A 1,153,433-nucleotide genomic window follows, 5' to 3' on the forward strand; every position below is an offset into this window, starting at 1 on the left:
TGACACAAATTTCCTACCACCCAGCGTTCCCCCTGGTCTCCCGATAAAAATGGTGCCTCACTCGTGTTGGAGGCCCAAGTATCCGCGACAGGCAGGGGCCCAAAACTTATTGAGGCGACTTCAAAATTGCCTATCACCAAACATCCTGGTTTTGCAAGGGGGTCACCTGGGTTTTTGGCCCCGTGCTTGGCAGCCATCTAGGGAAACCTACCAAACCCACACATTTCTGAAAACTAGACACTCGGGGGATTCCAGGGAGGTATGACTTGTGTGGATCCCCCAACGTTTTTTTACCCAGAATCCCCTGCAAACCTCAGTTTTTGCTGAAAAATCACTTTTTTCACACATTTCTGTGGGGAAAGTTGTGACATCACTGGGCTGACATAAATTTTCTACCACCCAGCATTCCCCAGGGTCTCCCGATAAAAATGGTGCCTCACTCGTGTGGGAGGCCCAAGTGCCCGCGACAGGCAGGGGCCCAAAACATTTTGTAATTGGCAATTTTGATGTTGCCTCAATACGTTTTGGGCCTTTGCCTGTCGCGGGTACTTGTGCCTCTCACGTGAGAGGCACCGTTTTTAAAGTGATTTTTTTCAGCTAAAATTGAGGTTTGCAGGGGATTCTGGGTAAGGAAACGTTGGGGAATCCATCCAAGCCATACCTCCCTGGAATCCTCCAGGTGTCTAGTTTTCAGAAATGTGTGGGTTTGGTAGGGTTCCCTAGATGGCCGCCGAGCACATGGCCAAAAACTCAGGTGACCCCCCTTGCAAAACCAGGTTGTTTGGTGATAGGAAATTTTGATGTCGCCTCAGTACGTTTTGTGCCCTTGCCTGTCGCGGGTACTTGGGCCTCCCACACGAGTGAGGCACCGTTTTTATCAGGAGACCCGGGGGAACGCTGGGTGGTAGAAAATTTGTGCCAGCCCAGTGATGCCACAACTTTCCCACACAAAAATGTGTGAAAAACGTGGATTTTTCAGCTAAAATTGAGGTTTGCAGGGGATCCTGGGTAAGGAAACTTTGGGGGATCCACGCAAGTCATACCTCCCTGGAATCCCCTGGCTGTTTAGTTTTCAGAAATGTGTGGGTTTGGTAGGTTTCCCTAGGTACCGGCAGAGCTGGGTTCAAAAACTACAGCTAGGCACTTTGTCAAAACAGGGTCATTTTTCACTGCGAAATTGAGGTGTGTCCACATTGCATTTTGCGCCGTTTCCTGTTGCGGGCACTAGGCTGATCCACACACGTGAGGTACCATTTTCTCAGAAGAATTTGGGGAACGCAGGGTGGGTGGAAATTTGTGGATCCACGAGGATTACAGAACTTTACACCACAGAAATGTGGGCAAAATGTGGGTTTTTTGACAATTTTTTAGGTTTGCAAGGGATTCTGGGTAACAGAACCTGGTGGGAGGCAGTCAAATCACCTCATCCTGGATTTCCCTGGGTGTCTAGTTTTCAAAAATGTATAGGTTTGCTAGGTTTCCCTAGGTGCCGGCAGAGCTATGGTTCAAAAACTACAGCTAGGCACTTTGCCAAAAAAGGGTCATTTTTGCTTGCGAAATTGAGGTGTGTCCACGTTGCGTTTTGTGCCGTTTCCTGTCACGGGCACTAGGCCGACCCACACAAGTGAGGTACCATTTTGCTCGGGAGACTTTGGGGAATGCGGGGTGGGTGGAAATTTGTGAATCCACGCGGATTCCAGAACTTTCCACCACAGAAATGTGGGCAAAATGTGGGGTTTTTGGACAATTTTTTAGGTTTGCAAGGGATTCTGGGTAACAGAACCTGGTGGGAGGCAGTCAAGTCACCCCATTCTGGATTCCCCTGGGTGTCTAGTTTTCAAAAATGTATAGGTTTGCTAGGTTTCTCTAGGTGCCGGCAGAGCTATGGTTAAAAAACTACGCCTAGGCTCTTTGCCAAAAAAGGGTCATTTTTCACTGCGAAATTGAGGTGTGCCCACGTTGCCTTTTGCGCCGTTTCCTGTCGCGTGCACTAGGCCGACCCACACAAGTGAGGTGCCATTTTTCTTGGAAGACTTTGGGGAACGCGGGGTGGGTGGAAATTTGTGGATCCACGCAGATTCCAGAACTTTCCACCACAGAAATAAGGGGAAAATTTGTTTTTTTTGGACAATTTTTTAGGTTTGCAAGGGACCCCATCCGGGATTCCCCTGGGTGTCTACTTTTCAAAAATGTATAGGTTTGATAGATTTCCCTAGGTGCTGGCAGAGCTATGGTTCAAAAACTACAGCTAGGCACTTTGCCCAAAAAGGGTCATTTTTCACTGCGAAACTGAGGTGTGTCCACGTTGCGTTTTGTGCCGTTTCCTGTCGCGGGCACTAGGCCAACCCACACAAGTGAGGTACCATTTCTCTCAGAAGACTTTGGGGGACGTGGGGTGGGTGAAAATTTGTGGATCCATGCAGATTTCAGAACTTTCCACCACAGAAATGTGGGGAAAATGTCGGTTTTTTATAAGGTTTTAGGTTTGCAAGGGATTCTGGGTAACAGAACCTGGTGGGAGGCAGTCAAGTCACCCCATCCTGGATTCCTCTGGGTGTCTAGTTTTCAAAAATGTATAGGTTTGCTAGGTTTCCCTAGGTGCCGGCAGAGCTATGGTTAAAAAACTACAGCTAGGCACTTTGCCAAAAAAGGTTCATTTTTCACAGCGAAATTGAGGTGTGTCCACGTTGTGTTTTGAGCCGTTTCTTGTTTCAGGCACTAGGCCGACCCACACAAGTGAGGTACCATTTTTCTCAAAAGACTTTAGGGAACGCGGGGTGGGTGGAAATTTGTGGATCCGCACAGATTCTAGAACTTTCCACCACAGAAATGTGGAGAAAATGTGTTTTTTTGACAATTTTTTAGGTTTGCAAGAGATTCTGGGTAACAGAACCTGGTGGGAGGCAGTCAAGTCACCCCATCCTGGATTCCACTGGGTGTCTAGTTTTCACAAATGTATAGGTTTGCTAGGTTTCCCTAGGTGCCGGCAGAGCTAGGATTCAAAAACTACAGTTAGGCACTTTGCAAAAAAAGGGTAATTTTTTATTGTGAAAATGTGGTGTGCTCACGTTGGGTTTTGAGCCATTTCCTGTCGTGGGCACTATGCCTACCCACACAAGTGAGGTACCATTTTTATCGGGAGACTGAGAGTAATTCAGAAATGTAAAGCAACTGTTATTACCTACTGACTTTCGATGCATTTCTGCCTTCCAAATGAAAGACACTGTGTAAAAAAGAAGTCATTTTGAAAAATGACCGATAATTCTCAAGCTAGTATGTGTATTCCCAATTTCGAAAATGTGCAAATATCTACTGTTTCTAAACTCTATAATTTGTTCCCATTTCAGAAATACATAGGTGTCTTTCATACTGATTTTTCCATGTATACGTTTTCGCACAATAATTGCTACATATCCGGTACATAATAAAAAGCCATTGAAAATTGCAGCTCAGTTTTTGACTCTGGGTTCGTCGGGTTGTTGGTGAACCTACAAGTCCTATATATCCCCACAACCAGAAAGGTCCAGTGGATGTAACGGTATATTGCTTTCAAAGAGCTGTCATAATTAGAAGAAGTTACAGTTGAAAACGTTGACACAAAAGGCAGTTTTTTTCAACTAATTTTCAATTTTTCCTATATTTAACTGTTAGTTTCTATAAAGAAACCTTGAAGAATCTACACAAATGACCTCTTGCTGAATTCAGAATTTTGTCTGCTTTTCTAAATGTATAGCTTTCCAGGATCCATTATTGCTTTCATACCCATTTCTACCATTAACTGGAAGGAGTTTGAAAGCACAAAAAATAGCAGAAATAGGCTATGTCCCAGGGAAATGCCAAAACTGTGTAAAAAATGTTGGTTTTCTGCCAAAGGTCTGTCATTCCCTAAAAGCTGGGAAATTTGTGATTTCAGCCCCACAAACCCTTTTTTGATACCATTTGCAGGGAAAAACCCAGACACTTTCATTTGCAGCCCTTTTTTCCCATTTTTCCCCAAAAAAACAAAATTTAGCTGTATTTTGGCTAATTTCTGGGACCCCTCCAGGGGAATGCACAAACCCCGGATATCTTTAGAATCCCCATGCTGTTGGAAGAAAAGGACGCAATTTTGGCGTGCATACCTTATGTGGTCAAAAAGTTACAGGGGCCTAAGCGCGCACTACCCCAAATAGCCAAAAAAAGGCTTAGCACAGGGGGGAAAAGGCCTAGCAGCGAAGGGGGTTAACAGTCCATTTTTTATGTCTCGCCTGTTGATAGCAGCGCATGCGCTGTCTCGCCATGCGAGTGCCTTTTGCGATCGATTCTTCCAAAGTTTTACATGCACGCGTACGGATGGCCAAAGATGGCTGATCTCACCATTCATCCAAACCTAACAACATGCACGTGTACGTACGGAGAGTGTACAGTCCAACGCCATCTTGTGCCAAGCTTCCTATTGTCATGGCAACCAAGCTGCTGCTTTGCGTATGCAGCTTGCCGGAGTTACCTACAAACGCGTGGCGTGGAACTTGTTTTTAATGCCGTTATCCTGTGTTTCACACTGCATTTATTTCACTTTTTACATGCCGAATATGTTGATGGCTTGGCTGGGCTTGGCTCGTGTTCAGGCTCTTAGAGCCAAGCTAGAACACTGGGCCGGGTCTGGCTCGGCTCTCCCTTTTTGTTTACTCTACTCGAAGCACGATTTACAGATCACTTTCCAGCGTGCCCACTGCACTTGCATTACAAGTCTGTCCTTCAATAGGAGGAAGAGAGAGTGCCTTGGGGGCATCAGACCGGGCATTGGGGGGGCGGGGCTGCTGGGGGTGTGTAACCAACCCATGCTGTGCGCACAAGATCGGAAAGTACCTCACATTCACACCGACACGCCCTTGCCGCCACCTGAGCAGAATGGATTGGAGGGAGGCCCAAGCTCTGTGCGTCCAGCTGCGTACCACTCGGCGCTTTAATAGAGTTACACAGCACAGCCAGACACACTTCTGCCACAGTCCACATTGGCATGGACGGCACAGCCTGCGCTTCAGCCCACACCACTTGCCCGATAGAGGGGTAAGAGGTGATGCACAATCCTCGGAGTGTTCAAAGGACGGTCCGCATCTGTGCCTCTGGGACTGGGTTCCTCCATTGTCTGCCTACACCCCCCACACACACATCCGTGTCCCTCGACCATTCCACATGCCCCAGAATCGCATTACTACACAACCCAGGGCATTTCTGTGCAAAAGTGATTAACACAAAATAATGACCCCCCGCGAACAATAACCATAGCGTATGTTGTAATGCCCCCATCATAAGCACAGCGCCCATTTTGTTGCCTGCCAGAAAGGAGCTCTGGCCTCCTACCTCTGTCCCTGTGTTACAGAGGGGCTTAGGTCTCCTCTCCGTGACTTAGGGTCCGGTCCTCCTTCTGGAGGTGTGGGGGGGGTGGAGGGGAAGTGTCTCTCTACGCTGCTTCTAGAATTTGGATTCCCTCAGGGGCTCTGGTCTCTTCCCCCCGCCCCCTGGAGGTCTTCTTTCTGAGTGCGAGCCACTTAGCTCGAGCCAGACTCGAGCCTGAACCCTGGCTGTGATTCAGCTCGAGCACATAACTGTCTTCCTCCCTCCAGATCCGAGCCAGACCATTGGCTCGGCTCTCCCTGTAATTCTGTTGGCTGGGCCAGCTCGGATTCCGAGTGACAGAGGGACTCTGACCTGCCGCCAGTTTATCGACTGTGGGGGGTCAAGAATCGGTGTGAGCCCTGCTCTCGCTTCCTAGCACCCGAGCCACCCCCCACGGCTGAGACAGTGGGGGAGGGCGAAACTGCCCCGACCACTTGGTACTCTGGGGCTTCTGCAGCGATGCGTCGCGCTGCCAGTGAGGGGCGCATTTAGCGGCCTGCACAAGTCAAGTGCTTGAAAGCCCCTCTAGAATAAAACCGCAAGGCACTGGTACGTGCCGAGCAAAAGTCTCTCGGAGCCACACACTCGATTTTCACCACCCTGAACACAAAAACACATTGTCCTGTTGCACAAATGTCAGCGCTGTGCTTACGTCGGTCACAGCACGTGCACTCATTCCAAACAAACACCGTGCATGTGTCCGTCTGTCTCTCTCCCACTGGACTCTTCCTCGCCTCCCTCACTCATTACAAAGCCTAGCAGGCAGTGATAAATTATTTTTTTTTTTTTTATTTTTTTTTTTTTTTTGAAACCGTTTATTGCAGTTTGTAAAAGTTACAGGTATGGGCCTACAACCACCCGGCCGGCCGCTAGAGTGACAAAAGCATATTGCATACATACAGTAAGAGTCTCTTGGCAGTGCAGAGTAGCGAAACAGGAGAAATCAATGTTGCAGGCCGCATAGCTCCATGCCCACAGTACGGTTCCCTTTTCTCAAAACAAAACAACACGAAAAACCACACCCGCAAGGCAACCCGCGATCCAAAGTGACAGCACGTGCTCCATAAGTGGGGGATCCAAACCAGCAGCAGAACTCTGAAGAGGGGAATGGGAGTAGATCAGGGACTGGGAAATGGGAGTAGATCAGGGGGCAGTGATAAATTATTAATCAATAACCACTGCAGTCTCTGACCACCGGGGTCACCAAGAAACACGGATAGCATGAAATGATAATAACTGAACAGAGCAAAATGAGCCGTGACCAAACCAGCGCAGGCCACGTGCAAGGTGCACGGCACCCCAGCAGGTGTTTAAATCACTAGGGCAGAAAGAAGGGCGGGATTCGCTGCCCTGTGCACCATATCATCATCCAGGTGCACCGTGCACTGTTGCTGCACCATGAAGACAAGCAGGGCTTTAAGTGGGATGAAAAAACTGGGGGGGTCACAAGGGGCGTGGCCAATGTAATTAAGGGCGTGGCTTAAAAACACATAAGCGAAAAATCTGTGCTTAGCATAGTGTGCCACCGACTTTTATTTTGCTGGGTCTGTCATTGCATCCAGATGTGATACAAGTGAGGACTATTGGCTTTGTCAATGGTTGTTAGTTGCATAAGATAAATATGCAGCAACTATGGCTTGTATATAATATTGAAAAAGCTTCCACTTAAAGCCCTGGTGACACCAAGACAATGTTGCTGCTCCTGTGTTTCAAAAAGAGAAGGGGAAATCCAGAGAGAAAAAGACTCTCTTTAAAGGATTTCCCTTCCCTACAACGCTCACCTGGCATGATGTCATGCCTTAACTTCTCCACTTGTGAGAGGTGAGCAGTGTGAGTAGCGAACATCTATGTGCCTCTGATGCAGCGCGGAATGCAAAATCCCTCCCTACCGTCACGGACCAAAAGATCTCACACACGCACACTATCCATACATTCACTGGTGGGGCCCATAACACCAACACACACTCACCATCAGTCCGTGCGAGAGGCGATTATACTTCCAAGCGCTGAATAATGAGGGAGGAAAGATACCACTTTACCCTAATGAGCAACAAACCTACAAAACCTTCTTATACTCATTAGGCCCTAGATTTCACATTTGGTATTCCCCTCATAAACGGGACGGATCAGATAGTTGTAGATTTAAGTGAATTTCTAATACTCTAATTAACCTTTTCATTAACACATTTCAATGAATAAACAACCCAACTCATTTCTGTAGATGTTCAAATTCAAATTTATATAAATATTGCAAATTAAATCATTAATTTGATCAAGTTGCCATTCATATTTACCTATTCTGGCTAAAGTCGTCCTCTATGTCAAATCTGGCAGTCTCGCAAATCTATGCCCATCAATTTTAGCAGGTTATGTTCATCAGGATTTTGGGCATTAATTCTGTCCGTCAAAGATTCAGGCTAACAGCTGTCCTGCAGTGTCACCTTCCTCTCCGTCAGCATATCATCAGGAAATCGAAGGAGCGACTCTCGACCTCTCTATTCTATGGGTTTTTATAATAATTTCAATAACAAAATGTAACAAAATTGAGTTTTAAACTGTTCTGATTGGCTGATCAGGGGTCAACCTCTCCGTTCCCATAAGGTTTAGTCCATGGTGTCAGCATACTTGCTGGTTCCGGTTCTTTAATAAAGTCTTTTGTCAGTAGCGTTGGCACCATTCCCAGTGGCCTTGATAAGTACAGCTTGCCTGGGGTCAGAATGGAGCCATTGTTGCTCATCTTAGCGCAGGCGCACTTCACCCAAGCCTGGTTTAGCGTTGACAGTCGGGTTAGGCACCAAAAGCAGCCATCATTCGATAGGCCAGAATAGTCAACTTAAGCAAAGAAACACAAAAACGTAATTAATACATAGAAATGACTAATTACATTTTATTCCCTCGCTAATACCCATATGTGTGTGTATTTATCTAGCCAAAAGCAACACTCAATGCAATTTATACTTACTAAATAAAGCACGAATCACAATTACATCACTAAAGCGACATATATCATGCAATGTTCTATTTATCTATCATTAATATGCATACGATTTTTAGTTCACGTCATTAATTAAGCCATGCAGATGCAAATCCCACGTGTATTTCAGTCATTAATAAGGTTGATTCGTTATTTCCACATCACTCCAAACCATTAGTACGATTATAATTAATTAATTAATCTAATTAATAAAACGACATGCAACATGGGGTGGGCATACAAAATTAAGCATTACCCGCTCCAGCACCTCTATCACTGCAGTCTGGAAAAAGATGAACCGCCTGTGCCAGGGCACAAAAGAGAGCCCGATAGAGACCCGTTTTGAGGCCCCTTTAAAAAAAACGCCGGTGCTCAGACGCTGTGAGACCCACTTAAAGCCCTGAAGACGTGTGTGGAGGGGCATGGGAACATACACGGCCCTTCTTCTGCCCAGTAAAAGTGTCAGCAAAGCAGATGATTTCATCATCAGATAAAGCGCCTCTCTGGCTTCAAGGAGAAGCTGGGCGATTTAAAGAGAACAGATCTATTGTTATGTTAGAGTATTTGTAAAAGCGCATGGCTGCCCCAGCAACGGGGCGTCACCAGCGCTAGTTTCGGAAAAAGAGATCGGCTGAGGGACAGAAGTTAGACGGAGAATAGCCGGGTTTTAAGGAAATGGAAGGTGCACCAGGAAAAAAGTCCAAACGCTAATAAGGAAGTCCTTTAAGTTTCTTTTATTCTTTATCGTAAAACATGCAGTCATACATCAGCCAACGCATTTCGTTCTTTACAAAAGAACTTCTTCAGGGCTGAATTAATTGACACAAGACAGCACATAAATATACACAAATACATATATAAAAAACACTAATACACCAAAAAAACACAAAACATGTATAAATACAAATAACACCAAACACATGACAAACAAGCATTAAAAATGCAATAGGTCTCGCCGTTCATTAAGTTAGAGCAATTTGCTTTGCTATACAATACCATTAGCAAAGCTTTAACTTAATCAAAGGAGAGACCTATTGCATTTTCAATGCTTGTTCTTTCAGACAGCTCAGAAAGTAAGAGGCAAACGTTGCTTACGGTTTCAGTTCTGTACCCACTGAAGAATAAAGAAAACACACGCACTACCTCACAGAAACACTCAAATAAATTATCTTTATTCCTTGCATACATATAAAAAATACAGGCTCGGCTCTACGCTGTACCGGAAGACCCCAAGCATCTTGAAATACCGCGCTAAGGAGAGCAAATACGTCTCGGTTTTCGTTTATACAACATCTAATAGGCGTTTCTCGCAGTCACAACCTCTTAGCACCTCATTTCAAAGTATGATTAAAATATTATTAGGAATGCGGAAAAGTGCGGCGATCATCTTTCGGTTAGTGATATAACGCCCAGTGAGTGTATTGCCTGATTCGAATATGGCCCTCTTAAGACCCATACGCAAGCACGTCATACCGTTTTTTTCCACGGAGACAAGGGGCGGGAAGATGGAGGGAAGGCGTGGCTTTCATTGATCCTCCCTGCTGCGTCCACCTTCTTGTCAGTTGGAAACAAAATGGCCGCGGCAGCCCTGAGAAGAGAACGGACGACAGGAGCCAGCGCAGCAGGAACAGCCACAGCAGCGCCTTGAGAAGGCCAAGAGGTGGCTTGCGCGTTTAAAGCTTTGCAAAAGAGCTGAGAGCAGGCTGGACACCAGCAAATCCAACGGGACTCTGCTCGCACAGGACATGAAAGAAATACATCGAGATAAATTGCCTCGATAGCCCTTCTGCTGCTGACGCCTTCGTTTTCCTGTTGTTTTTTCTCTCGACCTCAAGGATAAAATACAAAACAGATTACAGCTATATACATTTATATGTATGTATTGAGACTGATCTCCACATGTGCGTGTCTTCAATCTTTTCATTGTGGCTTTTTATTCTTTTTGCACTTTATCTGCCGTCTGTGGATAGAAGAAGACTGAAGAGAAAACAAAATAAGGAAAACATAGGCAACTCCTCCAGCTGCCAAGAGACTACACCTCGCCAGTTCATCAGCCTGTATATTGTGTTTGTTTGTCATTCGAAGGATCACACGCTGTGCTGCTCAAATACTCCGGTTTGTGTTTTCAAAACATTTGCAACCTTTTTATTCTCACTTCTGCTGGATCAAGGTCGGTTTGGTTCGCATTCCCAGTTTTTGGGCTCCGAGTATCGGCTTTTGTTTTTCGTTGGAGACAGCCTCGCGTCTTTGGGATATTAATTTTGTTTTTGTTGTGAAAGCCGTCCATATATTGTGACTGCTGCCTCTGGATCCTGGGAGGGAGAGCGTGTTTGCTGGAGGATTACGGGTACAGAAGATAGAGGAGGAGGCAGGCAGGGAAGCTGAGGGAAATCATCAAGCGAAGGCTGAGCCCAACAGACACCATACCCACCTCTGCCCTCACAGCAAGACTGAGTCCAAAGCTGCCAAAGAGCCCCAGGAGGAAAAGAAGGAAAGGTAACAGCGCAGATTTATTTAATAACCTCCAGTGCCTTTGCTTTTGGAAAGTAGAGTCAGCAGTGAATCCCTTATGCCACGAGGAAGCTCCAGTTACATGTCAAAGTCCTGCGTATTTCAGACACGTTAAGCCCGCACCCACGGGGATCGTCGGGCTCAGTCTTTAAACAGCATGCTTCCTCAGCTGCTAGGAGCAGGTTTATGTCCTCTGGCACCAAGCTCCGTTAAACACACATTTTGTTCACTGGTGCCGTTAAGACGCCACACACTTTTAACTCTTGTGTCATTAAGAACCGTAATCCTCCTGTGTCTCACATCGGCACAAGGGGCAGGCTGCGAAGCCTTGTGCATTCCTGAGCTTTGACAGAGTGCCTCTCTGTAACCCTAGTGCCCTTTGCACACACCTTTTTCAGTGGTCTAATCTACACCACTTGGTGCCTTTGCTACTCATTTGAATGTGTGCTATGGATACAATTGACCTCTCCTGCTGCCCTTGCATATACTGGTTTAGTAAAACCATCTAGTGACACCCACTTTGCTGGATTATGCTACACTCTTCAGAAGAACTCTCTCACAAGAACCCTTGTGCCCTGTATACAGTTATAGTTCTATGTGCCAGAATAATAAATGGTACTCCTTTCCATATCTCTGCCGTGTGGATCGGACCACCATGTTTTGCCCCAAATCAATCAAAGGGTGTTTCAGTCAATTCTCTAATTGGCACCCACCGCTTCCCCCTCATTCCACCCTTTATATTGTTTAACGAGTTAATATTTGCGGCTGACGTCTGTAACTCCTGCAGGTTACTGGGTCAAATACTGCCAAGCCCACTCAACCTTTAAAGAGGGTATTGTTGAATTGGGTAACTAATGATTAGCGTGCTATTTAAAGGGTTTAGTTTGTTCTCAGGAAATATTATTTTGACAATGATTGCTGGGGCTTTGGATGTGCATTTTGAACAAGTGGCTGGATCAAGGATGGAGTTGAGCGGATAGAGCATTGGCATCTCCAGAATTTATATGGCATGGTAGTTGGTGTATTGGGTCAGAGTATGTGCGAAAACAAGATTTTTTTAGTCGAGAAAGAATACTATTAATACTCTCTAAACACGCACCCCTTATTTACCTTGAGGAAGTCAAGATTTAAACATCACTAGGATACAAATATAGAATTACTTTGTGCCTGTGTGTACACTCGGTTACATTGCATACAATGTGTTTTCTTATCTTAATTTGAATTACGACACAAGTCAAAGAAAGACTAACACGCTCATTTAGAGCTTTGTGCAAAATCTCGAGATAATACCCTGTTGACTTAATGTTTCTGCTCAGGAGTCCACCTTGGTCAGATAGAGGGTGAATAGCACACAGCACCATGTTCCTGCACGTATCACTCGTTTGTTGGGGCTTTGGTTACGCCAGTTTTTTTGCAGGTGCGAACTGTTTACTATATTTTGTACAATTAAAGCGGTAATACAACTACAGTACAGTTTTGTTTTATAATATTGATAGTGCACAATATCTGCATAACTAAAGGAGACTTAATACTATGTATCTGTCTGTCTTTCTCACCGAAACCCAATGTGTAACTTAATGGTAATAGATCCATGCCTGAGTACCAGGACACCCAACTCAATTTCAAAGAAGCTATTTTACATAATCGTTACCTTCAATTTCAGTTATTGACCCGGCTTTCCTGGCCATCCGTGACGCATAGAATCCTTCCTTACAGGTACCATTTTCTCATTTCCCTATAATACCCACCAAAGGTTACTGATAAGCAGGATATTCTATTGCTTGACCCCTGTCCACTTACCTGCTACCAGACTGGTCTCACATCTAGAACCTTATATATATATCTCGTCAGCCTACCCTCTCAGTCGGTACTCCACGTCATTACACGCATTGATTTGCTTCCCTGACTGGACCCGGTAAACGTCCACTTTCTATAGTTCGCGAATACATGTGTGCATTGTTTACCTTGAGCACGCTTTTCTGCCACTCTTGTAGTTCCATTCGAAGACTGAAATGTTTTGTGTTTGATTCCTTCTACCCCTGGAGTACGATAGTGAACAGACTGTTGTGACTGTATTACTCCACCAAACCATTATCAGTGGTGAAGTGTCCGCATCGCGCATGAATAGTTCTCGTAAGTGCTGGCTCTAGAGTTCTGCAGCATGCGTTTGGTACCGACTACTGTGTGCAACCATGGCTATCAGTAGCCACCCGTAAAATAGTTATTCTCGGACCATAAACGTAGCGAGCCACACAGTCTGAACTCGGGCATGCCCGAAAATCAAAGCATGGTCCTTGTCTCTCGCTCAAGTCTAATGTTTTCCATTGATAACTTCCACGGCCGCCATGCATGCTGTTAATTATATGGAGACATCCCCTAATGAAAGGTTGAGTCGTGGTTTTGTGCATGTGCAGTCAGCATTGCTCACGTTTCATACATTTCCCTATTTGTTTTTACTCAGCACATTGTGATTATTGGGTGCAGACTCCTAGTGGTTATTTATATAAGACTTTTTAAATTCTAAATATTTTATCTTCTTGGATACAGTATGAAACAGCATGTGATACATACACGAAGCTGACTATAACCTGCAAACGCCGCTAAAATATACTTTGCTTTTGCCTGCAACCTTGTACAAATAGGGAATATAGATAAACGGAGTCAAATTTAAACTTTCTATATCTTTAAGACTTAACCGTTTTTAACTATCTGCAGAAGATGCTTGTCTTGCACTCGTAGTCCCGCTGTATGAAGCTGGACATGATTTTCGTGTCAGATCACAGTTGGGATTAAAGCATCTTTTTGATAACGCTGTAGGTGCAGACGGTTTACAAATTGATATGAACTGAGGGAAAAAGTAGAAAATAATTGGATGATGGGTGTGCAGGATGTGGGCCTGGGCCAGAAAGGGCGACGTCAAGGGATGTCCAGTGCTGTAAGTGCCTAGGAAGTTGGGGCCCTCCTCGTACCACCAGGCTGAACAGAACGCTGAGCGTTGATGTTAATTGAAAAGAAGTTACGTCTGCATCATAAAGTTGTAACATTGCTTGGTTTTTACCTACGTTTTTGAGGAGTGTTTTTGATATCTTATGGATCTTGGCATTCGTGCAAGCGTTTGTATGTTGTCAAAGCTCAACTTTCTCGTCTTTGTGTTGAATCATGCGTGCAGATTCTTGTTTATATTGGTGTCCTCTTTGAACCAACCAAGTCAAATCTCTTCGTCCATGATATTTCCGTTATTCGCATGCAGTCAAGGTGACTCTGGTTCAAGTTGTGATATTCAATTTTTTGCATTTATTGGTGACTGGATCTTCTCAAGTACTCTTGTCCAAAATTAAAGTGACCTTCTAGCTATTGGGGAGTTCCATTGAATACATTAAGCTCCAGTCACATGCCAAACAATCTGCAGAGACGTAATTTAAATTTGGGGATTAGTGTTTTTAGGAGGAATGCCTACCCCTGTAGCTAGTACTTGATAATGCATTTCCTCCTCCCTCGTTAGTCTTGACATAGCTCGATTTGCATAGCTATGCAGCAGTATTTTCTTAGCCAGTATCGTTGCAGTAACTAGCTCTGCCATATTCCCCAATCGTATCAGTTCGAAAAGAAGAAATGTGTGTGTAAAAGGCAAAGTTTATCGCTAATGTTGCTCATTAGGGCTGTTGTGAGTTTTGAAGTGTTGGTCCAATTACCACATCAGATTGTTAAATTCAGTACTCTTTATTTAAGTATTATGAATCCAACGTACAAGCCTATCCACAAGCATCCGCCCAGTTCTGTTCCAAGATAACTAAAACTGTCCTCCAAGGCTGGAACACGGGACATGAGTCTGCTTGGAAGATGCACTTTTAATTAACAAGACACATACAGAACATTGAATTGTGGAATGCAGACTGTGGAACATGAATGACCTCATAATGAGGATATTACAGTGAGGTAACATTTCGGCTCTGTTATTGCACTAATAACAGAAGATATTCTGAGGTAGCCGATGTTGGCTGTTTGTTCACCTGTTGGTTCTCAAACCGCAACGTTCCGAACTGTTAGTGATGTCACCTGGCCGTTTTCTAAGCTATGACCAGTGTGTGAATGTTAGTGCTGAAGAAAATGGAGGGGGGGAAGTGAAGTCCTCAAATGTAAATGATCATTCCAACTTGAAACCAGCATTTGCAATGCAATAGGTCTCGCATTAACAAGAGTTTAAGCTATTGACAATGCAATACCTTAAACTCTCGCAAATGCGAGACCTATTGCATTGCAAATATTAGTTTTTTTTTCCTAGCGCCCATGCAGCGCTTTCACATTCAGGAAGGCCGCGTCCCTTTCTTTAGACGCCGCGGCTAAAGAAAGGGGCATGTCCGACATTAGTGAAACCGCGGCATGGGGTCTTTGACAAAAAAAGCATCTGTTTATCAAGTTGACAAACGTGTTTTTTTTTTGTTGGTAAAAGCACCCATGCCGTGCTTTCACCTTAATGTCATACCAAAGGGGATGATGGACGGAGTGTTTGAGTAAATCAAACACTCACTCCCAGTCAACTGATCTGGGTTTAATGCATCATCATTCTTTAGCTCACTCCACCACCCCAGTTCAGACATGGCAATATGCAAATCAGTCTGACCCTGTGCCTCATTGGAACAGTCCAGCCCGAACTGCCAAGCCATGTCTTCCCTGGACCGGAAACAAGCATCCCGGGACTGGTTTCGGGTTTATAACCCTCATCAACCCTCATCAGCCAGGCTATCTTGAATCCAGTAGCAAAGTGAGCAAGGGACCCACGTCTGGGCATAGCCAGGCTGATGAGGGTTATGAACCCGAAACCGGTCCCAGGATGCTTTTTTCCGGTCCAAGGAAGACATGGCTTGGCAGTTCGGGCTGGACTGTTCCCATGAGGCACAGGATCAGACTGATTTGCATATGGCCATGTCTGAACTGGGGTGGTTCAGTGAGCTAAAGAATGATGATGGGTTAAACCCAGATCAGTTGACTGGGGGTGAGTGTTTGATTTGCTCAAACGCTTCGTCCATCATCCCCTCTGGTATCGGTTTGTTCACTTTAATGTCGGCTGCGTACCTTTCTTTAGATGCGGCTTGTGTAAAGAAAGGGACGCGTCCTGTTTGAATTTGAAGGCTCCGCATGGGTTCTAGTAAACAAAATAAATAAGTGCGGCCATTAAATGCGGACCGCACTGCTAAAATAAATAAAAAAAAACGCCTATGCTATAGTTAAAGCGGGTAGCCATTAGAAACAATTTAAATAAAAGCGGGCGGCGTGCTGCAAGGCAGCGGGTGGAATAGGGGAAGAGCATTAAATAAAATAGTGCTCACAGACTTATAAAGCAGACCATTTAACAACACCAGTAAAAGGGCCAGTCATTATGGGAGGTAACAATTGCAGACAAGGAGGGACTAACAAGCCTATTAACGACTCGAAAGCCAGTGTTTACGAAGGACAATGACACAAGCCAATGAAAAATGTGGGCGGGGCTTCAAAGCCATATTCCACTACTGCATGCCTCGCAGCTGCGCATGTGCTGCCCAGGCTCGACCTAAAAACACACAGAAAGTAAGTTGGATATGTGTAAACCACTCCTAAAACCAGTACTGGAAAAAAGCTCCCATTTCCTTCTCAGCGTTAGTATAGGAGGTACATTTGCATCAGTTATTATTCAAATGCCACCAGATCGTGGCTCATTCCAGAATCTCCATGCACTAATGAAAGCCTGTATTTTCGTAATGTAGTTATCCTAACTATATGATATTTTTAAAAAACAAAAGTGCATTTTACTACTGCTAGGTTTCCTGGCTGTTGCTTTATTTCTGCCCGTTTTTAAGATGTGAATTTGATACGTTTTCAATCTGCTCTTGTTTGTGTGCCCATCCAAAGTTTGATTTGATGGTCCTTTTTAGGTCTCGCCTGAGCCAGCGCTTTAGCGCTGCTCTGGCGAGAGCTATAGAAAACGGGGATTTGGAAGTGCAAACAAGTGCGTTTCAGGCCCCCAACTACAGTGCATCTGCGCCGGGCGCGCGCACCATTTGGCAGCCTGCGTGTACATTTCGCGGGCGCTTTGATGTTCTCAGTGAGCCGCGCGACTACTGAGAACATCAAAGAGGCCGCAAAATGATTACATTCACATTAGCGGCCGCAGGGCCGCTTTGATGTTTGATCGCGATCTTTTTCTTGTCCAGGTCTCTTCCAGCTCTTTGAAACTATGGAGTGTTGCTAACACCTGTCCCAGTGGCTTGAAAGATCTTTCATTGTGACAGCCGCCCCCCACCCTAAGGAGTGTAAATTCCCCTTCACACCCGATTACGGCAGACCTTTCACACATCATGCTTTGTTAATACTTCACAATCATCTCACTAGGGAAGCACGGCGTGAACAAAGGGCCAGGCTCCAGTCTCTCGCGCAACAGCAGACTGCTTGAGCTTAGCGCACGAAGGGCGCGGCGGATGCATCCATTCCTTGGCACGGTTCCCTTCCATCACTGGGGCGCGAATTCTTTCTTGAGGTGATAAGCGCCCCCTTCCTGTTACTTCAGATTTAAGCGAGGGCCAGCTGTGGTGCATCTCCCCCTCCTCCCCGACCCCTCCCCCCCCCACCCTTAACGCATCGCTGCTCCAGGAGCCGGGTCACACTGTGACAAGAGAGTAGTAAGACATTTGTTACGGTTTTTACATAACTCTAAAATGAAGTGTGATTGACGTGTGGCGCTTAAGAACTCATCATTTTATAAATAAACCTAGTAATTAAAGCTGGCCTTCAGTGCCTGCTTTGTTACAGAGACCTCCGCTGACATACAGCCTTGTGCTTTTTGTTTGAGTGAAGATATGCAGTGTAAAATCACACTAAAATTTATAATAAGATAAGGTTAGTAGTGACGACATTAGAAAGTGAAAACGAGGCCAGAGGCACAAAATATGTGATCATGGGTTAATTGTCTTGCTTTCAGTTCGCAGAAACGTTCATGGACAATAGGGCGCTGCTGCTTTTTATCAGAATATTTCTGGAATGCATAGCCTGGCTCCCCTGTCCAACTAGCGCCTGTGGCTAGCGATAGCCTGACAGGCTCTGCTTGCCCTTACGAGCCATTCGCTGGGCACGAGCAGCCGCATCCAGTCATTAAAGCAGTGCCTGCTCAAGTTCCTTCCATCCCTCTGGTGACTTGGCCTTGCCCATAAAACAAACTAACAAGCATTTGCAATGCAATAGGTCTCGCATTCACTCGAGTATGAGCTATTGACATTGTAAATGACAATGCCTTTTATTTATGTTTTGGGTTTCAAAACGTAAATAAAAGGCATTGCCATTTCAATACTAATAGCTTAAACTCTCGCAAATGCGAGACCTGTTGCATTGCAAATGCTTGTTGTTTTAGATGACATGGAAAAATTGAAAATTGCTGTCTTAATTATTTTTGGGTCACTAGCGCAGGATATTTATAGATTGGTTCTTGCATGTGCTTACGAACGCCATCATTTCAAAGTGCTGCGTTTCGATATTGAATTTAAAATGGTCTCTCTGAGAAATGTTACCTTCGGGCAACCAGGACAGTGTTGTATTAGAATGGCTGTTGGCAGGTTTCATGACTTTTTATGTTGACTTACCCATAATGATTGGAATATTTGTAACGCACAACATCCTGCAGTTATCTCCATTTTCCTTACCATCGTTGCATTGAATTTCGGAAACTGAAATTTGGTGTCCGTGTTCATATTTTTGTCTCATGTAAGGCAATGTGTGACCAGCTAACATTGCGAGCTGACATTCCTAATTGTGGGTTGAATATCTATCTTCCTGTTTACTTTTTCTTCAGTCTTAACAGTCTATCATCCTAAGGGGCTATGATCCAGCGCCTATACCAATAATTGATCAGAGATCAATACTCAACAACATCACACTACAATGGTCCAAACACATTAACCCAAATCTCTGATGCGCTGAGGTCAATTTGATATTTTCCGATAATTCTTTCTCTTTATAGATTCAAATGAGACATTTTATTTAACCAATCCCTTTTAATATCAACTGTCCTTCTATTCGGTCGATAGACCAATTAGTTGAATAGTTGATGACAATGATAACTACTGACTTTATCAACCATTTAGTCAATAAAATGATCACAGGCTCTTGATAAAGTTAATAATTAATTTTTATCTCAAATATTAAAGGGTTAATGCTCAGTTGCATTTGGTCACAGATTATAAACACTGATTCTCACGAAATAATCAATTCTAAAATTGTTCAAACTCATTAAACAATGACTTAATGCAATGAAGGAGTGGATAGAGTAAGAGACAAAAGTTTCAGCAAAATATTTATGCCAACATAATATACCTAACTGTGGGATAAATGAAAAGACAATAGATTCATCTAAATAATACGTATCAATTAGTTGACGGAGTGGATAGGTGGGGAGACAAAAGTTTCAGAGACAAAATACATCAGTAAGTAAAATTCCGAGAATGAATTAGACTAAGTACAAACCTATTGGTCTGTAGGAAAACCACCCCCTCGGCCTAGGGAATGGTGGGGGTTCCCTAAAACAGAATCAGGGAACAAAGCATATAGGGACGGGATCAGGACAGGTCCGGAACAGCTAGGCCTCTCTGCAAACCGACGGACAGAGACGCATCTCCCCTCTTTCTTCCTGTCAGCCTAAGCTCTAACCCACACCCCTAAAGGCACCCCAGATATACCCTAAAACTGACATCTCCATCCCACTAATGTTGCAAACTAACATCGAACTTGTACAGTGATTGGTGGGCTTGGGGGGGTGGCGTGGTCACGCCACCATGATTTCACCTTCCATTCAACAACTTCATTGTAAAATTAATTCCCATGGTCTGAATCTTAGTTTATTCACACGTTTCCCATACAAGATACAATTTTATAACGTTTTCTTTCATATGTTTAACATTTTCACAGAGTACATCTCCGGTCCCATGCTAGAGTATAGTAGTTGGCAGTCGTCTGACATCCTGGCCTTCACGTCACCTGAGGTGCACAGCACATTTTGCTTGCTTCGTGTCAGGATGGAATCACTCATTGACGCTTCCCCCTCCTCCCACTTTGGACAAGTTAAGGAAGATGGACGCTCCATTCAGCACACTATATTAGATGAAAACGAACACTTCTAAATTATATGATAATGAAACATTCACTATTTACCACCCACCTTGCACTATTCCCCATTTATGTTACCTAGCATAAGCGTAGTGCAAAAAGCGGCCTTAATCCTTACTTTAAAGCAAGATGCGATAAGCAAAATACTGAAGCACATGTGGCCTATTCATGCAACTTCTTTTAAACCACAGTTATTACATTATTATTTATTTACGTGTTAGTTCAGGCTTGCGCAAAACAGTTCCCCCATGTTTATGTTGGGTGTACGTTCGTTTTACTATAACTACTTATTGTTAGTACGTATTATGGGGGTACTGAATTCGAGCAGGTTTCATTTTTGTGAAACCCTGCTCCATCAGCTACTTTCCCAAATCTGATGAAAAATAGAAGTGAATTTCATTAGCTATCGACCATCGTGGAAGATGAAATATGGGGAATAATGGAACAAATGCTATCTCCTTGCTTAGAAATGAAATGGCCGACTTGGCATACCCATTTGTCACTTTTGGAACACTGTTCACTTTTGTTCTCGCTTATGCAGTTGGTTTTCTTTAGAATGTCTCCACATTACCTGAAACTTGCTGAAACTAGTCATTTAGTTAATGTATCGGCACCCTATTAGCGTTTGTTTGTCTTTTTTTTTTTTTTTAGTTGAACATTTTTTATTGAATTTTTGTTTATAAACCACTTATAAAGACAATACATAAAACATTATTATTTAGCAAAAAATACCTAAATAACAAATCATAAATTAACCATAAAGATTACAAAACTACAATAGGTATTTAGATAATACATATTCAAAAGATACTTAAAGGGGGAAGGAAAAGAAAGGGAGGGAACAAATATAACTAATGCATAAGATGTACACAGACCTACTATATTTTATAATAGCCTATTTGAGTTGAAATCAAAATTAAAGTTATAAATACAACATTAAGAGGATACATATATATCAACAGGTGTCCATAAAGACCGATAAGAGATTGAATTGTGAGTCATGCCATTAATGGATAATTGAGCACCTCTTCTAGTAAAGATAACCCATGACCACCACGCATTAATTGATAATATAGAAACAATTTTCCAACAAAAAGTGATGGATTTTAACGCTGCTGAGATTAGAAAATTGAAAAGCTTACTTTCAAAATCAAGTAAATTTTGTTACAATAGCAGATTTACATATTAATTGATAAGAAACATCTATATGAAGTTTGAAAATCTTTGTTATGATATCCCAAACTTCAGACCAAAATTTAAAAACCATAGGACAATCAAAAAGCATATGTTGTAGTGTACCAGGATGTAATTTACAATGCCAACAGTCTGCAGAGGGAAGAAGTCTAGCCTTAAATAAACGTGATGGAGTCCATAAACGATTGTATAGGATATAAGAATTAGTTTGGTAGATTGAAACAGGTAGCTAACCAGATCTACTGCTAAGCCAAATATCCTTCCAAGTGTCAATAGATAAAAAAAAGTGAAAGTTCATTGTTCCAAAAATTGGAGATCATCTCTAAATTGCTACCTTGAATATCTGATAATTTTTTAATATAAAATGGAAACCCCATGAGATGAACTAGTGACGGTTTGTTTGAATGTACATTGATAAATCAGCAGTAACATTAGAAGGAATAGCATTGGGGAAGGAATCTAAGATTGAATTGCACAAATATTGATACTTAATAAGGTCAGATTTACGTAAACCAAATTTTACTTGCAACTTTTCAAAAGAAATAAAGGTATTATTGGAATAAACATCTTTGAGATTAAAAAATACCAGCTTTAATGCATAAAAACCAAAAACTAATATTTTTGTTCAACTTAATAATATTACTATACCATAGAGATAATTCAGCAGTATTATTCATGGGAACGAGAGAAATTAAGTCAAGATCGTTAAATGACATTTTAGTGGATTTAATAATAACTGATTTTTGAAAAAATGTAGCCTTGTTATACATAGACACCAAAGTAGGTAAAGGAAATGGACTTACTATTGATTTCTCAATACATAGCCATGCAGGAGGATTATTTAAAAAGGAATGATTAAACCATTATTTGTTTTAAAATAAAAGCTTTATGGTAAAGAAAAAAGTCTGGGATACCGAATCCAGCATTACGTTTAGGTACTTTTAACTTTTTCTAACTAATACGAGGAGATTTGTTGTTCCATAAAACTTTAATGGAAATTGTATAGGGATCATGGCAAGGGTATAAAAGATTTTGGGAGCAAGTCATTTTAATGGAATCCATTCTGCCCCACCATGAAAGATGTAATAATGCCCATTTAGACGTTTTGTTTTTAATATAATTCAGGATGAAATCGCAATTTAAATTTATTGTTGATTTTATAGATGAGGAAAATAAAATTCCTAGATATTTTAACTTATTCTTTTGCCAAATAATTTCACGCATGGGAAGCATATCGGGAGTGCAATAAACATTTAAGGGGAAAAAAATCTGTTTTGTTGGTATTTAAAGTATATCTCGAAACTGTAGAATATTTGTTATAGTATCCATTAATGATGGGAACGAAGAGATGGGGTCACTAATAAATAAAAGCAAATCATCCGCATAAGCAAGGGTTTTTAACAAAAACATCCTTAATATGGATTCCTTTTAATATTATCACATTTTCTTATAGAGGTAAGAAAAGGTTCAATGCCAATTAAAAATAAGAGACGAGAAAGAGGACAACCTTGTCTCGTACCTCTAAAAAGTGAAAATTGATTTGATATTTGGCCATTAATAAAAAAACGAGCAGTAGGGGCAAAATGTAGAGCTGAAATCATGCGTATAAAAGTATCTCCAAAATTAAATGAAGATAGTGTATAAAATAAAAATTGCCAATGGATTTTATCAAATGCTTTCTCAGCATCTAAGACTAAAATTCCAGATGGTAACGTTAAAGTAGGACTTTGTTCAATGATATGTAGCAAAGTTCTTGTATTATTAGCAGAATATCTATTCTTCATAAAACCAGATTGGTCAGGGTGTATAATAGAATCTAATATGGGGGACAATCTAGTAGCAAGTATTTTGGCACATAATTTACAATCTTGATTAATTAAGGATATAGGACGATAATTAGATACAAGAGTGGGATCTTTATCTGGTTCCGAAGTACTATAATTAAAGCTTCTGTTAAAGAACCAGAGGTGGTTCCTGTAGATCCAAAAAATGTAAATAGTTGGTGTTAAAAAGGTAAAAGGTGTGACTGAAAATCTTTGTAAAATTCCGCTGGAATCCCATCAGGACCTAGAGACTTGTTCTTTTTAAGGGATTTTATAGCTGATAAGATTTAATCTTTAGTAATAGGTGCATCAAGTCCAATTTTATCTGATTGTGAAATCTTGGGCAACTTACTGGAATTTAAAAAGGAATCGATTAAGGAAACATCCTGAAAATCGGGTTTATTATATAATGCAGAATAGAAATGTAAAAATTCATTAACAATTTCATTGTGAGAAAGAGCAAGGTTACCATGAATTGAAGTGATTTGAGTTTTATCTTTTTTATACGTAAATAATTGGCTAATAGTCTTCCGGATCTATTTGCATCAAATCTGAATCTTGCTTTAGCATTAGATATCTGGGTACCTGCTCTTTTACTAAGGATTGAATTAAATTCATACCTCAATTTTTGTAGCTTAAAGTTATATTGAGGATTGTTGGCTGTAATAAAAGACGTTCACATTTCGCAATCTGTGTTTGAAGGATTTTAGCATTGGCATGAAAGGTTTTATTTTCGTGGGCCATAATAGATATAGTTACACCCCGAATATAAGCTTTGAAAGCATCCCATCTATTAATCATAGAAGTAGAACCTTCAGGGTTGAGTAAAAATTATTCTTGAATGGCGGATAAAAGTTTAGGCTTGTTATACTCATTTAAAATTATACCAGTGTTCATTCGCCATCTAGATTGTTTTTAGTAAAATTTTGATTTCAAAATCAAAGAAATCATAGCATGATCTGAAATGTCAATGTTACCAATATTAGGAGTAGCTATTGAACTAATTAGTTGCCTAGAAACCAAGAAATCATAGCATGATCTGAAATGTCAATGTTACCAATATTGGGAGTAGCTATTGAACTAATTAGTTGCCTAGAAACCAAGAAACAATCAATTCTAGAATGGGAATTGTGAGGATTTGAGAAGAACGTAAAACTTTTTTCTGTAGGAAAATGTAATCTCCAAACATCAGCTAACTTAGTGGCTTGAATAAATGATTTGAAGGCAAAATAACCTTTAGAAGGATGAAACTTAGTATGAGATAATCTATCTAATAAAGGGTCAGAGATAACATTAAAATCACCTCAAACAATTAAAGGGGCATTACCGACCTTCAGAACCTCTGTTGTAAGATTAGTCCTAAAAACTGGTTCATCTGTTGTAGGGCCATAAACATTTAATAGAAATAGAAATGAGTCATGAACTTTAATTTTAACGAGTATATATCTACCATCGTTGTCAGAAGTTTTACTCAAAATTTGACAGTGTAATTTGTTTGCAAATAAAATAGCTACACCATTTTTTTTACCATTAGCAGGAGAAGAGACAATAACATCTACCCATTTCTTCTTCATATCTAAAATGTTGTCATCTATATGAGTCTCTTGTATAAAACAAACATCCGCTTTGCAACTACTTTGATAATCTAGAATTTTTGTGCGTTTAACTGGATGATGCAAACCTTTAACATTTAATGAGACTACTTTAATATTATGTGTATTGGCCATAATAGAAGAAAGGAGAAAAGAGATGAGGAAGATAAAAGAAGATCAAGAGAATAAGAAAAAGGTAGCTCAAAGTAAGGAAGAAGGAAAGGAAAAATGAAAAAACGACTAACAGAAGACATAAATGTGCACACGCTTTACAAGCATGACCAGAACCGCTGGAGCCCTTTATAAATACATTTCAATACTGTGTCAGAAAATACATGACTGGTAAAAATCATGTAGCAGAGTCATTGGTATCCATAGAGTGCTGTGACTGATGATCCAAAAAATTTCTCAAATCTTCCGGACGTTGAAAAGATTTCGAGAAGTTGGCCTTCCAAATGCGCATCGTCGATGGATCAAAGAGACCATATTTGTAGCCTAGACTCCGTAATTGAGGAAGAAGAGCAGTGAATTCTTTGCGAATTGAGACAGTTTCTTTGGCGAAGTCTTGATGAAAAAATATTTTATTTCCATTTACCATCAATGAAGGTATTTCTCTGGCTGCTTTTCTGATTAAAACCAAATGGTGATGTCGAAGAATCATTTGTCGCAGTTTTGTGTGCAGAGGGGTTCCTATGTGAGGGAATCCTGTGGGCCTTATCAATTAACATTTTTTCTGAGAATTTAATTTGTAAAGGACCAGGCAATAAATTCTCCAAGTATAATCTACAATTATTTCCCTCAACATCTTCAGATAAATTAAATATGCGTAGATTATATTGTCTGTGACAATTTTCCATGTCCAATAATGTTGAGCACATAGGTGACATTTTTGCTACAAGTGGAGTAAGTGAGTCAAGTTTGACCTTATTATCCTGTATTTTGATTGAATTATCCGATATTTTCATTGACAGGCTGGCCATTTCTTTGCGCAGATTTTTAACTTCAGAAGCAATAGTATCAGTATTGACACAAAGAGCCTGAATTTCCTCCAATATTAAAGATAGTGAGGGTTCAGAAGACTCCACTACTTTAGATTTAGCAGGAGGAGGTGAGACTTGCTGCCTCTTAAATATTTTGATGCCGGGATCCTGGAGCCTAACATTAGAATGACTTGATTTTTGAGCAATACAGTATAGGTTGATCAGTTCAGCTGCAGTGAGATACTGGGACACTACAGATGAAGGGAAATCCGTTCTGCTTCATAAAGCGGATGAAGTCAATTTTACTTTATAATTTACACAACTCTGCTTCTCATGTGAAGATCACTGCTAGTATGACACCAATGGAAAGTGCCGATGAAGGCAGGTCCATTCTAGATCAGAATTTCCACTGCAGTGCTTCTCTTATGGAGATCTGTGCTTGCATGAGATTTGCTCTCCATGGGAGAAAAGATGAAGGCAGGTTCATTCTAGTTTGTAATGTCTGTGGCGTGTGGTGCTACACCTCTTTTGGAGATCCTTGCTGGCAGGAGATCTAAGGCAGTAAAATTTGCCTAGCTCTTAATAACCCCTTAATAGCTGATTTTACGGAGAAGGCACAAGACTCTAGGGCAGTAAAGAAGACTGGTCCATTCTAGTTCGTAATGTCTGCGGCGCTGCTCCTCCTTTGAAGATCACACCGCCAAGTTGAGATGAAGATAGTTTATTTCCATTGAAGAACGTAGTAAACACAGTCTAACTCCCTTGAAAACATGGCTTGCTAAGTACGTTGTGCTTTTGACCTCTTTAGTGGCTGCTTGTATGGTTATTGATAAATCGTCCGATTTAGACAAATACCTGGAAATGGACGCATGCCATATGAATGACATCTATCTGATCTACCTAGAACTGTGACAGGCAGCTGGATTGCCTCTTGTAGAATCAAAAGCTTACGATTCCAAATTCGACGTTGCAATAGAAAGTTGCGAAGTGAATACATAAACCTTTATTGTGATGAGTAACTCCAAGGGTAGACGCGAGTTTTCAAGCGTGCAAAGGCAGATTCTCCACACGGCAGCACGTTCAAAGTATGTTTGTAACAAAACAATAGTTGTCGAACGTACAGGCGTGAGAAATGGTGGCGTGGGAGAGAGAGAGAGAGAGAACGCTTTGACTCTTTTAGCTCGGTCCTAAAGAATGGTAGTGCCTCGTGCTCTAGGCTTTCGAGCATGCAGCCTGCAATTGTTAATTCTTTGCAGGTCAAAACAAACCCCTATTGTACCATATCTTTGTTTTTAAATTTCAAAATAAAAGCAAGTAAATAGTATTTTTGGAAGAATGTGTACACAAATGGTGCATGTTTTATCACCCCAATCAGTGGCCCTGATTGAGAGAAACATGTTTCCCCTCGCAAAGACTTTACTGCTAAAGACAGGGAAAGAACTTGCCCAGAAAAAGAAGTTTAAATCGTCTAAGTGCAGTGAGTCTGCCAAGTGGAAACATTTGCTAGAGACGTTACCCCTGTTATGTTTCCCAGACCAAAGCTGCCTCTTAAGTGAAATAAACAACCACTACTTGGTTTTCTTGATTCCCATTACGATATTTTTCCTGGACCCCCATTGTCTTATTTACAATATTCATCAGAAGGCTGAATACTTGTCAGTTATTCCTAACCTTTATAAGGCATCTGGAACATTTCAAATATGACTGTATCGATCCTTCCTTCAGAAACGTTTCCGGCTTGTAATATTCCTGTTTCAAATTTTGGTGATCAATGTAATATTGTCAGCCTGTTTGGAACTCTTTAAAATGGTCTGCGTATCGAAAACTGATGTAATCACCGTAACAGGAATAAGCAAAAACTACGTAGAAAGATGTGTCTCCTCTACTGTTCTGGGTAGCTCGGGCAAGCACTTGCACTCCTGACCTTATTCGTGCGAGGTGGTGGTGTGGAATTTGAGTTAGAAATAGTATATAACAATCAAACCACTCTCACTCCTCCCGTCTGCTTGTCTCTCTCTTCCCACTCTGTATCCCCCAATCAGTCCCCCCTCTCATTTGCTTTTTTCCCCCCGTCTCCTTTGTCTCTCTCCGTCTGTTTAGTTCTCCCTCGCCATCCCCTTTGTGGTAAGTAAGAACGGGTCGCACACCATTAGGTACTTTCAACGGCATAGTTTATTCACAAATCGCAAGAAACAACGGACACTCCCTAGCTGGCCAGAAGACAACTGACCCTGTTCAGAATGTTCACCTTCAAACAAACACATGGAATCTGGCATACGTCAGATTCTGTCTTACGATGGACTCGTGCAATCGCAAGGCACTGGCCCATTACTACACATCTCCTTTTCTTCTATTAAGTGTAAACAAACCAGAATGGAACTAAAGCCTAACTTAACATATCTACAATACATTACCACTCTCAGTACGAGATTCACATGAATTCCTGGCCCCTCCAACCTCAAGATCCCACATAAAAAATACTCACTGCATCCTTCACTCTTCTCCACAGAACATTCACCTCCCCTCCGGTATAAAGCTAACCGTTTGTGATTCCACCTCTCACCGTTCTCTAAAAGAACATAGTACTGGAAAACCCGCTTTACCCTGAATAGCCATTTAAATTTTGACAAGCCCTTTGATACTCTTCCCACCCTAATCTTCACCCAATCAGCAATTTTAGTGACACCATCCATAATCAGAATATCTCTCACACGTTTGATACCATTACTTCTTCAATTTGACATCCATTCCTTCATCCATGAAGGTAACAATTTGGTTCCCGGATCTTTTCCTCTCATAAGCTCAAAAGGTGATTTCTGGCTCACCCCTTGAACAGAGGTGCGATAAGCCCATGTCATTTCCTAAAGCATTTTACTCACATCTTGTCTGTTCACACACGCCATTTGAGTGATTCCTTTCACAAGCCCGTTGGCCCTTTCGACTAAGCCATTTCCTTGGGTGGGGGGGTTATAAAGCATGGTGAGATGATGTGTAATTCCACACCCTGACACGAATTCCTTCATCTCCTGCAAGACTGAGCACCATTGTCCTTTCCTGAATAGCAGTCTCAAACATTCGGTCTTATCTGAAAACCTCTCCACAAGTTTTGCATAATATTCGATTGGCCCCATAAAGGCCCAGCGTTGTTGTTTGCTTGTGCGAGCAGGTGCCATCTCAATAGCTTTAAGAAGATTCCTCTTTGATTTGACAACCTTGGCTGAAATTGTGTAACCCACCTCTGGAATTCTGTGAAAACCTGCTTCAAGATGACATAGTGTTCTTCAGTAGTTTCCTCAAAAAACCGAATGTCGTCTTGAAAATACCACGCTACTCAAACCCTCAAACTTCAGTTACCATACGTTGAAAAACTCTTGCAGCTGATGACAAGCCGAAGGGCATGCAAGTAAATTGAAAGGTCTCCTTGGTTGTAATAAAAGCTGTCAAAGGTTTGGAATCCTAGTGAAGACTTATTTGGTGGTACACACTCTTCAAGTCTAACTTTGAAAAGTACCTACCACCCTTCAGCTTCAAAACGAACTCACCAATATTGGGTAAGGGAAAAGAGTTTGCTACCACACATTGGTTGAGGGACCTGCGGTCAACACAAAATCTAAGCTTGCTATCCGTTTTTTTATTAATGACAAAAGGTGACACCCAACTTGAAGCCACCACAGGTTCTACGACACCCCTCCCCCCCCCCCCCATTTAACATTTCTTGAATTAATTTTCTGACCTCATCCCAAACAGCAATGGACACCCTCCTTAGTCTGTGCTGTAGAGGTATAGCATTCTTCTTCAATAGAATTTTATGAACCTACCCATTGAGCTATCACAATATTTCTTCAAAAACTTGTTTCCCCCCCCCCCATATCCAAAATTTCAGATAACGATTCATCCTCCACGGCCATAAATGTGTAGGAGCTCTAGGGTTTACTATAGCATGAAGGTTGTATTGGTGCAACCACCCTGAGATTGGGGGTCTCTGCTCAGCTACGTACAGCCTGCTCTGTATGGATCTATTAGCAAATACAGTATGAGCCTTCATGTACCCTAATATGTTAATAGACTCTCCTTGTATCCACCTTGGGAAATATCGTTGGGTTCCAATGTTACACCTTCCTACTTGCGGTCAAACATACTTTTGGTATTCTAATATACATCAAACCTATATCCACCTTGAGCTCGAAGGGACGCCCATTAATTTCAAAAACTGCTTTGGGCCTGTTCCTTCTCTTACCCTCCTCCATCACTCCCCCCCCCCCCCCCCCCCCCCACATCACCCACACTGAGTCCTCTGTCGGTCCCATATTTGATGCTTCAGTGACCGCCGCCACTTTGCTACATGCCTTGGCTTTGCATACCCTTGCATAATGGCCAGTGCAGCTGCACCTTCTGCACTCCTGATTAATAGCAAAACAAAATTTCGACTCTGTCAGGTAACTTTTGCTCCCACACCTTTTACATGTTTTCCCACCAGGCAGGTCTCTTCAATTTATTTCCCAGGTTTTGCAGAGAAGCCATCAAAGCAGCTACTGTTCCTGGCTCTGTTCCATAGGCCTCACCCACTTCAGACTCCTAACACATCGTGAATCTGGTTCTTCTATTCCAACTCCCACATACACAATTCAGATTGCTCAACAAACATAGCCATGTCAATAGCAGCCTTCAGGGTGTTTTTTTTGGCTGTGCACAACCTTTCTTGAAATTTATTTTTTATTTATGCACTGAACAATTAACTGGCAACAAATGAATTAATCAGTCATGCCTCCTAACGGACACCTGGTAGACCTTAACATAGCCACAAACTCATCAATGGATTCCTCGGACTTTGGATGTTGAGTGTAAAATTTATAACGAGACATGACTAAGTTCTCTTCTTTGGCATATTGTATTTCTAATCTGCGTATAGCCTCTTTATAAACATCCTGAATGTGCTGACCATTTGGTTGGAAAGCCTGTGGTAAATATCTAAAGATGCGTTGACCTTCTCTGCTTAGTGTGCTCAACATTAACGCCTTTTTACATGTAGCACTGAACTCCTGCCCATCTAAGGTGTCTAAATAATTCTCAAAAATCACAATTCAATCCTCCCATGGAATTGGCAGAGGACCAGACTGGGCTAAAAACATGGTGGTAACACCACTCAAATTTGAGGTGCCGAAGTGTTTTTTTTTTATATATAAATAAGTGCTGGCACACTATAAATTTGTAGCTGTATATCACTCATAAATGCGCGTATCACCGGTATGCAACTAGAAATTTCACTCATTAGCTAGAATTTAATGCTGGAATGATGCGCATATCATCTGTGAGTGACACGCAAAATTATCTCACCCCCTTGTTTATGTGACAAGTGTTTGCCCAGTTTTCTTTTAAGGTGTGCGCATCACCGTAACCATCACTGTGTGATACGCTGCTGTGTCTGGGAAAGATCATAAATTAAACGATGCAGCATGTGCCAAAATCCAGAAAACGAGTTGGCACTAATTATCCGGCGTGTGCATCACAGTGGCGATGTGCGTTACCAAATACACATTCTCCCAAATAAGATTGCCGCCTTGTGAATTGCCCATCAATCCAAATGAAAATGGCCTCTGATAGCAGTGACAGGCATGCTACACACGTCACCTCTGACAATTCTGTGAAGGCACGCAGCACACTTAACAAGTAAACGCACAGATGAGCTCTCTTCCTCAAGCACACCTCACTTGACTTGCCGCACCGGTAACACGCCCGCTTCCTTGTTGCCGGTATGTCAACCGAGGCTCACTCAGCCTCACATGCACCGGGGTCCCGTCCGCTGTTGCTGTACTGCCCACACTGCTTGCTCTTTGACCCTCTGACCAGCCCATTGCCATGAAATGTGGTAAAGAAGAACTGGTGGCACACCATCAGATAAGTGTCATCGGCATGGTTTATTCTTCAAACAGCAGGAAACAACGGACACTCCCTAGCAGGCCAGAAGACAACTGACCCAACTCGGAATGTTCACCTTCAAACAAACACATGGAGTACTACACCCATCTATATATATTTTTTTTAATCCTCATTTGCCTCTGATCCCAACAAACTGGTGTTCCGCAGGTCGCCACTACTACTCACTTTGGAGGAGTAGGTTTTATGGGGTACTGCCCCATCCCTATATTGCCCACCTACCAGAGTGGTTCCCCGACTTCGTACCAGTTACTGACCTCTTGTTGTTAATGAGAGGGTGATCATGCTCTCCATGGATTTCAAGAGACTGAGGACTGCGGCTCAGTCTGAGAGCTTCCCATGAGGCTTAATCATAGGGAGAGAGAAAGAAAAAAAAGACAAATCAATTTTATCAGACTAGGCTGAAGACCAGTTTAACAAGCAATCCCATATGGCTCTCTTCCTGCTATTTTTCAGTCTGGTCAGATCTATTTTAGATGTTTTATACACTGATGAGAGCCATTCCTAATGTGTACGAGGCAGGGCCGCAGCCCATTTCTTGCAAATTTCTCGTCTGGCCAACAAAATAGCAAAAAAGAGAGAACCTCTACTGTGGCCAGTAATTAAAGTTTGAATACCAAAAATTATTAAACCGAGAGTTATATGTACTGGGTACCCTAGAATAGACTTTATAGTGGAACTCACTTTTTGCCAGAACTCGGAAATGGCGGGGCAAGTCCAAAACATGTGTGTGTCAGGGGCCCTTTCCATGCTACATTTTTTACATCTAGCAGGTGGACCATTGGACATCTTAGAGAGTCTAGCTGGGGACAGGTACGCCCTATGTGTGGTGAAATAATGATTTCTTCTCAGCCAAGCTGGTTTCCCAACTGAGAAAAAAGTGCTATAAGAGACCTGCCATAATTCAGCCCAATCCCCCTCCGGAATTAGTTCTTCCCATAGCTTGCCCGCTAGTCTGAAGTCCCCGTCTATGGTCTCCTCAATTGCCCAATAGAAAAAGGCTACCTCTTTCTTGCCTGCTGGCTTTTTAACAAGGTGTTCTTCAAGATGGATCATTCCCACACCCAATCGTTTTTTTTAATAATTTTGAGCCCAACTATTTAGTTGTATGTATTTAAATCTAGATATGCCACCTTTCAATTTGTCATCTATTGATCTTTCTCCCACCCATCTCCCCATATTTCTTTCTCTTTACCCCACACAAGGTACCATAAACCTACTAACAGTATCCATCAAAAGATGGTGCAGCAGTAGGGCACTGTTCTATGGTTCATTGACTGGACTTGGTTTTAGTCCCTACTGTCATTTGGATTGAACAGCTATTCGAGGAATCGGTGATCGATTTATTGTCGTATGACTTCATAAAAATAGACTGTCTCCCTATAGGGGATCCATGCTCATCAAGATTGTGTAGCTCTAGCCCTCTTGGTGTTAGTCACGCAGGATCACAGGAGTTCGTCTTTAAGATGTAGATTCAACCTCAAACAACAATTTATGGTGAAGCCTGAGTGTGCCCTATTTTAACTTTCGGTCTGAATTATTGAGAAGAAGGCATGATGCATCTCAACTGTCTATTTGGTGAAACAATGCACAACCAGGCAGTAAAGGTGGAGAGTAGTTGCTGTTTCCACACAATACTGGACTGAAGGTGTTGATGCCAAAAAATGAACTAGTTTGCAGGGTCCAACCGGTAACAATAGGTCCCTGGATGATGGAAGAGAGCAAATTAGTGAGACACAGTTTGACATCAATAAGAGTCTGCTCACTTGCACTTTGTAGCAGCTCTCCACTACTCCTGGTGAGTAGGTCCTAAAAGGCTTCTTGATGCCCTGGCAACACATATGGTCTCATTCTTCTGTCTGCGATTCATCTATCTTGTAGAACTTCCAAACTAGAAGGCTAGCAGATAACAGCAGTTTCACGGAAATATATTCTGGCTTTTCCGATTTTTGGGGTGGATGAGAGGACATGCATGTCAAAATCCAGGAGATACCACAGGTCCATGCAGTTTTGGTTAGCAAGCGTCTTCTAGTTGCTCGAATGGCGCTCCAGATTTAATTCACAATTCATGGGCGCTTTCCCACAGCTGATAACCAGGTACATCAGTTGAAGTTTATGAATTAGCTTCAGCCAGGCTGGCAGCAGCTTTATTTGCTTTTTATCATATTTGGAAAATCTGGAAGAGATTGCAAAGCTATAAGTCTAGGTCTTTCAAGTTACAGCATGCATTTGCTATGCAGCGAGAGCTTAGTCTGGTCCAATTCTGAAGGAGCTGAAGTGAGCGCTGATGCTGGGGAGGTTTCTGAAGGGATTGATTTGTATTGGTTTTTCAACATTTATATAGCACTTACTACCCCTGTATGGGGCACTGTCGTGCTTACCTCCATGGGAAGCAAACTACGCCAGGTAGGGTGATGTCTTTGTTTTGTGATCCTATGTGGGAATTGTTTTCATGTTGTGCCTGAGGACCTCCGAGCTGCCTATCATGATATGGGATGCATTGTGTAGTAGTGTGGTGGGTGATGAGGTGCGTGAGACCGGCATGCAGTTTGTGGTTCAGTATGCTGGCAGCCTTGAACAGCTCTGCAGGTCCCTTTATGATATTATGAATAAAGTTAGCTAAACTGGTTACTGAAAGGGGTTGTCCAGTCCAAATGGGTTTAGAGAGAGAGAGAGAGAGGGAGAGAGAAGTAGGGAGATCTACTGGGATAGGCATTGTTACTATGTCATCCCATGTCTGAGAGTCCTTGTGAAATGCAAAGAAGTTGTAAGTCTATAGATATTGGGGACCCTTAGTGGTGGGCAAGATTAAAGTCCTCCGATTGTCTAGCAGTGTGTGACTGATCTCTTCAGTTATCCCAGTTATGCTTGTTCATTTGGTAATGGCTGATTTATTGGCTGTACCTTAGTGGTGATGGATAACCCATATGGCAGGTATGCTTTATGTGAAGGTAAGGGGTGTCAGGTATGCTTTATGTGAAGGTAAGGGGTGTAAGTAATGGTTGGTTGCTGTTTGCCGAGTGCTATGCTATTAATGTGGGCCAGTAAAGTTAAATAGGAAATTAAATAACTATCTAACACTACGGCAAACCAAAGGCTAGCTCTCAACTTCACATTGAAAGTAGTTTGCTAATCAACTTGTTTCCAATCTGTGGGTTGTACGCTGAAGATTGAGCTTGAAGGTGCGACTCTTTCTGGGTCATGTCGCCAGGATCTGGGGTGGTGTAGTTATGTTGGAAATAGCTATGTTTTCAAATGTATTCTGAAGTGCATATGCTCTGGGATGCTTCAAATGCTGGCTGGAAGTGAGTTCAGAGCTTGGTGGCTTGTACTGGGAAAGTTGTCTCTCCTATGGATTGCCTATGTTTAAGTGGTATGTTAAGTGTTACAAGCCTGGAGCGCGTTCTACTATTTTGTTTGTATTGCTTGAATTTAACTTGTAGGTATAATGGTCTTTTTCCTTGGTAGGATCGTGGACAATGCAGAGTGCATTCAACATTACACGTATTGCTATAGCCAGTGGAGTGATTGCTAGAATGGAGTCATGTGTTCTATTGGTTGAAGGCAGAGAAGTCTTGCAGCAGCATTTTGGATAAATTGTATTTTCCGTATGATGAATGCGGCTGCACCAAGATATTGGCTGTTGGCATAGTCAAGTTTGGAGACTAGGAGGGTGGGGACGGCTTGCAGTTTATTATCCAGGGTATGGGGAAGTTGTGACATACTGCTTTCATTTTGTAGAAGGCACTCCTTGTGAAGTTATTAGCAAGGATAGGTAGGAATCTATGGTTGCTTAGGCCATCTAAGTTAGCTGGAAATGTTGCCATTTTCCACAAGTCATGATTATTATTAGTCGGTATTTGTTAAGCGCATGGCTACTCAGAGGCATCCCACCGCTAGCAGCATCAGGCAGGGCTGTATGGTTATGGAGACGCGTTTTGAAACAACCAGGTTTTGAGAAGCTTCCGGAAGGAGAGATGGTGGGTCACTGAGCGAAGAAGTGGAGGAAGGGTGTTCCTCAAAACAGCGGTGTTATATGATTAGGAACGGCCTGCACATCTTGCCGTTTTCGGTTTAGGGACTGAGGCCAGAAATAAGTTAGCCGAACGTAAGCATTTCCTGGGACGATAGGTGTTGAGAGCGATTAATTGGGGACTCTTTCCCCCAGAGGGTCTTGTTGGCTATACACAAAGATTTACATTTTATTCTTTCATTAATTGGCAGCCAGTGTAGTCTTCAAGGCCATCTTGGTAGACTTAGTTTTGGGAATATTCATTATCCACCGAGCTACACAATTCTGCACAGCTTGCAGTTTCCTTATCATTGACTTTGGAAGCCCGAGATAGAGGGAATTTCCGTAATGCAGGCGGGAAAGAATCAGTGCCTGGACCGTGACTCTCCTTGCCGTCATGAGAAGGAGAGGTAGGACTTTCCGAAGCATCCTAAGGATGCCATAGCAGGTTGCTGCGAGTTTCAATGCTTGGTGGTTGAATTGGAAGGACTTAACCAACCAAACGTCTAAGCTTTTAATCTTAGTATTAGGGGCCGGAGGATGACCACGACGGTTTGGCCAAGCCAGTCCGAAATAAAGGATAGAAGGGTTGCCCAGGATCATTAACTCAGTTTTTTTTCTCCATTGAGCTTAAGACTTTCTTTAGACAGGATTCCAGGTCAGATGGGAGGTTCTGTGAGTTGTTAAGGGCAACCACCAGTTGCGTGTTGTCAGCATATGTGACGATGTTGATCCCGTAAGGCAGGACAATCTCAGCGAGAGTTCTCAAATACACCACATTAAACAGTGTGGGGCTCAGTGACTAGCTTGGGGCACTCTGCAGCTGAGGGACAGGCTCTTGGAGGTGTTACAGGCATCCGAAAAATCCACTCGCCCCCTCGCAATTGCAAGTGAAATTTTTGTTGGTTGAGCTACTTTTAGTACTTACTCGACCCTGCTGCCTGCTGGCCAGTAAACTTAAGCTGGAATAAACGGGTGTTCTTTTTATTCAAAAAGTGAATAAGCAATTAAAACACCTTTGAATCTTGTTTTATCTTGACAGGTGCCAACTGCTCAAGGACAGAGGTCAAATGTCAGTTTGTCTTTTTACTAATTGTTGCTCATTTGTTCCTGGAAAATGGTGTTTACTTTTCTTTCTCTTTTTTCAGATAATGCTTTTTATCAAGTGAGATATTTTACAATAATTGTGAAGCAAAATGCAGTAAAATGTCAGGTTTTTTCTCTTAACCAACATATGAACAGTTTGTAAATGAATAGTACAAGTAGATCAGAAATTATAAAGGAACTTTGTTTTGTAATTCAGAAGTGTCATGCAAACAAAGATTTAAATTGGAGGAAAACAAATCAGGACACTTCACTTGGTGATGTGCAAATGACAAATATTTGCAGAATCTTTATTTCCAAACATTGTACACTATATAGTTTTAAAACCACATGCCAGTGACAAATTATGTGTCCATTTCAATTCAAAATCTGCTGATTGCAAATAACTGTGGGCTTCTACTTTATGCTTTTGTTATGTATTTATTAAAAGTGATAGTTTTTAAACATGTGAGAGACATTCCTGGCCAAGCCCTGATGACAATGCATTTAATGAATTAAGAGACAAGTCTGCAGTCAGGTGTATCTTATATGTGGCTAGATTTGCATTCTATATGGAGCTAATGTTTAGTCTATTAAATCAAACAAAAGCATTTTCTGTACAGCAGACATGCTGAACGTGCGTATTTGAAGGTGCTCTCATATGTGATAAAGAAGAAAATGACCTCTCAGTGAATTAAAATACTTGCACAGGATTGCAAAATTTGAAACCAGTTTATGGGGCAAGAGCATTAAAGTTGGGTTGAGTAGATTATTAGTCACTAGACCTGCAGGTCTAGTAAAATGTTTGGGATTTTTCAAGCCCTGTGTTGCCTCCTTCGAAAGCCTGGAACGATCGGTCATCTTAGAAAGACTGAAGCCAGGTGATGACGACACCTGAGACTCCAACATTTCTGAGTCTGTTAAGAAGGATGTCATAATTGACAGTATCGAAAACTGGGCTCAGGTCGAGGAGGATAATAGCAACTGCTCCTTCTTTATTGAGAATTGTCTTGGATTCTTCGACTGCAGCAAGAAGGGCCGTTTCCGTACCATGTTGTGGCTGAAATCCGGTGTGGGAGGAGTGCAATAAGTGATGGGTTTCTTAGAACTCTGAAAGAATCATGTTAACACATATATTTTTCTAAAATCTTACTTATCCCAGGGAGAAGCGAGATGGAGTGATAATTACCCAGAACCTCAGGATGTAAACTTGGCTTTTTAAGCAGTGATCTCACCATGGCATGTTTACAAGATGGTGGGACTTGGCTGGTGGAAATAGACAGATTTATCACTTCCAGTATGACTGGGAATACTAATTCCTCGGCCGTACGTAGAAAGTGAGGTGGTGCCGGTTCGAGAGGACAGCCCGATTTTACCTGAGAGAAAATTTCTGCAAAATTGTCCAAGGTCATGGTTGGAAGTTCCTCTAGTAGGCGTTCGATGTCAGGTGGGGAATTATCTCCTGAAGGCAGGTCGCTAGGGCATGGGGAGTGGAGAAATATATTGTATATATCCTTGGATTTTTTTGTAAAAAATTATGCAAGTTAATTGCAGGAGGCTGGGGTGACATCAGGTGATGTCACAGGAGAGGGAAGCTCCAGAAGATTCTTCCTGGTGCGAAAGATTTCCAGAGGAGCATTAGCTGCGGAATCAATTTTTTCTTCATAATAAAGTGCTTGTGCTTTATTTATTTCAGTTTGGTATAGTTTTAATTATAGACACTCTGTATTTCTGTTTACTTAATTGTAGTTTTCCTCCATCTCTTCTCCAGTCTTTTGCAGGTTTTTTTATATTCCCGAAGCTTAGGTGAATATCATGGTGACACTTTCTCTCTTGCCCTTTTATAGCTATGTTTAATAAGGATGACTGCATCTAAGGAAGACTTTATCCACTGAGTGAATTTTTCTGTGGCCGAGATAGGGTTGGAGTCTAACGTAGGCCTGGTGTTTATAAGGGCTAAGATCCAAGGTTCTAAAGGTATTTGACCCATGGAAGTTCCCAACTATAGATAGGTTAAACAGCGGTGGATTGTGTCGATGTATTCCAAAGAATAGGAATCAGGAAGTGATCCGACCAGGACACAGGTATAAGGTCACCCACTAAAAGCTTGTCGTAATTGGAAAAAACAGGATCTAAGATATGGCCTTTACTATGAGTAGGGCCATTGACTTTTTGTATTGGTTGAATAGCTAGTAGATCTTGGGTAAGGTCAGCGGCCTTAGATTTTGTGGGGTCATCTAAATGCAGATTGAGATCCCCTAGGAGGGTAAAGTTAAGGGAGGAACTCGCTAAAGTGGTGGCAGTGTCAGGGCGAGATTTAAGAATGTATCCACAGGCACCCAAGGGATGATAAATTGGGATTCCTGAAAAGGTATGAGTTGCGGAGAATGAGATTACGAAAGAGAGGTTTTCGCAGTCTAGTATAAGGTCTGACTCAACGTGACATTTAAAGGAATCCTTAACAATGATATTAATGCCTCCACCTTTCCTCGGTTTTTCCTCAGGATTTTGAAACTGGCAGGGGAGAATTTGCACAAGATCGGGTCAAACTCCTTACGAAGCCAACTTTCAGTTAATAATAATGCATCAGGTTATTCCCCTTCTAAAAGTATGTAAACTTCAGAGGAGTGTTTAGATAGAGATCTTCAATTTAATAAAAACATTATGAATGAATGAATGAAACGTTTATAAAGCGCGTGCTCACCCGAAGGCATCCCAGCGCTATTGGCAGCACTTCTCACTTAGAGCCATCTTCAGGGGAAAAGATGAGTTTTTAATTGCTTCCGAAAGGATAAATAGTCATCCTCTAGTCGGAAATGAAGAGGCAGAAGGTTCCAAAGCTTGGCTGTATTGTATGAGAAGAGTCGCCCCCCCCCCCCCCCCCCACTACGAACTCTTATAATTTTCGGGACCGTAAGTAAGCGTTTATTTCCAGACCTCAACATTCTCTTAGGGACGTAGGGCTGGATAAAAGAACGCATCAGAAGAGATCCTTTGCCAGAGATTGCCTTATGGGCAATACATAAAGCCTTAAACTGGACCCGTTCCTTAATGGGGAGCCAATGGAGGGCAGCGAGGGCCGGTTTTGCGGAAAGCCGCCTAGAGGTATTGAACAGCAGACGTGCTGCACAATTTTGGACAATCTGAAGACATCTAATCGAGGAAGACGGAGCCCCCAAATATAAAGCGTTGGAATAGTCCAACCGAGAAAGAATCAGTGCCTGAACCAACAGCCTATTAGCACCAAAAGGTAGAAGAGGCAAGATCTTTCTGAGCAGCCTCAGCAGTCCATAGCAACTGGCAGCAACCTTATGGGCTTGTTCTTGAAGGTCTAGCTTACAGTCCAGCCACACCCCAAGGCTCTTAATATGGTCCTTGGGGATGGGAGCAGGACCCAGACAGCTGGGCCAAAGATGATCAATATTCGATGGAGCCGAATTATCCAATAACATAAGCTCTGTCTTGGTCCCATTAAGCTTTAAGTAGGACGCATCCATCCACTTAGAGACGGCTGCAAGACAAGATGACAAACCAGTCGCAGAGCTGTCTTGCTGGTTGGTGGAAACCACCAGCTGGGTGTCATCGGCATAAGTTATTATTTGAACCCCAAAAGGCAATACTATTTCTGCCAACGGGCCCAAATAAATATTGAACAATGTGGGGCTCAGGGAAGATCCCTGAGGTACCCCACAGTTCAATGGCAGCAGATTTGACAGTGTCATCTTCTCGGACTGCAAAGGATCTGTCTTCAAGAAAAGATTGGAGCCATTTTAAAGCAGTTCCTGACACTCCCACCTGGCAAAGACGTTGAATCAGAAGTTGATGGTTCACCGTATCGAAGGCTGCGCTGAGATCCAAAAGAATAAGGGCAGCGCAGCCTCCATTATCAAGGATACGTTTGGTTTCTTCCATCACACTGATCAACGCAGTTTCCGTACCCTGCTGCTCTCTAAATCCAGTCTGAGTAGGATGGAATCAATTGTTAGTTTCCAAGAAAGCAGAAAGGATAGAATTAACATACCTCTCAGCTATTTTACCAACCACTGGTAACAAGGATATAGGGCGATAGTTTGCCAACTCCTCTAAATCCAAGTTTGGTTTTTTAGGAGGGCTTTAACCATCGCTAATTTCCATGCAGGGGGGACGATTCCCGTCCTCAATGATGCATTAATTAAATCCAGCATCACTGGGGATATGTAGGTATGAAGGGTCTGTGGTTCTAGTCGAGTCCTTTGGACAGAGCATAGACTAAAAGAACAATGAGTGCAAAAGGAGTTGTCATTAGTTAGGCAGATAGAATGAGCGCATTTATCTTCACAGGAGCTCCATAACCTTAGGAGTTGGCTGGAAGAGTATACAGTTTTACTTGCAGAAAAAGGGGCAGCGGTTCTGGCCCCGGATGGACGCGGACGGGTGCAGACGAGTTTGCCTTTAGCGCGCCAGCGGCGCGCATCCGCTGTTTGTCCGCTCTGCCGTGCGGCTTAGGTAATAGACGAGGGAGTGTATCCTCCTGTGACCTCCACTACCTGGAAGTCGCTCCGCCCACTCTCGCTGGCTCCCTCCACGCAAACAGAAAATCTGCGGTGGAACGGGGAGCGAGCGTGAGACGGAGACAGTCGGGAAGCAAAAGAGTGAGTACAATAGCACACTGTGCTGGGTATTAAAATATAAAAACTATGTTTTTAGAATAGATTTGGTGTCTAAAACTTGCCGCAGATTGAAGTGAGCGCAATGCGGAGTTATGAGCAGCGTCTACCTGTAAAGCTCCGTCTTTGCTATATTGATCTTTAGATGGTTATTCATCGTCCATGTGTTTATGGCACAAAGGCAGTCATTAAGTTTTGAATTGTAGGTCATCCATTTTTTAAATGATTTCGGTGTCATTTGCATAGTTGTAACAGGTGAGGTTGAATGATTTAATCAGGTTTGACAAGGGTATTGTGTAGATATTGAATAAAAGAGGGACCTGGTGGAAGCCACTGTGTTGTGTATGAGGAGTGATGTGAAAGGTGGTACGTAAACTACACTTTGTCTCTGAGATAAGCAGCACGTCATTTTAGCTAATATTCATGGACTCCAAGACAGTTATTGTTGTAGCCTATGGTGTTGGACAGTATCGGATGCAGCTGACAAACAGGGCAGCCACATTGTTATTGTCCACTGTGAGTATTTCTATCATCCCAAATAGATATGATGGCTGACTCTATGCATCTACCTGTTCTGCAGATGGTGTCCGATAGAAAGTCATTATGTTCTGTGAAAGTTTGAGAGTTGATTAAAAACTGATAAATACTGTTACTGAGTAGATTGAAAGGTTCTCTTCCCGCACTTTCATGAAGGAACTTTGCTTGATGGAATGTTTGTGGTTTTCTCCTTGGCAAGGCATGGATAAAGATTGAGGATGGGACTGATCACATATTTCTCTGGCTCGAGGTCTTTGGACTTCAAATGGGGGTTTGATAGATACTGCATCTCAGCCATGTTGTACCGGCTCAGGCAATAATTTCACCGGTACTAGCCATTAGCAGGATAGTAACAAGATGGAGTTTGATGCTCCCTTGAGGAGCTTTTTTATGCAAGCACCCCTTTTCCCTGCTGCAGCCAAGGGCTGTGCTCGGGAGCACTGATGTCCGTATCTGGGAGGTTACTTTAATTGAGGACCACCAGGCCACAACCAAAAAACAAGCATTGGCATAGCCAATAGGTCGCGCCTTTGGGACCTTATAAGTGTTTAGTTATCCAGCACAATATCGTTTGTGCAACATCAACTGTTGCATGGCTAAACACTTATAAGGTCCCAAAGGCGAGACCTAATGGCTATGCCAATGCTTGTTAGATTTGGGTTTGTAAATCGGGCACACAGAAAGAGGGCTGGGGGTGGGGAAGGAAAGAGGCACTAAACAGACAAACAATTCACTCACCATTTAGTGGATATTGGCAGAGATATGTAAACGCAGAATTATGATTTGGTCAGCACTATCCAGAGATAACGTGCAGTTAGTTTATCAAGCATTTGTTAGTCTAGAAATATGGATTGCTGCGAGGTCATATTAATGGCAATACAGTATTATGCAAATCTGTGACCACATTTACTGTTAAAGGAAACTGCACGTTGGCACAGATCTGTAGACATATGTTGGAAAAAACACAAAACAATGCGAAGTGTCTAGGTATCTAGTACACTTTCTAAAATAATAAAAGGAAAGGCTTCTGATGATTAAACCCAAGGCGGTGACGTAACTGGCTCTCTGGTTTCATTAGTTGGAAAAAAAACTTGCGTTGTTAGAACCGTAGTGGGACTTGTGTGAGAATTGGGTGTCGACTCTAGTGCGTTACTGTACACAGTTGGGGGTTTGGTAGACTTGAGTAGAGTGGGCGGGGAAGAAGCTGTGATCTCACTAAAAGAAAATGAGAGTTCAGATAAACTTCTAATGTGTTCTGTATTTTAACTTTTTACCCATATACAGAATATAAAGGAAAGGTAAAATCTTCAATATTGTCAAAGGATGTACATTAAAAGCAAGCAAAATATGGTGGCTTAAAAGACTGTAAATGTTTAGAATTTAGTCGCATGGACCGTATCATCTTACTAATTAATGATAGCTTCTGCAGCACTGACAATGTTGCCTTTTATCAGAATCTTTAAAGACCTTTTGTCGCCTATAAATTGAGTGTCTGAATGTGCCACAGCAGCAAAAAAACATACATGAGTATTAAGTGACAAAGCAGGAGTGGTCTTGCAACTCGCTTTTTTAAAGCATCCCCACTGCATTAGCGTGGATGAGAAAACGGCCAAGGGCTCCGAAAGGCTCAACTATAATCCGGGTAGACAGCTTTCCAGCACAACTGCAGTTCAAAAACAACAACAAACCGCCAGTTGTACCTGTGAATTTTCGGCTCGCCGCATGATTTGACGCATCGTGCTGCGAGCTTGGTTCCCGAAGCTCAAAGAGGGTGACAATGCAGGGGGTCTGAGTCAATGACCCTCGTTGCCAGCAGGTGCTCTGCGGATATCAGATCCATTCTATAAAGCTTTACACACGCATTCCTGGGTGGCGGAGCGCTACATAATATGCCTCTGCTTTAAGACACACACAATCAACAATGTAACGGAGATAACCCTAGGATAAGGAGTAACAAAAGAGTGGGGGTCGTGTGGCACTTCCACGACCTTTGTTTGAACTGGCCCTGGGATCCAAAGCATTTGAGAACAGAGACGTGAGATTGCTTTACCTTCCCTGCGCACGGCAGGCGCCTGTGGGTGGGGACGCTGGCTGCCTCTTGGAATACCCATGCAGATCTGCAGGTGCTGCACCTGTGGCGCCTTCCTTGCGCTGGGCCGTTTGTGTGTGGGCAAGGCTGCCAACTTTTCAGTAGTGTCTGGGCTACCCATCTAGGTATATCCACGCTGTTTGCCAACCCCCACACTGACATTGCAAACGAGATTTATATCGCACACCGGGCTCTAGCATTAGGCAATGCTAACAGTCTGCTCAGCCACTCCAAGCTGTTCACACGTGTTGTTTACAAATACAGCAGCACGGTCTCTCCTTACCTGTCCCACGCAGCACGGCACAGACATGGTGCCGGAGTACAGCGCAACCCAGCTCCACTGAAGCGGCTACGGAGCCTCCCCGAAGTGCAGCCCCGGGCTCCACAGGCAGCAGGAGGGCAGGCAGTCCCGGTTGTTATCACAGCAGGGGAGCAGACAGTCTGTCTCTCGGCACCTCCAACGGTTAGCAATAAGGGGCTTCTTGCTCGTCTCACAATAGACCAGGCAATCCGTTGGCTGTTCAATCCCAGGAAATATGGGGTCTCTCGAAGGTCCTACGGCAGGGCAGCTGGCAGCTTGGTTAGTGCAGGGGAGCTCCCCGGTTCTCCGCAGCATACCAGGACAGCGCCTGCCTCTCTGCTCCCTGCCGGCCCTACGCCTGCTGAGGCTCCTCGTCCCTCCCCCGGGATCTCCTCCGCGCTGCCCTCCACCACGAGAAGACAAAAAAACACTGGGGGCGCTGATGCGCGAGACACTCAGCCAGGGTCTGGCCGCATTTTACTTCTGCTGTCGTCAGTTAGTTCTGGGGATTTAACGCTTTCCGGTGGTGTTTCCCAGAGGATCTCCTTCCTGCTCGGTGTCTCAGGCTGATAGGCGAGGTACTCTCCCCCAGTACACTGCCTGTCCCCACCACCTGTGGGACCCTGGGGAGCCCGAAGGGGGTTTCGGTAGATCTAGTTACCATGGACCTGTAGCATCAGGCGCTGCGTTAGGCGTAGAAGCATCTTAAAACGGCACACTGCCGTTTTACAGGAGTCATCAAAACCAACTGCCTTTCTCTCAAAACAAGGGCAGTTTTCCGTAGCGCCAAAATAATAAGCGCTCGTCATGACGTTGTCGTTTGGCTTTTTCTGCCGTCCCACTTGGACGGACTCGCTTGCTAAAAGGTTTCTTATCTTTATGGGGCCATGTGTTTGGCCCCATAAAGATAAACCTTTTACTTCAGAAGGCAAGCAGGCGAGGCCGTCCAAGTGGGACGGCAGAAAAAGCCGAATGAAAACGTCCCAACCAGCTCTTTTCCAATGGCTGGCCACCGTTTAGCATAAAACGTGACGCCAGCAAATGGAAAAGAGGGGCGGGCTTAATGCCCTTTACACAAAATACCCCAAATCATTAAATCTCGCCAGTGAGACTGTGCATGTGCGCAGCCTGCGCCAGCGAGACCTAAAAATAAGAGGTGGGCTTTTGTTCTTACCGAAAACACATTAGTCCAATTGTATTAGCCAAACTTAGTAGAATTTAAGGTCTGCTTTAAAGGAAAATAAAAAAGCAGTTTCTGATGTAATTTGGAATTCAGTTCCACAACTGATTCACCAATTCCAAATGCCAGAGGCCCTGGCCTCTGGGACTGACTGACAGAAACATGTTTTAAACTACACTAACCCCTTGTAGTAAACTTGATCAATTTCGTTTGTGCGCACACATCGAGGCATCTGACATTGCATATGTACTTTTTCAGAGGCAGGACCAAACCTGTTCAAAACCCTTGCTAGTGGGGAGGTAATCTGCCCCTCCTACACATAGACGCCCTTCTTCTAAATTGGTATGTAGGTTTACTAAACATCTGTGCTTCAGACAGGCTAAGGAACTCGCGTATCCTTGAAGTTTTGTTGCATGTAAAAATTAATAGAAATGCCATGTGTGAGAAAGTGCCCTCTTTCTGCATGGTTACCCCCACTTTTTGCTGAATTGCTGATGTGCTTTGACTGAGTGTGCCCTGGGCTCCTGCTAATCAGGTACCCAGGGCCTATGTTCTTTCCCTAAAACTGCATTGAAGCCTAAACCCAATTGGCATCTCTGGCCACAGGTCAGCCCCTGGTAAATGGTACCACAGGTACCCAGGGTACTGTGACCAGAGAAGGCCTCTAAGGGCTGCGGCACTTATTGTGCCACCCTTAGAGGTCCTGTACCCTGACACTCACAAACTGCCTTTGCAGGCTTCGTGTCTTGGTGCAGAACAAACGTGAAGAGTCGACATGGCACACATCCCTGTATGCCATGCCTACAACCCACTGCCCTGGCATAGATCAGTCACCCTTCTAGCTGTGTGCACTATACCAGTGGTGAGGGTACAGGTGCATGAGCCTTGTACCCCTACAGTGTCTTAGTCCATTCTTAGACATTGTAAGTGCAGTGCTGCTATTAAGAGTATATAATGCTGGGAGTTTGTCATTACAAACTCCACAGCACCATAATGGCTGCACTGATAACTGAGAAGTTTGGTATCAAACTTCTCAGCACATTAAACAGACACTGATGCCAATGTGGGATTTAATGAAAAATGCACACAGAGATGCCCCCTTAAAACTAACCTACCACTGGTGTTTAGGCTGAGTGGCTGCTTTCAGCTGCCACCACCAGACCTGTTTCTGTACCCCTGGGTCGAGAACCTGCTGCTGTCTGGGGCCTGAAACAATGCACATTCTGGGATGAGGTGCCAAGCCTCCTCCTTCGGGGGGGGAGGCTAGGAAGCATTTAGGGCTGCGACCCTCGTGGCAGCATCTCCCAACATCTTTATTATTTTTGTTTGTGTTGGTGGTACTCCTGACCTTCCTGGGGCATCATAAGTGACCATCTGAAATTGCCTAGCCTATAAACTTTTGGAAAAGCTTACGGGCTGCTCCTCAGTCCTAAGGCTTTATATTTCGTGAAATGCTTACTGTTCCAAATTCTCCATTTCCCCCCTTTGTATAAAATGGACTCCAGTCCTCAAGTTTTTCCTTTTTAAGGGCGGTTGCCCTTCAAGTGGGGCACTTGAAATGTACTAGTGCCTCTTGTTGCGCAGGGAGCTTAATCTCGCACATCCTGGCTGGCTTTCAGTTGGCACAACTGTTTTGTGGCTCGGAGCTGGCATCTTTTCCTCCCGCTCATGCTACTAAAACAGTGTGGATTTCTTCTCTCCTGCCTGTGGTCATTCTGGGCAGGGATAAACTCTGGGTGCCTCCTGCTGTCCAGAGACATGGGGAGCACGGGTCATCATCCAGCGATGTTTTGGGGGGTTTGGCCCTCTGATCACTGGAGCGCGGCAGTGCTCATCTCTTTGCCCGCAGGCACTGGGTGTCCTCTGGGCCATTGGCAGACGCAGATTATTTTTCTTCTTTTTCCGCTCTGCATCGGTCACCATGCATACCCCTCCTATTCCAGTTCGCTTGTGCGGGTCTCCGGGACCCTGGGCACTCTCCAGGGGTATTTTCACAAACCAGACCGTGAAACTATGCACACTTGCTCAAACTCTATTTCCTCAGGAGATCAAATTTCTCCACTAGTTTCCATGCAGCCTGCTGAGGCAGTTTTGATTATCTTGGTGTAGTTCTTCTCCCCGTGGCCAGCTCCAACCACTAAACTCATGTCCTCAAAACTGTTACTCTCTTCCAGGAGCTTAATTTGCACTATGCTCCCTGCTTGCACCAGACCTGTCTCCTGTCTAGCCAACTGGTACCCATCTTGAGCCCGATGACTTCCTTGGCAGCTCCCTCAAGGGCTGATTTCCCTACAAGCCTTTACCCTCCACGTCCTAAGGGCTCCTGCTTGGCCACTTGTAGAGCACCTGGTGCATCGGAAACTAGGGCCCCTCTTCTTCTGGAAGTCTCACTTCTGCAGGAACAGTCCACTGACAATCTAATGGAGCTGTACAGGGTGGCCCCAAGCAGGTCCATCCATCTACTGTCCCCCAGAGTGTGTAGAGGTGCCAGCCCTGCTGGCCTTGGAGAAACTATTCCCTAGTCCTTGGGTGCCAACTGAAATCTGAAGTCCTGAGTCCATCTGTACAGGACAGGCCCTGTACCTTCTCTCTTCCAACCAGGAACCAGGCATTCCCTTTGGCATTGATTCTCCCAGGTACAGACTGTTCTCGATAGTCTTAGAAAAGTTTTAGAGGGTAGGGTGTTGCACAGCATTTTGGAACATTCCAACATGATGACTTGAAATGGTCCGAAAGACATTTTGTGTGAGCCTGAAACCATGGCCCTAACAGTCACCGCTGCATGGTGCCTTCCCTCCAAAACCTCAAAGGAGAGCCCATACTGTGTTTGGCACCAGTGGTATGTATGACTATCCCCCTTTGTTTCTGTGAGAGTAAGCCTTCGCAGGCCAGGTGCAGTGTGAAAGGTAATTAGCACATTCAGATTCTGTCTCCCCCTCTCCTCTCCTAGGCGAGCCCATGACCAGCCAATGGCCCTATTGTGTGGGGAGGCCTTTGATTCTTCAGCTCACCAGCAAAGTAGCTAACAGCAAGGAGAATAAAGGTCTAACATTTCATTAGAAGCTGTGTCCGAGAAATATGACAAATCTTCAAACTACATAATGAGTCAAGATATGACCAGAGTGAGTTTGAGTGTGCACTCTAGGTTCATTTTTATGATATGATCAGTGCGTCCATCTAGTCTCTAGACCTCACCGTGCTGAAATTGTAGTTTGCATATTTCGCCCACAGGGTATAATAAACTGAAACAAACACCCTTTTCAGTATTCTCTACAGATTACCAATTGACACTACGTCAACTCAGAAGGCCTGTCCGGGCAAGCCTAAATCTCCGAAGGGGCTCTTCTGTTATAGGCTACCTGTGCACAGTTGCGGTGTGTGGAGTTAGACTGGCGTGTGACTGCTTAGTCCACACACGGGTGCACATGCATGTGCACATATTGTCACATGCAAACATCCCCAGAATCTTTTACTTAGCTACACAGCAGCAGATCGTGCCTTAAAAGGGGGACACTGATTGTTATCACTCCAAATCCATAAGAACAGAGTTTACAGTGAGTGAGACTCGCTCACAGCTGAATTTCATAAACGAGGTAGTCTAAAGAGCAAATCAAATTAAAGGGGGATTAAATGGGTGGAACGCATTTCTCTCACTCTTATTGCAATGTGTACTTAAAAATCAAATTAACTGCTTTTTTTCTGCCTGAATTAGCAACTGTGTAGTCTCTGCAGAATGAATGGTGCAAACAAACCCGTTGACTGATGTGCTGCTTAAAGTATGCTGTTCGCTGTCTGCAATATATAGATACAAACAACTGTAGGAACATTTCATCTAGAAAATGAGTAAATTTGAATTTAGTAAAAGTAGTTCATGTATGTCCACTTCTCAACATCGGTTTTGCATATTCTTAATCCTCCTTAATCTATGGCAGAGGATAGAGCTGTGTAACCAGTGTTCGTTTATAGTATAGTGTGGGGATACACCTTTCTGCAAGCTCAACTCTTGGCTGCCATTAAAAAGTAGGAATATTTTGAAAGCTTGCAAACCTCTTAATTGCAGAATTGTTGAGATCATTGTCTTCTCCATACTGCTTTCTACTATGTTGTGTGTGCATTTATATTCCTGGCATTTTCGTGCTGATTTTGGAGGAGCTGTCCTCTTGTGTTATGTGAGAGCATGCCAGAAAAAGATCTGCGCAAGGCATTGTTGTCGAGGAGGCAGAGTTAGAGCTGCAGAAGACAGGAGTATTTGAGCAGGAGCGAGCGCGACTGAAACTCGTACACATTACCTGAAGGTGTTGAGATCCAGACACACTTCATTGCTGTTTCTAACGGGAGATTTAGTCTCTGAAGGGGGATCTAACTACCTGACCTGATTTTTAGATCCTTATCTAATGGATGCCTCGCTCTGGCAAGGCATTCTCCTTGGTCTCTCTGAAAGAGGCGCTGGTGCTCTTTTTAGAGATTATCATAATGTTTTGTAATGTTTTAAGGTATTTGTGAAAAGGTTCTAGTATTATCTGCTTAAGTTAGCACATTGACAGTTCTCTGCTTAAAGCTGTTTGAGGTCCTGGTTCCGTGTTTTGTGTTCCTGCTTCTGGAAACAACATCTTAGGTTGAAATTGAACGTAATTTACAGTAGTAAAAGCTTACAAATGCTAGTTTCTGAAAACGGCACACAGCAAATTGTACACGTTCAGACCACTGACTTTTAAGCCTGCTCTTGTGTACTAGGTGGAGGCAAAATTGGTACGCCAGCTTTTTGAGATATTCTGCTTGTTTCCCTTTGAGTGTTTGTAGCAACCGCTCATATACTGATTGGACATAACACGTTTTAAATAATCATTGTTAGACACGTTTTGGGGGCAGGTGGGCTCTGTTAATGCATGCCTTAAATTCTTCATTGTGTTGTGACGTGAAATAGAAATAGCTGAACCGAAAAGGGACTGATGGATGTGATGAAAGGTAGCCTACTACAATTAAGATCCCACAACCATGGAGCAAGACCAAAGTCTTTGAACAGAAACCATCACCTCTACAATGTGGCATATATTGGGTTCTGTTTTCACACAGACGCTAATATAGACAATACACATATGTGCTGATGCACGCAAGTGATCACAGCAGACTTCACTTTGTGTGAAACACGTGTAATGTGCATAAAAACATGAATCATTACCTGTTGGGGTATTCCTGTCTTCAAAAGGGAGAATAAGGGATGTTGGGTTAAGTTGGGGAAAAAAGGGACCGGCACCAATTAGTTTTATTTTTTATTAAACTTTTTATTGAAGACAATACTCTTTCCAACACAGCCTCTCGCCTACAACCCTGGGGGCCGGCGGCATGTAATTGTACAATAGCTAACACAGCTAGAGAGCCAACAACCCCGGGGGCAGGCAGTGTGCAGATACTTCTGATATCAAGAATACAAGTGTTCATAGCGATCTTGAAGTGCTAAAGAAACTACGAATGAAACATACACAACTTAAAATGGTCTATGAGTGGCATAACCTGTAAAGAATATCCAAATGTCAGTGCCAGGTACTATTAACGATTAAAGGTGGGATTCCCTACTTGTCACGTGGAGCTTTACCGAGGCCTCCCTCCCGCCCCAACCCACCATGCGTTACGGGGATTAGGATCCCCTGGTGGCGAAGTTCCCTGGGGAAGCGATGCGCAGTGTCACCCACAGGTCAGGAGTCAAGTAACAGCTACATGATTATCAGCTTTGTGGGTGGCGTGGGTAGCCCCGCCAGGTTCGGTGTCTCGGGTAAGCAGATATGTGGTGTATAAGCCCCAGAAGATCTTGGGTCGATTCCTAGGGGGTAGCAATTCACTGAAATTCTCGGTTTGTGTACTGCAATAGAGCATATCGTGCGACCAGTGTCAATGTAGGTGTGGGGCCCTTCAACCAGCACATTGCCACCCGCCGCTTCGCCATAAGTAGGCCCATGTCACCCAGCCTGTGGACAGCCTTAGGCAGCTCTTTAGAATACCCCAAAAGGGCTAGTGCCGGGTCCAGAGTTAGTTCCCTGTCAATAATTCCACCCATTTCCCGAAAAATAGATTCCCAAAACTCGCGTATACCTGGGCAGAGCAATGCTAGATGCATAAAATCTGCTGTGTGTGCATGGCATCTGTCACATGCCGGGCTGTCCCGCAGTCCGCACCTATGTAATCTCTCTGGAGTGTAGTACACTCTATTCAAATGCTTGAAATGGATCAACCTGCGTCTACCATGTAGTGAAATGCATCGTGTACTCTTACAACAGTATGTCCACATCGAATCGTCCATAGCAAGTTGTAAATCACGTTGCCAGGCCAGCCTGGCTTTCGTATAATAATTCGCTCTCTGGAACATTGCCAATTTATATATGTTAGAGACCGCCTTGCGTCGCGACTTAGCTTTAATGATATAAGACAATTCCAGTAACTCCTGCGGCGCCTGTAGTTCTTCCCCCAGCACGTCTCGCAGAGCTCTCCTCACTCTGTGAAACTGAAATCTTTGTAGTAGTGTTATCCGCTACCGAGCCCTCCACTTCCTCCCAAGCTCTAGCCACACCGTCCGTAAATAGATCCCCTGTCGTAAGTATGTTCAGCGCTCGTAACGCACGAACAACCCCCTTATCCCTGCAAGGAGTCCATTCCAGAGTCATAACCGGAGAGTACAACCGTCTGTAGTTGTAACAAAGTATGCCGAGTCACGTTTATTGAGTCCAAGAACCCCGTCCTGCGGTTAGTGGGTTCAAATAACGTAGCTGGACGGGGAAGCGGGTCAGCAAAAGATTTTCCATGCGAAGAAACGGAGTGTCAGGTGCGCCATGTATCCAATAATGAGCTTGAGCGCCTTGCGCTGCTCTGTAATACAAATTTAGATCCGGCACTCCCAGCCCCCCCATATGGTAAGGGAGAGTAAGTATCTGCCATCGTACCCTCGCTTGTTTGCCCGCCCAGGCCAATTTTACTAATGGTTTATTGATCCTGTGAAAAAAGGGGACCGGTAAAACGAGATGGGGATACTGGTGAATAGGAACAGAAAACTGGGCAGAATCACCATCCTCATGATGGAAACTCTACCAAGCAGTGATAACGGCAACTTGATCCAGGCCTCGACATCATCTTCCAGCCTGCTGACTGCTGCACCGTAGTTTTCCCTAAACTCAATCTCCGAATCTGTATGGAGAAGAATGCCCATGTAGCGAACCGAATCCATAGACCAGTGTAGGGGAAAATCCGGTTCAAAATGCAAAGCAACGTGACTGGGTAAGGGGGAAGATTATCGACTTAGTCCAGTTGACTCGTAGGCCAGACAGAGCCCCAAAGTGCACCACCTCCCTGAGGACAGTGGAGAGATTGTTTTCCGGGTCCCGGGCGTACACTAAAGTGTCATCCGCGTAAGTAGACACTACGATTCTATAGCTCGGGAAACAGGCACCCCTATGGCTATGATATTCCCTTAATGCGCACGCTAGCAGTTATGCAACTAGAGCATCTAAAACGGGGGACAGCGGGCAGCCCTGTCTCGTCCCTCTGGATGTGGCAATCGGATCCGTCACAAAGTCTCCTATTTTAATTCTCGCCGTGGGTAAATAGGATATAGGATCCCGATCAATTGGAGAAAGACGGAGCCCACTCCCATCCGGGTCAGGACGTGACGCATGAAGGGCCACTTGACAGAGTCGAAGGCCTTCTCCATGTCGAGAAAAACCGCGACAGCCTGCACATGTTGGAGGGTCCCAAACACAGTGCGGAGGTTATAGGTAAGATTCCTGTCTGGAATGAACCCCGACTGTTCAGGAGCTACCAATACTGGCGCTAGGGGGGAAATGCGGTTAGCTAGTATCTTTGCAAAGAGCTTGGTGTCGACATTTAGCAAAGAGAGAGGGCGATAAGACCAACGTTCATCCGACGTCTTACCCGGTTTTGGGATGGCTACAATCACCGTCTCCCTCATAGAGGGTGGCATTGTGCCAGACACGCACATGTCATCAAAGTGTGGAGAGGTGAGGGAGTAATAAGTCAGAAAAGACCTTCTGAAAGCCAACATTCAGGCCATCCGCCTCTGGGGCACTGGATGCCTTCATTCCCAACAAAGCCAGTAACATTTCGTCCCTTTCAATTGGCTTATGAGAAACTCACGGTGAGTGTTTGTGAGAAATGGCAGTGTAAAATGTTCAAGATAGTCGAGGATTTGCTCCTCCGTACCGGAAGCTCGGGAAGTGTATGCCCCCCATAATATTGCCTAAACCTTTTTGCAATGTCCGCTTCTTCAGACAGCAGCTCTCCCTCCGCTGATTTAAGCTCAGTAATCAACGTTCTGCCGCGCCTAGCTTTCAATACCTGCGCCAACACAGAACCAGGTCTGTCTCCCTCCCCATCGGTGCGCGCTGTTGCATATTTGCCTAAGTGTTTCAGTTCACTATCTGCTGCGTCATGATATTCTCCCAACAACTCTTTTACGTCTCGCGATATGGCTTCGTCGGCACTCGCTAATTGGCGCTGTTCCAGCGCGCCCAATCGCTTTTCCAGATCAGAGAATCTCTTACGAATCGATCGGAGAACCCCCGAGTGCTTGGCCATGGCCACGCCCTGGATATAGACTTTGAATGCCTCCCATACTACCTGGAAACTGTCCACTGACCCTACATTAAGGGGGGGAAAAGTTTCTATAGCTTCAGTTAGTTCTTTTTTAAATAGGGGATCTAGCAGTGAGTAAGGAGGAAATCGCCATGTAAATGGCGAGATAATCTTCCTGGGCGTGGCAAGAACCAACAACAGGGAAGAATGGTCCGATAGAGTGCGCGGGAGTATCAAGCATTCCAGAGTGCGGTCAATAAGCGTCGGAGGCCAACCAGTCATCAATTCGAGTGTGCAAATTATAATAAGCGGAGTAGTGCGTGTAGCCTCCTTTGTCCGGGTGTCGCGTACGCCACACATCACAAATATCCATGCACACCATTGCCCCCTAGCCGCCGCCGTAAGCCATCTCATCGGGCCACCAGACTTGTCCAAACTAGGGTTCCTGACCAAGTTAAAGTCCCCACCCCAGAGGAATTGTGCGTCCGGGAATCTAGCCACTACTCCTGTAAGTGTCATAAAGAACTCCGGGCAGTCGTAATTAGGGCCATATACATTCACTATAATCAAGTCCACTCCCCTGACACCTGGAGATCAAGTAACTGCCATTCACGTCCGAGTCTAATTGGGCTAATGTGTAGTTAGATTTAGTGTTAACCCACGTCAGTACCCCCCTGGCATGTGTGGTGAAACTGAAATGTTTATGTTGTCCTGCAGTCCTCTACAGCGCAATAATGTGCTGTTCAGAGGGTGGTGTTTCATGAATCAGGGCAATATCAATGTTCTGCCTCTTCAAATAGTTTAACATCTTAAGTAATTTACGGTGGTCGTTAAGCCCCCGGAAATTCCACGTAAGGGCGTGTAGTGAGTCTAGCGACGTCTACTCTTGTATCTCACTAGGTCCCACCATCGTATGGGGAGGTGTTGTTAGTGTGATTAGACCAGTGTAACCAATGGTTAGAATGCACATTGTGTATAGACCAACATAAAACTTGTAACAACCAAAACAACAAAACTGTCCCCTCCACCCCCCACCCACAGCAGACCACCCCAAACTCGGTCGCAAACCATCCCCCAGAATATCCGAACTACCTCCCGACCCCTAATCAACAAAAAACCCACCCTTGTGTGTTGCACTCGTGTGCGGAGGTTGCGCTTCCTAGCTACGAGAAACAACGGCAGCCACGCTAGCCACACATCGTCCCAAACTAAAAGACAGCTTAGCAGTCCCAATGGTCACAGCCCATAGTATATGCACCGAACACAAAAAAAAACAAGCATTGGCATAGCCAATAGGTCTCTCCTTTGGGACCTTATAAGTGTTTAGCCTTGGAACAGTTGCATAACTAACCATTTTAAGGTCCCAAAAGCAAGACCTATTGGCTGTGCCAAGCGGCCGTGCGGCCGTGAAAGTGATCGCGATCAAACATCATGTGCTGGGTCAGGCGAGGCCTAAAAAAAAGGGGGGGGGGGAATACAATATCCATACTGAGGCCTGGAACAAAAGACCCAAGACTCCGGATCTTCCCACGTCTAGAGTCCCAAGATAGTCTCTATGTGCTCCCCACCTGTGAGCCCCCCCCATACTCCTCCTAATCTGTCAGGACCAACTTAACGGGCAACAACCCCACCAAAATCAGGGAAAAGTCTCGAGCCTGAACCTGAGTAGGTCTGGGTGGGACTAAGGTGAACAGGCCGCCACAGATCATGAGCGGCAACGTCCCCTCCGCCCCCCCCGAACCCAATCCCCAGGGCCATATTTATCATCCAACAGCAGTCCGTCACAGTTAGTCCTGATCATCCAGGGAGCCCCCGCCGCCTCGTCGAGCAGCTGCTGTTCCGGGCTCTGGTGATGTTCTCTGGACCAACTCTTTAGTGCCTTTTGCAACAACTTCGGATTCGTAAAGATGTGGGAACGGCCCTGCCTGTTGACCCGAAGTTTAGCAGGATACAACATGGCATAATCAATGCCCAGATCACGCAGCTGCTTTTTCATAGGGACGAACTGTCGGCGTGCTTCCTGCACCCGGATCGTGAAATCTGGGTATAGCGATCTCGTGGATCCTTCTTTGGTCAGTGTCGACTTGTCTCTCGCCAGTCTCAGGGCAGTGTCTCTGTCGCGATAGTTAGGCAGTTTTGCAATGATCGGTCGCGGTGCTGCCCCTGGGGGCGGACGAGGTCCCAGGGAACGGTGTGCCCTCTCCACCACAAACCTAGCGGAAAATGCCCCTTTCCCCAACAGCGTGACCAATAGCTTCTCTATGAATTGTTCCATGTTGTCAGTCGGGGTGGACTCCGGAAGGCCGGTGATCCTGAGGTTGCAGCAACGCGATTGCGCTTCCAAGTCATCTGTCTTATCTTGAAGGACTTTTAGGACTCTTCCAAGCTGTTTATGATCAGTCTCAAGCGTGGTGTGCGCTTCCTCCACCTCCGTAAGTCTCCTCTCTGACATGTCTAGCCGTTCGGCATGTTCGTCTAATCGCTCAACCATTCTGTCCATCCTGTAGGAGAGTGCATCCATTTTCGTACCCAGGGAGGTGATGCCACTTTGTAGGCTCTTTTCCATGGCCATTAACATACCACGGATGTCAGGGCTAGGGTCATCAGCCGTGGGGTTCTGCATCCTGGCGGCTTCGTCTGTAGAGGCATCATGAGATTTCGAGCGCTTCTGGTCGAAAGAGGGTTTGGGCTGCGCTCTATCCACTCTGCCCATTATACTAACAGGAGAATGTACCAGGTAGAGCTCTGTTGTATCACTGCGTCACAGCCCTGAACACCAACGAGCGAGAGACCTTGAGGGACTCCTGGCTGCCCCAGACCACCAATGCCCATGCTCGCAGTGCTAGGTAGTATCACCGATGAGTCGCAGCAGGTCAGTGCACGGCTTCACGACAAGCAGTCTATCCCAGCGCCGCTCGGCTCTCGGACCTCAGCGCGTCACTGTTGTACGCGACCCTGGGGATCTGAGGCCCACAAGCCGGGCAGCGGGAGAGCTCCGTAACTCCGACTCCCCGGGACACAGAAGAACCCGAGCACAACCGCTGCACTCACAGCACGCTCCGGGAGTCGAGGAGCACCAGAGCACACTAAATAAGGGTGCCAAGCTGCCGGATAATTGCAGGATAGGTGGACGTTGTGCGGAGCGAAAGGCTCAAGCGGCCATCCTGGTCGTGAGCAAGCTCCGCCCCCCCCCCCCCCCCCCCCCCCCCCTCACAAACCAATTCGATTTGTTGGTAGTAACCCAGTTATATAGAGAAATTCTAAGGAACCCAAAATCTGGTTACTTTGAAAAAACTTACATTATCAAGGTAAGATTGGTGCTGCTAAACCTAGCATACTCCTACCCCTACATATTGCTGAAATGCAATGCATGCCAATTAGAACGTTATTCTTGGTGAGGATGTTGATTCTGGACTTCCTGTTTGATTTACATCGCCTCAATACCTTGTGTAGTAACGCATGGCACATGCGTCATAGCGCCAATGCCATCATGGCTTTAGAGCAGGTTGAGTGTTTTGGTGTAAGAAAACTGCAGAATAAAGGGTGTCCTTTTAGTCTGATAGAAATTGCGTATGGGGATTTAATTGTATGAAATTCTTGTCATGATTTGATGTCTGGGGGGAATATTTATGAAATTGTGATTGAAATTGGGCTTGGATTGTTTATGGTTTAAATCTTTTTATTGTTTTGAGACTAAAAGACCATCTACAACCAAACTGCTGGCAAGGATCTTATGCTGGTACTTACGTAATGTACAGTAACTACCCACAAAATAAAAAAGTTCAGACATCCTACCCGTCCCTCCAAATCTCCGGAGTAGACAAACCCTTAACAGTGGTGAATGCAATCATTCAGTAGTAGAGCCCCTAGTCATTGGTATCGGGGATTCACCGTCATGAGGCCTTTACTCGCGAAATGAGCCTACAAGCCTGCAATTCCACGTCGAGTTGTCAAAAAAAATTGAGCTTTATTCCAAAATCACATAGCAGCCATTCCGAATTCACATAGCAACCGACGCGCGTTTCACCCATCAGGGCTTCCTCAAGGCTGCAAAGTTACATGTTATAATCAGTAACTTTCTCAATAAGCATAACTAATATGAGTTAAAAACAATTTTTTTCTAGATCTTATTTGCATATTAATATAGATAGTATAACTCTAGAAACACCCGTGTTGTGAACCATCACCACGAGAAATACAAAAAGAGCACACAAAGTTTAGATTTCTGTCTCAAAATAAGCGAACATATCCCCGAAAAATAGTGATGTAAATAAAATCACCAGAAGTTCCATTGATAAAAGTACAATCACCCTAAGTTGAAATTCAAGAATAACCACATTTAACTACTATATCCCATCTTAAAATCCGTGTGCCAGATATATAGGGTATAATACCGATATTACTTCCAAAGGTGAGAGAATCAATTCTCACCTCAAACATGGGTTGCTCTTTCTTATAATCAATGAATCTCTTATACAGATTGTCAATAACCATTAAAATACTTTCTCCAGGATTCTGTAAAGGAATCCAAATATATATAAATGTTATAGTATGAATACAGTTCCCCAAAGGGAACAAGCAAAGAGAAGCAAGTCTAGAATAGCTAAAAGAACGTATAAGTTAAACTGTAAAGATGACAATTCTTATCAAGTGTATAGTTTAGAAGTGCGTAATAATGATTCCAGACATCAAAGTCAAAGCATATGTTTTCCAAATTGTTTAGGATGCAGTAATCTTCATTTCAGGGACCATATTAAGTCCACACTGTTGGAATAAATGAGTAAAACACTAGTTCATAGTCAATCATATACCCAAATGTTAAACATGTGTTTATGAAAATGAGCCAAAAATCTCATTAATTGTATTTATACCGTATGATTAATTCATGGGAGCTCATTTGTAATTTTATTTCACTATTCATGCGATATGATCTCTACAAAACGTCAAACTCATCTATATGTAGATGGACTCGATCACTGTCCGCCCTTGTATAAACCTAGAGAAGGTATTATTTAAAGGCAATGTGGCCCTTCATAGATTCCAAGGATGTTATCCCTCATATATCGTACTGTTCATTATGTCAACCAAACCTTATCAAATTTCAGGGTTGAATAACCGAAATAACATAACTGTCCATCAAAGCCCTCGACAATGTATCCGAAATTAGGCCACCTATCTCAAAATATCAATGGATAATTTGCAATAATAACATGCGATCCAAAGACTTATTCCTACGCAATGTCGCCCTTACCTGCTGTGTTGAACTCCAATAGCACGTAGTCAAATTTATCGGTCGTTCGTGTCTCCGTGTCGCACCATTGTGCTTTTAAAAGACGTGTGCGGGTTATGAGTCATCGAAATAGGACTCAAATTAATTCACTGCATTTGACTACTAGTATACGGCGGCCATATTGAAAAGATCACGGAAACGATATTGACTATCAAAGCATAGATGTCGTGATAATAAAACACGCCTATTTCATGGCGATTTTATGATGATAGTCATTTAAGTTAAAGGCATATAATTAAGAATGCAAAAATTTAACTTATTTGCCAATGAATCAACCTAAGCAGCAGGGCAGATGAATGGGTTAATCTCTACCCATTATGATAATATTCATGCCGGTTATGAGATCTCGTTTATGTGAATAGCATAATCAGTGTACAAATAAAATACATTTTACAGCTGGGAATAAAAGCTCCCTAAAATTTCTCACGGTGTCCTCTGGATAATCCATAAATGTTTTTCAGCCACTCGTCCGAGTGAACTATGCCTATATTGAAATATATTCATAAGGCAACCGCCTCATATCAATATATCCGTCACTGAATGATTGACCAGGTGTCAATCAGTGTCTAGTATAGAATCCTATGTTTGGATATTAGGTTACAAAAAAAATATCCAGTACCAAAACTATGTTGCTAATAGAGAGCATACAATAGATCGTATCAATGCTCCAAATTCGTTTGAGTATGTGCAGGAAATCAGAAGTGCAGAATATAAATATGTTATTATACAAGACGCAAGTTGTGTTAATTCCCATCACCACAAATTCATGATAAGAGAGATCTATGCAGGAATAGTCAATAGCATTATAGAAATTCAAACCTCTCTTTATCAATATTGATTCCTTGTTCCACAGCCCTTAAATTAATAATCCATTTGCTTTCCATCTGACGTAATTTGGTGGTTCTGTTGCCACCTCTTAGATTCGGGAGAGCTACCTCTAATCCATGAAAACCTACATTAATTATTTCTGTCATCTTTTATGCATCCTGTTAAAATGGGATGCCAGGGGATTCTGAGCATTATTGTTGGTTATCACCCTTATATGCTCCTTGTATCCTCTCCTTGAGAGGTTTTATGGTGCTTCCTATGTAGATTTTCCCACAATTATGCAAAAAATCACAAATTTGGTATTAGTTAATAAACTCATTCACTGTATAGGTTTTCTCTATATTGTATTTAAAGGTCCCGGTTCAATTCATTGCAAAACACACTACAAGTACCACATTTAAAAAAAACCCTTAGGTTTCGCAGATAACCAAGTGCTATTTGTAATCTCTGGAATGAAGCTAGGACAAAGGGTTTGTCTCAAAGTTTTACCTCTTTTGAAGGTGATATTTGGTTTACGTCCAACTACTTCCAGTATACTTGTGTCATCTGTTAACAGCTGACAGTGTTTAATATTTTAAATAAATCTGTACTGATTGCAGAATAGGGTGTAATAAATCTGATTTTCTTATTTGTACGGGTCTCATTTTTCTTTTTACTAGAATGTCCTGCTAGTAAGTTTGTTCTATCCATCTTGTCAATTTTATTTCGTGCTCTTTTGATATCTGCACTATTGTACCCTCTGGCAATGAATCTCTTCTCCACAGTATTCAGTTCTTCATTCAATCTATTGTAATCACTACAGTTTCTTTTAGTTCTTATCTCCCCAATGGAATCGATCTTATTTGTGAGGGAGGATGAGCACTATTGGTGTGAAGTGTCGCATTACATGCCGTCGTTTTTCTAAATGGCACGGACTGTAGTTTATCCTTATCCACCACAATAGTGATGTCCAGAAAATTAATCCAAGTAGTACTTTGTTCCTTTGTAAAAGTTAAGTTGAATGGATTATCATTTATGTAGGAGCAAAATTCTTCCAAAGTCTCCTTTGTTCCAGCCCAAAACATTAGGATATCATCTAGATATCGTCCTAAATACAGTACATTATCCATAAGGGCGCTAGGACCCTTCCTCAACAGATGAGTTGGTTCAAAAAGGCCCATATAGAGGTAAGCAAATGAAGGCGAAAATTTCGCCCCCATTGCTACACCTCTGATTTGGCGATACCACTCTCCATTGTGTACAAAGATATTGTTATTTAGGACTATATCAATAAGTTCCAATAACATCATGGTATGTTCATATAACTGAATAGGTATAGTATCTAAAAAATGCTGTACCGCCTTTAGTCCTAGATCTCCTGATCTGCTCGTATAAAGAGAACAAACATCAAGGGCCACCAAATAGTGACCCTCTACCCACTCTACATCTGAGATTTTATTCAACACCTCTGATGTGTCCTTTCTTGCATTGCGCCTGAAGTTGAAGTCGTTGGGCCACCAATTTGGTTTTGTAGGTCCTGCAAGGTTCCGTATCTTCGTTAAAGGCTCTCCACAGATTTACACAGATCCGCTAAAGCTCAAGCGATTTCTGGAAGGAAGCGAGGATTTGCTTATGGACACTTCGTCGCTGGCATCTACTTCTACCGCTAAATAGGATCAGATCAGATCTCTGCCTGCTATGCAACAGTTCTTTTTTGTATCTCCTGTGGGAACATACTCGTAGATCCGAGTCGATCTTAAGCGCTCATGGGCACTTTCAGTCTTGTCCGAATGCTTATCACTAACTGGTCTCCTAGGTGCACTGGTGCGCTCTAGTTCATCTAGAATTATGAAGGCGCGCCCGTTGTCCTGCTACTGTGAGGATCTTGTTTTACACCGGTCTAAGTGACTTGGGGCGGAGGGGAGGCCTGTTAGGTGATGTTTTCTTGAACTGGGGGATATGTGGTTACTGTGGTTACAGAAGTAGAGATAGTAGAGATAGTAGAGATCCCCATCGGGGACATACCGCTCCATGTATGCATTTTTCAGTGGTTACTTAAAACAGTATTACTATTTCATGGATACACCAGTTATGGGACGTTTTGTTTGTTGGGTTGACTTCCGTATTACTATCAAAATAGATACGGCTTGAGCCATGGGAGGGACACTGTCTTTTCCGTGTCACCATGTCTACTAACATATCTCGGGGAGGGGGGGGGGGGGGGAGGGAGGTTTGGGGATAGAGGGGAGGGTGGGGGGAGGGGGTAAGGGGAGAGGATGGGGTCCATGTGTGTTGTTAGTGTTAATTTTTTTCTGTGTGGTTTATTTTGTCATGATCCAATGCATACCAAGGCCGACACCACTTTACCGCCAATGCCAATTCCAATGCCTATACCAATGCCAGAGGCATTTAAACTACCACGACACCGTTAGAGTACTCTATTGCGTTGAGGGGTCCCATATAAGTACATATAGGTGCAGTTTTATTAATCATCCGTTATGTCTCGTGATTGAATACCTATGTCAATATCCACAATCGATACTCCTATGGGCATGACAAGAGTGAACAATCTGAAGATACTCGCTCTTAACGTCAAAGGTCTCAATCAGCCTGTTAAACGCCGGAAGGTCTTGGACTATCTACGTAGGCAAAAAGGCGACGTTGTCCTGCTGCAAGAATCTAAACTTAGTGCTACACAGTTTCAAACTCTTAGAGATAAGTTTTTTGTGGAGGTTGCAGGGTCAGAGGCATTAGGGAAGAAGAATGGGGTCTTGACATTGATTGCAAAAAAATCTAATGTAGACTTGCTCTCCTCCACTACCGACACTAAAGGGAGATGGGTCACAACTAAGTTGACTAAGGACGATACTGAATTCTACGTTACGAACGTCTATGCTCCTAATACATGTGATCTGACTTTTTGGTCCGAGCTGTCTAAACATCTCGAGACTATCCCTGATTCGGCCGTACACATTCTTGCAGGGGATTTCAACCTGCCATTCGACCCGGTGTTGGATAGAGACTCTAGATGCTCCTTTCGAAGCCATAGATCTCATAAGGCCTTCACTAATCTATGTACACGGTTCCATCTGGTGGACACATGGAGATTGCAGAATCCTGACGGGAGAGACTATACTTTCTATTCTCCTCCGCATGATTCATTCTCCCGGATTGACTATTTATTCATCACAAAGAATGGCATTCCCAGAATAGAAGAAACATCCATAGAGCCGAGGGTTTTGTCCGATCACTCATGTATCTCCCTGTCCATCTCCAACGTCAGATCTTCCTCTCACCAGTCAATCTGGAGGTTTAATGAGGAGGTCCTTGATAAAGAACAACATAGGGGGATGATTGAGTCCGCGATTAGAGACGTCTTAGAACATAATAGTAGGGGGGACACTACTGACTTGATTAGTTGGGAAGCACTTAAAAGCACGATCAGAGGGGTTGTTATTAAAATAAAATCTGCAGTAAACAAGAATCATAATAAAGTACTGGAGGCCTTGGAGGGAGAAATCGCCACTCTAGAGAGGAGACACCTGCTGGGTAGGAGGGAGGAAACACTGAATATACTAGCTAATAAGAAATACGAATATAACAAAATAGTAAGTGAAAGAGCGGGGATCTGGCTAAGCAGGAGGAAGCGATTCAAACTCTGTGAGTCAAATAAGGCAGGTAAGAGTCTCGCTGCATACCTCAAATTCAAAATACAGAAAAATGATAAACTCCATTAGGGATCGGGGGGGGGGCGGCACACTCAGACCCAGTTGAGATAGCGGAGGTATTCAAACTATTCTATGAGCAACTTTATGCGAAAAACACAGAAGTAGTAAACCCCGAGATTGAAGGTTATTTGGATAAGTGCAATCTTCCCGCCCTATCTGATACAGATCGTGATGACCTTAATGGTCCAATCACACTTCAAGAAGTGGTGGGGGTCATTAAATCATTGAAGTGCGGGAAGGCACCCGGCCCGTATGGGTTCACTGCTGGATTCTATAAGGGTTTTTCCTCCCTCTTATCACAACCACTCTTACATCTATTCCCGGAAATCAGCACTGTTGGGGAGGTGAAAGGGACGCTTTCTGAGGCAATCATTGCAGTACTACCGAAAGAAGGGAAAGATCCAACGCTTCCAAAGAATTCTAGGCCTATCTCACTCATTAATCTGGACTGTAAGCTCCTAGCCATGATCCTAGCTAGCCGACTGCAAAAGGTATTGCCCAAACTAATACACGCTTCGCAAGCGGGTTTTTTGAAACAGACTGTCCAGTGATAACACCAGGGTACTAGCACATGTACTCGAAAAGGCGAAACTGTTGTTTACCCCCACTCTCGCAATCACACTTGACGCCGAAAAAGCGTTCGACAGAGTTGATTGGAATTACTTGAATGCAGTCTTAAATGAATTCAACCTTGGCCGTTTCTTCACGAAGATGGTAATGTCCTTGTATTCGTGCCCCTCTGCAAGAGTTAGAGCTGGAGGTTCGCTTTCCTCTGCGTTTCAGTTACACCAGGGAACCAGGCAGGGGTGTCCCCTCTCTCCTTCTCTGTTTTTACTAGCCATAGAGCCATTCCTCTATCGTTTGAGAACTAATGAAGGGATTGCTGGAATTCCATTTGAAGACTGTATAATAAAGCTGACCGCATATGCGGATGATGTCTTGGTGGTGTCTGAAAGGGCGGAGGAGGCTATAACAGCCCTCATCTCTACCATAGATGATTTCTCCAGGGTGTCGGGATACAAACTCAATAAAGATAAGACAGAGGTTAAATTACTGAATAATTTGGGCAATAGGGAAGTTCTGGGGACCTCTGGCCTGACGTGGCAACCAGGCTGCTTTAAGTATCTGGGGCTGGAGTTTGACAAGGATCTAATCACAACATTGGGAGTCAATGAGAGCGCAACTCTGAAGAAAATATCGAAATTACTAGAGGGGTGGTCTCCGAAGTTTCTTTCATGGTGGGGCAGGGCGGAAACTTTAAAGATGATGGTGACCCCATTGGTAAACTACTTGGCGAGCATGCTGCCAATGTCCTTTTCGGAGGCCTTCCTGACAAAGGTAGAGAGGCTCTTTGGTGAGTTCCTGTGGCAGGGGAAGAAACCCAGGATATCTATGAAGAAGCTACAGCTATCCAAAGAAAAGGGAGGCCTGGGTCTTTCTAACCTCAGGAACTATCAAACGGCCTTTCTCTGTAAGCAGGGGGCACAATGGATAACTGAAGATGCGGGATACACTCCGTTGTGGATTGAGATTGAAAGGTCCTTGATCGGTAAAACGCCTCTTATAGCATTGCTCTCGATGGATCTATCCCATCTGCCCCATTCCAAATACATCCTACTAAACACTAGAAGAGCACTTCTGAGGCTTGACCAAACTCACAAATTGGGAATATTTTGGAGAAAGTCCACTATGGTAGCCCTATGGCATAAACCCCTCATTCAAGATGGAAGGGAAACTTCTACAGTGGGAGAGTTGGTTTAGGAGAGGAATTAACCTGGTGAATGATTGATTTATTTGAGGGAGGGCAACCGTTGCCGTTCTCCACGCACCAAGCCAGGCACAATTTGTCTCCAATGGCTTTCTATGATTTCTTGAAGCTTAAAGTTATTCTGTCTACGCGCTCTCTCAATACGAATGACCCATGGCTTAAGATCCATGTCCCACGGCTTTTGATGGCAGGGCACTTTGTTTCCAAAATTTATAAACTACTTCTCCCTGTCCCACGGAAGGCACACAAAAAGAATGAATCCAGGTGGGAATCTGAACCCAATTCAACCGGTTTGATGTTTGATTGGGACTTGAACCATGCTACTGCACTAACGAATAAGATCTCCCCGATTCTAGCCCAAACGAAGTATATGCTCATTAATAGGACATATTGGACGCCGGAGAAACTTCATAAATCACATCTGAGAGATAGCCCCATATGCTGGAACTGTGATTCAGCGGTAGGAGACTTGGCTCATATGCTCTTTGACTGTTCGGCGCTGGGATCATTCTGGGGAAAAGTGTTTGATTGCATAGATCGTGTTTTCAGGATCAATTCTAAGAGAGAGTTCGTCTATGTTCTATTGGGTGTGTTGGATCAGGAGCTTCATAATGACAATGATCGTCGGTTATTAGATACCTTACTCACGTTAGCTTGTAAGGTGGTATTATGCAAATGGAAAAGAGCCTCCGAGTTCTCATTCAGGGTCTGGCAGGAATGGCTCTCGTTCCTAAGACGGGCCGATAATCCAGCTCTGCACTCCTCTCCACGGCGTGCACCACATAAGCGGTTATGGAAAGCCCTAGACAGATCCTCATTCTCATTTGACCCCCCTTGAAGTGTGAGGCTGGATATGCGACTGAGAGCACTCCGGTATAAGTGTGGCAGACTACGGCAGGGGCCTTCGGGAAGATAATACACATGAATAGGGCGTTGGCAGTTATGATGCTTGCTCAAAACAGGCGAGCGGTTCTTGGTATGCTGAGCGTAGGTTTCATGACATACTTTGTTTGGTCCATTTAATTTAAATTTAAATTGAATTTAATTTATATGTAAATTGGACTTGACACACGTTCATCCATGTAACCCGGACGTGATTTCTGACCTACTGTATTGGTCTACTAATTCTTTTATTATATTCTGTGGTATATGACATTTATGTGTCCGGGAGGAGTATGAATCACCTACTGCATTGCTGGTTCTCAGGTAACATTTGATTATTTGCACTGGATCTTATTTGATTTCATTTGTTACTTATTGTTTGTGTTTGTCATTTTTCTGTTGTCATTTTTCCATTTTCCTTTTCAATAAAAACAATTTGAATTCAAAAAAATAAATGATGGCAAATTAACCACCAAAGGTTGTAAAAAGGTGTCAATATATTCGATAATCCTATCCGTGGGAGACCCAATACCCGAGATAATGGGTCTCCCGGGGGAAAACCTCCCCCCTTGTGTATTTTGGGCAGGCAGTATATTCAGGGGATGGTTGGAGTATCATTATACAGATATCTAAATTCCATATCTGAGATAAGACACTTGTCTTTCCAATACAATAACTTCTTGTGTATTGTTTCCTTAGTTGTTTGTAATGGATTGTTGACTAGATGAATGTATGTTGTTGTATCTGCCAGTTGCCTGTCTATCTCAGCAATATAGTCCGATTTGTCCATTTTCACTACATTTCCTCCCTTGTCATCCTCCCGGATGACAAGGGAGTGACCATTTTTAAGACTTGACAGTGCCTTTCTTTCTTCTGTGGAAATGTTTTGTTTACGATAAGCATTTTTAGTACAGTTTTTGTCCTCCAATTTATATAAGTCACAAAAGACATTTTGTTGGAAATTGTCAATCAGATTTGATCCTGTCAATTGAGGACTAAACCTTGATTTTTGTCTTAGGCCACTGTCAATACTTGAAAATATATCAAAATTAAGATCTGCTGCTGTAGATTGTACTGTGGAAGTGTCTTCCTGTTCCTCTAGTGATAGTAACAAATGAACATCCTTTATGTCTCTAATTGAAGGTATGGGTTCCATGCTTTCACTCAATTGAACACACATTTTATTTTTTTGTTGTTTGTCTTGGAAAAAATGTAAACAATTTTATTTTTCTAACAAATTTAAAACCGCTTATATGTAAAGATGTAAAATTTGAATTGCATGTTATTATTGCAAATTATCCATTGATATTTTAAGATAGGTGGCCTAATTTCGGATACATTGTCGAGGACTTTGATTGACGGTTATGCTATTTCGGTTATTCAACCCTGAAATTTGATAAGGTTTGGTTGACATAATGAACGGTACGATATGAGGGATAACATCCTTGGAATCTATGACGGGCCACATTGCCTTTAAATAATACCTTCTTTAGGTTTATACAAGGGCGGACAGTGATCGAGTCCATCTACATATAGATGAGTTTGACGTTTTGTAGAGTTCATAGTGCATAATAGTGAAATAAAATTACAAATGGGCTCCCATAAATTAATCATACGGTATAAATGCAATTAATGAGATTTTTTGGCTCATTTTTATAAACAAATGTTTAACATTTGGGTATATGATTGACTATGAACTAGTGTTTTACTCATTTATTCCAACAGTGAGGACTTAATATGGTCCCTGAAATGTAGATTACCGCATCCTAAACAATTTGGAAAACGTATGCTTTGACTTTGATGTCTGGAATCATTATTACGTACTTCTAAACTAAACACTTGGTAAGAATTGTCATCTTTACAGTTTAACTTCTACGTTTTTAGCTATTCTAGACTTGCTTCTCTTTGCTTGTTCCCTTTGGGGAACTGTATTCATACTATAACATTTATGTATATTTGGATTCCTTTACAGAGTCCCGTAGAAAGTATTTTAATGGTTATTGACAATCTGTATAAGAGATTCATTGATTATCAGAAAGAGCAACCCATGTTTGAGGTGAGAATTGATTCTCTCACCTTTTGGAAGTAATATCGGTATTATACCCTATATATCTGGCACATGGATTTTAAGATGGGATATAGTAGTTTAATGGGATTATTCTTTAATTTCACCTTAGGGTGATTGTACTTTTATCAATGGAACTTCTGGTGATTGTATAATCAATTTACATCACTATTTTTCGGCGATATGTTCACCTATTTTAAAAAGAGACATAACAAATCTAAACTTTGTGCTCTTTTTTGTGTTTCTCGTGGTGATGGTTCACAACACGGTTGTTTCTAGAGTTATACTATCTATATTAATATGCAATTAAGATATAGAATTTTTTTTTTTTAACTCCTATTAGTTATGCTTATTGAGAAAGTTACTGATTATAATATGTAACTTTGCTGCCTTGAGGAAGCCCCGATGGGCGAAACGCGCGTCGGCTGCTATGAGAATTCGGAATGGCTGCTATGTGATTTTTGGAATAAAGTTCAATTTTTTGACAACTCGACGTGGAATTGGACCAATATTTTCAAGCTTTCTGTGATTTTTTTGGAACCGTGAAATGGACACAATTTTGTGATTTCAAATGTTGATCTATTGATTTGAACTAACATACTTTAAGAACTGTGATAGTGACTTTTTTTCTGGTGTGCAACAGTGCTTATTATGGATTCAATTTTGGGATTACTTGTGATTTTAATAATTTCAATGCTTCAGTGGATAAGTGTTCGGCATTGTATTAGCACCCATTATTAAATGTTTAGAAACTGATACGTTAGAATCAATACAATATATGTACATATGGTGAGGTGCAGATCGATACAGCATATCCACCCACTCAATGTCAAACTGTCTTCTAAGATATTCAGGAAAGGTAAGCTGTCTGTAACCCCTTGATAAGATTATGAATGGAGGCCCAGTCTTCCTCATATGACTTAAGTCTGAGTAGCGGAGCTATTTTCTCCATTGCAAATGCATCTCCATGTTGTGAACCAGTCCCTTAGTGATGGTGTTGACACCTTGCCCCTGTAGATTATGAGTCCGTGTAATACAACAATGATAGCAATCGTGATTTGCTTGTGCCTCAGTGAACTAGGAGATCTTCCTACTAGGATTATTGTGGGATCTCTAGGAATCTGGGTCTTAAATACTAATTCAGCTCCCTTTAAAAAACTCGCCCCAGAAACTATGAAGTTTGGGACACCTTCATAATAGGTGTGTGTGTGTGTTCCTTTGTCGATGCAGCCTCTCCAACACATGTTTGGTCTAGTCGTGTCCTATCTAGCAATGTTTGTCACGTGTATGATATTAGTATGATTAGACTTTTTTTTTTTTTTATTGGTTTCACACAGTATGTGAAAATGTTGGCTTTTTCATAAATACTTTCTCAGCTCTTGTTGATGTTTTTGATCATTAATCCTCCCTTCTCTGACCAGGCGTTTTATCAGTCATTACAGGAACTAAAAGAAATGTATATATTGCTGATATCACCTGTTTGTTGTAAGTGCGGCCTTTCAGGCATGCTTTAAAATTCGCGAGGTATCGTAATGCTTCAGTTTTAGTCATGTGATGAGCCAAATATCTAAATTGCATGTATGAAAATTGCTATGTTTATAATGGATTGTATTGGCTCTTCAAGTTCCCTTTAGCTCCTTAGATGTTTTAATCTCGGTTTCTAAAGTGTTGGAATCTACTGTTATCCGTTTCCAGGAGAAAATTCTGAGTTAAAGCATGTGTGTGAAAGGGGAGGGAAAGGAGATTATTCGAAAATGACTGCTATTTTGTCCCAGATTGTCGTCATCACCCTGGTTATCGGGGATGAATAGAGTCCCCAACTTCCTTTGGGCCATTTTAAGCTAAGGCAGCTGCTATTAGGAAATCAGTATAGAACCACTGTCTATCCCTTTCCACGTTCTTTCTTTCTATTATGTACGTAATATGGGTGGCTTGATAGTAAGCTAGCACGTTGGGGACCGTCCGTCCCACCCATGATGTTGGGCAATAAAGTGATGCACACACTTCTGGGAGTTTTCTCTTGCCAAATGAATGTGTTGGTAGTCTGAAGCTGGTTTAGCACTATCCTAGGTGCCTCCAACGAAATTGTTTGGAATAAGTATAGTTCCATAGGGAAGATATTCATTTTGATTATGGCTTTTCATCCGATCCACGATAAACATTTCTTTTGCCAGCTCAGGAGGTCTTGCATAATGCTTTTTATAAGGCAGGCATGGTTAATACTGACTGAGTCTTTGAGAGGTGGTATGGCTCACTTTGGATCCCTAAATGTGTAACTACTTTCTTTTCCCAGCTTAAGGGATAACCTTAATGAATTCAGATGTTAGGGCATGAATTCAAGCAACTGATCCTCTTGTTTGGTGACTTTTAATTAGTGACCTTTAATAAAACCAGTGGTGGAATAATATAGTCATAAATCTTATAGTGGGGAGAAACCTAAGACTGAGAATCCGATGGAGTTGCTATTATTTGATCCACAAATATTGTTAGCTTACCCTCATGCTATCCCTAGTATGTACTTGCTACTTCTGATATCATTGGCTAGCAGTTCATGGTTAAAGCAAAAATGAGGAACGGTCCCGTTTTATACTTTTCACTGCTTAAGGGGAGGAAGTTACTCAAAGTGAGGAAGGCTATAGCTTGCCACTACCCATTTGAGAAAGTGTAGTCTAAAGCCCATCTTATCGTAGCACTTGCGCTATCTAGGGGAAGCTAAATCTGTTGAATGCCTTCTCCGCCTCAAAATATATTAAAAGGGCATTTCTCTTGCTTCTCTGTGTGTACTCTATAATGTTAATACTTTTCTTTGTGTTTTCTCCACTTTGGAGGTGTGGGATAAAGCCCAATAGGTCTGAGTGTAGCCTTGCCGCTAGGATGCTTGTGAACAGTTTCGGGTTCAGGGGGCTATTGGTCTATAAGATGAGCACAAAATTGCATATTAACCTGGTTTGAGGATTACTGTAATGGGGACTTCTCATAGATCTGGTAATTTCACCTGTGGTTCTCAATTCATTAAAAACTCTGGTAAATATTGCGGCTATTTTATAAGAAAGCATTTTATTGATCGTAGTTGAATACCCTTCCGGACACTGAACTTCACCTATCTTCAGTTTACAGCAGCCTTAATGACCCCTTCCTTACTTATGAGTTGAGTGTTTCGGTCCCACGTTTAGAATAGTTGTGAGGGATGTGAGTTAACATCTGCTTTTATCCTGGTAAATTGAACTGGTTCCTCTGTGTATAGGGTTTGTGAAAAGAGGCCGCTATGTGCCTGTCTTCATCTGCATCAACCACTAGTAGTTAGAACCTGCTTAACTCTGTGTTGGTGTGTGCCCTTATTTGGGCTCCTAAGAGCTTGGCAGCTTTATTGCCAACATAGCGCCGACAATGACTAAACACTGATACTGCTATCTCTTAGATAATCTGCATGATATTCAGCACTGATATAGGGCTCAGATGGTGCTGTCCTCAAGAATGGATGAGACAATATGTCCCCAAAAACAAGATTTAAAACAGCATTTTAGAATACATTTCATAAACAAGAATGACTCAAAGTGAGTTTGAGATCAGTAATTTAGAAAACTATAAACGTTTATTAAAGTGCAGTACAGGAAAATAAAAAAATGCTAATGCAGCAGCAATCGCATTGAATGTAAAATTTCCTACCTGTCTGGAAGGAAAGTTTAAATTCTATTAAGAACGCGGAGGCGAGGATTATGCTTTACTCTCTTTATTTTCCGCTCCGCAGCCTTATCAGCATCACATGTACAGAAGACTACAAACCCATGAGTCTTTGTATCAGACAACAATAACAACCATAGAGGCAGTCCCATATAAACAATAGTAAGGAACAGCACTTCCTCTTTCTTTGCTACTCAGCAACCACTTAAGTGCCTTTCCTGGCTATTGCTTATTTTGCCTGTGTTTTTTGTCTATGTGCCTACCTTGTGTGGTAGCTTGAGGATCGATTCCCAGTACATACATGCCCCGCTGCCAGGACACCAGCTTTAAACTGAGCGTTCGGTCCTGATGTAGAATTAGTCAAAGGACAAAGAAATACATTGCCCTGAAGATTCTTGGAGTTTCAGTAAAATACAGCATTTAAGTAAAATCTGAAAATATCCTCTTAAAAATGAAGCATGCCAATAGAGATTCTCATCCCTTGTAGAAATTCAAGTCTCAGGCTTAACCCCAAATTTGAGAGTTTATATAGCTAATTTCACTATAGACAATTATAGAAACTGCATTGCCAGTATGGTGCAAGCAAAAGTATCATTATTTCGGCAAATCCCATTTTAGTATTTTAAACCGTCATATAGCCTTACCAGCCTAACATTAGCCCACTACATAAATGCTGATTTGCCCCTTCTGACTTAATGTCATCTGGTGGTGTAGGAACAAACTAGCTACATTAGCAATAGAATAAAAGTCATGAGTTAATGCAATACCGTGTTCTAGCTGGAAGAGCCTTGCAAAGTAGCAGAGACTTACTCCAGAGAGTTCTTCAAGAACAACATTTCGAGCAAAATAAGCAGTCCATATTTTTCTGTGTGTGATGGCGATTGGAAATAACGCACAATTATTATAAAGTGAGCAGCAATGTTTACAAAGGTGGAATCGTGGCATAGTTGGCACTAGGTCATTTAAAATCAGTTTTATACATCACAACTCCAGGGGTATGGAATTTAATAAAATATGTTCTTGTTTGTGGGACTGGTTGCTTTATAAATTTGCTTGCCCTGTAAATAAAATTGATGTGGCCTTGGGTTTTGTGTATTGCGATGGCAGCAATCTTATTAAATAAGAGTTCTTAAAATAGCCTCCATGGTTATGCCAGGGCTCACACTGTAGTAGGGTTTTAATACCAGAAAATCCTTTATTTTGCCACATTTCTGCAAATCTACATACTGGAGCTGGAAGTAGTGGTAAACGATGGTTCTAGAGTTAGAATTTCCTTTTGAGTCTGTGCAAACCTACTAACTTGCATCTTTAGGTGTTTTCCCAACTCTTCTCTAATCTTTTCCCATTTTGAGAAAAGTTGGAAATTTACTACTGACAAGAACAGAAGTAAAACTTCCACCAGGGTTGGGATAGTGTTTGGAGGGAAAGAGCAGTTGTAAACGCCCCACAGATTTTCACATGAGCAAATCGATACATGCATATTTGGTCATGCTAAAAATACATTTCCCAAATATTTTTTAGGAGTATCATTTCCTGGCCTACTTCTGTAAATGCTTGTGAAAGCCATATATCTTCATGAATGCAGTAACATATGCCAATGATACACTTTTGTGACTTGCTTTAAGAATGAAGTCCCTAGTTAGGTCTGGCATTAATCAAGACCTTTTGTTTTTATTCAATTCCCTCTCTCCCTAGCTATTGGCTGGCTCCACTGTGAATGACCACAATCTTCTCCTCTACAAAATAGTTGTGTTCACTACTGTGGCAATGTGTGCTTTTTGAGACCAAAACACATTTTTACTAATATTTGTCATAATGGAGTTAGTGCCTGGCAGCTTGTACAACAATATTTTTTTTTTTTTTTTTTTTTACAAAAACCATGTCAAAAAGACACGTATTGACAAAACCAATGTCGGGCCTATTGGCTTTTCTAGTGCTGGTTTGCTTTCATGTTTCCCATAATCTTGTTGAAACTGGTTGCACTGATTAGGTCTCGCCTACACAGCGCTCATGCGCTGCATAGGAGGGTACCTTTTATAATCGATCAGCATTTTGGCAAAAAGCATGCACGTTTTGCATTGCTTTCTATTTCAACGCCTGCACGTTTGGCGTTTCCCTTGCGGAAGCGAGCTTTGGCACCATCTAATTGTAATTATCTTGAAAACCGATAGTTCCCCTACTCACTCCCGCAAGGGAAACGCTGTGCGAGTCTCGCTCCTTCTGTGAAGACTGGGAAGGGGTGATTGCGTCCAACCACACTGACACACTCCCCAGAGACCAATATAACTCCTTTGTAAAAGAAAAACAAGCTGCTGACATAATCAGTTTTTCAGAAATTGAGGACAAATCTTGGTTTTACAGGTAAGCACTAAACTAAACGACTACATGTTTTTCCGTATTGCTGTAAAAATGGAACTAAGGACTTTTTCAAAGCCTTTACACGTTGACTTATTTAACAAAAGTAATTCCAAATCCAAATTTAGTTAAAAAAAAAAAAGCATGCAGTCCCCGCTGTTATAAACATTGTGCATTGTGAGCGCGGGACGCCTGGGTCGCGCTTGTTTATTTTTCTTGCGGACTTGCTTGGCTCACGGGTGGGGGGAGGGGGCTTTCAATAATAACGTCCTCAACACGTATATTTTTATTAACTCAGATTTCTGCCACTCGGAATCACTTTGTGTCACAAAGATCCACCGACCCGTCGGAACGAGACTCGCACCGATTAACTCATCACACTGCCAGTTAATCGACAATACTTAGCAGAATATTAAGGATCTCATCTCCTAGCAATATCGATTATTTACAGTGCTTAGAAATTGCAGAAGTGCAGCACAAAGCACCATTTAGAAAACAAGCTATTTTGCTTTTTTAAAGGTAATACTCAGAAGGAGTTTTCTAAACCTTTCCTAAACCCAGAAAACATGTTCTACTGGCATTTGTGAATATACTAGGGGCATCGAGATAAGTGATCTAGGCGCGTCTGCTCCCTTGCCTTCAATATGGGAAACATAACTTGTGTAGGAGGCAATTATCTCATGATAAGGCACCCCTAGATCGTTCAACAAAGGCATGTTTTGCCCGGGGCGGATTATTTTTCAGTTTGTATTTTTCTTGGGGATCTCAAGGTAATAATAGCCACTGAAGACACACCAGGGGCAGGCAATCATTTCGTGATAACATTCGCTAAGGTGTTAGATAATTTCCCTTTCACAAACCAACCCCCTTGACATCTTCGCCCTGCAACCAATCATCAAAGCCATACCTATTGCAGTCCTGCCAGCTGACACTTTTCTCTCTTCACACCGACATACATCTTAGAACCATTCAAATAAAGTTACCCAAATATAGGACACCGCCATGCGCAACATATCACATAAGAGGTATACGTCTGGCTGGCAATGTGGTATACAAAACAGTCAGTACAGGGACAACTGACCACCCCTTGAAAGCAAAAGGGCAACCTTGTCACTCCTATCCGTGCACCTGAATGAATAAATAATTTATTTTCACGATTAATTAAAACCATTGAAATTGGTTATAAAGAAAATGAACCGATACTTTAGTTACATCGAGAAATAAGGAAACAGAGAATAAAAGTGACACACGACACGTTTAAAATAATCAAACTCATGAATCCTGTCAGTTCTCCTGTGAAGTGGACAGCACTGGCCTGTAAAGCGCTGGTCGGGCGCGGGACGACAGCGGGGATGATCCCTGAGGCCCGGGAGCCGTGAGGTGGCCGCTTCCGGACGGGATCAGCGAGACAAGGACGCGTGAGGCTGCCCGCGTGGCGGAGCTGATCGCTAGCGGCGGCCGCCGGCTTGCAGACGAGTCGGGCGAGCATCGGAAGGGGAGCGGAGTGACCCACGAGGCCCCGAGAGCTCGCGGTGGGGGCTGCTGGGGGGCCCCCGGCTGGAGGCTGCGGTGCGGCGAAGGGCCTGCTGTGGTGGAACGCAGAGGAGTGGCGGTGGCGGCCTGGGCCGCGCTGTGGTGGCCTGTCGCGGCCCGTGAGGACGCAGGTGGCGGCGGCAGGCGGAGCTGAGCCCTGGGAGAGCGACGCGGCTGGCCTGAGCAGCCCGCATGCATTGAGGCCTGCAGCCCGGACACGGAGGGCTGAGGGCCTTGGGATGCCGTGGGCCCTGCGGAGGCGACGAGTACAGAGGCGCCGCGACGCACAGTGAGTTGCTGGGGACTGTGGAGCCTGCGGAGCGGCCTGCGCTGCCGTTGCGGGAAGAGCGGTGACCTGCGATCGCGCCTGGGCAGGTGCGCTTCAGGAGCGGAGGAGAGGAGCGGCCGCCTCAGGGACACAGTGGCAGTGTGGTGGAGTGACTTGGCAGCCTGAAGGGCCTGGAGGCTGGGGGACGCTCGCCGCCGGGAGCCTGTGGTCTGGTGTGGGCGGTGGTGGGAGCCATCTTGCGAGGGACGCCATTTTGAGAGAACCGGCGGCGGCCCTCTGGGAGAGGGTGCCCACCGTTGGGAACGATAGTGCAGTCCAGGCGCCCGGGCAGTAGGAGTACCTCTTGGTGGCTGAGTGAGGCGCGCTGGGCGTGGAGGGACCCCCGGACGTCCCCGGTAGCCGGAGTACTGGATCAGTGACACTCCATGTGCCCGGGGGCCCAGCAGGCAGCCGGCGGGCACCGGTCGGGTGCACCCGACGACACTGGGGTGGCGCCAGCCTCAACACAGTAAACGCCGCTGAAGGGAGCCCCGGGAGTCTCCGGCGGGCGCCGGTCGGGCGTACCCGGTGGGGTTGGAGAGTGACGGGTGAGAGTCTGGCTGGTCGTGGCCGGCGCTGGTGAGGGGAGCTGCAGGAGACCCCGCTGACTAGCACGTTCCGGAAAAGAGGGCAGTGGCGAGCTGACCTGGGGAGAGGCGCACGGCACACTGGTCCAGGAGCCCTGCGGACCTTGGGGCCCGCTGCTTGCCCGCACTGGTGGCCGCGCAGAGGGGCGCAACGCATAGAAGCAGAGGGGCAGCCATCGGGCTGCGTCCGCGACACCAGGAGACGGCCTGCGGATGCCGACGGCCCAACAATACGTGATGGGACGGCTCCGTGACAAAACGCAGCAGGGACAGTCACGCACAGGGAGCTTGGACACCACACAGGCCCGCCCAGGGGGGGACGCGGAGCCACAATCAGCGGCCCTGTCGGCCAAGATGGACATCATGCTTGCGGCGGTGGAGAAACTCAGTGCCAGCCTGGAGCAAACGAGAGAGTCCTTAGAAGTCCGGATTGATAAGGTCACCTCCGACTTCACGCTCCTCCATGCGGACCACCGCAAGCTGGCTGAGAGGGTCGCGGTCCAGGGCCAGACGCTTCGGGAGCTTCAGCCAGTTGCACAGAGCCATGGTGCTGCGTTGCAGGATGTGTTGGACAGGGTTAATGCGCTGGAAGACCGGGTCGATGAAGCAGAAGGACGCTCCCGTCGCAATAATGTACGCGTCGTGGGACTTCCAGAGGGAGTGGAAGGAAGGAACCCGGAGCAGTATATAGAGCGCTGGCTGAAGGACCTCTTGCTGCACGGGACCCTATCCCAACACTTTGTGGTGGAAAGAGCGCACAGGGTGCCGGCGCAGCAACCCAAACCAGGGGCCCGGCCCCTCCCGTTCCTCTTCAGGCTCCTGAACTACCGCGATCGGGACGCGGTCCTGAGTGAAACACGCAAATCCGGAGACCCGACGGTTGGCAGTAGTCGCGTCATGTTCTTCCCCGACTACACCGCAGCTGTGCAACGACGCAGGAGCAACTACCTGGCGGTGAAGAGGCAACTTCGGGAACTGGAGCTGCCCTACTCCTTGCTGTTCCTGGCCCGTCTGCGAGTGGTGGCAAAGGAGGGGACCCGCTTTTTCGACTCCCCGGCGGATGTCTGGGACTGGCTGGAGGAGACTGGGCAGTGGACGGGGGAGAGACCCGCGGGCACGGAGCATGACGGCCGCCCGGAGAGAGGACCCAGGAGGCGCAGGAGGCGGGGAGCCCGACAGCAGATGCGGACGGGGCTGGTGGCGCCTAGCCCTGAGCGGATCAGAGTGGAGCGACAGGAGGTCCTTGATGCGGTGGCGACCCTGGGGACGCCACATAGTGGAGACTGCACGGAGGTTGGAGCGTGCAGCGCCCTGGGGACCAGCAGTGCCTCGTCCCCGTCCACGGTGATTTCGGAGGAACTGGCTCTACCGGTGGTGACCCCACAGACTGCTGACCTGATTGTGTGATGGGACACTGCTGCACCGCACTGGGGTGGGAGCCATGCGGGGTAGGTACACCCATGCGCCTGTCCTACGGGTGCGCGCCTGGGGGAGGGGCGGGGACCCGAGAGAGAGAGGGTGTTCTTTCATGAAGGGCATGGCCTTAGTGCGGGGGGCACCCGGCAGTGCAGGGCGGCTTGCTCGCGGCGCGTGCCGCTGGACGTTACAGCGGGGGTCCCTGCTGCCGCGCCCTCTAGCTCGGACAGCGCGACAGTATCATGCTCGATAAGCTGCTGCTTTCCCTTCACCTAGCGGAGACTGGGGAGGGGGGAAATTGTGACAACTTGTTGGCACTCCCGCGTGTACCCCATTAGACACTGTACTGACACACTGCATTGTTAATTAGTTTCTTTGAAGTTTGGACGGATGCCCCGTTGGGAATGCGCCCCTTTTGTTCTATTGTTCACGGCAGTTACACTGTTTCCATGGCAGCGCATTTACATGTTCCCCTGGGTCGTGTGGCCGGCCCCTCATCCTCCTCCCAGGGTGCGGCCGCTCTGCTTCCAGACGGCTGGTTTTTCCACCCTTACGATGGCACACACTAATGTAGTGACCTGGAATATACAGGGCATGCACACACCGTCAAAGCGCTACTCCATCTTCTCCTACCTACAACGCCACTCTGTTGGGATTGCCCTCCTGCAGGAGACGCATATGTCACAGCTAGAACTGGGTAGACTTTCCAGGCGATGGAGAGGGCACACATACGGCACTACTTATTCGGCGCATGCGCGAGGCACACTGATATGGATGCGAGCGGGGGTCCCCTTCCGATGTGAGGAGGTGGTGGTGGACGGTGAGGGTAGGTACACGCTGGTGCGGGGAAAATTGAACGGGCAGGAGATCTTGCTGGGGTCGATATTTGCGCCCAATGTGGATCAGCCGTCCTTCCTGGCACGCCTGACACAAATTCTGCACCCTTATGCGGGGCTCCCCTGGCTACTGGGGGGGGACTTTAACATGGTGCTGGATGTCCAACTGGACAGATCCTACCCTCCCCTGCGTGCTGCGATGGTGGAATCCAACGCTCGGGCGCTGGGGGACTGGCTTGCGCACTGGGCGCTACAGGACCTGTGGCGCACCCTCCATCCGAGGGACAAGGTATATTCTTATTACTCGGCGGTGCACGATCTGCACGTCCGGCTGGACAGGTTGGTGGGCTCGCAGTCACTACTCCCGCTTATAGCGCGTTCTGAATATCTGGGCCGAACGCACTCCGATCATAACCCTTTGTGGTTCCAGCTTAGCTGGGAGGCGGAACGGCCGCCGGTGCCCACCTGGCGGCTCCAACCAAGCGCGCTTGAGGACCCGGAATTCAGATCTTCCCTTGGCACGGCCATTCTAGCATACTTTGAAGCAAACGAAGGGACTGCGAGTGATGCACTGGTGGAGTGGGAGGCCCACAAGGCGACCATCCGCGGCCACTGCCTGGGGGCCACCTGGAACATACGCAAGGGCCTCTCGGACTCTTTGACGAGCCTGGAGAATGAACTCCTGCGGCACGAGAGGGAGGGACACACCCTGGCAGACCTTCGGGAAAGGCACGCGGACCTCCTGGAGCGGCTTTGGTGCCACAATTACGCTGCGCACACGGCCACGACGCACGCTAGGGCAGACAGGGCGGGCCGCCTCCTGGCCTGGCTCATTCGGCAGGAGGACCGACGCGCCCCTATAGGAACGATCCGTAACGAGAATGGCACGCTAGTCCACACACAGCGTGAAATACACCGGGCCTTTGCTGACCACTATAGGCAACTGTACAAAGCGAGGGGGACTGGCCCCCCGCATCTTCTTGGGGACTTCCTGGCCTCTGTCCAGCTCCCCGAGGTAACGGTGGCACACAATGGGGAACTCGCCGGACCTCTCTCCCTGGAGGAAATTGGGGAGGCAATTCAATCAATGGCATCCGGGAAGACGCCGGGACCAGATGGCCTGCCCGCGGAATACTACAAAGCATACCGAGAGTCCCTGGCCCTGCTGCTGAGAGAGCTCTACAATAAAGCACTTGAGGTGGGGTCGCTCCCCCCTTCTATGCGGGAGGCGTTCCTGGTCTCCCTGCCCAAGCCTGATAGAGATCACACGGAGCTGGGCTCCTACTGTCCCTTAGCGATGCTTAACGTGGATTATAAAATCCTCGCCAAAGTGCTGGCGGAGCGGCTGGCGCCGGTGGTCCCTCATCTGGTGCACACCGACCAGAATGGCTTTGTCCCGGCGCGGTCAACGTCCCTGAACATTCGGAGATACTTCAGGGTAGCAACCGAGGCAGTGCACAGGTGGCCCAGAGCGGGGTGCCTTATCTTGGACTTAGAGAAGGCATTTGACAGTCTGGAGTGGGGTTACTTGGCCGAGGTGCTGCTCCGCTATGGATTGGACCGGGAATTCCTGGGGATGGTCGACCTGTTATACAGGCGACCTACAGTCTGTGTCCGTCTGGGCCCTCACGTCTCGGAGGCGATATCGGTGGGCCGCGGCACCCGACAGGGGTGCCCGCTCTCCCCGCTCCTGTTCGCCCTGGCCATTGAGCCTCTGGCTGTGGCCGTGCGGGCAACCCTGGGAGATGGTATACGGTTGGGGGACGCTGTCCACCACGTGTCGCTCTACGCCGATGACCTGTTGGTCTATGTGCAGGATGTGGGGCATGTCCCGGAGGAGCTGCTGAGGACGTTCGCCGCTGTCTCGGGGCTACGTGTGAACGCAGCCAAATCCTGCCTGTATGCCTTTAGCGCCGGTATTGACGATCCGAGGTACTGCCTGGATGGCACGCTGGTCCAATGGAAGGCAGACACCTTTCGCTATTTGGGGATCCAAATTTACCGACGCCCGGCCGACCTCTTTGATGGGAATCTGGGGAGGGCGGTCACGGCGCTCAGGTCGCAGGTGCACTTCTGGAGCGCACTCCCACTGACGATCACGGGCAGGGTGGCGCTGGCCAAAATGGTCATGCTCCCCCGCCTCCTGTATTACTTCGCCAACCTGCCGATGTACATTCCCCCCGCATTCTTTGGTAAACTTAATCAGTTGCTGCGGGACTTTGTCTGGGGTACCGCCAGACACAGGCTGGCGCTCGCGAAGTTGTTCCTACCGACAGACAGAGGTGGTCTAGCCGCCCCCTGCTTTGAGCACTACTACCTGGCCGCTCAATTACAATGGGTGGCCCGCTGGCTAGCAGATAGGGGCAGGGACGACACGGCCTCGGAGTTGGCGCCTTACTCACTGGAGCGAATAACCAGGTCCTTCCATCCTCTCCACAGGGTCGCGCGCCCGCTACCGCTCCTTCTGGAAGTGGCGCATAGGTGTTTCCGGAGGGCCTTGTTCCTCACGCGTACTATTGTCCCGTATGCGCCGGCAATACCGCTGGAGGGCTCCCCTGGCGGAGGAGGGGTGCTCACGGCCTCTGTGCTGGCGGATTGGTGGGGAGCTGATGTGCGCACGTTGGGAGATCTGTACCGGGAGGGCGAGCTCATACCGTACGAGACCCTGGTATCGGAGGACGGACTCCCGCCCGGTGGGTTCCTGACGCATCGCTCGCTGATAGCGAGCATGACCGCCCAGTGGGGGGATATGGCCTCGGAACCCACCCTGCATCTGACCATGCAATACTTACATGTCATGGGAAGGGGAGGGCACTTGATCCGCTGGTTTGCAGCTTCGCTGAGGGAGCTGTCGTCCATTAGCCTGGACCGCCTCCGCGCTAAGTGGGATCTGGACCTGGGAAGACCGCTGGAGGACAGGGAGTGGGAAAGGATACTCAAGGGCCCGGTGCGTATACCCCGAAACTTGCGGTTTCGCCAAATTCAGTTATTTATTGTGCACAGAGCTTACCTCACGCCGGAGTTAATTAACCGGTATTTTCACCGTACCGACGCAGTATGCCCTAGATGTAGTGAGCCGGGGGCGGGTTTTCTGCATATGTTGTGGAGCTGTTCACGGTTGGGTGTCTACTGGAGATCGGTCAGTGGGCCGCAGCATCCCATTCGACTGGCCTGAACATATATTGCACCACTTTAAGCGATCGCGTAAGGATAAGGTGATGTCCCGATTTCTAGACCTGGGGCTAGTGGTAGCGGCACGCCTCATTACAAAGCGGTGGAAAGCACATGAACCGCCGCGCGTGCAGGCTTGGAGTGCCTCATTTCAGGCATGGGCCGAGGCAGAGGGGACCGCCATCCAGAGGGAGGAGACACTGGGCCTGCGGAGGGAACCCATGGCAGATCGCTGGAGACAGCTGTTGGGGAAGCTCAGACGCCTAGGCGCGGAGGGTTGCGCGGGGTCGCAGGAGGTGACTGATGGAGCTAAAGTGGGCGGGAGTGGATCGGGGGATGCCCCTCTGTCGGGATGATAGGACCCTGCCTGTTTTCTCCCTTAGCGCCGCGACACTCACACTTGCATAGCGACGTTCACAGCCGAGGCACACGCATGGGGGATCTCCGTTGGGTGTGACGGGGCGGGGGGGTTACCGACAGCTGGGGGGGTATTGCGCCTGTATGTACAGTCTATGCTGCCATTGTTAAGGTTTTGTTATGTATAATCTTTGGGACCCGAGGGTATTTTGCTTGTTCTTCACTACCCGAATGAGGATGGAGGCACCCGCGCACAGACACGGAGCCTAGCTGAGGTACGGCTACTACCGTCACTTCCGTTGTGACTGCACCGGGACTGTCAAAGAGACTGTAGCTGGCTCCGCTGTGGACAGTGACCGCACATGAGCCCGAATACATGTCATGAAGTAGTGGTTGCTGACCCTGATGCGGGATGACTCCCCCACATATGTTTACAACTCTCTGCTTACCTATTGTGTCAAATGCCAAGGAATGTTCTTGTTTAAAACAATAAAAATAGATTTACAAAAAAAAAATAATAATCAAACTCATCTTACTTTCACACCAACCAGCAGACACTGTTACTAGGTCAGGCGCTTATCAAGTCTCTAGCCAAGAACACACACACAACCAAGCAACATCTGGTCGAGGGAAGTCCCCGATGCCATAAAGAGGGCGCCTAGAATAAAGTGTTAAGGTGCCAAACTATGTGTGGAAGGCGCTATACAAAGGCTGATTGACAGAGCACAGGCTGCTTTGTTCTGCACCCGATATTTTTCTAGGGGCATGTCATGTTTTGAGGTATTAGCAATTGGTCCAGGGAGCTGTAAGATCTCGCAGGTATAGTATGTCTGCGAAAGAGATGGCGCCTAGTGGTGCCCACAAGCCTCAGCCGACAGGCAAGTTGTTCACATATGCTGTGAAAGATCCAGGTGAATAGTGTCTGGGTACAGCTGCACAAAACATCCAGTGCACGCACTTGGGGGAGTGGTGCCTCCCCATAACACTTGTGATTGTGCATAAACATTCCCTTACTCCACAGGCTCCCCGCACTGTTGGGAACCGCAGGAGGCTAAGGCACTAACCCGCATCCTACACAGTTGCACTTGGATGTCCATATGAGAGTCTGTGGGAGACCTTGGAAAATAGACGTTAATCCCAGCTCCGACACTCAATTGTGTGATTCTTGGAACATCTGCCCTCAAACTAGGAATAGAAGTAATGCAAACACATAATAGAATATATCTATGCTGTGCTGCCCAGTACATGCCCCCGCTCCCAGAACCCATCACAACCTGTTCTGTGTAATCTGGTCTCAACTCGACTCCACGCACCATGGCCTTTCAAGCTGAAGCACCTCATGCTACATAAAAATGGTCTCCATAAAGTGCTTCTCACTGGAATCCGATCTGCGCTATTCACGAGGGTTGGCTTTTGATCCACTGAACGGCCTAGTCAGCAGCACCTTGGATCTGTAGTTGATGGCGCCGCTCCAATCACAGGTGCATCTTTCCACCCGGGTGTGTACTTCTCCAACCCTTGACGTGCTCCAGGGTGTGGGTCCGCCCTGAGCTGGCATCTCCCGATGCCCTCTGCCAGCGGGGGCATGTAGGCCTTGAACCAAACCCATTCCCTGTGGTACCTTCGGGTGCCACATGGACTCTTTCTTGCAGTGATGCGAGAGGGGAAAGTTCATCTCTGTGCCACCAGTTTTACCCTCGGGCCGGCTAATCTACTATTCTAACCCCAGTCCTGAAATATTTTGGGGAAGGTGAAACATGACATATATATTCCAGATTAATGTATACATTATGTAAGTTAGCATCTCAGAGCAGTCTGAGGGGCTGCGACCCCAGGTGCAGCTGAAAGCAAACAACCCTGAAGTGCAGGTTTGCCTCCCCTGATCGCTGCAACCAGTAGGAGGCCCACTGAGCTAGCACCCAACCTATATGGAGGTCAGGCGATGATGTATAGCATCGAAAAATGCCATCAGATCAAGTAGTGCCTGGATGCCCTCTGCCGTACGAATAGGATAATATTGATTATTTGTATAGTGCTGCTGTATTTGGTGCCGTAAGCAAAATGACATGTTGCCATGTGCGTGCTACCTTTCAGCTAGCTATGGCACCTTTTCCGAGGCTGTTACAACCAGTGGTTCTCTTGAGGCATGCAGTAGCGGGGCCTTAAGGCAGCGACCCGTAGTGCCCTTCATGTAGCACTGAACACTTTATATCACCTTTAAGCGCTGAGTTGACGTTACTCATCCAATTCTTTTCCATGTGCGCAATTTCTGTCCCCTGCTGATGGAGAAATCCAGCCTGTTTTTAGTCAACCGAGTTATGCGTTGGTGTAAACCCAGCAGCGCTTCATCTGCCTCTAGGCACTAGACGTCACACCCCAAGAAGCTGCCAGGAACCCATGGATATTTCTCGCATCTTCCAATTGCCCATGTATTGGTGAATAACGGCGTGCAGCTGCCCAATGCATGAGTGCATCTACCTTCATTCATTCATCCAATCCACTGTCCATGTTTCAGCTAACCCTCTTTTCACCTACCCACATATCTATCCATGAGATCCCATTAATCATTCATCGATTCATCCATCTGTGTCAGTCCATCCAACCACGCATTCATACACCGACCTAGCCGCCGTCCAAAAACCTACCTATCTATCCATCCACTCACCAGTCTGTCTATGCATCCATCTCCTCCACTTATTATTATTATTTACCCCCCCGCCCCAGACTCACCTGTTGAGTGTGAAGAACAGTTTTTCCTGTCATCTATTTATGCGCTGTCCTTAGGGCCGCCACGGGTGATCCTCCGTGGCAGGAAGCATAGACACATGAGCCGTTGGCCCTCATTGTCACGCAAACATGCACATAATCAGGAAGTAGTCAATTGGTTGAGCCCTGGCCGGGCAGAGTGTCGGAGGAGTCTTACAGCAGCAGCGCAAGCCGGGTTATGGCTGCACACGGCCGGAGAGTCAGGTGTGGGCCTAGCAGTAGTTGTGGGGGGTGTTATGTTTACCCTTAGATTATAGAATGTGATGTTTAGAATTATAGAATGTTATATATGTCATTAGTTGTGTGAGGTAGGGTAGAATGTTACAGATGACCGTTTCAATCGCCTGTCAGCTGAAGTAGTCGTGTTGGCCTCCATTTGAAGAATACTAGTAATAGAGAAGAAACTACTGGAATTAATGGTGAATGGGTCTTCATAATAGGGGAAGGGCCTAGTGATGCTCCACAGGACCAAGCATTGAAAATGCAATAGGTCTCGCCTTTGATTAAGTTAAAGCCATTTGCTTTGCTAATGGTATTGTATAGCAAAGCAGATGGCTTTAACTTGATAAAAGGCGAGACCTATTGCATTTTCAATGCTTGTCTTTCTTCCCCTGCCGTCGGCGCCTTTGATGTTTCCTGTTCTCCGCTTACTCTGTTAACGTTTATTTTTATGGTTGGTGTCTTTAAATGTATTTCTATAAAACACTTTCAATTACTTTTTAGTCCATCTCTGATCACTGATTGAGGGACTGGTATAGCACACAAATGTCTGCGATTTCATAATGATGAAGCATAGCAGCGTCTTTGTTCCTACTTTACTTAGGTTAGGCGATTTTCTCAGGCTCTAAGTGAATTTACTTTTGGACTAATAAACTGTCAAATAGGACATTTTGATTTGGTTAGCTATCCACAATAAAGTTTGATGTATACATTTACCAATAAAGTGACCATGTTCTTGAGTGTGAGTGCCAGTGTAATGCAATACTACTTCAAACTGCATTATTGAATTAAATATGTCTGAGACCTAGTGTAGATAGCACAATCACTGTGCGTCTTGTTTTTGCACTGCTGGGCTGGCTAAAAAGTATTCCATTTCTGTCACTACGTATTGTCTATCAGCTATACTTCTCATGAGAGTGGCAGGAGTGTGCGCGCGATCTTTTCTCTCACAACCAGCAGCGTATTCTGCCTTTGAGAGCCTTTATTTGATACAGTGGAGCTCTGAAACTTCTAACCCTCGATGACTCGGCTTATAGCACCATCATGGAACCTTCAGTGGTCATGAGTGAAATAAGGTATTTACACAGAGATCTCATATCTACCTGTGAATGTAAGTCAGAGTAAAGATATTGGCTACTGTATTCATGAAAGAATTCTTTATAGACCACAACAAAATTACCATGGATATTATTTTTGTAGATATGTTTAAACGTTAGTTTGGCAAAATCAGCAGAGATGTAAGTGGATTCTGCTAATCTTGAAGGATAGAGCATGTCATAAAAACATTTTTTGCTCAGTGTTCGTTGGCCAGTCATTCATGGCCTACAAACATGCATTGCCTTGAAATGCTATATAGCCATTACATAATGATGGCTCTGGTAGTCCGAGGAAGCATTGTAGTTCTTCCGCTGTATGTAGGAATAGTTAACATTCAGATAGTTTTCCATTAATTAGTGCAATCGGTAAGATCGTTTTATGGTTTGTAAACATACTACCTTCTCGATTTGACCAGCTGCACAGCAGGACCGTTGAAGAGCCACACACTATTAATACAGTAATGCTGATATGCTGGTGCCATCGGCGGTAACCCTGAACCACTCATTTGCATAGCCATTCTTCTACGTATCTGCTCAAGATCTTGCAAGTATTGCTTATGTTCTTTCTGCACTTCACCTCTTTACCATCCCAGAATAGCCTGTACTATATTTTCAACAGGGCCATATTGATTGTCTTTAGTTTGGAGTTGACTGTTACCTGGAATCCATATTGGTTACTGCACTACAGTTGGAGGCAAATTTCTTATATTTACGTATTTTTTTTATGAAAAATATTTTGCATGCATTTTTACAATTTTTTTCACTGTGATTGGGGAAAATGTGTTGTCCATAGCAAAATTTGGCAAAGAGAAGTAGTTATCCCTTTTGGGTTATTTGTTACGAAGAAATCAACAGTCGGAACCCCGAAATGCCTCACTTTGAACCTTTTAGTAGTCTAAAGTTGATTAAACTACTGCTACAGCCAGGCTGTTCTCTTTTTTGATATTTTACTCAGTGGTCATATTCATTCCAGGTCGGCTTATTTGTTTTTAATGGATAGATGAATGGAAATAAGAAAGCTTCTTTGGATGCATTGATGGAATGGGATATTTCTTAAGTGCAAAGCTGTGGATTAAACGCCTTTGCCCGTTTCAGGTACATAGTGAACGTCTATGTACCTCTCATGATATCATGATGCTTGTTTAGCTTTATAAACACTACACCTTCCCTCTGAGTCCATAAACGTGCACTGTGTAGCTCATCTGAGGCCCATATGTCCTACATATTATATGTTTGTGTGTTTTTATTGCAAAAAAGTTGTGGTATAAAACCCACGTTTCTCAGGGCTTCTTGAAATATGGCAAGTATATGAATTGAGTATTATCATCATAAGTCTGATCTTAAATAACTGTGCAGAGCTGTACCATTGTTATGACCAATAGTATTAGGTGGTAATGGATGACCACACTTATGTGGTAGTTATTTGAATTATGCAGCAAAAAGGAGGAAATTATGCAACACACTGCAGCACACGCTCTGGGAATAATATTTTGATCCGTTTTAGCTAAAAATAAAAATTTGTTTAAATTATGCCGTAAAGTATGTGTACCATTTCCTAGTTTAAAAAAAAAAGCCTCATTCCAACCAACTAACTCAAACATGTAATATAAAAAGTACCTAAGAGTAACAAAGTATGGTACATTATTAACTGCCTTCTTGCGGTTTTGGTGAGATTTACAAACCGCTCAGCCTTCATCCTTGTGCTTTATAATGATAACATTTAATGGCAATAGTGAACTGTATTACTCCTTACTCCTTACTCTTTATAGTTTATTGTATGAAAAATTCCCAAAGCATCTTGTACTATTTTTGACTGCGGATATGAACCATGAGAGGCAAAGCCTCCAGTGGGTCATGGAGCCACTCGCCTGACTCCGCAATGGCAGCAAATAGGATATTGCTCTCTGGACATTTGAATAAACCGTTTAAGCACGAGGTTCTTGCAAATATGCCAGTTATGAAACTAGTTGTTTAGGTAATCCATAGTGTGAGCGGTGAAGGTCAAAAGTACTGTGGTAAAGACAGACAATTTGACAAAAAATGAAAAAACCCACAGATGGATGTGTGTGTGTGTGTGTGCCCCTATGAGTCATTATGTTATGAATGCTTAGAGGGATTATGTACGAACACACATGTATCATGATATGACCGCCATTTTAATTATTTTTTCATCTACCGTTCCAAGATGGTGTTGCAATAGAAAAGAATATAAAGGTTTGTGAAAGGGCTTTTGAAAAACTGAGTTGTCTGTCAGCTGCTGGCCGCTCCAAATAATGAAAACATATTTTTTTAATGACCACGATAGGAGGGAGGGTTTGGAAGCAGCTATGGAACAGGTGGGGTATCTGGTACCGGTGAAGTGACCATGAGGAGCATAAATAAAAAATAAAACAAAAAATGGGTGTGGTAGCATTGGAGAAGCTTGGCTTGTGCCCAGGATAGAGGAACAAGTGATTTGTGGGTATTAGGAGCTGTATTTGAGGGATAAAGCAGGGCTCAAGGGAGACAGCAAGAAAAGGAAAAAGTACACCCATACAGCCACTAACTCACCCTCCAATACAGCCACTCACACAGCCAATCTCTTACCCATACAGCTACTCACATACCCATAAACACATCTATAAAGCCACTCTCACACCCATACTGCCACTCCGATATCCAATCATACATCGATAGTCACACAGCCACTCAGATGAGATATGTTAGAAATAGTATGACTAATTACTAGAACAGAAATGATACTAATTTAACTTTAAATAGTATGTATTTTTAAGTCTCAAAACATTTCCTAAAATCTTACTCACAAGATGATGTCATCCGTGATGTTACTGACCATGTCATGAGTGATGTATTATGTGAGGTCATAAGTAGTGCATTGTTGGAGCAGAAGTTATAGTAAGCTCCGATAACTATAACTGCTGAATTTCACTGGTTTTGGATGAGTGAAATGTGAACCTAACTATAACGTTTCTGTAGCCTTTTGGGTTTTTTTAAAGTGAATTTCTAAGGATTTTTTTAAATTCCATTTCCTAACTATAACCTTTGTTTTTTTCAGTGAATTTCTAATGTTTTTAAATTTAATTTCCTATGTGTAACCTATAACTTTGAGAGCGAGTGAATGCATGTGTGTCTTACTGGGTCTGTGAGTGGTTGCAAAAGTGTCTTATTGGGTGAGTTTGTGTGTCCAATTTGAACTTTTCTTACTAGTTTTGGCATGTTAGAGTGGTTCCCGAAATCGATTCTTGCAGATCCTGGTCTGTCCGAGGTAAGGGTGACCCTTTCCGGTAGCCACGGCGCTGTTGACCATGACAAGCCAGAGCACACTGCGCCTTCCACTAGGAGTCCTGTAGGGAAAAAGCTCTGATGAGGGTGGAGACCACAGGAACGGGTAGAAAGTAAACCCACAAACAAGGGCAGACACCAGTAAAGAGTGAAGAATTGTAGACCATAATTCCGACCGGAGTAGGAAGCAAACGTTCTCCAAGCAGGAGTGAAAGACACCTGCAGGAGTGAGACCACCGCAGCAGGAGCAAGGAGGGTTGCAACACAAGGAAATGAAGAATTCAGCCCCTTAAATACCCAAAAACAGGAAGTGACGTAAAAGGAAGTAAACAGTTGCCATCTTGGATAGGGAAAAGAACATGTAAGGAATTGGAAAGGTCTCCATCTTGGAATGGTAAAACAAAAACTTCTCAAGGCCCTCTGGGAAAGAGGACTGCGGAATCATGGGAAGAAGGTAACTAGATGTTCTCAAAAGAAGAAACAAAACCCAGAAACCAGCGTGCCAGGCAAAAGGTAAGTCAATACATGTCTCATGCCCCATAGAATAATACTGGAAGCTGCAGTTCCAAAACTGGACCTGCGGGATTCCTACTGTGCCAAATGTGAAATAATGGGCCACCACGTACAGACTCAAGATAAGCGTCGCTGAATATACCTGCGGCGCTGAAACAGTGACAACGGGCTGCTGTGCAGCACCGCTATGTGCCCGAGAATAGGGGGCGCCGCGGGGGTGTCGCGGGTTGCACCCTGGCCCTCAGTGATGAAGTGGGTAGTGTGGTGTGCCGAACCATGGCCCGTGGCTCAACAGTGTTGGTCTGTGAGTGGGTGCGTGAATCTGAGTAGGTCTGCGAGTGGTTGTGTGTCTGTGAGTAGGCCACATTTGAATGGAGGAGGGGAGCCATGGGGCCCCCTTCCCGGGCTGATATCTGCCCCGAGGACCCGATCCCTGAGGCCCGGCCAGATCGCCTGGTGCCCCCAGGGCACCCAGTGTGCAATGGGTCTGTGAGGAAAGCCTCACGGCCCCACGGTCCCATCCGGCTTCCCGCCTCCTGTAGAAGCCAGCCTTGCTGCTGCAAGCAGGAAGCTGCTTTTAAATAGCAGCTTCCTGCTTGCGGAGCAATGTTTTAATCTGTTTCCCTGCACACACTTGTGTACTGGGAAACAGATGAGCTTTCTGCTTTCTAAAAGCCGCAGCTGTTTGACAGCTCCGGCTTGCAGAAAGGAGAGTTATGTTTGCTTTTGCTTGGCAATAGCTGTTGGCTCACACCAAGCAAACCACTATAATTTGAGCCTCCACCATGCACAGTCTTGTCCTTAAAGATGTCATTTCGGATGTTGCAGTGATGTTATCAACGATGTCATAGAATATGTCATGTGGGAGGTAATAGATTTTTACCATACGTAAAGCCAACCCCTTGCCCCGGGGCCATTAATTATGGGGGGGGTTTGGACCCCCTCCCAGAGCCTGGAGCGGTTTTGCCGACCGCATACCCCAGGGTCTTTTACATTTAATTTTAGGTACCCCGGTGCGCACCCGGGTCACCCACAAACCCGAACGATTGGGGCTACGGGGACACACACAAGGTCCCCGTGTCCTTTCCCACCAGGATGGAGCAGCTGCTTCTGCTTGCTCTCGCTGGGTGGGAGCAATCAGTTTTCCAGCAGTAAGAACACAGGCAGGGGAATTGAAGTGTGCTCCAACCCGGCTGGAGCATTTTCAAAGCTCCAGTCCGAGGGCAGCACACTTATTTCTTTGTCCGCACTTCTGTGGGCAAGAAAAACCACTGTGTCCTGGGCGTGTGCTCCCTGGACACAGGTAAAGAGCCCTCGTGGGATGGGGTCTCTGGGGTCTTGCACTTCCTTACCCTCTAGTTATTCTGTGAGCCTAGGGGATTTGGGAGGTCGGGGTCATGCGCCCCTCCCTTTTCTTTTTTTTTTTTGTTAATAAACGGTGCCACAGGTGTCTGCATGCCCCCCCTTCCCCCACAATAACATACAAATGTAACCAGCATTAAAAATGCAATAGGTCTCGACGCCTTTCATTAAGTTAAAGCCATTTGCTTTGCTATACAATACCATTAGCAAAGCAAATGGCTTTAACTTAATGAAAGGCGAGACCTATTGCATTTTCAATGCTTGTTTATATAACCATTGATCCCTATAGGTGTAAAAATGTGAAAGCCAAATATTTTAACTCTTTTTTAACTGAAGTTTTAAATGGACACAAAGTGGTAAATAGAGCTCATGTAGCCACAGTGCTGTTTTAAAGTTGAATACCGGGTTGTGAGCATCATAGGCCACCATGATGATTTCACGCATCATCGTCCTGTAGAGGCAGGGAACAAGTCTAGGGTCACACAGAGTGACAGCAGAGGTCCAAACCTCCTGGGAAGAAGGCATGGGATCACACAAGGCGGAGGTAGCTTGTCCCAAGATCACACAAGGAAGACCATCTAGGATCACACAGTGCGGCAGCAAGAGCAGGTCTAAGATCTCACAGCAGCACTTTCGGGATTAGAGGGTGCCTGAGCAACAGTTTCAAGGTCACACATGAGTCAGGCTCAAGATCGCGCAACGGCAAGCAAGAGACTAAAAAGTTCAGTAACATCTGCAATTTCGGACTCCCAAGAGAAACACGTCCAAGGTCAAACCAGGCAGCAGCATAACATCTTAAGACACGTGGGGAACGCAGCAGGTCCAAGATTACACCGTGCAAGCAGATGGACGCTGTGTTGCCTGTACAGCAAGCTCCAGCATTACACAGTGCTTTTCATCCACACAACAGAATGGTAATAGCTCCTCCAGCAGTGGGAGGAGAATGGACAGGGGGTGGCCCTCGAAACATCAACACCTCCTGGCTTTAATTAGCTCCACTTTCCAACTAGCCCACCACTGGGGTAACGAGTCTGATTGCAAGGCCAAGGGGTTACTCTTTCCAGGGAAATGTCACTAATGTGGGTGCATTAGAATCCAATGTTTATTTCCATCATATTTGGGTGGATGTAAAGCTGAGATTAGATGGCAAGTATTTTAGTTCCATGGCTAAAACGTACCCACTGGACCAAGGCCTGCGGCACCAGACTGTTACTGTGCAGTATGCCTGGTGGATAATATTTACCACTGGCGTTTCAAAGCTTGACTATTTAAATCCATTTGGACACCAGACTTGTTATTCTAAGCTGTCACTCATAAGTTGCATGGAGAGCAGTCCGGGCTTACTCCAGGAGGTGCTAAAGGAATTGGAGCTCACATTCAGCGAGAATGGTAATCACACTTAATAAACTCTGTGCCCGGCCGTTAAATATCTTTCCAGATGGATTGATTTAGTAAAGGGGTGTTTGGATAAACCCCTCAAAATGTCTTCAGATGTCTGTGCCTGTACAAAGTGTCCTGCACATGTGATAATGGAGAGTTGCCCACCCTAATCACCACCCTTGGGGAGGACAGCGTTGGGACTCCCAGGCTCAGAGGGCTGGCTCTGCACAAGTGGTACACAAAGAAGTCCAGATAAAACCGAACCTTGTGTGATACCCCGGTGTGTGCTCCAGAGCGGTGCACGAGTTCCAAGTCCGCTAGGGTAGTGCATCCTTTTACCCCCAAGTGGTTGATAAAATGCGTGCCACTAAGTGCGGTGTGTAAGCACCGATCAGGTACCATGTAGGCACATTCTTCTTCTGTGGGAGTCTCTGCTAATCACTCCGGCTCGGCTTCAAGAACGTCAACAAGTAAAGTGCTGATGGCAGTGTTTGGAACTTTCCTTTGGAATTCAAATTCGACCTTTGAAAGGGGGAGCGCAAGGTCGCAACACCAGAACGCCGTCAGGCTAAACTACATTCTCCAATATTGGAGTGAAAGGGGTGCGCGGTAGCAGCATTACATACACAACACCCTGTATAGGAACAACGTAAAAGAATCAAAGCCTGTCAGAGATGGTGTAATCTGGGTATAGCGCATTGAAGTGCCTTGACCCGAGAACTCCCTGTGAAGACAGCGGTGGTAGAGGATCCGGGGGAGGTGGCAGGCGCTATATCACACACCATAGACGAGAACCCGAGTATTCACCCCACTCCGAGGGTAGCGCGTCACCTCCGAGGCGTCCAGTGTAAAGATCCACCCGGACAAATAAATGCTTTCATTGGGTGGGGATGCCAGGGACCGCCGGGGGCATCTTCACCTGGAGGGCTCGGTGTGCGCCCGGTTGCAGGTAATGAATTCTAAATACGGGAGACGGGCGATCATAAGTAGGCCAGAGGCATTCCTCATGGCTTACTAGGTGCGCTTCAAACTGTCAGTCAAGTGCCTAGACGCAATGCAATACTCGCAGGAAGATCTAAGAGGCAGGGGTGCAGCTCTGCAAGATTTTATACTCGTGAACCATGCATTTACTCACAACCTCGGGAGACCCTGCCACAAATCGTCTGCATTCTCACAGATGTAGGACCCGCTCAGCATTGTAAAACCCCTGCAGAAATTGCCACGCTCTTTGGGTTCCGTTATAAATGAAAGGTTTCAAGACATCGAAAGAAAGGATGAAGTCCCGCCTAGGCCTGTGGCTGACACAGGGATCTGCTGGAGGCGCGTGCACCCACTTTTCTAAGCGCCTCACACAGATCCAAGCGCTACACCTGGCCCTCCACACCCACCTCATCTAAGATCAAGGAAAAAACGCACGCAAAAAAAAAGCACTCGCCAGTCAGCCACTGTTTATGTTTGCATCGCGCTGTCACTTAAAGCGCGATGCAAACATAAACATGCGCCTGCTTTCCTTCTGCCATGAAAGGTTTCTTGTCTTTATGGGGCCATGTGTTTGAAACACATGGCCCCATAAAGATAAGAAAGCTTTTACCACACACGTAAGGCAACCGAGCCAGTCCAACTGGGACGGTTCTAAAAGAGAAAAGTGTACGTCACTAGACGCTCTTTTCCAATGGCTGGCCACCGTTTAGCATAAACGGTGACGCTAGCCAATGGAAAAGAGGGGCGGGGCTTAAACCCCGCTAGTGAAAGCTACTCTAAATCATTAAATCTCGCCAGCGAGACTGCGCATGTCTGCGCAGTCTATGCTAGGTAAGACCTAAAAACTGACTTTTTGGAGGAAAACCTTATTTTGGTCTGGGGGAGGGAAGGCTGTCTGAGTTCCCCCACATGGCCTGTGGGGAGCAGGGTTTCCCTACCATGCCCCTTAAAATATTTTTTTTAACATACTTTAGAACTTGAGACTAAGTCCCAGAGACCTTGAATGGTTTCCTGCAACATTTTCACTCATGTTGCAGGCAGCCAATCAAAACTTTGTTCCTGCAGGAGCATGCTTTTTTTAATTGGGCTCTAGGGACTCTCGCAAGAGTCCCTCGAACCCAACTGTCCAGATACGCATATATTTCTGGGGCTTAATAGCTCCAAAATTACTGAACACATTTACACCAAATCCCCCAAAAAACAGACTTTCAGGACAAAGCATTAGCTTCCGGCCAAATTTTGTGTAATTTCGGTAAGCAGCTTTTGCAGTCGCGCTGTTTATATAAAAAAAAAAAAAAAAATCTATAGAAAATGCATGGGGGTATGGTGTTTTGCCCCCTCCCTTTTTTTTTTTTATCTTGGCCCCTGCGTGATGGATCAGCCTGAAACTTTCTATGTGCAAACTAGACAAAACATTGAATTTTGTTGGAAAGTTTTCTGAAGTTTCGTCAAATGACGCCAAACTTATTGACATAGTAAAAAAGGCATTTCCTATGGAAACGCTGACCTAACTGTAACTGGAAAATATATATGCATGCATGTTTGTATGTGTATATGTGTGTATATACATATATATCTATATGTATGTATCCCCATTCCTGTACGTTTTGCTGAATAATATTGGCTCAGTTTAATGGTACACAACTGTTTTTATTAAAATTTAGTTTGAGTTATTATCCTTTGCATGTGTGTTCTACGAGTTATGGTAGCAGAGCTAACCATAACTGGCCCAGTTAGTAGTTTTTTCAGTTTTAATTATAACCACAACCATACTTTAATTGTCCTTTTCTGTGAATGGACGGAAAATATTTAACTTGTAACAATGTTGCATGGTTCAGTATTCCCATCAAGGGGTTCTTGTGATGTCATATAAACCATGAGGCCAAAGGCTGAGTGGTTTGTAACTATGACAAGCATATGGAAATATTAAATGTATGGAAATATTACTGTATATGTATTTTTTATATTGCATGTTCAGGGCCACTGGATTTGTGTGCTTCTCTAGCTGTAGCCCTTTCTTAATAATTATGGACTTACCACATTTGCAGGTTGATTTGACAAATAATTTGCAGATTTCCCAATAAATGTTTCTACTCAAATGGATAAAAATGACTGTCGGAGAATGTTCTATATAATTACAATTTTTGCTGCTTAATATGGTCTTCCTTGCCTCAATAATCCTAATAGCCTTGACACTTGTAAATCTCTACAGAGAAGTTTGAGAGCTGTCATGATGATGAAATCCATATTTTACTTGGAACTGTGAAATATTTTACAATTGCTTATTCCACTGCGTTTTCTGCAAGAAATGTATGTGTGTGTGTGTACACGTGTGTATTATATATATATCTATATCACCAGTTCTAGTTATCTCAAGTAACAAACTCTAGCCCTAAAATAGCTATAACTCACATTTGTCATAAATGATGTATTTTCAGATGTTGCGGTGATGTTATCAATGATGTCATAGAACGTCATGAGTGATATAAAATGGGAAGTAATTATCAGTGGTTGACAAGGGCGCGAGTTAGTTACTTTAGCGCTCAAATTACAGTTATTTGCAATTAACTACAGCTAGAGAACTTCAGTGGTTTCGTTAATTTTAAACTGTATGTTTTAACTGACAGTTTCACCTAACTATAACGTCCCAGTAAACTTCGTAATTTCGAAGTTTTTTTTATGCAAAGTAAGGTATTAACTTAGTAATTATATTATCGTCCCCTGCTGCTGCCTTATGTTAAAAAAAAAAAAAAAAAAAAAAAAAAAGGAAGGGTGTGCACCTCTCCCCCTACCCCACTCCACCTTCCTACCCAGCCGCATAATGCCCAGGGACCCCATCCTCTAGGGCCAGCTCCAATTATGTGACCCGATGAGCTCGCTACCGGGATACACTTTCCATGCCAGCAGAAGCATGCGCAGCTGCTGGTAGGAGCTGAAAAAAAAGTTTGCTCTGTGTAGCACATCCTCTGTGTCCCTGTTGAAGTAGTTGCATGTTTACTCTCCGCTCGCTGGTAAATGTAGCTTCTTAAGTGATTGGTAACAGCGCCAGGACACCCTAGGGTAACCGTGCGCTTTATAAATTATTTAACATAACATACCCTCACGTACACTGACCCGACTTCATAACCTTTAAAAATCTCACTAATATGAAAGAATATTCACTTGCTTGCCATTACTGTATATTTGTGTGCAAAACATAGAGGCCAACCAGTGTATTTCATCCAAATTGGTGGCACTCACTTCAAAGCGGACAGCGGTCCTTCCATTTAAATGTGCACAATATATACAAAAACAGTGAAAATATTGAAAAGGCTCAAAACTACACATGTCCATTTGGGTTAAATATATGATCAAATAATAAAATCGCAGGAAACTATTCTTAATGTTGTAAAATATAGAATATTTTGACCTTCGCAAAACTCCTATTAGACCGTAGCTATCTATTTTTTGTTGAGAAGACCTGATCGAGACCATTTTATAATTATCTCAAAATGCTGCACACATTGGATTCTTCATTTTACTTGATAAGTAGCATAGAATGGGAAAGTGGAAGTTTCTTTAGCTCACTCGGGCATTATTGATGTGCACATAGCCAACTTAATATTTTTCATTTAAGTATTTTTACTTCTTTGTTTACCAGTAGTGCTTACACTATGGTTGTACATTGTGTAGTGTTGAGCCAATCCTGTTAAAATGCCAGTTCAGACAGGTTACTCAATAATATATAATATATTAACTAGTTTGCTAAAAATAGGATGGATGAGCCAAGTTGCCATCTTAGTGAGTCTATTGATTAATTGATAGACTGATGTTTGTCCTCAAACATTTGTGGATTAGGCCTAACAGTTTCAGGATCTGCAGATGTTGATATTCCACATTCTTTCTTACAGTTGGGATGATAGTTACCCAAGGTTGTGGTTTATCTACTATGGTTGTAGTACACTTTTAAATCCTTTGGAACCGAAATGTGGATTTGAGGTGGAAATGCAGAAAATTAGACAACTCTTGTGGGCTATTAATGAAGGTACTGAGATGTAGGTTCTCTTTTCATGTGGTGAAAGGCTGTATTTTTCTTAGTCATCATTCGAATGTTGCGCACACTTGCTATTGTGTGATTGGGATCTAGGCAAAACTTTGCATGCTAACCAAGGACCTGAATTTGAGTTTGGTAAAAACGAAGAATCCTTAATATTGTGGATGAAGTGGAGAATTCTCTGTTTAAGGATTTTCAGCTGGCGAACTGTCCAGCAGAATTAAATCTGTCATACTATCACAAGGGTGATCTCAATTCTGCGGTAGGAACAAATAACAATATTTTTGTTATCATACATCTTTAAATTATGCCTTATGTCTAAGTAAATTACCACATGTTCTGGAAACATTTCAGATAGTTTCAAGTCTACTACTACATATTTGCTGTTTCATTTTAAGTATTTCCCTTCCCGGATTCCCCATTAAAATTTGACTTGGCTTTAGAAGTTTTCCCTAATAGTAAGTGGATGTAGATCTCGTCAGCATAGCAACAGCAACGCAAGAGGAACCTGTGCTTTCACTGTTCTGTTTACACTGTAAACATTTGCACCCTCATTTTTAGGTTTCACCTGCACATAGCTTGCGATGTGCTTGCAAAGTAGTTCGTATTTAACAAATAAATATAATCCAAATTCTTAAAAGGGGCTAAGAACCTGCCCAGTACTTACCTGAATTTGCCATTCATTCATTCATTCCTTTTTATATATTACTACTTTATTATTTTTTATACCAAAATAATAAACAGAATTCCCCCCCCCCCCCCAGCACCAAACAAACATTTTCCCTTAAGATAGCAAATTTATACAATATATAGTAGAGAGAGAGAAGAAAAAACAAGAAAAAAATAACATATCTTTCACAATAGACCTATGTCAACACGTCTGAGTATACTTGCCATGCCTAGTGATGTTTTGTGATTCCCAGTTACTAAAGGGAAGCCAGGCTCTAGACCTTTCTTCCCGTACCTTCTTGCTCTTTCGGGAGTAAATAGCCCTTTCAAGGTAATAAATTGAGATTAGGCGTGCAAACCATTAATGGAACACTGGGGGAATGGGGGGGATGGGTTGAGCCAGGCAGTAGTCAAACAGATCCGATAAACAGCCATGGCTATAAACATAAATAGTTCAACATTGGAAGGAGCGGACTCATCATGGACCCTTAATAGGATCCACTGAGGAGACCGAATAATGTCTATCCCCAGTTTATTAGCAAGAAAATCATTAATCCCCGATTTGAGACCATCTAGTGTCGGACAGGTTGCCAACAGATGCATAAGATCAGCACCATGCTCCCTACATCTGGGGCAACCAGTCCCAGGGGTGCCCCTCATCTGACTATCTTCCCAGGTGTGATATAAAGATTGAAGCAGGTCTTGGTGTTGGGCCTGTAGATTAGCAGATATTAGAAACATCTGGGCACCTGCCATTGACCTCACCAGATCACTAGGTTGGGCATTGATATTATCCACCCAGCCCTGGAAATGTTTGGCCATATCACCATGCATTGTGATATTTAAAAAAAAAACTATAAAGGACCCCTATCCGGGTTTCATCAGCCAAAATCAATTTGACAGTCTCTACCTTATTAAAACCCATCATCCCACCACCTTTATTTCTTAAAATTCCCATGCAGGACCATGTCCGGGCCCTGTGCCGAAGAAGCTTCACCTCTCTGAAGCTACTAAAAAGGCTTTTTCCTCGGATTCCTATGGAATGTAGAAGAACAATCACACAAGCCCTACTCATTAGCAAACTGGATTATGGGAACACATTGTTCGTGGGCATGGCTGACTATCTCTTCATACGCCTGCAGGTGATACAGACCGCCGCTGCCAAACCGGTGTGCAATAAAAGTAGATCTAGCTCAGCGTCAGAATGCATGCGGCAGCTCCGTTGGCTGCCCGTACATCAAAGAGCTAGATTCAAGCTTCTGAGCCATGCACACAAGGCCCTACACCAACGCGGTACCTGATTTCTTCAAAACAAAGTCCAATTCTTTGCCCCCTCAAGGTGTCTGAGGTCAGGCTATTAGGTGCAAGCCAAGATAAAACGTATCAAGAAAGCAAGGGCACCGGGCTGCAATTCCGTGGAATGAACTACCGCTAGATCTTCAACTCACTATGGACTAAATGCTGAAAACCCATCTGTTCCCTAAGGCCTAATGTTGGATGTATTGGCAGCACCCCTCATCCCACCTCACCCCTACCGTCGGAGCTCGCTCCTCTAGCGCTGTGATATCCTTTTCGGATGTATGTTGCGCTCTATAAATAGATTTGCAAGTATTTGAAAAAGTCTCTATGGTGAAGCTTAAACTCTTGGCGCATCAAATCAAAAGACTTAAAAGAATTAAACGAAAAAAATCTCCAAGTGTACAAAGTCCGTGTGACACCTATTTACCCGTATTAACATCATGAAAGATATCCGGCAGCAGCAGATTGTGCAGTATTGGAGTTAAATCTCCCCAAGCCAAATTTTTAGCTAATTTTACCCCAAATATGAAAAGCTGTGCTTAGAACTTTGAAGCAGACTTTTTTTTATAGTAACCAAAAACGGTTGTTTTATCCCTTATTAGAAGCTCATATTTAGAAGGGGGTCATATCATCTTGTCCGAGAGGAACACCCACTTTCCCTAGGAGGGCTGCCAGTTGCTGCAATCTGACAGCCCAGTAGTACAATTTGAGGTTGGGGACTGCTAACCCTTCATGATACTTTGATAATGTCATAAATTTGAGCGCACGCTGGGGATTCGCATGTGCCCAAAGGAATCTGGTCAGCATCCCATCAAGGAGTTGGAACTAATTACTACCGATCTCCAGCGGGATAGCCCGAAAGAGATAGAGGATCTTGGGGAAAGAAAGTCATTTTGATCAGGTTTCTTCCCTTCAATCACGGACAGCCTCAAATTGTTCCACCTCCCGAAATCCTGTTTGGCCTTCTGGATTGAAGGGGTAAGGTTGGCCTCCACAATTGTGGAGGCCATTCGTTCATTCCAATATTGTTTGAATTTACCTGCTTCTCATTGACCAGTACTTCACCTGTTTTCACTTCCTGCTCTGCTTTTGCCATTGTGTGGAGATTGGACCAAGTACACCTTCCAGTCACTGGCTACTGGCCAGTGTCCTTTCACTGGCTACTCACTCTCCAGTTACTTTTTTTTTTTTTTTTTTTTTAAATCAATTCCGAAAAACCACTCCATAAGAGTGCATATGTTTGTCGTCTTTCTGCACCTTTGTTGGTGCTTTCAATAGTGCAAACATGAACAAAGGCATTGCAGTGATTTACATGAGCACCAATGACATTTCTCTGGGACTCTTAACGGGCCTGTGATTTATGCAACCCTTTCTCTCCTATTTGCGGCATTTTCCTCCGTCGCCGCTGCCTCCCCAGGCCCCCTGTTTCTTCCCCCATTGCTACTCCTACACCCCCGATTCTGTGTGCCTTCACTCAATAGCCTTGGTCGTCTATCTAGCTCAAAACTTCCCCCTTTATGGGTGTAAAACCCCTCCCCTGCTCCGGAGAACGCCGTTGTGGCCACCACCCTCCTCTCTTGTGTTCCTCATATCCTTTGTTCCTTTCTGTTCCGAGAGTGCCCGCTGGCGGCTCAGAGTGCCAAGTATGGGCAGGGAGGGAGCGTATGGGGTGGTCTCCTTTGGGAGTATTAGGCTCCGGCGATGGCACTTGTGAGCAACCGATGCCATGAGTTTAATCGGAGCTGCGCCTCTCCTGCCCGGGTGGAAGAGGGCCATGATTTGGGGTTGCGTATAGCCGGATTGCTGCGTAGCGGTATCTGCTAAATGCACACCACTGATCCAACGAGCCACACACTGTAGCTGCGAGGCCAAATAATAATGCTCCATGTTGGGCACGGCTAATCCGCTGCCGTCAGTGGGCAGGTAGATTTTCGATAGCACTACTCTGCTTCGTGTGCCATGCCATATGAATTGCCTTAGATCCTGCTCTAGTGCACGAAAAAAGGAGGGTTTGACGTATATTGGCAGGTTTGTAAAGTAGTAGAACAACAGCGGAAGTACCACTATAAGAAGCTGATCTGGTCTTGCGGCTAAAACTACTACTCCCGTGCTGAGGGGGATCTGGGTTTGAAATCTGGCCTCGGATCCAACTGTGCACCCTCTGATTAGTGCAAAATATCATCCTAATGTGTGCTCAATATTTAGATAACAGATATATTATGGTTTGCTCATGTTCTTTGCTGTAAAAATATTGGATCCTTTTTAGGTCTCGCCTAGTGACGCAGCGCATGCGCTGTTCGCCATTGCGAGATCTATTGTCGTGTGTTTTGCTTCCTAAGGGGGACAGGAGATGTGCATGCGTATGGACCGGACAGGACATGTGCCAGCGTACGGCGTCTCGCGCCGACACATCTTTTGCAAGTTGGCTCATTCACTACCGCTCTTGCCTGCGACGCGATAATAAAAATAATCTTCCTGCGTGAGGCCCTCCCCTGTGGTGCCGTGACGCTCCCGTTAGGTTTTCGCTTGGCAGACTGGGTTAGTTGCTAGACACCGCCGTGCCTATTTCTGCACTGCTTATGCTTGCTCATTTCGGAGCCATCCCCTCCCTGCTGGGAACAGGCCCTGTGCCTTTCTCTGGGCTTTTCATGTGCTGCGCCGCTCGAGTGCAGAGATGCTGATGTGAGAGATTGGGTGGAATACAAAGCTGCTTGTTGAGAGGGCTCGGCTGGCACGGAGCCTGCCACCACTGAGCCTAGGTGGCTCTGTGGTCTGGCACAGGCATACACAGCCTCTCGGCACTGGGACTGGCCGGGCACATGGCATTGACCAGGCTCACGGAACCTGGCTTTTTATTGCTAAATTGGTTCAAGGGATTGGCAGAGAGATGGTCTGTTACCTATAGTATGATTATCACAGACGTTACCACTACTTGGACAAGAGCTTAATGTTCGACCAGTGGGGATAGGAGGATAACTAAGAGGGTTTTCAGAGTCTCTCAATGTACGTTTCAAACCTACTTACAACGGTATCCTTGTACATTTTATAGATTTACGCTGGGCAGAAGTTCACAATTAAGGGACCGATTCAGAAATATATTCGCACATCTAATTCTAACTTACCCGTTTGTATGCTCGTGTGAAAACATGCACGTATATTTTTGCCTGAGAAAAGGGAATTCACAAATTTAAAAAGATTAGGCTTCGAGCAGAGTGACTGGTGCAGGTTTCTAGGTTTTATAAATTTCACAGTAGCAAGTCACCACCCATCCAAGGCAGTGACCTCCGAATGTAGATTTATGACTGCCTTTGAGAATGAGGTCCGTAATGTTTAGGATCATTGCTATCTTGATTTTCTCAATGTTAAAATTGTGGACATTGAGTGCAGGTATTACTTGAATGACCTACTATGACCTTGACCAGAGGCACACAATGCAGCATGGGCGCTTTTACAAAAAACAATCCGTTTGTCAACTCGACAAACCAGTGTTTTTTTGCCAAAGTGTCCCATGCCGCGGTTTCACTTTGATGTCAGCCACGCCCCTTTCTCGAGGCGCGGCGTGTCTAAAGAAAGGGGTGTGGCCTCTATTGCCATTGCCAATAGCTCAAACTCTCGTAAATGCGAGACCTATTGCATTGCAAATGCTTGTTTGTATAGTCCACACGCTGTAGTCACGTATTGGCACGCGCTCATATCTGTTAATGACTTCATTAACATATATGAGAGTGCCTGGAAATTCTTAAGCTCAGGACAAGTGCTAATTAAATCTTTTTTTTTTTTGTTTTTTTTTTTTTTTGTTTTGTACTGTGCACATCCTGAATATGTCTTGCTAGGCACTCTCATGAGTCAGGGACCTCAATGGCATATATAGAGTGCACCTTGGGAATAATTAAGCTCAGGAGGTACACTGTACAAAGAAATTACTCCTTTTTAGATCTCGTCTGAGGCAGCACTTGTGTGGTCTCTGAGAAATTGTACCTTAAACAAACCTAGAAAGGGTTTAAATGTCAACTACTACTTACCATTTGAGACATCTTCGAGCCGGCACATACCACTTTCATTCCACATGAATCACTCCACACAATGCCAGTCTATGACACTCTATTCCACTTAACCCCACCCATCGCCACTCTGTTCCACCCTACGCCACTTTGTTCCACCCTACGCCACTCTCTTCTATGCCACTATTTTTTGCAATGTTGAACAGCAAACATGCCGGTGTACAACATGGCTAAAACACATTGGAAAAGCCACTTTCTCTCGCAAAGATGAGACCTATTTTCTTTGTCAATGCTTGTGTTTTCTTACTGTGCTTGTTGCAGTTAATCTCTTTTCAGATTCTGGTTCCTTTCTACGTAATAGACGTCCAATTGTTAAGCTCGTTCACGCTCTTGCCCCTAATACTTTGATGGTTGATACCAATTGTATATACTTTACTAAGTGAAGCTGTGAGTCCTGGGAACCAATAATTAACTGAGGGATTGCCGATTTGCCACACAATATACAAGAACTGGCGTTCCGACATTGATAGTAATGCTGCACCCGGTGTCCCTGTATTCCTTCAACCACCTGCAGACGTTATTCAGTCCTATTGCTTCTAACAAACTCTCTACTGTGCTAACTTTACATGTCCTGTACATTTTCTCTTTTATGGGTTCTCTTCTGTTTGCAGGTAAATCTTGTTTCACCAGATCGCCCTCTGTCTGTACATGGTCGCTTTATTAGTGACTTGGCCATGTTCGCTTAGTCTCCTGCAAAGGACGAATAACTTGGGACACCTTTATAAATATCTCCTGGTGATATTAAAGCAGAGATTCAGTCACAAAGAAAGAGCAGTGAATGAGCATCGCAAAACATGTCATTTGAAATACAAAAATAGATTACCCAGAAATTATTCTTTACAGGTGAGGTAGGGCACCGATGTGGTGCTCTAGCGCGACCATGAAGAAATCTTGTAATTCAGTCTTGTGCCTCATCCCTAACTTAGTTGTGCAGTTCTCGTAGTCTCTATGCAAACTTAGAAGTGCAACTATTTTATATAACTACATACAAACTGCTAGGTTTTCTTGTATTTGATAGTCTTGCAATAATTATACAGTAAAAGTAAATAATAAATCGAGGTTTCACTTATTTTTTGACTGTTTTAGTTTTGCAGTATTTGGTTATTGCTTAAAGTAATTTGATATTTAATTGTTTAAAAGTGAGGTTGCAAGACAATAATAATTAGCATTTGTTAATGGAAGATTGTGTTTCTTTTCTTGAGAACGTTACATCTGTAACGGACGACTCCTGTTAGGCATCAAGTTGAAGGATAGATTTACAAGAGCACTTTCATGGAGTAACTGAGCTGTGCCAGGCTGTGCACTTGTAATGAACCACCACAGTGGAGACCAGAGCACACTGTCTGTTGTATCCCCTCATAAGGAGCAAGATATGTACTATGATAGTTAGGACTCTAAGCTTCGAGGGTCACTAAGTTCTCTTCTCGATTTGCCTCAAAATACTTCTCCTTCCCATTTCAGACTCCAAATTTGGGACCCAGCGCCTGCCTAACAGTAACTTGTTAAAAGATACTCAAAGCCTAAAATTCAAAAGTTACTGCATCCAAAAACAGTTGAGAAAGTCTTCACCCCTACACGTAAATGCAGCATTCTTTTTGTAGGTATCAACACTCAACAAGCAAAGAAACTGTCTGCCTCCTAAATAAAGGCACTCTTTCAGTAATACTCTGTTTATTAAATTGTCCAGTGTAACATAAACCTACTTAATTCTTAGCTGTTCACAGCATTTTTTGATTAGCCACATATCAACTCCTATGTAAGGTATCGTCTAATTGTGTGTAATAAATTTCGTTTTATAAAGCAGGTTATGTCACATTTGAGATATTTCTAAGTCCTATAGATAATAGCCTCTACCATTACCCAGTTTGCTGTGGCTCAGGAGGATGGATCGCTGAGATGACCTTGCTGCAGCGTGCTTTTAACTCCCTGGAGTATCTTCCTGACTTTTTCGATGATTTGTGAAAATACCGTTTTGCTGAGGGCGAGAGGCAGACTCGGGTGATTAGATCTGGGAGGATAACTTGTGGTAGGCGAAGGAGAGCGCGAGACTGTGGAAGTAACAGACCGACGATTGAAGTTCAGAATAAAAGTTTATTTCTCAAGGGATGCCCACGATGCGCTTGCACCGGCTGCCCAGGATTCAAGGCTAGAAAGCAACTGATCTGGAATTCTAACCCACCGTCCCAGCGCCGCGTGGGCCATTTGTAAGTACACATGTTCCAGAAAAGAACCATGCGGAAGCTTCCGCATGCATGACCATATATGAATGTAATGAGACAGACATTGTACTGCTACTGCATCTCATAAAATACATGAACGGCTCTACTACATCACCCCCCCCCCCCCTTAAAAAAATAAAAGAAAAAGCATAAGATAACACAGAAAAAAATGATGTTTGCAAAAATCAATAATTACAAATTACTTAAACTTGGTAGGCACTTTGACCTCACCGGCGTTGGCCTGCCGTCTCTTAGCTGATGCAGACATCAACACTGAACCTGAAATGGATGGTAACTCCGACTGCATTTCCTCACCCGTGGCGTTCAAAGTTGGTACCCCCCAGGCTGCCCAGTCGGATTCCACTACCATTACAGGTTTCGTTTTGCTCAAAATTGTTAACTTGCTGAGTTGACAATTTTACTAAATGACGTTTGTTCCACCACCTCCTGTCTGCAAGTAGTACAGAAGCCCTACCTGCTCTCTTAATTTTGACTGGAGCTGAGTAAATAGGCTGTTCTTTAGTAACTTTTATTGGGCTCCTGATGAGCACCCATTCACTTATAACAAATGGCTGCAGGGACACATTGTTTGTTTTATCAAAATACTCCATCTTATTCTATGATGACATAACCTTATAGGCAAGTGTCTGAACGTTCTTCCAACCATGATGGAAAGGTTAGGATTAGCTTCCCTGCCTCTAAGCAAAGAAAATGGCACCTGTGGTGCAATGGAGTGAAGTATTATAGCACCACACTTTCTGCTCGAGAAACATTCTCCCACCCAGATTTCCAGCTAAAGCAGTTTGTACCCTCTCCTTTATGAATCTATTGCCTCTTTCCACTAACCTGTTGGACGAAGGAGATACAACGCTACCTGTAAATGTACAATATTTTAGAGTACCAAGAATTTAGACATGCGATAAGAGGTGAAATGTGATCCGTTATCGGTGACTGTGTTCCTAGGTGGACCTTCAACACAGAAAACTTGCTTCAAATATTACATCGCTGATTCTGAATCCGGTGATCTCACGAAGGAGAAGTACATCCACTTTGAAAGGCAGTCCACCAATATCACAAAAAATCTCATGTGGTCGGGCAATAGAATGAAAGTTCCTGAAAAAGATTAGAAGAGTATGTTCAGAGGACATTGTTGCGTAGCATGGCCCTCACACACCTCTGTGGTGTCAACATGTTTCTTCCCATAAATTAGCCAAAATAAAGATTTCTGGCATTCATCAGGCCTTTTAGGATCCCTATGTTATTCTATATGTGAATATACGTGAAAGGACCTCCCTTTCCTTGTTAAGTCAAAGGTAAGGACCACCTGAGTGTAGGGGGAGATAAAACATAATGTTAAGGTAGACAATCTTGTATTTGTATAGCGACCACATGCGCCTCATGCAGACGATATTTGATTTAAAACATAGTATAGGACTTGAATGCACAATCGTGGCACACATGACACTGCACACAAATGCACATTGCATGCTTGGACGGGTGAAGAATACATAAGTAGAAAAACCATGCTTCAATACAGTGTATTACTCTTCACTCTTCACCTAATCCAGAAAGGCTCCTTGCCTTATAGACTGTGTGGGCTGGGCGACTTCTATTGTCACACACAACAGGAGATACATTTCTTTGCAAGTATGCTACAGTAGATTGTGTAATAGATGGTCATAACTATTATTGTTTTAATATTTTATTGCTACAGATGCCATGTAAAATGTCAATAGAAGAGACTGTGCAGTTTCATACCTTCACACATATGGATGTGTGGGCTGTGATAAGGACTAGAGTAACGTTTCTCAATGGTTTGAGGTTTTAAAATTACTTACTTCACCAAGGAGACTTGCCCTCCGAATTCCTCCCCTCCCCCCGGTACAGCTGTCTGGTAAACTGAATTTAAGGAAGTGCAGTGTTTTTATCTCATACTGCGCTGCCCTTATTTGCCTTTGGTTCATCTCACTTGTGTGAAATAAGATATAAGCTTTCACCTGAAAAGAGTGCTTGTCGGCCCTTGCCATTGGCCCCGAGGTGCCGTGTCTCACGGGGGAGGCGGCGTTCAGTATTAGCAACAGCTGTGATGGAGTGCAGTTTCTCACTAGGGAGGCGGAGGCGTGCAATACTAGCAACAGCTGAGTGCGGGGGGCACGGCTGCATGGAGTGCATCAATCTGTGACGCCCTGTGTAGGTTGCGCGCATGCACGCTCACCCGACGTGCCTTAAGCCACTGAATCCCAGCAAGAACGCTGGAATTCTTAGTTTTATAGTGGACCGATACTGTTTCAGATTGAGCGGCCGGGTGTTGCATATTAAATGGAGGCTATCGGGCACAAAAATAAAAAACACGTGCATAGATAATCCCTGCGCCTATAATAGTGGACCAGATTTTGGGAACAGTCTCTCTCGTGTTTTTGAGGCTGTCTATGCAAATAGAGGTGCGGTAACAGAAGATAAAGAATCCTTGCATATATAATATAGGCAAATATGGGCAAAGATAAGGCAGTTCCCTATTTACTACACGAGTGGGAAATTAACAAAGGAGAGCTTGTTTAGGAGAGCAAGGGGCATTTTGTAGCTTGTCCATTCTTTTATATGACCTCTCTTCACTTTATTCATGTGATTATATATTTTCTGATGTAAGTATTAGAGTCGCCCCTCTCGTGTGAATAAATCATACATTGTCTAGATTTACATCCCTACAAAGTGTATTTGGGTGGATAGATACTCCTGGGTGTTAGGAAATCAAAAAGAGAATGAATGGGCCTAGCAAACATTCACAGGCCGCTTCTAAACACTCCCCCCCCCCCCCTGTGTATCTGGCACATACACTTATGTAGGAATGTAAATCCTAACAACGAAGGATTGGTTCATGCGTGAGTGGACACTCTAACAAGAAAGAACTTGATCAAAGATTTGGTATCGCTGACAAATAGTAATACTTTCTTGCATAATGTAATTTAAAGGCTAGGTTATAGTGCCACTAATGCCTAGCAAACACGTTTCTGAGGGCATCTGTTGATAAATCCCCTCCATTAAGTAGCAAATCTGCAAGACCCAGGTAAAGCAAATGTTTGCTTTCCAGTTTACTTCTGGGTTGTTGATGGACATTGGGAGAGCAGCAAGAATGACCTGCCTGGCCACGAGAAATGGAAGTGTACCGATCCACTGTGGGGATAAAAGTAGCACTTGGGGGAGAATGTAGCCTCACGGCTAGAGCGGTCGACCTCAAAGCTGGGGAACCGGGTTAGAGTCTCAGCAACGACGCTCAACATCCTGTGATTCTGGGCAAATCACTTACTCTCTCCCCGTGCCTAACAAAAATGAATGTGTCCAGCTGTAACGAAACTGGTGCTCATATTAAGCACTCTGATACCTGATATCTTTGGGTCGAGTTCACGCTATATAAAACTCTAATAATAAAAAAAAACCATTATAGCCCTCACCACTTCCCCTTTGGGGGGTGAGGTGGTGGTGGTGAGGGGGAACTATGAAGCAGCATCTCGAGGCGTCCCTGTCCTACCTTAAGGCTAGGATGAGAGGAGGGGATGCAGCACATGTTGTCTCTCCTTGGGCTGGCCCATTGCCATTCTGTATGACAGTGGGCCTGCTGAAAGTCTGTTGGGTTGTGGAAAGGCTGCAGCAGCCTCTCAAGTTTAGAGGAACAGCAGAGTAGACCTGAACATTGTTGGAAAAAAAGGTCCACATCGGGCCTCAGACACTGTCCTCTGGCACAGTCCGAATGCCCGCCTTCCCAATCCAGCCCTGCCCCTGCTACCATGAATGTCACTTTCCTTGAACCCCTACCTCTTGTCATTTTATTTCAATGGCGCTCTTATTGCCAAATATAGTAGTACTTTCTACATCGCTGCCTTGATACTCTTCTGGGTCTGCCGCTGCATCCTGTTACCACCTGAAGTGGACCAATGCCACAGGCACCCAGATCATTATTAGTGACTGCATTATGCCTTTCAGAAGAGTTGTGTTCTTATGCACACTAATGGGGCAACCTATATGCTTTATATCAGTTAATCAATCAGAACTTATTGCGACTAATCACCCGTGAGGGTATCCAGGCGCTGAGGATCTTGCTGCCGAGGCTCAGTCGAACATCTATGTCTTGAGTCCCTTCCTGAATTCTAGCAGAAAGGGTGAAGTCTGGAGGTGAAGAGGGAGGTCTTTTCAGGACTTGGCCACAAGATAGGAGAAGGAACAGCCTCTTCTGTGGGTTCGGCGTATGCAAGGGTTGTGAGCGAGGTGAAGGGAGGTGGAGCACTGGTGTCTGGAGGGTTCTTGGAAGTTCATGCGGTGGTTGATGTGTGCTGGTCCTTGGTTGTGCGGAGCCTTGTGTGTGTGGGTTATCTTGAAGTGGCATCTCTTCTGAATTGGGAGCTAGTGGAGCTTCCTTAGGTGGATCTGTATGGGGAGGTTGAGGAGGAGTCTAGCCGCAATATAGCTTATTTATACTAAACATATAATTTTTTTTTTTAAACTTATTATATTTGCTGTCAAGGCACCAACAAATCAGGTATTGTATCCACATAATTACAAGCATTACATTCGTACTGTTTGATGTTACGGCAATTGGCACAAGAGTCTTACATATGTCCCAACAAATGATAACCTTCCACTTATTATATTTCCTACACCCCCCCCCTCCCCCGTTTTCATTGTCCGATTCTCCCTCCGCCCTTATGTCTGGTGGTTCACAGATGTATCCCCTATACTTATTCCAGGCCCCCCAGACCCTGCTCCATTTCCTTGGGCAGCCTCGATTGATAAATACTGCTTTTTCGGCCACTATGGCAGCATCGAGATCCCCACACCAGGCGGTAAGCGACGGTGACTCTCTCGCACCCCATTTTTGCGCTATGTTGCGCTTCGCCACCATTATCCCCATTGCTGCCCATTCCTGTGCTGGGCGGGAAAGATCGTTCGGCTCCCACACATTTAGTACACATCTCCTAGGCACGGGAGCCAACGATACCTCCACCGTCTACGATATGGTCCTCATCACTTTCACCCAGTATTCCATTATCCTGGGGCATTCCCACATAGTATGAAAGAAAGTACCTTCCTCCCCACATCTCCTCAAGCAGTTCGGGTGTGGTGCTGACCGGTAAACAGTCATAATATCGAAAAAAATATATCGACTGGACAGAATATCGAGTTTTTAATATAGAATGGACAGAATATCGAATTGTCAAAATATAGTGGTGAAGAATATCAAAAATCAGGTAAGAAATATCGATTTACATAATATAGAAGTAATATCGACAGTCATAATATAGTTGTTAAAAATATCGAATTTTTTTATAGTGTTTTAAGTGTTAGTATATGTGTTAAAAGTGTGTATTAATTTTGGAATGTATGAATATTTTTAAAGTAATGAATTTTATGTTTATTTTTTGTGTAATTTAATTCCGTAGTGGGTTGTGGGTTTATAGGGGATTAGGGTGGGAAGTAATTTAATTATTAAGTAATTATTAATTGGTATTGAAAATTTATTGGTTGTTTAATTAATTGTAATTAATTTATATTAATTGGTAATGTATTTGTTTGATAATTATGTTGTATTAATTTATTTGTAGCGGGTTGTGGGTTTATAGGGGAAGATGGTGGGAAGTAATGTAATTGTAAATAATTAATTATTGAAATGTTTGTATATTGATTAATTTATTAATTATTGGTATTTGTATTTATTAATTTTTGGCATTGAGCATTAATTGGTTAATTAATAGGTAAATAATAAAAATAAATATTTGTATTTATAATTAAATATTGTGATTGGTAATTAATTTTAATACTTTTTTTATTGGTATTAATAATTTATTTTTAATAAAATATTAAATTATTATTTTCCCTACTATTGCACTCACTGGAGTGGGAATAGTAATTTTTACCCCTACGCTATCCAACGCTTTCCCTACTATTGCACTCACTGGAGTGGGAATAATAATTTTTTACCCCTACGCTATCCAACGCTTTCCCTACTGTTGCACTCTTTGGAGTGGGAATAGTAATTTTTACCCCCTACGCCATCTGATGTTTTCCCTACTGTTGCACTCACTGGAGTGAGAATAGTACATTTTGCCCTCCCGCTATCCAACGCTTTCCCTACAGTTGCACTCTCTGGAGTGGGAATAGTAATGTTAACCCCTACGCTATCCAACGCTTTCCCTACTGTTGCACTCTCTGGAGTGGGAATAGTAATTTTTACCCCTACGCTATCCATCGCTTTCCCTACTGTTGCACTCACTGGAGTGGGAATAGTAAATTTTACCCTCCCGCTATCCAACGCTTTCCCTACTGTTGCACTCTCTGGAGTGGGAATAGTAATTTTTACCCCTACGCTATCCAATGCTTTCCCTATTGCGCACTCTGGAGTGGGAATAGTAATTTTTACCCTCCCGCTATCCAACGCTTTCCCTACTATTGCACTTACTGGAGTGGTAATAGTAAATTTTACCCGCCCGCTATCCTACACAAAAAATATTACGTTAATGTATATGTATTTTTTTTTTACTTGCATTAATTATTAATTTTAAAGTTATTTAAGTATGTTTAGTTAATTATATGTATTATTTCATTAATTTTTCATTACTTTTAAGACATTTAAAAAATTCGATGTTTTGACCAACTATTTTTTACAACGATATTTTGGATTATATATTTTTGTACTTACCTGTTTGTAGATAGGGATTCAATATTTTGGCATTCTATTTTTTTTCCTCTATTTTGGCAGGTCGATATTCTCCTTCTTGATATTTTGTCGTGATCCGTGCTGACCCTATTGTGTGAAGGGTGTATCTTGTGTAATAGGTTCTATGTAAAATTTTGAGTTGCACTAGTTTAAGTCTAGACGGTATACCCACCTCCTGCGGGGAGGCCAACACTTCCTGCCATTCGGAGTCGTCGAAATCGCCCACATCTCGGGCCATTTTTCCCTCAGGGCCACGTGGGGGTCTGGTAAATTGTTCACTAACTTTCGGTATGTGAGGGAAGTAGCCCACCTATACATGCAGTCTGTCAATAACCTATCCTCCAGAGGAGTAGCCTCAGAAACCTCGGTGCCGGGTGGTAGGGCCACCTGCAACGCAAGCCTTATCTGCAGGTATCGAAAGCTTTCAGAGGGCGCCAGGTCGTATTGCGCCTGAAGGTGTTCAAATGTGGTGACTCACCCCTTATGCCACATATCGCTCACCGTTGATATTCCAATTGCATCCCACTTGTCAAAGCCCTTGCAGTGCTGCAATCCACCGAGCCGCTGCATTACCCACAGAGGGCTAAGTTGGGTTATCGTTCCCTTCCATCCCAATTTAGCATGTGCCTCGTGCCATATGCTAACAGTCTGCCTTGTGGGTCCGAGTATCACTGGTGTGCGCTTCTTGTTAAAAAGTGCGGACATCATGCCTTTAACCCCAAGCCCATGTCTATCTGCCTTGAAAGCTGGATTCGCCTGCGGAGCATGGATCCACTGATTGATTACTTTCAATTGGGCCGCCCAGTAATATAACTGTATGTCCGGCAGCGCGATGCCTCCATCGTACCACCCTTTAGTGAGTTTTCGCTGTGCTATGCATGCAGGTTTGTTCCCCCACAGCAGCCTGGAAACCACAGCCGCAATATTTTTGAAGTAAGTGGGTGGCACCGAGTATGGCGTATTTTCGAGTGCATACAAGAATCGAGGCAGTACCATCATTTTAAAAAGCTCTGCCTTCCCCAACAGAGTTAGGGGGAGTGTCCCCCAATGGGTGGCATCTCATTTTAGACGTTCCAGGGGAGGCATAAGATTTTCTTTTTTTTTTTTAAATTTGTCCGGGTCCGCCGTGATGTAGATACCTAGATACTGGAACGCATCCACCGAGATCCGCAGTGGGCAGCCCTCCGGAAGCTGCGGCGGTGGGCTCTGGAGCAAGAAAAGTATCGACTTGGACCAATTTATAGTGTAACCCGATGCCCGACCAAACTGGTCACATATATTTAGGAGTACCAGAATGGACCGCCTGGGAGAGGTCAAATAAAGCAGAACGTCATCCGCATACAGCGATATACGGTCTTCCCAGTCTGCCATCCAGTGCAGGCCTCTGATCAGGGGCTCCCACCTGATCCATGCCGCCAGTGGTTCCAGCACCAGCGCAAACGATAACAGCGACAGCGGGCAGCCCTGACGCGTGCCTCGGGACAGTGGGAAGTAATTGGATATATGCCCATTAGCCGCTACGTGGGCCAGCGGCTTTGTGTAGAGGAGGCGTATCCATGCACAGAACTTTGAGCCGAAGCCCAAATGTGTCAGTACCGCAAACAAAAAGGGCCATTCCACCATATCGAACGCCATGACAGCATAACTGCTGGCTCTTGAAGATAAGGTATACGGGCCATCACTCCGTGCAGACGCCTCAGATTTAGTGCCGTGCTTCTATTAGGCATAAATCCGGACTGGTCCGGATGAACCAGGGTTGTGAGATGTGGGGTGAGCCTCAGCGCAAGGACCTTTGCTAATATTTTAGCTTCAGCATTGATTAAGGAAATGGGGCGGTAGGAAGCACAGTCTTCCGGGGGCTTCCCGGGTTTCAGGATCGTCACCACTGTGGCCAGGCGTTAATCCTGCGGGAGTTCTCCTATCTTTAGACTGTCACAGTACATATTGATCAGGTGTGGGGCCACTGTCCCCGCCAACCTTTTGTAAAGTTCCACGGGGATACCATTAGGTCCTAGTGCCTTCCCAGATTGCAAGGAGCCAATCGCCGCCTGCAACTCATCGGTCGTCAGATCCGCCTCTAGCGTGAGGGCCATTTCCGGTGTAAGCTTGGGCATTGCAATATCTCAGATATAAGTCAATGCCTCTTCCACTGACATCTCCGACAGCGATGTGTACACCTGCTGGAAGTGCTGTGCTAGCCTGTGTACTCTAAACGTATAATCTGTTCCAAAATGTATACTAAAACTATAATATTTATAATACATTTTTATTTTAAAAAATACAACACCTTTAAAATAGTAGGACAGTCGATTTGTTAAGTAAACAGGATGAAAGGTGTGGGAGCAATATATGCCAGACCTCTGGAAAATAAATATTAATGAACATGTGAAAGGTCAAAGACAGAGCAATCTTGGGGGGGGGGGGGGAATCAAAGGTTTTTCAGCAGCCCCCGGGATCCCTAAGGCACACAAGATTAGTTGAGGACATTTTTGGATGGTTGGCAGATTTGCAGAGCTCTGGTGTCCAGGGAAGGATATTTCAGTGTAGAAACGCAAGGAGAACATCAGTAGTAACAGTAAGGTGAGTGCAGTCAAAGAACACAAGTAGACTATTATGGGAGTAAATTGGCGTTAACCGAAAATTGAGGCACCCCAAAATGTACTTCCTTTGGATCTCCCACAATTTTCTGGATCAGAGGCAATGTTGACCCTCAATTTCAAGAGGCACTGTGTCCCCCACATTAAGGCACCTCCCAAATACACCAAGATAAGTCGGAATACAGTTCATTAAAATGTCAATTTTAAGAATAATTTTGGCCCACTCAGTAATTGAATTCTGGATTAATGAAAAGTTAAACTAGTTTTTATTAAACCATTTAAAACTAAGTGGTATACAGTCAATGGCATAGAGGCTCTCAAAGACAAATTATACTGAGTATGTACAAATCTGAAAATATTTAACAAATCCTAATGGGAATTAGAAAAGAACGAGCAGCATCCCCAGTAGAACAGGAAAGTCTTCTGGCCTTGCATACTAAAACATTTCTGTAGATCCATCGTGGTGTGAGCACATTTGTAATTTCTTCGTTTTTTTTGCTGTTCTGATGTGAAAAGAATCGTCCGATATTCCTGAGAGTAAGCCATAGTTTTTACTCAATACAAACGGTGCATTGTTCACTATGGGGCTATCCGCATAAGCGTGACCATCCGTGAATGGTCCAAAGAGCCGTGGGCAGTGCATTTTTGTATGCCACTGGAAGGCTGTGCACATTCCGTTTGAGTACCTGTAAAACCTTTGCCTACATGAGTTAAAATAGCCACTGTGACTCTTGTAAGCAATATTTCGCTCAGTCACATTTATTGAGCCCCCCTGGAGTTCGGTCCATACTTTTGCCTAGCGTATTTGTAGTTTTTAAATCCTAGTAGTGTTACCTTTGTGAAACTGGTTTGGTGGATCATTCAAAACTGTCAATTACTTCTTTCCTGGTGTGCTCACCACAAATTAAGGGGGATGAATGTACCATTCTTTTCTCCATTTATTCATTCAATCCCATGATCTTTAATGAAGTGTTACTCTCCTGTAATTTTAGTTTTCAATAGTATTTTCATTAATATAATAAATGGGGCTTCCGGGTTTATGGTGGTAATTTTTTTTGGATTTCCCTCTGCATTTTTTCAAATTTATTTTTGATTATTTTATCCTTTTTATGTATATTTTGAGTTGGGTGAAAATTTGAAGCTGTAATTAGTACATTCCACAGATATAGAACAGCGAACTGTAAACTCCGACTTGCGCGCCTGAAGGGTTGTAATGCTTTAGCACTTGGAAATGATAAAATATTACTCCTTGTCCAGTGGTGTATGCATTTGCGGCTATTTAAACTTCATTAGGAAAACTATTGTTTTCTTCTTCTCTACCTGCCAGTTTGCACAGCTATTGGCCTGACTGTCATGACTATCATAAAAAATATCTTTAGTTTTCTCCATATTTAAAAATAAATACAGGCAGAGAAAATAGATGGTGTTCTGTTTAAATCTGTAAAAACATAAAACCTGTTGTCTTCATAAATCAGCCATGCACCCCACTTCCCAGTTATGTTAAGAGATTTGTACTGAGCTGTATTTTGCCATTACTAAGCTAACAAGCATTTACAATGCAATGGTCTCGGCATTGGTAAAGTTAGAGCTATTGGCATTGCTCATGACATTATTTTTGTTTGTTTTTGTTTTTAAAACATTTAACCTCTTCCATGCGGCGCCGATTCCCGCTCAGCGCTGACCATTTCTTGCGCGGGCGTGGTCATGACGGAACGGTTCCGTCATGAGCACAGCTCAACCGACGCTCATGACGGAACCGTTCCGTCATGAGCACCGAACCGGTTAAAGAAACGGCATTGTCATGAGCAATGCCAATAGCTCTAACTTTACCAATGCCGAGACCATTGCATTGTACAATGCAATGGTCTCGGCATTGGAAAAGTTAGAGCTATTGGCATTGCTCATGACATGACATTATTTTTGTTTATGTTTTTGTTTTTAAAACATTTAAAGAAACAGCATTGTTATTTACAATGTCACTAACTTAATCACTCTCAAATGCGAGACCTATTGCATTTGCACCCACACACAGAGCCACCTACACACACACTGATTAAGCTATTGACATTGTAAATAACAATCAAGATACCAAGCGAACTTCGTTAACTAAAAAGCACATAACATGTTTGCAAAGGTTAACATCGTAAAACAACTGCACTTGACATTAGAAAAACACGATAGAAAACGTTCAATGAGTTTATTTTAAAAACGGCAATACAATTGAAGTTGCTTACCTTTTAGCAATAGAGCTAGTTTAGCTCGTACCGGATGACATTGACCCAAGAAATGTTTTAGAATGGCTGCTCTTCGAGTTCAAGTACAGTAAAACCGAAGGAAAGGGGAGTTACTTTAAATGAATAACAATAGAGAAGTAACACTTGTTTACGAACCGCGCGTGTGTGAAATGTTGGTGTCTAGCCGTATGCTAATGTTTGGGTGGGGGGCTTCCTTGGAAGGATGAAAGGAAAGTCTGCCTGAGAGTGTGCTATTGTTAGTGAGGAGGTGTGAATTCCGTGCGAATTGAATGTGAAAGCATGCATGGAACAGATAGCGATGCAGTAAAAGGAAACGCGGCTCCAACCTGTCTGACAGCGTACAAAGGTTTTTTCAAAGGGAATTCAACGCAAATGCGCTGTAAAGCTAAAACCTACTCAAAGAATACTAGACATTATAAATACAGGCAAATAACGAAAATAGGTAAAGAAACTTACCTTTAGATGCCTTACCTAAGACCCGCAAACAGAATTATACCTACAGAGTAAAGCACTTTATGAACGATGCTGCACGGGAACGGCAGGCCCGAGGAAGTCCATGTAAAAAAAAAAAAAAAAATGTCAAAGTGAAATACGATTCAGACAAGATGTCTTAATAAAGACCCACAAACAGCAACATACATACCGGCTAAAGCAATCTTTGCACAACGCTGCCCAGGGCCGGGTCGGACCGGGGAATCCCTGTAAAAAAAACCAGTAAAAATAAAGCGTTAAATAAGGGACAGACAAGAAGCACGTTGCTTCCCGGGAACGGCCCGGAGAGGGGCATACCTGTAAAAAACCAGAAAGAATTAGTTGGGTAACAAAATGAGGCAATGCCTACAAAAGCAAAAAAAAATCGAGTTACCTGTTTGTAACTGCGTTCCGCCTACCGTGCGATCTGGAAAAGACTGTCACACTCCCACAACAGCAGATTCATTAAAAAAACGTGCCCCACCCTCACGTAATCACATATAGAATTGCACAAAATACACGTGACAGTACTTCCGTTACAAAACCTGTATCAAATAAACAGCCTAAGATCCAACAATAAATAAGAAAATACATCGAAAAAAAATTACAGTATCTAACTCACAAACATTATAATCACAGCAAAAGTAATTTCAAATAGAACATAAGACGTATAAAAAATTCCCACTTACCTGTTTGTAGCTGCGTTCCGCCTACCGTGCGATCTGGAAAAGACTGTCACACTCCCACAACAGCAGATTCGTTAACAAAAAACGTGCCCCACCCTCCCGTAATCACAAATTGAATTGCACACAATACACGTGGCAGTACTTTCGTTACAAAACACCCGTATTACTATCAAACAAACAGCCTAAAAATCAACAATAGCTAATAACATACAGCGAAAAAAATAAACGTATCGATAAATTACAAACATTATAATCACAGCAAAAGTAATTTCAAATAGAACATATAACGTATAAAATAATTCCACTTACCTGTCTGTAGCTGCGTCCCGCCTACCGTGCGATCTGGAAAAGACTGTCACACTCCCACAACAGCAGATTCATCAAAAAAACGTGCCCCACCCTCACGTAATCACATATTGAATTGCACACAATACACGTGACAGTACTTTCGTTACAAAACACCTGTATTACTATTAAACAGCCTAAAAATCAACGATAGCTAATAAGAGCTGGTTCGAGGCATGTGGGCTGCTGAATTCATATCTGTGCATAGATCGCCGCCTAGTGTTGGGTCCGGATGTTTGCACGTTGTTGTCCTGGAAGAGTCTTCGAAGTATCACAAGATAGGTGACTCCTCCCCTGGACCACAGTGCGCATGGGCATCCTCTCCATCCTTAGATTGTTTTTTTCCGCCATTGGGTTCGGATGTCCCTATCTTAGCTCAAGTTAGGAAAATTAGGTTTAAGGCCAAAAGGCCTTTAGATTTCGTCGGTACTGTTCCCGTTCGGTATCGACTACTTTCTTTACTATTTTCGAACCTTCTTCCAGCCTTTCGGATCCGTTTGGTCCGAATATCGAACTTACATCGACGATGGAATCGAGGACTCCACTCAAACGGTGTCCTTTATGCCACGCAAAATACCCACACATCGACGTCCACCCGGTATGCAACAAATGACTCTCACCGGATCACGATGAGTCGAAATGTATGGCCTGTGCCCGATTCAGATCGAAGAAGACTCTCTGAAATCGACGGGCGGCGAGATTAGAAGCGCAGCAATCGGCGCCTGCCCCGGCCAACATCTTCAGCACCGAAGACGAGGACGCCGAAAGCGTGGAAGAAGTAAACTCCAGCCCCGCTTCCGAACACGATTCCCGATCGGAAGACGACGATTAGGTGCTTTTTCAAAGGGAAGAAGTCCTCGACGAGGTAGGAGACTACGATGAGGCCTTTGGGGCCGAAGAAGATAGCTCGAGCGAGGAGCCAGGCCCACCCGTCGATACGGAGGCCGACAAAGTGCGTCATCATAAGGCTCAGGTCGAGGGATCGCCTCCGGGCCTTACCCAAGATCAATCTCAAAGTTCTTCGGCCCCGCCTTCAGGCCCGGCCTCGAACATCCCGCACGAGCCATTATTAACGAAAACGACTGGATTCCCTTCAGCGAAACCGAAACCAATCGTCGCACCAGTTCCACCGAAACCAAAAGTGAAACTGGCTGTAATCGGCTCGAAGGCCTCGAAGCCCTCCACTCCTTCGACGCCAGCAAAGGCCGTCGGCCCCGAACGCAGTAAAAGGGATTTCGGCGCCGAGCTCACTGCAGCGGATATCGGTACCGAGCCGAAGAAAAAGGCCCTTGGTACCCACAAAGCGCCTCGGCCTCTGGCACCGAAGCCGTCGGCCCCGACCACCAAAGTCAAAATGGCCGCACCATCTGCGTCGACGTCGAAGACAGCGGCACACGCCAAGTCGTCGACTCCAACAACCCACGATACCTCTCTTCGGATCGATGACCCCATGGGTCCAAAGCAGTCGACGCCTACCTCCAAGGTGCCGACAGGTTCCAAAGAGCCTTCTGCGTTCTCCGTGCAACAAGTCGCGGCATCGTTGCAACGCATCAGGGAACAGGCAGCCCTCCGATCCACGTTGGGCCCCGACACGCACAAGGCTCCGAAAGCACCCTCGGCGCCGACCAACATCACTTTTGGCTTGCCGCAGTCCACGGCGCCGAAGATGTTCGAGATCCGAACACGTGTCCGCCAGACGCAATCCCCGTCTACTGGACACACAGATTCTGAGCCTTCACAGCCACAGTTCGACGCCAACACTGGTAAACTGATACTCCGCAAGCGGAAAATCACGCCCGAGAGGGGATTGGACTCCTATAGAATCCCTCTCAAGCACAAATTGCCAGCGGGGTCGGAACCAGTTCTTCATGAACGCTTACAACCCTCCTATCAGGATACCCAGTCCTTTTCTCCTACGCCTTCAGAGACAGGCGCAGTAGAGGACTATATGGGAGATGATACCATCTACCCTGGGGATGTCGATCCTGATGAGCATCTGCAAAACCCAGATCAGGCATGGGATGACCCTACAGACAAGGGTACTGCGCCAGATACCCATGACCCGCAGCTTTACAGCACATAAACATCTCCCACAGAGGACACTGCTGCCTTCAATGCCCTCATAGAACGGGCTGCTGCCAATCATGGAGTAGAACTCCATTCCGACACTGTCGAAGAAGACTTCTTGGTGGACACTTTCGCCTCTTCCGAAAGAACTGTCAAGACTCTGCCCATGTTGAAAGGAGTTCTCAAACCTGCCAAAGACATTTTTAAGGAAACAACCAGGGCACGGGTGCTAAACCCCAGGGAAAAAAAAAAAGCCTGCACCCGGAGACCCTATGTACATTAGGGGTCAGTTACCTTTGGACTCCATGGTAGTTGCTAACGCTCGCAAACGAGCCCATTCGCAGACAACAGGTGATGCTCCTCCCCCAGACAAGGAGTCCAAAGTGCTGGAGACATCAGGCAAAAGGATTGCAGCGCAAGCAGCAAACATCTGGCGCATTGCCAACACACAGGCGCTCCTGGCCCGTTATGATCATTCCCACTACGACACACTAGAATCACTACTCCAACATTTGCCAGATGAATACAAAGAGGCAGCGGAGCTCCTCATCAGAGAGGGACAACTCCTTACCAATGCTTCCATCAAGTGCGCCCTGGATGCTGCCGACACAGCGGCAAGGGCAATCAACACAAGCGTCATGTTGAGACGACACGCATGGTTGAGAATCTCAGGCTTCAAGCCGGAGATTCAGAACAACATCTTAAATCAACCAGTCAACCCCGACTACTTATTCGGCCCTGAAGTTGACACTACCCTCGAGAAAATTAAAAAAGACACTGACACTGCGAAATCAATGGGGGCTCTGCAGACGCAGCAGTTTCGTAGTGGCTCCTTTCGTCGCCCCGGGAATAGAGGAGCAGCTAGAGGCCAGGGGTCACAGTAGCAATACACTAAAGGGGGCACGCAGAGTACCTACGATAAAACCAACAGAGGTGGATATCGTGGCTCCAGCACCAAGGGCAGAGGACGTGGTTACGGCAACACCAGGTCCTCACCCAAAAACAAACAGTGACTCCCTCTCCCTTCACCCCGACCACATAACACCTGTCGGGGGGAGACTCCAGCGGTTCCTGTCCACGTGGAAAACCATCACCACAGACAGGTGGGTCAGGGACATTATCCAGCACGGTTACTGTCTCGAATTAACCTCCACTCCACCCAACATACCGCCAAAGCACCGTCCTATGTCCGTAGAGCACTTAGCATTATTGCAGCAGGGAGTGCTAAGCATGCTGCAAAAAGGTGCAATAGAGGTCGTGCCCGTCAACCAGCAGGGGACAGGGGTGTACTCTCTGTACTTCTTAATCCCAAAAAAGGACGGGTCGCTCAGACCTATACTAGACCTGAGACCCCTCAACCAATACATTCTCTCAGAGCATTTCCATATGCTCACCCTACAGCAGGTTCTCCCGCTACTCAGTCAGGGAGACTTCCTAGCCACACTGGACCTAAAAGATACATATTTCCACATACCCATACACCCTTCACACAGGAAATATCTCAGGTTCACTATTCAAGGCCATCACTATCAGTTCAAAGTTCTCCCCTTCGGAGTAACAACAGCACCCAGGGTCTTTACCAAGTGCCTAGCAACAGTGGCGGCACATCTACGGAGACAACACATTCACGTCTTCCCTTACCTGGACGACTGGCTTGTTCAGGCAAAGTCAGCCCAGCAATGTGCCAGCCACATGTCCCTCACCATTCACCTTCTTCACGTCTGGGATTCTCACTAAATTACCCAAAATCACATCTCCAACCCGCACACGTACGACAGTACCTAGGCGCAATCATAAACACTCTGGCAGCCATAGCTCAGCCAAATTTAGTGAGGATCAACAGCGTGCAACTGCTGATCTCAAAGTTCAAACCTCAACACTCCCTTCCTGCGCGAGTGTTCATGCAGTTGATAGGCATGACTCCTGCATTTTCATAGTCCGGCACGCAAGACTACATATGCGCCCGCTTCAGGAGTGCTTAGCACGTCAATGGAATCAGGCTCACGGGCAACTAAGAGACCTAGTGTTGGTGAGCGGTCGGGCATACAACTCTCTGCATTGGTGGAATCCACAAAACCTTTGCAAGGGCCGACCGTTCCAAGAGCCTGTTCCACAAATAATACTGACAGCAGACGCCTCTCTCCAGGGTTGGGGAGCTCATGTACTCACTTACACAGTGCAGGGACTATGGACAACGCAACAAAAGAAGATGCACATCAACGTTCTGGAACTGATGGCAATCTTCCTAGCCATGAAGGCATTCAAAGTACACTTGTGCAACAAAGTAGTGTTGATTCGGACGGACAACATGACTGCCATGTACTACATACAGAAGCAGGGAGGAAAAACACTCTCCACAGTTGTCTCATCTGGCTCCGAGCATGTGGAAGTGGGCCATTCAGAGGAACATATTCCTCATGGCGGAACACCTCCCCGGCAAGGACAACCAGATGGCGGATCTGCTCAGCAGACACAGCCACCAGATGAACGAGTGGGAGCTACATCCGTCAGTTCTCCAACCGTACTGCCAACAGTGGGGTCATCCAGAGATAGACCTATTCGCCACAAACGAAAACGCAAAATGCCAAAGCTTTGCCGCCAGGTTCCCACATCCACAGTCACAGGGCAATGCGATATGGATGAACTGGTCCGGCAGATTTGCGTACGCTTTTCCCCCAGCGCCATTAATACCTCTAGTGGCACGCAAACTGCGACAACACTCACTGACACTCATCCTAGTTGCTCCCACATGGGCGCGCCAACCATGGTACACCACCTTTCTAGAACTTTCCGTGGTGCCGCATCAAAGGCTGCGGATCAAACCCGCACTTTTAACACAGAACCATGGCGAGATTCAGCACCCAGATCCGCATCAGCTGAACCTGGCAATCTGGCTCCTGAAGTCTTAGTTTGGCTGCCTAAACCTGCCACCTGACTGTATGGATATCATCAAGGAGGCCAGAAGACCCACTACCAGAGCTTGCTATGCGGCTAAATGGAAGAGGTTTGTCATTTATTGTAACAACAATGACATTAACCCACTGGACGCATCCATTCAAAACATCTGTTACCTCTTACACCTATACCGATCCAATCTGGCATACACCTCAATACGTATCCATTTAACCGCAATAGCAGCCTATCTCCAAAACAGGCAGCACCTCTCTTTATTCAGAGTGCCTGCCATCAAAGCCTTCTTGGAGGGACTCAAATGAGTAATTCCCCCCAAGACACCCACCAGCACCGGTGTGGAACCTCAATTTGGTCCTCACCAGACTAATGGGTCCACCCTTCGAACCTCTCCATTCATGTGAGATTCAATTCCTCACCTGGAAAGTAGCTTTCCTAGTGGCCATCACTTCGTTAAGAAGAGTTAGTGAACTCCAGGCACTAACCATTCAAGAGCCATTCATACAGGTTCACGCAAACAGGGTTGTACTACGTACCAATCCCAAATTCATGCCCAAGGTGATATCGCAGTTCCACATGAATCAAACTATTGAACTTGCCTGTCTTCTTTCAAAATCCTCAATGTCGCAGAGAGAATGCTCCATACACTGGATGTAAAAAGAGCCCTCATGTACTATATAGACAGAACTAAGGTCTTTAGGAAGACAAAACAACTTTTCGTTGCCTTTTCTCCACAACACAAGGGCAACGCCATTTCCAAAGCAGGTATAGCCAGATGGATCGTTAAATGTATTCAAATTTGCTATCAAAAAGCTAAACGCACTTTAATGATTCCCCCACGAGCCCACTCAACACGAAAGTTAGGGGCGTCCATGGCTTTCCTGGGAAACATTCCTTTACAGGAAATATGTAGAGCAGCCACATGGTCCACTGTACATACATTTACCAAACACTACTGTGTAGATGTACACTCAAAACAGCAGGCAGCTGTAGGACAGGCTGTTCTCAAAACTTTTTCAGACTGCTGCAGCTGGCACGGGTAGCCGCCGCTAATAGGAGGTACTGCTATGTATTCTATGCACAGATATGAATTCAGCAGCCCACATGCCTCGAACTGAATATGCTACTTACCAGTATGCATCTGTTCTTGGCATGTAGGGCTGCTGACATTCATATCGCCCACCCTCCTCCCCGGCGCCTGTAGCAGCTGCAGCTCTCAGAATTACTGTATAGCATGGTCTTCACTTACTGTATCTACTCCATCACTGCCACAATGGCGAAAAACAATCTAAGGATGGAGAGGATGCCCATGCGCACTGTGGTCCAGGGGAGGAGTCACCTATCTCGTGATACTTCGAAGACTCTTCCAGGACAACAACGTGCAAACATCCGGACCCAACACTAGGCGGCGATCTATGCACAGATATGAACGTCAGCAGCCCTACATGCCAAGAACAGATGCATACTGGTAAGTAGCATATTCATAACTTACCTTGAGACGAGGCTACTCACAATTGTAAAAAAGATACAAAACACTACGAAAACAGAGACATAACCGACAATTAGAGAAAAAACATAGACATATTATATTTACCTCCCAATTACTCGTCAAAAGAACATTAAACGTATAAAAAAAATTCACTTACCTGTTTGTAGCTCTCTTCCGCCTACCGTAGCATCGGGAAAACAATCAACAGTCGACAACAGCAGATTCACAACAAACCGTGGCCCAACCCCCCAAAAAATACACAACACTTTTGCCCAAAAAAAACCCTATTGCTATACTACCAAAAACATGACAAAGAAAAGTACATAAAGATGCAACGTAAAACACTACCCAAATAAATATTTAAATGAAATAATTAAAAATCGCGTACTCTTACCTAATAGCCGAAGGTACGCCGCTGCACCGGAACGACCCAGACCGCCGAAGCCCTGCAAATAAACAGAAAAAAACCCAGTTACTTACAAAACTTACAATATGCCTTCCCTAACTCCCGCAAACACCACCATACTTACCGAGGAAAGCGCTCCCTGCACGCCGATGCACTGGAACGACCCAGACCGGAGAAACCCTGTAAACAAACAAAAAAACAGAGTTACTTACAAAACATAGAGGATGCCTTAACAGAGTCCCGCAAACAGCAACATACTTACCGGGGAAAGCGCTCCCTGCACGCCGCTGCACCGGAACGACCCAGACCGGAGAAGCCCTGTAAACAAACACAACAAACACCAAAAAACAGACTTACTTACAAAACATAGAGGATGCCTTACCCGAGTCCCGCAAACACCACCATACTTACCGGGGAAAGCGCTCCCTGCACGCCGCTGCATCCTAACAAAACAAACCAGGGAAACAATGGGAAAGCCCTGTAACAAAGAAACAAATACAAAGTTGGATACAAAGCAAGGAAACCATAACAAACATACATAAAAAAAAAACCTCGCTTACCAGACAGCTCCGGGAAGCCTTCGCCTCACAGCAACAGACACGAAATGACCGTTGAAAGACTGAAAACAACAACAAAAAAAACACACCCACCAGCGGAAAAAGGGGCCGGCCGGCGATAATTAGACTTCTTGAAAAAAACACGCCCCCCCGATCCGAAAAGGACGGGGCCTAATCGGAATGACGGACCTCTTCTCCAATGGCTGGCCAGCATTCAAGAGGCCAGCCAATGGAGAAGAGGGGAGAAGAGAGGCGGGTTCAAGCCCCTCTTTTCCAAGTCATTGAATCTCGCAAGCGAGACTGCGCAAGCGCATCCTTCGCTAGCCGAGACCTAATAATGGATAACCTAATAGTGATTAAGATCTTCACTTAACTAAACCCATCAAAATGTACTGACTCCAACTGTACCAGCTCTCTTCAGCGCCTGCTGTATTGAAGTAACAGTGTAAAATTTCACAGTGCGCCTGCTTACTGTTTCACCTTATTTCCTTCACCTCTTTCCTTATCACAGTTGATTAGATAGTCCTAGTAAATTTATGTTTATTAATTTAATGCAACCTATGAGTAGAAAATATTGATTGTTGGTAAATATCTTTTCCTAAATACAGATCAGTATACATTTCCCTTACTTAGGTTTGTCTTTCATGATCTATCTTATGTGCCAAACATGTTGTGTTATCAGTATCTACCAAAGGGACCACCCCCCTCTATCAAATTCTTAATAACCCATATGAATGTATTGGTGTTAGGGGTTTGTTAAGGTCCTAGCTATCTCATTAGCTTTCCTATATTGAGAAGTCAAACATTGCTCAAGGTTACACCATAACCCTGGTAGTAATAATCCCCCTTGTATATGTGCTCTTTTTTTTTTTATATATATATATATAGTTTTATACAGCGCGAACTAGACCAGAGACATCGGATATCAGAGCGCTTTACATGAGCACCAGTTTCGTTACAGAAGGACACATTAATTTTTTGTTAGGCACGGGGAGGTTAAGTGATTTGCCCAGAATCACAGGATGTTGAGCGTCGTTGCCGAGACTCAAACCCGGTTCCCCAGCTTCGAAGTAGACTGCTCTAGCCGCAAGGCTACGAAACCTATAGCTTCTTTTTAAAGCAAGCATTAAGTTAATTGTTCTCACCCAATGTTATTGAACACCATTTAATTTTGCCTTTAAGAGTATGAACAAACACAGGAATAGTCTTTCTGCTCGTTAAAGACGTTCTCATAATTTACCTGAGAGCTGACTCTTTGCTCAAGTGCATGGCTCAGTGACAGGGTTACGAAGCACTGCAGATTTTAAAGTTCCATCAATATCCATCCCATCGCACAGACAGTTGCATTCTCTTGATGTTGTGCCTTTGCCAGCGATCTTTGTCTCTGGAGCTTTGGTTCTTATCTCATAAATTGCTGGCTGTATCAAGTGCTCCTACTTCAATTTTTCCCTAGTGAAAACTTTTTGCAGGTAGTACGTAATAATTTATACAAGAGCTGTCTGGGGTAGACGCAGACAGAGGAAATGTGGAATGGTCTCGGTCTCTTATAGCCCCAAGATCAAGTAACCTCAAACTGCGAGTTTAATCATTTGTATCCCTAGATTTTCATTCGGTCATAGTCTTGGAAAACCAAGTCTTGTGCATAGAAATTAGATCTGTAGCAAATAGAGTTCAAGGCATTGGTGAAGGCGTATGTCTGGTTTAGCTCGATTCTGGCGTGGTTTACAACTTTGGAGGACTCATGAGAGTAAGAAATGCCAGCGGCCTGCGGTTGAAGAAGTCCTGTTTTACGACTGTACACCGGGAATGTCAGACTCTGCTTACAACCCTGTAAATTGTGTTTTTGAATTACGAAGATAGAATGCTTAATGAATAAACCATTATGGCAGTCTTCTTCATCCGCTCTATGAGCATCTCTCTACTTGTGCTGCATAATGAAATATTTCCTAGCTTTCGTAGCAGAAAGTTTCAGTTCTATTAAGGACACGGTGACTAGGATTATGCTATTCTTTCTCCACTTTATTTTAACAGCAGCCTTACTCGAAGAACAAATTACCTTTCCCAGAAATCTTCAGTGAAGCAGAACAAAAATCTCTCAACTAATCGGTGAACAGTCCCCTTATTATAGTCCATCGACACTATTCATTCCCTCTCTTTCTTCGTGCGATAGATGCCGCCCAAGTTGTACAATGCATGTACACTCTGATAAATCTTGCTTGGAGGCCTCATTCCCTGAAAAGAGAAACAATCCTGTAATTCTCATCCATAAACTGGTGACCATATAAATAAATCAAACAGGAACTTGAAATAGGATAAACATAATCCAATACCACAAACTTCATAGGAAAAAGCTTCATCCACCAACATGCCTTAAGCAAACATCAAATTTACTGACCGAGTGATAAATTATCATAATTAGAGAATACTTGTACCTTAATAGGTCCAAAACTTCCAAGAGGCTATCAACCTTTGAATAGGGAGATTACAAGATGCTTGATACAGGTGAGAATAATCCTTGCCTCTGTGTCCTTAATAGAATAGAATATTTCCGTTAGGAAAGCTAGGAAATCTTTCATTCTATGTCAGGACTAGAGGCTCAGATTATGCTAGTTCAAAGCTTTTCCACCACCAATGAAGCCATATAGACTGCTGCATTCAAGATGTCCGCCAGACGGGTTTCCAGTACAAATGCCTTAGTTGTCAGCATTTCCCGCCAAGTGCCTTCCAAAAAAGCAGTATCAATTCCTCCTTGAAGGATGCCCCTCGCGCTTTCGTGGAATTTGAAACTGCTTTACATGGTTTACGCAAGGCAATCTGGAGACGCCGTTCCCCAGCTGGGCGAAGTTCCTCCGTAACAGCCTCCTAATCCTTCAGACTTTGAAAAACACACAACTTAGTCTTTTAGGTAAAGGAAGGGTAAGTGACCACCCTGGAACTACATTTTGTACTCCTGGAAATGTGAAAAATAACACCATCTGCGGTAAAGACCCTCCCCGAAATATCCAGAGCCCTTACACCAGAGACTCTTCTACAAGAAATGAAACATAATAACATAGCCAGCTTACTGGTTAATTGTTTTCTGAACAGGTACTAATTCTGTGGCCAAGAGCGGAAAAGGTGAAGAACCTTGTTGACGTCCCACAAAGCAGAATAACTGGGTGCGGGAGGAACTGATATACTTCCACCTCATCAACTTCTTGACCAAGGGGTGCTCCCCCACTGGAGGACCCTTAATGGGTATGAGGCCTGCCAAAATGGCTGAACGGAAAGTGTTTACTGACCTGCAGACCATCCCTTCTGAAACCAAGTATGAAGAAAATTAAAAACATGAACTATTCTGGATTCCATCGGATTTGTGTCCTTTGCAAATACCAACACAACCACCGTCCCCAAATGGATTTGTATCTTGTATTTGTCCCTTCTGCCCAAGCCTTGGATAAGAGGCCCTGAGCTGTTTCTAAAAGTCTTTGTATTTTCCACCTACACCTGTAACCCTCCACACCATAAGGCATAACTGCCCCTCCAGAACCATAAGATGGGGATTTCCTGCCTCTGGGGTATACGGATTGGAAAATCTCAAGGAAGTTTCATCATTGTAATCCATGCTTGAGACCTGCAATGTGCCAAAATCACTACTAGTGAAGCCTTCTGCCTGCATACTTGCGCCACAAATGTCATTGCATTGCAAATGGGGGAAACGCATACTCTGTCTCCACACTCCAGTCTTGCAGGAAAGCATCCGCCTCTGCTTGCGGGTCCAGCCTCCAGCTAAAGAATGGTGTTGGGTAACAATCAAGGGGAGAGGCAAACATGTCCACCAAAATAGGACCCGTCACCCTCTGAATCATGTGGAACACATCCGGGGGAAGTTGCCATGCACTGAGGTCCTGAAAGTGCTTGAAATTCCAATCGGTCACCTTGTTGGGCCTCCCGGAAGATACTCTGTCACCAAAATCTCTAGATCAAGGCAATACTGCAGATCTGCCAACGATTTGGATCGGGGACCTCCCAAGCAGTTGATGTATCTCACCGCTGAGATATTGTCCATTTTCAACAGGACTGAACACTGGACCTTGTCCTTTGTCCGACACCGGATAGCAAAGGAGCCTAAGAGCTCTAGGCAGTTTATGTGCATAGACCGTTCGTCCAAAGGCACTTTTCTCCTGTGGCTACTCCTCTTCAGCCCCCTCCCCCCCACCCCACCCCCCCCCCTCAGCTAGCTGGCCTGCCCAACTTATCAGACTGATGCCGGACTCGATAACCATATCCAGGCCTCCATGAGATCCAATCACCACCTCATTTCCTCTTTGACCTTATCTGTGAGATGAGCCAGTGCCTTGTTGGACTAACCCTCATACAGGTGGTGAGCCTTCATCCTTTGAAGAGCCCTGTAGTGAAAGGGGCTGAAGAAGATGGCCCGGATGGATAAAGAAAACAGACCCACACGCCCGGCCAGTTGCCCGAGGTACATGTCTGAGTGGGCTACTGTTCTGTGCAACTCAAGAACTCTCGCCATCTTTTTGAAGGGAATACTCAGGGTGGATTCCTGAGAGTCCTTCACAAAACCGAGGAAGGTCATTGTCTGAGCCGGTACTAGTAACGGCTGCTGTTTGTTGATCAAGAACTCCAATCTCTCCAGCAGGTCTACTGCCATCTAAAGGTGACCTACCAGTGCCCAAGGACTCTGGTCCATCAGAAAGATGTTGTCCAAATAGACAAACCAGTAAACTCGCCTGCTGCAGAGGAATTCCATCCTTGGTTTGAGCCCCTTGGTAAAGCTCCAAGAGTTGGAGGCCTTACTAAAGGGAAGAGTCTGAAACTCGAAGACCCTATGACCCCAAAGGTACCCGTGAGATGAGCATCCTTGAGGTCCAACGGAACTAACCCAACTCCTGGCCTCAGAAGGTCTCGAAGGAGTTGGATCCCCTCCATATTCAGGTCGCAGTAAATGAACCACTCTTTGAAGTCCTGAAGATTAATCACCGGACGTTGATCTTCATCTCTCTTCGCTACCAGCTTATGCCCTGATGACAATGCTGTTAATGAACTAAAGGGAAGTCAGTGGTTGTGTATCCTATACCTGGCTAGATTTGTATTATCAACGGAGCAAACGTTTAGTCTAATAAACAGGTGTTTTTTCATGCAACAGACATGCTGAACTCTGGCATTTGAAGATGCTGTAATTTGTGATAAAGAAGAAAATTCCGGCTCAGTGAATTAAAATATTTCCCCAGGATCACAGGATTAGAAATCAGTTCATGGGTCAAGAGCATTAGTAGATTATTTAAGTCACTAGACCTTCAGGTCCAGTAAAATTTTTATGATTTTTCGAGGCCTGAATGGGGTTCCCAAACATCCTCCCATGCGCAGTAGGACCCGCCTCCGAGGCAGCTAGATCTCCCAACTTTGGGTCCACTTTGGTACGGAGGGAACTCCTCCGTTTTGCTGACAGCGTGCAATTGACGTTCCCTAGGAGAATAACTGCCCATTATCAGGAACCAATCTGGGAAGAGAAACGTTGGAACGTGTTCTTCTCTCTGCGGGACACGCAGAGGCAGCTGGACCCCAACAATCCCCAGAAATCATCCAACGAACACTGAACCAGAGACACCAGTGCTCATCCGATAATCTCAAGGGAAGTGGGTATGGGAACAAACAGTAACCTAAAATAATTAGTTAAAACAAAAAGCTAAAATAAAGAAAAACTGGTGCGCGTTTGTGCCGGTCAAGAAGCAAACTCTGGGTCACAGAACGATCTGGGACATCTGTTATAAAGCTAGGAATGAATATGGAGACAAGCTCCTGCAGCAGTAGTAAAAGACATCAATAAGAACCCAAATAATCAATGATCTATATCATGCATAAACTTCTGCATTGGGTCTCGATAAAAGAATGATTAGAATAAATCAGAACTGCACTCACTATATGACGCCAAAGATAAATACACACACAATATTGCACCAAAGATAAATACACACTCACACAGTATTGTGCCAACGAAGATTACACATAAGCACACCATACATTCTTATTTCAATGAGATAAGACATCTGTATCCTTCAGCTGAAGTATGTCGAACGCTTGAGCATTAGCAAGACCTTCCTTCAGCGACAAACACCTGAGATGTAATCAGGATAACAATAAACACTGCAATAATAATAAACACTTCTATCAACAAGGACTATGCAAGAATTACATAAATAATATGAGGAGGACATGACCAAAATCCAGGCAAGTAGCGTAAAGTAAGCTGAGTGGGAACAAGAGGAAACTGTGATATAGGAAACATAGTCAGGAAGTCTCTGACTGCGAAGAGTTTTGTGTACAGTCACCCAATATCACCCCGATAACCAGAAATGAGCCGGGAGTCAAAACAATGGAATTCCACTGAGCACAAGAGTTAAATGTAGCCCAAAAAGGATTTAGCCTTATCTGCGAGTAGCAGCAGCAAGGATGGAATAGGACTCGTCCGACCATCACCTGTAGAGAAGAGCCGTCACGCCGCAGGATCTTCAACAGGAAACTCAATACAAAGCACTGAAGATGAGCCTGGGTGAGTTAAATACCTTTTGCCAGGCTGCTGAGTCACGGAGGCTTGTTGAGCCACGGAGGCTGCTGTGTCGAGCTCTGGCGAGCCCTGGAAACAAAGATAAGGAAAACACCACCACATACCGGAGCAGAGAATTAAAGAAATATACTTCAGCTTTTCTTCCTCAGGGTACACGGGGAGTAAAAGAGGGGCCAAGCCGAGGGCGAGAGGCATGTGTTGAGATCTGCTAGGAGCCCCCACCCGACACGCAGTCTTCCTAGGTAGGATGTTAGTGAGTGAAATGCTCCTAGCACCCTGGGGTTCACCCTGAATAGTTCCCCCACTTCTGCTGTAGTGCGGAAGGTGCTGGGTAGTCCGATGGATCCTGACACCCATTGGGCCCAACCAGAAAGGATCTAAGGTGATATAAGGGACCCTGATTGCTTAGCCTCTTCTGCCATGTCAAGGATTTTTATGAGGAGCTTTGTCACATCCAACAACATACTGTGGCATGGCCGCCAGGAGTGGCCAATGCCCTTCTTTGGGTCCTGAATATACTTCACAAGGAAGGTGTTCATCTTCTCATCTATCGCGGACATGAGGGCCACCTTGATGTCTAGTGAAGACATAGACATTCCGCCCGAAGGCTGGCTCGAACATCCTTGTCCAGGGGCTTTCGCAGACAACTCACAATTAATTTTCTACCTTTTCACTGGGGGACCACATTGAAGACCTGGGGTGGAGCAAGTCATCTGGAGCCAACATATTTGCCACCAAACTGTCCTGCGAAGCCGGAACAGAGCAGGTTCCCACAGCCTCAGCTGTAGAAGGGCGCCATGGCCTAGAGCGACCTGGATCGCCGCCCGAATCACCCGGACAGTCATTTCCCCCCCCCCCTTATTGGGGTAAGAAGACTGAGGGATCAGATCAAAGGTGTTGGGATCAGGTAACTGTGGTTGCGACTGGAGGAAGGCCTTCTTGAGACTCTCAAAACCGTCCTTATCGATGCGCTGGTCCATAGGGCTCTTGACTGCCTGACGAGGGTTCGGGGGGGTCACGAGGTGTTCAGGTGCTATTAGGGGGCCCTGTTTGTGTGCTTGACAGCCTCTATTTTCTCCTCCAGGAGTGCCAGCGCCAAGGAAACTGCATGTTGTATTGAGGCGTACACCTCCTCACAGAATTAGTCATCAAGAGGCATAAAGGAGGCTGATTCTTCCTCAAAATATGCAGCCTCGGAGTCCTGTATATTACGACCTGATGTGGGGGTAGGGAGCCTAGCTGATGAGGAAGAATCAAGGATTCAGACAACTGGGGCCATCACCCTATTCAATTCTTAGGGTACACAGTCTGTGCCAGTCCCTTTGGTGCCTAAAAAGCTTGCGGGCCATGAAGGGAGAAGGACTGTAAGCCAGGTTGGGCTAAGGCCTTCAACACAAAGTAATTGCTTGTTTCAGTGGGCATAAGGTCCCTTGGGGACAGAAGCATAGCCAAGAGGTACTTAGGAAAGTATCCCCACCATAAACTGGCTATGGCATGTAAGGTGAATCGCTGGTAGCCGTGGCGGTCAACACTCCAAACATCTCCCCAGCAGTACAGAGACTAATTAGTACAGACCAGTTTCCACTGGCGTCAAGACTTCCAGGCTGCTGGGACTCTAAAATCTTTGGCCAATGATCCACGACTAGGGTGACCAACCGTCCGTAAATTTCACGGACAGTCCGTAATTTCGGCCGTCTGTCCGTTGTCCGTGAAGGATTCTTTAACGGACGCCATTTGTCCATAATTTTAACCGGGCACCGGTCGCACCACCCTAAAGCCGGCACAGCTTCCACCCACCTCCTTTCTTGACTCCGATGATGTACCAAAGCTCAGATACCCAGCAGCATTGGAGAGGCACAGCGGGATGGCAACCCTCACACCTTCAGCCCTTGATGAGCTGTTAAGAGGTGTTTAAAGGTGACTGAGAGGGAGGGGCTGCAGTTTCAGGAGCAGGGGCATCTATTCAGATGCAAACAGCCCTGAATGCCTCATGTCTCTGCAATTTAGAGGGGCCTCACACATTCCCTTTCTGCCCAGGGCCCCAAACATCCTAGAACCGGCCCTGATTACACCGAGGCAGCACGTGGTTCTCTTCACAGAGCTTAATCACTGTTACTAAATTGTAAGCAAACCTCGGTTCTTCAAACATGCAGTCTATAATGTAATAAAATAAAGAAATGGCACAATCGCACCCACACTGATTAACAAAGTATGGAGGACAATCAGTTAAATCAGTTCTCTTGGAGTATCTCTTTTAAGTACTGTACATCACAGTGGGGAATGACAAAACTAATATTTTAGAAAGAGAGCCTGTCGTCTTGTCCAGGAGGGGGTGAGGAGCCCTACCCCACCCTGGAAGAGACCAAGATGATACGAGAATACTGCATGCCCACCCCTGTGCCCACCCTGGTGGATTCTGTTGCCCCTCCTGTGATGGCTCCAGCCCCCTCCCCCACCTGTGATGGCTCCTGTCCCCCCCATGTGGTGGCTCCTGTCCCGCCCCCCCACCACCTGTGATGGCTCCTGTCCCCCCCGTGGTAGATCCTGTCTCCGCCCTGGGTGGCTTCTGTCCCAGTCCTGGAATGGCTCCTGCAGCGAGGGTGAAGTTCTTGATGGGCCTCTTCTCAACAAGGCTCATCTCAAACTTTATATGAAAAGGTGGGCGAGTGAGTAAGTGAAGGGATGGGTGGATGGCTGGCTGGATGAATTAATGAAAGGGTGAAAGGATGATTGAAAGATTGAATAGATGGATAATGAGGATGGATGGATTGATGAGTGAGTGTAAGGATGGATGAGAGAAAAGGTAAATAGCTGGATGTATGGGTGGAAGGGTAGCTGGATGGGTAAAATGGTGGATGGATGAGTGAAAAGGTGGATGGGTGGATGGATGAGTGAAATGATGGATTGATGAATTGATAAGTGCAAGGGTGAATGGATGGACAGATGAGTGAAAGGGTGGATGTAAGGATGGATGAGAGTGAAAGGGAGGATAGGTGGACAAAAGGATGAATAGATGAGTGAAGGAGTGAAAGGATAAATGGATGAAAGGAAGGATGAGTGATAGGGTCAATGGATGGATTCATGAGTGGATGAATAGATGGGTGGGCGGATGGATGGATGGAAGGAAGGATGGCTAAGTGAAAGGGTCGATGGAGAGAGAAAGGGAGGATGGATGGATGGACGGATGACTGAAAGGGTGGATGGGTGGAAGGATGAGTGACTGGGTGGATGGACGAGTAAGTGAAAGGATGGCTGGATGGGTGAAAGGGTAAATGGCTGGATGGATGAGTGAAAGGGTAAATGGCTGAATGGATGAGTGAATGGATGGATGGATGGGTAGAAGAGTGGATGGATGAGTGTACAGATGGATAGGGTGAAAGGGTGGATGGATAATGGATGGATGAGTGAAAGGATGGATGAAGGGTTGGATGAGTGAAATGATAGATGGAAGGATACATGATGGATAGGTTTGCAAATGGTTGAATATGTTTGGATATGGCTGGGCTTACTTGTATACTATTGCGCGACCTCCTCTGATGTGTCTGTAAAACTTACCTATTGTCCTGAGTTTGTGTCCTGAATTTTGATCCTTTGTCCTGAATTTTTACACTCACCGCCCTGAATTTGCACCAATGCCAGTTGGTCACCCTATCCACGACATGTTGGATAGCTTCCCAGCAAATGGTGAACGAAGCATGTAAAGCCTGCAGACCCGGAGGAGCATGTCCCCGAGGCCCCGTAACTGCAAAATGGCATGTAGGACGCATGACAGGCGCTCCAACGGCAACCTGTAAACAAACTCAATCACGTTAGACAATGCGAGCGCACATTAAGTTTAATCTATAAATGTCAAACGCCTTCAATAAACATTCATTAAGAACAGGAGTGTTGAGACACTTCTGGCTGCTGGAGCAGCGAAGAAGGAAGGGGGATGCACAGTGCCAATGGACTATAATGTGGAGACTGTTCACTGATAGGTTGATGTTTTGCTCTGCTTTCCCTTAACGTTCCCGGGAAAGGTAGTTTGTTCTTTGAGTAAGGCTGCTGTTGAAATAAAGTGGAGAAAGAAGAGCATAATCCGAGCCTCCGGTCATGACATAGTATTGAATACAAACCTTCGCTATTGCCAGTTACCATCTTTTGAAAGCTGTCTCGTTGCACAATTAAAAACATATTTCTGAAGTATTAAATTATGTGGGCCTAACATTATGAACTTTTTGCGTATTGACCGAAAAACTGCACTTTACAATAGCATTTTCTTTGACTATTCGTCCGGATGTAGGCCTAATCTCCCTTCTGGAATATCAACGCAGCTATGATGTGAGTTTCATTTATCCTCTCATAGAGTGTAGCAAAATGTGCACACGTTTTTTTGATCCATACGTTGTTCCCGAAGATCTCCGGGGGAAGTTTTTTTTTTTTGTGCAACAATTGAAGTTTCTTCTTTCAAACGGTGACACTCTAAGGCTATTCGTTATGAGTTTGTCCTTTTGAATGTGGCTAGGTTTGTACTGTCATATATCATGACATTCAATTGAGAGGGGTTGCATTAATATTTATTTAAGGGATGGTATTAGGATGCTGTTGGATGCTGCTTTTTTCCCCGATTATTCTATTGTTTGATCAACTGTCTACAACAACATTGTAATTGAAGTCGAGGTCCGTTGTTAGCCCTTCTTTGCTAGCAGAGCTCTGATTCCTATAGCCAGAATATATTTTAAGAAATTAGGTACTAGGATGGTGTTAGATGATTGTGCTTTTATGTCTATATTCGGATATGTTAACTTGTGTAACAATTTGATCACCTTATTCTGGCACTGCAATTTTCACTGTGAAATTTATTATTAAAAGGCTCCATTCGGAGGTGCGACTAGATAAGATTTGCCCTATCTTTTGAGAGTGGACCCCCTTGTCTGTCTGTCTCTTGCTTTGGACTTAGAATATTTACTCGGAAACTTTACTTCATGTCATATTTGCTGCATTTGATTGACCCTTATCCTAATTCCCAATATTAATTCACCATACATCTCAACTATTATGTTTGTCTTCTGTAGTGCACTTTAATTATTTAGCAATCCTTAATGTTTTCTAACTTTTATGGGTCTTGAGCCTTAATTCAGTTGGCTGTGCTGAATTACTTGCTTTCTATACAATCTTTAGGGACATAATGCCTCAAATGTTCCTGGTTACAACACCATCATTGATCCTGCTTGGGTCCTTTATCGTAGATTATTTGATAAAATAGCCTAACAGCAATCACTTATTTCCAATTGATTTCCTTCTTATCAATGTATTTCCATATTACTATATGTCTAGGTTGCCCATACATTAATATCTCAAATTAATGAATACATGTAACATTTTGAGAGATGATGATGATTCGGCTGGATTCAAAATTTATTCAATGCAAAACTATTAAAGAGAAGGCAGAAAACAAGTTTACCCAAGAAGAAAAACAATGAACTGGGACAAACCTAACTAAACTTTCCTCCACTAACTGAGCAACTTTGCCTTAACAGTTTTACTTTGGGATAAACAACTGCAGAACGTCACTCCTTGTAGCATTACTAAATACACACATTAAAATAAAGGCTGCAATTTGCAGCTTAGGGTTCACACGAAATGACCTTAAGGCATTTGATGCCCTTCACAATCTGTTACCAGGTTAATTTGAATATTGAATGCATATCTCATTCTAGGTCATTACATCCACTTTTAGTCTTCCTTTTTCGAACTTTAGGAAAGTACTGAATATCTTTCTATGGTATGGTAGCCTTCACCATGTTAGTTTTGGTAAATACCGGCCTTAACCATTCAACCAGTACAGATGAGTGTTATCAGCCACGTTTCAGCTGTGAATCAGTAGGAAGCTTACTTGAAAAATGCTCAAGGTGTTGAAGGTCTTTGAAGAAGAAGCATTCTTTCGGCTCGTGAAAAACGGCAGGATTATTTCTTCTATGTGATCTATTTTGAGCAAGGTCAGATACACTTTCTCTTAACACCTCAGGGCAAAGGTATAGGGAGGTCTCCAAGAACTTGGGGTATGTTATGGCTATTTCTTTTGCATTTATTTAAATAGGCTGCTCAGAGTCTATAGCCACAGTAAGGGGGCCTGGCTTTCCTTACGTTTAGCCAGTGCAGCACCGCCACCTCGCACCAGTGCAGCACCACCTCAGCCGAGCCCCACCCCGTCAGCACCAGCTCCACCTCGACACCAGCCGAGCACCACCTCAGCATGACTCAGCATCACCTGAACACTACCACAGCACCATCTCAACATCAGCACAGCATCACCTCCGCACCAGTGCAGCACCGCCACCTCCGCACCAGTGCAGCACCGCCACCTCCGCACCAGTGCAGCACCGCCACCTCCGCACCAGTGCAGCACCGCCACCTCCGCACCAGTGCAGCACCGCCACCTCCGCACCAGTGCAGCTCCACCACCCCCGGCCGGCCGCGCCCTACCTCTGCCCCGGCCGGCCGCGCCCTACCTCTGCCCCGGCCGGCCGCGCCCTACCTCTGCCCCGGCCGGCCGCGCCCTACCTCTGCCCCGGCCGGCCGCGCCCTACCTCTGCCCCGGCCGGCCGCGCCCTACCTCTGCCCCGGCCGGCCGCGCCCTACCTCTGCACTAGGTCACCACCAACAGCGCAGCCCATCCACAGCACCAGCGCAATCCCAACTCAGCCCAGCACAACCTGGGCACCAGTGCAGCACAACAGCCTCAGCCTGTCTCAGCACCACCTCAGCATGACTCATCACCTGAGCACTACCACATCAGCACAGCGCCATCTCCGCATCAGCACCTCACCACCTCAGCATCAGCACAGCACCACCAGTAAAGGACCTACTCAGCATCAGCGCACCAACACCTCCGCACCAACACCTCCGCACCAGCACTGCAACACCTCCGTATCAGCACCGCAACACCTCCAGGTCAGCCAGAAAACTAGAAATCTCGGCTTTCTCATGGTTCTGAAGATGGAGATTAAGATCCACTACGATGGTAAAATTCGCAGTCCTGCTTGCGTATAACGCAACTTTGCTCAGGAAGTCTTCCCTGAAGCTATTAGCTGGGCCAGGTGGCCGGTAGATTAGGAGACCGGACATAGTGAAGTTGTAGTTCAGCATAATTTTGAACAATGCGTTTTCACAGTAAGCAGTATTCTCCTTACTAAGGCTGCAGGTATAGACATCCTTAATCACTGCGATACCGCCCCCTCCTCTATTAATCGCCTTCAACACATAGCCCTGAGGGAGGGCCAACCAGGATTCAGCCCCCGAATCCTCCGTGAGCCAGGTCTCCGTTAAAAATAAAGCATCCAGAGCCTCATCCACTGAAAGAACAAACACCTCAGCATGGTGTTTCACAAGCGACTGACAATTTAGACTGAGGAACTTAAACTCCATAAAATCTGAAGGACGGGGAACCCGGTCCACCCATGGCAGTTGGAATAAGCAGAGCTTACATTTGAAGGAGCTATCCTGAGGTGCCCAACGTACCGAGGGGAATTTAGTTTCCAAAGACAGGAGCTCCTCACGCGAATACCTGGTGAGATCAGTGGGAAGACGGGCAGGGGTTCTGGCGACTGGCGACTGTCGGGCCGCGGACGGGCGCAGACTGGCTTGCTTTAGGCGTGCCAGCGGCGCGCCAGAGGCACAGCAACACCTCCGCATCAGCGCCTCTTAGCCCGAGCACAACCCCGCCTTAGCCCGAGCACAACCCCGCCTTAGCCCGAGCACAACCCCGCCTTAGCCCGAGCACAACCCCGCCTTAGCCCGAGCACAACCCCGCCTTAGCCCGAGCGCAGCCCCGCCTTAGCCTGAGCGCAGCCCCGCCTTAGCCCGAGCGCAGCCCCGCCTTAGCCCGAGCGCAGCCCCGCCTTGGCCCTGGCGCAGCCCCGCCTCTGGCCCTGGCGCAGCCCCGCCCCTGGCCCTGGCGCAGCCCCGCCCCTGGCCCTGGTGCAGCCCCGCCCCTGGCCCTGGTGCAGCCCCGCCCCTGGCCCTGGTGCAGCCCCGCCCCTGGCCCTGGCGCAGCCCCGCCTCTGGCCTGGCGCAGCCCCGCCTTAGCCCTGGCGCAGCCCCGCCTTAGCCCTGGCGCAGCCCCGCCTCGGCATCAGTGCAGCACCAACGCAGCAAAGCGCAGCACCGCCTCGGCATCAGCGCAGCACCACCGCAGCAAAGCGCCACCTCCACATCAGTGCACTAGCGCAGCCCTACCTTAGCAGCAATTTAGCACCAACGCAGCACCACTTCAGCATCAGTGCTGCAGCACCACCTCAGCATAGCACCAGCTCATTATCACTATGGCACCACCTGAGTACCAGTGCAGCACCACCACCTCAGCATCACTCAGAACCACCTTCGTATCACTCCACATCAGCAGAGCATCAACTTCGCACCAGCACACCACCACTTCAGCATCACTTGGCACCACTTTAATCGGCCCACGCAATCTGGCATCTGTTGATTCTCACCTGTCCATCTGTTCCCCATGTTGTAATTCAGGTACTATTTCCTATCCGTCACTCTCCCGTTGTTTGTCACCCCCCTAGCCACTAACCAAAAAAAGCTCTAATAGATGTGCATTAGAACAGGTAGGAAGAAGTTGCTAGCATTGCAAAAAAAAAGAGAAGATATGATTTAATGTTTCTTTAATAGCTAATCGCTTATACGGTCCCAAAGGCAAGACCTAGTGGCTATGTCAATGGTGGTTTATTTGTTTTATTTGCGTTTTTAATTATTTTAGTCTTTTTGCTTCTTGAATTTAACAAGTTAATCACTTGTCGTTGAAGCTGCTTTCAGTCTCAAGTTCAAATAATGTTTGTAAAGTTCTCAATTGCAATATTTATTTCAAATATATTCTTTAAATAAAAGCTGCTTGTCAATGTGGCATGTCGTTGAGTCTTCAACAACTGGAGCTCGGTTCATCTAGGTTTTCTTTTGACCTGCTTGGCACATTTCTCTAATAGTAGGTCCACTCAGGTGCCAAATACCTTCAACAAGGTACCCTTGCTTGTTTGGATCTTCTTGGTGTCTGTTGATCCTTTTCTGTGTCACTTATACCACTAGATTCTGTTTCTTCAATGATTGTTGGTGGTATGCATTATATTGACACACTTGATCTCAATTGTCTTTTACCACTTGGTAATTCAAATCTCCAGATATGTCCTTTTTGTCTCACATTCGTTCCCTCATCTGGGTCATTCAGCTATCTTTGTGAAACTCTCACAGCTTCTTCAGAGGGTACTTCCACACCAATCTGTAATATATCAGAAACTTGCACTGGTGTGAGAGCTCGCTGTTCTTTTTTTTTTTTTTTTTTTTTAATATTTTTTTTATTCATCAGAAGAACAAAATATAAACATTGATTTGCTTTAACGTATATATCTAATACAGCGAAAATCCTTCAATTTAGGTTTAGTCACTTAGAGTAAACAACAAGATGCAAAACATCAATTGTATATAATTTTGAAGATAAAAGAAGGGAAGTGGTCAGAAATCTTAAGAAGGAGACACTAACAAAAAAAAAAAAAAAGGGGGGGACACATATAGATAGTGGTCAGACAATTTCAACATCGTCCACTATAATCCTATCTAAATGAACATATGTCTACCCCCTCTTAAACTAGCCTTCTAATTTAAGTTTCCATTTTTCAACTGGGGCCCATATCCGTTTCCCAAGCTGCCTTGCTTTCATACCTTTTTTTTGATATAATGCTTTCTCTAGATTATAAATGGCTAATAATTTTATGAGCCATTGTTGAAACGAAGGAGGATTAGAGTCCTTCCATACCGTTGCAATACAAAGCCGGCTCAAAGTCATTGTAATAAACAAATTCTTGATGGAGTACGTCCTGCCCCTCTTTTACCACCCCAAGAACCATGATCTCGTTAGTTAAATTAATAGAGATCCCTAATTCGTCTTTAAAGAAGTTTTCCATGGCTTGTTTAAAGGGATCTAAATTAGGGCAGGCGGCAAACATGTGTATCGTGTCTGCCTCCGAACTCTGACATCTTGGACAGGAAGTCCCGCTCCTGCCCCCCAGCGGGCTATTCTATGCGGAGTATAGTATAATTAATGGAAAGTCTTATAATATTGTGCCTGCAAATTTGCGACTTTTAAGACAGTATTTCCAAATCTAAGTGATTTTTCACCCTCATTCCCGACTAGGTGTAGCTTAGTTCTCCATTTATCGAATACCTTTTCTCTATCATCCTCCTTATATTGGCATAATGCACCATAAAGTTGAGATATTGAACATCCCTCCTCATCCCGAACAGATTCCATCAAGTCTATCCTAGTAAACTTACAGTTAACTGCTTGTTTTCTCTGCAACACTGATCTTATCTGTAAATATTTAAAAAAATCTCTCCGATCCAGATTATGTAATTGTTGCACCCTTTCAAATGTTATTAATCCTGACTGGTCCATAATATCTCCAATCGTACCAACCCCGAGATTATCCCACCGCCTCATCACTTCATCGTGGAATACATCTGGGAGGAGTTTGTTCATATATAAAGTGGTATAAAAATTCATTCTCCCTAATTTAATTTTCTTCCCGATAATTGACCAGACTGAGATGACCGCCCCCAACACCTTGAACTTTGTTCTTTTATAGTAATTTAGTTCTTTATATGTAAAAAGTCCCTTGTTGGAATCTAGAACCAGCAAATCATAAATATCCGGAATACCTGTGCTACCCTTCCAGATATCTTTCGTATTCCCACCGAGGAGTCCTTTACAATATTGAAGGACTGAAGCAAAGTAATATGCCTTAAAATCAGGCACTGCAAGTCCCCCCGATCTTTAGGGAGTGCCAACATTTTTATAGATCTTCGAGTTCTCCCTTTAGCCCAAATACAGCGATTACATATCCCCTCTATTTCCTTGAACCAATTATTAATGAATAATAAAGGAATTGTACGAAATAAGTATAACATTTTGGGCAAAAACAGCATCTTTATAACATTACAGCGCCCTATAATTGTTAGGTGTAAATTGTCCATCCTATCTAAGTCTAGTTTTGCCTTTTTGATTAATGGGGTCAAATTTTCCTCCACCGCTTTAGATAAATCGGATGTTATAGTAACCCCTAAGTAAACCGCAGACTATAACTCTATCATCATTGATTACAGCAAATTGATTTACTACTATGTGTTTTCCCTTGGTTCAATTTGTATCCTGATAATAATCCGTATTTTTTAGCCTCCTTCTCAATTTCCCCTATTGCTATAATTGGTAATGGTGATGTGATTGCTAAATCATCTGTGTATCCCAAGATTTTTGTCTCATATCCATTCAACACAATTGGGCTGATGTTTTTATTTTTTTCTATATGTTTAATAAATGAATCGATGTAACAGGCGAAGAGTAGAGGGGAGCACGGGCATCCTTGCCTAGTCCCACGCTCAATTTTTAGTGCCTCGTTCAATTCCCCTCCCACTCTGATTCTTGGGTTTTTATAAAGCGCTTTTAATGCTCCTATACATATTTTCCCATAATTATATTTGGTCAATGTTGTCCACAAAAAACCCCACGAGACCCTATCGAAAGCTTTTTCAGCGTCAAGCAATATTAAAGACATAGGGTCTCGTGAGGCCGTCGTGCCATCAAACAGCGCAAATACCCTTCTAATGTGATCAGCGGTCCCCCTACCCGGTAAGAACCCATGCTGCCAGGGTGAAACTATCTTTCCAATTACCATGCTCAGCCTGTTTGCCAAGATTTTAGAATAGGCCTTAGTATCACTATTCATTAGACTGATTGGTCTGTATGACCCAGGATCCATAGAGTTTTTATTCTTTTTTAAAAACACCACCATTAAAGCTTCTCCCCAAGACCCCGGAGGGGCAGCACCATTTTGTATTAAATCCATAAGTCTATTAATATCTGCTTCTAGGATTAAAAAAAACTTCTTATAAAATTCTAGTGGTATTAAATCAGGTCCCACTGCTTTCCCTGCCGGGAGATCCATAAAAGCTCTTTGTACTTCCTCTGGGGTAAAGTTAATCTCCAGGGAGTTCTTATCCTCCTCTGTAAGCTTATCTAGGGAGGCAGACTCTAAATATCCCTCAATTTCCACTGCTTCTGGTTCTCTATTATCCTTACTATATAGGTTCTTTTAAAAGTTCTGAAATACAGAGCAGATTTCTTTTGGTGTTTTTACTAGCCCTCCTGCCTCGGTAATCATTTCTGTTATCTACCCCTGAGTGGTTACCTGCCGGGTTCTTATCGCCAGGATTCGTCCTACCTGTTCGCTATATTCATGTTGTTCTTCTCTTCTGGCTAGATATTTACCAGTTGCCTTTGCGGCGTATGCTTCGCCCACTGCTACTTTGGCCAGAGCTAATTTTTGCGTTACTTTTGTCACATCCTCTTTCCCTCTTATACTTCTTACCAGATCTTCCTCTAATTTTGCTACTAAATTTATCTTCTTCTCCATAACTTCTTTTTCCTGTTTACTCCGTCTAAGAGAGTAGCTTAAAGTTTCCCCCCCTAATACCTGCCTTCATAGCATCCCATACTATTTGAGGTGGCGCTGTGTCCCTGTTGTTTTCCAGGAATTCTCTTAGCCAAATTTCCATATGTGTAACATAATCTAAATCCTGTAGCAAAGCTCTCTCAAAAGTCCAGTTATTTATACTTTTCTGTGAATACAGTATAGAGATCTCCCAAAAAAGCGGATTATAGTCTGACATCAATCTAGGCATTTTTTTAATTTTCACCATCGGTATTATCGAAGGAGAAATCAGAAAATAGTCTAGGCGAGCTAGGGTTTTGTGGGGGGCAGAATAATATGTACTGCCTCCTCCTCCATTTATATGTTCCCAAATATCAATTAGACCATTATGCTGCATAATCTGTATCAACGCTCTATGGGTTTTCTTCTTTTTGCCATTAAACCTTGCAGTATCGTCTTTCCACAGCCCATTAATGCCGTTTATATTTAAATCACCACAAAGTATAATGGGGAGTGGCCAGTTAGGTAATTGAGAATTTATATAGATAAGGGTTTCCGGGTCATCAACTGTTGGTGCATAGATAGAGCATAGCGTGAAATTAAAAATTTGAATACTGCACTCTGCTAAAGCCCAGCGGCCATGTCTATCTGCCTGTTGTTTTTTTAATATAATTCCGTTCCCCGTCCTAGTTTTGCCACCCCACGTGTTCTAGTACCCTGAGTCGTACAAGTCAAAACTTTATACCCCAGTTGTTCCAGTAGAGATTTCTGCAAAATTTCTATATGCGTCTCCTGAACACAAATTATATCAGCTTGCAGTGTTCTAAAATATTCTTTCACTTCCCTTCTATTTCTTACATCATTTAAACCACACACATTAATTGTAACTATGCGCACCATTTTTCCTTATTCCCCACCCATTTCTGGTTTTCTTTTCTGATGATGTTTTTTCCCCCCCCCCCTTTGCTTCCCCCACGTCTCCCCAACCCCCCCCCCCCCCCCTTACCTCCCTTTGAGGCATCCTGCCGGATCCAGGTAGGTGGGGGCGCCCGAAGAACAGTATGCCTCAGTGCCCCCCCCCCACCCTGCATGAGTGTTATATTTAAAAAAGAAAGATTTTTAAGGACCAGGGTTTTTACTCCTATTGAGTGTGTTTTTGAGTAATTCTTCCTACATGAGTAGCTATTAATGTTGATCTTTCGTTATTTTTCACAAAAGTGATATTCTTATATATAAAAAAAATACTTGTTGTCCAATACATTTTATAAGAAAGAAATTAGTTCTTACTCATTTTCCAGTGCTACTTTAACAGTCTCTGAGATTTCTTGAAGGTAATTTTCTGCTTGTATTTCACTGGTGAAGCTACTGGTTGCCCCCCTAAATATTATTTTTAGTCAAGCAGGGTTTTGTAAATATACTTTAGCTCCAATCTGTTCAAATGGAGTGAATAGCTGCCTCAGTCTCCATCTTCTTTCGACGGTTGCGTGGGCAAAGTCTGGCCTGACAAAATATGTGCTGCCATTGTATTCTCTCTTGCTTGTAGGACGAGCCTAATCATATATAGAGTCCCGAAGTAAGTAGTTTCCAAAGAATACCAACATTGCCCTTGGATATTTTGATTAGCTCTGTGTTTTCTTTGACTGAGTAAGGGGAAAACGATGAGCTCTTTGAACTTCTCTCTCTAATTCCCAAGTTTGTAATTCGGGAACAGATGATTTTAAGAGTCTGCTTACATACCCCCTTGGATCGTTATCTTCAACACCTTCTGGGATCCCCAGGAATCGCAAATTATTTCGCCTTGCTCTATTTTCCTGTTCCTCGACCTTTATCATTAAGTCCCGTATAATACCTTCTTGATTTTTTTCCTGTTTTTGTAGGTAAGTAACATCCTTTTCTAAGTGATCAGTTCGTGTTTCAACTGACACCATCCTTTCAGAGATTGATAGACGGGTACTGCCCACCTTATTAACAGCCCCTTGTAGCTTTTGAATAGCTACTTGATGCTTTTGAGTATCCATTTTGATATCTGTGTGCAGTTTCTTTATTGACATCAATATTTCTTTTAAGGATGGTTTGTCTACTTCTCCTGCCTCTTCATCTTCAGGGATATCCATTGTAGATACCTCCCTAGTTTCTTGAGGCACTGTTGTTTCCTTTGGTTTTTTAGATTTTAAGTTTTCTTGATCAGTGGTTTCATCATAGGTAGATTTATTTAGTCTCTTATTCCTTATTTTCCTTTTCTCCAATTTTTTCCTGGGCGTGCTTCCTTGCCCCGGATCACTCTTTCCTTATACCAGAACAGCCTGATATTTCCTGGATTGATAGATCTTGAGTTTGACCTTTGCTACCACCACTTGACTCGCTAGAAGTGGAGATTCCAGTCTCGTATATGTCTATATCAGATTCATCTCAGTGGGAATCAATTTGTAACAAGGGTGTTTAATCAGGTGGGGGATTTAAAGTTGCATATCCATCAATCACCGAGTTGGATCTTTCATTTGGCCCGCCCAATTGTATTGATTCCTGGACTGTTACCTCATAACTTATCCCTTTATTTGCTTTCATTTTGGACAGTGGGCTAAAGATATTTAATATACTGGGTTGCGATGCAATTGACTTGTCTGTTGCAGTCGCCTTTGCATTTGCTTTCAAGTCTTTAATGGTTTGTAGTAGTTTTGCTTTTTTTAACATTAATTCCGTCTCTGCAGTCTCTTCAGAGTTTTTCTCCTTGCCTTTCTCTTTGGCTTTTTCCTTGTTGTTATCTAGTTCTATACCATCACCTTTAGCTGTCTGTCTATCGCCCTTCTTGTCCTTTTTAGATTTTTCATTGTCCCTCTGTTGCTCTTTGCGAATCATAGTTTTTCCACCGCCTCTCTCCTTCTCCTTCTCCTTTTCCTTTTCTCTTAGTCTGTCTTTCGCTCCATCTTTGTCTTTATCTTGCTCCTTGTTTTTTAAATCCTTGACTTTAGTGCCTCTAGTTTCTCGTTTTTGAGGCATTAGTTTGAGGGTATGACCATTATCCACTTCTTGTATCTCTTGCACTTTCTCGTTAGGCTCAAGTTCTTCATTCCATTGAGCTCCCAGGATGTTTGGTTGAGGCATAAGCTGATCAGTGACCAAATTTTGATCGTCTAATTCAGCTAGCTCCACCTGGACACTCTCCTGGAAATTCTCAATCCTTTTTGTATCCATTTCATTCATCTTCCCTATCTCTGCTTGTCTGATAATCTGTTCGTTGTTCTCTATTTCGTCACGATGCTCGTTTAATTTTATCTTGGCTGGTTGCGGAAGAGCTGATTCCTGCCTTAAATTTCCCAATTTTATTGTGTTTAATACAGTCCAGATATCCAATGTTATATGCCGATCATGTACTTTTACTTGGTGATTAAATTGACCCAAAGGTGGATCTCTAACACATGCCTGAGTTGATGTCACTGTCAATGTTATTGCCACATCTATATTCTTCTTAGTACGTGCTGAGTCAAATTTGATTTCTCTCCCCCAGACTTTCGTACCGCAGTACTTGTATGTCTATAATGGTACTTCTGGATTTTCCACCGAGGTTCCTCTCGCATTATATTATAGTACTGTGCTATAGTATTATATTGCTATTTGCTATAATGGATGTGGCACTTTAAGAGCTAGGCTCCCTTTTTTTTTTTTTTTTTGAGGGCTCAATTAGCTACTGACAGCCTCCAGACAAGTGAATGGTAAATGGTGAGCGAATTCACGGCAGAGGCAGAGATCAGATCCCCTCCTGGCTGGTTTGAAAGAAGAAGTAGTGCTGAATGATACAACGGTATGACCCCCTTTAATATTTGTTTTTTTTAAAGTTGCTTTGGTTTGGGTTTGTTACTAGCAGCTCAATGTCTAATTTAGCTCCTCCCGTATCACAGGTCACAGGTCTCCCACCTCACACCACAGACACTGTCCGCTATGCCTCCAGAAAAAATCCAGCGCTGTGCTCAAGGGCGGGTTTCCCTCCACAGCGCCGACACATCTGCAGCAAGGTTGAGGCTACTGGTGATAAGCCGGTGCAACTATTACTTCTTTTCTCCTCCTTTCCTGTCGCTCTCACTCACAGGAAACACCGTTGCTACCACCCTGGCCCCGCTCCTCGCGTTCTTCCCTCAACCGAGTCTTCAATCAAGCAGATGCTGATGCCGATGCAAATGCCAATGCCGACACCGATGCTGATCATCGCCCAGCTCGGCGGAAGGCTGAGCAACAGGAGACAGCCAAAGACAGCAAGCAAACCAAAACAGCGGAGAGAGCAGAGGCCAGAGGGTGAAAAGCAGCCGTCGGTGATTAACAGCTCAATGAACCGGAGAGTAAGCAAATAGACAGCCACGGCCGCGTAAGCAGCATAAGCAAAAGCAACAGTCTCCGAAGTTAGTCAATTTCAATCGGAGGCTCAACCCGAGCAACAGGGCTGACTCTCGGCAGACTCTCGGTTACTCACTCCCACTTCTCTTGGCCCACTTCTCTCGGCCTCACACGAACCAGCACGGCAGACTCCTCTTTTTAGGTATTGCTCCGACATCATGCGTACCCGATCCGGTGCGTTTATCCGCTACTCCGCGCTAGATACTCAATACACAGTAAGACGGTATAATCTGTCCGGCTCTATCCGCCTCTATCCGCCTCATTCTCCCTTGGTTTCTCCCGGTGTTCATGCAGGGTTTAGCGAGGGCAGGAGGGAGCTCAGTCAGCGTCTGCTCCTACTGACGCATCTTGCCAATCGTCAAGGCTCGCTGTTCTTAACACCTTTCTTGTTCTTCTGGATGTGCTGTCACTGGTGCTCTCTGACCTAGTTCATAGAACACTATTTCTTCATGTGGACACCTTACTCTCGGAGTGTGAGAGACATGCACCCAATTAGTTATCCCAGCACATTTCACAGCAGTGTTTGTGATCATAATGACCTTTCTACCTTGGCTCCAAACAAGACTTCCACACATGCTTCTTCACCAAAACCCATTCTCTGGGACTAAGGTCATGACACTACTTCTGATGTAAAGTTTGGCAGAGGCAGCTCCAACCTGGTGAGAAATAGAACACACCACATCAGCCAATCCTTTGTAATTGAGTATCCTGCCATATGTGATGTTCACATGTGCAGGCACAACAGGCAGTCTCATTGCAAGTCTCCAGAATTTCATGAGGCGATAATCCTGTCCTCCTATCAGGAGTATTTAGACTCCTCATAACCAGTGGTATTGAATCTGGTTATTCAAAGCGGTAGAAGCACAAACTTTAGCCAATCGGGGCTGCCAGTTTCCATTTACGTGCTCTACTATTCCTAAAGCATCAGGACGTCAGCTACTGTATAATCTCTGTTCCACTTGGTGTGTCACACACAGCATTCTAAGGATCTCATTAATAAATTGAGTCCCTCAATCTGACTCTAGAGAAACTGGAAATCCACACATGGGTATCAGTTTACACAACAGCAGTTTAGCTACAGTGAGACTGTAATTTCTCCATGTTGGGCAGGCTTCCACACATTGATAGAAAATGCACACTTTAACCAGGACATAACTCTGGGCTCGCGGGACAGTTAGCTTCATCCTATTGAACAGTCCCCTTGATCTTCCTACAAGACTCATTATTACGGGTGTTCTTCTTACATTCATCTGTTGGCATGTTCTACATCGATGGCACAATTCCTCTGCTAAAACCCCGAAGCGGGGTTTGAACCAATTCTGTCTAAACAACCTAACCATTGCTTCTCTTCCGATGTGTGCAGGACTATGAAAATGTCGTGTCCTAGACAACAACAAACTGTTTGGCAGCATGGGTCATCATCAGAAACCCAAATACCATTCTCCCTCTTCTGGTTCAGCCTTGTTGTTCTGCTTCAGAAACTTTTTTTTTTTTTGCAATAGTTTGATCTCTTTCCAAAGTGTCAGCTACTGACAGCTGCATAGAGAAAGCAGTGTCCTCATTAGATTGATTTGTGTAATCTCCTTTAAATGTCTAACCCACAAGTGCACAATATCAGAAACTTTAACTGCATATCGATTTCAGACTGTAACATCATTGCCAGCTCTGTGAGCAGTATACCTTACCACTCCAATTTCCTGGGGCAACTTTATTGCATCTAAAAATTCTTTCACGCATTCCTTATTTCTGATGAGGGGACCTGAAGATGTCATAAACCCCCTTTGTGACCATAACTGTCCAAAGTCATGCACCACACCAAAGCCATACTGACTATCTCTAAATATAGTTACTCTCATTTGTGCTGACAGGTAACATGCTCTGGTAAGGAAAATCAGTTCTTCCACTTGTGCAGAGGTAACGCATCGCAGCCATGAAGCTTCAACCTTTCTTGACTTGTGCAAACTGCATAGGCTTCTCTCAGATTCCTTCATTGTTTCTTAAACATGAGCCGTAAACAAAAATTATATCATCTGGATCAAGATGTTCATCTTTAAGGTCTGGTCTTGGCACACATGTCATAACATCTAGATAATCATGCTCAACTTCATCCAGATCAATTTTTTTTCAGAGTAGGCAATAGGTTAGCTGGATTCAGTATGCAACATCTCCCGAGTATCACGTTCTCGGCTGCAAGTATCTGTTTCTGCTGTTTGTCTAATACTGTGTTTTAGTTCGGGTGAACAATGTCTCTACCGAATGAGGAGCCATCTCTGTAAAAGGATGCACCATCACTATGCTCTCACATATCTACATACTGCCACAACTACTATAAGGCATCCGGACAATCCTGCGGCAATAGGATCAAGAGTAGTCGACAAATATGCCACAGGTCTACGTTAATCTCCATGCATCTGAGTAAGCACTGAGAGAGCGCATCGCTCCCTCTCACTACAGAATAGTGTGACAATATTTTTGTAATCGTGCATTCCTAGTGCTTTGGCTTGACAGACTTTCACTCCGCTCTAGGAAAGCATTCGTTGTCCTATGGATGGGCACCAGGCATATCTTTGTGCATCAGCTCCTGTAAATGCTTGACCACTTGGAAGAAAGTTTGGTATCCCATGTCTGCAGTATCCAAGCATTCCCAGGAACATTCTGAATTCTCGGAGTTCTTGGTGGATTCATTAGTCAGTTGTTTCTACTCACTTGTGACACCTTTCTCGCTCCCTTCTAAATTGTGTGCCCCAAATACTGGACTTCTTTTTGACAATATTGCAGTTTGTTTGGAGACACTTCAAGTCCATTTTGAGCCAAATGATTCAGTAAAGCAATTGTATACTGTTTGCAAACTTCTTGTGTATTTGATGCCTCCAGTAGGTCATCAGTGCACTGCCCAAGAACTGAGTTGCAAGGCAGAGTTTCAAGATTCATTTTCAAGATCTGATTAAAGATCGATGGACTCTCTGAATACTCTTGTGGAAGTCTGCACCATGCCAAAACTCTATCTCTAAAATGAATGAGAACAAGTACTGGCTGTCCTCATCCAACAGAATATAAAAGAAAACCTTAGAGATCCACAACCGTAAACCATTCTTCAGTGCATTGAATCTGGAAAAGTATTGTTGCTGGATTCAGTACCCTTGGACAAGTATGTTATCACAGTTTCAAACATCCTGTACAATTATGTATTCCCTATTGGGTTTCTGTAAGCCCCTAATAGGCGAATTTCTAGGTCTTCCATCTATTTCTTTTAATATTGGCTGTTTTAGCATACTCTCAATCACTGGTGTTATTCCTGCAACTGTCTGTGGCATTAAATTATAAGGTGGCGTTCTTGGACAAATTGCATTTGGTTTGACTGTAATTCGGACTGGTTCTATACCTTTTTATCTTTTAAATCAGGAGGTAAATACTTAACTGTTTTCACTGGGTAGAATCATACAGTTGTTCATTGTTGAGCCATTTTACATTCACATTTTCATCATGAGTTTGGAATTCAACACCACCTGGTGTGCAATAAATAGTGCAATTTAGCTTACACACAATATCTCCTCTTCATAACAGGTTTACTGGACTAGAATCACATAATACAAACTGATTTTCTTCAGAGGAACCTATTTTTGATGCCACTTTTTCTGAAACAGATTTATTTATTTGTAACTCCTACAACTTGGATGTTCTTTCCCGAGAGCGGTAAGTATGGGACATCATCTATTCTAACAGTAGCTCCGGCACCAAGAAAGGACGCTTGGTGGCCATTTACTTCTCCTTCTGCAAATGGTCCACTTTGGTCAACCTCAAAGACTGTGCCAAGTACTCAATCTTCTTCCCCCTTAGGCACGTTCATTGGGAATTGTCATAGTCTAAATTCTCGTTTACCAACATTGGGAACTATTGGAATGGGTTCTTGTTTTAAAATAAGTTCGGATTTGCTTTTGGTACCCAATTCATATTAAATCTAGGATTTCTCATGTTCTGTGGGGCCATTGAGACTTGCAGAACCTGCACCATAGGGAGTTGCGACTGCACTGGCATTCTTTGTGGTGGCATCTGAACTAGAATATTTTGCATCTGTGCTTGATTGCTCCCTGCATTTGTCCATCACCACTTATTTTGTTAGGATTTGGTATACGCTCCCTCTTACAATGCCCAATTTTGTTGCAAAAATGAGAAGAAATCAACTGCAGCATTGCAATGTCTACCCCAGAATTCGGATCAATTGGAGCACCTCTACCCTGTGAAACACCAACTGCTCCTTGGGTAGCCTGACGTCCAGCTTGAAAAACACCACCTTGCATTCCACTCATTTTTCCTCCGAATGGCTGATTCTGAAATCCTTTCTGTGCCAATTTTGTCTGTGTAAGCATATATTTTTCCTTCAGTCTTTTCTGCTTAATTTCTTGCTCATCAGTATTTTGCATACTGATCTCTGGTCGGAATCCAAAAAAAAAACTGTGAAACAAAACTCCCTATATCACTTTTATCAGAATTTTCTTGTCTGGTGTGTTTAAACACTTGTAACAATCTCTCGTAAAAAGCATGCACTTGTTCTTTTGCCTGTTGAGTAGTTCTATTGATTTTCAGGCAATCTGTGTCTCTCGCTGGAACTTTTCTTTTTGAAAAGGTAATTACTTCCTGGTATTTTGTCATTACTACAGGTGAGAGTGTACATGTACGTGCATCACTCGGAGGTTCAGAACGTGGCCTTTGTACATCGATTTTACACTTGCCCACAAATCACTCTGGACTACAATGTCAACAAAAGTATTCAAATCCGTCCACAAAACTTTAGAAATTTTAATAAATCTGTAAACTTGTGTATACCACTGTGCAGGTTTCACTCAGTTTAGAAAATTGTCTGTAAATTTTGGAAGATCACCTCTTCTCCATGGTACATGCACATAACCACCACTTGGTATTTCCCTTATTAGAAAAGTAAATGCCTCTGCTTCATCTGGAGGTGCTGGTGGTGGCTTACTATTTGCTTCTGCTTCATCTGAGTGTTTCTTTTTCTTTTCCTGCTATTTTGTCCATTTGCTCTCCCATCTGTCAAAATCAGTCTATTTGTGGATGCATTGATCAATCGTGCATTGTGTAACCTCCTCCCTCAAGATCGCATTTTCTCAATAGCTTCATCTAACTGTGTCCAAAGACTTCTCTGCAATGGAACACTCCATGAAAGATCCACTTCATATTTTCCTGCCAATTCAGTTAATCTGTCATGTGTAGCAGCTGCACCCCTTGTGATTTCTTTATTCAAATATTAATTCATTTACCTTATAATGATTCAAGTGTGAATTGTCCAGACAATCTCTAATTCTACCTTTAATTTTGGCGCATCTAAAGGTCTTGCCTTTTCTTGAATAGCAGATAGTCTCTCTGATCTTTCCATTTTCCTGGTCTCTGCAGTCTCTTTATACAACGGGAGGAAACCCCTATCCACAAACTGTCCTGTCTCTCCCTGCCCAATAGGTGTTGTAAAGACAATCCTCCTTCCTTCTCTCACTGACTGAACATTTTGCGGTGGCGTCCAGGCAACAATTTGTGAATTCTGCAATGTCAGGATGAACCGTCTTGCAGCTATCCTACAGCTCCTTGAGCTTCAGGATTTGGGCCAATATTTATTGGGGCTGTCTCACGTGACCATGCCAATGTCTTGCTGTAACAACTCGTGGTACTGGTACAGAAACATTTACAATTGAGGCAGTAACACATGGAGTTATCACATTATAAGCCACTTCAACAGGTGCAGGTGCAATTTGAAGTGCTGGAAATGGCCTCTCATTCTGAATTATTCACGGTTAAACAGAAGCTGTACTCACTATAACACTAGTAGTTGTATCACTATCAGTATTTGTTGTAGTGGCCACATGTGGTGGATGGTAAGCCAATAATGCATCCAGAATATCATCTCCCAAATCACTATAAGTGTCTGTTGTCGTTGTAACTTCTTAATTTCCCTGTTCCCCCATCCTTTTTTTAAATTTTTTGTTTTTTTTACCTTATCTGTGGTTATAACTGGAGACATTCTACCTCCCTCGATTATACGTTTTCTCCATCTTTGCCGTCCTTCATCCTATTGTGTGTCTTTGTGATTTTGCACATCCTTTGTTGCCCTATTCTATTTCTCCTTCTCTGTAGTATGAGCTTCTTTTCCCCACACATTTAATGCTTCATAGTGTGTGGGTTAAGGAGGTGGTTGCATCTTGGGTAATTTTTCCCTCAAATGTTAAATGACCTTTAAATTGAATGCACGGTATTGTGGGAATTCTAATGAACCCTCATTTTCAGTAATCTTGCATCATTGACAAAGCCATAAACATGTATGTAGTCCTACATTTGTCAGCATGTAATGAGCTAGCGTACCCTCTGGTGGCGCCTCTTCACCGTCCCTAATTGGGAATCTTACATCACCCCTCATCAAATCTCTTAAGGGTTTTAAAAAACTTGTTTTTCTAATAATTTAACAGTAAATGTGCAGTAATCGAATTCAATGTTATATGTTTCTGTTTTTAATTCTGTATACATCAATCTTTCTCCAATCCTGTTAAAGCGTAATACTTGAAGACTCGTCACCCAATCTGCACAAGGCACTTTGACAACAACTGATCTATGCAAGAGCAGCACTCTGTCATCAACCAATAGCAGCACGACAGTACACCAGCCAATTTCAGTGCGACACTCTGATGTATTTTCTCACTCCTCACAGCAGTTCACTTGCCTACAATTTTCTCGTGCACAAATTCCCCAACTCTAAATAAGCGTAATAAAATAATAACTTTGTCTGCTCCACTAAAGAAAATCAAAGTACTTCAATCATACAAGAATCAATTGTGAATCAAGTTGTAACACCCTCCGACAACTCTGCACTTAGACACAAACTCTCTCTGTCTCTCTCGATCTCCTCCTCTCGATCTCCCCATCTCTCGATCTCCCCCTCTCGATCTCTCTCCCCCCCCTCGATCTCTCTCCTCCAACTAATGTAACTTTCTCTTTGCACTTAGGTTCAACTAACACCAGTCAATATTAGTAAAATCACAACAGTGTTCTAGTTCCTATCACAGTTGTATAATTCGATGGCACCTCACAAATCTACACCACAAATCTTAGCAGACAATATCAACACAACTTCAATTGTTTATTTATCTGTCCCGGGATCTTAGGCTACTTTGAGTCTCATAATCACTTTAACTGCTCAACATTTAGCGCTTAAACACCCCCTAGTCTCTTGCACAAGAATAAGTCAAAATCTCAACAAAGACAGTAGCAACGCATGGCTCTATTGATGACCACACCTTCACCACTAAAGTCGTGTTCAAGTTTGTGCTTGGGGCTTAAGGACACAGGCATTTTTTTAAACTAAGGATAATTATAATTTCACTTCTTGTATTTTTGACATGAACTGTTCTCTGATGCCACCTGCTGGGGCACGAGGTTCTGCTCGTCACTCATCACCATGAACCCTGCCCTGTGTACAGGTAAATGGATCTTTGTTGTGAGCTGAGACGTAAAAGTTAAATCCCAATATAAATAGTAACCAATTATTACTTTACGTCAGTGAGTATAGAGTTAAGTTGAAGGGTTTTATTTTCAAATCTATTAGCTACTCATTCTTTTGTTATAGTATTCTACAAATGTCATCATTAAAGGTTAACATAAACAATCAATATTAAGCAATGAGGTTGGTCAGTGCAGTAAATCAAAATAAAGCATCAATACAATAAATGTAGCAAGTGCGTTCCATAAAGAAACTTCCGTATTCTAAGCTAGGTCAAGATAAATGTGAGGGTTCAAAGTGTTAGTTCAGATATCTATAAAGAGTTCTGATGAGAGAATTGAGCAGAAGCATAAAGATTTAGCAGAATAAGTGGAAAAGTGTTCTCAATTCAAATAATAGCAGATCAAGAAATAGTTATGACTTCTCATAAAGAGATGTCCAGGAACCTTAGTACAGAGTATTCTCTCGGAGTCAGGAAAAGGGCACTGAGTGAGCTGCTACTCTACGTGTAAGGAAATGGATAGGTTAAACTCAGTCTGCTCTGCATCAAAAAAATGGAAAAATCTACCTAAACTAGTCTAGGAACAGGCACTAGTATCAACACGTTTTTTGAGTTTCAACTTTAATATTCTTTCTTCTTGTCGAATAAGGTTTCAGCATGTTCCTAGGAACAGGCCTACTCCCTATCTTCTCAACAAAGTACAATCATCTTTTAACCATATGTCCTTGAATGTTGCGGCACATCCTTTATTGTTTTCAAAATGTCTTCCCATGTATCATCCTCCCTGCCATCTACATATTTTGTGGTGTGAACCCCACTATCAGTTATCTAATACAACAAATGCCTCTTCATTAACTAATAAACAGTAACTTACTAAATTGCGACGTCTTGTTAAAAGTCAAAAACAAGCGTTTCAATATTAATGGGTCTTCGCGTTTACACATGGCATCGCCAGTCATATACATTTTAGAATTCATACTATATTTCTATTTTTCGGGCCTACAGGGTTTGTTTGTTTTGCCTACTACAAGCTTTGCATTATACACAAACGTAAATTCTGCAAGTTGTAGATTTAATAGGGCATTCTAATGGATACATCTGCCCGTGGATTTCTCACCTTATGAATATCCCCAGCGCCAGCATTCCGCAGAAATTTTTCCTAGCTCTCCACGCCGACGAGGTCGTCACAATGCTATGACTCCGCACGCGACTCCGCATGACTTCACTGGAGCCATAAGAGGGCCACGTCGGCGTGATGACGTCAGATCCCTTTTTTCCGCGCTGTCGACGCTAGCGGTTTTTCTCGGACTCTCCGTACTTTCTACTAGATACTTTGTATTATTTCCTTCTGTGGTTTTGCCATGTCTGCTCCAAGGAAGTCTGGTTTCAAGCCCTGTAAAGAGTGCGGGGGTCATATGTCGATCACTGACCCCCATAAGGACTGTCTGTGGTGTTTATCATCAGATCACGACGTCGAGGGCTGTTCTTGCTGTCGAAAGATGAACCCGAAGGTCTTGAAGGAACGAGAAGCCAAGCTGTACATGGCTAAAGTGAGAAAAGAAAAAAGGGGTCAAACATTCGAAGTCGAGGTCGTCGACTTCACATGACTAGAATAGTACAAGAAGAAGAGGAGGCATGGATCTCGGCACCGTTCGTCGAAGCCCGGCTCCTCGAGGTCGTGTTAAGGACTTTGTCTCTCCTTCACCTTCAGTGTCTCCTCAAGTGACTCCGACCCATTCTCCTTCGTACAAGGGCACTCCGGCGCCGTCACCGGCGCTGAGATTTACTCCGACTCTGGAAGATTTGTTGGATCTGGCTGATGCTGAGGCTCCTGTGGCTCCACCTGTGGCCCCAGCGGTTCCAACTCCGGAGGTGCCTCGATTGGATCTCGAACCGGCTCAGTATCCTCAGTTTCCGGCGCCGGGTTCGGATTCCTCGCATTTTTTAAATGCAATGTATGGTGTGTTTACCAGGGCCTCATACCCTTCTGGTGTGCCTTCGGGTCCCGTGGGTCCTCTGGCATTTAATGTGGGTGTGCCTCACCATTATCTTCAGGCCTCCTTCGTGCCATTCATGCCGACGACGCCGTCCTGGCATTTTCCGGCTCCGAGGATGTCGATGACGTATGTGCAGTCCCCGGCTCCATCCGGTGAACCTTCTTCTAGGATTCTTTTGGCGCCGGTTGCTGTTCGGGATCCTCCTTCGATGCCCCTCCTGGAGCCATCGACGCCACGTGTGGCGCTGCCGACGCCGCAACCGAAGATGCGCTCGGAGAGAAGTGCAGAGGTTGTTAGAGGAGGAATAGTACCAGGCTGAAGAAATGGAGAAAGGTGAAATTTGAGTCTGAGGATATGTTCGAGGGTCTGGGTGAGGCAAGTGGACTTAACACCTCTCCTGAATGGGACTTTGCTTCTCAGAAAACTTCCCCCTCAAAGGAAGTTGCACCTTACCATACTGTGATACGGAAGGCTGCAGAGCTCTTGGATCTTCAGCACCCTATGGCTGAGTATAAGCCTAATCTGCTCACAGAGGTGCTTCATTCTCCGTCCTCTGTGGTTGAGCCACTCTTGCCGTTCAATGATGCCTTGACGGAGCCTATCCTTGAGGTGTAGCGCAATCCTCTTTCTGCTCCTGCAATTTCAAGGTCGGTGACCAGGGGATCCTGTGTTCCCTTTGTCTCATCCTTCGCCTGAGAGTTTGGTGGTGCAGGCTTCATGTTCAAAGCAGTCCACGGGCACCTTTCCGCAGGCTCCTGCTGACAGGGATTCCAAGAAACTTGAACAATCTGCAAAGAAGGTCTTCTCTTCAGCGAGTATGGCTTTGAAGTCCACCACGCTACATGTTTGTTGGGTAGATACATTCATGCCCTTATGGACTCTGCCAAACAGCTTCTTCCAAAATTATCTGAGGAAGATCGGGGAAATTTCAGTGAGGTACTGGCAGACTCACAGGCTGCGGCTCGCCAAGTCATCCAGTCTGGCCTGGACATGGCAGATTTGGTTGCCAGGGTGATGGGCTCATCCATTACTACGAGAAGGCATGCATGGCTAGGGTCTTCTGGGTTCTCTCCTAATGTACAGGCTGCCCTTCTCGATCTTCCTTTTGACGGATCTAGGCTTTTTGTACTAAAAGCTGATTCTGCTCTGCAAAGGTTCAAAGGCAGTAAGGCAAAATCCTTGGGTCTACAGTCTCAGGCAAAGGGTTATGGCTATAGAAGATATTGTGGCTTTGGGAAGTCTTCCTTTCATCGTTCCCGTCAGCCACAGCAACAGCAGCAAAACCCCTTGTACAAGTCCTACAGGGGTAAGGGCAGAGGTCGCCATCGTGGAGCGGGTCGTCAGCCTTCTTCCTCCTCCTCCTCCTCCTCTACCTCCCCAGCCCCTCCTGGTAATGCAGGAAAGCAGCCCTAGATCCGCCATCCTGGATCATGCAGGTCATGTGGGGACGGCTTACCCATTTTCTACAGGATTGGAAATTGGTCACTTTGGACATTTGGGTTTTAGAACTGGTAGAAAATGGGTAAGCCCTTCCCTTCAGGGAATTCCCTCCTCCTTACCCCCTTGCCATGGGTTTTGCACGGATAATCATTTACTTCTTCAGAATTAGGTTCTTGTCCTGTTAAAAAAAGGTGCGATGGGGTGGTGCCGGAGCAGGAAAGTGGTCAGAGATGCTACTCCTGGTATTTCCTGATTACCAAGAAGGATAGCAGGTTACGACCCATCCTGGATCTCAGAAACTTGAATCTGTTTCTCAAGCAGGAGAGGTTGAAGATGCTTAACCTAGCGCCGGTTCTTCAGGCGCTGCAACAAGAGAATTGGATGGTGTCCATCGACTTGCAGGATGTGTGTTTTCACATCCCAATGCTGAAGTCGCACAGGAATTATGGTTCGCAACATTACCAGTTTGCGGTCGTCCGTTTGGTCTTACTACTCTTCACCAAGGTGATGGCGGTGGTGGCTGCCCATCTCAAGAGGTCGGGGATTCCAGTTTTACCCTACCTGGACGACTGGCTTCTGAAGGCAGAGTCGCCATAGATGGTGCGCTGTCATCTGCAGGTATCAACTCAGCTGTTGTTCAGATTGGGTTTTTCGATAAATGTGCCCAAAATCTCACCTGTTGCCCTCTCAGCACAACCTGTTCATAGGGGCTGTACTGGATACCACTGTGTGTCGAGCTTTTCCTCCTCTGCAAAGGATTCTCGACATTCAGGAAATTATCCCTTTGTTTCACAATGGAGCGGTTGTTCCAGTTCTGAAGGTCCTACGCCTGCTCGGTCTGTTCGCCTCCTGCATTCTGTTGGTTAACCATGCACGCTGGCACATGAGGGTGCTCCAGTGGTGTCTCCGCAGGCAGTGATATCAGCACAACGGAGATCTCAGGGAGTCAGTCAGGACCTCCAGAGAAGCTGCAGTGGATCTGTCTTGGTGGAGCGGGGAGGGCAATCTGTCTCAAGGAAAGCCCTTTCATCTTCCTCCATCGGTGGCCACAGTGATAACAGATGCCTCTACCCTAGGGTGGGGTGCTCATCTGGGGGATCTGGAGATCAAGTGTCTTTGGTCTCCAGAGGAAAGATTGCTTAATATCAATCTTCTGGAATTGCGGGCGATACGTTTGGCCCTCAAGGTCTTTATCCCTTCGCTTCACTGCCGCAATGTGGTATGTCAACAAGCAGGGAGGAGTAGGGTGGTACCGTCTCTGCAGGAAGGCGTGGCTTTGGTCCTGGGCTCAGGACCATCGGATGTGCTTGATGGCAAATCATCTGGCCGGGGTGCAAAAAGTGTGTGCGGACAGTCTCAGTCTGCAGTTTTCTGCCGACCACGAGTGGAGGCTTCATCCGGAGGTAGTTCGACACATCTTCGGGATGTGGGGGACTCCTCGGGTGGGCCTGTTTTCCCCACTCGAACGCGCACTGCCAGTCATTCTGCAGTCTCCAGTTTCCAATGGAGGGGGCTTTGGGGGACGCGTTTCAGTTGAGTTGGAGCTCACAACTCCTTTATGCGTTTTCTCCCATACCCTTGATTCCTCGGGTTCTGAGAAAGATTCACCAAGACCGGGCCCAAGTTATTTTGATCGCCCCGGATTTGCCAAGAAGGGTGTGGTACACGGATCTTCACCTCTCGCTGCACCCTGCGCTCTGTCTCCCTCTCAGGGTAGATCTCCTCTCGCAGTCGGAGGGGCAGGTTCTACACCCCTACCTCCAGAGCCTGCACCTTCATGCCTGGAGATTGAACGGGGCAACCTGAACTTTCTCTCTCCCGCCTGACGTGGTGGATGTTATTTATTGGCCAGGCGACACTCCACCAAGTCCATTTACTCCTACAGGTGGTCAAGATTTGTTAAATGGTGTGGAGAGAGGTCTATTGATCACTTGAAAGCTCATCTTTCTGATGTTTTTTGTTTTCCGCTATATTTGGCCCAGCAGGGTTGTGCTGTGGCTACTGTTAAAGGTTATTTGTCGACTTTATCTGCATTTCTTTGTTTGCCTGATCAGCCGTCTTTTTAAATCACCGATTTGTTTTAAGGTTTATTAAGGGCCTTACTAATATGTTCCCGCCTACTCCATTCATTTTGCCCCAGTGGGATTTAAATCTAGTTTTAACTTTCTTAATGTGTTCCCCATTTGAACTTGTGCATAGTTGTCCTTTGAGACTTCTGTCATTCAAAACGGTCTTCCTTGTGGCCATCACCTCAGCCAGGAGGGTGAGTGAGATTCAGACTTTGAGTTCTAAGCCTCTGTTTCTGACTATTCATGCTGAAAGGATGGTTCTCAGGACCCAGCCTCTCCTCCTCCTCCTTGGTAACTCCCTTCCATCTAGAGCAGTCCGTTACCCTCCCTACTTTCTATCCTCCCCCTCACTGGATGTATCCATCTGGCCTTTCATTTCAACCTTGAAAGCAGAGTTCAACAAGATGAGCAGAATAAGGGCTTTATTGTCTCAAAAGGAGGTCGCTCTGACTTCGTCCCGTGAAACCTTTGTACTTCACGTAGCTAACACCCGTACCGAGGTGCAGGCTCTTTTAAATACTGATCTCCCACTTCATTTTGGGGCCCTGATTCAAACTATATTCAACGCCTCGTCAACAACGGGCTTGGTGCATTTTTTCAAAATTCTGGGCTCCGGCCTCGTGACCTCCTTCCTAACTATTTTTGGTGTGATACCGGCCTATTTTCATTCTATTTTTTCCAGCGTCTTTGGAGGGCTTCCATTGATTCTCGCTCTCGTGGCTGGCGTACTGCTGTTGGTCTGTGTACTGCGCAATGTCTGCACACTCTGTCACGCGACAGCCTGGCGCGGCTACTCCATCTTCGTAACCGGATGCTTGAATACTATGGAACTTTACCAGTGGCAACCCTGAGCATTGCCTATGGATTTTCTTTCCGGTTTGCCTACTTTACATGCGTACAACCTGTTTTCCATTGCCTAGATTGTCCTTTCGAATGGGCTCTGGATTTGTGCTCGTCAAACTCTGTGTCTCCTGCCCCGGATTATGATCGACTAATGAGTCCATTAGTGGCTCATGAGTTGGACTGTTCTGGTGTCACGATTATGGCCTGTGGAGCGGCACATGGAGTTCTTGGGAATTGCGACATCGGAATGGCAGCGTATGACTTCTTGGCACGAAGTTATTTAGAAGAACATGCCAGCTGTCCTCTGAATGTGCTAGAGGCTCCAGTGGTCGAAGAACATGTATGTTCGTTTACCTTGCTAAACTGGATGGCGGAATATTTTGCATCTCGTTTCAATGACTTCCTTTTGGAAGCTGTTGCTACGTAACGTGCTTACACGTTTATGGATTAATTAGATTATCGTCCAGCTTCAGTAGCACAAACGCAAAAAGTTTTTTTCCTTCATTTTGTTTTTTTTACGTTTTTTTCAAACTTTCACTGCTCTTTTTGGATATACAATACATGCACTTGGTTCTGCTCTGTCGATTTTGAACTCTGCGTTCCTTATTGTATTCCTATATGCTCGTAGTCCGATCAAGGGGGGGGTGTAGGGAAGGTAGCTACATACATTGCTATGTTAGCATAAGCGCGTTAGCTTTTAGAAAGCCATCTTGCCACTTTTGCTGCTTTTGCACGCGACACTGCAGATACATGTTATTATTTGAGAAACTGCTTGCTTGCCTTGGCTTCACATGAGAACTGTCTGTTGTTCACCTCCCTAGACGTGCACTGCGACCTTGGTCTGAACATTGTGTGCAAAACACTTTGAGCAGCCAGACAATGTATGTTTTCGAATCCAGGTTGATCGGCCCACTCTCTAGTCATAATATGCACACAGCTGCAAATACCTGACTATCGAGAGCTTTTAATCTTACAGTTTGCATGCGTTTGAAACACATTCTGGAGAAGAAGATTTCGTGGCGCAGAGCAAAGCTGATCCTGTAAAGTCATCCTCATAAAGCTGATCTTTACGGTATGGGGTTCCCCATTCAAGCCTAAGAGACCTACTAGTCTTACAATATTAGTTTACTAGCGAAAGGAAGGTGGCTGTATGCCACTGTCATTTATACTATGATTTCTCCTTTCATTTTCTATGGTATTGTAACAATGCTGATGGTTTTAATTATAATCATTTGTCTGCTTATGTTAGCCAAAGTACTGCATCTTAGGACACTTAGTTTATAAAATAAACCTTTTAAACTTTACAGTGTCTCTGATTACTTTGTTGTGGATTGATATATGTATAATAGCGAACAGGTATTTCCGATTCCCACCATTCCTGAGAATACTCTAAGTCGCTTGTTCTGGGTTGTCTATACATTGGGATCTCCGAGATAATACGGATAACGAATGGGAGACTGATGCTGGTCGGATAGGGGTTCTGGGTACTGAGGTGAGTTTTTGGTACACCACAATTCACTGAGGAGGAGAGGCTTCACCACTTGGATCCTAAGAGGGCCGTTAGTTTCTATCTGGATAGATTGGAAGACCTGCGATTGGACAATCAGCTCTTTGTGGGCTACGTTGGACGCATGAAGGGCAAGGCGATGCACAAGCGCACTCTATCCAGGTGGATCATCTTGTGCATCAAGATCTGCTACGCTCTGGCTGGTAAGGAGCCTCCTGAAGGCATTAGAGCTCATTCCACCAGGGCTAAATCATCTATTTCTGCCTTGTCCAGAGGTGTTCCTGTGCTGGACATCTGTAAGGCCGCAACTTGGGCCTCCCTCCACACTTTTGCAAAGCATTACTGCTTAGATTCCGAAGTGAGGAGGGACGACCATTTTGCACGCTCTGTTTTGCAGGACTTTTTGGTATAGAAGGGTGGCCACCCTCTTCCGGGAGTGGGACTGCTGTGGGATTCTATTCATAAGGTGAGGAATCCACAGGCAGATGTATCCATCAGAAGAACAAGTTACTTACCTTCGGTAACGCTTTTTCTGGTGGATATAGTATCTGCCTGTGGATTCCTCACTGACCCACCCGCCTCCCCGTTGTCCACCCTTTTATACCTTAAAAGAGGCACTTGTTAATATGTTGTTTCATAATGTCATTTTGTTTTGCCTCTGCCTTTGTTATTATTATGAAATCTGTTTATTGGCATTTTAGGTTTAAACAAGGTACATGGTACAGCTTGAGGTCTGGATGACTAACATTTGAAATAGACCCAGTGGTACATCTCCAGTCGTGCATACATTTATGAATGGGATCGGGCTCTACGCCCACTCTCTAAAGGAGAATAATATTTCGGGCCTCTCAGCTGAAACCATTAACACAACATACCCTTCGCTAACTTGTCGCTGAGGGACCTCACCTGGGCAAGCCACTAGTATTTCGCCCGCTCATCCCCTCCATGCTCCCATCAACAGTGAACTAAGCATAAGGAAATGGGGCATAACAACAAGTGCCCCGACAAAACAACAGCAGCAGATTCCGGTCTTCGCTTTAGCATCCCCTTATTATGTCCCCTGCTCCGACCCCTCCCGCCATCTCCGTGCTCCAATGTTCAGGCTGTTTGATCGACCTCATCTCTAATCCCCCGTGTCCCGCCCAGGCAGCCAAGCCCTTAGTGTGACACTTCATGCCCCGTCCCCAGTCTGGCTGTCGCCCCTCCCCTCAGCAAGGGCGCCCCCATCGCGCTCCCCGCAGAGCTCCATGGTGACCCCGTCTAGTCGCGTCATGGCCTGTATGAGTGTCTCCCATTGACTCGCTATTGGTGTCTGTCTGAGGCCTAGTGTTTCCTCCCGCAATAGGGCTGTGCTCTCCGCCCTTGCCCACACCAGTAGCGAACCCCGCCATGCTCGCACATGTGGGGGTTCCGCTGCCTTCCAGCGCTTGGTGAGCAATCGCTTCGCCACCACCAGTCCCAGGTCGAGAAACCTAGATGCGACCTTCGTGGAGGGAGTTCTGTGAAAAAGGTGCAGCAAGTAGACCCGCCACTCAAACGGGAATTTACGGCCCGTACATGTACTGAGCGCTCCATGAACCGCCCGCCAGTACGAATCCAGCGCGGGGCAGCTCCACAACATGTGGACCAGTCCAGCATCCAGTTCCCCGCAGCGAGGACAGCCTGCGTCTGCGCGATGGAAATACCGGTTGACGGAGTCGGGCATGAGATATGCCCTATGTAGAATAAAGTATTGTATTTGGCGAAATCGCATGTTCCTGGGGATCCTCGTTGGGCCCTGCAGCGCTCTTTCCCATTCCTTGTCGGCCATGGGGCGGGTCAAGTCCATTTCCCATTTACGGCGCAGCGGGGTCAGATTAATCGCCGCATGTGTGTGCAGAGAAGCTGCGAACCACCGGATCATGTGCCTCCCGCGCCCCATGACATGGAGGTATTGCATCATGAGGTGCTGTTCTGGCTCCTCTCTGAGATCACCCCACCGGCTCGTCCGCGACGCTATCAGTGAGCGGTGACGAAGGAAGTGGCCAGGCGGCAACCCTGTCTCCTCCGCCAACGAGGTGAATGAGAGGAGAGCACCGTCCCGGTAAATGACCCCAATGTGTAGATGTCTGCCGTGTGCCAGTCTACGAGTTCAGTAGAACGCAGCACCCTCCATCCACTAGGGGAGCCCTCATATCGGTATGGCTGGGGCATATGGGATACAATTCCAAGTTAGATAAAGGGCGCGGCGATTACATTTGTAGGCCACCTTGACGAGGAGGGGCCCCGGCTTTAACACCTTTGCGGTCGGATGGAACGACTCGGTGATATCAGCCAAGGAAATGGGGGGCGCTGCGGTCGCCGTGTCGTCTCGTCGTCTCGTTCTCTATCCGCCAACCACCTTGCTACCCACTGTAGCTGTGCCGCTAGATAATAATGTGCAAAGCACGGCATCACAAGTCCCCCCCTGGCCAGAGGGGAGGTATAGTTTGGATAATGCGACTCTGTGGCGTGCATTACCCCACACAAAATCCCGGAGTGATCGCTCTAGGGCTGCAAAAAAGGATGCTGGTATGTAAATGGGCAAATTAGCGAAATAGTATAGAAGCCTGGGTAGAATCACCATTTTGATTAAAGCGATTCGCCCCGTGACCGTGAGAGGGAGGGTACCCCAAAACCGCATCTGAGCTCTGATCGCTGTTACCGCCTTGCCCAGATTGCCCTCCACCAGATCAGCCGGTTGCCGATATATTTGGATACCCAAGTAACGGAAGGTGTCCGGCTGCCACTTGACCGGCACGCCCCCCAGATGATATTGCGGGTCCCGGGTCTCAGCTCGGAACGCGTAGACACATGACTTAGCGGCATTCACCCGTAGACCGGAAAGCGCTGCGAAGTCGGACAGGACTCTCTCCAGTTCCCCCGGGATGCGTGTCACATCTCTGATGAAGACCAGGAGGTCGTCCGCATATAATGATACCTGGTGGGTTGCATCACCCAGGGGAATACCGTCTTTCAGTACTCTACGTAGCGTAGCAGCCAGAGGCTCTATTGCGAGCGCGAAAAGGAGGGGCGAGAGAGGACACCCCTGTCTGGTGCCGCGGTCGACCGGGATGGCGTCGGAGATGTATGGACCGGTTCTTACCCTCACCACAGGTTCTTGTAGAGGAGTGCCGCCATCTGGAGGAACCCGAGGCCCAGCCTATAATGTGACCGTGCCGCCACCCGGTACCCCCACTCAAGACAGTCGAAGGCCTATTCGAGGTCTAAGACCAAACAGCCCGCCCTAGGCCAGTGTTGCGCCCCATCAGTAGCCACCCGAAAGAACCGTCGCAGATTAAGAGAGGTGCTGCGCTTTGGCACAAACCCGTTTTGGTCCCTGTGCACCAACGCCTGTACCGTTGGGGCTAGTCGCTCCGCTAATACCGTGGCCAGGATTTTGTAGTCCGCGTTAAGAAGGGCAAGGGGGCGATAGGACCCCAGGCTGGTAGGGTCGCGCCCCGGTTTGAGCAGGGAGACCAAATAGGCCTCCCGCATGGAGGCAGGCAAAGTGGACTCCTCGAGGGCCGCAAGATATAGAGCATGTAGCTTGGGCACTAGGGACTCCCGATAGGCCTTATAGTACTCCGCTGGGAGTCCATCCGGTCCTGGCGCCTTTCCAGAGGCCAGCGAGGCCACCGCATCTCCTATCTCCTCTACTGTAAGGGGGCACTCCAGTGACTCCTGGTGTTCATCTGGAACTGTGGGCAGGTGGGCAGCCTCCAGAAACTGATCTACCTCCTGCGCCTGTCGGCGCCCTGTTGAGCTGTATAGGGCCGCATAGTGTGTCGTCAGTATTTGGTGGATCTCCCATTGCGTATGTACCAATGCCCCTTCCTGCCCACGAATAGATTATATCGGGGCATGCACAGTCTCCTGCTTAAGCAACCAGGCCAGCAACCGCCCTGTCCTATCGGATGTGGCGTGAACCCGAGCCGAGTGAGCCGCGTTGTTGTGGCACCGTAATCGCTCGAGTAGCTCAGCATGACGCGTCCGGAGCTGCGTCAGCCGAATCGAGTCCCGGCCTCCTTCTGCGCCGTGGCGTTCATACGACAGAAGGCGATACTCCGAGGCAGTGAGCGACAATGCAAGTTGCCTACGAATATTCCACGCCGCTGTCCCCGTATGTTGGATTTGTGTGCGTCCCATTCCGTCAACGCACTACCTGTCGTTCCCTCATTCAGGTCAAAGAACTGCTCAACCACCGTGCCCAGAGAGGCGCGGAATTCAGCATCCTCCAGGGCCGCCGGCTGCTGTCGCCACGTGGGAACGGGAGGTCTTCCGGGGTCCAAACGCAGACTCAGACTAAGAGGGTTATGATCCGAGTGGGTCTGGCCCAAGTATTCTGCCTGGCCTATCATGGGAGTCAAAGAGTGAGAGCCCACCACCCGGTCGAGTCGGACATGAAGGTCGTGCACCGCCGAATAATACGAATAAAATGCGGTCACTGGGATGTAAGTTGTGCCACACATCCCGTAAGGCCCAGCACGACAGCCAGTCAGTGAGGCTCTTCTCAGTCGAAATCGCCTGTGTGCTACGGAGGGGCGGGTAGGACCTGTCTAGATGCATGTCGAGAACTGCGTTAAAATCCCCGCCTAGTAGCCAGGGAAGGCTATTATGGCGTTAGTACCACAGATAAATGGTCCAAGAACGACGATTGGTCTACATTCAGAGCATAGAGGGAGCCCAATAGCATGTGCTGTCCATTAAGCTTCCCACCACGGACCAAGGTGTACCGCCCGGCGGGGTCAACCACTGTGTCTGTGCATGTGAACGGTGTACCCGCCCTTACCCAAATCAGTGTGCCGCGGGCGTGTGCAGAATATGCGGTCCCAAAAAGCTGACCCCTCCAACGAGTACGCAGCTTATTGAGTTCTGGCCGTGTCATATGTGTCTCCTGAAGGAGGGCAATGGCTGCCTTATGTCGCTGCAAGTAGGCGAAAACGGAATAACGACGTGCCGGTGTATGCATACCCCTTATATTCCATGTAATTACCGTAGTGTTAGCCATCGGGGACATGCAAGGACTGTATAGGGCTCAGGGCCAGGGTCGGGTCTGTCGAGGGGAAAGACCTCGGTTGTGGATGTCATGCCGGTCTGCTGTAACAACATAGCAAATAAGAGAACTGCGGTGTGCTGCAGGGCGCACCTAACTAAAATCAAAAACTGCGTAACTGACAGGGCAAACCCCAGAATGGGCATTCGTCCAAACTTACAATCCAAGTGTCTATAAAAAGCTAAGCCAGGTGGTAGTTATCGGGTGCTCAGGGCGAGTGTACCGGTCACAAGTTACTATGACACTGCGCTACCCCCGCCATCACCTTATGTGCCTTCTAAGCTGCTAGCGGTGCCAAGCACGTGCAAGCGGTTAGATTGTGCCTGCCTCCGCCACCCGCTGCCGCCCCCAACCCCACCCACCGAAGGCGCCCCGGCCGGTCCACACATGTCAGCGCGAGGAACCGAACTATATCAAACCGGGGAGTGGAGGGATCTACAGCCCCCCCCCCCCCTCCGCACCCAGCTTCACTCATTCCCTCCCCATCGCCTGTACACATCATTGTCCCAGTGTGCCAATATTCACACAATAATGTCAGCTGTTTGAGGTGTCACCACTGGTAGCATTTGGTAGTCTGAAAGCATGGCAGCCGGAGAGGAAGATCTACTAGTCTCGGGGTCGCTATATTCGCGAACTGCCGCGTCCCCTTGGCTGCTCACAGATCCCAAGGTTGCTACCGCCTCCAGGTCTTCCTGTCGTTCCAGACGCATCTTCTCCGGACTGGGTGCCACGGCAAGGCCGGACCCCCGTCTCTCCACGGGTTTCCCTCCGCCGCCTCCTTTGTGGCCGTCTCTCTTGCTGCCTGCCAGCACCCGAGTCCGTGGGCTTCTGACCACTGTGTAGCCCCGCTTCCTCCAGCCAGTCCCAGACATCGGACGGGGCGTCAAAGAAACGTGTCCCCTCCTTCGTGATCACTCGGAGGCGTGAAGGGAACAGCAGGGAATATGGAATCTGTAGCTCGTGTAGCCGTCGCTCCACCACTAAGTAGTTGCTCCTCCGCTTCTGGACCGTCGCCGTATAATCTGGGAACAGGATCACCGGGCCACCCCCTACTACAATGGTGCCCAGTTTCCTGGTTTCACGGAGCACCACGTCCCTGTCACGGTAGTTGAGGAGTCTGAATAGAAAGGGGCGCGGCCGGGCCCCGGGGATAGGTCTCCGCGCCGAAACTCTGTGTGCCCGTTCCACCACAAATTGTGGAGAGAGCACCCCTAAAGGGAGAATCTCGCAACCATCCCTCAACAAACTGTTCAGGTTGCCGCCCCTCCTCGCCTTCCAGCAGGCCCACCACGAGGACGTTCTGGCGCCGTGAGCGGCCTTCTGCATCCTCAGCACGGTCCTCCAGAGTGTTAACTCGATCGATCAGGTCCTGTAAGGTTGCGGTGTGGCTGCGCACCACCGGTTGCACGTCTTGAAGCGTTTGGCACTGATGAGCAACGGTGTCCGCCAACTTGCGGTGGTCAGCATGGAGGAGGGTGAAATCCACTGTAACTTTGTCAATGCGGGATTCCAGGGAGATTCTAGTCTGTTCCAGGGTGTTACCCAGTCGATCCACTGCCGCCAGCATAGCGTCCATTTTGGCTTCCAGGTTCGACGCCGGCTGTTGCGCACCTCCTCCAGAGCGACCTGGTACCGGGCCAGGGCCCTCCACCCTCGGCCGGCCCTCACTCTGCTTGTTCTGCGACCGCCCCATGGCCAACTGTTGTGCTGACGCCATTCGCGGTCTCCCCAAGCACGTGTCGGGTAGGTTCAGTCCCGGGCACCTCTGTGTCAGGGCATCAGAAAATGAACTTCCCCTCACCACCACCAACGCCAGAGAGGGAGAGGGAAGGGAGCCGCGGGACCCCCCAGCATCCGTCGTCGTCCCCATTGGCCCAGTGTCCTCTGGCCGGCGCCTCCAGATACCCAACGCTGCCAAGACAGCCCTGTATTGGACTCACAATGTAACAGTGTCTCCTCCCAGGCGCCTCTCCTCGTCCCCGGCAAGTGTGCTGTTCATCAGCAAAGTCCGACAATGTGCCACCTCAGCCACCAGCGCACATCGCTCGTGGGCTGCCAGCCAGTGTGGCCCTATCCACCTGACAGCACCTTCGGTATAGGTCCGGCAGCTCGCCGACTGCAGTTATGCTGTGATCCACCGGTCCTTCGCCCTCAGTCGGGACCGCTCCTCTACACAGAGCTCCCGTCAGTCGATCACTGCCGGTCCCCGCCGGTTGACTCACGGGCCTCTCGTCGCTTCCTGTGGGCTTCAAGTGCAAAGGGATCGGGTCCCCACCACAACCAGTCGACACATATTAAGAGTATTAAGGGAAGAGACAGCTTAACTTACAACAAGACGACGGACATACTGCAACAATTTTATACTGACCTCTATAGCGATAACCTAGCTTTCGACCAGCATACAGCTATAGACTATATTCGGGAGAGTGAAATGAACTCATTAGAACCACACATAATGGCATTAATGTATAGGGATGTGGACACAGAGGAGATTGGGGCCACCATTAGGGCCTTACCCTTAGGGAAAGCAGTTGGCGAGGATGCTATTCCCCTCGTGTTCTATAGAACTTTTGGAGAGCTCCTCGATCCGGTTTTCTTGAAGCTGGTCAACGACATACTGGAGGTTGGGGCAGCACCTTCCTCTTGGAAATCGACCAATATAGTTGTTTTCCTTAAAGGAAAACCATCAGAGGAAAGAGGCTCTTATCGCCCGATATCCCTCATTCACCACGACACAAAGATTTTTTCTAAAATTCTTTCTTTAAGGCTAGCACCGTTTATACATTTAATTGTAACGGATCAACAGCACGGCTTCGTTCCTGGGCGGGATACCACGACACATATTAACACCGCAATTGCCGTGTTTGATGTCGCCTGTCAGATGGGGGGTAAAATATCAATGATGTTGCTTGTCGCCGAGAAGGCCTTCGACCGGGTTACCTGGGGGGGTCTCGCTGGTTAATAATGGCAGAAGTAGGGCTTGGTCGGAGGTTTGTCACAGCAGTTCAAAAATCATATATAAACTCCACGGCGGCAACTAGGCTTAATGGTCTAACTTAATCTCCTTTCAGCATTCAGAGGGGTACGAGGCAGGGGTGTCCTCTCTCCCCACTCCGGTTTGCGATTTACATTGAGCCTTTTATCCGTCACTTATTGCACAATCCGAGTATTATTCCTGTGTCTTTTAATAATGTACATCTTAAAGTAACTGCGTATGCGGACGACATTGCGGTCTACACCATTAATCCTATTGTGGCAATGGGGGAGACTATTGTGGAGGCTCGGCGGTTTGGGGCTTTCTCGGGGTACAAGCTTAACTCAAATAAAACTCAAACAATAACTAATTTTAAAATCATTCCTGATACATTATCTTTAGGCGTCACTCGAACAACTACATACCTGGGGGTTAACCTTAGCAGTCAGACGAATAAAATAGTAAAACTAAACCATGAACCCTTACTCAAGAAGGTTGCCACTGACCTGCACAAATGGCATCAACTGCCTCTTACAATTTGGGGGAGATGTAATATTGTTAAGATGAATGTCCTGCCAACATTTTTAGATCTTTTTAGGGCTATCCCATTGAGGGTCCCCTTTTCTTTCTTTAAAAGACTAGACAGTATTATCAGCAGCTTTATTTGGGGTTATAAAAGGGCTAGACGCGCCATTAAGTTTTTAAAACTGCCTTACGAAAGAGGAGGTTTCGGACTGCCAGACTTCAAGCTATACTTATGGGCAGCTTTCGCTAGCCGATTACAGAGTCTGCTTAAAGGATCTGGCATGTCCCAAATTTGGCTATCATACCAGATAGCGTGTGGGCTAGAGTACAGGTTCATAGCGCATAAGATGTCTGATCCGAACTACTTCAAGCGGGTCCGTTTTAAGATAGTGGGACAAGCAGTCCGGATTTGGCACGATATTGTATGTGCGTACAACATCCCGGAACTTCATGAACTTGCGTATCTAGGAAGTAATCCGCGACTAGGAGCCCTATTTGACGACTCAGCTTGGAGAAGCTGGCAGAGTAGCGGAATTATACAATTAGGGCAACTATACGACTTGAACGGTTTTAGATCTTTTTCTTCTCTTAGAGGCGAATTCGGAGTTCCGTATAATTCATTTTTTAAATTCTTGCAAGTATGAGACTTTCTCATCAATGGAGAAGGTTTAGTTGCTCTTAGTGGACTTAGCAAGGCTGCTTGTTCAATATTACAGGTAACTGGCAGGGGCTGTATAGGGAAAATTTATAAGAATCTTTTGCTGGAGTCAAGGGATGATGGCGGTCAGGCCGTAGTAAAATTAAATCGATGCTTTGGGATAGCTTTGAGTGAAGAAGATTTATACAGCTCCCTGACTACTATTAACTCAGCAGTTACCTCTATAAACTTAACTTCAACAACATCGAATGTTGTTTCTTCTTTACTACACACCTGAAGTTATTACAAAATGGGCAACAACCAATTCCTCACCTAAGACATACTGTCCTAAATGTTTACTTTACGCAGCCGATATTAGACATATGTTTATTCCATGTCCGAAATTGAACACATACTGGGTTCAGGTAACTGAGGAATTGTGTAATCTGGCAGGTAGGAATATCGTTATTTCTGAGAAAGAGATACTCATGGGTTTAATAGACGACTCTGGCCTAATATCTAATGCCCTATTTTCCATCATTATGGCCTGTTGTCTTTGTATTGCAAGGGTTTGGATTGAGACGAAATGCCCAACACTCATAGAGATGCGGCTGATATTGAGGGGGGTCTATGAGATGGAACTGGCTCTTGCCAAAGCCAGGGGCTCCTCCTCTTGTGCTAAATTTGAACGCACCTGGTCTAGTCTCCATTGGGACTAATCAAATACTGGTGTATCGTTAACATCTTAATTTGCTAGCTGCTAGCTGGGTATGTCATACTGCCGGTGGTGTGTTACAAATTGTTCTTCTATATTTGGTTTGTTTTGCTTTTTTCTTTTATTTATATCCTCCTCTTAATATCTTTATTATCATTATTATTTTTGTTACTATTATCTTTTACTATTCATGTATTCGCAATACATTTGTGATTGGCGCCTGCTCATCTGCCTTCATGTTTCCCTGTATGGTGATACCTTTTTTTTTTTTTCTTCAATTGGCAAAATAAAAAATAAAAAAATAAAAATAAAAAAAAATCCTCCACATATCATGGGTGGGGTCCCCATCGGAAATAGTCATTTGTTTAGCAAGTTATAGAAGTGGGGTTCATAAAAATTTGGGCCATAGAACCCCACCAACATGACCGCTAGGTCTCCCTTGCTACATCGCGCAACCACATATCTGTCAGCTGGGTCAATAAACACTTCTGTAATTTCACATTTGATCCTCTGCGTGCCCCCACCAAAACCCCCCTCTGGCATGTGAGGTGAGCTCGCCGCTACGCATTGGCCCCGCATTCTATGCTGTGTAAGAACTCGGCGGTTCGGTGCTAGGTGTGTTTCTTGCAATATTACCACGCCCACGCTGTGTCTCTGTAAATAAGCTACAATTTTGCGTATTTTCCTTTGGTCATTTAGACCACTGACATTCCATGTTCTAAAATGCAGCAGTGGAGGTGTTGGAGGGCCCGGCTCTGCTTGGCATGAATCATCCAGGATCAATAGTGCGCTTCAGTCAACCAGCCTGAAACGGGTATCTGTCTTTGTACAGTAACTGTATGTGTACGTTCCTCATAGACATCTGGGTAATATCCCCCCTCCACGCTGTGTGAACCCCCAACAAGCACAGCAACACTATCCCCCCCCCCCCCCCCCCCCCCCGACCTCCCTTAACGGTGTATTAGAACAGAACCATGTGGTGCACACCAGAGAGCAGATGTTGTCAGCCCCAGTACTTTTTACCCGCTTCTTTAGTGCCGCTCTCCACCATAGTTTGAGTATGTGCATTCACATGCATGGCAAGCTGTATGTATCCTTTCCCACCACACCAGCCAGGGCCTAAAAGCCATTCCAGTCAAACATCCGATTCCCCTTTGAGTTTCCTCGGTATAGTTGTGCATCAAACAGTATAGCTATGCATAACTAATCATGTCCCAACCCCAACTGATTGTCCCAGCACAGAAATTCCAGAGGGCAGTAAAATGTCTTCATTACAAGCAACTGCCAAGTGTTTTAGCCCATGTGACCCCCTCCCCGCCCGAGGCATTTCGTGTGGGGGGCGCTGTGGATCTTTCCTTTCATGAAGCATCCACTGTGCCTCGCATGGTCTCCATCTCCCCAATCTCCGAAATGGGGGGGGTGCTTCAGCGCCCCTCCGGTGCCCCTACATTTGAGAAATTGCAGTGCTTGTTTCTGATCAATCAATATGGCTGCCTTACCTTTCAATCAAGATCCTTAGTCTGGCTGGCTACAGCATGTTATAATGAATTTGGAGTTCACGCAATCTTTCTGGCTTGCGTGAAGAGCCCACGGCCCTCCTGCACATGTTGAGTAAAGTTGAGTACAGCGCTGTTTCTGAGCCCTCATATCTGAGCAACTTTAATTCTTGTGCTTTCCTCAGCGCCACATCTCGATCTCTGTAATTTGGAAGTCAGGCTATGAAAGGCCACGGCTGTGCTCCAGGCACAGGCCGCTGGGCCAAAGATCTGTGGGCGCTTTCAACAAGAAGATATTGGAAAAAGTGCCCCTTCCCAACAAGTCTGTAAGAAGCTGCTCTACAATGCTTTCAATGTTAGTAGTGTCAGTTGTCTCTGCCACTCGTACTATTTTTAGATCGTTCCGTCTAGAGCATGCCTCCAGGTCCTCTTCCTTTGATTGCAAAGCTGAACGTAGTTTATCCGCTTTCTTCTGGTCTGCAAACAGCGTAACTTGAGCATCCTCAGTTTCTGATAAATGTTGCTCTACTATGTCCAGCCTCCCTATGTGCTCTGATATTTGATCCATCCTGAACGTCAAGACATCTATTTTGCAATCTATTTACGTGAGACTGCGCTGCATTGTCATCAAGAGTTGCTGCAAGTCAGTGTTGTCTTATGCCTCTATGTCCCCTGAGGCATTTTCTTGTGAGGTGTCTTCCGCCCCATGCTTCTTGGGAGTTTTCCGCATCTCGAATTGCAGTTTGGGCTGTGTTCTGTCAGGTTTGCCTATTGTCTTGGTAGTTAGACAGTGGTTGCAAAATTATAGTTTCTGTCCCCAGTTGGCCGCACCATATTTTAAGGCTACCAGTTGACTGGGCCCCTTCAATCAGCCGACCACTGATCTCTGGGAGTACGGGACACTCCCTGCTAGTCCCCCTCTGCAGGGGCCTTCCCCTGGGTCCAGCCGCTCCTGGCAGTCAGGCCCACTTCACCGTCACACTCAGTCCTAATTGTCAGCTGCAAGCCTAGGATCGCTCGGTATTATCACCTGCGAGGTCCTCAGTGCGTGCCTCATCTGCCTCCCGGAGGTCGAGCGGCAGGGGGGCTCAACACCCATCCCTCCCGGCCACTTTGCTCCATCTCTCCACGGGCCATACAGCAATCACATCCACTAGCGTCCGTGCCGGCCCAGGGGACCTAGTCAAGGGGCCTTCAACACTCGTTGGCACAGGCCTCTGCGTCCCTCGGCCAGACCCAGCCGCAATCCACCCAAAGTCCGCAGGCCTCTAGGCCCCAATATGATGTTCCACAATTAGGGCAACCGGTGTCGCACTGCTGCAGGAGGCAGGCCCCCAAGTCCACATAGTCCGCAGATAGTGTGGCAGTGTGGGAGGACTGCAGATCTACTTACTGCTCGTTGTCTGCATCTCCCAAACTCCTCGCCCCTGTCGGCCTGCCCGGGCTGCACTGCCTCCGATGCCGTTCTCCGGCAGGTCTGCTTTCTCACGCTCTGCGCAGCGATCCCTTTCATAGGTGTGTGTGCTCCTCACAGGCCCGGGAGTACCCAGATCAGGGCTCCTCTGCAGCGGACTAGAAAGGCCCCCACAGCCAGGCCCAGCCAGGACCCATCAGGGCCCACGGTGTGTCCAGTTGGGCTGCAGGGCGCCAGCCACTCACCAGCGTCTACAGGTACACAGCACAGGCGAGATCGCCGTGCCGTTAGCATATTGGGCGGCGGAGGCCAGTCCGAGGGTTTTTGTAGGAGCATCAGGCCAAACAGGGCTGGGAGGTGGTCATCGGCTCCTCTGATTTCCCATTTTCACAGTCCCTTGTGTGTCCTGCATCACTTCAGAACTGGGCTGCATGCACAGTGTACACCTGGATCATGTCAGATGGTTGAGCGACTGTCCGAACTCGCTTACTGTGCGTCCATCTTGAAGCCAGGCAAGCTCCGCCTCCCTTTTCCATTTTTAAACTTCTGCACAAACCAAAATGAAAAAACAGGTTTCATGAAGTTCGTCCTACTACCTGTCTTGCACGTAATTGTATTTGTAATAATATTGCCATATTTATGTCTTATTTTTCATTAAGCACAGATGTTTTCATAGTCCTTATTGCAGTTCTGCAATGGCGTTTTTAATTAAATGTCATGCAGGTTGCTGGTTAGAGGGTTAAACCTGCTGGTACTGTGACTGTTGAGCGTGGTTGTTTATTTGAAACAAATGGGCCGGTGGTCTTTGTCACAATGTAATACCACAGAATGCATGTCATTCAGTGTGGCCTAATTCCAAACTCTGTGCTCTACTTTGAAAGGGGCGAGTGGACAAGGGAGGGAAAGGAGAGATATGGACGGGCCAGGGGATAAAGAGGGGGATAAGATGGGTGAGGGGGTGGGGCAAAGTGGGTGCAGATACTCAGTTGTGTAATCTCTTTGTAGTTGGAGGAAAGGCTGGGCAAGGCAAATAAAATAATTGGTAAGTAAGTGACTTAAGGAAGCGATGGCTTGTTGACAATCCACATCTTTCACTGGTGACCGAGATTAATTATGGTCTGAGGCACTGAGGCTTCCGTATTGTCTGGTGGTAGGGTTATGTGCCCCTAGAGAGTGAGGCTTGTGGTCAGAATATTGATTCATTCTGGTAGAAGTAGATGCTGGTGGGCCCATTGTGGATAATTGGTTTCTGCTGGATATAGCAGGGCTTGCCTCTTTATTTTGAGAATCCATATTTTCTATAAACCTTTCAAGTTCAGATGGGTCAGAACATCGATCCATTAATAGTGGCCACTATACTAGCCGGATCCAGGATTTCAAGACGCTTCAACGAAGAATAGAGAACCAAGAATTTCTTTGTCAAAATATTTATTTCTGTAAAAAAACTCTGCCACTATTTGTCTTTATTCCTATTATATTGATACAGACCATGTTTCTTGGCAATTTGTAGAAGCAGTCAATTGTGCCCATGTCTGAGGATGCATGCAGCTATTGACTTTGGGAAGTCCTTTTGGCTTGCACTATACAACTGAATCCTATCTGCTATGTGGAATTTTAGTGGTATCTCAAGTTGTATTTCGAGTAGGGTTTATAAAAATGTTTTCAGAACGGCAATAATGTGTTGTCTCTTCATTTTCTGGGATTTCAAAATCACAAGCTTTATTCCATCTACTATGGTCTTCCTAATCGGTCATCTTATCTTGAAGATCCCAGAGTTCTCTTTCCAGATCTGGCGCTTCAGAGACTTTTTTTTTTCTCCAGGTCCTCCACCCTCTTATCGGTGGAGCTCGGTCTCAATTTAAACAGTACTGAATCAGTCTGGATTGATTTAAGTTATTTGTCGGTTTCCACAATGGCTTGTTCAGTTGTTGACATGGACATTGTTATGACTTTCCGTTCAGCCAAAATATCATTGAAGGTGGACGAGGACATCATCTTTTTTTTGCTGGATATATGTAGTATCTAATTGGTTCTTAAACTTTTGACTTCTGTGGACACCCACTGAATCATTACTGGAATCTGGAGACCCCCACAGAGACAATATCGGAAGATTGTGATCCCCGGCCTAAGCAATTACTATGATTCGACCTTCAAAACAATTCACACAAAACTAGTATATACCAAACAAATGATCAAATATTGAAACATTTTGTTTAATTCACAATCCACAATCCAATATAGAAAAAGATTTCACATTTTACATTGTGCTTCTTTGTGTATACTTTTTGATTGTGATTCATTAATTTGAATATGATTTAATTCGGTAACTCAGTTATAAACCCCTTGAGTAGGTCCTTGGAACACAGGTTAAGAACCACTGTATTAATTTATTTCAGTAAATCATGTATGAATCCGAGCCGGATATAGTTAGATAGGACACACCCCATGTTTACAAGGCAGTCACTTTGGCTTCTTTCCTTCAGTAACACAATAGGATACTAGCAGGAGTACCAGTAAGGAGATGGGTATTGGTAGTATTGTTTCCTGTGTTAGACAGTAGGTGTCCCATTAAGCTCAAGATTCCTGGAGAAATTCAGTGACATTGTAGCGCTTTGGAAGGCTTGCGACCTCACTAAGTAGCTGGCAGCCTAATGCAAGATGGCCGACATACTGCGGGATGAGCAGTAAATGTTTTTAGCAATTGGATCGCAGCTGCTGGAATGTAAGGCGAGTGTCTCCTATGTGTGAGTATTTACCAGTTGTTGTGACCGACGTATCTTGCCCTTTGAAGAGATGGTATGTTTCAGATGTAGTGTGCTTTCTCTGCCATGAATAAGTCTGCAAGTGATTGGGAAGCCGCTTGTGGAGCACTTAGACAACACAGCAGCACCAGCATTTGAAAGCTTTTCAAGTACCAGTTGAACCTTCCCTTTTGATTACTAAAGGCTCGGTTTTCTTAAGAATGGTCCAAAGTCCTGGGATGTACATTTAGAACTCAGAGTGGTCGTAGTATTGTCCAAATCTGTTTTTCATAGTTCCTTGCTTTATGAGGCAGAATCATCTGCCTTCTTAATCACGAAGACCTAATTACACCAAAGAACAAAAGTTGAATAGGTAGTGAAGGTTACACTGAAGTCTTGAGAGAATGGAACAGTTGCATCTCAGAAAGGGCAAATCTTTGAGCACTTTAGACCTCAACAGAGACATACCTCTTCTAGAATTGCCTGAGGGAGGAGACAGTTAATACTTGTGATGCGGATCTCTATTAAATCCTTTGACGTATTCTGTGCAGAATTTCTAAAAATTGTTACCCCCAAAAAGTACACCTGAGAACTTCAAAAAACATCGAAGATCTTCTGCCCCCTTCTCGTCTCTTCAGATCAGTTACTCTTGTCCGTTGACCTCCAAGGCGGAATGTATTTCCGTCTGCTTCTGGTCTGAATAGCTTCTCTTTGATTTCACAGACATTGTCCTATCTTATGGTTTGATTCCTGCAGCAATTCCTGAGCAATCAATTAGTAGGCAAACGCTAGATTCTAATTGGACTTTTGTGCCTCGTACTTTAATCCATTGCTCCCTAGGGCATAGCCTCATTATGTCCGTTATGTTCTTTTCTTACCAGCAGTAACTATTACGATAGCACTTAAACTTACATCGCTGTTAGTTGACCTCATGAAATCATTCCTCACCTCGGTTTTCTTGATGTTGTAATGGCAGTATTTATTCCTCATGTGCAACTAGCCCACATTTTTGAACCAACGCAGGGCGTCGCAGTCTTTCATCCTTACGATGTTGACAATTGCGGTTGTTTAAATGAGTGATTGCACCATCTGGTATTTATAGTTCCATGAAGCTGCTAAACTGCCTTTGTATGCTCTGTATAAGAATAGATTATTAACCTTATTTTCATTTCGAATTTCTAATATAGGGTGCTGACACCATGACTTGTAGCGATGTGCAAATGGCAGTTTATATTGCCAGTGTAATTAAGGGTCCAATTCCAAAGTTTTTGCGAAAGCATGTATAATTTATATGCAGAAATATACTGAGCTGCTTGAAAATTCGCGGATTGAAAGAATTGGAAACATTGGCTATATCTATTGTTAGATTTCCCATTGTGCTGGGTTGTCATCCGATGATTACATCAGATGATTACGTCTAGGAGTAGTGTACAGAATGTAGACGATCTAGGGGAAAAATTGCAAAAAGCAGCGCTGATATTCGTGAACTTGCTGTAGATAATGTCTCTCTCTGGATATTTGTGTGAAATGCAGGTGTAAGTGCCTTTCCAAGGTGGGAAAGGAAATGGTACAGTCTGTTCAATTGGGGGTATATAGGAAGGAGTTTCTTTACGCGGGAGAAAAAAAAGCTCTGCATCCTGAAAAGTAAAACATCAAAGTTCGACTGTGTGAGGTTGTAGTAAGTTTTCGTTATTTTGTGCAACGTCTTTTAGTTTATAAGTAATACAAATGCATATTCTAGCTGTACTTCTACTATTTATAACTTTACGCACTGAATAATGCGTAGGCTACGTTGATTGTAAAGTAGTTTGAGTCCTCCAGCTTTATTTTGGAAAATGAGGTAGTTTTTAAAAAGTTACTGAAAATTGCCCATTGCACAACACCTCTACATTGCCTGTTAGTGAATGAGAGCACCTGAAAAGCTCATGCATAACCGAACTTGACATCTCAAGGTGTTTATCAACATTTAGGAAAATCTATCAAAATGGGGATTAAATGTGGTAATGTAGGAAAAAAGTAGTATTCAAGGATGCTTTTCCGTTTTTGTGGTCAAACTCCAGGGTCCAGGGCAAACTGTTCAAGACCAATGTGAACTTCAAAGGAAAGCTTATTTTGCTTAGTTTTATTTTTTTATTTTTTTGTTTTTAAAGTGGTATCAAATGAGCAGTCCCTGGCTAGCTGACCCAAATCACCATAATCTTGGTGCAAAGATCCGAAGCATGAAGGTACATTTCCAACTGTGTAACAGATTTTGAACTTGATTCTACCAGTCACATATTGGGGAAATACAGGCCCCAATGAGTTGCAATAGGGTTAAACTGACTCAACCTATCGAGTATCCTAGCCTTTCACAAGTTAAGCTGCATCCTTTATATTTTCATTGATAGACCAACATTTAGCACCCTTCTCATATCATTTAACTGATAGGGTCTGAAGGGCATGCAATAAGTTGAGAAAAAAATCAAAGTTTGCAAAAGGCTGAAAAAGCGAAATTAATTTTTTAGAATGAAAGTTGGCGCCAAAGTCATCTAATAGTTTAAAACAAAATCTGATGGAGAAATCTGTGGTCCAAAGCCATGTGTCGACAGTCCAGGAATATTTTAATGCTTCACCACTTGTATACGCTTGGCAATACACATGAACGCAGAGTCCTTGCTTTGCCAGGAGCAGAACCGTCGCAATTAGGGTGGTTATTTATTACATGGTGTCATGTGGTGTTTTGTGTTTAATGTAGCAGGGGAGAAGACAAATTTTCTAGGATGTACCAAGAGGCGGTCTGAATCCAGGTGTGAAGTCCTTGGTCTTTTTACTGTACTGCCCCTCTAAGTTAACAAGCAAGAACGATGACCATGTGTTTGGCAAAGAGATGGGCATAGAGGGAAACACTCATGCTTTCCTTAGTTTAAGGTGCAAGATGAAGACTCAGAACAGTTGTCACGATGAGCAGCATTTAGGGTTAGCAAATGGATGGAAAGTTACTATTTTATTTAAATGGAAACATCAAGTGGAATCCAGAAGAACCCAAATAATCTAATTTAAATGCAACTTTCAAAGTTAAGAAGCCTTACATACTTTGTATTATTTGTTCAAAATGGTTGTTTTTTTTGTCTAGCAGATCCTATTTGCCTGTTTAGGCTTAAGGCTGTCACTGGATTCTAGGATTCTCACTTTTCACAGTATTACTTCTCCGAATCAAATGGTGTAGGACTCTTTCCTCTTTTCACCCAGCTTAAAGTTACTTGTGAACACGCTGTTCAGAGAAACCAGTCCTAAATTGTATTGCTTTGGCGAATTCCTTCTTTTTTTATCAAGCAGAGTTTGCAATGTAATTTTTCTATTTTCTTTTTTTACAATGAACAAGTCAATGAAAGAAAGACACATACGAAGATTAAAACAGATATAGGCCTGTAAATCTAAATCTATGCTCCTAGCTTATCTCCATTTGATCTGTCTTTTGGCTATTTTATTTTATTTATTCAGTGTTTTATAAAGCGTGAACATAACCATCGAGGTATCAGAGCACTGTACAAACAGTTGAATGAGGGTTGGTGTTCAGTAAGGCATCAATCTCTTAAACGCTGTATTTCGAAGTCGAAAAACGGGTTACAAAAATAGTAGGATGCAGTATAAAATGGTGTACAAAATAGTAGGATACAATATAACATTAATAAAACACTGTTCCAAGGTATCAAAAGACGGGATGCCAAGAATAATAGGGTGCAGTATACAATGTTGTGAATGAACATTTTCAAAATAAATTCTCTTATGTCACATTTTTGTCTAGTAGTAAAGCTCTACATTTTCTTGAATAATCTGCATGAGGTAATGGCCCTCATTGAGGGTGGTAGTGAGTTCCATATTTTCGGAGCAGCTGTGCACCTGTGAGGTTTAAAAAAGAAATCAAAAATAAATCGGTATGGTTCAATTATTAGGGATTTCGTACCTCTATATTCTCTTTGTCTCAAACTTAAAAAAAAATAAAAATCTTTTTATTGCATCTTCGACACAATAGCGGTAGCATAGCTACCATACATAGCATCGCAAAACAAAATACTATCCAACACAAACATGTGGTCGATCAATACACAGATTCATATAGAGCGCAAACCGGGTCTGGTACTGTAAGTTATGCTGCCAGGAAAATTTGAGGTTAAACAGTGTGCCCATCATTCGCGTCTGAGGAGCCCACTAGGACTTGTTGGTGTAGATATTGACGTAGTGGTTCCCAGATATCTTTAGGTTTAGAGGACGTTGGGAGCTCCTCCGCGTATAGTTCCAGTCTTTCCTTACAATATACTAATTCTTTGATCCAATGCATAGTCTTCGGTACACCAGTGCCCTCCCATGTTACAGCCACCCGGCGTTTGGCCATTAACAATGCAATGCGTAAAAATTTACCTAGGGTTCCCTTCACATGCGGAACATAACACAATAAACACACCAACGGCGTACACTGCAAACCCGTCCCTGTCGTGTGTATATGCTGTACGACTTGCTCCCAGAACCTAGCCACCAGTCTGCATTCCCATGCAAGATGTCAAAAATCAGCATCTACTTGGTTACATCGTTTGCATTCGCTGGACTCACGCAAACCGTATTTATATAACCTGAGGGGCGTGTGATATACCTGATGGATATATTTAAAATGAATAATACGCAAATTGCCATCAGGTGTAAGTTTACTAGTAAGATTGCAAATATGTTCCCATTCCGATAGTAGCAGGGGGGGCGTTAATTTTTCGTTCCAACGGGCTAGACTCTTATCCGGTTTGCAGATTTTTTTCATCACGTATTGCCGTGTATAATTTAGTGACTAGTTTTCGCAGTGTAGGAGTGGTTAGTAATAACTGCAAGGATTGTAGCGCAGGCGGCTCATCTGGATACATCTTGTAATGGGATTTAACAGCATTACGTAATCTATGGATAGTAAACTGGAATAGCACGTGGGATTAGTGATGTACTGAAGATCTCTGGATGTAATGAACTTGCCGTCTGGGTATAGATCGTGCATAGTAACTAAGCCTACCTCTCTTAATGCTTGCACGGGGCCAGCTTCTTGAGTCACTGATAGGGCAGCATGGTGTGCCAAAGGCAGCGCCGGGCCATATATGGGAAGTTTAGAGGAGAGTTTGCCTATGGATTGCCACGCTGCAATCGTTGTGTCCAGTATGTTGATTTCGGTTTTTGGGGTATCTCGCCGCGCGTGAGTGATAATACCTGGCAGGGGTGTCGGATGGGCGTCACTGTCTTCCACTACAACGTGCGGAGTATAGGCATGAGGATGAAACCAATAATATGCATATTGTGCCTGGGCTCTTGGGTAATAAGTATATAGGTCTGGTGCGCCAAAACCTCCTTTGGCATAGTAAAGTGTGAGGGTCTCCCAGCTAACGCGAGCTTGCTTGCCTGCTCACACTAGCCGAAGTAATGCCGTACGCAGAGTCGTGAAAAAATGTTGCTGCAGTTTTAGCGGGATATTGGAGAAGAGGTACAAAAATCGCGGCAGTATCCGCATTTTAATAATGGCAATGCGATCGGCCAGGGAAAGTGGCAGTGCACTCCATCGGTCAATCTGCTGATTAAGTGTGACACATGCTCGTCCGTAGTTTTCTCGTATGACAATTTCAGGATCTCTGTGGATCCAGATCCCTAGGCATTTAACAGGATCTGAGGTCCATACCAGAGGGTATTCCAAAGGCGGCGGTGGGGTGATACTTGTCAATGGTATGATCAATGATTTGTCCCAATTAATAGTGAGGCCAGAGAACACCCCAAATCTAATATATTCTCACAGCACCTGTGCCAGGCAGCCCTGCGGCTCTCTGACAGGACCATGTCGTCTGCATACAGGGATATGCCCACCGGGCGGTACAAAAAATTAAGTGCAGTCTCTCTATGCCTCTGCCGGATCACACAACATGCTAATGTGCAACATTGCAAAAATGGTTCTAAGTCTGTGGGAGGTTGACCCCCGGAATGAAGCCAGATTGATCCGGCAAGACCAGAGAGGACATCGGGGGCTGTAGCTTCGTGGCTAGAATTTTTGCCAGTATTTTGGCGTGTAAGTTGATCAGGGATAGGGGCCTCTATGATTCAAATTTATCTGGTGCTTTATCCTTTTTTAGGAAGGTAATGACCAGCACCTGGCGAAGAGACTGCGGCAAAATGCCGGACTCATTCGCTTCCGCGTACATTTCTTTTTTCTTTTCCCACAGTTTTTTATTTTAATGAATTAAATAACATAACAGTACAGATCTGCATTTGTTACGACATCATATAATACTTCTTTACAGTCACTTAGTCAAATCAGTTTTATCGCGATACATCTATATTCTCACACCCCTACACGTCTCCGTTCGAATCACTATCGCATTCTGGGGGTGACCAAATTTCTCCTCTGTGTTCCACTTTCCCCACACCCTAGCCCTTTTGCGAGGGCATCTTCTGTTTATAAAGGTGGCCTTCTCCGCTACCATGACCATATCCATATCTCTATACCACTGTAATATTGTTGGTAGTATTCCCACACCCCATTTCTGCGCTATGTTCCTTTTGGCTATCATAATGCCAGTTGTGGCCCAAAGGCGTTCAGTATGGTTAAGGTCTGTCAGACCTCAGACGTTAAGAAGGCAGCACTGGGGCCCAAGTGGAACCTGCTTCCCGGTGACTTCTATAATCGTGCCTATCACTTCCTCCCAGTAGGGCATAAGTTTCGGGCATTCCCATAATGTGTGATATGTCCCGACATCCCCGCAGAGGCGCACACAATTAGGTTCAGGAGCCCTCCCCATCTTGTGCAGTACCGTCCGCGTGAAGTAGGTCCTATGTAATGTTTTAAACTGCACTAGGCGTAATCTGGAGGAAATTGCCACTTCTTTAGGCGAAGCTAGTGCCTCGCGCCAATCAGGTTCGTCCATATCTCCCACTTCGGACTGCCAAAGTTCCCTAAGCCGGATAAGTGGGTCGGTCGATTATTGATAATTTTTTTATATTTCAAGGAGGTCTCTTTTTTTTTTTTTTGGAGGTAGTCGGTGAGTTACATTTCTAATATATGGAGCGTGACTAAGTCACATAATTCTTTATATTCTGCCATGTCTATATAAGGCGCAGTTATATGTGATTTGTACGTCTCAGCATAGTAGTCACGGAATTGGTACACTAAGTCAAGAGGTGAGTAGTGTTCCGTCCCATGAGAGTCAGTTATTTTATCTGTGTGATGGTGGTTGGATCGAGCTTTGAGTTTTGCTGCTAGATTTCGACTCGGTCTGCCACCCTCTCCATACACCCTGGCTACATGCCTGCATGATAGATAGCGGATCTCAGACTCCGCCAACCTGTCGTACTCAAGTATCAAGTCATGGATGCTGCAGAGCGTCACTTGACTTGGTGTAACTGTAAAATCCCTCTCCAAATCGGATAGGGTAACCTCTATCTTAGCGAGTTGTCCCCTCACATCCCTTAATATCCCGACCCTGGTACTAATGCAAACCCCTCTAATCGTCACCTTAAAGGTGGTGACACTGTCAACCGTGCCAACATTTATCTCAAAATATTGTACGATAGCTTTACAAATAGTGTTGGCATAAATGGGATCGAGCAAGGGCTCTGACCTAAATCGCCATGTGAATGGTCGGTGCACTGTATTTGGAATACTGAGAACCAGATGTACCGAATTAAAACCTGAAAGGGTACGCGGGAGTGTGGTGATATCTGTAACCCACTCGGACGCACCCCCACTCAGAAGCCAGTAATCTAATCTAGACCAGCTGTTATGCGCAGGCATGGCATGTGTACCGTCTCTCGCATCCCCATTGCGGAGACTCCAGACATCGACCAGCCCAAATTCCAACATCGCATTATTAACACACTGAGCAACTTTAGGTGTACGATTACTTTGCGGGTTTGATTTATCTAGATTTGGATCAAGGTATGTATTGAGATCAACTCACACACTCGCACACTCACCACTCACACACACACACTCACACTCACTCGCTCACACACACTCACTCGCACACACTCACTCTCTCTCGCACACACTCACTCTCTCTCGCACACACTCACTCTCTCACACACACTCACTCTCTCACACACACTCACTCTCTCACACACACTCACTCTCTCACACACACTCACTCTCTCACACACACTCACTCTCTCTCTCTCTCTCTCACACACACACACACACACACACACACACACACACACACACACACACACACACACACACACACACACACACACTCTCACACTCACTTTCCGGCCAATCCCTCAGCACCCCATACATTCGCTGAAAGACTTCAGGTTCATCTGCTATTGGCCCGTATATATTTATGAAAGTAAGCAGGGAGCTGTCGAGCTTACCCTGCACCATGGCACAACGTCCCCCATCATCTACATAGGTGTTGAGCGGTGTGAATAGGATACCTTTTTTGATCAAAATGAGCACTCCCCTGGCGTAAGCAGAGTACGATGATGCTAATTTAATCCCCACCCACTTGAGTGCAATGCCATTTTCGGCTTGTTTAGTCAAATGCGACTCCTGTGGAAGGGCCACTTGAATGACGTGGCGATCTAGATATACAAAGACCTGGCGTATTTTTCTGGGAGAATTCAAGCTGTGAATATTCCACGTTAGACATCTGTAACCTTCACTCATTAATCCGTGTGTGTAGTTTCACTAACATATAAATGGTCAACCGATAATCAGTGTTTGTGATATCTGAAGGGTAGTCTCCTCTCCGTGTAGCGATGTAATCACACAACAAATCCCTCAACAATAGCAAAGAAACCTCCCACCCGCTTTAGCAACCCCAAAATGCCAAAGCCATACCCATTCCTTACAAAACAACCCAACAAATAAAAAACTACAAATAGATTAACGTGCGACACACCCATTTGAGGGGACATCGTGGCGCGTCCAACTCCCAGTTGGACTAGGGAGGTGGCTGCCGGTTAGCATCAGTGTACTCCCTGAGCGTGCAGCTGTATAGCCAAGTCATTAAACAGCGCTCATCCCAACACCCCTCTGTGTATATGGAATATTGTACGTATAACAGCAATAACAATACTTTGAAAAGGATATTAGGGCCACAGCCCTTCCTGGTCCATTGTTGCAGGTCAGAAACACATATGGAGAGTGTAGTTTTGCATTGTCTCTGAGTTCAAACTGACAGTATAATACTGCTACCGCAGGTACCAACAGTTCTTTAAATGGAGAGGAACTGTCATGTAGGCTGCTAGGATCTGTCATCCCTCGGCGTCTGACACATCAGGGGACGTCATCTTTGTTCGAAGAGATTTAGCGAAGTCCATGGCCTGCCTGGGATTGGTAAAGATCTTAGCACTGTCATCTGAGCCAATTCGCAAACGAGCTGGATAGAGCATCGCATATGGTATGTTTTCGGCCAGTAATATTTTTTTTGCTGGTTAAAATTCCTTCCGAGCTGCTTGAACTGTTGCTGTCAAGTCCGTGTAGAAGGATAAAGTGTTGCCCTGACAGCTAATATTGCCCTTTTGTCTAGAAATGCGGAGCACCGTGTCCCTGTCCTGATAATTAAGCAGGCGGGCAATGATCGGCCTGGGCGTGGCTCCCGGTGGTGGACGCACAGCGAGCGAACGATGAGCTCTCTCCACAACAAGCATCCCGGAGAGGTTGTCTTCGCCACATAGGTCACGGAGCAAATTCTCTATATAAGTTTCCAGGCGCCCCACGTTTGTGGATTCTAAAAGACCTAAGATGCGTGTGTTATTGCGCCTGGAGTGCGCTTCAAGGTCTTAATTTTTGGCTTGGATGACCGCTAAAAGCTTCTCCATATCAGATGTTTTCGCCATGACCTGCTGTAGGCCATCTTCCGCGTTCGAGACCTGCTGCTCCGCCTCCCCGATTCGGACCCCCTGCTTGTCTAGTTTAGCGGAAAAGCTGTCCATGCGGCCATTGAGGGCCTCCATGTTGTCATGAATTGCTTGAAGACTATTCTGAATCGCGGCAAGGGTTTTCTCTAGGGGCGTTGGAGCCACAGCAGCATTGTCCAGCTCTGAATCAGAGGCCGCTGTCTGTTGAGACTTGCCTGACTTACGTAGCTCAAAGTTAAGACGCGGTTGATTTCTATCCGGCTTGCCCATGGTGCTATATGTGTGCGGTGCTTGGTGTCTGTCCGTATTGGGCGTTAGCGTTCATCGCAAGTTAAAGGATCTTCTGTGTGCCGGAGTGTGGCAGAGGGCGACGGCGACCAACAGTCACGTCCAAGCGTGCAGACTTGTGTGCTCAACGTGCTGTAGATCGGCTCTCTCCCCGCAATCACCCTGTGCAGTACGCCAACCCTCACCGCAACCAGTGCCATCATTGCTGTGCCATGCGGGGCAGTACAGAGCGTCACTGCCAGACTGGGCCCCCCCAAGTTCTTCGTTACTAGCGCCGGGGGGGGGGGTGGGGATCAATGCGCACGTGGAGAAAGGCAGCCTGATACGTTATTAAAGCAATGTTCCTTTTGCGCAGCTGGGCACACTTTTGGTCCGATAGTAGTGCAAGAACTTGTGCAGCTGTATATGGCGCCACCTCCAGCAGCAACCCGCAGTGCATATGCCAGCAACGCAGTAGTCTCACCTCGCAATACTTCACCGCAACAGCTCGTGTAGTTAAGTTCCTGGAATGCCCTATGGTGGTTGATTTCAGCACCTCACTGCATGTTGATGCTTTGAATGATCAGGTGTAGTCTGTGTCTGAGCAATGATGGGGCTCGTGAGTGTCCAGCAGCAGCGCTCGCGCTCTTGGTCGGTCCCGTTCAGCCCAAAGTGGGACGCGTGGCAGGCGTGGCCCACACCTCTGTCCCCGATCAGATCGCCGCACCACACAGCAATCAGAAACATTGCATTAACCTCCTCATAAACATCCAGCCAGACTATAATCCCACAACTGTGTGTCAGACTGGGCACATCCGGCACAGTTCAGTGTGCGGCTATGCTGTTTTAACTCACCACATCGCGATGATAGGCACCATGCAGCTGCTGCCGATCCGCATGTCGCAGATGGCCCGTCTCGTGAGCTGATTCCATGCAGGCAGGGACCTCCACAGCACTGTGTACCCCAGGCACCGCAACCAAGGCAGAGCAGGGCAGGTAATGTCCGGACCCCCGAAGCGGGTCGTGCCCCCCTGCGCTGCTCGCTATGCAAACCCGGATCTCCCAGGCAATCAGATGTTTAACCAGACCGCTACGGGTCCTCCGATAGCGGAGAGCAGGAGCTCCCCGCAGCCAGGTCTGGCACGATATACTGGGAGTGCGAAGCGGGGAGGGACCAAGGCAGCGCACCTGAGTCGCAGTCCCCCGAGTCCTGGCTCTTCACCTCTCCACTTCACGCAGTCGCCATTTTGTCTTGGCCGCTGTCTGTGTGGGATCGCCTCTATCCTCTCTCCAGGTCAACAATTCATCCGTGAACAGCGCCGGGCTGTAGCGCTGTGCTTGTGTGATAGCCACCTCCGTTTCAGCGCCTCTGAGGGATCAGGGAGAGTAGGATTAATGGAGAATTATGTCAGCGGCCGGCATCGGCGGCCCTCTAGGGAAACCTACCAACCCCACACATTTCTGAAATCTACCGGGGAAGTCCAGGTAGGTATGGCTTGCGTGGAGCCCCAAACATTTTCCTACCCAGAATCCTCTGCAAACCTCAAGTTTATCTGAGAAAATCACATTTGTGCCAAATTTCTGTGTGGGGAAAGTTGTGGGATCACCTGGCTGTCGCACATTTCCTACCACCCAGCGTTCCCCCAGGTTTCCCGATAAAAATGGTACCTCACTCTCGTGGGTGGGCCAAGTATCCACGAGAGACAAGGTCCCAAAACGTGTTGAGGTGACATCAAAGTTACCTATCACAAAATTACCTGCTTTTGCAAGGTTGGCACCTGTGTTTGTGGCCCCGGGTTTGGCAGCCATTTAGGGAAACCCACCAAACCAACACATAGCAGCGAAAGAGTTAATGATGTGGAATCTGACCTAATGACAAGATGTGAAGGCAGTGAAAGGGAGAAGTTAATGTTTGTGAATTTCTTAGACCATAGTATTCTTTTCCGAGATTGAAGGGCTAGAATTTCAAAGTTTTTCTTCCTGATCTGCCATCTACAATGACATCTATTTTCTGCAAATTTCCCCCCAAGTAAGCAACCTCACACCGCCCTGTTTTCGCTGTGCCATGTAAACCACCATAATCCTGAAAAGGACACTTTATGCTAACATTGGCAGGTATAGAATCCTGTTCTGGCATATTGCCATCTGATTAGACATGGCTTCTGGCAGAAGCTGCCACTAATCCTCTCAAGAAAAATACTCCTTAAATGGGCATACTGAAGGAAAATGGCAGAAAATAAATTCATTGATTCATTGTCCAGATTGCACTTGAACTCCTGTTTTTCCACTCTAGCAGTATTTGTCTGTAACATTAGGGTCAGTGTTTCAAAAGCTATGCAAGATATAAATATATGTTGAGCTGGGAATCTCACTGTGGACTCAAACATTTATTCAGTGGATTAGGGCCTACAGTCCTCAAACACCCAACACACTTTTTCACTTTCAGAATGGACCAACAACTGTAGTTTGGCTAAACCCCGATCCCTCCTGCCCTTAAGCAAGTAACATGGCTCTCACTGTCTAAATTAATCCAGCAGCTGGAAGCTTATTCTTCCCTGTCTTATACCCCATATCATTCCTGGGACTGTATACCATTGAAAATACCTGAAAAGGACTGATCCTTTGCCTAACTAATCTTTTAACAATTTATTATATCTGCTCTCCGTCCTGATTGAGGTTCAGGTATTTACCTCTAACAATAACCATCTGCTCATCAACCTAAGAGAACCGTACAATGTCTATAGTTGAAGAATTGTCTGACTCCACCACCATTTGATTAGATCAAGCACATGCGCTAAAATGTCTGCAGACTACTTAAACAATTCCTCACAAAGGCTGTCAGATTGTTGCTCCACTTGCGGCTCATGATACCCCTCACATTACAGATTCACTTTAACAATTTTCTGCCAGCCCCCTCATCTTCATGCATTATCAGTGGCCTGGTCATTTCACCGGGTAACACACATTCTCTAGTCAATTTGATTCTTACAACCTCAGAGTAGGAATCCAAAGCAGTGCCTAATAAATGTTAAGACTAGTAAGTGTCAAAAGCAGTGAGTGTTTATGTATCAGCAGTCGGAGCCTTAATCATCTTTTTCCATCACTTCAACTGAGCTTATGCTTGACACTCGGACCCCAAATTAATCTAGTGACAGAACACTCTCCCTTCTCCGCTTGACACACACCTATTTTTTTTGGGCATTCTTGTAGCAGGTAACTACTCAAAAGCAAGGGCCACTTCTACCCAAACTCTTTGACCAACCCACTACATATGGTCTCATTCCTGATTTAGGTTCCACTATTGACCTGTGACCAAAAAAAAAAAGACAGTTGGTCCCCCAGCCAGAGCTGAAATCCACTAGGCGCCACCTGTAATCGCAGAAAAGTCAAACACATACCACTCTATAACGAAGGAGATTAGTGACATGCGCTGAGATGCCTGAGATGGTTTATGCACCCACAGCATCACTTATCCTTGTCACACATTACAAACCCACTCTGGTCACAACAGCTCTTCATCCTTTATCAAAAGAGTGTTTAAATATTAACATTAACTCCCAATTCCTGCAAATTGTAAAGTCGATTTGATACTTAACTTAAACAATCGCGCAGCAGTACTCGAGTACAAAATCTCCAAAACCTGACAAATTAAATCATTCCTGCTTAACAAAGAGGGAATAGCAGTGCGCCTGTGGTTCAGAAGTGCAGAAGGCCAAATTACAGTCCTTTTGACTACACAGTGTATCATCCTTCCCTGTAGCACTCTACCTAATTCAGCTGAACTATTCACCTTTAGAGATTGAATTTTATTTCGGCCACCAGTAGGATCACAAACACTGATAAAACCAAGCTTGCTAACTGAAGCAAGTTAACCTTGGCAAGTGTTCCCATGGAACTCATTCATAGAAAAGTTTTTTTGTTCACACGCCTTTCTGTGTAGAATACATCTTGTGCATAACAATGAGCTATCTGTGCCCATCTACACAAGACCTTGTGTTTTTTTAAGATAGCCCAATGCAGATGCTCCTCACCTCTTAAGGGACTCAGAAGTGGACTGCCGCCCCAACTATTCCTATTCCAGATATTCATCATTCAAGAATAATTATTCTTGCTACTCTTATTGGGTTTCCCCCTTCAAGATCGGGCCACCACTTCCACAGCCAACCCCAGAAAATGTCAGTCCGGATGAGACATTTTTATGCTTCCAAGGGTCGAAACGCAGTCGACATGTACAAAGACAGACGCACAGGGAATAAATCATTTTATCACAGTTCAGAGAAACAGTAACTCTATTGAATAGAAAACTGCTGTCTTTTGATGTGAAGCAACCAATATACAGTGTATGTTCACATTGCACTTCACCTTCTCGTCTTCAAATTCGGTTTTGGTTTGTCTTTTCACCTGGGGTATACTCGCTCTTCCCTTTTCCTTTTGAGAAACACTCACATCTGTTTGACTAATAAATAATCTGTTTAATAAACTCGGTTCGGCTGAACCGTATTGTTCATAAAAACTGGTTGTTTTGTAATGTATTTTTTATTCATTTTATTTTCCCTATTCGAGATTACTATTGATGTAATCACACAGGATGTTTGAAAGATTTATTTCACACAGAAAGATCTGTGAACAAAAATCTTTTCTATGTGATCACTTGCCACGGCTAACTTGATTTCCCGGTTCACTTGGACAAACGGGGTGCTCTTGTTCGTGTATAAATATAGGCTGAATGAAGCAGGCACAAGTAATCAGTTGCATCCTTTTTTGGGATAATTTATAAAATAACCAAACTTAGGCGCCTCAAATACGTCCATTAGTACCAGGAGGAAGTTGGTAACAATACTTCAAAAGAAAGTAAGCATGAATGCACTATTTCCCTCCTCACACTGTTCCCAACATTTTCACGCCTAAGCAGAGTATCACTGTGCACGATTAAAACAACCCCAAAGAAGCTCTTGCTTGATACCAAATTATTTATTTATAGGCCACACTGCAACCACACACGTCTGTGTATGGATGTTTCGGTCTGCGCCAAAACAAACACGTGTGCATACTGTGAAATGGAGCAACCCTATTGACAGCAGCGCAGTATACATACATCATGTAATAGTACATGTTTGTCCAAATCACTTCGCATTCTTTTTATGCTCAAGGCTTTTTTGAATTTTGTTGCTGAATCTTTAAGCAATAGTCAGAGTGGAGGTGATTTCGGGGGGGGGGGGGCTGAATCTTTAAGCAATAGGCAGAGTGGAGCTGCAGGGCTCTTAGAAGGGGTGAAACAACAACAAGGCCTCATTAACACGCAAATGGTCTTTTAAAGACCTGTGAAGTGCTCGGGTGCGGCTGTGTCAGTGCCCGAGAAGCTGTCTTATCCCGGGCTGCCACACACGATTGGGTGGGGGGTGGGGGGGGGGGGGGGGGCCGCTGAAGCCCTTTGAGTCCAATGGGTGTTGCATGCCTGCTCCAGGTACACCTCTAGCATTTGATTCTTTCGATAAATTGTTCCCAAACCTTTCCCCGTGAAAATAGAGGCACACTTGCCACCTAATGAATCCGTTACTGAGGCACTTAGGGGCATATCAGCAACGAGGCGATAGAAAATTATCGCCGCTTTTACGGCCGCTTTCGGCCGAAAAGCGGCGATAATTTTATCGCCTAATTAGCAAGGTCACGCTAACGCGTGAAACCTTGCTTTAGCTCACGAAATCTTAACACCCAACTTTGCATCTCTAATGAGATGCAAAGTGGGCGTTCCTGACCTAACATGAAAGGAGAAATGTCGCTGAGCGACATTTCTCCTATCATCAAGCCCCACGCTATGAAGCATAGCGGCAAGAAAAGTAGCGATAACCCCCGTTATTGCTACTTTCCTTATGCCTGCTTCAGGACTGACTTAGCCATGATATCCTATGGAGGGTGGATATCATGGCTAAGTTTGCGATGCCCTATCAACAAGGCAACGCCACATTTCGTGAGATTATCGCTGGATTTCCAGCGATAATCTCACGTTAGGCAGTTAGCTCTAGAGTTTTTATCGCTTTTGAGATAAGCGTTGCTAATAGCACGCTATCTCAGCGATAAAAATCCATGCTAGCCGGCGATAATTATCCTAGCGCTACGTGCGCTTAGCGATAATTATCGCCGGTTGTTGTTGATAGGCCCCTTAATGAGTTAGCTTCTCTAGAGAAAAATCCAAATATAGTCTCTAGACCATAATTGTTTCACAGAAAATATTTATTTAAAGCATGTTTATACGCAATCCAAGATAATCTGTGTAATTCCCTTTCAATAGAAAGAAACTGGCCTTCACTAAACAGGTCATTGTATCACTCTGCTTGAAATAAAGCTAAATGAAAAATTGTAACATTCCCCGACATAGTTCTAGCAAGTCTAATGGTTAATTGAATTCTTATTAAAAAAAAATAATAAAAAAAAAAGAAAAGGAAAGAAAGAAAAATGCCATCACGATGTGCTTTTTTCCTAATTCTACTAAAATGTCTCTTCTTCTTTACCAAGTAAAAACTAGAAAGGTTATGGACCTGCCGGATTTCCATGTGAACAGTCACCCGCATTTTTAGCTAATACTCCATATATAGTACATACTTGCATGCCAACTTCCACCATTATTTTCTTGGCAGTGGCAGTATATCCCCTCAGCTGAATCATAAGTCTGTGCCTCATTTAAAAGATTTCATAAACATATCATTCAGGATCCAGAAATGCTTTTAAAAAGCAACTCGCGGGCAACCTGCCATTTATCTCCTAAATAATTTAAGTTGCTGGTGCTAGTCAGTTGCTGGTTTTCTTATTAACTCCTGTGCATGCTGGATTTTTTGGCCATGGATGAACTGCATTGGTGTCTTTGAGATAATAGGTTAGCGTGGATCCAGCATGCTGTTGGTCTTAATGGTCCTCTTTGCTGCTAGACATCCTAGGCCTTAACAGAATCTTCTCAAAACCTGCGCAAGGATGACAGAAGGCTGAAAGGCTTTATGGATTTGTGTTTTGCTGAGTGATTCAAACGTAACTGTCTTTTGTTAACTGCTATGCTTGTTAAGTCCCTCTTGCACTTGTTGCCATCCATATGGCATTTAATTTCCCATCCTATTTATTCAAGACATTTGTCCCAACTGTGTGATCCCCTAGGGCCTGCAGTATTTTAGAATGGCCTATTTGATTAAATAATACAAAGCTATTCAAAATGACTAAACAAATGTTTAAATTGGCGTAAACGCTAAAGGGCACTAAAATAGAAGAACCTTTATAGATCTTTTAAGTGATGGTTCTGGAAAGCAGGGCATGTTAGAATCCAGAGAGAAAACCATTTGTGTTTTCGAGTTATTTTGAGAAAGGAAAGACAGTTACAAATACTGATATCTAGGCTGTCTTTTGTCATATATTATGGTAGAGAAAGCAGCAGCATCGACCACAGACCGTATTGTTTTTTAGTGTTTTCATCTGCCTGTGGATTTGGGGGTCTTTTGGGGGACACTTCGTCCACGGGTCCGAGATACAAACTGAGACCAACACTGGAGCGCCGAGAGAGAGGATATTTATTACAATCTCATGAGATGGAGAGAGAGCATCTGCAACAGACACCCGCAGCTTGTCTGAGGAGGCAATCTCCTGAGTGCTTTGCTTCTGCACCTTATATACCCTTCATCCCCACCATGTGCATACTAGGTGAACAAAAACAAACACCAATAATTTACAGACAAGCAATGGTCAGTTATGATACAATCAGCAGGTGGTGGCTGTTTGGCCCCTGCAGGGCATAGGTGAAAAAGGCATGTTTATATGTCAAACAAAGGTTAATCTGATAAGTCCACAGATGGTAGCGGTGAGGCCCCTGCAGGGTGTAGGCGAAAAGCATGTTTATATGCCAAGTAAAGTTCGATCAGATAAGTCCGCAGATGGTAGTTGTTGGACCCCTGCAGGGCACAGGCGAGAGGAATGATTACACAGCAAGCAGAGGTCAATCTGATAGGCCTGCAGATGGTAGCAGTTGGACGCCTGCAGGGCATAGTGTGCAGGGTGAGGACGATAAACATCTGGGAAACTCCCTGTCCGACTGGTTGAGCATGGGCTGGTCAGTTTGTGGCAGGTCAAAGCACGAACAGGGTGTGAGCGTCTGTGCAGGAATATGGGAGGTCAAAAGTGGAGCTCCAGAGTGATCGTGAAAGAGAGAGGTCAGTCATGAAGGGTATAGCACAAAATGGCGGAGTGAATGGCAAGATAACAGACCTACTTTTCCACAGTCCCTCCTTTTGCCATAAGCGAAACCATTTTTTTTTTTAGTCCATTACAATGTTCATCAATAGCTGTGTCTCACATTCAGTCCTTATTTTATCGTTCTTGACCTGTGCATTTACGGGGACTGACTTGATAGCATTTGCGCAGAGGCCACAGAGTAGAGGACCACATTGAAGGCAAAGACAACAAAAGAGAACCAGGGCAAGAGGTATCAGGATGATCATTAGAACCTTCCATCCCCATGTCAGCAGAAGTTGCCATATCCAAGAACCAAGGGACCATGGGTCTGTATCTTGATGGAGGTCCGAAGCTATTCGATGGAGTGCGGAAATAGCCTCGTAGACAGATGATGAATGATCCGGAACATACACGCAACAGCTGGTGCCGATGATGCGACATGCTCCTCCGCGGTCAGCTAGGATAACCTCAAGGACCATGCGATTTTGAAGAGTGACGAGGCGCATCGCTTGGAGCTTCGCAGTGTTGTTGGCCAAAATACCAGCTGTGATGTTGAAGGTGGCTTCCATGACTCTCGTGAGGTAGCGAATGGCTCCACTGTTTGCCATTGGTCCCCAGAAGGGAAGTATGCCCTTCATGGCATCCAGGAATTGTTGAGGTTGTCTGTTTGTTCACCCACATCGTTGCTGCGGCGGGCGCGATGATGAAGAGGAGAAGCAATGTAGACCGGGGGAAGGAGGAAAGCTATGTAACATGTGCCTCCCCAGTTTTCGTGAAGCCAAGTGTAGGCCTTTGTTCCACACACAAAGTAGGTGTTTGGGGAGGCAACAAGGGGCGGTGGAGATGTCGTATTCAGAGTTGTTGTCACGACACAAGAGCTGTCCCCAACGTACTCAATACCTAAGCCTCTGATACACATTAGTCCAGGAATGCGAACAACAGCGGTGGGGTCCGCTTGGCGGGTGTCCTTGCTTTGAAGCTGGAGAAGCGTATTCTACTGGTAGAGTTGAATACCAGCATTTCCTCCTTCTCATCCTCAGACATGCGTGTAGAATTGTTCTTTGGACAAACAGCATTGCCGTTTTGTTCTGCCAGAACTCATCTTGGAATTGATGGAGAGTGATGTCGGCAAGGCCGCTGGACCGATGGGCGCCCATGATGAGCGACATCCAGGCAGCGCAAGAGGCGTGTATAGAGTAAGAGTAAGGGAGGAAGGGAATGTTATTCTCCGTGGAGTGAGGCAGGAGACCACAGACCCAACAGTTCGTTTTATTCAATACCTCATTATTTTGATTCAACATTTGGAAGAAGGTGTTGTTCCAAAACTCTTGTCACCTATTTTGGAGATAAGGGGACAAGGAGACATGGGAATGTTCAGGAGGCGTGGCATCAGTGGGCAATATGGTATCCTTGGCTGGTGCCCCTTCTTCTAGGATCCAGAAGAGGATGCCAAAGATAATAGTGAGGAGGAGAACTGTCGTCAAAGCTATTGACCTGTTATTATGCAGTCTGTTACATAGTGCTATCTTCTTGTTGGAACGTTCCATGGTTTCTTTGTTTGTCATAATCAGTCTTCTTTTGGGCTGTACAGCTCTTCGAGAGAAAAGGTGAGCCATACCCGTCGCCGGTAGCTGGTGGTTGCTTCTCCTGGCTAGGCTTCTCAGTACCCCTCTACCTGGAGTACCAATCCACCCTTCCAGATACTACCGCCCTGCGACTTTTGGCTTACCTCCCCTGTCCGGTCGCTGGAGCTCCAGAGGCCGTGCGTGGACGTAGGTTGTATCTTTCTTTAGTTGGCACGGTGTTATCTTTGAATAATTCCAGTTCTGGTTCTGGGAGACCACACACAGGGGGTTCGCACGTTAGAACTTCCTTGTAAGTGGACAAGGTAGGATCAGTTTGAGTGATGCTGGGGATCTTCCGGCAGTGCACAACATGGATCCAGGATTTCTTGCCTTCCACTCGCAGGGCCGTTCTAGTGGTCAGAAGGACTAGCAGGGGCCCTTTCCACCGGGGTTCCAGCGTCTTCTTTCGAGCAAAGTTTTTTACCATAACTAAGTGGCCCGGTCGGATGGCATGTCCCGGACCGGTGGATCGATCAGGCAATGCTTCCTGGACCTGCTGATGAATGGAAGACAAAGTTCGTGTAAGTACGGACAAATAATTACTCAACAATTCACAAGGTGAATCAGACAATGTAGTAGCAGGGGGTGCGCCCTAGATGTTCATTGGGCGTCCAAAGACCACCTCATACGGAGTCAATGAGGTGCGGGAATGCGGGACAGATCTTATTGATAGAAGGGCCAGTGGTAGCGCATCTGGCCATTTAACCCCGTAGTTTCTACTATTTTGGCTAGTTTGGATTTGATCGTGGCATTTTATCTTTCCACTAGGCCTGCTGATTGGGGGTGGAAGACTGCATGAAATTTTTGTTGAACCCCTAATCCTGATAGTATATGCTTGACTATTTCTCCAATGAAATGACTCTCACTGTCACTCCATAGGACTCGGCAAAGGCCGTAGCGGGGAAAGAAATCCTTCAGCAATATCTTGGCGGTGGTTAGGGCAGTGTTGTCTCTAACCGGGTAAGCCTCCACCCATTTGCTGAACGCGCAAACAACCACCAAAACATATTTAAGGTTGTTGCATCGCTCCATTTGGATATTATCCATTTGCAGCACTTCAAAAGGTGATGTGGGGATGGCATATCCTGCCCGAGGTACCAGAGTCCCTTTACCTACATTGTAGCGGAGACACTTTCCAAAGTTTTGCATCTTTGGATCGCCAACAATTTTCTTCATCAAGCATGCCCTCCTTCTCCCAATTTTGAAGTTCTTCAGAGGTGGCAGTGGACTGGATGTCCCGGATCTGTTGTCTAACATCATGCCACTTCTCTGCTTGGGATTTTACTATGTACATAGGGGTATTTATTCTTTCCTGTGCTGTAGCCCGGGCTGTCATCAGCAAAGGCATTTCCTAATCCTATTCCGTCTGTGACCTTCTTGTGTGCGTTGCATTTAACAATAGCTAATGTTCTGGGTAGTGTCAATGCTTGGAGCAATGCAGTGACTGTCACCATGCTGAATGGGCGTACCATGTGACGTTAAGAACCCTCTCTCCTTCCAAAGGATACCAAAACTGTTTGCCACTCCAAAGGCGTACTGGCTGTCGGTATAGATGGTGTCAGCGAGATCCTGGCTAAGGATACAAGCGCGGGTGAGAGCTATAAGTTCTGCGGCCTGGGCTGATTTCTGAGGTATGCGTGCAGTCTCAACAATGGTATTGGTAGTGGTGACGGCATAGGCAGCAGATGTGGTACCGTTTGATAGTTTAATACAAGATCCGTCCACCCAAAAGTGCAAATCCTGTTCCGTGAGAGTGGTGTCTTGTGGAATGTCTGGGATGTCAGGATCTGGTGTGGGCAGGAGTGTGGCAGGATTCAAGGTCGCACACCTCTTTTAGCGTGATATGGGGTGCTAACAGCGTAAGTTCGTATCCTGTTAGTCGTGCACTAGTGAGGTGTTGTGTCTTTGTCTGATTCAGTAATATGTCGACTGCGTGCGGAACTAATACCGTCAATCTAGTTCCCAACACAATCCCTTCACTTTGTCGGATAGAAACAGCCGCTCCTGCAACCGCTCTAAGGCAAGAGGGCAGACCTCTGGCCACAGGGTCTAGGGTGGCCGAAAAGTAAGCGCATGGGCCTTGTTTGGTGCCGTGAATTTGGGTCAGGACTGAGAGAGCACATCCTGAGCGCTCATGGGTGTAGAGGCAGAAGGGTTTAGAGTAATCAGGTAGGCCCAATACTGGTGCAGAGCAAAGAGCGTGGCGTAAGTCTTGAAAGGCTTAGTCGTGTTCATGTGTCCAAGGAAGAGGTGTGGGTGTGTCTTTTTTGTAAGCAAAGCAAGGAGTGGCTTAACTATGAGGGAAAAATTCGGTATCCATTGGCGACAAAAGGAAGTGAGACCAATTAGTGCACAAACATCTCTTTGGGTGGTGGGAGAGGAAAGGTGTAGTATTGTTTGGATGCGGTCAGGTGTGAGAGTACGTCTCTCCTTAGACAGCAGATGGCGGAGGTAGGTCACCTGCTGTCTACAATACTGTAGCTTATTCTTGGATACCTTATGGCCCTGTGATGCCAAAAAGCGCAATGTAGTAAGAGAGGCAGAGCGAGCCAGGGCCGGAGTGTCTGCAGCCAACAGAATGTCATCGACATATTGGATGAGAACAGCGCCGGGTGGTAACTGTATTTGGTTGAGCTGTTTAAGGGCCTGGCTGTAGATGCTAGGGCTTTTGGTATACCCTTGAGGAGCCCGACAGAATCTGTACGATCTGTTTTTTATGGTGAAACCAAAAAGATAGCGTGACTCAGGATATATTGGTATGGAGAAAAAGGCATTTTTGAGATCTATTACTGTGAAGGTAGTAGCAGTTGAGGGGGATCATTGTCAATATAGTTATGTAAGAGACCACAGGATATTGTGGGACCACTATTTTGTTAATTGCGCGGAGGTCAATGACAAAACGGTATATTTTCTCAGAAGTGGATGTACGTTTCAAAACTGGAAGGATGGGGCTATTGCAAATGTTAGACTGAACTTCCTCAACTACCCCAGCTGCAATCATATCCTGTACTATAGTCATGAGAGCCTTTTTGTTGTCTGCAGAAATGTTATACTGAGGGAGGCGAGGAAGAGGTGCATTCTGTTTTACTGTTATGTGGACAGGATCCATCACGATCTCACCCACGGCGGTGTCCATGATGGCCCACAGGGTGTCCGGTAACTGGGACAAATCCTGCTGTTCGGAATCAGTGAGACAATAAAGGCGGGATTCATAACCAAAGGGGCAATCATTATCAAACAGTATGACTCGGACATTCTGAGGAGAACAGTGAATGGTGGCTCTGAAATGCTTTAAGATATCAATGCCCATCAAATTGTCTGGGCAGTTTGGGGGGAGCAGAAAAGAGGCCAACACTGCGTTCCCCTGTATGTCCAGGGGCACCTCAGTAGAAAGGGGGTTGGTGGAGGGCGTGCCGTCAAATCCTACAGATGTGACCGATAAGCCAGACAGGGGCGCCCTAGGAATCAGCTTATGTGAGAGGGCACTTCTAGAGGCCCCTGTGTCGACCAAGAATTTGCCCCGAGTTCCACCCACGGAAGCTGTGACATAGGGCCCCGATTGATCAATTGGAAGTTCCACTGGTTCCTTTCCCTGTCCCGGGCTCTCTCATGCAAATTCATTGTCGGGGAAGTGGTCACCAGAAAAATCGTGTGCAAAAGCCTGTCTATTGTTATCGAAGACATTGGGGCGTTGTCCGTTGGGGGGTGGGACTCTTCCTCTACTCAGTCCCCTTCCCCAACCCATTGTATTTCGCTGTAAAAGAGGACAATCTGCGCGCCAGTGGCCTGTTTCCTTACAATATGCGCATTGGTCCTGGGAAAGTTGACGTGGGGGTGGGTGTGTTCCAGCAGTTGCGGGCATATAATTATACTGTGGACCTCTACCGTTTCCTCCCCCGCTGATGCTTATTTGGGAAAGCATTACTTTTTCTTTAAGTTCTTTTCTTTTCTTATCTTTTTCCTCCTCTTTCTTATTCTGCAGATGTTCATAATATTGGGCCATAGTCAAGATCTGTGTGGGTGTTGCAGCAGGTCACGTGCTTTCGCTACTCTGTAACTTTGTGGAGATGGGTGGCGACAATCCTTTAACAAAAGTCTGAACTAGTAAGTGTCTACCTGTCTCAGTCATCGAGTCCTTTCCACTATAGTCAATAAACACCTGGCTGAGGCGGGAGAAGTAGTCCGATGTAGTTTCCTCAGATTTTTGTTTACAAGCAGTGATGGCTGTCCAATCTACTTTCCTAGCTGGAATTGTGGCCTTCAATTTATTTTACTATGTTACCTGGCAGCTCTAAAATAGCTTCTGCAGGCCTTTCACCGGGTTTTCTGTCCTATCCATAGTCTTAAAATCCTCCCACTTATGTTTGAACAAGGCCTCATCGTCAACTTTCCTTATGGGTCTCCAAATATCTGGGGGCAGAATTAACCCAAAGAACTGATCTATGTCAGTCAGTGTCATCGTATAAGTGGTAATAACCGTGTCCAGCCCTTCGTAGAATCCCGTAGGATTCTTCCGGGGGTCAGGCAAGTCCTTTTTGAAAGCGAAGATGTCAGCTCGAAGCCACGGAGTGTACACCCAATTATATAACGTCCTACTTTTGGCATCTGGACTATCCAGTCCCTCAGCAGTACCTGCCCCTCGAGCGGGGACAAAGACTGGAGCTGCTTCCCTTATTGGTGCCATACGACCTCCAGTCGCACCCTCCATTACTAGTGGCTTTTCCTCTTCCTCCTGGTCTCTCCTTAGACCCTCCATCATTTGTAGCGTGAGTGCTAACAAACTGTTGCCATCCTCAGCACTTCCTCCCCCCTCAACTTACGATACAATCCTCTAACATGGTCTGCTGGTGTCACTTCGTGGCGTTTCTCATAAAGAGAATACTTCATAAGCAAATTGTTGTAGGAAGTACCCCTTTTGAGGTGGTGCATAGGCCTCATAGATAGCACGGACTTGGCTAGAGGTGAAAAGATCCTCCAGGCAAGTGCGAACTAGACCATCCAAGGCCTGTTTCTGTCCGGATATAATGCGGGGTTGTGGGATCGAGCAGAAGATGTGGTCTCGGGGTCAGATTGAGCGGGAAGGGCAGTGGGATCGGGAGGCAGGGGTTGTGCATTTTCAGAGGGTACATTTCCATTGGCCGGCCGTGGGATAGGATGGGGAGGGACATGGTACGGTGGTGGCAATGGATGGAGGAGAAGCTCCTCTTCATGGGGGTCTGCTTGCGCTAGTGGTGTATGACGCACAGGATATGGACCAGACACATTCAACCTGTGTTCTCTGTCTGTGCACGCAAGATTGGATGCAACTTTTTCCTGCTGTAATTCTATTAATGTCTGTTTATCGCTCTTTCGAGCCTCTTTCTGTAGCTTCACCTGAGCCCTTCTCTCTCTCTCTCTCTCAGCTCCCTCCTTTTTCCATTGGCCCAGGGCGTCAAACATAGCTTGTCACGACCTTCGTCTAAAGAGCTGTATTTCTACAGCCTCAATTTTGTGAGACTCAAAAGAACCATATATGGGCCACTGAGTCTCTTTATCCTTGGACGTGTATTTATGCCATAATGAATTGTACATTATGGGAGAAATACCGTATTTTATGTACATATCCTTACTTGAGGTACGTTCCGGGGGAGACGGCTGACTATCTGCCAACACCCTCGGATCGAGATATACAACAACCAAGCCATCGTGCAAATTTACTAAAGGCGGGCATGTTTTTCTATGTTAAAAAACGTCTCTACAAATTTCTAGTTCGGACAAAAAGACCACATTACCCGCCCAGTATCACTCTTTGCAAAGAGTGACTTCTTACCGAAGAAAACCAGCTAACCAAACAATTAACAAAAAGGTGTCGCAAACCAGCGACCCTACCAGAATCCTTTGTCTCTTTACTGCAAAGATCGTCCAAGTCTATCGGGGGCCCGAGTCAGGACCGGAGCCACTTGCGGGGGTCTTTCTGGATGTAGTGAAGGTCGGGTGGTGGCTACGAGGACGAGGGTCTTTTTCGCGTAGGCATGCCCCACCACCGTCCGTTCAACTTCCTCGTCGGAACCCCTCGACCGGGCAGCCGCGTCGCTGATCGGGCCTCACGTTTGGGTGCCAATTGTGGATTTGGGGGTCTTTTGGGGGACCACCCAAAGGTGCAGGGTCCACCCTTCGTCCACGGGTCCGGGATACAAACTGAGACCAACACTGGAGCGCCGAGAGAAAGGATATTTATTACAATCTCATGAGATGGAGAGAGAGCATCGGCAACAGAAACCCGCAGCTTGTCTGAGGAGGCAATCTCCTGAGTGCTTTGCATCTGCACCTTATATACCCTTCATCCCCACCCTGTGCGTGCTAGGTGAACAATAACAAACACCAATAATTTACAGAAAAGCAATGGTCAGTTATGATACAATCAGCAGGTGGTGGCTGTTTGGCACATGCAGGGCATAGGTGAAAAAGGCATGATTATATGTCAAACAAAGGTTAATCTGATAAGTCCACAGATGGTAGCGGTGAGGCCCCTGCAGGGTGTAGGCGAAAAGCATTTTTATACGACAAGTAAAGTTCGACCAGATAAGTCGGCAGATGGTAGTTGTTGGACCCCTGCAGGGCACAGGCGAGAGGAATGATTACACAGCAAGCAGAGGTAAGTCTGATAGGCCTGCAGATGGTAGCAGTTGGACGCCTGCAGGGCATAGTGTGCAGGGTGAGGACGATAAACATCTGGGAAACTCCCTGTCCGACTGGTTGAGCATGGGCTGGTCAGTTTGTGGCAGGTCAAAGCACGAACAGGGTGTGAGCGTCCGTGCAGGAATGTGGGAGGTCAAAAGTGGAGCTCCAGAGTGATCGTGAAAGAGAGAGAAGGTCAGTCATGAAGGGTATAGCACAAAATGGCGGAGTGAATGGCAAGATAACAGACCTACTTTTCCACATGCCCACTTCCATTGGTCACCCTGATCTATTACAGCAGTTAGGTGTGCTTTTATTTTACCACACACTTTTTGTTGTAGAAAAGCAAAGACTACTATGGACATAATGTTAGTCTTGCGTGTTTTGTAGCTAGTGCAGTCTGTATGATGCCCGTGGCTCCTTGTTCTCCACCATATGAAATGTTTTCGTTTTATCTCAATTTCTTGTGAGATCACAGCTGTGATCATGATTCTTTCGGGCCAGTTATGATTATTTCTGTTTATTGTACTATTCTGTTTACCAATGTACCTTTTGTGTCGAAAGTATACATAAAAATAAGTTGAACAGTCAGACTAACGTAATTTATTATTCAGCCTTTTTTAGCCAAATATTTGGTTTACTTGTGACCCTTTAGCAGGTTTTCGAATTGCCGCCTTAGCGGTGCATCTCGAATGATGTTTTTCTGACGTTGGGCTGCTAGAACTAGATGCTAAAGCACATGAGCATCTCTTGGGAGATGAGTGAGTTAGAGGTCTGAAGGAGGTATTAGTCTTGGGACCCAAGGAAGAAGGTGGGAAAGTCGCAACTCTTTGCACTGGGTCATAGACTAACGATTCCTGTGCTATGGTCCAGAAAGATCCACAGTGCTGCCAGATTAGGGTGAGTGTTCCTCTGCACTGTATGGTGCTTGAGAGAACCAAGAGAGGGCGCCTACAAACTTTGATTCCATGATGACTGTGTATATTGCCACAGTGAAATATTTATGTATTTGTTACGTACTAAAACTAAAATCTCTAAACGTGTGATACAATACCAATTCGTTTAGTGGACATTGGGTGAGCCCATTGCTTTTCTTTGTTTGACTTTTTTGTCTGACTCCTTTGCTTGTTTCTTATTCAGTGGGATTCCTTCTTCGTCTTGTTAGTCTCTCGCCTGAAACATAGCTACTTTAACATCCTTTTTGAATTTGACTTCCATCAATCCGTGGCTTCTCACGAAAAAACTACATTTTCCTTTTTAGTTCTCGGCTCGAAGGCTGCGCTTGCGCAGTCTCGCTCCGAGATTTAATGTTTTGGAGAAGAGGGGCTTGAACCCGCCCCTCTTCTCTCCTCTTCTCCATTAGCTGGCCTCTTAAATGCTGGCCAGCCATTGGAGAAGGTTTGTCTCTCCGAACAGGCCCCGTTCTTTTCGGATTCGGGGTCGTGTTTTTTGCTACTTTTCTCATTTTCTCCTCCAGCCAATGGCAAGAGGAGAGAAAAAGAAAAAGACGCCCCCGAATCCGAAAACGCCACTGCGTTTCTCCGAGGCATTTCTGCTTCACCTCGGAGAAAGGCAGTGGTGTGCTTGTTCAGTTTGTGGGCATGTTATGAATGAAAGGCCTTGAATGCTAGTCAGAATTACTCTCGACACATCTGTGACCGATTTATCTGGTGCAGTAAGCCGAAGCGTTTTGATATTGGTAGAAACGAAAGGGTTTTCTATGTCGGTTTTTAGTTTGCTGCCCCATCTGTCCAGACACTCTGTAAAATCCTGAGGCAGGAAATGTGAGCGGGGGAGTCTCCGTCTGAGGGGAGAGGCCACCGCCTTCTTCTGGGGGCTTTGTTTCGCTCGCATAACTTCTTTGCGTCCTTAAGACTTTGTGAGTGACAGTCTGACTTTCAAGTTCAGCGTGCGTGATGTTAATCTCCTCACTTTTCTTTCTAACTACATATACCAAGTGGATTAATTTCCTGGCTTGTTGTGGGCGCATATCAGACGTGTGTTATATGTCTAAATGCAATAACAGACAGCTTCTAGAGGCACCGAACACCTGTGGGTGGCGCGCTATGGGAAGGACAATTTTACTTTGTATGTATAAACCACACCAGTAATTACACAAGGCGCGTTTCTAGGAAAGGATTCCTAGTTACAAGTCTGAAGGCACGCCCCTTTTAGCCCCCTAGATCACCCCCTCCACACACACACTTTTTAATCCCTTCCAAAGTTCTGCAAGGCATACCTGAAAAGGCAGTAACACTTTTGACACTGAAACACTAACAAATTCATGCGTAGTCGCTCACACACACACACATATAAAAACACACATTCATATATACACGCACGAACACGACGACGCGACGCTTAAAAATTGAAACATAGTCGTGCTAGTGCAAGGGGGGCACCCCAAAGGGCCTTTGTTATGGGAGCACTTGGAAAGGAGTGGGTTTCCTGCTGGGCTGGAGCCTGCTCAGGCCGCGGAGGGGGCAGTGGGGTGGGAGGGGGGGGGGGGCATCGAGGGCGTTGGGCGGGGAGGTGGTGGTTATCACCACTAGGAGCTCTTAAGACATTTCCACGGCATGTCTGTGTGACGAGTTTCACACAATGATTGAAAATCCGCCGAGGAGCACACATAGCGAACTTTGCACTAAATTCTTCCCAACTTGTAAATTGTAGAAATTAGCATAATTTACGTGAAATGTGAAAACACATATAAAAATTCCCTTCAACCTAGGACGCCAGGTCAAAACAAAAGTTGAATCAAAGCGTGGAACAGTCACGGGGGGCTTCTGAGCGCTGTACATAGCAGATACATACATTTATTTTAGACAAAGACGGTATGCACACGTCCCACTGCACACGATCCTTGCTTTCAAACACTTTCATGTGCCCACCTGCTATTTTCCAGCACTTAGAAACGGCAAAATAAGAAAGCAAGATATCCTGCCCATATGCTCCATCACCTCTGTACTTATTCTGTGCAGAAAATAACGACAAGGAAAGGGTCAGGGAGCAGGTCTCAGTCATGGCAGCTAGTTCAGCTGTGAAGCGCCTCGAGCCTGCAGCCCAATGTGCTGTAACAAATAAGCTAAGATGTGCTCAAGTCCCAAAAGCACTCTTTAAGCGATCCCTAGATTGTCAACACAAATTTAATACCTGGTAATACATACTGGATGTATACAAATCTTAATTAAGAAAAAACTTTCCATCTGTCATAATTTTTCGAGGCCTTGGAAGAGAAAGTTACTCTCATGGCTGGCTTTAGAGCATGTGACTGGTGCCACCTCACAGGGCGCCGAACTCCGAGGGTGCTGCATTTAGAAATACCTTAAGGGATTAAAAGCACCACCTGCAGAGTTCCCTGTGTGACCAGCAACATTTTGGTGGTTATAAAATGCAAAGATAACCCTGGTGATTAATGTACCTTCTGGAGAGATCAGAGGTTTGTTTAGTGTGGTTTTGAATGATCATAAAGCAGAGGGTTAATGTCCCTGCTGTAAAGCACCTGCACGTCACAGGACTGTAATTTTTGCAGCTTAGTGGGTTAATGGGTTTTGTCACAGAGAGCCTTTTGTTACTACGGTTCATAAGTTACAATCCTAATACAGCATCCTGCGCTATGAGCTGCACGTAAACAGCAAGGCATAGGTTTAGAAACTTCTGTTTTTTTCCCAGTCTTTCATTGCTAAAAGGCATTAGTCTGGGAAGAAATAAATTGGGTTAACCTTCAAGGTTTGTCCACCACAATCCATACTGAAGTTCACCTCCACTCTTGCTAGCAGGTCTATTAAGCAGCACAGCCAGGAACAACAGTGACTCTATCACTCAGGTCACAGGACCCTTGAAAAGGGCCAGCTCTAGGGCAGTGCAACCAGTGTGACCGGGCGCTGACTTTGGGTGGAGACATTATGTTTACAAGTAAATTAAGGTTTTAAAATCGCTTGCTACCTCCTTCCTGGCCTCCAGCAATTTTCGGCAACAATAAAAATGTCATGATGACTGGGGTTTAATGTTCTTCCTACAGAGAGATCGGAGTTTTGTCTAGTGGAAGTTTTGACTCCAGCAAAGGTAGCACATAGGGTTAATGTGCCTGCAGCAAAAAACATGTACCATGCAGATCACAAACTGCACATAATGTAAATAGGTTAGTGGGCTTCTGCTTGTGTGTGTGTAGGTGGCTCTGTGGGTGGCTCTATTTCTGTGTGGGTTGCTCTATTTGAATGGCTCTGTGGGTGGCTCTGTGTGTGTGGGTGGCTTTGTGTGTGTGGCTCTGTGTGTGCCTGCAAATGCAATAAATCTCACATTTGAGAGTGATTAAGCTATTCACATTATAAATAACAATGCAGTTTCTTTAAATGTTTTAAAAACAAAAACACAAACAAAAAGGTCATGAGCAATGCCAATAGCTCTAACTTTAACAATGCCGAGACCGTTGCATTGTAAATGCTTGTTCTTTCAGCACCCTATTGGAGCAACTGAGTTCTTGGTTAGTTGTCCCCTTGCTCTCCCTCCCCCACTTAAAACTCCCACCCCCAGCTTATCTGTTGCTTCGCTGATTCTCCTCAGTCAGCTTTTATTTTTTGTTGTTGTTTGTTAGCATTTACTTTGTCCTCTACCAGCTACACGATGGCATGTCCTGTGTGTGTGTTTATTTTTTTTAAACATTTTATTTGGGGAATGGTCCAGCAGCTGCAATTTGCTACCAGTCCACTCCCCACTCAGGTCTTATAAAAAACAAAAAAGCGCTGTGCAGCATTGTATATATCATTTTTAAATGTACTGCTCCTAGATAGGCACTCGCATCTTAGTTGGAATGGTAAAATAAAAGAAAAACGAAGGGATCACGATGTCATAATGCATGAGTGAGCATGAATCACCATGCGTGGCCAGTGTCATGGTATGCGCATACGTGATGATGCATGCACACACATATGTCGTCATGTTTTTCTTTCTTTTCGCCGAAGTTGAAGAGCACTGGCAAACAGCTTTACCTTTTTATTTTGCCAATGCCGGTCTATGGCATAGGTGCCATTTGACCCGGTTCAGACTCCCGTGCTTTGAAGCCAAAATTGCTTTCTTTCGCTGTCACCGGCCTAAAATTGCCTCTTTTTTTTATACATCAATGGAAAAAATACATAATCCTAATTTTATCAAAATCTTCCACTTTCCTGCTCTAAAATGTTGGCATGTATGCTGTGGCTCTAATTTTTCAGATGATTGACCATTTCTCAAGGCAATGGTGTAAGGTTTCAATGCAAAATTAGCTAAGGCTTGAAAAATGCTGATCCTTTACCCTAAAGAAAGTAAAAAAAAATACGTTATCCACATCATGAATCGCACAAGTGCCGTCGACGTCTAACGTAAAAGCCCTTCAATTTAAAAGCAATATCTATGGCTTAAGGGCAGAGCAAAGCACAGCCATTGGAAACGGGAGATTGCAGTTCTGCCGTGGCTTCTCGCCTAGAGATATAATAATATTGGTTTCTATTTTTCAAATGTAAAACGTGCTATTGACCAGCAGTTATAGCAGAACGGACTAAATTTGAAGTAAATTAAAACGTGTAAATAGCGAAACATTCACATGATATATAAATCTGTTAAATTGGCGTCTGTCAATTTCTTTGGGCGCCTGTATCCAATATTTAGAATATTCACTTTTTAATTAGCATACATCCAGAACTAAGATTTGTACCACAAGCTAACGTTGTGGTGAGGTGATGCCCTCTATTGTACCATGCTGCCAAATTTAACCTTTTTTGTTAGGATAACGTGATGAAATTACAGACGTGTGTTCAAGTCACTCTTTCTAATTCTTAATTTAGTGTGCTTTCAACAGTTTTGCCTTGATTCAAAAGCTTGTCTCTTCTTGCTTCACAGGGAGAAAGAACAAGAAACACAAGAAGAGGAACGTTTGATGGAAGAAAAGAAAAAGAAAAAGCAGGAAGAAAAGAAAAAGAAAGAAGGTGCTCAAAAAAAGGTGAGAAACTTGTTCATTGACCCGTCCATTTGCAGATCGTTTTAGCGTAGCAGTCGGATTCACTGGGCAGCTTTGACTGTTCTTATCTGCATTACATGTGGTAATTTAAAGCAGATCCTCCTAATCATAACCGGTCGAGACTGATAACTTCTCCACATCATCCATTAATAGCTGCTTGTGTTAGATGGCCTACATCAGATAAAATGCTTGTGTGAGATAATTTAGTTGGTCCTCCTTTTCTTCCCTGCTAATGCTTAACCTCCATCACAGAAGGGTATTAAGAATCAAATCCCTAAAAAAACACACCGCCACTTTCTACACACTGAATTTAAATGCTTAACATAAGGAATTTTTGTCCCAGACCCTCTAATCTTTGCATATAATTTTTAGACTTTAGTGTTCTGTGTTACTCAAAGCAATTAATCTAGTGTTTGAATATTAAATTGCTAATAAGGTATGATCCCGGATAGGGAACAGTTGTACGAGAGCAGAGTACTAAAATATTTGTGTGCATGGGGGCCCAATTCTACCTGAGAATCTGACACTGAACCAAATGCCACGCATGAAACTTATGGACTGCGGCCTAGTATCCACATCGGAAGGCCAGATTGTGGGTATCGTCATGATCCACATCAACACGACTACTCAATGAAGAAGTGAAAGTAGTAATCATTTGCCATTAATACGATTAATGTTGGTTACTCTATACTTGTCCTGGTTAAGCCTATCAATGCGAAGCTCGAACACTGAGGCACGATAGGAGGAAATTGCAAAATAAATTGAATTGATTATTGCACAATAATATTGGGACTAGGCTTGCCTTCAGACAATTGAAACACACAGGAAGACATCTGTTGTGCCACTTGATCAAGAGAAGGCACTACACTAAGCTGTAATTTGTATTTAATTGTGAGTGGAGCACTGTACAGCGTCAAAAACGAGCATAAGGTTAATGAGTAAAAGGAGAGGTAGCAGGGATATGGCTGTTAATATATATTGGGATGTAGTGCTCTTTAAATGGGTGAGTCCTACTCTTTCCTAGCAGCATTGGGGAAGTCCTAAAGGATACAGGGATTGTATTCCAGATCCTGGGTGCGTAGATGATGAAGCACTGCTGCCTTATTTTTTCATTTTTACACTTCTGAGTTTGATAGTGTTTTTGCTGTGGGAGTGCTGAGAACCATCAGATGGTGAGCTATTCTGCAAGGTAAGTAGGGGTGCTGGTCATGGTGGCTGTGTAAGTGATGCTGACGGTTTGGAAGATGGTGCTGGTCAGCAAGGTTTGCTGATGGATTTCCATCAGGATGAGGGGTAAGATGATCATGTCTCTTCAGGCCCTGGATGACGCATGTTGCGGTTTGGAGGATCAGTTAAGAGGTGCCAGTGTGGAGAATGGAAGGCCTTGGAGCACGAGTTACCATCATCTATATTTAGTTAGTCCTATTAAATGTCTGATTAACAACATTGGAAGGCATTTAAAAATGTATGCCAAATATTTGCTTAATATGCGCTTTCTATTTCAGCCCTAAAATTAGTTCTGCTTTACAGTGAAAACGTTTGTTGTAATATTGTTGTATTTTTTTTTTCAGGCTGCCGATCAAAAAACCAAAGGTTAGTGAGACCCATAAGATCTTTCTCTTGTATACTTTCATTCATCGCTAATAGGTCTTTTTGAATGTCCTCGTTGTTTAATTGTCAGATATTTCAAAGATGGTGCCGCCTTCTAAAAATGTGTAATTGCCAAGATTTCTTGTGGCTATCGTATGCAAACGTCAAATATCATTTTTGATGTGTATCAAAGAAACTATAATGTTGATGTTGGTGTAGTCATCTTTTATTTTTGAATAATAGCAACCAATTGTTGTTCATATCTTTTCACTGCATCTTTCCTGACCCCACACCCTTCAACCAAAACTCTGAAGCACATTAACACCAACTCTGATATGGTTACGGATTGCACATAATTAATTTGGATGGACTAGGCATATGCGAGCGGGTTGCATTAAATTTGCTTAGCTTTTGGCCAGACCATAAGCCTTGCTAGTTATTGACATTGTTCATGGGTATGTGACCGCTGTACACACTTTTGGAACCTACTGGTGTTCAATCTGCAGTGTAAAATGTCTTAACAGTTTCCAAAAGGTATTCAGTTATCGATTATTCAAGGTTTCCATGTGAGAACATAGTTTTTCAAAACAACTGACAAACATTACTTTTCAACTTCTAAAATGTAATGTTTTTTTAAACTATATTATTTTGACTAAAACATCTTTTCATACATTTCAACCTTTCCTTGTCTTTTTTACATGTTTTCTTGTTATTAATAAGAACATATTTACATCTATTTCTCTGCACATATATGTATAGATACACACACACACACATATGTATAAAGGTATCTAGATGCATACTTTTATTCTTGTTTTTGCTGGCTAGCCAAATTCCCCCGGGGTTTATATATGTGGGTCTACATGCACATGTTTTTTGTAATATATTTTTGTTATGTATACTTGGGGGGACAACAGTCTCCCATCCCATCTTCATTTATATATAGGACTTTGTTGTATTGTGTGTGTGTGTGTGTATATATATATATATATATATTATATATCACAGTGACTGTCACCACTGTGTAGTTATAGTTAGGACCTAGTTACCATAGGAAATACATTTTTTGTTTAGCTAATAACTTTGCCACCCTTTGATGAAATGCATGAAACTTTCCAAACGAGTTAATCCACCTCTGTTCTTTATGTATGCCTTTATCAGGTATGCATGTGGGTGTGAGTATGCACGTTTGTTTTTAATTAATTTTTCTGGTATTTATACAAAAAGTTAATCTACATCAGCTCTTTCCTGGAAAGTTTTTAGGTGATCTGTTAAGGGGGAGGGGGTCAAGAAAAAAGGGGGGCCCTAAAATGCAATGTCTCCATGCAGTTTCACCTGGGAATTGTGAACTGCGATACAGCCCAAATGTCTGAACAGAATTACATCAAATTTGGCAGAAAGGTAGATCTTTACTCTGAAAGCTTGCTTTTTGTGAATTGATACAATTCTGCTCAGTTGTTTTTGAGAAATTAACGTTCACATTTTATATTTATCTGGGCTGAAATGTAAGCCCTTCTGATTGACTTGGGGGGGTTATTATATTATTTACTGCTCCCGACCAGGAGCACCCCATAATTCCCTTTGTGGGTTAATTTACATATTCCTGCTTTTTGATGCATGTTAGCAAAGTATTGTGTGGGCTTCAGGGAGAACGACAGCCCTCCAGAGATAATTTATTAACTGTGACCCTAAAATCTCCAACAATGGATATTTAATATATATACATGGTGTCCTCAAGCTGAGAATCCCCGGTACATTAAAATATCAATATACTGTGTAAAAATATATAACATAGGGTATATAATGTAAAATTGCGTTCGACCTGAAGTGAAATGGTATGTTTAGTAACACCTCCACCTTATTTATAAGAACCCAAACTTAAGCTGATGAGGTGGAAGCTTAAGCACTCCTATTCCCCCCCCCCCCACAAGGCCACCATATCTCAGATTTCTGAGGTAGAAAGAGCTCTGCTCTAAACTTTTAGTGAACCTGGATATGGCAGAGTTTTGCGCAAAATACATTCCAAATTTCGCGAATAAGTGTTACAATATCCGTCAACTACTTAAGAAGAATGTTCATTTTGAGTGGTCTTCAGAATGTGAAAAGGACTTTAATACTATAAAAACTGCCATTGCAAGCGCAACAAGCTTAAGTAGTTTTGACCCTGATCACTACGGATGCAAGCAACAAGGGTTTGGGGGCTGTGTTGTCCCAGGTGAATGAGAAAGATAAGGAGCTAATTATTACTTATGCCTTCAGGTCCTTGTCTCCTTGTGAAGAGAAATATCCCATCATAGAAAAGGAGGTGTTGGCATGTGCTTGGGGTTGGGACCATTTGAAATCTTTTATATGGGGGAAAGTTTGTACCTTGAGATGCGACCACAAACCGTTGGTCAAAATTTTGTCTGTGGAAAGTTCTACCAATGTTTCCTCTAGACTTTCCAGAATTTCTATGCGTATGCAAAATATTACCTACAAGATAGTGTATACCCCTGGAAAGGACAATGTGGTGGCTGACTTTCTTTCAAGAATGCCTGCAATGTTAGAGGAATGTGAGGATGATAAGTGGAACAACTTTCAGGTGGCACTAATTCATGATCATGGTTGTTCTGCTATTAATAAGAAGGAGTGGGAGTTGGAATTCCAAAAAGACAAGATTCTGGAAAAGGTATTTCCTTATGTAATGAATGGTTGGCCTCGCAAAGATACCTTTATTGATGCTGTTCGACTTTTGTGGGAGGTTAAATCGGAGCTCACTTTTAATGATGGTTTTTTGTTAAGGGGAGAGAAAATCATTCCTCCGCAAAGTTTACGTTCTACTATTGTAGAATTATGCCATGAAGGGCATTCTGGTATCACCAGAACTAAATCTGTTTTGAAACGTTTATTCTGGTGGCCTGGTCTGGACTTCGAGGCTGAAAGAATGGTAAGGGAGTGCAGTGCATGTTGCAACGCTAATAAATCCTTGAGAACCTTTACACCTCCCATGCATGACAGTATTATGTCTAAGGAACCTTAGGATAAGGTGGCTATTGATATCAAGGGACCAGTGCGATATTAGTGTGATTATTATCTGAAATACATAATTGTACTTATGGATTTGTTTTCACGTTGGCCTGTTAAGATAGTGGACAAAGCTGATACTGCTGCTGTTTTAGAATTTTTGGATGAAGTATTCACCTCTGAGGGTATTACTGCATCCATGATAAGTGATACCGGTGTTCAGTTTTTGTCTAATAAAGCTAGAACTTATTTTTAGAGGTTGGGCATTAAGCATAGAACCACGTCCTTGCACAATCCTAGTGGAAATGGAATGGTTTAATCGAGTTTTGAAGGGAATAATTCAGTTGGCTATGAGTGGTTCTGAGGATTGGGTCACACAAGTTGGCAAAATGATTTGGGCGTATCGTGTAACTTGTACTGAGGCCTCTGGGTTACCTCCTTTTGTGATAATGCGTGGTCGTAAACCTAGATCTAAATTTAATCCTGGTTGGATGTGTTTGTCTGGTGTGGAACATTGGTCCAATGAAGATGTATGGAGCAGAATGGAACGCATACTTGACAGAAGCAAGGAATATTTTGATTCCAAACATGGTACGAAACCCACTCCAATTGAAGTAGGAGATTGGGTTCGTGTTAAGAAACCTGGACTTAGGTTAGTAAAGGTTATTTTTTTTATTTTTTTATGCGGAGTAGGTGGTTGTAGTTTTGTAAAATGCTGTCAGACTTAGGAACGGTGAAGTTTGGAATCTTAAGAGTGGCCAAGGGAAGACCTGGTGGTGTGAGAGAAACTAACAATTTCAAGGGTAATTCTGATTGGATGGAGGATGATTTTGCTTTTGAATCAAGTTGCACCCCCGGAGGTAGTTCTACTCCTCTTGGTGCTTCAGCTAACAGTGCCAACGTTGAATCATCTGTTCTTGAGGGGGAGTAAGGGGTGGTTCATCCTCCTATGTCTTCTATGGAGGACGATTCAGGATCTGATCTTCGTGATTCCCTGAGCCTAAAACAATGGTTGTCTAGGGAAAGGAAAGCTCCTGTATGGTTAAAGGACTATGTTGTGAAGAATCTGTAATGTTTATATCTTATTATTGCAGTTGCTTTGTTTTTCTGTTAACTGTATATTTGTTTATTATTTTCTTTTTCTTTTATTTCTTATTGTATTCCACTTGTTTTCTTTTTGTTTTAATAAGGAGGGGGAAGTGTTGCGTTGCTTCGTTACCATGAATGCTTGGTGTAAGCATTCCTGGAATGTTTGTGTTTAACTTGGCATTTGCTTCTGGGGCAGTTAGAAGTTGGACACTTGAGAGCTGGTCTTGTCCTTCTGCGCTCCTCAACTCAATAAAGACTGGACCCAGTGTACTTACTTTTAACAAGTGGGACCACTGGTGCTTCCAAGTTGTTTATCGTACATATAAAATCTGCCATTCACGACCAGTGGAAGTGCACTTACCTATTTACTGTGAGTTTGATGTATTTGCATGCTGACGGGCACCAGCATCTCTTGCCAGCGATTAAATAGAGATTGTCTCATTTATAAAATAAATGTAAAGGTTTTATGTAATTATTGAATTCTTATAGATTCTGCAAGCTAACCAGCTTTCAAAACGAGTGACACGATTCCCTTCGCTCTACAGGACACATAGCCTTGTCAAAATACTGACCTATGAACTAATAAGTTACCTAATGCTATTATTAGTCTTCTTTATTAAAGCGTCTTTTAATGTTCGAGGCATGTGGGCTGCTGAATTCATATCTGTGCATAGATCGCCGCCTAGTGTTGGGTCCGGATGTTTGCACGTTGTTGTCCTGGAAGAGTCTTCGAAGTATCCTGGGATAGGTGACTCCTCCCCTGGACTACAGTGCACATGGGCATCCTCTCCATCCTCAGATTGTTTTTTTCCGCCATTGGGTTCGGATGTGCTTATCTTGACTCAAGTTAGGAAAAACTTTTTACAGGCCAAAAGGCCTTTAGTTCGCGTCGGTACTGTTCCCGATCGGTATCTATAGTTATTTGTTAGTTTGCTAACTTCCAGAAACCAACTTTTTCGCATCATACCCGACCATCGACCCGACATAGACGATGGAATCGAGGACGCCCTTCAAGCGGTGCCCTGTATGCAATGCGAAATATCCCCATGTCGACGTCCACCCGGTGTGCAACAAATGCCTTTCACCGGATCACGACGAGTCCACATGTATGGCCTGTGCCCGATTCCGATCCAAGAAGACTCTCCGGAATCGTCGAGCAGCGAGGCTCGAAGCGCAGCAAGCGGCACCGGCCCCGACTGACATCTTCAACGCCGAGGACGAAGATGTGCAAGATGTGGAGAACCTACCCTCCAGCCCCGCTTCCGAACACGACTCCGGATCGGAAGACGTCGAAGAACAACTCTTTCACAGAGACGAAGCCGACACCGAGGTAGGAGACTACAATGAGGCCTTAGGGGCTGAAGAGAGTAGCTCCGGTGACGAGCAAGGCCTACCCGAACAGACTTTGGATATCCCAGTGCGTCAGTCTGTGGCTCAGGTCGAGGGATCGCCTTCGGGCCTTACCCAAGACCTATCCCGCATCCATTCGGCCCCCCCCTCTGGCCCGGCCTCGGACATTCAGCGGCAGCCTATACTACCCAAAACGGCTGGTTTCCCTTCATCGAAACCGAAACCGAAAGCCGTCTCGGTTCAGCAGAAACCGAAACTGAAAGTCACACTGGTTGGATCGAAGCCCACCACACCTTCGACGCCAGCCAAACCCGTCGGCACCGACCGCACCAAACGGGACTTCGGTGCTGAGCTTGCAGCAGCCGACGTCGGCGCCGACGCACGGAAAAAGACCATCGGTACCGCCAAGCCGCCTCGGCTCCCGGCACCGAAACAATCGGCTCTGACCACAAAGGTCAAAATGGCTGCTGGATCTCACACCACTTCGAAAACAGCACCAAAGGCACAATCATCGACGCCGTCGACAGCTACTACCTCTCCTCGACTCGATGACCCCGTGGCACCGAAGAAGTCCACGCCTGCCTCAACGGAACCGGTCGGCGCCAAAGAACGGTCGGCGTTCCAGGTGCGGCAAGTTTCAGCATCCTTGCAACGCATCAAAGATAAGGCGGCCCTCCAGGACACATCAAGCTCCGAGCCGAAAAAGGCTCAAAAAGCTTCTCCGGCACCGGCCAACATCACTTTTGGCCTGCCACCATCCACGGCGCCAAAACTGTTCGAAATCAGAACACGTGTCACCCACACCAGGATCACACCTGCAGAACACTCTCCTACGGAGACGTCGCCATCACACATCATCGATGCCGCAACAGGCAGAATGATGCTTCACAAGAGGAAGATAACTTCTGAGCCAGCTTTGGACTCCTACCGGATCCCACTAAAGAAAAAGCTGCCAGTGGATTCGGAACCACTTCTTTACGAGCCTCTCCATGGCTCTTACCAAGATCCACAGTCCTTCTCTCCGACACACTCCGACACAGACGTTTTGGAGGACTACATGGGAGACCACGTCCCCTACCCCGGAGAAATGGACCCTGAAGGCCAACAGGACCCTGACCAAGCTTGGGATGACCCTGTGGACCCAAACGCACCTATGGATACGCAGGACACGCAGCTATATGGTGCAAAAACATCTCCCACAGAGTACACTGCCGCATTCAACGCCCTCATTGAACGTGCTGCGGCCAATCATGGTGTTCAACTCCACTCTGACACCATCGAGGACGATTTTCTCATGGACACTTTTGCATCCTCAGAAAAACAACATGTTAAAACTCTACCCATGTTGAAAGGTGTCCTCAAACCAGCAAAGGACATTTTCAAAGAACCCACCAGGGCCAGAGTAATAAACCCCAGAATCGACAAAAAATATAGGTCAGCGCCTGGGGATCCTACCTATATTAGAGGACAGTTGCCTCTGGATTCCATAGTAGTCGCGAATGCTCGTAAACGGGCGCACTCGCAGACGACTGGGGATGCCCCTCCCCCAGGCAAAGAGTCCAAGGTGTTAGAGACCTCCGGCAAACGGGTTGCAGCCCAAGCAGCTAACATATGGCGTATTGCCAATACTCAAGCGCTCCTGGCTCGCTACGACCGAGCGCATTATGACACACTAGAAACATTACTACAACATCTCCCTGACCAATACAAAGAGGGAGCAGAGATCCTCATCAGAGAGGGACAACTCCTCACAAACGCATCCATCAAGTGTGCACTGGATGCCGCAGATACAGCTGCCAGAGCCATAAACACTAGCGTCATGTTACGACGACACGCCTGGTTACGAATCTCCGGATTCAAACCTGAGGTGCAAAATAACATCCTCAACCAGCCGGTCAACCCAGACTAATTATTCGGGCCAGAGGTTGACACCACACTAGAAAAAATAAAAAAGGACACTGACACTACAAAGTCCATGGGGGCTCTCCAAACGCAGACCTTTCGGAGTGGCTCCTTTTGTCGCCCCGGTAATAGAGGAGCAGGTAGAGGACAGGGGTCACAGCAAACCTACAACAAGGGCAACACCCAAAGTACCTATGATAAAAACACCAGGGGTGGATATCGTGGTTCAAGCACAAAGGGCAGAGGACGCGGATACGGCAATACCAGATCCTCTCCCAAGAACAAACAGTGACGCCCTCTCCCTTCCTCCCGACCACACAACACCTGTCGGGGGAAGGTTGCAAAAGTTCCTGGCCACGTGGAACTCCATCACCACGGACAGGTGGGTCAAAGATATTATCAAACACGGTTACTGCCTAGAATTAACCTCTACTCCACCCACAATACCCCCAAAACACCGTCCTATGTCCTCAGAGCACTTAGCGCTATTACAGCAGGAAGTGCTAAGCATGATGCTAAAAGGCGCAATAGAGGTCGTACCCGTCCACGAGCAAGGTACCGGGGTGTACTCCCTGTACTTTTTTAATACCAAAAAAGGACGGGTCACTCAGACCTATACTAGACCTGAGACCCCTCAACCGCTATATTCTTTCGGAGCATTTCCACATGCTCACCCTGCAACAAGTCCTCCCACTGCTCAAACAGGGAGACTTCCTGACCACACTAGACCTCAAAGATGCGTATTTCCACATACCCATTCACCCATCACACAGGAAATATCTCAGGTTCACTATTCAAGGGCAGCACTACCAATTCAAGGTTCTTCCCTTCAGCGTCACAACAGCACCCAGAGTTTTCACAAAGTGCCTAGCTACTGTGGCGGCACATCTACGGAGGCAGCACATACACGTCTACCCTTACCTGGACGACTGGCTTGTTCAAGCAAAGTCAGCCCAGCAATGTGCCAGCCACATGTCCCGCACCATTCACCTCCTTCACAGTCTGGGGTTCTCACTAAATTACCCAAAATCACATCTGCAACCCGCACACGTACAACAGTACCTAGGTGCGACCATAGACACTCTGGCGGCCACAGCTCAGCCAAATTTAGTGAGAATCAACAGCATGCAAATGCTGATTTCCAAGTTCAAACCACAACACTCCCTTCCCGCGCGAGTGTTCATGCAGTTGATAGGCATGATGGATTTTCATAGTCCCACACGCGAGACTACATATGCGCCCGCTTCAGGAGTGCTTAGCACGTCAGTGGAATCAGGCTCAAGGACAGTTGAAAGACCTAGTGTTGGTGAGCGGTCGGGCATACAACTCTCTGCATTGGTGGAATCCACAAAACCTTTGCAAGGGCCGACCGTTCCAAGAGCCTGTTCCACAAATAATACTGACAGCGGACGCGTCTCTCCAGGGATGGGGAGCTCATGTACTCAACTACACAGTGCAGGGACTATGGACAACACAACAAAAGAAGATGCACATCAACCTACTAGAACTGATGGCAATCTTCCTGGCTATGAAAGCATTCAAAGTACACTTGTGCAACAAAGTCTTGTTGATCCGGACGGACAACATGACCGCCATGTACTACATACAGAAGCAGGGAGGAACACACTCTCCACAGTTGTCTCATCTGGCTCAGAGCATGTGGAAGTGGGCCATTCAGAGGAACATGTTCCTCATGGCGGAACACCTCCCCGGCAAGGACAACCAGATGGCGGATCTGCTCAGCAGACACAGCCACCAGATGCACGAGTGGGAGTTACACCCATCAGTACTCCAACTGTACTTCCAGCAATGGGGTCATCCAGAGATAGACCTATTTGCCACAAGCGAAAATGCAAAATGCCAAAGCTTTGCCGCCAGGTTCCCACATCCACAGTCGCAGGGCAATGCGATATGGATGAACTGGTCCGGCAGATTTGCGTACGCTTTTCCCCCAGCACAGTTGATACCGCTGGTGGCTCGCAAACTCAGACAACACTCACTGACACTTGTCCTGGTTGCTCCAACGTGGGCACGCCAGCCATGGTACACCACTTTTCTCGAACTTTCCGTGGTGCCGCATCAAAGGCTGCGGATCAAACCCGCGCATTTGACGCAGAACCATGGAGAGATTCAGCACCCAGATCCGCAATAGCTGAACCTGGCAATCTGGCTCCTGAAGTCCTAGAGTTTGGCTACCTAAACCTGCCACCTGACTGTATGGACATCATTAAGGAAGCTAGAAGACCCACTACCAGAGCTTGCTATGCAGCCAAATGGAAAAGATTCGTCATCTATTGCAATAATGACATTAACCCGCTAGACGCATCCATCCAAAACATAATTTGTTACCTCTTACACCTATACCGATGCAATCTGGCGTACACCTCGATACGTGTCCATTTGACCGCAATATCAGCCTATCTCCAGAACAGGCAGCACCTCTCTTTATTCAGAGTGCCTGCCATCAAAGCATTCTTGGAAGGACTCAAACGAGTAATTCCTCCAAGCCACCCACCGGCTCCGATGTGGAACCTCAACTTGGTCCTCACACGCCTGATGGGTCCACCCTTTGAACCTCTACACTCATGCAAGATTCAATTCCTTACCTGGAAAGTAGCTTTCCTAGTAGCGATCACTTCTTTACGAAGAGTTGGTGAACTCCAGGCACTAACCGTTCAAGAGCCATTTATACAGGTTCACGCCAACAGGGTCGTACTACGTACCAACCCCAAATTCATGCCCAAGGTGATATCGCAGTTCCACATGAATCAAACTATTGAACTGCCTGTTTTCTTTCAAAACCCACAAACTGTCGCAGAAAGAGCACTCCATACACTAGATGTGAAGAGAGCCCTCATGTACTGTATCGACAGGACTAAGATCTTTAGGAAGACTAAACAAATTTTCGTTGCCTTTGCCCCACACCACAAAGGTAACGCTATCTCCAAAGCAGGTATAGCCAGATGGATCGTTAAATGTATTCAAATTTGCTATCAAAAGGCTAAACGCACATTAACGATTCCCCCACGAGCCCACTCAACACGCAAGTTAGGGGCCTCCATGGCTTTCCTGGGAAACATCCCTTTGCATGATATATGTAGAGCAGCCACTTGGTCCACTACACACACATTTACCAAACACTATTGTGTAGATGTGCAATCAAAACAGCAGGCAGCTGTAGGACAGGCTGTTCTCAAAACTCTTTTTCAGACCGCTGGCGCTGGTAGCCGCCGCTAATAGGAGGTACTGCTATGTATTCTATGCACAGATATGAATTCAGCAGCCCACATGCCTCGAACTGAATATGCTACTTACCAGTATGCATCTGTTCTTGGCATGTAGGGCTGCTGACATTCATATCGCCCTCCCTCCTCCCCGGCGCCTGTAGCAGCTGCAGCTCTCACACTTACTGTAAGCATGGTCATCACTTTCTTTATCTACTCCATCACTGCCACAATGGCGAAAAACAATCTGAGGATGGAGAGGATGCCCATGCGCACTGTAGTCCAGGGGAGGAGTCACCTATCCCAGGATACTTCGAAGACTCTTCCAGGACAACAACGTGCAAACATCCGGACCCAACACTAGGCGGCGATCTATGCACAGATATGAATGTCAGCAGCCCTACATGCCAAGAACAGATGCATACTGGTAAGTAGCATATTCATTATGTCCGCATCTCTGTAATGGGTTCCGATTTACTGGGAGTGGCATTTAATGAATGTAATTCATTTGGAGAGCTAACTGTATTACACATTAACACACACTAACACAGAAAATGACCCCCGAAGAGTAATTTTTTATTGGTGACATGCAATAATTTAATTCAGCTTTGAATTGGGTGGGTGCATTGAAAGTTGCATGCTGAATGTTTCCATGGCGACAAGTCTGATGAAGTGAGAGCTGTCCATAGAAACAAGCAGTGGAGGCTCCTCTCAGTGGAGTGTTGAATGCTTCAGAAATAGGGTGTACGCGTAGGCGCTGCTGCAGGTCACGTTTACAGGCAAAATACTATTTCCATCAGACTCCTGGAACAGTGCCGGGGCATCCGTCCGGGTGTCTGAAGAGACATTACTCTTTTTTTGAGAGTGCATGTTTCTTCAGCCTCTGCCGGCCACGTCTGTTGTCAGCCTGTGGCCACGGTCCGTCAGTGACCCAGACGATGTTCACTTTTATGTATGATCTGTGAGCGGTACATAGGCAGGTGCCTTGCTTGTCATTGTGTTAAGGTAACAGTAACGGCTCTCTTTTGATGGTGCTAAATTAAATTTTATCAGTGATAATAAAAGCATGTTTTTATGTTTTATATCACATAGCCTGTGAGCTCTGTGTTCTGTTTGGTGTTACTATTACCCGGTTAAATAGTTCTTAGTTTACCGACTGTGTTGACCTTGTCGGAATTCGAACTCGTGGCCTGCAGATGATACTAGCTGTTGGTGCAAGCGTAAACTCATGGGACAAATGGAGATATGCAGGTGCCTCAATTTGGCAAAAAGGCTTTAGAAGGACACACTCCAGAACCAAGCTAATAACACCCTTACATTACCTCCTAAAATGAATACATCTTTGCCACCAAGAAGCATTAATTGATTCCAGCATGTAAAGCCATATACTGGTCAGCCTTTTGCTGATAAACCAGTTGCACAAACTTACATTTCTTTTAGGTAGAAGACACCCTGACAACAAGGCATGTTTGTTGTTTCACAGTCTGTCGCTACCTTCGGTTCACATAACAGGAGGTACATTTACTCACCTTCTCCCTTCCCCTCCATTCGGAGGCACCTGAAGGTCGGAGTTCTTTCTGGAATGTTTTTTTTATTAGCAAGAATAATTGAAAAATCTAAAAGATTGGGAATGTCAGATGCCACTCTTAGCCACTGAGGTCATCCAAAAGCCATTTACAGGTAGCGGAGTATTTTTTCCCCCAATTGCTACTCTGGCCTTATTCTTTCTGCCTAATCAGTCCTCTGGCAAGGTGCTCCTAAAAACCATGGTCCCCCATTGGGAACTGTGCAGAGTGGAATTCCAGTGTGAAATGTTTTCGGACATTTATGTATCCGACCACTAGCATAACCCCTGCTCAACCCCAAGACAAGGTACGGGGGAGCTTTACATGCTTCATTCTGCCAGGCTTCATTCTCCACTCATTCCTTCACCTTTCACACATGTTCGTTCCACCTTCCCCTTACAACAGACCACTGCACACTTACCTCCTGCTCTGAGCAAGGTGGTAAATGTGTGTGTTAATCCCCATTGAAAAAGGAATGCCATGTGGAGGACAGCCTGGTAAATCTAGGTCTGTACATTAATTCCCCATTACTTAGAGTTTAACGTATAATGGCACCATACCAGTTGGTTGTTTCAGCACAGTACTGGTAATTACTGGTGCACAGTTTGCACCCAGCCAGTACCTTGCAACTTGTAATCACTGCTATGATGGGCTTCTTAACGTGCCTGGGGATAGCTCAACAGGGCTGAAAGTCCCAGTTATCCCATTCCAAAACATAAACAAATACTCGGGGTATTTCACTACACTGTAACTTCAACAAAAGGCAGAGAAAACAATTTTCCATCAGAATGTAATAGAAAGAGGCGGTGATAATTTATTGTTCTGCCATTTGTTTCGCACTTTCCTAACCCTTGAGAGACCCAAAGTGTACATATGTGGCGGAAATATTGCTTTGTATTACTTTCCTAATGCTTTGAATCCTTTTATAACATCAGGAATAAATTAAACCGGAATGGAAAGAAGCAATCAATGTATTTGGTCGTTAGTTTTTGTTTTTTCCAATGATTCTATTTAATGCCCCAGCCCTCGAAAGCCTGTCCGTTTTCCTGATCCATGGTAATTGGTGCCTTAAGCAGAGTGTATTGTTGGTACTGTTGACCCTTTTGTACTGTAAAATTCATTTGGCTTTTTCCCTCAAAGGAGGTTGTTTTGGGGGTAGACTCGTGGGCGTTTGTCCCAAAGCTTGCGCCTCCCAATAGTAGCGCCCATCATCTCTGTGCCCTTACTAAGCACTGTATTCTGTGTTTCTAACTGTAGGTACAAAGACAACTCTATATATGGGAATTATTGGCTGGTGTGGCTGCATCTGTTCTCATACTTCTCTCCTACACCCTTATGTAAGCGCAGCTATAAGTTTGTTTGACACCACTTCAGCAGTTCAGCCAGATCCACACACTGAAATATTTCAAACATAGACCAGAATGCACTCTCAATTCTGTCCAATTAGAAAATTCATGCATAGGGATATTAAGAAAACGTAAGTGCATACCTCTGATCCTTATGCATGATATCACGAACTTATTGGCCACATGACAAACATGCATTGTTCTTTCTATGGCACTCCAACGATCCATTATTTTATATGGTATTTCTATAGCACAAGCTAATCCTAGGGACAGCTATTGAAATATTGCCTGAAAAGGAGATGTAATGCTGGCAGGTGAGGGGTGGGTTGTTTTTTTGGGGGGTGGGGAGTAGACTGGTGTGAGGAGATAGTGAAGAAAATGTGACTCCAAGAAGTCCATGGATGAGGACAAACTGAGAAGATGATGAAGAGAAAGTACAGCACAAAACATCTGAGTGATTACACCTTTAATTCGAAGCTGTAAGCCAGACAGGTGAGGTCTTGTTCTCAATTTCATCTTGACTGACCTCCGACTTGATGAGGCCATTACAATTGGAGTACTGCGTTTGTGTATTCATGCATTGATTTTACTTATCGCCACATTCCCTCCCTTAGTCACATACACTACATATATAACTGCACAAAATCTGCTGGGTGTGCATTCCCGCTGTCCCTGAATAATGTAAGTCGTGCTTGTCATCAATATACGGTAGCTCCATAGACCACAAGCATTGGCAAAGCCAATACGTCTTGCCCACGAGTGGTATTGAAGTTGTATTGCAGGGGGTTGATAGACTGGAGGCCACACGGACAATGTAGTGTGTGAGAAAATGGCTTGGAGCAAGCAGTCACACAACAGAGTTAGCGAGAGGCTTTGATTAAGCAGTCGGACGACAGGTGGTTGTAGGGAGGGACTTGGAGCAAACACACGGTAGGGGCTGGGGCAAGCAGATAAACAAGGAAAGGAGAAGCGAGGTGAATGCAGCATGGGAGGGAGTGGTTGGGGCCAGCAGATGGAGAAATGGAGGGTCAGTAGGATTATGGAGGAGGGAGTACTACACAAGGGAGATAGCTGAAAAACGCACACTTTTGTAGCGTGCTTATTCACAATGTAAAACGTAGCTCCTTAGAAAAATAATCAGTGGAGGGGTTTGAGTAATGCGTCAATGCTCCAGGGAAGGAACAAACGCAAAAAGAGAAAGGAAGCCTACAGCAACTGACCAATAAGAAGCAAGCAAATGATTGACAAAGCCAACCGGTGGTAAGCAGTTGGTGGCCTCGAAGCCCAATGTTAGAAAACAAAAGTTCTTTCAAGCAACAGCGCATGCCCCTAAACAATCATCCAACACACCAGATTTGCAAGGTCAGTCCTTTTGATCTTCCACCAGTGAAAACAGCAGTGTTCCACAGTGTGCTTGTGAGTGCTTCAGACACCCTGTCTGTGGCGTTGCATCTGCTGAGAGCTTGCTCTCATCTTGGTAGTCCAATGGGTGCCAAAAGAGGTAAGCACAGCTCCTGACAGCTAGGCACAGTCTGAGTTCGAATCATCCACCCTGATCTTCGTTGGCTTTCGACAAGGGTGCAATATTGACAGGAGAGCAAAACCGCTATCCCGGTTGACAAGCAGTGTCCTCTATTAAACCACAAGTAGTGGATTTAGAGCCACGCAGTGTGAATGCATCCTCGTCATGAAGATCTGTGCCTCACTGCAATAAACATACTTTTGGGAAGGTACCTGTGAGTTGAACCCCTTCTACAGAGAAAGATCAGTATGTGTATGTTTTACAGGACATAAAGAGCGATACCATGAGAGGGGGGAAGAAACCAACACCCCAGACCACTGATAATTTAACTCCTCCTTTCAGCCTCATAAAACAGATGAGTATTATTGTGCTGACTCTCAAAAGAATCATAAATTCACGAAACATGCAAAAAAAAAAATTGCATATTCATCAAAAGAGGCAGTTCTGTCTACCATAATGTTTTTACAGCCTGCACTCACCTCAAAATTATGCATCGCATATTGCGAGGCATAATTGTGAGGGAAGTGCAGGCTGTAAAATGTAGTACATTTGTGAGATGTTATTGATCAGTGCTTGCTGCCCAAGGTGGGCCATCCTCCTCAGTAAGGTCAGTATCATGGAGTGACTGCCCAGCTGCTTGAATCAGTGTTCTGGCCTGGTGATCTCTGTAGGGTCTCTTTCTCCGCTTGCCTTTGCACAGCTCTTTCAGACCTTGAAATCCGTGATCTGTGACTGGACAGTGGTTTGTGATGATGTGGGGAGTCCAGGAGTGGATGAAGTGTGGCATTGATGGCTACACCTGGGAAGTTCCTAGAAAGGAGTGGATGGCATTTAAATGTTCCTCTAGATTGCCATGGAATGTTTGATGTAGACTTAGAAGTGGACCATCATAAACTAAGCATTGACAAATACAATAGGTCTCGCCTATGCAAGCTATTGTTTTTGTCAATGGTTTTAGCCATGTAGCCCAGCAGCTTTGTTGCAGCGTGGCAGAAAGTTACATTTGTTTTTAATAAAAAAAAAAAAAAAGAAAAGTGTTGATGCGGCTAGCACTGACTACGCCATAGTGCTTTCTTTTACAATTGCTGACAGGAGGGCAAGGAGTATCTGGGAGTAGGGTGGGTATGCAACATGGGGGATATAGATGCCGCTTGGCCCTCCCTACTGCCAGCAATAAAAACAAAACGCTAGATGCGACAAGTGTTGTCCATGTGATAGCATTTTTGTCATAAACATTTGGCCGTACTGCTGTGCAACATGGCAAAAAACATTGACCAAGCAAATTGGTTGTGTAGGCTAGACCTATTGACTGTCAATGTTTTTTTTTTTTCTGGCGTAACGAGTGTTGGCTTGGGAATATGACGACAGGTAGTGGATTGGGGGCGAAACAAAACAAATTCATCTGACCATGTGTAATGTCATCTGTTGCTTATCTAAAGTGTTCCAATGCCCTCAGTTTGAGTTTGTACTATTTAAAGTAAGAAACTGCAACACTGGATGGGGGAAACCGCACGCGAATGCATCCACTCTTACGGAGTACTGTAACTCCCAAAAATTGAACATCGGAAGGACATTGGGTAAGGAAGCATTACTCTGTCCGTGCTCTAGGGCAGGGAGAAACACACCAAGAGGAACTAAAGCCTGCATGCGCTGACCAAAGAATAGCAAGGGAATGAGTGACGCAGCCAACCATTGGTAAGCAATTTTCTTTAATCCTTCTGCACGTAAACAATATGTCTAACAAGCCACAGCGCGTAGGTAGTCTCAGGCAAAACCAAAAAAGTTTGTTCTGCTTTACTTGAATTAACTCGTGAATGTCTTTTGATACGGGCAGTAGAGCGGCGGTGGTGTTTTATGTACCAAGGAGTAGTCTGTGTGCTTAACTTGCAGTTATCTGTGTGGTGGCATGTAGTATTAATTGGAATAGGATAACTATGTGCTGAGACTTCTAGATGTGGGGTCTCCATATAACTGATTGATAGTTGTGATTGATAGTTGGGATTGCGAACTGGTACTTCAAAGAGAGGCACAATCTCCTCACACCCCTCCTTCTTTTTGGTGGTTTTGTAGAGGCTTACATAACACGACTTTAAGACGTTCAGGCTGTCGTTTCCAGATTTATACCGTTGCGTATTTTGTGTATTCTTATTCATCATGTATGTATTTTCAATAACTAATCCTAACCACTTTTTAATTGTATGCTTCTAGATGAATGAGCAAATAGTTTGTAAATCACCTACAGCTACTCTATGGAACGCCCCTGCGGACAGGACAATAAAAAGAGAGTACTATTCCAGTTTAAAAGGCCATGTTTTTTTTTTTCCTCGAAACACCAGGCTGGATGGTGTCATACGTAGATCCAAAGGAAGCAAATCCCATTGTTTGGCAGTCAGGAAACAAAATGTGAGCCCTGCCATTCTGACCCATGGAATCTGGGTATGGTGAGAATCAGAGTGGCAGTAGATTTTAGCATTCTTATTGGGCTGTGCAGCTGTAACTGCCTTTAAGATGCATAGGTCCTCCCTAATCCCTACACTAAGTAGGGGGCAGGGACTTAATTAGCACCCTCTTATGAATCTGGATCCAATGCAGTTCACACAGATGATCTCGAATTGATACATGTCTCATAAGCTTTATTACGAGATCGGCGCAAAAGAAGGAAATAGACAAATTTGGAAAATTAATTGAAAGGTCCTGATTCAAAAGAACCCAACGTTTTTTGCTTTAGGCGTGGGGATAGGTAAGAGATGTCAAATTTACAAGTGCCAAACACAATTTTATGGGACCTTTTTTAATAAAATTGGAGCCACTTAAAGTCTAGACCACTGATTTTGCCTGCAAAACTCTACAACAGGATTACATGTTGCATGGTTTGAATGCTGCAGAGATATCTGAAAGCACAAAGGTGGTTTAACCACTGTTGTCCAGGGTGAAGCGAATGTCCAGTTACTGCCAAAAGCACAGGTTCAGTGCTGCAATGCTGCCTAAAACCCAATTGGGAATAATCGAGCAGTGGATTTTGGCAACTCTAGCTGTAGATTAATCAACACTCCTGTTGGCATAATTGGTAATTCTTGCTTTTTGTAATTTTTTAATACCTGCATTGCACACCATTGACCAATAAATCTAATTCTAGTCACCCTTCACCTTGAATTTGACAAATGGCGGCGTATTCCCTCCACAGGCTGACACTTCCTCCGGCACCTACACTGCCTTGCGCCTTTAGCACCCCGTTATACAAATTCTCCAAAGTGTTACTCTTTCACCACAATCTGCACGTCTATAGTTGCTTCACCCCATTTGCATTCTTTCTCTCTTTCCAAATCTTCCTACATCCTGTTAGGCGACTTAACTGCTGACTTAGACTTCCGGTCGCAATGCTCCATTATTTAGCTTTCAATGAACAATCTAATCCCTTCTTTGAGTTGTAATTTGCTTATATCCATTGAACGAATCAAACTAAACTGTTCGATTATACTCATTTGTAAATAGGAATGCACATGATAGGAGTATTGTGCCCAGTGGTAAGAAAGCTGAGTGAGTTATGCACTCCATACTGCATCTCCATTTACCTATATACATTTATTCATTTATGTATTGTTTTATAAAGTGCAAACTCCACCCAAAACGTATTTCGGACCACTGTACACCCAAGGTAGAGATTTACAAATGCAATTAATTTACACCCATTATGGCAGGATACAGAGAAAGATGGAACAGCAAGCCAGCTGCATGCCGGGCTAGACAATTTACATGAAATAAGATCAGCAAAGGCTTTCAATAGTCATAATAAGTCACACTTTCACACGGCACTATAGGGTTTAGAGGAAAATGTGTGTGTATGTATGTATATATATATATATATATTTGCTACCAAATCCGACTTTCTCCAAAATCAGACACCGACACTCAGGATGCTTTCAGCCGTCCGGCTTGGGTTTTATTTTCTTACGTAACGCGTTTCGGGACGTATCCCTTGCTCACACAATCTAATGTGGACCAAACGTTTCCATTTTAAGCAAAAAATACAGGGTCACATGATTCGCTCCTCAATAGATATGAACAACAGACTATTATTGCCATAACAATTGACTTTTTCAATACAACGTTATCATGACATAGTGCCAGAAATCTTTCTTATATTCAAATTTATCTCATTTAAATAAAATCAAAAATGGATTGGATTTAAAAATTATTTACAAATATTTCATATATTTACATATTTATATTCAAATCAAAGCATCCATAAAAAGTAGGGGAAAGATTTCAAAAAGAATAACATTGTAGACAATAACAATCTATCAATAGTGTATCTCTCGTCTACATCATTACGCAAAATCATTTGTAACATTATTACACACATCATGATTCAGTCATGTAACTCTAGATCCCTTGTCATAGTTGATTTGTCCATCGCTCCTATTTTAGAATCAACGAAGTTTTCAATGAATAATTCATTTGTAATCCATTTTGGTAACCTTTACATCCAGGAACCAAGGCGGAAGAGACAGGGGAAAAGAAAAGACACATAATAATATCATAATAGGACATACACTGGTGACATAATTAAACAGTAGGATTCAACTCGATACCCATAAAGTGCTAGTGCTTTGTGCAATTCAATGCTTAAGAGTAAAGTGCTAGTGCCTATCTTTGTGCAAAAAATCGCAATGTTATCACAGTAAAGTGCTAGTGCAACAGTATAAAAATATCGGGGAATCCCATAATCACTGTAATACAACGGTTGTCCTAAAAACGATTATATTGGGTAGTATGTAAAGAAAGAAGAGAAGAGACGGAGCAATCAATCCATCACAGGATAGTTATATTTAAAATCAAAATTTAAAACCACAACTTTTTAAAATCAACGTGATTGGGAATGATACCTCTATTTTAAATGTATATGTAGATCTTCTTCAATATTCATACCATGAGGACTTTTTGTGTTAAACATGAGTATGTATTTAGACTCTAATTTTCTTAATTTCCTTTCCCTATCACCTCCTCTTTGTTCTTTAGGGACTTGGTCAATGGCAAAGTATATTAGATCATTAGTATTGCCTTTGTGAAATTCATTTATGTGACTAGCAACCACATAATTTTTGTCATTATTAGTAATTGCCCTAAGATGCTGCAGGATACGCACGTGGACCATATGAATAGTGCTTCCTATATACATCTTAGGGCAAGAGCATTTCAAGACATAAACAACAAATTCGCTTTTACAATTCAGTGGCTTTCTTATTTTCCATGGACTATTCAAAAGGGGAGACATTATCTGCTGTGTATTTTTACCGTGTCTACAGGCCTTACATTTAAAACATTTGTGGAAGCCTGGGCTTGCTTTAAGCCAACCCCCACTTTTCTTCGCTTCAAAATCTGTTTTAAATAGGTCATCTCTCATAGATTTAGCACGGTTAAAAGTCAACAAAGGAATTCGTGTAACCTTCCCCTTTAGAATAGGATCCTGCTTAACAAGGTGCCAGTGTCTACTCAGGCTATCTCTCACTCTAGCCTGGTATGTACTGTAACCAGTAATCATGCGGATCTGACTTCCAGTATTCTTCCGCTTTTCTTCAACTTTTTTAGTGTCTGGTTTCAATAATGCACTTCTCTCCATGTTTGCTACTTTCAATTGAGCCTGTCTTAACGTTCCCATTTTGTATCCTCTTTGGAGAAATCTGTGGCTCAATGCTTCCTGAGCCTGCCCCAAAGCAGTAGTCTCACTGCAGTTGCGTTTCATTCTCAGATTCTCTGCATAAGGGATACTCATCTTAAGTTTAGTTGGGTGGAAACTAGCTGCATGCAGGATCGAATTTCCTGCAGTTGGTTTTCTGAAAGTGCACGTTTGGATTGAATTTTGTGCAATATACACCTCTAGATCTAAATAAGTCACTTTCTCTGAGCTTATGTGCTCAGTAAATTTTAAGTTCAATTTGTTTATGTTTATGCTTTCAATGAACTTCTGTGCCGATTCTCTTGATCCGTTCCATATGATGAATAAGTCATCAATGAAACGGATCCATTTAATGACATTTTCTCTCCACTCATTCATGTAGTCAACTTTGAGCACCTGCTCCTCCCACCAGCCCATGTGTAGATTGGCATAGCTGGGGGCGAAGCAGGTGCCCATCGCCGTGCCCTTATTCTGTCTGTAAGTATCACCTCCAAAAAGGAAGTGATTGTTGGTGAGACATAGCCTACACATCTCCAACAGCATATTAGTATGCTGGTAGAGATTAATAGGTCGCGAATTTAAAAAATGCCTCATTGCCCTTAGACCATCTTCATGGGCAATACTTGTGTACAGACTCACGACGTCCAATGTTATGAGGAGATAAGACTCCTCCCATCTTATATTCTCTAATTGATTCAAGAAATCCCTTGAATCTTGAATATAAGCGGGTAATGCCCTCACATACTGTTGTAGAAATGAGTCTAAATATCTGGAGGTTGGTTCAAAGAGACTGCCGATGGCAGAAATGATGGGACGCCCTGGTGGTTTATCCTTGTGTTTGTGAATTTTTGGTATTAAATATAATATAGGTACCACAGGGTTGTCCACCTTCAAAAACAAATATTCTGGTTGATTAATCAACCCAATTCCTCGCCATCGTGCAAGGTCTTTCTGGTATTTAAGTTTGATTTCAATTAGATTGCTATGGGGGACTACAGAATAACATTCTCTGTCTCCCAATTGTAAGGCTGCTTCACAATTGTATGCTTTAAGGGACCACAACACTAGGTTGCCACCTTTATCAGCTTGCCTTACAACTATGTCCTGTCTACTTTGAATTTTAACCATCACAGATTCATATTTTTTATCAAAACCTGAAGCTTTCTTTAAAAATTCCTTGCTAGAGTTTAAGGATATTTCCTTTAAATCTTTTATTACCAGGTCAGAGTATATATCCAGAGTATCTCTAGGGGTATTGGGTGTGAAACTCGATTTAGGTCTAAAATTCGTGTGTGTATATATATATGTGTGTGTATATATATATGTGTGTGTATATATATATATATATATAATTCCTTGAAACGCGTCGGTTTTGATAAACTGAGTCGGAGCGAGATGACATGCTGCATTTGAATACCAAAGAAGAGAACAACACAGTTGAGTGACCTCTTAAATGCTTCAGGGCATCTTTGATATATATATATATATATATATTAGCGGCATCATAAAATATCGCATTATAATCTGTTATCTGAAAGTATTGCAGGGTTATAAGGCACTGAAGCAGTCAGAACCGAGGGCTGGTAGCAAACACATTTATCATTCTCACCGGTTAGTGAAAAATGTAGCAGTCGTCCATGCAAGACACTAGATGGAAAAGGCACAAGTTAGCATTGAAATTTTGAAATTGCAAAGACTATGAGCTAAATCGAGGTGATGAGTGTGTGGCGGGGGTGAAAACTAAAGCAGAAAGTGTGGAAACAGTAGCATGAGTGTTGGAATACATGAATGACTGTATAAAGGACAGTAAAGAGGAACAGTGGTGGACTTGTTCAGTTTGTAGGATATAGAACATTGCAACTTTAAAGACAGAGAAACAACTAGTGAGGAAATAGCTAATGGGGAAAAAAGAGTTACAGGAGATTAGGCCCACCCAGCAATTGGAGAACAAAGAGTTAACACTGACAAGGTGTGCAAACGTCATGTGATTAAGGATGCATTTGCAGAATTTTCCAAAGTATCAGTCAATCAATCAATACTTTATTCGGTTACAGTACACAATCATAAAAGTATACATATATACAGAAAACCACCAATAATAAAATCAAGATTAAAAAACAAACAAAAATGATTAGTATTTGAGAGACACTGAGTGCAGCCCCAAACATGTCAATTTCAGGATGATTTAGACAGTCTAATATAAAATGTAATAATATAACAGAATTAGATTAGGGTTTATCATATACATAAGTGATGAACAAACAAAAATCTCATTGGTCCACCATGTAAGTCCAGCTAATTGAAAAAGCCAATCTCTCCTGTTTGAATTTCCAAAAATAACAAGGGGGTGCTATAAAACAAAATCTTTAAAATTATTGCATTTACGAATGATAACCGCAGCAGTTAAATCTGGCCAACGAATATGAAGTAAGTGGTGTAAACAATATTGTAAGATAAGTTAACACAGGCCTGCATTGCTTTAATTCGCCATTCTTTAATAGAGGGATGAGAAAACGGCTCTGGGGCTGTGTATGAAATGTGCAAAAAGTGCAATAAATACTGAGACGGGGAATTATTGCACTTGCAGAAAATGCTATGTGTCGCGCAATCTCTGCCTAATAGATGTGTTCATCATATCCTTTATTTCGGTTCATAGGAAACCATAAAAAGATAACAATATAAAATGCCAGTGCACATATACATATATAAAAATGCTGTAGGTTAAAAAATGATAAAAATAGGTTGCAGTCCTTTTGACCAGAATTTAGGATATCCATAAAAACCTATCTCCCTAATTAATTTTCGTGATCCTCAAATACCATATGGCTGTCAGAAATTTACAAATGGAAAAGACAACTCGTTCACTCGTGTCTGTAATGCATATTTTAAGTGCTGTGTTGTGGTCATTCAGGCACGACATTCTACATAATGGTACTACCCAACGCTTCTGTTGCTTTTTATATGCCATACAAAAACGAAAAACCTGTTCATTGTACTCTATGGCCTCACATCCCATGGGGCACTTAGTTGGTGTACCTAATCCCTTCTTCCAACGACAAGTGAAGGGAGCCAACGGTAATGTGCGTACCCTAAGCTTGATAAAAAGTTCTCTTGCAAACGGGTTTGTGACCATATCTAAATAAGGTTCTAACTCAAAACCACATTTAAATAAAAGAAAATCATCGGTCAGGATGCCCGAAGTGGTCCTGCTAATTATTTCTCTCAAAGCATGAGCCCAATAGGCCATTTTGAGTTTTCCCATGGCATCACGCCATATATCATTGGGGTTTGACCAAAAGTCCCCTGAGCCCAACTTGTATAACCATGACTTAAAGTAGGCACACCAAGGGATCCTATTCGTGAACGACCCCTCTAGGAAACCTTTTAGCCACTCCCTATAGGGCTCCAGTTCTCATGTCACCCAGACCTTAGCCAATACTGGATTAGTCTCATTGCTGCAATATCCGAAATAGATCTCCGGTGTAGATCCATACGAATAATTAATGTGGGGGTGCTAGGAGGAATTTTAACAGCGATTTCAAAAAGTTATTCTGGGCTATTTCCAACTTCTCCAAGTTGCAGTGACCCCAGATATCTGCTCCTTATAGGCCTACCCACACGCTTGTCTCCTGTAAATTTCCAAAGGACGGGAAATGGGAAAAGATGGTGCACTATATACAAACCTTATAATGGATCCTGCAGATTGGTTTAACAACATGATGCTCTTCCTTAATTGAGCTGGCTACCTGTGTGAATCTTCCAAGCAAACACCCAAGTAATCAAACACGGACACCCGCTCGAGGGCTACCTCATCCACTGATGTGGGTTTTCTCATTTTGCCCTTGCGATCCCCAAACACCATATACTTCTTTTTGTTGTTATTGATTTCTAGCCCATAGTCGCTACAATATAAGGAGAATCCATTGAGCAGTGTAGAAAGGCCCTATGGACTTTTTGACAGTAGCAAAGTATCATCGGCTCAGCGTTGTTTTTTTATCTTTAAACTTAGGCGAATCGTTCTTGCAATTAAAAAGATATGGGAGACACTTATTGATGTGTAGGAGCTAGTACGCACCCTTTTCAGTCTCCTCTCCAAACTGGTATCTTGTCTGTCAAATTGCCTGCGAGTCCCCACCTAATCCTGGCGAAGTTGCCTGTATATAATGCCTGGATTAGGGTCAATAGGCCCATTGGTACCCCTATCCTACTCAAGGTTTCGAATGATTTAGTCCTTAGAACCAGATCAAAAGCGGATCGGAGATGCACCAGGGCCACAAATAACCTCCCCTTTTCCAAATCTACACTCCACTTTATGGCTAAAAAGCATATAATTTGATCTGTAGTGCTAACTTTGCGCCTGAAACCTGCCTGTAGGTGGGAAAGTAAATACGAAAAAGGGGTCTCTACCTATGAATTTCAGAACGTACAATGTATCGTCTTTTTAATGTATCAACACTTGGACTAAGACAAAAAAGGAAAATACAGACAATTAAATTCAGAACATAATCGAGAAACAAATTTATAAGAGTTTTATTTTTAAATTAGATCGATTTCGAACAGATGAATTCAGTACATAGACTAATTTGTTATTGATACAAAAAGACTTTCAAAAATAACAATGAAAATGCTAAACGGGGTCCCAGATGTACTCTAACACTCACTGACTTACACATTCATACCGGAATCATTCCACACCATAAACACTAAAATCACACATTCGCATATAAAAGGTGTAAATAACTTAAAGAATATTCAATTTATGAACAAAACTCAATATGTACACAATCATATGAATATTCAATATCGTGTTAAGTGACACATGTTCAAATTTGAGGAATTAGGGCTTGGGTGGGCCACATGTAGACGCCGACGCGTGTTTCGGTGAATGCACCGAAATGTTGGTGCCACCTTCCTCAGGGCGAACAGAACCAAGAGTCTTAGTATGGGTTTGTGCTGGGACCTGTTTGATCACATACAGGGCATGAGCAGGATAGCTCAGGTTAGAGACAATCAATCGATGCGTTTTCTTGAAATAATTCTGAAGGGAGAATAGACGCTCTCGGAATCAGAAACTAATCCCTTATCAATAGAATTCCGGGTGCGAGAAAAATTTAGCTGCCGATCCTGAATGAACAGGGCTTTAAAGGGCCATGGAGAAATAATATAGATACATCTTCGTGAAAGCCACGGGAAGGCTCGTTGAGGTGGGATTTAAACAGGGCTGATAAAGCGCGAGTTTAAAACGGTGTACTGTCAATCCAGAGGGCTCCGAGCGGGAAGAAAAAGCCTCAGGTGAAACAGATCTGTCCGGAGATTCAATCCCGTAGCCTATTGAGTATCTGAGAACTTAACATTTTCTGGATATTATCAATTAAGCTTATGGTTCTGTAGTTACTCGGGGAAGCCTTCTCCTTTTTTGTGAATCAGTATTATAATTGCTCCTTTCCAAGTGTTGGGTACCAGGCCCCCCACCATCAAGGCATTTGATAGAGAATTTATCTATGGTGCCCAAATCTGCGGGTTCACTTCTATATAGATCTACCATAATTTTATCCTAGCTAGGGTGGTTTCTTCGAGTGTGAATTCCTCACAGTATTCCCCCTATTTTTTAATGGGGTAGTGATGCACCCACAACACTCAACTGCTGGAGTGCTTGACTGATAAAGACCCCCAAAGTAGGTAACCCATTCCTCTGGGGGGAATGTGGCAGTCTGCCCTCGTAGCATCTGATCGCCCCTTTTTGGATACCAACTGCCAAAAACGTTTGCTGTCTTTTGCCCATGCCGCACCCAGTAGAGTTTCCCATGCTTCCTCTTCCCATGCAGCTTTCCTTTTCTTGATAGTGCTAACATACTCCCTCCAAACCATGACAACATGTGATCTATATTACTTCTCAAGGCGTTGGAGAGAGCGCCCCTATCACATCTGCACATATGGTTAAACCATTCATTAGATACTTCAACATTTGGGCCCTTTTTTCTCCCTAGTGCTTTTTTCAAAATGTAGGTCAGGTCTACTAAAAATGGCTAGGTGGCCTACCACTATCTGTCTCGAAGTCAGCTCCTTTTAGGATAATTCCATAAATTCATTCGGTATAAATGTGTGTAACTTGGCTAACAAATCCTCAGACTTGGTCAAGTACTCCCATTTGACTGTTAGTTTGTAGCTAGTGACCTCCCCTCTCTTCTTTTAAGCCATCCCATCTCAGAGTATTAGGATTGGATAATTGTCACTACCCTGGTGTGCACAAACATCGAAGTCAAGACACCTCCTGCCATATTCTTATATCCAATAAGATATAGTCAATATGGCTATTGTAAGTTCCTCTGGTGAAAGTTGGCCTTTCAGCTTAATCTGAGGGTAATCACCTATTTCCTGCTCTTAAACCAAGCATGACCATGGTGTGAATAATCTGGGATCGGGCAGCAGTTATTCTAGTTATTCTGTGTGAGCAATTAAGGGGACTTATGCTCCACAGACTGTCCTCCTCCTTAATGAGCTCTGAATATGGTGCAGAGAGCTTGAACACACACATTGAAGTCACCTGCAATAATTATCCGATAGGAAGGGGCCTGCTCTACCAAAAATGCATTTAAGATTTTTAGAGTGTTAGATTCCTGTGAGATGGGAGTAGTTCTATTATATATGTTTATTACCAAATAAGGAGGTCTATTCTTAAACACAAGCTAATAGATAGTATATCCGGGGAGTCAATGTATAATATTTTTACAGCACAACCCAAAGAAATTCCTAGCCATATAACAAGTCCTCCCATTGCCCTGCTGTAGTGTCAGGGGTATGATTACTATGGGCAGTTAAACCTTTTCTAAAATATCTGAGGTGGCCCATGCCTCCTGCAGTAAAGACATGTCAAACGTATCTATCCCCAATCAGCATCGTTTAATTTGTCCCTCAACCCTGCTATATTCCATGAGATAAGTGTTGGAGTTCAAAGGAGTGCAGCGTTTTAAATGCAGCCAATCTATCTGTTTAGTGGATACAGATTTAGGAACACTTCAGTGGGTGGGGCCTGCGAGGTCCTTCGCTTCCAAAACAGTAGGCCTAGTGGCGACCGTGTTTTAGTTAGACTTGTTTCAAGACTAGTGAGTAACATTAATAGACTCAGAGTTGTTGAACGAAGGTTCGCTCACGTGCGGTACAATATCACTATCCTGCTGTTGATGAGTGCTAATGGATGCGCTCATTTGACAATGGCGACAAATGGGGGCTTCCTTATCGCTGTCCGCCCCCAAGTGTGCCTCCGCTGTGCTAGCAAGCTGAGTATTGGGGCTGCTGCATGTGTACAAGTGATGCCTTAAGCCTATCAATACAATTGAGGGGAGAAGTGGGGCCTGTAATGCTTCTGCAAACATTGTTTATTTAAGGGGCCTGGTGGAGTTGTTCTTGCTTATAACACAACCAGATTATCTGCCAATAGCGGGGAAGTCTGGTTTACTCAACAGTGTCGAGCCCCGTCCTTCAATTTGCTATTCCTACTGCTCCAACAATGTCACGAATTAGTGGCTAACAACCCCGAACGTGACATTCAATTAATGAACTTATTCAATAATGATTCTCCAGTCTCTATGGCCAAAGTTTTGGTAAGTTTTGGTACATTAGTCATTGTGACGTTGCCAGAAGTGGCATTTTCCCTTCTACCCACTTGGCTGACAATTCTCCCATGTCTTCTCTGTGGGACCCTGCGTGGCTGTACATGGCCCATGGCAAAAACTTGCTCCCTTGTGAATGGAGGCTTATCATCTGGGATGTCAGTTGTATGTTTGCGTTCTACATTAGCCCTCATAGCCTTAGCTCTTGTCCCATGGCTATCTGGGGGTCCTAATTTAGTGACCGTAGATGAAATCTGCGCTGTTTTGGGGGTGGGGTGGTTCATCAAAGAACACCACTGCTGCAAAGTTGAGTGTGTAAATGGCACAGAAGATCTACTCTGAGCTAAGAGCTAGTTTAATGTGATGAGCAAAGACTCCACCTAAGATTTCAGCTCACCCACCTCTTCTTTTAAGGATGTTACAAGGGTGGTCAAAGTGGCTTCATTTTCAACTGGGCACCTAAGCAGTGTTAAAGCATCAGTTGCAGGGTCTTTCAGCATCCCTATCCTGCTTTGCCCCATCTGTAGCTCACGTTAGAGGGCAAAACAATTGCTACAAAGAAAGCGCTCCAAGCTTTCCAGATCAACAGGAGGTAGTACAGTTGAGGGGGCAACAGGGGTGAGGTTGGACATGAAATAATCTGTGCCTCAGTTCGAGTCACAGAGCCCTGGTCTCTAGGCTTCCCAAACGTCCCTGGAATTATGTGCTTATTTACTACACTGCAAGGTTTGGGTGCATTTTTTGTGCTAGTAACAGCGTCGGTGGGCTCCTGAACCAGAATTTGCTAGCATTCTTCCAATAAATTATCGATCCTGTCTATTACGCAATTATCCCGTGCCAATTTACTGATTTTTTGGTGTTTTTTTTGCTTTTTGCAATCCCAAGATCACCGTCCCTAGCTTTCCGTTTTGTCATAGTATCTGCCTTAAAACAACCCAGAAAATGAAAATAGACCACACACAAGATACTGGGTGAAAAGCACAGAGTTCCAGTGTCCCAATCTAGATTTTAAAATGTGCCATGGTCCAGTATTAATACATATTATGCATTTTGGTGAATCACTGCCAATACAAAAATAACTTAAAAAATACATGTTCGAGGGGTGGCCCGGCCCAGCCTCTTCCGGTCTCTGACTGATGCAGTGGGACACCTCATTTTGTTATGGTGCTCTGGCACCTTGGATCTGCATTGCGGCCTACGTGCCTTGTATAAAATGTTGGGGGTATGGTATCTTCCCACCAGCAATGCAGAAACAGGCAGGCAAGTGCAGGAGTTCGAGGGTCCCTCATTGTTGGACGCACCTCGGCTTTTTAAGGCGCTTTGGTTCCTTGGATCTGCTTCGTGGCCTCCGGCCATAGCAAAGAATGCTAGGAGGAATTGTCTCTTCATCCCCAGCCATGCAGCAACCGAGTCGGGCAGGCAAGTGCAGCTTATTCAGGCCTCTGGTAGAATCTCCGGTGCCCTTGAGCTCTCAGGTCTCCATGTCTCCCAGGGTCGCGTGTACTACTGTCAAGGTTGTCTGTTACAGCTCATTATTCAGGTGTGTTAGTCCCATTGGCTCTCCAAGTGAACCAAAACTACCCAGTATATCATTCTTTAACTGTTTAAAAATCTGAAAGCAACCATTTTCAATATGGAAGAAGAGGTCATTTTATATTCTGGGAGCATTGCTAGAGACAGCTCTTCAGAGCGCTTTGTTCTCCTTAAATAGGGATGTATAGAGAGAGAGAGCTGCCTCTACTATGTAGGATTTTAAGAACCTATATGCACTAGTCATTTCTGGATACCTGGGGGTTGAAAGTTCAACTATTTAAGTGGGAGACTTGGTGTCCTCATGAAGCAGTGTGCCTGAATAGGGAACCAATTTAGCTAAGCATGAGCAGGGGTGATATGATTCCATGTTGTTTTAGGGTTGACAAAAAACGTGGCACCATGAAAAACAGCTTAGTGGTGTAAGTATGTCTTTGGGGAAATCAGTGAGGATGGCAAAGCCAAAATCAAGTTGGGAAGATTACCCTACCCTCAACTGCTAATCTCAGATTCTGAAGGGAAGAATGTGTTTTATACTTTAACTAGGTGAAGAAATCTGATAGATTTAGCCATTGCTTGGATGTGTCCCTTGAGGTTTAGATTTTCATATAGAAGAAAACTAAGGGACGTTGCAGTGGTAGCATCTTTGGGAAAGATGTCACAATCTTTAGGGATTCAAGCCAGAATAGTTGTGTCCATTAGGAGAAGGAATTCAGTTTTTGAATCATTACATTTTTGATGTTTTTGTTCCATACATTTGTATATGCAATTGATTGACAATTTAATCTAGGATATTGATTCAGTAAAGTCCAGTTTGAGATAGACCTGGCTGTTGTTTGCATTCCGATGAAGCGAAATTGCAATATTTTTGAAAAGTTTCCTCAATGGTTCAGCATCCAGACTGAAAACATTGAATCCTGTAGCACACCATAAGGTACGGATGGTATCTGACAGTGTTCCCGTTTCTTTTCACTTGTTGGGAGTTATTTCATTGATAAGAAAAAAAACATTTTAGGACAGTTTCCTTCAGGCTCCTCCTGTTTGCAAATGTGTCAAGGACGATTTGAATTTTCTGTAGTGTCAAAAGCTGTGGTTAAATTCAGTTAGGTGAAGCCCTCTTCAAAAGTTCAAAAGAATCTTATAAATCGCCATTAGTGTCACAGATCCTGTACTATAGCATCTTTTAAAACCAAATTACAAGCACTCCCAGAGGCTCATTCTCTTAAAAATGGTTAATTGGTTTTGGAGAAACCCTTTTCTCCAGGACCTTTGCAAGAAAAGTGAACCAGATATTGGATGCTTGTGCTTAACATTATTGGGATTGAGGTTCGATTTGGCAAGTGAACGTGGGATCAGGCTGTGAACTTATTATACGTTTTATGTTGAATACAGCAGAGGGAGAACAGTTTGGTCAAACTTGGTGGACGCAGTTCCAGGGAGAGAATGGGATGATGGAACCAGGTAAGGGATGTCAGAGTTTTCCCTTCATAGAGATGTTTTTAGAGACATCTGGTTCCTGTGTAATTTTGGTAATATTAGTAGATAACTTTGTAGAATCTGAGTGTATCAGCACCAGAAAAGGGTGGGGGGTGGGGGGGGGGAGTTAATCTGAGATTTGATAATATAAAACAGTTTCTTCACTCTTGTAGCGTTTTATTTTTAATAGATTTCAGGCATGCTGCTTTCTGTGACTTGTAGCACTTTACTTTTAGTTTTAGCTTGTTGAGTGACAGCAGAATTAGGATGACTCTACACAACCTTTCGGCTCTTTCAATAGTGTATTCTGAGACTAAGACCAACTAAGAAAGCCATTTAGAGGCATTTATTGTTCAGGGTACTCCAGGAGGGACGAGCAGGCCATTGACAATGGCTTTTTTAAAGAAGTTGTAGTCATGAAAGGGAAGATATGGATTGTTTGAGGTTGAATGAAAGATGAAGAGATCAAAGAGCTCAGATGGTCTCTCAACAAGCTGAAAGTTGTGACCAGAAGTATACTCTCTTGATTTGAACCCTAGCACAACTTAGTGTGGAGAGGGAATTTGGAAATAGATCAGAAAATGATCAAGCCCGTTTAAGGTTTGTACGCATTCCTATTTGGAGAGAAAGAGGGAGAGGACAGAACCTTTGCCATAGGAGTGTTAGGAACAGCATTGGAAGATTGAATTGACTGAAATAAAATAAGCCAGTTCAGATGTGGTCAATTCTGAGTATTTAGTCCACTTGACAAGTCTGACAAAAGGTTGTTATCAAAATAGAGAAGATTTGAAGTTGCACGTTTAATTGTTCTCTAAAGATTGAGGCTTGCTGCTTCATAACAATCTGCTTGTGGTGGTAGGGGAGAGTTCTCTCTGGGGGGGGGGGTTCAAAGCAGGAGAAAGATAACAGGAATTGAGGGGGGATAGGGTAGAATAGGTAGCATTGACAGCAGTCCACCCTCTCTTTAACCCAAGTGATCCCAAATTGAATAACTTTAAATTGAGTAACAGTTTTTTTTGTAGTGTTGGTAAGTGATGACGAGCACTTAATTTATTTTACAATGTAGTCTTGAGGCAACCCTGTACATACTGCTTCCTCCGTATCCTCTAGTAGCACTCTGCTTCTCCCTATTGCTAGTGCCATCTACAATTGTTACATTTTTAAAGAATTTTACTGGTAAACCAACACCCAGTGAACACCTCCTTTAGTTATTAACACACTTCTTCCAGGTGGTGGCACTTAAAGAAGAGGTCCACTGCTTGTTAACCTGTGAAAGTAATGAACTTGTTACTCTGTCTGCACCAATTGTTCTATAGGTGGTCGTGTTTTTTAACTGAAAATTGTCCACCTCAAGCTGCAACGTCTCTTGAGCTTGGCTAACTCACTGCTGTTAAAGATGCTTTGGTTCTGAAAATTCTGCATTGTGTTCAGCCCTCTCTTCAAAGCTTTGGAATGCAATTTTTGCAGACCATCCATAGGGTTTCAACACCGGGTAGCAGTCATAAAAACTCCAGAAACATTTCTGTTCTATAAATCGTGCCTGGAATAACTGTTAGGTCTCTAATGTAGCGCCAAGTAGCCTCACAGGTGTAGGTTTCACGTTACAAGTGAGAATAATAACCAATATCCTAAATGCGGCCACCCCTTTACTTCAAATACATGACATCCAGATGGTTGCCTCTACCATCATTAGCAAAAATTCCATCTCTGAAGTCTGTGCAGCAACGTGACTTAAAAGAAGATAATGAAATGCACAAAAGGTGAAATGAACCTAAAATATAATTAGAAGTCAATTCAAAAGTATCAGGGTAGGAGAGGAGCCAGAATGCTGTAATTAAATATGTTAAGAAAAACTAGTGATATGCGGGGTGGATGGCTCTCCTTTATTTTATTCATGCAAATTATGTAATTTAATGTAGAAATGTTGGAAATTGTGCACTTTCTGGGAGGTTACTCCGGATTATTTTGCTTTTTTGTTGAACTCTATCTTTGCTGGTTATAGAACTCTGTGCACTTCATTCACCCCTGCTAGCCAGTGGTGAAGTACTTGAGTGCCATCTTTCAACCGGATGATGTATGCAGCTGATTGGCGTATTTTACTTGCCTATTAGGCCCTAGTGTATGGCACCAATGTGTACCCAGGGCCTATATGTTACCCATTGTGCCATCCATTACAGTGACAATGTAAATACGGCTGCAGTCCTACCACCAGTAGCATGGCTGTGCTGGTTTTACATATAAATTTGATCTGTCAAAATAACTTATGACAGGCCTAAAACTTTCTTTTAAATATTTACACACACACACACACACCCACACCCCCACGCCCCCCCCACACACCCCTCGAAGAATGCCTTCTAGTCCATAAGGAAGGATGCATGGCATTTGGTATGTTAACTAGTCTTCTAACTCGCACAGCTACTCTGAGGAGTGTCCCGGCGCGAGCATAGGGAAACTGAAAGCATAACAAAACTCAGACAAAAAGATAAGTTTAAAATTTTTTTTTAAAACCTACCGGGTCTTCCACTCTGCGAAGCACCAGCGGTAGGGCATTCCAAGCCTGGGCCGCCAGAACGGCAAGGGACGCACCACCTAGTCGGTGCCGGTAGAAACAAGGAACCTTTGCCAACCTGAGTGCCGAGGAACGCAGTAGCCTCCCTGGAACGTAAAAGGAGAACCGTTTCTGCAAATAGTGGCCCCAGGCCGTGAAGAGCACGGTGGGCAATAGTGAGAGATTTAAACATCACCGAGCCTTCATAGGAAGCCTGTGGAGAGAGCGTAGATTACCTCGCACACTATTCCTTAAGGGAATCTCTCCCAAAAGGCGAGCAGCCGCATTCTGCACCACTTGAAGTTTATTAAGGGAATATGCCAGGGTCCCCACATACAGCGCATTGGCATAATCCAAGCGGGAGAGAATGAGCGCACGGACCACTGACTCTTTCGCCACCTGAGGAAGGAGTGGTAGAAATCTTCTCAGGACTCTAAAGAGGCCAAAACAGCATCACGCGAGTCTCTTAACTTGTATTGCGAAAGAGAGATTATCTTCAAACCACACACCAAGGTTCTTTGCCACACAGCTGTTAGACGATGGGAGCGGGAACTCAGATGGCCAGATCATATCTGTAAAGCCAAGGGAGAAATTACCGAACAAAAGTATCTCTGACTTATCTTCATTACATTTTAATTGGGCCTTCACAAGCCACTTGAATACCGAAGACAGGCAGAACTGAACAGGGGCCACGGCTTCCTCATTTTTATTCCAAGTAAATAGTAACTGGGTGTCATCGGCATATGCGATCACCTTAGCCCCCAAATCCTCCGCCACTATGACTAGAGGAGTAAGATGTTAAACAGAAGGGGGCTAAGGGATGATCCCTGTGGTACCCCCGTGGGGACCAGCCGAGGTAAAGATGCAGCTGGAGGAAGCCAGACTTGCTGAACCCGGCCCTCCAAAAAGGACTTAATCCAATCCCAGGATGATCCAGAAACGCCAATCTCCGCAAGTCGGTCAAGCAATAAAGAATAGGGGACCATATCAAATGCAGCCGACAGGTCAAGCAGCACTAAGGCTGCTCTCCCGCCGGCATCGAGGCAGTCTGGAATCGCCTCAGTCACTTCTACCAACGCCCCTTCCGTACTATGAGAGGAGCGAAAACCCGACTGAGCCGGATGCAGGAGCCCCTCCCTCTCCACAAACTCAGACAGTTGTCTGTTCACTATCTTCTCACAAACCTTAGCAAGGCTGGGAAGAAAAAAAAAGGGCCTATAATTCCCAGGAATGAAGGGATTGAGGGCAGGTTTCTTCAATAGGGGAAGAATTTTTGCCTGCTTCCAAACAGTAGGGACACAAGCATCCAGCAAGGAACGATTAATAATACTATTCACCTCGAAGCTCACAACCTCCGCTACTGACTCCAATAGTCTTGCAGAGCAGGGGTCCACAGGTGAACCAGACTTCTGTCCCTTCAAAATCCTCAACGTACAAGACAAGTCAACCGTGGACCAGAGAGTGACTAGGAGAGATAGAATCGGAAATAGATGGAGAGATAGAATCGGCCGTGGATGGCAGGGGATTGGATAGAGGCAGTATGAAACTATCTTGATTCCCTTGAATTTAATCCAAAAAAAAGTTAGATAGCGCATCACACCAGGCATCCGTCGCTGGCCGGGCGCTTATCTGAGCTGTAGGTGACATAAAGCTCTGTACAATAGCAAAGATCTCTTTTGAGTTGTTATGCGCCTGGTCGATACGAACAGCATAGTAATCCTTTTTAGCTTTTGAGATAGCCTTATAATAGATTTTCTGGTTCTGCCTAAGCATACCCTTTGCCACCAAGCAGTATTTACTGAGGCGCCAAAAACGTTCCAATTTTTTACAATCCTGCTTCAAAAGTTTCAGCTCTACTGTGAACCATGGTTTGGAGGGAGACTTCCTAGAGCGCCTCATCGAAGTGGGGATGGCGATAGAGGTCATGGTATCCTGAATCCAATTAGAGAAAGCTAAAAGGCTCCCATCCAAATCCTGAGGGAGAAGCGGCCTACCGGCCGATAAAGCCATAGCAAATTTGGCGGGTTCAATTCTTTTAAAAGGTGGTTTATGGAAGACTGAGGCCCTTGAACTAGGAAAGGCCACCTCCCAAGAGAAGAAGGTCAAAAAATGGTCCGACCAAGAGACTGGAAGGGGGTCATTAGCTTTGATGGAGAAGTTAGCAAAGATGGGATCAAGAATATGGCCCCCTTGATGGGTCGCCTGAGTGACCCATTGGGAAAAATGAGCTAGTTGAAGAATATCAAGGAACTCTGAGTCCCTAGAATCTCTGATCCAGATGTATATTAAAATCGCCCAGTATCAGATAATGAGAAAAACGCAAATCCCGGGCTGTCACTGCCACATCGCAGGCCAGAAGAAAGGGTTTCGCCGGGCCTGGAGGACGATAAATCAGAGAGCCCCCCAACGTGAAATGAGCCGAGAAACGATAAAGATAATAGCCCCCCCCCCCCCCCCCCCCCCCCCCCCAGCGGACTCTCCAATCTACACATTTTATACCCCCAGGAGTAGCCAGTGGGACAATTGGATCAGAGGAGCTATCCAACCAAGTCTCCGTGATAAACAGAAGATCCAGAGAGTTATCAAACAGTAGCTCAAACACATCAGAATTATGTTTCTTCAGTGAGCCAGCATTTATCAGAGCCGCTGAAATAGTAGGCACCCTAGAAGACCTACTAATGGAATATGAGTCAAAACAGAGTTGAAACCCACAAACCAAACGCACAAAATCTTGCTTCCCCAACAAATTAGGATAGGCCTGATGGTTGCAAAGTTGCGTTTGAAAAGCAAATGTGTAAAAGTTTAATGTTAACATGTCCTTACAGTGACTAACACCTCAAAGCTATTTTAGCTATAGAAAGCTGGCAGTTGAATTGGAAAACACCAGAATGCAGTAGTAAATTCTAATACTGTATCCTGGTAACGGGACTAGCTAGAGAAATAATTAAACAACTAGTTTTAATAGTCCAGTACAATGGTGAAGTCAGATCTTTCCCAAATATTATTGAAAAGTAACTTCTAGAAAGTTATCTTTGTCCTGTCTGGAGTCCCTGGAAGCTAAATCTGCATTTTGCATCTTTGGTTTGCTCTCCCACTTCAGCCATCCAGTAATTAGCAATTAAATACACAACAGAGGTGTGACTGTGTTCCCTAGGGCAGAGATGACCCATCTGGTCCCGGCTGATTGTGTAGGATTATGGGAATCCTTTTTGACATTTGTTAAATTTCTGCTTGAACGGCACATCCTGCTTGACAGGTCTGCTGGAGTTGTTCATTTGGGATGTACCTAAAAGAGGCCTACTTTGTCACAGACAAATGTTAGCTGACCCTTGGACTTTTGTCCCGCCAGCCAGTCATGCCCCTATCAAAGTGGACCTCCCATATTCGTGTCATAGCCAGTTTGACATGTCTGCTGGGTTTACATATAACGGGAGCACTTCATAGGGGGAAGGAAGCAAAAACAATTTGTGTACACCCCAGGTCTGGTTGCTAAAAACTCAGCTTGTTTCTGCCAGACTTCTGTCTCTGGAGATGTTGTGGGTACAGGGACTGCCACAAACTGGATTTGTTGTTAAATGTGGGAATATACTAGATTTATTATATTTGAGACTCAACGCCAGCCTCTGAGCCAAAGTTTAGTGTGGCCGAAAACGAAGCCACCTTGAAAATGGCCAAAGTGGTTACCACATTGGCTAAGGTGTTCCCAGTTGTCATTCTCACCCACTACATCATAACAGGCATAAAAATAGCATCCCCAGGCACCCACGTCAGAGCACTCCTGGACCTGTGGAAGACGACTGAACTTGCTCGCTGAGACCTGCAAAGAGCCTAGAAGACTGTAATTACCTGCTCTTCCTCTTGTTCCCATAACAAAGTGGACTCCAACTGTCCTAAAGCTGACCTCTTCTTAAAACTACAGGTAACAAATAAGCTACAAAAGGCCTTTTCTTGCAGCTGACCAGTGGCAACTGGACCTGGACTGGTCCTGTTGGCCTTCACCTACCACCCTGTGAGTTTATAAGTGCCTCCTCTGAGATCTTGTGGGCTTTAGAAGTGCACTCCTGTGGTGGGGTTAGACTTGAATACAAGTCGGAAAGTAAAATCTTTGACCACTACAAACCTGATTAGTGCAACAGACCCGCGCTCCATCGTGGTCGGCATCAAATTACGCGCAGGTCCTGTTCTATCGTGACCATTGACTTTCATAGGCACTTTATACTTTTTGGTGCAATTTCTGTCTAAAACGTTTTTAATTCAGATCTTCGGTTCCTTTTTTGTCATTTTGGTTTCATTTTGTTTTTTAAATGTAACTTTTTTTTAATTCATTCTGAGAGTTTTGTTGTTGTGCATTTTGTCTTAATTACTGTTTTAATGGTGCATAAATACTTTACACGTTGCCTCTTAATTAAGTCTGTCTGCTCTGTGCCATAGCTACCTGGGGAGCTCAGGTGAATTTAGTAACTTTCAGGGTCCGCAAACTAAACATACTGTTTGTTTATAATTAACTAGTTTAATTCTAAAATACTTATAATGTGTAAGCTATGAAATATATAGCTTGCACTAATGTATTGTCATTACATTTTCCCTCAAAGGTGTGGATCGCAAAAACCATTGAGTCAGTGGCATCAATCAAAAACTATTTTTAAAATCAAGGCGCTTGTATATTTTGGTATTAGAATACGAAATTAGTTAGATCAAACACCAACCACAAAGTAACTTTCTACGTTTGCCTCGAACATCCCCCTCCTTATTCTCCTAACCACCAAGTCTGGGTGAAAGTATAGTATTAACTTTATGGCTTGTACAAGTAGTTGCTTCTTATACCTCTGACTCGTCAGTAACGAAAGTGCCAGATCTTTTGATATTGTACAGGACCCTACTGAAAAAGTGTAATCTGACCAGAATAGCAAAGTTATGGCACAAACATTATTGTGATTATATTTGAAAACAAATCTGTAAATATCCCGCGGGATCCGCTGATCTGTCTGCCATGTTATCATTCGATCGCTTGTACGTTTTCTTACTTATCCGAAGTAAGATAGGAGGACACAAGTGATATTGTAGAACTTTATTGCTTAATTAGATTCTGCGTAGGGCAGGGGGCCAATATAGAAGCATTCACACTTTATGTTCAGTTGTGGACTGCAACACTGGCAGAAACACCGCTTGGAAAAAACTCCGGTCCCGATTCATAGTACTAACTTAAGACAAAATCCTAAACTTACTACCATTTTGGTATTCAAAGAAGGCACTTACTCATTTTGGTATTCATAGAAGGCACTTACTCATTTCGGTATTCACAGAAGTTAGGAGTCCTAACTGTAGGACTCCTAAATGCCTTCTGTGAATACTGAAAGTCTTAAAATTAGGATTTTTCTCACTTTAGTAGTAGTAAAGTTAGGAGTCCTAACTTTAGGACTCCTAAACTGAGAAAAATCCTAATTTTAAGACTTTCGGTATTCACAGAAGGCATTTAGGAGTCCTAAAGTTAGGAGTCCTAACTTCCGTGAATACCGAAGTGAGTAAGTGTTTTCTGTGAATACCAAAATGAGTAAGTGCCTTCTGTGAATAAAAAGTGGTAGTAAGTTTAGGATTTTGTCTGAAGTTAGTTCTGTGAATCGGGCCCTCCATGAATAATCTTTTTATGGATAGGCAAAGTATGATATGCCTGATTGGTCACTATTTAAGTGTAAACACATTTCTTTTAGTTCACTAGCCCAAAACGGGAGTGTTAATTTTTTTTTTTACCGTTTTGTTTGTCTACAGTTTTGCCAGCTCTGGTTTTCTCTACATTATGGTTTTGGCTCGCCGTTCTTTCTTCTATAGAGATTACGTTGCACCGCCACCTGTTGGCCAGACCATTAAGATGCATAGACGCATAATTGTAACTCAGATGTACCTAAATTATTCAGCTTTGTCTTGTAAAAGAAAAGTGAATATCAACACTAGTGAATAGTAGAAAACTGAAATCTGTTTACGGTCTTAAGTGTAAGCGTTCCTCTTTGAACATTTTACTTTCTGCTCTGCTGGTGCCTTTCCTCGGAGGTGAAATCTTTAATTACGAGGCTTTCAGGGCACCTAGGATTACGTGGCATGGAGTACCAAAATATATGGCAAGGTTATTTCAATAACACAGCAAAAATGTAAATCATGTGGCACATTGTGGGGTAGTATTTCCCTCCATTACAGCTCAAACAGATTTTGTTTTCGAACTTTGCGATGAATGATTCAATTGTGGTAAATCCACAAGTTTGTGGTAAATGCTGCAGTCACAGAACAACCTTAACATACTAGCTTTGTCCATTGTTTTTTTTCATTTATTTATTCATGAAAGATAAACCAAACTTAGATTGAATCACAGCCCATCTTTAGCTTTCATTTTGAAGAAAACAGCGTATTAAATCTAGCTAGCCCAAAATGAACATTCAGTATAGAAAATACATAACATGTAATGTGTATTTATGGGGTAACTGTGTAATTTGGTCGTATATAGCCACTGAGGAGTTTGTGACGCCCTAAACCTCAAGCCCAAAAGATTTTTTAAATGTCATCAGAGTTCTAAGATGGCAAAAGAGGAACATGTCACACATTACCCGTTATGTATTTATATTACGTGTTTAGTTTGTTGCAAGTACCATGAAAGCAGTGCTTTTTTCAAAATAGAGAACAGTTTATTGGAAACAGTACGTAAAATAATCGACTATTGTATTGAAGAGAAAATTATTTAATAGTACAGAATACAGGTTTCAGATACATCCGGCTTTGAGTTTTTAAAAAACCTACATCTGGCTATTAAAATCTGAGATTGTTGAGGCTACTTACTGCAGCAAGACAGAGCTAACAATAGACTCTATCTGTAATTAGAATGTTCATCTTTCTTGAATAGACTGTTGATTAAACAATAGAAAGTGGCTATGCTACAAATGGTTGAAGCGACTGCCAGCAAGGCAGAAGTAATAATGGGCTCTGACTGTATTTAGAAAGCTCAGGTTTTGCTATCCTTTCAAAACTAGACCCCTAATTAATAAGCAATTTGAAGATTAGCCTGCAGTGTTAATCTATCGATAAGCCCTGATTACAATTTGAATACTGAGTTTACTTGAGCTTTCATGATGCGGTAGCTCCTTAAACAATGGGCAATGCTGAAACTCTGCAGAGTCTGTCGTTTTAATGTAATTTCTACGAATTAAGGAAAATGTCAGAGGTGTCTGAAGTGTTTTTTTCTCTTCATTTTGTACAATGAAAGCATCCAACTATATGGCATACTAGAGCAAGTGAGGATTCATAATTGGGTAACCATGTTATATGGTGCAATATTGTCATTGAAGTGTTATGTAATATCTTAAACTATGAGTCGATAGGCAGAGCGGTTTGACTTAAATTTTGAGAAAGCAAGGTAGGTCCATACTATTCCTGTTGCTTGTTAGGTATGCTCTATTGTATACTTGCAAACGTTATCCTTTCAAACAGGAAATGTTTATTAAAATTAGTTAGTGAAATACCTATCTCTGCTGTTTGGTAATCTACAAAAAAAAAAAATCCTACTTAATTGTGTAGTTAAGAATTTAGCTATTTCTCCAGTATTGTTTCTTTTATAGATTCACATGCTTAAATCTTCCCCGTTGTCATGGTGGGAGTCCCGCAGTAACCGTAATAATAGTAGTGTTAAAGCACTGGCATTGACTCCATTGAATAACAATAGTATTTTGTAACTCGTTTTCATTGTTTTAAAACACCCAAAATTTCTGCCAATCAGAGCTGAGACCCTGCAACACTCATCCCCTGCAGCGCTAACATACGTCAGATGTTTTACTGCATGTTGTGCGTAAAGGCGTCTCCCTGAGCTCTGCTCAGGCACAGTGTTGCTCTTGTCCTTTTGACCACTAGTTTCCAGCTGTCATTTTTGTCACCTATCAACATCTGAGGTAATTTTGGAGTGTGTTTTGGTATATTCACACAGATTGTCACAGTCGAAAAAAGGGCTGTTTAGGCCCTGTAAGACCTGTGGAAAAAGCAGACTTTTTCCGGAGGTCCTAATAAGGAGTGTTTATGTTCTCTAGCCTGACCACAAATCCAAAGAGTGTAAGGACTGTTGTACATTTTCTGCCAAAATCCTCAAGGGCAGAGAGGGTAGACTGCTTCTGTGGCTCCAGAGAGAAAAATGTCTGCCCCATAAGGCCCCAGAAAACTCGAATGCCCACTTGGGAGTTTGCCCTGACAGTTTTAATGGTGTTGTTAACTAGTTTATGTGCATGGTTACACGTCAGTGTTATTTGGTTTTGGTGGTTTTCACTGCAGCGCTTAGGTTGGATATGCGGAGATTTTATGCCCTGCGCCGACGGGGTGTCCCCCGACTCCGCTGCACTTGTCGACTATGATAGATCCCAATGGCCACCACAAACGTAATCACATGGAACGTTCGAGGTATGCATACACCAGCGCGTAGATATTCCACATTTGTGTACTTACAGAGGCACAAGGCATCCATAGCCCTCCTTCAGGAGACACACCTGACACTTGGGGAGCTGGGCCGGCTGCGCTCACGCTGGAGGGGTCAGGTCTTTGGCACCACTTACTCAGCATGTGCAAGGGGCACACTGGTCTAGATAAGGGCGGGCACACCATTCACATGCTTAGGGACTCTGATTGACCCGGATGGGAGGTATACCCTGGTACATGGGCGACTTGATGGCCAGCGGATGGTACTGGGCTCACTATACGCCCCAAATATTGAACAGCCCTCATTTCTCGCTAACTTGTCTGCGGTACTGGCGCCATATGTGGGTCTCCCCTGGTTATTGGGAGGGGACTTCAACTCCTAGATGTGTACCTTTCCCACCCCTACGGGGTACACGTGTGGGCTCCAACGCCCAGGAATTGTCCGACTGGATGTCCCGCTGGGCGTTGGTGGCTGTGTGGTGTAGTCTACACCCGGACACCCGAGTTTATTCGTACTACTCGGCGGTGCATGATCTTCATGTCCGTCTCGATAGGGTTGTGGGCTCCCACTCGCTGCTTTCCCGGCTAGTCCAGGTGGAATATCTAGGTCGGACGCACTCAGACCACAACCCCCTTAAGGTGAGTCTCCAATGGAGGCCGGATCGACCTCCGGTCCCTACGTGGCGCCTCCAGTCAGCGGCCCTGGAAGATGTAGAATTTCGGGCCTCATTATGCACTGCGTTAGAACAGTTTTTCGATCTCAATGAGGGCACCACGAGCAGTGAATTGCTGGAGTGGGACGCCCACAAGGTCTGCATTAGGGGACACTGCTTGGGCGCAACGTGGAACATTCGCAGACAACTTGCGGGGGCCCTTACCGCCTTGGAGTCTCGCTTACTTTCACATGAGCTACACGGGGAGGGCGGCGGTCGCGATTCGGACCAACTGCTGCGACTTCGGGCGCGTCATGCCGAACTGCTGGAACGTCTGCGCTGCCACAATTATGCGGCCCACTCGGCTCGTGTCCATGCCACGTCGGACAGGACGGGGAGGTTACTAGCCTGGTTGCTCCGCCAGGAGGCCGCCCACGCACCGATAGACGCCATATGTGGCCTGGATGGATCGCTAGTATATTCCACCAGGCACTGACGTCACATTATGCATCGTTGTATCGGTCGGCGGGAGAGCGGCCGACATGGGAACTAGATCGGTTCCTGGAGGCTGCTGGTTTGCCCGTGGTTCCGGATGAGCATCAGGAATCACTTGAGGGGCCCCTCAGAGCAGAAGAAATCAGAGATGCGGTCCCCGCCTTGGCCACCGGGAGGGCGCCGGGTCTGGATGGGCTTCCAGCAGAATACGATAAATCCTACAAGGAAACGTTAGTGCCCAAACTCCACACTCTTTATCTGGCTGCCCTGGAGGAGGGTGCTCTGCCCGGGTCCATGCGGGAAGCCCACCTGGTATCCCTTCTCAAGCCTGGGAAAGATCCTACCCAATTGGGGTCCTGTCGCCCCCTTGCCTTACTCAACACAGATTACAAGATATTGGCGAAGGTATTGGCGGAACGCTTGGCGCTGGTGGTACCAGCGATGATACATTCCGACAAACGGTTTTGTACCCAAGCGCAGCACCTCTCTTAATCTGCGGCGGTTTTTCGGAGTGGCGATGGACAGTGTTCGGCCCTGGCCTAGGGCGGGCTGTCTGGTCCTGGACCTTGGCATTCGATTGTTTGGAGTGGGGGTACCTGGTGGCAACATTGTCACACTTTGGACTGGGCCTCGGTTTTCTTCAACTGGCAGCCATTTATACAAACGGCCTACGGTGAGGGTGAGAACTGGGCCGTATATCTGACGCCATTCTGGTGGGTCGCGGCACCAGACAGGGGTGCCCACTGTCGCACCTCTTGTTTGCGCTCGCAATAGAGCCATTGGCGGCCACACTCCGCAAGGGGCTGACCGATGGCATCCCGCTAGGAGATGCGGTGCATCAGGTGTCCCTTTATGCGGACGATCTGTTGATCTTTGTCAGGGACGTGGCCCGAATCCCTGCCGAACTGGAGCGCATTTTGTGTGAATTCGAGAGGCTGTCGGGGCTCTGGGTAAACGCCGCCAAGTCCTGTCTGTGCGCGTTCGGTGCAGATGTCGGTGATTCCAGCTATCACCTTGGTGGAATACGGGTGCAGTGGCGGCCGGATACCTTCCGCTATCTGGGTATCCAGGTGTACCGCCAACCGGCGGATCTCCTGGATGGCGGTACACCTGGGAAGGGCTGTATCTGGAGTTAGGGCCCAGATGAAATTTTGGAGTACCCTTCCCCTCTCGGTGACTGGCCGAATAGCGTTGGTCAAGATGGTGATCTTGCCCAGACTACTGTATTTTTTCACTAACCTCCGCATCTATGTCCCGGTATCCTTTTTTACGGGCTTGACGCGCTCTCTCTGAGACTTCATTTGGGGGGCTGCGCGACACAGGGTCACGCTGCCCATCTCTCTTAAGGCTGTGAACAAAAGTTCCATGGCAATATCAATCCGCTCTGAAGAAGCCCTTTCACCTTCTGAAAGAATGTCTTTTGCCGCCTCCAATTTTTACTCAGGGAGATACTCCAACAGAGATAAGATTTCAGACCGCATCTGTCGGTTGTATCTCCCTGGAGGCACTAATGGAAATGGCTGCCAGGGCAAAAAATTATCAAAGCGGCGCCCTTCCTTATCCGGTGGGCTCTACATGGAAATGATGGGTCCTTAGTCCTTCTCTGTGCGCATTGTATTTAGTCGCAGTGAACCCTAGGGGCGATCCTCGACACAGCATTCAAAGGCCTTTTCCACTGACGAAAGGATTTCACGTCTCCCAAAAATAGTCTACTGTCTTCAAAAAAGTCAGTTTCTGTATGGACATACTAGCCATTATGTCATCCTGCATCCCATTGATCCCCTATCGTCGCATTTGCATGAGGCCCCTTTAGAAGCAGCTCGATGCGCAGTGAACTCTATCTCAGGGATTGTTCAACATAATTTCGATAACCTCAGAAATGACCTTGTATTGTTCTGATATAAGTTCAAGGACAACATGTCTTGGGGCCTCTCCTTCCTCCGGACAACACCACAGATGGTGATGACTTAGAGTGCCTCCATGGAAGGATGGGAAGCCCACCTTCAGGATCTAGAAATTCACGGCAAATGGTCTAAGCAGGAATCTTCGTACCACATAAATCTTTTAGAGTTAAAGGCGATGTTTCTCGGTCTCCAAGCCTTCCTTTCAAGGATGCGGGGATCTTCGGTTCTAGTCTAGACAGAGAACACCACCACCATGTTTTATCTGCTCAAGCAGGGTGGAGCTCATGTTCTCTCAGCCCAGTTGCAGCAGATATAGCATTGGCTGATGGCCAACAGCATCTCATTAATTGAGGAACATGTCCCAGGTAGTACAAAACGAGTGAGCGGACTCCCTTAGCAGGGACATCAAGCAGTGTCACGAGTGGGTGTGCAACGACCAGCAACTGCGAATTTCTATTAATCTTGGGGTTATTCAATATTAGATCTGTTCGCTACATTTCTCAACAAAAAATGCAGTCGCTTTGCCAGCAGAGTTCCTCAGCTGGGATCTTAGGGAGATGCCTTCCACTTCTCATGGGAATGGATGTTTGCTTATGCATTTCCCCGTTCCCTCTCTTCCCCAGGATTCTCCTAAAAATGAAACGGAAGCCATGCTGGCTCATTCTCATCGCACCTGCATGGGCGAGACAATATTGGTACACTGAGCTGCATCGCCTACTAGTGTTATCCCATTCACTTTAGGCCGACAGATTATCACCTCTCCATGAACCAGGGCCAAGTGGCTCAGCCACGGATTCACACTCTTCTTTTATCTGCCTCTAACAATCTTTGGGGAATGTAAGTCAATACTTCACAAAGCTCAAACTCCTTCTGCCCTTAATTGCTACTAGGCAAGCTGGAAGAGGTTCTGTGCATGGTGTGCTTCATAGTCATATCATCCTTTTCTCCTGCACACTGGAGCAGCTGTTATGTTATCTAGCCAAATCAGGCCTTTCCCATTCATCCATAAATGTAAATGTCATGGTACTTATAAAGCGCACTGTCACCAGACGGTCACCTTGCGGTGTCGCCTATCGGTTTCCTGGCGCTGATACTCATACCGCTGTGGGAACCCCTCCTGGCTTTCCCTGTGAAGTGTCCACTCCTGGGCACCCCCAGGGTGAAGCCAGGCATCCTTAGCGCTGTTGGGGCCGGTGTGGAGGCTAAGCAAGCTATTGCCCAGAGTTGCAGCGTGGGGCCCGTGATTAGAATAGACACCGAGGCGAGAATTGACAGGTCCGAGGAAATTAACCCCGAGCCCCGCCGAGGCGGGAATCGAACCCTGGTCCCTGGCCAGAACTCTGCATCGGGGTCTGCCGCTCTAACCATTGAGCCACACTCCTCCACACTTTGCTTCCATTTTCAGGTACAAAAAGCATTCTGGTCACTTGTCCTTGTGGTCCAACAGGCGTATAAAAAAAACATTTAAGCCTCCTCCAGTGCTTTGCCAGTTAAACACTGCGATCTGAAATTCCTTTCTCGGAAGGTGGCTTTTCTCTTACCCATCACATCTGTGAGATGTAGTAGGGACATTCAAGCTTTCAAAATAACTGAGCCTTGCTTCCAATTCCTTGAGGACAGAGTAGTACTCCGCACTAATCAATCATTCATTACCAAGTTGCCTTCAGCAGTTCACCTCAGTGAACCAGTGATTATGCCTTCGTTTCCCAATTCATCAACGGAAAGGGAGCTTTGTACTCTCTGCACATTAAGCGTTTGAAATTCTATTTGCAAAAAACAAATACTTTCCATAAATCAACTCAGTTGCTCATCTCTTTCTCTGCCCCTAGAAAAGGACAGTCCTTAACGCGGGCTAGTATGCTCGCTGGGTTTCCTCAGCTATACTCTTCTGCCATGAAAAAGCAGGACATCAACTACCTGCAAAGGTGAGTATCTCTACCAGACATCTGCAGGGCAGCGACATAGGTGAACGCCCACACCTTTACAAAGCATTGCTGCCTTGATGGCTGGAGTAAAGCTGATCTAGTTGTTGGTCATGCTGCTCTACAGTGACTCTTTCCATAAGGTGTGCCACTGTCTGCTCTAAGCTGTTTTTTTCATCTGTTATACTATTTAACTAATCATTTAATTATGCTGAATGTCTTTTCTGATTTTGTGCAAATTTCTCAGAAATGCAACTAGCTACTCTTATTCAGTGGTATATCATGGTGGGATGGTACTGCTTACGAGTCTGTTTCAAGCATGTGAATCTATAAAATATACAATACTGGAGAAAAAACAAGTTGCTTACCTATACACTGTGGTTCTCCAGTATTGATGTATTTTATAGATTCAAATGCGACCCTCCCTGGTCAGGCTCACCTTTTGCTACCTCTTTTGTAGTAAGTTTACTCTTGTGCTCGAAATCTGAGGTATGGTGGCTCTACAGGGGGTGAGTGCTCCAGGGTCTCAGCTTTGATTGGCTGAATTTTGAATGTTTTGAAACCATGTAAACGATTAAAAACAATGTAAACAAGTTACAAAATACTATTATTTTTCAATGGAGTAAGTGCTAATGCTTTAACTCTATTATTACTTTTACCGTGGGACTACCACCATGACCACAGGGAATATTCAAGCATGTGAATTCATAACCGATATCAACACTAGGGAACCACATTGTACAGGTAAGTAACTTGTTTTTTATGCCATCACGGAGAGCGTTTAGGTGCGTGTCAGATTCTAAATCTGGTTATTCATAGCAACAGGAAGTTACAATTTTGGTACTTCATAGCAATGTGATAAAGTAATTCCAGACTGCTCTGACGGCCTCTCTGAAAGCCTGTCAGTGTAACACTGGCTTTCTGCTATTATAGACTGCACAGCTTTAGGATGGAAGGCTGCAGGATGGTGGGTCCCGTAGCTTGAAGCCAGTTATTATTTTTCATTTGATACTCCTGTGTGTAGGTAGCATATGAAACGGACATATGATATTGGGGGACTTAGATAACATGCAATTATCAAATCAGTGTTTTGGAATGAACTCATTCAGTGTATTTGAATTCAGCTCATTTAAATGAACACACTTCAAACTATTGATTTGAATGTAATTTTGTGATAATAGCAGCAGCACCTGTTGCAGCTGGGTAATGAATTGGAGACGCACCACTTGCAACGGAAGTGCTATTATTGTTGCCACAGCTTCTATTAAAATTTGTGTGGTATAATATAAAATTAAACATAGGTAAAAAGAGAACAGATTGGATGTTTTTCATCTTGGAATTCTGAGTGATATAGACAACTAAAACATTGCTCTCGTCATATTTTTGCTTTCACTCGGAACCGCTTTGTGAAAAAAAAATCCTTGTTATTCACCGTTACCCCTTTGTAATTCTCTGTCACATTGCAGTCCACTATCTTAAAGAGCCTTTTCAAAATCCAGATATTCTATGTAGTTATGTCACAGCAGTGAAAAACGAAGATTATGTTCTATTGTGATGTAACAATTTCCAGCTGACAAGTCTTTAAGCAGATTAAAAACAAAATGAAAGCACCACCAAAGGGCCTTTCTTTGAGTGTAGAATAAAAAAATACACAACTTAGAAACCCTGTGCATATCTGAAATAAACATACTTTTTATTACCTCAAGCATTGCAGCATTTCCTACGCATTTTTTTAACATTTTGTTTGTAAATTTATTTTTCAGTTTACATGTTGCAAATACAAGAAAAGAACAAATTGGCATCGAATCAGCATATGTAGGCATATAATTGACATTATTAATGGCATATTGGACAAAAGGCAGCATCAGGGAGGGAAAGGTACAATGGGGAAAGAAAAAATCATTTGCAATCATATCACAGTGAGGAAGGAAACCGGGCACGTCTGAGTTCCAATGTGGACATTACCAGGGCCGACCCTCTCGCTCCCCGCTGTGATTGGACCCACCGGCTATATCTAACCCACTCTCCTCGCTGTCAGTTGTATCTTGCGAGGAGGGCTCCCCCTCTGCCAACCCAGGGATACACATGTCTCACCAAGCTAGTAGGTCTTCTTGCAGCTTCTCGTCCCTACTGGTGAGTTTCATGTGGGCCTCTTCAGCTAGGGACCATTCACGGACATCTTTGAGCCAGATGGGCACTTCTGGGGCCCTTTGCCCCATCCAAGTTATAGCTACCCTGCGCCTAGCGTGCACTAGCATTAATTGTAGGAGCTTATATGGGAGTTTCTTTTTCTTGGGCTTACGGACTAGTGCAAGCAAACAATACAAGGGTTCAGGCGTCATCTGAAGGCCAGTGGCTGCAACAATCCTTTCCACCACCTCTGCCCAAAACGACCTTACCATTGGACAATCCCATGCCAAGTGTAAAAAAAAAACTTTCTTCGCGGCACATCTAGGGCATCTATCTCCCCTGTCACTAGAGATGGGTTTCTGGGGCATCGGGGTTAGATAAGTTAGGTGTAGGAAGTTAAAGTGCATCAACTTAAACCTGGCGTTGCATGAAACTGTGCATGTGAGGGAGCCTATGCGTGCCCATTGTTTCTCTTCTAGCTGGGTAGCGAGATCCTTCTTCCAGGCCGCCCGAGATGGCGGTACCGGGGGGGATTGAGTCCTGTTTCATTGCCTTGTACAGGAGAGAAATCAATTTGCGACCTGCACCTCATGAGAGTAGGATATCCAAGGTGTGTGTCGGTGGTGGGATGTCCGGGTACTGAGGCCAGGTGATTTTCACCACATCCTGAATTCCCCGGAAGTGTAGGAATTGTCCCTGTCCAAGACCAAATTTCTCCTCCGCCTGCTCGTAAGTGATGAAGGTCTCGTTGGGAAAAAGGTCAGCAAGAACTTCACACCCACCCTCCCTCCAAGGTTGAAAGGGCATGTATTGCCCCATGTCTATGAAGGGGGCCAGTATCCAGATCGGGAGCTCCCTGTGAAAGGGTGCCCTTGTTAAGACCTTCTCAACAAACCGCAGCCATATACCGGCTGTGTGTAGTTAGATTTAAGGAAGAGATGTGTCCGACCCCCTGCCCTGCATCAGTGCTTCCTGCAGCGTCTGGGTGTCTACCCTGTCAGAGAGAAGGCGTTTCTCCCAATTGTCCGTGTCTGTGAGCCAACGTGCCCCATGTTGTAGATGGGCCGCATAATAGTACAAGTCGAAGCGTGGAGCTTCCAGACCGCTCTCTTAATAGCTACGAATGATAGTGTTGAGAGCTATCCTACTGCGCCGGCCTGCCCAAAGCAGAGACGTGAGTAACGTTTTGAGAGTTTTGAAAACTCGTGGCGGCAGCGAACATAGTGAGTTCTGGAGTATGTATAGTGTCCTAGGAAGCATCACCATCTTAGAGATGGCCAACCTGCCCATCAACGAAAGTGGCAGAGTGTTCCAAAATGACACAGACTGCTGTAACAAAGCGATTGTGCGGTCTACATTCCGGGCTAGTGCCTGTGTGTCCGTCGGGGCCACCTGTATCCCAAGGTTGCAGAACCCTGTCCATTCCCAGCGCAGCCTGAGTTCTGGGAGATCCTCCATTTCAACGCATTTTTAAGATAATTCACAACAAACCAGAATAAAATTCCAAAATTCTTAAAGCCCATAACTAATGGTGTACATATATGGAGCCATGTATAGCATACAATTGAAGAGGGGTAACTGTGAATGAAAGGGATGTTTTTTGCTCTGTATTTCTCAGTGATATCGTAGACGTATCATCTATATGTTCCCCATGGGTGATTTTGTTCCTTGTCATATGTCCCAATTCATATAGACAAAAGGTTTATATTGCATGCATAATTCTTCTCTCGAGCCTCGCCTGCCTCCATGGGGTAGGGGCCTAAGCCAGTATTAACTTCATCGTCCTCTCGTAGCAGGGAAGGTCACAAGCAGCAAAGAGCACTTGCATACTTCTGTGTGGGAACAAAACACTATGCCAAACTTAAGGCATTCTTAAAATTTACCTCAATCAAACTTCCCACACTTACTGGATAGGAGACCATGTTAAGCCTTAATTTCATGAGGCAATGTGTCCCTGCATTGAGGGTTCTACCCAAACATCAAATCAGCAGAGTAAAAGACTCATTAAGTAATGGGGTCCACCCAATAACGGAGTTCTAGAACAATGAAAAGTTAAAGGGTTTTATTAAAAAAAAAATCAAAATATGCAATGCAGATTCAATGCCATAAATGCTCTCAGATGCAAAGTTATGCAGAGTAAGTAAAACTAAAAAAATACTAAGTTTCAAATGTGCACCAAAATTAATAGAAAATCAGGCAGCATACCTAGCAACAGAGGAAAAGTCAGAAAAAGCTCAGGCTTGCCCACCCCCGCACCCCCCTGCCAAAACTAAGGATTTATATACACTATTCTTGCGTATTAAATAAAAAATTCTGTGGTTTTAGCATGGTGTGAGCAAATGTATTGTTTCTTTAGCAAATCGGAGCAGGTAGAAAATAAACTCCACATTACCTTAGCAACTAAGCATTATACCATTTTAAAATAATTTAGTACGCTCTATGCTAATGCCATTGGGAAATGTTCGAACAAAAAATGAAACGTTGACAATAAGGCTTTCTTCAAGTGAATAGTTCCAGTGTAGAATTGAACTATTCATCCTCCACTTAAACATCAGCAGCTCTCGGACCTCTGCCCCAGTCTGAAAAGACACATGGATCAACGGCCTCAACACCACCCACCTAATCTCCTCCAGCATCCTAGACCAGAACGTCAAACTCTAACAGTTTGATCACTAACTGCGCTGACGGTGTCGCTCTTTGACAACAACACCTACAGTAGGTCCATCAATCAGGTTAGCCGGTATACCGAAGACCGCAGAACCGCTAAATAACACTGGAAAGGAAACGGTGCGCTAGCAAGGACACAACCGACAAGACCGCCTTCAACCTCTACCACAGACATTTGAGCGAATCGAAGAAAAGCCCTTTGCCTCCGTCATAGAGTCAAGTTCTAGTAATAGCAAACAACTCTTCAACATTGTCAAAGAATTGTCCAACCCCTCAGGTGCTACAAACATTATCCCCTCACAGAAAAACTGCTGCAATCTTGCACTCTTCTTCCACGGCAAGATCGCCAACATCTACAGAAATGTTGGCTGAACGCTCAAGCATCTCCATCGCCTGATACCTGGCAGGATCTTTAAACACTAGGTCGGGTGAACTCTGCCATTGTTGCCTAGTGGATCACAAATGAAAGTTGCACTCTGAGGTTGTGCAGGGCTCCTTGCAGCAATGGGGAGAACCATGGCTGGATCTGTTTGCCACTGCAGAGAACTCTGTATCAAAACGTTTTCATGTTGAAGTTCCCAGGGCAGGTCTCCCTTGGAGACCCTTTCCCTAAGCAGGCAGTCAGGACACCTGTGTGCCTTTCTGCTCTTCCCTCTCCTGACCAGAGTACTACAAAAGATCAAGGAAGGTCGGTCCCAAGTCATCCTGGTGGTCCCATACTGGGCAAGAAAGTGCAGTACCTGAAACTATTGACCACAACAGATGTCATCCAAACCAGCAGCAGGGAGGGGTCCTGCACCCAAGCCTGCAAAAACTACACCTCCATGCTTGGTGATTGAACAGTGGCAATTGATTGCATTCGCTTTCCTTCCCAAAGCAGTTGGTGATATCTTGGCAGCCAGGCGTCCTTCCAGTAAAACTATGTAAGCTGGGTGCTGAAAGAAGTCAAACTGGTGTTCCTCTTGTGACATCCAACCCTTAAACACATAGTTGTCAAGACATTTTACTGTTTTGTCATTTTCTGGACTGTGCCTGCAGTATAAGGTTATCTTTCAGCCTCTTTACTGTTGCCAGACAAACTATCCTTCTTGAAGTCACCTGCAGAGATGTGTTTATTGAAGAGGTTGAGCTCTTTGTTCCCACCGACACCTTTTGTGATGCTATGGTAATTTGGTTCTTACTTCTGAGATTGTCTTACCCGCTAGGTGCCAGAAGCCCTGGATCTGGGGACACTGCATAAACATGTGCACATCATCCGCACTCCCCAGGGCACACTTCGAGCAGGCCTTCACTCCTCCTCCCAGCTTGGTAAGCCTCTTCGAAGTCCAGTAGGAGTGTAAACAGATGGTTTCTCCTCAATGGGGCAGCCTTGACAACCCTCCATAAAGTACGCATAGATACTTGCCCAATATGATGTGACATTGCGGGAAGGCAGGTCTCTTCTCCAGGGCTCCTCCATAGGCATTAACTGGGGATCTCCTTTAACTAAAAGCCAGTAACATTTAGATACTTTTTTACGTTGGTGGAGGGGGGCTAATAACGTATCCTCCAGCTCTTCATTCGTGACTCCATCCTTGCCCTGGTTAACAGCCCAACTAGACAGTTGATAGAATTTAAATCTGTACAGCCTTTGGCTAGTTAGAATGCTAAGAGTATCCCATGGAAGTAATTTATTGTCTTGCAGTAATTGGCCCCATTTCTGTATGCCATTTTCCAATAGTAGGACTGATAAGCTATCCTTAAGGCACTCAGGGGTACCTGGTGAATTCCAGATAGGAGCACTTGAGCAATAATACGAAATTCTGAAAGATTTCCTCAGCTGGAACCATAATTCACAGGCAGACCTTAGAACCTTCAGTTTAACTTTTTTTTAAATACTTAGGATGTCCAAATTTGAATTGAACCCCCCCCCCAGCTCATTTAAATGAACACACTTCAAACTATTGATTTGAATGTATTTTTGTGATGATAGCGGCAGCACCTGTTGCAGCTGGGTAATGAATTGGAGACGCACCACTTGCAACGGAAGTGCTATTTTTGTTGCCACAGCTTCTATTAAAATTTGTGTGGTATAATATAAAATTAAACATAGGTAAAAAGAGAACAGATTGGATGTTTTTCATCTTGGAATACTGAGTGACATAGACAACTAAAACATTGCTCTCGTCATATTTTTGCTTTCACTCAGAACCGCTTTGTGAAAAAAAAATCCTTGTTATTCACTGTTACCCCTTTGTAATTCTCTGTCACATTCCAGTCCACTATCTTGAAGAGCCTTAGAACCTTCAGTTTAACTTTTTTTAAATACTTAGGTTGTCCAAATTTGAATTTAACCCCCCTCCCCCCTGAGAAACACTTTTTGACATAGCTAAGAGAAAGGGAGGATAACCAGAAGAATCAAATAAGAGAGATCTCACATTCTTAAAATGGAAGGCCCAACTATAAAAATGAAGGTCGGAACTGGCTTTACCCGCATCTAGTTTTGCACATCTTAATTTCTTCAATGCAATCCTGACCCCTTTGTTGGACCAATGAAAACGTTTTATGTCACTCTGTATATTTTGACGAGATTGGAACGGCCAAGAATTGACAATGGGAGGTTGCTCCATAATCTTAATAGGGATTTGAAATATTTTCTTTTTACCTCCAAATTAGCCTGTGCCAATTTATCAATGTCCTGAGTAATTTGAATGCCTAATTATTTGCTGCTGAGCTAAAGGGGAACTGGTTTGCAAATTCCATGACACAATTTCTGTTTTTTGTGAGTTAATTAGATAACCAGATACCTTCAGAAGTTGCTCCAACCTTGGCAGAATTGTTGACGATTCCCTCGTGAAAATCATCGGCATATAGGACCAGCTTTTTTTACCCATCCCCTATATTCAAATGGAGCAAAGAGTTCACTGGTCCTCATGTTACATGCAAGTGGTTCTATGTAGTTCAAAGAAAAGAATTAGATTCTGGGGGCTATGGGAGGAGTGGGTCAATAATATGGGCATTTCAACTTCAACTAGAAAAATAAGTCCAATGATTATGAAATAAGTGAGTTTATGGGATGATGGCTCATTCAGTGATCGAGGGTTAGTTCCTTCCTTGCCAATTCCCAAGAGTCCTGTGGTCGGCGACTCCAGGAACCCTTGAGGTGGAAAGAGATTTACAGGGCTGCGTGTCCCCTCTACTTGATCCAGTAGAGTGCCATGGTACTGCTTTAAGACCACTCACTTTCTTTCTTGAATGAGAACTTTTTTTTTTACCTACACATACTTCTTCCCAGACAAACCTCCAGACAAAAACGGCATTCCTGCTGAAATTGGGCAATCCATCATCATGGCGGTGTTTTATGCTCCGCCACACCTCTCCAAAGAAGAGGAGCAGCTCCACCATCTTGACCCTAAGAGGGTCCTTGTTTTCTACATACCTGAGAGCGTTAACAGGATGAGCAACTTTGTATCTGTCTCTCTGGATCAAAAAAGGGCAAAGCAGGCCAAAAGAAAACTATATCCCAATGTTTTATTTCATGTTTTTAATACAAACGCCATATTGAACAACATATGGTGTTTGTATTAAAAGCAGACCGGTTTTCTAAAGGTAGTGCAAGATGGTCTGGATTTGTTTTTTGTTCAAATGAAATGTGTCCAGTGTTTGTTCTGGTTCACATGATATTTTGTTTTGGTGCATTTGGATATGGGGAGAGAGATGAATGCAGATATGGTGATAAGGATCCAACCCAATTTTTAGCTTGCAAGGTGAGAGGACTAGGAATCACAAATGTTTTCCAAGGAGGACAGCAAGGAGTCCTGCAGTGGGATTGGAATTATTGTGAGGGATTTAAGGAGGAAGGTCGCCTCGATGATAAATTAAGGGTGCAAGTGGAAAGGTGGCATGGTTTTGTGGACAGCTAATGGTGTAGATGTGTCTTAAAGGTCAATATGGGTTTGTGTGACAGCAGTCAAGTGAGTCAGTGTGGTCAGTGATAATGATTCTTTTCCTGAAAATAGATTTCACTTTTTGTAGACAGAACAAGATTATGGAGAGTCGTTTTTGTTTTCAAGGGCTTAGTTATTCCATATTAAGTGTTCAGGGATGTAGTACATATGAAGGGATGCTTGTGGCATGATGTGAGGTATATAAACCAGGTTGCATAAAGCCCTTTATAGCGAGTACATTGTGTTAATAGGTACTACATCTCGCTATAAAAATTGGTCATGGACGACAAAGGGATTCTGATCCTGTTATTCAGTAATTGAAAGCATTCTGTGCTTTGAACAAGACTGGTCAGGTCAGATTGTGTATAGATTTTATTTTCCCTACCTTTCAACCACCACTATCAATATTCCCAGATTCTATTTTCTAAAGAAATAAGGGGAATTTTGAACCTCAGACTATTCTGTGCATCTGTTACAACTTTTTCGATTTTTGTTGTGAAATTGCTATATTAATTGTGCAGCCAATACATTTCATGTTAGATTTTGTGATTTGATATATTCTACCTATATTGCACAAAAAACCCCATTAAAATCTAAAGTAATTATTTGCCACTCATTGTGCAAATAGCTGCCACAATGTACATATGCCTAAGCATTTAATTTCTTATTGTTGTTTGTCTGCAATGATAACTGTAGCATTTCAAAATGCAATGCAGGTGTCGAGAAAGGACCATGCCTTGAGGACAATTGCCAGTTATTTTCTCTGGCCTACCTCAAAAACATGTGCTTGTGAACTCTGTTAGGTGGTGTCAGAGATTAGGTTCTTGTTAATGTTAGGATCTCAAAATCGTGTTTCTAAAAAAAAAAAATATTATACGACCATTATGGAGTCTATAACCTAAAAGATCCCATCTTCACCTGCAGGATCCAACTATCCGTCATTTATGTTGGTTTTATTCTGCTTCTTTTGATCAAACTGTTCTCCTTTTCTCCACAGTGCCAGAAACTACTAAGACCAGTTCAAGCCAGCCCCAACCTGCCGGTATCAGTACCAGCACTTCCACCAGCACTATTACCAACAGCAGCAATGGCAAGCGTTTATGTGCTAACAGCCAGCAGCCAGTCGCATCCCGTTACCTGCCCCGTGAGGTACCTCCACGTTTCCGCCAGCAAGAACAGAAACAACTGTTAAAGAGAGGACAGCCACTGCCTACAGGGGCCTTGACTTGTGCAAGCCCAGTACAAACTACTGGCCAAGCTGGGGGAAGCCCCCCTCCTCTGCAAGGGGTAGGCTTGCTGCATCATCCCAGCAAAGCCCAAATAGGTAGGAAAATATTTCTTCTAAATTCGATCAAAGAAATGTCAATTTATCATCTATTGATTCTGGTCTTAGAAGAGAGAGGCCAGTTTTCGAACACTAGCACCTAATCAATTTTAATTCTTTTCGTCATAAGTAAACCTCTCCTATTCTCTTAGTTTGTTGTACTTCTGTGTTTATTTCCCTTCTACTACAATACATTTTAGTGAAGAAGCTTAATAGCAGAATGCAAGTCTGATATACGTGGTTAGTAATTTTTAGCCTATCCTGGAGGTCTCTTGAAATGTGCCGTACACATTGTATGAATAGATAGTTCAGTTGACTACGTAGCTTGTGTATGCGTTCCACACAAGAAGAGGAAATTGGACACCCCACACATCCCTGAGGTGCCTGTGAAGAAAAGAGACTGTGCAACTTCACCCTTAAGACCCTCTTCTCCTGCTCTTCCTACTAAACCTTCCTCTCCTCCCAAATCTCCCATACTTCCCCCCCCCCATATTCACCACCACAGGTTGATGATGATTTAGGGGGTGGGGGAGGCAACAATGATCCTTTTACTGACCCTGACACATGGGATGACTATGATGACCCAGACCTTCCTGATCCTGATGCATATCCAACAAAGCCATCTCCCCCAGATGACAATATTGGCTTTAGTCAGCTCATTGATGGGGCTGCCCAGTACCATGGTGTTCAAATGCATTCGGACCCCACAGAGGAATACTTCCTAATAGACACTTTTGGACAGTCACAAAAGACAGTACAAATTTTACCCATGTTTAAAGGTGTCATTAAAAATGCCCCAGAGATATTTAAAGACCCTGTAAGGGCTACAATTCTCAATCCTCGGATTGATAAAAATATAAACCCACCCCTAATGATCCCACCTACATTAAGGGCCAACTTCCCTTAGACTCCCTGGTAGTGACCAATGCTAGAAAGCGTGCCAACTCTCAGACCTCCGGTGATGCTCCACCTCCAGACAAAGAGTCTAAATTACTGGACGCTTCGGGCAAACGAGTTGCCGCCCAGGCAGCTAATCACTGGAGGATAGCTAATGCGCAGGCATTACTTGCCAGTTACGATGGGGCTCATTACGACGAGCTTGAAACCCTAATGCAGCATTTGCCTGACCAATATAAAGACAACGCTAATGATTTGATCCAGGAGGGCAAATTAATAACAAATGCATCAATTATGTGTGCCCTTGATGCAGCAAACACCGCATCTAGATCCATCCCTTTTTTTATGAAATAAAGTGATAACGGAACACACTCTCTGGATACTGATAATTGTCTGCAAACTATTTGCATAAAATAGCACATATGGAATTGGACTAAATGATTTGGAATCCATTGGTTATAACACATTTGTATTGACTAAGGAACTCTACAGGAAATGTTTTCTGGTGTGCTTGTGATAGTAGATTGTATTTAGCCTACTATTGTAGGTCTAAAAGTGTAATACTCAAGGTGGGTGAGTATTTGGCACCACGTGAACACCCATACGAAATTGAATGCAATTGAAAGATTGTAACATTTACTGCTTATGTACTTATGTTGATGTGCAGATAAAGATAGCATATTCACTGATTTTTCTGATACATCTAGATCTATCAACACTAGTGTGTTACTAAGAAGACATGCCTGGCTGTGCATTTCTGGGTTCAAACAAGAAGTGCAGACTACTATCCTCAATCAGCCGTTCAATCACAAACAACTTTTTGGCCCAGCTGTGGATACAGCTTTAAAAAAAAAAAAATGAAAAATGACACGGAGACTGCTAAATCCATGGGAGCATTACAGTCTCCATCTACACGTGGCTACTTTCGACGCTCCTTTTATACAGGAGCATCCGAAAACATCAGTACAGACCCTGCTTCTTCCTCCTATAAAAGTCCCACTCAAACATCCCCCAACAAGGGATATTTTAGAGGTTGGTACAGGGGAAATAACAAAGGTAGAGGCCGAGGTAACAACACCACCCGCGCCTCTCCCACTAATAAACAGTGACTTCCCTCCACTCCCTCCAGACCATTCCACTCTGGTCGGAGGGAGACTCTCACAGTTCCTACCTGTCTGGAATTCCATCACTACAGACAAGTGGGTAAGACAAATTATCCAGTATGGTTAATGCCTGGAACTTACTGCAACTCTCCCCAACATACTGCCCAAACAATGTCATGTGCACGGAACATTTGACGGTCCTGAAACAGAAAGTTCTCTCACTGCTTCGAAAGCATGCAATAGAACTAGTTCCCTTACAGCATCAGGGAACAGGAGTTTGCTCCCTGTATTTCCTCATCCCCAAAAAAGACGGTACTCTAAGACCAATACTGGACCTCAGACCTCTCAATCTTAACATACAATCAGATCATTTTCACATACTCACTCTTCAACAAGTCCTTCCACTGCTTCAACAAGGCGACTTCCTTGCCACACTAGACCTCAAGGACGCCTACTTCCATATTCCTTTCACCCTGCTCACAGGAAATATCTAAGGTTCACAGTGGACAGCCAACACTATCAGTTCAAAGTTCTGCCATTCGGGGTGACCACAGTACCCAGACTGTTCACAAAGTGCCTTGCGGTAGCAGCGCACTTGCGAAGGCAGCAAATCCATGTATTTCCATACTTCGACGACTGGCTGATAAAAGCCAAGTCATACAACCAATGTGTTCACCACACTTCTCAAACTATTCAGCTGTTACACAGCTTGGGGTTCACAGTGAATTACACCAAGTCACACCTTCAACCCTCCTACCTACATCAGTACCTAGGAGCCACAATAGACACAAAGCTATAGCATACCCCAATCCAGCCAGGATGTCCAGTATGCAAAACCCTCATCACCAAATTTCAGCCCCAACACTCGCTTCCAGCCCGAGTGTTTATGCAACTCCTAGGAATGATGGCCTCTTGCATTTTCATTGTACCTCACGCAAGACCTCAAATGTGCCCTTTGCAGGAAGGCTTAGCACAGCAGTAGAACCAGGCTCAAGGTCAACTTACAGATCTGGTGTTGGTGGACGGCCGCACACATCGCTCTCTGCAGTGGTGGAACACGCACAACCTTTCCAGAGGGTGGCCGTTCCTAGAGTCTGTTCCACTGATAGTGCTAACAGCGGACGCATCACTCACAGGCTGGGGAGCCCATCTCCTAAACCTCACAATTCAGGGCAAGTGGACCACTCAACAGAAACAGCTCCACATCAACCACTTAGAATTACTAGCGATATTACTAGCGCTAAAGTCATTCCAAGTAAATCTCCTCCACAAAACTGTCCTAGTCCGCACCGACAATATGACAGCAATGTATTGCATACAAAAACAAGGAGGAACACACTCGTTGCAGCTGTCTCAACTGGCGCAAAGCATATGTAGATGGGCCATTCCACAAAACATGTGTCTTCTGGCAGAACATCTTCCAAGAGTGAACAATCAAATTCTGATCGGATCTGTTGAGTCGTCAGACTCTGCATATACACGAATGGGAACTTCATCCCCAAGGTCTGCAAGCCTTTTTCCACATGAGGGGCCACCCAGACATAGATCTGTTCGCCACACACGCAAACGCAAAATGCCCAACCTTCGCCGCCAGGTACCCACACCCGTTGTCCAAGGGCAATGCGATCTGGATGAACTGGTCAGGCAGATTTGCGTACGCTTTTCTGCCACTCCCACTCATTCTGCTAGTAGTACGCAAGCTCAAACAGCAGTCTCTCAAGATGATCCTGGTTGGTCCCACATGGGCACAGCAACCATGGTTCACAACACTACTCGAACTCTCAGTAGTTCCACACAAAAAAACTACGTCCCTCCCCAACGCTTCTTGCGCAGAACCATGGAGAGATAAGATACCCAGATCCAGCTCAACTGAATCTAGCATTCTGGCTCCTGAAATCCTAGAGTTCGGTTACCTCAACCTTCCACCCGAATATATGAATATTATTAAAGAAGCCAGACGCCCCACTACAAGAGCTTGCTATGCAGCTAAATGGAAAAGATTCATCAATTACTGCAATAACACAATTGACCCGCTAGATGCTTCAATTCAAAACATCATTTGCTACATGCTGCATCTGCAAAGATGCAATCTGGCATAGTCATCTATAAGACTACATCTGGCCGCCCCTACTGCCTACCTACAAAACAGACAACATTTGTCATTATTTAGAGTACCTGCTGTCAAAGCCTTTATGGAAGGCCTTAAAAGGATAATTCCACCAAGACTGACACTCTCTCCAGTGTTGAACCTAAATATTGTTCTTACCAGACTCATGGGTCCCCCATTTGAGCCATTACAGAAATGCGAATTACAATTCCTTACATGGAAAGTAGCTTTCCTTGTCACAATCACCTCTCTAAGGAGAGTAAGTGAGATCCAGGCTTTAACCATACAAGAGCCATTCTTACAAATACATCGTAACAGGACATATCCAAAATTCCTTCCCAAAGTAATCTCTGCTTTCCATCTTAATCAGTAGAGTTACCAGTATTTTTCCAAAACCCTGATTCGGTAGCGGAAAGAGCTCTTCACACGCTTTACGTCAAGAGCTTTGCTTTACTACATAAACGGGACTAAAGCCTTCAGAAAAACGAAACAACTGTTTGTAGCTTTCTCTCCACCTCATAAGGGCAGCCCCATCTCCAAAGCTGAAATTGCAAGGTGGATAGTTAAATGCATTCAAATATGCTACCAAAAGGCAAAACGTACATTAACAATTCCCCCTAGGGCGCATTCAACTCGCAAACTAGGGGCTTCCTTGGCATTCTTAGGGAACATTCCCCTAGAAGACATTTGTAAGGCAGCAACATGGTCTACTACACACACCTTCACCAAACACTATTGTGTAGATGTGCAAGCGAAGCAACAAGCTTCTGTAGGTCAGGCTGTTCTTAAGACAATGTTTCAAACTACTGTAACCGATACAGGCCACCACCACTAGGGGAGACGCTGCTGTACAGTCTATGCACAAAGTGTGCATTCTGCAGCTCATATGCCTCGAATGGAAAATGCTACTTACCAGTATGCATCTGTTCTTGGCATGTAGAGCTACAGAGATTCACACACCCACCCACCTCCCCGAAACCTGGATCTGTTCCAGTATTATCTTACTTAGATACATTCACATGGACATCTTTTCTGTTTCTTACAAATTCCATCATTTCCCATCATGGCGAAAAACAATCTGAGGATGAAGTCGATGCCCATGCGCACTATCGTCCAAGCGAGGAGTCGCCTATCTCATGACTACAAAAGACTTCTTCCAAGACAACAAGGTGCAAGCATCCGAGCCCAACACCAGATGGCGATCTATGCACAAAGTGTGAATCTCTGCAGCTCTACATGCCAAGAACAGATGCATACTGGTAAGTAGCATTTTCCTTTTGCAATTCACTCTGCGTTTTCTTCCATGCCCCTGGTTCCTTGGCTTCTGACAAAGATTCACCAAGACTGGGTCCACTTAATCTACATCTATCTAGACTGGCTGAGAATGGTGTGGAATGAAGACCTCCTGCACCTCTGTGTCCCCTACTGTCCTTCCTTAAAGGGCTGATGTCCTCTCCCTGTCAGAAGGGAGAGTTCTGCTCCCAGACTCCAGAATGTACACATTCATGCATAGAGATTGCATGGGGACACATGAGGTTATTGCAGCTGCCTGCAGATGTGGTTTACATGATCCTTTCTGCTCATCACCCCTCCATGTAATCTGCTGAATATGCGACGTGGAACAGATTTGTCGCTGGCATGCTGAGCAACATCTGGACCCCTTGAGGGCTAGTCTGTCCGAGATACTTCAGTTTACACTCCTTTTGGCCCAGCAGGGTTGTGTGTTGGGCACCATGAAGTGGTACATTGCAGCCTTGTCTGCTTTTCTATGTCTCCCGGATCAGCCAACTCTTTAAGTCCCCTATTTTGGTTCGATCCCTTAAAGGAACTGACTAATGCTTTCTCCCCAAGATGTGACTCCTTCTATTTGGAATAATCTAAATCCTCTTCCCGTCTTTTCATCTCTCCCCTCATCCAGCCAATGATGAGGAGCGGTTGCACCAACTGGCATCCAGGCCTATTGTTAGTATTATATAGGTGACACCGAATATCCGGTCTGAGAACCAGCTCTTCATTGGGTATGTTGGCGCTCAGAACAGTTTCTAGATTCCTAGCTAAAGGCAAATAAATTTAGCACAGCAGTTTCAATTTGGGAGCGGTGTAGTCCCTGTAGCTTGGACTTTGGTGCTCCCCGATTGGAACTGTCACCTTAGGATCAAATTTGGCCCAAATAACACTTCACTTCCTAGGGATCCTCATCAGTAGTCCTAGGCACTGAATATTCCCGCCTATGTGCAGGGACCCCAGAGTACATATTAAATATCTATCAAAACAATACCCTTTCAGGCTTGGAGTGCCGAATAAATTATGCAAAATAGGAAGCAAAGAACTCTGTGTAGCTCCCAAATTTAGGTGGAGAGCAACTCCTTAATAGAGCACCCTGCAACACCAGCGACACTGAATCTGCTCACCTCAAATGTCTGTTTTTCTATCAGTCTTTAAGTATAGGATTAGCACACTGCCATCCTAGCTTAGCTAGAAAGGGACAAAGCATTTCGCCATTTATACAGTATAATCTTGAAGCGTGCTATCCATGCCGAACTGTAAAATGACAAAAGCCTTTTACTACTCCAGGCACAGTATTGCAGCTTTGAATTGGTAAAATAACATCCAAGCCAACCTGGAATTCATAAAAGCAACCTCTGACACGTATTCCGCTCTCAGAGCTCTTCAGAGAGGTATAGTTTTGTCCAGACACAAAGGAGCACCCAGTACAAGTCAAAACAATAACCTTTCAGGCTTAAAGTGCCGAATAAATGATGCACAATAGGAAGCAGATCGGGACGCTTGTGTTGCAGGGTTCTCAATATGGGAGCAGCTCTACCTAAATTTGGGAACTACCCAAAGTTTTCAACTTTTTGTCAAATATTGCTCTGTAAAAAATAACTTTGTGCTGTATTCAACATCTTTTTGTCAAGTGCCCTGCCTGAGGCAAAACAGAAGGCACAGACTGACTCCCATTCAGTCTGCATCATATGTCTACCTGATGCTCATCTGCCCGAGTCTTGCAAATATTGCCAGAAACTCTATAAAAGAACTTTAAAAGACCGAGAGAAAATAGTCCCCATGGTCTCCAAGAGAGGGGAGAAACAGAATCAACAGGAGGACCTCTTCCTTATCCCTCCAAGAAGGCTCCCTCTCTTCACAAGGCTTCTTCCAGAGGCAGATCTCCTGACCGGTGAGAAGAATGACAAACAAGATCAGTATCCAGAGGTAGGAAAATGCCTATTTGTTCCCAGTCTGCATCAACGTCAAAAGTGCCCTCAACCTCAAGACACACTTTGCCTACAAAACCGCCGTCTACGACTGAACGTCAAAAACCTATTTCGAGAGACTCTTCACCTGAATCTACATTGACGGTGAGGTGGTCTCGTTAGGTGTAAATACATGTCAACGGAAAACCTATTGTCTCATCGTCGCTCGACATCAACACATCTGCCATAAAGAAGCACCCATCGACGACCGGTCTCCACCGGTTGACGTCAAAACAGGTACACCCAACAGAAACTTCGGCAGCCGGCTATTGTCGAGCCATAAGGGGACTCATTTAGCATCGTTCAACGCCCAGACACAGGTCACCGAGAGTCTGTCAGCTGCAACTAGGTGCGGTTTGATTTAGAAGCAGATGTCTTAGTCAGGGGATATAGGCACTGTATGGTGTAGAGGCTGACCTCTCCCTCTCTAGACAAGTCTCACAAGCTTCAGTGCCATCTTCAGCACCTTCCTCACTCCTCTACATGGAGACAGATTGAGACTCCTCAGATACCTGTTCGCCCCTCTCCACAAGGGTTAAAAAGTGTCTGCAAGTGGCCTGTTCCACACAGTCCGTACTCTCAATATTCGCGAACATATTTTCCTTCACAGTCTCCTCTACGGACACAGTCTCCAAAGCCAACTCCACAACCTACAACTCTTCTAATGTGCTTGGCACAGACGACCCTCCCTAGGTCCCTAACAAGACCTAGGTTACCTAGGAAAAGTGCTACTCTGCGCAGAACCAGATCACAGACAAGGAGTAGTACTTGACGCAGGACCAGAACTAAGTCATTTACACCTGCCCAAAGGTCTGGCAGGTCTCAATCATGCCACCGCGCACATGGTCTACATCCACAAAATCATCAGGGGGGGGGCTGGGGGGGGACTGCTGAGTTGAACATTGGTATTTCAGCCTCCACTACAACCTCATCTGTCATTTTCGAGACCTTGCATCATAGGTCCTTCTTAAGACCATTACTTCCTTTGGTCCCAGGCTTTCTCCAACCGGTAGTGGACATTTTTCGGACTCCAACCTCTCTGCGAGTGGATCCAGCGTGAATTTTAAAGAAATGCAAGGCCCTGGTATAAGACCCTTTTTCTCTGAGAACATGTGTATCACCAAACATCTCAACGAGTGGCGCAACATCACCAGCGACAATTTGTTCTTGAGTATTGTAGAGAATGGAAACACACTATGCTTCAAGTCCCCTGCTTCAGTTGTTCCACCTTTAAATTTCTCTTGCCACCAAGGGATGCTGCTAAAAAGCGAAGTCTCCACCCTACTTCCAAAGGAGGCAATATAGGAGGTCCATACGCTCAAAGGGGAGTAGGAGTATACTCTGTATTTTCTTGTATGGAAAAAAGGCCCAAACCGAGATTACATTTAGATTCTAGACTTACCTCTACTAAACAAATACATACGCATGGAGAAATTCAGAATGCTTGCTCTCCACCAGAAATACCCCCAGCTTCATCAGGGGGACTGGATGTGTTCCATCGACCTTCAGGAGGCATCGGACGATTCTGTGGTTCAAAGTGGCATCCAAGGATTACCAGTATAAGGTGCTGCCTTTCAGCCTGAAATCGGCCCCTCTCATGTTCTCGAATTGCTTTGCTGTCGTAGCAGCAGCCTTACGAAGGAAAAGAAATGTTCGTCTTCCCATCTTAAGCGACAGGCTGGTTAAAAAGCTCCTCTCCAGATCAAAGAAACACTGCCACATTTGTATCAAGACCCTTCAATCCTTTCGTCTCCAGGTCAATGTTGAAAAATCCATCCAGATTCCAACTCCGACTACACTACCTAGGTGCGACCATTAACACGCAATTCGCAAAAGTGTGTCCTTCGGAGGAGAGACTGTCCTCAGTTTCTCTGAAGTGTGCCAACCTCCTTCACACGCCATACACAGTGGGCAGACAGAATGTGTCACTCCTGGGATTAATGGCATCATGTATATTCCGGGTTCCCAATACCAGACTGCACTTACGACCATTACAATAGAATCTGGAGGATCAGTGGAATCAATTCACAGAGCATTGGGACAACAAGCTCATCCTATCACAAGCTGCAAAACCCTGGCTACCGTGGTGGTCTCAATGGCGAAATCTGCTGATCAGTGTACCGTTTCACTAGAACACTCCGATGCAAATGCTCATAACAGATGCATCGCCCCAGGGCTGAAGTGCTTACATGGGTGCCTTACAGACTCAAGGCCGGTGGTCAACCGGGGAGCAACTATACCAAGTCAACATGCTGGAGCTGCAAACTGTCCATCTCTCCCTCAAGTCCTTTTATCCATCCATTCAAACCAGTGCGCTCCTGGTCCCAACAGACAACACAACCACGATGCAAAGGGGCACTCTGTCTCGTCTCCTATCCCTGAAAGCGCATACCATATGTAACTGACTCCTAGAGTAACTCCGGCAAAAAGTGAGGGTAACCATGAAAGCAGATCCTACACGCTCTTGTTTTCTAACTAGTCTGACAGGGATACTGCTAATCAGGACCCGGCTCACTGTGCTACAAGAGTTTAATTTTTTTTTCCACTAAAAGAAGCAGAGCCTCATTCCAGAGCATAAAATGGCTGGATGCAATTTGATGTGAGAGAGTAGGTAAATATCAGAAACATTATCAAGCAAGGCATAAGAGAATATTCAACTGTAAAACGTGTGGTTTATGTGGAAGACTGGGTTCAATCCAGGAAGGGATGAATTTGCAAAAAAAGAACGGTTTTGTCTCCTCCATTCATGGTTTGTAAGGAAATAAGGTGGAATTGCAAGGAGTTGTTTGGAATGCACGAAAGTTTACAAAATGTTTTTATGCAGAAGTGCAGGAGTTTTTGCATTGCTGCTATTATCTGTTTCCATTTTGTTGTATAAGGAAAAGGGATATGTTCTGTTTAGAATCTTTTATGGATTGGAGTTTTGGAACTGTGGAATGGAATGTTATGGGAAGGTTCGGGCAGTGGCATTTGTTGCTGATGGCAATAGATGGAGGGCGCTTGTTATAATCTTAATAAACGTACCTATTCCTTATGTGTTAGGGGCAGCCGCGGTCGGTAGTAGGAGTAGCTGCAGGGCGGTGACAGGGGGAGGGGCAGGGTGGGGGGTAGTAAACTATGGATTACGGACGTTTACAGGTAAATTAACATACATTAATAAAACTAATTTCGTTGCGTGCACTGCATCCCCAAATGCGATGCAGTGCACGCAACGAAATTAGTTTTATTAATTTATATGTTAACTTGCCTGTAAACCTCCGTAATCCAGAGTTTACTACCCCTCACCCTGCCCCTCCCCACGTCATCGCCCTGCAGTTACTCCTACTACCGACTGCGGCTGGTTAGGGGTCTCATTATTGAGTGTATGTGAAGCTGGTTTCAGAACGTTTATTTGGTTTCTGGCATCACGCTAATCTAGCATGTGTACAGATGCCTCAGTCTGTCCTCAGTAATGCAAGATCCAGAACATTCATTGACCTGGAAAGGTGCACAAAGTGTACCCGTATAATGTGTTTAGGCATACTATCCATGCTTATTCCCTTAAATCAGTCTTAGCAGTGTACCAAGTTTTTGTGAATCAGTAATATGACTTGACCTTTTCCTCCAGGGCTTAAGAGTGGTGCAGGAAAAGCTTGATTGCGTGAGTTCTTTGTCAATGGACTCTCAGCCTGTGCAAGGGACTTGTTAATATTTGAGAATCAAATGATAGAGATCTGAAGCTTTGTTGCTAAATAAATAAGGTTATTATGTGGTAAAAATATTTATATACTAGACAAGCAAGAGACGAGTCTGCTGACCCATCTCGTTACGTTCCAGTGTTATGTGAACTCCAGAATTGTATTGAATGCATTTATGTGCATTAAATGTTCAGCACATGTATTTTCGTATCTCCCAGGATGTTCAGAAAACTAAAGTTAAGCAAGTCTTTTCCATTTGACTGTATAAAAACTAACTCTTCGGAAATTGTCATGCAAAGTCTCTCTTTAGAAGAGAATAGCTTTCGTTCTTGTCACTCCTCTAGAACAGATTTTTTTCTTAATGCATTTTTAAAGTGCGAACTTTGCTGAAGGCTGATGAGTTTAGTTCATGAAAATGCAAACACATATGAGCAATAACACAATGAGAGGTAATTTACAAAAACTTACAGAATCAAGCTATCGGCATATTATATTTGAAAGTAATCAATCAAGGAAGATATGTTTCAGTCTCATCTAAAAACCAAGAGAAGCTGCTAGTCGGGTGAAAGGTAATACAGAGTTCCAGGGTTTAGGTGCAGTGTAGGAAACCCAGCTTGAGTGAGTGAGATTTCTTTGCCAGTAGACTCGCAACTAGCACAAAGGGGCTTGCTACCATTTGAGAATAAAATGGCAGAGATTCGGAGTTTTTTTGCTAAATAAATAGGTTATCATCTGGTGAAAATCTTTATTTATTAGTCAAGCAAGCATGTAATGAAGTTTAGTCTCAAGTGATAGACGGTGCAAAGATTAAGAAAGGGTAATGTGTTCAGAGGAGTTTATGAAACCAAAGAGTTGCAAAACTAGATGCCTTTGTCCTGCTAGCCCAGGTTTTTGTGTTTGGCTGGAGAATTTACTCTGGCTAAAAGGAAATGCAAAAGGCTAGAGAGGATTAGGATACAAGATTATTCTGAGGCAGGGAAAGAAGCTTATAAACTTAAACATATAATATATGAAGGGCTTTTGAAAGCCTCTTGGTGGAGCTATTATCAAACCAATTTTTGCCGCAAACAACCTAACTAAAGAACTTTTTACGCTCTACAAATCTCTGGTATAAAGTATGCAGCATCTACCCAAAGCGCCCTCAACGCAAATGCTTTATTCAGAACTGGCGTTTTATTCTTCATTATAACATTTCTTTAGTTTTATTATCATTCTCCCCTACTGTGGAACCTGAAGATAAACAGGATCAAGATGCTGCTCATTTTAATTGCTGGTCAGATTTTAAACTTATTACAGTGAAGGAGGTGATATCTAAAATTTCTATTGTGTCAGGCTTTCCTCTTGACCCATGTCCTATTAGGATTTTAAAGAGGTAGCCCCCTTTTTCTCTTCTTTTATAACTATTCGTAATAATAATTCCTTAGAGGAGTGTGCTCCCTGCTATTTTGTAAATTAGAATTAGTTACTCCGCTCTTTAAGAATGGAGACTCTAGACCATAGAATTTGCTCTGATTATCAACCAACTTCTCCTTTTTTTTTTTTGCCCCCCAAAAACATCCAGGAGAGCTGGGTAACTACACAGCTTCTTACAGTGAGAAACGTGGTGTTTTTAATAGGCACAAGTCTGCATTCAGAGCCTGCCTTAGCACTGAAACCGTACTTACAGCAACTACCAGTGATTTCTGTTTGATCTTGGGTGGAGGAAATTCTGCGGCACTCCCCCTTGATTTCTCAGCCGCCTTTGATACAGTTTCTTATGCTATTTTACTGGAAAGCTTATTTGCTGTTGGCCTGAGACAAGCCACTCGGATGGTTTGAATCATTTTTGGAAAACAGTACTCTGGCAGTCAAGGTGGCAACTTTTCTGGTGTTCCTCAGGAATCTGCTCTCATTCTGACTCTTTACAATATATTTGTTTTTTCCCTGGCAGATTTGATTGCCTCTTTTGGCTTTCAATTTTATGGATGTGCAGATGATACCCACATCATCTGCACGGAGGACAGCATTTCCCAACTTCAGGAGAAGTTCAAAGGCTGCTTGATCAAGGTAGTTCGCTGGAAAATGGTTTTGATATCTAGTAATTCCTTGTTCTGGTCCTCTCTCTGGTGCCCTAAATCGTTAGAATGTCCGGAACCAGTATCCACTGCCCGTAATCTGGGCATGCTATTTGATGATAAACTCTTATTTGATTATCAGGTTAATATATCGATATCTATATGCTTACTGCTAATGAAACAACATAAGAAGAACCTTTTATTACGGACCATTCTCAACAGTTGGTGCAAGCCCTAATTTTAAACGGACTACACTTTTGCATTTCTCTCTGTTTTACTTCTAGATTACTTTATGAAGAGGTTACAACTTGTACAGAATGCAGCAGCTAGGTTAATTGTTTGGGGAGGATTAAGTTTAACAGTGTCTTGTCTTTACTCCCTGTTTATATGAGATGCTGGTTCAAGGCCCTTTGTATGTTTCAAAAGGCCCTCTACCCAGTAGCATGGTCCTTGTATGTATGTGAAATGTTTAAAAAATACATTCCTCCCAGACTGATTCACTGGGCCTTTGCCTGTCTGATCATAGATCCTAAATACCGAAGAGCAAGATTGAGAGGATGGGCTTTGGTCACAGCTCAGGCATGGAACAGACTGCTACCCGAGTTATGCCTAGAGACGAATATCCTAAAATTGTGCAGGACTCGAAACAGGGCTTTAAGTGGGCTGGGTCTCACCGGTGCTGAGCACTGGCAGTTTTTGAAAGGAGACCTTGAAAAAGGTCTCTATTGGGCTCTGTTTTGGCAATCCGTTTTTCCCTGAGTACAGTGACAGGAGGAGCATCATGTGCGTGATCTTACACTGCTCACTTCTCACTAGTGGAGAAGTTGCGGCATGACGTCATGCCAAGTGAGCGTTCTAGGGGGAAGGGAAATCCGTTAAAGAGTCCTTTTCTCTCCGGATTTACCCTCTCTTTTTGAAACTCGGGAGCAGCAACAAGGTTGTGGTGTCACCAGGGCTTGAAGTGGAAGCTTTTTCAATAATATATAAACAAAGCGTGTTGTAGGTTTTTTACTTGTCGTATTATATATCTGGATGCAATGACAGAAACGGCAAAATACCAGATGGGGGACACACTATGCTAAGCACAGATTTTAAGCATGCATGTTTTTAAGCCACGCCCTTAATTACATTGGCCACACACCCCTCCCCTCCCGTTTTTTTCATCCCACTTAAAGTCCTGGCTCTAAAGCTCATTTGTTTACATAGGCTTTGCCTGAAGCTATTGACTATGCTTTTTGCTGTATAGCGCGTATTAGTTTGCTAGCACCAGGACACCCTCTGGTAATTGCACCCTCTATAAAATAAATAACCGACGTAAAGGTTTTGGGGACCGTGGGTGGTTCCACTGATCTGAAGCGGTCGGTACCAATGACTTCCCTGTTGAATCTACTTGGAGAGTTTTCCTGGCAAGACATACAATAGATCACAATTTCAGTCAGTATGTTACAAGAGCTTCAAGATCTGTTTCCCAGTTGTATAAAGTTAAAGGTGAGCTTTGAGCCTATCCACAAATATGTATATTGCACAATGTTCTGGGATATTCTAAATTGCCTTTGATAGTTTAAAGGAAGGCTACAGTGCTTCTATTTTTGAGATTTCTAAGTGCACAATGCAGTCTACTCGGACTTTGATGGCTCTAGTTGCTTGGGCAGGAGTCCATAACGGATGAGCCTGTTGGGAAGATCTGTGACTCTAAATAAAGCCCCAATGCAGCAGATTCATTTAGTCGCCACCAACAAGTTGTCCATTTTTAGGATAACTTGGTTTTTCCCTGCCCTTCACCAGGCTCTGAGTGTCAGAGATCCTTCTGACTGCTTAAACAAGTTTATGTGAAAGCCTTGGTCTGTTTTTGACCAGTGGCCTCACCTGTTAAGACATCACCAGGCCATGACTACTTGTATCCAATTTGATCCTCATCGATTTGACATGTTCTTGTCTATTTTGTGCCTTAACTATTTGAAGCAAGCAGACAATCCTTTCCCTGGCTTTTGTGCTCAATGTGACCTCACTCTAGTAACGCTCCTTGCAGTAAGTACTGGAAATAATAGAAATGGCAGAGGCCCTGAGAAAATAGATTGAATGGAACTAGGTTGTAGGCTAATCAGCCTTGATAGAACTTTCAAGGGGAACTTTTGAGAGGAAAATCTGTAAATTATTTTATATATGCTTCCATGTTTTGCAGGAATCTTCAGTGAGAGGTTAATGTTCAAACCTCGAATCCTTGAGCAGAAAAAAAGAGATGACAAGACTGATTTAATTAATTCATCGTAATTATTAAAGTTTCAAGGAACAAGATGGTGAACTGCGCTCGTGTGGACCAGGCGTTCCCTTATCTATGAAAGACATAAAATACCTCAAGCCTTGACTCTGAATTTTCCTTCCTGGAAACCAGCTGCAGCCTGTATCACTTTGTTTGGCAGTTGTTCTAAATGAGGGCTCCATTGAGCTGTATGCTACGAATATTGTGTTGACTGAGTATGAATCTGGCGGAGAATAAAACCTTGGTTATTTCTCCTTTCTGTGCCAGAGTCAGCAACTCTTCTCTTTTTCTAGTGTGTGCACCTTTGTTTGACAAAACTATAGCTTCCCTGAAATTATAGTAATGAAAGGAAAAGTCTTAATATCCTATTGTGCATACTAGGCTTTTCAGGTCCAAGGGGTTTCTACAATCTGAGCCCAGTTGTGAATTTTGTGCAGCTGTCCGGTTGAATCTCTTGTGTCCTAGGCATCAACTATACATATTGAAGCAAAGGGCAGAAAAGTGACAACAGGCTAGTGCTTGCGTCTTCCCTCTCGATTTTTTTTCTTTTTCCTGGAGTCTTAGCTTTCTGAAATGGCTTAGCAAGTTAAGTCTACATCATTCATACTTGGAGATTTCTAGTTCAACAATGCCTCTAAAGAAGTGGCGAGCTTACTGAGCAGAAAAAGAAATGGCAGTGGTTGCCCGTTTTATTTTTCCTCTTGTGGTATACGGTTCAGTGTTTGCCTGTTTTTGTTGATGAATTGCTTTGTGGGAGTGAAATTATCTGTGCCTCAGTCATGTCAAAGGAGAAACATTCGACCTCACGGCCCCTCCGCTCCAAAGGCTAAGCTGGGCTCTAGCCCTCCATCTTGGACTTTCTTCACCCTGGATCCCTGCTGGAGACTTCTCTCTCTGCATCTCTTATTGCGTGTTATTTTCTGTGCTGCAGGCACTCGCCGTTCACAGCTCTGCTCATGGTTTCTGCTATCAGCTCGTTCTGTTTCCCGATGTCTCATGGCAATCACCAATGTCCATTTAAAGGCTCCTGACTTAATTGCGCCCGGGGTAGGTGTTGTGTAAATTGGCCCCTGCTTGGCACGATCAGCACCTCTTCTTATGTGGCACATGGTGGAAAGGTTTCTGGGATGGTCCAGCTGTTTCCACAAAGGCTTGTATTTTCCCTCAAGCCAATCAAAAACCAACAATAAACGGTTAGCATTTGCAAATGCACCTCTTCCATTTAATCATGCATAAATGGTCAAAAAGGTACTTCAAATGTCCGGCTGATCCGTGGATTGGGCTCTTGGAACCATGTCTAGAAACTGAATGCATGCAGAAATTGTAGGCATGTGGTCCCATGGAGCACAATGAGAAAAATAGAGACAGATTTCTGAGGACTGAATCCTGCCTAAGTAAAATACAAGTATTAGAAGGCCAAACTTATAAAGATTCAGAATTGCACTCAAGTCTCTTTTTTAATACTGGGTACTAAAACTCGAATGTCAGATCGGACCATTTGAACAGTGGCTCACCATTTGCTGAATCAGTGGTGAAACTACTGCAGTAAGCATCACCCGAGGAAAGAAATCGTAAGACCTTTATTCTTTGGGTAGTTACAGAATACTGTGTACAGTTTTATTAGATACCAAAGTAATTCTTTAAAAATCCTGCTAGAAATACATGCCTTGTTGTGGGGCTGTTTGCTTTGTTACTTTACAGGCAAATTGAAGGAAAGGACAAAGCCACGAGCTTATGTCATTGCTTTCATTGTGAAAGCTACAGATTTAATGTTGGCTATAGGTGTTATGGAAAAAGTGTGTATAAACACAAAATAATGTTTCTTATGCATACTTCTAATTGTGGATTCCTCATCTTTTGAATTCCCCTGGGTGTTAGACTACATCTGGAATGTTTTCCAGAAATTGCACTGTGGGCCACAAAATAGCGCCTTTGTATTCTAAAACGACCTAAACCTGCCTCCAGAAATAAAATGCGAGGAGTACTGTGCACACTGATATCAGTTCATTTATTCCATGCTCTTTGCGGGCCTGGAGCTCAGCTCCCAAACTTTGTCGGTGCTTACAGACTTCCAAAATGACTTTTTTGTGATAGTGTGCAATGGATGTCGCCCCAAAGCCTGCAGGCTTCAAACTGCACAGCACCTGCAGGAAGCAGATGTCTTTTACATAACGGACCTGCATGACATTCCTCTTTGCTGTTTAGTTTCCAAGCATGATTTGAAGCCGCGTGTCAAATGTTCCTCGATGGAGGTAAAATTACATCTCTAAGCATAAGAAACTGTCCCTATCCAAGTCGCAGGCCCATTCTTGCTCCAGGTCCCAGTCAAAGTCCTCGGGTAAGATCAAGTCCAAGGACAAACCTTTTTGCAAATACAAAGAAATCCAGACAGTACTCCTCCCCTCGTCACTCCAGCTACAATGAGAGATTACTCAATCGACACTCTAAAGGTCGTCATCCGAGCTGTTTCCACAACTGGAGCTTCCTGAATTTCCCAGCTTGTTCTTGACTTCGCATCAGGTAGAAGTCTTCAAGGAGTCAATGCTGCAGTTTTACCGGGTGATTCCGGATTCTCCTTGAGTGCCTTTGGACCCAGTTGATCCACTAAGCTCAACTTGGACTTTTGTTGTGGGTCATGCCCCTGCGCTAGCTAACTGACCATTTCTCTACTCCTTTGCCAGAGCCTTAACAGACTCGGCAGGGACACAGGTTCTGTCTGCACTGAAGCCCAATGCCAATATCAGGCCCAGAGTTGAGTTCGGCTAAATCAAGGCCAGTGTCTCGTTATGAAATTACTAAGACGCAACCATTTGTGTTTGAAAACTTGCCTGAAAAGACTTGTAGAATGCTCCACATTTAGAATTTTCTCCTAGTCAGTTTTGCCTTGCAGGGGGCAGAATAATTTACATGCCCAACTGGCATGCGGTTAACTCTGACCAATGGGTCCTGCAGGTTGTCAGGCATGGTTAAACCATTTCTTTTATATCAGCCCCTTTTTGGAATTCCCCTAGTATTTGCTCAGACTTCTGCTGAATATGTCTCCATCATTGCCAAAGAGGCTCAGTCATTGCTGGATAAAATGGCTATAGAGGGTGTCCCTGAAAAGGAGAGAAGCAGCATGACTACTCCTGTTACATTTTGGTCCCTAGATAGAATGGTGGGGTCATACTGATTGTGGATCTTTGTTTCTTGAGCACTTCTTTTGTAGGGACAAATCAAGATGTTAACTGTGGCTCAGATCCTGTCTGCTATAGATCATGGGGTTTGGATGATGTCCTCAGACCTGCAGGATGTTTACTTGCATGTACCCTTTGTGCAGTTCACAGGCGGTACCATCCGCTTTGTGCTAGGGAAAGAACACTGTCCTGCCCATTGCCTCACATCAGCCATGAGGGTGTTTGCAAAGAGGGTGCAGGTGTTTGTAGTTCATCTTTGCAGGGCAGAAATATATGTAATCTCCATATGACACCTGGCTGTTGAAAAAGAGCTCCTCGTATTCAGTCGCAGACCATCCGAGAATGACTACATTACTCTTCTCTAGGATTTTCTAAATTACACCCTCCGCCTGTGCAGAGGATTCTCTTTAAATGGGCCATCCAGGACACTGTGGCATTCTAAGCCTTTTTGCTCCTGCAACAATTCCAGGACAGTCAGCATATGATCCAGATGTTTAGAACTCTGACCTATGTTCTGGCACAGATACAGCTGAGGCTTTGTAATCTCCTGGCTTGGTTTATTCTGCTGGTACCCCATGCTACTGGCACATGCAACTTCTGCAGTGGAACCTTCCTCTTCAATGGGCTTAACACTGTGTTGGATCCCAAAAAATATTTGTGTTGGACGGGACAGCTCAAAACATCCAATGCTGGATGAGAGATTCCAACTGTAACGGGGAGGGGGGTGGTCAACTGAACGAAGTGGATATTCGAGATCTCTGGTATTTGCTGGAACAGAGGCACTACACATCTTCTGCGGCTGCGATGGCAGTCCCCTGCAAGTCTTTACTGACCACTTGACTGTTAAGTGGTACTACACCAAACCGAGTGGTATTATGGTCATGTGTGTGATACAAAGTTGAGTAGGCACACGAAAATCCTTTTTGTAGTATTTATTCAGGAGAGAAGACATCAGATCACCAGCCTATACAGCAGCTCAAATCCAACTGCCAACAGCGCAGCTGGACAGAACAGACCATTATGCTGTCAAGGATGACGAAGGGAACAATGTGGCACTGCCCGGCAACAGAGACAAGTGCACTACATAGGGAAAAGGTGAACAGCAAAAGCATAGCAGAACATAGCCCATAATACCCCCGCCCTCCCACCGTAATGTTAAAAGAAACAATGGTATAGGAGCGTGAAGAAAACTCAGGAAAAAACAAAAAAACATTAGCACAAGATTTGAAAAAAAATGCCATGAATAAAACAATGGAAAAAAACTGAAAAAACTTTCCGAGACACATCATAATGGTGAAGGAACAACCGAAAACATTTCAAAACATCTCATAATTTCGGTGCCAAGTAGGTCTGAATGTCAACCTCCGAGAGTTCTTATAATCAGACACACCAAAATCATTGGAACCACCATTCCACTTGACCAGTCTGGACATACTCCACACATCACCATAATTTAACACAACATCATTCCTCCTCACTTTCCTGATATCAAAAGGGCCCATAAATCTGGAACGACTTTTATTCAAGAGTCCGGGATTTCTGATTAACACTTCAACCCCTACTCTCCAAACCTTGCCTAGTGCACAATTCCTTTGATCAAACCTGTCCTTATCTCTCTCTTGGTGCAGCTTCCTTTTAGACACAAGATGCTCATCCCTCCTTTCATCAACCGCACCCAATTTTAACCAGGCGGGATTTAACTTATCATGAGGCTTCCTACCTCTCAAGACATCAAAAGGAGAAACCGAGGTCAAATAATTGGGTGTGTTATGGTGAGCCTACCACACCTCTCTGAGCATGCTCTTACGGGAAGAGGGAAGACTTGGTCTGTAGAGCCTTTTGAGTACAACTTTTCACCAACTTATTCATGCTCTCTGTCAAACCATTGGCTTGCGGAGAATACAAAGCTGTCTTGTAATGTGTAATGGACAATTCCTTGAGAAAAGAACTAGTCTCATGTGATGCAAACTGAACTCCATTATCCGTGATGAAATGCTTGGGAATGTCCTCCTTGGAAAAGTTCTCAGAAAGGAACTCAATAACAGTTCTGGTATTGACAGCAGGCACGTATTTGGTCACCACCCACTTGGAGGTGTAATCCACCAACAACAAAACCTAGCATTCATCATGCACAAACAGCTTGAAAGGACCAGGGATAGCCTATCCCAACTTGGACCATGGCTCTATGGGAATCTCTACCGGCAACAGGGGAGCTGTACGCACCTTTGTGCTCTTGTCACTATTGGCACACTCCCAGCAATCCTTCACCACATCCTCAATCTGCCGATCTATAGTCTGCCACCATTCCATTCTCGAACCAAGGCTTTGGTTAGATTCCTTCCAAGATGTCCCTCATGGGCCAAATTAATAAGTGTACACCTCAGATTGCCAATAGGTATCATCCGGTTGCCTCTCAATAACTTTTCTTCAATCATACATAATTCATCCTTGACATTCAAAAAACACTTTAAAGACTCGGGCACTTCCTTTTCCACTGGCCAACCCTTCACAGTATACTCCTTAGTCATTTCTAAATCCTTGTCACCTTGAGAAGCCAAAGATCACTCCTTCACATTGACTGCTGATTCATGTACCCACGCCACAAGAGAATTCTAAACTTCCTTGCCACACTGGTTCAAAGGCATCCTAGACGGGCAATCAAAAACCGCATTCTTCGGGCCAGACACATACTCAACCTTGAAGTTGAACTTGGTTAAGCCTTCCATCCAACGTTGGATCCTTTGGGAAAGATTAGCAACCTCCCTGCAGGTAAAGATCTTACATAGTGGTCGATGATCAGACTTGACAACCACAGGCAGACCCCAAAGGTAGAACTTAAAATGATGAATTGCCCCATAGACTGCCACTGCTTCTGTCTTAATCACAGATTAACGCTCCCCCGCTCCCCTGAGTGAGCGGGAAGCAATGTAACAATCCTGGGATCACCATCCACAATTTGTGAGAGCACAGCTCCCAACCCGAGCATGCTAGCATCAGTAGACAACAGTCTTTTTACAAGCATCAAAATGTCCCAAAGTAAGCATGCGACCAATGACTTCTTTGATAGTGTTTAAGGCGAGAGTACACATCAGATCACGTGAACTTGGCACCCTTCTTGAGTAACAGTCTTAACGGAGAGGACACGCAGGCAAAATTGGGAACAAACTTGGTGCAAAACTCAGCTAATCCCAGGAAGGATCGTACATGGTCCCTGTTCAGAGGCTTAGGTGCCTTTACAATACTTATAGCAAGATCTGATTTCGGACTGATCCCTTACCCAGATATCGTGTGACCCAAATAATTCACAGACGACACCGGAAATTTGCATTATTCTTTCTTTATCACCAAATTAGCATCCTGGAGTCGCTGCAAAACTTCCCATAACTGCTTGTCGTGCTCTTGTTGGTCCTTTCCATAAACTAGGATGTCGTCCTGAAAAATGAGAACTTTGGACTACCCATCCAGCACTTTGTTTATGACTCTCTGAAAGTAGGCAGCAGCAGAGGCTAGCCCAAATGGCATACGAATAAATCTGAAAGAACCTAAAGGAGTCACAAACCATGTCAAATGCCTTGAATCTGGATGGAGCAAAACCTGTTGGTAAGCGGAAGACAAATCCATGACACAAACATTTAGCATCCTTAAGAGCAAGAGTCTCTGAGATGTTCAGGAAGGGCTGTCTATCGACCCAAATGTGCTTGTACAGCTCATGCAAGTCCACACACATACAGATCCCTTTGCCTCCATCCTTGGATGCCAAAACAATCAGGGCCAACCACTCCGAACACTTAATCTCTTCAAGGATACCATCACGTAATAACCTCTTCAACTCCTGACTTAACGGTTCCATCATGTGAGGTACATTCCTCACCTTGCTAACGAAAGTCTGGGCAATCTGGTTCAAAATTATCTTGTGCTCATAATTCTTGAGCAATTCCAGGTCATCATTAAAAACTTTTGGAAACTGGGAAGACCCATCTACAGGTAATTGACCACAGGACAAAAGTAAAACTTTTTCTGGTGAATTGCGTTCTAAAGTGATCCCCATGTCTCTTTGGCGTCTCCATCCTAGTAGGTTATCACCCCTTTCTGCCACATTCACCTTCCCAACAGTTTCCCTATTTCTGAACTATATTCTCTTGACCACATAGCCAAAAACATCAATCCTAACACCACCATAACCTACAGGATTGAAGTCCGGTAGAGACAGCTCAACCATATCATGACCAAACACCACTTCCCAATTTACATCACCAACCATAGTATAAGGCGAACCAGAGTCAGCCAAAACTTTGAACTGTTTCCCGGCAATCAAAACCTCACACTCCGGCATCTCCAACTTGTCTCCATCCACAAAACCATCTTCTCTCTCACTCAACATGCACTTCTTCTCTTCTTCCACACAATGTACAACTTGACCTTTTGCACCTTGACATAGACGGGCATAATGTCCTTTTTGCCACATTTATTGCACGTGACAAACCTTGCAAAACAATTGGGGCTATTAGACAAGTGGCTTTCACTCCTACATCGGAAGCACTTAAAACCAGACTTGCTGTTCCTTGGACTCGCATGTTCCCCATTTGGCATTTTTTTTTATCCACATCACTGTGAACACTTTTTTAAAATTCACTCCCTTTAACACCCTCTTTCTTGACCTCATGAACCTCCTCCTCCAGGGGAATATAATTGCCTTTATCCACCCTCATTTCTTGCACCCACATGTTGGTGTTCTCCTTACCTTTCACAATAGCTAATGTCTCTTTAAGATCAGGATTTTTGGCAAGAAGCTTTTGCTGAACCTTGACATCATTTGTGCATCTGACAGATTGATCCCTCACGAGGGAATCATAACGTTGTTTGAATTCACAAGTACGTGCCAATGTTTTCAAAATCGCAACGTAACTACCAATCTTCTCCTGCTTACCTTGGACTCAGAAGAAAAACTTATGGCGTTCCAAAGCTACATTGATTTTTGATCCAAAATGTTTCTCAGGCATCATAACAGACATATTAAAGACATTGTCAGGTTCTCCTTCTCCACGGCCCAAAACAATTTCATCTAAACTATCATACACGTCACCCCTCAACCCCCAGATTATGTAACACAGCTTGTTTCCTTAATGCAGAAAAGATTTCACCTCCAATGGCCAGTAAAAAAGAATCAAACCATGGTTTCCATCTATTCCAAGGTAAAATTGGGTCACTTTTGTCAGAAAGGAATTTGGGAGGTTGAGACATGCTGGAAGATGTCATGGTGAAGAATAGTCACCTAACAATTGAAAATAATGATAAGTGACAAAGAATGAAGGTTAAAAATATCTTGAAAACAAAACCAAGAGAAAAGAAAATAAGTGAAGAACATCTAGTACTTCAAGGTGTGCGCATCCCCCGCGCTGCAACAATAAATGAAACAGTACCTCCAGGTGCTTGAAGATCAAATCCGTTAGTAAACAAAGTGAAACTAAACGCTCCAAATGCAAGTGAAAAAAATTACTAGAATGGTCTGTGCATCACTGCGCATGCACAGAAACTATTTGAATGGTATGTGCATCACCGCGCATGCCCAGAACAGCAGGAAGGTGAGTGCGTCACTTATACACTCCAAATGCAAATTTCCAAGCTACTAGAATTGTGTGTGCATCACCGCGCATGCTCAGAAATTATTGGGAAGGTGTGCTCATCACCGCACATGCCCAGCGTGAGGGAAACTGACGCTGAAGAAGATGAATAGCGAGTGCACACCGCACACAGCTTCAGTGTACCGTAAACAGAAAATCCAAAACGCCTCTGGAAACGCCAGAAGAAATTGAGCTCAGTGCAGTCCAACAGTTGCTGCAATTTCGTTGTCCAGGAAACAGATTTACAGAGGGGCATCCTTTGTTTTCACGTGTATGTCCCGTAGTCAAGGAACTGAACGTGCGTGGCGGACCAATTCACACGAACATAAGGAAAGCATGACGAAGGGGAATCCACAAGGTAGGAGACGTCACAAGGCTGCTTCTTCCACACCGCGTGCAAGCAAGAACCGGTCTTCACTTTTCAAATGCAACCGTTTAGTTGAAGGACTTTTACAACAACAAAAAACCACGTAAATGTACACAAAGGTAGTACTTTGCCTCAGAAGTGGATCACATACACACAGGTTGAGATAAGCACACAAAGTACCTGGATCTCCACAAATCCTAGGAGATAGTAGGCCGTATAATTGCTGCAGTTCTCATGGGTCTGTGGGGAAGCGGATAGTCTTAGAATACCTGCCCCCTCGCAGGCACAACTCGTCGCCAGTGATACAAAGTTGAGTAGTCACACGAAAATCCCTTTTGTAGTATTTATTCAGGAGAGAAGACATTAGACCACCAGCCCATACAGCAGCTCAAATCCAACAGCCAAAAGCGTAGCTGGACAGATCAGACCATTATGTTGTAATGGATGACAAATAGAAAAATGTGGTGCTGCCCGACAACAGGGACAAGTGGGCACTACATAGGAAAAAGGTGAACAGCAAAAGCTAGCAGAACATAGCCCATAACAGTGTGCTATGCCAGGAGGCGCTGAGGCTGTAGTGCTGGCTGCACCTTAGGGAGATATCCTCATTTTTTAGGCATCTTGCTGGGTCCTCTTGCGCAAGAAAGACAGAGCTCAGTAGGCACCCGCTAGCCAACCACAGGCGGCGTGTGCATGGTTGTTCATTCACTCAGTGAGTCATTGCTTGGGTAGATCTTTTTGCCACATACAAGGACCCTCAATATGCGTTTTGTGCACTAGAATTTCTGCCTTAATGTTCCATGGGTGATTTATTTCACGTACTATGGACTCCAGTCTCTTGTACACTTTGCTACCTCTGCCGCTGGTTCCTCGGTCCCAGGACATTCATCAACCCCTGTACTGGGCTAAGAGGGTCTGGTACTCGGACGTCCTGCGTTTGTGCACCTGTCCTCTGTTTCACCCACCTCCTCGAAGACCTACTGTCCTAACAACCTGTCAGGGTTCTACAAGTGAACCTCCATAACCTACCGTATGGTGAGATGAATCAGTTCAAGCTGAAGTTGCCCAAGAAAGGTGTGGCTGTAGTTATGGCTGATTAATTTCTGTCATCAAAGTCCATCTATTCTGGATGTTAAGCATAGTTCGGGGCCTGGTGTCGGGACCATTTGCGTCGATCCGCTGCAGGCTAAAGTTTCGGATGTTCTCCTGTTTGTCCTGTCTTTGGTTTACAAAGATCCTGCTAAGGGCACTTTTAAAGAATATTTGTCAGCCTTTTTTGCCTTCCTGTGTTCGCCAGATGAACCTTCTTTGTTTAAGTCAGCAGTTGTGATGAATTTTGTGAAAGGGCTCACATACAGGATATGAGCCCCCGTGCTCTTGGTTATGGTATAGTGAATCCTTAATTTGATTTATACCTCTTTGGGGTTCACACTTATTGCACCTATGCATAGTTCTTTGAGATTGCTGACCCTTCAATCTGTGTTTCTTGTTGCGATTAGTTGTGTGCGCCTTATATGTAAAGGCGCAGATAGTGTAACTGCTGCATGCCAACTTAAGTTGATGTTCAAAACTCAGGTATTTGTTCTGAAACTGGCGTTGCCTTTCCATTAGGGAAATCCATCACATTCCCTGCCTTGTTGTTTTCAATGCATTCCTCCAATGAAGAGGATTGCTTCATTTTTTGTATTAATTACACTAAGGATCACTGGGTGGATGATAAACTTTTGGTGGGGTTCCCTTGAGCTAAAAAAGTAAAGGTGGTCCAGGAGCAGACCATATTCAGGTGGATTGTTCTTTGCATAAAAATGTGCTATGCCTTGGCCAAAAAATAGGCTTCTTGGATGCCTAGGAGCTCATTCTACACGGTGAGTGTTCCGGTGCTGGTCATCTGCCAGACAGCTATATGGGCATTAGTGCCTTGATTCTCAGGTGTTCAGAGAGAGTCATTTTTCCTGCTCAGTCCTGCAGGATTCTCTCGTGTGATGCCTGCTCAGCGACCACTCCACTTTTTGGGAGGTATTGCTTTGGTGGGTGAGGAATATACTATTTGAAGTATAAATTAGAAGAGCAAGAGACTTCCCTTTAGTCTCCATCTTTCTGGTGGGTGCTTTATCCTCAGATTTCTCATAGTCTTTCCCTTAACCCAATTCTGTGGAGCAGCCTTTTAGGTATTAAAATTGAAAAGGTACCAACTTAGAATTTGCACACTGTCATGGCTCAATCTGTCAATGAATCTCTGAATCGTAGTGTGAAAAACACTTGATTTTAAACTGACATTAGTTCCTGGGCTTTGTGCCTAGATACTGCTCCTGGCCATAACTTCTGGAGGCTGGCCCACGTTGCAGTATAGTCCGATGTTTCCGCATACGGAAATGCTAGAAAGTCTAGCACCTGAGAAAATTTGAATGTTGAATCTGCAATTAGAGTGCTCTGGAATTGTTACCTAAAGTAAATACCGTTTCCATTTTGTGCTCAGTTGTTGCTGCGAGTATAATACTTATTTCGGGTTATTCTATTTAATCCAGTGAGTAGTAAATACAAATCTGACCGAAATGTAATATTTTTTCAGTAAAAATAAACCACTCAGTTGTACTTGTGAACACATAAAAAAAAAAAAATTATCAGGATTAGTGGTTGCCCTGGTACCAGGTTGGTTTTTTTTAGATCACAAAACGTATTCATAGTTGATTTACTTCTAACCTAGAGGATTCCTCTTGATGATTTATCTTTTCTGCCCAGAACATACCTGATCTTTTGCTCCTCCTCAGCGAAAAACATATTAGTTTTATACCTGCTGGTAATTTTGCCTTTCATATCTCCTCTGCAAGGTTTTCAAATTTCTGGTAATCTTTCACCACATATTTAAAAAGAAACCCAAATAGCTGCTCTGATTTGTGGGTTTCAGTGCTATTTTGACATATTGCCGTTGTTTAGAGTATTTGCAAGTATTCCTCCCATCACTTTTTGTTTGTTTGTTTGTAATGTCTTAAGTGGCCATGGGTATGACCAGACTTGGTTCCCGTGCTCACTGTGCTGCTGTAGCCAAGATGAACATGACTGAAGAGGCTCAACTTAACTGAAACCGTCCTTGGGTTACTTATGTTACGTTTCAGAGAGGACATGACTTGGCAATTCAGGCTGGACAGTTCCTATTGGAGATTGACCAAGTCTGATTTGCATGTGGCTGTTTCTAACCTAAGGTGGCATAGTGGGCAAAAAAACTTTGTGTTGAAGTGCTACCCCAAGTAATTACTACTGGTTAGACTATTTACAAATATTCCTCTATCACTTTTTGTGTTTGATTCCTTTTTTTGCCATGAAAAAGTTCATATCCCATACGCCTTCCACCCCCACACCCAGCTTCAAGCCTAAATCTGCTTTTCTTGGGATGAGGGACATGTTCGTGTACAGTTTTTTTATACTGTATAAAGCCCCTGAGAAGGGCTTCCTTTGGGCCTTAGCAGCTTGTTTATTATATAGTTTCTCAAATGCAGAGTTTGTGACCTCAACTCAAGTGAAATCTGTTGTGGCTATCTGTCTAGTCAATGCTCAGTTTGCGTCTTTGCATAAGCTTCTGCGGGCTGTTTTACGTGATTTCATAGCAAAACTGTTCCATATTAATGAGAAACCATTTCACCTAAACTGTTTAATTAAACTTTTCTAGATGAATGGCATTATTCATTTCATAGAAACCTACTCGGAGAATATTTTTTTTCTCTCGAAATTGGCTTGTGCATGCTTATTCTTTAAGGCGTAAATATTGATGGTCTAACTTTGAGAAACATTCTTTGTCTGAGGTATCTGAAAGAAACGCGTAGTGATAGATTCCTTACCTTAGAATTACCCCCAGGCGTCAGACTGGATCCGGAAATATTTCGTCAGCAGTACCCCTGCTCGTCGGAAGGTGGCGTCGTGCGGCTTCGTGTCAGTCATTGGCGTCGTGGTCGCAGAGATGACCTCGCGGCATCTACTTAGACGCCGGCCTCACGCGCTGACATCAGTTCTTTCTTTTTCCACGCCGGCAAGCGCAGATCCGGATAGAGCTGTACCCCAAGTCACTTTTTGACTGAGTTTTTTTGGGCTTTTTGTCTCTATTTTTCGAGTCGGTCAACTCCTGGTGCCGTATGGATGCCCGGCTTCAAGTCTTGCGGGGACTGTCATCGCATGATGTCGGTGACTGACTCGCACCGTGTGTCTCTACTGCCTGGAGCGTGACTACGACCCCAAGTCGTACCCCGACTGCCGGGCCATGGCGCCGAAGACTTTGCGGGAGCGGTCCCGAAAGTTGCTTGAAGTCCTGCAGTCTGCTCCGCGCCGTTCAAGGTCCCGGTCCCGTGGGAGGTCGAGGGACCGGTCGCGGAGCCACCACCATCGTTCGTCAGGATCGAAGTCTTTGCACTCGTGGTCAGGTAAGACGAAGTATCACAAGTAGTCGAAGAAGCGCCAGCGCTATCCGGCTTCCCCTCGCGCGACCTACGCAGTCGCCGTCAGCCTACCAGCTCTTCCCGGGTCCGTAGGCGACTCTGGCCCAGCTGCAGGAATTTCTGTCAGCCATGGCTCACCTCTTTGGGCCGTCTGGCACCGCCGGCGCGCCTTTGGGCCCTGCGGGTCTGACTGGGAGTCTGCACCCTTTACTGTCGGCGGCTCCGGCATCGCTGTCTGCTTCGGCCCTGGCATCGCTGTCGGCCCCGGCACAGCAGGGCCCCCAAGGATCCATGCCTGGATCCCGGTCGACACCAGTTGACCGTGTGACACCTCCACAGACGTCGACCCCACCGGCACCACCTCCGTCGTCGCCTGTGTCCCCGGCTTCAGCCCCGATGTGGACACTGCGCCAGAACGGTGTTGCTCGACGCCGATGGGGCCTTTCTACCAATATGTCCAGCCTCCTTATTTTCGGCCTGTACATCAGCCTTCAGAGGAAAGGGAGGACTGGGAGGGGTCTGAGTACCCTCTCACAGCTCAGTGTGAGTATGACCCGGACTGGGCAGAGGAGCTGGGAGATGCCAGTGGTCATGATACCATTCCTGACCTTGGCATGCTAACTCCTCCTACCTTGGCCACAGAGGAGGGTGCAAGTTACGCAATGGTGTTGCGTAGGGCGGCCGAGGCCCTCCACCTCGAGCTCCCTACAGTGGCCGTTAGCACTAACCTGACAGAAGTGCTTCAGCCGGCAGCTACCTCTGCGGAGCCACTGCTGCCTTTTAATGATGCACTTCTGGACGTTCTTTTGGGCACCTGGTCCATGCCCAACACAGGGGCGCCTGTGGGATAGGTATGTGGCCAGACATCATTGCCCGCCCCCAGGCGTCCCTTTTTCCTTTCCCAACACCTCTCCCCTGAGAGCTTGGTTGTCCAAGCCTCCACGTCCCAGAGCACATTCCCTACCGCACCCCCGGACAGGGAATCCAAGAGACTGGAACAGTTCGAGAAGAAGATTTTTTTTTTTCTTCCGCCAGGTCAGGGCTGCGGGCTGTGAACACCGCAAGCCTCTTGGGCTGTTATTCCCGCTCTGTGTAGGATACGGTGATGCAAGTGCTGCCTCAGTGTCCGGAGGAGGCCCAGACAGTGCTCTCTCAAGCTATTGCTGAAGGGAGGGATGCAGCCAAGCTCACAATCAGTTGAGGCCTTGACACCGCCGACTCGCTAGGCAGGGCGATTTCCTCGACAGTGGCACTCCGCCGCTACGCCTGGCTGAGGACAACTGGTTTCTCTGGGGATGTCCAGAACACTCTCATGGACATGCCCTTTGATGGCATTCGCCTTTTTGGCAACCAGGCAGATCGTGCGTTGGAGCGATTTAAGGACTCGCGGGCTGAGGCCAAGTCCTTGGGCTTTTGGGCCACTCGCCCTCCTCCGCCTTCTGCTATTCGATCCGTTTGTGACCACTGAAAGGGCCCTCGGCACGTTTGCTTCAGAGCCACAGGCCTGCACAGCAACAGTCCCTGCGCGGGACCCGCTGAGGCGGGTCAGGGGGCCAGCACGTGGGTCAATCCACCTCCACCCCGGCCACCACTGCCTCCAAACCTTCCTAGTCCGTTTTTTCAGGCCCATCAAACGCCAGTGGGCGGCAGGATTCGCCATCACCTTCCCCACTGGCGCACCATCACTACGGACAGGTGGGTTTTACAAATAGTCCGAAGGGGCTACTCCCTCCCCTTCGAGACTACCCCTCCAACCATGCCACACCAGTACCACTGCATGTCGGGGGATCACTTGGCACTTATTCAACAGGAAGTCGTCAACAGGAAGTCGTGGCCCTCTTGGCCAAGGGGGGCATCGGGCGCATTCCTGTGCCAGAAGTAGGACGTGGTTGCTACTCCTACTACTTTCTGTTGCCCAAGAAGGACAAGGGCCTGCGGCCTGTCTTAGACCTCCGGAGCGTCAATCGCTTCCTACGGAAGGAGAAGTTCAAGATGTTAACTCTGGCTCAGGTCTCGTCTGCCCTCAACCCTGGAGACTGGATGGTAGCGTTGGATCTGCGGGATGCATATTTCCATATTCCCGTCCTGCCGGCCCACCGGCGTTACCTATGGTTTACGGTAGGCTACAAGCACTTTCAGTGCAGATCAGGGGTTCCAGTCTTACCCTATCTCGACGACTGGCTGTTGAAGGCGGCCTCGCCTCAGGCAGTCATATCCCACCTTCAGACTATGGCCGACCTCCTGCATTTGCTGGGGTTCTCCATCAATGTGCCGAAGTCGCACCTGATTCCCTCTCAGAAGCTCCTCTTCATCGGAGCGGTTTGGGTCTATCCTCCCGAACGGCGAGTCCAGGATAGTCAGGCTCTGATTCCGATCTTTCGGCCTCTAGCCTGGGTTTCGGTCAGGATGACCCTGAGGCTGCTGGGTCTCATGGCCTCCTGCATGTCGATCATGCCAGATTGCATATGCAGGCTCTTCAGTGGGACCTGAAGTTCCAGTGGGCGCAGCATCAGGGCAACATGTCCGAGTCCATCCAGATCTCAGAGGGCACTGCACAACAATTGCAGTTGTGGCTCACAAACCGGCATTGGGTCAATGGCAGATCCCTCTCCCTTCCCCAACCAGAGCACACAGTGCTGACGGATGCGTCCCTCCTGGGATGAGGTGTCCACATGGGAGAGGCGGAGATCAGAAGCCTCTGGTCTCTGGTGGAGTCCCGGTTCCATATCAACCTTCTGGAGCTCCGGGCGATCCGACTTGTAGTGAAGCCATTCCTTCCCTCTTTCAAGGGGAGGGTAGTGCAGGTGTTCAGACCACACCACCGCCATGTGGTACTGCAACAAACAGGGCAGTGTGGGGTCGTGGACCCTGTGTCAGGAGGCTCTGAGCCTCTGGACATGGCTGGAACATCAGGGCATTTCCCTGGTGGTTCAACACTGGCAGGTTCACTGAACGCCAGGGCGGACAAACTCAGCCGCAGGTGCATGATGGATCACGAACGGCGTCTTCACTCGGACGTGGCGCAACGTTGCTTTCAACAGTGGGGAGAGCCTTGGTTAGATCTATTCGCCACCGAATAGAACATGCAATGTCAGCAGCTATGCGCGTTGGAATTTCCAAGGCGGCGCTCACTAGGCAACGCTTTTCGTCGCGAGTGGAGTTGAAGTCTGTTGTACGTCTTTCCACCTCTACCACTTCTGCCCAGAGTGCTGAAGATGATCCGGCGCAACTGGGCCCAAGTCATTCTTGCGGCCCCAGACTGGGCTCGAAGAGTTTGGCATCCCGAGCTACTCAGTATGACCATCGATCCCCAGATCCGACTGCCTGTTCAGGAGCATCTTGTCGCAGCAGCAGATGAAGGTCCTCCACCCGAACCTGTCCAGTCTCCACCTCCTTGCATGGAGATTGAGCGGCGGTAGTTGATTCCTTTAGACTTGCCGCCTGGAGTTTGTGATGTCATTCTGGCCGCCAGGTGTCCCTCCACTAAGTTGGTATATGCCTGCAGGTGGAACAGATTTGTGGCATGGTGCACAGCAAAGGCTGTGGATCCCCTTTCTGCCCCGCTTTCAGAAGTCCTTTTGTTCCTTCTTTCTTTGGCCCAGCAGGGCTCTTCTCTGGGCACTATCAAGGGCTACCTTTCTGCTATTTCAGCCTTCCTCTGGCTCCCTGATCAGCCCTCTCTTTTCAAGTCCCCTGTTGTAAATAGATTCCTCAAAGGCATTACTCACCTTTTCCCTCCTATTCCTTTTGTGATGCCACAGTGCGACTTGAACCTGGTTCTCACATATTTGATGTGCGCTCCCTTTGAGCCTCTTCACAACTGTCCTCTACGCCTATTAACTTTGAAGACTGCTTTCCTGGTTGCCATCACCTCTGCCTGGAGAGTGAAAGAGCTCCAGGCTCTTTCTTGTAAACCTCCTTTTCTGTCTGTCCATCCGGACAAGGTTGTGCTCAGAACACGTCCATCCTTTTTGCCAAAAGTTGTCACTGCTTTTCACATTAGGCAAACCATTGCTTTGCCGACCTTCTTTCCGCATCCTTCCAGAGAGGAAGAGAGGCTCCACCGTCTGGACCCAAAACGTGCGCTGTCATTTTACCTGAACCTCACACAACAGTTCCGAATGGATGGCCAGCTCTTTGTTGGCTATGTTGGCGCCAAGAAAGGTCGGGCCGTACACAAGCGGGCTATCTTCAGATGGGTCGTCTTGTGTAATAAAGCCTGTTATTCTCTGGCTGAAAAGGAGCCTCCGGTGGGGCTGCGCACCAGGGCGACTGCTGCCACTACGGCATTGGAACGTGGTGTCCCCTTACAAGACATCTGTCAGGCAGCTACGTGGGCTTCGTTGCACACTTTTACTGAGCATTATTGCCTGGACAGTCAAGTCTGGAGAGACAGCTTCTTTGGCCGTTCTGTTCTCCAAGACTTTCTGGTGTGATTTTGGTTCGCAGACCCACCGCCGGGGTTGGTATTGCTGGGGTATCTCTTCTGAGGTAAGGAATCTATCACTACGTGTTTCTTTCAGATGAACAAGTTACTTACCTTCGGTAACGATATATCTGTAAGAAACATTAGTTAGTGATAGATTCCATACCGCCCCACCCATCCTCCCCGTTCTGCGAACTGATTTCTAGGGTTGTCATCCCTTTTAGGGCCCTAGTTTCAATGCACCAGTGGTCAGTATCTTGCATGGCTCTGTGTTCCTGGCGCGGAAAGTCGTGCACAGAACTGACGTCAGCGAGGGCGGCATCTAAGTAGCTGCCGCGACGTCATCTCGGTGATCACGACGCCAACGACGGACGCGGAGCTGCACGATGCCACCATCCGACGCGCAGGGGTACTGCTGACAAACTTTCCGGATCCGGTCTGACGCCTGGGGGTAATTCTAAGGTAAGGAATCTATCATTAACTAATGTTTCTTACAGATATATCGTTACCGAAGGTAAGTAACTTGTTCATTTATCTCTGTGCTTTATTTCAGGGGACAGGACCTAACTTCGGTATTATACCTGGAGTGTCAATTATTTTGGTTGTTTTTAACTAACTGACCCCACAGCTACTCTAAACAACATCTATCCCAGACCCCCGAACAACCCCTAAACATGATCCATTTTTTCATCCTAAAAGTGCCACACTGTGCCTAAATTCCACACACACCCCTAAAACCTTAACACCCAACACCACCCTCTATTCTACCCGTTCTGTACCTGTACCTTGTCAATTATTTTGGATGCTTTTAATTTACTGGTCCTGCACCTACTCTAAACACCATCTGTCCCAGACCCACTAACAATCCCTAAAGATGATTTATATTTTCATCCTGAAAGGTCCCTCACCATGCCTAAATTCCACCCACCCCATAATCCTTAACACCCATAATCCTTAACACCCATAACCACCCTTAATGTTATCCGTTCCCAATCCTAAAACCCTTTCTGCACTTAAACTCTGCCCATCCCGACCCCTAAAACTCTGCCCATCCCGACCTCTAAAATCCCACACCACCCCAAAACTCTGCCCATAACGGAGTCCTGAAAAAGTGTCTCCACTCCTAAACTCTATCCATCACAGAACCTTAAAAACTCTTCCAAAGCCCTAAACTGTGCCCATACCCTCAACACCCCCACTACACTCCATCCTTCCCTGAATTCTAAAAACCCATCACCACCCCATATCTCCACTCATCTGTGAACTATTAAATTCCTTCACCACTCCTAAGCTCCACCCATTCCTGATCGTTTAAAAAAACCTCACCAACCCTAATCTTCACCCATCCCAGAATCCTAAAAGCCCCTTTCTACTCCTGAACTTCACTTATTTATCACCTCTAAAATTCTGCAACACCCCTCCCAGAACCCCTAAATCCAATTTAATGTCATTTTGATTTTTCCTTAAAATTCTTTTTCAAAATGTTTACTGAAGTTTTCGAAAAAAAATTTCCCTTAAAATTGGTTTTACATGATTTGCCTTCCTCCAACGTGGTTTCTCAGTTTTCGTTTGTCCATTAATTCACTTACATCACACTGCGGACACATGGGCCAACTGTATTGATTCACCAGGGGACTGAAGTATTTCTTGAGCATGTTACAGTTGGGGCAGTTGAGCTAATCATAATTAAGACATGTTTTGCATCATGAAGTTAGAGTAAGTAGGCTGTCGCCACATTACTGTTTCTAATGGGCACGTTGTATACAGGAACATTGAAAGCTTCTTGGTTGAAGAAACGATGAACGCTGTTCTGAGGATGATAAAGATTTTCAGTGTTGACCCCATCCTATTTTTCTGCATTTTTCGTACTTGTAAAAAGGTTTTCGGATTTAGTAATTGATAACTTTTTGTTTGAATGAAGCACGGATATTAACTTACCAACGTGGGTGTAACTAAATTATCTACATTCTACAGAACATTTAAAGCCTTACTCTTCCGCTGTGCGACTTGAGCGGTTGTAATGTTCCTGTGTTATCTCAGATATAGAGCGCCACGAGTCCTGTGATAGGTAAGTGTATTCTATGGTGTAGGGCATTATAAGGCAGAGTGCAATATCCGACTCCCCTTTTAACTCAGTTCTGTCTTTCCTGATGAGTGCGATGGCGCTATGCCCTTAAAATACACCGACTAAGCTGTTTGACAGCTAACACTCCCCTGTTTCCTTCTCCCTTACATGCGTAGGTGCAGTGAGGTGCAGTGAGAAGCAGTGCAGTGTGTGATGTAGAGTGGCGTTTCTATACGCCCATAAACAAGGCAGGCTGTAATTTCTCATCCATTTGCTACTCGAATGTTTTATTTCGATGGAGGCAAGAAAGTAATTAAGAAGTTGGCCGCTATCCAATTTTCTTCTGGTCATTGTTAGGTACTAATTATATTTCACTACTCATGCGCTGGAATACCGTTGTTTTGCAAAGCATTTAGGGCCACTGAGCAGGCTAAGCAGATTCCTAGGAATGTATTAGCATGCAGCCAGTAGCTGATATGCGGCAATGATTTTGGCTGACTTTCAAAATCTGAGAGGAAAGCAGCCCTCGTGTTAATTGTAGCCAGGCTTCCAGAAGAATAATGTTTGGTGACAGTTGAAAGAATTTGAAGAGAAGGTGGATGGTCGGTTTAGTGTCAGATGCAATAAGATTATCAAAGCCGGATTAGAAATCCACCGATGTTTACACCTTTAACCCGTAGGAATTTTGTGGGGGTAGAGACTGACGGAACATGGAGGTGTGTGCACACTACAGAACACGTGAAAGAAAGGCATTTTAAATACTGCAAACGTCCTCCCCCTTTTTTAGTTCCCTGACCCCCTTCACGCACTGATTCTTTCCTCCTGCTTATGACGATGGGATTTCTGAAGCTGTTGTTAATAAGGGCAGTGTGAGTTTCCTTATTGTGCATACATGTTTACTTGAAGGATGCTCTTGGCAGCCCTTTTAGGAGGCCTGCGCGTTATTGCGTGCGGCCATCATTTCAAAGTGGAAAGCGCAGACGACATAGATACAGGCATCAAGAGGCAACGCCACAAGCAATGTAGCCTTTCTCCAGGATTGTTGGGCAGCATCATACCTCAGGTATTTTATTGTACCTGCTGCTCAGCCAGTGTGAGTGCGGTGTGGAATGTTGGCGTGGATTGTGCTGCGGAATGTTGGGTGAGTGAGGCTGGCAGTTGGAGAATGGGCTGAGTAGTAGGAAGGCTGCAACTGGTGGGGCTCTCTGTACCTTTTATATGGAACCATCTACTTGAATAAATACTACCTTAAATTTATCTGGAAGTGGATCCTCTTTTCATTACAACATTTTGGCGACTTTACTGGAAAGAACCTGCGTGTGCCACCTGTTTGGACTGTAACTTTCAAGCTTGAAGTAACTGGATATCTTTGAAGTTTGTACTTTAAGAAGCTGGCAGCCCTGAGCCCCACCAATGACCACAAGACTGGTCAGCCCCAACACTGGAGTGCCAGTTCCTGCTGGGCTTTCGCGTTTCCAGTCAGATGTAACCTTGGAAGAGGTGTCTTGTCTTATTTCCTTGGGAGAGTGTCTCTATTATTAGGAGTTCCCCGAGGAGCAACAAGAAGAGCGTTTGGGGTGCTGCCACTTGTGGAGGTGTCCCTGTCAGGAAGAGCAACACGTTCACTGGGTTCTGTGTGGAAGTGTCACTAGCTAGTGTCTCTGGAGCCCGTGTCACTAGCAGCGTTGTGGTGTTCCCTCACTTCGTGTGGGGTAGAACTACAAGTTCCCGGAGCCCGTGTTTGGAAGTGCGGTTGTGAAGAGTCCCGTGTCTGGATGAAGGACGAGTTCCCTTAGTCTGTGTTCTGTGAAGCAACACGTGTTTGGAAGTGTCCCTAGGTAGGGTAGTTTCCCTGTTCCATGTTTGGGAGTGTGTCAAGGAGAGGCAGTCCCCAGAGGTCGCTTTTGGTTGTGTCAGAATAAAGAGATGTCCCCTCACTCCATATGGAGAAGAGTGTCTTGGGAGGTGCAATTAGAAGTGGCGTTCCCCAGTTTGTGTGGGGGAAGACCTTCTTCGGAGATGCATCTAGGAGGAGGAGTTTGGTCCCTGAACCGGCTTGTTGTCCTTAGGTACTGTGTTTGTAACCTCTGCTCCTGACTACACTATTTGTTATTTGCCTCTCGTTTTGAAATCTCAAACTGTCAACTGGCATCTGTCACTAACCTGAAACCGCCTTTTTGCGTTTGTTGGTGTTGGCGCAAGGCCTTGGGTTGGCTCGCGCAGTGTCCCTGCAGCTTCCACTCTGTCATGCATGGGCGTGCCGGGAGCCACCCGATCTACGTCGTTCTGTGTGTCTTCAACGTCCCTTCATTTTCCTCAGAAAGCAGAAATCCCGCAACTACGAGACTTTCTTTCTTGTCAAGGGGGTCAGCATTTGGAAGATTTGGAGGGGAGCCTCCGTACCAGTAGCGTTGTCCAGTTTTACGGTGCACTGATGTTCTGATGCACAGTTTTCCGGTGCATTTTAATTAAGCTTCATGTTTCTGGCTCGGAGTCCATTACCTGTTCACATTCCCTTATCTTGTTGAGAAGCTGGTGAGGCGTTTCCTGTTCTCTTCTTTCGAGACTTTAGACACCCTCGTTCCTGATGACTTTTGTCTATGCTTGGAGGAAATGTTGCAAAAAAATGTTGAGGCTTTGAGCTTATCGCAGCATATGTTCTTATGGCATTGTAGTCTTCTTATTGCTACAGTTTGTCATTTGTTTTGGTTCACTCTGGGTGTAGACTGCTCCAGCTCTCTTTTCTCACATTTTGTTTCCATAGGGAGTATGTGTGTGAGGTCGCTCTGAGAAACCCCTTGTTGTTGTTGGAGCTCTTTCATCTTTCACTGTTGGGGGACAGGGGAGGCTGCGTGAGGGCTCTCTATTGCAGAGTTTCTCTAGCCTACCACTACTGTTGTGGTTGTGGGTTGACATAGTGTTGTCACCTTTGTGGGCTATGTCTTTGAGTTCACCCCTTGTGGTTGTTGTGGGAGTATGTGTATCTCTCACTGTTAGGGGTGTGTGTGTGAAAAGGTTCTTTGATTCAGGGCCTCTCTAGCCTACCACTATTTATGTGGTTGTGGGTTTACACAGTGTTGTCACCTTTGTGGGCTATGTCTTTGAGTTGACCTCTTGTTGTTGTGGGAGTATGTGTATCTCTCACCGTTGGGTGTGTGTGTGTGTGTGTGAGAAGTCTCTCTGTTGCACAGCCTCTCTGGCCTACCACTTTTTTGTGGTAGTGGGTTGACATTGGTTGGTCACTCTTGGTGGGCGTTGTGTACGAGTCGACTTCGTCTTGAGACGCATATTTTCCACCTTTGCTTGGTTGGTTGGAGAATCTCTCTTCATCTTTAGCTTTGGCGTTGCTGCTAAGGTTTTTCTGTTTGCTTGTCTGCTTTTTCGTTCCTCCCTTTAGCTCGGAGGTTTGTCCTAGTATGAGCATGTGTTTGCTGTGGTGTGTTTTCCTCTGCACCGTTGTTTTGTTCCCCTGTGTTCACGTCATTTCGGCCTGGCCAACTGGCATGTTTGTGGCTCAAGGGGTTGGTTGGTTGTGCGTGGTGCAGTCTGCTGGTTTGTTTGTTGTGTATGGAAAGGGAGTGGATGTGAGTAGGGGTTGTCTTTCTGCATAAAGATTGATTTTCCCTGTCCAGTTATTTTACATCATTGTGAGTACGTGGGTGGGCATTGCTGTTTTTACCATTGCTTTGCCCTATGCTGTCGTGTATGCTATGCATCACTTTCTACTATGCATTTCTGCATTTTTGAGGTTATCTTGTTAACCCCTTGTACTGTGTTTTCCTTGCTTTTTATCCTATCTGGTTTTCCCTTAACCATCTTCAGATCGTTGCAATGGATCCTTTCAGTTTTCTGTGCATGTTAATTTTACCAATGTGTGCTTTTTCCTTGGACCATTGCATTGTGTTTTTGTTCACCATGAGGAAGGGAGAAGTGTTGTACCTGCTGCTCAGCCAGTGTGAGTGTGGTGTGGAATGTTCGTGTGGATGATGCTGCGGAATGTTGGGTGAATGAGGCTGGCAGTTGGAGAATGGGCTGAGCAGGAGGAAGGCTGCTCCTGGTGGGGCTCTCGGTACCTTTTATCTAGAACCATCTACTTTTATAAATACTACCTTAAGTTTACCTGGAACTGGATATTCATTTCATTACAACATATTTCAATAACCATCAACACCACTTCCTACTTTAAATGTAATTGGAAAAACTAAAAATAAACATTGGTTCTGTTTAATTGTGCTAATTGCATGACCTTTTAGTGTCCCAGAAGGTGCAGCTTTCTAAGCAGTCGATAACATTTTAGTCTTTGCATAATGGTGCCCTCCTAGAAATAACAGGTTTTCAAATCTATGCCATTCTGGGCTAGGAGATGAGGAATATTCTAATTAATCTCTAACAAACCTGCCCTACTTGCGTTCATGCAACTGAATATTCTGTTTTCCTCCCTCAAGGAAGACTGATTGTTTCCAGTAATTCGGCCAAAACTGCAGTACCCTTTTGAATTTTAAATATGCATATTGATGTTATTTAGCGAACCAGCACTATCAGTGTCACTTTAAAGTTCTACAATAGCACAAGATGAGCTCTGTTATTTCCTCAGAATGGGAATATTCCAAAGGAATTCCTCCAACAGCTCAACAAGTTCTGTGTTCAGCCCAACTAGTTCTGTGTTGTCCTTGTATCTTGCGTGCTCATTGTTGTCATAATAAAAGCTTCCTTCCTAGGCGCCTCCAATTCTGGTGGACTCTCTATACCTTGCTCAATAGAATGACTTTAATTCAAAAGAGTTTCTGTAGGGCATCGCTTTCATTTAAAATAGTCTTCCTTTTTAGCCGCACTTGCCAGATTTCCCCACTCCTCTTCCCTTGTATACCCTTGTGGTCGCTGCATCAATTTACTTCATAAATGGCTTTCTTTTCTACCATGTAGCAGTAGACTTTACATTGTGGGACATACAGTGCACTTCAAGTTAGCTTTGGCTTTTTGAAGAATTTGGCAGTTAGCGGTCTGCAATTAAACCCAAGGTAGCAATCGGATGAAGTACTAACCTATTTAATACATTCAAAGGAGACTCTTTAATATTTGAAACATGATGTAAATCAATTTTTAAAATTCTTTTTTTTTTTTTTTTTTTTTACTTTTTCTTCGTGTGAATTGCTGTTGGCCACTTTAGCTCATGAAAGTAGTTACACAGTTAGGTATTTTAAACTCGTGTCTTCCATTCTCCTTAACTGGATCTTTGTGCAATAGCAGGTGTTTTCCCACCCCTATTAACCCATGGATTCTCAGTGGCATTGGATTCCTCTTGGCAAGGTAGAGATGCAAAGGCTGCCTTTGCCCACTCACCTTCATGCTGTCGGATAAATATCTTGAACTAAACAATGATGGACGAACCCACTGTGTGTGTGTGTGTGTGTGTGTGTGTGTGTGTGGTACAATCACTTGTTGGGTAGTATTTGGACCCACTGGGTTTGTTTAAAAGACCCCTCACACACCAACCTAGTTGGTGTCATGCTTCATCATTAGGGTCCCAACCGGATGGCCGAATGCCCCCCGGTTGTGCTACCACGCATGTGTACAGCAGAGCTGGTGTGGTGCAAGTGTGTGATATGACGTGAGTTAAGTTAAAATCCTTGCCTTTAGACTTTATTAGTGGCGGCTCAGGATATGGTTAAAAAATAGGTTTGGTGCAACTAAAATGGGAAGTTATTATCCTTTAGTTGGCTATGTGACTGGTCTACATGTTTCAGCCCGCAAAGGTGGTTGAAGGGGGCTTTCTTCAGGACCAAGTGGTGAAAGTGGTGAGTGGCAAAATGTGAAGTGCCACGTGAAAAAGGAAGAGTACCTACACACGCGCTAAGGTGTGTGGACTGACTGTCCACGTACTTACGGACACTTCAAAAAGGACCTGTGGGAGAAGAAAAGACAGCACAAAACATATAAATATATACATCTTACTGTTAAGCAACATAAAAATGCAATCTTAAGTGCTATAGTCTAACAGGATGACCGACCTTGTGATTGTACGCTAAACCTTGGCATGGTGGGGCATGATGCATGCGAAAGTGTCCAGCAGCCTGTACTAATAACCCCAGTCTTAGTGATGCTATGAAGCTGCAGAGCTTCAGGTGATTAGAAGGCTAGGTGATAGGCAACCCTGGGTTGTCGCGGTATCATCACGCTGTTAGCTGTAATGAGACAGCTGTGACCACCGTGATCGGCAGTGCTGAGGCACGCTCGTGTGGAGAGTATCCACGGTGGTAAATGTGCCATGTGTGGGCAGGGGCGCACACGTGAAAAAGGGCACAAGCAGTCATGCAGCGCGCGCAAGTTAGATTGAAATAAGCACTTTTAAAAAAACAAAGGAAGTGGAATAAGGTTCCACTGGCAACGCTGTTGAAGTACAATTACATTAGGGTGGTGATTAGGCATCTGATCGGGGCTCGGGCGGGGTTCACTTTGATGTCAGAATCTGGAGAAAAATGTGGAGTGAAAGGTGTGTGAGCACAGAGATTGTGTGCGCTCAGGGCGTCCTGGTATCTGCAGCGCAACCTTACCTTGGTCTCAGTGTGCAACCCGTCTGCAAACCGGTTATGGTCTCCCGTCGGCCCGCCTGGTAATGGTCGCGGTGGAGACATGGTTTATGTACCAGTGAGGCTGCTTGAACACGTGCCGGTATGATCGTCGGGAGGCGGGCGGGGCTGTGCTCTCATGCGCTGTCATTGAGCACTGGGCCGGGAGGCGCGTGGATGCACATGCGCAGATGCTGCCGCTGCACTGTGTGAATAAATCTGCCATTTTGAAGTGTGCAGGTCGTGGAGATCAGGCTAAGTGGCTGTCTCTGTAATAAGGATCTTGGTTTTAAAAGGCTCTGCTGGATGTGTGGTAAACGACAGAGGAGATAGTTCTCAGATAAAGGAACATGGCCATGTGGGTGTCAAACTCACAGAGTAAGCACTATGGTGAGTGCAGATTGGTGTCAGTCCCTGCCTGGGAGGCCAAGTGAGGAGTGCCTAATTAAAGGCCACAGTATAAGGATAGTGCCAGTGTGCACATTTGGCCCAAAAACGTTAGATAAAAGCAGATCTGCAAAATGCAAAGCACCCCTCTAGTACCGCTACGCCTTGACCTGGCAATACGACCAATAGATGAAGAAGCTGGCCTACGTCCTTTAACATACTGGCGAAGACTTTGGCTCACAGATGAGCTAGGGTCCTATTGTCGTGATCTAAGTTCAATAATTGCAGTTAGCACTTCAAAGAAGTTTCCCTGGCTTGTCTATATTAAGGAGATGTGCTATAGGATTGGTTTGCCTGAACTCTGGACTAGCCCTGGGGTATTCTGTTTGACGCTCTCTCGTGCCAAACTGGTACAGGTATATAGGCAGCATAAGCTAAGTACATTACAACAAAACACAACTCTTGGCAGTCTTTCGAGGCAGTTTTTGGTAAATAAAGACCAGTATATCTTTGAATCATTCCTGAATGAAGTGCACCCATTTCTGGCAAGGAAACTATATATCCAATTTAGGATGGGCACCTTACCTCTTAGGGACTTTACTAAGAACTGGGCCAAACAAAGAGAAAACATTTGCCCAGCCTGCGGAAGGTCGCCTGAGACAATAATCCATGTACTGTTTCTTTGCGTTGCATATAGAGCCCCCAGGAAGTATTGGCTCATTCCTCTATGTAGGAACTTAGGATTTACAAGATGTACCGAAGCCTATCGCATCTTAGCCACTGACACAAGTACTGTTGTAGTGTTTGCTGTTTCACGTTTTTTACATGCAATGTGGATTAAGCGTCTTAAGTACTAAAACTATTGTATGCTGCTATGTATATTTTCCATGGTCTATTTTTAAATCAATTTTTTTAATGCCTTTTATTATGCTCAAGTTTGCTTTTTATATGTATTTTATGCAACTTTTATGATCTTTTGATCGAAATAAAGTGTACAAATGGAATGGCAAAATGCAGAGAGATGTCTGCTGGGACACAAGTAGGTGGAGATGTGTGCTGATACACAGGTATAGATGTATACATGAAATGGCTCAGAAGTGCTAAGTTCTTCTGAGACTGTTCCAAGGGATATTATCGTTGAGGCCCGTTATATGGCTGGACAAACGATATATCCATCTTTGCTCCTTCTCAAGGAGGAGGCTCTGAATGTTCGGTTAATTGGGGTCGAATGCTTCTATGATGACCCATCGCATGTCATTGGTCGTGTGTCCTGTCTCAAGGAAGTGGTTGGTCATCCGGGTGGTGTTTTTCTTACACCGTATGGTGCTGCGGTGTTAGTCGATCCTCATTTTGATCTTGCGATTCGCCATGCCAATATAAGTTGGGTTGCAGGGGCAAATAATCCGATAGATGACGTGTTCAGTATTGCAGTTTGTATGTTTTCTTAGTTCCCATGTCTTTCCTGGTTCCAGACTGAGGCTTTTAGTGGTCTCGGTGATATGGTATACACTGCAGTTGCCGCAGGGGAAGTGACCTACGACGCCTGGGAGCCTCCAGGCATTGAGGACAGAGTTGACTGGTCTCTGTTGCGGTGTAGGTCGTGTGGATACTATGGTGTCTTTTATGGATCTGGCTCTCTAGTTGGAGAGACGAGGGGGTTCCCAATTGAGATTGCCTGTCTTCAATATTTTCCAGTTCTTCCAAATAATCTGTGAGACTTTTTGAGAGACGGCGTTGTATGTGGTCACACACGTGAGTGGTGACGGGGTTGGTTCTCACTTCTGTGTCTCAATTAGTCCTTCAGGGTTCTGATTCCTGGCCCTCTTGTTGGCTTTGTTGGTAATCTACTTGGGGTAGCCCCGTTGCTGTAGTTTGTTACTCAGATCTGTGGCTTGGGATTTGTAGTCTCTTATTTCGCTACAGTTTGAGGAGCCTGAGATATTGTCCGTAGGGGAGGTTTTCCCGTAGTGGTCTTGGGTGGAAGCTCGTGAAGTGGAGTAGGGAATTCCGAGCGGTGGTTTTGAAATGGGTTTTGCTCTTGAGTCCTCCTCCTGCAACTTCAATGTCCAGGTCGAGGAATGTAGCTTTGTATTTGTGGAAACTGTGTGTGAAGCGGAGATTAGGGTCACACGAGTTGAGCCATTCACAGAATGTGACCAGGGATTCGCTGGTTCCTTCCCATATCAGTAAGATGTCATCAATGTAACGCTTGTAAAATCTGATTTGGGGAAAACGTGGCTGGTTGTCGTCCAGTATATGTTTTGTCTCAATTTTATACATAAAGCCCGGCCACGCTGGGGGCAAAAACGCTCCCCATGGAGGTACCGTACTTCTGAAGGTAGAGCCGTCCTTCGTACTCAAATTTTCTTTGAGTACGAGTGTTGCACAATCAAGGACAAAAGATGTGGAAGTACGGTGTTGCCAGTTGGAGTTGTTCAGGGCGGATTGCAATACTAGTAGGGTATCGTCTTGCGGGAGACTGGTGTATAGGCTCTCCACGTCAAAACTTACCAAGAGTGAGGTGTTGGGATCGTAGGGTAGGGACATCATGAGGCCTAATAGGTCTTTAGTGTCTTTCAGATAGGTGCTGGTGGATTGTACCAGGGGTTGCAAGAAATGGTCGCAATAGCGCGACCGTGGTTCCAATAGGGATCCTATTTCTGATACTATGGAACGTCCGGGCGGAGGCATTACATTCTTGTGCGTGTAAAGTATGGTATTTTACCTGGCGTAGTAATCAGGAATTTGGCCTCACTTTTGGTGATTAGTCTTGTACTCTCAGCCTCCTCCACAAGAGTGTGGATGCATGTTTATAAGGTTGCACTGTGGTCATGAGCGAGTCTTTCATAGTTCTTGGTGTCATTGAGTAATCGGTCACATTCCCGATGGTAGTCTTCTTTATTGAGTATGACCTTCACTCTACCTTTGTCAGCTGGTTTTATTATAATCTTGGTGTTGGACTTCAGTGACTGCAGAGCTCGGCTTTCGGATTTGCTTGTGTTTTGATATGTATTTGGTTCTTCCAATGCTTCGATCTCTTTAAACACAGTTTGTTCATACACGAGTATCTCTGGTGGTACGGCACTGGGATGAATGTTGACTTGACTCTAAAGGGAGTGTCCCCCTGTGGTTCCATTTTGGATTGGGGTGGGGAGTTTTCAAAGAAAGGTTTGAGCTTCAGCTTACGGAAGAACTCTGCTAATTCCCAGTGCAGCATGAATTTATCAAGTCTTGCTGTAGGTGCGTAGCCAAGTCCTTTCTCTAGGACTGCTTGTTCAGCTGATGTGAGGGCATGAGTGGAGAGATTGGTCACGAGTCTCATCGTGTGCTCGGGCCCGGTTGCTGGTCTCTCGTTTTGCTCCTCGTCAGGGCTCCTTTTTGCGGGTCGTCTTCCCAGTGTACCTGGTTTCCCCTGCGTCTCCTTCCGCGTCCTCTTGGGCCTGTTCCTAAAAAAGGTTGCCTTTGATTTTGGTTCAAATATGGCGGCGTTGGTCCAAAAGGCGTGTTCCAGCCATATCCAAACTGTGGATGCATTTGTGGATACATGGGGGGGGGGGGTGGCGGGGGTAGGTAATGTATGTTCGGTCCTGGTGGTCCTTGGATCCATGATTGTTGCCAGCACATGTTCCCTCCCCTTCCTTATTGTCGTCTATGATAGCTGCCTGTGCTGGAGCCGCTACTGCCCGATGAGTCGTCAACGGAGGATGCGCCGGATGTATCTGGTCTGTTTGGAGGTTTGTAGTTGGCATCTGCATATGGGTAGGTCTTTGTGTAAGAGAATCTCTTCAGGTCTTTTTGAAATGTATTTATCTTGGTTTGTGTGAGGCCCTCCTTATATTAGTTTATTTCCTTGTTAGTCTCATCAAGTCGTTTCTTGGATGAGGTGAGTGTTGCTTTGAAGTGGGTCTCAGTTGCCTGGATCTCGATGAGAAATGCTTCTTAGAGACGCTTGGCTGTCTGGATGATTAGGATCATCCAGTCGTGTGTGCATCGCCATGCTATTTGGGCCTAGTCTTTCCGGAAGGTGGCGTCCTCTAGGAAAATCCGTGGGGCATTGGTGACAATTAGTCCCCTAGGTGCAGTATTGTTACGCAGGTACTCGGTTAGGATGACACCATGAAGTATTATTCTGATGCGATTCCGCTTCTTTTCATTGAGGCTCTCCCAGTCGACAGTTTGTGCAATGGAGGTTGCCATGTTGAAATCTGCCTGTAGGGGAGGGTTGTCCAGAATATTGTATAAGTATCTTGAACACTATTCCATGTGTCACATGAACAGTTTCTACCATGCGCTTACAAAAATGGAATTGGGCTGTTGACTATTTAGAAAAATCTCTTGCGTTCCATATATTAGGAATCTTAGGAATTTAATATTAAGCAAAATATTTGCATATTTAGCAGTTCTTGGTCTGGAGCTTTTTGTCGTAGCATATACAGATAATTAGAAACCGTCCCAGATGCTAGAATATCAGTTTAATATCCATGAATTTCTTGGGTCGTTTAGTCTGTAATCTATTAAGTCTGGATCCGTGCCCTTTGTACCTCCCCTCCCCCCAATATCAAATTCTTGTGCCATAAATAAAATGTTTATTCCATAATGCTTTCTACTTCAGTTTTCAAGGTGAGAAGTTATTAGTCTACTTTTAATAAATCAGACGGCTATGGCTGCCTTTGTAGGCCTGCAATTAGAACTCTTAATCAGATTTAGTATATTTACTCATTCCTCTATACCTTCCGAATGTTTGAAAGTTGTGTCCTAAATATATTTTTCTCTGATCGAGTATTAGCATAAGTTATTATTTGTGACCTTGGTACAGCTGTTGTAGTGATTTTAATTATCAACTAGCATACGGTGAACTGAACTTATTCAACCTTGAATATAAGGTTCCACCTGACAAGGAGAGCAAACATCTTGGCATAGTGGGTTAAAAGTAGTAGGTAATCGCTATTTCCATGAAACTAGCTAGTGGCACAGCTCTTCTCGGTAAATATGACATTAGAACTACCTTTGTGGTGATTACTTATCTCTTATTCCTCTGTCTTCTCCTTAGCAGCATCCATCCAGACATTTCCTCAGTTGCTATATACAACACTTGAAGAATCCATGCTCCAAAAAGCAAGTACTTTCTGGGCTGGAGTGGCTGGTGCTCAAATTTAGTGGGTGGAATCTTCATTCAAGGAAGCCATGATCCCACTATGGCTAACCACTTGCAATATTTAAAGTGACACCATTTGTCTGTAGAAATCTTTTCCTGCCCCGTCTGTGGAGCTGACAAGTACCTACAAGTTTTGGAGAGAAGGGTTGGGTTCCACTTGTTAAGAAGGTAACTTTTTCTCTTTCCACAGTGATCTGGCTGCTTAAATTTTCAGCCTGTGTGGTTCGTCTTTTAAAGAAATGAGACACCAAGTTCTTAATGGAAACAGATCATCAAACGATTGTCTAAGCTGTATTAAGAATGTGAAGGATGAATTATTTTGCTCTTTCTCAGTCTATTTGATATTCCAATGAATGTTAAAAACTAGGAGTGGCATTAAAATGTCCACCATGTCATAACTGAAAGCCAAGTGTATAAACAATGGCCGCTAACCCCTCCCTCCCATTACGGTAATTGAGCTAGGACCCTGGGCTTCAAACCTGGTGTGTCTATAGGACAAAAAGTATTCTTGCACGCGCTCTCAGTAATTCTCTGTCGGTACAGCTCTTTCTCTCTGTCAATCAATCAAAAAGTACTTTTATTGATTGTTTAAAAATCATAAAAGGATGGCAAACCATCATAAAATACTAATACAAAACATTAAATGAGCATATGTATATATATATGTATATATATATTCACTTAAAAAACCATAGGTTTCACACCGGTTATAGTTAGGTGGACATTTCCCTCGTAAAAAACCAATGAAATTCCCCCGTTATAGTTAGTTCATATAACTATAACTCGCACGCCCGCAATCCACTGCTCATGACGTCACATATTACATCACTCATGACATGGTCAGTGGCATCACTCATGACATCACTGATGACATCATCCTTGTGATAGAGTGGCGGTCGCGCAAGTTATAGTTATCTGAGCTAACTATAACGGGGGAATTTCATTGGTTTTTTACGAGGGAAATGTCCACCTAACTATAACCTGTGTGAAACCTATGGTTTTTTTAAGTGAATTTGCAAGGTTTTTTAAATGCTAATTCCTAACTATAACGTGTGTGAAACCTATGGTTTTGTAAGTGAATTTGTGCGGTTTTTTAAATGCTAAGTTATGTATTTATTAATATTTTTTTTTTTAAAGGATTTTCACCGTGCGGGCACCGTGCGCGCACGGTGAAAAACGCGCACCGTGCGCATGCCGTGGGCGCAGTGCGTGCCGTGCGCGCACCCCGCGATTTTTTTCGAAAAAATTAAAATGTTTTTATCACCCTTGGGGGTCCTTCTGTGACCCCCTGACAAAGGCTAGGGGGTCAGGAACTCTCTTCCCTGCCCCCTTTTCACGTTTTCCACCTTTTTAGGTCGAGGGACCGTCCGGTCTGCCGAAGGCAGAGCCGGAAGTCCGGAGATTTAATGTTTCTTAGAGTGGTTATTTAGCCCGCCTCTCTTTTTGCTTCTCCATTGGCTGGCTTCCTAAACGGAGGCCAGCCTTTGGAGGAGAGAGCCGTCCCTCCAAATAGGCTCCGTCTTTTTCAGATTCGGGGGTGTGTTCCGTGCTGTTCTTTCCACTTTTTAGCCACGCCCCCAAATCTGAAACCGCTGCTGCATTTCTCCGAGGCATTTCTGCTTCGCCTCGGAGAAAGGCGGTGGTGTTCAGGGCGATTCCCTCAACGATTCCCTCAAGCACGTAAGACTTGTTTAAATTAACTCTTCATCCATCTGTTTTCACTTTCCTTATTCGTCCTGTGCTGGAAATCACTGATGTAAATGCCGTATCTTCATAGAGTGGCTTCAGAGAATTATGTTCCTGGGTGGAAGGCAGGCTCCCACAGGGCTTATTATGATATCCGTCTATCAAGCTCTGTCTTTCAGTCTCACTAATCGTGTTTTTAATACTATAAACATAATTACTTTACATATATTACCAGTGATATCCTTTGCCTCGCGTTACGTAGCCCTGCTATTATGTGGAATGTGCTTTATACCTGTGTTATGCGGTATATCACAGCTGTATGGCCATGCAGCATAGCAGTATGTGGGGCTCCACCAATCAAGAGGGAGATAACATGCCCCCACCCATTTCAGAGCAACGTACAGCGGATTGGTGGAATTTAAGGTTTTAGCACAATAACACATTTTTAGGCGACATGGTCGTCTACTACGCCCAAATATTTGGTACAACCTTCAACTGTGAATATTTATTTGCATTTTAGCCCGAATATAACAGGGCCACTTGCGAATATATGCTGATGCGATTTGTGAACGTTCACGAGAGCATTCTCTTTGAGCCCCAAAACATACAGCTTAATTTCCCAGCCTAGCTTTCCGGAATGTTTCCCTTCCTATGTCCTTTCGTTTTCACTGCTTAAGGGTTTGGAAATGTGCTCTGTTCCGGAACTCCGAAAGAAGCGTGCAACAAATGACACATCAAATATGTCTACCTCCTGTTGTAATTTCCGTGAACCGCTTTGTAGAAAGATGCTTAATTTCTAAAGTAAACGCAGACGCTGCTGTTACAGAGCCCCCTCATTCTGGTGGTAGCGGCTGCCAGTCTAAAGGACAGTCCTGGCTGGGGGTTGTCAGTGTGTGAGTGTGAGTGTAAGTGCACGTTTAAACGCCCAACAGCCCACCTCCTCATTACACGCCTGTTACCTGTAATCACAGGGATCTACCCTGACGCCAGTCTGTCATCAACAGGCCCCGAAGGGACAGCTGCAGAAGAGTCTGTCTCCAGCTCGGCTGTTCTTTCAGGGCTGGACATATAAGCGTCTCAAGTGAGGCTGGAAGGAGTGCACTGACTGGAGCTCACCTTTAGAACGGCACCGACCTCTGAGCTCCCAGGACGGCGGGCCTGTAGGTACGGTAATCACTTTACCCCGTAGGCTTTGGACTTGTTCCTCCAAACACTAAACGTTTTCTTTCAGAATGGCTTTTATGGTTCAAAAAAAGTCTGAAACCAAGAAAGCCATTTCCTTTTTAATTGAAAAGTGCATACGCTTATCGGGCGTCTTCTTTCCTCTCTTATAAAGTGAAATGTTTTCACCCATTGGAGGATGGCTCCAATAGTAGTCCTTTCTGTCTTTGGCACGAATTCCCTTCATTAGGGCCACCCATGAACTTTCAATAAAAAAAATGTTCTTCACTTTTTGTGGGAGGAGATGCTTAATTTAAAGTTCCCCTTTCATCCATACCATGTTGAAGGATGTGTGGTGGTTTAGGTGAAATGGGGCGTGGCATGGGCACCGAAGTGAGTTTTTTCCAATTCCAGCTCATAATGTTTGATCTCTGTGGATTGACTGACAGGTTAATTGCAGGAGGTTCAACCCCCAGCAAAGGGGCATTTGAAGATCGGGAGTATTTATTTCCTTGCTAATGCCCGCCATTTGCATAGCTCACCTCTTCATCTGCAGACAAAGGTAGACGCCCCCTCTAAGCCACCGTGTCCCCCTCTCCCACCCACTTACCCAGTGCTGTTTGGGACTCTTGTTTAACATGTCAATCCGGCCAAAACGTCCAACTCCTCCGAACAGGCTGACGGGGCTGCCTCCTTCCCCTCCTGGGACGTTTAGTTAGCTATAATTTCTACAGATCCAGATTTTTTTTTTTATTTCTTGCAGTTTTCTATAGCAAGAACTCGACCCAAAGGCATAGGGAGCGCTTAACACGAGCACCAGTTACACTACACAAGGAGACACTCATTTTTGATAAGCAAGGAGAGATTAGTGATTTGCCCACAATCACAGGGTGTGTATGTGCTTTCCAGTATGGAGCAGCTTTGCTCATTCATTTGCTGGTCGCTGAAGTAAAACGCCTGAAGGCGTATTCTCTTGCTCGTGACTTCTTCAGAGCGCTGCCGTGACAGAGTGTTATCTATTTCTGTCTCACTCTGGTGCATGTACCTTTCTCTCTATCTCACTACATCACAACATCACTCTATGCTTATATATCACTACCTCACAACATCCCTCTCCCTCACTACCTCACTCTCTATCTCACTACCTCACTCTCTATCTACCTCACTCTCTCTCACTACCTCACTCTCTCTCACTACCTCACTCTCTATTTCAATACCTCACTCTCTCTCTATCTCACTACCTCACTCTCTCTCTGCTAATGCAATAGGTATCACATATGCAAAAAAAAAAGCTAATGCCAATAGAAATGACCATGCCATTTATTTAGGGATACAAAAATGATAAAAAAATAATGAGCAATACCAATAGCTCTACCTATAATATTGCCGAGACCATTGCATTGTAAATGCTTGTTTCCACCTTTCCTTTTCAGTCCGACAGACAAAATGGCCGACACTTCCAGATTTCGACCGATTCGAATGTTGACTGACATCTAACAACCAATCAGAATTTCGCTCGCGCACGGCACCGTGCGCGCACGGTGCGAGCGTATAGATATTTATATGCTTTTAAATGCTATTTTCTCAGGAAATACTGAACAGATTTACACCAGACCTGCAAAAGGCACTTCCCTTACCTGAGGACTACCTCTGCCAAATTTCAAATATTTCTGTTCAGCCGTTCGGGCTGTACCTTCGACTAAAGGTCCTATGGGAAAATGCATGGGGAAAACGCGTTTTGGGACCCCCTTTTTTCTCGGCCCCCGCTTGACGAATCACCCCAAGACTGTCAGGGTAGGAGCTGAACGGAGCGCCCCATTAGTTTTGAAAATTTCGCAAGGATTCGTCAACCGGCGCCAAAGTTATTCAAAATAGAATTTTGAGATTTCCTATGGAAACACGATCCTAACTATAACTATCTACTGGCGACCGCCAGTAGATAATATATGTATATATGTGTGTGTGTATATATATATATATAATATATTTTTTTTAACATTAATGAGAAAAGAAAGCCTTAAAAATCGTGACCACAGTTAGAAAGTCAGCCAGCGGGTTGTATGTTAGCTACTTGGCTTGAAGCAATTTTTTCCAGTTCTTTTGCTGATGTTTTCCAGAATTTTATGGCGCTACAGGAAAGAGGAATCGAGAGCCCTCCAAGACACCTAATGACCGCAGCTCTACATGTTCTGATCTGTTCATTCCTTAAAATCTCCCGAAGAATGGAGTTGCGTGTTTTCAGTAAAAAAGGGCATATACATAATAGAACGTTGTAGTGACTCCTCCCCTTGATAACAAAGGCGACATTCCTTCGATGCCCATACGAAATTCCAAAGCGGGGTTAAATCCTTTGAGGGGAATGATCCCAGTCGTAGCAACATCAGGTAATGCTTTTTGTGGTAAGAAATATGTTCAATCAAATACCGTTGCGGTTTTAGCCTCTGATAGGCCTGTATCACGGCCCAGGCGTGGTTTGTTTACGAAAGTATTTTTATCAGTTAATAGAGAGATCCGCTTAATTGCGGTATTCACCACGTTTTTTAATCCAGAGTACGTTGCTGGTGTTGACCAGACCTCCTCTAGCTGTAACGCCGACAAGGATTCCTGCAGGATTGTCGTCGTCGAGTTAGCTTGTCGTGCTTGACTTTCAAGCTCAACCCAACAACGGTGGGCTAGTGTTATCTTCTGCCTCCCTCATCCTCCAGTAGTACTTCACTTTAGACACCTTGTCTGGCCATGATCTGGTTTTTTAATCCAAATTCTAAACGGATTTGGTCTTGCGAGATATGTAACGGTATTGAGAACAGTCTTTTGAAAAATATAGATTGTGCTGTATTTAAGGTGGTGGCATCTTTGGTGTTCAGGATTTCTGAGCCATACGAGATGGAGGGTAGAAATTTTGCGGAAATCACTTGTAACAGGTGACTAGTGGAGCAACCTATAAGCTTTTTTTTTTCAGGATTTTGAAGGCGAACAGTTGTTTTGCTTTTATGCATCCTTGGTCCACGTGTTGCTTAAAGTTGAGCTTGCTGTCTAGCAAGAAACCTAGTTCTGTAGTAGGGGATCTCTGTGTATAGTCATAATCTATGAATAATCCCCGCCCATGTGCGGGGACCCCGGAGCAATCAAAAATATCTCTTAAGCTGTCCCGCATTTGCAAACCTGCAAAGACACTTAAGAGACAGACAAAATAATACAGCCTAATCACCACAAGGCTGCACTGGCCAGCACTTCCTCTGAAGTGAACACAAAAGCCAAAATAAAGTTGAAATGTCATTTTTATTCACATTTGACATGTTCCTTTATTATCACACACTCCCTTCACCAAAATCCCTTTAAACAATAGAGAGGAAGGGGTGGACAGACAAGCCCTATAGGCTGTCATTATGTGTCTGCTAAAGGGATACCGTGCCTTTAAGAAACTCTCCAGAGACCCCCGGTATCCCAGGATGCACAGCCAACACAAGTTACTTTCAGTTCTTTTTTCCGGCTCCTGCTAGCAGGACCCTGGAGCTTGAGCTCTACCCTTTTGGGTGGTTTATTTGATTAAAATCGGATTTTTTGGATTAAAAGTGGTTTCATTCGACGTCTAAAGCCTTTGTCTACTACTCCCTGCAATCTGGAGCAGTTTTGGCCCACTCTCAGCATGGCTTTATTCGATAAATGCCCTGAGTGTGGGAGGAAGAAGGCTAAGACGGACCCACATGAGGTGTGTATCCTCTGCTTGTCGCCCTTACATGTCCCAGCTGCCTGTGACATCTGCAGCACCTTTTCGAAAAGGACCCTGAGGGACCGGGAGAAGACTCGCCTTCAGGGACAGGAGAAGCAGAGGACCGGTGAGACTTCAGGGCATGGAGGGTCCCATTCCCCCTCCTCCGCCCATGCTTCAGCCCCTGGAGGGACCTCCGGGCAGAAAAAGGAGCAGAAACGACACCTACCGGCTGGTAGGTCGCGTTCGACGTCGAAGGCGACGACGTCGACGGCGAGAGAGAAGGCACCGGTATGTTCGCCGTCGATCCAGGGCTCTGGGTCGCGGCAGCCTCGGCGTTCGACGTCGAGGGAGGGGCCGGCGAGACCCGGGACCGGGTCGCCGTCGCAGGTGTCACGGTCGACGTCGACAACACATCGACGTCGTACCGAGCCCCATGGACTGCACTCGCCGCCGTCTACCCACGGCTCGACGCTGACGGAGTCGACGCCGAGATCCCGGCGCCCGCCGTCGAGGCGGAGGCGGTCGACGCCGAGACGCAGGTCGACGTCGAGACATCAACGATCGACGTCGAGACATCAACGATCGACGTCGAGACATCAACGATCGACGTCGAGACATCAACGATCGACGTCGAGACATCAACGATCGACGTCGAGACATCAACGGTCGACGTCGAGATACCAACGATCGACGTCAAGATCGCAGCAGTCGACGCCGAGGCACCGGCGGTCGACGTCGAGACGCCAGAAGTCGGCGTCGAGGAGACAGTCGTCGTCGCGGCAGACACCCCGGCGACGGCGATCAAGGCGGGGCTCGACTCCGAGGAGGCATGGGTCGGCGTCGAGGAGACTTGGTTCGACGTCGAGAGGACGATCGACTGCGGGGCGGCACTCGTCGTCTAGGGCGAAGAGACGCCGTTCGAGGTCAAGGTACAGTTCGACGTCCCAGACATCGGGGAATACGTCCTCGGTGATTACGATCTCCAGTCGAGGATCGGGAAGGCGCGGACGTTCACCTTCGGTGGCTTCCCCGCGGGACAGGCCCGCCAAGAAGAGGAGAGTGGCCGCGAGCCCGGACAATGATGATGGGGGCTCTCCGGCTAGAAGTGATGGGGCTTCAGACCATCTGACCCCGCTGCGTACCCAGCGGCCTCCTTTGCCTCCGGTGCCCGACCTTCCACCGGCGCCTCCACCGGTGCCTGCACTGCCTCCTCCTCCTCAGCCTCCTCCTCTTCCTCCGCCTCCTCTTCCTCCTCCTCCGCCTCCTCCGCTGCCTCTGCCCGTGCCTCAGCTGCCTGCCTCACCACCGCAGCCACCGCCGCCTCCCCCGAGGGTCCCTCACCGGCAGAGATCTCGCTCTCGCCCTCGCAGGCGATCGCGGAGTAGGCGCAGATCCTCCACTCGCTCTGGACATGGTCGACGGAGGTATCGGTCCCGTTCCAGAGGGTCGAGGGGCACGTACTCTCCGGGGGCTGGCAAGTATTCGCCCTCGCTGTCAGAGACGCCTCCTTCCCGCGTCTCTCCAGTGGATGACATTGCCACGTTCCAGGAGGTGTTGCTGAGAGGGGCTGCGAAGTTGGGGATATCAGTGACTACCCCTATTCCCACTACGTCTGTGATTTTTGAGACTTTGCATAAAGTACATCTGTCGCGCCCCCTCCTCCCGCTGGTCCCAGGACTGGAGGAACCTGCGATGGAGGTGTTCTTAACGCCGGCTGTGGTGAAGCCGGCGCCCTCGAGACTGTCAAAGAAGTACAGGGCCCCTGACTCGGATCCGGCGTTCCTCAGAGTGGACCCCCCACCGGATTCTGTTATCGTGGCGGCGGCTCGTAAGCAACATTCTACGACGCCTTCCTCCACGGCTCCCCCGGATAAGGAGAGTCGCAAAATGGACTCCTTGGGGAGGAGGATGTGCTCCACGTCGGCTACTACAATGAAGGCCGCTAGCGCCTCCGCTCTGTTGGGGCGCTATGACAGGTCTCTTTGGGACTCCCTGCAACAGTTCGCGGCCTCCCTGCCCAGAGACAAGAGGGAGGATTTTCAAGAGGTGCTGAACGACGGCATGATGGTCTCTAATCAGATCATCAGTGCGGCGGGGGACGTGTCGTTGTTGGCGGCCCATGGGTACTGCCACGGCATACATATGAGGAGGCATTCCTGGCTGCGGCTGACTCCGCTCAAGCCGGAAGCGCAGCAGAAGATCGCCAATCTACCATTCTCTGGCACGACGTTATTCGGGTCGCATGCGGATGACGAGATGGCCCGCATGAAGGCTGAGGCGGAGACTCTGAAGGCGGTGGGGCTGGAGCGGCCTAAGGAGCAGAGGAGGTCCTTCCGTTCCTCGGGCAGGCGCTACACCAAGCAGAGGGGCCAAGGGCGTCAGTCGGGCCCCCAGCAACAGCCCCAGCAACAGCAGCAGTACCAGAGGCAGCCCTTTCAGAAGCGCCAGAGGGGCAGAGGCCAGCATCAGTCCTCGGCGGGGAACAAAGGCCCGTCCGGGTCGAAGCCCTGAAAAGTTACTTCCCCCTCATCCGTTACCCGCTCCGGTGGGGGGAAGTATTCAACACTACCTGGCAGAGTGGAGGACAATAACACAGGACAAGTGGGTGCTGAATATTGTTTGCAATGGCTACTGTCTTCGTTTCACCAGTTCGCCTCCACAGATTCCACCAGTGCGCTCCCTTTACATGGTGCGGGAGCTCCAGCGGGAGGCGGACGTTCTATTAAAAAAGATGTCGATAGAAGCTGTTCCTTTGAGGCAAAAAGGAAAAGGTCTCTACTCACGGTTCTTTCTCGTAAGAAAAAAAGACAAGAACGAGTTCAGGCCTATTCTGGATCTGCGTCAAGCAAACAGGTGGATCCGCCGAGAAAAGTTCCGTATGTTGTCCCTGCATCAGATTTACCCTCAGTTGCATCGAGGAGACTGGCTGTGCGCCATAGATCTGCAGGACGCTTACTTTCATGTGCCGATCGCACCGAAGCATCGCAAATTCCTGAGGTTTCTGGTAGGCAACAACCATTACCAGTATTCCGTACTCCCGTTTGGCCTGAAGTCTGCGCCACGGACGTTCTCCAAGTGCATGGCAGTGGTCGCGGCACACCTGCGGAAGACCAAGGTGTTTGTGTACCCTTACCTGGACGACTGGTTGATCAAAGCGTCCACTTATCAGGAAGCCCAGTGCCATTTCAACAGGACGGCGGCTTTGCTTCACCGTCTGGGGCTGCACATCAACATGACGAAGTCAGTGCCGATCCCTGTGCAGTGTCTCCAGTACTTGGGGGCTTCAGTCAATACCTTGACCGCAAGCGTGTGTCCTTCGGAGGAGAGACGCTTATCGATCCGTGGGAAGGCTCTGCATCTCATCTCAGCCCGCTCTCCTACGGTGAGGACGGTGTCTTCATTACTGGGGTCGATGGCTTCTTGCATCTTCCTCACCCCCAATGCACGTCTGCATATGAGGCCCCTGCAGGAATGTCTGGAGGATCAATGGGACCAGAGGAGGGGGCGTTGGGAGGACAAGATCCAGTTGTCTCAGCACGCTCGGCAGTCTCTGAAATGGTGGTGTTCCCCAGAGAATGTCTGCAAGGGGACCCCTTTTCACAAGGACATTCCGGCCCAGACCATAGTGACCGATGCGTCTCTCCAGGGCTGGGGAGCGCATTCGGGCCCTCTTCAGATTCAGGGGATATGGTCGCAGATGGAGACGACCTACCATATCAACTTTTTGGAACTCAGAGCAGTACACTTGGCCTTGAAGGCGTTCCATCCCTCCTTCAGGACGTCCTCCCTGCTGGTTCAGACGGACAATACTACGACCATGTATTACCTCAACAAGCAGGGGGGCTCCCGATCACGCACCCTGTCTCGGGAGGCACAGGCGATCTGGAACTGGCTGGTGGCCAGGAATCTGACGATCACGGCGACCCACCTGCCGGGAGTGCAGAATGCCCAAGCATACGCGCTCAGCAGTCTCGTTCAAGAGAACCACGAGTGGGTGCTAAACGACGACGTGCTAAGAGACGTCTTCGCAGAATGGGGCACTCCGGATATAGATCTGTTCGCCACGGCAGAAAACAGCAAATGCCGCGACTTCGCGTCCAGGTACTACCAGCCAGGGACGCTGGGGAATGCACTATGGATCAGCTGGTCCAACAGCTTTCTCTACGCCTTTCCACCCATTCCCCTGATTCCGGCGGTGCTGATCAAGCTGTCGCAATCCAGAGCCAGAATGATCCTGATTGCTCCGGAGTGGCCGAGACAATGGTGGTTCACCGACCTTCTTCACTGGTCTGCTCTGCCACACCGGCGCCTGCCGTGCCGGCCGGACCTCCTCACGAAGTTCGGAGGGCAGATGGTTCACCCCAATCTCTCGTCCTTGAGTTTGGCAGCATGGCTCCTGAGCTAGTGCAGTATGGACACTTGAACTTGCCTCAGGACTGTATGGAGATCTTAAAAGAGGCTAAGAGACCGTCTACGAGGACCTCCTACGCCTATAAGTGGAAGAGATTCTGCTTATGGTGCAAGGCGAAGGACTTTGACCCTACATCCTGTAAAGAAGACGTTATTTTGCCTTATCTGCTGCAGTTAGCTCAGTCTGGGATTAATTTCCAATCTATTAAGGTTCATCTCGCAGCTCTGACTGCGTATAGGAAGGGCCCTTCTCAAACCTCATTTTTTCAAATCCCTGTGATTAAGGATTTTTTGGAGGGTTTGCGTAAGGTGTTTCCCCCTGTTAGAAGGCCTTCTCCACCTTGGGAATTGAATGTGGTGTTATCTAGATTGATGAGGGAGCCTTTTGAACCTATCCATAAGGCTTCGCTGCAGCATTTGTCTTGGAAGGCGGCCTTCCTTGTAGCCATTACATCGGCCAGGAGGGTGAGTGAGATTCAGGCTCTGTGTTGCCAAGAGCCGTATACTGTTTTCCATGCTTCTAAAGTAGTGATGCGTACCCATCCTAAATTTTTGCCTAAGGTGATATCAGATTTCCATGTGAATCAGATGATAACTTTGCCTACGTTTTTTCAGCATCCTTCCTCTCCGGCGGAGAGGTCTCTGCATTCACTTGATGTGCGTAGGGTGTTGAAATTCTACCTGGATAAGACAAAAGATATCCGCAGGTCGGATCAACTGTTTGTTAATTATGGTTCGGTAAGAACTGGTTTAGCTACCTCAAAGCAGTCCATTTCCAGATGGATTGTTTCCTGTATTCAGCTTTGTTACCAAAAAGCTAATAAAACATTAGGGGGTAAGCCTACAGCACATTCGACTAGAGGAAAGGCGGCTACCACCGCTTTGCTTAGGAATGTTCCAATTGCTGACATTTGTAAGGCTGCCACCTGGAAGTCAGTCCATACGTTTACAAAGCATTACTGCCTGGACTCTGATGCTAGGGCAGATGCGCAGGTTGGACAGGCTTCGCTAAGGAATTTGTTTGCACAGTGATTTGTTGGTGGTTGGTCTTACTCCACCGCTTCTTGTTGGTTGGGATGGGCTTGCCATTCTATTCATAGATTATGACTATACACAGAGATCCCCTACTACAGAAGGAGTAGTTTCTTGCCTGTAACTCCAGTTCTGTAGTAGGGGTATCTCTGTTATAGTCATAAGCGACCCTCCCTCCTCCCCGGTGGAGTAACCTGACGGTATCAGGCCTGTTGTTATACACCTTCAAAAAGAACTGAAAGTAACTTGTGTTGGCTGTGCATCCTGGGATACCGGGGGTCTCTGGAGAGTTTCTTAAAGGCACGGTATCCCTTTAGCAGACACATAATGACAGCCTATAGGGCTTGTCTGTCCACCCCTTCCTCTCTATTGTTTAAAGGGATTTTGGTGAAGGGAGTGTGTGATAATAAAGGAACATGTCAAATGTGAATAAAAATGACATTTCAACTTTATTTTGGCTTTTGTGTTCACTTCAGAGGAAGTGCTGGCCAGTGCAGCCTTGTGGTGATTAGGCTGTATTATTTTGTCTGTCTCTTAAGTGTCTTTGCAGGTTTGCAAATGCGGGACAGCTTAAGAGATATTTTTGATTGCTCCGGGGTCCCCGCACATGGGCGGGGATTATTCATAGATTGACTATAACAGAGATACCCCTACTACAGAACTGGAGTTACAGGCAAGAAACTACTCCATATTTGTAGGAGGCAACACGGGCCAATGGTTGTTCGCCCAATTTACAGGAAAAGGTGTACCTGTACAATGTTTTATTATGTTTTGAAAAACGCATAACTTTGGTCTTTTGATGGTTAATCGCGAGTTGGTTTAAGGTGGTGTAGGCTCCTAGTCCCGTGATCAGTTTCTGCAGGCCAGCTGGTGTTTGTGCTAGCAACACAATGTCGTCTGCATACTGAAGGCACGGCGTCGGTTTTTTGCTCAATTTTGGGGGGTCAGCTGGAATTGACTGAAGGCTCTTGTCAAGATCTGACGTGTAAATGTTAAACAGACAAGGTGCTAAAACGCAACCTTGTTTTAGCCCATTTGATGTTGGGATCTTACCAGTTACACTGGACCCGTCTCCTTTCTTGATTTGCACCCATGTGTGAGAATACAGATTGATGATGGCCTCCAGGAGTCAGGGCGGGACCCCCCAGGCTTGCATTTTAGCCCATAGAGAAGCTCTTGAAACTTTGTCGAAAGCCGCTTTGAGGTCTACGAAGCAGGCATACAGGGGCCTTGATTTTACGAAGGCTTGATTAGCTAAAAGAGTGACCGCTGAGATGTTAGTTAGGGTGCCCATCCCCGCCCGAAATCCAGTTTGCATGGGATGTATTGGGTTTATTTGGCTAACCCAAGCCTCTAATTCTACTAGGAGATTAGATGCGTAAATTTTCGCCTCTACGTCTATCAGTGCAATCAGTCTATAGTTGGAGGGGTCCAAACGGGAACCCGACTTAGATTGGATTAAGGATGCTTCCTCTCCAGGACTCAGGGATCAAGCTGTCTGCTGTAGCTTTGGAGAAAAGAGGAGTCAGAACTTGGGACCAAAATGCGGGGTCATGCCGAAACGGGGCATTTGGTAGTCCATTCGGACCTGGGCTCCCTCAGATTTAAGTTCTTTATGATTTTTAGCACTTGAATTTCTGAGAAAAACACTAAATCCTCAAGGGATTTGAGGTTCTTGATATCATTAACTTTATCTCGGCCTCCAGCCTCCTTCCCTGTTGGTGGTTCACAGTTTGGAGCCGTTTGGGGTGCTGCTCCATTATATAGGAGTTTGATGTAAGCTCTCCATGTGGCCTCCAGTATATCCGAATGATGATGTCGATTCCGGCCATTGGTTAGTTGGTTGATTTGTTCCCAAAAAAGCCTGGAGTCCCCCAATTTGCAAGCGTAATGAAGTTTGGCCCAGATATGTTCTTGGTACTCTATTTTTAGTGATTTTTGTGTCATTTGTTTTTTACTGTTTTCTAGTTTTTGCAATTAGCGGCAGAAGTTCCTGGTGGCATTCTGGTCCCCGAGATCGTAATTGTCTGAGGTATTGAATTAGTTGTTGTTTTTGTTTCCTCAGATTATTGTTGAACCAGGCAGCCCCTTTTGAATTTCCAGCTTTGCGGGCATGGGCATTTTTTGAAAATTTCTTATTAATTTCGTAAATAAAAGACCCCCAGGCTTTTATGGTCAATGTTTCAGGATTGGATTTTTCCAAAAGACTGGTATAGATACTTGTGATGTCCTCAATGTTGTTCTTATTCCAGCGGAGGCGTTTTAAATTATAACATTGTGGTAAGGATGATAGCGCCTTTGCTTTCTCTGAGGTTATGAAAGATATTAATAATGTAAAAGATTGCGGCTGGTGGTCACTTTCCGCCCTGTCTTTTATTTGAAAATTCGCTATGTACGGGAAAAGGTCGTAATCCGTAAAGGTGTAGTCAATGGTAGAGCGTGTTTTTTGTGTAACCCTAGTGTATGCTGCGGGCCGATCGGCCGGGCCTTGACCATTGAATATGCACATTGAAAGGTCTTTCAAGCGGACTGCACATTTCTTACCGAAAGAATCCTGTCAGTTAAGGGCTAGTGTGGGCTCCATTTTGCCGTTACCCCCTGGCATCTTGTAGATTCATGTTAAAATCGCCCGACAGGATGATTTTAGCATCTAGGTAGGCAAGTTTGAATGTTTTTAATGAAGTAATTAATTGTTCAATTCTTGACTTCTTTAGTTTAGATGCAGGGTGAATATAGATGTTGAGTATGAGCAAGGTGTAGGACTCCGGGACGTCTATTTTGACGCACAACATCCAGGAGCAATCTAAATCTATAATGGAAGCTTGCCATGGAATCTCTGTAGAAATAAAAATAGATAGACCCCCTTTTGCTCTTCCGTATTTGGTGGCTCTCTTGGCTGGGTTCAGAAATTCTTTAACACCGATTATGGGGGATGAGGTTGTCTGCCAGGATTCTTGAAAAAGAAGAATGAGTTATTGTGTAATAAAATCCATGAAATCAGGGTCTTCTAATTTTGAGTGAAGGCCGTGCACGTTCCAGGAGCAGATGTTACATCCTTTGTGTGAATGGGGGGCTAGTGTTGAAGTTGTTCATGCCATTCCCAGGGATGTGCCTTCTCTGTTTAATTCCCAAGGGGTCGAAAAGCTTGCCAGCTTCAGGGTAGTCAAAGGTGATGGTAATTTTCCTGGCCTGGTGCTCTTTGTCCCTCTTTTGACTTAGATGGTCCGGGCCTTTTGCCCCTTTTAGGAGACTCGTGGTGTTAGAAAGTGGTTGTAGTGGGCTGGGATAACGAGGGGGAATTATCTTTTTTAACTCGATTCGCCATTTGGCAAACGTGTCCTTCTGCTGCCAAATAAGGTCGATGAGCATTTTGTTGGTAAATGTGGCTATTGTAGCTTCTTGACCGGTAAGACTCAGGTTTTGAATAAATTCAATACTTTCAATATCGTTGGTGTTTATGTGGTTTAGGGATGGAAGAGCTTGGAATAATTTTAGCAAGACATTTCTATTTTATATGTCGTGCGTTCCCCTTGAAACATAATGTGGATTAAAGACCACTTTGTTATTAACTGGGGGATCGTACTCTGATTCATTATCCAAGGTCTTTTCCGTGTATTTCGCCACCATTGGCTCTCGAAAGGTCTGGGATGATTCTCGTGGTTCTGATTTTGTTTTTTTGTGGGTGGTTTACGCCTCCCCCATTTATTTCCACAGCTCCCCTTACGTCGGTAACGGTTTCTTCAACCGAGATGGACGCACCCTGGTTTGTTTTCCTTGCTGCCGACTTGGGGCATCTCACTGATACTTGTGTAGCCTGAGTTTTTGAATTATGTTTTTCCTTCCCAGCTCCAGATTTGAATAAGCTATATATTTTTCTTGGCGGGGGCGACTCCTTGTAGTTTGGTTTAAGGTGTTGGACATGACAGGCGAATTAGGGGGAAAAGTTGATTGCTCCTTAGGGGTTACTACTTCCGTGCTACTATGGGTTACCATGTCTTCTTGAAGTGTTCTGTTTTTAATTGATGTTGCCAGGGATTGATCTAGTACCTGGCTTGTTTGTTTGCGCTTTCTGGATTTTCTCAGTCGTTTACGCTCCCGCTTTGATAAAATCTTGGGGGCTTTTAGCTGTCTTTCAAACGATTTATTGCATAGATCTTGAGATAGAGAATCCTGGGCGCTTAAATTATCGGGAACGCTTGATGGCATAAGTGTAGGTAATGTTGACTCGGTGAGTTTAATCTGTATGAATATTGATTGTTGCGCTACTTTTTTGTCCCACAAACTAATTGGGACATTCCAAATTGATACCTTTAATGGCTACGTTTTCTTGCTCTAATATTATTGTTTAGTCTTTCTTAGTTGATGTTGTGGGCTTAGTTGCAACTTCCCTTGTTGTATTCAGTAATTTGGTAAGTATGGTTGGAACTGAGGCTAGTTTGTCGATTATTCGGGTACAATGACAGTGGCACATTTGGAAAGCAGTTTCCCGGTCTTGCTCTACCTTCAGGATCATCTCATTAAAGCTTTGCAGTTTTTGTTCGACCCCTTGAACGTGGATTGCAAGGATATTTAGGAGGTCTACTTGAGTATCTAATTTGTCTGTGTGTAAAATCATTGCCTTACCTGTTGTATCCATTGTACTTAGCAGGTGAGGCCAAACGGTAGGTGTTAATGGAGCTGAGTTGGCACTGTGGTCCGAGTGGGGAAGTTGCTCTGAGAATGGTTCGCTCAAACGAACTGAGGGCCTGATGGGTGATGCCTTTTTTTGATTAAGTGATATCGTGGAGGCTGATCCCATGTGGTTTGGATGGCAGTTTGGTGCATCGTTTAGTTTATCCTGCCAAAGGTTTTCTACCATTTCCAACATGTGGGAGGGTGAATCGGCTTGGGTGTCAAAACTTGAGTTGGCTATCCCCTGACTAGTGGGGTAATAGCCCCCCTTAAGTGGATCGAACGTGCCCACGGGACTGAAGGTGATTTTATTATACTGATATGTTGAGTTACTTTTAATATGATGAACTTGATCGCTATGGCCATTATGACCAGGTGAATATTGGTGTTCTTGAGACTGGTATGGAAAATCCGGGTGAGATTGATGGTGATGGATTAGAACCTGGGTTACCTCGGAATTTTTCCTTTGGTGAATCTCCAGGGGGCAGAATATTTTAGGAGATAATTGTTAGAGGCTTGGGGTTTCCTGATTTTCATCACCCGAGATACCTAAACCTGCAATTTTCTTTTCTTTCCATTCTGCCTCAGTATTTATTGTGTTTCTATCCCCTGGTGGGGTCGAATACGACTCTTTTTTATTTTGTGAGGCTTGGTTGTTATTAATTAAATTAGTATAGTTGGTTGCTTTCGTAACATGACGACTCCGAATTTCCTCCGTTGGTTTAGTAGCAACCTTTAAGAAGTCCGTTATCAATGCCCGTTTGCTGCTATTTGGGCAGGAGTTATGCCTATTGAGGGTCGTGCGGTTTGCCATCTTACTATTGATGCACTTAGCTTGTGAGGCTGCCTCTGTGGAAGTTGTTTATGTTGTTTCCAAGACTTTTGCCATAAAGTTTGGTACATCCATTGTTGGTCCACACTCATGCCGTGCTCCTCCCGCTTCAATTACTTCTATGCCCTCTATATGTTGCGCGCCAAAATTTACCGAGGACGTATCAGAAGGGTTACACTTTTGAACTGTGATATCGGTCAAAGTTCCTTCCTTGTCCTCATCTTTTCCATTTTTGGCTGGGGCTGGGAGGTGTTCATTCTTATCCCCTCCTCTTATTTTTCCTGACTGCATATCTATTTTTAACCGATTGTTTGGGCCGACACTCTAACGAACTGTAGAGTCTGACCAGCGACGGTAAATGGTTTAAGCAGTTTGGAAACAGGGCAGAGTGTTGTAGAGTGTTTGCTTTTTTAAAAAGAGAGACCACCAGATGTACTGTTTGTGATCTAGTTCACGTTTAGGAATTGAAAGTGAAGATAATGTTTTTTTTTTCGAAAGACTGATATGCTTGAATACAATCACATACTCAAGGGCGGTCCCACAATATGGTGCAGGTATTGCAGTTATTTTCAGGGTGTACCCCAGCTCTCTCTGCTCACCTCTGCTCTCCTCAATGCACAGCTCTGCTGGAGCCTGTGGCCGTTGGCCTTTGGCTCACACACACTCTCCTGGGCTGCTCTTGTGGCTTTCTCCTCGCTTCCTCTTGCTGCGGGGGAATTGTGGCTCCCACCCTGGCCGCTCCAGCTACTTCAGGTCACACCGCCTCCTGACACTCTCCTGCCTTTGTGGGGAGATACCTGAGGGCTTTTGGGGCTCCTGCACCCTCTTCCAACAGCGTCGCCGCCGACACCAGGCTCCCCCCGCCTGTCAGCTGGGACCAAATCTGAGTCCAAACCGGCAGCTCCTGTGCAGCTCCTACGCGGCGAGCGGCAGGCGGCAAAACCGCGGACACCGCCAGCGGAGGAACCCCCAGCTGCGCCCCCTGCCCGAGCTCAAGCGGTGCCCAGAGTATCTTTAGTGGCAACAGCAGCGGGCGGGCGGGTGGGTAACTGAGCAGAGCAGCCTCTTTACACTCTGATCGCTCGCTCGCTCGCCCGGCGTTTGGCGCTCTGGCGAACCACAAAGCCCGGCAACTGGAAACACATGAACTTTTCTCTCTGTCATTCACGGTCTTCTTTCCTTTCAGACAGTGGGATTCTGCATCAAGAATTATTCTTAATTTGGAGCACAATAGTACTCCTGATACTGCAGGTCAATATTTTTTGGACCTCTCCCAAACAGATGGTTCACTGACCTTCTCCAGAAGGTTTGTCAGGGAACGGATGTCCCACTGAGTTTCCCTTAATGTGTCTTAGCAAATACTTGCCTAGGTAGGAGCCTTAATTTGAAGTACTTTGACATTGGCTCTATTTAAACAGGAGCTCATGCCTTCATTTTGGAAGGTGTTTTTCACTAAATTCAGCGCATGGACTTTCCTATTCAGGTCGGATTCTCGCCTTGTAACAATCACTCTACACTGTTGCTTTACATCTATTAATTTTAATGAAAATCCTGTTTTGGTAGAAATGTGACACACCCTTGAAGTCATGAGTGGAATAACACATATTCCCAGTGTTTGCTCCAATGGAGGACGTGGCACATGCTAAACTATTGAAATGGTAGTAGTGTCCGCAACACAGACTGTAAAACTAACTGCTTTTGTACCTGGGTTATCCTGCAATGTAGAGTACTCGTGGTTTTTCTACTTGGCACCTTCTCATGCGTCAATGCTGTTGTCATAGCCATATGCATATTGCTGCCTGTTGTGCCCAGTCAGTTCTGGTTTGATGGGTGCTGAGGCAAAATGACGTGCATCACAATCAGGTCGTTTACTAACAGATGAGTGCCTCTTAAATACCAGCAGGACCTGGTGTAAGAATAAGCACATAATAGCTTACCTGGCATCTGGGCTCCACCCCACACCTACAGACCTTTCAGATGCACTGGCCTCTAAGATTATCTCCCGATTTCCCCACAGAAAACCAGACGGGCTAAAATTGGTTCCATCACCAAAATGCTTCTTGATCTCATTGACCCCTAATGCACCTCATTGTCCTTTTGTCCTAGTGCCCAGCTGTTCACACAAAACAAATATCACCCTGGTTTATGGAGTATTAGAATACTTTATTTCGTTCTTTCCCTCTCCCTCTATTCCCAAGACAGTATCAAATAGGAGGCGGCACCACTTTGTTTGATTTACACCAGACGGGAGTGGTAATTGGAATTATCTCTACATTCGATGAGCCTGGTTCCAAAGCATTTCTCAATCTCAGTGGGCTTGCTGATACGAAAGGTTGAAGCTGACATAAAAAGGTTGCTAGGTAGAATGGCGTTCACTTACTGATGGATTATCCGTTGCCTTCTATTGTTTGTCTCAGTACCATTTCAGAATCTGATTGATGGGCGCTGTCTCGGAGAGCTGCCGGCTTCATTTTCTTCTTGTGAATTACACTGGTTACACATCATTGCCTTATCGCATCAATATGTAAAAAAAGGAAATAAAGTCAAGGGGAAAAACATGTGCATGTCAGTTCTGGAAGGTCAAAGCCAAGATGTAAGCAGTGTGGAATAAGCATTTCTTATTTTTTCCATTTTCTGTTGATGGTCTGCTAGAGAGTAGGGCAAGATGACTGCAGTCGTCCGTGCAAACACAGTTGGGGACAAACATCCTGTTAAGTATTGCACACATGGTGGCAAGACTTTAAATTCTGGATGTCGTCCTGATGTGTGGACGAAACGTGACCTTTCAAACCGGTCATGGAATCCATTTTAGACACCGTCTATTAGGGCGAAGCCAGTTTAAATTTCGACTGTATTTCTCTAAGGACGGAATTTTCTTGCTATTCGACAGCTTTGAGCAGATCCTTTTATTGTTTTACTATATAGACCAGTATGAAAGTGTTAAAACGTGAATGTCCCCTGCTTGTTACACAGTAGTGTTCCCCATGTGTGAGTGGCCAATAGCAATATTTTTACTTGAATAAAAGCTGGTTGTGCGTTCGATCTCCGAGGTTTTCTCCATTTTTTAAGCTTATCAAAGTAACACTGCCCACTGCAACATGTTGAAAGATAAAGGGACTCGCTCTGCTCAGTAAACTAAAATGGATCAATTTACCTCAGCGCAGGCTAAAACTGTTCCTCCGGTGACAACAGAGGGTCCCTCTGGGGCGCAGACACTAGCTACCAGCGAGAACTGTGGCCACATGTTGGAGAACAAGATGGATGCTATATCTCTGGAGGTTAATCTCCTGAGAATGGACATAGGGCAGGTATGTAAACAAGCGATCCAAAAGGAGAAAAAATTTGCAGCATATGAAACTGGAACTAGCAGAACTTGTAATACTTGTGCGTTCCTAGTCTGCGCTGACCCACCATCTGGATAATAGAGTTGAGGATGTGATGGGAAGGGTGCACGGGTATAACCTGCGCTTAGTAGGTTTTCCAGAGTGGGTGGAGGGATGACACCCAGAAAATTTCTTAGAACTCTGCCTAAAGAGTGCCCTTTGTCCTGTGGAACTCTGCGCTTTATAATTGAGGGCACATAGAATGCTGATCCCAATGCATCCACTGGGCACTCCAGCCATAGCCCTCATCGCCAAGGTTGTAAACTACAAGGAAAGGAGCATCATCCTGAGATGGGCCAAGGAGCACTCTGAAAGCTGCTATGATGGGGCGTTCGTCTGGATCTTCCCTGATTTCATGCAAACAGTGCAACATATGTGATGTACATTTTAGCCTGTTAATCAGACACTCAGGGCAATTGGACTGAATTATATGCTGTGTGTTTTGCATGGTCTGGGACTGGCTGGCTGTTGGTAACCAGGCTGGGACATTAGGGAGCAGCTTCGAGCTTCGTTGGTCTAGCCGATCTACGCTATGATCAAGACAGTCTGGCTCCTGAAGTGGGCAGTGGGTGCGGGGCAGGGTTGGGCACACTGGTGGTGGAGGAAGATGGGATATTGGGAATGAGGGAGAACTCTCCTGACCACTCCTGTGGAAGCCTCTTTGGTGGATTGAGACTGTTCTCTGGAAACTCCAGGAGAATGATGCTGATAATGTTGGCAGGATAGGTATATTTTTGCCTTTACATAAAGTGGTATTACTGGGTTCAGAAATACAGTAATTGATACTGGTGCAGACTAGTGCAACGGTTGGAGTGCATAGTGATAGAGGTTGGTTAGCTAGGTAGGGCAGCTTGAGTGTTTACTTCTCTCAGCTGCGGGGGTGCCTAAGGGTTGTGGTTGGAAGGGATGGTTACATCAATACTCCCTTGTACTTCATAATAGTGTATATCATGCTATAACTATACTGATCTAAGGAGGGGGTGGAGGAATGGGAGCTTTAGTTTCAGGAAGCCCCTTGATCAGTTTGTTCAACGGATCGCATTCATTGTACAGACACTCTTGTAAAATGTTTAGAAGTGTTTAGCCAGGATTTTGGGGGGGGGGGGGAATGAGGGGGTTGCCTAATTCAGATAGATATTGCGCAGAGTGAAGTCACAGTAGGTTCTAATCGGCTCCATTTTAGTTGGCATCTTGTGGCGTCTGCCGTTCCCCTATGGCGCTGACTGAGGCAAAACTGGCACCAGTTTGGGAAATGTCTACATGGCCCGCATTATAGGATACTGACGTGGAATGTCCATGGGCTGAATGCTTACACAACAAGCATTTGCGAGAGTTTAAACTATTGGCATTGTAAATGACAATGCCTTTTATTATCTGTTTCGATAACTAACACATAAATAAAAGGCATTGTCATTTACAATGCCAATAGCTCAAACTCCTGTAAATACGAGAACTATTGCATTTCAAAGAAGCTGCTGCCATTGTCCTGGACTGCTTGGAAAGTGAAATGTTGCAGGAAAGCATATCGTGCCTGCAGTAGGAGAAACTCATTAAAGAAAATAGTGCTTACATTCTGAGTTAGTGGTACCGTGTAACAACCGAAGTAAAAGGGCCAGTCCTCATGGGAGGTTACAAATGAAGACAAGGCTGTACTAAGGAGGGACTAACAAGCCTTTTAACGAATCAGAAGCCAGCATTTACGAAGGACAGTGACACAAGTTAATGGCGAATATGGATGAGGAGTGGACGGGGCTTCAAGTCCATACTCTAATTCAGCAAGCCTTGCGGAGCAGCGCATGCGCTGGCCAGGCTCGACCTAAAAAAGATATGGGTAGTCTCATTTCTTAAACGACACAGGATTGATATTGCTTGTATTAGGAGACCCACCTCATTCAGGCAAAATAAATGTAAGAATAAAATTCGGGTACATTTTGATTCGTCCACTTTCTCAGCTTTTGCTAGGGGTTTTTCAATCTGGGTGGCGGCTGGAGTGCCATTTAAATTAAATTATTCAGAGGATGACTTTGCAGGGCTCGACAAATCTACTCGCCCGCTCGCATTTGCGAGGGAGAATTTTTGAGGACGAGCTATTTTTAGGTCCTACTCTCCCTTTCTGGCGAGTAGGAAGACAAACTAACTTTTGTCCTCTGTATTTAAAAACGGAGCAAAAGTGACAAAATAACAAGATTTAAAGGCATTTGTATTGCTCACAAAGGGAATGAGCAATAAAGATGCCTTTAAATCTTGATATCTTGTCACTTTTGCTCCGTTTTCAGAGACGGAGGTCAAGTAGGTTGCAGTGAGGTAGAGGGGATTTTCCAAGGGACTAGACCTGCAGGACTAGTACCATTTTTCTGATTTTTCGAGCCCTGTTTTGAGGTTCATTTCCTTGTGTATGGTACACTGGATGGGCAAGAAGTATGTATTGTTAATGTTTATGCCCCTAACAGTAGCCAGTATTCTGATGGATACATCTGCCAGTGGATTCCTCACCTTGTGAATATCCCCTGCGCCAGCATTCCACGGAACTTTTCTTTCCCAGCACTCCACGTCGATGTGGGCGATGTCGCAATGCATCTGCTCCGCACGCGACTCCGTACGACGTCACCGGAGCCATAAGAAGCCCACGTCGGCGTGATGACGTCAGTTCCCTTTTTTCCGCGCCGTCGACGCGCAACGGTTTTTTCCAGTGCTCTCTAGCTACTTTGTAGTTTAGCTGTGTTACTGTGTTAAATTCAGTATGTCTTCGACGAGGAAGTCGGGCTTTAAGCCCTGTAGGGAATGTGGAGGCCTGATGTCCATGACGGATCCGCATCAGGACTGCTTATGGTGCCTTACTTCAGACCACGATATGGAAGAATGCGGGTGCTGTAGGAGCATGAATCCTAAAGCGCTGAAGGAGAGGAAGACTAAGCTCTTCATGAAGAAGATCGGTGAGTAGAAGAGAGGGAGAAAAAAAGAGAAGTCGAGGCGGGGGTCATCAACTTCGAGGTCGTCTAAGTCCAAGAAACACCACAAGAAGAGGAAGCATTCTTCTCGGCGTCAGTCCTCGAAGTCCAGGAAGTCGAGGTCGGCTTCGCCCCGTCGACGTCGGAGCAAGGACTTGTCACCTTCTCCTTCTAAGTCTCCGAAGTCTCCCTCGCCGAAGCGGGCTCCAGCTCGTTCCCCGACGCAGTCACCGGCTCCGTCTAAGGCTTCGACTCCGGGTCAAGTGGAGTCTGATGTTCCTTTGGATGAGCAAGTACAGGAAGAGGCTGCTCCGGTGCCGGATGACTCTGCTGCTCCGGTGGATGATACTGCGGAGCCGATGCCGGTGACTCCACAAAGGGATACAGGGTCGGTCCCTTATCCCCAATTCCCGGCTCCAGGTACAGATTCCTCAAGCTTTCTGAATGCCATGTATGGTATTTTTAATAGGGCTGCCTTCCCATCCGGAGCACCAACTGGTCCCGTGGGTCCGATGGCGTATACGCTAGGGGTGCCGCAGCATTATGCTCAGGCCCCCTTTCTGCCCTTTATGCCGATGGCGCCTTCTTGGCAGTTTCCGGCGCCGGCTGGGGATCCGACTCTACCTCGGATGGACCATCAGTCTTCGGAGCCTTCCTCGACGCCGAGGCCGACTCAATCGGTGCCGCATCCGGCGCCGCCGACTCCACCTATGGCGCCTCCGACTCCGGTACCTCTGGCTCCACCGATGCTGCGTACGACGTCGACGACGCCGGCTCCCCGGATCCGGTCAAGACGGGAGGCCCAACGGGTATTGGAGGAAGGGAGATATCGAGCAGAGGTGGAAGAAGGTGAAGTCGACTCTTCTTCGGATGAGTTTGAAGGGATAGAAGAAGCAAGTGGTTTGGATACTACCCCAGAGTGGGAGCATACTTCTGCAAGATCTTCTCCTCCACAGGAATTGGCACCCTACCATGTGGTCATTAAGAAAGCCGCAGAGTTGTTAGATCTGCAGCTACCCTCTGTGGAGTACGAGTCTAACCTGCTTACGGAGGTGTTGCACTCTCCGACGTCCGCTTCGGAGCCTTTGTTGCCTTTCAATGAGGCCATCTTGGAACCGGTGTTGGAGGTGTGGAGGAAACCTCTTTCTTCTCCGGCGGTTTGCAGACAGGTGGCAAGAAGGTACAGAGTTGCACCAGGAGATCCGGATTTTTTGTCAACGCATCCATCTCCGGAGAGCCTAGTTGTGCAGGCTTCATGTTCAAAACATGCTTCGGGTGCTTTCCCTCAGTCTCCGGCTGATAGGGAATCAAAGAAAATTGATCAGGTGGCCAAGAAGTCCTTCTCCTCAGGAAGTATGGCGCTGAAATCATCTAATGCCACATGCTTGCTGGGGCGTTATGTTCATGCCTTGATGGACTCTATTAAATCTTTGGCCCCTAAGTTGCCTGAGGGGGATAAGTCGTCCTTCTTGGAGGTTGTTGCGGACACTCAGGCGGCTGCCAGGCAGGTGATCCAGTCTGGGCTGGATACGGCGGACTCGGTGGCAAGAATTATGGGGTCGTCTATAGCCGCAAGGAGGCAGGCTTGGCTCCGTTCCTCTGGATTCTCCGCGGATGTTCAGGCCACATTGGTTGATCTGCCCTTCGACGGACAGAAACTGTTTGGGGAAAAGGCAGACTCTGCCCTTCAACGATTTAAGGACAGCAGATTGACGGCAAAGTCCTTGGGTCTGCAGGCTCCTACTAGGGGTACAGCTTTTCGTAAGTCTAGGGGATTCGGAAGATCATCCTTTCGCTCCTTCCGACAGCCCCAACAGCAGCAGCAGCAACAGAAGCAGAATTCCCTCTATAGGTCCTATAGAGGGAAGCAAAGGGGTCCGAGAGGTTCTGGACGCAACCCTTCTTCTTCCTCCTCTGCTCCAAATGAGGCTTCAGGGAAGCAGCCCTAGATCCCCTATCCCGGATCATGTAAGACCTGTGGGGGGGTCGGGTGTCCTACTTTCTACGGGGTTGAAAATCTGTTACAACCGACCTTTGGGTTTTGAACCTCGTAGAGACTGGGTACGCCCTTCCCTTTCGGGAGTTTCCTCCCCCTTACCCTCCTTGCCAAGGTTATTGCTCGGAAGACCATCTGCTTCTCCTGCAGAAAGAAGTTCTAGCCTTGCTTCAGAAGGGTGCAATAGAGGTGGTTCCGGAGCAGGAAAGGGGTCAGGGATGCTACTCCCGGTATTTTCTGATTCCCAAAAAGGACGGCAGATTGCGTCCGATTCTGGACCTCAGAATCTTGAATTTTTACCTGAGACAGGAGAAATTCAAGATGCTGACCCTTGCGCAGGTTCTTCAAGCGTTGCAGCAAGGAGACTGGATGGTGTCGCTCGACTTACAGGACGCGTACTTCCATGTCCCAATCCTGAAGTCGCACAGGAAGTATCTCCGTTTTACGGTTGGGTCGCAACACTACCAATTTGCGGTCCTCCCGTATGGTCTTACTACCGCACCTCGAGTCTTCACAAAGGTGATGGCAGTGGTGGCTGCTCATCTCAGGAGGTCGGGGATCCTGGTTTTCTCTTACCTGGACGACTGGCTTCTGAAGGCAGAGTCCCCAGAGATAGTGCAGCGTCATCTGCAGGTGACTTCTCAGCTGTTATTCGACTTGGGTTTTTCGATCAATGTACCCAAATCTCACCTGGTGCCCTCTCAACGCAACCTGTTTATAGGGGCAGTACTGGACACTACTGTGTCGAGCATTCCCTCCTCCTCAAAGGATTCTCGACATTCAGGAGATGGTCCCTTTATTCCACAGTGGAGCGGTTGTTCCAGTTCTGAAGGTCCTTCGCCTGCTCGGTCTGTTCGCCTCCTGCATTCTGTTGGTCAACCACGCACGCTGGCACATGAGGGCGTTCCAGTGGTGTGTCAGCACAACGGGGATCTCAGGGAGTCAATCAAGATCTCCAGAGAAGCTGCAGCGGATCTGTCTTGGTGGAGAGTAAAGGGCAATCTGTCACAAGGAAAGCCCTTCCATCTACCTCCATCGGTGGCCACAGTGATAACGGATGCATTCACTTTAGGGTGGGGTGCACATCTGGGGGATCTGGAGATCAAAGGGCTTTGGTCTCCAGGGGAAAGGTTGCTTCACATCAACCTTCTGGAATTGCGGGCGATTCGTTTGGCGCTCAAGGCCTTCCTCCCTTCCTTTCGCAGTCAGTCGATTCAAGTCCTGACAGACAACACGACCGCGATGTGGTATGTCAACAAGCAGGGAGGAGTGGGGTCTCTTTGTCTATGCAGAGAGGCTCTGCGTCTTTGGTCCTGGGCTCAGGACCATCAGATTTGTCTGTAGGCAAATCATCTGGCCGGGTTGCTGAACGTACGTGCGGACAGTCTCAGTCGGCAGTTCTCCACCGACCACGAGTGGAGGCTCCATCCGGAGGTGGTTCTTCACGTCTTTCGGACGTGGGGGTCTCCTCGGGTGGACCTGTTTGCCACTTTCGAGAACGCGCACTGCCCGTCATTCTGCAGTCTCCAGTATCCGATGCAGGGGGCGTTGGGGGACGCGTTTCAGTTGAGTTGAGGTTTGCAGCTCCTTTACGCGTTTCCTCCCATACCCTTGATTCCTCGGGTTCTGAGGAAGATTCGCCAAGACCGGGCCCAAGTTATATTGATTACCCCGGATTGGCGAAGAAGGGTGTGGTACACAGATCTTCTCCACCTCTCCTCGTGCCCTCCGCTCCATCTCACTCTGAGGGCAGACCTCCTCTCGCTGTCGGAGGGGCAGGTTCTACACCCCCACCTCCAGAGCTTACACCTTCATGCCTGGAGATTGAACGGGGCAACCTGAGTTCGTTCTCTCTCCCACCTGATGTGGTGGATGTTATTTTGTCGGCCAGGCGACACTCCACCAAGTCCATTTACTCCTACAGGTGGTCGAAATTTGTTAAATGGTGTGGAGAGAGATCTATTGACCCTTTAAAAGCCCATCTTTCTGAGGTGCTTCAGTTTGCTCTTTCCCTGGCTCAGAAGGGCTGTGCTGTGGCCACGGTCAAGGGCTATCTATCTGCCTTATCGGCTTTTCTATGCCTTCCAGATCAACCGTCACTTTTTAAATCTCTGGTTGTTCTGAGGTTTATCAAGGGCCTCACAAACATGTTTCCTCCCACTCCATTTGTAATGCCTCAGTGGGACCTTAATCTTGTTTTAACCTTTCTGATGGGGTCCCCATTTGAGCCTCTACATAGCTGTCCTTTGAGGCTGTTGTGGTTTTTCTTGTAGCCATAACCTCGGCAAGGAGGGTGAGTGAGCTTCAAGCTCTTAGTTCTAAACCCCCGTTTTTAACCTTGCATGCTGGAAGGATGGTTCTCAGGACCAGGGCTGCTTTCCTGCCAAAAGTTGTCACTCCGTTTCATTTGGGGCAGTCCATTACTCTCCCTGTTTTCTATCCTCCTCATCCTTCCAAAGAGGAGGAAAGGCTTCATCGCCTGGACCCTAAGAGAGCTGTAAGCTTTTACTTGGACAGAACGAAGGACTTTCGTCTGGACGATCAGCTCTTCGTGGGTTATGTTGGACATTCCAAAGGAAGAGCGGTGCACAAGCGCACGTTGTCAAGATGGATTATCCTTGCCATCAAGATCTGCTACGCACTGGCTGGTAAGACCCCTCCTGAGGGCATTAGAGCTCATTCAACTACAGCTAAGTCATCTACATCTGCTTTGGCCCGGGGTGTTCCTGTGGCAGACATTTGTAAAGCCGCGACTTGAGCCTCCCTCCATACCTTCGCAAAGCATTATTGCTTGGACTCTGAGATGAGGAGGGAGGGCCACTTCGCGCGCTCTGTGTTGCAAGACTTTCTGGTGTAGGAAGGTGGACACCCTCCTCCGGGAGTGGGGACTGCTGTGGGAATCGATTCACAAGGTGAGGAATCCACTGGCAGATGTATCCATCAGAAGAACAAGTTACTTACCTTCGGTAACGCTTTTTCTGGTGGATACAGTATCTGCCTGTGGATTCCTCACTGACCCACCCGCCTCCCCGTTGTCCACCTTTGTATACCATGAAAGAGGTCTTGTGAGAATGTTTTGATATTTTCTTGTGCATTTGTTGGCAATGCTGGTTTGTTTAGCATTTCTTTTATTTGTATGCTGTGTATATATGTTGGTATACTGTATACTGTGTATACTTGGAGTTGTCGTTGGTTCACCTGTTCGCCTCGAAGGCACGGAAAAAATGGGTGGAACTGACGTTATCACGCCGACGTGGCCTTCTTATGGCTCCGGTGACGTCGTACGGAGTCGCGTGCGGAGCCGATGCATTGTGACGTCGCCCACGTCGACGTGGAGTGCTGGGAAAGAAAAGTTCCGTGGAATGCTGGCGCAGGGGATATTCACAAGGTGAGGAATCCACAGGCAGATACTGTATCCACCAGAAAAAACGTTACCGAAGGTAAGTAACTTGTTCTTTACAATAAGATACAGGACCTGCTTGATGCTCTGAATATATGGGCGAAGGATTTTAATTGCATCCTGAATGGATTGCTAGATTACCCCCAAAGCAGGGTACAAAAGCTCACAAATGTTATGGAGTGCATAGATATATGGAGAGTTTCATCCTACAGCCAAAGAGTATTCTTGTGATTCACTGACCCACAATACCTATAGTAGGTTGGATTGCATTTTGTCTCAAAATTGGCTGCTTGTTCTGTGCAGTGGGTCCAATACCTAGGCAGGTTTGCGTCGGATTTCTCTCTGCAAATGCTGGAATATACCCTAGGGCTAGTGGCAGCAACACATTTTACGTGTTGACTTTAGACGGGGCTACTCACTGATACCACATCTTGAAACCCATGGCGCAGTTATTGAGCACCACTTTGAGGGTTGTGGTGTGGGGTAATTTCTTGGTCTGATTTATGGGGTTTGGAGGCATTTACAAAGGTACTTAGTTACAAGAGGAGAAGCTTGTGGAGGTGCAGCGCCTGAATTGTACCAGGTTTTCGCTGCACAATCCTCGCTCACTCGCTAAGGTGTAAAATAATATCTGGCCCATTCTGGCGAGAGGAGTTCTAGCTGGCAAAGACCAGGTGTTCTGTTCATTCAGAAAGTGAATGAGCAATAAAGATTGATTTTAAGCTTGTTTTTATCTTGTCACATTTGTTGTGTTTCAAAGACAGAGGAGAAATGTCAGTTTGTCTTACAGTTTGTTAGTTATCGCATCCTGGAGATTGATGATTGCTTTTCATGCTTTAATTGCAAAGTTAGAGGATTTTGTAAAGTGAATTGTCTGACAATCCTGCTCGGGTACAGGGATTGTGGAATGAAGGGTTGTAGAATGCCAGTTTATTTTCTTTCTGACACACATTTAAATAGCATGTAAAGGAACTGTGCAAATATTTTTTTTCAAAGCCGCAATTTCTAAAGCACTTTTTTGCGATTATGAAATCTGATTGAAACAAAGATTTTAATAATAAAACAAATCAGAGCACTTGGTGATGACACTATAGTTCTATCGGCAAAACTGCATGTCGGTCTGAATGTTTCTTGCCATATCAGTGAAAAATGTGCTGTCTGTAAATGACAGTGCACTACCACATCATACATTAGTAATATAGTTATTACAAGTGAGAGTTTCTTAACATAACCTAGAAACATTCCTGTCCCTTACCTGAAGACAATGCTATAAGTGAACAAATAAGCAATTCAGGGGTTATGTGTATCCTATATGTGTGCTAGATTCTTATTACACAAGGAGCAAAGTTTAGTCTATTAATTCTAAGAAAATTATTTTGCTGAGCAGACATGCTAAACTCACATATTTGAAGGTGCTCTCATATGTGATGAAGAAAAAAGGCGAGACTGTGAAATAAAATATTTTCCAACCTTTTCTGTAGTGAGAGCTGCTTCTGGTCAGTGAATATCAGACATCTCCACGCCCAGCTTCATTAACTTAAAGCCTAATGTCCATAGACACAGATACTATCGTTTGAACTAAATACTTTGAACAGGGGCATTATGACAGGGCTGCCATGTGCGGGTCAGAGCGTGGCCTTTGAGGATGTTTCAACATGTGTGCATATGAATGGGATATATATGTGTGGGTGACTGAAAGACTGTATTGTATGTACTTGTGTCACAGGACATAACTTTCACCATAATTGGCAGTGTTACATGTCTAACACAAACATACAATGTATTTTTTTTAAATAGGAAATAATTAACATGTAGAAAAATGTTCTTCAAAAACATTTTTCTGCACTCGATAAATTTCTCCTACTTAAAATAATGTATATTTTTTTAGCTATAAATATGGTACTGTGTCTAACAGTAACTGGGAGCAAGATGTCTGCTGTCTCTGAAGGCAAAACTTTGAAATGGGAGAAAACTAAACTTAAGAGCAAGGCTCCCAGTTTTCCCTTTTTTACTGATTTTTACAGATAAACACAGACAAAAAACAAAGTGTTTCCTGGTTGCATTTATTTTAAAAAAATGGAATAATACAGAAAATGTGGCTTCTTTTGAGTGACTTTCTATACTATCTTCATCACTTCCAAGCCAACCGCTGAGCAGATAGATGTCATGGGGAGTTAAAAACCAGATGAGATTTCCTTAAATAACATATGTCAGCATGCATTTGTAGTATATTGCTAATATTTAACAGCAGGTGTATTGTTATTTTAGATTTAGCTACCTAATTTGGTAAAACACAACAGGCGTCAAAGTATGAGTGTGCATTTATCAGTTTTAATAAGTGTGGAAATATACAATTTTACAACTTCTTTTATTCATAGAACACAAAATAAATATGGATAAATACAGATGGAAATGTTAAACAAATAAATACCATAAAACCGGTAGCCCTGCTTAAGAGTTAACTTTGTTTATATGGATTCCATAAATCTCATCATTTACATTTTCTCCCTTCCAAAGTGCCACATTTTCAAACCGCAGGCATCTTCCTCCCAGTGGCCTGTAAACATGGTGCCATATTTATAACTGAAAAATACAGCCATTTATTTAAATGTGAGGAATTCAAAGTGAAGATACATGCTTCATAAAACATTGCAACGTAATTGGCCAAACTGAAAGTGGTGAAAAATATTAAGACTTAGGGGCCGATTAGAATGGCGGGCGGACGAAAGTCCGCCCGCCACCCTAGCGGTGCTGGGACCGGCCGCCAGTGGTGCAGCGGTCACGCACCGGCAGTTAGGATTCCATAGCGGCGGTGGCATCCTCTATTCCCACCATTGTGGTGCTCACAGCACTGCCCGCCACAATGCTGGGAATACACATTGTGCATTGTAATGCACAAGGTGACAGGCACCACGCGGTGCCTGCCACCGTGTCCATGACAATGTAGGGGGGTACCCCATGTACACCCGCGAATCCCCCAATACCCTGGGGGTGGGCCCCCGTAAGCAAAATCCGCCTGGCTTTCCATGGGCGGGGTCTCCGCCATGGAAAGCCCTGCACCGCTGCCTATTCTAATATGGATGGCGGACACCGCCACCATATCCAGCCCCTTTTCCACCCAGTTGACTGGTCGACCGGCTGAAAACCGGCAAGCAGTCTTTCCGTCGGCCGGGGTCCCCCGTCATACTAATATGGCGGGGGGAAATGGATGGCGGGCGGAGGGAAATGTCTGGCGGATCGCCACCGCCATGCAGGCGGTGGCGATCCGCCCAACATCGTAATCAGCCCCTTAATTTTTAATAGAAATATTTTTCTTCATTTTAAATTTCTCCCTTTTAAATGAACTGATAATTTTGTGGTTTAAAAAAAAAAAAAGGAAAAAAATATTAAACTAGCCGAATGGGGATGAAGATTTGATTGAACATTTGCAGATCTGGGTGGATCTACTAGATAGTCTTGCAGGATCAGTTGTTTCACGGTGGGTACTTCCACGCATGTGTAAGACTTGGGAAGAACCTATGCAATCTACAAGAATGGTTGTAACCAACCGGTCTACTGGATGCTAATTGCACCTTTCTTGACGGCAAAGATTGTCAAGCTGTGAAATATACTGGTGAATAACCGAGTAATGTACGTTTCGCACTACTCCTGCATTTTAATATGTTTGTATTGTGCGGGGGATGCCCACACTTTATATGTATGTACCATATGATTAAGGATCTGAGACTTGCTGTGATTACTATTTGTGCCATGCACTTGCTGAGCTTTGGTTTTGTAGTAGCAAAAAACGAATAATAAAACAAAAAGATCGTTGTAGGTATACCATTCGGTGTCACAAGGTATCTGGTAAGGAGTTTGAGGGAATATTTAATGAGGGATATCTGAAGAAGACGTCCACTAAGTTTCAGGACTCAGGTTATCTTTTGGTGTCAACCTAGCGCTCATGGGTGGGCCATAGATAATTCAAGTTATGACACTATTGCTGAAGACAGAAGATTAGTAGTGGATCTCGGTCTTGCTCACACAGTATTACTTAACTGAAAGGTGCGTTCATATAATGATATCAGTTGTGGTAATGTAACCAGCGAAACCCAGTAAATAAGGATAAGCAAGTTTACAACATTCCAGTTTTCTGGTGGCAAACAAACTTGTAAATCTATCGCAGTAATTGTGTTTCTGTTTTTGCTTACATCCTTTAAATATTACTTGTGAATATTTTTTTGAAACCATTATTCCGTTATTTGCTCAACTCACTTGCTGAGTGTTTCTAACTTCTAGGACCATATCAGTACATTGAAGTGAACTGCATTCTAGAAGAGACAAAAGGATTTTGTGCTTTGGAATTCCTTCTCTTGAGTTAATCCTGCTTTCTTTTGTTACTTAGGTGAACAATTATCTGACAAAAGAAGCTCGGAAATTACAAGATTTTATAGAGAACATGAGTGTAATAACCTTTTCTTGTTACCATATTTAAATGCATCTAAGACTCATTCCTTCATATAACAAAGACAGGTGCATTTTTCCTTCCCAGTTCAACATTTGGTGTTCCGAGGAAATATTGTCAATGAGACAGAAATTTGTTTGGCCAAAAATGTTAAATAAACAGGACTTATTCATAGTCAGAAAGCATACGTGCAGTGCTCTGTTGTTTCTCCATCTATTTTCTGATAACAATAATGCACTGAGTTTGAGTAATAGTTTCAGCATATAGGCAGTACTGCTGTTTCTGAGAAACTGTTTTATAATTAATATTACATTTGTTTTGAGATAATCTATTTTTACCTTATTTCAGATCTTGGGCACAGTGGACTTGGAGACCACTATGACAGTTCCCAATGGGGTCAGCAGTCCACTTTCCGAGGTGAAGCCAATTGCAGCTGGGATAAAGTGATAATAGACCGCACTGATAAGGAGGCGTGGCCTTCCATTACAGGAACTGAGACTGTACCTGCCTCGGAATGTACTACAGACACTGAAGCTGCCTCTAACTGTGGGTCGGAGAATAGTAGCATGGCTACAGGGAGTGCCCAAGGCAACTTCACTGGACATACAAAGAAAACCAATGGCAATAATGGCATCAATGGAGCACTCGTCCAAAGCACTTCTAACCAGAATGCCCTTGGAGCATGTGGAGCGAATGGCAATGGAAACTCAGCCAGGGGCTGGGGCGTGGCCCCAGGCTCCAACCCTGGACTTTCCCACTGCTCTGCCAGTAATGGAGATGGAAAGATGGACAACATGATTGGGGATGGTAGAAGCCAAAACTGCTGGGGTGCTTCCACCTCCAATGCTGGCATTAATCTTAACCTTAACCCTAATGCCAACCCAGCTGCCTGGCCTGTTCTTGGGCATGATGGAACTGTGGGAGGAGCCAATCCTCCCAGTATTGGCAGTCCAGTCAGTGCCATAGGTCCGACCATGGGGAACCAAAATGGAAACCCAGGTGGCAGTATGAGTGCGTGGGGAAGTTTGCTGCCACAAGAGAGCACAGAACCACAAACGTCCACTTCTCAGAATGTGTCTTTCAGCGTACAACCTCAGAACCTTAACACTGATGGACCAAATAACACTAGCCCCTTGAGCTCTTCACCAAACCCTATTAATGCAATGCAGACAAATGGACTGCCCAACTGGGGGATGGCTGTTGGTATGGGGTCCATCATCCAGCCCCACATAAAAGGCCTTTCTGGTGCTAATGGGTCATCAGTTTCTCAAGTGAGTGGGGGCAGTGATGATGGAATGAGTGGCTCAGTGTGGGGAATGTCCCAAGGTAATTCTGCCACATTAAGCAGCAATTCTGGGTTTAGTCAGGGGAATGGAGACACTGTGAACTCTGCACTAAGTGCTAAACATAATGGATCCAGCAATGCTGTACAGAAAGAAGGAAATGGTGTCAGTGTATGGGATTCTGGGCTATCTGCTGGTCCTGGAGCACTTGCCTGGGGAAGGGGAGGAGGAAATGTTGGATGTATGCATTCTGCAGCATGGAGTAATGCTGGTCGTAACACCACCAGTGGTGTGAATGGTGAATGGGGCAAACCCCCAAACCATCATTCCAACAGTGACATCAATGGGAAAGGATCAACAGGGTGGGATAACCCAAGTATTAGCTGTCAGCATCCTGCCAATGATCAAAGGAACTCTTGGGCCAAAGCTGCAGCTACCGGCACCACAACTAGCGATGGGAGCAATGGTAGTGCTGGAAATCAAAATGAAGGAAACAATGGACCGGGAGGAGCTAGTGATGGGCGAAGGGGGGAGAACGGGATTATCGACCCAGGACAAATCCAGTTGCCACGACAGGACCTTGATCCAAGAGTCTTGTCTAATACTGGATGGGGTCAGACTCCTGTTAAGCAGAACATTGCCTGGGACTTTAATGAAGCAGCACGGGCTGAGCGAAAGAACGATGGTGGGACAGATGCTTGGAGTGGTACAACTCCTCAGCCTTCAAACTCAGGGGGGAAGAGTGAAGGGTCCATCGTGAACAGTACAAATACCTCTTCAGTATCTGGGTGGGTTAGCTCCCCACCTGCTGCTTCAATTCCAGCAAACACAGGCTGGGGAGAAAACAACAAACTGTCGAATGGCCAAGGGGGTTGGGGTGATTCTGCTAGCTCTACTTCTGTTAATGCTGCTGCTGCCAAAAGTGTCCATGCTTGGAGTGGGCCTGCAAATCAGGAGGACAAGTCACCTGCCTGGGGTGAGCCTCAAAAGCCCAAATCTCAAAATTGGGGGGACGGGCAGAAATCAAGCCCAGGCTGGACTTCAGGGGGAGGAGACTGGGTAGAATCTTCAGCCCTCTCAGGGCACATTGGAGATGGAAAGAAGAATAGTCCTGGGTGGGATAATGACCACAGGCCTGGAACTGGTTGGAACGATACTACAGCAAGGTCTGGGAATAGTGGGTGGGGGAACAGCACAAACACCAAGGCAAATCCAGGTACAAGTTGGGGAGAATCATTAAAACCTCTTCCTCAGCAGAACTGGGCCAATAAGCCACAGGACAACAATGTGAGTGGCTGGGGAGGAGCTTCATCTGTTAAACAGACCGGGTCCGGATGGGTGGGTGGACCAGGTCCAGTACCACCTGTGCCTGTCCCAGTGCCAGCACCAGTAACTGTACCTCTCGCCGCCAAACATAAGGAAAGCAACTGTGAGGCCACTGGTTGGGAGGAGCCGTCACCACCCTCCATGCGACGCAAGATGGAAATTGATGATGGTACTTCCGCCTGGGGTGATCCTCATAACTACAATAAGAAAACTGTTAATTTGTGGGATAGAAACAAACCAGCTAGTCAGAACGGCACTACAGCTGCCACCACTACCACCACTACTAACGCAAATATGGTTGAGCCACAGCCAGCTCACCATTCAAGTGCCCAGAGAAACCGGTCCCCACTTCTTGGTCCAGGTAGGAGCATCCTTTTTTCACTAGAAATATTTTGAGAATATTGATTTTGTGTTTAAGATACAGGAGGCAATGAAATAGTCTGGGGTTTAAAAATATAAAATGTATGTATAGATATGTATATAAATGATGCAGTAATGTAATAATTTCTTTATCTGTTCAAGTGCTAAATCCAACAGTAAGAATGCAAGGTGATTTCCTCCCCAGGGGTCACTATTTACTTCATTTCATCTAGCTGTAAGTCCACATGACCTTCATTTTCATCTAGGGTCAGTCAGCCCACATCATTGGTTTTCTTATTCTTAAAAAATGCACTTGTCTTACTGCTTCTCCAGTCCATTCACAGTCATATCCCAGGATCCGAAGAAGTATCTCAAGAATTCCTGGCAGAGTTAAAAATGCTATTGGGTGCCTGTGCTCGAAAAAAGGTTCTAGTATTAAAATGGACAGTCTTCTCAAAACTCCTGGCAGAGTTTGAATTGTTATTATATGCCAGTGCCCTGGAAGAGGTTCCTGCAGAGAAATTAAGGTCAGCCTTCTGCTACCTTTATTTCTTGGACCACCTCCATTCTGGTTTTAGACCTGGATATTGTGTGGGACAACTTGCTTTCATCCTCATTCTGACTGTTTACTATGCTAGATCTCTCGGTGGATTTAGACTTGGGTGATCACTTCCTCATTGGAATATGTGTTAGAGCATTGGGGCAAGAACTCTGTTGGTACAGCTACTTTCTTTAGTATAGGGCCCAATGTATGAACCATGACACCTGTATTTCCACATTCCTTCCTATTAACTGTGGAGTTCCTCGTGGTTTTTTTCTTTTGCCACTTCTTTTTTTTATTTAATATCTGTCTCTTACCTTTGTTCCATCGGATTTGCCAGTAGGGTGTAAAATCTAATTCCAATGCTACTACTGCACCAGTTTAAGGATTCTGATCACTTGTGTGAATCTTGCTTGGAGCTGCCATGTCCTCTTCTCCAGAGAGAATCTGAACTTATTCAACCGGAGCAAAATTAGCCTTGGTGTATTTTCTAGATATGTAGTTTTTAGTACCATCCACATTGCATGTTGTTGGAACTAAAGACTTCAAGCATTTTTTCTGGATTATTTATTCTTTTGTTTTTGTCTTGGACAGGCGATGTGTCGCTGTGTTATTGTTGAGTTTTCCGTGATGTTGCTAAGAATTTCAGGATGTCATTTGTAATGTGACATACAGAATGTTATCTGTGTGAGGTCTGACGGAGATGAGGGGAGGAGATCGTCAGTTGGAGCAGAGGTGCCAAGGGTCTCTTGCTTTGATTTTGTTGGTAACAAGTGGAAGCAATAAAACTGGCTCATATTTTTACATTGTGAGTTTAAATTTGTTGAATTTCCACTGTGCTTTTCGCCTCTATGGCATCAATATGGCTGGTACTTGCTGTGTTTACTCTTCACGTATTTTTTTGTGGAACTTTTGCAAAGGATAATCGTAGGCAAGAGATCAGGATGTGACAGTAAATACCTTTATGGTGACTCTGGCACTTCTCAACCAAGGCCTTTCTCCTTTACCAGTGCCCACCTTTGCATCTGCCCTTTGTTGCCCACTCTGCACTTCCATCTCTTTGGTGCCACATATTTTGTTTGGCTGGTAGAGGTTAAGTAGTAGTAGAGTTTTATACCCAGGTGGGGTATTCGTAAGCAATGCCCACTGTGTACAGTTATGTTTAAATTAGTTTCAGTCCGGTCTGGTAAATGGCAGGGAACCCTCAATTTGAAGATAAAAGAAAATACTGAGTCTCGGAGTCAATAAGGTAGGAGCTGTATTTCTACAAATCAGGCTTACCCGAAAGTAGCCAACACAAAATCAGATCCTCAGTTGAACAGCAACTCTCCATCCTATATCTAAACAAGCATTTGCACTGCAATAGGCCTCACATTTATGCGAGTTTCAGCTATTGGCATTGTAAATGACAATGCCTTTTATTTATGCTTAAAAACCTAAACATAAATAAAATGCATTTTCATTTACAATGCCAATAGCTCAAACTTGCATCAATGCGAGACCCTTTTCATTGCAAAGGCTTATTTTCACTCCCTTAGATTGCCGCTAAGCTCCACCCCCTCATGCGAGGGAGGGTGCCAAAAGAGGAGGCAAGCGTAGACTGAGGGGAGGGAGTGGGCAGCAAATAAGCCTAAGCTGCTCCAGGTTCAGCGCAGTGTCCCTGAAATGGTCGCCTTGCTTATTATGAAAGTAAAAAAAATAAGAGCGCGGCGCCCACTTTAGGGACACCGCACTCAGTATTAAAGTAAAAAAAAAAAAACGAGCGCGGTGTTCTATAAGCAGGCGCTGCGCTCCGTATTAAAGTAAAAAACACCAAAAATACAACCAAGCCCGGTGTCCCTTAGCGGGCGCTGCGCTCTGTATTAAAGTAAAAAAAAAAGAAAATGCAACCGGGCGCGGTGTCGGGCACGCACTCAGCATGCAGATACAAAATAAGCAGCCACCATTGTCCCCAGTGTCGATAAATAAAATAGTGCTCACCCACTTATAAGGCAGACCCTGTAACAAGCCAAATAAAATGTCCAGTTGTTATGGGTGGTAACTAAAGGAGGCAAGACGGTACCAAGGAGGGACTAACAGGCCTTTCTACGAATCAGAAGTCAGCATTTAAGAAGTACAATGACACAAGCCAATGACAAATATAGGCAGAGAGTAGGCGGCGACTTCCACTACATACTCTATTACAGCATGCCTCGCAGAGTGAGCAGTGCATGCGCGCTGCAGCTTGGCTCGACCTAAAAAGGCGAAATCGGAGAAAACACTTTTTCAGTGAAAGCAACAAAACTTTGGAACGGCCTGCCAAAGAATATTCATATGACTTTATTAAAACCTTGTTCTTCTCCAAACTGAATATCACAAAGAATAATTTCTAAACTTTAACCCAACTATGACCTTTTAGGAGCACAACTTACACCCTGTAACTCTCTTCAGAGGTTGAGTTAATAATCATACGATCGATATTAAATAAAATATGTGAAACCATTCCAAACGAAACCCAGAGGTCACTGCCCTCAATACAAAATAGGAAACGTATGACCTTACCAAAGAAAGCTTAGAATGAGACCAATACCAAACAGGCAAAAAACGAGACAAAAACACAAGTCAGGATGAAATTAGACTATAAACCACCCAAACAAAACTTATGAAACTCAAAAAAATATAAAAAAATTATGATTGTTATAACCTATGGTTCAGCATTCCGTCCATCATTTGCTCTTTTTACTTTTGTCGCCCTAAGTGGGAGGGTATGCCCAGACGTGGGTCCCGTGCTCATGTGCCACTGGATTCAAACTAGCTTGGCTGATGAGGGGTGGTGCCCCAATATCTGTCATAGGATGCTTGTTTCTGGTTCAGGGAAGACTTGGCTTGGCAGTTCGGGCTGTGCTGTTCTCATAAGGAACAGGGTCAAAACTGATTTGCATATAGCTGGGTCTGAACTGGGGCGGCGAAGTGTGCTAAAGAGCGATGATGGATTCAACCCAGATCTGTGACTGGAGGCGAGTGTCTGAAAAGTTTCAACGATCCGTCCATCATTCATTCTTTTAGCCTATCGTGGTTTGCAGCACTTAAAAAAAACAAAAAAAAAAAAATAAAACACTATAACCACCTACACCTGTGTCCAGCAAAGAAACTCCAAATGTAGTACTCTTACAGTTCTTCCCCAGTAGTACCTATCTCTCTGTATAGCTAGCGCTAGCCTCAACACAAATAGCCTGCAATCGTGCCCTCTATTTCCTACACTCTAATACATCTTGGAATCAGATACCAGAACGCTGTCACCGTACCCTGCCGACTCAATGAAAAATTCACAAGAAGACAAAAAAGTGGCTAATAAGAGACGAGTTAACACATTATGCACCTTCTCCACCCAGTCAAAAAAGAAGGGATCAAGTATTTGAAAGGCATTACAAAATATGCGTATATATGAGTTTGATTCTGATCCATCAAAAATTAATTCCATACTGCACTGACTTAAAATCTGAAAAACAACTCCCTCTGTATGTGTGTCAGTATTTGAATAGCACAAACCTTTGTGGAAAGTAACATAGCTCTGCGCTAATTTCACCTTTAACCTGAGTTGGGACATGTGTATGTATTTATTATTTCCATAATGCTAGACCATCTTGGCACCTAGACTGAAATGAAAACCATCCCATGTCTTTTAACAGATAAAAACACCATTTAAAAATTCACTCTTGTATTGGAGTCTACAGTCTTAAAGACCACATCCCAGTCCTTGACTAACAATCATTCCTACCCCGTGCATCGACTGGCTATAGTCCAATTGGCCCCAATATATCACCTCTTCAAGGAACCGCTTAGTCCTATTATCTCTGTGCAATCTGGGACTCTAATTCCTGTTGCCTTCTTACTATCTATTCTAAATATCTCGTGCCACATCTTTGAACCCTGTGGAGAAAAATTGCCTCTCTAAAAGCAACAGCCTAAGTGCAAGCCAAAATATAATCCTGGGTTAAGGAGGAAACTAACAAATTAACAGCAAAGACTGGGCTTCCCTTGTAATTCATCCCTCTACAAACCACAGCAGCCAAAAGAGAATAGAGTGCTGCACCGAAGAACAAGTGCGTACTTCTTTCTATTCATGAGAAAAGGGTAGTAGCAAGCCACATTACACTAGTAATATTCAAGGTTTTAGCTCTTGCACACTTCATTAGCATAGTACCCTGTTCCGTTTATAAATATCGGAATGTCAGAAATGTTACAAATATACTGACTGTGCAGTTTGTAAACACTAGACCTCTAGCTAATGCAAGTGCTGACCTGGGAAGAATTGGGAAACCCTTTCAGATGAGTACGTTTCTTGGAACTTCTCTCACAACCCAAAGCAGATTTCTGGTTCAGGCACACTTCAGTGTACTCTGGAAGGTCTTAATTGAGGTGCTCATGTTGGCGAACATTGACAAAGCTTTGCAATCACACTGGTGAAGAGCCCCGAATGAAGAGGAGCTGCAGGGCTGAATGGAGACAGGCAGAGTTTAAAGGGCGAGCCTCGAACATTCATCGTCTGAGTAGCCAATGACTCTGCTGGAGCGACTGCGCAGGCTTGCCAGGTGCAGCTTGAACACTGCTGTGATGAGCTGTGTTGCACCCGAGGAAATCATAAAGCATGGATGATAATGAGGAAATCAACAGGCCTGGGAGTTCCAACAGGAATGAGCTCGTCTGGTGGGCTCCTGAGGTCTGGTGAGGCCCCAGTGGAGGATGCAGGGCACGGATGGTAGTTGTCTTTGGGTGGTGAACGCCTAGGTGATGGAGCCATCATTTTGAAATGCGTCAATAGCCCTTAAAAATACTGCAACACGGTCATACACAGATGATTGACTACATTTAATGTTTTTTTTGGGGTGGGGGAATAAATATAATTCATTTTGGGCAGTGTCCCATAATCCGCATTATGTAGGAGCATCCGTTTAGTACATATCATTTTCCACTCCTCCGTCTGTATAAACATGGACAGATATTTCAAATGCAGTATAGATTCTGATGGTTAATCTCATCAGAATCTGACAATTTGTAAATATTCGAATAAGTAACATGTTTGACACGATCCATCCTGACACGAAAATTTAAGCACGATCTTAGGATGACACCAATAATTACAACCAAGCTACATTGGAGATATATGTCAGACAATTGTCCATAAAACAGTCCAAAAACCAAGAAGCTGAAAACTGGAATTAAACCCCACTCCCATCCTCTCCTCGTGCTATGGCCCTGCCGCTGATACAAATTAAGTTTCTTAACAGTGGTATGGGTGCCCGTGATATAACCATCCAACACCTAGGGTGTTTCTAGTATACATTTCAACACTGTTAGGGTGCATGTAGTACATTAGATGGATCAGGCTCTGGGGGCGACTTGATCCTGTGGCTTCCTCAAATAGGATAACATGGCCGACCATGCTCTCAGGTCGTCATCAAGCTTATCATTCTTACGTACGTGTCGGGAAATCACTCTACGGCCTTGGGCCATATCACCAGGGTGTTGGATCCAGGTGGTAACTCGGTAAAAGTTGACCACACCATGCGGGTTTTGATCGAAATTTTTATTTATTAGAGGAGTTGCCTCATATTTAAAGAGGCTATGGCTTCCTCTTTGGTAATGAATTGCCCACCGGGATAATGGTCCCCTATAGTATCACATCCTCCATCTCTGTACTGACATTGAATCAGTGATTTGCATAAAGGGTTGCACTACCTAGATTGGCATATCCGGGGTATAGGGGGTGCGGTGAAGCATTCTTCGAACCACTCCTTCCCAAATTCTCGCCACCAACGGAATAATGTAGGGCGAAATGGAAGGATCCAGCGAGCTGCTCATTAGTAAGACCGTGTGGGGCTCTTCCTCGTGTGTGCCCTGCAAAAGTTGTTTTCCCCAATTGTCTGAGTATAACCAATGAATTGCAGGTTGGCGGTGTATATTAAAGTTCCAGATGTTGAACCTCTAGACCTCCCTGACCCAGTGTTCTTTGAAGTGTAGTTAACTTGAGTTGTGTACGATTATGACCCCTAAGAAGATACACTATAAGACTGTCCAGTGTGTGAAAATAGTGCCTAGGGAATTGCATGTAGGGTACTTTAGAGTGCGTTGAGGCACTGCGTTGAGATGATCATTATTACAATGGCTAGCCTGCCCATGAGGGAAAGGAATTAATCCTTCCACAAATTGATGGATTCCCGTAGGCCCTCTATTACCCTTCCTATGCTTAGAGCTAGATAAGTTAGTGCCGTGTATGTTAAACAGACACCCAAGTAACTGCATCAGTCGTCCAAGGGAATCTTACTTCAGGAACCCCTCCAGTGGAACCCCGGCTAATCTCCCCAGTAGAAGCATTTAGGACTACTCCAGGTTGACGTAGAGCCCTCCAAATTCACAGATGATTTTAAGTAGGGTTGACACAGAGTCACCTGGACGCTGCATATGTACTAGGGTGTCGTGAGCATAGAGGGAGACAAGATGATTGGTCATCCCCCAGTGTTATCCCCTAGGGGTCCCATGGTACGTCACAGGGTCACCACCAGGGGCACAATGGCAAGAGCAAATAGGAGAGAGGAAAGGGAAAACCCTTGTCTGGTGCCCCTACTCATTTGGAAAGGCTCTGAGACCATGCCACCTGAGCTCACCGGGGCATAGGGATCAGAATAGAGAAGACAAATCCATTGAATAAATATAGGTCCCAAGTCTACTTTACGCAACACTTGCCATAGGTAAGTCTAGTTTGGAGTGTGAAATGCCTGCTTGATATCTTATAGAGCGAGGGCTTAGGCATCATCTTGGAGCTTTCGGGCATGATAGATGTGAGCTAGACGTCGGAGCTTGTGGAGATTAGTCTGTTTTGTAATTAAACCCGATTGGTCCATGTGGACCCACTCGGGCAACTGCAAAAGTAGGCAAGATGCACACTGCTAAGGAGTTTCACATCAATATTTAGACTACATTTAATGGTTGTGGTGTGTATGGCCCTACTTTTCTATTGAAAACCTATAACAACTTAGCACAGAGGATCAATAACTTTGGATAAAGGTATAGAAGACGCATCGAACATGAGTGCGATGTTTTTGCATAGTGTTCTTACCTGAATGCTTCGGAATCCTTAGGTTTCTGTGCCCTAATTTTTCGTTATTATTCTCATTCCAGTGCTTCTACGTTTTTATAAGTAGATCTGGGAGACTGTAGTCCAGCATTAAAAGCTTTTGGTTTTAATACAGCTTTGTAGTGGGGCTTTATGCTAAGTACTTTACTTTGTCTTCTGTAAGTTCTGGGAAATTACCAGTAATTGTTGGTGCATTTCTATGAGAACAACATTGACACCACTCACCATGCCCCTAAACAAATTTACTGACCCTTTATTTAAAATGAATCTCCTCCTTCCCCCATCCTCTCCACTTGCCGTACTTTCTACCCTACTTCTTTGCCTTCTCTTTTGAGTATCTTCTTTGACCCTGGTGTGTTCTCTAAAGCATTGTTACAGTTTCGTTTTTTTAAAATTATTAAACACTACAGTCCAACAAATCTTTGGTGCATCAGACAAACATACCAGTATAAAAACTTAAAATGCTGAAAAAAATGAGAAAAGGGTAAAGTGGAAGGTACTGGAATGAAAACAAAAAATAACTTTTCAACTTTAAGAGAAGACATTTGAATTCTTAGTTAAAATAACAGAAAGGAGAGACAACTGAGGCGTGTATAATGCCTTAATTCTCAGTTATGTGCTATTGTTGGAGTAAAGGCATCCAAGATTAACTTTGGATTTCTTGTGTGGGACTCTGGATTGTCACAGACATTAAGGTTTATTCCAGCCTCCACAGCCAATCAGGATAGACTCTGTATCATTTCCCAATTCGGGTAATTGCTATATCTTTAGTTTTCTTACGTGGAAAGTCTGGATTACACCTAGCCCTACCTTTTCAATTAACCAGCCTAGCATTTTGGTTCTCAAGGCCTCCTATGTTTTAGGTCTGTGAGTGCTTAGGACGTTTGTAATGAGGATATTCCATATGTGTGAAATTTGTCAAATAAACTGCTTGTCCTAGAGACGAAATGCAACTGAAATCTAGTTGACCTAAAAAAAAACAAATACTTGTCCCACCTATTGATTGCATCAATCATAAAGGCCAACAGAAACCGTTGCCCAATACATATCTTTAATACTGTTTCTGTATGGGTTTGGTAAGTTTGCTAATGTTTTCAGTATGGCTTATATGGCTATACTGCATCTATATGATGCAGTATAGCTTGAATGGCTGTACCATTAAACTGGTAAATTATAAGGCTGTGATGTGGCCATGAGTGTGCTAGGAGTAGTCAAATGTGTACTGCAAGATGATGTACTCGCGTAGGTCAATCTGGATGTTCTGCTGAAGAGGAAAACACTGATACTACTGAATGGCCTGGTACCATGCTGTGCATGTGATGTTGCCAGAGTGGTGTCTAATATGTACTGCTGATAGGATAATTGGGGATCTGTTCACAAAGATTGGTGTAGGTAGGGGTGTTGGTTGTAACGAGGCGCAAGTAAAGGAATACAACCTCCATGTCAGATGACCAATTGCTAGTTGTAACGAGGCACAGGTAAAGGAATGCAACCTCCACGGTCAGATGACCAGATCCCACAATTGCTTTCTGATTCGTCCTACAACATCCACACAAGTAAAACAAGCAAATGCAGTGATGCATTAAAGGCAAGGAAGCATGGCATGTGGGACCTTTGTGTTGGTGAGGGGTACCCTATGCCCCGTTCCCTTTAGAACCTAAGATACAAAGCAGCTGTCCATTTGTCCCATCACCTAAGCGTCATCCGTGATTTCCCAAAAAGGATAGGCTGTTACAGAAAGTAGCTGAAACTGCATGAGAGTGCTGTTCATACACTGACTTTAGGGCAACATCAAGGAATGTTAGAGTAAGGAAAGCTGGAGGAGGAACCAGTAAAACTCTCTCATGGCTGTTCATGCCATATAGGAGAGATTACTGTAGAGGGACTGGAAATTTCCCCCACATGCCTCCTTTATGAGACTATTACTCTAAGAGATGGAAGGTTCTCCTTTAAAGCCATCTGGAGAAACAGAGGGATAGGATAATAAGGGAGCATTACTAACCTCAGTCACTTTTTAATGTAAGGGGAGTTGGAAAAAGCTCCCTCCCAACCGAGGAGCTTAAGTTCAAAGGGTAGCTCTCATAGATTTTTGAGTACATACATTAATTACCTCTCCTGGAGATTAAAAAAATCTGTCCCCATTGCTAAGAGAAAAAGCTGTGAATGATGGCTATAACACTCAGAGCTGTGAAAAAAATCACATGGAGGTCTTCTATAAGGGGAAAAAAATAACCCCTCTAGTAGTCACTAAAATTGCTGAAGGAGTTCTCTTACAGAGAAGCTAACAATCTATTAATTTAGAATGTTTCTGTAACCTTTTGCAATAGTAGAATAAATAGGGAAAATAATGTAGGTGAGGACCATTCAGACCAAAACAATGAAAAATAAAATTTTTGGAATGGAACATTAAATTTAATGTTCGCGGCATGTGAGCTGTAGATTACATGCTTTGCATACTCCTGCCATCTAGTGTAGGGTCCTGATGTTTGCAAGTTGTTTTTCTTCGAAGAAGACTTAAAAGTCACAAGGTAGGTGACTCCTCATTTCAGTCGTGTATTGTTGCGCTCCAGTTTGAAGCTGCTCTTCGGGCTCCCCTAAGTGCGCAATCCACTCTACCCACGTCGGTATTGTTTTGAACGTGTATCCCACTTCTCCGCGTATCGGATCTGTCGAGGAAAGCTTCTATCTCGATCAAAGGTCTTGGAAAGGCCGTCGGGCCTAACTGTGTCGGTCCACTTCGCAGTCGGTGGAACGGACTCCATTCAAATTCTGCCCTTGGTGCCACGCCAAGTATACGCAGAATGTGGGTACTAACCCTTTCCCCCCCTCCTCTTTTTTAAAAAAAATAAAATAAAAAATAAAATACTTTTATTGATCAAAAACATAAAACAGCAGTGCATTAAGGTCATTTTTTGCATAGGAACGTTGAGAACTGGTAAACAATCAAGCAATAATATCACATTTCCCCACTTCAAGGTGGACTATCGATATCAGACACATTATCAAGATTCGTTCTTTCACGTCGTAGTTCAGTCGTTGGGAGACAGACGTATATCCCCCTCTATTTATTCAATCTACCCCACTTGCTGCCCCATTTCTTAGGGCAGCCCCTATATTTGAAGACCTCTTTTTCAGCAAGCATGGCTCTATCCATGTCGACTTCGACTGCCCAGTCCCAGACACTGGGAACTACACCCACCCCTGCGCTATGTTGCGTTTTGCGATGGCCCATCCCAGTCTGGCCCATGCTTCCTCTGTCTGTGTGAGGTCGGTGGCGTCCCAGACGTTTAGTAGGCAGAGTTTTGGGGTGGCCTACAGAGTCTTAACCCCTGCCCTTTCCATTTGTGTAGTGATATTGTCCCAATATGATCGCACGACTGGGCAGTCCCAGGTGATTTGGTAAAAGGTTCCCTCCTGGCGGCATTGTCTAAGGCACAGGGGGTCAACCCACCTACCCATTTTGACCAAGACACCCATATCAAGGTAAACTCGATGTAGGACCTTCAGTTGGACCATGCGCAGTCTCATGGGGATGGCCAACTCTCTGGGGGTGGGCCAAAGCGTCCCGCCAATCGTCATCCTCAATAGCACCTAGTGTTGCTCCCAGTGTTGCCGCAGGCGCACCATGAGGTCTGGACGATTGTTTATTAACTTTTTATACGTTAGGGATATGGTTCGGGAGTGGATCACCTCTGGGCAGCACTGCTTTGATTGCGTGGCTGATCTGCAAATACCGGAATGTTTCAGTCTGTGCAAGTTATTTCTGCTGAAGGTCTGCAAAAGTGGGCAATCTCCCCGATGTCCATACGTCCCCCACTGTTGAAATGCCAATCAAATCCCACTTATCAAACCCAGGACAGGCGCTCAGGCGAGCCAAGAATTTAGCTCCCAGAGCGGTGTAGCACGTGTAATTTTGTTATCACAACCTAGTTGCCTATTGACTCTATGCCACGTCTCGATTGTGCGCGCCGTGGGCCCAATAAGGTGCAATGTCCGAGGGTCCGTGTATAGTGCTCTATTATATCCTCCCTGTCCCATGAGCCACCAGTCTGTGCGAAAGTTTGTGTCGTCCTGTCTTCTCCCGTGTGCCCATCTGTTAACTGCGACCAGTTGGGACGCTCGATAATAAAGCCTGATATCAGGTAATGCAATGCCTCCTTCATACGATCCCACCGTTAGGTTTTTTCAGGGCAATCCGCGGTGCCTGGCCATCCCACAGCAGAGCACGCACGGCAGTGTCGATATTAGTAAAACATGAGTCAGGGATTTTATTAGGGGTGTTTTGTAACACGTAAGGGAAGCGCGGTAGTACCACCTCCTTCTCTTTTACCACGTTCCCCTACACCAACCTCTCCACCTTTGCGTCATTTACTGATTACACCAACTAACTCTCCACCTCCATCACCTGATGATGATGATGATGGGGACGGGTGGGGGGGGGGACAATATTTAACCAATAGACCCCTGGAAGGATTATCACACAGATTCACCTACAGGTAACGACTCAGATCTTAGCCTGCAAAGCCTTCCCCCTCCGGATGACAATGTAGGATATCTAGAATGACTTGCTAGAGCTGCAGAATATCATGGGGTACAGTTACTCAAGGAATCTCTACAGGAACACTTCCTATTTGAAACGCTCAGTACCTCACAAAGGTTTAGTCACTTTCTACCTATGCTTAAAGGCTTGATGAGACATGCCAACGGCATCTTTAAAGAACCAGTGCGGGCTCGCATTCTCACCCCCAGGATTGATTAAAAAATACAAATCTGCTCCCTCAGATCTAGTCTTAATTAAAGGGCAGTTACCACTACACTCTTTAGTGGTCTTTAATGCCCCTAATCGGGCCAGTTCACAGACTACAGGTGATGCTGCCCCTCCAGACAAGGAGCCAAAACTATTAGACGCCTCTTATAAACGAGTAGCTGCCCAAGCAGCAAATCATTGGTGCATTGCCAACACCCAGGCCCTTCTAGCCAGATATGATAGGGTACACTGGGATGAAATGGAGCAGTTGCTACAACACTTCCCAGATGAGCACAAAGCAAAAGGCCAGGATTTAGTCCAGGAAGGAAAGCTAATATCCAATTCCTCAATAAGATGCGCTTTAGATGCCGCAGCTAGAGAGATCAACACCAGTGTGCTACTAAGAAGACATGAATGGTTGAGGATTTCTAGTTTCAAACCCAAAGTACAACAGTCTATTTTAAATACTCCTTTTGACAAGGAACATCTCTTCAGGCCTAGTAGATAGGCCATTAGAAAAAATTACAAAAGACAGAGGTAGCCAAGTCTATGGGAGCTCTGCAGTCTCCCTCTAATCGGGGCTCCTTTTGTCACTCCTTCTACCGTGGAGGGTCGAAAACCATGTCCTCAGACAATACTGCCACCTCTTACAAAGGCAACAGTCAACTCTTCCTCTACAAGGGGTTTCTTTAGAGGAGAATATAGAGGTAATAACAAAGGTCGAGGCAAGGGTTTTGCGCCGCGTGATTCCCCCTCCCCCCAACAAGCAGTGACTTGCCTACAGTTCCCCCTATCATTTAACACCGGTCGGGGACATCTTTTACAATTCCTCCCCAGTTGGCAATATATCACCACAGACAAAGCGGTGTTAGGAATTATCTGGGTGGCTCCATGAGACCCATTCTAGATCTCAGTGAACTAAACTTCTGCATTCTGTCAGAGAATTTCCACATGGTAACACTTCAACAAGTGCTCCCATTTCTACAGCAGGGCGATTTTATGTCTACTCTAGACTTAAGACACATATTTCCACATTCCAATTCATCCTGCTCATCGCAAATACCTCAGATTCATCATGACCAATTCATTTTACCAAATGTCTGTCAGTAGTTGCAGCACATCTGAAGAGACATCAAATTTGTGTCTTCCCATACCTGAACGACTGGCTCATCAAAGCCAGTCCTTACCAAATGTGTCTCCAATTCACTCAAACCACTAATCAATTACTTCACCTACTAGGATTTACAGTGAATGTGTTGAAGTCTCATCTACAGCCTTCCAACAACCAAACGTATGAGACCCATGATAGATGCTCACAAAGCTCTATCCTCTCCCAACATAGACAGGATTCACAGTATTCAGTCCCTTCTCACTCAATTTCAGCCCAACCAATCATTGCCAGCAAGAGTCTTCTTGAAACTGCTAGGCATGATGGCGTCTGGCATTATAATTGTTCCCCACGCAAGACTTAACATGCGCGCCCTTCAAGAATGCCTAGCAAGTCAGTGGAACCAGTCGCAGGGTCTGATAACCGATCTAGTGTTGGTGGATGGCCGCACCCATCGCTCTCTGCTGTGGTGGAACCCACACAATTTATCCAGAGGGCGGCCCTTTCTCGACCCTGCTCCACAGACAGTGCTAACAGCAGACGTGTCGCTCACTGGTTGGGGCGCTCACCTACAGACTCGCACAATCCAAGGTTTATGGACTCTAAAGTACAGGAGCCTACATATCAATCACCTAGAGCTACTAGCAGTGTTTCTTGCGCTCAAAGCCTTTCAAACTCTCTTCATAGGCAAACAGTCTTAGTCGGCACAGACAACATGACAGCTATGTAGTTAAAAGAAAAATGAAATGGCCCAGAGATCCTGATTCTGGATATGAATCCCTAGTGTAATAGAGGAAACTTGCTCAAGGCTCTGGACCTTTACAGCCTTGAATAAACAGTTAAGGTATGGGTTGTGAGCATGTGTTCCTCCTTTCCAAAAGTGTATTCTGTTCAATAGGGTAATGCCATGTTTATATACAACACAGTAAGTTGATTTGAGTGAGAATAGTTCTTTTTATTCACCACTTTATTATGTCCATTTCACTCATTGGGTCTCGCCTGGCTATCGCGTAAGCGATAGCTCAGCGAGACTTATGTAGGGGCTTCAGAAAATGCTCCCAAAGGCTTCCCAGGCGGATCGGGTGGCGGTTACGCGCACAACCACGCGCATTCCATTTGACACCAGCTACTTCCTGCGCGTGCGCCGCCTCACGCATTCAGAGAGATTTTGTAAGGGGCACAAGACCTTAGGAATGCGGTTTATGGCTAGTGCATGTGAGGCATTCAAGCGCGAAGCTGCCATCTGGCATTGGACTTGAAAGCAGCAGACTGCTTTCGGCAGCGTGCGCTCGGCCTCACTTCCTGCATCCCCTCCTACAACAAACAACAATTAACTTTCGTTATAACTCACACCCCATATGCTCGTTCCCTCCCACCCTTCCTTTGATGTCCGCTTTTCTTGTTGTTTACAAACCACGCCACACACTTCTGCATGCCGCACACTACCGCACGCCACACACTGCTGCGCACACTGCTGCATTACACACTGCTGCATTACACACTGCTGCATTACACACTGCTGCATTACACACTGCTGCATTACACACTGCTGCATTACACACTGCTGCATTACACACTGCTGCACGCCGCACACTGCCGCACGCCTCACTCTGCAGCACGCCTCACTCTGCAGCACGCCTCACTCTGCAGCACGCCTCACTCTGCAGCACGCCTCACTCTGCAGCACGCCTCACTCTGCAGCACGCCTCACTCTGCTGCACGCCTCACTCTGCTGCACGCCTCACTCTGCTGCACGCCTCACTCTGCTGCACGCCTCACTCTGCTGCACGCCTCACTCTGCTGCACGCCTCACGCTGCTGCACGCTGCTGCATTACTCACTGCTGCACGCAGCACGCCGCACACTGCTGCATTACTCACTGCTGCACGCAGCACGCCGCACACTGCTGCATGAAACACTGCTGCACGCAGCACGCCGCACACTGCTGCATGACTCACTGCTGCACGCAGCACGCCGCACACTGCTGCATGAAACACTGCTGCACGCCGCACACTGCTGCACGCCGCACACTGCTGCACGCCGCACACTGCTGCACGCCGCACACTGCTGCACGCCGCACACTGCTGCACGCCGCACACTGCTGCACGCCGCACACTGCTGCACGCCGCACACTGCTGCACGCCGCACACTGCTGCACGCCGCACACTGCTGCACGCCGCACACTGCTTTTATGCGAGTTTATGCTACTGACATTGTAAATGACAATGCCTTTTATTTGTTTTAAAACCAAAACATAAATAAAAGGCATTGTAATTTTACAATGCCAATAGCTCAAACTCTTATAAATGCGAGACCTATTGCATTGCAAATGCTTGTTTTTAATTGTGATGGGGAGAGAGAAAAAGTGTTGTTAGAAGGGTTGCGAGTTTCATTAATTTGAAAAAGTACCTTTAAGAAAAGACATTTTAAAGGGGTTTCCTTGGGGACAAAAGTCTGCATTTGTACACGAAAGGCGCCCTTTTTTTCAAAACACATACCCCACAATTCTACCTAAATTCAATATGCACCTACAGCTTTTGAAGAGCGGATTAAGCAATTCTCTCTTTGCAACCCACCAGATATACTATGTTTTTAATTAACTATTCTACGAATTGCTGCATTTCATTTGCCTTGATAAACTTGTGTACCCCTTTAACAAAAATTGATCGTTCGCATGTTAAAATACACTTTCTCCGACCATGGTGTAGTGTTACATTATAATGGGAAAATATCGCTATGTACCTGTTGGGGTTGAAACGATAGGAATGAGACTAAATACTGAGAATCTAAGTTGCATTATGTTTTTACTTGACGTTTCGGAACCTGTTGGAAAAACACGTTTGTCCTTGCAGATTTGGATGTTAAAATACAATGTCCCATATCAATCTTGAAAATGTACAGACTAATCGCTGATACCATGATGTTGGAATGTAACGACTAGGTATTGTAAATCTACTAACTAACTTAGTCTCTATTAATGATTAAGCATGACTTGACCCTGCATAAACTCACTCACTACTGCATGTTAAGATCCATATTAATAGCGCATCAAGAGCTTCATCACGTTACTTCCTCTAAATACTCACATTTCATTGTATATACCCTACGGTTAGTTACAATTTCTTGCCAACACTAGTTTTTTCTGTTCTCTCCCTTTCCTTTTTCGCAATTTCTCTCTTCTCTCTGAAGTAAAAGCATGCACATGCAAATCTTTGTCCACGTCTGGTTCACTCCTTTGTCACTTTTGGCCCTAAGGAAACCCCTTTAAAATGTATTTTCTTAAAGGTACTTTTTCAAATTAAACTCGTAGCCCTTCTAACAACATTTTCTCTTTCTCTTTCCCCATCACTTCGTACACTTGGTTGGTGTCCCCCCTTTCCCTGGGGAGCCCTGTGCGCTATCATTTACATTATTTTCTATCCCTTCAAACGCAGCCTTGAGAAAGCCCTGGCTCTACCTGCCACATAGGGCGAAACACGTGTCGGCTGTTCACTTTCCCTAATAATTTAATCTGCGTAAAAATGAGTGAAATAGACATAATAAAGTGGTGAATAAAAAGAACTGTTCTCGCTCAAATCAACCTGGATTACTGTGTTGTATTTAAACAAGGATTTACCCTATTGGCCAGAAAACACTTTTGGAAAGGAGGAACACATGCTTACAACCCCTCCCTTAACATGACAGCTATGTACTACATACAAAAACGTGGGGACACTCTCTCCAGCTGTCATGCCTAGCTAAAGCCATTTGGAAATGGACCATACATCACAAACTTTATCTCCTAGCAGAACACCTCCCAGGAGTAAACCATCAAATTGCAGACCTTCTCAGCAGACAGACAGCAAATCCACGAGCGGGAACTTATTCCCCAAATTCTTCTTCCCTGCTTTCAGGAATGGAGATTTCCTCACATAGACCTGTTCACCACAGTTCAAAACGCAAAATGCTCAAGCTTCGCCTCTCTGTTCCCACACCCGCTCTCCAAAGGCAATGCCTTTAGGGATGAACTGGTCAGGGATATTTGCCTACTCTTTACCACCTCTCCCACTCATTCCGCTGGTGGTTCGGAAGCTCAGGCACACATTCCTCACGCTTATTCTCATAGCTTCCACATGGGCACGTGAACCCTGGTTCACCACCCTGCCGAAACTGTCAGTTCCACACCAAAAGCTGCATCTCAACTCCAGTCTCCTCACTCAGAGCCATGAAGAAATCAGGCAGCCAAGCCCCAAGGAACTCAACCTGGTGATTTGGCTCCTGAAGTCATAGTTTGGTTATTTACAATTACCACAAGACTGTATGACTATACTAAAGGAGGCTAGGAAACCTACTGCTAGGGCATGTTATGCATCAAAGTGGAAACATTTTGTTATATATTGTAACAATAACCATATCAATCCCCTTGATGCTTCATTACAAAACATTATCTGTAACACTTACAGCAATCTGCATTCTGTTATAAATCCATTTGATTGCATTTAGCAGCAGTAGCCGCATATTTAAAAAACAGACAACACTTATTTCTATTTAAAGTACCAGTGATTAAAGCCTTTATGGAAGGGCTAAAAAGAGTAATACCACCAAGAGCTCCACCGTACCAGTATGGAACTTGAACATTGTCCTTACAAGGCTAATGGGACCACCTTTTGAACCAGTGCACAAGTGTCAACTACAATTTCTTTCATGGAAGGTTGCTTTTCTTATTGCAATCACTTCCTTAAGGAGAGTTGGTGAACTCCAGGTACTAACTGTACAAGAGCCTTTCTTTCAACTTCACAAAGATAAGGTGGTTCTTCGAACCAATCCCAAATTTCTTCCAAAAGTGGTTTCTGCTTTTCACATCAATCAATCAGTTGAGTTACCTGTGTTCTTTCCTCAACCTGATTCTGTAGCAGAACAAGCTCCACACACTTGATCATAGAAGAGCTCTACTATATTATGTAGAAAGAACAAAAGATTTTCGTAAAACAAAGCAGCTCTGTTGCTTTTTCTCCACCACACAAAGGCAATCCCATTTCTAAATAAGGTATTGCAAGATGGATTGTTAAATGTATACAAACCTGTTATACAAAAGCAAAAAGAAGATTGCCAATACCCCCTAGAGCGCATTCCACCCGCAAAATAGAGGCTACAATGGCCTGCTTAGGGAATATTCCCTTAGTTGACATCTGTAAGGCAGCAACATGGTCTACACCAAACACTATTGTGTAGATGTGTTAGTGAGGCAACAAGCTAATATAGGCCAGGCAGTACTTGAAACACTTTTTCGAACAACTGCAACAGCTACAGGTTAGCCACCGCTTTGGGAGAATACTGCCATATAGTCCATGCAAAGCATGTTGTCTATAGCTCACATGCCTTGAACAGAAAATGTTACTTACCCAGTAAGCATCTGTTCTTGGCATGTAGAGCTGTAGATTCACATGCGCCCACCCGCCTCCCCGGGTACCTATACCTGTTGCAGTTTTCTTAACTTACATACATATGCATGGACAGCTATTCTACCTTTACTAACTCCATTCTCACCCACTATGGGAAAACAATCTAACAATAGAGTTGATGCCTATGTGCACCATCACCGAAAGGAATCACCTACCTCGTGACTGGAAAGACTTATTTGAAGAAAAACAACTTGCAAACATCCAGACCCAACACTAGATGGCAGGAGTATGCAAAGCATGTGAATCTACAGCTCTACATGCCAAGAACAGATGCTTACTGGGTAAGTCAAATTTTCCTTTCTCTGTTAGCCAGTGATTGAAGAGCCTGAAGATAGGTGAGCCCCTCATGCTTTTTTAAAACTATTGGTCTCCAATTCATGATTTTGTTTTTGCCAATTTGGTCCAGAAAAATATTTGGGTACATTGGAGCCACTTTGCTATTGGGTATAATAAATTGATCCAAAATGTGAACAGCTTCAATATGGATGAAATCCATTCACCAACCCTAAGGAACACTGTAAAGGTATGTCTGCAACAAAGTCAAAGGTAATTAGTAGTACTCCTCCACCCTCCCTCACCCCCTCCCTCCCTCCTCCCTTCCTCCTCCCCCTCCCCTTTACTCCCTCCCTTTACTCCCTCTCTCTTCCCTCCCTCCCTCCCTCCCCTCCTCACCTCCCTTCCTCCTCCCCCAGCAGAGACACATACATACACTTAACCCTGCAATGTCAGACACCCGCCAACCTTGCACAGGTCCACCCTGTACATTCTGCTCAAAACACTTAGCTTACAGATATTCCAACCCATGTAGAGACATGCACAGGCCCTGCAGACAAACTCATACTCTGCAACAAATTCTTTCTGCAGGCCTACCCTCCAGCAAACACACTTGCCAAATGGTAAAGCTTGCATCCTGTCCAGTGCATGGTATCAAGCAGTTACACTAAGTGTCATTAAGAAGGTGGGCTTGCCTTCTGGAATGAACTTCTGGAATAAACGGACAGGTTCAACACATACTCTCTCTGTTCCGGGGGCAACGAAGCAACGTAGTATAAACTAGCTTGCCTATATTGAGAGATTTTGGCCCGCTCTCCAGCTCGTCTACGACTCCTTTGCTGTAGGTAGTGGCGTTCATTCATATTGGCACTTGTAAAGAAAATAAATAACCTTCCACAGGCGGTTGTTGAAAGGCACTTGCAGTGACTCTCTCCATATCACCTTGCAAACAAACCTCGGCCCCTCATGAACACTTAAGTGCATGAACATAAATTAATGATCTGGGGCTCTGAAGGTTTTCTACCTTTCCCTGAACCCCTCTACCCCTTCCTTGAGTCTGAATAATGGTTGGTCACGGGCATCGGAGGCCAAGCAGGAGCAAATATGTGAGAGCATGGGTCTGAGGGGAATGGATAAGCACAAGAGCATTGTGTGACACGAGCTATTAGCTAGGAAGCCTAATGGGGAGGGAAAGAGAGAAACCCCTCCAGCAGGCCTGTGGTGGATATGGGAGGCTGAGTCCGAGAAAAGGCCAACAGAAAGAGCACGAGGGCAGGTATTGGAGGCCCTGAAGGAACTAATAGCTCAGGCAAGAGCACAGACATCAGACCAAGGAGGAGCAACAACTGAAACAGGCAGGAGACTCGGTCATAAACGTTCCAGGGGAGATCAAAAAGTTAGGCGGGAAGAGAACCCCTTTCAGTCCCCAACCTCTTACTGGCTGCTTTTGAAGGTGTGTTCTAAAAAAACTATGTTGTATTCTCACTCTCCCTCCTTCGCCATAGCCCCTCGATCAGCATTTGGCGCCTCGCAGCCAATAGCAACTCAATTCCTGGCCCTAAACACACCCTCACAGTAATAATGCAACTACCTCATGGATGGGTTTACATATTTCTTCAGCCAATTCTAGGCTAGAATCGTGGGTTTCTAGCCTTTTGCAGGCCTTGATACTTGTCCTATGCTAATTGAATTTGGTTATACCGTTGTGATTGGCTGTGGGCCCCAAAGTGCCACAGTTTCATCCTGCTTAGTTAGTTATTATCTAATTGACAGTCGGGCAAAATAGACCTTTAATCTTGTTGCCCTTGACAGAAACCAACAAGTGCCGGGCGATATGAACTCCACACCCCTGGTATTCCCTTTTCTCCTACCTACTCTGCCTTCCTCTTATCTTTTATATTTGCCATTGAGCTTTATGTTCTAGGCTAGGCCATCTAGCTTGCTTGACTTTTCATTTGAGCAAAACTCGGAGGCCTTAGTGTCCAGGTAATGGTAAGTAACTGTGACTGTACTTGGGCTTTGCTCAAAGAGCTAGGTTGATTACAAATCTCAATATTTTAGGGATTTGAATTTGTTGTCATCTGTAAAGTGTTCTGAGACTCCGCTAACCAATTTCTGCCAGTGGAAAGAACAAAGGTCCTCCACCACCTCCTGGTGAAACAACTGCTGGTGGCCTCCCGAACTAGGGCCCCTATCCAATCTGACCGACCACACCTGCAACCATGGCATCATCCTGGACAGTAAGTTTACTTTGAAAAGACAGATCTACGCAATTTCATACCCCTGTTACCTAACTCTTTGCATGCTCCACAAGATTTACAATTGGCTCCCAATTGACACCGGATAGAGCAGTTGTCACCAGCGGACTGGACTACGGCAGTGCACTCTGCATTGGAATCTTCTTGCACCTCCTTAAGAGACTGCAGTAGAATACAGAATTCAGCAACCAGACTCATCCTTGACCCCCCTAAGCGGACCCTCATCACCCTCTTCCTTGAGGAAGCTCCACTAACTGCCTATTCAGAAGAATTGTCAGTTCAAGATGTTGATCCACACCTTCAAAGCCCTACACAACCAAGACCAACATGCATCAACCACCGCCTGAATTTCCATCTTCCTGCCAGACACCTGTGCTCCGTCTCCCCCCCCCTCCTCGCTCACACCTCCGTCATCCAGCGCTGCAACGGTGGATGCCTCTCCTTCTCTTGCTTCACCACAAAGTCCTGCAACAACCTCCCGCTTCACCTCCGGACCTCACCCTCTCTACTGGAATATAGGAAGGAACTCGAGACCTGGCTGTTACACTGAATCTTCCCCTGCAGCAGTGTTCTCAGCACCTGGCTACTCTCACGAGGGATCAGCCGCACTCTATAAATCCTGATTGATTAGTTTCTGGTTTACTCATTCTGCAAAGCTAACTGCATAAGAATAAGCTATGTACCACAAGCGAAGAAGTGCCTTTCCAGTGTTTACAAACACAGTAGAAGCTTGTCATGTTTCAAAAAGAGTGCTCTTATTGGAGGGTATGTGTTTCTTTTTTTGTGCTTTAATAATGTACTGTAACTCCTGGTATGTAGAGTTTAGGCACTCATTAGATGTTTGAATGCATGTGACTATAGGATGCGGTTCTGATGTGCTGGTAATCGAGCTACAACAGGCTTGGATGGGCTTTTAGTCATTGATCCCTTTATTCACTTATTTACTTCACATTTCCATCCATCCTTTTATATGCACATCCATCCTTTCATGCTTCCACCTGTCAATATATTCATGTATCCATCTGCCCATCCTTTCACACTCTCCCCTCTGTCGATTCTTCACCCTTCTGGTAGAGACTTCTAATCACAGATTCCTCACATTGTGAATTTCCCCAGACACTAGACTGGATCTGGAAATGTTCGTAGCAATTCCATTGTGAATGTACAGGTGGCATCGTGTGGTGACACATTGTGTCTGTAGCACCCCGGTCATGACGCTGGGACCATTGTATGTGCTTCACCTTCACTTGCTGATGTCCGTTCCTTTCTTTCTGCACCTGCTCTACACGAATCTGGAGCTTCTCAGATCATGTCAGATTTTCCCTCAAAACTTGCTTAGATGTGCTGACAGTCACCATCCCAAACTACACGTTTTAAAGTGTGTCCTGACTGTAACTGGAAGATGTCGTTAATTGACAACCACAAAGTCTGCATATGGTGCCTAGACTCCAAATAAGACTCAGCGTTGTGTCCATGCTGTGCTAAGATGAATAAAAAGGCCATCCGTGATCACGAGGCCAAACTCTCAGTTACTGATCTCTGTTGTTCCAAAAAGCACTCCTAGTCAAAGTCACGGCGGTCCTAGTTTAAGTCAAGGATGCAGCCATGCTCCTGCAAACAGGACCACGTTCCTTCTCCTGTGAATGAACCACCGTGACTTCCCACTGTCATTGAGGTAATGAGGCTCAGGTAAGTCCAAGAAGTCGCCTAAGAAACATAGAAAAACAAGCATAACTCTCAATCTTGTTTTTGTGTGTTAAGGGTTTCCTGACTTTTCGCCGAAATCTTTCAGCCCATACATCTTGGGTGGTTTTCCTAAAATCGGACCATTGTTATTTCAGATCAAGGTAGGTCTCTTTAACCTGGGTCATTATGGCAATATCCACCAGAATTTCTTTGCACGTTTCTGAAACCTCTATGAATCTTGTCCAGAAAAACTTTTTGTGATTAATGTTACACTCTGTTTTTATTGGGTTGTCTGGCTCTTTCCTACACTCACCTACATAGGCGTGGTTTTTTATTGGATACATGTTTCACGTTTAAACGCTTGTCACTTTGTCAAGTTTTTATTTTTCGTTGGTCACTTTTTCTTTCGTCTCGGCGCATCACTTCTTAGTTTGTATATTTATTTTTTTATTTTATGTGATGGCTATTCTATTTTTACATCATTTGCAGCCTTGAGGAAGTTACAGAAAGTAACAAAACACGTGTCGGCTGCCATCATCTGCCACCACCAAGGAGGCTGTAAGATCTGGACCTCCACATGCCAACTGTACCTCTGTTGTTCATGATAACCTTCAGGACTGTGTTAGCTTAAACTACACTACTGTCCTAGACATGATCTCTTAATTCTAGTGAAACACTGTCTATTTGGTCACTTAACATTAAAACAGATCTTGGTTGAATTTATGCTTCCAGACTAGTGTTTCCTGTGAGTCGTCACATTAAGTATTGGATCTATCTTTTAGGCTGACTGCTACAAGTAGTTGAAATTTAAACTTTGAGAGTTTCGAAGTACAATCTTTTCTGTTTACAAATTAAAAAAACAAGCATTGGCCTCCGTCATCCCGTTGTTCCCGCCACTTGGTGTTCTGCAACACTCCACACTCTTCCAGGCTGCTGAGTCACACTCCCCACTTGGAAATTGCTGTCTCCCTAAAACAACGGCAAAGTCGTGATTCAAGCTAAAGACAACTGTCTCTCTTTTTGATCACCTATTTCCTTCCCTGCTTTTGCCACCTGACTCTCCCACAGACTCCACCCTCACTACACACTACCCTTTCCTACTCCACCGTGGTTTCAGAAGACCAATCCCACAAGTGGAACAGGCTTCCCTTCAGACCCAACTGCTCCCACCTATCCCCCTTGCACCCCCACCCCCCCCAGCCACCCCTCCTCCCAATCTCTCCAACCAGGACTTCATCCTCAATACCATATACCAGCCTTTGGCCAGTACTTTTCCTGGCCCCCTCGCATCATCCTGGGATTGCAAAGAACACCCCCTTCCCCCAACAGATTATTCACCCCCTTAACCAGACCTCTTTTCCAACAGCCAGACCTCCCTGATCGCATAGGGACTTCTCCATCATCTGAACATACTCCTTTTCGTCCACTTCATTTCATACCCTACCCTCCTTCCCTGCTCCTCTCTCCCTGAATCTTCCCCATATCCCTTACATCACTCCTCCCCACACCTTTTTCCTTTACAGCCACTCAATCATTTACTCCCCTATGTTAACTTTCACCCTTTCCCTTCCCTTTTCTCTAGCCCAGAAGTACTTTCCACATTCTCCTTCTAACTTACTGGTCAATACCTCATACCGCCCATTCCACCAAGCCCCTTTCATTCAATCCAGCTTGCGTGCTGCTACCCTACTCTCCTCTCTTAACTCCCTACTACTCAGACCCTCTGCCCCTCTTTTCTTCCCATCCCTCCCCTCTAGCCCACATACTTTCTTCAAAACACAGCTTTCTCCCTTCCTCTCCACAACTTTTACACAATATGCCTGCTTCTTTCAAAGAATGCCCTGAGAATCTTTCTTTACATAGCAGCACCCAATCTCCGTTCCATCCTACCTCGCCTGCCTCTGCACCCTCCACACCACTATCAAAAACCTCCCCACCTTTCCTTACTACCTGCTCCCCTTCAAGATGAATCTTCCACAAATCTGTTGCCTTTGCTAAGCTGCTTAACATTCCGTACACACGTCTGCAATCCCTTGACAATAAACAAGGCCTCCTCAATTCTACTATCTTCCAGCTTGAAGCCACTATTTCTCACTTAAGCTCTAAAATGTCCACTGTATTTGATTCCTTACTCCCCTGTGTGAAAACATAATACCCATACACTTAGCACTGAGAAGTTTGCGTCGCCCTCGCCCAAAGAGAGCTGTGCTTAATCTATCCCCAACTGAAATTCCCAATCTATATGGTAGCTAGAACTCCTCCTACTCCCCCCACCATTTCTTCTCTAGACAACACAAATCAATGCACTGTACCTATCCTCTCCCTGGGCCGAACACACACCAACCGTTTACAACCTAGACACCGACCTATAGAAACCTCATTCCCATCATTACTAAAAGCCCCGACACCCCCATTGCCAAAACAGTCACCTCAGAGATGAGTTGTATGCTTCACAACTGCAGAGCTGCAACAAAACAGAAGCTGGAAATCTTAGACATCATCACGGATTACAAACTTTATCTACTCCTCACCGAGGCATGGTTTAATGACACTTCCCACGCTATCTCCGATCTTCTGCTCCCCCTATTCATTTTCAGGATTGACAGGCTTAGCAATGTCAGGAGAGGTGCCGCAATCCTATTCAGAAAACTCTCTTCAATGCAGAGAACTACCCAGTATCTTTCTCTACATTTGAATGCCTTACTTAGAAACTTCTTGGTCAGCACAGCTCCCCCTTGAGGATGCACGCCATGTACCACTCAACAGGTGACAGCTCTTCCCTCACTGAGGAATTTCTCGACTTTGCAAATGATCAATTCTCATAAAGTGATAGATTGATCTTTCTAGGTGAATTTAATCTCCACTGAGGCCTCTCAGTTGATTCTGCCGCCAACCAGTTCCCTAATTTCTCTCCAGAAATGACCTTGTACATCACAATTCTAAACCAACCCATTCCAAGTGTTCTACTCTTGAGTTTACCTCAAAAGTTAACCAGATCACAGTAGATGGTCCTGTACCAAAAGACTGGTCTGACCATTTCCTCTTTCCTTTCTCATTCCACCTCTCTCATGTTGTTACTCTGGGCCAATCCAAAAGGACCCCCACCTAGTTTTGCAACAAAAAAAACATCAACCGTAACACACTCCGCAATTCAGCTAAGATGGCACTTTCAGACATCAGCCCCAACTCTGATATAAATGACGTGACTGCTCAGTGTCTCACCGATCTTTGTCTTGATAGACAATTCAGCTCCACTTCGAAGCAAAAGGAAAAGACCCATACCCTCTGCCCCATGGTTCAATAAGTCCCTCTGTGATGGAAGAAAAATGGAAGAAAAATTCTAAGGTACCTGGAGAAGAAATGGAGACAGTCACCCTCTACTATTTCTTTCCAATCTCCGATTCGCTAAAACATGCAACCACAAACATTTTCTGCGAAAAATCAATATACTTCAGGACCGTCCTTGATTCTGACAAGAACAGACCAAAGACATTTTTTGACTTAATCAGAACTACCTCTGATACCACCTCGTCTTCTAACATCGAGTTTGTTGACCCTCCCAAGAAAGCAGAATAATTTTATCATTTCTCCAATGCAAAAGTTAATTTGCTCCTTGACCATACTTCACATCCAATCCCACGTGAGGAATTCAAATCCAAAGGCTCCTGGCACAGCTTTGACATCACCTCCGAACAAAATGCTCAAACCACTCTCTGGACCCTATCCCAAACGACCTCTCAATATACCTAAACACCCAGACGCTCCTCTTGAGGTCTTATCCGATTAACCTCTTTATCAGTCAAGGTTCCTTTCCTGATGTCCTTAAAATGGGTAAGGTGACCCTACTACTAAAGAAACCATACGCTGATGTGAACGACCTTAATCACTTTCGCCCTATCACGAACCTCCATTTCCTTGCTAAAATCATGAGATGTTTAGCGGAGCAACTCACCTAACCCATCAAGGACAATTTCCTTGTTAATGAATTTGTCTGACTTCAATCAAGGCTTCAGCACAGAAACAGCGCCTCTACATGTAATCAATGCATTCTGTGTACTTGACTCAGATAGCTCTTGCTTCTTGATCCTGCTTGACCTCTCTGTAGCCTTTGACACTGTAAACAATTACACACTTCTCAACACTCTAAAACATCGAATGGGTTTTTAAGGCGTAGTTATCAAATGGTTTGAATCATACCTCACAGGCAGATCTCAAATGATCAAAATTTAAAACGGTCTCTCAACATCAAAGGCTGTTGATCATGGTGTCCCTCAAGCCGCTAACCTTGCTGCCACCCTATTGAATCTCTAAATGCAACCTCTAGGAGGACTACTGCAAAAGTCTAGGATCCCTTATCACCTCTATGCTGACAACACACATCTCTAGCTCAAGGTGTCCTCTGCACGACATTTCACTCCTCGCCACCACCCTCCACTCTGTCCAAGAATGGATGACATCCTACCACCTAAAACTAAATCCATCAAACTGAGTTCCTTCATATCTCAAACTCTCCTTCTCCTGTAACTGCAAACGTACCATAGTTGAGACTTAACCTCCATTTCCAAAATTACCACCATGGCCAATAATTCATGCTACCAACTTCACCTTCTTAGGAGTATCAGATGTTTCATTCCCGAACAATTCCCGAACAAGACCCTTGACCTTCCTGGTAGGTCGCTCCCCCGCCCGCTGCAGCTCCGCCTGCACCCCTGCTGAGGACTACTGACCGCCACCAAAGTTGAGGCCCTCCACCACCCGCAGGCTTCCACCTGCTCCTCATCCCTGGTGGCCAGTGGTGGCCTTAGGTTTGTATCGGCTCTGCTGTGCCTTATCTCTGTCTGCCCACTCCTCTAATGTGTCCCCCTGCTCGCCGTTTTGCTCTGTGCCCCTCTTTTTTTGATTCTGTGCCCCGTTTTCCTGACTGCTGTCGCCCCCTTTTGATTCTTGTGCCCCGTTTCTGACTGCTGTTGCCCCCATTTTTGATTCTGTGCCCCTTTTGCTTACTTCTGTGCCCTCTGGATCCTTGCCCCTTGCCTGCCTCCTTCCCGCGGTCGCTTCCCTGCCCCCGTCCCCGCCGCTGCTTCCCCTGCGGCCCCGCGCCCATTCGCTGCCCCCTCAACACACCTCCCGCCTCCCAGCTGCTCCTCCCTCCCCACCTCCCCATATATGGCGGCCGCTGTGCGACCGCGCCTAAGGCAAGCCCGTCTGCGCCTGGACCGCGCCCAGCGCCAGAACCCCTGCCCCCCGCACTAGCCATGAAGACCGCCTCCGCTACAACGCCAACACCCTCGTCGATCTCAACCCAGGAAGGACCCACACCTGCTGCAAGGCCACCCCGAAGCGCACCCACGGTCCCTTCACCTGCCTGAACTGCAGCTTCTCCTGCCTCGAAGGCGCTGAGACACCCGCCGCGACGGAACCCAACCAGCTTAGATACATTCTGATCAACACCCGCTCCGCACGCAAACACGCTGTCGAGCTCTGGGACCTACTCGACACCGCATCCCCGGACGTCACCTTCCTTACCGAGACCTGGATGAACGAAGCCTCCTCGCCAGACATCGCCATAGCCATCCCCGACGGGTACAAGATCACATGCAGAGACCGCACCAACGGGGCTGGAGGAGGAATCTCCATTGTCCACAAAAACACCATCAGGATCTCAACTTACACCAACGACACCCTCAGCACCGCTGAACACATGCACTTCCAGATCCACACGGACCCCAAGACCACCCTAAGAGGCACCCTCAACTACAGACCGCCAGGACCCCGGCCTCAATTCTGCGACTCCATCGCCGACCACATCAGCACGCACTTGCTGACCTCCACCGACCACATCCTCCTCGGAGACCTGCACTATCATCTGGAGAACGACGACGACAACTCCTCCTCCACCCTGATCGACAACCTCGCCAACCTCGGACTAAAACAGCTCGTCACGACGCCGACCCACATCGCTGGTCACACACTTGATGCCATCTTCTCCTCAAGCCCTCACGTCCCCTTCAGCCACGCCTCCGAACTCACCTGGACGGACCACCACTGCATCCACTTCTCCTTCCGAAAACCCCTCACACACCACCGCACCCTACAGATCCCCCACTGCTGCTGGGGCAAAGTCACTGAAGAACAACTACAGACAAGCCTCGCACTCAACCCTCTGACCAACCCCACCAACCCAGATGATGGTGCACTCACCCCCGAACGCTGGATAAACGACTGTGCCAACACCATAGCCCCGCTGAAAAAATCCACCAATAGAGACACCAGCAAAAGAGCCAGCTGGTTCACCCCGGAACTCCTCGCCTCAAAGCGCACCTGCCGGAAATTGGAGACCATATGGCACGGCGACAAGACGCCGGACAGCCGCGCTGCCCACAAAGACGCCATCCGCAACCACCACCACCACCACCACCTCATCAGGACCGCCAAAAGGACCTCCTTCATAGACCGCCTTGACAACAACGCACACAACAGCAAGGAGCTCTTCAACATCGTGAAGGAACTTTCAAACCCCAGCTCCAGTGCCAACGACCTCCCGCCATCGCAAGCCCTGTGCGACTCCCTCGCCGCCACCTTTCACTGAAAAATCACCGACATCCATGACAGTTTCAAACCCCGGACAACCCCTCCGGGCCTCGTCGCACCGGTCCCACCGCACCCCACCGTCCATGAATCCCTGACAACCTGGGCCAACGTGAGCATCGAGGACACAATCAAGACCATGGGCACAATCCACTCCGGATCCCCGTCTGACCCTCTCCCACACCACATCTTCAACAAAGCCGGCAATTCCATCGCACCACACCTGTGCAACATCATCAACCTCTCCTTCGAGACCGCTACCTTCCCTGAGAACTGGAAGCACGCAGAGATCAACGCCCTACTGAAGAAACCCAAGGCGGATCCGAGCGACCTCAAGAACTTCCGGCCCATCTCCCTGATTCCGTTCCCAGCAAAGGTCATCGAGAAGATAGTTAATATCCAGCTCACCCGTCACCTCATAGACAACAACATCCTGGACCCCTCCCAATCAGGATTCCGCAGCAACCATAGCACAGAGACCGCCCTCATCGCCGCCACAGACAACATCAGGATCCTTCTAGACAACGGCGAGACGGCGGCCCTCATCCTCCTGGATCTCTCCGCCGCCTTCGAAACCGTCTGCCACCACACTTTACGCAAGTGCCTCCAAAACGCAGGGATCCGGGAGAAGGCCTTGGACTGGACCACCTCCTTCCTCTCCGGCAGAACTCCGAGTCCGCCTCCCCCTTTCCGGTCTGAGGCCTCCAAGATCATCTGCGGCGTCCCACAGGGATCCTCCCTCAACCCAACGCTGTTCAACGTCTACATGGCACCACTAGCACGCATAGCCCGACAGCACGACCTCAACATAATCTCCGACGACACGCAGCTGATCCTCTCCCTCACCTAGGACCCTCTCACCGCCAAATCCAACCTCCACCAGGGAATGAAGGCCGTCGCTGACTAGATGAAGGAAAGCCGACTTAAGCTGAACTCAGACAAGACGGAGATCCTCATCCTCGGGCCCAACCCCTCAGCATGGGACGACTCATGGTGGCCTGCATCACTGGGGACCCCCCCCCGACCGACCATGCACACAACCTGGGAGTCATCCTCGACTCAAAACTCACCATGACCAAACAAGTCAATTCAGTCTCCACCACCTGCTTCAACACCCTCCGCATGCTCCACAGATGGATCCCGACAAACAGGAGGAAAACAGTCACCCAGGCCCTAGTCAGCAGCAGACTCGACTACGGAAACGCCCTCTACGCCGGAGCCTCGTCCAAGCTCATCAACAGACTACAAAGAATCCAGAACGCCTCTGCACGCCTGATCCTCGACGTCCCGCGCCGCGACCACATCACCCCCCACCTGAGAAACCTGCACTGGCTCCCCGTCGACAGAAGAATCTCCTTCAAGCTCCTGATCCACGCACACAAGGCACTGCACAAAACCAGCCCAGCCTACCTCAACAGTCGACTCTCCTTCTACGTACCCAAGTAGAAACTCCGCTCCGCTGGCCACGCCCTGGCCACGGTCCCGCACATCCGCAGAACCACTTCCGAAAGGCAGGTCCTTCTCCCACCGCGCCGCCAAGACCTGGAACACCCTCCCCCTCTACCTACGACAAACCGAAGACCTGCTGACCTTCAGGAGACAACTCAAGACCTGGCTTTTCGACCAGTAGCAGCAGCACCCCCACCCCAGCGCCTTGAAACCCTAACGGGTAAGTAGTGCACTTTACAAATTAACTGATTGATTGGAGACTAGAAAAACAATGCCAAATCTTTGGTACTCTCCAGACTTGACTATTGTAATTCACTTCTTGCAGGCCTCCCCAAGATCCACCTGTCTCCTTTGAAATCCATCCTTCATTCAGTGGCGTGCTGCGCCTTCGAGGCCAAGAGAAACAACAGCATCACTTCTATGCGGATAACTCTTCACTGGCTTCCTATTAAAGCCAGGTCAATATTTAAGAGTGCTTGTATCACCCATAAAGCCATTCATACACCACCCCTGGCTATCTAGCTAGCAAACTAAACATTTCAGGCAGATTAAGACCTTCCAGTAAAGCTGAAATTCTACCGCTCAAACCTTTGACTTTCAAATGGGACTTATGGTGTAATCTTTCTCTGGTAGTTCGACCAGAATTTGGAACTCATTTCCTCTATACCTCCGCACTACCACCTCTTTCGGCATCTTCTAAAAGGACCTTAAAACCCTTCTCTTCCAAAGACACTGTTACCAATAATTCTGACTTTCATGTTTCTCACTGGAGAACTAGTTTGTCCTTCCGCTTCAACGGTGGAGCATGTTCTTTTGAAACCCTAATCGCTTCAACTTTAGTTTGCACTGTGTAACTTTTAGTGAATCTTTATTTTGTAAATCTGTAACCATCACTCTGGGTAACTGTAGTAGTTGTACGTCCTTGCACAAGTTATGACGCCAACGTTAGTTTGTAATGTGTAATTTTTAGTGAATTTATATTTTGTAAATATTTAACCATCACTCTACGTAAGTCTAGTAGTTATACATCTTTTCACCTCTACCATGTTACCTGTAATGTCGGATCTAATGTATTTTGCTCTATTGTAAAGCGCTCTGACACCTCTGGGTGAAGTACGTGCTATATAAAATCGCATAAGTAATAAACAGCTCATAAATATGCATAGGCTGTCGCCGCGGATTTGGCCGCTGGCCTGTTTATTAACGGTGCAGTGTATGTTGCCCGTGGCTAACCCAGAGTGTGGTCTGTGCATTAGTGTAAGTCATTGGTAAATAGCCATTTGGAGCTCCGTCCAGTGATGCCACCTCCAAGGTAACAGAGCAAGGCTGTTTGTTCCTCCCCGACAGGGCTGTTTAGTAATGAGACTCCCATTTACTTCCTAGTTGTTCAGTGGCGTCTCGCGAGTAGAATTTCAGAGGAGGGGGTTGGAGAAAGACATTAGCCAACAAATAAAACTGTTTGGGATATATGCAGGCTATAGCCCATGTTATATTTGCCTTGTGTGAAAATTCTGGTCCATGTTCAAGGTGATCAAGCCAGTCTGTAGGCAGCTAGGTGCACAAATGTATTTACCTGCATTGAAGATATTTAAAATTGATCCCAGACCTTTATTTTTCGCATGCTCCGTTGCCAACTTTCTAGTGATTATGTGGGTTATCAAACAGAAGGTCACTAGAAATTGAAACCTTAGCTCTAATTGTTTTAAACTAAATGTGCATTTTAGCATCGCTTAGATCAATCCACTTGGGACCTTTTTTTGGCACTGTACTTTATGCCTTATGTATCTCGTTGTTTGATTTTTTTCTTAAAATCACACATGTTCTTAGGTAGCAAACATGGTGTTGGCCCAGGCTATCTTTTAAGGTATTTGCCAAGGTCAACATAGCCCGTTTTAGTCAATCGCGAAAGTAGTCTTGTTTGAGCTAGCTCCACAATGTTAGAAACTTAGAAAGACTGCTTCAAAAAAGCTTTGGGTGATTGTGTAGCAAGCAGTATACTATATTCGAGTATGTATTTTTCTGTGTATTGCTTGTGCCCATCATCCTTTTGATCCCGAGTGAACAAGAGGAATGTACTGGTTTATTGTACACACTGGCTCACCTCAACAGGCATATTTGCTGTGGATGGTGCATTGATCCTATTGTAACAGACGTTCTCTTTGTAACCACGACTTGGAATACGAATACCGAATGTGTTCCTCTTTTTATGCTTATATTATCTTATAATTTCACACTTTTATGGCACTGGCTGCCGAATAAAGTATTTCTGAATAAGGCTGTATACCTTAGTTTAAAAAATTTAAATCTAACTTTCTATATGTATAATTGCACATTTATATATAAATATGTATACACATACATACATAGTCCGATTTAATCATTTTAAGCAAACACTGCTTTTCAATGAAAGATTGTTCGACAAATTAATGCGACTGGCAGTGTGCAGTGCCTTTTTTTTTTTTTTTTTAGAAACTGTGTCGCCTCCTAACACATTAAGCTGCTGTGGTAGTGAGGTACGAGGGCAGGACAAATAACTCTATAGAACGGGACCCATCTGGCCTGCCTCTAGATTGAAGCCCCAGTGTAATCGCTGTTTGAGCTGCTTTAAGGCAGATTGAAGGTAGCCTGTCTGGAAGGTCCTCTTTGTGAAGAAGGGATTGTATTTGTTTTGGGGCCCCTCCCTCGACCAGCAGCGAGAATCACTCGATGGTATATGCTCTGAGGATTTATATGAACGTGTTTCCGTATGCTGTGCTGCTAAGTGTGTCATAGGTTGTTGAACGGTGCCCAGCCCAGGTATTTTCATCATTCAACAACTTGGAAATACAAGTGTTCGCTGAGAAATGAAACGGGGTTGCATGTGTAATGAACATTGTTTCTCAGCCATTCAACAAATCTTTCTTCTGTGGGCAGTTAATACACTAACGTCTAATTTTCAAACAACGCCATTTTTTCGCACCTAGCATCTGAGGGATAATCTTTCGACGGTGCTTCCGTGATCACACTTTGCTGTGTGGCCGGATTAAGCATTTCCTTCGACACCTGACAGTTTTAGTGTTTTTCTCATGTGAGCTTTGTGTTGTGCTAGTTTCCTGGGATCTATAATGTCCCACTGCATGGTGTGCTCACAGCATTCAAGTCACCCACGTTCCCCAACATTGATGCTAAGGAGTCATGAGGGTAGAAGCAGATACATACACGAGTGGTCATCATGGCATAGCTTTGTTCAATAACATCCAAGAAGTGAATGCATAACCGAAAACCCAAGCAAATCAGTTGCTAACATTAATTCATAAAGTTGCTGAATCAATTCATAGAGGAATCAGCACAAACGCAATTTGCAAACAATTTTGGATACAAATGTTACTGCATTTATTGCTACATTTGTTACATCGACAATTCACAGATTCTTATATACATACCCTGCATGGCATAGAGTCCTCTCCCTCCCCATGGAGCAACTATAGAGCCCTTTCACCATCTTTGGGGTCCTCTTGGCCAGTTGATGGATGAATGGGTTTCTTCTTCCAAACGAGGTATCCCCTCTTTCCGGTAACAGCTTGAGGGATTGCATTCATTCAACTATCTGGTGCTATGCCTGAGTATGCTGGGTTTGTCACCACCTGTGGTCTATCTGATGACCTTTTGAAGTCTAACGCTGGGTGTATGTTCAGTTGAGCCATGTGAAGCCCTCATACTGGTGAGAGCTGGATTTGTGGTTTCCCTAATCCATGTCATAAATAGCATGGTTGTGTCCTAAACGTAACTTGTATGATTGAGATGCAAAACATTCTCCTAAAAGAACACCTATAGTATCTCCATCCTGGTAAGCGATTCCAGGAAAGCCTCTTTGAGCCTTACTTAGTAAATTAATCAATAAATACGTATGTGGCTGGGTGATGCATTCTGGAAGTTTATTCACAAGCTCCTATTGCTGAAGAGACAAATGTTACTATATACAACCCTCGAAGATGGCGGGGTTAGTGGGCTTGAGAGCACATCTCAAACTATCGGGCCCTTTGGTTCATCCCTTGCAAGCCTGGGTCAGTGAGATTAAGAATATATATGTAATTTGAATGTACAACCCACCCCTTTGTTAGCAAAAAAAGGCTGGTTCTCCTTTTAAGAGATTCCCTCAATCCAGTGTGCTCCCTAAAGCAGGATGGCTTTTCCCTAGAAGGCATGCTGGGCTTGGGAGAGCAAAAGTCTTTTAGGCCTCCACTTTGAATGCCCCCAGAAGCACCTCCTCCTTGTAGCTCTGCAGCTGGAGAACTACCTGACTCGCTGGAAAATTAACAAGTCCTACTGCAGCAGTCTGCATCAGTCCACTCTCAAGCATAACTACTTACAAAATACTTCTATCCGGAAGGAATTAGAACGTTTGGCATTATGGTCATCAGACGTGGCTTTCTCGGAGCTCCGCAAAACCTTGCACCTGGTGCATAAATCAGTAGTCCTACTTACTGTAGGGGAGGTGGCACCACACCTTTCTCTGAAAGGACTGGATTTGTGGCTTGGGAGACTATATAATATGATCTGACAAGTGACTGCAGAATGTGTTACTATTACTGACCACACTGTGGTTAAAACGCACCGTGCTGCGAGGTGGACTAGAGAGTAACCACTATGTAGAGCAGTAGTGCGCTAGTTGAGCAGTATCGCTCACTTTAAAGGAAGGAGAGAATTTGCGGTATCCCTACCGCGAGACGTGGTCGGACATGAAAGGCTGCGGTTGTTTTTTTCTCTGATCGAACGAGGAATAGATGCACTGCAGTGTTTTATTGTCATTTCCCAATTGCAATCGGTATTTGTTAAGCCTTTAAATCAAGGGATCTGCACTGTCAATAGAGTAAATAGCAAATGTGCAATTGAATTATCAGGCGGGCTCTAACTGTACATACCTCTTTATGCTATACACCGTAAACATTTCCACTTAACTGTACAACATGCACATCTTTTCTGTAAGACCTGCAACATTGTACAGAAATGTGCGATTAAAGGTGCTAGTAATCTACTCCTGCAGGCTCACGAGGAACCTGTTCGTGTAGTGTAGCCTGCAAACTATATTTTATCAGTTAAACCGTTGTCTGTAGCAGTGTTACTGTGACGCAGCAAGGAGTTAGAGTTGCTGTTCTCATAGGAGTGCTTTGGTTTTTAATATTGTTTTAAACTATGTTGGAAGAATTTTCAGTCTTATTCTTCCTGACTGGAGAGCAGAATTGTGAAAAATGTTTTGTCAATGCAGCTTATGCGAACAGAGTTGTTCTTGGACCTGTCAGTAAGCAAAACATTGTGGAATGCAAATAAGGGTTGCTGAGTGCCATATTAGCAAGATCAAGCTTCGTAACTATGAAAACTCTTCCACACATCGTCCCCCAGCTAGGATTTGCACACAATGTCCAAGCTACAGTCTCTTGTACTGTCTAAACGTAATTATGCCAACGGCCTCTACCACGGATCAACTTTATTAACTATGAAAAATCGATAACAAATTAATTACTCGGCTGCCACACTACCCCGACATGTGAAGCCACAAGCCTGTACCCTCGACCCCTGTCTTGAGGGTCCCTACATTGATTACCGGTTGCCAGAAAATATAGCTTCAAGCTACTTTGTATCACGCTTATAGCAATACATGAAACAGGACCACTTCGTCAGGTATATTATCACCAAATACATACAACAAAGTACCTCCGCTCAAGATTGGCACCTTGGTTCAAAACCCTGGCATGCAAGAAAAAAACATGGGTGGTACATCTTTTTCTGTTCAAGCAGCCAAACCACAGGATTCGTTACCCCTAAACATTAGAGCCACAGACAGCTTTCTTATCGCCAGAAGACTAGTCAAGATTTAGCTCTTTCCTACATGACCACCACACTCTAACACAAATGTACAGCATATGCCTGTGCATGTAAACATGTATCATTTGATTATGGACATGCATTTAGATATGTGCATTTCTTTGTACGACTATATACACTACTTATGTTGTAAAAGTTAATAGATATTCTTTAGGTCTGCTTAACAAATACATACATTGCTTATGGTTAAATATATAAATATAGATTTGTACATTATTTTATGCTTAACATGTATATAGGTCGCTACATAGTTTTCATATAAGTTATTTGATTAGATGCTTATGGATCCGTTAATTTTTATCTATCACAATATTTAAATATGATCATAACATTTGTATCCCAAGTGCTTCACTAAGGAAATATTGAGGAAAACATCAAATTAAATCTAAAATATACATATATATATTCACAAATAAATTACCTTTGCGTACAGCAACATCTGAAATTCTGAATTTCTAACTATCTATACTTGCACATATGAAACTTTATACAAAAGTTTTTATATCTCTATTTTCCTTATACATGTATGCATACCCTTTCCATGTAGTTATTTATCTGTTTATTACTTTATTTCTACTGTAGAAAGGGAAAAAAGCCTTCAACTCCCTCCAATGCACTACTCTCTAATCCTATACCTCTCTCAATATATCCTCTACCTCCTCTCACTGACTCATCCCAAACCTCATTGTACTACGATGATCTCCCTAAGACCCTTTCTTGACTCTTCCTTCCTCTATCCCACCCATGACTCACCCAAAACCTAATTTTACTACTGTGATCTGCAAAATAACACTTTCTAGACTTTCCTCCCTTATCCCCCGCTTTAGCTCATCCCAAACCTCATCTAACTAATATGATCTGCCAAATAACACTATCTAGACACTTCCCTCTTCTTTCCCTCCTTTATCCTAGTCACTCAAACTAACACTCACATGCCCACCGCTCAAATTAACAAAATACATTTCCTCATACTAATCCACCACTAATGCTTTGGATTCCAGAGAAGCTTGCTACTTGCCGAAAAACGCTTCAGCACCTCGTCAGAGGTAGTGAGCGCTATATAATTACAATGCTGGCCTGTGATCGATTCTGTTGTGGGTGTTTTATGATCTTTTGTCCCTTCATATGCTAAAATCTAGCTATCTCCGAAACCAGTAACTACTTGTGCTCCACTTCACTCTGCAGTATTTGTATGGAATCCTTGCGTGAATGCTATAAATGTTTGTGTCTACACGCCTATTATAAGGTAAGAACCAGCTGCATCTGGAATGCTTTGTCCGCTGCAGCTCTATTTTCTCCATCAGTAATGTTATTGGGCAGTTTGTCACTGGCACTGGTTAGTGCTGTAGCTGATTGATTAAATGTATTTAGGCGGTCTTGGTGTACTCTCCAAACATGAAAAAAGTTGCACAGATACCTTTGATTATGCTGGCATTATGTGAATGACTTTTACACTGTAAGCATGGTATATGACTTTTATTAATTCTTTACCAGCAGTTGACCTTGAAATGTTTGATCCAGAACACAAAAATGCATTTTTCTTTTCTCAGGAGTTTGAAGTATAGGATATCTTCAGTCATGGCATATAGTTCCAGCCAAAGGGGGTGATGTACTACATGAATTGTAAGAAACTGTCGAGATTGAAAGGCCATTTTAGGGAAGAACAAGGTGGACTCTTCTATAGCCTTGGAGCCCTCCGTAACGGTCTGTACCAGCCATTTAAGGCCCACTCCACCATAAAAGGCCAAAGCCTTCAGCGCAGGCCTTTAATAGAGCCCGCTACGGAGGGCTCCAAGACTATTCGAACATCCGCCCCTAGAGGGCAGAATTTTCTAATTTGTGAAAAAAAAAAGGCCTCACAGAGCCCGAGAGGGGTTGAAATCCCCTCAGGCTCCGTGAGGCCTTTGTTTGCAGCAACAGCTGTGAACAAACATTGGAATGTTGATGCTCTGGGCTTCTACAAGCCATTAGAAGCCCATAGCGCTCCATTGTCTATAACAAAGCGCTCAACATTCCAATGTTCTAATAATTAATAAGTTCTTTGTTAAAGTTAATTGTTAAATGTCTGTAAACTCAAAACCTTGTGAAAGGGTATGTCGCAGCTTTTAGTTTTTTTGGGAGCTTTGAAGGATTCAGTCCCCAACAATGCAAGCATCAGCTGATGGACTATTTCTTCAGCAATTACAAAAGTTAAAAAAGGGTGTAGGAAATATTGCTGTAATGCAAGAATCCTCTTGGTAAAACTATAGTGCTTGCCAAATGAGTGGAACACTTCATGCTGCTAGTTACGGAATTCAGTTTAAACGGAAGGAGGGTAGTAAAGTTTGTGTTATGTGAATGAGTACATTTAATAGAAGTAGGGTAAACTGCTTTCATGTGGAGATTTAGGATTGAGATCTAAAGATAAAGTGGGTTGTTACAGTAATGTTTCTGCAGGGTGGTGAAATGTATAGTGTGCTCTAATTCTGTTCTTTCTATGCGTTATTGTATTACCAGTTATGGAAGATGTCTCACTGCACTTCTCAGAATATTGAGATGGAATGTTCTGAGCGTTCTGGACTTATCAGTTGGTCTCTGGTTGCTCAATTAACCAGTTGGTGGTGCGGGGTTCTTATGTGTTGGAGTCAGTTTCCTTCATATCTTTTTGTTTCTTTCTCGGATTGGACACCTATATTTTGCCATGTGTTTGATTCATTCCAGCTTGTGGTAATAACTGTTTTCTTACATTATTGCCTTACTCTTTTCATCAGTGAATTTTGGTTAATGTGACATCGACCTGTTTGTTTTGGGTTTTGAGTGCTTGGAAGGCCTTGGTTTTATTGTATCCCTACCCAACACTGATTTTTTTCCGGTAAAGGAAGCAAAGTGAGGTGTTGTACCAGCAGGCCAGGTTCTCAGATTTGTATCGTACGAAACCCATTATGCAACGCGATGGAAACCCGACTTTCTGTTTTGCCTTGTCCTCTTACAGTCTCCTTCCTGTCTCTGCAGGCTGGGGAGATATGCCTTCAGTCCATGCAAAGGCTGAAACCTCTTGGGGAGAACCCCCCACCCCCTCTGCTGCAGTAGATAACGGCACATCGGCGTGGGGGATGCCGCCCAGCAGTGCTTCAGGGTGGGGAGATGGCTCTGCGGAGTCGGCAGGGACATACGGAAGAGCAAGTGCTCCAGCCGCTGGCCCAGCACTGTGCAAACCAGGTGAACACATTAAACCGGTGTATGGGTTTATTATTTATACTGGGTAAGAAGTAACCAAGCATAAGGGCGGACTAAGAAATATATTAATATACTCAGACATAATCTAGCTTAAACACTTCAATACCTAATTTCAAAGATATTTGCAATTATGTGCGTTTTGCTTGAAGGATCCCATGGAGGACAGTTTGTTGTTTTACTTCCATTCAAATGATCTCTGGAGACTGAGTTTTAGGGAGTGGGTTATTGTCTTTAAACAGCACTAACCCTTTCACTGGTTTAATCTTTAGTAACAAAAATGCAGCCGCATTGAATGTCTGTAGTGCTCAAAATAGCACCTACTAACCAGCTGCGACCAGACTGGATACTGCTTTCCTTCTGAAGCATTTTCTTTACTATGCTGCTTTTGTTTCCCTGTGGGACTCCGAACTAGGGTCAATATACAGTGGAGCACAGCCTTGGTTGGTTTGGCTGTCCCTTCTCTCGTGTTCATACCCAGATTCTATTGTTCGCAGTTACATTTTGCATATTTGGTTGCTATCTCAATGTTGTGGTTGATCTGGTATTCCCTGGGATGGTTTGGGCCAACAGACCTCCGAAGTGTGAAACCAGATCACGAGGCTGTTTTTCAAGTGGGAAACACCCTCCTTGACGAGAGAGAGTGAAATGTTTCACTCAATATATTTGGCATGCACTACTTTTTATTTTCCTTAATTACTTATCCGATCCTTGGGGTTAAGTCTGCATGCACTGTTTAAAATATGGGTACACAGATAATTTGATGGTAGACTATTTTTCTCTTCAAAGGTGCAGTTATGTATAGAATGCAACGCTCGGTGTACTAGATATTGTGAGTTACTGCACAACTCTAATGGAGAGTTCACTTTCTATTCGAAGGTCTCAATAGGTATCGAGACCCACGATAATTCCAATTCCGTTTGTGCAGGTGTCTGGAATGTCATCATTTGTACAGTTCCTTATTTTCTGTAGTAAGGCTCTATTACCATGCTCAAATGACAATCGTCAATCTCACTGTTGTGTTACACCTAATATTAGCAAGCAAGCAAAAAGCCCATAAGGAAGCAAAAAAATACATACTTATAAATCTTAATATGTATGTGATGCCCAGAATTGAATCGATTAACAGCATAGAAATGATATAGAAATATTTTTTTTCTTTGTCACAGCTTCAAAATCTATGCAAGAAGGCTGGGGCAGTGGTGGGGACGACGTGAGCATCAATTCCAGTCAGTGGGAAGAAGAGGAAGGAGAAATGTGGAATAACACTGCTTCCCAGGAGTGCAACCAGCCCTGCAGTTCATGGGGGAATGTCCAGAAGAAAGCACTTCCGAAGGTGAGCAACAGAATAGTAGTGTTAGACACATTACGTCTTTTATAATGTAAGCAATTTAAATCCTGTTTAATTTGTAGAATTCAAATTTCATTCATCACGTTGCTGAAAATTTTAAAAGGGAATTTGTTCTATTGGCCAATTAATGGAAGTCTGATCCTACCAGTTATATTCTGTTCTAGCCACCTATTGACATTAAGAATTCATGATGAATCTCATTTACCTATGTCTGAGCTCTCACTTGCATCTAATAATAGTTTGACTAGAAATCCAAAAGATAGACAGGCACTCTGCAAAGCTGATGGTTTAATATTACTTCGAGCAGAGTTTATAGGGTCTTAAGGGAACAGAAGCTTGACTAAACAAGCGCTTGGACCTTCACAGTCACTGCTTCTGAACTTTGAAACAAACTTCCACCTGCGCTCTGAAGAGTATCTCATGTAATTCAGTTATGAAAGCTATTTGGGGCCAGACTATTCAAGGTCTTCCAGCCAAGCACGAGGATCTTATATAAACTTGACTGATTATAGACACAGTAAACCAGTGTGCTTCCCAAACAAACCTTTGTAGCAATTGATGCCCTTTACTGTTTTTTACCAAACAGCGAAAAGTCCTATTGTTAGCATATTGCTTCTGCCCATTGCTTACCATCACTCATTTGCTTGCTTTTTATTCATTATTCATTTATTCATGCTTGTGAGGGCTTTGCTTCCCTTTGTTGTATTTGTCCCTTGCCTGGATGATGGCCTTAATATGTGTGTCCTCAATACTTGTGTCCTTACTTTTCAGATGCTACTCTTTTCTATTTGGGTATGCCCTCTGTAAGAAATTGGGTTATTAGTTGAGGGGAAATTAGATACCCACCCAAGTTATTAAACAGTCATTGTCAATGTATGTTAACCCTCAGTCATTAAATTAACCTGAGCTTAACCCCCTGGTAGCTATGGCACAGAACAGACCGACTTATTTTAGAGGTAATTGTAAAGTATTATGCGGTATTAAAACAGTAATAAAGTAATTTTGCAAAAGAATGAAAATGCCAACTCGAATTAGAAAAATAGAGTACAATTTAAAAAACCAAATGATACATAAATTACAAAACAACTCCTATAAGGGGAAATGGAGATTTTATTTTTATTTTAAGTAGGAAAAGTGCCAAGAAGCACACAGTGCTAATGATAGTAAATGTTCGTGGTAGGCCATGACCTAGATGCAATTTAATGTTGATCGCATCGGAGCATGGGTCGGATACACTAAAAAGAATTGTCCTGTTAAAAGATATTACCTTCTGACTTTAATCCTTTAAATCTCGGTTCACCATAGAGTACACTTTTGAAGCACCGCCACCTCCTAAAAGGATGTCACGGTAGGTAGAAACTCACAGGGTGTCTGGTAGAGTCCTGTCCAGGTTCAGTTGCCACTGATCAGCTGGGCAGTTGCAGGAAAGGCCTTTGGTAGCTTGTTGTATCCCTGTACTTTGAGGAGGATGTCGGTTTTATGATCATTCGAGTCCACTTTTTTGTCCTCGGTGTAGGGACTTCTGTCTTGGATATGTTGTTGTGAGTACAGGCCCAGTCTTCTAGGGTCTTTGGTCTCAGACCGCATGTTAAATCATCTTCCGATACTCCAGAGGCCAGGAGTGCTCTGAAGTGGGTGCCTGGAGGTGCCAGATTTATGCCTGGTATAATGTAGTGAGTGGGAATAATCCCTGGTTGTGCCCTAAACAATAGGCATTTTCAAGATGGCCGAAGTTTTTGGCCACACTAAACTTAGGCTCTGAGGGCAGGGGGTCTGTGTAGTGTGTGATATCGTAATCCTAGTGCCCTCCCATCTAACATTAAAATCTAGTTTGAGACGGTCCGTGTAGCCACAAAAAACTCAGAAACAGAAGTCTGTTAGAACAAAGCTGAGTTTTCAGCTACTATATTGGAAATTCAAGACTTGTTTTGACACCCTCTCTTTGCTCTTCAGAGTGCACTCCAAGTGTTATATGAAAAACCCCAGCAGACCTGTCAAGCAGGTTGTGGCATTCAAGCAGGGTTTGACACTTTATAATTAAAAAGAGGTCAACTATGATTAGAGCCTGCTTGACTGGCCTGTGTGGGGAAAGGTTCCTGGACAAAGCCCAGAGGGTCAGCCTGCCGGATAATAACCCACATTTGTAAAGCGCAAACAATCACCCGTAAGGGTCTCTAGGCGCTGGGGGCTGTCGGGAAGATTAAGCAAGCTATTGCCCAGTCACATGGTGCTGGGCTAATCTGCCGCCGGGGATCGAACCGTGATCCCCAGATTCCAGAGCCAGTCTCCCTAGCCGCGGCGCCATACCGCTTCCCTAAGACAAAACACACATTTGCATTCAAAGCCCTTTGTACCTGTTCTGGGAGCAGTTCACACCTCATAACAGCAGAGTCATCAGCAACCAGGTGACACTCAGACAAGAAACATGTTTATGGTATACTATTACAGCAAAGCAAACATAAGGTGATGGACGGAGCACTGAAACCTTTCAGACACTCTTCCTGCAGACTCGGTGGAGAGGGTAGGTCGCATTACGGTACTCGAGGAGGAGACATTCCTACAATTCTGAGGAAGTCATACTCGTGTTCAGCCCACCGAGTACTGTTGATACCAGGATAGTGACTGACTAGGGTAGCTCCTGACACCAACAGGTATTGAGTCTGTACGTAAATGCGTAGATTGACATATAACCCCAACCCAAATAAGTTGTTGAATGTAGATAGTTAATTTCCATATAGGTCCTGAAGAATCGCGAGTATAATTACTCCTAGCAAGAAACATGTTGACCGACCATTGTAAACTACATGCCACTCTAACAGGAGACATTACACTCGTATAAGTGCCATGTATACACGTTTTTAAATTAAGGTAGGAGGCCATCTGAATAAAATTTACTCTCACTAGGCACTCCTTACCCTATTTTAATCTCACTGTTCCATATCTACATTAACTTGGCCCCACACCCGCACTTCATCTACACGGCAGTCGGATTGAAGATCTCCGCTAAAGTGCCCCTTTTTAGGGAGCCCGTCGGGCATTGCACCGCCGGCCCGACGAGGAGCAGCCCAAATGATGAAGCATGACACCTGCAAGGGTGTCTGAGGGCATTTAAATCCGACATAAGGATTCTCCACAAGGACTACACGGTGCATTTTACCCACCTTAGCTTTCGCGTTGATATCACTCTATTTTTGAGGAACTATAGGAACATCCTTTGCCATTATTACTCTTCCTCCAGTCACAGATCTGGGTTGAATCCATCATCATTCTTTAGCTCACTTCACTACGCCAGTTCATACCCAGCCATATGCAAATCAGTCTTGACCCTATTCCTCATGGGAACAGTCCAGACTGAGCTGCCAAGCAACCTGGGACTGGTTTCGAGGTAACACTCCTCATCAGCCAGGCTAGCTTGAATCCAGTGGCAAAGTGAGCAAGGGACCCACGTCTGGGCATACCCTGCCAACTTAGGGCGAACAAAGCCAACACAAGGACATGATGGACGGAGTGCTGAAACTTTTCGAATAGTCACCCCCGGTCACAGATCTGGGTTGAATCCATCATCGTTCTTTAGCTCACTTCGCCACCCCAGTTCACACCCAGCAATATGTATGCTATTACCGCACACTATATAGTACCTAGAAATGGAATGCTTTCTCCCGGGGCCAACCATATAAAACGCCCAAAAAAGTGGTAACTTTGGAAAATATAGGAAGGGGCACTCGGGTACATACTAATTCACAAAGATCAGTTCAATCACATTGAGTTCATTACCCAGAACAGGTCAGTATTCGAACTATTAATGCATATCAAATAAACATATCAAAAAACATCATAAGTCATGTGTATTCTCAGTATTCTTTCATTTCTCATTTCCACAAAAAGGACAAACATGGACACAACCAACGTGTTTCGTCCCTTAACATAGGGACTTCTTCAGGGCTGTTCGAAAATACACCTAAGACATAGACTTAGAAACATATAGACTAGTGTCACCTACCTGATATCCCCTGCACTCCAGAGACAGGGACTGACCTGATCCTCCTCGTTCGCCCCGGAAGTCGGGTGGAAGGGAGGAGTCAAGGAGCCCTACGTGAGGCCGTAAAACTGGAAGAGGATGCGCTAACGACGACCACTGGGATGCGCGAAGAAGAAAAGACGGAAGATTAAGAGTCGCAGTGGGAGAGGTGAAGAGGGACGAAGCTGCCGACCCATCCAGTGAGGAGGAAGCGGAGCTACCCAGGAGAGGGACCGGAGCAATGGTGACGTGGGAGACAGCGGCTCGAGATCCTAAAAGAAGAGAGTAGCCTCCTGTACGCTTGGAGCCCATCCGACCCCGCCACGCCTCTGGAGGGACGTGGTTGCACCAGGGTATTATCGGACAGGAACTCGGGAGACCCTGCAAAGAAAGAAGACGATTTAACTCCTGTTGTGGACTTCCTTCTACTGACAACATAGCCTAATCCTAAAAGAAAGTTTATTTCTTTATTTTGTTGGTGAAATAAAGACACAAAGGACTACAATAGCCATTCTAGTGTTTTCTTGGGCGTCTCACCATCTCAACAGCTGTTCACTCCCAGGGACTAACTGTACTTTGTATTTCCATACCCCATCGCCAAAATCTTTGTCTTCCCATGTTTACTACAAGCGTCTTCCTAAGGCAATATTCCTGGAAGGCCTTCAGTTTCCTTTGTAAGCCTACTTCAGTCCAGTCTCTTATCACTGAGTCATCTACATATAAAAGACACGAAACATGCATACCATTAATCATATGGCATAAGGCCTTTGCTTCTTTTAATGTTTTTGGCGGGTCTGCTAAGACTAAGGAAAGTAATAGTAGGGCCTAAACACAACCCTGGCGCAGGCCGTTCTTAATTTGTATCTTCCTTGTTAACGTACCTTCCGTATCTATTGTCATCCAAGCCTAGTTCTGGCTATCTAGCTCCTGTCGAATCGAGAGTAAATCCTTAGGAATTCCAAGACTACTCAGGATTTCCCACAGTAAATTGCGGTTCACCAAGTCAAAGGCGACATGAAAATCAACAAAGCGATAAATCATTTTCCCCTTTAGGTCTATCGATTTCCTTACCATTGCCCACAAATTGAAGCAGTAGTCTAATTTTGAGTGGCCTTTCTTAAACTCTCCCTGTTCTATAGGGATTAGATTGTTTCCTTCCACCTATTCTTAAAACAAAAACACTAGCATTTTTGAAAATAATTTCTCCCCCATGCTCAGTAGGCTTATAAAAACAATCGTTTCTGGGAGCCATAGCATCATCTTTTTTTTTATTTTTTATAAATGTGTCTTATAATTGCTCTCTTCCAACTATCGGGGATACCAAGACTTTTTTATATATTGCATGATAGAAATTTGCCCAGCAGTCTACATTTCTTTTTTACTATAACTGTAGGGAGATTATCTGGGCCAGCCTCCTTTGTAAGATTTGGGGTTTGAATTGTTTATTTCATCCTCTTAACTGAATAATGCGACAAGATCTCTTTACCCACTGCAACCTTTACCTCCAGGGGCACCTGATCTTTTTGATTTCCATATACCTCTTCCAGATAATGAACTCAAACATCATCGGGCACTGTAAATCTAATTTTCCCCGACCCTCTTCCAATTCCTTTGCATACCAACTGCCAGAATTTCCTAATATAATTTGTTTCAATTACCACAATCCTGTTTTGCCAATCTCTACTAATATACACATTTTCCCTCATTCTAAACCTGTCCTTGTATTAATTTTACCATGCGCAGGTTATTACATATCTCCTAATCATACTTATTTTTTTTTTAAGAGACCTCTCCCATGTCCCTAATTTTTTTAATTTACCACATTGCCTGTCACACCAGCCATTTCTCTTCCTATGTTAAATATACCCTCTTTCTTCCTTCCATTCTTTGTTCTGAAATTTCACCCGTAAACAGTTAATAACCAGCACCAGTAAAACATCATGCCATGTTAAAAGAAAAAAATCATCAGTACCTTGTTCCTTTTAAACAACTATTGCTAGTGTATAAAGTCTTTAAGAACCCTAAAATGTTCATCTGAAATTCTGGTGGTAAGACATCTGGCATATTCTACTTGGATCGGAATATCTTTTTCCCTTTAATACTGATTGCCAGATTTATCTCTGAATGCAATGGCCAGTGATAGCTTCCCTCTAACACCCTGAACCCCTCCACAGAAGGAAAATACCTTGCATTGAAGAACATATAGTGTATTAGGCACCCCTAATTCCCATACCGAAAGGTTTGATTTGCTTGACAATTCGTGGTTACTCGGCCATTTACACAAAGCAGCCCTATTAACCCTAAAAACTTCACAAATGCTACATCACGTGCTGAACAAACTGTTTAGACTTGCTAGTTGCATCAGGTATGTGGCTAACATGCCTTTGTAAAATAGATCACCAAATTTTGGGTTTAATTTATAGTTTAAGTCCCTTAGTAGTACTACTAACTGGGTTCCATATTTTGCACTTATCCTTTCTAAATCTTTTTTTAACCGCTTCAGCTGGATTGCATAATCAGCTGCATTTAGTGTCTGAATATATGTGTATCAATAATTATTATATATGCAATTTCCATCTTGTAGCTGTATAAATCTATTTGGCAGGCCAGGATCCATCTACTCTTTACCTTTAGGGCAGAAGCTTTATATGCCACTTTGGTCGATATTAGAGTAGCCAACCCTTCCAACATTACATTGAACTTTTTTTGGTTTAACAATTTTCTTAACTAAAATAAATTCAAAGAAGAGTCGTCTGCTTCTGAGGCAAAGACAACGTAGCCAGTGATGTTAAGCCTAGTGCTGTAAGAGTGATACAGTGAACGTCAATGTGAACTTGCATTACGAACAGTGATTCCAAAGTAAAAATATGTAACATTTGTGTGGCTACTACTCTTCATCCCAGAATACTCATTCACTATATACAGATATATGTAGTGCTTATAGTGATACAGAAGTAATTTTCCTCAATACCGTTTTCTGCCTTTTTTCCTACTTCCAAAAACTGAAGGAAGGCAGACCCAATCTGGAGAATAAAACAGGCTTACTAGTGCTATTGTTGTAATTCTGATAGACTTCTAATTGCAGATTCCTCACCTTGTGAATTTCGCCAGGTGCTAGAATGGATCCAGAAACTTAGATAGCAATTCCCTCAGACGCCTGGTGTAGTCCTGCTGCTCTACATTGGGTCCATCTTGGTCATGATGTCAGGGCCACCATATCTGCTCCATGCGCTGACTTCAGTTTGTCTTATCTCCGTCTGCATCAATGGACAGAGATACATTGTAATCAGAATAAGGCTGTCTGCAGACTTCAAATTATGATCTTGATAACGGACTAAATGAGTCCTTCCCACAGAATGGGCAGGATTGTGAAGTCTGGGCCACTATATATGCGCCTTTTCCAGGTGCTCATGTCAGTTGCTTTCTTTCTATGGCCCCCCGCTTGGATTCTAAGTTACTCGAATTCTGTCACTCCTGAAGGAGAAAGTGTCCAGATAATGTCACTCCCTAAAACTACAAGGTTTAAAAATTGTCGTGACTGTAACCTACAGATGTCTGTGACTGACACCCAGGAGATCTGTTTATGGTGCCTCTGATCCAAGCGCGACTCTGCATTGTGTCAATGCTGTCTAAAGATGAACATGAAGGCTATTCACAACTGTAAGTCCAACGTGGCATTGCTAAAATCCGACGACCAAAAAGACACTCACAAATCAAGTCAAAGGCACTATGGTCCTGTTTGAAGTCAAGGGCGTGGACATGTTCTTAGTCCAGAGGTCGCTCTTGTGACTGGTCATAATAGAATTCATACAGCTCAGGTAATTCAAACAAGTCCAAAAAAGAAGCATAAATAAATCGAAGCATGGGTCTCCTTCATACTGCCACTTCCGGAGCCTTGAAACTTCCCAGGGACTCTTAGGCGGTGGAGTCTTCTCCAACCACCCACCCCCTCCAGCCCCTCAGCTGAACGGATTGTGGCACTTGTCCTTCTGTCCCACCCCGAAAGGAATGTGACACCACAATAGCTCCAGCAGCTGAAGGCTGGCCATGGAGCATATTTTTGGTGCCACACGAGCCCTCTGGGTGCCTTCGGGCCCCATGGATATGAGGTTGCCTTTAGTCTGTCTACCATCAGTCTCTCCTCGATGTTGATTGTGCCCCCTCAACCTTGCCTTAATGCTGACCCAGTCTGACTCTGGCTCCTCGGAATCCGGACCCAACACCTACAGTGGTCCCACATTCGACTTCCTGCAGGACGCTGTATTTGGTGCCACAACCGAAAACGCCGACACGCGTATCGATGCCAATCCCTACATCACCAATGCCAGAAGGGGAGCTGGTTGTATTGTCTCATGCAGAGATCCACAATCCACTGCCCAAACCTAGATGATATATCCAATCTGACCCGGACTATGACCCACATTATGAGTTATCAATTTTGATGATAATCAGTGCATTTATATTTTTGATGATCTCTAGGATACCAGTGGTGTGGACACTTCCCCATGCATTAACCTCTGCTCACCAAGGCCTGCTTTGGCTACTAAAGAGTCCGCCTCCTTCAAGACTGTGATCTGAATTGCAGCTGAGAGCTCAACTTCGTTCTGCCTATACAAGAAGGCAAAACTAATCTCCTGACAGAGCTTTTTATCCATAAGTACAAACAACAGTGATCCTCAAATAGTTGGGATAGTGATTAGATAAATCTAGTTCTGAATCGATATTATATTCTGGAAGTCCAGCCGGACAACCGATTTAATTATTCCAATTTTTAAATTTTCATACATATAACAAAATAGATGTGGGACACAGTCCTGTGTCCAAATAGAACAATGACATTAACAAAACAAACAAGGCATTTCAGGCAAGACAGAATTTGAAGCTTTTTAGATTATCCAGTGTTATAAGCTTTTTACAAAACAGCTAGTGCACTTTTTCAACACAATGGAATAACGTGCATGCTATTTTAGAGGGGGTCGACGACGTTTCGATCCTTTTAGAGGAGTACCAGGATCATCATCAGGACTTTGATGTGTACATGCCTGATTGTGAACGAAATTGCCTGCGGGGAAACAAAAAGGGGTGGATGTAGAAAAGGAAAATAAAGGAAAAATAAAGAGATTTCAGGCGGTCTGCTCGTGGTCTGTTGAACATGGTGAATTCGCAAAAGGGATGCAAGTGTGGTTCCAGGAGTGCATGCGGATGTGTAGGCATGCGTGGGGTACAGGAGTCAAGAACAGACGCGAATAAAGCGTTTATGTGGTAAGTGAACGGATGGCCTGTCGAGGTGGTAATAAGAAGTCAAAGCGGTTGATGTGAGAACATGTATCCGGGGTGCATGCGGATGAAAAGGCATGCATAAGGTATAATAATTAGATCCACTAAGTAACGGGCGCGAGTAAGCTATATGTGGGGGTAGCTAGGAAGGATAACCGGTAGTGGTGGTAAAATGACTAATAAGAGCGGAAAAGGAACATGCGTATAAAGTAACCGTCGGTTGGACGTATGCTAAGTGCGAGATGAGGAACTCATGCGACTAAGCAGGGTGGGGGGGGGCAGGAGTTTAAAATGCGTATAAAGTAAACGTAGGTTGGACGGACGCGAAGTGCGTGATGAGGAACTCGTGCGTCTAAACAGGGTGGGGGGGGCAGGAGTTTAACAATGTGAAATGGCCGCAGGTGAACCGTTTGAGGAAGTGAATCTCACCTGTTCTCGTAAGAGAGCAAAAAGCCGTTCAGTGACGGGGGCAACTGTGGTGAGAGCTCATCGGTGAGAGCTGGAGGGCAATGGCACGGTAGGGCCGGAGCCACGGGAACCAATATTCGCCGGTTTAGGGCAGACAGGATTGCTCAAAAACGGAAAATGGTGCGTTTAAAAGGAGTGGTGATTGTGGCGAACATCCAGGCAGTGGTGGAATAATAGTTACCTGGGTGAGAGAGTTATTCCAAAATTAAGCGAGGTCCAAGCGATGCTATGGATAATGGAGGCGACGTGACTATGCACTACGGAGAAAACCAAGGTATGAGCGCGGTGCTGGTGCCTAACACGAGACAGGGAGAAAAAGGAATTAAGTGCTTACCGGGATCCTGCCAGGTCCTGCGGCTTACAGTGAACCGAGTGACGGGGTGAGGAGCGTGGAGTGTCAATAAATACTGAAGAGGTGTGCTTGGGGGACTAGAACGGGTGAGAGCGGCGCCATCTTGGGGGAGAAAGATAAACAGGGAAGATAGACTGGGGAAGTTCCTTAGGATGCAAAGGAAGTGAAAACAGACCAAGCAAATCAAATGTTATATTTTACAAAAAAACAATTGCGACAGTTCAAAATCATTATTGCAATATGAGGGTATTAAATTGAGAATTTGACCAAGGAATTGCGGAAACCTGAAGTAGGAGAGAGTATGATGTCAATGGAACTGTAATATGTAAAATGCGAAGGATTTACAACTCATTACATTAAGGTCCAAAATGTGCCGTAATCGTGTTAAACCACATAGTTAGCCAAGGGAGGAAGACCTCTAAGAGTTACAAGGGGAGAAAAGAAAGGCAGCCTGATATAAGGATGGAAAACAAACGATATATGACAATTTGCTGCCGAACCAAGGCGGAATTGACCTGAGCATGAGAGTACATGGTGTCAGAAAACAGTGCGGAATTGCAATAAGCAAGAAGGTTCATGGTGTCAGAGGAGGTTAGTCCAATCCTCGCTGCGATTAAGGCCCTGCCTGATGCTGTCAGTGAGGATGATCATTCTGAGTTCTTCTTTATTCAAGATTTTCGCAATGTCTCCTCCTCTTGGCGGCTGTTTGATGCATTTAAGCACTGTCCATTTAATATCAACATCTTTGTGCCCCATTTCAATGAAATGTTCAACAAGGGGGGCATTTGGAGTTTTGCAGCGCACTCTGCTTCTGTGTTGGCCAATCCGCAATTTCACCTTCTGTGTTGTCTGCCCAATGTAGATCTTGTTGCATGGGCAAGAGATGAGATAAATAACATTGCTCGTATTACAGTTCGAGAAGGAATTTAGAGTGATGGGCACATTGTTAAATACAAAGTCTTTACCTTCCATGGTAGTGCTACAAACATTGCAGTTGCCGCATTTGGCATGTCCAATAAGAGGGTCTAACCTCCAAAGTGCATCAAGAGTGACCATCGTACGGGGGGAAGGGTAAGCGGCTCTTACCAGATGGTCCTTTAGGTTCCGGTTCTTACGGAACGCAAAAATAGGTCGCTCTATTGAGAGATTACCTGCATTGACCACAGGCCAGTGTTGCAAAATTGGTTTTCGAATTTGGTTGGACGCTGGGGAAAAGGTGGTGACACAGACTAGGCGGTTGGCATTGGTTTTGACTTTGGGTGACAGTAGGTTTCTCTTGGACAATACCAAGCTCGTTTTTGTGCATTTCTTACCAATCTTTTGGGGTAGCCACGGGCTCTCAGTTTGTTGGTGAGAATGAGAGCTTCAGAAAAATAGTCATCCTTTGAAAAACAGTTACATCTAATGAGGAGAAATTGGGAATATGGTAAAGAGTCTCTGAGTTCTCGGGGGTGGTGGCTTTCGTACCTAAGTAGTGTGTTTCTCTCTGTGGTTTTTCTGTACAGTTTGGTTAATAGTTCACCATCAGAATGATATATGGTTAGGTCAAGAAATGGGATTTGTGATCTGTCATGTGTGTTGGTGAAGTTGAGACCAGAACAATTATTATTGAGCCAGTGATTGAATTGGGAAAGTGTGTCCTCGTTTTGATGCCATATCAGGAAAATGTAATCTATGTAGCGACGCCATATAATGATGCCTGGAAGGAATGGGTTAGTGGCAACAAGGATGGTAGTCATTTCTAGATGATCCATGTAGAGGATCGCTAGGTTTGGCGCAAAAACTGCGCCCATCGACGTACCTTTTACTTGCTGGTAGTAATCATTCTCGAAGGTAAAAAAGTTACGGGTCAGGCATAGTTCAAGCAGCTGGATAATAAAGTGTGGGGATAGGGTGGGGGCGTGGTCTCGAGTCCAAGATCCCTTGGATCACGAGAAGTGCTGGGATTTGCGGAATATTAGTGTAGAGTGATTCTACATCCATGGTACAGAGGATATCAAGGGTGGGATCAAAGGGGTGATGCTCGATGAGATTTATCATCGCCATACTATCTCTGATATAGCACTGAGTATATGGTACGAAGTCTTTGATAAAGTGGTCAATATATTGACCTAAGGGCTCTAGAATGGACCTGCAACCATTCCCTACAATATCTCTCTTCCGGAAAAGAAAGCCATCACTTCCCTGAAAATAAATGATTCCCTAGTCATTAAATCAGCCGACAAGGGCGGAGGCATTGTACTTCAAGAAAGAGTAGCGTACAAAGGAGAAATCCAACGCCAATTATCGAATACAGATCATTATTGTAGACTTCCCACAAACCCAACCAAAGAGCTACAGACACTTATCTTACAGATCACTACAGAAGCAAAATTGGAGGGCTTTCTAAGCCATAAAGAATTCCTATTCCTCAATGTGAAATCCCCACGCACACCAGTCATTTACACCTTACCAAAGGTCCACAAAAATCAGACCAATCCTCCCGGACGACCCATAGTTTCTGGTTGCGGGTCCATTCTAGAGCCCTTAGGTCAATATATTGACCACTTTATCAAAGACTTCGTACCACATACTCAGTGCTATATCAGAGATAGTATGGCGATGATAAATCTCATCGAGCATCACCCCTTTGATCCCACCCTTGATATCCTCTGTACCATGGATGTAGAATCACTCTACACTAATATTCCGCAAATCCCAGCACTTCTCGTGATCCAAGGGATCTTGGACTCGAGACCACGCCCCCACCCTGTCCCCACACTTTTCATTATCCAGCTGCTTGAACTATGCCTGACCCGTAACTTTTTTACCTTCGAGAATGATTACTACCAGCAAGTAAAAGGTACGTCGATGGGCGCAGTTTTTGCGCCAAACCTAGCGATCCTCTACATGGATCATCTAGAAATGACTACCATCCTTGATGCCACTAACCCATTCCTTCCAGGCATCATTATATGGCGTCGCTACATAGATGACATTTTCCTGATATGGCATCAAAACGAGGACACACTTTCCCAATTCAATCATTGGCTCAATAATAATTGTTCTGGTCTCAACTTCACCAACACACATGACAGGTCACAAATCCCATTTCTTGACCTAACCATATATCATTCTGATGGTGAACTATTAACCAAACTGTACAGAAAAACCACAGAGAGAAACACACTACTTAGGTACGAAAGCCACCACCCCCGAGAACTCAGACTCTTTACCATATTCCCAATTTCTCCTCATTAGATGTAACTGTTTTTCAAAGGATGACTATTTTTCTGAAGCTCTCATTCTCACCAACAAACTGAGAGCCCGTGGCTACCCCAAAAGATTGGTAAGAAATGCACAAAAACGAGCTTGGTATTGTCCAAGAGAAATCCTACTGTCACCCAAAGTCAAAACCAATGCCAACCGCCTAGTCTGTGTCACCACCTTTTCCCCAGCGTCCAACCAAATTCGAAAATCCATTTTGCAACACTGGCCTGTGGTCAATGCAGGTAATCTCTCAATAGAGCGACCTATTTTTGCGCTCCGTAAGAACCGGAACCTAAAGGACCATCTGGTAAGAGCCGCTTTACCTTCCCCCCCGTCCGATGGTCTCTCTTGATGCAGTTTGGGGGTTAGACTCTCTTATTGGACATGCCAAATGCGGCAACTGCAATGTTTGTAGCACTACCATGGAAGGTAAAGACTTTGTATTTAACAATGTGCCCATCACTCTAAATTCCTTCTCGAACTGTAATACGAGCAATGTTATTTATCTCATCTCTTGCCCATGCAACAAGATCTACATTGGGCAGACAACACAGAAGGTGAAATTGCGGATTGGCCAACACAGAAGCAGAGTGCGCTGCAAAACTCCAAATGCCCCCCTTGTTGAACATTTCATTGAAATGGGGCACAAAGATGTTGATATTAAATGGTCAGTGCTTAAATGCATCAAACAGCCGCCAAGAGGAGGAGACATTGCGAAAATCTTGAATAAAGAAGAACTCAGAATGATCATCCTCACTGACCGCATCAGGCAGGGCCTGAATCGCAGCGAGGATTGGACTAACCTCCTTTGACACCATGAACCTTCTTGCTTTTTGCAATTCCGCACTGTTTTCTGACACCATGTACTCTCATGCTCAGGTCAATTACGCCTTGGTTCGGCAGCAAATTGTCATATATAGTTTGTTTTCCATCCTTATATCAGGCTGCCTTTCTTTTCTCCCCTTGTAACTCTTAGAGGTCTTCCTCCCTTGGCTAACTATGTGGTTTAACACGATTACGGCACATTTTGGACCTTAATGTAATGAGTTGTAAATCCTTCGCATTTTACATATTACAGTTGCATTGACATCATACTCTCTCCTACTTCAGGTTTCCGCAATTCCTTGGTCAAATTCTCAATTTAATACCCTCATATTGCAATAATAATTTTGAACTGTCGCAATTGTTTTTTTGTAAAATATAACATTTGATTTGCTTGGTCTGTTTTCACTTCCTTTGCATCCTAAGGAACTTCCCCAGTCTATCTTCCCTGTTTAACTTTCTCCCCCAAGATGGCACCGCTCTCACCCGCTCTAGTACCCCAAGCACACCTCTTCAGTATTTATTGACACTCCACGCTCCTCACCCCGTCACTCGGTTCACTGTAAGCCGCAGGTCCTGGCAGGATCCCGGTAAGCACTTGATTCCTTTTTCTCCCTGTCTCGTGTTAGGCACCAGCACCGCGCTCATACCTTGGTTTTCTCCGCAGTGCATCGTCATGTCGCCTCCATAGCATCGCTTGGACCTCGCTTAATTTTGGAATAACTCTCTCACCCAGGTAACTATTATTCGACCACTGCCTGGATGTTCGCCACAATCACCACTCCTTTTAAACGCACCATTTTCCGTTTTTAGCAATCCTGTCTGCCCTAAACCGGCGAATATTGGTTCCCGTGGCTCCGGCCCTACCGCGCCATTGCCCTCTAGCTCTCACCGATGAGCTCTCACCACAGTTGCCCCCGTCACTGAACGGCTTTTTGCTCTCTTACGAGAACAGGTGAGATTCACTTCCTCAAACGGTTCACCTGCGGCCATTTCACATTGTTAAACTCCTGCCCCCCCCACCCTGCTTAGACGCATGAGTTCCTCATCACGCACTTCGCGTCCGTCCAACCTACGTTTACTTTATACGCATTTTAAACTCCTGCCCCCCCACCCTGCTTAGTCGCATGAGTTCCTCATCTCGCACTTAGCATACGTCCAACCGACGGTTACTTTATACGCATGTTCCTTTTCCGCTCTTATTAGTCATTTTACCACCACTACCGGTTATCCTTCCTAGCTACCCCCACATATAGCTTACTCGCGCCCGTTACTTAGTGGATCTAATTATTATACCTTATGCATGCCTTTTCATTCGCATGCACCCCGGATATATGTTCTCACATCAACCGCTTTGACTTCTTCTTATTACCACCTCGACAGGCCATCCGTTCACTTACCACATAAACGCTTTATTCGCGTCCGTTCTTGACTCCTGTACCCCACGCATGCCTACACATCCGCATGCACTCCTGGAACCACACTTGCATCCCTTTTGCGAATTCACCATGTTCAACAGACCACGAGCGGACCGCCTGAAATCTCTTTATTTTTCCTTTATTTTCCTTTTCTACATCCACCCCTTTTTGTTTCCCCGCAGGCAATTTCGTTCACAATCAGGCATGTACACATCAAAGTCCTGATGATGATCCTGGTACTCCTCTAAAAGGATCGAAACGTCGTCGACCCCCTCTAAAATAGCATGCACGTTATTCCATTGTGTTGAAAAAGTGCACTAGCTGTTTTGTAAAAAGCTTATAACACTGGATAATCTAAAAAGCTTCAAATTCTGTCTTGCCTGAAATGCCTTGTTTGTTTTGTTAATGTCATTGTTCTATTTGGACACAGGACTGTGTCCCACATGTATTTTGTTATATGTATGAAAATTTAAAAATTGGAATAATTAAATCGGTTGTCCGGCTGGACTTTCAGAATATAGTATCGATTCAGAACTATATTTATCTAATCACTATCCCAACTATTTGAGGATCACTGTTTGTACTTAACGATTACCCACGGTCCTCAATTACCTTTTTGGGTTCCCTTGTTTCTGATAAATATATAGAGCTTTTTATCCATAAACAATCCACTTAGGAGTATATGCTACCCTTTAACAAGGCTTTAATTGATGATTTGATGGGCACCTGATCAAAACAACAATGTTGCCCTCAGTGATTAGACCGGTTGTGTGACGGCATGATGCTGTTCTCGGAGATCCGGACTTATTATTGCAACATCCCTCCCTGGAGAGTCTTGTGATCCAGGTATCGACCTGCTGCTTGAACCCAGTACATTCCCTACCACCCGCTTGACAGGGAATCAAAAAGAATGGAGACATTGCCTAACAAAAGTTCTCCTCATCTGGCCTCTCTTCAGGTTGGTAAAAACGACATACCTCTTGGGCAGATATTTGCACGCATTGTGGAACAAGGTGGCGGATAGCTTGCCAATGGTCTCAGATAAAGTCTGTCAAACCTTGCAAAGCTGACTTTGGATGACAAGATACTGCAAAATATTTTATTAAATTTGGTTTGAACACTACCAAGTGTCTGGGTAGGACAGTTGGCACCATCCTGGTGCCTGGGCATCATGCCTGGATTCACTCCATGAGCTTTTCAGCCGATCTCCAACAGTCCCCTTATGGACATGACCTTTGATAGCTGTAGGATGTTTGAAGCACAAGCAAAACTCTGCCCTTGAGAGGTATAAAGAGTAAGGCCACTACCTGCTCTCTGGTCTGATCGCCGCCAGTTAGTTTGTTCTCCCAGCAGCAGCGCCCCTTTTGATATTTCAGTATGGGCTACCAGCAAAGCAGAGACAATATGCTCCCCAGCAGCAAAAGGCATCCCACTACATTTGAGCTCGGGGAACAGGCTTACAGCATCCAGGACACCAGGGACAACATACTACCCAAACCACCTCCCCATCCTGCACCTGCCCCAAAATCCCTTTAGTTTGCCCTTGGCGGCACGTGATCGACCAGTTAAAGGCTAAGCCAGCTCTCGCCTCCCTGGATTGAGAGCATCATATCAGATCAGTGGGTGCTCGAGATCCTGGAACACTGATAACTCTCTACTGTTCCTATCACACCCCTGGAAATGCCACCCACACGGCAACACCTCCTGGAAGACTACTTGTCCATACTCTGATGAGAAGTTTAGACTCTTTTGGCCACGGGGTCAGTAGAAAAGGTGCCGGCATAGGAGAGCAGGACTGGTTGTTACCTTTATTTCTTGATGCTGAAGGACGAAGGTCGTCGTCCTATCTTAGTTCATCACCCTCTGAACCTTTTCCTTTGGAAGCAGACACGGTGAAGATGCTTACTCGGGGCCAAGTTCTGTGTACCCTGTATCCAGGAGACTGGATGGTACGCTGGACTTGCAGGACGCATATTTTCAGATCCCCCATCCTAAAGTCCCACCGATGTTACCTGCCGTTACAGGTAGGCCAAAAGAACTTTCAGTGCGCCATGCCACCCTTTGGCCTTACGGCTTACCAGCACTCCTCGGATGTTCACAAAGTTAATAGTGGTGGTTGCAGCCCATCTGCTGAGGTTGGGCATACCAGTGTTCCCATACCTTGACGACTGGCTCCTGAAGGCTGGCTCCCCTCAGACAGTTGCTAGCCAGCTCCAGACGTTCCGAAGTCACACCCGACTCCACAACGGCTCTACTTCATCTGATCCATTCTGCACACAGTGCTTTTGTGAGCCATCCCCCCGGCTATGATCCCATTGTTTCACTTTCAACCCTTGGCCTGGGTCTCAATGAGAGCATCTCTGAGACTTCTGGACCTCTTGGTCTCCTGCATCCTCCGTATACACCATGCCGGATGGCACATGCAGGCTCTGTCGTGGGATCTGAGGTCTCGGTGAGCTCAGAACTAAGGGCACCGTTCAGAGACCATTCAAGTGTCAAATGAGACTGAAAGATCTGCAGTTGTTGCTGCTCGTCCGCTGTTGTTTCACGGCAGACCCCTCTCCTATCTCACCTGGAGCGAACAATCGCAAAGGGATGCATCATTACTGGGCTGGGGAGGTCAAGATCAAAGGACTCCAATCTTCGACACAGGATCGACTTTGCATCAACCTGTTGGAGTTGAGAGCAATTTACTTGGCACTGAAAGCATTCCTCCTGACCATCTAAGGGGGAAGGGTGCAGGTTCTCACGGACAACATGATTGCCATGTGGTATAGCAAACAGTACAGAGTGGGGTCTCCGATCCTGTGCCAGCGGTCCCTACGCCTCTTGAATTGGCTGAACTCTCAGGAAAATTTCCCGATTGCCCTGCACCGGGCAGGATCATAAAATGCTGTGTGGCAGGTTAGCGAAGATGATCTTCTCTCAAAGATCCCTTGTGCCTATATTGGGCATCAGGACTCCTGTATTCCTCCTCTTCCCCTCCCTGCCTATAGTGCTGAAAAAGATGAAGAAATACTGGGCCCATGTTAGACCAGTGACCTCGGCCTGGGCAGTGTGTGGTATCCGTAACTCTTAGTAATAGGCACATGTACTCCGATTTGGTTGATTATTCAGGATGACCTTCGGTCACAGCTGTAGGGTCGAGTCTTCCACCTGAGCCTGAACCAATTACTCCGGCTTGGAGATTTAGCATTAATAGTTGACAGCCTTCGACCTTTCTCCCTAGGTTATTGGTGTCATTTTGGCAGCCAGAAGTCCATACACCAAGTCTGTTTATTCCGGACGCTGGGAGAAGTTTGTTGTCTGGTGTTGCTCTCCACACACCCAACCCCTGAATGCACAGTTTTCAAATGTCGTATTATTGGCCTTGCTGTGGCAACAGTTTGTAACCTTTCGGCCTGCTTACATTTACCCGATCAGCTGTCCTCCTTAGTCACCTTGTATTCTGAAGGGGCTCATCCTCATTGCCAAAACCATTTGTGATGGTACAGTCAGACCTTAATTTGGTACTCGCCTACCTAATGTGCACTCTCTTTGAGCTGATGCACAGCTGTCCTCGTCGCGTGCTTACCATCAAGATGGCATTCCTTATTGCCGCAATATCAACCAGACAAGCAAGTGAAATTCAGGTGTTGCTCCTAGTTCCATCATACACCTCGTTTTTCTCAGACAAAAGTGACACTCCTACTGAAAGTAGTCATGCTTTTCCACATAGGGTGGTCCCCCTGCCTTCTTGTTGTTCTCCGCCTCTTCCCTCCAAGGAGGAAGAATGGCTTTGTGGCCTGGACCCTAAGTGGACACTTTGTTTCAACATGTACTGAATCAGGGAGTACTGACAAGATAACCAACTTTTCGTCGGTTTATGTGGAGCTAAGAAAGGAAAGGCGGTGCAAAAGAGGACCAACTATTTCCGTATGGATCATGTTCAGTAAAAGGATCTGCTGTAGGCTAGCCTAGAAACAATGCTCAGAAGGTTTGTGTTTTCATTCCACCTGAGTGAAGGCTGCTACCACTGCGCTGGTGCGTGATGTGCCAGTTCTGGACATTTTCCAGACTGCCACGTTTGCGTCAAGCAGTACGTTCAAGAAACATTACTGCCTGAATAGCCAGGTCTGGCGGGTCAGACACTTTGCTCGATCAGTTCACTTGGAGTGATTCCACAGACCTACCACCGGGATAGATGTACTGCTTTGGTGTCTATTCAAAAGGTGAGGTATCTCTGGTTAGAAGTCCCTATCAGAAGTACAAGACACTTCTCTAAGGAAAAACATTTTCTTATAGACTCTAACTGTAGATTTCTCACCAAACAGCCCTCCTCTCTGTTCTGTAGAATGGCCTCATCGTCTCTTGGCAAAGTCCCAATTTGAAAGCCTACACAGCCTTATTTTGATTACAGTGGCCCCACGTACATCGACACATAATAAGATCACAAAGAAACTGATGTCAGGATGTGGTGGTGGTGGTGGTGTAGATAAAGTGACCTCGACTTAATGTCTGCGACGGACCTAAAGCAGAGCCACACAACATCACCTGTTGATGTAGAATTACTATGAAAGGTTGTTGATCAAGTCTGGTACCCGAGGGGAAAAAACAAGGTTAGGAATCTGTGGTTAGATACAGTCACTACTAGAAAAGGCATTACAGAAGATAAGTGACTTGTTCTTCATGCAGAGATCAAAACAAAGGCCTACTTATTGGAGCATGTTTAATTAGCAATGCTGACTTGTTACTTCTGTTGAGTATACATTGTTCATGCAATGAATCAGTTTCACCTGAAAACTATGCAGGTTTTCCATTGCCAGGAGTAGCCATTCTTCAACTAACTGAGCTGGAATCCACAGGAACCCAACCTTTCCACATAAACCTCAACATCAGTTTAAGAACACTTTCTTCAAACATTGTTGGCAAAGAGATGTGTGGAAGATTGGAGATTCCTTTCAAAATAAAGTGCACCCAAAAGATGTTATGAACGTGAAATAGTTCAGTGGCTGCAGTTCGTTTTGCTAGTCTTTCGTTCAACATTTTAGAAGACTACTTTAAATGCAGTTTCTCGGTCATTCAATAAAATGTGTTAAATGCATGTCAGTGTTTTAAAAGAATCAGTACTGGAGGTTTAGTTAAAAACCATGGCCAAAATGGAAAAACCCTAACACTTTTAATTTGATAGTTCATTTATTGTAGAAATTCAATGCTTAGTTATTGATGATACACTTGGTAAAGGCCCACCATTTTCGCACAGGATCTTCAGCAAAATTAGATGAAGGCATTTGCCCAAGATTATCCGTAGTCTTATTGAAAAGGACTGGGGTGACTAGTTTTTTTTTTTTTTATAAAACAATCTTTAATCAGCATGTAGTCACAATACACAGCTCATGCCTACAACCACACATGGCCGGCAGCGTGACGGTATAGAAAGGGGTAATGGTGTACACAGCGGTTCGTCCACAACCCGCTAGGGGCCGGCCGCGTTGCAGTGGTAACTAAAAGTAGGATGACAAAGCAAACAAAGAGGTCTCCCGTCCTGGTATTCAATTTTGGAATTGGCAGGTAAAGATCGTGACATATCACATGTATACAGTGCCCATCGGAACACAACAGCTGGCGGAACCTCCCCTCATCTCGTGACCCAGTGGTGTAACATATTCCATCTCATCCCATCATCAACCAATGTAATAGGAGCACAAGGGAAGGATCCGCTCCATCCCCTCCCTCCCTGCCCTCCCCTGAAATGCTGCCCCGAAGCTCGGAGGCCGAATCCCTCAGCCGCCGAAGTGTGAGCTGTCTTTAAATGTATGCAGTGGCGCTTCGGCACCGACCCGATCCCATCTCCATGCGCAACCACCCCAGCAGGGCGGTTCCAGTGGCTTCGGAGCCATAGGATCTATCTAATGTAGCCATAAATGATGTGTTATGATATGGGGTGTGATAGCAGGTATGTCGTGAGGGGGCTCCATATGTCCAGTGGACGAGCTGCTGTGGGCAAGAGCTCCGCGTATTGGAGCAGCGTTTCCTGACACTGCACCATACTACTAATCCAGTCTTTGAATTTCGGGGCTCTGCCCCTTCCCCACCTGCAAGCTATCAGTCTCTTGGCCATAAGAAAAGCGATGGTGGCAAATCTGCGTACAGGCTTTCTAATGGTTTTTGTGTAGCCCAGTAGCGCCTGCACTGGAGATGGTGACAATGGGACATTTATCATCTCCGAGATGCCCAAATATACCTGACCCCAATATTCGGCAACCTCCCGGCAACTCCATGCTACATGCAAGAAATCTGCCGCGGGTGCATGACATCGCCAGCAAAGGTCGTCCTCCCGTAGACCGATCCTATGCATACGAGCTGGTGTACAATAGTCTATGCAGAAACTTATAGTGAATAACCCTGAATCTGCTGCTGGAAGAGATTTGTTCGGTTTGCGCGCAGCAGAATTCCCAGATGTCGTCCGTAATGACTTCACCCAGCTCTTCCCCCCCAGCCATGGCGCGCCCTGCAATGTTCCAGCTCCGGTATGGCATGTATTACGTGGTATAGGTGCGAGACCGCATGTGCAGGAGTAGCAGCTTTAAGCAGCTGATGCAGAGGGTCTAGTGTGGGCGGCTCGGCCGGATACTCCCCCGTCAGCGCTCGAATCCCACTACGAAGTCTGATATATAGAAATGTATCCATGGGAGTGGATGTAAGGTCAGCAAACATGTGCGTCTGCGACCTAAAACGACCATCATGATATAGGTCTCCCCATGTCTTGATGTTGAATTTGTTCATAAAGTTTTTAAATATTTGTTCCTGCAGAAGAGGTATCGTGGGATGGTACGCCAAAGGGAGCAGCGGAGAGTATGGTAGGGTCGTGTTAGTTTTTTCGGAGATACGACGCCACGCCATGACTGTACTAGAGACTGTTGTAGCTTCCGCTATAGGAGTTGCGGGCGCACTAAATAAAGCACCTTCCAGCGCGATCGGGTCCGCCAACCAATGCTCCACCGCTACCTGAGGCAGAAAGGGCGTGGGGCGGATCCAATAGTGTACATAGTGTGCCTGGGCACTGTCATAGTACAGTTCAAACTCCGGCAGATCAAAGCCGCCCCGTGCGAACGGGCGAGTCAAGACACCCCAGCGCAGTCGGGGCTGCTTTCCTCCCCATACCAGTCGGATAAGCTCAGATCGCAACATTTTAGAAAAGGTCTTGCCCGGGTAGTATGGGATATTTAGGAAGAGGTACAGAAGTTTAGGCAGGATCACCATCTTAATGAGGGATGCGCGCCCTGCAAAGGAGAGTGGCAATGTGATCCATCTGGTCACGCAATTTTGGATGTGGTCAAGGGCACGTCCATAATTCAGCCGCATCAGTTCGTCCCGGTCTCTAGTGAGATATATGGCCAGATAGCGGACCTCCTCCGTACACCACCGCAGTGGATAATCGAGGAGGAATGGTTGGGCCGCTCTCGTGAGCGGAAAGATAGTGGATTTTCCCCGGTTAATATGGATACCCGACATGCCGGCAAAGCGAATGAATTCTCGCAGAATGGGATTAAGGTTAGTACTGGGATCACGTATGTATAGCGTTATGTCATCCGCGTAAAGGGACACAAGGACCTCTCGCTGTAGACAACGTAAAGCCCTGTCCCGGTGGTGCTGTCGGAGTCTGGCCGCTAGCGGTTCCAACGCTATGGCGAACAGTAATGGAGATAGGGGGCACCCCTGACGCGTGCCTCTGGATACGGCAAAGGCGTCAGATATCCGACCATTTACACCAACTCGAGCAGCTGGTTGACGGTTAAGTATACCTATCCACTGTGTGAAGCCTATTGGCATCCCCATGTTACGTAGTATGCATAGGAGGTAGTCCCATTCTAACGAATCAAAGGCCTTAGTGGCGTCTAAGAACACCGCCACCATCGGCAAGTCAGGGTCAACATTTTGCAATATGGAGAAAAGCGTGCGGAGGTTGGATGAGGTAGCCCTGCCAGGGATGAAGCCCGCCTGATCCGACAGCACCAGCCCCCCCATCAGTAGCTGCAAGCGATTGGCCAATACCTTGGTCAGTATTTTTGCATCACAGTTGATTAGGGATAGGGGGCGGTAGGAATCACAACACACGGGCGGCTTACCGGGTTTTAGTAGAGAAATGATGAGAGCTTCCTGCATGGACGGGGGAAGCATTCCGGACTCGTGTGCCTCGAGATACACCTCTCGAAGCACCAGCACCAGGACATCTGCGTAGGCCTTATAAAAGTCCATGGGCAGCCCGTCCAGCCCAGGAGCCTTCCCAGGTGCCATCTGGTTGATCGCATCCCTTATTTCGTCTATACTTATGGGTTCTGCCATAAACTCTGTCCGAAAGCCACCCCAAAGTGAGGTCCCTCAGGTAGTCCCCCATATCTAGGTCCCCCGCTCTGGTAGTCGAGTAGAGTGTGGAATAGTGGTATACAAAAGCGTCTAAGATCGATTGGGTGTCACGTAATGGCTCCCCTCCGTCTCCCTCCAACTCCAACACGAAATTCGAGCCACGTCGGGGGCGAATCACTCCCGCCAGGAAGCTCCCGGGACGCTCTCCCTCCCCATAAGCTCTAGCCCTGGAATGTTTACCTCGAAATTTCACCTCCCTGTCAGCGGTGATAGTATACTCAGATAACACCTCCCGATACCGCGCCTGGGCGGCGGAATCCGTGTGATAGTCCGGCTGGGTTTCGAGTGTTCGAAGTGTGTTTTCCAATGTATGTAAGGTATTGCGCAAGACCCGCAACACACCTGAGCCTTTAGATATGCAAATGCCTCGTACCGTGACCTTCAATGCCTCCCACAGTGTGGCTACCCTCTCTACCAATCCCTTGTTATGCGATAAAAATTCTTCAATATCCTGACGGAGTTCAGAGCGGAATAGCTCATCAAGTAGTATGTTGGGTTGGAGGTGCCAGGATGGGGGTCTCCCCAGCACGTCCGGTAAGCGGAACCTGGTCAGCACCGGGGAGTGATCAGAAAACGTGCGACCCACATGTTGTGCCGCAGCCATGGAGGGGGCCAGGCCCCGAGACACCAATATGTAGTCCAGTCTAGCCCAGGTGGCATGAGCCGAGTTCCAATGCGTGCCCTCCATACTAGTAGGGTGTAAGTGCCGCCATGCATCTACCAACTCCTGATTGTCACAAATGTCTCGTAGGTATCTATGGGTGTTGGTGTAATGGTGTGTAGAAGGGTTGGACCTGTCCAAGGCCGGATCAAGGACCGCATTGAAGTCTTCCCCCCCCCCCCCATATGAGATGTGTTGATCCCACCTCCCTGATCTTGTTCCAGAGGGCAATGAAACTACTCGGGTCATCACAATTAGGGTCATAGGAGCATGCGAAGGTGATGGTGTCGGCACCCATCCTTCCCCAGGCGACGCAATACCGTCCCTCTCGGTCCACCGCGTCTCCCAGTGGAGCATAGGGAACAGTCCGTTTTATCAAAATAGAGGTACCTCTCGCATAAGACGAATATGCTGCGAAGACCGAATGTGCCGCCCAGCGAGCGGCAAAGCCGCCTCCGCGTTGGGGATCCATATGGGTTTCCTGCAAGAATGCTATATTTACGTTTAGTCTGTCCAATGCCCCCAATATCTGTCTCCTCTTCCTCGGGTCCCCCAGGCCCCTAACATTCCAGGTAATGACGGATAGAAGACCCCCCCTCCCGCTATCTTGCTGCACTTCCCGGCTCATATCTATAGCTAGATAATCGAAATATCCTGGTGTGTGCAAACCCCCGCCCATTCCAGAGCCATTGTACAGCGGAGGGTTCAAGAGGCGAGTCCGCCCTATGCATTGTGACGAGATCCATGCTGTGTTCAAACAAAATATCAACAATCCCGTGAAAATTCCCCCCCCCCCCCACCCACCCACAACGACATCCCTATCATGCCGAGCATCCGCCCCATCCCACATCAACTCAACATTCCAAACCATAATCCTGTTGGGGAATACCCAATTGGGAGACACTAGGGGTCCAGACCCGCTAACCCAACTCCCCCCGATTTTTCACCCGCCGCCCGCTTGGGTCAGTATCAGCAGGCTGTGCGGGAAGGGGAAGGGTGTGCCAGAGCAAGATCAAGTTAACCAGCAACAATTGTACCCTGGAAACAAACGGGCCTATTACTCCACAGACCATCAACTCGACGGCGGGGCCCCATGCAAAGGAAATGACAAGCAGTGAGGCTCACTGTGCGGTAGGAGCCAAGCATTTCTACGCAGTGACAGTGTAATGATAAACAAGAAAATCATCCCCACCCCTCTAGTCAGTCCAGAGCTGAGTTGGGGGAGCGGGAGCCATCCCTCCCAGGAGATGTTCGTGTAGATTCGTGAGAACGTTTATGGTCTTTGAGGAAGAGCTCCACCTGAGATGGGGTCTGGAATATGTGTGACTTGCCATGAAGGACCACCCGCAGGCGCGCTGGGTAACGCATGGAATAACGGATATCACTTTGAATTAAGCGTTTCTTAACTGCCCCAAATGTTCGTCGTGCCTCTTGTACAGCCTGTGTGAAGTCAGGGAAAAAAGAGAGCGTGGTATTTTCATACTGAACAGGCTGCTTCTCTTGTGCCAGGCGAAGCAAAGTATCACGGTCTCTATAATTCAGGAAGCGGATAATGATTGGTCTCGGAGGTGCTCCAGGAATGGGGCGAGGGCCCAGAGAGCGGTGAGCCCGCTCCACCACTAAGTGTGGGGAAAAGGCCTCCGCGCCAAAGAGGTCAGAAAGCAGTTTTTCTATGAAGAGTTCCATTTTCCCCACTGCGGTGGATTCTGCCAGACCAATAAGGCGCACGTTATTTTGTCGCGATCGCGCCTACAAGTCCTCATTCTTGTCGGCAATCACCTTCAGTAACCGCTCCATCTTCGATACAGTGCTGGCATTGGCCGCCGCCCCATCCTCAAGCCCCGAGATCCGCTGCTCCGTCTCCTTAACTCGCTCCTCTTGTTGGTCAAGACGGTGCACCACAGAGTCCAATCGCCTGGACATATTATCAATCTTTGAGTCAATGGAAGTAAGACTTGTTTGCATGTTTAAAAGGAGCGCCTTCCAATCCACCTCCTCAGCATCTCCCACCTCCGAGTCACCCTCCCCCGACGGTGGGGTGCGGGCTTTTTTCTTTTGGGACTCAAAAGGAAGCTTGGATTGTTTATTATCCGTCTTTCCCATGATTATGGTTGACCTGGCACCTCAGCTCTCCACTCCGGAGCACCAGAGCGGAGCCCTCCCTTTAGTGCAATCAGGGACAGGCGTAAGGTATGTTGTGCGGCAATTCCGCCGGTCCAATGCGCGTCTCGGCGCCACTTCCCCACGTCCCTCGCGGCACTGATGGACCCGGCCACGCCGGGGGACAGCAGGGGGGGGGGGGGAGGGGAGACACCTCCAACAGAGTACTGGTTGCAGTATTGATCCTGAGGGTCAAGAGCGGATTAGCGGTGGCAGTCTTGACTGATTATACACCATCCGGTAAGTAGCAGTCCCGCGGTGAGTAGCCCACGCAGTCCCTCGGGCGGGTCCCCTCCTGTCAGTTTACGCGTTCCGTCCCTCCCAGTGCGATGGATGGAGGGGGAATAGGCAGGGGGAGCGGGCCCACCCCTTCCCCCCCCCCCCTCCCCCCTCCCGGTGACACCCCGCAGCAGGACAGCAGAGCCCCTCTCCCCGGGCCCGTAGCGGTCACAGATAGGCCGGCAAGCGGCCGCGAGACCCTCCTCCAGCAGGTGCCCCTCGGTTGTCAAATCCCACGTGTGGCGGGCACAGAACAGCAGCGGTGGAGGTAGCCCCGCCCCGTTCGTAGGCAGGTCGCAGGTGGCGAGGCGCCTCCGTCCCCCGCGTATTCAGGGGATCGCCGGGGTTGCGCAGCGCGCCAAGGCCTACCTCACTGGTCCTCGGGGACGGGGCTGCTATGCAGGGTTCAGCCGCAAGGTTCAGCACACCCGCAGCTCGCCGCCTCCGCCGTCTCGGCCCCCCGGCAGGACCGCAGGCAGTCCGGTGATGTGAAGCTACTCCACCAGGCCCGCGCCAGCCAGCGCCGCGACTCGCGGCCTAGCGACCACGCTTGAGCACCGGGGGTCACGTGCATGCGCACGCCGTCTTCCGTGCGTCAGCAGCTTACAGCTCCTCCCGCGGGACCTGCCAGGGCGGATATCTTCCTCGTCTCCGCACCAACTCGGACCAAACTCGCCACAGATGTGCGTCCACCTCCGAGGGCCACTCGAGCTCAGTAGCTTCTAGTTTTCAGGGTACAGGATGGGTTGTACGGATATTTGATGTGCCCGGCTGACGAGAGCCTCACCTAAGTGCGGCCATGTCGGTCTGGCGCCCCGGGGTGACTAGTTTCTTTGATAGCAAGTGTCCTTGAGTTTATTTGCAGTAACAGCTGCCAGAGCAATTCACAAGCCTCTCCTTCCGAAATCAAGGCATGAAAGACCGCCATGGCATGATCGGATCCCTGGCATCTCCAGAGCTTTGGCATAAGGAGTGCTAGCAAATTCTCAGCCATACGGTGATCACAATGCTGATTTAAATAGAGCCTCTACAGGGCCCCTGCAGAGAAGTTCCATAAATAGATCCAAATGTCTCCAAAAGGTGTAACTTTTATCTTTTTGTGTCTTTAGGGCATGAAGACATCATGCAAGCCAGATGAGGCATGGATCATGAATCGTCTTATCAAGCAGCTGACAGACATGGGCTTCCCGGTGAGTTGCTTCATTGTGAGCAAGCATTATGTGTCATATGAAATTGGGGGAACTCTTTTCTATTTTGTGGGAGGTGGAGGTTCTAAAGGTAGAGATCAGTGTTAGATTATATTTTGTAAATGCTGGATTTTGAACTGTGATTTATTTATCAATATCTTCCGTTCTTTTTTTGATCATTTAACTACCTTTTTTTAGTGACCTTTTAGTTTTTCCAAAGCTTTACATCAGACAAGGATTCACAAACAGGTTATGGTTAGCTACGTCTGATTGACCTGTTCTTTTGTCTAGGTTTAGGGATGTCAGTAACAACATCCACAAACCTGACCTGACAATGTGGATATGAAATCTAGAAGACCAGGGCCCAGATGCACAACGCTTTTTTACTATCAAAAACACTCTGATTCGGAGTTTGCATCCCAAAAAATGCTTGCTTAAATATAATGATACCAATTTAGGAATCAACAAACTTTTGCCAACTCCTAAAATGGGATTGCTACCCCATACTGAGTCAGTATTTGGAAGGGACGTGTTGTAGGTGTCCTTTCTAAAAACCAAATCGATATGACTGACTCCTGGGTTAGAGTGGTAACTCGTTTGGCCATATGGAAAAGGTCCTACTGGGGCTCCTTGTTAATGAAAGCTTGTTTGGGAGAAGGCAGTGGACCAATGCTAACTCTCACACATACTTAGAAAAGACAGTACTTTATTTTTAAACAAAACCGCTTTCCCTTTAAGGAAAATAAAAAGTGAACTTTATTGAAAGTCAATTACAGACTTTGTGGTCTGCTGCTCTTAGCAGGCCACCATCCCTGTGATAGCCATCAACCAGAATGAGTCACATTTAGAGACCTACCTCATTAATATCCATGATGTAGTTCAGATTAGAACCCACTTTAAACTGGAATTTTATGAACGATTATTATCATCGGTCGGTTCATATAATTCTTTACTGGTAGCAAATTGAGACTAGTTTTTTTGAAACCAGTAAATAGTACAACTAGCCCTAGGCTAGAAGTACTCGATCCATGCCAAAAATGTTTTATTTTTCCACTAATTCTCTGTGTCAGAAAGGGAAAGATTTTTTGAGTGAGAAGTGGCAATGCTAGAGCATTGCTGCATAGTTCATGAAGGAGAGCAGGAGAAGCAGGAAGGTAGAGGGTGGTCGAGAATTGTGAAGATGTATGAGATAACTGGATTGGATGAGGGACTAGAGTGGAAATTGGTAAGTGTCGGGTGTAAAGAGTTTGTATGAGAAAACACGGATCTCAAAATGTGCAGCCTAGATAAAGACTGAGTAAGCAAGACAGTAGGTCTATAGAACACCAAGAACTAGATTTCTGAGCATTCTTCTTCCATAAAGGTTAAGTAATAAGAAAAATGAAACAATAAATGAATCACAACAAAACTCTGGTAAACACTACTACATTTGCATGAGGCAGTGGTTTTACTCTTACATAATCAACACCGGTTTCATCAAGTAGGGTTTGTCAGTTTCAGAATTATTTAGGATGCAATTTGTCAAATACTATGGGGCAAATTTCAATGCACTTACATTAGAAAACTGCTCGCCTTTAGTGTATTGTGAATAGATGTCTGACTTTTTGCTGCTCACAAAAAACCTCAGAAGTAGACATGAACATCTATGCAAATTACTTTGTATAAGATTGGTAGCTATAGAGCACGTAATCACCCCATAGGGTGCTATGTCCTTGCACTGAGAACTACCCTTGTTTAGCTTAAACAAAAGATCTAGGTAGAGAAAATCTAAGTTTACGCGAAGATTTATGGATTTTGATTCAATGCAGCAGGTCGGCTGAAGATTATCACAAGGAGTGGCAAGTTGCTTACATTTGTATTAGATAGATGGGGTTCAGCCATTAACTTGTGCGTGACAAATGCATTAGTGTTTAAAATAGAACAGAGATTAAGCTGCAGTGGGGAAGACCAGGTCTAGTTGGTCAGTCATTTCTTGGAAATGTTGAAGCTTCCCAGAAAAGTAGCTTGGATGCCCAAGATAGTTGCTGTAATGTACTCTAGATAAGATATTATACAGAAGAACAATTTTCTTGCTGTTTATAAATATTGAGGATGATCTTACCAAGTATCTTGACGAAGAAACCCCCGTAGCTCTGATTCAGTTGACTTTAGGAGTTCAAGAAATGGATTGATCAAAAAGAAAAACATTTGTAGACCGTACGTTAGGAGTCATAATAGTGATTTCAAAGTCTTTACATTGCAGGTATTTTTTGCTTCATTTACTTCAGGAGTCACGCCTTCACGGATGCATACTACTAAGTATTTTAAAAAAAAAAAATAACCAAACCTTTACCAGAAACATGAATAGCTACTTTTGGATACTTTCTAAATTAAATAGGAGTATAGGGATTTAAGAACTTGCAATATAAATATACTTGTGAAAATATATTTTTTTAAAGAATTATACAAACAAACATGTATTCAGCATTAAATAAAGAAATGAGTATATACATAATAATTAAAAAGCATGTATAAGCATTTATAAACTTAGTTTACTGAAAAGGAATCCGTTAAAAACAGTTATGTCTCTGGCTTACGTGCAAAACCAATGAAATTCACCTGTTATGGTATACAGTGCACACAACGCAAACGATAACTTGTCTCCCGCCATGTTTTGCTCTTGGCAGTTATCTTTACTGTTCCATACCAAAATGGATGCTGTTTTTGTTTGGTGGGCAGAGTATCAAATCTAACAAGAAGTCTTCGTGCTTAAGCTTCAAACCACAATAGAATAAACATTCTTTTAAAAGTCCAGGAAACCAAATTTAAAAAATGAATTTCCCCAGATAGTTAGACTTTCTTAAGTTAATCAGAACAAAATACGAAATAATCCAGGTGTGGTGAGTGGAAAGACGTACAAGTAATGTTTCATTGGAACTACAACTGAAAATGCCTGGCAGGACTCAGGATATTTTTCCTGATCATATGCAGCAAACATTACACGGTGAAACCAACACAGCTATATGTAGATCAGAGGTAAATATAAATAGGCTCCTTCCCGGCAACCTGCAGGTTTGCATAACCACATTTTAAAGAAGAAAGAATCTTTTGTCAATTGGGTTTTATGGTCCTATCGCAAAACCTATCTGCTTCTGGCTTTCGACCTGCGACTAATCCGTTCTGATTCTTTCCACATAGAGAGATCCAGCAGAGGAGGCCTTGAAAAGCAACAATATGAACTTGGACCAGGCCATGAGTAAGTGTACAGCAGATCACAGCACTCAGTTCATGAGTTTTGCACAGTATTATTAGTAGTAAGTTGCTAAACCTTTTGATAGTGGTAAATTGCTTAGGTTCAATGCTAAATTTCAATGATTGGTTCGGATTAACTTCTTTAATGGGTTACCCCGTTAAATAATTTTCCGAAAAATTGTTTCCAGTTAGTATTTTTGGCAAAACAGACTGGCACTCTCTTTTTCCTAATCACTGTTTTTATTTTTAAAAAGTGTACATTTTCATATTGCTTTGCTTAAGTTGTGTGTGCTCGTATGAATTTGTGTAGGCTTTTCCGATTTTCAAGTCTGATGCGGAGTGCTTCACGTGATACAGTTCTCACTCTTCCACTTCTCGATTGGTGCTTCTCAGATAAGCATACTGCGGTGGGCTTTAGTTGAGCGAGGTACATTACATCGGTCAATAGGTGTCAACCCGTTACCGATTATACATTTTGATATTTAAGCAATCTGTATAACTAAACTACTTTAATTCTGTGTATATTACTATTCTTAAATGTCACTGATCTAATGAACATGTTTCTTTAAAGAATATTCATTCAAATATATCTAAGATCTGTAGCTTATACTGTCTCTTCCCATACTTCTGAAAAATGTTGATACTGATGCCTAGTTTCTTGGATGCAATTAATTTTTAGGATGGATGGTTCTCCAACTTGTAAAATACAGTATCATCTGGCACTTTAACAAAACACCAGAATTACTTTCTAGGGGCACGTGCATGTTAGTTGTGGTTTCAGGTGTCCTGTTAGGGGAATTCGAATGTCCTAGGGCTGTATAATGGAGACCTCTGTATTTTTAGTAAGGCCCAGATGATCCCACATTCTTGTTTTCTCTCTTCGCAGGTGCTCTGCTGGAAAAGAAGGTGGAACTCGACAAGCGTGCAATGGGAATAACGGACTATAATGGGATGGTCAACAAAGCCCTCGCCTGCCGCCCACCACCTATCTCCAAAGAGTCTTCCATGGACCGCCCCAACTTCCTAGACAAGGTAAGTTCACTCCAGATGTGTTTCCATTACCAACTATGATGTGGCAACCCAAAAGCTGCTCCAATTCGGCTTGTACTTGCTAGGATATAGCTTTAAAACCAGTGATTGTTTTTATGTAGTAGCTTCTGTAAGGTGTGTCACTGAGATACAGGTCTCTTTCTCTTATTTGCACACTCCGCATTCTGTTGTTTCTTTGATATGTTTCTATTCATGTTATACATGTTGTTGATGTGAAAACTTAATTTGTCCCCCAAAACGCTGAAAGGGACCTAAGGAGGGGAAAGGATGAGGGGAAACAAAGGTTGAGCCTTTTGATTTACAAAACACTAGCATATTGCCAAACACGGTTTTTAATGTGTTGCGAGTGGTCTGCTTTGGTTGTCTGACCAGTAGAAATGAAATTACCATGATTGTAGTGGAGATTGGGTTGGTTGGAGACCGCAGGAGGGAAACTTGAGGGGAAGGAAGTAGAAGCCATCGGAGTTTGATTGATGGTGAGATGTATCAGAACCTGACATAATTGGTAATCATGTAACCGAGATTCAGTGGTACCAGGGCAGTTCAGAGGAAGCAACTCACCACAATGCCAGAGGCATTCCCAGATAAACAAGAAGCAGGCTTATAATCCTCGCATTACTGTGTCACTGTTGAATCCGGAACAAATGCCTTTTCCTAAAGGTTACGTTTATCTTTAGCCACACATCTGAAGAAAAAGCTGAAACGGAAACCAGAAGAGTAATGGTGCTGTGAAAGTTAACTACATGAAAGTTGTTGCTATCAGGAAATTGTCACCAACCTTTTGGTTGGAATCTTTCACAGCATGCTGAAAGCTTACAACAACACTCTCCAAGCACATTGATATACTTCCTTCAACAATATTTTCGGATTACAACATTTGACTCTCCACTGTAGTCTAATATAGCCTCCGTCTCATGGTGCCACACTGTCACAGATACTATTAATATGTATTTATGCTCCAAGCTGTAACACATTACAAATCCAAGAAAATATAAAGATACTTGCAGATTCCCTTGGCACTGAGCTATTCCTGAAACACCTTAATGTATTGTACATAGTAAAGGCGCTTTGCACATCGTAAAGACACTGATAAAAGTATTCACCAACTGTTCCTGATTAATGGGGAAAAAAACAAGTATACTTTAAGTCCAGCAATTTTGAAAAAAATATTTATAACCATATAAAATTCACAAAATAGCTATACATTTGTAGAAAAGCGTCATACTTTATGGAGTTTTGATTTTACTGGTGAGTTACCTCTGCTATTGCATCATCTATATTTTTCCATATGCTACTGGTGTAATAAATGTTATTTATGTTAATGAATAGAGAGAGAAAAGGCTTAATCATCAGTACACGCTGTGTGAAAAAGACTTCAATTTACACAATGCACTTGCCAGGAAACTCATATTTAATGCTGGTGACAATTCATCCACTCATACATGGTACATCTGCACTCAAGTTCCCACGTAGCCTTTAAGTGAGGAATAGGAGTAGATGTGGGTTATTGGCTAGAGCTGCTGATCTTGGAACCAGGGTACCCTGGTTCGAATCTCGGTCTCAACTCAATATTGTGTGATTCTGGGAAAATCACTTAATCACCTTGTGCCTACAAATGAGACGACATAATGTGTGAAATGTATTTGTGTAATCCCCACTTGATGTACACAATCTTGCATGTTGTCTCAACTTCCCATGTAATGTACAGCCCTCTGTTAAGTCTTCGCTAGGTTTGTGCCTTAGAAATTCCAAAACATACATACATAGAAAAATGTCAACTACTCAGAGCTGTAGGCAATCTAATCAAATTTCTCTAACCTGAAATCATGACAGTCTATCTTGTGTGGGTTAAGTTAGAGACTCTGGGGTTCTGCAGGAAATATTAAATACGAATTTGGGTTTGCAGTGCCAGCTGTACCTCACCAGAGGGTTCTGTCTCTTTCTGGATTGCACAAAAAGTACATTGTACACTGCAATATTCTTTCTATTTATGTATAAAAAGGTTTTTTAACAATGGGCAATATTATATTTGGGAATATGCTTTACAGTTAAAGTGGCCTTTTAATGTAATCAACAGTGTAAAACATTAAATATATTTCCTGTTAAGGTTTTAGGTGATGCACAGGATGCATATACTCTCTCCAAAAGCTGGAGAAGAACTTTTTTACTCTGCCTAGTGGCAGTAATGTAACAGTTTTCAAAGACTACAACTAGATCACAACTGTCAACACCTTTGACCTACTTCAACACCTAACTGCTAAGATCCTCTTATATTTCATGAATTGGCTTTTACCTGTGAATAGCACTCTTGCTTTATTTAGCTTCATTATACCACTCTAGGTGGGGTTTCCACTGGCTATCTTTTATCTTTTCTATGGGAGTATTTAAAGGGGAATTTATGTAAAGATATTTTATTTAAAAGTACTACAAAAGGATTTTTCATTGTTGAAGTCCTGTGAAAACATACCTATGAATAAAGCTGAAGCAGGGTTTCTCCTTTTCCTCTGTCCCCTGAAGTGATGTGAACGCGGTATTTGAGAATAAACCCAAGCTTTCAGATGATAGTGGAAAGTGACCATGATAAATCAGACCGCTACAACATACAATGCCTCAGGGAAAAGGGTGGCAGCACAGTCAGCCAACCATTGGCAATTGCCAAGACGCGGCGGTTGTTGGTGAGGTACGACAGGGCCCATTGGGATGAGAAAGAGGAACTCCTCCTACATCCCACCTAGGGTTACAAAATAAAGAGGCCACCAAATTGTCCAGAAGGGTAAGTTAATTTCAAACTCCATCAGATATGCCCTTGACTCTGGACACAGCTGCCAGGGGCATGAATAAAAGTATACTGGTGCGTAGACATGCTTGGCTACTTACATCTGGCTTTAAGCCAGAGGTACAGCAGATGCTCCTAAATGTCCATTTTGATCAACACCTATTTGGTCCCCAAGAGGACCAAACATTAGAAAAAATGAAGGACATAGTTTGCCAAATCAATGGGGGCGCTTCAGACTCACAGTCCTCGTTTTTCCTCTCGGCGCCCCACATACAAACAGGGTCGTAAAACAACACCATCAGATGCCTTTTCCTATAGGCAATAGCATCACATCTCCTCATCAAGAAGATATTGTAGAGGCACATATTGAGAGAATATATCCAAAGGGTGTTGAAGAGGTGCCTCCACTCGCACCATGCCCCCCACTTCCGAACAGTGACTCTCTTTTCATTCCGCTCAACCATTTTACACCTGTCAGGGGATGACAACAACTTTTGATCCCCGACTAGAAAACCATAACAACATGCCAGTGGGTGTTGGATACTATCCAACATGGTTATTGTCTGGAGTTCATCGAAACACCTCCAAATAACCCACCTCGCAGGTACCAAACCTTTCTCAAACAAGAAGTACAGGCTCTCTTGCAAAAAGGAGCCATAGAGCCTGTTATGTTATAGAATATTTTATAGCGCTCTTATACACAAGGGTGTCTTGGCGCTGCAGTTCATGAGGGGGTCAGTGAGACAGGTTAGATATACTATGTTCTCTGGATTAAAAGAGACACGTTTTCAGTGCTTTTCTAAAAAGTATGAGGGTCTGAGTTTTTTTAGTTTGAAAGGAAGGGAGTTTCATAACTTGGCAGTACAAGTTATAAAGCCTCTACTGTCCCAACAGGCAAGTCTGAATTTTGGCACCTCAATATTTGTATAACCTGACGAACGTAGTGGTCTAGTAAGTATGTACCAGCGAAATGACTGTCTGAGGCAACTGGTCCGATGGTATGTAATGCCTTACAGGTGCTGCACAAGGCCTTGAACGCAATCATATTCCTCGCAGGCAGCTAGTGCAGTTGGTTCAGTGCCATAATAGCTGAATGCGATTTAGAGAGACTTCAAATGAGACAGGCTGCAGCATTTTGGAAGGTCTGAAGTTTAGATACAATTTTTTGTTGTAGACCGATACATAGTCCGTTACAGTTGTCGAGTTTGGATAAAATTAGTGCTGACATGATCTGTTTCTAAAGTTTGGAAGGAATGCAGGGTAACATTTTTCTTAGAATCTTTAAAACAAAGAAGACTGAGGAGGCTGTATGGTTGATTTGGTTCTTAAAGGAGAGATTTTTTGTCAAAAATGACCGTCCGGTTTCAAACCTTTTCCACTGGGGATGGAATAGGGCCCATATCTGGTGGCCACCAATCAGGGGACCAGAAATTAGTTTTGTTTCCGAAGAGTGAAATTTTGGTCTTGCTTCCAATTTATCCCATACAGAGTCGGAGCTGCGAGACTGTATGGGGTAGATTTCCTGTAACAGACACCACAATTTGTGTGTCGTCTGTATAGGAAACAACTGAGACCCAAAAGGTTTTACAAGTTTATCCAAAGTACTGATGTACAAGTTAACTAGAGTAGGGCTTAGAGAGGCTCCTTGGGGGGACACCACAAGGAAGATACTAAGTTGTGGAGGTAAATTTCTCTAGTGTGATGTATTGTTCCCTCTCAGCCAAAAAGAAGGTAAGTAAGGAGAGGGCTTTATTTCTGATTCCTACCTCGTACAGGTGGTTGATTAAAATGACATGATTGACCACGTGAAACGCTGCAGACCGGTCTAAGAGTATCAAGGCTGCATTGTCTCCCTTATCAATAAGGGATCTAATGCTCTCTGCAGCTATTATGAGGTCTGACTCCTTGCTATGCTGTCTCCAAAAGCAGAATTGGGACCCATTTAGCAGATTGTTTTCATTTATGAAAGCAGATAATTGCTGATTTAGTGCTTTAATATTTTAGCTGGCAGGGGTAAACATAATATGGGTCGATAGTTCATGGGATCAGATGCCGAAAGGGTAGCCTTTTTTTTAAGTGGGAGACTTATTGCTTTCTTCCACAGCTTTGGAAAAGTGCCAGTGTGACTACTTTCATTAAACATTTGTGTAAGGTGTGCAGAGATAGCTTTGGTTGCAAGATGTAATACTTTAGGAGGGCATGAATTATCTTGGAACCTGCTTCAATGCTGGATAAGAGACTCTTGACTTGCCCTTGGGATAAGGGGGTGAAATTCGAAAAGCAACATTGTGTTTCAAATTCTAATTGAATATTGTAGTTATTTGATAGTTTGGGGATGTACTTGTGACTGGAATGTTTTTGCTAGATATTACAAAAGTCTTGGCTAGCATTTGGACGACTTAATTTGAGCTATATTAGATAGTATTTTGACCGTTTGAAAAAGTTCTTTGAGCTTTTTGCAGATTCAATTTTTTGGGAGAAAATGACAGTTTTATTTGCACAGATAATTGACTTATAGATTTTTAGCGCTTGCTTACAGGTGGTTTTATCTTCCTTGGTACAGTTCAATCTCCATTTCCGTTCTAATTTGTGGCAGACAGTGATTTCCCTAGGCTATCGGAATCTATTTTGTGCCACAGTTGTGTTTATATTGGGCTTTGGAGGAGAGACATTGGGGTTGGGTAGTGTAGTGGACGGGACGTCAAATAGGTGTGATGGTCAGACCATATTAAACGTAAAGCCTCCTGGAAATGGTGTGAATATTTCCGTCTAAAGTATGTTCGGCATGTTGTGAGACAGTATTTACTGTTTGTTTGAGCCCAAATGTAGACATGTAATCTATTAGACGACCTCTAGGTCATTTAAATTTTCTAGGTGATAATTAAAATCTCCAAGAATAGTAAAATTAGCAGTATCAGATCCTGTTTCTAAATAGGACCCCACTATTTCCAAAAAGTGGGTCTTTGTAGTGGGTGGCCGATGCAAAAAACACTTTTAACAAATTATTCTGTATCTAATTTTATATTAAAAATAAGTGCTTCACATTCTGAATTATGCAGAAGCGTTATGCAGGTGGCTGTAACAGTATTCCTGGAAATAATTGCAATTCCTCCAGCACGTGGACAGTGCGGTTAATCAGTAAAAATGAGCTAGGACTAATTCATGTCCTGAAGATACGTTAGCCCAGGTTTCTGTTGTAGACATATCTAAATTGTGTTGCTCTATAAGACATCCAATTTAATGATAATTCTTTACTAGTGATCTTTCATTGATGAGGAAACATGTAGTGGAGTGGGATAGCTTAACTGTTTGTTAATTGTAGATGGTGGTGATTTACTTTCCTTCATTTTGGGTTTAGGGAGGAAAGAGCAATTTGGACACTGTGTTTCACCACCATTCCTGGATGAAGGATGCTGCTAGTTTCTGGCTTACCAGCTGGTCGCCTTGCTATAAGGTCATCCTTAGAATACAACTTCTACAACAAGGTTCAGGAGTATATTCTGTATACCCCCCTCATTCCCCAAAAAGATAGTTCACTTTGGCTTATATTAAACCTTAGACCGTTACATCAATACATCCTCTCAGAGCTCTTCCACATGGTAACTCTTCAATATTTAATTCCTCTATTACATCAGAGTGACTTTGTCTGTATTAAATTTAAAGGACGCTTACTTTCACTTCCTAATACATCCAGCTCACTGAAAATACCTCAGGTTAGTCATAGCAGGAATATATTATCAGTTCAAAGTGCTTCCATTCAGAGTCACTATCGTACCCCAGGTGTTCACCAAATGTCTAGCAGTAGTTGCAGCACACCTACGCAGACAAGAGTATTCATGTCTTCCCGTATCTGGACGACTGCCTCATCAAAACCAGTACGCTTCATTTGTGCCTACAACACACTCAGACCACTTCTTCATCAATTGGGGTTTATAATCAACATACAAAAATCACATGTTCCATCCTTCGCAGATTCAGCCTTATCTAGGGGTTTTCAAAATAAAGTTGTGGTTAGCCTACCTAAACGTGGTCCGGATTCACAACATCACAGTGCTGCTACATCATTTCACCCCAATCAACACAACGGTGAGAATAGTTCGACTTCTAGGCATGATGGCATCTTGTATTGCAGTAGTGCCATGTGTGGGACTACATATATGTCCGCTGCAGGAATGTCTGAGTCAATGGTCTCGGTCACAGCATCAAGTACAAGATCTAGTGTTGATAGACAGCTGCACACATCACTCTGCAGTCAAAATTGCGGCTGCTCCTCAACCCTGTTCCCCAGATTATTTTCAGATCGGAATCATCTCTTACAGGATGGGGGTGCACACCTATATGATCTCGCAGTACAGGGTCTCTGGGACACCAAACACCAGAGTGTCCCCCCTCTCAACTGTCTAGAGATTCAAGCAGTGCACCTAGATTTGAAAGCATTTCTAGTCCATCTCAAAGGCAAAATTGTCTTGGTCTGAACTGGCAACACATCAGCCATTTTCTACTTACAAAAACGGGGAGAGTGGTGGGAGGACACTCTCTACAGTTTTTACCCCTATCTAAAATGATTTGCCATTGGGCAATACGTCACAACATTTACCTGTTAGCGTAATATCTCCCAGGGATGAACCACAACTTTGCCAACCACCAAAGCAGGTGGGGGTTTCCACGGTCCTCACAACCGCAGCCAAAGCAGAATGCCCAACCTTACCTCCAGGCTACCACACCCACTATCTGAGGGCAAAGTGCTCTCCATGCCACTGGAGTCGAGCTATCCTGGCTGAGGGGTGAAACCCCGAAACCGGTCCTAGGATGTTTTTTCCCAGTCCAGAGAGGACCTGGCCTGGCAGTTCAGGCTAGACTGTTCCCATAAGGCACAGGATCAAGACTGATTTGCATATGGCTGAGTTCAAACTGGAATGGCATGGGGAGAAAAAAAGGATGGATTTAGGCCCAGATCGCTGTACTGGGGTGAATGTATGACATTGTTCTGCATTCTGTCCATTAATTGTTCTTTTTGTATGGATGAACTGGTCATGGATATTTGAGTATGCTTTTCCACCGCTCCCTCTTCTGTTTGTGGTTCGGAAGCTTAGGCAAACGTCTCTCGCCCTCATTCTGTTAACTTCCACTTGGACTTGACAGCTGTGGTTCCTCTCACTACCCGAGTTTTCAGTAGTGCCTCACTAGAAACTTCCCCTCGAACCGGATCTTCTCACTCCGAATCCTGGAGAAGTCATGTAACCAAATCCAAAGGAACTTAACCTCTCGATTTGGCTCCTGAGGTGATAGAATTCGGTTAACTAACTCTCCGACCAGAATGTATGACCATTCTCAAAGAGGCACGTAAACCACAACTAGAGCTTGTTATGCTGCAAAGTGGAAAAGATTTGTTTTCTATTGCCATGGTAAACACATTGACCCGTTTGATGCAATTGTGCAAAACCTTGTCTGCTATCTACTGTATTTGCAGACTTCCGGGCTAGCGTACACTTTAAGACACCTGCTTCAAGCTGCAGTAGCTGCCTACCTGCAAAAAAGACAACATTCATCACTGTTCGAGATTCCAGTTATTAAAGCACTCATAGAAGGCCTTAAAAGAGTAATTCTACCTAGGGTTCCCCATGCACATGCTTGGAATCTCAAAATTGTGCTCACCATACTTATGAATCCACCATTTGAACATTTGCATATTTGCCCTCCAATTCCTATCTTGGAAGGTCACCTTTATAGTAGCCATCACTTCTCTTAGATGTGTCAGTGAGCTCCAGGCACTAACTTTAGAAGAACCTTTCTTTCAATTACACAGAGATAGGGTAGTCATTCAAACTAACCCAAAATTCCTTCCATAGGTAGTTTCTACTTTTCACCTAAATCAGTCAGTTGAATTACATGTCTTCTTTCTGCAACCTAATTCATTTGCAGAAAGAGCCCTTCATACACTAGATGTTAAAAGAGCTTTAATCTTCCGTATAGACATAACCAAAGAGTTTTTGAAAACTAAGCAACTCTTTGTGGCTTTTTGCCCACTTACATAGGAAAGCCGAAATCAAAATTGGGTATTTCTAAATGAATAATTAAATGCATTCAGATGTGTTGCATCAAAGCTAAAGAATTTTGTTCCCGCCTCCTAGAGCACAATCTACTCGCAAAATAGGAACATCTATGGCTTTTCTAGGCAATATTCCAATAGCTGAGATTTGCTACATGGTCAGCCCCACACACTTTCATGCACATTACTGTGTGGATATATGAGCGCGCCAACAAGCAAAGGGAGGACAGGCAGTGCATTGTACCCTTTTTCAAATAACTGCAACAACCATGGGTTAGCCACCAATATCTGGAGGGCACTGCTTTATAGTCTATGAAAAACATTTGTATCTACAGCCACACATGCCATTGATCAAATTGTTACTTACCCTTTAAGCATCTGTTTGTGGCATGCAGTGCTGTAGATTCACATGGGCCCGCCCTCCTCCCTGGACAATTGTGGCTTTTGCAGTATCTACTTACAATATCATATGCATGGCCATCTCTTTACTAACACTCAATCTATTTTCACTTGAATACGAGAAAGCTATCTAATAATGGAGCCGATACCCATGCGCAATATCACTGAAAGGAGGAGTCACTTAAACTTGTGAGTTGAGAGACATCTTCGAAGAAAAACAACTTTCAGACATCCGTACCCAACACTAGATGGCATGAGTATGCAGAGCATGTGAATCTACAGCACTATGTGCCACAAACAGATGCTTACAGGGTAAGTAACATTCCTTTCTTCAGGTTTCATTCTCTTGATAGATTAGCACACTTGATGACAGCTCACTGAGTTCTGATTGTTAGCTTATTCTTTATGCTTGTAGTAAGCTATAGTGAGGTCAGGAGTTCAAAGATGTCGTTTTAGGTCTGGCGTTAGCCAAGATAATTTAATTTTACTAAAATATGTATAGTATACTTACATATAAGGACTTTCAATCACCCCTCTTCTTCCATCAGTGTCTCGTCAATCGTATTTTATTTCCTCCCACACACAATTTAGCATGGGGCACTGGGTCAGCCCACTGAAGCCACTGGTTAACTTCCCTTTGAGTGACTGCATTTTGCTGTCTCACAGTGAGCACATCCGCACACAAGCCTCTTCCCTACAGTGCCAGTGTTTTTGTTTTTGCTTTATAATTTAGTGTTGCCTTTGTGTTTAGAGCCTGATGTGATAGCATGACGCTTCTGATGAACTTTCCATCTTTATCAGATTGCATCTCTTGCCAGTGCAATTTCTTTTGGAGTATTTTGCTTTTCTGACTGCTGCTATTTCACAGCATACAGAGTTGTCAACTTGAAACTGTTCTGTACTAAGTTATCCTTTTTACTTTTTTTTCTTTTTCTTTCCTTCTTGCTTTCTTTTTTCTTTCTTTCTGCCTTTTCTTCTTTCTTACCTTCCTAATTTCCTTTCATTCTTGCCTTCTATCATTATCTATTTCACGCTTTCCTTTTATTTCTTTCCTTCTGTTTCTCTTTCTTTCGCTTACATACTGTTAATCTTTATTTTCGTTCTTGCTTATTTCATTGTCTCTTGCTTTCTTTTCTTCTTTCTTTCCTCCTTTCCTTAACTTACTTCGTCTTTCTTTCCATCTTTCTTCCCTTCTCTCATTTTCCCTTCTCTTTACTTTCTCTCCTTCTCATCCCTTTCTTTCTTCCTCTCTTTTTCCCTTTCCTTCTTTCTTTAGCCATTGTTTGACTGACTTTTTTTATTTCTGTGTTGGCCAAGACCTTTTCATTTTACTAAAATATTGTATACAACAGAGTTACTTATACGTGTTTCAGCAGACTTCATCCATTAGTCGGAAGTTGTTGTCAGTCACATTTTTTATTCCAACTCTCCAGCATGTATTATAGGGCAGTGTATCAGCCTATTTCAGCCATTAGCGGACTTAACTACAAGTTAAAGCATGTCGTCCTTTTACAAGGAACACATCCACGCAAAGTAGTTTCCTTCAGTGCAAAGGAGTACTATGGTAATGTGTTTTTTTTTATTTTGTATTAAGTTTGAGGGCCCGTCATATTACCATACAATAAAACTTTGAAAAACCATGATAAAACAAAATGAGAATTGCCAGAAGGCCTACAGCCAATGCCAGACCTATTGGCTTTGCCAATGCTTGTTTCAGATGCTAACTTTTTATTTTCCCTATTAAAATAGTTTGCTATTTAATCAGCGAGTGAAAGGCGATGTAAGCGATCAACAGGAATGTAAGGAACATGTTGCTGCTTGCAAGTGAGCACTCTAGTAGATATGCAGCCTCCTCCTGAAGGCAATGAAAGGGTGCTTGGAGGTTAGCTCTGTTTCTCTGGGTGCAGTCTCAAGCACCAGTTTAAGATTTTGCTTCAGAATTCCAGACCAACACAGCTGGCTGTCACTGAGTGTACATTTATAAGTGTGATTGGAGAAGACGAAATCCAAAAGAATACACCTCTGGGCGTCTGCCACGTTCATGTTGGAAAGAAGAGACAGACAGTCCACTTTGTGCCATTTAGGACTCCAGTATGTTTACGTCGAGCCTGGGCAGCATTAAGGTAGGGACTTGAAGCTCTGCCCACTCTCCGACCATGATTTTCATTGGCTTGTGCCATTGCCCACTGTAAACTGTGGCTGTTCATTTGTCAATAGGCTTAGTAGGCCCTCCTTAGTACCGCCTTGTCTGATTTTGTAACCTCCCATGGCAACATCCCCGCCTGCTTGCGTTGTTACTCTGTAGGCTTTAATTACAGCGTCTGAGCACTATTCTCTCAAATGCCTTTGTCCTGCCTGCTGCAGGACATGCTCTCCTAAGCTTTTTTTTTATTATAAATTATTGCACAAGCGCCAAGTGCATTTGCAATGCAATAGGTCTTGCATTTGCGAGAGTTTAAGCTATTGGCATTGTAAATGACTCTGCCTTTTATATATCGGTTACAAAAACAACACATAAATAAAAGACATTGTCATTTACAATGCCAATAGCTCAAACTTTCGTAAATGCGAGACCTATTGCATTGCAAATGCTTGTTTTAAGTTTAGCACTGGTCATTGTCTGCTACAGTAGGTCACAACAAACGCGCACTCCTTTGAGTGTTTTGTGGGTGCCAAGGCTCAGTTTAAAAAGCTACTGTTGCAAGATTAATACTCAGTTCAGAGCTCACAGTGGTTTTACATGTTTCCAAGGAAAGCCCAGTGGAACTACAGAACACAAGCATGTTAAATAGGCATCCATGGTATCCAGTAAAGAAAGCTAAACAGATTGGGCTGACTTGATTTAGATTCTTGCATTGAATATTTTGTGACGGGTGACCAGATTAATAACTTGAAAGAGCACTGTTAAAATATGTTGATATTCTCTGACGTTTTCAGTGCTAAGCACATCTACTTCATTATCGCTGTTTTGTGGGGTAATTAACAGGAACAAGAAAGTTAAAAAAGAAAAAAGCCGAAAACGGATAACCAGGTAGAAAACCAAATAAATGGCAGTCAACAGTGGGGAGTGGTTAAGTCGATACATTAGTTTTCCACATCTGACACATTCCACGTTTTGGAGCAGCAAAGTATGTGACTGCTGAAGCCTAGCTCGGGTTGCAGCGAGTGACGCCTCAGCTGTTTTGGAAACTATGCAGAAATAATCTGTTCCTGCTTGATCCAGTTTCAACTAGACGGAAGCCATAAGCTTCTTTTTACGTTGGTTTTGCGTTCAGATAAGTCTGATGCCTGATCCGGCCGTCTACCAGGCCAGAAATAAAGCAATCGATGCTGCCAAGATTAAGAATGCGTTATTAGTAGTGCGCGAACCTGTCAACTGCGTTTTTCTTCTAATGTTTAAGAATCAGAATCTATTAATATGTTTAGTCAGTGACTTATGTTGAGGCCAGGCATACCATCCCATCTGAGTCAAGCTTCCAATTGTTGGGCAGATGTTCGCTTTGTCTTGTTTAGAGCTCAGATTAGCACAGTAGCATAAATTGTTTTTACCTTCTAAAATATTCTAAAAAGGGATTCCTTTATTTTAGCTTTGCTCATGGGTCTTTTTCAGTTTGTCAGTGTTTGAAATTTTTAGATGTCAAAAATCGAAGCAGCCAATATTGCATTGCCTCAAATAAACACTAACATAAGTTATTGGAGGTTTTATATAGTACCTTGGCTGATCCACTGAGAGCACTTTGGCTGATCCATTGATGATACCAGTCAAACAGGTTAGATGGAGATGGCTGTCTCGAGAAAAGAGAAAAAAAAAGTCTACAAATCACTCTAAACAGCAAAGGGAAGGGTTCTTGGTGGACGCGAATGACTGAGGAAAACGCAATTTCATGGGAAAAATCCAGAGATTTAACAATTGAGTTTTCAGAAATATTTTTAAAGTAACTGCTAGCTAAGCAGTTGCCAATACTGCCTCTAATGAACTTAACAGGTGTTCTCTTTTAAGCAGGTGTACCCTGAATTGCATGCTGTTGCCACAGGTCTTGTTTTGAAGTTGTTCATTCTTTGGGCTCAGAACCAGTGTTCCCTATTCGCTGCTGACCAAACATAGACCCCGAGTTGATAGTTTAGTATTGGGAGACTATAGGAAGATCAATGTTTTGTAAATATGTAAAGTGGCTCTTTGGGGTAATGTCTCAATTTCAAGAATCTGTGTTTTACCTCATGGTCATGTGTTCGAATCCAGACAGCTCAACTTGGTCTTTGATCTTTCGTAAATTAGTAACAGAGGTTTTGCAGCGTGAATCTTTCTGGATTCACTATGCTGTGCATTATTCCGCGATCTTGTGGTTGGGTTCGGATTCGTAGTCTTTTCTTTGGTTTTTTTTTTTTTTTTTTTTTGTAGCCCAGGTGGGCGGCGACGACCCACCATTTGGTGCACCTCCCGTGACGTCGTCGTGCTTCCTGCGGAAGTCCCACCTTTGGGGCGCCATCTTCAGATTCTTTTTTCCGCCGTTGGGTCTGGATCGTCATCGGGAAGCTCCAGAATTACACTCGAAGGAAGAAGAAAGAAAAGCGAGTTTCGTCGATAAATACTAGAGGATATCACAGGAAAGGAAGAGATTTCATCAGGAGCGCGAAGAAAGGAGGTTCAGCGCCCTTTTTCTTCGACCTTGGAGAATGCGCACTCAGAGGCCCTGAGCGCAATGGACAAGACGCCATTCAAGTTCTGCCCAAACTGCCACCACAAGTTCGCGCAGAAGGACCAGCATCCGGTCTGCAACCTCTGCCTACCGGTCGAACACCAGAGTAAGGACTGCAACGCCTGCTCAGCCTTCGCGCCTAAGACGCTCAGGGTGAGAGATCGGCAGAGAAGAGCCAACGCCAGCATGGATGGCAAGGGTAAGGCCCCGTCGCTCTACGATCTGGGCCTCTCCACGGATGACGAGGACCACGTCGCCGAGACAGCCGAAAACTTCACGGTCGTAGAGACCGACAAGAAAAAAGAAGATGAGGTAAGAGAATCGTCGAGCGCAAAACAGAAAGTACCTCGAACACGAGGGTGACTCGAGAAAATCAGAGACTAAGTCCACGAAGGGAGCCCCGACGCCGAAAACTTCGACGACCAAAGGGGGAACCATGGACAAGAGGCCGAGCGGATCCTTAGAAAAGGACTCCCTGGTGCCGAAAGACGCCGAAAAGCAAGGGTCGTCGAAGACAACCCAGGAAACGGGCCGATCGACGCTGAAAGAACGGTCGACGTCGACGCAAGTTTCATCGAAAAGACCCGCGGTCGACGCCGAAAGCATCTCCGAGATGGAGAAAAAGAAGAGGCGGCTTGAGGCCGAAATGGAGAACATCCTTCAAAGGAAGAAGGAGTTCGACGCCAAGATGAAGGAATTCAAGATTCCAACGGTTTCATCGGCGGACGTCGTTGAGGTCGAGGACGAATTCGACACCGAAGGCCTAACAAGGGATCTCGAAGAGGAAGACGAGACTTATTATGACGGAGAAGCCGAGGAAGAAGACCAACAGTCGTTCTACGACTCGGCGCCATCTACCAGCCACGACATCGAATGGCAGGATCTCGACACCGAAAACCCGGAGGAGCCCGTGGACACGTACCCTTCGAGGCCTTCGCCACCCGACGACATCGGGGTGTACAATATGGTGGTCAGGAGCGCAGCGACAGCCTTCGGCGTCAAACTCGACGAGGAGAAGCCGAAAGCCGATTTTCTCCTCGAGACCCTGCTCCCCATCCAGACAAGGAGCCAGTTCCTCCCCATGCTACAAAGTGTGATGAATCAGGGGAGAGAAGCCTTCAAGGAACCAGCGACCTGCCGGTCGATCACGCCCAGGACAGAGAAGAAATATAAGCACTCTTCCCTGGACCCCCCTTACATCAAGGGTAGTGTGACCGCCGACTCCATCATAGCTTCCACGGCCAGGAGAAGGGCCAACGTACCAGCAACTTCGGGCCCGCCACCTGATAAGGAGAGCAGGAGGATAGACCTCACAGGAAGAAAGGTCGAGAGGAACGCCGCAATGCACTGGCGCATGGCGAATTCCAATGCACTCCTCAATAGACACCAGTACCAGCACTGGGACGAGATGGGGGAGCTAGTAAAGCACCTCCCCGAAGAATACCGCCAGAGAGCCTCACACCGGATAGACGAAGGCACGAACATCGCCAACTCCTGTATAAAGACGGCGTTGGACGGGGCAGAGACTTCAGCAAGACTCATGGCCATAGGGGTCACCGAGAGAAGGCATACATGGCTAAGAATCTCGGGATTCAAACCGGAGGTGCAGAACAACATCCTTGGCACCCCCTTCAACGGAGAGACACTGTTCGGAGCAACAGTGGACGAGAAGCTCACCCAGCTGAAAAAAGAAAACAAAACGGCGAGGTCCATGGGGGCCCTACAGCTGAGGGGAATGAGGCGAGGCAATCCCTCGAGGAGACCCTACGGTAGGGGAGGAAGCCAGCAGGGGCCGTCGCACCAGACGTTCCAGCAGGGTGAAAGTCACGGACAAGGTCAACAGAAGCAAAACTGGCAGTACCAACCTCGGGGCCAGTCCTTTCGCGGGAGAGGGAACTGACGTGGCCAAAGGAGGAGAGGGGGCGAACATCCCTCATCAAAGTGACTCAGCACGCAAGAGGACGCCTACCCTCGTCATGCCCCCAAGGGTGAGGCGCAAAAAAGTAACATCAGGGGGAAGAGAATATTCAAAAGCCTACGAGCATACAACACCAGTACGCGGAAGACTGAGGTTCTACCTTCAGGAGTGGCGGCGTATAACCACAGACAAGTGGATACGGAACATCATGCAGTACGGATACTGCGTAGATTTGGAGAAAAGACCTCCAAACAGGAAACCAAAGGGAAGACCGAGATCGGCCCAAGAACTGGCACTAGAGAAGAAACACGGAAACTTCTAGAAAAGAGAGCCATAGAGGCGGTGCCGTTCAGAGAACGCAACAAAGGGGTCTACTCAAACTACTTCGTGGTCCCGAAAGTAGACGGAAACCTCAGACCCATCCTGTACCTGCGTTACCTAAACCAGTTAATCAGAACGCAGAAGTTCAAAATGACTTCACTGCAGGAGGTACTGCCCCAAATAAGAGACTGGGACTTCATGGTCACCGTGGACCTCAAGGATGCCTACCTGCACATCCCAATAAACAGAAGACACAAGGGCCTTCTAAGATTCAACATCGAGCAGGAACACTACCAGTTCACAACCCTGGCCTTCGGATTAAAATCGGCACCAAGGGTCTTTACAAAATGCCTGTCGGCGGTCGCGGCCCACCTACGAAGACAGGGAATCCATGTCTACCCCTACTTAGATGACTGGCTGGTCAAGGCAAACTCACGCGAGAAGTGCGAGAGGCACTCAAAACGCGTAACAGACACCCTCACGAATCTGGGGTTCTCGATCCACTGGGGGGAAGTCATCGCTGGAACCGGAACAGGTGAAGATTTTCCTGGGGGCGAAAATCAACTCCCTCAACAGTACAGTAGTGCCCAGCGACAGGAGGACAGATGCACTACTGAAGGAGACGTGGCTCTACCAGAAGAGGCGAGCTCTGACAGTGAGGGCAGTGAGCAAGATGATGGGGATGATGGCGTCGTGTATCCAGCTGGTGCCGAATGTACGCCTGCACATGAGACCATTCCAGGAATGGCTACAACAGCAATGGTCACAAGCAAATGGAAGTTGGGAGGATCTAGTGGTTGTTACGCACGCAGTGCAGGAGGAGAACTTGGTGGAACAGAGACAACATGACAGCAGGGAGAAGCCTGACACCACCAATCCCAACAATGACCATTACCACGGACGCATCGCAAAAGGGATGGGGAGCGCACATGGACAACCTCAGAGTGAGGGGTCTGTGGGCTCCAGCAGATGCGGTTCGCCATATCAACTACCTCGAGTTGTAAACAATCCTGCTAGCCCTGAAGGCATTCCAGAGGCACCTGTACAACCAGAGGGTGTTGGTTCAAACAGACAACACCACGGCAATGTTCTACATCAACAAACAAGGGGGGACACAGTCGTTCCCTCTCTCCTCTCTAGCTCAAGAGATTTGGAGATGGGCCATACCTCTCAGGATAGATCTACTGGCAATTCACCTACCGGGGAAGGACAATGTGGAGGCAGACTGGCTAAGCAGGCAGACCTCGGCATCGCACGAGTGGGAGCTCAATGGCCAGGAAACGGAGAAACTCTTCCGGAGATGGGGAACTCCCACAATAGACCTATTTGCAACACGCCACAATGCAAAATGCCAAAGCTTCGCGTCCAGGCAACCAGATCAGCAATCCCAGGGAAATGCCCTATGGATAAGCTGGTCGAGGACATTTGCCTACGCCTTTCCACCGATACCCCTGTTGCACAGAGTGCTCGACAAGTGCAGAACCAGCAACATGACTCTGATCCTAGTGGCTCCGCAGTGGGCGAGGCAGACCTGGTTCTCACAAATTCAAGAAATGGCACAAGGCAATCCAAACAGGTTCGAAAGGAGGAAGGACCTGCTCTCAATGCAAAACGGAGAGGTCCTGCACCCAGAGACCCTCAACCTGGCGGCATGGCTCCTGAAGACCTAGAGTTCGCACACCTAAGATTGCCTCCGAGCACTATGCGAGTGCTACGGGAGGCAAGGAAACCAACTACACGAAAATGCTACAGCGCAAAATGGAAGAGATTCACTGTGTGGTGCAGGAAAAAGGGCCTGCAAAACAGAATGACAAGAGACTCAACAGTACTGAGGTACCTCACACACCTTCTAAAGAGTAACCTCTGCTCGAGCTCCCTAAGGGTACACCTAGCGGCAATCGTGGCCTACACCAGAGGTGAAAAGGGTGGAAGTTTCTTCACCTCGCAGGTGGTGGAGAGATTCATGGAAGGAGCCAAAAGGATGGCCCCCCCCGAAAAGGTTGCCGCCGCCGGCATGGAATCTGAACGTGGTTCTGACGGAGCTCATGAAGGCACCGTTTGAACCCATTCACAAGGCCACACTGCAGATGTTGACGATGAAAACGGCCTTTCTGGTGGCCATAACCTCACTACGCAGGGTGAGCGAGCTTCAAGCACTAACACTACAGGAACCCTACATTCAGATTCACAAGGACCGAATAGTCCTGAGAACAGACCCACACTTCATGCCCAAGGTGGTGTCGGCGTTCCACATTAACCAGAGTATTCAGATACCAAGTTTCTTCCAAAATCCGACTTCTAACGCAGAAAAGGCCCTGCACACCCTCGACGCAAGAAGAGCGGTGATGCACTACATTGAGAGAACCAAGGAACTCAGGAAGTCGAAGCAGCTGTTTGTGTCCTTTGCTACTAGCTTCATGGGTAGGCCAGTGACTAAGGGCACCATCACTAGGTGGATTGCCCTCACTATTCAATTCTGCCACAAACAGGCTGGACAGGAGCTAGCGGAGGGGCCTCAGGCTCACTCCACAAGGAAAAAGGGGCCACCGTGGCCTTCCTGGCGAACACGCCCATCCAGGACATATGCCTCGCGGCAACTTGGGCATCTGTGCACACGTTCACGAAACACTACTGCGTGGACATTCAGATGAACAAGGAAGCACAGGTTGGACAGAAGGTGCTTCAACACATTTTCAACGACCAACGCTCATCTACCACCCAGCCGCCACAAAATTAGGAAAACCGCTACAAAGTCTATGCACAGCATAGTGAATCCAGAAAGATTCACGCTGCAAAACGAATAGTTTCTTACCTGTCGGTGTAGTTTTGCAGCTTGAAGATCTTTCTGGATTCACTAGCGAACCCACCCACCTCCGCCAGGAAGATGAGGCTGGAGGAAGAGGGGGTAAAATGGAAAAGTTCGAAAGAAATGAAAACGTACAGAAAAATGGACAAGAAGGATTAATCAATCGCCTAGGGTTTAAAAAAAAAAGAAAGGGAAAAAAGAACCCGAAGATGGCGCCCCAAAGGTGGGACTTCCGCAGGAAGCACGACGACGTCACGGGAGGTGCACCAAATGGTTGGTCGTCGCCGCCCACCTGGGCTACAAAAAAAACAACAAAAAAACAAAGAAAAGACTACGAATCCGGACCCAACCACAAGATCGCGGAATAATGCACAGCATAGTGAATCCAGAAAGATCTTCAAGCTACACCGACAGGTAAGAAACTATTCGTGCCATCGGTTTGGCGCACAATAAACATCTGTTATTCATATTCAGCACCAAGATACCACAGAGGGTCATCAACATGCCCTTCCAAATACAAATATTTCTGCCTCATCTGATGCCTTTCCTTTTAATCCTCTTATGGCAATTCATTTTTTATGTATTTCTTTCCTTTCTGTGTTATTTCCTTTTGCTTTCACGCTTTAGAATGTTCAGAAGATTCTCTCTTGATGGTTCACTCTGACAGTTGGTGAGCTTTTGGTGATGCACGACAGAAAAAAGACCACACCTATTTTCTTCATCTCACTTTATTGAATATAACATTTTATTAAAGATCATAGGACACATGTAACATTAGGATATGTGTTGATGCATCAGTTCCTTGTCAAATGAATACCTATATTTGTTTTAATTTTTATTATATACTTCTAAATTCTGATGGATACTTATAACTGGAGAGTCCTCACCTTAGAATACTTCCCAGGAGTCAGACTGGATTCAGAAAGATTTCACTATTAAAAGGAACTCACATCGGAATGCAGGGGTGGCACTTAACGGCGGGTTCCCTCTGTCGCTTCTGAGGCGGTACAGTCTAGCATGGAGTCGCACAGTGCCACCTTGTTTTGCAAATGAGCATTGTTAATAGAAGCTTTCCCCATCAGTCTGGTGCCTGGGGAGTATTCGAAGGTGAGCAGTCTGCAGATAAGTGTTCACCAGAAAGAGCGTTACTAATGCTAGGTAAGGAAAGTAATAAGTCAATACAGGAACAGGGCCTAACAACTTTTCTCTGTCTTTGGTAGAAATGTAGCATTGAATTTACTATTGACTGCTTTCTGATTTTAGCTAAGACCTAACTCCCTTCTTAATTTTGTTGATGTTGACCAAACATTTGCTCTCATTCATTTGACGATTCACTGATGTATTTGCCATTTAATATGGCACCAATTGTCTTCAGGATCTCTTGTGATAAGATACCAGTAATCACCAGAGATTTATCTGGAGCGAGGCAGAGGTTCTTAATAAATCAGTGAGTTAGTTATTTAGTTCTTTGACAAATCTCACTCTGCTACAGGAAGGAGGGAGGTAGTTTGGGCAGAGTGCCTAGCGTTTGTTGATATGAGAGGAGATTGATTTTGTCTCCTATATTGTCTGTAAGTCTATTTTTGCCTGCTTTACAAGGCACTCTGAGTTCAATCAATATCTTCATTAAATAGTCAGGTTTTTAGCAGCCTTCTGACGATGAGGCTGTTTTTTTACTTTCTGGACTTTAATTTGTTGCATAGGTTAAGAACTTGTCCTCAGCTAAGACCCTGCAAGTTCATCCACTATAGGTTTTCTGTTCAGTCATAGAGAGGGACAGTCTCTGAAGGTAACCCGAGCCTGTATTCCAGAAATGACTGTGCATGGTATACAGGACCTTGAGTGGATTATTTTGTAAACTTATTCGTACCCCATGGGAGTAGGTTTGCATGGAACCTGAAGGTCAGATTTGAGTTGAAAGTAATGCTCGCATTACCGACAGGGTGCTAAGGTTTTCCTAAGTCATGGGTCATTCAGAAGGTGTTGCATTACGGTGATTTCTACCCACCGCCAGCATCTCTGTTTTGGCATTATTTAGGGAGCTCTCCGGTGCACCTTGTTAGGCATTATTTAGACTGTTGTTGATGATACTCTAGTTTCCCTGATCCATTTGCAGATTAAAGTGGATTGATGAACCTGAAAGTCAAGCTGCTGATAAGTTTGACTTTTTGGGCTAGTGCATGGATCCTTTTAGTTGAATAATTGGAAGGCACCCACACTAAGCTTCTGTTGATGATTACTAAGGAATAATTTGATCCAAACCAGGACAGTCTGTTTGGACTCTGATCCATTTCTATAACCACTTAATCCATAGAAGTGAACAAACTTGATTTAAGGGAATTTTCATCGGGTAAAAATGGTACAAGTAAGTAATTTTTCCATGTTGATAATCTCACCTCTGACTTTCAGTATTTGTCTCAAAAACAGCAATGTTATCCTTGCTATGCCATGTAGGGTTGCATTAGCGTCTATGGGGGTCATTATTTACCAGATTATACTGAACATTTTCTATCCACAGGATTGTAGCAGCACTAAGGCGATTACTTTTTCACTTTCTTAATTGTTCTATATTAGGGGTCTCCAAACATATCTGTAGAGAGCTACCTCTGATTAAGGAAGCTCCTCTGAGCTCCCAGCAGATGGTATCACTGTAAAATAGTGACCACCTCTGCAAGCATTCCACTAGTGACAGCCCAAAATTTCAGGCAACCAAACTCTCATCAGATGTAGGAATCTGGTTCTGTATATAATGTACCAAAGAGAGGTGTAGTGTGCACAGAGTCCAGTGGGTCTCCAAAGGTATAGCAGAGGTTAAAGTATATAACACCTTACTCTCAATTTAGGGGTAACTGGGCTGAGCAGACATGCTTTTCAGAGGGTAATGTTAAGCATTTATTGTTCACACTCCGGCAAGAAATGTCACACACTCAAAGGCTGAATCCAGACCAATGATTTGTACAAAAAGTTGTTACTTTATTTTATTCTAGAACTAAAAATCACTTAGTGCAGATAAGTTTTGTAAAAGTAGCAATATTGTTCAAGTATGCTGTAGTACTTTGTAAAATGCAGTTGTGTACTTTACAGAATCAAGAATAGTTTCTGTAAATGTCAATCAAGTACAATTGTATGTTTTTGCAGTGATAAGGTTGTCAGTTCACTGAAATAGTTAGATCTACAATGCAATTCTATGGAGGAAAACACTGTTAAGCAGTTTGCAGGTAAGTACCTGACTCACTTCCCCAGGCTTTGGAGGTTTAGGACAACACAGGGCAGGATTCAAGACCAGGCACGTACTGCACCACCAGCAGCACTGGGGCAGCCGGGTGCAGAGATCACTGGGCCCAATGCTATCCATTTAAGCCGGTGGGACCTCAAAGAGGTCCGTTTTTTTAGGTAGATACCCGCGGTCTTAGGGCAAGTGCCTCTGGTGTTGAGGTGAGCACAGGGGGGCCACAAAGCGGCACCAATGCTGCACCACCAGCGGCACAGGAGCGACAGGGTGCAGGGTGCTGATCAGCGTCTGGTGGCCCAATGCTTTCCAATGGAGGTAGTCTGTTTCAGAAAGAAACTGCAGGCTGGGATCAGGAGGCTGGACGAAGGCGACCAATGGCTGGGCAAGTAAGTTGGATATCTGGGGACACCTGGGTACCGCCGGCTTGGCTCCCCAAAGTGGGGGGTGCAGGGGTGGCTTTTCGGTTTGGATTTCCTCAGCTGATTCTGCTCGGGGGGAACCCTTTGAACAGAGGCTACAGGTATCTAGGAGGGGTGCTCGAGAGGTCAGCCACCAATGCAGACGAGGTCAGGATCGCCAGGGAGACTTACCAGGATAGGTAAGTCACTCAATCTCGTGCCGGGTCGCAGATCCGGAGACCTGGGAGTTGAAGTTTATTTGTCGGACAATTTGTGTCCACGGGATAAGAGTATTTGCTGAAGTCAGCTCAGGTCTTTGGAGAGGTGCTGGCTGCAGGACACACTGGTTTCTTTGAGCAGGGTTGCTGTAGGAGGAGGCAGGCTGGTAGGTCTGGGGCCAAGTCAGATGTCGTCTTCTCCACTGCTGCATGGCTCTTCTGTCCTTCTTTGTAGTTCGTCGTAATCTTAAGGAACAAGGTTCAGCGGAACCCATAGAAACTAAATTTAAGGGTGTTACTGAGGTCCGGCGGTAGTAGCCAATGGCTGCTGTCCACTAGAGTGACAACATTATTTGGGTACACCCTCCCTTTGGGGAGAGGTACACATCCCTGTTCCTATTGGACCTAATTCTCCAATTCAAGATTGACAATTTCTAAGAGAATAGTTCCTCTTCTCCTGGCCACCCTAGGGGTGTTCCAGACCAATGTGGATACTCCTACTCTGCTTACTAATTTTCCCACCTGTCCTGCCACCAAAAAGTAGGGTTTGTACATGGGGGGGGGGGGGTGCACATCTCTACTAGTTGGAACTAGCTGTTCCTACAAGGGGGAAGTGGGAAGCAACTCCTCCCAGAGCAGGCTTTGTTTCTGACCTCAGAGCACAAAAGCTCTCACCCCATGAGGTCAGAAACCTGTCTGGTGGCTGGCATGGACCAGTTGGCCAATGAACTAGGAGCTGGTCATTTTTCAGAGGGCATCTCTAAGATGCCCTCTGAGTACATTTTGTAATAGACCCGACACTGGCATCAGTGTGGGTTTATTATGATGAGATGTTTGATAAGAAACACTTCAGTAAAGCCATCATGGAGCTGTGGAGTTCGTGTTGACAAACTCCCCAGATACATGTACTCAAAATGGCTTCACTGCACTTACAATGTCTGTGAATGGCACATACACTGTAGGGGCATATTGCTCGTGTAGCTATTCCCTCACCTGTGTGTTAGTGCACCCTGCCGTAGAGCTGTGAGGCCTGCTAGAGGGGTGACTTACCTATGCCACAGGCAGTGTTGTGTAGGCATGGCACCCAGGAAGGTGTGCCATGTAGACTCTTAGTTTAGTTACACCACAACACATAGCCTGCAATGCCAATGTGTATGTGTTTGGTGTTGGGTTCTTTAGGGTGGCACAAAACATGCTGCAGCCCTAAGGTACCCACTCTGGTCACAAGGCCCTAGGTACCACTGGCACCTTTTACAATGGACTTGTATGTGGGCCAGAGGAATGCTGATTGTGGTAACAATAGTACAGTTTAGGGAAAGAACACAGGTGCCTGGTTAGCAGGATCCCAGCACACACTCTTAAGTGCTTCAGAAATCTGGCAAAAAGTGAGGGGGTTTCTGCAACAGAAAACCACTCTCCTACATCAGACTATCAGTTTCTGAAAATATACCTATTTTTCTATCAAATACCACTTTCCATTTTGGGCAAACATCACATTTTCCAGATGAAAAACGTTTTCTGTAAAAAAAAGATTTTTTTCTTTAAAAAAAAACGGTTTTAATTTTTAGTAAGTACACAGCTTGCATCTTTATCAAGTACTCAAGGGTACAAATGCCTCATATGGACATGCCTCACATGGACAGATTCTGCTTAAAATGTCCAGGTATTACAATCGTAGCCTAGCCAATAGATGCTTGCCATAACACAATGGATGCCTGCGGTATGCGAATAATGCCCACCGTTATACCATGGCCTCCATTGTGACCAACATTGACAACATAATGGCCCCGATGCCTACATTATTATGTGAGATGTGGCCGCCATTTTATCAGCGATGGCTAAAACTAGACCAGTCATGCTCTTAATAAGTCAGTGATGGCTGCTATTAGGCCAAAGCTAGACCAAGCATGCTCAAATTATATAAAGGATGGCTATTATAATGCCATCACTACTATTATTCTATGAATGGATACAATTATGCCAGAGAGAAACCACTTATGATGGGGTATCATATACTTTTGGTGGTTAATACCACCAGGCATACTTTCATGGATCAATGCTGTTTATTGGGGACGGGCAGAATAGCAGAGACACGCACACAGACGCGCATAAAACAATATGCACACACAGATTCATGTACTTGAGGCTTTTAATTGTCTCCGCTTTGGATCCAGACCCTGCTCTCCTCAGGTCCTGGATTGATCTTGCACCCATCTCACATGTTTTCACTCTTGCTCCTTCAGTCCAACACTGGCTACTGCTGACACTTTTCTTGCCCATCATTCATACTCAGTGTGACTGATAAAGCAGGGCCTACAATTTGTGTAATCTCCTTGTGACTTTGCCAGATTGAGAGTAGGGACAGAAGGTATTATGTGACACACTCTGTGGGCTGACAGTGTTTGAATGTTATCATAAGACCCTGTTACCGGTTTGGCTGTCTGTCACTCTAAGGATGTTGAGATGAACAGTACTGCCTTCTTTAATAAGCACATATCCTTTGAATTACAGAAAAATTATTCGCGATCACACCGAATTATGCGAGATGCGTACCCCAGCATTTAGTGCTATTTTCTTAGTGCAAAATGCACCCTCATGTCGAAAATGAACAAGAGGATTGATTTGTTGCTTAAAAAAAATAGCAATAAATGCAACAGAATACGAACAGCAGCAGCTCTCCGTGCTCACTTAGTTTGTTGTTCCTGTGCTCCCATGGTAGGATTTGTGAGCTAAATAACTATTTTTACACGAAGGAGTGTAAGTTTACGTCATTTTGCATCAAGAGTAACACAAAATTTCAAAATGACTCCAGTGTCATTTTCATTTTGCCCGAGCCTTATTCTGCTGAAAGCCATTTAGAAGGTTGTTCACGTTGGCCTGAAATGGACATGGCTTTGGTTCATCTCTGCCTCAGGAACGTTGCACCTGTGGTCAGTGAATGTTCCAATCAGTATTGGACTCCTATTACCTTGTTCAATTGTTTAGCTTGTGGCAACACAAGGTCCATTCTGTGACCTGCCATATATACATCCTGAATCTTCCCAGGATTATAAATCCTAGTCCCTTGAGCTAAATTGTTTTCACAATATCAGAAACTATAAGGTGTGTTATCAGGATGTTTGAGTCACTGCTTCTTATGAGGGTGGTTGGAGGAACAACTTATCTGAGCGAACAAAACATTTTGGTAGGCATGTATGTATCACAAGAGGCGATATACTAATACAAACAAACTTAAGGAAAACAAATGGTGCCTCTTTAGTGCCTCTTTAGATATGATTTATGCTAAACATGCATGTGAATGCAGACAGAAAAAAAGTAATCCTGTTTTTCTTTTCTTTCACTTTTCTGTTGCTCATGGGCCATCTTTTTTTACTGTCTGCCGTCCATTCTCATATATGATTGTTTTAATTCATTCTCATGGGCAACTGTTATGTGCTTTGTCTGCTGTCCGACCTGGCCTACAGCTCACACTCTCATTCTCCAATCAGGACGGCGGCCTAACGGAAGAGCCCACTTCACCATTTTTGCCTTCACCAAGCCTGAAGCTCCCCCATTCAAACAGTGCACTCCCAAATCAGGCCCTGGGCGGGATTGCCACAGGGCTGGGCATGCAAAACTTGAATACTTCTCGACAGGTAAGGCCAGGTTGCAAGAGGTTAGAGTTTGAACACCTCTTTTTCAATCCCTATGATTGGCTGTGGGTGGATGAGAGAAAGTATTGACAGAGTGAAGATGGATGGTTGCAGAATGTTCACTACCTTTAGTTTCTCAGAATATATGCCTCCCTCCAGAGTTCAGTAGGTTGCGATACGACAGCTGTTCTCTCAAAAGCTGCTGATTCTTTTTCCATTAAAATCTGTTGCCAAGTGAATATGATTTTGCTATAGTTTCTACATCAGGCTTTCACACCAAGTGCCCTCCCACGATTACTCAGTTTCACCATATGCTGCAGTCACCCCTGACATTTATATATCGTAGTCTTTAATCAGCCTAATCTATTTCTTACAAACACATGAATTAGATTATCCCCTTACACTGGACTGGGATTTCTCAGTAAAATGTTATTCACAACCTTTATAAAAACAAACACATTTATTAAAATCTTATTTATATCTAGCTCACCGTGTAGTTTGAGTGTCCATTAAAGTCAGTTGTGTCGAGGGTTGGAACTCTTATTTCCCTAAAGACGGCCACACCTCAGTTCTTTTTTTTATTTTAACCTCACGTCATGTGTTGGGGATTATCTAATTGAACTCACCTGTTTTCAGGTTTTCTAATGCATTTGCAAGCGTTTAAAGAAACCAGTGCAAATAGAAACTGCTGGTTTCTGTCACAGATAAAGTCTTTGTCTTTTTTCTAGTGGATTTTCCACGCCCTGCCTTACGCCCGTCATGTCTCTCTTAGGTGTAGTCTTTTGGAAATTTAGCCGAGAGAGTGTGCGGTTTCTTTTGCAATGACTCTGATCAGGCAAAATCACTCTGAGTCTACACTTCACGGCTTGCATCTGCTATACGAATTAAGTAACGATTAAATTGAGTAAACTAACCTCAGTAGTGATATAAAGGTGGAACAGTTGCTTGTTGTGCCTAAATCTGCCACCTTGTTGATGCCGCTTTATCAACTAGCCCTTTTTATCCATTAGGAAGCTATGCCCATCCCCACTGCTTAGTCAATTATCTTGTAAGTCAGTGGAAAGAGTACTCATGCAGTTCTCTCCCAGTTAAGCAAACTTTCTGTTGACAATGCCCTTGTTACTGATATCACCCTCATCATTGTAGGAGGCTGGTTAAGTATATGGTGCACACTTATTTAGGTGAAGCACCTTGCACTAATCCAGGCAAACCTTTTGGTGACTTTAGTGCTCTTATACAACTATAGAAAGCTCTCTAAGTGGTAGTTGTGAAGAGCAACCTTCAGGCTTAGTCTAGAAGAAGTATTAAGCAGCTTGTTTTACCATAACTAATCCTATAGTGTAGGTTAAACTAAAAAGAACCACACAGTGTAGTTACAAAAATAGTTATCATACATGATCACTAACACATTTGTATATCTCCTATCCGGAGAGATCAACACAATACACACAATATTTCAAATTGAAATAGGTAAGTAAGCACAAATACACAGATCTCCGGGGGGATTCCAAACCATGTACTGAAAAAGTGGAATACGAACTGCGACTGAAGTGAAGACTTGGACCAGAAGACTCGGAATAGCTGGGGACCCAAGGAACCATCCAATGTAAGTACCCAGGAACCCCACGGAGGCTGTGTGCAGAGTGGAAACACAGCTGCGTACTCAATGCAAATCAATGGGAAAGTCGCAGTTCCAGTTTTTAAGGAGATTTCTGCTGCCACCGCGACAGCCGCAGGTAAGAGCTGTAGGCTGCCTTTAAAACTCGTGCCGCCCGGGGCGGACAGCCCTGCCCCACTCCACCTACCCTTGCTACACCACTGACAATGGAGGACTTCAGTGGCGAAGAAGGTGAAAAAGTCTGGTGGAATCCAAGGATGGATTCTTGAAGAGAGATACCAGCAAGCAGAGGTGATAGTCTATTGTCGCTTGGAAGCGAGCACTAGGCATAGAAGACCAATGATCACCGATGAATGAAGATGCAGGAGTGATGACGGAGACCTAGTTGCTGCAGCTGTGAGGACCAGGCGATGCTGTGTAAGACCAGGAGCCGTTCACGAACTGTCCCACGTCGCGAAGTCAAGAACCAGTTGGTCGGTGTCCGGCGGGAGCACCTACAAGCCTTGGCAGCAGCAACAGATGTGGAAAATGTAAAAAGTGCAGCGTTTGGACCAGCATGGTCCGAGGGACTCCAAGAGCAGGAGAGTCAGAGCAGTTCTGAGCAAGCAAGGTAGCCCACTGAAGCAAAAGAAGACCGTCAAGAGGACCCACAGGCAGAAGGCACAGGAGTCGCAAAAAGACCTTGAGCAACTCACCAAAGATGCAGGCCCACTTGCAGGGAATGCAGTGAGGACAAATATCTTAGCAGGAAGAGATGCTGGAGGCTGAAGCTTCTTGTAGCCCGAAGATCTCTGGAGGACAGAGTCAATAAGTCTTGGCAAGGCAAGTCGTAGCTGTGTACAGGGGTTCTGTTTCAGCGATTCCAATGAGGGATACTGACCTCAAACTTGCTGAGAGGACAGTGCAGGCCTTGAGGGAGTTGCAGAACCACCACCTGTGTTGCTGAGTCTTTCGGATTCTGCAGGATGTCAGGAGCAGCAAACCAGTCAGCTTTGTTGCAGTGCCTCAGATGAAGGGGAGTGACTTCTTCACTCCAAAGGAGTTTACTTCAGGTGTCTTTGATGCCCACAGGCCTGAAGAAGAACCTGGATGAAGCACAGGCACAGATGACTCAGAAGGCTGGCAGGACGACGAGACCAGGAGCAGCAGGTTCCTTCCTTACTGCAGTCTCTGTCCCTTGCGAAGTCCAAGGTACCCAGACGGTTGAAATGGTTTCGGATTTGAAACCTGTCCCACGACGAGTCTGAAGTGCCCCACCCACAGGTAAGCCCATAAGTACCCTAGGAAAAGGGTTGGGACGATTCAAGGATTCCTCCCAGAGGAGGGGATGTCCTTTTTCCAGTTTTGCGCAAGAGTGGGAGCCACCGGTTCCCTGACCTGGCTCAAACTGGAGTATGCAAGGAGGGCACCAAATATGCCTTCAAAGCAGTCTGGTGGCTCTGGCAAGCACCCCCAGCCCATTACAGTAAGTCCAGTCTGGGAGGTGGTCGGACCGCCCCGTGACTGGAAACCTATTGTTCTGTTTTCCCCTGCTCGAGTGCAACTCAGCAACAGGAGGGCAGAATCATGTCTGTGGTCGGCAGCAGAGCCAGCTTGTTGTCAGACTGTGAAAGACTAGTACCAGGAATACACTTACAATGCCTGGAGAATCAACTAAAGGGTTTGTAGAGGGGTCCAGCTCATTCTGGCGCACCCTCACACTTGTAACCAAGCACACTGCCCCCAGCACTGAAGAGCCTGCCGTAAGGGTGACTTATAGGTTTTAAGTGCAGTGACCTCCGATATAAGGAAGTTTATATCCATTGTAAGTGGTCCTAGCACCAACTTACACAAGCTGCAATATCAGGCTTGTAGTCACAGATTGAGTGGTCTCTCACGGGTGGCATAATGCACGCTGCAGCCCATGGGAGACCCCTGGTGTACCTATGCCCTGGGTACATTTGTACCATGTACTAGGGACTTACCTGGGTACACCAGTAGCCAATTGGGAAGGTACCAAATTACTTACCACTGTCAAACATAGGGAGGCAGCACAGTGACTGGGTTCCTGTTTAGCAGGGTCCTAGTCAGACTAGTCAAAACAGAATAACTCCATCAAAAAGTGGGGGTAACCATGAAAGCAGATCATACTTTCCTACACACAACCCCTTAGCATGAGGCAAAATACTGAAGAAAATAGTCCTTATTTACCACCGTCTCCCTTCATAACTTTTACTGGGTCTGTGAGGATCACATAACTGTCATTTTATGGTCCAAGTGCAGACAGATTTTTTGACATCTCTGACAAAATGATGGACCAATTTTATAAAAGGGTCCAAGGTTATGTTACTCACCCCGTTCCTCCTGCAGGAACAAATGGTATGAAGCCCTTTTTCACCATCTTATTTCACTTGCTAAACCTGCCTCTTTAGGGGGCCTAAAGAGATTTATAAACATGAGTAAACTGCATGATAACTATGCATCCATCAGAAATAGTGTTGACTAAGGAAAGTAACTTACTGATACAAATTTGGATTCGAAGTTTAACACTCAGGTTTGACAGTGCACGCAGTGGTCCTATTCACCTGAGGTTTCAGTAGTGTTACCACCCTCTTATTTATTGGTACTGCTGAGGAGTCCTATGCGGAAGAAGAAAAGTTGTAGCACATGCCTTTCAACAATACTTTTTCCCTTATGCTTCTTAGGTATGCTATGTCATTTAATCCTCCAAATAGGAATTTAGAATGGTGCACATTTTTTGTGACTTCACCACAGAAGTTTTTAACCTGATTCTGAGTACTGGGGCATCTGAGTTCAGCTGTTTATGACCTTCCAAGTTCTACCATTAATTATGTTGGGTGGATTCACATGAAGTTGAATCTGTTAATGATATTGCAACAGATGAGTGGCTTTTTTTAATCCCTCCCTGGAGATGTATTATTTCCAAGAATAACCGCTTGGAGATATTGACCTCCAGTGAAACAATGGCAAAAACCTTTGTAAGTTAGTTTTAAACCTTTGTTGTGTTTTAAGTTCATGGGTTACCTGATGTTACTGGGTGAAGAACTCTATTTTTTTTTTCATTCAGGCACACCAGCACTCTGTGACTCCTGTGGTGCTGATGGTTCAGGTATTCGTGGCTGAGAGCTTTCTGTTGCTACTGGGAAAGCCAAATAGGGGTCCAGGTGCATTTGTTAATTTCTTATTTGTTTATTTTTCACCTTTTTAAAGTTGCACACTGAAAAGGTTTTTTGTTTCACTCTGTTGTCTCCCTGCACCAAGTGTAGTTCGTTAGAAGCATACATCTGTGACCTCTCCCAGTCTTGTTCACTACTCTGCTTTCATGATGATTTTAGGTTTTCACTTTAAGACTGAGTGCTCATCACAACCATGCATCTCAGTTGAGCATTTTCCATTAGATAGGGTCTGCCCCAACTCCATTGAGTCCGTTTTAATCCAGATGATCCTCATAGTCACACTGAAAGTTTGCCATCACAGTGGCGTATCTCTTAATTATTTGCTAGTAAAAGTCTAAAATAATAGTAATAACTACTATTTACCTAGTTCTTAAAATAAATTAACTTAATGGTCTCCCACATATTTAAATAATTGTTTATTTTTAGTCTAAATAATAAATTCAGTTGTCAGATCAATAACATGCTATTGAAGACATCCCATAATAAAGACCTACTGAGATTTTTCAGAGACAACCTCCAATGGCATGACCTTCCAATTAAGCAAATCAAGATGCCTACAGCCCCATGCAATGGGTTAACTTGGAAAAAGCTGGACTCAATTGTGTTTGTGGGTGGGTGGGGGGGGGGGGGGGTATCCGAGTCTAGCGGATACTTAACTAGAGGTGGTAATGGTGGTTATTGGATAATGGGCAAGACTGGTGGCATTACAAGGGTAACCCACATATCATAGGGTGACCAGATTTTAAGAATGAAAAAACAGAGGAAGCCCACATACATAGAAGTGGAGGCAATGTTCACCAGCCGCTCTCAACAGGAGTGGTGCAGATCTGTATTTGTTCGAGGCATGTGGGCTGCTGAATTCATATCTGTGCATAGATCGCCTCCTAGTGTTGGGTCCGGATGTTTGCACGTTGTTGTCCTGGAAGAGTCTTCGAAGTATCCTTGGATATGTGATTCTCCCCTGGACTACAGTGCGCATGGGCATCCTCTCCATCCTCAGATTGTTTTTTTCCGCCATTGGGTTCGGATGTGCTATCTTAGCTCAAGTTAGGAAAATATTTGGTCGAGGCCAAAAGGCCTTTAGTTCGCGTCGGTACTGTTTATCGATCGGGTTTCGATAGAATTTTGTTAGTTTACTAACTTTCAGCACCGACTTCTTTCGCATTTACCTGTCCATCGACTACTTCGACGATGGAATCCAGGACGCCATTCAAAAGGTGTCCGGTATGCAATGCGAAGTACCCACACATCGACGTCCATCCGGTGTGCAACAAATGCCTTTCGCCGGACCACGACGAATCGACATGCATGGCCTGTGCCCGGTTCCGTTCCAAGAAGACTCTAAGGAACCGAAGAGCGGCGAGACTCGAGGCGCAGCACGCGGCACCGGCCCCAACAGACATCTTCGACGAGGCCGACGTCGAGGAATTAGAAGTCATACCCCCCAGTCCCGTTTCCGAACACGACCCCGGATCGGACGAGGGCGACGAGACATTCTTCCACAGAGGTGAAGACGACACCGAGGTAGGAGACGACGAGGAGGCCTTAGGGGCCGAAGAGAGTAGCTCCAATGATGAACAAGGCCTACCTGTTCAAACCGAAGAAACACCAGCGCCACAGCCTTTGGCTCCGGTCGAGGGATCGCCTTCGGGCCTTACCCGAGACCCATCCCGTAGTTCTTCGGCCCCGCCCTCGGGCCCGGCCTCGGACGTTCAGCGGCAGCCATTGCTGCATAAGCCAGCTGGTTTCCCTACCACGAAACCGAAACCGAAAGCTGCTCCGGTTCATACGAAACCGAAACTGAAAGTGGCGCTGGTCGGATCGAGGCCTTCCACGCCTTCGACGCCAGCGCAACGCGTCGGCACCGACCGCACCAAGAGGGACTTCGGTGCCGAACTGGAACCGGGCGACATCGGAGTCGACAAACGGAAAAAGGCCATCGGCACCGAGAAACCTACTCGGCTACCGACTCCAACTACACCGAGGGCAATACCCCCTGCTTCGCCTCGCGTCGCTCCCTCGACGACGCCGAAGCCTCACGTATCGAGGACGTCGACGGTGATCTCCACACCTCGACTCGAGGACCCGCCGGCACCGAAAAAATCCACGCCCGGCTCTACTAACCTGCCCGGGGCCAAAGCCTCAAAGACGCCCCAAGTGCGGCCTGCTGCGACGCAAAGCAACAAAACCACGGCGGCCCTCAAAGACCCGTCGGGTTCCGGCCCGATCGGAGCTCCAGCAACCTCTACGGGGCCAGCCAACATTACCTTCGGCTTGCCTCCGTCAACAATCCCGAAGATGTTCCAACTCAGGACACGGGTTACCCAGACTCCGGTTCCACCGGACGAGACGTCTCCGTCACGTGTCATCGACGCCGACACTGGCAGGATGATTCTCCACGACCGAAGAATAACTTCGGAACCGCCGTTGGACCCTTTCAGGATCCCACTAAAAAGGAAGCTGCCTGTGGAATCAGAACCTCTCCTTTATGAACCGTTCCATTCCTCCTACCAGGATCCACACCGGTTCTCCCCCACACGCTCCGACACGGATGCATTGGAGGACTACATGGATGACCAAGCACCCTACCATGTGGACACAGACCCTGATGACCAGCAGGACCCTGATCAAACTTGGGGCGACCCTGCAGACCCCAGTGCACCTCTCGATACACAGGACCCACAACTCTATGGGGCAAAAACATCTCTCACGGAGGATACTGCGGCGTTCAACGCTCTTATTGAACGTGCTGCAAATAACCATGGGGTACAGCTTCACTCAGATACCATCGAGGATGACTTTCTAATGGACACTTTTGCATCCTCAGAAAGACATGTAAAAACTCTGCCAATGCTGAAGGGGGTCCTCAAGCCAGCTAAGGACATTTTCAAGGAACCCACCAGGGCACGAGTGATAAACCCCAGGATTGATAAAAAATACAGATCAGCACCTGGGGATCCTACTTACATCAAAGGACAATTGCCACTCGACTCCATCGTCGTAGCGAATGCTCGCAAGAGGGCACACTCGCAAACGACAGGTGACGCTCCTCCCCCGGACAAAGAGTCCAAGGTGCTAGAGACCTCCGGCAAGCGGGTTGCCGCCCAGGCTGCCAACATATGGCGCATAGCCAACACTCAAGCGCTCCTCGCTCGCTACGATAGAGCGCACTATGACACCTTGGAGCAACTACTCCAACATCTCCCTGACCAGTTCAAAGAAGGTGCAGAAATTCTTATCAGAGAGGGACAGCTACTCACAAATGCTTCCATCAAATGTGCACTAGATGCTGCAGACACGGCTGCCAGGGCCATAAACACAAGCGTCATGCTGCGACGACATGCCTGGCTACGAATCTCAGGATTCAAGCCTGAGGTACAAAACAACATACTGAACCAGCCCGTCAACCCCGACTATTTATTCGGCCCAGAGGTTGACACCACCCTCGAAAAGATAAAAAAGGACACGGACACTGCAAAGTCCATGGGCGCCCTCCAAACTCAGTCCTTTCGGAGCGGCTCCTTTCGTCGCCCCGGAAACAAGGGGGCAGGTAGAGGACAGGGGTCACAACAGACGTATAACAAAGGCAATACACAGACCACCTACGATAAAAACACCCGAGGTGGATATCGTGGCTCCAGTACAAAGGGCAGAGGACGTGGCTACGGCAACACCAGGTCCTCCCCCAAGAACAAGCAGTGACGCCCTCTCCCTTCCTCCCGACCACACAACACCTGTCGGGGGAAGACTACAAAGGTTCCTGTCCACGTGGAACTCCATCACCACGGACAGGTGGGTCAAAGATATTGTAAAATACGGTTACTGTCTGGAGTTAACCTCCACTCCACCCACAATACCACCAAGAAACCGTCCTATGTCCTCAGAGCACTTAACGCTCTTACAGCAAGAGGTGCAAAGTATGCTTCTAAAAGGCGCCATAGAGGTCGTACCCGTCCACGAGCAGGGTACGGGGGTTTACTCCCTCTACTTTTTAATTCCAAAGAAGGACGGGTCGCTCAGGCCTATATTAGACCTGAGACCCCTGAACCAGTACATTCTTTCAGAGCACTTTCACATGCTCACCCTACAGCAAGTCCTTCCGTTTCTCAAGCAGGGAGACTTCCTAGCCTCACTGGACCTCAAGGATGCGTACTTTCACATACCCATCCACCCCTCACACAAAAAATACCTCAGGTTCACTGTTCAGGGGCAGCACTATCAGTTCAAAGTCCTTCCCTTCGGCGTGACAACAGCGCCCAGGGTTTTCACGAAGTGCCTAGCTACGGTGGCAGCACACTTACGGAGGCAGCATATACACGTCTACCCCTACCTAGACGACTGGCTCGTTCAAGCGAAGTCAGCCCAGCAATGTGCAAGCCACATGTCCCGCACCATTCACCTTCTTCACAGTCTGGGATTCTCACTAAATTACCCAAAGTCCCATCTCCAGCCCGCACACGTACAACAGTACCTAGGTGCGACTATAGACACTCTGGCGGCCACAGCTCAGCCAAATTTAGTGAGGATCAACAGCATACAACTGCTGATCTCCAAGTTCAAACCCAATCACTCGCTTCCAGCGCGAGTGTTTATGCAGTTGATAGGCATGATGGCCTCCTGCATCTTCATAGTCCCGCACGCGAGGTTACATATGCGCCCACTTCAGGAGTGCCTAGCACGTCAGTGGAATCAGGCTCAAGGACAGTTGAAAGACCTAGTGTTGGTGAGCGGTCGGGCATACAACTCTCTGCATTGGTGGAATCCACAAAACCTTTGCAAGGGCTGACCGTTCCAAGAGCCTGTTCCACAAATAGTACTGACAGCGGACGCGTCTCTCCAGGGATGGGGAGCTCATGTACTCCACTACACAGTGCAGGGACTATGGACTACACAACAAAAGAAGATGCACATCAACCTTCTGGAACTGATGGCAATCTTCCTGGCCATGAAGGCATTCAAAGTACACCTGTGCAACAAAGTCGTATTGATCCGGACGGACAACATGACTGCCATGTACTACATACAGAAGCAGGGAGGAACACACTCTCCACAGTTGTCTCATCTGGCTCAGAGCATGTGGAAGTGGGCCATTCAAAGGAACATGTTCCTCATGGCGGAACACCTCCCTGGCAAGGACAACCAGATGGCGGATCTGCTCAGCAGACACAGCCAACAGATGCACGAGTGGGAGTTACACCCATCAGTACTCCAACCGTACTTCCAGCAGTGGGGTCATCCAGAGATAGACCTATTAGCGACAAGCGAAAACGCAAAATGCCAAAGCTTCGCCGCCAGATTCCCACATCCGCAGTCGCAGGGCAATGCGATATGGATGAACTGGTCCGGCAGATTTGCGTACGCTTTTCCCCCAGCGCCGTTGATACCGCTGGTAGCTCGCAAACTACGACAACACTCCCTGACACTCGTCCTAGTTGCTCCCACGTGGGCACGCCAGCCGTGGGGGGGGGCAGAGCATACCAAGATTACAACAACCACCTTCCTCGAACTTTCCGTGGTGCCGCATCAAAGGCTGCGGATCAAACCCGCGCATTTGACGCAGAACCATGGAGAGGTTCAGCACCCAGATCCGCAACAGCTGAACCTGGCGATCTGGCTCCTGAAGTCCTAGAGTTTGGCTATCTCAACCTGCCACCTGACTGTATGGACATCATCAAGGAGGCCAGGAGACCCACTACCAGGGCTTGCTATGCAGCCAAATGGAAAAGGTTCGTCATTTATTGCGGTAATAATGACATCAACCCGCTGGACGCATCCCTCCACAACATCATCTGTTACCTCTTACACCTATACCGATGCAATCTGGCGTACACCTCTATACGTGTCCATTTGACCGCAATATCAGCCTATCTGCAAACCAGGCAGCACCTCTCTCTATTCAGAGTGCCTGCCATCAAAGCATTCTTGGAAGGGCTCAAACGAGTCATTCCACCTAGTCACCCACCGGCCCCAATGTGGAACCTCAACTTGGTCCTCACACGCCTGATGGGTCCACCCTTTGAACCTCTACACTCTTGCGAGATTCAATTCCTTACCTGGAAAGTGGCCTTCCTAGTAGCGATCACTTCCCTCAGAAGAGTTAGTGAACTCCAGGCACTAACCGTTCAAGAGCCATTTATTCAGGTTCACGCCAACAGGGTCGTACTACGTACCAACCCCAAATTCATGCCCAAGGTAATATCGCAGTTCCACATGAATCAGACTATTGAACTGCCCGTTTTCTTCCAAAACCCACAAACTGTTGCAGAAAGGGCACTACATACACTAGATGTACGGAGGGCCCTCATGTACTACATCGACAGGACTAAACCATTCAGGAAGACAAAACAACTGTTCGTTGCCTTTGCCCCACACCACAAAGGTAACGCCATCTCCAAAGCAGGGATAGCCAGATGGATAGTTAAGTGTATTCAAATCTGTTATCAAAAGGCAAAACGCACATTAACTATTCCACCACGAGCCCACTCAACACGTAAGTTGGGGGCTTCCATGGCCTTCCTAGGAAATATTCCCCTGCATGATATATGCAGAGCAGCCACATGGTCCACTACACACACATTTACAAAACACTATTGTGTAGATGTGCAGTCAAAACAGCAGGCAGCTGTAGGTCAGGCTGTTCTCAAGACGCTTTTTCAGACCGCTGCAGCTGGCACGGGTAGCCGCCGCTAATAGAGGGCACTGCTATGTATTCTATGCACAGATATGAATTCAGCAGCCCACATGCCTCGAACTGAATATGCTACTTACCAGTATGCATCTGTTCTTGGCATGTAGGGCTGCTGACATTCATATCGCCCTCCCTCCTCCCCGGCGCCTGTCGCAGCTGCAGCTCTCAGAATTACTGCAAGCATGGTCATCACTTTCTGTATCTACTCCATCACTGCCACAATGGCGAAAAACAATCTGAGGATGGAGAGGATGCCCATGCGCACTGTAGTCCAGGGGAGGAGTCACCTATCCAAGGATACTTCGAAGACTCTTCCAGGACAACAACGTGCAAACATCCGGACCCAACACTAGGCGGTGATCTATGCACAGATATGAATGTCAGCAGCCCTACATGCCAAGAACAGATGCATACTGGTAAGTAGCATATTCATTTCTTTTCTTTCACATTTTGGAGTGGTGTTTTGGATTGTTTTTCCCGACAGGTGTAGGAAAGTGCACAGTTAAAGTTTTGAGATTTCGGGTGGGGGGAGGGGGCAGGGGAGAGGTGTCGAGGATAGTGTTTGACTGATGAACTGGTATATTTAGTGTATTTAGGACTGGGCCACTAATGAAGGTACTTGGGCACAGTGGGTGACAGTACGGCAGGTTAATACACTTTTAAAACTAAGATTAGATCAAAGGGGAATGGAGAATGTGAGATCGTGCTGTGCAGACTTCCACATGACTCCTATTTCCTTGTGCAGCTCATTCATAGGATGAACTGTGCAGTAAAAGGGAATTGTGAGGGCATGCATAATATATAGTTGTAGATCGGTAGCTCTCTATAATGCCAAATCGTCCACCTGAAGTTTCGAAGTCACATCATGGACAGTTTATTTCAATGTCCTCAATCTGATCCTGTAATAGACTGCTACCCCTATATAAACTAATATAAGACCAGAGACAACACAAATATCCGCAAAAATGGGATTGAAAGCCTTAGATGATGAATACTTCAGTATCTTTCAGAACTAGGTTTAAGAAAGAGAAATCTTTCCATATAGAAAAAGAGGAATATGGTCTTTATGGAAGCCCTTCTGTTTGTTCAATTACACTCCCTTCATTCCGTTTATTAGTGGAGGTGACAGATTCTAGAATTCAGGTTACCCTCATGATTCCTGTAACAACGTTTTCATGTCTTTGGCAGAATTCAGCTGTTTTCATGGTGCAGGAGGATGTCAGTGACTTGTTTGGCAAGTGTAATACAAAGCTTGGTTTCTAGAGACTAAATTGCTAACATTTTTTTGCAGAAGCTGTAGATATAGTACCAGGAAGTTAATCTGTAGTCACCTATACAGAATAATGTGTATGATTTGTTTTTAATTTTACACCATAGAAGGGTATGAATGCCCTTACTATTGGGGTTTTCTCTCCCTTAATCATGCAGAACACATTCAGCTAAGGTTCTCTTAGCCGCTTGTGTTTAGATAACCTTACCTAGCTAACCCTTTCTCCTCTTATCACAAATCATTAAGGATTGCCTGACCAACATACAAAATCAGCTTTGATATATGTCCAGTTAACTATGTGACTTGTAACTGAATTAGAGCAGAATCATGACAGGTAGGCTTTGTGGCGATTTAGGACTGGTTTTAAGAACCTGACTTGAAGGATATAGGTAACTATCTTGCTAATTTTTTACTTGGAGGAATGCTCTTATATTTAAAAAACGGGAAACCTACATACCTTCCGGTGAGTTCCTGGTCCGCCGTGGGCTTGCCCGATTGTGCGGAGGAAATCGGAGAAAGCTACTCACTTTTGCTCCCACAAAGTGGTAGAGTGTGACGCCAGGACAAAAATGAATGACTGATCGGGTGCGCAGCAGACACACCAAAGGCAAGCCTGTCTACGCCCGTACAAAACTGTGATCAGCGCCAGCCCCCAACCCGATTCATAGCTGAACACACAGTTAGGAGAACCTACTCTAAAAAGGAGCTGATTTCAATGTTCGACTTGTTAATAGATGAGGCCCCAGATGCCTTATTTTTAACAGAGACTTGGCTCACGCTGGACTCTGTGGCTGTGCCCTGGTTGGCCCTTTCCCAGGGATATGTGTTGAAGACAGTTAATAGAGAGGGGGGGGCGGGGTGGTGGTATTGGAATGATCATTAAAGATGTTTATAACTGTAGTTTTATTAAAGAGAACATTGCGGAATGTGAAAGTGCAGTGTTCAAAGTTATGTTGAACCCTAACTTCACTATGTCTGGCCTTTTAGTTTACCGGCCCCCGGGCCCCGCAATTGGTTTTAGGGAGGATTTTCTGAGTAAAGTCGCGCTATATGCGGGTAGGGCTTCGATTTTTACTATTTTGGGGGATCTTAACCTTCATTTTGAGATGCATGAGAAAGCGGAGATTTCAAACATGCTGGGAGATTTGGAGGCCTTTCAGTTAGTGCAATGCGTCCTTGAGAGTACGCATGAGGCAGGGCACCTATTGGACCCTATATCCTCCTATCTATGCCCTTTACAGGTCTTCCCTCCGGTTCCCCAGGCCTGGACGGATCATTTCCTGGTTTCTTTTGTGCTGCGATTGCAGGGAAAAGATGTCTCCTTACTTTCTGCCCCTGTGCTGAAATGTCCTTGGCACAAATTAGACCTCTGTCAACTATCTGCTTGTTTGGCCAACCACAGGCCTTTGTTGCCCCCAGACATGGATTCAGCAATTTCTTGTTTCCATGACTGGGTGGTATTGGGGTCTGTATTCCTGTATCCCGGCCCGTCTGGGAGCGAGGAGTAGAGGGTCTTCCAACCCGTGGTTTGACACACTACTTATGTCAGCCAAAAAGGGGTGTAAGCAACTTGAACGTGTCTGGAGACGCTCCTACGACGTCATAGCCAAGTTAGAATACCCGGCTGCCATTAAGCAGTATCATTGACGTATCAGGAAGACTCGAGCCGAGTACGTGGCTAAAAAAATCTTGGCAAGTACGAATCCGGCTAAGTTCAGTTTTGAGCCCGCTTTTGTTTAACATCTATGTTCGCCCCCTGGCTGCGGTAGCAAAAAATAGAGGGCTTGCGCTGGTGTGATACTCTGACACCCAATTGCTGATCTTCTTCTCTAAGAATTGTGATGACAATCTGGAGAAATTCAAGGAGGATCTTTTAGCAGTGGCTGACTGGATGGCGGCCAACTATTTGCAGCTTAACGCCAGCAAATCAGAGATTTACTGTTCGGGAAGGACAGTGATCTATGGTCCGTACAGTGCTGGCCTGAGTGTCTTAAACCCGCGCCCTTCCCCAAGAAGGTTGTGAAGAACATAGGGATATGGTTTGATCAGGGTCTGACGTTTGAAGCTCAATCTAAAACAGTGGCAGGGGTGTGTTTTGGGCTCTTACGGGGTTTAAGACCCTTGTTAGGTTTCTTTCCACCTAAAGTGCGACAAACCATAGTCCAGGCCTTAATCCTGTCCAGGCTGGACTATGGAAACGTCCTTTACTTGGGTGCTAATAAGGCTAGTATTAAGTGCCTGCAGAGGGTCCAGAATGCTGCTGCGCGGCTGCTGGTAGCACTCCCAAAGTCCAGCTCAGTGGCCTTTCTGCTCCCTAAGCTGCACTGGTTGCCTGTAGTAAAAAGCATTCAGTTTAAGGCACTATGTGTGGCACACAAAATCCTGTCCTGCCAGGCCCCTGTGGGCTTGTCCAACTTACTCAAGTTGTATGTTCCACAACGCCTATTGAGATCGGCTGGCTGTTCCCAGGTCTGTACCCCCCATGTCTTTAAAGCTAGAGCAGGCGGCAGTTCCTTTCTGAATTTGGCGCCCAAACTCTGGAACTCACTGCCTGTTTCTATCAGAGTAATTCAGAAGCACTTGGCCTTTCGCAAAGCCATAAAAACCTGGCTCTTCTGTGGCTCTGTTAAATCAACATCTGCTTAGCGTATTCCTTGCTTCTGTCTCCGGGACGTTGGTCTTGGTTGGGGTCGCGCTGGGACGCCCCGTTGCTGGGGCAGCCATGCACGTTACAAATCGGACTAATAATAATAATAATGCAACCAGCCTTAAGACGTAAGACTTGCATCTACTTTTATCCAGGAATGAAGGTGATCGATAACTGTGTGTCCAACATGTCTCTTTGCCCCACTGCTGCATTTGAAAGGGCTGCAATTTGCCACTGCTACAAAAAAGGGCAGAGCGGAGATGTCCATTGCGCCCTCATTAACACCAGATCCTTAGTGAAAAACTGTCTTGAAATTAAAGACTTCATAGAGCAGTACAACATAGATCTACTGTTTATAACTGAAACTTGGTCTAATGCCTCCTCAGCGCCAGAACTAATCATAACCACTCCCCCCCCCCCAGTTATGAAATAACTACACATAAGACCGCACTTACAATAGAGGAGGCAGAATCACCATTATCTCTAGTCACAATTAACTATCCACCACTTCCAGGTAACTCTGAATGCAAAGCTCTTGTTTATACCCTCAACGCAAAAAACACTTTCAATGGAATACTTTTGTACTGGCTTCCTGTTAAAAAATCTCACTTCTTGGAAGCACTAGGCCCTTTCTTAGAACTGCATTTTGAAACAACAAATTTTACCATCCGAGCTGACTTTAACTATCACCTGGAAAATTACAGCGACCCGGAGGTTAATAAATTAACAGATAAAATGGCGACTTTCGGGCTTAGTCAAATAGTGAAAGCTGGTACACACAGTGCTTCACACACTCCAGAACGAATTTTTACAGACCACCCACTCCTCCACTTCCAGGGGGCTTTACCGTCGGTATGGTCTGACCACTATGCCATGCTATTTCACTTCTTACACCAAACCAGATCCCCCTACTCCTCACCTCTCAATAACCAGGATTAGCCGTCCCTGACATAAAATGAATCCAGCTAACATAGAGAATGCTCTGTCTTTATCTGCCCCTATACCAATAACAGAACCTAATAAAATGTCAACAAATTACCAGCGACAGACTATTTCAAATGGACAATGTAAAAACCCCTCTGAACCATGGTACTCACACCCCATACCCCCCCCCCCCACCCCCCCAACATTATGGAGCACAAAAATAAGTCTGCCTAAAGCTGGAACAGAAATGGAGATCTCCTTATAATGACGAGGATAAAGTCAAATATAAGCAAGCGCTCAAACATTATAAATCATTGATTTTTGAAAATCTGCCCATCTCTCAGAAAAAATTAAATTATCAAAAATTCAACCAAGGACCTGTTTCGAACGGTTAAAGCATTATCAAACACAACTCAAAACAAGCTGAGCAGCACCAGTCAACTCTTTTGTAATGAGCTGGCAAAGCCCTTTCAAGTAACAGTACTTAAAGTTTTTTCCACTTTCACCACAAACATTCCCACATAGTCTAATGGTCAATGACAAGTAAGGACGCACATTGCTAACTCGAAATCAGGTTCTCTGGAAGACCCGTGTCCACCTAAAGTGCTACACCTAGTTACTGAGATAATTCGGGACAGCTCACATGCATTTTCAATTAAATCATACAAACCGGTTCCTTTCCCAAACTCTGGAAGCAGCAGTACTCCCCCCGCATATAATGGAGGCAAATCTCCCAGCATCAGATCCCACAAACTATCGTCCCATAGCACAACTACCTTTACCAGCCAAAGTACTAGACAAATTCCTTAATCCGCAATTATCTGCCTGCATAAAAGAAAAAGACCTATTAGACAACTCACAATATGGATTCCGGAGCCAACACAGCACCAAATCCGCTCTTGTAATTGTCGCAGAAAGCTTCAGTTCTATAGTCGACAGAGGAGAAAACGCAGCACTGATACTATTGGATCTCTCTGCGGTATTTGATACCGTCAACCGCTACATTATGCTAAAACGTCTGGTTGAGATTGGCCTTAGATAAAAAAAAGTCCTCTCCCTATTAACTCCTTCCTAGCTGATAGACAACAATACATGACCTTAGAAAATTTCTCATCTGCACTTGAATTTCTCCCTGGGGAGTTCCTCAAGGAGCATCTCTGAGCCCTACTCTAGTTGATATCTATATTGCCCCTCTGATAAAACTTTAAGACCTTTAGCTTCTCAGTTGTCTCCTTCGAAGACGACAAGCAAATTGTCATGTCTGTAGCAGGAATCCCCCAGCCTTACAATCCCGCCTCTGTATGGAAAAAAAATCTGAATTTGGATGGCAGAAAACTGCCTTAGATTAAACTCTGGTAAGACTGATATATTACTCTTCGGAAAAAATATTGATTTCTGGTCCCCAGCATGGTGGCCACCAGATATGGGCCCTTGTCCATCTCCAGTGGAAAAGGTCAAGAATCAGGGCGTCCTCTTTGCTAAAAAAAATGTGACTTTTGTAAACCAGTTTAACCTAACAGCATCTTCATTTCTTTTTTTTTTTATTTCTTTTTTATTATGAGAAAAATCCTACCTTATATTCTCCCTCATTTACAAAAATCGGTCATGTCTGCTCTAATTCTAACCAAACTAGACTATTGTAATAGACTATACATTAGCCTATAACAGAAAATGGTATTCAAACTCCAAACTTTCCAAAACGCAGTGGCCCGTGTCGTTTTCAATCTCCCCAAATTTTAATCCAAGCCACATCATTGTTACATTGTTGCAAGTTACATTGGCTGTCTGTAAAGGATCACATTCAAAGCATTATAATCCACGATACTGGACCTAGGACTCTTGGATAGTATTTCCGCTGGAACACACCTGTTAAGACCATAACACTCCTCCGGAGCAATGAATGCTGAAATACCCAAGTTCAAACTAGCCTGATGGAGTTGCAAAAGTTTTACCACCTGTACAATTAAATTATGGAACACTCTTTCGTTAGAATTAAATAAAAAAAAACTTCCAATTCCTCTTACAGTTTAGGAAAGCACTGAAACGAGGCTCTTTTAACACCAGGGGCCACACTTGTAACCAGCCTGCCTTGTCCTGAACCTCCCCACAGCACCTTCGGGTATATGAGCGCTATCGAAAACCACCTAACATAACACAACATAAAAGAGAAAGCAAGCTACCTCTCTGTATGCTGATGAGCCCTATGCAGCTTTTACTGCAAAATATTTTTATGGAGATCACAATTTGAACCAGCAACCCAGATATGAGAAAATATGTAATCCTATTTTTACGCTTATCATAGTTTAGTATTTCCTATTTTATATACCCTGGATGAACCCAGAAAGAGACATTTTTCTAAAAAGCAAATGATCTCCACTTTCTCTAGGTGAGCCCTCCCGCAACCCAGCAGTGCTGCATTTGTCGAACTATGAAGTCTGGGTGGGGAAGAGAGAGTGCTTTGCTGCAGGTCAGATTAGCCGTTGTCTGCCACCACAGAGCCCTTTCAGCAGTCTCCTATGAAATCTGGAGTTGGAGAGGCATTCCCGAAGGTGGCACCACTGAAACCCAAGGTTTCATTGCAGGGCCTACGTTTGCAATCTGGTGTTCCGGATGGGAGTATGCACAATGCTAGGAGTCCAGTGAGCTTTGGACACATTCTCACCAAGACTCAGGATTGAGCTCAAAACATCAGGAATACCCCAGACGTGGAAATTCCTTAAAAGCCATCATGTCTTGGAGAGCCCCAGTGAAAGAAATCCTCAGTAGGGGGTGCAGATGAGACATCGGCTCATTGATGGAAAACCCCAATGATAGGAGTTCAGTCATCGTCCAGAGGGGGTCAAATCTGAGCAGCAGACGTTGAGTTATGGTAATATACAGTACCATTACTTCCCTGTTACATGCAAGGGGCCGAGGTGTGGCCGTACAGGAGCACAGCAGATTAGAAGTGTTTATACCCCACTGTGCACTGGCGATAAAGCCCAGGGGACTGCATAACAGATACTGCACATCCTGCAAGTCTAGGGACACCATCCATTTTCATGCTTCCAGAACAGAAAGGATCTAAGACAGGTTGAGCATTTTCAATTGCTTTTCGCAGAAAGGCATTCCGCGGAAGGAGATCCAGTATAGGCTTGAACCCAGAGTCCTCCTTTGGTACAAGGATTATCCTGCTACCTACTGGCTGAATATAGGCCTTTGAGGCAAAGTTAAGGGGCTAGACCTCTGCTACAGTGGAGGAGGAAGAGTTAGAGAGAGAGAGAGAGCTGTCGCTGCTGCTGCAGTCGACCTCTGATGCTGCAGCTATAGCCTCTGCACCGAAAGGACTGGACATGTTGTTGAAGAGGTTTTTTGGGACGGGGTTCATTGTTGTCTCCAAGGTTGTCCTCTCGGATATCCCCTAAACTTCCTGTACTGTTGGTGAAAGATCTTGGTGGGAGACTAGTCCTAAGGATCGTGCTGTGGCTCGACGGTCCTTAAATCATTCAAGCACCAAATCTCTATACTCGCCAAACAATTTAGAGCCATAAAAGGTCATGTCCAAAAGGGATGTTTAGTCATCCCCATAAAACTTGGTTATCGCATCCAGAAGTGCTTTCTAAGCACTACACAAAGCCACTAGCTCGGTCAACACAGCCAACATGCAAGACATACTTCGCTGCATCCTGGCCATCATGTATTGTTTGAACAAGCGAGGCCCTGAGGTTTTCCAGGACAACTTACCAGATCTCACTGGCCATGTCCCATAAAGCATGGCTGTACCTACCCAAAGGCACACTGTGTGTAAGGATCTTAAGGCTAGACTAACCAAAGAGAACATTCTCTTTTCACAGGCATCTTTACATTTTGACTCTCTAGCTGTAGGATTGAATGGCAAGGCAGAAGTCTCTTTACTTGTCATCACCTGAAGCAACAGGTATAGGATGCCTTGTGAGAAAATCAGGATCACCAGGGCGGCGGAGGGGAGGGGCACTCTGCCACCTGACCGCAGCTTGACTGCCCAAGGGACCTGAACACATCCTGGACCAAATGACCATGAGAATGTCTGTAAGAACCTCATTGAGTGACAGTAGTGATTCTGAAGAAGTTGGATCTGGTTGAAGGATCCATTATTTTATTATTAAATTAGTCCTTCTTTTAAATGGTAGGCAACTGCAAGCCGAGCACTTCTGCTGCACTTCACATCACTACTGCCCAAGTGTTGAGTCTAGCTCAGTCTTTGGGAAAGAGTCCAGCCACTGACGTTCTGTAAATCCTGGTACAGCCCATCATGGAGCAGGTTTTTTCCCATGGCATCGGTATCTTAGGGAACATTTGGCATACACAGAGTTGTATCTATATAAGGCCTTTTACAGTACTGGTGTTGATTTGCAAACTGACTAGTTGCGCTTTTGTAATCATATAGCGTGACATAGGCCTGGAGCAGGCTGATAACTGCCCCAGGTTTGAGACTGGCGTCAGGGCTGGTATCGTTGAAGTTGAAACGGGTCTGATGGAGCCCAAGCATCACAGATACATGATGTGCAAGTTCTTAACCAACACTTGCTTCCTGCAGTCACTGCACATCTTGAAGTCTTTCACTGTGCTTTCTGAGGTAAATTTTAAGTTGTCTGTAGAGACAAAGCTCGGAGTGGAGATCCAGCTCGAAGAGCGTGGAAAAAAGGAACTGACTTCTGATGGAAACTTATAACCACAGATTTATAACCATAGAATTCTTCACAGATGCAGAAGCTTTTCCAGCAATAGGTGCGAGTGCTGCTAGGCGAGTCTGTGTGCCTCTGCGCTGCTCCATAAATGACAGGAAGAAGTCTCATATAAGTGCCACCCCTGCGCTCTGACGTACGTTCCTTGTTTTCTCATAGACCTTTCTAATGGATGATTTCTCACCCTATGAGTTTCCACCAAGTGCTAGATTGGACCTGCAAACTTTTGTACCAGTTTTCTTTCGCATCGACAGGTGACATGATTTGCGGGTAACTATATTTGCGCCACCTCTGTGGGCTGTCTTCAGTTCCTTACTTTCCAGCGTGGAGCCAGAGCTCGATTCCGGTCATATCTGACAGATTATTCTACCCTCTAAATTTCTCTGAATGGCACTCCCTCCTAAGACCTCAGGTTTTAAACCATGCCATGTCCTCAACAGGCAGATGTTGGTAGCAGACACCGATGATGTCTGCTTTCGGTGCCTCGGCTCCAAACGCAACTGTGTCCTGTCCCTGTTGTGTTAAGATGATCGAGAAAGATATCCGCGACCATTAGGCGAAGCTCACCATTGTTGAACTGTGCCTTTTGAAGAAAGCGTTCATAGTCGAAGGGCCAGTTGTTCCCGCTTGAAGTCAAGGGCTCCCGAGACCACTCCTGTAACCGATCGTCACCAGGGTCCTGAGGCTTGGAAGTTTAAAGTCACTCAAAAACCATAAATCAAAACATGGGTCTCCCTGGTCTCACCACTCCCCCCACTTAGAGTAACGCTACGCCCCTGGCACCTTTAGATAAGAGTAGTTTCCCCCATACCCTAAAGTGGAGAGGATTCCACCACCAGCCCCACTTCGACCTTTCTCTGAACCGAGAGGCACCACACTACCTCAAGCAACTTCATGTGAGCATTGATAAAATCTTTGGGGCCACACCGGATCCCTCTGGAGTGCCTTTGGGCCATGGATCCGAGGGGTCTGTAGTTCACGGGTCAGTCCTTGACACCAACTGTGTCCTTCTACTACGCATAAAGATAAACCCCTTCCTCTAGATCGACGTGCCCAGCCTCTGCACTACCCATGATTATGACACTGCGCCATGCTCAGCACTACACTTCACAGCCAGCGCCACCAGCTCTAGAATGGACACAGATAACGAGTCACCAACACCAGGAGAGACACATGCACTACTACCCAGATTTTATCTTTATGCTTATTCTGAACCTGACCTGCATGCTCCACACTATGATTACAAGCAATATGGAGAACATGATAACCGATTTAATGACTGCAACGATGCCTGTGGTCTGGACGGTTCGCTAGATATAGGCTTCTCCTCACCTAAACCTATGGACACTGAGGAGTCTGCTTCTTTTGCTACAGTTACTCAACGGATGGCTGAGGTCCTGAGTCTTACCTTTCCCCTTCAAGACGTTAAAACTAATGAGTTGACAGTGTTCCAAAACCCTACTCAGACCAGCCATGAGCCTCTACTCACCTTCAATGAGGCCTTAACTGATATTCTTGTGGCACCTGGGCCAAGCCAGGATCGTGCCCGCCATTCAACAGACAAGTGGCGAGGCAGCACAGTCCTACTTCTGGAGATCCAGACCACTTATTGCAGCACCCTACTCCAGAGCTTGATCGTGCAGGCATTTACTAGTCACCTGAACCCCAATTCCTGTCCTCCACCCTGCCTGACAGGGAGTCTAAAAGGATGAAGAAGTTTGTGAAATGGATGTTCTCCTCAACAAGCCCCTGCACTTAGGTCAGTGAATACGACCTGCCGCCTCTGCAAGTATTGGCATGCGTTATGGGACAGAGATGCGGACAACATCCCAGCTGTCCCAAAGGATCTCCGTTTAACCTTATAGAGGCTCATTTGGACGCACAGGACACCATGAAATACTGGAGCAGATCTAGACTGGACACTATCAACAGCTTGGATAGGGCAGTAAGTACCAGTATGGTGCTTGAGCACCATGCCTTGTTTCTCTTCACAGGCTTATCTGACGTACAGCAGTCCCTGCAGGCACTTCAACTCTAGGCTGTTCAGAGTGAAGGCAGACTCAGCTCTTGAAGTGTTCAGAGAGATTAAGGCTTTTGCCTTCCGGGTGTCGAAGGAGACAGTGAAATACCTACAGTGGTGGCTGCTCAAACACTATTGGGCCTGCAGCAGACTCCTCTCCCTACCCCACCCTGAACTAACAGTTAAGAAGGGTGCATCATTCCTGGGTTTGTTCGATCATCTGTGAGATCAGAGTCTCCAGTGGAAGGTTGCCTTCTGATCAACTGGTTGGAGTTGAGAGATTTGCTTGTCTCTGAAGGCATTCCTTCCATCCACTAAGGGGGAATGTGTGGGGAATGTGTGTGCAGGTGGCGACAGACCACACAACTGCCATGATACTTCAACAGACAGGTTGGTGTGGGGTTGTAAGCCCCATGCTAGGAGGCTGTATGTTTCTGGAAGGCGCTGAATACTAAGGGCTTATCTGTTCGCACAAGACCTGGCAGGATCTTTGATCGTCATGGCAAATTAACTCACCTGCTGTTACCTAGCAGGTCAGGAATGGCAGTTTAAATCGAAGGTGGCACAGGGTGTGTGTACCACCAATGGGGAGAACCATGGCTCGATCGAATTTGCTACTGCAGAAGATGCGCAGTGTAAAATCTTTTGCATGTTAGAGTTGCCTGAGCAATCTTCTCAAGTAGATGCCTTCCTCCCACATTGGGGCTCAGGACTCCTGTATGCCTTTTCTGCTCATCCCTCTGCTGCCCAGAGTACTGAAAAAGATCTGAAGAGACCAGTTCAAATTCATCTTAGTGGCTTCAGATTGGGTGAGGAGAGTATGGTACCTGGACCTTCTGGCCATGAGTATTTGTCCCCCGATCCAGCTGCTCTTTGGGAGAATCTCCTGTCAGAGCAGCAGGGCTGAGTCCTGCACCAGAGCTTGCACAATCCTCACCTCCACACCTGGAGGTGGAGCCACGTCAGTGGATGGCTTTCAATCTTCCTCATAAAATAGTTGATGTAATCTTGGTAGCCAAGCATTCGTCAACGAAATCAGTTAATGCTGAACACTGGGAGAAGTTTGTTGTCTGGTGCTCTTCCCTAGGCATACAACCCATGAAAGCGCAGTTATTGGATGTTCTCTTGTAGTGTTTTCTATTGGCCCAGCAAGCTCTTGCAGTGGCAACAGTTAAAGGTTATCTCTCTGCTGATTTGGTTTCCCTGAATTTAGCTGACCAGCCACAAGTCACATGTTAGGATTTTTTTGAAAGGGCTGGTCCATATGTTCCTGCCAACTGTAATGGCACTTTGGCACCTTAATTTAGTAATTGATGTGCGCTCCCTTCAAACTTATGCATAGTTCCTCTCCATCATCTTACAGTCAAGACTGCATTACTCATTGCCAAAACATCGGCCAGGTGAGTGAGCGAGCTACAGGCATTGTTCGTGGTTCTCCCATGTACATCTTTCTTCCTGAACAAATTAGTCCTTCTGACAAAGGCAGCATTCCTGCCTAAGGTAGTCTCACCTTTCTCACCTAAACCCTAAACAGGAACTTGGCTTCTTTGTAGACTGAGCAAGAGATTAGTCACTGGACGATCAACTTTTCGTTTGTTTCTCTGGGGCTTAGAAAGGCAAAGCAGTGTAAAGAGGGCCATCTTAAGATGGACTGTACTGTGCATCAAGATCTGCTACGAGCTACATAAGAAGCAGGCCCCAGTAGGCTTGCGCACTCATTCCACCAGAACGAAGGTTGCTATCAATGCGCTGGTGCGGAGTGTGTCAGTCTTGGACATTTGCTAGGTTGATAAAAGGCCACCTCTCCACACGTCCATGAACCTTTGCTGCATGGATAGCCAGGTTTGGGGGATTGACACTCTTTTTCAGAAGTTACTGTCAGAAGAAATTACCCATCTTCGGTAATACCGTTTCTGATACAGACTTGAACTGCAGATTCCTCACTGATCCACTATCCTCCTCAGTCTGTGGAAAGGTCTCCTAGTCCATTAATAAGATTCCAAGCTAAAATCTGACACTGCTATGGACTGATTTCAGTGGTGCCATGTCTGTCGACGCCGACTGAGAAAAGAAAGAAACTGACATCAGCTCCTGAAGTTGACGCATATATAGTGGCTCAGATATCATGTCCGGGGCAAGATGGACCCCACATGGTGCCACACATCACCTTTCTACGTGATGGGTAATTGCTACAAAAGTTTCCAGATCCAGTCTGATGCCTGGGGGAAATTCACAAGGTGAACAATCTGTGGTTAGATAAAGCCTCTACCAGAAAAGGTGTAACCAAAGGTAAGCAATTTGTTGTTTTGCACCTTCTGATGCGGACCCAGAGCTCTGCTACTCATTTTGTCAACATTTCGGTGACTCCTAATTCAAAATGCACTGCATTTGGGAATAATGTACTCTCCTAACACTACAGGTTTCAAGCCATGCCACGATTGTAGGAAACAAATGTTGACCATGGACCCAGACAAAGTGTCTCTGATGTTTGGGCTCGTGGCACGACTGTCATGCAACAAGTGTGCCCTCATGCACCCGCAGGCAATCCAGGACCGAGAAGAGAAGCTGCACGCCACAGAACAGTCATTTTGGGCCTCGTGCGAGTCCTGCTCCAAGTAGAGGGCACAGAATTGCTCACAAAGTCATTCCCAAAAGAGGTTTACTTCGCAGCCGAAGTCCTCCAGGAAGTCGAAGTCTAAGTGAAAACACAATAAAGTGAAGTGAGACTCTACCCTCTATCTAAAGAGAAGGTTCGATGGAGTCAGTGTCAGTTTGTCTCCCTCCACCTTTCTGGTTGCGGAGCAGACCCCTGTTCTTTCTTGTGCCTGAATTTCCTGAGCCATCTGCAACACCGCAGCAGATCGAAGCCTTTACGGAGGGCACACTGCAAATAATTAGCACTCTTAAGGCTTCCTCTGATACATCATTGTGCCCCAAGGTTCAGCAGGGGCCCACAGTCTGGTTACTGCTGACCGCCTTGGACCCATCACAGGTCCAGTGCAGATTTTTGTTCTGGCTCAAAGACCTGCGGCTTTCCTTCCCAGTTTGATGCTGGTACCAATGCTACTAGCACCGGGGATGCATCCAGTGCTGGTTCTGATGTTGTACACTGAACAGATTTCAGCATGCTTCCAATCAGTGTCACATTACGAAACTATTAAAGCGCAACTGATCACCTCTTGCCTGATAATTTTATACTAGAGAGAACGAGCCATCAAAGGCGCTGTTATCGTTTGTGCTTGGATGCTGACCAAAACTTACCACCACCAGAGGAGAAGGGGGAGGGGGGGGAAGGTGGTGGTGGTTCAAACCATCCAGGATGGTCAAGATATTTCCAAATAAGCAAATTCATTGTGTCCTTAATACTAGTGATTGTCTGGGTAGGGTGTTTGGCACTCTCCGCCTGCCACCATGTGTAAATACTCTCCACAGGATTCTTTGGAAACATACAGGCCTCTGCCTTGGATATATCTTTCGATGACAGATGCTTGTTCTGCTAAAATGCAAATTGTACCATGGAATGTTTTAAACTGAGTAGGACCACAGCACGTTCTCCAGGACTTTTGACCCATGCCAAACTGTTTCCTCACCAATTTTGGAAATTCCAAGGGTACTCTAGGGGGATAGTGTTTAAGCAACCTCAGGCTCTACAGCAGACACCCCAGTCCTTTCAAGGTCCGGTACATTGATTGGTCCGGCAACGTGCAGGTCATAGTCCTCCAAGTCCACTGCACCAACAGACAACCAGCTGTTTAGCATGCCATTAGTGGTGCACAGCCACCCTTGGGAGACAGGATCCAACACTTTCTGCTAGGGTGGCTATCCATCACACCCAAAAGATGTTGTTCATATTGTTTAGCATGACTATTCCCTACCCTTTCTTTCCGAATCTTCCCCCCACCTTGTGAATCTCAGTAGAATAGCTGTTGATTCTGTTGCAAGAGGTGCAAGTTTTGCTCTCTAAAGGTACTGGACTTGCAAATGGGAGAGGAATGCTACCCTAGCTATTTTCTCATGCCGAAGGAGGATGGGGGCTTTCATTCCATTTTAGATGTTCCTCCTCAGAATGCCATACTGCTGAAGGACAAATTCAAAATGCTCACGCTGGCCCAGATTCTGTCTGCCCTGGACCCGAACAACTGCATGGTGTCCTTGAACCTGCAGCACATGTATTTTCATATATCTGTTCTGTACTCCATAGACATTACATGCAGTTCAAGGTAGGCTCAGAACATTTTCTGTCGGCTGTTTCCCTTTGGCCTCACCAGTGCCCCTTGGGTGTTCATAAACTTGATAGCAATGGAGGCTGCCCATCTTCGAAAGTCGGGGATGCCAATTTTCCATTACCTTGACTACTGGCTGTTTGATGGTGGGCTCATAAGTCAGTAATGGTCCACCTTGTTGGACTTTAGTCCACTGTGAAAGCCTGACTCCAAATCAATCTGTTGGAGTTGCAGGCTATTCATCTAGTGTTGAAGAGTTTCTTGCCGTTTATAAACAGAAGGCTAGTGTAGATTCTCCTGGACAGCACCACCATGTGGTACTGCAACAAGCAAGGCAGAGTGGTGGTCCAAGGGGCTCTGTGTCTCTGGAGTTGACTGGAGCATCATGAAATTTCCTCATCGTGAACCACTCGGTGGGATCCTTACATGCCGTGGTGGACAAACTGCTGACTGCATCTGGCATACAATGATTAGCGTCTATATCAAGAGGTGGCAGAACCCTAGCTAAATCTATTTGCCACAGTCGAATGGACAGTGCCAGATGTTTTGTGCGTTGGAGTTTATGCGAGGACACTTGATAGGAAATGCATCCAGGTTGGAATGGAACACAGGAGTCCTGTATGCCTTCCTGCCCTTGCCTCTCCTGCCTAGAGTTCTGAAAAAAGGAGGACTGGAAGCAAGTCATCCTAGTGCCTCCAGATTGGGCCAGGAGAGTGTGGTACCTGGAACTTCTGGACATGAACATTTACCCTCCGACAAGGCTACCACTTTTGGGGGATTTTCTGTTGCGACGGCAGGGCTGGGTCCTTCACCTGATAGAGCACAATAGTCATTTCCATGAGTGGAGATTAAACACTGGCAGTAGACCTAAGGTTATGAATGTCCTTAATGCTGCAAGGTGCCCGTCCACAAAGTCAATCTATGGCAAGAGCTTGTGCAAATTTGTTGTATGATGTGGAGTCCTCAAAGCAGACCCTCGTCAAGCCAAATTGTTGATGTTTTAATGTTTGTATTTTCTTTGGCCTAGAAAAGACTTGCCGTGGGCACTATTAAAGGTTACTTGTCAGCCTTTTTTCATGGTTTGTGTGTGCTGGACCAGCCGTCCTTGTTTAAATTACCTGGTATGATGCAGTTTATTAAAAGTGTGACACATGCTATCTCCCAGACAGTTTGTGATGCCATAGTGATACCGTACCTTGGTCTTGACATTTCTCATGTGTATGCCCTTCAAATTGATGCACCTATGTTCATTGTGTCTTCTGACCTTATAGGCTGACTTCCTCATTGCGATTACTTCAGATCTTAGTGTGATATACTTCAGGCTCTATTGATACAACCGTTCTACACCTCCTTTTCTCCAGTGTTTTTCCTGTGTACTCAGGCAGCCTTCTAACTAAACGTTGTGACTCCTTTCCACAGTGGGAAACCCATCATTACTCAGTGTTCTTTATTGATCCTCACCCTTTGAAATAGGAAGAGAGACACCATTGGTCGTCTTGAGAACCATCAAGTGGACGAAGAGCCTTTTTTGGGGTTCTCCAGGGCGTAGAAAGCAATGCCTGTTCAAACAAGCATTGGCATAGCCAATAGGTCTCGCCTTTGGGACCTTATAAGTGTTTAGCCATGCAACAGTTGCATAACTAAATACTTATAAGTTCCCAAAAGCGAGACCTGTTGGCTATGCCAAGCGGCCGTGCGGCCGCCATAGTGATAGTGATCAAACATCAAAGCGGCCGTGGGGCAGCGAAAGTGAAAGTAATCGCGGTAAAAGCGTCGGGCGCGCCCGTGCACATGCACTGTAGCTCTAGGCTGGCCAGGTAGCACTTTTTGGAGCCCTCTCAATAAGTCTTTCCAGACCAGCGCATGCGCTGGGTCAGGCGAGACCTAAAAAGGACCCTGTCAAGGTGAATGGTCCTCTGCATTAAGATCTACTGTGCACTGGTAAAAAAGCAGCCTCCGAAAGGACTGAGACACCAAATAACTAGCTTTAAGGCTGCTACCACCGTGTTGGGTGGCAGAGTGGGCTAAAGAACGGTGAGGAATCAAACCCAGATCTGTTGACTGGGTGTGTGTGTTTGATTGGTTCTGATGCTCCGTCCATCACCACCCCCTTTTGTACCGCTTTGTTCACCATAAGTTGGCAGGGTATGCTCAGACGTGAGTCCCTTGCTCATTTTGCCACTGGATTCAAGCAAGCCTGGCTGAAGACTGCTTAAATGCCAGAAACCGGTCCTAGGAAGCTTGTTTCCGGTGCAGGGAAGGCATGGCTTGGCAGTTCGGGCTGGACTGTTCCCATGAGGTACAGGGTCAGACTGATTTGCATATGGCCATGTCTGAACTGGGGTGGCAGAGTGGGCTAAAGAACGGTGATGGATCAAACCCAAATCTGTTGACTGGGTGTGAGTGTTTGATTGGTTCTGATGCTCTGTCCATCACCACCCCCTTTTGTACCGCTACCACCGTGTTGGCACATGAGTAGTTGACCTTGACATCTGTTATGCTGTGAATTGGGCATTGGTGCGCACGTTCAGGAAGCACTATTGCCTTGACAACCAAGTCTCACGGGAAGGACATTTCCCCCACTCCGTCCTACCAAACTATTGTGTTCTCAGCCCACTCCAATGACCTTCCATTTTTAGAAGGTACTGCTTTGGTATCGATTCTAATAGTGAGTAACCTGCAGTTAGAAGTACCCATCAGAAGAACAAGTTACTTTTCTTTAGTAAAGTTTTATATGGTGGATACTTTATCTAGGTGTTGATTTCTGTTCTGTGAAGTGGCCTCTTTGTAACATCTAAAAAAGGTCCTAAAGTGGGTGGACAGGATGGCGAATGGCTAAGACGCTTCTTACTGTCGCTCCGTCCCCACTTCAACTGGCACCCCCACCTGCCAAACGCATCAACTCTGCAGGAGTTTCTGGCCTGCGAAGGTGGTCAGATGTCCAAAGCAGTGTTGCCAGCCTCTGTTCCTGTCCCTGAAACTACCTGCTTCTCGCCAACCCTCTAAGGCCCGAGCTGCATGAAGGGATGCAAGATGGTGAATGCTGCCCGTGATCGCCAATCGGCATGATTCAACTAAGAGGGCTGATGTCCTGACCAGGTGCTGAGATTGGTACCTTAAGCTTAGCAGGCCCTATGGGACTCCTTCTTACTGCCCCTGGGTCAGGCACGTGGTTCAACGCTGTAGGTCGGTCCGCCCACCCCCACTTCCTGGTCTATGGGTGGTCGAGCTGTGTGACCTTTCTGCCTGGGGGAGCGCAGTTTGGGAAATATTGAACGATTGCCTGCATTTTTACCCCATACTCCTCACACCGCTCTTGGGCCGTTGTTGCGGTTGTCAGATTTGTGTGCTGCCTCCATCCTTGATCGGCCTTGGGAGCCACCTTACCAGTGAATTGCTGTGATTACTGGACCTATCCTGGCTTTCCACACGCAGCGAGGAGAGGGGGGGGGATCTTCCACCCTGGACTCTTCGCCTCCTCCTGGCTTGTGCGACTTTGAGGTCCGGGCCCTGCAACTGTGCACCCAGGGGGCAGAATGCCCTTGAGTGGCCCTGGGCACCTATGTTGCACGGTTTTGTTTGTTTGTACCCCGCACAGCCTCACCTCTTCATCTTGCTGGAAGGTGGACTGACAAAACCTCACCCCCACCACCACCCTCACCACCCCACTCCCCCTGAACAGTAATAGGGCCCCATTCTCCGGCAGGCCTGGCGGCTACGTCCACCCCAGGGACATGTCCCATAAGACTCAACTGCGCCCTTACGCCGGGGGGCGGGTTGGCACTACTTGAATGCCATTGTTGCTTTCCCGCTCAACGGGATGCTCTCCTGGAGTTGAGAAATTGTTAAACGTGAGGTGGACAGTGAGAACCTCGGCCTTTTCAGTGGTCTATAGACTCCCACATCACTGCTCTTATAATGAAGCAAACTGCTCTCCCTCCAAGGCACTGGGGTGCACCCCTGGCTATAACGTTCCTGTAATTAACATTCCTGGATCCTAGGCCTGGCCCCCGCATCCACCGCACAGTGCTTGGCTTCTGGTTTCTTTCTCCTGTATTAGTCAAACTTTCTGCTGGAAATTCACCAATATCCTGGACATACTTGCTCGCCTTTGCTCACCTGCATTAACTAGACCCTTCCTGGAGGGACTACTGACTGTTTCAACTCCATCTCTGCTGTACCCATACTGGTGACCCCTGGAGACTAGCTCGGTCCAGTGAATCTACTCTGGCCTTCTATCCCTGGAGGGCCCGTTCTCTGGTCGCCTGCCTCTTTAAGGAAGGTTTGAAGCGCCCCGGTCTTTGCTCTATTCACACGTGGGCCTGGGACCAGTACTGGAGCCTCCTGGGGCTTGAGTCTAAGGCTCCTGCGCGCAATTAGTCTGGGTTGGCACCCATTAGAAGACTGCTGCAGTTTTGAATCGGAGCAGCAACCCTATAGGGGGTACCCACTAGGAAGGTAAGGATGATATCGAATAGCTACAGCAGGAGGTGCTTCACCTCCAAGAACAAACAATTGATCTACATGCACATACCGAAGACCTAGAAAACCCCTCCTAACAAAACAATATCTGTATGAGAGGGGTCCCAGTGGCTGCTGAGGGAGCTGCCCTGGGAGAATATCTTGGTGCCCTCTTGCGGCACATCTTGAGGATCTCAGAGGAGGTCGTGATGAAGCCGGACTGGCTCCAACGGGTAGGCCTTCCTAGAGCGGCGAGGGCAACTCATGGAGACCTATTGGTATGTGTCCATGATTTACAATTAAAATAGTCCATTCTTGCAGGGCCCAGGACGCACATCTGCTCCAGTTTAGAGGACACACTCCTCTGCTTTTCTAGGACGTAACTGCCATCACCCTCCTGAAGCGGCGTGACTTCAGACCAATCACTGCCCATTTGCAAAATGCTGGCATCTTACTCCTGGGGCCAACCTTTCCGAATTATTTTCAGACATAACTACAAGCTCCACCAGCTTCAATCTCTCATTGAAGCCTTTTGACTATTGGGCATTCAGGTCCCTTCTCCAGAGAAACAACCGACTAGCTCATGGTCTCAGAAGTCACAATGCCTGTGTTGCGCACGACCCACACATCTCTGTTAGTCTACACCCTGACCCACAGACTATCGCAATGGAAAGGAAATGTGTATTAAGACGTTCTCTAGTGATACAGACAAAGTAGTTACACTTTGATTCCAGAGTATTAACTTCTATGTTTTTTTCCCCCTTTTTTTGGCAGGTGGGTCTGACAGTCATGTACTGTTCTGGCCCAGTGCTCTCCATCCCGCTGGGCTCCCCCTCCTCTCTGGAGCTGCTCCCTTTAGTTGGTTACGCCGGCCTTGACCATGTCTTATTCAGCCTTTCCACGAGCACTGGACTGACACAGTTTCTTGTTTACCTTTTTTTTGTGTTCTATGTGGGGACTTGGTTTACAGTTCTTCTATACACATGGTCATTCCTTGATTGTTACACCTCCCAGGTCTTGGAACGATGGGGGGTTTGATGTATCAACGCTATAAGGTTTCCCATACCATTTTGGTTTTCCCCTCAGCATTTACTCCCTTTGCCTATTTCACATGGAGCTTAAAGTCACTAGCCTCAATGTACTGGGCCTTAACAGTCCCACGAAAAGATCAGCTATCCTATCCCTCCTTGAGCACTCTGACCGCAATATCTCTCCTTCAGGAGACTTATGTGATCCCTAAAGATGTCCGTAGAATGCAATCCTGTCTGTTACCACGCCACCTCTGGTCCTCCTGCCATACAAAGAAGTGAGGGGTCACAGTCGTCTTCTCCCTGGGTTGTAAACGAAAAATCCTTTCTACAGTAGCAGAGATAAGGGGCGCCTCCTTGCACTACGTCTCAGGGTAGGTGCGTTCCACTTCACCCTAACAAATGTTTATGCCCCTAATGAGAGACAGGAATGCTTTCTTATGAGATCCTTGTCCTCTGTGCTCCACACTGCTGATGCAGCTGTGAGGATAGGTGGGGACATGAATTTAGTGATGGACTTTGACTTGGATCGCTCTGGCCAGCACTTTGGTCAGACAGGGGCTTTCTCTACACTTGGTCTCAATTGCCCCGCAGACTGTGGCAGCTAATTGTATGGCGTCAACTGCACCCAACTACCAGGGACTACACATTACTCGCCTGCACATAAGACGTATGCACACATTGATCACTTCTTATCTACCCTGTCCCTCCTGGCCTGCGTCTTGGATGCTTCTTTTGCTCCACTATATCTTTTGGACAGTGCTCCCATATCCCTGACTCTACGATTACCTATTTGCCCTTGTCAGCGCTCTCATTAGCGCCTGCTGGATTTTTTACTTCAATCTCAGACTACGGTTTAGTCTATCCATCAGTCATTGTGCCTTATCTTCATACTAATTATATCAGCGAGGCCCCCCTGGCTTCCATTTGGGAGGCAAAGTCTTGAACATGCATTTTCCGACATGGAAGCTATTCATAAACAGACGGTGCCCCTTCTGTTTGGAGAGAGCTGGAGAAGGCCCACCTTCATCTCAAGTGCCTTAATTTGGAAAGGGCGGAATACGCTACGATACCTCAAACACAGGCTCTTCTTGGGTAGCAGTCGCTGTGGGCGTATCCTGGCTCATCGCCTGCGCAGTAAAATAATCTTCGGATCAGTTAAGGAGATTTGCAACAGGTTTTCCACAGTGACCTGCTCTGCAGACGGAATAACATTGGCTTTTAAAGACTTCTTTTGCTCCCTTTATTCTTCAGTCGGCCCCATTGGAGACCACCCCCCCCCCTCCCCATCTTGGAATATCTCCAAAATGTTGCTCACATGTAGCTTTCCGAATCAGAGGCCTTAGCTTTGGAGCAGTCTCTCCTCAGACAAGACTATCTTGGCTATAGCCCCCATGAAGTCCCCTGGGTGTTATGGCTTTATCACACAATTTTTTAAAATATTCTTTAAAGAATTGTCCTCCTTACTCACCCGGCATAAAACCTTTGCTGATTCGGGCTCCATCGCGGCTAGAGGCTGTAATCTCGTTAGTTCCCAACCCTGTTAAAGATCCTGCTCTCTGCAGATTGTATATGCCCATTTCCCTCCTCAGTGTTGATACAAAACTAGTCACTAGCATATTAGTCCACTGCCACGATCCATTAATGGCAGACCTGGTTGATCCAGATCAGGCGGGATTCGTTTCTATGCGTCAGTCTGGCGGCACCACCAAGTGCCTATTGCATCATATGAATAAGGTACACAGGTCGCGCAAAGACGTTTCTTTCTATCGATGCTAAAAAAAGGCCTTCGACCGTGACATTGGTCTTACTTCCTTGATGCGCTGATGAAATTTGGTATTGGAGATACCTTTTGCAATTGGGTCCATTGTATTTATAGTGTGCAATGGTCAGGGTGAACGACGTCCTGCCCAATTTCGTTCCTCGTTCGGCCCAGCATGCGCCAAGGCGGTCTCCTATCCTCGCTTCTTTTTGTCCTATATATGGAGCCCTTTGCGCGTAGGGATAATCCAGACATCTCCAGGTTTCCCGTCTGTGGGGACCAACATTTGATCAGTCTATACACGGATGACGTTATCTAAACCACCAAGGAGCCTTTTACTTTACTCCCATTCTGGATTGTTGAGCTGTAGACCTTTGGGGAGGTCTCCGGATTCAAAACAAGCATGCAAAAATCCCAGAATTTAACCCTTACCGCTATGCCTGCTCCCTAAGCTGCATCACAATCTTAGTACCCTTTCTATTGGCCAGTAGATACCATTTAATATCTGGGCATTTCCTAGAACATTAGCTACTAACTATGAGACGCTCATCTCTCAAACAAGCAAGGAACTTTTTACCTGGAGCCATCTCCGCCTCTCGTGGATGGGATGCATAGCGGCGATCAAGACGACCTTTCTCACCCGCATACTATATCTGTTTCGAGCCTTGCCATTTTTCCCTCCACCGCGTGCACTCCATTCCCTCGAATCAAACATTAACAAATTCTTATGGGATGATGAAAAATCCCGCCCCCACATACATCTTCTATATCGCACAAAACAGGAGGGAGGCCTGGAGATTCCATCCCTGCTTCGTTATTACAAAGCTGCCCAAGTCCGATACTTGGTAGAATGGAATCGCCTGCTCTCGGAAAAGCATTGGTCTTTTATGGACCAGGCCGTCGCAGGCACTAGCATCTGGAGGGAAGTCTGGCTCCTTCGTAAACACTGGCCTGGGGCCTCTACTCTTCCCCAGTAACCAGCACTATATTTAAAGTGATCTCTGTGGCATCCATGGCGGGCTTGACGACCTTTCCTTCCCCAATGACACCATTCTTTGCTAACCCTTATTTTCTCCTTGGGATGCAGCTTGAGTCATTCCATCAATGGCGATATGGTGGATGTAAATGGGTGGGTTGTCTTTTTGATGTTCAAGGACTTATCCCTTTTAATTAGTTACAGCTTGAGTCCTCCCTGACTGATTTGGAACGTGCATCATATCTGCAGCTCCGACATTATGTGACTGGCTCCAAGACACAGGAAGGTGTCTCATTACCCCTTTGAGAAGTGGGTACTCCTTATGGCTGAATACAAACACCGTATATCTGAACTTTATGCTTTAATGGGAGGTAGGCTTCCCCTATCCCCATCCAAATCCAAGAGACCACATAGTTGTGAAGTGGAACTGAGCAGAACTTTGTGAGAAAGAATTGGAAGATATTTTCTATGGAGCCCATCACACAGCTCACAATATGGCTAGTACCAAAACTGCTTACAAAATTATCACCGCACCAAGACTCCAGCAGTGGATTGCAGGGCGTTCAAAGAAATACTGTGGGGTGTGTTGGGACACTGCTACACCTTCTGTGGCATTTCCTGAAGCTCACCCGCTATTGGAATCAAATTCTAGATGATGCACGCTGCTTTTGACACTTCCATCCCCAGGTTCCCAGCCTATACCATATCAGGTTTTCTGAATCCCCTGACTTGCCCTTTATGCGCCAATAGGGGAGGCAAATGTCTCTTTCTTTAGGGGCAGCACACCTGGTCATAATCTCCCAATGTGGCACAGGTAAGGTTCCGGATCAAACCTTTTGGTTATACAGATTGGAGTTTATTCTGGGGATGGAGAAACTGCCCCTCTCAACTTCCTCGGTATGCACCTCCTCCACTGCTCAGTAGGCACCCTTTATTCGTCTCCTATCTTCTGAATTCTGGGAGCTGACATGCCTAATCTATGTACGCCTCTTCCACGTGATTCCAGATGTGGCCCAGACTGCACATTAGATAGTTTTTGCCACCCATACACCTATTGTATCTACACAATGCCCTTACACTATGGCCAACTTATTGACCATTAAACAATATGCAGGAGCTTTGGGGGAGGGGTTTTCTTTGTGTTGTAGTTTGCTGTTCTTTATCTGCCTATAGTAGGCTCCTGACCCTAGGTTTGGGCGGAAGATAGTACATGATTGTTTGAGCACTCTACACTTAGTCACGATTGGCCCCTTGGGGGTGAAGGCATACTGTGTCTTTGCTTTGTGATGGCAGTAATGCTGTTTATAAAAATAATTGTTCTATAAAACGGTCCCAAGTTAAAGATCTACACATTGATATGAACACTTCTTTAAGCTGTGTGTCTGAGACAGCAGAAAAGGTCAAGCAAGAAACTGATCTCTGTTCGCAGGAGTGGTGGTTATATGCTTCTCTGGTCCGTCATTTCCGGGTAGGTACAGACCCAACTCGGAGCCACTTGCCCCAACCTAGCAGAGCACAGGAGTATTCCTGGAAAAGCTTTGGATCCAGTCTGGCATCTCAGGAATATAGTAAAAGTGAGAAATCTGCAGTGAGAGTATCCACCAGGTCTCGAGAAAACCACTTGCTATGGTGAGTCAGGTTTTATCAAGACAATCTATGTTTAGGGATTTCTGGTCCAGTCTGGCGACGAGTTCGAGCTGGCCTGCCAGGTGTGCTGTTCATTCAGAAAAGGAATTAGCAAAATAGATGCCTGTAAATCTTTTTTTTATCTTATCACATTTGCTGTGTGTTTGAAGGCAGATGTGAGATATCAGCTTATGTATTCTTACAATTTGCTGCTTATTTTATCCTGAAGATTGGTGTTTACGTTTCTTTCTCTGATTGCAAAGTTAGAGGAGTTTTTGAGGTGAACTGGAGGACAATCATGGACACACAACATTGAAATAGCTAGTAAATAAACTATACAAATATTTCAAAGTATATTTCAGTAGTTAAGAAAGCACTTTTCTGTTCTTCTGAAGTGAGGTGGAACCCAGGACTTTTAATAGGACTAAAACAAATCAGAATACTTTACTTGGTTATCTGCAAATGATACATATTTGCTGAAACCAGTTTTCCACACTTTATCATTTGTTTAATATATAATTTTGTTTGTAAAACTGCATGCCAGTGGGAAAATTTGTGGCCTCTTAAATGGAAATTCTGTCTGTAAATTACAGTGTACTACCTCATTATGCTTTAGTAACATCTTTCAATACAATTTAAATATAGCTTTTACTCTATTTAAAATATAAATCTTAAAATGTAATATATTTAATGAAAGTGATGTATATATATATTTTTTTTAAACTTTTATATACCATTTTAGTACATTGAAGAGAAATTGCCATGAGTTGTATCTGTCATTGAAATTACAATTGTAACAGATGGCATGGAGCATCAAACGGCAGAGCAGTGGCTAACATGAGTATCGACGAGCGGTGTAAACATACTAACAAAGCATAAAAGAAATACAGTACAGTAATGACTCAGGGTTGATCACCCAATGGTGGATACGCAGAATTTAAAACTAGCAGATATGCTAACACCAAGTGATTGGCCACTGCTGTCCTGGCAAAGTGAGATTTTTAAATATGAACTCAGTAAAATTACTGACAGCTCCCTGATGACATAGCTATCATTGCTATCATTGACCTAAGAGTCAAGTCAGGGGTACTGTGTACCGTACATGTGGAATAGATTTTATTATACATGAACAAAAAGTTTAATCTACCAAACTAAACAAAAGAGTTTTCTTGTACTGCAGACAAGCTGAAATCACATAGCTGAAGGTGCTCTTGTATATGGTGGAGAAAAGGCAACATAGTGAAAAATAAAATATTTGCGTGGGATCACACAATTTGAGATGAGTTTGAGTTATGCGCATTACAGTTAAGTCAAGTATATTATAAAACTTTTTTCAAGGCTTCATTACCAAAGATAAGTGACCAGTTATTCAGTGCAAAGAGGTGGCCTTTGGATGCAGTTCCACCCTGTAGCAATGAGGTTACTCATACTGGCGCACAGCAGCATTGTTTTAAAATTCTCCAGATCTGGTCTGGTTACCAAGGGTATGATCTGAAGGTGAAAAATCCTCGGTTTTAAGTATCCATAAAGGCAGAGGTTTCTACAATGCGGCAAAAATTAGATGCCTTTAATGAAGGCCTCTCATAACCAACCACGTCTTCAATGCTGCATGCTCTGTGGCAGCTCTATTAGACCTTAACTTATGCATTTTGAAATGTCATGGCTGGAATTAAGAGGTCATATCCTCATTCTGAAACTCTTGTATCTGTGGCCTGGTGAGGAAATTGAATATACACGGTCTTTAGAAAGGTGATATTGCAATCTCCACTTTAATCAATACACCTAGCTTAGACTGTTGCAGCACCAACGACCTCAAACAATGGAGGAGACTACAGAGCGGAATAGAAGGGCAGCAACCATCATGGCCTGCAATGAAGCTCCATAGCTTTAGCAAAGTAATAACTTTTCCCATTTTGTCGTCAGTGTTACCAGCTCCCGTAGATGCGAGTTTTGTCAATTATTTGGAAGAATGGATTTACTGCAAGAAATGCATTTTCATCTCCGAACAGACCACCTTCCAGCTAAACCTGTAGTATAGTCCACCATGAATATCAGACATTTCAAAGTCTAGACCTGTATGTAAGTTCTGAGAAGTCACTACAGTCAGACCTTGCAATTTTATCTTATCAAGTGCTAGACTTCATATGAGACCTCTGCATAAGTGTGAAAAAAGACTAGTAGAGTCAGTGCCTGGGAAATTGAGATGTCAAATAACTATTTGTAACAGCTGTTAAGTCTTTCTCATGAAGTCTCCCTCCTGTTGAGTATCCTATTCAAGGTAGGTAATAAAAGTTAAATCACCCAAACAGTGCTGGACTTCAGAGCATTTCACCTTACATTCAGATCCTGTCATCACAAGTCACTTGATATTAAGTGAAGTGGACAAAACGACTACAGTGCAATACATAAAAAAAAAATGCAAGGAAATCAAGGACCCTCTGTAGGAAAGCCAAAAGTACGTTTTCGGAATCTCTCTAACATATATCAATTTTGCAAGGTCGCTAAATGAGCAATTTGAAGTGGAAAGCAACATTATAACAGAAAGCCATCAATGGGATAATTGCGACAAGGGTCTCAATGAGGTTTCTCATCCCTGGCGTCCAGCTCTTTGTAATAATGGCTGAAAGCACACTGTCTGTACTTTGTCCAGGGGTTTATGAGATGCTCAAAGATGTTTGAATTCGCCTTTGGAACAATCCCAATGATTCCAAAATTGGTCATAAAGCTGAATTAGGCCAAGACAAGATAAATCCCAAGTGCTCAAAAAAATGCCTTCTCAATAGTGGTTCATACAAAACATTGTGACACAGAATGAACCACCAGTCCAGAGTTTAATGCAGAATTCTGCATTATTTTTTTATGTGCACTGAGGTGGGTAATCTGGCTTCTAAATTCTTCCTATGTAGCATTTAAAAGAGCCACCAGAATGTATGAACGTTCGGAAAGATGAAAAGCTGTCCACCAGAATATTGTAAGTATTTTAATGGAGTGGAAGTTGTATATGTAGATGATTATAGACCCCTTGATGTTCCAGTAAGAAACTGTATTGCCATTTTACATTTGGGAACATTTTGTTTTCACTTTAATTCAATTATGGTTTTGTAATGGCGTCTCACGCCTCTTTATTTTATATTTCAATAATTAAATCACTTTTGAAAGGTATTAAAGTCTTTTGTGAAGTCAGATTGCATACTCCCTGTTGTGTATTGAAGTGTTTCTTCAGAGCTCATGATCATTCTGTGAGACGAGAATAAATCTTGTTAGCAGGAATTTTCTTCAAATGTGTTTTCTAGTTTTCAAGTGCAAGTTTGTGAGATTCAGGCCCTGTGCTCTACTCCGCCCGACATGGTGTTTCCATCAGAATAAGGGTGTTCTAATAACTCATCTAATTTTCCAATTGAATGTGTTATAAGATTTCCCAGTAAATTAATATACAATTTATCACTTCACCAATCTGCCCACTCTGACAAAGATCCCTTCATGCCTTGGATATGAAAAGGACACTCTGGTGCTCTCTAGACAGAATTAAAGGGATTAGAAACATTGAAAGTGTTTGTCAATTATGTATCCATCATTTGAGAAATGGTTATATCCCTAACCTGTTTATAGCATGCTGCAAGCACAGCAAGGCTAAGCATACACCTGCTCAGCGCCAGGATACCCTCGTTGTTTATAGTGCGTTTTACAAATACACATAACCATATATTTTGCACAGCACCGTGCTCCCAAAAGCCCATTAAATTCCCCCCTCCTCCCCCCCCCAACCCGGCGCTCACTTTGTAGAAAAGAAGCTACCACATGCCTGCTTTAAAACAACCAGGCTCTTAAGATTTGCAGAGGAGCCATCTAAAAATCATTTCACATATGTGAGAGATACTGATTCCTAGGCTTCATTTCCAGATTAGATTGGGCCATGCTTCTGTCCCAGATTTATTTGTTTAGCAGGTCTCTTTATTCTTGCTTCCTTCCTCTTTTACACTCTATTGGTTTTATGTTTCTTCTTTAGAGGTTGGAAGTGAGGTTACTCTTCTAGGCACTATCTGAGTCTTCAAGAGTTACTTGTGATCTTTTTTCTCCATAATGGGACTTACCAGTGAATTCATGACAATCCTCCTCCCGCAGAGAAAGGATCATGAACTTATATTGCCAGTTTTCCTTTAGGATCCAAATTCTGTTTTAAGCTTGAAACTGTACCACTTGTTAACTGAGCACTACCATAGAGGATTGAGGGGGCCCCATGGCTAGATTAATAGGTCCATTGTAAATCTCTGTAAAGCTGTGTTTTGTCTTAGTCGACTTCAAAAAAAAAATAAGTGTTTGAGTCCACATTGTCCTTTTTAATAATTTGATTGCATGCTTTTAAACAAAATGTGCCTTTGGGTCGGTATATGGCTAAAGATATTTTTTTACTGTGTGAAGTGTTCAGTTTTCCAATACTAGGCAGGTTTTTTTGTGTTCCAGAAGTACTTCACATTGGCAAGAAAAGAGAACTAGGGTTTACAAATAACACACTTTTCCTTATCCCTTGCAAAGGCATGTGAATCTTCTTCTGTATGTGTGCCACTGTAGAATTTTCTGTTATTTTTTTCCATATTCTCACATAGATCCAAGGGCCAGACATACACAATTATTTTGCAGTCACAAACAAGCCTATTTGCAGAATTAGCCTGTTTGCAAACGCAAAAAAGCATTTTGCTATGTATGAATCCCAAATTGCGATTCAGTAACATGTTAACAGATCACAATTTGGAATTGCAAATACATACTGATTCGGTATTCGGAAGGGATGTGTTTAGGGTGTCCCTTCCAAATACTGAATTTGAATGTATTTGTTTGGCAACCGAACTCTGGTTGCAAAACATTCATTTTTTTACTGACCCCTCTAAGGAGGTAGAAAACAAACCATTGGGAGCCCTTCCCATTTGCGAATGCTAAAATAAATATTTTTTAAGAGCACTTCAAATGTATACTAAAATGGCCATCACTGCTAATGGTTTGTAAACTGTGACTAGCATTATTAATATTTATGATTTATGTAGATTTGCGAACCACTAGCAATCACTATTTAATAATGCAACGTTTTCTTAGATTAAGAATTGCGGTTTCCCAATGGGTAAAAATCGCAATTCCTACTTTTTGTACATCTGGCCCCAAGTTCTTTTTAGGTTGCTGGTATACAAATGTGTTAGGTAAGCATTTGCAACTGATACTGAAATTAGATCACTTCTGCCCACATCAATCAATGTAACTTCAGAAAATTGCAGTTGTCCAATCTGAACCTACAGGTTTAACCTTCTGGATAGCTGACCTGAATATCCAGCACCCAGTCTTGAGCAGTCAAAAAATTGGTGAACATATGCTGTCTACCAAATTCAAAGAGGCAAAGCTTTCACTTTCAGGACAACCACATACTACGTTTTCTCTTTTCTCTTGCAGATACCAAGTGGCAATCTGGGTATGTTTGGCAATAGCGGAGCAGCACAAGGCAGGACCTTGCAACCACCCCAGCAACCGCCAGCTCAACCTCTGAACCCATCCCAGCCTAATCTTCGTGCTCAAGTGCCTCAGTTTCTATCCCCTCAGGTCAGATAACATGTTCGGTGTTGTGGCGTTATTTTTCCAGTGGCGTAATTGTCACTACATAAAGATTTGTTTTCAATGGATTCACAGCATATAGCGGTTATTACCTTAAAATGCGGTTGACATTTTGTACAGGGGTGTTTTTCGTGTTAACACATTCTTCCCTGGACCGGAAACAAGCATCCAGTCGGGCTGGACTTTTCCCATGAGGAACAGGGACAAGACCGATCTGCATATGGCTGGGTCTGAACTGGGGTGACTAAGTGAGCTAAAGAACGATGATGGATTGGGGAGGAGTGTCTAAAGTTTCAGCACTCTGTCCATCATCTCCTTGGGTTTTCTTTGTTCGTCCTAAGTTGGCAAGGTATGCCCAGACGTGGGTCCCTTGCTCACTTTGCCACTGGATTCATGTGAGCCTGGCTGATGAGGTGTGTAATCTGAAACAGGTCTCAGGATGCTTGCTTACGGTCCAGGGAAGACCTGACTTCGCAGTTTGGTCTGGACTGTTCCCATGAGGAACAGGGTTGAGACTGATTTGCATATGGCTGGGTCTGAACAGGGCTGGCAAAGTGAGCTAAAGAACGATGATGGATTCAACCCGGATCTGTGACTCGGCGTGAGTGTCTGTCAAGTTTCAGCGCTCCATCCATCATCTACTTGTGTTTGCTTGGTTTGTAAAAGATAGACATAATTGGTGTACTTTGAGCCCTTCACACTTCGATGCCCCGCTGCATCAGCATTGCTGATATTCGTGCCCTGGAGTCCCTGTTCAACCAGTACATCATATATTTTGATGTCCACTTTATTTACAGTCTGATGCTTTTAAATATATGGGGGAGTACAGGAAGAATCCTGAAAAACTTGTTTGTGGTTCTCAGTTGGTAAACCCACTCAGCTGCACTCAAGATATCAAGACAGTCATTACCGTAATGGCAACGTGTTCATCTTTTACTCTTAGAAAATCTTTAGTACAACATGTTATGGGCTTCTAGACAGTAGATCAGTTTCAAGGGTCCCATGCAACTCGCAATCTTTGATATCCGCCTTGTATTTTGAGGTAACATAAGTTCGAGGCACGTGAGCTGTAGATCACATGCTTTGCATCCTCCTGCCATCTAGTTTTGGGTCCGGATGTTTGCAAGCTGTTTTCCTTCAAAGAAGTCTTTCCAGTCATGAAGTAAGCTGACTCCTCCTTTCGGTGATAGTGCGCTTGGGCATCGACTTCATTGTTAGATTGTGATTTTCCACCATCGGGTTCGGACCTATATTGCTGCGCTCAGGTTTGAAACCGTCCTTCGGGTTCCCCTCTGTGCACAATCCAATCTACCTGCATCGTTATTGTTTCGTCCACATATCCCGCTTCTCCGCGTATCGTGGCGAAGAAAATTTCAGTTTCGATCGGAAGATTCGTGGAAGGCCACCTTGCAGTTGATGGAACGGCTCCATTTATATTCTGTCCTTGGTGCCACGCAAAATATCCGTGCACCGACTCGCACAAAGTGTGCAACTTGAGCTACTCCCCAGAGCACAGCGAACAAGACTGCGAAGCGTGCAGGTCATTCTTATCCACGAAAACTCTGCGATCGCCGAGCTGGATGTCGTGAAGGATCCGAGCAGGAATAATTTGATGCACAAGGGGCCGAAGAGGAACAGGAAGAGGAGCACTTATTTGTGCTAGAATCGGACTCTGAAATGGAAGAGGACATACTGCAGGGTCAAGGTCCTGTGAGTACCGAATACCTCTTGCCCTGAAATCCATCTCAAGCTAAGCATAAGGCTTCGGTTCCACCTCAGCCTCCTGGCCAAGGTCTGCACCGAGTCAATATTTGACGCTCCACTTCCTGTCTCGGCACCAATACACATTTTTAAGACTTCCTGCTCTGGATCGAGTCAGCCAAAGTCCGCAACAGAGCCAAAACCTTCAAGCTCGTAAGCCGAAGACTGCTTTGGAGCCAAAACCCTCAACGCCATAATTGAAAACTGCTTAGGAGCCGAAACCTTTCGCACCGAAAGATCATTCCATCCTGGCACCGAAGTCATCGGTGCTGTAACCAAAAGAGGCTCCTTCCAAGCCACAGGAACTGATTTTCGACTGCCCGACTCTCAAATCAGATCCTAAACAAAAGTAACTTTACATTAATCCTGATACAGAACATCTTCTTACCAAATTGCCACGCAAACCTGAGTCAGAGGACATATAGTATAAGATTCCTTTAAAGAAGGTCAGTACAAACCACTCTCCTCTTCCTCCACCACGTTCCCCTACACCTTCACCACCTTCTCCCACACCTTCACCACCTTCTCCTACAACTTCACCACCTTCTCTAACATTAGAACCATTACCTATCGCACCACAGAACTCTCCACCCTCAATGCCTGATGATGATCATGTACATGATGGGGATATTCAATTACCTGTAGATCCTTGGAAAGACTACATTATTGATCCACCTACATATAATGACCCAGACCTTTACCCTGCAAAGCCTTCCCCTCCTGACAATGTAGTTTATTTAGAACTGCTTGCTAGAGCTGCACAATATCATGGGGTACAGCTACACAAAGAATCCCTAGAAGATTGTTTCTTGTTCGAAACTTTTAGTACACACAGGTCTAGTCAGACTCTCCCCATGCTCAAAGATATGATGAGACATGCCAATGACATCTTCAGGGACCCTGTTCGTGCTTGTATTCTGACTCCCAGATTAGATTTAAAAGTATGAGCCTGCTCCATCTGATCCAGTCTAAATTAAGGTGCAGTTCCCCCTAGATTCCCTTGTTGTCTCCAATGCCCGTAAATGGGCTAATTCACAACCATCTGAGGATGCTCCCCCTCCAGACAAGGAATCAAAATTAATAGACGCTTCTGGCAAATTAATAGCTGCCCAGGCGGCGAATCATTGGCGCTTTGCCAACACCCAGGCCCTCTTAGCCAGGTATGATAGGGCCCATTGGGACAAAATGGAGCAATTGCTCCAATATCTCCCAGATGAGCACAAAGCTAAAGCACAGGATTCAATACAGGAAGGAAAGCTCATCTCTAATCCCTCTACTAGATGTGCCGTAGATGCTGCTGATACCTCAGCTCGAGAGATTAACACTAGTGTGGTACTTAGGAGACAAGCCTGGTTGAGGATTTCCGGTTTCAAACCTGAAATCCAGCAATGCATCTTAAACACTCCGTTTGATAAAGAGCATCTCTTCGGGCATGAAGTGGATCAGGCATTAGAGAAAATTAAGACACTGAGGTAGCTAAATATATGGGAGCCCTACAGTCTCCTTCAAACTGGGGCTCCTTTCGTCGCTCCTTTTACCGTGGGGGGGGGATCCAAGACCACATCCTCAGACACCAATTTCTCCTCTTATGAAGGCAACAATCTATCTTCCTCCACTAGAGTCTTCTTTAGAAGAGGATACAGAGGAAACTGCAAAGGTAGGGGCAAGGGTTCCACACCCCGTAACCCCCCTTCCCCTAACATGCAGTGACTTACCATTCCTCCCGATCACTTAACCCCTGTCGGGGGACGTCTTCTACAATTCCTCCCCATTTGGGAATCTATAATAGCATACAAATGGGTGCTAGGAATTATCCAACATGGTTATTGCCGGGAGCTTACCACCAATCCTCCAAACATTCCACCACGTTCTCACAAACTGTCACCAGAACATTTGCACCTGCTCAAACTTGGCGGCCAGTCTCTCTTGCTAAAAGGAGCAATAGAGCCGGTACTATTACAATATCAAGGGTCAGGCGTTTACTCCCTGTATTTTCTAATTCCCAAAAAGGTTGGCTCCTATTCTGGACCTCAGAAAACTGAACCACTACATGCTGTCAGAAAATTTCCACATGGTGGCACTTCAACAAGTGCTCCCACTTCTACAAGAGGTCGTCTTTTGTCTTCACAGCCTTATCTGGGAGCCCCCAGAGAGACTCAGAAAGCTCTAGCCTCTCCTAATGAATTCACAGTATTCAGTTTCTTCTCACTCCGGTTCAGCCCAACCACTCATTACCTGCCAGAATCTTCATGCAACTGCTGGGAATGATGGCGTCTTGCATCATATTCGTACCCCATGCAAGATTTCACATGCCTCGCCTTCAAGAATGCTTAGCAAGTCAGTGGAACCAGTCGCAGGGTCAATTAACCGATCTAGTGTTGGTAGACGGCCGCACCCATTGCTCTCTGCAGTGGTGGAACCCACAAAATGTATCCAAAGGGCTCCCTTCATCGACCCTGTTCCATGCACAGTGCTAACAGCAAACGCATCGCTCACTGTTTGGGGTGCTAATTTACAGGATCACACATTCCAAGGATTGTGGAGTATAAAGCACAAATCTCTGTATAAACCATCTAGAGCTACTAGCAGTGTTTCTAGCGCTTAAAGACTTTCAAACTCACCTCGTGGACAAAGCTGTTCTAGTCCGCACGGACAACATGCCTAGCTAAAGCCATTTGGAAATGGGCCATACATCACGCAATGCTTTTCCTAGCAGAACACCTCCAAGGAGTAAACCATCAAATTACAGACCTTTTCAGCAGACAGACAGCAAATCCACGAGTGGGAACTTTATCCCCAAATTCTTCCCTACTTTCAGGAATGGCTATTTCCTCACATAGACCTGTTCGCCACAGTTCAAAATGCAAAATGTCCAAACTTCACCTCCAGGTTCCCACACCCGCTCTCCAAAGGCAATGTTCTATGGATGAACTGGTCAGGTAGATTTGCCTATGCTTTTCTGCCGCTCCCACTCATTCCACTGGTAGTTCAGAAGCTCAGACAAATATACCTCACACTAATTCTCTTAGCTCCCACATGAGCACGTCAACCCTGGTTCAGCACCCTGCTGGAACTGTTAGTTCCACAGCAAAAGCTGCATCTCCCCTGAATTGTCCTCATTCAGAGCCATGGAGAAATCTGGTATCCAAATCCCAAAGAACTCAACCTGGCGATTTGGCTCCTGAAGTCATAGTTTGGTTATTTAAAACCTACCACCAGACTGTATGAATATCCTAAAAGAGGCTACAAAGCATACTACCAGGGCATGTTATGCAGCAGAAAATGTATGCGATTTGTTATCTATTGTAACAATGTCAATCCTCATGATGCTTCTGTACAGAACATCATCTGTTACATTTACAGCATCTGGACTAGCATACACATCTATTCGCTTACATCTGGCAACAGTAACTGCATACTTACAAAATTGAAAACACTTATCTCTATTCTCAGTACCAGTGATTAAAGCATTTATGGAGCGAATAAAGAGAGTGATATCACCAAGAGTCCCACCTGCACCAGTGTGAAACCTAAACATAGTCCTTACTAGGCTAATGGGTCCACCATTTGAACCAATGCATAGGTGACAGTTACAGTTCCTCTCATGGAAAGTTGTTTTCCTCATCGCTATAACTTGACAGAGAAGAGTTGGTGAACTCCAGGCATTAACTATACAAGAACCCTTCTTTCAGCTTCACAGAGAGTGGTTCTTCGCACCAATCCTAAATTTTCCCTAAAGTAGTTTCTGCCTTTCATATCAATCAATTTGAGTTACCTGTGTTCTTTCCTCAACCTGATATTGTAGCAGAACAAGCTCTGCACATCATTGATGTTAGAAGAGCTCTACTATATTATGTTGAAAGAACAAAAGAATTTCACAAAACAAAGCAACTCTTTGTTATCCAGTATTGGGGTATCTTTCATAGATTCACATGCCTGAATCATTCCCCGTCGCCGAGGCGGGAGTCTCGGTAGATAAAAAAGTAGTGCCAAAAAATAATTAGCAGTAGTAGTAGGCCCAAAGAAAAAAGGCCCTAAGGCCTATATCTTAGAAGCCTATCTACTTCGTTATGTAAAATAACCTAAGAATTGGTAGCAACCAATCAGACATCAGCACCCTTCTAGAACCCTCTCAGCAGAGCCAGCTCTCCTCAGATTTTCACCGCACGTCGTGTGGAAGAGAGTCTCCCTGAGTGCCTACTCAGTTTCTTCTTTTCTTCAGTCATGTCTGACAAAAAAGCTTTGTTTAGACCCTGCAGGACCTGTGATAAGAAGAGGGTCCATGTAGATGACCAGCATGAGGAGTGTATTTATTGTCTACATCCTAAGCATGTTGCTAAGGACTGTAGAATTTGCTGGACTTTCCCTCCTAAGACCTTAAGGGACAGAGAGGCAAGAGTATTGTTATGGTTGAAATCTTCCTCGGCTGAGGAGGATGACGGCCTCGACATCTAGTAAGAGAGCTAGATCAATTGATAGTTCTTCCAGTGAAGGGAGAAAACATCATAAGGCCTCTCATGTAACTTCTGACCATTCACAGAAGTCACAAGACTCTGACAGATCCAAGAAGTCTTCAACTACAAAAACCGTGAGTAAATCTCAGGTTAAGACTTTGTCAGTGGGATCATCTTATACAATCTCTGTGACTTCTGCTGCTCCTCTGTCGACGGCTACAGTCTCCACTACTTCGATATCGTCACCTATCATGTCTCCTAGGACGTCTAAGACTCCGTCGACAATTGCGTCGACGTCGAGCATGAAGGAAGTTCTGTCAACATCGTCTATGACCACATCGACGACGAAGACCCCGTCGACGACGAAGACCCCGTCGACGACGAAGACCCCGTCGACGACGAAGACCCCGTCGACGACGAAGACCCCGTCGACGACGAAGACCCCGTCGACGACGAAGACCCCGTCGACGACGAAGACCCCGTCGACGACGAAGACCCCGTCGACGACGAAGACCCCGTCGACGTCGAAGACCCCGTCGACGTCGAAGACCCCGTCGACGTCGAAGACCCCGTCGACGTCGAAGACCCCGTCGACGTCGAAGACCCCGTCGACGTCGAAGACCCCGTCGACGTCGAAGACACTCCCGTCGACGCCTCAAAAGACAGCAAGTCCGTCGATGAGGGGAAGCCCGTCGACGAGAGGTTTCCTTAAAGCGATTCCACCAACTACCCATGTTACGCCTATTGCGTACACGCATATTCAGCTAAAAACTTTTCATAAACAGGATTACAGCAATATTTCTCCTTTGCTGCCTTCGCATATCCTGGACTCCTATACGGAAGGTGATGATTTTGAAGAGGAGGATGATGAGGGTCCTTTCGGGATAGCTAGGCACCCCTCGGAGTTGCATATTAAGTGTCAAGAGGTGGATGAGGAGGATGACTACCATGAGCATGCGTACCAAGAAGGCCTTGCTGCACCAGTTTACAGGCATCCCTCAAGGGATTGGGATCGTAGAGAATCGAGTCACCTCCCGCCTACACTGATTCAGGACCTTCAGGCCATGCTGGCGGATTACCACCAACGCTTTCCTCCACAACAACCTCTTCCTAATTTACAACCGACGGAAGAGTCACACACGGACATTCCAAATTCGCCACTTCACCCTGCTGGTTCGGGGACACAATCGCACCATATTACCATTTCCTCTGATGAAGATATCGAAGAAGGTGAAGTACCGGATAAAGACACCAATCTGGATCCTTGGGATGATTACATTATTCCCATGCCTTCTCCACCTATTCCGCAACCATCGGATTCTCCTCCAGAGGATATAGGTGGCTTTCACAATTTAATGCAACGTGCAGCAGTCAGGTTTCAACTACCAGTCTCTGTGGAGCATACGGATTGTTTCCTCCATGACTTTAAAGAGGAGTAGAGGAAAATTACCAGAGCAATTCCCATCATCGATTTTATTTGGAATGAGGGGTTAAAAATTATGAAGACACCTGCTTCTGTACCTGCGGTCCTCCCTCGTATTGATAAGAAATATCGTGCTCCTCCAGAGACGCCCTCCTGTCTAATCGGTCATCCCCGACCAGATTCAGTTATATCACAGGCTGCTCAACAAAAGTCCAAAAATCCGGCTATGCCGATATCAACGCCGCCGGATAGGGAAGGGCGAAGATTGGATCTGATCGGCAAGAAGTTCTCTACGATGGCGGCAACTTCTATCAAAGCTGCAAACTCCTTGGCCATTCTTGGTCGCTATGACCGCCAGATGTGGTCAGAATTCTCTGAATTTATAGACCTCATTCCTGAAGATCGTGAACAAGAGGCAAGGAAAATACTTCAAGAGGGAGAACGAGCCGCATCAGAGATCATAGACTGTGCTCTGGATATTGCAAATACCAACTTTAGGCAACTTGCAGGGGCTGCAGTTCTTAGGCGTCAAGGATGGCTTAAAGCAACATCTTTTAGGCCAGAGGTTCAAGCCAAAATCATTGATATGGCCTATGATGGAGAATCCTTGTTTGGGAAGCATATAGACGAGGCCCTCCTAGCGATCAAGACTGATACGGATACAGCTAAGTCACTAGCTGCTCTCCAATACAAACGGTGATCTTTCCGTGGTGCAAGAGGTCGAGGCTTTGTATCAAGGGGAAATTATCAAAGTCAGCAAAACAGACAATATCAGTCTCAATATAGACAGCCTTATGGACGATCATCATACAGGCAATCTTCCTCGAATAGTTTCTCTCGTCAGGGAGGTAGAAGGCGATCGAACAATCAGGGTTGCGACGCCAACAAGAAGCAATGAGTTACGCTGGACGCCAGTCATCCCTCCTTCCCTCCCAGTGGGAGCAAAGATAACAGCTTTTGCACACAATTGGGAGGAGATCACCTCGGATCGTTGGGTCATCGACCTAGTCAGAAACGGTCACACCCTGGAGTTCTCAAAACAACCCCCTACTGCCCCGCCCAGGGGTCCCCCTCCCCCTCGTCTTCACTTATTGTTCAAAGAAGCTTTAATAATGCTCTGCAAGAACGCAATAGAGAAAGTTCCTTCGCCCCAGAAGGGAACCGGGTTCTATTCTCGATTTTTCCTCATAAAGAAAGTCAGGGGAGTGGCGCCCGATTCTGGATCTCCGCAAGCTCAACAAATTTCTAAAGAAGCAGAGTTTTCGGATGGTTACACTGGCCGAAGTTTTGAGCTGCCTAAACAAAGGGGATTTTATGGCTTCTCTGGACATGGAGGACGCGTACTTCCACATTCCTATCCTTCCCAAGCATCGCAAGAACCTGCGATTTGTAGTGGCTGGCGTCCACTATCAGTTCAAAGTCCTTCCGTTTGGGCTGAAATCTGCTCCAAGAATTTTTACAAAGTATCTTGCACCAGTAGCAGCGACTCTAAGATCACAGGGAATACAAGTATTCCCGTACCTGGACGACTGGCTGCTCAAAGGCCCCTCGAAGCAGACTACCGTAGAGGCAGTTTCAGCATGCCTAAGTCTATTCTCAAACTTAGGCCTCACTCTCAACAAAAGCAAATCTCAACTGCTCCCTCTTCAAAGGATTCAGTTTCTGGGAGCAATGCTGGACACCAAACTATGCAAGGCATTCTTGTCAGAGGAACGTCCGCTTCGTTTACAAAAGCTAGCACTTTCAATCGCAAGAAGAAAGTCAGTTTCTGTCCGGAGGTTTGCGTCTCTTCTGGGGATGTGTTCATCAACTATAAATCTTGTACCTTTAGCACGGCTCCGAATGAGGCCTCTGCAGGAACAGTTACATCTACAATGGAAACAGGCCGTGGGGTCGTTCAACAGCTTCATCAGGATAACCCCTCACATGATGGTCTCTCTGCATTGGTGGTCACAGATGGAAAACCTGGCTCTGGGCCTTTCTTTTCTAACATCTCCCCCAGAATTCGTGGTAACAACAGACGCCTCCATGGAGGGGTGGGGTGGACATCTCCAAGATCTACAGATTCAGGGACGATGGTCCCAGGAATACCGCCAACAGCATATCAACAGACTAGAGCTTCGCGTCATTTTTCTAACTCTGCAGGCGTTCCTCCCGAGGATTGCAGGGGCCTCAGTGCTGGTCCGGACGGACAACACGACCAGCATGTATTACGTCAACAAACAGGGAGGAACGAGGTCACTGTCCCTTTCGCAGGAAGCTCAGGAACTATGGGAATGGCTTACAACACACAAGATAACCTTACGAGCGGAGCACGTCAGGGGCCTTCACAACACGTTGGCCGACAACCTAAGCAGATCTCTGGCAGGCTGTCACGAATGGGAGATAGAGCAGAAGCAACTAGACGAAATTTTTCAATCATGGGGCAAACCGGCACTGGATTTGTTTGCTACAAAGGAAAACAAGAAATGCCGCTATTACGCAAGCAGATTCCCTCAACAGGGATCAAGAGGAAATGCCCTGTCCATGAGATGGTCAGGGCTTTGTGCGTACGCTTTTCCCCCGATACCACTAATTGCGAAGGTGATCCGCAAAGTGAAGATGGAACATTGCCGCCTCATCCTGATTGCACCCCGTTGGCCAAGGCAATATTGGTTCCAGGAGCTGCTTCTTCTAGCTCACAGCTCCATCCGTCTAATACCAACGATGACGATGTTGACAAGGGAAAGGGGTCAAATACTCCATCCAGATCCACAGTCGCTGCACTTGCACGCATGGCTCCTGATTTCCTAGAATACAAAGATCTAACCACTTCACAGGAATGCCGTGAGATTCTATCTAAATCACGCGCACAAAGTACTTTAAAAACTTATCGTTTGAAGTGGAAACGATTTTGTCATTGGTGCGAGGGGAAGGATGTCCATCCTTTACAAGCTCTAGTAGAGCAAATCCTTCCTTATTTGTTATCCCTAGCCAAATCTGGGCTTGCATTCTCATCAATTAAAGTTCATCTTGCGGCTCTATCAAGATTCAGGAAGAGTACTTCTAAGCCTTCACTCTGTTCCTCTTCATTAATAAAACAATTTATGAAGGGGCTATTCCGTGTTTTTCCACCAATTCGTGCACCTCCTCCAGAGTGGGAGTTGAACACAGTTCTAGCTCAATTGATGAAAAGGCCTTTTGAACCTATCCACAAGCCTGAGCTAAAATTTTTAACATGGAAGGTGGCTATTCTTTTGGCTCTTACATCGGCTCGAAGAATCAGTGAGATTCAAGCGTTCACCATCTCAGAACCCTTTTTGCAGTTCTCTAAAGACTTTGTTACTCTCAGGACAAATCCACGATTCATCCCTAAAGTTCCGACTCAGTTCCACTTAAATGAGCCAGTGAAACTAAAAGTTTTCTTCCCAAATCCAGCCACTCCATCTGAGCGAGCGTTGCATTCTCTGGATATAAAACGCTGTCTGAAATTTTACTTGCAAAGGACTAAGGACATCAGGCGGTCCAATCAATTGCTTGTAGCTTATGGTCAAGCTACGCTTGGGTCTGCTGTGACTAAAGCGACTATAGCCAGATGGTTAGCTTCTACAATTCATTTTTGTCATGATAAAGCCAATAAACCATTACAAAGAAAGGTCAAGGCGCATTCTACTAGAACTATGGCAGCATCTACTGCATTGTTCGCAGGAGTATCCTTGGAGAATATTTGTCGTGCTGCAACGTGGAGGAATGTTCACACATTCACAAAGCACTACTGTCTGCAATCTACTCTGCAGGAAGATACAGCGGTAGGACAAGCCGTCCTTCAGCATCTTTTAAACTAAGGTCAGATATATATGTTTCTTCAATTTACTGTTTATAATTGCTATATTTTAAGCTACATTGTCTTTTCTTTATGTAAGATACATGTTTGGATTTTAACAGAAAACATCTTATGCCTTCTACTTATCAAATTGCGGGCGTAATTGGGAGTGTATCAGCAATAGTCTCCCACCATCCGCAAACAACTGTATGCTTGGCATACTGCTTGCTACTCTGATTCAGGCATGTGAATCTATGAAAGATACCCCAATACTGGATAAGAAAACAAGTTACTTACCTGTAACTACAGTTATCCAGTATTGGTATCTTTCATAGATTCACATGCACCCACCCTCCTCCCCGCAGAGTCAGTTCTCTATGTTTGGGATATAAGCTTCCCACTCGTGCTAGGAAAATCTGAGGAGAGCTGGCTCTGCTGAGAGGGTTCTAGAAGGGTGCTGATGTCTGATTGGTTGCTACCAATTCTTAGGTTATTTTACATAACGAAGTAGATAGGCTTCTAAGATATAGGCCTTAGGGCCTTTTTTCTTTGGGCCTACTACTACTGCTACTACTAATTATTTTTTGGCACTACTTTTTTATCTACCGAGACTCCCGCCTCGGCGACGGGGAATGATTCAGGCATGTGAATCTATGAAAGATACCAATACTGGATAACTGTAGTTACAGGTAAGTAACTTGTTTTCTTGCTTCTGCTCCACCACACAAAGGCAATCCCATATCTAAATAAGGCATTGCAAGATGGAATGTAAAACGTATCCAGACATGTTATGTGAAAGCAAAAAGAACTTTGATTATACCCCCTAGAGTGCATTCCACTCGCAAAATAGAGGATACTATGGCCTTCTTATGTAATATTCCCCTAGATGACATCTGTCAGGCAGCAACATGGTCTACACTGCACACATTCAGCAAACATTATTGTGTAGATGTGTTAGCGAGGCAACAAGCTAATGTAGGCCAGGTATTACTTAAAACACTGTTTGAGGCAACTATAACAACTACAGGGGTGCCATCGCTGTGGCAGCATACTGCTTTATAGACTATGCAAAGCATGCGATCTACAGCTCACATGCCTCGAATGCATAATGTTACTTACCCAGTAAGCATCTGTTCTTAGCATGTAGAGCTGTAGATTCACATGCGCCCACCCGTCTCCCCGGTCTCCTGTTGTTGCAGTTCTCAGTTTACATACATACGCATGGACATCTCTGCGTAACCCTTACTAACTCCATTATCACCCTCTGCGGGTAAACGATCTAACAATGGAGTCGATGCCTATGTGCACTATCACCGAAAGGATAGCACCGAAAGGAGGAGTCACCTTACCAACTGACTGGAAGGACTTCTTCGAAGAAAAACAACTTGCAAACATCCGGACCCAACAGTAGAAGGCAGGAGGATGCAAAGCATGTGAATCTACAGCTCTGCTTGCCAAGAACAGATGCTTACTGAATAAGTAAGATTATCCTTATATGGGAGAGTGCCCTTACAGTATCTCATTTAACATAGAGTAAGGCACCTTCCTCATCGCCTGATCTTGGTTTGTATGAGGGCTGTACACCAATTCTTGTAATCACTGCATGTTCTTTGTCCCTCAGGTTCAAGCACAGCTTTTGCAGTTTGCAGCAAAAAACATTGGTCTCAACCCTGCACTATTAACCTCGCCAATTAATCCTCAGCATATGACGATGTTGAACCAGCTCTATCAACTGCAGCTGGTGAGTATGTGACCTAACCTTGTGATGCCTGAGAAATCTGCTAAATTGTAACTTCTGCCATTAGTTTCACTATTAGATTATTGTACTAGAAACGTGGTGTGCTCTTCTACACTGACTGTCTTTTTGATATATATTGAAAAAGAGCTAATTTTAAACCAGTTTTATTGTTTGGTAAACACATTGTTAATGTACACTGTAGAGTTTAGGGACAATTAAAGTTTGATATATTAATTTGAAGAGCATGCAGAAGAATGGTGCCTGCTGTTGATAGTGTACCATGTAAACCATAAGTCTGTGTGTCAAGAACGCTGCTATTTTGCGATCCAGTGCCCACATTGCAATGAGGCATTAGTTCTGTTGGAGATGAGCTTATCTTTGATATCCAGAGAAAAATGTCATTATGTATAACGCAACATCACATCGGCACTGCCATACCTTGGCTCACCATTTTTACTGCAAATGAAAATCTCAGTCAAGTTCTGACAAAAAGAGCTCAATGTCATAAACATTTCCAAGCTGCAAGAATGCCTTACAGAGATAGTAAGATCATATCAACTAGGAAGGACACTATATCCAGGATTCACCTGTTTACATGTGCCTCAGTAAAACTGTGATTTTGACACCCAGGAGATTATTAATGCTTGAGAAATTCAGAAGTGAATTGCAATAAATTGCTCATAGAAATCAGTAATGGTACATAAGGAAGAGACCAATTAGAGAACATCAAGCTCCGATATGTTTATACTTGTAGTAATTGTAAAGTGCTTACCAGCTGCTGCCAGCAATTCTGTCTATCTGGCTGAATTTCCCTTCAAGTTTATCAATGCATCAGCATTCGGATTTGTGCTGCAGTGTTGCATTATGTGAGTCTCTCACTGATGGTCCTTTTATACTTATCAAAAGAAATTGGAAAATTGTGCCACAAGCTAGGTAGTGGTTATCTGCATTTTATACTTCCGTATGTACACACGTTTCATTTAAGAACATTTAGAGTGTTCTGGGATCCTTCCACGCAGCCAATATTTAATATAAAATTTAAGACAAACTGACGATTGTGCAACACAAGACTTGTGCTAAAAGTATGTACCTTTATTTCCAGGGCACGTTGTCTCACAAAGTCAACAAATAGAAATCAATCACTGAGTTTTCAAAGCAAGCCTTCTGTGTGCTTTTTACCAATTTTTTTAAAATCAAGTTCATCCGTGTCCATCAGGATAATGCCACAACATTGTACTACTGGAACAAACTAGGATGAAGAAGGTAGTGAACCCTGCTAATTGACATCCAAACCATCTGACACCGCCTGATAACTTAAACGTTTGATATTAATTGTCCACTATCTGTGTATTCATAATCTGGAAGTTGAGCTGAGTTTTTAAAGAAAATATAAAGTGGTTTCTAAATAGCGATGCCCTGCACAAATATAAAAATATTTGCATGTAATGAGTACTTATTAAGTGCACTATGAACTCAATCCGGACATCCTGGTGCTTCCACCTGAAAAGGGAATAAAAACCATCCCAATGTAGTGAGAAGAATCCAGGTTTTGAAATGTTTTCGAAAGGTTGTCTCCTTTTCCAAATGTCTTAGAAAGAGAGGGAGATGAATCCAGGCATTCGCTCCCAGAACAGAGAAAGATCTTCCAACTCTAGTACGGAGTCCAAAATTAGATATCTGCAGAAGTTTGGAGTTGGTGGATCTCCGAACTCTTTGGGTTTGTAATGTGTGAAACAGTCACAAAGATATTTAGGTACTGTTTGATGGAAGGCTCTGAAAGTAATCATCAGAGATTTAGACAGAATCAGCTTCTGCAGAGGTAACCAATGAAGTATCCTAAGCCATTTGGTGTAGCAGGAGGCAGACTAGCAGGGCTGTCTGGCCACCAATCATTTACAGAAACAATTGTTTTTTCTAAATTGCACGTTTCCCAATTTGTGCACTTCATATAATTGTTGCTCATCTAGCTTAGAACTTGGACAAAACAAATCTTCAAATGTAATCCAGACCCAAAGGAATTCTTGTCCAAGGATAGGATCAATTGAGGTTCATCTGCGCAAGATGTTATAATGAAAAATGTCCTATCTAACATAGCAGAAAGTCTTCTCGTAGGGGATCTCCATGTATAGCTATAAGCATTGAATAGTCCACCCGGGGCACTTTTCATTTATAAGTGTAGACGCTCACCGTTCTTCATGAAGGCCTGCAAAACACTAGAGGAAAACACATTATGCAGCGTATAACAACAAGCTGCAGTAAACTTATTTTTCAGATTATACTTAAAGGGAAAAATACCCATATGTTGTGTATGTATGTATGTATGTGTATGTATGTATATATATATATATATATATATATATATATATATATATATATATATATATATATATATATATATATATATATATATATAGATGGTTATAGTTAGGACCGTGTTTCCATAGGAAATCTCAAAATTCTATTTTGAATAACTTTGGCGCCGGTTGACGAATCTTCGCGAAATTTTCAAAACTAATGGGGCGCTCCGCTCCTACCCTGAAAGTCTCAGGGTGATTCGTCAAGCGGGGGCTGACAAAAAAGGGGGGTCCCAAAACGCGTTTTCCCCATGCATTTTCCCATAGGACCTTTAGTAGAAGGTACAGCCCGAATGGCTGAACGGAATTAATTGAAATTTGTCAGAGAGGTAGTCCTCAGGTCAGGGATGTGCCTTTTGCATATATGGTGTCAATCTGTTCAGTAGTTCCTGAGAAAATTGCAGTTAAAAGCACGTAAGTATCTATAGCCGCGCACCGTGGTGCCGTGCGCGAGCGTAATTCTGATTGGTGGATTCATGTCAGTCAACATTCGAATCGGTAGAAATCAGGAAGTGTCGGCCGCCATTTTGTGTGTGACAGTAAAAAAGAAAGATGGAGAACGTGAAAAGGGAGCAGGGTACAGAGTTCCTGACCCCCCTAGCTTTTGTTAGGGGGTCCCTGAAGGACCATGAAGGGTGAAAAAAACATGTTTTTTTTTTAAATCGCGGGGTGCGCGCACCGTCGCGAGGTGCGCGCACGGCGGAAAAAACCCATAAAAAAAATAGAATTAAAAATCAAATTTAAGTGTTTAGATGTTAGGTGGCTCCAAAAAGTGTCAGTTGAGGTACAGAGGAACAAAAAAATGACGACAAATATAGGGTGCCGCACGTGTGCTGCTGTATCTTGCTCTCTATTAGGGGAATGCTGGTGTCCCCATAAGAGAGAAGAGCATTGCACGCATTGCACCGTATATGCACCCTCTTAAACAGAGGGTGTATATCCAGAGGGACAGAAGCAGGTGAAGCTGCCGCCGCAGATGATGTGCTCGGCTGAGCTGCCGATGATGTGCTCGGCTGAGCTGCCGATGATGTGCTCGGCTGAGCTGCTGCGGATGTGCTCGGCTGAGCTGCTGGAGGGTTTTCTCTAGCAGCTCGAGCATAAGCCACAGGAGGCACATCTCTAACGTGCCTGATCATAGTGAAGATACTAAAAGAGTATTTCTTTTTAGGATCTCCTCTTGATAAGACACCATTACAAATAGTGCAGGTGACTTTTGGAGCATTCACCTTCTTCTGTTCCTCTGGATAAGTGAAAAATTGCCATATACAAGAGTTTTTCTGTTTCCTCTGTCTCTGTGGCACAAGGGTCTCCTGCTCACTCCCAGAAGATGACTGCTGCTCTGCCATTCTCAAGTACTGGAGTACTGGAAAAGCTGCTCAGCTCCTTCTCCCAGGGAATCAGAAGTAATAATGAGGGGAGTGGGTGTGGTGTTGGAAGTTTCTGGAACTGAAACTACTATAAACCAATTAAAAGTGTTGTTTCTAAATCACATGACTTGCCGTGCGCGCACGCATGCGCGTACAGAGCACGCGCACGGAGCACGCGCGCATGCGCGTACGGAGCACGCGCGCATGCGTGTACGGAGCACGCACGACGTACGCATGCGCACGTGGAGCACGTACGCATGCGCGCACCGAGCGCGCACCGTGCACGCACGGTCAAAAACACTTAAAAAAAAATTACAAGTGTTTATAAGTTTATAGAAGATATTAACTATGCTGTTCAACTCTATCGAAATTAAAAAAAACAAAAAACTGAGCTATTCCATATTACAGGATAAAGTTAAAATATAACTATATATATATATATAGGTAGCTTATTGTAAAATAAGCATTTAAAAAATATAATACATTCATAAATTAGCATTTAAAAAACCTTGCAAATTCACTTAAAAAACCATAGGTTTCACACACGTTATAGTTAGGAATTAGCATTTAAAAAACCTTGCAAATTCACTGAAAAAAACCATAGGTTTCACACATGTTATAGTTAGCTGGACATTTCACTCGTAAAAAACCAATGAAGTTCCGCCGTTCTAGTTAGTTCAGCTAACTATAACTCGCGCGCCCGCAATCCACTGCTGTGACGTCACATATTACATCACTCATGACATGCTCAGTGACATCACTCATGCTCAAAGAGGAAAGGGAGTCTATTCCAGGTACTTATTGGTGCCAAAGAAATACCAACCGCACAAATACAGACCTATCCTGGATCTGCGATCTCTGGACAAGGTCATTCGGAGAGAGAAGTTTCGCATGTTAGCGCTATATCAAATTTATCCGCACCTACAAAAGGTGAATTGGATGTGTTCGATAGACCTCCAAGATGCGTACTTCCACATACCAATTGCTCCACATCACCGAGTTCCTGAGATTCATGGTGGGCTCCACACATTACCAATTTCGAGTCTAACCGTTCGTCCTAAAATCCGCGTCGAGGGTATTCACAAAGTGCATGGCGGTGGTAGCCGCAGCTCTGCATCGTCAAGACCTATTTGTGTACCCGTACTTGGACGATTGGCTGTTGAAGGGTTCGTCTCCACAGATGGTGAAGGAACATTTTCAGATTTGCCTAAATCCACTTCGCTGTCTAGGCCTTCATGTGAACCTGGACAAATCTGTCTAAAAGCCCACTCAACTCTACATTATCTGGGTGCCACCATAGACTCCGGTATAGGAAAAGTGTTTCCTTCAGAGGGACAACTGTTATCGATGAAACAGAAGTGTAACTCTCTGCTTCAAGTACACCAACCATCAGTACGGCAAGTGGCCTCTCTTCTAGGGTCGATGGCCTCTTGCATATTTCTCATCCCCAACTCCAGATTGAGAATGAGACCTCTGCAACAAGATCTGGAAGACAAATAGGTCCAATCCTCAGGGCATTGGAAGGATCGGATTCTCCTCTCCCAAGCAGCGAAGTCCTCCCTGATTTGGTGGACTCATCCGAAAAATCTTCTGGTGTGAGTGCCCTTCCACCAGTCTCTTCCACAGCAATCCCTGATCACCGATGCATCTTTCCAGGGATGGGGGGCGCACTTGGGTTGCTTTCAAACTCAGAGCAAATGGTCGAGCAAGGAGCAGACCTAACATATAAACATATAAACTTGTTAGAGCTGCGGACAGTTCATCTAGCTCTCAGGCATTCCATCCATCAATTCAGTCAGACTCGATTCTGATTCAAACAGACAATACAACCACCATGTATTACTTGAACAAACCAGGTGGAACACACTCCCGCTCGCTGTCATTGGAATCCCAAGCGATCTGGCTTCTGGTGAGGAATCTCTCGATCACAGTGGTACACCTGCCAAGAGAACAAAACGTGCGGGCAGACGCTCTGTCGGCACTTCAAAGAACAAGAAGACTGGGTGCTCAACAACGACGTAGTGGCAGGCATCTTCCGTCAATGGGGTCGACAATCCATCGACCTCTTTGCAGATGATCTAAACAAGAAATGCCACGCCTTCGCGCCCAGATTTTACCGGCCAGGAACTAGAGGGAATGCTCTTATGATCGACTGGCCTGGAACATTTGCCTACGCCTTTCCTCCCCTTCCTCTCATACCGAAGGTGGTGACCAAGCTCATCAGGTCCAGGATGAAGATGATCCTGATAGCACCGGATTGGCCTCCCCACTGGTGGCCTACGGACCTATTGCAACTCTCAATATGTCTACACAGGAGGCTGCAGTGCAGACCGGACCTACTGACCAAAATGGGTGGGAAGATTCTGCACCCTAGCCTTCCGTCGCTGAGCTTGGCAGCCTGGCTCCTGAAGTCCTGCAATACGGACCCTTGAATCTCCCTCAGGACTGCATGAACATTTTAAGGCAGTCGAGGAGACCATCCACTAGAAGTTGTTATTCTTTTAAATGGAAGAGGTTTTTCTTGTGTTGTATGCGTAAAGGTTGTAGTCCAACAAGTGGGCAGGAGGAGGCACTCTTGCCTTATCTTCTGTATTTAACCAAGTCTGGTTTGAAGTACTCTTCTATAAAAGTTCACTTGGCGGCCATTACGGCCTACAGAAAATCACCTGACCAGCCTTCATTTTTTCAACTCCAGGTGGTCAAGGATTTCTTTCAGGGGTTGAAGAAAGTTGTTCCTCCTGTCCGACATCCTTCTCCTCCTTGGGAGTTGAAAATTGTCCTGTCCAAGCTCATGGGCCCTCCTTTTGAGCCCATCCATAAGACCACTTTACACCACCTAACGTGAAAAGTTGCCTTTTTAGTAGCCATCTCGTCAGCGCGCAGAGTGAGCGAAATCCAGGCACTCAGCGCAAAGGAACCATACACGGTTTTCCATCACAATCGGGTGGTTCTCAGGACTCACCCGTCTTTCTTACCAAAAGTGGTGTCTGACTTCCATGTTAACCAGACAATTTCCCTTCCTTCTTTTTTCCCAATCCTGCTACTCCAGCAGAAAGGTCTCTTCATTCACTTGACCTCAAGAGGGTTCTAAAATTCTATTTGGAGGGAACGAAATCTATTAGGAAGTCTGACCAATTATTCTTAAACTATGGTGTCGTCAGGACAGGATTTCCAGCCTCAAAACGATCTATCTCGGTGGATGGTGTCCTGCATTAAGCTGGCTTATCAGTTAGCGAACAAGCCTTTGTTGGTTTCCCCTAGAGCTCACTCCACTAGGGGAAAAGCAGCTACAGTAGCTTTCTTGCATAATGTACCGATGGGCGAGATTTGCAAGGCGTCAACTTGGAAATTGGTACACACGTTTACTAGGCACTACTGCCTTGATTCTGACTCCAGAGCAGATACCCAAGTGGGCCAAGCCTCCTTGAGGAATTTGTTCCAATGCTAATTTCATTGGAGTCATGATCTGTCTCAATCCTGTTGAGTTTATGCTTGTCATTTGCACGCAGGTTGAGGGGATGGGCTTGCTATTCTATTCATATGCTTGACTATTGATGAGGATCCCCTGGAAGAGAAGGATAAATTACTTACCTGTAATCCTAGTTCTCGTCCAGGGGTATCCTCCTCAATAGTCATAAGCAACCCACCCGCCTCCCCGGGCAAATGATTACGATAAATGTCATCTCTTTGTGCCCTGGCCTACGGGTCTCCACAAAGAACTGACTTAACTGTCACCTCTGAGGCATAATGGAAAGCTAAGGGTCATGGCTGCCTTAAAGGCACGGTGCCAGTTTATTCCTTTTTTAAATTTTTTATTTTTTATTCAAATGTTTCAATAAACAGCACAAACTCATATAACATATTAAACAGTAAGGTTACAGAAAGATTTTTTTAACAATCAAAAAATCAGAAAAGAAAGATAAGCATTAATTACCTCCCGCTCAGATTGATAATCAAAAAAGGAAAAACAATGATGAACAGTGAAACGTCCATTCCAAAATATAATCTGAATTATAAATTAGCTAGGGCTCTGCCGTATGTCAATCATGCAGCTGCCTACAAGCTTTGAAACATTTACTAGCTGATGCCACCCCGAAGTTGTAAGTTTTATGACTCCTTCCATCTCGCTAAAGGAGCCCAGATACGTCGACCCAGAAGTCTCGCCTTTTTACCCTTTCTCCCATATATAGCTCTTTCCAAAGTAAACATTGAGAGCAATCGTGACAACCACTGCTGGAAAGTTGGAGGGACCGGATCGATCCAGGTGGAAGCAATACTTACCCGTACTACAGCCATAGCCAAAAAAAGGAATTGATAAACTGGATCTTGCACATCACCATTACTTACTCCAAGAAGAATCAGAGCAGGGGTTAGCGCAACTTTCAGCCCTAGTGACAGATCAAAAAACTTCATAATAGAATCTAGCAGGTTTCCAAGGCGTGAGCAAAATACAAACGTGTATAAGATCCGCCGCAGGTGTGTCGCGCCGTGGACACCTCGTTCCTACCAGCCCGCCCCACTGTGCTATTCTCGCCAGGGTATAATAAAGTGCAAAAGCAGTCTTATAGTGCTGTATCTGAAGCACATAACTGTCTGACTTAATTCTAGAGAGCCAAAGAACCTTTCTGATTAGACACCCACCCGTTCCATCCATTTTACTGCATGTTTATCCAAATCATCTTGCTTCAATGCAACCTGTTCAGCATATATTAACTTAATAACACCCTTCCTACTGTCTCCAATAACATCAATGACTTTGATTCTACTAAACCCATTAGACCCCCCCACCTTCTTACTAAAAAAACTTTGCAGCTGCAGAAAAAAAAAAAAAAATTACTTCTATCCAGCCCATACTCCGACTGAATATCACAAAACTGGCGGAAACCTTCCTTCTGTATTAGATCCCCAACCTTCCGGTCCCCCCTTTCTGACCAATCCGCCATGACCCCATCAGCAAATATTTCAGGAAACATGGGGTTTTTGTAGAGCTGGGTGTAGTAGTTGATCCTCCCTATACCAGTCTTTTTTTTAAGTGCCGCCCAAATTTTAAAGGCGGCCAAAAGTCTTAAATTTCGTCGTCTTATAATAAAGGGGCTTGCTAAATTTCATAAAGCAGTTTCTCTAGCATGATCCCCGAGCAGCAACTTATATACATCAGGGAGCCCTGTTTCCTCATCAGAATTGCCAGGGGGTGCACCAAATAATATACTCGTATAATGGAGAGCCGCAGCCCAATAATAAGTTCTAAAATCAGGAACCGCGAAGCCCCCCCCTCGATCACGTGGGAGTGACATAAACCTGAGAGCCCTCCTGGTTTTCCCATGCGCCCCGATGAAGCGGTTCACTATGTTCTCCAATGTTACGAACCAGTGTTTCTCGAATTCTAATGGTATTGCCCTACACAAGTAGAGGATTTTTGGTAAAAACATCATCTTAACCACATTACAGCGGCCCACTAATGATATGTGTAGATTGTTCATTCTGTCAAAATCGGTTCTCGCCTTCCTAATTACTGGCTCGACATTCCTAGCAACTAGACTCTCCAATTCCGGCATAATAGTAATACCCAAAAATACTGCTGACTCAGTTACTCGAGGATCAGCGACGTCGAAGGTGAGTGCCTTGACGTCGAACGACTATATGTAACCAGCACCGGTGAGTCTTTCGAGAGGGATCTTCTCGACGTTGACCTCTCTCCACGCTTCGACGTCGAATGTCTTGACGTGGAAGCAATCGACCTCGTAGACTTTGTCCTCGACGCAGAGCGTCTGGGAGAAGTTAAAGTGTGAATCGACAGAGAACTCCTTCTCGAAGTTGTGTCCTTCCTTGACGGAGACTGCCGTCTCGACGTCGAACGCCGCCTGGAATACTTGACTTTGGGTCCCGACGACTAATCCTTCTTCGCCGTCGACTAAGATCTGGCCCTTGACGTTGAACGCCGTCTGGTCAGCGACAACGGAGGAGTCTGCTTCGGCGTCGAATGCCTCGCACCTGGGGATGACGATGCCTGTCTCGACGTCGACCGCCGCCTGGTTGATGGCGATGGAGACACTTGTTTCGACGTCGATCTACTGTCGATGAGGCCTGTCGCGACGTTGACTGCCGCCAGGTTGACGGAGACGCCCGCTTCGATGCCGATCGCCGCTCTACTGGCAACGGCAACGCATGTCTCGAATGCCGTAGCGACAGCGACGATGGAGATTCAACTCTCGACGTTGTGCGAGCCCGCACCAACGGAGATCTACTCCTCGACGCCGGGTTGAGGGCGTGACGTACCTGCAGTCTTCGACGACCGGTGTTCTCTCGACGGCGAGCCCGCTGTCGATGGTCTTCTTGTCGCCGTTTTCGCTGCCGGTGAAGGTATTTTCAGCGCAGATCCCGACGCTGAGGGTGAGTAAACTGGAACTTTACTTCTGGGTGACGATCTCGCTCTCTCCCTTCTCTTCTTCTCCGGTGATCTGCCTCTAGAAGGAGCGTTACCCTTCTCAGCCAGCCCATCAAGACGAATCCTCTCTTTCAGAGTACGCCTGGGCAGGGACTGACAATGTTTGCAAGTCTTAGGATCATGATCCTCAGGAAGGCAAAGGATACAGACAGAATGTGACTCTGATCTAGCCTTCTTCTTGCCACAGGAAGAAGTCAAAGAGAGATAGCATTTCTGAGTGGAAAAAAAAAAAGGTAGAAAACTACTTTAAAAGTTAAAAGATGTCGATTGAAGTAGGTTTTGGCTAAAATATTGATATTTTCTGACAGAAATCAGAAAAAGCAAGAGCCTGAAGTAACCAGGGTCCTGGCAGAAGGAGCCGAAAAGAACTGACCTGTCACCCCGGAGGCATGATGGGAAGCTAGGGGGTCATGGCTGCCTTAAAAGCATGGTGCCAGTTTATTCCTATTTGTTTCTATGAGGTTAGCTTTTCAGCTTTTCACAATTAGTGTTTTATGCAATGCAGCCTGTGAGCTGGCAATGCCGTCATTTCTCTTTGCAGGAGTATATTTTTTCTGCTGCACATTAAAGCAGTGCAAATGCTCTGTTTTCTTCAGTGCTTCATGTTGAATGTATATATGTGTGCAAAGGAAATTCCTGTAGCATTGCTCAGCTTCTCTTTTCTATATGGACTGCTGCATTTGTGATAAAATATATATATGGACCTATTTAAGTTTGTGCGAAAATTAAAATTGCGGAAATTCCATCTGACACAAGGTGTGCAAAAACGCAAAGCCAATGAAGCGCCAATGACAGAAATCGGTAGCCCCTTGGCCTTGACAGCAGGCGATGTAGGGCTTTTGAGAGATCTGGAGCAACTTTATGATGAAAACAGAAAGTGAAAAGGTTGCCAGTCAAGATAATCCACTACTGGGGGGGCACTATAAAGACCTCATTTAAAGCTAAATCTATATTTTGCCCGATCATGATGAAAGACAATCTTGATGTATTTAATGACAAAGTGACAAGTGAGTTGAAAAAATTGCATTCATCAACTACCAGTGCTCCGAAAAAGTATAATAAACAAGACAATCTTTATTACCAAATTATGAAGAAGTTACAATCTGACGATAACGTTATAATTCGTCAATCTGACAAGGGGGCAATGTGGTGCTCTGGCCACGGTATCTCTACATGGAGGAAGCCCTCAATCATTTAACAACAGGGATTGTTAAAAAAGAAGCACTAGAATGAGAATGAATCTTTATTGTTCAATTAATTCAAATTGTTACAATATTCTATCAAAAAAAAACTTGTTAAAAATCTCACAGTTAGTTAAGAGTGAAAAGACGTTTAAAAAGATTAAAATAGTAAAAAGGACTATTACTGAAAATATTGTCCCATCTAGCAGTAAGGTGTTGAGCATTGGACTTGAGGAAAGATTTTATCATAGTCTTTCTTGCTTGATGGCCGACTGAATGCTGTTATGACTCAGTTTTCAGTTTCAGTGCGGCTCTGATTGCATCTCTGAATTTCCTTAGTCGGGCCGCAATTTGAGGTGTTTTAGCAGAAAAGCACAGGTCGGAAACTTCCCTGCAACTTTGTAGGCCAAGCAACCTACAGATGAGGAGAACCATGCGCTGCCGCTCACTGACTAACTTTGGGCAACAACACAACAGATGGAGCCAGGATTCACGGTGGTAGTTGCAGAGTCACTATACAAACTGTCAAAAATACGTGGCAGGAATTCCACAGTACGTTGCTTTCATGGAAAACAGCAGGGCTACTGAGTTCTGATGAATTTAAATTTCTAAAGACAGATCACCCAGTGATCCCTGTGGTGTACTTTATACCTAAAATTCATAAGGGACTATCTAAACCACCTGGAAGGCCAATCATTTTGGCCCGAGGGAGCCTCATGGAGAATGCTTCCCGGTATGTGGATTTGTTTCTCCAAGAACACGTGTAACAATTGCCATCATACATACAGGACACGGGAGACTTCCTAAGGAAAATTAATGAAATTGAGTGGGAAGAAGATGTTATACTCATTTCCTTGGACGTTACAAGTCTATATACCAGCATACACCACCAAGATGGGGTTAAAGCTGTTGAGCATTATTTGGGTACCAGACCAATGTACTTGTACATGCACAATAGAATGTTGTGCACAATGATTAAAATGTGTCTTGAAAACAACTATTTTCTATTTCAAAACCAAGTGTTTCATCAAGTGAGAGGGGTTGCCATGGGGGCTTGCTTTTCCCCAAGCTATGCTTGTTTGCATGTGGGGTTTTGGGAGGAGCGGGTCCTCAAGGCAACGTATGGTGAAATGCTTTTCAAGCATGTTATATGTTGGTACAGATTTAGTGATGATCTGTTCGTAATTTGGAAAGGAAATGATGAAAGTGCACGGAATTTTATCGAACAGATCAATGTGAACAATTTGAACTTGGACTTCACAGCTCAAATGAGTAAAAAAATGTATAATTTTTCTGGATGTAGAAGTATATATTGAGAACAATAAACTAAAATGCATAGAAAATCAACAGCAGGCAATTCAGTGTTTCACGCATCAAGCCATCATCCTAAACACCTTATCCATAGCATTCCCTACAGGGAAATGCTGCGGATACGCAGGATTTGTAGTACGAACTCTGAATGTTATAAGGCCCAAAATGAAAGCAGGGTTAAATTCAGAGAAAGAGGGTACTCAGAGGAAGTGCTTAGCAGTGCCATCAAAAAGGCCAATAAATTGGATAGAACCTGTGCTTTGCCCAATAAACACCGAAGTGCGTCTGTGGGACCTAATGACAATAAATCAGACCAATCTACACGTTTGATCTTAACCTACAGCCAGCAACATAGCTCCCTACGAAAGACAATTAACAAACTGGGCTCTAGTACAAAATGATCCGATTATTGGAGGCCAATTGACCAAGTCCCCTAACATCACTTTCAGGAGAGCTCCTTCAATGAGCTATTCACTAGGGAGCAGTAGTCCGGAGGTGACGACTGGCAAAACCTGGCTAAGTGTTAGGAAAGGGTTCTACAAATGTACCACATGTAGGGCTTGCAAATATGGAAGTAATACATTTTCGTATGCAACACCCTTTAAATCCAAACCTGTGCCAATCACTAAAGTTCTCAACTGCAAAACAGAATTTGCGGTCTATGTGCTAGAGTGTTCGTGTGGCCTGCAATATGTGGGTAGTAGCAAGTTGCAGGTCCACCAACTAATACTCCAGCACATAAGGGCCATCATAAACAATGATATAACCTATTCAGTTGCACAGCACTTTAAAGAATTCCATAGCAGAAAATTGGAGGATTTGAAATATTTTGTTGTGGATTCAGTCCTCCCTCTTAGAAGGGGAGGGAACCCGGAGGCCCTACTCAGAAAATTAGAGACGAGACACATATTAGAGTTAGACAGTAAAGCACCTTCAGGTCTTAACTCTAGTGACTACTTTCACACCTGTCTATAATCATCCTTGAATCACATCTGTCTCTTTGAATACTAGTTGTGTAAATTAACTGATTTATCGCTGCTGTTGACATGTATTTTAGCTTTCACGAAACCTTTTGATTATTGCACATATGCACTGACAAAATCACGGCTGTGATTTAGTATGGAAATATTATTTGCACTAGAGGCACTAGCACTTTGACAGTGGTGATTGGGGTCAACTCAGCCCACTCGGGCAGGACATTAAAAAATGAAAAAAACAAATACTAAAAATAAAAACATAAGCATCCAACATTAATATGAAAAACATCAAGTTATGGGCTGCTTTTCAAAGAAATGATAGCAATAGAATAGTGTGAAAGCACCCAATGATAATGTGGTATGGAGAGACTATGGCATGTAGGGGTCAAAGCTCAATATCCCCAATCTAGAATTCTGATAAGTGACACTATGCATTTTTAAAACTATTTAATTTCATGTATTTATATATGATATGCTTATTTATGTATAGAACAGTTTTTTAGATTCTAACCTGTTGATCTGAAATGAGCTGATGGTGCAATTTTATCATTATATGGAGAAACTAATATTTTTACCACTATGTTGATTTTAATGACTTAAACTGCCGTCCACTCTTAACAATTTTTTAACACTAATTATTTATGTATTAACTTGATTATTGTGTTTAAATTGTTTGTGGGTGCATAGGACACCATTGTCCATAAAATAACAATTCTTTGCAATCATATAATGAATTATCGAAAATGAGAAAACAGACTATGAATGTATTAGTATGTTTTCCAGGTTACCCAGGTTACCCATGTGATTTGCACTAGCACTTTAAATTGGTGAGAGCACTCCCATAGCGTGTCATGTGATCAAGGCCTTTGGGAGGCCGAAACGCATAATGGCGGAGGTGCAGGGCGTTCTTCAATAAAGAAAATATTGCAGTAATCCTTGGGTCTGCATTCGGCTATCAAAGAGTGCGGAAGGTAGCGGAGTGGAGTAAGGATATATATATCTATCTATCTATCTATCTATATATCTATATATATATATATATATATATATATATATATATATATATATATATATATATATATATATATATATATACAGTCCTGCTCCCAAAGAAGAAGGCACGTACACGAAAGCTGCTGGAATAAGGCACTTTTATTTTCCTGGGTCTCCCTCGACCCCGGGCTTATATATATATATATCCCGCTCTAGTGCACAAAAAATATGCGAGGAACTCTGGGGACGGGTGCCAGTCTTGCGGTAGTGCTCCGCAAAAATATACACGCGCCAAACCTCCTTTAATATTCATTGAAGGAGAAACGGCACTCGCGGTGCTTCATTGTAGCAATTTTAATCTTCAGACAACAGACGCGTTTCAGAAAAGTTCCTTCGTCAGTGTTGTTTTCGTAATGCACTCGGCGGCAACATTTTAAAGCATCATAGAAGTTATCATGAAAACAAACAAGGGCTGATGACAAGATGCTCTATTACGGGCGCCATGTTAGCCGAGTATATCTTAGTTGTTACAGATAAACACGTAATTACAATGCACCACAAGTCAGGATATATACATTCAATCATGACACCAAAGTTCTGTTAATTGACGCATTACGAACGTGATAAGATAACAATCTTGCCGTGTATCGGCATTGGCAACCTTTACCTGTTGCTGGCATACCCATGTATTTCATATAATTAGAGATATACTCTTCTAACATGGCGCCTGTAATAGAGCGTCTTGTCATCAGCCCTTGTTTGTTTTCATGATCACGTCTATGATGCTTTAAAATGTTGCCGCCGAGTGCGTTACGTAAACAACACTGACAAAGGAACTTTTCTGAAACGCGTCTGTTGTCTGAAGATTAAAATTGCTACAATGAAGCCCCGTGAGTGCCGTTTCTCCTTCTATGAATATTAACGGAGGTTTGGAGCGTATATATATAATACAATTGGTGCTGATGTGTAGCTGGTTTCCGCTGATACCGGCAGGGGGCACGCCCTCTCGTTCTGGAACTCCGTGAAATCAGCAACACGTGTTTGTGGTCAGCACTGTTGCCCTTTCTTCCTTTGCTTGATTGCCTCTCTTGAATCAAGTCATCCGTTGTGATTTCTGTTTTTTTAATAGGGCTCTCATATATGTTAAACCCAGCTCCATTTATTATACTTCAGCAAGACTTTCTTACTTTTTTGATGGGTACACCTTTTGCTCCCTGAGACTTTTGATTCCCAAGACTGTTTTACTGCCTTTACTTCTTCTCATCTTGTCAGTGAGTTGCATCCATCATCTGTCCAGCCACCATATACCACCCTTTTTCCCGACAATCTGTGGTGCAGTACGAGGAGTACAATCGTGGCCCCCCTCCCCAAGCGGAGGTATTTCCAATTGGAGAGTATTTAAGCGAGGGGAGAGAGGAGGCGGTATTGCGCTCTGATAAGGGCACAAGTAAAGGTTTTAGCGGGACCACCATATCCAGGACTTCTGTGGTGGAGTGCAGCCCAGCGCCAAGAAATTGAGAACAATATCGCTGTTCAGAGTTCCACATCACGGTATGAGGAACCTCGTGGGGACTACAATTACCATCATGCAGTAGACCTGGGATTCTTAACGCAATTAACACACCTGCCTGTGGAAGGAGAAGTCGAGAGACTACTTCTATGGGAGTGGTCTCTGAAGTCCATGAGAGACTAACAGCCTGTGGGACCGGCACTGATGACGGCCATTCCGGCCAGAAACGCGTCTGCCATAAGCGTTTCACGGACTGCAGGAGAGCGTTTCAATTATGCTGAATATGCATTATATTTATAATCTTCATATGTTTCTCACATATATGTATGTATTGTTTGCGGGGTCCCCGCGCATGAGCAGGAATATTCATATGCTTATGACTATTGATGAGGATACCCCTGGAAGAGAACTAGGATTACAGGTAAGTAACTTTTCCTTTTGAGGCATCTGGCGCCTTATGTCTTTGGCACATGTAGGTCCTTTATTAGAACATTCACATTTCATGGACACTACACTAGGGTTGACTTTTTGACATCAGCAGCATAATGGACGAAGCAGCCCAGGACCCTTAGTGCGAAGGCAAAAGGCAACTTGACTGGCAGTAGGCCTTTTTCTTTGCCTCATCCAGACCTCGCAGTAGTGATAGACATGTAGTCTCTGGGTTTTGGGGTCACCTGGTCGAAGTGGAGATCAGAGGACTTTGGTCTGTGACACCAGCACCGCCACATCAAACGTCTGGTGCTGTCAACTGCTGTCCCTCATCCTACTGCCTTGCATCAAGGGTAGGTTTACCCAGAACCTGCTAGACAACACAACCTCCATGTGGTACAGCAAAAAGAAGGGCAGTATGGGGGCCTGCACCATCCATGGAGACTATCAGGCTGTAGAAATGACTTTATCCTCTCTGGATTTCTCTCAAAGTCAGAACAGATGAACACATCAGATGTTGCCTTGTCGATCATGAGGGGCGCCTGCTCCTAGAAATGGTACAATTCTTCTTCACCCATTAGGGCGTGCCCCTGATCTGATCGCTACTGCAGAGTTTTTTAGTGCCTGCACTTGTGCACGCTGGGGTTTTCTTTTCAAGACTCTTCATGAGGCTTGTTCCACCTTCGCTAGGAGTCCAGCCTTTCCTGCCTCTGCTACTGATTCAGAGGGTCCAGGAGAAGGTCATGAGGAATGGAGCACTGCTCATCCTGTCGCTCCAGACTGTGCTTGTACTCTGACCTGCCCAGTCTGAGCATATGCCCTCTACTTTGAAGACCTTTTCTGAAGGAACTCCTGTTCCAGGAAAAGAGTTGGCTTTTACATCCAAACCCACACAATCTACACTTTCATGCGTGGAGATTGAGAAAATTCCATTAAGAAGTTTACATTTTCTGTTGTATTTATGGATGTTATTCTCGCTGCTCCCTGCTCACCCAATAAGTCCTGTTCTGGCCATTGGTCTAAATCCTATTACTGGTGCAAGGAGAGGCAGGTTGACCCTCCTTAAGGCTAAGCTGCCTGATGTTCTTTTGTTTGTTTTATCTCTGGCCCGACAAGACTTTGCTGTTGGCACGGTTACGTGTTTGTGGTCAGCACTGTTGCCCTTTCTTCCTTTGCTTGATTGCCTCTCTTGAATCAAGTCATCCGTTGTGATTTCTGTTTTTTTAATAGGGCTCTCATATATGTTAAACCCAGCTCCATTTATTATACTTCAGCAAGACTTTCTTACTTTTTTGATGGGTACACCTTTTGCTCCCTGAGACTTTTGATTCCCAAGACTGTTTTACTGCCTTTACTTCTTCTCATCTTGTCAGTGAGTTGCATCCATCATCTGTCCAGCCACCATATACCACCCTTTTTCCCGACAAGTTTGTACTTTGAACTGTAGCATCTTTTACTCCTAAAATTGCTGCAACATTTCACATGAGCCGCCCATCATAGTCCCTGCATTCTTCTCTCCACCACATCCCTCTAAAGAGTAGGACTGTGTTCTGTGGCTGGCTCCTAATCATACCCTTAGTTTTTGTATTAATAGGACAAATGTGCACCGGGCCGATAATCATTATCATTCCATACTTTTACAAGGGATTACTGTATTGAATCTCAGGTCGGCAGGGAGAGGTATTTTGCCCACTTGGTCCTCCAGGACTGCCTAGTGTAAAGTCTACTCCTCAAACTTAGTAACTCCGAGGGTACTTCTTTAGTATTGATTCAGGCAGTGATGACTCAGCAGTTAGAAGTATCAATCAGAAGAACATGTTAGCTACTCTCAGTGATTCATCATCCTTATGAAATCTTTATTTCGGCATACAGCCATAAAAGAACAGATAAAAAGACCATTCAAATCGATATAATAACGTATAAAATACATATAAATAAAAACAATCTGTAAAAAAGTAATCTAAGATGCATTAAGATATACCACTGACCAGTCAGGGAAGTGCCCTCTTTCTTGCATGGTATGCCCCCACTTTTTGCTGAATTGCTGATGTTCTTTGACTGAGTGTGCCCTGGGCTCCTGCTAATCAGGTACCCAGGGCCTATGTTCCTTCCCTAAAACTGCTTTGAAGCCTAAACCCAATTGGCATCTCTGGCCACAGGTCTGCTCCTGGTAAATGGTACCACAGGTACCCAGGGCACTGTGACCAGAGTAGGCGTCTAAGGGCTACAGCACCTATTGCGCCACCCTTAGAAGTCCTGTACCATGACACTCGCACACTGTCTTTGCAGGCTGCGTGTCTTGGTGCAGAACAAAGTGAAGAGTCGACATGGCACACATCCCTGTGTGCCATGCCCACATACTACTGCCCTGGCATACATCAGTCACACTTCTAGCTGGGTGCCCTATGCCAGTGGTGAGGGTACAGGTGCATAAGCCATGTACCCCTACAGTGCCCAAGTCCATTCCTGGGCACTGTAAGTGCAGTGCTTCCATTAAGAGTATATGGTGCTGGGAGTTTGTCATTACGAACTCCACAACATCATAATGGTTTCACTGACGACTGGGAAGTTTGGTATCCAACTTCTCAGCACATTAAACCCACACTGATGCCAGTGTGGGATTTAATGTAAAATGCACAACAGAGGGCATCTTAGTGATACCCCCTGAAACTTGACCAGCTTCTAGTGCCCTGACTGAGTGGCTGCTTAGGCTGCCACCAACAGACATGTTTCTGGACCCTGGGTCGAGAGCCTGCTGCTCTCGGGGGGCCTGAAACAATGCACATCCTGGGACGAGGTGCCAAGCCTCCTCCCCCAGGATGGGCAGGGTTCACGAAGGGGAAGCTTCAAAGGCATGTCGCCTTTGTGAGCCTTCCCAGACCATTTGCTGCTTTCAGCAACTGGTCCCCACTGGTTCTCCCCCACTTTGGGCAGGAGGACTGGCGGTGTGCCCACCTCTGCCAACTCCACCCCTCAGGTGGGGGAGGCGAGGACAAGCACAACTCCGAGTCCCTGCCATCTTGAGGATGGGGGGACCTAATCAACCAGAGAGGGGCTCCTACCCCACCCCTCCCACTGGAGGGTGGCACGATAGGGGGTGTACCCACCCCAGGGAAGGGACCCATTGGTCCCTGCCCTTACCAACCTGTAACGCCCCTCTATCGAGTATTTAGGGTGCACCCTGAACCTTGCTTCCTCAGATCCAGCCTGACAAGAAGAAAAGGACCGAGCAGCCGTGCAGCCAGTTAACAAGAGGAAGATGCCCACTGACTTATCCCCAGCCCTACCGGCCTTTCTCCCCTCGAACCTGCTCCTGTGATATCCCGGTGTGTCCTGCAGCCAGCAACCTCGAAAATCCCGGAGGACCTGCCTGCCTTCACTTCCAAAGACTGCTGCTCCCGTGAACACCGGGTTTGTTCAACAGCAATCTCTGGCAGCAGCCAGAGACCGCAAATCCGTCCCGAGCTAGAGTGGAAAAACACCACAAGGAGGTCCCCCCGGCGATCCTGACCCGAGATCCGGCGACCCCTGAGCTGCCTCCAGCCGACGCCTGCAGCCTGAATCCAGAAGGCCCCCCTAACCAGGAGCTGGTAAGAAGATCCGACCCCAAAAGGCACCCCTGCACTCGACGCCCCACGGCCTTGTGTGCCCAAACCGACAGTGCCTAACCAACCCTTAACTTCCCCACTTACGTCTCCAAGTGGTGGTCGCACCCAGAAGTCCTTGGTCTCCCTGCCTGCAGTGCTTTTGCAAAACATAGGTTCTCCATAGAAAACCGGGCGCCCGATTTTGAAACAGCACTCTGCACCCGGCCTCCCCAGTGCCGCTGAGGGTGCACCTTTTGTGCTACTTTGTTTCCCCATTTGCCCTAACCTTAACCCTAGGAGCTTTGCTCCCACAACCCAGTGGCCTGCTTGCCAGCAGCCACCATCCGGAGCCCCCCAGCCCCCAATGGATAACATTGGGCCTCAACACTCTGCACCCGGCCGCCCTAGTGCCGCTGAGGGTGCAACAACAGTGCATCACTGACCCTGGGGGACCCCTGAGTCCCCAGAACCTTAACTCTCACTGTCGATTACTTACCTGTGAACCTGTTTTTCCTCCATAGGATAACACTGACAATTCTCTTCCAAAACGTTTCTAAGTGTGGAGTTTTGAAATCTAAAAATATTCTTTAAAAATCGCACAAATAACCAAAACGTATTTACTTACCTGTTTGCAGGAAATGTCCCGGTGCTGAATCATGTACTGTATTTACTAAAGTGTTGCAACCTACTGCATCCCCTGTAAATCAAACAAAGTACAATTTCTATTGCATTTTCAAACTGTTCTATATTCAGCAACTTGTTACTGAAAAGTATTTAATGCTTACCTGGGCCAGGCTTGCTTGGTTCTAAAAATAAAAGCGTATATATTTTTATACAATCACAATTGGCCTAGAGTTCAGTTCTTGAGTGTGTGAATTCATTTGCTGACTGAGTGTGTACATCAAATGCTTAACAATGTCCTCTGATACTGCCTTACTGCTCGACCACTCTACCACAAATCGAGAGTAAGGTTCTATCTAACTTTAACCTCGGCCTACCTCTGGGTGTTAAATGGTAGCGGCAGTTTCAGTCGATAACCTTTCAAGTATTTGCCCGGCGGTAATCGCCTCTCATACCACTCGATAATTTACCAATAAAAGAGGCAGGCGCCGGAGACTGGAAGGCAGGAAACAAAGTTTTATTCCGTCGGAGCAGAACACATCAGATCAGACAGCAAGGTATCGTCACGAGGTGCTCTAACTGCATCTCTGAGACCTGGTCTCTTATACACTGGTTTATTGCTTTATTACACATAGTACATTCTTGAGATTCCCTTGATGTACGGGGGGAATATCCCCTGAAGCCCCGGTTCAGATCCGATCCCACACATAGCTACAGTAGGAGTTCCCACCCCACCCACAGTAGGAGATGGCTATTGCGCAGCAGGGTATTCCGCCAATTCCTGGGGGGGTGTGTGACCGGTCGGGTCTCAGGGAGTAGGGGCTTTGATCTACTGTAATCCCTTTGATGTGGGGTGTTTCCCTTACAGTAGGGGCAATAAACTGCATCCGCAGGGCTAGGTGATGGCCTGGGACCAGTTCAGACAATGGGGCGCAGAGGAAGGGGGTTATCAAAGGAGAGGCATGACCATGTATGGGTTGTCGGTCGGAAGTGGTTCCGTAGCAGGGTCGCGCAGAAAGAGAGGGTTTATGGCCTGTATGAGAGAGCGGGGGTGGCCAGCGCGCGGGGGATGCTCGCAGCGCCAAGGGGACCGCGCTGGCGATTGACAATGAGTGGGGAGAGAGTGGGGTGCCTAAAATGGCGGCCGTGCATTCGCTGTGCGTGGCGCTGGGGAGAGGCAAGATGGCGCAGATAATGTTCAGTTTGCAAGCTAAATTTCCACAGTCCTCCCTTTTAACATATCTCGCCAGCTTGTCCGGCCAATATTCACCTTTGTTAGCCTTTCAGTTACAGTATCGTCAATGTTCGTCATACATTTAAAGATACAGAGTCTTTAGGGTAGGCAGGAGTAATCTGACACACTTGTACATTGTCTCATACAGTTTGATAAAGTAGGCGAGGGGGAAGTACATTCGAAGTTGCAGTATAGTCGTGTACATGGCTGGTGTTGTATGAATGTTACTATACAAAGTTACATTTTCTTAACTTCTCAGTGTACAGTTGGAAGTGATTGATGCAACATCATGAAAACTTGATAAGAAGATAGTTAATATAATAAGGTGGTTGGGAGAGGATTTTCAACTTTGACATGGGTTCTTCTTTCCAGTGTCCTTATTTTATAAAGAGCTATCACTGGTAAGCTCTCATTGTTGTTCTTCTTTCGTTGGCACTGTTGAGCACCGGCGGTGGAGCTAAGGTCCAGCTCAAATCCGATTTCTCACGTGGCAGGGTGTAACCACTCACTGTTCTTTGATCACAGTCCTGTTCCTTAACACAGTTCATCACAGGTACTTTGAGACAGGGTGCCGGCCTTTCGTTCTTCGGTAGTAGGTCAAAGTCATAGTCCAAATGAAAGAGGAAGAGAGAATGGGGTGGCGTGGGATCGGATCAAAAATGCGGACCAAGGAGAGCAGAATCTTTCAGCACTGGGCCCATCAATCGGGCCCGACGAGTTGAGACTTCAGGCACGCTGGTCAGTGAGCAGGGGCCTCGATGCAGCCCTTCGCGCTTATCGTTCTGATAATGGTGTCTCGTCTCACACCCTTTTTGCTTCGTCGCTTCCCCTTTGGTCGATGTCATAGATGCTTTATGATCCGCAGCCAGACTGTGCGTCACGTCCGACCCCTCTCTTCCGATGGCTGCAGGTTATCTTTGAATGGGTTATAAGAAACGAAAGTCTTAGAGATTTTGGGCAGGGAAGACATTTACATACTTCATTCTCTCTCCCAACCACTGAGTAGTTGCGGAAATGCTCTTATCTGTTACTATATGATTGGTGTCTATTAACTCTGATGTTAACGTGCGTGTTACTAATCTATAAATTACAGCTGTGGTGCAGGGTTCTGTGGGTGTCCCTGTCCATCATCTGGCCTTCTAGGTGTCAGTTTCTGTGTCCTATAATACAAGGTTTGGTAATACCCGTAAGTGCGAGGTGCTACGGTCATGCGTTCACGAGTATCCTTTTCATACAGTAGGTGACCCTTTATCAGTTTAAAACAGGGCCATCAGCTGTTTCGTTCGGAATACTCTGAGACGGCTAGTATAGGGCTGGAGTTATCTTTGGGAGAACAGGGTGCTTTAGACATTCTATTTCGGGCTAATTGGTCAGGGGTAATTCTGGGCGGTGGAGATGGTGTCCTATAAGAACAAAAACCACTGACATATAGTCCCCGTGTTGAGGGTCAGATTGGGAGACATCAGTCGTCTTACCTGTCCTTTCCTTCTCAGCCGATTAGGCTTAACGTTCGCAGAAAGGAGAGGTAGTAACGTGGTAAAGTATGGTCGTTTTTGTTTCTGTCAATTTGTTCGAACACCACCGTGTTCAGGCCAATTATACACTTACCAAAGAGGTGTATGTCGTTAATTTATTCAAGAAGAAAGAGGGCAAGAAAGAGCCTTTTGCGAGGGAGGGGGAGAGAGAGAGAGAGAGAGAGAGAGATGGGTAAGATAATAGGCCACTTGGTGCACACGCAACATGGAGTAGCATGGGTCTGTTCCATGTAAGAAAACACAAGCGGGGAAAAGACATAAATTCGGTGGTCACGTACACACAAATGCCGGATAGGGTGTGACAGTACATGCATCAAGACGGAGACTCAGGGCTGTGTTGAGCACGGGGACCTCTCCTTTCCTGTCCTCTATTCCTATGCATGCTGCGTACCTTTAGTATTTTGTAGTTTATCTCATGGGTTGTCTGACCCTTTATTCTCCTCCCTTTGATCGGTGGACGAGCACTTCAATCATACAATGACGCTCTCTTCAAGTGACCCAAACATGAAATGCATACACATTCATATCGTATAATCGTAGTACACACGCACAATCATGTCATACAGTTTTTCATGTTCCCAATGATGGTCTGTAATTTTACGCACTATCTCACAACGTTTGTCTATGTTTTCCCTGATGTTGAACTCGGTGTGGTCCATGTCCACTCCACTCTTCAGTCGGAACTTCGTCGTGACCTATAGAGGGGAAAATAAGAGGGGAGGGGAGGTGCAGTATTCAAAATACCCCAGCGCGCGCAGACACGAAAGGTTCTACCTACCATGTACCAGGCTAGCCGCAGGGGTGGGTAATACCACGGACCTATTTTTCTTTACTTCGAGGCAAAGATGCTCTAGTTCATTCATCTCCTAAATTCGGGTTCCCTGGTCGTGCATGTATTTCTCAATTGGTCGTGTATTATGGTGCAAGATACCATACCTTGCGTGCGACGTATACCTGAAGTTATAGTTCATTATTGATTTGACGATTCTTGGAAAAAGGGCAGGCGTGATGGGTACAAATTCCGTTGAACAAAAAATATTTTAGGCAAATCGAGTCTGTATTATTTGTATGCTTTCGCTTAGGAGTGACAATCTTTTATTTAAAAGAGAAACCTTCAACAACCCAGATGATTAGTCATGACACTGATTCCATAATTCCTTTTTAAGAAGCCCTTTATTTAAAACAATGTCAGTGTAGAAATACGGGCCTACAGCCGCTATAGGCCGGCCACGGTGTAAGAGGCGTCGGGCAACATGAGCAACACTAGATTAACATAAAAATCGGTTCCCCCCCTTTCCCCCACCATCATGTGTGAAAGCATCGCATACATACATATATATATCTCTTTTTAACACAAATGTCACGTGACTGGAACGCTACAAGGAGTTGTAGGCCACTCCTACATCAGCGCCATCTTAGGGCGGGGTCGGGCCAGTGCACAGTCTAAGTCTTTCCATGAATTAGCAGTTGAACCAGAATTCCTTTCGGTAGTTCGAGAACTTTCGTTAGCGTCAACTTTGCGTCAGCATGGCGTCACTGCAACCTTGTAGCGATGTCATGGTTCGTTCTTAGGGCGGGGCGGCAGGCGGTTTCTTCCGCCAACGTTTTACTTTTTCACTGCACCAAGCGGAGGCAAGGTGGCCGTCGCTCGGGGGGGGGGCAAAAGAGCAATGGCGGTGGTTTTGTCCTTACCGGAAGTCCGCAGGAGTCGAATGTCAAATGACTCCAACCAATTCTGCAAGGCTGAGGGGAGCGTTCTGTCAAGGGTGGGGCCCATGCCCTAGCAAACAAGCTTTCGAGTCCAGAATTTTCTCACGGTGGGCCAGGCCTGGAACCGGAGGGGTCAACCGCCGGAGTTCAAGGGCAGCAGTAGCAGCAGCAGCTCTTCGGTACGGCTATCGGAGAGGGGCCAACAGCAGCTACAGCGGCAGTTCAGATGGTATTGCCACCGGAGTGGTTCCAGTAGCAGCGACAACAGCAGTTCGGATGGTATCACCACCGGAGTGGGCCCCTGCTTACTTGGTTGCGGGGGCCCACTCCCCGCGTCGGGTGCTAGCGGCAGTCCTGGTGAACCCTGTGCTTGGGTGGTTGCCTGGCGGCCGCGTGCAGGGGTGCCGGCTCAGCCGAACGGCGAATGAAGTGGCAGGGCGCAACTCAGCTGGCTGACGTGTGAAAGATGCGGTTGGGGTGCCCTCATCTGCTGGCGAGCCTCCACCTGGGGAGGTGGGGGAGGCTCGTCCGCGTCGCCTCCCCCCGCCAGGGCACCCTCCGTTATTGAAGGAAGAAGTGAATGGGAAGATCCGCACAGCGTGTCAGGGTGAAATCCAGCAGGCCGATGAAAAAGATGGCTGGGTGCAGCTTAGCTGGCCGGCGAGTCAAAGACGGTTGGGTGCAGCTTAGCTGGCCGGTGAGTCAAAGACGGTTGGGGTGCCCGGCGAGCCTCCACCTGGGGAGGTGGGGGAGGTCCGTCCGCGTCGCCTCCCCCCGCCAGGGCATCAGCCCTTATTGAAGAAAGAAGAAAGAAGACGGGTAGGCCCGCACAGCATGGCGGGCTCCGCCTTGGTGTTGCCAGAACTTCGGCGCTTCGTATAGCCTCCGGCCTATTCGCACAATCGCCCGCCACTGATGTCAAGGGATTTTTGCATGGCTTTTATAGCCCAAAGTCAACTAAGAGGGACCGCCCAAAACAGGCCAATGTTGCAACTTCGAGGTAGGAGAGGCGAGGACGGTGTCACGTGGACGTAAATGCTTTGGGGTGCAGGTCGCAGCAGACTGTCATGTAAATAGTTGTTTAAAACATGTTCTAACCTGTTCATTTTGCCGGAATGTTATACTTACAAGTTATTAAAAATGTTTGACCATACTATTTTGCTGGAGTGTTGTACGTATCAGCGATCCAGTTAGCGTATTCGGAAAATGGCGTGGTTCGATTGCACGTGATCCTAATCAAGTGTGGTGACGTTGATGGTGGGTATCAACAAACTTCCTGTTGTGCCTATTGGGGTCCCTATTTTTGTTCATTTCCAGAAGGACCGGGCACTGGGACTTCCAGTGTCCGAACCCTCTACAGAACGCACATTGATTCCCATCTAAGTCTCTCCGTCCGTTGTAGGGTGTAGGTGTATGGTCTCTAGGGGGTAGCTTTCTAGGGGCGGTTGGTTGGTAATTCTCTTTTGGGGGTTCCCTTCCTATGGTCACCCCTTGCAACTGTGCTATCATCACCCTCTCCTTTAATTCCCTTTTCTTCTTCTCTGATGCCCTATCGTTCTCGTTCTTCTGGTTTTCGTAGTACTGGGCCATCTGGAGAATTGCTGCGGGTTTGGAGGCTGCCCAACTACTCTCGCTGGTCTGTAGTTTCTGGGAAACTTCTGGCGACAGACCCTTTACATAATTCTGGACAAAGAGGTGATGTCCGGTTGCGGTGGTCATGTCTTGGCCACTGTAATCGGAGAACACAGTCTCGAATCGGGAGAAGTATTCAGACACATCCTCCTGGGGTTTCTGGCGGCAAGCCGTCACTATCGACCAGTCTACCTTTCTTTCTGGGATTAGAGTCTTCAGTTTTAGTACAATCTTGTCTGGGAGCTCTAAGATGGCCTTCGGGGGTTTCTGTCCTGGTTCTCGCTGTTTATCTATGGTATCGAGTTGTACCCAGGTATATCCGAACGGCTCAGCGTGGTCAACTTTCCGGATTTGTTTCCACACATCAGCCGGCAGGCATAGCCCAAAGAACAAGTCGATATCTGCTAACGTCATTATCGTTGAGCCTAAGGCTGTACCCAATTCAGTGTAGAAGGCGGTCGGGTTCTTTCTCAAGTCGGGTAGAGTCTTTCTAAAGGTCAAAATATCTTGCCGGTCCCACGGCTGGTAGACCCAGTTATATACAACCCTTCCCTTCGCATCTTGGTGGTTGATGTCGTCGTGTGTTCCCTGACCCCGTGGGGGGACCCAGTAGGGGGCAGCTTCTTTAATGGGCATCATGGCATCGGACCTTCCTCCCTGAGGCTTAGTTGCTATGGGGGTTTCTGTTTTGGTGGTCTGTCCATGTTCTTTAAGGTGTCGGTAGACCTCGAGTGTACGAGTGAAGAGGTTCGCTACTTCGCCCTCTCTTTCTTCCCCAATGTCTACCTTCCTATATAGGGCCGCTAAGCCTTCGGGACCTTTATCGTGGTACCTATCCTCATATGCATTCAGGGCGTGATAACAGAGCCGTACGACGAAGTGTCGTCTGCGGCTGTCGGCGTACGAGTTATACACGTCTGTTATATACTCCTCACTTTCTTTTCGTTCCACCAGCGTCCCTACTATCTTGTCAATTCCTGCTCGTTCATCCTTAGTTAATCGATTCATTCTGGTGGACTCTTTCTTTCCTATCTCATGGTCGTCTAGCGTTGTAGTCGACGTTGGGTTCGGCACAAGAGGCTCAGCCGGCGTGGAGGCCGTGAGGGCCGAGGCCCCTGTACTGCTTTCGCTCGTGTTCGGGGGTTGTGGGTGTTGCACTATTGATTGGGAGGGTGCATACGGAGGGGGCATGTAAATGATCGGGGGTTTTAACAGTAACTCGTCATTCGTTCGCTGCTTGGAGGACAACTCAGGGTAGAGCAAAGAAGGGGTCCTAACAGCGTACTGGCCTGAGGTTTCGGGCTCCTGTCTTAGTTTAGTTTCCCTTCTCTCCTTTATGTCTTCGTCTAACTTTCTAGCGGCAAGGTGAGCTGCCTTTCGTAATTCCTTTTCTGCTTTTACTTCTTCCCTCTTTTTCCGTTGCGTCGCTTCTTTGCGCCACATGCCGATACTGTCAAGCATAGTAGGCGTCGTCTTGTTGCTACGCAGAGCTATTTCTAGCGCTTCTATCTTATGGTCGTCGAATGGTCGTCGAAGGATCCCATCAGTGGCCACTGACTTTCGGGGTCCTTCTTGGTATACTTATGCCACAGTTTGCTATAAGCTACGGCAACTAGTCCATATTTAGTGAACATGTCCTTATTAGGGGTGCCTTCCAGTGGAGCCGGGTGGTTCACCTCTAATAAGCGGTCCGGGCAGAACCAACTACCAATCAGTGGGGAGAAGATAGGCATGACGGGTTTCAACGGGGACAAAAGTCAGCACTACCTATCTTTTCACTGCTTGCAAAGACTAGACAGAATATCTCTATTCTTCGTTATTTGTAAGCAGAGAATACCTCCAAAGAACCAATATCGAACAACTAGTGTTCGGACAATCAATCACTCAATCAATGGGGAGATAAAGATAGGCACGACGGGTTTCAACGGGGACAAAAGTCTGCGTTACCTACCCTTCACTATTTGCAAAGACTAGACAGAATATTCCTATTCTACGTTATTTGCAAACAGAGAATATCTCAAAAAGCACTATTCTTCAAAACAATCAATGTTCGGACAATCAATCAATGGGGAGATAAAGATAGGCACGACGGGTTTCAACGGGGACAAAAGTCTGCGTTACCTACCCTTCACTATCTGCAAAGGGAGAGAGAGAGAGAGTATTTCTACTCCTCCCCGTTTGTAGACAGCGAATATCTCAAAAAGAACAATCAATGAGCAATACTAGTATTTCCAAAGCATCAAACAATCAATCAATTATTTCTCAATTTGTCGTGTATCACGACCTTACCCGGACCGCGTGGACAGTTTCTCGTCTTCCGCCTCCAGCGCCCGATCGTCCTCTACTCTCGGTATTTGCCGCGGCACTCCTGATGGTTCCCAGTCAGGACCGTAGATCACTCGAGAGAGGTCTGCTCGGAACCAGTGAAGTTCGGATGATCGGCTGCCAGACGAGGGTCTATTGGGCAGGAGCTCTCCCGATCGTTGCAGTCGTTCACTCTGTCGTCGGGACCTCTCCCACTGGATCCACGTGTCGCTGATGGGCCCCACGTTTGGGACGCCAATTGTTAAATGGTAGCGGCAGTTTCAGTCGATAACCTTTCAAGTATTTGCCCGGCGGTAATCGCTTCTCATACCACTCGATAATTTACCAATAAAAGAGGCAGGCGCCGGAGACTGGAAGGCAGGAAACAAAGTTTTATTCCGTCGGAGCAGAACACATCAGATCAGACAGCAAGGTATCGTCACGAGGTGCTCTAACTGCATCTCTGAGACCTGGTCTCTTATACACTGGTTTATTGCTTTATTACACATAGTACATTCTTGAGATTCCCTTGATGTACGGGGGGAATATCCCCTGAAGCCCCGGTTCAGATCCAATCCCACACATAGATACAGTAGGAGTTCCCACCCCACCCACAGTAGGAGATGGCTATTGCGCAGCAGGGTATTCCGCCAATTCCTGGGGGGGGTGTGTGACCGGTTGGGTCTCAGGGAGTAGGGGCTTTGATCTACTGTAATCCCTTTGATGTGGGGTGTTTCCCTTACAGTAGGGGCAATAAACTGCATCCGCAGGGCTAGGTGATGGCCTGGGACCAGTTCAGACAATGGGGCGCAGAGGAAGGGGGTTATCAAAGGAGAGGCATGACCATGTATGGGTTGTCGGTCGGAAGTGGTTCCGTAGCAGGGTCGCGCAGAAAGAGAGGGTTTATGGCCTGTATGAGAGAGCGGGGGTGGCCAGCGCGCGGGGGATGCTCGCAGCGCCAAGGGGACCGCGCTGGCGATTGACAATGAGTGGGGAGAGAGTGGGGTGCCTAAAATGGCGGCCGTGCATTCGCTGTGCGTGGCGCTGGGGAGAGGCAAGATGGCGCAGATAATGTTCAGTTTGCAAGCTAAATTTCCACATGGGGACACTTGGTCTCTATACACACTATACCTCATTTTGGTGTAGTATATATAGAGCCAGTTTCCTACAGGACTTAATACGTCATGTAAAAGACTGTGCAAAAGATGGGGAAAGTGGCAAGCTAACCCCACATTCATAAAGTGCAAATTTAACTGAAAAAGGGAGAGGAGTCAACTCGGCATGTCGCCTCATGAACATTAAAATAAACAGTTAGTAATATGCTGCCTCACCCTCTGTCACCCGGGTTGGTTGTTGGGGAACTGAGTTTATGCCCGATTTGCCCCATAGAATATAGGAACCTAGAAAGAGCAAAAACTATATATCGGATTATATCGGTTTGCAGAATTCTGTAGGCTTCCGAATGCTGCCTGGTTCCTAGATTGAGTCAATCCAAAATTATCTGCTTGGCCCTGACCTCCTTATACGCTGTGCAATCGAAAAGGTCATGTACCCCTGACTCAGGCGAGGTTACGTATACTTGCTTTATTCTTGTTGTGTGGGCCCAGCAGATAGTAAAAGTGTGCAGTGGCAGGGTCCCAAGTCTAAATGGTATGAATAGCTTCCTAGCCAGTGCAGTTGGATCTCGTCTAGATACTGCTCTGCTTTATAATCGTCCTTCCTCAAGAGGAAGGTGTCTGCCAAGGAGACCAAAGTAGTCCTATTTAAAAGAAATCTCAGTTTAAGCTGCATGAAGTTTCTCTTTAGGGCCACCTTTGAAATAAGAGTAGAGGCTGCTCTTGGTTCTTCCACAATCTATCATTTCTTTTAATCCTCAAGGTCTCTCTAATGTACTTTAGCCAAGGAAGATCTCTGAACCCCGGGAAACTAAGTAGTTCCTCCAGCCCTTTTCGATAAGAGTGTTGCTCTGGGGTAGCTCATATCCTTCTTCAGTATAGTATTGATCTAAGACCGGACCCATCTGAGATCAGTCTGAGCCCCTCATCCAACCCGAGGGGGAGCAATGGAGTAGTAATGGAGCTCTAGCAGATGCCGCAGGAATCGGTTCTCTGAGGTCACAAGGGCAATTGCATCCTTGTGGCACTATAACTCAGCCCCATAGAGAGCAGCACCCAGGGCTTGTTTATAAACCTGAATTACCAGTGCGATAGGCCTAGAGTAGGAGTCCCACTAAAATTTTGACAACCCCCTCTATGATGTTTTAATTTAAGTCTTCGCCTTGAGATGTGTGTAGCCCACATGTGCTCAGTGAGGGTGATCCCACAGTGTTCAATTGTTTGCACCTGCTCAGGAGGACGGTGCCCTTCAGTGTGGGTGTTGGATTGAGCGGGCAGGGTGTTGTGGGTGGTGGGGGTGTTAAGCACCATATATTTTGTTTTAGCCACATTGATTTTTAATCCCCTCGGTCTGTAGAAACTACTGAATTTATCTAGGGCGTTATGTAGCCCCATAGGAGATTTGGACAAAAGGAGCGTATCATTTGAAAACATTGGGGCAGGGGCCTTTCTATTAGCTAATCTTGGGGCATCACTCTCAAATAAGTTTAGGTGGGCTATCAAGTCATTGGCTTAGAGTGTGAAAAAGGGTTGGGGCAAGAATACAGCCCTGTCTCAGTAATTCGCTTTCTGGTGTATACGGTATCTAACAGCAGATTCCTTATTGTCTACCCTCCTCCCTGTTCTGATGGGGGAATTTATCAGAGGTAATAATATTCCAGCTTGAATTTGCACACTATCGATGCTTCAAATCTCTGTGCTCCATGTCTAAGGGTGCCATACATTTCTATGAATAAATGGACATAAGTGGATTGATATGGCACCTATGTGCAGCTCTTTTGTTACATCTGGAGTTGTGACAGAAGACAACGGCACCAACTGCTGTCGCTGGGGGGGGCTAGTGCAGAGTTTTCCAGATATAGCCTGGTTTGTGTGACTATTCTATAGATGAAGTGTGCTGCTGGAGTATCCACGAAATAGAACTTTAGGTGCATACCTTATTCAAAGTTTATTTTTGGCAGAGTAGATCAAGCGACCTTTACAGCCTACCGAATGATTCTCGCCTGGTTTGTTTTGAATGTTCCTTTAACAGAGGTCATAGAAAAAGATTTCCTCCAGGTAGCAGACCCTCTCCTCTTCAGAATTGTATCAAAACTGATGAGTAAATGTTTCAATAGTGCACATAAATCCTTACTTTCCCTTCAACATCTACTATGGAAATTATGTTTCCTAGTGGTGTTCCACACAAATGAGGGGGCTTGGTGCTGTATCCTTTTTTCCCCCCTGAAAAGTAGATTCTGACTTAAAACAAATTAGTTCCCTCCCCTTCCAGTTTCTTCCAAACCACCACGAGTATTGCACCCTGGATGTTAAAAAGGGTCTCAAATAATTGCCTACATAAAAGCAAAAGATATTAGAAGGTCAAACAACCCCTTGCAAACGTTTTTGACACCTGAAAGCCAGCTGACTCCTTCCTACGAAACTAAAAGCTGGTTCCACAATACAGGAAAGCTCTTATTCATATTTTGTCAAGAAACGTCTAGCAATATGGAGTTCTGTTCATGCATTTCCTAGATGTTACGGTCTTTATTCGTAAAAAGTGTCAGCCTGTTTTTTTTGGCTTTTTTTTATCCCGTCCATAAATGATCTTTGCCGTATCATTTCTTACTTTCATTGCTTTTCTGGGGGTTATGCTTGTGATTCAGTTCTTCCAATTAAGAAGGAAAACTTACTTATTACCTACTTTCTTCATCGGGGACAGTATTCCTTTAAGCACTACAGTCCTGCTGACCCCCAACTGCTTCAGCTTAAAGTTCTGGGACATTGAAGCTGCTTGTTTACTCAGTGCAACAGTGTTGCTTTTAAGCTTCTTGAAGATGTTGCTCAGGTGACTTCATTCCCTTCGTTTCCTTCCTTCAAGAGTTAGTACTAATTCAGCTTATTGGTAAATCTCAATTATTATTAAGAGTAAAAGTACATTTGTGTATATAATTTCTTGTGCATTGGAGAAACTGTAATCACAAAGCTCAGATTGTTGATATTCACTCCTAATCACTGTTGGAGATTTTGGGTATGTGGCTGTTTAAATTGAAATTACTTTAAACCCTGTGCATGTTTTGCTCCCTCAGGCTTACCAACGTTTACAAATCCAGCAACAGATGTTACAGGCTCAGCGTAATGTTTCCGGACCCATGAGACAGCAGGAGCAGCAAGTAGGTCAAACACGTCATCACTTACTCAGTACGACCCCTGACTTTGGCTAGTCTGCTTGTTTGCGTTGTACCAAAGCCTTTGTCAACTGCTCACATAAGTGCAAGGTTCTTGTTCTAGGTCCATTACTTCATATTGGTGATGTTTTAAGCTGATATAATATTTAACCGTGTACCTGCCCAGTTGAGAATTCTGATCTCATTTTTGGGTTGAGACTACTAATAGCACGCCCGCTGTCTGTTGCAAGACATTTTGGGTTACCACGGTTATTGTGGGGCATGGAGCCTGCCCATTCCTTACCATTGGTTGAATGTCCTTTCACTCATTTGCCTGCTTCTAATTTTTGTACCAGCTTGTCATTCTTGTTTGTCCTGCTCATTGGAGCATTTGCTCTATACCGCCTCTTTGATTGTCTGGCATCTCTGCTTTCATTGCTCGCTTTTCAACTTTTTTTTCTTTTGTATAACCTGCACTCCATGGTGCCCTCTGTCACTAGTGTGCTTCATTCGTCCCCCTTCCTGTTGCGCTTGCCCGTACTCTTCTGGATATTGTTTCCCAGTCACCTCCGTGTTACTTCCTGCCCACCTGTGCCCCCCTAATCTTGTCCCTTTGTTTCCCCACCCACGCCCTCCCATGTTGCTTTCCTCCACCCCATGTGTTGCTCTCCTTCCCTCTCTCATCCTCCTCTGTATTGATTAAGCAGCCCTCCCTCCTGTAACGTAAGCATCCTGGAAGGGATTGACATCACCTACGCTCTTCCCTGTGTTACTTCTGCTCCGTTATCTGTTTAAAAAACTTTTACAAATTTTATTTTTCATTACTGATCCAACTCGTATCAGTAGCTAAAAAGAAAACACCTGCATAATTTTGTCGCAGTGCACACACAGCGTCAAAGGCATTTTTCTTTTTTTCTTTAGCCATGCTGCACAACATTGAGGATGCTGTGTAGCATGTCTGAAAACCATTGGCAAGGTCAGTAGGTTCAAAGTCAAGACATATTGGCTTTGCCAATTCTTTCTTTTCTTATTACTGTGATTTAAAGGCTGTCATATGCTACAGTGAGGCGTTTATGCTTGTGTTTAGCATTAAGTGGGGCATTAAGTATGCTAAATTAAAGGTTCTTCTCTGGAATTCATCCCACCTTTCTCCGAAATTGATGGAGGACCTCCTCCTGCTAAGAGGGTGTGAAGTTGTACAACCAGACGGTTCGCAACTTTGGTTATTTTAAAAGAATATATTCACAGTTGTGGCAAGCACCTGAAGTTTAAAGTCAAAGGATAGAAAATAATGGAAATGTGACTGCCACACTGGCCTATAGGTGCAACTCTGTAGCATTGTAGCTCTTCAGAAATCGTGTAATGTATATTCTCCTTTACCAAAACTCCCATGGTGGGACTTCTAGCAGTGGGAAGATGTGGATGTCTCAATTGTGTTTCCGGATTCGAGTGAGCAGTGGAAAACTATTTATTTCAGCCTGAAGTCCATCTATGTAATGTGGACAGGTGTCCAGGTGGAGGGAAGTCAGGAAACTTCTCCCATCATCGCAGAGGGCAATGTCTTAATTACATGTAGCCTTATTCTGTGTTTGTTGTAAAATTGGGTCATCCCATCAGCATGCATAATAAATGCAATATCTTGTTTTTTTGTGACAAGCTAGTTCAAAGTCTATTTTTTTGTAATGCTGTACATAATCAGGGTTACTATTACCTATTCATTGGTTCTCCATTTATTGACCTCAGAAGGATGAAAGGCGGTGCTTTGATATTGAGGTTTCACACTGATCTTAGCAGCAAGTGCTTACTTCATTGAGCTAGGTTGCATTTGTATTTTATTTTTAGTTCACTGCATGACGCATGATGGACAACTTCATGTGCCTGTAAAGTGCTGGTCCCATTTGAGCTGCAATACTGTTTTTTTTCTTATAGATTTTCAAAGGGCCCTTTTGCTGGTAACAGTTAATTTAGTCAGAACCTTTAACATAAAAAAAGTGTGTTCGAGGCATATGAGCTGCAGATTATACACTGTGCATAGATCGCCATCTGGTGTTGGGCCCGGATGTTTGCAGTTTGTTTTTCTTCTTGGACAGTGTTTGGAAGTCACGAGTTCGGTGACTCTTCCTTCGGTCCGTACTGCGCATGGGCTTCGGCTCCATCCTCAGATTGTTTTTTTCCGCCATCGGGCTCGGATGTAATACTTCGTGCTCCGGCTTCGAACCTTTCCAGTTCGACCTTCGACGAAAAATCCTCGTCCATTGAGATTCGTCAGACAAAATCATCTTCTTTATCTCTCTCTTCGGCACTTCTTCGATTCCAGGCATCGGCGGTGGCCTTCGGGCCTATCTCGACTCCGGTCTCGGCCGATGGAAAGGACTCCCTTTAAGAAGTGCCCTAAATGTGGGTCTGAATTTCCCCACACCGATTTACATCAGGTGTGCAACCTCTGCCTCTCTCCGGAACACAAGGCCCGAGACTGCCCCGCCTGCAAGTCTTTTCGATCGAAAAAGACTATTCGGGATCGAAGAGCTCGACGCACCATGGCGCACTCCTCGACCTCGGCTCCACCTGACCTCTTCAGAGAAGACATCGGAGCTTCGGGACAGCAGCACACCGAACAGGAAGACGACCTTCTCCACCTCCCCCATCTCCGCCCCCTCCCCCATCTCCACCCTTGCCTCATCGATCTCCGACCCCGTCTCCAGACCCTGATGACCAAGGGGATCCATACTATGATCCAACAGATGCCCCACAAGATCCCACCCCTCCGGGAACACCAGACCCATGGGAGGATTATCATAATCCAGATGTACCTCAAGATGATCTTTATCCATCCAGGCCATCTCCACCAGAGGACTCCTTGGGGTTCCACCACTTGTTACAAAGGGCGGCACATTATCATGGGGTGGAGTTACACACTGATCCAGTTGAGGAAGACTTCCTACTTGATACCTTTGACATCGCAGATAAATCTACGGCCATACTGCCCATGCTTAAAGGGGTGACCAAACATGCGGCAGAGGTTTTCAAAGACCCAGTCAGGGCTAGGGTCTTAAACCCCAGAATAGAGAGAGAATATAAGCCGCCCCCACAGATCCTGCCTATATTAAAGGACCTGCACCCTTAGACTCATTAGTGGTATCCACAGCTAGGAAGCGGTCCAATTCTCAGTCATCGGGTGAGGCTCCACCACCCGATAAGGAGTCCAAGCTCCTAGACGCGTCAGGCAAACGCACTGCCTCGCAAGCTGCCAATATGTGGCGTATCGCCAACACGCACGCGCTGTTGGCAAGGTACGACAGAGCGCACTATGATGAGCTGGAGACTATCATGCAATATCTTCCAGAAAAATATAAAAATAGGGCTCATGAACTAATACAAGAGGGAAAGACCATTACCAACACCTCTATTAAATGTGCACTTGACGCAGCAGACACAGCTTCCAGGGCTATAAACACCAGTGTTCTGCTTCACCGCCACGCCTGGCTCAGAATCTCAGGCTTTAAGCCAGAGGTACAAGCATCTATACTAAACCACCCTTTTGACCAGCAACACTTATTTGGGCCAAAAGTAGACGAAGCCCTGGAAAAAATGAAAAAAGATACAGATACGGCGAAGTCTATGGGAGCATTACAGTCCCACCCTCCTAGACGCTCTTTTCGCCGCTCCTCCTTTCGAGGCACTGGCAGGGGCTACTCTACCGATAACGCCTCCACATCCTACAAGTCCCCTCCTCAGACTACCTTCACAAAGGGCTATCAAAGAGGTGGATATGGAGAAAACAATAATAAAGGCAGGGGCAAAACCAACACCGCCCGTTCTGCCACACTGCCCACACAATGACTTTCCCCTGCTGCCCCCAGACCATTCCACTCCAGTCAGGGGCAGACTACAAAACTTCTTTCAAACCTGGGAGACCATAACATCAGACAAAGGGGTGACCCAAATTATTCGGTCAGGGTACTGTCTCGAATTAACATCCACCCCCCCCAAATATTCCACCCAGGCACCGTACAATGTCGCAAGAACATACCACATTGCTCAAACAAGAGGTAATCTCCATCCTGCAAAAACAGGCTATAGAGCAGGTCCCCATCAATCAACAAAATTTAGGGGTCTACTCTCTGTACTTTCTGATACCAAAAAGAGACGAGACTCTACGACCCATTCTAGACCACCGGCCTCTAAATGCATACATACACTCAGACCATTTTCACATGGTAACTCTCCAACAAGTTCTCCCACTCCTCTGCCAGAACGATCTTCTCACCACACTGGACTTGAAAGACGCATACTTTCATATTCCAATACACCCTTCTCACAGAAAGTACCTCAGATTTGTAGTGGACGGCCAACATTACCAGTTCAAGGTTCTCCCCTTCGGGGTCACAACCGCACCAAGAGTGTTCACCAAATGCCTCGCAGTAGTGGCGGCACACCTCAGAAGACAACACATTCACGTCTTCCCTTACTTGGACGACTGGCTAATAAAAGCCACGTCCTACAACCAATGTGTACAACATACAAACACTACCATCCAACTACTACACCAGCTAGGTTTCACGGTGAACCACCAAAAGTCCCAGCTGATACCGTCTCACACAAAGCAATACCTCGGTGCCACTATAGACACCTCAAAAGCTATAGCCTATCCCAATTCAGCCAGGATCGCAAGCATACAAGCCTTGCGTCAAAGATTCATTCCACGGCACTCTCTCCCAGCAAGAGTGTTTATGAAGCTAATAGGGATGATGGCATCTTGCATCTTCATAGTGCCTCATGCAAGACTCAACATGCGTCCACTCCAAGAGTGCCTAGCACGCCAGTGGGACCAGGGGCAACTGACGGATCTGGTGTTGGTGGACGGTTGCACCCATCGCTCTCTGCAGTGGTGGAACACCACAAATCTTTCCAAAGGGCGACCGTTCCTGGACCCGGTTCCTCAGGTAATTCTAACAACGGACGCATCGCTCTCCGGTTGGGGAGCGCATCTATTACACCTCACAGTGCAAGGTATATGGACGCCACAACAAAAGTTACTCCACATAAACCATCTGGAGTTCTTGGCGATCTTTCTAGCCCTGAAATCATTTCAGACACAAGTCTCAGCCAAAGCAGTCCTCATTCGCACAGACAATATGACTGCAATGTACTACATTCAAAAACAGGGGGGGGGACACACTCTCCACAGCTCTCTCGGTTAGCACAGAGCATATGGAGATGGGCAATCCCGCAAAAAGTCTTTCTCCTGGCACAACACGTCCCAGGGACACAAAACACCATGGCAGATCTGCTCAGCAGACAAACGCAGCAAATGCATGAATGGGAACTGCATCCACAAGTTCTTCACCCATTCTTTCACAAGTGGGGGCATCCTCAGATAGACCTCTTCGCCACCCACGAAAACAAAAAATGCCCAAGCTTCGCCGCCAGATACCCACACCCATTGTCCAAAGGCAATGCGATATGGATGAACTGGTCAGGCAAATTTGCATATGCCTTTTCCGCCTCTCCCACTAATTCCATTAGTGGTAAGGAAGCTACAACAGCACTCCCTCACACTCATTCTGGTAGCTCCAACATGGGCCAGGCAGCCGTGGTACACCACACTACTACAGCTCTCAGTGGTACCACACCAAAAATTACACCTGTCCCCATGCCTCCTAACCCAGAACCATGGAGAGATCAGGCACCCGGACCCAGCTCAGCTCAACCTTGCGATCTGGCTCCTGAAATCTTAGAATTTGGATACCTTAACCTTCCCCCTGATTGCATGAACATTATCAGGGAAGCCAGACGTCCTACCACTCGGGCATGCTATGCCGCAAAGTGGAAAAGATTTGTTATTTACTGCCGTAACAATACAATCAACCCTTTAGATGTATCCATACAGCACATCATATGTTACCTGCTCCATCTACAAAGGTGTAACCTGGCATACACATCCATCCGTTTACACCTAGCAGCAATTGCTGCTTACCTGCAAAACAGACAGCATTTATCACTTTTCAGAGTGCCTGCTATTAAAGCTTTCATGGAAGGCCTTAAAAGAGTAATTCCACCCAGAGCACCACCCTCACCTGTGGGAATCTAAAAGTAGTTCTTATAAGGCTGATGGGACCGCCTTTTGAACCAATGCATAAATGTGAGCTACAGTTCCTTACTTGGAAAACAGCTTTTCTCGTAGCTATCACTTCCCTTAGAAGGGTTGGTGAAATACAAGCGTTCACTATACAAGAACCTTTTCTACAGATACATCACAATAAGGTGATACTTCACACAAATCCAAAATTTCTGCCCAAGGTCATTTCCCCCTTCCATCTCAATCAATTGGTGGAATTACCGTTTATTTTCTCGCAACCTCAATCTGTTGGAGAAAGGGCTCTACATACACTTGATGTTAAAAGGGCTTTACTTTATTATATACAAAGAACGCAATCTTTTAGAAAGACTAAACAGCTGTTTGTCTCGTTCTCTCCACCACATAAAGGCAACCCCATCTCAAAATCAGGGATAGCTAGGTGGATTGTAAAATGCATACAAATTTGCTATCACAAAGCAAAAAGAACATTATCTGTTCCACCTAAAGCCCACTCTACAAGAAAGATAGGGGCTTCTATGGCGTTTCTAGGGAACATACCCTTAGATGACATCTGCAAAACAGCCACATGGTCAACACCGCACACCTTCACAAAACATTACTGTGTAGATTTGCACACCAAACAACAAGCTAGTGTGGGCCAGGCTGTATTAAAGACACTGTTTCAAACCACTGCAACGGATACCGGTGGTCGCCGCTAGGGTTGGGTACTGCTATATAATCTATGCACAGTGTATAATCTGCAGCTCATATGCCTCGAACGGAATATGCTACTTACCAGTATGCATCTGTTCTTGGCATGTAGAGCTGCAGATCTATACACGCCCACCCGCCTCCCCGGCTACCTGTATCCGTTCCAGTCTATCTTATTTAGTTACAACACACATGGGTTTCTTTACTATTATCACTACGCTCCATCTTTTCCCTGCTGGCGAAAAACAATCTGAGGATGGAGCCGAAGCCCATGCACAGTACGGACCGAAGGAGGAGTCACCAAACTCGTGACTTCCAAACACTGTCCAAGAAGAAAAACAAACTGCAAACATCTGGGCCCAACACCAGATGGCGATCTATGCACAGTGTATAGATCTGCAGCTCTACATGCCAAGAACAGATGCATACTGGTAAGTAGCATATTCCTTATAAGAAGTCTTGGACACTCGATTGATAACAAAATAATAAAAAATGTATCCAGTTTTGGTGTATCTTTCATAGATTCACATGCTTGAATCCTTTCCTGTAGACAAAGTAGGATCCCCACGTTAATCTAAATAAAGGAGTAGTTAAAAAAAACTTCCATAGGCTATCTTGGTGCAAACCATGCATTTAGTAGCCTAGGTACCTCCTTTTTTTTTTTTTTTTTTTTAAAGGACCAAACTTTAGATACAATCAATCAGTAACTAGCATCCTCTAGAACCTTCCCAAGAGAGGCTGAATCCCTCAGATTTACACCGCAGTCATGGGTGAAGGGAGTCTCCCTGCTCAGTTCTTTCATATATATTCATCATGTCTGACAGGAAGGGACTATATTTGCCCTTTTATGTCCTGTGGTAAGAAGAGGGTTCACATTGATGATTCCAGCAAGAATTTCATTATTGCCTCTATCCTCATCGTGAGCTAAAACAGTGCAGAATCTGCTGCACTTTCTCATCCAAAACTCTGAGATAGAAATGGCATACTTTTCTTGTGGCTGAAAAAGACACAGAGGACATCTGATGAGGAGGGAGACACCTTGTCTAAAACCCATAAGGGACCAAGGTCGCCTGAGAGGAAGTCTGAGGAGGTCGAGAAACAACTTAAAACCTCCCATCAGATAAAGAGCTCCAAAAAATGGGAAAATTCGAAAGTCTCTGCAGAGCTAGTATTGCCATCCCATTCTGGAGCCCCTAAAGTTGAACTGGAGTCAAAAATCCCTCTCAGCGTCTATCACCGTTGACTCTTCCCACATCAACGACAACTGCTCTCTCACCGCCGAGACAGTTGACGGCACCAACATCATCTATGGCGGCCATCAATGCACTGATATCGTTGACGACATAACCGTCTGTTAGAAATGGGGGTCTCTAGTTGGCCATGGCTGGCGCCAATGTCCAAATAGGGACCTTTCTTCCTAAGTCGGGGCAAGTGGGCTACCCGCTTTGATAACCCCCTGCTCAACCCTGTGGTAGCGTAGCACGAGCAGTTAGGCCTATCTCAGAGGCAGTGTGTGAAGCGTTTATGGCCACGTACAATAAGGCAGTAACGACACCACAAAAGGACACAACTCGGGTAGATCTAGTAAAATAATATCTTTATCCAACAGTTTAACTCTCAAAGCGTTTGAACAACTACAATTCACGTCAACCCGTAGGAACTAAAAGAGACAACGTATTCACCCAAATTGGGACCCGTTGCGCACCAGGTACCTGTCGTTGAAAGGGACTACAGCACGCAGCTTCTGGAAGAAGCGGAGACGGTGACAGGCGGACTCCCAGCGACCATAGGTCTTGGAGGCTGAGGTCCACAGTGTGCACTCACAGTGGTTCGGGCACTCAGGGGCAGGCGGGTGCTCAGTGGCAGCAGCGCGCAGTTGCGGCGGCCCGGGCTGGTGGTGGCGATGACTCTCGTTGTGCAGCTCCGTGATGGGCTCACAGCGGCAGCAGCTCTTAGCTGCGGCGGCCCACAGAACAAATCCCAAGGATGCAAAGCTGTCGGTGCAGGCGCTCAGCGGCCACATCTCTCTCTTGGCTGCGGTGGCCCACTGGACAAATCGCAATGATGCACAGTAGCAAAAGGGTGCGGGCACTCAGTGGCAGCAGCTCTCTTGGCTGCGGCGGCCCACGGGACGAATCACGATGGTGCACAGTAGCAAAGGGTGCTGGCACTCAGCGGCAGCAGCTCTCTCTTGGCTGCGGCTGCCCACGTGATGAATCACGATGGTGCACAGTAGCAAAGAGTGCGGGCACTCAGCGGCAGCAGCTCTCGTGGCTGCGGCGGCCCACGGGACGACTCACGATGGTACTCAGTAGCAAAGGGTGGGGGCTCTCAGCGGCAGCAGCTCTTAGCTGTGGCGGACCACGGGACAGATCACGATGGTCCACCGTAGCAAATGGTGTGGGCACTCAGCGGCAGCAGCTCTTTCTTAGCTGCGGCGGCCCACGGGACAATTGAGGGTCTTGACCAGGCGGGCACCAGGGTGGACGCTCAGCGGCCACATCGCTCTTTCGACTGAAGCGGTACACGCGGATTCAGCAGAAGGTCCGAAGGTGCCGATTCAGGCAGGCTCTCAGCGCCGGCAGCTCTCTTAGCTGCAGTGGCCCACACGGATCCAGCGAAAGGTTTGAAGATACAGATTTAGGTGGGCTCTCAGCGGCAGCAGCTCTTAGCTGCAGCGGCCCACACAGGTTTAGCAAGAAGGTTCAAAGGTTCAGAGTCAGGCGGGCACTCAGCGGCGACAGCTCTCTCTCCGCTGCAGCGGCCCGCACAGGTTTAGCAAAAGTTCAGAAGTGCCCAGTCCGCGGTCCTCACCGTAGAACTAGAGGCTCCGGATTACTCGACGGAAGCCTCACCTGCAAGCAGAACTCCTCGCACAGGAATTCCGACGGCGGATGGGATGAAGTCTAATGTCCCTGAGACTTCTGCAGGAGGCGCTCTCAATTTAGCCCCTCGGGTAGTTTCTTCGGCAAGCTTGATGAAAGTTGCAAAGTTCTTTCCTCTGTTCACTCGGACAGTTTCGTCTTGACATCCAGAAGGAACACACTTGGCCAAAGTTCCAGCGCAGCATTTTATACCTAAAAAGACTTTGTTCTCTAAGGTTGCAAATCACTGACTCCGGTCAGAACCAGTTCGGTGGGGTCGGGGAGCACTTGGGTTACGAGGTGACATCCTGCCCTTTCAGAATAAGGGGGTCTGCTATCAGACACCCAGTGGGAGGTGGAGCCATCATTCACCTTGCCAGGCACTGCCCTGCTCGGATCAAAGAGTCACCCCTCCCCATGCTCTAAATACCGATGCCTTTCTCCAGCCAGGTCTGGCCCAGCTGGCCCTAAAACCAGACGGCCAATACACATACGCACAACTAACTACAGTAAAGCTTAGGCAAGAAACTATCACGTTTTCAAAAAAGGTATTTCAACACATGCAATATATAAACGGTCCTTCCTAAAAGGTGCCCCTCAATGTCCTGAGCATATACGTATCAAACTCGAGGGTCCTATCAGGTTCCTAGGGCCCTATAGGATGATAGAAAGCAATCTTTAACTGGCCCATCCTGGCCTATGAGAATGGATCGTTTCGCAGTAGCGACCGTGAAATGGAAGGTAACTCACTATTGAAACCGGCTACAGCGATGTAGGTATTATAGTTATCCTTATTCATACAGTCATTTATATTCAGAGAGCATTTGCGCTGTGGCACTGAGTAGCAGTGGCACGGCGCCCAGAACATCTAAATCCAGCCAATATAAAAGATAGGGATAGTAGAGAGGAAGGGAGACCACACCAATGATGCCAGGTCTAACACCGTCGATGAAGACCTCAGTAATGGCAGTACCAACATCTATGTCCGCACCACTGTCGACATCTGCAGCACTGACGAGGACTATATCACCGTTGAGTACACCACCATCAATGGCATCGACGGTGGCCACATAGTCAACAATGTCGTCGACGACTTTACCGTCGATGAGGAAACCATTTCTGTTAACGCCACTCCCATCGACTAGGTTGACGGCATTAGAGACGGTACCGTCATCACCTCCACAGCAGGTATCCAGATTGACCAAAACATCCCTGCGGCCTGAGTTTGCATCGCCAGGTGAGATTTAAACTTTGCCACCGAGCCACATACTGGAGACAGAAAAAACGGATGATGACTGTCATTTTGGGACGGCTCATATGTTTGTTTTTATGCTTATATAGTGCTCGAATGCCATGGCGTCTTGGCGCTAGGTGTGTGGACAGGAATGGTGCACTATGGTTGATGCAGATGTAAACAGCAAGGTTTTCAAGCTCTTCCTAAAAAGCTGCAGGTTGGGTTGAAGCTTCATAGATAGTGGCAGTTTGTTCCAGAGCTTTGCCGCACATTGTGATATTGCCTTGCCCCTCCCATCTTGCCCGTCTGTTCTTTGCGATCTTAATGAGACCCAGGCAGGCAGATCTAAGAGCGCGTGGAGGGATGTATGGTGGGAACAATTTTTTAATGTCCTCAGCGCCACCACCATATATTGCCTTGTGCACAAGGCTGAGGGACTTGAATTCTACACGCTGTTTGATCGGAAGCCAGTGAAGTGATTTGATTCCAGCAGAGGTTGACTGTCCTCTGGGTATGCCCAGGAGTAGTCTTGCTGCGGCATTTTGTAGAGACTGCAGTTTTCTTAGTTGGAATTTGTCGATGCCATCACCGTTTTTGCAGCTCTTGAGAGCTGTATGGAAAAAAATTCTCAGAGTATTTAATATGAGAAAGCAGGATGATGTGAGACTGTTTACCTGGGCGCCAAAGTTCAGATTATCATCAAAGATTATCCCTAAATTCCTGGTCTTGTTCACCGAGCTGGGGCATTCTCCGGCCTCAATTGGCCACCAGGACCTGTTCCACAGGGGCTGGTCCGGGCCGAATTCCATCACCTCTGTCTTGTCTGTATTTATTTTCAGGAAGCTATGGCTCATCCAGGTCATTATCTCAGTGAGACAGACATGGAACCTAGCTGCTGTGACAGAGATGACAAGTTGTGAGTTATTAGCGTAAGAGACCAGGGCGAAGCCATGCCTCCTGATAAGGTTAGCCAGTGGGGTGATGTAAAGGTTGAACATTGTCTGGGAAAGGGCGGACCCCTGTGGGATGTCGCATGGAAGATGGAAACTGTCCGACTTCAGGCCATCCCAGAGCAGTCCTTCAGAACTCAACGTAAAATGTCAGGAGGAGGATAAAACTACTATGAGGAACAGAACCACAAACACTACTGTCCATTTCCTCCTAAACAATACCAACAATATAGGTATTATGTTGATCCTTCTAGACAAGTTACCGCCTTCTTTGATCCAAGATCTGAAAGCCATGCTCACAGATTACAAGAAAAGTTTTCCACCCCAAGAGGAACAGACTACTGTGCCGCCACCTACGGTTCCACCTGCACAAATGTTGCTGCATCCTCCTACTCCCATCATCCGGATTACTCCTAGGGACGACCCGTCTGGTTCTGAAGAATACACTGAAGAGTGAGAAGTTCCACCGCTTACAGATGAATGGGACAATTACATCATTCCCATCACCACCTCCTTATCCTTTTGACTGTCCTCCAAAGGATATTGGAGGATTTCATAAACTTATGGATAGGGCTGACGCTAGATTATATATAGACCATAGTGAAGCAATCAGATTGCCTCCTTTATGATTTTAAAGACCAAGGAATTTCAGTGACGTCCATACCCATCAACAACCATATTGGGCAGGAGGGCCTTAAGGTCATGAAGTCACCAGCTACAGTGATGCCTGTGTTACCAAGAATCGACAAGAAATACAGGGCACCGGAGGATTCCCCCGCATGCCTTACAGGAAATCCCAAACCGGATTTAGTAATTTCTCAAGCAGCACAGAGGAGATCAAAGAATCCTCCAACCCCCGGCACATCCCCACTGGACAAGGAAGGACGCTGCTTGGACACCATAGGAAAGAAATTCTCATCTATATCAGCAATTGCTGTGGGGGCTGCTAATTCCCTGGACATTCTTGGCCGCTATGATCAGCAAATGTGGTCCGACATTGGGACCATGTTGGATCTCATACCTGCAGCGAAGAAGCTGGAATTACAAAACATCCTAGCAGAGGGGCAACGCACAGCAGCTGAAATAAACTGCGCCATGGACATAACCACTACAGGCTTTAGACAACTAGCCTGTGCAGCTGTATTAAGGTGACAGGGATGGCTTAGAGCAACATCATTTCTCCCAGAAGTACAATAAAAAATCCTGGACATCGCGCACGATGGCGATGTTTTTTTGGGGGGGGAAACACATAGACGAAGCTCTGCTAGCCATCAAGACCGATACAGACACTCCCAAGACACTGGGGACTTGCAGTATTGTAATATGCCCTTTCGGGGAGCACGAGGACGAGGTTTCTCCGAAAATAGAGGTCCTTTCCAACGCACCCAACAGTATCAATCCTTTCAGCCACAATATCGACTAGGCTACCAACAACTAGCCTATCGACAACCAACTACAGCTGGTTTCCCCAGACAGGGCTCTCGCAGAAAATCACCATCACGCTACTCAGGTCGCAAACAGTGACCGCATCAAGGTACCAGCTACTACCTACCCCCATCAGTGGTGGAACATTACAGCAGATAGATGGGTCTTGGACTTGATATCTTATGGCCACACTCTAGAGTTTGTCTAGCGCCCACCAAACACACCACCCAGGGGATCACCCCCTCCTCTCGTCTTCACTAAAACAGGAAGCAAATGTTATGCCACTGAAGGGGGAAAAAGAGAGAGTTCCTGTAGCACAAAAAGGAAAATGTTTTTACTCCCGTTTTCTCCTGATACGCAAGAAATCAGGGGAGTGGAGACCTATTTTAGACCTCTGATGGCTCAACAAATTCCTCATTAATCAAACCTTCAGAATTTCCCAGATCCTTCAGCGCCTCAACAGTGTAGACTATAGGACATCGCTGGATTTGGAGGGTGCCTACTTTTGTGTTCTCATGCACCCCAGACACAAAGTTCTGATTTACAGCGGCCGGTGCCAATTATCAGTTCAGAGTCCTACCCGTCGGCCTAAAATCTGTTCCCCAGATAGTCACTAAATTTCTTGACCCAGTGGCTGCTGCCTTACTGAACGAGGGTCACCAAGTATTTCCATATTTGGATGACTGGCTCTCCAAAGCTTCAACAGTTAGTCTAGCTGTCAGGGCTACAAGAGACTGCACAACACTATTCTCCAAACTGGGCCTTACCATAAACCAACGGAAGTCATCAATTGTTCAAGTCAAACAATGACTTTCCTGGGGGCCGACTTAGACACCACTCAGAACAAGGCTTTCCATTCATGAGAAAGACAGGAGGGGACTATAAAAAAATGGTACACTTCAGTGAGAACATACAAGTACTCAGAATCCACTGCAAACCTCAAATTTAGCTAATAAAATCACATTGTCTTCATATTACTGTGTGTGAAAGTTGTGAGATCACCATACCGCCACAAATTTCTTACCACTCAGCGTTCCCTCAGGTCTCCCAATAAAAATGGTACCTCACTTGTGTGGGTAGGCCTAGTGCCTGCGACAAACACTTCAAAACTTACTGTGTAGACTTCAGAACTATTGATCGCAAAGCTACCGGGTTTTGCGAGGGAGTCATCTGCGTTTTTGGTCCCGGGCTCAGCAGCCATGTAGGGTAACCTACCAAACTCAAACATTTACGAAAGCTAGACACCGAGGGGAGTCAAGGGAGGTGCGGCTTGCGTGGATCTCCCTACATTTTCCTACTTCAAATCCCCCTGCTAACCTCACATTCAACTAAAAGAAAATCGCATTTTCCTCACTTTTTTGTATGGGAAGTTGTGGGATCACCGGACCGCCACAAACTTCCTACCACCCTGCTTTCTCCCAGGTTTCCCGATAAAAATGGTCCCTCACTTGTGTGGGTAGGCCTAGTGCCAGTGACAGGAAACACCCCAAAAGGTACAAATGTACCTATCACAAAACTACCTGGTTTTGCAAGTGGGGTCATCTGGGTTTTTGCCCCCTGGCTCTGTGGCCATCTAAGGAAACCTACCAAACCCAGACATTTTTGAAAACTAGACACCCGAGCAGTGTAGTGAGGTATGGCTTGGGTGGATCCCCCAGCGTTTTCCTACCCAGAATCCCCTGCAAACCTTAAATTTAGCTGAAAAAAATCACATTCTCCTCACATTTTTGTGGTAGAATGTTCAGGAATCTGCGTGCATCCACTAACTTCCACCCACAGCTAGGCATATTGTCTTCCAAATGTAAGACAATGTGTAAAAAAGTTACTTTGAAAAATGTCCTATAATTTACCTGCTAGTATGGGTACCCACAATTTCGGAGATGTGCAAATAGCTACTGCTTCTAAACTCTATTTTGTTCCCATTTCGGAAATACATAGGTGTCCCTGATACCTATTTTGCACTCTTTATATTTTACCAAATGAATTGCTATAAACCTGGTACACAATGAAAAACCATTGCAAGAAGCAGCTCAGTTATTGGCTCAGGGTTCCTTTGGTTCTTGGTGAACCTACGAGTCCTATATATCACCACAACCAGAAGGGTCCAGCGAATGTAACGATATGTTGCTTTAAAAAAGTCTGTTGTACTTAAAAGAAGTTACAGGTGAAAACGTTGGCACAAATGGCTGGGTTTTTTTCTACTCATTTTCAATATTTCTTTTTTTTCAGCTGTTAATTTCTATTAAAAAAAACTGAACAGATCTACACAAATGACCCCTTGCTGAATTCAGGCTTTTGTCAACTTCTCCGAAATGTATAGCTTTCTGGGATCCATTATTGCTTTCACATCCATTTTTGTCACTAACTGGAAGGCGGTTGAAAGCACAAAAAGTAGCAAAAATAGGCTATGTCCCAGCAAAATGCCAAAAATATGTAGAAAATGTTGGTTTTCTGACAAAAGTCTGCCTGTCCCTCAAAGCTGGGAAGATGGTGATTTCAAGCCACAAACCCTTTGATACCATTTGCAGGGAAAAACCAGATGCTTTCTTCTGCTGCCCTTTTTCCCCATTTTAAAAACAAAATGTAACTGTATTTTGGATAATTTCTGGGTCCCCTCCAGGGGATTCCACAAACCCTGGCTACCTTTAAAATCCCTGTGATGTAGGAAGAAAAAAGGACGCAAAGTTAGTGGCCTAAGCGCGAACTACCCCAAATAGCCAAAAAAAAGGCTCAGCCCAGGGAGAGGCAGGCCTAGCAGCTAAAGGGTTAAAGTGACAACTTTACAGCACAATCAGTATCTTCAAAACCACAATTTACTTAGTGGGGGAGAGGAATACATTGTAATTTTCGGCCGTGTGAAGTTAAGTTACTGAATCGAGAACAGTTACTTTGGCTGTTGACCATATTGGTACTACTCAACTCTTTGCCAACCTTGATACTGTTAACCATGCTGTTTTGCTATACACTCTCGTTTCATTGCCTATTCTGAGCCATTTAGGACCAGCAGAATGAATCCAATTCAAGGCTTGTTTTTTTTTTCTACAAAAGCTGCCTTCACCAGGGACCTTTTGTGTCCGACAGGCCACCCCTCCCCAGTTTTTTTTTTATCTTTGCACAGCAATTGAATAGATTTGGATGAAATTGTATGAAGCATGGACCATTCAGTTCAAAACATTCCTAATTTAGGATGCTTCACTCTTCTGTGTAGCCGGTGCTTTAGAGTTCCAAATCTGAAACAGACACATTAGTGATTGATTCCTTACCTTAGAATAATCCCCAGGCGTGAGACTGGATCCGGAAAGTTTTGTTAGCAGTACCCCTGCGCGTCAGTAGGTGGTGTCGTGCGGCTCCGCGTCCGTCTCTGGCGTCGTAAGCGCCAGAAGACGTCACGGAGACTACTTAGGTGCCACCCATGCACGCTGACGTCAGTTCTTTCTCTTTCTGCGCCAGCAAGCACAGATCCGGTTAGAGCGCGTAACTTAGTCACTTTTTGACTACCCTTTTTGAGACTTTTTGTCTCCTTTTCTCCTTGGTGCACATAGGGATGCCTGGATTTAAGTCTTGTGGGGCCTGCCGTCGCAATAAGTCGGTGGCGGACCCCCACGATGTTTAGCTCTACTGCCTGGAGACCAACCACGACTCCTGGGACTGTCGAGCCATGGCCCCGAAGGCCTTGAGGGAGCTGCTGGAGGTCCGGCACTCGTCCCAGCACCGTTCCAGCTCTCGGGGCCGCAGTTGTTGCTCCTCAGGCTCCAAGTCTTCGCCCTCGGATTCGGGTAAGCAACAACATAAAAGAAGTCGAAGAAGTGAGTTCGCTCTCCGACGTCCCCCCGTCGGTCCTCAGATGCAGACGAGGGGGACAGGGGTTCTGCCCCTGCAGCTCCTTTGTAGCCTGGGAGTCCCGCCGCTTACCCGCCTTACCCGGGTCAGTCCACGACTCCCGAACAGGTGCAAGAATTTCTTGCTACCATGGACTGCCTTTTTAGGCCTGGGGCTCCCGTCGGTGCCCCATGCGCCCCGCGGTCCCGTTTCCGGATCCTGTTGGGCCGCCGGCAGATCCAGCTTCGGCGCCACAGGATCCTGCGCAGTTGGCTCCGGCCCCGGCGCCACAAGGTCCAGCGGTGCCAGCTCCAGCCCCAGCGCCACCCTCTGCTCCGCCTCCGGCACCGCAGTGGTTGCAGTTTGTCCCGCCCTTACCCCGGTTCCAGGACCATTTTGTTCCTACCTGTGATCCGCATTGGGACGTGGCGCCGGCTCGGCCGGCGCCGTCCCCGGCACAGTTTCCAACGCCGTATGTTCGCTCTCCGTCTCCAGCTCTGCTGCCGCGGTCTGTTCCCCATGCAACAGAGGTGGAGGACGACTGGGAGGGGTACGAGGACCCTCTTGCCCGTCAGTGTGACTCCGAGCAGGACTGGGTGGACGACTTGGAGGACGCCGGCGACCTCGAGGTCGGAGTGCCTTTCCCACGGCTCTGCCGGATAAGGACTGTAAGAAGCTGGAGCAGTTCGGTAAGCGGTTGTTCTCTTCGGCCAGCTTGGGGCTGCGGTCAGTGAACACCGCCTGCTTATTGGGCCGCTATTCCCACGCGGTGTGGTATACAGTTGCACAGGTGTTGCCTGTGTCCTGAGGAGATCCACACTGAGCTGTCCCAAGCTGTTGCTGACGGTAAAGGTGCTGCGTCGCCACGCCTGGTTGCGATCTACCGGGTTCTCGCCCGATGTCCAGAGCTCGCTCATTGACATGCCCTTTGATGGCACTCGCCTGTTTGGCGATAAAGCTGACAGTGCACTGGAGCGTTTTAAGGACTCGCGAGCCACTGCCAAGTCCTTGTGTCTTTCTGCAAAGAGCCCAGCTACTCCTGGTTTTCGTTCCTTTCTACGCCACGGCAGAGGTGCCCAGACACGTTCCCTCGGGCTGGGTGCCCTATACCAGTGGTGTGGGTACAGGTGCATGAGCCCTGTGCCGCTACAGTACCCAGGTCCATTCCTGGGCACTAAGTGCAGTGCTGCCATTAAGAGTATACGGTGCTGGGAGGTCGTCAACATGAACTCTACAGCACCATGATGGCAACACTGAAGACATAAGTTTGGTATCAATCTTCTCCGCACATTAAACCCACACTGATGCCAGTGTGGGAATTATTGTACAATGCACGACAGAGGGCAACTTAGAGTTGCCCCCTGAACCTCACCTACAATCCACGTCTTGTCTGAGAGGCTGCCTAGGCTGCCACACAGCAGACATGTTGCTGGACCCCTGGGTAGAGAGCCATCCGCTCTCCTGGGCCTGCAATAATGCACATCCTGGGCGAGGTGCTAGGTCTCCTCCCCCAGGATGGGCAGGGGAAGCTTCAAAGGCATGACGCTGTGGTGAGCTTCTCCAGGCCACTTGCTGTACTCAGCAACTGGCCCCCACCGGTTCTGACCCCCACTCTGGTGGGAAGACTGGCGGGAAACCCCAAGGGGGGAAAGGGGGTGTGCCAGCCTCTGCCAACCCCACCCCTCAGGTGGGGGAGGCGAGGTGAAGCACATCTCTGGGCTCTCACCATCTTGAAGACTGGGAGCCCTGCCCAATCAGGATTAGGCTACTGCCCTCCTCTCACAGGAGAGTGGCAGGATAGGGGGTGTACCCACCCCAGGGAAGGGACCCATTTAGTATTTAGGGGCACCCTGAACCGTCCTTCCTCAGATCCGAACCCGAAACAAGCAAGAAGATCAAGAAACAAGAAGACCTGCAGTGCAGCTGCTAACAAGAGGAAGACACCAACTGATTTGGCCCCAGCCCTACAGGCCTGTCGACCCTCGAACCTGCTCCTGCTAAACACCGGCATCTCCAGTGGTCAGCAACCTCAAAAACCCCGGACGACCTGACTGGGACTCCCACGAGCAGTGGTTCTGCTCAAAGCAAGTAACAAGTCCCTGGTGCCTACCAGGAACCACAACTCCTGCACACTCTGCACCCGCCAAACCTGGCCTGTGCTGGAGTGGAGAAAGACCACGATGACGTACTCCCGGCGACTGTGATCACGAATCCACCACCCAAGGACCCACCTCGACGCTCCTGACGACACCTGCGGCCTCAGAACCAGGGACCCATCCAACTGCGACCAGCAGAGGGAAAGATTTCCCGACGCCAAAAGGCACCCCGGCACCCTGCGGCCCCCTGTGCCCAACTCCTGGGTGCCTACCTATCCTACAACTTCCCAACTTACCTCTCGAAGTGGTGGTCGCACCTGAAGAATCTTCGTCCCCGAGCTTGCAGCCTTTGTTCGTCACTGAGCTTCTCCATTGAAATCTATTGAGCGCCCGGCGTCTCAAAAGCACCCTGCACCCAGCCGCCAGAGTGCCCCTGGGAGTGCAACCTCTGTCCTAATCTACTTCCCCATTTGCCCTGAGCAAGTGATCAGGAGCCCAGCTCCCACAGCCGCATGGCCTGCTAGTTAGCAGCCTCCAACCAAAGGCCCCCTGCCCGCCATAGGATAACATTGGGCCTATCTCTCTCTGCACCCGGCTGCCCCTGTGCTGCTAAGGGTGTAACAACTGTACCTACCTGACCCTGGGAGGCCCCTGAGTCTATGCCCAGAACCATAACTTTGCCAGTCGAGTACTTACCCAAAAGCCGATCGCTCACTTTTCTTCCATAGGGTAACATTGACTGGTTTCACTTGGAAATTCTTCCAAGTGTCGAGTTTTGAAACTTTAAAATATTCACCTAAAATCAGCCAAATAACGAAAATGAGATGACTGACCTTTTATCAGGAGAGATCCCAGTGCTGGATCTTGGTGCCCAGCACTGACCCTGAAAAGTAATTACAACGGTACTTACCACTAACTTGATTTTCCTCCATAGGATAACATTGCCTGGTTTTTACCAGAAATTCTTCTAAGTGTCGATTTCTGAAACGTACAAATATTCCTTAAAAATCGCCTATATAACCAAAACGATTTCTTTCAACTGTTTACAGGAGATGCACTAGTGCTGGATCCAGGATCCAACACTGAGTAAGAAAAAGTAACGATAACCCTATTTACCTGCTAAGTAAATTTCCTCCCATAGGATAACATTGGTGATTCTATGTGAAAAACTTTTAAAATACAATTTTGCTTAAAAATCATACCTGTAACAAAAACGTTTTTACTCACCTGTTTCCAGGAACTGTCCCAGGACTAAATGTAGGATCCAGTCCTGTGGTAAGAAAAGTAATCCCAAAAGCAACTAATTTCATTTACTTAGAAATTCCCATTGAGCTCAATGTATAATTGTGTTTGAAATTGTGTTGCCCATTGCAACAACTGTAACTACTATGTTCAAAAGTCTATTGCCTATTGAAAGCATTTATCTAAAGCACCTCATTCTGAGAAAGTACTTTTTGATACCAATTGTTGGTTCTAAAATAAAACAACTATATATTTTTATATACAAACCATTGGCCTAGAGTTCAGTTCTTGAGTGTGTGAGACCATTTGCTGACTGTGTGTGTACAACAAATGCTTTACACTGTCCTCTGATACTGCCTTACTGCTCGACCAAGCTACCACTTTAGAGAGTAAGGTTATATCTAACTTGAGCCTCTGCCAAACCTCTGGGGACTGTGGAATCTGTGCGCACTGTACCTATTTGGGGAACAGTATATACAGAGCCACTTTCTTACAAGTAGTTGTTATTCCCACTACTTTCTGGTCCCCAAGACGGACAAAGGGGACCTGCGCCCCATCTGGGACCTCCGGAACGTCAATCGCTTCCTCCGGAAGGAGAAGTTCAAAATGTCGACTCTGGCACAGGTCCTGGCTGGCCTCGACCATGGATGGTAGCGTTGGACTTGCAGGACTCATATTTTCACATCCCCGTCCTGCCGGCCCACCGGCTTTACCTGCGGTTTATGGTAGGCCAGGAGCATTTTCAGTTTGCTGTGCTCCTCTTCGGCCTTACCAGCGCCCCTCGGGTGTTCACGAAAGTGATGGCGGTGGTAGCAGCTCATCTGCGCGGGTCAGGGGTGTTGGTCTTCCCTTACCTCGACGACTGGTTTTTGAAGGTGGGCTCCCCCCAGGCAGTCGACCACCACCTTCAGACTACGGCCGACCTACTGCATTTGCTGGGGTTCTCCAATCTTCCATGCAGAAGTCGCACCTGAGTCCCTCTCAGAAGCTCCCCTTCATTAGAGGGGTTCTGGATTCGATGCTGTTTCGGGTTTATCCTCCCGAGCAGCGAGTCAGGGATATTCAGGCTATGATTCCGATCTTTCAGCCTCTGTCCTGGGTTTGTCAGGATGACCCTCCGGCTTCTGGGCCTGTTGGCATCCTGCTGGTGACACATGCCAGATGGCATATGCGGGCTCTGCATTGGGACCTGAAGTTCCAGTGGGCACAACATCAGGGCAACCTGTCCGATCATGTCCAGATCTTGGAGGGCACTGCACGGCAATTGCAGTGGTGGCTCACGAATCGCGATTGGGTCAATGGTAGATCCCTCTGCTTCACCCAACTGGAGCACACAGTGGTGACGATGCGTCCCTCCTGGGATGGGGTGGGTACTTGGGAGAGGCGGAGATCAGAGGTCTCGGGTCTCCAGCGGAGTCCCAGCTCCATATCAATCTGTTGGTGCTTCGGGCGACCCGACTTGCACTGAAGGCATTCCTTCCCTTTGTCTGGGGAAGTGTGGTGCAGGTGTTCACGGACAACACCACCGCCATGTGGTATTGCAACAAACAGGGCGGGGTGTGGTCCTGGACCCTATGTCAGGAGGCTCTGCACCTCTGGACATGGCTGGAACATCAAAGCATTTCCCTGGTGGTTAAACACCTGGCAGCTTCTCTGAACGCCAGTGCGGACGAACTCAGCTGCCGGTGCTTGATGGATCACAAATGGCGTCTGAGCTCGGGCGTGGTGCAAGGTCTCTTTCAGCAGTGGGGATAGCCTTGTTCAGATCTATTCGCCACCGAAGAGAATGCGCAATGTCTTCAGTTCTGCGCGTTGGAATTTCCAAGGCGGCACTCGCTATGCGACACTTTGTTTCAAGTGGAGTTGCAGTCTATTGTACGCCTTTCCGCCTATTCCACTTCTGCCCATAGTGCTGAAGAAGATTCGGCGCGACCGGGGATAGGTCATCCTTGTGGCTCTGGATTGGGCACGAAGATACTGGTATCCCGAGTTACTCAGCATGGTGATCGATCCCCCGATCCGACTGCCTCTTCGGGAGGATCTTCTGTCGCAGCAGCAGGGGACGGTCCTCCACCGAACCTGGACTGCCTCCACCTCCATGTGTGGAGATTGAGCGGCGACAGTTGACAGCTTTCGAACTTCTTCCAGAAGTCTGTGATGTCATTCTGGCAGCCAGGCGTCCCTCCACTAAGTCTGTATACGCCTGCAGGTGGAACAAGTTTGTGTCATGGTGCACAGCTAAGGCTGTGGATCCCCTTTCTGCCCCTCTTTCTGAGGTCCTTATGTTACTTCTTTGGTCCAGCAGGGCTCTGCTCTGGGCACTATCAAAGGTTATCTTTCGGCCATCTCCGCCTTTTTACGGCTTCCAGATCAGCCTTCTCTTTTTAAGTCACAGGTTGTTAACCGTTTCCTAAAAGGCATTACGTACACGTTTCCTCCCGTACCGTTCATAATGCCTCAGTGTGACTTAAACCTTGTCTTGACATATCTGATGTGCACTCCCTTCGAGCCCCTTCATACCTGTCCTTTGCGTCTTCTCACTCTCAAGACGGCCTTCCTGGTTGCTATCACCTCTGCCAGAAGATTGAGCGAGCTCCAGGCTCTTTCTTCCAAACCTCCTTTCCTTTCTGTTCATCCGTACAAGGTGGTTTTAAGGACCCGTCCTTTTCTGCCAAAGGTTGTCACGCCCTTCCATAATGGGCAGACTATCACTTTGCCCACATTCTATCTACATCCTTCGAAAGAAGAAGAGAGGCTCCACCGCCTGGACCCAAAACGGGCGCTGTCGTTCTACCTGCAGCGCACACGACCGTTCCGGGTGGATGATCAGCTCTTTTTTGGCTACGTGGGCGCCAAAAGAGGTCGGATTGTGCACAAGCGGGCCATCTCTCGGTGGGTCGTTCTCTACATCAAGGCCTGTTACTCGTTGGCTAAGAAGGAGTTTCCTGTGGGGCTGCGTGCCCATTCTACCAGGGCAACGGCAGCAACTACTGCCCTGGGACGCGGCGTCCCCTTGCAGGACATTTGTCAGGCAGCTATGTGGGCCTCGCTGCACACGTTTACCAAGCATTACTGCCTTGACAGTCCGGTCCGGAGAGACTGCTTCTTTGGCCGTTCTGTTCTCCGTAACTTTCTGGTGTAATCTTGTTCGCAGACCCACCACCGGGGTTGGTATTGCTGGGGTATCTATTCTAAGCTAAGGAATCTATCACTAAAGTGTCTCTTTCAGATGCACAAGTTACTACTTGTGTAACAATATATCTGTAAGAGACATTAGTTAGTGATAGATTCCTTACCGCCCCACCCATCCTCCCCATTCTGTGACCTGATTTGTAGGGTTAAGGTCATCCCTTTCAGGGCCCTAGTTAAGGAATCTATCACTAACTAATGTCTCTTACAAATATATTGTTACACAAGTGTTAACATGTGCTTTAGTACCGTAATGACCCTACATGGTGTAAAGATTTTGCCCAGTTATGCACAAGGCTCAGTTGTGTGACAACTAATACTTATTGTGTGCCCAGAGAAGCACACCCTCCTAAACTGGTGTTTGAAGATTTGAAGCACTAGTACAGCTAGGCACTGCTGTTTCCAGTACCTAGTTACAGATACCCGATTGCCTGCATCCCAGTACAAAAGGAACAATTGATTGACAGAATGCTGGACCATGCAAACATTCCCCCCCAGTCCCAAAGCTCTGGGTTTAATCCATTGTTCTTTGGCTCACCTCACCACCCTAGTTAGGACCCAGCCATATGCAAATCAGTCTTGACCCTGTTCCTCATAGGAACTGTCCACCCAAACTGTCAAGCCAGGACTGGAAACAAGCATCCTAGGACCGGTTTTGGGGTATCACCGCTCATCAGCCAAGCTAGCTTGAATCCAAACTTGGGTGGCGTAGTGAGCAAAAGAACATTATATTAAGCCCAGATCCTTGTGACAGGGTGAATGTTTGCATTGTTCAGCATTCCGTCCATCACTTGTTCCTTTTACTTGCATCCCATTACAGTAATCTGCTTTTGCCAATGGGCACTTCGTGGATGTGGACTAAAGGTTTCTTCTCAGAAAACCTCAGAGCAGTTTTGAGCAAAAAAAGCATAAGAAGACATACTCTTGGTGCTGTTCAGCCAGGCAAACTACTTGTCAAAAGCAACACATTGCTCAAAGCAGATGGCTTAAGGGACACTTCAGTGGAAGACAAAGACTTGTTTCTAAATAGCTGACAGATACACATGCAAATAAACCTCTGATACTTAACAGCAGCTACCTCAACTTTAGAACATCCCCATGTGCTAGACTGAATCCGGAGAATTCTTCCAGAGTGCTCCTGCATGCTGTTACATGGTGCCATATGTCGCAGTGGTGTCTCTAGCATAGTTTGCAAAAGGGACCCCCCCCCATTTTAAATTTCCACACCGGGGGGGGGGGGAGGGGGGGCAGCAAAAGATAATCAACAAAAGGGTCCAAGCAGCCTGAAGTTATGACCATAAGGATTACATCCTACTAGAACAAATCCAGATTGGACTTTAGCATATTTCTTATTGTTTATTTTATGTTCTTTTCAACAATTTATTTCAAACTACTTTTCACGATTTAAATCACATCACTTACATATGTTTATTTATATTTACACATTAACATTGTCCATTTGTCATAAATTTCATTTGTTGAGCTATGTACATTTTTAAAATCGTGTAAAAAATTTTTTTTTCATAAACATGCATCCCCATTTGTCCCTTCTACTTCACTCTCTCCTCTGACATACCGTCAATACCACATGCCACGCCCTCCTCACACAGCAGTTCGGTGGAGAGAACATTCTCCATACTCTTGTGGGGTCTACTACTTTTTTCTCTGCTGATGTAGTGGCCCCAGACTGGACAAACCAGCAGTCACTGCACCTCTCGTTGTGTTCAGCTGTTATTTTACGCTCTTAACAATGAAACATTTTCTGCATTGCGATTGTTAGCACTGCAATAGTTAGCACTGCAATAGTGAACTACAGGCACTCTTGACATAACCTCCTTATTTCCTTCTTGCCTGAAATACGGAACTGAAGATCAGGGCAGCCTTACCGAAGGTTGTGACTCCATTCCATGTTAGCCAGTCGATTACTCTTTCAAAGTTTTGGCTCTCCCAACGTTTTTGCCCTGCTTCACACCTGGAAAGAAGAGGAGAGGCTCTATTAGCTTGACCGCTAGAGGGCTCAGAACATTTACATTGATTGTACAAAAGACCATCATGTGGATGATCAGATCTTTGTGGGGTTCTCTGGCAAAGATAAGGAAAGCTGTGCAAAAGAGGCCCATGTCCAGGTGGGTAGTTCCCTGTATTGAACTTTGATATGCACTGGCCAGGAAATCTCCCCCCTACGGTCTCTCAACTCCTTCCACTAGGGTGAAGGCTGCTACAAGGGCTCTGGTGCAAGGAGTGCCTTTTCTAGACACCTGCCAGGCTGCAACATTGCACGTCGGTACATTCATTCCCAAAACACTACTGGTTTGATTGAAAAAACAGTTCGGCAGTAAGGTCACTTCATTCACTCGTTTATGCAGAACTTTCTGGTCTGAGTCCACTCCCTAGACCCTTCATCCTCGTGAGGTACTGGTGCACAAGTTACTTTTGTAATGATATATCTGTAAGAGACATTAGTTAGTGATAGATTCTTTACCTTCGAATATCTCCAGGCGTTGGACTGGATCCGGAAAGTTTTCGTCAGCAGTACCCTAGCATATCGGTAGGTGGCGTCGTACGGCTCCGTGTACGTCGCTGGCGTCATAGCCGCCGAGATGACGTCGTCAGAGCTACTTAGACGCGCGCTGATGTCCGTTCTGTACACAACTTTTCCGTGCCAGAAGCGCAGAGCTATGCCAGAGACCGACTACTGGTGCAATAGAACTAGAGCCCTGAAAGGGATGACCTGAACCCTAGAGAACAGTTCGCAGAACGGGAAGGATGGGCGGGCGGTAAGGAATCTATCACTAACTAATGTCTCTTACAGATATATCGTTACACAAGTAAGTAACTTGTGCATCTGAAAGAGACACGTTAGTGATAGATTCCTTACCTTAGAATACATACCCATGCAGTACCAACCCCGGTGTTGTGTCTGCGAAGTGAGATTACACCAGAAAGTCACGGAGAACTGAACGGCCAAAGAAGCCGTCTCTCCGGACCTGACTGTCAAGGCAATAGTGCTTAGTGATAATATGCAACAAGGCCCAAGTGGCCGCCTGACAGATGTCTTGCAGGGGGACACCACGTCCCAACGCTGTTGTAGCTGCTGTCGCCCTGGTAGAATGGGCGCTCAGCCCAACCGGATGTTCCTTTTTAGCCAGAGAGTAACGGGAGATAGTTCGCTTGTGCACAGCCCGGCCTTTCTTGGAGCCCACGTAGCCAACAAAGAGCTGGTCATCCACCCGGAACTGTTGTGTGCGGTTGAGATAAAACGAGAGCGCACGTTTTGGGTCCAGACGGTGGAGCCTCTCCTCTCCTCTCCTCTTGAAGGGTGCGGAGGCGGAAAGAAAGTGGGCAGAGTTAGTTTGCCCGAGATGAAAGGCCGAGACTACCTTTGGTAGAAAGGAGGGACGTGGTCGAAGCACAACCTTGTCCGGATGAATCGCCAGGAAAGGAGGTTTGCAGGAAAGAGCCTGGAGCTTACTCACCCGCCGAGCGGAGGTGATGGCCACCAGGAAGACAGTTTTCAGAGTCAATAACCGCAAAGGACAGTTATGAAGAGGCTCAAATGGAGCGCACATCAGATATGTGAGAACCAGGTTCAAGTTCCATTGAGGCATCACAAAAGGAATAGGAGGGAAAAGGTGAGTAAGCAGGAGCAGCCAGGTATTTTTAAGAGTCAGAAGCCAGTCATATACCAAGACTGGTCTAAAATTAATGCCCCGACGCTACTGGAAATACTTCTCAGGACTAAACCTGAACCTGCTTCTGACCGTAATCAGGCAGTTGAGAGGATGTCTTCCTAGATAAAGACAGCGGTAAATATGGTAGTACCTACTAAATGTTTTGTTCCTAAACGGAAAAAGCCATCAGAATCTTGGTTCACAGAAAAACTCAGGGCACAAAAACAAGTATGCAGAAGGGCAGAGAGAAAATGGAGGTCCAGCTACGATCAAAACTTGAAAAGTGATTATGCCTGAACTTGATCAGATTACAAAAAATTGGTTATAGGGGAAAAGAGCAATTACTTTACTAGAAAAATCAAAGAGGCCAAGAACTCCTGTAAGGAGCTCTTCATGACAGTTAAACTAGAAGATCTCCCTGTCAGGAATCAACTGGACAGTAGCTCTGAACTATGTAACAACTTAGGACAGTTTTTTGTAGACAAAGTCTCTAAAGTGTATGAACTATTTAGGACTATCCATAACACCAAGACCTCATCTAACTAGCCTAATCCGGACCCAGGTACACTAAACCCTAAAACTGGTTTCTGTTTTACGGTTCCTTCAGTAGAACAGATTTGTCAGGTAGTAAAAACCATTAGATCCGGAAATCCAACTGACCCTTGCCCACCTAAAATTATGCACCTGTTTCCAGAGATACTTAGCGAACAGCTATATGGCCTGTTCTCAGAGATAATCCAGTCAGGGATCTTCCCAGATGCCTGGAAAATTGCATCAATCATCCCACTTTAAAAAAAAAAAAAAAAAAAAAGTAATCTGGACCCCAATGAACCCAGCAGCTATCGGCCAATTTCTAGAATACCCTTCCCAGCTAAAGTGCTGGAGAAGCTGAACAACAAACAATTGAAGGATCTAATAGCATCTAGAAATTACTTGGATAAATCACAATATGGGTTTTGGGAGCAGCACGGAACTGAGACAGCCTTGGTCATGGCAGCTGAGGGTCTCAGGGACATTCTGGAAGCAGGGGGGGGAGGCCGCCCTGATCCTGTTAGATCTATCGGTGGCTTTCGACACTGTGAACCATGAGATCCTCCTGGCCTGCCTGGATGAACTGGGGGTCCAAGACTCTGTTCGTTTGCCTATGTCTTCCTTTTTAAGGGATAGAACCTTTTCAGTTGTTCTGGGAGAATTTGCTTCTAATCCCTTTAGGGCACCATGTGGCGTGCCTCAGGGCTCGGCCCTGTGCCCCACTCTTTTCAATATTTACGTTGCTCCCCTGGCCTCGATCATCAAAGTGTGGGTTCGTACCGGTCTCGTACGCTGATGACACACAAATAGTGGTGTCCGTATCTGGCAACATAGATGAAACGGCAGACCGCTTCAGGGACTGCATGATGCAAGTAAACCAATGGATGCAGTGTAACTGTTTAAAGCTGAACGGTGAAAAAACAGAGGTCATGCTTCTGGGCACTGATGCAGATTTCTGGTCATCCAAATGGTGGCCTGACATTCTGGGCGACTGCCCAATTCCAGTAGATAAAGTCAAAAATCTTGAATTTATATTCGATGACAAACTGACCTTTAACGCCCAGACCAATAATCTGTCATCCTCCATCTGGTACATACTAAAAATTATCAGAAGAATATGCCCATTTATCCCCCTTCACTCACGGAAAACAGTGGTCGCGGCGCTCGCCATGTCTAGACTGGCTATGGCAATGCTTTATACACAGGGATTCAAACCCGATATTTAACCAAACTGCAACGCCTCCAGAACGCAGCAGCAAGACTAGTGCTAAACATTCCTAGATTCGAATCAGTCTCCCATAGACTGAAGGACCTGCATTGGCTGCCCGTGGACAAAAGGAAAACATTCAAGTCCCTGTGTCTGGCATATAAGGCACTCCATGGTTCAGGACCACAATTTCTGAACACAATTCAAATGGTATGTTCCAGCTAAAAGTCTGAGATCCACTAACGCAAAACTCGTTCAAGTACCCAAGTTCAAACAGACTAGGTGGGGAGGAAGAAGCTTCCTGCTGAGGACAACCAAGCTATGGAACCTTTTACCTATCAGTATAAAAAGTAGCCCGTCGCTTCTGGCTTTCAAAAAGGCAGTTAAAACATGGTTATACCCCTGTTAAGCTAGTATTGCACCCCTGCAGTAACCTGAAGTGTATCTAACAGTAGCGCCAAGACGCCTTTGGGCATTCGTGCGCTTTACAAACTTAAGAATCAAATTAATGCCTTTGAGAAATCTATTGACAACCGGGGACTTGAAAAGAGAGGGCTGATCAGGCAACCTAAGAAAGGCTGAAAGAGCAGAGAGGTAGCCCTTGATAGTGCCCAAAGCAGAGACCTGCTGGCCAAAGAAAGAAGGAACAATAGGTCCTCAGAAGGAGGGGCAGCAAGAGGATCAACAGACTTTGCTGTGCACCATGCCACAAATTTTTTCCACCGACAGGCTTACACCGTTTTAGTGGAGGTACGCCTGGCTGCCAAAATCACATTACAGACTTCGGGAGGCAAGTCAAATGGAATCGGCTGTCGCCGCTCAATATCCATGCAAGGAGGTGGAGGCTGGACATGTTCGGGTGGAGGACCGTCCCATGTTGCTGTGACAGGAGATCCTGCCGAAGAGGCAGTCGGATCGGGGGATCCACGCTCATACTGAGTAGCTCGGGATACCAAACTCTTCGAGCCCAGTCCGGTGCCACAAGAATGACTTGAGCCCGGTCGCGCCTGATCTTCTTCAGCACTCTGGGCAGAAGTGGCATAGGCGGGAAGGCGTACAACAGACCGAAAGTGCACTCGCCACGAAAAGCGTCACCTAGCAAGTGCCACCTTGGAAAACAACACGCAGAACTGCTGACATTGCGCGTTCTCTTCGGTGGCGAATAGACCTAACCAAGGTTCTCCCCACTGCTGAGAGACCTTGCACCACCTCTGAGTGAAGACGCCATTCGTGATCCAACATGCACCGTCGTGCTGAGTTCGTCCGCCCTGGCGTTCAGTGAACCTGCCAGGTGTAGAACCACCAAGGAAATGTCTTGACGTTCCAGCCATGTCCAGAGACATAGCCTCCTGACATATGGTCCAAGACCCCACCCCGACTTGCTTGTTGCAGTTCCACATGGCGGTGGTGTTGTCTGTGAACACTTGCACTACTCTCCCCTTGACAGAGGGACGGAATGCTTTGAGTGCAAGTAGGATTGCCCTGAGCTCCATAAGGTTGATATGGAGCTTGGACTCCGCCGGAGACCAGAGGCCTCTGATCTCCGCCTCTCCCATGTGGCCGCCCCATCCAAGGAGGGACGCGTCCGTCACTACTGTGTGCTCCGGTTGGGGAACGGAGAGGTATCTGCCGCTGACCCAACGCTGGTTCGTGAGCCACCACTGCAAGTCCTGTGCAGTGCCCTCTGAGAACTGGACGTAGTTGGACAGGTTCCCCCGATTCTGCGTCCACTGGAACTTCAGGTCCCACTGCAGAGCCCGCATATGCCATCTGACATGGTCGATTAGCAGGATGCAGGAGGCCGTGAGGCCCAGCATCCTCAGTGTCTTCCTGACCGAAACCCAGGGCCAGGGCTGAAAGATTGGAATCATAGCCCGGAATGTCCCCGACTCACTGTTAGGGAGGATAAACCCGAAACTGCGCCGTATCCAGAACTGCTCCGATGAAGAGGAGCTTCTGAGAGGGAATCAGGTGCGACTTCGGCACGTTGATAGAAAACCCCAGCAAATGCAGGAGGTCGGCCATAGTCTGGAGGTGGGAGACGACTGCCTGGGGCGAGCCTGCTTTTAACAGCCAGTCGTCGACATAGGAGAAGACTGAAACCCCTGTTCTGCGCAGATGAGTTTCTACCACCACCATCACTTTCGTGAACACCCAAGGGGCGCTGGTAAGACCAAAAGGGAGCACGGTGAACTGAAAGTGCTCGTGGCCCACCGTGAACCGTAGGTAACACCGGTGGGCTGGCAGGATGGGAATATGAAAATAAGCATCCTGCAAGTCCAACGCTACCAGCCAGTCTTGCGGGTCAAGAGCAGACAAGACCTGAGCTAGCATGAGCATCTTGAACTTCTCCTTCCGGAGGAAGCAATTGACGTTCCGGAGGTCTAAGATAGGGCGCAGACCTTTGTCCTTCTTTGGAACCAAGGTGTAGTGGGAGTAACAACCATGACCTACTTCTGGCGTCGGAACATGCTCGATGGCCGCCTTGGCCAAGAGGGCCGTAACTTCCTGCTGGAGAAGTGCCAAGTGTTCCCCCGAAATGTGATGGTGCTGAGGAGGCATGGCTGGAGGGGTAGATTCGAAGGGGAGGGAGTAGCCCCTGCATACTATTTGCAGAGCGCACCTGTCCGAGGTTATGGAGTGCCAGTGGGGAAGGTGATGGCGAATCCTGCCACCCACTGGTGTCAGGTGGGCCAGAAACACCGGACTAGGAAGGTTTAGAGGCGGCGGCGGCAGGGTAGGTGGTAGACTGACCCGTCCACTGTCCCCGGGATCCACCACGTCTGGTCCCGCGGCTGCGCTGAGACTGGCTGCGCAGACTTGCGGGTCTGAAAAGAACGCATCTGGGTGCCGCGACCTTGGCCCCGAAAGGACCGAAAAGCGGACCCCGAGGAAGTACGCGTGGTGGCGAGACCCAAAGACTGGGCCGTAGCCCAAGAGTCCTTAAAACGTTCCAGGGTGCTATCCGCCTTATCATCAAAGAGGTGTGTACCGTCAAAGGGCATGTCCAATAGGGTGTTCTGGACATCCCCAGAGAAGCCAGTAGTGCGGAGCCAAGCAGAACGACGGAGCGCCACAGTTGTGGAAAGTGCCCTACCGAGAGAATCGGCCGTGTCAAGCCCACAACAAATACAAAATTTCGCAGCATCTCTCCCATGGGTAATGGCTTGGGAGAGAACTGCCTGTACTTTCACAGAGCACTGAGGTAGCACCTGTGCCACAGTGTCCCACACAGAATGGGAATAGTGGCCTAGCAGGCACGCAGTATTCACCGCCCGCAACCCAGAGCTGGCAGATGCGAAAATCTTTTTCACAAATTGTTCCAGTTTCCTGGATTCCTTGTCCGGAGGAGCAGAAGGGAACACACTCGGTCAGGCAGAAGCCTGGTCAACCAGACTCTCGGGTGTTGTGTGAGAAAGTTGGGGTCGCCCGGTGCCGGGTGATGGCGGCGTGCCACACCCTTGTCCACAGGGACTCCGGTGTTGGGTTTAATCCAGGTACCCAACAGGATATCAGTAAGCGCTTCATTGAAGGGCAGTAACGGCTCCGCAGAGGAGGACTGCGGCTGCCGGACCTCAGTCAGGAGATTGGTCCTGATAGGTACAGGAGGGAGCTCGAGGTTAAGAGCCTAAGCTGCCCGATGTAAAACCACGGAAGAAGGGGACAGAGTGCCAGGGTGTGGAGAGAAATCCAAATCCACTGGACCCTCCACATCGCCTTCCCACTCAGGCTCATCCTCGCATTGAGCTGCAAGAGGGTCCTCAGACCCCTCCCAGTATTCCTTTTCGTCCACCGGTTGCTGGAGGGGCCCTTAAGGACGAGGTGCCCTGGGAAACGGGATAAACTTCCCTCCAAGAAATGCAATGGGAGGGTAAGATACCAGTCCCGGCTCGGCGCCGGATCCAGGGCCGGCGCAGAGGCCGGAGTCGGCACCCGGTCTGAGGCCGGAGTCGGCGGTGCCGCAGGGTATGGTGCCGGCGCCCCAGAGGCGGCGGCACTGGGGCAAACCCTTCCGAGGGAGCCCAAAGGCGCTGGGGAGGGACCCGGCAGGGCAAACAAATGACGCAAGCCCAACAAAGGGCTGCACCTCGTCCGAAGTCGCGTGCGGCCCTGTAAAGGGAAGGTAGGCCACAGGCAACGACGGAGGGTCCAACAGAGCCGCGGGAGAGTTGCCGCCTGCCCCCTCCACCACGTCCCGCGACCGGTGAGGGGTAGAAGAAGGACGACTATGCTTCTTTGACTTTTTATGGCGCCAAGACTTACCTGTCCCCGATTCTGACGAGCGATGCTGATGGCTCCGAGATCGGTTCCTTGACTTCCCACGGGATCGGGACCTTGATCGGCGCGGAACCGATTGCTGGACCTCCAACAACTTTCAGGAACGCTCCTGCAAAGCTTTTGGCGCCATGGCCCGGCAATCTGGGCACGCCTCGACATGTTGCGGTGGCAGGCCCTACAGGACTTAAACCCAGACATCTCTATTGCACCAGGAGTCAAGCACACAACAAAAGTGTCAGAAACCAAGTTAAGCTTTTAATTAGGGCTCGGATCTGCGCTGCTTCGCGGAAAAAGAAAACTGACGTCAGCGCGCGTGGGCGTGTCTAAGTAGCTCTGACGGCGTCATCTCAGCGGCTACGACGCCAGCGATGTATGCGGAGCCATACGATGCCGCCTACAGACGCGCAGTGGTACTGCTGACAAACTTTCCGGATCCAGTCTGACGCCTGGGGATATTCTAAGGTAATGAATCAATCACTAACTTGTCTCTTTCAGATATGGTATTTATTGTAAGGGCGAGTCGGTTAAAAGTATCCATCTGAAGGAAAAGTTACTTCTCTTGTGTAACACTCACTCTGATAGATACTCTAACTGCATTAGTCACTGCCCTCCCATCTCCCTGTACTGTGGAGTTGTGCATTTACCATCAAAAAAAGGTCCCAATTTTGGAATCTGCGCACTCTTAGTTTCTGCTGAATCTTATGGCACAGAAGGAGAAAGAAACTGATATCTGATAGAGGCCTCGACCTTTGAACCTCCAGGTGTCAGGCTGGATCTGGAAGATTTCTCTTGGCAGTACCCCTCCACGCTGGTAGGTGGCTTCAGGCGACGCCTCATGACGTCGTCGTCATAATGTTCGCGTCGTCATGATGTCCGCCACTCCGACGCGCTAACGTCAGTTCTTTCCTTTCCGCGACAGCCAGAGTAGCACTGTGGAAGAGTGCTAACCCCCTGTCATTTTTTTACACTTTCTTGACTTTTTGTCGACTTTTGGTGTTTTAGGGATGTCTAGCAAGAAGACCTTCTGGTTCAAGCCATGCTGCGCCTGTCTTCGCGCCATGTCGGTCACACTCTCCCACTTAATGTGTCTTTGGGGCCTAGAGCGTGACCATGACAGTCTTGCTCAGATTGCCGGTCCATGGTGCCGAAAGCTTTGAAGGAGCGGTCCCTAAAGCTAATTGCGGCCCAGCGACCAGCGCCTTGGAAGTCGTCCCTTTGGTCTCGGTCCAGACGAAGATCTGAGCACCGCTCCAGTGGATCGAAGTCCTCTTCTTTCAAGTTGTCAAGTAAGAGGCCTCACAAGAAGTCAGAGCGTGATTTGACTTCGCCACATCCGTTGCGTGACGAGAGGGAGGATCCTCTGCGTTCGAGGCCCTGCTCCGCTGAGCGGGTGCCTGGGTTGGCTCTGCGTTTCCCTACCTTCCCAGGGCCGGGTGAGCCCTCCGCACAACTAAGGAGTTCTATGACGCCATGTGTACCATAGATAGGTGGCCTAAACCTGCTGGCAAGCCTTCGGGCCACACAGGCTTGGACGAAGGAGGCCTTGTGGGCTCCGTGCCTTCGGCTCCAGTGCCATGGCCTCCTTCTGGACAAGGGTCCACATCGTCGCACCTCCACAGAGTCCTTCCTCGGCGCCTCCCTCGTTCTCGACAACTCTGAGCCAGTTGAGCGTCCACCGAGATCGATAACCTGCCCTATTCTGAAGGGTTAGCAATGGATGGGGATTGAGAGGGGGAGCAGGACCCCTCAGAACTCCTGCAGCCCCAGGGCATGAGGTACGAGGAACTGAGGGATGCCAGTGGCCTGGACACCTCCCCAGATTCAGGCATGCTGCCGTGCCTCACCCCCCCCACCCCCAACCAACCCCAACCTAGCTACAGAGGAGGGGTCATCATTCGCTATGGTGGTCCATAGGGTTGCGGAGGTCTTGGACCTGCAGCTCGAGAATAACATCTTGACAGAGGTCCTGCAGCCTGTCTCCAGCTCAGAATCCTTGCTGCCTTTCAATGAGGCCTTGACTGACGTTTTTCTGGGCACCTAGTCCAAGCCCAGCACAGGGGATCCTGTCAACAGAACGATTGCCCGCCGCCAGTTTTCCTCACCGATCACCCCACTCCACACATCTTGGTGGTTCAAGCTTCCACTTCCAGTGACCCGTTCCCTTCCACACCCCCGTACAGGGAATCCAAGAGACTGGTAAGCTTTAGGGAGAAAGTTCTCTTCTGCCAGTCTAGCATTGCGTTTGGTGAACACCACATGCCTTTTGGGTCGTTATTTCCATTGAGTAAGGTACATGGTTGCACAGGTGCTGCCCAGAGTCTCGGAGGAGGACCGGATTATACACTCCCGAGCCATATCAGATGGGAGAGATGCCGCAAAGTTTGCCATCCGATGAGACTTGGACATAACACTTGCTGGGCAGAGCAGTTTCCACAACGGTGACCTGGCTGAGGATGTCTGGTTTTTCGGGGACTGTCCAGGCTAATCTTATGGACATGCCCTTTGATGGCTCCTGTCTCTTCTGAGACAAAGTAGTTGCCCCACTTGAGCGTTTCAAGGACTCGCCAGCTATGGCCAAGTTCTTGGGCCTAACCCCAACATCCCAGCCTGTGTCTTCTTTTTGCTCCTTTCGCGGCTACCAACCGTGCTAACGCTATTCTGGCCAGAGGGCAGCCTCTGCCAGGCTGTGGACATGGTTCAGCCCCACCCCGAGGGTCGGGAGGGCACAAGTTGAGCCAAGCCATGATCCCCTCCTTCACTTCAAAACCCTCCTAGTCGGATCCCCCAGGATCATTCACAGCAAGTTGGTGGCAGAATGTCATCACCTCCACCACTGGAGAGACATCACCTTGGACAGGTTGGTGGGCAAATAGTCCAAAAGGGCTACTCCCATCTCTTCAAGACTATCCATTCATCCATGCCTCCAGTGTACGATCAGCTGAAGGAAAATCACCTTGCATTGCTTCACGCCGAAGTCAAAACTCTCTTGGAGAAGAGCTATAGAGAGGGTTCTGGGCCTGAAATAGGCTGTGGTTGTTAATCCTGCTATTTATAGACCTTTTTCCTATCCGCAATCTGAGCCCTCAACTGCTTCCTCAAAAAGGAGACGTTCAAGATGCTCATCCTAGCTCAGGTCCTGTGTGCCCTTGACCCGGGAGACTGGATGGTAGTGCTGGACTTGCAGGATGTCTATTTTCATATCCCTGTCCTGCCTGTCCATCGTTGTTACCTGCGGTTTATTGTGGGCCACAAGCACTTTCAGCAGCTTGGCTTCACCAGTGCCCCTCAGGTGTTTACAAAGGTGATGGCGGTGGTAGCAGCCCTTCTGTGAAGATCAGGGGTTCCAGTCTTCCCCTATCTCAAACTGGTTGTTGTAGGCGGGCTCATCCCATGTAGTCCTCTCTCACCTCCAGACTACGGTGAACCTCGTGCATTCGGTGGGGTTCTCGATCAACGTGCCGGAATCACACCTTATTCCCTCTCAGACACTCGCTTTCATTTGAGCGATTCTGGACACGGTGCAGTTTCGGGCCTATCCTCCCGAATGTAGAGTCCAGGATATTTGGGCTATGATACAGATGTTTCAGCCTCTACCTTGGATTGTGGTAAGAATGACTGAGGCTGTTGGGCCTCATGGCCTCCTGCATCCTGCTGGTGCACCATGCAAGGTGGCACATGCGAGCTCTGCATTGGGACCTGAAGTTCCAATCGGCACAGCATTGAGGAAATCTCACTGACCTGGTTCAGATATCAGAGGGTGACAAACTGCGATTGGTTCAGAGGCAGACCCCTCTCCCTTCCCCACCCAGATCTTGCAGTAGTTGCGGATGCTTCTCTTCTGGGATGGGGCAGTCTTCTGGGGGAGTTGGAAATCTGAAAACTCTGGTGTCTGGCAGAAGGCAAGCTCCCTATCAACATATTGAAGCTTCGGGCAATCCTACTGGCACTAAAAGCCTTTTTACCATCCATCAAGGGAAAGCCTGGTTCAGGTGTTAACGGACAACACCACCGCCATGTGGTACTGCAACAAACAGGGCGGAGTGGGGTCGTGGACTCTCTCTCAAAATGCCCTGCGTCTCTGGATTAGGTTGAAACAGGGCATTTCCCTGGAGGTTGAACCTCTGACCGGTTCTCTGAACGCCAGAGCAGACAAACTCAGCCAGAGGTGCCATGCAGATCATGAGTTGTGTTTCCATCCAGATCGCAAGTGGTGTGTCCTTCTGTAGGTGGTAAAAGGTCTCTTTCAGCAGTGAGGAGAGCCTTGGTTAGATCTGTTTGTCATCTCAATGTCAGCAGTTTTGTGCATTGGAGTTTCTAAGGTGGCTCTCGCTCGGCGATGCTTTTCGCGGCGAGTGGAGCTCAGGCCTCCTGTAAGCCTTCCCGCCCATACTACTCCTGCCCACAGGGCTCAAGAAGATCAGGAATGATCGGGCACAAGTTGTTCTTGTGACTCCAGATTGGGCACGGAGAGTTTGGTGTCTGGAGCTTCTCGCTCTGAGCATACTTTCTCCGATCAGCCTGCCGCTTCAGGGGTATCTTCTGTCGCAGCAGCAGGGGAGGGTCCTCCATCCAAACCTGTCCACTCTCATGTGTTAAGCATAGTCTTAATCACCCTCTGGTATTCAGTCTCGAGCTCTATGGGCGTGCTCTGGAACAAGTGGAGTAATCTAGACAGTACCACCATCTTAACTGCATGGATCCTACCCAGCCATGATGGGTACGTTGGGGCCCATCTCTTTAAGTCAGTCTTCACATTGTGTAGGAGTGGTGGATAGTTAGCCTGAAACAGCTGTGAGATCTGGGATGTCAGTTTGATGCCCAGATAAGTAAGATTTCCTTTGCCCACTGGAAGAGCGTTGTTGAAATTAGGGCCTTATCACTCTGTCGGGTAGAGTTAGGCTAAGTAGGAAGGACTTTGCCAGGTTTATGCGTAAGCCTGCCACCTCTTCAAATACTCGAAGTTTGTTTTGTAGGGCATTCAGTGAGTTTTGTGGATCTGTCCGGGGGATCAAGATGTCATCTGTGAATAAGGAAATCTTATGCTACTCTGTCCCATAAGTAATCCCCTTGATTAGATGATTAGCTCTGACCATTGCTGCAAGGGGTTCGATGCTTAAAGCAAAAAGGAGAGGAGACCCTGTCTGGTTCCTCTTTCCAGTCAAAAGGGTTCTGCTCTCACTCCATTTACCAGAACCCTAGAACAAGGCATGGTGTCATTCGCCCGGACCATGGTGAGAAAGGTCTCACAGAAGCCAAATCGCCGCAGGGTAGCGAAGAGAAATGCCCACTCCACACGGTCAAAAGCGTCTAGACCGAGCATGACCGCTGGGATGTATTCTTTTGTTGTTTTCTAAATTAGATGGATGACTTTTACATTGTCATGGATCTACCTCCCCTTAATAAACCTCGATTGGTCCGGGTGAATTAATTCGGGCATAACTTCCTCTATTCAGGAGACTAATGTTTTTTAATAAAGCTTTGCATATAAATTTAGAAGGGCTATGGGGCGGTAGGCGCTACAAAGTGTTGAATCTTTCCCAGCTTTGGGGATGACCCTGGTAATAGCCTCGCTCATAGATGCTGTTACCCGTCCCACTTCGGCTATGTGGTTAAAAAGAGAGGTTAAGTGTGGAACCATAAAAGGGCACTCTCAGTCCATCCGTCCCAGGGGATTTAAAAAGCTTTAGGGAGCTTATGTCTCGCTGAACCTCCTCCTCACTAATGGGGTCTCCTAGTCGTTCATTTTGTGCAGCTGTAAGTTTCGGTAGATCCACCCGGTCAAGGTAATCTAATTGAGCTTGGGAACTTGTGGGTGCAGCAGTATAAAGTGACTTCTAAAATTGTCCAAAAAACCCGCCTTCCTATGTCTCCAGGTCTCCTGTAGGGCTATAAATATTGCCAATGTATTCTTTTTCCCGTCGGACCCGGAGTTGGCGCTCTAAGCGGGCTCCCACCTTATTGGCTAGGGTGTAAGATGTTTGTTTTAGTCTTTAGTGTCGGCTCGGCCCTGTTGGTGTTGATTGCATTTAATTTCCCCTTCGATTGGTGTGGCACCCAGGAGGAGCCTCTCTTCGAAGCCCGGGGATGCCCTGAACTCTTTGGCAAAATCTGGGGCAAATGGTTCAACTTATTGCGGGTCTGCGGATTTTGTGTCCATCCTGTATATGGTTATTTATAAGCTGGTGTTATACTCATCCCATGAATGCTTTGAGTCTGTCATTCCTTATTGATTGCAATGTGCGTGAATGTGTCTGATTTGCTACCAATAAAATTTTTGTTCTCTTTAAAATCTAATAAACTTGATTATCAAAAAAAAAAATTCACTTTGCTGTTATTTTACGCTGAAGGGCTAAAGTGGGGCTTTGTGTGTTTGTTCTAGAGCATGAAGCTCTGTTGCCATCATCAAACGTTCGATAGTTCATTGTTTATTGAGCACTGTTTTTGCCGCAATACAGTGACCCCCTCAAGACTGCCTTTAACTCGTCCCAGGTGTTGGAGAGATGTATCTTGGGGGGTCATTCAGTTGACAGTATTCGTTTATGGTTTTGCACAGTTAGTCTCTTGCTTATCTATTATACAACAATACATGTGGGAAGAACCATTGTGAGAATTTCAGAGCGGGGTCCCGCCACCCAATAAAGACCATTACCGTCCATGATCTGAGATAATTGGGCAGATCTCAGCCTTACAGACCTCTCCCACCAGGGTACGACTCATGAACACATAGTCTAATCTCGAATATGAGCAGTGGATGTGCAAAAAAAATGTGTAGTCTCTCTCTGTTGGGCGGGTGTCTCCCCATGAATTGACCAAGCATAGATCCCGCCTTGCCTGTTTCACAACCTTTGAGAAACTACCTATGTGGGAGTGTGCTATTGGTGCCCAAGTGCCAAGTGAGATTGAAATCGCCCATGAGGAGAATCTCCCCCTCTGCAAAGCCTCCCAGTAGCGTAAGCGTTTTGGTGATAAATGCTGCTTGGTCAGTATTTGGGGCATAAATCACCACTATTATTCTCATTTTCCCTCGTATGCGCCCCTTTACATGACCACCTACCCTTCTTTATCAGTCTTGTAGTCCTCAGGTTGGAATTTTAACGCCGTGTAGAACAGTGCCACCTTATCATCCAACAGTTATTTCTCATCCAGGGGATACTCATCAATAGCTATAAGCTATGAATAATCCCCGCCCACGGGTGGAATCCCGGAGCATATATATATATATATATATATCCATATATATGCGTATGTGAAAACATATACATGCAGCCTAAAATGTTTCCAACATGGCAAAAATGCCGCAATTACATTGGTTTGCAATGTAAGAAAAATACCCTCCTAACCCATAAGGAAAAGAGCACATGCACTGAAAAGTTGTTATACAACAATCCTTTATTGCCATAGAAAAACTTGTAATTGCAGGCAGTTGCCAGTAGGCTTCATAGCAGAGCAGTTATGAGCAAAGAAAACTGACACCTTGCTTTTAAGGCCTCCAAAGGTCATACACCATGCCTTTAAGACCTGCCAGAAGACCCTCTGCTCCCATCATGCACCACATGTGACAGGTCAGTTCTTTTTTCCGGCTCCTTCTGAGAGGATCCTGGAGTTTTGAGCTCTTCAGTTTTTGACAGAATTTGATTATATTGGATATTTCCTTTGAAAATTCGACATTTCTTGATTCATTGAAGTATTTCTGACTAGTTTTTCTGACTTTCCTGAATTTTTTCCAGTCAGAATGCCTGCATTATTTCGGAAATGTCCTTCCTGTGGCAAGAAAATGGCACTGTCAGATCCACACTCGGTGTGTATTGTGTGCCTTCCTTCTTCACACAACCCTGACCAGTGTTATCATTGCCAGACATTTTCAAAAAGGACTCTGCGTGTCAGAAAACGCATCAAGCTTCATGCCCAGTTAGAGAGGGATAGAAGCCATCAGGTTGGTGGTCATGGAGACATCAGAGACTCCTCCTCTTCCAGCAAGCAACATCGAAAACTGTGTTGTTCCACCTCCCCTGATTCCAGGAAGAAGCAGGTGACAGAATGTTCGCCGTCGAGGTCGCCGTCGACGAGGCCGAAGCACTCTTCAGCGTCGAGGGACAAGTCATCGTCTAGACGTCGAGACCCTCCGCCGAATGCTAGTAAATCGGCGTCGAGGCACAGCACTTTGGGCTTGAAGGCTGTGGGTCCTGAGAGACCAGTTAATGCCCCGTCGACGGCGAGGCATTCTCCGCCACCTTCGAGAGGGTTTGTGTCGAGAAACTCGCCGGCAAAGACCCTGCTGCAAGTGGACAGACTGTCGTCGTGGTCAAGGCATTCGACGTCGAGGAGATTGATGTCAGGAAGGCGCCATGGGAGGTCGACGTAGAGGTCCTCTCATCGCCGTGGGCGGTCGACGTCGAGGGCAAGACGGCGTTCTTACAGTTTATCGCCGCACAGATCGACGACGAAGGTGGCTCAAACCTTATCGCCGTCGAGGCGTTCGACGTCGAGGGATAAAACTGCAGCGGCCTCGGAGGAGGCTCGAAGCAAATCGACGTTGAGGTCCAGATCGACGTCGAGAGCCCATTCATCATCCTCAGGGCTGAATATTGTTTAGATTTCTCCAGAGATATCCTAGAGGTGGCAAACGGGAGGTTTTCGGACTGTCGCCACGGTGGATGAAGGACTTCGGAGAGGGAGGCGTCCGCAGGAGTCCGGGCTCGGACTACTGACAGACCTACTCACCCTCTAGGACCACAAAAGACCGTTCCAGAGAGGCCTTCAAAGTCTCATTCCAAATGACCCAGATCGCATTCCCATCGCCGGTCACGGTCAGAAGGTGGTTGCAGCTCGCGCCACGGTCCTGCACATAAGAGAAGGTGCCGGAGATCATCCTCCTGGTTTTCGTCCACTAGGTCTTCTGTCCGGGAATACTCTCCAACCCTTTCTTCTACACCGCCTTTAAGGGTTTCTCCAATAGATGACATTGGGACTTTCACTGACGTACTTGGCAGAGGAGCTCAGAAACGGACTATTAGTTTGTATACTCCTGTGATTCCCACTTCAGTAATTTTTTAGACATTGCACCATCGTACGGCTCCCAGGACTCTGCTACCTCTAGTGACAGGTTTTTTAGAGCCAGCTATTACCACGTTCCTCACTCCTGCCTCAGTGGGGTCAGTTCCATCAAGGATTGCCAAAAAATATAAAGCTCCAGACCAAGATCCCTTGTTCTTAGGTCTGATCCTCCGGCGGATTCAGTCATCGTGGCAGCTGCCAGGAAATCGCACTCCACAGCCTCATCAGCTTCAGTCCCCCCTGAGAAGGACAGTAAGCAAATGGACTCTTTTGGCAGGAAGATGTGTAGTACGTCTGCATCCACTATGAAAGTTGAAACTGCGTCAGCCCTCCTAGGGCATTATGACAGGTCTTTTTGGGACTCCCTGGCTCGATTTACTGACAAGCTTCCCAAAGAAGATCGACAGGACTTTCAAGAGATCCTACAGGAGGGTGGTTTGGTAGCAAACCAGGTCATCAGCGCTGCTGCAGACGCATCAGACCTCGCCGCGCATGGTTATGCGCACGGCATCTGTTCACGACGCTCAGCATGGCTGCGCCTCACAGGCCTTAAACCTGACGCCCAGAGGAGGATTCTCAACCTGCCTTTCAACGGTTCCTCACTATTCGGATCTCACGCTGATGAGGAAATGACAAAGATAAAGACCGAGCTGGATACAGTCAAAGCAGTTGGACTGGAAAAGCAGAAGGAGTTTCGTAAGCGTGCCTTCCAGTAGAGGGTTCAAACCCCTCAATGGTCCTACCAAAACCAGCAGAGGTCACAATTCCAGCAAAAGCGTCCTGGCAGAGGAAGGGGGACAAACAACAGCAGTCTTCCTCCAAGCAGCCTCCAAAGCAGTGAGGCATTGCTTCCTGCGTGCCCGTTCTCCGGTAGGAGGGAGTATCGTTTTTCATCTAGAAGAGTGGGAAACCATAACAAGAGACAGATGGGTGCTGAATATTGTGCAGCATGGCTACTTGCTGAGGTTCAAGTCTCCTCCCCCACAGGTGCCTCCACAATTGAAGTGCCTTCCTCAACAACACAAGTGTCTGTTGCAAGGCGAGGTGTATACCCTTCTCTCCAAAAAAGCCATAGAAGAGGCCCCTCTCCTCCAGCGAAACCAGGAGTAACCAAAGAGTACAGACCTATCCTCGATTTGCACCTGCTGAACAAATTTATAAGGAAAAAGAAATTTCGGATGCTAGCCCTGCACCAGATATTCCCACATCTTCACCAGGGGAACTGGATGTGTGCCATCGACCTACAGGACGCCTACTTTCACATTCCTGTGTCAGTGAAGCATCGAAAATTCCAAGGTTCCAGGTGTCCCAACGGCACTATCTGTACCGAGTACTGCAGTTCGGGCTCAAATCTGCCCCCCGAACGTTCTCCAAGTGCATGGCGTTGGTGGCTGCGTTCCTCCGCAAGTGGGAAATCTTCATCTACCCCTACCTAGACGATTGGCTCCTCAAGAGTTCCAAACCTCACTACTCCAGAGCCATCTCACCTACTGCCTTCAACTTCTTCACTCCCTGGGGTTGCAAGTCAATTACAAGAAATCAGTCCTCAATCCAACACAGAAGATACACTACTTGGGCACTTCCCTGGACACCGCAAGAGTGTGTCCTTCGGAGGAGAGGTTGTCATCAATGTTGATCAAGTGCCGCGCTCTTCTCAGCGAACTACATCCTACAGCCAAGCAGGTGTTGTCGCTGCTGGAATCGATGGCCTCATGCATCTTCATTGTTCCCAATGCCAGACTGCACATGCGGCCTCTGCAGCAGTCCCTCGAAGATCAGTGGACGCAGCGGTCAATCCATTGGGAAGATCGTGTGGTTCTTCCTCAGGCTGCCCAGGACTCAATCAAATGGTGGATGAAGCGATCTCATCTTCTACAAGGGTCCCTTTTCACCAAGCCATTCCGATCAAGACTATTGTTACGGATGCCTGATCGCAGGGTTGGGGAGCTCACATGTGCCAGCTTCAGTTACAAGGTCTCTGGTCCGAGACAGAGCAAAGTTATCACATCAACTTCCTGGAGCTAAGGGCAGTTCATCTGGCTCTCAAGTCTCTGTACCCGTCTCTCCACCCGTCTCTCCAGTCCAGTTCAATTCAGATTCAGACAGACAACACGACTACAATGTACTATCCGAACAAGCAGGGAGGCACCAGGTCAAGGGTCCTGTCTCTAGAGTCCCAGACCATCTGCAAGTGGCTTCTGGCGAGGAATCTCACAATCGTGGCTGTCCACCTTCCAGGAACCTTGAACGTGCAAGCAGATGCTCTCAGCAGAGACTTCGTAGAAGCGCACGATTGGGTACTAAACGACGAAGTCGCTCAGGACATTTTTCGGCATTGGGGGAGTGCCAGACATCGACCTGTGGGCAGACGCGGCAAATGCAAAATGCCCTGTCTTCGCGTCCAGATTCCCACAACAAGGATCACGGGGCAATGCACTTTTGATCAAGTGGTCTCAGACATTGCTGTACTCTTTTCCACCACTCCCTCTGATCCTGGCGGTCATACAGAAATTTTACAGGACCAACACCAGAATGATCTGATAGCCTGGAGTGGCCGTGCCAGTGGTGGTATCCGGATCTTCTACAGCTGTCCGAAGCCCCACACCAGAGGCTGCCCTGCCCTCTGGACCTGCTGGCCAAGAACGAAGGGAGAGTATTTCATCCCAGTCTCTCGTCCCTGCGATTGACAGCATGGCTCTTGAGGTCATCCAGTACAGGCAGTTAGACATCTCAGCGAACTGTATGAGTATTCTCAAAGAAGCAAAGAGGCCCTCCATCAGGAGATCTTATGCTTTCAAGTGGAAGAGATTTTACCTGTGGTGTAAGGACAACGCTTATGATCCGATCAATGGTCAGGAGCAAGTGATCCTTCCTTACTGGTTATACTTGGCTAAGTCCGGTCTGCAATATTCTTCCATCAGGGTTCACCTGGCTGCAATAACGGCATACAGGAAGTCTCCGAACCTGGGGATATTCTTTCAAATGCAAGTGGTCAAGGACTTTCTGGAGGGACTCAGGAAGGTTTATCCCCCCAGTGAGATCTCCTTCTCCACCTTGGGAACTTAACATTGTTCTTACTAAACTGATGGGTGCTCCTTTCAAGCCTATTCATAAGGCATCTTTGCAGCATTTGACCTGGAAGGCTGCTTTTTTGGTAGCAATCACATCAGCCCGCAGGGTGAGCGAGATTCAGGCGCTGTGCTGTAAGGAGCCTTATATTGTGTTTCATGCCAATAGGGTGGTATTACGTACACATCCGAGCTTCCTTCCCAAGGTGGTCTCGGATTTTCACATCAATCAGGTGATTACTCTACCCACCTTCTTTCCTAAACATTCCACTCCCCCAGAGAGATCGTTACACTCTTTAGATCTCCGGAGAGTATTGAAGTTTTACCTTGCCAGGACTCACAAACTTAGGAAATCTGACTGGCTCTTTGTCAACTACGGTTCCACTAACACCAGTCTATCTGCATCTAAAAGATCCATATCTCGATGGATTGTCTCTTGTATAGCTTTATCTTACCAGTTAGCTAACAAGACTTTACAAGGTAAACCTAAAGCACACACTACCAGAGGGAAAGCATCTACCACAGCTCTCCTTCGCAATGTTCCAATGTCTGAGATCTGTAAGGCAGCTACATGGCGATCGGTGCATACCTTCACACGCCATTACTGTCTAGATTCTGATGCACAGGCCGATGCCCAGGTTGGGCAGGCCTCTTTGAGGAACTTGTTTGCATGATTGCAATTTTGAATGTAAGGTTGTTCATATTCTGTATACTCTGTTGCTCGTCCGCGAGGTAGTGGGTATTGGTTTGCCACTCTATTCATAGCTTATGACTATTGATGAGTATCCCCTGGATGAGAAGGATTAGTTACTTACCTGTAATCCTACTTCTCATCCGGTGGTATACTCATCAAAGTCATAAGCGACCCTCCCTCCTCCCGGGACGAGCATTACTGGAGTTGTCCTATGTTAATTGCTTCTTCTACTCAAGTGTCTCTACACAATGCACCGTCAAAAAAACTGACCTAACTGTCACCTGTGGTGCATGATGGGAGCAGAGGGTCTCCTGGCAGGTCTTAAAGGCACGGTGCCATGACCTTTGGAGGCCTTAAAAGCAAGGTGTCAGTTTTCTTTGCTCATTACTGCTCTGCTATGCAGCCTACTGGCAACTGCCTGCAATTACAAGTTTTTCTATGGCAATATAGGATTGTTGTATGACAACTTTTCAGTGCATGTCCTCTTTTCCTTATGGGTTTGGAGGGTATTTTTCTTACATTGCAAACCTATGTAATTGCGGCATTTTTGCCATGTTGAAAACATTTTAGGCTGCATGTATGTTTTCACATATGCATATATATTGATATATATATGTATTTTCTATATGCTCCGGGATCCTGCACGTGGGCGGGGAATATTCTTAGCTTATGACTTTGATGAGTATACCCCTGGATGAGAACTAGGATTACAGGTAAGTAACTAATCCTTGCACACCTTATGGCACTTGGCTGGGGCATTAAGCCCTCTCACATTCCATGTTAAGGTTGTGACCACCATCCCTATGAACGGGGCATCGCCCCCCAGACCCTGCTCAGTTAATATCCGGCCACCCCATTGCCCCTCTCTCCTCCCCCCCTTCCTACACCTCCCCGAAACACAGCATCTGTAATCACTCTACATGACCCCCATTTCCTGTGTCCTTTTGTTCGGTGAGTACCTAGAAGAAAAAGAAGACAAAACAACCAAACCTTTTGGGACAACCGGTCCCAGCGATACCGTGTATAATTCTTTGTTAAGGTCATTTAGTGCAAATCAATCCATTGCTTCCTTGGCTGAGGTATTGCTGTGGTTGTGAGGTTTAGGGCCTTTAACTGCTCACGTTCGATGCCGAGGGCTTCCTCCTGGCTGCCCATTCATCAGCTCGATTTGGGCAGATAAATGTTCACCCCTGCATGTTCGTTTTGTCCAAGGATTATTTGGCTTTGTGGATCATCTATCTAACACATGTCAGCTTACCCACTTCTATTGTCTGTGCTGGTGTCCCGTCTCTCTGCCCCCTGCGCCTGCCCGCCCCGCTCCCCGCCGCCATACTAGCGGCCACGCCCCCTTTTCCTTCTGTGCCCTCCCCGCTGCTCCTCCCTCCCTCCCACTTGGCCATAAATGGCGACCGCGCGGCGCTGGTGAGTGTGACCTGTTCCCAGGACACCCCTGCGCCGCACGTCCACCAGCTGTTGTGTGCTCCTCTCACCCCACTGCTGCCCGCAGCCTCGCTGAGCCTGCCTTGCCGGCCCCGCCCCCCGCCGTATTTTGCATGTACTGTGACTCCTATTTTGTTGTCTTTTTTGTCTCCCTGCACCCTGTTAATATCATTATTGTCTCCCATTTGCTGTTTTAGATTTTGTGCTATTGTCTGTGCTGGTGTCCCGTCTCTCTGCCCCCTGCGCCTGCCCGCCCCGCTCTCCGCCGCCGTACTAGCGGCCACGCCCCCTTTTCCTTCTGTGCCCTCCCCGCTCCTGCCTCCCAGCTGCTCCTCCCTCCGTCCCACTGCGCCATAAATGGCGACCGCGCGGACACGCAGCGGTCATGCGCAGCGGGCGCGCCGATTGTGCGCCGAAGGCGCGCCAAAGGTAAGCCCGTCTGCGCCTGGATCGTGCCCAGCGCCAGGACCCCTGGCCCCCACCTACGCAAGACGACCCGACAGACCTACGATGCCGCCGCCCTCAACGCACTCTATGCCGGCCGAAACCCCGCCTGCTGCCGGGCCGCCCCGAAACGCTTCCACGGACCCTTCACCTGCACAACCTGCAAGTTTACCTGCCTCTGAACATGCACCGCGCCCGCCAAGCCAAACCCCAGCAGCGACCTCAAGTGCATCTTGCTCAACACCCGCTCCGTCCACAGACACGCCGTCGAACTCTGGAACCTGCTCGACACAACATCACCAGACGTCGCATTCCTCCCTGAAACATGGATGAACGCTCCTCAGCCCCCGACGTCGCCATCGCCATCCCAGATGGATACAAGATCATCAGGAGGGACCGCGTCAACCAGACCGGAGGAGGAATCGCCATCGTCCACAAGAACACCATCCGCATCACGACCGACGCCGACGACACCTTCACCGCCGCCGAACACCTCCACTTCCAGATTCACACCGACCCTAAGACGACCCTCAGAGGCACCCTCATCTACAGACCCCCGGGACCACGCACACAATTCAGCGAAGACATCACAGACTTCATCAGCCCACACGCCCTCCCCTCCGCCGACTACATCCACCTAGGGGACCTCAACTTCTACCTGGAGAACAACAAGGACCGCAACACCGTCACCCTGCTGGACAACCTCGCCAACCTCGGACTCAAGCAACTGGTCAACACCCCCACCCACTACGCCGGCCACACGCTTGATCCCGTCTTCTCATCCAGCAAGCACATCGCCTTCAGCCACTCCACCGGACTTCACTGGACCGACCACAGCTGCGTCCACTTCAGCTTCAGAAAAACCACCACCCACCACCAACCGCAACAGGCTCCTCACAGAAGCTGGAGCAAGATCACCGCCGACCAGCTCACCACCTCACTCAGCCAGAACCCACCTGCCAGCACACCGGACCCCAACGAAGCAGCCCGCAACTTCACGCAGTGGCTGACCGCCTGCGCCGACGACCTCGCACCGCTGAAGAACCCTCCCAGCAGACCCAGAAGCAAGAAGGCCCCCTGGTTCACCGACTAACTCAAGGACTCCAAGAAGACCTGCCGCTCCATCGAGAAAGCCTGGCTCCTCGACCGGACCACTGACAACATGACCGCCCTCAAACGCGTGACCCGCAAGCACCACCAGCACCACCAAGAAGAAATCACTGAAGGATCGACTGGACAACAACGCCCACGACAGCAAGGAACTCTTCAGCATCGTCAAGGAGTTCTCCAACCCCAGCACCGGCAACAACGACATCACCCCGTCACAAGATCTCTGCGACTCACTCGCCTTGTTCTTCCACCGCAAGATTGCCGACATCCACAACAGCATCGGCGCACCATCCTCGCACCCAACCGTCGAACCAACGCACCCCACCGCTACCCTCCGCACCTGGACCGCAGTGACCACCGAAGACACAGCCCGCACGATGAACACCATCCACTCCGGATCTCCAACTGACCCCTGCCCCCACCACGTCTTCAACAAGGCCGACTCCACCATCGCACCCCAACTCCGAGACGTCATCAACACCTCCTTCGACACCGCCACCTTCCCGGAGAGCTGGAAGCATGCCGAGCTCAGCGCCCTACTGAAGAAACCTACAGCGGACCCCACCGACCTCAAAAACTTCCGCCCCATCTCGCTCCTCCCTTTTTCTGCCAAAGTCATCGAGAAGATCGCCAACAGACAGCTTGCCGCCTTCCTCGAGACGAACGGATCCCTTGACCCCTCGCAGTCCGTCTTCAGAGCCAACCACAGCACCGAGACCGCCCTCATCGCAGCCACCGACGACATTCGAGCCCTTCTCGACAACGGGGAAACAGCGGCACTCATCCTCCTGGACCTCTCCGCCGCGTTCGACACTGTCTGCCACCGCACCCTAGTCCAACGCCTCCGCAACACCGGCATCCAAGAGAAGGCTTTGAAGTGGATCATCTCGTTCCTCGCTGGAAGAACACAGTCTGCCTCCCACCGTTTCGTTCCGAGGCCACCGAAGTCATCTGCGGCGTCCTGCAAGGATCATCACTCAGCCCCACCCTCTTCAACGTCTACATGAGACCTCTCGCAGCCTTCGCACGCCAACACAACCTCAACATCATCTCCTACGCCGACGACACCCAGCTGATCCTCTCCCTCACCAGAGACCCCGACACCGCCAGAACCAGCCTCCACGAAGGGATGAAAGACGTCGCCGAGTGGATGAAGAACAGCCGCTTGAAACTGAACTCAGACAAAGCGGAAGTCCTCATCCTCGAACCATCACCCTCTGCCTGGGACAACTCCTGGTGGCCCCCAGCCCTGGGCACCGCCCCCAAGCCGACAGACCACGCACGCAACCTGGGCTTCATCCTGGACTCCTCCCTCTCGATGACCAGACAAGTCAACGCCGTCTCCTCTTCAAGCTTTCACACCCTCCGCATGCTCCGCAAGATCTTCCGATGGATCCCGATTGAAACCAGGAAGACGGTCACTCAGGCCCTCGTCACCAGCCGGCTGGACTACGGAAACACCCTCTATGCCGGAACCACAGCCAAGCTACAGAAAAACTACAACGCATCCAGAACGCCTCCGCCTGACTCATCCTGGACATCCCTCGACACAGCCACATCTCCGGCCACCTGAGGAACCTGCACTGGCTCCCCACCAACAAGAGGATCACGTTCAGGCTCCTCACCCACGCACACGTCTCTCCACAACCTGGGACCCAAGTACCTCAACGACTGCCTGACCTTCCACAAGCCAGCTACGGTCCGCTAGCCTCGCCGCCGTACCACGCATCCGAAGAGCCACCGCCGGAGGCAGATCCTTCTCCTACCTGGCGGCCAAGACATGGAACTCCCTCCCCATCCACCTTCGGCTGACCCAGGACCACCTCGCCTTCAGGAGACAACTCAAGACCTGGCTGTTCGAGCAGTAGCGGCCCCCCTCCCCCAAGCGCCTTGAGACCCTTCCGGGTGAGTAGCGCGCTATACAAATGTTATGATTGATTGATTGATTGAATCTAAGCGTCCTTCGGGTCTCTGAGACCAAAGAGAGGATTTGCAGTATCCGGTGTATTCTCGTTTCCTTTGCTGTTTAGGAGGATGCTGGGAGAGCCAGGGAGAGCTTCCTCCACTTCCCCCGGCCTCGCTCTCGACATTTCAGAACTGTAGGCCGACCAGTCCCCCTCTGACCTTTCTTAGCCGAGGATTGCCATGGCTTCCACTAGCTCTGTGATGGTATTCAAATGCTAACCCACAGGGATGTGTCCATCGATATCGGATATTCTCCTGGCGAAGCTTGTCCGTAACTGGTCTAAACTGTTGGTGGCGTGCCAATGTCGCTGATGTGATGTTCTGGAACAGAGCGCTCGAAAAACATTGTCGACTTTTCTTGCGGTTTGAAAGATGGCTTCTTTTACTTTGAAAGAATTTAGCTTAGCCAATATATCACATTGACGTTTGTTATCCCCTGTTCAGAGGTTTCCCCACTCTGTGTACTCGGTCAATTTTGATTTTGACTGCGTTGGAATCCAGTTTTTCACTGAAGAGTCCCACCACAAAGGCCTCTAAGTCTGGGCCCTCTGCACCTTCTTCCAGGTTCCAGATGCAAATGTTTTCCCACCAAGATCCATTTTCCATGTCTTTGTTTTTGAGCAGGGCTGTCTGAATTTGCATTTGGAGCACTTGCGTCATGACCTTTAGCTGATTGGTGCGTTGCTCTAGGGCCGTCATTTTTGTCTCCAGGTCTATCACTCTGCTCCCTGCCGAATTTATATCCTGCTATAGTGTCACCAACTTCTCATTTAGATCAGCCTTGAGAGTCTCCAGAGTCATAAACATGTCTGTTTTGAGTTCTTCGCACAGTTCCTTTTTGAATTCGCGGAGCGAGGTTAAGGGATCCTCCTTTGTGAATGCCATTGTGTCTTCTCCTCTTGTTTTCTGGCGGCTGCCTCCCACGTCTGTAGATCCAAAGTAATTAAACACTCTATTTTGTTGCGGTTTCTTTTATGGCATATGGAAGTCCTCTGCCCCTGCTGCCGTTAGCAAGAAGATAAGGTCTTGGGGGAGGTGCCCTATGCAGCCTCCTTTATTCTGGGTATCAATGGGGGCTGCCCTCAAGGTGTGGTAGATCAATATGCTCTGGTCTCCTCTGTGTGTTTCCCCCTTCGCTGCCTGGTGGTAATCATGTGGTTCTCTTGCTGCTCATATATTCCTGGGTTGGGGCATGTAGGGCATTGAGGCTTCTGATATGAATTTAAGGTCTGCTCGTGACTGCCATGATAAGGTCAGGCAACATGTGTCCACATTTGTGGCCCCCTTCAGCTAGGGCCCCCACAGGATCTGATGTATGTCATGACTACCTGCTCTTCCCGGGTGAGTGCCTGCCACCCAATTCCAGCCCTCTGCACTCACCGCTGTCTGCTGGCGCCTCCGACCTCCATCTTAGGGTCAGGCGGGTCCCCCTGTACCGCCACGTGTATCCAGCTTCGGGAGTCAGATGTCGTGCCCCCGGCCGCTGTCCCCGGGGGGCTAGCCAGCCTGTGCCTGCCGAGATTGGAGTTTCTTCAGCGGCCCGTCTGCAAATAGCTGTGCTTCACCGGCTCGGTGTCTGTCCTCTCCGGGCCCTCACGCTTCCGGAGCTCACAGAGGTACAGCTCACACCAGGGCAACTTCTCTGGCATCGGGAAAAGGTCTCCCGCAGTTTTGGTGAGTCTTCATTGTGCTCTGTGGGGCTTTTAGCTGCTCAGCTTAGCTGCCTCGCGTCAGTTGGCCCCAGCCCCATCCATGCACATCTCGGGGTTCCCGGGGTCCAGAGGTTCTCACCCCCTGGGGTCCAGAGGTTCTCACCCCCTGGGGTCCAGAGGTTCTCACCCCCTGGGGTCCAGAGGTTCTCACCCCCTGGGGTCCAGAGGTTCTCACCCCCTGGGGTCCAGAGGTTCTCACCCCCTGGGGTCCAGAGGTTCTCACCCCCTGGGGTCCAGAGGTTCTCACCCCCTGGGGTCCAGAGGTTCTCACCCCCTGGGGTCCAGAGGTTCTCACCCCCTGGGGTCCAGAGGTTCTCACCCCCTGGGGTCCAGAGGTTCTCACCCCCTGGGGTCCAGAGGTTCTCACCCCCTGGGATCCAGAGGTTCTCACCCCCTGGGGTCCAGAGGTTCTCACCCCCTGGGGTCCAGAGGTTCTCACCCCCTGGGGTCCAGAGGTTCTCACCCCCTGGGGTCCAGAGGTTCTCACCCCCTGGGCTCCAGAGGTTCTCACCCCCTGGGCTCCAGAGGTTCTCACCCCCTGGGCTCCAGAGGTTCTCACCCCCTGGGCTCCAGAGGTTCTCACCCCCTGGGCTCCAGAGGTTCTCACCCCCTGGGGTCCATCCTTGATTTTCCTCTGGGGTGAGGTTGAAATTGTGGCATTTACCCCTCGCATTTCAAATCATTAGCTGCGGAGTCGTTCCAGATTCCTTCCAAACGGTCATCTTGGTTGGCCACGCGCCCGAGATAACATTATTATCAACGTTGCCAAAAGAACATTGAGGTAACAAATGTGGGGACATGCTGCACCCAAACTTGTTTAAGCATATCCTGTGGGGTGATGCACCCAAGAACGTAGGGATTGTGATAGCACAGAGAGTGGGTCTGCCGCTCCCAGAACCTACAATCAAGACCAAGGGATATCATGGCAAAACTAATGACATCCAACCTGATTCTACGTTCTGCATACCAATGGGACATTGTCATTGTAGATTGCACCGTCCAGCTTTTCCAGGATGTGCCCCTCGTGACGCTGTCTAGAAGAAAGGCTATGGAACAGACCTAGATCAAATTCGAATTTACATTTTCTTTTGCATGATGTTTTCAGTGGATGTGAAAACATGCTCAATTAGAACAGTCGAAGCAGGTAGAGAACGCCTAGGAATGCTGATATCGAGCTCATGCCGAACAAGTACAGGGAAGGCGGTCAAGAGATGGGTGAAGAAAACACCCCAGGTTAAGTAAGGAAAAAGTCAAACCAGCCAAGAAAAGTCAATTAGCCGAGCAACAGTACTGTCGACATCCTTCAAAATATTGGGGGGTGGGTCCAATGTAGAGTCACATTGGCAATTAGTTCAATACAGGAAGCTGTGGACTTCTCCACGGTTGTGGAATCTGCATCACAGCAATTCCGTTTTTCTTTTACCCTGAAAGATACAGATGGTTAATTATTTATATGTTGTATTGATGCTAGTCTGGGAAGAAGGAAGGGAAAGGCGAGGAGAAAGAAAGGTGAACACACCCTTTGCCAATGAAGTTTCTACAAACACAGGGTTGTGCCATATATACACAATTTGCAATGCCGCCATTAGTTATTTGCCTACCAAATGGTTAGAATAGTAATTTGGATTGCAGTCACAGAAACAATAATAGATCGAAAAGGGTAATCCATGTTTCTTATTGGTAAACCCAGGGATCTCAAGATGACTGTGGTGGCCTCATATGCACCTATTAGTAATCAGGAGCTTCATATTTTTACAATCATGGACTTGCTAAGGAGGACAGCTAAACAGGAAATCATGTGGCCTGTAGATATTAATGTGGTATGCAACCCTGATCTTGATAGGCCTCTCTTAGACCGGTAGAGGGATGTCCCAAAATTCGGCCAAAATGACTTATGCCGGGAATCCCACCCAGTGGAAAAGGAATTCACCTTCTGTTCCTCACATACACGGATGCCTCTTTAGAATAGATCAGATTTGGGGTACAGGGCCTCCCCCGCTCTAAATCAGAGATCCTACTACTGCAAACGCGTGCTCGACCTCAACAATATTGATACAAAAGACAATTTTTCCATTATTGTATTCTCCTGCCTTACGTCGGGCCAGTAACCTCCTCCCCTTAACAATAGAGGCTAAAATCATGCATATTTTATCAAGTGCTGGGATAACCAAAATCAGGCACTTGTATGCTGGCACAAACGTTTGTTCCCTTAATCAGGTTAAATTGCTCAGTGACCTACAGCTAAAGAGAACCTACCCAGGTTTCCAACAAAGCCACAAGAGGTGACCTCACTGACACAGATAATTAGGTCCCCAGATGCAACCAGGTTGGTCTCAAGACTCTGCGTGATGTTTTCTGAAACCCAGAGATGGCACTTTGCGGTTATGGCAAACCCATAGATATGTGGTTATGGTGCTCTTGCTGGCCAAGCAAAGGATGGCCTTGCATTGGTGCAAACTTCGACCTGAGTAGGGATGAGCAATAATTGATGTAAAGTGTATACATTCCTTCAAACCATTGCGGCTAGACCAAAAGACATATGGGGTCCCTTGAGCGCCTATCTTGCATGAGCTGACCCAGACAGCTTGGATACCCCATCTGAAGCGTTCATAGGGACGGAGATGGGGGTTCTGGAAAAGCTGTACAATACCCTGCACATACGCTACAGGGACTGAAGCATTTTTATGTACACAATTGGAAAGTCTGTGTTAGTTAATTGTACCCTTTCTCTGAAGACTGTTTTGAATGGGGGATGCGTGGTCATTTGCCATGTGATGCTAAATATTCAGATACCTGTGTAACTGCCTGAATGTTAACATATGTCATGCTCTTATAATTCAGTAAAAGATTTTTAAAAATAAAACATTTAAAAAAAAAAAAGAGGATTTGGAGTACAGTTAATCCACTAAACCAGACAATCCGAGCTGAAATATCAATTTCCTACTACACACCCATTGTATGAGATTTGCATGGGGGGGGGAACCACAAAAGAAGGAAATGGTCTTGGGATGCAACCCAATTATATTGAAAGACAAAACCCATTAAAAAGAAAAGAGGAATCCAGTAAAATAGCTGAATATTTTGAGAGCAATGGTGACCCAGGCATACTACCCACCATTATTTGGGAAACCTTCAAGGGTTTTATTAGAGATAAGGCAATAAATATCAAGGTGCACCAGAAATGATAGTCACTCTTAAAGAAAAACTAAACTAAGAAGCCAACTTGACCTCTTTCTGATCGAGAAATCGTAAGGTTCCTTGCTGTTTATCTAACCAAAATTATATGAGAAAGCTAATAAGACCGATAAAATACTGATGGCCTGGGTGAGACGAGTTAAAGATGTCTCATAAATAGCTAGTGTTAAGAAACCGCATAGGGCTCTTACAAGAACAGAGGTGAAGAATCATGCGACATTTCAAGTGTATTATCAGACATTGTATCAAAACAGACGGCCCCAGCCCCTAAAAATCGTGGATTTCACAGATATGCTACAGCTACCAATGTTACCACAAGATTCAAGAGAGGAACTAGAACTAACAGGAAGAAGTGGAGAGAGTCATCAAAAGCCTACCTCCTAATAAGGCCCCAATGGCCTTCCAAATGGGTTTTACAAAAGATTTGGATCAGTGAGCCCTCAGTTGACTAGACTTTTTAATACTTCCTGCGCACGAGTAGCGTGTCACACTCCATGTATGAGGCAGTAATAATTTTAAAACACAAGGCAAGGCCAAGCAGTTAAATGTTGCATATAGACCAATCTCCCGCCTTTACTCAGATTAAAAATGTATATAAAAGTACTTGCAAAGATATCATTGGATTTTAAGCTAGGACTGTGTGCGGGGGGGGCGTGGGTGGGTGTGTGTGTGTGTCTTCATTAAGGAGAGGTGTTCAAAGCAGCAGTGATTTGCAAGGACAACTCTAACTACGTAGCTCCACTATATTGAATAGAGATACCCAGTGCATTGTCTTGTCAAACTATTTAACACTTTATTTTTCTAACAATACATGGCACTCTTTTCTCGTGGGTTATTCAGTTAAGTGACACGTCCTATGGCACAGCATATCATTATTTAGTATAATTATGACAGTTGAACTAAACTTTTTCTGCTGTTTTGTTGAGAGTATAGCAAAAAAAAGCACATATAGTTTACACCTGGGTCAACATTAATCTTGTCAGCTTGGAATCCCAGCTTTCACCGAATGCCAAGTAACTTGGGTTCACATTGGGCTCAATCCTCACCTTCAAGGAAAGTATTGCCAAAAGAACAAAGACAGTCCAGTACGAGTTCTGTGATTTTCAAGCCCAAGTATGCTAAAGTCTTTTAGGAGGATAATGCCCTGCTCGATGGGCTCCCAGACTCCACATTGGCACCCGTTAAGGGTATCCTACATCTCATTCGGGGCCACAAGAAATATGATCACTTTCCCTCCATCCTGATGGACCTCCTTTGACACTCTTTGCCAGCCTGCACCATCTTTAAAACCAGCATTTATAAAGCCATCTTGAACGATAGCTCCACTTAACTTGCAGATAAGCTCACCATCTCTGGTGTTTCTGTACACCCGCACCCAGGCCACCATCAGACTGGATGCTAAGAAGGTTTTTGCTATACGCATATCACATATATACCCACATGTAGCTGTCCTACTGAGAAGCTTCCAGGGGCTTATAATACCCCAATTAAAAGTATAGCAGCCCTGCTGGAAAGTGCCACTGGGCTCCCAGGGAAATTATGGCATAAGCTAATAAGTTTTGGCATTGTTCCATTAAAAGTATTAGGGTATTGCCAACAACTTCACTATTTTCCTTTCAAGTGTATGGGTACACTATTTGCCGAGGGTAGAGGGCATTGTCCTACTTTAAAAATTGCAGCTCTACTGAAAGTTCATGCATTTACTCTGGTATAAGTAGTGCAGGCCTTAAGAATGCTGGTGCTATCGCATCAGAATGTACTAGCAACAGCTGACAATGTGATGGACAGTACTGACCCGCTAGGTTTTTAACTTGTACCAAGCTTATTGACTTACCAAACTATCACACTGAAGTGGAAACATGGGCCAGCACATTAACACATTGAGCTGTTTTTCCATTAAGGTTAGTGGCCCTGTAAAGGCTGGTGGGGTAAATGCTTTGGATGCTGTCATTTGAAATGTATGAGTGGGTAATCTAACAGGATGTGCTCCTCTTTGTCACCCAACTACACTCGCCCTGTAGATGGGAACTTAATGAAGTAGTCCTCAACTTCATCTTGAAAGCCTGGAGTGACCAGCAGCAGATAAGATGTGCCACATGTCTGAATTTCAAATGCAACAACTTAACCGTCCTCTAAGGCAACATCTTCTATCCATGAATAAGGCTGATATCCTCTACCTCATGCTGTGATTTCTAGGTCACTTTAAGCAACTAGTCCCTGAAGATTTAGGTTTTGCTAACTTCACCTTTGATAGCTTAAATGACCTGATGGCTTTCCAGAAATCCACCTCTAGGTTTCACTTTGAAAACAAGAGCAAATGGTTCAGATTTTGCCACTGGACATCATCTAAAAAGTTGCTTTTTGGGTGAGGTCTTTTCCTTCTCTAGGTACCTGCCACTTGGGACAAAAAGTGGATAATTGCCTGACCTACATCGCATCCTAAAGAAATATTCTTAAGGAGTCTTTTTGAGTCACCAGCCAAGCATTTAACACCAATCTTACTCAAATGTTGTATTTGTTCCCTCCAGTAAGAATGCCTACTGACAAGTGAAACCTCATCCTTGATTTGTCGGTTCTTACGCTCAAACCCTTCAAGTCAACTGCCTCTTATACATTTAAGCTTCTTTTGTGAACAACATTACTGACTGCCTCTACATCAGGAAAGTGCACAGTTGAACTGCAGGTCTCAAACAGTTTAGTAGCATAAACCATTATTTCTCAGGACTCGCACATAACAAATATTATGGTATTTTCCTTGCACCACTACTCTTTGTCATTTAAGTTTTGCACAACATAAGTATGTTTGTTGGTGTCTGACAGACCCTGCATACTCCTCCAGGGGGATTATCATTAAATCATTAATAGTCATGCGCATTGTATTATCTGACCCAGATTTTAAAGACAAAGCACATTGTTTGACATTCTGTTGCAGGCTATATTGGCAATTTTCTTTTTTTAAAGAAATATTTTTTTAAATTAAATGCTCAATACATCAGTGACGAGAAAAACTCTTACGAAACTTTTTTGGGGTGGACAAGTGTGAGGAAAGGAGGGCAGTGTAGGGGGATAGGCTGCTTTCTACAGACACTAGATAACTCACACTGTTCCTTTAACCCCTAACTGCTGAGGCTTTTTCATTTCAGTGCTGAGCCCTTTTTTTGTCTATTTGGGGTACTTTGTGCTTAGGCCTCCATAACATTTATTTCCACATCTGGTATCTATGCTAAATTTGCACCCTTTTTTCCCCAACATCATGGAAACTGTAAAGTTCCCAGGGTTACTAGCTTCCCCTGCAGGAGACTGAGGAAATGGTCAAAATGTAGCTAAATGTAGAGTTTTGGGGAGGAAAAATTGGACAAAGGCACTATTCAAAAACAGTCTGTTTTGTTTCCTAAAACTGGCATCAACGAAATGTTTTCTGTCTTTCACCATCTTCTGAGCTTTCAGGAACATGCAGAGCGGAATAAAAAAACATATTTTTTAATGACCGTTTGGGCGTTTTTTCGAAGGGGAAATGCATTTTTCCTAATTTTTGAGCTTTCCCCCTTCTTTCAGTTTGTGGTGCAAACCGGTGTGAACTGCATGGGTAATCCTGGAAAGCTATGGATTTAGACATAGTTCTGAATTCAGCAAATGGTAATTTGTGCAGGTCTCTCGGTTTTCCCAAAGAAACTAACTGTTGGAATAAACACATTTTAAAGATGAGGAGGACACATATGCCTATTTGTGACAACATTTTCATCTGTAACTTCTTTTCATGATGGCTGATTTGCAAAAGCAATATGCCATGACGTCTGCTAGACCTTGCTGGTTGCAGGGATATGAAGGTTTTGTAGGTTGTCGAAAAACCTGAGGTACCAGAGCCAATAACTGAGCTGCACCTTACAATGGTTTTTCATTTTGTAGAGTATAGAGCAATTCATTTGGAAAAATATATATATAGTTATGTTATGTTATGTTAATTTATTTCTTCTATAGCGCTCGGCTACTCCGAGGAGCATCCCGGCGCTTTGATGAAGAGTATCGGCAGGCAAAACAAGACATAACCACTAAAAAAGCAGACAGAAGAGAAGGATCAAGTTTATTTAGTAAAAAGATTATTTAGTGAAAAATGAGTGTCAAGGAAACCTATGTATTTCTTAAATGAACACCGGATATGGAGTGTAGGAGATGTGATTATCTGTACAGATATGAACTTTTGGGTAACTATACTTGCACATGATACAGAGCATTTTCCAAAATGTCATCTTTTTTACACACTGGTTTACATTTGGAACGCAGAATATTGAGAGATTCAGTTGGTGATAACAATTTTTCTATTCTGTGTTCCCATGTGTCTCCTATTCAAAATGCTACCTGAAACATTGACTAAGAACACACATCCTCTCACATTTCTGTGACTAAGTTCTGGAATTTGCTTGGATCCACACGTTGCCTACCACCCGGAGTTCCCACAAGTCTCCCGATTACAAAAGAACCCCACTTGTGAGGGTGGGTCGACAGACTGCCACACAAAAGGCCCTGAACGCCGATTTGAGAGATTTATTATAGGGTTAGCGGCAGTATTTGGGGCTGTGCTCTGCCACCACCCAGAGAAACCTAACAACCATTCAGATGTTAGAAAACTAGACACGTGGGGAAATCCAGTGTGGGGTCACCTGCATGGATCACACAAGGTTTTCTTTCACACAATAATCTAGAAACCTCAAATGTTTCTTTGAATCTCACACTTGTCTTACATTTCTGTGATAGAAACTTCTGTAAAGAATGGATCTAAACATGGATGGAATTACAGCTCATCTAATAACAGAAGACCAGGCACCTGGTCTTATTTTTTTTTTTGTCAACATCCTGGATTGCAGTTTGTCTTGCAAAGCCCTCTAAACATTTTCATCTTGGGTGCTATTCATGGTGGGGAGGGGTCTTCAACCCCCTTTTAAATGATGCAGCATGTCTTGGAGACTGAGGACTGTGTACAGGGAGCTAGTCAAGATGGAATCCCTGTACAATTAATGCTATTACATTTCATAAGACCTTTGATGCGGGGAATTTCTGCATGAAAACACTTCTCTATGGTGTCAAATTGGTTTTGTGAGCACTTGACAGAAGAATACTGCTCTGAGGTGATCTTCTGGCAGGAATTGCTGCACTCTGTGGAGGACAGTCGTTTAATGTCAGGTGGACGACATGAGTCCTGAAGCTAAGCATCCACTTGGAAACTAATGAATTTGGCTATTTTAATGAGTTGTGCTGCAGAGTTGTTTAAATTGTTTAATGAATCCTTTCCTTGATCTGCTCTTGCTTGCTTGCATAATCTATAAGAGCAAATTTAGTTGGGGCCGGTTTGAGATAGGCCATGGTCATCCTTACTTAAGTGGTGACAAGCCAGTTCTACAGATTCATGTGATGGCTAGATGGGACCCTCAGCCATTACATATTGTGTGAGGTTTGCAAGTACTATGATGGTGATATGTCCTGATGAAGAGAGATGGAAATCATACAAGAGGTCTTGTTTGCTTAAATCTTAAATCTGGGAGAGTATGGTTACAGTAGTAATGTTTTTAAAATATTTGAAGGTTCAAGGCATACAATTATTTACACACGAAGGATGTTATTTCAGTGATGTGTACAACTGTATAGTTTTACTCTAATAATCGCCATTATTTGTTAATTTACATTTTTCTTCTGATTTATTTTCCTGTCACCAGGTTGCACGTACAATCAATAACATGCAGCAACAGATTCAGCAGCACCAGCGACAGCTGGCCCAGGCCCTGCTGATGAAGCAGCAGCCGCCCCCTACTCATCCTTCCATGCACCCCTTTGCAGGGAAATCAACCACAGATTTCTCTCCTCACACCCAGACGCACAGCCTCTCTGACCTGCAGACCAAAGAGCAGCAGTCTTCACAAAATAGCTACACTTCCTATCCCATTGGTAAGATTTCTTGTTTACAACTACAGGGCAAGTTGGATTGCATAACCCCTCGAATGCTAAACAATTCTGCAGTGCTATCCACTCCTATTGCTGTCATTTATTTTTCTTCTGTCCCAACATCTTTCAATTCTTGTGATCTATTCCTGGGGTATGTTAAAAGTATTTTCCTCATGGTTTTATTTGTGATTATGGGTGTTCTTTATGTGTATTTGAGCAATGGAAATGCTAAAGTGTGGTGCGATTATGAGACAGTAAAAGCCATTCCTAAGCAGGTGTGCCTTCTAAATGTATTTAAGATGTAATTCCTTTAGCATGAATCTGAGTTCTAGTTGTTGGGTACCCCTTACCATATTTAAGCAAATTAATGCCAAAGTGCATTAGCAGTACCTGGGCAGATCTAAAGATACTGAGGCCTGGTCTAGAAGTATATTTAGAACCTTGCCATAAGTTTGTGGCCTTATTAGAAAACAGTAATATGCTAGCTGAGTCCCAGCCAATTTGTCAGTGTAAAATTAGCCAATGAATCTTGTTTTTCATTCTTTAAAAAAAAAAAATTATACATATTTTATTTGTCAAATGTACATAGAGCGGAGCTCTGTGACCCAGAGGCTTCCGTAGCATCAATATACAGCATCATGACTATGACACTTTAATCACATTATAAAAATAAAGAATGAAAGGACTTACATTTGAAACAAAACAAAAATAAACAGTAAACAAATACCCCACACCTCATTGCACTGTCAACCAAGCAAAGCAGCATGTATGGTCGAAGCAGCAGTCCTCCACTCACTATAACAAAGTTCTGAGAAGAAACTATATCACCCAGTATAAGTATGGTACGGACTCGCACCCCCCAGTGAGGGGGAAGGAGAACACTATGGCCTGTCCGAGCCCCGCGCCTAAACTGGCTCCAATTCCAGTCCCGGTTATCTACCCAGTGCTTTCAGATTTTGTCATGTTTACGGGGGCATAGAGGGATGCCCTGCTCACAGCATGGTTCTGTATTCAATAGCACACAACATCTAAGTCATCTGTAGACTTACCTTTGACTTGCAACATAACCTATGGGCATATCATGCAATCTGAATAATGTACTGAGCAGGAGTGACGCCACTATGTCCCAGGGTTTGTCTCACCATTAGTTGATAATTTAGTTTAGAATTAGTTGTCCCAACCAAACATTCAGCACCACCACAAGGACATGTTAGAAGACCATTTCATTCTATTTTAATTAATGTGTTTATTGCAATGCACATACAATGCCAGAAAGGAATCCAACGTTAAGATGCTGAATCTTGAAAAACAATTGACATTGTAAACTCAGTGCAGGAGAATCTGAGGCAACCAGTAGACCATCACTTGTTGTAGTTAGCTCTGGATAGTCTGATACTAGCTAGGAAATGTAGATCAAAAGCTGAATATAAACTTTGATTGGTTTACTCCCAAAGAGCAGGTACTAAAACATATTTGCGTCTCTTTTACATGCTTTATTTAAATACTCATTGTTGTATATTGGTTACTATTATATTGCTTGTAATTCCTTATTCTCTTCCAGGGGATCCTCATCAATAGTCATAAGCACTAGAATATTCCCGCCCATGCGCGGGACCCCGGAAACATAATCATATATGTGACCTACATATATGCATCTCCACATATATATAAACATATATATAAATATATAAATAATAAAAAATCAAATGCAGCCTTTCACAATCAGAGCTGAATAATGCTGTAAGGACTCCCCTGTATATTATAAATAATATATCTAATATAAACAATAGATCATGAAAACAACAGCAAAGCATGTTTGAAAACTGTTTTAATGCTTAGCTTTTAGCCCAAAACCTCAGATAGGACTGAAAGCATTGACAGCTCACAGGCTGCATTGCAGAAAACTACAGCCTAGAAAGGCTAGAAAGCTAACTCATAGCAACATTGAAAAAACTGGCACCATGCCTTTAAGGCAGCCCTGACCCCTAGCTTCCCATCATGCCTCAGGGGTGACAGGTCAGTTGTTCTTTCCGGCTCCTTCAGTCAGGACCCTGGTTACACAGCTCCACTCTTTTCTGGTTTTATTCAGAAATAATCTACTTTTTTCAGGAAAATTTTATCTTCGACGTTTTACATCTAGTCAAGTAAGGTGTTTACTTTTTCTGACTAATTTTGGCATTTTTTTCCACTTAAAATGCCATCCCTTTTTGATCCCTGCCCTTCTTGTGGAAAAAAGGCCAGGTTAGACTCTCACTCAGTCTGTATTCTTTGCCTGCCTAAAGATCATGTTCCCAAGACTTGTCCTCATTGCCAGTCTCTCTCTAAAAGAACTTTGAAAGACAGGGAGCGTATACGTCTTTATGGGCTGGCAGAAAAGGCTTCCAGAGGCAGGTCTCCGGTAAGCAAAGGCTCTAAGAGGCCCAGATCCTCTTCTAGAAGTAAGAATCCATCAGCGTCGGGCTCGCCGCTGAGAAAACAGCCACCGGAGGGGCATATATCTTAGAAACGACCGTCGACGGCGGGCTCGCCGTCGAGAGAACTCAGGCATGAAGGTACGTCCCTACATTCAACGTCGAGGATTCGGGAGCCTCCGCCGTCATCAACCTGGCGATGATCGGCGTCGAGTAGTTCCAGTCCACCGCCGACGTCAATTAGGCGACGATTGGCGTTGAAGAGCCAAAGTCCTCCGCCATCGTCATTTCAGCGACGATCGGCGTCGAGAATCAGCAGACCTCCGTTGACGTCGGTTAGACGTTCGATGTCGAGAGCTGGCAACCCTCCGTCGCCGTCACTCAGACGACGTTCGATGTCGAGGAAAGAAAGTTCTCCGCCGTCGCAAACCAGACGGCGATTGGCGGCGAGAACGAAAAGCCCTCCGCCGTCGTCATCCCGGCGACGATCGGCGTCTAGGACCAGAAGCCCTCCGCTGTCGTCATCCCACCAACGATCGGCGTCAAGGAGAGGGAGTCCTTCGGCGCCGTCGATCCCACAACGCTTGACGTCGAGACTAAGAAATGCATTGCCGTCGTCGATGCGCCATTCGCCGTCGAGACATTCGACGTCGAAACAAGCTGAGTCAATGTCGAGACTGCTCCCAGAACCTGGTCGAGCTTCGACGGCTAGAAGAAGATCTAGATGGACGTCGAGGAGGGCTCCGTCGGAGCGGGCTATACGTTCGACGTCGAGACCCACATCACATAGATCTGAAGAGGGTTCAGTGGTTTTAGTGACTGAATCAGCCTCGAGACACTCATCCTCTCATTCCTCGAGACATCCGTCGACGCATTCTGCCTCTGCGTCCCCAGAACATCATTCGAGGAGATCACGACAGAGGTCCCCATCACATCAGAGGAGGACCTCTCCTTCTATACATGAATCCCCAAGATGGCTTTTACCAGTCCATCACTGGAGTAAGACTCCGGCGGGAGCATCGAGAAGGGAGGAAGAATACACAAGCCCTATCCACAGATCCCCTCGTCTTGGGGACGAAAGGTTTGTGGTTCTGCAGCGTCTTCGCTTAAAGTCTCCAGTGCAGCAGCCTTATTAGGTCGGTACGACAGATCCTTATGGGACTCTTGGGATAGTTTCAAAGAGAAACTACCAAAGGAGGATCAGAAGGACTTTGAGGAAGTCATTACAGAAGGGTCCCTGGTAGCTAATCAAATTATTAGCACTGCAGCGGATGGTGCCATTCTATCGGCGCATTCGTATGCGCATGGCATTTGCGCAAGGTCTGCCTGGTTAAGGCTTACAGCTCTTAAACCGGATGCTCAGCAGAGGATCCTTAACCTGCCTTTTTCTGATCCTTCATTGTTTGGCTCCCGCACAGATGAAGAGATGGCTCGAATGAAAGCCGAACTAGACACTTTGAAGGCGGTGGGGTTAGAAAAGAAAAAGGAATTCAGACGACGATACAGACCCAACCAGCGCAAGGGATACCAACAGAGGGTTCAAACCCCTCAGTGGTCCCAAAGCAAAAACCAGGGAAGATAGCAGTTTAAAGTCGAACAGAGGTAGAGGAGGTAATCAACAGCAATCCTCCTCCACAAATCGAACAGCAGGAAAGCAATGAACCAGAGCTTCCACTGACGCCGTTGCCCACTCCAGTGGGAGGAAGTGTTTCACGTCATCTGAAAGAGTGGTGCAACATAACAAAAGATCGCTGGGTGCTCAGTATACTGCGCAATGGATACGCACTACGTTTCCGTGTCTCTCCAAAGGACATCCCTCCAAAAAGATCTCGTCCTCACCAGCTAAAGTTACTACAACAAGAAGTGGTGGCTCTTCTGCAAAAAAGGCCATAGAGAAGGTTCCCCACTCTCAGCAAGGAAAGGGAGTGTACTCCAGGTACTTCCTTGTACCAAAAAGAGATCAGGAGCACAAGTTCAGACCTATCCTGGACCTTCGGTCGCTGAACAAAGTCATCTTGAAAGAGAAATTTCGCATGCTGGCACTTCATCAAATATGTCCACATCTGCAGGCAGGAGATTGGATGTGTTCAGTGGATCTCCAGGATTCCTGTAATTCCCCGTCATTGCAAATTTCTGCGATTCGTGGTCGGCAGCAGTCACTACCAGTTCAGGGTGTTGCCCTTCGGACTAAAATCTGCCCCAAGAGTCTTTACCAAGTGCATGGCGGTGGCAGCGGCGGCTCTACACAGAAGAGGACTGTTCGTATATCCGTACTTGGACGATTGGCTCTTGAAAGAGCCATCTCCTCAGCAGGTAAAGAGCGACTTCTAAGTGTATCTATCTCTGCTCCGCAGGCTAGGCCTGCACGTGAATATGGAGAAGTCGGTTCACCAGCCTACACAGGTGATCCATTACCTGGGCTCCGTTCTAGATACAAACCTAGGAAGAGCGTTTCCTTCGGAACAGAGACTTTTATCAATTTGACGGAAGTGCGAAGTTCTTCTCCAGACAAATCGCCCAACGGTCCGACAAGTGGCGTTCCTATTGGGATCAATGGCTTCTTGCATATTCCTCATTCCCAATGCCAGGCTGAGAATGAGGCCTTTACAGCAGGACCTGGAGGACAAGTGGAACCAGGCAACGGGTCTCTGGGAAGACCGGATTGTGCTTTCACAAGCAGCAAAATCGTCTGTTCTATGGTGGACACGTCCACAGAACCTCTTAATGGAAGTCCCCTTCTATCAACCTGTTCCAACCCAGTCCTTGGTAACAGATGCATCTCTGCAGGGATGGGGAGCACACATGGATTGCCTACAGATGCAAGGGCGGTGGTCCGTCAAGGAGCAATCCTACCACATAAACCTGTTGGAGCTGCGAGCAGTCCATCCAGCTCTGAAAGCTTTTCAGCCCTCGATCGTGTCCAACTCAGTCTTCCTCCAAACGGACAACACGACCATCATGTATTACCTCAACAAAGAGGGTGGTACGCGTTCTCGCCCTCTCTCCCTGGAAGCTCAAAAGATATATGGCATTGGCTTCTAGCCCGAGGCCTCTCTGTCGCAGCAGTGCACCTCCCAGGGGAACGAAACGTGTGAGCAGACGCACTCAGCCGGCACTTCGAAGATCAGCCAGACTAGGTGCTAAACGACAAAGTAGTGGCAGAAATTTTCCATCAGTGGGGGCAGCCTTCCATAGATCGGTTTGCAGACTATCTAAACAAAAAATGCCACGCCTTTGCCTCCAGGTTCCACCATTCAGGGACGAAGGGGAATGCTCTTTTGATGGATTGGTCCGGAATATTTGCATACGCCTTTCCTCCCCTGCCTCTGATTCCGAGGGTGGTATCCAAGCTCATTCGGTCCAACATGTCCATGATCCTGATAGCCCCAAACTGGCCTCGGCAGTGGTGGTACCCGGACCTATTACAGCTGTCGGTGCACCCCCACAGGAGGCTTCCTTGCAGATCGGACCTACTGACCAAGATGGACGGGAAGATTCTACATCCCAACCTTCCCTCACTGAACTTGGCAGCATGGCACCTGAGGTCCTGCAATATGGACATTTGAACTTACCACAGGACTGTATGCATATACTAAAGGAGGGAAAGAGACCTTCCACAAGGGATTCGTACTCTTAAGTGGAAACGGTTCTACTTGTGGTGCACTCGTAATCATTTTAATCCAACCACAGGGCAGAAGGAGGTTATTCTTCCTTACCTCCTGTACTTGGCTAAATCAGGGTTGAAGTATTCATCGATCAAAGTACATTTATGGGCCATTACGGCCTACAGAAAGTCTCCAAACCAGCCTTCCTTTTTTCAACTACAGGTGGTCAAGGATTTCCTACAGGGGTTGAAAAAAGTGTATCCCCCTGTTCGGCCTCCTTCTCCTCCTTGGGAGTTTAATCTAGTCCTCTCTAGATTAATGGGTCCTCCTTTTGAGTCCATCCATAAAGCCACGCTGCAGCATTTGACATGGAAGACCGCTTTCTTAGTCGCGATTACATCAGCGCGTAGAGTAAGCGAAATCCAAGCGCTGTCTTCCAAAAAGCCAAATACTATCTTTCACCACAACAGAGTAGTATTAAGGACTCACCATGCTTTTCTACCGAAAGTTGTATCTGATTTTCATGTTAATCAGTCAATTTCCTTGCTGTCTTTTTTTCCCAATCCCGCAACTCCTGCGGAAAGGTCCCTCCATTCCTTAGACCTTAAGAGAGTGCTTAAATTCTATCTAGAGGGAACGAAGGTCATAAGAAAATCGGAGCAATTGTTTTTAAATTATGGTTCCATGAGGACCGGTTTTCCAGCTACCAAAAGGTCCATTTCCAGATGGATAGTGTCCTGTATAAAATTGGCCTACCAGCTGGCAAATAAACCCCTATTGTCACATAAAGCACACTCCACTAGGGGGAAAGCAGCTACAATAGCTTTCTTGCATGACGTTCCGATGGCAGAAATTTGTACGGCAGCAACCTGGAGATCTGTGCTTACTTTCACAAGGCATTATTGTCTTGAATCCGACTCCAGGGCGGATACTCAAGTAGGCCAGGCCTCCTTGAGAAATCTGTTCAGAAAAGAGAAATGTCTGAATTGTCAAGTTTAGTTGTCTGAGCTTGATTGTTAATTATTATTTTCCTTTGCCCGCAGTGGATGAGGTGAGGCTCGCTATTCTATTCTAGTGCTTATGACTATTGATGAGGATCCCCTGGAAGAGAAGGATTAGTTACTTACCTGTAATCCTAGTTCTCGTCCAGGGATATCCTCATCAAAGTCATAAGCAACCCTCCCGCCTCCCCGGCCAAAGGATCCTTATTCTTAAGGAATTGTCAACTCTTAGTGTCATGGCTTTGTGTCACCACAAAGAACAACTGACCTAACTGTCACCCCTGAGGTATGATGGGAAGCTAGGGGTCAGGGCTGCCTTAAAGGCACGGTGCCAGTTTTTTCTATGTTGCTATGAGTTAGCTTTCTAGGCTGTAGTTTTCTGCCATGCAGCCTGTGAGCTGTCAATGCTTTCAGTCCTATCTGAGGTTTTGGGCTAAATGCTAAGCATTAAGAGTTTTCAAACATGCTTTGCTGTTGTTTTCTTCCCTGTCTTTATGATATATTGTTTATATTAGATATATTATTTATTTATAATATACAGGGGAGTCCTTACAGCATTATTCAGCTCTGGTTGTGAACGGCTGCAAGTAAAAATCAATATGATTCTCTCCTTCCTCCTCTTCTGCACTATCTTCTTTCCCTAACGCTTAATTCAAATATTCCTTCTAATTGCTCCACTCTTTTTCCCTTGTTATCTATGAATACATCAGCTTCCTCTTTATATAAAGCCTTGTTTTTCTCTTCTGAGAGAACCAAGGGGAAAGCTGAATTGGCTTGGGAACGAGATCTTGCAGATTGTTGGACTATCCCAATTTGGGATAAATTATGGTCGAAAATCCACAAAACATCTAGGGCAGCGAACACTTCTCAGACTCTTTATTTTGTTTATAAACGCCTTCTTCTAACTCCCTCAAAGTTAGCTTCTTTCTCTACAGACTATTCCTCGTCCTGTTGGTCATCCGAAATGACTTCCGCTGATTTAAAACATATGCTCTTTGACTGTCCCTCTCTCGCCCGTTTTTTGCTCTGTTTGGTCTCAAATCAATAAGATTTTCAATACCCAAATCCCTTTTTCTATATCTAATATCTTTTAGGCTCCTTAGCACCTTCTTGGCCTCACCCATCTCCTAGTCCCTCCTTAATTGACTTATTCCTAGCTATAGCCTTTCATTTAATTACTTCCAACTGGAAACAAGTTGAAAAAGTTACTTTCAGAGCATGGTGGAACGCGGTTTGTTTACATCATAGGTGGATACAAGCAATGTCTCTCCTCCATCATTGTCTATCAAAAGAGATCTTCTATGGCTCCCTTTATCCACCTACTTGACTAATGTAGCTTCTAAACCCGCCATTACAGTGAATACTCCAGACGAAGTCAGAAAACCTCCTTAAGTTCGCTGCTGTCTTAAGTTTAGTTTTTAATTGTATTCCTTGAATGATTCCTTTTTCTTTTTTCTTTTCAGTATTGTCTCTTATGACTTTAGGATTACAGTATACTTATTACAGTTCATGCTTATGCCATAGAGTTTCAGATTCTGATAATACCTGTGTTTATATTGGACCTTTCTTTCTCCTTTATCCCCCCTTTCCCTCTCTTGCCCTTCCCTGTTTTATTAATTAATAGGTTTGATGTGGAGAATTACTTTTTTAGTAATTTTCTAATATATTGTCTCTCTTGTTTTATATGCTACAATTTTTCTTTTCAATAAAAAATATTGAGCCAGACTGATCCATTCCGCCGATAATCACACCAGCAGTGGAACCGCTAAGTAACACGGCGGTGCGCCCCCCGTCCGGGTCGGCCGTAATGTAAACAGTTCCACAAGCTGCCTTCAGCCCACTTGGGATGTATTTTGAAAAGACTGCCAGTCCAGAATTCCTTGAGATTTACTCAGCTGTTATTGAATGTGACTATGAATAAAATAAAGAAGGGACATACACTGGTAATCTTAATGGTGGCAGTCATTCAGTAGCAGAAAAGCCTTTGAGGAAGGGCGTATGCCCGAAACGCGTCAGGCTCTGCTGACGCTGGTTGCACCTGTATCTTCCCTTACTTGGAGAGAGCTGACGGAGTGCGCGCTGCATTTGGGTGCTTGTGGAACTGTTTATATTACGGCCGACCCGGCCGGGGTGGCGCACCGCCGTGTTACTTAGCGGTTCCACTGCTGGTGTGATTATCGGCGGAATGGATCAGTCTGGCTCAATATTTGAACGGGGAGGAAGTGTGCAGGTACACCCGTGATTAATGGATTTACATTTTATTGAAATGACTGCCTTCAGCCCACTTTGGATGTATTTTGAAAAGACTGCCAGTCCCAGAATTCCTTGGGATTTACTCAGCTGTTATTGAATGTGACTATGAATGAAATAAAGAAGGGACAAACACTGGTTATCTTAATGGTGGCAGTCATTCAGTAGCAGAAAAGCCTTTGAGGAAGGGCGTATGCCCGAAACGCGTCAGGCTCTGCTGACGCTGGTTGCACCTCTATCTTCCCTTACTTGGAGAGAGCTGACTGGGAGTGCGCGCTGCATTTGGGTGCTTGTGGAACTGTATGTGTGTATGTATATATATATATATATATATATATATATATATATATTCATAGATAACAAGGGAAAAAGAGTGGAGCAATTAGAAGGAATATTTGAATTAAGCGTTAGGGAAAGAAGATAGTGCAGAAGAGGAGGAAGGAGAGAATCATATTGATTTTTACTTGCAGCCGTTCACAACCAGAGCTGAATAATGCTGTAAGGACTCCCCTGTATATTATAAATAAATAATATATCTAATATAAACAATATATCATAAAGACAGGGAAGAAAACAACAGCAAAGCATGTTTGAAAACTCTTAATGCTTAGCATTTAGCCCAAAACCTCAGATAGGACTGAAAGCATTGACAGCTCACAGGCTGCATGGCAGAAAACTACAGCCTAGAAAGCTAACTCATAGCAACATAGAAAAAACTGGCACCGTGCCTTTAAGGCAGCCCTGACCCCTAGCTTCCCATCATGCCTCAGGGGTGACAGTTAGGTCAGTTGTTTTTTGTGGTGACACAAAGCCATGACACAAAGATTTGACAATTCCTTAAGAATAAGGATCCTTTGGCCGGGGAGGCGGGAGGGTTGCTTATGACTTTGATGAGGATACCCCTGGAAGAGAACTAGGATTACAGGTAAGTAACTAATCCTTCATTTACAATTGCTTTTTTTTTTATTTCTATTTCAATGATTTATTCTCATTATAAAATTCAATACAATATTTCAACACAAAAAAAAGAAGTGGGTACAAAAAAGGAAATTGAATAAGGAAAACGTGTCCAACTGGAAGCTTGCTTATCTAGTGGTACATAGGAGGTATAGAATTACAATTTAAACAGAAAATGTAATATAGTTCTTCTCTTCAGAAGAACTGTTGGGCTCATTAGTTGCAGATCGCTTGAGAAACATAGTGAAGAAATCCATAAACAGGAGTGATTCAAAAAATGAAATGTAAAAAACAGTTATGGTCCCCCTAAAAGTACAAATTGCTAACCTACGTGACCTTTCTCAGTTTAGGCTAGTGTCTAATTTAACCAATGTAGCTAAATTGCTGGAGAAAGTGTTGATCGAACAACTACAAACGTTTCTTAGTTGGAGGGCAATCAGGTGTTAGACCTGCCCGTGTATTGATGCAACCATTGTATTGGTTGTTGATAAAGGTAATATGGAGATCAATGGATGCCTTATGAGGGCACTAATATTGTCTGTCATGTCAGCTGCTTTTGACCAGTCAGGGCATTTTAAAGATCAAATTGCAGGGGCTTGTGGAATAAACAAAGATTTGAGATTGTCTCCGGTAATCTTGCTCACTGTGTTTCAGCATTGGACAGTCCTCTCATGGTGTGGGGGCCCCATAGTGATCAGCTTTATCTCCATTGCTTTTTAATTTATATATGTCTCAGTAAAGCATGTGCATTAGTCTGGCATAGATTTTGCTAACTAGGCAGTCCATATGCAAATAATTTTTAATCTGAAGCCTGTTGACAAGATAAAAATGTTAATTAATGACATTTAGTCATTACTGATGTCCTGGGTAAGGATTTGACAGAAAATTGAGAATATCAAAATACTTTCACATGAGCGTAATCAGCCAGGTCCTAGACTGAGAGACAAAATTGGGTGTAGGCCCTTTTCAGTTCAGGTGACCTCCTTTGCCACTTGTATTAGATTAACCAGTGATCATGTAGAGTTTAAACAAGCTTTCAAAACCTTTAACTCACACTAAAACACATGTGATGAAGGGCTATGTAACTCCTCTTTGAAACTGCTGCTTCCCATGTGTACCTTTTGGCCATGTTGGAGTTACACTTGTGCTGCTCTCTGAACTGAATCAGTTCTTTTTTAGGTATTCTTGAGTAATAAATAAAACCAGCATTGGCATAGCTAATAGACGCCTTTGTGACCTTATAAGGGTTTACCCATGCAGTCATTACCCTGGGTAGTTCAATTATAGCTTAATTTTTCAATATGTTAGGCTATATCAAGCCCAAATTGTATGCTCTTATTAAAAAAATAAAAATAAACTGTACACAAAATAGTAAGTGTTTTCCAAATTGCAGGCACATGACTTGTGAGCAAACTAAACAAGCCAGAGATTAACGTGGCTTCAGCTCCCTGGAGACTTGATATATGCAATTTGGCCCCACCTCACCATCACTGTCGTATCTGTACAAGTCTGCAAGGAAGGTATTGCAACCTGCTATCAATTCCGTCACACAAAAAAGCACAAGTATATTAAGGGTTGTGCTTGCACGCATTTTCATTTTAACCCCGTAGGACCTATTTAGAATGTTAATACTGTAAAATATTTGTATGAGCATACCCTGGTAGTGCACAGGGGCTCAATATCGCTATTTAATTGATATAACAATTCACTGAGGCCATTAAGACTACTCAAAGGCACACAATAATTGAGTCAGCCAAGCGTTACAAATACATTGCAAATTCGCAGCTACTAAAAGTTGCACATAAATCCCAAAGATTAAATCGAAGAGCATTTGCAATGGAATCGGATTCACCTTTGGAACTTAAGTATTTAGCCATGCAGCAAACTGTCGCGCTTTCAGTTAAAGTGTAAAGCAGCTGCTGCAGCCTAGCACTAGAATACACTACTTTTGTCTGTGAGACCGGCTGACGCACTTCGGGCAAGTTTCAGTCCTATAAGTGAGATAAATGTACTTGAAGGAGGCTGCTGCCCAACTCCGGTAAGTACATGATTCCTACAACTCTGGAGTCTGTTGTGGGGGGAATGGTAATCTGTGCCTGCACAGCTAGGTCTCCTCTACACAAAGTAATTGATACCTTTTCTGCAGCTTTATACAGCACAAACCCAACCCGCCAGCACCAAAGTGCTCCACACCAGAAGCCCATCTCCCATACCTTCATGCCTCCGCGGTACAGGAAGGTCAAATGCCAACTTCCTGTGATTACGGGCAAATCACGTAATGCCCACTCCCCCCAACACCCCAAACTCTGGCAGTCGGACCTCCGGTGCTTTTTAGCGGGATGGACCTGGACGGCAGGCTTGCTCGCTGTTGAGGGTTGCCTGCTTTGCTGGCCAGGTTGTCAGGTCCAGGAGCTTTTTTCCAAAGTTACTCCAAACTTCTTCCTGAAGTTCTTTTGAGGGTCCCAAAGTGTCCAAGATTTTACTCGAAGCTTAAAGATGGTCCTTGAAAGTTTGGGACTTCAGTTCCCACTATACACACAGACAAAACACCTACAAATCCACTGGTAGTACTCCAGGCTGGGGATACTTGGTGGTGATGATCCAGGTGAGCTCTGTTAACCTGCAGCTTGCAGGGGGTCCACTATTTAGTCCTTTTGAAGCAAGATAGTTCCACAGGGCTATAGTTCCAGATAGTGCAGCAGGCACAGTCAGCCAGTGTGCAGTTCCTGTTTGGTGCAAATCAAACTTCTCAGCATGGACCCTTCTTGTTTTAGGCATAAGATCTGAGAGGCTCTGCCCCTCTCAGATGCTTATTCTAAGTTCTCAGGTAAAGCAGGAGGGCACTCCTGTCCAATGAGGTGCACAGCAACACCCCGGACTATGACCAAATCCTCCAAAGTGTGGCACTATAGTCTCCCAGAGAGCACCATTTCTCCAAAATTCTACATAGCTGACTTTCCAGCAGAGAGAGCGGAGCTGGCTAAGCAAACCTTCAGAATGGTTCATCTCAATATTCCCCCCCCCCCCCCTTACATCTGCTAATTCCTTCCTTAATCCTGCCATCTGGCTGGGTTCAAAGAGTAGGGTTGTAAATCAAACTGGCTTCTTCTGCCTGTCTTCTCCTTTTATTGAAGATTATTGTTTGACCCCCTCGCTGGCATTCCCTATGTAGCAGAAAACTGCACTCTCAGAATGACTCTAACGCCAGGGGCTACTTATCATCTCATCAAAGCAGCCTGGCTAATCCACTTAACTCTGACCAATCAGGACAGACCACTGGAAGGCTGAACTTGGCTTACAGACAGTCTTATAACTTCTTGTCTGTACATTTTAAGATAAATTCAACAATAACATATTGTTGGATTTATCAATACAATTGTAGAAAGTCCTTGAATGATAGTTTTATGACATCCTTGATGTTGGTTATTATTTAATAACCTCTTGCCATGTTAACCTATGTGGCTGGGGATCTGCAATGGGGAAAATTAACTGGGCAATTTCTCCAACATCAGGGCTTATAAAATATATTTTATAAGGACTCTGCCTATATCTACAATACCACACACCCCTGGAACACCCAGGGGAGGCTTTAGGGGTTCTGAATATGTCTATATATTGCAGATCCTCACTCCATATTGCTCCTAGTACAAAAGTCGATTTTGGGAAGCACTATACTGCAATGTGGGGAGTGAAATGTGCAATTTCACTTACCCCAGGGCATATAAAAACCATTTTGTAAGGACCCCCCTTATAATCGCCTGATTCTCCTCCTCTCCACCCCCCCCCCCCCCCCAAACAAACCCACCTCCCGCCTCCCCCGGGATACCTAGGGGGGATCCTGGGGATACCCAATATGCCGAAACATCGTAGTGCACCAAACACCAAGGTCGAGTTTGGGCACAATTTGCATTCTTAATAGCAGTCTTGCACCACGGTGCTGCTTTTAAACTGACCTCAGGCTTCAGCAGTGCACACATGCATGTGCAGAAAGGGCTGCTGGCCTCTAAAGTCCCATGACCTATTATATACTTGGGATTTAAAGGTAGTTTTAATCCCCCTGGCCTGTTGTGTATTAGGGCCTTATTGGGGAGGTCATGCCAATCATAGTGGTACCCTAACCCATAGTGTACCCTAGTGTATGTAGGTGTTTTCGCTGTATTGCAAGTGTCTTCATTATAGGCCGGGCCTGGTTAAGTATAGCTCATGGAGAGTCAGAGTCCGTTACCACCAGTACCGGTCAGAAAAAAATGGGGGTGCACAAAGATGACTTTGCAGCACTGACCTTATGGAAATCTCTACAAAACGTATCTTCTACCCCTGAGGAGAGAATTTCTATCATAGCACTGAGTCTCTGATGGTAAAACCACTTCCCCCTGAGCAAGGCTTTTTGAACCCTTCATAGCTAACAACTAACCATGACAACATTGTCCAACATTAATCTCTGTTCCTGAATCAAACAGTAGCTTGCATCCCACTCACAAGGTTTCGACCGCAGCACTGAGGCAGACAGCGCTTTTACCTGTAGTTGAGGAGGTCAGGAGGCTGTTGGATCATGAAGATGCGACCGCTATCATACTTCTCGATCTTAGTGCTGCGTTAAATACCATAGAATTCTTACTGAGAATATTCACAATGTTGGAATTAGAGACCATGCTTTAAAATGTCTTACCTTATTTCGTGAGGATAGGACTTCCCTGGTGTTTTGAAAATCTGCTATTCTGACACCTTTTCCCTGAAATACAGAGTGCCCCCCATTTTCTCAAATCTTTTTTCTGTTGCTTAGGGTTTCCTTGGGTTCTGGCTCTCCGGTTTTGCTTGGACTTAAAAAACGTTTTCAGATTCTTGGGCACGTAATGTATAACTCAAGACCTGGCTCCTCGATCAGTAGCAGCCGCCCCCCCCAGCGGCATGAGACCCTCAAGGGTATTTAGTGCGCTTTACAAGTGTCTTGATTGATTGATTAGTTTGGTCTTAACTTAAGGATACACCATAAAAAGGTATACATTCATGCATAGCATATTTGGGTTGATTTGTGTTTTGAAGTGCAACTTTGTGAGCTTCCGTAACAGAAGGTATCCTTTCACAGGCAGTCCAGGCCAAAGCTGCATTGGTGGCTTTCCATTACCCCATCCTTCTTTAGACAATATGCAAGTCAACTGTGTGGCTTAAACACCATAGCTTTTGTAAGTAATCCCTACAAGTGCAAGTTGTTGAATGGATTTTCAATTTTGTCAAGCCCGGCTCAGGAGTTTCTTAAGCTGGCAATTGCCAGAGTTTCTATTTTAGCTGTGCCACACTGAACGTCACTGAGAGATGCAACACCACAAATTGTGCAGTTGCTCTAGTGTATTACATAATTTCCAAATGTAGTGTGCTACAGAGAGCAAAAAATGAATGACTGATGCATTTCAGCTTTACAGCCTTCTACTGGAACTGCGATTTCTCCCAGTAGCCTCCATTTCATGAAGTGTTTGCACTGCTATGTTTTAGTTATTTGTTAAATATGCTGTTTCATACCAGCCACCAGACAGCTACCCGTAACCCTTCATCAAAGATTATTTGTGCCATCATGTTTTGTACAATGTTTGAAAAACATTTATTCGTTTTCTTTGTCTTGTGGAAATATGGATTTTTATGGTCAGTTATGTCCCCTATCTTGGACCCCAACGGTTTCATGTATAAGTCACAAGTACATGTATGTTCCCTCCAGTTCCAGTTATGAAGACGCAAATACATGTGCGTCCACCGTCAACATGTCCTCTTTCAGATCCGCCATGAATGGGCCGGATATTCTATTCCTAAGTATGAAAGGCCACCGGCTTTATATGGTTCATTTATCCCATTTTACAGTCCAGGCGAGTAGGCCCTGATTCTGCCACCAAGCCTTTTCCTGCCTTCTGCCTCTGAAAGCTCCAGTCTGAGCCTGCATCTGTGACCATGAACTTTGTCTTACTCCCTGCGCGGCTAACGGTGCCTGATCCAGCCCATAGCCTGCCAAAAACTGTATTTCACCTTCAAGATTATCTGCTCTGCTCCGCTCCTCATCCGATGCATTCCTTTCTAGCAGTTTAGGTAAACATTCCTCCAGCTACCGTGCAAAGGGCCAGGCCTCGCTGTCCTCATGCAAGTAATTCATAGCCCTGTTACCATGGAATATTCCTACCCCCTCGCATCTAGTGTAGGCACTTAGACGCTTGTACACGCACTAACAGTCAGTATAGTCAGTATAGAATAAGATTCTATCCTAAGAGACCTCTCTTTTTGGATAACACAGTTCTTTAAACATAGGATATTAGATATGATTTGGGATTAGGTTGACATAACCCCAGACTTTTGTCTCCACATGTAGAGCTAAATGTCAAGTCCCATTCTCCCCCTAGTTGCACGTCAAATCACACGTCATGCTGCTGCGCGCGCATCTCTGCCAAGTATTTTTGCTGACATTGCGAAATTCTTTCATGGAACCACCCATTTGTGACATCATACCTAATGACGTTCTTTAGTTACGCCTAGTTACACCCATTTTAGTTACGCATGTATGCTTTTATCTCTGTTATCAACTGTTACGCCTCCTGCATCTGTTTCACTGTAATGCCTATTCTATAAAAATGATTACCTGTCAATAAAGTATTGTCCCTTCCTTCCTGAACTTTCGTGGTGATGGAATAGAAGGCCCATAATTCGAATTATGTTCCTTTGTATAGGAATAAAAGCCAGTTCCGAACCTCTAATACCACGGATTCTGCCTCTTATTTTATTGAGCTATTCTTATTAATGTTCCGCATCAAATTAAGTTCCGGTAATTAAATTATTTACCACATAAATGGCGCCCGAACAGGGACGCTTTCTCATCTCACGCGCCGGAGGTGCGTTGCAGACCCGGTCTCCTGTCACAGCTGGACGGACAACAACGCGTACCCACAGGATTTCCTGTATCTCCCTCCTGCCGAGCGGGGGTAACTGAGGCTGCGATCAACACCCAGACGAGGCGGTGAGAAGAGCGAAGTATCCCGACCAGAGCCTAGCTGAGAGAGCAAGATCCGAGGTATACAGAGGCCCACCAGGTTCCGAAGTTCCGAAGTTTCGAGTCGAGTCCAGTCCGGTCCAAGTCCAGTTCAAGTTCAGTTCCGAGGCCTTCCGTTCCGAGCTACCCGGTGAGTACCATTGCCGGGGAGGCGTTCTGACGTGCACATAGGTTGTGCCGGTCAAGACGGGTTTGGGTACACAAATCCGGTCTGCACTGTTTCAGCAGTGTATCTGTACTGTTTAGCAGTATATCTAGTATGTCTAGTATATAATTCAGAATTACCTAGTTAGTGCCGAGTATTATGCTTAAGTGACTAGTTCCCTAAATGGCCATCATTGTTGTTCATTATTATGTTAAATGTTAAATGTTTTAAATACGTTCTGCATATTGTGGTGTGAATGACTGTTCATTATTGTGTTTTGTTGTATTAAACGTGTTCAAAATTAGGTATCAGATCAGTTCTCAATATGCCGCTCTTTTCGAAATTAAGACAGATCAAAACTAGAAAAGGGGTACTCGAAGAAGCTGTTCCCATTCCTCCTAGGGACACTCCAGGGTACTTCATGTATCATAAACATGGCCTAGACGCCATATTATTTCTTGATTTATGGGTAGACTACACCAAGGAATTACCAGAAAGTCAGAGGTGGCCCGCAGCTGGGACCTGGGATGCAGATTGCATCATGAAAGTAGAGGAAGAATTATGGAAAACGAAAGCTAGACAATCACAGAAAGATGCCATTGAATTATGGCGTAAAGAATCGTATAGACGTACAGAAAAAGCACGTAGACAGGAAGAGAAGAGTAAGGAGAATTCAGATAAAGTCCGAGAAAATCTATTAATTGAAGAAGGTACCCGAGCAAAAGCAGAACAAGTAGACAGACAAAGAAATGCCCTTATGAATGGTATGTATCCTCTTCTGGCCGAAGGGTTACCTAAGGCTACTCTGGAGATACCAAAAGACTTGCCACCTCCGTTGTTTCCGATAAAATTACATCCCAAAGGGCATCCCAGAACCGCAGAAGATGTTTTCCTTTCCTCTTATTTAGACGACGCAGCTCCCGAGTATGCTAATACTGCACCACATAGACCGCCTGCCGAGGGGGTTCAACGCCAAGACCCTCCGTCTGTACCTCCACAACAACAAACTCCGACACAAGTTCCGGCAAGCACATCTGTTTCTACAGCTGTACCCACACCTATGGTTGCTATATCACGTTCAACGAATCCTTTCACATCCAACACCCCAGGCGGTGCTACAGGAGGTACAACAAACAATTTTTCCACGCCACCCAGAGTAAATAAACTTTCCTTTCAAGAATTAGCCCACCAACGTACGCCCAAACTAGTAACTCCCGACATGCTTAAGGAACTTCTAGTAGATTGTAGATATGACCCTGTGCCCGGCAAAGAGGATGAAATGCTGTTGGCATCATTACGTATCCGACGAGCTGCAATATATTTAGGGAGGCTACCAGGAATGACTACACATTTAGAAAAGATATATCACTTTGTCCAGTCAGGGCGAGATTCTGAAAGTATTAATAGAGCCATGGAGTACCAGAAAGTGGAGATACAGGGGGAACTGTTACGTTTCCTCATAAATTGTGTGATCAGAAATCAAGACAGACCAGGGGTAAATCCGGAAGAAATGCGAATTCTTACCACATGGAGTCGGAATATATCAGAGGGGAGACATGATAAACTACTAAGTATAGTAGCTATGTGCCGAAAGATCCGCAAAGAAGTAGAACGAATACACGAAGAAAGATTGGCGGTAGACCAGCCTGAACAAAACGAGGAGGAGGAAGAATTAGAACTGCCCACAGGACAGTTAGAAACAATGGCCTATGTAGGTAGAGGAAGATCTTGTAATAATACTAGATGCTTTACCGATCCGATACGTCCAATACGTCCAGAAAATAACAGAAATTTCCAAACCCCTATAATAAATATAAGGTCCCCCGAACATTCGTTCCAAACCGCTGACAAATTACTCCGAGAACGAAGGGGTTATCATATACTCGATTCTATGGACGAACAAGAATTAGCCAGGTCAGCCGTTCACTGGGTTGACAGTCCCGGAAAATATAGTGATGATACAGTAGCACACACGTTTTTGAACCTCACCCCAGATGAACAGCGTTTAGCTGGTATCTACATGATTCAACAACTCCTTATATTATGTAAAAGCCAACACTCCGATCCTGGTCCCTTACCTGATATATTAACTGAATTACTCACGAATAAATGGAGAGGTTCAGGTACTGAGTTAATTAGAGAAATACTAGAATCCAGAAAGCAGTACATTCTTTTTGTATGCCCCGAACATGTCTCACTGCCCATCAAGGAAAGAACGACGTATTATATGGATAGACAGAATCCCTTACGCGAAGTCCACCCGATAAAAGGTGATGACAATCAGTTTAAACGTGTGTTTGTATACACACCCATATCTAAAATGGAACTATTAGAAATGAAGAAAGTGGTACCCAGTCATGACAAAGACCCAGCGGGTTTCCACCGTGAAATTAAAGACATGTTGCTCATGGGAGAATATACCTATCCCGACATTATGAAAATATTAAAGGTATTAATGCCTGCGGGCATTTATGAAAAACTCAAAGAAAAGGATTGGGAGGTGGGAGACCAAAAGATAGATTGGACAGCATTAGAAAACGAAGAAACAGCTCGAGGTCCAGGTTTAGGGCTTGGGGAAAAGACCAAAATACTACCAGGTTTATTAGTACAGGTACTGCCACGTTTATTAACTACGAAAAAGGAAGACTGGGGTGCAATCTCAGCCTGTAAACAAAAGCAAGATGAAGACACTAGTGATTTCTATGCCGGATTCGAAAAATGTTTTGGTATAAATAGTGGAATAAAAGCAAGTAGCGAATCGTATCCACATCTGTTTGTGACAAAATTAGTTGAAAATTCCTTGCCCCAAGTTAAGAATAGAGTATTGAAATTCGAGAGTACCTGGCAAGGTAACACTCCGTCACAAATGTTACAAATGCTACAGTACCATCACAATAGAATTAGAGAGGAACAGGAACATGAACAAAGACGCATGAAAGACACGAAAATGAAAATGCTAGTTTCCCAGACAGTTCCAGCTGACGGTCATAAAAAGGGTATGACACAGTCCAGTGTTTCAGCAGGTTCTGTAAAAGGGACATGCAACTATTGTAAACAGCCAGGTCATTATGTACACGATTGTCCAGTTTTAAAACATAATATCGCCATAGGTAATACAAAAGAAAGACCACGGCCACTTAGACAGGATCAGAACCAACAAGGAGCCCCGCAGCATGCACAGGCCATGCCAGCTCCGCAACAGTCTATGCCAGCTCCACCACCGCAGCCTATTGCTGCCACACCAACAACGACACGACAGATGTACCAGACCGCACAGTATGACTACCCTGATTTTCAACGATACTCATGAAACAGCCTAGAGAGGGAAGTTGGCTTACCCCTTATCGAGGTCCCTGTAGATCAAGAAGGACCTTATGTACACAGTGAACTATTAGGCCAAGATAGAAAATTTTTACTTGATACAGGGGCAAGCCGAACAACCATAAAACGTAGTGAAGTTCCAGGGGCACCCCTCTCAGGCTCACAGAATATTTCCCTTGGTTTTTCAGGAAAACCTATCATTAACGAAGTGTCACAGCCTCTTCCACTTACGATTGGTCCCTTGACACGAACTACAGATTTATTGCTTACTAAATCATGTCCAGAAAACCTGTTAGGTATAAAAACATTGAAAGCTCTAGGAGCTATAATATGTTGTTCTCCGGAAGGAGTAAGATTGTTTTTACGTGATTTCAAAGGGCACTATGTGTCCCGAGACATGGATCACCGACTGCAGACTTTACCCACACATTTATGGGCGCAAGGCCCTACAGATGTTGGTTGCATGAACATTACACCATATCGAGTCACACTAAAGACAGGAGTGGTACTACCACGAATGCGACAATACAAGTTACCCCCAAATGCTGTAGTGGCTTTACTGCAAATCATTGACGAACTTATTACCCAAGGAGTGGTTGTGGAAACCGACTCCAATGTATGTAATTCCCCGATAATTCCGATCCTTAAACGAACTGATCCAAAAGCCCCGCCAGTATATCGATTGGTTATTGATCTGCGCGAATTAAATAAATGTATTGTACCACAATACCCCGTAGTCCCAGACATTTCTTCATTACTGACAGCCATTGATTCCGAAGCAACATTCTTTACTGTAATTGATCTCAAGAATGCCTTTTTCAGCGTCCCAATAGATCCGGAAAGCCAATACTTGTTCGGATTTAGTTTAAATGGACAAAGCTTTAAATTCACACGCGCACCTCAAGGATTCACAGAAAGCCCCAGCATCTATAGCCAAGCACTGAAACGAGAACTTGACAGTATCCACATGCCAGTCAACACTGCCCTGCTTCAATATGTCGATGATCTGCTGATCACCGCTAGAAGCAAAACTGAATGTGAAAAAGCATCACTGACGGTTTTACAATTTTTGGCCGAAAAGGGGCACAAGGTGTCCCCTTCTAAGCTGCAATTCTGTGTCCAGCGAGTTGTTTACCTTGGGCACTCGCTGTCCAAGGAGGGAAGGCAGCTTACACCCGACCGCATACAGTTAATTGCTAACATGCCAATACCCAAGACACAAAAGGAGGTACGGGCTTTTATAGGCCTCACTTCATATTGTAGGCAGTGGATCCCTCAATATGCATTTCTAGCAAAACCACTCATTCAGTTGACAACACAGGAGGCGGCCACATCGACTGTCCTCCCTTGGACTCAGGAACATACACAAGCTTTTGAAAGCCTAAAGAAAGCTTTATGTCAAGCACCTGTTTTAACAACACCATGTTACAGTAAACAGTTTACGCTCTTTGTTACAGAACGCGAAGGTACTGCTTTGTCAGTACTCACACAGGAACAAGCAGGATCACACAAACCATGTGCTTATTTTTCTAGTACATTAGATCCCGTAGCTCAGGCTCTGCCTACGTGCCTGAAATCAGTGGCAGCGACAGCTTTAGCAATCAGACAAAGCGATGCCATAGTGTTAGGACATCAATTGACAGTACAAGTACCCCACGCAGTAGAGGTTCTCTTGAACCGCACACAAACACAACACTTGACGATAGCAAGACTTACCGGTTACGAATTGACATTGTTCCAGCCACACATAGAAATCAGACGTTGTAGTACATTGAATCCTGCCACACTTTTGCCAGTAAACGGAACAGACCCACTAGCACATGATTGTATTGAAGTTATTACTATCACGACGAAACCCAGACAAGACTTGACAGACGTCCCATTGTCAGATCCAGACCTGACGTTGTATGTAGATGGTTCATGTATGAGAACAAGTACAGGAGAGTTAGTGGCCGCGTATGCAGTCACAACAGACACTGAAGTCATTGAAACATATTGCATAAATACTTTGTCAGCTCAAGCAGCTGAGCTCATCGCTCTGACACAAGCCTGTATTCAAGCCACAAATAAGAAAGTCAACATATACACTGATTCACGTTATGCATTCGGAGTTGTACATGACTTCGGCGTACTGTGGCGAGAGAGAGGTTATTTAACTTCTCACGGTGCCCACATTCAGCACGGACCCCTCATTCATGCCTTATTAGATGCAATACATCTACCCACTGCAATATCAATTATGAAATGTAAAGCTCATACGAAAGTTACTGATATCATTTCCCAAGGCAATGACCTAGCTGACAGAACAGCTAAACATACTGCTCAGAATCAAACTCACACATCTGACATGACAAAGACAATAGTTCTGACACCAACACATTGCATGACGGTTAAGGATCCCGCTCTTGACGTAATTGACATACAGACACATGCTACACCAGAAGAAATAAAGAAATGGACTAAATTAGGAGGGATCCAAACCGATCAGGGATGGATGACGAAGGAAAAATCTATATGGTTTCTTCCCGACTCAATGGTCCAAGTTATCATTAATACAATACATAGTCCAGCACACCTAGGAGAAAAAGCTATGCTAGACAGCATTCAACACATTTGGTTCAACAAAAATTTACGAGCAACAGCTAAACAAAAAGTTCGTACCTGTATGATCTGTTGTCAGTTTAACCCAGGTAAAAGCATTCCCGTAGAACAGGGTGGATTTCAGCCTCCTGATCACCCTTTTGAAGTCCTCCAGATGGATTATATCCAGATGGAACGATGTCGAGGATTCAAATATGTTCTCGTAGTTGTCTGTGCTCTTTCCCGTTGGACAGAAGCATACCCGGTTTCAGATTACACTGCCCCGACTACTGCCAAACAGTTAGTCCGAGAATTCTTCCCACGGTACGGTTTACCACGTGTTGTCTACTCAGATAACGGCCAGCCGTTCTCATCCGAACTAATGAAACACGTTTCACTTCTGTTAGGCTATCAATGGAGATTTCACTGTGTCCGACACCCCGAGGCAGCAGGTCTCGTGGAACGACATAATCAAACTCTGAAAATTAGATTGTCCAAAATATGTAGACAGAAAGGTGTCGATTGGGTAATAGCCTTACCAGTTGCACTCTTTTACATGAGAATGGTAGCACATTCTCGAACAGGGCTATCCCCGTATGAGGTGATCTTCGGTAGACCACCAAATATGTGGGGGACGCCTATACCTCGTAAAATCACTGACGTTGACTGTAATATGCTGACAGATTACCTGGCTTCCTTGATGTCTGCACTACAATCTTGTCGTTCACAGGTAGCTGCAGCCTTTCCCGACAACACCGAGGTGAAACCCCATGACGTAGTTCCCGGGGACTTGGTGTTAGTGCGGAATTTTGACCGGAAGACTCAGCTGGATCCTAGGTGGAAATCGCCTCAACTTGTACTGCTCACCACGAGGACAGCCGTGAAGATCGAAGGTCGCAAAGGTTGGATACACTCGAGTCATATCAAGAAATTTTATGGACTACCATCCGATATAGAGACTAAACCCTGTATTTCCTCAAAGACAGACTCAAAGCTCCCTTTGGTTGAGCAATCGAACTCAGAACTATACAGACTAAAATTGAGGTCCAGTCAGTCAGACAATTTGATTGTTTAAGTCCTCTCCAAGGTGAATCGGTTGAATTTGTCTCTGACATGTATCCTCTGGACCGGAATAGAGAAAGAAATAATCAAATGCAGCTCAAGAAACATGCGTACTGTAAATCAATGCGTAGTCATTGCACAGTGACGTTATTAATTTTGTTTTTCTTATGTCTTTTAATAATCGCTGCAAGTATATTGTTGCACATATATTATCCTATTCCCAAGCATGCTTATAATATAACTGCAGAACATTCTTTTAGTGAATTACCCCCGCATGAATTGTCTTATAGATTTGCGCTGCGCAATAACACTTTCATTAGTATGTTGCATCATTCCCATCAGACGAGCAATGCTACAAATTGTTGGATATGTGGCCGACTCCCTCCCTATCAGAACTATAAGGGAGTTTTGCCCCTCTTTCCCTATCCGTTCACACACAATGGCTCCTGTGGAGCATGGTTTAGTTTAATTAATTCCTTAGATTCAAACTCAGTAGCTTATCAAGACAACTGGGTATGGGGAAACCTGAACTTAGTTTTGCTTAAAGTCTGCTACCCTAACAAGGAGGGACTTCCCAAAAGAACAGGAACTGATCTAGAAAATGAAGTATATGGATTAGGTAATTTTACACTTAACCTCATGATCCTGAACGTTGAATCTGAAGCTACACCCATATTGCCCGCCATGTCGGTATTCCCAGTAAAAGGGGAATTATGTATAAGAAAGAATGGCTCCATACACATGGGCCATAGTAAATGCACCACTGTGATAAAATTCAGTGATCAAGGCAAGTCTACATTTAGAGCTTCTCGTCATTCCTACTTTATATGTGGCCAGACCGCATATATACGCCTACCTTTAGATTGGGATGGTACCTGTTACATAGCATTCCTCCTACCACCTGTTTTCCTAGCTCCTCCTGATTATCATAGAAATACTCATTTAGTACACAATAGACAGCAGAGAGATCTCCCAATAGTCGATTACACTGAAACAGCATGGGAAAAATACACAGATTTCAATAAAGGTTTCTTCCCCTATATAGGTACAGTCACTAATAGTAAGTTGATACGTAGATTAACCAGAACCCTTGAAGCAGTAGTGAACGAAACTATTTCCGCCTTAGGCAATTTAACAGAAGGGCAGTCTGCTATGCGGATTGTTGTGCTTCAAAATCGTCTTGTCCTTGACGTCATCCTGGCCGATAGGGGCGGAGCTTGTAGGGTCATCGGATCAAGTTGTTGCATTTTCATACCAGAAAATTCGCCGTCAGTATATAAAGCCATAACTCGCCTTCATAAGATTGTAAGCCAGATACACCAGAATCCAGGCACCTGGACTTGGTCCGGTTGGTTTTGGAGTGTATTGTCAGCCTGGGGATGGAGGGTCCTATCCTTCCTAGGTATTGGCTTTCTCATACTATTCAGTTGCTGCTTATGTCTACAATGTGGGCCAGCGATTTGTGGTCTGTGTGCCACCTCGTGTATCCCACATCCAAGTTTTCGTTCGAGATCCCGGAAGAAGAAAGAAGAACAAATGATGTTATATGAACAGATCGATGGATTGATGAAGATTGATATCTCCTAAGGGCATGGAGGGAATGTGGAAATATGGATTTTTATGGTCAGTTATGTCCCCTATCTTGGACCCCAACGGTTTCATGTATAAGTCACAAGTACATGTATGTTCCCTCCAGTTCCAGTTATGAAGACGCAAATACATGTGCGTCCACCGTCAACATGTCCTCTTTCAGATCCGCCATGAATGGGCCGGATATTCTATTCCTAAGTATGAAAGGCCACCGGCTTTATATGGTTCATTTATCCCATTTTACAGTCCAGGCGAGTAGGCCCTGATTCTGCCACCAAGCCTTTTCCTGCCTTCTGCCTCTGAAAGCTCCAGTCTGAGCCTGCATCTGTGACCATGAACTTTGTCTTACTCCCTGCGCGGCTAACGGTGCCTGATCCAGCCCATAGCCTGCCAAAAACTGTATTTCACCTTCAAGATTATCTGCTCTGCTCCGCTCCTCATCCGATGCATTCCTTTCTAGCAGTTTAGGTAAACATTCCTCCAGCTACCGTGCAAAGGGCCAGGCCTCGCTGTCCTCATGCAAGTAATTCATAGCCCTGTTACCATGGAATATTCCTACCCCCTCGCATCTAGTGTAGACACTTAGACGCTTGTACACGCACTAACAGTCAGTATAGTCAGTATAGAATAAGATTCTATCCTAAGAGACCTCTCTTTTTGGATAACACAGTTCTTTAAACATAGGATATTGGATATGATTTGGGATTAGGTTGACATAACCCCAGACTTTTGTCTCCACATGTAGAGCTAAATGTCAAGTCCCATTCTCCCCCTAGTTGCACGTCAAATCACACGTCATGCTGCTGCGCGCGCATCTCTGCCAAGTATTTTTGCTGACATTGCGAAATTCTTTCATGGAACCACCCATTTGTGACATCATACCTAATGACGTTCTTTAGTTACGCCTAGTTACACCCATTTTAGTTACGCATGTATGCTTTTATCTCTGTTATCAACTGTTACGCCTCCTGCATCTGTTTCACTGTAATGCCTATTCTATAAAAATGATTACCTGTCAATAAAGTATTGTCCCTTCCTTCCTGAACTTTCGTGGTGATGGAATAGAAGGCCCATAATTCGAATTATGTTCCTTTGTATAGGAATAAAAGCCAGTTCCGAACCTCTAATACCACGGATTCTGCCTCTTATTTTATTGAGCTATTCTTATTAATGTTCCGCATCAAATTAAGTTCCGGTAATTAAATTATTTACCACAGTCTTTATGCTTTACTTGAGATCTTACAATAGTATTTACATAAAATACATTTACAATTAACTGTAAATTGTTGCTCTGGTTTTTTTCCTCATCCAGGAAATAATGTGTTTATGATTCATTCTTAACTGTGTTTATAATGTTCGTGGTAGCAGATAAATGTCAGATAAGTTATTTTAACAAAAGACAGTTTTCTTCAAAATGTCAGAGTGTGAATTAAAGAAATCTCTTTAGGGCATGTATGGTATGTTGAAAGAAATGATCTACATGTATGATCCAAACTCTAAAGGTCTTTCCTGTCTTCATCCCAGCGACAATCCTAAAAAATGCTGCATCTGCTTTACTTTCTGCTCAGACTCTTAAAGACAGAAAGAAGGTTGGCTTTAGCCATTTTGAAGGTGAAGGTAAACAAGGCCACGCCCTTAGGGAGAATAATACTGTAGCTCAGTCACAGACGTAAGACAGCAAGACTTCTAAGTAGGCTCTAAAACCCTCTGACCCTACATTTAAGGGTCAAATAACTAGTCAACCACTGCCTACTGCTTCTTTGGAAATTGTTGACATACCAAAGAGCCAAAATAACTAAAGGTATGGCTGAGTCAGGTGAGGAATCCCTGGTTAAAAAGCTGAAGTTGGTCATTCAAAAGAATTTAGCTGTGCAAAAAGTACAGCAGTCGACTGAGTCACCAGTTTGCAAATCCTCAAAAGATTTACAAAGAGAGCTTAGACATAGAATACCGCACTTGTTACACTTGAGAGATACTATCTGAGTGGTGCAAGAATCAGGGGAAAAAGCCTCCTGTTCCCCAAATAGTGAAAAGAATTGACACACATGTTAGCAAGAAGATGATCAGCACCCACTATTCTCAAGCAATTTTAATAGTGCATCAAAGTTCGGATATCACGTTTGAATAGGTCAAAATTGGATCTAAAATAAGAAAATGTGCAAAAACTGAGTTTTCTACACAGAGTGGTAATGTATTCAATCCACGGTCCCTTCTATTTAAAAATCCTCATGTCCTAGTCACTTTTTACTATTCGTAGAGGTTTAAAATCAATTGTTTGTGCCAGTCATACGAGATAGGATAGCTATTATATACAAAAATTAGAATGAAGAACAATTCATCAAATAACAGGATGAAGACAGTGTGTTGACAATCATATCATATAGGGTGTGTCAACCAATTAACCAGGAGTTGTCTATCATATTAGTTGCATTGGTAGGTAACATTCCGGGTTTTTGGGATATGTTAATTGGGGTTCGTATTTTACTAGTTGACCTTTATGGATACCCTTACTCTTATTCTGTATTCATAGAGAGTATTGAAGCGCCGGGTTGCTGTTGAGGCCCTGATGGACAGTCCTCAATTGGCATATCTATCTTGTTTCAGCTTGACGTAAAGACCATTCCCTACTGACACCTCTTTCATAGTTACCAACTTGTTCGATTGCATGAAACCATATTTCACCTCTATCTGGATGTTGCTGTCTAATGTGCGTTGCAATAGGGTACCTTTCATCGCAGTGTTTGATAGCCCTTACATGCTCCTGTATTCTTATTCTTCGGCATCATATACTGCTCCCTATATGTATTTTGTTACAGGCACATCCAACTGCATATACCTTGTGTGTTGTGTTGCAGTTAATGAAAGACATGACCCAATGAATACATCGGTGTTGTACTTAAACTCTGTAACTTTGTTTCTTCCTAACCCTGCAGACAGAGCAATTTCGCATGTATAAAATCCATTAGGTTTCTCAGGCAACCAAGATGCTCCTAATCTTTGGTTTTTACATAACTTGGACACAGTCTCTGTTTGATGGTATTGCCCCGGCGGTATATCACTTTGTGTTTTTGTGAAATTACCCCTGCCGGTGTATTTTCTGATATCAGGATGTGCCAGTTCTTACGCAGTATATACAAAATGTGGCCACTGTATAGATTGTATTGTGTGATGAATGGCACATCTTCCTTTGTTTTAGCGTTATTTTTCTTTCTATTTTGTCCATGAATACTCCTGCCCACCAGAGAATGTTTTCCATCTATACCCTAGTCACTTATTTAAGCTTTTCCAAGACAGTGATTGTTATATCCACGTTCTTTAAAATTCTCTTAGTCATTCAGATTACGGTAAATGCATTCATCCTCAATACAATTTCTATGTGTCCTTACCATGTCCCCAAATGGGATGGCATTTATTGTTGATTGAAGATGTGCAGTTTGCAAATCCTCATCGATGACTGTGTCGGAAGCTGGCTCTGATATTGCCACTAGGTGGTAATACCGTGCACAGAGTCCAGGCGTTACCCAAAAGTGTATAGGCCTCAATGCAAAATCAAGTGCTCTATTAGTGGTAGTGTGGGCAAGCAGTCTCAGGCCTAACACAGAGGCGTGTAAGACATTTATTGCACATACCTGATCAATAAAGGAGACACGACTCAAGAGGGAGAACCAAACCAATTTTATAAAATTATACTTTTTGTGCTTTATTTTAATACCAAGGTCCTTGTAATAAGATAAGTACATTTTTAATTTAAAAAATTTCACTTTCCAAAATCGACATTTGGAAACTTTTTGAAACTGTCCAATGTTATCCTACGGTGAAAAGAATATTGTGGTTAAACAGGTGAGTCAGTCTTCGGAATCAAAAGTCAGCAAGGGCCAGGGGTCAGGTAAATTCCAAAACTGCACCACGGGGCAGAGGTCAACATCTAAGTTCGACCCAATGCTTTCCAATAGAGCCAGTGGGTGCATGGAGCCACACTGTTTACAGGCAAGTAGATTGGCTGCAGGGGCCAAGCTTTGGGGGTTAGGTTAAGCACAGGATGGGGGGGCACAAAGCAGCACCAAACATACACACCCAGCGGCATAAGAGCAGCAGGGTGCAAATTCGACGTCAGGCGCTCAATGCTTTTCAGTGAGGATCTTTTGGATGATAAAGGGGCTGCAGGCTTGACACTGTAGGTTGCAGGAGGAAGACCAGCAACAGAAGATATAAGCTTGGATGTAGGGCAGTCTTTGGGGTATCGTCGGTTAAGCTCACCAAGGCCCAGAAGCATTGGGTGCAGGTGTGCCTTAGGACGCCAGAATCTTTCTACCGGAGCCAGTCACGGTTGGGGGGGAGCCTCTGGATTCACACTGCAGGCGCCATCATGGAGGGCAGGGGAGGTCGGGATCACTGGAAAGACTTCCCTGCACAAGTGAGCCATTCAGACTCGCGCAGTGGGCGTCCGGTGCAGAGTGGCCTGGGGACGTGGATCCGGAGTCTTGGGAGTCAGTTTCTTCAGGACATGTCCGCTGTCCTCGGTAGATTAGAGTCTTTATTGAAGGCAACAGTCCTCCCTGGGGTTTTGGAGGTCATTGTTGCAAGGCAAGTCGCAGGATCGTCGAAGCTCGAGACAGGCTGGTAGGGCTGGGGCAAAGGCAGTTGTCATCTTCTGCTGCTGGGTGTGTTCTCTCTTTTTAGGTCATAGCAGGTAGGGCCAATGGGCGCCTTACCTGGGGTGGCTAAACCTACTTTTATGTCACCTTCCTATGGAAGGGGGCATAGACCGAGCTCTGATTGGAGGGGTCACCCCCCTCTTCAAGATGGCGGGGACAAAAAGTTGTGCTTCACCCTGCTTCCCCCCACCTTAGAGGTGGGATTGACAGTGGTGGGCACACCTATCATTTAGAATTTGCATACCGGCTTTCCTTCCCAAAGTGGGGGTGTAAACCAGGGGCAGCCATCTGCTGCTAGCAGCAGCATCAGGGGGACACCTTACAAAGGCGTCAGGCTTTTGAAACTTCCCTTTTCGAGCACTGGCCCATCCTGGGGGAGGAGGCATGACACCTCTGCCCAGGATGTACATTGATTCTGGTCCCAGAGAGCAGGGGCGCTTTATCCAGCGGTTCAGAAACATGTCTGGTAGTGGCTGGCTGCCTACAGCCGATCTGAGTTAACACCTGGGATGGTAGGGATTCAGAGGACACCTCTGAGGAGCCTTCTGGGTACAATGAATCCCACACTGGCATCAGTGTGGGTTCATTGAAAGGAGGAGCTTGGTACCGTCATGCTGCTGTGGAACTTGAGTTGTGGGGTTCCCTGCCCATGTACTCTCCATGGCTTCACTGGCACTTACAATATTAGGAAATGATGCCCAATAACTTAGGGGCCTATATGGTCATGAAGATTTGCCCTCACCTGTAGTATAGTGAACCCTGCCTTAGGGCCGCGAGTCCTGCTAGAGGGGTGACTTACCTATGCTGTCGGGCAGTGCTAGCTGGCATGGCACCCAGGCAGGGTGCCATATCGACTTTGTCTCCCTCACAGGGGCATGCTGGCTGCAAGGGCAGTGGCATGGTCCCAGTGAGAGGACCATGCCACTGCCCTCAGGCCCTATGTACCCAGGGTACCATTTATTAGCGACTTACAGGAGACAGATGTACCAATTGGGAGTTTGTTTTTGAGGAAGAATCACTGGCACAGGGTACCTTGTTGGCAGGGACCCCATGCACTACATTTGAAACCTCATCAAAACCAGGCAAAAAGTGTGTGGGGGGGCTAACCATGCAAAAGAGGCACTTTCTTTTAGACGGCAACTGGAAAACTGTCTGCGATGGACAGAACTTAATAGTGGATGGTGAAAAACTCTTCAACAGGTCAGTCATCAGGAGCAGTACTGTCAATGGCGATATCTTGGTTGACAACGCAGGCTACTGCTAGTGAATCATTGACGAAGAACCAGTTTGGCAACAGCACGTCTACGCACATGTTGAAGGAATTTGTGGCGCCAAGGCTGGCAACAATATCCAAAGAATTATCCACTACGAATAAATCATTGACGGGGCACTACTTTACAGCAATCCGATCATTATCGACGACACCAGTGAAACTCTCGTCATTGACTGCATTTTCTCCACAATGTAAGGCAAAGTTTAAGGAGCCTTCACCAGAACAAGCACTGGCATGTTTCACACACCTTTATTTCCCCCGGTACCATTAATGCCACAGAGAAAATTATTGCAATATGTTTCTTCGAGTCCAGACTTAGATTACCCTAACATGGCAGATTGAGGTATTTTTCAGGGAGGAAGGTTATGACATTGATCAGGAGGCCTTTAGACTATCTGATTTGAAAATAAGATGTGGATTCAGATAGAGATGTGGAGTACTTACTTGCAGGCATCGCTTACAGCCAAGAAATACACTATTGAGCCTGTGATTAGTGATCTACAGCTAAAATCCCACTTAATTCCAAGCAAGAATCTTGCATTTCTTGGAGGCAAAGGAGTCTGGTATTTGGGACTGGTATATCCTTAACAAGAAAGTGGAGACAAATTGATTCAGCAATGTATATCTAACAAACGAAAAACACCATCATGGTCAGGACACTGAAGGTAATCTTGGGGGAAGTGTCTTCATGCATCCTTCTGACATCCCATTGTCTGTGCATTAGTATTATTCAGGAGCAATTGTATACCCAATAGTAACAAATGTCAGGAGATTGGAATTCAGGTGTTGGTCAATAAGGAACAATATATTCATAGCATGTGTTGGCCTTAGATATGCGCTTAGCGTACTCCTACCATCTAGTGTTGGACTCGGATGTTTGCAACTTATTTTTCTTTGAAAAAAGTTTTTGAGTCCTGAGTAAATAGCTCTTTTTGTTAGATGTTTTTTTTTTTTACCCCCACCATCCGGTTCGGACATCGACCTCTGAGCTCTGCGATTGAAGCTTGAATTCCTGCCACAAGGCCTTACCAGTGCCCCAGTTCATAACCCTTCAACAGAAGATTCAACAAAGCATACTAACCACTGGTTTCCTTCACATATTTCGATCTGCCTATCGAAATGCCCTGTTCGACGTCAGCTTCTATTTCTGCCACCATCTTTTTCCACTCAGTCTCATCCTGATGGAAAAAAAGCCTTTCAGTTTCCACCCCAAGTGCACCATGTAGGATCAGCACTCGATCTGTAACCTCTGCCTATCCCCTGAACACAACAAGGTGTCGTGGGAGGCTTGCCTTGTTTTCGGTCTAAAAAGAGTCTTTGGCAACAGAGGGAATGATTCTGGGCCCATTCATCCATGCAGGCGCGCCAAGTGGAAGATGTACCCGATATCTTTGGTGAGCAGTCACTTGGAGCCGGAAAAAGAATTAGATGATGCTGCAGCTCAAGATGTGCCCATGAACATCCCCGTACTATCGCCAGCAGTCAAAATGGATCACGGAAACCCCACTGACCCCTGACAATTGTGATATCTGAAAACAAGGCAAAGGAGCAGTCACACCTCCCTCCACCCAAGCAAACACCGAAAAGCGCTGAGAAGCCAAAGTCAAAGGCACTGACCACACCACAGTTAAAGCCTACCTCAGTGCCAGTGTCAAACACAAGCCCGAAAATACCACCTTTCGATCTGAAAACACCCTTGGCGCAGAAAGATGCTCAACAGCACCAAACATATGTGCTGCTGAAAATGCAGACAACACCTAAACTACACTCTGCGTTGAAAACAGCAAAAGCACCGTTGGCAAAGAAACCGCGACCTGTGGAGCCAATACTTGCAAGGCCTCATCAATCTGGACACTGGAGGCGTAGCTGGGAAACCACCTCACCCAGAGAAAAAAGGCTTTTGAGGAGGAAATCATGAGGCCAGACCCACCCAACGTTCCACAGAAGAAACGTTAAGACTGGTACTAGCTCTGTACTCTTTCTTCAAACCCCAACTCCTCCACCTGCCACTACACTACTACCTCTTGATTTCCCTCCATCATCTGTCATTCCCATGCTACCAGCACCTCCTGTATCACCAGCTCATCCTCCATCACCTGAACACTGGCCTCACAACCATAGGAACCCCCGCACCACCATCTGAGGGACCTTGAAACAGGATGATATCCACCCGTATGAGACACCATACTTTCCTTGGGTAAACCATCAGCAAATAAATATAGGTCCTGTGGGAGGCTGCTTTGCAAATATTGATCTTCTGAACCTGTGACAGCTCTGTGATCTTGTGGACACTCAGCGGAAAAAAAGGGAAATTTAAAAAGTGTCTATTGGTGGCCTAGAGACAAGATCCAGATCTGTGAAATTCCCTGAGGAAACTACATCAGCTGCCACTGGTGTTATCCTAAATAAATGTTACTATATATATTTGATTTCATTGTTTGCATTTTTCTATACTTTTAACCACTGTCTGCTTATACATATTAAAACTGACATGTTATGCAGGGTAGAGGCAGGTAGAAAACCTGGTGGTGGGAGTCAACGAAGATTTGGTAATTAGGAGAGGCACTCTGCATGTATGGTGTTCTGAGTTTTTGCAGTGTGCTGAAGAGTCCAGCCCTCTCACATCCTACTAAAGTTTGACAGTTTTTTAGTTGTATAAACCAGTTTGTTCCTACGAACTACTACTAGAGTTTCAGCGGTAAGTGTCTTTTCCTTATTAAAGCTGTCGTATTGCAGACCTCTAACGCTCCTAGCTCTCATTAAGCCACGTGGATGATCTCAGATATTGCTGTGAAGCTTTCAAACATCTAAGATATATTCTTTCACCTTTCAGTGGCTGGAATGAACCCAAACATGAATGTAGGCAACGTGGACATCAATGGTGGTTTAGCAGTGAAAGACGGTTCTCAGTCGCAGTCACGCCTTCCTCAGTGGACGCATCCCAACTCAATGGAAAATCTGTCCAACTGTGTTTCTCCCCATGACCAAAATGTGGGCAAGCATGGTACGTTATGTCAACCTTTCTTCATTTGAATATATATTTAGGATGGTTATAGCACAGTTCTATGGCAAATCACTCAAGTCCAAACAGTAATAGTAAATTGCACACCTAATTAATCTAGAATGTTCAGCTCAATCTATAGAAAATTGAATGCACTGTCATTTTCAGCCAACAGTGTTTTTTCTAGGAAATTGTTCTCTCTTGCTTTGTGTACAAATGGACTCACCTAAACAGCATCTTTTGCTCTTTTGTGCATGCACTTTCAATTACATACGCACTTAATTACTTGCCTGCGCTCGTACTTGCTCACACATTGAAAGTTTGTATTGATGGTTATATACAAAATGAGCAAACAATTGATCCATTTTTTATTTTAGCCATGACTGTGACATCATAGGTCAGATTAGTATTCTCAGTTGAGGCAGAGGAAACTAACTTGCTTTAAAATGATGGAATGTAATGTGTCCTGCTTGGCAGTAAGCATGTCTGATATGAGGATTTCTAACGTGGTAAAATACAACCTAATTCAGCTTGAGAGGAAAGTGACACGAGAAATTATTTTCTAGGACCAATGGCAATGTTTGAAGTTGGAGAATCTTTAGAGTTTTTCTCAGTTTCATACATATTTTATCCACATTTTTGTATCTTTCTCTGCTTTCGATCACTAACAATGAAGGCACAGTCTGCGTATACCTGTAGTTTTCATTCACAGATCAGATATGAAATCTAATTGTAGAAGGAGGTTATCTGTAACAGGATAGTCTTTACTATTGAAAAATAAATTGTATCGGTAAAAATGTTCGGAAATCCACACATGGGGCTAGCTAAAATGTAATGTGTGCTAAACAAAGGTGGAAGTAGAAGGGAGGAGGGATATAAGAGAGGTTATACACTCACAACAAGGCTGAATTTTCATCTGGAGATTTACATGAGGATGAAGTGTTGCTCGAAATTGATAGTCTTTAGGTCCTTTTCGAAGAGTCCGAATGAGGGAGACTGTCTAGATGAGCAGAGAATGGAAGATCCAGCGCCCACTGGACACATCTGAAGCTTAGTACCTATCCGCCTTCTCGCCCAGCAATACCTCGGGTGATACTCGTGATCGACACATGTCAAGGACATCTGATCATTCTTCATGGAAGGTGTCACCCTCTGCGCCACCTTCACCAACAGTGACTTCCTTGATTCTGCAGTCTCTAAGGCCAATAATTCCAGCTGCACCACAGTCAGACACCAGTACTTACAGTGCCTCCACCAAAACATACATCGACCCATGATGGTAAATGGCTACTGAGGAACATTTTTGCACACCAAGCAAACTCCATTCTTCAGGAAGGCATCAGGCTTGCCATGCTAATGGGTTTATATCATGGCACTTAAACAAGGTGACACATTTCACCTGGTAGTTTATCCAGGATCACCTCATGCTTTGAACCTTTTCCAGATCATAAGGTTTTGCTACATTAATATTTTATGGATTCACATGCTATGCATTATTCTGTCATTTTAATGGTTGGGAATAGTGTATTTTTTTTATTTGTTTTTCTACATGCACATCATCACTTTAGACCGTTTTGGCTCTATGCTCCATCTTGATGTGTGACGTGCACCTGTGCATGGTGGAGTCTGATTTTCCACTGTTGGGTCTGGAAACACGTGCAAGAACCCTGCATCAAGCAGCAGACAAAGGAATTTTTGTTGGAAATGGTGGAAAGTCACTCAAGGTTAAAATCTTCAATAGCTGAGGAACTTGAAGGAGTTTTCCGAGGCACCCATGAGAGCAGTGACTGTGTCTGTAAAAAGAATGTAAAGAGGGTATGGAGTACACCCCTTTCGGTTTCTATCACAAGCGCCGTACCAAATGCCCCCATGAGGACAGCCACATGGTCTGCAATCTGTCTGCCAAGAGACTACCAGTCAGAGGGCTGGGAAGCCTGTTTGGAATTTCAACCCAAGACTCTGAAATCAAGGGAGAAGCAAAGGTGTCTGCCCATCACACGAAGGCACAGACACAACTCAAACTCAATTCCAGGAAGGAACTCTTAATCGCCTGCGAAACCCCAGAAGGAACCGATTCTGTGCAGGAGGAATCTTCTGATGTCAAGGAAGCACTCGATGCCAGAAAGTTAATGGCACTGAAAAGGCCAACAAATGAGGGATACAAGCAGCAGGTAATAAAACCATGTTCCAGAGCAGAGCCTAAAACATCTGAGTTGAAACACTCCAAAGTCTGTCTTATCGCAAAAGCGTTCAGCAGTCCAGGTAAAAAGGAAACAAATTTAGCCTCCCAGGTCCAAAGACAAGGGCCCAGCTGACAAAAACCTTCAAAATAAGCCACAGCAATTGGGTTTCGGCCTCCTGTTTCCCCAGTAGGTTCAACTCCTCTACACAGGACCACTAGCTCAGATCACAGTGAATGGCAGCTGCTGAAAGTCATTTAAGTAATAGAGACCCCCGCCAAGGATGACCACTTTCCTCCCCTAATTTTCACCCTTGCACTTGAACTACTGGCAGTCTGGATTCGGCAAGGCGTGCAATGGGAGGTAATGTGGGAAGTTAAAATATCCCTATATGCCAATGATATCCTCCTGTATGTGACAGACCCTGGCTCAGCTGATGCAAGTCATCACCATCTTCGGTGGATACTCTGACTATACTGTTAATTGGCATAACATGAGCAGTGTAGAATTAATAGCTGGATCATATTATCCATGTTATACCCCTAAGAGGTCCCGTGCCTCCACTGCCACCAGACTGAGACAAAAGGTGACTCAACAGGTTTCCGTTACTTATGCATATATTACTTCGAGTCAAACTCTTTTTCAGCAACGCAGCCTGTCGCTGCTGCTCGATAGATTGCAGCAAAACATGCGCCATTGGAAATTGTTCCCATTCTCAATCCTTGGAGAGGAGTTGGCTTAACGGCTAGGGCGCTCGACCTCTGACCTGGGGAACTGGGTTCGAGTCTCGGTAACGACGCTGAACATCCTGTGATTCTGGGCAAATCACTTCATCTCCCCTTGCCTAACAAAAAATGAATGTGTGTCCTCGTGTAACGTAACTGGCGCTATGTAAAGCACTCTGATACCTGATTGGATTCGGGTCAAGTTCGCGCTATATAAAGCTCTTTTAAAAAACAAACAAAAAAATCCTGGGCAGGGCAGCCCTATTTAAAATGATGTTACCCTGATTCCTTTATGTATTGCAAAACACTCCTTATGAGGTGCCCAGCTCCTACTTTCAGGCAATCGAAGCGGAGGTTCGTACACTTCTGTGCATGGGAGTCTACCACTTATAGCCCTATCCATACTTACCAGGGTCATGGTTTGATGGGGGAAAGCGGTGCCCAACATCGAGAAATATTATTGGGCAGCTCAACTCTTGGTAAACGATGGATGGGTGATTCCGCCAATGTCTGAGCCGGTGGTTCGCATGGATCGGCCAGTGATGGGGCAACGGAGTTACCCGCGGGCTCTATACTATGACAGGGTGCAAACAGAATGGCCAGACCCTACACGGCTGGTAATACAGATCTGGAAGAAAGCAGTAGTAATCTTAGGGTGGTAAAACACTATTACGCAGATGACACCATTGCTGGAGGCCACTATCCTACAATCCCTGTACGGCCAGCAGGAATTTGACAAATGGGACATAAAGGAATTTCCAGGATGGGAGACTTGTGGAAACAGCGAGAGATCATTCTGTTGTAACAGGAATACTAATTGCAGGAATGGAAGTCTACAGATACTTAAAGATTTGGCACATACTTCAGGCAGTCCTACCAAGGGGGTGGAGACTTCCTGATAACTATATGCCCCAGAAGACAATTTCACTCACTTATAAAAAGCTGATTAATAACACGCCGGATGCTATGCAGCAGTTGAAGGGGGAGAGTGAAGTTGTGGTTTTTGAATGGGAGGAGGCCATGGCATTCCCTATGTATGTGGCTATCCGGTCATGCTTCCGCTTGATCCAGCTACGAATTCTACACCGCTCGTATTATGCGAGAACTACTATGGTTTGGATAGGTTGGAGACCTTACCAGTGCTTACGGCACTGTAGACCAACTGGCACCTTCTTGCACATCCTTTGGGAGTGGTCGTTAATAGACACCTACTGGGTTGTGGTAATTGACTGTTTGAGGTCCATCAGAGGCACGGGCATTGAGTTATCAGCTAAGCAATCTGTGCTGAACATGTGGTGTGAAACTAATGCCACGAGAGCCACAAACCTATGGATGACAACGCAAGTGGTGGTGGCCAAAAAACATTGCTAAATCCTCTGGTACCGCCCAACCATCAGACATTGAGGCCTGAAAACGGGATCTAGAAGGGTGTATGTTGGCGGAAAGGGTGGTGCATGAAAATAGAGGCTGCTCCCGGACATGGGAGAAGATTTAGGTGGCCTGGAACACCCACAGGGCCATCTTTTTGACTATGGTCGCCATGGAAATGCACAAGATTCCAATTGGTGATGTCTGGTTCTGGGACATGTTCATTTGGGAGGGTAGGATGGGGAGAAATGTGATTCTACAAACTGTACCAGTGCTATGTCTACTGAACTTTGCTGTTTCTAATAAAAATATTAACAAAAAACAGAGACCATAGCGCCGAAAGGTATTGAGAGCATGGCAGGAGAAGGAGCTCCAACAAATCGAAGCTTTGGCTCCAAAGAAGAGAATGTCTTTGATCAACGTCGAACAAAGACGCAGAGAGGAGAAAGAAGAGCCTTGATGGGGGCTTTGCTACAGAGAAAGCGAGAGTTTGACATTTCCTTAAAGGGATACAGGATCCCTACTCTACCTCCTTGAGAGACACCAACAATAAAGGTAGACCAAACCGAGATGGAGTCTCCAGCAACCATTGAACCGGAAGAGGAGCTAGTGGAAGAGATCTGTATATATGTAGATGATGCAGAAGAAGGCCAGTATGACAGTGAGTTTTCCGTCCCTGAAAGTTCAACTGAGGAAGAGTGGCAGGGTGTTGAAACGGACTGCCCAGAGGAGGAAATGCACATACCCCTAATGGCCATCCCCAAGGGTTGTCATTGCCTCATACAGTTAAGTCCTCAACAGGGTGGCAGTCCATTATGGCATAATTCTAGAAGAGGATCAGACTTGAACCACTCCTAGCCTCTGAAAGGAAGAACTTATTTCTTCCACAGCTACAGAGTATCATTATGTTCGAGGCATGTGGGCTGCTGAATTCATATCTGTGCATAGATCGCCGCCTAGTGTTGGGTCCGGATGATTGCACATTGTTGTCCTGGAAGAGTCTTCGAAGTATCACGAGATAGGTGGCTCCTCCCCTGGACTACAGTGCGCATGGGCATCCTCTCCATCCTTAGGTTGTTTTTTTCCGCCATTGGGTTCGGATGTGCTTATCTTAGCTCAAGTTAGGAAAATTTAGTTTAAGGCCAAAAGGCCTTTAGTTCTCGTCGGTACTGTTCCCGTTCGGTATCGACCACTTTCTTTAGTGCTTTAGCACCTTCTTCAAGCTTTTCGGATCCGCTTGGTCCGAACATCGAACTTCGACGACGATGGAATCGACGACTCCCTTCAAGAGATGTCCTTTGTGCCACTTGAAATACCCACACATCGACGTCCACCCGGAATGCAACAAATGTCTCTTACCGGATCACGATGAGTCGAAATGTATGGCCTGCGCCCGGTTCCGCTCGAAGAAGACTCTCCGGAATCGACGGGCAGCAAGATTGGAGGCGCAGCAATCGGCGCCTGCCCCGGCCAACATCTTTAGCACCGAGGACGAAGACGCCGAGAGCGTAGAAGACGTAGACTCCAGCCCCGCTTCCGAACACGACTCACGATCGGAAGACGATGATGAGGTGATCTTTCAGGGAGAAGAAGTCGTCGAAGAGGTAGGAGACTACGATGAGGCCCTTGGGGCCGAGGAAGATAGGTCCAGCGAAGAGCTAGGCCAACCCGTCGATACGGAGGCCGAAAAAATAAGTCGTCATAAGGCTCAGGTCGAGAGATCGCCTACGGGCCTTACCCAAGATCGATCTCACGGTTCTTCGGCCCCGCCTCCAGGCCCGGCCTCGAACATTTCACAGGAGCCATTATTATCAAAGACGACTGGATTCCCTTCAGCGAAACCGAAACCGTCCATTGCACCGGTTCCATCGAAACCGAAAGTGAAAATGGTTGCGATCGGCTCGAAGGCCTCTAAGCCCTCCACTCCTTCGACACCGGCAAAGGTCATCGGCTCCGACCGCGCCAAAAGAGATTTCGGTGCCGAGCTCACCGCAGCGGATTCGGGCGCCGAGCCGAAGAAGGCCCTCGGTCCCCACGCGGCACCTCAGCCTCTGGCACCGAAGATTACGGCCCAAACCACCAAAGTCAAAGTGGCCAACCCGTCGACGTCGAAGACGGCGGCGCCTGCCAAGTCATCGACTCCGATGAGCGTCGATACCTCCCTTCGGATCGACGACCCAAACACTGCAGAGAAGTCGGATGCCGCTTCGACGCCTACCTCCAAGGTGCCAATCGGTTCCAAGGCGCCATCTGCGTTCATCGTGCAACAGGTCTCAGCATCGTTGCAACGCATCCGAGACCGGACAACCCTCCACTCTACGTCGGGTCCCGACACGCACAAGGCCGCAAAATCACACTCGGCGCCGGCGAACATCACGTTTAGGTTGCCGCCACCCACGGCGCCGAAACTGTTAGAGATTCGGACACGTGTCCGCCAAACAGTCCCCATCCACTGGACAAACGGATATCGAGCCTTCACAGGCACAATTTATCGACGCCGACACTGGTAGGTTGATGCTCCGCAAGCGGAAAATCACGCCAGAGAGGGGATTGGACTCCTACAAAATTCCTCTCAAACACAAATTGCCAGCAGGATCAGAACCAGTGCTTCATGAACACTTTCAACCCTTCCATCAGGATCCACCGTCCTTTTCTCCTACGCATTCAGAGGCAGACGCAGGAGAGGACTATGTAGGGGATGGTACCACCTACCCTGGGGATATCGATCCTGATGATCACTTGCAAGACCCAGATCAGGCATGGGATGACCCCACCGACCAGGGTACCGCACCAGATACTCCTGACACGCAGCTTTATAATATAAAAACATCTCCCACAGAGGACACTGCTGCCTTTAATGCCCTCATAGAACGGTCTGCTGCCAATCATGGAGTGGAACTCCATTCTGACACTGTAGAAGAAGACTTCTTAGTGGACACTTTCGCCTCCTCTGAAAAAACTGTCAAAACTCTGCCAATGTTAAAAGGCGTTCTAAAACCTGCAAAAGACATTTTTAAAGAAACAACCAGGGCACGGGTGCTTAACCCCAGAATCGAAAAGAAATACAAGCCTGCACCCGGAGACCCTATGTACATTAGGGGTCAGTTACCTTTAGACTCCATGGTTGTTGCTAATGCTCGCAAAAGAGCACACTCACAAACAACGGGTGATGCTCCTCCCCCAGACAAGGAGTCCAAAGTGCTGGAGACATCAGGCAAACGGATTGCAGCGCAAGCGGCAAACATCTGGCGCATTGCCAACACACAGGCACTCCTGGCCCGTTATGATAGGTCCCACTACGACACACTAGAATCACTGCTACAACATTTGCCAGATGAATATAAAGAGGCAGCAGAGCTCCTCATCAGAGAGGGACAACTCCTTACCAATGCATCCATCAAATGCGCACTGGATGCAGCCGACACTGCGGCGAGGGCAATCAACACAAGCGTCATGTTGAGGAGGCACGCATGGTTGAGAATCTCAGGCTTCAAGCCTGAGATTCAGAACAATATCTTAAATCAACCGGTCAACACAGACTATTTATTTGGCCCTGAAGTTGACACTACCCTCTCAAAAATCAAGAAAGACACTGACACTGCAAAATCAATGGGGGCTCTGCAGACGCAGCAGTTTCGTAGTGGCTCCTTTCGTCGCCCCGGGAATAGAGGAGCAGCTAGAGGTCAGCGGTCACAGCAGCAGTACAATAAAGGGGGCACACAAAGTAACTATGATAAAACCACCAGAGGTGGATATCGTGGATCCAGCACCAAAGGCAGAGGACGTCTGTACGGCAACACCAGGTCCTCCCCCAAAAACAAACAGTGACGCCCTCCCCCTGCCCCCCGACCACATAACACCTATCGGGGGGAGACTCCAACAGTTCCTGTCAGTCTGGAAAACCATCACCACAGACAGGTGGGTCAGGGACATTATCCAGCACGGTTACTGTCTCGAATTAACGTCCACTCCACCCAACATACCGCCAAAGCACCGTCCTATGTCCGTAGAGCACTTGGCATTATTGCAGCAGGAAGTGCTAAGTATGCTGCAAAAAGGTGCAATAGAGGTCGTGCCCGTCAACCAACAGGGGACAGGGGTGTACTCTCTGTACTTCTTAATCCCAAAAAAGGACGGTTTGCTCAGACCTATATTAGACCTGAGACCCCTCAACCACTACATTCTCTCAGAGCATTTCCATATGCTCACCCTACAACAGGTTCTACCACTACTCAGTCAGGGAGACTTCCTAGCCACACTGGACTTGAAAGATGCGTATTTCCACATACCCATACACCCATCACACAGGAAATATCTCAGGTTCACTATTCAGGGGCATCACTATCAGTTCAAAGTTCTCCCCTTCGGGGTAACAGCACCCAGGGTCTTTACCAAGTGCCTAGCAACAGTGGCTGCACATCTACGGAGACAACACATTCACGTCTTCCCTTACCTGGACGACTGGCTTGTTCAGGCAAAGTCAGCCCAGCAATGTGCCAGCCACATGTCCCTCACCATTCACCTTCTTCACAGTCTGGGATTCTCACTAAATTACCCAAAATCACATCTCCAACCCGCACACGTACGACAGTACCTGGGCGCGACCATAAACACTCTGGCAGCCACAGCTCAACCAAATTTAGTGAGGATCAACAGCATGCAACTGCTGATCTCAAAGTTCAAACCTCAACACTCCCTTCCTGCGCGAGTGTTCATGCAGTTGATAGGCATGATGGCCTCTTGCATTTTCATAGTCCCGCACGCGAGACTACATATGCGCCCGCTTCAGGAGTGCTTGGCACGTCAATGGAATCAGGCTCACGGACAATTAAAAGACCTAGTGTTGGTGAGCGGTCGGGCATACAACTCTCTGCATTGGTGGAATCAACAAAACCTTTGCAAGGGCCGACCGTTCCAAGAGCCCGTTCCACAAATAATACTGACAGCGGACGCCTCTCTCCAGGGTTGGGGAGCTCATGTACTCCATTACACAGTGCAGGGACTATGGACGACTCAGCAAAAGAAGATGCACATCAACGTTCTGGAACTGATGGCAATCTTCCTAGCCATGAAGGCATTCAAAGTACACTTGTGCAACAAAGTCGTGTTGATCCGGACAGACAACATGACTGCCATGTACTACATACAGAAGCAGAGAGGAACACACTCTCCACAGTTGTCTCATCTGGCTCAGAGCATGTGGAAGTGGGCCATTCAGAGGAACATATTCCTCATGGCGGAACACCTCCCCGGCAGGGACAACCAGATGGCGGATCTGCTCAGCAGACACAGCCACCAGATGCACGAGTGGGAGCTACATCCGTCAGTACTCCAACCGTACTTCCAACAGTGGGGTCATCCAGAGATGGACCTATTCGCCACAAACGAAAACACAAAATGCCAAAGCTTTGCCGCCAGGTTCCCACATCCGCAGTCACAGGGCAATGCGATATGGATGAACTGGTCAGGCAGATTGGTGTACGCTTTTTCCCCAGCGCCATTGATACCGCTAGTGGCACGCAAACTGCGACAACACTCACTAACACTCATCCTAGTTGCTCCCACATGGGCACGCCAACCATGGTACACCACCTTTCTAGAACTTTCCGTGGTGCCGCATCAAAGACTGCGGATCAAACCCGCACTTTTAACGCAGAACCATGGCGAAATTCTGCACCCAGATCCGCAACAGCTGAACCTGGCAATCTGGCTCCTGAAGTCTTAGAGTTTGGCTACCTAAACCTGCCACCTGAATGTATGGACATCATCAAGGAAGCCAGAAGACCCACTACCAGAGCTTGCTATGCTGCTAAATGGAAGAGATTTGTCATTTACTGCAATAACAATGACATTAACCCGCTGGACGCATCCATTCAAAACATCATCTGTTACCTCTTACACTTATACCGATGCAATCTGGCATACAACTCCATACGTATCCATTTAACCGCGATAGCAGCCTATCTTCAAAACAGGCAGCACCTCTCTTTATTCAGAGTGCCTGCCATCAAAGCCTTCTTGGAGGGACTCAAACGAGTAATTCCCCCACGACACCCACCGCCACCAGTGTGGAACCTCAATGTGGTCCTCACCAGATTAATGGGTCCACCCTTTGAACCTCTCCATTCATGTGAGATTCAATTCCTCACCTGGAAAGTAGCTTTCTTGGTGGCAATCACTTCGTTAAGAAGAGTTAGTGAACTCCAGGCACTAACCATTCAAGAGCCATTCATACAAGTTCACGCAAACAGAGTTGTACTACGTACCAACCCCAAATTCATGCCCAAAGTGATATCGCAGTTCCACATGAACCAAACTATTGAACTGCCTGTTTTCTTTCCGAGTCCACAAAATGTCGCAGAGAGAATGCTCCATACACTAGATGTAAAAAGGGCCCTCATGTACTATATAGACAGAACTAAGGACTTTAGGAAAACAAAACAACTTTTCGTTGCCTTTTCCCCACAACACAAGGGCAACGCCATTTCCAAAGCAGGGATAGCCAGATGGATCGTTAAATGTATTCAAATTTGCTATCAAAAAGCTAAACGCACATTAACGATTCCCCCACGAGCCCACTCAACACGAAAGTTAGGGGCATCCATGGCTTTCCTAGGAAACATTCCTTTACAGGAAATCTGTAGAGCAGCCACATGGTCCACTATACATACATTTACCAAACACTACTGCGTAGATGTACACTCAAAACAGCAGGCAGCTGTAGGACAGGCTGTTCTCAAAACTCTTTTTCAGACTGCTGCAGCTGGCACGGGCAGCCGCCGCTAATGGAGGGACTGCTATATAATCTATGCACAGATATGAATTCAGCAGCCCACATGCCTCGAACTGAATATCCTACTTACCAGTATGCATCTGTTCTTGGCATGTAGGGCTGCTGACATTCATATCGCCCACCCTCCTCCCCGGCGCCTGTAGCGGCTGCAGCACTCAGAATTACTGTATAGCATGGTCATCACTTACTGTATCTACTAATCTAAGGATGGAGAGGATGCCCATGCTCACTGTAGTCCAGGGGAGGAGCCACCTATCTTGTGATACTTCCAGGACAACAATGTGCAATCATCCGGACACAACACTAGGCGGCGATCTATGCACAGATATGAATGTCAGCAGACCTACATGCCAAGAACAGATGCATACTGGTAAGTAGCATATTCATTATTTACAATTTCTTTATTGGCATTTCTTCAAACAGGAAAGAAAACAGGCAGGGCAAGCCCTGTCCTAAGCGGGCATTACACCAACAGTTACAAGGTAATCATATCATCTCCTGCTCAGCTACAGAGCATCCTTGACCAAGGGGTAGAAGTGTTCAGGGAGCCATCCACAACTAAAGGTGTGACTGTAGGATCGCAAAGAAGTATAAGAAATAGTCCCAGTGCCCAGCATACATCAAGGGTTCCCTAAAGGTAGATTCCATCATTGTCACATAGTTCGGAAAAGAGCCAACAGACCAGCAACCATGGCATCACCACTGACTGGGAAAGCAAGCAGTTGGAGTTGTAAAGCAGGAAGATGGAGCACTCCGCAGCAACCCAATAGCATTAGGACAGATCAGATTTGCTAGTCAACGGGTATGCACTCCAACAGTAGGATGAAATAGAAGATCTGATGCAACACTTTCCAGATCAGTACAAGAAGAGAGCCAAGAATGTAATTTGGAGGGAAAGACCAATGCAAGCACTTGTCTAAAATCAGCGCTAAATTCAGCGGACACTACCAGTAGGCAGTTATGTACAGGTATCACCTTGGGAAGGCATTCGTATTTGTAGGTATCTGGTTTCAAACCAGGGGTGCAGCAGCTATCATCAATGTGCCGTTCTCCAGAGACATCCTATTTGGTAGCACAGTGGATGAGTCCCTGCAGGGCATGAAAAAGGATGAGACCGGAAGCTCGATGGGAGCCCTCCAGTTCAGGGGATCCTTTTAGGGAGCCCCAACACCAAGGTAAAGGCCACATACATGAGCAGGGGCGCAACCAACTGTGGGGCACTTCTCCTTCACTCCATAGGCAACAACACAATGGCACTTTGCCAGCATGCAAAGGAAGCATTTTTGTGGGAGAGGCAGGGAATCAGCAAGTTACTTGACTTTAGGTATCATCCTACTTCTAACACCAATAGAGGGAAGGTTAGGATGATGCCTTCAGCAAAGGAGTATTACATACGGCAAATGGATTCTACATTCTCGCTTGGATATTGGATTGAATTGTTTAAACAACCACCAAACGAAAAGTAAAAACAGTCGACTTAAAGGCACAAAGTCATCCCAAAGAAGAGGTACTGTGCAAACTGGCATCAGAGAGTTCCTGCAAGGTAAAGGGGAAAATACTTCCTGGTGCCAACAACAGACAAGAATTTGAGACCCATTTTAGAACACACTATATTAAACGGTACATCAGCACTCAAAAATTCTAAATGACAACTCTGTATGAAATCACAGCTGCAAAGGGGATGCTATATGGCAACATCGACCCTTAAAAACTCATACCTGCACTTCCAATGAACAGCAGACACAAAAGGTTCCTTAGATTCGTAGCAGGCAACAGTTCACAGCTCTGCCCTTCGGCATAAACTCTGCATTGAGGGATTTTAGAAAGTGGAGAATGGGGATCCATGCATACCTCTATTTGGATGACTGGTTAGTAAATGCAGGGACGTTCAAAAGGTGTAAAGAGAACATGAATTCAGCTTTCCAAACCCTACACCAGCTAGGGTTCTCCGTAAACCTAGACAAATCATCACCCATTCCAGAAAGTGAAAAGGTATTCCTGAGATCTTAAACTCAAACCAGGGAAAACATTCCCTTTGGTTATGGTATATTAATTTATAAAGCGCACGGCTACTCGGAGAGTGTCCCTGCGCTGGCATAGGGGTAATCAGGCAGGCTGAGGGTTTAGTTGTTAAGAAGGTAGGTTTTGAGCTTATTCTTGAACAAATAAAGGCTGTCTGTAGGCCGAAGCTCTCCTGGGAGTCTGTTCCAAAAGAGAGGGCCTACATAGGAAAAGGATCTCCCACCCACTCTAAGGTGGTCAGTGTGGGGCACCTTACCCAGGCACTCTTTTCACAAGTCAATCCTGGTATTGATGGAGTAGATTTGCCTTTATCAGAGAGAGCAAGCTCTGACACATGAGGACTGTGGGGAGAAATTATTGGCATGTCGGCTTTTCTTCATACTGTTAATTCCCAGTGTAAGATTACACATGAAACTACTATAGGAGTCGCTACAGAAACAATTAGTACTGGCAACAGGAAGTTGAGCAGATCTAATGCTTGTAACAGTTCTCAAAGAGCTACAATGGTAGAGTACAATAAATATCAGAAAAAGCGTACGCTTCAAACACCCAACTACCTTAGTCACCATTACAATGGACACCTCACGCATAGGGTGGGGAGCCGACATGAACAGGCTAAAGATCATGGACCTATGGAGCACAGAGAACGCCTCAAAGTATTTCAATGTGTTGAAACTCAAGACCGTGTTTCTAGCATTGAAGGCCATAAAAACTCAGATAATGGTGCCACCATGCAAGTCTAAATGGACAACACAGAAACCATGTTTTACCACAACAAACAGGAGGGACAGAATCATACTAACTGTCCAATCAAACACAAAAGATATGGACATTGGCAATTCATAGACACATTATTTGGGTGACGATACAGTTAACAGGAGTCCAAAACACAGAGGCCGACAGGACAGGGATACAGGCAAAACATTCAACCAATCAATCATAGCATTTGTAAAGCGCACTACATACCCTTGAGGGTCTCAAAGCGCTTCGGGGGGGGTGGGGGGGGTAATGCTGCTATTGTTCGAAGAGCCAGGTCTTGAGGAGTCTCCTGAGAAGGTCTTCGGTCTGCCGTTGGCGGATAGGGAGGGTGTTCCATGTCTTGGCGGCGAGGTGGGAGAATGATCTTCCGCCGGTGGTCACTCTTCGGATGCGGGGGATGGTGGCAAGGGCATGGTCTGCGGAGCTGGCAGGCGGGGGTGTAGAGGCTGAGTCGTCTGAGGTACGCTGGTCCGGTGTCGTGGAGTGCCTTGTGTGCGTGGGTGAGGAGCTTGAAGGTTATCCTCTTGTTGATGGGGAGCCAGTGTAGGTCTTTCAGGTGGGGTGTGATGTGGCTGCGGCGGGGGATGTCCAGTATCAGGTGAGCTGAGGCGTTCTGGATGCGTTGAAGTAGTTTCAGGAGTTTGGCCGGGGTTCCTGCGTAGAGTGCGTTGCCGTAGTCTAGTCTGCTGCTGACGAGGGCCTGGGTGACAGTCCTTCTAGTTTCGGTGGGCATCCACTTGAAGATCCTGCGAAGCATGCGGATGGTGTTGAAGCAGGAGGAGGAGACGGCGTTGACCTGCTTTGTCAAGGAGAGTGTGGAGTCGAGGATGATCCCTAGGTTTTGTGCGTGGTTGGTGGGTGTAGGGGGTGTTCCTAGTGCCGTCGGCCACCAGGAGTCGCCCGAGGCCGAGAGGGTGGAGCCAAGTATGAGGACCTCTGTCTTGTCCGAGTTCAGCTTTAGTCGGCTGTTCCTCATCCAGTCGGCGACGGCCTTCATTCCTTCGTGGAGGTTGGTTTTGGCGGTGTTGGGGATCCTTGGTGAGCGAGAGGATCAGCTGGGTGTCATCGGCATAGGAGATGATGTTTAGGTCGTGCAGTTGGGCGAAGTGGGCGAGTGGTGCCATGTAGACGTTGAATAACGGGCTGAGAGTGGAGCCTTGAGGTACGCCGCAGATGATCTCTGTGGCTTTGGAGCGGAAGGGGGGCAGGCGGACGCTCTAGGTTCTTCCGAAGACGAAGGAGGTGGTCCAGTCCAGGGCCTTCTCTTGGATTCCGGTGTCGTGGAGGCGTTCTCTTAGTGTGCGGTGGCAGACTGTGTCGAAGGTGGCTGACCGGTCAAGGAGGATCAGGGCCGCGGTTTCTCCGTTGTCGAGCATGATCCTGATGTCGGTGGCGGCGATGAGGGCAGTGACCTTTGACCCTGTCACCAGGCAGGTCGCTCCCCCCATCTGCCACACAGCCCCCTGTGGGTTGAACCTCCGTTGCCGCTTTTGCCGCCTGACTGCTCGCTCACTTTTTTATTCTGTACCCCTGCGCTTGGCTTTCTGTGCCACTTTGTTTTTTCATTCTGTGCCCCTGTGTTTTGCTTTCTGTACCCCTGTGCTCTGTTGTCCCTCTCCCGCCGTCTTTTCCCCGGGTTTTCCCCCGCCGCTGAGCCCCTGCGGCCCGCCCCCTTCACTCCCATTGGCCGCCCCGCTCCCACCTCCCAGCTGCTCCTCCCTCCCTCTGCCCTCATATGGAGGTCGCGAAGCGGCCGCGCAACGGGTGCGCCAAAGGCAAGCCCATCTGCGCCCGTCCACGCCTGGACCGCACCCAGCGCCAGAACCCCTGGAACCCGCACCCCCCGCGACGCCAGACTGCACTACGACGCAAGCACCCTCCACGCACTCAACACCAGACAAGACCACCCCTGCTACCGGGCCACCCCAAAACGCACCCAGGGGCCTTTCACCTGCCGGAACTGCAGATTCACCAGCATCCAACCCTCCACACCACCAGCCAGAGAACCCAACCACCTCCGCTGCATCCGCCTCAACACCCGCTCCGCTCGCAAGCACGCCATCGAACTCGGAGACCTCCTAGACTCCACCGCCCCCGACGTCGCCTTCCTGTCGGAGACCTGGCTGAACGCCACCTCAGCACCAGACATCGCCATAGCCATCCCACAGGGCTACAAGATCTCCCGCAGAAACCGCACCAACAGAGTGGGAGGCGAAATCGCCATCATCCACAAAGACTCCATCAAAATCTCAACGAACACCGATGACACCCTCACCACCGCCGAGCACATGCACTTCCAGATCCACACCGACCCCAACACCACCCTCAGAGGAACTCTCATCTACAGACCTCCCAGACCCCGCCCACAGTTCAGTGCCACCATCGCCGACCTCATCAGCACCCACGCCCTCGCTTCCACGGACTACATTCTCCTCGGGGACCTGTACTTCCACCTCGAACAACGACGCCGCCAACTCCACCGCCCTGATCCACAACCTCGCCAACCTCGGACTCAAACAGCTCGTAACGACACCTACTCACGCCGCAGGACACATGCTCGACCCCATCTTCTCCGCAAGCCCCCACGTCTCCTTCAACCACACCACCGATGCGTCCACTTCACCTTCAGAAAACCCACCGCACCCAACAGCTACCACGCCGCTGCTGGTGCAAGGTCACCGAGGACCAACTGACTACCGCCCTCGCCCTGAGACCACCCACCGACCCCACCAACCCAGACACCGCCGCGACCAACCTCACACAGTGGATCAACGACTGCGCCAACACCCTCGCCCCTCTCAAGACCTCTACAACCAACCATACCAACAAGAAAGCCGCCTGGTTCACCGAGGACCTCCGGATCTCCAAGCACACCTGTCGGAAGCTGGAGAAGAAATGGCTCCACGACCGAACACCAGACAACCACACAGCCCTCAAGAGCGCCACCCGCAGACACCACCAACTCATCAGGACCGCCAAGAAGACCGCCTTAGAGGACCGCCTAGACAACAACGCACACAACACCAAAGAGCTCTTCAGCATCGTGAAAGAACTCTCCAACCCCAGCTCCAACACCAACGACATCCCGCCATCTCAAGACCTGTGCGACTCCCTGGCCACCTTCTTCCACCGCAAGATCACCGATATCCACAACAGCTTCAACTCCGACCCCCCCGCACCCACCACAGAGTCCACCACCCCTGCGACTACCACCCGCACCAGTTGCCTGACCGTCTGGTCCAGCGTCAGCGACGAAGACACCATCAAAACCATGAACTCCATCCACTCCGGATCCCCATCGGACCCCTGCCCTCACCACGTCTTCAACAAAGCCAGCGCAACCATCGCGCCCCACCTCCGGAAAACAATCAACTGTTCCTTCGAGACAGCAACCTTCCCAGAAAGCTGGAAGCACGCTGAGATCAACGCCCTTCTGAAGAAGCCCAAGGCGGACCCCAAGGACCTCAAAAACTTCCGGCCCATCTCCCTTCTCCCTTTCCCGGCAAAAGTGACCGAGAAGATTGTCACCAAACAGCTGACCCGCTACCTCGAAGTTAACAACATCCTGGACCCTTCCCAATCCGGTTTTCGCAGCAACCACAGCACCGAGACCGCCCTCATCGCCGCCACTGACGACATCCGGACCCTGATGGACAAAGGAGAAACAGCCGCTCTCATCCTCCTGGACCTATCAGCAGCCTTTGACACGGTCTGCCACCGCACCCTATCAGCACGCCTCCATGACGCCGGTATCCAAGAGAAGGCTCTGGCCTGGACCACATCCTTCCTCTCCGGCAGAACCCAGAGCGTCCGCCTCCCACCCTTCTGCTCCAAAACCACCGAGATCATCTGCGGCGTCCCACAGAGATCCTCCCTCAGCCCGACGCTGTTCAATATCGCCCACTTCGCACGACAACACAACCTCAACATCATCTCCTACGCCGACGACACCCAGCTGATCATATCCCTCACCGAAGATCCCCACACCGCCAAAGCTAACCTCCACAGAGGAATGAAGGCCGTAGCCGACTGGATGAAGGACAGCAGACTGAAGCTGAACTCAGACAAGACAGAGGTCCTCATTCTGGGACCCACCCCATCAACCTGGGACGACTCTTGGTGGCCCACGTCACTAGGCACAGCCCCGGAACACACGGACCACGCACGCAACCTGGGGGTCATCCTCGACTCCACTCTCTCCATGACCAGGCAAGTCAACGCCGTCTCCGCGTCCTGCTTCAACACCCCCCGTATGCTCCGCAGGATCTTCAAATGGATCCCCCTCAACACGAGAAAAACCGTTACCCAGGCCCTCATCACCAACAGACTCGACTACGGGAAAGCCCTCTACTCAGGAACTACAAACAAGCTCCTGAGACGACTCCAACGCATCCAGAACGCCTCGGCCCGACTCATCCTCGACGTCCCCCGCCGCAGCCACATCACACTCCACCTGAGAGGCCTGCACTGGCTCCCATTCAACATAAGGATCACCTTCAAGCTCTTGATCCACGCACACAAAGCACTGCACAACACCGGACCCATCTACCTCAACAACCGACTCAGCTTCCACACCCCCACCCGAAGCCTCCGCTCAGTCAACCTCGCCCTCGCCACAGTCCCTCGCATCCAAAAAACCACCGCCGGCGGCAGATCCTTCTCCTACCTCGCCGCCAAGACCTGGAACACTCTCCCCACCATCCTACGACAGACCCAGGACCTGCTGGCCTTCAGAAGACTTCTCAAGACCTGGCTCTTCGACCAGTAGCACCCCCCCTCCCCCTCCCCAGCGCCTTGAGACCCTCTCGGGTATGTAGCGCGCTTAACAAATGCAGTGATTGATTGATTGATTGATTGATTGATTGAGTTTCGGTACTGTGGTTGCTGTGGAACCCTGACTCGGATGGGTCCAGGATGATGTTCTCTTCGAGAAAGCTGGTCAGTTGTTTGTTGACGGCCTTTTCAATAACCTTTGCCGTGAACGAGAGCAGGGAGATGGGTCGGAAGTTCTTGAGGTCCTTTGGGTCCGCCTTGGGTTTCTTTAGTTAGGCGTTGATCTCTGCGTGCTTCCAGCTCTCCGGGAAGGTCGCTGTCTTGAAGGAGATGTCGATGGTTTTCCGAAGATGAGGTGCGATGGTCCTACTGGCTTTGTTGCAAATGTGGTGTGGGCAGGGGTCTTCCAGGTATCCAGAGTGGACGGTGTTCATGATCTTGATGGTGTCGTCGTTGTTGGTGTTGGTCCAGGCGAGCAGGCGGTTGGTGCGGGTGGTGGTCGTGGGAGCAGGGGTGTCTGCTGTTGTCGGGGTGATGACGGCGTTGAAGCGGTCGTGGATGTCTGCGATCTTGCGGTGGAAGGAAGGTTGCCAGCGAGTCGCACAGTTCTTGTGATGGTGGGATGTCGTTGGTGATGGAGTTGAGGTTGGAGAGTTCCTTCACGATGCTGAAGAGCTCTTTGCTGTTGTGTGCGTTGTTGTCAAGGCGGTCTCTGAAGGCGGACCTTTTGGCGGATCTGATGAGTTGGTGATGTAGGCGGATGGCTTTCCTGTGGGCTGTGTAGCTTTCAGGTGTTCTTTCGCGTGTCCAGTTTTTTTCTAGTTTTCGGAAGGTTCGCTTGGAGGTCTTCGGTGTACCAGCTGACTCTCTTGTTGGTCTGGGTGTTAGGGGGTTTCTTGAGCGGGTGAGGGTGTTGGCGCAGTCATTGATCCATTGTTTGAGGTTGCGGGCTGCGGCGTCTGGGTCGGTTGGGTCTGTGGGTGGGCTTTGGCCGAGGGCAGCGGTTAGCTGGTCCTCGGTGATCGTGCCCCAGCTGGGGCCAGGCATCTGGTGGGTTTCTGGAAGGTGAAGTGGATGCAGCATCGGTCGGTCCAGTGGAGTTCCGTGGTGCGGTCGAAGAAGACATGGCTGCTTGCTGAGAAGATGGGGTCAAGCGTGTGGCCGGCGGAGTGTGTGGGTGCTGTGATGAGTTGTCTTGAGTCCGAGGTTGTCGATCAGGGTGGAGGAGTTGGGGTCGTTGTTGTGCTCGAGGTGAAAGTTCAGGTCCCCGAGGAGGATGTAGTCCGTGGAGGCGAGTGCGTGTGTGCTGACGAGGTTGGTGATGGAGTCACTGAACTGAGGTCGGGGTCCGGGGGGTCTGTAGATGAGGGTTCCTCTGAGGGTGGTGTTTGGGTCGGTGTGGATCTGGAAGTGCAGGTGTTCGGCGGTGCTGAGGGTGTCGTTGGCGTGTGTCGAGATTTTGAGTGTTCCTGTGGACGATGGCGATTCCTCCTCCTGTCAGTTAGTGCGGTCCTTGCGGGTGATCTTGTAGCCTTCCGGGATGGCTATGGCGATGGCGGGTGCCGAGGAGGGGGGGTCAGCCCGGTCTCCTTCAGGAAGGCGACGTCTGGGGAGGTGGAGTCGATTAGGTCCCAGAGTTCGATGGCGTGTTTGCGGGCGGAGCGGGTGTTGAGCAGGATACATCTGAGGAAGTTGCTTTCCATGTTGGGCGGGTAGGCGGGCCGGATGCTGGTGAAGCTGCAGTTCCAGCAGGAGAAGGGTCCTTGGGTGCGCTTCGGGACGGCCAGGCAGCATGTGTGTGATTGCCTGACGTTGAGTGCCTGGAGGGTGCTGGAGTCGTAGCGGAGGCGGGCGTCGTGGTGTGTGCGGGGGCCAGGGTTCCTGGTGCTGGGCGCGGACTGGTGCAGACGGGCTTGCCTTAGGCGTACCTTTGGCGCGTCCGCCACGCAGCATCCGGTATATGTGGGGAGGTGGGAGGGAGGAGCAGCTGGGAGGTGGGATTCGGGATCAGCGAGTGGGCAGTCAGGGGGGCGGGCCGCAGGGTGCACAGCAGCGGGGGAGATGAGGGTACATAAGTCACAATGGGGGCACAGAAAAGGGGGGAAAACAATGGCACAGAAATCAAAAAGGGGGTGCAAACGGGAGAAAACAGTGGCACAGAAGATAATATTGAGGCACAGAAGAGGGAGGAAAACAATGGGACAGAAGTCAAAAAGGGGGCGCAAACAGGGGAGAAAACAGTGGCACAGAAGATATCGGGGCACAGAAGAGGGGGGAAAACAATGGCACAGAAGTCAAAAAGGGGGCGCAAACCGGGGAGAAAACAGTGGCACAGAAGATATCGGGGAACAGTAGAGGGGGAAAACAATGGCACAGAAGGCGAAAAAAAACATGGCACAGAAGCGGGGGAGGTACACTTACAGCAAGAAATTTGGCAGCAGCAGCTGGGGCTGAGACACACAGGCGGAGCTGTGCGGGGGGGGGGGGGCGACCTACCAGGAGGGTCAGGGGTCGCTCTCCTCACCACGCAGCATCCGGCATATATGGGGAGGTGGGAGGGAGGAGCAGCTGGGAGGTGAGAGTCTGGATCAGCGAATGGGCAGGCAGGGGGGCGGGGCCGCAGGGTGCACAGCGGCGGGGGAGACGAGGGTACAGAAGTCAAAATGGGGGCACAGAAAAGGGGGGAAAACAATGGCACAGAAGTCAAAAAGGGGGAGAAAACAGTGGCACAGAAGATAATATCGGGGCACAGAAGAGGGGGAAAACAATGGCACAGAAGTCACATACATAGGAGTTAAAACAGGTGCAACACAAGAAAAAACAATGCCTGAGCTTTGAGGGCAAAATCCTATACCACTAGTTCCTGGGGAATGCCCGGTCTATAGATTGATCACGAAGGTTTGCATATATTTTTCCCCTTGTTCCTTTGATAACATTAGGAAACAGCAATTACTCTAATCTGTCCACATTGGGCAAGATAAACCTGGTTCTGTAGTAGGGGATCTCTGTGTATAGTCCTAATCTAGTGAATAGTCCCGCCCATGTGTGTGGACCCCGGAGCAATAAAAATAATCTCTTAAATTGTCAAGCCATGCAGACCTGCATCTACACTTAACAGAGAATTTCAAAGACAGATAATGCAGCCTATATCCACAGGCTACACTGTCCAGTACTTCAACTATAAACAATTCCACCAACAACCACTAACAGCACTGCCTGCCCAGCTTTTTCCACAGTGAAAAAACCTGCCTCTTCCAGCAAAAGCCTCTGGAATGATAGAGAGGAAGGAATGGACAGACAAGCCCCATAGGCTGCCATTATGTGGCTCAGAACAGGATACTGTGCCTTTAAGAAAACTTTCCAGAACTTTTCCTGTATCCCAGAATGCACAGCAGGTCCCTTTTACTTTCAGTTCTTTTTTCCGGCTCCTGCTAGCAGGACCCTGGAGCATTGAGCTCTCCCTTTTCAAGGGCTTATTGGTGATTTTTGTCATTTTTCAAGTGTTTAGTGTTGAGAACTTCCTTCTGGTGTTGTCAACATGCCTGGCTTGTTTGACAAGTGCCCAGAGTGCGATAGGAAGAAGGCTAAGTCAGACCCACACAGGGTGTGTATCGTCTGCCTTCCCCAGTCCCATGTGCTGGAAGAGTGTGAGATCTGCCACTCGTTCTCAGCCAGGACCCTGAGAGAAAGAATGAAGATCAGGCTCCAAGTCCTGGAGGACAGAAGGCTGAAGGCACAAGGTGGGTCAGGAGGGGCTAATTCTGCCCATGCTGAGGCCTCTGGGGGGCTCCCTAGGGGCAGGAAGACCGGCAAACGCCCCCATTCTCCACCGACGTTGATGACGTCGACTAAGGCGTAGAGAGGGATGACTACGGTCTGTTCACCCTCTCCCCAGGGCTCTGGGGAGAAGCGACGTCTAGGTCCAACATCGAGGGAGCTGACCAGGCCGCCGTCGACGACTTCGTCTTCGTTGACGCCATCAACTTTGTCGTCGAGTCATCGACGTCGAGATCAGGCCCGGCGTCGTCGCTCACCGTCGAGGGGAGGTCGGCGAAGAGGAGACGGTCGCCGTCGAGGCACTCGCCGTCGAGGCGGCGATCGACGTCGAGGAGGCGATCAACGTCGAAGAGGGATTCATCGACGTCGAGGAGGCGCAGGGGGCGCCCGGACACCAGGAGTCCCTCGACTGAGTCCCCGGGCTCGGGGTACTCAGTGGTGTATACGCCGCCGCCTCCTCCGCTACCGCCAACACCACCTCCTCCTCCTCCTGCTATTCCGCCTCGCAGGCCTTCGGGCCCACCAGCGGTTCCGACACGATCGGTCTCGTTGCCCAGGTATCCAACGCCGCCACAGGGAACGCCTAGGCCGCGGCGCCAGGGTAAGCCACCGTTGCCGGGCCCGGCGAGGCCGGCGGACAGACCGAAGCCAAGGAGGTCGCGCTCCCGCTCCGGACGCAGAGGAAGATCGCGGAGCCGTGGGCGTTCGTCGTCAACATCGAGGCGACGCCACAGGAGGAGCAGATCCAGATCACGCACTCGATCATCTGCCAGGGACTTCTCACCGACGCGGTCTGACTCGCCCGGGACGAGGGTGTCGCCAGTTGACGATCTAGTCTCCTTCCAGGAGGTACTACTGAGGGGTGCAGCCAAGTTGGGAATCACGGTGACGGTACCGACACCTACGACGTCCATGATATTCGAGACGCTGCACAAGAAGCACCTGTCTCGCCCCCTGCTGCCTCTAGTGCCGGGACTGGTGGAGCCCGCTATTGAGTTGTTCCTCACTCCGGCGGTGACTAAATCCGCTCCCTCCCGGCTCATGAAGAAGTATCGGGCCCCGGACTCGGACCCGACCTTTTTGAGGATGGACCCTAAGCCGGATTCAGTCATTGTGACGGCGGCGAGGAAGCAGCATGCTACCACCCCTTCATCGACCGTTCCGCCCGACAAGGAGAGCCGATGGCTAGATTCGGCGGGCGGGACGGCTGCTACCACCATGAAGGCGGCAAGTGCCGGGGCTTTGTTGGGGCGTTACGACCAGGCCCTGTGGGAGTCTCTCCAGCAGTACGCGGAGCTGCTGCCTCTCGACAAGGAGGACTTCTTGGAGACTTTGCGCGAGGGAATGCTGGTCTCAAACCAGGTTATCAGTGCGGCAGCGGATGTGTCTCTGCTGGCGGCGCATGGGTATTGTCGTGGTGTCCACCAACGACGTCACGCGTGGCTTCGCCTTACCTCGCTCAAGCCGGGGGCTCAGCATAGAGTGGCCAATCTGCCTTTCTCGGGGGAAACCCTGTTCGGCCAGCGTGCGGACGACGAAATGACCCGCATGAAGACGGAGGCGGAGACCCTGACGGCTGTCGGGTTGGGGAAGCCCGAAAAGAAGAAGCGCCCGTTCCAGAGACGGTTCGGGTCTGCGGGCAGAGGGCGTGGGCAGGCCTCGGGACAGCAGCAACACCAACAGCAGCAGTTCCGCAAACCCTTCCAGAAACGCCGGAAGGGTAGAGGGGGCCAGCAGTCCGCTACTGCTACCAAGGGCCCGGCCGGGTCTCGGCCCTGAGCGTCTACTTCCCCTGCAACCGTTACCCACTCTGTAGGAGAGTAGGGTCTGCTTTCTATGTTCACCCCCACTTTTTGCTTTTGCTTTACTGGTTTTCGACTTAGATGTGGCTGTGGGCCTACTAATCAGATCAACAGCCCTGATGTTCTCTCTCTAAATTAATACTATGTACTTTAGGTGCATAACCCATTTGGATAGGGTCACCTTATTGGCCCCTGTACAGTGTACCTTAGGTACCCAGGGCATAGGTGTATCCTAGGCCTACCAGGGGCTGCAGCATGTATTATGCCACCCCTGGCCTGGCCTTCCATTATGACACAACTGGCTGATCACTCAGCTGGGGCAAGGTCGTGTAATCACCCCTTGCTTAGGTGTAGTATTCCTATACCTATCTTATATATAGACAGATGAGTACCTATCAGCCACTCCTATGGCAGGCCTTAGCAATCCTGGAGGCAGAGTGCTTGGTAACATGTGAGATGGTGCTCTAGCATGAGCCTTATAGCTGTTCTATGATATAGCCTACCATATACTCTTAAAGTGCCTTATAATCTTAAACGGTTATGGTAACTATGGTTTGGCTTTATCAAAACATGTCGTGTAAGGTGTCTAACACTTTGGAATAATACCCCCATCCCATTTCTGGGGATGAGGATATTATCCCTCCATTCTAGAGGGAGAGGACATGTTGAAACCTACTTACCCGGTTAAAGTTAACCAGAGCCCCAGCATCACAAAATGGATGCTGCTGCCATGGCACAAGTCTGACCTCCTGCGGCTGGGAGTGATTCCCGCACGGGAGGCTTGGACAATAGGTTTCCTGCCTTGGGAGGTGCGAGCACCACCCCAGACAGGCCTTAGTGTATTGGGGCAGGGAGGGATGAAAGAAACGACACTGCCTGGGGCACACAAGGTGTCCCATGCACAGTCCAGTTCAAACCGGTGCTGGGGCACTCCAGCCCCAGTCCTGGCGCGAAACTGGACAAAGGGAAGGGGGTGTAACCACCCCCCTCCCAGGTCCCACCCATAAGGCGTGACCTAGCAGGCAACCAAGCCCCCCAGATTAGTATAAGTGTGGTAGCTGGGCCCCAGGAGATTCGATTATCCTGAACCTGCAACTTGAACAGAAACTCTGGACCTTCGACATTCGACGAAAGAAGAAGACTGAAGAATCTCCCTTGTGGCCAAGGAGTGGCTACCCTGTGCAAACAGGCACCATCAAGAGACTTACCCTTTGCTTTGCTGAAGTTCTACGAGGGACCGACTGCAGAGCCCGACCAGAGCCTTGACTTCCAGACTTCTCTGACCCTGATCCACAGCCGAGCTGAGATCCGTGGAGGCGACGAGAGACGTCGGACCGGCTACCTGGGAAAAGTGGCGAGTATCTTCCAGCGCAGCTTCTGAGGCACCCTCAAGTTGTGCGCCGGGGATTGAGAAGCCCCAACCCCAAGCACCATCTGCACCGAAGATCAGCCCCCCACACTCCACGAGTCCTGCGTGGGGCCCTTCTGCATTTTCCTGCTTGCCGCGTCTGTCCGGTTGCTTGCCCATTGGCTAGCGGCCTTTGCGACGACACACCTTTGAATCTTCACTGCTGGTTTGGCTCCTCCAGACTGGCTCCCGCTGCTCTGCAAAAGAGAAGCACCCCAGACCTTCCTGGTCTGCACCAGAAGCAAGTCCTCCATTCTTCGTGGGTTCCCCTTGCCAAGGCTTGGTGAGTCCTAGTTCGACTTCGACGCCGCCGACAGCAAGAGCCTTCGTGGGACAGCTCGCCTCCTGGTCGTCCTAGACGTCTCCTGGTACCCGTGGCTGCTGCGACAAGCTTCACCTCTTCACCTGCAATCTTCACCTGCATCGCCTGGTTCCTTCCTGGTTCCACGTGGTCACTGGCTAGTGACCCAGACTCTGTCCCTTCTGCTTGCAGGTATCCTCTCTTCTTGATCCCAGCCTTGGGATCCACCGGACACTTCACTGACTGCCTGTCAGCAACAAACCCGACGCAAGTTCACACCTATGCACCTGCAGCCTGGGGGCTAGGTAACTTGGGTACTTCGGTGCTCACAAGGGTATTGACTATCCTAGGGTCTAGTTTCCGAGTCTTGACTTTCTAGCTATACCAGAAGTGTCCTAAAACTGCTTATTTCTAACTGCTAGTGATTCTATCGACTTTTACGCATTACGCGTGAGTGTTTCCACTCTGCACCTGAATCCCGTGGGCCTCCCATTTCCTAACTGTTGGTAGTGTAGTGTAGCCCCAGCGATTCCCTAGGCCTAGGCCTATTCTATTTCCGTGACAGTGGTCCTTATACCACTTCTTTAGTATATGGTTTGCGTGGCCCCTAGGGCCTAACTGTATTACTTACCTGTGTGACTTAATGTATGCTTAAATAAGATTGTGTTGTACTTACCTCGACTCTCATAAAGAGTGCTGAGGGTTTGACTAGAATAAATACACTTTATTTTATATATATATCTGTTGTGGTGTCCTTTCATTTGGTATTCAAGGGATTATATATGGTATCACAGCTGGCTTCACGTGCCATTCAGAGTTTAGCCTAAGACTGCTCTTGTCCATGCTACCACTAGGATAGCTGGTCTATAAGGTTGACTTTACAACCAATCACCATAAGGGTTGTTTGGACTGATATAAGGTGTACACTAGAACTAGTGACATCATACATCAGGCCAACTTCTCACACACTCCAGTGGGGGGAAGCATTCAATTTTTTCCGGCAGAGTGGAGAAAAATTCCTCAGGACAAGTGGGTGCTGAATATTGTTTGCAATGGATACAGTCTTCGGTTCATCAGGCCGCCTCCAGCGATTCCGCTGGTAAGCTTGCGGTATCAACTGCGAGAGCTCCAGGCAGAGGCAGACATCCTGTTACGGAAAAAGGCGGTGGAAGACGTACCTCTGTCTCAAAGGGGAAGAGGTCTGTGCTCTCGGTTCTTCCTGGTTCGCAAGAAGGACAAGAACGAGTTCAGGCCCATTCTGGATTTGCGGCAAGCAAACAAATGGATTCGCAGAGAGAAGTTTCGCATGCTATCGTTGCATCAGATTTACCCTCAGCTGCAACGGGGAGACTGGCTCTGTGCCATAGACCTACAGGACGCGTACTTCCATGTGCCCATTGCACGGAAACACAGGAAGTTCCTGCGATTCCAAGTCGGCGCCAATCATTATCAATACACAGTGCTGCCATTCGGGCTAAAGTCTGCGCCCAGGACGTTCTCGAAGTGCATGGCAGTGGTAGCGGCGCACCTGCGGAGGAACAAGGTGTTTGTCTACCCGTACCTGGACGACTGGTTGATCAAGGCCCCATCTTTCTCGGCAGTGCAGGCGCACTTCCGGAGGACGTGCGCTCTCTTGAACACGCTGGGGTTACACGTCAACATGGCCAAATCTGTCCCGACTCCGGTCCAGTGCATACAGTACTTGGGGGCCTCCATCGATACACGGTCAGCAAGCGTGCTCCTTCGGAAGGCTCAGGGCCTCATGGCCGCTCCATCGGCGACAGTGAGGAAGATGTCTTCGCTGCTGGGGTCGATGGCCTCCTGTATCTTCCTCACTCCTCATGCACGGCTGCACATGAGACCACTGCAGGAGTGCTTGGAGGATCAGTGGGATCAGAGGACAGGTTCTTGGGACGACAAGATACGGCTGTCTCTACATGCTCTTCAGTCTCTGAGATGGTGGTGTTCGGCGGAGAATCTCCTCAGGGGGGTTCCCTTCCACAAAGACATTCCCGAGACGAGTATCGTGACGGATGCGTCTCTCCAAGGCTGGGGAGCGCTTCTGGAGACTTACAGATACAGGAAAAGTGGTCCCCGTTGGAGTCGACGTACCACATCAATTTCCTGGAACTCAGGGCCGTTTACTTGGCATTGAAGGCCTTCCATCCGTCCTTCCAGACCAACTCGTTGCTGATACAGACGGACAATACAACCACGATGTATTACCTCAACAAGCAGGGGGGTGGGGGGTCGAGATCACGCACTCTGTCGCAGGAGGCGCAGGCGATCTGGCGCTGGCTTCTGGCCAGGGGACTGATGATCACGGCCACGCATCTGTCGGGGGTGCAGAATGTTCAGGCGGACGCACTGAGCAGGCTGCTTCAGGAGAACCACGAATGGGTCATAAACGACGAGGTACTAGGAGAAGTCTTCGCAAGGTGGGGAACTCCAGACGTAGATCTGTTCGCCACCGCCGAAAACAGCAAATGCCGAGACTTCGCATCTAGGTACTACCAGAAGGGGACGCTGGGGAATGCGCTATGGATCGACTGGTCGAACAGCTTTCTGTACGCTTTTCCACCCATTCCCCTGATTCTGGCGGTGCTCATCAAACTGTCCAAGTCCAGGGCGCGGATGATCCTGATTGCCCCGGAATGGCCCAGGCAGTGGTGGTTCACGGACCTGCTTCACAGGTCTCTCCTTCCTCACATGCGGCTGCCGTGCAGGCCGGACCTTCTCACGAAGTTCGGGGGGCGGATGGTGCATCCCAACCTCTCGTCTTTGAGTTTGGCAGCATGGCTCCTGAGATAGTGCAATATGGCCATTTGAATCTACCAGAAGATTGTATGGACATACTGAAGGAGGCTAAACGCCCTTCCACTAGGACTTCCTATGCTTACAAGTGGAAGAGATTCTGCATCTGGTGCAAATCCAAGAACTTTGACCCGACGACCTGTAAGGAAGATGTCATTCTTCCATATCTTTTACATTTGGCGCAGTCTGGCCTTAATTTCCACTCCATTAAGGTTCATCTCGCTGCTTTGACTGCTTACAGGAAATGCCCTTCACAGACTTCCTTCTTTCAGATCCCTGTGGTCAAGGATTTTTTGGAAGGTTTGAAGAAGGTGTTCACTCCTGACTTCCCTCGCCTTCATGGGAATTGAATGTGGTGCTGTCCAGACTGATGAAGGAGCCTTTTGAACCTATTCACAAGGCTTCGTTGCAGCACCGGTCCTGGAAGGCGGCGTTCCTAGTGGCCATTACATCGGCCCGCAGGGTGAGTGAACTTCAGGCGTTGTGTTGCCGAGAACCTTATACTGTATTTCATGCTGCTAAGGTTGTTATGCGTACTCACCCTAAATTTCTTCCTAAGGTTATATCTGAATTTCATGTCAACCAGACCATACCTTTACCTACGTTTTTTCAGAATCCTTCTTCTCCAGCGGAAAGGTCTCTGCCTTCCCTGGACGTTAGGAGGGTGTTGAAGTTTTATCTTGATAAGACCAAAGATATTCGTAGGTCAGACCAATTGTTTATCAATTATGGATCAGTCAGGACCGGTCTTGCTACCTCCAAACAGTCCATCTCTCGGTGGATTGTGTCCTGTATACAGTCGTGTTACCAAAAGGCTAATAAGACCTTAGGGGGTAAACCTAAGGCTCATTCCACCAGGGGCAAAGCTGCCACGACTGCTTTGCTGCGTAATGTTCCGATTGCAGAAATCTGCAAGGCGGCCACTTGGAAGTCGGTCCATACCTTTGCTGCGCATTACTGTCTGGACACGGATGCCAGGGCAGATGCTCAGGTTGGGCAGGCTTCGCTGCGAAATTTGTTCGCATAGTAGTGGTATGATTTTGTTGTCTTCTCCACCACCGTTTTGGTGTGGGGATGGGCTTGCCATTCTATTCACTAGATTATGACTATACACAGAGATCCCCTACTACAGAAGGAGTAGTTTCTTTTCTGTAACTCCAGTTCTGTAGTAGGGGTATCTCTGTTATAGTCATAAGCGCCCGCCCTCCTCCCCGGTGGAGAGATGAATGTTAATATAAGGAATGCTACAGGTCTGGCGTGCTACGCCTTCAAAAAGAACTGAAAGTAAAAGGGACCTGCTGTGCATTCTGGGATACTGGAAAAGTTCTGGAAAGTTTTCTTAAAGGCACAGTATCTTGTTATGAGCCACATAATGGCAGCCTATGGGGCTTGTCCGTCCATTTCTTCCTCTCTATCATTCCAGAGGCTTTTGCTGGAAGAGGCAGGTTTTTTCACTGTGGAAAAAGCTGGGCAGGCAGTGCTGTTGGTGGTTGTTGGTGGAATTGTTTCTAGTTGAAGTACTGGACAGTGTAGCCTGTGGATATAGGCTGCATTATCTGTCTTTGAAATTCTCTCTTAAGTGTAGATGCAGGTCTGCATAGCTTGACAACTTAAGAGATTATTTTTATTGCTCCGGGGTCCACGCACATGGGCGGGACTATTCACTAGATTATGACTATAACAGAGATACCCCTTCTACAGAACTGGAGTTACAGAAAATAAACTACTCCTTCTCACATCTGGTGGAAATTGCACAGAACAGAAAGATAATATAACCATTGCAACCAGGTCTATTAATAATGCAAGAGGGATGAGTGTTCCATGCAGAATCACTCACTCAAGTTAGCAGCATAGCTCCAGAATACATGGAAGTTGTTATGGGCCGCTACAAGACCATCCACAAGACTGTTAAACCGCAAAGTGGAATGCATTCAGACACTGCCTGGCAGCAGCTTTGTTCCATTATACTAAAGTACCTCACCGACCTACTCAATAAGGCTTTATATCATATGCTTCATTGAAACACTTAGGAGCCATTGAGGCATTTTTTCCAACACCAGTCATTAAAAGATTCCTGGATGTGGCAACAAGGACAGCTCAACTAAGGTCAGCGACCACACTTATGTGGACCCATAACCTAGTACTCGCCCAACTTATGTAACTGCTGGTTGAGAAAACACAGCATAGGATTGCAATTGCTAACCTTAGACTGCTTTCCTGGTAGCCATCACATCCTTAAGAGTTTGAAACCTCAAAGCAAACACAGTACAAGAAACTTGCATGAAAATTCAAAAGGACAATGATAATCGGAACAAACCCACACTACCTTTTAAAGGTGGTATTATCTTTCTATGTTACTCAAACTATACTCCCACCCACTTTATTCCAGCATTCAAAATCAGGATCTGAGTGGGCTCTTCACACACCACACTTAAGAAGAGTTGTCTTGTACTACATTTAGGAAACAAAGGCATTCAGAAAGCAAAATAATGTATTTGTATCATGTTTTGGTTGCAGATACACATGCTATGCACACTCCTGCCATCTAGTGTTGGGCTTGGACCCTACAACTTGTTTTTTCTCAAAGATGTCTTTTAATTGCTGACTTGACATTGAGTCTCCTCCTCTTGGAGAGAATGTGCATGTTCAACAGCTCCAGTGTTGCATTGAATTTTTTTCTGCCATCGGGTTCGGACCGATTGCTCTTGAGATTTGTGCATCTTTGATGCCTTTGCTAGCTGTGGAAGTGCAATGGGCTCATAGCTGTTTCTACTTGAACAATCGAACTCTGCCTCATCATTGTCAGCCATCAGATTCACGTTTTCTGTGACTATTCCATCCAGGTTGACTTAAACACAAGGGCCCCCTGCCAACTTCTGCCAAGAATGTTCAGCTGTGGGTGATGGAAGATAAAGACCTTTTAGGAAGTGCCCTCAATGCAGGGCAAAATATGCATACTCTGTCCAGCATGAAGTCTGCAACCTCTGTTTGTTGCCAGAGCACAACGAGCAGGACTGCGCTGCCGGCATGCCTGTTTAAGAAAAAAAAAACATACAATCCAGACGCGACGGACACCTAGCTCATACCATGGAGATAGAGGCGGTAGCTGAATACTCTGCAGATGAGGAGCTGCAGCTTGAGATCAGCGAAGAAGAGGACGTTCCCGTAGAGGGGGTGTGGAGGGCACTAACTTGTGCAATCCACTCTATGTTGCTTCTGATAACTCCAGCCAACATGAGAAGGAACATCGCGATGAGTCAATGTTGGCTGTGGAACTTCTGGAAGTTCAGACTACATCCGAAGCAAGAAAACGATGCCAAGGGCCGTGAGTACCTAAGATCTCCAGACCCCCACACATACCAAACGACTACCCCACAGCTCTCCCACTATCACCTCGGTGCGCCACAATCTTAAAATTCTGGCCGACATAAGTGGGTCCCTTGGAACTGAGACAGGACGAGACTGCGTTTGATCCCAATCGACATGGAGGGGACACAGCGCTCACAACAACATTCGATGCGGACAAAGCCATTGACTCTTGCACAGTGAATGACGCCGACAAATCCCTCGATGCTCCGTACACCATTGGGGTTGGCAAAGCCATCAGCGGCGGTCAAATGTACGGAGTCAACGCAGCTTACATTATCGTAGCCACGCTATGTCAACTGCAGAAGTTGTCTGAGCAGAGCCATACGTCAATTCCGAAGAAACCATTGACATCCCACGCTCAATAGAGCACAGGAAGAAAAAGACTGATGAGGGCATGGCGCTCAAGAAAAGTGAAACGACTACCACTGTAGATATGGAGAAGTTTGTTTTTGAAAACCTTCAAGAACTAATGGTTAAAGGTTTTCTCTGAAAGGCTCCACAAATGGAAAAGGTTAGTTATTGAACTACCACAGCTTCTTCCAAAGAAGTGGGTGGAGCTTAAGGCCACTTGTCCTATTCCACTTGATACCTCCACAACCTACGTCACCATCCTCCACACATTCAAACGATACAGTAACAGGGAGCCCTATTAATTTTACTCATGACACTCTCACAGGGAGCCCCACCCCAAAGCTCAGACCCATGAGACTCATACGATATAGTACTGCCAGTCCCAGACTTTGAGGTGCTCATCCCAGCTAAAGCACCACTGCCTGATCATACTTCCTCCTACCATAGTATCATTCAGTGTGCTGCTGAATACCATAAAGTGCAGATGCATACTATTGAGGAAGAAACAGACTTCTTAGTCGAGACACTCTCCAGGATAGAGCACTCCGTACAATACTTACCATTGATAAGGTCAAGGCTGAAAGTCTCCAATGAGATATTCAAAGACCCGGTGACGTTTAGGGTACTACTACCATGCTTTGAATGGAAATACAAGCCCTCCCTCTACTGTCTACTGACCCACTTTATATCAGGGGACACCCAACATCTAACTCCCTGGTTGCAACAACTGCAAGGAAGAGGGCAGCCTCTCAAAGTACTGGGAGATGCACCTTCTCCTGATAAGGAAATCAAACGCATAGATGCGGCAAGAAAGCTGGTTGCAGTGGGCCATGGAAATCATTTGCATATAGCCAATTCAGTGGGTTTGTTATCACACTATGACAGAGCCACTTGGAATGACATGCAAGAATTGTTACATTTCCCAGAGCAGTACAAAAGCGAGGTAGGCAAATCCCAAATGCAACTATACGCTGCGCAAGTGTGGACACCACAGCAAGAGGGATAACCTCCTCAGTCATTCTGCGTAGGCATGCCTGGCTGCGCACCTCCTTTTTCAAACCTGAGATGCAAAAATGTCTGCTTAGTTTTCCATTTGACGGGGAACTTCTTTTCACCCCGGAGGTACACTCCCAGTTAGAAGAAATAAAAAAGGATACAGAGATTGCGATATCCATGGGGGCACTGCAGTCAACTACTCCATGTCAACATTCCTTTTGTAGATATCAGGGCAGAGGAGAATCCAAACACCACCTCTGACACAGACATATCAAAAGCAGCAACAAGCATATCACCAGCAGAGGGGTAAATTTTACTACGGGGGGGCTTCAAGGGGAGTCTAACTCGAGGCAGAGGAACTCCCAGGAAGGGAGCCTTCACCTCCAAACAATGACTCACCACAATTCCCCTGGACACAAAACCGGTTGGTGGAAGTCTTAAGCAGTTTCCCCACCTGTGGCCACAGATATCTGACCAGTGAGTACTTTCCATCGTCCACCATGGCTACTGCCTGGAACTGACCTCCACCCACCCCCAAACATTCCTCCACACAGTTAGACCCTCAACTCTTCGCATTTTCACCTTCCCAAAGAGAAGGTAAAAGCTCTCTTGTTAAAAGGTGACATATAGCCTATTCCCAGGACATTGACAGTACCTCCGATTCATGCTAAGTGGCCGACATAGCCAGCTGAAAGTTCTGCCCTTCGGGATGTGATGACCACACCAAGAGTAGCAGTGGTGGCAGCCCATTTGAGAAGATACAATATTCATGTCTTACTTTATCTTGACGATTGCTGGATCAAGAAGTCAGAGACATGGGTACATGCAGGATACACATGCCTCCAATCTGTTGCACAAATCGGGATTAACAATAATTGCCACCAAATCACATTTACAGCCTCTTCAGATACAGCCCTCTAGACAAGCAATCCTCAATTTGGTGTCAGCCACAGCATACCCCAATGCCCAGAGGTTCTCAGACTCCGAACCAACTGGCTCTTTTTCAGCCATATTGTCGCCTGCCAGTCAAAGCAGTGATGCGTCTTGCGAGCATCATGGCCTCCTGTATAGCAAGAGTTGCTTATGCCAGTGTCCGCATGCGCCCCTTACAGGAGTGTCTAGCATCTCAGTGGTCACAAGCAGGGGGCAGTTTAGAGGATCTACTGTTGGTTCTGCCCAAGGGTCCATCAATTATTGCACTGAAGGGGCACAGAGAATCTCCTCAAGGGCAGACCTTTTTTGGACCTGATCGCACAAATGCCTATCACCACAGATGAATCACTCATAGGGTGGGGCTTGCAGATGGAGAGTATGATGGTTCAGGGTTCAATGTGCTGGAGCTCATAGCGATTCAGATGGCTCTAAATGCCTTCCTCCCCAATTACAACAGGGAAAACTGGTCTTCTGTGAACTGACAACATGACAGAAATGTATTACATTGAAAAACAAGGAGGATAATACTTGATACAGTTGTCTCAGCTGGAAGAGGACATTTGGCACTGGGCTACCCGGCATCACAACCACCTCTTGGCAGAGTATCTCCTGGGAGTAGCCAATTCAGTGGCGGACTTGCTAATTAGGACGCAGCAGCAACTCCACAAATGGGAACTCCACCCAGAGTCCTCCATCACAACTTCCAGCAGTGGGTGACAACAGATGTGGATTTGTACCCCACTGTAGAAAACCAGAATGCGACAACTTCGCCTCCAGAAACCACCATCCATAGTCCATGGGCAACTCTCTTTGGAAGTATTGGTCAGGGATATTTGCATTCGCTCTTCTGCCTTAACCACTCGTCTCATATCTTGTCAGGAAACTCAGACAGACCTCTATCAAGATAATTCTAGTACCTTCCACCCGGGTGTCACAACCCTAATTCACGACTCTCTTCAAGCTGTCTGTAGTACCTCACGAAAGGCTCCCCAGCATACCAGACCTTATCCAGTATTAGGGGTGTCTTTCATAGATTCACATGCCTGAATCATTCCCCGTCGTCGAGACGGGAGCCTCCGGTACATAAAAAAGTAATGTCCTAAGACATACATAGAGAAAAATAGGCCTAAGGGCCTCCCCTTAGCCGCCTATCCTAGTCCTTATGTAAAAAGGACCAAACTCTTAGAGTCAGCCAATCAGCTATCACCTCCCTCTAGAACCTTCCTGGCAGGAGCCTCAGTCCCTCAGATTTTCTACCGCACGTTGTGCTAGGGAGTCTCCAGCCTGAGTTCTCCTCAGGATCTCTTTCAAGCCAGATTATTCACGTTTTTTGGTGACTTTTTTCTTCAGGATTTCAACGCTGACTACTTCAGGCCTCTTATTGCTGCAGTGAGTGTTTATTTCATCTACAACTCCTGGCATGTCTGAATCCCAGAAGAAAGCCCTTTTCAGGGCTTGTTCTTCATGTGGGAAGAAGAGGCTGCATGTGGACGACAAGCATGAACTATGCCTGTATTGCCTTTATCCGGACCACGTCCCTAAGGACTGTAAAATATGTAGGTCTTTTCCACATAAGACCTTGAGAGACAGGGAGGGCCGCCTGCTTATCTGGCTGGACAGGCTCAAGGACAAAGACAGTGTGGTGTCCTCAGAGGCGAGCTTTTCCGGAGCCTCTGAAGTCTCCCTGAAGAGGCCGAGAGTGACATCTCCTGGCCCCTCAGACGCTCCTCCTAAGAAGACACACAAGACGTCTTCAGAGGCAAGATCTTCGAAATCTTCAGCGTCTGGCAAGGTCTCTCTCACTTTCAAGAAGCCTACTCTGTCGGCCACAAAAATTGCGACACCATCCTCTGCGCAAAAAAGGCCATCAGGACATGTCTCCACAGCAACGACGACCGTGTCCACATCCACAGCGGCGTCGGTCCGCTCGTCGACGACGACGACCCCTTCATCATAGTCTGCAGGTACCCCTATCTCGTCTATTATACTCTTAAAACCGTCGTCTAAATCATCGTCGACGACGAAGATAGTCCCGTCGAGGACCTCGTCGATGAGGAGCCCTCCGTCGACGGAAGTGTCGACGACGAGGATATCAATGACTAGCGCGTCGACGACGAAGGCATCGTCGACGAAGATGTCGACGAAGATGTCGACGAAGATGTCGACGACCAAGGCATCCTCGACGACCAAGGCATCGCCGTCGAAGGCGTCGACGACGGAAGCGTCGACGACGGAAGCGTCGACGACGGAAGCGTCGACGACGGAAGCGTCGACGACGGAAGCGTCGACGAAGACTTCGTCGACGAGGAAATTATCGTCGATGGGGACCCCGTTGGTGACAGCCATACCGTCGACAATGGAGCCATCGACGGGAATGTCGTCGTCGTCCTTGGGACGGAAAACCACGGAGGTTTCTGTGCAAGGATCTGCTGGCAAACTTTCCAGACCACAGATTACCCCGGAAACAACATCTCCAAGCAAGGTCCAAACCAATTTACCTCTGGAGATTCTGCAGAGCGAAGAGTCCGAGGAGGAGCTCTTTCAGCAAGCTACTTCCCCTTCCGAGCTGTTTGTCAAATGCCAAAGCACGGACGAGGAGCAGGAAGATTCAAGCGCACAGGAGCGCCCCGTCCAGGAACAGGTCCGCACGGAGGTCACTCCAATGGTCTGCCTCCCTCTGGCAATAGTTAAGGACCTCAAGTTCCTTATCAGGGATTACAAACAACGTTTCCCAGAACCACTAAGGATGGATACAGGGGTCCCAATGCCAACTACAAACCCCCCATCGACAGCCCCAAGGCAATCACGGCCGGTTACGCAGGTCTGCCACGAGCCGCCACCTCAGGTGATAGTCATCGGATGAGGAGGCTGAGGAGATGGAAGAGGGAGAGGTCCAGGGAGACCAAACAGACCAGGATGAGGAGGAGGAGTATGTAGCATCTTCCCCACCTTCCCCACAACCGCGCCAGGCGGATTCACCACCTGTGGATATTGGTGGTTTTCATAAGCTCGTTGAACGGGCTGCAACGCGCTTCCATATGGTCATGGAGTCGGCGGAGACGGAATGCTTCCTCCATGACTTTAAAGAGCAGACAAAGAAGACGACCAAATCAATTCCTATCATCGACTTCCTCTGGGACCAGGAAAAGAAGTTGATGCTAACGCCAGCCTCAGTTCCTGCGGTTTTTCCGCGCCTGGATAAGAAGTATAGGGCACCGTCCACGGCACCAGCTTGCTTGCCTGACTGGCCACGCCAAGCCGGATTCTGTCGTGACTCAAGCAGCCCAGAAAAATTCTCGAAATCCCTCCTCGCCTCTGTCAGCACCACCGGACAAGGAGGGCAGAAAATTAGACACAATAGGCAAAAGGTTTTCGACCACTTCGGCAATGACCATCAAGGTGGCCAATTCCATAGCCCTTTTAGGGCGTTTTAACCGCCAACTTTGGGAGGATATTGCCCCATATTTAGAAGAACTTCCGAGTGCGGTTCATGATGAGGTGAAGGCACTACTGTCCGAAGGCCAGACTTCTGCGGCCGAGATTATCGACTGCGCCATAGATGTAGCCATGACAGGCTTTCGCCAACTGGCTGGGGCTGCAGTCCTGCGCCGTCAAGGATGGCTCAAAGCGACATCGTTCAGGCAGGAAGTACAGACGAAGGTGCTAGATATGCCCTTTGACGGACAGCATCTATTTGGAGATAAAATAGACGAGGCGCTACAAGCCATTAAAAAGGACACGGACACGGCTAGAGCGCTTGGAACCCTGCAGGCAAGGAACCAGTCCTTTCGGGGCAACAAATCTAGAGGTCAGTCCTCCTACAGAGGATCCTTCCAGAATAAGTCCTCATATTCTTTCCAGAATAAGACCCAGTACCAGCAAAAGCATCAACAGGGTCGACAGTCATCTTACGGAAGATCTAATTTCAAGGGTAAGAACCAGAAGAGGGGCACCGGCGGACGCCAGTGACCGCTTACTCCAGCCAGTCCAGCTACCATCTTCTTCTTCACAAATTGGAGGAAAATTGACCCATTTCCTAAAAAATTGGCGCATCATCACCTCAGATCGTTGGGTGCTCCAACTCCTCAGATTCGGCCATTCCCTAGAATTTACCGCCATCCCACCTGCAACCCCTCCCCGCAAGTTTCCACACAGACATCTGCGGCTGCTGCTCCGGGAAATATCGGAGATGTTACGCAAGGGAGCAATCGAGCGAGTTCCATCAGCTCAGAAGGAGAAAGGATTCTACTCCCGTTTCTTTCTGATACGAAAGAAAGAAAAGAAGTGGAGGCCTATCTTGGATCTCAGAGCACTCAAATCTTTCCTGAAGAGTCAGTCGTTCAGGATGGTGACGCTCCAAGAAATCCTAGGCATTCTGGAGGAAGGAGATTTCATGACATCCTTGGATCTTCAGGATGCTTACTATCACATCCCGATTCTCAGGGGGCACAAAGTTTCTACGTTTTGAAGTGGCGGGACAGCACTACCGGTTCAAGGTCCTCCCGTTTGGCCTCAAATCCGCTCCGCGGATTTTCACCAAGTGCCTTTCTCCTGTGGCAGCTTTCCTACGTCAAATGGGTCACCAAGTTTTCCCCTACCTAGACGACTGGCTGGTCAAGGCGCCCACGGCCGTAGGCGCAACCAAATCCTCCAACGCTTGCACCAATCTTTTCCAACATCTAGGACTGACACTCAATCTTCAGAAATCACATATGTCCCCAACGAGAAGCATCACCTTTCTCGGGGCTACCTTAAATACGGAATGTGCGAGAGCATTTCCTTCAGACGAAAGAAAACACAGGATCATATCGCTGGCCAAGACGGTGGCATCAAGGAAATCCCTGAGGGTTCGCACCTTCAAGTCACTCCTGGGAATGATGTCTTCATGTATACTACTGATCCCTCACTGCAGGCTCCGGATGCGTCCACTGCAGGAGGCTCTCTCGAACCAGTGGACTCAGAGTACAGGTTCGTTCGAAGACATTATAAGCATAACACCGCAAATATCCAAGAGTCTCGAGTGGTGGAAGGACTCCACAAACCTCTCGAGAGGACTACCGTTCTTGCTCCCAGCAGCGCCACTGGTGATCACCACAGATGCATCCCTAGCGGGCTGGGGAGCTGTCCTTCAGGACCTCAGAGTAAGTGGCAAATGGTCGGATCGGGAACAACACCTCCATATCAATCTGCTGGAGTTGAGGGCTGTGTATCTAGCGCTGCAGGCCTTTTTACCACGCATCCAGAACTCCCAGGTGCTCGTCAGAACGGACAACACCACGACTATGCATTATCTGAACAAGCAGGGAGGAACGCGTTCGCTCACTCTATCGCGCGAATCGCAGAAGATCTGGAACTGGCTCGTTCTCCATGGGATCACCCTCAGGGCGGACTACGTCCCGGGAAAGGACAACACCATTGCGGACGCCCTAAGCAGGCAGAAATCCCTCTCCCACGAATGGGAGCTCAACGAGAGTGCACTAACACACGTATTCTCGGAGTGGGGGGTTCCAGGAATCGACCTGTTCGCCACCAGGGAGAACGCCAAATGCCCAAGCTACGCAAGTTGGCATCCCCAACCGGAGTCGCTCGGAAATGCCTTTTACATAGGCTGGTTCAGCGTATTTGCGTACGCTTTTCCACCGTTCCCGATGATTCCCAGGGTCCTCAGGAAGATGAAGGCGGAGCCCTGTACTCTAATTCTGATCGCCCCGTACTGGCCGAGGCAGCACTGGTTCTCGGACCTTCATCGCCTCTCCATCAGGACACCGATTCGTCTAACACAGCACCCGAACCTACTGACGATGTCCAACGGGCAGGTGCAATACCCGAACCTCCAATCGCTCAGGTTATCGGCCTGGCTCCTGAGCACAGAGAGTTCTGCCATTTGAACATCCCGCAGGAATGCAGGGACGTGCTAGCAAAAGCGAGGGCGGACAGTACCAACAAAACCTACTCTCTCAAATGGAAACGCTTCTGCGTTTGGTGCTCGGAGAAGGGCCTGAGACCACTTCATATCACGCCCGAACAGATATTGCCATATCTCTTGCTCTTGGCACAGTCCGGATTAGCGCATGCATCCATAAAGGTGCATCTGGCGGCAATTTCACGTTTTACCAGGACTTTCAAAGGCCCGTCTCTCTGGTCCAGTAGACTTGTTAAACAGTTCCTTAAGGGTCTTTATAGGTCCTTTCCAAGACCTCGAAGGGTCCCACCGACATGGCACCTCAACTTGGTCCTTAACCAACTCATGAAGCACCCCTTTGAGCCCATCCACCGAGCTTCCATCAAGTACATCTCATGGAAAACGGCTCTATTACTCGCTCTAACATCTGCCAGGAGAGTCAGCGAGTTGCAAGCTCTCTCCATTCAGGAGCCCTTCATGCAGTTCAAACAGGACAGGGTGGTGCTGAGGACAAATCCCAAGTTCATACCGAAAGTGCCTTCAGACTTTCACCTCAACGAGCCGGTGGTCCTACGCTCCTTCTTTGCAAACCCTACCACGGCAGCAGAAAGGACGCTCCATTCTCTGGATCTCAAACGGTGTCTTAAGTTTTATATAGACAAGACAAAAACCTTCAGAAAGTCTTCGCAGTTATTTGTGGCCTACAGCAGACCAAGGCTGGGTATGCCACTAACAAAACAGAGCATTTCAAGGTGGATCTCTTCTGCAATAACGTTGTGCCATGAAGGGGCCGGACGGCCGTTGCGAGACAGGGTGGAAGCACACTCCACCAGAGCGATGTCCACATCAGCAGCACTGTTCGCTGGAGTGCCGATTTTGGACATCTGTAGAGCGGCGACGTGGAAGTCACCGCATACCTTCTCCAGACACTACTGCCTGGATGCCGAACTTACAAAGGATGCGGCAGTGGGCCAGGCGGTGCTCCGCCATCTGTTCCAGTGAGGTGAGCCTTCCAACAACCCGCCTTCCTGGTATGCACATTCTTTACTGTTTTACTGTTTGCTGTATGCCAATGTTTCAAACTGTTATGGTAATATGTGTATTATCTAAAATAACTATATGGCATGTTACATCAGAAATGTGCATAATGTATTGCTAACTACTCTGATTCAGGCATGTGAATCTATGAAAGACACCCCTAATACTGGATAAGAAACGCGTTACTTACCTGTAACAGCAGTTATCCAGTATTGGTGTCTTTCATAGATTCACATGCAACCCTCCCGCCTCCCCTGGAAGGACTCACTTCTCTCTCTAACTGTATTACGCCTACCTAGCTTGGTGCGTACGAAAATCTGAGGGACTGAGGCTCCTGCCAGGAAGGTTCTAGAGGGAGGTGATAGCTGATTGGCTGACTCTAAGAGTTTGGTCCTTTTTACATAAGGACTAGGATAGGCGGCTAAGGGGAGGCCCTTAGGCCTATTTTTCTCTATGTATGTCTTAGGACATTACTTTTTTATGTATCGGAGGCTCCCGTCTCGACGACGGGGAATGATTCAGGCATGTGAATCTATGAAAGACACCAATACTGGATAACTGCTGTTACAGGTAAGTAACGCGTTTCTTTTCACTCTCAGCAAGGGCAGGGTCAGGCATTCAAACTCCAATCTCAACCTGCCAATCTGGCTCCTGAAGTCATAGAATTTGAATACTTATAATTGCCTCCAGAATTTATGGACATTCTACGGGAGGCAAGACGTCCAACCACAAGAGCTTGTTATGCAGCCAAGTGGAAAGGCTTTGTACAATACTCTATAGCCCATCACATAGACCCTTGTGTGCCTACTGTACAACAGATACTATGCTATTGGGTACACCTATAAAAGTCACATATAGCATATACTTCCATGCGAATTCACCTTACGGTGATTGCTGCTTATCTGCAGAACAGTAAGCATCAGTCACTTTTTCCAAATACCCATCATTAAGGCCCTCATGGAAGGGTTGAAAAGAATGCCACCACATCCACCACCGATACCCTTGTGGAATTTATATGTTTCCCTTACAAGGTTGATATCCACACCTTTTGAACCGCACCATTCTTGTCCATAACAGTTCCTTGCTTTCCTTGTAGCTATCGCCTCCGTAAGAGTTAAATTTATGCTCTTACCATAGAAAAACCTTATTTTCAGGTTTTTCGAGGTAAAGTACGTCTGTGGACGAATCCCAAATTTCTTCTGAAGGTAGTCTCTCCTTTCCATTTAAACCAAACACTTGACTTACCTGTTTTCTTCCCTAAGCCAGAGACCGTGAGAACTAGACCTTTTAGGAAAAAACAACAGTTTTTTGTGGCTTTCTCAAATATAAGAAAGGGATAAGCCTTTCTGAAGCAGGTATTGCATGGTGGATTGTGAAATGTATTTAAATTTGCTACATTAAAACCAAACACACTTTACGAACAGTTTCATGTGTGCTTTCTACTAAAAAGAAAAGTGTTTCAATTACTTTCTTGGGCTGCATCCCTTAGCTGATATTTTAAAGCAGCTACTTTGTCAAATACACACACTTTCACTAAACACTATTGCTTGGATGTCCAGGCAAAGCAGCAATCTCTTGTGAGACAGTCTTATAGATGTTGTTTCAAACATCTGCACCATCTGATGCCTAGAGCCACCACAAGAAAAGTACTGCTTTACAGTCTATGCTTAGCATGAGTATCTGCAGCCAACACATGCTACAATTGCAGTACGTTACCCTGTAAGCGTCCATTCATAGCGTGTAGTACTGCAGGTTCTCATTTGCGCTCCCACCTCCCCGGCAGGCATATGCTTGTCAGATTTATATGTAGTATAAATTATATATACAAATATGTACATATTTTTTGTTTATTACACACATTTATTCTTATATAATATCTATACTAGCTCCATCCTCACTCGCCATTATGGCAGGAAAAAATAAACAGTCTGACAATGGAGCTGTTAAGAATGCACATTCTCTCGAAGAGGAGGAGACTCGACGTCCCGTCAGGAATAAAAAGATTTCGAGGAAAAACAAGTTGTAGAGTCCGAGCCCAGCATTTGATGGCAGGAGTGTGCGTAGCATTTGAATCTGCGGCGCTACCAATAAATACTTAGAGGGTAAGTAACATTCTAATTCATTACCTTCACTCAGGCCGCCAAAGGCTCGCCTCCAGTCAAGGGGTCTGTAGCAAAATGGATGCTACAGACGATACAAAAATGCCACACAGCAGCATGAGCTGCTCTGGAAGAAAACCCAAGACCTCATTTCACAAGGAAAAAGGGAGCAACACATTTGTTTGCAATGTCTCTATCACAGATATATGCAAGGCAGCCGCATGATCCTCCACATTCAAATTAACCTAATATTATTGTGTGGATATTCATGCAACCAAAGAAGCTCGGGTGAGGTAAAGAGTTCTAAACACTGGTTTTAAAATTCAAACTCCGTCAAGTCCAACCTCCAGAGAAGATGAAAAAATGCTTCAAAGTTAGTGTACAACATGGGAATCCAGAAATTTGCAAAACGAAATGGCTAGGAGTAGTTTTGCTGCTTCAAGACATTTTTGGATTCACATGCATCCATACCAGAATGAGAGCAATTTCGAACTGGTGGGAGGAGATGAACTTAAGCCAAAGAAGCCTCAGCAGATTGGGGGGAAAAAATCTAAATATAGTAACCACCCACAGGGACTTGAGGGGGCTTATGTCTAATGCTATCAAGGTTGGACGTACAGCTAAATGGTCAACATCAACAACCTACACGTTGAAAAGAGAGAGAGGATAGACAATATTCTGGACCCACCACTAGATGGCAGAATAATGCACAACATGTGAATCCAGAAAATGTGTCAAACTGCAAAGCTAATCCTAAATGTAAGTAACCATTTTGTTTGCAGTGGATGCCTATGTGCAATCCCACTCAGACCGTGATAGAACAAAGGTCAGACACACCAAACGTATTGTCCTGGTCAAAGACTTTACTGTCAGGCCTAGTCGACAACTGCTGAGAAAGCTTCTTCTAGCCAGTCCTTCAGTCCATAGCTCCTTGGACAGGCTTCTGGGTGCCAGGCCTCCTGCAAGACCTAGTCCTCTTTAGTGAGCTGAGCTCTCTTGGAGTCATGAGCCCTGCTTTTTATGTCCCGATGCTGGTAAACAGGAGGCCAACCACTCGATCGTTGGAGAGCAGTTGGAGTCCCTAAGTACCAGCAGGATTCAGGAGCTCTTGAATGTTCGTGTGAGGCCTCTTCGTCCAGCAAGAGTCCGGATTCTTCCAGCTAGGCTGCCGCCTTCAGATAGTCTTCCCAAGACCAGGAATGTTCTGAGGGTGTAGTGGTGCAAGTGCCAGATTTATCCAGTGCACTAACTAGTAATTGGAGAAATCTTAGAGGCCAATACTAACAATTTTCTTGCCGTCCTCACTTCCTATAGCAGCACTTCCTCTTTTCCTTAGGGTACATTTAGCTAGGAACCCCTATTTCAAGATGGCACTACCCAGCTGCCACCTTTCAGGCCTGACTTCAGTTTCTTTGTCCCTCCCCTACCTGGAATGGTCAAAAATGGTTTTCCCTCCTACTGTGGGATGGGGTTTCTAGGAGGATCCTGTGACTGAGTAGGAGTAGCCCCCCACCGGACATGCCCAAGTCAAATGAGGTAATGCTACAGTTGCCTTTGTTTTGCCAACTGTTCCTGTTCTCTCCCAGTTAGCTAATCCCTGTTAAATAGTCAGCAACATCCATTGACATTTTTGGGGCCAGAGGTAAGCCATTTTCCTTTTTACATTGGTCTTTAAGTCTCTCTGCTCAGGATGTGTATTCCAGCTCCGGAGGTGTGATGGTTGGCAGACGTGGTTTTAAGCCAATTCTGGCTCAAGCAGTCTGCTTAAAGTACAATTTTAGAAAGTTACTTTTATGTTTATCAGTCATAAGTTATTAACTATCAGATTTCCCCATAAAGTCAGAACCCACTTTATTTGGTTAATATTTTTTTTAACCATAGAACAATAAATAAGGGCTGTTAACTGCAGCGGTTTCATGTCTGCTAAACCTCTGCAAACTTTCTACTTTGCCTAGGGTGTAACTATGCCCCCCAACCTCATCGCATCCAGGAGGGGGTGAGGCATAAAACTTCCTTTGTGCTCAAAGGCGCTGACAACTCCCCACAGCGCGGCTGTTTACTGCGTGAACTACCGCAAACGTTCTACTTTTGCTGGGGTGTGACTACGTCCCCCAGCCCCATCGCGCCCAGGGACAGCGGAGTCAAAAACATCCTTTGTGCGCAAAGGCAACGACAACTCCCGCAGCACAGGAAGAGCAAGAGACGTGCCCAGGCATGCACCCTGGCAAAGACCGGGCCAAGACAGGCCTGTCTTCTCGCTTCATTGCCAGGAATATGCTGGACTGGGCCACCCCCTCGGCTGCTGCTACTAAATGACACTGGCGAGCTCGGTCTATTCTGCCTACTTGTCTATTTTGCTCTTTTCCCTCAGGCTGTGTCTTTACAAACTCCCTGACTGAGAATCGTGGACAAAAGAAAAATGGCAGTGATAAAGAGTGTCACAGCCAAACCTCAAATTGGCACAACGTTACTTATACCTTACTCAAGCAGTCGGGATAATCGCTAAAGAGAAAGATCTGGCAGAGAGGTACCTGACTCTCAACCTTGGAGTGGGGCATAGTACACTTACAGCAATCATTATATATGTAGTATTTGTAGCAATATGTTATAATACAACAATTGTGTATGTAATCTGATGTATAACTATACTTGTAGAACGATAGGGTGAACATTCTGAGTGTGTTCTTCTGATTTTGTGTCCCCGTAGAATGGTTCAGTGTTCTGAGAATATTATGCTTTGAATCTCCTTCTGTTTACTTTGAATTGGGACGGCAGTTCCAGAGTTGATACTGGTGGAGAAAACGTTAACTGCGTGCCTCTACAACCATGTAGCTTCAAGAATAAATCGTACCGGAGTAAAATGCCTTCCTCCAATGTCTTACTTCAGACTTTTTCTATCGTCTGGTATCTCGGAGGTAGCACCGTCAAATTTCCATAGATCACCTAGTCCTGAGGATATTGACCAAATCCTCCCTAGCCCACCCCCTTTTTAGCTCTTGTAATATTACTGGCCCTAGCCTTGCCCAGAGTCATTTACCAATTACAACTAACAGGGAGAGAGGTGTGGCGCTAAAATTGGACTTGGAATGTGCCATGGACAAGTTGAGGCACTGTGGATCAACAGTTGCTCCCTTGGTAGACTGGATATGCTCCCTGGAGGGTACAATCCGGGAACTAACTTCTAAGCTAAACTCTTTACTGGTATCAACAGTTGACACCAATGGCCAACCTCCCTCCTCCACTAAAGCCAAATGCGTTGATACCAATCACATTCTTGATCAGAGGCTTCTGCTATCAACTGGGTTGTTGGCCCGCCCACCAACCCGTCATCCGCATTGGTACCAGGGCCTTCGGCATCTTCAAGCAACAGAAAAGTTGCAGTGGGCCAACCGGGCCACATTGGAGCCAATATAGCCAACAGTCAATGTCTCCAGGTGCCAACGCCACAGCATTGCACCACTCGCACCCAGCCGTGCCTCGACTTGCCTTTTGAATGTTGTCCATATGTGGCGGTACTTGGTCAGAATACCACCACTTCCCTCCAAACAGGACTAATCATATCTAGAGCTCAAAAAAAGTAATCAATGGTTGTCCCGGAACTCTGACTTTTCCATATCTAAGTATGATGACATACTACTGGTGAGGAGAATTGGGTGGATCGGCCGTTCAGCTGAACTTGTAGGAGATGATTGTGTGATGATAAATAAGATCTTTTAAAAAGAAATAGATCAAATACAGTCTGCATTCATATCCGGCAAAGATTTCCTAATTTTCCCAGCACTAAGTACAAAACTCAACACAGCAGAGTAAATTGGAAGAACAGAAAGCGCAGGTCTGCACTTTGCAAAATGAAATACAAATGGTTTTAGAAAACACACACTGAAGTTTATAAAACGTACAAAAAAGACAAAATGTAAAATGCTTTATGTAGTAGTTCCGGCCCATGGGCATAATCTATTATCTTTAAACCACCGGCCAGGTGTCGGGTATGTGACCATGTAATGTATTGTTCCCAGACAAAATCGAATTACAACTCTGACTAGTTAACATACGAAAGATGAGGCTGAACACCTTTTGAATTTTTAACAATTTCGTTGCGTTCCCTTGATTGGGAGGCTGACTTTTTTAACTATTCACTATTCAAAAATCTTTATTTCGGCAAGATGCCATTAAAGTACAGGTAAAAGCAAGGATAATAAAATAATCATAGTAAAATACCAGATAAAATACATTCAATAAATTGATTGATCTGAAGGAGACTTGTTAGTGATAGATTCCTTACCTTAAAATATCCCCAGGCGACAGACTGGATCCGGAAAGTTTTGCTAGCAGTACCCCAGCACGTCAGTAGGTGGCGTCCTGCGGCTCCGCGTCCGTCGCTGGCGTCGTAAGCGCTGAGATGACGTCACGGAGACTACATAGGCACCACCCATGCGCGCTGACGTCAGTTCTTTCTGTTTCCGCGCCAGCAAGCGCAGATCCGGATAGAGCACGTGCCTTAGTCACTTTTTGACTACTCTTTTGGAACTTTTGTCCACCCCTCCCCCCCCCCCCCCCCCCTCCTTTTTTTCTCCTGGTGCTCGTAGGGATGCCTGGATATAAGTCTTGTCAGGCCTGCCATCGCAATATGTCGGTGGCGGACCCCCACGATGTTTGCCTCTACTGCCTGGAGACTGACCACGACTCCCGGTCCTGTCGGGCCATGGCCCCGAAGGCCTAGAGGGAGCGGCGCCGGAAACTACTGGAGGTCCGGCACTCGTCCCAGCGCCGTTCCAGGTCCAGGGAGCATTCCCGGGACCGCTCGCGGGGCCGCGGTCGTCTCTCCTCGGGCTCCAAGTCTTTGCCCTAGGATTCTGTTAAGCGATGACATAAAAAGAAGTCGAAGAAGCGTGTTCGCTTTCTGACGGTCCCCCGTCGGTCCTCGGATGCGGACGAGGTGGACAGGGGTTCTGCCCCTGCGGCTCCTTTGGAGCCTGGGAGTCCCGCGGCCTACCCGCCTTACCCGTGTCCGTCGGCAACTCCCGAACAGGTGCAAGAATTTCTTGCCACCATGGACCGCCTGTTTAGGCCTCTGGCTCCTGCCGACGCACCTTCGGGTCCTGTGTCCAGATCCTGTTGGGCTGTCGGCGCCGCCGGCGTATCCATCTTCGGCGCCATAGGCTCCTACGCCGTTTTCTCCGGCCCACAAGGTCTGGCGCTGCCAGCTCTGGCCCTAGCGCCACCCTCGGCTCTGCGCCCCAGGGAGTGCTGTTCGTTCCGCCCTTGCCCCGGTCCTAGGACCAATTCGTTCCTGCCTGGAATCCGCACTGGGAGACGGCGCCAGCCCGACCGGCACTGTTCACGGCGCCGTTTCCGACGCCGTATGTCCCTTCTACGGCTCTACCGCCGCGGCCGGTTCCTCCTGCAACGGAGGGGGAGCATGACTGCGAGGGGTCTGAGGACCCTCTTGCCTGTCAGTGTGACTCCGAGCAGGACTGGGTGTACGATCTGGAGGACGCCGGTGACCTCGATGTCTCTTCTGAACCGGGGTTTCCCGCTTCCCCGCCTACCTTGGAGGAGGGTGCTTCCTACACGAGGTTGCTCGGTTGGGCTGCTGAGGTCCTCCACCTCGATCTTCCTACGGTGGCCCTCAAAACTAATCTCAGCACTGAGGTGCTCCAGACAGCGTCTATTTAGTCGGAGAAACTGCTTCCCTTCAACGACGCCCTCACCTGACGTCCTGTTGGGCACTTGGTCGTGGCCGGCCACGGGGGCCCCGGTGGATAAGAACGTCGCCAGGCGTCACCGCCCAGCGCCTGGTGACCCGGCGTTTCTGACCACTCATCCCACGCCTGAGAGTCTGGTCATCCAAGCATCGACGTCGCAGAGTGCCTTTCCCACGGCTCTGCCGGATAAGGACTCTAAGAAGCTGGAACAGTTCGGTAAGCAGTTGTTCTCTTCGGCCAGCTTGAGGCTGCGGTCGGTGAACACCACCTACTTATTGGGCCGCTATTCCCACGGTTTCTCAGGTGTTAACTCAGTGTCCTGAGGAGGTACATGCTGTGCTTTCCCAGGTGGTTGCTGAGGGTAAGGATGTGGATAAGTTCGCCATTCGGTGTGGTTTGTACACCGCTGACTCGTTGGGCAGGGCGATTTCTACGACTGTGGCGCTGCATCACCACGCCTGGTTGCGATCTACTGGGTTCTCGCCCGATGTCCAGAGCTCGCTCATGGACATGCCCTTTGATGGCACTCGCCTGTTTGACGATAAGGCCGACCGTGCACTGGTTTGTTTTAAGTACTCGCGGGCCACGGCCAAGTCCTTGGGTCTTTCCACGAAGAACCCAGCCACTCTTGATTTTTTTGTTTCTTTCGTGGCCAACGCAGGGGCATCCAGGCACGTTCCTTCAGCAAGCCTGTGCAGAACCAGCCTCAGCGCGGACGCGGCTTCTGCAGGGGCGGCTCTGGGAATCTGCGTGAGGGGCAGTCTACCTCCACCCCGCTGCTTCTACCTCAAAACCTTCGTAATCTGAGCTTTGTGGAGGACCCCACGCCAGTGCATGGCAGGATTCGCCATCACCTGGCACGCTATCACATCGAACAAGTGGGTGTTGCAGATCATCCGCAAGGGTTACTCCCTTCCCTTTCAGTCCACCCTTCCAGCCATGCCACCTCGGTACCACCGCATGTCGGGGAAAACTTGGCAACTCTCCAGCAGGAAGTTGTGGCCCTCTTGGCCAAGGGGGCCATCGAGTGCTTTCCTGGGCCAGAAGTAGGGAGTGGTTGTTATTCTCACTACTTTCTGGTCCCCAGGAAGGACAAAGGGGGTCTGCGTCCCATCTTGGACCTCCGGGACGTCAACCGCTTCCTCCGGAAGAAGAAGAAGTTCAAAATGCTGACTCTGGCTCAGGTCTTGGCTACCCTCGACCCTGGAAACTGGATGGTAGCGTTGGACTTGCAGGACGCATATTTTCACATCCCCGTCCTGCCGGCCTACCGGCTTTACCTGCGGTTCACGGTAGGCCAGGAGCATTTTCAATTTGCCGTGCTCACCTTAGGCCTTACCAGCGCCCCACGGGTGTTCACGAAGGTGATGGCGGTGGTTGCAGCTCATCGTTGCAGGTCGGGGTGTCAGTCTATCGCTACCTCGACGACTGGTTGTTGAAGGCGGGCTTGCTCCAGGCAGTCATCAACCACCTTCAGACTACGGCCGACCTCCTGCATTTGCTCGGGTTCTCCATCAACGTGCCGAAGTCGCACCTGAGTCCCTCTCAGAAGCTCCCCTTCATTGGAGCGGTTCTGGATTCAACGCTGTTTTGGGTTTATCCTCCCGAGCAGCGAGTCCGGGATATTCAGGCTTTGATTCCGATCTTTCAGCCTCTGTCCCGGGTTTCAGTCAGGATGACCTTCCGGCTTCTGGGCCTGATGGCCTCCTGCATCTTGCTGGTGATGCAGGCTCTGCAGTGGGACCTGAAGTTCCAGTGGGCGCAGCATCAGGGCAACCTGTCCGATCATATCCAGACCTCGGCGGGCACCTCACGGCAATTGCAGTGGTGGCTCATGAATTGCGATTGGGTCAATGGCAGATCCCTCTCCCTTCCCCAACCAGAGCACACAGTGAGTGGTGACAGATGCGTCCCTCCTGTGCTGGGGAGGCCACTTGGGAGAGGCGTTGATCAGAGGCCTCTGGTCTCCGGTGGAGTCCCGGCTCCATATCAACCTTTTGGAGCTTCGGGCGATCTGACTTGCACTAAAGGCATTCCTTCCCTCTGTCCGGGGAAGTGTGGTGCAGGTGTTCATGGACCACACCACCGCCATGTGGTATTGCAACAAACAGGGCGGGGTGGGGTCCTGGACCCTATGTCAGGAGTCTCTGTGCCTCTGGACATGGCTGGAACATCAAAGCATTTCCCTGGTGGTTAAACACCTGGCAGGTTCTCTGAACGCCAGGGCGGACGAACTCAGTCGCTGGTGCTTGATGGATCATGAATGACGTCTGAACTCGGCCGTGGTGCAAGGTCTCATCTGAAAGAAACACGTTAGTTAGATTCCTCACCTTAGAATATCCCCAGGCGTCAGACTGGATCCGGAAGATTTTTCGTCAGCAATACCCCTTGCGCGTCGCTAGGCATCGTCTGTGGCTCCGCGTCCGTCGTCGGCGTCGTGCGCCGGAATGACGTCGTCGGAGTACTTAGACGCCGCCCTCACGCGCTGACGTCAGTTCTTCTTTTTTCCGCGCCAGTAAGCGCAGATCCGGGAGAGCTACCCCTTTTAGTCTTTTTTGACTAAGTTTTTTGATCCTTTTTGATCTTGTCTCGACTCCGGTGCCGGTACGATGCCTGGTTTCAAAGCCTGTGCTGACTGTACCCGCTTGATGTCGGTTACGGATCATCACCGCCGGTGCCTTTACTGTTTGGGCCTCGACCACGACGCGGAGTCGTGTTCGGACTGCAAGGCCTTGACCTCGAAGGCTAGACGGGAGCGGTCCCGTAAGCTCCTCGAGATTCGCCGACGACGTCACCATCGCTCGTCTGGCTCCAAGTCTTCGGGTAAGTCGAAGCACTCCTAGAAGTCCAAGAAGCGACACCGCTCTTCGGACTCCCCTCGCCGGTCGCGCGACTCGGCCGAGGGTCAGGGTGGTTCCACCCCCGCGGAGCCGCAGGCGCCGCGCAAGTCCCCATACCCGCCGGTCCCTGGGACTGACGCGACGCCGGCGGTAGTCAGTGCCTTTCTCTCGGCCATGAGGAACCTGGCTCCGCCGTCGACGCCCGCTGGCGCGCCTTCGGGCCCCGCGGACCCGACTGGGCAACCTTGCATGCCGGCGGCTCCGGCCCCGGCTCCGGCCTCGACGCCACAGGTTCCCGAGGGACTCGTCCCCGCCGACGCCGGTCGACCTCGTCACGCCTCCTCCGCTGGCGTCGACACCGGTTCCACCTCCGACTCCGCTCGGCGTCGAGCCCCAGTTCAGCCCCGCTCCGGATCCGGATCCGGCGCCGTTGCGGCGTCGATGGACGCCGCGTACGGCGCCGTTAGAGACACATTATGTCTATCGTCCGGCTCCGATCCTTCCTCCTGTTTACCAGGAATCTGATGACGGGGGCGACTGGGAGGGGTTCGAGGACCCTATGGCTGTTCAGGCTCAGCTGTCACAGGACTGGGCAGATGAACTGGGGGAGGCCAGTGGTCTGGATACCTCTCCAGACACTGGATTCATCTCTCCTCCGACTGTGGCTTCGGAGGAGGGTGCTGCTTTCTCTGTGGTGCTGCGCAAGGCGGCCGCAGCCCTTGGGCTCGAGCTGCCTGCCGTGGCTGTGAGGACTAACGTCCTCACTGAGGTGCTTCAGTCTGCTGCAAGCTCCACTGAGCCTCTGCTGCACTACAATGAGGCCCTCATTGACGTTCTGCAGGGCACCTGGTCCAAGCCCTCCACAGTTCCTCCTGTGGACAGGAACGTCGCCAGGCGCCACCGCCCTGCTCCGGGCGACCCCAGTTTTCTGTCCCAACACCCCACCCCCGAGAGCCTGGTTATCCAGGCTTCTACTTCCCAATCCTCCTTCCTGACCGCTCCGCCGGACCGGGATTCCAAGAGACTGGAACAGTTTGGCAAAAAGCTGTTCTCCTCCCTTAGTTTGGGTCTGCGGTCCTTGAACACCGCCTGTCTTTTGGACCGTTATTCCCACTCTCTGTGGGATACGGTGGAGGACGTGCTGCCCCTGTGCCCGGAGGAGGCCCAGACATGACTTACCCAGGCTTTGGCCGATGGGAGGGATGCAGCACGACATGCTATCCGATGTGGGCTTGACACTACGGACTCGCTGGGTAGGGCGCCAATCCTTCCTAGTCCGAGCTTTCCGGCCCATTCCTCGCCAGTGGGCGGCAGAGTTCGCCATCACCTGCTCCACTGGTGTACCATCACTTCGGACAGGTGGGTGCTGCAGATCGTCCGAAGGGGCTACTCCCTCCCCTTCGAGACGACCCCTCCAGCCATGCCACCGCAGCACCACCGTATCTCGGAGGATCATTTGAATCTTCTGCGAGAGGAAGTTTCGTCCCTCTTGGCCAAAGAGGCCGTCGAGTGCGTTCCGAGTCCAGAAGTAGGTCGTGGTTGTTATTCCCACTACTTTCTGGTTCCCAAGAAGGGCAAAGGGGGCCTACGCCCTATCTTGGACCTCAGGAACGTCAATGCCTTCCTCCGGAAGGAACGGTTCAAAATGTTGACTTTGGCTCAGGTTCTAGCTGCCCTCGACCCTGGAGACTGGATGGTAGCGTTGGACTTGCAGGACGCATATTTCCACATTCCCGTCCTGCCGGCCCACCGGCGTTACCTGCGGTTCACGGTGGGCCAGGAGCATTTTCAGTTCACCGTGCTCCCCTTCGGCATCACCAGTGCCCCTCAGGTGTTCACGAAAGTAATGGCAGTGGTCGCAGCTCATCTGCGCAGATCAGGGGTTTCAGTCTTCCCCCTATCTCGACGACTGGTTGTTGAAGGCGGGCTCACCCCAGGCAGTCGTCTCCCACCTCCAGACTACGGCGGATCTCCTGCCTTTGCTGGGGTTTTCCATCAACGTGCCGAAGTCACACCCGAGTCCCTCTCAGAAGCTCCTCTTCATCTGAGCGGTTCTCGATTCGGCGCAGTTCCGGGTCTATCCGCCGGAACAGCCGGTCCGGGATATTCAGGCCCTGATTCCCATCTTTCGGCCTCTATCCTGGGTTTCGGTCAGGCTAGTGTTGCGGCTTCTGGGGCTGCTGGCCTCCTGCATCCTACTAGTGCATCACGCCAGGCGGCGCATGCGGGCTCTGCAGTGGGACCCGAAGTTTCAGTGGGCCCAGCTTCACGGCAACCTGTCCGACCATGTCTTGCTCTCGGAGGGCACTGCACAGCAGTTGCAGTGGTGGCTCACGGACCGCGATTGGGTCACGGGCAAGAGCCTCTCCCTTCCCCAACCGGAGCATGTCGTAGTGACGGATGCGTCCCTCCTGGGATGGGGTGGCCATATGGGAGAGGCGGAGATCAGAGGCCTCTGGTCTCCGGCGGAGTCTCGTCTCCACATCAACCTGTTGGAGTTGAGAGCGATCCGACTTGCACTGAAAGCCTTCCTTCCCTCTGTCAGGGGAAGTGTCGTGCAGGTGTTCACGGACAACACCACCGCCATGTGGTATTGCAACAAACAGGGCGGGGTGGGGTCGTGGACCCTTTGTCAGGAGGCTCTGCGCCTCTGGACATGGCTGGAGCACCAGGGCGTCACCCTAGTGGTTCAACATCTGGCGGGCTCTCTGAACGCCAGAGCAGACGAACTCAGCCGCCGGTGCATGATGGATCACGAATGGCGTCTGAACTCCGAAGTGGCGCAAGGTCTCTTTCAGCAGTGGGGAGAGCCTTGGTTAGATCTATTCGCCACCGAAGAGAACGCGCAATGTCAGCAGTTCTGCGCGTTGGAATTTCCAAGGCGGCACTCGCTCGGCGACGCTTTTCGTCACGAGTGGAGTTGCGGTCTGTTGTACGCCTTTCCGCCTATACCATTTCTGCCCAGAGTGCTGAAGAAGATCAGGCGCGACCGGGCCCAAGTCATCTTGGTGGCTCCGGACTGGGCACGAAGGTACTGGTATCCCGAGCTACTCAGTATGTTGACCGATCCTCCGATACGTCTGCCCCTTCGGGAGGATCTTCTGTCGCAGCAGCAGGGGACGGTCCTCCACCCGAACCTGTCCGGCCTTCACCTCAAGGAAAGGGTGCCTCCTCCCGTCCGCCTAGCCACCAGCCGCAGAACCAACCTGCGCGCGGACGTGGTTTCCGCCAAGGTGGTTCTGGAGGACGACGCGCGTGGAGATTGAGCGGCGGCAGTTGATGCCATTTGACTTGCCTCCTGAAGTCTGTGATATCATTCTGGCAGCCAGGCGTCCCTCCACAAAGACGGTATACGCCTGCCGGTGGAACAGATTTGTGGCATGGTGCACAGCAAAGGCTGTGGATCCCCTTTCCGCCCCTCTTTCTGAGGTTCTCCTCTTTCTTCTTTCTTTGGCCCGGCAGGGCTCTGCCCTGGGCACCTTGAAAGGTTATCTTGCTGCCCTCTCTGCCTTCTTACGGCTTCCTGATCAGCCTTCTCTTTTCGAGTCCCCTGTGGTTCAACGCTTTCTTAAGGGCATTACTCATACGTTCCCTCCTGTTCCTTTCGTAATGCCTCAGTGGGACTTGAATCTTGTTCTCACATTTCTGATGTGCGCTCCCTTTGAGCCTCTTCACAATTGTCCTCTTCGTCTTCTGACGCTTAAGACTGCTTTCCTGGTAGCCATCACCTCGGCTAGACGGGTGAGTGAGCTCCAGGCTCTATCGTCCAAGCCTCCTTTTCTTTCTGTTCATCCGGACAAGGTTGTCCTTCGGCCTCGTCCTTCTTTTCTACCGAAAGTGGTGACTCCCTTTCATCTGGGCAGTCTGTCACCTTGCCCACCTTCTTTCCGCCTCCGCAGCCTTCCAAAGAGGAAGAGAGGCTCCACCGTCTGGACCCAAAGCGTGCGTTCTCTTTTTATTTGGACCGCACAAAACAGTTCCGGGTGGACGACCAACTTTTCGTTGGATACGTGGGTGCTAAGAAGGGAAAAGCTGTGCACAAACGGACCATCTCCCGGTGGGTCGTTTTGTGCATCAAAATCTGTTACTCCTTGGCGAAAAAGGACCCTCCTGTTGGGCTGCGCGCCCATTCTACTCGGGCCACAGCGGCTACTACTGCTTTGGGACGGGGTGTCCCTTTGCAGGACATCTGTCAGGCGGCAACGTGGGCTTCGCTTCACACGTTTGCCAGGCATTATTGCCTTGACAGCCAAGTCCGGAGGGATGGCTTCTTTGGTCGTTCTGTCCTCCAGGACTTTCTGGTGTGATCTTGGTTCGCAGACCCACCACCGGGGATGGTATTGCTTGGGTATCTATTCTAAGGTGAGGACTCTAACTAACGTGTTTCTTTCAGATGAACAAGTTACTTACCTTCGGTAACGATGTATCTGTAAGAAACATTAGTTAGTTAGATTCCTCACCGACCCACCCATCCTCCCCGTTCTGCGAACTGACATCTAGGGTTAAGGTTGTCCCTTTCAGGGCCCTAGACTTTTTTGGCACCAGTGTCGGTATCTTGCATGGCTCTGCGTTCCTGGCGCGGAAGGCTATGTACAAGAACTGACGTCAGCGCGTGAGGGCGGCGTCTAAGTACTCTGATGACGTCATTCCGGCGCACGACGCCGACTACGGATGCGGAGCCACAGACGACGCCTAGCGACGCGCAAGGGGTATTGCTGACGAAAAATCTTCCGGATCCAGTCTGACGCCTGGGGATATTCTAAGGTGAGGAATCTAACTAACTAATGTTTCTTACAGATACATCGTTACCGAAGGTAAGTAACTTGTTCTTTCTGCAGTGGGGAGTGCCTTGGTTAGATCTGTTCGCCACCGAAGAGAATGCGCAATGTGATCAGTTCTGTGCATTGGAATTTCCAAGGCGGCACTCGCTCGGCGACGCTATTCGTCGCAAGTGGAGTTGCGGTCTATTGTACGCCTTTCTGCCTATACCACTTCTGCCCAGAGTGAAGAAGATTCGGCATGACCGGGCCCAAGTCATCCTTGTGGCTCCGGATTTTGCACGAAGATACTGATATCCCGAGCTACTCAGCATGGCGATCAATCCCCCGGTCCGTCTGCCTCTTCGGGAGGATCTTCTATCGCAGCTGCAGGGGACTGTCCTTCACCCGAACCTGTCCAGCCTCCACCTCCATGCGTGGAGATTGAGCGGCGACAGTTGACAGCTTTCGATCTTCCTCCCGAAGTCTGTGATGTCATTCTGGCAGCCAGGCGTCCCTCCACTAAAACAGTATACGCCTGCAGGTGGAACAAGTTTGTGGCATGGTGCACAGCTAATACTGTGGATCTCCTTTCTGCCCCTCTTTCCGAAGTCCTGCTGTTCCTCCTTTCTTTGGCCCGGCAGGGCTCTGCTCTGGGCACTATCAAAGGTTATCTTTTGGCCATCTCCACCTTTTTACAGCTTCCAGATCAGCCTTCTCTTTTTATGTCCCCGATGGTTAACCGTTTCCTGAAAGGCATTACGCACACGTTTCCTCCCGTGTCGTTCATAATGCCTCAGTGGGACTTAAACCTTGTCTTGACATATCTGATGTGCACTCCCTTTGAACCCCTTCATACCTGTCCTTTGCGTCGTCTCACACTCAAGACGGCTTTCCTGGTAGCTATCACCTCTGCCAGAAGAATGAGTGAGCTCCAAGCTCTTTCTTCCAAACTTCCTTTCCTTTCTGTTCATCCGGACAAGGTAGTTTTAAGGACCCGTCCTTCTTTCTTGCCAAAGGTTGTTACGCCCTTCCACATAGGGCAGACCATCACTTTGCCCACCTTCTTTCCGCGTCCGCATCCTTCAAGGGAGGAGGAGAGGCTCCACCGTCTTGACCCAAAACGGGCGCTCGCATTCTATCTGAAGCGTACACAGCAGTTCTGGGTGGATGACCAGCTCTTTGTTGGCTACGTGGGCGCCAAAAAAGGTCAGGCTGTGCACAAACGGACCATCTCTCAGTGGGTTGTTCTCTGCATCAAAGTATGTTACTGCTTGGCTAAGAAGGAGCCTCTTGTGGGGCTGCGTGCCCATTTGACCAGGGCAACTGCAGCCACTACTGCCTTGGGACGCGGCGTTCCCTTGCAGGACATTTGTCAGGCAGCTACGTGGGCCTCGCTGCACACGTTTACCAAGCATTACTGCCTTGACAGTCCGGTCCGGAGAGACTGCTTCTTTGGCCGTTCTGTTCTCCGTGACTTCCTGGTGTAATCTTGTTCGCAGACCTACCACCGGGGTTGGTATTGCTGGGGTATCTATTCTAAGGAAAGGAATCTATCACTAACGTGTCTTTTTCAGATGCACAAGTTCCTACTTGTGTAACGATATATCTGTAAGAGACATTAGTTAGTGATAGATTCCTTACCGTCCCACCCATCCTCTCCGTTCTGCATACTGATTTCTAGGGTTAAGGTCATCCCCTTTTCAGGGCCCTAGTTTCATGGCACCAGTGGTCAGTTTCTTGCATGGCTCTGCGTTCCTGGCGCAGAAAGTCATGTACAGACCTGACTCCAGCGCTCATGGGTGGCGCCTAAGTAGTCTCCGTGACGTCATCTCGGCGCTCACGACGCCAGCGACGGACGCTGAGCCGCAGGACGCCACCTACTGATGCGCAGGGGTACTGCTAGCAAAACTTTCCGGATCCAGTCTGATGCCTCGGGATATTCTAAGGTAAGGAATCTATCAATAACTAATGTCCCTTAAAGATATTTTGTTACACAAGTAGTAACTTGTGCGTTTTGATTCAATAAAATAACGTAGGTAAAAGAAGTGAAGAAAGGATGTAAAAAAAAAAATAAAGGGGGAAGAACATTTCAGCGTGCATACATTTAATCCCCCAAGGATGAAAAATAATCTAGGTTGAATGCAGGTATCTACTCATACTCGTAAGGTGCAGCCTAACTTAACAGAATGTGCCTGAACTCAAGTTTTGTAAGTTTCACAATTGTAGAGAGAATACTCTCTTCACTGGTACCCAATGTAAGGTCCAAAGATTTATGGAATGACCTCATACAGTTCAACCACTCAATTTTATATGAAAAATCAAGGGACAAACATTCTAAAATTAGGTCCCTGTTTAGGGTGGATTTAGGCTAGAATGGAATACCAGAACAATATCATCAATACCCAACTCTTTGTGACTAAAGCTGAAGTTGCTTGAGAAACAACCGAACGTCTTCTGAGAATTATATTCTCAGTCTGTGGTACGACCTGGAAATCTACTTATATCCAGAGACTTGTGCCATAGTTTGCTGCCAAGACACTTATGTATTGTAAGCAAGTCCCTGTTGGGTCTAGGTCCTTATTTAGAAGCAAATAGAAAGACTGTGGTAGCCGTCTTGTATAGCTGATTAGACTAGCCAATTTGGGGAAGCCAATTTCCTTGATTATCAAATAAAACCCCTTGTTAAGAAAATGTAGAAATAGTTGAAGTCATAATGTTTTGGTTTTTTTTAAACTTGTTTTAATAAGCGCTGCATCGAAGGACATCTATAACAGTTGTCATGCACATACATTTACATCTCGACAGTTGTTTTGTTGTAATAAGTTAATGACTTCACTTTTTCTTCTCCCTCACTACCCGTGAGACGAATTGCTTTTTTTTTTTTTTAAACTGTACATTTTAAATTGACTCAATTATAAAAACGATAATACAATAATGATCGAAAGGAAGTTGGATTACCCTAACACTTGCCGGCAGTGACCGGCAAGTGTTGCTATTTCCTGATGAGGGCAATCTGGCTCTGTACCGGAGTCTTGTTTGTAATTCGCGTGAATATGATGCGAGAGGGCTCTTAAAATTGTTGTTGCATTGGATGGCGATGTAGGCTGGGTGGAGGATGAACTGTGTGTGCTTTCATTCTCACTTTGAGTTATTGCTGTAGACTCTGCAGTGAACATTTGGCCCCAGTCCAAAAGATCACTCTCTGCATTCTCATCGGTTCATACTGCTCTAAGACGGCAATCTTCAGCCACACCCCACTCATGCAGATCATCCCTCCATCTATCCCACGGGAGGGAGGGGGGGAAGGGCAGGACGTATCCAGTGGATCGCTATCTGTTGTTTTTGCTAGGACCAGTCCTAATAGTGCAAATTTGTATCGCATCCTAGTGCCCTTCCTGGCTGTTGGGGGTGCACCCAGTATGCAATATTTTGTGGAGGTTTCAATTTGCACCATTGTTGCTTTGCAAAGAGATTGCACCACCTGGGTCCAATACTGCTGTATGTCTAAACAGCTCCAGTTCATATGTAGAAACGTGGCGAAGTCTATGCTGCAACGCGCACATGAAGAGGACGACCCTGGGGGGAACCATGCACGGCGTTGAGTCAAATATGTGCGATGTAAATAATAAAACTGAATGAGTTTGAACCGTGCATTGCTTGTTGCGTCTGCTACCTGTGCCAGTGCTCTCCTCCACTCACCATCTGTCAGCGTTACTGGCAGGTCATCATCCCACCTCGCTCTAATCATGTCGAGGTTAGACCCCCGATCCTCCTTCAGTGGTTTGTACATGCGCGAGATGGGACCCCTGCTAGAGCCTGAGTCTAGCATTGTCATAAACATGCTGGACACCTTCGGCTCGTCTGGGAATGTGGTCCACATCTCACGCACAGTACGTGATATTTTAGCATACTGTAAAAAATACCCTGGCGGCACCTGGAACCAGTCCTGAGCCTCATTAAAGGGCATGAACATTCCATTCTGATATAAATCTCCCGCTGATTCGCATCCCCCCCTTGTACCACCTCGAGATGTCCAAGGTCTCCTGAATATTTTGGAATCCTTTCAGCCAACGGAGAGGTAGTGCACTAGCATACGGAACCCTTGGGAGAACCAGTACCACTGCCTTTTCCCAAACTTCTGTAACCCGCCGAATTATGTGCGGGCAGTCTTTAGGGACCTTTGAATCCATCATTAGGAACCGCTGTAGTTGCGTCCCCTCATTCCATTTCCCTAGCCGGTCCGTCGCGACTGTTCAATCCCCCTTGCACCATTGCGCAGCATATTGCAATAATCCAGCCATGTAATGTAGTCTAAGGTCGGCAGGCCTAAGCCACCCCCATCCATGTCCAATTAAGGTGTTTCCAGCTTTGCCTTGCTCCATTTAGCAGCCCATACTAAGGAGACCAAGAGACCATTCAGAGCATCAAACGTGGACTTAGGGATTTTACAAAACGAGTTCTGGAGAGCATAGAGACATCGAGGCAAGAGCACCATCTGATATTGCCACTCTTCCCATAACCAATAGTATTAACCTATTCCAGATAGTTATCGATGCCCGCAGTCCCGTGAGGACCTTCCCCATATTTTGTTCAAACTGGGACTCCGGCTGATGGGCAATCTGTATACCAAGGTAACGGAATCGATCACACCTCCAGTCCATGCAAACTGCAGGGAGATTATGAGGTGTCCCCCGTGCCAAGGCTGCGAGCGGAAACAGTATTGTTTTCTGGCAGTTGATTTGGAGGCCATAGGAAGGCCCAAATGAGTCTTGTATATACCAAACCACCGGGACCGCACCTTCCGGTTTCCTGACAGAGAAGGGCATCATCATAATACATGGAGACCACATGCGTACGACCGTCCACCGCTCTACCCCATGGTTCCATATCTCTTCACAATTGTACCGCCAGAGGTTCCATGGCCAGAGCAAACAGCAATGGGGATAATGGGCACCCCTGCCTAGTGCCCCTTAGTATCTCTTTTCTTTCCGATACCTGTCTCCTGTTCCACACTCTGGCCCTCAGTTTACAGTATAGCAATTTGATCCAGGCTATGTATTTGCTACCAAACCCCATTCTCCTCAGTACTTCCCAAAGATAGTCCCACCGCAGAGTATGAAAGGCTTTTTCAATATCCAGGGCGACTACTGCCGCCCTGAGGTCAATGTCTGCTACTGAATGTAGGACGTGTGATATTCAATGTAGATTCATATGTGTTCCTCTCCATGGTATAAAAACGCATTAGCCCTCATGGACCAGCGAATTCACTACTCTTCTTAGTCTTATGGACAGAACTTTGGCCAATAATTTAGCATCTACTCCCAACATGGACAGGGATCTATATGCAGCCGGGTCCTCAGGGTTTCTATCGGCCTTGGAGAGCATGAAAATCTGTGCTTCTCGCATGGATAAGGGGAGAACTCCAGCCTGTTTAGCCTCCTGCAAGGTGTCTAATAAACACGGAGAATATCTGCATATGTCTGATAGAGTTTAAGGGGCATTCCGTCAGGGCCTGGCGCTTTGCACCGGGCCATACCCCGTAGGACTTCCTGCAGGTCCTCCAGCTGGAGTGCTGCCTCCAGTTCGTCTCTGCTTGTCTGTAGGTCGCGGCAGTGTTACATCCCGAAGGAAGTCACCCCCACCAGTCCTCTCGTTTTCAATAGTCCCGCGATAAATATCAGCCAGGTGAGTGACCTGTGTGTCATCCCTCCCTCAGGGCAATGTAGTGTTAGAATCCTCGGGGATGGGCGCTCACGTTTTAGCAACCACGCAAGCAATCTCCAGGGCCTGTCACCCTCTTTGTGTAACAATTGCCGGTATTCCCTCCGGGACAAGCAATCCAGTCTATCCCAGGTCTCCCCAACCGTACACTGCCCTCTGCAAAAGGGCCTCCGATGGCCGATCCATCGCACGGTTCACGTGCTGCAATTTGGTTAGCTGTTCCTCTGCCTCTGTCAGTTCCAGTTCCAATCTCCTCCTAGTGCCACCCACTCCGGACCTGCAGTCCCCCCTTGTGACCACATTAAATGTATCCCATTCATTGCTCCTAGTCTCTGTGGTGGACCAGTTCTCATCAGAGTAATCTATTATGGTTTTCCTAAGTTCTTCTCTAAATACCTGGTTTCGTAGTGTGGATGGCTGCAATCACCATAACGGTACTCTCGGTCTGCTCCTCTCAGGTCTCCATTTTAGCAACACAGGGGCACGATCAGATAAGAAGCGGCTCAGCACTGTAGTCCCATCCACATTGCCACATACTGCTCGTGAGAGTAAGAAACAGTCAAGCCTGCTGTAGACCTCATGGGTCGTTGTATAGCCCGTATACTGCTGCTGTTTCAGGTGCATTTCGTGCCAGATGTCCTCACAGTGGAGCCTATCCATCACCCCCCTCAGGGCCGCCCACATATTCGAGGATGCCTATCTAATGCACCATCTAACACGCAGTTAGTCATCCGCCCATACTAATGGTATCCCGATCTCTGGCAGTAACCGGTTCTCCATATCGTAAAAAAAGTTAAGGTCATCTGTATTTGGGGCATAGATGTTCACCAGGCACACTTCCATCCATATCACCATGCACTATTACGTATATATACCCTCTTCATCAGCTTCATAGCTGCACAACTTAAACGGGACCTGTGGAGCTATCCATATGGCCACCCCTCTGGCATTGGAAGAGAAGATGGATGTGAATAATTGTTCCCTATATATTCTGTGAAGTTTCTGTGTCTAGTAGGTGTCTTCTGTAACATAGCCACATGAGTAACCTGTTGCCGCAGATATATCTGTATTCTATATAGCTTTACAAATTAATTGAGCCCTCACATTCCATGTTATAATTTTGTAGTGTCCCATGACCAACAGTAATTACCAGTCCCAACACTTAAGTTATCAACCTGCCTTCAGCCACCGGTGCTGCCAAATAACCCCAGATCTTGAAAATTTGATCCGCCCAACCCCACGGGTAGACACTGTAATGAACCTTCGGTAATCCCCATATAGTCCCTGAACTCAGAACCCTGCGCACAAATCTTGAACCTTGATAATACAATTTCCATCTGTACAATGAAAAACAGTAACAAAATCAATAATACTCTTGTGCTTCACTCATACATCATGTCGCTCATACTACCACAGCCACTACACATTGATACGTCTGATTGTCTCCTTTATCGGATCAAAGGGTTGCTCTCCGCCCAGACCACTGGAGTGTCCGTCAGCCGAGCCCACCCTAGCCCACTCGTCACAAGCTCTCATGCTTATCTCAGCCATCCACATTCTTTCACATCTAACAAACGTGCCACCAATCCGACAATACCACTTCCCCCAATAAATAGGGAGAGTGAGTAAAGGGTAAAAAATAAGATCAATGGAAGGGATAGAGAGCCAAGAGAGGGCGGATGTAGAGGGAAAGAAAAAAGGTAGAGGGGTGTGTGAGGCGTAGCCCACTCGCGCAATCACTGTGACTATCCACGTTCCTCCTGCTTTCATGAGAAGAGAAAAAGGGAAAGGCGACACCATCATATTCCAGTCCGACACACCACAGAAAGGGTCACGGCATGTGTTGTATCCCCAGTAATACCCTTATCAGGTTTCCTGTGTTCGCCATTATGTCTTCTTTGTATGAACTCATGCGGGGTCCGTCAGCTGGAGGGCATCTTCAACGACCTCATCCATGCTTGTGTCCAAACCCATGGCAGTCACTACTTCCACCAGAGCCCTGGCAGTGTCCTGTTCATCTCACTGGGTTTCACGATCTATACGGGGGGGGCATCTCCTGCCCTCTCCATTCGAATTCACTCCCTCCAGCTCCAAGGACCCATCACGTTGCACCACCACCCTCTGTGTTGATCTAGAGTTTTTCCTGGGTTTCTCAGCACGGTTTTTGCTGGTTCCATTCTGAGGATTAAAAGAGGGTCTAACCGCCACTCGTCCTCTTTGTAGAATCCTCCCTTCCCCATGGACCTCCAACCACTCCCAAACTTGCTCTGGTGTCGTAAAGAAATGTGCATGGTCAGCATAGAGGACTTTCAGCTTCGCTGGGCATAGAAGCATGTACTGGAGATTCACGGGCAAGCAACTTTTGTTTAACTCCGAGGAAAGACGCTCTCTGTTGTTGAACCATCCGCGTGTAATCTGGGAATATATGAATTTTCTGGTTCTCAAAGGTTGGATCGCTATCTCGTCTAGCCGCCCTGAGGTTACCTTCCTTATCCCTGAAATTTAGGATCTTGCCGATAAGAGTCCTGGGCGGAGCACCTGGCGGCAGTGAGCGTTCAGTGCGCTCGCACTATTATGAAAATTGAGGAAAGCTCGGCCATGGGCAGCGTCTCTTTAATCCATTTTTCTGGGAAGAGTTTCTGCTAAATCCCCTCGGAAAAACCAACGAAGCACAAATTACACCTGCGGGACTGTCCCTCCGCATCCTATGCCCGGCGTTCCAGGGTCATTGTGTTTTGTTAGAGCTCAGTGAGGGTCAACTTCAGGGCCGAAACCTCCTCTCACAATTCACTGACCATCTGTTCTGTGGCTAGTGATGGATCTGCGACCGTGGGAAGAGCCGCACATAGCAGTTAAACGTCCAGAGAGACAGTGCCAATTTTTGCCTGCACCATTGTGCTGGAGGATTCTATGGCTGCCAGTATATCGAGATCCCGTGGGCTCAGGTTGTGCCGCGCCTCCCCCTGTCGACATCACAGGCATCGTGGCAGTCTTCTAGGGCGCACCCTGAGCTGTAAATTGGTCCATCTTAGTTTGTTGGGCAGCTCTAGGTAGACAGTTCTTGCCCATTGCTTCGCAATCTGCTTGGCTAACCAATCTGCCCAAAAACCGGTGCCCCCCTATCTCTGCGCTGGGAGTAGGGCCACGTCACGCAGTGTGCTTGTGTGGCAGCGCAGGCCTTTTGAGTAAGGTGTCTCCGCACCCAATAAGGGTGGCCACCCACCGATATGCTGAGGCTAGGGCATCTAAAGGAGATGCGGGTCACCCCATTTAAATTCCCTGAAAAAGTGAGACTATGTTCACAATAACTAATATGCGGTCAATAGTAGTAGTAGCTCCTCTTCCTGTAAAGGTGTGAATATTCTCATCACACTCAGTCCGAAAGTCCGTAGCGCACCTTAGCGAAAAAGAACCAAACAGTGTATTTAAAGCTTCCTCATAGGGTGAATGTGAAGTGCTTTTGGCCTTCTCCAAGGTCATCTTCAGAACCACACCCTGCCTAAGGATCATGTGAGCAAACATGGGTGTTAAAAGTTCCCAGTCTAGACAATATAGACTTTGTTTTAATGGTGTGTTATATTAAGCTAAAGCTGCCACGACGTCTGTATTATTCTGGTAAAACAATTAATATAATAGTTTTTATATTGATCCCTAGACAAAGCATTTGATAATAAGGGTTATGACTACAAAATCACTTGCATTTTACAGGTAAAAGGGTGGAGACTAAAATAGATAGACTCCCTTTTGCTCGACCTGCTCTAGAGGAATTGAGCAGGAGTGGCATATGTGACAAATCCATTTACATAAAAATAATTTTTAATCCAAGTCTCGTGAAGACAGACCATATAAAAACTTGCAATGGCAGCTAGCCAATTTGGAAGCATTTAGCTTATTAGTTATACTTGCCAAATTCCCCGTACCTATCCTAGTGCTGCCTTGAGTTCGCATCACTTGGAAAGTTTGGTGACAGTGTAGCCAAGATTTAAATACTTCATCTAGCTGACAGTTAATATCCAAAAATTCATTACCCACATTACCAGGGATAGAAGCCATAGGTTCCTGATAGGATCCAGGGAGTCATTTAAGACTACTGATGGATGCTAATCGTTTAAAATGATTAAAGGTTTTGATGTTATATATCACTTCATTTAAAACTGATGCCACTGATTCTTTCCATCACCCCCTTATAGTACTAACTTTATCAGGTCTAGTAAAATAGCCTTAAGGAGCAACTATGTTGTGGGTCATTTGTAGATTATAATACTTGTTTTTCTGCAGGGTAAAGATCACAAAACCTGTATTCCTTAAGTTAACTACAATACACTCCCCAGCACAAGACTTTAAAAAAAAAAAAATATCTGATCCAATTTATCCTTTGTACCAACAAAGTTTCTTTATAAAGTCGATCAATATTTCCCACCCTTTTTGATAATCAGTTAACAGTTTTGTTCTTCAGAGCTCAACATGGTTACTAAAAAGGCGCTGTACATTTTTTATTATTAAAACATATGGTATTGCCGTGTTGCATACGGGATAATTGTAAATTGAGCAAGGAGCCTAAATGTGGGCCAATTGATGTATTTCTAAATGGCATTTGCTTTATCACTCTTATGTTCTTTGTTCGCCATAGTTCTCAGTAGGCCATCGATAATGTTTCTGTAGCGGTGTTGTCCTGCATCATAACTTGACACATGTTAATACCCAGTGATATCTTTGTACATGCTAGGGCCCTCGCGCCGATCACAGAGGTTAATACGAACTTAAGGGCAGATGAATGGTGGTAGTAATCTATCTTAGGAGAAGCTGTAACAATGTCAGATAAAGGGTTACAACAGGGATGACCACAAGTATGGAAAACTGAGGTGTTTGAGTATTTATAGATTCAGCCAATAAAGATTGATTTTTGGCTAAATAATTTTGAAGTTTGATTTTATCAGGCGCTACAACTTAGAAAAATAGTCAACCTAGTTATATGAACCATTGCAGCAATTGATACCTGGGTCATTTGTCAAAGAATTATCCAGGCAATTGTTTATTAACACAGAAGGATGAGTCACAGAATCAGGTAAACTAATGGCAATAGAACCTGGTAATCTCTTTGAGTCTTTCTTTCTCTTACTCTTAGGAGAGGAGCTAGTGTCCTCAACTGATACTGATTGTGGGCTGGAAAAAAGAATGTTACAGGATTCCTTAAGCAAAAATAGGGATTTCCTTAAGAAGCTGTTACACTTTTATCTGGCTCAGAACATAGTTTACTGAGGAGGACTTTGCTGAGTTCAGAACACATTACTGATTCTATTTCAGAGTTTAAATTCCAAATGGCATTAGTCAAATAAGTTATATTGCCAACGTGTACAAAGCTGGCTCTGTATAAATTATACTGAAGTAAGGTATGGTATACACATAGTCCAGTGGATCCCCAAAGGCTTGCAGAGGTTAAAGTAGATAATACCTTACTTTCTATTTGTGGTAGAATGGGCAAGCAGTAAGGCTTTATCAAAGGGTAGTGTTAAGCATTTATTTTACACACACATTCAAGAAATGATTTCCACACTCAAAGACTAAACTCTGATGAATTGTTTAGTATAAAATATTTATTTGTATTTTATTTTTAGAATCAATCCAGACTTAGTACAGGTTCGAAAAATAGTACTTTTCTGGTATAATACAGTTGAATGCAGTTGGCTTTGTTACAGGTAGGTCAAAAGTTCAGAAACAGTTGAATATACTTTTCAGATACTTTGCAATTACTATGATTACTTTTTAAGTTACTTTTCAGATTATTTTTGCTACTCAGTGTGATATGCCTAGATATCACACTGGGACATTTCCTGGCTAAATGGGGAGTAAAACAGTTATTATCAAAACACAGTTTCTTAGGTTTCCATAGAAAACACCCTCAACACATGAATATTTTTCAGAGGAAAACAGTCAATGCAATCCTATGGAGAAAAATGGGGTTATCGTTTTGCAGGTAAGTAAACCGTCTTGAGGGTTGAGTTTCTGCGGCTAGAACAAGGGTTCCCCCAGGGTCAAGGATGCACTCAAAGAGCACCCTCAGTGGCAATTGGGCGGCTGGGTGCAGAGTGCTAAGGCCCAATGTTATTCAGTGGGGGTTAGAGGGCTTCTGGTTGGTGGCTGCTCATGAGCAGGCCAAAAGGCTAAGGGAGCAAAGCTCCTGGAATTAAGCCCAGGGCAAAGGGCGGTTCAAGTTAGCACACGAAGTGCACCCACAGGGGCAACAGGTGCTGTTTTGGCATCGAGTGCCTTTTTCAGTAGGAATTCTACAGTTACAACAAACACTGCAGGCTCCTTAACGAAGATCTTCTGAAGGCGACCACTGGTTGGAGAGGTAAGTTTGGATGTTGTGGGAGGCCAACCCCCCAACACACACACACACACACACACACACACACACACACACACACACACACACACACACACACACACACACACACACACACACACACACACACACACTGGTATCCTGCTAGTCACTGTTAAGCCAGATTTTAAAGCCTAAGCAGGGAATAACTTAGAGTAATTGTTCTAGCCCTTTCCTAAGCACAGGTAGGAAATAAAGATTTTAAGGCCACCTATGCCTATTACGGAAAGGTTGCTGCTGAAGAACAGCCCTGAACCCCTTCGCAGAGACACACTGTTGGATGACATCTACAATTTCCACATGTTGATTGACAGACTGTTGTCAAGAGTAGGCAGAGAAAATCCTAAAAGGGGCAATGAACACAATTTGCTCTCATAAACACACAGCTTAGTATTTCTAGCACTAGCTTCCAGCAGATGGTAGTGTCAGCCATATTCAGTAGATATGGCTGGCTCTGTAGTATTACTTTTAGATTGGATGTCCAGTGTAGAGTATGCCGCCATTCGATGGCCAAACTGTATATGGCAAATACAGAGCTGTCTTGAAGGCAATTAAAACCATCAAGGACACGGTAGGATCCTGGGGAGTTTTACAAAGGAGGCAAGCCTTCTCATTTTATAGGCGACTGCGTTATGGTCAACAAAGTTCATACCTGCTAGTTATATTGCATACTTTTCACCCATACAGGCAGGAATACTATCCACAAAATCTATCTGGCACTCAGTGCAGGAGATAACAGTCTGGAAGATGACAACAGCATAAGCACAGGCCCCAAGACAGAAAGCACTGTACTCTAGCTCTTGGGCATACCAGCCCCTTCACCATCCATGCATTTGCGGGGCGGAAAGTTATATCAGTTCTGCTGAATGTTGCACACTGTGGAGCATGGACTCACTAAAGAATTTGTTGAAATCAGCAATGCCTCCAAGAAAGGAACTTCACTTGCATACAAATGCTCTAAGATTAGAAATTTCAGTCTACTGCATAAAGTGCCCATAGAATACCCAAAATTTCTGCAATTTCATTCAAGAGTTTCATTTTTGTTTTCAAAAGAAAAATGTAGAATGGCACCCTGTTTGGATTTAGGCGAATTAAGCACACTCCTAAAAAACAGACGTGGTGACATTCTTTGTCATCGGGCACTCCTTCAGCTCCTTAACAGTGCAAAACCCTCCTCAGCAGTCAAAGAAACTCCCACACACTGTAAACGTAGAAGACTCTTTGAGAGCTCTGAAGCATGCTGCTAAGTGGGATTGAAGAGTTTGCATACTTTTTAGAGGTTTTTTGTTATCTGATAGAAGAACCTTTGATCATGTACCAGTGTCATTCACCAAGCAACAACAAGCTCATACACAGGAAGCTCCTCAGACCACCTCTTTTATCTGACGCTTCCGATTCTTTGTTTCTATTCAACCTGCCAGGATGCTTTACTCTCCCGCATTGTCCCTCCTCCCATCCATTTTACTATAGTTTAGCCTCCTTAGGTATAATCTTTTAATCATTGGGTTACATGATGGTACATCTTGTGTTTTTTCTTTCTACAGGCCATTTACTTACCTTGAAGTTTCTTCAATGCTTCTGGTGTAGATGCTTATGTGTTACCCTTCTGTCATAGGTTATGTTTTGGTAGTTTCTACATGCATCGATTGGCATGACCGTGTATAATGTGCATACTAAAAAAACTAAATAAAAATTAATTTAAAAAAAGCTCCTAGACAGAAACTCAAGGAGCTAACAAATGCTTGACAAATGGCTCATCAAGAGTTTTAGTGTGCCAAATAGTAGAAGCTCTGGGTTTGAAACTAAATTTGTTAAAAGAACTAGCTCTGACCATCAACAAAAGAAAATCTATACTCACTCTAGTGCAATATATTTTATTTCTAGAGGCCACAATCTATACAGATAATCTAAACAATTGTTTGTCTTAGTAAAGAAGCTAAGGATTGATGCACCTAGTTCTACATTGAATGATGTCTGCATTCATTCTTTTGATTCCACAATGACTTTTGATAGAGGAGAGGTGTGGCTCACTGGTTAGAGGCGGCAGATCCGTAAGCAGAGAATCGGCCAGGGACCAGGGTTCAATTCCCGACGCGGCAGGGTCGTGGACCAGGGTCAAAACGGACTCGATAATTCTCGCCTCGGTACCTACTCTAACCAGGAACACACTCGGCAACTCTGGGCATTAGCTTGCCTCATCTCCACAACGGCCCCCCACATTCGCCGGGGATGCCTGGTTTCACCTTGGAGATACCCTGGAGGGACCATCTCACAGGGATAGCCAGGACGGGTTCCCCAGCGGTCTACAGCGCCACGACGCCTCAGGGCAGCAGTGCGTTTTACAAGACACATACATACATACATACATACACTGCAAGAGCAACTGAAAATACAGTGGAAGCTGAGTTCATGTCAATGGGATATTACCATTTGGATAACTATGGACTTGCTGGATTAATATATATGTAAGCGAAGACCATTTCAAAGTGCAACATCAGTATCATCAGATACCTCATTAAAATCCTGGTGGTTGCATTTGCAACAAATGTTCTATAGAGGAATATCGGCAATGGAGCCACATAGAAGACTGCCCTGACTTTAACAAGACTGTCTTGAGTCAGGCGTCTGAACAGATGTCTAATTGACCATTTTTTCTTCAGGAATTTAAATAGGACACTGCTGATAACAAATTAAATTATTAACTAACTACCTCTACCTGTATTCCTTTAAAAAAGAAAGTCGTGCAGTATAATTCTACTCACTTTTTTCACACCAGTTTAATTGACATTGAGTTAATATTAAAAGGGAAAAAATATATTTTTTAATGTTGCCAGCTGAGAGGCACAAATGGAAAAAATATTTTTAGAGATGTTTTTCACGTGGAAAGGTGCTCCAAAGTCTCATACATGACTAGAGATATGTTTGGCTACAATGAAGAGTCCGATGACTGAGAGCTAGAATTACAATTTAAGACGTTCTGCACATGTTTCGTTTACATTTGGACTATTCCTTTGTAGAGCCTTTCTTACTCCTTCATTGGGGGATTTCCATTGAACTCTTTATGGTTTTTGTTTCTGCAGTCAGATGTTTGAACATTTATTCATCAAATATGTAGTTATTTTTGCTGAAATGTCTACACAGAGGTTTTAATGTGAGGGTTTTGTGGTTTTTCACTTTAGGTGCTATCCCTGGAGGCCTCACCATTGGTCCTCCCATGAAATCCTCTATGGATGACTCTTATGGCCGCTACGACCTGATCCACAACAGTGACTCCCCAGCTAGCCCCCCAGTAGCTGTTCCTGACAGCTGGTCTCGTGCCAAGTCTGATGCTGAGAAAATCTCCAATGGCTCCAGCATCAATTGGCCTCCAGGTGAGCAGAATCAAAGCCTTGGTAGTGTTTTTTGTAGAGAAATTAAAAGTAATTGATAAAATATAATCGAGAAACAAGGTTTGTTAGCCATCTTTCAGATATTTCTAAATGTGCACTTCAGCAAGTAACTACTTTTGTGAGTCAAAGCTGCCAATATGTATGTTTGAGCTATTATGTGAATTGTGGGAGGTGTGTTTGTGCATCTGGACATGGTGCCTTACTGAGGATTGATATTGCCACCCCTAAAATATCTGCACTTCTTTTAAAATTGTCCTTAAACTTGCTCAGAGAAGACCCGATATTCAAAGCTTCCTCCATGGGTACATGTGAAATTAAGGAATAAGTCTCCACTGCTGATGGAAAAATATTTATAAATTTGGCACAATGCATGTATCCAATATATCTGTAAGAGACTATTAGTTATGGATTTCTCACCTTAGAATTACCCCCAGGCGTCTGACTGAATCTGGCAAAATGTTTCTTCAGCAGTACCCCTGCACGTTGGTAGATGGCGTCGGTCAACTCTGCATTTGTCGTTGGCATCTACTTAGACGCCACCCCTGTGCGCTGACATCAGTTCTTTCTTTTTCTGGCCAGACAGAGCAGATCCGGAGAGAGCGGTACCTCGAGTCACTTTTTGACTCTCTTATTGCGACTTTTTGTCGACATCTTTTCGAGTCCTCACGACTCCTGGTGCACAGGGAGGCCTTCTTGGCGGACCGACTTCAAGCCTTGTAGCTCCTGCCACAAGCTGATGTTGGTGACGGACCACCACATTGTGTGCCTATGATGCCTGAAGTGCGACCACGACCCAAAGTCGTGCTCCGACTGCCAGGCTATGGCCCCAAAATCGTTGTCGGAGCGGTCTCGAAAGCTTCTGAAGGCCCGGCAGTTAGCTCCGTGCAGCTCGAGGTCCGCCGAGAGGGAGGTTGTGGGACCGGCTGCTGGACCGGCCGCAGAGCCATCACCACCACTAATCAAAGTCTTTGTCTTCGGATAAGTCAAAGCACAAAAAGAAGGCAAAGAAGCATCGTTGCTTTACAGGTTCTCCCTGCCGGTCGGCTGATGCGTCCCGGGATGCAGATGCTAGTTGCCCGCTGAGCCTGTTGGGTCGGCTCCGAGCCTCCCTCCATTTTCAGGAGCTGGAGCAATCCCTGCCCAACTTCATAGCTTTTACGAAGCCCTCCATTCCATCTTTGGGCAGCCCGACTCCGCCGGTGCGCCTTCAGGCCCCGCAGGCTCAGCTGGGGGTTCTAGGCCTTCTATGCCGGCGGCTTCGGCGCCACATGGCCCCTAGGGATTCAGGCCTGGATCCGAATCGGCGCCGGTCGTCCTAACGACACCACCCCTGGCGACACCTCCGCCCCCTCCGACGCCGGTTGGGGTCCCTAACCGATGACCCCAGCCTCCCCTTCTATGTGGACATGGAGCCTGACCGGCGTCAGCTGACATCGGGACGGGCGCCTACTGGTACTTTTGTACCCCTGTTCCCCCTGGTGTTCCCTATCACCCTGAGTGGCTACCAGAGGAGGGTGAGGAGGACTGGGAGGGGTCTGTGGACCCTCTGGCCGACCAATTTTGAAGACCCGGATTGGAGATGGGAATTGGGAGAGGCCAGTTATCTGGACACACCTCTCCAGACCTTGGCATGCTTTCTCCCCCTACCGTGGCTACAGAGGATGGCGCATCATATGCAGTGGTGTTGCGTAGGGCGGCTGGGGCCTTAAACCTTGAGCTTCCTATGGTGGCGGTCAGGACTAACCTCCTGACCGAGGTGCTTCAACCGGCAGCAGCCCCTGCTGCCGTTAAATGAGGCCCTCACGGACAGCCTTTTGGGCACTTGGTCCAAGCCCAAAAACAGGGGCTCCTGTGGATAGGATGATTGCCTAACCCCACCGCCTGGCCCGGGCAACCCAATTATCCTCTCCCAACACCCCACCCCCGAGAGCTTGGTGGTCCAAGCCTTGACTTCCAAGGGCGTGTTCCCTACCGCTCCACCTGATCGGGAATCCAAGAAGCGGGACCAACTTGGGAAGAAAATGTTTTCTTCCTCCAGCTTAGGACTGCGTTCGGTGAACGCCGCATGTCTCTTGGGCAGTTACTCCCATTCTGTGTGGAACACGGTCGCGCAGGTGCTGCCACAGTGCCTGGAGGAGGCCCGGGCCATGCTCTTGTTGCCAAAGGGAGAGATGCAGCCAAGTTCCCCATACGATTTGTGGCTGGACAACGCTGACTTCCTGGGCAGGACGATTTCAACGTTAGTAGCCCTGAGACGCTACGCCTGGCTGAGGTCCATTGGCTTTTCGGGTGATGTCCAAGCTACTCTTTTGGACATGCCCTTTGATGGCCGTCGCTTGTTTCTGACAAAGCAGACAACGCGCTCGAACGCTTAAAGGACTCTAGGGCTACGGCCAGGTCCTTGGGCCTCGCTTCCACCTCTCGCCCCGCGCTGTTTGCTTTTCGCGACTTTCGTGGCTACGGAAGGGGTGCCCTGCCATGTTCCCCCAAGAGCCACAGGCCTGCGCAAGCTGTCCAGCCTTTGCGGGGACGTGTGACCCACCGTCATGGGTCTGTGGGGCCAGCGGGCAGGCCAGTCCACCCGCACCCCCTCTGCAGCAGCCTCCAAGCCTTCCTAGTATGACCTTTCAGGGCCACCATTCGCCAGTGGGCGGTAGGATTCACCATCACCTCCCCCCTCTGGCTCAACATCACATTGGACAGGTCGGTTTTGCAGGTAGTCCAAAGGGGCTACTCCCTCCCCTTCAAGGCTACCCCTCCATCCGTGCCATCTCAGTTCCATCGCATGTCGAAGGATCACTTGGCCCTTCCCCACCAGGAAGTTATGGCTCTCTTGGCCAAGGGAACCATCGAGCGAGTTCCTGCCCCAGAAGTAGGTCGTGTTTGTTATTCCCACTACTTTCTCGTGCCCAAGAAGAACAAGGGCCTGCATCCTATCTTGGATCTCGGGAACGTCAACCGCTTCCTCCATAAGGAGAATCACAAAATATTGACATTGGCTCAGGTCCTGTCTGCCCTCAACCCTGGAGACTGGATGGTAGCATTGGACTTGCAGGACTCTTATTTTCACATCCCTGTCCTATTGCCCCACGGGCATTACCAACGGTTCACGGTAGGCCACGAGCACTTTCAGTTCACCGTGCTCCCCTTTGGCCTTACCAGTGCACCTCGGGTGTTCACAAAAGTGATGGCGTTGGTCGCAGCTAATCTGCGCAGATCAGGGGTTCCAGTCTTTCCCTATCTCAAAGACTGGCTGTTGAAGGCGAGCTCACCCCAGGCTGTCGTCTCCCACCTCCAGACTATGGCCAACCTCCTGCATTCACTGGGGTTCACCATCAACATGATGATTCTCTCTCAGAAGCTCTTTTACATCTGAGCGGTTCTGGACACAGCACATTTTCGGGCTTATCCTCCCGAGTAGCGAGTCCGGAATATTCGGGCTAGGATTCCAATCTTTCAGCCTCCATCCCGGGTTACGGTCAGAATGACCCTGAGGCTTCTCTGCCTCATGGCCTCCTGCATCCTGCTGGTGGACTCTGCCCGGTGGCATATGCGGGCTCTGCAGTAGGACCTGAAGTTCCAGTGGGCACAGCATCAGGGGAATGTTTCCGATTGCGCCCAGATCTCAGAGGGCACTGCACACCAATTGCAGTGGTGGCTAACAAACCAGGATTAAGTCAACGGCAGGTCCCTCTCCCTTTCCCAGCCAGAGTTCACAGTGGTGACAGATGCATCACCTCTGGGGTGGGGCGGCCATATGGGAGAGGCGGAGATCAGAGGCCTCTTGTCTCCCGTGGAGTCTGGGCTCCACATCAAGCTTCGGGCGATCCATCTTGCACTGAAGGCATTCCTTCCTTCTGTCAAAGGGAGAGTAGTGCAGGTGTTCACGGACAACACCTCTGCCATGTGTTACTGAAACAAACCGGCCGGGGTGAGGTTGTGGACCCTTCGTCAGGAGGCACTTCGTCTCTGAAAGTGGCTGGAACATCAGGGCATGTCCCTGGTGGTTCAACACCTGGCAGGTTCTCTGAACGCCAGGGTGGGCGAACTCAGCCGACGATGCATGATGGATCACAAATGGCGTCTTCACTCTGAGGTGGTGCAAGGTCTCTTTCAGCAGTGGGGAGAGCCTTGGTTAGATGTATTCACAATGTCAGCAGTTCTGTGCATTGGAATTTCCAAGGCAGCACTCGCTAGGCAACGCTTTTCGTCACAACTGGAGTTGTGGTCTTCTATATGCCTTTCCGCCTATACCACTTCTACCCAGAGTGCTGAAGAAGATCCGGCACGAATGGGTCCAAGTTGTTGTTCTGGGCACGAAGAGTCTGGTATCCTGAGCTCTTGCACATGGCCTTCGATCCTCCAATGAGACTGCCCCTTCTGGAGGATCTTCTGTCGCAGCAGCTGGGGACGGTCCTCCACCTGAACCTGTCCTGCCTCTACCTCCTTGCGTGGAGATTAATCGGCAACAGTTGACAGCTTTCGACTTTCCTCCTGAAGTCTGTAACGTTATTGTGGCATCCCGGCGTCCCTCCACCAAAACGGTATACGCCTGTAGATGGAATACATTTGTGGCATGGTGCGCTGCAAAGGCTGTGGATCCCCTTTCTGCCCCCCTTTCAGAGGTTCTCCTCTTCATTCTTTCCTTGGCCCAGCAGGGCTCTGCTCTGGGCACTCTGAAAGGCTATCTTTCTGACATTTCGGCCTTTCTTTGGCTTCCTGATCAGCCTTCTCTTTTCAAGTCCCCCATTGTAAATCGCTTCCTTAAGGTCATTACTCACTTTTTCCTCCAATTCCTTTCGTAATGCCCCAGTGGAACTTAAACCTGGTTCTGACCTACCTTATGTGCGCTCCTTTGGAGACGCTACATAACTGTCCCCTCAGACTTCTGACTCTTGAAACTGCCTTTTTGGGTGCCATCACCTCTCCTCGCAGGGTAAGTGAGCTTCAGACTCTCTTCCAAACCTCCCTTCCTGGCTGTTCATCCGGACAAAGATGTCCTTCGCACTAGGCCTTCTTTCCTTCCCAAAGTGGTTACCTCTTTCCACATTTCCTTTCTTGTCCATCACTTTGCCCACCTTCTTCCTGCCCCCACATCCTTCTAAAGAGGCAGAGAGGCTCCACCGTCTGGATCCAAAACGTTCGCTTTCATTCGATCGGGATCACACAAAGCAAATCCAGGTGGATGACCAGCTCTTTGTTGGCTATGTGGGAGCGAAGAAAGGCCGGGTCGTACAAAAACGGACCATCATCTCTCTTCTTTGCATCAAAATCTGCTATTCCTTAGCTAAAAACATACCTCCGGTAGGTCTGCTCACCCATTCCACCAGGGCAACCGCAGCCACTACTGCTGTGGGACATGGAGTCCCCCTTCATTATATCTGCCAGGCAGCTACATGGGCGTCATTGCACACGTTTACTAAACACTACTGCCTTGTCTGCCAAGTCCAGAGAGACCGCTTCTTTGGCTGTTCAGTTCGCCAGTACTTTCTGGTGTGAACGTAGTTCGCAGCCCACCTCCAGGGTTGGTATTGCTGGGGTATCTATTCTAAGGTGAGGATTCCATAACTAATAGTCTCTTTCAGATGAGCAAGTTACTTACCTTCGGTAACAATATATCTGTAAGAGACATATATTAGATTATGAATTCCTCCAGCCCCCACCCATTCTCCCCGTTCTGCGAACTGACTTCTAGGGTAAGAGACTCTCTTTCAGGGCCCTAGTTTTGTGCACCAGTGATCAGTGTCTTGCATGGCTCTGTGCTTCTGGTGTGGAATGTAGTGTAAAGAACTGACAGCACGTAGGGGCGGCATCTAAGTAGATACCGCAACGTCATTCCGGCGACCACGACACCCAGGGGTACTGCTGAAGAAATTCTCCGGATGATGCCTGGGGGTAATTTTAAGGTGAGGAATCTCTAATATATGTCTCTTAGAGATATATCGTTACTGAAGGTAAGTAACTTGTTCTACAGTATTCTCTTAACCTCGGTCTCTATTGAGATTGACTTTGTGCAAACTTTAGGAAATACTATCATTACAGCTGCTTTCCAAAGGTGACAAGCTATAAGTGGCAGGCCAGTGAGTGGCAAAGGCATAGAATGATTCTATATGGGCTAAACTGTAGGAGAAAAGTGCAAATATCTTCTTGAGCAGGTTTTCAAAGCAGATATGTGCAGTTTCTGAAAGTGTGAGTACCTTTTTAGGTGCTAAATTTAAACATCTTGGAAGATTGCAACATACAGTACAATGAAATAAAAATTATGTCCCAGTCCACAAAAAATCCTAAAGAATAGTGGCAGATGTATCCATTTCCTTTGAATGTACTTTTCCAGTGTCCTGCTATTCGCCATCATTCTCAGAAATGTACCTGGAAAGCTGCACTAGGCACATGTTGACAGACCTACTCCAGCAGCATCCTATTTCTGCTGTTGCAAGTTTGCCAGCGCAGAGAACCCAACAGGTGGAATAGTATCCTATCTGTGTGGATTTCTGGACACCGCGGAACTCAGAACTCCACGCGGTGGGGAGAATATCCCCAAGGTAATGCACAAGTTTTTTCTCGACAAAGTATTTTTTGTTGTGGAGTAAGTGCTTCCTCCGCCCCCTCCCCCCCTGCAGATCTTGTGGTGATCCATTCCCCTTCTCACCTTTTACTCCAGCCGGGTGCTCTGAAATAAATCTATGACCATTTTCAAGGTGGGAATGGATTGGAGGTGAATTTAAGAGTGCCCAAAGGTACATGTGGTTGGTCTCAAACGTCCGAGGCAAATGACACATTGGAATGCTTCCTCCCACCTTTATATCTGATTTCACTTCTGTGGAGATCTCCGCACTGGTGGAGGAGATATCCGCCACATTAAATGTGTTTTCGCTTGTCAGGAATTCCTTTGTGAATTCCTGACAGGCGTAGAAAAGGTAAAGTTGGTTGAAAACTTACATTTACCACCAATTTTCCTTTAGGTATTAGCCCTTTATTTGCTTGTTGCACGTTGAATAAGTGTGTGGAATGCTTTTGGCGCAAGGGTAAGATAGTGGTTATCATGACGTTGTATCTGGGATTTCTTCGGCCAGTCAAGAAGCGTCTTATTTCCCTCAAGACTGGCTTTTGTCTTCACAAACAGAGTTTCACCCGGGCGTGCCATGGAAAGGACTGCAAAATATCGATCCTGAAAATGACCCTGACGTCACTCCTGGAAGTGTCCCAACGGGGCCCACCATCAATACCACCATCCAGGATGTCAATCGCTATCTTCTGAAAAGTGGAGGTAATAGAGAACAGAGCAAAGTAAACCTGTCAACTTTGCTGCCTGGCACGTTTTTCTCTTCCTCTGTGCATCTACTTCAAACTATTGCTGTAGCCTGTTGCCTTTTGCTGGTTCCCTGCTTTTTTTTTGTATACCTGATTACCTTTCAGTGATGGCATGGTGCAGAAATTGAAGTGTCTTCATTGGACTGACAAAACTTGTCTATTTACTCCCCTTTGTCCCTTTTGAAGATATGTTGCCTTTCCAAATGTAAAGTCACACCAACTCTCTGCAGGATTTAGACAATTGAGTTACATTTTAACTGTCTACGTTTTCAGTTATTCAGTAGATATGCTAAGGTGATCTAAGTAATTATAATTTTATCTTTGAGATTTTTAGTAGTGTGATGAGCCACAGAATATTATTGAGAAAGACTAGGACAGTACACTAAGGGCCTCACTTCACAGGCTACTATTTCTGAGGTAGTACTATTGCACCTGATGAATAATATACTGCTGGGTACAGTATTACCTCATATTCTGTGTTTTGCACCTTCAGTTTGTTGATAAGTTTTTACATGTGCAGGGGAAAAATGGTATTACAGCACTGATTGTAATCCCATCTTGCGTGCAAAATCGGGCTTGCCCCAACATTATCATCTGCCTGTTTGTAATGAAAGCCTGAGTGTGAGAACTTCTACTTTTGTACATGGTCATCGAAGGTCCGCCATTGTTTGTAAACTAATTCATTTCAAGAAGGGTTTTTTCCTGTATGGTGTTCTCTCTCCTATTCATAAACCGAATGATAGTTGTATAATTATACTGGATTGCAGGTCACATTTTTAAACACACATTTTCAGTTTGGAAAATAAGTTAATAAAGAACACATGCCTATATTTGGCAGCATTTACGTCTTTATTAAACAAGGCACCACCACTCATAATAAAGTACTTTATAGTTAAAACACCTCTGAAAATTGCAGTTTAAACTGAGAATACAGACTGAATCTCCTATATGTAGGCCAACAGTTAGAAATGTGGTTTCTGATTGGCTAGGGTATGCGCCTAATCAGGCAGAACCCACCACTCTTGTCAGGGTAAGTAACTTGCACACCAAAGATAACCTGTGCTCACCCTCTGGTAGCTTGGCGCAGAGCAGGCATGCTTATCCGAGACAATGTGTAAAGCGTTTGCACAACACACTCATACAATAACACAATTAACTGATCACAAAAGGGATGTCACACAGGATTATATACAAATACATATAGTATATTATACCTAAACAAGACCAAAACAACATGAATCATAAATGCTGTCAATATTTTGCAAATACTGACACTGCAAACGCTATCCTGGACAATGCAAGAATCAAAACATACATCATAACAAAAGGGTACAAAATGCACCAGTTTGGTTGGAGGAAAAAAACACATAAATCACCAGGTATCGCCATAAGTATATGGATTACTAAATATCACCATAAGCATAACAGTAAGGAAATATGGATCCAGGAACACCTGCCCTCCTTTTAGCAGGGTTACAATAGTCGCTGTGGCCTAGCTAAAACAAGTGCACTAGGAAACAGAATAGGGCACGGAGGCATCTGCGCACCACTGCTACGTATATTATGGTGCTTCTGAGAGTGATGAGCCCCTCTAGTGAAATGCAAGACACAAATTTCCCTCACACTGGATAAGGGTGTTGCAGTGATTTCTTTGACACTCCCGCCATCCATGTAGACTCGACAGGGCTGGGATAAATCGCATCCGGTCACAGGTAATCTACCCAGTTGTGGCAAGTACAGCTGCAAGGCTGGGGGCGAGTCGCTGCACTGTTAGGGCCCGCCTGTCTGAGGATCCGGTAAAGTACTTGGTGAGGGCCCACTGAAGCTGTGGGCAGGGTTCAATCCTGGTGCTGGCTTTGTCGACAAGTACTTGTTAATCTTCTGCAGGTGGGTTTGCCATGCAGATGTCGCAGGCAGGTTCCTTGGGCTGGGGAAGTCGCAGGCAGGCTCGTTGGGCTGGGGCAGAGATACGCCATCGTCTGGCTTGCCCTGCTATACGAGAGGGCGTGCCCGTGCGTCTAGTTTACCAGGGAAACTGGGAGGCCAACTCAGGGCACACACGCCAGCCCTTGTTAATCTAGAGCGCAGGCTCTGGGGTACGGAGACGGAGCTTGCAGTGCTGGCATTTGTACAGAGCGTGAGCCCTCGGAGTGCTCTCCACTTGCAAAATAAAGATGTGCCCAACTAAAGATGCAGAATCAGAGCGCACTGCGCTGGGTGTTGTGAAGAGCCCGAGCCCCCCAGAGCACTCACAACATTAAGTGGCTGGATCAGGATGCATCGCGCTGAGTGTTGTACAGTGTGCAAGCCCTCAGAGTGCTCTCAAAGTAGCGATGCAGGCTCAGAGTTCATGCCATAGAATGGGCCCTGCAGCAGAGTAGAAAACCCAAGTGACCTTGTGGGGGGAGAAGTACAGTGCGCTGGGTCCCCAGCAATTTTGCAGGCATGGCTGATTAGAAAAACACAGCTCTTGGGTTTGCCAGGTCTTTAATATCCCTGAGACCTTGGGGAGAACAAAAGGCAAGCCCTTGGGCAACACTGGGGCACAGAGGTAGGCAGACAGGCCTGCACATTTGGCAGATTTCGGAGTGGCAGGCAGCCGGTCAGCGCAACAAAGCAGGTAGTCCAAATGGCAGTTCCTCGTGGCAGCACAGCAGTCCTCTAGAAATGTACAGTTTGTAGAGCCAGAAGCGCCTGGTTACAAGTCTGCGCAGTGTCTAAAAACATGGTGTCAGAGTCCCTGTACGTTTACTCCAAAATGTCTTTGAAGGATTGATTTCAAAGGAACACTTTGAGGTGCGCAACAATCTTTCAACCCAGCCCTGGCTCCAGACCTCAGTAGGGAGTAAATCAGCCCTTTGTTTAAGGGCAGGATACCGCCTATACAGGAGGCTGATGAACACTGAGGGAATCTCCCTCTGGCAAAAAGGAAGAGCTTGACAGACACCAAAAGAAGACTTCTGATGGGGCAATGCACCAGCAAGTGACTAAGACAGCCTTCCCCCTGCAGTATTCTACAGCCCAGTCTGGGGGTCACACCTGCCCCCGATCAACATCAAGGCACTTTTTACTGTTGAGCTATTTTTCATCATCTCTGTCCTAAATCTTGATCAAAGCTATGCTGTTTGGGCCTCGTCGTCCATAGTCCACATGCCAAGGTTGAGTATTGTTTTCTTGGAGACTAATCAAGATGCTTTTTCATCTCCTGACCAAAAGGAGTGCACAACTTATGAGGTTGTGTCCATTGTGGGTGTCAGAAAACTACACGTAACAACTGCCATTAGCCTAACTGTAGATTTGTGGGCGTATTCCCCCAAGACAGATGACACTATTCCAACCCAAATATCACCAGTCGATTTCATAATCTGCTTCCATGTGATATCACATAAAGCAGATCAATGGGTATATTTTGAAACACATTGAGGTGCAGTCTAGAAAGGATACATTTCATACTCCCTTGTATGTTTGTCCAGTTAAGTGGTAGCTAGAGACAAAGTATATAATTTTGAATCATATTATTTTTTTACAACCTAGCCTCTGTTTCTCTAGTAGTCTTCATGATAAAGAGAAAAAATAATGTCATGGTTTCCATATCATTGGTCAACCTTGGTGATGAGATGAGATGAGACAAATGGATTTTCACGGAGGGAAATTGTGCATGGCAACTGCCACTATTACGTGAGCCACTCCCTTATTTGCTGTGATTGCACATTGCGGATGGTGATGAAATAGTTTATGGATATTCACCTCTAAAATCAGAGAAAACATTTTCAGGAAATATAAAGAATAATGACATCAGGCCAAAATATAAGTGTGTAAAAAGACACTGTAGCTCTTTTTTTCTCAACTGGTGTTATGGTATCTCCTGGGCCCGGACCGCTCTTGGACCGGGCCCAGGGCCCTGGCTCTTTGAACATAAGACTCATTCAAAATGTGATTTATTCAGCTAACGAGCTTCGGGATCACCGACCAGCATTAAATAATAACTGCTCTTGCATGAATCCTCGGCTGTTTTCACGGCATTAACTGCGCATGGTTATACTACCCAGTATGTCCCCGCGCTGCAGCTAGTTACCCGTCACTGGACAGGATGCGCAGGATGAAAACCGTACCTCGCAGAGGCATTATATGTGGAAGAGCCATGTTTTTAATTTTTTCCGGGATATCCCCTCCGATGGTTCAGACCTGAGTGACTGCGGAAGGTCATTCCAGAGTTTAGCAGCCAGCCATCTGAAAGATATTAAACCCCCCCCCCCCATCCGTGCTCTTTTGATTACTGGTAGTTCTACCCTTCCTGTTTCCACAGATCTTTAGAGCCCTGGTAGGTATGTAAGGGGTCAGTAGATTGTATAGGTAGCTAGGGCCCTCTGATGCGGTGACTAATGCATAGTGTTTTGAACACAATTCTCTCCCTAAACTGAGCCAGTGTAGCGTTGCGAGAGCGTTCTTGGATGGTGCTCTTCTGGGTAGCCTCAGAACAAGGCGAGCTGCCGCATTTTGAATGCCTTGCAGTCTTTGAACACACCTCCTATTTGCCCCAAGGTACAGCGCATTCCCGTAGTCCAGGCGTGATGTCACCAGTGCATGGACCAGCGTTTTTCTGGCGGCTGCAGGGATCACAACTAGTGTCTTCCGGAGGACCTTCATTATTCCGAAACATTTTCCAGCAACCACCCTGGTGTGGTGGTCGAAGGAAAGTTTCGGATCCAACCATATCCCCAAGTTCTTAACCTGTTCCTTGGGAGCGGGGGTGGAGCCCAGGGACTGAGGCCACCACCTTGAGGTCCATATAGACTGAGTCCTGCCAACTATTAGAACCTCCATCTTGTGTCCATCCAATTTAAGGTAATTGCTAGCTATCCGGACCTCTAGCTCCTGTAAGCAAGTGGAGAAATTGGTGGCTGCCTTGTCATGGGCTTGCGATAGGGATGCAACTAATTGCGTGTCATCCGCATATGACACGACACTAATGTCGTATTTTGCAATTAGGTCTGCTAAGGGGGACATATATAAATTAAAAAGGGTGAGACTAAGGATAGACCCCTGGGGTACTCCTTGTGTCAGCCTAATGCTTTTCGAGTAGAATGGCCTCTGAGACACTTGGAAGCTCCGATCTTGTAAGAAGGATCTCATCCATTCCAAGGCCCATTTGTCCAGCCCTCATTTTTTGAGGCATCGCAGGAGCAACGAGTGGTTGACGGTATCGAAAGCGGCGCTGAGGTCAAGCAGCACCAGCGCCACTGTCTTGCCGTCATCTGCATGCCTACGTATTGTTTCAGTAGATACCAGCAGAGCTGACTCCATTGAATAAGAGGCCCGAAAGCCTGACTAAGTGGGATGTAATAGGTTGTGCTCATTCATATATGAGGTTAGTTGTATGTTAACCACCTTCTCTGCGATTTTGGCAAAGTATGGAAGGAGCGAGACTGGTCGGTAATTATCCAACTGGCTTGCCTTCACCCCTGTTTTTTTCTTAATTAGGATGACGACCGCCTCCTTCCATTGCCTAGGGACCGCCCCTGATTCATAGGAGAGTTTCAGGAGGTGTTTTCTTACCCAGATTCCCCTGCACCACCTCAAATTTAGCAAAAAAAGTAACCTTTTCCTCACATTTCTGTGTAGGAAAGTTGAGGTGACCATCAGGCCTGTGCACATTGCCTACCACCCAGCTTTCCCTCAGGCCTCAAAACACTTTGAGGTTTGCAGGGGATTCCGAATAAGAAAACGTTTGTGGATCCACAGAAGCCACACATCCCTGTACACCCCCAGGTGTCTAGTTTTCAGAAATGTCTGGCTTTGGAAGTTACACTAGATGGATGCCAAGCCCGGGATCAAAAACACAGATGCCCCGTTGCAAAAAACTGGTTGTTTTGTGATGGATCATTTTGATGTCTTCACAATACGTTTTGGGCCCTTCCTTGTCGTGGGCCCTTGGTCCACCCGCTCAAGTGGAGCATTTTTATCGGGAGACCTGTAGGAATGCTGAATAGTAGGAAATTTGTGCCGGCTCGGTGATCCCACAACTTTCCCACACAGAAATTAGGAAAATGTGACCTTTTAGCTTAATTTAAGGTTTAATTATTCAGTTAGTGATCAGTTTCCAAACAGATGCGAGGGCAGAAAGTGTTCACTACAGAGAGAGTATACACTGGCAGTAAAAAGCAGCAACTTAAAACCACCAAAACATTATTGCACACCCATCCACTAGACAATCACAGTCATACTGGTTGGATTGGCATGAAGGTAAGTAAATGGTTCATAAAAGAACTTTATTCATAACAACTGGACAAAATAAAATCTGCAAAAGTCGTTGTTAATTATTTCAACATCAGATCAGAGAACCACTAACTTACAGCTCGTGAGCTGTAAAGCCATGTCAAGGCACCAACCGCTTTGCAGTGCATTCACACGCCTTTCATACGTTACACACAGAAATCATTCACACTGCCAGCTGCGGGCCCAACACAATACAACACTTGCATGTACAAACATAGCCAGTCAAGGGCCCGTCACTCTCATACTTCAACAGGACAGACACACCAACACACTACCTAACATCAGACAACTGACACACACCTCAATAAGTCAATACGCATACTGGCTGCCAGTCACCAACACACCGCCAGTCCACGTACACTGCCAGCTATGCACCAGTCCATGCACACCACCAGCAATGCGGCAGTCTACACACACCGCCAGCTAAACGCTAGTCCGCACACACAGCCAGCCCATTTACACCACCTGCCAAGCACCAGTCCATGTAACCCACCTGCCAAGCACCAGTCCGTGCACACTGCCTGACAAGCGCCAGTCCCCACACACCACCATCAATATGCCAGCCTCACACTTTGCGAGCCAGTTCAAACACACCATCAGCCAAACGCCAGTCCACACACACAGCAAGCCAAATGCCAGTACATACACACCCAGCCAAACACCAGTACACACAGACCTTGAGCTGATCTCCAGTTCTCACACATACACTTTCTCTGTTGTCTAGTGGTTTTCTCCCCCCCCACCCCACCCCTGGGGGCAGATGGGCCTAAATATATGGCTGATCTGACCCAAGGAAAGGCAGCGAATGGTCAAAATATTTCTCCCATAATGGGGAACAACCCTTGCCCATGGGGCTGCTCCCTGACATCTAAATAAAGAAAATTCCTGGTGTCTAGTGGCTGTTTGCTCGCCGTATGGGGCAGATGTGCCTAAGAATTTGGCACATCTGCCCCTTGAAAGGGGGGTATGCAGAAAATGGTCAAAATATTGCCCCCCCTAATCAATCAATCAATCAATCATAGGCATTTATAAAGCGCACTACTCACCCGGAGGGTCTCAAGGCGCTAGGGGGGGGGGGGGGTCCGCTACTGCTCGAACAACCAGGTCTTGAGCTTCTTCCTGAAGGAGAGGTGGTCTTGGGTCAGGCGTAGGTCGGTGGGGAGGGCGTTCCAAGTCTTGGCGGCCAGGTGGGAGAAGGATCTTCCTCCTGTTGTCGCTCTGTGGATGCGGGGGACGGCTGCGAGGGCGTGACTGGTCGAGCGGAGGTGGCGTTTGGGAGCGTAGAAGTTGAGGCGGCTGTTGAGGTAGGTCGGGCCTTGGTTGTGTAGGGCTTTGTGTGCGTGGGTGAGGAGCCGGAAGGTGATTCTTTTGTTGATCGGGAGCCAGTGCAGGTCTCTCAGGTGTCTGGAGATGTGAGTTCGTCTGGGGACGTCGAGGATGAGTCTCGCCGAGGCGTTCTGGATCCGCTGGAGTCTCTTCTGGAGCTTGGCGGTGGTACCGGCGTAGAGGGCGTTGCCGTAGTCCAGTCGACTGGTGACGAGGGCCTGGGTGACCGTCTTCCTGGTCTCGGTGGGGATCCACCGGAAGATCTTACGTAGCATGCGCAGGATGTTGAAACAGGACGAGGAGACGGCGTTGACTTGTCTGGTCATGGAGAGGGAGGAGTCCAGGATGAAGCCCAGGTTGCGTGCGTGGTCTGTCGGTTTGGGTGCGTTGCCCGGGGCGGGGGGCCACCAGGAGTCGTCCCAGGCGGAGGGTGAGGAGCCCAGGATGAGGACTTCCGTCTTGTCTGTGTTCAGTTTCAGGCGGCTGGTCGTCATCCACTCGGCCACGTTTTTCATCCCTTCGTGTAGGTTGGCTCTGGCGGGGTCGTTGGTCAGGGAGAGGATCAGCTGGGATGACCATTGCCATGTGCCCGCTCCCCGATGTATAAATAACGAAAATCTTAGGTGTCTACTGCCTTTCTACTCCTTCCCCACACTTGGGGCAGATCGGCCTAAAAATGCGGTCGGGGGGGGCAAATAACATAATGTGGAGCAACCCTTTCCTAAGCGGCCGCTGCCCGACTTGGTGTCTAGTGGCTTTCTGCCTCCCGTGGGGGTAGATGGGCCTAAAAATATGGCCCCGTAATGGGGAGCTACCCTTGCCCAAGGATCAACTCCCCAAAGGAATACAAAATCCCTGGTGGCCTATTGAGTGCATTTATGCAGTGCGATTGCGGCGCCACCATTCCCCCTGGTGCCTATTTGCCCGCCCCGATCCCTCCCAAGATGAAAAACTCAGTTTCCTCCGATACACTGGAAGGAGTGGCTTCCAGCGCGTCCCCGGCCTCCTCTGATGACGTTGGTGAGCAGTGTGTGCACCAGCGTCATCAGATCGCTGATGGGGAAGGGGGTGGTAGCAGAAGCACCTCCGCTGCCACCCCCCAATGGAGGTATGTTGGGGGCTGTGGGGGAGCACCAGTGCTCCCAACAAAGGTGGGTGCCAGGACAGCTTGGAACTGTCCTACGCACACACACACCTTGTGCGTGGACGGCTCAAAGCCATCTGACACACTGAAAAAACTTTAAATAAATTTTATAAAAATGTATTTTTACTACAAACATGTATAAAGTGCCAATCTTACCGCTCGTGCTGGAGAACACCCTTGAAGAGCTAGTACAACCCCCTTCTCCCGCCCTTCTGGAAGAGAACATCTCATTTATACAGAACGTTTTGAACGATATAGAATACAGGCATTATTAAGGTGAGTAAAATGTACATTTCTATATGCACCTTGTTTGTTTACATTCAAAATATCCAAATGTATGTTCAGTTTTGTGTTTTTTTTACTTCAGTGAAAGGCATGTTGATGTTTAGGTGAGACACAGATTGATTTTTTTAGATCAATGGTGAACTGCTTAGGTCATGGTCATATTGATCTCTAGGTCAGCAATGTGTTGATGCTTTTAAGAAAGTGATACATTAATTTTAAGGTTAAGGAAGCGTTGATGTTTCGGCTAGCTCTAGGGATGTTTAAGTGTGTGAAACTTGTTGATATTCTGCATAGGTAGTCATACATTTTGAACTGAAAAAGTATTCTTTTTGATGCTAAGGACAAAGTGATGTTTAGGCCCAAGAGACATGTATAGGTAAGCCAAGGAGCCATTGGTGTTTAAGCCAGAGATGCATTGATATACAGGTTGGGACCACTTTGATAATAAAATCAGGGGCAGCTTGATTTTTTTATTCAGTACATGTTGTTTATAAAAAAGAAATTCAGCTAAGGATACATTGATATTGAGAGCATGAATGTGTACCTGTTTAGGTCCTGAGAGACACAATATAGTTCAGGAATATGTAGATTTATAGGTCATGGGCACATTGATTTTCAATTAGTGGACATGTAGACATCATTGATCTGAGTTTTTATTTGGGTGGAAGTCAAATAAGGGCATTGATTTTTCTTTAGCATACACGTTTCTATTCCATTGAAACAAATTAGACTTTGTCAGGTGTTGTAAAATAGTTGAGTAATAGTGGCAGTACTGAGAATCATATGGCAGGAAAACTAAAGTGTGATATGTATATGAGGAGTACTTATACTGTCACTAGACTAGAGGCTGCTGCATGCACTGGGTGGGCCTCGAAGCAAATGGTGAGTTTATACGTTTTTGCAAGTATGGTAGTAGCAGTTGAAGCCAAAAGGACATGATTAAGATTCATCTGCAGAGCTGTAGGTAATGTTCTTGAATGATAGTAGCAAAAATGTGCAGTTTTACACTACAGTTATACATTTTATAGAACATGCTTATGGAGGCAGTGATTTGATCCCATTTGTTGATGATTGAAATGCACCGGGACTTCGCTGTTTCTTCTAAACATAGAATAAATGATTCCTGCAGTTAGGCTTCAGTCCACTTACTGAGACTTTCGTAGTACAGTACATGGATAGAAGAGTTTGGTAGATAAAGATTTACCTGCAGTTACTAAGGTGTATTTCCTTTTGGTATATGCTAGGAGTCCATGAGATATTTGTACTAACTCAGTGAGTATTTGGGAAGTCATGAGGGCAGCCCATACCTACAATAAGAAAAGCAAGTGGTCTTTCATATCACCAGTACTGGAAAAGAATAGTGGAGTGTGTATGTCAAGACTGAGATGATTTTATAGAACTGTTTAGAAGTAGGATATGTGTAAGATATGAAGCATGTAGAGTCAGGAACTGGCAAAGCACTGGCATTGCTTTAACTCAAGACTGAGATCCTTCTGCAGGACTTGTTCCATCTCTTGGACAGCAGCAGATTCTGAAACCAAGTTATGATATTCTTTTAGCGACTGCTTGAAGCCTCAACACACGTATCGCAGCATCTGTTGTGGTTGGAACTTTTAATGTTTGGGCAGCACTTTGTGTGGCTTGTTCTCTATATACAGTTGGTGTTGTATCTCATAACAGGATAGCTTTTACGGAGTCGTTTGAGTTTTTATAGAGCCACAAGAGACCCCTGAAATAGCAGATCATTGGGCTCGAACAATGTCTGCCAGACACTAAGTAACACTGTAAATCATGAGGCCTACCCGAGTGATTTTAAGAAGTGGGCATTACAGTTCCTTGTCTTTCTTAGCTACTTCTTAGCTACTTCTTTGCTGGTTCTACAGGGTCATCCCCAACAACATCCCAGATTGCCTCGCTGCAGCCTCCGAGTGCCTGGCCACCCAGTGCCTCCAGCTATGCTAGCTCTATCAGCAACATTGCATCCGCACCTAGTGTTGCAGGTATGAACAATGGGAGTTCCAGTTTTACAAACCCACCCTTCTTTACTTTCCCTTTTTAAACCACTGTAGCTAACTTGGACCCAGACCCTTCGTTTTTAGCTGTGAAAATTCCGCACCAGTCCTTCCTGTCATGTTTTCAGTGCTTATCCCACTCCCCAAGGTAGTGCCTGTCAAAGTAGAGATTCCAACTACAGAAAGTGTTTTGGTGAATTCTGAAAGTCCATGATGCTCCAAGTAGGTCTGAGTCTGAGATGTTATGAACTTGGTGAAAGTCAAGTGCTCTGTTCTGAAGACTACCTCCAAGCCAAAGGTAGAAACGCATTAAAGACTTAAGTTTTGAAACATTTATCATGTATTCAGAAATCATCATAGTGCACCCGGCCAGAGTAAAACACGTACAAGAGGCCTCCCACATTATTTGTTTGCTCTGGTTTGTGACTATATTGTTTAAATAAATTAATTATATATTGAGAACGGTCTGCTTCTCATCGCTTTGCCAACCCTTCCCATCATCTATTTGCTGAATATTTGGCAGAGTGTCTAATAGGTATTCTCTGCACGTACCACATTTTCTACCCATCCTTTCAGAGGACTTGAAGAAACAGGAGTCCTGCATTCAGATCTTTGATATAGATAGAAAAGAGACCACAAAGTGTAATTTTACTTCGTTGCTCAGTGAACAGCGCAGACAGCAGCAGCATGAGCTGCCACAAAAGAAAATAATTGTTTACTCAAATGCTTACTCACGGTCAGATCAAATATATATATACTTGAGTGAGTGGGAGCTTTCTTCTTAGGTAGAACAAGTAGACCACATTCATACATCGAACCTCTTCTATGACACAGATAAAAGAAGCCCAGCACATGCTGCAGCTTAGATAAAATACTTGACCACACTTGGTGTTGGCTTTGGATGATTGTAAGGAGTAGGCCCTATCCCTAAGCTGAGAGACTGAATTTGCAAGGTGCAAAAGCTAGGGGCTGTGATAACCTGAATAGAAACCCCAGAGGATTGTCTTTGCTTTAACCAAGTGAGTCGCTATCATTCTAGTCCTGCAGTGGCACACACATGGTGAATGTTGTTGAATGATTTCTTCTCTTACCAGTATGTTTGTGTTTTCTGTTCCAGGAAAATTGTCGGACATGAAGTCTACATGGTCTCCGGGCCCCATTTCGCACACACAAGCCTCATTATCCCAAGAACTCTGGAAAGTTCCCAGAAACACTAATGCTCCAACAAGACCACCACCGGGCCTGTCACATGCCAAGCCGTCATCCACCTGGGGTGCCAACCAACTGGGCTGGACCAGCTCCTATTCCTCTGGTACTATCATTACTGCTGTTCTCATTGGCCTATGTTTCATGACAGCGATCTTACTAAATGTGATTCAAATTTGTAGATGCTTGAATTACAAAGAAAACCCTTGGTTTTCTGATGTGCTTTGTTTAGGCTAATCAGGCCAGTACTGCCAAAGGCTACAAATGGATCTTGTGTATCAGGAAACAAGCGGTTGCAGATTGTTTGCGCTGTGATCTTCTAACCTATGTCTGTTAAACTGCAATGTGAAGCCAGAGCCTTCTACCCAGCAATTGTATTTTTTGTTTTTTTTGTCCTATGCAACTGTTGATAAGATCATTGATGTATGCCGTGCCTCTTCCTTAAACGATTAGTGTCCCAATATCTGTGCCCCACAGCACGTATACAATAGGCTTTTCCTCATTGCATGGTAATCAGCAGGTTTGTTGTGTCCACGGGAACATATTTGCATGTGACTGAGGCCTAGTTGCAGCATATATACTGTAGATCAATGCTTTCAACATTCTCCAGCCATCAAGTGGCTGGGATCGGAATAAAAAAACGAAGAGTTCGATATTTAGTGCCTCAATACGCACTCATCTTGTGATGTCTGCAGGACACATAGCTCCTTCTTTTCTCTCAGGAGGATCTCCAATGATAGTCATAAGCACTGAGTGGTCCCGCCCACATGCAGAGATCCCTGAGCACTTCTTTAAAATATATTTTCTCAAGTGTAGATTTTCATCTTTCTTCAGTAAGGCCTGGAGAGACACTTAAGAAAATAATAATCTGCAGCCTATAAGAAAGGCTACGTTGGCCAATTCCTTCATATTGCATTTTAAAAAGGGCAATAATATATTCAAGAAAATTCAGACAAATTAACTGGAATTGTGATTTGACTGTTTACATCTCTTTCGGAAACCACATTGTAGCCCCATAGAATGCCATCATATAGATGTGACGAGCGTCTGTGCCTTTAAGGGCTTATAGCCTACTAGTATCCATTCATGCCCAGCAGGTGGAAGTTGCCTCAGCTCTTTTCTCCAGCTTCTGGTAACAGGAACTTGGAACACTGAGCTCAGGCTTTTTTCCTTCAGAAATTTCACTACGTAATTTTTGAGAACAACTTAACTAGATGCTTTCATCTGTACCTGTGTTGGTCTGTATTTTCCGTTAGAAAAATGTTTTCATTCATCAGATAAAATGCCCTCTTTATTTGACCAGTGGACTGCCTGCGTAAGAAAGGAGGTCAGGTCAGACCATCATGATGTCTGTAACTTCTGCCTTCCTGAAAGTCACATTCCTGACAGATGTTCACACTGCAAGAATTTTTTCAGGCACACCCTGCGGGACAGGGAGAAGATTTGTCTCAGTGGAACAGAGAAGCCACACAGGCAGTAGCAGGTGCTGTCTGAAAGTAGGACATCACAGGAGCTACGAGAGGGTCAGTCCTCTACCAGGGCTCTTCTACCTTTTGTCTGAGGATTCCCGGGTGAAGGAGATCCAAAAAGAGATGCCCTTCCTGGTTGATGTTGAGACAATGTACAGTGCATATGTGTTCACCCTCAAGAGCTGGGTTGACATCAAAGAGGAAATGACATTTGACGGCAAAACATAGGAAGTTGACATATAAGGATACCACTATGTTGAGACGTAGGAGAAGTTGGGCATTGAGAAGTCTTTATATGTCAAGGAGTCTGTTGACGTTAAGGCACTCCAGATCAGTAGAGAGAATAAGAAAATCAAGATTAAGGCGTTTACTATCATCTGATTCTGAATATTGCAAGACATATTCATCATCGTTGCTCATATTGCTTTCAGATTCTCTGATGCTTCCTCAGGCGCCTCTTCCATCTCCTACACCGGCCCCTCCCACAGCCAGAGACCCCTTCGGAAGCAACTTTGCTGGCTACACCTCTTACTACTCTTCCGCGATCAAGATCTACTCACTCCAGATTTTGAGTCTAGAGCACGAGTGCCCTTGAGACATAGCCATCGGTCTTGCACTCCTCTTCGCAACAATCTTCCCAGCACACACGTCATTAGCGTCCTGCATCCAGCTCAGTCGAGGCTCCAGGAAAAGTTTCGGCCTCTGGAGCAGGACCCATTATTCCTTAGTTCTGATCCTCCTCCCTAGTTCAGTGGTCATTCTAGCTGCAAAAAGGTGCATTCTACTACCCTTTAGTCTACAGTTCCTCTGGACAAAGAGAAAAAAAACTTGATTTGGGGGGGGGGGCGCAAGATGTGTGGTACGGAAGCCACTAAAGTGAAGGCAGTAATTGTATCTGCCTTGCTGGGCAAGTACAACAGGGTCTTATGGGACTCCTTGCAGCAGTTTGCAGAACACCTCCTGAGATATACAAGGGAAGATTTCCCTTAAGTGGTGAATGAGTGCGGGACTGTCTCCAACCAAATCATTAGTGCTTCTGCAGACTCTTCACTACTGGCAGCCAACGCATATTGCCATGGATTGGCATTCTTGGCTTATTTTAACTGCATTAAAACAAAAATCCTTGCAGCTGATTATTAATCTACCCTTCTCGGGCAGCACCTTATTCAGCAGTCATATCAATGATGAAATGGCTCGTATGTAATCTGAAATGGAGACTTTAAAGGCACTGAGTCCTGAAAAGCATTAGGAACAATGCAGGCACGCTTAGAAGCATTATGAAAGATGTTTCTATCCATAGTGTGTTCAAACCCCTCAATGGTTGCATGGTCAGCAACAACAAAGACCTTTCCAGCAACACCAGTGTCGTCAACCCAAAGGAAGAGTGGGCCACCAGCCTGCCCAAGCAGGAAAGTCTCCAGCAGGCTCCAAGCAATGAATTCTGCTTCCCTCTATACCGGTACCAACACTGGTAGGGGGGAAGTGTTTCACTTTTGCAGACAAAGTGGCAATCCGTCACTAAAGATGCCTCGGTTCTGTATATTATTCATAATGGTTATTGTCTCAGATTTACCAGCCCTCAGCCAAATATTCCACCCAAACCATCTCATCAGCATCTACAGATGCTAAGATCAGAAGTAAACATCCTTCTGCAGAAGCAAGCGGTGGAGATTGTTCCTCACTAACGAGGTATGGGGATTTATTCAGGTTATTTTTTGGTGAAAAAGAAAGGCCCCAAATTCATATTCAGACTCGTATTAGATCTGAAACCACCCAGCTCATGGATTTGAAGGGAAAAGTTCTGAATGCTAGCATTACATCACATTTTTCCCTAATCCATCAGGCAGATGGCTGTGCTCAATAGACCTCCAGGATGTGTACTTTGATGTTTCAATATCCAGAAAGCACCGCAAATTCCTGAGATTTGTAGTTGGTCACAAGCACGAACAGCATAAGGTACATCGGTTTGGCCTCAAATCAGCCCCCAGAACTTTCTTGAAGTGCTTGGCAATGGTCGTCGCACATCTTAGAAAACAACAACAAGAAGCCCAACTCAATTAGATGACCATCAGTATTCTCCACCGATTAGGCCTCCATGTCAATCACAACAAATCCACCTCTTCTTCAGTCCATTCTCTGCATTATCTGGGAGCCACAGTCAACACCATATAAACAAGAGTGTCTACTTCGGAGGAGAGACTTATCAATCTGTCTGAAGTGTCACTCTCGCATGACAGTGTCTTGTCCCACAGTGAGAAAATTGTCATCTCTATTGTGCTCTATGGCATTGCGCATTTTTCCTACTCCAAACGCCTGTCTCTATGTGAGACCACTGTAAGAATGTCTGGAGAATCGGTGGGATCAATATTCAGAAAATTGGCAGGACAGGATCGCTCTCTCCCAAAGCAAAACAGTCCCTTAAATGATGGTGCTCACTGAAAAATCTCCTTCAAGGGATGTTCCCTCTTGGAAAATAGTAACAGATGCCTCTCTGTTAGATTTGGAAACGCATGTGGATCATCTTCAAATCCAGGGAACATGGTCTTTGAGGAAATGTATTTATCACATCAATCTCCTTGAGCTACAAGCGGTTCACCTAGCTCTGAATCATTTCTCCCGACTTTCAAGGCAAAATTCCTGTTTGTTCAGACAGACAACACGACAACAACATACTATTTGAACAAGCAAGGGGGAACAAGGTCCATGCCATTGCCCCACAAAGCCCAGACAATGTGGAATTGGCTGATAACAAGAGACCTAAGAATAACTAACTCATCTGCAAGGTGCTCAAAATGTTCAAGCAGACTCCCTAAGCAAGGTTCTTCAGGAAAACCATGAGTGGGTTCTTCACAACGAGGTCATACAAAGCATCTTCAGTATGTGGGGTACTCCACACACAGATTTATTCACAACCGCGGAAACCAAAAATTGCCCAAACTTTACCTCGAGGTACTACCAACCAGGAATGCTGGGGAAGTCGCTATGAATCAACTGGTCTGGCAGATTTCTCTACACCTTTCCTCCGATGCCCCTAATTCCATAAATTCTCATCAAACTGTCTTACTCGAAAGCCAGAATGAGATTGATAGCTCCGGAGTGGCCCCGACAATGGTGGTTCACATTCCTTCTCCATATGTCGGAGCGCCCACACGTGAAACTGCTGTGCAGACCAGACCTTCTCATGTAGTTCGGAGGCCAGATAGTTCATGCCAATCTCTCCTCTTTGAGTTTGGCAGCAAGCCTCCTGAGCTAGCGCAATATGGGCATTTTAATCTTCCACAAGAATACATGAGCATTCTCAAGGAGGCAAAAAGACGATCAACACGTTCAGCTTATTCATTTAAATGGAAGAGATTCTGTATCTGGTGATCCAACGAGCTGTCATGAAGAAACAGTTCTTCAATATTTGCTTTGTTTGGCAAAATCAGGCATACTGTTCTCTTCTATTAATTTTCATTTAGCGGCAGTTACTGTCTACTGGAAATGTCCTTCACAAACCTGTTATTAAGGACTTCTTAGAGAGTTTGAAAAGGGTTTTCCCTCCGGTACGGTGTCCATCCCTTCCCTGGGAATTCAACATGGTCCTTTGAAGCCTCATGCAGGCCCCTTTTGACCCATTCATAAATCCTTATTGAAACACCTTTCTTGGAAAGCTGCTTTCCTCCTAGCTATCACGTCAGCATGTAGGGTTAGTGAGATTCAGGCGTTATGGTCTCACAAACCATATACAGCTTTTCATAGTGGCACTGTAGTATTGAGGACTCAGACGAAAATCTTACCTAAATTGCTTTTGGATTTACACATTAACCAGTCCATTTCTTTGCCTACGTTCTTTAAATAACCTTCCACTCCTGCTGAAAAACCTCTCCATACTTTAGATGACAGGCGAGTCTTAAACAAAACGAACAATATCCGCAAGTCAGACCAGTTGTTTGTAAACTATGTGCCAGTCTCATCAGGTTTAGCCACATCTGAACAGTCTATATCCTGATGGATAGTGTTTTACATTCTGTTATGCTCCCAGAAAGCAAATAAGGTTCTGTCTAGTAGATCTAATGCTCAGTCCACAAGAGGGAAAGCGGATACCGCTGCTTTAATAAGAGATATTCTAATCGCTAAAATATACAAAGCGGCTACGTGGAGATCTGTTCACAATTTTACCACAATTGCTAGACTGAGATGTTAGAACAGGTGCTCAAGTAGGGTAGGCATCCCTGAGAAATTAATTTGCCAATCTGGTCTGAGGGCCGTCTCTGTTTTCTTTCCACTGCAGTTTGTGGGAATGGGCTTGCTACTCTCTTCAGTACTTATGCCTATCAATTGAGATTCCCCGAGAGAGAAGGAATGGGTTCTCATCTGTAATCTTAGTTCTCTTACATGGGGAATCTCTAATGAAGTCCTACCAACCCACCTTCCTACCCGGTGGAAGTAACAGACGATGATTGGACAATTTTCCTACCTAATTCTGCCACTGTCGTAGCAAAAGAAAACTGAGGCAACTGCCACCTGCTGGGCATGACGGAATACTGGTGAGCTATGAGCCCTTAAAGGCACAGATGCTCTTTTCACATCTGCATAATGACATCCTTTGGGGCTACATTGTCCTTTCCTCGTTTATCTTTCTCCTTTTAAAAAGTGTTTGATAGAGATTTAAGCAGTCCAATATTACAATTCCAGTTAATATGCCTGAATTTTTTTATATATTTATTACCCTTTTTTAAATGCAACCTGAAGCAATTGGGCCAGTGTAGGCTTCCTTATAGGCTGCAGAACATTAATCTCTTAAGCGTCTCTTCAGGCCTTAGTGAAGAAAGGCGAACAACTACACTTAAGAAGTTATATTATAAAGAAGTGCTCCAAGATCCCCGCACGCGGGAGAGACTATTTAGTGCTTATGACTTCATGGAGATTCCCATGAGAGAGAAATATGATTACAGGTAAGAAACCATTCCTTCTCTGCTGCTGTTAAATTTTGCTTTCTGCCATCTGGATCTGAACACTCGCAGGTCAGCCTCTATTTCATTTTAATAAAAAACTCCTAAGCACTTTTCAGAAAACAAAATTAAATCACATAACTCTTATCAAGAAACTTCAACTAGACAGAGTTCAGAGGATATTTTTCCACAGGTTCTTGCACTTCAAACTGAGGACGGGTATCCTTGGTAGTCTCATACATACTCTTAGCACACTATATGCTGTGATTTTATGATATGTAAGGTTTTCTTTTCTAGTTCTTCATACTGTTTCTTCGAGTCTCTCCAACAAGTAGAGACCGTTCACAATGGTTGCAGTCAAAGTCTTGTGTTTACTAATAGCAGCCTGTCTGCTGTGAGACATTAGGGATAGAAGGTGTATTTGATGAGGTGAATTATCCAAGTGACCATAAGAGAGACCGACAACTGAGTTTACGGATGAAAATGACAAATTTGATAGTAAGTCATAGTCCCGAACAGTTCAGCTTCACCCAGAGGACATGGTTGTTTTCCAAATGGCACAGAAGGAACTCAGTGGCTATGTCCAGTGGCTTAATACCACAGCCTCATTACAAGGAGTGCAATGTTTTGGTATGTACACTTGTGCGCCTCATGAAAATAGGCATTTTCAGCTGTGATTGCTTACCATAGTTACTTCTGAGCTGAAATTCACTTAGGGGCTTTCTGGACGTCACCCTTCTTAAGCTCCATCCAAGCCATCTTCGGAGGGGTTTGACCAACCCATCCTATGGGGGCTAAAGTAACATCTAGATGCCAGCCCTGCAATCCAACGGGATCCCACAGGAGGAGACTCACCTTCGAGGAGGCCCTCAACCATCCATCGTAGCTGACACCCAAAAAGGTTAGGCATCAGGACAGCGTCACCTCTCCACTGCTGCCTTCCCTTCCAGTCCTGCTGCTCCTCCCCCTCCTTTTCCAACCTCCCCTTTGCTGCCTGGGCACCTTTATATGCATTCTCCACAGGGATCTCCATGTTCGGGGGATGAGGACAGTCCAGGGTCTCTATGATCCACTCAAGGCTCCTCACTCTTGGAACGATCAGGCTGATCACCTCAGCAGACACTGACCTGAATTTGTTCTTTGCCAAACCCTCTCGCCCTAACCATACCACCTCTTACCACAAGGTAGTGCACAGGGTGGCTGCTTTCTAACAAGTTGAGATGTATGTTCAGACTGAGGAAGGTGATTTCCTGCTGGAAGCCCTCTCCAACATCGCTCCAGTATTTGCTCATGTTGAAGTTCATGCTCAAGCCTAACGGGGACATTTTCAAAGAGCCTGTGAAAGCGAGAGGAGTCATAACTGGAGTTGACAAAGTTTCAGACACCCCCTGCATCAAAGGGAAGTTACTCCCTGATTCTCTAGTGGTCCATATGGCATGGAAGAGAACAAATTCCCAGGGCACAGGGGATGCACCTCATCCAGTCTGGGAGAGCAAGAAAATAGATGATGCTGGCAAGCGTGTTGCAGTGCAATCTGCCACACAGTGGCTCATTGCCAACTCCTTGGGCTTACTCTCCCGGTATGATCATGCCCACTGGGACCACATGGAGGATCTTATCCAATATCTCCCAGAGCAATACTACAAGCAGGGGCAGGAGTTGGTAACAGAGGGGAAGATTATCTCCAGTACCAACATCAGGTGAGCTCTGCATGCCGTGGACAAATTCTGCTTGCTACATTCTCTAGTCTCCTTCTCCACCACCATGCATGGCTGCATATCTCCTGTTTTAAACCAGAGGTACAGCAAAACCTCCTTAATGTGCCATTCGATGGTAAGCATCTTTCTGATGGATACTTCTGCCTGTGGATTCCTCACCTTCTGAATACCCCCTGTGCCAGCATTCAGCGGAAATTCTTTCCTAGCTCTCCCATGTCGACGAGGACATCATAATGCTACGGCTCCGCTCGCGGCTCTGCATGATGTCCCCGGAGCCATAAAAGGACCTCATCAGCGTGATGACGTCCGTTCCTTTTTTATCCGCGCTGTCGACGCGTAACGGTTTTTCTAGGGACTCTCCATTTTCTTTAGAAAGAACTTTGTATCCTCGAGGATTTCCAATGGCTACTTCTAGGATGACTGGGTTTAAGCCCTGCAGGGAGTGCGGCGGTCACATGTCAATCACTGACCCGCATGAAGATTGTCTTTGGTGCTTATCGTCGGATCCTGACGTCGAAGAATGACGAAGCTGCAGGAAAATTAATCCAAAGGCCATTAAGGAGCGCATGGCTAAGCTGTTTATGACCAAAGCCAAAAAGGAGAAGAGGGGTCATAAGAGCGAAGTCATAGTCTTCTCATACTTCGAAATCGAAAAAACAGAAGTCTAAGAGGAGACATGGCTTTTGGCACTGTTCGTCGAAGGTCAGGGCTTCGAGGTCACCTTCTCCAGTTAAATGACTTCGAAGAAAGGACTTTGTTTCTCCTTCTCCGATTCCATCTCCACGGGTGATGCCGGTTCCATCTCCAGTTCCGAGCTCGCCGGCGTCGAAGCGCTCTTCGTCGCATGAAGGATCTCCGGCTCCTGCTATGTCTCCGACGCCCAGGGAGTCTTCTCCAAGCCGTGTGGCTTCGCCTGTGCGGGCCCCGTCCCCGGCTCCGCAGGCTTCAGTTCAGCCTAAGGTGGTTCTGCTTCAGGAAGGTAGAGATCCATATCCTCCTTTTCCTGTTCCTGGATCAGACCCAGCGCATTTTATTAATGCGATGTTAGGCATGTTTGCCAGGTCCTCTACTCCATTTGGTGCGCCTTTGGGCCCCTTGGGTCCTTTGGCTTTTAACTTGGGTGTTCCTCACCACTATCCTCAAGCACCCTTTATGCCATTCTTGCCGTCGACTCCGGCTTGGCATTTCCCGGCGCCGAGGTCTTCCACTCCGGCTCCGCGGACTCCATCGGCTGTCGGGTCGGCGCCGCCTCAAATTCGATCGACGCCGAGGTTTGAGGTTGAGGCTCCTCCATCGACTCCGTTGATGTCCTCATCGGCACCGCGCTTGGCACCGCCGACGCCGATTCTTAAACAGCGCTCTAGGAGGGAGGCACAGACTCCTTGAGGAGGAGGAATATGCTCAGGATCAGGAGGAAGGAGAAATTGTTGAGTCTGTGGACGAGTTTGAGGGCTTGCAGGAGGCCAGTGGGTTTGATACTTCTGAATATTATCTTTCTTCCCCGAAGGCTTGAGTGTTACAAGACATTGCTCCTTATCACGTGGTGATGAGGAAGGCAGCTGATTTGCTTCAGCCTCTGAACCGCTGCTACCCTTTAATGATGCCTTAAAGGAGCCTATATTGGAAGTTTGGCAGAAGCCTTTGTCTGCTCCTGCAGTTTCTCGTTCCATCTCAAGAAGGTACAGACCTGCTCCTGGGGATCCAGCCTTCCAGGCTTCGCATCCATCACCGGAAAGCTTGGTGGTCCAGGCTTCTTGTTCGAAGCAGTCTTCTGGTTCTTTCCCTGCCATACCTGGTGATAGGGATTCTTAAAAGATGGAGCAGGCAGCAAAGGTGTTCGCTTCTGCTAGTATGGCTCTGAAGTCCACTAATGCAACCTATCTTCTTGGGAGGTATATCCATGCTTTGATGGACTCAGTCAAGCAGCTAGCTCCAAAGATGCCTGAAGGGGATCAAAATAATTTCTTGGAGGCCCTTTCTGATTCTCAAGCTGCGGCCCGTCAGGTGATACAATCTGGTCTGGACACTGCTGACTCTGTGGCTCGTGTGATGGGGTCTTCTGTGGCGACAAGAAGACCAGCCTGACTTAGATCGTCCGGATTTTCTCCTGATGTTCAAGTGAATTTGGTGGATTTGCCCTTTGATGGGTCAAGTCTATTTGGGTCAAAGGCTGATTCTGCCTTGCAGCGTTTTAAGGATAGCAGGGCTACTGCAAGGTCTCTGGGCCTCCAGGTGCAGTCCAGAAGATACGGCTACAAGCGGTATTGTGGTTTCGGAAGAGGTGCTTCCTTTCGTGGCCGACAGCAGGCTCAACAGGGCCAGCAGCAGAATCCTTTGTACAAATCGTACAGGGGGAAGAATAAAGGGTGTCTTAGGGGAACCTCTCGGCAGCAATCCTCCTCCTCCTTCACTTCTCCTCCTGCCACCGTTGGTACTTCAGGAAAGCAGTTCTAGATCCCCCATCTTAGAACATGTTGGTCCGGTAGGGGGTTGGGTGTCACACTTTCTACAAGATTGGAAACTGATCAGATAGTTGGGTTTTAAATCTTGTAGAGAATGGGTACACCCTTCCTTTTTTTAGAGATTCCTCCTCCTTACCCTCCTCGCCAAGGTTGGTGCTCAGAGGACCACTTACTGCTTTTGCAGCAGGAAGTTCTTACCTTGTTACAGAAAGGTGCGATAGAGGTGGTTCCAGAGCAGGAGAGGGGTCAGGGATGCGATTCCCGGTATTTCCTGATCACCAGAAAGGACGGTTGATTAAGGCCGATTTTGGACCTCACAATTTTGAATCTTTACCTCAGGCAGGAAAAGTTCAAAATGTTGTCCTTGGCTCAGGTTCTTCTTGCGCTGCAACAGGAAGACTGGATGGTGTCCATCGATCTGCAGGATGCGTATTTTCATCTTCCCATCCTGAAGTCGCATTGGAAGTATCTCAGGTTAATGGTAGGATCGCAACACTACCAGTTTGCGGTTCTTCCGTTCGGTCTGACTTCCGCACCTCGAGTCTTTACGAAGGTGATGGCTGTGGTAGCAGCACATCTCAGAAGGTCAGGGGTTCCTGTTTTCCCATACCTGGACGACTGGCTGTTGAAAGCGGAGTCTCCTGAGTTGGTGTTGCGCCATTTGCAAGCAACAACGCAAATGTTGTACAAGTTGGGTTTCTCAATAAATGTACCCAAATCTCACCTGGTGCCTTCTCAGCGCTGCCTGTTGATAGGGGCAATACTGGACACTACTGTGTGTTGGGCATTTCCACCTCCGCAGAGGTTCGCGACAGTCAGGAAATGATTCTCTTGTTTCATGATGGAGCGGTTGTTCCAGTCCTGAAGGTTCTACGCCTGCTCGGTCTGTTCGCTTCCTGCATACTGTTGGTCGGTCATGCGCGCTGGCACGTGTGGGCACTCCAGTGGTGCCTCCGCAGGCAGTGGTATCAACACAATGGAGATCTCTGGAAGAAGGTCACAATCTCCAGAGAAGTTGCAGCAGAGTTGACTTATTGCGGTGTGCCGGGCAACCTGTCTCAAGGAAAGCCCTTTCAGCTTCCACCTGTGGCCAGTGATCACGGATGCCTCCACTCTAAGGTGGGGTGCTCATCTGGGGGATCTGGAGGTCAAAGGTCCTTGGTCTCAAGAGGAAAGGTTGTTTCACACCAACCTTTTGGAATTGTGGGCGATACGTTTGGCATTAAAGGCATTTCTTCCTTCCCTTCGCGGTCAGTCAGTTCAGGTCATGACGGACAACACTACCGCGATGTGGTATATCAACAAACAGGGAGGAATAGGGTTGTATCGTCTGTCGGGAGGCTCTGGGACTCTGGTCCTGGGCTCAGAACCATCAGATTTGTGTGTTCGCAAATCATCTAGCCGGTATGCTGAATGTTCATGCGGACAGTCTCAGTCGGCATTACTCGGCCAATCACGAGTGGCGGCTTCACCCGGAGGTGGTCCATCACATCTTCCAGATGTGGGGGTCTCCTCGGTTGGACCGGTTTGCCACCCACGAGAACGCACACTGCCCGTTGTTCTACAGTCTCCAGTATCCGATGCAGGGAGCGCTGGGGGACGGGTTTCAATTGGATTGGAGCTCACAACTCCTGTACGCGTTTCCTCCCATACCCTTGATTCCTCGGGTTCTGAGGAAGATTCGCCAAGACCGGGCCCAGGTCATATTGATCACCCCGGATTGGCCAAGAAGGGTGTGGTACACAGATCTTCTATACCTCTCATCGCACCCTCCGTCTGTCTCTCAAGGCAGACCTCCTCTCGCAGGGGCAGGTTCTACAACCCCACCTCCAGGGCCTGCACCTTCATGCCTGGAGATTGAACAGGGCAACCTGAGTTCCTTCTCTCTCCCACCGGATATGGTGGATGTTATTTTATCGTCCAGGCGACACTTCACCAAGTCTGTTTACTGTCTAGATTCGTTTAATGGTGTGGAGAGAGATCCATTGATCCTTTAAAGGCCCACTTGTCGGATGATCTTCAGTTTTCGCTGTCCTTGGCCCAGCAAGGTTGTGCTGTGGCCACTGTTAAGGGCTATTTGTCGGCTTTTCTATGTTTGCCAGACCAGCCGTCTTTATTTAAGTCCCACATTGTAATGAGTTTCATTAAGGGCCTTACAAATAAGTTTCCTCCCACTCCTTTCATTATGTCTCAGTGGGATTTGAATCTTTCTAATGGGTGCTCCATTTGAACCTCTTCATACTTGTCCTTTGAGGCTTCTTTCTTTTAAAACGGTTTTCTTGATTGCCTTACCTCGGCTAGGAGGGTAAGTGAGCTTCAGGCTCTTAGTTCGAAGCCTCCATTCTTGATCATTCATACAGATAAGTTGGTTCTAAACACCAGGGCTGCTTTCCTTCCCGAGGTGGTTACCCCTTTCCATATGGGACAGTCCATTACTTTACCCACCTTTTAGCCTCCCCCTCACCCTTCCTGGGAGGAGGAGAGACTTCATTGTTTGGACCCTAAGAGAGCTATCCGCTTTTATTTGGACAGAACAAGTGATCTGAGGCTGGATGATCAGCTCTTTGTGGGCTACGTTGGGAAGATGAAAGGCAAGGCTGTGCACAAGCGGACTCTCTCAAGGCGGATTATCTTGTGCATCAAGATTTGCTACGCCTTGGCCAAGAAGGACCCTCCAGAAGGTATCAGAGCTCATTCCACTAGAGCTAAATCTTCTTCTTCTGCTTTGGCTAGAGGTATTCCTGTAATTGATATTTGTAAAGCAGCAGATTGGGCCTCCCTCCAAACTTTTGCATTACTGCTTGGATTCGGAGGTTAGGAGGGACGGCCATTTTGCTCGATCTGTGCTGCAAGATATTTTTGGTCTAGTCAGGTGGACACCTGTGAGAAAGTGGCTCTGTATATACTGGTCCCTAATGGGTACAGGGTGTACAGAGTCCACAGTCCCCCAGAGGCTGATAGAGGTCAAAGTTAGGTATGACCTTACTCTCAAAAGTGGTAGCTTGTTCGAGCAGTAAGGCAGTACCTGAGGACAGTGTAAAGCATTTATTGTACACACTCAGTCAGCAAATGGTTTCACACACTCAATAACTGAACTCTAGGCCAATGGTTTATATATATAAAATATATGCTTGTTTTATTTTTAGAACCACAAAGGGAATAAAAATATACTTTTCTCAGAATGAGAGATTGAATATAAATACTTTTGCAATAAGCAATGGATTTTTGTAAACAGTCACAGTTGGTTGCAATAAACAATCCTATTTCCTAAACATAACAATGCATTGAGCTCAATGGTAAATTCAGGTTGTCTTGTGATAAATTACTTTTCAGATTACTTTTGAAATTCCAGGTCTGGCTCCTAGATCCAGCTCTGGGTCAGTACTCAGAATCAAGTGATGAAAGTCGACTTAATAACTGTAATGATTTTTAAATAATATTTAGCTATTTCAAAAGTTAGCACTTTGAAAATATTTCAAAGAAAACATTCAATGGATCTCTATGGCAAGAAATTCAAATTGCAGGTAGAGTACTTTATCGTTACTTTAGTAATCCAGGACTGGGTACCTAGACCCAGGACTGGGGTCCTTATCAGAAACAGGTAAGTAATTTCGTTTGCAGAAATGGTACGATTTTAAAAGAATATTTCAATTTTGCAAAAATAGACACTTAGAAGAAATTTCACAGAAAAGCAGACAATGGTTTCCTATGGAAGAAAAATGAGTTAGAGGTAAGTACAGTTGTGGACACTTTTCAGAGTCAGGGCTGGGCACCAAGATCCAGCACTGGGAGCTCACCTAAGAGCAGGTGAGTAAATTCGTTTTTGTCACTTGGCTGATTTTTAGTGAATATTTGCAGTTTTGAAAAGTTCACACTTAGAAGATTTTTCAAGAAAAAGCCAGTCAATGTTACCCTATGAGGAAAATGAAGTTAGCGGTTTAAGGGTCCCCCAGTGTCAGGTAGGTACAGTTGGTTCACCCTCAGCGGTTTCAGGACGGCCGGGTGCAGAGAGAGTTAGGCCCAATGTTATCCTATGAGGGATAGGGGGGCCTTGGTTGGTGGCTGCTGTCTGGCAAGCCACGCGGCTGTGGGAGCTGGGCTCCTGGTCACTTACTCGGGGCAAGTGGGGACGTAGGTTAGTGTAGAGTGCACTGCCAGGGCCACTCGGGCGGCTGGGTGCAGGGTGCTTTTGAGCCTTCGGGCGCTCAATGGAAGTCAATGGGAATGTTCCGGTTTGGAAAAAGGCTGCAAGCTCGGGGACGAGGATGCTTCAGATGCCACCACCACTTCGAGAGGTAAGTTGGGTAGTTGTAGGTTAGGTGGGTACCCCGGGATTGGGCACAGGGGGCCGCAGGGCGCCGGGTGCAGGGGTGCCTTTTGATGTCGGGAATCTTACCCTCTTGTTGATCGCGGTTGGGGAGGCACTCTGTTCTGAGGCTGCAGGCTTCTTCCGGAATGTCGAGGGGGGTCCTTGGGTGCCGGACTCGGGGTCACAGTCGCCGTGGGGTCGTCCTCAGGGTCTTTGTTCACTCCGGCACTGGCCAGGCTTGGCTGGTGCAGAGTGTGCTGGGTTCGCGGTTCCGGGCTGCTGCCAGGGGTTAGAGATAGGTTTCTGAGTAGAGCCTCTACTCATGGGAGTCCCAGGGGCTTTAGAGTTCAAAGGTAGCCAGGTCCTCCGGGGTTTTTGAGGTTGCTGGCCACAAGAGATGCCCCGCTGGAGCAGGAGCAGGTTCGAGGGTCGACAGGCCGGTAGGGCTGGGGCCAAAGCAGTTGGTGTCTTCCTCTTTTTAGCAGCTGCAGGGCAGGTCTTTGTTCTTCTTGCTCTTCTTGTAGTTTCGAATCTGGGATCTGGGGAAGGAAGGTTCAGGGGGCCCCTAAATACTAGATTTAGGGGCGTTACAGGTAGGTGAAGGCCAGGGACCAATGGGTCCTTGTCCTGGGGTGGTTACACCCCCTATCCTGCCTCTCTCCTGTGGGAGGGGGGCAGTAGCCTAATCCTGATGGGGTAGGGCCTCCCATCTTCAAGATGGCGAGAGCCCGGAGATGTGCTTCACCTCGCCTCCCCCACCTGAGGGGTGGGGTGGGCAGGCTGGCACATCCCCTGTCTTTGTATGGGGTTTCCGGCCAAGCTTCCTGCCAGAGTGGGGGGTTGCAGTGGCCTGGGGAAACTCCAACTGGCGGCATGCCTTTGAAGCTTCCCTTTGCTCATCCTGGGGAGGAGATTTCTCACCTCACCCAGGATGTGCATTGTTGCAGGCCCGGGAGAGCAGGGGCTCTCCCACCCAGGGGTCCAGCAACGTGTCTGCTGTGTGGCAGCCTGGGCAGCCTCAGAGCAGACGTGGATTGTAGGTTAGCTGTAAGGGGGCATCTCTAAGATGCCCTCTGGGGTGCTTAGTACATTAAATCCCACACTGGCATCAGTGTGGGTTTAATGTGCTGAGAAGTTTGATACCAAACTTCCCAGTCTTCAGTGTTGCCATTATGGTGCTGTGGAGCTCGTGTTTGACGAGCTCTCAGCACCATGTACTTGTAAAAGGCAGCACTGTACTTACAGTGCCCAGGAATGGACCTGGGTACTGTAGGGGCACAGGGCTCCTGCGCCCACACCATAGGCATAAGGCACCCAGCCAGAGGGGTGGCTGACATATGCCTTGGCAGTGTAGGTGATGGGCATGGCACACAGAGATGTGTGCCATGTCGACTCTTTGTTTTGTCCTGCACCCAGACACTCAGCCTGCAAAGGCAGTGTGTGTGTGTAAGGGTACAGGGCCTCTAAGGGTGGCACAATGAGTGCTGCAGCCCTTAGAGGCCTTCCCTGGTCACAAGGCCCTGGGTACCTAGGGTACCATTTACCAGGGGCTGACATGTGGCCAGGGTTTGCCAACTGGGAGTTTGTGTGTTTTAAGGAAGGAACATAGGCCCTGGGCACCTGATTGGCAGGAGCCCAGGGCACAACAAGGAAAAGTGCATCAGCTATTAGGCAAAAAAAAAAGGGGGGGTTACTGCAACAGAAACCCACTTTCTCACAACACCCTCCACCGGGAGAGGTACGGCTTTGGGATTCTATTCAGAAGGTGAGAAATCCACAGGCAGAAGTATCCATCAGAAGATCAAGTTACTTTACTTCGGTAACGCTTTTTCTGGTGGATACAATATCTGCCTGTGGATTCCCCACTGTCCCACCCGCCTCCCTGTTGTCCACCTGTTTCTACCAAAAATATGCTTCAACTGTTTAACATGAGTGTTTTCTTAAATATGACTTTATCTTGCTTATATTTGAATAGTGGGAAATGCTTGCTCTTTGGCTATTTCTCCATGCCCTTATTGGGTTATGCATTTGTGTGTGTGTGTGTGTATGTATGTATGTGTGTATATATATATATATATGTATGTTCGAGGCATGTGGGCTGCTGAATTCATATCTGTGCATAGATCGCCGCCTAGTGTTGGGTCCGGATGATTGCACATTGTTGTCCTGGAAGAGTCTTTGAAGTATCACGAGATAGGTGGCTCCTCACCTGGACTACAGTGCGCATGGGCATCCTCTCCATCCTCAGATTGTTTTTTGTCCGCCATTGGGTTTGGATGTGCTTATCTTAGCTCAAGTTAGGAAAACTTTCTTTAAGGCCAAAAGCCTTTAGATATCGTCTGTATCGTTTGCGTTCGGTATCGATAGATTATTATACTTGTTTTCAAACTTATTCACCTTTATCGGATCGAGTTTCGGTCCGAACATCGATCGACGTTCGAAGATGTAATCGAGGACTCCCTTCAAAAGATGCCCTCTATGTCACGCAAAATATCCACACGTCTATGTCCATCCGGTGTGTAACAAATGTTTATCACCGGATCATGAGGAGACCAAATGTATGGCCTGCGCCCGGTTCCGGTCGAAGAAGACCCTTCGGAATCGAGGAGCGGCTCGATTGGAGGCCAAGAAATCGGTGCCTAACCCGGTTAACATATTCAGTACCGAGGACGAAGAAGCCGAGAGCGTCGAAGAGGTAGACCACTCAGACGACGTTGAAGAGCAGGATGTTCAAGACCAATCGGACCCTGCTTCAGAGCATGACTCCCAATATGACGACGAAGATGAGGAGATCTTCCGGGAAGAAGACGTCGTCGACTAGGTAGGAGACGACGAGGAGGCCCTTGGGGCCGAGGAAGATAGCTCAGGCGAGGAGCTAGGCCAATCAGTCGATGCGGAGGCCGAGGGAGATAGTCTTGATAAGGCTCAGGTCGAGGTATCGCCTACGGGCCTTACCCAAGATCGGTCGGATCGTTCTACAGCCCCGCATAAAGGCCCGGCTTCGAACATTTCAAAAGAGCCAGAAATATCAAAAAAGACTGGAGTCGATTCCGTGAAATCGAAACCAAAACCTGCACCGGTCAAATCGAAACCGAAAGTGCAACTGGTTCAGGTCAGATCGAAGGCATCGAAACCTTCCAATCCGTCGACACTAAAGAAGGACATCGGAGCCGACAAACCAAGGAAGGACTTCGGTACCGAGAAACCAAAAAAGGACTTCGGCACCGAGAAACAAAAGAAGGCCCTCGGTCCCGAGAAGCCGCAGAGGCCTATGGCACCGAAGGTTGGGGCACCACAGACCAAGGTCAAGGTGGTTGATCCGACTACATCAACACCGAGGAGTGCTGAGCAGATCGAAGCCCCGAAGACAGGAAAGAAACCGGAGACCGCGTCGAGGCCTGTCTCCAAAGAGCCTGTCGGATCAAAAGCACCGTCGACATTCACGTTGCAACTGGTATCGGAGTCCCTAAAGCGCTTCAGGGAACGGGACACTCTCGAACCGAAAACGGGTCCCGAACCGAAGGTCGCCAAGGCTCACTCGGCGCCCGCACCCATCAAGTTTGGATTGCCACCACCGGGGACACCTAAGATGTTCGAACTTAGGAAGAGTATCGAACAACCACAAACAGTGTCGACAGGAAGGACAGATGTCGAAGACTCACAGGACCAGTTTATCGACGTAGACACTGGTAGACTGTTCCGCAAGCGGAAAATTGTCCCAGAAAAGACTTTGGAATCATACAAAATTCCACTGAAAAATAAAATAGCGTCCGGTTCGACACCAGTGCTTGTGGAACCTTACCAAACATATCATCAGGAACCACAATCCTTTTCTCCCGCACACTCGGAGGCGGATGCAGGAGAGGGCCATAATGAGGATTCCACTTATCCTGGGGATATTGACCCTGATGAACAACAGCAAGACCAGGCTCAAGCATGGGGAGACCCTAATGACCCAGGAGACCCACAAAATGCTCCTGACACTCATATTTATAATATAAAAACATCTCCCACTGAAGATACCGCTGCTTTTAACGCCCTCATTGAAAGAGCGGCGGCCAATCACGGAGTGGAACTTCATTCTGACTCGGTGGAAGAGGATTTCTTGGTGGACACGTTCTCAACATCAGAAAGAACAGTCAAGACTCTACCAATGCTAAAAGGGGTTATTAAACATGCTAAGGACATCTTTAAGGAGACAACCAGAGCACGGGTATTGAACCCAAGAATAGAAAAAAAATACAAACCAGCCCCAGAAGACCCAATGTACATTAAGGGTCAATTGCCATTGGACTCGATGGTAGTTTCTAATGCTCGCAAAAGAGCTAACTCGCAAACTACCGGTGATGCTCCTCCTCCAGACAAGGAGTCCAAAGTGCTAGAAACATCGGGAAAAAGGATAGCAGCACAAGCAGCAAACATCTGGCGCATTGCCAACACTCAGGCACTCCTGGCCAGATACGACAGGTCACACTACGATACCCTAGAAACACTAATAGAACACCTACCAGATGACTACAAAGATGGAGCGGAGCTCCTCATCAGAGAGGGAAAACTCATTACAAATGCGTCCATCAAATGCGCACTAGATGCAGCTGACACTGCAGCTAGGGCAATCAACACTAGTGTGATGTTAAGGAGGCACGCATGGTTGAGAATATCAGGTTTCAAACCTGAAATTCAAACTAATATCTTGAATCAACCAGTCAACCCAGACTTTTTATTTGGCCCCGAGGTTGATACTACACTAGAAAAGATTAAAAAAGACACAAACTGCAAAATCTTTGGGGGATCTACAGTCGCAGCAGTTTCGGAGTGGCTCCGTTTGTCGCCCCGGGAATAGAGGAGCAGCTAGAGGTCAGGTGTCCCAGCAGCAGTACAATAAAGGAGGTACCCAGAGTACCTATAATAAGACCAATACGGGTGGATATCGTGGATCCAGCACCAATGGCAGAGGACGAGGAAACAACACCAGGTCCTCCGCCAATAACAAACAGTGACGTCTTGTCACTGCCCCCCGACCACATAACACCAGTCGGGGGGAGACTCCAACAGTTCCTGCCAGTCTGGAGATCCATCACCACAGACAGGTGGGTCAGAAAAATTGTCCAGTACGGTTATTGTCTGGAATTAACATCCAATCCACCCAACATACCACCAAGACACCGTCCTATGTCCGCAGAGCACTTGACATTATTGCAGCAGGAAGTACTAAGTATGCTGCAGAAAGGAGCCATAGAGCTCATGCCTGTAGAACAACGTGGGTCATTTGTGTACTCTCTGCACTTCTTAATCCCAAAAAAGGACGGGTCTTTGAGACCTATACTGGACCTAAGACCTCTCAACCAATACATTCTGTCAGAGCATTTTCATATGCTCACCCTCCAGCAGGTTCTGCCGTTACTCTGTCAGGGAGACTTCCTAGCAACACTAGATTTGAAAGATGCGCATTTCCACATACCCATGCACCCATCACACAGAAAATATCTCAGGTTCACTATTCAGGATCAACATTATCAGTTCAAAGTCCTCCCTTTCGGAGTAACAACAGCGCCCAGGGTCTTTACCAAGTGCCTAGCGACAGTGGCTGCACACTTACGGAGACAGCACATTCACGTCTTCCCTTACCTGGACGACTGGCTTATTCAGGCAAAGTCAGCCCAGCAGTGTGCCAGCCACATATCCCACACCATTCACCTTCTTCACAGTCTGGGATTCTCACTGAATTATCCAAAATCACATCTTCAACCCGCCCACGTACGGCAGTACCTGGGCGCGACCATAGACACTCTGGCAGCCACTGCTCAGCCAAATTTAGTGAGGATCAACAGCATGCAACTGCTGATAACAAAGTTCAGACCTCAACACTCCCTTCCAGCGCGAGTGTTCATGCAGTTGATGGGCATGATGGCCTCCTGCATCTTCATAGTCCCGCACGCGAGACTACATATGCGCCCGCTTCAGGAGTGCTTGGCACGTCAATGGAATCAGACTCAAGGACAGTTGAAAGACCTAGTGTTGGTGAGCGGTCGGGCATACAACTCTCTGCATTGGTGGAATCCACAAAACCTTTGCAAGGGCCGACCGTTCCAAGAGCCTGTTTCACAAATAATACTGACAGCGGACGCGTCTCTCCAGGGATGGGGAGCTCATGTACTCAATTACACAGTGCAGGGACTATGGACAACGCAGCAAAAGAAGATGCACATCAACCTTCTGGAACTGATGGCAATCTTCCTGGCAATGAAGGCATTCAAAGTACACTTGTGCAACAAAGTCGTGTTGATCCGGACGGACAACATGACTGCCATGTACTACATACAGAAGCAGGGAGGAACACACTCTCCACAGTTGTCTCATCTGGCTCAGAGCATGTGGAAGTGGGCCATTCAGAGGAACATGTTCCTCATGGCGGAACACCTCCCGGGCAAGGACAACCAGATGGCGGATCTGCTCAGCAGACACAGCCACCAAATGCACGAGTGGGAGCTACATCCGTCAGTACCCCAACCGTACTTCCAGCAGTGGGGTCATCCAGAGATGGACCTATTCGCCACAAGGGAGAACGCAAAATGCCAAAGCTTTGCCGCCAGGTTCCCCCATCCACAGTCGCAGGGCAATGCGATATGGATGAACTGGTCAGGCAGATTTGCGTACGCTTTTCCCCCAGCGCCATTAATACCGCTAGTGTCACGCAAACTAAAGTAACACTCGATAACACTCATCCTGTTTGCTCCAAAGTGGGCACGCCAGCCATGGTACACCACGTTTCTAGAACTGTCCGTGGTACCGCATCAAAGACTGCGGCTAACACCCAAACTTTTAACGCAGAACCATGGCGAAATTCAGCACCCAGATCCGCAACAGCTAAACCTGGCGATCTGGCTCCTGAAGTCTTAGAGTTTGGCTACCTGAACCTGCCTCCAGAATGTATGAATATCATGAAGGAGGCCAGGAAACCCACGACCAGAGCTTGCTATGCAGCTAAATGGACAAAATTTGTCATTTACTGTAAAAACAATGACATTAATCCGCTGGATGCATCCATTCAGAACATCATCTGTTACCTGTTACACTTATACCCGTGCAATCTGGCATACAGCTCCATACGTATACATCTAACCGCAATAGCAGCCTATCTTCAGAACAGGCAGCACCTCTCTTTATTCAGAGTGCCTGCCATCTTAGAGGGACTCAAAAGAGTGATTCCTCCAAGACACCCACCGGCACCAGTGTGGAACCTAAATGTGGTCCTCACCAGATTGATGGGTCCACCTTTTGAACCTCTACATTCATGTGAGATTCAATTCCTCACCTGGAAAGTAGCTTTCTTAGTGGCAATCACTTCGTTGAGAAGAGTTAGTGAACTCCAGGCACTAACCATTCAAGAGCCATTCATACAGGTTCACGCAAACAGGGTCGTATTACGTACCAACCCCACATTCATGCCTAAAGTGGTATCTCAGTTCCACATGAATCAGACTATTGAACTGCCTGTTTTCTTTCCAAATCCAGAAACTGTCGCAGAGAGAATGCTCCATACACTAGATGTAAAGAGGGCCCTCATGTACTATATAGACAGAACAAAGGATGTTAGGAAAACAAAACAATTGTTCGTTGCCTTTTCTCCACAACACAAGGGCATTTCCAAAGCAGGGATAGCCAGATGGATCGTTACATGTATTCAAATTTGCTATAAAAAAGCTAAACGCACATTAACGATTCCTCCAAGAGCCCACTCAACACACAAGTTAGGTGCGTCCATGGCTTTCCTAGGGAACATTCCTTTAGAGGACATATGTAGAGCAGCCACATGGTCCACTATACATACATTTACCAAACACTACTGTGTAGATGTACATTCAAAACAGCAGGCAGCTGTAGGACAGGCTGTTCTCAAGACTATTTTTCAGACTGCTGCAGCTGGCACAGGTAGCCGCCGCTAATGGAGGAACTGCTATGTAATCTATGCACAGATATGAATTCAGCAGCCCACATGCCTCGAACCGAATATGCTACTTACCAGTATGCATCTGTTCTTGGCATGTAGGGCTGCTGACATTCATATCGCCCACCCTCCTCCCCGGCGCCTGTGGCGGCTGCAGCACTCAGACTTACTGTATAGCATGGTCATCACTTACTGTATCTACTCCATCACTGCCACAATGGCGAAAAACAATCTGAGGATGGAGTGGATGCCCATACGCACTGTAGTCCAGGGGAGGAGCCACCTATCTCGTGATACTTCGAAGACTCTTCCAGGACAACAACGTGCAAACATCCGGACCCAACACTAGGCGGCGATCTATGCACAGATATGAACGTCAGCAGCCCTACATGCCAAGAACAGATGCATACTGGTAAGTAGCATATTCGATATGCTGTTTTGACTGCCTTTTTGAAAACGCAGAGTTTCGAGACACTCCCCAGTACCTGCCAGATGACTTCAGCCAATCGCAGTGAGGCAAGCTGGTTTAAAGGTGAACATTTGCGAGCATTCATGATTTGAAGGCATTTGAAAAAGTTTTATTACGAAACGCGTCATGCCCTGAATAGCCGATTTTATGTTGCTGGACCTGCTGTGCTTGTGTGGCTCGTTCTTCCTGCTGAAGGGAACTTGGTTTTGGATATATATATATATATATATGTGTGTTTACTATACTATGTATAGATGTGAAAATGTCAGTCTGCCCGTTTCCCTCGGTGGCACGGAAAAAATGGGTGGGACTGACATCACGCCGACTAGGTCCTTTTATGGCTCCGGTGACGTCATGCGGAGCTGCGAGCGGAGCCATAGCATTAAGACGTCCTCGTCGACGTGGGAGAGCTAGGAAAGAATTTCCGCGGAATGCTGGCGCAGGGGGTATTCAGAAGGTGAGGAATCCACAGGCAGATATTTTATCCACCAGAAAAAGCGTTACCGAAGGTAAGTAACTTGTTCTTTTGGTTCTCAGGTCGATGGCATGCTCAAAAAGATCAAGAATGTCACAGGTACAGCTAAGGCCATGGGTGCTCTGCAGATTCCCACTGCCTGCAGCTTCTTTCGCCACGACAGTTGCCATGCCCAAGGCTTCTGCCACCTAACCCAGATAACAGCAGACCCTGTAACAGGGTTACTGAAAGGGAGGGTTCAGAGGTGGCAAGGGTAAAGGCAAGGGGGCCACTGCTTCAAAACAGTGATGCTCTGTCTTCCTCCTGACCAGCCAACAACGGTAGTGGGCAGGTTGCAGGCGTTCCTGCCGCACTGAGAGGCAATTGCCTCCAACCGCTGTGTTCTAGACATCACATGGGAGGGGTATGTTTACAACTCACCCAAGCACCACCCAACAACCCCCCACACGGACATCACATGGGAGGGGTATGTTTACAACTCACCCAAACACCACCCAACAACCCCCCCCCCGCGCACGCACAAGTTGTCCACAGAATACCAACTACAAGAGAAGCACGCACTACTTGCAGAAGGGGCCATAGAGCCTGTGCCGCCACCACATCATGGCTAAGACGGTTACTCCCTGTACTTTCTCATTACCAATAAAGATCGCTCCCTCAGGCCTATACACGATCTCTGGACCTTCAACTAGTATGCCTTGTGAGAATGTTTCCAAATGGTCATACTTTAGGATTACATCCCTCTGTTGCTGCAAGGCGACTTCATGACTTACTTCCATATCTCCATCCACCTTGCCCATCGAAGATTCCTGTGGTTTGTGTTGAGTCAACAACATTCAGTTCAAGGTGCTGCCTTTTGGGGTCACAACAGCCCTTCGTCTTAAAGTGCTTTTACCATGGTAGCCGCTCAACTCAGGCAGGTTGTGATTCATGTGTTCCCTGACCTAGACGAGTGACTGATCAAGAGCGCCATGCAGCTATAATGTCTGGTGCACAGGCAGATAACCACATTCCTTCACAGCATGGGTTTCACGCTAAACATAGCCAAATCCCACCTTAAGCCCCTACTCTTCCTTGGTGCCTATCTAGACACAGGGGTAAGGAAGGATTACCTAAGCCTCGCCAGGGTCGACTCTATTAATAATCTGATACCTCTTTTGCAGCCGTATCATACGGTAAGGTGTTTGTTTGGCATGATGGCGTCCTGCATTGCAATAGTTTCTCATGCAAGATTACACGTGTCCTTTAAAGCAGTGCTTAGCAGTACAGTGGTGGAGGGTCTATGAGAGGATCTAGTGTTGACTTGGAATCGTACACATTGCTGTCTACATTGGTGGAACCCCAACAACCTGTTGCTTTCCACAGCCCTTCCTCGCCCCAGTTCCACAGGAGGCCATCACCCCAGACGCCTCGCTCATCAGATGGCAAGCGCATCTCCAAGATCACACAATCCATAGCTTGTGGACACCCTTGCAGCAGGGCCTCCACATCAACCGCCTACAATTGCTGCCTATTCAGTTTGCTCTTCGAGCATTCTTTCCATTCTTTTGCAGCAAGGTTGTTCTAGTCTGCATGGACAACACCACAGTCACGTTTTACCTGCAAAAAGAAGGGGTCTCACACTCGCCCCATCTGTCTCTTCTAGACCAGAGCATCTGAACGTGGATGATGCATCACAAGGTCATACCTGGTGTTGGAAAAACACTCCCACTCTGAAAGGGTGGTGGTGTTCTTCCGGACACACTGTGGTAGCTTGGCTCGAGTGGTCAGGAATCAGGCTCCGTGCTAAGCATACGACATACCCATACAATAACCATGCGTGCATCCGTTCCAAAAACGACTCTACACCGTAAAAATTATGAAAATATCTTTCTTTATCTTCTTTTTCTCTTAATTGCTGATTGGATAAATAAATAACAATCACAATATACAAACTTTTTTTAGATAGTGCAGGTCAAATAAATACTGGCTTAATGATTCAATAAATAGGGGTGATCATAAATAATGAAGGCATAAATATAAGTGCAATACATACAGGCAATTAAATATTCTGAGGCAATCAATACTGTAAACCAATAAATATTGTGCATCAATAAATACTGTGGACCAATAAATACAGTGAAGCAATAAATAGGTTAAATACAATAAATACAGTGCCCCTAATAAATACTTAAAAGCTGACAGTGACACTCATAGAATCAGACCACTTTTGAATTCCTAAGGGCTGATTTGGCCCAGGCACAGCTTGTGGGGATGTGGAAGGCTTGAGGGTGTCTACTCCCTGGCTTGGACAAGGCTGAGGCCTAAACTGAGGTAGATCAAGGGGGGAATACCAGAGACCTGGCCCTCTCACTCCACACAACCTCTCTAGATTAGTCCCAGCTCACCCCTGGCACAGTCAGGTTGGTTCCAGCACCTCCCTAGCCCCTTAGAGCAGTCTCTCAGGTCTCCACAGGGCCTTAGGCACCCTCTACTCCACTTACTGCCCTTTTTCTGATGCTCCGACGCCGCTGGAGTCGTGTCGACGCCGTGAGGCGGTTCCGGTTCGATGGCGGCGGCCTCGGCACAATGTCAGTTCTTGACGACGCCGGTAGGCGGCTCCGGTTCGATGTCGGCGGCCTCGGCTCGATCTCGACCTCCGATTCGATGGCGTCGGGCAATCTTTACTCGATGTCGACTTCGGGCGGCTCCGGTCTGATGGCGACCTCAACTTCGATGACGTCGGCCGGCCTTGACTCGATGTCGACTTCCGGCGGCTCCGGAGTGCGATCCTCACTCCCGACCTCCGGTGCTCCTCTCCTTAGGTTTCCGGCGACTCCGGAGTGCGACCTCCACTCCCGACCTCCGGCACGATTCTCTCAGGTTCCGGCGACTCCGGAGTGCGATCCTCACTCCCGACCTCCGGTACACTTCACCTTGGTCTCCGACGACTCCGGAGGGCGGACTTCACTCCTCCGATGACGCCGCTCACTCGACCTCGGGTGACTTCCTCCTCGACCTCTGGTACTCCTCACGACCTCTGACGGCGCCCTCTCTCGACCTCTGGCGGCTCCGGGTGCGACGTCCGCTTTCCAGTCGGCGCCGCTTCTCCACCTCGGGCTCCAGGTCTCAGGCTACTCGACGTCGGACTCCAGGGAAACCAGTTTCCAGGTCAGGATCTTTCTGCTCTCTGTTTCTAAGGCCTGTTCCTGCTGTCCAGGTCCTTAGGATGGTTTTTCTTGCTTCTTCCCACACAGGGCTCCAGGCTGGGCTCAGTCAGTAGGGACTAGTATCAAGGGTGGGTTTATGGACCCCACTCCAGGCACAAGTTTCCACCCCTGCTGCCTCACTCCTTCCTCCTTCAGGTTTCTGCTGCTCACTCTTCACCAGTCAGGTGCCAACTGCCAGCTCCAACTGCCAACTCTCTGTCTTAGCTTCCCAACATTCTAAACCGCCTCCAACTGTCACAGGGTTCTGGAATGTTCTGGAAGGTGCTGGTAGGTTCCAGTGGATGCTGGTGATGTCACAGGTGGCCACCATTTTGTGCTCCAGGCCTTCAGACAGAAGTTTCAGGGGTAGCTAAAAGGGCTCCCTGAATCTGCAGCAACACGAAAAAGTCTGGTGGTTCCCAAAAAGGAAAAATTCAAACAGGGTTTGAGGCAAAAGTGGGACAAAATAAATAATGATGAGGAGGGACCACCCAAAGGGCTGACAGGTCTAACACCTGGTCTGGACAACAACTTGGCAGACCTGCTCAGCAGGACGCATCAACAACTCCACGAGTGGGAGCTCCACCCCCAGACCCTACTCAATTACTTCCGGTGGTGGGGGTCTCCTCACATTGACCTGTTCGCCACTGTCGAAAACATAGAATGCCCAAACATTGCCGCCACGTTACGACACCTGCTGTCCATGGGTAATGCCCTATGGATGAACTGGTCAGGGATATTTGCCTACGCTTTTCCACTTCTGCGGCTACAGCCATTTGTAGTTTGCAAGTTGAGGTAGACGTCACTTACCCTCATCCTAGTTGCTCCGACCTGGGTGCACCAGATTGGCACTCCACTCTGCAGGAACTCTCTCTAGTTCCTGATGAGAAGCTTCCCCACACTCCATGCCTTCTCATGCAGAACCATGTAATCCTGTGGAACCCCAATCCTCATTGGCTCAATCTTGTGGTCTGGCTCCTGAGGTCTTAAGGTTTGGTTATCTCAACCTATCACAGAAATGTATATCCATTCTTCATGAATCACACAGGCCTATTAGTAGTGCCTGCTATGTGGCCAGATGGATGCCCTTTGTACACTATTGCTTTCCAAAACCCATCAATCCTTTCACACTGTCGGTACAAGACATTTTCTGTTACCTCCTTCACCTTCAACAATCTAGTCTTGCCTACAATGCCATTCGGCTACATTTGGTTGCTGTGGCTGCTTACCTACAGGATAGGAAGCCCACTTTCTTTCAGAATACCAGTCATTAGGACCTCCATGGAAGGTGTTAAGCTGGTTATTCCTCCCCAGACGCCTCCTGCTCTGGTATGGAATCTCAGCATCATTCTTACTATCTCTTTTTGAGCCCCTTTACTTCATTTCCCCACTTTAGTGTCTTTCACGGAAAATAGCTTTCCTTTTAGCTATCACTTCCATTAGGCGAGTCAGTGAGTACACCCTCTCACCTTACAGGAGCCTTTCTTCTAGATTCATCCAAATAGGGTGGTCCTGAACCAACCTCAAATTCCTCCTGAAGGTGGTTTCCAATTTGGATCTCAGGCAAACCATTGAGTTGCCAGTTTACCTTCCGCAACCTGAGTCTGTAGTGGAATGCACCTTGCATACCCTGGATGTCAAATGAGCTTTAATATATTATGTGGATAGAACAAAACCCTTTAATGAGACCCAACAAACCTTTGTTTTCTACTCCTAGCCACACAAGGGGTGTGCTATTTCCTAAGCAAGTATTTCTCGTTGGCTTGTCAAGTGTATTCAAACTTGCTATGCTAAAGCGAAAGTGTTCGTACCTGCTCCTCCCAGACCCCATTCCACGCGTTAGAAGGGGTCTTTTATGGCTTTTTTAGGGAATATACCACTAGCTGATATCTGTAAAGCAGCTGCATGCTCCACTCCTCACACTTTAACAAAACGTAACAGTGTGGATCACCTGGCTAGAAAACAGGCTAGAGTTGGCCAGGCTGTCTTAAGCACACTTTTTTTTTTAATCTTCTGCAACATCCTCAGGCTAAGCCACTGCTTTTGGGGAGGGCTGCTTCACAGTCTATGGACAGCATGTGTATCTACAACTATAAATGCCACGATTGGAAAATGTTACCCAGTAAACATCTGTTTATAGCATGTAGTGCTGTAGATTCCCATGCGCCCATCCTGTTTACCGGCCGCATGGGATAGTTGCAGATATCCTTACCTTAATTCTTTACTTTGCATGGTCATCTCGTGTATCTTTATTCTCCATCTACATCTTCTCCGGCAGGGCTGAAATAACAATCTGACTATTTGAGCAGATGACCATATGCATTGCCTACAATAGCTGGAGTAACTGCACCTCGTGACTCACAAAGACTTCTTCAAACAAAACAAAGTTGCACACGTCCTAGCCCAACACTAGATGGCAGGAGTTTATCACAACAGTTGAATCTACAGCACTACATGCCATGAACAGATGCTTACATGGTAAGTAACATTTTCCTTACAAGACTGAGGACATTAGAAATTAAAAACAGCTTTTCATTTTAATGAACAAGGAGAGATCCTCTCCCGAAGCATTTCTTGGTGAGGTGGATATAGTCTACATCACTTTTTGTCACCAGAAAGGTAACCATCTCCGTTAAGAAAGCCTACTGCACATTCCACAAGAAGGATGTTTGCATTTGCTGCATGGGGTTGGTTACTTTTCTACAGCATCTACTATGTTACATCATGTAAGTAGTGCCACACGTTTGTTTCACTGAAGGCGAGCCTGTTTACATTTTGCTTCTCTTCTGCTTTAATTTCCTCCTATTCTAATTCAATCATGTCAGTCTCTGAAAGATTAAGTGCTGGAGAATAAATGTTACTTTCCTGTAACTGCAGCACTTCAGTCTTGCCATCTTTCCTGCATTTACACTTCATTCTTTCTTCCCCAGTCAGGGTCACTTAGTTGTAGTTTCCCTTCACTCCTGTCATGCAATCTGGACTATTCTGCCCTCTAGTGGGAGTTGTTTATTCAGCACATTCACCCATTGTCTGAAGTTTATTTGATGCGATTGTGCAACTAAATGAAAATTATTGCTTTGTCTACAAACTGGTATTGCTATTTTAAGATACCAGGGATAACCATCCTATAACAGTAGATTGTTAAAGTGCTTTTGCATCCCGTGTATTTCTGGAACTTTGCAATGTGCATCATTCTTAATGATGAATCCTCGATGGAACACCAAATCAACAGTTAGTGGTTCATATATAGATACTGATATGCCGGGTCTCGTGGCTCACTGGACTAAAGCATCCACTGCAGGGACCTGTGTTCGACCTCATTGTAATGGGTTCAAATTCCAGCTGGTCCACTCAGCCTTTCATCCATCCAAGGTTGATAAATGAGTACCATTGAGTTGGGTAAAATAAACATCTATTCAGCGCCAAGATGCCTAAGGGTGAACGTGTGCTTTACAAACACATATTTTGTTATGATTGCTCTTCAAGTGGAGTAAGAAATTAGTTATTTACCTGTAACTACGGTTCTTTAGTCAAAAGAAAATGTAACCCTCAGTAACATACCTTATTAAAAGTTCAGATTTATCTCCTTTCAGTAAAGAAGAGAGCTAATAAATCCTGCTTTGGTGGAGGTGTAGGCAGAGGAAAAGAACATGTTTGAGTATACTTTTATCATCTGTCATAAATGCTGGTTAGACTCATTTTGTGCCTGCCCATCTTGTGGGGAGAAGAAATCCATTAACGACGAATATGTCGTTTATCTGCCGTCTGTATTCTCACTCAGTAAAGGCAAGTAAAATGTAACTTTAGATACCATGTAGAAGGGGAAAAAGACGTCCCAGTCGTTGAGGTCGAGTAGAAGACTCCAAAGGAGGTAAGGGAACCGTCTACCTCAAAAAAATTAAAATAAGCGAGTCCAGAAAAACTGACTGTAAGCCCCCAAAAGGAGCCTCCGCATCGAAACACTCTACGTCCGCAAGCGCGTCCAAGGGAAAACAATCCGTCTGTTCCTTAGACAAGGACTCCGAGACGGCAAAAGAGACCTTCGAAAGTTCAAAGACGTCGAAAGACAGTCACGAAAAGGACGCTCAGACGTCCAAAAAAGAGAGGTCGAAACCGGCTTCGACAGCTGCATCGATGCCGTCAAGCTCAAAAAGAAAAGGCAGAAAGTCTCGACATCGAAATTCACGCGTCAGAGATGGAGAAAAAGAAAGACTCGAAGCAGAAATGGCAAGTATCATGCAACAAGAGATTTTGACGAAAAGATGAAACTATTCAAAAATCCACCAAAAATTTCGATCGACGTCGAAAAACATGTTGAGGAATTACAGCCGCCAACAACTCCCGAAACACAAGATAAAGAAGAGGAATTCTTCGAAGACGAGGGAGAGAAAGAGGAGCAAACCTATGCGGGTTCGGCGACCTTGGAGGCTCAAGGCCTGCAATGGCAAGATCTCCACACCAAATCCCCGGAAGAAACAGTGGAGACATCCATCAAGACCTTCACCACCAGATGACATTGGAATGTACAACCAAGTCATAAAGAAAGCAGCAGACACCTATGGAGTGCAATTGGAAGAAGAAAAACCCCAATCATCTTTTATAAATCTTATTGCCTACCCAAACGAGGAGTCCCATGTTGCCAAGTGTTTTGGATCAAGGTAAGGAAGCTTTTAAAGAACCAGCCACGTGCAAGGCGGTCACATCAAGAGGAGAGAAAAAATACAAGCATTCCTCTAAGGATCCTCTGTACATCAAGGGTTCAGTGCTAGCAGTCTCAATTATAGCTTTTACAGCTAGAAAGAGAGCTAATGTACCTACTATGTGGGCCCTCCACCTGACAAAGAGAGCAAAAGGATGGATCTCATGGGAAGGGAGATTGATAGAAATGCGGCAGTTCAATGGCGCATTGCTAATTCTAATGCAGTGATCAACAGGCATGCATATCAACATTGGGAAGAAGTTGGAGAGCTGTTAAAATCCCTATCAGAGCAATTACAGAGGATGGGAAAAACATGGCAAACACATGTTTAAAATCAGCCCTAGACGCTGCTGAAACGGCCAGCAGACAAATGGCAATCGGTATCACCGAAAGGAGGCATGGATGGCTGCAAATCTCCGGTTTCAAGCCAGAGGTGCAAAATAACATTCTAAAATCACCTTTCAATGGAGAACAGCTATTTGGAAGTGTGGTGGATGAAAAACTAAACCAATTAAAGAGAGACAATAAAACCGCAAGATCTTTGGGTGCACTGCAGTTCAGAGGCATGCGTAGAGGCACACCAACCTACAACCTCGCACCAAGCTTTTCAGCAGACTTACCAAGGAGTAAGCCAGGGACAGCAGCAGAATTGGCAATACCAACAGAGAAGGCAATCCTTTCAAGGGCGCCCTCCGGAAAGAGGCCAGCCACAACGCGGGGGACCATAAACAACTACCAAGTGACTGCACTAAAAAAAACTGTGCACACTCCAAAGACATCACAGAGTGTGCTACACAAAAGAAAAACAAGGCAAACCAAAAAACATAAAAGCAAACAGTTCCTGCAACATATTACACCAGTAGGAGGCAGGTTAACATACTTCCATGGTACTTCCATGGGGAGCGTCTTCGCTCCAAGTGTAGCGGGTCTCTACGTGTACGACTTTGAGACAAAATATCTTCTCAACAATAACCAACCACGCATCCCCCCCCAAATCAAATTCTATAAGCGTTGCATCGATGACATTTTACTGATTTGGGAAGGCACCAACGATTCTCTAGCCACCTTCTGTGAATGGCTCAGCACATGTGATCCTAATCTTCGCTTCACACATACCTCGGACAGACACCAGACGACATTCTTGGATTTGGACATTGAAACAATAGCAGGAGGACTCAAGAGCAAGACTCATTTTAAACCCACTGCTCGCAACTCCTTACTGCATTTCACAAGTTTCCACCCTAGATCTCTCCTTGCGAACCTCCCATATGGCCAATACCTTTGGCTCCGCAGAAACTGCAGCGAAGTTAAAGATTATAAAACACAATCCAAAGACCTGAGTCTAAAGTTACACCTACGAGGTTACCCAGAACGCATAACGAAGCAAGCCAACAAAAGGGCCAGAAACAAGAACCGTGAAGGACTGATTGTAACCCACAAGCGAGAACTGACCACACCTCCTCTCACATGTGTGACCACATACAACACCATGACCAACAAAGTCTCACAAATCATCAGAAAACACTGGAAAATACTGAAAACTGGCAACTTCAATTGGGACCCTCCCCTTTTCTCCAACAAGAGAGCGAGATCCATAAAAGACGCCCTTGTATCTACTAGACCCATACCCCCTAAAAGACCAACACTGTCTTAAACGCGTGGGGTCTCCCTAACATCACAGGCCATTTTCCATGCGGAAACTGCAGTGTGTGCCACATCACTGAGACAGCTAAAAACCTTGACCTAGGACTGGGTAAAGTATGGGAACTACGAAAACACACCAATTGCAACACAGAACATGTAATTTATCGGATCGTCTGCCCTTGCAACCTCACGTATATCGGCATGACGACCCAGAAAATCAAAACTATGATCTGCAAACACCGCAGCACGATACGTTGCAATAAAAACACAACCAGAATGACCAACCACTTTCTGGAGACCGGTCACACAACCAACGACATGAGATGGGTGGTAATAGAGGCTCTAGACCCCAACTTGCCCAACATCCAGAACCGCCTTCTTGAAAAAGAACAGAGATGGATATACCGCTTATCAAGCCACATCACAGGATTGAACGACAACATACCCTGGAGCAGCCTAAGCAGATCATAACCCCCAGATGCCCACGCATCTCACTTTCAAGTACCCCGTTGCGCCCTCTTCCCAGGAGTGCATAATAACCCCACCATACAGTACCTATGTGGAACACTTCCCCCGTTCCGTACATCTATTCAGCACACATTACGGGTGGCCCAATTAATGGTGCCTGACTCTTACAGCCAGGCTGCCACCACCCTGATGCCACCACTCTGATGGTCACATGAGACCACTCTTAGTTTATTGCCCGCCTTCCATTGTTTATTCTTTAATTTTTATTGTTTGCTAGCCCTCTTGCATTCAGTGCCACCCAAACATTGGCCTCGTTTGGAAGTCAGCATCTGCTGGGTGAGGACTTTTCTATTTCACAGTCCACTTCACACGCCTCGCGCCACATCGCGCATGCGCGCAATTTTCCGCCTAATACTTTCCTGCACATGCGTGAGGTCGGAGGCACTCGCACATGCGCACACCTTCACCAAGCGAGACTACGCCCACGACCGGCCCGGAACCCGCTCACCACAGACACGTACTCCATGGAGCCAACAGCTATATACTCCTGAGCACTCGCAGTCCTCCCCCAAACCATCCGGGACGGCGGGAGACCAGCACATGTTTACGGCGGGTGAAGCTCTGATATCAAGTAAGGTTGCGTGGCACACATCCCATCGAGGCCCTTCCGTGAGCTCTACGATGCCACAGCTCACAAGCCTCTTACTCACACCATTTTATTTTTCTTTATTTTACTTTACTCTTCTTCCTCCTTTCCTAGAGTCTGCCAGAGGAGCGCACTCCTCCCGAGCCCCGACCAGCTACATATGCTCAGCCATAGTGTAATTATATTATATTTTCTTTACCAAGCGCTGCTTTCCTTTTAATTATCGCGTATAGATATAGCCTTACGCCACAGCTGACGCCTACTGCCGGCTGTCTCACTCGAGCCTCCACAGCGGCCAGGCTCCACAACCTTTAGTTCCCGCACCTAATTTCACGGTGAACTTAAACTGACTTTCAGACAACCCTCGGTTGCCACTAAGTAAGCATGTGTAAACCGCACAGTTCTTGCATAGTTTTTAGCCTATATGTTAACCAGCTGCTGCGCACGTCACAGCATGCATCATGCGCACTATCTGTTTTCATTTCATCCTCAGGTACCTTCACGTGCCAGACCCACTGAGTGAACCACAGCACAAAAGATTGCATTTTATAATTGCTGAATGACCGCTGATTATCCATCTGTGACATATATATATATGTTGTGTGCTGTCTTTCTTTCCCTACAGGTTTTTTACGTTCTGGTGTCCGTAAGTACGTAGACACCATAGTCCACACACCTTAGCGCGTGTGTTGGTACTCTTTTCACTTTTCACGTGGCACTTCACACTTTGCCACTCACCACATTCACCGGTCCTGAAGAAAGCCCCTCCCATACACCACCGCGGGCTGAAACATGTAGACCCATCACATAAGATAACTACCAGATAACTAATTTCTGTTTTTAGTTGCACCACGAAGGATTTTTTAATCATATCCTGAGCCGCCAGTAATAAAAATAGAAAGGCAAGGATTCTCAGAGATATTTTTAACCCACTTCACATCACACTCTTGCACCACACCAGCTCCGCTGTAATCAGGCGCCGTAGCACAACCGGGGGGCATTCGGCCACCCGGTTGGGACCCCAATGATGAAGCATGACACCAACCAGGTTGGTGTGTGAGGGGTCTTTTAACTAACCCAGTGGGTCCCCAACACTGCCTAACAGTGACTGTACCTCACATATTTGGGTTCGTCCTTTATTGTTGATTCATAGGTTAACATACTTCCTCAAAGAGTGGAAAAAGATAACGTCTGACAAATGGATACTAAACATAATACAGTACGGTTACTGCATTGAGTTGGCAAAGAAACCTCCAAACAAAAGACCAATTACTACAAGAGGTACAAGAACTTCTGACAAACATGCAATAGAGCAGGTACCACTCAAGGAAAGTAACAAGGACAATTACTCCACGTACTCCCTTATCCTAAAGGTGGATGGAACTTTACGACCAAAGGTTCTTCAACAAATTCATAAAGATTGAAGATGACAACACTGAAAAAGGTACTACCTCAGCTGCAAACAGGAGACTACATGGCCACCATAGACTTATTGGATGCGTACTTGCACATTCCCATGAACAAGAGACACGAGTCTATTAAGATTTGTGGTCAACAAGACACACTACCAGTTTAAGGTGCTAGCTTCCGGACTAAAATCTGCACCGAGAGTCTTCACAAAATGCCTAGCTGCAGTAGCTGCTCACCTAAGAAGACCAGAAATTCATGTTTACCCGTACCTAGACGACTGGTTAGTAAGAGCAAGCTCCTACAATCTATGCAAACAGCATATACAGCAAGTAATAAACACTTAATCAACTAAGTTTCTCAATACACTGGGACAAATAGTCAACAGAACCAGAACAACAAAAGGTGTTCTTAGGAGCACAAATCAACACAATATTAGGAAAGGTGTTCCCAAGCAAGAGGAGAACATTAGCACTACTGAAGGAGGCACATCTATACAACAGAGGGGCAAGCTCGGACAGTGGGGAAACTGCTGAAAATGATGGCTTCATGCATTCATTTAGTCCTCAACATTCACCTACACATGGAACCATTCCAGGAATGGCTTCAGCAGCAATGGTCACAGGCAACAGGGAGTTGGAAGGATCTAGTGGGTGTCACTCAGACATTTCATCGAGAGATGGCATGGTGGAACAAAACAAAAATAGCACAGGGCAGACTTTTCACAACACCAACTCCGACAGTGACCATAACAGATGAGTCCCTAACGGGATGGTGAGCACACATGAACAAACTCAAGGTGAGGGGAAAGTGGACAAAGCAGGATGCAGTGAAACACATCAATGTCTTGGAGTTGAAAACAGTATTCTTAGCCTTAAAAGACTTTCAGAAAGAGCTATTCGGGAAAAGGGTGTTTATACAAACAGACAAGACAACAACAATGTTTTACATAAACAAACAAGGAGGAACTTAGTTGGTGGCACTCAACGCTAGCTCAAAAGATTTGTAGATGGGCAATTCCAAGTGGAATAGATAGGATAGCAATACACTTACCAGGGAAGGACAATGTAGAAGCAGACAGACTGAGCAGACAAACAACAACATCCCACGAGTTGGAACTAAATCAAGCAGAACTCCCCAAAAAATTCAGGAAATGTAGGAAACCACAAATAGACCTATTTGCAACGCGCCACAATGCAAAATGCCCAAACTTCGCATTCAAGCCACCTTGCAGTCAGTCCCTAGGGAATGCTCTATGGATAGACTGGTCAGGGATATTTGCTTACGCTTCCCCCATCAATTCATTCCAAAAGTGGTATCAAGATTCCACATAAATCAGACTTTACAAATACCAAGTTTCTTTCCAAACCCAAAGACAAAAGCAGAAAAAGCTTTGCACACACTTGACGCAAGAAGGACGGTCATGTACCACATTTAAAAAAACAAGAAATACAGGAAAACTTTGCATTTTTGCAAACGGTTTCCTAGCAAGACCAGTAACCAAAAACACCAGTGCAAGATGGCTAGCGCAAGTCATACAGTTATGCCACAGGCATGCAGGACAGACCTTACAAGGTGCTCCGCGAGCACACTCAACAAGAAAGAAAGGAACAACTATTGCCTTTCTAGCTAATACTCTAATTCTCTTCCAGGGGATCCTCATCAATAGTCATAAGCATTAGAATATTCCCGCCCATGTGCGGGATCCCGGAAACAGTATATTATATGTGCCCCACATATACATATCCATACATATATACCTATATGTATACACAAGCAAATGCAGCCCCTAACACCCTAGAGCTGAATCATGCTGTAAGGAATTTCCACTACACATTAGAAAAATAGCATTATAAACATGAGAAACAACATTATAACTTGTTTGGAAACTGTTTTAATGCTTAGAAAACAGCAGAAATTCTTAGAAAAACACTGAAAGCATAGGAAGCTCCCAGGCTGCATTGCAAATACCCAGTCTAAAAAGACTGAAAAGCTAACTCATAGCTGTATAGTAAAAACTGACACCGTGCCTTTAAGGCACACCTGACCCCCACCTTCCCATCATGCCTCAGGGGTGACAGTTAGGTCAGTTGTTCTTTCCGGCTCCTTCTAGAAGGATCCTGGCAACAGAGCTCCACTTTTTTCTGAGTTTGTCAGAAAATATTGTCTATTTTTTCAATTCTTTTTCCCTTACTTCGACGTTTCACAGCTAAGTCAGTAAGAGGCTGCCTTTTTTTAGGCTTTTTTGGGCATTTTTTCCACTTAAAATGCCTTCTCTTTTCGATCCTTGCCCTGCCTGTGGCAAGAAAAAGGCCGCGACTGACTCTCACAGGGTCTGTATCCTGTGTCTGCCGGAGGACCATGATTCCAGCACATGTCCTCACTGCCAGGGCCTGTCCAAAAGAACTTTGAAGGACAGAGAGCGAAGTCGCGCTTATGGCCTGGCACAACCATCTAGAGGCCGATCTCCGGTGAGGAAGGGCTCCAAGAGGCATAAAAAATCATCTAGAAGCAAGTCCTCTCGTCCTTCCGCCTCAGCGTCGGGCTCGGCGCTGGGAAAAGATGTTCCGGTAGGTCATATTTCGAAAAAGAAGTTCTCGACAGCGGGCTCGCCGTCGAGAGCAGCTACGACGTCGACGTCGAAGTCCAGACCGCCATCGTCAACTCGGCGACGATCGGCGTCGAGATCCAGAGCGGCGTCGAGATCCAGATCCTCTCCGCCGTCGTCAACCCGGCGACGTTCGGCGTCGAGAGACACCCCCCCTCCGCCGTCGTCAACCCGGCGACGATCGGCGTCGAGAAGCAGGGAACCTCCGCCGTCGTCAACCAGGCGACGATCGGCGTCGAGGAGCAGAGAGCCTCCGCCGTCGTCAACCCGGCGACGATCGGCGTCGAGGAGCAGAGAGCCTCCGCCGTCGCCAACCCAGCGGCGTTCGGCGTCGAGGAGCAGGGACCCTCCGCCGTCGACATCTCGACGTCGATCGGCGTCGAGGAGCAGGGACCCTCCGCCGTCGTCAACCAGGCGACGACCGGCGTCGAGGAGTGTCACCCCTCCGTCGTCGAGGGCACCATCCCCACCGTCGTCGAGGCTTCATCGACGTTCGACGTCGAAGCAGCAGGATCCTCCGCCGTCGTCCTCCAAGCGGCGTTCGGCGTCGAGGTTGGCATCGGTATCGACGTCGAGAGTGGCAGCATCTCCGCCGGCGTCCCCGCGGCGTCCGGCGTCGAGGGAGAGAGAGCCTCCGTCGTCGGCTTCACATCGCCGCTCGACGTCGAGGCGGCAGGCTTCGCCCACGGAACATGGCCGCCGGTCCACGTCGAGACGGCGTTCGACGTCGAGAGAGTCCCAGCGAAACAGGAAAGGACACCACGGATCGTCGTCAAGACCGCGCTCGACGTCGAGACAGGCCTCAGACAAGTCGGTGGTCCTGGTTACGGAGTCGGCTTCTCGCCACTCCTCCTCCCACTCAGAGGCCTCTCCACGACCAGCAAAGCCACGAGAACCTGCAGCTCAACCCCGTAGGTCTTCTCCTCAGACTCAGACCGTTACTCTGTCGCCCAGATGGCTACTACCAGCACATCATTGGCTAGACTCAGGGCCTACAAGGAGGATGCGGGAATACATCAGCCCAGTGCATGATTCTCCGCTGCAACGCCTGGTGGCGGCTGTGGACAGAGCTAGTCCCCCCAGGCCAGCACGTCCGAGATCTCCGGACTACAGGCGACGCAGATCGCGCTCCCCCAGACGGGAGGAGCGTTCACCTGGGTCAAGGGCGCGTGATCATCACCGGAAGCGCAAAAGGACTCCATCATCGTCCTCTTCCTCGTCCTCCAAGTCCTCCATCAGAAACTATTCTCCCACGCTCACGGACAGCCCAGTGTCCAGGGTCTCTCCCGTAGACGACATCAACACCTACCAGGAAGTGTTGCAGCGGGGAGCACTGAAGCTGGGGATTGAGATGTCAGTCCCCCAAGTCACAACCTCGGTGATTTTTGAAACACTTCACCAAAAGTCTGTCTCTCGTCCGCTGCTGCCTTTGGTCCCAGGAATCATGGAACCAGTCATGGACACTTTTCTCACCCCGGCGACTGTCAAAGCCGTTCCGGCTCGTATCCTAAAAAAATACAAGCCAGCTACCTCTGACCCCGTCTTTGTAAAGACAGACCCACCTGCGGACTCCGTCATAGTGGCAGCTGCCAGGAAGGGTCAGACGGCGTCGGCCTCCTCCTCCGTCCCTCCAGACAAGGAGAGCAGAACCCAGGACTCATGGGGACGCAGGACCTGCTCTTCGGCGGCGGCAGCCCTCAAGATCTCCAGCGCGGCGGCGCTTCTGGGCAGGTACGATAGGGCCCTCTGGGATTCGATGGAACGTTTCAAATCCAAGCTGCCCAAGGAGGACCAAAAGGACTTTGAGGAGATTGTTACTGAAGGGGCACTGGTGGCTAATCAGTCGATTAGCACAGCGGCGGATGGTGCGCTAATCTCAGCCCACTCTTATACACACGGCGTCTGCGCCAGGAGGTCGTCCTGGTTGCGTCTGACAGGGCTCAAGCCAGACGCACAGCAACGGATTTTAAACCTCCCGTTCTCTGGCAACTCCCTCTTCGGCACTCACACGGATGAGGAGATGGGGCGCATGAAAACTGAGCTGGACACTCTCAAAGCCGTGGGCTTGGAGAAGAAAAAGGAGTTCAAGCGCCGTTTTCGACCCACCCAACGCAAGGGGCCTCAACAGAGGGTTCAAACCCCTCAGTGGTCTCAGAGCAAACCCCAAGGGAAAACCCAGTTTCGAGGCGGAAAGTCTGGCAGAGGCAGAGGTGGACATCAACAACAGTCCTCCACTGCCACAAGAGGAGGAAAGTCATGAGCTGTGGCTTCCTCTACGACCGTTGCCCACTCCAGTGGGAGGAAGTGCGTCGCAACATCTAGCAGAGTGGGTCAGCATCACAAAAGATCGCTGGGTGCTGAATATACTGCGTCATGGATATGCGCTACGTTTTCGAGCGCTTCCCAGAGACATCCCGCCAAAGAGGTCCCGTCCTCACCACCTAAACCTACTCAAGCAGGAAGTGAGGTCCCTTCTGCAAAAGCATGCCATAGAAAGGGTTCCTCCTTCACAGGTCGGAAAAGGAGTGTACTCCCGGTACTTCCTGGTGCCCAAGAAAGATCAAGAGCACAAGTTTCGGCCGATTCTGGACCTTCGTCTCCTAAACAAAGTCATCGTCAAGGAGAAGTTCCGTATGTTGGCGCTTCACCAAATATGTCCACATCTACAAGTCGGAGATTGGATGTGTTCGGTGGACCTCCAAGATGCGTATTTTCACATTCCAATAGCAAAGCATCACCGCAGGTACCTGCGGTTTGTGGTTGGAGACAAGCACTACCAGTACAAAGTGCTTCCATTCGGACTCAAGTCGGCCCCGCGAGTCTTCACCAAATGTATGGCAGTGGTGGCGGCCTGCCTACACAAGCAGGGTCTCTTCGTCTACCCGTACCTGGACGACTGGTTACTGAAGGCTCCAACCCAGCAACAGGTGAAGAAAGACTTCCAAATCTGTCTAAGGCAGTTGCACGCTCTCGGCCTTCACGTCAACATGGCGAAGTCCGTGCAGCGGCCTACTCAGTCCATCCACTACCTTGGCTCCGTTCTGGACACAAGCGTGGGAAGAGCGTATCCTTCGGAGGAGAGACTGTCTTCAATGAAGAAAAAATGCAGGCTTATGCAGCAGATGCGGAGGCCGTCAGTTCGGCAGGTAGCATCTCTGCTGGGTTGCATGGCGTCCTGCATTTTTCTGATTCCCCACGCCAGGCTGCGGATGAGACCTTTGCAGCAAGCTCTGGAGGATCAATGGGATCAGTCCACAGGTCGTTGGGGAGATCGGATCTCTCTCCCCCAGGTAGCGAAATCTTCCCTAACATGGTGGACTCGTCAGAACAATCTGTTGGTGGGAGTCCCGTTTCACCAGCCACTTCCTGTGCAATCAGTGGTGACAGACGCGTCGCTACAAGGATGGGGAGCCCACATGGGGTGCCTCCAGATACAAGGTCAGTGGTCTGCAAAAGAACAGGGCTACCACATAAATATGCTAGAGCTTCGGGCAGTCCACCTTGCTCTAAAAGCGTTCCTCCCAGCAATCGAGACCAACTCAATCCTGGTGCAGACCGACAACACCACGACCATGTTTTACCTGAACAAACAGGGCGGGACTCGGTCACGGCCCCTCTCCCTGGAGGCGCAGGCGATCTGGCACTGGCTGCTTGCCCGGAACCTCTCGGTGGTGGCAGTACACCTTCCAGGGGAATTGAATATCAAGGCAGACGCACTCAGCAGGCATTTCGAAGATCAGCCCGACTGGGTGCTGCACGACGACGTGGTGGCGGACCTGTTCCGTTGGTGGGGTCGTCCAGACATCGATCTGTTTGCAGACGACGAAAATTCAAAATGCCACGCCTTCGCGTCCAGATTCCACCGTCCAGGGACCAGGGGGAATGCTCTTTTGATGGACTGGTCAGGGACATTTGCCTACGCCTTTCCGCCCCTGCCTCTGATTCCGAAGGTGGTATCCAAGCTGCTCAGATCCGACATGAAGATGATCCTCATAGCTCCGGACTGGCCGCGCCAGTGGTGGTACCCGGACCTTCTTCATCTCTCGGTTCGACCTCACAGGCGGCTGCCTTGCAGGCCGGACTTGCTGTCCAAGATGGGCGGGAGGATTCTGCATCCCAACCTTCCCTCACTGAACTTAACGGCATGGCTCCTGAGGTCCTACAATATGGACATTTAGGTCTACCTCCTGACTGCATGCATATTCTCAAGGAAGCGAAGCGACCCTCCACAAGAGCGTCTTATGCGTTTAAGTGGAAGAGGTTCTTCATTTGGTGTAGGGAGAATCACCATGATCCTACAAAGGGGCAGGAGGACGTCATCCTTCCGTACCTCCTTCACTTAGCTAGATCAGGCTTGAAGTATGCATCCATCAGGGTCCATTTGTCTGCCATTACAGCTTACAGGAGGTCTCCCAGTCAACCTTCTTTTTTCCAGATGCAGGTGGTCAAGGACTTCTTGCAGGGGTTGAAAAAAGTTTACCCCCCTGTTCGAAACCCTTCACCTCCGTGGGAGTTGAACTTAGTGTTATCCAAGTTGATGGGCCCACCTTTTGAGCCGATCCACAAAGCTTCTTTACAGCATCTGTCGTGGAAGGCGGCTTTTCTGGTAGCCATTACATCGGCACGCAGAGTAAGCGAAATCCAGGCTCTGTGTACTAAAGAGCCGTACACAGTTTTTCACCAGCACAAAGTGGTCTTAAGGGCACATCCATCCTTTCTCCCTAAGGTAGTGTCTGATTTTCATATTAATCAGTCCATTTCTCTGCCATCCTTCTTCCCGAATCCAGCGACCCCGGCTGAGCGGTCGCTCCACTCCTTAGACCTCAAAAGGGTACTTAAATTCTACCTGGCAAGTACCAGAGGCATTAGGAAGACGGACCAGCTGTTTGTCAACTATGGCGCCATGAGAACAGGCTTCCCAGCAGCTAAGCGATCCATTTCCAGATGGATTGTTTCTTGCATTACCCTAGCCTACCAGCTGGCGAAAAGGCCCTTACCTTTGGCCCCTAAGGCCCATTCTACTAGGGGGAAAGCGGCCACAGTAGCTTTCCTGCATGACGTTCCTATGGCAGAGATCTGCAAGGCGGCCACTTGGAAATCGGTCCATACTTTTACCAGGCACTACTGCCTCGAATCCGATTCCAGGGCGGATGCCCAAGTAGGCCAAGCCTCCTTGAGGAACCTGTTTGGGTAGCTGAGCTATCTGAGCATACTGTCCCTTCTCTGTTTTTTCTTTCCTTTGCCCGCAGGGAGATGAGGTGAGGCTCGCTATTCTATTCTAATGCTTATGACTATTGATGAGGATCCCCTGGAAGAGAAGGATTAGTTACTTACCTGTAATCCTAGTTCTCTTCCAGGGGTATCCTCATCAAAGTCATAAGCAACCCTCCCGCCTCCCCGGGCAAAGGTATAATAGTTTTCAGAGATTATTATTTTCTTTGTGCCATGACTTTTCAGTCTCCGCAAAGAACAACTGACCTAACTGTCACCCCTGAGGCATGATGGGAAGGTGGGGGTCAGGTGTGCCTTAAAGGCACGGTGTCAGTTTTTACTATACAGCTATGAGTTAGCTTTTCAGTCTTTTTAGACTGGGTATTTGCAATGCAGCCTGGGAGCTTCCTATGCTTTCAGTGTTTTTCTAAGAATTTCTGCTGTTTTCTAAGCATTAAAACAGTTTCCAAACAAGTTATAATGTTGTTTCTCATGTTTATAATGCTATTTTTCTAATGTGTAGTGGAAATTCCTTACAGCATGATTCAGCTCTAGGGTGTTAGGGGCTGCATTTGCTTGTGTATACATATAGGTATATATGTATGGATATGTATATGTGGGGCACATATAATATACTGTTTCCGGGATCCCGCACATGGGCGGGAATATTCTAATGCTTATGACTTTGATGAGGATACCCCTGGAAGAGAACTAGGATTACAGGTAAGTAACTAATCCTTCAGGACATCTGCATGGCTGCAACATGGTCTTCAGTGCACACATTCACAAGACAATACTGTGTGGCCCTCAAATGAATAAAGAAGCACAAGGAGGACAAAAGGTCTTACAACATCTATTCACAGATCAAAGCTCATCTTCCACCCAGCCACCACAAGACTAGCAAACCGCTACAAAGTCTATGCACAGCATGTGAATCCAGTAAAGAGTCACGCTGCAAAACGAATAGTTTCTTACCAGTCGGTATAGTTTTGCAGCTTAAAGAATTTTCTGGATTCTCTTGCGAACCGACCCTCCTCCACCAAAAAGGATGAGAATAGGAGAAGAAGAAAAAAAATCCGAAGATGGCCACCAAAGGTGGGAGCTTCTGATGAAAGCCCGTTGACGTCACAGGATGATACCAAATTGGTGGTATGGCGATGCCCACCAACAAAAAAAAAGGAAAAATACAATTCCGGATCCAACCACTGAATGGCGGAATAATGCACAGCATCTGAATCCAGAAAATTCTTCAAGCTGCAATACTACACCTACAGTTAAACTTTTCGTTTTTGGTGTGCGATATCGGAGAGCTTTGCCAAATTGCTTATATAGTTCCTTATTGGCAAGAGGGTGTCCCATTTTTCAGCAACTGTATACGTTTCGAAGATAGCGGATGGTACCTCCCTAATAGATGACATGGTCACCTTCCAAAGTCACCAACTGACCATCACAGAAAGTTCACAATTTGGTGGTTGCCAGTTTAAAAGATCTTTTCTTATATATTTCCAACAAACTTTTGATTTAATTTCTCTGAGCACAGATCACAAAACAAGTAAAGCCAACAAATCCCATAAGTTACGGACAAGAAAGAACAGTGATGGATTACATGAATAGGAGTAAACCATAAAGTAAAAAGACGCCCCAGCACTACCCACCACCCTCCTTCCTCTTAGGGTTTACCCCAGCAAATCAACTTTCCATGTATACTTTCTCCTCAAGGTTGCAATATCACTTTCTTTCACTTTGTAGAGCAATACATCTGAAAGAGACACGTTGGTGATAGATTCCTTACCTTAGAATATCCCCAGGGGTCAGACTGGATCCGGAAAGTTTTTATCAGCAGTACACCTGCGTGTCGGTAGGCGTCGTCGTACGACTCCGCGTACGTCGGTGGCGTCGTAGCCGTCGAGATGACGTCGTCGGAGCTACTTAGACGCGCCCACGCGCGCTGACGTCAGTTCTTTCTTTTTCCACGCAGCAGCGCAGATCGGAGAGAGCGGTACCCCTAGTCAAAAGTTTTAACTTGGTTTCTCTTGACTCCTGGTGCAGGGTTTAAGTCCTGTAGGGCCTGCCGCCGGAACATGTCGGTAGCGGACCCGCACGACGTGTCTCTTTTGCTTGGGGCACGCTCATGACCCTGAGGCGTGCCCCGAATGTCGGGCCATGGCGCCGAAAGCTTTGCGAGAGCGTTCCTGAAAGTTGTTGGAGGTCCGGCAATCGGTTCCGCGACGATAGAGGTCCCGTTCCCGTGGGAGGTTGGGGGACCAGTCGCGGAGCCATCAACATCGCTCACCGGAATCTGGGACAGGTAGGTCACGGCGCCATAAAAAGTAGAAGAAGCAACTTCGCTCTTCTTCTATCCCTCACCGATCACAGGACGCGGTGGAGGGGGCGAGCACCACTCCCCCGCGGCTCCGTTGTTGCCTGCGGCCTACCCACCCTTTCCAGGCCCGCACGCGACTTCGGACGAGGTACAGGCCTTTGTGTCGGCCTTGCGACATTTGTTTGCCCCATCAGGTCCCTCCGGAGCGCCTTCGGGCCCCGTGGACCAGTTGGGTGATTCTGCCCCGTGCCGCCGCCTTTGGCCTCGGCTACGCCGGCACCGTACCTGGCGGCGGATCAGGCCTCGCGGCGTCGAACCAGAATTGGTCTCTTACCCCCTGATTCCATTTCTTGGTGGGGAATTTGTCCTGTTTCCCCAGGCACCTCGTCCTTACCGGCCTCCTCAACAACCGGTGGACAAAGGGGAGTACTGCGAGGGGTCTTCAGACCCTCTTGCAGCTCAATGCGAGGATGAGCCTGAATGGGTAGGCAACATGGAAGGTCCAGTGGATCTGGATTTCTCTCCACACCCTGGTACACTGTCACCTTCTTCCATGGCTACGGAGGAGGTTGGGACTTTCAGTGGTGTTACATAGGGCGGCTGAGGCTCTTCACCTCGAGCTCCCCTCTGTACCTATCAGGACCAATCTCCTGACCGAGGTTCTGCAGCCACCGTCCTCCTCCGCGGAGCCGCTGCTACCCTTCAACAAGACGCTTACTGACATCCTGTTGAGCTCCTGGACCAAACCTTACTCAGGGGTCCCTGTAGATAAGGGTGTGGCACGCCGCCATCGCCGGCGGCCCCAGCTTTCTCACACAACACCCGACGCCTGAGAGTCTGGTTGTCCAGGCTTCTGCCTCGCTGAGCGCATTCCCTTCTGCTCCTCCCGACAAGGAATCGTGGAAACTGGAGCAGTTTGGGAAAAAGATTTTCACTTCTGCCAGTTCTGGGTTGTGAGCGGTGAATACTGCATGCCTGTTGGGCCGCTATTCCCATTCTGTGTGGGACACCGTGGCACAGGTGCTGCCTCAGTGCCCTGTGGAAGCACGGGCGGTTCTCTCCCAGGCCATTACCGAAGGGAGGGATGCTGCTAAATTTACTATCCGTTGTGGGCTTGACACGGCCGATTCCCTCGGCAGGGCACTTTCCACAACAGTGGCGCTCCGCCGTTATGCTTGGCTCAGAATTACGGGCTTCTCCGGGGATGTCCAGAACACTTTGTTGGACATGCCCTTTGATGGCACTCGCCTCTTTGGTGACATGGCGGATTGCACCCTGGAACGCTTTAAGGACTCTCGGGCTACGGCCCAGTCCTTGGGTCTCGCCACCTCGCGTACTCCCTCGTGGTCCACTTTTCGCTCCTTTCAGGGTCGGGGTGCCCAAGCGTGTTCCTTTCAGACCCGCAAGCCTGCAGAGCCGCAATCTCAACGCATCCACGGATGTGGGACCTGCCGTGGTGATTCCCGAGGGCAGAGGGCAGGTCAATCCACCACCGACCCTGCCGCCTTAACCTTCCTTGTCCGGTGTTTCAGGCCCACCAGATGCCAGTGGGTGGCAGGATTCGCCATCACCTTCCCCAGTGACGCACCATCACCTCGGACAGGTGGGTTCTGCAAATAGTCCGAAGGGGCTACTCCCTTCCCTTTGAGTCTACCCCTCCAGCCATGCCACCTCGGTACCACCGCATGTCGGGGAATCACTTGGCACTTCTCCAGCAGGAAGTTGCAGCCCTCTTGGCCAAGGGGGCCATCGAGCGCGGTCCGACGCCAGAAGTAGGTCGTGGTTGTTTTTCCCACTACTTCTTGGTTCCAAAGAAGGACAAGGACCTGCGTCCTATCTTAGACCTCCGGAACGTCAATCGCTTCCTCCGGAAGGAGAAGTTCAAGATGCTCACGCTTGCTCAGGTCTTGTCTGCCCTAGACCGCAAGACTTGCAGGATGCTTATTTTCATATCCCCATCCTACCGGCCCACCGGCGTTACCTATGGTTCACGGTAGTCCACAAGCACTTTCAGTTCACCGTGCTCCCTTTCGGCCTTACCAGCGCCCCTCGGGTGTTCAAGAAAGTGATGGCGGTGGTTGCAGCTCATCTGCGCAGGGGTTTTAGTCTTCCCCTATCTCGACGACTGGCTGTTGAAGGCGGGCTCGCCCCAGGCATTCATCTCCCACCTCCAGACTATGGCTGACCTCCTGCATTTGCTGGGGTTTTTCCATCAACGTGCCGAAGTCGCACCCGATTCCCTCTCAGAAGCTCCTCTTCATCGGAGCGGTTCTGGATACGGCGCAGTTTCGGATTTATTCTCCTGAATAGCGAGTCCGGGACATTCGGGTTATGATTCCGATCTTTCGGCCCTGGTCCTGGGTTTCGGTCAGGAAGACCCTGAGGCTGCTGGGCCTCATGGCCTCCTGCATCCTGCTGATCCATCATGCCAGATGGCATATGTGGGCTCTGGAGTGGGACCAGAAGTTCCAGTGGACGCAGCATCGGGGGAACCTCTCCGACTACGTCCAGATCTCGTAGGGCACTGCACAGGACTTGCAGTGGTGGCTCACGAACCAACGTTGGGTCAGCGGCAGATCCCTCTCCCTTCCCAACCGGAGCACACAGTAGTGACGGACGCGTCCCTCCTGGGATGGGCAGCCACATGGGAGAGGCAGAGATCAGAGGCCTCTGGTCTCCGGCGGAGTCCAAGCTCCATATCAATCTTTTGGAGCTCGGGGCGATCCTACTGACACTGAAAGCATTCCTTCCCTCTGTCAAGGGGAGAGTAGTGCAGGTGTTCACGGACAACACCACCGCCATGTGGTACTGCAACGAGCAGGGCAGAGTGGGGTCGTGGACCCTATGCCAGGAGGCTCTACGTCTCTGGACGTGGCTGGAACGTCAAGGCACACCTGGCAGGTACACTGAACGCCAGGGCAGACAAACTCAGCCGCAGGTGCATGTTGGATTACGAGTGGCGTCTTCTCTCGGAGGTGGTGCAAGGTCTCTTTCAGCAGTGGGGAGAACCTTGGTTAGATCTATTCGCCACCGAAGAGGACGCGCAATGTCAGCAGTTCTGCGCGTTAAAGTTTCCAAGACGCCACTCACTCTGAGACGCTTTTCGTCGCGGGTGGAGTTGCGGTCTATTGTACGCCTTTCCCCCATACCACTACTGCCCAGAGTGCTGACAATCAGACGCGACCGTGCCCAAGTCATTCTTGTGGCGCCGGACTGGGCTCGAAGAGTTTGGTATCCTGAGCTACTCAGTATGAGCGTTGATCCCCCAATCCGACTGCCTCTTCGGGAGGATCTTCTGTCGCAGCAACAGGGGACGGTCCTCCACCCGAGCCTGTCCAGCCTCCACCTCCTTGCGTGGAGATTGAGCGGCTACAGTTGATTCCATTTGACTTGCCTTCTGAGGTCTGTAATGTGATTCTGGCAGCCAAGTGTCCCTTAACTAAATCTGTGTACGCCTGTCGGTGGAACAAGTTTGTGGCATGGTGCACAGCGAAAGCTGTAGATCCCCTTTCTGCCCTTCTTTCTGAGGTCCTATTGTTCCTTCTCTCTTTGGCCCAGCAGGGCTCTGCTCTGTGCACTATCAAGGGCTACCTTTCTGCTCTTTCAGCCTTTATCAGTCTGCCTGATCAGCCCTCTCTTTTCCCCTGTTGTCAATAGATTTCTCAAAGGGATTACTCACCTTTTCCCTCCTATTGCTTTTGTGATGCCTCAGTGGGACTTGAACCTGGTTCTCACATACTTAATGTGCACTCCCTTTGAGCCTCTTCATAACTGTCCTTTGCGGTTAATATCTTTGAAAACTGTCTTTCTGTTGGCCATCACCTCCGCTCAGCGGGTGTGTGAGCTCCAAGCTCTTTCCTGTAAACCTCCTTTTCTGGTGATTCATCCGGACAAGGTTGTGCTTCGTCCACGTCCCTCCTTTCTACCAAAAGTAGTCTCTGCCTTTCATCTTGGGCAAACTGTCACTCTGCCCACTTTCTTTCTGCCTCCGCACCCTTCAAGAGAAGAGGAGAGGGTCCACCGTCTGGACCCAAAACGTGCGCTTTCATTCTATCTCAACCGCACACAACAGTTCCGGGTGGATGACCAGCTCTTTGTTGGCTACGTGGGCGCCAAGAAAGGCCGGGCTGTGCACAAGCGCACTATCTCCAGATGGGTTGTCTCGTGCATTAAACCCTTTTACTCTCTGGCTAAAAAGGAACCTCCGGTTGGGCTGCGCGCCCATTCTACCTGAGCGACAGCAGCTACTACAGCATTGGAACGCGGTGTCCCCCTGCAAGACTTCTGTCAGGCGGCCACTTGGGCCTTGTTGCATACTTTCACTAAGCACTATTGCCTTGACAGTCAGGTCCGGAGAGACGGCTTCTTTGGCCGTTCAGTTCTCCGTGACTTTCTGGTGTAATTTCACTTTGCAGACCCACCACCGGGGTTGGTATTGCTTGGGTATGTGTTCTAAGGTAAGGAATCTATCACTAACGTGTCTTTCAGATGCACAAGTTACTTACTTGCGTAACAATATATCTGTAAGAAACATTAGTTAGTGATAGATTCCTTACCACCCACCCATCCTCCCTGTTCTACAAACTGTTCTCTAGGGTTCAGGGCCCTACTTCTATTGCACCAGTAGTCTGTCTCTGGCATGGCTCTGCACTGCTGGCGCGGAAAAGTTGTGTACAGAACTGACGTCCGTGCGCGTCTAAGTAGCTCTGACGTCATCTCGGCTGCTACGACACCAGTGACGTACGCGGAGGGGTACTGCTGACGAAAACGTTCCGAATCCAGTCTGACGCCTGGGGATATTCTAAGGTAAGGAATCTATCACTAACTAATGTCTCGTAACTTGTGCGTTAGGCACAGCTAGAGGACCTCTCCTCTTAGCTAGTTAGCCGAAGGAATCTCAATGATCTTGCACATCCATAAAAAAGGCGGTCACCAACTATCATATTTGTGTTCCATCTTGTGAAAACCCAATGTCAATTTTTCCGTGGCCAGCAGTGTCCAAAACTTCTCTGCCCTTTCTTACATTATTGTAATGACCAGGAACTTCCAGAGCGGCGCTAGGAGCTTGCAGTCAGACACATATTAGTTAATCTCTGGTCTGTTTTTGACATATTTGTGATTTCCATTGGTATAAGGTCAACAAAGTTTGCTGATTTGGCTGCAGTGGATAGCCCACCACCCTTTTTATGTGGCTGAGAATCTATTTCAAATTAGTTTTTTTTACTTTGGACATATGCACCACCTTTCTAACACATGCCATTACTGGCCATATTCTCTCCAGTATAGCCCCTCTGTTGTTCCATACATCGGTTTCCGTTGGCTGACATAATATGTCATATTATCATTGTGCATCTCGTCCCTGTTTTATACTTTTTACATAAGTAAGGAATGTTGGACAAGAGTTTTTGGCACTGTTATTGAAACAAAGTTGTGCAAAATTTGCTTCCATTGCTTCAAATAGAACCATTCTATGTCCGGGTCCACTTCTTCCAAGATGCTATAGATTTAAAAAAATAAGGCAGTGTAGATTGTGAAAAGATTTTTGTTCTGAGGGAAAGGGCCAAATGTCAAGCGATCCGTTTCTTGCACTTTATAGTCGTATTTACTTTATCTAGATGCCTTAACATTACCCTCCTGGAAGAGGTCTTACTACATCTTGCAGCCTCCTTACGACCAATTTGTGTAGTTGTCCTGCACATTTCTCTGAGTAAAATCTAAATACCCCACACCTGAGTGATCAGCAAGATGAATGTGGTTCGTTTTTTATGTATAATAACTAAATCCCTCCCATATTTCTAGGGTTGGTTTAAGGAGATTTGAATAGTAACAGACTAGGGTTCTCGCATTTCTAGGTAACCATGGTATGACCCATACTCGTCCCATCCCTGTGCCATCCAGTGACATTCATTTTCAAATACAGTCCATTTGAAGAGGATTCTGAGTTGGGAAGCCTGCTAGTATTTCTTTGTCAGTTAATTCCAACCCTCCAAATTGCCTAGAAGCTTGTTAAGTTTTCTTCAAAATGCATGCTGCTTCCTCCGGATAAAGCGGTCGATGGCTTTTACATCTTTATCAGGGAGCTTCAACAGCAACACCTGCAAGAGGTATAGCAGACTGCCAAGATGTTTTATTTCATTACCATCACTCTGCCCAACTAGGCTATAAAGTGGTTCCTCCGTCTATTGAATTCATCTTTAATAGTTAATTTGCTGTATAAAATAGACGATGCTTCAGTGTAATATATATGTCCATATCTTTACATTTATTACTGGCCCAGCACGGGGGGGGGATTAAGGTTGAGTATATTTTTACTTTCAAAGGGTAGGCCCACTGTGCACCTTTGATATTCAAAGTTAGCTTTAAAACCTGATACTTTCCCATGGACCTCCATAACCTTACAAATTGAGCTTTCCAGATCCATCAATGAGAGAAGGATATCGTCCAGTAAATAAAATGAATGTATCTGGTTCTCTCCTAAAGGGTGGGCCTCTAATGTCGGGATGATGATGAATAGTAGCCACCGATGGTTCCATGGCTAGAGCAAATACAATGAGGAAAGTAGATGTCCCTGTCTCATTCTTCTAGCCAAGGGGGATTTACTTTTCGCCACTAAGTTACTTTTGCCTATGGCTGGTTATAACTAGCTGCTGTCCATGATAATATCCAGGGGGCCGGACCAAATGCTTCAAGGGCTAGGGAGAGGAAATTCAGCCAAACCTGTTGAATGTCTCCTTTCCTTCTAATGACAGGATTATCAGAGGATCTCTGTAATTAGCCTTTTCTAAAAGATGGAGCACTTGCCCCATATTGTCCTCGACCTGCCTCTGGGAGATCAATCCTGATTGATCCGGGTCGACAAGATAGGGATAACAAGGAAGCCTGTTGGCCAGAACTTGGCCAGAACTTTCATAAAGATTTTTGAGCCAGAGTTTAAAAGCACCATAGACTGAAATGCCTCACATTTTATTGTTTTACCCGTCTTATGTAAAGAGATTCGGGTACTGAATGAGCACGGTGCACATGCGTGAAGCCGGTACCCAACAGGCATGTAATTCTATAAAATAATAAACCTTTCGATCTAAGAAGAGAATTTCGGGTCCATCACAGTTGATCCATACATAAACAGGTAAGGGGATTTATTCCAATTAATTCTCTAATTATCAAAAAAACTAAGTATTCTCCAAATGTACAATAACTGCAAACTAAATATTAATATTACTTCCAGAATTGGGAAATTAACTCCTATCTTTGTCTACAACCATACCGCCACTCTACTGATGTGCTATGTTCTTCCCTGCTCAAAAAAGCATACCAAGATATGCATATAAGCCAAGAAACTGTCTCTCAACACATCAGAGATCCGAACTCTTTTTGCAAAAAGAAAACATTAACCTCCATATACCAAAAAGTTCAAAGTATTGGTTAAATACATTTTTAAAAAACACAATATTTAGTCTTCCAAAGCTGGGATTCGAACTCTTGAATTGTGTAGCCAAAGGATATTTCGAATCATTATTTTTAATGGCACGAAAAAGTTCCTTCCCTCGGTCTTTCAACTTGTGTGTGGTGGATCCTACATATTGTTTCGTACAGATGCATGCGATTTCAAATATCCTCTGGCTACACATTTCAGGCAATCTCATAGCATTGTAGAATGGCATCACATACGATTTATTGGGCTTGAACACATTGAAACAAACAGGAGAGGAGGAAGTTTGGAAAAGGTAAGGTTAAGAGAGACCTATTCGATTAACAAATTGAATACGGGTCCAATGAGGCTTAATGTAGATAGACCATTATATACTTTGATTACTTTGTAGATGGGTATCAATGTCAATAAGGCTTTGTGGTGACATTAGGGTATAAGTAATATATATACATTTGTGCCCAAGTATTGTTCTTAGATGAATAGAACCTCACTTATTTCAATAAGAAAGGTAGTTATAGCACATCAGTGAAATACTGATATGGTTTTAGGATAACGGTGCCTCATGCCCGCTCCCCCTGGAAATGTCATCAGGCCCCGGGGGATAGGGTCCCTGGGGCCGAAATTGGCCCGTAGAAGCGGGCGCATCCCCCTCCTCCCCCTAAAAATTATGCCAGGCCCTGGGGATAGGGTCCACAGAGCCAAAGTCAACCCTTAATTTAAAAGTGGCTCTTTGGGATGGGGTCCGCAGGGTCTAACAAGGCTCAGGAAGGAGGAGCCACGCTGCACCTTCCTTTTTATTTAAATAATTGGCTCCGGGGATAACTGCTCTTAGAGGGGAGCTGCGCAGCCCCCTCCCTTAAAAATAAATACATAGTCCTGGAGGATGGGGTCCCCAGGGCTTAAAGAAACTTGGGGAGTGGGGTTGTGCGGCCCCACTCCCCTTTATTCAAATAGGTGGCCATGGGTTCCCTAGGGCCTGAAGAGGCTCGAGGAGTGGGGGGCTGGATGCCCCTCTCCTGTTTATTTTTAGAAATGACCCCGTGGGATGGGGTTCCCAGACTCTTACAAGGTTCGTGAAGGGGGCACGTGGCTCTCCTCCCCTTTTAACTTATATGTATAGCCCTGGGGGATGGGGTCCCCAGGGTTTAAAGACACAGGAGGAGGGAGGCTGCTTGGCTCCCCTCCTCTTTAACAACAAAAGAGGCTCTGGGTGATGGGGTCCTGTGAGAAAGTGCCATCTTTCTTGCATGGTATGCCCCCACGTTTTGCCGAATTGCTGATGTACTTTGACTGAGTGTACCCTGGGCTCCTGCCAATCAGGTACCCAGGGCCTATGTTCCTTCCCTAAAACAGCATGAAGCCTAAACCCAATTGGCATCTCTGGCCATATGTCAGCCCCTGGTAAATGGTACCCTAGGTACCCAGGGCCTTGTGACCAGAGAAGGCCCCTAAGGGCTGCAGCACTTATTATGCCACCCTTAGAGGCCCTGCACCCTGACACACACACACACACACACTGCCTTTGCAGGCTGAGTGTCTTGGTGCAGAACTAAACAGAGAGTCGACATGGCATGTGTGCCATGCCCACAACACACACTGCCCTGGCCTACCTCAGTCACCCCTCTAGCTGGGTGCCCTATGCCAGTGGTGTGGGTACAGGTGCATGAGCCCTGTGCCCCTACAGTACCCAGGTCCATTCCTGTGCACCGTAAGTGCAGTGCTGCCATTTAAGAGTATATGGTGCTGGGAGATCGTCAACACGAACTCCACAGCACCATGATGGCTGCACTGAAGACTGAGAAGTTTGGTATCAAACTTCTCAGCATATTAAACCTGCACTGATGCCAGTGTGGGATTTAATGTACGATGCATGACAGTGGGCAACTTAGAGTTGCCCCCTGAACCTAACCTACAATCCACATCCTGTCTGTGGGGCTGCCTAGGCTGCCACACAGCAGACATGTTGCTGGACCCCTGGGTAGAGAGCCATCCGCTCTCCTGGGCCTGCAACAATGTACATCCTGGGCGGGGTGCTAGGTCTCCTCCACCAGGATGGGCAGGGGAAGCTTCAAAGGCATGCCGCCTTTGTGAGCTTCTCCAGGCCACTTGCTGTACTCAGCAACTGGCCCCTACCGGTTCTGACCCCCACTCTGGCGGGAAGACTGGCGGGAAACCCCATGGAAGGAAAGGGGGTGTGCCAGCTTCTGCCAACCCCACCCCTCAGGTGGGGGAGGCGAGGTGAAGCACATCTCCGGGCTCTCGCCATCTTGAAGATGGGGGGCCCTGCCCAATCAGGACTAGGCTACTGCCCCCCTCCCACAGGATAGAGGGTGTACCCACCCCAGGGAATGGACCCATAGGTCCCTGTCCTTTACCTACCTGTAACGCCCCTAAATTTAGTATTCTGATGGATACATCTGCCAGTGAATTCCTCACCTTGTGAATATCCCCTGCGCCAGCAACATTCGGAAACTTTTGTAGCACTCCATGCCGATGAGATCGAAGACGTCACAGAGACACGGCTCCGCTCGCGACTCTGCTGACGTCACTGGATCAATAAGAAGACCTCATCGGCGTGATGACGTCCGTTCCCTTTTTTATACGCCGTCGACGCTAACAGTTTTGGGGACTCTCTCTCTGTAGCTTTAGTTGGATACATTGATTTCCTGCTGGTATCTCTCTTTCTTCTTGTTTGCAGTTGAAAAATGTTGACTAAAGTCCAGGTTTAAGCCTTGCAGGGAGTGCGATAAGTACATGTCGATTACAGATCCGCACGAGGACTGTCTGGTGCCTTTCATCGGCTCATGATGTCGAAGGTTGTTCTTGCTGCCGCAAGATGAGCACAAAGGCTCTGAAGGAAAGGGAGGCCAAGTTATTGATTGCAAGAATGAAAAAGGAGAAGAGAGGTCGAAGAAGATTGAGGTTGAAGTCGACGTCGGGGCATGCTTCAAAATCCAAGAAACACAAGAAAAAGAAGAGGCATGGCTCTCGACATCGTTCGGAAAGGGATGCGGCTCCGAGATCGACCTCACCTTCTTGACGTCGTAAGGACTTTGTGTCACCTTCTCCTGTCTCTGTTCCTGCTTCTCTTGTTGGCCTGACCTCTCCTGCAGCTTCACCGGAGCATTCTCCGGCTCCGGCCCCGGCTCCATCCCCGGTCTTCGACTCCGCTGGTTCCACCGTCGGCGCCGATCAGCCAGAGTCCGGTGATGCCGATGCCTGAGCCATATCCTTCATTTCCAGGCCCGGGTCAAGATCCGACACATTATTTAAATGTGATGTATGGGGTCTTTACTAGAGCTTTGTACCCCTCCGGAGCGCCTTCGGGTCCCATGGGTCCAATGGCTTTCAACTTGGGAGTGCCTCAAGCTTACCCTCAAGTTCCCTTTATGCCATTTTTCCCGGCGACGCCATCTTGGCATTTACCGGCGCCGAGGACATCGACGCCGCTTCCATCTTCACCGGCGCCAGCTCGATCTCGTTCGACTCCGGCTGCTCCTCTGGATCCGGGTTCGACTCCGGCGCCGTCTGATTCGGCTACGGCGCCGCCGACTCCTGTTGTGAGAATCAATTCCAGGAGGGAAGCTCAAAGGGTACTAGAAGAACAAAGGTACCAGGTGGAAGAAGGTGAGCTCTTGGAATCTGATGATCTGTTTGAGGAGTTGAAAGAGGCTAGTGGCCTGGACTTTTCACCTGAGTGGGAGATTACTCCTCCGGCTGATACTCCTTCAAAAGTTGTGGCTCCCTACCACTCTGTTATTAAAAAAGCGGCTAAGCTTTTGGATCTGCAGTTACCATCTGCTGAGTTTAAACCGAACATCCTCACAGAGGTTTTACATTCTCCTTCCTCTGTATCGGAACCCTTGCTTCCATTTAATGACGCCATTATAGAACCGGTTATGGAAGTATGGCGTAAGCCCTTCTCTGCTCCTGCGGTCTGTAAGGTTGTTGCAAGAAGATGTAGGGCGGCTCCAGGGGACCAAGACTTTGACTTCCCATCCTTCTCCGGAGAGTCTGGTGGTTCAGGCTCCCTCTTGTAAAAGATCTTCAGGTGCCTTTCCCCAAGTCCCTAGTGACAGGGATGCAAAAAAACTAGACCAGTCAGCCAAGAAAGTCTTCTCTTCTGCCAGTATGGCTTTAAAATCGACAAATGCCACCTGTCTTTTGGGCCGATATATCCTTGCTCTAATGGATTCAGCTAAACAACTGGCCCCTAAATTGTCAGAGGAGGATAGACAGAACTTTAATGAGGTGCTATCAGACACTCAGGCGGCTGCACGTCAAGTAATCCAGAGCGGCCTGGATACTGCTGACTCTGTCGCTAGAATTATGGGCTCTTCGATTGCCACAAGGAGGAGTGCGTGGCTGAAGTCTTCTGAGTTTTCCGCTGATGTGCAGGCAACTCTTCTGGACTTGCCTTTTGACGGTTCTGGGCTTTTTGGTAAAAAGGCTGATGCTGCACTGGAAAGGTTTAAAGAAAGCAAAGCCTCTGCCAAATCTCTGGGTCTGGAGACTCAGCCTAGGAGTTCGTTTAGGAGGTAAAGGGGCTTTGGAAGATAGTCCTTCCGTACTTACAGGCAGCCCCAGCAGCAACAGCAACAGCAGCAGAACACCCTGCATATAAGCTACAGTGGCAGAATCAGAGGTCGTGCTCGAGGTCAGCAGCTCTCCTCCTCCTCTTTCTCCGTCCCTCCCACCACTACAAAGCAGCCCTAGATCCACCATTCTGGATCATGCTGGTCCTGTGGGGGGCCGGCTTACCCATTTTCTACAAGATTGGGAATCGGTTACTACAGACGTTTGGGTTCTAGATCTTGTAGAAAATGGGTACGCCCTTCCCTTTTTGGAATTTCCTCCAAATTACCCTCCTTGCAAAGGTGCTTGCTCGTAGGACCATCTTCTTCTCCTGCAGGAGGAGGTCCTAACGTTACTAAAAAAAGGTGCGATAGAGGTGGTTCCAGAGCAGGAAAGGGGTCAGGGATGCTACTCCCGGTATTTCCTGATTCCGAAGAAGGATGGCAGGCTGCGTCCAATCCTGGAACTCAGGATCTTGAATCTTTTTCTGAAGCAAGAGAAGTTCAAGATGCTCACCCTTGCGCAGGTTCTTCAAGTGCTGCAACAGGAGGACTGGATGGTGTCCATCGACTTGCAGGATGCGTATTTCCACATCCCCATCCTGAAGTTGCACAGAAAGTATCTCAGTTTTACGGTAGGGTCGCAACATTCAGTTTGCGGTCCTTCCGTTTGGTCTTACTACTGCACCTCGAGTCTTCACCAAGGTGATGGCAGTGGTGGCAGCCCATCTCAGAAGGTCGGGATTCCAGTTTTCCCCTATCTGATAAAAGCGGAGTCGCCAGAGAAGGTGCTTCATCATCTGCAAGTTACAACCCAGCTGTTGTACAAATTGGGTTTCTCGATAAACGTGCCCAAGTCTCACCTGGTGCCCTCTCAGCGCAACCTGTTCCTAGGGGCAGTACTGGACACTACTGTGTGTCGAGCATTCCCACCTCCACAAAGGATTCTCGACATACAGGAAATGATTCCCTTGTTTTACAATGGAGCGGTCGTTCCAGTCTTGAAGGTCCTTCGTCTGCTCGGTCTGTTTGCTTCCTGCATTCTGTTGGTCAACCATGCACGCTGGCATATGAGGGCCCTCCAGTGGTGCCTCCGCAGGCAGTGGTATCAGCACAGGGGAGATCTCAGGGAGTCTGTGAACATCTCCAGAGAAGCTGCGGCAGATCTGTCTTGGTGGAGCGTGAAGGGCAATCTATCTCAAGGAAAGCCCTTCCATCTACCTCCATCGGTGGCCACAGTGATAACGGATGCATCCACTTTAGGGTGGGGTGCGCATCTGGGGGATCTGGAGATCAAGGGTCTTTGGTCTCCAGAGGAGAGGTTGCTTCACATCAACCTTCTGGAATTGCGGGTGATACGTTTGGTGCTCTAGGCCTTCCTCCCTTCCCTTCGCGGTCAGTTGGTTCAAGTCCTGACGGACAACACTACTGCGATGTGGTATGTCAACAAGCAGGGAGGAGTGGGGTCGCATTGTCTCTGCAGAGAGGCTCTGCGTCTCTGGTCCTGGGCTCAGGATCATCAGATTTGTCTGATGGCAAATCATCTGGCTGGAGTTTTGAACATTCGTGCGGACAGTCTCAGTCGGCAGTTCTCCGCCGACCACGAGTGGAGGCTCCATCCGGAGGTGGTTCGTCACGTCTTTCGGACGTGGGGAACTCCTCTGGTGGACCTGTTTGAGAACGCTCACTGCCCGTCATTCTGCAGTCTCCAGTATCCGATGCAGGGAGCTTTGGGGGACGCGTTTCAGTTGAGTTGGAGCTCACAACTCCTTTACGCGTTTCCTCCCATACCCTTGATTCCTCTGGTTCTGAGGATGATTGGCCAAGACCGGGCCCAAGTCATTTTGAATGCCCCTGGTTGGCCAAGAAGGGTGTGGTATACAGATCTTCTCCACCTCCTCGTGCCCTCCGCTCCGTCTCCCTCTCAGGGCAGACCTCCTCTGGCAGTCGGAGGGGCAGGTTCTACACCCCCACCTCCAGAGCTTACACCTTCATGCCTGGAGATTGAACGGGGCAACCTGTATACTTTTTCTCTCCCGCCTGATGTGGTAGATGTAATATTGTCTGCCAGACGTCATTCCACCAAATCTATCTATTCCTATAGGTGGTCTAAATTTGTTCTTTGGTGCGGGGAGAAATCTATTGACCCTTTGAGGGCTTGTTTATCCAACATTCTTCAGTTTGCTCTTTCTCTTGCTCAGCAAGGCTTTGCTGTAGCCACTGTGAAGGGATATCTATCGGTTTTGTCGGCTTTCCTTTGCTTGCCGGATCAGCCGTCATTGTTTAAGTTACCTATTGTTTTACGATTCCTTAAGGGCCTTACCAAGAAGTTTCAGCCTTCTCCTTTTATTGTGCCTCAATGGGACTTAAATCTTGTCTTAACTTACCTGATGGATTCCCCTTTCGAGCCCTTGCACAAGTGTCCCTTAAGGATGTTATCTTTTAAAATGGTCTTTCTCGTGGCCATTACCTCGGCAAGGAGGGCAAATGAGCGTCAAGCTCTGAGTTCAAAACCCCCGTTCTTGACCATTCATGCTGAAAGAATGGTACTCAGGACCAGGGCTGCTTTTCTGCCTAAGGTGGTAACTCCTTTCCATCTGGGGCAATCCATTACCTTTCCTACCTTCTATCCTCTCTGTGGTGAGCTTCTCCAGGCCACTTGCTGTACTCAGCAACTGGCCCCCACCGGTTCTGACCCCCACTCTGGCGGGAAACCCCACGGGAGGAAAGGGGGTGTGCCAGCCTCTGCCAACCCCACCCCTCAGGTGGGGGAGGAGAGGTGAAGCACATCTCCGGGCTCTCGCCATCTTGAAGATGGGGAGCCCTGCCCAATCAGGATTAGGCTACTGCCCCCCTCCCACAGGAGAGTGGCAGGATAGGGGGTGTACCCACCCCAGGGAAGGGACCCATTGGTCCCTGCCCTTTACCTACCTGTAACGCTCCTAAATTTAGTATTTAGGGGCACCCTGAACCATCCTTCCTCAGATCCAGATTCCGAAACAAGAAAGAAGATAAAGAAACAAGAAGACCTGCCATGCAGTTGCTAACAAGAGGAAGACACCAACTGATTTGGCCCCAGCCCTACAGGCCTGTCGACCCTCGAACCTGCTAAACTCCGGCGTCTCCAGTGGTCAGCAATCTCAAAAACTCCGCAGGACCTAACTGCCTTGTGACTCTACCTGGGCCTCCCACGAGCAGTGGTATTGCTCAAAGCCAGGAACCGCGACTCATACACACACACCACCCTCCAAGCCTGGCCTGTGCTGGAGTGAACAGAGACCACGAGGACGTCCCCCCGGCGACTGTGACCCTGGATCGAGAACCCAAGGACCCACCTCAACGCTCCTGACGACGCCTGCAGCCTCAGAACCAGGGACCCCTCCAACCGCGACCAGCAGAGGGTAAGATTTCCCGACGCCAAAAGGCACCCCGGCGGCCCCCTGTGCCCAACTCCTGGATGCCTACCTATCCTCCAACTACACATCTTACCTCTCGAAGTGGTGGTCGCACCTGAAGAATCTTCGTCCCCGACCTTGCAGCCTTTGTTCGTTCTTGAGCTTCTCCATTGAAATCCATTGAGCGCCTGACTGCTCAAAAGCACCCAGCTGCCTGAGTGCCCCTGGCAGTGCAAACTCTACTCTAATCTACTTCCCCATTTGCCCTGAGCACGTGACCAGGAGCCCAGCTCCCACAGCCGCGTGGCCTGCTAGCCAGCAGCCACCAACCAAAGGCCCCCTGCCTCCCATAGGGTAACATTGGGCCTAAGTCACTCTGCACCCGGCTGCCCCTGTGCTTCTGAGTGTGTAAGAACTGTACCTACCTGACCCTGGGAGACCCCTGAGTCTAGAACCTTAACTTTGCCAGTCGAGTACTTACCCAAAAGCCGATAACTCACTTTTCTTCCATAGGGTAACATTGACTGGTTTCACTTGGAAATTCTTCTAAGTGTCGAGTTTTGAAACTTTAAAATATTCATCTAAAATCAGCCGAATAACGAACAAATTTACTCACCTATTATCAGGAGAGATCCCAGTGCTGGATCTTGGTGCCCAGCACTGACCCTGAAAAGGAATTTCAACCGTACTTACCTATAACTTGATTTTCCTTCCATAGGATAACATTGCCTGGTTTTCACCAGAAATTCTTCTAAGTGTTGATATTTCAAACTGCCAAATATTCGTTAAAAATCGCCTGTGTAACAAAAACACATTCTTGCAACTGTTAACGATAGATGCCCCAGTGCTGGATCCAGGATCCAACCCTGAGTTAGAAAAAGTAACAATAACCCCACTTACCTTCTAAGTGAATTTCCTCCCATAGGATAACATTGGTGATTCTATGTGAAAAGGTTTCTAAGTGTCAACTTTTAAAATACAATAATATTCCTTAAAAATCATAACTGTAACCAAAACGTTTTTACTCAACTGTTTACAGGAGATGTCCCAGGACTGAATCTAGGATCCAGTCCTGTGGTAAGAAAAGTAATCCAAAAAGTGATCTACTGCATTTAACTAGAAATTCCCATTGAGCTCAATGTATAATTGTGTTTGAAATTGTGTTGCCTATTGCAACAACTGTATCTATTGCATGTAAAAGTCTATTGCCGATTGAAAGTATTTATCTAAAGCATCTCATTCTGAGAAAGAATATTTTGATACCTATTGTTGGTTCTAAAATAAACCAAGCATATATTTTTATATACAAACCATTGGCCTAGAGTTCAGTTCTTGTGTGTGAGACCATTTGCTGACTGTGTACAACAAATTCTTTACACTGTCCTCTGATACTGCCTTACTGCTCGACTAAGCTACCACTTTAGAGAGTAAGGTTATATCTAACTTTAGCCTCTGCCAAACCTCTGGGGACTGTGGACTCTGTGCACACTATCTATTTGGGAACAGTATATACAGAGCCACTTTCTTACAGGTCCCCAGTGCTGGGCCCTATGGCCAACCCTCCCCCTTTGACACCCGCTGCGCATAGCTGAAGGCAGTGTGCACTGTGGGTTTGGCTGCCTTTCGGGGGTTTGCCACAAGGCTGGCCTGCAGCCAACCCCTTACCATGCATCTCTGAAGGCCCTGCGCAGTGTGGGATTGGCTAACTTTACTGGGTTTGGCCGCCGGCCAGGCCTTGTGGTCAAACCCCCACTGTACAAGGCCAAAGGCAGTACACAGTGGGAGTTTGGCTGCATGTGGGGGGTTGGATGTACGCCTTGCGACTAAGCACTGCAGGGTGTTGCATTTACTTATGGTAATTAGATAGTTTGAGGCATGTGTGCTGTAGATACACATGCTTTGCATACTCCTGCCATCTAGTGTTAAGTCCGGGTGTTTGCAAGTTTTTTTTTTTTTTCCGAAGAAGTCTTTTCCAGTCACGAGGTAGGGTGATTCCTCTTTTCGGTGATAATGCGCATGGGCATAGACTCCCTTGTTAGATTGATATCTTTCCCCAATCTGGTCCATCGTGTATTTCGGCGCTTTGATTCAAAACCATTAATCGGGATTCCTGTGGTGCACTGTTCACTCTACCCTCTTCGGTATTGTTTCGATCGCGTTTTCTATCATCCACGTGTCGAAATTTAGGAAACTTTAATTATCAAATCAGGAAACTCCAGCCGCAGCCTTCGGGCCTAGTCGGTTTCGTTAATCTAAATTTTCACTTGAAGATCCATCTTAGTCTTCTGCCGATGGAACCGACTCTGTTTCAGTTCGGTCCTAGGTGTCACTCCAAATACCTGCACACTGACCCTCATTAGGCTTGTAACCTTTGCTTTTCCTCAGAGCATAAAGAAGAAGATTGTGACGCTTGTTGGTTGTTCCGATCCCAAAACATTCAGCAGGACTATCTGGCTCGACGAAGAAAAATGCAGCTGCAGAGTATCGAGGACACCATTGATCATATCTAGCAAGAAGAAATGGAAGCAGTGGAAGAGGAAGAAGCCTTCTCCATCCAGGACTCCAATTCAGAGCTGGAGATCGAACTAAAGTCCCACGACTTTCCAGCTGGACAGGGTGCTGTGAGTACCAAAGCCCCTTTGCCCACAAATTCTGCTTCCACCAAACTAGGCTTATAGGCCACCACTGCCATGATGGGCACCAAGACTGATTCAAACGCCCCGCCCTTCGGCTCAGCACCGAAACAGCAAGTCAAGCCTTCCGACTCAGGCCAAGATGATACCCCTTTAGTTACAAGCCTTCAGTTCTGAAAAATAAAAAGGACAAATGCAGCTCTGTACTGAAACTTTCGGCACTGAAACGGACGGATGCTCCTTTAAAGCTTCCAAGCCAATTCTGGAAACTATAAAATAAAAGCTGGAGCTAAAACTGAAGAAAATCCATATAAATCCTGACTCTGAACATATTACAACAAAGCCAGTGATACCTTCCTCCAAAATGAAATTAAGACACTGGATGTAAATTCCCTCTTAGAAAGGACATGGGTACTAGCCCTATTCGCCACGTTCCTCAAACCTGTCCACCTTCTTCACTAGTACCTATTATACCTGCTTCAGACCCTCTGCACATCACACCTCCAGGCTCTCTGGGTACAGATCCCGATATAGGGGATTGGGATGACAATTATGATCAGCCACCACCAGATCCATGGGATGATTATAATATATATCCACCTGCATACACAGATCCAGATCTATACCCTGCTAAACCTTCCCCTCCTGATGATACTTCATAACAGGAGCCAATTGCCAGGGCTGCCACGTACCATGGTGTAACTTTACACAAGGAATCCCTAGAAGATTTCCTCTTTGAAACTTTAAGGAAACACACTTAGAACACTACAGTCGTTGCCTATGTTGAAAGGTATGATGAGAGGCATGCTGAAGACATTTTTAAAGATCCAGTGAAGGCACATATCCTAACACCTAGGGTGGACAAAAAATATAAACCCCAACCATCAGACCCAGTTTTTATTAAGTGCCAGCTTCCTTTCGATTCTTTAGTCGTCTCTTATGCTTGTAAACGAGCACATTCACAAACGGCAGGAGAGACACCACCTCCAGATAAAGAATCAAAATTAATAGATGTCTAAGGCAAAAAGATGGCTGCTCAATCAGCCAATTATTGGCGTATAGCCAATACACAAGGTATCTTGGCTAGGTACGATCGAGCCCACCGGGATGAATGGAGAATTTATTACAATATCTCCCAGAAGAACACAGGAAAGGAGGGCAAGAACTAGTACAGGAAGCAAAACTAATTTCCAATTCCTCTATTAGATGTGCGTTAGATGCTGCGGACACTGCAACCAGAGGAATCGACACCAGTATTCTCCTCAGAAGACACACATGGTGAAGAATCTTTGGTTTCAAACTAGAAGTTCAACAACTATCCTTAACACCCCTTTTGACAAAGAACACCTCTGTGGGCCTCAAGTGGATGAATCACTTGAAAAAAGGATACAGAAGTGGCAAAATCTATGGGAGCACTCCGGTCTCCTAAAAGAGGCTCTTTTCGCAACTCATTTTATAGCGGAGGCTCCAAAAGTAATACCACAGATGTAGCCGCATCTTCATATTAAACCCAGACACAATCCTCCCCCTATAAAGGATTCTCAAGGGTATTCAGAGGAAATTATTTTAAAGTATGAGTTAGAGGCACACCAACACGCTCCTCTCCATCCCCCCAACAAGCAGTGACTTCATATCACTTCCCCTCGATCATCCATCACCTGTCGGGGGAAGTTTGTTCCCATTTGGCAATAACATGAGACAAATCAGTATTGGACATTATCCAACATGGTTATTGCCTGGAGCTCAGAAGCAACCCTCCCAATACTCCATCTCGCACTCTCATTACAGCACCAACATCTGCTCAAACAAGAAGTACAAGCTCTTCTACCAAAAGGAGCTATAGAACCTGTTCCACTACAACATCAAGGATCAGGGGTGTACTTACTCTACTTCCTAATTCCTCAAAACGATGGTTCATTAATGCCAATCTTAGATCTCAGGCCATTCAACCTATACATATTATCAGAACACTTCCTTACTCCAGTATTGGAGCCTTTCATAGATTCACATGCCTGAATCATTCCCCGTCGTCGAGACGGGAGTCTCCGGTACATAAAAAAGCTTTGCTTAGTATCATAGCAAACAGAAAAAAGGCCTAGGCCCATTTTCCTTTGCAACCCATAACCTTCGTTATGTAAAAAAAGGACTAAACCAGTCCCTGAGCCAATCAGAGCCTCTCACCCTCTAGAACACTCCTGAGAGAACCTTCTGCCCTCAGATTTTCTACCGCACGTTGTGCTAGGGAGTCTCCTTTGAGCTCTGCTCAAATTCTACAGTTGGTTTTAGATTGAGGTGATTTTTTCTACTGAAATTTCTACATCATCTAGGAGAATGGCTGATAAAGAAAAGAAAGGCTTGTTTAGGGCCTGTGCCACCTGCTCAAAGAAGAGATTATATACTGATGATCCTCATAAGGACTGTATATACTGCCTTTACCCACACCACCAGGCGAAGGAGTGTAAGGTATGTCGCACCTTTTCTAATAAGACTTTAAGGGATCGTGAAGGCAGACTGCTAATTTGGCTCCAAAAACTTAAAACCAGGAAGGACGTCGTGTCTAGTGACAGTGAGGAGGCGTCAAATGTTTCAAGGAGATCTCAGAAGAGAGGCAGATCTCCTCAGGCTCATACCTCAGGGGAGAAACCTGAGAAGGCTCTTAAAAAGACCACTGCTGGGTCTTCAGAGCGCAGTCCCTCAAAATCTCCTAAAACTAAAGAAAAGGAGAGCAAGGGTCATGCTTCAGGGGTGGAACAGCCAAAGAAAACAAGTTCTGAGCCTTCAAAATCACCCCTTAAAATTAAACATGCGCTTAAAAAGCCAGCGTCTACTTCACCTGAGGAGAAATTAGGAAAATCTACATCGTCGACGGGATCGTCGACGAAGAAGGTAGCGTCGTCGACGACGAGGAGTGAAGTAAAAGTCATTATTAAGCCTGTACTCTCGTCGACGATGGCATCGTCGACGGCAGTGTCGACGACGAGAGCGCCGACGGCGACGGCAATGACGACGACGACGACAACTACAGCGTCGACGGCACCGTCGACGACGGTGACAACTACATCGTCGACGGCGGCAACGACGACTATGTCTACAGCGTCGACGACGGCATCGACGACGACGATGTCGACGGCGGTTAAAATGGCAATCTCGTCGACGGGCTCGTCGACGAGGGAAAAAACCCCGGAAAAGCGGGGTTTTGACAGGAAAAGAAGGATTACCCCGGATATTACGTCTCCTAGTAAGGTAACGCCTCTGGTTCCATCCCATTTATTGGAAGAAGAAGATTCGCAGGAAGAGGATAATGAGGGCCCGTTTGGCTATGCAAGTAGCCCCTCTCAGTTGCACGTTAAATGTCAGGAGGATGACTGGGAGGATGAGTATGGGGGTTATCAGGACCCCCCCCGACAACATGAACAGGAAGAGATGGTGAGTGTTCCAGCTTCTCTTCTGACGGATTTGCAGTTCATGTTGGATGATTACAAGAAGAGGCATACTTTGCCTCAGTCTACCCAAAGGATGCCAGTGGCTCCGGCGCACTCTGTGCCATGTACACCACTGCGAAGACAGGAGATACCGGTTCCGCGGCCACTAACACCTTTGCCACAGCCGGCTCTGGACACTTCTGAGGATGAAGAGCAGGAGGAAGGGGAGATAACAGATCCTAGTAAGGAATGGGATGAGTATTTGATTCCGTCCCCTTCATCTCCGTCACCAAGACCTGTGGATTCCCCTCCGGAGGACATTGGAGGGTTCCATAATCTGATGGAAAGAGCCGCGCAGAGATTTGCGCTCAGTATGTCATCAGATAAAGCAGAATGCTTTTTATATGATTTTAAAGAACCGTTTCGCAAGACTGTTAGATCTCTTCCAATTGTGAGTCATCTATGGGAGGAAGGTCTCAAAGTAATGGAGACGCCGGCAACGGTTACTCCAGTGCTGGCTAGGCTGGACAAAAAATACAAAGCGCCTTCCGATGCTCCGGCTTGTTTATTAGGTCACCCCAAACCGGACTCGGTTATAACTCAAGCGGCGCAGCAAAAGTCGAGGAATCCCTCTGCTCCAATTTCCACGCCACCGGATAGAGAGGGTAGGCGCTTGGATAATGCAGGAAAAAGGTTTTCGTCCATGTCTGCTCTTCTGGTTAAGGCAGCAAATGCACTAGCCATCCTGGGCAGGTATGATAGGCAGATGTGGTGCGACCTATCACCATACATTGATAGCATACCTGAAGCGGACAGACAAGAGGCTAGAAAAATCCTCCAGGAGGGTGAAAGGACTTCGGCTGAAGTCATAGATTGTGCAATGGACATTGCGACCACGGCCTTCAGATCTCTGGGAGGAGCGGCGGTTTTGCGCAGACAAGGATGGTTGAGAGCAACATCTTTTAGGCCTGAAGTCCAGAATAAGATCTTGGATCTTCCGTTCAATGGGGAAGATCTGTTCGGAAAACATGTGGATGAGGCCTTACAGAGTATAAAAAAGGATACGGAAACAGCGAAATCTCTGGGAACATTGCAGTATAGGAAAGTTCCTTTTCGTGGCTCACGTGGTAGGGGCCAGCCCTCTTATAGAGGGGGTTATCAACAAGGCCGTTATTCTTCCTACTCCACATCATCTCAACCATATCGTCAACAACAATATTCACAAAGAGGGGGTTTCACAAAATCTACTCCTAGAGGTCGAGGAGGTCGTCAAGGGAAAGACACCACCCGAAGACAATGACATTCTGGTGACACTTACTCCTCATATGTCACATATTCCCCTGGGTGGAAGAATTTCCTATCATCATCAAAATTGGCAGCAGATAACGACGGGCCAATGGGTCCTCCAGATAATTCAATTCGGTCATACTCTAGAATTTCTGGAAAGCCCCCCTTGTTCACCTCCAAGATTTCAAGAGGTCAAGTATTTGCATCAGATGCGTCAAGAAATTCGGACAATGCTCCGAAAGGGAGCAATAGAACCGGTACCGAATTCCCAGAAAGGAAGGGGATTTTATTCCCGGTTTTTTCTGATCAAGAAAAACATTCTTCAATGGCGCCCCATTTTGGATCTCAGATCCCTAAATACTTACCTCAAGGATCAGACCTTCAGAATGATTTCCCTCCAGGATATTCTGCTGCTGTTAAACCCAGAGGATTATATGACCAAACTGGATTTACGGGATGCATATTTCCATATTCCAATCCATCCTTCACACAGGCAGTACCTTCGGTTCGTGGTGGCCGAAGATCATTACCAATTCAGGGTGCTTCCTTTTGGTCTGAAATCGGCCCCGAGGATTTTTACAAAATGTCTGGCTCCAGTGGCAGCGGTACTAAGGAGACAGAAACACCAAGTGTTTCCTTACCTCGACGACTGGCTAGTCAAGGCTCCATCGAAAGCGTCAGCCCAGTTGTCAACAGAGGCTTGCATAGAACTATTTGCCAGTTTAGGCCTCACTCTAAACGAGGAGAAGTCGACTCTACAACCTTCAAGAAATATAACTTTCTTGGGAGCGATTCTGGATACGGAGGTAAACAGAGCGTTCCCCTCCGAGGAGAGACAGCGCGGAATAATATCTCTATCCCAGGCGTTTATAAAAAGAAAGTCTCTTTCAGTACGCAGGTACAAGTCTTTGCTGGGAACGATGTCATCTTGCATTCCCCTCGTACCTTGCTGCAGACTACGGATGCGTCCGTTACAAGAGCAATTGGATCTTCAGTGGCATCAAGCGACAGGATCCTTCGAGGATATAATCAAAGTGACGCCGATCATGGTCCACGCGGCGACATGGTGGACCCGAAAACGAAACATCTCACAGGGTCTTTCTTTCCTGACTCAGCCAGCTCCATTGGTCATTACAACAGATGCATCCTTGGAAGGATGGGGAGCATTCCTTCAGGATCTGCAGGTCAGCGGTCGTTGGAAAGCGGACGAACAACAATTGCATATCAACCTTTTGGAGCTCAGAGCCGTCCGCTTAGCATTGTTAGCGTTCCTGCCAAGGATTCAAGGTGCAGCCGTGTTGGTAAGAACAGACAACACAACAGCAATGCACTATTTGAACAAACAGGGAGGCACAAGATCTCTCTCCCTGTCTCGGGAAGCCCAGTGGATATGGGAATGGGCTCTACGACACGAAGTATCCATTACAGCGGAACATCTTCCAGGGGACCAGAACACCAAAGCGGATACTCTAAGCAGACTAAAGTCTGTCTGTCACGATTGGGAAATCGACAACGGGATTTTGGACAACATCTTCCAGAAATGGGGAACTCCAATAGTAGATCTTTTTGCGACAAGGGAGAACAGAAAATGCCGGTTCTTCGCAAGCTGGCTTCCCCAACGGGGATCTTGGGGGAATGCGTTTTTGATGGCATGGTCAGGCATCTTTGCCTACGCCTTTCCTCCAATTCCCCTCCTGCCGCGGGTTCTTATGAAGATCAAGAAAGAACCATGCAGGTTAATCCTGATAGCTCCGTGGTGGCCCAGACAGCATTGGTTTGCAGAGCTTCTTCTACTGTCAGAGGAGCGCCCGATTTGCCTGCAGCCGATACCGTCTCTGCTGACAATGTTCCAGGGGGAAGTGCTGCATCCGGATCCGAAATCTCTGCAGTTAGCAGCCTGGCTCCTGAATACCGTGAATTTCAACATCTGAATATCCCTACGGAGTGCAGAGAGATTCTATCTAGAGCTAGAGCGGATAGTACAAACAAGACATATCGGATGAAATGGAAAAGGTTCTGTTTATGGTGCAAAAGGTCTAACATTCATCCGCTGCTTTCAGAAGCTCACGAGATTATTCCATACCTCTTGCTTTTGGCTAAGTCTGGTTTGGCGCATGCGTCTATAAAAGTACATCTAGCTGCAATTTCACGCTTTAGAAGAACGGCCTCTGGTCCATCTCTGTGGTCTGCTAGAGTCATCAAGCAGTTTATGAAAGGTCTGTTCCGAGTTTTTCCTCCAATAAAACCACCGCCACCTCTCTGGCAATTGAATGTCGTTCTTTCCCAGTTGATGAAACAGCCCTTTGAACCAATTCACAGGGCGGAACTGAAATTTCTTTCCTGGAAAGTTGCGCTTCTCATTGCACTCACTTCAGCCAGGAGAGTGGGAGAAATTCAGGCTCTCACGATCCAAGAGCCGTTCTTGCAGTTCAAGGAGGACAGGATAATACTCAGGACTAATCCAAGATTCATCCCTAAGGTTCCAACTGACTTTCATTTGAACGAACCTTTAATTCTCAAAAGATTTTTTCCACAACCATCAACAGCGGCGGAAAGAGCTCTCCACTCGCTGGATGTCCAGCGTTGTTTGAAATTCTATTTGCTGAAAACTAAGCCTTTCCGCAAGTCTTCACAGTTTTTTGTGGCCTACAGCGCACCCAGAAAGGGTTTCCCTTTGTCAAAGAGAGGAATTGCCAGATGGATATCAAGTGCCATAGGGTATTGTCATCAGGCAGCTGGCCGACCTTTGAATGCACGAGTCCGGGCTCATTCTACAAGAGCAGTCTCCACCTCTACTGCTCTATTTGCAGGAGTACCGATCCAGGATATCTGCAGGGCGGCGACCTGGACGAGTACACACACCTTCACCAGGCATTACTGCTTGGATGCAGCCACAGAGAGAGATGTGGCAGTGGGAGAAGCGGTGCTGAGGAACCTTATCCAGTAACGGTGAGCCATCTTTACCATCCCTCCTTCCTTTGTTATGTACGTTGGCACATTTTATGGTTGTTTATTGTATTACCATTTGCAAAGAAATTTTGAGAGGTGGAATTTGGTTTACAGATACCATTTTTATCACACTGTATATGTTTCCTGGATTCACTTTCTAGGTAACAAAAAATGTGCATTTATTTACTGCTCGCTATTCTGATTCAGGCATGTGAATCTATGAAAGGCTCCAATACTGGAGTAAGAAAACAAGTTACTTACCTGTAACTGTAGTTCTCCAGTATTGGACCTTTCATAGATTCACATGCAACCCACCCTCCTCCCCTGAGAGGCTCACCTCGGATTTAGCACAAAGAGTGTTATTGCACAAGTGCACGAAAATCTGAGGGCAGAAGGTTCTCTCAGGAGTGTTCTAGAGGGTGAGAGGCTCTGATTGGCTCAGGGACTGGTTTAGTCCTTTTTTTACATAACGAAGGTTATGGGTTGCAAAGGAAAATGGGCCTAGGCCTTTTTTCTGTTTGCTATGATACTAAGCAAAGCTTTTTTATGTACCGGAGACTCCCGTCTCGACGACGGGGAATGATTCAGGCATGTGAATCTATGAAAGGTCCAATACTGGAGAACTACAGTTACAGGTAAGTAACTTGTTTTCATATGGTCACACTTCAGCAGGTGCTGCTGCTTTTGCAACAAGGCAACTTTGTCAATACTGGACTTGAAGGATGCATACTGTCACATTCCCATTCACGCAGCACATCGCAAATACCTCAGATTTGTAATAGGACAAAAGCATTACCAGTTCAAAGTACTACCATTCGGAGTAACAGCGGCACCCAGAGTGTTCACCAAATGCCTAGCAGTAGTAGCAACTCATCTACGAAGACAACAAATTCATGACTTTACATACCTAGACGATTGGCCCAGAAAAGCCAACAAAAATCTAAGTGTTTACAACATTCTCAAACTACCATAAACTTTCTACATCATTTGGGATTTACAGTCAAAGCACAAAAATCCCATCTTCAACCTTCACAACTGCAACCATTTCTAAGAGCTATCCTAAACTCTTAAATGGCTCTAGCATATCCCAATACAGCCAGATTATACAATTTTCCAACACTGGTTCAACAGTTCCAAAACAACCAATATCTCCCAGTCAGGACCTTGCTGCAATTACTAGGGATGATGGCATCATGCATTGTAATAGTGCCTTATGCAAGACTAAATATGCGTCCTCTGCAAGAATGCTTAGCATGTCAGTAGAATCAATCACAGGGTCAGCTAAAAGATCTGGTGTTGGTAGACAGCCGCACTCATCGCTCTCTGCAGTGGTAGAACACACAAAATCAAAGGGGCAGCCGTTATCGACCATATTCCACAGATCGTGCTCACAACTGACTCATCTCTCACAGGGTGGGTTGCACATTTACAACGCTTAACAGTTCAGGGTCTCTGGACCACCAAACAGAACTTTCACATCAACTACCTAGAGCTGTAAGCAGTTCAGCTGGCGTTGAAAGCATTTCTACCTCACCTGATTGGGTAAGCTGTCCTAGTCAGGACACACAATATGACAACAATGTACTATGTACAAAAATAGGGGAAGGACACCCTCCGTACAACTGTCATGCCTCTCTCAGACCTTTTGGCGTTGGGCTATTCATCACAATTTCCAACCTAGAGCAGAACACTTTCCAGGGACAGACAATGACTTTGCCAATCTCCTCCGCAGGATGTGGCAACATGTCCACGAGTGGGAACTTCACCCTCAAGTTTTCTCCTTCCAAAAATGTGGGTTTCCACAAACAGATCTCTTTGCGACAGTAGAGAACACAAAATGCCCAGACTTTGCCTCCAGGTTCCCACACCCTCTATCCAAAGGCAGTGCCTTTGGATGAACTGGTCAGGTATATTTGCTTACGCTTTTCTGCCTCTCCCTCTCCTTCCATTTCTGGTTCGGAAGCTCAGGCAGACACCTCTCACACTAATTCTAGTTGCTCCCACGTGGGCTTGCAACCATGGTTCATCACACTACTAGAACTGTCAATAGTTCCACACCAGAAGCTTCACCTCACTTCAAACCTCACACAGAACCATGGAGAAATAAGACACCCAGATAGAATTTAAATACCAAAACCTACTACCAGATTGTATGATAGTTCTTATGGAAGCAAGAACACCTACCACTAGGGCATAGTGGAAAAGGTTTTTGATATATTCTAATAATTACACAATTGATCTGCCAGATGCATTTATACAACATATTATTTGTTATCTTTTGGATCTACAGCGGGCAGTCCTAGCCTACACATCTATTCGACTGCATCTTGCAGCATTAGCTGCATATCTTCAAAACAGACAAAAAAAATTCCTTATTCAAAGTACCAGTAATTAAATCCTTTATGGAAGGCCATAAAAGAATATCATTAAACAACGAAAGAGTGAATAGGGAAAAGGGGCTAAAGGAGAGCAACAGCGTGGGCATAAACCAAAAGGGCCGAGCAGGACTGATCCAGGTCTATCGCGGGAGTGTGCGAGCATGGATATACTATAGCTCACTACCCTCCTCTCGGACCCATGAAGTTAGTCGTACATTGTATACAAACTTTATTAGCCCCGGAATAGTAAGAAGGCTTTTCGGTAGAACTACTTTATTAGCCCCGGAATAGTAAGAAGGCTTTTCGGTAGAACTGTAAGTTTTATCACTTGATCTCCACAGGTTAGGGTGCGCCTTAGCGTGCGCATACCGCCGTGGTGGTCCACCTGGTCCTGAAGAATGCTTAGCCAACTGGGCATGACAAGCAGAAACATGTCGACCATTTTTCTTTCTCACTAATTAAAATCGGACGAGCTTTGGTTATCCTAACCAACCAGTTCTAGTCCGTCGCAACTGTTTTTATTGGTTTTTTGTTTGCCTTGATTAAATTAGTTGTTGGTTAAAACCATAAACCTTTTAAATTCACACCCACCTTCCCATCAAAAACCAGCTCCGCTGTAATTCAGGCGTCGCAGTACACCAGGGAGGCATTCGGCCTCCTTGGTGGGAACCCGTTGATGAAGCATATCACCAACTAGGTTGGTGAGTGAGGGTTCTTTTAACAAATCCTTTTGGGTTTTTTCCACGCTGTTGCTCTCCTTTCTCCCCTTTTCCCTATTCACTCTTTCGTTGTTTAATAATATTTACCAGGGGGAACAAGAGTGATTTTCCCTCACCCTCTCTTTGTTGTCATAAAAGAATATCCCCACTCAGGGTACCACCTTCACCTGGCTGGAACTTTAACATTGTTCTCACAAGCCTCCACCTTTTGAACCCCGGCACAGTTGTCCATTCTAATTTCTTTCTTGGAAGGTTGCCTTTCTAATTGCTATCACTTGACTAAAACTTGTTGGTGCGCTATAGGCACTAACCTTAGACGAACCGTTCTTCCAACTTCATAGAAATGGTGGTGTTCGTACAAACCCAAAATTCCTTTCAAAGGTGGTCTCTGATTTTCCTATTAATCGTTAAGTTACTGTTTTCTTCCGTCTACCTGATTCAGTAGCAGAAAGAGCTCTTCATACACTTGAGCACTTTTGTATTATATTGATAGAACAAAATATTTTTTGCAAAACGTCTTGTTGCCTTTGCTCTACCTCATAAGGGAAAACCACTGAACAAAGGTTGAAGTAAAGTTATATTGAGGTGAAATTGTGGGTGACTACATTAACGTTTTTAACTAACAAAAATACAGAAATTCACCAGTTATATTTAGCAGAGCTAACTATAGCATGCGTCCCCGCCATGCACTGATTATGACCTCACATATGACATCACTCATGATATGTTCATGACATCTGAAATGACAACTGATGACATCACTGGTCACATCATCCAAGCTTCTTTTGTACACATTTTTCTTTAAATGGGTATACCATTAAAGCTATGAAAGTAAGTGCACAAAATAATATGAAGTGTCTTTACTGCTTCCGTACATACAACACCCATAGGTAACGCAAGCTTGTGTTATTTGTAACATTGACCCAATATCATACACTTCATGAGTAGCTGAGTTCATGTTGACTGTGAACCACAGATGAAGGGTAACCTATCCTGAACTCTGTGTTCAATCTGCCTACAACTGTTCTGGGAAAACCAAGTCCCTCAAGATATTCAACCATTATTACATAACTAATTCCCTATTACTGACACACTTTACCTGCATCAAACCCCTGACAGGCTCTTAACTTACAACGAGAAATTAAGTGGCTATGAGTAGAAAATTGGGTACTGTAAACAGTGGTTACTCTATGGAGAGAGATTTCTGTGTATCACACTGTTTGCAGATCAGTGAAACTCTCATGAGAAATGCACCACAGAGTACTATAAAGTAACTACAAAGCACAATGTACACTGTATGCAAAACCTGCCCTTAGAGCAACTATTCACTTGAAATAATCGTCAGAAGGTGCTAAAGATCATACTACCTACATCATTCACAGTGTCTTGAAATCTTTACCGATAGCTCATCTTCTGAAGCAAAACAAGCACATGTACATAGGTTACTACCTAGTGCAAAGTCTTCTATTTTAAGTAGAAATTCTTACACTGAGACGATTCTGTCTAATAACTCAAGGCTTACAGTCCTTAGTATGAAGTACGTAGAATCTTTGCCCTGTTGGAAACTGTTTCTGCAGTACCAAAAAACTTAAGTGGAACATGCTGTCACCTGCACCCAGAGTTACTCGTAAATGCAAAGATTTATAGCTTGTGCAATACCTCTACAGAGCTATGATGCATTAGGAACACGTTCGTTTTTGTAAACATTTACTTCCATTAGCTGGACACGGCTATACAAAATTAGGTTGAAAAGTAATATGGTAGTTACCAGCCACTCTGTAAACTATAAAAACAAACTAACACTCGTTGGATGATACCATGAGTGATGAACTATGTCATAGAACATGTAATGAGTGAGACCATATGTGAAGTTGTATCGTTTTTTTTATTAAGTGTATTTCTACGGTTGTTGTTTTAAACATCTTTTTTTATCACACCTAACTATATCTTTACATTTTTTTTGTGTGTCTGTGTAATTTTTAACATTTCATCATTTGTTTCATGCTCTGCAAAAAATTGATTTTCCATATTTTTAGCCCTTGATTTTTCTTTAACAATTTCTATTTGAAGGAGAGGGAATGAAGGTGATAAAACTTATAAAGTAAACTGTACGGATTTTCTTGACATTTTGCCAGTAGATATGAATGTGTCCATCCTTGGATGTAGAAACCCCACGTTAGTGGAGGAGAGCAAATACTTGGCAGAAATTAATCTGTTTTTTTAAGCAGTCCTTGCTGAGCCACAGTTTTGTCTTGATGGGCATAAGAAATAGTTCCCTATCCTCTTATGATTATGACATGCAAATTATGAATGGGGCTGCACCAAGTGAAATGTGCTGAAACATTGATTTATGTCAGTAATTCTGCCCATGGGCAACGAGTTGACTTTTTATTAAAATACTTGTTTGCTTTTTGGTGCTGCTATAGGTTCTGCTTGGAGCACTGACACTTCAGGAAGAAGCAGCAGCTGGCTTGTCTTGCGTAACCTCACACCCCAGGTAAATGCTTTTTTATTGTGTATAGAATCCTACCTGATTGTTGATCGCAGCAGTATGATGTGAAAACTATATACAGCTGCTTCATCGTCATTGGGTTTTCATTTGTCATAAATTTTGAATAGTTCTGCCCACGTATGATCATTTGGAGCCATTTTACAATCGAAAATATGTATTCTAAAAATGATTTTTATATATCACAGTTGACAGTACAAGCATTGTGCTGATTCATTCTGCTAAAGTAAGCAAATTGCAATAGCTTTGAATTAGTCTCCTAAACCATGTGGAAACAAAACCTAAACCTAATGAATGAAATGGAGCTAGATAGGCAGCATCTTACACCTACCTGGACCGGAAATAAGCATCCTAGGACTGGTTTCGGGGTATCACCCCTTAGCCAGGGGAAACGGATTCCTTGATCGTCGATCTCTTGGGAGCTTTCAACACTGTATCCCACCACAAGCTGATAGAAAGACACCTCCACATTGGTATCAAAGGGGACGTGCTCAGATGGATTTCCTTCTTCACCGGAAGAACACAGAAGATCCACCTACCACCTTCGAACCCCAGAGATTGTATGCAGTATCCCCCAGGGCTGATCCCTTAGCCCCACTCTCTTCAAGTCATACATGACTCCGCTGGCCAACATCGTAAAACCTCACCGTCTTATCATTATATCCTACGCAGAAAACACTCAACGCGTTCTCTCACTCACCGATGACCCTACCACCACCATTACCAACTTCCACAGATGCATAACAAGCGTTGCCTACTGGATGGAGAACAACTGCCTGAAGCTGAACATGGCAGTACTGACCTTTGGCAGCTACAGCAACCCACAGAACGACTCTTAGTGGCCATCACACCTAGGACCCACACCCTCCGACCACACCAGAAATCTCAGAATCATCATTGACCACACACTCACCATGAAATCAGATCAACATAATCTTCTCAGCCAGCTTCTTCACTCTGTGCACACTAGGTAAGATCCTCAAATGGCTTCTCCCGCATATGAGACGCACAGTGACACAGGATGACATCACCAGCTGACTGGACTATGTCTGCATCGCCACACAACTCATACAGATACTTCAAACCCTACAGAAAGCTGCAGCCAGACTCATCCTAGACCGCACCCGAAGAACCCACATCACACCCCACCTCAAGCAGCTTTACTGACTCCCTGTACAGAAGAGATTCCAATTCAAACTGCATGCACCCAAGGCTCTACTCAACCAAGGACACACTTGCATCAACTCCCGCTTGAACTTCCATAAACTGCCGAAGATTACGCTCCGCCTCCCTGTCACTGGCCCACAGTCCCAAAATCTATCAAAGCAGAAGTGGAGGATGCTCCTTCCCCTACATCGCAGCAAAGACTTCAAACAGTCTTCCCTCGCAGCTCCGAACCATCACCTCACTTCCGAAATCGCAAAGGGCCCTCGAGACCTGGCAGTTCGAATTAACCCCTGGCACCGGCAAGCACCTGCTTACCCTATCCAGTGATAAGCTATGCTTGATAAATCCTGATTGATCGAAATCTTGATTGATGGAGTGCTTGGACTAGAAGTGCACCAACCCGAAATGACACTACCATTGATAGTGTGATGCAGTCTAGCTTAGTGCATTTTGGAGGGTATGCGGGCTCAGAACTGGAGACCCATTGAAGGAGTTGTCTTATCTGCTGGTCCCTTATGCCTAGTATGTGGGTTTCTTGGGTAAACATGTGTCGGTCAGTAGTATCTTAACTTCATTTTTTCTCGTGTCGGGTTCCTCTCATCAGCTTTCTTTATTTTCCTGGCTTCTTCAAACCTGTTGTCTATCGTTGTCGTGGAGGATCAGTTTGGGAAGGAACAGGCAAAGGAATGAGATGTGCTTATGCTGACATTTCCACTGCTCCTAAAGAGCACTGCACATCTGCTGTGGAGACTGTAAGCTATCTTCCTCTTCACCTTTTAGATTTGCCGAAATAGACATGGTCCTCTTCATTGCAGGGTAAATGAAGTTGGGATTTGAACCATGGAGAGTATCAATGACAAATATATGTGGGCAACTCAAGATTGAAGATTTTCTCTGTGACAAATGGTGCTGCTACATTGAAGAGGTAGCTTCCTGTAACCTCCACTTTTAATGCCTCCCCATTGAATGACTTGATGTTGATCGTTAGCTGGATTTGTAGTGACATGGTAAGGAAGATCTAGATGGTCGAAAAATGGAGTCTCAGTGTAGGTCATTGAGTTTTTGGGCGCTTCACTGAAATCAGTAAATGGAAGACTATTCTTCAGAGGCGAGGCAGTGTTCTAACCAAGAAAAGTGTTGGAATGTATGTTGTACTTAGGCCATTTTAGGATAGGCCTAATGTCCTCTCTCCACAGACTCCTGTTCATCATGTACCATTATAGTGCTAGATGTGCATCTTCATATGAAGCCCCTCCAGCAGTACCTGGAGGAATAGTGCAACCAGTTAACTGGAGATTACATGTGGAACTTAATTTCATATAAACGAGGCTTTTTCCCCCTGGTGGTATTCTGCAAAGATTATGATGACAGTGGGCCTACTTCATTAACAGTTAGTGGCTCAGGCATGGGTTCTCTAGAGTAAGATCACCGGGTCTGGTAAAAATTCCACCTACATTACGAACTCTCTGGAGCTCATAATAGTGTACCCAACTATAACCTGAAAGTCATTCTACGCATTGCTCATAAGCAGGTCAATTTATGTGCAGATGTACAGCCTCACAAAAGGTAAAGGATATGGTCTCCTGAAGTTCAGAGCACCTTGAAGAGGATAATAGCCTAGATATATCAATCATGGCTGTCCACTTTTCTGGATGTGGAGTATTAAGGCCGCTGCATTAAGCAAGACTTTCTTGGAAATTCAGAAGTGGGTTCTTACGATGCAGTGCAATATTTTCCAAAGTTATGAATATCGGCAGGTAGACATAAAAATCACTAAACCATACACCACTGCACTTTGAACCAGGATCAACAAGCAATGCCCTTTTCATCAGGCAGTTGCAGAAATGTTGTATGACAAAATGACAGATTTCTTGCAGAAGAGAAAAGACTGATGAGTTGTTGAAAGGTGTTTGCATCCCAATAAGGCCACCAGAGTCCAAAGACATTGAGGAAGAGCACAAGTATCTCAAACCTTCAACTAAGTGTGAACCACACAAAGAGGAACAGAATGTTTTTCAATGCAGAGGAGGCAATGTTGAGGACATAGCCTTTGAAGAACAGAGCACACATGAGGGGGATAGCACGACAACTTTCCTGGTGGTAGGAGTAGTCTCGTATCATTAGAGGCCATTGCCACCAGACCTAGCAGTGTTCAACTCTTTTTAAAAAGCGGGCAGCGGACAACGTTTTGAAAAGACTATATTTAAAACTAAAATTGGGTTGTACATACAACATTAATAGACATGTGCCATTTAGTTTTCAATGGTTTCATAGTTATTTATACAGTGTCCAATAAATATATTTCCTCAGAATGAGGCTTGCTCCCCCATTCCATTTGTCTCTCCCCCATTCCGATATATCTGTTAATGTGTAATAGAGTATATTCCATTAGCACATGCATAGTTTCTCACTAAACAACAAGGTGTTGGCCATCCTCAGGCATCAGTCCGAACCAGTGGGCTTTCAATTTACATGAACATACACCACAAGAGACATAAGCATTGCTAAGTCATTATCAGCGGTATCCTGTCAGTCCTACGGGGGCATCTTATTATTCTTGCTCTTAAGCGCCATCTGCATTACATCCCAAGCATTCACATTCGGAGGTCTCCTATACATATGTTGCAAGGGTATCAGTCACTTTCCACCGTTGCCCATTTTACCATAAACAGCAGGCATCTATGATGTGAAGCGTGATGAGGAAGAAGTGTATTCCTGCTTCTTTCTCCAAACCCTCATGCCATCCCAAAAGGATTTGCACCATCCAGTGCTCCCAAGCATCCTCGACCAAAGGAAGACTGCTTTTCGGGAGAAAGCCCCCTCGAAAGCAGTGACTCTTAGAGTTGAAAAGAAATATTAACACTCCTCCTAGTACTCTTTGTTGATCAACGATAAATTTAGTGACTGGCTCATCATAACTACAGCCAGTAAGAAAAGTAATACTATATCAGCGGGACCACCCCCAGAGAGTAGGAGACTGGAAATAGCAGACAGGAAATTAGAAAGAACAGCAGAACAGACACTTAGTGGAGAATTGCGAACTCCGCACGAATGTCAACCAATATGGCCACCGGCGTTGGCAGGACATTAAAGATGTAATACAACATCCCCCCGAAGAGTTCAAAAAAGGGCCAAGACTGTCAACCAGGACGGAAAGATTATTTGTTACATTATTATTATTATTAAAGAGCTTGTTGAGTGCGCAGCTACCCCAAAGGGTCTCCCGGCGCTGTTGGGGGACAGTAGCAAGGCATCAAGATCTAACCGAGGAGGATTTAATCAGGGCTGCTAAAAAGTAAAGTTTTTAGGTTTTTACAGAACTGAAGCAGTGAGTTACAGGAATTAAGAGAAAGCGGCATAGCGTACCAGAGTTTCGGGCCCAGCACAGAAAAGGAGCGACCCTTAAGATGAGCTCTGAGGAACCTAGGCCCCGCAAACAGAGCGAGGTTGGCTGATCTCAGCTCACGGGTGGGGACATATGGAGACACCAGAGCTTGGATGTAGAAGGGAGCGAGACCTTATCTGGTACGAAACATGTAGCACAAGGCCTTGAACTTGATCCGTTTGTCAACTCTTAGCCAGTGCAGTTTCTGGAGCAGGGGAGAGATGGAAGAGAATCTCGGCAGCCGAAAGGGAAGGCGGGCAGCAGCATTTTGGATGCTCTGCGGCGACGAATCGCTGCTTTGTCAGCACCCAGATAAACGACATTCCCATAATCCATTCTGGATGTGACCAAGGCTTTCAACACTGATATGCCTCAAATAGGCCCCAAAAGCTGCAGACACTGCAGGCATGCAAGTGTGTGCAGGGACAACATTAAGAAGATACACCAGGTTCAGGGGTTCAAGGCAGAAGTGCTGGCCTTGATCATAAATGACCTTCACAAATAAACATCTTTTTGGACCTGTGTGGATAAAGCACTGCAGCAGATTTAGGAATACTGTGAGAGAGCAAAAGCAATTGGGGGGAGGGGGGGGGGGGGGGTTAGCTTTTATAGAGGCACTGCACCAACCAGAAGTCTGTTGTGTAATAGCTTTTTTAAATAAAACACCTGTATAGGCCCCATTCAACCAGCTGGGCAGTTCACACAGAGTAGTACGACACTGAAAATACCCTTCTATATGGCAACAGTCTTTTTGTGACAGAGCAAGCGTAAAAGGACAGACCCCCAAAGAGCGTGGGGTGCTCAGGGAAGTGACCCCACTTCAAAATACACAACACCAATAAGGGAAAGAATAGGAAGATTCCTCCACAAATTTGAGTCAATCACTTTGAACAAGTGAATACTGGACATTATAGAATACGGATATTGCATTAGTTGCTCAGAAAATCCTTCACCTTACAGTAAAGACTGATTATCTGGTCTTCGGAGTGAAGTACAAGAACTTCTGATAAAGCAAGGTATAGAAATGCTCCCCTAAAGAGAGGTCAACCAGGGGGTATACTCGGTGTATTTTCTAATACCAAAACCTGATCAGTTCTTATGACCACTAGTAGACCTCAGCCTGCAAATATGAGACATAAAGACACAGCATTTTTAAACTGACTATGCTGCAAGAGATCATACCACGCCTGAAGAAAGATTACATGCCACTGTAAAACTGGAGGATGCCTACATGCACATACCAATGAACCACAGGCACAAACGTTTCTTCAGATTTGTTGTAGTAAAGGTTCATTTTCAGATCAAGGTATCACCTTTTGGGATAAAGTCCGCTCCCAGGGTCTTCATGAAGTGTCTAGCTGTAGTAACCACATGTAAGGAAATGCCTCTTTTAGCATGATTGCTACCAAAGTTTTGAACTGATGCTGCTGGATTTTTGATTGTGAGATTGCACTGAGGCTTGCTAACCAGATCTCCATGCCAGTGCCCTGACTCACTTAGAAACTGCATCTGGAAACAGTTTCATCCTAGTAAGCCATGCCACTACGTATCCAGAAGCAATTCCACTCAGGACTGTGGCTTCTCCAGCTGTGGCGCTGCTTGGTAGATTCACCAGAGTATATTTCCCTAAGGAAGTCATCTCAGATAGGTGAACTAACTTTGTCTGCCTATCTGAAAGCAATGTGGAATGAGTATGGTGTACCTACAAGTCCAAGGACATTATCTGGTTGTAAGGTTCAACAGTACTATGACAGGCATGCTATGGGTGTGGCCGCCAAACTCTGAAGAGGAAAGTGAACCATTTGCTGTCCTACTGTCAAGCAATGTTAAAGATGATTCGGTGTGGATGAAGAAGTTCTCTCATCCACTCTGACAGATAAACAGCAAAAAGATAGCTAGACTCCTACAACAATTTGCTAGTCTATTTTCATTGACCCCCAGATCTGACAACTTAGTGCACCCATGATGTGGACACAGGCGACAGATTGCCCGTCAAAAGTAAGATTTATGGGTTATCAGATCTGGTCAAAGCTGAGGTTGTTTAGATGCTAGAGTTGTGGGTGATTGAGCCCTCTATTAGTCCATGGGTCAGGCCAGTGGTACTAGGGCCAAGCCCCAACCACAAATATGGCAAATCTGAGATGAGGTGCTGAGTGGACTATGGATGCCTGAATGTAGTCACTAATACTGGTGCTCACCCCATACCCAGAGCTGATGAGCTCATAGACGAGTTGGAGGTTGCCAAGTACCCAAGTATATTTGACGTGACTTCGGTTACTGGCAGATAGAGCTCACCCAAGGAGCTAAGGAGAGGTCTGCCTTTTCAGCTCCCGAAGGCAACTTTCAGTTTAAAGTGATACGCTCTGGATTCGAAAAAGGCACCTGTCACTTTCAGAGGTTGGTGACCAAAGTTCCCTCTGATTTGGAAAGTTTCAGTTCTTGTTCCACCTGGGAGTAGCACCTAATCCAACTGAAGGAAGTGCTTCAGGTCCTGCAGTAGCCATGACTGACTGTCAAGACAAGTAAGTGCCAGATAGGGGGGCGCTAGTTGGCGCACACACAAGATGGCCGCACTATCGTGAGGCTCCTGCAGCCTGGCGACCAAATCCTTAATTGATCCTGCGCGGAGGCCCTGCTGACAGCTTAAGTTGCAGCCTGGCATAGCTCTTGAACTGCTGAGGCTCTGCTGTCGAAAATTGGCCAGATTGGGTCCCTGCTACGACATTGCCAAGATTCTGCCGTGGGAGCGGGCGAAGCAGCGTGGAGCTCAGGAGCGGCTCCAGTAACTGCGAAAGCCCGCGGCCACTCACGGGGAGCCTAGGCCCAGTGACGCGAGTCGGACAACGGGACCGGGGGTCAGAGGCCGGATTAACACATCGTCTGCCGTGACAGCTCTCTGCACAGTAAGTGTAGACTCTGTCTTGGGAGACTGCAATTCGGGGCGGGTTGCACCGGACTTTGCGACATCGGAACTGGTGGGTGGAGTGCTGCGCGAGATTATCGCTGCTGTTGCCCTGGACTTCTTGGCAGCTGCGTGCACATAACCCCTACCATCCTGACATGATCGTCCCAGCAATCATCTTCGGTGGGAGCGGAGGATGACTCATAATGAACGCTATGCTGATATTCATAGTTACCTGATGGACGGGACGAGATGGGACGGCCGCCTGACGGCTGGGACTACCTTACAGGACACATGATCTGTTTCAGCTGGTAGGCCAATCTGAGCTCTTTCTAATGACACATCAGGCACCCTCTGCCCCCCAGAGCACAGCCATTCCATCTGCCATGGCGTCTATGGGCGAGGTGTACCTGTGCTGGCACCTAGAGGTTCCCCCCAATGGGATTCCCCCGTTACTGTTAACTGCATACAATTTGCGATGTATGTTTGGCTTTTTTTGGTTTTGTTAGGTGCAAGGGAGGGTGGGCGAACACATGTGGCAAGTTGGGGCTGCTTCAGTGGGTGGGGTGGGGACAGGAGGGGAGTGTTTAAGTTTGCACATGTCTTTAACAAAGCACGATGGTTTCTTTAATAGTCCAGTATCTATGGCGTGCGTTTTAGTTTCTGTGCAATCGGCGCGAAGTATCGCTCTATATTATGCACGCATCCATGAGTTGGGATACACCCTAAAGGCACAAGGTCCGTTATTGGAAGACATACAGGTCCATGGCTAACAGAGATCCCGAGAAACTGAATATTATCACGTGGAACATCAGGGGACTAGGGGATCCACGGAAAAGCGACACATATTGGCCTATTTAGACAGGCATCAAGTACACATAGCTATGTTACAGGAAACTCATTTTAATCCTCAGAATACCAATAATTTTGCATGCAGATGGGTGGAACATAGAATCTTTTCCTCTTATTCCTTCTATGCAAGGGGAACGGCCATACACCTAAAAAAAACACTCCTTTCAGCCTCGCTGGAGCTGATTGGGACACGCAAGGAAGGTATTGTCTGGCCTGGGGGAGACTGGGATCTGAGTCAGTCACCTTGGTCTGCTGTTATGGGCCAAATGTGGACGCTCCAGAATTTTACACCTCACTATGGGCTAAGATTTTAGACATAGGCTCCAATGACATAATCTGGGGGGGGAGACTTCAATATCACGTGCAACCCAACCATTGACAGGTCCCACCCCGCACCTCATCACTACACTAAAGCACGTGCCGCTCTGCAAAACACGCTGACTATTTTTTACCTGATAGATGCCTGGAGGCACACCCATCCCCACAAGCTGGAGAGAGCGCATTACACTGCGCAAGCGGCATCATGGGCGCGATTGGATTACTGGTTTCTGTACCGAGGGTTGGGGCCAGCTATATTTAAGGTACAGCACTTGGCCAGAACCTACTCAGACCATGTCCCAGTCAAACTCACACTGTCTAGGGAGAAGACATCAACTGTTGTTACATGTACAATCACAGCGTGGCAACGCTCCCCTGCTTTACTCCTCATTGCTGCCTCTCACGTATCATCCTCAAATGCTCCTTCTCTAAGAGACAATTTTCCATAAATTCCAGGAACGAACTCACATTAAAACCTGGGGGGGGGGACCTTTACCACAAGGGCCAATTCTGCATGGCAGAGCATGTCTTTCAGGGAATACAACAAACTCCACTTGATGTCTTTTTATATATACGACTCAGACAAGGAGTCCGCTCTCTGACTCCGGAGTTTCCGGCTGAACCCCCAGCGCTTGCTCCACTACAATTGATTCTAAAAAACAGGGCGGCGAACCGCCTCGTCTCCATGATATACCATACAGTGCATACACAAAGAGTGGAACTGACTACACTCTCACACACACGATGGAGTGATGAGATGGGCTTTGACTTGACAGATGAGCAATGGGAATACTGCTGCTTGCAGACTGAACAGGTCTCGGGCAGCAGCAGGCTACGTATAACACACTATAAGTTTCTCCATCGGTTGTATTACACCCCAGCCCGGATGCACAGATACAAACTACGGGACTCAGACAGATGTGAAAAATGCCAGGCACCGGGAGCTGACTTTCTGCATCTGTCCTGGGAGTGTCCAGGAGTGCATGACTACTGGAGTCAGGTCTTTGCAGCCTTGAAACTGATGATAGGCACCCACATTGAACCTACGCCGCTGCTGGCCTTGTTGGGTTACGTCAAACCAATACAGGCAGCACATCGTAAATATGTAGCCCTTGCACTGCTCATGGCCAAGAGACGGGTGGCTTGCCGCTGGGGCAGGGGAAGGGCACCCAAATGCAAGATCTTGCTCGATGTTTTAGTTTTTTGTCAGGAGCAACTCACCACTTATGCGGAACTGTTGCCCAGAACCTCCAGGCCCAGAGATATTTGGAGTCCTCTGACATGCTGCCTTTTGACGCACCCACGCGAGTATCCGGCTACTGAAACTGAGGCGCCCGCATCCTAAAGGGTCACAAGAGAGCGCACCATTACTATGTATATGCTTACCTTGCGAGTGATGGTGGCATTATCCCTAAGCATATGTACTTCATCCTGGCACGCCCAGACATGCCATATATGCATGCGTTTGCAACCTACCATAGCTACGGAAACATAGCATAAGTAAGCCACGAATGTGTAACGAATCACCGACAATGCTTGATATCTGAAGTCCCCTGTGCAGTCCTAATGTGATGTCAATTGTACATTGGTTTCTATGACGATACTGTATTGTGCCTTGTTGTATTACATTGTTGTAGTCTAATAACATGGGAGTCTGCGGATTTGCACTATTGATGTTGAACCGACTGCTTGTGCATAAATGCTTCCATTGTATTGTATGATTGAAAACTAATAAAGAAAATTGAAGAAAAAAAAAGTTAGTGCCAGATAGAGCAAGGTTCAGTAGTGTACTTGGCCCACCAAGTAGGTGGAGGCCATGTACAACCTCTCCAGACCAAGATCTAGACCATTCTGACCTGGGAGGTTCCTAAGAAACTGCCCTAAATCAGAACATTTTTTAGGCTTGGCTGGGAACCAGAGAAGGTTTGTTAAAGGTTATGGTACCATTGTGGCACCATTGAGAGAACGTCCATGAAGCAACCCAGAAAGGTTTTCTGGACTGAGTAGTGTCAAAAGGCCTTTGACCCCCTCAAGGAAGCTAGAGTTTATTGTTGGGGCAGATGCTTCTGAACATGGATTTGGGGAGGTGCTGGTACAATTAAATGATGAGGGTCAGAATCAGCTAGTTGCCTTTATTAGTAGGCGACTTCACCTTAGAGAGCAGCATAGGAGTGCCATTGAGCTAGAAGTCTTAGTGTGGTTTGGTTCCTGAAGAAGCCGAGGCCCTACCTGTTTGGTACTCACTTCAGAATTCAGACTTATCACAGACCTCTCCAGTGGCTTATGCAGATGAGAAGAGAGCCCCGAACTGTTGACTATGTAAATTTCTCTACAGGATATGGACTTCACAGTGAAACACATTGACCATGCCAATGACGATGGCATTTTCAGGTTCTTTCACTTTGATGATAACTACCAATGTTTAGGTTAGTTGCTTAGCACCTTTCATCTGGAGGGAGGGGCGAAATGCCTCTTTTTGCATGATCAGCCCCAAACGTTTGGACTGATGATGCAGTTTTTTTTACTCTGAAAGTGCTAAGCAGACATAAGTGCCAGTGCTCTGACCCTTAAAAGTGCATGTTTAATTAGCTTATAATCAATTGGCATGTTAACTTACTTATAGGTCCATAGTATATGTGTACTAGGGGTACTCGGGCCAGTACATTGGTGTCCCTTACGGGCTGCATCAACTATTGTCACTGCGAGTGTGGCAAATTAAAACACTGTGACTGTTTTAAACCACACACCAACAGCTTAGCTGTGCTAAATTCTGAATGGGACTAAGGTATCAAAAGAATTGTTACGTTAAACCGACTTGATGCCCAAATCAAATTTAATGTAACATTTGAGTATAAGGCAACTCTAGAAATTACCACTCTGTTGCCCAAGCTTTCCAGTGGCCATTTACATTTGCTGGCCATGAGACCAGCTTCTGCCCTCCTGGGAAGAGATGTAAACGACACCCAGTAAAGGACACAATAGAGGCCTGCTGTTCAAAGAGGTGTTACCTCTCCTCTGTCATTAAGCCAAACAGTGTGGTGTAGTTTCAAAAGTGAACTTCAAAGGCAAATATTGAACACACACGAGAGGGGATGCCTTTTCGGGGACAGAGAGGGACAACAGTGCCCAACCAGTTTCCCTGTGGGTGTGTAGCCCTCAGGTAGCCACACCTCTAGGGTGAGCTACCAAGCTCCACACACCGAGAGAATGGTTCTGCCATCTTGGGAGTGGGCATATTATTGCACTCTGTGATAGCTAGATGCTACACACATTTCAGGAAGTCATCAGGTGGGAGGGGACTGGTAGCCCATTGGCTAGTAGTCTCTGCATCCCTTGAGGGAAGGTCGTGGGCATACAAGTGGCACCCAGACCTCCAATCACTTCAGTACTGGTGAGAAGACCGAAGGACTGACTTCACGTTACAGCTCCAGGGCCAAAAAAGCTGGTTTCGCTGTAACCGAATACCAGAAGGCCACTGGCAATTGGTTTTTGTCTGGCCTTCACCTGAGTTTTGAGGGACATCGACCTCAGTGGGCAAAGTTACCCCACTGTGCTCATGGACCTAAGGGTGGCCCCAGCAAGACCCCCGTCGACCGGATCAGCAACTTCGGTATCCTTTGGATCAGGGCAGTTCCTTTGAAGTCTATGGTGGTTTTCCCATTAAGCCTGGAACTGGATTGGAGACTAATTTGACCGCAAGATAACCACTAACCGCAGTAGTTGCCAATGCTCGTTTGGATTTTGATTGAAAAGCAGTCATTTATCTCTGGATCTACTTTTATAAATTGGTGTTGAATTTCCTTCATGTCATATTTCCTTCTTATTAAATTATTTTGGTGCTTCTAAATGCTTTGCATTTGTCCTTTTGTTAAAGTCTGACTGCTCAAAGCCATAGCTACCCAGTATTGACCTAAGGTTTTACAGAGAAGCCCGACTGGACTTAAGACACGTTTGTGAGTTAATTTTGCAGTTAGGTCTCACAATCACACTATATAAGAAACTTCATTTTCTCTCAAAGCACACTTAGGATCAATGAGAATATATGTATAGGCATACCTAGATGGTAGGCTGGTAAAGGCAAGCTTGCATTTAGACAGTGATGTGAATACCTATCGCTCCACGATAAATCTAGAAAAATCATTCCTGGGGCAAGATAAAGTTTTGCTGGGTGCAAGACTAAACTCAAAAGAGGCAAAAGCATTTAAGACAGTCCTGGCATTAGCAGTGCAAACTCTTCAGTACCAAAAAGATAACTTCTGACAGTGAGGACTTAATGAAATCAATGGGCATGATGGCTTACGGTAGTATACAAACAAATGCAAAAACTAAGACTTCACATCCAGGTGACACACCACTTGTCCTGGGGAGTACCCTATCAATAGACTAATGAGGGAAATTTGTATACGCACTTCCCCTAATACCTCTAATGCCATGTGTGATAAGCAAGTGCAAGCAATTGCCAATGATTCAAATCTTAATAGCCTCACAGTGAGCAACACAGATGTAGTTCTCGGTACCTAATTGAAACCTCACACTGGGTAATAAAGATACCAACCGCACAAGACCTGCTGACAATGCAAGAGAAACTGGTCTGCCACCCAGAGCCAGCCAGCCTCTACCTAGCGACTTGACTCCTAAGGACTTAGAATTCTTATTCCGTGGTCATTCACAAATAAACATGGAGATCCTAATTAAAGCCAGAAAACCCAAGTACACAAAAGTGATATATGGTGAAGTGAGACAGAGTTGTTTACTGGTGTGACAAGGAAAAGGTGAAGTACAGTAAAACCAGGGATGTTAGTGATTGATTATGCACCTTACCTGCCTTCTAAATGATAACCTTAACTGCACATCACTTGAGGTGTCTGTGGCAGCCATAGTGACATATACTAGGGGACAGAGGAGTTTCTTCCCTACACCAGTCCTCCAAAGCTCCCTGAAGGGAGCAAAGAGGATAGCACCCCCCACAAGCACCACCTGCACCCATGTGTAATCTAAACATGGCGCTACCACATCTAATGAAGGAACCATCTGGAAGAGGCTATTAGTTATGGATTCCTCACCTTCGAATTCTCCCCGGGCGTCAGACTGGATCCAGAGAATTTTTTCTACAGCAGTACCCCTGCGCATCTGTAGGTGGCGTCTGTCAACTCCACGTTCGTCGTTGGCTTCATGGTCACCGGAATAACGTTGCGGTATCTACTTAGACACCGTCCCTGCGCACTGACATCTGTTCTTTCTTTTTCTGCGCCAGCCAGCACAGAACCGGAGAGAGCGGTACCTCAAGTCACTTTTTGACTCTTTTTGCGACTTTTTGTCGACATCTTTTTGAGCCGTCACGACTCCTGGTGCACAAGGATGTCATCTCGGTGGACTGACTTCAAGCCTTGTGGCTCCTGCCACAAGCTGATGTTGGTGACGGACCCCCACCTCGTGTGCCTATGGTGCCTGGAGCTCTACCACAACCCAAACTTGTGCTCCAACTGCCCGGTCATGGCCCGAAGTCTTTGCGGGAGCGGTCCCGAAAGCTTCTGGAGGCCCGGCAATCGGCTCCACGCCGCTCGAGGTCTCAGTCGAGAGGTAGGTCGCGGGACCGGTCGTGGAGCCATCACCACCACTCCTTGTCTTCGGGTAAGTCGAACCACAAAAAGAAGGCAAAGAAGCATAGTCGCTCTTCACGTTCTCACTGTCCGTCAGCCGACGCGACGTGGGTTGTGGACGGTAGTTGCCCGGCTCGGCCTGCGAAGCCTGTTGGGTTGTCTCCAAGCCTCTCTCCCTTTCCGGGAGCTGGAGCGTTCCCTGCCCAACTTCGTAGCTTTTTACGAAGCCCTTCATTGCATCTTTGGGCAACCCAACTCCGCCAGTGCGCCTTGGGCCCCACGGACTCGGCTGGGGGTTCTAGGCTTTCGATGCCAGCGGCTCCGGTGCTGCAGGGCCCCCAGGGATCCAGGTCTGGATCCGGATCGGCACCGGTCGACCTCATGACACCTTCACCAGCGCCGAATCCATTGGGGACACCTCTGCCCTCTCTGATGCCGTTAGTGTCCCCAATCAACGTCGACCCCAGCTTCCTCCTCGATGTGGACACGGAGCCGGACCGACGTCAGGACCGGCGCCGACCGGGACTTTAGTTCCCCTGTTCTCCCCTGGTGTTCCCTATCGCCCTGAGTGGCTATCAAACGAGGGTGATGAGGACTGGGAGGAGTTGAGTACCCTCTGGCAGACCAGTTAAAAGAACCAGACTGGAGAGAGGAATTGGGTGAGGCCAGTGGTCTGGACACCTCTCCAGTCCTTGGCATGCTTTCTCCCCCTACCGTGGCTGTGGAGGAGGGTGCATCATATGCAGTGTTGTGTAGGGCGTCTGAGGCCTTAAACCTTGAGCTTCCTACGGTGGCTGTCAGGACTAACCTCCTGACCGGGGTGCTTCAAACGGCAGCGGCCTCGTTCAATGAGGCCCTCACGAACTTCCTTTTGGGCACTTGGTCCAAGCCCAACACGGGGGCTACCGCCTGGCCCCGGGTGACCCCATTTTCCTCTCCCAACACCCCACCCCGAGAGCCTGGTAGTCCCAGACTCGACTTCCAAGGGCACATTCCCTACCGCTCCACCTGATAGGGAATCCAAGAAGCTGGATCATCTTGGGAAGAAAATGTTTTCTTTCTCCAGCTTTGGACTGCCGTCTGTGAACACCGCATGTCTCTTGGGCCGTTACTCTCATTCTGTGTGGGACACGGTCGCGCAAGTGGCGCCACAGTGCATGGAGGAGGCACGAGCCGTGCTCTCCCGTGCAGTTTTCGAAGGTAGAGACACAGCCAAGTTTGCCATATGATGTGGGCTGGACACCACCGACTCACTGGGAAGAACGATTATAACGTCAGTAGTCCTGAGACGCTAGCCTGGCTGAGGTCCACTGGCTTTTCAGGTGATGTCCAAGCTACACTTTTGGAAATGCCCTTTGATGGCCGTCGTTTGTTTGGCGACAAAGCAGACAAGGCACTCGAGCGCTTTAAGGACTCCAGGGCTATGGCCAGGTCCTTGGGCCTTGCTTCCACCTCTCGACCCGTGCAGTCTGCTTTTTGCCCCTTTCTTGGCTATGGAAGGGGTGCCCCACCATGTTCCGCACAGGGCTACAGGCCTGCACAAGCTGGCCAGCTCCTGCGTGGCCGGAGATGTGAGACCCACCATCGTGTGTCTGGGGTCAAGCGGGCAGGCCAGTCCACCAGCACCCCCTCTGCAGCAGCCTCCAAGCCCTCCTAGTCTGACCTTTCAGGGCCACTGTTCGCCAGTGGGCAGCAGGGTTTGCCATCACCTCCCCCACTGGCTCAACATCACGTCGGACAGGTGGGTTTTGCAGACAGTCCAAACGGGCTATTCCCTCCCCTTCGAGACTACCCCTCCTTCCATACCACCTTGATTCCATCGCATGTCAGAGGATCACTTGGCCCTTCTCCACCAGGAAGTTACATCTCTCTTGGCCAAGGGAGCCATCAAGCAAGTTTCTGGCCCAGAAGTAGGTCGTGGTTATTACTCCCACTACTTTCTGGTGCCCAAGAAGGACAAGGACCTACGTCCTATCTTGGATCTCTGAAATGCCAACCGCTTCCTCAGGAAGGAGAAGTTCAAAATGTTGACATTGTCTCAGGTCCTGTCTGCCCTCGACCCTGAAGACGGGATGGTAGCCTTGGACTTGCAGGACGCTTATTTTCACATCCCTGTCCTGCCGGCCCACAGGCGTTACCTACATTTCATGGTAGGCCACGAGCATTTTCAGTTCACCATGCTCCCCTGTGGCCATACCAGCGCCCCTCGGGTGTTCACAAAGTTGATTTGCGTAGATCAGTGGTTCCAGTCTTCCCCCGATCTTGACGACTGGCTGTTAAAGGTGGGCTCGCCCCAGGCTGTCACCTTCCACCTCCAGACTATGGCCGACCTCCTGCATTCGCTGGGGTTCACCATCAATGCGCCAAAGTCTCACCTGATTCCCCCTCAGAAGCTCCTTTTCACCGGAACAGTGCTGGACATAGCGCAATTTCTGGCTTATCTTCCCGAGCAGCGAGTCCAGGATATTTGTGCTATGATGCCGATCTTTCAGCCTATGTCCCGGGTTTCGGTCAGAATGAACCTGAGGCTACTGGACCTCATGTCCTCCTGCATCCTGCTGGTGGACTATGCCAGGTGGCATATGCGGGCTCTGCAGTGGGACCTTAAGTTTCAGTGGGCACAGCATCAGGGGAATCTTTCTGATTGCGACCAATTCTCGGAGGGCACTGCACACCAATTGCAGTGGTGGCTAACAAACTAGGATTGAGTCAACGGCAGGTCCCTCTCGCTTCTCCAGCCAGAGTTCACAGTGGTAACAGATGCATCACTTCTGGGTTGGAGCGGCCACATGGGAGAAGCGGAGATCAGAGGCCTCTGGTCTCAGGCAGATTCTTGGCTCCACATCAACTTTCTGGAGCTTCGGACGATCAGTCTTGCACCGAGTGGAGTACGCGGTTTAATGACGGAACAAGACGAGTCCTGATAATAGAGACACAGAAGTGGCGATGTCAAAAGGAATTTGCCGGTTATACAAGCGGAGAAAGCGGTATTGAGATCGATCTAAGATGCAAACAAACATAAGAGGTTAAGCGGAGGGTGAAGTGAATGAGAATTGGTCCCAAAGAACTCCGAAAGAAAAGTTCCGTAGATACTGTGGTGGTAAAAATATACCGCCCCTTATTAACACTGCAAGATATAGGACAAAAGAAAATGGTTATCCATATATTACACATTCAACTGCCCTAGTCCTGAAGAGGCCTGAGAATATTGAGGCTGAAACGCGTCGACAGTTAATTTGAAGACACCCGTAGGAATTTAAAATGTGATTAAATAAATAATGAATACTCAACAAGTTTAAGGTGGAAGGAATAGACCTCTGAGTTTCTTGAGAAGAGTGTTCATCGGTGTAAAGGAATGCTGGTGTGAAAAAGTATTGAGAGCATCCTTATTGATTAGTAGGGCAAGGAGAAAGGTGTAAAATGTAAATATTACACAAAGTGTTTGCGTTATAAATATTTGTATACATGTATATCAAAAAAGACATACAAGCTATGTAAAGTGTATAATAAATGCAAAAAAATTTGATTAACACAATTCAGTACATATTCTTTGCTGGATTGCTTTTGACTTTTGATTGAAATATAAATACAGATTTTTCAAAAAGAATAAGACTTTTAGGAAGGGATAATTAAATTACCTCTTCATCTTACCGTACATTAGATCTATCCCGAGGCATTACTATCTTTATGTAATTCCGTCTTGCACTGAAGGCATTCCTTTCTTCTCTCAAAGGGAGAGTAGTGCAGGTGTTCACGGACAACACCACCGCCATGTGGTACTGCAACAATCAGGGCGGGTTGGTGTGGTGGGCCCTATGTCAGGAGACACTTCGTCTCTGGGAGTGGCTGGAACATCAGGGCATGCCCCTGGTGGTTCATCACCTGGCAGGTTCTCTGAACCCCAGGGCAGACTAACTCCGATGTCGGTGCATGATGATTCACAAATGGAGTCTTCACTCGGAGAAGGCACATGGCCTTCGATCCTCGGATCAGACTGGCCCTTCGGGAGGATATTCTGTTGCAGCAGCAGGGGACGGTCCTCCACCTGAACCTGTCCAGCCTCCACCTCCTTGCGTGGAGATTGAGCGGCGACAGTTGACAGCCTTCGACCATCCTCCTGAAGTCTGTAATGTTATCTTGGCAGCCAGGCGTCCCTCCACCAAAACTGTATACGCCTGTTGATGGAACAAGTTTGTGGCATGGTGCGCAGCAAGGGCTGTGGATCCCCTTCCTGTCCCCCTTTCAGAGGTTCTCCTCTAAATTCTTTCTTTGGCCCAGCAGGGCTCTGCTCTGGGCACTCTTAAAGGCCATCTTTCGGCCATTTCGGCCTTTCTTTTGCTTCCTGATCAGCCTTCTCTTTTCAAGTACCCTATTGTAAATCGCTTCCTTAAGGTCATTACTCACTTTTTCCTCCAATTCCTTTCGTAATGCCCCAGTGGGACTTGAACCTTGTTCTGACATACCTTATGTGCGCTCCTATCGTGCAGCTACATAACTGTCCTCTCAGACTTCTGACTCTTAAAACTGCTTTTCTGGTCGCCATCACCTCTGCTCGCAGGGTGAGTGAGCTTCACGCTCTTTCTTCCAAACCTCCTTTCCTGACTGTTCATCTGGACAAAGTTGTCCTTGGCACTAGGCCTTCTTTCCTTCCCAAAGTGGTTACCTCTTTCCACATAAGAAAGACCATCACTTTGCCCACTTTCTTCCCGCCCCCTCATCCTTCTAAAGAGGAATAGAGGCTCCACCATCTGGCTCCAGAACGTGCGCTTTCATTCTATGTGAATCGCACCAAACCATTCCGGGTGGATGAGCAGCTCTTTGTTGGCTATGTGGGTGCCAAGAAAGGTTGGGCCGTGCAAAAACAGACCATCTCTAGATGGGTCGTTCTTTGCATCAAAATGTGTTATTCCTTAGCGAAAAAGGAACCTCCGATAGGGCTGCGTGCCCATTCCAACAGGACGACGGCAGTCACTACTGCTTTTGGATGTGGAGTTCACCTTCATGACATCTGCCAGGCAGCTACGTGGGCTTCATTGCACACGTGTACTAAACACTACTGCCTGGACAGCCAAGTCCGGAGAGGCGGCTTCTTTGGCCATTCAGTTCTCCAGGACTATCTGGTGTGAATTTAGTTTGCAGTCCCACCTCCGGGGTTGATATTGCTGTGGTATCTATTCTAAGGTGAGGAATCCATAACTAACAGTCTCTTTCAGATGAACAAGTTACTTACCTTTGGTAACAATATATCTGTTAGAGACATATATTAGTTATGGATTCCTCACCGCCCCACCCATCCTCCCCGTTTTGCGAACTGACTTCTAGGGTAAGGGACTCCCTTTCAGGTCCCTAGTTTTGTGCACCAGTGGTCAGTGGCTTGCATGGCTCTGCGCTTCTGGCGTGGAATGTCATGTAAAGAACTGATGCCAGCGAGCAGGGGCGGCGTCTAAGTAGATACCGCCACGTCATTCCGGTGACCACGACGCCAACGACTAACGCGAAGTCGACCAACACCACCTACCAACGCGCAGGGGTACTGCTGAAGAGAAATTCTCCGGATCCAGTCTGATGCATGGGAGTAATTCTAAGGTGAGGAATCCATAACTAATATGTCTCTTATAGATATATTGTTACAGAAGGTAAGTAACTTGTTCCTTTGAGCCGATGCTTATGCAGAACTCAAATACTCAACATTAAAGAGCCTCGATAATAACCATTATGCAGCTACGTAGGATCAGCGAACTGCAAGTGCTGACCGCAGAGGAAACCTACATGCAGAATTACAAGAATAGGGTGGTTATGAGAACAAATCTCCAGTTCCTGCCCATGGAGAGCTCACCCACACACTTTTATTTTAATAGTGTAATCAGTTGTTCGGATTATTCCAGCATCCAAAAAAACACATGCAGACTCGCATAGATGAATGGAGGGCAGTCATGGACTACCTGTTACCAACAAAACTGATCAGGATAGGGAGCCAATTCTTTGTTTCCTTTGCACCACCAAACACGGGCTCACTATGTGCAAATGAGTGATTGAAAGATGGAAAGTACAGACAATCCAGACGTTGTACCAGAAGGCAGGAGTGGCACTAGAGTAAAAAAAGGGGGAAACACTTATTCAAGTGAATAGAGAAGCACAGGTGAAACAGAAGGTATTCAAACACCTGCTTGTTTGCTTTCACTCACTCTTTTCAACCCAGCCTCCCAAGAAGGATCAATGTACAGCTTGTGAATACAAAAAAGATTCATGCTGCCAAAAGAAATTCATTACCTGTAGGAGTAGGTTTGCAGCTTGAAGAAGTTTTTGGATTCACATGCAGCCTGTGCACCTCAACAGAAGTGATTTTATATTTTTGTGCTAACAAATTGGAGGGGCGTGAACACTAACCAGGAATTCGTAAAAATAAGAAGAAAACGATGGAAAAGGGGGAAAAAGGATCTGAAGATGGCAACTATGTAAAAAGACTTCCGGGGCATGTATCTGCCATACATGGATAGGACATATTACCAAATTGTCCTCTGCAATGCCAAAAGAAAAATATTACAGAAAGAATTCTGTTATTTTTCAAGCTGCAAAACTACTGCTACAAGTAACCAACCAATCTGAAAGAAACGCGTTAGTTAGATTCCTCACCTTAGAATATCCCCAGGCGTCAGGCTAAATCCGTAAAGATTTTTGTAGCAATACCCCTTGCACGTCGGTAGGCGTCGTTTGCGGTTCCGCATCCGTCGTCTGCGTCGTGCGCCAGAATGACGTAGTCGGAGTACTTAGACGCCGCCCTCGCGCGCTGACGTTAGTTCTTCTTTTTTCCGCGCCAGTAAGCGCCAATCCGGGAAGAGCTTACCCCTAGTCATTTTTTTACTAACTTTTTTGACTTCTTTTGGTCTATCTACTCGACACTGGTGCCGGTAGGATGCCTGGTTTCAAGGCCTGTGACGCCTGTCATCGCCTGATGTCGGTGACGGATCACCATTGCCGGTGCCTTTATTGCCTGGGGGCCGACCATGACGCGGAGTCGTGCCTCGATTGCCAGGCCTTGACGTCGAAAGCTAGGCGGGAGCGGTCCTGTAAGCTTCTCGAGCTTCGGCACTCGGCTCCGCGCTGCTCTCGGTCCCAGGCCAGGAGGAGGTCCAAGGACCGATCGCGGAGCCGCAGTTATCGTCATCGCTCGTCGGGGTCTTCGGGTAAGTCGAAGCACTCCAAGAAGTCCAAGAGACGACATCGCTCTTCGGACTCCCCTCGCGCGACTCGGCTGAGGGTCAGGGTGGTCCCACCCCCGCGGCTCCGTCGGAGCCGCAGGAGCCGCGTCCGTCCCCATACCCGCCGGTCCCTGGGTCTGACGCGATTTCGGCGGAGGTCAGTGCCTTCCTCTCGGCCATGAGGGGGCCTGGCTCTGCCGTCGACGCCTGTAGGCGCGCCTTTGGGCCCCGCAGGTTCGACTGGGCAACCTCGCGTGCTGGCGGCTCCGGCACCGTCGTCGGCTCTGGCCCAGACGCCGCAGGTCCCCGAGGGATCCAGGCCTGGATCTCGGTCGGCGCCGGTCGACCTCACGACGCCTCCTCCGCCGGCGCCGACACCGGTTCCACCTCCGGCGCTGTCTCCGGACGACGCCGTTCCCCGGTTTAGCCCCTGTCCGGACCCGACGCCGGCACGGCGCCGTCCGGCGCTGCACCAGACATCGATGGATGACCGTTTCATCTACCGTCCGGCTCCGATCGTTCCTCCTGTTTATCAGGAATCGGATGACGGGGGCGACTGGGAGGGGTCTGAGGACCCTATTGCACTCCAGGGTCAACTTTCACAGGACTGGGCAGACGAACTCGGGGATGCCAGCGGTCTGGATACCTCCCCGGACGCTGGTTTCATCTCTCCTCCGACTGTGGCCTCGGAGGAGGGTGCAGCCTTTTCAGTGGTGCTGCGCAAGGCGGCCGAAGCCCTAGGGCTGGAGTTGCCTGCTGTGGCCGTGAGGGCTAACGTCCTTACAGAGGTCCTTCAACCGACAGCAAGCTCCACTGATCCTATGCTGCAGTTTAATGAGGCCCTCATAGACGTTCTACAGGGCTCTTGGTCCAAGCCCTCCAGAGTTCCTCCTGTGGACCAGAACGTTGCCCGGCGCCACCGCCCTGCTCCGGGCGACCCCAGTTTCCTCTCCCAACAACCCACCCCCGAGAGTCTGGTTATCCAGGCCTCAACCTCCCAATCCACCTTCCCGTCCGCTCCTCCGGATCGGGAATCCAAGAGGTTGGAACAGTTTGTCAAGAAACTGTTCTCGTCCCTGAGTTTGGGGCTGCGGTCTTTAAATACCGCTTGCCTTTTGGACCGTTATGAACACTCTGTGGGATACGGTGGAGGACGTGCTGCCCTTGTGCCCGGTGGAGGCCCGGGCACGACTCGCTCAAGCACTTGCTGACGGTCGAGATGCAGCACGGCACGCCATACGGTGTGGACTTGACACCACGGACTCGCTGGGTCGGGCGATTTCCACCACGGTGGCACTTCGGCGTCACGCCTGGCTGAGGTCCACGTCATTTTCGGGGGATGTCCAGAGTTCCCTCATGGACATGCCCTTTGATGGCACTCGCCTTTTTGGTGAGAAGGCGGACAGTGCGCTGGCTCGGTTAACGGACTCCCGGGCCACGGCCAATTCCTTGGGTCTTTCGGCCCTGCGGCCGCAAACTTCCGCCTTTCGTCCCGTTCGTGGCCAAGGAAGGAGCACCTCCTCACGTCTGCCCAGCCACCGGCTGCAGAACCAACCTGCACGCGTTCGCGGACGTGGATTCCGCCGAGGCGGTACTGGAGGTCAACGTGCCGGTCAGCCTACATCCACCCCGGCAGCATCCGCCTCCAAGCCCTCCTAGTCCGAGCTTTCAGGCCCATTCAACGCCAGTGGGCGGCAGAGTTCGCCATCACCTGCTCCACTGGCGCTCCATCACGTCGGACAGGTGGGTGCTGCAAATCGTCCAAAGGGGCTACTCCCTCCCCTTCGAGACGACCCCTCCAGCCATGCCACCGCTGAACCACCGTATGTCTGGGGATCATTTGCATCTTCTATGAGAGGAAGTTTCGGCCCTCTTGGCCAAAGAGGCCGTCGAGCGCGTTCCTGGTCCAGAAGTAGGTCGTGGTTGTTATTCCCACTACTTTCTGGTTCCGCAGAAGGGCAAAGGGGGCCTACGCCCGATCTTGGACCTCAGGAGCGTGAACTCCTTCCTCCGGAAGGACCGGTTCAAGATGCTCACTTTAGCTCAGGTTCTGGCTTCCCTAGACCCTGGAGACTGGATGGTAGCGTTGGACTTGCAGGACGCTTATTTCCACATCCCCGGCCCACCGGCGTTACCTGCGGTTCACGGTGGGTCAGGAGCACTTTCAGTTCACCGTGCTCCCCTTCGGCCTCACCAGTGCCCCTCGGGTGTTCACGAAAGTGATGGCGGTGGTCGCAGCTCATCTGCGCAGATCAGGGGTTCCAGTCTTCCCCTATCTCGACGACTGGCTGTTGAAGGCGGGCTCGCCCCAGCAAGTCGTCTCCCACCTCCAGACTACGGCCGACCTCCTGCACTCGCTGGGGTTCTCCATCAATGTGCCGAAGTCGCACCTGAGTCCCTCCCAGAAGCTCCTTTTCGTTGGGGCGGTTCTCGATTCGGCACAGTTCCGGGTCTATCCGCCGGAACAGCGGGTCCGGGACATTCAGGCCCTGATTTCCATCTTCCGGCCTCTGTCCTGGTTTTCGGTCAGGTTGGTGCTGCGGCTTCTGAGGCTGATGGCCTCCTGCATCCTGTTGGTACCTCACGCCAGGTGGCGGATGCGGGCTCTGCAGTGGGACTTGAAGTTTCAGTGGGCCCAGCATTGAGGCAACCTGTCCGACCAGGTCTTGATCTCGGAGGGCACTGCGAACCAGCTGCAGTGGTGGCTCACGAATCGCGATTGGGTCAGCGGCAGATCCCTCTCCCTACCCCAACCGGAGCATGTCGTAGTGACGGATGCGTCCCTCCTGGGATGGGGGGGGCCATATGGGAGAGGCGGAGATCAGAAGACTCTGGTCTCCGGCGGAGACTCTGCTCCATATCAACTTATTGAAGCTGAGGGCGATCCGACTTGCACTGAAAGCCTTCCTTCCTTCTGTCCGGGGGAGTGTCGTGCAGGTGTTCACGGACAACACCACCGCCATGTGGTATTGCAACAAACAGGGCGGGGTGGGGTCGTGGACACTTTGTCAGGAGGCTCTGCGCCTCTGGACATGGCTGGAACATCAGGGCATCACCTTGGTGGTTCAACATCTGGCGGGCTCTCTGAACGCCAGAGCAGACGAACTCAGCTGCCGGTGCATGATAGATCACGAATGGCGTCTGAACTCGGACGTGGCGCAAGGTCTCTTTCTGCAGTGCGGAGAGCCTTGGTTAGATCTATTCGCCACCGAAGAGAACACGCAATGTCAGCAGTTCTGCGCGTTGGAATTTCCAAGGCGGCACTCGCTCGGAGACGCTTTTCGTCGCGAGTGGAGTTGCGGTCTGTTCTACGCCTTTCCGCCTATATCACTTCTGCCCAGAGTGCTGAAGAAGATCAGGCGCGACCGGGCCCAAGTCATCTTGGTGGCTCCGGATTGGGCACGAAGGTACTGGTATCCCGAGCTACTCAGTATGTCCATCGATCCCCCGATACGACTGCCTCTTCAGGAGGTCCTTCTGTCGCAGCAGCAGGGGACGGTCCTCCACCCGAACCTGTCCAGCCTCCACCTCCATGCGTGGAGATTGAGCGGCGACAGTTGATGCCATTTGACTTGCCTCCTGAAGTCTGTGATGTCATTCTGGCAGCCAGGCGTCCCTCCACTAAAACAGTATACGCCTGCCGGTGGAACAAATTTGTGGCATGGTGCACAGCAAAGGCTGTGGATCCCCTTTCTGCCCCCCTTTCTGAGGTTCTCCTCTTTCTTCTTTCTTTAGCCCAGCAGGGCTCTGCTCTGGGCACCTTGAAGGGTTATCTTGCTGCAATCTCTGCTTTCTTAAGGCTTCCTGATCAGCTTTCTCTTTTCATGTCCCCTGTTGTTTCACGTTTTCTCAAGGGCATTACTCATATGTTCCCTCCTGTTCCATTTGTAATGCCTCAGTGGGACTTGAACCTTGTTCTCACTTTTCTGATGTGCGCTCCCTTTGAGCCCCTTCACAACTGTCCCATTTGTCTACTGACTCTGAAAACTGCCTTCCTGGTGGCTATCACCTCCGCTAGGTGGGTGAGTGAGCTCCAGGCTCTGTCAGCTAAGCCTCCCTTCATTTCGGTTTATCCGGATAAGTTTGTCCTCCGGACACGTCCTTCTTTTCTTCCTAAAGTCGTGACTCCCTTTCACATCGGGCAATCGGTCACGCTGCCCACCTTCTTCCCGCATCCTTCAAAAGATGAAGAGAGGCTCCACCGTCTGGACCCAAAACGTGCGCTGTCCTTTTATTTGGACCGCACAAAAAAGTTCCGGGTGGACGACCAACTTTTTGTTGGATATGTAGGTGCTAAGAAGGGAAAAGCTGTGCACAAACGGACCATCTCGCGATGGGTTGTGTTGTGTATTAAACTCTGCTATTCCTTGGCGAAAAAGGTCCCTCCTGTTGGGCTGAGAGCCCATTCCACCCGGGCCACAGCGGCGACAACTGCCCTGGGACGGGGAGTCACCTTGCAGGACATCTGTCAGGCGGCGACGTGGGCTTCTCTGCACACGTTCGCCAAGTACTATTGCCTGGACAGCCAAGTCTGGAGAGATGGCCGCTTTGGCCGTTCTGGTCTCCAGGACTTTCTGGTGTGAACTTGGTTCGCAGACCCTCCTCCGGGGTTGGTATTGCTGGGGTATCTATTCTAAGGTGAGGAATCTAACTAACGTGTTTCTTTCAGATTAACAAGTTACTTACCTTCGGTAACGATGTATCTGTAAGAAACATTAGTTAGTTAGATTCCTCACTGACCCACCCAGCCTCCCCGTTCTGCGAACCGACATCTAGGGTTAAGGTTCTCCCTTTCAGGGCCCTAGATTTTTTGGCACCAGTGTCGCTCTCTTGCATGGCTCAGCGTCCCTGGCGCGAAAAGCTATGTATAAGAACTGACGTCAGCGCGCGAGGGCGGCGTCTAAGTACTCCGACGTCATTACGGCGCACGATGCCGACGACGGATGCGGAGCCGCAGACGACGCCTACCGACGCGCAAGGGGTATTTCTACAAAAATCTTTCCGGATCCAGCCTGACGCCTGGGGATATTCTAAGGTGAGGAATCTAACTAACTAATGTTTCTTACAGATACATCGTTACCGAAGGTAAGTAACTTGTTCTTTAATTTTTCATTGTGTTGTCTACGTATTACTTGTAACTGAATCAATCGGTTGCCCCTCAAAACTCTCAGTGGAAAGATCTATTCTGCCTTAGATGGGCAGCCAGAGCCAGAGCCAGGTTTTGTAGTGAGTCCTATGACTCAACTTATTTTATTTAAGTTTTTTAAAAGTTTGATTTTTTTTAAATCACATATTGCTTAAGTGTGTGTTAAGCAATGTTCTGTGATCCACTTAACCTTCTGATTAGAGGTTATCAATGAAGATATACATAGAGGAGGGCTAAGGTTACAAATAAGTAACTTTGCATTTCACATTACACAATGTAACTCTACTGGGAGATGAATAGAGGTCTTGGTGTGGATGCTATTTACAATCTGATTTTCCTTTCTTAATGGCCCCAAAATTTATTTTTGTTTTTTACCATTGTGGAGTAAGCAATTGACCCAACTTATTAGGTACTTTGTAACTAATTGTTGTTTTCTCTCCATCTAACCTCGGGTGGATCAGATTGACGGTTCCACTTTGCGCACCCTCTGTCTGCAACACGGGCCGCTCATTACATTCCACTTGAACCTCACACAGGGCAATGCCGTTGTCCGTTACAGTTCCAAGGAGGAAGCTGCCAAGGCACAGAAATCTCTTCACATGTAAGTATCTATAGACCTATGCTAATTAGTAAAATATTTTTCATTCTTTCACCTACCATCTCTGTGTGATTAATAATTTGAATTGTATGATGAGAACAGTACTCTGCATTGATTTCTATCCAAATATGCTAATGTCTGATCATAAAATGTTGGTAAAACCGAATAGTGCACTTTTAACTACGGAAAGACCCTTCTCTTGATTTAGATAAGAGATGTTTTAAAGCCCAGCTCAGTGAGGAGACAGTTTATTGGTTCTGCTGCATTACTCTACTGAGCTATATTATTTGCTTTAAAGTAGTTAAAAGCACCTTTGATTTACAAAAATGAATATTTCTAATGGGTATTTCCCAAATATTCCTCATTTGAACTCCTCCCGAGGCATTTAACTAGACCCAGAAACTTTTTCAGCAACATCAGGTCACCGATGCCTGGTGGTGCCACACACAGTATTGATGCTGAAGTTATGAACACTCTAGAAATGACATGTAGGGTGCCACATGCACCAGTAATGTCAATTTCTTTCTAGCGACGCTTCTCATACGCGGGGTCCTGACTGATTCCTCTTCTGAGAATTGTTTTTACATTGGTCTTATTTTTTCCCTATAATTTTGTATTATGTCACTTTCAGATTCTTCCATGTTCAGGAGGTATGAGCAGTGGCAGAAGCAAATGTTGGTCACTGACTAGCACAACCTCTGTTTCGGTGTATGGTTCAAAAGCATGGTTCTGCTGCCTTTAAGATATATAACAATTTGCCCTTCATAGATAGCCGGAGGTGGGAGCCAAAGCTGACCTTAGCAATTCTCTAGTCCCAAGCGCCATCAAATTTGCTGTTGAAGAGGAAATATGATGAGTTACTACCCTTCCTGTTCTGCTAGGAAGCATAAGCAGCTCAGGAGGTCCAGGGACTGGGATAGAGACTCCGGTTCTTCATAAGGAAGCCCCTGTTTGGGTGACTTCTCAGGTAAACATGGATGCTTTTAAAAAATCAACTATTGAGATCTTCCAAACTCCATCAAGTGCTCTGGTTCTGGACACCAAGGAGAAGTCCATTAGGACTGGTATTGAGCAGCCTGTGTCCTCAGCCTCAGCTTTGGCTGCTGTTACTTTGGGAGCTTTGACACCACTATCCGTCAGAGGTGGTGAAATCTGTGCTAACTGTGTTGACTGACTTTCTCCAGTCAGGCAGTAATCATGTGGTTCAGAATTTTTTAAATACATGAAATCACAAGAAAGCAACCTTCCAACGTATGAAGGACCATTTTGGAGTCGGATTCAGATGCTCTTAACTTTGAAGACATTGGGTAATATAGAGGGGATGGCATTGATTATGATTTATCCAATCCTCTGCAAACTGATTGCAGATTTGTGTATCAATTTCATACTGCTAGCAGGATACTTCTCCAGTATTGGGGTTTTTCATAGATTCACATGCTTGAATCATTCCCCGTCGTCGAAGTGAGAGTCCCAAGGTACATAAAAAAGCAATATATATATACCTATGTTCGAGGCATATGAGCGCAGATTACACACTGTGCATAGATCGCCATCTGGTGTTGGGCCCGGACGTTGCAGTTGTTTTTCTCTTGGAAAGTCTTTGGAAGTCACGAGGTATGTGACTCCTCCTTTGGATCGTATTGCGCATGGGCTTCGGCTCCATCCTCAGATTGTTTTTTTCCGCCATCGGGCTTGGATGTGAACTTTGTGCTCCAGTTCCGAACCGTTTTCCAATCACAATTCTTCTCATCGGCGCGCAATCCTCCCCTTCCGCGGTATTGTTCTTTATCGCGATCTCCCCACTCGACGCGACTCATCAAGAAACTTCGATTCCAGGCGTCGACGCAGGCCTTCGGGCCTACCTCAGCTCCGGTCCTGGCTCATGGAAAGGACTCCATTTAAGAAGTGTCCTCGATGTGGGTCCAAATTTCCCCACACCGATCTCCATGAGGTGTGCAACCTCTGCCTCTCTCCAGAACACGAGGCTCGAGACTGTCCGGCGTGCAAATCCTTCCGGTCCAAAAAGACTATTCGAGACTGAAGAGCCAGGAGAACCATGGCACACGCGTCGACTGCAATCCCTGACGACATCTTCGGAGAAGGCGTTGATGTTCCTGAAGAACAGCACACCAAAGAGGCCCTCGTCAGTGCCTCCGAAGCCGACTAATCAGATGTCGAGGACATCACTCCGGCACAGAGGGGCGTGAGTACTACTATCGATTACTACTATCGATCCCCACCCTCGACAGCATCGAAAAAGGCTTCGGTCACGCCTTCGCCCTCGGGCCTAGGCACGACCAAAGACACTGCTTCCCATACCTCGCTTTCGGGCCCGGTTAAGAAGTCCATCAAGCCTTCTGGCAGCTCGGGCTCGAGCCAGCCTGCCGTCGGTGCCGAAAAACACTCCGCACCGAAAAAGAAAATGGCTTCCTCCGCGCCGACTTCCACACCGAAACACTCGGCGCCGAAGACACCCACTAGCTCCTCGGTATCTACGCCATCTTCAGAACCAAGCAGGAAAGCCAAACCCATCGACACCCATACCTCGAAGCCGAAAGCCATCTTGGAACCGAGGAAACAACCGGACATGTCTAAACCACACAGTTCAAAACAAAAAACTGATGATTCCAAGACTAAAAAACTACCGGCTCCGACCCCTTCGGCGCCAACGGATCGACCGCTCACAGAGGAACTGTTTCGGCCCGATCCACTCCAAAAACTCTTACTAAAGACCCTAAAACTGGTCATTTGATGATCAGCATCAAAAAGAGGCCGCTGGACAAGCCTGCCCCGGCCCCACCTCCAAAGAAAAGAGACTGTGGTACCTCCCCTCTGAGACTACCCTCACCCCCTCCTCCTCCTCCTCCATCTCCTCCGCCTCCCCTACCTCATCATTCCCCCACACCCTCTCCAGATGAGGAGGAGGATGATGATGACTATGAAGACATAGGGGAGGGACCACATAACCAACCCACAGGGGACCCCACTCCTACAGGCTCCCCAGACCCATGGGACGATTACAACATCCCAGACATCCCTAACGTCCCGCAGGACGAAATTTACCCTTCAAGACCGTCCCCCCAGAAGACACTATGGGGTTTAACCAGCTGCTACATAGGGTTGCACACTACCACGGAGTTGATCTCCATACAGACCCCGTGGAGGAGGACATCCTCCTAGACACTTTTGATACCACCCACAGGGCTACGTCCATTCTGCCCATGCTTAAAGGTGTTATCAAACACGCACCAGAGGTCTTTAAAGACCCGGTCAGAGCCAGGGTCATCAACCCTTGTATCGAAAAGAAATATAAAGCCGCCCCTATAGATCCCACGTACATCAGAGGGCCCACACCACTCGACTCCCTCGTAGTCTCCACTGCAAGGAAACATGCAAACTCCCAGGCGAGGCACCACCACCTGATAAAGAGTCCAAACTCCTAGATGCCTCTGGCAAGCATACAGCATCCCAGGCAGCCAACATATGGCGCATTGCGAGCACACAAGCGCTTTCTGATGGATACATCTGCCAGTGGATTCCTCACCTTGTGAATATCCCCTGCGCCAGCAACATTCGGAAACTTTTGTAGCAGTCCACGCCGATGAGGTCGAAGATGATGTCACAGAGACACGGCTCTGCTCGCGACTCCGCTGACGTCACCGGCTCCATAAGAAGACCGTCGGCGTGATGTCCGTTCCCTTTTTTCCGCGCCGTCGACTCCAACGGATTTCGGGAATCTCTATCTGTAGCTATACTGTTACTTTGTTTTTCTACTGCTTCTCTTTGTCTTCTTCTGTAGAAATGTCGACGAAGAAGTCATGATTTAAACCCTGTCGTGAATGTGGGAAGCATATGTCAATTACGGATCCACATGACGACTGCGTATGGTGCCTGTCATCGGACCATGATGTCGAGGGATGTTCTTGCTGCCGCAAGATGAGTTCCAAGGCTCTCAAGGAGAGGGAAGCAAAGCTTTTCATCGCGAGGATGAAGAAAGAGAAAAGAGGCCAGAGAAAATCGAGGACTAGATAGAGGTCGAAGTCGACTTCGGGGTATGCTTCCAAATCCAGGAAGCACAAGGAGGCATTCCTCTCGGCGTCACTCGGATAAGGGTGCGGCTCCGAGATCGACGTCGCCCTCCCGACACCGTAAGGACTTTGCGTCTCCCTCACCCGTTCCGGATTCACCTGTTGGCCCGTCTTCACCTGTGGCTTCACCGGAACATTCTCCAGCTCCGGCTCCATCTCTGACACCGGTTCCATCTCTGGCTCCTGCTCCGTCCCTGGCTCCAATTGAGGAGCTTCCAGTTCCGGGTGATCCTTCGGCCCCGCAGATTCCACTTTCGGCGCCGGTTGGCCCGAGTCCAGTGATGCCTGAACAGTATCCTGCATTCCCAGGACCAGGTCAGGACCCCATGCATCATCTTAATGCGATGTATGGAGTCTTCTCCAGAGCCATGTACCCCTCTGGTGCACCTTCGGGTCCTATGGGTCCTATGGCTTTTAGTTTGGGAGTTCCTCAAGCCTATCCTCAGGCTCCCTTCATGCCATTTTTTCCGGTGACGCCGTCTTGGCATCTACCGGCACCGAGGACTTCAACGCCGCTCCCTTCTTCACCGGCGCCGACTCGACCTCGCTCGACGCCGGCTGCTCCTGTGTATCCACGTTCGACGCCGGCACCAGCGCCATCTGATTCGGTCACGCGCCGCCGACGCCGGTTGTGAGAATTAGATCTAGGAGGGAGGCTCAGAGGATACTGGATGAGCGAAGTTACCTTATGGATGAGGTAGAACAAGGGGAACTCATCGAGTCGTACGATGTTTTTGAGGAGTTGAAGGAGGCTAGTGGCCTGGACTTGTCACCCAAATGGGAGATTACTCCTCCTTCTGATGTCCCTTCGAAGGATGTGGCGCCATACCATGCCGTTATAAGAAAAGCGGCTGAACTTTTAGATCTGCAGCTACCGTCTGCTGAGTTCAAGCCGAACATTTTGACGGAAGTTCTGCACTCTCCTTCTGCTGTTTCTGAACCTCTGCTTCCTTTTAACGATGTCATCTTAGAGCCAGTGATGGACGTGTGGCGTAAGCCCTTTTCTGCTCCGGCAGTTTCCAAAGTCATCGCCAGGAGGTATCGGGCAGCTCCGGGAGACGCGGAATTTTTAACATCTCACCCGTCTCCTGAGAGTCTGGTTGTTCAGGCTGCATGTTCGAGGAAATCGTCTGGTTCATTTCCCCAGGTCCCGAGTGATAGGGAAGCAAAAAAGCTGGATAAATCAGCCAAGAAGGTTTTTTCTTCGGCCAACATGGCTCTTAAATCAACGAATGCTACCTGTCTCTTGGGACGTTATGTACATGCTCTCATGGACTCAGCTAAACAACTAGCCCCGAAACTGTCAGAGGAGGATAGGGTTGGTTTTAATGAGATCCTTTTGGATGCCCAGGCGGCGGCATGTCAGGTGATCCAGAGTGGTTTGGACACTGCTGACTCTGTGGCAAGAGTCATGGGATCATCTGTTGCCACTATGAGGGGTGCGTGTCTGAAATCATCAGAATTTTCCCCTGATGTCCAGACAACTCTCTTGGACTTGCCTTTTGATGGCTCTGGTCTTTTTGGCAAAAAAGCGGATGTTGCTCTGGAAAGATTTAAGGAAAGTAAGGCCACGGCTAAATCTTTGGGACTTCAAACTCAGCCAAAAGATTATTTCAAGAGGTACAGGGGCTTCGGAAGGTATACCTTTCGTTCATACGGACAGCAACAGCAGCAGCAGAGCACTCTGTATAAGGGGTACAGAGGCAGAATCAGGGGTCGCACTCGTGGCCGACAGCTCTCCTCCTCTTCCTCTTCCTCAGCCCCTCCCACCACCGTAAAGCAGCCCCAGATCCACCATTCTGGATCATGTTGGTCCTGTGGGGGGCCGGCTTACCCATTTTCTACAAGATTGGGAATCGGTTACTACAGACCTTTGGGTTCTAGATCTTGTAGAAAATGGGTACGCCCTTCCCTTTCGGGAATTCCCTCCAAATTACCCTCCTTGTCAAGGGGCTTGTTCAGAGAACCACCGTCTCCTCCTACAGGAGGAAGTCCTGAAGTTACTAGAGAAAGGTGCGATAGAGGTGGTTCCAGAGCAGGAGTGGGGTCAGGGATGCTACTCTCGGTTTTTCCTGATTCCGAAAAAGGACGGCAGATTGCGTCCGATATTGGACCTCAGGATCTTGAATCTTTATCTGAAGCAAGAGAAGTTCAAGATGCTCACCCTTGCGCAGGTTCTTCAAGCGTTGTATCAGGAGGACTGGATGGTGTCGATCGACCTGCAGGATGCGTATTTTCACATCCCCATCCTGAAGTATCTCCGGTTTACGGTAAGGTCGCTGCATTATCAGTTTGCGGTCCTTCCGTTTGGTCTTACTACTGCACCTCGAGTCTTCACGAAGGTGATGGCAGTGGTGGCAGCCCATCTCAGAAGGTCGGGGATTTCAGTTTTCCCCTATCTGGACGACTGGCTGATCAAAGCGGAGTCTCCAGAGAAGGTGCTTCATCATCTGCAGGATACAAGTCAGCTGTTGTACCAATTGGGTTTCTCGATAAACGTGCCCAAATCTCACCTGGTGCCCTCTCAGCGCAACCTGTTCATAGGTGCGGTACTGGACACTACTGTGTGTCGGGCATTCCCACCTCCTCAGAGGATTCTCGACATACAGGAATTGATTCCTTTATTTTACAATGGAGCGGTCGTTCCAGTCCTGAAGGTCCTTCGTCTGCTCGGTCTGTTTGCTTCCTGCATTCTGTTGGTCAACCATGCACGCTGGCACATGAGGGCGCTCCAGTGGTGCCTCCGCAGGCAATGGTATCAGCACAAAGGAGATCTCAGGGAGTCTGTGAGGATCTCCAGAGAAGCTGCGGCGGATCTGTCTTGGTGGAGCGTGGAGGGCAATCTGTCTCAAGGAAAGCCCTTCCATCTACCTCCATCGGTGGCCACAGTAATAACGGATGCATCCACTTAAGGGTGGGTTGCTCATCTGGGGGATCTGGAGATCTAGGGTCTTTGGTCTCCAGAGGAAAGGTTGCTTCACATAAACCTTCTGGAATTGCGGGCGATACGTTTGGCGCTCAAGGCCTTCCTCCCTTCCCTTCGCAGTCAGTCGGTTCAAGTCCTGACAGACAACACTACCACGATGTGGTATGTCAACAAGCAGGGAGAGGAGTGGGGTCGCATTGTCTCTGCAGAGAGGCTCTGCGTCTCTGGTCCTGGGCTCCGGATCATCAAATTTGTCTGTTGGCAAATCATCTGGCCGGGGTTCTAAATGTACGTGCAGACAGTCTGTCGGCAGTTCTCCGCCGACCACGAGTGGAGGCTTCATCCGGAGGTGGTTCGTCACGTCTTTCGGATGTGGGGAACTCCTCGGGTGGACCTGTTTGCCACTCGTGAGAACGCTCACTGCCCGTCCTTCTGCAGTCTCCAGTTTCCGTTGCAGGGAGCTTTGGGGGACGCGTTTCAGTTGAGGTGGGATTCACATCTCCTTTACGCGTTTCCTCCCATACCCTTGATTCCTCGGGTTCTGAGGAAGATTCGCCAAGACCGGGCCCAAGTCTTATTGATCGCCCCGGATTGGCCAAGAAGGGTGTGGTATACAGATCTTCTCCACCTCTCCTCGTGCCCTCCGCTCTGTCTCCCTCTGAGGGCAGACCTCCTCTCGCAGTCGGAGGAGCAGGTTCTACACCCCCACCTCCAGAGCTTACACTTTCATTCCTGGAGATTGAACGGGGCAACCTGAATTCTTTCTCTCTCCCGCCAGATGTGGTAGATGTAATTTTGTCTGCCAGACGTCATTCCACTAAATCTATCTATTCCTATAGGTGGTCTAAATTTGTTCTCTGGTGTGGAGAGAAATCAATTGATCCTTTGAGGGCTCGTTTATCTGACATTCTGCAGTTTGCCCCTTCTCTTGCTCAGCAAGGCTTTGCTGTGGCCACTGTTAAGGGATACTTATCGGCTTTGTCGGCTTTCCTTTGCTTGCCGGATCAGCCGTCTTTGTTCAAATCACCTATTGTTTTACGATTTCTAAAGGACCTTACAAACAAGTTTCCTCCTACTCCTTTTATTGTGCCTCAATGGGACTTAAAACTTGTCTTAACTTATCTTATGGGTTCTCCCTTCGAGCCCTTGCACAAGTGTCCCTTGAGATTGTTGTCTTTCAAGACTGTTTTTCTCATTGCGATCACCTCGGCAAGGAGGGTAAGTGAGCTTCAAGCTCTGAGTTCAAAACCCCCGTTCTTGACCATCCATGCTGAAAGAATGGTACTCAGGACCAGGGCTGCTTTTCTGCCAAAGGTGGTAACTCCTTTCCATCTGGGGCAGTCCATTACCCTTCCTACCTTCTATCCCCCCCCCCCCACACCCTTCCAAGGAGGAGGAGAGACTTCACCGCTTGGACCCTAAGAGGGCGGTGAGCTTCTACCTTGACAGGACAAAAGACTTTCGAGTTGATGACCAGCTCTTCGTGGGCTTTGTTGGCTGCAGGAAAGGCAGAGCGGTGCACAAGCGCACCCTTTCCAGATGGCTTGTCTTGTGCATCAAGATATGCTACTCTTTGGCTGGTAAGGAACCTCCAGAGGGTTTGAGGGCTCATTCCACTAGAGATAAGTCTTCCACTTCTGGTTTGTCTAGAGGTGTTCCTGGGAGGACATTTGTAGGGCGGCAACTTGGGCCTCCCTTCACACTTTCGCAAAGCATTACTGCTTAGACACCGAGGTGAGGAGGGACGGACACTTTGCTCGTTCCGTCCTTCAGGACTTTCTGGTATAGAAGGGCGGACACCCTCCTCCGGGAGTGGGACTGCTGTGGGAATCTTTTCACAAGGTGAGGAATCCACTGGCAGATGTATCCATCAGAAGAACAAGTTACTTACCTTCGGTAACGCTTTTTCCGGTGGATACAGTATCTGCCTGTGGATTCCTCACTGACCCACCCGCCTCCCTGTTGTCCACCCTTGTATACCTTCAGTATATGATGGTGTTTCAAGATGTATTTGTTACTGTCAAGGGCATTGTGTTATTTCTTTTGCCTTTCTATTTATTCCCCACACTGTGTGTGTTGCTTGAATACTATGTACTGTGTATATATTGCTGTCAGTCCGTCCGTGTGCCTCGAAGGCACGGAAAAAAGGGCGGAACTGACGTCATCACGCCGACTAGGTCTTCTTATGGAGCCGGTGACGTCAGCGGAGTCGCGAGCGGAGCCGTGTCTCTGTGACTTCGTCTTCGACCTCATCGGCGTGAACTCCTACAAAAGTTTCCGAATGTTGCTGGCGCAGGGGATATTCACAAGGTGGGGAATCTACAGGCAGATACTGTATCCACCAGAAAAAGCGTTACCGAAGGTAAGTAACTTGTTCTTTAGCACGATACGACAGGGCACACTATGATGAGCTAGAAGCAATCATGCAGCATCTCCCTGACAAGTACAAAAATTAGAGCCAACGAGCGAATACAGGAAGGAAAAACCATCACCAACACCTCCATACGCTGCGCCCTCGATGTTGCCGATACCGCCTCTAGGGCAATTAACACCAGCGTCCTCCTTCGTAGGCATGCCTGTCTGCGAATTTCCGTTTTTAAACCGGAGGTACAGGCTTCCATCCTTAACCACCCCTTTGACCAAGAACATCTCTTTGGCCCAGACGTAGCCCTTGAAAAAATGAAGAAAGACACCGATTGGGCAAAATCTATGGGAGCCTTACAGTCACACCCTCCTAGGCGCTCCTTTCGCCGTTCTTCCTTTCGAAGCACATCTAGAGGCTAATCCGGCGCTTCTACGTCCTATAAAGCCCCTACACAATCCACCTTCACTAGGGGCTACCAGAGAGGTGGCTACAGGTGTAACAATAATAAAGGCAGAGGCAAAACTAATACCTCCCGCTCTGCCTCCACTCCTACCCAAGGACTTCCTCTTGCATCTTCATAGTACCTCATGCAAGACTCCAAATGCGTCCTCTCCAAGAATGCTTAGCGCGCCAATGGAACCAGGCCCAGGGTCAACTGACAGATCTGGTGTTGGTAGACGGTCGTGCCCATCGCTCTCTGCAGTGGTGGACCACCAAAAACCTTTCCAAAGGGCGACCGTTCCTGGACCCTGTTCCTCAGATAGTACTAAAAGTGGACGCATCGCTCTCCGGCTAGGGAGCTCACCTACTACATCACACCATGCAGGGGGACACCTCAGCAAAAGTTGCTCCACATCAACCATCTGGAGCTACTAGCAATATTCTTAGCACTAAAGGCTTTTCAACCACACAAATCAGGCAAGGCCGTCCTAGTCCGCACAGACAACATGACAGCCATGTACTATATACAAAAACAAGGCGGCACACACTCTCTGCAGCTCTCTCAACTAGCACAGAGCATATGGAGATGGGCCATACCGCAAAAAATCTTCCTCCTACCCCAACATGTCCCAGGAGTCCAGAAGACCATAGTGGATCTGCTGAGCAGACAAACACAACAAATCCACGAGTGGGAACTCCATCCACAAGTTCTTCACCCGTACTTTCAAATGTGGGGGCATCCACAGATAGACCTCTTTGCCACCCACGAAAACGCCAAATGCCCAAGCTTCGCCACCAGATAGCCACACCCACTATCCAAAGGCAATGCGATATGGATGAACTGGTCAGGCAGATTTGCGTACGCTTTTCCGCCTCTCCCACTCATTCCCTTAGTGGTGCGCAAACTACAACAACACTCCTTCACTCTTCTCCTAGTAGCTCCAACGTGGGCCAGACAACCCGTGGTACACCACACTGCTGAAACTATCTGTAGTACCGATCCAAAAATAACACCTCTCTCCAAGCCTCTTAACCCAGAACCATGGAGAGATCAGGCACCCGGACCCAGCTCAGCTCAACCTTGCGATTTGGCTCCTGAAATCCTGGAATTCGGTTATCTAAATCTTCCTCCTGACTGTATGAATGTCATTAGAGAGGCTAGGCGACCAACCACTAGAGCTTGCAACGCAGCCAAGTGGAAACGTTTTGTGGTCTATTACCACAACAATAACTTTGATCCCCTAGATGTGTCCATTCAACACATCGTAGGCTATTTACTACACCTTCAAAGATGCAATCTATCCTACACGTCTATTAGACTGCACCTTGCAGCCATAGCAGCTTACCTGCAAAACAGGCAACATCTATCACTCTTTCGAGTACCTGCCATAAAAGCCATCATGGAAGGCCTCAAAAGAATAATTCCCCCCAGAGTGCCACCCTCACCTGTGTGGAACCTAAACATCGTTCTCACTAGACTAATGGGCCCACCCTTTGAACCTCTACACAAATGTGAACTTCAATTCCTAACATGGAAAACTGCTTTCTTGTAGCCATCACTTCCCTTAGAAGGGTCAGTGAAATACAAGCACTCACCATTCAAGAACCTTTTCTGCAAATGCACCGTAACAAGGTTGTTCTCCGTACTAACCCAGAATTCCTCCCTAAAGTCATCTCTCCTTTTCACCTAAACCAATCTGTGGAACTACCTGTATTCTTCTCGCAACCACAAACCGTTGCAGAAAGAGCTCTCCACACATTAGATGTCAAAAAAGCCTTACTCTACTACATCAAGAGAACACAACCCTTTCGTAAGACCAAACAACTGTTCGTTTCCTTCTCACCACCACATAAAGGCAACCCCATCTCCAAATCTGGCATAGCTAGGTGGATTGTCAAATGCATTCAGATTTGCTACCACAAAGCAAAACGAACGCTATCTGTTCCCCCTAAAGCCCACTCTACACGTAAGATAGGAGCTTCCATTGCATTCTTAGGGAACGTCCCCTTAGATGATATCTGCAAAGCAGCTACATGGTCAACACCGCGCACTTTCACTAAACACTATTGTGTAGATGTGCAGGCTAAGCAACAAGCTAGTGTGGGCCAGGCTGTACTCAAAACATTGTTTTAAACCACTGCAACAGATACTGGTGGTTGCCGCTTGGGATGGGTACTGCTATACAATCTATGCACAGTGTGTAATCTGCAGCTCATATGCCTCGAACGGCAAATGCTACTTACCAGTATGCATCTGTTCTCGGCATGTAGAGCTGCAGATGTACACACGCCCACCCGCCTCCCCGGCTACCTTTATCTGTTCCAGGTTATCTTATTTAGATACAGCACACATGGGCATCTTCACTGTTATTACTACGCTCCATCATTTCCCTGCTGGCGACAAACAATCTGAGGATGGAGCCGAACCTCATGCGCAATACGATCCAAAGGAGGAGTCACATACCTCGTGACTTCCAAAGACTTTCCAAGAGAAAAACAACTGCAACATCCGGCCCCAACACCAGATGGCGATCTATGCACAGTGTGTAGATCTGCAGCTCTACATGCCAAGAACAGATGCATACTGGTAAGTAGCATTTGCCATCCATAGTATAACAATAGCATAGCAAAACAATTCCATAGGAAGTATTGTAACATAAGTCAATAGGAAAAAATGTGTCACTTTATTAGCTCGCCCAAGTCATTAGATATAGTCCAAACTCCAGCCAATCAGGCGTCAGCACCCACTAGAACCTTCTCCCCAGAGGCTCAGAACCCTCAGAGTTTCTACCGCACGTCGTGTGAAGGGAGTCTCCCTGAGCTCTGCTCAGTACTTCAACTTTTCTCTTCAAGAATCCAGCGTACATCTATAGTATGTCTACTACAAAGAGATCACTCTTCAGACACTGAGTCTTGTGGAAAATTGCGACTTCACTCCGAAGACCCACACAAGAAGTGTATTTACTGCGTACACCCTGACCATCAGGTGAGAGACTGTAAAATATGCAGGACTTTTCCTCATAAGACCTTAAGGGACAGAGAAGGACAACGACTACTGTGGCTACAGAAGCTCAAAATGAAGGATGACCCTTTATCTGATGTGGAGAGTGATTCCTCTCTCAAGACTGTTGCCTCAAAGAAAAGGGCTAGTGTGGCGGAGATGTCATCTCCTAAGGCTAAGGTGCGGAAGAAACACCACTCTTCTAAGCTTGAAGACCAGCCTTCCTCTTCTAAAGGGATTCCAGCTCCCTCTAAGGGTCAATCTCCACCTTCTATGCCTCCGAGATCTAAGTCTCAGGCATCCAAATCCGTGTCGGAGAGACTTTTACCTCCGAAAACTGGTGCCTCGTCAACGAGCTTGGCGATTCCGCCGTCTACGAAGTCCTCCGTTGTCACAACTACGACGACTGCTACCTTCTCTTCACCTAAACCTGTAATGGTGATGTCGGCGTCTTCCCCGTCGATGCTGGTCTCAGTGACGGTGAGGTCTAAATGGTCTTCTACCTCTTCGTAGACTACGAAAAAGAAGAAACTTTCGTCGACGGGCGCCTTTTCGTCGATGGGATCCTCCAAACATCTATTGGCTCCATCGACGCTTACCTTGCTGACGCCGGCCTCGTCGACGCCTGTCCTATCGACGGTTGCTTCGTGAACGGTTGCTTTGTCGACGGTTGCTTCACTGACGAGGGCGAAGTCTTTACAAATGGAGGAGCAAGCATGTCTTTCGTCGACGGCTGCAACTTCGTCAGCGGAATCTCTGGTATCACCTCCAGGTTTGATGCTTCTAGTGCCTTTGAAGCCTTCAGCAGCTCTTTTGCCACCTAGAGAACCAAAAAAAGTCTCTTTGCTTCAGCGTAGACAGTCTTCAATGGACCTTTTATTACCAATACAAGCTTCTCCTAATCTTCCAGTGCAACTATTTGATTATGGGGCTGATGAGGAAGATTCAGATGAGGATGATGTGTTCCAAACTGCTCGTAGTCCTTCAGAGCTCCTCATTAAATGCCAGGACATAGATGATGAACAAGACTGACTATTATTCAGTGCCAAATATCCAATCACAGTCTGAAAATCCGGCTGCACAGATGCCTTTGTTACTCGTTTCAAATTTACAACATATGCTGGATGACTACTACCGCCGTTTTCCACTTTCTGAACCAGCCTCTTCGATCCCTCAGACGCCTATTCCTCCACCTTCATCACTTAGTGGGCCGTCCCCAGCTGCTTCTCCGGGGCCATCGACTGCTCAAAACATAGAGGAAACTCATACGACTGAGGACAGAGAAGAAGGTGAATTAGATTATAGATCCCTTCTTACTGAGTGGGACAATTACCAGATCCAGACTCCGTCACCTACCACTCCTACTCCTGTTGATTCTCCACCTGTGGATATAGGCGGATTTAATGTCCTCCTGGACAGAGCAGCCAAAAGATTTAATCTCCCTATGGTTTCAAAGGACGTTGATTTTGTTTTTATATGATTTCAAGAGTCAACCACAGAAACTTGTTCGGGCGATACCTATAGTTGATTTCATCTGGCAGGAGGGTTTGAAGGTCATGAAGACCCCTGTCTCCATCCCTGCAGTCCTGCCGCGTTTGGATAAAAAGTACAAGGCACCAGACAATTCACCAGCCTGTTTAATTGGTGAAACAAAGCCGGATTTGGTTATTTCACAGGCGGCTCAACATCGTGCCAGGAATCCTTCCTCTCCTTTGTCAGCTCCTCCTGATCGAGAGGGCAGATGCCTTGATGCCATTGGGGAAACATTTTTCCACCATGGCGGCAACTACTGTCCGGGCGGCTAATTCACTTGCCTTTCTAGGCCGGTATGATAGGCAAATGTGGTCGGAAATTTCTCCTTTTATCGATCTATTGCCTGAAGACACTAAAACCGAAGCTTTAAAGATTCTCCAGGAGGTTGAGAAGATCTCTGCCGAGATCATTGACTGCGCAGTGGATATCTCTTCAACAGGTTTTTGCCAGCTGGCCGGAGCAGCGGTCCTCCGAAGATGGGGCTGGTTAAGGGCTACTTCCTTTCGCCAAGAAGTGCAAACAAAAATTATCAATATGCCTTTCGACGGCGAGTCACTTTTCGGACAGCACACAGATGATGCCCTCCAAGCAATTAAAGATACTCACACCGCACGTGCTCTTGGCACTTAACAATTTAAGAAGCAGCCTTTTCGTGGTGCGAGGGGTCATGGTTCCTCCTATTCCTTTCGAGGAGGTTACAATCAGAACAGACCGTACCAGTCTTATCAGGGAAAACAACGTTACTCTTCCTCACAGCAACAGCAGACGAGCCGTCATTCACCAGCTGCCTCTTATAAGCAGTACAGAGTAAAATCTTCCTACAGAGGCAGAGATTCCTCAAAAAAGCAGTGACAGCCGCCACCTGCCGACCACTCTACTCAACAACCCAGCCAAAGTTGGAGGACGAATCTCCGGTTTCTTCTCAAACTGGTCTGCCATCACAACAGATCGATGGGTTTTGGACATAGTCTCCAGAGGACACACCCTAGAATTTGTGAAAATGTCCCCCAAATTCTCCTCCTGCCCATCTGAAAGAACTTATGCCAAATCAGTCATGTTACAAAAAGGAGCAATCAAAGTGGTTCCAAACTTACAAATCAATCAATCATCTGTAAAGCGCACTACATACCTGCGAGTGTCTCAAGGCGCGGGGGTGGTCGCTACTGATCGAACAGCCAGGTCTTGAGTGTCCTCTTGAAGGTCAGCTGGTCTTGGGTCTGTCGTAGGCTCAGTGGGAGGGTGTTCCATGTCTTGGCAGCGAGGTAGGAGAAGGATCTCCCGCCGGTGGTTGTTCTTCGGATGCGCGGGACGGTGGCGAGTGAGAGGTCGGCGGGGCGTAGCTGGCGGTTGGGGATGTAGAAGGAGAGCCGTCTGTTGAGGTAGGCTGGGCCGGTCTTGTGGAGTGCTTTGTGTGCGTGGATGAGGAACTTGAAGGATATCCTCTTGTTGACGGGGAGCCAGTGCAGGTTTCTCAAGTGGGGGGTGATGTGGCCATGTCGTCGTACGTCGAGGATCAGTCATGCCGAGGCGTTTTGGATGCGTTGTAGTCATTTGATGAGTTTGGTCGGGGCTCCCGCGTAGAGGGCGTTACCGTAGTCGAATCTGCTGCTGACGAGGGCCTGGGTGACTGTCTTTCTTGTATCTGTCGGGATCCATCTGTAGATCTTGCGGAGCATGCGGAGGGTGTTGAAGCAGGAGGAGGAAACGGCGTTGACTTGCTTGGTCATTGATAGTGTTGAGTCGAGGATGATTCCCAGGTTGCGTGCGTGGTCGGTGGGTGTCTGGGCTGCCCCTAGTGCCGTCGGCCACCAGGAGTCGTCCCAGGCTGAAGGGTTGGAGCCGAGGATGAGGACCTTCGTCTTGTCCGAGTTCAGCTTCAGATGGCTGATCTTCATCCAGTCGGCGACGGCCTTCATTCCTTCGTGGAGGTTGGCTTTGGCGGTGATGGGGTCCTTTGTGAGGGAGATGATCAGTTGAGTGTCGTCGGCGTAGGAGATTATGTTGAGGTCGTGCTGCCGGGCGACATGTGCGAGCGGGGCCATGTAAACGTTGAACAGTGTTGGGCTGAGGGAGGATCCCTGGGGTACGCCGCAGATGATCTCGGAGGCTTTGGAATGGAATGGGGGAGGCGGACGCTCTGGGTTCTGCCGGAGAGGAAGGAGGTGGTCCATTCCAGAGCCTTGTCTCCGATCCCTGCGGCGTGGAAACGTGCGTGTAGTGTGCAGTGGCAGACGGTGTCGAAGGCAGCAGAGATGTCTAGGAGAATGTGTGCTGTGGTCTCACCGTTGTCCAGCAGGGTCCTGATGTCGGTGGTGGCGATGAGGGCAGTCTCGGAGCTGTGGTTGCTGCGGAACCCTGACTGGGAAGGGTCCAGGATTCTGTTTTCTTCGAGGTATCGGGTTAGCTGTCTGTTGATGATTTTCTCGATGACCTTGGCCGGGAAGGGGACAAGAGAGATGGACCGGAAGTTCTTGAGGTCTCTTGGGTCTGCCTTAGGGTTTTTGAGTAGGGCGTTTATCTCGCCGTGTTTCCTGTTCTCTAGGAAGGTCGCGGTCTCGAGGGAGAGATTGATGACGTTGCGCAGGTGTGGTGCGATGGAGCTGCTTGCTTTGTTGAAGACGTGGTGCAGGAATGGGTCTGACGGAGAGCCGGAGTGGATTGTGCTCATGGTCTTGATGGTGTCATCGATGCTCACGCTGGCCCAGGCTAGCAGGGGGTCGTGGTCGATGGTGTGCGGAGGGTCTGTTGTGTTTCCTGTCTGTTGGGGCTGTCTGGGTGTTGAAGCTGTCGTGGATGTCTGCTATCTTGCGGTGGAAGAAGGTTGCGAGGGAGTCGCACAGGACTTGCGACGGCTGATGTCATCGGTGTTGGAGCTGGGGTTGAAGAGTTCCTTCACGATTTTGAAGAGCTCCTTGCTATTGTGTGTGTTGTTGTTGAGGTGGTCTTTGAAGGAGGTCCTCTTGGCCGCCCTGATGAGGTGGTGGTGGTTGCGGATGGCGTCGTTGTGTGCTGCGTGGCTGTCCGGAGTTTGTTCACTGTGCCATTCCTTCTCTAGTTTCCGGCAGGCTTGCTTGGAGGCAAGGAGTTCTGGGGTGAACCAGGTGGCCCTCTTTCTGGTGTCTCTGTGGGGGGGTTTCTTCAGCGGACCGAGGGTGTTGGCGCAGTCCTCGATCCAGCGTCTGAGGCTGTGGGCAGCGTCGTCGGTGTTGGAGGGTTCGGTGGGTGGGCTGAGAGAGAGGTTTGCATGTAGTTGGTCTTCGGTGATTTTGCTCCAGAAGCGGCTGGGGATCTGTTGGGTGCGTTGGTGTATGGTGGGTTTCTGGAAGGCACGAAGTGTATGCAGCGGTGGTCGGTCCAGAGGAGTTCGGTGGTGTGGCTGACGGGGATGTGCGGGCTTGAGGAGAAGACTGGGTCGAGCGTGTGGCCGGCGGAGTGGGTGGGCATTGTGACGAGTTGCTTCAGTCCGAGGTTGGCTAGGCTATCGATCAGGGTTGTGGAGTTGTCGTTGTTGTTCTCAATGTGAAAGTTGAGGTCTCTGAGAAGGATGTAGTCGGTGGAGGTCAGGGCGTGCGTGCTGATTAAGTCGGTGATTGAGTCGCTGAACTGGGGACAGGGTCCGGGAGGGTCGGTAGACGAGGGTGCCTCGGAGGGTGGAGTTAGGGTCTGTGTGGATCTGAAAGTGCATGTGTTCAGCGGTGCTGAGCGCGTCGTCGGTGCTTGTCGAGACCCTGATGCTGTTCTTGTGGACGATGGCGATTCCTCCTCCGACTCCGTTGGTGTGGTCTCTGTGGGTGATCTTGTAGCTGTCTGGGATGGCTATGGCGATGTCGGGTGCGGAGGAGTCGTTCAGCCAGGTCTCTGTCAGGAAGGCGACGTCCGGGGATGTTGTGTTGAGCAGGTCCCAGAGCTCGACGGCGTGTTTGCGTGCGGAGCGGGTGTTCAGTAGTATGCATCGGAGGTGGTTGGGGTCTTTCTTGGTGGGTGGTTCGTCGGCTCTGAGGCTGGTGTAGATGCAGTTCCGGCAGGTGAAGGGTCCGTGTGTGCGTTTCGGGGCAGCCTTGAAGCAGGTGTGGGTCGGTCCGGAGTTGAGAGCGTGCAGAGTGCTGGTGTCATAGTGGCAAGTGCGGGGGCCAGGGGTTCTGGCGCAGTCGAGGCGCAGACGGGCTTGCCTAAGGCGCACCTTCGACGCAAAGCGGCCGGCATATATGGGGAGGTGGGAGGGAGGAGCAGCTGGGAGGCGGGAGGAGGGGGCAGCGAATGGGCAGTCAGGGGGGTGGGGACGCAGAGGCGGGGGCGGTTAGGGAAGATGAAGGGAACAGAAGGCAAAGGAGCACAAAAAATGAGGGAAAACGAGTGGCACACAAGGCAAAAAGGGCACAAAATAGAGTTAAAACGAGTGTCACAGAAGGCAAGAGGGCACAGAAATACATGGGTAGCCGAGAGACAGAAGGCAAAAACGGGCAGAGTGGCACGGGGGCAGCGAGGGGTACAGAAGGAAAAACCAGGCAGAGACACGGGGACAGCGAGTGGAACAGAGGGAGGAAAACTGGCCCGGACCACGAACAGGCAGCGGGGGAAGACTGAACAACAGCAGTCACAGACACAACAATGAAATACAGGCAATACAATAAAACAGTAGAGCGGAAGATGAACGAACCTACGGCCTACCACTGGCCACCAGCAACAAGTCCACGAGTGGAAACTCCACTTGAGAATACCCCTCCAGTACTCAATAGAAAACACTTAATGCCCTAACTTCGTCTCCAGATTCCAGAATCCACAGTCCATGAGATGAACTGGTCAGGGATATTTTCTTATGCTTTTCCTCCTTTCTCCCTCTTGCCATTTTTGGTTCAGCAGACCTCCCTCACCCTAGTTGCTCCAACCTGGACCAGACATCCCTGGTACACCACTCTAATCGAGCTTTAGGGGGTTTGCCAAGAAAAGCTCCCCAACAGGCCGTACGTGTTCTCTCACAACCATGGAGAAATCGGGCATCCTGACTCCATAAGTCTCAACCTTGTGATCTGGCTCTGGAAGTGTTACCTCAACCTACCTCCCGAATGTATAAATATACTCCAGGAGGCACGCAGGCTTACTACTCGTTCCTATTATGCTGCCAAATGGAAAAGTTTTGTCCACTACTGGCTCTCAAACCACATTGACTCTTAAGCAGCTAGCGTCCAAAACAGTGCTTGTTACCCCCACCCGTGTGTAATCTCAACATCATCCTTACCAGAATTGTGTCCTTCGTTTGAGCTTCTCCATGCATGCCCCCTTCAATTCCTCTCTTGGAAGTCAGCTTTTCTTGTGGCCATCACCTCACTATGATGGGTTAGTGAGCTCCTAGCTCTAACCTTGGAAGAACCCTTCTTTCAGATTGATAGGGATAGAATTGTCTTTTGCATCAACACCAAATTTTTTCTGAATTGGTTTCTCCTTTCCACCTTAACCAGTCTATATAACTAACACATTTCATTTCTCAAGCTTACTCCATTGCAGAAATGGCTCTTCATACCTTGGATGTTAAATGAGCTTTAATTTATTATGTAGAAAGAACAAAACCCTTTCGAAAGACTCCACAAATATTTGTTGCTTTTTCTAAACCGCATAAAGGGAAAGCTTTATCATAGTTAGGCACAGCCAGTTGGATAGCTAAATGTAACCAGAAATGTTATGCGAAAACAAAGAGTGTTACCTGCTTCCCTGAGAACCCACTCTAATAGGAAAAAGGGGGCTCTATGGCTTACCTGGACAACAACCAATAGCTGACATTTATAAGGCTGCTACTTGATTCTCACCAAACACTTGCACTAAGCACTATTGGACTAGCACGCCAAGAAACCAACATTGTCAAGCTCTACTCCTCACACTTTTTCAGTCTTCTGCAAAACCCACAGACTAGGCCCTGCTCATGAGAGGACTACTTTACAGTCTAAGCACAGCATGTGGAATCTACAACAAAACGTGCATTGATTGGAAAATGTTACTTACCCTGTTAACATCTGTTTGTGGCATGTAGGGCTGTAGGTTTGCATGTGCCCACCCTCCTCCCTAGAAGCTTTTGGCTGTTGAAGTAATCATTCCTTCTTACGTCTCTTGCATGGTCATCGCTCTCTCCTGTATCCTTTTCATCCAGCTCCATCCTCACCCATTGTGTAGTAAAACAATCTACCAATTGAACTGATGGCCATGTGCATTAGATATAATAGATGGGGTCACACTACTTCATGACTTCAGAATAATTCTTAGAAGAAAAACAACTTGCACACATCCGGGCGCAACACTAGATGGCAGTAGTATGTACTGCATTTGAATCTACAGCACTAAATGCCACAAACAGATGTTTTCAGGGTAAATACAATTTTTGTTTCTGGTGATCTGTAGACAGCCATATATTAAATTGTTTTTTTACCCACTCTGTTTAGGTGTGTTCTGGGAAACACTACCATCCTTGCTGAGTTCGCTGGTGAAGAAGAAGTCAATCGTTTCTTAGCACAAGGTCAGCCACTACCGCCCACTTCCAACTGGCAACCGAACACTGGAAACAACCAAGCTCGCATGGGTCCTGCCACCGGCTCACACTCCATGGTGCGCAATGATACAGGCCACTGGAACACCCCCTGCCTGGGCGGTAAAGGAAGTAATGACCTCCTATGGGGAGGGGTCCCCCAGTACTCTAGCAGCCTTTGGGGTCCCCCCAGTAGCGAAGATGGCAGGGTGATAAGAAGCCCAACACCTATGAACACCCTTCTTCCAGGTGATCTCCTCAGCGGTGAATCGATGTAAGAAGCCGGGAGGAGGTAGCATGGAGGATTGCAATCATCAGCACTAACGAAAAACATTTTTAACAAAGAAAATGAGAAGAAAAAAAAGCAAAATGAAATTAACCCTTTCCAGTGTCCGGATTCATGAAGACTCCAGCTTTAACAGACCACTTTGGTAGCCCTTTTCCATAGCACTTCTATCCAGTATCAAAGCTTGAAAGTTCTACCGTAGCCCTTGTGAACTGTAATATGATGCAGTATGGGCTGCACAGTTTTTGGTCAGTGTCACTTGCAAAGCTGGTGGTCATATTTGTTCTTTTTTTTCATTCTTATTTCTTCTCTTTTTTTTTTTTTATGTCCGCGCAGTCTCATTGAAGCAAATGAAAAAGTATAAACGCTGCTTAGTCTGGTAGTAAGAAAAAGGGCACTTTTTAGATACCATTCTGGAAAGGGTTATATTATCACACTTATCACATTGTGGAGGGTGAGTGGGGAGGGGTTGGGGGGCATTTATGCCTATCTAAAATGAGCCTGGAGCGATTATGCACATTTCCAGAGGTAGATCCAGTAATCAGAAGGGGGTTGAGCTGGATATGTGTGTGCATCCACACACACACACGTGTCTCTGTGTACGCCCATGCACACAAGTGGCTCTCACCGATACAGTACTAAAAAGTAAGCATGGACTTGTAGTTGGGAGTATGGACTAATACACATTCGGTATTCACTCCCTTCGGATCTGCCTATGCACATTGTTACCCTTTTGTCATCATTTTTTTTCTCTTGACAGCTTTCGTCTTTAAACTCCCCAACTCCCTCAAAAAAACAAAAATATTAAAAAAAAAAAAAAAAAGTAACATATCAGACAATGCAGATACTTGAATCCCGCCGGCCCACGTTAAGGGAATGTGAACAGTTTCGAAGTCTGACGAAGTACACTTCCAAGCTGGCATCCAATGTTCATGAACACTTATATGTGCAACGTCAAAGACTAATAGGTTCTAGGAAAAACATGCTATATATGCTATATTTTTGGTTTTCTTTTAAAAGTTCATTCAGTATGTTGCTGTGTGTGAGCAGGAGTGCGTGCATGTGTCTACCATTCAGTGGAGTGTGATGTCATTTTATATTATTTTCTCCTTACTCAGTATATGCTTTTTTCATTTGCTCATTGGTCAAAAGAGAAAAGAAACGTTTCAATGTTGTTAACTTCTAACTTTGCACTGATCGTTGACAGTCCTTCCTGGAGATTATCCTAAACATTTGTAGAAGAAAGTGTGTTATGGGGCTGATAACAGTTCATGTGTAAATGTTTACTCAAGGACTACTTCTTATTGTGTTGATAAAAATGAGAAGACTTTACCGCGTGTGTCTCTGGAGAATAACACGCATACCTACCTTCTAGCGGCTTTTATTGAAGACTAATGCAAGAAAAGATTTACTTGAGTGTACTCCATTCTTTTTCCCATGGGATTTACTTTTTTCCGTTTACTTTTGGAAAAGATGAAAAAAGAAGAAAAAATGAAGATACTGCTATTATCTTACTGCGGCCATAGAAACCCTCTACACAGGTTGGAGGGTATTCCCTGCAAGCAGGACCGTGTACAGCACGTTGGACATTGCCGGTTTTGAACTGTTGCAGGAGTCTGCAATTTTGGCTCTCACCTGTTTACAAATTTATTTCCCCGACCCCAAAAAAGACTTCCACACTTTAAAGAAACCTATTTTCCAATCGAAGATATGCTACTTCTGAGCTCGGGGATATGAAAAGTTGTTTTGCTCTTTACACCAACGAAATGTTAAATTCTTTAGCAACTGTCTTTTTTTTTATGAATGGATGTTCGTTATTTTAACTTTTTTCCTCTTCGTCTACTGGTGAAAAAAAAAATAACCAGTTTGTGATCATTACCTTGCACATGGTGGAAAAAGTCTCAGGAAAAAGACAATGTTTCCAGAGGAGCAAACTCCACAAAACCATTTCATTTTATTTTTAAGAAAATGAGGAAAAAGGAAAAAGGGAGACAAAAAAATAAGAAAAATAACTCCTAGCACTGAAAATACTGAAAAAAAGTTTGAAAAAAGAAGAAAAACGTATTCTGTAGCAGTTACATTTTCACCAAATAATGAACTCATAATAAATACAGTTTGAAGAGTGCTTTATATATACAAATGCTTTATGTTATAAACAAGGGTCATTGTGTTTGTGATTGTTCTGAACTGAAGACAAGACAATGGAACCACATACTTCTAAAGTATGTTTTAAAAAAAAAAAATGAAAAAAGCTATGAACTATTGTGTTCCTTGCCTGCTTTGATCAGGAGAACTTGTGCATTAAAATGTTTTTGTGACTGAGGTTGGGGTGAGTTGGAAGGAGATTACCTCTATTGTTTTATCTAAAGAACTGAATGAAAAAGAAAATCCTGTGAAGTGGCTGATCGAAAAAAGCTGGTTTAAAGGATCAGGAGCTATGCACAAGAGTTTAAGATGATTGTTTTCCTCTAAATTTAGCAGGTCGTTTTAGCTAAAATACAAACAAAGAATTATTATTTTCTTCTAAGTAGTGACATCTCATTGCCATTGCACATGTTCTAGACCTGAAAAATGAATATATGTGCACATTAATATGTGTGTGTGTGTGCCTATAAATATATATTAATAGCTATATTTATATAGACACACAAGCATTCATATATTTACAAGAGTTTCCATACCGAAGATTAGTATTGCATTTTTTAGAGACATACTCTTAACATTTTCGGGAGATGAAGGGTTAAAGTTCTCAGTGTATCATTTTTTTGCCTTGTTCATTTTGAATTGAAGATGTCTGTAACTCTAAGGTTTAAAAGAAAAAAAGAAAATGGAAAAAAAAACATTTGTGGCTTTTAATGTTATTTCTCCTCATAGAATATGTGATTGTTGAAGACATGCACCTGAAGTTGCTTTCAAAAAGTACAAGAGCTTCTTTGAAACTTAATAAATTGCAGTTTTACTTGGCTGTTAAAGTGGTCGTGAGTTTTCCTTGGTTGGCAATGGTCAGTAGGTAAAGTCTTTGTTATTTAATAATTACCTAGGTTCTGCTCATGTTTCCTCTTATATTCTTTAGTCTTGTTTTCCCCCAATTTCCATTTTTTTTGGAATTGTTTCCTGCTATATATAGGCCAGAAAGAAGCTTCCACATGAAGAAAGCTCCTCTGAAACATTACTGTGGAGCTCCACTGTTAGAAATGAGGGTCTCTAGTTGGCAGGTTGTTACCCTATCCAAGTAGGGACCCTTCTTCCTAGTCAGGATAAGAGGTATACACTAATAAGTAAACCCCTGCTCCCCCCCTTGGTAGCTTTGCACGAGCAGTCTGGCTTGTCTCAGAGACAGTGTGTGAAGAATTTGCACATAACCAACAGTAATACAGCGAAAACACTACAAGAGGACAACACGCCAGTTTTTTAAAAAATCCAATATTTTATCTGTGCAAAACACCCAAACGATAAAAATCCACAATACAGTTCTTAGAAATATCAATAAGCAAAAGTAGACTTACAATACAGTTCCTTGAGGTTGATAGCTGTGTCTGGGGCTATTGCGGCGTTGTTAACAACAAATCCAAACATTTCTGCTGACTTCAGCGTGACGGGCCAGCTACAGTATCAGGAAGACCCACAAAACAATACCTTTAGAAATACAGGGCGTTGGTGACCTCTTGTTGACCTCCGAAGAGCCGTTGTCTGTTCCGGAGGTCGGGCCGGGGTCGTCTGGTCCTTGTAGTCACACGCATTGCAGGTCAAATTCCTTGCGGTTGAAGTTGGGAGCATCGGCGAGCCTCTCGGCTGCTGTGCGGCGTGCGGTGCCCTCAGGTCGCAGTGCAGGCAGCTGCTCGGTGACTTCATCCAGCTGTGTCGGTGGGATCAGGGCTGAGGTATGAAGTGGGGTGGTGCTAGCAGATCGCAGAGCAAGCAGTGGTATCGTTGTTGCTGAAGGGCTGTCGTTGGATGATGAACCAGAGTCTATGGCATCGATAGGCCAAGGCTGCAGTGCGTCGCCAAGGCTGCAGTGCGTCGTGAGGGCTATGCGTTGTGTTACTTACGAGCGGTGCCCTCAAACCACGGTGCAGGCAGCTGCATCGGGGTTACCAGGACAACGGTGTGAAGTGAGGTGGTGCGGTGCCCACAGGTTACGGTGCAAACAGTGGCTCGCAGGCAGCAGCAAACACCGTCGTCTGTGAGACCAGGGTTGGGTGCAAAGGGCGGTGGTGCCTTCAGGACACCGATCCAGCAGTGGCATCGGTTACAGCATCTGGTTGCTTTGGCTTCTGTCGCATCACAAAACACACAGTTCCCAGTGCTGGTAGCAGATGAACTTGAAGTCTTTGCTGTTCCTGAGACTTCTTGAACAGAGGGCAAGCTCTACCTCAAGCCGATGGAGAAGCTCAAACAAAGAAGTTGCAGAAAGTAAAGTTCAGTCCAGTCCTTTCTCTGCCCAAGACAGAAGCAGCTACTCTAGGCCAACACAGCAAAGTAGGTAGTTCCTCCTCACAGCTTCTCCAGCTCTTCTTCATGGCAGGTTCCTTGATCCAAAAGTTCTAAAGATCTGGGGTCTGAGCGCCAATATTTATACCACATTTCCCTTTGTTCTCTTGGGGCAGAGAGTCTGTATGCTTAGCCCAAACCAGTTCAGTCCTCTCTGGCCCAGCTTCCTGGCAGGAGGTGGAGACAGCATTGTGTAAGGCAGACCAGACCTTTTCAGGTGCTAGGCAATCTCTTCATTCCACCCTAAGTGCTTCCCAGGTCTATTCAGCCCAGCCCTGACTCATCCAGGAAAGGCAGGACACACCTCAACCCCCTCCTCCCCCTTCCCCCCCCCCCCCCCCCCCCCACACCCACAGTGGTTGTCTACAGTGAATTCACATCCCAAGCCCCTGTCACTCCAAAGGCAAACACTCAATCCACAACCCAGCAGAGACGCATAGGATGGGTGAGCAAGAAAATGCATACTTTCTAAAAGTGGCATTTTCAAATAAACAATTTATAAACCATCTTTACTAAAATGTTTTTTTTATTCTGAGTTCAGGCATACTAAACTCTATTTTCCTATCTTGTCCCAATGGAAAGGTATGCTTGTAAGATGTTACAAAGCAACTCCCATTCATCCCTATGAGACAGATAGCCTTTCAATAGTGAAAAACAAAATGAACTGTATTTCATCATCAGGACATGTCTCACACACACCAGTACATGCCCTACCTTTCACATGCACTGTACCCAGCCCATGGGGGTACCTTGGGCCTACCAGAGGGGGTACCTTACATGTAACAAAAAGGAAAGGTAAGAGTCTGGCAAGTGGGTGCACTTGCCAGGCTGACATTCAGTGTGGGTGGCACAACCAGTTCTGCAGGCCCACTAATTTCATTTGATTTACAGGCCCTGGGCACACCTAGTGCACCGTACTAGGGACTTAGCAGTAAAACAAATAGCAAATCATGGAAAGACCAATCCATAACACAAGTTACCTTAGGAGCACTTGCCCACTGATCAGCAGTGAGAAAGTGCGCAGACAAACTAAACCAGCAAAAATATAGTCAAAACCAGGAGGTCGGAAAGCAAAAAGACAGGGAAAACACGCAAAAAGATGCCATGTCTAACACATGTCCCCTCCAGCTGAAAGTAGGGAGAACTACCCAACCACCTTTGAGTTCTCTTCACTAAGGCGGAAGAACCTGGACAGACCATCAGCGTTGGTGTGTTCTGTGCCAGGGCAGTGTTCCACCGTAAAGTCAGTTCCCTCTAGGTAGATGGACTTCAACAGTTTGGGGTTCTCACCCCTCATCTGTATTAACCATCTGAGGGGTCTGTGGTCTGTCTGAACTCTGAAGTGAGTCCCAAACAGGTAGGGTCTTAGCTTCTTCAGTACCCAGACTACAGCAAAAGCTTCTCACTCTGTGGCACTCCACCTCTGTTCCCTGAGGAGTGGTCTAATGCTAAGGAAGACTACAGACTGGTCTAGGCCCTCTTTGTTCTGTTGTGTGGGCACCGCTCCCACACCATTTTCTGAAGCGTCAGCCTGCAATACAACTTGTGTGTACTTTACCCTTGTCCCCACCTTTGGCAGAGTCTCCCCCATACACCTTCTTGTGGACCCAGATACTCACCCAGCCGTCCGCATCCTTAGCAAACTTCCTGGGGTCAGTCAGCTTACTATCAGTCAAGTGCTGGCGCAGCTCTGCAAGACATAGACTAGACAAGTGCTCCCACGCATTCAAATTGTAGAACCCCTGAAAATAGGTCAGATTACTGCCCTTCACCCAACCAAATAGACATTGCTGCAGTGGAGGGATGTCCAAATCATCTTTCTACATCAGATGCTATCTCCAGTTCTATCTAACAGTGGATGCCTTTCTAACAAGATGGAGAGCTCACCATCAGTGTCTTCACATAATTGGTCTGTTTCCAATGTAAATGTCTCCACATAATTTTAAAATGTATTGTGATTAGGATGACCACGATTTCCTGCCTTAAATGAGAGACTTGGGTTGTGATCTGCATGGTCAGCACTACTGCAATGTATACAAGGAAGCAGGGCAAAACAAGGTTGCTTATGCTATCAGTGGAAGCAAAACAACTGGGACACTGAGCAATCAAGCACAGTGTGAATGTCTGCATGCCAGGATTGGGCCTATACCTCTGTAGATAATCGAAGCAGCATCAAACATGCACCCGTGAAAGGAAACATTCACAGACTGCAGTGGGGCTTATTTACACCAGCTAGAAGAACAAATGGCTCCTTGTCAGCAGCGATTGATAATGCCCAAGATATGAAATAATGCATTTTCCATGGATTACAATGGCAAGTTCCTATTGTATTTCTTCAATTTCCAGTGACACACTAAGTAGTTGAAAGATAAAGCCTAAACCTTTCTCACTGCTATTTCCCAGACAGAATTGGTTTCTACTATAAGAGATTTCAAAGGCTACTCAGATTAATTTCAAGGCAGACCCTCATGTGCTGTCTCAAGATGAAGGGCAGGTGCTGCATCATGATTTACATATATTGTTTCTAACAACCTTGTTGCTCAGTTGCTTGCGTTTGGAACCATATAAATGTTGCATGAATGTGAGCAGATTCTATCGGATCTTTTTTTACACTGAAGAGCTACAAATTAAAATAGACAAGATTCATGATATGAGCACGTTCTAATTGTTTGGACCTGTCGGCGGTAGCCATTCACAAATGTCGTGTTCTACTAGCCTAACAACGTTTGAAATATTTTTCTATACGAGTACACTTTTCACCTATATCCAGGTATCTAAGAAATCTAAATCAACCATCGTTATTTTTACTACAAACCTTCAAGAATTTATGAAAGGTTTTTCCTATCTTTTTCTGAAGATTGGGGAACTTCACTCTGGTTTGGTAGAAATAATGAAAGCTCATTTTTAACTGATTTATCCTGTCGTTATCTTTCCTGAAGACCGCCTTTTTACTGGCAATCACTTCTAAAAGAAGCAAACCGCATGCTTTTAATATGAAAAAAACGAACTGAATTTGTGTTTATAGAATGACAAAGTAGTCCTTAAGCCAAGTTCAGCATTTAAACCCAAGTGTAATTTATCAATTTGTTTACATAAACAGAATTGACTGCCAATGTTTTTTCCTCAGCTAGTTTCGTCAGCAGAAAAATCCACATTCTCTTGAAGTGGAAAGCATTTCCAATTTTTGGGGGGATAAAACTGAAAGATTGTGACAATCAAACCTACTCATTGTGGCCTCTGGTGAGACTACTAAAATCAGAGAGATCTCCAAACAGGGCATTTCCAGATGGTTCCCAACTTGTATTATTGGCAATTAGTTTTCTAACCGCATCAACGCTCTGACCACTAAAAGCTAAGCAGGTCTCCTTGCAAATTTGCCTCTAATAGACTTTAGGAAAGCAGCATGCATTGTTCTTTTGGCATGCATTGCAGAGCATAGTCAGCAGTGGCATAGGTGGTGCTGCCGACCCCTTTTGCTTAAGGTAGGTTCATTCCCACCTACCACTGTTAATTCCAACTGCCTTCTTATTCTTTACTCACTCATGTGATTATATGCAAGATCCTATGCTGGAAACGCACAATTACTTGCCTCTAACTATAGTTCTGTAGTGTTGGTGTCTCATAGATGTACATGCAACCTCCTCGTTCAGAATTCTCTGATCAATATTTACTTGAGCTTTGAAAATGTGGTGGCTGGAGCCTCTGTACAATAGTTGAGCTCAAAGTCTGTCCACCTGATAGGCCACAGTTCAGGGTATACAGTCCACTATTTTCACTGTTCTTGAGTGTGATTGAACGCTGCTGTTATTACTTCGTCTACTGAAAATTCTCAGTCTGACTACATAAAATATTCAGACATATGACTCAGATAGATACTCCTGCGTGAAAACTGTAGCAAAGTTGTTTTTCTTGCAGAATGGGGGGAACTGTGCATCTGAAGGACACCACATGAGACACTGCTTTCTCCTATCCAGTAGCTGAGCACAGCTGTGAAGGAAGCCGCTGTGGCACTTTCTAAGAGCACTAGGCTATGGGAAACGTTTCCAGTCTAGTGCCTAGAGAAAATTCATACATGAGAAATGTACTGGAAGATGGAATATCAACTAGACATAGTCACCAATGTCTGATGCCTGGAGAATATTCAAAAGGGGAGGAATCTGCAGATAGTGTTTCTACCAGAAAGCACGTTACCGAAGGTAAGCAACTTGTTCAGATACATTTTCAAGAAATAGTTTAAAGTTCACTTTTATCACCAACATGACTTTTACTTCTTATTACCAATGTCCTTCAACACAAATCTATAGGAAGCAATAGGGGTTGCCAAAGAAAATCTGCCATCAATGTAGTGAGGTCCTGGCTGTAGCAACATTGTATCTTGTTTTGCCCACCATGCCAACTCGGGAACCAACCGCATGCAAATTCAGCCTTTGTTAAACTTCAAGAGAAACAGTTCAGCCTGAACTGCCAGGCTTCTCTGAATATAAACACCAGCTATCCCAGCATGGTTTGGGCCTCATCAATAGTGTGCATCTTGAGTCCTATGGCACAGTGAGCATGCAACCGATGCCTGGGCATACTCGTTGCAGTGAGGGAAGCAAAAAAGTGATGGGTGGATTGCTTCTAATGTTCTCAACCACTGGTAATTACCCAGGGCCACAATCCAGTTAATATTTCCTTTTGGCCCACCATGCCAGGCAGCAGAAACTTCAAATATTGCGCTTTTACTCTGAGCAACACAATGCTTCTCTGGTAACAAGGATTTGACTGAACACTCAGTGGATGAGCTTCTTATTCAATGAATCCTTGGTTGTGCATGTTAAAGAGCCATGATTGGAATCTTAAATTATTACACCTAGTTCGAGATCAGCGTACCGTAAATGGGAAACTACTTTTACAAGGAGGTTTTCTACCACGTTGTACTGTTACCATGCATTTCTTACCACGTATGTTTTTAAAATGCATATGCTTTTACCACGCATTTAAGGTAAAATAAATTGCGTGTGTGTGTGTGTGTGTGTGTGTGTATATATATATATATATATATATATATATATATATATATATATATATATATAAAAAACATTTTCACCATGCGAACCTGCACGCGTGCACTCTATCCAAAATGTACACCGACTCCAGGATTAATCGAATAGATTATTTAATTAGCATAAAGCCAAAAACAAATACACCCTACGCGTTTCAGCGTGAACCTCCTTGCTCACGGGTAATTTGGTATTAAATCACATCAAACATATAAACAAACAAAAAAAGTTACGTGCAACGTGCATTGACATCAACAGTGAACTAATTCCCCAATGCAAAAAGAGTCGGCCATCTTGTAATGATTTTAAAACTCAATGAGTTATCATCCTTCATACCCACCACAATTAATATACCTAACATCAAATTGTGCAGTCGTGACCCGCCAAGGGCATTGCAGGTAATTATAATATACATGATATATCAACTAACTTGTTTCGGGCTCTGCATTAATTGTTTTACATTCAGCTTACATAATCACGCCCATCAAAGCGAAACGAGTCAACAAAAAGCTGCATGCTAATTCATTCCACCTTCCTGTAACTTATATCACATCAAATATTACAAACTCGGTAAGCAATTGGAAAGAATTACATCAAATAGTTTCTGTTTAACACACAAGAGATTTCTACAATTCGATAGGCATTCTTGAATGTCAATATTCTCAACATTGTACATCAACATATATACATATTAAAGAATATATGTATACATCCCCAAGTGGGTTAATGAATTTGTACCAACTCTATAACTCAACACTGTAATTTATAATTCATACAGAGCCCAATTTGGCATCCATAACTATGCACCGTTCTTAATAAGACAGTCGCTGAATTCTAAGAAATGCCAATTCATATTTACGCCCATATGGGCTTAAATTAAATCTTCTCTTTCACGTGTTTTAAATACATTTCAGAATCTTTGAAAGTCTTTCATCCAATTAAAGCATCACCTGAATAGAAACAAAAGGGGGGGGGGAGAACGATGCATTAACAGAAAACTAAGGCCAACCATACTCTTTGAGCAAAAAAGTATTTGTGTAACGTGAATTAAAATCATTAAAAAATCCTTAGAAATACTACATAGGGGACTGATCAGAAAATCATTGCTCATTATATCATTTTTTTTTTTTTTATATACACAAGATATACAAGGTAAAAGAAACTGTACAAATGAATTGCTCCAACAGTGTTACAAATTCCCTGATGTCACAGTTAGGTGTCCTACATCACAGCCAAAATAAGGGGAATTTTATTCTCCAAAATGCCAGGACAGTTCTTCTTCAGAATTTAAATCCCTGGGAATCTTCGTATCCAGATCTAAAATATATCTGGACTCCAATTGGCATAATTTACTAATTCTATCACCTCCTCTAATAGTAGGTGCCACTCTGTCAATTACAAAGAATTGTAATAAATTGCGATTACTCTTATGTAATTCCTCGAAATGTCTTGCCACAGAGGATAATTTGTCTCTGTTTTGGATGGCTCCCATATGCTCGAACACGTTTTTTGGCTGTAAACATTGTGCTCCCCACATATTTTTTAGCACATGGGCAAACCAGAACATAGACACAATAGTCCGACAGACAAGTAAGATGTTTCTCTATGCCCCTCTCTATCACTGATTGGGTAATAAACATTTTTGATGTTAGAGCAGAACTTACATGCTTTGCATGTCGTAGAAAAAAACCTGAATGCCTATGTTGGAGCTCTTAGTACGTGAAATCTCATTGTTACAAAGTCTGTCTTTAAGGGAATCTGCTTTCCTAAAAGTAATATTCGGAAAAGGACCCACCACATCTTTTAAGGTGGATTCCGTTTCCAATTTATTTTCCACTGTTTAAGACACTTGCGTATCTGCCAAGAACTAGAGTGAAAGTGGGGTAAAAAACGTGTGGTAAAGGCTTGCAGAGTATTACCCTGGGTTGTTCCGTTATACAACCACCGTAAACATCAGCAAGCTCTCTCTAATCCTACGTATTTATTTAATCCTACTCCAGATAGCTTAATAGTTTAGGCATTGGTGAATACGGTTTCCTTTAGTCTGAATAGGGTGTCAAACAATTTGGATGCCTTGGACTAAGTGTTTACCCAAAGCAGCCAAGGCATACCAGCCAGCTGTACTGATGTTGCATGCGTACCTTGATCACCCCCGGTGCTCTTTCAAAGTATTTCTTCCCCCCCCCAAAAAAGCATACCTCCAAATAGTCTATGCAAAGCTGTCTGCATACATTTGATGCTGTAGGAGACATACACTGTGCTAGTGAAAAGGATGTGTGATAAGGACTACAGGGTTCTCCAGTGATCTGCAATTCAATTTCCTTGATATGATCATTGATGTCCGGAGCCTGTTGGGTGCATCTCTAGAATGTTTTAAACTGTGGTATGCCACTGAAAATGCCTTAGGACTACCCTTGCCTTCTCAGCAGTTCCATAATATGGACATTTTAGAGGCTATAGCCACTGATTTGGATGGCAACACCATCAGCAGTAATCATAGACTCCACAGCCCCAATAGACGTCTGGTATCAGGCAGAGGTAGAACGGGTCAAGCTACCCTATACTTCCCTTCTGTTGCGGGGATTCTGCACATATACAGAACTATGCACAGGAAAACAGGACCTCAATGAATAGGGGTGTACCAACCTAGCATATTAGTACCCAAAATCCCAAACCGACTAGCTATAGTGTCTCATTCGTTCTCCATCTACAGCAAAGCTACCAATGATTAGACAAACCAGAACACGTCACTCTATCTTGGAAATCGTGGGAGCCAGACACTCAGTTGCTCACTCACTCGTACTTGTCCACAATGCGAGTAATCAGACACGGTATAGTTTAAAATATGTATGTCAACTAACGCGTTCTATGGTGCAGTACACGTGGCAATACTAGCAGCAAAATGCATAAACACAATATGGTCAGCATTTTTACAATCCCAAAGAATACAAACGGGGATATCATGTTGGAAAAGGGCTAAACGACCTAACCACCCTCCCCATGACAAGAGATAATTTATTATAAAAAAGAAGACCTCTAGGCTTTTTCAGCTGACCCCCATACCTCAAGTCCTAGATGCAGTGTTCACATCTCAGGACAAGCACAGCTCTTCTCTTCGGAAAGGTGTCTCTCCAAGTGTCAAAACATGTTGCGCTTGCAATATTAAAGCACACGATTCTGGCAGTGCAGCTGTGTGTAGCATGTTATGTCTAGGTGCGAGGGACTGACCAGAACAGAATAACAAGGGGCATTGTTGTTTAACCTTGAACAGCGTGTGCAGACTAAACCTCAGAGCACAGCAGAGAACGTGCACGGTAGATAGTTCTCATGTGAAAAGGGGCACTAACAGGGTCTTGCGAAATATATGCCCGCTTTGTCGGGCGCAAAAGCAGCCTCATGACTGCGACGCTCATGACAACTTAGCAGATGTCGACAATGAACTTATAAGCCATACTACACTTCCACCTAACTAGCCTGCATGGTCACTTTAAATTGGTACATTTGCCACCTGTCAACAGTTGGGTGGCAATATTTCTTCAGAGCTGACGGGAGATTAAATCAGACTAGTGGGTCTTAAACATTATTCAAAAAGGTTACATCATGCTTTTGTGAAGAGACCTCCACCCATTTCTTCCTTTCCGTACAAACGTCTTAATGAAGGAAATGGCATACCTTATTGGAAAATGATGATGGAGTGTGATCTACTTTCTCAGAGGGGGAAGGACTAGTAAATATTTTCAAATTCAAAAGAAAGGAATAATGTCTGCACCCCACATAAGACTTTCAGTTCCTTTTAATGTTTTTGAGAAAGTAAAAGCTGAAAATGCTGACTTTAAATCAGGTCCTCTAGGCTCTACATCTCAAACTGGGATGCTGCTCCTAGACCTTCAGGTTTTTTTTTCACATTTCGATTGTCAAGTCTGTCAGACAATTTCCTAGGTTTACTGTTGGACACCTGGATTTTCAATTCAATTCAGTGCCTTTTAGCCTATCCTCTGCTAAGAGTTTTTACAAAGGTCACAACACTTGTAGCAGATATCTTAACAATTGGTTAACTAGGCTGAGCATGCCTACTTTGTGACCAATACTTTTACAAGAACAAGGCAACCCAGAAAGTAGATAAGGACCTTGGGTAACAGTTTAGTATTAGAACAGTGGTCCTTAAACGCAACAGTTGATTAATAGGATAATTATAGGCTTGAATCAGTACTATAATGCGAGTGTCCAACCGGACAATCAATTTAATAAATCAAAAATGTCAAAGAACAAAAATACAAACGTAGCAATTACATGGTACACAATCCTGCATCCTACATGAACACATGACAAATACATTTAGAACAAAAACATATCGGGCAAGACGGGGTAGCTTGTGGAATATTGAGCACAATTTCTAACAAGCTTAGAGAAACAGTAACTGCCCTATGAAAGTAGGCGTCCTGCAAGTCCAACGCTACCATCCAGTCTTGCGGGTCTAGGGCAGACAGGACCTGAGTCAATGTGAGCATCTTGAACTTCTCCTTCGGGAGGAAGCCGCTGACGTTCCAAAGGTGTTAGATAGGACGCAGGCCCTTGTCCTTCTTTGGAACCACGAAGTAGTGGAAATAACAACCACGGCCTACTTTTGGGCATCGGACCGTGCTCGATGGCCCCCTTGGCCAAAAGGGCCGCAACTTCCTGCCGGAGAAGTGCCAAGTGATTCCCTGACATGTGGTGGTACTGAGGTGGCATGGCTGGAGGGGTAGTCTCGAAGGGGAGGAAGTAGCCCCTTTGGACAATTTGCAGCACCCATTGGTCCGATATGATGGTGCGCCAGTGGGGGAGATGATTGCGAATCCGTCCGCCCACTGGCGTTTGATGAACCTGAAAGGACAGACTAGGAAGGCTTAGCAGTGGATGCCGTGGGGGTTGAGGTGGACTGACCCACCCGCTGGCCCCCTGAACCGCCTCGACGGTTCCCATGTCTGCGCTGAGGTTGTTGCTGTGCCGGCCAGTGGCTTGGCGAACGTAGTGGGGCGCACCTTCCGCGGCCACGAAAGGAGCGAAAGGCAGAAGGCGGAGGAGGCCGAGTGGCCGACAGGCCCAAGGACTTGGCTGTAGCCCGTGAGTCCTTAAAGCACTCCAGCGCACTGTCTGCTTTATTGCCAAAAAGGCGAATGCCATCAAAGGGCATGTCTATCAAGGTGTTCTGGATATCCCCCGAAAAGCCAGTTCTCAGCCAAGCGTGGTGCCTAAGCGCCACTGTCGTGCAAATCGCTCTGCCCAGCGAGCTGGCGGTGTCAAGCCCACAACGAATGGTGAACTTAGCTGCGTCTCTCCCAGCAGCAACAGCAACAGCTTGGGTGAGGACTGTCTGGACCTCCTCTGGACAGCTAGGCAGCACCTGCTCAACTGTGTTCCACAGAGTGGGAATAATGACACACGAGGTACGCGGTGTTCACCGACCGCAGCCCTAAGCTGGCAGATGTAAACAGCTTCTTGCCTAGCTGCTCTAGCTTCTTGGATTCCCTATCCGGAGGTGCGGAAGGGAACGCGCTTTGGGACGCAGGGACCTGGACAACCAAGCTCTCAGGGGTAGGGTGTTGAGAGAGGAAGCCGGGCGATGGCGTCGGGCCACGTTCCTGTCCACAGGAGCACCTGTGTTGGGCCTGGACCAGGTGCCCAAAAGAACGTCAAAGTGCATCATTAAAAGGCAGCAAGGGCTCTGAAGAGGTTGCCACCCGTTGAAGCACTTCTGTCAGGATGTTCATCCTGACAGCCACCGTAGGGAGCTTGAGGTGGAGGGCCTCCAGCGCCCTACGCAACACCACTGCGTAACCTGCGCCCTCCTCCGTAGACACGGTAGGAGGAGACAGCATGCCAGGGCCCAGCGAAGTGTCAAGACCACTGGCTTCCCCCAAATCCTCTGCCCAGTCTGGATCATGCGCACAATCCTGTGCAAGAGGGTCCTCAGACCCCTCCCAGTCCTCCCCTTCCTCTGAAGTCTGTAGAACAGGCTGAAAATATGGAGGACGGACATAGGGAATAAATCCCATCTGCGTGGGAACCGGCGTCGATCGACACCGATCCGGCTCCATGTCCGGTTCAGGGCTGAAACCGGGGACGACTCCGCGACCGGTCCTTCTATCCTCCCATGGGACCGGAACCTTGAACGGCGTGGAGCCAACTGCCGGACTTCCAGCAACTTTCGGTACCGCTCCCGCAAAGTTTTCGTTGCCATGGCGCGGCAGTCGGGGCACTACTTGGAGTCGTGGTCGCGCCCCAGGCAGTAGAGACACACGCGGTGTGGGTCCGTCACCGAAATCAGTGACAGTCCCCACAGTTCTTAAACCCGGGCATCCCTACGGCAACAGGAGTCGATCGACTCAGAAAAATAGGAGACAAAAAGCCTCAAAAAATGACTCGGGTACTCGCTCTCCCCGGATCTGCGCTTGCTGGTGTGGAAAAAGAAAGAACTGACGTCAGCGCGCGTGGCGGCGTCTAAGTACTGCCCGTGACGTCATCCTGTTGATCATGACGCCGACGACGGACGTGTAGTCGCACGACGTCACCTACCGACGCGCAGGGGTACTGCTGACAAACTTTCCGGATCCAGCCTGACGCCTGGGGGTAATTCTAAGGTAAGGAATCTATCTCTACATGGTTCTTTCAGATATAGCTTTGTTAGGCCGGCAGCTTATATTTAGACGAGATGCCTTTGATAGTCAATTCTATAGGAACTTCTTGGACAAGAAGTTTCCCAATGCTCGTATGATTCACTACACCTTATTAAAAGGCAGCTGTTTCTATCTACCTTGGCCTAAAATGACAGTTGTAACTGAATTCTCCTTTCTGGAATGAGGGACACATGTACAGGACCGCACTTTCAAAGCAGTTTGTTCACACCAAGAGCACATACATAATACATATTGATCTGCTGTAGTTTAGAGCAGCCAAACTGGCTTTAAGTTTTCCTTCCTCTGCTAAAAGGCAAGCAGGTACAGATTCCGACATACAGTACTACTACTACTCGATACCTGAACAAAGGACATGTGAGATCCCTGCTCAAAGGAACTCTGAAGGTCTAACAGTGGACCAGCGACTGGGCAATTGATTTGTAAACGGCTCATCTGGTGGTGAAAAAGAATGAGATGGTAGGTTTCCTGAACAAATGGTCTTCAACAAACCAAGAGTCACATCCTGATCCAGAGGTGGATCATATGTAACCTGTATTGTTCTGTGGAGGTTCCACTGGATTACTCGGGGGATAATCACTTTCTCTGAAATGCAGTTATTCTCTTCATTTGTACATTTCCTCCACTGCCTCTAATATAGATGGTCGTTAATCCGATTCAGTCCCTCAAAGTTCTTTTATTTATGACTCATGATTTGCCATGTTGCCAGTGATATGTGGACCTTCTCAGATTTGCACCTCTTTGACCTTTGCCTCAAAACAGCGGACATTTATGTAATTCAAGTATCAGGATTGTGACACTTCATGTCTGGAACTTGAGTGGCTGCCATTCATTTTAATACTGTCCACTCAAGGTTGTGGCAGCTAATAGGCATTCAACAAGGCAGTTTGCTCTTGTGGATTGACTGCTATTGCACCCCAGTGTTCTGTTCTCTCATTTGGTCCTTTTAGACTCAGTTCAAATTATGCAATCAGCTGTTTCTCTGGTGAGGAAGCACCTTAAAGTTGGCACAAAAAGTGGTATTTAGCCCATATTCACCTTCCCTACCCACTCCCCAACAAGACACTTTGTTTTGATTTCTAGTGGAAGCAATGTACCTTAAAGGTTTACAGGCCTTATTCAACTTCCTTTCCATGTTCTGCTTGGGATCTGAATTTAGTTTAGACTTTTTCTAGGGACCTGTTTGAGCCTATGCATTCTTCCTAAGTGCTTATTTTGTGGCAGTCACTTGTCTCTTTAGGACTATTCCTCCAGATGCCAGACTAGTCTGGATTTCTTTTTCTCAGCAGTAGCCTTCTTTTGTCGCCAAGAGGCATCATGCAACTTCAGCTGTGAATAAGAATCTGGATGTGACAACATGGGATTTTATTAAGCACCAGCTGGCATGCTAGCCTCAGTTCCTGTTTTTCCACACCTAATCGTAATTGTTCAGTGCACAATCTGTTTCATTTACCAAATTTCTCAGTATCTTGACAATGGTACTTTGTCAAAAATGAAACTATTTAAACCATGTTGCAGATGCCACATGGCAATATCCTTGCCTCACCCACATGACATTTTGGTGTGGTGTTTGGCCTTGGACCTTGATGCTGTGGCTTAAAATACATGTTCTTTCATGTATGCAATAGACACAAGGGAGTAGGAGGGCAATCTACTTTTTGACCACGGTCTATAGGGATATGCTTTTTCTCAGTTCAGTCTCCTGATAAGGAATGATCTCCAAAATGATCCTCACAGGACTGTTGTGAGTCTCAACTCCATATTGAACAGCTGACTCTACTGTATTTATGGAGGAATAGAAAAGAAGTTGGAGCTTCCGCTCCATCACAGACCTTGCACAGGTCAAGACCTTCTGGCTAGTGATGGTGGGTTTTGTTGAGGAAGACTCCTTTACTCTCTTGACCACTTCCCAAAGGTGTGCCTGACGCTGCATGCTTGATAATTCAGACAGCTCTAATCCTGATGGCCCCCAAAACTGCACCTCCAGAGGCTCTACCCTCTAGGAAACCCAAGCCTGCCAAGGTGCCATCAGTGTTTGGTTGGCACCTCCTGTTTTGTTGATATAGATGCCACACTGGGCCTATCTGCGGTGCTATCACTCAAATCGCCACTAGCCGATAAGTCCAAATTTTGCTATTGGAGAAACATGGAACCCATCAGTCCCCTTCTCCGTCAGTGTCCAAGACCTGCTCTGTGCTGATAGTGAAGGAGGCTAAGGGATATGAGAGAAGAGGCAGGAGGTTGTGTTTGTAGTTACAGAGCTAGTCTCACTGATTTTCTGCACTCGGACATGAGTGACTTTAAAAAAAAATATTTTTATACTAAACATAACACAAGGCTACTATTATCTGCTGTTGCAACAACTTCATGTGCGCACCGTTTTTCATGTATGTGGTTTTCACATGAATGTTAACTTTCTAGAGGAAATGAGACCAGATTTACTCTAGTAACTAATGCATTATGCTAAACATTCACTATATCAGTGGAAGAATAAATTATCTTGCTAGAGCCAAAACAATCGTCCTGAGACTGGTATTGTTTCGATGTCCTATAGCGGGTCTTAATGGTCCATAACTTGAGACTCATCAGATACAGAGGTTCACACAGGATTTGCATACAGCAATGTGAGATTTCAAGAGAAAGTTATCGCAAAACTCGTGGGCATGTGCAAGGGACAGTGCCACAAACTCTTGCTTTCTCTATCTCTTAACTATCACAAAGCTAAGGCCTCTGAAGACAGCAAGGTGAGAGGTTGACCAATTCAAAGATGCAAGGAAAGCCTTTAAGGAGAGGCTCAAGAAGCACCTATGATGAAATATCTCTGGGGACATAGCCTAAACACAAATTTTGAAGATAATCTCAACTAGAGAACCAGGAACACAGGTGACAAGCACCTAGCCACTCACTGGAAGTGGCAGGTAAAGACTGTGGGATCTTAGAATCCTGCAGTAGATCCTAGACTCCCAGATTCTTGAGTTCTATAGTGGATCTTCTACTCCTGCTCCCCCCTCCTTCGTAGCCTGCTACTTAGAGGGGCATACTGTCACAGTGTTTCGGGTACCTGCATGGTTACAGGATGAAGTTTAGACCGACGATTAACAAATGGGTAGCACGCATGACAGCCACAAAGGATGGAAGAGGCAGTTAACAATGGCCAATATCAGAGGTAATTCGGAGTGAAGGTGAGAACCTGTGACAAGCTATGACCAGTGTATCCTGTTCCTCAAAACCGAACCCAAATTCCTTTCCTATGGCACCTCCAAATAGATAGATGAAAAAGAAATTGCATTCTATAGGCTGTAAAGCCTTTCACAATGGCAGCTTGCCCTCAGAACAGTGCATGCCACTTTCTCATCTGGTCAACAATGGTTTTGATCAATAATTGCAATAAAAATGCCACTCAATGCTTTTGCATACTCTGGTATGGGAATATTCATGGCACTCCCTCAACAGGGGAAGAGCTAGAGCGGTGACGTATCTGCAGAAAGACTGTATATCCTCTAGAAATATAACCAAAGGTAGTAACTTTTTCTTCTTATGGACACATCTTCCACAGATTCCTCACCTTATGATTGAATTCCAAAGTAAAACCTTTCTGGGAGGGAGGAAGTCATTCAACACATCCCTGGCAAAGGACCCATCACGGTGTGCCTGAACTGTGAGAGTGTCAGATTTTCAAAAGAATACTGGGATGACCACACGGGCAGCAAGCAGATTTCAGACACCAGAACGACTCCAGTGAGAGCTGTAGAAACAGCCATGGCTGGGGTGGAGTGGACACCGATGCCTCCATGAGGTCTTTCTTGGGTAATGTGTCGCAGATCTTGATGCATAGGATGACCCAATGAGAAATTAGGCATTTACCCACTACCTTGTCTTTATTTTCAAGCTACGGCCCTGCCGACAAAGAGCGGATCATCCAGTCTGTCCGGTTGAGTGAGATCAATGACGGTTGCTCTCAGAACACTTTAGTGGGCCATGGAAAGGTTAACGGGAATTGACACACGGTGTCGGTTCTCTTACTGCATTCTGAAGTTGTCAGTTCAGGTGGAGTTGTGGCTAATGCTGTATGGCACTACTAGGCAGCACTTAAAAGCTGTTGCTGGGGAAAATTTTACCAGCCCAATCTGTTGCCCGTAGTGATATTCAGAAGGTGAGTATTTTGGGGGAAGATAGCACTCCCACCATAAATATGAAGGGAAGTGGACACATTTTCTCTAGAACACATCCTGGAAATAGGCTTTCTACCCCTCGGCAACCAGAGACAGAAAGCCAGTTGGACTGCAACCACCCTAGCACTATTTGAGTCAGATGGGTTTTAGGTAATGATCAATCCCATGGGGTACCACAGGAGTAATTAATGAAATTGAAACCCTCTTTCATAATGCAAATCCACACTCAAGAACACTAGTAAACCAGGAATGTAGTTTAAATGTTTATTTTTAAAATCAAAATCCTATCCTAGTGCATGCAATATTAATAGTAGATATTGCTATATATATATATATATATATCACGCTCCTGGGGTGTCCAAAAATCGAGCCGCACTCTACGTGCGTGTGCCTTCCCCAAAGCATTTTATCTGGTATGGGGAGAACCGTTGATTTGATCCTTTAAAAGCATCTGATTGGCCTGACGCGTTTCGCAATTAGCTTCTTCAGCGGCCGTCAGAAAGAGTGCCTAATAGTGACTCATTACCATTCCTTAAAGCGATATAGTGCGCCCTGGATGGGCAGGTCGTATGACTCAACACATTGCATTTTGGGAAACTGAGTCTTTATTCAGTCCTGTAGATAGTTATAGTTAGGACCGTGTTTCCATAGGAAATCTGAAAATTCTATTTTGAATAACTTTGGCGCCGGTTGACGGATCCTCGCGAAATGTTGAAAACTAATGGGGCGCTCCGCTCAGCTCCTACCCTGGAAGTCTCGGGGTGATTCGTCAAGCGGGGGCTGAGAAAAAAGGGGGGTCCCAAAACGCGTTTTCCCCATGCATTTTCCCATAGAACCTTTAGTCGAAGGTACAGCCCGAACGGCTGAACAGAATTACTTGAAATTTGGCAAAGAGGTAGTCCTCAGGTCAGGGATGTGCCTTTTGCATATATGGTGTCAATCTGTTCAGTAGTTCCTGAGAAAATTGCTGTTAAAAGTACATAAATATCTATAGGCGCGCACGGTGCTGTGCGCGAGCGTAATTCTGATTGGTGGTTACATGTCAGTCAACATTCGAATCGATCGAAATCAGGAAGTGTTGTCCGCCATTTTGTGTGTGACAGTGAAAAAGAAAGGTGGAGAACGTGAAAAGGGGGCAGGGTACAGAGTTCCTGACCCCCTAGCTTTTGTCAGGGGGTCCCTGAAGGACCATGAAGGGTGAAAAAAACATTATTTTTTTTTTTTTTAAATCGCGGGGTGCGCGCACGGTGGAAAAAAAATCATTAAAAAAATAGAATTAAAAATCAAATTTAAGTGTTTAGATGTTAGGTGGCTCTAAAAAGAGCTGTTGTGTTAATTGAGGAACAGAGGAACAAAAAAATGACAAATTATAGGGTGCCGCACGTGTGCTGCTGTATCTTGCTCTCTATTAGGGAAATGCTGGTGTCCCCATAAGAGAGAAGAGCATTGCACGCATTGCACCGTATATGCACCCTCTTAAACAGAGGGTGTATATCCAGAGGAACAGAAGCAGGTGAAGCTGCCGCTGCAGATGAAGTGCTCGGCTGAGCTGCCGATGATGTGCTCGGCTGAGCTGCTGGAGGGTTTTCTCTAGCAGCTCGAGCATAAGCCACAGGATGCACATTTCTAACGTGCCTGATCATAGTGAAGATACTAAAAGAGTATTTCTTTTTAGGATCTCCTCTTGATAAGACACCATTACATTCACCTTCTTCTGTTCCTCTGGAAAAGTGAAAAATTGCCATATAAAAGAGTTTTTCTGTTTCCTCGGTCTCTGTGGCACAAAGGTCTCCTGCTCACTCCCAGAAGATGACTGCTGCTCTGCCGTTCTCAAGTACTGGAGTACTGGAAAAGCTGCTCAGCTCCTTCTCCCAGGGAATCAGAAGTAATAATGAGGGGAGTGGGTGTGGTGTTGGAAGTTTCTGGAACTGAAACTACTATAAACCAATGAAAAGTGTTGTTTCTAAATCACATGACTTGCCGTGCGCGCACTGAGCACGCGCGCATGCGCGTACGAGCACGGAGCACGCACGCATGCGCGCACTGAGCATGCCCGCATGCGCGCACGGAGCACGTGCGCATGCGCGCACGGAGCACGCGCGCATGCGCGTACGGAGCACGCACGACGTACGCAAGCGCACACGGAGCACGTACGCATGCGCGCACCGTGCGCACACGGTCAAAAACACTTTTAAAAAAATGTTAAAAAAATTAAGTGTTTATAAGTTTATAGAAGATATTAACTATGCTGTTCAACTCTATCCAAATAAAAAAAAAAAACTGAGCCATTCAATATTAAAGGATAAAGTTAATCTATAACTATATATATATATAGGTAGCTTATTGTAAAATAAATATTTAAAAAATATAATAATACATTCATAAATTAGCATTTAAAAAACCTTGCAAATTCTCTTAAAAAACCATAGGTTTCACATACGTTATAGTTAGGAATTAGCATTTAAAAAACCTTGCAAATTCTAGCTAACTATAACGGGGGAATTTCATTGGTTTTTTACGAGCGAAATGTCCAGCTAACTATAACATGTGTGAAACTTATGGTTTTTTCAGTGAAGTTGCAAGGTTTTTTAAATGCTAATTCCAAACTATAACGTGTGTGAAACCTATGGTTTTTTCAGTGAATTTGCAAGGTTTTTTAAATGCTAATTCCTAACTATAACGTGTGTGAAACCTATGTTTTTTTTAGTGAATATATATATATATATATATACACATTCACTATCTCCAACTCTACCCTGATCTCTTTAGCTAACTAAACTAAGGTTAACTCCCCAAACAAAGGGCCTGATTCGCATATCAAAGATGGGTTTTTACATCTACATATCTTTTCTGTACCAATGTACAGGAAAATAGCAGAGTCTGCTATTCTCATCTGCATCAGCTGGTAAATCAGTAAGCCCAATGAGTTAAGGCTATATATGCCTCCAGGTAGTCTTCACCAAAGGGAAGTGATAAGATTCTGTATGACCTGTCCCTCTTCTCTGGTACGAAGTTCCTCTCTGTCCTTTAACACCCTTTTCTTAGTTTATATCACATATCTGATAGAGACATCTAGCTGCAGATTCCTTAATTTTGAATTCTCCCCAGGCGTCTATCTGCATCAGGATATGACGTCAGTGGAGACATGTAAGTCCCCTCTGGCGCGCGGATGTCAGTTTCTTCTTTTCCGCGCTGCAACACGTATCCAGAGAATCGGTTCCTCTGGCCTTCTGTTTTTGGCCTACTTCGACTCCTTTTTGCGTCTGGGAAAAGTGTGCCTATGCCTTCGGGTTTTAAGATGTGCGAGACCTGTACTCGAATGATGTTGGCTACAGATCCGCATTCCATCCGTATGTGGTGCTTAGGAGAGCACCACGACTCCGAGGAGCAACGCCTATAAGAGGCTGAAGCCGAAGTCCTTGCGGGAAAGGAGAATGAAGTTGCTGACTGCACGGCTCTTACTTCAGAGTTCAGGTGATGTCGATAACCTTCCCGCTTTGAGTTTCCTGTGCGGGGCCTTTCAAGGAGCTGTTCCTGTGGGTGTCGCTCATCCAAGTTGCAGAAAATCCCATCGGAAGGGATCGAGGCCACAGAGGTCTTCGGCCTCACAAAGTTGTGACCTTGTTGCTGGTTCCTCCCATTCCTTATGGAGAAGGTAGCACAGGAGTCTGTTCCGAGCCTCCCTCCTTTTCCTGGAGCCTGGGTGACTATGACCCAGATGCAGGCATATTTGCAGGCTCTGCAATCCTTCTTCGGGTCCACACCTCCTCCGGTGTGCCTCCGGGTCCCAAGGAGGTTGAGGGAATTCTGACCAGGAGCACACCAGCGGATTCGCCCTCTGCGCCAGTCGTGGACCTCAACTCTGTACCTGGCGTCATTACAACATCGGGACACAGCAGGGTGCAGCTTTCCATTGTGACGGAGGCGTCTGATGAGGTGGTGGACACTACACCGCCACTATGTCAGTCGGCACCGGAGACACCATTCGTGGTGCTCGTCGTTACGACACCTCCCTTCCGTCCATAGATGCCGGAGACGCCGCTTATAGCTACTGCCGTTCCTGCACCTTCTCCTTTCCAAATGGAGGAGGTTGCTGGTTACGTTGATATTTCTCCAGTATTTCAAAAAGACTGCAGAAACTGGTGACGTCATTTGCTTGTCCCGTATCTCTGTTGATCCTGCCATTTCGCTTCTTCATCGTCCTGCTCCGAAAACCCCGCTTGTCTTTCTCAACACCCTACTGCTAAAGGGTTTATTGTGCAAAGTTTGGAAGTTTCTCCTTTGCTTCCGTCAGGAAGAGAGTGTAGGTGGTTGGAGATGTGTGGCCGGAATATCTTTGCATCGACTAGTTCGGCTTTGAGTTCGTTGAACACATCTTGTGTCTTAGGAAGGGCTTCCAATGCTTTGTGGGAATTCTGTCAACCACCTTTCTTCCTTCCTTCCTTCCTTCCTGAAGGGGTCAGGGCTGAACTCTCTCAGCTTGTGCAGGATGCAAAGTTTAACATTAAATCGGCAATGTACACAACATATCCTATTGGCAGAGATATGGCTCGATCAATTGCTCTCCGTAGACATGCTTGTGTGAACCAAGATTTCCTGATAATCTTCGGGAGAGCTTGAAAGACTTGCCCTGTGATGGAGCCTGTTAGTTTGACAGCCATGCTGATTCTGTGGTACAGCACCTCATTGCTGCCCATTTGTAATTTGACCTTATTCGGTCTTTTGATTGTTTCTTATGTATCCATGACTGTGGTTCTTATGTTTAAGGATTATCTCCGCCCTCTGCTATGTCTTGTAGTGTTGGGGTGTTAAGCGGTACTTTTTGCAAACAAGGAGAAGATTTGTCTCCGGTTTTGACTTTTTTAATCTACGGAGAGTATTTACAGCTGTGTAGCTGGTTTATTTTCATTGTTACTCTGATGAAGAGCGTAGTCTCAAGAGGTTATACCCCTTATTGGGTCTGTGACTTACTCTACGTGGAGTATAGGTTTGCTATTGTTTAGCTCTTCAGAAATACTACTTTGTAGTCTATTTCTATACTATAAATATCTCTGATAATACAGTTAGTCCCTCTTGGACTTCATTTTATGTCCTCTTAATGACTATGTTAGTGAGCTAATAGCTGCTCTTTTCCTCTTGTGATACCCTCTTGTGGGGTTCTGTTACCTTTACATGCTTCTGTGTTTTTTTTTTTCTAAACCAGTGTATTCAGTGCAGTTTGTTTTCTCTTCTTGAGCGGACTGCATATTTGTTCTGAGTACTTCAATTCTTTGAAGAGATTAAGCAAGTTAGAGCATTTGTGGTAAGCGCACCCTGCGCCCTGGATAATTCCACTCTTGTCCACTTAAATCCAAAGGAGTACAGGTAGTCGGAGGTAAAAACAGAGCAGTTTAATCACTCTTAAGCAGGTGCGAATCAACAACACAGGAAAAACATGTTCCGTTAAGGGAATAAATAACTGAAACAATTCACCTTTCATATTTTATCTATATTTCAAACAAGTCTGTGTGCAGACTCCACTCCCCTCCTTGAGTCCATTGGATATTTCCTTCCAATTATACATACAAAAAAATTGCTAACCACACTACATTTTCAAGGTAAGTAATATGAGAGACTCACAAGGCTTGACTAATTGCTAATTGGATGGAAAAACTGTAGCTTTCGATCTTAGAGAAGCACAAATGATTAACAAGGTGTAATTATTCAAGCAACCTTTCAGTACTTTTCCAAGAGCATGGAGAGCAAAAGAATGCACAATGTCAGCACATACATGGAAACATTTCTCAGACATCGATGTACAAAGTCAGGTAGATACAAAAATGTCTGTACTCGTGTTCATTTCATATAACCTGTTCCTCAAATTGTCTTGAACATAAGTTCAGCATTTTGTCATTACCTGCTATCACTAACCTATAGTATCGGTAGTAGACCATTTGGATTGTCCACTCATTTCATGATAGTAGTTCATTTTCAGATGTTCTCCATTATTGGGCTGAAGCAGGGAAAATAAGAATCAAATGGGTCTTTGTAAAAAGGCCAATCTGTGAGGGCAGTAACACTAATGTTCATTAAATTCTGTGTTTCTTCTTCTTGCATCATAAGCCTATTCTGTTGTGGAACAGAAACTGGAGGGGGCTTCCAGGCTGAAAGGAGCATGCTGTAGCACATGGGAAGACAATTCACACATAGACAGCACCCTAAAATAATCCCACCTATAACCAAGGCTATCACTAATAGTTTCCAACTCACTGTCACCAGTACTTCTCTAAACTAAACTGACCAAGTCCAATCTCCAGTATTCTGATGTATTTCAGCAGTCATTTTGCAAAGTTTTTGATGGCCAACTGCACATTGGGGGCGTAATCTGGGAACTACCAATTAAGTGGCATACCTCCCCTCCCCCTTCTCTGATAAAAGAATGTCTAAAACAATTCAATTTTGAAGGGAAACAAGACAGGCAGCTTGCATTTCTTCAGGAATGTTGCTGAGTGCACTAGAAGTCTCATTGATAACAGCTTCCACCACCCTGGTCAATCTGTGGACCTCTACACTATTGGTTATGGGACCCCAGAAAGGCACCAGGCCCTTCATTGCATCTATAAATTGCTGCAGCGTGGTATCTGTCTGGTCAACCTGTACTTAAAATTTATTAAGTCAATAGGTCTTGTGATAATCAGAGAGTACAAGGTAAGTGGGGGAGAGAATAAATGAGATCTAGCATCTGCCTGACCATCCTCTAGGGGGCCAGCCAGACATAAGCCTGATTACCAAAAACAAAATAGGTGTTTTGGGGTGTCACAAATGATGGGGACCTAGTGCAATTTAATATCACTGTACGGGAGCAAATACTATTCCTGACAGTAAGGGGCCCTTCACCTTGAACACAAATGGGGATGTTATGAGCATGCACAGATATGGTTATCATAGCTACCTTGAACAGCTTTCTCTCATTAAAGGATAATAGCATAGAGAAGTTGTTATAGCTGGTGAATTCCTTCCTCTCCTCCATGGTGCCATACCTCCTAACAGCATTTGGCCAGCATAGATAATGGAGGTGATCCCTAAACTGGCTCAGTACAGTCTTATTTGTAACTTTGATGTAGGAAGCACAATTCAATACCCACCATGCACTGCAAGACCCACTGTAGGATAAAGGTTGGGGTATAACAGGTGCCTTCCTTTTGACTGAAGATGACAGGAAGCCACATATTCAACAATCTGTAGCATCATAGCCAAGATGGGTATTATGTCAAATCTAAATGAAAGTATTATTCACATATTGCAAGCGGTGTGCTTGCTTGTGAGGGGTATAAACTGATGCTCTGGTATTGGTATAGTGACTGGTGTCACTAACTTGGTAACTGGGTTGTTTTCTTCTAACCACCAGAACAACCCTAACATTCCTAATATTATCAGAAAACACACAAGCACAACAATTTTCACTTTCTTGGTCCAAACTTGTATACTAGACACTGGAGTCTTCCCAAACGGTCTGAGTTCAATATTCCTAGTCTTACACATAATGTATTTATTGTGAATGATATGCAAATACCTGTTCCTGATGCGTGTTTGATGCTTCTCCTAATATTTGTCTTTATGCTTAGACTTCTTTTTTGTTTTCTTTCTCTTTTCTGCCCTTCCCTGGATAGATAACCTGGTTTCTGCAGGCCTCTTCCCTTATTTAAAAATAAAAAATACCGAACAGCCAAAAGCAAAGTAACGTGGCTATGACCTCCTACAAATCCCTATCTATTCTACCAATGAAAATCAAGAGTTCCCATTGTCTTTTAGTTCAAAGCCTCACCGGCAAGCTTATGTGCAGGTCTAGACGTTGTCGGTCTTGACCACCGGCATAGGTTGCTATCACTCCAGAGTTAGTTTTTTTTAATCAAAGTCTATAGTTTTTGACAGTCCTAGGTCTCAAATTATACCTAGGCGAATCACAATCCGGATGCTCAAATAGAGGTATTAGTATCCATTTCAGCTCGCCAGGAGCGAAGTTGATCTGTGGATGTGCTACTTCTCCTTCAACCAGCTCACCATCATTAAAAGATACTTACTGTGGAATTTGTTCATTTTCCAAATCCGGAATCCCTTGCTTCACACATTGATCCTAGGACAAAGGCAATGGAGCTTTCTTGACGTGGCTGGCATGTAGCCAGTGTTTGTGTCCCATGCACTTGACAGCAGTCTGAGTGGCGAGCAACCCTTGCACCGGTCCTTTCCAGCATAGCTCAAGACTGGATTTCCTCTGAAAATAACAGGTGAAGACCAAGTCTCCAGGCTTCAGATTATGACCTTAACCTTCAATACTAGGAGGGAGACTGGCCTTCAACTGTGAATTAATCGAACACAATTCTTTAGTCAATTGGCAATCGACAAAGCAGAGGATATTCAATTCCAGAAAATGTCTTTGTTCTAGGTACACCCCACACATTTGCAGGCCTCCCCATGACTACCTGAAATGGAAATAAACCCATTTTCGAGTGTTCAGTATTGCACATTGAAAACAAAGCTATTGGCAAAGTATCAGGCCATTTAAATTTTGTTTCAGCACATATCTGTCCCGGTTTCCCATTCAGTATGTCATTATACCTCTCCATGAGGCCAGCTGCCTGAGGATGGTGGGAAGCATGGAACGTTTGTCCTATCTGCAAGCCTTTGCAGACCAGGTCACTCACTTGGCCAATGAATTGTAGCCCATTGTCGTTCCAAAGAAATTGTGGCAAGCCAAATCTCGGGAAGTACTCCTTCAGGAGTACCTTTGCAGTACTTAGGGCTGTGTTATCTCGTAGAGGATAAGCCTTCACCCAACTACTAAAAGCACAAACTACTACCAGAACATACTTGAGGCTGCCTACTCATTCCATATTAATGAAATCCATTTGCAGGATTCAAGGGGTGCAAATGGCCTGTTGGAACTGGGGTACCATTTCCTGGGTTTTAAGTAGCGCATATCATGCATCTTTTGACATGGGACTCTGCCACTCTAGGAATCAGTTTGTTGAACCATACATGATCTAATGTAGCCACTATTCCTTTGGCACTAATGTGAGCCAGGCTGTGTTCCATAGTAACAAAAGCATTAACATAACAATTAGGAAGCATCCGTCTTTGTTTCTCTGACAGATCTACCCAACATCCAGTATAATCTAATCTACCATACATCTTCCATGTCTCTTTCTCTTCCATGGTACTTTCCTGTTGTATCTCTCTAACACATTCTAAGATATTGTTAAACATTGGTACTTCAGGGACCCATCGAGCTGGTTCTGTAACATACATTAAACTATATTCAGATCTGGCTGTTTGCTTGGCTGTTTCATCTGCAAAAGCATTTCCCTGACCTATCTCAATAACCTTGTTATGGGCACTGCATTTAACAATGGCAACACTCTTTTGGTAACATCAGGGCATCCAATAACTTTACTATTAATTTCTCATGCTGTATTTTAGTACCATGTGAGGTCAAGAAGCCCCTTTCTTTCAACAATAGCCCAAATGAGTGGGCAACGCCAAAGTCGTTCTGGCTGTCAGTATAAATATTTACAATCGGATCTTTACTCCATTCACATGCCTGTGTAAGGGCAATTACTTCTGATGCTTGTGCTGACAATTGCAGTAGTTTACATGACTCTACCACTGTTTTCAAAGTGGTGATGGCATATGCAGCTTTGCTTGTACCATCCGGTAATTTGAAACATGAACCATCCACAAACAACTCTCCCTGTGGGTCAGATATGGGAGTATCTGTTAAGTCTACCCATCCCTTGGTCTCTTCTTCAGTGGTGAACGCACAATCATGGTGTTCTTCCTCTGAATCACAGGGGAGGGGTAGTAATGTTGCTGGGTTCATACCATTGCAACGTTTCAGAATGATATTTGGAGCAAAAAGTGTTAACTCATACCCTGTTAAGCATGCACTGGTCAGGTGCTGGGTCGGAGATTTATTTAGGAGCACATCTACGGCGTGGGGTACCATAACTGTCAAATTGTGACCTAGAACATATATTTCAGGTTGTCTAACCGCAGCAGCTGCTACTGAGCGCAAACAATTTGGCAAAGCCTTAGCTACTGGATCCAATGTGGAGAAAAACAATGCCCATGGGATTATGTTAAAACAGATAAAGCACAGCCATTTTTCTCATGGACAAACAAACCGAATTCCTTAGCATAATCAGGGTTACCCCAAGCAGGTGCATTGCATAAAGCATTCATTAGTTGTTGAAAAGCGTGCTCACAAATCAGTCCAAGGGAGCGGGTTACTAATATTTTTAGATGTTAGAGTTAGCAAAGGTTTTGTAAAATTAAAGAGAACTTAAGTAGCCACTACCTGCAAAAGGAAGTCATACCTATAAAGGCGCGAACATCAGATTGGGTGTAGGAACATTTCATTTTCTGTACCAAATCAATTCTTTGTGGGTGCAGTCTTCTACCCCCCTTTGACAGGAGATGACCTAAATAGGCAACCTCCTTTTGACAATATTGCATTTTAGATAAGGACACTTTAGGTCCTAGGAGTGCTAAATGATGTAACAAATTAACTGTTGTCTCCTTACAACCTTCCTCTGTATCTGAAGCAATTAATAGGCCATCAATGTATTCTGTAATTCAGAGCCTTTTGACGGGGTAAAAAGGTCTAATTGTTTCTTCAAAGCATGACTGTATATAATAGGGCTTTCTGTATACCTCTGAGGAGCTCAAGTAAATTGAAAGGAAGGCCCTTTGAATGAGAATGAGAAAAGGTATTGACTACCTTTAGCAATAGGCACACTAAAAAATGCATTTTTTAAATCAAGCACCGTAAAATATTTGGCAGAAGGTGGAATCATGGGAAAAATAGAATTCATGTCGGGTATAACAGGATTTTGGGGTCCTACAACTTTATTAATGACTCGAAGATCAATCACTAATCTATATTTATCAGGGATTCCCTCTGTGGTTTTTTTAAGAACCGGAAGTATAGGACTATTACATGGGCTGCCTTCTGTTTCTTTTATTATACCCTTATATCTTTTCCCTCCGAAATCCGCTTCTGCACCAATCTTCTTGGTTTCAGAGGTCTTTTAAAAACTTGGCTCTTCCGACGGCCTTCTAAATCATTCTTTAGGACTTGGATCTCAACCGAATCAGCGCCATGAAACCTCCCCGGTGTACGTGCGCTCTATAAATTCCGTTTTAACATAACATTATATATTAAATCGAGCTAACATCTTTGAGGCCCTCCTCTCCTACCTGGGATATTTTGTATTGAGGAATGCGTGGTAAGGGGACACCTTGTTTAACATTGATTACTATGGGATCTATGTCCATTTTACTAACATCATTATCTCGTGATGCCCAGACCATTTTATCGATAGCCTGTAATTCAGGTGGTAGGTGGGTAACATCTGTCATTGGAAAACAATTGCTAAAGTTATCAGAAGCCATTGAGATAAAAACACCATCAGGAGAACAATAAATGTTAGCATTCAGTCTTTCCAATAGGTCCAGACCTAATAAGTTCTCAGCACAATTGTTAGTGAGCACAAATGGGGCAGAAGTGGTGAAAGAACCTATAGTAACATCTAGGGGTTCGGAGATGGGGCACTGGATGGGGATACCTGAAAATTCCACTGATGTATTCATTCTCCCGGATCGGGGAGCCCCTGGAAATTGGTCATGAGCCACAGAGGTGCGAGTGACACCCGTATCAACAAGGGAGTCGCGTGCTTCCCCTTCTATACCCATGGTGACATATGGACCTGCTTGATTAACTGGAATCATGACCCTCTTTCCACCCTTTCTATTTCTGTCCTATTGTGAATACTCAAAGGTATAATCAATGTCAGTATAATCTTCATTATAGAAACGTTTTTCAACTTGTTTGGAATTAAAATAATTCTGATGTCTATTGTCCTACTGACCCTGGGTGAAATCTTGCCTATTTGTGCCACCGCTCCCTATATGCCTTGGCACCAAACTACCTCTTCCTCTCACCACAATTGCTTTGGCCTGTAGGCTAGGGCATTCATCCTTTCAATGACCCTCCTGCAAGCAATAGGCACACCGATTTTGGCCTAAAACTGCTCTGTGTTGCTGCGCCGGAGCTGATGAGGCTCTGCTAGCCCCTCTTCCACGTCCACCTCCCCTTACATTTCCCATACCCCTTTGTCTTCCCCTGTCTGGGGAGGCTTGCTGTAACAAAACCTTTGTTTTCAATTCTTTCATTTTCTTACCATTCTTTTCTTTATTTATTTTCTGGTGATTCTCATAATATGTAGCCATTACCAAAAGATCTGCAGGTTCTTTAGTTGGCCAGGTGCTCTCTGATACTTTAATCAACTCTCCTAATTCTTTTATCAAATTATTCACAAATTTGTCTGCAAACATTATTTTCCCTGTGACTGTTGCCAAATCCTGACCACTGTGAGCCCTGACTATTTCCTCCATCCTAGTGAAATAGTCTGATACTTCTTCTTCTGACATTTCTTCTGTAAGCTTTTGTTTACAAGTTGGTATTTTATCCCAATGTATGTCTTCTCTTGGTATTATTAGTAGCAATTTATAATAATACTGTCAGGAAAATCAAGTATAAGTTGATCTGGTCTATATCCTGGCCTTCTCTGTGTGTCTAGATTTTCAAAATATCCCCAGGCATGCCCAAAGTGTGCTACATCATCATGTCTACCTCCTCCATTCCATATTTCTCTGGGAAGCAGGGCATCAAAAAACGGATCCAAGTCCTTGAATGCCATTACACATAATTTAGTGGCTGACTCTAGGGCTTCATAAAAACCCTTTGGGTTTTTCCTAAAGTCTGGCAAATCTTTCTTTATTACCATTAATTCATACTTACTCTACTGGGTATGGAAAATTGGGGAGTGGGGTTCTGAACAGAAATGCCAGCAGCAGCAGGGGATGCAGGAAGAGGGTGTATTTCCCTCATGGCATATTCCCCATCCATTTTTTGGTATTTTCTTCTAACCTAAACACCCCAATGCAAACAATTTTCAACAGCCAGTGGAAATCTGGGGTAGGGGTCATGTGACCTTGTGCATCACGCCACAATTGTAACACCTCTTGTGGGGTATTTTTATTACACCATGTCCACCAGTCCTCTATCCTTTAGTCATATATTCAGTCATATATTGAATGAGTAAGTTTTGCTGAAAAACAAAACCTATTTACAGTTAGCATAACAGTATTTATGGTGGCATTATTTGTCATCCATCCATCTATGGGCTATCTGTTTTAGCTCTTCTGGATCAGCTCTCTGTGATCCATATCTAGTATTCGGTCTCTCCCTCCAACTACTTTCTCTCAAACTACCATTATGCTTGTGAATTAAAGATGGGGTACCTGCAGGCATGTTTCCAGCAGATTGGGATGTAGAGGGGGTTTGTCCAGTCACTAGCCTTGGTAGAAAATGTACCCGAGGGGTAGTCGGTACATTTGGTTCAGGTATCGCTTGTCCTGCTTGTGAGTGCTGTTGAACAGCAGACAGATTGAGTATTGGTCTGAGTGGGACAGGCAGTTGCTGACCTGGGAATGGGGCAGGAAGAATTGGTACATTTGGAATGGGTACTAGAGGTGCATTTCCCTGCTGACCCATTTGTAGTGGTACATTTTGTGCATGTACGTCAGGTATGGGAACCTGTTGTACATATGGGGGGGCGGGTTCTCTAATAGTCCCTTTAATACCTCATCCCTGTCTTCATGTTGTTTCTCTTGTGTCACATATGTCTTGTTATTGGTCATTCTAAACTCTGTCCATACATCCAATACTTTCTGTTTGTTTTAATTGATCATATGCTTAGGCTTTCTGCAACACTCCCTTTTTCTGTTCGCGTTCTTTCTCTTTTTGCTCTTTAATTACTAACATTGTAGCATGATTTTTCCATTTATTAAAACTGTCACACATTGCTTGTCTGACCTTTTTCTCAAACAAACATTACTGCAAATATTGAATTTTATTTAGATTGAAAGAACTGTCCAACACCCATCTCAAATCTTAATTTCCCTTAGTATGTCGATGCCACAGTCTGTTCCACAAGTTCACACCTGTCCCATATTTTGTCATCATCTTCCATGCAGGGCTACCATCAACCGGGAAGGGGGGGTACTCATCCAGACGTGGACTCATGAAACAGCAACAAAGACACCGTGAAATATATTTCATTAGTTTGCTCATTGTGCCTTTACCATCTAAATGAGAAAACTTTCCAATACAATCAATACAGGCCTATTTATCAGGTCCCACCTGAAACCCAACCAATGTAATGCAATACCATTCTCAATACCAAAAACAAATCAATAATTCAAAATACCTGTTGCAAAATAACTCTGAGCAATCTCACCAGGTATTTGCTGAAGATGCCAGACTCTCTGTACTCTGCAATTCAGCCACTTTTCACTTGACCATTTTGGAACCTCTGCCGGAGAGATCCTATTGCCAAGGGACAGCAGTTCAGGACTTCAGATGGCAGCTGCGAGAAACTAGTCTCTTCTGTAGGGGCCCTTGCAATCTCCACACAATCTCCTGGTCTCGGTTCTTGTCAATTCAGCCACAGACACAAATGCTGTTAGATTTCCCAAGTAGAGGACCCTGTTTGGGCTCCATTAGTGGAAAGTGCACCCTGTGCACTGGATAATTCCACTCTTGTCCACTTAAATCTTAAAAAGTAGTACAGGTAATCAGAGGTAAAACAGAGCAGTTTGATCCCACTTAAGCAGGTGTAAACCAACAACACGGGAAAAACAAGTTCTGTGAAGGAAATGAACTATTCTCCTTTCATATTTATACTATATTTCAAACAAGTCCACTCCCCTCCCCTAGTAGATTGGAAATTTCTTTCCAGTTATACATACAAACAAAATAGCTAACCACACTACATTTTCAAGGTAAGTAATGTGAGAGAGACTCACAGAGCTTGACTAATTGCAATTGGATGGAAAAAGTGTAGCTTTCCATCTTAGAAAGAAGCACGAATGATTAACAAGGTTTAATTATTCAAGCAACCACTCTGTACTTTTCCAAGGGCATGGAGAGCAAAAGAATGCACAATTCCAGCACATACATGGAAATATTTCTCAGACAACGATGTACAAATTGAGGTAGATACAAAAATGTTTGGACTCATGTTCATATATAACCTTTTCCTCACGTTGCTCCACTTTAGAGTATATACTTTTCATTCTTTTGGTTGCTTTTTGCTTGTGAGTTCTTTTACGGTAAGGGAACAGTGGCTAGGGTAGACATATATATTTCCTCAAATGCAGGCAATCTCTATCCCTGCTCCATTCTGTGGTGCGGTAAATTGGCAGCCAAAGATTTGTGATGCCCGGGTTAGTTCAACTTGCCTCAAGACCAACGTATATTTGGTTGGCAATCATCTATGAAAGTCTTGGAGACTATTTTATAAGTTAATAGGCTTTTTTCCCCCCATGATGTTCTTGATATACTTTGTTCTGTCTGATCTACATTTTCTGTCTTCTGGAGAGGGCGTACTTGTTACTTTCAGCATTTCTCATCTCGTGAGGAATCTTGACTGTTTTCTTGTGGTGTCAATTATTTAGGCCACCATTTCACCAACAGCAGTTGCTTATGGCAAGTCACCTATGGTTTGTATTGGTGACGTAGTATCCCTTTTCTCTCTGGGTTGTGCTGTTTTATGTATCATATATTGTCTTGTATCACAGGTGTCATACGTGCCTGTTGTCGACAAGGATTTATTTTGCAACATATTTTGAAACTGCACTTTTAGGTGCGTTACCTTTTTCCAATATCATTGAAAAGCGCTTTTTGGTACTGGTTTCTCAGTTCTAGTTAGTTCTTATGTATACAGTGTATACATGACAGTATGATATGTGACATATTTGTCTTAAACAAATAGAGGAGACAAGAAAAAGATTTTCATCAAAGATGCAGTTAATTATTTTTTCACGCTTGCCTTGATGCTTGAGCTTATTCAGAGCTCGAAATTGCATACAGTCTGTTGAACTATGGCATTGAAGGCTATATGGAGGCAAGCTTTATAGGTTCTTGCGTACTGGCAAAAGTTATTGGCCAGTGAAATCCTGTGAATTGCTGAGTCAATCGGAGTATCTGGTGACACATCTAGGTTTGTATATATATTTGTCTATATATCAATCTTGATGGCAAGATGTTGAACAATTGGTGCATGGGATGAATATGAATATTTATTTTGTCCAAACTAAATTATTTATACCAAGGAGGTGTTGTCATTCATCTTTCCCTTGGGGAAATTAGTTCTGCAAGTCCTGTTTTGGGATTTTATCAGGACAGTTCTTTGTCTGATTCTTCATGGTCAAGAACAAAGGAGGTTATATCACTTTTATCATGCATTTGACCCTTTTTGGTCAATTCGTTCTCTTACCACTTGGGGAACAGGGGTTAATGTCTGTCATCCGACAGATGGTTCTTCAGGGGTTTTCAACCCTTTTTCCTTCAAGCGCCGGTTCTCTCGGACCTGTAAGGTTGTTTTTTGTTTATATGTTCTGTGACAGTGATCATGGATTCTATTAAGAGCCTAGCTCTTGTTCTGCTATTCTTACATGCATTTGGTCAGTTGTTAGTTTTGACCGGCTAGTTCTCTTTGAGAACAGTTGTAGGATTAGTTTGCAGACCCTAGTCCAGTGAGGTATAGCTTTGGTATTTAATTCAAAGTTAAGGAATCTGCGGCTAAATCTCTCTATCAGATGTAAAGGTTACTAACCTTCGGTAACGCTATATATTGTAGAGACAGTCTAGCCGCAGATTCCTTAACGCCCTTCCCATCCTCCCCACTCTGCGAATGACCTTTGAGGTAAGGGTTATGCCCTTTCAGTACTGAGTTTCTATACCAGTGATCACTGTCTCAATCTATGTTGGGGCTAAACAAATCGCTTGACCTGGCCACTTAGCTTTTGTTTAGATGTTGCAATAACATCCATTTCCAAATGTGTGTGGTTGGTAGAGTGGGGGGTGTTTTCTCTTTCCCTCTGGATGACACACCAGTAAGCAGTGTTATTTTATTTTTTCTTTCTATGAAAGTCTTCTTGGTACCATCGCAACTTGACATTGGAACTGTCAAAATATCACGTAATGGTGTGATTTAACCAACACCTGGTGTTGTTGTTGTAGGTTCTGTTTGGCTATTGCCATGCCATTCGTTACCATTGATCAACGGTCTATAGAGTGCATGGACTCTTCCCTCATATAGGGGTTATTCACTAGGGTGTACAGTTTCATTTAGCCCTGTGTTTTGTTGATTTGATTGGGGGTTTTCTTTAAAACCCATGTCTGATATTAATATACCATTTGATGTATCTTCTTTATTAATGTTTCAAATATTTTTGATCTTTTTGGCACACTGTTTCCACAATCAGTTTCTGTAGTGGTTCCACATTCTGGCACGGAAGGTTTCACAGAATAATCTGACATCTATGTGCCAGAGGGGACTTAGGTGGCGCCACTGACGTCATGTCTGGAGACGATGTCCTTGCAGGGCCGTACAACACTGTTCCCATGGCGTGCAGAGATACTGCTGAAAAATTTCCAGATCCAGACTGGCACCTGGGGAGAATTTAAAGTTAAGGAATCTGTAGCTAGACTGTGTCTCTACCAGATATAGCGTTACCGAAGGTAAGTAACTTTTACATCTTCAGTACATTGAATGAAATACGGAGTTGCTGTTTACAAGCCGCTCCATGTTTCACAATGCTGGGGGTATACGGCCTGCAATTTAAAGAAGCAAGACAGATCCCCTAGCAGGCAGGTGCAGTGCATGACTGCATCTACTTGAAGAAGGATGTCTGGGGACTCCAATGGGGACCGCATTTCCCCCATCCAAAGGGCTGTCTTTAAGAGGTGCACTGGCATTGCGCCATCTTTTATGGTGCAGTCAGTGCACCTTCTATTGGCCTCAGCACTCACAATATTGCACGGGTGCAGAGGCAAAGTGTGCAATGATAAATGAAAGAAGCTTGGCTATTATGTTTCATTTGTATCTTGCAGCTGGGTACAAAATGTATTTAAAAAAAGCAAAAGTTAAAAAGGTATAAATTGATCCATTGTAAATTTGTTCCATTTGGTAAACATTATGATTCTTTACTATGGAACAGGAAGTAGAACAAGCGTACTTACATTTCAGTCCAGTCTCATCAGTTCTTTCCAGAAGTCGATGACTGTGAGGGTGCTACCATAATTCTTTTAAAAAAATGTGGCAGTCTAAATCTTATGTGGAAATGAATAACTAAAAACGTGTCTATTCCATTTCATCTAACCAACCAGACTTGTGCATCTTCCTGTTGTACATAGCATTGAAAGACACACAATTGATGGACGGAATGCAGAACTAATCAAAACATTCTCCCCCAGTCAAGAGATCTGGGTTAAATCCATAATTCTTTTGCTCACCATGCCGCCCCAATTTAGCTCCTCCCTGGACCGGACACAAGCATCCTAGGACCGATTTCGGGGTTTCACCCCTCTTCAGCCAGGATAGCTTGAATCCTGTGGCACAGTGAGCCCGGGACCTACGTCTAGGCATACCCGGCGCACTGAGGGCGACAAAGCAAAAGACACACAATTGATGGACGGAATGCAGAACCAATCAAAATATTCTCCCCCAGTCAAGAGATCTGAGGTAAATCCATCATTCTTTTGCTCACCATGCCACCCCAGTTTAGACCTGGCCATATGCAAATCAGTCTTGACCCTGTGCCTCACGGGAACAGTCCAGCCCGAACTGCCAAGCCAGGTCCTCCCTGGACCGGACACAAGCATCCTCAGACCGGTTTCGGGGTTTCACCCCTCTTCAGCCAGGATAGCTTGAATCCTGTGGCACAGTGAGCCCGGGACCTACGTCTAGGCATACCCGGCGCACTGAGGGCGAGAAAGCAAAAGAGACACAATTGATGGATGGAATGCACACATATCATAACATTCTCCCCCACTCAAGAGATCTGGGTTAAATGCATCATTCTTCTGCTCACCATGCCACCCCACTTTAGACCTGGCCATATGCACATCAGTCTTGACCCTGTGCCTCACGGGAACAGTCCAGCCCGAACTGCCAAGACAGGTCCGCCCACGACCGGACACAAGCATCCTAGGACCGGTTTTCCCTCTTCAGCCAGGATAGCTTGGATCCAGTGGCACTGTGAGCGCGGGACCTACGTCTAGGCTTACCCGGCGCACGGAGGGCGAGAAAGCAAAAGACACACAATTGATGGATGGAATGCAGAACAAATCAAAACATTCTACCCCAGTCAAGAGATCTGGGTTAAATCCTTCATTCTTTTGCTCAGCATGCCACCCTAGTTTAGACCTGGCCATATGCAAATCAGTCTTGACCCTGTGCCTCACGGGAACAGTCCAGCCCAAACTGCTAAGCCAGGTCCTCCCTGGACCGGACACAAGCATCCTAGAACCGGTTTCGGGGTTTCACCCCTCTCCAGCCAGGATAGCTTGGATCCAGTGGCACAGTGAGCCCGGGACCTACGTCTAGGCATACCCGGCGCACTGAGGGCGAGAAAGCAAAAGGCACACAATTGATGGACGGAATGCAGAACAAATCGAAACATTCTCCCCCAGTCAAGAGATCTGGGTTAAATCCATCATTCTTTTGCTCAACATGCCACTCCACTTTAGACCTGGCCATATGCAAATCAGTCTTGACCCTGTGCCTCACGGGAACAGTCCAGCCCGAACTGCCAAGACAGGTCCGCCCTCGACCGGACACAAGCATCCTAGGCCCGGTTTTCCCTCTTCAGCCAGGATAGCTTGAATCCAGTGGCACCGTGAGTGCGGGACCTACATCTAGGCATACCCGGCGCACTGAGAGAGAGAAACCTAAAGACACATAATTGATGGATGGAATACAGAACAAATCAAAACATTCTCCCCCAGTCAAGAGATCAGGGTTAAATCCATCATTCTTTTGCTCAACATGCCACCCCACTTTAGACCTGGCCATATGCAAATCAGTCTTCACCCTGTGCCCCAAGGGAATAGTCCAGCCCGAACTGCGAAGCCAGCTCCTCCCTGGACCAGACACAAGCATCCTAGGACTGATTTCGGGGTTTCACCCCTCTTCAGCCAGGATAGCTTGAATCCAATGGCACAGTGAGCCCGGGACCTACGTCTAGGCATACCCGGCGCACTGAGGGCGAGAAAGCAAAAGAGACACAATTGATGGACAGAATGCACACATATCAAAACATTCTCCCCCAGTCAAGAGATCTGGGTTAAATCCATCATTCTTTTGCTCACCATGCCACCCCACTTTAGACCTGGTCATATGCAAATCAGTCTTGACCCTTTGCCTCACGGGAACAGTCCACCCGAACTGCCAAGACAAGTCCTCCCTGGACCTGTCACAAGCATCCTAGGACTGGTTTCCCTCTTCAGCCAGGATAGCTTGAATCCAGTGGCACCGTGAGCGCGGGACCTATGTCTAGGCTTACCCGGCGCACTGAGGGCGAGAAAGAAAAAGACACACAATTGATGGACGGAATGCAGAACAAATCAAAACATTCTCCCCCAGTCAAGAGATCTGGGTTAAATCCATCATTCTTTTGCTCACCATGCCACCCCACTTTAGACCTGGCCATATGCAAATCAGTCTTGACCCTGTGCCTCACGGGAACAGTCCAGCCCGAACTGCGAAGCCAGCTCCTCCCTGGACCGGACACAAGCATCCTAGGACCGATTTCGGGGTTTCACCCCTCTTCAGCCAGGATAGCGTGGATCCAGTGGCACAGTGAGCCCGGGACCTACGTCTAGGAATTCCCGGTGCACTGAGGGCGAGAAAGCAAAAGACACACAATTGATGGACAGAATGCAGAACAAATCAAAACATTCTCCCCCAGTCAAGAGATCTGGGTTAAATCCATCATTCTTTTGCTGACCATGCCACCCCAGTTTAGACCTGGCCATATGCAAATCAGTCTTGACCCTGTGCCTCACGGGAAAAGTCCAGCCCGAACTGCCAAGCCAGGTCCTCCCTGGACCGGACACAAGCATCCTCGGACTGGTTTCGGGTTTTCACCCCTCTTCAGCCAAGATAGCTTGAATCCAGTGGCACAGTGAGCCTGGGACCTATGTCTAGGCATACCCAGCGCACTGAGGGCAAGAAAGCAAAAGACACATAAGTGATGGATGGAATGCAGAACAAATCAAAACATTCTCCCCCAGTCAAGAGATCTGGGTTAAATCCATCATTCTTTTGCTCACCATGCCACCCCACTTTAGACCTGGCCATATGCAAATCAGTCGTGACCCTGTGCCTCACAGTCCAGCCCGAACTGCCAAGACAGGTCCGCCCTCGACCGGACACAAGCATCCTACGACCGGTTTTCCCTCTTCAGCCAGGATAGCTTGAATCTAGTGGCACCGTGAGCGCGGGACCTACGTCTAGGCATACCCGACGCACTGAGGGCGAGAAAGCAAAAGACACATAATTGATGGACGGAATGCAGAACAAATCAAAACATTCTCCCCAGTCAAGAGATCTGGGTTAAATCCAACATTCTTTTGCTCACCATGCCACCCCACTTTAGACCTGGCCATATGCAAATCAGTCTTGACCCTGTGCCTCACGGGAACAGTCCACCCGAACTGCCAAGACAGGTCGTCCCTGGACCGGTCACAAGCATTCTAGGACCGGTTTCCCTATTCAGCCATGATAGCTTGAATCCAGTGGCACCGTGAGTGCGGGACCTACGTCTAGGCATACCCGGCGCACTGAGGGCGAGAAAGCAAAAGACACACAATTGATGGACGGAATGCAGAACAAATCAAAACATTCTCCCCCAGTCAAGAGATCCGGGTTAAATCCATCATTCTTTTGCTCACCATGCCACCCCACTTTAGACCTGGCCATATGCAAATCAGTCTTGACCCTGTGCCTCACGGGAACAGTCCAGCCCGAACTGCGAAGCCAGCTCCTCCCTGGACCGGACACAAGCATCCTAGGACCGATTTCGGGGTTTCACCCCTCTTCAGCCAGGATAGCGTGGATCCAGTGGCACAAAGAGCCCGGGACCTACGTCTAGGCATACCCGGTGCACTGAGGGCGAGAAAGCAAAAGAGACACAATTGATGGACAGAATGCAGAACAAATCAAAACATTCTCCACCAGTCAAGAGATCTGGGTTAAATCCATCATTCTTTTGCTGACCATGCCACCCCAGTTTAGACCTGGCCATATGCAAATCAATCTTCACCCTGTGCCTCACGGGTACAGTCCAGCCCAATCTGCCAAGACAGGTCCGCTCTGGACCGAACACAAGCATCCTAGGACCGGTTTTCCCTCTTCAGCCAGGATAGCTTGAATCCAGTGGCACTGTGAGCGCGGGACCTAAGTCTAGGCTTACCCGGCGCACTGAGGGCGAGAAAGCAAAAGACACACAATTGATGGACGGAATGCAGAACAAATCAAAACATTCTCCCCCAGTCCAGAGATCTGGGTTAAATCCTAAATTCTTTTGCTCACCATGCCGCCCCAGTTTAGACCTGGCCATATGCAAATCATTCTTGACCGTGTGCCTCACGGGAAAAGTCCAGGCCGAACTGCCAAGCCAGGTCCTCCCTGGACAGGACACAAGCATCCTCGGACCGGTTTCGGGGTTTCACCCCTCTTCAGCCAGGATAGCTTGAATCCAGTGGCACAGTGAGCCCGGGACCTACATCTAGGCATACCCTGCACACTGAGGGCGAGAAAGCAAAAGACACACAATTTATGGACAGAATGCAGAACAAATCAAAACATTCTCCCCTAGTCAAGATATCTGGGTTAAATCCATCATTCTTTTGTTCAACATGCCACCCCAGTTTAGAACTGGCCATATGCAAATCAGTCTTCACCCTGTGCCTCACGGGAACAGTCCAGCCCGAACTGCTAAGCCAGGTCCTCCCTGGACCGGACACAAGCATCCTAGAACCGGTTTCGGGGTTTCACCCCTCTTCAGCCAGGATAGCTTGAATCCTGTGGCACAGTGAGCCCGGGACCTACGTCTAGGCATACCCGGCGCACTGAGGGTGAGAAAGCAAAAGGGACACAATTGATGGACGGAATGCACAGATATAACATTCTCCCCCAGTCAAGAGATCTGGGTTAAATCCATCATTCTTCTGCTCACCATGCCTCCCCACTTTAGACCTGGCCATATGCAAATCAGTCGTGACCCTGTGCCTCACAGTCCAGCACGAACTGCCAAGACACGTCCGCCCTCGACCGGACACAAGCATCCTAGGACCGGTTTTCCCTCTTCAGCTAGGATAGCTTGAATCCAGTGGCACCGTGAGCGCGGGACCTACGTCTAGGCCTACCCGACACACTGAGGGCAAGAAAGCAAAAGACACATAATTGATGGACGGAATGCAGAACAAATCAAAACATTCTCCCCTAGTCAAGATATCTGGGTTAAATCCATCATTCTTTTGTTCAACATGCCACGCCACTTTAGACCTGGCCATATGCAAATTAGTCTTGACCCTGTGCCTCACAGATACAGTCCAGCCTGAACTGCCAAGCCGGGTCCTCCCTGGACCGGACACAAGCATCCTCGGACCGGTTTCGGGTTTTCACCCCTCTTCAGCCAAGATAGCTTGAATCCAGTGGCACAGTGAGCCTGGGACCTATGTCTAGGCATACCCGGCGCACTGAGGGCGAGAAAGCAAAAGAGACACAATTGATGGACTGAATGCAGAACAAATCAAAACATTCTCCCCCAGTCAAGAGATCTGGATTAAATCCTTCATTCTTTTGCTCACCATGCCAAACCAGTTTAGACCTGGCCATATGCAAATCAGTCTTGACCCTGTGCCCCACAGGAACAGTCCAGCCTGAACTGCCAAGCCTGGTCCTCCGTGGACCGGACACAAGCATCCTCGGACCGGTTTCGGGATTTCACCCCTCTTCAGCCAAGATAGCTTGAATCCAGTGGCACAGTGAGCCTGGGACCTATGTCTAGGCATACCCGGTGCACTGAGGGCGAGAAAGCAAAAGACACATAATTGATGGACGGAATGCACACATATCAAAACATTCTCCACCAGTCAAGAGATCTGGGTTAAATCCATCATTCTTTTGCTCACCATGCCACCCCAGTTTAGACTTGGTCATATGCACATCAGTCTTGACCCTGTGCCTCACGGGAACAGTCAAGCCCGAACTGCCAAGCCAGGTCCTCCCTGGACCGGACACAAGCATCGTAGGACTTGTTTTGGGATTTCACCCCTCTCCAGCCAGGATAGTGTGGATCCAGTGGCACAGTGAGCCCGGGACCTACGTCTAGGCATACCCGGTGCACTGAGGGCGAGAAAGCAAAAGACACACAATTGATGGACGGAATGCAGAACAAATCAAAACATTCTCCCCTAGTCAAGAGATCTGGGTTGAATCCATCATTCTTCTGCTCTCCATGCCACCCCACTTTAGACAAAGCCATATGCAAATCAGTCTTGACCCTGTGCCTCACGGGAGCAGTTTACCCGAACTGCCAAGACAGGTCCTCGCTGGACCAGACACAAGCATCCTAGGACCGGTTTCCCTCTTCAGCCAGATTAGCTTGAATCCAGTGGCACCGTGAGCGCGGGACCTACGTCTAGGCATACCCGGCGCACTGAGGGCGAGAAAGCAAAAGACACACAATTGATGGACGGAATGCAGAACAAATCAAAACATTCTCCCCCAGTCAAGAGATCTGAGTTAACCCCTTCTTTGCCCATGACAAGCTGGACTCGTAATGGAGCACAGTCACGCTGTGCCCATGACGAGTCCAGCTCGTCTTGGCACCCACCCACGGGGTAAGCGCTGGTGCTCCCCCCGTGAGTGGTCGATCTTTTTTTTTTTTTTTACTTGGAAGGCAGGGGAAGACCTTCCCCTGCCTCCCCCCGCGTCATCAATGACGTCAGCGCATGAGCCGCGCTGACGTCATTGGAGGTTTCCCCTTTGCTCTCCGAGGCGCAGGAAGCCATTTGCTTCCTGCGCGTCGGAGAGTAAAGGTGAGTTTTGGGGCTGGGGAGGGGGGATTTTTGCATCGGTGGGTTTGTGTTAGGGTGGGGGTACTATGGAAGGCCCAGCCATGCCAGAGGCTCAGCTTCGTTCGTGTGTGCCTGTTGTTGCTTCCCTGTGAAATGGATTCAAATTTGAAAAACGCTCGACTTTCTAGTTGCTTCCCTGTGAAATGGATCGAAAAATGCCGAGAAATGCCCTTCTTTTTAATTTTTCAAATCCAAAGTGCAGCAGCATGATTTTTGCATTGGTGGGTTTGGGTTAGGGTGGGGGCACTTTGGTATGCCCAGGCATGCCACGAGGCTCGGCTTCATTCGCGTGTGCCTGTTGTTGCTTCCCTGTGAAATGGATCTAAATTTGAAAAACGCTCGTCTTTCTAGTTGCTTCCCTGTGAAATGGATCCAAAAATGCCGAGAAATGCCCTTCTTTTTAATTTTTACAAATCCAAAGTGCAGCAGCATGTAGAGAAATAGAATTTCTTATATGAGAATTAAATACCTAACTAATAGCAAGACAGAGGGGTTGCAAAGTGGCCAGGATGGTTTTTTTTTTACATCCAAATATACCAGCATCACTTTACAGAGTTTGCCAGTGAAGTGCTACTTTCATTTTCTCGTCTTTCTTTGAAGAGCATTGTTGTTTCCAGGTTGGGAGAGTGTACCATTCCTGGAGGTACTGCAATACCTGGTTGATGGGTGGATTGGAAAACACAATGTGTACCATGGCTCTGTGTTTATGAATGTGGTCTTTTTATACCATACTGCTTACGTTTTGTAAGGATGTAAGCAATGGACAGTGAAACGTTTCCTTTCAGGACCCTCTAGTCATGTCCATAACTTTTCAGGTGAAACCACTCGCTGATTTCTGAATAGTTAGTGAGAGATCGTTTAGGTAGCCATGTTGTTTCTGCCTACATTTCACATAGCTGAAGGCAGTGCGAGTTTCTCTCAGTGGGCAAGTATGGTGTTCACTGGGGATGTGGCACTATGGCCAGAGCTGTGGAATTTGGAACTGGGGAACCGGGTTCCGCATTCATGACCAGTCAACCACACCACTGTACTGAGGGAGCACATTCCCATGCTAGACCGTAGAAGGCCCCACTAGACCTTAGAAGGCTTGATGTCTTAGCACAAGCAGGTGTACCCTAGTGGTGTCAATTGTGGGTTAACCTTGAAGGCCTGTCCACCACAATCCATACTGAAGTTCATCTCCAGTCTTGCGGGCAGGCCTACGAAGCAGCACACCGTAGAGCAACAGTGATCCAGTCGCTGTGACTGTCACTGAGGTCACATGAACCTTGAGCAGGTTAGGGCAATGCGAACGGTGTGACCTCACTGGGTACCTATTTCGGGTGGGTGTTTGCATTGTGCTGAGGGGATTACCAGGTAATTATTCACGCAGCTCTCTGATGGATGTCACATGAGGTAAAATACTGCAATAAATGGCAGACACTCTGAAAACAAGAGCAAACGTTATGTTACATGAGGCAATGGTGGTAATTGTGCATGTATCAAAAGCAAACAAAATACAAGAGGTAGCAAACAATACGTTACAAGAGGAAAAGTGACATGTGTGCAAGTTACAAAAGAGTACAAAGTACAAGTAGAGTTATAAAAGTGCAATAAATGGCAGACACTCAAAACACAGGAACACACTGGGAAGGCACTTCTACGGGCATGGAGAACGGGATTTCCTATAATGTAAAGACTTCCTTCAGACAATAGAGAGGGTGTGAATTAAGTTTGGAAGTGTCTTTGCAGGAGGAGAACTTTGAGGTCAGTTTTGAAGGACTGGGAAGAGGGAGGGGGTGGTCCGGAGCTGAGGCTGAGTTCCAGATTCTCGCCGCGTTGCTTGTAAAGGATTGGGCCATCGATCTTTCCTTCTTGAAAGTGGGAGGTTCAAGTAATAAATGTTGCGCAGTACGTGATGGTCCAGAGCATTATATGCATATGTGACAATAAAGTTTTTTTCTCCTTTTTATTCTAGTCTAAAGCTTTTGATTCCTGATTCCAGTTTCGCCAGTGGTTGTTCTGCAGTTTTGTGTAGTTGCATTGTTTTGGTAAGAATTTTTTTTTTGTTGTATTTACTCCAAATGAGTAATATTGTGATGTCTGAATTAATTTTTTTGTAAGTGATGTCATAATGGCGACATATTTAGTTAGTGGTTTGAGCATGAAATTCTTTGCAATGTGTTTTGCATAGTCTTATGTGTAATTGCTTTTCTCTTTCTTTTTTAGTGGGATATTGTTGATCCATACTGTGTCTGTACAGAGTAGGTGGTGGTGAGTAGTTTAGCTGCCTCTGGCAAGTGAGTGGTATTGTTTTGGAGTATATGAGTTTTTGATAAAGGTGCTTTTTGTTTATTACTTATTTTACAAACTGTTTGTTGTTGTTGACTTGTTTGACAAGTTACCTTTATTAGTAAGCAATATGGCTAGCCGTAGAATGACTGCTCAACAGGTGGTTGGTATGCTTCTTGAATCTTCCTCTGAGACTGACAGTGTGTCTGAGGGAGAGGAGGGAGGGGAAGATTCTGGCAGTGAGTTTTCTCTCAACATGGAATCATGATGAAGGTACTCTCAGTGCAGATGAAGGTACTCTTGGTGTGGATGAAGCAACTCTCAGTGCGGATGAAGTGCCTGTCTTAGATGAGGAAACTGCTGTGCCGATGGTGCAAGAGGCATCTGGATTGCAGTCTGAGGCTGCTAGGCTTCCTACTGGAAGTGCTGAACTTTGGGTTGATCCAAACATGGTGGAGCCGGTGTTGCCTGCCTTTAGCGGTGATGCAGGGTGTACAGTGGATTGTGAACACTTTTTGCCTATACAGTTTTTTCAGTTGTTTATGGATGATGTATTTTTGGGTGAGATTGTTGAGCAGACGAATTTGTATGCTGAACAGTTTTTGAGGGACAACAGCGACAAACTTAGGCCCCAGTCTAGAGCTACCCGGTGGACTCCCACATATCTGGAAGAGATTAAGAAGTTTTTGGGTTTGACTTTATTGATGGGTGTGGTAAGGAAGCCAACCTTGGCTTCATATTGGTCTACTAGCCCCTTGTTGGCAACTGCCATATTTCCTGCAATCGGTATTTACTTTTGCTACGTATGCTGCATTTTGTTGATAATTCTATGGCGTTGCCACGAGATCACCCTGACTGTGACCGTCTTTTTAAGATTCGGCCCGTTCTTGATCACTTTGTAGATCGATTTTCTGAGATCTATACTCCAGGGAAAGAAATATCTATTGATGAGTCTTTGGTCTTGTTCAAGGGCCGTTTGGTTTTTAGGCAGTACATCCCTAGCAAGAGGGCACGCTATGGAATTAAGCTGTATATGTTGTCTGAGAGTAGGACAGGATATGTTTTTAATTTTCGTGTGTACACTGGTAGAGATTCTACTATTGACCCCCCAGGTTGTCCGTCCACTTTTGGAGTTTCAGAGAAAATTGTGTGGGATCTTGCTAGAAGACTGTTTAACAGAGGCCACCATTTGTACCTTGATAACTTCTATACTGCTGTGCAATTATTTAAGGAATTGTATAAAGTGGACACTTTTGCATGTGGCACAATACGCTCTAACCGTAAAGGTTATCCGAAAGAGCTTGTTTGCAAAAAACTTCAGAGGGGGCAGTGTAGTTCCTTGCGTAGTGATGAACTACTAGCTGTAAAATTTGTGGACAGGAGGGATGTGTACATGCTGACTACCATCTATTTTTTGGGGGTAAAATATGTTTAACATTTAAGATCATGCAAGCACAGTACAGTCAGCAATCAACACTGCCTTAAAAACCCAAATGAACAACGGTCCTAGTACAACCATGCCCGCTGGTACCCATTGACATACTCTCTAAATTATCGCTCCCCCTATAAACCTTGCAATATAGTCTCTAGTAAGTCCACCATCAAATCGTCATGCGAGGTCATATTACAGGCATATGAATAGTAGAGCCCTCACTCAACAGGTCCAGTGCATAATCAATATAACTAATCCTAAATCAATCAGCTATACTCTGATACATCCCCTCCCCCCTCCCTCCACCCCCTTCCCACAACTCCTCTGGCATGACTCGTTAGGCTGAATATATGGCAAGGCATTCAGTTCCTTGTAGTGTACCCCGTATTCTACCCTAGCACAGGACCCTGCTGACTACCAACCATGATGAGAGTACTTCACCTGTGGCTGTTTGGGGTCAGGTTGCTGAAGTGCTCAAACCTGTGTGCATTCTAGACTACAATAAGCACATGGGTGGTGTTGACAGAGTAGATCAGAGGTTGGAACCTTTCTCTGCTATTCGGAAGGCTTATGTTTGGTATAAGAAGTTGGCCATCCATTTCTTCCAATTAGCAAATTTCAATGCTTTTATTGTGTTCAAGGAGTGTTCGCCTGCGTCAAACTTGACATTTCTTCAGTTTCAGCACTCTGTGATAGCTAGCCTTGTTGTTGTGGAACATGCAAGTGTTCCTAGATTTGGAGTGGTGGAGGATGTGGTTCGATTGAAAGATCGCCACTTTCCTGATTTCATCCCTCCCACACCGGCAAAAGATTTTCCCACTAGGAGATGCAGAGTCTGTTGGCGAAGAGGTACGCGGAAGGAGATTCGTATGTATTGCCCTGACTGTCCATCTAAACCTGGGCTGTGTGTCCCTGCTTGTTTTAGAGTGTACCACATGCAAAATAATTTTTGGGAGCATTCATGAGTGGTAAAGTGAACTGCCTGGTCTGTATTCTTTGAAAAATTTGATTCTGTTTCAAGGTTGGCGTTAGTGCAATGTATTTAGTTTCTGATTTTGTGTTTGTAGATTTGTATCGATTTGCGATTTGTTTGTGTTTTTATTTTTGTCTAAATAAAATCCTAAATGTGTTGGTGGTGTGTGTGGACTGGCACTTGGTTGGCGGTGTGCGTGGAATGGTGCTTGGCTGGCGGTGTGTGAGTAGTGACTTGCTGCTGGTCACTACACACACTGCTAGCTGAGTGCCACTCCACGCAATCCATCAGCTTGTGTAGTTGCTGTGTCAGGAATGTGGGTGTGTGAAAGTGATGGGCCCTTGAATGGCGCTGTGTGCTGGTGTGAGTTTTGTTATGTGATGGGCCCGCGGCTGGCGGTGTGAATGGTTTTGTATGTCTCACACGTATGAAAGGTGTATGAATGGCCTGTAAAGAGGTTGGTGCCTTGTCGTGGCTTTACAGCTCACGAGCTGTGAGTCAATGGTTCAGTTTCTCGCCCTTTCAATTATTAACAGTGCATTTCATTTTTGTGAAATCACTTGCTAATACAATTGTATATACTGAACCATCACTCACCCTCGTGCCAAATCCAACCAGTATATGTGTGCGTTTGAGGAATAGATGGCTGTGCAGTAATATTTGCCTTTCTGAAGCAGGGTGTACCTTGTCCCTTTTGTGAATTTTGTAATGTGTTGTTTTTGTGCCTGGTGGTGCGAATGGTCTTGTGTGTATCACGTATGAAAGGTGTGTGAATGGCCTGTAAAGCGGTTGGTGCCTTGCCGTGGCTTTACAGCTCACGAGCTGCGAGTCATTGGTTCAGTTTTTTCTCCATTTAATTGACAGTGCATTTCATTTTTGTGAAATCTCTTGTTAATAAAATTTAATATACTGAACCATCACTCGCCCTCGTGCCAAATCCAACCAGTATGTGTGTGCGTTTGAGGAATAGATGGCTCTGCAGGAATCTTTGCCTTTTTAGTTTCTCTGCCAAGGTGTATGTTCCATGTAATAATAACCCACCAACTGTAGATATTGTCGTAAACCCACGGGAGTTCATGGTGATGTCTCTCTTGTGAATTCCAAAAAGTTATTTTATCCACAATGTCCTGCAAACCTCAAAATGTCTGTCACATTTTCCTTGCAATATTGTGCCGAAATTTTCACGCTGTAGAAACAAACAATGTCAAAACGATCTGGTTTTGCAAGGAGGTCAACTGTCTTTTTGGCCTGTGCTCTGCGGCCATCTAGGGAAACCTACCAAACCCATACATTTCTGAAAACTAGAAATCCGGGGGCTTCCAGGGAGGTATGGCTTGCGTGGATCCCCCAACGTTTCCTTACCCAGAATCCCCTGCAAACCTCAATTTTAGCTGAAATAATCACTTTTTTCACACATTTTTGTGTGGGAAAGTTGTGGCATCACTGGGCTCACTCAAATTTCCCACCTCCCAGCGTTCCCCTGGGTCTCCCGGTAAAAATGGTGCCTCACTTGTGTGGGAGGCCCAAGTTCCCGCGACAGGCAAGGGTCCAAAACGTAGTGAGGTGACTTCAAATTTACCTATCTCAAAACCACCTGGTTTTGCAAGGGGTGTCACCTGGGTTTTTGGCCCAGTGCTCTGCGGCCATCTAGGGAAACCTACCAAACCCATACATTTCTGAAAACTAGACACCTGGGGGCTTTCAGGGAGGTATGGCTTGCGTGGATCCCCCAACGTTTCCTTACCCAGAATCCCCTGCAAACCTCAATTTTAGCTGAAAAAAATCACTTTTTTCACACATTTTTGTGTGGGAAAGTTGTGGCATCACCGGGCTCACTTAAATTTCCCACCTCCCAGCATTCCCCTGGGTCTCCCGGTAAAAATGGTGCCTCACTTGTGTGGGAGGCCCAAGTTCCCGCGACAGGCAAGGGTCCAAAATGTAGTGAGGTGACTTCAAATTTACCTATCTCAAAACCACCTGGTTTTGCAAGGAACGTCACCTGGGTTTTTGGCCCGGTGCTCTGCGGCCATCTAGGGAAACCTACCAAACCCATACATTTCTGAAAACTAGACACCCGGGGGCTTCCAGGGAGGTATGGCTTGCATGGATCCCCCAACGTTTCCTTACCCAGAATCCCCTGCAAACCCAAGTACCCGCGACAGGCAAGGGCCCAAAACGTAGTGATGCGACATCAACATTGCCTATCCCAAAAAATGTTTGGGCCCTTGCCTGTCGCGGGTACTTGGGCCTCCCACACAAGTGAGGCATCATTTTTACCGGGAGACCCAGGGGAACGCTGGGAGGTGGGAAATTTGAGTGAGCCCGGTGATGCCACAACTTTCCCACACAAAAATGTGTGAAAAAAGTGATTTTTTTCAGCTAAAATTGAGGTTTGCAGGGGATTCTGGGTAAGGAAAAGTTGGGGGATCCACGCAAGCCATACCTCCCTGGAAGCCCACGGGTGTCTAGTTTTCAGAAATGTATGGGTTTGGTAGGTTTCCCTAGATGGCCGCCGAGCACCGGGCCAAAAACCCAGGTGACCCCCCCTTGCAAAACCAGGTGGTTTTGAGATAGGCAATTTTGATGTCACCTCACTTCGTTTTGGGCCCTTGGCTGTCGCGGGTACTTGGGCCTCCCACGCAAGTGAGGCACCATTTTTACCGGGAGCCCAGGGGAACGCTGGGAGGTGGGAAATTTGAGTGAGCCCGGTGATGCCACAACTTTCCCACACAAAAATGTGTGAAAAAAGGGATTTATTTCAGCTAAAATTGAGGTTTGCAGGGGATTCTGGGTAAGGAAACGTTGGGGGATCCACGCAAGCCATACCTCCTTGGAAGCCCCCGGGTGTCTAGTTTTCAGAAATGTATGGGTTTGGTAGGTTTCCCTAGATGGCCGCCGAGCACCGTGCCAAAAACCCAAGTGACCCCCTTGCCAAACCAGGTGGTTTTGAGAGAGGCAATTTTGATGTTACCTCACTACGTTTTGCGCCGTTTCCTGTCGCGGGCACTAGGCCGACCCACACACGTGAGGTACCGTTTTTCTCGGCAGACTTTGGGGAACGCGGGGGGGGGGTGGAAATTTGTGGATCCACGCAGATTCCGGAACTTTCCACGACAGAAATGTGGGGAAAATGTGTTTTTTTTGACAATTTTTTAGGTTTGCAAGGGATTCTGGGTACCAGACCCTGGTGGGAGGCAGTCAAGTCACCCCATCCTGGATTCCCCTGGGTGTCTAGTTTAATTATAGGTTTGCTAGGTTTCCCAAGGTGCCCGCAGAGCTAGGGTTCAAAAACTACAGCTAGTCATTTTGCCAAAAAAGGGTCATTTTTCACTGCAAAATTAAGGTGTGACCACGATGCGTTTTGCGACGTTTCCTGTCGTGGGCACTAGGCCGAACCACACAAGTGAGATACTGTTTTTCTCGTAAGACTTTGGGGAACGTGGGGTGGGTGAAAATTTGTGGATCCACGCAGATTCCGGAACTTTCCACGACAGAAATGTGGGGAAAATGTGTTTTTTTTTGACAATTTGTTAGGTTTGCAAGGGATTCTGGGTAACAGACCCTGGTGGGAGGCAGTAAAGTCACCCCATCCTGGATTCCCCTGGGTGTCTAGTTTGCAAAAATGTATAGGTTTGCTAGGTTTGCCAAGGTGCCCGCAGAGCTAGGGTTCAAAAACTACAGCTAGTCATTTTGCCAAAAAAGGGTCATTTTTCACTGCGAAATTAAGGTGTGACCACGATGCGTTTTGCGACGTTTCCTGTCGTGGGCACTAGGCCGAACCACACAAGTGAGATACCATTTTTCTCATAAGACTTTGGGGATCGTGGGGTGGGTGGAAATTTGTGGATCCACGCAGATACCGGAACTTTCCACGACAGAAATGTGGGGAAAATGTGTTTTTTTTTTACACTTCTTTAGGTTTGCAAGGGATTCTGGGTAACAGACCCTGGTGGGAGGCAGTCAAGTCACCCCATCCTGGATTCCCCTGGGTGTCTAGTTTTCAAAAATGTATAGGTTTGCTAGGTTTCCCAAGGTGCCCGCAGAGCTAGGGTTCAAAAACTACAGCTAGTCATTTTGCCAAAAAAGGGTCATTTTTCACTGCGAAATTGAGATGTGACCACGTTGCGTTTTGCGCCGTTTCCTTTCGCGTGCACTAGGCCGACCCACACAAGTGAGGTACCGTTTTTCTCGTAAGACTTTGGGGAACGTGGGGTGGTGGAAATTTGTGGATCCACGCAGATTCCGGAACTTTCCACGACAGAAATATGGGGAAATTTGTTTTTTTTGACAATTTGTTAGGTTTGCAAGCGATTCTGGGTAACAGACCCTGGTGGGAGGTAGTCAAGTCACCCCATCCTGGATTCCCCTGGGTGTCTAGTTTTCAAGAATGTATAGGTTTGCTATGTTCCCAATGTGCCCGCAGAGCTAGGGTTCAAAAACTACAACTAGACATTTTACCAAAAAGGGGTCATTTTTCACTGCGAAATTGAGGTGCGACCACGTTGCGTTTTGCGCCGTTTCCTGTCGCGTGCACTAGGCCGACCCACACAAGTGAGGTACCATTTTTCTTGTAAGACTTTGGGAAACGCGGGATGGGTGGAAATTTGTGGATCCACGCAGATTCCGGAACTTTCCACCACAGAAATGTGGGGAAAATGTGTTTTTTTTGACAATTTTTTAGGTTTGCAAGGGATTCTGGGTAACAGACCCTGGTGGGAGGCAGTCAAGTCACCCCATCCTGGATTCCCCTGGGTGTCTAGTTTTCAAGAATGTATAGGTTTGCTATGTTCCCAAGGTGCCCGCAGAGCTAGGGTTCAAAAACTACAGCTAGACATTTTGCCAAAAAAGGGTCATTTTTCACTGCGAAATTGAGGTGTGACCACGTTGCGTTTTGCGCCGTTTCCTGTCACGGGCACTAGGCCGAACCACACAAGTGAGATACCGTTTTTCTCTTAAGACTTTGGGGAACGTGGGGTGGGTGGAAATTTGTGGATCCACGCAGATACCGGAACTTTCCACGACAGAAATGTGGGGAAAATGTGTTTTTTTTTTACACTTCTTTAGGTTTGCAAGGGATTCTGGGTAACAGACCCTGGTGGGAGGCAGTCAAGTCACCCCATCCTGGATTCCTCTGGGTGTCTAGTTTTCAAAAATGTATAGGTTTGCTAGCTTTCCCAAGGTGCCCGCAGAGCTAGGGTTCAAAAACTACAGCTAGTCGTTTTGCCAAAAAAGGGTCATTTTTCACTGCGAAATTGAGGTGTGACGACAATGCGTTTTGCGCCGTTTCCTGTCGCGGGCACTAGGCCGACCCACACAAGTGAGGTACCATTTTTCTCGTAAGACTTTGGGGAACGCGGGATGGGTGGAAATTTGTGGATCCACGCAGATTCCGGAACTTTCCACCACAGAAATGTGGGGAAAATGTTTTTTTTTACAATTTTTTAGGTTTGCAAGGGATTCTGGTTAACAGACCCTGGTGGGAGGCAGTCAAGTCACCCCATCCTGGATTCCCCTGCGTGTCTAGTTTTCAAAAATGTATAGGTTTGCTAGGTTTCCCAAGGTGCCCGCAGAGCTAGGGTTCAAAAACTACAGCTAGTCATTTTGCCAAAAAAGGGTCATTTTTCATTGCGAAATTGAGGTGTGACCACGTTGCGTTTTGCACCGTTTCCTGTCGCGGGCACTAGGCCGACCCACACAAGTGAGGTACCATTTTTCTCGTAAGACTTTGGGGAACGCGGGGTGGGTGGAAATTTGTGGATCCACGCCGATTCCGCAACTTTCCACTTCAGAAATATGGGGAAAATGTGTTTTTTTTTACAATTCTTTAGGTTTGCAAGGGATTCTGGGTAACAGACCCTGGTGGGAGGCAGTCAAGTCACCCCATCCTGGATTTCCCTGGGTGTCTAGTTTTCAAAAATGTATAGGTTTGCTAGGTTTCCCAAGGTGCCCGCAGAGCTAGGGTTCAAAAACTACAGCTAGCCATTTTGCCAAAAAAGGGTCATTTTTCACTGCGAAATTAAGGTGTGACCACGATGCGTTTTGCGACGTTTCCTGTCGTGGGCACTAGGCCGAACCACACAAGTGAGATACCGTTTTTCTCGTAAGACTTTGGGGAACGTGGGGTGGGTGGAAATTTGTGGATCCACGCAGATACCGGAACTTTCCACGACAGAAATGTGGGGAAAATGTGTTTTTTTTTACACTTCTTTAGGTTTGCAAGGGATTCTGGGTAACAGACCCCGGTGGGAGGCAGTCAAGTCACCCCATCCTGGATTCCCCTGGGTGTCTAGTTTTCAAAAATGTATAGGTTTGCTAGGTTTCCCAAGGTGCCCGCAGAGCTAGGGTTCAAAAACTACAGCTAGTCATTCTGCCAAAAAAGGGTCATTTTTCACTGCGAAATTGAGATGTGACCACGTTGCGTTTTGCGCCGTTTCCTGTCGCGTGCACTAGGCCGACCCACACAAGTGAGGTACCATTTTTCTCGTAAGACTTTGGGGAACACGGGATGGGTGGAAATTTGTGGATCCACGCAGATTCCGGAACTTTCCACCACAGAAATGTGGGGAAAATGTGGTTTTTTTGACAATTTTTTAGGTTTGCAAGGGATTCTGGGTAACAGACCCTGGTGGGAGGCAGTCAAGTCACCCCATCCTGGATTCCCCTGGGTGTCTAGTTTTCAAGAATGTATAGGTTTGCTATGTTCCCAAGGTGCCCGCAGAGCTAGGGTTCAAAAACTACAGCTAGACATTTTGCCAAAAAAGGGTCATTTTTCACTGCGAAATTGAGGTGTGACCACGTTGCGTTTTGCGCCGTTTCCTGTCACGGGCACTAGGCCGAACCACACAAGTGAGATACTGTTTTTCTCGTAAGACTTTGGGGAACGTGGGGTGGGTGAAAATTTGTGGATCCACGCAGATTCCGGAACTTTCCACGACAGAAATGTGGGGAAAATGTGTTTTTTTTTGACAATTTGTTAGGTTTGCAAGGGATTCTGGATAAGAGACCCTGGTGGGAGGCAGTCAAGTCACCCCATCCTGGATTCCCCTGGGTGTCTAGTTTGCAAAAATGTATAGGTTTGCTAGGTTTGCCAAGGTGCCCGCAGTGCTAGGGTTCAAAAACTACAGCTAGTCATTTTGCCAAAAAAGGGTCATTTTTCACTGCGAAATTGAGGTGTGACCATGATGCGTTTTGCGACGTTTCCTGTCGTGGGCACTAGGCCGAACCACACAAGTGAGATACCGTTTTTCTCTTAAGACTTTGGGGAACGTGGGGTGGGTGGAAATTTGTGGATCCACGCAGATACCGGAACTTTCCACGACAGAAATGTGGGAAAAATGTGGGGTTTTTTTTACACTTCTTTAGGTTTGCAAGGGATTCTGGGTAACAGACCCTGGTGGGAGGCAGTCAAATCACCCCATCCTGGATTCCCCTGGGTGTCTAGTTTTCAAAAATGTATAGGTTTGCTAGGTTTCCCAAGGTGCCCGCAGAGCTAGGGTTCAAAAACTACAGCTAGTCATTTTGCCAAAAAAGGGTCCTTTTTCACTGCGAAATTGAGATGTGACCACGTTGCGTTTTGCGCCGTTTCCTTTCGCGTGCACTAGGCCGACCCACACAAGTGAGGTACCGTTTTTCTCGTAAGACTTTGGGGAACGCGGGGTGGGTGAAAATTTGTGGATCCACGCCGATTCCGGAACTTTCCACTACAGAAATATGGGGAAAATGTGGTTTTTTTTACAATTCTTTAGGTTTGCAAGGGATTCTGGGTAACAGACCCTGGTGGGAGGCAGTCAAGTCACCCCATCCTGGATTCCTCTGGGTGTCTAGTTTTCAAAAATGTATAGGTTTGCTAGCTTTCCCAAGGTGCCCGCAGAGCTAGGGTTCAAAAACTACAGCTAGTCATTTTGCCAAAAAAGGGTCATTTTTCACTGCGAAATTGAGATGTGACCACGTTGCGTTTTGCGCCGTTTCCTGTCGCGTGCACTAGGCCGACCCACACAAGTGAGGTACCATTTTTCTCGTAAGACTTTGGGGAACGCGGGATGGGTGGAAATTTGTGGATCCACGCAGATTCCGGAACTTTCCACCACAGAAATGTGGGGAAAATGTGTTTTTTTTGACAATTTTTTAGGTTTGCAAGGGATTCTGGGTAACAGACCCTGGTGGGAGGCAGTCAAGTCACCCCATCCTGGATTCCCCTGGGTGTCTAGTTTTCAAGAATGTATAGGTTTGCTATGTTCCCAAGGTGCCCGCAGAGCTAGGGTTCAACAAAAACTACAGCTAGTCGTTTTGCCAACTAAGGGTCATTTTTCACTGCGAAATTGAGGTGTGACCATGATGCGTTTTGCGCCGTTTCCTGTCGCGGGACTAGGCCGACCCACACAAGTGAGTTACAGTTTTTCTCGTAAGACTTTGGGGAACGCGGGGTGGTGGAAATTTGTGGATCCACGCAGATTCCGGAACTTTCCACTACAAAAATGTGGTGAAAATGTGTTTTTTTGGACAATTTTTTAGGTTTGCAAGGGATTCTGGGTAACAGACCCTAGTGGGAGGCAGTCAAGTCACCCCATCCTGGATTCCCCTGGGTGTCTAGTTTTCAAAAATGTATAGGTTTGCTAGGTTTCCCAAGGTGCCCGCAGAGCTAGGGTTCAAAAACTACAGCTAGTCGTTTTGCCAAAAAAGGGTCATTTTTCACTGCGAAATTGAGGTGTGACCACGTTGCGTTTTGCGCCGTTACCTATCGCGGGCACTAGGCCGACCCACACAAGTGAGGTACCGTTTTTCTCGTAAGACTTTGGGGAACGCGGGGTGGTGGAAATTTGTGGATCCACGCAGATTCCGGAACTTTCCACGACAGAAATATGGGGAAATTTGTTTTTTTGGACAATTTGTTAGGTTTGCAAGGGATTCTGGGTAACAGACCCTGGTGGGAGGTAGTCAAGTCACCCCATCCTGGATTCCCCTGGGTGTCTAGTTTTCAAGAATGTATAGGTTTGCTATGTTCCCAATGTGCCCGCAGAACTAGGGTTCAAAAACTACAACTAGACATTTTGCCAAAAAGGGGTCATTTTTCACTGCGAAATTGAGGTGTGACCACGTTGCGTTTTGCGCCGTTTCCTGTCGCGGGCACTAGGCCGACCCACACAAGTGAGGTACCGTTTTGATCGTAAGACTTTGGGGAACGCGGGGTGGGTGGAAATTTGTGGATCCACGCCGATTCCGGAACTTTCCACTACAGAAATATGGGGAAAATGTGTTTTTTTTTTACAATTCTTTAGGTTTGCAAGGGATTCTGGGTAACAGACCCTGGTGGGAGGCAGTCAAGTCACCCCATCCTGGATTCCTCTGGGTGTCTAGTTTTCAAAAATGTATAGGTGTGCTAGCTTTCCCAAGGTGCCCGCAGAGCTAGGGTTAAAAAACTACAGCTAGTCATTTTGCCAAAAAAGGGTCATTTTTCACTGCGAAATTGAGATGTGACCACGTTGCGTTTTGCGCCGTTTCCTGTCGCGTGCACTAGGCCGACCCACACAAGTGAGGTACCATTTTTCTCGTAAGACTTTGGGGAACGCGGGATGGGTGGAAATTTGTGGATCCACGCAGATTCCGGAACTTTCCACCACAGAAATGTGGGGAAAATGTGTTTTTTTTGACAATTTTTTAGGTTTGCAAGGGATTCTGGGTAACAGACCCTGGTGGGAGGCAGTCAAGTCACCCCATCCTGGATTCCCCTGGGTGTCTAGTTTTCAAGAATGTATAGGTTTGCTATGTTCCCAAGGTGCCCGCAGAGCTAGGGTTCAAAAACTACAGCTAGTCGTTTTGCCAACTAAGGGTCATTTTTCACTGCGAAATTGAGGTGTGACCATGATGCGTTTTGCGCCGTTTCCTGTTGCGGGACTAGGCCGACCCACACAAGTGAGTTACAGTTTTTCTCGTAAGACTTTGGGGAACGCGGGGTGGTGGAAATTTGTGGATCCACGCAGATTCCGGAACTTTCCACCACAAAAATGTGGTGAAAATGTGGTTTTTTTGACAATTTTTTAGGTTTGCAAGGGATTCTGGGTAACAGACCCTAGTGGGAGGCAGTCAAGTCACCCCATCCTGGATTCCTCTGGGTGTCTAGTTTTCAAAAATGTATAGGTTTGCTAGCTTTCCCAAGGTGCCCGCAGAGCTAGGGTTCAAAAACTACAGCTAGTCATTTTGCCAAAAAAGGGTCATTTTTCACTGCGAAATTGAGATGTGACCACGTTGCGTTTTGCGCCGTTTCCTGTCGCGTGCACTAGGCCGACCCACACAAGTGAGGTACCATTTTTCTCGTAAGACTTTGGGGAACGCGGGATGGGTGGACATTTGTGGATCCACGCAGATTCCGGAACTTTCCACCACAAAAATGTGGGGAAAATGGTTTTTTTTACAATTTTTTAGGTTTGCAAGGGATTCTGGTTAACAGACACTGGTGGGAGGCAGTCAAGTCACCCCATCTTGGATTCCCCTGGGTGTCTAGTTTTCAAGAATGTATAGGTTTGCTATGTTCCCAAGGTGCCCGCAGAGCTAGGGTTCAAAAACTACAGCTAGATATTTTGCCAAAAAAGGGTCATTTTTCACTGCGAAATTGAGGTGTGACCACGTAGCGTTTTGCGCCGTTTCCTGTCGCGGGCACTAGGCCGACCCACACAAGTGAGGTACCGTTTTTCTCGTAAGACTTTGGGGAACGCGGGGTGGGTGGAAATTTGTGCATCCACGCTGATTCCGGAACTTTCTACGACAGAAATGTGGGGAAAATGTGTTTTTTTGGACAATTTTTTAGGTTTGCAAGGGATTCTGGGTAACAGACCCTGGTGGGAGGCAGTCAAGTCACCCCATCCTGGATTCCCCTGGGTGTCTAGTTTTCAGAAATGTATAGGTTTGCTAGGTTTCCCAAGGTGCCCGCAGAGCTAGGGTTCAAAAACTACAGCTAGACATTTTGCCAAAAAAGGGTCATTTTTCACTGCGAAATTGAGGTGTGACCACGATGCGTTTTGCGACGCTTCCTGTCGCGGGCACTAGGCTGACCCACACAAGTGAGGTACTGTTTTTCTGGTAAGACTTTTGGGAACCCGGGGTGGGTGGAAATTTGTGGATCCACGCTGATTCCGGAACTTTCCACTACAGAAATATGGGGAAAATGTGTTTTTTTTTACAATTCTTTAGGTTTGCAAGGGATTCTGGGTAACAGACCCTGGTAGGAGGCAGTCAAGTCACCCCATCCTGGATTTCCCTGGGTGTCTAGTTTTCAAAAATGTATAGGTTTGCTAGGTTTCCCAAGGTGCCCGCAGAGCTAGGGTTCAAAAACTACAGCTAGTCATTTTGCCAAAAAAGGGTCATTTTTCACTGCGAAATTGAGATGTGACCACGTTGCGTTTTGCGCCGTTTCCTGTCGCGTGCACTAGGCCGACCCACACAAGTGAGGTACCATTTTTCTCGTAAGACTTTGGGGAACGCGGGATGGGTGGAAATTTGTGGATCCACGCAGATTCCGGAACTTTCCACCACAGAAATGTGGGGAAAATGTGTTTTTTTTGACAATTTTTTAGGTTTGCAAGGGATTCTGGGTCACAGACCCTGGTGGGAGGCAGTCAAGTCACCCCATCCTGGATTCCCCTGGGTGTCTAGTTTTCAAGAATGTATAGGTTTGCTATGTTCCCAAGGTGCCCGCAGAGCTAGGGTTCAACAAAAACTACAGCTAGTCGTTTTGCCAACTAAGGGTCATTTTTCACTGCGAAATTGAGGTGTGACCATGATGCGTTTTGCGCCGTTTCCTGTCGCGGGACTAGGCCGACCCACACAAGTGAGTTACAGTTTTTCTCGTAAGACTTTGGGGAACGCGGGGTGGTGGAAATTTGTGGATCCACGCAGATTCCGGAACTTTCCACCACAAAAATGTGGTGAAAATGTGTTTTTTTGGACAATTTTTTAGGTTTGCAAGGGATTCTGGGTAACAGACCCTGGTGGGAGGCAGTCAAGTCACCCCATCCTGGATTCCTCTGGGTGTCTAGTTTTCAAAAATGTATAGGTTTGCTAGCTTTCCCAAGGTGCCCGCAGAGCTAGGGTTCAAAAACTACAGCTAGTCATTTTGCCAAAAAAGGGTCCTTTTTCACTGCGAAATTGAGATGTGACCACGTTGCGTTTTGCGCCGTTTCCTGTCGCGTGCACTAGGCCGACCCACACAAGTGAGGTACCGTTTTTCTCGTAAGACTTTGGGGAACGCGGGGTGGTGGAAATTTGTGGATCCACGCAGATTCCGGAACTTTCCACGACAGAAATATGGGGAAATTTGTTTTTTTTGACAATTTGTTAGGTTTGCAAGGGATTCTGGGTAACAGACCCTGGTGGGAGGTAGTCAAGTCACCCCATCCTGGATTCCCCTGGGTGTCTAGTTTTCAAGAATGTATAGGTTTGCTATGTTCCCAATGTGCCCGCAGAGCTAGGGTTCAAAAACTACAACTAGACATTTTGCCAAAAAGGGGTCATTTTTCACTGCGAAATTGAGGTGTGACCACGTTGCGTTTTGCGCCGTTTCCTGTCGCGGGCACTAGGCCGACCCACACAAGTGAGGTACCGTTTTTATCGTAAGACTTTGGGGAACGCGGGGTGGGTGGAAATTTGTGGATCCACGCCGATTCCGGAACTATCCACTACAGAAATATGGGGAAAATGTGTTTTTTTTTACAATTCTTTAGGTTTGCAAGGGATTCTGGGTAACAGACCCTGGTGGGAGGCAGTCAAGTCACCCCATCCTGGATTCCTCTGGGTGTCTAGTTTTCAAAAATGTATAGGTTTGCTAGCTTTCCCAAGGTGCCCGCAGAGCTAGGGTTCAAAAACTACAGCTAGTCATTTTGCCAAAAAAGGGTCATTTTTCACTGCGAAATTGAGATGTGACCACGTTGCGTTTTGCGCCGTTTCCTGTCGCGTGCACTAGGCCGACCCACACAAGTGAGGTATCATTTTTCTCGTAAGACTTTGGGGAACGCGGGATGGGTGGAAATTTGTGGATCCACGCAGATTCCGGAACTTTCCACCACAGAAATGTGGGGAAAATGTGTTTTTTTTAAACAATTTTTTAGGTTTGCAAGGGATTCTGGGTAACAGACCCTGGTGGGAGGCAATCAAGTCACCCCATCCTGGATTCCCCTGGGTGTCTAGTTTTCAAGAATGTATAGGTTTGCTATGTTCCCAAGGTGCCCGCAGAGCTAGGGTTCAAAAACTACAGCTAGATATTTTGCCAAAAAAGGGTCATTTTTCACTGCGAAATTGAGGGGTGACCACGTTGCGTTTTGCGCCGTTTCCTGTCGCGGGCACTTGGCCGACCCACACAAGTGAGGTACCGTTTTTCTCGTAAGACTTTGGGGAACGCGGGGTGGGTGGAAATTTGTGCATCCACGCTGATTCCGGAACTTTCCACGATAGAAATGTGGGGAAAATGTGTTTTTTTTGACAATTTTTTAGGTTTGCAAGGGATTCTGGGTAACAGACCCTGGTGGGAGGCAGTCAAGTGTCCCCATCTTGGATTCCCCTGGGTGTCTAGTTTTCAAAAATGTATAGGTTTGCTAGGTTTCCCAAGGTGCCCACAGAGCTATGGTTCAAAAACTACAGCTAGTCATTTTGCCAAAAAAGGGTCATTTTTCACTGCGAAATTGAGGTGTGACCACGATGCGTTTTGCGACGCTTCCTGTCGCGGGCACTAGGCTGACCCACACAAGTGAGGTACTGTTTTTCTCGTAAGACTTTTGGGAACCCGGGGTGGGTGGAAATTTGTGGATCCACGCTGATTCCGGAACTTTCCACGACAGAAATATGGGGAAAATGTGTTTTTTTTTGACAATTTTTTAGGTTTGCAAGGGATTCTGGGTAACAGACCCTGGTGGGAGGCAGTCAAGTCACCCCATCCTGGATTCCCCTGGGTGTCTAGTTTTCAAGAATGTATAGGTTTGCTATGTTCCCAAGGTGCCCACAGAGCTAGGGTTCAAAAACTACAGCTAGACATTTTGCCAAAAAAGGGTCATTTTTCACTGCGAAATTGAGGTGTGACCACGTTGCGTTTTGCGCCGTTTCCTGTCACGGGCACTAGGCCGAACCACACAAGTGAGATACTGTTTTTCTCGTAAGACTTTGGGGAACGTGGGGTGGGTGAAAATTTGTGGATCCACGCAGATTCCGGAACTTTCCACGACAGAAATATGGGGAAAATGTGTTTTATTTTACAATTCTTTAGGTTTGCAAGGGATTCTGGGTAACAGACCCTGGTGGGAGGCAGTCAAGTCACCCCATCCTGGATTCCTCTGGGTGTCTAGTTTTCAAAAATGTATAGGTTTGCTAGCTTTCCCAAGGTGCCCGCAGAGCTAGGGTTCAAAAACTACAGCTAGTCATTTTGCCAAAAAAGGGTCATTTTTCACTGCGAAATTGAGATGTGACCACGTTGTGTTTTGCGCCGTTTCCTGTCGCGTGCACTAGGCCGACCCACACAAGTGAGGTACCATTTTTCTCGTAAGACTTTGGGGAACGCGGGATGGGTGGAAATTTGGGGATCCACGCAGATTCCGGAACTTTCCACCACAGAAATGTGGGGAAAATGTGTTTTTTTTTACAATTTTTTAGGTTTGCAAGGGATTCTGGGTAACAGACCCTGGTGGGAGGCAGTCAAGTCACCCCATCCTGGATTCCCCTGGGTGTCTAGTTTTCAAGAATGTATAGGTTTGCTATGTTCCCAAGGTGCCCACAGAGCTAGGGTTCAAAAACTACAGCTAGACATTTTGCCAAAAAAGGGTCATTTTTCACTGCGAAATTGAGGTGTGACCACGTTGCGTTTTGCGCCGTTTCCTGTCACGGGCACTAGGCCGAACCACACAAGTGAGATACTGTTTTTCTCGTAAGACTTTGGGGAACGTGGGGTGGGTGAAAATTTGTGGATCCACGCAGATTCCGGAACTTTCCACGACAGAAATATGGGGAAAATGTGTTTTATTTTACAATTCTTTAGGTTTGCAAGGGATTCTGGGTAACAGACCCTGGTGGGAGGCAGTCAAGTCACCCCATCCTGGATTCCTCTGGGTGTCTAGTTTTCAAAAATGTATAGGTTTGCTAGCTTTCCCAAGGTGCCCGCAGAGCTAGGGTTCAAAAACTACAGCTAGTCATTTTGCCAAAAAAGGGTCATTTTTCACTGCGAAATTGAGATGTGACCACGTTGTGTTTTGCGCCGTTTCCTGTCGCGTGCACTAGGCCGACCCACACAAGTGAGGTACCATTTTTCTCGTAAGACTTTGGGGAACGCGGGATGGGTGGAAATTTGGGGATCCACGCAGATTCCGGAACTTTCCACCACAGAAATGTGGGGAAAATGTGTTTTTTTTTACAATTTTTTAGGTTTGCAAGGGATTCTGGGTAACAGACCCTGGTGGGAGGCAGTCAAGTCACCCCATCCTGGATTCCCCTGGGTGTCTAGTTTTCAAGAATGTATAGGTTTGCTATGTTCTCAAGGTGCCCGCAGAGCTAGGGTTCAAAAACTACAGCTAGATATTTTGCCAAAAAAGGGTCATTTTTCACTGCGAAATTGAGGTGTGACCACGTTGCGTTTTGCGCCGTTTCCTGTCACGGGCACTAGGCCGACCCACACAAGTGAGGTACCGTTTTTCTCGTAAGACTTTGGGGAACGCGGGGTGGGTGGAAATTTGTGGATCCACACAGATTCCGGAACTTTCCACAACAGAAATGTTGGGAAAATGTGGGTTTTTTTACAATTTTTTAGGTTTGCAAGGGATTCTGGGTAACAGACCCTGGTGGGAGGCAGTCAAGTGTCCCCATCTTGGATTCCCCTGGGTGTCTAGTTTTCAAAAATGTATAGGTTTGCTAGGTTTCCCAAGGTGCCCACAGAGCTATGGTTCAAAAACTACAGCTAGTCATTTTGCCAAAAAAGGGTCATTTTTCACTGCGAAATTGAGGTGTGACCACGATGCGTTTTGCGACGCTTCCTGTCACGGGCACTAGGCTGACCCACACAAGTGAGGCACTGTTTTTCTCGTAAGACTTTTGGGAACCCGGGGTGGGTGGAAATTTGTGGATCCACGCTGATTCCGGAACTTTCCACCACAGAAATGTGGGGAAAATGAGTTTTTTCTGACAATTTGTTAGGTTTGCAAGGGATTCTGGGTAACAGACCCTGGTGGGAGGCAGTCAAGTCACCCCATCCTGGATTCCCCTGGGTGTCTAGTTTTCAAAAATGTATAGGTTTGCTAGGTTTCCCAAGGTGCCCGCAGAGCTAGGGTTCAAAAACTACAGCTAGTCATTTTGCCAAAAAAGGGTCATTTTTCATTGCGAAATTGAGGTGTGACCACGTTGCGTTTTGCACCGTTTCCTGTCGCGGGCACTAGGCCGACCCACACAAGTGAGGTACCGTTTTTCTCGTAAGACTTTGGGGGACGCGGGGCTGGTGGAAGTTTGTGGATCAACACAGATTCCGGAACTTTCCACGACAGAAATGTGGGGAAAATGTGTTTTTTTGGACAATTGTTTAGGTTTGCAAGGGATTCTGGGTAACAGACCCTGGTGGGAGGCAGTCAAGTGTCCCCATCTTGGATTCCCCTGGGTTTCTAGTTTTCAAAAATGTATAGGTTTGCTAGGTTTCCTGTGTTGCCCGCAGAGCTAGGGTTAAAAAACTAGATCTAGGCACTTTGCCAAAAAAGGGTAAATTTTCACTGCGATATTGAGTTGTGACCACGTTGCGTTTTGCGCCGTTTCCTGTCGCAGGCACTATGTCTACCCACACAAGTGAGGTACCATTTTTATCGGGAAACTTAGGGTAATTCAGATTTGTAAAGGAACTGTTATTATCTATTGACTTTCGATGCATTTCTGCCTTCCAAATGAAAGACATTGTGTAAAAAATAAGTCATTCTAAAAAACTGACTGATAATTCTCATGCTAGTATGAGTATTCCCAATTTCAGAAATGTGCAAATATCTACTGTTTCTAAACTCTATATTTTGTTCCCATTTCAGAAATACATAGGTGTCTTTCATACCGGTTTTTCCATGTACACATTTTTACAGAATAATTACTATATACCCGGTACATAATAAAAAACCATTGCAAGTTGCTGCTCAGTTTTTGGCTCTGGGCTCGTCGTGTTCTTGGTGAACCTACAAGTCCTATATATCCCCACAACCAGTAATGTCCAGCGGATGCAACGGTATATTGCTTTCAAAGGGCTGTCATAATTAGAAGAAGTTACCGGTGAAAACGTTGACACAAAAGGCTGTTTTTTTCAACTAATTTTCAATGTATCCTATATTTAACTGTTTGTTTCTATAAAAAAGCCTTGATGGATCTACACAAATGACCCCTTGCTGAATTCAGAATTTTGTCTTCTTCTCGGAAATGTATAGCTTTCCAGGATCCATTATTGCTTTTGTACCCATTTCTGCCATTAACTGGAAGGAGGTCAAAAGCACAAGAAATAGCAAAAATAGGCTATGTCCCAGAAAAATGGCAAAACTGTGTAAAAAATGTTGGGTTTCTGACAAAAGTCTGGTATCCCCGAAAAGCTGGGAAAATGGTGATTTCAACCCCACAAACCCTTTTTTGATAACATTTGCAGGGAAAAACCCAGATGCTTTCATTTGCAGCCCGTTTTTCCAATTTTTCCGAAAAAAAACAAAATTTTGCTGTATTTTGGCTAATTTCTGTGACCCCTACAGGGGAATCCACAAACCCTGAGTACCTTTAGAATCCCCATGATGGAAGAAAAGGACGCAGATTTGACGTGGATACCTAATGTGGTCAAAAAGTTACAGGGGCTTAGTCGCGCACTACCCCAAATAGCCAAAAAAAGGCTTGGCACAGGAGGGGGAAAAGGCCTGGCAGCGAAGGGGTTAAATCCATCATTCTTTTGCTCACCATGCCACCCCAGTTTAGACCTGGCCATATGCAAATCAGTCTTCACCCTGTGCCTCACGGGAACAGTCCAGCCCGAACTGCCAAGCCAGGTCCTCCCTGGACCGGACACAAGCATCCTCGGACCGGTTTCGGGGTTTCACCCCTGTTCAGCCAGGATATCTTGAATCCAGTGGCACAGTGAGCCCGGGACCTACGTCTAGGCAAACCCTGCGCACTGAGGGCGAGAAAGCAAAAGAGGCACAATTGATGGACGGAATGCAGAACAAATCAAAACATTCTCCCGAGTCAACAGATCTGGGTTAAATCCTTCATTCTTTTGCTCACCATGCCACCCCAGTTTAGACCCGGCCATATGCAAATCAGTCTTGACCCTGTGCCTCACTGGAACAGTCCAGCACGAACTGCAAAGCCAGGTCCTCCCTGGACCGGACACAAGCATCCTAGGACCGATTTCGCGGTTTCACCCCTCTTCAGCCAGGATAGCTTAAATCCAGTGGCACAGTGAGCACGGGACCTACGTCTAGGCATACTCGGCGCACTGAGGGCGAGAAAGCAAAAGACACACAATTGATGGACGGAATGCAGAACAAATCAAAACATTCTCCCCCAGTCAAGAGATCTGGGTTAAATCCTTCATTCTTTTGCTCACCATGCCACCCCAGTTTAGACCTGGCCATATGCAAATCAGTCTTCACCCTGTGCCTCACGGGAACAGTCCAGCCCGAACTGCCAAGCCAGGTCCTCCCTGGACCGGACACAAGCATCCTCGGATCGGTTTCGGGGTTTCACCCCTGTTCAGCCAGGATATCTTGAATACAGTGGCACAGTGAGCCCGGGACCTACGTCTAGGCATACCCTGCGCACTGAGGGCGAGAAAGCAAAAGAGGCACAATTGATGGACGGAATGCAGAACAAATCAAAACATTCTCCCGAGTCAACAGATCTGGGTTAAATCCTTCATTCTTTTGCTCACCATGCCACCCCAGTTTAGACCTGGCCATATGCAAATCAGTCTTGACCCTGTGCCTCACTGGAACAGTCCAGCACGAACTGCAAAGCCAGGTCCTCCCTGGACCGGACACAAGCATCCTAGGACCGATTTCGCGGTTTCAACGCTCTTCAGCCAGGATAGCTTAAATCCAGTGGCACAGTGAGCACGGGACCTACGTCTAGGCATACCCGGCGCACTGAGGGCGAGAAACCAAAAGACACACAATTGATGTATGGAATGCAGAACAAATCAAAACATTCTCCCCCAGTCAAGAGATCTGGGTTAAATCCATCATTCTTTTGCTCACCATGCCACCCCAGTTTAGACCTGGCCATATGCAAATCAGTCTTCACCCTGTGCCTCACGGGAACAGTCCAGCCCGAACTGCCAAGCCAGGTCCTCCCTGGACCGGACACAAGCATCCTCGGACCGGTTTCGGGGTTTCAACCCTGTTCCACCAGGATATCTTGAATCCAGTGGCACAGTGAGCCCGGGACCTACGTCTAGGCATACCCTGCGCACTGAGGGCGAGAAAGCAAAAGAGGCACAATTGATGGACGGAATGCAGAACAAATCAAAACATTCTCCCGAGTCAACAGATCTGGGTTAAATCCTTAATTCTTTTGCTCACCATGCCACCCCAGTTTAGACCTGGCCATATGCAAATCAGTCTTGACCCTGTGCCTCACTGGAACAGTCCAGCACGAACTGCAAAGCCAGGTCCTCCCTGGACCGGACACAAGCATCCTAGGACCGATTTCGCGGTTTCACCCCTCTTCAGCCAGGATAGCTTAAATCCAGTGGCACAGTGAGCAAGGGACCTACGTCTAGGCATACCCGGCGCACTGAGGGCGAGAAAGCAAAAGACACACAATTGATGGACGGAATGCAGAACAAATCAAAACATTCTCCCCCAGTCAAGAGATCTGGGTTAAATCCATCATTCTTTTGCTCACCATGCCACCCCAGTTTAGACCTGGCCATATGCAAATCAGTCTTCACCCTGTGCCTCACGGGAACAGTCCAGCCCGAACTGCCAAGCCAGGTCCTCCCTGGACCGGACACAAGCATCCTCGGACCGGTTTCGGGGTTTCACCCCTGTTCAGCCAGGATATTTTTAATCCAGTGGCACAGTGAGCCCGGGACCTACGTCTAGGCATGCCCTGCGCACTGAGGGTGAGAAAGCAAAAGAGGCACAATTGATGGACGGAATGCAGAACAAATCAAAACATTCTCCCCCAGTCAAGAGATCTGGGTTAAATCCATCATTCTTTTGCTCACCATGCCACCCCAGTTTAGACCTGGCCATATGCAAATCAGTCTTGACCCTGTGCCTCACTGGAACAGTCCAGCCCGAACTGCGAAGCCAGGTCCTCCCTGGACAGGACACAAACACGTTCGGGGTTTCACCCCTCTTCAGCTAGGATAGCTTGAATCTAGTGGCACCGTGAGCGCGGGACCTAAATCTAGGCTTACCCCGCGCACTGAGGGCGAGAAAGCAAAAGACACACAATTGATGGACGGAATGCAGAACAAATCAAAACATTCTCCCCTAGTCAAGATATCTGGGTTAAATCCATCATTCTTTTGCTCACCATGCTACCCTAGTTTAGACCTGGCCATATGCAAATCAGTCATGACCCTCTGCCTCACGGGAACAGTCCAGCCTGAACTGCCAAGCCAGGTCCTCTCTGGACCGGACACAAGCATCCTCGGACCGGTTTCGGGTTTTCACCCCTCTTCAGCCAAGATAGCTTGAATCCAGTGGCACAGTGAGCCTGGGCCCTATGTCTAGGCATACCCGGCGCACTGAGGGCGAGAAAGCAAAAGACACATAATTGATGGACGGAATGCAGAACAAATCAAAACATTCTCCCCCAGTCAAGAGATCTGAGTTAAATCCATCATTCTTTTGCTCACCATGCCACCCAAGTTTAGACCTGGCCATACGCAAATCAGTCTTGACCCTGTGCTTCACGGGAACAGTCAAGCCCGAACTGCCAAGCCAGGTCCTCCCTGGACCGGACCAAAGCATCCTAGGACCAGCTTCGTGGCTTCACCCCTCTTCAGCCAGGATAGCTTGACTCCAGGGGCACAGTGAGCCCAGGAACTACTTCTAGACATACCCGGCGCAGTGAGGGCGAGTAAGCAAAAGACACACAATTGATGGACGGAATGCACAGGTATCAAAACATTCTCCCCCAGTCAAGAGATCTGGGTTAAATCAGTCCAGCCCGAACTGCCAAGACAGGTCCGCCCTCGACCGGACACAAGCATCCTAGGACCGGTTTTCCCTCTTCAGCTAGGATAGCTTGAATCTAGTAGCACCGTGAGCGCGGGACCTAAATCTAGGCGTACCCAGCTCACTGAGGGCGAGTAAGCAAAAGACACAGAATTGATGGACGGAATGCACAGGTATCAAAACATTCTCCCCCAGTCAAGAGATCTGGGTTAAATCAGTCCAGCCCGATCTGCCAAGCCAGGTCCTCCCTGGACCGGACACAAGCATACTAGGACCGGTTTTGGGGTATCACCCCTCTTCAGCCAAGATAGCTTGAGTCCAGGGGCACAGTGAGCCCAGGACCTACGTCTAGACATACCCGGCGCAGTGAGGGCGAGAAAGCAAAAGACACACAATTGATGGACGGAATGCAGAACAAATCAAAACATTCTCACAAAGTCAAGAGATCTGGGTTAAATCCATCATTCTTTTGCTCACCATGCCACCCCAGTTTAGACCTGGCCATATGCAAATCAGTCTTGACCCTGTGCCTCACGGAAACAGTCCAGCCCGAACTGCCAAGCCAGGTGCTCCCTGGACCAGACACAAGCATTCTAGGACCGGTTTCGGGGTTTCACCCCTCTATAGCCAGGATAGCTTAAATCCAGTGGCACAGTGAGCCCGGGACCTACGTCTAGGCATACTCGGCGCACTGAGGGCGGGAAAGCAAAAGAGACACAATTGATGGACGGAATGCAGAACAAATCAAAACATTCTCACACAGTCAAGAGATCTGGGTTAAATCCATCATTCTTTTGCTCACCATGCCACCCCAATTTAGGCTTGGTCATATGCAAATCGGTCTTGACCCTGTGCCTCACGGGAACAGTCAAGCCCGAACTGCCAAGCCAGGTCCTTCCTGGACCGGACACAAGCATCCTAGGACCGGTTTCGTGGCTTCACCCCTCTTCAGCCAGGAAAGCTTGCCTCCAGTGGCACAGTGAGCCCGGGACCTACGTCAAGGCATTCCCCGAGCACTGAGGGCGAGAAAGCAAAAGACACACAATTGATGGACGGAATGCAGAACAAATCGAAACATTCTCCCCCAGTCTAGAGACCTGGGTTAAATCCAATATTCTTTTGCTCACCATGCCACCCCAGTTTAGAGCTCGCCATATGCAAATCAGTGTTATCCCTGTGACTCACGGGAGCAGTCCAGCTCGAACTGCCAAGCCAGGTCCTCCCTGGACCGGACACAAGCATACTAGGACCGGTTTTGGGGTTCCACACCTCTTCAACCAAGATAGCTTGAGTCCAGGGGCACAGTGAGCCCAGGAACTACGTCTAGACATACCCGGCGCAGTGAGGGCGAGTAAGCAAAAGACACACAATTGATGGACGGAATGCAGAACAAATAAAAACATTCTCCCCCAGTCAAGAGATCTGGGTTAAATCCATCATTCTTTTGCTCACCATGCCACCCCAGTTTAGACCTGGCCATATGCACATCAGTCTTGACCCTGTGCCTCACGGAACCAGTCCAGCCCGAACTTCCAAGCCAGGTGCTCCCTGGACCAGACACAAGCATCCTAGTACCGGTTTCGGGGTTTCACCCCTCTTCAGCCAGGATAGCTTAAATCCAGTGGCACAGTGAGCCCGGGGCCTACGTCTAGGCATACCCGTCGCACTGAGGACAAGAAAGCAAAAGACACACAATTGATGGACGGAATGCAGAACAAATCAAAACATTCTCCCCCACCCAAGAGATCTGGGTTAAATCCATAATTCTTTTGCTCACCATGCCACCCCTTTGTAGACCTGGCCATATGCAAATCATTCTTGACCCGGTGCCTCACGGGAACAGTCCAGCCCAAACTACCAAGCCAGGTCGTCCTTGGACCGGACACAAGCTTCCTAGGACCGGTTTTGGGGTTTCACCACTCTTCAGCCAGGATAGCTTGATACCAGTGGCACCGTGAGCCCGGGGCCTACGTCTAGGCAATCCCAAGGCACTGAGGGCGACAAAAGCAAAAGACACACAATTGATGAACGGAATGCAGAACAAATCAAAACATTCTCCCCCAGTCAAGAGATCTGGGTTGAATCCATCATTCTTTTGCTCACCATGCCACCCAGTTTAGACCTGGCCATATGCAAATCATTCTTGACCCTGTGCCTCACGGGAACAGTCCAGCCCGAACTGCCAAGACAGGTCCTCCCTGGACTGGACACAAGCATCCTAGGACTGGTTTTCCCTCTTCAGCCAGGATAGCTTGAATCCAGTGGCACCGTGAGCGCGGGACCTGCGTCTAGGCATACCCGGCTCACTGAGGGCGAGAAAGCAAAAGACACACAATTGATGGACGGAATGCAGAACAAATCAAAACATTCTCCTTCAGTCAAGAGCTCTGGGTTAAATCCATCATTCTTTGCTCACCATGCCACCCCAGTTTAGACGTGGCCATATGCAAATCATTCTTGACCCTGTGCCTCACGGGAACAGTCCAGCCCGAACTGCCAAGACAGGTCCTCCCTGGCACGGACGCAAGCATCCTAGGACCGGTTTTCCCCTCTTCAGCCAGGATAGCTTGAATCCAGTGGCACCGTGAGCGCGGGACCTGCGTCTAGGCATACCCGGCTCACTGAGGCCGAGAAAGCAAAAGACACACAATTGATGGACGGAATGCAGAACAAATCAGAACATTCTCCCTCTGTCAAGAGCTCTGGGTTAAATCCATCATTCTTTGCTCACCATGCCACCCCAGTTTAGACGTGGCCATATGCAAATCAGTCTTGACCCTGTGCCTCACGGGAACAGTGCAGCCCGAACTGCCAAGCCAGGTACTCCCTGGACCGGACACAAGCATCCTCGGACTGATTTCGGGGTTTCACCCCTCTTCAGCCAGGATAGCTTGAATCCAGTGGCACAGTGAGCCCGGGACCAACGTCTAGGCATACCCGGTGCACTGAGTGCGTGAAAGCAAAAGAAACACAATTGATGGACGGAATGCAGAATAAAGCAAAATATTCTCCCCCAGTCAAGAGATATGGGATAAATCCATCATTCTTTTGCTCACCATGCCACCCCAGTTTACACCTGGCTATATGCACATCAGTTTTGACACTGTGCCTCACGGGAACAGTCCAGCCCGAACATGCCAAGCCAGGTCCTCCCTGGACCGGACACAAGCATCCTAGGACAGGTTTTGGGGTTTCAACCCTCTTCAGCCAGGATAGCTTGAATCCAGTGGCACCGTGAGCGCGGGACCTACATCTAGGCATACCCGGCGCACTGAGGGCGAGAAAGCAAAAGAAACACAATTGATGGACGGAATGCAGAACAAATCAAAACATTCTCCCCCAGTCAAGAGATCTGGATAAAATCCATCATTCTTTTGCTCACCATGCCACCCCAGTTTAGACCTGGCCATATGCAAATCAATCTTGACCCTGTGTCTGACGGGAACAGTCCAGCCCGAACTGCCAAGCCAGTTCCTCCCTGGACAGGACACAAGCTTCCTCGGATCGGTTTCGAGGTTTCACCCCTCTTCAGCCAGGATAGCTTGAATCCAGTGGCACAGTGAGCCTGGGACCTACGTCTAGTCATACCCGGCGCACTGAGGGTGAGAAAGCAAAAGACACACGATGTGTGGACGGAATGCAGAACAAATCAGACATTCTCCCCCAGTCAAGAGATCTGGGTTAAATCCATCATTCTTTTGCTCACCATGCCACCCCAGTTTAAACCTGGCCATATGCAAATCGGTCTTGACCCTGTGCCTCACAGGAACAGTCCAGCCCGAACTGCCAAGCCAGGTCCTCCCTGGAAAGGACACAAGCATCCTAGGACCGGTTTTGGGGTTTCAACCCTCTTCAGCCAGGATAGCTTGAATCCAGTGGCACCGTGAGTGCGGGACCTACGTCTCGGCATACCCGGCGCACTGAGGGCGAGAAAGTAAAAGAAACACAATTGATGGACGGAATGCAGAACAAATCAAAACATTCTCCCCCAGTCAAGAGATCTGGGTTAAATCCATCATTCTTTTGCTCACCATGCCACCCCACTTTAGACCTGGCCATATGCAAATCAGTCTTGACCCTGTGCCTCACGGGAACAGTCCAGTCCAAACTGCCAAGCCAGGTCCTCCTTGGACCGGACACAAGCTTCATAGGACCGGTTTTGGGGTTTCACCACTCTTCAGCCAGGATAGCTTGAAACCAGTGGCACCGTGAGCCCGGGGCCTACGTCTAGGCAACCCCAGCGCAGTGAGGGCGACAAAAGCAAAAGACATACAATTGATGGACGGAATGCAGAACAAATCAAAACATTCTCCCCCAGTCAAGAGATCTGGGTTAAATCCATCATTCTTTTGCTCACCATGCCACCCAGTTTAGACCTGGCCATATGCAAATCATTCTTGACCCTGTGCCTCACGGGAACAGTCCAGCCCGAACTGCCAAGACAGGTCCTCCCTGGACCGGACACAAGCATCCTAGGACCGGTTTTCCCTCTTCAGCCAGGATAGCTTGAATCCAGTGGCACCGTGAGCACGGGACCTGCGTCTAGGCATACCCGGCTCACTGAGTGCGAGAAAACAAAAGACACACAATTGATGGACGGAATGCAGAACAAATCAAAACATTCTCCCTCAGTCAAGAGCTCTGGGTTAAATCCATCATTCTTTGCTCACCATGCCACCCCAGTTTAGACGTGGCCATATGCAAATCAGTCTTGACCCTGTGCCTCACGGAAACAGTCCAGCCCGAACTGCCAAACCAGGTCCTCCCTGGACCGGACACAAGCATGCTCGGACCGATTTCGGGGTTTCACCCCTCTTCAGGCAGGATAGCTTGAATCCAGTGGCACAGTGAGCCCGGGACCTACATCTAGGCATACCCGGTGCACTGAGTGCGTGAAAGCAAACGACACACAATTGATGGATGGAATGCAGAACAAATCAACACATTCTCCCCCAGTCAAGAGATCTGGGTTGAATCCATCATTCTTTTGCTCACCATGCCACCCAGTTTAGACCTGCGCATATGCAAATCATTCTTGACCCTGTACCTCACGGGAACAGTCCAGCCCAAACTGCCACGACAGGTCCTCCCTGGACCGGACACAAGCATCCTAGGACCGGTTTTCCCTCTTCAGCCAGGATAGCTTGAATCCAGTGGCACCGTGAGCGCGGGACCTGCGTCTAGGCATACCCGGCTCACTGAGGGCGAGAAAGCAAAAGACATACAATTGATGGACGGAATGCAGAACAAATCAAAACATTCTCCCTCAGTCAAGAGCTCTGGGTTAAATCCATCATTCTTTGCTCACCATGCCACCCCAGTTTAGACGTGGCCAAATGCAAATCATTCTTGACCCTCTGCCTCACGGGAACAGTCCAGCCCGAACTGCCAAGCCAGGTCCGCCCTGGACCGGACACAAGTGTCCTCAGACCGATTTCGGGGTTTCACCCCTCTTCAGCCAGGATAGTTTGAATCCAGTGGCACACTGAGCCTGGGACCTACGTCTAGGTATACCCGGCGCACTGAGGGCGAGAAAGCAAAAGACACACAATTGATGGACGGAATGCAGAACAAATCAAAACATTCTCCCCCAGTCTAGAGACCTGGGTTAAATCCAATATTCTTTTGCTCACCATGCCACCCCAGTTTAGAGCTCGCCATATGCAAATCAGTGTTGACCCTATGACTCACGGGAACAGTCCAGCCCGAACTGCCAAGACAGGTCCTCCCTGGACCGGACACAAGCATCCTAGAACCGGTTTTCCCTCTTCAGCCAGGATAGCTTGAATCCAGTGGCACCGTGAGCACGGGACCTGCGTCTAGGCATACCCGGCTCACTGAGTGCGAGAAAACAAAAGACACACAATTGATGGACGGAATGCAGAACAAATCAAAACATTCTCCCTCAGTCAAGAGCTCTGGGTTAAATCCATCATTCTTTGCTCACCATGCCACCCCAGTTTAGACGTGGCCATATGCAAATCAGTCTTGACCCTGTGCCTCACGGAAACAGTCCAGCCCGAACTGCCAAACCAGGTCCTCCCTGGACCGGACACAAGCATCCTCGGACCGATTTCGGGGTTTCACCCCTCTTCAGGCAGGATAGCTTGAATCCAGTGGCACAGTGAGCCCAGGACCTACATCTAGGCATACCCGGCGCACTGAGTGCGTGAAAGCAAACGACACACAATTGATGGACGGAATGCAGAACAAATCAACACATTCTCCCCCAGTCAAGAGATCTGGGTTGAATCCATCATTCTTTTGCTCACCATGCCACCCAGTTTAGACCTGCGCATATGCAAATCATTCTTGACCCTGTACCTCACGGGAACAGTCCAGCCCAAACTGCCAAGACAGGTCCTCCCTGGACCGGACACAAGCATCCTAGGACCGGTTTTCCCTCTTCAGCCAGGATAGCTTGAATCCAGTGGCACCGTGAGCGCGGGACCTGCGTCTAGGCATACCCGGCTCACTGAGGGCGAGAAAGCAAAAGACATACAATTGATGGACGGAATGCAGAACAAATCAAAACATTCTCCCTCAGTCAAGAGCTCTGGGTTAAATCCATCATTCTTTGCTCACCATGCCACCCCAGTTTAGACGTGGCCAAATGCAAATCATTCTTGACCCTCTGCCTCACGGGAACAGTCCAGCCCGAACTGCCAAGCCAGGTCCGCCCTGGACCGGACACAAGCATCCTCCGACCGATTTCGGGGTTTCACCCCTCTTCAGCCAGGATAGCTTGAATCCAGTGGCACACTGAGCCTGGGACCTACGTCTAGGTATACCCGGCGCACTGAGGGCGAGAAAGCAAAAGACACACAATTGATGGACGGAATGCAGAACAAATCAAAACATTCTCCCCCAGTCTAGAGACCTGGGTTAAATCCAATATTCTTTTGCTCACCATGCCACCCCAGTTTAGAGCTCGCCATATGCAAATCAGTGTTGACCCTGTGACTCACGGGAGCAGTCCAGCTCGAACTGCCAAGCCAGGTCCTCCCTGGACCGGAAACAAGCATACTAGGACCGGTTTTGGGGTTCCACCCCTCTTCAGCCAGGATAGCTTAAATCCAGTGGCACAGTGAGCCCGGGACCTACGTCTAGGCATACCCGGCGCACTGAGGGCGAGAAAGCAAAAGACACACAATTGATGGACGGAATGCAGAACAAATCAAAACATTCTCCCCCAGTCAAGAGATCTGGGTTAAATCCATGATTCTTTTGCTCACCATGCCACCCCAGTTTAGACCTGGCCATATGCAAATCATTCTTGACCCCGGTGCCTCACGGGAACAGTCCAGCCCAAACTGCCAAGCCAGGTCCTCCTTGGACCGGACACAAGCTTCCAAGGACCGGTTTTGGGGTTTCACCACTCTTCAGCCAGGATAGCTTGATACCAGTGGCACCGTGAGCCCGGGGCCTACGTCTAGGCAATCCCAGCGCACTGAGGGCGACAAAAGCAAAAGACACACAATTGATGGACGGAATGCAGAACAAATCAAAACATTCTCCCCCAGTCAAGATATCTGGGTTGAATCCATCATTCTTTTGCTCACCATGCCACCCAGTTTAGACCTGGCCATATGCAAATCATTCTTGACCCTGTGCCTCACGGGAACAGTCCAGCCAGAACTGCCAAGACAGGTCCTCCCTGGACCGGACACAAGCATCCTAGGACCGGTTTTCCCTCTTCAGCCAGGATAGCTTGAATCCAGTGGCACCGTGAGCGAGGGACCTGCGTCTAGGCATACCCGGCTCACTGAGGGCGAGAAAGCAAAAGACACACAATTGATGGACGAAATGCAGAACAAATCAAAACATTCTCCCTCAGTCAAGAGCTCTGGGTTAAATCCATCATTCTTTGCTCACCATGCCACCCCAGTTTAGACGTGGCCATATGCAAATCAGTCTTGACCCTGTGCCTCACGGGAACAGTCCAGCCCGAACTGCCAAGCCAGGTCCTCCCTGGACCGGACACAAGCATTCTCGGACCGATTTCGGGGTTTCACCCCTCTTCAGGCAGGATAGCTTGAATCCAGTGGCACAGTGAGCCCGGGACCTACATCTAGGCATACCCGGCGCACTGAGTGCGTGAAAGCAAACGACACACAATTGATGGACGGAATGCAGAACAAATCAACACATTCTCCCCCAGTCAAGAGATCTGGGTTGAATCCATCATTCTTTTGCTCACCATGCCACCCAGTTTAGACCTGCGCATATGCAAATCATTCTTGACCCTGTACCTCACGGGAACAGTCCAGCCCAAACTGCCAAGACAGGTCCTCCCTGGACCGGACACAAGCATCCTAGGACCGGTTTTCCCTCTTCAGCCAGGATAGCTTGAATCCAGTGGCACCGTGAGCGCGGGACCTGCGTCTAGGCATACCCGGCTCACTGAGGGCGAGAAAGCAAAAGACATACAATTGATGGACGGAATGCAGAACAAATCAAAACATTCTCCCTCAGTCAAGAGCTCTGGGTTAAATCCATCATTCTTTGCTCACCATGCCACCCCGGTTTAGACGTGGCCAAATGCAAATCATTCTTGACCCTCTGCCTCACGGGAACAGTCCAGCCCGAACTGCCAAGCCAGGTCCGCCCTGGACCGGACATAAGCATCCTCAGACCGATTTCGGGGTTTCACCCCTCTTCAGCCAGGATAGCTTGAATCCAGTGGCACACTGAGCCTGGGACCTACGTCTAGGTATACCCGGCGCACTGAGGGCGAGAAAGCAAAAGACACACAATTGATGGACAGAATGCAGAACAAATCAAAACATTCTCCCCCAGTCTAGAGACCTGGGTTAGATCCAATATTCTTTTGCTCACCATGCCACCCCAGTTTAGAGCTCGCCATATGCAAATCAGTGTTGACCCTGTGACTCACGGGAGCAGTCCAGCTCGAACTGCCAAGCCAGGTCCTCCCTGGACCGGAAACAAGCATACTAGGACCGGTTTTGGGGTTCCACCCCTCTTCAGCCAGGATAGCTTAAATCCAGTGGCACAGTGAGCCCGGGACCTACGTCTAGGCATACCCGGCGCACTGAGGGCGAGAAAGCAAAAGACACACAATTGATGGACGGAATGCAGAACAAATCAAAACATTCTCCCCCAGTCAAGAGATCTGGGTTAAATCCATGATTCTTTTGCTCACCATGCCACCCCAGTTTAGACCTGGCCATATGCAAATCATTCTTGACCCCGGTGCCTCACGGGAACAGTCCAGCCCAAACTGCCAAGCCAGGTCCTCCTTGGACCGGACACAAGCTTCCAAGGACCGTTTTTGGGGTTTCACCACTCTTCAGCCAGGATAGCTTGATACCAGTGGCACCGTGAGCCCGGGGCCTACATCTAGGCAATCCCAGCGCACTGAGGGCGACAAAAGCAAAAGACACACAATTGATGGACGGAATGCAGAACAAATCAAAACATTCTCCCCCAGTCAAGATATCTGGGTTGAATCCATCATTCTTTTGCTCACCATGCCACCCAGTTTAGACCTGGCCATATGCAAATCATTCTTGACCCTGTGCCTCACGGGAACAGTCCAGCCAGAACTGCCAAGACAGGTCCTCCCTGGACCGGACACAAGCATCCTAGGACCGGTTTTCCCTCTTCAGCCAGGATAGCTTGAATCCAGTGGCACCGTGAGTGAGGGACCTGCGTCTAGGCATACCCGGCTCACTGAGGGCGAGAAAGCAAAAGACACACAATTGATGGACGAAATGCAGAACAAATCAAAACATTCTCCCTCAGTCAAGAGCTCTGGGTTAAATCCATCATTCTTTGCTCACCATACCACCCCAGTTTAGACGTGGCCATATGCAAATCAGTCTTGCCCCTTCTGCCTCACGGGAACAGTCCAGCCCGAACTGCCAAGCCAGGTCCTCCCTGGACCGGACACAAGCATCCTCGGACCGATTTCGGGGTTTCACCCCTCTTCAGCCAGGATAGGTTGAATCCAGTGGCACAGTGAGCCCGGGACCAACGTCTAGGCATACCCGGCGCACTGAGTGCGTGGAAGCAAAAGACACACAATTGATGGACGGAATGCAGAACAAATCAAAATATTCTCCCCCAGTCAAGAGATATGGGTTAAATCCATCATTCTTTTGCTCACCATGCCACCCCAGTTTACACCTGGCTATATGCAAATCAGTTTTGACCCTGTGCCTCACGGGAACAGTCCAGCCCGAAATGCCAAGCCAGGTCCTCCCTGGACCGGACACAAGCATCCTAGGACCGGTTTTGGGGTTTCAACCCTCTTCAGCCAGGATAGCTTGAATCCAGTGGCACCGTGAGCGCGGGACCTACATCTAGGCATACCCGGCGCACTGAGGGCGAGAAAGCAAAAGAAACACAATTGATGGACGGAATGCAGAACAAATCAAAACATTCTCCCCCAGTCAAGAGATCTGGGTTAAATCCATCATTCTTTTGCTCACCATGCCACCCCAGTTTAGACCTGGCCATATGCAAATCAATCTTGACCCTGTGCCTGACGGGAACAGTCCAGCCCGAACTGCCAAGCCAGGTCCTCCCTGGACAGGACACAAGCTTCCTCGGATTGGTTTCGAGGTTTCACCCCTCTTCAGCCAGGATAGCTTGAATCCAGTGGCACAGTGAGCCCGGGACCTACGTCTAGGCATACCCGGCGCACTGAGGGTGAGAAAGCAAAAGACACACGATGTGTGGATGGAATGCAGAACAAATCAGACATTCTCCCCCAGTCAAGAGATCTGGGTTAAATCCATCATTCTTTTGCTCACCATGCCACCCCAGTTTAGACCTGGCCATATGCAAATCAGTCTTGACCCTGTGCCTCACGGGAACAGTCCAGCCCGAACTGCCAAGCCAGGTCCTCCCTGGAAAGGACACAAGCATCCTAGGATCGGTTTTGGGGTTTCAACCCTCCTCAGGCAGGATAGCTTGAATCCAGTGGCACTGTGAGTGCGGGACCTATGTCTAGGCATACCCAGCGCACTGAGGCCGAGAAAGCAAAAGACACATAATTGATGTACGGAATGCAGAACAAATCAAAACATTCTCCCCCAGTCAAGAGTTCTGGGTTAAATCCATGATTATTTTGCTCACCATGCCACCCCAGTTTAGACCTGGCCATATGCAAATCAGTCTTGACCCTGTGCCTCACGGAACCAGTCCAGCCCGAACTGCCAAGCCAGGTGCTCCCTGGACCGGTCACAAGCATTCTAGGACCGGTTTCCCTATTCAGCCAGGATAGCTTGAATCCAGTGGCACCGTGAGTGCGGGACCTACGTCTAGGCATACCCGGCGCACTGAGGGCGAGAAAGTAAAAGAAACACAATTGATGGACGGAATGTAGAACAAATCAAAACATTCTCCCCCAGTCAAGAGATCTGGGTTAAATCCATGATTCTTTTGCTCACCATGCCACACCAGTTTAGACCTGGCCATATGCAAATCAGTCTTGACCCTGTGCCTCACGGAACCAGTCCAGCCCGAACTGCCAAGCCAGGTGGTCCCTGGACCAGACACAAGCATCCTAGTACCGGTTTCGGGGTTTCACCCCTCTTCAGCCAGGATAGCTTAAATCCAGTGGCACAGTGAGCCCGGGACCTACGTCTAGGCATACCCGGCGCACTGAGGGCGAGAAAGCAAAAGACACACAATTGATGGACGGAATGCAGAACAAATCAAAACATTCTCCCCCAGTCAAGAGATCTGGGTTAAATCCATCATTCTTTTGCTCACCATGCCACCCCTTGTTAGACCTGGCCATATGCAAATCATTCTTGACCCGGTGCCTCACGGGAACAGTCCAGCCCAAATTGCCAAGCCAGGTCCTCCTTGGACCGGACACAAGCTTCCAAGGACCGGTTTTGGGGTTTCACCACTCTTCAGCCAGGATAGCTTGATACCAGTGGCACCGTGAGCCCGGGGCCTACGTCTAGGCAATCCCAGCGCACGGAGGGCGACAAAAGCAAAAGACACACAATTGATGGACGGAATGCAGAAAAAATCAAAACATTCTCCCCCAGTCAAGAGATCTGGGTTGAATCCATCATTGTTTTGCTCAGCATGCCACCCAGTTTAGACCTGGCCATATGCAAATCATTCTTGACCCTGTGCCTCACGGGAACAGTGCAGCCCGAACTGCCAAGACAGGTCCTCCCTGGACCGGACACAAGCATCCTAGGACCGGTTTTCCCTCTTCAGCCAGGATAGCTTGAATCCAGTGGCACCGTGAGCGAGGGACCTGCGTCTAGGCATACCCGGCGCACTGAGTGCGTGGAAGCAAAAGACACACAATTGATGGACGGGATGCAGAACAAATCAAAATATTCTCCCCCAGTCAAGAGATATGGGTTAAATCCATCATTCTTTTGCTCACCATGCCACCCCAGTTTAGACCTGGCCATATGCAAATCAATCTTGACCCTGTGCCTGACGGGAACAGTCCAGCCCGAACTGCCAAGCCAGGTCCTCCCTGGACAGGACACAAGCTTCCTCGGATCGGTTTCGAGGTTTCACCCCTCTTCAGCCAGGATAGCTTGAATCCAGTGGCACAGTGAGCCGGGACCTACGTCTAGGCATACCCGGCGCACTGAGGGTGAGAAAGCAAAAGACACACGATGTGTGGATGGAATGCAGAACAAATCAGACATTCTCCCCCAGTCAAGAGATCTGGGTTAAATCCATCATTCTTTTGCTCACCATGCCACCCCAGTTTAGACCTGGCCATATGCAAATCAGTCTTGAACCTGTGCCTCACGGGAACAGTCCAGCCCGAACTGCCAAGCCAGGTCCTCCCTGGAAAGGACACAAGCATCCTAGGACCGGTTTTGGGGTTTCAACCCTCCTCAGGCAGGATAGCTTGAATCCAGTGGCACTGTGAGTGCGGGACCTATGTCTAGGCGTACCCGGCGCACTGAGGGCGAGAAAGCAAAAGACACATAATTGATGGACGGAATGCAGAACAAATCAAAACATTCTCCCCCAGTCAAGGGATCTGGGTTAAATCCATCATTCCTTTGCTCACCATGCCACCCCACTTTAGACCTGGCCATATGCAAATCAGTCTTGACCCTGTGCCTCACGGGAACAGTCCACCCCAACTGCCAAGACAGGTCCTCCCTGGACCGGTCACAAGCATTCTAGGACCGGTTTCCCTATTCAGCCAGGATAGCTTGAATCCAGTGGCACTGTGAGTGCGGGACCTACGTCTAGGCATACCCGGCGCACTGAGGGCGAGAAAGTAAAAGAAACACAATTGATGGACGGAATGCAGAACAAATCAAAACATTCTTCCCCAGTCAAGAGATCTGGGTTAAATCCATCATTCTTTTGCTCACCATGCCACCCCAGTTTAGACCTGTCCATATGCAAATCAGTCTTGACCCTGTGCCTCACGGGAACAGTCCAGCCCGAACTGCCAAGCCAGGTCCTCTCTGGACAGGACACAAGCATCCTCGGACCGGTTTCGGGGTTTCACCACTCTTCAGTCAAGATAGCTTGAGTCCAGGGGCACAGTGAGCCCAGGACCTACGTCTAGACATACCAGGCGCAGTGAGGGCGAGAAAGCAAAAGACACACAATTGATGGACGGAATGCAGAACAAATCAAAACATTCTCACACAGTCAAGAGATCTGGGTTAAATCCATCATTCTTTTGCTCACCATGCCACCCCAGTTTAGACCTGGCCATATGCAAATCAGTCTTTACCCTGTGCCTCACGTAAACAGTCCAGCCTGAACTGCCAAGCCATGTGCTCCCTGGACCATACACAAACATCCTAGGACCAGTTTCGGGGTTTCACCCCTCTTCAGCCAGGATAGCTTAAATCCAGTTGCACAGTGAGCCCGGGACCTACGTCTAAGGCGCACTGAGGGCGAGAAAGCAAAAGAGACACAATTGATGGACGGAATGCAGAACAAATCAAAACATTCTCCCCCAGTCGAGATCTGGGTTAAATCCATCATTCTTTTGCTCACTATGCCACCCCAGTTAAGACCTGGCAATAAACAAATCAGTCTTGACCCTGTGCCTCACAGAAACAGTCCAGCCCGAACTGCCAAACCAGGTCCTCCCTGGACCGGACACAAGCATCCTAGGACCTGTTTCGGGGTTTTACCCCTCTTCAGCCAGGATAGCTTGAATCCAGTGGCACAGTGAGCCCGGGACCTACGTCTAGGCATACTCGGCGCACTGAGGGCGAGAAAGCAAAAGACACAAAATTGATGGATGGAATGCAGAACAAATCAAAACATTCTCCCCCAGTCAAGAGATCTAGGTTAAATCCATCATTCTTTTGCTCACCATGCCATCCCAGTTTAGACCTGGCTTTATGCAAATCATTCTTGATCCTGTGCCTCACGGGAACAGTCCAGTCCGAACTGCCAAGCCAGTTCCTCCCTAGACGGGACCCAAGCATTTTTTGGACCGTTTTCAGAGTTTCACCCCTCTTCAGCCAGGATAGCTTGAATCCAGTGGCACAGTGAGCCCGGGACCTACGTCTAGGCATACCCGGCGCACTGAGGGTGAGAAAGCAAAAGACACACGATGTGTGGATGGAATGCAGAACAAATCAGACATTCTCCCCCAGTCAAGAGATCTGGGTTAAATCCATCATTCTTTTGCTCACCATGCCACCCCAGTTTAGACCTGGCCATATGCAAATCAGTCTTGACCCTGTGCCTCACGGGAACAGTCCAGTCCGAACTGCCAAGCCAGGTCCTCCCTGGACCGGACACAAGCATCCTCGGACCGATTTCGGGGTTTCACCCCTCTTCAGGCAGGATAGCTTGAATCCAGTGGCACAGTGAGCCCAGGACCTACATCTAGGCATACCCGGCGCACTGAGTGCGTGAAAGCAAACGACACACAATTGATGGACGGAATGCAGAACAAATCAACACATTCTCCCCCAGTCAAGAGATCTGGGTTGAATCCATCATTCTTTTGCTCACCATGCCACCCAGTTTAGACCTGCGCATATGCAAATCATTCTTGACCCTGTACCTCACGGGAACAGTCCAGCCCAAACTGCCAAGACAGGTCCTCCCTGGACCGGACACAAGCATCCTAGGACCGGTTTTCCCTCTTCAGCCAGGATAGCTTGAATCCAGTGGCACCGTGAGCGCGGGACCTGCGTCTAGGCATACCCGGCTCACTGAGGGCGAGAAAGCAAAAGACATTCAATTGATGGACGGAATGCAGAACAAATCAAAACATTCTCCCTCAGTCAAGAGCTCTGGGTTAAATCCATCATTCTTTGCTCACCATGCCACCCCAGTTTAGACGTGGCCAAATGCAAATCATTCTTGACCCTCTGCCTCACGGGAACAGTCCAGCCCGAACTGCCAAGCCAGGTCCGCCCTGGACCGGACACAAGCATCCTCCGACCGATTTCGGGGTTTCACCCCTCTTCAGCCAGGATAGCTTGAATCCAGTGGCACACTGAGCCTGGGACCTACGTCTAGGTATACCCGGCGCACTGAGGGCGAGAAAGCAAAAGACACACAATTGATGGACGGAATGCAGAACAAATCAAAACATTCTCCCCCAGTCTAGAGACCTGGGTTAAATCCAATATTCTTTTGCTCACCATGCCACCCCAGTTTAGAGCTCGCCATATGCAAATCAGTGTTGACCCTGTGACTCACGGGAGCAGTCCAGCTCGAACTGCCAAGCCAGGTCCTCCCTGGACCGGAAACAAGCATACTAGGACCGGTTTTGGGGTTCCACCCCTCTTCAGCCAGGATAGCTTAAATCCAGTGGCACAGTGAGCCCGGGACCTACGTCTAGGCATACCCGGCGCACTGAGGGCGAGAAAGCAAAAGACACACAATTGATGGACGGAATGCAGAACAAATCAAAACATTCTCCCCCAGTCAAGAGATCTGGGTTAAATCCATGATTCTTTTGCTCACCATGCCACCCCAGTTTAGACCTGGCCATATGCAAATCATTCTTGACCCCGGTGCCTCACGGGAACAGTCCAGCCCAAACTGCCAAGCCAGGTCCTCCTTGGACCGGACACAAGCTTCCAAGGACCGGTTTTGGGGTTTCACCACTCTTCAGCCAGGATAGCTTGATACCAGTGGCACCGTGAGCCCGGGGCCTACGTCTAGGCAATCCCAGCGCACTGAGGGCGACAAAAGCAAAAGACACACAATTGATGGACGGAATGCAGAACAAATCAAAACATTCTCCCCCAGTCAAGATATCTGGGTTGAATCCATCATTCTTTTGCTCACCATGCCACCCAGTTTAGACCTGGCCATATGCAAATCATTCTTGACCCTGTGCCTCACGGGAACAGTCCAGCCAGAACTGCCAAGACAGGTCCTCCCTGGACCGGACACAAGCATCCTAGGACCGGTTTTCCCTCTTCAGCCAGGATAGCTTGAATCCAGTGGCACCGTGAGCGAGGGACCTGCGTCTAGGCATACCCGGCTCACTGAGGGCGAGAAAGCAAAAGACACACAATTGATGGACGAAATGCAGAACAAATCAAAACATTCTCCCTCAGTCAAGAGCTCTGGGTTAAATCCATCATTCTTTGCTCACCATGCCACCCCAGTTTAGACGTGGCCATATGCAAATCAGTCTTGACCCTGTGCCTCACGGGAACAGTCCAGCCCGAACTGCCAAGCCAGGTCCTCCCTGGACCGGACACAAGCATTCTCGGACCGATTTCGGGGTTTCACCCCTCTTCAGGCAGGATAGCTTGAATCCAGTGGCACAGTGAGCCCGGGACCTACATCTAGGCATACCCGGCGCACTGAGTGCGTGAAAGCAAACGACACACAATTGATGGACGGAATGCAGAACAAATCAACACATTCTCCCCCAGTCAAGAGATCTGGGTTGAATCCATCATTCTTTTGCTCACCATGCCACCCAGTTTAGACCTGCGCATATGCAAATCATTCTTGACCCTGTACCTCACGGGAACAGTCCAGCCCAAACTGCCAAGACAGGTCCTCCCTGGACCGGACACAAGCATCCTAGGACCGGTTTTCCCTCTTCAGCCAGGATAGCTTGAATCCAGTGGCACCGTGAGCGCGGGACCTGCGTCTAGGCATACCCGGCTCACTGAGGGCGAGAAAGCAAAAGACATACAATTGATGGACGGAATGCAGAACAAATCAAAACATTCTCCCTCAGTCAAGAGCTCTGGGTTAAATCCATCATTCTTTGCTCACCATGCCACCCCGGTTTAGACGTGGCCAAATGCAAATCATTCTTGACCCTCTGCCTCACGGGAACAGTCCAGCCCGAACTGCCAAGCCAGGTCCGCCCTGGACCGGACATAAGCATCCTCAGACCGATTTCGGGGTTTCACCCCTCTTCAGCCAGGATAGCTTGAATCCAGTGGCACACTGAGCCTGGGACCTACGTCTAGGTATACCCGGCGCACTGAGGGCGAGAAAGCAAAAGACACACAATTGATGGACAGAATGCAGAACAAATCAAAACATTCTCCCCCAGTCTAGAGACCTGGGTTAGATCCAATATTCTTTTGCTCACCATGCCACCCCAGTTTAGAGCTCGCCATATGCAAATCAGTGTTGACCCTGTGACTCACGGGAGCAGTCCAGCTCGAACTGCCAAGCCAGGTCCTCCCTGGACCGGAAACAAGCATACTAGGACCGGTTTTGGGGTTCCACCCCTCTTCAGCCAGGATAGCTTAAATCCAGTGGCACAGTGAGCCCGGGACCTACGTCTAGGCATACCCGGCGCACTGAGGGCGAGAAAGCAAAAGACACACAATTGATGGACGGAATGCAGAACAAATCAAAACATTCTCCCCCAGTCAAGAGATCTGGGTTAAATCCATGATTCTTTTGCTCACCATGCCACCCCAGTTTAGACCTGGCCATATGCAAATCATTCTTGACCCCGGTGCCTCACGGGAACAGTCCAGCCCAAACTGCCAAGCCAGGTCCTCCTTGGACCGGACACAAGCTTCCAAGGACCGTTTTTGGGGTTTCACCACTCTTCAGCCAGGATAGCTTGATACCAGTGGCACCGTGAGCCCGGGGCCTACATCTAGGCAATCCCAGCGCACTGAGGGCGACAAAAGCAAAAGACACACAATTGATGGACGGAATGCAGAACAAATCAAAACATTCTCCCCCAGTCAAGATATCTGGGTTGAATCCATCATTCTTTTGCTCACCATGCCACCCAGTTTAGACCTGGCCATATGCAAATCATTCTTGACCCTGTGCCTCACGGGAACAGTCCAGCCAGAACTGCCAAGACAGGTCCTCCCTGGACCGGACACAAGCATCCTAGGACCGGTTTTCCCTCTTCAGCCAGGATAGCTTGAATCCAGTGGCACCGTGAGTGAGGGACCTGCGTCTAGGCATACCCGGCTCACTGAGGGCGAGAAAGCAAAAGACACACAATTGATGGACGAAATGCAGAACAAATCAAAACATTCTCCCTCAGTCAAGAGCTCTGGGTTAAATCCATCATTCTTTGCTCACCATACCACCCCAGTTTAGACGTGGCCATATGCAAATCAGTCTTGCCCCTTCTGCCTCACGGGAACAGTCCAGCCCGAACTGCCAAGCCAGGTCCTCCCTGGACCGGACACAAGCATCCTCGGACCGATTTCGGGGTTTCACCCCTCTTCAGCCAGGATAGGTTGAATCCAGTGGCACAGTGAGCCCGGGACCAACGTCTAGGCATACCCGGCGCACTGAGTGCGTGGAAGCAAAAGACACACAATTGATGGACGGAATGCAGAACAAATCAAAATATTCTCCCCCAGTCAAGAGATATGGGTTAAATCCATCATTCTTTTGCTCACCATGCCACCCCAGTTTACACCTGGCTATATGCAAATCAGTTTTGACCCTGTGCCTCACGGGAACAGTCCAGCCCGAAATGCCAAGCCAGGTCCTCCCTGGACCGGACACAAGCATCCTAGGACCGGTTTTGGGGTTTCAACCCTCTTCAGCCAGGATAGCTTGAATCCAGTGGCACCGTGAGCGCGGGACCTACATCTAGGCATACCCGGCGCACTGAGGGCGAGAAAGCAAAAGAAACACAATTGATGGACGGAATGCAGAACAAATCAAAACATTCTCCCCCAGTCAAGAGATCTGGGTTAAATCCATCATTCTTTTGCTCACCATGCCACCCCAGTTTAGACCTGGCCATATGCAAATCAATCTTGACCCTGTGCCTGACGGGAACAGTCCAGCCCGAACTGCCAAGCCAGGTCCTCCCTGGACAGGACACAAGCTTCCTCGGATTGGTTTCGAGGTTTCACCCCTCTTCAGCCAGGATAGCTTGAATCCAGTGGCACAGTGAGCCCGGGACCTACGTCTAGGCATACCCGGCGCACTGAGGGTGAGAAAGCAAAAGACACACGATGTGTGGATGGAATGCAGAACAAATCAGACATTCTCCCCCAGTCAAGAGATCTGGGTTAAATCCATCATTCTTTTGCTCACCATGCCACCCCAGTTTAGACCTGGCCATATGCAAATCAGTCTTGACCCTGTGCCTCACGGGAACAGTCCAGCCCGAACTGCCAAGCCAGGTCCTCCCTGGAAAGGACACAAGCATCCTAGGATCGGTTTTGGGGTTTCAACCCTCCTCAGGCAGGATAGCTTGAATCCAGTGGCACTGTGAGTGCGGGACCTATGTCTAGGCATACCCAGCGCACTGAGGCCGAGAAAGCAAAAGACACATAATTGATGTACGGAATGCAGAACAAATCAAAACATTCTCCCCCAGTCAAGAGTTCTGGGTTAAATCCATGATTATTTTGCTCACCATGCCACCCCAGTTTAGACCTGGCCATATGCTAATCAGTCTTGACCCTGTGCCTCACGGAACCAGTCCAGCCCGAACTGCCAAGCCAGGTGCTCCCTGGACCGGTCACAAGCATTCTAGGACCGGTTTCCCTATTCAGCCAGGATAGCTTGAATCCAGTGGCACCGTGAGTGCGGGACCTACGTCTAGGCATACCCGGCGCACTGAGGGCGAGAAAGTAAAAGAAACACAATTGATGGACGGAATGTAGAACAAATCAAAACATTCTCCCCCAGTCAAGAGATCTGGGTTAAATCCATGATTCTTTTGCTCACCATGCCACACCAGTTTAGACCTGGCCATATGCAAATCAGTCTTGACCCTGTGCCTCACGGAACCAGTCCAGCCCGAACTGCCAAGCCAGGTGGTCCCTGGACCAGACACAAGCATCCTAGTACCGGTTTCGGGGTTTCACCCCTCTTCAGCCAGGATAGCTTAAATCCAGTGGCACAGTGAGCCCGGGACCTACGTCTAGGCATACCCGGCGCACTGAGGGCGAGAAAGCAAAAGACACACAATTGATGGACGGAATGCAGAACAAATCAAAACATTCTCCCCCAGTCAAGAGATCTGGGTTAAATCCATCATTCTTTTGCTCACCATGCCACCCCTTGTTAGACCTGGCCATATGCAAATCATTCTTGACCCGGTGCCTCACGGGAACAGTCCAGCCCAAATTGCCAAGCCAGGTCCTCCTTGGACCGGACACAAGCTTCCAAGGACCGGTTTTGGGGTTTCACCACTCTTCAGCCAGGATAGCTTGATACCAGTGGCACCGTGAGCCCGGGGCCTACGTCTAGGCAATCCCAGCGCACGGAGGGCGACAAAAGCAAAAGACACACAATTGATGGACGGAATGCAGAAAAAATCAAAACATTCTCCCCCAGTCAAGAGATCTGGGTTGAATCCATCATTGTTTTGCTCAGCATGCCACCCAGTTTAGACCTGGCCATATGCAAATCATTCTTGACCCTGTGCCTCACGGGAACAGTGCAGCCCGAACTGCCAAGACAGGTCCTCCCTGGACCGGACACAAGCATCCTAGGACCGGTTTTCCCTCTTCAGCCAGGATAGCTTGAATCCAGTGGCACCGTGAGCGAGGGACCTGCGTCTAGGCATACCCGGCTCACTGAGGGCGAGAAAGCAAAAGACACACAATTGATGGACGGAATGCAGAACAAATCAAAACATTCTCCCTCAGTCAAGAGCTCTGGGTTAAATCCATCATTCTTTGCTCACCATGCCACCCCAGTTTAGACGTGGCCATATGCAAATCAGTCTTGACCCTGTGCCTCACGGGAACAGTCCAGTCCGAACTGCCAAGCCAGGTCCTCCCTGGACCGGACACAAGCATCCTCGGACCGATTTCGGGGTTTCACCCCTCTTCAGCCAGGATAGGTTGAATCCAGTGGCACAGTGAGCCCGGGACCAACGTCTAGGCATACCCGGCGCACTGAGTGCGTGGAAGCAAAAGACACACAATTGATGGACGGGATGCAGAACAAATCAAAATATTCTCCCCCAGTCAAGAGATATGGGTTAAATCCATCATTCTTTTGCTCACCATGCCACCCCAGTTTAGACCTGGCCATATGCAAATCAATCTTGACCCTGTGCCTGACGGGAACAGTCCAGCCCGAACTGCCAAGCCAGGTCCTCCCTGGACAGGACACAAGCTTCCTCGGATCGGTTTCGAGGTTTCACCCCTCTTCAGCCAGGATAGCTTGAATCCAGTGGCACAGTGAGCCGGGACCTACGTCTAGGCATACCCGGCGCACTGAGGGTGAGAAAGCAAAAGACACACGATGTGTGGATGGAATGCAGAACAAATCAGACATTCTCCCCCAGTCAAGAGATCTGGGTTAAATCCATCATTCTTTTGCTCACCATGCCACCCCAGTTTAGACCTGGCCATATGCAAATCAGTCTTGAACCTGTGCCTCACGGGAACAGTCCAGCCCGAACTGCCAAGCCAGGTCCTCCCTGGAAAGGACACAAGCATCCTAGGACCGGTTTTGGGGTTTCAACCCTCCTCAGGCAGGATAGCTTGAATCCAGTGGCACTGTGAGTGCGGGACCTATGTCTAGGCGTACCCGGCGCACTGAGGGCGAGAAAGCAAAAGACACATAATTGATGGACGGAATGCAGAACAAATCAAAACATTCTCCCCCAGTCAAGGGATCTGGGTTAAATCCATCATTCCTTTGCTCACCATGCCACCCCACTTTAGACCTGGCCATATGCAAATCAGTCTTGACCCTGTGCCTCACGGGAACAGTCCACCCCAACTGCCAAGACAGGTCCTCCCTGGACCGGTCACAAGCATTCTAGGACCGGTTTCCCTATTCAGCCAGGATAGCTTGAATCCAGTGGCACTGTGAGTGCGGGACCTACGTCTAGGCATACCCGGCGCACTGAGGGCGAGAAAGTAAAAGAAACACAATTGATGGACGGAATGCAGAACAAATCAAAACATTCTTCCCCAGTCAAGAGATCTGGGTTAAATCCATCATTCTTTTGCTCACCATGCCACCCCAGTTTAGACCTGTCCATATGCAAATCAGTCTTGACCCTGTGCCTCACGGGAACAGTCCAGCCCGAACTGCCAAGCCAGGTCCTCTCTGGACAGGACACAAGCATCCTCGGACCGGTTTCGGGGTTTCACCACTCTTCAGTCAAGATAGCTTGAGTCCAGGGGCACAGTGAGCCCAGGACCTACGTCTAGACATACCAGGCGCAGTGAGGGCGAGAAAGCAAAAGACACACAATTGATGGACGGAATGCAGAACAAATCAAAACATTCTCACACAGTCAAGAGATCTGGGTTAAATCCATCATTCTTTTGCTCACCATGCCACCCCAGTTTAGACCTGGCCATATGCAAATCAGTCTTTACCCTGTGCCTCACGTAAACAGTCCAGCCTGAACTGCCAAGCCATGTGCTCCCTGGACCATACACAAACATCCTAGGACCAGTTTCGGGGTTTCACCCCTCTTCAGCCAGGATAGCTTAAATCCAGTTGCACAGTGAGCCCGGGACCTACGTCTAAGGCGCACTGAGGGCGAGAAAGCAAAAGAGACACAATTGATGGACGGAATGCAGAACAAATCAAAACATTCTCCCCCAGTCGAGATCTGGGTTAAATCCATCATTCTTTTGCTCACTATGCCACCCCAGTTTAGACCTGGCAATAAACAAATCAGTCTTGACCCTGTGCCTCACAGAAACAGTCCAGCCCGAACTGCCAAACCAGGTCCTCCCTGGACCGGACACAAGCATCCTAGGACCTGTTTCGGGGTTTTACCCCTCTTCAGCCAGGATAGCTTGAATCCAGTGGCACAGTGAGCCCGGGACCTACGTCTAGGCATACTCGGCGCACTGAGGGCGAGAAAGCAAAAGACACAAAATTGATGGATGGAATGCAGAACAAATCAAAACATTCTCCCCCAGTCAAGAGATCTAGGTTAAATCCATCATTCTTTTGCTCACCATGCCATCCCAGTTTAGACCTGGCTTTATGCAAATCATTCTTGATCCTGTGCCTCACGGGAACAGTCCAGTCCGAACTGCCAAGCCAGTTCCTCCCTAGACGGGACCCAAGCATTTTTTGGACCGTTTTCAGAGTTTCACCCCTCTTCAGCCAGGATAGCTTGAATCCAGTGGCACAGTGAGCCCGGGACCTACGTCTAGGCATACTCGGCGCACTGAGGGCGAGAAAGCAAAAGACACAAAATTGATGGATGGAATGCAGAAGAAAGCAGAACATTCTCCCCAGTCAAGAGATCTGGTTTAAATCCTTCATTCTTTTGCTCACCATGCCACCCCAGTTTAGACTTACCATATGCAAATCAATCTTGACCCTGTCCCTCACGGGAACAGTCCAACCCGAACTGCCAAGCCAGGTCCTCCCAGGACTGGACACAAGCATCCTAGGACCGGTTTCGGGGTTTTACCTCTCCTCAGCTAGGATAGCTCTAATCCAGTGGCACAGTGCGCGCGGGACCTACGTCTACACATACCCGGCGCACTGAGGGCGAGAAAGCAAAAGACACACAATTGACGGACGGAATGCAGAACAAATCAAAACATTCTCCCCCAGTCAAGAGATCTGGGTTAAATCCATCATTCTTTTGCTCACCATGCCACCCCAGTTTAGACCTGGCCATATGCAAATCAGTCTTGACCCTGTGCCTCACGGGAACAGTCCAGACCGAACTACCAAACCATGTCCTCCCTGGACCGGCCACAACATCCTAGGACCGGTTTCGGGGTTTCACCCCCTCTTCAGCCAGGATAGCTTGAATCCAGTGGCACAGTGAGCCCGGGGCCTACGTCTAGGCATACCCCGCGCACTTAGGGCGAGAAAGCAAAAGACACACAATTGATGGACAGAATGCAGAACAAATCAAAACATTCTCCCCCAGTCAAGAGATCTGGGTGAAATCCATCATTCTTTTGCTCACAATGCCACCCCAGTTTAGACCTGGCCATATACAAATCAGTCTTGACCCTGTGCCTCACGGGAACAGTCCAGCCCGAACTGCCAAGCCACTTCCTCCCTGGACGGAACCCAAGCATTTTTTGGACCGTTTTCGGAGTTTCACCCCTCTTCAGCCAGGATAGTTTGAATCCAGTGGCACAGTGAACCTGGGACCTACGTCTGGGTATACCTGGCGCCCAGAAGGCGAGAAAGCAAAGAACACAGAATTGATGAACGGAATGCAGAAGAAAGCAGAAAATTCTCACCAGTCAAGAGATCTGGGTTAAATCCTTCATTCTTTTGCTCACCATGCCACCCCAGTTTAGACCTGGCCATATTCAAATCAGTCTTGACCCTGTGCCTCACGGGAACAGTCCAGCCCGAACTGCCAAGCCAGGTCCTCCCTGGACAGGACACAAGCATCCTCGGACCGGTTTCGGGGTTTCACCACTCTTCAGGCAGGATAGCTTGAATCCAGTGGCACAGTGAGCCTGGGACCTATGTCTAGGCATACCCGGTGCACTGAGGGAGAGAAAGCAAAAGACACACAATTGATGGATGGAATGCAGAACAAATCAAAACATTCTCCCCCAGTCAAGAGATCTGGGTTAAATCCATCATTATTTTGCTCACCATGCCACCCCAGTTTAGACCTGGCCATATGCAAATCAGTCTTGACCCTGTGCCTCACGGGAACAGTCCAGCCCGAACTGCCAAGTCAGGTCCTCCCTGGACCAGACACAAGCATCCTACGACCGGTTTCGGGGTTTCACTCCTCTTCAGCCAGGATAGCTTCAATCCAGTGGCACAGTGAACCTGGGACCTACGTCTAGGCATACCCGGCGCACTGAGTGCGAGAAAGCAAAAGACACAAAATTGACAGACGGAATGCAGAACAAATCAAAACATTCTCCCCCAGTCAAGAGATCTGGGTTAAATCCATCATTCTTTTGCTCACCATGCCACCCCAGTTTAGACCTAGCCATATGCAAATCAGTCTTGACCCTGTGCCTCACGGGAACAGTCCAGACCGAACTACCAAGCCATGTCCTCCCTGGACCGGACGCAACATCCTAGGACCGGTTTCGGGGTTTCACCCCCTCTTCAGCCAGGATAGCTTGAATCCAGTGGCACAGTGAGCCCGGGGCCTACGTCTAGGCATACCCCGCGCACTTAGGGCGAGAAAGCAAAAGACACACAATTGATGGACAGAATGCAGAACAAATCAAAACATTCTCCCCCAGTCAAGAGATCTGGGTGAAATCCATCATTCTTTTGCTCACAATGCCACCCCAGTTTAGACCTGGCCATATACAAATCAGTCTTGACCCAGTGCCTCACGGGAACAGTCAAGCCCGAACTGCCAAGCCAGGTCCTCTATGGACCGGACACAAGCATCCTAGGATCGGTTTCGGGGTTTCACCCCCTCTTCAGCCAGGATAGCTTGAATGCAGTGGCACAGTGAGCCGGAACCAACGTCTAGGCATACCCGGCACACTGAGGGTGAGAAAGAAAAAGAGACACAATTGATGGACGAAATGCAGAACAAATCAAAACATTCTCCCCCAGTCAAGAGACCTGGGTTAAATCCATCATTCTTTTGCTCACCATGCCACCCCACTTTAGACCTGGCCATATACAAATCAGTCTTGATCCTGTGCCTCACGGGAACAGTCCAGCCCGAACTGCCAAGCCAGTTCCTCCCTGGACAGGACCCAAGCATTTTTTGGACCGTTTTCGGAGTTTCACCCCTCTTCAGCCAGGATAGTTTGAATCCAGTGGCACAGTGAACCTGGGACCTACGTCTGGGTATACCTGGCGCCCAGAAGGCGAGAAAGCAAAGAACACAGAATTGATGAACGGAATGCAGAAGAAAGCAGAAAATTCTCACCAGTCAAGAGATCTGGGTTAAATCCTTCATTCTTTTGCTCACCATGCCACCCCAATTAGACCTGGCCATATGCAGATCAGTGTTGACCCTGTGACTCACGGGAACAGTCCAGCCCGATCTGCCAAGCCAGGTCCTCCCTGGACTGGACACAAGCATACTAGGACTGGTTTTGGGGTATCACCCCTCTTCAGCCAAGATAGCTTGAATCCAGGGGCACAGTGAGCCCAGGACCTATGTCTAGACATACCAGGCGCAGTGAGGGCGAGAAAGCAAAAGACACACAATTGATGGATGGAATGCAGAACAAATCAAAACATTCTCCCCCAGTCGAGATCTGGGTTAAATCCATCATTCATTTGCTCACCATGCCACCCCAGTTTAGACCTGGCCATATGCAAATCAGTCTTGACCCTGTGCCTCACGGAAATGTGCAGCCCGAACTGCCAAGCCAGGTGCTCCCTGGACCAGACACAAGCATCCTAGGACCAGTTTCGGGGTTTCACCCCTCTTCAGCCAGGATAGCTTAAATCCAGTTGCACAGTGAGCCCGGGACCTACGTCTAAGGCGCACTGAGTGCGAGAAAGCAAAAGAGACACAATTGATGGACGGAATGCAGAACAAATCAAAACATTCTCCCCCAGTCAAGAGATCTGGGTTAAATCCATGATTCTTTTGCTCACCATGCCACCCCAGTTTAGACCTGGCTATATGCAGATCAGTGTTGACCCTGTGACTCACGGGAACAGTCCAGCCCGATTTGCCAAGCCAGGTCCTCCCTGGACCGGACACAAGCATACTAGGACTGGTTTTGGGGTATCACCCCTCTTCAGTCAAGATAGCTTGAGTCCAGGGGCACAGTGAGCCCAGGACATACGTCTAGACATACCAGGCGCAGTGAGGGCGAGAAAGCAAAAGACACACCATTGATGGACGGAATGCAGAACAAATCAAAACATTCTCACACAGTCAAGAGATCTGGGTTAAATCCATCATTCTTTTGCTCACCATGCCACCCCAGTTTAGACCTGGCCATATGCAAATCAGTCTTTACCCTGTGCATCACGTAAACAGTCCAGCCTGAACTGCCAAGCCATGTGCTCCCTGGACCAGACACAAGCACCCTAGGACCGGTTTCGGGGTTTCACCCCTCTTCAGTCAGGATAGCTTGAATCCAGTGGCACAGTGAGCCCGGGACCTACGTCTAAGGCGCACTGAGGGCGAGAAAGCAAAAGAGACACAATTGATGGACGGAATGCAGAACAAATCAAAACATTCTCCCCCAGTCGAGATCTGGGTTAAATCCATCATTCTTTTGCTCACTATGCCACCCCAGTTTAGACCTGGCCATAGACAAATCAGTCTTGACCCTGTGCCTCACAGAAACAGTCCAGCCCGAACTGCCAAACCAGGTCCACCCTGGACCGGACACAAGCATCCTAGGACCTGTTTCGGGGTTTTACCCCTCTTCAGTCAGGATAGCTTGAATCCAGTGGCACAGTGAGCCCGGGACCTACGTCTAGGCATACTCGGCGCACTGAAGGCGAGAAAGCAAAAGACACAAAATTGATGGATGGAATGCAGAACAAATCAAAACATTCTCCCCCAGTCAAGAGATCTAGGTTAAATCCATCATTCTTTTGCTCACCATGCCATCCCAGTTTAGACCTAGCTTTATGCAAATCAGTCTTGATCCTGTGCCTCACAGGAACAGTCCAGTCCGAACTGCCAAGCCAGTTCCTCCGTAGACGGGACCCAAGCATTTTTTGGACCGTTTTCGGAGTTTCACCCCTCATCAGCCAGGATAGTTTGAATCCAGTGGCACAGTGAACCTGGGACCTACGTCTGGGTATACCAGGCGCAATGAGGGCGAGAAAGCAAAAAACACACAATTGATGAACGGAATGCAGAAGAAAGCAGAACATTCTCCCCAGTCCAGAGATCTGGTTTAAATCCTTCATTCTTTTGCTCACCATGCCACCCCAGTTTAGACTTACCATATGCAAATCAATCTTGACCCTATCCCTCACGGGAACAGTCCAGCCCGAACTGCCAAGCCAGGTCCTCCCAGGACTGGGCACAAGCATCCTAGGACCGGTTTCGGGGTTTCACCCCTCCTCAGCTAGGATAGCTCTACTCCGGTGGCACAGTGCGCGCGGGACCTACGTCTACACATACCCGGTGCACTGAGTGCGAGGAAGCAAAATACACACAATTGATGGACGGATTGCAGAACAAATCAAAACATTCTCCCCCAGTCAAGAGATCTGGGTTAAATCCATCATTCTTTTGCTCACCATGCCACCCCAGTTTAGACCTGGCCAAATGCAAATCAGTCTTGACCCTGTGCCTCACGGGAACAGTCCAGCCCGAACTGCCAAGTCAGGCCTTCCCTGGACCAGACACAAGCATCCTACGACCGGTTTCGGGGTTTCACTCCTCTTCAGCCAGGAGAGCTTCAATCCAGTGGCACAGTGAACCTGGGACCTACGTCTGGGTATACCTGGCGCCCAGAAGGCGAGAAAGCAAAGAACACAAAATTGATGAACGGAATGCAGAAGAAAGCAGAAAATTCTCACCAGTCAAGAGATCTGGGTTAAATCCTTCATTCTTTTGCTCACCATGCCGCCCCAGTTTAGACCTGGCCATATTCAAATCAGTCTTGACCCTGTGCCTCACGGGAACAGTCCAGCCCGAACTGCCAAGCCAGGTCCTCCCTGGACAGGACACAAGCATCCTCGGACCGGTTTCGGGGTTTCACCACTCTTCAGGCAGGATAGCTTGAATCCAGTGGCACAGTGAGCCTGGGACCTATGTCTAGGCATACCCGGTGCACTGAGGGCGAGAAAGCAAAAGACACACAATTGATGGACGGAATGCAGAACAAATCAAAACATTCTCTCCCAGTCAAGAGACCTGGGTTAAATCCAATATTCTTTTGCTCACCATGCCACCCCAGTTTAGACCTGGCCATATGCAGATCAGTGTTGACCCTGTGACTCACGGGAACAGTCCAGCCCGATCTGCCAAGCCAGGTCCTCCCTGGACCGGACACAAGCATACTAGGACTGGTTTTGGGGTACCACCCCTCTTCAGCCAAGATAGCTTGAGTCCAGGGGCACAGTGAGCCCAGGACCTATGTCTAGACATACCAAGCGCAGTGAGGGCGAGAAAGCAAAAGACACACAATTGATGGACGGAATGCAGAACAAATCAAAACATTCTCACACAGTCAAGAGATCTGGGTTAAATCCATCATTCTTTTGCTCACCATGCCACCCCAGTTTAGACCTGGCCATATGCAAATCAGTCTTGACCCTGTGCTTCACGGAAACAGTCCAGCCCGAACTGCCAAGCCAGGTGCTCCCTGGACCAGACACAAGCATCCTAGGACCGGTTTCGGGGTTTCACCCCTCTTCAGCCAGGATAGCTTAAATCCAGTTGCACAGTGAGCCCGGGACCTACGTCTAAGGCGCACTGAGGGCGAGAAAGCAAAAGAGACACAATTGATGGACGGAATGCAGAACAAATCAAAACATTCTCCCCCAGTCAAGAGATCTGGGTTAAATCCATGATTCTTTTGCTCACCATGGCACCCCAGTTTAGACCTGGCCATATGCAAATCAGTCTTGACGCTGTGCCTCACGGGAACAGTGCAGCCCGAACTGCCAAGCCAGGTCCTCCCTGGACCAGACACAAGCATCCTCGGACCGGTTTCGGGATTTCACCACTCTTCAGGCAGGATAGCTTGAATCCAGTGGCACACTGAGCCTGGGACCTACGTCTATGCATACCCGGCGCACTGAGTGCGAGGAAGCAAAAGACACACAATTGATGGACGGATTGCAGAACAAATCAAAACATTCTCCCCCAGTCAAGAGATCTGGGTTAAATCCATCATTCTTTTGCTCACCATGCCACCCCAGTTTAGACCTGGCCATATGCAAATCAGTCTTGACCCTGTGCCTCACGGGAACAGTCCAGCCCGAACTGCCAAGTCCGGTTCTCCCTGGACCAGACACAAGCATCCTACGACCGGTTTCGGGGTTTCACTCCTCTTCAGCCAGGCTAGCTTCAATCCAGTGGCACAGTGAGCCTGGGACCTACGTCTAGGCATACCCGGCGCACTGAGGGCGAGAAAGCAAAAGACACACAATTGACGGACGAAATGCAGAACAAATCAAAACATTCTCCCCCAGTCAAGAGATCTGGGTTAAATCCATCATTCTTTTGCTCACCATGCCACCCCAGTTTAGACCTGGCCATATGCAAATCAGTCTTGACCCTGTGCCTCAAGGGAACAGTCCAGACCGAACTACCAAGCCATGTCCTCCCTGGACCGGACACAACATCCTAGGACCGGTTTCGGGGTTTCACCCCCTCTTCAGCCAGGATAGCTTGAATCCAGTGGCACAGTGAGCCCGGGACCTACGTCTAGGCATACCCTGCGCACTTAGGGCGAGAAAGCAAAAGACACACAATTGACGGACGAAATGCAGAACAAATCAAAACATTCTCCCCCAGTCAAGAGATCTGGGTGAAATCCATCATTCTTTTGCTCACAATGCCACCCCAGTTTAGACCTGGCCATATACAAATCAGTCTTGACCCTGTGCCTCACGGGAACAGTCAAGCCCGAACTGCCAAGCCAGGTCCTCTATGGACCGGACACAAGCATCCTAGGACCGGTTTCGGGGTTTCACCCCCTCTTCAGCCAGGATAGCTTTAATGCAGTGGCACAGTGAGCCCGGAACCAACGTCTAGGCATACCCGGCGCACTGAGGGTGAGAAAGCAAAAGAGACACAATTGATGGACGAAATGCAGAACAAATCAAAACATTCTCCCCCAGTCAAGAGACCTTGGTTAAATCCATCATTCTTTTGCTCACCATGCCACCCCACTTAAGACCTGGCCATATGCAAATCAGTCTTGACCCTGTGCCTCACGGGAACAGTCCAGCCCGAACTGCCAAGCCAGCTCCTCCCTGGACCGGACACAAGCATCCTAGGACCGATTTCGGGGTTTCACCCCTCTTCAGCCAGGATAGCTTGAATCCAGTGGCACAGTGAGCCCAGGACCTATGTCTAGACATACCAGGCGCAGTGAGGGCGAGAAAGCAAAAGACACACAATTGATGGACGGAATGCAGAACAAATCAAAACATTCTCCCTCAGTCAAGAGATCTGGGTTAAATCCATCATTCTTTTGCTCACCATGCCACCCCAGTTTAGACCTGGCCATATGCAAATCATTCTTGACCCCGGTGCCTCACGGGAACAGTCCAGCCCAAACTGCCAAGCCAGGTCCTCCTTGGACCGGACACAAGCTTCCAAGGACCGGTTTTGGGGTTTCACCACTCTTCAGCCAGGATAGCTTGATACCAGTGGCACCGTGAGCCCGGGGCCTACGTCTAGGCAATCCCAGCGCACTGAGGGCGACAAAAGCAAAAGACACACAATTGATGGACGGAATGCAGAACAAATCAAAACATTCTCCCCCAGTCAAGAGATCTGGGTTAAATCCATCATTCTTTTGCTCACCATGCCACCCCAGTTTAGACCTGGCCATATGCAAATCAATCTTGACCCTGTGCCTGACGGGAACAGTCCAGCCCGAACTGCCAAGCCAGGTCCTCCCTGGACAGGACACAAGCTTCCTCGGATTGGTTTCGAGGTTTCACCCCTCTTCAGCCAGGATAGCTTGAATCCAGTGGCACAGTGAGCCCGGGACCTACGTCTAGGCATACCCGGCGCACTGAGGGTGAGAAAGCAAAAGACACACGATGTGTGGATGGAATGCAGAACAAATCAGACATTCTCCCCCAGTCAAGAGATCTGGGTTAAATCCATCATTCTTTTGCTCACCATGCCACCCCAGTTTAGACCTGGCCATATGCAAATCAGTCTTGACCCTGTGCCTCACGGGAACAGTCCAGCCCGAACTGCCAAGCCAGGTCCTCCCTGGAAAGGACACAAGCATCCTAGGATCGGTTTTGGGGTTTCAACCCTCCTCAGGCAGGATAGCTTGAATCCAGTGGCACTGTGAGTGCGGGACCTATGTCTAGGCATACCCAGCGCACTGAGGCCGAGAAAGCAAAAGACACATAATTGATGTACGGAATGCAGAACAAATCAAAACATTCTCCCCCAGTCAAGAGATCTGGGTTAAATCCATGATTATTTTGCTCACCATGCCACCCCAGTTTAGACCTGGCCATATGCAAATCAGTCTTGACCCTGTGCCTCACGGAACCAGTCCAGCCCGAACTGCCAAGCCAGGTGCTCCCTGGACCGGTCACAAGCATTCTAGGACCGGTTTCCCTATTCAGCCAGGATAGCTTGAATCCAGTGGCACCGTGAGTGCGGGACCTACGTCTAGGCATACCCGGCGCACTGAGGGCGAGAAAGTAAAGGAAACACAATTGATGGACGGAATGCAGAAAAAATCAAAACATTCTCCCCCAGTCAAGAGCTCTGGGTTAAATCCATCATTCTTTGCTCACCATGCCACCCCAGTTTAGACGTGGCCATATGCAAATCAGTCTTGACCCTGTGCCTCACGGGAACAGTCCAGTCCGAACTGCCAAGCCAGGTCCTCCCTGGACCGGACACAAGCATCCTCGGACCGATTTCGGGGTTTCACCCCTCTTCAGCCAGGATAGGTTGAATCCAGTGGCACAGTGAGCCCGGGACCAACGTCTAGGCATACCCGGCGCACTGAGTGCGTGGAAGCAAAAGACACACAATTGATGGACGGGATGCAGAACAAATCAAAATATTCTCCCCCAGTCAAGAGATATGGGTTAAATCCATCATTCTTTTGCTCACCATGCCACCCCAGTTTAGACCTGGCCATATGCAAATCAATCTTGACCCTGTGCCTGACGGGAACAGTCCAGCCCGAACTGCCAAGCCAGGTCCTCCCTGGACAGGACACAAGCTTCCTCGGATCGGTTTCGAGGTTTCACCCCTCTTCAGCCAGGATAGCTTGAATCCAGTGGCACAGTGAGCCGGGACCTACGTCTAGGCATACCCGGCGCACTGAGGGTGAGAAAGCAAAAGACACACGATGTGTGGATGGAATGCAGAACAAATCAGACATTCTCCCCCAGTCAAGATATCTGGGTTAAATCCATCATTCTTTTGCTCACCATGCCACCCCAGTTTAGACCTGGCCATATGCAAATCAGTCTTTACCCTGTGCCTCACGTAAACAGTCCAGCCTGAACTGCCAAGCCATGTGCTCCCAGGACCAGACACAAGCATCCTAGGACCGGTTTCGGGGTTTCACCCCTCTTCAGCCAGGATAGCTTAAATCCAGTTGCACAGTGAGCCCGGGACCTACGTCTAAGGCGCACTGAGGGCGAGAAAGCAAAAGAGACACAATTGATGGACGGAATGCAGAACAAATCAAAACATTCTCCCCCAGTCAAGAGATCTGGGTTAAATCCATGATTCTTTTGCTCACCATGGCACCCCAGTTTAGACCTGGCCATAGACAAATCAGTCTTGACCCTGTGCCTCACAGAAACAGTCCAGCCCGAACTGCCAAACCAGGTCCTCCCTGGACCGGACACAAGCATCCTAGGACCTGTTTCGGGGTTTTACCCCTCTTCAGTCAGGATAGCTTGAATCCAGTGGCACAGTGAGCCCGGGACCTACGTCTAGGCATACTCGGCGCACTGAGGGCGAGAAAACAAAAGACACAAAATTGATGGATGGAATGCAGAACAAATCAAAACATTCTCCCCCAGTCAAGAGATCTAGGTTAAATCCATCATTCTTTTGCTCACCATGCCATCCCAGTTTAGACCTGGCTTTATGCAAATCAGTCTTGATCCTGTGCCTCACGGGAACAGTCCAGTCCGAACTGCCAAGCCAGTTCCTCCCTAGACGGGACCCAAGCATTTTTTGGACCGTTTTCGGAGTTTCACCCCTCTTCAGCCAGGATAGTTTGAATCCAGTGGCACAGTGAACCTGGGACCTACGTCTGGGTATACCAGGCGCAATGAGGGCGAGAAAGCAAAAAACACAAAATTGACAGACGGAATGCAGAACAAATCAAAACATTCTCCCCCAGTCAAGAGATCTGGGTGAAATCCATCATTCTTTTGCTCACAATGCCACCCCAGTTTAGACCTGGCCATATACAAATCAGTCTTGACTCAGTGCCTCACGGGAACAGTCAAGCCCGAACTGCCAAGCCAGGTCCTCTATGGACCGGACACAAGCATCCTAGGATCGGTTTCGGGGTTTCACCCCCTCTTCAGCTAGGATAGCTTGAATGCAGTGGCACAGTGAGCCCGGAACCAACGTCTAGGCATACCCGGCACACTGAGGGTGAGAAAGAAAAAGAGACACAATTGATGGACGAAATGCAGAACAAATCAAAACATTCTCCCCCAGTCAAGAGACCTGGGTTAAATCCATCATTCTTTTGCTCACCATGCCACCCCACTTTAGACCTGGCCATATACAAATCAGTCTTGATCCTGTGCCTCACGGGAACAGTCCAGCCCGAACTGCCAAGCCAGTTCCTCCCTGGACAGGACCCAAGCATTTTTTGGACCGTTTTCGGAGTTTCACCCCTCTTCAGCCAGGATAGTTTGAATCCAGTGGCACAGTGAACCTGGGACCTACGTCTGGGTATACCTGGCGCCCAGAAGGCGAGAAAGCAAAGAACACAGAATTGATGAACGGAATGCAGAAGAAAGCAGAAAATTCTCACCAGTCAAGAGATCTGGGTTAAATCCTTCATTCTTTTGCTCACCATGCCACCCCAGTTTAGACCTGGCCATATGCAGATCAGTGTTGACCCTGTGACTCACGGGAACAGTCCAGCCCGATCTGCCAAGCCAGGTCCTCCCTGGACTGGACACAAGCATACTAGGACTGGTTTTGGGGTATCACCCCTCTTCAGCCAAGATAGCTTGAATCCAGGGGCACAGTGAGCCCAGGACCTATGTCTAGACATACCAGGCGCAGTGAGGGCGAGAAAGCAAAAGACACACAATTGATGGATGGAATGCAGAACAAATCAAAACATTCTCCCCCAGTCGAGATCTGGGTTAAATCCATCATTCATTTGCTCACCATGCCACCCCAGTTTAGACCTGGCCATATGCAAATCAGTCTTGACCCTGTGCCTCACGGAAATGTGCAGCCCGAACTGCCAAGCCAGGTGCTCCCTGGACCAGACACAAGCATCCTAGGACCGGTTTCGGGGTTTCACCCCTCTTCAGCCAGGATAGCTTAAATCCAGTTGCACAGTGAGCCCGGGACCTACGTCTAAGGCGCACTGAGTGCGAGAAAGCAAAAGAGACACAATTGATGGACGGAATGCAGAACAAATCAAAACATTCTCCCCCAGTCAAGAGATCTGGGTTAAATCCATGATTCTTTTGCTCACCATGCCACCCCAGTTTAGACCTGGCCATATGCAGATCAGTGTTGACCCTGTGACTCACGGGAACAGTCCAGCCCGATTTGCCAAGCCAGGTCCTCCCTGGACCGGACACAAGCATACTAGGACTGGTTTTGGGGTATCACCCCTCTTCAGTCAAGATAGCTTGAGTCCAGGGGCACAGTGAGCCCAGGACATACGTCTAGACATACCAGGCGCAGTGAGGGCGAGAAAGCAAAAGACACACAATTGATGGACGGAATGCAGAACAAATCAAAACATTCTCACACAGTCAAGAGATCTGGGTTAAATCCATCATTCTTTTGCTCACCATGCCACCCCAGTTTAGACCTGGCCATATGCAAATCAGTCTTTACCCTGTGCATCACGTAAACAGTCCAGCCTGAACTGCCAAGCCATGTGCTCCCTGGACCAGACACAAGCATCCTAGGACCGGTTTCGGGGTTTCACCCCCTCTTCAGCCAGGATAGCTTTAATGCAGTGGCACAGTGAGCCCGGAACCAACGTCTAGGCATACCCGGCGCACTGAGGGTGAGAAAGCAAAAGAGACACAATTGATGGACGAAATGCAGAACAAATCAAAACATTCTCCCCCAGTCAAGAGACCTTGGTTAAATCCATCATTCTTTTGCTCACCATGCCACCCCACTTAAGACCTGGCCATATGCAAATCAGTCTTGACCCTGTGCCTCACGGGAACAGTCCAGCCCGAACTGCCAAGCCAGCTCCTCCCTGGACCGGACACAAGCATCCTAGGACCGATTTCGGGGTTTCACCCCTCTTCAGCCAGGATAGCTTGAATCCAGTGGCACAGTGAGCCCAGGACCTATGTCTAGACATACCAGGCGCAGTGAGGGCGAGAAAGCAAAAGACACACAATTGATGGACGGAATGCAGAACAAATCAAAACATTCTCCCCCCAGTCTAGAGACCTGGGTTAAATCCAATATTCTTTTGCTCACCATGCCACCCCAGTTTAGAGCTCGCCATATGCAAATCAGTGTTGACCCTGTGACTCACGGGAGCAGTCCAGCTCGAACTGCCAAGCCAGGTCCTCCCTGGACCGGAAACAAGCATACTAGGACCGGTTTTGGGGTTCCACCCCTCTTCAGCCAGGATAGCTTAAATCCAGTGGCACAGTGAGCCCGGGACCTACGTCTAGGCATACCCGGCGCACAGAGGGCGAGAAAGCAAAAGACACACAATTGATGGACGGAATGCAGAACAAATCAAAACATTCTCCCCCAGTCAAGAGATCTGGGTTAAATCCATGATTCTTTTGCTCACCATGCCACCCCAGTTTAGACCTGGCCATATGCAAATCATTCTTGACCCCGGTGCCTCACGGGAACAGTCCAGCCCAAACTGCCAAGCCAGGTCCTCCTTGGACCGGACACAAGCTTCCAAGGACCGGTTTTGGGGTTTCACCACTCTTCAGCCAGGATAGCTTGATACCAGTGGCACCGTGAGCCCGGGGCCTACGTCTAGGCAATCCCAGCGCACTGAGGGCGACAAAAGCAAAAGACACACAATTGATGGACGGAATGCAGAACAAATCAAAACATTCTCCCCCAGTCAAGATATCTGGGTTGAATCCATCATTCTTTTGCTCACCATGCCACCCAGTTTAGACCTGGCCATATGCAAATCATTCTTGACCCTGTGCCTCACGGGAACAGTCCAGCCAGAACTGCCAAGACAGGTCCTCCCTGGACCGGACACAAGCATCCTAGGACCGGTTTTCCCTCTTCAGCCAGGATAGCTTGAATCCAGTGGCACCGTGAGCGAGGGACCTGCGTCTAGGCATACCCGGCTCACTGAGGGCGAGAAAGCAAAAGACACACAATTGATGGACGAAATGCAGAACAAATCAAAACATTCTCCCTCAGTCAAGAGCTCTGGGTTAAATCCATCATTCTTTGCTCACCATGCCACCCCAGTTTAGACGTGGCCATATGCAAATCAGTCTTGACCCTGTGCCTCACGGGAACAGTCCCGCCCGAACTGCCAAGCCAGGTCCTCCCTGGACCGGACACAAGCATTCTCGGACCGATTTCGGGGTTTCACCCCTCTTCAGGCAGGATAGCTTGAATCCAGTGGCACAGTGAGCCCGGGACCTACATCTAGGCATACCCGGCGCACTGAGTGCGTGAAAGCAAACGACACACAATTGATGGACGGAATGCAGAACAAATCAACACATTCTCCCCCAGTCAAGAGATCTGGGTTGAATCCATCATTCTTTTGCTCACCATGCCACCCAGTTTAGACCTGCGCATATGCAAATCATTCTTGACCCTGTACCTCACGGGAACAGTCCAGCCCAAACTGCCAAGACAGGTCCTCCCTGGACCGGACACAAGCATCCTAGGACCGGTTTTCCCTCTTCAGCCAGGATAGCTTGAATCCAGTGGCACCGTGAGCGCGGGACCTGCGTCTAGGCATACCCGGCTCACTGAGGGCGAGAAAGCAAAAGACATACAATTGATGGACGGAATGCAGAACAAATCAAAACATTCTTCCTCAGTCAAGAGCTCTGGGTTAAATCCATCATTCTTTGCTCACCATGCCACCCCGGTTTAGACGTGGCCAAATGCAAATCATTCTTGACCCTCTGCCTCACGGGAACAGTCCAGCCCGAACTGCCAAGCCAGGTCCGCCCTGGAACGGACATAAGCATCCTCAGACCGATTTCGGGGTTTCACCCCTCTTCAGCCAGGATAGCTTGAATCCAGTGGCACACTGAGCCTGGGACCTACGTCTAGGTATACCCGGCGCACTGAGGGCGAGAAAGCAAAAGACACACAATTGATGGACGGAATGCAGAACAAATCAAAACATTCTCCCCCAGTCTAGAGACCTGGGTTAGATCCAATATTCTTTTGCTCACCATGCCACCCCAGTTTAGAGCTCGCCATATGCAAATCAGTGTTGACCCTGTGACTCACGGGAGCAGTCCAGCTCGAACTGCCAAGCCAGGTCCTCCCTGGACCGGAAACAAGCATACTAGGACCGGTTTTGGGGTTCCACCCCTCTTCAGCCAGGATAGCTTAAATCCAGTGGCACAGTGAGCCCGGGACCTACGTCTAGGCATACCCGGCGCACTGAGGGCGAGAAAGCAAAAGACACACAATTGATGGACGGAATGCAGAACAAATCAAAACATTCTCCCCCAGTCAAGAGATCTGGGTTAAATCCATGATTCTTTTGCTCACCATGCCACCCCAGTTTAGACCTGGCCATATGCAAATCATTCTTGACCCCGGTGCCTCACGGGAACAGTCCAGCCCAAACTGCCAAGCCAGGTCCTCCTTGGACCGGACACAAGCTTCCAAGGACCGGTTTTGGGGTTTCACCACTCTTCAGCCAGGATAGGTTGAATCCAGTGGCACAGTGAGCCCGGGGCCTACGTCTAGGCATACCCGGCGCACTGAGTGCGTGGAAGCAAAAGACACACAATTGATGGACGGAATGCAGAACAAATCAAAATATTCTCCCCCAGTCAAGAGATATGGGTTAAATCCATCATTCTTTTGCTCACCATGCCACCCCAGTTTACACCTGGCTATATGCAAATCAGTTTTGACCCTGTGCCTCACGGGAACAGTCCAGCCCGAAATGCCAAGCCAGGTCCTCCCTGGACCGGACACAAGCATCCTAGGACCGGTTTTGGGGTTTCAACCCTCTTCAGCCAGGATAGCTTGAATCCAGTGGCACCGTGAGCGCGGGACCTACATCTAGGCATACCCGGCGCACTGAGGGCGAGAAAGCAAAAGAAACACAATTGATGGACGGAATGCAGAACAAATCAAAACATTCTCCCCCAGTCAAGAGATCTGGGTTAAATCCATCATTCTTTTGCTCACCATGCCACCCCAGTTTAGACCTGGCCATATGCAAATCAATCTTGACCCTGTGCCTGACGGGAACAGTCCAGCCCGAACTGCCAAGCCAGGTCCTCCCTGGACAGGACACAAGCTTCCTCGGATTGGTTTCGAGGTTTCACCCCTCTTCAGCCAGGATAGCTTGAATCCAGTGGCACAGTGAGCCCGGGACCTACGTCTAGGCATACCCGGCGCACTGAGGGTGAGAAAGCAAAAGACACACGATGTGTGGATGGAATGCAGAACAAATCAGACATTCTCCCCCAGTCAAGAGATCTGGGTTAAATCCATCATTCTTTTGCTCACCATGCCACCCCAGTTTAGACCTGGCCATATGCAAATCAGTCTTGACCCTGTGCCTCACGGGAACAGTCCAGCCCGAACTGCCAAGCCAGGTCCTCCCTGGAAAGGACACAAGCATCCTAGGATCGGTTTTGGGGTTTCAACCCTCCTCAGGCAGGATAGCTTGAATCCAGTGGCACTGTGAGTGCGGGACCTATGTCTAGGCATACCCAGCGCACTGAGGCCGAGAAAGCAAAAGACACATAATTGATGTACGGAATGCAGAACAAATCAAAACATTCTCCCCCAGTCAAGAGATCTGGGTTAAATCCATGATTATTTTGCTCACCATGCCACCCCAGTTTAGACCTGGCCATATGCAAATCAGTCTTGACCCTGTGCCTCACGGAACCAGTCCAGCCCGAACTGCCAAGCCAGGTGCTCCCTGGACCGGTCACAAGCATTCTAGGACCGGTTTCCCTATTCAGCCAGGATAGCTTGAATCCAGTGGCACCGTGAGTGCGGGACCTACGTCTAGGCATACCCGGCGCACTGAGGGCGAGAAAGTAAAAGAAACACAATTGATGGACGGAATGCAGAAAAAATCAAAACATTCTCCCCCAGTCAAGAGATCTGGGTTGAATCCATCATTGTTTTGCTCAGCATGCCACCCAGTTTAGACCTGGCCATATGCAAATCATTCTTGACCCTGTGCCTCACGGGAACAGTGCAGCCCGAACTGCCAAGACAGGTCCTCCCTGGACCGGACACAAGCATCCTAGGACCGGTTTTCCCTCTTCAGCCAGGATAGCTTGAATCCAGTGGCACCGTGAGCGAGGGACCTGCGTCTAGGCATACCCGGCTCACTGAGGGCGAGAAAGCAAAAGACACACAATTGATGGACGGAATGCAGAACAAATCGAAACATTCTCCCTCAGTCAAGAGCTCTGGGTTAAATCCATCATTCTTTGCTCACCATGCCACCCCAGTTTAGACGTGGCCATATGCAAATCAGTCTTGACCCTGTGCCTCACGGGAACAGTCCAGTCCGAACTGCCAAGCCAGGTCCTCCCTGGACCGGACACAAGCATCCTCGGACCGATTTCGGGGTTTCACCCCTCTTCAGCCAGGATAGGTTGAATCCAGTGGCACAGTGAGCCCGGGACCAACGTCTAGGCATACCCGGCGCACTGAGTGCGTGGAAGCAAAAGACACACAATTGATGGACGGGATGCAGAACAAATCAAAATATTCTCCCCCAGTCAAGAGATATGGGTTAAATCCATCATTCTTTTGCTCACCATGCCACCCCAGTTTAGACCTGGCCATATGCAAATCAATCTTGACCCTGTGCCTGACGGGAACAGTCCAGCCCGAACTGCCAAGCCAGGTCCTCCCTGGACAGGACACAAGCTTCCTCGGATCGGTTTCGAGGTTTCACCCCTCTTCAGCCAGGATAGCTTGAATCCAGTGGCACAGTGAGCCGGGACCTACGTCTAGGCATACCCGGCGCACTGAGGGTGAGAAAGCAAAAGACACACGATGTGTGGATGGAATGCAGAACAAATCAGACATTCTCCCCCAGTCAAGATATCTGGGTTAAATCCATCATTCTTTTGCTCACCATGCCACCCCAGTTTAGACCTGGCCATATGCAAATCAGTCTTTACCCTGTGCCTCACGTAAACAGTCCAGCCTGAACTGCCAAGCCATGTGCTCCCAGGACCAGACACAAGCATCCTAGGACCGGTTTCGGGGTTTCACCCCTCTTCAGCCAGGATAGCTTAAATCCAGTTGCACAGTGAGCCCGGGACCTACGTCTAAGGCGCACTGAGGGCGAGAAAGCAAAAGAGACACAATTGATGGACGGAATGCAGAACAAATCAAAACATTCTCCCCCAGTCAAGAGATCTGGGTTAAATCCATGATTCTTTTGCTCACCATGGCACCCCAGTTTAGACCTGGCCATAGACAAATCAGTCTTGACCCTGTGCCTCACAGAAACAGTCCAGCCCGAACTGCCAAACCAGGTCCTCCCTGGACCGGACACAAGCATCCTAGGACCTGTTTCGGGGTTTTACCCCTCTTCAGTCAGGATAGCTTGAATCCAGTGGCACAGTGAGCCCGGGACCTACGTCTAGGCATACTCGGCGCACTGAGGGCGAGAAAACAAAAGACACAAAATTGATGGATGGAATGCAGAACAAATCAAAACATTCTCCCCCAGTCAAGAGATCTAGGTTAAATCCATCATTCTTTTGCTCACCATGCCATCCCAGTTTAGACCTGGCTTTATGCAAATCAGTCTTGATCCTGTGCCTCACGGGAACAGTCCAGTCCGAACTGCCAAGCCAGTTCCTCCCTAGACGGGACCCAAGCATTTTTTGGACCGTTTTCGGAGTTTCACCCCTCTTCAGCCAGGATAGTTTGAATCCAGTGGCACAGTGAACCTGGGACCTACGTCTGGGTATACCAGGCGCAATGAGGGCGAGAAAGCAAAAAACACACAATTGATGAACAGAATGCAGAAGAAAGCAGAACATTCTCCCCAGTCAAGAGATCTGGTTTAAATCCTTCATTCTTTTGCTCACCATGCCACCCCAGTTTAGACCTGGCCAAATGCAAATCAGTCTTGACCCCGTGCCTCACGGGAACAGTCCAGCCCGAACTGCCAAGTCAGGTCCTCCCTGGACCAGACACAAGCATCCTACGACCGGTTTCGGGGTTTCACTCCTCTTCAGCCAGGATAGCTTCAATCCAGTGGCACAGTGAACCTGGGACCTACGTCTAGGCATACCCGGCGCACTGAGGGCGAGAAAGCAAAAGAAACACAATTGATGGACGGAATGCAGAACAAATCAAAACATTCTCCCCCAGTCAAGAGATCTGGGTTAAATCCATCATTCTTTTGCTCACCATGCCACCCCAGTTTAGACCTAGCCATATGCAAATCAGTCTTGACCCTGTGCCTCACGGGAACAGTCCAGACCGAACTACCAAGCCATGTCCTCCCTGGACCGGACGCAACATCCTAGGACCGGTTTCGGGGTTTCACCCCCTCTTCAGCCAGGATAGCTTGAATCCAGTGGCACAGGGGCCTACGTCTAGGCATACCCCGCGCACTTAGGGCGAGAAAGCAAAAGACACACAATTGATGGACAGAATGCAGAACAAATCAAAACATTCTCCCCCAGTCAAGAGATCTGGGTGAAATCCATCATTCTTTTGCTCACAATGCCACCCCAGTTTAGACCTGGCCATATACAAATCAGTCTTGACTCAGTGCCTCACGGGAACAGTCAAGCCCGAACTGCCAAGCCAGGTCCTCTATGGACCGGACACAAGCATCCTAGGATCGGTTTCGGGGTTTCACCCCCTCTTCAGCTAGGATAGCTTGAATGCAGTGGCACAGTGAGCCCGGAACCAACGTCTAGGCATACCCGGCACACTGAGGGTGAGAAAGAAAAAGAGACACAATTGATGGACGAAATGCAGAACAAATCAAAACATTCTCCCCCAGTCAAGAGACCTGGGTTAAATCCATCATTCTTTTGCTCACCATGCCACCCCACTTTAGACCTGGCCATATACAAATCAGTCTTGATCCTGTGCCTCACGGGAACAGTCCAGCCCGAACTGCCAAGCCAGTTCCTCCCTGGACAGGACCCAAGCATTTTTTGGACCGTTTTCGGAGTTTCACCCCTCTTCAGCCAGGATAGTTTGAATCCAGTGGCACAGTGAACCTGGGACCTACGTCTGGGTATACCTGGCGCCCAGAAGGCGAGAAAGCAAAGAACACAGAATTGATGAACGGAATGCAGAAGAAAGCAGAAAATTCTCACCAGTCAAGAGATCTGGGTTAAATCCTTCATTCTTTTGCTCACCATGCCACCCCAGTTTAGACCTGGCCATATGCAGATCAGTGTTGACCCTGTGACTCACGGGAACAGTCCAGCCCGATCTGCCAAGCCAGGTCCTCCCTGGACTGGACACAAGCATACTAGGACTGGTTTTGGGGTATCACCCCTCTTCAGCCAAGATAGCTTGAATCCAGGGGCACAGTGAGCCCAGGACCTATGTCTAGACATACCAGGCGCAGTGAGGGCGAGAAAGCAAAAGACACACAATTGATGGATGGAATGCAGAACAAATCAAAACATTCTCCCCCAGTCGAGATCTGGGTTAAATCCATCATTCATTTGCTCACCATGCCACCCCAGTTTAGACCTGGCCATATGCAAATCAGTCTTGACCCTGTGCCTCACGGAAATGTGCAGCCCGAACTGCCAAGCCAGGTGCTCCCTGGACCAGACACAAGCATCCTAGGACCGGTTTCGGGGTTTCACCCCTCTTCAGCCAGGATAGCTTAAATCCAGTTGCACAGTGAGCCCGGGACCTACGTCTAAGGCGCACTGAGTGCGAGAAAGCAAAAGAGACACAATTGATGGACGGAATGCAGAACAAATCAAAACATTCTCCCCCAGTCAAGAGATCTGGGTTAAATCCATGATTCTTTTGCTCACCATGCCACCCCAGTTTAGACCTGGCCATATGCAGATCAGTGTTGACCCTGTGACTCACGGGAACAGTCCAGCCCGATTTGCCAAGCCAGGTCCTCCCTGGACCGGACACAAGCATACTAGGACTGGTTTTGGGGTATCACCCCTCTTCAGTCAAGATAGCTTGAGTCCAGGGGCACAGTGAGCCCAGGACATACGTCTAGACATACCAGGCGCAGTGAGGGCGAGAAAGCAAAAGACACACAATTGATGGACGGAATGCAGAACAAATCAAAACATTCTCACACAGTCAAGAGATCTGGGTTAAATCCATCATTCTTTTGCTCACCATGCCACCCCAGTTTAGACCTGGCCATATGCAAATCAGTCTTTACCCTGTGCATCACGTAAACAGTCCAGCCTGAACTGCCAAGCCATGTGCTCCCTGGACCAGACACAAGCATCCTAGGACCGGTTTCGGGGTTTCACCCCTCTTCAGCCAGGATAGCTTGAATCCAGTGGCACAGTGAGCCCGGGGCCTACGTCTAGGCATACCCCGCGCACTTAGGGCGAGAAAGCAAAAGACACACAATTGATGGACAGAATGCAGAACAAATCAAAACATTCTCCCCCAGTCAAGAGATCTGGGTGAAATCCATCATTCTTTTGCTCACAATGCCACCCCAGTTTAGACCTGGCCATATACAAATCAGTCTTGACTCAGTGCCTCACGGGAACAGTCAAGCCCGAACTGACAAGCCAGGTCCTCTATGGACCGGACACAAGCATCCTAGGATCGGTTTCGGGGTTTCACCCCCTCTTCAGCCAGGATAGCTTGAATGCAGTGGCACAGTGAGCCCGGAACCAACGTCTAGGCATACCCGGCACACTGAGGGTGAGAAAGAAAAAGAGACACAATTGATGGACGAAATGCAGAACAAATCAAAACATTCTCCCCCAGTCAAGAGACCTGGGTTAAATCCATCATTCTTTTGCTCACCATGACACCCCACTTTAGACCTGGCCATATACAAATCAGTCTTGATCCTGTGCCTCACGGGAACAGTCCAGCCCGAACTGCCAAGCCAGTTCCTCCCTGGACAGGACCCAAGCATTTTTTGGACCGTTTTCGGAGTTTCACCCCTCTTCAGCCAGGATAGTTTGAATCCAGTGGCACAGTGAACCTGGGACCTACGTCTGGGTATACCTGGCGCCCAGAAGGCGAGAAAGCAAAGAACACAGAATTGATGAACGGAATGCAGAAGAAAGCAGAAAATTCTCACCAGTCAAGAGATCTGGGTTAAATCCTTCATTCTTTTGCTCACCATGCCACCCCAGTTTAGACCTGGCCATATGCAGATCAGTGTTGACCCTGTGACTCACGGGAACAGTCCAGCCCGATCTGCCAAGCCAGGTCCTCCCTGGACTGGACACAAGCATACTAGGACTGGTTTTGGGGTATCACCCCTCTTCAGCCAAGATAGCTTGAATCCAGGGGCACAGTGAGCCCAGGACCTATGTCTAGACATACCAGGCGCAGTGAGGGCGAGAAAGCAAAAGACACACAATTGATGGATGGAATGCAGAACAAATCAAAACATTCTCCCCCAGTCGAGATCTGGGTTAAATCCATCATTCATTTGCTCACCATGCCACCCCAGTTTAGACCTGGCCATATGCAAATCAGTCTTGTCCCTGTGCCTCACGGAAATGTGCAGCCCGAACTGCCAAGCCAGGTGCTCCCTGGACCAGACACAAGCATCCTAGGACCGGTTTCGGGGTTTCACCCCTCTTCAGCCAGGATAGCTTAAATCCAGTTGCACAGTGAGCCCGGGACCTACGTCTAAGGCGCACTGAGTGCGAGAAAGCAAAAGAGACACAATTGATGGACGGAATGCAGAACAAATCAAAACATTCTCCCCCAGTCAAGAGATCTGGGTTAAATCCATGATTCTTTTGCTCACCATGCCACCCCAGTTTAGACCTGGCCATATGCAGATCAGTGTTGACCCTGTGACTCACGGGAACAGTCCAGCCCGATTTGCCAAGCCAGGTCCTCCCTGGACCGGACACAAGCATACTAGGACTGGTTTTGGGGTATCACCCCTCTTCAGTCAAGATAGCTTGAGTCCAGGGGCACAGTGAGCCCAGGACATACGTCTAGACATACCAGGCGCAGTGAGGGCGAGAAAGCAAAAGACACACAATTGATGGACGGAATGCAGAACAAATCAAAACATTCTCACACAGTCAAGAGATCTGGGTTAAATCCATCATTCTTTTGCTCACCATGCCACCCCAGTTTAGACCTGGCCATATGCAAATCAGTCTTTACCCTGTGCATCACGTAAACAGTCCAGCCTGAACTGCCAAGCCATGTGCTCCCTGGACCAGACACAAGCATCCTAGGACCGGTTTCGGGGTTTCACCCCTCTTCAGCCAGGATAGCTTAAATCCAGTTGCACAGTGAGCCCGGGACCTACGTCTAAGGCGCACTGAGGGCGAGAAAGCAAAAGAGACACAATTGATGGACGGAATGCAGAACAAATCAAAACATTCTCCCCCAGTCGAGATCTGGGTTAAATCCATCATTCTTTTGCTCACTATGCCACCCCAGTTTAGACCTGGCCATAGACAAATCAGTCTTGACCCTGTGCCTCACAGAAACAGTCCAGCCCGAACTGCCAAACCAGGTCCACCCTGGACCGGACACAAGCATCCTAGGACCTGTTTCGGGGTTTTACCCCTCTTCAGTCAGGATAGCTTGAATCCAGTGGCACAGTGAGCCCGGGACCTACGTCTAGGCATACTCGGCGCACTGAGGGCGAGAAAGCAAAAGACACAAAATTGATGGATGGAATGCAGAACAAATCAAAACATTCTCCCCCAGTCAAGAGATCTAGGTTAAATCCATCATTCTTTTGCTCACCATGCCATCCCAGTTTAGACCTAGCTTTATGCAAATCAGTCTTGATCCTGTGCCTCACAGGAACAGTCCAGTCCGAACTGCCAAGCCAGTTCCTCCGTAGACGGGACCCAAGCATTTTTTGGACCGTTTTAGGAGTTTCACCCCTCATCAGCCAGGATAGTTTGAATCCAGTGGCACAGTGAACCTGGGACCTACGTCTGGGTATACCAGGCGCAATGAGGGCGAGAAAGCAAAAAACACACAATTGATGAACGGAATGCAGAAGAAAGCAGAACATTCTCCCCAGTCCAGAGGTCTGGTTTAAATCCTTCATTCTTTTGCTCACCATGCCACCCCAGTTTAGACTTACCATATGCAAATCAATCTTGACCCTATCCCTCACGGGAACAGTCCAGCCCGAACTGCCAAGCCAGGTCCTCCCAGGACTGGACACAAGCATCCTAGGACCGGTTTCGGGGTTTCACCCCTCCTCAGCTAGGATAGCTCTACTCCGGTGGCACAGTGCGCGCGGGACCTACGTCTACACATACCCGGCGCACTGAGTGCGAGGAAGCAAAATACACACAATTGATGGACGGATTGCAGAACAAATCAAAACATTCTCCCCCAGTCAAGAGATCTGGGTTAAATCCATCATTCTTTTGCTCACCATGCCACCCCAGTTTAGACCTGGCCAAATGCAAATCAGTCTTGACCCTGTGCCTCACGGGAACAGTCCAGCCCGAACTGCCAAGTCCGGTTCTCCCTGGACCAGACACAAGCATCCTACGACCGGTTTCGGGGTTTCACTCCTCTTCAGCCAGGCTAGCTTCAATCCAGTGGCACAGTGAGCCTGGGACCTACGTCTAGGCATACCCGGCGCACTGAGGGCGAGAAAGCAAAAGACACACAATTGACGGACGAAATGCAGAACAAATCAAAACATTCTCCCCCAGTCAAGAGATCTGGGTTAAATCCATCATTCTTTTGCTCACCATGCCACCCCAGTTTAGACCTGGCCATATGCAAATCAGTCTTGACCCTGTGCCTCAAGGGAACAGTCCAGACCGAACTACCAAGCCATGTCCTCCCTGGACCGGACACAACATCCTAGGACCGGTTTCGGGGTTTCACCCCCTCTTCAGCCAGGATAGCTTGAATCCAGTGGCACAGTGAGCCCGGGACCTACGTCTAGGCATACCCCGCGCACTTAGGGCGAGAAAGCAAAAGACACACAATTGACGGACGAAATGCAGAACAAATCAAAACATTCTCCCCCAGTCAAGAGATCTGGGTGAAATCCATCATTCTTTTGCTCACAATGCCACCCCAGTTTAGACCTGGCCATATACAAATCAGTCTTGACCCTGTGCCTCACGGGAACAGTCAAGCCCGAACTGCCAAGCCAGGTCCTCTATGGACCGGACACAAGCATCCTAGGACCGGTTTCGGGGTTTCACCCCCTCTTCAGCCAGGATAGCTTTAATGCAGTGGCACAGTGAGCCCGGAACCAACGTCTAGGCATACCCGGCTCACTGAGGGTGAGAAAGCAAAAGAGACACAATTGATGGACGAAATGCAGAACAAATCAAAACATTCTCCCCCAGTCAAGAGACCTTGGTTAAATCCATCATTCTTTTGCTCACCATGCCACCCCACTTTAGACCTGGCCATATGTAAATCAGTCTTGACCCTGTGCCTCACGGGAACAGTCCAGCCCGAACTGCCAAGCCAGCTCCTCCCTGGACCGGACACAAGCATCCTAGGACCGATTTCGGGGTTTCACCCCTCTTCAGCCAGGATAGCTTGAATCCAGTGGCACAGTGAGCCCAGGACCTATGTCTAGACATACCAGGCGCAGTGAGGGCGAGAAAGCAAAAGACACACAATTGATGGACGGAATGCAGAACAAATCAAAACATTCTCACACAGTCAAGAGATCTGGGTTAAATCCATCATTCATTTGCTCACCATGCCACCCCAGTTTAGACCTGGCCATATGCAAATCAGTCTTGACCCTGTGCCTCACGGAAACAGTCCAGCCCGAACTGCCAAGCCAGGTGCTCCCTGGACCAGACACAAGCATCCTAGGACTGGTTTCGGGGTTTCACCCCTCTTCAGCCAGGATAGCTTAAATCCAGTTGCACAGTGAGCCCGGGACCTACGTCTAAGGCGCACTGAGGGCGAGAAAGCAAAAGAGGCACAATTGATGGACGGAATGCAGAACAAATCTAAACATTCTCTCCCAGTCAAGAGACCTGGGTTAAATCCAATATTCTTTTGCTCACCATGCCACCCCAGGTTAGACCTGGCCATATGCAGATCAGTGTTGACCCTGTGACTCACGGGAACAGTCCAGCCCAATCTGCCAAGCCAGGTCCTCCCTGGACCGGACACAAGCATACTAGGACTGGTTTTGGGGTATCACCCCTCTTCAGCCAAGATAGCTTGAATCCAGGGGCACAGTGAGCCCAGGACCTATGTCTAGACATACCAGGCGCAGTGAGGGCGAGAAAGCAAAAGACACACAATTGATGGACGGAATGCAGAACAAATCAAAACATTCTCACACAGTCAAGAGATCTGGGTTAAATCCATCATTCATTTGCTCACCATGCCACCCCAGTTTAGACCTGGCCATATGCAAATCAGTCTTGACCCTGTGCCTCACGGAAACAGTCCAGCCCGAACTGCCAAGCCAGGTGCTCCCTGGACCAGACACAAGCATCCTAGGACCGGTTTCGGGGTTTCACCCCTCTTCAGCCAGGATAGCTTAAATCCAGTGGCACAGTGAGCCTGGGACCTATGTCTAGGCATACCCAGCGCACTGAGGGCGAGAAAGCAAAAGACACACAATTGATGGACGGAATGCAGAACAAATAATAACATTCTCCCCCAGTCAAGAGATCTGGGTTAAATCCATCATTATTTTGCTCACCATGCCACCCCAGTTTAGACCTGGCCATATGCAAATCAGTCTTGACCCTGTGCCTCACGGGAACAGTCAAGCCCGAACTGCCAAGCCAGCTCCTCCCTGGACCGGACACAAGCATCCTAGGACCGATTTCGGGGTTTCACCCCTCTTCAGCTAGGATAGCTTGAATCCAGTGGCACAGTGAGCCCGGGACCTACGTCTAGGCATACCCGGCGCACTGAGGGCGAGAAAGCAAAAGAGGCACAATTGATGGACGGAATGCAGAACAAATCGAAACATTCTCTCCCAGTCAAGAGTTCTGGGTTAAATCCAATATTCTTTTGCTCACAATGCCACCCCAGTTTAGACCTGGCCATATGCAGATCAGTGTTGACCCTGTGACTCACGGGAACAGTCCAGCCCGATTTGCCAAGCCAGGTCCTCCCTGGACCGGACACAAGCATACTAGGACTGGTTTTGGGGTATCACCCCTCTTCAGTCAAGATAGCTTGAGTCCAGGGGCACAGTGAGCCCAGGACATACGTCTAGACATACCAGGCGCAGTGAGGGCGAGAAAGCAAAAGACACACAATTGATGGACGGAATGCAGAACAAATCAAAACATTCTCCCCCAGTCAAGATCTGGGTTAAATCCATCATTCTTTTGCTCACCATGCCACCCCAGTTTAGACCTGGCCATATGCAAATCAGTCTTGACCCTGTGCCTCACAGAAACAGTCCAGCCCGAACTGCCAAACCAGGTCCTCCCTGGACCGGACACAAGCATCCTAGGACCTGTTTCGGGGTTTTACCCCTCTTCAGTCAGGATAGCTTGAATCCAGTGGCACAGTGAGCCCGGGACCTACGTCTAGGCATACTCGGCGCACTGAGGGCGAGAAAGCAAAAGACACAAAATTGATGGATGGAATGCAGAACAAATCAAAACATTCTCCCCCAGTCAAGAGATCTAGGTTAAATCCATCATTCTTTTGCTCACCATGCCATCCCAGTTTAGACCTAGCTTTATGCAAATCAGTCTTGATCCTGTGCCTCACAGGAACAGTCCAGTCCGAACTGCCAAGCCAGTTCCTCCGTAGACGGGACCCAAGCATTTTTTGGACCGTTTTCGGAGTTTCACCCCTCTTCATCCAGGATAGTTTGAATCCAGTGGCACAGTGAACCTGGGACCTACGTCTGGGTATACCAGGTGCAATGAGGGCGAGAAAGCAAAAAACACACAATTGATGAACGGAATGCAGAAGAAAGCAGAACATTCTCCCCAGTCCAGAGATCTGGTTTAAATCCTTCATTCTTTTGCTCACCATGCCACCCCAGTTTAGACTTACCATATGCAAATCAATCTTGACCCTATCCCTCACAGGAACAGTCCAGCCCGAACTGCCAAGCCAGGTCCTCCCAGGACTGGACACAAGCATCCTAGGACCGGTTTCGGGGTTTCACCCCTCCTCAGCTAGGATAGCTCTAATCCGGTGGCACAGGGCGCGCGGGACCTACGTCTACACATACCCGGCGCACTGAGTGCGAGGAAGCAAAAGACACACAATTGATGGACAGAATGCAGAACAAATCAAAACATTCTCCCCCAGTCAAGAGATCTGGGTGAAATCCATCATTCTTTTGCTCACAATGCCACCCCAGTTTAGACCTGGCCATATACAAATCAGTCTTGACCCTGTGCCTCACGGGAACAGTCCAGCCCGAACTGCCAAGTCAGGTCCTCCCTGGACCAGACACAAGCATCCTACGACCGGTTTCGGGGTTTCACTCCTCTTCAGCCAGGAGAGCTTCAATCCAGTGGCACAGTGAGCCTGGGACCTACGTCTAGGCATACCCGGCGCACTGAGGGCTAGAAAGCAAAAGAGACACAATTGATGGACGAAATGCAGAACAAATCAAAACATTCTCCCCCAGTCAAGAGACCTGGGTTAAATCCATCATTCGTTTGCTCACCATGCCACCCCACTTTAGACCTGGCCATATACAAATCAGTCTTGATCCTGTGCCTCACGGGAACAGTCCGGCCCGAACTGCCAAGCCAGTTCCTCCCTGGACGGGACCCAAGCATTTTTTGGACTGTTTTCGGAGTTTCACCCCTCTTCAGCCAGGATAGTTTGAATCCAGTGGCACAGTGAACCTGGGACCTACGTCTGGGTATACCTGGCGCCCAGAAGGCGAGAAAGCAAAGAACACAAAATTGATGAACGGAATGCAGAAGAAAGCAGAAAATTCTCACCAGTCAAGAGATCTGGGTTAAATCCTTCATTCTTTTGCTCACCATGCCACCCCAGTTTAGACCTGTTCATATTCAAATCAGTCTTGACCCTGTGCCTCACGGGAACAGTCCAGCCCGAACTGCCAAGCCAGGTCCTCCCTGGACAGGACACAAGCATCCTCGGACCGGTTTCGGGGTTTCTCCACTCTTCAGGCAGGATAGCTTGAATCCAGTGGCACAGTGAGCCTGGGACCTATGTCTAGGCATACCCGGTGCACTGAGGGCAAGAAAGCAAAAGACACACAATTGATGGACGGAATGCAGAACAAATCAAAACATTCTCCCCCAGTCAAGAGATCTGGGTTAAATCCATCATTATTTTGCTCACCATGCCACCCCAGTTTAGACCTGGCCATATGCAAATCAGTCTTGACCCTGTGCCTCACGGGAACAGTCCAGCCCGAACTTCCAAGCCAGGTCCTCCCTGGACCGGACACAAGCATCCTAGGACTGATTTTGGGGTTTCACCCCTCTTCAGCCAGGATAGCTTGAATCCAGTGGCACAGTGAGCCCGGGACCTACGTCTAGGCATACCCGGCGCACTGAGGGCGAGAAAGCAAAAGAGGCACAATTGATGGACGGAATGCAGAACAAATCAAAATATTCTCTCCCAGTCAAGAGTCCTGGGTTAAATCCAATATCCTTTTGCTCACCATGCCACCCCAGTTTAGACCTGGCCATATGCAGATCAGTGTTGACCCTGTGACTCACGGGAACAGTCCAGCCCGATCTGCCAAGCCAGGTCCTCCCTGGACCGGACACAAGCATACTAGGACTGGTTTTGGGGTATCACCCCTCTTCAGCCAAGATAGCTTGAGTCCAGGGGCACAGTGAGCCCAGGACCTATGTCTAGACATACCAAGCGCAGTGAGGGCGAGAAAGCAAAAGACACACAATTGATGGACGGAATGCAGAACAAATCAAAACATTCTCACACAGTCAAGAGATCTGGGTTAAATCCATCATTCTTTTGCTCACCATGCCACCCCAGTTTAGACCTGGCCATATGCAAATCAGTCTTGACCCTGTGCCTCACGGAAACAGTCCAGCCCGAACTGCCAAGCCAGGTGCTCCCTGGACCAGACACAAGCATCCTAGGACCGTTTTCGGGGTTTCACCCCTCTTCAGCCAGGATAGCTTAAATCCAGTTGCACAGTGAGCCCGGGACCTACGTCTAAGGCGCACTGAGGGCGAGAAACAAAAGAGACACAATTGATGGACGGAATGCAGAACAAATCAAAACATTCTCCCCCAGTCAAGAGATCTGGGTTAAATCCATGATTCTTTTGCTCACCATGCCAGCCCAGTTTAGACCTGGCCATATGCAAATCAGTCTTGACGCTGTGCCTCACGGGAACAGTCCAGCCCGAACTGCCAAGCCAGGTCCTCCCTGGACCAGACACAAGCATCCTCGGACCGGTTTCGGGATTTCACACCTCTTCTGCCAGGATAGCTTGAATCCAGTGGCACACTGAGCCTGGGACCTACTTCGAGGCATACCCGGCGCACTGAGGGCGAGAAAGCAAAAGACACACCATTGATGGACGGAATGCAGAACAAATCAAAACATTCTCCCCCAGTCAAGATATCTGGGTTAAATCCATCATTCTTTTGCTCACTATGCCACCCCAGTTTAGACCTGGCCATATACAAATCAGTCTTGACCCTGTGCCTCACGGAAACAGTCCAGCCCGAACTGCCAAACCAGATCCACTCTGGACCGGACACAAGCATCCTAGGACCTGTTTCGGGGTTTTACCCCTCTTCAGCCAGGATAGCTTGAATCCAGTGGCACAGTGAGCCCGGGACCTACGTCTAGGCATACTCGGCGCACTGAGGGCGAGAAAGCAAAAGACACAAAATTGATGGATGGAATGCAGAACAAATCAAAACATTCTCCCCCAGTCAAGAGATCTAGGTTAAATCCATCATTCTTTTGCTCACCATGCCATCCCAGTTTAGACCTGGCTTTATGCAAATCAGTCTTGATCCTGTGCCTCACGGGAACAGTCCAGCCCGAACTGCCAAGCCAGTTCCTCCCTGGACGGGACCCAAGCATTTTTTGGACCGTTTTCGGAGTTTCACCCCTCTTCAGCCAGGATAGTTTGAATTAAGTGGCACAGTGAACCTGGGACCTACGTCTGGGTATACCTGGCGCCCAGAAGGCGAGAAAGCAAAGAACACATAATTGATGAACGGAATGCAGAAGAAAGCAGAACATTCTCCCCAGTCAAGAGATCTGGGTTAAATCCTTCATTCTTTTGCTCACCATGCCACCCCAGTTTAGACCTGGCCATATTCAAATCAGTCTTGACCCTGTGCCTCACGGGAACAGTCCAGCCCGAACTGCCAAGCCAGCTCCTCCCTGGACCGGACACAAGTATCCTAGGACCGATTTCGGGGTTTTACCACTCTTCAGGCAGGATAGCTTGAATCCAGTGGCACAGTGAGCCTGGGACCTATGTCTAGGCATACCCGGCGCACTGAGGGCATGAAAGCAAAAGACACACAATTGATGGACGGAATGCAGAACAAATCAAAACATTCTCCCCCAGTCAAGAGATCTGGGTTAAATCCATCATTATTTTGCTCACCATGCCACCCCAGTTTAGACCTGGCCATATGCAAATCAGTCTTGACCCTGTGCCTCACGAAAACAGTCCAGCCCGAACTGCCAAGCCAGGTGCTCCCTGGACCAGACACAAGCATCCTAGGACCGGTTTCGGGGTTTCACCCCTCTTCAGCCAGGATAGCTTAAATCCAGTTGCACAGTGAGCCCGGGACCTACGTCTAAGGCGCACTGAGGGCGAGAAAGCAAAAGAGACACAATTGATGGACGGAATGCAGAACAAATCAAAACATTCTCCCCCAGTCAAGAGATCTGGGTTAAATCCATGATTCTTTTCCTCACCATGCCACCCCAGTTTAGACCTGGCTTTATGCAAATCAGTGTTGATCCTGTGCCTCACGGGAACAGTCCAGCCCGAACTGCCAAGCCAGTTCCTCCCTGGACGGGACCCAAGCATTTTTTGGACCGTTTGCGGAGTTTCACCCCTCTTCAGCCAGGATAGTTTGAATCCAGTGGCACAGTGAACCTGGGACCTACGTCTGGGTATACCAGGCGCAATGAGGGCGAGAAAGCAAAAAACACACAATTGATGAACGGAATGCAGAAGAAAGCAGAACATTCTCCCCAGTCCAGAGGTCTGGTTTAAATCCTTCATTCTTTTGCTCACCATGCCACCCCAGTTTAGACTTACCATATGCAAATCAATCTTGACCCTATCCCTCACGGGAACAGTCCAGCCCGAACTGCCAAGCCAGGTCCTCCCAGGACTGGACACAAGCATCCTAGGACCGGTTTCGGGGTTTCACCCCTCCTCAGCTAGGATAGCTCTACTCCGGTGGCACAGTGCGCGCGGGACCTACGTCTACACATACCCGGCGCACTGAGTGCGAGGAAGCAAAATACACACAATTGATGGACGGATTGCAGAACAAATCAAAACATTCTCCCCCAGTCAAGAGATCTGGGTTAAATCCATCATTCTTTTGCTCACCATGCCACCCCAGTTTAGACCTGGCCAAATGCAAATCAGTCTTGACCCTGTGCCTCACGGGAACAGTCCAGCCCGAACTGCCAAGTCCGGTTCTCCCTGGACCAGACACAAGCATCCTACGACCGGTTTCGGGGTTTCACTCCTCTTCAGCCAGGCTAGCTTCAATCCAGTGGCACAGTGAGCCTGGGACCTACGTCTAGGCATACCCGGCGCACTGAGGGCGAGAAAGCAAAAGACACACAATTGACGGACGAAATGCAGAACAAATCAAAACATTCTCCCCCAGTCAAGAGATCTGGGTTAAATCCATCATTCTTTTGCTCACCATGCCACCCCAGTTTAGACCTGGCCATATGCAAATCAGTCTTGACCCTGTGCCTCAAGGGAACAGTCCAGACCGAACTACCAAGCCATGTCCTCCCTGGACCGGACACAACATCCTAGGACCGGTTTCGGGGTTTCACCCCCTCTTCAGCCAGGATAGCTTGAATCCAGTGGCACAGTGAGCCCGGGACCTACGTCTAGGCATACCCCGCGCACTTAGGGCGAGAAAGCAAAAGACACACAATTGACGGACGAAATGCAGAACAAATCAAAACATTCTCCCCCAGTCAAGAGATCTGGGTGAAATCCATCATTCTTTTGCTCACAATGCCACCCCAGTTTAGACCTGGCCATATACAAATCAGTCTTGACCCTGTGCCTCACGGGAACAGTCAAGCCCGAACTGCCAAGCCAGGTCCTCTATGGACCGGACACAAGCATCCTAGGACCGGTTTCGGGGTTTCACCCCCTCTTCAGCCAGGATAGCTTTAATGCAGTGGCACAGTGAGCCCGGAACCAACGTCTAGGCATACCCGGCTCACTGAGGGTGAGAAAGCAAAAGAGACACAATTGATGGACGAAATGCAGAACAAATCAAAACATTCTCCCCCAGTCAAGAGACCTTGGTTAAATCCATCATTCTTTTGCTCACCATGCCACCCCACTTTAGACCTGGCCATATGTAAATCAGTCTTGACCCTGTGCCTCACGGGAACAGTCCAGCCCGAACTGCCAAGCCAGCTCCTCCCTGGACCGGACACAAGCATCCTAGGACCGATTTCGGGGTTTCACCCCTCTTCAGCCAGGATAGCTTGAATCCAGTGGCACAGTGAGCCCAGGACCTATGTCTAGACATACCAGGCGCAGTGAGGGCGAGAAAGCAAAAGACACACAATTGATGGACGGAATGCAGAACAAATCAAAACATTCTCACACAGTCAAGAGATCTGGGTTAAATCCATCATTCATTTGCTCACCATGCCACCCCAGTTTAGACCTGGCCATATGCAAATCAGTCTTGACCCTGTGCCTCACGGAAACAGTCCAGCCCGAACTGCCAAGCCAGGTGCTCCCTGGACCAGACACAAGCATCCTAGGACTGGTTTCGGGGTTTCACCCCTCTTCAGCCAGGATAGCTTAAATCCAGTTGCACAGTGAGCCCGGGACCTACGTCTAAGGCGCACTGAGGGCGAGAAAGCAAAAGAGGCACAATTGATGGACGGAATGCAGAACAAATCTAAACATTCTCTCCCAGTCAAGAGACCTGGGTTAAATCCAATATTCTTTTGCTCACCATGCCACCCCAGGTTAGACCTGGCCATATGCAGATCAGTGTTGACCCTGTGACTCACGGGAACAGTCCAGCCCAATCTGCCAAGCCAGGTCCTCCCTGGACCGGACACAAGCATACTAGGACTGGTTTTGGGGTATCACCCCTCTTCAGCCAAGATAGCTTGAATCCAGGGGCACAGTGAGCCCAGGACCTATGTCTAGACATACCAGGCGCAGTGAGGGCGAGAAAGCAAAAGACACACAATTGATGGACGGAATGCAGAACAAATCAAAACATTCTCACACAGTCAAGAGATCTGGGTTAAATCCATCATTCATTTGCTCACCATGCCACCCCAGTTTAGACCTGGCCATATGCAAATCAGTCTTGACCCTGTGCCTCACGGAAACAGTCCAGCCCGAACTGCCAAGCCAGGTGCTCCCTGGACCAGACACAAGCATCCTAGGACCGGTTTCGGGGTTTCACCCCTCTTCAGCCAGGATAGCTTAAATCCAGTGGCACAGTGAGCCTGGGACCTATGTCTAGGCATACCCAGCGCACTGAGGGCGAGAAAGCAAAAGACACACAATTGATGGACGGAATGCAGAACAAATAATAACATTCTCCCCCAGTCAAGAGATCTGGGTTAAATCCATCATTATTTTGCTCACCATGCCACCCCAGTTTAGACCTGGCCATATGCAAATCAGTCTTGACCCTGTGCCTCACGGGAACAGTCAAGCCCGAACTGCCAAGCCAGCTCCTCCCTGGACCGGACACAAGCATCCTAGGACCGATTTCGGGGTTTCACCCCTCTTCAGCTAGGATAGCTTGAATCCAGTGGCACAGTGAGCCCGGGACCTACGTCTAGGCATACCCGGCGCACTGAGGGCGAGAAAGCAAAAGAGGCACAATTGATGGACGGAATGCAGAACAAATCGAAACATTCTCTCCCAGTCAAGAGTTCTGGGTTAAATCCAATATTCTTTTGCTCACAATGCCACCCCAGTTTAGACCTGGCCATATGCAGATCAGTGTTGACCCTGTGACTCACGGGAACAGTCCAGCCCGATTTGCCAAGCCAGGTCCTCCCTGGACCGGACACAAGCATACTAGGACTGGTTTTGGGGTATCACCCCTCTTCAGTCAAGATAGCTTGAGTCCAGGGGCACAGTGAGCCCAGGACATACGTCTAGACATACCAGGCGCAGTGAGGGCGAGAAAGCAAAAGACACACAATTGATGGACGGAATGCAGAACAAATCAAAACATTCTCCCCCAGTCAAGATCTGGGTTAAATCCATCATTCTTTTGCTCACCATGCCACCCCAGTTTAGACCTGGCCATATGCAAATCAGTCTTGACCCTGTGCCTCACAGAAACAGTCCAGCCCGAACTGCCAAACCAGGTCCTCCCTGGACCGGACACAAGCATCCTAGGACCTGTTTCGGGGTTTTACCCCTCTTCAGTCAGGATAGCTTGAATCCAGTGGCACAGTGAGCCCGGGACCTACGTCTAGGCATACTCGGCGCACTGAGGGCGAGAAAGCAAAAGACACAAAATTGATGGATGGAATGCAGAACAAATCAAAACATTCTCCCCCAGTCAAGAGATCTAGGTTAAATCCATCATTCTTTTGCTCACCATGCCATCCCAGTTTAGACCTAGCTTTATGCAAATCAGTCTTGATCCTGTGCCTCACAGGAACAGTCCAGTCCGAACTGCCAAGCCAGTTCCTCCGTAGACGGGACCCAAGCATTTTTTGGACCGTTTTCGGAGTTTCACCCCTCTTCATCCAGGATAGTTTGAATCCAGTGGCACAGTGAACCTGGGACCTACGTCTGGGTATACCAGGTGCAATGAGGGCGAGAAAGCAAAAAACACACAATTGATGAACGGAATGCAGAAGAAAGCAGAACATTCTCCCCAGTCCAGAGATCTGGTTTAAATCCTTCATTCTTTTGCTCACCATGCCACCCCAGTTTAGACTTACCATATGCAAATCAATCTTGACCCTATCCCTCACAGGAACAGTCCAGCCCGAACTGCCAAGCCAGGTCCTCCCAGGACTGGACACAAGCATCCTAGGACCGGTTTCGGGGTTTCACCCCTCCTCAGCTAGGATAGCTCTAATCCGGTGGCACAGGGCGCGCGGGACCTACGTCTACACATACCCGGCGCACTGAGTGCGAGGAAGCAAAAGACACACAATTGATGGACAGAATGCAGAACAAATCAAAACATTCTCCCCCAGTCAAGAGATCTGGGTGAAATCCATCATTCTTTTGCTCACAATGCCACCCCAGTTTAGACCTGGCCATATACAAATCAGTCTTGACCCTGTGCCTCACGGGAACAGTCCAGCCCGAACTGCCAAGTCAGGTCCTCCCTGGACCAGACACAAGCATCCTACGACCGGTTTCGGGGTTTCACTCCTCTTCAGCCAGGAGAGCTTCAATCCAGTGGCACAGTGAGCCTGGGACCTACGTCTAGGCATACCCGGCGCACTGAGGGCTAGAAAGCAAAAGAGACACAATTGATGGACGAAATGCAGAACAAATCAAAACATTCTCCCCCAGTCAAGAGACCTGGGTTAAATCCATCATTCGTTTGCTCACCATGCCACCCCACTTTAGACCTGGCCATATACAAATCAGTCTTGATCCTGTGCCTCACGGGAACAGTCCGGCCCGAACTGCCAAGCCAGTTCCTCCCTGGACGGGACCCAAGCATTTTTTGGACTGTTTTCGGAGTTTCACCCCTCTTCAGCCAGGATAGTTTGAATCCAGTGGCACAGTGAACCTGGGACCTACGTCTGGGTATACCTGGCGCCCAGAAGGCGAGAAAGCAAAGAACACAAAATTGATGAACGGAATGCAGAAGAAAGCAGAAAATTCTCACCAGTCAAGAGATCTGGGTTAAATCCTTCATTCTTTTGCTCACCATGCCACCCCAGTTTAGACCTGTTCATATTCAAATCAGTCTTGACCCTGTGCCTCACGGGAACAGTCCAGCCCGAACTGCCAAGCCAGGTCCTCCCTGGACAGGACACAAGCATCCTCGGACCGGTTTCGGGGTTTCTCCACTCTTCAGGCAGGATAGCTTGAATCCAGTGGCACAGTGAGCCTGGGACCTATGTCTAGGCATACCCGGTGCACTGAGGGCAAGAAAGCAAAAGACACACAATTGATGGACGGAATGCAGAACAAATCAAAACATTCTCCCCCAGTCAAGAGATCTGGGTTAAATCCATCATTATTTTGCTCACCATGCCACCCCAGTTTAGACCTGGCCATATGCAAATCAGTCTTGACCCTGTGCCTCACGGGAACAGTCCAGCCCGAACTTCCAAGCCAGGTCCTCCCTGGACCGGACACAAGCATCCTAGGACTGATTTTGGGGTTTCACCCCTCTTCAGCCAGGATAGCTTGAATCCAGTGGCACAGTGAGCCCGGGACCTACGTCTAGGCATACCCGGCGCACTGAGGGCGAGAAAGCAAAAGAGGCACAATTGATGGACGGAATGCAGAACAAATCAAAATATTCTCTCCCAGTCAAGAGTCCTGGGTTAAATCCAATATCCTTTTGCTCACCATGCCACCCCAGTTTAGACCTGGCCATATGCAGATCAGTGTTGACCCTGTGACTCACGGGAACAGTCCAGCCCGATCTGCCAAGCCAGGTCCTCCCTGGACCGGACACAAGCATACTAGGACTGGTTTTGGGGTATCACCCCTCTTCAGCCAAGATAGCTTGAGTCCAGGGGCACAGTGAGCCCAGGACCTATGTCTAGACATACCAAGCGCAGTGAGGGCGAGAAAGCAAAAGACACACAATTGATGGACGGAATGCAGAACAAATCAAAACATTCTCACACAGTCAAGAGATCTGGGTTAAATCCATCATTCTTTTGCTCACCATGCCACCCCAGTTTAGACCTGGCCATATGCAAATCAGTCTTGACCCTGTGCCTCACGGAAACAGTCCAGCCCGAACTGCCAAGCCAGGTGCTCCCTGGACCAGACACAAGCATCCTAGGACCGTTTTCGGGGTTTCACCCCTCTTCAGCCAGGATAGCTTAAATCCAGTTGCACAGTGAGCCCGGGACCTACGTCTAAGGCGCACTGAGGGCGAGAAACAAAAGAGACACAATTGATGGACGGAATGCAGAACAAATCAAAACATTCTCCCCCAGTCAAGAGATCTGGGTTAAATCCATGATTCTTTTGCTCACCATGCCAGCCCAGTTTAGACCTGGCCATATGCAAATCAGTCTTGACGCTGTGCCTCACGGGAACAGTCCAGCCCGAACTGCCAAGCCAGGTCCTCCCTGGACCAGACACAAGCATCCTCGGACCGGTTTCGGGATTTCACACCTCTTCTGCCAGGATAGCTTGAATCCAGTGGCACACTGAGCCTGGGACCTACTTCGAGGCATACCCGGCGCACTGAGGGCGAGAAAGCAAAAGACACACCATTGATGGACGGAATGCAGAACAAATCAAAACATTCTCCCCCAGTCAAGATATCTGGGTTAAATCCATCATTCTTTTGCTCACTATGCCACCCCAGTTTAGACCTGGCCATATACAAATCAGTCTTGACCCTGTGCCTCACGGAAACAGTCCAGCCCGAACTGCCAAACCAGATCCACTCTGGACCGGACACAAGCATCCTAGGACCTGTTTCGGGGTTTTACCCCTCTTCAGCCAGGATAGCTTGAATCCAGTGGCACAGTGAGCCCGGGACCTACGTCTAGGCATACTCGGCGCACTGAGGGCGAGAAAGCAAAAGACACAAAATTGATGGATGGAATGCAGAACAAATCAAAACATTCTCCCCCAGTCAAGAGATCTAGGTTAAATCCATCATTCTTTTGCTCACCATGCCATCCCAGTTTAGACCTGGCTTTATGCAAATCAGTCTTGATCCTGTGCCTCACGGGAACAGTCCAGCCCGAACTGCCAAGCCAGTTCCTCCCTGGACGGGACCCAAGCATTTTTTGGACCGTTTTCGGAGTTTCACCCCTCTTCAGCCAGGATAGTTTGAATTAAGTGGCACAGTGAACCTGGGACCTACGTCTGGGTATACCTGGCGCCCAGAAGGCGAGAAAGCAAAGAACACATAATTGATGAACGGAATGCAGAAGAAAGCAGAACATTCTCCCCAGTCAAGAGATCTGGGTTAAATCCTTCATTCTTTTGCTCACCATGCCACCCCAGTTTAGACCTGGCCATATTCAAATCAGTCTTGACCCTGTGCCTCACGGGAACAGTCCAGCCCGAACTGCCAAGCCAGCTCCTCCCTGGACCGGACACAAGTATCCTAGGACCGATTTCGGGGTTTTACCACTCTTCAGGCAGGATAGCTTGAATCCAGTGGCACAGTGAGCCTGGGACCTATGTCTAGGCATACCCGGCGCACTGAGGGCATGAAAGCAAAAGACACACAATTGATGGACGGAATGCAGAACAAATCAAAACATTCTCCCCCAGTCAAGAGATCTGGGTTAAATCCATCATTATTTTGCTCACCATGCCACCCCAGTTTAGACCTGGCCATATGCAAATCAGTCTTGACCCTGTGCCTCACAAAAACAGTCCAGCCCGAACTGCCAAGCCAGGTGCTCCCTGGACCAGACACAAGCATCCTAGGACCGGTTTCGGGGTTTCACCCCTCTTCAGCCAGGATAGCTTAAATCCAGTTGCACAGTGAGCCCGGGACCTACGTCTAAGGCGCACTGAGGGCGAGAAAGCAAAAGAGACACAATTGATGGACGGAATGCAGAACAAATCAAAACATTCTCCCCCAGTCAAGAGATCTGGGTTAAATCCATGATTCTTTTCCTCACCATGCCACCCCAGTTTAGACCTGGCTTTATGCAAATCAGTGTTGATCCTGTGCCTCACGGGAACAGTCCAGCCCGAACTGCCAAGCCAGTTCCTCCCTGGACGGGACCCAAGCATTTTTTGGACCGTTTGCGGAGTTTCACCCCTCTTCAGCCAGGATAGTTTGAATCCAGTGGCACAGTGAACCTGGGACCTACGTCTGGGTATACCTGGCGCCCAGAAGGCGAAAAAGCAAAAAACACACAATTGATGAACGGAATGCAGAAGAAAGCAGAACATTCTCCCCAGTCAAGAGATCTGGTTTAAATCCTTCATTCTTTTGCTCACCATGCCACCCCAGTTTAGACTTACCATATGCAAATCAATCTTGACCCTGTCCCTCACAGGAACAGTCCAGCCCGAACTGCCAAGCCAGGTCCTCCCAGGACTGGACACAAGCATCCTAGGACCGGTTTCAGGGTTTCACCCCTCCTCAGCTAGGATAGCTCTAATCCAGTGGCACAGTGCGCGCAGGACCTACGTCTACACATACCCGGCGCACTGAGTGCGAGGAAGCAGAAGACACAATTGATGGACGGATTGCAGAACAAATCAAAACATTCTCCCCCAGTCAAGAGATCTGGGTTAAATCCATAATTCTTTCGCTCACCATGCCACCCCAGTTTAGACCTGGCCATATGCAAATCAGTCTTGACCCTGTGACTCACGGGAACAGTCCAGCCCGAACTGCCAAGTCAGGTCCTCCCTGGACCAGACACAAGCATCCTACGACCGGTTTCTGGGTTTCACTCCTCTTCAGCCAGGATAGCTTCAATCCAGTGGCACAGTGAGCCCGGGACCTACGTCTAGGCATACCCGGCGCACTGAGGGCGAGAAAGCAAAAGACACACAATTGACGGACGGAATGCAGAACAAATCAAAACATTCTCCCCCAGTCAAGAGATCTGGGTTAAATCCATCATTCTTTTGCTCACCATGCCACCCCAGTTTAGACTTGGCCATATGCAAATCAGTCTTGACCCTGTGACTCACGGGAACAGTCCAGCCCGAACTGCCAAGTCAGGTCCTCCCTGGACCAGACACAAGCATCCTACGACCGGTTTCTGGGTTTCACTCCTCTTCAGCCAGGATAGCTTCAATCCAGTGGCACAGTGAGCCCGGGACCTACGTCTAGGCATACCCGGCGCACTGAGGGCGAGAAAGCAAAAGACACACAATTGACGGACGGAATGCAGAACAAATCAAAACATTCTCCCCCAGTCAAGAGATCTGGGTTAAATCCATCATTCTTTTGCTCACCATGCCACCCCAGTTTAGACTTGGCCATATGCAAATCAGTCTTGACCCTGTGCCTCACGGGAACAGTCCAGACCGAACTACCAAGCCATGTCTTCCCTGGACCGGACACAACATCCTAGGACCGGTTTCGGGGTTTCACCCCCTCTTCAGCCAGGATAGCTTGAATCCAGTGGCACAGTGAGCCCGGGACCTACGTCTAGGCATACCCCGCGCACTTAGGGCGAGAAAGCAAAAGACACACAATTGATTTACAGAATGCAGAACAAATCAAAACATTCTCCCCCAGTCAAGAGATCTGGGTGAAATCCATCATTCTTTTGCTCACAATGCCACCCCAGTTTAGACCTGGCCATATACAAATCAGTCTTGATCCTGTGCCTCACGGGAACAGTCCAGCCCGAACTGCCAAGCCAGGTACTCCCTGGAACGGACGCAAGCATCGTAGGACCGGTTTAGGGGTTTCACCCCTCTTCAGCCAGGATAGCTTGAATTCAGTGGCACAGTGAGCCCGGGACCTACGTCTAGGCATACCTGGCGCACTGAGGGCGAGAAAGCAAAAGACACACAATTGATGGATGGAATGCAGAACAAATCAAAAATTCTCCCCTAGACGTTGGTCCCGTGCTCTCCATGCCACTGGAATCAAGCTATCCTGGCTGAAGAGGGGTGAAACCCCGAAACCGGTCCTAGGATGCTTGTTTCCAGTCCAGGGAGGACCCTGCTTGGCAGTTCGGGCTGGGCTGTTCCCATGAGGCACATTGTGAAGACTGATTTGCATATGGCTGGGTTCAAACTGGAATGTCATGGTGAGCAAAAAAACGATGGATTTAGGCCCAGAACTCTGTACTGGGGTGAATGTATGACATTGTTCTGCATTCTGTCCATCAACTGTTGTTTTTGTACATAGCATTGAGACACTCTTTTGGTCAGCTGTTGTGCTTAACAAATGATTCATTCATTCAAAATGGTGTTGTTGGCGACTGATGAAGGTGAAGCTGGGATAGCTTGCAGAACAGTACTGTTTGGGTCTGATAGTATAGACCCTGTTGGTGTTGAGGATGAAGCTTGCACATTTTACATAAATACACCTGTTGAAGCAGAGAATGCAGAGATTGTTGGCTGTCCAATTCTCACTAGTGTTGGCATTGAAGGCAATGGTGCAGGTTCTGTTGGAATTAGTTGATTGTAATATGTGGCTTTCCTAACGATCGCTCATTGCATTGCAGTGTAATACACATAATGCATTCTCATTGGTCTAACACTTATCTCTTGTCGAGTGCCACTATTGGTGGTTGCTCCAGTGGCATATTCAGAAAAATCATTTCAAAACAAGTCCTGCACCAATAGGCAGATTTCACTTGAGGAGCTTGCAATATGTGGAATGACAGAGTCCACTTTTCACTTATCTTGTTAATTTACTATCCTCTGAAGAAAAGCGCCATTGTTTCATTACTTCATTACATTGTTCAGTCGGGTAGCTGTTACCTCCATTCACCTTTGCATTCTTGCTGGCTTTCTTCCTTAACTAGAAAGAAAGTAATAATTGCACAACCAAATATCAGAAGTGTAGTTGTGTCTCCACCAAACAGATTTGAAAACAACAACCTAAGAAGGAACAAATCTGAAAATATTCTTGAAGTCTGTCAATAGGCCAGATCCAGTTGCTTAAAAACATTGAGTATGCCTGTTCCATTTGATGCTTTGAAGCCAGTGTGCATTATGTCAGCAAAATATGTTGAAAATTCTGTCTGTAGACGATGTTGAATTTCAGGAACAGACTAGGCCGTTTGCAGGGCAAAGGTTTCTGCTGCAGTGATTAAACACATCTTTTTGTGTTAGAATTGCAACAAAGCGTGTATTTTTGATTTATATTTTTAGCCAGGGAATGCTTTCAAACAGCTTCTTTGGAGGAGTATTAAACGTAATACCCCAATGTTTTTGAACAGTTAACACAGAAAATAACCCACAGCACCTTTATTTTGTTCTAATTAGATAAGAACAGATATCTAGGACTGCATGAAAAGAGGTAATGAAGTGGATGCTACAAATAATTTAAAGCTCCGAAGGGCTACAAGTCCCATGTAGTGTGATAGATTCAGAACTTTGTGAGTGCCCTAGTGGGTTGGTACATTCAGATGTGCTTTTGAATGCCGGATTGTCTTTTATCTAGGAATGGAATTCAAAAGGTAATTTCCACGCATGGTAAAGAAAGGCATTGTATATTTTTTCATACAACCTAATGGTGTATGTTTCTGAACGATCAAAGAAATGAACTCTTCTAATTTATAAAGGTCTTCCACCACAGAAAAAAGGGGTGCTCTGTCTTTTCTATCGATAAGAGTATACAATTCTTTTTTGGGAATTGGTATCTGCCTTGATGTCAAATTATGAGTAGTAAGTGTGCTCTGATTAGTTTGAGCTGTAAGAACACTTTATTTGGTATCAAAGTTTGTATCCCCAAGTTAATTGTGTTATTGCTTGCATCTAAGCATGTCCTTGTAGCAGATTCAAATCTTCTTTCAAAAGATCGAGGGTGGCAGAAATAATACTAGAAATTATATACACTCATGTTGAGAGTGTAGATCTAATTTGAGGGACTGATAGTTTGGTATCAGTATTCTGATAGCTGTTAATCCTGTTCTGTACAAGACTCTGGAGACAGTAAAAGGACAGAAAAGAGTGAACAGAAAAGACGAGTATTCCAAGCAGAAAGATGAACTGACACATCAAGTTAGTATAAAGAAGGAAGAGAAAGATTTGGACCCAAAGGCTCACTTTAAGAAAAAGAAAGTGGCTGATTTAGCAAAAATAGTACGCCCTAGAACCTGTGGGTACTTCTGCAGAACGTGACTTCACCATACTCTAAGAGAGCATCTGGTGGTGACTCCATCTAAAGAATACATCCAGTTTGAGACAATGGATTACCATGTAAACCCTCCAGACAGAGTTGATGAATTAGAAATACATATTGAGGGTGATATATTGTGCAAAATAAATGCTACATTCCAGTCTTGTTTATTGGATGCTTGTGTTATCCTCGTAAAGGATGATTGGCCTCTGGTCTTTGTAAGGGATGCACCTCGAGGCAAGGAGGTAATAAAACGAGCCATGGGCTCTTGCTGCAAAAATTATAAAATCTTACAAGAGAGTCGAGAGACGCTAAAATATAAATAATTACTTGACTTAATGCGAGAGTTTTTATCCTTAGTGTCTGAGGAGCTCAGGGGAGAATATGCACAAGAATGGTCTTTGAAGCAAATTTCTGCATTGTATAGAAATCATGCAGGGCGCAATAATGAATCTGCTGCATGTGAATCCCTTAAGGGGGTGGGAGGGGGGGGGGGGGTCAACCATAAACCAGAAGCTAAGCACAATGTAAAAGCTACTTTAGATCATCTACATTATCAAAGTATAATAGTGCCTTGCCATTCCACCGTGAACACTCCTCTTTTCCGGGTCTTAAAACCTGATTCATATAGAATAGTCTGAGATTATAAAAATTTGAATGCACGTACATGGCCATGCTACACAAAATGCTCACATTTGTGGTTACTGAAAAATTAGCCCAGGGAAAAATATAAAACTACCTTTGACATAGCTAATGGTTACTTTAGTCAAAATATACCACCTAAATCCCCGTATCTAACTGCTTTTTCATTTGGCATTCTTCAATATGCATGTAACGATCTCTACAGGGGAATAGGAATAGCCCCGGGCTATTTGCAGCCACAATTATGAACATCATACAAGAGGATCCCGAGGCGCTATGATATATAATGATGACTTGACTGAACACCTACTTACGGTGGTCAGGATAGTGACACTTTTAACCTGTGACAGATAAAACCAATTTTAACATCTAAAATTGCATATCCTATTTTGATTTTTGTAGGGCACAAGTTATCCACTTAGGGTAAAGAAATAGTACCTAACTTCCTACAGAAAGGTGCTACTTTACAACCTTCAGATTAATTAGGGTTGTTCCTAGTGCTTAAGTTTACACCTATATACTGTACAAAGAGGGACATACAATTCTGAAGTACTGGGTTTTTCAGAACCCAGCGGTGCCAGGAAACACACCCTAAGACTTCGAGTCCTTCCTGTTTCAGACTACAGAAACACAGTCTTCTTGGTGAAGTCAAAGACAATTTATTGGCTGCAACCAGTAACAGGTATCCTAGAAGTACAACACGGTGTATATTCTCAGGAGACTGCTCAACCTTACAAAGCCAGCCTTCTCTTTTTATACACAATATTATGCTTTAGGCAAACATTCCTTATTTTACAGTTGACTATTCACATATTTTCACTACAAAGAAAAAGCAGAGTCATGATGACAAGCCCATATTTCAGTTTGTCCAGCCCTCAATCAATTACCCGGCAAGGCTCAGTACTTTCATCAGATATCGACGGACCCCCAATAAAAACGGGCACCTCCTCCTCGTAAAGCAAGTCATAAGAAAAGAAACAGGGACAGGTGTGTGTGTAAGATTAGGCATGGTTTGTGTGTGATGAAAGGTTTTATGATATGTTGTGCCCTGATACTAATCTCATTCGGCCACTGGGAAAGGAACTGGCCGAACAGGTTTGGCTTCAGGCAGTGGAGTCAGCTTGCCCAGGTCACAGAGGAGTCAGCAAAGGCGTACATGTCCTTCAGACTCGTTTTCGGCCTTAGTCATTGGCCTATGTGAGGGCAATCACAAAATGGCTGCCGTTCAAATGGAAACCGAGGGTTCAGGATGGAAACTCTGATTTCAGGGTGATTTCGTCACCCGAATATGACGAAAATACTTGTGCATAGTATTCTAATCATTCTCGGTCTGCTGATACCAAAATCGTCATGATACGACGATGTTTATAACACGGGTCCAGAATTTTCAGTACCACAATTCCTATAGCAAACAATTTGCATCTGTATTCCTCAACTGAGTAACAATTTACTCCAGTTGAGAAAAGTCTCACTCTTGAATCCGCAATACTGAAGAAATGTCCCTTGGTACAAGAGAACTAATCACTATGGTTTCTCCTATGCCTACACTATAGGCAGCATGAAAAGCTAATATTCCTAATGTGTATGCTCTACACCCTTGTTGGGTGCAGTGGAGCACTGTTTTAAATGCCACTGCTGTAAAATTTGAATGACCCTACACTTCGCACACAGGAATTTTCACAATATAAACAAAATATTTCACAAGCACCATCTTTGATAATGTGATAAAATATAAGATGAAGCTCTACAAAGGATCGGGGGCAGTGTTAACCCTAAAAGATGGATGAAGTAATGTGCCCCTAAGAAAGTCCGGTTTGACAATAAAATAGGTTGATTAATCATTTAAATAAGCCTTCTTGAAATGAGTAAAAGTTAGAAACCATGTAAATGTATTAAAGATTGAAATTCAATACAGAACTCCAAAATATATTTAGTCAATCAATTTAGGGAATTAGCACAAGGCCAGTCAAAAGCAGTATCAAGTCTGACAAAATATTCGAAGCCCTAAACATGAAACAGACTGACATGTCTGCTCTCTAAGAATAATAAAATGCACAATGGAAACCAAATAGCATAAAATGAATTAAATGTTTCATAGCTCAACCAATCCCAGTACATCAATATAGAAAAATATTGACCTTAAAATAAATAATATTTAGCACCTGATTTCGAGTTTGACTGATGGGTTACTCAGTCACAAACATGACTCATATGCTATACACCGTATTACAAGTGGCTTAAGATATTATGGACTTGCAATTGGGCAGGAAGGATATACCTCACTCTAAATCAGGCCCATAAGCCCTTCTTTCTCCGGAGTTCTAGAGAACAGTGTGTCAACACAGCATTTACTCTGTGCCCATTTTTTTGAGGATAAATGAAAAAATTAATGCACGAAATAGAAGATGTAGTTATGCCTATTTTGGGCGCAGTTTGGCCATGCCCAGGAAATATAATTCTAATGAGTGCAGTAAAATTGTTTTAATGCAAAATGTTCATGAAGCTAAGCGCACACATTTATTAATCAAAATATATCTCCCACATACATGCACCACAAGATTTGGTGGTCCCTATTGAGAGGGGAAAGGTAGCTGTTTAACCGAACAAGCTTCCTTTGCTCCTTGTGCGGTATACCGTGGCCCACAAAAGCGAAGAAATTCATGCTAAAGGATATTGTGCAGCACATTTAGCTGGGAAGACAACAGTTCAAACTTTCAAGGTAGCTGCTGTACGATGTTTAAAAAAATAATAATAATTATTAGCATTTGTTAAGATACAAAAATCGTACTACAACATAACAGGCCAGTTCGTGCTTACAGCAAGATGGATTATGGCTCAGTTACATATTATATATTAAAATACAAAGGTTTCGTCGTGCACACATCACTAATACATAGAAGTACTAATCATATACATGAATATCCTCTTTGATGGTAGTTTGCGAATATAGAAATGCAGTCTACACTGAACAACATACAGCAGAGCAGGTACCATGCAGGACAATTCGAAACTTATACAAATTACAGCCCGCTCCACAGGAGGATATGATCCAGGGATCGCACCCAAGATTTTGTTACCCGCAGACTTTTCCATAGCTATGGTGCAGTCCGCGCACCCTCAACCAGTTCCGCTCCAGCCAATTCGCTCTGTCCCCTTATCCACGTCAAAAATGGTTCCCAGATATCCCGAGGTCGTGAGGTGGGGCACTAGTTCCCAGAATGTACTCAGCTGTGTGTTGCCTTAGGTGACGTCTGCAAGCCACCCCTTAATCAGTGGCGCCCTCCTCCTCCCCCAATGTACCGCAACTTGCCGCTTTGCATAAAGTAGAAGCAGGGCGTGTAATTTGCGCCGCTTGGGCGGGGTGTCTTTGACATAGCCCAGTAAGCCTAGAGTGGGCGATGGAGCATCCTGCACCCCAATAATTTGGCTGACCGAGGTGAAAATTTTGGACCAATACTCTGCGATCATAGGGCAATCCCAAGCCACATGAAAGAACGTGGCGGGGGAATATTTGCAGCGCCAGCAACTATCATCCTCCCTTAATCCAATGCGATGCAGGCTGATGGGTGTTCTGACAAATCTGTTTAAATATTTAAAGTTGATCAGTCTGAGCCTGTAATTGGGAGAAAGCTCTTTCAGTTGTCCACAGCAAAAGTCCCACTGTGCTTCGGTTAGTGGGATGGGAAGATCTCCGTTCCAATATTGAAAGGATTTGGGCTTCACCACCGGGGCCATGTTTTGCGTGTGCGTATCTAATCGTGTGACTAGCTTGCGGGGAGAGGGGGATTTCAGTAGGTTTTCCAGCGCGTGAAGTTGTGGAGGGGTCGCCAGGAAGTCCTTAGACAGGGCACGACATGTGGCACGTATCTTATGATATAGGAATAGCTCGGAGAAAGGTACCATCTGGCCTTCCTCTGCTGACGGAGGTGGCCTAAATTCATTTCCAGGAAATAAATCTTCAAAGGTGCGTAGTTGTAGTTTCTGCGCTAGAGATTTACTAATCCCGTCCTCGAGACGGGGCAGCATTGGATTTTATGCTAACGGGATCGAGGGGGCATACAGCAATGGGATCTCTGCCCTTTTCCGCAACTCATCCCAGGCCCACCGCAGCGTGCCGGCAGTGTCAATGTCTCCATGTGGGCGCCGCGACGGCTTATAGCTAGCAACTCATCGCGGGATAGGCGCAACAGCGTCAAGCTCCACTGCAACATGTGGTTGGAATGGCCTGGGGTGTACCCAAAAGTGCAGAAACTGGGCCTGGGCGCATAATGCATAAAGGTGCATGTCCGGAGCGCCTAGCCCACCCTGACGTAGCGGGAGTGTTAGCATGTCCCAAGATGTCCTCGCCTGCCTGCCCGCCCATACTAGGGAGATTAGGTGCGACTTGAGAGAGGTAAAGAAGTGCATTGTGAGTGGGATTGGAATATTTACAAATAGATATAAAAATTTGGGCAGAATGACCATTTTGGCCAACGCTATCCTCCCAGCAAAGGATAGTGGTAGTTTAGACCAGATCTTGACCTTTTCCTCCAGCCATTCGACCGCCCGCCCATAATTTAGGTTCCATATTGCCTATGTGTCACGACTGATCCATATGCCCAAGTATTTGACCTCTTCAGCTTCCCATTTAAGGGGGTATTTAGAATTCACCTGCGGCGTGCCTTCTGTTAATGGAAATATCACCAATTTTGCCCAATTTATAGAAATCCCAGAGAGGCCCCTGAACCGGATAAACTCCCTCAAAACTGGGTCCAGGTTTACCTCCGGGTTGAGTAGATATAGAGTCACGTCATCCGCATACAGTGATATTAGTAGACTCCTGGAGCTAAGCCCTATGCCCCGCGCAGTGTGGTGTTGCCGGATGCGAGCAGCCAGGGGCTCCATCGCTATCCCTCACAGTTGCGGGGAGAGAGGGCATCCCTGCCTTGTACCGCGCCATATAGGGAAGGGATCAGATAATAGTCCATTTACCCTGATCCAGGCCCTGGGCGAGGTATATAATAACCATATCCAATTAAGTAGGAGTAGACTAAATCCCTTTCGGCCTAGTATGGCAAATAAATATGGCCACTCGAGTGTGTCGAAGGCCTTGGTTGCATCTTAGAAAACCACTGCAGCATGAACCTCAGGGTGTAGATAGTGCAAGATTGAAAATATAGTGCGTAGGTTATGAGATGTAGACCTCCCAGGGATGAACCCTGATTGATCCGGAAGGGCTACCATGGGGAGCAGTGGTTGTAGTTGATTGGCAATCAGCTTGGCTAATATTTTGACATCGACGTTTATCAACGACAAAGGCTGATATGAATGTACTTCCGTGTCTGGTATCCCCGGCTTTAATAGAGTAATAATTATGGCTTCCCTCATAGACGTGGGCAGCACCCCCTCTTCCAGAGCTTCCTCATAGACCGCCAGTAGCTTAGGTGCTATTTCTTCAACGTATGCCTTATAAAAAGATGTAGTTAGGCCATCGGGCCGGGGGCTTTGTCAACTGGCAGGCTTTTTATTACCTGGGCAACATCATCTGTGGTGAACGGGAGATCCATATATTGTCTGTGGACATTATTAAACCAGACTAGGGCAATCGAATCCATAAAGGACCGCAACCCCTCAGGACATGTGTCTTGGGTGGCAGTATACAGACTGGAATAGAAATCAAAGAAAACATTTAAAATGTCTGCCTGACCTCCGATCACTGTGTCTGGTGCAGTGTGTATTTCATGGATAAAAGTAGTGGACCTGGGCGGCCTGATCATACCAGCCAGCGTGCGCCCCGGTCTATCCCCCTCTCCATATCGCCTCGCCTCTATGTATTTTCCAAGGAATTTTACCTCCCGTTGCGCTTCTTCAAAGAAGTCAAGTAGCTTGGCCTTCAGAAGACCAACAGTGTCTGGGTCCTCAGTGGAAAATAATCTCTCCTCAAGTTCTCTAATTTGGGCCTCTAAGGAGGCAATCGTTCCCCTAATAGCCTTTAACACTCCCGCTTGTCTGGCAATACATTTACCTCTGATAACGACTTTGAATGCCTCCCAGAGTGAGGCCATGGTGTCTACAGACCCAGTGTTCAAGTCAGAGTATTCATTGATGTCTGACCTGATCTCCTCTTTAAACGCTTCGTCGAGCAGAGCATGTGGAGGGAGGCGTCAGGTGAAAGCGCACAGCAGTAAGCCAGGAAGCAGTAGTTTCAACAAGCATGGGGCGTGATCAGACAAGGTGCGCGGAATGTGCAATACATCTAATGTCCAAGAGGCAACATCATGAGACACCAGCCAAAAGTCCAAGCGGGACCATGTGCTGTGATGATCAGATACGCAGGTGCCCTCCTTGAGCAATGGATGCCTATCGCGCCATATATCTACCAGGTCACCATCAGAGATTATAGCCTTCAGGGCAGCGCCTGCTGTGGGACGTAAAGATCTGGAAGCCCCCAGCCTGTCCAATTCATCATTTAGAATAGCATTGAAATCCCCACCCCACAATATCGTGCTGCAGCTCTCACCCTCATCCAGACATCATTAAAAAATTCAGGGGAATCCACATTAGGACCATAGGCGGCCACAATGACAATGGAGACTCCACATAACGTCCCGAGTATAAGGGTATATCGTCCCTCCCGAGTATAAGGGTATATCGTCCCTCCAATCCAGCCCCCGCTTGATCAACACAGCCACACCGCATGCATAATTGGAGTATACAGATGAGTAAACACTACCCCATCGCCCATGGCCGAGTCTATTTGAAGGTGTAACATTTAGGTGCGTCTCCTGCAACAAACAAATATCTATATTATGTCTAAAAAGGTAGGCATGAACTAATCTTGATTTCCTACCATCGTTGAGGCCACGAATGTTCCAAGTAATGCAGTTTAGTACATTAGTAAAGTCGCATGTGATATACATCCATAAGCATCAAATGAATAGTGCTGACGAGTATGCATCCAGCCATGAATTCCACGAGTCATCCAATGAGCGACATTCAGACTGGCAATAACAAACAGAACAACCCCCGCCCTCCCTCCCCCTCCCACTCCAACCCCAACCCCCCAATCAGGTTGCAGAATACCCACCCTAGAGAAGCAAAACCACAAACGTGTGCATTTCAAAACAGGGAGGTCTCCCATGGGGGCGCAGTGGCATCGGTAAACTACCTCGTAAACATAAGGTGGCCGGGAGTACTGCGGATGAAGCTACATGTCCTGGCGCACGGCAACAAATTATAAGTAATAACACCATAACTGGGTACACCAGATCATACAGAAACCACTTAAACGTCCTATCTCGGGGTCTATAACATCGTTTTCCAGGGTAAGAACTCAGCCGAACATACAATACCCATATCAGTTATTGTCACTGAGGCGGTCTACTGAAGATTGAGCGGTCTCACGGGCGCCTTTGTTTTTCTTACTCCCTATGTGTTTGGCAGATTTTGAGTCAGTGAAAAAGTGGGCAGTTCCATCGAAGGACACTTTCAATTTGGCTGGATATAACAGGGAGTATGGAATCTGTGCCTGTAACAGGATACGTTTGGCTGGGAGGAATTCCCGTCATGCCGCCTGCACCGCCGGGGTGAAGTCAGGATAGAACGAGATGTCGTTGCCTTTGTGTTGTATCTTCCCCTTTTCTCTAGCCAACCTGAGGATAAGGTCTCTATCTTGGTAATTTAAGAGTTTTGCTATGATGGGTCTCGGTGATGCGCCAACCGGGGGTCTCAGTCCCAGCAAGCGATGATCCCTTTCCACAACAAAGACAGAGGATAAGTTAGGGTCAAATAGTTCATGGAGTAAGTCAGTGATGTAGGTCTCCATCTTGGAAATGGCGGTTGTCTCGGGAATTCCAGTTATTCGAAGGTTATTGCGTCGCGACCTCGCCTCTAAATCATCATTCTTGGCCCTGATGACCCCCAGTAGCTTGTCCATATGAAGCAGCTGTTCTTTCGTCTCAACTTGGAATACGTGGAATTCAGTTTGGCGGTTCTCCAGTACATCAAGGCGAGTCTCATGTGTCGATACCTGTGATTTAACAGAGTCCAGCTGCACCGTCAACGTGTCCAGTTTCGAGTCAATGTTACGAAGACTGGACCGCATCTCCAGCATGAGGGTCCGTCAATTCTCTCCTTGATCCTCCGTCTGCGTGTTGTGTTGGCCATCCGTCTGTGCCTCATGTTCTGGCGCCGTATGCCGCGTGGTGCGCTTGTTTTCAAAGGTTATCTTTGGCTGCTTGGCATCTGGCTTACCCATGGTTAGGGAGGCACGGAGTGCGCAGTGAAGGATCCCCAATCAGGGTCACACCAGTCGGGCAACCCAAGCGACTAATTCCACTTCTCCTTGTATCTCCGGGGTAAAGCCGCACCACAATGCACCTCCTCGCAGCCTGTGCAGAGCCCAATCAAGCCCGGTCAGGGCTGTGCCGCCAATGTACACAGCACCACTCCAGGCACTATGCAGTGTCAAAGGATTTACAGCAGCTCACAGCACGCGGCATGACAGTGTTGCATATAATTAGGCACCAACAGTTAGCGTGATGGCCCACTAACGGTGGTCTCAGGACAATTTCCACTCTCACACCCGGGTCCTAAATGTGACCGCGGGGCGCGCCGGCTCAGCAGATGCCACAGAGCAGTCCCAAAATGGCACAGCACACACGTGCAAATATAGGCTGACCCAGACGTTACTCACTGGTCGGACACGCTGCAGGGGTATTACCAGGACTCTCCTCTGCTCCTCTAGGGTAGCGTCTCAGGGCCTTCAGGCAATGCCGTCACAGCAGTTGACTTCCACCGACCCTCAGAACGAGCAGGACTGTACAGAGCCACACCTGTAATATTGGCACCAGAACGATCATACACAGGGACGGGGCTTTGCATTAGCCCCACTGCATCTCACCCAGTACTCAGCAGGGGCCCAAGGTACACATCCAGCATCGTCTTTGCGGCAGTTTTAGTAGCGGGCCCACAGTATGGAAGGCAGCTTCCCCAGTGTCGCTAGCGGTCGCCACAAAATGGCGGGTCTGGAGCAACGCGCAGGGTATTGTAGTTTCTCTCTTCCCCTGTATGTCCACACATAGCGGCGTGATGTAAAAGGCCACCAGTAGGCACCCGCAGTCCGCCGCCAGCCCAGTTCACGCCGTATCTGGCTCCGCCGGTGAAGGATGTTCCGCTGTTTCCGAGCTGCAGAGGCGCGGCCTGCTCCCAATCTGGAGCCGCGGGGTAAATTTTCGCGGCGTCCCGCAGGCCCAGCAGTCGCGGCGCCAGAAGGCCCCAGCCGTCTCGCCGCCACTGAAATAATTCAGCCGCAGGGGATATTCCGAGTGTCGGATCACTCCCTCAGGACCAGCAGGTGTTCTGCACTTCGTTAACAACAGCAGGGCTTCCCAGCATTCATCTGACGTGCAGGATTTTCAGAGGATTTTGTCCCGGCTGACGGAGCGCGCTCAGAAGGCGGGCATTCCACTGCGCAGTAGACTACGCCCCCCCAAGGGAGCTGCTGTAAGTTGATCTCAGACTAAAATCCATGTAGACATTTTAGTAGCAATACAGGCAACACTGAAAGGGGAAAAGTCTCCCTTGATTTCCCTTCTAAATATTCTTACACCCTCACTGAAGATAATGTTTCAATTGTTTTCATAACTGGAGTAAAAGATAGGCATATTCCTAATGAGCGAGCTAGGTTGGATCTAATTAGGGCAGCGCATGAGAGAGTGGCTTTGGTTCATGCTGGCATCAGTGCTACTGTGTTAATGCCACAGCAGCAATGCAGGTGGCCATATTTACCAAATGTATAGGTATTTATATAGCGCCGATCACCACTACGGGTATCTCAGCGCTGTACTCATACCACTGAAGGAACCCTTCCTGGCTTTCCGTGTGAAGTGTCCACTCCTGGGCACCCCCATGGTGAGGCCAGGCATCCCAGCGCTGTTGGGGCTGTTGTGGAGATTAAGCAAGCTATTGCCCAGAGTTGCAGCGTGGGACCCATGATTAGAATAGGCACTGAGGCGAGAATATCCGGTCCGAGGAATTTATAGCCCGAGACCCTGCCGCGGCGGGAATCGAACCCTGATCCCGGACCAGTGCTCTGCATCGAGGTCTGCCGCTCTAACCATTGAGCCACACTTCTCCACTCCAAAGTATATTAAACATATGTGCAGCACAGAAGTATCTGTCAACAAATAAAACACTCAACTGTTCTCCTTTTTCCATGGTTTAGACCCATCAGGTTGTTCTGTTTTCATTTTGCGCTTATCTTAAGACTTTTATATCGCTTTCAAATAAAGTGTGAAGTTTTCAAGACATGAGTGGAAATGTTATCGTCCTCTTACTGTCTAAACTGGCATACATTAATGTCCATTTACTGTCTAAGCTTACATGCTTTATTGTTTTTTTTGTAGATGCATATCATCAACGTGAATCGATATGATGCCTTTGTTGCCATGATTGTTTAGCCTTATTGAAACTTTGGTGTCTGTAAGTTCTTTGTTTGTTTTCATAATTGAATATATAACCAGCGATCAGATACTGTAAAAACCCAGTTATCAAACTATAGTCAGAGATGGACTTCACACTAGACCTTGTTGCTGTTTATTTTAAAGCCCCAAACAAGTTGTAATAAGGAATAGCTGACTTGCTATTTCATAAAGAAAGCACAGGCATGTTGTGAGATCCTTCTTGAGAAACTCAAATGCAGGCTCTCTATGTACTGCTTTAGCTAAAGTTTGCGTAGCGCTTAGAAATAGTGCAAGGGTGTTAGGATGCTAAGAACTCAATAACTATTATAGAAACGTTGCTGTTTTCGCTGACCAAGACATGCTTATTTGCATTCCTTTTCGCATTCTGTGTGGTTACCATTCATAGTTGAAACGCTAGATTAGGTCTTTAAAATACACATTTTTAACTACATGTTCCGTTTCTTGGTGCTATTATTAATTTATGAAACAGGGTTTAGAATGTCATTATGACCCTGAACTCATCTTGTGAGACTAATTGTTACCAGAAAACACTTCCTTTGCAATATTGCCGTTGGTTTGTGTATGAGTTGCTGTCCAATTCGATTTCTATTGGCGTATTGACTAAGTTCTAGTGCCAAGGTGTATGAAATCAGACTCCTGTGTCTATGGGGAAGAGGGGGGCATATTGTATCTCAGCTGTTGTAAGACCAACACAGACTTCCCTTACTATCTCTGATAAGTACATTTTCATGACCATATCAGACCACTCCTGAGTGTTAATCAATATAAATATATATTAGTTGTGTTCAATTTGTGCTGTCGATTCCTCTGGGTTTGGTCACAAAAGACTGCCAGTGCTTTTTCCACTAAGGCATTAATTGATGCAATTTCTGCTGTAGGAGCACAACTGCTATACTCGCACCATTTCCATCCAAAATTAACCGGGGTCATTTTCAAGCACTACAAGCCTTGACTGTTAAGGTATTGGATACAGGATTGACCTGGCTACATATATTTGCTGGGTTCAGAGAGCAAACCCTCATTAAAACCAAGGTGCCTCTAAGTAGAATAACCCATCCAATCCCTACTCTAGAGGAGCTACCCCAAGAAAAGGTACCCTTACTAAAATCAGCCCCATTCAGGGAACTAATGACCCTGCTAGGTCTCCTGTTTTACACCAAGTACCAATTTTAACAGGTGAACCTGGTGCTGAACTATGTAGACAATTGTAACCACTGCCACAATGTTTTATTATGAACTACCATCTGAGTCCACATCGGTTGAAACAATATCACTGCCAGAAATTGTAATATATGAAAATGATTCTGATACAGATTTTGAAAGAAGAAAACTATTCATCCCCTTCCAGTTAATAAGCTCTAAAGATGGCCTCTTGCCCGCTGTTGGTTTGTGACAAATGCATTTTTCCACATTTGTCTTGCATCTGGATTGCTACTGAAATCATATCCATTCTGAAATGGATTCTATTGTTGATTATAATTTTACTTTTGTAACGTGGGAACTATATTCCTGTTGCAACAGTACCATTTCTCATGATTCAGGAATTGCAACTGCATTCTTCCTCTCACAGAGTATGACAGGATAATCATGCTGTGAACATCACTGCATACCCTTTACTAGACGGTGTTGTTTGGAATAACATTTCTTAACAGATTATGGGTCTGATAGAAATGGTTCAAATCCCTTATGTTTTAAAAATCTCCCTAGACAACATTATAATTCCTGTGTCAAATCTTAGTGAAGATATGGATTTGAGTAATTTCCTCCTGGGTTCACATCTGAAAAAGAAACTATTTATATCTGATTGCCAATGTCTTTCAAAAACTCGCAAAAGTGGGGTAGACTATTTCAACCATTATTTCTCCCATCCTGAATCTTTTGAAAGAAGATTTGAATCTCCTGCAGCAAGGGCAAGCTCAAATGTGAGCGATAGCATAATTGAATTGGGCTTTACAAATATTGAAAACAAATAAAGTGCCCTAGCAGCTAATAAACAAATGTTCTGTTTTCATTCTTATAATCTGAGCTAGAGGCAGATAACAGTTGTTAAAAAAGAAGTATTGTACATTCTCTTATCAAAAAAAGAGATAGAGAGGGACTAATTTTCTGTGGCAAAAGACCTGCAAATTGTGTTACATGAGTAATCTCTTTGCCAACCACTGCCTTTCATTTCTGTGATTATCAAAAGCACACATCCTTGGGTTGATATGATAAAATACACAATGCCTTTCTTTACCATAGCTGGAAATTCCCTTTTGATTTCCACTGTTGGATGAAAAACAATCCTGCATTCATAAGTACATCTGCATATACTGACCCACTAGGATATTCACTCCAATGTGACTCTGTAACTCTGTCTGGGGCTTGTAACCCTTTGAAGCTCAGCCTTGCTTGTAAATTACTGGCAGCAACTGTTCCATTTATTCCTTCTTATCGCACACTCCTTGGGAATGGTTCTTATCTAGTCAGAACAAATGAAAGTTTCTGTGGGTTAACTTCCGGCTACACTTTCATGTTAACTGTACAAAAGACATTAACATGTTGTAATATTACATTTTATATTCTTCCAAAGAAGTTGTATGAAAGTGTTTCCTGGCTAAAAATAGACTTGATAATTACGAGCTTTGATAAATTAAATACATTTGTTGTAATCCTAATACAGAAAGAGGTGTCTTTAACCTCTGTAGTAGAAATGTTTGCCTTCCAAACAGCCTGATCTGAATACGAAATACAACAACTTCTGCAAGTGCAATTTCCAACACATTTTGCTGATTTATTGCACACTAATCTTTCATGCACCAAACACAACCCGCATAGTTTAAAAAAAAAGTTTTTTATATCGTTGTTACGTTCATTTCAAAGCATACAACTAGAAAAAATTATAAAGAACCGTATACATATCATACTACAAAGGAAAATTAAGAGCAAAAAGGTGACACAAATATGGATCACTTACATTGAAAACAGATATGGCATTGAATAATATCAATACAAAGCACAATAGGGTGCAGGGGAAGGAAGACCAGGCATGAGCAAGATAGCAGTTGGGTAAGTAAAAATACCATGCTCTATCAGTTGATATTGCAGGCACAATCGTGACTACTGGAACGCTGACATACAATTGAACAGCACAGGGGAAGACGAATGCAGCTGTGGTAACATTTTAAGGCCTGTATTTACAGAGAATAATCAGAAACATTGGTTAGCCATCAGGGGCATCCTTCTCGGTCTGTCTAGCAGCCCGATATTGAGCAAACAAGCCCCAAAAAATGAATGGCCAAGTGAATGGTGGTGACTCTAATCAATGGAACAACAATGCTGTGAAACCCTGACATTCTACTTTGGAGGAGAATTATCAAATATGCAGAATGAGCAAGCTTCATCTTCAAAACCAACTGGATCTACATTGTTGGATACGATTAGTGCTGTCCTGCAGGCTATCAAAGATTTGTCCTCCTCATTACCAATGATGCAGTTTTCACCTATGGTCTCAACTTGGCAATTTCACGAGCACTGACATCTTGAGAAAACTAACAAAAACTTCACCGAAACTATGAGAATGGTTTGTTTATTTCAAATCTCCAGATGAAGGGAATATTGCATTTATCAAATGAAATACATTTAAAAGAGGTCAATTTCTACCGTATTGATTTTTTGGGGTGGATTTTGTGCCCTGACACAATAGTTAAGTGAAATATAAAAGACTGACCGCTTTCATTCACCATTATGGTATATAATGGCAGTCACCAGTAGGTAATTATAGTTAGGAACTAGTTTCCATAGGAAAAGCATTTTTTGGTTTCTTAATAACTTTGGCATCATTTACTGAATCTTCATACAATTTCCCCCCAAAAGTTCCCTTCTTTGCCTAGTTCTGCATGGAAAGTTTCTGGGTGATCTGTCAAGCGGGGGGACAGTCACGGCCAGTATAGCTCACGGGGGGAGGGGAGGCGAGGCGGGCGAGTGGTCATGAGGGAAGGGGGGGGGGGTCGCACTGGGGGGTTTTAATGATAAAAAGATACAAAAATGTACTTAATGGGTCCCGCGTCTTTACTGCTGGGTCTGCTCCTGCTTTCCTGCCTCCGCAGAAACAGGAAGCAGGGAAGCAGGCAGCCTCCCTCCCCTCCCCCAAGCCAATCAAAAAGCTGCAATGGCACTGTTGTGATTGGTTGGGACGCTGACCACACAGGTGTCTGAGGAGGCCATTTTTTCCATGTAGGCTGAGTGCGTATGACTGATTTGGTCGGACCCAGAGGGCCGACCAAACAGTCAGGGCCCGCAGCATTGGCTATCCACTCTTCCCCTGCTCTCGAACAGACCTGCCCCCGACCAAACCCTTCTGCATTCTCGCAGTACGAGAGCTGAAATATAAAATGGTATTTATAATACCATTTTATGTTTCTGCTTCTCACACGGCGAGAAATCAGTGGGGCAGGTTCTGGAGTAGAATCCTACCAGCCGAAAAACACTTTGACGCCTCGTCAGTGGTAGTAAGCACTATATAAATACATTTACAATACAATTTACAATAAATGGAGGAGCCGCCCCTGGTGGGGAATGAGAAAAAGGGGAGGGATCCTAAAACACGTTTTCCCTGTGCGATTTCCCATAGGGATTTTGAACATGACTACAGCCCAAACCGTTGAAAGGAATTGCTCCAAATTTGGCAGAAAGCTAGCTCTTGGTCCAGAAAGAACTCTTTTGTGACTTGGTATAAATCAGTTCAGTAGTTTTGGAGTTTTTAAAGAAAAATAAATATAGATATCTAGTGACTCAAATCCTCCACGGAAATATAATTGGCTGCAAACACTTGAACCAGGAAGTGTTGACAGCCTCCTTGGGACTTGGACTCAGCCGAGTCCCTAGAAATAATTGTTAAAATAAAACATAAGGGGGCAGGAATACCCTGACCCCCTAGGCCTGGTGGTGGTGCCCCACAGGGACCCCACCAGGGCCAAATCCTTTTTTGAATTTTAATCTTTGCTGAGAAATCACAGAAGACCTGTAAATTTGCGGCAAATGTTTTTTAAAAAACAAGCGCGGTCTCCTGCACTTGTTTTTAATTTGCCCCATGGGTGTACCAGGTCCCGGAGGTAGATTTTATATTGTAATGGGGGGAGGGGGTGCATGTGCCCCCTCTTCTGGGCCATTTTCTTCCCCAGGGACTGCCACCACCCTGGGCCAGGCCGATTTGTAGAATGGTGGGTACACGCCACCCCCTCCCAAGCCATATTCGGCACCAGGAACCACCACCTCCCCAGGCCGATTTCAAGACATTTTCAATGATGTCATGAGTGATATCACTGACCAAGTCATGAGTGATGTAATATGTGAGCTCATAAGCAGTACATTTTGGGGGCATAAGTTATAGTTAGCTCAGGTAACTATAAATGCGGAACTTCTATGGTTTTTTGTGTGTAAAATCTGAACCTAAATATAATGATTCTTGCCCTCTCCATTTCCAGTATGTCCACCCAACTATGCAACCTGCACATCTTTTACCACCCCCCCAGGCATGAATGACTCCTTCACTGACCACCTCATGGAAATTCTCATAGCAAAGAGTCCCTCTAAAGCTAAAGACATTTTCCTTGGCGATTTCAACCTGCACTGGAACAATCCCAAGGATCCTCATGTCAACGCCATTAAAGACCTCCTGGACGATCAAGCCCTGACCCAATCTTGCTCACTCCCAACTCACTCGAAAGGGGCCACTCTTGACTGGATCATCTCTAAGGAATCAATTGTCAAGCTCATCTCTATAGACCCCTGTGACTGGTCTGACCACCACGCTATTGCCTTCCTACTACCTGGCACAAACAAGACGAGGGCACCGCAGCCGGTGATTCCTAAACGCTGGGTCAGAGACACCAAGAACCTGGACCACAAAAAAATGACCTCAACGATCACTACTCTGCAACTATATCGAACATTCTGGATGACCTAGCCCCACTAAAACTAAAAAGAACCCAAATCAAAGATAGAAACCCCTGGTTCACTGGATCCCTGAACAATGGGAGGAGATCCCTCTGGCAATCCGAAAGAATCTGGAGACCGCACCCCTCTGCCGCTCACCTAAAACTTCTCCGCCAGGCCAGAAATACATACAACAGGAACATCCTCAACTCAAAAAAAGAATTCTTCAGATCGGAACTGGGGAACACCCCCGAACAGACCCCGCAAACGCTTCAAACTGGTCAAACACCAATCCAACAAACTGGCCAAAACATCGAAAGAAAACTCCAAGTCTCTAACATCATCCGAGGAATTCTTCTTGTTTTTTACAGACAAAATGAAAGCCTTAGGTAACAAATTTAGTTCTGCCTCATACTCTCTAACCCCCCTGACCTGCCTCCTCCTTCCACGCTGCCCCAACAGGCTTCACCTAAGAATCAAGCACACTGGACCGACTTCACACTCTACGACAAAGACTCCGTCTCCAAAATCCTATCTACCTTAAACCTGAACAACCATTTCAACGACCCGCTCCCCTCCAACTGCCTAGCTGCCGCCACCCAATCCATTATTCCTAGTTGGACTGTAATAATTAATGCCTCTCTCTGGCAGGGATCGATTCCTGACTCTCTGAAAGCCGGCCAAGTCCTCCCCATATTGAAAAAGCCGTTGCTGGATCCAGCCTCCCCTGACAACTTCAGACCTATTTCCAACATCCCTCTCTTAGCTAAAGTGTTGGAGAAGTATGTGCAACTGCAGCTAAGTCAACACATCAACAACTTCCACCTACTCTATGACTTCCAATCTGGAATCAGACCGGGACACAGCACTGAAACCACCATGCTCCACATCGTTGATGATGCCCTCCAAGCCCTTGACCAAGGCAAAACTTGTCTCCTAACCCTCCTAGATCTATCCTCGGCCTTCGACACGGTCAACCATTGAAAGTTACTCGAACGCCTCAAACTCAGGATGGGATTAGATGGCTCTGTCCTAGAATGGTTTAGATCCTTCCTCCAAAACCGATCTCAGAGATTCCTAATTAACGGCAACATGTCCGGTCCCTCTCCAGTCACGGTTGGAGTCCCTCAAGGATCAACGCTGTTCCCCACCTTCTTCAACCTTTACCTAGAACCGCTTGCCGAAGTCCTACGCACTACAAATATCTCCTACCATATGTACGCTGATGACACTCAGATCTACATCAAAATCTCATCCCTCGAGGAGATTCTCTCCCTGAATGAGACCCTGAAGCTGACCATCCAATGACTCGCCTTCAATCAACTCAAACTCAACGCAAAGAAAACAGAATTTCTTCTAATTTCCCCTCCTAAAACCGACCCTGAGATTCAGATATGGATTAAAGCCATCACAGCCTTAAATTGCCCACCGACCATCGTGGGCTCGGCCAAATCACTGGGAATAACTCTGGACTGCAATTCGAACATGCTGGACCACATCAACTCGATGACCAAATCAGCCAGATTCCACCTGAGCTACCTATGGAAACCAAACCCCTTCCTTGATGCTCCTGACCTAAAAATGGCAGTCCAAGCACTAGTCATCTCTAGACTGGAATATGTCTGTTCTACCCTCTCGGGTTTACCCAAGATCACCCTGGCACCTTTAAAAGCCTGCCTCAATGCGGCCGCCAGACTACTTACCGGCACAAGGAAATTTGATCACATTTCTCCACACCTGAAGGCACTGAACTGGCTTCCTCTCGAGGCCAGAATACAGCTTAAGCTGGCATGCATCACACACAAGGCCTTATACTCAAACTCCCCTGCATATCTTGCACAGAAACTTGTGGTATCCGGAGGAATCAGAAACTCACGGTCCGCCAGAAACCTCCTACTCCAGCCTGCACGCTTTTGGGAAAAAAAACGTACATTTGGGCTTTCGCTGGGGCCACACCAAGAATATGGAACTCTCTCCCACCCGCCATCAGGAGAATCCCCTCTCCTGCACGCTTCAAAAAGGAGGCCAAATCCTTCCTTATGGGTAAATTCCTTGTTTAAACTTTGACCTTCAACAGCCACTGAGACCCTAATCAACTCACGGCTAATGCCTCCCTCTGATGACCCAGTCACCACACCAAGAAACCTGGGGCCTTGTCTTGAGTAACTGTAATGTAAACTGTACATTGTATTCCTCCACCCCTTATGTACCCAGCTCCCCGCCCCCTCCCAATTGATGGTATACTCTTATGATTTCATGCCTTTTGTACAACTCTATGACTCTGTAAAGTGCTCTGATATCCTAACGGGTCAAGTTCGCGCTCTATAAAACACAAAAATAAATAAAATAAATAAATGTCTCCTTAAACGTTATTTTTTTCAGCATATATACTAATTACTACTACAGAAAGAATAGTAATTTAACTTATACTTTAGCTTAGTATACATCTTCAAGTCTCAGAAGCGCTTACAAAACACTTACACTCACAGGATGATGTCAATAGTGATGTCATTTGAGATGTCATCAGTGATGTCACTGACCATGTCATGAGTAATATAATATGTGAGGTCATAAGCAGTGCATTGTGAGGGTGTAAGGTCTAGTTAGCTCAGGTAACTATAGCTGCTGAATTTCATAGTTTTTTTACAATTGACACGTGAGCCTAACTATAACATCCCTGTAACCTTTGTTTTTTGCAGTACATTTCTAATGTTTTTTAAATTCTTGTTATTTTCGTAATATTCACGATGACATTGCGATATTCATGATGACGTCGCAAATATGCAAAACAAAAGCAGACATTCAATAGCCACAGGGCAATCGAAATTCATGACTATATAATTGATTCTGATCATTACACTGGATATATTACTATTTAAATAACTCTATAAAAACATGTATGAGTCTCTGAGTATGTCTGAGTGGGTCTGCATGTATGAGTCTCTGAGTATGTCTGAGTGGGTCTGCCAATGGGTGCACGAGTGTCTAGGTGTGTGAGGATGTATGAGTCTCTTAGTGGGTCTGTGAGTGGGTGCATGAGTCTCTTAGTGGGTTTGTGAGTGGGTGCATGAGAGGGTCTGTGAGTGGGTGCATGAGTGTGTGAGTCTGTGAGTGGGTGCATGAGTCTCTGAGTTGGTTTATAAGGAAGTGGACAAGCCTCTAAGAGGGTCTGTAAATGTCTCTGTCAGTGTCAAGGTGGGTGTGTGGGTCTCTGAGTGAGTAAGACTTCTGACCTCCAGGTCAGGAAAACTACTATCCCCTCGCACAGCTCCGTCATTGTGCTCCTGCCCGCAGCACCTCACTGATTCAGGTAGGTGTTCGGGGCCCTCCTACACCTGCAGGCTCCTGCCTGCACCTTATCCGTGGTGGTCCAGTGGGAGAGCCTTGCTCTTCTGCTGGTCCGCTGTGCCAGCCTTCTGTTTTCTCTGGTTTTGTCTGTCTGTGCCTCGTTTGTGCCTTTCTTGTGCTTTTTTCTCTGTGTGCCTGTTTGTCCCTTTGTGCCTTTATTGAGCTTTTATGTTTCTTTTTCCTGTATTGAGCGTTTCTGTCTCTTCTGTCTTTATTGAACTTTCTGCCTCTTTTTTGTGCCTCCTTTTCACTGTTTCTGCCCTGTTACTGTTTTCCTTCCCTTCCCAGCCGCTGCTGCCCCCGCGGCCCCTCTCCCCTGCATGTTCCCGCCTCGCAGTTGCTCTTCTTCCCCCCGACCCCCAATTAATGGTGGCTGCTGCGCGACAGGGTGAGTAAGACCTCTGACCTCCTGGTCAGGGAATCTACTCGCACAGCTCTGTTGTTGTACCCCAGCACCTCACTGATTCAGGTAGGTGTTTGAGGCCCTCCTCCACCCACAAGCTCCTACCTGCGCCTCATCCCTGGTGGTCCAGTGGGAGTTTTGCTCTTCTACTGGTCCACTGTGCCAGCCTTCTGTTTTCTCTGATTTTGTCTGTTTGTGCCTCCGTTGTCTGTCTGTGCCTCGTTTGTGCCTTTCTTGTGCGTTTTTCTCTGTGTGCCTTTTTGTGCCTCTTTGTCCCTTTGTACCTTTATTGAGCCTTTCTGTATCTTTTTCCTTTACTGAGCTTTTCTGTCTCTTTTGCCTTTATTGAACCTCTCTGTCTCTTTTTTGTGCCTCTTTTTCACTGTTTGTGCCCTGCTACCGTTTTGCTCCTTTCCCGCCACTGCTACCCCGTGGCCCCTCCTCCCTGCGTGTTCCCGCCTCCTAGCTGCTCTCCCTCCCCCGACCCCTACTTAATGGCGGACGGGTGCAGCTAGTGCGCTGAAGGTGCGCCAAAGGCAAGCCTGTCTACGCCCATCCATGACCCGACCAGCGCCAGGGACCCCGGTCTTCCGACCCCCCACCACTATGACCCAGCAACCCCCCACGCACTCAACCCGGGAAGAAACATCAAATGCCAGCTGTCGACGCCTAACACCACCCAGGCCAGTTCTCTTGCTGACACTTCTGCCACACCTTCACTCACCTCCGGACCCCTACATCTGCCACCAACCCAGTGCACGACAGCGAGCCCGAACCCCTGAGCTGCATCCTCCACAACGTACGCTCCCTACACAGACATGCAGTAGAAATCTGAGACCTCCTCAACACCCTCTCGCCTGACGTCGCCTTCCTCACAGAGACCTTGACCAACACCAGCTCGGCACCCAATATTGCAACCACCATCCCCGACGAGTAAACGATCCAGAGGAAAGATCACCCCAACCACCCTGGAGGTTGATTCGCCATCGTACACGAAACATCCCTCCGACTTAAAACCGCCAGCTCGAACGAATCCTCGCCCCCCATGGAACACCTCCATTTACAGATAAACGGTGCCCCGTTTGCCACTACCATCGCAGACTTAATGGTGCCACACGCCCTCGCCTTCACAGACTACGCTCTGCTCAGAGACCTGAATTTTCTCCTCGACAACCTCAGCGACCCCAACTCCACTGCCCTCAGGGACAACCTCGCCAACATCGGACTCAAGCAGCTCGTCACCACCCCCACCCACAATGTAGGACACACCCTCGACCCCATTTTCACAGGAGGGAACAACATTCGCTTCAGCCACACCACGCAACCCCTCTAAATGTACCACCACTGCGTCCACTTCTCCTTCTCAAAGTCCACTGCACAGAAACCTACACCACGCCCCCAACGCAGAAACTGAAGCAAGATCACAGAAGAGCACCTCAACTCCACCCTCAGCCACGCCCCTCCACCCACCACAACCGACGCCAACTCTGCAGCCAACGATCTCCACAGAAGGCTCAGCAACTGCGCAAACATGCCCGCCCCCCTCCAGAACTCCGACAGACAATGCACCACTAAAGCCACCTGGTTCACAACAGACCTCCGAGAATCCAAGCGCACGTGCCGACAACTCGAGAAAGCTTGGAGGAACAGCAAAACTAGGAAGCATTTACCGTCTACAAGACCGCCATGACAGAACACCACCAACTCATCAGGTCCACAAAGAGGAACTTCATCCAGGACAGAATCCTCTCCAACTATTAGGAACTCTGCAGCATCATACAAGAATTCACCAAATCCCCCAGCGAAACCTGAGACGACACTCCCTCCCAGGACCTCTGCAACAAACTCGGCTCTCTCTTCCATCACAAGATCAGGGCTCTCAACGACAACTTCGACAAACAGAACAAAGGCACCGACACAACACCAGCCACCAGCAGCGCCAACCAGCCGATCATCACAGCCTGGACCCCTGTCACTACCGAAGACACCGCAAAGACCATGAGGAGTATTCACTCAGGAGCCCCCACAGAACCCTGCCCGCCGCACATCATCCACAGAGTCGCCTCTGCCATAGCACCTGAACTACGACATACAATCAACTGCTCCCTCGAAACAGGCACCTTCTCTGACAACTGGAAATGCGCAGAAGTCAAACTCCTCAAGATGCCCTCCACAGACCCGACGGACCTCAAGAACTACAGACCCATCTCCGTCCTCCCCTTCGCCACCAAAGTAAAGTCACCGAGAAGATTGTCAACAACCAGCTCATGAACTTCATAGAATCCATATCAAACCTCGACACCTCTCAATCCGGATTTCACAGCAACCACAGCACCGAGACCACCCTCCTAACCACCACTGATGGCATCCACACTCTCCTCGAACAAGGCTATGCAGCAGCACTCATTCTACTGGACCTCTCAGCAGCTTTCAACACCATCTCTGGATCCGCTCCTTCCTCACCGGCTGAACTGAAAGAATCAGACTCCTGCCCTTCCACTCCGAACCTACAGAGATCAGATGCGGAGTACCCCAAGGATCCTCACTCAGCCCCACACTCTACAACATCTACATGGCCTCTCTCGCAACCATCGTCAGAAAACACAGACTCAGCATAGTATCCTACACCGACAACACCCAGCTCATTCTCTCTCTCACCAAAGAACCCTACATCACCAGATGCAGCTTTCTAGGAAGGAATGAAGGATGTTGCATCCTGGATGTGCAGCAGCTGCTTGAAACTCAACTCGGAGAAGACCGAAGTCCTCGTCCTCGGATCCACCCCCTCCACATGGGATGACACCTGGTGGCCATGCCCTCAGCAACCCTTCCACACCCACGAACAATGCCCACAACCTTGGCATCATACTCAACTCACAATGAACCGACAGGTCAACGCCGTATAATCCACGTGCTTCAATATCCTCCGCATACTCCGCAAGACCTTCAAGTGGATCCCCCCAAATCCAGAAAGACCATCAACCACGCACTCATACCCGGGGCGTGGCCGAGCCAGCCAAGATGGCGGACTCTTCTCCCTGAGGCTCCGACCGGCGGCCCGTGCAAGCGCCACTAATACCTGCCCCATGCACCTATCAGTCCTGTAAAGAACAGCACTGAGCCGGGAGATCACGACGACGGTTCCGGTAAGCCCGGAATCGCCGGGTCAGAAGTCGCTGGTGCTGCTGGGGCGCCGAGCGGGAGCTCCCCCGGGGCCGCTGAGCAAAATGGTGGACTCGCGGATCACCAACGTAACGGTCCGAAATGACGAAGGAGGCAGCCGCATCCTAGAGCGGGACTAACGCCACCGGAGGGTGGACATACCATAACCAGTGTCCCCACAGGCGAGGCAAATGAAAAGGCACCTCAGCTGACCTCCGGAGGGAGTGAAAGTCGCTACGCACCAGGGGGCTGGGGGACGACCCCCCTTCCATGAACGACAGCCCGGGAAACGCGGACGGAGCCGGGTGGGAGTATCGTCACAGGAACCCCCCCCCCCCGGGCAACACCTGCTCGGATGATCGGCAGAATAGAAGGTGGGACGACATACACTGCGCCGGACCGGAGCTGCAGCAAAATCCACTCGTGGTCAGCTGAACCGGAACGCACGGCCTGCATGAAGAGATGAGCTGCGGGTCCCAGAACCGCAGGCCGGGTGAGTGAGCAGAGCCCCTGGGGGTGGACCGACGCCTGACCCTCGTTGGCGGCGAGACGAACAGAGACAGGGAAGTCACCGCCACCGATAGATCACACGGTGAGAGCGCGGCGATTACGTGCCGGGATCCCGCAAGGAGGAGGAGTGCGATCCGGCACCCAATCCACCGCGCACCCCAAGAAGAAGACAAAAGTAGGCTGAACAGGGGAGTCGCAGTCAACCCCCCTGCCCACACATACATCGGGGCTAGAAGGCCCCTGGAGGACATCGAGAGCTGGGGCTCCACATAGCGTACTGCGTTTAGACTGGCAAGGTGCAGGGGGCAACATCAATGAGGGGGACACTCGCAGCCGCCCTTTACATCCCGTACGGGCGTTGGTCTCGCTGACCGGCGGGGGGGACTGAAGCCGGCCCGGCATCATCGGCGCCCGCGACTGCGAGCGGGACGCCCCCCCGCCAAGGACCGGGCTTAACACGACAGCAGCGGTGGAACTGGGCCCCGCCTGGGCAGCGGGGGCATCGTCGGGACCCCGGATCGCCTCTCAGAGACAGGCGTTGGATACCGGCGAAAAGGTGGTCTGTTGGGCGGCCACTGTCTGCTCGTCCCAAGAGAGGTGCTGGAACACATCGAGGAAGCACGCGGTGGACGACACCACGAGGCGGTCACACAGTGGGGCACACGATCGGCAAGGAAGAATCCCACGAAGAACCCCTAAGGGAGATGAGGAGTGACCACGGCCAGACTGGAGGTGAGGGCACCTGAACAGTGATAACCACCGGAGCGGGGAAGAAACCCCCCCCCATCATGGGTCGCCAACGCACAGCGGGGGCACCACATGCCCCGGAACAGCAGAAATCGACCCCCTCGACACATGCTGTTATCCGACCAAGAGAGGAGTCCACTAACGGAGACCCCATGTCCAGGAAACTGGACCAGGTCCTTGCGGCCATTGAACACTCCAGAGTGACGATGGAGAGTAAGTTCGGTGAACTGGCTACAGATCTCAACATCCTCTGCGACGACCATAGAAAATTGGCGGATAAGGTCGCTAAAAGTGAACAAACGATCCAAACAATGGAACCGCAGATGCAACAACAATACAATGTTATGAAAGACCTGCAATCGCGGATAACGGCATTGGAAACCAAGACGGATGACCTAGAAGGACGCTCCCGAAGGAGCAATATCCGAATTATGAGTCTGCCGGAGGGAACAGAAGGGACGGATCCGATCAAATATATCACTTCCTGGATAACAACATTCACGCCCGCAAAAGATCTCACCTCCTACTTCTCGGTGGAGAGAGCCCACAGGGTCCCAGCGCGCAGACCCCAGCCGGGCATGCCCCCTCGATCATTCCTGATGAAGCTCCTCCATTATCAAGACAGAGAGACTATTCTCCGGGCAGCCAGGCAGCATGGGAGACTACAAGTAGAAGACAAACAGGTCATGCTGTTCCCGGACTACTCACGTGCGGTCCAACAACAAAGAGCCACCTTCCTCGCAGTGACGCGCTCCATGCGCCTAAAGAACATACAATATGCCCTCCTCTTTCCGGCCAGACTCAAAATCAGGTACGATGGTACGAGACACTTCTTCACGGACCCAAGGGAAGCGGAAACATGCAACTCAGTGCGCGGTCCAGCGCAGCCACTGCCGGCTCACCAGACCTTGCGCAAATTATCACAGAATGCAGGAAGGCACTACAAGCGGCGGCCACATTGAGTCCCATGGAGAGGGGGTCGGACATAGAGAGAGGCCCACACCTGTTCAGCTCGGAAGACGAGGGCAGTGCTACGCCCATGTCTCGAGAGAGCTTGGTGACACCCCCGGTGGTGACCCCCCAGACAGCAGACACATTGATATAAGGGAACGACAATTATCCGGAACATGCGGGGGAACTGATACGACCTCAGCCCGAGGTGGACACGAACAGAATGGCGTCTGGGCTAGAAGACACGGGGTCGGAACCATCCGGATGAGCAGCAACTACACTACATGTCCTGCAGAATCCCTAATACAGACATAAAATTCATCACGCTGAATGTTAGGGGAATGCACACGGCCCGCAAGCAGTACTCTATTTACGCATATATTAAGAGACAGCAGGCCCATGTAGCCGTCCTACAAGAGACACACCTGACAGCGGGGGAGGTAGACCGGCTGCATAAAAAGTGGCGGGGCATTATCTGCGCCACGACGTATTCCGCATTCGCCAGAGGTGCACTCATATGGATCAGGCCGGGTGTACCTTTCAAAGAGCAAACAAGACTAATAGACAAAGAAGGACGGTATGCTCTGCTGACAGGGCTGTTAGAGGATCAACAGCTGCTCATAGGAAGTATATACGCCCCCAACGTAGAGCAAGAACAATATTGGGACAGACTCACGAGCGCACTGGCACACCATACGTCGACCCCATGGCTCCTAGGGGGGGACTACAATTGCACACTAGTCCCACACCTAGACAGGTCACATCCCCCACAGGTACACTCACCGGCATACAAACAAGCGGCACGCTTCCGTAGATGGGTGGATAGGTGGGCACTGACGGATATCTGGAGGGCGCGGAACCCAACCACAAAGCTTTACTCCTTTCACTCCATCCCACACAATCTGAGAGTCGGGCTCGACAGGTTCCTGTGCTCTGCGGTACTTCTGCCCAAAGTACAAGACACAGACTATCTGGGCAGGATAGTATCGGATAACGACGCACACACAGTGGTCCTCAGATGGCGACAGCCTCATCCCCCAATCTCAACATGGAAGCTACCCCAAGAATGCCTCACTGACCCGGCATTCTGCCAAACCCATGGGGAATATATTCAGGAACACTTTCTACGGAACGATGGCACGGCATCCTCCAGATCAATAGAGTGGGATGCGTTCAAAGTTAGCGCCAGTGGACATTGCATCCAACAGGTGGTGGGGGTGAGGAGAGTGCTGGAAAGTGCCCTACAAAATGCAGAGACTAAATTGGAGGAATTATCGAAAAGCATAGACCAGGGGAAAGCCACGCTGGCACAACTGTCCATAGCAAAATCCTCCCACGCAGAAAAGATGCGGGACCTGCGCAAATACAACTTTCGTGCTTATGCGGCTAAAACACACCAGGATGGCAATAGAACGGGGTCACTTCTGGCCTGGTTAGTCAAACAGGACACAACGCCACACCTCATCACAGAACTTATAGACACAGACGGACAGCTCAAACACTCCCAAATTGACATATTGCGCATATTTCACGAATACTAGGCGGAAATATACCGGGCCCCACAGGCTGAGAGGCCGAGAGAGGTTGCCCGATTCCTAGGCCCATCGCCCATGCCCAGGATCTCCCCCACAGACAGGAAGGAATTGGATAAGAAGGTCACACCCGCAGGCGTAACACAAGCGATCAGGTCTTTAGCACGCAAGAAGGCACCGGGTATGGACGGCTTTCCACTTGAGTATTATAGCACATTCGTGGCCCAGCTGGCGCCCCGACTGGCTTCCATTTACGAGGAGGCATTAGCCAGAAAGATACTTCCGGAATCACTGCGGACATCGATCCTGGTGACCTTCCTGAAGCCACACAGAGATCCCACGCTCCCTGCATCCTACAGGCCGATAACGCTTTTAAACACAGACTGCAAGATTCTAGGGAAAATCTTAGCAGATCGATACAGTCAAATTCTTCCGGCACTGGTGCACCCTGACCAGTGTGGGTTTGTTCCTCGACGCAATACCTCACATAATTTACGTAGATTATTTCATATCCAAGACCAGTCAAAAGACCGATTCCCACGAGCAGCATGCTTGATTCTAGATCTGGAGAAAGCGTTCGATACCCTATTGTGGCCCTATCTGTTCGAGGTCTTCTAGAGCATAGACGTCGGCCCCACGCTCATGGCGTATACCCAGCTCCTATATAGAGGCCTCACCTCCAGGATGCGTGTAGGCAAACTCATATCGGCCCCATTCCCGGTGGCACGAGGGACCAGGCAGGGGTGCCCCCTTTCCCCTCTCCTTTTTGCTCTAGCGATGGAACCCCTGGCCATAAGATTGCGACGGGAGGGGGAGGCATGGGGGATTCCCATAGCGGATACAACCCATTGCATGTCACTATACGCAGACGACCTCCTGATCTATGTTCGTGACATCTCGAACGATCTCACCCCAAAATGGACAACGTTACAAGAGTTCGGGGAGGCCTCGGGACTTAAAGTAAACTGGGGGAAATCAACGATCTTCCCTCTAGGCACGCAAATGGCACCCTTGAAAATTAGAATGGGCACCCAGACACTGACATGGAATGCGATGACCCCAGATATCTGGGAGTGCGGCTATACCACTCCCCCACAGACCTCTTCGAGGGCAACCATCGCAAAGCACTAGCGAGCTTACGACCGGCGGTAGGCTTCTGGAAGACGCTGCCATTGGCACCCATTGGGCGTGTAGCCATAGCAAAATTGATCATGGTTCTGAGAATGCTATACTACTTCGCAAATCTCCCGATAATCCCGCCGCGTTCCTTTTTTCAGGAGCTAGACGCGTTGCTAACAGCTCTGATTTGGGGCGGCAGACGCCATAGAGTGGCACTGCGCACGTTATACCTGCCCACGACGGGCGGAGGTCTGGGAGCTCCATCCTTCGAATCATATTTCCTCGCGGCACAGCTCCAATGGCTGTCCCACTGGACGGCAGAGAGGCACGTAGGAGAAACAATAACCGAGGGTGGCAGGATACCTCTCCCCGCTATCAGACGAATGCTATTGCCAGGTACTAAACCGACGCGCACTCACCCGCTACAGGTCTCTGTAGCCCGCAGATGTATGATGCGGGTGCACCGTATGTCGAGGGGACGACCATTATACTCTCCGTTGCTCCCCCTGGTGGGATTCCCTCGGAAGAGCGAATACAACACCGCGGGAGCTCTCCGGGTATGGACCGATCACGACATAACAGAGATGGAGGCGCTGTTTCATGAAGGACAACTGAAGACTTATGCCCAGATGGTCGAGTGGTATGACCTCCCGCACGGACAGTTTCTGCAACACAGACAAATCTTAGACAGTGGTAGCCAACACTGTAACCTTCGGGACGGGGAACCCCCGACACATCCAGTGTTACACACGATACTGCGCATGGGGACAGGTAGACACCTAATCACGTGGCATTACAAAGCGATTCAAGAATTGACGGATGTCTCCCTGGATGGGCTCCGAAGGGCGTGGGAGGACGACGCGGGCCGCGCATTTCATGACACGGAATGGCGCCAAGCTCTGGAATTTCCCAAAAAGGTATCCATAAACGCGCGATTCAAAAACATACAGTTCAATATCCTGCACCGAGCGTATCTTACACCGGATAAGCTTCACCGGTTTTACCCCGATACGCAATTCACGTGCCCCCGCTGTCAGGCACCAGAAGCAGACTTTAAACACATGTTTTGGGCCTGCCCCTCCATACTACGGTATTGGGACAGAGTACACCATACGCTCCGAACAACGGTCAATCTCCCGAACGTCTCCACGTGGGAGGCGTGCGCTCTGGGGATCTCCCAGAAAAAGAAAACTGCAAAATTACAATGGAAATTTGCATCACTTGCCATTCTCTTAGCAAAGAGGAATATAGCTATGCATTGGAGGGCCCCTACTGGGCCCTCTGAGGCAGCTTGGGCGGGGCAATACTCAAGTGGGGGGTAGCAGAGGAAGAGACACTAAGAGAGGAAGAGGTAAAGGGCACGCGTAAACATCCAATATCTATGGAATGGGCGCAGCTCCTAATTCACTTTAAACAGGAGCGGACAGATGGGGAAACACTGGAAGTGACGCAGCCCCCACCCCACACCCCCTCCCTATCCCCCACCGCACAGGACCCAATGGTGGCGGTACAATAGGCCAGTAGGAGAACCGACAAGGAGAGATAGACAAGGCCCCCTGGGCTTATCGCCCACCCCTACGACGGCTCAATTCCCCCCAAGATTACCTCAGGACGCATCCGACGGACATGCAACCAGTCAGCACACCACCCGCCACGACCGATTATCCTTGCCCACCATATATGTACCCCCCCCATGTTCCTCTTATTCATTTTCCCCCCCTTTTTTCTTCCCCCTCCCACAGTTAAATTTCCATCGGCAGTTCCGAAGCCGATATATTCGCTAAACGGAATAGATGATCACGTACACTATAGGGGAAGCTGTACACAGACAGGAGCGGGGAGAACGTGCTAACCCTATCTATCATGTGACACATTGGTATAGTCGCAACAGAACACACTACAGTCCACTGGGACAAACCAGTAGTAGATTTGCGATCTAAGCTATGTCAAGGGGTTCCGGGAACTGGACAACTAGTGCAATCGCCCTTTGTAAACAGGAACAATACTTTACAATGATACAAAAGGTGGTTCATCTGTGAAATATTTGATGTATATTATGGAATATTGTATGCAAAACCCTAATAAAAAATTCAAACAAAAAAAAAAACACGCACTCATACCCAGCAGACTGGACTACGGGAACGTCCTCTACACCGGAATCAACATATCTCCACTCCACAAACTCCAGACCATCCAGAATGCCGCCGCCAGACTCGTCCTCAGCATCCCATGGCAAGACCCCACCAACCAGAACCTACGAGACCTCCACTGGCTCCCCGTCGAAAAGAGAATGACTTTCAAGCTGCTCACACGTGCCTTCAAATCCCTCCACAACACCGGACCCCAATACCTCAATGAAAGAATCACCTTCCATGCCCCCAAGAGAAACCTCTGCTCCGCCGACCTTGCTCTGGCTGAAATCCCTCACATCCGGAGTGCCAAAACAAGAGGAAGAGCCTTCTACTACATCGTGGCCAAGACTTGGAACAAACTCCCCCTCAGCATCAGATGAACCCCCACACTGCAAGCATTCAGGAAGGCCTCATGTCCTGGATTTTCGGATGACTCGGAACTGCCTGATATCCCCCTTCAGTGCCTTGAGACCCTCACAGGTGAGTAGTACACTTCACAAGTCCCTGATTGATCCCTGATTGATTGAGGCTGTGAGTGGGTGCATGAGTGTCTGAATGGGTCTATGAGTGGGTGGATGAATTCCTGAGTGGGTCTGTGAGTGTATGTCTAAGTGAGTTAGTGAGTCGGTGCATGACTGTCTGAGAGGGTGAGAGTGGGTGGGTGAGTATCTGAGTGGGGTCTGTGAGTGGGTGGGTAAGTCTCTGAGTGGGTCTGTGAATCGGTGCGTGAGTGTCTGAATGGGTCTGTGATTGGGTGCATGATCCTCCGAGTGGGTCTGGGATTGGTTGCATAAGTATCTGAGTGGACCGCTGAGTGAGTGTATGAGTCTCTCTAAGGGTGTGTGAATGAGTGTGTGTGTCTCTGATTGGGTCTGAGAGTGGGTGCATGGGTCTCTGATTGGGTCTGTGAGTGGGTGCATGAGTCTCTGAGTGGGTCTGTGAGTATCTGCGTGAGTGTCTGAGTGTGTCCGTGAAGGGGTGGAAAAGTTTCTGAGTGGGTCTGTAAATTTGTGCATCAGTGTCAGAGTGGATCTGTGAGAGTGTGTGTAAGTCTGTGAGTGGGTGTGTGACTGTCTGAGAGGGTGTGTGAGTGGGTGCATGAATCTCAGAGTGGCTCTATTAATGGGTCCATAAGTCTCTGAGTCAGTGAGTGGGTGCATGAGTCTGAGTGGGTTGGTGAGTGGGTGGTTGCATTCCTGAGTGGGTCAGCGAGTGGGTGGGTGAATTCCTGAGTGGGTCTGTGAGTGGGTGCATAAGTGTATCAGTGGGTCAGTGAGAGTCAATGCATGAGTTGGTATTTAAATAGATGCAGCTTTGTCTGAGTGGGTCTCTGAATGTATTTGTTTTTGTAATTTTTCACCGATATTCATGAATTTGATGCAAAATTACACGTAGGGGCCATGCTGACGGTCGTGACAAATCTGCGAATATCGCACATGAAAATAAAAACCTGTTTAACAACATACTGTACACATGTAGGATACTTGAAAGATCCTTATATTCCTCCCATGGCTGTCTAGATATATCCAACCTGACCCCTTATGTCAAGTTTTGACATTTCTTTTCAGCCACAGGGACTGCCCTGATAAACTAAAATGGTGGCCGCAACTCTCTCCTCATCTTGCTGCCAGCAATCACAGTATTTCTATTGGCGCTCACATTCACCAAAAATATCTGGGATGGCAGGTAAATTTGGATTTCCTTAGATTTTTCAACAACAACTGAATGGATTTACACCAAATAACAAAAAGCACAATCTGCGGACCAAAAGACCACCTTTCTGCCAAATTCGGTGTAATTCCGTCCAGCGGTTCGGGCTGCACGCGTGCCTAAAGAGTCTATAGGAATTAACATGGGAAATGCACTATTTTGAACACCCCCTTTTCTCGGTGCGCGTTTGACGGATCACCCCGGAACTTTCCATGCACAACAAGACTCAGTATGACACTTTTTTTTTTTTTAGATAATTCAGTGAAGATTCGTCAAATAACGCCAAAGATATAGGCAAATCAAAAAATGCTTTTTCTATGGATCCATGGTCCAAACAAGAACTGCCTACTTATGACCCCCAGCAGGTAATATATATATATATATATATATATATATATATATATATATATATATATATATATATATATATATATATATATATATATGTAGTGTGTTTGTAAGTTGTTTGAATATAAATGTGAATGAAAAATGCACATTTATTAATCCCCCTATTCAATACAACTTCATAATCAAACCTGCTTGAATACGTTCATATAATGCTATCTGAGCTGAGTTCTCTATTCCAGTATGTTTTGCAATGATGAACAAGGCTTCCTGGAAGCTAACAATTTTACTTCTTGTTTATGTTTAGTAATGTTAAACATTGAGCCTGCTTTCCAAGAATGTAAGTGAGTGAGGCGTTGGCAGGGCTTTTTTTCTGCTAATTGTTTGTATTCAAAGATTCAACAATGAATAGATAAAGGATAAAAGCTAAGAATAGAGAGTGAGTGGAGACTAACTTCCTATCAGAGATCTGGGGACCGAAGCCATTCTAAGTTGTATCCCCTTCCTTTTTAGGTCTCGGCTCGAAGGCTGCGCTTGCGCAGTCTCGATCCGAGGTTTAATGACTTGGAGAAGAGGGGCTTGAACCCGCCCCTCTTCTCCCCTGTTCTCCATTGGCTGGCCTCTTGAATGCTGGCCAGCCATTGGGGAAGAGGTCCGTCATTCCGATTAGGCCCCGTCCTTTTCGGATTCGGGGGCGTGTTTTTTTCAAGAAGTCTAATTATCTCCTCCAGCCAATGGCAAGAGGAGAGTAAAGGAAAACACGCCCCCGAATTCGAAACCGTCACTGCGTTTCTCCGAGGCATTTCTGCTCTGCCTCGGAGAAAGGCAGTGGTGTGCTTGCCTTTTGCTCTGCCTTGTTTCTTTTCTACTCTAGTCTTCACCGGTTCTTCTCCCCCCTCAGATCCCTCCTGTCCAGCTTCTCTCCCCTCAGCTCCGCGGGACTGGCACCTCAGTGTACCCCTCTCTCCTTTCCGTTCCTAGGGCTCTGATGCCGCCTGTTCTCCCCCACTACTCTTGGTGTCTTTGGCTTGTGCCCCTCAGGTCTCCCTTCCTTTCAGTCCCTCGGCCTTGGCTCCCCTCTGTTAACTTCTCTCCCCTCGGTTCTCCCAGGGCCGGCCTCTCCCATCAGCTCTCCGCGTGCCCGGCCTTTCGCCCCTCTGAGGATCTTCGTGCGCCCGGTGTTTTGCTTTCTGTCCTTTTCCTAAGCCGCCTCCTCCGACCTCCCCGCGTCTTTCTCAGTCGCGCTTTGCCTCGCACTGGCTCCTTCCCTTAAGCTCCTCTCACTCCGACTCTCTCCCTTAAGCTCCTCTCACTCCGGCTCTCCTCCGCACCCTCGGCCTGTTCTCTCAGCCCTTCCTGGTCCAGCACTGGTCCACTTCCTCTCCTCAGCTCCCTTCTGCCTATCCCGCCGCCACCATCTTGTCTGCAGCCATGGGCTAGGATAGTGCGCTGCGCACCGAGAGAGGACGGACGGTTGGCAGGCTCAGTCCCTAGCTACTTCCGCACTACAGCCACTGTTTATTAATAATATTTGTTTGCCCTCGGCCGACGCCACAAGATCTCCTCGACCCGGAGCTACGCCTGCGCACCGGGAGGCGAGTGCCGGGATAATGTCAGCGAACGCCGCCATGACAGGAGGGGAGAGCAGGGGGCTGGGAGTGGGGGAGCAAGGGAGAGAGGGGGTGGGGTGTACAGGGCAAATCCCAGGCAATAAATGGCAACTCATCATTTGCCAGAGATGTTAACATTAATCGTTTTCCTTTTCTCCCTCTTTAAAAGCAGCCATCAAACCCACGCAAGCACATATATGTCTCCTTGCCGCAACATTTCCCATTAAGGTGTTGTCCAGTGTATATGTCGATGTATGGGAGCAGATACCCTAGGCCTGACTGGGGAGGAAGGGGGATGGATCAGGGCTTTAGAGAGAATAGAAGGTCCCTGGCATAGTTTAAAAGGTGGCGTGGGAAGGAGGGGGTGCGTCGTTGTGGCAGAAGGGGAGAGGAGAGGCGATTGGGAGGGACATGAGGCGCAGAGCCTGGAAAAGGAGGAGGCATGAGGGAGTCTTGGAGAGGAACATGTCTGCAGATGTATGACGTAATTGAAGCAGCATACTCTCAGAACATATGCGCAGTCCAAGTAAACAATATTAAATGGACCCGGGGGATGGGAGAGCGTGTTGCCTGCCGCCTTCTCCTTAATGTGCATATAAATAAGCTGCGTGTTGTATAAGAACTGTCTTGGGTCCCAAATTTTCTATATATATTACATATTATTCGTCCGCATTTTTCACTGGAAAGGCATTTTTTCTTTTGCCTATAACGGTTTATCTCAGCCCCTCGAACATCCTTTCTAAGCCATGTTATCTGCTCTACTGCAGTAAGGCAAAGGTATAGATGGCATGCAGCTAATGTGCTCCATCGCTTCTCTTTCCTCAAGAGAGATTTACCCCATAAATAAACATATTTAACAAACTAGAGAAAGTGGGTGCTAATTCATTTAGGGTACTCTACCCACCACATATTTCCAAAGCATCTGCAACATTTTTTGAAAAATGAACCTTAGAAGGGCTGGCTCCCTGACAAACTATCACAGTGGTCATTAGGATTACCTCACCACTGAGCTCATATTCTAGAACACTTTATCATGGCCTTAAAAGTATTGGCAAATACAACAGGTCTCGCCTATGTGAGCCATTACCTTTATCAATGTTTTTAGCTGTGCTGCATAGCAGCATGACCAAAAGTAAAAAATAAATAAACAAAACTATTCACATGGCCAGTGATGGTCGTTCCATAGAATTTTTGTAAAAATTGCCGGCAAGAGGCTTTGGATGACTCCCCCCCCCCCCCTGCCAGCAGTACAAATAAATAAAAACACCTTGACACGGCACACCACATCATGATGCTTTAACAAATTTTTTTCTCAAACTTTCAGTCTTGCTGCACAGCAGTGAGGTTGCAACCCTGGACAGGAACAGGAGGGGTACACAGAGGAGCAAACAAAACAACGTAGGATGAGAGGGAGGGGACAAGCGGCAACACAGAGCGGAAGGGTGGGAGGAGGAAGCAACACAGGCAAGCAACAACACGGTACACAAGGGTGGGAAAGGGCAAGCAATGCTGGATGGGGCAAGCAACAACACAGGGTGGGAGAGGGCAAGCAAAACAATGCAGGGCATGATGGGACAAGCAATGGGACGGAAAGGAGACGCAACAACACAGGCAAGCAGCAACACGGGGTGGGGCAAACAACAATGCAGTTCAGGAGGTGACAAGCAACATGGCAAATAAAATGCATACTGGGGGTCTGTAAACACATTCACTCTTATGGAGTGCTGCAACTGAAAGAAAAAAGTAGCTCAGAAAGTGCGAGCAGTGGAGTGACCCTGAGCAAGGAACCAGTACTTGAGCCAATTTTCTTGGATAGGGACAAACGCACAAAGAGGAAATGAAGCAGGCATGTGCTGACCAAAGAGAAGGAAGGACATTCATTTTGATGAGGACAACCAATTGTACACAATGGAAGGGCTGTAAGCCCCCATAAGTAAACAAAATGTGTCTTAAGTGCCACCGCATGTGCTGTCTCAGATAAGACCCAAATAGCTCCCTCCATGTCTTTTGATTGGGTCAAGCACTATTTCCACATACAATAATGTGAGGATTTTTATGCAATCTACTGACAATCCTCCCATTATTGGACTGTATGTTTGCAACTCTTGGTGCAGGGAAATGGATTCTCTCCACTAAACCGTCACGTGCAGCAAGCCTCCATCGCACATACTGCCATAATTAATTGCACCTTCATTCTCTATCTACTACATATACATTGCAATAGATTCTTCAGTTAACCTCACTGCGCCAAAGCCTATGCAAACATCTGAACTAGGATCCATGCTCAAGACCGTTTCCTTGCCTTTACTCTATATACTGAGCTCCATTTTCCAACACCAAATGGTCACCCGGAGACTGAGAGTTCTAGCACCAATGAGATGCCCCTCCTCAATTTGCCAACCCACCTGCTAACTACCTTGGGGAGGTACCTCCCCCTCCCCTCAGCCTACCTTGTACTGACTCAGAACAAACCACACACTCAACTAGCCTTCATCTTTGCCAATTCACAACCACCATCTCCACTGTCTGATGTCACTGAGTATCCTCTTTCAAGCGAGCAGCTGGACTCTCTGGCTTTCCCCATACCTCCCTCCCCACCCTTCCATAATCACAAGAGAATTATCTCTAGCTATCAAAGTCACGCTCAGAAATCGGTGATCTTCCTGCACCCACAATGTCCCTACACACAGTAAACCCTCCAAAATACCTGATAACTCACAGTTCACACAATTCCAACCACTCTGTCAATCAGTCATACCTCATTCCCACATTTGAGAGACAATCTCCAGCTTATGTTTTCCACAAGCAACCCAGTCTCGTGCCTCTCCCTTTACCACTTCTCACTCACACTGATCCTCGATGAACCACACTCCTACTACTTCCTATTCCCCACATTACCTCTTGATAATCCCAACATTTTGCAGGTCCACACACCGATTACACTCAACCCATGTCACCATCACCAACTTAATCTTTCCTTAACTTTTACACCAACACAATAGCTGAGACACTACTCTTTTATCAAACCCCCGAGCCAAGTCCAGAATGAAGACCGAGTTAATCAGTCATAAACTGTGAACATCGATAGTGCCTCTGGCAGTGTGTTTTTTCCTCCATAGGGCTTCTCAAATCTGGTCTTTTAGCATTGATAACCCTCACCTTGACTTAACAACGAAGTCGTAAAGTTCATATCAGCATTGGTACAACTCCACAGGTTAGAATGCCCTTAAGCATAAGATTGATCTCCTCAATTCTAAGTTATCCCAGCTAGACACCTGGATGTCCCACTTAAACTGTTTACTACTCTTATAAAATCTCCACCCCACCTAATTAGTGAATTTACCTTGTGCCCCCACCAAGGAGCAACTGTTTACCATGTCCAGATAAACTACAAGCCTGGCCCTCGCAAGTAGACATTTGTAATCTGCTGGCGGAGTAGATCAGTCATCCCCCCTTCCTCCCAGCGTCCACAAATCTGAACGTATGGTCAAAATTCATCAGAACATGACACCAACCACATTAATGCATTGAACTAAATTTCAGACATCCACAGTGATGTCAGTGGATAATAGGAACGTTATTCATATTTCCACTGAACCCCTAGTCACTCCTCACATCAAAATCGTCACTTCATTTTTATGTATGCTATGTAACTAGATCAGCAGTGAATCACAAACTAAAATTGCAGACACAACCTCCCACTACAGTCTTGAACTACTAATCCTCACACAGATCTGGTTCACCAATGCTTACCACAATATTGTGAACCTTCTGCTCCCTCCTCCTTACTGCATCACTAGATGCAACCAGGATTGGGAGAGGCGTTTCAGTTATCTACAGGAACCCCTTACATTGCAAAGAGTCACTCAACAGTGAATTTTCCTCTTTTCAGTGCCATACTCTTAAACTCTGGCAACTGCATAATTCCTCTTTAAGACTGAATGCTATCTATCACCCTCCTAGTGATAATCCAACTTTTATTGAGGAATGCAGTGAGCTCATGACAAACCAATCAATTCTAGTTGATGAGGTATTTTTTTAGGCGGCTTTAATCTTTACTGGGGATGACATGAAAGCCAATCTCCTTTCTTTGTTCCTTCCCTGAAATGATACCTGTGCATTGGTAGTACCATCACCCATTTCGCATTGCTTTTCTCCCATTCCATAACCGGAGGCCAACTAAACAAGCATTTACAATGCAATGGTCCCGGCATTGGTAAAGTTAGAGCCATTGGCATTGCTCATGACATTATTTTTGTTTATGTTTTTGTTTTTAAAACATTTAAAGAAACGGCATTGTTATTTACAATGTCAATAGCTTAATCACTCTCAAATGCGAGACCTATTGCATTTGCACCCACACACAGAGACACCTACACACACACTGATTAAGCTATTGACATTGTAAATAACAATGCCGTTTCTCTACATGTTTTAAAAACAAAAACATAAACTAAAATAATGTCATGAGCAATGCCAATAGCTCTAACTTTAACAATGCCGAGACCGTTGCATTGTAAATGCTTGTTCTGAAGGTTAATGGAGGGCACATTTAGCCTCCTCACGCAGATAAGAATAGCAGACACTGCTGTTATACTGAACGCTATATACCAGAACATATGCAGGTGTGAACCATATTTGAAACTCGAATTAGCCCCTTTCCTTAGTGCTACGATCAGTTTAGTGAGCTAAAGAGGTGAGGATGTGACTGTAAATCTTGATATAAAAAACTAAATGATTTTTCCAATCTATTACAATACACGTTTCACACTTCTAGTGAATTTTGTCGCTACTATATTGCTGATATTTGTAATAGTTATTACTCATATTTTTTGCAGTAGGATAGGGTTTCAATATTTTAAAAAGAAATATTTAAAATGACTCATATATTCCTAGTGTTCTTAAGTGTGTCTTTCCATGGTCATAGGTTTTGAGTTCCACCTACTATCCTTTTGATACCTCAAAGGGTTGATTGATACCTGAAACACATCTCAGTCAGATATTGCTCAGTGGGTTTCAGGTTGGTCGCAGTCCAACTGGCTTTCTGTCTTGGGCTGTCACACTGACATAGTCCATATTGCCAGGTGGTCTATAAATCTATTTTCATACCGTGTTCTGGAATTTTAATCCAGAAAACATATCACGTATGAATTTCCTTTCTATCTTTCCACCCCCTGTTCTTAGTTTTGGTAAAACAATGCCTCTTTTTCTGTTGTCATCCCCATTTTTTTTTTATATCTGATGCTTTTTTTTTTACTCTGTGCCATGCGCACTGTTAACCAGGCTCCAGTGCATATCCAATGACACCCTCAAACTAGTTGAAATTGGATAATCTAGATTGGCATATTTAACTTGCCTATATGTTCCTAGTATGTGGCACAAAGTGTACTCGGGTATGTAACTTTAATGTCACTAGTGAACTACAGCATATATTATATAACCACTAAAGCAACAATGCAAACCATGTCTCCAGGCCTGCAGTCTGGGTGTGCAGTATTAAACTGCTAATTCGACCTGGCAAAATAAAACTTTTGCCGGGCCTAAACCTTTTGGATGCTATTTTTATTTAAAACTTTGACAATTCACATCACTGGTTCCCCTTATTGTACTTTTGTTGTTTTGCTGTCATTTTGTTCATTAAAATATTCTCTAGTTTTATAAATTGAAGTGGGATTTTTATTGGGTGTTGTTTTTGACTTTTTACCTTTTTTTTACCTATAAATGCTGTGCACATTTTCTTACATTAAGCATGTCTGCTCTGTGCCATAACTACCCGGGGTTGAACTCAGGTTTAAATTATTTATTTATTTATTTATTTATTTATTTTTACAATTTATTAAGCGCAGCGTATGCCCTTAGGCGTCTTGGCGCTGAGACTTCAACAGAGTCGAAAGAAAAAAGGACTTTATCAGTAATGGGGGAGGAAAAGCAGGGAATGGGAATCATTATTGTTTAAATAGCCAAGTTTTCAATAATTTCCTGAACTGAAGAAGAGTTTGGCTTAGTTTAATATGTAATGGTAACATATTCCACATTCTAGCAGCCGCTACCACAAAGCGTCTGTCTCCCCAAGACACAGTTTTTGTGCGCGGGACAGTGATTTGTAAACTTGTTGTCGATCTCAGGGATCTTGGGGGTTGGAATAGGAACAGTTGGTCTTGAAGAACTTGTGGACCTTGCTTATTTAAAGCTTTAAAGGTAAGACATAAGGTCTTAAATTTGATCCTATTCCTGACTGTAAGCCAGTGAAAGTCCCTAATGGTTTGACTGATGGAATCAAATTTAGGTATATTTGAAAGCAGTCTAGCCGCTGTATTCTGAATAGATTGCAATTTTACTATCACCCGGGATTGAGCATTAGCAAAAAGACCATTGCAGTAATCCAAGGAGGATAACACTAAAGTGCTCACTACTATTTTTGCCGCATTGTCAGGTAGGAATGGAATAACCTTTTTAATAATCCTCAATTTCTGAAAGGCAGTTGAGGCGGTCTGATTTGCATGAGAGGCGAAATTAAGTTTATCATCAAAGATGATGCCTAAGTTCCTAACTTTAGATACCGGAGTCGGCAGTGTTCCCATAGATGGAGGCCACCAGGCGGAGGACCATTCTGGGGATAATTTTCCAAAAATGATCACCTCCGTTTTCTCTGAGTTTAGTTTCAGGCAATTTCCTGCCATCCAATCTCTGATTGCCAACATACCTTCCTGGAACCTTACTGCTACCTCCTCCCCATCGTTCTTAATGGCAAGCACAAGCTGGGTATCATCTGCGTATGAGGTCAGGCTCATCCGATGTTGTTTAATAACCCTAGCCAAATCTGACACATAGATATTAAATAGTGTCGGGCTTAGGGATGAGCCCTGCGGAACCCCACATGGCAACGCCAGGCTAGCAGATTTAAAAGGGCCTAGTGTTGCCACCTGTGTTCTGCCGGATAAGAAAGAGGTAAGCAGGTCCCTGGCTTTAGCTTGAATGCCTAGATTTCCGACACGGTCAATCAAAATGGAGTGGTTGACCGTGTCGAACGCTGCCGAGAGGTCCAGCAGTATTAATACTGCTGTCCCCCCTCGGTCTTTGATGACTCTGATGTCATCTGCGGCTTTAATCAAGGCAGTCTCCGTACCATGCAGTTTCCGAAAGCCAAACTGTGTATCATCAAGTAGTTTATGTTGCTCTATATATTCTGCCAGTTGGAGATTTATAGCTTTCTCAATCACTTTTGCCAGGAATGGTAATCCTGCAATAGGCCTATAATTCTTGAGTTCCTCTTTATCCAAAGATGGTTTCTTCAGCAGTGGTTTGATTGTTGTATTTTTAAGGCTATCTGGATAAATACCTGTTCTAAATGTGGTATTGCAGACTGAAGTGATGGTCTCTATAATAGTTTCCAAAACTGGGAGAAGAATCTTAGGAGGACAGGGATCCAGGACCGATCCCGATTTTATCTGCTGAATAATAGTTCTCATGAGTGCGTTGTCTATTTCTGTAAATTGGTCTAAAGAGCAGTGCAGCCTTCCCTGATTAGCAATATTGTAGTCTACATTAATTTTGGATGTAAACTCTGAATAAATATCATTAACTTTAGTGAAAAAGAATTTTGCTATGGAGTCGCAAAAGCTCTGTGAGGCAGGGGGTGCTAGATCTACCACTTTACCAGCCAACTGCTGTACTACTCCAAACAGTTGTTTACTGGAGTTCTTTGCATTATCTATTTGATGTGCATAGAACTTTTTCTTTGCCTCATTAATCATCTTTTTATAGTGATGTAAAGTATCTCTATATTTTCTTCTACTCTCACTATCATACGAACTGCGCCAACAACGTTCCTGCGCTCTGCATTGTTGCTTTTTTTTCCTCAATTCCTCACTGAACCAAGGGGCAGATGGTGTAGTTCTATTTTTAGATATAAATTTTATGGGCACAAGAGTATCGATCGCATTTCCAATCCAGGATGTATATTGATCGGCTGCTGTATTGGCTTCAGGGGAGATCTTCGGACGTGATCTTTCTAGGTGTTGTTGAAAAGCGACATAATTTAAATCTTTCCAGTTTTTAAAGTACTCTTGGTTTTTTGGCGCATGCTTCCTACCATACACAGTGTTGACGACAATCCCAGCCAATATTACATAATGATCGGACCACTCAAGTGGCAAGATATCAGAGATCTTTAGCCCATTGATGTTGGAAAAAATGGCATCCAACGTGTGGCCAGCCTCGTGTGTGGGTGAGGTAGTTTCTGAAGAGAGGCCGAAGGCATCAATATCTGCCAGTAACATTTGCGTGTCTGTATCATTAATGTTATCTAAATGAAAATTCCAATCCCCTAGTATCATACATGCATCCTCAATAGCTAGGGTTTCCAGTAGTGAACAAAAATTAGATAAAAAATCATTACGGGGACCCGGTGGTCGGTATACAAGTATACCTTTGAGATTAAATGTGGGTGTGAGCAAGATATTAAAGTGTAGTGCTTCACATAACGAAGAATGAATGGGATTAGTCCTGATCGGGAACTGCGACCGCAATATTATTGCTACACCACCTCCATTCCTTCCCAGCCTGTCCATTCTCTGAATAGAGTAGTTCGGTGGAACTGCAATTACTAGATCTGGGTCTGAAGAGTCATTAAGCCAGGTTTCTGTCATAAATAAAATGTCTATATTATGATCCAGAATTAAATCCGCTATTTCATGTCTGTGCCTCCCAACAGAGCGCGCATTAATTAATGCCACAGTAATATTTTTAGTTTCCTTTCCCTTATTTCCATATCTTATGTTATTTATAAATGGTGGGACGCACTTACATTCTGGGCATCTGATTAGAGCATCTCCAATTATGGACTCAGGATCATAGTGGATACATCCATTGGTAAATCCTGGTCTGTGGAGTAGCAACGCGTCCGAGGAATAACTGATCTGGCCCCCTTGCATAGGTGAACCAGGGTTTCTGGCCGACGGCCCGAACCCGGCGCGGACTGGCGCAAACGGGCTTGCCTTTGGCGCGCCTTTGGTGCGCCTTTGGCGCGCCCGCTGCGCCCGCCCGCTGCGCCGTCGGAAGGACATGGAAATTTAAGCTGTGCGGAGGAGGACGGGAGGCGTCCGAAGACTAGAGCGCAAGCTGTGTCGTCCCCGTAAGATGGCGGCTAGCACCCTTTGACCCCACAACGTCAGCCCTCAATCGGCTGAGCCGGGACCAAAGAGTCGAGCACCAGGAGCCTTGCTTCGTCAAATCTCGCGCACACGAGTATCAGATCTAAAACAGGCAAGTTAAAATATTTACAAATATTAAAAGTTGTAAAACACTGGCAACTATTGGATCGTTCTAATACAAATAAACAGTGTAGCAGCAGGAAAGATATGGCCCCCGGCTTTCGCCTCAGGGGAGATATAATTAAAGTCTGAAACCTTTAGTGCACCTATCAAGAGTAGTAAGATTATTACTTGTGGTGGACTACCACCCACCCCAGCTAATAATCTGCTTCCTCAAAATGTATATAGCATACTTAAAAATTGTCGAACCATGCAGAAAAGGCCTTGGTGTCCTTTCACTTACTTACAAACTATGGAAACCTTGTACCTTATTAAAATCAATCACTAGAGCAGAGACTTTGATTCACACGAAATAACCTGAATATATATACAAGCAGATATGAATATCATGTTGCAATACTATTTATATGAATAAATGTTCATTTATAAATCAATTACCAGCATATGTAATTCAAAAAGGGACGTACCAAAAAAAAGCATGATAATTGTACCCCAAAAACTTTTCTTCAGACTCTGACTGCTTCTCCTCCAGTGACATTTCAAGAATATAATGTAATGATGAAGGTGAATTTTTTTTTATAAAGATGAAGCCTCTTAATTTTAACTGAAATTGGTACTGGTGGCTAATCAATACCATTGACCACCCTGCATTAGTCCACACCCTGGAAACTTACATGGCAAAATCATACAATTGCACACTTCCTATCCCATCAACCGACAGCAACTAGTTCAGATAGGAACTACCAAATCCCAGACTATCCCCCTTCACCTTTGGAGTCACCCAGGGCTCCATCATGTCATTCATCATTTTCAACCTTTACATTGAACCATCTTTGCAGACATCAACATTAAGATCCACCAGTATGTTGATGACACCCAATGCGGTCTCGATATCTCCTCAACCAATGACACTTGATGCAAATTCCCCATGAAGACTGACCAACTCCTGTTTAGCAACACCACCAAATCTTCTTTAATTCAGTTATGTCTCTCCATCTTAAACCTAAAAAACTTCACACCCCAATTGACAAGAACAGGCCAAACCCATTGAAATTCCCTCAGTTTCAACCTCTCACTCACAGGACAAATTGCCAAGAAGAACAACCATGTCGATTCCAACTCTCTTGCCAGGGAAAAAAGTGGCAACTTTTCTCCTAGAGGACTTCATATTTATAGTTCAAGCCCTAGTCCTCTACAACTTAGATGGAGGTAGTACCCTGATCAACATCATCACGGAAACCACCATCTCTCCCTTGAAAGACATCTTTCACTCAACAGCGTGGCTCATCGAGGAGCCTAAAATTCTGATCAGATCCTCCATGCACTAAAGGAGCATCATTGGCTCCTCCTGTAAGCCAAGGATCATCTTCAAGATCAGCTGCATACTTACAGGTGTCACCCTACACCAAGACCCCTGTTAATCTAGCTAACAAACTAACAATATCTAGAAACAACTCCAAAAAAGGTGCTCTCACATTGTCACATTAGAGATTAAACACTGCAAGAAGGTGAAATGGTTGTATGACAGAACCACTCATGCGGCTATTTCACATGACTTAACGCGGAGGGTACTACATCAGCGTCTTTACTATACATGCCTGTACCACGCATGCCTTTACAACGAATTTCATTGTGATGGCGTGATTAGTAAAGGCATATGCGTGGTAAAGATTACACTACAGCCCCCCACCCTGAGCCCTAAAACCCAACCCCCAGCCCTGCAAGCAACCCTGCCCTAAAAACAACCAGACTTCCCGCCCTGAGCCCAAAAACACGGCTCCTAGCCCTAAAAACTACCCGCCCCAGCTCCTCCACCCTGAGCCCTAAGACTGGCCCCAGCCATAAAAACTGCCCAGCCCCCTGACCTGAGCCCTAAAACCCAGCAAACAGCCCACCTTACCAAGCTATGTCCCGATCCTCCCTGTCTTGATCCTTCCTGTTCCTCCTTCCATTCACCCCGCCCATACGCTCTGAATCTAGAGCGCTGACTGCCTTTACCATGCATATGCGTGGTAATGCTTGCAGGGTAAGGGAACGTGTGCTTCCACCTGCTTTGTAAATGCCGTTTCCAAGGAGAGACAATAAAATGAGCCTTCTCAGCTTACGGCCGAGGATCTTTAACAACATCCCCTCCTACATCAGAACCCCACCAACCCTCTTCCAATATAAGAAGAAACTGAAACTTACCTCTTCAAGCAACACTACCTCAGATAGGTTGACTTCTTACCCCTTCCACTAGCTCTACTTCCTCTCACTGTACTTGCCCCCCCCCATATATCCCCACAGAGGCTTGCTCATCCACACAGCTGTTGTTAGCCCACCAGTTTCATACTTTAGAAATACCAAAACATACATACATTCATAAATGGTTCTCAACCCATTTTGTCACTGTAAAAAATAAAAATTAACACATCGAAAAGTATAAAGTCCAAGTAGTATTTAATGCAAAATAGCAGACAACAAAGTAAAAAATAAAGGACAACTGACCAAGGGGCATATCATCAACGAGGCGATAAAAAATTATCGCCGCTTTTGCGTCCGTTTTCAGACGAAAAGCGGAGATAATTTTATGGCACTATCAGCAAGGTCACGCTATCGCGTGAAACCTTGCATTAGCGCCTGTATTCTGAACGGCCATCTTTGCATCTCTAATGAGATGCAAAGTGGGCGTTCCTGCCCTGACATAACTGGAAAAATGTCGCAAAGCGACATTTCTCCAATTATCAATGGGTACGCTAACCTGCAGAGTGACAAGCAAAGTAGCGATAACCTCTATTATCGCTACTTTCCTTACGCCTGCTTCAAGACAGACTTAGCCATGATATCCTATGTAAGGTGGATATCATGGCTAACTATGCCTTGCCCTATCATCAAGCTATTGCCAAACGTTGTGTGATTATCGCTGGATTTCCAGCGATAATCTCACATTTGGCAGTTAGCGCTTGGAATTTTATCGCTTTTAAGATAAGCGTTGCTAATAGCATGCTTTCTCAGCGATAAAATTGCACGTTACCCGGCGATAATTATCCTAGCGCTAAGTGCGCTTAGTGATAATTATCGCCGGTCCTTGATGATATGTCCCCAAGGCTCTTGTTAGAAAATGGTTCGTAGGAGCTAAGAGAAAAAAATCACATACAATCAGCCTAGCATAATACAGTCTCTAAAAATACCGATTCAAAGCAGCATATTCATGTGACAGGGACTTGTTACTCTCAGCAAAAACTTCTCATGTCCAGGTGTCAAGAACTTCCACTCAAGGAAAGGCAGAATGACTTGAAGGTAAGATATTAATGTATAAAATACTGGCCCCCTTTTTCTCACAAAATCGCGCTTCCCTTGCCAGGTTTGAAAACAAGGTTACTCTATTGAAAAATATGCGCAGGACAGCACTGAGCCCTATAGCTTCTGGACCAGTTAAGGCCCTAAAAGGTTTGCAAATATTTCAATGTCGCAGTAAGCTTCAAGCAAATAGAAGGCAACATCAATATTTGATTAATAGCCGATACATTCATAAATACCAAGGTGGCTGTGAACATGGCACCTCATATGAATTAACAGTGCCAGTATACCCTCCCGGGTGACTTGTGCACTATACAACTACGCATTAACAATGGAAAGAAGTTTTCAAATATGTTTTCACAGTCACCTGCTGTCTTTCCTCTACATGCCTAGAAAGAGGATTAGTTGCTTCACAGACATCATCCTAGAAAAGCATACATTGTGTGCTTAAGTTTAATGAATTTAAGAAGGTAGATACTCTGATAGAAATGTCTAGCTGCAGATTCCTTGCATTAGAATATTTGCCAGGCATCATGCAGGATATTAAAATTTGTTCAACAGTACCCCTGCAGCCATCATTTGAATGAGGGTTGGTGGTGTCCACGCTGGTAGTGACGTGCGGTACCTATAGAGGAGCTATTCAGCGCGCTGACATCAGTTCTTTACTTTCCACGCTAGTCCACTCAGATCTGCAAGAGCTACCACCAGTCACTTTTTGACGTTTTGTGGAAGTAATTTTTTAGACTTTCTCCTGCTGTGCTTAGAGATACCTCAAAGAAACCATCTGGTTTTAAACCCTGTGGTGCCTGCCAAAGGCAGATGTCTCTGACAGGATCACACTTGGGGGCATATTAATGAATTTTATGGCGCAGGGCAGCGCAGCAACACACCTTGCTGCCCTGCGTCACAGGGAAAGGGCAGGAATGTACCATATTTATTCAATACAACACAATTCTGGCCTTTTCTTTTGCGCCAGCGCCATTTTGGCGCCTGTGTTGTTGGTAGGATTGTTTTTGTGCAGGAATGGGCACCTTCCTGCACAAAAACAATCCTGAGAGTCTTTTTCCTCTTTCTATGTGTGCTGCAGAATGAACGACAACACTGTTTGAGGCCTCACTCCACTGTGGAGCTTATACCTGGGTCCACACTGCACCCCCAGAGTTTCCCGGAGCAACTCCAACCCAACTCAAGGAGTTCTAAGGCCATGCACCTCATATTTGGGCAGCCCGACCCCTCTGGACATCATTGAGCCCCACAGGATTGTAGGGAACTCCTATATGATTTCTGCCAGCTTGGTCGCACCTGGCACCAGTCGGACCCAATGGATCCGTTTTGGATTCAGAGCGACTCCACCCTGCACACCGTGACCTTCCTTGGGGCCCTCACAAGCGCCATGGTTCCCAGTGCCACGAGGGCCCGCAGCGGTGCCGACCCCTTCGGCATTTGCGACTTCAATGCAGAGTCAGATCAATGTTGCCCGACTTTGGTGGTTGCCGGCTACATGCCGTCCGAGTCTGAGCCAGTGACTTTTACTTTTGACAAGCCTGGAGAGGGAGATGAATAGGAGGGGTTTGGGGCCCCTTATTTGTTCCAACTCCCACTAGATGAACCAGAGGACAACTGGTATGAGGGACTGGCAGATGCCAGTGGGTTAGACACATCACCAGACACTTGCTTGGTCTTTCCTCCTAACATGGATGCGGAAGAAGAGTCCTCATTTGCAATGGTGGTGCGCACGGTGGCTGAGGTCCTGGACCTTCAGCTGCTCTCAGTGGCAGTCAAAACGATTATCTTGCTTCAGCAGGGGGAGTTGTCCCCTCTGAACCTCTACTTCCATTTAATGAAGCTCTTATGGGTGTCCTGCTTGGGGCCTGGTCCAAGCCCTGCACAGGGGCTTCTATGCACAGGGCAATTGCCAGCTGCTATCGACCCACTCCTGGGGGCCCCAGCTTCCTTGCTCAGCACCCCACCCCTAAGACCTTGGTGGTCCAATTCTTCACTGCTAAGATCAACCCCAGCGCGTTTTCTACCACTTCATTGGATATGGAATCCAAAAAGCTTGCATACCTTTGATAAGAGGATGTTCTCTACCACCAGCCCAACACTGCGTTCGGCGAACATCACATGCCCTACGGACACACACATGGACACACACACATGGACACATACACACACATGGAAAAACAGACACACACACGGACACACACACACCTCACCCACCCCACCCCCGTCTCAGAGGAGGCTCGAGTCACACTCACCCAAGACATATCAGATAGGTAAGGTGCAGAAGGGTTCACTATCAGATGTGGATTGTACACAACCGACTCCCTGAGCACAGTAATTGCAACGTTGGTGGCCCTTTGACTCCATGCCTGGTTGAGAATTCATGGCTTTTCAGGGAATGTCTAATCTTCCCTAATGGACTTGCTCTTTGATGGCTCTGCTTTTTTGTTGAAAAGGCTGACTCAGTGCTGGAGTGTGTTAAAGACAGAAGAGCTATGGCTAGCTCTTTGGGGCTCTCCATGGGACCGCCAACCCCAATCTGTCTATTGTCCCTTCCCTTGCTATGGGAGGGGCTAGCAACCGCGTCCTTTTCTGCCCAGCCACCAAAGCCAACAGGTTTCCCAGCCTTTTTATGGCTGTGGAAGCAGTTCCCACAAACCATGTAGGACCCCCAGACAGAGGTTGAGTCATTTGCAGTCTCAAAACCTCTTTAGTTTGCCCTCATGCAACTAGTGCGCCCAGTGGTGGGCAGGATCCACCATCACCTGCCCCAGTGGCAGTCCATAACATCAGACAAGTGGGTTCTACAAATTGTCTAGAAGGTTTACTCCATTCCTTCTCTGGAAACACCCACACCCATGCCACACACTTATGACCAGCTGATGGAGGACCATAAATCCTTGCTCTATCAGGAAGTGTTAGCTCTCTTACCAAAGGAGCCATCGAGGGAGTGCCTGCATTAGAAGTTGGTTGTGCCTGCTGTTCCTGCTACTTTTTTATGCCAAAACAAGGACAGAGGCCTCTGTCCTATTCTAGATCTGCACCTTCTCAATGCTTTCCTGAAGAAGGAAAAATTAAGAATATGCTCACATTAGCTCATGTCCTGTCTGCTCTGGAGACAGGATGGTGGTGTTGAACTTGCAGGATGCCTATCCCCATCATCGTCCTGCCTGCCCACAGACATTACCTGTGCTTCACAGTGGGCCAAGATCATTCTCAGTTTGCTGTGCACCCTTTTGGCCTTACCAGCACCCCTCAGGTGTTCATCAAAGTGATGGCGGTGGTTGCAGAACATCTAATGAAGTCAGGGGTCCAGTCTTCCCCTACATTGACAATTGGCTGTTGAAGACTGGCTCACCCCAGACAATCGTCTCCCACCTCATCAGGGATCTCTCTCCAACCTGGTCCATTTCTCGGAGAGAACTGCAAAAGACCTGTAGTTGTGCCTGACAAACCTCGATTGAGTCAGCAGCAGACCTCTCTCCCTTCCCCAACTGGAGTTGACTGTAGTGACAGATCCCTCATTCCTGGGATGGGGTGGCCATTTGAGAATCAGAGGACACTGGCCTCTGGCAGAGTCTGGCCACCACGTGAACATGTTGGAGCTTCGGGCGATTCGATTGGCATTGAAAGCCTTTCTTACTTCAATAGGGGAAGGCTGCTGCAGGTGTTCACAGACAACACCGCCGCCATGTGGTATTGAACAAACCGTGTGGGGTTGTGGACCCTTTGTCAAGAGGCCCTGCATCTCTGAACGTGGCTGGAATGTCAGGGCATTTTCCTGGTGGTTTAACACCTGGTGGCCTCTCTGAACACCAGGGCAGAAAAACTCAGCCGCCCATGCCTACAGGATCACGATTGGCATCTCCATCCAGAGGTGATGCAAGGTCTCTTTCAAGACTGTAGAGAGCCTTGACTAGATTTGTTTGCCAGCATCATAAACGTACAGTTTTAGCAGTTCTGCGTGCTGGAGTTTCCAAGGGTGCTCTTGTATGGAGATGCTCTTCCTCTCAAGTATAGCTCTGACCTCCTGTACACCTTTCTCCTATGCCACTCCTGCCCAGAGTTCTCAAGAAGATTAGGAATGATTGGGCCCCAAGTCATTCTTGTGGCTCTGGATTGGGCATGGCGAGACTGGCCTCCCAAACTCCTGAGCTTCAGCATCGGTCCTCCTATCAGGAGCTTCTTTTGCCACAAAAATGCAGGATACAACAGCCGAACCTGCCCCTGCTCCAACTTCATGTCTGGTGATTGAGTGGCGACAGTTGAGAGCCTTCAACCACCGTCCCAAAGTTTGTGAGGTTATTCTGGCAGCTAGGCATCTCACCACCACGATGGTATATGCCTGCCCCTGGGATAAGTTTGTGGCATGGTGTGCATCCCAGGGTATTGACCCTCCTTCTGCATCCTTACCCTAAGCTCTATTGTTTGTTCTTTCTCTTGTTCAGTTGGGTTATGCTCTAGGCACTGGTAAAGGTTACCTGTCCACCATTTTAGCATTCTTGCGGTTGTCAGCCCAATCTTCTTTGTTTAAGTTACTGGTTATGACTAGGGGCTAGATGTACAAAGGATATTTGCTGTTGCAAACAGCCTGATTTGCAGAAAGGAGCTGTTTGTACATTTCAAGGAGCATTTTTGTGGTCTCAAACACCAAATTTTGATTCGGTACGTTGTTACCAAATCGCAGTTTCAGTTTACGACCTAAAAACAAAATCGCTATTTGGAAAGGGTGTGTTCACGGCTTCACTTCCAAATATGGAATCTGAATGGTATGTACTAATGTTTTGCAACCGAATTGCTGTCAGAAAACATTTGCACTTTGCCACCAATTCAAAGTTGGTGGTAACCCATTCGCAAATGGGAAGGGTCCTTTGGTGCACCTTCCCCGTTGGAATGTTTGAAAGATATTTTTTAAGAGCAGGAAGTAGTCCCTCGGACCATTACCTACTTAAAAAAAATTAAATGTTTCATTTTTATTTTTAAGTGCATCCTATTTTCCTATGGCTGCATTTGAAAAAAAGGTTGCTTTATTTAAAAGCAATCACAGACATGGTGGTCTGCTGACCCCAGCAGGCCACCATCCTGTGATGGCCCGGATCCAAGTGGGACCTACCTGTGTTGCAGGGATCCTGCTCAGGAACAGAACTATGATTGCGACCATAGAACATTAGTAGATGGGGGCTAAGTCACCATACCACATCAGTACCATGAGCCAGAGTCCAACTAGCTATAGTGTCTCACTTGCCCTCATACCCATATCTGGAGAGACAAGTGAATTGACACCCCAGAACACAACACTCACGACCCTCTCGGGGATTGCGATAACAGAATACATCTTTCGCTCACACGCTTGTACTCATCCAAAATATAATATGATAGACACGAAGGAAGTTTGTTTATTTAAACTATTGTGCTCTAGAATGCAGTATACATGCCACAATCAGAAAACTGCCTAGCAAAAATGCCATCAGCATAGTCAGTAAACCGTATATTATGAAAAGCCCTGTTATATTATAGGACAGATTAGCCTAACCCCCCACTCCCCTTATACAGAAAAGATATCTTGGATTAGTAGTGGACTCCATACCTTATCATGCACAGATGGATGTTCTACATCTCAGATATAGCCGGGATCCGCTCCCTGAAAATATCTCTCTCACTATTACATTGCTGTGCATACCTATATGACAAGGTTTACATGTTCATAAACAACAGCTACATTTCTGTGTTGTTTCTAAGTGTGAGTGCCTGACCAGAACAAAATAACAAGGGACCTTGTTTTTTTTTAACTTGTCTGCTGTTCAGACTAAATCCCAGGAAAGAACAGAACGAGAAAACAACTGCAGGTTCTGTGTGAAAATATATTGTGGCACAAAAGCAAACGTGTTTATATAGTAATGTGTGAAAAGCTAATGCTGCCTGTGTCGTGCACAGTTAGGATACCAAAGGGAAAACTACAATGGGCCAGGTACAGAACACGACACCCTCCCTCTGGTCAGGAAGGTAGCATCTGTAGGGATAGTGGAAATTGGAAGATAAACAAATTCAAAGCCATTACTAAGAATTTTACAATTTTGTGGTCCCAACAAAGGACAGTTTGGAAAACAAATATCCAATAAGTGTATGCCAGAGGAATTCAGTAAGTTATCATCCATTGTAGAAACAAAGGATTCCATAAGGGGGTCTGACTCCATGTAGACGGATAGGTCTGCAGCTCAGTTCATAAGTTCCAAAGAACAGACATGATCTTCAGCTCCAACAGATGCAGATACTGTCACCGGCCTACCTGCATTGACTTAAACGAAACTCTGATACACAGGCCATTTGCACCAGACTCTGATTTTGTAGAGGGCGCAAACCCAAGGAACAGTCCTGATACTGTGCCACTAGAGGACTCATCACCAGTTAGAGATCCAGGGCAGCGGGTGTCTTTAGATCCAGGCATATGTCTAATGCCCATTTAAAGGGGCACCAGATGCAGTGAAATACAGATTGCGTGCAGGTGAAGTAAGCAGGGCGGAAGGTTAAATACCAATCCACATCCATTGCCTGCAGGGAAATCATGCTAAAGCACTGAAGCATACGCTCACGGTAGTGCTGCAGCGATGCCAGGTCTGGGACGGCAGCAAAAGGGAACATCCATTACGGAATAGCAGCAACAGCATAAGAATGCCACAAATGAGGAACAGCAGTGGTGGGCACCCACTGAACGCGTTGGAAAAAATAGAGTGTATAAAAGCCAGAATTACTCCAAAGATAGTGTAGAAAAAGGTTACAAGGCCAGAGCCTACAATTTTAAAGAAATGGGTTACAGACTCTGTATGAGAGGCATTAAATACTTTGGGCCATATTCTCAAGGAGCTATCGCCGAGTTAACGGCACTTTATTCCAGCCAAAGTTGCGATACATTTATCACCCCATTCACAAGCTGGTGTAAACCGCCCATAGCACCAGTTTACCTGCAATAGCAGCCACAAAAAACATCGCCACAGATGACCCCGGCAACTATCGCTAATGAGATGCAGAGTAGGCGTTCCTGTGCAAAAAGCCGCAACAACACCACTCCACAACATTCTCAACGACCAGCCACATCGGCGAAAAGACCACGAAACATGCGATAAGGTGCGTTAGCAGCAGAAAACGAACACTTGCTGTAACCTGGTGCAAAGTCAGACGGCAGCCTGCAACAGAAAAGGCAGCCCAGCCCAGAGACACACCTGAAGAACAACAGATGCCATGGAGCCACTGAACATGCGTGCCGGACACCCCAGAGGGCAACAACACCCACCGCCACCAGACCCAGGACCACAACCCCCCCTCAGAACCTCCCTCCCTCGGACCACCACAGAGGCAGCACGGACAAAGACAGCAGACCCACAGGAAATGCACCAGCCACACAGACTTAACACCAGGGCCAGACTGGGAACCAAAACCGACCCTGGCAAAGTGCTCAGCCTGCCTCCCAAGGGGTTAGGGGGTGCGGCCGAGCTATGGCTATGCTGCAGAATCGGGCCTGTAATAAAAACAGCCCCCCAGGGGCCCAAAACCGGCCCCCACCCTTGCGGCCCACCGGGGGAATGCCCGGTGCCCACCACGGCCAGTCCGGCCCTGCTTAACACCAGAGGATGTCATTGCCCACCACTGGTGACACTGCACACAATATCCGCAACCGAAAGCCCACGCATGCCATCACTGTGCAGGCAATAGTGGGCCACCTGGGAATCTCCACCAACCTCGACGCCAACCACCCATTCCAAGTGCATGAGTCCTACATCTTCCGACAGCCCATCATCACCTGGTGCTTCCTGGCTGGCACCTACGGAAATGTGCTGCTCGTTGGCAAGTACCAAATGAACACACCACACACCTCAACTCCACAACCAAGCAACTCACAACAGTGGGAATGCACACGTCACAAACTCACATACAACATGCCAAACAACATGCCCACCCACCAGACACCACAACTCATTCTGGCAAACTGGGCCAGCCATGCACATAAGCCATCAACTGCATGGCACCTCAGCCACACAATAGCAGATTGTGGGAAGAGGTGGGGACCAGGCATGTGCGGAGGAGGCAACTGACCGATGAATGACAATGTACACAATGCCAAGTGTGGCGTTGAAGCGATGGCCAGACTGCCGTATGCAGACCACTTACATATTCATGTCGACATACACCGCTGGTGTATGGAGTGAAGGGGAAAGTGGACGCAACCATGTCACCCCAGCCAGTGGGGAAGATCCCGGAAATGTAGCTTGTTACGTCCCCCCCTGTAAGCGTGAGCAGAGTTGGCTGGCCCGGCGTACGCTGGGAACGTGTAGGGGTGTGAATAAAAAGCCCGTAGCTCTGGGTGTGGTCCTCTTCCAGAATGCCCAACGACTCTGCCAGGGCGGCGCCCATCACCCCGCCACAAGGCCGTCGCCGTGAGCGTTGTTGCCTGCATTCCTGTGAGCCTGCTGCACCCTGGGCCGCAGGGACCCGTACCAGTCCTGCCAGGCCATGTGCACCCAGGCCTCAATGCACACCTGCCAACACCGGCGTGTGACGATGAGGGCCCACCACGTGCCGGTGTAAGCTCCAAACCAGAGTGCCGCGAACCTGGCAGCCTTCTCAAACCATCACGGCCTTTGTGACACCGGCACGCTGTACTCCCTTCTTGTTGAGGTACTCCACCTGCATGCACAGCGGAAAAGTACGTCACACATTTGGAAATGAGTCTTGATTACACTATGGCAGAGAACATCAATTATGGCATATTTTATCTCACAATACTCCCTTCGATGTGGCGACACCAAGTCTGTACCTGGCATCCCAACCACACGTGTCTGTGGGACCTTGATGACTACACCGTCGGCCTACACTGCAGTCCAGCAGGCCTCACACCAATCCAATGCCTCCATCAACCACAAGTCACACCCAAATGTCATGTCAACGTCGTGTGTTAGAGTTCCAGGAGGAGCTCGCTGAACCGCGCTAATTGCTGCCTCAGGCCTCCACTGCAGTCGAGTAGGTCACACACTATTCTAATTCAGTCTTGATTTATTTATGGCTGACTTGATGTCATTGTACAGGCCTCAACGCAGACTCCATTCCCTTTCATCCCCGGTGCCACTAAGTCTGTTCCCCGAGACCCATGGACACTTTCCGGTTGAACTTTGGTGGCGACTGAGTCCATAGACTTGGGGTTGTCGATGCCATTATGTCGGTGATACTGACTTTGTGGCTAGAACGATGCCGTGGCATTCCACTCCTCCATTTGCTGCTTCCGGACAGCTTCCACCCTCTGCATCATGTCCTGGAGGACAGCTTCCACTGTCCCACGCAAGCCTCTACCACGTCCACCTTGGACATCGACAAGGACCCGCTCAGCACTTCATGTGCCCCTATCTCACTGCACCGCAAGTCACCGTGCTGTGGTGGTGTGCATGTGCCGGCAGCAGTGCATCCGGGGCCACTAACTCCATGCTGGTCAGGTCAGGGACCCCTTCTTCTGAGATGTTGGATGGCCTCTGAAGCAGTGGCCTTGGGGTCATCAACACCATGTGTCTGTGGCCCTGAGCGGTCTGCTGTCTACGGCCTCAAATGCGGCCCACCAGGGCTCACACAGCAGATCGAGTCCTGACCGGCCCGGACGTCGCATCACCTCAGGAGGCACACGCCACCACCGCCAGGACCAACTGCCAGTGTCCAAACGGTTGTACTGGCAGACTGATGGAGTGCACCGCACCTGTCGTGGATGCCATCTTCTGCCTGGTCCCCTGCTCAGCACTCCAGGTGCTACTAACTCTGTGCACCATGAATCATCGTTCATTACTGTTTTGGTTATGTGCTGTGGAGAGCTCACGCAGCAATGTCACCTCAGGCAGGGTGGGAGACCTGGGACTGCGATGAGGAAGATGATGCAGGTGTGACACCCTCCCTCCCACTGCATCTGCATCAGGAATGTCCAGAAGAGATACAATCCTAGACATTTTCTTCATGTTAGACCTGTCAGCCCTTTGTGTGGTCGCTCCTCATCATTATTTATTTTGTCCCACTTCTGCCTCAAACCCTGTTATAATTTTTCCTTTTTGGGAACCACCAGACTTGTTAGTGTTGATGCAGGGTCAGGGAGCCATTTTCCCTACCCCTGGAACTTCTGTCTGAGGGCCTGAGACACAAAATGGTGGCCACCCATTGTCACCTGTGACATAACCAGAACTCACTGGAGGTTTCTAGAACCTTCTGGAACATTCTAGAATCCTGGGATAGTGGGAGGCAGTTTTAGAATGTTGGGAGGCCATCTTAGAGAGGCAGTTGGCATCTGACTGGAGAGGAGAGAGGACAGAGATAGAAGGAGGTCGAAGTAAGGCAGCAGGGGTGGAAACCAGTGCTTGGAGTGGGGTCCAGAAACCCACCCTTGATGCTAATCCCTACTGACCAAGCCCAGCCTAAAGCCCTGTGTGGGACCAAGACCAGAAGAACCATCTTAAGGATCTGAACATTTGGAACAGGCCTTAAAGAGGAAGAACAGCAAGCTCCTGACCTGTTTAACGGTGTCCTCCTGAAGTCCTGACGTCGAGAAGCCTGGAGACCTGGGGCCTGAGGTAGAGAAGCAGAAAGCAGACGTCGTACCCGGAGCCGTCAGAGGTCGAGTGAGGGCGCCGACGGAGGTCGTGGAGAGGCGCCGGAGGTCGAGTAGGGAGTCACCTGAGGTCGAGGTGAGGCGTCGACGGGGGAGTGAAGTCCGCCCACCGGAGTCGCCGGAAACTGAGGTGAAGCGCGCCGGAGGTCGGGAGTGGAGATCGCACTCCGGAGACACCCGGAAGCGGGGAGACCGTGTCCCTGCGACGCCGGAAGGCGACATCGAACCGAGGCCGCCCAGCGACATCGATCCGGAGCTGCCTCACGGCGTCGACACGGCGCCAAGCGGAGCCGATAGTGGTGACATCGAACCGAGGCCGCCCAGCGACATCGAGTCGAGGCCGCCCGCGACATCGAGTCGAGACCGCCCAGCGACATCGAGTCGAGGCCGCCCAGCGACATCGATCCGGAGCCGCCTCACGGCGTCGACACGGCGCCGAGCGGAGCCGATCGTCGAGGAAGGGACAGTAAGTGGTAGAGGGGGCGTCTAAGGCCCCGTGGAGCCCTAAAAGACCATTCTAGGGGCTAGTGGGGTGTTAGAACCAGCCTGGGAGTGCCAGGGGTGAACTGAGACTGGTGCAGTGACATCTGTGAGGGGCTGTGTAGTTTGGAGGGCCAGATCATTAGGTTATCCTCATTCTGCCTCAGCTTAAGCCCCAGCCTTGACCAATCTAGGTGGGACACCCCCATGCCACCCAAATGACCGCAAGCTGTATATGGGCAGAGTAAGACCAAGTTACCTCATGAAAGTGATCTGATCTGTAACTGTCATTGATTGCTTTACCTTATTTATTGAAGGTGCTTTATTTATTGTCTTCCACTAATTTATTCTTGCACTGTATTTATTGTCTGACTGTATTTATTTGCTATCTGTATTTATTGCACCTCTATTTATTCCTTGCTTAACTATGACCTGAACCTATTTGTTGAAACCTCGAAGTAGTATTGTTTATTTGACCTGCTCTTTTGAAAATCCTATTGTATTGTATTTATGATGTGAAGCCTGCACCTAAGAGAAAATAAGATAAAGACATATATATTTTCATCTTGACTTCCATAATTTTTACGGTGTAGTGTCGTTTTTGGAACGGATGAACGCATGGGTATTGTGAGGGTGTGACGTACGCTTAACACGGTGCCTGACCCCCAACCGCTCGAGCCAAGCTACCATTGTGCTGGGAACCTGGTGACTGCTAACCCGGTTGCCCGGTTTCCAACACTTCACATGAGCACCCTCAGCTCTGGGGCCCCAACCGCAGTGCACTGCAACTCACGGTTGTATGTTGGGTGACCTCTGTACTTGCTCCGGCTCCCTCCATGTTGCTCAACAGTTGACTCTGTTATGCAGGTGTTTTCTGTTTCCATTGCACTGGTGTCCACTGTTCAAGTTGTTGCCAGCCTCCGTGTGGGCTGCCTTATACTCACTCCACACACATCCAGCACAGGCGTCACTGTACATGTGGCCCTGCCAATAAAGGGGCCGGGCGCACGTGTCCATAGCCAGTTCACCATGATATCTGCGTTTGTCTCTGTCGTCTTGTTGTATGCATGAGGGCCCTGGGACCTTGCATTGTGCGGGGTACAGCGTATGCAGACATGTCACCGCAGGCAGCGGGTTAGAGCTTGGACATGTAGCTTTGTCGTCACCCACACAATTCGTCAGGGCAGTGGACTGTGCCATCGTATGCAGAGCCAACGTGGGTGTGTGACTGATATGTGCGTGCCCCTGGGCATGGTTCTGTACTGGGAATGTGCAGCTGCATGTGTCACTATGGCAGTGTGGGTCTCCTTTGTGGGGTGTGGGTGGTCCCTGAAGGGTAATAGACACCCACGTATGTGCTCTAGTTCACCTTCCATTGGTTGGGAACACACCCGCACCTGTTGGGCCACCTCCTTTTGGCGTTCTGACACCTGGCATTGGGGTGCCATGTGTGGTTCGGTGAAGTGTTGTGAGCTTGCCGTGCTTGCAGGTGCTTCCTGCTGTGTGGTCTGTTTCAGGGCCTGGGTTCTCCTCGGCTGCCCTGGTTCTGGTGGTGGGTTGCGTGGGATGTCCATGGGCTGTTGTAGGGCGTCGGTATCGAAGGTGTGGTGGTCCTCTCCGGCATCACTGATGTGTCTTCTGTGCTCTGCTGGAGGAGTTGTGTGTCCCTCTACAATGTGGAGGGGAGATGCATGTTGACATTGTGTTGACGTGTGTTGGCGCATTGTTCTTGTTTACATGCAGACTGTATGACAGTGTACATTGTGACTGCTTTGGAGGTGCAGGATTTAGGTGCGGGACAGTGTACATTTCGACTACATGACGGGTGTGAGGTTTTACGCGTACATTTCCATTCAACAGTTTCCAGCTCTGTCAAATGTGGTGGGCCTGTTTCTACGCATGTGCGGAGCCAGTTGTGTCCCCTGTTCTGCAGTGTCGGGGTTGCACATTGTAACACATTGTAGTCAATGTGAATGGGCTGTTATTGCTATGTGTGTGTGCTGCAGTGTGCCACTGGGATGAGGGACATGATCCAGGGTCATTGTGGGTGTGCAGTGTGCTCTGCTTATTTGTGAATGTGTGCCATTGTAACCATCTTCCCCCCGTCCCCCAGTCCCTGGTTTTTACTAACCCTGTTGATGTTGTCAGGTCCTCCCAAGCTGTGTCCGCACTCCCGACTCCTTGCCCCGTCTCCGCACTGTTGACTAGGGCCTCCGTTTCCTCCAGCTCCTCCTGTGGCGCAGGACTCACACCTTCTGTCACTTTTGCTGCCTTCCTGTTGGCGGTGTCTTTGTGCCTGGTTTAGATTTTCACGTCATGCCAGCGCCTCTTGGCCTCCTCCATTGGCCTCCTTGACACTCCGGCTGCATTCAAGGTAGTCTGATTGTGGGTCAGTTGCTGGTTGTGTTCTGTCACCTCAGTGACGTTGGTCTTGTTTTCTTGCGGACTGCACCCCGTCTCCCTCTCCCTCTTCTCCTTGGCCTTCCCAGACCCCGTTGTTCCTTGCTGGTGGTCTGTGGAGCTTGTGGGGTTTGCATTGGCCTCTGCGCTTGGTCAGGGTGCATCCATGTTGCTGCGCACTTTGGATTGTTCCTGGTGTGTTTTTCTTGTTCTGCTTTTATAGTGCATTTTCCCACCAGACGCATGGGATTTGCAGGCCTGCCGCTGGTTTTTGCTGCTTTTTGTATCGCGGTTGGACTCTTCGCAGCTTTTTGGGCGTTCGTGTTTCGCATTTTAGCGGCGTGGCGTTGATTTTAATGCAGCCATTTGACGCGTTATCTGGTGACTATCGCATGGTACCGCCGTGTTGTAAATACTTGGTTAACACAGCGTAAATTTCCCGCGATGGACTGCGATGTTGAGGGTTGTGTTAAGTAACTTTTGCGATGGTTTTCACACATTCTTGAGCATATGCCCCATTGAGTAAATTCACCAAAATGCAGGGGAAGATTTGTATTTAACAAGGACTGTATTTCAAGCCACCTGCAATTCGAAGGTCTTATGGGCAGATGTGAGAGCCATTTCTTTTTGGAACAATATTGCTTTGAGTCTGCTTAGCTTGCTGAAATCAGCATTCAAAGTTGGAATGGAAGGCCACTACAAGTTATCTACTCTCCTATACGGAGGGGGAAACAGGCAGTTGTTGTAACAAGTGACTAACTGGGAAACAGATTCAATATACGGGACTCCTGCCCGCATACCGCAACAGTCTTAATTATTAAGCATGAGATAGCTTCCATTTGAAAGTATAGATTTGAAGGGAAGAATTGCGGGGACTGGAGTTCCTTTTACATAACAAGCCAAATTAGGCACCTAAACATTACAAGTGCCGTGGATTTTAATGTGTTGACAAACAAGTGAATAAATGGCAGAAGAGTCGCACTCTTCTCCTGTAAGAAAAACCTATCAATACGCTTACAGCGATAGGTAAAGGGCAGGGACTATAACTCATGGATATAGCTGCTTCCAAGGGGTTCATATCTACTTATTGGAAAATGTTTCATGCAAGATGTAAACTGAAAGGTTGATATGGACAATGAGATAATCCCGTGCATTAACCATACTGCCTAAAGCATTTCGGCAATAGTGAATGGGAGTTTTTCCAATATCTCTAAATGTAGCATGGTGTAAGTTGTGTCTTTCATAGCCATTGATTGTGTGTTAGATTGAAAGGCAGAAACAAATAAGTACAGTTCAGGTAATGGCAAGGAACTATTCCATTTTTGAGTGTTTGTCCAGCTAACTTTCATAATAGATCTGAGTTGACTTTGACCCTGATACAATGTTGACATATCATTCTGTACAATATCAATAACAGATGAGACAATGCTATTCAAATTATAAATGCGGGATGATAACGTAGAAATACTGTTGTCCACTACAGCAAGTACTTTATCCAAATTATCTTGATCAATTTGTCTCAAACACATAGCAGCATCAATCTGTGATAATTTCTGAATTTCATTGTAAGCCAATTATAGCAATCTTTCAAAACGAGAGGAACTGGGACCTAACAAAAAAGTCAGATAGATTCATGTGTTCGGATAGAAGAGAAAGATTTTGTTTCACTGTGGACAGTATAGACTGTTCCAACCATTGCTGGTATAACATTCCCACTGAATAGGTGGTAATAATGTTAGAATGAGTATCATGGATCTGGTCTACTTGATTTGAAACCAGGGGTGGAGTAAAGAAAACAAGCATGATACTCATTTGTGTCTACTAGCCACAGTACCCACCCACCAGGATTCGAAAATGATGAGTTAAATGTACCATGTTGTATCATACTATTTAACTGAGCTTCTGTATCATTTGTGTAAGATTGGCAATCATCAAAGCGGACAATTGAAGGAATACTTGGAGCATTCAGTTCTTTCATTGTTTGCCAATTCCAGGCAAGTAGTCTGTTGGATCGTTTTGTTTAGGAAAATAATTTGTGTGGGAAACAGGCAAGCTCGAAATAAAGTTTCTGTTGCCTGGACCTGCCAGGATTTTGAACCACAAATTGATTTCAGGTTAATATTGTCTTTACAATAATCATAACCCTTAAAGGCCAGCTGGTCGACAAATGAAGCCGCACATATCAGCATGGTCTGAGTAAACATATACTTTTTCAACTGGATTGGAAGCAATTTAAAAATAGTATGATGTTGGGTTTGAAAGGTTATAACTTGTAAAATATGTGTACTTGATGGTCTGTGTTTTTGAACTTCCCTATGGTGGAGTTGGACAATGTCCCCATTGCATATAATTATAATGGGGATGCTGTCCACTTGCCATATGCAAAAAATGATGTCCATAATGGTGGTAACAGAACAACTCAGCATAATTAGCGGAATTAAGATCTAAATCTTCTGAATCAAACACAGTGTAATATTCTAATTTGGAAAGCATTGAATTTACAGTATGAATATCCCTATCATCAGATTGTAACCCTGGTACTATTACATCACCACTAGAAACTCTGAACACATATGGAATCTGCAGGCCCTCCGTAGGACAAAATATATCAAAAGGAACTTTATCACAAAAACATCTTAAAGTCACTGGAACAGCTGAATTGCTGACAAGGGACTAGTCTCTTTTCATTTTATGTGAGGAAGAAAGTAGAGCCAGTACCCTGTCAACCAGGAATGTAACAGCCGTTAATAAGAAGAAAACAATACAGTCACAAAGCCAAACCACATGAAAAAAAGAACCAAAAGAAATTTGATCCAAATATATATCCAAGGAAGGACTAGATAAGTGTGTTTCAACCAGGAAATAAAAACACAAATCCATGCTGGAGGTGGATGCAGAACTGAAGACACTGAAGAACTGTCAGACGAGAAATTGTCTTGATCCATATAGTACCCGGAGGAACTTAAATGGAATAGAGGAGGCTGTGACTCAGCAGTCGGATTTGAAAAACTTCTCAAGATGGCCGACAGGTAAGGAGCTCCGTCTAGGAGCTCCCGGCTAGGGATTGCCTTTTTGACTCAAATCCCCTAATTTCCACCCCCCCGGACCCTTTTACTCACCTGCGTCATGCTTAGAAAGCAGTCCTTGCCTCTCCAATCTCCCATATTTGGGCTCGAGATCTTCAGATGAATACGGGATCGTTGTTTTGACTGCGGAGTCTGAGCAACATGGCCGATGCCCAGTGGAGCTGCATCGACAACTATAGAGGAGATTGGCCCGGTTCTCCATCTCGGCCGTCACCTACCCAGTCGGACATCAGGCACAGTTTTCCTCGTCTCTCCGCTGCTTGTCTTCTTCCTCCCCTACCTTCCCATGAATCATTGATGACCTGCGGTCGACGGAGCCAATCTCAGCGATGCTGATGACTGGTGGAGTTCTCTGGATGGTCGTCGAGGAGCTGGGCTGAGGTTCACACCTCCTGAACGTTCCCCTGCCTCTGAGTTCGACTGCTGCTGCTTGCCTTACTGCCAGCCCTCCAGCTTTGCCTCCTGTAAAATTACTGGGACGCGTGAGTCTTGTTTTTTCCAAATTCGGGGTGCAGCGGCGGTGAGAATCAAGGCACTGTAGTAGGGTGCCCTTCAGCTTGTCTTTACCTTCCGAGCCTGGGATGCGCGCCCTGCTGGTCCCTGCTGCTGCCTCCCTTTCTCTGGGATTGCTGACTTGGCGACAGAACAGTCTTCCCCTGACCTGCGGCTTTCGGATCGATGACACTGCTGCCCCCGCATCCCAGATCATGTGCACGTGGATGGCCCGTTTGTGTTTCCATAATCTCCAGCCCTCCTCCCTCTTTTGATACTCTGGCTGCATCCCCCTTCCAGCTCCACTCCGTGGAATCAGCTCTCTTGGTTTTGGACTTGGATTTATGTGTATCCCACCATTTTGGGATTATTTCTATCGGTGCCCATGACCTGGATCTGCCACCTTAGCGACCTTTGTCCGTTCCTCTTTCCCACTGGACTCCATCTGGGCGAGCTTCGAACGTTTCTCTTTTCCGCTAGACTGCTCCACGTTTTCATCTGACTGACCTTTACCTCTAACTAACCCCCCTCCCTAGGTCTCCTACACTCCTCTGACCTATTACTGGCTCCGATTCCTGGGCTGTCGAGATTGCTGGTCCCAATACTGGTTTGTTTATCTTTCACTTTCCTGTCCTGATCTGTTTTCCTTACCCCTTTTTACTTTTCCACCCTTACCTTCTTTGCCCCTTAGGATGTTTTGTCTCTGTTACGCCATGCTCTAGTAATTTCATACTACTGTGTAAATTTGTTTTATTATGTGTCTCTATTTGTTATTCTCTAGTAACTCTTGTTTTACTGTGTAACACTGTGTAACTAATGTTTAATTTTTGTAACTTGCAACTCGCTGATCCTTATGTAAAGCGCTTTGATACCCCCGGGTCTAGCCAGCGCTATATAAAACTCTTCAAATAAATAAATAAATAAAACTCAACTCAGAATGGTTATCCAACAACGGATCAGTATAAACAACATCAATTGTAGAAGATGGAGAAGTAGAAACAGGTGCCAAGTCAACAGAGGTTTTGGCCACGCCCCCCCGCCCCGACAACCGGGGGGAACCAACAACAGTGAAACTCACTGGCTGTAAAGGAAAGTCTTGTGACAGACCACTCCTGGGCATACTGTGGAGAAGCGGCCATATGGTGTAGCTCGACCTGTTCAATGGAAACAAAGTGATTTTCTTTATGCCCTGGAAGTGGTTGCGAAATCACAGTTCATGTACCCTGGATTCCAAGGACTGGAACAAGAGCACGGTACGTTGGGACAAATTCCTTCTTGAGGGCCACTTTTTCACGAACAAGGTCTCCAACTTGGGAAGCCAACTACAAACAGGAATTTTAGCGTCAGTACTCGATGAAAGAGCTGGAGGCAAATGAGTATGACTTTTGGGAAAACACACGGGCCCCTGAATAAAGGTAAAACCCTGACAGGGAAATCAACTATTTTGGAAAAACTATCGCACCGGGTTCAGTGCTGATTAACGTTAAGAAAGCGCGCAAGCTCTAGACAACCAACCACATGATATACATTATGACAAACAACTTTTGAAAAAATATTATTAATTTTATTGATCTTTTTTACTATTTTTATATATAGTTAGCAGGGTATATAAAAAATCAATTTATACATGATTGACTTCTAGATATATTACAACATATATTGCACAAATCAAACCTCATTTTGATATGAGGTAAACAATTAGACATTTTATATTTACCACATTTTATGTTGTTAAAGCACCATTCACAATACAATTGAGATCATATATAAAAAACACTGGTTGTAATTAAACGAATACCACCCAGTACAATCAAAATCATATATAGAGAACACTGGTAGTGATTTGAGGAATACCACCAACGCGTTTCGGCAAATGCCTTCTTCAGGATTTTCTTTACCAGTGAATGCTAAAAAAATAAATAAAAAAAAAAATATATATATATACAAAAAAGACAGTTGTCATCTAGAGATTTGTCGATTCAATATACTTTAAATATACATCTATTATATAATTGACTGATATTTCTGAAATGAGGTCTGAGAAAAGTGACACCGAACAACACTGTATAAAAATAGTAAAAAAGATCAATAAAATTAATAATATTTTTTCAAAAGTTGTTTGTCATAATGTATATCATGTGGTTGGTTGTCTAGAGCTTGCACGCTTTCTTAACGTTAATCAGCACTGAACCCGGTGCGATAGTTTTTCCAAAATAGGCAAATGAGTATGAGCCAGAGAGTCATGGCACTTTTGTGGATTCTGCAAGACAGTACAGTGGTTATCGACATCAAAGGTTGCGGCTACCGCCACAACTTCTGGATCATCAAGGTCTGAAACATACATCTTGATGCCAAAGAGCATTTCGTAGGGGATTCGCCCACCCAGAGATCTTTTAGGGATATAATGTAATGCTCGTTGAACCCCATTGAGATGATTTAACCAACCACACCCTGTACCTAATACTCTAACTGTTAAGGATTGCTTTAAGTCGCAGTTCATTCTCTCCACAGCAGAATTGCCCTCAGGCCTATACAGAGAAGTAAAATGCACTTGCACACCCATGGACTTCATTGAATCCCGATAATCCTTAAAGGCAAAAGCCGGGCCCTTGTTTTGAGTGGAATGCATGACATGCATAAGTCCTTAAAAAACTTGCAAATCTTTGATAACAGTTCGAGCATCAGCTGAGCGCTGTGTTCAAACCCAGAAAATTAAAGAACCGCAATGATCTAGATAAACTCAGCCAAAAGGATGATTCAAAATAAACAAATGTGTCTGTGGTGGTCTAGACACAGTGAAACTTTTAATTTATTGACAAATGTCACAACCCAAGACATATTTTCTGGTTTGTTGGTACAAACCCTGCCACCAATACCATTGTTGTAAAAGGGAAATAGTGGTAGCCAGTCCTGCATGTGCAGAAACCACACCCTCATGGAAGGTAGCTATTAAAGAATGTCTGAGGTCAAAGTTGGATATCACGCGGTCTCCAACCCTTGGTATTGTCACGGAATAAGAATACTTTGTAGGAAAACCTTTTGGTAAAGTGGCGCCGGCTCGAAAAGCACAGACAGCAGTCAAGATACGATTATCAACACGAGTTTTAGAACATGTAACTGCTGCTATTTTACCTGTGGCTACTGCAGATTTGACTGCCTCATCAGCCATAGAATTCCTACTGCGTGTGCTCCCACATGTAGCTGACCCAATCCATGAATAGCATGAACTAGTGGCAACTTATCTTTAAAATCTGCCACGTTAACCCAAAGCATTTTATGCTTGATTTGCTACCTTTGGAATCCTTAAAATCATTTTGTCGCCAAAAATGTCAATTGTCATTAAATGATTGTCGACCATAAAACGAATTGCACACAAGTGTGGGGAACTCAGGATCTGTATGTTCAGGTGCAAGAAGCAAAGCCTTCAGTTCAGCCAATTGCTCAGTGAAATCTCCTAGAGAGTGAGAGTAATAGTAGGTTGAAAAACACCATCTGACACAGTGCCAAAAACGATGGCACATGCTGCGGGGTATTACTTTTTAGAACCTATATCTGGTTGTGCTGAACCATCAAAGTAGATAATACATTTGTATTCATCAAGTGGAAGAATTGAAGAGGATACAGGATAAACATGCTCATATTGTAAAAATTCCTGTGTCTGTAAAGTTGGGTCACAGACAAAGTGACATCAGAGGCTGTTAAGGATGTAGCCCATTGAATCCATTGGGGATGCAGGGCTTTAGAATTTGGAACTCTAGCTTTTGTGACAGCCTCTAAGGTGGGCACAGGAGAAACAAGAATAATGCATTTATATTGAGCCAAAGGCCATTCCTTAAGGACGGCCATCTGGACTGCTGTCAGTATCTTTTCAGCGGTTGCAAAACAAATTTCCGCCAGGAAATATAAATGCGACTTATATGCAATAGGAACTGTATCACCTTCATTAAATGCGACATCAGTCGAACCAATAGAACCCAGTAAAATACGGATGATCACATTAATTGAATTAAGACGTTTATATAAATGTCCTGTTTACTGCAAATCAGACTGTAAAGATCTGAGAATCTTGGTGTGTTCAGGCATCCAGTAAGATGCCGAAAAATGTGTACTTATTAAAGCATAGAGTGATTTAATACGCTGCACATGGTCGGGAATGTAAGTTTATCTGAAATTCAAAAAGCCAAGCAATGATTGTAATTTCTTAAGATTCTTGGGTGGCTTTAATTGAGTAAATTTCTCTAAAAAGTAAGGGGCTAAGAGCTTGCCCTCATTGGTTAATTCATAACAAAGGAAAAGGACAGTGAGGAAAGCGATGTGAAATTTAAATAAAATGTAACTTGTAACCACGTTCTGCAAATCTCGTTATTATGCAATTCACTCTTGCCAAACGAGCATTAAATTCATCATCCGTTAAGTAAGTGTCATTGACATAGGACAAAGCATCTGGGTCTGTCTCATGTAGAATCCACACTATCTGTGCCACAAAGACACCTGAGCTATTTTTACACCCCATAGGCAAATGTGCTTATCGCCTCTGGGAGTCAAGAGCGGTAAACGCAGACCAATCACGGCTCTCAGGAGGCAGATTGTGAGTAAACAAAAACATTGGAAATATCAAGTGTTGTTTTAAATTTTTAAAGAACAATATTATTAATCAATGCTGCACTATGTGTTTGCGCCATGTGTATTCTGGACATCAAAAGTAAGGGTATGACTATTCAAATGTCGATAATCCAAGACAATACGATAAGAATGATCAGGTTTGAAAACCGTAAAAAGAGGATTGTTCATCTGAGATAGTCAAAGCTCAATTACCCCCCCGGTACTCCAATTGGGTAAGAATGTTTTTAACTGCCGCTTTGGCATCATTTTTAATAGGATATATTCGGCTGAGGCTGTGGAGTGGAACTTATAGGAATAACATAAAAGGGAGAATCCTTATCCCAGCCGGCTTGGTTGTGATAAAAACAGGGGCCTAAGCAAAGATCCACTCAGAAGCATACGATTGTTTAAATGTGTCTGGAACTAGATGCGAAAAAGAAGGGAGGATAACATCCTCACCTCGGGGACAAGAAAGAATAAACAGAGGAGGCCAATCAACCTCCTCCAAAAGAATATCATATGAAGAAGACAATTGTCCCAAAAAGTAGCCTTAATGGTGTCTTCAATCTGAATGTAAAAGTGATAGTCTGTCAGGAGGTGCAACGCAAGTGTCTGTGGTATCTACAATGACAAAAGAGTTGCTCTCGCCTACAGAAGCTGGTGGAGTGTCTTGCACACTATGGTGATTTTTGCCGCCCTGTTGAGCAGAGTCACCGCCCAACTCCTGTCTAGAAGATGGGTTCTCACTTTCTCGGGCATATTTAGCTGTAAATGCTGCAACTTTATTTTTCTGAAAAGGGGGCTTATAAGTAGGTGGTTGAGCCTCCTTCTTGATCTTCACATCAAAAGAGCGTTGTCTGTCCCGTTTAGGCTGCACGTACTCTCCGTGTCTATGTTGATCAGATGAATCCTTAAAGGAACAAGAAGAGTCGGGATCAGGAACCAGAAATCGATCAGGAGTTTTAATTTTAGAGCGGTCACGGAAATCGTAACACCATTCAAAGTTATCCGGGGATGGGGTACCGCCACGAGGTCTACCTTTTTGTTGTGGTGGTTTAGAGTTATTCCATGTTTTCTTCAGAAAATCACGGGCATGGCCAGAATCTTTGTCAGAATCAGGTTTTACAAGGGTCGAAACAGAAGGTCTGGTTCCCAAACTATTACTTCCTAAGGACATATACATCTGAGAAATGATAATAGGAAACTTGTGTTCATGGTCAGCAATAGCCACCGCAGCAAGTCACTGGCGTATAGCCAAAGAAGCCGTTTCACCTTTTACATTAGAAAGAATCATCTTGGAGACATCCAAAAGGTTTCCAACAAGTTTCATCGCCAAATCGAGGGCAGGACCTGCCCCATGTTCATTCTGAATCTGTTTGAGGACATTTGGTAGAATGCCCATCAAGGGAGTGCCATAACCGAGAGTATATGCTGAGGCAAACACCGTCCCCAGGTGTTGCAGTCAGCTAAAGGGGGAACCAGACCATTACGCAAACGCATGGTTAAAATTCTATGTTTATCTTATGGCCCCTTAAGGAGAAACACAGCATCAAGTTGATCAATTTTCTGGGCAATCCAAAAGAGAATGTCCTTACAATTAAGTGGGTGTTTGCCCCTAACCGAATGTACAATGGCCGAACTAATAAGTCTTACAGCTTGTTGTGCCTGTGCAGGCTTACCAGCTTTAGCAGGGCCAGCCAGAAAGGCTCAGGAAACAAATTGTGTTAAGCATCTATATAAAAGAACAACTTGGTTATATAACACACACATCTCTGCCAAATTTAAACCAGCTAAATTTGGGTACAGCGTGAAGCCTGCAAGAGTAGGCCAGGTGACCCCATCAATACTTAAGGGGCCCATTTGAACAATGCCATGGACATGGGGAAGGGCGCCATTAAACCAAGTCTGGTGTTCCCAAACCATAAGAGGAATTTTAAGAAGTGCAGACGGAAGATAAACGTTCTGTGCTGCAGCATTTTATGGAACATATTATCATTAGCATCGACAGCCGGAAGGTGACCCCGGAATAAAAAACTTCAAAGCGGTACGTAGCGTATGCTTCACTCACAAAAATGATAGGAGCTCCCGCGTTAGGGACTCCATGCTTGTAGAGGTTGAGTAACCTCCGGGAGGCAATTGGCAGTAATCGCACCGGCCATAATCTATAAGCAAAGTTTTCAAAAAGGCTGCACAAACGAGGGTTATAAATCTTTTAATATTCACGCTTGAAAAACCAACAGAACTAGGGGCCCGATTCACAGAACTAACTTAAGACAAAATCCTAAACTTACTACCATTTTGGTATTCACAGAAGGCACTTACTCATTTTGGTATTCACAGAAGGCACTTACTCATTTCGGTATTCACAGAAGTTAGGAGTCCTAACTTTAGGACTCCTAAATGCCTTCTGTGAATACCGAAAGTCTTAAAATTAGGATTTTTCTCAGTTTAGTAGTAGTATAGTTAGGACTCCTAACTTTAGGACTCCTAAATGCCTTCTGTGAATACCGAAAGTCTTAAAATTAGGATTTTTCTCAATTTAGTAGTCCTAAGTTTAGACTTAGGACTACTAAATTGAGAAAAATCCTAATTTTAAGACTTTCGGTATTCACAGAAGGCATTTAGGAGTCCTAAAGTTAGGAGTCCTAACTATACTACTACTAAACTGAGAAAAATCCTAATTTTAAGGCTTTCAGTAGTCACAGAAGGCATTTAGGAGTCCTAAACTTAGGACTACTAAATTGAGAAAAATCCTAATTTTAAGGCTTTCGGTATTCACAGAAGGCATTTAGGAGTCCTAAAGTTAGGAGTCCTAACTATACTACTACTAAACTGCGAAAAATCCTAATTTTAAGACTTTCGGTATTCACAGAAGGCATTTAGGAGTCCTAAAGTTAGGACTCCTAACTTCTGTGAATACCGAAATGAGTAAGTGCCTTCTGTGAATACCAAAATGAGTAAGTGCCTTCTGTGAATACCAAAATGGTAGTAAGTTTAGGATTTTGTCTTAAGTTAGTTCTGTGAATCGGGCCCTAGGTGTTCCCTAAAAACTGTGTAGGACAAGTCCCAAGCACTACAGATGTCCTCGCAGAATGGTGCGAGGGTATGGAGGATAAGTACAACCGCTACTCTAGGTTCCTGAAAATAAGTACCTGTCCTAACGTTGGTGACGCCATGTTGCAGGGATTCTGCTCAGGAACAGAACTATGCTTTGGACCATAGAACATTAGTGGATAGGGACTGAGTCACCGTACCACATCAGTACCTTGAGCCCAAGTCCGTCTATAGTGTCTCACTTGCCCTCCTACCCATATCCAGAGAGACAAGTGAATTGACACCCCAGAACACAACACTTCCGACCCTCTACAGGAACGCGGTAACAGGATACACCTTTTCGCTCACACACTCGTACTTGTCCACAATAAAATATGGCAGAGACACGAAGGAAGTTTGAAATGTTCATTTAAACTATTGTGCTCTAGAAAGCAGTAAACGTGCCACAATCAGAAAACAACTGCCTAGCAAAAATACCATCAGCATAGTCAGTAAACCGTATATCATGAAAAGCCCTGTCATGTTATAAGACCGATTAGCCTAACCCCCATCCCCCTTCTACAGCGAGAAACTGATTACACAGCAAAGATCTCTGGGATTAGATGCAGACCCCGTACCTTAGCATACACAGATGGACATTCTACATCTCAGATACAGCTTTGATCCTCTCCCAGAAAACCTCTCTCTCTTTCACTCTCTCTCTCTCTCTTACATTGCTGTGCATACCTACATGACACTGTTTACACATTCACAAATAACAGCTGCATTTCTGAATTGTATCTAAGTGTGAGTGCCTGACTAGAACAATATAACAAGGGACCTTGTTTTTTTTAACTTGTCTGCTGTTCAGACTAAATCCCTGGAAAGAACAGAACGAGAAAACAACTGCAGGTTCTGTGTGAAAATATAATGTGGCACAAAAGCAAACATGTTTATATAGTAATGTGTGCAAAGCTAATGTGGCCTGTGTTGTGCAAAGCTAGGCTAACATAGGGAAACCTACAATGGGCCATGTACAGAACACATGAGACCTCATTAATATTCATGAGGTAGGTCTATTTGCGACCCACTACAAATTGCTAATTTGAAAATAAGGGCCAGAGATTTCTTCAGTACATTATTAACCCCTTCGCCGCGGCAGGAATTCCGCCGCGGCGCTGGGGGGGTTTGGGGGAAGGTGCGGTGGCGCTGTGCTCGTGACGGAACCACTCCGTCACGAGCCACGGTTGAGCTGTGCTCATGACGGAGTGGTTCCGTCACGTTTCCGCCCACTGCGCTAGTCGCCCGCACAGGCGGGGAATTAGCGCCGCGTGGGCGGAGCGGCCGCCAACGGCCACATCATGACGGAACCACTCCGTCATGAGCACAGCGCAACCGTGGCTCATGACGGAGTGGTTCCGTCATGAGCGAGGAAGGGATTAATAGCGGTTACCAAATAGCAATTCACAAAAAAATAGCTCTTATTAATGTTTTTACATGTAACCCTAGCTTTCTCAAAGTTCTTCAACATATGTTCCCTCCCAGGCCATTCATCATGCCCCAATGAAATCTCAACCTGGTCCTAACCTTTTTTTTTATGCCACCGTTTGAGCATGACCTTTTTTTTATGTGCACATCCTTTGAGCAACTACACAATTGCCTACTTAATTTGCTTACCATCAAGACAGCATTTCTAGTGGCCATAACATTGGCCAAGAGGGTCAGGCACTATCTGTGCACCCTCCTCTATACAACATTTTACCCAAATTAGTTCTGAAAACCTGTGCCTCTTTCCTTCTAAAGGTTGCAACACCGTTTCATGTAGGTCAAAGGATCACTTTGCCTACCTTCTTTGCTCTGCCTCATCCTTCTAAACAAGAGGGGTGACTCCGCAGCCTGGACCCCAAAAGAACGTTGTTGTTCTACCTTGATAGCACAATAGCGTTCCGGGTGAGCAATCAACTCTTCGAAGGGTATGTTGGGCGCGGAAAGGAAATGAAGTGAAGAGACAGACCATCTCATGATGGATAGTGTTCTGTATAAACACCTGCAATGCATTGGCCAAAAAGCAAACCCCTGAGGGCTTGCGTGCTCATTCTACCAGAGCCACGGCTGTGACCACTGTGTTAGCTTGTAGAGTCCTTGTCCTGGGAGCAACATGGGTGTCCTTACATACGTTCACAAAACATTACTGTGTGGTTGTTCTGGTATGCCATGACAGGCATTTTGCCTCTTCTGCCCTGCAGAAATGTTTGGTCTAATCTGTTTTGCAGACCCATCTCTGGGGAGGTATTGCTTGTGTATCTACTGTGAGGTAAGGAATCTGTGGCTAGAAGTTTTAATCAGGTGAACAAGTTACTTTCCTTTGGTAATGCCTTTTCTGGTAGAGACTCTATAAAGCTGCAGATTCCTTACCAATCCTCCCATCCTCTGCACTTTGCAAACTGATTTCAGTTTATGGTCACCCTTCTGAGCGCCTTACCAATGCACACTAGTATGTCAGCATCCTTTGTGGCTCCACACATCTGATGTGGAAAGTCGTGAAAAGAAACTGACATCAGCGCACTGGGTGGCACGCACATCACTTCCAGTATGGACGGACTCTGCTGATGCAGATGTGAACAACGCCACCTACCAGTGCACAGGGTTACTTCTCAAAAATGTCTGGATCCAGTCTGATGCATGGAGAATATTCAAAGGTATGGAATCTACCCCTTGAGTCTCTACCAGATAAGACCTTACCGAAGGTAAGTACCTTGTTCATCTCTTCATATCTTTTCAAGTCCCATTCTTGGAAACTTCATTTCACAAAGGGACAATTTCCTGTTGGTTCGGTTGAACAGGAACTTGTCTCCTCATAGTTTAGGACATTTAAGGTGTGACTGTTACATGGACACTTTTGGCAGTGTAGCTGTGAAGTCAATATGTAATGCAGCTACATGGTCCTCTATCTAGTCTTTCACAAACCTTTATTGCCTGACAGCAGGGAGCCACACTTACTTTTGGTTTGAGGGCAATGCTTTGTCTAAGGAGTGACTTTATTCTCAACTCACCTCTTTCTGGTATGCTTTGGGAAGGTTTTATAGGAAATCTGCAGGAGGTATTATCTATTAGAAGAACAAGTTCTCCATAATAATGATATTCATAAGTGCTGAATTATTCCCACCTGTGTGTGCGGATTTGTGATTATAGACATCTTCTATATAGCCTAATTATCCTTGAATTTTCAAACTTTTGCATTTGAAAAAACAGCATACATGAGCACAAATATATTTTGCTGCTCAGGTGCCTGATACTGCTGCCAGGGCCGGACTGGAATTTGCAGGCATCGGGCATTTCCCCAGGAGGCTGGAAGGGTGGGGCTGTTTTTGCTGCAGTGTTGCAATATTAGCGCCCAGTAACAAAAGCAGCAGTGCTTCAATTTTGCACCCCCCCCCACCCCCTGACCCCCTGACTCCCTCTCCCCACCCCCGGCGGGGGCGGCGGGTCCCACAAACTTGGCAGGGCTGCTTTGGGTTCTCAGTACGGTCCTGACTGCTGCTATGAAAAGAAAACTAGCTAGAAATCAAGAGCAAGACCATGAGAGACAACTTCTTTCTCGTTTATCATGAATTTATAATTTTTTCCATCATTTAGAGGGACTTCTGTGATGTAAAAAATAATCACTGATATCACCATCATCTTTCGCTGCACTCATAGCCTTCCAGGGACTCCCGTTGGACTTAACACATATCGACATCAAAGCCAAGTACAGTAACTAGCTGTTGGCCATCAAGGTCCACTCTGGCAACCAGACAATATGCAAAGTTAAAGTTCTCTAATGTTTCTCTCCTTTCAATGTTTCACCATTCTACTATAAGTCACTGTACACAACATCATATTTCGTCACATCAATCGACGTCACAGCATTCAACATCTTCATCTAACCTCAAATACATCCAGCTATGACTATCTCTGCCATGTTTTCCAGTGCATTCATTTACAATAAGGTTCTCCAGAATGTTACCTTCAGGTGCTGTTGCAGGCTCTGGTTCTGCCTCTGCTGTTCACTTCGAAGCCATTCATAGGTCACAGCTGGATTTGCTTCTGCTATCTGCAGTAAAGGAGATTCTTTCCTCACAATTCCCTACTGTGCTTCCTCTTTCATTGAACACTGGTAGAATGAAAAATTAACTGCAGAACCATGAGAGGAACAGAAACGTTCTACATGATTTACAATATGAAACAAACACCAAAACGTCTTTCAGAGCGAGTTCTCCATTGATGATGTTTCTGTTTTATGATGTCCTGCTGAGGGGAGCATCTAAACTGAATGCTCCAGTTGAAGCTCAGTTGATCGCAGTCACAGTAATTATGGATACCCTTCTGTCTTTTTTCTTTCCATGAATTAATGAAACATTTTTCATTCCACCACCTCTAAAGCTGCTACTTCAAGACTTATGAAAAAATACAAGTTTCTCGATCAAATCCCACCAAAACGAAATACGGATCTCCTATAAAAGGGCTATAAATGAAATAAGGAGTTTGGAGGAAATTCTTTAACCGGTCTTGGTCATATGTAATGCTATGATAAAACCCCAGTTGGAAAATGGTCCAGAAATTCTGTTTAGATTGAAACTACCTATGGGACAAGATCGAAGGAAGGTGTTTAAAATATCTACTGAATCTCTCAAGCGCCTCTTCGATTTAATCTATAAGAATAGAGATAACCCAGACAGCATTGTCTGATTTAGCTTGGTATCAAACTTTGCGTTTTTTGGAAAGACTGGAGAACATTTAAAGATACAAGGTTGCAACATTGTGTAAAAAAGAGATAAGTGAATAAAAATGGGCACAGGGAGTGAGGGAAATGATGAACACTATGTGATACTTTTAATTTAAATAGGGAAGCCTTGATCCATTATTAAGCTACCCTAATCAATGCTGAGACAGGTTATAAAAGATTTCTCGTGGGATAATGACTTAAGGTATCTGTGAGGTAAACCTCAACACAATATGTCAGAGAGTCAAGTTGTCTGGCCGGCGTATTTCCCTAAATTAAACAATTACCCAATTCTGAGCTAAGAATGAAAGTTACTAAAGATGAGAATTAAATTTCTTTTATTCATTTTCGGAGCTATCTAAAGAAATTCATAAATATCGGGGTGTGTGTGAGCTAGCTATGGATTGCAATATGCTGCTTAAATTGTTGGACCATGTGCTTCTAGTGTAGCTATGTAGGACATTTCTAAAACCATTTTGTTTAATATTGACTAAGAAATAGGAAACTAATAATCAAACTTTTGACCAACATGCATACTTGAGATGCAGTATGTGTAATAAAAAAGTTCTTAATAGTGATAAAAGACTTTTTAGATACTTTTGAAGTTATTTAATTTGTTAATAAGACTTGTGAAATTGAATTGTTTTAGAGAGATATTGTAGCTTTATAGCCTGCCATAACGGTCTATACTTACCATTAAATGCCCACTTCAGGGCCTTTAACAAAGGAGTGGGCATAAATGGCTGGTATAGCTCAGCTACGGCAGGTGACAAACTTAGTAGAACATTCTGCCCCATCATCTCTGGATTGAGAAACAAACATTGACATTTGATTTTGAATAGTTTGAAAAAGGTGAGTAAACATTTTAGTAATGCTCAAATAAACTGCAGTACCGTAGTGCAGTCATAGATCAAATAAAAGTGAAGGCAACTGTCTCGTTGTAGGAATTAAGATATTTGGTTAGGGGTGTGAGCCCTCCTTAAGCACCACCCACAATCCCTGTCAGGGTGAATCACAAAAAGCCACTATATTAACCTGTGCTTAAACATCTGGCAGCTTGGCACAAAAGCAGTCAGGCTTAACTAATGGTATTTATGCAACACTCAAACAGTGATAAAGTAAAAACACAACACGAGATAAATCCCCACCAATTTGGAAAAATAGAGAAAAATTATAAGGTTTTAGTAATAGCTAGTTTCTAAAAGATCAAAGCGCCAACTGCGGACATCTAGTTGTGCGAGACCGGGTCAAAGTCAAAAGTTATGGCTGACCGCAGTTCAGATACAAGAGGTGGATTGGGCCTGTTTCAGCTTACCTTCAGACTAAGAAGAAATTTCGAGGAAAAATCTCTGAGAAGGTTGCGTTTCACTGGGTAAGGCAGCTAGTGGTGTGTGATGAAGAGGCTAAGTCGTCAGGGAGCAGCTGGATGGAAGTCGCTGTGAATATTTCTACATTTGGACTTTGCCAATTTTTTTTGCAGCTGAAAGTCTCTAGCAGGACGAAGCTGCAGGCTGTAGCCGATGAGGGCTCCATGAGGATGGATACCTCTGCTGTGAGGAGACAACGTAGTGAGAGTTACAACAAGGTCAGGCCGGTAGGGGATGCACCTTGGGTGGATCGGCAAACAGGTAAGTCCTGGTCTCCTGTCAGTTTTCAGAGCGCTTTTTGGCTGAAAAGTTTCTAAGTCCCAAGGTTTGGGTTTTGGTTTTTGGGCACCTTGAGCATCAGGACTGGGTAAGTACCACTTGGAGTGTAGGAATTAAGTTGTTGGAGCTTTTTGTGTCCCTGTAGCTCAGAGCAGGAGGCCATCCAACTGGCCCTTGGAGTCACTCTTGTAATACTGGGTTCAAGCAGTAAGGCAGTCCTCAAGCAGCAGAGCAGTCATCTGAGGATTTCAGGCAGGCTTCAAGCAGCAGGACAGTCCGAAGGTTGCAGCAGGACAGTTCTTTGAAGTACACACCAGGCCTCAAGCTGCAGGGCAGTCCTCTAAAGTACAAAGCAGGCCTTCTTAGTGTCCTCTGCAGGTCCAGTAATGTACTGAAGAGTGGGTCTGAGGGGCTTATTTTTATACCTGCTGCCAACTTTGAAGTGGGGGAAACTCTTAGAATTCCCCACCCCAACCTCCACAGTTGGTTCTGGAATTTCCTTCCTCCATGCCCAGGCTCAACTATGTCTAGGGTAACAAAAGACTGGTGTAAAGCTCTCTGTTAGTGTGCTGAGACAGCTCTCTTGAAATGTATGTGAGGCAGGGAACAGCTTTGCCTCTCCCATCCTTGCAGGACGGCTCATCCTGCCAACAACTTGTACCCCTTTGTCTCATTTTCTGGGTGGAATGCAGAAAGACCAACTGGCACTCTAATCACAGTTATGTTACACAGGCTGCAGACACTAAATGATTAGACCAAGAAAATGGCAAATTTCTAATTCTGCATTAAAATCTGACTTTATCATTAAAGAGGATAGAGACCAAACATGACATTTCTACCTCTTCCCAAACAAAGGTGATCACTTATTTATTAAACATAATAAGGTAGCCCAATGTTATCCTATGGTAGAGATGGCACCGCAGTAGTGAAAAACAAATCTGTGAATTTTTCACTACCAGGATATGTAAAACGTAAAAGTACATGTCCAACTTTTTATTTGCACTGCTTCCTGCTGTATTGGCTGTTTAGGGTTTACCTTAGGGGTGACTTTTATGTATTAATAGGGGAGTTTTAGGCCTGGCACTAGGTTTATTTTTGCCAGGTCGAATTGGCAGCTTAAAACTGCACACAGGCGGCAATGGCAGGCTTGAGACTTGTTTTCAAAGGCTACGTAAACGGGTGGCACAACGGATGTATGACGTAACAACGCGAGTCATTACAACGCGTGCAGTTACATCGCATTTGTTACAACGACTGCGATGTTACTACGCTATGCCATTACAACGCAAGTCTTTACATCGACTTGCGCTAGATGGCGTGCTAACATTAGAAAAGCGTAATTTACTATTCCAACTCCAGTCCACTTAACAGTAGGGAAGGTGTTGGGATAGTAAACTACACTATTTGTAATGTTAGCACGCCATCTAGCGCAAGTCGATGTAAAGACTTGCGTTGTAATGGCATCGCGTGGTTACATCGCGTTCGTTGTAACGACCGCGATGTAACAGCATTGCGGTGTACTGAATGAGATGTAAATGATGTTTCCCTGGCACAACACGCGTTGAAGGCCCACTACTAGCATTTAATTTACAGGCCCTGGTTACATGTTGTACCACATTGTTAGGGACTTATAAGGAAATTAAATGTTCTAATCAGGTGCTAATAATACCACGTTTTAAGAAGTGTGCACAAGCATTTTAACCCTGGTTAGCAGTGGTTAAGTGCACAGTCTGAAAGTCAACAAAATCGAATTTCAGGAAACAGGAAGGGAGTAGCCAAAATGTTTGGGGTTAGACCACCTTAAAGCTGAAAGGTCTAACACTCATGCACTTCTGAATTAAGAAAAGGGATTACTCTGCTCAACATATGCGTTTGGAAACTACATTATGATCTTACATCAGCCACATAGGATGACATCTGAAAACTACAATGGGTTTTAACACTGAGGGCCAGATGTACAAAGCGCTCGTGAGACCTGGACCTCAGTCACAGGCCTGCACTCTCCCCGACAGCTCTTGCTCTGACTCACCGCCGCGGAACCCCTGCCTTGGGGGTTCGAGGCTGCTGCCACCACGTTTTGCTCCCTGGTATAAGCGTTTCAGCCTGCATCGCTTCAATTTGGTTTTCTGCTGCAGTTTGTTGTCTGCTGTAATTTTGTTAATTGTGTTCCATTGTTGGTAATAGTATTGTATCCCTCTGTACTGTTAAGCCCTGCGCCGTCCCCATCTCCTGCTTCCCGCCTCTGCTGTCCTGGCCCCTCCCCTCTACCTGCGCCCGTTCCCGCCTCCCAGCTGATCGTCCCTCCCCTCCCTTATTAATGCAGACCACTGCGCGGTCGCACCACTGGCGCTCCGAAGGCAAGCCCGTCTGAGCCCGTCTGCACCTGGACCGCGCCCAGCACCAGACACCCTGGACCCCGCAACCGCCACGATGCCCGACGCTGCTACACCGCCAACATGCTCCACGAACTCAATGCCGGCCGATCATCCACCAGCTTCCAGGCTGCCCCGAAGCTCACCCACGGACCCTTCTCCTGCAGGAGCTGCAGCTTCACCAGCACCCAAGCCACTACCTCACACGCCGGAGCAGGACGCAACCATCTCAGGTGCATACTGCTCAACACCCGCTCCGTCCACAAGCACGCCATCGAACTCTGGAATCTACTCGACTCAACCTCCCCAGACATCACCTTCCTGACGGAGACCTCGATGAACCCCTCCTCAGTGCCCCTCACTGCCATAGCCATCCCAGACAGATACAAGATCACCCGCAGGGACCGCACCAACAGACCAGGAGGAGGAATCGCCGTCATTCACAGGAATACCCTCAGAATTTTGACCAGCACCGAAGACACCCTCAGCGCCGGGGAACAGCTGCACTTTCAGATCCACACCTATCCCAACACCACCCTCAGAGGAACCCTCATCTACAGACCCCCCGGACCTCAGCCACAGTTCAGCGACTCCATCACCGACATCGTCAGCTCGCACGCCCTTGCATCTACAGACTACATCCTCCTTGGAGACCTGAACTTCCACCTCGAGAACGCCAACAACTGCAACACTACCATCCTGCTCGACAACCTCGCCAACCTCGGACTCAAACAGCTCGTCTCGACAACCACCCATGCCACCGGACACACACTCGACTCCATCTTTTCCGCCAGCAACCACGTCACCTTCAGCCACACCACCGAACTCCACTGGACCGACCACCACTGCATCCACTTCACCTTCAAGAAAGCCACCACGCACCACCACCCGCAACGGATCCCCCACCGCAGCTGTCACCACAGACCAGCTAATCTCCACCCTCGCACGAGACCCACCAACCGACACCACCGACACCGACACAGCCGCTCGCAACCTCAGGCAATGGATCGACGACTGTGCCAACACTCTCGCCCCGCTCAAGAAACCCTCAAACAGACGCGCCTACAGAAAGGCTATCTGGTTCACCGCCGACCTTCAGGCATCCAAGCAGAGTTGCCGAAGACTCGAGAAGAAGTGGCACCACGAACAAACAAGGACAACCAAGCAGCCCTCAAGAACGCCATCCGCAGGCACCACCAACTCAGCCGAACCGCCAAAAGTACCTCCTTCAAGGATCACATCGACAACAACGTGCACAACAGCAAAGAGCTCTTCAAGATTGTGAAGAAACTCTCCAACCCCAGCTCCAACGACATCCCGCCCTCACAAGACCTCTGAGACTCCCTAGCCACCTTCTTCCACCGCAAGATCGCCGACATCCACGACAGCTTCAACACCCAGAACCCCCCCGACTGCTGCCAACACCTCACACTCACCACCCCCCAGCTTCACCAACCTCCTGCTCACCTGGACCCACGTCAACGAAGACGACACCATCAAAATCATGAACACTATCCACTCCGGCTCACCAGCCGACCCCTGCCCGCACCACATCTTCAACAAAGCAAGCTCCAGCATCGCACCCAAACTCCGGAAGATCTTCAACAGCTCCTTCGAGACCCTCACCTTTCCGGAGAGCTGGAAGCATGCCAAGATCAACGCCCTACTCAAGAAACCCAAGGCGGACCTAAAGGACCTCAAGAACTTCCGGCCCATCTCCCTTCTCCCGGCAAAAGTCATAGAGAAGATTGTCAACAGGCAACTGACCCGCTTCCTCGAGGAGAACAACACCCTGGACTCATCCCAATCCGGTTTCTGCAGCAACCACCGCACCGAAACTGCCCTCATCGCCACCACAGACGACATCAGGACCCTGCTGGACAACGGGCGAAACCGTGGCCCTCATCCTCCTGGACCTCTCGGCCGCCTTCGACACCGTCTGCCACCACACCCTACGCACACGCCTCCACGACGTAGGGATCCGCGACAAAGCCCTGGACTGGGTCACCTCCTTCCTCACCAGCAGAACCCAGAGAGTCCGCCTCCCTCCATTCCGCTCCGAAGCCACCAAGATCACCTGCGGCGTACCCCAAGGATCCTCTCTCAGCCTGACCCTTTTCAACATCTACATGGCACCGCAAGCCAACATCGTCCGATCACATGAACTCCCTCACCAAGGACCCCGCCACCGTCAAAACCAGCCTCCACAAAGGAATGAAGGCCGTCGCCAAATGGATGAAGCACAGTCGCCTGAAACTGAACTTGGACAAGACGGAGGTTCTCATCCTCGGCTCCACCCCCTCTGCCTGGGACGACTCCTGGTGTCCGGCCACACTGGGAGCTGCACCGACACCCACCGACCACGCACGCAACCTGGGGTTCATCCTGGACCCAACGCTATCAATGACCCAGCAAGTCAACACCATCTCCTCCTCCTGCTTCAACACCATACGCATGCTTCGCAAGATCTACAGATGGATCCCCACCGGAACAAGAAGGACGGTCACCCAGGCCCTCGTCAGCAGCAGATTGGACTACGGCAACGCCCTCTACGCAGGAACCACGACCAAACTCCAGAAAAGACTACAACGCATACAGAACGCCCCGGCACGCCTCATCCTCGACATCCCTCGCCACAGCCACATCGCAGCACACCTGAGAAACCTGCACCGGCTCCCCGTCAACAAGAGGATCACCTTCAAGCTCCTCACCCACGCTCACAAAGCACTCCACAACGTCAGACCGGCATACCTAAACAAACGACTCACCTTCTACACCCCGAACCGCCAGCTTCGCTCCGCTGACCTCGCCCTCGCAACCGTTCCACGCATCCACAGAACGAACGCCAGCGACAGATCCTTCTCCCTCCTTGCCGCCAAGACCTGGAACACCCTCCCCATCCACCTGCGACAGACCCAGTACTTGCTGACCTTCAGGAGACTCCTCAAGACCTGGCTGTTTGAGCAGTAGAAGCACTCCTCCCCCCCCACCCCCTCAGCGCCTTGAGACCCTCACGGGTGAGTAGTGCGCTCTAAAAATGACTGATTGATTGATTGATTGATTGATTGATTGATTGAAAGCCTTTTTGCTATCGCAAACAGCCCCATTCACAGAATCGGGCCTTTGCTACGTCAAACTTGCTTTCTGAAATGTACAAACACCAAAGTGATAAATATTTCATACATTATGAATACTAATTTCCTAATTGCGATTCAGAGATAATCGTAATTAGGAAATCATTATTCCTAATGTTAATACATCTTGTCCTAGATGTTTTACATCAGGGCCTGTGTGTAGTTAGGCAGCAAGATTCATGGGGCAAAAAGAGGATTCCTAGATGCCATGTTTGTCTCCTACTACTAGAATTTCAATCTTATCTTTGTTCATTTTGAGATTTTTCCCTTCATACCAACAGAGAAAATTTGGAAAAATTTCAAAAAGGACCAATATATGGATGTGAACATAACTATTAATTCCACCAAACCAACAATAATGGAGTGAGGAACTCAGCACAATGTTGATATGAGAATATGTCTGTATGAACACTATATTTGTGCTGTAAATGCTTATCCATACATTTTTTTTAATTTTTTTTTTATTTTTTTTATTAGAAACCGTTAGCACACAATAAAAGACATACAAGGGCCCACAACCAGCAGGGCCGGCCGCTATAGAGCCCGAGGGCTCGCAGTGTAACGCCATACATTCAAATGAACCAGCGGCAAAGTACCCGGCAGTCCGTAAGCACCTATAACAGACCATGGCCATAGGCCAGGAGCGGTTTAAGACAACGGTTTCATTTTTTATTAAACATAAAACACACTCAAGGCAATGAGAGTCCGAGATAGCAGCGTGCTCTTCCCAGGACGGGGAACAACATACAGTGTCCAAAACGATTCTGGTCCAGAAGCGGTGAAGGGGGGCAATGGAAAAACAAAGCATGGAACACACATCACACACTCCCGCAGAATGCGCAGCTAGGGGGTCAAAGCAATATCGACCTCTAATGGCAAAGGCGGGGCGCAGATACGGCCTCGATATAAATTCCACGGACCCCATACCCTACTCCATTTCCCTGGCTTACCTCTCGCCACATACACCGTCTTTTCCCTAAACATACACCAGTCCATATTCTCCTTCCATACATCAACCGTGGGTGGCCTCGGGGAGCCCCATAGCTGTGCAATGTTACGCTTAGCCACCATATACCCCAAGGTCACCCACTGCGTCTGTGCTGCATTGCAATCATTCGGTTCCCAGACATTCAACAAACACCTCCTAGCCTCTGGCAACAGGGCCACGTGCGTGACCCCCTCCAGTACAGTATGGATACCGTTCCAGAATCGCACAATCTCCGGACATTCCCACAATATATGAAGGAACGTGCCCGGCAGGCCACATCCACGCTTACACAAGCCATCCGTCGAATAACCCATACGCAGCAAACCGGGCCCTGTGACATACACTCTATGGAGGATCTTCAGCTGTACAAACCGGAGGCGGGCCGGGATCGCCACCTCCTTCGGGGAGGCCACCGCCGACACCCAATCCTCATCATCCAGCTCTAAGCCATCGCCTGTCCATGCCTCCCTCAGACGGAGCAGCAAGTCCGCGCGATCGTTGATGAGTTTCTTGTAAATCAGAGAAATAGTGCTGTTGGGCACATAGCCATCCAACACTCTATCCTCCAGTGGGGAATACTCGGGGATGGCAGCAGCGTCCGGAAAAACTGAACACAGCGCATGGTGGACTTGAGCATATCGGAAGTACTCTCTATCGTTCAATTTATATTCCTTTTTAAGCATTTCAAACGTTTTGAAAGCTCCCCTCACCCAAAGATCACCCACCTTACATATACCAATCATGTCCCATTTCTCAAAGCCTTTCGATCTCCACAAACAGCCCAACCGCCCAGAGGCATACAGCGGCGTCGCCCGAGTCAAGCGATCCCTCCACCCCATCGCAGCATTCGCCGCGTGCCACACACGCACCGCCACCCGCGTGGGTCCCGTCAGCAGCGTGTCCGGGGTCACCGGGTACAGTGCCCTATTATAATCCCCACCCGGAAGCAGGAATTTATCCATCTCGAACGCCGGGTTTAAGGCAGGACCATATATCCCGTGGTTCACAGCCGCCAACTGAGACGCCCAATAGTATCGTTTGATATCAGGGAGTGCAACCCCCCCATCGTACCAAGGAAGCGTTAACTTGGCGAGAGCAATCCGCGGCCGCCCGTCCCAAAACAGTTGGCGCTGAAGACCCTCAACCTCCCGGAAATAGCGGGCTGGTACGACATCCAGAGTATTTTGCAAAGCGTACAAAAAGCGAGGCAGCGACATAATTTTAAACAATGCCGCCCGTCCAAGCGGCGAAAGCGGAAGTCGTCGCCATCTTGCGACGTCGGCCTTCAGTCGCTGGAGGGGAGGGAGAAGGTTTCGCTCATAGCGGACCGCGGGATCCAGTGAGATAAAGATTCCCAAATATTTGAACCCCAGGGTAACAACCTGAACAGGGCAGTCTTGCGGCAGGAGGGGGGCGTCCCCGGAGAGGACGTAGACGCACGATTTGGCCCAGTTGATAACCAGGCCGGAGTTGCGGCCAAAGGAAGTCAACACATCCACCAATACCATTAGTGACTGTCGGGGGGAAGTGAGATATAGAAGGATGTCGTCCGCGTAAAGGGAGACACGGTCTTCGAACTCCTGCGTCCATCTAATGCTTCGCAACGACGGCTCCCAACGCAACCAGGCGGCGAGAGGCTCCAAAGAAAGCGCAAAGAGAAGGGGTGATAGCGGACATCCCTGTCGCGTACCCCTCCCCAGTGCGAAGGGAGCCGACACCCCACCATTCACCACCACCTGAGCCAGTGGGTCAGCGTATAACAATTTTACCCAACCAATAAACTCAGGCCCGAATCCAAATTTCGCCAAAACGGCCCAAATATATGGCCACTCCAAAGTGTTGAACGCCATAGTAGCATCTAAAGATGCCAAGATGGCCGGCTCACGTATAAACTCGGCTCTAGCCAGCACACCGTGCAACCGCCTCAAATTTAGGGCGGTATTCCGATGGGGTATAAAACCGGACTGATCCTGATGAATCAAGTCGCCCGCGACCCGAACCAGTCGGTTAGCCAACACCTTAGCCAGAATTTTAGGTTCTGCGTTCAACAGCGAAATGTGCCTATAGGAGGCGCAGCGTTCTCGCGGCTTCCCATCTTTGTGTATCACCACTATGGTGGCGAGGCGTTGGTCAGGGGGAAGGAAGCCCGCCGCACGTGCCGCCGAAAACATGTCACGAAGATACGGCGCTATCTTATCAGGACATAACTTATATAGTTCAATGGGAAGACCATTAGGACCCACCGCCTTACCAGACGCGATCGAGCGAATGGCCAAAGCAATCTCATCTGACGACAACTTCGCCTCCATCAATGTTGCATCCGCCTCCGATAAGGTTGGCAGTGCGATGTCTCTAAGCAACAGATGAGAATCCTCCTCCGAACGCACGGAAACCGGAGAGTATACCCCGCGGAAGTGATCCGCGTAGCAGTCAACAATCTCCACAGGGTCAGTCACACGCACTCCATCCATTCTCTCCACAACGGGCACCACCCTGCTCGCTCTCTCCTTCTTATCCAACCAAGCAATCAACTTTCCGGCCTTATCCCCCACGTCATACAGACGCCCTTGCTGCTCTCTATACATCCCTTTAGCAGCTTCCGTGACTAGCGCTCTATAATCTGACTGTTTGAGGCTGAGAACATGCAATTTCTCATCAGTAACTCCACGCTCCAAGTCCTCCTCCATTTCAGCTATTTCAGTCTCCAGGCGAACCACCTCAGCTCTCTTGCACCTCTTAGTATGGGAGATAAGGGACAAGGCCTGCCCCCTGACCACCACCTTATAAGCCTCCCATAGGGAGACGGCCGACGACACCGACCCCACATTATCAGTGAAGTAGTGATCAGTGGACTTGACCAACTCGGCACGGATCTTAGGGTTACGAAGATACCAAGGGCCAATAGGTGCCACTCTTCCCTCTGTGCCAGGGTCAACCCTCAGTTGCAACCATATAGGGGAATGGTCAGAAATACCTCTGGCTACGTGACGCACCTCCCCAATCATCCCCGCTTGGGTCGCCGGCATGAGCATATAGTCGAGTCTCGAGAGACTCCCATGGGCCCCCGAATGAAAGGTATACTGCGCTTGTCCCGGGTGCATCATTCTCCAGCAATCTACCAGTCCCAAAGTGTCCAAAAAACTCCCCAACCAGGCCTGGGCCCTAGGGAGATCCCTGGGGGGGTGACGGTCCTCCAATCCAGAGACCACGGCATTAAAGTCTCCACCCAACACCAAAACCCCCCCAGGGAGCCCCAGAACCAAACGCCCCAAGTCAGCAAATGTAGTCGTCTGCAACCCCGGGGGCACATACACAGCCACCAGTGAAATGGTTCTACCCTCCCATCTCCCCACCAGCGCCACATATCGCCCCCTATCATCGTGAAGCACCTCGTCCACTGCCAATGGGAGGGAGGTCCTAACTAAGATGCCCACTCCCCTAGAGCCAGAAGTGAAACCAGAGTGAGCGGCAAGGCGATAGCCCCTCCTATTTAGGGCCTGGAAGGAGTTCCCAAACAAATGTGTCTCCTGCAGGAAAACGATGTCGGGCGAGAGCCGCTTCAAGAACTGTAACACCACCCCGCGCTTGATCCTGTCCCCCAGACCATTCACATTCCACGAAAGGATTCGCAATCCCCTATCCCCCATCCCACTCCCGCACATGATACCCACATCCCGGAGAGCACAACCCGGAGTAATCAGCAAACAACTTCACATTGCCCTGCGAAACGAAAAAACAACAACCATCCCCAACAACCCCCCTCCCCCACAGACCCAAAACCACAACTCCCCCCTCCCTGCACCCCTGCTTGAGCCCGAACAGCCCCCCCAACTTGCAGTGTGCCTGTCGCCCTAACATTTACCACAAAAGAACCCCAGGAGGAGGAAAGGACCCCAAAAAGCTCCCCGCAACCCCCAGACATTTGAAGGGCATGATGTGCCGGATTAGAGTGTAACTGAGCCAAGGTGCAATGAATAGTCAATCTAGTCCATCGCCAGGAACCAAGTTCTAGTCCTGCTCCACCACATCCCGTCCGCTCTCCTCCGCCCGAGCGTCTCGATCCTGTCCCCGCGGTAGGGCATCCAACCAGTCACCAACCGCCTCCGGTCGGTCAAAAAAGTGGGAACGACACTGGAACTCAACCCGCAACCTCGCCGGGAATAACATCGCGTATTTCAGCTCCATGTCCCTCAGGCGCCGCTTGACACCCAAAAATCCCAGCCGCTGTTTCTGGACCGCTTGCGTGAAGTCCGGATAAAAGCTAACATTGGAGTTCTCAAACTTCAGCGGCCCAGCCACCCGCGACGCCTGAAGGATAGCATCTCTATCCCGAAATTAAAAAGTCGAGCGATTATAGGCCGCGGGGGAGCACCCACTTTGGGCGCACCACCCGGAATCCTGTGGGCCCGCTCCACCGCAAAGAACTTGCTCAATCCCTTGGGCGCAAGACGGTTGATCACCAGATCCTCCACAAAAAGATCAGCAGCAGATTCCTCCGATCTTTCCGGCACTCCGACGATACGGACATTGTTCCGTCTAGCCCTGCTTTCCGAATCCTCAAGTCGACGATCAGTCTGGTCACTGGCAAGCCGCAACCGACGGACCTCCGTCTGCAGGGCGGCCACGTCCACAGTGAGGCTCGACGCCGCTTGTGACAAGGAGTCGACCCACTCGTTGGTTTTGGACAGGTCTGCCCTGACCAAATTCACATCGATCAGTACCGCGTCCAACTTATGTGCCAGGGTATCAAATCGCTGACCCACAGCAGCCTTCATCTCCTCAATGGCGCCCATAACGTCCTGCAGGGTAAATTCCGACGCTGGGCAGCTCTTTAGACCGCTCAGGCGATTTATGCAGGCCAGCGGGGGATCCCTTTAGCTGCGCGTAGCGGTCCATGTTGTTGGCCTGAGCATAGGATCCCCTCCGGGTTGACTTAGATTTCGACTTGTCCCCTTCGAGTCTCGCCGCCATCGTCCGGAGGCCACCAAGGTTGGCACCCGCCAGCGCCAGGGACAAGGACCCGTTGGCTAAGTTAAGCCGACACTGCGATCGCAGACAGGACGTCCGTGGATAGTCCGAAGATCGGGCCAGACACTCCGTTGTCCGCGCTCCTCTGAAACACCAGGGTCCCTCAGCCGATCACGAACAGCAGACTTGAAAACGAAAGTGAAAGTGCGGGGCACGGGGCAGGTCAAGCCCTGCATGCCGCTGTTGTTCACTTCGTGCCCGGGCACCTCACCTACTCGAGACCGGGACCTAGGCACCAGCAGGCCGCAAACTTCGGAGGGCAACCATTCGGGTTCCCGGCGTCCGATCAGAATTCGGAAAACGGGTGGCACCTCAGCGCGAATGCATCAGCAAAAGCCCGTCGAATTTACCAGGATTTAGTCAGGATAGACGTGGGAGGTTGCGGAGGCCCTCGAGAGCCTTAAGCCTATGCGGCCATCTTGGTTGCGCGCTAGGCTCCTCCTCTTATCCATACATTTTTAAGATGTTTTTGCACAGGAGATTACCGTTTCAGCTGACATATGTGACACTATTTGAAGCATTTACTGTACAAAGCAATGTGATATAAACAAGCCGCCAAGTTATTGAGTTAAGGTGTTTGTTTCCATATGCATGGGCTCAAATCCCGAAGCCCACGGCTTTGTTTAACACTGTTCTTTAGGAGTTCACTGCCTTATAATTTAATTTCATTAGAGTCCTCGGAAATAAATCTCAAACTGTCACATGGGGGCAACTTTTTTCCTGTCATATGCCCACGGTTGGAGTCATGGAAATTACTATAATACTTATGCTCATGTCAATGATTACAATAGCGATTGGTATCTAAAGTAAATTGTTCAAAGAGGACAATAGTCTAATAAAAGGATTACTTTTATTGAGCTAAGAACATCAACTTGGAGTAGTCTTAGAATACTACAACATAATGTTCATATGTTGTTCTGTGCAGGATGCTAAAAGGGGTTGCTAAATTGAAGCAATATACATTTGGTATATTATCTTTATTCTACTAAACATGTGGGAGCATTGAAAATACTGTTTTGTTCAGCCTGGATAAGAATTTATTCTCTGCTGTAGGTCACCTGAATCCCTGATGAATGGACAGCTGGTGCATATGTATTGGGAAACGTTTTGTAACAAAGTGGGCACTTTGAATTATTAAGTTGGATAAAATGACTTAGAATTAAAATAGTATTGCAAATACTTATAAAGAGTCTGGAAATGTGTCTTTAAAATATTTGTAAGCAGCAACTATTTGCAGTATAGGTTTCAACATCATAAAAAACTACTTGAGCCTAAAGCAATTGTGCCTGCATAGCTGAACCTCATCAGAGATTTGCAGGTATTGATCATATCCCAGAGAAAGGATTCCTAACTGCCCTGTTTTCCCCCCACTACTAGAACAAGTCATATATGTGTTCAGTTTCAGCGACCATTAGACGATCCATCTTTCAGATTAAGCAGGCAATTTTGCAAAGAAGAAGCATCCATCAAAAGTTTGTTAAGCCAAATAAGGAGCTCAGTATTGTCAACGTATGTGAAAGAATTGATAGGTTTGAGATTCAATAAGGGCCATCAAATGCTGAGCATTAAGATTAATGCCTATGGCAGTGAAGCAGGAAATCTCTGGAATCTTAGATGTATAAGAACCTAAAGAGACTCTTTGAGTACGACTGATCATAAAAAAAGATGAAAACCAAGATAATACCTAGCTTTTGGTCCAACTCTACAGAGCCTATCCTGGCAGTTCTAATAAGGAAGGACGATGACGCTGCCGTACTCAACTGCCAAGAGTGAGTCGTCTATCCTATGTGGGCACGCGGGGCTCTAAGATCTCCTACAATACAAAAGAGTGCCCTGGATGGATCGGAGTCAGTGTTCACTTCAAAGTCTTTGAGATAATATGTCCCAAGCGATTAGTTTCAAAACAACATTTCACAATACAGTCAATAAGACTGACTCAAAAGAGAGATTGCGATTAGAATTTAGAAAAACCCTGAAGGTTTACTACAAAAATTCAAAAGGTAGAATACTGGAATAGTAAACTCAAATGGAGCAATAAAGTAATTGAATTATATAGAATTGTTTGCCATGTAGGCCATCAAATTTGGAATAATACCATAATGGGCAAAAACCAGAGAAATGCTAAGTCTCAAATGTAAAGCAAAATCAGTAAGAATTCAGACAGCATCCATAATGGAGAGCAAAAGAATCAGACTCACCCTGAAATGCAAGGCTTTAAATATAGTTTTCCTGCATAGAAATTGCTAAGAACTGCAAAGTCAACATGGTATGATCATGACTCCCACAGTTCTAAATTACATCTAACCATATCAGCCGAGCACTATCCTATTTCATGAATATTGATGTGCCCCTTTTAACGTAATATCATCCAGAGTTGTCAGAACAGACTAGTTACATTAACAACAGTGAACGAATGTGATTGAATGTGTAAGCTGAAGGCCCTTAGAAAATATTGCAGAAGGATCTCTTCTAGCAGGCTCTTCAAGAACAGTATCAGAAACAATCCACATCTTACAGCACATAGTATCAAGCGAGAAATATAAAGACAGAATGAACATTAAGATACAGTATTCATTTTGAAGAAGATAGCGTCAAGGCCTTACTGAGGCCTAGTTAGCCTAGGCCAGAAAAATGCACTTTAACACTTCGTAATGATTTTATTTTAATTGGATTCACTCCATGTCATTATACACAGGTGAACTGACTTGCGGAACGATTAATATTAATGCCAATGTTAATTTCAACGCTCAAACACTCTAACTCGAATTAACCATTACTTACTCAGTATTCTGAACATTTACCAGCCTGCCTGAACATCACCGAGAATGTAGTTATCCTCCAGGAACAAGCGCAGTTGGGAGGGAACACATTTTTTCCAAGAGTTTAGCTAGAAATGCAAGAAGAGTAATGTGCTTGTAATTCATTTGGGAGAGAGGACGCAAGTCAGCGTTCTTAAGTAAAGGGACAACAATTCTTTATTCGTACAGTAAGCAATGCAGGAAAAAAGCTGAGATGAACGACTCAAACGTATGTACTGGAATTAGGTCTAAATGGGACCCAGATTTGTTGCTCAGGATTCCTGTCTGCAAAAAGGAAGAGCAGAATGGTAAAGAAGTATCAGAGCAGGTGATGGTAGGGAGGCCTAGATGTGTGCAGCGGACCTGTAGGTTGTAGATGTTCATATTCCAGCTTTCAACTAGCAGAGACAGTTCAAGCAGTTCAGAGTGTAGAATTCTCACCACATGTCCCCGGTCTAGCCTTTCAGTCTGAAACCTGCTCTTCACACATTTACAAATTCTTGGCAGTTGTGGCAGCTTTCATTCACAGAGAGAAAATCTTCATTTAACTATTCTTTGAACTCTAGCTACTACATGCTCACTTGTCTAAGAAGGCTTACCAAGATTCCCACACACCTGTTCCCCTTCTTCATGGTCAAAGTCTTCAAGTCAATTGCAGGAAATACATTGCAACTCCAGTTCAATCCCTCAAATATCTAGGAGTCTCATAAAATACAATTATGAGGAAAGCGATTGATGGAGAGAGGCTCTGCAATCTCACTGAAGTGCTACCAGATTCTCTCAGCTAGTTTGCCAAAGGCTCAACAATGCGTCATCTCTTCTGACTCAATAGGATCTTGCATATTCTGAATGCAAGACTCCATAGAAAGCTTATTATGCTGTTTGGAAAACCTATAGTCACAATGGATGCACATGTGCAACAACAGGCTATATCTTCCCTGACAGTTTTAACAGTTCCAGCTTGGTGGGGCAAAAATATAAACATTCTAAGGAGTCTCTGGCTCAAATCATTGTAATGGATCTCTCTAGTGGGATGCGGAGCTCACCTGCAACATTTTATGGTGCAGGGCCATTGGTTGGTAAGAAACCATCTTCTCCACATCACCTATCTAGAGTTAAGGGTGGTTAATCTAGTCCAAAAGGCTTTCCTTCCGTCGCTGAAGACATTCAGGATTCTGACCCAGACAGAAAACGCAACCACAATGCACTGCCTTAAGATGCAAGGTGCCACAAAGTCCAGAACTTTTCTTGCTGGATCTGACACTGCCTTTTGGGAGGTACCTGTCCACTTAAGCAACCTATCTTCCAAGTATTCGAAACTCCCAAGGGAACTCCTAAACAAAGTAGTCAAAGAAAATCACAAATGGGAACATCTCTGCAACATCCCAAAACAACAAAAAAAGAGCTTCACCTACCTCCAAGACTTAAGAACCATGCTCAATGGACAATGGACTGCCGGGGGAACTTTTCTAAAAAATTTATTAATCCTGATTGTCCTGCTCAATATAAAGTATTCTGCAGCCGAAATGGTATTGATTGTCCCTACATCCCTGAGACAGTAGTGGTTTTCAGATATTCTCCTATTTCTAAAACTACAGAGGAGGCTTCCTTGCAAACTGAATGTTCTATCTAGGTTATAGAGGTTTGTCCTGCCCCAAAGTTATATCCTGGAAATTGGCAGCACCACTTCTAAGCTCAGCCAATATGGTCACTTAAATTTGCCTAAAACTTTTATAAACATTTTAAGAGAGGCTAAATGGCCGTGTACAAAATATCCGATGCTTTTAAATGGAAATGATTTCACCGGCAACGTTTCTTTGACTTTCTTGCCACGAATATATCCTGTAGCACTTACTTCAACTAGCTCAGTCAATACTATAATTCACTTCAATCATGGTGCCCTTGGCGACGATTATGGCATACTGAAAAAGTCCATCTAAAATTCTTTTTTTCACAATTTTTGTTGTTGATGACTTTCTGGGTGGCTTAAATAAAGATTACCCTCCCATTCGACAGCCTGCTCCTCCTCTGGAGATAACTTTGATAATTTCTTAGTTAATAACTCATCCTTTCAAGGCCAAATATAATGCCTTGTTGCAGCACCTCTCTTTGAAGGCCTCTTTTCTAGCGGCCATCACATTGGCCAGAAGGATGCATGAGATTCAGGATTCCTTGGCTTTAGAGACTGGTTTTTCATTCTAACAGAGTTGTTATAAGAACTCATTGCTCTTTTCCAACAAAAAATAGCTTAAACCTTTCATATGGGCCAATCCATCACTCTACTTTTTTTAAGTAACTCCACCACTCCAGCAAGGATGCTATTACATTCCTTAAAAGTTTGGATGGTGTTAAAGGCTTATAAGGACAAAACAAAATCTATTTTGAAATCTAACCAGCTCTTAGTCAGTTATTATCCTTTTCACACTGGATTAGAGACACCAAAACATTCCCTGTCAAGATGAATAGTTTCATGCACTGTGCTTTACCAGCCTGCTAATGCACCTTAGCCTGGTAAAATCAAAACACACGAAAACTTGTACTGCATCTGGGTTCAGAAAGGTTCCCATTGTAGACATAAGCAAAGTAGCTACATGGAAACTTATGCTACGTTCATCAGACAGTATTGTCTAGACTGAGATACAAGAGAAGACTCTTTAGTCGCTAAAGGTGCTCTAGGATTGCAAGAAACATGACCTTACTTTGGAACCTCAGCACTAAACACATAGTTTCTGATGGAGCTGAGAAAAGTCGGTGCCAGACCCAGTTTCACAATTATCTGATGCACGTGAAGGCGAACAACTAAGAACAAACTGTCTGGAAGGGGTTCAAGTAAGGAATCTTTAGGAGCAACCACATCCATCATACAATATTTTCACAAAGGTATGTGACTTGTTTATTTTCATTTTTGAAAATTAATTTGTAAAGAAAACATGCCTGGAGGAGATAGGGTTTTCTTTCTATCTGGGCGATTGAAACAAACTGATAAAGTACATGTGACTGAAACTACCAGAGTTCGCAAAACAAAGAAGGCAGTGGTGTGCCTTTGTTAGGCTTTTACCTGTATGAATTCTGAAACTAGCACTTTAAGCTTTCTAGAAGTTACAAAGACCTACCAAGCACAACGTGGAGAGCCATGCCATTTGAGTTTTCACTCGGTTCCCAGGATAATATACAGGATTCCTTTTGCCGGGAAAATGATTTCCACATGGTGTTTTGCTTTATTCGACATAAAAGAGCACCATCTGTTTGTGAATCCCATTATTCTTTTTGGAAGTCAGGAACTATTTCTCTCTTTTTTGTTGAAGGAACTAAATAAAGGTATCCACTGTCCCCTGTCTCCTTGGTAAATATCCTTATTGTGGTAGTAAAAATTCCTAGAAGAATGATTACGTCTGCCATCCAGAGCCTCATACCATAGAGAAGTGTTCCATGTGTCAGGATGTCACAGGTTAGGTAATGCATTAGGAAGGATACCCAATAGGGCATGAAGTTGCATCAGGGCCTGTCCTAGGACTCTGGTGCCCTGGGCGAAAGGGAAAATGTGAGGCCCCTCTAATTTGCATATGACATCACAAGAAGTGACACGACATAAAGTGAAATAATGGGGCTAATAACCTTCTGTGGCATCGCTGAAGTGGCCTAGTCCTTTCATTTTGATCCTATACTCCTCCATTTATGATGCAAAAATAACAAGCATTGGCATAGCCAATAGGTCTCGCCTTTGGGACCTTATAAGTGTTTAGCCATGCAACAGTTGCGTAACTAAATACTTATAAGGTCCCAAAATCGAGACCTATTGGCTATACCAAGCGGCCTTGCGGCCGCGAAAGTGTAAGCGATCGCGATTGCGATCGTGATCAACATCAAAGCGGCCTTGTGGCCGCGAAAGTGAAAGTAATTGCGGTAAAACGCAGCGCGCGCGCCCGCGCACATGCACTGTAGCTCTAGGCTGGCCTGGTAGCACTTTTTGGAGCCCTCTCAATAAGTCTCGCCAGACCAGCGCATGCGCTGGGTCAGGCGAGACCTAAAAAGGGAAGTTTCAGAATGCAAGGAAATAACAAGAGGATTAACTGCTTGTATAAAGAAGCAATTTGAGATCTCCTCTGGTGGAAGCAGGGCCAGGCTGGGAACCAAAACCAGCCCTGGCAAACTGCTCGGCTGGCCCCCCCCTGGAGGTGGCCATGGGTGGGGTGGGCGGGGGGGGGGGGGTACAGCCGAGCTGTTTGCTAGGGCCGGTTTCGGTCGATTTTGTTACAGGGGGCTGATTTTGCTGACAGCCGGTAACAAAAACGGCCCCCCAGGGGCCCAAAACTGGCCCCCACCATGGTGGCCTCCGGGGAAATGCCCAGTGCCCGCTACGGCCCGTCGGCCCTGGGTGGAAGTCTGTGCTCATGAAAGTTACAATTTTCATATGAATCCCTTTTACTGTGACGGAAAATAAAGTTTGATGATGAACTTATTTTGGAAACATTAGTGGAGCCAGTTGTGAGGATAAGACAGTGGACAGCTTTGGTGTGAGTGTGTTCACGTAAGTGTGTGTGTTTGTTGGAGCAGTATACCTGTACTGTTTATTCCTGTTGCTGCTATGAGATGAAAGTTTAGGCCCTTGTATCATCTAGACAGAGAAAACAATATCAGCAATTAGGTTTTGCCTCAAGACTACTGTGGGACAACTCTGTTTCTTAGCTAGAAACTGGAAGATGACGCCTTACTCATCCCTGGAGAATTGATCCTAAACTCTTGGAGTCATTCAGAAGTTCCTGCATCACTATGCTGCAGGGATGTTACTAAAGGGATTTTGCTTTGGTGGTGAACTAAGGGTCGGATTGCTGTGACGGACTCAATATACGGAACGCATTATGGGTGTGTCAGCAAGTGGGACTTAAAATAGAGAGCCGTGCCTTGTTTAAGGGGGCTTTGCAGAGAGTTGCAATACGTTTCCCTACCACAAGACTCGATCTGACTTAACAGAGGTCACAAAGGTGCTTTTCCCTGCATCTTCCTTAAAGAAGGCAATGAGGATACACTATTACACATTTTATTTTAGACACCTTGCTTATTGCTACAAACACAATATACATCTCAAGCACAGCTCATGGCACTATTTTTTTTTTTTTTGTCAAACCATTTTTATTGCAGGACCAAGGATATTGTACAGCAACCAGAACGCATGTCAGTGATGCGGGTTTCCCGTCCCCCCCTTAACCATTTATCCGTGCAGCATACACAGCCGTACTGCCCACATCCCGGAGGCCGGGCGGCATCACTTATTCATATGGCACATTGATACAGTACTGACAAGAACGAACTTCTGGTGGGGAGACCCGCTGCCCGCTTTTGAGCGTTGTCCCCTTGCTCCCCCAGGTACTCACATAACTTACATTCTACGTCCATGAAACCTTAAACTTGCAATCCCACCCTCAGCCCTCCCCTCCCTAGTGCCCCCCCCATTGCGCCTAGTCAGGAATAATTAGCATGTGTGGTGGGTAGCAGGAAAGATCCAGTAATCCCTAAGCGTGTGTGATTGGCAGGGGAGCTGATGTCACGACTCCGTCTACTACGTCATCAGAGTTCTCATCTTCCTCCCCACTGGCTAGGCTATCTCGCATGGCCTGTACCAACATTTCCCATTCCATTGCCGCCGCCTGAGCCCGGTCATCCGGTTTGCGGTGAGCTAGCTGATATCTGAGTGTGCTCTCGCTAGCCGCCCATTTTAGGAATTCGTTCAGCCATCTCCGGTGTGTAGGACCCACCTTCGACTTCCATCCCTTCGTCACCTCCCTCTTTGCCAGGATGAGGCCCATGTCTATAAACTTGCTGGATATTTTATTCTTGGGCGTGTGCGGGAACCAGTGGAGTATACAAACGGCCGCGTCGTACTGTAAGTCTCTATCTGCTACTTCATTCAACGTGCCACCAACCTCCCCCCAGTACTCCTGCAGATTTGGGCAGGCCCTCAGCATGTGGATCAGGTCTGCTCCTACCCTGTTACATCTAGGGCACGCAGCTTCCGCAGCTCCAAAGTATTTCCTAATTTTGTCTGGGGTAAGGTATGCTCTGTGGAGCACATAGAAATGAATCAATTGAAATCGCGCATTTCTCGTGCTTTTTCTGGCTCTACGCACTAACTGCGCCCACGTGGTGTCAGGGATGTCCACCTGCAAGTCCAGCTCCCACTTGTTTTTTAACGCAGTCAGGGGCTGAAGGGTCTCCTTTACCATCCGTGAGTAAAGACACGTCACTGCCTTGAAGGTGCCAGCCGACATCATTGTGTATTGGCACGCCTGCGTCGTTGCGGGCTCAATTAGACCCTCACCCCAGTGTGCCTGTATGGCTCTCACTACCGCCGCATGCAATAGGTAATCCCCTCTGGGGAGGTCGTAGCGATCTTGCAGAGTCTGGAACGGGGACAGCACGCCGTCATCATACAGGTCCCCCACCATCTGCAGACCCGCCTCCTCCCACAACTGCAGCCTCGACCAATCACCCCCATGAGGGAGTGCTGTCACCATGCCCAGTGGGATTTCGGGCGCATATGGGTATCTGACTCCTGCTCGTCTCTACGTACTGTTCCAGCATAGGCGGAACGTGCGCTCCTCCTGGGTCAGGTCCCCAAGTGCCAACCTCTGTTGGAGGGTGATGTAAGCCAACACATGGCGGGGGACAGCTCATGGCACTATGAGGCTTACTTTAGAACCTTACACTTAAAATAAAACATGATAAAATGTACAATTACTAGTGTAACATTCAGTTGCCACTTGAGTGTCACTCAAAATGTCATATTTATGATGAGGAGATGCCACACATAACCACACGGCAAATTCAGAAATGTCACACTTAGACAAGGGAGTAGCCAGTAAACTAAAATACCCCCACTTTGAACCAAAGCTTTCATGGCACCAATCAAGTGAAGTAATTCATTGTCACCCTGCCCAGAAGAGATCTCTTGTCTCTTTCATCCTAGCCTCTATCCATTCATCCTTCCATATACCCACTGATATCGCCATTTCACCTCTACATTCTGTCATCCATTTATTCTTTTGGCTATCATTTAATCTTACACCATCCGTTCCGTCCGTCCATGTGTGTGGCCACGCATATCCATTCACCCTTCCACCCACAAATCCGTTGACCCTTTCACTCATCCGTCCATCCTTTTTCTCATCATCCATTCATCCACCCTTTCACGTATCCACCCATCCTTTCGTCTATCCACACTCCTTTTTACTCATCCATCCATTCTTTCACTCATCCATCCTTACATGCTATGTTAATTTAATTTGATATCGCACATCCACCCTTTCACTCAGCCATCGATCCATTCACCCTTTCACTCATCTGTTCAACCATCCTTCCCCTTATCCATCATTTCACTCATCCATCCTTTCACCCCGTCCATCCACTCTTTTACACATCCATCCATGCATTCATCCTTCTTTTTACTCCTCTGCCATCCACCCTTTCACTCATCCATCCTTTCACTCATTCACTCACTCATCCATCCATCCATCCACTCACTCACTCACCCACACACCCAGGTTAATTATGAGCCTTTGTCTGCGGAGTTGCAGACAGACGAGGCCCATCAAAAAACGTCACCCCACTGTACCTGCTCGACACCCCTACACATTGGCAATCTGAAAACTTGAAAGTCATGAATAATGCATATTGCACAATGCCAGGACTTGAGGTGACTGGAACATGATCTGTTTCCTTTTTTTGCAGTTTTATATAGCGCAAACTCGGCCCAAGGTCTTTAGAGCGCTTTACGCAAGTACTGATTACATTACAAAAAGTCCGATTTCTTTTTTTCTAGGTATGAAGAAATGTAAGTTATTTACCCAGAATCAAAGGCTTTAGAGCCAACACCAGGACTTGAACCAGGTTCCCCCAAAACTGCTCCTTGCCTGTGAAGCCCACGGGAGGGAGTTTCATCCCCTGGGCTTTACAGCCATAGTGTAGTGCTGCGAGGCCAAGGAGGTAGGGCCCCCTGCCCTGGGCCCGCAGCACTGGCTAATGCCTGCAAGGCCCAGTGAAGTGGGCCACATATAAGCACCTTGCAGCTTGATCCAGGGCTTCAAGGTCAGGGGGGCGAGGGGGGTGCTTTGCTAAACACTGCTACCATGCCAGTCTGATCTGGCTACTCACTCTCCCCCCTCTTAGCGTCCACCTCTCCTCACCTGATAATGTCCAGCTTGTCCCTAAAACAGGGGCCTTCTGTTGCCTGGCAACCCAAAACAGAAAGGGCAGACAAGACTTCATGGCAAGTTTTTAAGAGAGGCGCTGCCTGCCCTGACGTGTAAGCCAGCGCAATTGTTGGCTTTGCTGCAGGCCTCTTCCCCACCAATTTCCCTTCCCTCTACCCCTGCATCCCAAGCAATGCCCCTACCTCCTAGGACCAGCGAGGTCAAGATACCCTTGCTTAAAAAATACATTTCTAATGTGATCGTGTGGGGGTGGGGGGCACTGGAGGAACAGATGGCCTGACTGATAGCGTGTTTCATTCGAAAGCGGGGCCCCATGTTTTTGACCTGTGCGCATGGTCCTGGGTTGCTGCCCACACTGTCCATGCCTAGCGCCGACCCCGCTGCAAGCAGTACCTTGTTGGTGTAGAGTGAAGTGCTGCAGATACTACGATACCAGCTGCTGTAGCGCGGATGGGCCTCAGGCTCTGCAGCTCTGTCTGTGCCACAGTGCCAGCGGGAGGGACTGCTGCGATCACAGCACATACATACTACAGGGAGAAGCATCTTTGGCATTGGCAGGTTGCAAGTGTCATGCTGCAAAGTGGGCTAGGCCGCAGGTACATTAAAAGCCTGCGCAGCCAGGTAAACTAACGGAAGCAATTCCTGTAAGAAAGTGGCTCTGTATATACTGTTCCCAAATAGGTACAGGGTGTACAGAGTCCACAGTCCCCAGAGGTTTGGCAGAGGCTAAAGTTAGATATAACCTTACTCTCTAAAGTGGTAGCTTGGTCGAGCAGTAAGGCAGTATCAGAGGACAGTGTAAAGCATTTGTTGCAAACACTCAGTCAGCAAATGGCTTCACACACTCAAGAACTGAACTCTAGGCCAATGGTTTGTATAAATAATATATGGTTGTTTTATTTTAGAACCAACAATAGGTATCAAAATATACTTTCTCAGAAGGAGATGCTTTAGTTAAATACTTTGCAATAGGCAATTGACTTTTGCAGGTAATAGTTACAGTTTGTTGCAATAGGCAACACAATTTCAAACACAATAATACATTGAGCTCAATGGGAATTTTAAGTTCTGTGCAATTGATTAATTTCAGGATTACTTTTCTAACTCCAGGACTGGATCCTAGATTCAGTCCTGGGACAGCTCTTGGAAACAAGTGAGTAAATTCGTTTTAGTTACTGTTGTGATTTTTAAGCAATATTTTGCTATTTTAAAAGTTGGCAGAAACTTTTTCTAATCAAATTATCAATGTTATCCTATGGAAGGAAATTCACTTAGCAGGTAAGTGGGGTTATGGTTACTTTTTCTAGGTCAGTGTTGGATCCTAGATCCAGCACTAGTGTACCACCTGTAAGCAGTTGACAAAACTGCGTTTAAGTTACACAGGTGATTTTTAAGGAATATTTATAAGTTTGCAAAATCGACACTTAGAAGAAATTTCACAGAAAAGCAGTCAATGGTTTCCTATCGAAGAAAATTCAAGTTATGGGTAAAGTATGTTCTCGTTACTTTTGTAATCCAGTGCTGGGCTCCTAGGCTTAGTACTGGGGCACCTATCTAAAACAGGTAAGTAATTAAGTTTTCACAGTTGGTACGATTTTTAAAGAATATTTGTAGTTTTCAAAAATGGACAGAAGAAATTTCACAGAAAAACAGTCAATGGTTTCCTATGGGAGAACATTGAGTTAGTGGTAAGTACTGTCGTAAGTACTTTTCAGGGTCAGTGCTGGGCACCAAGATCCAGCACTGGGATCTCTCCTAATAGCAGGTGAGTATTTCCGTTTTCGTTACTTCGTTGATTTTAGGTGAATATTTTAAAGTTTAGAAACTCCACACGTAGAAGAAATTTCAAGAGGAACCAGTCAATGCTACCCTATGGAAGAAAAGTGAGTTATCGGCTTTTGGGTAAGTACTCGACTGGCAGAGTTATGGTTCTGGGCATAGACTCAGGGGTCTCCCAGGGTCAGGTAAGTACAGTTGTTACACCCTCAGAGGCACAGGGGCAGCCGGTGTAAAGTGAGTTAGGCCCAATGTTATCCTATGGAAGGCAGGGGGACCTTGGTTGGTGGCTGCTGACTAGCAGGCCACACGGCTGTGGGAGCTGGGCTCCTGGTCACTTGCTCAGGGCAAATGAGGAAGTAGGTAGGAGTAGAAGTTGCACTGCCAGGGCCACTCGGGCGGCTGGGTGCAGGGTGCTTTTGAGCCTTCGGGCGCTCAATGGATTGCTATAGAAAAGCTCAAGGACGAACAAAGGCTGCAAGCTCGGGACGAAGATTCTTCAGGTGCCACCACCACTTCAAGAGGTAAGTTGGGTAGTTGAAGGATAGGTAGGTACCCAGGAGTGGGGCACAGGGGGCCGTAGGGCGCCGGGTGCAGGGGTGCCTTTTGGTGTCTGGAAATATTACCCTCTGTTGATCGCGGTTGGGGGGGTCCCTGGGTCTAAGGCTGCAGGCGTCGTCAGGAGCGTCGAGGTGGGTCCTTGGGTGTCGGATTCGGGGTCACAGTCACTGGGGGGACGTCCTCGGTGTCTTTGTCCACTCCGGCATAGGCCAGACTTGGCTGGTGCAGAGTGTGCAGGGTTTGCGGTTCTGGGCTGATGCCAGGGGTTAGATGCTTGCTTTGAGCAGAGTCACTGCTCGTGGGAGTCCCAGGTGCTCAGTGTCACAAGGTAGCCAGGTCCTCCAGGGTTTGTGAGGTTGCTGGCCACAGGAGGTGCCTGGATTTAGCAGGAGCAGGTTCGAGGGTCGACAGGCCGGTAGGGCTGGGGCCAAAGCAGTTGGTGTCTTCCTCTTCTTAGCAGCTGCACGGAAGGTCTTCTTTCTTCTTGATCTTCTTTGCTGTTGTTGGAATCTGTAATCTAAGGAAGGAAGGTTCAGGGTGCCCCTAAATACTCCATTTAGGGGCGTTACAGGTAGGTAAAGGGCAGGGACCATTGGGTCCCTGTCCTGGGGTGGGTACACCCCCTATCCTGCCACTCTCCTGTGGGAGGGGGGCAGTGGCCTAGTCCTGATTGGGCAGGGCTCCCCATCTTCAAGATGATGAGACCCCGGGGATGTGTTTCACCTCGCTTCCCCCACCTGAGGGGTGGGGTTGGCAGAGGCTGGCACACCCCCCTGTCCTTCCTTGGGGTTTCCGGCCAGTCTTCCCGCCAGAGTGGGGGTTTAGAACTGGTAGGGGCCAGTTGCTGAGTACAGCAAGTGGCCTGGAGAAGTTCACAAAGGCGGCATGCCTTTGAAGCTTCTCCTGCCCATCCTGGGGGAGGAGACCTAGCACCTCGCCCAGGATGTGCATTGTTGCAGGCCCAGGAGAGCGGATAGCTCTCTACCCAGGGGTACAGCAACATGTCTGCTCTGTGGCAGCCTAGGCAGCCCCTCAGACCAGATGTGGATTGTAGGTTAGTTTCAGGGGGCATCTCTAAGATGCCCTCTGTCGTGCATTGTACATTAAACCCTGCACTGGCATCAGTGCGGGTTTAATGTGCTGAGAAGTTTGATACCAAACTTCTCAGTCTTCAGTGTTGCCATCATGGTGCTGTGGAGCTCGTGTTTGACGAGCTCCCAGCACCATATACTCTAAAATGGCAGCACTGCACTTACAGTGCCCAGGAATGGACCTGGGTACTGTAGGGGCACAGGGTGCATGCTCCTGTGCCCACACCACTGGCATAGGGCACCCAGCTAGAGGGGTGGCTGATGGATGCCAGGGCAGTGCAGGTTGTGGGCATGGCACACAGGGATGTGTGCCATGTCAACTCTCTGTTTTGTCTTGTACCCAGACACTCAGCCTGCAAGGGCAGTGTGTTTTTGTTAGGGTACAGGGCCTCTACAGGTGGCACAATAAGTGCTGCAGCCCTTAGAGGCCTTCCCTGGTCACAAGGCCCTGGGTACCTAGGGTACCATTTACTAGGGGCTGACATGTGGCCAGGGTTTGCCAATTTGGGTTTTAGGTTTTAGGGAAGGAGCATAGGCCCTGGGCACCTGATTGGCAGGAGTCCAGGGCACACTCAGTTAAAGTACGTTCAGCAATTCAGCAAAAAGTGGGGGCAAACCATGCAATAAAGATGGCACTTTCTCACACAACCCCCTCAAAGGAAAGGTGATGAGACTAACCTGGCACTCTGTAGTCTTCATTGTCTAAGTGGAAGAACCTGGAAAGTCCATCTGCGTTGGCATGAGCAGTCCCTGGTCTGTGTTCCACTTCAAAGTCCATTCCCTGTAGGGACATGGACCACCTTAGTAGTTTTGGATTTTCCCCTTTCATCTGCATTAGCCATCTGAGAGGTCTGTGGTCAGTTTGAACCAGGAAGTGAGTACCAAACAAGTATGGCCTCACCTTCTTCAGGGAGCACACCACAGCAAAGGCACTCCAACGCTTCTCTCTGGGGAGTAGCCTCCTACTTATAAAAGCAACAGGTTGGTCTTGGCCTTCATCATTGGTCTGGGATAGGACCGCTCCTATCCCTAGCTCAGAGGCATCAGTCTGCACTGTGAACTACTTGGCATAATCTGGAGCTTTCAGAATTGGTGCGGAGCACATTGCTTCTTTCAGGGTGTCAAAAGCCTTTTGGCAACTAACTGTCCAGTTAACCATCTTGGACATCTTCTTGGAGGTGAGTTCTGTGAGGGAAGTCACAATGGACCCATATCCCTTCACAAACCTCCTGTAGTACCCAGTCAAGCCAAGGAATGCCCTGACTTGGGTCTGGGTTGTTGGAGCTACCCAGTCCAGGATGGCCTGGATCTTGGGTTGTTAGGGTTGTACCTGGCCTCCACCTACAAGGTGGCCCAAGTATACCACAGTGCCCTGCCCTATCTGGCATTTGGATGCCTTGATAGTGAGCCTGCATTTTGCAGAGCCTCTAAAGCCTTCCCAAGGTGGATCAGGTGATCCTGCCAGGTGGAGCTAAAGACAGCAATATCATCAAGATAAGCTGCACTAAAGGACTCCAACCCAGCCAGGACAGGGTTCACTAACCTCTGGAAGGTGGCAGGGGAATTATTTAACCCAAAAGACATCACAGTAAACTGATAATACCCATCAGGTGTGGAGAATGCTGTTTTCTCTTTTGCTCCTGGGGCCACACCAATCTGCCAGTACCCTGCAGTTAAGTCAAAGGTACCCCAGGAATTTGGCTGCCCCCAATGTATCTATCAGTTCATCTGCTCTTGGAATAGGGTGAGAGTGAGAAGTTGGCCTGGCATATATGCTGGTCACTAGTTAAAGTGGCCACCTTGCACCAGTCCAATTTGACTCTTATGGTAGATAGGTTTAAGACAGCCTTTTAAAGAAAGCTATCCTAGTGGTAGCTGTGGAGAGCAGCCTTCAGGCTAAGTCTCAGAGGAATGTAAAGCAGCTTGTTTTACCTTATAATCTATTGAATTACCAAATGAAAGGACACCACATAGGTATATATATAAAATATATATGTATTTATTTCTAGACATACTCTACTAATCCCTTAATGAGATTAGAAGTCAGGAACATATGCACAAATCAATGTTTCACAACAAATTAAGCACTTACATGGCTGGGGCCCTAGGGGCGTACCAGACCATATACTAAAAAAGAGGTTTAGGAATGTTGACTTGCAAGGGGACAAGGCCTAGGGCCTTTAGAATCGCTGGGGCCTCACTAGTCCACCCAAGGCAGGTAAGTAAAGGACCCACGGGGGACGCGTGCAGTGTGAGAACACAGCCGCGGGTTCCCTATTGATTTCAATGGAGCAAGTCGCGGTTGGATTTTTTAAGTTTTAGGGTACTTCGGGAGAGTCTACAAGCAAGCGACTTACAAGGTAAGTACTTCGAAGGCCAACACCCACAGTAGCACCGGAGTGCATGAGTTACCTCACCCAGGGAAGCCGGGTGCATAGGTGTCTTTTGGTGTCGGGTCGCGGCGTCGTTTTCAATGGAAGCCGAAGAAGATTTGCTGCTTGTGAAGACTGGGGAAGTGTCCGGTGGGATCCAAGGCTGGATTCAGAAGAAGGAAGACCTGAAAGCAGAAGGGACAGTGTTCACAGTCACTTGCCAGTGACCCGGGCCCAGGAAGATGGGTGCCCACGGTAGTCGGGTGATTTCAGGTGATTCACGGGTGTCTTGACTCTTCAGCCACGAGGTCCAGGAGGCGTCGCCGATCACCAGGAGCTGGATTCGGAGTGTCGCACAAAGTCTTCAGCTTACTGAGGTGTCGGCAACCAGATTGGAGCCAGCAAGCCTTGGCAACAGCAAGTCTCGTGAAATGTGAAGAAAGTCAGGGGTGCAGACCAGCAAGGTCTGAGGGACTCACCTCACAAGGGTAAGTAAGGGCAGGCCTGGAGCAACCAGGGGAGCCCTTTGGTTTGATGAGAAAGTCTTCAGGGGACCCACAAGCCAGCCGGCAAGGGATCGCAAAGACACCTTGTGAGGATTCGCTTCACAGGAGCCCATGGTCACTCGGGACGAAGTAGGCCTCTGATTTTCAAGAGAAATGCTGCTGGAGGCTTGGACCATATGTGGTCCAATGCACAAGTTCGTAGAATGCCGTGAAGGGGTTGCACTCGACAATAGTGCACGGTACACGGGTATTGCTGTTCCTCGTCACTCGTGGGGTCCACTCGCCTCAGGTTATCTGGGGTCTCACAAGGGCCATCGAGAAGTCAGGAAATCTACTTCTGGGCTGCAGGGACTTCGGACATTGGTGGGAGCGGGAAAGTTTGTGACTGTTGAGTCAAAGTTTTGGTGCCTGCCAAGCAGGAGTGTCACTCCTTGACTCCAAGGGAGATTCTTCAGTCTTCCAAAGGTAGTGGAACATCGAAGGTCCAGGATTCTTCTTGTAGAGCATCGTCCAGGGATATCTAGTTTGCAATAGCAAGGGTTCCCTAACTTATACTAAAGGAAAGGGAGGGACTAGCTCTATGACCACTCCTATGGGAGTGTCAGGGGAGTTTGTGGTTACACCCACTTCCCTTTGTCCAGTTTCACGCCAGAGCAGGGGCAGGTAGCCCCTGAACCGGTTCGAGCTGGCATATGCACAGAGGAGCCTACTGCTCCCCCAGTGCAGGACTTCAAAGCACTCTAGGAGTGCACCCACCCAGCACCAATACACTAAATCCTGTCTGGAAGGTGGTTACACCTCCCTGTGACAGGATGCCTATTGTTGGGCCTCCTCCACTGCGAGTTTCAGTCAGCAGCAGGAGGGCAGCCCAGTGTATGTGCTGGTGGCATCCATTTTGTGATGCCAGGCTCTTTCAGATTTCTACCGTGTTTCCACAGTAGGTACATGTCTATCCCTCTAGAAAGGTGGTATCATACTCCCACACCAGTTACTGGTGTGGGGGTATGATTCCAAGGTGTTTGACACCAAACACGACATGTTTTGATGCAGCCATCCCAAAGTTAGCATTCACCGCTAGGTTATAATGCACTTAAGAGTATATGGTTTAACCGCATCCACAAACAGCCACAGAGAGTATACTCTGCCAGCTGCAGAGGGGCCCTGCTCATGCAGAGGCACCCCCTCACAGGTAAACCAAGCACCCTGCCCTCAGGATTGATAGTGCCTGCCTTAGGGGTGACTGATAGGCTTATATGTGTGTGTAATGTGAGATATAGGGAACCTATACCTCAGTGAGGAGTGCTAGCACTACCTCACCCAGGCTGCAGTAGCAGGCCTGTGGTGTCAGATTTAGTCTGCTTCCCAGGGGTGGCATAATACATGTTTCAGCCCCTGGTAGGCCTGTGAAGTACCTATGCCCTTGGTACCTAAGGTACCATATACTAGGGACTCATAAGGTACCACAGTATCCAATCACTAGTGCATCTAATATGCACTCCAAGTTTTTTAGAGAGAACAGAGAGACTGGGGCCCTGATTAGCAGGGACCCAGCCAGACTATAGTCAGAAACCAGTGTTAACATCAGAAAAAAAGTGGGGGCAACATAAGTGCAGATCCTACTCTCCTACAGTGAGCATCTGTCTTGGTGACAGAGTTGAGCCCTCTATAGCCCACACAGACCCTCCTCTCTCTCTTTCCACCCTGTTGATGAGGTTTGGGGACCAGAACCACTGGGCTAGCCCTGGGGCTCTCAGAGGGTTCAATGACCCCTAACTCCAGCATCTTGCTGACTTCAGCTTTGATGCTTTCCTCGACTTGGTCTGACTGACGATAGATCTTGTTAGAAGAAAACACTTTACAATATGTTATACAGCGGCCCTACTGACCTCTGACTGATAAACTTAACAAACACAGAGAGGCCAAATGAAGACGACTCCATATAAAGTTCTACTTAAGAATCATGCCCGGACCTTTGCAGAATATTAAAACGTGAACAGATGAGCCGTATTTTTCTCTGGAAATGGTAGTACCCGTAACTGCCACACGACAGAGAATATTGTGTAAATATAATTTGGTTCACTAAATCACAACCGCTGCCATCAGAACCGGGGATTACGATTCCATACATGCCAACATTTAAAACAAGCATTGGCATAGCCAATAGGTCTCGCCTTTGGGACCTTATGAGTGTTTAGCCATGCAACAGTTGATGTTGTTGCACCAAGGATATTGTGCTGCATAACTAAATACTTATAAGGTCCCAAAAGCGAGACCTATTGGCTATGCTAATGCTTGTTATTATTTGCTGCATGGAATATATTATATCCGTAGTGCTCCAAAAACCCAATAAACACAAGTGGAAACAACTATAAAGTATGTTTTCGTTGTAATGGAAATCAGTTCATTTAAACTTCTGCCTCTTTCGGCAAGAGATAATGCAAAACAAGAACTCACAGAGAAGTCATAAGAAAATATCATAAGAGTAAAGCTAGGCAGGGTTGCTTTTCTGTAATTTTGAGATTTGTCGAACGTTTCTGGAATTAGCACTAAACTGTAAGTCCTCCATAGTCATCCGCATAATGAGGTCTAAATACACGCCTGAAGGTTTCCCTTTCACATACTATCTCGTTAGAACGCCGAGTTTGGCACAGAGGCAAAGCTTTCAAAGGCAAGCATAGTATTAGTGGCAAGTGAAAGGGAACAACACAAGGCCGCCAGAAAACCGTCTGGTTATGAAAACCATTCACAAATTTACATCAAAATGACCATTTCGCATTAGAAGCGGATGTTGAGCCATCTGTCTGGAAGAATCATTGCCCCAGGATGCCCTGAGCTGACCCATTCCGACACAACCCATTCATTCTAAAAACCACAGAAGTATGCCTTCTGCCAACATACAAACACCTAAGTAACACAAACTCAAAGTAGAAAGTTCAGCGATACACGTGTGTGGGTGAAACACTTAAAAAAGTGCTCCAAATCTCTGCTCACAGTTACAAAACATTTGCGTTATGGTAGAAAGTGATAATTGCCCTGCATATTTGGAATGCGGTGCTCCCAATCCTGTGTTGTGGCGTTTCCACGGAGATGCCTGCTTCCAGGTCTGATGGCCATTGTACGGAGAAGGAGGGTTTGTTGTTGAAAAAAGGCATGCGGCCAACATTAGCTGCTTTTCCAAGGAGGAAACAAATATGCGCGGCTGGTTTCCACGGAGATGCCTGCTTCCAGGTCTGACGGCCGTTGTACGGAGAAGGAGGGGTTGTTGTTGAAATAAAGCCATGTGGCCAACATTAGCTGCTTTTCTGAGGAGGAAAAAAAAATGCACGACTGCTATAGTAAAAGCATGCCGAGCTTGCAAAGAGCTTGTGAGAGGGGGAGCAGGAGCTGAGTCCGTGAGTGGTGTGCTGACGAGAGAAGAAAGCCAGATGGCGCCTCTGCTCATAAGCGTGTGCGTGCGCGTGCCTTCTGCCAACATAAAAACACCTAAGTAACCCAAACCCAAAGTAGAAAGTTCAGCGATATACGTGTGCGGGTGAAACACTTAAAAAAGTGCTCCAAACCTCACCTCACAGTTACGAAACGTTTGCGTTATGGTAGAAAGTGATAATCGCCCTGCATATTTGGAATGCGGTGCTCCCATTCGTGTGTTGTGGCGTTTCCATGGAGATGCCTGCTTCCAGTTCTGACGGCCATTGTATGGAGAAGGAGGGGTTGTTGTTGAAAAGAAGGCGTGCGGCCAACATTAGCTGCTTTTCTGAAGAGGAAAAAAAAATGCGTGGCTGCTATAGTAAAAGCATGCTGAGCTTGCAAAGAGCTTGTGAGAGGGGGAGTAGGAGGAGAGCCCGCGTGGGGTTCGTGCGCTGACGAGAGAGGAAAGCCAGATGGCGCCTCTGCTCGTAACCGCAAGCTCTATGCCACAAGCAAAAGCGTGTGGTAGCATTTTCTGGCAGTCCACGAGCGGTTGGGCCAGGTAATAGGCTGTGACGTGAAGCCATAACTGGCGGCTTCTGCACCGCGGACTTTGCCGTAGAGGCACTCCGTAACTTTATAAGGGGTTGTTCTTAGGAACATACAGTTGATGTTCCACTGCGCCATCCTGGCGTAACTCCACCTTAATATAGGTACTATAGGGTTATAGTGTGTTGCCGTCTCTGAACCCTATTTTTATTATTATTTTTATATCTCACCTTGACACGGTCCTGAAGAAGCGCACCAGGATCCATTAGGGACCAACTCTGCGCGAAACATGTCAACCTCACTCATCACACTTTCACCACCACACATACGCACAGAATTCTAAAGAAAGCAGCAGAGCAATACTCTCCCCTCCACTTTTATTTGTTTCTTGGAGGTGCTTCTCTTCCAGCGGTATATTTTAACCTTTACCTCCTGGACCACTGAATAAAAGTATGTTCTTTAGTTACCAGTAGGGTAAAACCCTCTTTTTAGAGATCACACACACATCTTTTTATTGGCCCACATACCCATAAGCAGAACTGCGGCATCTCCTAAAAGATCTCCGATAAAGAGTCCTCTTGCGGGGCCCGTGGAGGACTGCAGCGCCACCCCCACGAGGAGCAACGCCCACTGATGAAGCATGACACTCACAAGAGTGTGTGAGGGCACTAATATCTAAAGGAGAAATTCCACAGCTTCATTGAATCCCAACCTGATCACTGAGAGACATCTCCATTTCCTTTCACCCCTCTTTCTTTTTTTTTTTTCCTTCTCTCTCATATATAGTCGCCCACTGGGGCCCCTACTCGCAACCGTAGTACAGCTGCGTACCTGATTACTTTGGGAACTGTTACCATTGGTGATACATAGTTGTTCTTGGGAGCATTGGTACTGGACCTGCCTTTTCTTAAACGCTCCCCATCCCCCCTCGTGTGTTTGAAGCATTTTCTGAAGCCCACTTACTAAAGGTCTCGCCAGAGCAGCGCATGCGCTGGCTTAGGCGAGACCTAAACATCCCACTTTCCTTGTAATTAGTACTAGGAGACAACCTTGAGGATCAACTGGAGAATACAATTGCTCCAGCATTTGCAGAATCTCCTTTTGAAAGTTTGAATTATTTACCCGCATATTTTCTCACATTGCTTTGATCTTGAGGTTACTTTTTCATTTGAGCGCAGCCTGATACTCTCGATATTTCCCCATGTATGCACACAGCCATGACCTTATGCTTCCACCCCTAGGCTGATCAGCTGTCTTTGCTGAAGTGATGGTCTGGTCGTAGCCTAGCAGCGTGTAGACTGTTCACCTTATTCACGTGCCTGTTAAAAGTACCTAATACAGCACTTTCTTCACATGCAAGTAATGTCTCTTTCTCAGTCTTGCATCCTCGAATTGCATACTACCTCGAAATCCATCTTCTATTTTTCTAAAATCCAGAATGTAAACTGACCTTTACTTACAACTTTTGATTGTTGACTTTCCTTTTTTCTCTCAAATGGTCCTTCCCTTTTATCCTTTGCATGCCTCCTCCCTCTCACCATAACCTTCTCCAAGGCACACGCATCATTGCTCCCATCACTATTTATGCATTTCTGAAAACTGTCCACAACTCTTTTTAATGATAACATCTGCTTCTTCTTTGAAAGCCATACCCCTGCAACTCAACCATAACTAATCTCCTTTATTACTCCCACCAACCATCTGCAATAACTCATTTACTTCCCTCCCTAATGATCACTTCATTTAATCCATCACAAAGAAACTGAAGTCAGTGCATGGCATGATTTTTGCATGAGCACAAAATACTAATAACAGACAATACCTAATAACACTAGACTAACAGATAACCTTGGGTTCCAGAGTAGTGTGTTGCCTGACGTAAAGCAATTCAATGCCTCATCAGGGGTAGAAAGGACTATATCAAACCAAATATAGTACAGTACAATAAGAGGCAAGAACTCCATAGGGTTCAAAGTAATTTTAACAAAGTCTGAGGGCAAAATACAGCCTCCATCACTTGCATGTTGAGACCATAAATTTGAAGGGACTTGCACAAAAGTGTGACACACATTTTAAGGTGAAACATTCATTTTCACATAACGCATATAAAATAGCATTTTCATTTGCAAATGGAAGTAACCTGACACCCTCAATAGCAGAATAAACACTGCAGTACAGTTCTTACAGAAGATTCCTCCCTGGCAGGTTCGCTGTAGAGGTGAAATGCATCTGAGCCTCAGAACCAGGCACGCTCAGTAGTTAAGTGTGTTTGAGCAAGAAAGCATAGCTGTGAAGGGTATAGTTACACTAACATAAGGAAATCTGTTGAAACGTTCCAAGTAGGAATAACCTTGCTGTGGATGTGAGTGAGGATAAATCTACTATGCACGTATAAATTTGGCATATCATATTTTAGAAATGCTGTTTTTGCCCTAGTTGTAAGCAATTGGAAGCTATCTAGGGAAATCCTCTATCTGGGCTCTCTATCTGAGCAGTTTTAAGTCTGCGATGTGGACTTCTTGAACTCTGTCTAGTTGGTATTCTGGGAGGCACTCATAGGGAGCATTGATATAATTAAACTTTGCATTTACACAAAGTGCAGCATGGAGTTTTGGGATTATGTAAAATGAGCTGAAGGTGGTATTAGTTTCCTTGACAACTGCACTTACTCGGAAGGTCATGGTGAGAGCTCTATCTAGGCACCCTACTAGGGGACATATTCTCAAGTGGCTATCTCCGATTTAACTGCACTTTAGCGCAGCCAAAGTCGTGATGAATTTACCTCCCCATTCACAAGCCAGTACAAACAGCCTACAGCACCACTTTTCCAGCGTTAGCATCCGCAACAAACATCGCCACGGATGACCCCGGCAACTATCACTAATGAAATGCAGAGTAGGCGTACCCGAGCAAAAAGCAGCGACAACATCACTCCACAACATTCTCAATGACCGGCCAGATCTGCGATAAGAACACAAAACAGGCGATAAGGCGCGTTAGCAGCAGGAAAATAACACCTGCTCTGACCTAATGCAAAGTCGGACCACAGCCTGCACCACAAAAGGGAGCACAGCCCACAGCCACATCGCAAGGGCAACAGATGCCATGGAGCCACTGGTCATGGAGCCCGGACACCCAAGAGGGCCACAACACCCACCGCCACCACCTCAGGACCCCAACCCCCACCCGGAACACCCTACTGGACCACCACAGAGGCAGCGCAGACAAAGACAGCGGACCCCCAGGAAACGCACCAGCCACACAGACCCAACACCTGACAATGTCATTGCCCAATACAGGCTCAAAAGGACAACCATCCTAAGCATCCTGACCAATATCGCCCAACAGGTCGACGGCACCAACACAGCGGACAACCAACATCCCACCCCACACAAAGCTGCTGGCTGTGCTGCACCTGTTGGCCCCTGGTACCCCCCAACCAACACCTGCCAGAGTCGGAGGAGCCACACAGCAAGCCACATCCAAGTCCCTCACGCCTGTCCTTGACATCACCATCAGCCTGGTACCCCAGTTCCTATACGTCCAACACAGTGCACAGGATCCGCTGGACACCAAGCAAGGACCATACGCCTTAGCTAGATGCACATACGTGTTGTGGGCAATCCACAGCACACATGTCATACCTGTGCACTAAGCCGACACAGCACACAATCACCGTAACAGAAAGCACATGTCTCACATCAATGTGCAGGCAACAACCGAACACCGTGGAACCTCCACCAATGTCGCCTCCAGATACCCAGTCAGTGTGCATGATTCCTCAATCCTCCGACAGTCCATCAGCAACCAGCGTTCCCAGGATGACACCAAGGGAAATGCACAGCCCCTTGGCACGCTCCGAATGAACACCCCACTCACCTCAACTCCACAACCATGCAACTCACAACTCTGGCAATGCACACTTCACAAAATCAAATCCAACATGCAAACCAACATGCCCACCCACCAGACACGACATAACTCCTAATGGTAACCCGGGCAAGCCGTGAACATGAGCCATCAACGGCATGGCACCTCAGCCACACACTAGCCGAATGTGGGGAGAGGTGGCAACCAGGCAGATGTGAAGGAGGCAGGAGAACCATGATTGGGAAAGTACACAATGCCAAGAGTGGCGGAGATGTGCTGGACAGACCGCAGTATGCAGAACACACCCATGTCCATTGCGACATACACCTCTGGTGCATGGAGTGTAGTGGACAGTGAATGCAACCATGTCACCCCGGCCAGTGGGGGAGTGTGTGGAAATGTTGCCTGTTACGTCCCCCCGTAAGCAAGCGTGAGCGGAGTGGGATGGCCCGGCGTACGCCAGGCCAGCGTAGGGGTGTGAATAAAAAGCACGTAGCCCTGGGCGTGGTCCTCTTCCAGAAAGTCCAACGTCCCTGCCAGGGTGGTGCCTCTCACCACACCACAATGCCGATGCTGTCCTTGTGAGCGGAGCTGCCTGCAATCCTGTGCGCCTGCTGTACCCCGGCCCCCTGGACCCCGAACCCGTCAGGCCCGCCCCTGCGCAGCCAGGCCACACTGATCACCTGACAACACCGGCTTGTGTCAAGTAGGGCCCACTACGTGCCGGTGCAAGCTCCAAGCACCAGTTCCGTGACCTCTGCAGCCTCTGCAGAACATCGCTGGTCCACCGAAGCTGGCCTACATTACTCCTTCCTCATTCACATAATACACCAGCTTCCTCTTTGGCCCAGCAGGTCCCATATGTGAAACTATGTCCTGGGTCCTGAATGGCAGTGACCCCAAAGCCGGGGCAGCGGCCACAGCACCAGATACCCCCTGATCAGTGAGGCATAGTTCCATATTGGCATCTTGCGACACGTGGTGCCACTAACCATGTTCAACACCAGCTGGCGACACTTGGTGCCACTAACCCTGTTCAACGCCAGCCGGCGACACGTGGTGCCACTAACCCTGTTCAACGCCAGCCGGCCACACGCCAGCCGGCGATACGTGGTGCCACTAACCCTGTTCAACGCCAGCCGGCGACACGTGGATGAGGGACCAGGACTACGCTGTGGACCAGTAGGTCCCACATCCAGCACCTAGTCATGAATCACGAATGGCAGAGTCTACACCAGTGGTCGCACGGAGAGGAGTAAGAGGCAGATGCAGCTCAGTCCGGACGAAAGCCGGGTCACAGTCACAGAGGTGACCGAACACTATCGATAACTGACCTGGTGCCATCAACCCTGTTCATCGCATATGCGTGTCCCATGGTGTAACTGAACCTGAACTACTCAGGCCGGTGGGGCCATCCAACCTATGCCGACGACAGTTGGTGAATGGCCCATGCTGACCACTGCCCCAGGCCTACACTGCGGTCCAGTAGGTCACACATGTGGAACTGTGTCTTGGGCAAGATGTGGAGGAATCCACACCATTGGACTCGCCTCATCGCAGGCGGCATGCCCTAACAGCACTGGTGCCACTAACTCTGTGTGCTATGAGTCATGGGCACCATCTGGTTGGACCTTGGTGGCGTCAGAGCCCATGGCCTGGTGGTTTTCTGCATCTTCTTCTGGCTGGACCGGACTTGGTGTCCGACATGTGCCTGTTCCATTCATCTCCACCATAGTGACTGTATCAGCGTGGCCCTGCCCTCTGCATCCTACCCTGGGGGTACACCTTCCACTGTCCATCAAGACACTCCGCGACAAGGCCCCTTGTCATCCTGTGAACCTGCTCTGCCCCCGTGACCATGCCCCAGTGCACCGCAAGTCAGCGGCCCGTGGCAGCAGGCCCGTGCAGGACGCTGTGCATCCGGGGCTACTAACTCTGTGCAGCACAAATCATGGGGCCTTTGTGCTTGAATGGTTGTGTCCTTTATAATGTACACTGTTGTCAATTTCTGACTGCACCAGGCAGACCTTGCCGGCTGGTGTACACACACCCCACACACATCTAACACAGGTGTCACTCGGTAAGTGTGCCTGAAAATAAATGTGGCTGTGCGTACGTGCCCGTAGCCATTCACACCATCTGAGCAAGTGTGTCCGTGTGTTCATTGTGTCAGCATGATGGGCACGGGCCCTGCAACATCACAGTGTGCTGTCTTCTGTGGACGTTGCCATGTCACCTCAGTGTTTGCAGTGACCCTGGACATGTAGCCCCGCACCTACCGCCCTTCATGCACAGGCTGCATGTGCTGGTTTGGCGGGGGGGCGTGGTCCGGACCTGGCCCGGCGCATTAAGTGCAGTAAGTGTGTCTCTGTTTTGGGGTGTTGTCGCCACCAGGGCCACAGTACACGATGTTGCAATGTGGCATGTACCAGGAGGGCAGGCCCGCAGGTACGGGGACATGTAGGAGCGCAAGAACGCTCGGGATCTTGGCACATGCATACCAGGGGTTATGTGTATTAGTCTTGCGGATGCATGAGTCTGTTGCCCGGCCTCATTCGCTGCACGATCCTAGCCAGCCATGGGCTGAACACCTGTGTCTGCCCTGTCTGGACCATTAGCCTACGCCCAAGTGGGCGCAAACCTTCAAAGGCCAGCGTCGCGGTGTTGTTCGTATGGCGCTGGACATGTGCGGACAGGCATTAGAATGGTGTCCTGTAGGAGTGCACATGATGCAACCGTGCAGCTCACACAAGTGTGGGTGCCCGTGGCAGAGAGGAGCAGCTGTGTGCCAATGTGACACACAGTGAGTCCGCTCATGTGCATCGTGCTGGGCATATCATTCATGATTCCCAGGGTCGCAGACGTCCCACCACACCCACAACCGGCCTCTGTACGTCTCTTGTATGCATGCAGCTGGTGAAGCTACTGTAGAGATTAAAGGTCCTTTGTCTGTACTATCAGGCCGTAGCACATCTGCAGTTCCGAGCAGGAACTTGCATGTGCCCAGCACCCCCTGACAGATACAATAGCATTTGCTTGCGACTCCCACACTACACATTGCCCGACGTGAGACCAACGTGTACACATCCCACACGCAGTAGTCCTTGGTCGTAGTTGGCTTGCCTGTAATGGCCTTCACACGTACTCCCACCCCACCCAAGGCCTGCACCCGTTGCACACTGACACTGCTTATTGCACCGAGCTTTGCAATTTCATCCACAGGACTGACTCCGGGTAAGCCAGTGCCACTTCAAGCAGAGCCACTGGCGTAATGGCAGACCATCTCGGACACATGCTCGACTCCAGTCACGTGGAGCTGTACCGTGCACGTCTGCTGCATGTACTGGGGGCCCTGTCATTGGCAGTGCTGCGGATCAGTTACCGGCTGAGCTTCAGCCTTGCGCACGTCACCTGCGTGCACCCTGTGTTGCATTGTCGCTTGTGCACATTCGAGTGGTCCATGGATGTCTGCCTCTCCAATGTAATGGTAGCTGACCTGGATTACGACGTGTGTGTGTGCACCCCCTATTGGCCCATGACCAGGAGTGTCACCAGGATGACCGCTTATGGCATGCATGGATGTTTGGCATGCAGGCTGGAAACTGGACCTGGGAGATTGCACGAGTCGTCGTGTGCAGTGAGCACATTGAGCCACTACCCGATTGCGCTTTGGTGCACATTGGGTTCAGTAGTTGGAGTCAGCACATCTGTCCGGGTCAGCTGATGGATTACGTTGATGACATGTCAGATGTGGTGGATGATGATCACTCATTGGAGATGTTGGCCTACGCAGCTGCACTCGCGTTCATGGACGAGTGACAAGGTACCTGCAGCCACAACTGGATGTGAGCCATTGCACGTGTCCCGACACATGGTTGTATGTTGTGGATATGGTCACATGTCCCAAGATGACGGTGGACATGGCTGCATTGGCCAGGACTCATGTTCCGGGTGCGGACAACCAACGCGGGTTGGGACTGACTTGTGTTGGTGAGGGACTCCCCTGAGGTGGACATGGGCGCTTTCCTACGTTCCTCATTCAGCCATGCTGCTGCATTTGTCTGCATATCGTGCCACTTCTCTTGGCCGTACTGACTCGCACTTGTTGATAAAGTTCCCGCACTTTCACTTGACTCCAACTGTGTTGTGTCTTGATTTGTATGCCAATGTGTGTGTCCTGGACTCTCTGGCTCCCTGCCATACCTGCATTGCTACCCGATCAGGACTGTGTGTTTGTACTTGTGCATTTTCATGTCTCTGTTTCGTGCTTTGCCAGATGTGTTTGGCCGTTTACCGGCCACAGGCAGGTGCACTTGTGTCCTGTGTTTGGTTGTGCACAAGTTGGTGTTTGTACTACATTGTGCTCGATGTTGGGGTTCTCTGCTTCCTATGTGTGTGTGCTGCATTGTGTGTGAGATGTCCCTTCAGCTCTGATTTGGCTCTCCTTTCTCCCTTTCATGCGGTGTTGTCTTCACTTCTGTGCTTGTTCTGTGGTGTGACATTGGCGGGTTGTGTGACTTGTGCTCCTGGTTGGTGTTGTTACTCTTGGGCATGGTTTGTCTGCAGTTGTGCTGTGCTTAGTTGTGCATGTGTGCCATTGTGCCCATCTCCCCCCATCCCCTGCTGGTTTCTCTCCCTGTTGCTGTTGTGTCTGTTGTTTGGGGCAGTTTCCGGTCCCCGAGTCCTGCCCCCATCTCGAGACTTATGTGGTGGACACCATTTCCTCCATGTCAGCCAGCTCCTGGTGTGGCGCTGGACTCCCACCTCCGGTGTGCATTGCTGCCTTCTTGTTGTTGGCGTGTTTCTGCTTGTTTGTGCCTTTCGCATCATTGCTGGAGTTCTGGTTTTCTGCCATTGTCCTCCTCCGCTCTCAGGCTGCATTCATCTTGTCCAAGATGGCCTGCCATGTACAATGTTTTGTTGCCAATGGGTTTGGTGGGGCAGTCTGCTGGCTCGGGTTGCCTTCATTGTGGTTGGCTGTTGTTTTCTGTTTGGTCTGTCTTACTTTTTCAGGCTTATTTTGTGCTTATTCCCGTGTGTTTCGCGGTCCTAGCGGTGCTTATCCCTGCTTTCCTCATCGCAAATGGGCTCATCGCACGTTTTCTGGTGTTGTGGTTTGTGTTTTTATCTCTGTCGGGGTGGTTGTATCGCAGACATTGGCCGTGTTTTAGGCGGACTATCGCATGCTACCGCCGTGTTGTGAATTCCACGTTGACACTGGGTTATTTTCCCACGATGGGCTGCGATGTGTGAAGTTGCGTTAGCAATTTTTGGTGAGGTTTAGCACACGTTCATGTGAATATACCTCTAGGTCTCTAAAAGATGTAACAATATGAGTGGGATCACTGAGCATGTGTCCAGAGTATAGCTTCTACTTCCCTCTGGTTAGCTGTAGGCTACATCTACTCATTTATTCCTCAAGACTGGTTGGGCCTAGGGATGTGTTGGTCAATTTCTCTTGTTTGGTATCCTTTTTAAGTTAGATACGAGTATCATCCACATTAAAGCGGTAAATGAGGTGGTGGTTTCTAAGTATGATCTTAAACAATATATACGTAGTATTGAAAAGAATCTGGGATATTGGATTGTCAGGGGACTCAATAGGTATATGTTATTAGTACTGTTTCTGTGGCAAGGGAGCTATTTCAACTGCTTGGGGGTAGTTTTCTGGGGCATTGTGGATTTGCTTAGCTTTCCTACAGAAGTGTGGTGAGGATGGTAGCTGATATGTTTGGAAATATGCCTTCTTTATAATCAAACTTTATTGATTTTCTTAAAGCCAAGAAAACAACACCAAAATACAAAAATACGTTGCATGCATGCAGCCAAGTAGTCAGGGCAAACATATGATCAAAGAAAAGGAATGGGGAAGAAAGTGTCATCAAGGTAGCAGCATATCATAACAGACCCACCACCTTCCCCAAATATTCTCGTGTTTGTGCGGGCATCCCCGTGTCCAGTTCACAGGCTAACCCAGTTTGTTGCGCCAGTCATTCGCTGCTCCCCATTCCACCTGCGACGGGGCCTTGGTGGATTTCCAGTTTTTAGTAATATCTTGCTTTGCCATTGTGGCCCCAATTCCCACCAATAAATGTTCCCCCCTGAGACTGCCCACTTCATCTAGGATTCCCAATAGTGCAATGCGTGGGTGCAGTCAATCGCGTGTCCGATTATCATAGATAGTGTGGAGAAAACTTTCCTCCAGTATTGTGCAATTATGGGACAGTCCCAAACTAAATGGAAGAAACCTCAATCTCCATCAGCGTACCAACGACAAGAAGCCTGCATGTGCCCTTCCATTGCCGCAAGATGCTTGGGTGGGGTAGGTTATGTTCAGGTACTTCAGTGCTATAAGACGCAGGCGTGAGGAGATGATCAGCTTTCTTTAGGCCATCTTCGCGTCCCTCCAATCGCTCTCGTCCAAAGGACCCAATCAGTCCTCCCATCATTCCCAGAGAGCTCCCAGTGGGTCCATGGCATTTAGTACAAGGGATTTGCATATTGACGAGATGGCCCCACAGCCCAGTGGACCAAAGCTGATCCTAGGTTCTAAGCGGTTCTGTTCCGGCAGACTGGCTAGTGTTTATCAGTAGGTCATCAGTGCATGTCTAACTTAGGTATTTATAAAATTGAGATTTGTGGAGAATGAAATCTCCCTTAAACTCCGCAAAAGTCTTCATGTGTGAACCCAACCACACGTCTCCGAGCTTTGAGATGTCTATAAGGTTCCATCGGCTAAAGCCTTCTAGCTGGGTAGTGTGTCGAAGCCATGTGCCGTGCCATTGGGGGTGTTTCCTGTGTGGGTCTGGGAAATATGCTTTTTAAGGGTGTTTGAGTCAGAGTTAATTAATAAGTAGTCCAAGATAATGATGAAAATATTTTTGAGGCATGACCTGCTAGAAATCCTTTTTGTCAGGGTCCAGGTCGTAATGAACTTATTTCAAGTGTTATAGCTGGGTGACCGGGCTCGGAGATGGTATCACACATGCACATCAGGATCTGGGGATGGGTTACAAAAGCAATATGAGTATGCCCTGTTAGAGGTGGTGGAGATTGATCCTGTAGATAGGTGGAATGTATGCCTTTCACATGGGGGTAAACTAAAACGGTGACACTTTCTCAGGCCAGCATAGCAGGGAAGCCTTTGCACAGGACGTATGAGAACATTAGTGTGTTTAGTGGAGTTTCAATTTGACCAGAATTGATAATGGGAAATGCCAATGTGTGTTTGGAATAATCCTAACGGGTATTGGAAAGCAGTGCCCTAACTAATAAAGGCTGTGGGGCTTGGGCAGGGTGGCAGCTTTGCTTGTTGGCTGCGGAGGGGCTGAGCATGATGCCCCCACAAGTAGGAGAAGATCATAAGGAGACAAGCAGAAGACAGGTTTACAGTAGGGATTTCGAAAACCCAGCTGCCCACAAAAAGCATCCATTAAAGGCCAGGAGAACTGAGGACAATTCCCCTGGTGGCTAGGGTTGGCCACCAGGAGCAAAATGAGCCCACAACCATATCATGCAACTTGGCCATACAGGGCGAAAGAAACAGGCCTGTGAAGTGTGGTCCCCTTTGAGAAAATTGGAAAAACAAAGCAAGTGATGCTTTGTGGAAACTTTTTCAAAATACCCCTGGGGTGGGCCAGGGCCTGGAGGTTGGTGCAACTGCCTTTATTTCATATTTCATGGGGAGGAGGCCTGTGTGGGGCTCCCTCCCTGAGATCTCCAATGGTGCTGGGGATCCCATCCCCCAGGGTCCGAAGCAATTAATGAGTAGTGGGGAACCCCATGCCTCTGGAACAGAAGGCACAACCAGTGCACTGTGTTTGGGTCGAGGTGTGCCAGCACATTGCCTCCTGCCCACGCACCAAAAAGCAAGTTCCCACCACCTCTTGGTGGGTGCCTAAAAGACCAGTGGTGGCTCCATCGTGAGTGGGAGCAGGATAGAGTAAATGCCGACTACCTCGCCAGGCCGGGAAGGTGTGTGGGAAGCCGGCTGGGACTACAAGGGCAAGTGGGCTCTCGCTACAGCCCACCAACCAATGGCACACCCAGGTGCCCTATGGAGAGGAAGGGGCACCCGGGTTGAAAAACGAAGTTTGAAGCAAGGCTGCCATGTCGACATATTAATGCAGTGCAAAGCAGCTATCTAATATGCAATTAATCGAGTGAAGGAACGCCGCATTTGCCCCTCCAGGGTTGAAAATGTGCCTATCTCTGTTTTTTGAAGTGTCCCAAAATGGGTAGGAGCACGACCAACATTGATTTTGGAGTGATGGGGAGCTGTGAGAGAATTATCAGTCCCCTCGCCCTAGAATGTTCTGTTACAACTTGCATTAAATCGCGCCAGAGTAAGTATTTATCCCCCTGGAGATGTTTTGCTGCATTTCAGAGCTCTCCCACAGCCTTTGCTTTTATACCTGGGCTTAAATATGACTTGGGGCTTTGCGTTGTACATGTACCACGTTGCGTGATGCAAGCATGATGCAAGGACCTCGTAAATATGCCCCCAAGGAGTGTAATTGATTATGGGTGTTGGTTACTTTAGTGGCCTCTGGATGAAGTCATCAAGTCAGAAATTTAGTGGAATATTTCTGTATCAACCTCATGATCTACCTGAAGGTGACATGCACCGTCAGTGTTATCAGGTCTTCTATATCATTAGTAAACTGAGAACCTATGTATTTGAGATGTCTGGATTGCAATCTCAATACTGCATCTTGAATACGTATTATCAAGTTCGAGACTCCAATATAAGAGCTGCAAATACCTTGAGGCCATTGTAATTAGATTTTGCATTGCTGAAGTCCCCAAGTCAATATAATCAATGATGGGGAAACTGTGTGTGTGTGGGGGGGAGCGCGGAGGGTGCTGTTTCTTTGTCCCATGATTTAAAGTCAATAATCAGATGAGGCACCATGAGTTCTAATAGTCGAGTTTCGTTTTTGATAAAGTGCCATCACACTCTTAATATATTGTCAAGATTTGCTTAGAACATTGTCAGCGGCAGGAATCCCCAAGAAACCTTTCGAAAGACTTTGTTGAAAGGTATAGCTGCTAATGGTGAATCTGAGACTCCATCCACTATGATTAATGAAATGTCCAAATAGTTTTTTATCACTGTATACTCCATTTATGATGGGTGAATCAGAATGCTAATTATTATTTAAGCTTTAATCAGGACTTTAGCATAAATCTTACAGTCCCTATCCAATAGTGCAATAGACCCATAGCTTCCTTAGAAATCAAAAATAAAGACGCCTCTGTTTCTGACCCCTCAACAACTACCTTTATCATTGACATTTTTTTTTTTTTTTTTTTTTGAAAAACCTTTATTTAAAAAACAGGACACAGCTATTCAGCCGACAACCCGGAGGTTCGGCAGCATCGATGATTAGAAACAGTGATGCGCCCCCAGTAAAGTACAAAGAGAAGTGCAAAGGTTCAATTTTAAACAAACACAAAAAGCACAGCAAACCCCAGCAAGGCAAGAACATTAAAAACCATGGTGAGAGCCCCCAGGGGAGGCCGGACCCCACTCATCTACCGGTTACAAGATAGTGTAAGGAGGAAGAGGGGGGACAGCAGAGGCCCAAATAGTTCACAAACCAGACTGTGCTGGAAAGAAGGTCAGGGGGAAAGCTGTTCCTCGGGCGGTTCCAGATCAGGGGCAAGGCATATTCCCCCCCTGTATTGATTCTACCGCCCCCAGATGGCATGCCACTTCCGGGGGCGGCCTCTAGAGCAGTAGACTGTCTTCTCCCTAAACATGCTCCAGTCCATGTTCTCTTTCCACGCAGTCAGTGTGGGGGGCCCCGAGGAGCCCCACAATCGCGCGATATCCCTCTTAGCGACCATGTTACCCAGTGTCACCCATTGGGTCCGCGCCTCATCGAGATCAGTGGGCCCCCAGATATTCAGGAGACAGCACCGCGCCTCCGGCTGCAGAGCAATGCCTGTCACCTCCCCCATTACTGCATGGACTCCCCTCCAGAATTCCACAATGACACCACACTCCCAAATGATGTGCAGGAAAGTACCCACCATACCACACCCCCTCCTGCACAGGCCGTCCTCCGAGAACCCCATGTGGACCAGCCTTGGCCCCGTCACATACACTCGGTGCAGTATTTTAAGCTGCACCAGCCTCAGGCGCGACGGGATCGCGACCTCCTTAGGGGAAGAAACAGCTGACTGCCAATCCTCATCATCTAACTCGAGGCCATCCCTAGTCCACTGGTCCCTCAGCCCCAGAAGCATGTCCGCCCGGACGTTTATAAGTTTCTTATATATGAGCGAGATCGTGCTTTCAGGCATGTGGCCATCAAGGACCCGGTCCTCCAAGGGAGAGGACTCAGGCACCTTCTCACCCTCTACGAGGACGGATCGGAGGGCGTGGCGCATCTGAATATATCTGAAATACTCGGAGGGCCCCAGCTCATACTCAGTCTGCAACTCCTCAAAGGACCTCACCTTCCCCTTATGCAGCACATCACCCACCCTGGAGATGCCAATCAGGTCCCACTTATCAAAGCCTTTTGAATGCCAAAGCCTTCCCAATCTCTCCGATTCAAACAACGGGGTAGCGAGGGTGAGCTTATCCTTCCAGCCCAGCGAGTCAGTTGCCATCTTCCACACCCGCACTGCCACAGCGGTGGGCCCCGTGAGGGACGAGTCTAGGGATCGCGAGTACAACGCCCTGTAATAGTTACCACCACGCAGCAACCACCTGTCCATGGCATACCCAGGGCTGAGAGCAGGGCCATAAAGCCCATGATTGATCACGCTCAGCTGTGTGGCCCAATAGTACCGACGGATATCTGGGTGCGCAATGCCCCCGTCATACCATGGAAGCGTCAGCTTTGCAATAGCAATTCGCGGCCGCCCCTCCCACAGCAACGTCCGTTGGAGGCCTTCGACCTCCCGAAAGTATTTGGCCGGCACCCAATCCAAGGTATTCTGTAAGGCGTAGAGAAAGCGGGGGAGAGACATCATTTTGAACAGGGCCGCACGCCCGACGAGGGAAAGCGGCAGCCTCCGCCAACCTTCAACATCGCGCCTCAGGCGTGCCAGGGGGGGGAGCAGATTCTTCTCATAGCGCACAGCCGAGTCCATGGAGATAAAGATCCCCAAGTACACGAAACCCTGCTGGGCGATCTGTATCGAACATGTTCTAGGGATCGGTGGAACCTCGCCACTAAGAACATACAAGTACGATTTGCTCCAATTGATGACGAGACCCGAGTTCCTACCAAAAGATGTGAGTACGTCACAGACCACTATAAGTGATTTCTTGGGCGAGGCAAGATACAACAGGATATCATCGGCATAGAGCGAAATACGGTCCTCGTGTTCAGGCGACCACCGAAGGCCCCGTATATCCGGGTGCCAACGTATCCACGCAGCCAGCGGCTCAAGGGCGAGGGCGAACAACAGAGGCGACAGGGGGCAACCCTGCCGAGTACCCCTTCCAAGCTGAAACGGAGTCGACGCCCGACCATTCACCACCACACTAGCTAGCGGCCCCTCGTACAGCAACCTCACCCAGCTCACAAAACCGCTGCCAAAACCGAACTTGGCCAGCACGGCCCACAAGTATGCCCACTCCACCGTGTCAAAGGCCATCGCGGCATCAAGAGACGCCACAATAGCCGGTTCACGCAACGTGCCCGCCCTGGCGATTACGCCATGAAGACGCCTAAGATTCAGCGCTGTGTTTCGGTGCGGGATGAAGCCGGATTGATCCGGGTGGACTAAGTCGCCAAGTACCCTAATCAAACGGGTCGCCAGGAGTTTAGCCAGAATTTTCGGCTCCGCGTTAAGACGTGAAATAGGCCGATATGAGGCGCACTTATCGCGGGGTTTACCCTCTTTGTGTATGACCACAATCGACGCCAGTCGCTGATCCAACGGGAGGGCCCCACCCCCCCGCGCCTCCAAAAACATGGCGCGCAGGTGAGGGGCGACCCTATCCGGGAACAGCTTGTACAGGTCTATCGGCAAGCCGTTCGGTCCCGAGGCCTTACCCGAGTTTAACGCGCGGATAGCCCCCGCCACCTCGTCGACCGTTATTTCACCATCTAGATCGTCCCTATCTATAGCAGAGAGGCAGGGCAACTCGATATCACGGAGGAGGTCACACGAGTCCTCGGTTGGCCTATCCGACGCAGAGGCATAAACCTTACAGAAATAGTCCGAGAAGCTCTTTACAATCCCCTCAGGTTCCACAATCGCCTCTCCCCTCTCTCCCGTCAACTCTGGCACCACTCTATTGACCCGTTCTTTTTTGTCCAGCCACGCCAGGAGTTTCTCTGCCTTATCACCAACATCATACAGTCGGCCCTGCTGTTCCCTACTGAGGGTCTTAGCGGCGTTCGTCACCAGGTCTTTATACTCAGTTTGCTTCAAACAAAGCTCATGCAGTGAGGACTCTGTAACCTCCTCCTCCATCGCTCCCTCCAGAGCCGCGATCTCCTCCTCCACCTGCAGAATCTCACCATCTCTACGCCTCTTGGCAGCCACTACTAGGGAGAGGGCCTCCCCCCCGAAGCACGGTCTTAAAAGCTTCCCACAGCGACACTGCCGAGTCAACGGTTCCCTGATTGTCCTTGAAAATTTTTTCTACCTTCTTTACCAGGGCGCTGCGCATCTTGGGGTCTCGGAAATACCAAGGGTTGATAGGGGCCACCCTTCCTCCTCCCTCCCGACCTAGATCCAGCCGGATACACACTGGCGAGTGGTCAGATATACCGCGCGCCATGTGCCTCGCCTCGGATACCAACGAGGCATGCGCGGCCAGAGTGAGCAGGTAATCAATCCTGGAGAGGCTACCATGTGCCCCGGAGTGGAACGTGTACTGGCTCTGTGTGGGGTGCCGGAGCCGCCAGCAGTCTATCAGACCAAGCGTGTCTAGGAAGTCTGGAAGCCATTTCTGAGCCCCCCCTGTGTCTCTGGGCGGGTGTCTATCCAGCAGGCCGGAGCAAACAGCGTTGAAATCCCCTCCCACCACAAGCATTCCCCCCGGGAGATCCAGCAGGGCCCTACCCAGATCTGCAAAAGTGGAGGCCTGCAGGGCCGGTGGGACATAAACCGAAACTAAAACCACAGTCCGTCCTTCCCACCGCCCCGCCACCGCCACAAACCTCCCCCTATCATCAACAATGGTGGAGTCCACCTCAAATGGCAACGAAGCTCTAACTAGGATGCCCACACCCCTGGACCCAGATGAGAATCCTGAATGTGCAATGAATTTATACCCCTTCCTATTCAGGGCATAGCACGTATTTCCTATAAGATGCGTCTCCTGCAGCAGGGCAACATCCGGCATTGATCGTTTCAAAAATTGCAAAACAATCCCCCGCTTAATGCGATCCCCCAACCCATTAACATTCCAGCTTATAACACTTAAGCCCCTACCCCCCATCCTCAAACGGAAAGAGGCCCACCCCACACCCGAGGAGCCACCATGGAACAGCCCTGGATATAAGCATCATGCCTCGCAGAAATAAACCCCCCAACAACAACCCCAAAATCCCTAAAACTCCCCCCACCCTGCACCCCTGCTGCAGCTTACAAAGCCCCCCCAACTTGCAGTGTGCCTGTCGCCCTACAAAAACAAAAAGTCTACAAAAAGTACCCTAAGGGAGGAAAAGAGCAACCCTCGTCCTCCCGCAACCCTCCACAGTTACTGCACTCTATGCAAGTCTTCAAGTATAGTCAAATCAAGTCAGACCGGCTCCGAGATGTCAGCCCTGCCCATCCCGGCCACTGTCTCCATCCTCGGCTGTGTCGTCCCCCGTCCGTCGCCGGGGCAAAGCGTCCAGCCATTCGTCGGCCATAACAGGAGAGTCAAAAAAGAATGTCCGATCGTCGTGCACCACCCGCAGTCTGGCAGGGAAGAGCATGGCATACTTCAGGTCTCTTTCCCGGAGCCGCCGCTTCACCCCCAGGAAGCCCTGTCTCTGCCTCTGCACCTGCTGGGTGAAGTCCGGATAGAAATTCACCGACGCGTTCTGGAAGGGGACCGGGCCCGTCACCCTCGATGCTTGCAGAATAGCGTCCCGATCTCGAAAGTGAAAGAGCCGGGCCACGATCGGCCTCGGCGGGGCACCCGCCTTAGGCCTCCCGCCCGGCACTCTATGGGCCCTTTCCACCGCAAAGAACTTCCCAAGGCCCTTGGGCTTCAGATGATGGAGGACCAAGTCTTCAACAAGCAGGTCAACCGAAGCCTCATCCGAGGACTCCGGGACCCCGATAACGCGCACATTGTTGCGCCTGGCCCGGCTCTCAAAGTCCTCCAGCCGGCGGGCGACGAGATCACTCTCGGTCCTCAGCTTACGAACCTCGGTCTGCAGTTCCGTAACATCATCAGTGAGGCCCGTGGTCCTGAGGTCCAAGGTCTTAACCCGTTCATTCGTTTTGCCCAAGTCCGCACGGATCAGGTTGACATCCACCAAAATGGCATCCACCTTATGCGCCAGGGCCTCAAACTGTCTCCCAATCGAAGTCTGCATCCCTTCGAGCGCGCCCATGACATCCTGCAGGGAGAGCTCCGGGGCCACAGGCGAGTCCTCCTTCTGGGCATCCGGCACCTGGCTCGATCCACTCGGTGATCCCTTTTGCAGAGCATATCGGTCCATGCTGTTGACTTGGGTGTAGGTTCCCCGCCTGGTAGACTTAGGCTTCTGCCGATCCCCTTCTGCTTTGCCCGACATGGTTGACTCCAAGCAGGTCGGTTCAGTTAAGACGGATCCCTCTCAAGGAAAGGAATAAGGAGTGATCAGTTCTACCGTGGACCGCCAGAGTAGCCTGGGGAGCGTCCCCGGGGTAATAAAGCCATCCAGAACTCTCCAGCAGCAGGGCCGACAAAGGGAGCGAAATCAAAAGTGAAAGTGCGGGGACCTCCGTCCGACAGTTCACACCTCGCCTGGCCGTTGTTGTTCAACTAGGAGTCGGGCATCCAGCCAACTCTAGCCCCTGGCTTCCCCGGGAGATAGGCCGCAATCTTCCGCCAGGTGTAAGTCCGGTTCCCGGTGGACGATCCGACCGCGGGTAGCATCAATCGCCTCCCTGACCAATCATCTACACGATGCCATGCATGCAGACAGGATTAGAGACAGGATAGTCGACGGAGGGCGCGAGGGTCTCGGGAGCTCTAAGCTCACGCGGCCATCTTGGTCAAGCGCTAGGCTCCTCCCCATCATTGACATTTTGAAATAATTTAAGTAGTAAGTAAACACTTTATTTCGGCCAAAGGCCATAAAAGTTTCATAATAATATAATCATTCACAATACAATCTAAAATACGTTAAACAGTATATAAAATTGTTTTTAATTAAATAGTAATCAATTTCAATTGTCAATTTAAACCAATCACTGAACATTCCACTATTACCACTCCAGTAGCGTCTCTTTCAGAATGAAATAAAAACTTCATATAATGCAATAACAAAAGAGAGACTTTCACAGTCATAGGTGCGTTGGTCCTTGGGACATCACAGCTTTAGCCACACTTTGCTTCTTATTAGCCCCACTATAAACAGATATCGTGATAGGGCAAATATGACATGTGGTGCAGTACTAGTTGTCAACACCCTCAATGCCTCTTTGTACTTTCTGAATCCCAATGAATTGCATAACAGCCAGATCCATTTCCTCCTTGCCATATGATGAACTGTGCAGAAGAATAGCATATGTGCTGTATTTACTATGGACCCTAAAGTGCGTGTAGTGCATAAAGTGCAAGAGCGGTCACCCTTAGCCCCCCAGTTTGCTGTATGACTCTGCAAGATGTTGTACCTTAACTTTAGATACAGAATTCTTGTTCGGTACGGCTGTACATTGTTAAGAAGTTTTCACGATTCGGGTTTGGTTTAATGGTAAAGAATTGAGTTGTTAACCTTCCTACTCTCGGGTCACAGAGGAGTGCGTTCAGTATGTGTTGCCAGTAAGTTCCCTTTAGTGTATCTTTGCAACTGGATGTTAAACTATGCGGCTCGTAGTGATAGAAAAGCAGGCTGATTTTTATATCACCTTGAATGGCTCCTCCAGCAAGTCTCTTTCAGATGTTACCTAGGCAGGGAGAGAGCCATGATGTATGTAGTTCTTCGATATCTGACCCACATTCTGTACATTTAGGAAAGTCTCATAAGGCGGTGAAGTGCCACCTGTATGCTTTTGACAAGCCTCTAAGTTCATTTCCAGCGCTGTCCGGCATTTTTGCTAAAGAAACAACAAAGAACTTCTAGGATATAATCAAAAAGGACAAAGTTATTTAATGCTACTTTTCTACCCACAGGTTGAATATGAATTTAGCAGTTCAAGATGTTTTGCTGCTTCCTGCACATTAAAAAATGCAGCAATTAAAGCAGTTTTTAATCTCTATTGTGCATCATCTGAGTTGCAGCTAACTGCACTCATTGTCAAATGTCTGTGGCAAATTTAATGCATATGATATGCGACCGACTACACTTACTAGAAATCTGGAAATGTCCTGTTTTAAGGAACAATGGTCTGTACTAACACTGAACAAAGCCAAGAGCCGGACATGACCAGATTCGGTGTTCTCCAGAGTGCCTTAATGGCGACCATGAGATAAATTGCTTGATCAATACATGCAGCATTGTCTAAAATGGCGTTCCCAATCAGCAGAACGCGAGTCTTGTCAGAGTTTAATTTGTTCTTGGACTCATCAAAATACGAGCGCTACTCGCTCTATATTCCAAAGGACAGAAGCCGCCGTGATGTGTAAAAGAGTCACATTGTCTTCAAAGACAATGAGTTTGATTGCCACAATCTTGTTTAGAAGTGAAAGGATATTGTTTCCATGTAAAATGTTGTCAGATGCTTCATGTCTAGCTCATGTAAAAGAATTGACAAGGGGTAAACTTGTGTGGTACCTCTGGAGCAGGGGAACTCAAAAGAAACTGATCAGTTCGCAAATACAACTGCCTGAATGTCAGAGTAGTACATAACAAATTTTAAATATATTTTTAGGACAAAAACTAGTCTTGCTATGTACCTGAAAGCTGTGAGAGATTTCCCTTGGATTATAGACAAGAAAGGTTCAAGGAAGATGGGGGCAACTAGGTCAGATAGATTTTTGTAAAGATTGCCGGGAATAGCTTTACTGGAATAGATAGCAGGTATTGTGATAAAACTTCCTTCACAGTGTTAACATCATCTTACATTTCTGATTAGTGTATTCTCAGCATGGCTAAAGGCTTTTAGTAAAAAAACTACGAAGATGGAGAGTAGCGACACATTTTCCTTTTAGTGGGAATAGCGCTGAAAGCAGCCTCATACCTCCTTATGGACTAGACATGGGTGTTTGTTTCATCATGGACAAGATCGATGGAGGTTTGGCTGGCTATCTTTACAAAGCTGGGCAGCTGTTCTAGCTCTGCCTCTGAATACTAAGGATTGGGTAGCAAGCTAAGCTTTTACTTTAGCTCTTATCATGGATAACATGGATAACTATTTTAAGCGTACAGTCACCATGCAATGTATCTGGTGGGATACTATGGTTAGAGCCAGTGCAGTTCCCTGCATGAATCCTCCTCGCTAGCCTTATTTAAAAGGTTTTATATAGCGCTGGCTTCACCCTGAGGTATCAGAGCGCTTTACATTGGAATGACGATAGTACATGGATTACAAAACAAATAGTAGGGTAATGAAACATTAGGATATGGTAGACTAAAAGAACAAAATGAGTAACATATCTTGATTATGATACAAAGTGAAAGGATGAGGCTATTTACAATACTACATATGAATGAAATAATTCCAAATTATTAAACAGTAAAAAGGAGCTAGACTAATTTTTGTCAATAAGGAAGGGTTAGGCGAGTGTGGAAAAGGAGGGGTGGCAAATTGTTCGGAGGGAGGTGAAAAGGAGGGGGACGCAAGTGTTGAGGAAGGGTATGGCAGGGGGTGAGTAGGTGTTGGTAGAGTACATGAGAGGTGTGAGAGAGGGGGGAGGTAGGGGATTCAAAAAGGAAGAGATTGTACGGCAGGTATGGAAATAGAATGATTATGGATTATTTGTTGAGTAGGTGCATTTTAAGTTCTTTTTTTAAACTGACGTATGAAGGGTTAAGTTGTAGGTCTTTAGGGAGGTCATTCCAGATGCTGGGGGCCTTACCAGAGAAGGAGCGAGATTGCGCGGCTTTCATTTTTAGCAAAGGGGGAACGAGGAGGAGAGAGTTACTGCTTCTCATCGGTCGTGCACTACCCGCTTTTTTGAGTTTGTTTGAAAGGTAGAGCGGGGTCTTTTGATGGAGGGCTTTGTGCGTAATGCAGACTAATTTATAGGAGGATCTGCCTTCAAAAGGAAGCCATTTAAGGGTCCTTAGAGCCGGCGAGATGTGGTCAGAACGTTTGCAGTCAGCTGTAAGCCTAGCAGCAAGGTTTAGAACAGATTTGAGGGGGCCAGGTGAGCTTTGGGAGAACCGGAGAGAAGGGCATTACCATAGTCGATTTTCGAGAGGACTAGGGATTGCACAACTGATTTGAAATCTTCCGCTGGAATGAAGGGTTTGATTTTTTTGAGATGTTGGAGCGTAAAAAGTGCTCCTCTTGCCGAGTTTTTTATGTGGGAGTTGAGCGTAAACTTACTGTCGAAGGTGATGCCGTGGGATTTTACTGATTTGCAGAGGGAGAGTGGACAGTTTAGGGCATTGAAGTCAGTGATCCATGTTTGGATGGGGAGAGGGTTGTTTTTAGGAGAGAAAAGAATGATTTCAGTTTTATTAGGATTAAGTTTGAGATGATTGAAATAGAACCAGGATTGGATATTGGTCAGGGCGGTGTTAAGGTGTAGTACATCAGAGTGGGATTTAATATTATAGTATAGTAGGGTGTCATCTGCATAAAGGTGATAGTTAATGCCGGCTTGTTTGAGAATGAGGGTAAGGGGTTCCATGAATAGGTTGAAGAGAGCAGGAGAGAGGATAGATCCTTGGGGGACACCGAGGGAGACCGGGGTGGGACTAGATAGGCAGTTTTGGATTTTTACTTGTTGGGGTCTGTGTTGGAAATAGGAGTTGAACCAGTTGAGGATGGTGCCATTAAGGCCAAATCGAGATTTAAGTGTGTTGAGTAAGGTTGAATGGTTAACTGTGTCAAATGCCACGGAGAGGTCAAGGAGAATGAGTAGACAGGTCTCGCCCTTGTCTAGGGCAAGGTGGAACAGAGGGGGTTGGGGGGATTTGGGTTAGAGTGAAGGATTGGTCAATTTTGGCAATTTTTTCAGAGAAAAGGTTGGCTATTTCTTCGCATTTGCTCGTGGTGGCCGACATGAAGGGGGAGCAGGGGAGGTTTGATTTCTAATAATTTTGAAGAGTTCTCTGGGTCTATTTTTGGCCCGGGAGAGCTGTGATCGGAAGAAGGAAGCCTTTTTGGAAATGTGCTTCTTGTACACGGATCTAACGGTTCCAAAGGAGGACAAGATTGGAGGAGTAAGGGTGTTGTTTCCAGGTTCTCTCTGCCAGTCTGAGTACTCGTCTTTCATTATTGAGGTCAGAGTTAAACCAAGATTTGGAAGGAATATTTTTAAGAGTTTTTGGTTTGGGTGGAGCAAGTTGATCTAGAACCTCGGAGACAGATTTATTGTAATGCTCAGTGAGATCGTTTGCATTGAGAGAGGGAGGTGTGCGACTGAGTTGTGCTTGGAGTTTAGTCTCCAATACACCTGGGGGGATATTATTAAGGTTTCTGGATAATATCGTGGTTTTGTTGCTTTTGGTAGGGGCAGACTGGGCTAAGGGTGAGATCAGGAACAATATGAGGTGGTGATCAGACCAGTCGATAGGGATGATGTTGGATAGGGATGCCAGATTACCGTTAGCAATGATGGCGTCAAAAGTAGCCCCTTTAGAATGGTTTGGGGAAAGGCAGAGTTGTTTGAGGTCACTTAACTCAAGGAGGTTATTGAGAAGTTTGATAGTAGGGTCGTCAGGCATGTTCCAGTGAAGGTTAAAGTCTCCTAGGAAGAGATTTTTAGAGTTCGAAAGTGACGATTGTGAAAGAAGGTCAGATAGTTCCTCAGCAAAGGGAAGAGGTTTGCCTGGAGGATGATAGATGTTATGTAGTCGTATTGGGGGGTGCCTTAAATTTTAAGTTCTGCTCCAAGGTATTCAAATGTTTAAAAGTCTAAGTTTTTGGCTAGGGAGAGCTGGAGTTTGTTTTTAAAGATTATTGCTAGGCCGCCTCCTATTCTCTTAGGTCTGTCTTTGGATATAGTAACTGGGGGGGGGGGGGGGAGAGTAAGTCGAGGATGGGTGTTGAATGATCATTAAGCCAAGTTTCGGTTAGGAAGGCGGCGTCTACATCTTAACTAAGGATGGTTTCGGATATTTCAGTTGCATGTTGAACCACCAAGTGGCAGTTCAAAAGCAAGCATGCATGTCAGGGGCTTATGGTTAGTTATGGGGGGGGGGCACGAGTGGATGGCGGTAAGTTGCGGGGGGGTCTGGGTGAGCAGGGAGAGGGGAGAATTCTGCTGGTCCCAATAATAACAGGGATGTTAGAATGAGGAAAGGCCGCATCCTTGCGTGGGGCCTTAGGTGGGTAGGAATTGCAGATGTCGGAGAGGTTAGAGGTGGAGTAGTCATTCAAGGTGCGAAGAGGTCTCTGTTAGCAATTGTGAAGTGGTGTGGGGGAGGGAGGGGAATACTGGCCGCCGTCGGAGGGGGGAGGGGAGTGGTGCAGGACTGTGAAGTTCTAGCGGTAGTTGGGGCCGGGTTGGGGTGGGAGAGTTCGGAGTTGATCGGGTGTGAAGGTCTGTTGTTCAGAGAGGGTGGGAGGCCTGTGGGGTGGCAGGTTCCGGCAGACTGTGGGGGGAGTGGAGTGGGGGAGGACTGGATATTTATAGAGGTAGTTGGGACAAGGGGGAAGGGTGTGACAGTTCGGAGTTGGTCGGGGTGGAGGACAGTTGTTCGGAGAGGGTGAGAGGTGTAGGGCATGGTAAGTGGAGCGCTGTGGCAGTGGGTGTGTGGTAAGCCTGGGGGGCTGGAGGAAGCGGATATCTGGCAGTGTGCAGGAGGGATGGGCATGGACCGAGTTGGGACAGTTAACGGGGTAGGGGAGGTGATAAGGGGAACAGAGTGGGTGTACGGGATTAGCGTAGAGGCAGCATTAGCATTTTGGTCAGGGGGTAAATTCCGGAAGGGGGGTAGGGTAAGAAGGGGGTGTAATGGGAGGGGTTAGGTGATGAGCTTGGGGGGAAGGAGAAGGGTTAGGAGCTAGTTGGGGGAGAGGGGTAGATGAGGACAATTGGTGGGACAGAGTGCTGAAATGATGTTCAAAGATTTTGAGGTGGTGTTCAGAGGCTTGAATGAGGATATTTCCAGTTTTGAAGATGGAGATGTCAATTTCACCAGGAAAGGTGGGAGAAGGAGTAGTAGAGAGTTTGAAACCGTAGGGGGATATTGTTAGATTTAGTGATTGGGAGATGGCGTAGGACTGTGCTCTTCCATTTGGAGGGGCGTTTAGAGTAGAAAAAATAGTTGGTTTTTATGGGGGACGTGAGGCTGTGGTAGTTGTTCACTATTAGGGTTTTGGTATGCAGCAAGAGGCAAGGTTAGAGCGTCCTCACCGTCAAAGTAAGCAGGCCACCATCACTCACCCAACCAAGACTCAGTTGAGGGTCCCAGGGAAAGGCACAAAGCCTAATGGACAGCTCATTGTTACCGAAGAAGAGAAGAGGCAGAGGACATCCAAATCCGCCTCGGTAGCCCGGCCCACTACGCCAGCGGGCGCCAGGAAAAGTCGAATGCAGACCAGCCCTGCAGTCAAACCCAAGACACCAGGGGCAGCGTGGGCTCAGAGGAAGAAAGGTGATCATGAAAACACTGGCTTGGGGGGCGCAGCATACCTCCAATGCCCATAGCAGTGCCAGTGGTCACGGCTGCCACGATCCACACGGAGCAGCAGGGGAAAAACAGGCAACCAACCTCAACCAAGGAGACGTAGTGTGGGTGGTCTGGGGGGTGATAGCAGCAGACCTCACTGGCCCGCAGTAGTGCCCATACTCATGGCCACCAGGCTCAAACATAGTTATCTGAATATAGACAATATGTACAATCTTCATGTATTAGCAGGTAGGCAGCCCTCAAGGGGATTGTAAAAAACTATAGCCTGCTCTAGATTATGGTCATAATGGGAGCACAGTGTTAGGGTCAGGGAGTTAGCCACAATAACATGATTGCCCCTAATGTTAATGATCTGCATTAACATTTTTAATCTTGGGGTTACTGGTCAATATAGCTACTACATGGATAATCATAGTTTGACTTGTCGCTGTAAGCGTAGAAACCACATGTTGACTACAGACATTCCTATTTTCAAGTGATAGCGTATCTTCAGTAGAGAAGCCATATTTCTCTACTGAAGATACGCCAAATTTCGGTGGGTCTCCTAAGCCTTTCATCCTTTCATGGTCGATAAATTGAGTACCATTGAGTTGGGTAACAATAAACGTCTGGTATTCAGCACCAAGATACCTAGGGGTGAACGTGCGCTTTACCAATACACGTTATGCCGAAATTATACGTTTTTGATTTGACTAAAATCATCAACCACTTGTGTTTGGGATTCCCCCTTCACATTCTGTGAGAGCATTTTTAATGGGTTTACCATTGAGTTTGAATGAACAACATTGTGGCCCTGCTTCTGATTTTTCTGCTTACTGTGAGAAGTTGGCCTGATGTATGATGTCACTAGTTATAGTGTACACCTTATATCAGTCCAAATACCCTTATGGTGATTGGTTGTAAAGTCAACCTTATAGACCAGCTATCCTAGTGGTAGCATGGACAAGAGCAGTCTTAGGCTAAACTCTGAATGGCATGTGAAGCCAGCTGTGATACCATATATAATCCCTTGAATACCAAATGAAAGGACACCACAACAGATATATATATAAAATAAAGTGTATTTATTCTAAGCAACCCTCAGCACTCTTTATGAGATTAGAGGTAAGTACAACACAGTCTTATTTATGCATACATTAAGTCACACAGGTAAGTAATACAGTTAGGCCCTAGGGGCCACGCAAACCATATACTAAGTAAGTGGTATAAGAACCACTGTCACGGAAATAGAATAGGCCTAGGCCTAGGAAATCGCTGGGGCTACACTACACTAGCGTTAGTTAGGAAGTGGGAGGCCCACGGGATTCGTGTGCAGAGTGGAAACACTCACGCGTAATGCGTAAAAGTCAATAGCAATAGTACAGTTTAGAAAACGGTAGATTTAGGACACTTCCGGAGTAGCTAGGAAGTTGAGACTTGAAAACTAGACACTAGGATAGTCACTATCCTGATGAGCACCGGAGTACCCAAGTTACCTAGCCCACAGGCTGCGGGTGCATAGGGGTGAAGATGCGTCGTTTTCGTCGTCGACTCCTATGGATGCCTGAAGAAAGATGCTGACAGGCAGTCAGTGAAGAGTGTCCGGTGGATCCCAAGGCTGGGATCAAGAAGAGAAGAAACCTGCAAGCAGAAGGGACAGAGTCAAGGTCACTAGCCAGTGACCACGTGGAACCAGGAAGGAACCAGGCGATGTCGTGAAGAGTTGCATGCGAAGGTGAAGCTTGTCGCTGCAGCCAGGAGGACCAGGAAGCGTCGAGGACGACCAGGACCAGGAGGCGAGCTGTCCCACGAAGGCTCTTGCTGTCGGCGGCGTCGAAGTTGGACTAGGACTCACCAAGCCTTGGCAAGCGGAACCCACGAAGAACAAAGGACTTGCTTCTGGTGCAGACCAGGAAGGTCTGGGGTACTTCTTCTTTGCAGAGAAGCGGGAGCCAGTCTGGAGGAGCCAAACCAGCGCAGAAGATTTCAGGGTGCGTCGTCACAGAGGCCACTAGCCAGCGGCAAGCAACCGGACAGACGCGGCAAGCAGGAAAATGCTGAAGGGCCCCACGCAAGACTCGTGGAGTGTGGGGGGCTGATCTTCGGTGCAGATGGTGCTTGGGGTTGGGGCTTCTCAATCCCCGGTGCACAACTTCGAGGGTACCTCAGAAGCTGCGCTGTAAGTTACTAGCCACTTTTCCCAGGTAGCCGGTCCCACGTCGCTCGTCGCCTCCACGGATCTCAGCTCTGCTGCAGATGTGGATGAGGGTCGGAGAAGTCTGGAAGTCAAGGCTCTGGTCGGGCTCTGCAGTCGGTTCCTCGTAGAACGGTCGCAAAGCAAAGGGTAGTCTCTTGATGGTGCCTGTTTGCACAGGGTAGCCACTCCTTGGCTACAAGGGAGATTCTTCAGTCTTCTTCTTTCGTCGAATGTCGAAGGTCCAGAGTTTCTGTTCAGTTTTGCAGGTTCAGGATAATCTAAAGTCTTGAGGCCCAACTCCCACTCTTATACTAATCTGGGGGGCTGGGATACCTGCTAGGTCACGCCTTATGGGTGGGACCTGGGAGGGGGTGGTTACACCCACTTCCCTTTGTCCAGTTTCGCGCCAGAGCTGGGGCTGGAGTGCCCCAGCGCCGGTTTGAACTGGACTATGCAAGGAACACCTTGTGTGCCCCAGGCATGTCTCATTCCTTTCAGCCCACCCTGCCCCAATACACTAAAGGCTGTCTGGGGAGGTGCTAGCACCTCCCCAAGCAGGAAACCTATTGTCCAGGCCTCCCTGGCTGGGATCACTCCCAGCTGCAGGAGGTCAGACTTGTGTCGTGGCAGCAGCATCCATTTTGTGATGCTGAGGCTTTGGTCAGAGGCTAACAGTTGAAGTATGATTTTAACATGTCTCTCCCTCTAGAAGGGAGGAATAACATCCTCATCACCAGAAATGGTATGGGGGTATTATTCCAAAGTGTTAGACACCTTACACGACATGTTTTGATAAAGCCAAACCATAGTTACCATAACCGTTTAAGATTATAAGGCACTTTAAGAGTATATGGTAGGCTATATCATAGAACAGCTATAAGGACATGGTTCCGAAAGCTGCAGACAGGCTCAGCTCATGCTAGAGCACCATCTCACATGTTACCAAGCACTCTGCCTCCAGGATTGTTAAGGCCTGCCATAGGAATGACTGATAGGTACACATGTGTCTATATATAAGGGTAGATATAGGCATACTATATCTAAGCAAGGGGTGATTACACAACCTTGCCCCAGCTGAGTGATCAGCCAGTTGTGTCTGATTGGAAGGCCAGACCAGGGGTGGCATAATACATGCTGCAGCCCCTGGGAGGCCTAGGGTACACCTATGCCCTGGGTACCTAGGGTACACTGTACAGGGTCCATTAAGGTGATCCTTAGCAATTGGTTATGTACCTAGGGTACATGGAGTCCATTTTACAGAGAGAGCAGACAGCCTGAGACCCTGAATGGCAGGATCTCAGGCCAACTAAGTCGAAAAACCAGCTAGACACTAGGCAAAAAGTTGGGGGTAACCATAGTCAGATATCCACCTTCCTACACTTACCCTTTTCCTTAACCTACCCCGTCCCACTCTCCCCCATCACTACACAGACCAGGAGATGTCCCCACAGGCCTCTACCTCATACCCCATTGAGCGCTGAAGAGCAGATCAGTGATTATTAACCAATAGTCAATGAAAAAGCAGTGACGATTCAAATTAGTAGACGTTGAATATAACCAGATCATGACCAGGCATTTGGCCTTCATTGCTATTTTATATTATTACGTTCAGGGAAAAGAACAATTTCACATCCTTAATAATCAAAAAGATCATAAAGAATAGGACCTCTGCCCTCTTATTTTGAAACAGACCGGTAGTAGTGGTAAAACCGGATTCCTTTGCAGCCTGGAGAGCTCCATACTGCTTCTGAACCTCGTCTACAGAACCAAAGAACCAAGGCCCTGATTTAGAGTTTGGCAGACGGGTCACATGCATGACGGGTATCCTGCCTGCCTTGCTGTAAGTGCCATAGGATGTACTACCCTAGTACTATGGCAGAAAGGATATTTTTCACGTTTGTAACTCAGTAACACACCCATAAAAGGCCCCAGGTCTGGCCCTGGTGAAGAACCTTAAAACAGGCTAGGTCTTTCAGATGCATTGTGGCATCAAAAGCTTGAAAAGGTTTGGGGGCGCGGCCTACCAGGAACAAAGATGGCAGGCAGTGGTTAGTTTGTAAAAAACATAAGTGTTGGAGCTCTCGTAAGGAGGCAGCTTGTATCAGCCCATTTTTCCTGTTAGTGCCACATAAAACAGTAGCAATCACTTGCCATGAAAGTGGTGAGAGGATGTGGTGTAATGTCCAGAACTGCTGACTTTGGAGCTGGGGAACCAGGTTCAAGTCTCGGCGTTGGCTCAACATCCTGTAATTCATGGCAAATAACTTACTCTTGCTATGCCTACCATAGATAAATGTGTGCTCATGAAAAGCGCCGGTGTTGACGATTAAGTGCCGGTGCCAAGCACCGGAAACCACCGTCTCAAATTAAGTACTGATAGCAGGACACTGAGGCTGCTCTCTGCACTCGCCACAAACCCCTGAGTGATACCAGAGCCTGGGGCCATGTTGGTCACACACTCCAGGCTTGCCTAGGAGCGTCCGCAGGCACCCTCAGTGCACCTGAATTGCAGGGGAGAGGCACAATGAATCGAGTCAGAGGGGCTGCATCAGCCACAGGGTGGCCTCCAAGATGGCAGATGGAGGCGCTGGGTGCAGTGGCTGAGCATGGGGGTGGTGGCTGGGTTCCTTATGGCAATTTTTCAGTGAACATACTGACAGAAGTTCACGTAAAAGCTGCCATAAGGAACTATGGTCATATGCCTGTAAGTTGGGGCATTATAGAGAAATGAGGGGAGCGCTTGCAGGCATTATTTAAGTTTTCTTTGGGCACTTCATACCGCGGGATGAACAGTCTTTGACTAGGGCATTGCCCTTTAATGTAACTTATTTGTAAGGTAAGATTTAAATTTTTGTATTATAGTCGACCGTTGTCTTATGATTGCGCTTTGCGGATTTTTGAGGAACCAGTGGATGGATAAAACTGGCAAGACCCCGAATGGGTTGTTATGTTGTAGGTGCTTATGGACACATTACACTCTAGAGAAGTGTGAGGCAGGATACACGTTCTTCCCGTCTTTGTTGTTTGTTCACTGTTTCTCTTCTCTGCTTTTCAAGAATGAGGTTTTAAGGGCTAACTTATGCTGATCTTGTATTTTCAAAAAGAACAATTGATGGACAGAATACAGAACAATGTCCTACATTCACCCCAGTACAGAGATCTGGGCCTAAATCCATTGTTTTATTGCTCACCATGCCATTCCAGTTTGGACCCAGCCATATGCAAATCAGTCTTGACCCTGTGCCCAATAGGAACTGTCCAGCCCGAACTGCCAGGCCAGGGCCTCCCTGGACTGGAAACAAACATCCAAGGACCGGTTTCGGGGTTTCACCCCTCATCAGCCAGGATAGCTTGACTCCAGTGGCATGGAGAGCACGGGACCCATGTCTGGGCATACCCGTCCCAATCAGGGTGACAAATGCAGAAAAAACAATTGATGGACAGAATGCCGAACAATGTCATACATTCACCCCAGTACAGAGATGTGGGCCTAAAGCCATCGTTTTTTTGCTCACCATGCCATTCTAGTTTGGACCCAGCCATATGCAAATCAGTCTTGATCCTGTGCCTAATGCGAACAGTCCAGCCCGAACTGCCAGGCCAGGTCCTCCCTGGACTGGAAACAAGCATCCTAGGACCGGTTTCCGGGTTTCACCCCTCATCAGCCAGGATAGCTTGACTGCAGTGGCATGGAGAGCACGGGACCCACGTCTAGGCATACCTGTCCCACTCGGGCTGACAAATGCAAAAAGAACAATTGTTGGACAGAATGCAGAACAATGTCATACATTCACCCCAGTACAGAGATCTGGGCATAAATACATTGGTTTTTTTGCTCACCATGCCATTCCAGTTTGGACCCAGCCATATGCAAATCAGTCTTGACCCTTTGCCCAATGAGAACAGTCCAGCCCGAACTGCCAGGCCAGGTACTCCCCGGACTGGAAATAAGCATCCTATGACGGGAATCAGGGTTTCACCCCTCATCAGCCAGGATAGCTTGACTCCAGTGGCATGGAGAGCACTGGACCCACGTCTGGGCATACCCTTTCTGGTCCAGGGAAGATATGGCTTGGCAGTTTGGGCTGTACTGTTCCCATGAGGCACAGGGTCAAGACAGATTTGCATATAGATGTGTTTGAACTGGGGTGGTGAAGTGAGCTAAAGAAAGATGATGGATTCAACCCAGATCTGTGACTGGGGGTGAGTGTCTGAAAAGTTTCAGCGCTCGGTCCATCATCTCCTTGTGTTTGCTTTGTTTGCCCTAATTTGGCAGGGTATGCCCAGACATGGGTCCCTTGCCCACTTTGCCACTGGATTCAAGCTAGCCTGGCTGATGAGGGCTGTTAGCCTGAAACCGGTCCCAGGATGCTTGTTTCCGGTCCAGGGAAAACATGGCTTGGCAGTTTGGGCTGGACTGTTCCCATGAGGCACAGGGTCAAGACTGATTTGCATATAGCTGTGTTTGAACTGGGGTGGTGAAGTGAGCTAAAGAAGGATGATGGATTCAACCCGGTTCTGCCGGTGAGGAAGGAGGTGACCCAGTCCAGGGTTTTGCCTCAGATCCCTTCTTCGTGGAGGTGTGTGCGCAGGGTGTGGTGGCAAACGGTGTTGAAGGCGGCCGAGAGGTCCAGGAGGATGAGGGCCACAGTTTCGCCCTTGTTTAGTATGGTCCTGATGTCGTCAGCTGCGGCGATGAGGGCGGTTTTGATGCTGTGGTTGCTGCAAAAGCCGGATTGGGAGGAATCCAGGACGTTGTTCTCTTCCAGGAATTGTGTCAGTTGTTTGTTGGCGGTCTTCTCAATTACTTTTGCCGGGAACGGGAGCAGGGAGATGGGTCGAAAGTTCTTGAGGCCCTTTGGGTTCGCCTTGGGTTTCTTGAGGAGGGGGTTGACCTCGGCGTGTTTCCAACTCTCTGGGAAGTTGGCGGTCTCGAAGGAGCTGTTGGTGATCTTTCGGAGTTGTGGTGCAATGATGGAATTTGCCTTGTTGAAGATGTGGTGGGGGCAGGGGTCCGAGGGTGAGCCGGAATGGATGGTGTTCAAATTTTGACGGTCCTGGAGAGCAGGTGGTCAGTGTGTTTGGTGGGTGTTGAGTCGGGGGTGTCGGCATCAGTCGTCGGCACCTGGGTGTCGAAGCTGTTGTGGATGTCTGCGATCTTGCGGTGGAAGAAGGTAGCCAGGGAGTCACAGAGTTCTTGCAACGGCAGTACGTCTTGGAGTTGGAGCTGGGGGTGGTGAGTTCTTTCATGATGCTGAAGAGCTCTTTGCTGTTGTGTCCGTTGTTGACGATGCGTTCCTTGAAGGAGTTTCTTTTGGCTGATCGGATGAGTTGGTGTGCTTTGAGTTCTGTAGGTCGGCGTTGAACCAGATGGCTCTTCGGTTGGTGCGTCTGTTGGGGGTTTCCTGATCGGGGCGAGGGTGATGAGCTGGTCTCTGGTGATTTTTTTCCAGTTGCGGTGTGGGATGCGTAGTGGTTGGTTGTGTGCGGTGTGTTTCTCGAAGGAGAAGTGGATGCAGTGGTTGTCGGTCCAGTGGAGTTCGGTGATGTGGCTGAAGGTGATGTGGTCGCTGGCGAAGAAGATGGGGTCGAGTGTGTGTCCAGCGGAGTGGGTGGGTGTCGTGACGAGTTGTTTGAGTCTGAGGTTGGCGAGTTTGTCGATCAGTGTTGTGGAGTTGTTGTTGTTGGCGTTCTCGAGGTGGAAATTCAGGTCTCCAAGGAGGATGTAGTCTATGGAGGCGAGGGCGTGCGTGCTGATGAGGTCGGCTATGAATTAGCTGAACTGTGGTCGGAGTCCCGGGAGTCTGTAGATGAGGGTTCCTCTGAGGGTGGTGTTGTGATCGATGTGGATCTGGAAGTGTAGGTGTTCAGCCATGCTGAGGTCGACTTCGGTGCTGGTTGAGATTCTGATAGTGTTCCTGTGGACGATGGCGATTCCTCCTCCTGGTTTGCTGTTGTTTTCCGGTCCCTGCATGTGATCTTGTAGCCCTCCGGGATGGCTATGGCTATGTTCGGTGCCGAGGAGGTGTTCATCCAGGTCTTCGTCAGAAAGGCGATGTCCGGGGCGGAGGAGTCGAGCAGGCCCCAGAGTTCGACGGTGTGCTTGTGGACTGAGCAGGTGTTGAGTAGTCTGCAGCTGAGATGGTGGTGGCCTGCCGTGTTGGGGTGGGCAGGACGTGCTGGTGTGCACTGACAGGTGTAGTTGCACTTTTGGCTGGTGAAGGGTCCGTGGGTGAGCCTCGGGTTGGCCTGGAAGCAGGTGGTGTTGCGGCCGGCGTTTAGTGTGTGGAGGCACAGGGTCAAGACTGATTTGCATATAGCTGTGTTTGAACTGGGGTGGTGAAGTGAGCTAAAGAACGATGATGGATTCAACCCAGATCTGTGACTGTTGGTGAGTGTCTGAAAAGTTTCAGCGTTCCATCCATCATCTCCTTGTGTTTGCTTTGTTTTTCCTATATTGGCGGGGTATGCCCAGACATGGGTCCCTTGCTCACTTTGCCACTGTATTCAAGCTAGCCTGGCTAAGGAGGGCTGTTAACCCGGAACTGGACCCAGGATTCTTGTTTCCAGTCCAGGGAAGACATGGCATGGCAAATCAGCTTGGATGTTCCCATGAGACGCAGGGTCAAGACTGATTTGCATTTAGCTGTATTTGAACTATGATGGTGAAGTGAGCTAAAGAACGATGATGGATTCAACCAAGATCTGTGACTGGGGGTGAATGTCTGAAAGGTTTCAGCGCTCTGTCCATCATCTCCTTGTGTTTGATCTTGTATTTTCTGCACTCTTCTTGCACAATTTGGGTTTGATATTTGGTTTTCTTTTGATATTTTTGTTGGGCACTCTTGCCTCCTTAGCTGAAAGGCTTTTTTAGCGTGTATAGTTCACCTTTTGGGTTTATAAATTCACTTTTTTAGTAATTGTTTCTTTTGTTTTTTGAACTTGTTTGTAACTTGCATCTTTCGTGTAAGATAAGTGATGTTCTGTTTTGTATAGGTGTGTCTATGCCTCTGATACTGCATTTTAAATGTTTTTAAGACTGAATCATATGTTTGCTGTTATGTTAAATGTATCTTCTTCATTTGCAAGATGTTATGGTTATGATATTTTGGTAATGTGCTGAAAGGATTCTTTTTAAGATCTGATTCAGTGATGTGATTTTCATGTTAACGTTTTTTTTTCATGCAATTGTGATTTGTCAAATGCATTTCTTTTTAGGTCTCGGCCTGACGTAGGCAGCGCATGCGCTGCCCTCGTCATACAAGGCTTCTTGGAATCGATCCGTTTCCTGAAGCCTTGTCCCAGCTCCGCCTTCAGTTGTGATTCGTGCGCGTTGTTTGGCGTCACAAATTATGCCAAAGTCAGTGCAATGATTGCACTGAAGGCAGGTCACTCACTGCTTGTTGCCAACCTGTCTCCTTTTATCCACGCCCTGCAGGATTGGATATCTTACCGGCGGCGTGACACAGTAGGTTTATTTTAAGCTTGCTGCACTTTTTTTTTTAAGACATCGCATGAGTTTGTTATCGCGGCAGCTTCAACTAGCCCTTTCGTTTGCTGTAAGCTTTACTTCACGGCGCTTTGTTTTCCGTTGGTTTTCCTTTAAATGTGCAATGGAACTTCACGGCGCTTTGTTTTCCGTCTGTTTTCCTTAAAATGTGCACACACAAACGTATCCTTATTAAATTGTTTAACTTTGGATTGTATGTTTCAAGCTAATAAGTGTTAGCTTTCACAGCGCTTTGTTCTACGGCGTTTTCATTTTAATGCCCGATGGGTTTCCTTCAATGCGCACACACAAGCGTATCTTTTCCGGCGGTTTTCATTTTAATGCCTGACAGGCATATAATGCACCACCATCAGGAAGTATAGCTCCCGAGCCTAGCGCTGTTCATTAGTTTGCACAAATAGCACCATGTCTGTTCGGTGCCCTTCTCACTGTGCAGCGCGGAATAGCCATGGTCGTCACTATGCACCTCACTCTAGCCAAGCTCACCACTATGCAGTGTGCCGTGCTATGCTAATCGCTGTGCAGTGCACCATCACAGCCCTTCTCACCTCAGTGCACTCAACACTAGTCGTGTTATCGGTGTGACCCTTCAGCAGCACCTCCACCCCTAAGGGCCCCCATTCAGCCCAAGGCCAATGAAGAGCTGTGAGATATGGGGGTGGGGGTCTTCTTTGCAATCTGCAGTGGCGGGGCGATTCGTTTTCGTGACGCTACTGTGCAGTGCATTAGTCTGAACCTCAGTTCTCTTACTACTCTCTACTACTCACTCTCTTCTACCCTCTGTACTACTCTCTACTACTCACTCTCTACTACTCTCTCTCTACTACACTCTCTCTACTACTCACTCTACTACTCACTCTCTACTACTCTCTACTACTCTCTCTCTGCTACTCACTCTCTACTACTCACTCTCTACTACTCTCTACTACACACTCTGTACTGCTCACTCTTTACTAGTCTCTACTACTCACTCTCTACTACTCTCTACTACTCTCTACTATTCACTCTCTACTACTCACTCTCTACTACGCACTCTCTACTACTCTCTACTACTCTCTACTACTCACTTTCTACTACTCTCTCTCTCTACTACTCCCTCTCTACTACTCTCTACTACTCACTACTACTCACTCTCTACTACTCTCTGTACTACTCTATACTACTCACTCTCTACTACTCTCTACTACTCACTCTGTACTACTCACTCTCTACCACTCTCTACTACTCTCTACTACTCACTCCACTACTCACTCTCTACTACTCTCTACTACTTACTCTCTACTACTCTCTGTACTACTCTCTACTACTCACTCTCTACTACTCTCTCTCTACTACTCTCTACTACTCACTCTACTACTCACTCTCTACTACTCTCTACTACTCTCTCTCTGCTACTGACTCTCTACTACTCACTCTCTACTGCTCTCTACTACTCACTCTTTACTAGTCTCTACTACTCACTCTCTACTACTCTCTACTACTCTCTACTATTCACTCTCTACTACTCACTCTCTACTACTCTCTACTACTCACTCTCTACTACTATCTACTACTCACTTTCTACTACTCTCTCTCTACTACTCCCTCTCTACTACTCCCTCTCTACTACTATCTACTACTCACTACTACTCACTCTCTACTACTCACTCTCTACTACTCTCTACTACTTACTCTCTACTACTCTCTGTACTACTCTCTACTACTCACTCTCTACTACTCTCTCTCTACTACTCTCTACTACTCACTCTACTACTCACTCTCTACTACTCTCTACTACTCTCTCTCTGCTACTGACTCTCTACTACTCACGCTCTACTACTCTCTACTACTCACTCTGTACTACTCACTCTTTACTAGTCTCTACTACTCACTCTCTACTACTCTCTACTACTCTCTACTATTCACTCTCTACTACTCACTCTCTACTACTCTCTACTACTCACTCTCTACTACTATCTACTACTCTCTCTCTACTACTCCCTCTCTACTACTCCCTCTCTACTACTCTCTACTACTCACTCCACTACTCACTCTCTACTACTCACTCTCTACTACTCTCTACTACTTACTCTCTACTACTCTCTACTACTCACTCTCTACTAATCACTCTCTTCTAATCACTCTCTACTACTCCCAACCTACTCTCTACTACTCTCTACTACTCACTCTCTACTACTCTCTACTCTCTACTACTCACTCTCTACTCACTCTCTACTACTCACTCTCTACTACTCACTCTCTACTACTCTCTGTACTACTCTCCACTGCTCACTCTCTACTACTCACTCTCTACTACTCTCTACTACTCTCTCTCTCTACTACTCACTCTCTACTACTCTCTACTACTCTGTACTACTCGCTCTGTACTACTCACTCTCTACTACTCTCTACTACTCACTCTCTACTATATAATAATAATAATAATCAACATTTGTAAAGCACGAACAATCACCCATAAGGGTCTCTAGGCGCTGGGGGCCGTCGGGAAGATTAAGCAAGCTATTGCCCAGAGTCTCATGGTGCTGGGCTAATCTGCCTCTGGCGCCAGGGATCGAACCGTGATCCCCAGATTCCGGAGTCAGTCGCCCTGGCTGCGGTGCCACACCTCTTCTCTACTACTCTCGACTACTCTCTACTACTCTCTCTACTACTCTCTCTACTACTCTCTACTACTCACTCTCTACTACTCACTCTCTACTCTCTACTACTCACTCTCTACTCACTCTCTACTACCCATTCTCTACTACTCTCTGTACTACTCTCTACTACTCACTCTCTACTACTCTCTACTACTCTTTACTAATCACTCTCTACTACTCTCTCTACTACACACGCTCTACTACTCTCTGTACTACTCTCTACTACTCACTCTCTACTACTCTCTATTACTCTGTACTACTCACTCTGTACTACTCACTGTCTACTACTCTCTACTGCTTACGCTCTACTACTCACTCGCTACTACTCTCTACTACTTACTCTCTACTACTCTCTCTACTACTCACTCTCTACTTCTCACTCTCTACTCTCTACCTTTCTCTCTACCTCTCTCTCTACACCTCTTTACCTCTCCACCCTTACCTCTCTAACTCTACCTCTACCTCTCTACCTCTCTAGCCGTACCTCTCTACCTCTACCTCTCTACTTCTCTACCTCTACCTCTCTACCTCTCCACCTCTACCTTTCTACCTCTACCCCTCTCTACCTCTCTCTACCTCTACCTCTCACGACCTCTCTCTACCTCTCTCTACGCGCACACATATGCACATATATATATATATCTCTCAGCAACTCGCGATATTCACCCGCTTAGCGCACGGAAATCACCAGCGTAGACCAACTGTGTACAGCATTATTTTATTTTCTCTGTGTCAGGATGCGTTTCGGCCGTCCAAGCGGCCTTGATCACCTCAAATATATATAAATATGTATATATATGCATCTGCATTTATATATGTATGTGGATATATATATACATACATACATATATAAACATATATATACATCTGCATATCTATTTAAATACAAATATAACTGCATGCATACATATACATATACATATATGCATACATATGCATGTTATGTACATGAAAGTTTGATAAACACTAATAAAAGCAATGCTAAAAAGCCACCTAATTACAAACAGAATTGCTTTAACTTAAACGAGGGCGAGACCTATTGCAATTTCAATGCTTGTTTATGGTTGAAGCCCTGAGGAAGTCTTTGTTAAGGTCAAACGTGTTGGCTGTGCTTTTGTTTTTTGAATGAAGAATCTGAATAAAGAAAAATGTAACATATGATAAGGACCTACGAGTTGTGCTTTGAACTGATTGTCTACATACACATGTTTGGCTGTTGTCTCTCTTTTCTAGTATAAAACATTCCACAACCAGGCATTAAACAAGCAATCATTATAACTTACCCAAATCCGCAACCCACACTCGACAGGAACCCAACTCCTCTACTGCATACAGCACAAGGCTTGAGTGTTTAAAAGTTTCCCCTTAAAAATCAATTATACTGAACACCTGCAGTGGCTCCATATACTTCCTACTCAAATACACGCTGATCTTTGGGCACCTTCTTATAATGGCCAATATCATTCCTTATCGAACATATCCTTCCGAAACATAACAACCTCAAAATAAATACATCACAAAACTAATTGACCAATATAACACAAACTCACCATACATCACAAAAATATTACAAATTATTCAAATTGTAATATTCTTTTAACACAATTCATACGGGAGAACAATAGATAAAACAAGTCAAAAATCATTCCAATACCCCCTGCACCATCAAAGGTTGCTCAAAATATCATATAACATGCCATTAACACTTAGGAATTTAAGACTAATAGCGCTTGTAGGTGCTTCTCCTTCTATCTTCCGTTAAACCCCACACACTCACCGCCCGGTTGACTACTACAGTGGCAATGATGCAGCCCGTGCTCAGGAGAAAAGTTGTTTGGTCCGTTCACCACTGTGACTGTCTGAAGTTGGAATTTTCAGTTGACTGGAGCTACAGGAGGCCTAATCTTCTGCACAATAATATACATGTTTTTCTTTGACATTGACATTAGACAGCATGTTGAAACATACAAGAATTTCAAGTAGAGCACTTAAAGTGCCCAAAATCTATTTTTGCCACTATCGAAGCGTACATGCAGAAAACTGTGAAATGCTTGGAAATGCAGAATGTTCGACCATTGCAAAGTCTATCTACCCTTAGCTCTCGATTCCAAATCAATATTCTGCTAACACGCAAATTTAGCCTACCGTTGGTAACTCCTCCCTTATCTGAAGACACCTCCTTGCTGCCACCAACTGGCAAACTAAACCGAGGAAACAAAAAACAAAAGGCCTTTACCCCAGGATGAGGCTTCTCCATTGGCCATCTGGCTAGCAAAGCCCAGAAGCTATGTTATCATCACTGATGAGAGGTTTATGTGGACTGAAGACAGGTTAGAAGTACTGACATCTATGTCCTATCCTATCCTATCCTATCCCATCCTCTCCGTCTATCTATTGAGTGATCTAGCACTGTAAATATGTGCCAGGCCAGTTCTCTCTAACTCAGCCTGCAACTCGGTAGCAGGCCCCCCTTTGGCACAAGAGATGCCGTGCTGTTGCTGGAAATGCAGAAACCAGATACAACTGCCAGCTCACTGAAATGCCAATCTCCTCATTTCACGCTTTGACTCTTAGAGGTAGTGTGGTCTTACAGTGAAGCCTGCTCTTGGAAGGTGATGTGTGGTAAAACATCTAGACCAGGTTGCACATGAACCACTTGCAATACACAGACTGTTCAAGAAGTATAATTGTGTAGAAAGAAAGAGCGACTACCCATCACACTGCTACAAGTTTAACAATTCAGGCTGTTCGAGGCCGCCAACGCTTTAAGAATGGCTTGGGTGGCAGGAATTTGTTGTTTTGAATGTAAATTGAATCAACAAGCAACAGTTTTTCTACTCATCATTAAATTACACAAACAGCGCCATCAAGTGCCAGCTGTAAAAAAATTCAGGTTCCGGCAATTAATTACATCTGCAGAGCACCAGAAACCACCGGCACAAATTAAGCACTGGCACCCCATGATCGTCAGTGTAGGGTGGTATATGATAATGAAGGGCTTAACCGCAAAGCCCTCTCGTGAGCATTAGTCATGGAGAAAGATGAAGTGATGCAGGGTTTCGGCACTCAGGACACTCGGGATAATCCACTGCAGAAAGCACAGGCTTTGTTGCTACACACAAGAGAGAGTATACGGAGCAGGCTGAACAGCGGCACACAGCTCCCAGCCACCGCGGGCACGGCTTCTACAACCTTCTCACGGTGAGCTGCTCAGTCTGAACTTGGTATCTAGCAGAACGGGCAGGTGCTATACACGCGTCACAGTCCACCTTCATAGAGCGTTTACGGCACTCTAAATTGTATGGGTACACTATACTTATGGTTGAAACGCACTCACATGTATTTTGTCGTTTGCAGTGCTTCATAACTATTATGATGCATTTATTCATGTTATAGTAGCACTAAATTGTAGTGTGCACATTCAAGTAGGATTTTATATGTATTAGAGACACTTATAATTCCTGTATGTGTAAAGTTCAGGATTAAATTATATTTGTGCAGTGTATACTGTGTTTAGTTTAAGTTGCCTGAATTGTAGGCCCAAACTGTAAGTTGTTTTGAGTTTTGTTTCTCCTTGGTTGCTCAATAAATAATTAAATGAATCTTTTTTGTGCTCAAAGACAGTATGTTCTCATTCTACTGCATGTGCAGGAATTCGGCCTCGTTATTCTTAGATTTAAGGAGATACCCGGAATGTCTTTGAAGAAGTCTGGAAGGCGAGAAGGAGGACTCCTTTGGTACCTGCCCTATCTGAAACCCAAGGCCACTGAAAGACGACGAAAAATTAATTAAAGCGCCTGTGGAAAGCTACTGAAAATGCTGCGAATTGAAAAAGTTCACCATGTGACGTATTGTGGGTTGAACATGGTCTTTTTGTATGATGCGCAGGGACAAATTCGAGAGTCTTCTGCTTATTTTCGGACGAGAAGGAGCATCTTAGAGCGAGCTCCATAGCTTTAAGCAAGCAGACCCATTTGACGTGAGTACTATTCAGGAAGTCAACACGTGCTGACACCTTTGGGATATGACAAAAGAGAGATTGGTAGGACCCTCATTTAGAGCAGTGTAGGGAAAGAGATTTTTGTTTTGTTTTCCTCTCAGATGAAAAGAGAATTGGACTCATCTTCTATTCTATGCTGTATTCTGATTTTGGAGTTCATCACTTTATGCCTTTTATGCCAAATGAATTATATTCATAGACTCGGCTCTGTATTGAGTT

At 46.7% G+C, this 1,153,433-nt stretch overlaps 1 protein-coding gene across 9 annotated transcripts; it reads left to right on the forward strand.

Annotated features, from left to right (window-relative positions):
• Positions 1–9,904: 9,904 nt before the first annotated feature.
• TNRC6C (trinucleotide repeat containing adaptor 6C) lies at positions 9,905–864,257 on the forward strand. 9 transcript variants are annotated; one of them, XM_085616884.1, is made up of 23 exons: positions 9,905–10,849; positions 213,948–214,047; positions 215,637–215,658; positions 272,634–272,960; positions 354,523–357,144; positions 397,201–397,407; positions 398,592–398,758; positions 426,993–427,073; positions 430,248–430,305; positions 431,188–431,333; positions 457,654–457,800; positions 500,356–500,502; positions 513,576–513,695; positions 547,066–547,149; positions 608,830–609,058; positions 643,763–643,933; positions 715,931–716,122; positions 723,240–723,407; positions 734,366–734,482; positions 735,612–735,806; positions 812,891–812,961; positions 840,004–840,143; positions 860,923–864,257. In XM_085616884.1, exons 2-23 carry the CDS (start codon positions 213,985–213,987, stop codon positions 861,281–861,283), a joined length of 5,835 nt encoding a protein of 1,944 aa, XP_085473010.1. In that variant the 5' UTR covers positions 9,905–10,849; positions 213,948–213,984; the 3' UTR covers positions 861,284–864,257. The 9 variants fall into 9 exon arrangements, with proteins under 9 accessions (XP_085473010.1, XP_085473011.1, XP_085473012.1 ...); XM_085616885.1 differs by having other exon boundaries at positions 723,264–723,407; XM_085616886.1 differs by lacking the exon at positions 734,366–734,482.
• The last annotated feature ends 289,176 nt before the right edge of the window (positions 864,258–1,153,433 follow it).

Source organism: Triturus cristatus, chromosome 7 (assembly GCF_964204655.1).
Source record: "Triturus cristatus chromosome 7, aTriCri1.1, whole genome shotgun sequence".
Classification (NCBI taxonomy): Eukaryota; Metazoa; Chordata; class Amphibia; order Caudata; family Salamandridae; genus Triturus; species Triturus cristatus.

Coding starts and splice junctions, on each gene's coding strand:
- TNRC6C (XM_085616884.1), top strand. CDS start 213,985: ATGGAAGAAAAGAAAAAGAAAAAGCAGGAAGAAAAGAAAAAGAAAGAA. Junction 430,306..431,187: donor GAACTTGGACCAGGCCATGA/GTAAGTGTACAG, acceptor CTCTCTTCGCAG/GTGCTCTGCTGGAAAAGAAG. Junction 734,483..735,611: donor ATCCGCACCTAGTGTTGCAG/GTATGAACAATG, acceptor TTTCTGTTCCAG/GAAAATTGTCGGACATGAAG.